This window comes from Tursiops truncatus, chromosome 3 (genome assembly GCF_011762595.2).
Source record: "Tursiops truncatus isolate mTurTru1 chromosome 3, mTurTru1.mat.Y, whole genome shotgun sequence".
NCBI classification, from domain to species: Eukaryota; Metazoa; Chordata; class Mammalia; order Artiodactyla; family Delphinidae; genus Tursiops; species Tursiops truncatus.
In genome coordinates this window covers 32,580,987-33,734,419 of record NC_047036.1, presented here as the reverse complement: position 1 = coordinate 33,734,419, position 1,153,433 = coordinate 32,580,987, and the positions used below count along the sequence as shown (strand labels likewise).

At 38.2% G+C, this 1,153,433-nt stretch overlaps 9 protein-coding genes, 5 long non-coding RNA genes, 1 other non-coding gene and 3 pseudogenes across 26 annotated transcripts; 8 read left to right on the top strand and 10 right to left on the bottom strand.

Moving 5' to 3' along the window:
- Positions 1-3,679: 3,679 nt before the first annotated feature.
- C7 (complement C7) lies at positions 3,680-57,666 on the bottom strand. Of its 5 annotated transcripts, none has more exons than XM_004320483.4 (18): positions 56,698-57,663; positions 51,226-51,281; positions 49,356-49,431; positions 46,266-46,407; positions 44,241-44,388; positions 43,093-43,231; positions 35,755-35,925; positions 34,227-34,470; positions 32,054-32,164; positions 28,798-28,964; positions 26,046-26,274; positions 23,328-23,499; positions 19,721-19,808; positions 17,398-17,530; positions 13,166-13,357; positions 9,184-9,274; positions 6,330-6,514; positions 3,680-4,870 (listed from the first exon to the last, which is right to left on the bottom strand). In XM_004320483.4, the coding sequence occupies exons 1-18, from the start codon at positions 56,701-56,703 to the stop codon at positions 4,689-4,691; spliced, it is 2,532 nt and encodes an 843-aa protein (XP_004320531.1). In that variant the 5' UTR covers positions 56,704-57,663; the 3' UTR covers positions 3,680-4,688. The 5 variants fall into 5 exon arrangements, 4 of the variants coding, with proteins under 4 accessions (XP_004320531.1, XP_033708716.1, XP_033708717.1 ...); XR_012330663.1 differs by lacking the exon at positions 3,680-4,870 and adding an exon at positions 7,748-7,921 and having other exon boundaries at positions 6,403-6,514; positions 56,698-57,666; XM_073802081.1 differs by lacking the exons at positions 3,680-4,870; positions 6,330-6,514 and adding exons at positions 6,564-6,622; positions 6,725-6,766 and having other exon boundaries at positions 56,698-57,666.
- Positions 57,667-68,694: 11,028 nt separating this feature from the next.
- LOC109549034 (large ribosomal subunit protein eL21-like) lies at positions 68,695-69,267 on the bottom strand. Its single transcript, XM_033855129.2, has one exon. It carries the CDS (start codon positions 69,234-69,236, stop codon positions 68,754-68,756), a length of 483 nt encoding a protein of 160 aa, XP_033711020.1. The 5' UTR covers positions 69,237-69,267; the 3' UTR covers positions 68,695-68,753.
- Positions 69,268-70,507: 1,240 nt separating this feature from the next.
- LOC141278181 (uncharacterized) lies at positions 70,508-80,894 on the bottom strand. The gene is made up of 4 exons (XR_012330522.1): positions 80,788-80,894; positions 74,102-74,273; positions 72,814-72,882; positions 70,508-71,777 (listed from the first exon to the last, which is right to left on the bottom strand). It is a non-coding gene; the product is annotated as an uncharacterized lncRNA (long non-coding RNA).
- A 2,735-nt stretch (positions 80,895-83,629) lies between these two features.
- Positions 83,630-91,079, top strand: LOC101328596 (kinetochore-associated protein NSL1 homolog pseudogene; annotated as a pseudogene).
- Positions 91,080-92,322: 1,243 nt separating this feature from the next.
- On the bottom strand, positions 92,323-97,065 carry LOC109548995 (caspase recruitment domain-containing protein 6). The gene is given in 5 exon segments (XM_073802080.1): positions 92,323-92,492; positions 92,495-92,950; positions 92,953-93,078; positions 93,081-93,191; positions 93,194-97,065. Coding segments are annotated over 5 exon segments (1,500 nt in total). The 5' UTR covers positions 93,831-97,065.
- Positions 93,691-108,185, bottom strand: LOC101328013 (caspase recruitment domain-containing protein 6). Its single transcript, XM_073801847.1, is given in 7 exon segments — positions 93,691-93,789; positions 98,264-98,449; positions 99,832-99,989; positions 99,991-100,323; positions 100,325-100,382; positions 102,089-102,230; positions 108,168-108,185. Coding segments are annotated over 6 exon segments (726 nt in total). The 3' UTR covers positions 93,691-93,789; positions 98,264-98,432.
- Positions 108,186-108,961: 776 nt separating this feature from the next.
- Positions 108,962-111,690, top strand: RPL37 (ribosomal protein L37). Its single transcript, XM_004322890.4, has 4 exons — positions 108,962-109,109; positions 109,849-109,984; positions 110,226-110,310; positions 111,574-111,690. The coding sequence occupies exons 1-4, from the start codon at positions 109,107-109,109 to the stop codon at positions 111,641-111,643; spliced, it is 294 nt and encodes a 97-aa protein (XP_004322938.1). The 5' UTR covers positions 108,962-109,106; the 3' UTR covers positions 111,644-111,690.
- Positions 111,415-111,493, top strand: LOC117312026 (small nucleolar RNA SNORD72). Its single transcript, XR_004526204.1, has one exon. It is a non-coding gene; the product is annotated as a small nucleolar RNA SNORD72 (small nucleolar RNA).
- Positions 111,691-134,214: 22,524 nt separating the features above from the next.
- PRKAA1 (protein kinase AMP-activated catalytic subunit alpha 1) lies at positions 134,215-181,047 on the top strand. 5 transcript variants are annotated; one of them, XM_019930099.3, is made up of 10 exons: positions 134,253-134,372; positions 135,574-135,697; positions 162,032-162,173; positions 163,852-163,945; positions 167,960-168,104; positions 169,936-170,023; positions 171,777-172,001; positions 174,968-175,454; positions 175,567-175,693; positions 178,123-181,047. In XM_019930099.3, exons 4-10 carry the CDS (start codon positions 163,886-163,888, stop codon positions 178,365-178,367), a joined length of 1,377 nt encoding a protein of 458 aa, XP_019785658.1. In that variant the 5' UTR covers positions 134,253-134,372; positions 135,574-135,697; positions 162,032-162,173; positions 163,852-163,885; the 3' UTR covers positions 178,368-181,047. The 5 variants fall into 5 exon arrangements, with proteins under 5 accessions (XP_019785655.1, XP_033708713.1, XP_033708714.1 ...); XM_019930100.3 differs by having other exon boundaries at positions 135,574-135,705; XM_019930096.3 differs by lacking the exon at positions 135,574-135,697 and having other exon boundaries at positions 134,215-134,372.
- On the top strand, positions 148,560-153,899 carry LOC141278270 (non-histone chromosomal protein HMG-14 pseudogene; annotated as a pseudogene).
- Positions 173,435-184,395, bottom strand: LOC109549133 (uncharacterized). The gene is made up of 3 exons (XR_004525767.2): positions 184,166-184,395; positions 178,253-178,302; positions 173,435-173,572 (listed from the first exon to the last, which is right to left on the bottom strand). It is a non-coding gene; the product is annotated as an uncharacterized lncRNA (long non-coding RNA).
- A 65-nt stretch (positions 184,396-184,460) lies between these two features.
- Positions 184,461-216,492, top strand: TTC33 (tetratricopeptide repeat domain 33). Of its 2 annotated transcripts, none has more exons than XM_019930101.3 (5): positions 184,461-184,600; positions 187,161-187,382; positions 209,487-209,568; positions 211,390-211,521; positions 214,453-216,492. In XM_019930101.3, the coding sequence occupies exons 2-5, from the start codon at positions 187,162-187,164 to the stop codon at positions 214,804-214,806; spliced, it is 789 nt and encodes a 262-aa protein (XP_019785660.2). In that variant the 5' UTR covers positions 184,461-184,600; position 187,161; the 3' UTR covers positions 214,807-216,492. The 2 variants fall into 2 exon arrangements, with proteins under 2 accessions (XP_019785660.2, XP_019785661.2); XM_019930102.3 differs by lacking the exon at positions 184,461-184,600 and adding an exon at positions 184,605-184,742.
- Positions 216,493-227,751: 11,259 nt separating this feature from the next.
- On the bottom strand, positions 227,752-241,870 carry PTGER4 (prostaglandin E receptor 4). 2 transcript variants are annotated; one of them, XM_019930104.3, is made up of 3 exons: positions 241,312-241,870; positions 239,943-240,858; positions 227,752-229,702 (listed from the first exon to the last, which is right to left on the bottom strand). In XM_019930104.3, the coding sequence occupies exons 2-3, from the start codon at positions 240,810-240,812 to the stop codon at positions 229,112-229,114; spliced, it is 1,461 nt and encodes a 486-aa protein (XP_019785663.2). In that variant the 5' UTR covers positions 240,813-240,858; positions 241,312-241,870; the 3' UTR covers positions 227,752-229,111. The 2 variants fall into 2 exon arrangements, with proteins under 2 accessions (XP_019785663.2, XP_019785662.2); XM_019930103.3 differs by having other exon boundaries at positions 241,424-241,869.
- Positions 241,871-242,000: 130 nt separating this feature from the next.
- Positions 242,001-365,854, top strand: LOC141278271 (uncharacterized). Of its 2 annotated transcripts, none has more exons than XR_012330661.1 (3): positions 242,001-242,098; positions 242,214-242,384; positions 242,824-246,841. It is a non-coding gene; the product is annotated as an uncharacterized lncRNA (long non-coding RNA). The 2 variants fall into 2 exon arrangements; XR_012330662.1 differs by lacking the exons at positions 242,001-242,098; positions 242,824-246,841 and adding exons at positions 291,583-291,698; positions 361,305-365,854 and having other exon boundaries at positions 242,104-242,384.
- A 90,922-nt stretch (positions 365,855-456,776) lies between these two features.
- On the top strand, positions 456,777-1,046,607 carry LOC109549035 (uncharacterized). Its single transcript, XR_002175173.2, has 8 exons — positions 456,777-456,852; positions 733,455-733,529; positions 886,981-887,074; positions 908,506-908,580; positions 917,982-918,223; positions 927,709-927,748; positions 1,022,406-1,022,433; positions 1,046,564-1,046,607. It is a non-coding gene; the product is annotated as an uncharacterized lncRNA (long non-coding RNA).
- On the bottom strand, positions 620,692-622,212 carry LOC101320802 (C1GALT1-specific chaperone 1). The gene has a single exon (XM_004330046.4). It carries the CDS (start codon positions 622,075-622,077, stop codon positions 621,121-621,123), a length of 957 nt encoding a protein of 318 aa, XP_004330094.3. The 5' UTR covers positions 622,078-622,212; the 3' UTR covers positions 620,692-621,120.
- Positions 971,378-975,019, bottom strand: LOC141278180 (uncharacterized). The gene is made up of 3 exons (XR_012330521.1): positions 974,977-975,019; positions 974,482-974,534; positions 971,378-971,414 (listed from the first exon to the last, which is right to left on the bottom strand). It is a non-coding gene; the product is annotated as an uncharacterized lncRNA (long non-coding RNA).
- Positions 1,046,608-1,138,201: 91,594 nt separating the features above from the next.
- LOC101326889 (probable inactive 1-aminocyclopropane-1-carboxylate synthase-like protein 2 pseudogene) lies at positions 1,138,202-1,139,901 on the bottom strand (annotated as a pseudogene).
- Positions 1,139,902-1,153,433: the final 13,532 nt, after the last annotated feature.

Genomic DNA, 1,153,433 nt, shown 5'->3' with positions numbered 1-1,153,433 from the left:
AGAACTTAGCCTTGCTTGTCAATATCATTTTGATCTCAGGAATTTCTGTTTCTTCCTTAAATCCTCTGCCTCATTCTCTATTGCAATTCTCAAGAGCGAGCATCCTCACCCTCCATCAATCTTCCACAGGGGACATGAGACAAAATCTCCTAACTGTATTCAAAAGCAAAAAGGGAGAGAATTAAGAGGCCCACACTTCCATGGCACAAAAGATTAGTATTTCAGAATACCTGCCCTGTGGGTGTCTCAAGAGAACACTCCCACACTGCACATGAACCTGCCCCTGCCTGGCAAGACACAACTCAAACATAACAGCCACGTGTCCACAGGACAGTAAAGGGGCCAGCACTATAGTGAAACGAGATGAGCACCACCCTGGGAGGCAGAAGAGCCATTTCTAGAGTAAACCAGCTATGTCACAATGGATAATAACTGTAAAATGGCCGTTTTATTGAGTATATACAGCCAGTGTCCTGAGTCACAGCGGGCACAGAACCATATCGTCAAGTCCCTGCCCTCACTAGTCCAGAGGAGGCTTGGCGACCAGATCTCCTCAAAGGTGGCTTTCTCACATTTAATGAATCTGTGCACCACGTCCGTGGGAAACAGCCAATCATTGCATTTTTAAGAGACTCCAGACACTTAGGAAGTCTCCTCATCATCCTACCAAAGTATTTAATCCTACGGGGCCACAATCATCCCATTAGAGAGCTTGTCCAGGTTTACATCACACCTGACTTCAGCAATTCCCCCCTCAACACCCTGGTGCTCAGTGTCTGTGCAGAGAAGAGTTTCTGGACTTAGAGTTCAGTGGGGGCCCTTTATGAACTACTGTTATGGTACACACTGAGGATGTATATGATCTAATAACACACCAATCCTGAGACTTTCATGTTAATCAGTTTCTCCTGAGGGTGTCTGATAAAACTTTCCCTTGATGAGAAAACTCCACTTCACTATTACAGAAAATTCCTTTGACCTGTGTGTGTTCCCAGCCCACTTGGTCAGCTGATTATTGCATAACAGACCCTCATCCAGCAGCACATCTGCTTTATTCTCTCAATCAATGCTTCTCTGTCTTGAGCATCATTGATCTGTTATGTACTTGAGGCCCCTCCCCTGGGATTCAGTACCAGCCCCCTCTCATAGGGATGCACGGAAATAACAGTGATAACAGAGTAGTTCTTAATGTTTGTCCTTTCACAGGAAATTGTCCTCAGCCTGTGAATCAAAAAGAACACTTTATTGTTCCTTCTTGTGCCCACCTTTTCACCTTCAGCCCACCCCTTCTGAAACGACAGTCTTCCCATCTAGTCTTGTTAACCCTTGGATGAAAAAAGCAAATTTTTTTACATGATTGATGTTTTGAGGATAAAGCTGGAGCTTTGCCTGACAGGAATAAATAAAAAGACAAATTGTAGGCGCTTTGGTGGTCACAGCAGGGACTCCTATCATGCCATCAGCTTCCTTGTCCCCAAATGTGTGAACTGCCTGAAAGACCAAGGTAATTGAAAAGCATGCATATGCCTCGGGTTTCTCAGATATTAACGGAAATTTCCTCCTACTGCGGTTGCTTTCTGGCTCAGTGATCTGAAAGAGAACGGGTCATTCCATTTCTAGCTAAAGTATTGAATACACTTTAACTAGTCCATCAAGGAAGAAAAGTCTCAGTGGACTGGTAGGTAGCAGGACTAATGCAGCGGCTCAATTCTGCCACTCCTGTACTAAGGATGCTCCAATCTTCCCCTCTCTCCCTCCCCCGCTCCCTTCTTTTCATTTCTCTTCTCTCCTCTTGTGTCTCCTCCTCCTCTCCTACCTCAGAGAAAGAAAGAGTCGTAGATACACCTGAACACCCTAAGTATGTAACATCTTCCTTTATCTTCAAATTTACGATGACCACCTTCACTAGCTATTATACTCATCTTACAAATAATCCAAACGCCTGTGGTGGGTCAGTATGTGTGTGAGTATGAGGGTGTAAGAAATGTTGGTAGGTATAGAAAAAAATATAGAACAAATGATAAACTGTGGGGTCGGTCCAAACATATTGATGAATCCACATATCTTAACCAAAAGGAAAAGTGATTAATAATTTATGTGCAGCTGTTTCAGGGAATGTTGAGTAAACCAGCCACTCAGCACCTGCAGCTCTGAGTGGCTACTTAACGACAGGATGGACTCACAAGTCCCATATGAAGCTGAGATTAGCAATGACCTGCCTAGCTGAGAGGGGGAGCTCTCAATCAAATGAGCCAGTTACCTGGCTTGTTGCTAGGCAACTCAAGAGTTCCAGCTCAAGAGTTCGTGTCCCCACTGTACCCCACCTGAATACCAAGAAAACTCCCTCTGTTTCAAGGGACTTACAAGCACCCTGGACTGTTGCTGTTGGGAGGGAGGTTCCATACAGAGCAGTTAAGATGGGGCTCAGTAAATCTCAGGGCATTGATAAGCAGCACTTCTGTTGGTCAATTATTAGGAAATGTGTAGAGTGTCACAAGAAGGCACACTCCGACGCAATTAGGAGACCTTCCAAAGCAGCGTCTCTGCCCAGGTGACTTACAGTGTCCACTTAAATTGTGAGTGATGGCCAGTAGGATGTGACTGAGCTCCCATGGAGCTCCCTGAAACTGGTCGATGCACCAGCTGATTCCCTCCTCTCCCTCTGTCCCCTGCTAGGTCCAGATGACTTTAACTTCAGCACTTTCTGCCTTCTCTCCCAAGGCTAGATCCCATCCCAGCCCAAGTGTCCCTCACCTGGTCTGAGGCAGAGGGAAGGGCAGATGGGGACAGTCTCACACTCCCTCTGCTCTCATTGCAGTCAATTTTCATGGCATAAACAGTCCTCCCAGCTTTCCTCAAAGCCTTCTCTTCAGATGTTCAAGAACTTATTTTGGAAGTTTCAAAACGTGTTTGAAGTCTTAATGTTGAAAGTTACTTTCTTCTTGCAGCCCTGCTGCCACGATCCTAATTCGCGCATAGACAATTGTGAAGGTCTCTGTCCAACTAGAGGAAAGGTCAAGTATAAGGATGTTCGGAAAACTTAAAAAGGCATGAAATTTCGTATTTCAAGACAGCAACTCTCTGCAACCTCATTCACTGGTCCCCTCCTTCTCCACCAACTATTCACTCATCCCTTGGATAGACCTGGAGGACATGATGCTGAATGAAATAAGCCAAATACAAAAAGATAAATACTGTATAATCTCACTTTTAGAAGGTATATAAAACAGTCAAACTCATGGAGCAGAGTAGAATGGTGGTTGCCAGGGGCTAGGGGCAGGGGAAAATGGGGAAGTGATGGTCAAAAGATGTCAAATTTCAGTTATGCAAGGTAAATGAGTTCTAGAAACCTACTGTACAGCACAGTGCCTGTAGCTATCAATGCTATAATGTACACTTAACATTTTCTAACAGGAAAGATCTTATGTTAAGTGTTCTTACCATAATAATAATAATAATGAGGGTGGGAGGAAACTTTGGGAGATGTTGGATATGTTTATGGTCTGGATGGTGGTGATGGTTTCACAGATGTATACTTATCCCCAAACTCATGTACAGCTCTTTACATGTCAATCATACCTCAATAAAGTAGTTCGAAAATTTTAAAAATATAAAAAAGAGCACATTAGCCATCCTTCATGGAAAGTCTTTAAAATTAAACATAACACAGATTTTAAAATTCCAAAGTATAGTATCTTTAATGAGTTTTTTAATCATTGTCATTTAAACTAAAGTTTCATTGAAATGTATCAGAAAAATACAGAGATATTATTTGTATATAAAAGCATATTTTAAATTCCATTGAAGCCCACTCATTTCATCAACTACAGCTGTTATTTTGTTTTGATGAAAGATGAATAGGGAATAAACAGATGGATCTACCTGTAGAGCACCCTGAAAAATCTAAGTACGTATCCACGTTAGAGAACACTTCCCCCAAATATGCAATCGCTCAATAGCTCAGGCATGAATGATGCTTCCTACAAAAGGAAAGGGGAGGAGGGGGACAAATTACAGGTCTTGTGTTTGGAAAACACAAGAAAAGCTCCAGAGAGAAGCCTCAATTGTAAATATTTGTTCTCAGACAAGAACGTAGAAGGTGCCCCTGTGACCGTAACATGATGGATTCCACTCTGATAGCAGTGATTCAACCTCCTGACAAGATTAGGGAGCTCTAGGTGTGGTGCTTGGCATGGAATCATTGTATCTGCCTTTTTCCATTCAAGGTCCCCTTTGTATTCAGTTTCACTGAGCCGAAGCCAGCCTCTCTAATCTTTCTGTTTTCATAATCAATTTGTAGGGTGTGTTCTGGTCGGTTCTTTTAACCATACTAAAAAGAATCATAGAGCATTCAGATTTCTCTAGTCCAACCCTCTAATTTTCAGATTAAAAAAAAGTCAAGGTCCAGAGAAGTCAGCAATTTTTCCAAGAACATACAGCTCCTTCAAAGGTTCATCAATATCCTTCAGCCTGACTGACATTTAAAAAGAGAAGAAAAAGAGGATCTGGATTCAGGTTTGGGAGAACAAAGGCTTGTGTAATTATGCAGGGCCTGGGGATTGGGAGAAGTGGATCCGGAGTGGAAGGAGAAAGAATGGGCCGCGTGCTGAGCAGCTGTCTACAGGGCCGGGCGTGCAAAGGTTTTAACTCGGCCACGGGGCTGCGAGCAGGCCCACCGGCACCGGGAGCTACGGGGCTTCGGCGGCGCAGGGCCGGATGCTGGTGACGGAGATGCTCTGACCTCGGCACCTCAGGACGCCGGCCTCACACTCTGTCATCGTCCGCTCCCTGCCATTCGCCTCCACGCAGACGCTGAACCCTGTTTCCTCGCACTCCGAGGCGGCTCTGCAGACACATTTGCTGCTCTGGGCTGGAAAAAGAAGCGAGAGAGGCTTGGTGGCCCATGGTGGAGGTGGGGAAGACAAGGCGCATCACGTCCAAAGTCGTGATGTTTGGTAATTGGAGAGCTGTAGACGCTCCTGCCTCGCGTGATGCAGTCAATTACCCTCCCCTCTCCCGGACCCCCAGGAAAAGCTGCAGGATTGGGCAAGGGAGGCATTTCGCTCCACTCCGACAGAATAAGCAGGTTTTGAGGCTGCTGCCAGGCTTCCTATCGATGGGACCCCCGCGGAGCGGTTCTCTCCTCCACGCGCTGCACAGGGGGGGCCCAAACCCCCGGTGTGACCCCTCAACGCCCAGACCAAATGCAGAGACCTCAGCAAAACGCCGGGCTGCGAGGCTCAAACAGAGGGAGACAAGAGAAGAATTAACTTGCTTTGAGAGAGAGAGGGCATGAGATGCAAAAGGCCTCATGCCCCATAAAGACCCATCAGAAACGAGTCGGGGAGGAAAGCCGTGTGTGCGCTGAAGGTGCGAGGCTGGAACACACCAGCCAGGCGTCCCCAGAAGGAGGGTAACCAGGTCTGCCAGACCACTGTGGTGACTGCCAAACCGAAAGTGACCCAGACGTGCCTATATGTGTCATCGTCTCTGCTGCAAATGGGACGGGAGTGAGGGGAAAGGTGCCCAGCGGGTACCGGCCAGGAAAAGGAGGGCCTGAGGATCTAGCAGAGACCTTACAGATCAAGATCGCACCGTCCGGCTCCCAACTTGACAGATGGGGAAACTAAGGACGGTGACTTGGCTCTGGCGACCCAACTCCTCCCCCCCGCGGAGGAGGGCTGGCCAGTGCTGGTTGTCAAGATCATTGTTAAGTGCTACCTGGACACAGCACCAGCAAGTACGGAATCACAGCTTGAGAATGTAGTACCTCCTTTTCTATTCTCTTCACATCCTTCTGATTGCTTCTAGGAGAAAGTGTCAGCTTGGCACGGGTGTGCTTTCAACACACCCCTGACACTTGCTAAACACCCTTTATCACAAGGAAGCTTCATCCTCCAAGCTTTGAGCAGCCTCTGGCTAGAATCTCCTACCTTGTTTTGTTTCATTGTATGTATTTTCATGGTTACCTAATATTTATGGCAAGGGACATTTCCTATTAAAAATGTGATATAACGTTTCTTCTTTTAAAAATTGTTATTTTTATGGGAGTCTGTTTCTTTTTGAATGAGTACATAATATGGCTAATACAAGGACAGAGCAAAAATCATGAAGGTGGAACGTGATGTTTGGGAGGACATTCAGACCATCAGGGAGAGTTCTTGATCGACCCCCTCCCCGGGGAAGGCAGTCAGGGAGGATAGTTCATGCTCAGACCAGTCGGAGTCTTTGATATCCTCAGGGATGTGCTTTGATCTGCCGCTAAACTAGAAAACTTCACTCCTATTACTTGAGCATTTTTGTAGCTACAAATATGAAATGCCCCTTACCGTCACATTTTCCCCATAGTGGACACACACCGCAAGCTTTCTCAGCTGAGGCAGGTAGAGTACAGCTCTCCCTACCAGCAACAGTGTAATTTCTACCCTGACATTGGAGAACATGAATCTTGCAAACTGTCAGAGGCAGTATCCTTTTGCTTCTCTCATCTCGAGCACACACATCCAAGGAGGATCTGAAACAAATTTTTTAAATTACTTTATTTACAAGATTTTCTTTCTTCAAAGCTGAGAATGAGAAGTGAAAGGTGAGGCTCTGGGTTCGATGACTCAGATGTTGTCACCTACAGCAAAAAGATGGAACAGAAATGCAAATGCCCCGCATTACTAGGGCCCAACCCCCTCCAATCTTCAAAATGAACATATTTTGCTCTTTATTTACTCACAAGTTTTACAAGCTTAGATATCTAGTGTCAATGTAGTTTCATCTAGAACAGATCGGATACAGCAAATTAGAAGAGAAGGCAACGTCTGCTAGCCACAGATGGTAGATTGACGACAAAGAAGGAGACAGAAAATTAGCAAAGATCAAAACACTCAGAGGAATGGGAGTCAAATGGGACCACTGGCTGCAGAAGAAAGTACCTCCTCCCAAGCCAGCAGCCCTGAGAGTTCAGGTCCATATTATAGCATTATCCACAGCTGATGACTGAATCCTCAAGGGAAAATGAACTCTATTTTTCAACGCTATTTTTAGAGTATCTACGTTTACAAAATAGTTTAGAAATATCTCCATAAAATGGGTTACTTTTTTTCGTATGCATTGGTGTTAAAATAGTGCCAACTATTTGAAATGTCACTAATAAAAACAACCACATTTCTGAATGCTGATGGGTAAGGAAACAATTACTGTAGCGAAACCCTAGACAGCAAGGCTGTTTTGAATAATAAACCGAATCTATATTTACTTATATATATTTAGGTCTAATGTTTACTTCTCTGAACAAGAGTTAAATTTATTTGGACATTTACATAACAGAAACAAATCCTAGTATTTCTTTTTTATCTGTTTATTTAAACTTTACATAGAAGTACGCAGAACAGCTTAAAGGGCAGAGAACTTACAAGGCCATCTATCTTGTTATCAGTATCTGATGTTAAAACTCTTACCATATTTATAAACAGGCTGCAGATAAACTCAATGAATCAGAGAAGTTGGAAAGAGGATGAAAGTGAGTCAAAGCAAACAATGATTAATAGAGAATAACAGCACAGTCAGAAGATTCTGGGCTGACCATTTCCACTTATGCTATTCAGTTTTATGTTCTCCTTCACATGAGAAGTTACTTCTTATAAGATACCACCATAGTCATCATTACCCAATGTAGGTGTTCAAGAAGATGTGTTTTGGTGACCATACTAATTGAAAGCCAAGTAATTGGCTAATAATTTGTGTTTTGATTCTTAACCTTAAAGATGGCCAGTAAGTCCTGGGGACTGGATATCTTCCATTTGCCTCTCCAGATTCACCCTCCACTCTTCTCCACCCTGCCTGGGAGGCTGACACGTATGGACCACATCAATAGACTTCCTTGTCCTCTAGCTTCAGGGGTGTTTGATCAATGGGGGAGTCTGGCAAGAGACTGGAGGGAGAGAAGAGGGTACAATGGGGGGTTTTATTCCCCTGGCTCACTGCTGGGGATCTCTGAGGGCCCCAAATGAGGGACTCAACTCTTCCTCAACTAGCGCTCTGTCAACAGGTTTTCATAAGTGCTCCTCTCTCACGCCTTCTGGCTTGGGCACGGAGATACTATAAACCCGAACTGCTACCAGTCCAGGAATACTGCCCCATGGCTTGCAGTTTTCTTTACTCTGCCCACATTTCTGTAAATAGTCCCACCAGTAAACCTCCTCTTGTCTCAATTTAATCATGCCCTCTGTATCCAACAACCAGTAATTACTCCAGATATCTTTCTACAATGGAGTGATTTCAAGTGTGGTGGTGTTCTTAGAATGCAAATCTAGAAATAAACATATTTCAAGAATCAGAAAAGTGGCTGCTTTTGTTTCTCTTGGTATCTTTAAGAGTTTACGTCTCATGGGAATTTCAGCCCCAATCTCCTCAAGCTCTAAATCCTCAGGTGACGGTTTTGTCATTTTGCCCCATTTTATGTAGAGAACAAGTGGTCTCAAGCAGTCCTTCAGCCTTTCTCACCAGCCAGATTAGATCACTGCCTAACGCCACCAATGGTCAGTCCTGGTGACCCAGGCAAATAACAAGCAGCAAATGGACTGGACTGAAATGCAAAGACCCTTAACCCATGGTAAGTAACATCTTTGAGCTAACAGAGACTGGCATCTAAGAAATCATGCCATCTATTTTTTTTAATTTAATTATTATTTGTTAACTTTTTTATTTTATATTGGGGTATAGTTTATTAACAATGTTGTGTTAGTTTCAGGTGTACAGCAAAGTGATTCAGTTATACATATACATGTATCTATTCTTTTTCAAATTCTTTTCCCATTTAGGTTGTTACATAATACTGAGCAGAGTTCCCTGTGCTATGCAGTAGGTCCTTGTTGGTTACCTATTTTAAATATAGCAGTGTGTACATGTCAATCCCAAACTCCCTAACTATCCATCCTCTGCACCCTTTCCCCCCGGTAACCATAAGTTCGTTCTCTAAGTCCGTGAGTCTGTTTCTATTTTGCAGATAAGTTCATTTGTATCAATTTTTTTTTTAGATTCCGCATATAAGTGATATCATACGATATTTGTCTCTCTCTGTCTGACTGACTTCAGTTAGTATGACAATCTCTAGGTCCATCCATGTTGCTTCAAATGGCATTAAGAAATCATCCCATCTATTTTAAATAAAACAGAGAAGAAGACAGAGCTTACCCACATTCATAAGGCATTTTACAAACACATCTTGAATTCTGCAGTTTCTCCCAGCGCTGACATTCAGGCACTTCCGGTGCCAAAGGGGCATCTAAAAGAAAACAATAATGGAGAGGCAATTATTAGGTGAAAAGCTTCTTCAGAGCAAACAAGGTATTATTTTAATTGTTGAACCAGGCTCTGTAATATTCTCAACTGCAACAAGTTTGTACAGTAAAAAATAAAGCTATAAAGCATTTTACAAGAGCTAGAGCATTCCTAGGACCACCCAATTTCATTGGTCATAATAGCTACCATTTCTTGAGCATTTACTCTTGGCCCTGCCCTTTTTATACATTGTGATATTTAATCCCCTTAATAAGTGCCCATTTAAGAGATGATGAAACTAAGAGACAGAAAAGTTAGGAAATTCATGCTAGTTAACAAATTGGCCAAGCCAGGATTGAAGTCCATGTTTGTCTGAATTGAAGGCCCATAGAGTAGGCTCCCTTTCATCAAGTACACGGGGGTTTAAAAACTGTTTGTTATGTGGACGTATTTTGCCCACTGTGCCTATAATGAGACAGAAAGCATACCATCACTTGACCTATACAAGAAGAACTCTCAGTATCTCAAGGACAACTATAATAACCTCTTACATGTAAATATCCAAGTGGTCTCCCCTCAACAGTGACTAAATGTCTGGAGGTACTTACATTAATAAAATCCTTTCCTTTATTTTATGTTTCTTACAAACTGATAGAAAGCCAATCATCATTCCAGTTTTGACAGGAAAACACTTTGGTCCAACTTACAAGAGCATAATTTGCCACGGCCTAGGCTATGCCTGCCTACAATGTGAACAGTCTACACCACCCTGCAATTTCCACCTCCTGCCAGCTTCATTACAATGGAATTCAGTGGCATACACTTTTGCATCATAAAAATAGCTACCTGCTGGATATATCTATAAAGGTCATTTGTCTGCAGGATGTGTTTTTATGGGTGCACAAACTATGGAATACTTCCTTACTTCGGAAAACATAAGAGCTTTAGACATGACAGGAAAATCTCATGAACAAGGAAGGTATAAACTTGTAAAAATGGTAGCAAGGTGAAGTATGCCTGCCGTGTCCAGCAAGGTCTCTAGCAAGTACTTATTCTTTAAACATTTTTCTTTGAAATGGTATTATCTTTTATTTTTTTTTACACAGCAGGTGCTTGTTAGTCATCAATTTTATACATATCAGTGTATAGATGTCAATCCCAATCGCCCAATTTGAAATGGTATTATCTTAAATGCAACGTAGTATCCTGAATTGGATCCTAGACCATGAAAAGGATATCGGTGGAAAAACGGTGATGTATGAATAGAGTCTGTAGGGTAGTCAATAGTATGGTACTATTTAATATTAATGTCTTGGTTTTGACCAACTAAATTGTGTCAAGGTATGTAAGGTGTTAATATTATGGGAAGATGGGTAAAGGGTATATGGAAACTATACTTGCAAATTTTCTGAAATCTTAAGTAATTCCAAAATAAAATATTTTAATGGTATTATCTAGATCAATGCTTCTCAACCAGGGGCAAATGTTTGCCCCTGGGGACATTTGGCAATGTCAACAGACATTTTTGGTTGTCACCCCTGTGAGACGCTACTGGCATCTAGTGAGCAGAGATCAGGGATTCTGCCAAACATCAGATAAGGCACAGGACAGGCTCCCACACAAAGAATTATCAGGGCTCAAATTCCAGTAGTGCTGGGGTTGGGAAAGTCTGATCTAAATGGACCAAAACTGAAGTTCAGTGATTAAGCCATGTACATTAGTTCTGTATTATTATTAGCAGTTTATTTGCTAACTGTTCATAAGGATAGAATTTCAAATTTTAAATATTTTCTAAAAGTTATTATAATTTCTTTGCGGAAAATCGCTTGTAGAATTACCTACACCAAAGACTTTTGCATTTAAAAAGAATATAGCTTTGTTATCTTCATGGCTTGACTAACCAAGTAAACACACTCTTAGGACCCACCTACAGTATGTACGTTTACTATTTTAAAATCAAATATCTTCCCATCAAGACTAAGTACTGATGCGGGTGCAGATAAATAACGGGCTAGTGTTTAATGGATACAGAGTTTCAGTTTGGGAAGATGGAAAAGCTCTGGAGATGGATGACAGTGATGGTTGAACAATAATGGGAATGTACTTAATGCTACTGAATTGCACATTTTTAAATGGTTAAAATGGTAAATTGTATGTTGTGTATATTTTACCACAATATAAAAAAGACTAAATACTTGTACATCAGGTATTTTCAAACTCTGGAGGCTGACAAACCTGGAACCTTTGGTTATAGGCTTATGTTAAGGGTAGTTATTATTGTTATCTAAGTCTTCTGAAAAGCACACAGATCTGAAAAACATCCTTAATTAAAACCTTAATAGAATTTGCTACTGAGTGGGAGAAAATTCATACCAAATGTGTTATAAAGTTGAAAAAGACGTTTCAGAAAAAAACAAGTATATAATCTCATTTGGAAGAAAAGAGCAACCTCATCAACTGTACATTGTTCTCCTTAATTTTAGCATTATTGGTACAGGTCCATTACTTTATCCCAAATAAACTCATAGTTATACCTCAGTGCATGTAGAAAACAAGGCAGTTGTCACTGCTCTGACAGCTACAGAACATGTGAGAACAGGCAGGGCAGCCATTCCACTGGACATGCAGCCCTCCCATTCTGTCCTCTGTGATCTATTTAACACAATCAGTCACAGAGTGATCTCTTTTCAATTGTGAAGATCTAATTCACCTAATATTACTATTCATGGAATCAACTACTTCATCTTCACTATAGAAGAAAAATTTCAGCATCGAATTAAAAATTATATACTCAAGAAATAAGAATATCATATAAAATAGAATGCAAGTGCGATTTTCTTCTTGTTTTTAATTGTTACAAACATAATATTTTCCATTTCTTAAAAAAAATGTAAAGAAAGAGGAAGTTATTCTGAAAACAAATCTATCCCATTTTAAGTATCTCTAAAAGAAATAGTTTGGCTTTCTAAATCTCTTCCTGCCTTAGTTTCTTAAAAGACCATTTTATACCAATGGACTTATTTACAAAACAGAAATAGAGTCACAGATGTAGAAAACAAACTTACGGTTATCAGGGGGAAAGGGGGGAGAGGGATAAATTGGGAGATTGGGATTGACATATACACACTGCTATGTATAAAATAGATAACAAATAAGGACCTACTGTACAGCACCGGGAACTCTACTCAATACTCTGTAATGGCTTATATGGGAAAAGAATCCAAAAAAGAGTGGATATATGTATATGTATAACTGATTCACTTTGCTGTACACCCGAAACTAACACAACATTGTAAATCAACTATACTCCAATAAAAAAATTTTTTAAAAACTATTTTAATTTGCCATGTGTTCAAAATACTGGATATTTGGATTTCGACCTATAAGAACAACTTCACAAACCACACTACTTTTCCTTCAATAACTCTGCTTTGCAAGGTTATATGTAAGTGCTTTTATATTTTCAATTTCAATACCACTAATAAACTCTAAGAGCCCAAAAGCGAAACATACAGAATTTTATATAAATTATGATCTCAACTCTAGACTTCATAAAAGTACATTTTTAAAAATCAGGAGGAAACCAGAAATCAGCTTTTAGAAATTCTTTATTTTCTTGGCACCTTAACAAATAGAAAGCTAATCTTTGATGTGAAGGATTTAAGTTAAAATTTCAGAATCACCAGGGCTATTCTTGCCTTTCCTTGAATTCTGTGAGTCTATCTGTGCCATGTGCAAAAAAGTCTGTTACCCACTCTATGAACTGACCTTCTTGTAGCAGGGCAGGGATGGAGGGAGTGATTCCGCTTTGGAGGTTCAGTGCCTTGAGGAACTGCCGCAAGGACTCTCATTCCCTGAGTGTACGTGTCCTTGGACAGACCCAAGAGCCACTCACCTTTGTGCACACACTGGACGTTCTTCATCTCAGGGCTCCACTTAAGGCTGGATCCGCAGAGAAATGTCGAAGGACCTTCTAAGGACCTGCCACCTGAACAGGAAAAGGTCACCTTCTCACCAACGGTGTAGAAAGGTTTGTGGGGATGACTCTGTATGCCATCCATCAGTGCAGGTAGAACGCAGGCAATTTCTAAAGAGAAAAGAGAGAAGAATACAAGGGTCACTGCTTTCCTAAACCATCTTTTAAAAAAAAAAATGACAGCCTTGAATGGTGCTGATACACTTGTTCTGCTTTTTCTAATTAGAGGACAAGGAGGAAGAGGTGAGTTCACTCTTAGGATGCCCTGAAAGACATATCCCAACATGCCTGGCATGTTAATGACATGAATGACTGAAGGCCAAAACAGTTCCCATTCTCTCACCCCTGCCCTCAAAGCCATGTGACAACTTAAAATGAATAAGCCTTTTAGAGTCCTGAAGTCCAGCCTGCTGTTAAAACCAGACTTTTTACAGCAGCTACTTCTTGTCTGGTGAAGTCCCACCAGAAATTTCCCAAGAGCTGTGTTCATTTGCATATCATTAGCATGTACCCAATTAGATATTTTGCTATCTGAAATCTTTAAAGAACCACCTTTAACCTTGCAACCATAAAAGTGTTAAATCATTTTTGGTTTCCCAGTTCTATCTTTTCTTATTCCATCACATTCATTAGCTCAAATCTTCTACTTGAAAAAAACAAGAAGAATGAGAAACATGCATAGTCATGGAAGGCGAGTCAGAATTCATGATTAAAAAAAAAAATCTTGCCAATCTCTCTAGTGGACTTTGGACAATATTCTACAAAGTACTGCTTTATTTCTGCATCATTTTAATCAGACAATCCATTCATTCATTCGAAATCAGCATTTATTGAGTGTCTATATTTTGCCAAATATGCTGTGTGCTACTAGGGACACAAAACACTAGTCACATAATCTGCCTTCAGAAAGCTAATAATTTAGCTTCAGATTTGTTTATTTCTGGCCATGACACATTTGCTGGTTTCACACGAATGCTCCCACTAAGACATATAGAAAGGCTGTACAAAGTTAAAGAAAAAGTATTTCTGAGAGCAACAGACAACAATCAGAGCAATGGAAATTTGAAGGCCCAAGACTCTAGAAAAAGGGAAGTCTAAAGTAGTGATTACAACGTTTGGTAATGCTTCTGTCCTTGAGGTTATTTGTAAAGTTGAAAAAAAACATTTTTTTTTAATGTGCTGAAGGGCTGCTAAACTAAGGAGGAAGCTGCAACTCAAAGGCTGAATAGCTGCATAGAGTTTTTAGCAGTCTCACAGGGCTAGGAGACCAAAAATTAGAGTCCAGTCCTGTTACAAAGGAGGAGCCTCAGTAGAAATCCCATACTTTCCCTTATGACCCCTTAATGGATACAACCTAAGATAAAGGTAAAGCAGACATAAACAAGCCTTGTTCTTGCCAGAAACAAACCTAAATCTTTTCTAGAGGAAGAAAACATCATCCATATGTATTTTTTTTACATATAAATCTGGCATTCAACCAAAACTAATCTAACATTCAAAAATACAATAGAGGGGCTTCCCTGGTGGTGCAGTGGTTGAGAGTCCGCCTGCTGATACAGAGGACACGGGTTCGTGCCCCGGTTCGGGAAGATCCTACATGCTGTGGAGCGGCTGGGCCCCTGAGCCATGGCCTCTGAGCCTGCGCATCCAGACCCTGTGCTCCGCAATGGGAGAGGCCACAACAGTGAGAGGCTCGCGTACCGAAAAAAAAAAAAAAAACAGTAGAAATATCTACAGCAGATCCAGATGATGGGGTTAACAGACATGGACCATGAAATAACTATGATTAATATGTTGGAAAAATGAAATTAGAAGATGGAGAATATCAACAGAGAATTAGAAAGTATAGAAAAGTAGACAAATGGAATATCTAGAATTGGAAAATGAAATTAAGAACTCAGTAGACGGGCTTCCCTGGTGGCGCAGTGGTTAAGAATCTGCCTGCCAATGCAGGGGACACGGGCTCGAACCCTGGTCCAGGAAGATCCCACATGCCATGGAGCAACTAAGCCCGTGCACCACAACTACTGAGGCTGCGCTCTGGAGCCTGCGAGCCACAACTACTGATCCCATGTGCCACAACTACTGAAGCCCGCATGCCTAGAGCCCATGCTCCGCAACAAGAGAAGCCACCACAATGAGAAGCCCACTCAAGGAAGAGTAGCCCCCGCTTGCTGCAGCTAGAGAAAGCCTGCACACAACAATGAAGACCGAACGCAGCCAAAAAGAAATAAATAAATTTTTAAAAAAAGAACTCAGTAGAGTTCTTGAAAGCAGATTGTCACAACTGTACAGAGAATTAATAAACTGGAATATAGATCAATAGAAAATATTTAAAATGAAACAGAGAGAGAAAAATTGATGTAAAACAAAGAAATGTAGGGAATTCCCTGGCAATCCAGTGGTTAGGACTCGGCACTTTCACTGTCTTGGGCCTGGGTTCGATCCCTGGTTGGGGAACTAAGATACTGCAAGACACAGGGCATGGCAAAACAAAACAGAACAAAACAAAGACATATATATATATATATATATATACACACACACACACACGTATGTATATGTATATACATTCTAAAAAATGTATAATTTGTGTCTCATGAGGAGACGTGAGCAAGAATGAGACAGAGCAATATTTGAGGACAAAGGTGAAGAATTTTCTAAAACTGACAAAAGACATTAAAGCGTAGGTTCAAGAGCGCTTTGAAGATCACCAGGACAAAGACAAAGAAAATCACACCTAGGCACATCAGAGTAGAGTTGCTTCTGGAAAAGAAAAAAAATAAAAAATCTTGAAAGCAACCAGACCAAAAAAATACGATTTCCAAAGGAGAAACAATAAACTTGAAAGCTGACTTCTCACTAAAAAACAATGAAGTCAGAAGGCAATGTAATAAAATCTTTAAAGGTTTTAAAGAAAATAACTGCTAACTTAAAATTCCTTATCCAGTAAAACTATCCTTCAAAAGTAAAGATAAAATAAAAACGTTTTAGATGAACAAATACTGGGACAACTTGTCACCAGTAGATACACAATAAAGAAAAAGAAGCTTTTCAAGCAGAAGTATCTTATTAATCTTTTAAAAGAACTAAAGTTTGATTTTAATACTCTTAGCTAGGGAATATTTATATTCTATTTTGGCAATATTGATAGTTTATTTCTTCCCAAGGACTCTAGGGCAGAGAGACAGAAAGACAGACAGAAACAGAGAGAACAAGAGGAGACCTTACAAATCAGTAAGAAAAAGACTAACAAACCAACAGAAAAAATGCCCAAAAGATTAGACAGCCACTTCACCAAAAAAAGTATCCAAATACCCAATAAATATATGAAAACAGGCTTAACATCATTAGTCATCAGAAGAAATACAAATTTAGAAATACAAATTAAAAAATAAGATATTGCTACACACTCACCAGTATAGTTAAAAAAAAAAATTAAGATAGACAATATCAAGTGTAGGTGAGGACACAGAGCAATCTTGACTTCTCAGATTCTGTCCAGGATGTACAACCACTTGGAAGACTGGTAGCATCTACTAACTCTAAATGTATGTATACCTGACAACTCAGAACTTTTACTAATATGTATGTACTCAAGAGAATAAAATGTACCTGTGTGCACTAGGACTTTCCTCACATAGCCTAGATCAACTGATATAGGATAAATACATCCCTGTAGTGCTGTCTATCCATCTGCTGAAGAATCTTATATTGTAGCGCAGCTGAGATAGAAACCAGAAAATAGCGTTAGGGTGATACAACATGCAGAAGCACTTACTCAGATGCTACATCTAAACAAAATAGGATCAAAAGCATTTAAGGAAGTAGATTGTGGTAAATCCCTGGTAATTAAACTCTAAAGAACATCCTGATGGTCTTAACCAGAACTGAGCTCCCTGACCCATTCTAATTTGCACCAGAAACTTTAAAATTGCAATAAAATGTGCCTCACCTAACAGGAGCGCTAACAACTAGAGAAAGCTGAGGGGTTTTTCAAGATAGTCCTGAAATTTGGACAGGATCATATAAGCCTTTCAGGAAAAGGAGATCAAGACATGGGCATATGGTAAGCGGTTATTTATCCTGATTTATTCCTTTCCACACTATTCTTTCATCTTGAATTATATACTAGAATCAAGGCCACTCACTCTGACAATGCATTTTCCCAACAAGCCACTGTAAATTTTCTCCACATCTAGCAACAGGGTCTCCAACAAGAGAGTATCCTTCATTGCAAGTATACACTATGTTTTTCCCAACAGGAAACATGGCACCTTCATCCTAAACAGAAATAAAAGATGGAGAAAGGAAGAATATCTCTTTTGCCTTAACAAAATATTTCTTTAGATATATTCAGCCTATAAATCATGACTTCTTTAATCATCAGGCAATCTACATTCAAATAACTCATTTTGAAAATTGTCTGTAAAATTATTTTTTCCTGTAGAGTCCTAGCCAACAACACTGGTACCACCATTAATTGAAATAAAGCTGTTAATGCCACTGTACTATAATTTATTGACAGCTCCCCAAAACCAAGCATTATACTAAACATTTTACTAAAATTACGTTAGTGGACACTACTCAAGTAACTTCTATTATACTTTCGGGAAAGCATCAGATTTTGGAAATGTCCTTGTCAGTCAACTCTTCCTAGTGAGGTGTTATGGGCTGTCCGTTGGCAATATTGACCAATAAATGTCATTATGAACAGGCAGAAATGTTCAAATGTCCTATCAACATGTTCACGAAAGTTTGAGCTTCCCACTGATGACTTTCAGGGGAAGCATGATGTTGATCTTCACCCACTACCCTCCCCAGCCCCTTCACTGTAAGGGAAGTGACGCTGAGGCTGAGTCAGATTCAAGGACATGTCATTAGCCTATAATGCCAGGAGGTGAGATTTCATTGTGAAGCAAGGAAGAATCTGACGTCTGAGCCTTGAGGGAGTCATCATTCTTGTTTGGTGTCTCTCTTGGTTCCTTTCCTTATCCATCTAGTTCTCGGCTACTCAAGAAGATGGGGAAGAAAACTGGCCTGGGAGAGGGCGTGGAGCTGGACCAGCTCTGCTGTAGGCAATAGAACAAAATTCTGTGGCGCCTTCTTCTCACAGACAGTCTTGCTCTTCCTGGCCCAGTCTGGCTCCATCATGAGAATTGGTAGGAAAAAGAGCACCCAGATTGGCATTGTGATTTGAAGAAAATAGGGAAAGATATTTGATCAGCCTTGGTTCTAGCCCCTAGGCCTTCCACTGCCTTGCAGAAGGGACTTCTATATGAGAAAGTCTAACTCAACAGTGTCTAAACCTGGCCGTCTCTGTCAAAACCATTAGTAACAATTAAAAAAAAAACAAAACTCTCAGGCTCTACACTAAACTTACAAAATGAGGGAAAAAAAAAGGAGAACAAGGGGCAAGCAGCAATCTATTGTTAAGTTTCCTGGGTGCCTATGATGTAGCCAGTCCACGGGGCAGTGTTTGGAACCCCCAGCTCCTTACAGGACACCACATGCACTACAGTTGAAGACAGCAGCTTCGTGGTTTGCTGAAGTCTATGAGTCTGCCTGGCCTCATTCTATAAGCATATTTCCTTCAGGAACCTCATGGATTGTGGTGGGATAATATGAGTGTTAGAGAGTCTAGGTCCACTTTCTCTCTCTCTCCATACACACACACATACACATCTCCCAACAGTACCTACATTTGGGGAAATTTCAGCAAACAAACACTCAGTGAGTATATGTTCAAGGGTCTGGCATTTGAGAGGCAAATTCTTCACGGAGAAACCAAGGCTGGTGGCACTGAGAAAATCCTGATGAACAATAGCTCCTATGTACCATGAAGAGATACTTCCTGGTGTTTGGAGCCAAAGCCTCATCGTAAGAAGTAGTGAGAAGAGCACACAAATTAATATGGCCCCAAAGCCATGTTAATTTCCCAGAATGACAAATGGCAGATGACTTGTGCTCCCTCCTGAACAAGAAAATTGCTCAAGTATAATACAGTGACCCATATCTCACCAGACACTGGCTAAATGTCTTACTGGCCCCTGGAATAAACCTAATGCTTTACCCCAACCCTTGTATTTATGAAAAATTTAAAAAGACTCCTTGCAGTGAAAAGAACCAGGTAAGTTCTCTATGCTGAAAAACTTGCTTATAGATTCCTACTTTTGTGTTCAGAATGGAAATGTTTAGCTACCCGCTGGCATGATTACATTTCTAATTCATTGGGTGGCGATATTGATTTCCTTTACTGCAGGAGATATAGTACCTCCTGAAGAATCTAACCACCTTGGGCCAAAGAAGAAAACTCACAAACTAAAACCCTCACTGCTAAACTAAAACACACACATAAAATGTTTTTAGCACTGTTTCATCATGGAAGGAGGAAGCAGATTATGACATCAGTAGAGAGCTAGAACTTGGAATGAACAGTGTATGTAAAGGAAAAAAGTATCTTTTATAACCAACTTGAACATATCCGTCTTTCAAGGCAGGAGGTGATGGACAGAATTCTGTTGGAACCAAAGACAAAGGAAAACAATGTGGTTCAAGCAATCTGAAAGGAAAAGGAAACAAAACATAATTAACATGATGGATTTTCCACAATTTAACAAATATTTTACAGCACAGTGAATTTTTCATTTGCAGCTGAAGTAAGTAGTGGACACTGCTCTGTGATGTGATGTTTTTGTCATTCTCAGAATAAAATATCTGACCACATCCCATGATAGAAAACACATATCAATTCACGCTTCCAAAAGATAACTACCAGATCAGTAGTATGGAAAACAAACAAAGAAAAGAAAAAGAAATAAAGCCATTGGACAACACATATGATTTATGTGATTCCTACAGGTCACCTGTCTCACACCCACTTTTTCTCCTGCTATTTGGTTCTTAAATCCCTTTAACACAAAATTAATTCTGTATTGAAAATAAGGTAATTCAAGTTTGTGATCCTGCGAGAGGTAACACAAAATAATAACTATTTTTGACTGAGTGCTTACTATGTGCTAGGCATCTTGACAGATGTTCGACAAATGTGCCTCAGCTCAATTCACACTCACAGTAACTCCATGAGATATGTGGAGAAAGGCTCAGGAAGTTTGAATAACTTGTCCAAGGTTATAGTGTAAAAAATACCAGGGCTGGATTCATGTCTAGTTAAGCTCCTAAAATCATGCTATTTCTACCTCTCACAAGGCAATCTCTAGGGGAGCTCACAGTAATTGAAACCGAGCAGGGCCCTGTGGGGCTCCAAGGCACAGAGGCCTTTTTTCATTCCCCGTTTCCTGTAGGCAAGACTCCAGCCTCCATGACCTTCCCTGAGTTCCAAAGGGCAGATGTGAACAGTTGCTAATCAAGGGAGAAGCATCCAAGCAACCACCTGAGGCGACATTAAAGGGACCAGAGAGACTTCCCTGGTGGTACAGTGGTTAAGAATTCACCCTCCAACGCAGGGGACTTGGCGTTTGATCGTTGGTCAGGGAACTAGATCCTACATGCCGCAACTAAGGAGCACACATGCTGCAACTAGACCCGGTACAACAAGGATAAATTAAATAAATACAACTTAAAAATAAATGTTTTAAAAAAAATTTTTTTAATGTTTCGTTGCTGAATCATACCCCTGGGTTAGAGTTCTTTATGCCACACCCCACTCTTTAATACTGTCCTTATTAACCTTTTCTGATCAGGTACTGGCAAATATTTTAGAAAGATAATTTGAAGATCATGTGAGTTGAGGAAATGTGTAAGATGCTTGGGTATCTGGTATTAGCATAGGGAGGTGAGATGCCTTATTCCTGGGTCTTGGGTGCCTCATAATCCAACAATAACCAATATCTCCTGGCTGAGGAAGCTGGCAAACATATGAGATTCTGGTAGGAGGAGAATGTTGCCTTCAAGGGCACAGATCTCTGGGAAGATGAGGGTCTCTGAGGAGACCTCTCCCTCCGTGGGCATATTTCCTCTGCCTGTAGACATAAAGCTGGATGGACAGCAGCATCCTAAGGGAAGCACTGAGAGAATTCTCACTCTTCTTGGTGCTCAGAGGAGAGGAAATATCCTCTTCTTCCTTAGTACAAAAAGGAAAGTTATGCTTATACCTCACATCTGAGTTTCCTCAGTGTGTGGCAAGAATGTAAGGAACTCAGCTCAGAAGGCGGCAACATTCACAGGCTATTTGTAAGGCTTCCCCTCAGATTTCCTGTTTCTGGAGTGGAGATAATACTGGTGTAGAGTGACCTCAGAGGCACTGCTGAAAATCATTGTTTAATGATAGATGTCATTGTTATCATGATTATGATGCCAAAATCTCGGCATCTCTGTACACCAATGCCGAATCAAATCTCAGAGACAGAGTTTTGGGTGAAGTAGAAAAGGATAGCTTTTGTACTTTGCCAGGCAAAGGGGGATACAGCGGGCTCCTGCCTTGAAAAACTATGTGTGTCCCCCTGCCATCCCTGCCAGAGGATTTGATGAGGGGTTTATAACAACAGTTCAAGGGTGGGGTTTCTGACAAGATCAGGGTGTGTGCAGGGCTTGTCCTCCCTTGTCTCCAGTAGTCGAGCTCCTAATCTTTTCTTTTTTTTTTTTTTTTTGCGGTACGCAGGCCTCTCACTGTTGTGGCCTCTCCCGTTGCGGAGCACAGGCTCCGGACGCGCAGGCTCAGCAGCCATGGCTCACGGGCCCAGCCGCTCCGCGGCATGTGGGATCTTCCCAGACCGGGGCACGAACCCGTGTCCCCTGCATCGGCAGGCGGACTCTCAACCACTGCGCCACCAGGGAAGCCCGGGCTCCTAATCTTGATGAGCTTCTCTGGTCCCTCCTACCAGAATCCCGTACGTTTGCCAGCTTCCTCGGCCAAGAGATATTGGTTATTGTTGGATTACAAAGCACCCTAGGAATAAGGAATAAGGCGTCTCACCTCCCTATGCTAATACCGGATACCCAATCATCTTACACATTTCCTCAACTCACATGACCTTCAAATTATCTTTCTAAAATATTTGCCAATACTTGATCAGAAAAGGTTAATAAGGACAGTATTAAAGAGTGGGGTGTGGCATAAACAACTCTAACCCAGGGGTATGATTCAGCAACGAAGCTTTTTTTTTTTAATATTGATTAATTGATTGATTTTTGGCTGTGTCGGGTCTTAGTTGCCCTGTGGCATGTGGGATCTTAGTTGCTGACCAGGGATCGAACCCGCAATCCCCTGCATTGGAAGGCGGATTCTCAACCACTGGACAACCAGAGAAGTCCAGCAATGAAGCATTTTTGAAGATAGCTTTGCAAGGTCCTGGCAAACAGGAAGTTAGTATCAGACACCTGGGCTAATCAGTGAAGATGTTAGCTGTCTCAAATGTATGCTTCATGCTTAGTCCAAAGTAAATAAATAAGAGGGAGTGGGGGCTTCCCTGGTGGCGCAGTGGTTGAGAGTCCGCCTGCCAATGCAGGGGACACAGGTTCGTGCCCCTGACCTGGAAGATCCCACATGTCACGGAGCACCTGGGCCCGTGAGTCATGGCCGCTGAGCCTGCACGTCCGGAGCCTGTGCTCCGCAATGGGAGAGGCCACAGCAGTGAGAGGCCCGCTTACCGCAAAAAAAAAAAAAAAAAGAGGGAGTGGTATATCTGAAAAATAATGCAACTATTAGTGAATGCCTACTACATGCCAGGCACAGTACAAATCACTTTATATTCTTAACCTCAGGCAATATCCTATTATCATTGTATCCACTATTTTTATCGTAACTTGCCCAAGTTCACAGAGCAAGTAGGTGGCAGGTCTGCCTGATGCCAAAGCTGCTGCTCGCATCCACTGAAGCAGACTGCCTTCCAGTTCCCCACCCTTTTGTAACACCTGCGTCAGGAAAGCTTGAAGCACACAAGTGCAAATTGGCCACAATATGCCTCTCCTTCAACTGACCCCAATGTTAAGAGCACAGCACTCCCTGATAAAAATCACCATTTAAGGTTTAAATCTTTCAATAGCAGCAGTCGTGTATTCCGTGCTTACTGTAGAGGGCACTGAGTTTTACATAATTGCCAGGAGGTCTGGTCTCTATTACCGCAAATGCTCCAACTCCTGGTCTTCGCATTGTCTGGTTTCTGACGTTTCTCCAATGCAGGACTTCCCACCCTCACTGGGAGGTGGGTTATTGCATTCTCGGCTCCTTGTTTTCTTCCCTTGAACGCAGGGGCCCCAAGAGGACCAGCAGCTCCACCCTCCATCAACCCCTCCTGTAAATAAGAGAGACATGGTTCAGAGAGTACTTGGAGAGGAAGATTTCAGAGTTCAGTGAGCTAAGCTTCCTACTATGTGGTTATTGGGGGAGGGGACGATCTGGGGTTTATTACCTTCACTCTGTTCACTGAGGTCTCCACGGTGGCCAGACTGTCTCTGCACACTGACTAGGATTGCCCGTATTAAGGCTGCATTAACGAACTTCTTGCAATACTACCTTAAATTTGTTTATTATTTTACAACGGTTTCAAAGCACTTTCACATGCATTTTATCATTCATTAATTCTCACAAGAACGAATGGAGGTGACCAAGAGGTCTGTTAACATTCTCAGTTGATAGGTGTGGAATCCAAGACAAAGTGGTTAAGTGATATGCACAATGCTGTACTGGTGGGCAAGAACCATATCCAGACTGTAACCTGGTCTTATGGCTGAGTCCAGGCTCTTTTTATCACCCCACAGTCTCTTAGTAAGGCAAATAAGTTCCTAATGTTAAAGCAGTGATTGGGCATGAGAAGAGCATAGTCTATTGCAGTGGTCCCCAACCTTTTTGGCACCAGGGACCGGTTTCATGGAAGACAATGTTTCCACAGACTGGGGAGGAGGGGACGGTTTGGGGATGATTCAAGAGCATCACATTTATTGTGCACTTTATTTCTATTATTATTACATTGTAATATATAATGAAATAATTATACAACTCACCATAATGCAGAGTCAGTGGGAGCCCTGAGCTTGTTCTCACTTGCCACTCACTGATAGGGTTTTGATCTGAGTCTACAAGCAATTGATTTGTTATGGTCTCTGTGCAGTCGAACCTCTCTGCTAATGATGATTTGTATTTGCAGCCGCTCCCCAGCACTAGCATCTCCCCCTCAGCTCCCCCTCAGATCATCAGGCGTTAGATTCTCATAAGGAGCGCACAACCTAGATCCCTCACATGCACAGTTCATGCTGTGAGGGTTTGCGCTCCAATGAGAATCTAATGCCGCTGCTGATCTGACCGGAGGCAGAGCTCAGGTGGTAATGAGAGCGATGGGGAGCAGCTGTAAATACAGATGAAGCTTCGCTCCCTCGCCTGCCACTCACCTCCTGCTGTGCAGCCCGGTTCCTAACAGGCCGTGGACCGGTACTGGTCCATGGCCCGGGGGTTGGGGACCCCTGGTCTACTGGGTACTCCAGGCTGCCAACCCCAGGGCTGGTGCTGTACAAGATGAGGAAATATGTAAGTAGGAAAAATGCTTCTACCTCCTGTCAGCACCCTTCTTCAATCTACAGGCACCTCCTCAACTTGCTCTGGCCACCTTCTACCTCAGGGCTGGTTCACAGCTCACAGGTTTTAGTATTTTTCCCATCATATTCCTTGGAGGACATTAGAGAGAATTTGAAGCATATTCTAAGAGCTTTGCTTTCCTAGTTAGAAACTGATCTCAGGAACTATTCCGCCAAAGCATTACTTCTGATAATAGATGGGTGTGTTTACTGCTCCTTAGCTATTTCTACTGTGTGACCTACATCCCTCTTCCCTCCACAGCCACTCCTCAGTATCACACACAAAAAAACTAAAATAATTTTTCCCATGATCTTCCTTACCCTTTCTTCCACAATTAGAAATCGAGTTAATAATATAGTCCCCTGAGTATGTTAATAGTAGGTAATAAGAGCTTGAGGTATTATGACTGCTACTCCACTCATCACCAGCAGGGGGAGCTTCCATTTTTATCAAATAGCTGTAAATCTAAGCCTCAAAGGAATGAATCGCAGTGGTGGCATTTTAGTTTACCAGGACAGGCCACTTGGGGAGACATTTGGAGGCAAGGATGCTTTCTTGATGCTTGTCTATAAGCAGCCGTGGTTTAGTCATGTACTTATTCATTTATCAAACATTTATTAAGTGACTTTATGAATCAAGCACTATGTCAGGCTGTGGGAATAAACAAAGGAATCAAACAGTTCCGAATTTAAGAAGTAAGCTTTCTAGAGGAGAGAGACACACAAATGAATATAAAAATAAATATACACAAATCATCTCATACTTTGCCTACTCATAAAGTGAACTTCACATACTAAATACTTAAAACACCAAATGCACTGTTGAGCACACAGCCAATGTTCAACAAGTATTTGTGAATGATTGATTGGTGGGACATAACACAAAATAGAAATAGAGGTGTTTCCAAGAGCTTGCCACCAGAAAGGTTAGTCAGTGCAGACACAAGCTCTGTAGACCTAAGTTATGACAAAACCTTACTGAGGTGACTATGGAAGGATGGAAGGTGTTTCAGGCATAAATCTGTTCTAATGGAGAGTGGAGAGTAGAAGGCAGTTCTGTTAGTTCAGATGGGAAAATAGAGAGATACCAAAGGACCCGACCTCAGTAGCTACAACTCGGAGGTGGAATAGGGAGGGAGAGACATATTCAAAGCCTTATGAGACTTCCCCTTCTCCATACCCGAGGAAGCACACTCTCAGAGGCCAGAGGGAAAGGGTAATTCCCTTTTCATTGTGTCCAGCGTAACTTGAGAGAATGCAGCACACTGACCTGCTTGATCCCCTACGAGGGCTCCTTGTTCACACGCCACACCAAACGTGTATGGTTTGCAATGGCACTCACACTGGGTCCCCTTCACAGTGGCCATGCCACCATTTTGACAAGGCCGGCAATGACAGGGGTCAAATTCATCGAGATATTCCTCAATGGCCCGTTTCAGGTATAGCCTTTTCACAGAGGCACAGGGTACTTCCTTTACCAGCTCATACAAAGGTGTCAGCTACACAGATAAAGACATCACGGTCAGTAATCAGGGTTTGGAGCGAGAATATTTTCCTTTCAGCATTTTGGCTCAATCTCTACTAAAACAAAATCAAAAGCCACTCTTATCTTAATTCCAACTATTTCTTGTTCAAATAAAAAGAGAAAGCAATTCACTACCTTTACAAGACAAACCTAGGGAAAATTAGAAACAGATAGGGAGGGAATATTTTTTTGTATTTTATGTGCATACATAAAATTTTAAAAAACCAACAGGATGTTCATTTTCTAGTTATTGAAAGATTATTTTGAAGACAACACATTTCCACTCCTGCAGAGGATAGAAGAAAAGGAAATGCACTTAAATTACAGTAAAGAAGCAAATGCAATTAAATTTGAGATTAAATATCCTGACTCTGAGATACTTAACATATCTCTAATGGAGACTATGATTCTCTATCCCTGAAGAAATTTAAAACAGGTAGGCATTATCGCTCTGTGTTGGACAGTTCTGATGAAGAGCAACTTCAAGACCGGAGATGGATTGGCTAAGCTCTAACAATCTGCTCTCCCAGGAACAAAAAGGCTCTCATTTGTAGCCTTTGCCAATTTCTGCAGTGTAACTACTCTCACCATGGCCAGTTTCAGGCTACCACCATGATGTCCCTGAGCACGGAGCTGGGAAGAGACCTGCACCATTGGCTCTTGAGAGAGTCTGAGTGAGTTGGCTAGAGCACCACTGCGAGTACGGAGATTAGCTCAAAGGGTCACATTGCCCTCCATCTCTGCCCAAGCTCTTCTGAACTGAACAGCATTGCATGGTTATCTACCTGTAACATGTCTCTTCTTTCTCTGTCCCTTTCCTGTCCAACTAATAAGTTAACATAGCTATGACAGTTACAGTCCTATGTGGGAAAGCACATAGTTGAGAATGGAAAAGAATGTCTGTTTTTTACCCTAAACAACAATTTAGGATTTTTAAAGATTTGTATGAGATACTGACAATGAAAATAGATCATTTTGAATATTAATGAATGACACTTTAAGGTAAGACTTCCCAGGAAAAACTGCCCCTCCCACTGTCACTGTTATTGGGAGGCAACTGGGCTCAGTATGGTGTCAGGAGGGTACCTGAGGAGCACTCGTAACTTTTGAGTTTATAAATGTGTCCAAGTTTCTTAATCTCAAAAGTCAGGTTGGGGCTTCCCTGGTGGCGCAGTGGTTGAGAGTCCGCCTGCCGATGCAGGGGACGCGGGTTCGTGTCCCGGTCTGGGAAGATCCCACATGCCGCGGAGCGGCTGGGCCTGTGAGCCATGGCCGCTGAGCCTGCGCGTCCGGAGCCTGTGCTCCGCAACGGGAGAGGCCACAACAGCGAGAGGCCCGTGTACCACAAAAAAAACCCAAAAAAAAACCACGTCAGGTTGGACCTGGGACACTGCCTGACTCCTGTGGCAGGGAATAGATTATATAATCACTTCTGCTATAACATGTATTTTGAAAATGTGAATTTGTTCCATTGAGATTGAGATATTAAAAAATAAAATGAGTATATCATAAATTTTGTGTTTTCTTATGTACAATTTTGTCCATAAGAAACACGGGGTGAACACAGAAAACTGCACACAACTGAACCAAGCTGCATAAGAATACACAAAACACCCACACACAAGCACACATCTCAAACACCCATCTAGTTCACCACCTGTATAATAAACCACACCAACCACAAATGGTGTTACGACTGTCTGTCATTTCTGATAGCGCTCCTTCTACCACTTCACAATAATTCACAGTCCGTAACCCTCCCATCACCCAGCAAGCTTCAGATCCTCTTCTAGGTAATGTGCCACCTTTATTGTAGTCCATGCATTCCTTAACAATTTAACATGTATAAAACTGCTACTGTTTTTATTGGTGCCTCTTTTTTTTTTTAATGAGTGTCACAAAAGTTTTTGAGTGTTGTGTTCCTAACACATTTTTTCCCATAAGCCCTGTGGTCTTTATTGTGCAATTTTGCCTAGCTCTCTGATTTTTAGGAACACATATGTTGTGTTATAAAAGAACTGACTGTGCCGATAAAACGTCCTAAAATTCTGCCAGCCAAATTGATTCTATCTTTTTAGAACTAATTTGCATGACCAGGAGCCTACAAGACATGGCCACAGGAAGAAAGGTGATCTGACAAATGTAACACTAGGCAAGCCCTTAAATGCCTTCCTCTTGCAAGAATCTATAACTCCTCTGAATCAGGGACCAAGGAAAACATAATCAAATTTAGGTCAAAAGCTTGAAATGCAAATTTTAGCATTAATTTCTCTTGGGATTTACAAGACATTTAACCTTTACAACTGAAATATGGACATACAAGATAATGAAACTTGTTTCCTATTATGTATGCATTCATTTTACTATACAAAACATAACTGGGATACAGAAAACGCTAATTACAGCCTTCTCTGTTTAACCACCTTAATTTAATCTCATTTTCCCAGTGCAAATAAATATGACTGCTTTCTGGTGCTTTCAACAGAATGTCACATACCTTTTGTTTTATGATTTGTGGAAGTTCAGTCACAGATCCTGCCCAGCGAGAATATCTCAATTTGTTTCCAGCAGGGTTGTCCAGTTCCAGGTAACTAAGGCCAGACACAAGGCCAGGACGTCCCCCTCTGACAGATGGGACCCCTCGTAACACATTGCCCTGAGTTCCTACTCAAGGAGAAATCAAACGAAATAAGTCTGGATGCACAAATGAAATGAGAATGAGCATATGAAATTGAAAGTCAATGAAGTAACACAACCCATTCAACTGTATGACATTCTGGAAAAGGCAAAACTATGGAGAGAGTAAAAATACCTGTGATTGCCAGGAAGTGGGGTAGGAGGGATTTTTAATATTTTTACTGGATTTTTAGGATCTTTAGAGGACTTTTAGGGCAGTGAAATTGCTCTGTATACTATAATGGATACATGTCATTATGCCTTTCTCCGAACCCACAGAATGTACAAGAGTAAACCCTCATGTAAACTATGGACTTTGGGTGATTATTATGTGTCAGTGTAGGTTCATCAGTTGTAACAAATGGACCACTAAGGCCTGGATGCTGATAACGGAGGAGGCTGTGCCTGCGGGGACAGCAGGGATATAGGGATTCTCTGTACTTTTTGCTCAATTGTTTTGTGAATCTAAAACTACTCAAAAAAATAATATCTATTAAGAGAGAAAAGAAAAAAGACACAACCATTACCTAACAGTAGATGATTATTAAGAAATTATTATTCATATTCTTAATGTTCTTAGTGTAAGAAGAAAATGTGTTATACAGGTGACTATCTTGTTTCTTAGAAGATACATGCATGTATTTAAGGATGAAACATCATGACATCTGAAACTTCCAAATGGTTCAGCAAATATCACAAATATTTTAAATATATATTTATGCATTGCTAAACAGTCAACATTATAAATACTATATGTAGATATATATATATCAAAACATCAAAATAATAATTATTGCATGTAAGAGGTGGGTACGTTGGTGTTTTTTACTGTTTTTTCAACTTTTCTGTATGTTTGAAAATTTTCATAAGAAAATGTTGGAAGGAAAAAGTTCATTGCATCTGGAATACTAACAGTAACCAAAATGCTATTAACAGGCATATATTAACACATAAAAAGTGTTCTAAAATGTTTGAATACTAATCAAATCCTTTTTCTCATTTCTGTGCCTTATAATTTCAGAAATATTTTCATCTCCGTGTCTAATTGATTTCCACACTGGTCATGACCGGAAGTTCCTAACTTGCTGATCAGACTTACATTTTCATTTCCTTTTTTTAATTAAATTTTGCAATTTCATAACACTTTCATAAAATTTTGCAAATTCAAAAATTACACTTTTATCATCAGAAGTTATTTAAGTCTCATATTTTTAAAGAACTGCCTGAGTGCTTCCTCATCTTCCTTGTTAGTTACATTTTAAGATGCAAATAGTCACACTTTTAACGCAGTGTATTGCCAAGTTCAGTCCCTGAACTACTGGAATCAGAATCACCTAGAATGACTGCAGATTTCTGAGCTCCAGCCAAGACATAGGACGTAGCTGAGAGAAAAGTCAAGTACTCAGCATTTGAACAGGCTGCCCCAGGTAATCCTCTTGCATACCAAAATTTGAGAATCACCACCTAAACTGACATGCTTGTTTACAAACTACAGAGTCTAAGAAATCAGCTTTTATATTTATTTTTAAGCCTGTAGCCTCTCTCTCTACACCTCAGTGAGCTCTGTGCTCCAGCTGGCCCTCTTCCCCTAGACAATCAGCCTGGGGCAACAGTGAAGGGCCCAGATTGTGAAGCCAGACATTGGAATCTTGTGCCTGACCCCAACTGTGGTCTTGGGCAACCTTTCTGTGCCTCAGTGTCCCTGTTGGTAAAATGGAAATATGAATAATACCCAGTTCTTAGGTAGGAGTACCTTGGTTAATTTTTGTAAATCACTTAAAATTGTGCTGGGCACATCATAAGTGCTACATGTTTGTGAAACATAAAATAAAATAAGATAAAACAAAGCAAAATTAAAATAAAATAAAATCAGAAAGCAGCTTCCAATCACCAGCCCAACTGATAACTGATGTCAACAACTTCTCAAAGCTCCCACTTTCATTTCTATTTCCAGATCAGTGTATTTCCATGTTGTTCAGAAACTTGTCCTCCTCCTTTATCATGTCAGGTCCAAGAAGACAGGCACTTTTCCTGGCATATTCACTGCTGTATCACCAGTGCCTAGAACAATTTCTGCGTGCACTATAGGTTCCGTAAATAGTTGATGAATAAAGTAAGTGAATGAGGAATTAAGCCTGGCTTAACACTCTGTCTCCCTCCTTCTTGCAGTCATCTACTAAAGGATCCTCACTTCCTTGATGAGGACTTTAGCACCTGGGTCAGTCTTCTCCTTCATCCCAATTTCTGCCATCACCCCAAGAGAACTTGAGCTCTAATGCTGCTCTATGGCTTCACACAATGCACCACAGTCTCATTTCCATCCCTACTACACTAAGAATCTCTTCATTTTAAGGCAATTAAGTCTTAATCACCAAATCCAATGAAGTCTTCAGACCTCCTCTTACGTCACTTCGCTGTAGCATTTCTCGCTGTCGATTTCTTCTCCTCTACCTTCCATGTTACTCATCTTTTCTGGTTCTTATCCTATCAGATTATTCCTTTTCAGTCCCTCTTCTTTCGCTGCAACTTTATATTTGTCATCTTTCATTTAATCACTCCCTGTATTAACGGCATCCCTTGCCATCAGGATGAAACCCAAACTCCCTAACACGGCATCTAGACACAGTCTAAATCAGCTTACCCTTCCAGTTCCTTCTTCAATCACTCAAGGCTAACACACCACCTCCCGCACTCTGCCACCACCGTCACCACCACCACCATGCACCAAAAACTTCTAACTGCACTGAGCACCCATGTCACAGAGTGAAACTGAAGCTTCTCCTCTTGCTGTCATTTTTCTAGGCTTGTTTGTCAACCTTCCTCACAGGAAACAAAGATGGTGTTCACTGAGGACATAGTTACAGTACACAGAGGTACCCAGTGAAGTTTCCACTCTGCATGATGGATCACCGCCATGACATATGACAGAGAGATCAGAGGTAAAAATAACCAAGTATTTCAAAAACACAAAATAGAACACCCGCTAGAATTTCAAAGGCCCTTGGAGACCAGGAATTAACCACAAGAAAGAGGGATGGAGGTAAGTTTGTAATGAAAATTACCCCCTTCTCACTTACCTGCAGCCAATTTTAAGGCCTCTTCCATCTCCTTGCATGCGTGCTCTGATGATTTAAACAAAAACTTGATATGTGAGGAAGCACATTTCTTCTTCTTCTCTGAACCAAAAGCTGGGGGGAAAAATTTTAAAGGTGCTTAGTTTCCACATTTGTTGAAAATCTCCTTTGAGATGCTGGCCAGGTGTGAGAGTGGCATAAGAGGTTGTTTCCTATCACTGGGGCCATATAATCAAAAATATGCTATACGTACATTTTCAAGTGCTCTAGAAGGGTCAAGGGGCAGAAAAAGTGATATTTGATGTTTGTTATAAACAAAATAAGATACATGCATTATATTTAGGGGTAAAGCATCACATGTCTGAAAATTACATTCAAATGGATCAGCTGCTCTTGGCTTCTATTAACTTTGACCAGAGGGTGGGGGTGGGTGAAACAGTGGAGGGAGCAAAAACTGAGCACTTCACAGAGTGATACCTTTTACCCAACTGCAGTCAGCTTCTCAGGCATAAGGCAAATAGGTAAAAGTAGATGTGCAATGGCCTCCAGCCCACCCACGGGAGACCCCAAAAGCTGGGTTCTGGTTCTACAGCAATTAATTCCTAAAATCTTAGTTCTAGTGCCTCAGTCTCTCCATCTTTAACATCTCCGGTTTCTACATTTTCTTCCTATGACATATAATCTTAGATGGTTACAATTTCTACTCATTATCAAATGGAGTTTTGCCAATGCATTTTTTTAAAAGAGGATAGAAAATAATAAAGGGTAGAAATATATTTTTATATAATTTTACTAACTATATTATTACAAACTCAGTATTTCTTAAAGAACAATTGGGGGCATATAACATATCCCAGAATTCTTGATTAATTTCACTTAAAACTTTTAAGAATAAAAACTGCTCAAGAGTAAAATTTTTACTCAAAATTTTTTTACCAACTCAGAAAGCTTAAAAAAAAAATCCTCTTCATTTCTTTTTAAGCGTTAAAGAAAAAAAAAAATGTTCATGAAACTGAGTTTAGATCAAGCCCCTTTCTGGATTAATTCCTCAAAGAAATATTCCCTCTGTTGTTGCTACACAAACCTGTGCTTGTGCATTCATTCCCAACCTGCTGAGGTTGGAAAAGCTCACATTCTAATTAAATCTTAATTGGTAAAAATTAAGCCCAATAGAAAAAAAAAATAGTCAATGGAAACACAGAAAAATATTGTAGTTCACTCACAAGAGAAGGCTACAAGACCTCCTCTGAATCTCAGGTAAGCAGTCTTACTCTCCTTCAAGGTGGTAAGAAAGTCTCGACTGAAGAGTAAGATGCTAACAAGATGATTTGGGATAGAGAAGCAAGTGTGGCCACGAGCTTCAGGACAAAGTTGGAAAGGAGCAGGTTGGACTTGGAACGTAAATAAGCCAAAAGGTCTCTGGAAAGGAGGAATGGATACTAGGACACACACTCTTCTCCAACATGGCAGCAGCTGGTGAGGAACATCCTCTCACTGTGAAGTCAACCAAGTATGAACTCAGTAGCATGCCCTGAGTCTAACAAAAAGCAGGCAATTCCTGCAGCAACATAGCGTAAGGAAAAAGCTAAGTTGATGCTGGAGCCAGTTAGACCGGCTTACAATCAGTATGCCCTTGGATTTCACTCGGTAGCAGTGAGGATTATTGCTAACATAGGCAACCTGCCTGTCTAGAAGAAGGCATCCAATAAATTTAAGCTATTGTTACAACTTTTAGGGAGTAAGCAAACTCACGATATCCAGAGCAGATTTTTTTAAAAGGAATGTGAGTGGTAAAGAACAGAGGTAAATAAGAAAAGACTTCATTGAAACGTTTTGATTTCTGCAATATCAGTAAACTCCTCATTAGTTTTCCTCGAGGAATATTACTTAATCTGAGAAACGGGGAAGATTAAAAAGTATTCTAAAAATCCAATCAACACCCTCTAGAGATAGCAATAATGATAATGGCTTAACTCTCACTTCAGGGTACTATCCAAAAGAGTAGGCAGGCTTTTTCTTAAACCCTGGAAGATTCTGAGTAGAGTATAACAGATTCTTGCAATTTTGGATTCTTTTGCAATTTAATCTCTATTTGTCATATTTCAAAGCTCTAAAGTTTAACTACTAATTAAAATCTCTGCGATGCTTGTATATAAGAATATTTTTAATACTCTACCACTTTGTTTGATTTTTTCTGAGTCCAAATAAAAGATAACTTTGTATTCTCCTCCTAAGGACCCAGACTGAAGATAATGTGTCCCATACTGGTCGATCAGTCTTCGATAGGCGCTGTAATCATACAGAGACGGAAGGTAGGAGAGTTCCTTCCAGAATGACTCAGCAAGTTGTAAAAAGTCCGGATTGTTATTGATAAACTGAGCCACTTCAACAGTGTTCTGAAGAACCAACAACTGATAACTCTATAGGAAGAAGAAAGAGTAAAAGGAGTTTTAGGATGAAGACTAAAAGGCAATGGAAATAGTTCCTTGTCCAATGTCTCCATCAATAGCCACCTCCATCAATGCAGACTAAATGAATTTTTATTTTGGATGCATAATGAGGTCTCTTCTGGGCCCACCCACTTGAAGCAATCTAAGGAATTTTCAGAATCCCAAACAGAAATAACATCTGAGTGATGACATGGTAACTGGTTTTATACACACCTTTTAAAACCCCCAAGACCAAGTTGTTATGCCCTCCTCAACTAGGAAAAAAGATTCAACATTGTTAACTGCTAAATAATCTCACAAACAGGGATATAATATCCCTAGAGTCCACAATCGTAACAATGACTTATAGGTAAGGTGACCATATAATTTATCTCCCATACTGGAGTACTTACAGGGTAAGCTACTTTATAATGAGGTCTTTAAACCCTTCCTAAGCATCTTTTCATGTCCAAGACAGAGCTACCTTACACCAAATCCTCACTTATGTGAACAATATAATATGGGTATAATAAATGTTTTTACAGCTCATATTTCCACAATCAACTTCTTAGTCATAAAACAAAATTATATTCCTTTATACCTCGCTTATGTGATCTATTAATCAAGTTACTGACTTTAAGAATGAGATGAATTATGTATATTATGAATGATGATCAGCCTGAAAAATTCTTCAGCAGTAAGTGTGAATCAATTAGAACAATTCATTTCAACTGTTCAGGTTGCCCATGATGAAAGTTTTAGTATCTCAGTACAACAGAGTATCTAAAATTAAGGCTTTTAACCTCCTCGGATGAAAATGTTGGTATCTCCAAAGTAATAAAGTATTTTAACATCTTTTATTTTCATGCACCTTCTTTAAAAAACTCTAGTATTAGTGTTTCGGAAGCACATTTCATTGGATTTTTGAAATTGTATATAATACTTAAAATAGTAGCATCAGTAATCATGAATTAGAGATTTAGGCTAGTTTTAACTAGAAGATTTGAAAGTAATAAGTTTTTTTTTAGATTTTTAAATAAGAACAGATACTTCAATGAGAAAATAAAAAGTGTAAATAAATGTATTATCAAAGAGAATTAACAAGACAAAAACCATACCTTTTAAAGAAATATATTGGATTATCTCTTTGAAGAAGATACTATGCCCTAATTAAAAAATGAAAGCTGATTCTTTTAGTAAATGCACTTCTGTTAATGTTAGAAATACCTAAACCAGTAAAATATGGAAAAGTTAACTAATATATTTCATACTAACCTTTTCCTTAAGGATTTTTTCAGTACCTGAAGAGTAACTGTACGAAGAAGATGAAGAACTAAAAAAGAGGAAGCGTCCTCGACTAGATGATGAATGTTCTGTTGATGTATGTTTTACATAAGACCAGGTACTATTGTAAAATTCATAATTAAAATCATTATTTATTTTCACCTATAAAGAAAATGAAAAAGTTAGATCTCTGGGGCTTTGTTTTTGAAATGTTCTATGTGATCCAGTAGTGGATTTAAATTTCTAATTCTGTTCGACTTGAACAAATGTTAAGATTGGAATTGTTTTTCCTATGCTAGACGGTAGAAGAAAAAGTCATCCCAAACAAATTTAAAAACAGACAACAGGATAGTCACATGTGGTTGAGAAGGGACAGCTCCAGCATTCATGAAGACTACTATTTCTTTATCCTTTATTTTGTCCTAGATCAAGTGTCAAAATGAAATGCCCACAGAGGACTGGCAAGTAATATAAATGTTGGAAGCATCCAGTGGAAGGCGGGGTAATGAAGAAGTGAGCACACACCCTGTCTAAAAGGGTCTAAAAGGTACCCAACACTCAAATCCATCCGACAGTCCTATACATCACTACAGGTTCTAGCACTGACAGATATCTGATTTTTCAAGAAAAGAGATATATCTGAATCTTCATGAAAAAATCTTAAGTTTTTTTTAAATCATAGGCAACTATCTTGCTAAAAATGTCAGTCACCATGAGAATAAAACAACATGAAATATGACTCTCAGTCTGTTCTATATAAATATTCAGATCAGTAACTCTCCTTTCACAAGTATTTGTGTTTTTATTATATGTCCATACACATCTGTATTTGAGATCAAAGTATAAATAAACACAGAGAAAATTTAAATGATGAATATGATACATTTTAAAAATAAAGCTAAAATCTAAAAAAGAGTATGTATAAATCTAAAAATTTAAATGATGAATTTAAATTTAAATGATGAATATGATACATTTTAAAAATAAAGTTAAAATCTAAAAAAGAGTATGTATATGTATAACAGATTCACTTTGCTGTACACCTGAAATTAACACAACATTGTAAATCAACTATACCCCAATAAAAATTTTTTTTAAATGCTAAAAAGAAAATAGAATATTATGCAGCCATCGTAAAGGATGAGTGTGAGGACAAATTGTTCATGTTAAATGAAAAAGCAAGTGTAAATGTGATATTTACAAATCCTATTAACCACAAATATGCAAGTATATGCCCAGTCAAAAAAAGACTAGAAGGAAATTCAACAAAATGCCAGAAAATATTAAAAATACTTTCCTCACTACCCATGTTAAAAATTAGGCATTCATGCTAGAAGAAAGACAGAAGAGAAGAAAAAATAGATTTAACCATACCTTTTATTCCAACATTATTTTCATTATATTATGAAATTGGCTTGTTTAAAAGTCAAACGCAAAAATTCAGCTCAAGTCAAAATGAAGAATATATTATTATTCTTAACTACAACGAGGACATTATTATTATTGAATACAAAGAGGACTTTTTTTTTAATTACTTTATTTAATTAATTAATTTATTTTTTTGCAGCACGCGGGCCTCTCACTGACGCGGCCTCTCCCGTTGCGGAGCACAGGCTCCTGACGCGCAGGCTCAGCGGCCATGGCTCACGGGCCCAGCCGCTCCACGGCATGTGGGAACCTCCCGGACCGGGGCACGAATGGGGCTTCCCTGGTGGTGCAGTGGTTGAGAGTCCGCCTGCCGATGCAGGGGACACGGGTTCGTGCCCCGGTCCGAGAGGATCCCACATGCCGCGGAACGGCTGGGCCCATGGCCGCCCCGTGAGCCATGGCCACGCGTCAGGCGCGCGTCAGGAGCCTGTGCTCCGCAACAGGAGAGGCCACGTCAGTGAGAGGCCCGCGTACCACAAAAATAATAATAAATAAATAAATAAATAAAAATGTACTAGAGATTTCTAGAGTCACTAGATAGTGTCTCAGTCCTATTTGGTTTTGGACACACACAGAATTTAGTTTTTTCTCTCAAGAAAGAAAAGTTACCTACCTTTATTTCAATGCAAAAAAAAAAAATTAGCCTATTTTTTTCTCTTCTTCAGGTGTACAATTCAAATACTTGATTCATGATTTATGCAGATAAGCCTCTTAAGAACTTTAGTTCAGCGTCTCCTCACTCCCATGTACTCTACACATAGCCACAGAATCCTTTCTCAAGGTAGTGTGATCTTAAATTTTCTTTAATACCCTCTTCCTTCCAGCTAAGATCCTGAAATTTCCCCACACTGAGTCTTCCTCTGAAGTCACAAATTCAAACATCCTACACTCTGACATCTCTTACTCTGTTGACACTCATTCTATTATTGCCATATCTATTATTTAACCTCATAGAGACAGCCCTTCAACTTACTTTCCCTTCTCTTTCCCTATCAGCACCTTCATTTTGTCACTTCCTTCATGTTGTAGTTATGCTTCATGGCTCATGACTTATTATTCTCTTGCCAATGAACCTAACTCCTGCCAATGAACCTTGCCTAGGTATATTCTGCCACCATATTTGCCAGGCAAAAACTCAACCTTTGTTCAGTGCTCACAGCCAGGCACCTTAGCACTGCTATAGAAAAATCACACAACTATCGATTGGTGTTACTGTAAGTCCATTCATAATTTCCAACCTCAGTGGAATCCTCAATACATTCCAGCAACCCTAAATGTCTAGCCAATTCTTTCTCCCATTCCCTACAGTATTTATTTCAAAAGTTCTGCACCCATCTCAATCCCCCAATCTTACAATCATTTCCTTCACTCTCAGAAGATAAACTTCTTTCTTTACAAACATTCCCACTATCAGACACAGACTTCTTACACTTCTGGCTAACAAATTTACAGACTTACGAATGTCTTTCACTTCCTTTCCTGTGCAGGTGTTCCTCCCCCTGTCTAAGGCTAATTTCTCTGTCTTTTTTCTGTATTGCATTCCCTCTCACCTCTTTTTTTTTTTAACATCTTTATTGGAGTATAATTGCTTTACAATGATGTGTTAGTTTCTGCTTTACAACAAAATGAATCAGTTATATATATACATATGTTCCCATATCTCCTCCCTCTTGCGTCTCCCTCCCTCCCACCCTCCCTATCCCACCCTTCCAGGCGATCACAAAGCACCAAGCTAATCTCCCTGTGCTATGCAGCTGCTTCCCACTAGCTATCTACCTTATTACCTTTGGTAGTGTATATATGTCCATGCCTCTCTCTCGCTTTGTCACAGCTTACACTTCCCCCTCCCCATATCCTCAAGTCCATTCTCTAGTAGGTCTGTGTCTTTATTCCTGTCTTACCCCTAGGTTCTTCATGACATTTTTTTTTTTCTTAACCCTCTCACCTCTTCAAAGGACTAATTAAATTGACTGATTACTCCCTGTCTTACAGCTTCAACTTTTCTTTCTCTACTGGCTCATTCCTATCAACGCTTATACATATTCTAACCCCACCTAAGTACAGTGTGCTGCAAGGGCTCTGAGCCACACTTCTAGGGTTCAGACCCCATAGTTGTCGTCTACTACCTCTGTGATTGTAGGTAAATTACTCAGCATTCTTTTTTTTGTGTGTGTGAGCCCAGCCGCTCCCGGCATGTGGGATCCTCCCGGACCGGGGCAGAACCCGCATCCCCTGCATCAGCAGGCAGACTCTCAACCACTGTGCCACCAGGGAAGCCCCTACTAAGCATTCTTTGTCTCAGTTTCCTCATCTGTAAAAATAGTAGATGACAGTACCTACATACTTAGGTTATTATTAAAAAAAAGTTCTATTTAAAGCACTTGAAACGTGCTTAGTATATAAAAGGTTCTTAATATATGTGAGCTACTTTTATTATCATTCAAATTATTTTCTGTTAACAGAGTAGATTTAGAAATCTCAGATATCTAGACACATACCAACAGAGGAAGCAGAGGATCAGATAACTAAGCATTAGTTAAAATTGCCTTTAGAATACGTTTTTGTTATTCATTTGATATACATATAGGATCTTGCTTTAAAAAATATAATGAAGTATACTAAGTGAACTAAATCAGAGAAAAACAAACATCACATATCATTTATATGCGGAATCTAAAAAAAGGATACAAATGAACTTGTTTACAAAACAGAAACAGACTTACAGACATAGAAAACAAACTTATGGTTACCAAAGGGGAAGGAGAGGGAGGGATAAATTAGGAGTTTGGGATTAGCAGATACAAACTACTATTTATAAAATAGATAAACAACAAGGTCCTACTCTATAGCACAGGGAACTATATTCAATATCTTGTAATAAACTGTAATGGAAAAGACTCTGAAAAAGAATATATATATCTGAATCACTTTGCTGTACATCAGAAACTAACACAACATTGTAAATCAATAAAAATTTTTTAATATAATGAATTACATTCAAGATCAAAACAGGAGGATCCAGGAAGTTATTTTCTCCACCTTAATCTTTACTCACTCCCATCTGCAACTCATTACATGCTGAGAATAAACAAGACAGTCTTTCAGCATCTCCCAGGCTAAACTAAGCAGGGTGGCACCTTCCCAAAGTGACTGTGGAGCTGGAATGTGCTTATGTTTCAAAGGCTTCCTTGTGGTATGAAAAGTATGAGCAAACAGAGAGTGTGCATGGCATCAAAGTAAGTGGCTTACTCAATAAGCAACTGGGTTTGTCCTGGGTAAACCACCATGCTGATTTCCAAAACAGAGATTAGAAGAGAGATGGACTGATTATTCTGTTTTATGTTTATTTACTAACATTTATGTTCCAACAAGCCAAAAGTCATGTTCCACCTGTAGAGGCCTGAATCCCCAGTGGCTCCCCTTCTATTTGAACTGAGGAGGACATTGACCGCCTCCATATTCGCACCTGGGTTTCCCACTGCAGTGACTGACTCACTGCCTATTGCTTCCACCTCACTTCCCTCCGGCTGGATCCTAAATAACAGGCTATAATTTCCCTCTACCTCTGACAAACACCTTCACATTCAGTGACTGGCAAGGCATTTCAGATGTTAATCCAAAAACCAAGCCATGCTGTAGAAGACGAACATCAGAATTATGCTTTTATTAAATTATTTTTCTTCTTCAGCAGCTGCAGGTTTCCAGCATGTCTCCTTTCCAACCATGTCAGAAATTCTCTCCCTTATTACTTCCTCTGTTCTGTAACTTTCTAAATTTGACTACATACACACACACACACACACACACACACACACATACACATATATATGCATATATATATACATATATGCAATTCTCCCCCTTATAATTATGAAAGAATTATCAACACATCCTCTTAGTAATATGAGGAGAAAAAATTCTCTTTATATGCCTATCTCACATTCTCCCTTCTGGCCAAAGGGTAAATTACAATATAGGTTTTTCACCAAGCAGAATTTAGAGTCAAAAAAGCAGTTAATACAACACATTGGGAGAGTAAAATATACTAGAAAAATGAAGGGCTGTGAAATCTGACAGACTGGATCCAAGCTCTACTGCTTATTGATTTGGTGACTTGAAGCAAGTCTGCTGAAGTCCTCTGAGCCTCAATTTCTATATATATAAAACAGTAAAATATTACTTACTTTCCACAGATGTCGTGAGGATTAAAATTACACAAATTGCCTAAAATAGTGCAGATGCCACAGGAAATATTCAAAAATTGGTAGCTATGATTATTTTTCAAGTCAGTTCCACTTTCTACTTTCATGATTCAGTAACTCTTAAATGTAATTTAATTCCATTATAAGTCGGAGGTTGGTGGGTTTGCTCCTCATAATCAGAACTGCTTTCTGAAGATGACTAATGTTGGTAAACTAAAGCCCCTTCCTTCTGAATATCCTAATAGTTTTGGTTTACAAATTTGGGAGTCATCAGTAAGGAGGGCTGAACTGGAAATTTCTGAGCTCTGGGAAGATGGGAGGAAAGGCATGAGAGAGGAGATCTTGGAAGAGATGAGCAAGAAAGAGGCTAAAACAGGATGAGACCAGAAACTTCTTCTGGCTTAGGTTGTGGAAGGACAGACAATTTAAGATAGAGGATCTCAACTGTTTTCGTCGGATGCATTGGCACCATGAGGTAGACAATCTCTCCTCTATGTTCCCTCTAAATCTTCAGGAATTTCCCCTAAAGCCATTACTGATTTGTGTGAGTAGATTTTGTGTTGAAATCAATCAACAGGATGAGTTTACGTGTGTATGACAGAAACAGCCTGCAAGAAGCAGAAGCCTGCAGAGGAAACCTTGAGACCATAAACAAAATTTTACAGTGTGGCAGTGTGGATGCGGGCAAGGATGTGGAACACAGGCCACTCTTCCACACTGCTGGTGGGGTATAGATTGGTCATATATAGGTTTTGGAAACTTTAGTGAAGTGTAACCTAAACATAGCCTACACAGCAGCAATTCGAGTTCCTGGTGTCTGCACTAGAGAAGCTCATTTGTATGATTAATACAAAATATAAGATAGTGGTTGTATGGGCAGTACAGGTAGAGAAGATGTGACAGAGAGAGGGAGATAGGAGCCTTTAAGTCACTGGTAATATTCTATTTCTTGAGGTGGGTGGTGGGCATATATAGTCCTGTTTGTATTATTAGTTTTCTCCAAACTGCAAGTATATGTTATTCACAGCCTTTTGTACATAGAAATATTTCATAATTAAAAAAAAACATTTTTAAGTAAGGCGACACTGTGGCAGTGGTTAGGAGACTATCACAGCCAGTCATGAGCAGGTCCTTGGGTTTTAACACCCACACAGGGACAGACCATCAGGTTCTGGACCCACATGGAGTATGGAGTTCAAAATGAGACAATGGATATTTCAGCTTGAATTACATAAATTAAAAGTATCATTGCCCTATAACACAGATTTAAAGAATATATATTCCTAAATAGTGAATGTAACATAAAAGAAGAAGACTCACAGATATAGAGAACCAACTGGTGGAAAGGAGGGGGGCAATATAGGGGTGAGGGGGTGGGAGGTACACACTACTGTGTGTAAGATGGGCTCAAGGATGTATTGTACAACACGGGGAATAGAGCCAATATTTTGCAGTAACTGTAAATGGAAAGTAAGCTTTAAAAATTGTATTAAAAAACTTTAAGAATAAATAAAACATTTCTTAAGAAAAGAAAATGTATTCTTTTTAAGCCTATATAAGACATTTCTAAGAATTGACCACATATGAGGCCACAAGTAAATTCTCAACAAAATACCAAAAAAAATCAATATCATATAAATAACGATCTCTGGCAACAATTCACAGATTAGAAAGAAATCAAATCAATGTAATTAAGTACCTGGAATGTATAGGAGAGGATATTTCCGCTCAGTCTGTAGAAATCTCTCCCATCCCCGCTAAACACCTTTCTGCACTGACCACCAAAACTTTTAGTGTTGAGGACTTTGTTCCTAAACTGGCCTGTGAGCGCATTGTAACTGTTTTTAAAAAAATGAAAGAAGAAAAGGCTGTTAAAAACTAGAAACACCACTTGCTGAAACAGGCATCATTAGAGAACTCTAGATATTCTTGAAATACATTACAGTTAAACATCTCTGGGAGAGCTCAAATAAAAAGCCTCCTAGAGCACACTATGCATTACCCAACTCCCCCTGCTTGCTATAATGGTTAAAACTAATAGCTGGGGAAACCCAACATCCTTTTAGCCTAAGAACTTATTTAGGAAACACACAGCCCTTTTGTATCTATGGCAACAGCTGGTTTTGAATTGAATCTATAGAAAAAACCAAACAATTAAGATTACTCTTGAAGAGAGAGAACTCTCTACAATGATTTACAACTAGTCGGCCTCTTAGCATGCTAACTGGTATACTCTATAAAGTAACTTTACCATTTTTCCATTAATGAATTTCATAGTAGTATAGAAAAATCACATCTAAGCAAAGAGATTATCTTAAAACCTTGAAACTTTAACTTGGGTCTGACCGTTAAAAGTTTTTCAGAATTCTTTTTAAAAAGGCTAACAGGATTGCCTCAGCTTCACTTGAAAGTTCCCAGCTAGTTTAGGTGATTACTTTTCAGTCTGAGTGTTCCAACACACTTTCTCTCTTCTTCCGCTGCTCTCATTCTGTTGTCTCTTCGTTCCCTTAAGTAGCCCCACATCATTGAATTAGTTCTCCCCCCTTCCCTCCCATAGGGGGACTGACTGGCCAGGATTTCCCAGGTCTGAAGGATTTCCTTAGATGCAGGACTTTCAGTGCTAAACCCAACAGTCCAGGGACAACTTGTCCCTCTATGCTTTACCACATATATTTACAGGTATATAGATAGGAATTTTTAAATTGTTTCAGGATGTGGCAAAGAGCTCTAAGCAAAGTCTTGACTATTAGGTGATTTGTTATTAGACTTACCAAACCACAAAATAAAACACAACAAAATAAAAACTACAACCCATCGATGTGTACAGGAAGACACCCAACACCTTACCCCTGTCCAGTAAGTTCTATGTTGGGAGGAGGTTTATCGAGGTCACAGGAAGGCCTGCTTTCTGAGTCCTCACACCTGTCTTCATCAGCACTGTCCTCTTCACAGTCAGAATCCCCATTGCAAACCAAAGATCTGCTGATGCACTGACCTGAACACAAGAAAAGCCACCACACAAAAATAAAAGAGGTGAAAAGGAAAACGCTACCTGGGATCAAAAGATTTCACCCTGGACCCTCAACACAACACTGATACTCTAATGTGAGTTTGAGATACACCCTCAGTGCCCAGGGAAGGACTGCTGATTATTTTGGTCCTCATTTTTCAACATGCAAATTGATTCTGACCTTGGCTGGACACAAAATTGAAAATAGAACCAGAATTCAAATTCCAGGCTCTCACCCATAGCCATCAAGCACTTTGTCTGAATTCTCCAAAATCACTCAATGCCAATCAATCACTGGGAAGACAGATTGACTTCCTGCCCTTCAACTTTCCATTTGTCTTCTGTAATCACTGACCAAGATGCCAAAGTGCTGTCTTTCTTGGTGATTTAGATATATATGCTTTGAGAGCATGAGAACTGGATTAAAAGATTAAAATTCGACATTTCTTTAGCACCTTCTCTGTTCAGGACACTCTTGGGTGTTGGGATACAAATATGAATAAAAAGGGTATTCACCAGGGTTTTCATATACTTTACAATCTAATAGGAAAGAGTATGAAGTTAGATCATTACAATTCAGCAATGTAATTGTTGTGATAGATATAAGCCCAGGGTACCAGAAGCACAAGGAAGCACTAGAGGGTACCAGATGATCTAGCCCCGGCCTCCCTCCGCATTATAGCCAATTCTCTTACTAGCTTCCTACGCCCTAGTCATACTGGATCACTTACATAAATCAAAGACCAACCTTTTTGCCATCTCCACTGACTTTGCACCTACAGTTCTTCAAAAATCAAATCACACATTACCTCCTCTCAGAAACCACCCTTGCCCCACAAGCTACAATGTATGCCCTTCATTTGTGCCCTTATAGTGTGCATGGCACAAAACTGTCCTGATAGCACATCCCACTATGCTGTCACTTGATCCAATGCAGCAAACATTTGTTGAGAGTCTACTGTGTACCACACACTCCAGATGCAAAAATAAAAGAAATATAATACACACCTTCAAGGAGTTCAGTCTACCAAAAGATATCCAGGGCAACAAATACTTCAGATGACAGATGATACAATGTACATAGAGAACACAGAAAAGTAATCTGTTAAATAGCTCTATCAGTTGGGCTTTTAGGCTAGGTCTCCCTAAGGCGGCATCATTTGATTTGGGTTTTGAAAATACAATAGGAGTTTGACAGGTATTGTTAAAAAACACGTCTAACACAGGAAATATTTATGTACTATTTTGCCCACAAAACTTTAAGAATTTTGAGGGAAGAGGCTATGTGTTTCATTCTACATCCACAACCCTCATTTCTGTATCTGGAACATAACAAGAATAATAAATGTTTGCTAAAAGTTGTTGAATTAACCTTTCTGCACAAATGCAACATAGACAATAGGTCAAATATTATTCAATCCAAAACTGTTTCATTTCTCCATGCATAGAGATGACCCGTATTGCTCCTTGATTAACTAATTAGAGTTGCTCTTCTTGTAAAAATAAAAATAATTTGGGCAGTAATATTGTTTTTGCCCAATTTCAGTCTTCATTCCAGACTCATTCCACATCTTCACCAAAAATGCAATGTCAAGAACTGCTTGGGTCTGTCAATAGCCATATTTCTTTTTCAAAGAAGCAAAGAGTATCCCCACCTTTATTACCAGATGACACCCATGCATTTAAAAGAATGACAGTTAAGTGTGTAACTAATATGCCAATAAAAATCCAACTGATTTGGGGGAAAATTAACTTATAGGCTAATATAAATGCAGTACAATTCAACAAATACATACTGAGCAAATTAAACAAATAGCATTTGAACTTACACTCTGCGTGCCAAACCTATGGGAAGCAAATACCTGAAAAACACCTGAAACGTTCTCCACATCCCTCTTCTGTTGGACATCCTCGTGTAGGTTCACACGATTGTGGTTCAAAAGCACTTCCAACACAGGGATGGCCGCCATACTGCCCATAAACAGCAACTGACCGCCTGCGAGTCTAAATACAAACCAAATAGCTTTTCAATATCTCCAGTTTCCTTTATCTGAGAAATAAAATCTGGGATAAATTAATACAATTGGAGAAATAATGTTTGTAAAATTGTTCTGGTGTACTACAGAAGTAAAGCCTACAAAATCAATGCACCCAGAAACCCACTTGTCTTTGAGTACAGTGACACCTGGGTTATTATTTATAGAGCACTCCCAGTTATATATTTACTCTTAGGGTTGAATGAAAAAAAAATTAGTGAATCTTTAAGAAAGTATGCTGGATAGACCAGATCACAACACAAAATGACTAATTTTTTGCCAAAGCAATGTACCAAGAGCTAATTAGAAAAGGTGAAGTGAATTTTGCTGGAGAAAGAGTAAGCATATTGGGAAGGGAAGTTAAGATGAACAGGAGTAAGGGAAACCTTTAGAAAAGTGGTGGTAATTAATTTGAGCTGAACCTTAAGCCTTCTTCAGGAAGGCAAGGTGAGGCAAAACAATCCAGAGAGACATATATGCTAACATGGAAGTCAAATTTACAAAACAGAAGCCTAAGTGGTCCACAGGTGAAGGTACATCTACAATGATACATTGCTGGACAACCAAAATTACTGACCTCTGAAATGGGAAAGATGTCAAAGGCCTATCTTAGGGTGGGGTGAGGTAGGAGGGGGTAGAAAAAAATTTGAGGAAATCTCTAAGGCAAATGAGAAAACTAATTCATTCTAAAATTCATTTACTCAATATGAAGACATGTATCTAATGTTTAAACAAAAAGAAAGATCTGCAAAATCATTTTCCTCCCCAAAGGCAATCAAAGGTGCATCTTTTAAGCCTCTTCCTATACTCAACTCTTACCAGTTAATAAAAATGGACAAAATCTGAGATTCCAGAGAATTTAAACCTTTAGCAACAGGGAAGACTAGATATACAAACCAAAGTTGAATCTATTCATTCATCCTAAATTGGAACAAAGGGTCACAGATATGTAATTTGAACTCTGAGCAGGTTTGCAACAGCCTGGGGCTTTCATTGCGTCTAAGCAGAGGAGTCATAGAGGAGTATGAGTGAGGAATGGAACTCAGTATAGTTTCTTAGTAAGTTTTTAGTTTCTGTATTTAATTGATGAAGACACCTCTTATACGTGGCTTAGTAACATTGTGCTTTTCTGAAGTTCCAAAGTATAGATTGCGTTGTCGTATAAGTAATGTTTTCCTTCTCCATAGACACCAGGATGACCTTGATGGCTGTCTGCTCTCAGGGTCTCATTCTCACCTATCAAATTCTGATCTTATGACCCCTTTTTCATTTTCACTTGTCTTCTTCTGGGTGAAAATTCTGTTTTTATCATCTAAGCATGATGACCTTCACACAAAAAAATTACTCATATGAAAAATACCTTCGATCTACCTCTATTTAATGTTCTTTCTTAACTTGTTTTTAAATTATAAAAATGTTTTCTGAAGTTGGTGTTTGTTTGACTTTTGTTTTGTTATTCATGTAACTGTTTGCCTGTAATCAGAGCTGTCATCTAATATTATATTTGCCAGAAACCAAATCCTAGTTACTTGTGTAACTTGTTTTGTAAATACCCCTCATGTAGATACTAAATAAGAAAAATAAGGATAATGACGATGCTTCAAAACACAAGTTATCTTCTATAATATGGTTCTGTTATTTTAATAATTTTAAAATGACTTTAAGTGCACATTTTTATCTAAACTGAACCACCTTTAAAATCTTTTACAAATATCAAATCATGTTGTACACCTGAAACTAATATAATGTTATATGTCAATTGTATCTCAATACAAAAAAAAAAAATTCAGCCATTCAAATGTTTAGAACCTTTGAAACCAACATTGTATTTTTGGAATTTATCCTAAGATGATTATCAGAAAAAAGACATATCTATGTGCAAAAATGTTCACTAAAGTTTTATTCATAATAACAAAATATATAAATAACCTAAATCTCAAACAATAGGAAGTGGATAAATAAGATTGGTATATACATATAATGGAACATAATTCAGCTGTCAAAATTCATGCTGATAGTATAATGTTAAGTTAAAATAGAATATAAAATCATGATCAAATAATCCTATTTTAAAAATCATAAGCACATAGAAAGAAAATAAATTGAGGAAACACCCAAATGCCAGTCAGTAGAACTCTAATTAAATTTTTTAAATGTACATTCATACAATAAAATGCCATGTAGCTATTCAAAAAGAATAAAGCGGATCTGTGCTTACACGGAATAAAAAAGAAAAGAGAAATTGAAAGAGTAAATACTAAAATGCTGACATATTGGTTTCTTCTAAATGGTAGAATTATAAGTAGCGTTTTCTTTATTTATATAGAAATAAACCATTTTATTTCATTTATAAAACTATAAATCATTTTCTCCAATGATTAATTTATAATAAGGAAAAAACGGACATTTTTAGAAGTACTCTATAATCTCTCAGTCAGGTCTGGTATTTTATTTATATTACTTTTGTATTAAACTTTAAAAATGTTTGACTTTCCATGGTCATTCACTATTAGTTAGGTAAAGTGAAGCAGCTATTTTGCTACTCTTTAGTGTTTGTTTCAAATGAAAAGAAAAGTTGAATCCAGTAAATATGAAATTTTGAATTATCTACTAACTTCATGTCATGATATTCTTATTTCTCTGATAGTGAAAGAGTTAGTGAGTTGCTTTTAGTGTCTCTCCTATGTATATTTCTAGGCTCAAATGTAAGATTTAGAAAAGTCCTGCAAGAAAAATGAGAATGCAGAAATTTTTTATTACAATATTAAGTATGAAATAAATCATACTTTTTCCCTTCAAAATTACTAATTACATTTTCAAAAAATAAAACAACATTCAAAAGTTAATGCCATTGTGTCCACACCTAAGCTATTTCTACATATAAATAGTAAATACAAAGTTTTCACATGGTCCTACCTGAGTCTTGGTACAACCATTGCATTCTGACCAAGGGGCATAGGAAGCCCACTGGCAATTGACTGGCGAGGAGGCACTGTCATAGTGTCAAATTGTCCATCATGAAGCCAACAGAAAGGTAGGAGAGAAGACAAAAAATTGGCAAGAATAGTCAAAAATTGCTTCACAATTTTTTTCCTAAGAGGCACCAAGAGGATCCCAAAATATATAAAAATATATGTGGGAAGGACTCACTTTTTCAGAGATTTATTAAATTTCATTTATGAAATATCTAGAATGTACCAGGCACTATTTAGACACTAGAGCTATATACATAAAAGAGATAGGATACTGACAATTGGTAGGGGGGAGGATGAAGACACAGATGTGTAAACAAATAATCATAACACAATAATCATGATCCTTTGTACAGTAGAGCTAATGAGATAGATTTCCTAACAGAAATGTGTACAGTACAATGCGTTGTGGAAATACACATAAGAGAGTGTCTAAAGTTGGGAGGCTAAGTGAGAACATATAAAAGGAAGGTATTATGGCCTTTGACAGGATTTTGGACGATGAATTGAAGAGCTATACAGAAATTTAACTGAGAGACAACAAGCTCTAAAACGACCGTATGAAAAGTAGGAAACCAAAATCTGGCAAAGGCTAAATGGACGAGAATTGAGTTTTACGTGCTCCCCCTGTTTATCTAGGTCACTTCTCAAGCACACACCCAAGTACAGTAGCGTCAAGTTGAGCTCAAAGAATTCCACCCCAATAAAATACATGTGGAAGATGGCAAGCTGACTCTCTTACAATGCTTAACTCTGGCTGTGTCCAAGAGGTCATGTTGCTTAGTCCAAAGAGATTAAGGAAACCTTACCTAAAACCACACTTTACAAGGGGTAGAGGAACCAGGACTCCTGCTTTCTGGACTTTGAGCACATTCCTAACCTGGGAGACATCTCAGGTCAAGGTGATTCCTGCTTAGTTAAGCATAGCACTGCCAGGTGCTGCAGATAAGGAGTGCCATTTGTGGCTCAGGTGCCCTTATGGGGCTAATCTTGCTAACCTGTCATCTTGATATGGCATCAGTGATCCAAATGCCTTAGTGTTTTTGACCTTTAAACAATCTGAACTTAATGCTATGTGTCTATTTTGTCTCCCAGAGACAGGCAGAGGCCTTCCCCAAACACCGAGGCTTGGGAAGGGAAGCTCGCTTGGCCTCACCTCCTCTGTGCACCCTGTCCAGTCCCCTCACAGAGCCCTTATCATACCTGCACTGAAATCAACTCTTTCAAGATCTCAATCACCCCCTCTACTCTCAGTACCATCTGGCTCCTCTGTGTCCCAGTCACTGGCACACCTCCAGACACATGTTCTGACAGTTCGATGAGGTAAACCGACCTGGTCCTCTCCCATCAGACAGTGAAAGCAAAGCAAGGCCGTGAGTAAATGATGCTGGCTTTTTTCCAGGTCTCAAGAGCCGATAAACCTATTTCCTTAAAAAAACTCTCAACCTTTAAAATCCCAAAGACTATTTTGCAAAGATTACATTTAAAAATCAAATTCTGCTCTAAGATGTGTAAGTCAGCTGCCATTCCCTGAATTGCAGGTAAAACCATGGTACTGGGAGAAGCAGGAAACCTTGAGGTGTTTTTAGTCTTCAGGTTTCTTCCTTATAGGGAATAAAATAAAGTAAAATAAGAATAAGAATAAAACACACTTTCTCTATAATTGCCTTTTCTAGAAAAGGGAAAGAAAAAAAGTGTTGAAGGGTTAAACATGCTCAGGCTGCAATGTAAAAATCAGACCATAGTTAAGAATTTCCTTAAAATAAAAGAAATGATTGTTAATGATTTCCACACACAATCCAAAAAATTCTCACCTTGAAAAAACTTGGAACTCTCCTATAAATCCCACCAAGAAGAATAAACTTATTGCCTAGGAGGGGGAAAAAAAAAACAATAAAGCAATATTTTAGTTAGCATTGCTTTAATGAGTCAAAAGTGAATACATCTGTACAAGTCAAGATTTGTGAGTTGGGAATAGAAAGAGTGAAAGAACCATGGAGAAGCCTTGATGATTCTGCTTGACTTCTAAGTTTTCATTTTACATAAAAATTTAATACAATTCTCTTTTTTATTTATTTATTTTTTTGGCCGCATTGGGTCTTTTATTGCTGCACATGGGCTTTCTCTAGTTGTGGAGAGCAGGGGCTACTCTTCGTTGCGGTGTGTCGACTTCTGATTGCAGTGGATGCTCTTGCTGCAGAGCACGGGCTCTAGGCACGCGGGCTTCAGTAGTTGTGGCGCACGGGCTTAGTTGCTCCGCGGCATGTGGGATCTTCCCGGACCAGGCCTCGAACCCGTGTCCCCTGCATTGGCAGGCAGATTTTCAACTACTGCGCCACCAGGGAAGTCTCTAATACATTTCTCTTGAGTTCACCTCCCATTATTCATTTCTGGAAAGACAACTAGGGGCTAGGTGATGTCGTTGACAAATAAATTGAAAAGACTCCCCAGAGTTAAAAGTTCACAAACATTTCTTTAGGGTCCCATCATCTTTTAATTCCTTACTCCACTCTCTTCTCTAACTTTGGTACCCATGAGGACACCAGAGAAGAGAATGCCTGGAAAGAAGAACAGTTTCAAGGGCTGAGAAGCTAAAAGAGAAATAACTTCCTAAATGGAAAAATCAAAAGTGGAGGTACATTCCTAGCCAGAGATGCCATGATACTCATCACAAGCCTTAGCTCTGCGGGTGGTTCCTTCAGTCTTTAAAACACCACAGAGGCCTTTTATAATCACATTCATGTGATAGCAGCAGCCTAAATATTGAGCATCTGACAGGTTATGAAACTGTATGTAAAATGTGATTGCATTTTGTTTGAAAATCAAATGTGTATTGAAAACAAATCTACAAAGAAACATAACAAGGAGAATAGTTCATTTCTGGTTGTGAAATCATAGGTGACTTTTATTATTTTATTTTCATTTCTATGTATTTTCCTACTTTGACAACTGAAGGTGAAAGGAAATACAATTCAAATCTGTACTGGAGACTCCTTAAAAATACCAAACACATTCAATTCATAACCCAGTAAAAGAAGTCCTTAAATCATCTTACCTCACATTTTACCAGGCCAATGTTCTTTCTCTTCTCTTGATCTCCCCAAACCTCTTTTCTCTCAGGGTAGCTGTGGAATGGCTTCCCAACACTTTTTCCAGATGCTTCTACTCACCTTCCTAGATCACCCATCCTCTTATTAGGTATCTTTTTTTCAGTTGTAAAATCCTAGTTGCCTACTTCTGCCTTTTACAGCCTTACAGAGTTTTAACCTATAATCTGATTAACATATAACCAAAAGGGCAGAGAGGTCCCAACAGCTGTGGACACCCTGGAAATGTGAACAGTGGTGGGAGAGGCTATGGATACTTTTCTGATTTTTCAACAAACACGTGAAGCACATAATGGAAAGCAACACCTTTTAAACGTTGGGTTTTTTTTTTTTAATTATAAACTGCAGTGGGTTGTTTCTTTTCAACAATATGTCTTTTTTTGTACTATGTCAACTCATTTTTCCTGCCCTTGGGCCAGCCTATCTCATAGCTCTTTTAGTCACTCCCAGGCGTTCTGGAACAATCTAACAGTCAAATTTCAATGTATCATCCAATTTTAAATGTCTATCCTGCTCCCAGGTCCTGCGGGAGGGGTGGGGTCTACTTCAAAATTCCTCTGCTTTATTCTCCTTCTTCTCTTCCCCACCTCCCCAGGATGCCTGTCTTCTCCAGAGTCAGCGCAGCACGAGTGAGAGGGGCAAAAGCCAAAAGGATCTTGCTTGCCCGACGCAGCTGGAGTCCAGTGCTGGTAAATCAGGGTGTGTTGGATGTTTGAATGCCAATTCTTTATCTCTCATGGTGTTTTTGTCATTCTTTGGATATCCCTCCTTTGGGAATCTACAACCACTGTTCTCTGGCACAAATCATTCGTCTCTTTGTTCAGCTCTCTTGAGTCTCACCAGTGCCTGCTTCCTGATGCTGTCTGCTGGGGTTGCTTCATCCTGCAGGCGTCTCCCAGGCAGAGTCCCTGACAACCCAAGTCTGGCCCCTTTCTAAAGGTCCACATCTGGTCCATGGGATACCTGCACACATCCTTGCCCTGTCAAACTCTGGATGTCAGGATGTAACCAACACTGCTGTGTTGACTTACTTGCTAACCACAGGGCAGTGAACCAGCCTATGCCTTTAGATTTTCTCAAACGTGAGTAGGGTATCATTCCCTATACACCCTCATGCTCCAAGGGACACAATATTGCATACTTTTGAGGATGGAGATGGCCAAAGGGTCACCAAACAAATTTAGGGCTACTCTTTTGGTATTGCAATAATACCACATTGAATGTACAATATCTCACTTTAAAATGTGAGGGTACTGAGCACCTATTATTATTGGCCTTTGACTCTCAGGCAAAACAGGCATCGTGAAAAAATCCATTTTAACATTCTATTACATATTTTTTAAAATGTCAACGAAGTTTTAAGGGATATACTTTTTCATCAGAAAAGATAACCTTGCCACCATCTTCCTTGTATATATATTATAATCCATGAAGATCTGCTTATCACAAGTTCATGAGTTATACAAGCTGAATCTCTTAACCAAAAGAATGTCTTGAAAATTTGCGAGCTGAGTACCTGAAAAATGAAGCAGTTATCATTCCTTGCCTTTGGAAAGAGTATCTCATCAAATGGACAAGATAGAACAATTATAAATTAATAAACAAATTAATGACAGATATAGACATACATCTGAGTTAACTCTATAAAAGAATTGCTTAGTTGAAAAGATATCGTATCTTTGCAGTGTGTAATGTAGCTAAGCTGGGACTACATTTCCCAGAATTCTCTTCTCTTCTTTCTTATGACTGAATGAGCATTAGCTCTACCTCCTTCCTCTGAAGTGTTTCAGCTACAACCATTGTCTCTATGCTTCTAATTTCTCCACATCTGGTCTTTTACATTTGTCTGTTGAATCATGAGCCCATTTGAGGTAAAAAAAAAAAAAAAACATTAATTTCTGTAGCATACACTGGGTTCCAAATTCCAAGAGAAAAAAGTATGGAAAAATCAAATCTAATTTCTTAGCATGCCCTAATTAATATCTTGATCAATAAATTTAGAACATAGGGCACCAAACAGATGAAGAAGAAGGTAGATTTTAAAATCAATTTACTTACATCTTTATCAGAAATAGACATCAATTTGCAACACTTCTAGCGATAAAGAAATGCAAAAGGGCACAATAATATGATTTGAGTACTTTGTAGCCATTAGAAGCACGTTATAGATTGAACAATGACAGGAGAACATGCTTATGATATAGTGAGCAAAAAGATTCAGATCTAGATTGATAGCAATTTCATAAAATATATATTGTACATGCTCATATAAAAGTCTGAAAAGAAATAGATTAAAATGTTAATAGTGGTTATCTCTGAGTGGAGAAATAATCGATATTATCTTCTCTTTGAACTTATTTTTGCCAAGATGGTAGTATTTGAATCTGGAAAAAGACATTTTTTTAAAGGCACAAACACCATCACAGTATAATTGACAGAAGACAGCTGATAACATCAGATCAGCTCTGGGTGTGGCGAGGAAGCAGAAAAGCCCTCATCTGAGACATCTCTGTGCCTGACCACATCCCAGCACCATGTGAATCATGCTTTAGGTTTACAAACCCCAGGTTCTTCTCAGTCCATGGAAGAGAAAGTGAAGGTCTGGACCACAGCCAGCTCAGAGGGAAACACTTTTTGCTCTAAAGGCCTGAAACACTTCAGACCCAGTTATCTCCTATCCAAGGGATACAAAGAGAATGAAAAGAATTCTGGGACCACCTCTCTGAATTTAGTTCACATGAATGGTGGGGGGGCGGGCCGTGGGGGAGAAAAAAGAATACTTCCTCTTAAAAGGCCAGACCTGAAAACCATTTCTAGTGGTGTCTTCATAGCCTAAGTTTACCTTCTCTGAAATGTATCACAAAAGCATACCCTTCAGATTTACTGTAAAAATATGAATCTCTACTTTCAAATATAGGTGAGAACTCTGCATGCAACTCACAAAGAAATCATTTCTTTATTTGTTGATATTTTATCAACCAACTGAAAGATAAAAGTAAATATGTTACCCCAGCAGAAAAATGTCATAATAATCAATGATCCATCTTTAAGCACAAAACAATTATTAAGATGTCTCATCATAAAATAAGTAAGGAAATTGATTGATGGTTAATACAAATATTAGGTGAAAGTATACTAGCTAGATGACTCTAGGAAATGCATCTTATTCTTTTTGAGCTAACAAGCATTTTAAATTTTTAAATAAAAATACAAGATAGAGAGATAGAGATTAGATTATATCATAATTCTAACTTCGTATGATTACTTGATGTTCTAGCATCATAACATTAAACAAATTAACTTTATGATTTGTGTGTAATTTTCAAAACTTAATTAAATGTAATTTCACCCATGAGTTACTCAAGACCCGCCTCTCACTCCGCCTCCAAAACCCCTGGAAAGTGAGCGTAGATTCAGTATTGCAAATCGGTGGCATAGTGATGACAAAAGCAATCTAGCAGCTGACAGGGCTGAGAAATTATTGTTCCAGCATTATAATGTAAAATGTTTAAAGTTTAAATACAAACCTCTGCAATAATAAAATTGTAATAGCAGGTTCAACTTATTTTTGCATCCCAGAATTCTAGTCTATGATAGTGATTTCTGTCTTCAGTCCTGCATTTCTTTATCCTTAACATTTGGCCATTTTCCATTAGACCAATATGTGTTTTTGGTAAACCTTTAGTTTCATTCCATTTATCTGTATCTTCTACTCTCACAAGCCTTATCTTCTCATCCAGATTCCAAACTCTAAAGTTGCAAGTCTCCAAATTCACTTTTCTATAAAGCTGTTAGATAAGTCAGATCATGGGGGTTCATTGCATGACTCCAAATCAAACAAACAAAATCCGTGGGAGGGAATTTTTCCCTAAGGAATAACAATTGTATTATTGTATTTTATTTCTTAATGGCTTTCTTGGGACTTTCATAAACATTGTCTCCAATCTCTGATTCCCAGACCTCTAAACCAATAAATTAACTGCAAGAAAAGAAAAACAAATTCACTTTGGCTGAATTGTTAACTATATTTAATTAAGGATTTTTTTAAAGTCACCCTCGGAGATTTCTCTTTCCTATTTTCCCATGTATTCTCTCTTTTTTTTTTTTTTGAGTTATTTAAGTTAAGCCTTACTCCCTTTTGAGTTAGCTTTGTTCACAAAAATAATGAAGTTATCTTACCTTCATGTTTGGGAAAACATTCAGGGCAGAAGACAGAAGGAAAATTTCTTCCTCCAGTGCCCAGTGAATTTTCAACAGGAGGAAGAGCCCAGCAGTCTACTCCTCGCCTGTCTCTCCCTGCTGGGGATTCACTTGGCACTCATATATAGAGCAAGTGGTTCCAAGACTTAGCTGTGACCCCAACCAGGTTCTCTGGGGACACGGAGAGCCTGCCCTGTACTTAGTCTGTGTCTTGAAACCAGATGCATCTTATCAATTTACCCAGGCCTTAGCTACAGTCAGCTGGGACTGTTTGGAAGTGTAGTTCTGAGAAAACATCTGTAAATCAAGAAAAGCAGCAAATGTTCTCACTTCAGTGTTTACGTGATTTTCAACCAAAGGAGACTCTGTGTAAGGCAAGGGATAAGCCTCCTTCCCGTTTCGATCTACCACGCCAAGCAGATGTTTTCATGATTCTCTAAAAGGGTGTTATACAACAGACTTTGAGATTAAACACTTTGTGGAAGAAAAAATTTAAATGCAATTCTGTCACTCAAAATGTAAATGGAACATTCTGGAGTGGAATCCCCCCAAAATATATATATCCTAACACAATATAATGCACACCCCTTCATGCTTACTTTCAATGATCAAATGATCATTGAATGATCAAAAAGAGCATCTTTTTTTGCAAACATATTTAAAGGCATCACTAATTTCCCCAAGAACAGCCCTTAATCCTATGATATTCAGATCACTCTGTTGGAAAATTCTTGTCACAGTCATCAACCATGTCTCTGTTCTCTTCTTCAGTTGCCTCGTCGTATTCTGCCGGATCTTCACTTTCCATGGCTTTGCATTGATTCTAGCACTTCTCCAACATCATTTTCATAGATTTCACAAAAGGCTGCATTTTGCAAGATTTCAGATTTTCTATTAAAGTTGAGCTACAGTTTTTGTTTTTTTTTTTTTTTTGGTTTGGTTTGGGTTTTTTGTGAGCTACAGTTTTATTTGCATGGCTTGGCCAAATATTCTGAAACTTGCTGTTAGGGCATTATGGGTAGGAGTGACAGAAGTGTGAAGGAGGAAAGGAAATTTGAACTGAGAGTAATTTTATAACTAAACATTCCATTCGTGAATATTTTCCAGTTTTAATATTTTTTCTTTTTATATCCAAAAAATTTGAATAATAAAGAACGACCCCCACCCTCCGTTTATAAATTAATGGTGGTCTTCCAGAGGAAAAACTTCCACATCTTTTGTTCAAACTGTTAGTGCTTTGTGTGGGAAAAAAATTTGCCACAGAGAAGATGATGTCTGATTCCTGAAAGAGTTCTTTTTTTTAATTCAACTCCAGTTGCATGAATTCCAGACGTCATGGGCTCTCCTTAAGCACTCAATGTACAATTCCACATTCAGTGGCTGTCTTAGTTTGGGTTCCCCCAGAAGCAGATCTGAGACAAGAATTCAATTGCAAGTAGTCTTTTTTTTTTTAGTTTTTTTGGTTTGGGGGTTTCTTGTGTTTTGGGGGTTGTTTTGTGAAGTGAAAGCACTGTTGAGGGATAAGAAAGTGAGACTGGGAAGGAAAGGAAGTCAATACAAGGTACTTTAACATGCAAGGTACTGAGGCAATTATAGCTCAGTCCCAATGAGGAAATCTGGGAGACATTGAAGAGCACATCTCAGAGTTATTCCAACGAGGGAGTAAGGCTATATTTACCAACACCCTGTTTATCATTGGTTAAGGGTGGCTTCTGGACTCATCAACTCTTTGACACTTCCAGCTTGAACTGGGGGTAGGTTGAGAACACATCTGTAGCCAGGAAAGAAAGAAAAAAAAGACTTCCAGTAGAAAGGTGCAGGTATTTTCAGTATTTGCAAGATATAGGCAGGACACCACCAGCACCTGCCACAGTAGTTTTTTCATTCATTCATGCATGCGCTCATTAATTTGTTCATTCTAAATTCAACAAATATTTACAAAGGTTGCATAATATGATAGGCTAGGGGCTTTGACAGATGGGAGGCTTGAGCAACATCCTTCTTTATTTTCATCGTTTACATGCTGTAAAGGTCATAGTAGCCCATTTATAGAGTTTCCTTAGTCTAGAGGATGAGTCACACACATACAGATGTATCTGCGATAATTTAGAACTTGCATTGTTTGGCTTCCAGAGATTGTATGCCAGAAATTAAATCTAAAAAGTTCACAAAAACTTCCTTTCACCAAGTGCTTTGCACTTGCCCCTCTCCACAGCTTTGCTCTCATATGAACAGTGTTTTTTCTTTCTGGAATTTCAATGGAGGAGCCATTGGAACAAAGGTTTCAAATATAGGTGGGAGCCACACTGTGGGAAATTTGACTGCCGGAAAAAGTTGTGTAGACTTTATTCAAAGGACAATGGGAACTCGCTCCCTGGAAGTTTTAAGGAAAGAATCAAAGTGATGTTTTAGGATGATTTACACACTGGTAGTGTGCAGGCTACATGGAAAGGACAAGGAGAGGAAACAGGAAGTGTGATTTGGATTTTATTTCAGTAATCAGACAAAGGGCAATCAAGGCCTCATTTGAGAAGAGAAAGACGAAGGACCAGAGGGTTCACCAGACTTAGTGATTAAACATAATCACATATCAGATTGACTGAGAAAATTGGAAGAATTTAAGAACAAATCAATGAAGGAGGGAAATAGGAAGTTGATGAGAAAGAGGTAGTTTTAGAAACGGGACATTTTTATTTTGAAGAAAATATCCAACACATAACTGGAAATGTAGATCTCTTTGGGACAAAATATCTTGGCATGAGGGAGAGAGGTTACAGAAGAAGGAAAACCAAAACAATTCATTGTCAAGCCAATTGAGGGGAATTTCAAGGAACGGCCAGTCAACATAGACAAGTGCCACATGGAGGTCAAAGAGTAGTACTAAGGGAAGCCCACACCACACAGCAATTAAAACATTGTGGATAAACTGAAGGCAAAGTTTCCCCACAGATTTTCCACTCTAGTCCTACAAGACAATTCAAGAAGAGATAATTAATTTCGTGGTTGAGTGAGTATAACAAGCTGTGTATGTTATAGAGCAGGGTTTCTCAATCTCTGAATTGCTGACCTTTTGGGCTTGATCATTCTTTGTTGGTGGAGTGGCGGGGGTTGGGGGGGGAGCTGTTCTGTGCGTAGACGGTCAGCAGCATCACTGGTGTCTACCCATTCGATGGCTATAACACCCTTCCCCAGTCATGACAATCAAAAATGTCTCCAGGGCTTCCCCGGTGGCGCAGTGGTTGAGAGTCCGCCTGCCAATGCAAGGGACACAGGTTCATGCCCCGGTCTGGGAAGATCCCACATGCCGCGGAGCGGCTGGGCCCGTGAGCCATGGCCGCTGAGCCTGCGCGTCTGGAGCCTGTGCTCCGCAACGGGAGAGGCGACAACAGTGCGAGGCCCGCGTACCGCAAAAAAAAAAAAAAAAAAAAAATGTCTCCAGACAATGTCAAATGTCCCCTGGAGGCAAAATCACCACCCTCCACTGAGAACCACTGTTAGAGTATCTACCCCTAGCAAATGCCCAGCCTTAGATTCACAAAGAGCAATGCACAGGGTAATGTCAATTAAATGTTCTGAAAGTTCTACAGCAAGTAAAACTTTTTAAAACTTTTTAAAACCAGAATTTCCCAAATTCATGTGACCACAGAACTTTTTTTTCTTTTTCTTTCTTTTTTTTTTTTAAATTAATTTTTTATTTTTGGCTGCGTTGGGTCTTTGTTGCTGCACGCAGGCTTTCTCTAGTTGCGGCAAGCGGGGGCTACTCTTAGCTGCAATACGCAGGCTTCTCATTGCAGTGGCTACTCTTGTTGCGGAGCATGGGCTCTAGGTGCACGGGTTTCAGTAGTTGTGACATGTGGGCTCAGTAGTTGTGGCACATAGGTTCAGTAGTTGTGGCTCACGGTCTCTAGAGCACAGGCTCAGTAGGAGTGGCGCACGGGGTCAGTTGCTCCATGGCCCATAGGCTCTTCCGGACCTGGGCTCAAACCTGTATCCCCTGCATTGGCAGGCAGATTCTTAACCACTGTGCCACCAGGGAAGTCCCAGAACTTTTATTTTTAACAACCCCAAAACTGGTACATGTGACAGGCTTTGGCAAATTGTGTCTGAGCCAACACTGAATCAGTAGAAGGGGAAGCAGATTTCTGCCAGACTGTGGAAGAGTCTGCAAGGACCCAGTCCTCTCCCCTTCTGCTGCAGAGACACACTCCCTGTTCCCCACTAGTCCCCACTTCCTGAAGTAGCACTTCAAAAACTGTTACTGTCCCCAGACCCTAATGAAACTGTTAGACCACTGATGATATCAAGAAGCTGTTCTGGTCCATCTCGGAGAGATACTAGAAAACATTTTAACAAGCCTATTTCCTTTACGAGTTATTTTGTTTCGTTCTGAATTGTTCCAACATATTCCACTTACTCTGGGACATACGAGGAACACACTCGGGAAGGATAAAACCTCCTTTTTTCTGTTAAGTCTGATAAAGTCAGAATTGAAACCGCCAGAGGCTGAGTAAAGAAGCAACAGCACCCCCTAGTGGCAAGCATGCTCCAGTCCCTAGAGTTAAACAACAGCGTTAGGCTCTGGAGTCAAACCACTCAGAGGGAATGAGAAACATGGAATCGTCTTAGACTCCCAGTCAAGGGCTTGTTAAGCTAATAAGTACTCCAGATGGTATCTCTTTTTCCATTAAATTGTCACTGTGTGAATAGTTTGAGAAAGAAAAATGGCTGCTAGGCAATGACTTAGCTAAAGGAAGATTTCAGCAAAATAATTATTGTTAATGCTTTATCATTACACCTTTGTCATTACACCTAAATACTGTGATTTGTGCATTAATTTTTTTCTAATAAGACAGTTTATTCCAATATTATTTGTATAATTTTTACTTTTCTATTTTTTTAACATCTTTATTGGAGTATAATTGCTTTACAATGATGTGTTAGTTTCTGCTTTATAACAAAGTGAATCAGTTATACATATACATATGTTCCCATATCTCTTCCCTCTTGCGTCTCCCTCCCACCCTCCCTATCCCACCCCTCTAGGTGGTCACAAAGCACCGAGCTGATCTCCCTGTGCTATGCGGCTGCTTCCCGCTAGCTATCTATTTTACGTTTGGTAGCGTATATATGTCCATGCCACTCTCTCGCTTTGTCACAGCTTACCCTTGTGCATTAAAGTGAGGTCACTAGATGAGTATTCTCTGCTGGCATCAAGTCCTTCATAAGAATGTTGTTTTAGGTTTAAATATTAAGTAGTATGAACAGGGCTTCACACTTCCCTTTTAGGTAAGATATGCTTGCCCTTTACAACACTGGACACATTTTGCCCTGGTGGTCCTGATGGCTGCAGATGGCAAGGATCAAATGACAATCAGAAGGCGATAAGACATTTTGTCATGATGGTTTTCAATAGTGGCAGGCACTTGCTAAATTTAGGCGAGGACCCGGATTTGTTTGGGTTTCTAGCTATCATCTGGGTTTTTCAGTTCTTTGCAGTACGTGGCAGGAGCCTGCAAGTCTAAGAAACATTTCAGTTGGTTTATACTTGAATGAAGTCAAACAGCTCTGAGAAAGCAGATACGAAATGCAAAGATTTCCATGGCTCTACAACTGTATTGGGTAAAATCCTGCAGAGGAAGTGTGAATATCAAAGGGCAAGGTCATTTATTTGCTCTTCACTTTAAACTTGTGGTGCCCAAGTAAAAAAAGGTGGTTTGTTTTTTTTTCTCAGACTAAGACTTCAGCATATTATACCCTAAAATGAAAATCAATCACTTTCAGAAAATGTCAGTCTATCCCATAATTTTAAACACTACCTCCTTAAACTGTCTCTAAACAGATATATTTTGATATCAGGTTCATCATTACATACTCCACAGGTCAAGAAAGAGTAAAGAATGAGTGGTGGAAAGGAGTAAAATCCTGAATTGTACAAATTTTTCAAATGTTTGTGATAAAATCTTAGAAACCAATGGAAAACAGTTGTAAACACAACAACTAGAGACTTTTCCTTAAAAGTAGGACTTTCCCCGAAAGCAATAAAGGGTACTAGTTTGTGTTTCACTAGTACAAATATGTGCTCTAAAGGTTGACAGTCTTTGTTCAAAATCTTGAGAAAGTTGCTTAGCCTCTTTGATCCTCTTGTTCCCTTATCGGAAAAGTGGAAATAATATTATCTAACTCAAAGTGTTGTTACATTAATGAACCCGAGTAAAGCAATTAGACAGCACCTGGAATATAGTAAGCTTAGTCCAATAAATGTGAGCTAGCATACAAAAGATTAGAGACAACCCGAATATTCATCAGCAGTGGCTTGGTTAAGTAACTTGTACAGTATACACATTAAAAGAAATATTTTGCAGCTATTAAAAAAAAACTGAAGAAGTTTTCTATGCACTGATATGGAAAGATCTACAAAATACACTGTTAAGAAGGAAACGAAAGATACAGACCAATAAGTTACTTTGGAGTTAAAAGGATGAAGGAGAATAAGAATACCTTTGGGGGAGGGGGGTCTCTGCACCATCCCCAGGTGCAATGGTGCTTCTCTGGATATACAGGAGTATACTCCAGGATATACAGGAGTGCAATGGTGCTTCTCTGGATATACAGGAGTATACTCCAGGATATACAGGAGTTTTGCAACAGAAACCAGACAGCTGGAACATCAAAAGATTACTGTTAATGAAGAAAACCAGACATCTCAAGTTATTGAATTTAGCGCTGTTCTGTGTATGGGAAGATGCAAGAGTCTGGGCTCACTGAAATCATTCCTTTGCCATGCACCTTAGCTACCTAGGGCCAGTATCCTGCTTTTCTCCATCCTGAATCCCCTCAGGGTACACAGTTGGGAGGTGGCTGCAGTGGCTGCTGGCTTGGTGGCTGCAACATCCTTTGTTTACTGATAACATTTTTCACCCACAGGGTGAAAAGATGGAAACAGGTTAGATCGAAAAAGAGATGGAACTAAGACTTTACACCTTATATTTGCTTATATTTTTAATATGTTAACGAATGCATTACTTATTCGCAAAAGAAATTTTAAATTATTTAATTTTATTTTGTTAGCTGCTATTACTTTTTTATTCACAGTGCAATAAGATAAGCATCCTAAAGATGCTCTGTCTTTTGTATGTCTGCTTGTTTGCTGGTTCTTTTGTTTGAAGGAACCGGAGTATATTGTGATGATACACAGAGCCATGATAGAAACAGGAATCTTATTGAAATGCTTCATGGGCACCAGGGGCAAAAGGATGGTCTGATGCAAGGTAGGTCCGGTGATTCATAGATCTTCACTTTAATGCACTGCTGGTACAGTTCCTTGATATTTACGTGACCGTGTTTCCAATGTATTCTCTTTAACAGTGAGTATATGGGACTTCCCTCGTGGTGCAGTGGTTGAGAATCCGCCTGCTAATGCAGGGGATATGGGTTCGAGCCCTGGTCCAGGAAGATCCCACATGCCCCGGAGCAACAAAGCCCGTGCGTCACGACTACTGAGCCTGCGCTCTAGAGCCTGCGAGCCACAACTACTGAGCCTGCATGCCACAACTACTGAAACCTGCGCGCCTAGAGCCTGTGCTCCACAACAAGAGAAGCCACCGTGATGAGAAGCCCACGCACGGCAACGAAGAGTAGCCCCCACTCACCTCAACTAAAGAAAGCCTGCGGGCAGCAGCGAAGACCCAATGCAGCCAAATATAAATAAATAAATAAGCAAATTTATTAAAAAAACAGTGATGGGGATATATGTATAGCTGAATCACTTTGTATAAAGCAGAAACTAACACACCATTGTAAAGCAATTATACTCCAATAAAGATGTTAAAAAAAAAGTGAGCATATGAGTGAAGTGCACTGATGGTATGTATTTAAATATATATATAGATGTAATAAGTTACTTGTACTCGTAAAGAAATTAGTTTCACTCTCTTTTTTCCCCTTCTTCAGCTTCTACTAGTATGAACCTGCTTCTTGGGAGAAAATGTGGCTTGCCAGAAAGACCATCAGACAAATCTTGTCTCAAATGTAGGCTTTACTGTTTGCTATCTGAGTTATACTCTTAAGCTTCAATTTTCTTACTTAAAGGATAATGAAACCTTCTTTATAGGGTCGATGAAATCAAGATATATAAAATACACACTGCAGCATCTTGAACACATATAGGCTTCCACACCCTCCCCACCCATGGGCAATAAGTCCAGAAGGAACCTAATTAATAATTACCAGGGAGATTACCAACTATCTGACATTAGATTCTTATGAGTCTGTGAAGATAGTTACTGGGGAACCTAGGGCTATTTCACCAGTCTAAGTTTATATGATCTAAAATGAGAATGTACAGGCTTATCAAAGTATCAAGACTCTTTTCTTTAGACTGAAATTATATCAACTAGCATTGCGATAGTGATGGTACAGTTCACGCAATGGGAAAGGCCAGTTGACATTTGCATTACTATAACTTTGATTAGGCAAACAGTGAAACCAGTTATGTTAATAAATGCTTTTATTGTCAAAAATTCTTTCAAAACCTGTGGTCCAATGCAGGGTGAAATGAAGAGGGCACCTCATTTGTGAAAACATCAGGAAGAACTTGGCAGAACATTTAGCACTTAGAGTCAGTAGAGGTTAGCGGCTTCTCCCATCAAAACTAAAGTGGGGAAACCTCAGAATGGGAAGTAGCCTTTCAACACTGTCCAAACACAGGAAGTAACCTCTCAGTTCACAGGGGAAATTGAGCAACTCTCTTGAACTGTATAAAACAGACCCATGAAAATGGACGTACTTAATGTTTGCTCTGAAGTGTGTCTAAAACTGCCACTTACCTTTCCCCCAGAATAGACCCTATGTTTTTAGGTAGCAGGTTGAGAAACACATATTTTAACAGGATGGGCACATACATAAATGAATCCGTGCAATACAAGGTGATGAGGCACCTCAGAATCATTCTTGACTTTTTCTTCCTTCTCACTACCTCCCACACCCAATTAGTCAACAAGTTCTGTAGAACATACTTCGAGTTAGACACCCCTTCACTCTGTTCTACTGTCAGTGCAGAGCCAAGCCCTCCATATCTTTTATTCCTTATCTTCTGTCTGGTATATTTGCTTATTGGGATATAATTCACACAGCATAAAACTCACCCTTTTAAAATGTATAATTCCGTGATTTTAAAAATATTCACATGAGTGTGAAGCCATCACCACTCTCTACAGAAATCCTGTAACCCTTAGCAGTCACTCCCTATTTTCCACAGCCTTCTAGGTCCTGGAAACAACTAATCTACTTTCTGTCTCCATGAATTTACCTCTTCTAGACACTTTATATAAATAGAATCATACAACGAGTGGCTTTTTGTTTCTGACTTCTTCACTCAGCACAATGTTTTCAAGGTTCACCCATGTTGTGGCATGTATCAGTACTTTATTCCTTTTCATGGATGAATAATATTCTATGGCTGTACTGCATTTTGTTTATGCATTCATCAGTTCATGGACATTTGAGTTGTTTCACTTTGGGGCTATTATAAATAATGCTGCTATGAACATTCGTATAGAAGTTTTTATATGGACACATGTCTCCATGTCTTTTGAGACTATACCTAAGAGCAGAATTACTGAGTCATATGGTAACTCTTTGCTTAATATTTTGGGGAACTACCAAACTGTTTTCAAAAACAGCTGCACCATTTTACATTCCCACCAACAATGTAGGAAAGTTTTAATTTCTCCACAACTTCAGCAACACTTCTTACTGTCCAACTTTTTACTTACAGCCATCTGAAAGGGTACAAAATGGCATCTCATTGTGGCTTTGATTTTTATTTCTCTAATAACTAATAATATTGAGCATCTTTTCATGTGCCTTTTGGCCATATGTATTTCTTCTTTGGAGTAATGTCCTTTACACATTTTCTTAATTTGGTTTCTTGTTTTTTTGTTATTGAGTTGTAAGAGTTCTTTACATATTTTAGTTACTAGACCCTTATCAGATATATAATTTACAAATATTTTCTCCCATTCTATAGGTCATTTTTCACTTTCTTGATAGTGTCCTTTCATGGACAAAAGTTTTTAGTTTAGATGAAGTCCAATATATCTAATTTTTTTGTTCTTCCCTTGCTTTTGGTGTCATAGCTAAGAATCCACTGTCAAATCCAAGGTCATGAAAATTTAGCCCTATATTTTATCAAAGAGTTTCATAGCTCTTTTTAGGTCTTCATTCATTTTGAGTTAATTTTGTATATGGTCTGAGGTAGGAGTCCAACTTCATTCTTTTGCCTATGGATATACAGTTGTCCTAGTACCATTTGTTAAAGAAACTTTTTTTTTTTTTTTCGGTACGCGGGCCTCTCAGTGTTGTGGCCTCTCCTGTTGCGGAGCACAGGCTCCGGACACGCAGGCTCAGCTGCCGTGGCTCACGGGCCCAACCGCTCTGCGGCATGTGGGATCTTCCCGGACCGGGACACGAACCCATGTCCCCTGCATCGGCAGGCGGACTCTCAACCACTGCGCCACCAGGGAAGCCCTAAGGAGACTTTTATTTACCCATTGAATTGTCTCAACATCCTTGTTGAAAATCCTCATCTTAGGAGGAAAACTTTTTTTATTCCTTTACCATTAAATGTGATTTTGTTTTGTGGGTTTTTCATAAATTCTCTTTATCATGTTGGAGAAGTTCCCTTCTACTCCTATTTTGTTAAGTATTTATATCATGAAATGGTGCATCTCACCTGCATCTACGGAGATGGTTGCGGGCTTTCTGTCCTTTATTGCTTTAATATGATATATTGCTTTAACTGATGTTCATATGTTGAACCAACCTTGCATTCCTGGAATAAACCCTCATTTGGCCATGATATGTACTCCTTTTTATATGTTGTCAGATTCAGTTTACTAGTATTTTCTTGAGGAACTTTGTATCTATACTAATAAGGGATATTGTTCTGTAGCTTTCTTTTCCTGTTATATCTTTCTCTGGTTTTCATGTCAGAGTAATACTGGCCTCCTAGAGTGAGTTGGAACATGTTCCCTCCTCTTCAATTTTTGGGAAAATTTTGTGAAGGATTGGAAGGACTCCATCTATGTCACCTTACCCTCCTATTAGTAAACATTTGTATAAGTAACCATTTGTGTTTGTTTGGGGTGTCTTTCCAGTGTTTCTTTCATGCAAATATAAGAAATACAAATATATGTTCTTATGATTGGATGGATGAAAACAGAGAAGAAAGATGAAACAGTTATCCACAAGTCTTTCAGTGTAAGAAATCTTTGATTCTTACAGTCAAAACTACCCTTGCCAATTCTCCCCATTCCACCCTGTCAATTATCCCTAATATATATGTCAAAACCGCAACGCTTATTAAATTCAGTCTGCCTGTTCTCTTCCTGTACCCTGTGATTGGTCTTACTTTAAAGTGACGATTATGAACCTCAAGTGGGCCTTTAAATGGTAATCACACTACTTTGCCTAGTCCATTCAATTGTTCATCCTGACTATTTCACACTTCTTTTTCTAAACCTTTTTCCACAAATTCACTCTCTGGTAATAACCTTCTTCTCTACCTCCCTGAGAAAACTGAACCAAAAGAGAGAGCTTCCACATACCCTCACTGAACCAATGTATTTTCTCTCTGGTTAGTGTGTTGCTTCTTTATAGTCCTAACTCAGTGGCTAGAAATTCTACCTCACGTTTCTCTACTAGAGTCCTGAAGAGAAGAAAGATAACTTTGGACTCATACTGAGTCTTTTTTGATCTCTAGAATCCCTGAGATGCTTATCAGAGAACATTGGTTCAGAATACTCTCAGGCAGGCATTCTAAACAAGAAAGGAGCCTCTGCCCCAACCTCAGCCCTGGAACTAAACTGGTGTCTTTTGGGGCAATGGGATGGATGTGAAGATGGGTGAGTTGATGCTAACAAGATTTTTTGTGTGTGTGTGTGCTTTAAATATTTGTTTGGGGAAGGGGTCACACACTTCTACTCAATTAAGAGAAGCATTTATACAGTCCAGGTCTTTTATTTTCTTTACACCCATTATGCCATGAATTCATAGGGAATGGGCTCCAACAGTTCAGGCTCCTTTCCATTGGTTCTCATGAAGTGTGCTTCTCTGGGTGGGGCAGGCCGGCGCTTCAGTTGAACCCAAATACCTTTCTCTTTGGCTTCCTTCTTTTTCTGATTATTTTCCTTCACCCGTTTCAGGAAGCTATCTTGGCTCTTAGAGTGCTTAATATGCTTGATACGCACATTAATTCTCTTGGCAAGAATCTTGCCCTTAACTTGTTTGTTTACAATGATGCCAACAGCATGCTGGGTAACATTGTAGACTCTCCCAGTTTTGCCATGGTAACATTTGTGGGACATTCCTTTTGGAACAGCTCCCATTCCCTTGATATCTACAATATCACCTTTCTTGTAGATTTGCATGTATGTGGCCAAAGGAACAACTCCATGTTTTCTAAAAGGCCTAGAGAACATGTAGCGGGTGCCCCTCCTCTTTCCCTCTGTGTTGGTCATTTTGGCGAATTATGGGAAGATGGCGGTACCAGCTGAAAAGCCTAACAAGATTTTAAGTGGCAGGAACAGAGCTCTCTCTTAGCCCCATAAGGCTTAGTAGAATCAATAATGGGCTTAACCAGTGTTTGTCTTGCATGTCTATGCCCTATGACATTCCTCTCTTATTTGTCTTGTCATGAATCCTTCTTTACTGGTTTTTACTTAATATTGATAAATTGGGATGCTAGGGATAGGTAGGGGGTGCAATGGGGAAAGCTGGTGCGTATAACTTAGACTGAAAAAATCCAGGAATTCTTACACTGACTTGTTGATAACTATTTCATACTTACTTTCCCCCTCATAGTTTCAAGATCTACTATCTCACATTTGTTCTTAATCAACTGCTTTCTTATTTCATTGAAAAAATGGAATCAATTATAAAGGACTTCCACACACTCCCACTGTGCAACAATGCACCTACCAGCATCTAAGCCCAAATACTCTGTCTTACCCTTTGTTACCACAGGTGAACTCTGCGTGTTACTGAGGCCAACTCCTCCAACTGTTGACCAAATTCCATCTTGTTCACTCACATTTAGAACCTGCAGAGCCAGCGTTCATTACCCTTAAAAACTCTGCTTAGAAACAGTCCTGCACTCAGTGAGATCACATCCCCACTCTCTTTTAACCATTAAGCATTGCATGGTGGAGTGATTATGTGACCCTTGTTCCAGCAGAGATATTTAAGTGTTTCCCCAAACAAGTACATTTCCAAGACCCAATGATTCTCTGCATTTGGGCCCAAGGTAGGTACTCAGAGCATTTTGCAGAATGAATAACATTCACAGACACAACCCCAGATCCCAGGGTTCAACTCCAGCCAGAGAGTTTCTAACTCTCTCAGGAAAAGTTTTGCCTAGTGTTTGATTCATTATTGATGAATGCCCCCAATAAAGTACAATAAAGTATGTTGATTAGGCCTATTTCAAGAAGAAAGCTTATTATCCTTTTAAATCCAATAGGTTCCCCACACCTTATACCAGAGGAACTTTTTTCCACTCTCATAACAACTAAGCACTCTGCTGAGTGATACGCCCCTTTGGTTAAAAAAAGAAAAGATAAAATTGACCCTCTACTTACCCTAAGTTTCTTCAGCAAGAGTATAAAAAATATGATGCTGCCCATAAATAAAATTGAATTTCTAAAACGTTTTATATTCTATGTGAAAGCATCTTTCAAAAATATATGGGAAAAAGATGCCACTCATGATTTAAGCTCCCAGATAATGAAAGGAGCTATTGAGCCTAATTCTTCTAGGATAAATTCAAGACATTAAAGCAGTATTTCTCATCAATTAGTGGCAACATTAGGTCATTGAAAAAACTTTTCCATGTGTCCCAGCCTCTGTCATCTGCCCTCTCTTTTTTCACTTCTCTTTCAACCCAAAAAAATTCCCCCATGTCAATTTTCAGGCATATTTTCCAGATACCCTTAACCCCAATATTTATCTCTCATGACACCTGAAATTACAACTTTAACAATTTATTCTTTGCTTCAAACCATCCTCCCCCAGGCTGGACAACTTAAAAGTCCTACTTGAAAGAATACTGACTATGTAGAGGGAAAGAGAAAAGAAAGGTAAGGAAAAGATATAAGAAAGAAATTAAGCATATTAGCCTTTCAGTCTGTGTCAGGGCTGAGCCAGTGATACCAACATTCCTGGATCTCAAAGCTCCCACTCTGGCCTTACAAGCTCCTCCAGCCCATTCTGCTGCCATGAGTAAATAGGTCATCTCCTGTCTTTGTATAGTGACAGATGGTAACTAGACTTATCATGGTGACGATTTTGAAATGTATAGAATATCGAATCACTATGTTGTACACCAGGAACTAACATAGTGTTATAGGTCAATTATACTTCAAGAACAAACAAACAAAAGAACTCATAGAAAAAGAGATCAGATTTATGGTTACCAGAGTCAGGGGATGGGGGAGGAGGAATTGAATGAAGGCAGTCAAAAGGTACAAACTTCGTGTTATAAGATAAATAAGTATCAGGCATGTGATGTACAATGTGATTAATATAATTAACACTGCTGTGTGTTATATATGAAAGTCATTAAAAGAGTAAATTCTAAGAGTTCTCATCACAAGAAAAAAAAGTTTTTTTCTTTTTCTTTTATTTTGTATCTTTAGGAGATGATGGATGTTTGCTAAACTTGTGATAATCTTTTCATAATGTATATAAGTCAAATAATTATGCTGTACACCTTAAACTTATACAGTGCCTTATGTCAATTATGTCTCAATAAAACTGGAATAAAAAAAGGTTAAAAGTTGGGACTTCCCTGGCGGTTCAGTGGTTAAGAGTCCGTGCTTCCACTGCAGGGGACACAGGTTCGATCTCTGGACGTAGAACTAAGATCCCGCGTGCCACACAGCACGGCCGGAAAAAAAAAAAGGTTAAAACTTGAAAGGTCATCTACTTTACAAGGGGTTTCTTGACTGCAGCATCACCGCTGCCATCTCCAAGGCTGCAGTGGTCCGATCAAGTGGGCGAAGCTGCAGCATGGGAACAGAGAGGTTACTGCTAACTCCTTCTACAAAGGCAGAGTGGACTGTATATTCCATCTTCCCAAAGAGTAGGAGTATGTTCCTTCTGGAAGGGCACCATGACAAGTGTCAACAGATGTTTCCTTACTTGAGCCCTTCACTTTGCTTTAAGGATAACTACAAGCAGAGGTTCTTAGGAGGAATACAAGCACACACAGCACCAAGGTATTTTGGTCCCTCGTGCAACAGCTGTAGCCACTTCACTCTTCTTCTTCCCCTCATCAGATTTTCCCAGAACCCAATTTGTATCTGATGTTGGAAAATCTGCCAAGGCAGCAGAATTTAAAAGCCTAGGTGGTTTCCTACCCCCGTGATACTGTGAGCCAATTGTTGATGTTGTAATGTGGGCACAAAGGAGTTGATGTTGTGTCTCCTGGGGCCCTTGAATGCTGGAGGAAGATTTTCAGAAATGCAGGCGGGGACATCCCTGGTGGTGCAGTGGTTAAGAATCTGCCTGCCAATACAGGGGACATGGGTTCGAGCCCTGGTCCAGGAAGATCCCACATGCCACAGAGCAACTAAGCCCGTGTGCCACAACTACTGAGCCTGTGCTCTAGAGCTTGTGAGCCACAACTACTGAGCCTGTGCTCTAGAGCTTGTGAGCCACAACTACTGAGCCCGCGTGCCACAACTACTGACGGCCATGCGCCTACAGACTGTGCTCTGCAACAAGAGAAGCCACAGTAATGAGAAGCCCGTGCACGGCAACAAAGAGTAGCCCCTGCTTGCTGCAACTAGAGACAGCCCACGTGCAGCAACGAAGACCCAATGCAGCCAATAAATAAGTAAATAAATAAATAATAAGTTCTTTAAAAAGAAAAATGCAGGCACATAAGCCTTTTTCTAGGCACTTTATTCAAAATTCTTAGGGGCTGCATGGAGCCCCTGTGTTTGTCCTGTATGATAAATTGAAGAAAGCCATCTAGATGCTGTCTAACTAGAAATGGAAACCAAGGGAATCACGTAGAGTACTCATCATACTTACCATATGAACCACTGGCCTTTGAGAAATTTCTGGTGTCTTTTTATCCAAGGCAGGTTGCTAGGGAAAGCTCTAGAAACAAGAATCAATTATGATCACACCCAACCACTGGCTCTGATGCTTCTACATGCTGACTATTTCAGTTTAGGCAGGGAAAGAATAACTGTAATTTGGGGTCTAGATATAAGGCAGCTCAGCCAATTGGATTTAAAGATAATCTGATTGAAATACTATTCTGTAAGACCTCAAATTACGTTCAAGTGTTTATCTTGACAAATTATGTTTTCCATTTGAACTTAAGTCCTACATACTATTTTGCACAATTGAATATTTTCAGTTATGCTCTACATTGGACATTCTGTTGTAGAAAAATAAATACACAGAACACACTTTAGAAAACATCTGTTGAAAAGGAAAGCACAAGTTATGAAAGAAAAGCTACCTTACCTATCACCTCACACTGGTCAGAATGGCTATTCTCAAAAAGACAAGAAATAACAGGTGCTGGTGAGGATGTGGAAAAAATTGGTGCAGCTACTATGAAGAACAGTATGGAAAATTCCTTTAAAAACTAAAAGTAGAGCTACCTTATGATAGAGCAATCCCACTCCTAGGCATATATCCAGAAAAGATGAAAACTCTAATTCGAAAAGGTACATTCACCCCAATGTTCATAACAGCAGTATTTACAATAGCCAAGACATGCAACCTAAGTGTCCACCAACAGATGAATGGATAAAGAAGATGTGGTATATATATATATATATACACAATGGAATATTACTCAACCATAGAAAAATGAAGTATTGCCATCTGCAGCAACATGGATGGACTTAGAGAATATCATACTAAGTGAAGTAAGTCAGACAAAGACAAACATTACATGATATCACTTATATGTGGAATCTAAAAAATGGTACAAATGAATCTATATACGAAACAAAAACAGACTCACAGACATAGGAAACAAACTTATGGTTACCAAAGGGGAAAAGGAAAGAGGGATGAATTAGGAGTATGGTATTAACAGATACAAACTACTGTACATATAATAGATAAGCTACAAGGATTTACTGTATAACACAGAAAACTATATTCAATATCTTATAATAACCTATAATGGAAAATAATCTGAATATATATGTATATATATATATATATATGAATCACTTTGCTGTACACCTGAAACTAACACAATATTGTAAATTAACTATACTTCAATCAATAAATAAAATATTATGAAATGCAAAAGGAGAAAAAGAATAAAGAAAAGAAACACTACTTTACTTACCATTTTGCCTATAGTTGACCTATGGATGAGAGAACTCTTTCTTATTTCTCTCTTGGCTCTTCCAAATGAGAAAATATATGTGAAAGTATCCATTCAGGTGCCTGGCACATTGCCAGAAATAAATAAATACTCTTTTCCCTTAAGCGTTATCTCCTCAGCTCACCGAGCATTGCTATGGAACATAATAAAACCCAGAGTAAGGTACAAAAATAGCAACCTTTGGAACACTAACTAGAAATTATGAGTAGTAAACCATACACGGATGACTTGAAATAATTGATGTTACTCCACCTAACGTCTATTTAGTAACTGGATCAGAGACTGCTTCTGGTCCCTTTATGTTCGTTCTCCCCTTGTTATACAGTAATGGAACTCTGATGTTGAACTGGACACACTATGACTTGAAATAAAGACTACATGTTATAATCTCCCTTGCAGTTAGGTGAGGCCATATTGCTAACTTCTGGCCAAAGTGATATTAGCAAAGGTGGTGTGTGTAACTTCCCAGAAGAGACCTATTCCAGCCCCTGCCCCTAAACACAACAAAACCCCAAGCCTCTCTTTCCCTGCTCTCTCAAGCCATTTTTGGAGCAGCTGGAAAGCCTGCCCAGGTCTTTTTTCCCCCAGAAAGCTTCATTACGTATTCTGATACTCTCTTGATACGTGTATGCATCATCAGTTTTGATGTCCAAACCAAATTTTGGGGTGGAGGTCCATTTATGAGGGTATATAAATACATAATGGAGCTTTCTGAGGATCTACTTTTTTGGGGGGTATCTACATGTTTAGCAAGATCCCAGGAAGTTTCATAACCACTAAAACTTGGGAAGCACTACTCTGAAGTGTACAAATTATACAGAAGAGCAAAACAATAGTAAGCTAACATGGCACAGTCAAAAAGAAGAAAAAAGGAGCAAGAAAATCTTCTGGTCTCTCAATCTAGGGTCAAATGTTTGCTGAGAAGTTAATATGAGCTGTCTTATAGGCCTCAGGAGATAACAGTGAACATAATAGAGAAAACTCCTGCCCTCACGGGGCTTATGCTTCATATGAGTGTGAAGACATTACAATGCAATTGAGAATTTTCAATGGAAGTGTTGAGTGGGAAGGATGCTTGCCTCTGTCACTTGGTCAGAGACCTACCTTTATTGTCCTCTCAACATAATAAAAATAACAAGAGTTATAGTCAACCTTTTTTGAGTATTTATCAATATAATATGCCAGGCAGTGTACTTGGCACTTCATATGTATTACCAAGCATTCTAATATAGGCATATACACCTGTATGTTTTTCCCTTTTGATGCATTTGGGTGTAATTAAAAAAAAAAAGCACTGCATCCAAATTCAGAATATTTGGACTCATTTCCTGATTTGACCATGTGCTTAACTTTCCTCACTCTCAATTTCATTAAATAGAAATATTGTCTATATACTGTCTTTCCAAAGTTATGGAGAAGACCAACTGACTTCTCACATGCTAAGCACTTAGGACAGCACTTAGCACATAGAAAAGACTTGATAAATACCAGTCATGATTACTGTGCCTAGTCAATCTTTTATTGTTAAATAATAAAGGTAAGTAAAAAGACATTGCATTGTAAATTTGGCTTCATGGCATGGATTTCACGGAGTACTAAGTTTTTCTCCCCGTTAGTTTAAACTTTTCTTGAGTAGAAACCACAAAATATAACTTACACTCAAACTATCTTTATCTTATTTATTGTACCATTGATTATGAAGCTAAGATTGAGGACTTTATTGCCTCATGTTCCATTTTTTAAAAGCTGAGTTTATCACTCTTTTAGAGGCAGAAATCCAAATGTAGTTTTTTGCTACATAAATATCTGTTAGTAAAAAATATGAAAGAGTATTTAATTTGCATAGCATCTTCCAGTTCTAGGCCAAAATATTTTAAACAAACCTTTTAGAATATCAGTCATTATTAGTTATCATTACCAGTGTATTTAGAACTACACCATTATTTTTAAGCACCTTCAAAGAACCACATTGCATAGATGTAGTAACATCATTTACTTAAGCATGCTGGGTTTTTCTAGTCCTTTATAAACAAGGTGAGATTATACATCTTATTCAAAGATATATACATCTTTGCATACGTTAACAAGAATATATGTAGAATGAGTTCCTAAAGTAAATTTACTGGGTCAAAATTTACAGATAGTTTATTTTTACTTTTAAATAAGCAATCAAATTGCCTTCCCAAAAGACTGCGATAATTTATACTCTCACCAGCAGTGGAAATGCTTTTCTAGCCAACACCTCTATTAACATGAATTTTTAAAACTGTCATTGGTTGAATGACAGTTGAATTATTTGTAAATTTTAGCTATGTACGTTTGCCTCCATCCCCTAGAAACAAAAATAACTGACCTCTAAATACATCTACTTTTTAGCCTCTATATTTAATATGTATTAAGTTGTTTAAAGAAAATTTTTCCAATTAACTACAGAAATAATTTTAGTTATACAAAGTTTAATATGTCAGCCCTAGGTTAGAGTTGGACGGATGTGGTTTTAAATATCTATATTGTCATTGATGTGTTAGCATTCAAAAGATCCAGAAGATGGCAGTATAATGATGTTTTCCCTAAATTTTAGAGAAAAATTTAAGCAGGAAAATCTGAAAATATAGATTCTTCCCATTTTTATTTTCTCTTTTCTTAAAATGTTGCAAGATCACTAGATGTGAGGCACTAAGGAATGTGTAGAGGAGACCTCACACTTACAGGAAAGAGAAGTCATAATGGGTGGAACACACAGCAGACAGGGAATTTGAGGACTCCCACTTCAAATTTCAGCCCTTTGGGCCAGGACACTCTAAATCTACACTTTCCTGTAGGTGAAATCATCTAGCAACACCCTCCCCTCAAGACTATTACGCACACCAGTCAGAATGGCCATCATCAAAAAATCTAGAAACAACAAATGCTGGAGAGGGTGTGGAGAAAAGGGAACCCTCTTACACTGTTGGTGGGAATGTAAATTGATACAGCCACTGTGGAGAACAGTATGGAGGTTCCTTAAAAAGCTACAAATAGAACTACCATATGACCCAGCAATCCCACTACTGGGCATATACCCTGAGAAAACCATAATTCAAAAAGAGTCATGTACCAAAATGTTCATTGCAGCTCTATTTACAATAGCCCAGAGATGGAAACAACCTAAGTGTCCATCATCGGATGAATGGATAAAGAAGATGTGGCACATATATACAATGGAATATTACTCAGCCATAAAAAGAGATGAAATTGAGCTATTTGTAATGAGGTGGATAGACCTAGAGTCTGTCATACAGAGTGAAGTAAGTCAGAAAGAGAGAGACAAATACCGTATGCTAACACATATATATGGAATTTAAGAAAAAAAAAAATGTCATGAAAAACCTAGGGGTGAAACAGGAATAAAGACACAGACTTACTAGAGAATGGACTTGAGGCTGTGGGGAGGGGGAAGGGTGAACGGTGACAAAGCGATAAAGAGGCATGGACATATATACACTACTAAACGTAGGGTAGATAGCTAGTGGGAGGCGGCCACATAGCACAGGGAGATCAGCTCGGTGCTTTGTGACCGCCTGGAGGGGTGGGATAGGGAGGGTGGGAGGGAGGGAGACGCAAGCGGGAAGAGATATGGGAACATATGTGTATATATAACTGATTCATTTTGTTGTGAAGCTGAAACTAACATACCATTGTAAAGCAATTATACTCCAATAAAGATGTTTAAAAAAAATAAAATAAAATAAAAATAAAATAAAAGACCAAAAAAAAATAAATAAATAAAGACTATTACGAAGACTAAATGAGATAAAATATATAAACCCGTGCAGCACTGAGAATGTAATGAGCATTTTGGTTTTAATTTTTAAAATCCTCCTCTGTTAGAGATATCTACTGAAATATGCATGGTTGAAATAATATGGCATCTTGGGGCTTCCCTGGTGGCGCAGTGGTTGAGAGTCCGCCTGCCGATGCAGGGGACTCGGGTTTGTGCCCCGGTCCGGCAAGACCCCACATGCCGCGGAGCGGCTGGGCCCGTGAGCCATGGTCGCTGAGCCTGCGCGTGCGGAGCCTGTGCTCTGCAACGGGAGAGGCCACAACAGAGAGAGGCCCGCATACCGCAAAAAATAAATAAAATAAAATAAAATAAAATAAATAATATGGCATCTTAAATTTGCTTTTAAATGCTTTTTTAAAAAAGAAAAATGTTGAGATTAAAAAAAGATTGACAAGTTATTGATAATTTTTGGAGTTGCTATGATAAGATTAAGGGGATTTGTGATACTACTCTATTTGTTTATATGTTTTAAAACTGCCATGTGTATACACCATGTGTGTATACCTCAGTCTGGCTGAGATTCAGAGACTGGGCTGCAGGGCGGCAGCAGCGGACGCAGAGAGGGCAGGTAGAACGCTACTGCGGTGGTGCAGTGGTCCACGTAGGAGGTGATGGTGGCTTAGATTGGACTAGTGGGAGTGGAGATCTTAGAGAAGTGGATGGACTCAGAATGTTGTGGAGATAAAATTGACAAGACTTCTTGGTGATTTGGGATGGAGGGAGGTGGAGGGAAGACACTGCCAGAAGTCCTGGGTTTGGGCATTATTATAATTAAGGGAGTGGGCTATGGAGGAGGGTTGCAAGTTTGGGAAGGGTTGTCTTTTGCCCATGGTAAGTTTGAGATTTCTATCAGGCATGCTATGGAAATGTTAAGTAAACAACTGGATGGAGTTCACAACACAGGTCAGGACTAGAAATGTAGATTGTGGGGAGCGGGTGGCAGGGGGGACTTTGCAGGCAAAGTCATGTAGATAACACTCACAGTCAGGGGACTGAGTGATGTCACCAAAGGAATGAAGAAATAGAGAGGGAACCTCAGGATAGATGTGCAGAGACTGAGCAAAGGAGAAGCCAGCAGAGGATTGATCTCCCCGTCTGTATAATAGGACTGTCTTAGGGCTACTGGAAGGAGTATATAGGCTTTTTGTATGTAACACCCCTTGTGGCACATAGTAGGGCTTCAATAGCCATTATTCCTCTTTGCCCCATTCGTTTTTCACAGAGGGCCTCTCCTCCTACTTCCCTGGGGAAAGCAGAAAACAAAGGCCATCAGGTGGCAATACCATCAACTTCCATTTTCCCCCACAATTCAAACCTACCTGCAAGTCTATCATTCACTCCCTCTTCCTTCCAGTGTCCCAAGAAGACAAATTCCCTTTTCTTTTCAAAGTTCATTTTTCCCAGCTGCCAGTTCTATCCCTCCTACCTCTTCTGGGACATTGTCCTACCAATTATGACATTCTGTCTTATACTTTCTATTCTTTCCCCTTTACAGATTCTTCCTCTCAGTAACTCTGTAAGCATGAGTTCATTCTATCTTAAAAAAAAAAAAGTCTTCCTTATTTCTTTTAGTGATTTTTCTCTAAAAAGTGCTGCTCAATTTTCATTGTGCGTATGAGATACAAATGAACTTATTTACAAAACAGAAATAGACCCACAGGCATAGAAAACAAACTTATGGTTACCAAAGGGGAAAGGGGGAGAGGGCTAAATTAGGAAGTTGGGATTAACATATACATATACTACTATATATAAAACAGATAAATAATAAGGACCTAGTGCATAGCACAGGGAACTATACTCAATATTTTGTAATAACTTATAATGGAAAAGAAACTGAAAAGAATATATATATATGTGTGTATGTATATATATATATATATATATATATATATATATATATATATCACATTGCTGTACTTCAGAAACTAACACAACATTGTAAGTCAACTATATTTCAATTAAAAAAAATCAGCTGACCATAAATGTAAAAACAAATTTGTTGTGCATATGAAATATCAAGGGATATTGTTAGCATGCAGATTTCGATTCATTAGGTAGAAGGGTTGCAGAGTTGAGGTTCTGCTGAATGCTGATGCTGATACCACTGGTCCACAGGCCACACTTCGAGTAGTGGTTCTCAACCTTGACTGTGTGTCGTTATCACCTAGAGAGCTTTAAAGAATGCCGATATCTGGGTGCCACTCCCAGAGATCTCTGTATCTTTGACACAGGCTGTGGGCTCAGCATCAGGATTTTAAAAAATCTCCCCTGATGATTCTAATATGCAGACAATATTGAGAACTCTTGCTATCCAGAGGGTAGAATTATGAGGGACTTTCTACACCATATATTTCTATATTGTTTGAACTTTTTGTCAAATATTATGTTACCTTGGACTTAAAAAAAAAAAAAAGAATTAGAAGAAGAATGAAGATGGGACTTCCCTGGCGGTCCAGTGGTTAAGACTCCACATTTCCAGTGCTTCCACTGTAGAGGACATGGGTTGGGTCCCTGGTCAGGGAACTAAGATCCCACATGCCATGCAGCACAGCCAAAAAAAATAAAGAAGAAGAAGAAGAATGAGGAGGAGAAGGAAAAGGAAGGGAGAAGAGAAGAAAAAAGGGGGGAGGGTGAGGAAGGAAAAATTTTCTTGATCCAGTAGGTACAGCACTTTCCTTTAAAATCAAATTTCTTGAAGTGCCCACTTCTTCACTTTCCATTCACATCTCAACCCTCCCCAGACTGGCTTCTGTGCCCTTTTCTCCCTAAAGCTGTACTGACAAAAACCACACAACGCAATGGGTCACGTCTCAGTTCTTACCTTACTAATCTTTGGCCAATGTTGCAAGAGGTCCCAGGAACCTAAAGCAATATCCCAGCACACACCATATCATTAATGATTTTTTTCTTCTTTCTTGTGGGCTACAAATGAGAATAGTAAATTATGAATGATTCCTCATTGTCATTAAGCAAGGAACAGAGCTGACACCTGGCAACAGATGAAATATGCATGCATGCAAAGCTCTTGTTAAAAAAATATCTCCACATCCAAAATTAATGTCCATCCTAAAGGAACTAAAAGAGTCAAAACATTTCTCCCTTTTTGGAGCAGACTCTCAAGAATTATAGCAAAGCTTCCCTGGGTCTGCTTTCTCACAAAGGGGGAGGGGGAGAAGTAGGTGTGTCCAAGACTGCTCAGACACTGAAAGAAGAAGAAACAGTTTTCACAAATAACTTGTGCCAGTTCAGGTCCTCCAGGAAGCAGACGCTAAGATAGAATTCAAGTCTGTGAAAAGTCTGTGACACAGAAAGGGAGGAGGGCACAGACGTGGGGAGAGCTCATACTGCCTGCAGGTCAGACAAGGCAAGAAAGAAGGGAGTGGGGACTGGTGAGGGAGAGCATAGGACTACAGTGCAGCTCAGAGAAAGTCTCAGCCAGGCCAACAAGGAGCCCCAGGGCCAAGACTGCCTGGCAGTGTCCCCACACGTGGGAAGGACTGGCCCGGCTCTGGGACCCTCACCATGCTGAGTCCCTGACTCGGAAGAGCCTGCCCAGAGTGCGGTCTCTGGACCACCGCGGTGGGTCCCTACAGAGGGCTCTTGGCCGGCAACTCTGCTCACAGCAGGATCCCCAGCAGCGCACTCCCAGTTTGCCCAGGACTGCACTCGGCTGGTTAGTATTGGAATAATTTTAATATGGTTTCGGCAGAATAAAGAGGCAACAGAATATTCCTTTGACAGTTCTATCTCTTCGTTTCTAAACTTTCATCTCATTCCTTATCTTAAAAACACCAAAAGTAGGTCTAGTCTAAAAGTAAGGAAATTGGCCCTAATTTGATAAGACAGTCTCTGCTAACTTCCTGAAACACCCCACCCAGAGCTTCCCCATCCAGTCCTCCTCTGTATACATCACTGATCCTCTGCCTGTCCCTTAAATTCTGCCCTTCCTCAAGCTGCGCTTGTCACTCTGTCCACACTACCTGGGCTACTGTTGTGATGGAATGATATTTGAAATATTAACTGATGCAGTTTTTTATTAATAATATCTCCTCCTCTCTTGCATGATCCCTTCACCCATCCAATTATGGGAAGTGTGAGAGATACTAAAGACATGCGGTATTCGAATCTCTCTTTGGGTTTTATTGCTCACCTGGGGCCTAGGGGTAGGGTTGGGGGTTTACCCAGAACTGGGGATAAGGGGCAGGGGCCCTCTGGACGATATGCACGTCTCAGTATCTTCATCTATTCTCCTTTCTCTCTGCTTCTGCATCCCAGAGAAATTGATCTGGTCTGCGAGGCATAGAGATGCAGGGCTGTCAAATCAGGACCCGAGCCAAAAAGTATAGTGCATTAATCACTAGTAAAGTTGTCTTCCATTAGTGACAGAATGATAATACATATACAGGTGACACGGGACAAAAGGAAGAAAGAATTGGGGCTTGAGCAAAAAATCAAGTCTTAGCCATGGAACAAAGAGAAAGAAACACATTTTGAAAAATAAGAGGATGTCTTTTAGATTTAATCAGATACAAAACTTGCAGGCAAAATGAGAAGTGCTCGATACAGAAGCCTATAGGTAAAACAGCTCTAATCTTTTTTTTTAATTTATTTTTGGCTGCATTGGGTCTTCATTGCTGTGCGCAGGCTTTCTCTAGCTGCAGCGAGCGGGGGCTACTCTTCGTTGCGGTGCACGGGCTTCTTATTGCGGTGGCTTCTTTTGTGGAACACGGGCTCTAGGGCGTGCGGGCTTCAGTAGCTGTGGAGCACAGGCTTAGTTGCTCTGCGGCATGTGGGATCTTCCCCAACCAGGGCTCCAACCTGTGTCCCCTGCACTGGCAGGTGGATTTTTTTTTTTAACATCTTTATTGGAGTATAATTGCTTTACAATGTTGTGTTAGCTTCTGCTGTAAAACAAAGTGAATCAGCTATACCTATAGCAGACAAATTCTTAACCACTGCATCACCAGGGAAGCCCAAACAGCCCTAATCTTAAACAGCTAAAAGTTTCTATCTCATTATCATATTACACCAGCTTTTCAGTGCCAGATTTTCCAGCAGAAGAGGAATAATGAGTTTAATAAGAATGATAATGAGGAGAAATTATCTCAGCCTGGATTTCTGGCCCAGATGAAAATATCTTTCTCTGAGCACCAGAAAAACAGGTTTGCAGCCCAGTCTGGATCTGGGTTTTTCAGAATGTGGCCCCAGGATCTTCTGCCTCAGTGAGTTCCTGTTAAGAGGCTATTGCATAGACCTACTCCAGACCTACTGAGTCAGAATCTCTGCAGGGAGCCCCAACAATATACAACTTTAACAACCACCCCGAGTGATTTTTACACACACTCTAATTATGAAACCTCTGCTTTAAAATTTAAGAAGATTTGCGAAAAGGGTGTGAAGAATGTTAACACCTTGGATTAAAGAGGCAGTCTATTTTATAGTCCCATTATAGAGTAATAGAAAACTTTACGGCTCTTGTGCAGTTTAGGGTCAGGAGCAGGCAATACCCAGACCAGATTACAATGGCAACCTTATATTATTTAAAAGAGTAGATACTCTAAAATCCTCTCTTCATTGCAGCACCATTCAAAATCTTCTCTTCAGACAGTTGAAGCTGGAAAACGGGAGAGGGCTTTAGTCGGTGGCTCTCCCCTCTGTGGGACATGGAGAGAGTAGCTGCGATAGATGACAGGGCCTCGGTCCCTGCCACCTCCTGAAAAGACTTGCAAGTGCGCTGCACCTCAAAGCGGGCAGTGATGGAAATGCTAGAACTGGTGGCAGCTCTGCGCAAAACCTCGGGGACGCGCTGCCAGAGGAGATTCGGGAGCCCCTGCTGCAAGATGCGCAGTGGACTTCTGAATCAGCTGTGCAAGAGAATGTCAACATTCATGGGCAAGCATGGCAGGAAGCTTCAGACAATTGCTTATGGATTCTGATATCAAAGTCCTTGAAAACCAGTTTGATGAAATCACAGTCCATGTAGCCACAAAACAGTAAGCAGTATCCCAGAAAGATCCTTCAATGTGTCATCAAAATCATAAAAGCAAAACAAGAAATTCTGAAGCAGTACTAACCTGCTGTACATCCATTGGACCTAAAATATGACCCTGATCCAGCCCCTCGTATGGAAAACTTGAACTGCAGAGAAGAAACAATAGCTAAGGAGATGAGTGAAGCTACGAAGTCCTTGCCTGCATTAATTGAACAAGGAGATGGATTTTTCCCAAGTTTTAAAGATGCAGCCTATTATCCGGCTCCAGAAAGTCCACCAAGAAGTCTTCTTCGGGGGCTTCCCTGGTGGCGCAGTGGTTGAGAGTCCACCTGCCGATGCAGGGGACACGGATTCGTGCCCCGGTCCGGGAAGATCCCACATGCCACAGAGCGGCTGGGCCCGTGAGCCATGGCCACTGAGCCTGCGCGTCTGGAGCCTGTGCTCCACAACGGGAGAGGCCACAACAGTGAGAGGCCCGCGTACTGCAAAAAAAAAAAAAAAAAAGAAGTCTTCTTCGGGTTGTTATAGGAAACCAAATGTTAAACCTGAGAGCTTTATAGCACAAGTAAAAACCACACCAGTGGAGACTTCTGCTAGGAAAACCACTGACTTGGTACTGAGAAGGAAGGGAACTAAAGACTGCCGCCAGAGAAAATGGTATCCGTTGAGGCCAAAGAGAATCAGTCTTGATACATAAGGTCTTTCTGTTTATCTTGGGAGTTGAAATTAGGCACTATCAACATTTAGATTACAGCTTAATGCCTAGACAGGACTTCAATTAAAACAACAGATAACTAGTGATTCCTTTATACAAATATAGTAGCTCTATGCTGGGGTATGATGCAATATTGTGTTTCTTCCCTCACCTTTTCATCTATAGTCAATGAAAAGCATATTTTTTTTAAAATATTTACACAAAGTCTGTCAATGGTCATTAAGAGTGTAAATTTTTACTGTCCTTAAATACCATCAACACTTGGCTGCCTTACAGGTGGTTGTTTTTTTTAATAAATTTATTTATTTATTTATTTTTACATCTTTATTGGAGTATAATTGCTTTACAATGGTGTGTTAGTTTCTGCTTTATAACAAAGTGAATCAGTTATACATATACATATGTTCCCATATCTCTTTCCTCTTGCGTCTCCCTCCCTCCCACCCTCCCTATCCCACCCCTCTAGGTGGTCACAAAGCACCGAGCTGATCTCCCTGTGCTGTGTGGCTGCTTCCCACTAGCTATCTATTTTACGTTTGGTAGTGTATACATGTCCATGCCACTCTCTCACTTCTTCGTCACAGCTTACACTTCCCCCTCCCCATATCCTCAAGTCCATTCTCTAGTAGGTCTGTGTCTTTATTTATTTATTTTTGGCTGGGTTGGGCCTTTGTTGCTGCACGCGGGCTTTCTCTAGTTGCTGCGAGCAGGGGCTACTCTTCGTTGTGGTGCACGGGCTTCTCAATGTGGTGACTCCGCGGCATGTGGGATCTTCCCGGACCACGCTCGAACCCGTGTCCCCTGCATTGGTAGGCGGATTCTTAACCACTGTGTCACCAGGGAAGTCCCAGCCTTACAGCTTTTTATGGAATTTCAGAAGTAACGTGTTTCATTGTGTTTCCTGGATATACATCTTTCTTTAAAAAAGAGCTGTGTAGGGACTTCCCTTTAATTAGCACTTAAAGGACTTCTCTTTAATTAGGACTTCCCTTTAATTAGCACTTAAAGCCACCCGTTAAATCAGATGCCTGAATCCTCAGCAGTCAGTGCCATGTTTATCCTCCCCAACACACACTTTGTTTACATGGGTCCTATATAGCAAATATTGGAAAAGGAACTATACCTTAATCATAAAAGGAGACTACAAAGAATTCCAAGACATGAGGAAATGAAGGAGGTCACCATGAATGCAGGTAAAACCTAGATGTATGAGACTAATAAGGATTTATGAGACAACTTCGTCCCTGTGGCCAGTCTTTGTGTCACATTGGAGTACACTCCAGCACTGAAACAAAGAACACACTTTTTAATGTTAAAAAAGAAACAATCTTTATTTGCTTTCTTGTTCAAAATGTAAATTGATTTAAGGTGTTTAAGAAAGGATTTTCAGGTGTTGAAAAAGATAAATCATTGGGTAGACTCTTCAATCTGCTAACAGCAAAAAAAAGTCACGTACAAATTGAATGTTCTCAACTTAGTTAAATTGTACACGTGGCTAAACAAATGGTTCTGAATTTTTGCATTTGACTTAAAACAATCAAGACTTGGGACTTCCCTGGTGGTCCAGTGGTGAAGAATCAGGGCGCACGTTCAATCCCTGGTCAGAGAAATAGATCCCACATACCACAACTAAGAGCCTGCATGCTGCAACTAAAAGATCCCACACGCTGCAACTAAGATCCCGCACGTGGCAGTGAAGATCCCACATGCTTCAGCTAAGACCCGGCGTAGCCAAGTAAATAGATAGATAAATATTTTTTTAAAAATCAGACTTGTGCATTATACAATAACACCCTTCCACTATATTTCATGTCCTGAATGCAGACTTCCTTTTTTTTTTTTTTTTTTTTGCGGTACGCAGGCCTCTCACTGCTGTGGCCTCTCCCGCCGCGGAGCACAGGCTCCGGACGCGCAGGCCCAGCGGCCATGGCTCACGGGCCCAGCCGCCCCGCGGCACGTGGGATCCTCCCAGACTGGGGCACGAACCCGCGTCCCCTGCATCGGCAGGCTGACTCTCAACCACTGCGCCACCAGGGAAGCCCCATCCTTTTTTTTTTTAATCTATTATTTTATTTTTGGCTGCGTTGGGTCTTTGTTGCTGCACGCAGGCTTTCTCTAGTTGCAGCGAGCAGGGGCTACTTTTCGTTGCGGGGCGTGGGCTTCTCACTGCGGTGGCTTCTCTTGTTGCAGAGCATGGGCTCTAGACGCGTGGGCTTCAGTAGTTGTGGCTCACCAGCTTTACAGCAGAGGCTTAGTAGTTGTGGCGCACAGGCTTAGTTGCTCCGCGGCATGTGGGATCTTCAGAGACCAGGGCTCGAACCCGTGTTCCCTGCATTGGCAGGAGGATTCGTAACCACTGCACCACCAGGGAAGCCCCAGACTTTCTTAAGACATCTGGAAAACCAATATTTCATCCCGTTTATACTGCCTGTCCCTAACACTATGTTTGACTTTGCCACAGTAACCCTGGTACAGACGCAAAAATGTAATAGAGTACTGTCTGTAAATTCATAAACAGAAAAAATACATGAAAATGTTATTAGTGAGTTAGAGGACTATATTACTAGCTACTCTAAGTGATGAAATTACAGATTACTTTTTTTTTTTTTTGGCCACACTGCACAGCATGTGGTACCTTAGTTCCCCAGATGGAACCCGCACCCCCTGCATTGGAAGTGCGAAGTCTTAACCACTGGACCACCAGGGTTAAGGGTTACTTTTATGTTCCTTTCTTCTTTGTCTATTCCTGCATTTTCAAAACCATGTATAATGAGCTTATAGTTTTACAATAGGGAGGAACCACACAGATTTACAGGATCTCACAGCTATAGTAGGATTCTCATTCTGTTTCCATGTCTTCTCAGTTCTGAGTCCAATGACTCACCCATAATAGATGCTCGATAAATAAATATGAGAGAAGGAAGAAAGTAAACAAGAGGAAAAAAGGAAGAATGGAATGGAAAGAAGAATCTGTTGGTTACCCTCTGTTTGCCCCTCTGGATCCATTCTCCACCCTACTCTGAACCCTAAAAGGCTGACCTACATGAACAGCCTAGATGGCCTCCTTGTTCTCTGTTTTCTGGTTGGGTTTGGTCAAGGGGGTGTACTGGCAGATCAGAGGTAAGGAACAGATATTTAACAGTAAGTCTCCTACATAACGAACCTTCAAGTTGAGAACTTTCAAAGACGTGGGACTTCCCTGGTGGCACAGTGGTTAAGAATCCGCCTGCCAATGCAGGGGACATGGGTTTGATCCCTGGTATGGGAAGATCCCACGTGCCGAGGAGCAACTAAGCCCGTGCACCACAACTACTGAGCCCGTGAACCACAACTGCTGAAGCCCACGCACTCGTGCTGCAACTACTGAAGCCTGTGCTCCTAGAGCCCATGCTCTGCAACAAGAGAAGCCATCGCAATTAGAAGCCCGCACACCGCCTTGAAGAGTAGCCCCCGTTCGCCGCAGCTAGAGACAGTCAGAGGGCAGCAAAAAAGACCCAACACAGCCAAAAAATAAATACATAAATAAATAATTTTGAAAAAACAAAACAAAGAACAAAGATGCGAACGTGCATCCGGTTCCAGCAAGGCTGTGCCATCAGCGTCAGGCGTGAGTGAAATGGCAGCTCGCCCTCCGTCTCCTATTGCTGAGGATCCTTCAGCTCTACCATCTCCCACCTCCTCTCCCTCCTCCAGTCAGTAACCCTTCTTGCCTGTTCACTCGATGCCAGCCCCTTATGCCAGCTGTTGTACTGTACTACTGAACTTTTCATGGTACAGTATTATAAGATTAGGGCTTCCCTGGTGGCGCAGTGGTTGAGAGTCCGCCTGCCGATGCAGGGCACACGGGTTCGTGCCCCGGTCCGGGAAGATCCCACATGCCGCAGAGTGGCTGGGCGCGTGAGCCATGGCCGATGAGCCTGTGCGTCCGGAGCCTGTGCTCCACAACGGGAGAGGCCACAACAGTGAGAGGCCTGCGTACAGCAAAAACAAACAAACAAACAAACAAACAAAACAAAAACAAACAAAAAAAGATTAAAAATGTTTTATTTTTTGTGTTTGTTTCTTACGTATTATTTGTGTGAAAAGTATTATAAACCAATTACGGTACAGTACTATATAGCAGATTGTGTTTGTTGGGTACCTAGGCTAACTTTGTTGGACTTACAAACATGCTCTCGGAACAGAACTCATTCATTTGTAGGGGACTTACTGTATTCCCTGGAATACCTCCCTGTGGGTCACTGCAACCACCCAGACCCAAGACCCTTCCCACACAGCTCTTCTGATCAGGGAAAGCACTCCCCCCACCTTCCCTTGAGACCTTGGAGTAGTAATGTGCCTTGCTTTTACTAGATCCAGGGTACTGCACTCTCCTTTGTACTGTTTTTACATATTGCCTAGCCCTTTATAAATAGTCCGTTTATTAAACTCTCCTGAAATTGTATAATTTGAATGTACCATATATATATTATTAACCCCAGGCTGATACAGAATCTATTAGTGACAATAACCCAACAAGTTCTGTCCTCCAGGAACTAATCTTGAAGAAGGATATAGAGAAAAGTTTTTAAAAACAGCACTACTGGGCTTCCCTGGTGGCGCAGTGGTTGAGAATCCGCCTGCCGATGCAGGGGAGACGGGTTCGTGCCCCGGTCCGGGAAGATCCCACATGCCGCGGAGAGGCTGGGCCCATGAGCCATGGCCGCTGAGCCTGCGCGTCCGGAGCCTGTGCTCCGCAACGGGAGAGGCCATGACAGTGAGAGGCCCGCATACCGCAAAAAAAAAAAAAAAAAAAGCACTATTATTGCTCATTTCAAAAGTTTAAACAACAAAAAGGTTATTTTTGTGAGAAACTTCACTTTTACACCAAAGATTTTGTAGTTTTGAACTTAATCTTTTATTATTATGCTTTTTTGCCTGCCAGAAGACAAAAATTCATATGCATAGTCCTCTATTTCTTTCTTCACCCTTACAGTAACCTTGAGAGAGACTGAACACCTTCTAAATACTCAATATTGATTGTTTAGTACATGCACAAATGAAGGATACCTACTGTCATATGGAAATGTTTAATTAAACATTTTTAAGAGATTAATTATTCCTTTTCAAAGATCATTTCTCATCTTTTTGTTAATAGGATTTTGTTGTGTGTCTTTGAAGACAATTTTTAATTTTTTTTTACCCAGAAAAGACGTGGGCCTATTTTAGTACTTAAAACTAATGTTAATTTTATAAAAGTTACAGATTCAAAAAGCAGGGCTCTTTATTCAACTTACAAATCCTATTATTTTATTTCTAAACCTAGTGAATTTTAACATCTTTCTTTAAAGTAGACTTTTAGATGTTGCAAGAATAAAATTAAGATAATATCCATGAAGTCTTTGGAAACCCTTGTAACAGAGATATTAGATAAATGTTTCATTCTACTGAGAAGCTAAAGCAATCTGCTAAAACCCCACAAAATTTATTTTTTAATTGTAGAAATTTGAAAGCTATTTGGTTTCTGTTATAATACTTAGATTAAACACACAAAAATCAAATTAAAGTTAAACTTATTTGCTAAAAATAAATAAATAAATAAAGTGGTCTTTTATTAATATTTGGTGTCACTCACAAACTTGGTTAATTAAACCTCACTTAAATATTTTAAATTTAATATTCCTTCTACTTACTGCTTCTAACTAGCAGAACTTAACCAAATGTTTAGAATAATGTATCTAATAAATTAAAGTTGAGAATTATGTGAATCTTAAGTTCTCTTAAACATTTCAATGCTTTTTACAAACTGTGTAAACCTATCTTAATCTTTTCAACTTAAAAAAGTCAGAACTCTAAAATTAAAAATTCGATTATACATTTTAAGTTAGAGTCATGAGGCTAATATATCAGATCCTCTAATTAGCCAAATTATCTTAACCACTACAAACATTTAAACTATGAAACATACACAGATCATTCCCAAAGTTAAGGCAAAATAATTAATTTCATTGGTTGTTAGTTCATTATTTCTATATGTAAGGGTCAATTGAGTTTTATCATCCGAGCAATTTGGGGCTATTATCACAAGCAAGTTGATTTAAACATTCCAAACAAACAAGGTTACCTGCTTAGCGGCTGATATCAAACCAAAAATTTTTGACCAAAACACCTCTAGAGCAGTCAACATCTAGGGCAGTTTTTCTTGCAACACTGACGCAACTTGCGCCCTATTTTATGGTCACTTTGCAACTAAAGGCATCATCCCCACTCTTTTCCAAGTGAAATTGTCTTACAGCCCCCATTCCCTGGATTCAGGTTATATATTACCTAATACTCAAGGTTGTATTCAATTCGTTTATTTACTGCTTGATTCTATTCTTTACTCTTTTCGTATTTTTCCTTTTTTTTAGGGACACAATTCTTATAGATAGTTTTATGATATCCAATTAGGCTGTGCATATCTTGCTATCTGTGTCATGCTAATGATAGTACTCTTTTGCCATCACTGCCACTCTTCTTCAGGTTACTATATATATGACAGGAAAGGCCTGGGCAAAGGATACATTTCATACGTCTCCAGAGTAAGGACTTTAATGCTTCCCTACCCTCTTGGGCCCTGCTCGTGGGTCATATGCCTTAGCCTGAGAAGGACCAGTCAGAAGTGACTTGGGTTGAGTGGGTCTGGGCTGGGAAGGCCTAGAGTGGGAGGATTGGGGCTGGCATGGCTTGGGCTGAGTGGGTCTGGATGGAGAAGGTTTAGCTTGGGAGGTCTAGGGCTGAGAAGGCTTAGCTTGGGAGGACTGGGACTTGGAGGGCTGGTGCTGAGTGGATTTGTCTGAATGAGTTTGGGTTGAGAGAACACAGGTTGAGAGGGTTGTGCTGGGACTGCTTGGCCTGGCACGACTTGGGCTGATTGGATTTGAACTGAGAGCTGAGCAAAAATTTGCTGTTGGACATAGGACTGAATCCCATTTGGAAAGATGGATTTGAAGGCCCACCTCGTGTCTTCAGCTTAGCTCCTTGCTGGGAGGCAGTCCTTATGGGTTTTTGTATGGCTCCTCCTGCTTGAAATGCTTGATGGTGAGGATTTTCAATATGGGATTTTGTTCTCATGAATTTTCTAATTGCCTCATTTGGCCGTGTTCCCTAGGCACAGACTTGCCTAGGCTGTGACTTCCCATCCGCTCTTGCTGGCTGTGGACCCAGGGAACGGAGGTGACCTCCCTGGGAGTCCACTTCCCCAGATCTTTCAAGGGCTCCCATTTTCTGTGGTCTCTCAGACCAGGCCTGTACATGCTGAGAAATGGGTCTTGGTGGTCTCCCAAAAGTTTTATCCATGTGACGTCCCTGAGCAGTTCTTGAAAATTTCATAAATCTTTCACCTGAATAAAATCTCTGAGGTTGGAATTATTGAATCCCAAAACTTTACCCGGACTATGGGCCCTTGTATTCTGAAAGGGTGAAGGATGGAAACTCTGAGACCTCTGCTCTAACCAAAACTGGGAGACCATAACCCAGGGGGCTGTCAAAGAAACACGGTTAAAATTACCTCCATTTCTGGTTGGTAAAGGACAGCAGTTTTTCAGAAGAGGCATGAATACTGGGGTGAGATGGAAATTCTGATGATTTGGGCTGATCTCACATCTAGCCTCAGCCTCTCTTACTGACATCTAAGCGGGGCTTTCAGATGAGTATTTTGGCTGACTGTGTCTTTGTGGTCCCTCATCTTCAGCTGTTCCAGCCAAGTTTTCAGTAGGGGAAACTTGAATCCCCTGCATGTTCTCAAAGTCGTGGTCTATCTGTATCCCCAACTCCCTGGCCAGGGGTGCAACGTCCTCCACGACATACATCTGAGTGAAGAGGACATCACTTCTTTCAGGGCAGCTTGAATACCCTCCATGTTCCTCCCTGTCTCTCCAGCTTCCTCCTCCTCCCAAAACAGCAGCTGTGATGGCTTCAACTTCAGGATCCTCTGGGAAATCTGAGCCTCCTCATTCCCCCTGGCCTGTGGACTGAGGACGAAGTAGCATCTTTCAGTGGCAGCTTCTCCTAAAAACATTAGCAAGTCCCATTCCTTCTCACCTAGGCAGTCAATGAAAAAAAACACAGCAGAGGAAACTTCCATCAAGAAACCAAACTGTGTCCAAAAACTTTCTAGATCCCCACGAAGGTTGGCCACAGCAACAGCTTTCTGGAAAAAACTGGGGTTTTCCTTTAGACCATCACTATCAGGAAAACTCCATGTTACCTCAACCAGGCCATCAGAGATCTGCTGGGGAAGCACCAGAACAGGCATCAGGGAAAGAGTTTGTGTGATTTCAGGTGGGCAGGGCTGAGCAGTGTGTTGAGGATTCTGGACTTGGAGAAGCTACAGTATCCTAGATGCACAAAAGAGATGACAGGCATCTTCATGAGAGTCAGAAATTTTCTGTATCCTCTGTAGGCCTTTCTGAAGACTGCGTTGACTGCTCCTTCACAATGTCCTTAATGGCCCCCAGCATTAAAATGCTTTTGTGCTTTTCTGCATCTGGCAGTAGCAAGGAAGGGCAAACTGGCACTGATACGTGTTTGACATGACTTCACGTTGCAAAGAGCTATCTGAATACAGCACAGAGGCACAAAAGACATGAAGGGAATTAATGGTTTCTGTTTGTCTAATTTCCAAATTCTCTACTCCAGTCAAAAATTCCCCTTTGCTGGGGCTTCCCTGGTGGCGCAGTGGTTGAGAGTCCGCCTGCCGATGCAGGGCACACGTGTTCGTGCCCCGGTCCGGGAAGATCCCACATGCCGTGGAGTGGCTGGGCCCGTGAGCCATGGCCGCTGGGCCTGCGCGTCCGGAGCCTGTGCTCCGCAACGGGAGAGGCCACAACAGTGAGAGGCCCGCGTACCGCAAAAAAAAAAAAAAAAAAGTCCCCTTTGGTATCTTCACCCAGAACCTGTGCCTGAGGACTGAATCTCTGACTGTCATATCTAGTGCTTGAACTGTCATCAGGAAGTTCCAGGCTAAGTCACCTGGAGTCTCAGTCACCCACCTACATCCTCAGTCTAAGAAGAATTGTTTAACGAAATCTGGCAGAAGCTTTCTGTTTGTATCCGGGTTTAAACAGGACAGGACATCTTTAAACAGTTTTTTCTTTCTGTAGGAAATAAGAGAGTCAGGGAATGTCGTGTTCAGCATCTCAGCTTCCTTCAATGACTTTTTAAATGAAATAAGTTATTGACATTTTCATTGGAAAAAAAAAGATGAAACAATACAAGTAAAGTTCTCTTTCATTGCTCTGTCAATTCTATTTCCTTCTAAGAGATGTGTCAATATAGTATGGTATGTTTCCTTCCCATCCTTTTTCTATGCAAGTACATAAGTATGTTTGCATATGTAGAAATACACAGTTTTGTTTAATGGATGCTATTTTATTTTATAAATGATATTATACTGAATGATTCTTCTTCGGTATAAAACTTTTTACTCAGTGGTATTCCTTGCAAATTCTTCCAAGTAAGTATATACAGACACCTACTTAATTCATTTTAGCTAATCCGTTGTACTTCATGGTTTGGAAGAACCATTATTTATTTAACAATTGTCTACTGGTGATCATTTAGGTTTTCCAATTTTTTTGGCTAATGTTTGTATGCAGCAATGAAAAACCCTGTTAAAGCTTCATTACACACGTGTATGAGGAATTCTCTAGGTTGATACCAACTTATTTCTTAAATGTTAACTCTTGCTAAAGTTTGGAGAAATGGAACATTTTGTTATCACTGAACTTTTCTCAGAATTTACATGTTGTACCTAATTTCTCCTGATGTCATTTTCTAATTTATCTTCTAGCCACTTCTTGGGAATACGGAGACAGTGCTTAGTAGAGAAAGAAAATCAGAGAGCATTTTCTGCTCCTGATTGATAGCAAATTAGCATAAGATTCTTGGATCCCCTATAAAAATAGCCTAGAAGAAACAGTAGAAGTGAGAGAAAGTATGGATTTCAAGAATTAACAAAAGTAAGGATTCCCTGGTGGCGCAGTGGTTAAGAATCCGCCTGCCAATGCAAGGAACACAGGTTCGAGCCCTGGTCCAGGAAGATCCCACATGCCGCGGAGCAACTAAGCCCGTGCGCCACAGCTACTGAGCCTGCGTGCCTAGAGCCCGTGCTCCGCAAACAAGAGAAGCCACCACAATGAGAAGCCTGCGCACTGCAACGGAGAGAAGCCCCCGCTGGCTGCAACTAGACAAAGCCCACGCACAGCAACAAAGACCCAATACAGCCAAAAAAATAAATAAAATTTAAAAAAAAAGAATTAACAAAAGTAACTCTAAGAAATCCTTGGATGGTCTGAAAGTTGCTTGAACTGATATATATGATGGATAAAAAGGTGAGGGAGGAGTTAAGGCCAGCATGAAGGATTCCCAGAGGAGGCACTGAGAAGATGGGTTGCAGAAAGCATTTAATTTCTGCTCTTGCCTATCTCCTGCTTTTCCTTTGGACAACCATCCTCTGCTTCCTCAGCACAGAAATCAGTACTCACACAGCCCAAGCCAGATGCCTAACGTTGACAAGGTAATAGCAGGCTACTGTGGAGCAGTACAGGGATATACCTAATAAGCATAGAGATGGATGAAAAATTAAGAAGCAATAATGTCTAGAACCCAATACCATTTATGTAAATTAAAAATTCATGAAAATAGCCCATGTGAGGCAAAAAAAAATGATCAGAGATTTTAGCTGCCACCCACTGAAAGGAGACTGAGTTTTGAATTTGAGTCCAGTCAGGTTAATTGAGAACTAAACCAACGAAAAAAACCCAAGATACTTTGGAGAATTTCACAATCCAGAGTCTCTATAACTGATCATACACAATGCATAAGACAAAATCCAAAGTTACGAGACATAGGAAGAAACAGGAAATGTAACGCACACTTGATCAATGGAGACCACTCCAGGATGACCCAGATGTTGGATTTAGCATATAAGAATTTTAAAGCAGCTCTCTTAACTATTTTCAAGAATGTACAATAAAATAAACCCATAATGAATGATTAAATAGCAATTCTCAGGGGAAAAAAAAGCATTTAAAAATTGAAATTCTAGAATTAAAAGTGACAATACATGAATTTTTTCAAAAATCAGTAGATGGACTGAAAAGGAGATTGGAAATGACAGAAGAAAAATTCAGTGTACTTAAAGATATAGCAGTAGAAATGACCCAATCTAAAGAATAAAGAGAAAATTAAAAAAAAAAAAATGCATGGAGCCTCAGGGACCTCAGGAAAGATATCAGAAACTCTAACATACATGTACTTGGAGTCTCAAAAAGAGAGGAGGGAGCAAAGTGGGACAGAAAAATATTTGGATAAATAACAGCTGAGAATTTTCCAAATTTGGAAAAAAAATTCCAAATTTATAGATTCACAAACCCTACAGAAGATGAAAACAAAGAAAAGCACACCTAAGCATTGTAAGGCCAACTGGCCCAAGGCAGGGGAACACAATCTGATTCACAGGTTGCATCAGAACGAAATTCTCCGGACCACCCAGTTCCAGAAACTGCCCTGGAGACATTCCGGACCACCCAGTTCCAGGAACTGACCTGGGGATTTTGAAACCAGCCCAGCCTTCCCGCCTTTCGAGGGGCGGGACTAACGGTCCCCCAGGATACCCGAAAAGACCACCAAATAAGGAATACCCTGCGCCCTCCCAGATTCACCACACCCCTTTCCCTTCTTCCCCTATAAAATCTTGCCCACTCGCCCGGGCGCGACTTCTCTGGCCCCCTTTCTCTCGGACCAGTGAACCTCGCCCGGGAGCGCTCCCTAATAAAGCTCACCTGAAGCTTTCCTCTGTTTCGTGGTGCCGTTTGTTAAGATCCGACCTTACAAGCATGTCAGAGTTAACCGCAGAAAAAAATTTTAAGAAAAAAATTTTGAAATCAACCAGAAGAAAAGTAACACAACACTTAAGGGGGAACAATGATACAATGACAAGACTTAGCATCGGAAACAATGCAAGCCAAATGACATGAATAACATCCATAAAACACTGAAGGCAAAAAATCTCCAATCTGAAATTCATTACAGCAAAAATATTCTGGATTGAAGGCAAAATAAAGACGTTTCAATAAACAAAAAATAAATAAAATTCTTCAGGATAACAGGAAATAACATCAAATTAAAACCTGGATCTTCAGGAAGAAGAAAGGGCAGAGGAAATGGTAAATATATGGGTTCCTACCATCTACTGACCCCAACTAGTATAAGCTAGAAGGGAAGGGAGTTGATTGATATGGTCTATATACAAGTTGACCTTATACATTGCAGAGCACACAGGCAACGCCTTAAGTCTTCCTGAGACTTTGACTTGAGACACAATGATGGGCCTGGGGGGCATAAAATTTAACATGACAAAAAGCGTGAAGATCCTTGTCCTTTGACTCAGATGCATTTGGATTCCCCGCCACCACCACCACCCCCCACCCCCACCCCCCCCCACCACCCCCCCCCCCCCCCCCCCCACCCCCACCCCCGGTTCCCAGCTGCATAGACAAATATTACGGAGGAAAGAGAGAGAGGATAGCCACATGCCTCCAGTCAACTACAGTGGATTGGTAACCATTAGAACTATATTGCAGGTCATAACTACATTATTATTGAGATTTTTCTTGACCTATTTTCTTAAAGGTGTTAAATTGATTGCAAAAATAGCCCCAATTAATGGCTTTCTGGCATCCATACTTTTTGCAATACTACTTCACAAGAGGTGGAGTCTATTTTTCCCCAACCCTTGAATTCGAATTAGCTTTGTGACTTGCTTTTGCCAACAGGGTGTGGCAGAATTGTATGTATGCGTTATGGGTTGAATTGTATCCCCCCCCAAAGAGATATGTTGATGTTCCCAGTACTTCAGAATGTGGTCTTACTTGTGAATAAGGTCTTTACAGAGGTCATCAAGCTAAAATGAGATCATTAGGGTGGGCCCTAATGCAATCTGATCAGTGTCCTTTTAAAAAGAGGAAATTTGAAAACAGAGACAGGCACCAAGAAGATGGTCTACAAGCCAAAGAACACCTCAGGCTACCAGAAGCTGCGAGAGAGGGCTGGAACAGCTGCTTCCCTAGTGTCTTCAGAGAGAGTATGACCCTACCAACACCTCGGTTTCAGTCTTCTGGCCTCCATATCTGTGAAACAATGTATTTCCCATTGTTCTAAGCCACCATTTTGTGGCAGCCCTAGGAAACCTATCATACAGATGGCGTGATAGTTCTGAGCCTAAGCCTAAAAATGCCTTCACTACTCTCTCTCTGTCTCTCTCTGACTACTCTCCCTCACCATAAGAATATGCCTCGCGGAGTCTGAGAACAAGTCCAGACTAGCTTGCTAGATGAGAGATGAGCCTATGCCAGCTGACCACAGATATAGGAGTAAACCCAGCGAAGACCAGAAGAACTGCTCTGCCAACTACAGACACATGAACAATTAGACACTCTTACGGTTTTAAGTGACCCTAATTTTGAGATGCTACGTTGAGATACTATTATTGTGATAAATAAATGATACAGAAAAATCATGTAAAACGAAACAATATCATGCAAGAAACACATAATATTAGAATGTTACCTATGGGGGCTTCCCTGGTGGCGCAGTGGTTGAGAGTCCGCCTGCCGATGCAGGGGACGCGGTTCGTGCCCCGGTCCGGGAGGATCCCATGTGCCGCGGAGCGGCTGGGCCCGTGAGCCATAGCCGCTGAGCCTGCGCGTCCGGAGCCTGTGCTCCGCAACGGGAGAGGTCACAGCAGTGAGAGGCCTGCGTACCGCAAAAAAGAAAAAAGAATTACCTGTGGAGGAAGGTGAATGGGAAATAGAGAAAAAAATGAAATAGATGAACAAAAGGGGCTTTTTGCAGAATAATGAGGGTAGTATGCAATGACTAATTAATTCAACCCTATGCAACAACTGTAATATATTTAAAAAATTAAGAATGAGGTCTAAAAGCAACTACATATTGGGAAGGTATGGGGGTGGGACAAGAGCTGTGTTATGGGTTGAATTATGTACCCCTCAAATTCGTATGTTGAAATCCTAAGCCCCAGTACCTCAGAATGTAATGGTATTTGGAAATGGGGTCACATGGTAGATGTAATTAGTTAAGATGAGGTCATTATGGTGAGTCCTAACCTAATATGACTGGTATTCTTATAAAAAGGGGAAATTTGAACATAGAGACATGAACCCAGGAAGACAACCATGTGAAGATGAACGCAGATTGTGGGGGTAGGGTGAGGGGGGCGAGGGTGGAGGGGATGCTTCTACAAGCCAAAGAAGCCCAAAGATTTCCAGAAAACTACCAGAAGCTAGGAACAGATTCTTCTTTACAGCTTTCCAAAGGAACCAACCCTAGAGACACCTTGATTTCAGACTTCCAGCCTCCAAACTGTAGGACAATACGTTTCAATTGTTATTGTTTAAGCTACCAAGTTTGTGGTGCTATTTTGTTACAGCAGCCCTAGTAACCATGTCAAGGTGTGCTGAGGAGGAAATTACTCTTTTCTGACCCATAACTGGATTATGAATTCCCAGGATTTGGACTGAATGTGAGTTGGTAGTTACCTTCCCCTTCTGTACTCAGAACTTGGTGATGTTTATTTTCCCAGAAAATCTCTCTCCAAATTAAGCATTTCTCATATTTTGAATTTTCATTGAGAAATATTCAAGACTTCCTCATCAAAATGGCAATATTTGGACTGGATCAAGACAAGCTTTATTTTGGGATTTTATCCATTTATCACAAATTCCTCTCCTGTGCCCACTTCAATAGTCAGGTTCATAACCCCCATATTCCATTGGTCACAAAGGAGCTAAAATGATTAAAAAGGCTTAATCTGAGGAACAGAAGGTAACAGCTAAAATTAGTGGTTATATGTATGATGGAGGTGACTGCAGAAACCTTTAAGTTGATAGTCAATATTTACTTTAGCTTATACTGTCCGCTGTTCCTAGGTCCCGGGTTTTCCTCCCCGTCAACACTCACCTCTGAGGAAATTCCAAGTTAGAGAGGTCCAAGAAATTTTTGTGTAGCTGCTTTTCTGCTGCCATCTGGTGCCTTTCCTCAGCCCCTCTCCCCATTATGTCATGGCAACCTGAAAATAAGTTGTTGCCTAAGTAACTATACACACATCATTCCCATACCTTCCATACTTTTCTCCTCTTCCTCCTCCAATGACATGCCAGTTTCTGAATCCTCATAATTCTGTTCTTCATCAGAGAACTCCATGGTTTCAGAATACAAAGAGTCCTCTTTGCTGTCATAGATAATGCACTCTGGGTCATCATAAGCATCCTCTTCCGGGGGTGTCTGCATCTTCAGAGTACCCAACAGATTCTAGATATTCCTCTTTTCCTAAGCGTAAAGAATCATCTGGCTCCTCATATCTCTGTTCATCCTGTAAATACTCAATAGTTGCTGGAAATTCACATTCAACATTCTCAACCAATCGCAGAGATGTGAATTTTGGTGTGTCGTATTCCTTCTCATTTTCCCTTGAGGACCAAGCAGTTTCCCGATAACCAGCCTTCTTGTCCGTGAAAGACTCAGAGGTTTCCAAATCCAAGTGTTCTTTCTCTTTGAAGGACATGGTGATCTCAGGATTCTCAGGCTCTTTCTCTCCAAGAATAAAAAATACCTTCCCTGCTTACCCCCACAGGTTGCGGTGGCTCTATATACTCATGTTTTAAAAGTTCTGGAAAGAATAGGAAAGGTTGGGGGATTTTTATTTTCTTTTTTTGAAATTAACAGATGTTATATAATAACTTGACTTTCCATGACCTCAAAGCATCATCTCCTTTATTTCACTGTATAACAGGAATACCTACCACCTCCTACATAAACGGCAACGACTCAACTGTCAGAACTTCCTCCCACTGAAAAATATCAGATCACACTCCTGCCTTGCTCAAAAGTTCGAGTCTTTCACAGCAAACTCAAAGGGTAAATAAGTGAAATAGAAAACTTGAATCCTGTGTTTACTTGTGGATTTACTGTGACCCCAAACCAGCTCAGACTACATAAGGCCATTGCTAATGAAATCTGATCCTAATAATTTCTAATCAAGAAGCAAATAGCTCTGATTTGGAATAAGTCCTGGAAATAACAAGACCTATTTCTCTAAGCATACGGGTCCTGTACTACATTAGAGACCATTAACATTAATCTTTTTATCTGAGCCTCTGCCTCTCTAACATCTCTTAAAATAATCTTCACTAATTTTTAGAAAAGGAGCTACACCTGTCTCTGGTAGTAATTTACAAAACTGCTAAACAATTCATTCTGGAAGAAGTGCGCCCTCATTTGCCACTAATTATCTTTGAACGTTGAAAAATTAGAATTTGATTTGCTCCAGAAAACTTAAGTTCTGCTGGCATTCTTCTCACAGAGAAAACGAAGTTGTGGACTTTCCTGGTGGTGCAGTGGTTAAGAATCCGCCTGCTAATACAGGGGACACAGGTTTGATCCCTGGTCCGGGAAGATCCCACATGCCGCAGAGCAACTAAGTCCGTGCGCCACAACTACTGAGCCTGCGCTCTAGAGCCTGCGAGCCACAACTACTGAAGCCCGCACGTATAGAGCCTGTGCTCCTCAACAAGAGAAGCCACTGCAGTGAGAAGCCCATGCACCGCAATGAAGAATAACCCCCGCTCGACACAACTAGAGAAAACCCATGCGCAGCAACGAAGACCCAACACAGCCAAAAATAAATTAAAAAAAAAAAAAATGAAGTTGCTAATCTACTACATATGTGTGTTAAAAATTATTTTTCCTATATTTTCAAAATGGCTATACTAAGTGAAAGATGCAGCTTTTGGTCTTGAGGTTGTTAATACCCATGAATTCACTTACTTCATAAGGAAATCCTGATGTGTCACTAACAGTAGTCTCTTTCCAACTATGAGCATTTCAGAATGTCACTGCCAGAATAATAAGTTTATACTACCACTAAAACAAGTGCAGGTTTTGGGGACATTCCCTGGTGGTGCAGCATGTAAGACTCCATGCTCCCAATGCAGGGGGCCCAGATTTGATCCCTGGTCAGGGAACTAGATCCCACATTCATGCTGCACCTAAGAGTTAGCATGCCACAACTAAGGAGCCCACCTGCCACAACTAAGACCCAGTACAACCAAATAAAATAAATAAATATTTAAAAAAAAACACAAAAACAATTGCAGCTTTTGGATTGAGTTTGAACAAAAAATTATAAATCCCCTAAAACAATAAGATACATCATTCCCTGCATTTTAAATCTTGGACACTTTTCCCTTTTATCATATTTCAGTGAAAATTATCTCCAGGAGAATGACAAATGAAAATAAAAGGTAAAATTTTTCTTTTTTTCAGGAAATCTGCCTCCTCCCTCTCAGCCCAAAAAAGTGTAGAAATTTAACTTACCGTGATTTAAGCCCCAAATGGTAGCTGACTCTGAAAAAGTACTAAGTAGGGCTTCCCTGGTGGTGCAGTGGTTGAGAATCTGCCTGCCAATGCAGGGGACACCGGTTCGAGCCCTGGTCTGGGAAGAGCCCGTGAGCCACAACTACTGAGCCTGCGCATCTGGAGCCTGTGCTCCGCAACAAGAGAGGCCGCGATAGTGAGAGGCCCGCACACCGCAATGAAGAGTGGCCTCCACTTGCCGCAACTAGAGAAAGCCCTCACACAGAAACGAAGACCCAACACAGCCAAAAATAAATAAATATTAAAAAAAAAAAAAGTACTAAGTAAACAGTTGACAAAAAGCTGACCGCTCGCTTCTCCCTTTTTCTGTACCAAAATTAATAGCTTCCAACTTTTCTTCATGGGATCTGTAATATTCTCCAGAATCTCATACTCTTCCTCAGAAATTAGTCTCTGAGAGGTTAATGTATCTAAGATACAATCAGGATCTTGTTGGAGGAGTTCAAGTAACTTTTTTCATTCTTTTTCTATGATGTCTGAGGGAACACTCCCAGTAGCCAAAGTTCCTGTTCTCTGCAGAGTAGGAAATGAACTATGAAATAGTTCCAATGCATAAATACAAGTTTGGGGGGAGTTTTTTTGTTTTTGTTTTGTTTTGTTTTAAGGCAAAGAGTAATTCTATTTGGCAAAGATTAATTATGTCAATGATGCCTAGTGTTGGAGAGGGTGGATAGAAACAAGCCAAAGCAGAGGGGGAACCCAGCCCTCAGCCCCCACGGACCCTGGCTCCCTGTAGGTTATTTACCGTTTTTTGACGACTTGACTCAGTTTCATATGACTTAGCCCCTGAGAACTCCTCTGAGAAGCCTCTCTTGAACTTCAGATTGGACTAGGTATTCTCTACTCTGGGCTCTATCTGCGATAATAAGAATGTGAATTGATTAACCGTTTTGGAGAGAAATCTGTCAATAGGCAGCAATAAATAAATAAATGTGACAGATAAAAATCAAAATTCATACCATTCAGTGCAGCAATCCCACTGCACTGAATAGGAAATTATCTTATGGAAATAATCAGACAAATGCCCAAAGATGTATGTGCAAGAATCTGCATTACAACATTTTTATAACAGCAGAAAATTGAAAATAACTCAAATATCCACAAATTGGGGGTTTATGGAACAAATGTTGATACATCAACAATGGTGTTACCTAATCAGGTCTGGCTGTTCACCACTCAAAAAACCAATACTTGAGGGACTTCCCTGGCTGCACAGTGGTTAAGAATCTGCCTGCCAATGCAGGAGACACAGGTTCGATCCCTGGTCTGGGAAGATACCACATGCCCGTGCGCCACAACTACTGAGCCTGCGCTCTAGAGCCCATGAGCCACAACTACTGAGCCCACGTGCCACAACTGCTGAAGCCTGTGCGCCTAGATCCCATGCTCCACAACAAGAGAAGCCACTGCAATGAGAAGCCCGTGCACTGCAACGAAAAGTAGCCCCTGCTCACTGCAACTAGAGAAAGCCCGTGCGCAGCAATGAAGACCCAACACAGCCATAAATAAATAAATAAATAAAGGTTAAAAAAAAATATATGCGAGAGAGAGAGAGAGAGAGAGGGACACAGATGTTGTTAGGAAAGTTGCTTTTAATCAGAATGCTGGCAATCTGGGGAGATGGTGGACTCAGTGTCCCCAAAATCCACCTCTGAAACTTATGCTTGGCCATGAAAGTTTTTATAGGGAAAAAGGGAAGTAATCTCAATCATTGAGATAGGGGGTGGGAGTCGCCATCCCCCACTGTGTGCAGACTTGTATGCAGGCTTGTCAACTTCCTGTGATTTTTCTTTAGATGCTATCTTGTTCACACAGTTTGTTTGCAAGATTACTGAAGGGGAAGCTAGGGAAGAGATCTGGTCATCTGTTAATTACTTATTCTTCATTTCAGTTTCTTTGATCTATAGAAAGAACCAACAGATTAGGCAACGTATTGTATGATCAAGATTTGAAAGCATGCTAGGGCTGGAGATGAGTAGAGCATGGGGGTGCCTGGTTTCAGGTTAGTGACAAGGCAAAAGGGGCCTCCTGCAGAGAGGTCTTTCCTGCAAAAAGCTTTCTCCTGCCAAAAGCTGCTTACAAATCCCCACTTGTCAGAACATCATTCCATTTCTACGAGATCATGGGCGAAGGTCTGTCTTCTGTAACTTCTTCATTCTGACAAAGGGCACCATATTCTTAGAGTAGAAGATGTCAGCACGGGTTTGCAGCATCTCTTTGCTGACAATTTTAGTTGCCCACTTACATATGCAGGCAGAACAAGCTACAATTATTTTGATGCCCACCAATATATAGATTATTATGAGCAATAGTGTTAATCCCATTCTCTTAAGGCCAGTTCTTGGAATTGTACTAGCCATAGATTCAGTACTGCTCAAGTTAGAGCAGCTTATGTCATGGCTACAATCTAGTCATCATGCAATTAGCTTTTCCCCTCTGGTGGCAGTTATAGTATCTGTAAAACAACTCAGCAATGTGCATCAGACACGGAGTCTGTGACTCTATTGTCCTAATCATTAATGGCTTAAGCTTGCTGTTTTGCGACTCAGGGAGGCCTGGGAGACTTCAGCTTTTCTATAAACAAGAGGTAGGAGACATGAAGGAGCCTTTGTGCTTGGGGTGGGGTGGGAGTGGGGTGCAGAGTTCTGCTCAGTTCCAATGCAATACCAAAATGAAGTTAAAAGTGATGAAGTAGGGACTTCCCTCGCAGTCCAGTGGTTAAGACTTTGCCTTCCGATGCAGGGGGTGCGAGTTCGATCCCTGGTCAGGGAGCTAAGACCCCACATGACTCACGGCCAAAAAACCAAAACATAAAAGAGAAGCAGTATTGTAACAAATTCAATAAAGCCTTTAAATAGATAAATAAATAAAAGTACAAAAGCTACAAAACCGTCTGCCCTCATCCCATATACCACAAAAAAAAAAAGAAAAAAAAGGATGACATAAATCTACACATATTGACAAGTAGTGATACCCATGATATATTATGGAAAATGGCAAGTTATAGATCCCATTTTTATTTAAAAAGTTAATATGTGTATAGTGTATGTATACAATATGTGTATATACATATACATTATATTTAAAAGAAGACAGCCAGGAAAGAGATACTCCAATTGTAACACTGGTATCTCTGGTGATATGATTACAGTGGTATTCGTAACTTCTACTTTAAATATTTCTATTTATTTTAATAGTTTACATTTTTTGTCTTGTTAGCTGACTTTAATTTTTTTAAAACTATCTAGTTGGGGGCTTCCCTGGTGGCGCAGTGGTTGAGAGTCCGCCTGCCGATGCAGGGGACACGGGTTCGTGCCCCGGTCCGGGAGGATCCCACATGCTGCGGAGCGGCTGGGCCCGTGAGCCATGGCCGCTGAGCCTGCGCGTCCGGAGCCTGTGCTCCGCAACGGGAGAGGCCACAGCAGTGAGAGGCCCGCGTACCGCAAAACAAAAAAAAAAAACAAAAAAAAAAACTATCTAGTTGGTTTTTATTTTCAGTTATAGTTCACAAGAACCTGAAAACAATCTAAATAACTATCAACAGGACTGGATGAGTAAACTGTGGTATCTCATATAATGTAATATACAGCATTGAAAAAGAATGAACTTCAGTGACCCACAGTATACATAAATAAATCATAACAATATTAAGGGGAAATTTTAAGTCCCCAAATATTATATGTTGCATGACACCCTTTTCGAAAAGCTCAAAATAATGTAAATACAGACACATACACACACATTTTAGGAATACACATGGAATCGGTATAATTATATAAAATGAGAAGTACGGAAATGGGCTTCAGAAGGATGGCTACCTTGGTTAGGGGAGGCTAGGGATGGGATGGGATTGGAGGACAGGGAAATCATGGAGTTAGACATAGGATATCATCTGGGAATGAGTTTATAGGTGTTTATTAAATTATTAAAGGTAAATAGTTAAACGTGTAAGTGAAAGCAGGCCATGCGTGGACCAATGCTGAGCATAACAAAGGAAAATGATTTATTAAATTCTGGCATCCCTAAGGTTGAAAAAGAATATGAGAATCCATATATGACATTAAAAATTAACTTTAGGTTGAGAGTTTTAAAATGTGTCACAAAGGTATGGGTTTCAAGAGATGTATCCCACCTAATACTAACAGTCTGATTGGCAATGTTAGTAGGTTTGCCAATCTTTTTTTTTAATTCAACTTGGTTGGTAAGGTATTCTAATAACCAGCTTCTCAAACCCCATCTCCTCCCCACTGCTCCCCATAAATACCCTCCTCTCCCACAAGAACCTGCTCCAGGAGATCTCAAAGCTGATGGGAAGAAAAGTGTTTATTTGAAGTTGCATATTTCACAGTAAAATGTAAATTTAGGGGAGGAAGTTTAAGTTCAGTTCCTTGGTAACAGGAAATCTGCATCGCACACACTTTGAATGCAAATGGAAGTGAACAGGAAGGGGGCAGGGCAAAACCTTTAAAAGAATAACATAGCCCGAGGTCCAAGATGGTAGACTAGTCTAATTCCACTAGACCTTGAGTCTCAGTATATGCTCATTGTAACACATCTGCAAGCTAAATGACACACCCATAGGCGCCATGACAGTTCCAAGGCCAACCATAAAGGTCAAAAAGTAGGCCTGGGCTTCCCTGGTGGCACAGTGGTTAAGAATCTGCCTGCCAATGCAGAAGACACAGGTCTGAGTCCTGGTCCGGGAAGATTCACATGCCGCGGAGCAACTAACCCCGTGAGCCACAACTACTGAGCGCGTGTGCTGCAACTACTGAAGCCCGCGCACCTAGAGCCTGTGCTCCACAAGAGAAGCCACCGCAGTGAGAAGCCCGCGCACCGCAACGAAGAGTAGCCCCCGCTCGCCGCAACTAGAGAAAGCCCGCACACGGCAACGACCAAAGCAGCCAAAAATAAATACATATTTATTTTAAAAAAAGTAGGCCCAATTCCTAGAAATCCCCACCCCTTCCCCCAAATAGCTGGAATACTCCTCCAACTCATTAGCCTATGAAACTACCCACCCCTAAAAAACCTGACAACCCCATACCCTGGTGCCTTTCTCGCCTTCTGATATGGCTCACACTCTGTGGAGTGTGTTTCTCTCTAAATATATCAACTTCTTACCTATCACTTTGTCGCTCACTGGATTCTTTCTGTGATGAGACATCAAGAAAAGACCGTGGGTCTAAATCCTGAGACCAGGTGTGTGATCTCAGTTAAAACACCGCGGGTTCAAGTCCCAATCTGGGTTTTGGCTGGGTTCGAGTCCCAATCTGAGTTACACGGTTTCAGAAGTGAGCTGGGGGAAGGGTGGCCAGGAGATGAAGATTTGAAAATACATCCCTCTGGGCTTCCCTGGTGGCGCAGTGGTTGAGAGTCTGCCTGCCGATGCAGGGGACACGGGTTCGTGCACCGGTCTGGGAAGATCCCACATGCCGCGGAGCGGCTGGGCCCGTGAGCCACTGCTGCTGAGCCTGCGCGTCTGGAGCCTGTGCTCCGCAACGGGAGAGGCCACAACAGTGCGAGGCCCGCATACCGCAAAAAATAAAAAATAAAAATAAAAAACAAAAAAAGAAAATATATCCCTCACATCAAATACAGTGAAACAGGTGTAAAAATTTTGTTTGCAGCTAGGAGTTTAAATTATGTGATTTTTTCTTAAAGAGAAAAGTCAGCACTAATTTCACCTATTGTAGGAAAAGAAGGCAGGTCAAGTCAAGAGACCTGAACTATATCAGAATAACAGATGCAAGATTTATGAAGTCTCTATCACTCTCTGTCAAAAGGCAAAACACCGTAAGTAACAGCAGAGATTGCAACAGGGAAGACCCAATTTTGACTCCATGTTGGATCTGTTTCTTTGTCTTTAGCATTTACTTTTCGTAGCTTTTGTTATTATAATCATACATAATGGACTGCCTCAGGGAACCCTACCCACCTGTGAATGGCTGCAAGAAAGAAGAAATTAACCATCCCCTCCCGGAGGCTGGTCATTCCAGAAGATGGTCATCCTTTTTACTTTACTTCCTCCCCGCATCTCCCTCTCTATTCTGCCTTTTTACTTTACTTCCCTCTCTAATTCTATGAAAGAAAGTGGCATCCAGACCCCGCTAAGTTGGTTTTTTGGGGACCCTAGTCCGCCATCTTTTCAGTCCGCCAGCTTTCCAAATAAAGTCGTATTCTTGGCCTCAACACCTCGTCTCCCAGTTTATTGGCCTGTCGTGCGGCGAGCAGAGTGAGCTTGGACTCTGTAACAAAAGCATCTGTTTCAGAAGTCATTCCTGCCGACCTAAACCTGGCATTTGGATAGAAATGATCTCGGCTTGTGGGATCCTCCTGGACCGGGGCACAAACCCGTGTTCCCTGCACCGGCAGGCGGACTCTCAACCACTGCGCCACCAGGGAAGCCCAACACTATAGTGTTTTGAATGAAGTACAGATGTCCAAGCCCCATCCAAAGATGCTGAACCAGATTTCCTCACGGTAGAGTTTAGGAAACTTTAACAAGTTCCACGTCTGATTCCTTGGCATAACAAGATTGGGGATCAAATCCTTTGCCTCTAAAGTACTATAGTTAGAAAAAACATTATTTGCCTTTCTCTTTATATCCTGAGCCCAGCTCCGTCCTCCTAGCAACCTCTCAGCGATGATCAGCGTCAGCCGAAAGCTTCCGGCGGGACTGCGGAAGAACCTGGCGAAGAACCCCAGTCCTAATCCGAACCCTTCACAGACGCCCACCCAGGACCCAGAAAACTGTGAGCCCCGCCCCTCTGAACCTTCTATTGGCCCCGCTTGGCTCGGGATCCTCCTCTCGACTCCACCCACGCTGCAGCAACGGACGCTTGAGAGCGGTGCACCGCGTCCCGCCGGAAGTACTTTCCTGGGCGGAAGCTTCTGAGCGCGATATAGCGGAAGTGCCTTCGAATTTGCTCTCTTTGGCCTCGGCGGCAGAAGCGAGATGGTGAGTAGTTGGCAAGGGCTGTCGGAATCGGCTTCCATCCTAGCGCCCTGCGCCGCGTTCCTTGCTATCCGTGGGGGCCCGGCAAGGTTTCCGATAAGGGGAGCCGGTGGGCAGGAAAGGGACTTGCGGTGGCCCTCGAGAGGCAGAAGAATGGCCCCTATCTGTCTGGGAGTGCGGGGCCTGCAGTCGTGGAGCTGCAGCTGTTCTAGGCACCTTGCTTCTGTCTGAACTTTGGGGAGCCTGCACAGCCCTGTCTGCCTATGGGAAAGGACAGAAGAAGCATAGTTTGAGAGTGGCTCTGTACGCCAAGGAATCGTTGGCGGTGGTCTCTGGGCGGGAGCTCTTAGATTTTGGAGTAGGAGTGGTAGGAAAACCACGTTATCTCGTCTTTTGCATTATATCTTTTTTTTTAATAATGTAGCGGATTTCAAAACACAGCAGCTCTTGCAGGGGGCATTAGATGACGTGAAATTCCGATAGAGGTCTCTGATTTAGCATTTAAAGAAAGTCAGACTCTGCTATGTTTATAGCATTTGAATTGTTAATACATTGCAGTCGACTTGAAAACATGTAAATAAAATAAATACACCACATTTTAAACAAAAAGAAAAGTCAGACTCCCACAGTTTGAGACCTTGTGGTTGTCATGAAATCTTATCAATAGTTTCTTTAACTGAAAACGTAAGAACGTGTGTAGAAATTGCTAGATTGAAGAATCGTCTGTTCCCTTAACTTGTAGACGAAGGGAACGTCCTCGTTTGGAAAGCGTCGGAATAAGACGCACACGTTGTGCCGCCGCTGTGGCTCTAAGGCCTACCACCTTCAGAAGTCGACCTGTGGTAAATGTGGCTACCCTGCCAAGAGGAAGAGGAAGTGTAAGTGCATGTTTACTAAACTCTGATAGAGTACCATGGCGTTGAGAATTCTCCCGTGTTTGTTTTGTACCTCAGTGGGGCATGACTGAGCATTTGGTGGCCCCTAGCAGAATGGGGCATCTGTATAGCGATGAAGTGGGGTTAAAACCCAAGGCAGGCATTTTTAAGTATATTGACCGACAGAGCTTACAAGGTGTGTGGGGAAAACCGTTTACAACCTTCACCTGAATGTGTGTTTCAGATAACTGGAGTGCTAAAGCTAAAAGACGAAATACCACCGGGACTGGTCGAATGAGGCACCTAAAAATTGTATACCGCAGATTCAGGTACAGTTTTTATGTTTCAGTTGTAGTTGGTTCTGTGAGCTTGCATAATTATCCTCTCAAATGCCCTGGTTGGTGGGATGAGGTGTTAGCAAGGGACTTTTTTCTTCTGCCACCATAAGCTTCAGATCAGTTAGTTTAGATCTTGTGAATCTTTCAGTAAACAGTAGTATGAACTATACATGCTGGGGCTTAGTTGGAGCTAGACTCCAGAAAATGTGATGACATTTGATAGCATACCTACATTTCACTTTCCTACCAAAATTTGTCAAGATAATCGTGCATAAAGGAGACTTTGGGGTTTTGTGGCTTTGGGCAAATGTGCTATAGAAAACTGTCAGTTGCTATTGCGTTCGTGTAGAAAGAAATTTTATAGTCTTGTATTACTTAAAGACAGGCCTTAGAGTTTTAATTTCAGCCCCCATCTAGACTAAACAGAAACTGCATTTTAGTGGTAGCTTTTGAGGGGTTAACCCACGTAAGGTCTCAGCTGAGGTGATATCTTTGTTGGGGAGGGCGGTTGTCCTGTGCAGTGTAGGATATTTAGCAGAATTTCTGACCTACTGCTGAATTCCAGGTTTTCAAATTTTAAAAAACCTGAAGACAGTTTGGGGGTTTGTAAACACAACACCCTTAGATGTGCTTGTGTTCATTTGCTAAAGTGACCTTTCTGTGCGCTTTGCGCTTCATAATGTGTAAGACTATTATACAGTAGTATAGGCTTAGGATTCAGTGGTCTGCTAGTTCAGTGTAAGAGTTAAGAGCATGAAGTGAAGCCAACTTTAACCTGTCTGTCCCTCAAAAGAGGGATAACGGTACACTTCAAGTAGGTGTTAATATTAAATGAGTTACCTTATAGAGTAGTTAAGCAGTTGAGAAAATGTCTACCATTAAACACATTGTTTTTCCTTGGCTAAAGGAAAGTAGGATCTCTGGCTCGTAATTTAAGAACTCGTTTTCACAAATGCCTTAGGAATCTTAAGTGGTGGGGAAATACTGGCCCAGTGATCAGTACAACCAAATATGTTGCCCTTTTTTCTTTTTTCCAATTAAAGTTATCTGTGTTCCTGAAATGGCTACCTTGAAGCAGAAGGAAGTAAATACTGCAGCTTATCAGTGATGTTGTAAAAATAAATGTCTGAACATATGAATTCAATATTGATTTCAGATTTAACTGAGATAAGCTCATAAAAATCTGTTATAGCAAAAATTAAAATGTATGCATTGGCATTGCTGAAGTAACTGTTCTTGTTTTTAACGGTGCAGGCATGGATTCCGTGAAGGAACAACACCCAAACCCAAGAGGGCAGCTGTTGCAGCATCCAGTTCATCTTAAGGATTTCAATTATTAGTCACGCAATAAATGTTCTGGCTTTGAAAAACTGTCTGGTGTGCTAAGGTATTTTTAATAGGCTTGTATCAATGATTTGTATAGGTTTGCGAATGGGACAGCTTAAAATCAGATTTACTTGTTAAGTGGCTGTTTTGGAACAGTAACTTTTGAACTGGGTTGTGATACTGCTTAAGAGGACAAGGAACAAGCAGAATTCCAGGATTCCTTCAAGCAGACAACACTGGCATATGATGTGAAGAATATAGTGAATTTACATAGTACAATTCTTAGTACAACACATGGATATTTAAAATGTTAGAGTGAGTGAAAGAGCATAACTTAATTTCTTTTAGGAACATCTATGGTCTTTGGGGAGTGGTTATCAATCGTTACGATAGGCTTTGGAGTACCGGTGAGAACGTGAAGGTTAGGAGTTAAATGAACTCTATTTTAGAAAGGTGATTTTTTTCTTTTTTCTTAAAATGTTTACTGGAGTATAGTTGGTTTACAATATTGCGTTAGTTTCTGGTGTATAGCAAAGTGATGCAGCTATACATGTACTTTTTCAGATTTTTGGAAAGGTGATCTTAACTGTTGCTTGGCACCTAGGTTATAGGCTGTGCGTGCCGTTTAAGGTGGTCAGCTAAGTGGAAAACTAAAGCAACCTGCTCAGTGTGAGTCAACAACAAAATATGGAAGAAAGTTTGTAGGGCCATGGCAAATACAGTGGATTGAGTAGAATGTAAAGGAAGGCCAAGTATAAACTTATATTTGTAGGCTAAAGGCAATGATAAATAGATCCCTGGAATTATTTTAACCCTTAGCTGGGTGATCATTGATTTTCGGTGCTCTGAATTTTTTTGCCTTGCTTTCCCAGTTCTAGTGTTACTGCCATTTGAAGTGAAGACAAGGCTGACTTTGTTGGACTGCTGAATGAGAGAATAGAACATTAATTAAACAGCATAAGTGTTGGAACAACTGGCATAAAATAGCAGTGTGGCCAAGCTGTGCTCTCCTAGCTTTTAGCTTCCCATTGTATTAAGTATAACTTCCTTAACCTGACCTTGAAGGGGTCTTCATCATCATCGCTGCCTCACCAATCTTACCTTTAGAATGCATTCCCAAAATTGTAGCTAATTCCTTTCCTCCCGCTATTTTCCTAACTCATCCTTCAGGTCTTAGCTTACATTTAACTTCTACAGAAGCCACTGCTGATCTAAATCTACATTGGGCTTCCTCCCAATATGTGAGACTCAACATAATGACTCAGTACTCTGTACTTTAGGGATGCATAATTGAGAGCATGGTTCCTGGATCCAGCTGACATGTGATTTTACTGCTGTGCCTGTGCCGCAGATGTAAGCTGGAGGTCTTAACATTATGGGCTTCCGAGTTCAGTGAGTGAAGGTGCTTCTACAGTGGCTGCGGCCTAAAGTTGGTATAGTAGGTTCAAGTTTATGAAATTGCTTTTGACCTACAAAAATAGTGGTTTTAATATATTTTGGCTTCAGAGTACTGAAATAATCTAACTTGGTGTTAAGATCTTTCTGAAATCTTCCAGTGTTAACTAATGGTTGATTCCTGAGTGATGGAGAGGCCCATTAAGATAGGTAATGCCCAGGATGGAATAAATATTAGGCCTTGAGGTGAATGGGCACTGACCTGAAGACGTGGAATTTCTGAATCCTGGGCCAGAAAACAATTGGCACAAAGGGGTTGTGAGAGAGGTGGGCAGTGATGCATTAAGAAAGGCCTGTGTATTTGAGTGTAAGGGGAGCTTATCTCTTGTTTGCCAGTGCCTATGACCGTTGACAGACAGGTTGGGTTTCAGTGGGAAATTGTCTGATGCAATGGTAAGTATCTCCATAGATCATAGGTGGCTCACAGACCAATTGAGGCTGCTCCAATCACAGGTAAAATTAATTTTAAGACTCAGGGAGCAGCAGTGGGAGGGAGACGGAGCTGGGTTAACACATTCAGTATAGAATGCAATCAGGTGGATTCAGTCATTGAATACTAGTTTGCAGGAAGTTCACATCTGACGTATCTCATGTCCTGAGGGTCAAAGTTGGTTTGGACAGTGGGCCTCAATCTGACAAAAGATGCCTAGGGCTAATGCCACAACTAAGGAATTTGTGTTTCTTGGGCAGAGGATACTCAGGACCAGATGGGTGTCACCAAAGGGTATCTGAAGTGAGACCCAGGAACATGTCTTAATGTTTTGTGTGTTTACTTGGCCTTTCAATCACAGATACTGTGGTTTGTCAGGTCTAGAGAAGGTGAGGGAGTTGGTAAGAATCTAGAGGGGTGAAGATGATCAGATGTGGAAGGTCTTGAGTATTATACTAAGGAGTTTGGACTTTAGCTTGAAGCAATGATAAATCATTGGAAGTTTTTTTTTTTTTTCTTGCGGTACGCGGGCCTCTCACTGTTGTGGCCTCTCCCGTTGCGGAGCACAGGCTCCGGATGCGCCGGCTCGGCGGCCATGGCTCACGGGTCCAGCCGCTCCGCGGCATGTGGGATCTTCCCGGACCGGGGCATGAACCCGTGTCCTGCATCGGCAGGCGGACTCCCAGCCACTGCGCCACCAGGGAAGCCCCATTGGAAGGTTTTAAGCACACACAATGGCATGATTACTTATCATTAGCAAGATTAATATGGTGATGGGAGGTGATGGTATGGATGTGATACGTTTTGAAGCTGGAAAACCAGGCAACAGGTTCTTAAATAGTCTGAAAATCGTGAGGTTGTGGGCTAAGGTAGCAGTGGGGCTGGCTGTAGGGGGGATGTCTCTACTGAGAACATGTAAAACTTGAATCAAAGGGAGTAGCTTCCAAGCCCCCTCTTCTGTATCAGGCTGTGTGAGGCTTCCATGAGATCACATATATAAAAATATAGCGGGACTTCCCTGGTGGTCGAGTCGTTAAGACTCCATGCTCTCAATTCAAGGGGACTGGGTTCAATCCCTGGTCAGGGAACTAAGATCCCACATACTGCAACTAAGCCCGCGAGCCGCACCGGAGACCCAGAGCAGTCAAAAATGAATAAAAAAATAATAATAACTTAAAAAACAGCATTGTGTCTAGTGCGGTAGGCCTCAGAAATATTGGAGGTAGGAGTCTTGGATGTTTTGGACTAGGGGGCAAGGAGGTGGTGCATTCACTGGGAGGGAATATAGGGTGGAGGCAACAAGGGGGAAAATTAAAGTTAGGTTTTGTTGCCTGTGCGATACCAAGAGGAAGTACATTGGAAGACGTGAGTAAGCCTGGTGGCCGTTGAAGTGTAAAGCCTGGGCTAGAGGTCTGCATTTGGAAGTAATGAACAGAGAGTTGTGAAAGGGAACTGATTTTAGGGGTTAAAATGGTGAAGATATTTAAATGGAGGTATGAGGTGATGGTGAGACCTGGTAGGCATTTAGAAATGATGAGAAAAAAAGGACTTCCTTTTTTCTTTTTCTCTTTTTTTTTAAGGACTCAGTTTCTTGACTGATGAACTTCAGTAAACCATCCTTGACTCAGTAATGGTTGAAACCATTTGAAAATACAGATACTTAGAAAGAAAAGACAATTTGGAGAGGCTCAAGGAAAGATTTGGGGAGATGTCCATAGGAGACATGAGGAGAGAGAGTGGTTCATTAATTTGTTCAACATAATACATATGATGATGCTACTATGTGCTAGGCAATGTTAGAGATACAGTGGGAGCAACAGCCGACATGGTTGAAGTTGACAGTTGACTCTAGTGGTTGCAGAAATAGCCCAGGAAGTAGGATAGGGTTGAAACCAAGTATTGTATGTGGCTGAAGCCAAGGAGAAAAAGATTTTAAAATTAAAAAAAAAGAACCTTCCAGGATTTGCAAAATTTAGGTTAGTGTTTACTTCCATAAACCTTGTTTCAATAGAGCAGCAAGAACAAAGCCAACTTGCTAGAGGTTCAGGGGAGATTGGACAATGAGAAACTAAGAGTTTAAAATTAAATATACTTCTGGAAGAACCTAGATGTTCTATGATTCCCTTTCATTTCTGTTGATACAGTGCCACTTATGAACCAGATCTAGTGACCTCTATGTGCCAGAAGCAGTTCTAGGCCAAGGAGATACAAGTGGAAAACAAGGCAGACAAGGGTCCTTGTCTGACAAAGATTTCAATAGCATGTGTGTGTGTGGGGGGGGGGGGGCGGGTTGACAGACCTAGAACAGGTAAGCAATTTCGGGTAGTGATAAGTGCTGTGAAGACGAAGATATAAAGAGTGTGATAGAGTGGGAGTGGAGGAACCTTTAGAAAGGTGGTTAAGCAAGTTAAATTATGGGAATTCTGTGGCGGTCCAGTGGTTAGGACTCTTCACTGCTGAGGGCCCGGGTTCAATCCTTGGTCAGGGAACTAAGATCCCAACCCTAACTTTTACCAAGTTAAATGATAAGGAGCTTTCTCTTTCTCATTCGTACTACATATGGATTGTATTTCATTCTTTTGTTGTTTTTTTTTTTCCTCAAAACAAAAGGTAGTTCAGATCATAATCTAAGAGAAGCACAGGGCAGAGGCTATCAACCTCAGGAACCAAGAATGGAATCTGAAGCAAAAGCTTCCTTGTATGGTAAGGTAGAGAGATGTCTTGTTCAAAGAAAATACCAGTGAAAAAAAAAAATGGTTCTCATGTATGCAGGTGGCTTGTAGATTACCACAGGCATGGTATGTTGATTGAGGTAAAAACACAGTTCTTATTTTTGTGTCCTCATCTTTATACAGTGGAAATATGGTCCTGTGCCCCAGGATGAAGACTTGGTCTGACCCTTGTTTTTTTGGGTTATTCACAGATAACAAAAAATATCCTCCAGTCATGATTAGTTGTAAAAAGTTTTATTTCGGTAAGTTATTTTTTTATTTCAAATAAAATTTCCAGTCCTTTGTTATAGTCAAACTTCAAAATTGACTTAACCTTATCTCACATTTTCCAGCTTGGGCCTCCTTTGGGTTGGAGCCAGCAGTGGAGAAGGGGGCATGGTCCCTCTGATCTCAGCCTTCTCCCTGTATACATTCTCTGGGGCTTGTGAGCTGCAGTTGCACTCCTCAGTGGGGTTAAAGAGTAGACAGGAGGAGGAAGGAGAGGTGGGGGGATGGGGGCTGGTTCTTCCTTGGTTGGGTGGGTAAACAATGTCTGGACCCAGCAGATGATTAAACTTTTCCTCTCTTGGGCATTTGTATGACCTCTCCTGTAGTTCCCATCTTAATTCAGAATAGTCTTTGTGATTCCTTCCTAGCCCCTAGGATCCAACCTCTTTCTCCTGAGGTTTTCTCTACCTCTGAGGGCCCTACGGACAGGATTCAAAATTATCCCATGCCGTCCCTCTCTCCTGAGTGGCCCACATCTTGTCCACAGGAAACATTCCCACCTCCCTGGCCTGAACAAGTTCTTAAGTGCAGGGAGATCTCAGGCAGCAGCACTTTCCTGGCCCCCCACCAAAACAGTTGCAGGAAGCAAATTTTAAAGCTCTCTTGAGTGGTTCCTTTGAAGTTTCCTTCCCTAGGTTTAGAGCTACAAGGTAGTAACCCCCTTTTCCAAGAAGGTTGAGTTGAATACTTAAAACTCTTCAAAGAAATTTCTTTACCAGTCTTTCCCTTGGACCCCTCTATATCCTTGATCTTGCTGAGGATTCTAAAGGCTGTGACCAGATGTAAACTATTGTAGAATGGATGAACAACAAGGTCCTACTGTATAGCACAGGGAACTATATTCAATATCCTCTGATAAACCATAATGGAAAAGAATATTAAAGAATGAATATATATGTATAACTGAACCACTTTGCTGTACAGCAAAAATTAGCTCAACATTGTAAAACAACTATACTTCAATTAAAAAAAAAGTTTCTTGTATACATTTCCTGTGTGTGTGTGTGTGTGTGTGTGTCTATCTGTCTAGTTTGGTACTTCGGGCCCACTGCAGTGAAAGGGCCAAGTCCTAACCACTGGACCACCAGGGAATTCAGAGCCCTAATCTAATAGTGTTACATTTATATAGCTCTGCAAATAAACATCTAATACATGTAAAAAGTGTGATTTGCCCCCAAAAATGTTTAAAGTGATTTGGACTCTAGAGTTATGTGGAGGAAATTAAGGCCTTTAGGGGAAAGGTCTTTTGTAAAAAAGACAACTGATAAAACGGTATTGGAGAAAGGTCCAACTTCCTTAAGTTACGGCAAGTGGTAGAGGTGGCTGAGGAAGAAGCAAATGGGATTAATACCAGGTGGCCAATAGTTTTGTTTCAGAAACACGACCATCTTGGGCAAATGGGAGGAAGGATGGCTTGTCAGTAAATGGCTCAGTCACCTCAAGAGTGGAGAGGGCATAGTCAGAGCAGAAACTTTATGGTCCCTGATTTGCAGGGGAGCAGCCCTCAGGAGAAGCAGCTCCCCAAGGCAGGAGAGAGACAGGAAGACTCAGAAGTACTGTTCAATTAGGATGACTGGAGAGAGAAACCTCTGGGAACATAGATCTCTGAGGTAGCACAGCATGGCGCAGTGCTTTTAAATTTGCAAGAGACTTGAGATGATGTAATAAAACTCCTTTATTTTGGAGAGGAACAAACTAAGGCACAGAGAGATGGTGAAAGGTATATATTTTCTTTTTCTGGTAATAAGGATTCTGACAATAGTGAGTGTTATTGGAATGCATTTAATTAATACAGACATTGTACAATGTAAGATTCCTTTTGTAGAAAATGTCTTTATTAAATAGAATACTTACTCATCTATGGCCTAGGTGTGGAACCACAGTGCTAGTCATACATCATATAGTACAGACATTAACATGTAATTTTAGCACTGGATTAACTCATTAAAGGTAATAGCAAGCTATTTTCCGGTCATAGGGATCAGAGCAAATCTGCCCTTTCCTGATTCCTGTCCTCCCCCCTCCCCAAAAAAGTCCTATGAGAGTATACTACAGAGTTTTAAATTTTTGAACAGCTCTAAATTTTGAATAAATTTCACATTCATCAGAGACAACTCTTCGAATCTAAGTAGATGAACTATAGGCAGATTTAAAGACTATCACATGGGACTTCCCTAGTGGCGCAGTGGATAAGAATTCCAGTGCAGGGGATACGGGTTCAATCCCTGGTCTGGGAAGATCCCACATGCCGCGGAGCAACTAAGCCCATGTGCCACAGCTACTGAGCCCTCGCGCCTAGAGCCCATTCTCTGCAACAAGAGAAGCCACCGCAATGTGAAGCCCGCACACCACAACGAAGAGTATCCCCCGCTCTGCACAACTAGAGAAAGCCCACGCAGAGGAACGAATACCCAACACAGCCAAAAAGTAAAAGTATCACATGATGCCTTTTGGTATTTTTCAATTACTTGAATTTAGACCAATGCTAAAATCTGTGCAGATGCAAGCACAGAAAGTCATTTAGTATTTGCAAACTAAGAAAACTTCAGGGCTTCCCTGGTGGCGCAGTGGTTGAGAGTCCGCCTGCCGATGCAGGGGACATGGGTTGGTGCCCCGGTCCGGGAAGATCCCACATGCCCCGGAGCGGCTGGGCCGCTGAGCCTGCGCGTTCGGAGCCTGTGCTCCACAACTGGAGAGGCCACAACAGTGAGAGGCCCGCGAAACGCAAAAAAAAAAAAGAAAGAAAAAAGAAAACTTCAGTTATTGCTCAAAACATGGTAATTATATACATATATGAACAGAAATAACATGTAGAATATAAAAATACAAACATCCAATTAAAATAGCTGGTATACCAGTGAGGGTTCAATGAGGAGACAGAAGTCACATAGTAACTTGAACAGGAAAAGATTAAGGGATTAGGGTAATAAGGGATTGGCTAGGAAAAACTGAAGTGAACTCTTCAGGAAGAGCAGAAATAAGAAGCAGCCACTACTAGAGCAGAGATAGAGCACCCAGGAAGGAGGCCTCCCTACCCCCGGAGTTGAGATCCAGATGTCTGAGAAGATGCAGCATAGCTCACTGGATGTTGAAGTGTCTTGTTTCTGGGACTTGCTGGGAAGCCACCAGAAGGGTGACGGTGGGGAAGCCATTCATGGGGAGGTGCCTTGTCCAACAATGTTCTCCAACAATGTTCTGTTCTGAAGCTGCCTGAAGGGGGTCCAGGGAAAGCTTCTGGTCATTAGGGGCACCTAGCCGGTGCACAAGGCAGGAACCTGGCACTGGAGAAGCCACCAACACTGCAGGGGCCTGGCATTGGGAAAGCCCCCATACTGTGGGAGCTTGGTCCTGGAGAAACCATAGGCCTCTTTCTGAATCACCAAGAATCATTTTGATACAGCTTAGAGCTCTTTGTCAGATTCAATATGAGTAAAATCTGTGCTGAATTGGCCAATATAAATGTCTATAAAATGTGCTAGACAAGCATCTAGTCGAAATATAACACGAGCCACAAATGCAAACCACATATGTAGTTGTAAATTTTCTAACAGCCTCATTTAAAAATGTAAAAAAGGTAAAGCTAATTTTAATAGTATTATTTTATTTAAAGTTTTGCCCAGCATAGTATTATTTATCTTGTAATCCTGTATCTTATTGTAATCTTGTATCTTATTTATCTTGTAATCAGTATAAAAATTGAGATATATATATTTTTTCATACTGTCTTCAAAATATAATGTATATTTATACTTTCAACACATCTCAGTTCGGACTAGTTGCATTTCAAATATTCAACACCTACGTGTGGCTGGTGGCTATCCTACTGGGTAGCCCAAACCTAAACAATAACAAGTTTAGTGTTTTGGGATTGAGTCATCATTTGGTAAAGTTGTCTTCATCTAAAATAATGCTGGGACTTCCCTGGCGGTGCAGTGGTTAAGACTCCACGCTCACAATGCAGGGGACTCTGGGTTCGATCCCTGGTCAGGGAACTAGATCCCACATGCATGCTGCAACTAAGAGTTCACATACCACAACTAAAGGAGCCCACAGGCCGCAACTAAGGAGCTAGTGCAACAAATAATAAAAAAATAAATATTTTTTAAAAAGTAAAATAATGCTGCATTCACCATGTAAGTATATAGGTAAAATCAAAACAGTTGCTAGCTTTTAGGTCAGTTAATTAACTTAAGCCAAGATTTTTACCTGTAAAATGGTACAAAAGTTGTGAAACGGAGCAGGACCCTATGGTCCTTGCCCCCCATGTCCTCAGCCTGCCTTTTGTCTGTGAAAAACTTTAGCCAAAGAATAAGTTTCATCAGAGAAGTGAGAAAATGCAGAAACAAAGACAGTCCAACAAGACTAAATAATAATAGTTGAGTCACTAAGCAAAGTCAAGGACTTTTAGTTCCCCCTCAAGGGCTATAGATAATATTCTGAGCCATGTCCTGTGAGCTGTCTTATAGATACGGAAACCCTCACCAGGTGGAAGAAGTTAACTACATGATGGCCAGAGTGTAGCCATGACATAAGTTGCCACAATTCCGAGAATTGGCCTCAAGGAAATGGGAACAAACCAACCCTGGAACTGAAGATTAATCGTACTTAAAACAGTCAAGATGACGCTGGTCAGACCACCGATGACCAATTTCAAGATGACTGTCAGAGCTGACTGTATTGTTTTCTGCATGTAGCCCCTCCCTCAGCCTATAAAAGCTCTTGCCCCCTGCTTGTCAGCTGGGGGGGGAGTCGGCCTTTGGACAGGTATCCGCACCCCCCCACACCCGGGTTGCCGGCGTCCAAAATAAAGCAAAGTTTCCTTTCCACCAACCTTACCTCTTTATTGCTTTGAGTGGCGAGCAGCTGGACCCCACTTTCAGTTACAGTTGTACCTACTTCATAATGTTCGTTGTGAAGTGTTGCTATGAGAATAAAATGGGATGGTGCATATAAAGTGTTCAGCATGGTGCCTGGCACAGGGTTAAGAGTCTGATAAATGTTAGTGATCATAATTATTACTATATAGGTAATATTCCTGGATAATGGGTGTCACTGATAATCGCAGGAAGACAAAACTCTATAAGACAACATGTATCTTGGTGAATTCACCATGGTCAGTAGTGTCTGCTATATGCTAGAGACTCTACAGCACTATAGGCTCAGAAATTTGATTTGATCAGAACAAAGAGGGTGGCTTATCTCTCAGGGGAAGCTCTTGTTAACCAAATCAAGATAAATGTATATTCAATAAACTAAATTTTAACAATATTCTATCTACAGATGTAAACTGTACACTGTCTATGTGCTAGCCACTGATCTAGGCATTGGGAGTATATCAGTGAACCAAGAAGGGTAGGAAGAGGGGAAAGTGGTCATGCATAAGCCCAAGTCATGTTTAAAACAAAATTACAGTCAACTCATTATTCAGGTAGGGTGGGTTAACCACTGGGGGATTATCTTTGATTGAGGTTCAGAAGTTACTTGTTGTGGATTAGGTTGAAAGGCAGAGGGAGCAGAGAAAGCATGGTCCTGAGATGCCTACCACTTGAGCTCAGTTTCAACCTCAAGGCCTTAATTTCTCCATCTACTCAACTTCTCCACCGCACCATGCACTTCACCCGCCTCTATGGTTAATCAGCAAACTGATTAATCCAATCCCAGATTAAATTAATAATTGTTTGAAAATAGGCTTGCCAATTGATCAAAAGTATAACTGTCAAACAGGCAGAATGCCCCTGATGTTCTGACAAACACTAACTCTGACAGCACTCTTATTTTTGTGTTCTCGAGGAAGCATCTTTCTATAGCTCACATGAACTGACCAAAGAGGAAAGCAGGAAATCTTTGCTTTAACACATAGGCTACAATGCATTGCTCAAGATCCGTATCTTAGAACACAGTGTCAGACAGTGTCTTAGAACACAGCCAAGCACAGCCTAGTTACTTACACTATAAGTCTTACCCAAATGGATCTATACCTGAAACTAGACCCAATTACTAGGGGAAAATGTGGGGAACACTGATCCAGCATTCCCAATTCTAAACATGTACCCTACACAAGCACTACTCACAAGGGTACAAAGTTATATGCCCATGGGCATTTGTTGCATTATCTGTAATATAAAAAATAGAAACAACTTAACCCCCTAAGTAGAGGCTGAGTTAAGCAAATTACTGTACCTCTTTACAATGGAATAGCAATACAACTGCTTAAAAACAGAACAAACCAAAAAAAAAAAAGGCTTTACTATAAAGCTGCAGTAGTCAAGATAGTGTAGTATTGGGACTTCCCTGGTGGCACAGTGGTTAAGAATTTGCCTGCCAGTGCAGGGGACATGGGTTCAAGCCTTGGTCCGAGAAGATCCCACATGCCACAGAGCAACTAAGCCTGTGTGCCACAACTACTGAGCCCGCATGTCACAACTGCTGAAGCCCATGTGCCTGGAGCCCATGCTCTGCAACAAGAGAAGCCACCGCAATGAGAAGCCCGCGCACCACAAGGAAGAGTAGCCCCCACTCGCTGCAACTAGAGAAAGCCCATGCGCAGCAACAAAGACCCAATGTATCCAAAAATAAATAAATTTATTTTAAAAAATAAAAACAAGACACAGTCTTGGAGAAAATATATGCAAAACATATATGATAAATGACTTGTATTCAGAACTTAATAATTAAAAAATAAATTTCCCAATTTTTAAAATGGGCAGAAGATTTGAATAGGTAGTTCACCAAAGAACAAATATGCATGGCAAATAAACACAGGAAAAGATGTTCAACATTAATATCAGGGAAATGGGGGCTTCCCTGGTGGCGCAGTGGTTGAGAGTCCACCTGCCAATGCAAGGGACACGGGTTCGTGCCCCGGTCCGGGAGGATCCCACATGCCGCGGAGCAGCTGGCCCGTGAGCCATGGCTACTGAGCCTGCGCGTCCAGAGCCTGTGCTCCACAACGGGAGAGGCCACAACAGTGAGAGGCCCGTGTACCACAAAAAAAAAAAAAAAAAAAGAAAATCAGGGAAATGCAAATTAAAACCACAATGACATAGTACTACACATCTACTAGAATGGCTAAAATAAAACAAATAAATAGATAAAACTGATCATACCAAGTGCTAACAAGGAACAACTGGAATGCTCATTCTTTACTGGTGGAAATGCAAAATGGTACAGCCACTTTAAAACAAGTTGGCTGTTTCTTAAGGTTAAATATATACCTACTATAACCCCAGCACTCCTACTCTTGAGTATTTATTCAAAAGAAATGAAAATGCAAAGACTTGTATGTGAATGTTCATAACAGCTATTCCTGCTCCAAGAATTAGAAACAATAAAACATCGAAACTAGAGAATGGATAAATATATATATATATATATATTTTTTTTTGCCCGAGCCACATGGTTTGTCAGGCCACAGCAGTGAAAGCACTGAGTCCTAACCGCTGGACCGCCAGGGAACTCCCCAAGAATGGATAAATAAATTTTGGTATATCCACACAATGGAATACTATTCAGCAATAAAAAGCAATAAGCTACTGACACATGCAACAACATGGATGAGTCTCAAAATGTTATGCTAAGTGAAAGAAGCTGGATGCAAAACACTGTATATTGTATAATTTCTTTATATGACATTCTGAAAAAGGTAAAATTATAGTTACAGAAATTAAAAGGTCACAAGGGAATTTTGGCAGGTGATGCAATTATTCTAAATCTTGATAGTGGTGATGCTTACACAATAGTATACATTTTTTCAAAACATTGAAATCTACACCTAAAAAGAGTGAGTTTTATTTTATGTCAATTACACTTCAAAAAACTTGTCTAAGAAAAAGATGGGAAGTTAGAAGATAATGGAGCAATGACTTCAAAACCCTCAAGGAAATTCTTTACAACTTAAAACCCTATGTCCGGGCTTCCCTGGTGGCGCAGTGTTTGGGAGTCTGCCTGCCGATGAGGGGGACGCGGGTTCGGGACCTGGTCTGGGAAGATCCCACATGCCACGGGGCAACTGGGCCCGTGAGCCACAACTACTGAGCCTGCGCGTCTGGAGCCTGTGCTCCCCAACAAGAGAGGCCGCGACAGTGAGAGCCCCGCGCACCGCGATGAAGAGTGGCCCCTGCTCACCACAACTAGAGAAAGCCCTCGCACAGAAAGGAAGACCCAACACAGCCAAAAATAAATAAATAAAAATAAATAAATTTATAAAAAAAAAAAAAACCTATGTCCAACCAAACTATAAGGTGTAAGGGTAGAATAAAGACATTTTCAAACACATAAGCTCTCAGAAAATTTTACTTCCCTGAGGCTTTCTCATAAAACTACTGGTGAGATTGTTCCACCAAAACCAGGGAGAAAGGACAAAAACAAAAACAAACAAACAACAAAAACGGAAACCACGGCATTAGGAAACAATAAACCCAACATAGGAGAAAGGGAAGGGACTCTCCAGGACAATATTTAAGGGGATTCTGAGATGAGAACTCTGACACAGGTATAGAAGGCAAACAACTGAAGCAGGTACGAAAGCTCTAGGAGAGTTCAAGAACCTCAGACTGATAATACACATCACATGTTCCATGTCTTTGAGAGATTTTAGACAACTGGCGCAAGTTCAGGTTGAATCAATAAGTACTTAGAAATCTAAGCAAGTAAAAACCATGACAAAGTATTAATTCCAGGTGAAACAAAAAGCCTTTTATAAAGGTCAATTATAATGTACATAATCCAGTAAGGCGCCTAGAATATTCTCCATGTTAAAATTTCAGAGTCAAGCAATCTAGAAGCATTTCAGTAAAAATAAAATATACTAGACTTAGAAAAAATTCCTAACATATAAAAAACTCCTGAATTCCCGTATAAAACCAACTTAATTTTTGAAATTAAACACTCTACACATGTTATAATGTACTTTAATTGTGCTTTATGTAAGAGAAATAATAGATATAGAGAATATGAGAATTACATTAGTAATTTCACATGATGGTCACACAGGTAAGGAATAATATTATTTACTAAAAAAAAATCAGGTCTTTAACTCTCTTTTCTTTCTTATATAATTTATTAGTTTTAAGGAATCCACCAGGGGCTTCCCTGGTGGTGCAGTGGTTAAGACTCCATGCTTCCGATGCAGGGGGCCTGGGTTTGATCCCAGATCAGGCAACTAGATCCCACATGCATGCCGCAACTAAGAGTTCACATGCCACAACTAAGGAGTCCATGTGCCACAACTAAGGAGCCCACCTGCCACAACTAAGAAGCCCACATGCTGCAACTAAGGAGCCAGTGAGCCACAACCAAGATCTGGCGCAACCAAATAAATAAATAAATATTTTTAAAAAAATCCACCAAAGCTATATTACAGCTCAGTTCTTCAGAGTATATCCTCAACACATTTAACAACTATTTTTCTTTTTTTTTTTTTTTGGCTGTGCTGCATGGCATGTGGGATCTTAGTTTCCTGACCAGGGATCAAACCACTGCCCCCTGCAGTGGAAGCGGTAAGTCCCTTACATAACTTTTAATAAATCTCTATCATAGTAAGATTCTTTTAGAAAGTATAAAATATTTCAAAATATTTGAAGAAAATATTTTAGAATGGAGACCAATCTTTTTAAACATTTTTAAATAGTTTACATTTTCCTTGTTTCAAAAGCCTTTAAGTGTGAGAGAAAAGGTATAGATGAACCTTAAGGGAAATTGCTAAGGGAAAGAAGCCAGTCTGAAAATACTACATGCTGTATGATTCCAATTATATGATATTCTGAAAAAGACAAAATTATAGAGACAGGAAAAAGAGGAGAATGGTTGAATGTGTGAAGCAACAGGAGATTTTTTTAGGGTAGTGACACTATTCTGTATGATACCATAATAGTGGATACAAAAAAAAAATAGTGGATACATGACATTGTTGAAACCCACAAAAATTTACAGCAGAGTAAAGCTTAATGTATGCAAATTTAAAAAAATCTTATGGAAAGTCGTAGTATAAGGCCTAATATAAAGTCTCAATATTATGTATTGCCTTAACAGTCAGGTTTATTACCTGGGAAAAATGGGAGGGCCTACAATGGCCTATCTGTATGTCCCTGTTCCCACTATTGCCATAGATAAGTTCCTCTAGCTAAACCTCTAACTCTCCATACTGAAGGGACCAGGCACACTCAGTGCTGATCCCTGAGTAGTTAGTTTCAGTTCCCTGCCAGCTTGTAGAATTATTCAAACAACTAATCAAATTCTTCACAGGAACCAGAGGGCACCTCATCCTCTTGATACTACAAAACTCTCTCCCACAGCCTCTGGTTGTTCCTTCTGTTCCTGAGTGCGACTTCCGTGTGGCAGTGCCTTCTCTATGTGGTACCCTCCTGCCCGAGAGACTGTGAGTATATGTGCCCAACAGACTGCTGTTGATGTCATCTGTCCTGTGTCGGGTGTTGTGTGTTTGGCTATTCCCCAAACCCTAGGGAGGGAACTCTTCCCTCACCAGCAGGGTGACTAGGAGGCAATTAAAACAGAGGTTGGGGGACCCGAGGATGGAATGCAGATTGTGACAACATAATCTGTCTGTATTGAACATATATGGAACAACCTCACTGAAGAGGGTGGAGGAAATAGGTGATTACCTAAGGAAATGGTGGCATTCAAGATTACCACTTGGAAGTGAGTGAAGTCGGTAAAACTAAAGACAAAAGCAACTGCACAAAAGCACTGGACTCAAGTTGATAAAACTGTTATCCACAGGAGTAGGGTTAATAATTCTGATACTTCCATAAATGTACACTCATATTGAGCAATTAGGTAAATAGAAGATAAATGATGGAAGCTAGGTTTCTCACTGTTGGAGCAGGAATTTACAGATAAGCAATGGGAATGGCTAGAATAATCTATGTGGCAATGAATTAGAGTTGGTTGTATGGATCAGTATGAAGTCATGCTTAGCTTAATATAGACAGGGGTGGTTCCACATAGAGAAATAGAGATATGGGTATATTTATTAGTTAGAATACACACATATATTTCCTTGCTCTGTCAGCTGAGAGGGTCTAGAAGCAATTACACTCCAAATACCAAATCTTGGGTTCTAATACCACTGTCCAATAAAAGTAACAAGGACATCTTTGAGAAATGGCTGATCCTAGGACCAGGACAGGAAATATACAAGTTCAGCATCTTGTACTGTCAGTAAGTAAGTGACAGACAAACAAAAAACAAAAACAACATTGATGGGCTTCCCTGGTGGCGCAGTGGTTGAGAGTCTGCCTGCCAATGCAGGGGACACGGGTTCATGCCCCGGTCCGGGAAGATCCCATCATGCCGCAGAGCGGCTGGGCCCGTGAGCCATGGCCACTGAGCCTGCACGTCCGGAGCCTGTGCTCCACAGTGGGAGAGGTCACAGCAGTGAGAGGCCCGCGTACTGAAAAACAAAACCAAACCAAAAACAAACAACATTGATGGAGGCATGTCAAAGGGATACAAGAGCCAACTGAAAGAGCACCCAATGACCAAAGTTGGAACAATCTGAGCAATACAATGAAGGAGTATTGGATTATAACTCAGTGTATAAAGTAAATATTCACGAGTCTATACTGCTATAAAGAAATGATCAAATAAATAAATGGGAGAAAAGAGAGAAATCTCCTGTGAAGGATTCCAAATAATTTAAATAAATATCCCACCTTAAAGGAGACAGAGCATAACTCCCCAATCCTTAAGTGTGGGCTATGCTTAGTGATTTCCTTTCAAAGAGTACAGTATGGAAAGGAGGAAAAAACAAGTGACATTACTATAGAGAAACCCAAATAGACCTTTGATGTGGTTTGATTAAGATAGACCATTGTTTGTGTTCTTCCTCCCCAAACCCCATAACGCCAATCTAGCCATGAGAAAAACACCCAATTCCAATAGAGGGGCATTCCAGGAAATATCTGACTAATACACCTCAATACTGTCAAAGTCATAAAAAACAAAAACCAAGATAGCTGAGAAATTGTCACAGCCAAGAGGAGCCTAAGGAGACATGACAATTAAATGTAATGTGGTATCCTGAATGGGATCCTGGAACAGAAAAAGCACATTAGGTAAAAACTAAAGAAATTGGAATAAAGTATGGACTTTAGTTAATAATAATATAATATCAACACTGGTTTATTTTTCTCATTAATTGTAACAAATGTACCATATAATGTAAGGTGTTAGTAATAGGGGAAGCTGGGCATGAGTATATGAGAACTCTGTAGTATCTTTACATTTTTCTGTAAATCTAAAGCTGTTCTAAAAATAAAGTCTACTTTTAAAAAAGCACCTGGGAAGCCTAGAGAGTGCTAATATCCAGCAAAGTAAATAATAAATAAATAAGGAACTGAGGGGAAGGAAAATACGTTAATCCAGGGATGAGGTTAGAATACTAACATGCATGCCTTTAGCAACCACGTTCTTGGTTAGAGGTAGGCTGCACATTTGGGTCCGCAGAAGTAAGGAAGCTTTGCACGTCTGTTTCTCATAGCAGCCCTCAGCACCCTCCTGCACTGAGGACAGAGACAGCAGCAGAAGAGCAGACAGACCTGAGCTGGGCTGCTGCCCGGAAGCCAGTCTATAAAGGACACTGCACATCTCGGGGGCTCCAAAGCGTCACTCTAATCTTTACTTACCTGAGTTCTTCTTGGAAGGATGCGGCTAAAAAGAACTACTTTGGTAAGTCACTTGGGGTGGGATAAAACCTCCTCACCCCACAAAATGCATGCTTAGATGGCCTGTGGACTGCTGCCTAAGAAGTTAGTGTCTGGGAACAGCAGGGTCTTTGTTTCCTGGGACACCGCTCCAGACATCCTTTATCTCTGCCTTTCCACTTAAATAAACGTTGAATAAATTTTTCAAGAATACTGTTTTGAAGGGAACCAAATTACTAGTTGGAACAGAGAGCCCAATTATTAGCCTATTAAAGGCGTCCACATGTTATCAGCCCCTTGTATTACCAAGATGAGTAAAAACGAATCTAACAGTAACCAGAGCCAGACAGTCCAACGACCTCTCTCTGATAGTCTCAGATGGTCCAAGGGCGCAATTTAGACGATCAGCCTACCCTTCAGGCAACCATCCAAGGACATTATTTCCCTTAACTGATAAGAATAGGGCAGCAAAGAGTTTGGAGTTACATTTTTTTGGTGAATGACTATTCTTCGTGCTGCTGATCACGGACAGATTCACGTGCCTGATACTTAGTAAATCAACTGAGAGGTGGGCAGGGTTGACATTTTCTTATTAAAAGCAAGGAACCCAACCAGGACTAACCAACCACATTTACCTAGAGATGGACCGAGGGAGTCCTTGTGAACAGTGCTAAGATTTTCCCTAGAAAACAGCTCTGGGCCTATTTTTACAAGGGTAATTGAAGCTTAAAATTCATCATCATGAGGGGGTTGCAAAAGTGTTAACCTAAAAATATTTCAAACCAGGAGTTGGGAATCATCAACCCTAGATAAATAGGGGAAAACTATCCGCAAACTAATTTTAATCACTGTAACTTCCTAGAGAATATCTAACATAAATTGGCTTTTTTTCCTGTTTCTTTCATAGGCTCACATTGCTTCCGGATCTTCTTAATTATCCATATTCTCTAAGTGAGCATTCCGTCCTTGGGTCCCTTAACGCTACAACCTGGGGAGATCTCACCCAAATGCACTGCCCTACTCTGCCACTTGTTTGGTGAGGACACCCAATCTGTATCTCTACACTGACCTTTTTTTGGGCTAATAGACCTGTATTACCCGTACATTCCTGGATATCTTTCCTGAAGGTCTCTCAGATGCCTTAATGTCACAGATAGAATTCATTATTTCTGCTGAACCTCCATTCCCCATCCTCCTGACAATCTCTCCAGAAACCTGGGAGGTAATTAGGATTCTTTCCTTTCCCGCTCTGTCCACACCAATCTCTGTACCTCACTAATTTCATATCTAAATAGGTCTTGAGTTTTTTCCTTTTTTTTTTTTTTTTTTTTTTTGGTGGTTCGCGGGCCTCTCACTGTTGTGGCCTCTCCCGTTGCAGAGCACAGGTTCCAGATGCGTAGGCTCAGCGGCCATGGCTCACGGGCCCAGCCGCTCTGCGGCATGTGGGATCTTCCCGGGGCACGAACCCGTGTCCCCTGCATCGGCAGGCGGACATTCAACCACTGCGCCACCAGGGAAGCCCAGTTTTTTCCTTTTTATACATGGTACCTGCCTCATCATTTCTTCACTAGGCGATTGCAAGTCTCTTGTCACACACATTGGTCTTGCTCTTCTCCAAACTATCCTCCACACTAAAGTCAGAGTTAAAAAATTTTTTTTTCTAACAGTTAATTTTTTCAACTCTGTAATATATGCATAAAGTTTAAAACCAAAACGTTACAAAAGAGTACATAGGAAAAAGTCTGCACTTTGCACCTGACTCACAGTCACCCAGTTTGCCTTCCCAAAGGCACCCATAGCTATCAATTCCCTTGGTAAAGATTGTATTTCTAAAAGGCATCTACTTCACATCTTCCCATGGCTCACCACTGTCTATAAGAAAATGGTGAAACTGAGAAGCCCATATGAGGCCTCTCAGGGTTTTGTCCTGTTTCTCTCATTTCTTCTAGTCAGTCCCTCTATCCATCCAGATTTTGTCTGCTGTAAGCATTTTGCTCTTCCCTAAAAAGTCTAAGGCTTCCTTCCCTCTGTGATTCTGTATATGCTGTATCTCTCACCTGGGATGCCTTCCCCAAGTTCCTTCATCCCCCATGCCACCCTTTTCTTTGAGTACAAAGTACTCTTAATACTCCTCTAAATATGTTCAATTTTAAAAGACTCTGTGGACCTCTGCAGATAAAGGTTATGCCCTTGTCTCATGAAGCCCTTTTAGGACCATATGTATATATATTTTTATTATAGCACCTATCACATTGCTTGGCCATGTCAAAGGCAGTACTATGTTCCTTTGTTCTTTGAGTCCTCAGAGTTTAGCAGTCTGCCTAATACCTACTTGTTGTTGAATAAATATTGAATATTAGTTACAATGTAACTACTACTAAGGATATATTAGGCTGCATTAATAGCAACACAGTACTTAAAATTTTTAGTTCTGGCCACCACATATACAGATAGATGTTGAGGAAGTATAGCATCTCCCTGACAATGTATGGTTTACTAACACTGTGATGACCTTAACAAGAAAGGACTAACAGGGTGCACAGCTCCCTCAGAATCTCTGAAGGGCTAAAGAGGAAGCAGCTGACAACAAACTAGTGAGTTTCCCCATGAGACCAGAGGTTCTCCACCACAGTGTTCGGTCATCTTGGTTTGTCTTCATCAGTGCTGAAAGGTATTGTAACTTATTTGTGCTAATAGAAGTTTAAGTACTGAAATTTGAAAACAATTTACTTTTCTCCCCTCCTAAACTAGACTGGATTCGAGGTTACTTCTACAAAGTCACTCCTGCCCACTTCTATTCCAATATACTTTGTTGAGATAGGGGTACAACTGATGGGTCCGGAAACTGGGCATAAGTCACAGTTTACCTTATCTTTTCTTCCCCCCCGGAAGAATGCTAAACATGTGAATATTATCTATTGTGGGGTTGGGGGGATACAGAGAACTGCCCTCCTAGATTATGAGCTTCTCCAGGGTAGGGACCATGACTTTTCATTTTGTGTCTACCCATAGTGTCTGGGTGGAAGAAAATGTGACAAAAACTTTTAAAAAGGACTGAAGGAAAGAGAAAAAGCAAAGGAATAAAGGAGGTTTATCATTTACTTTCTTAGAAACTGTTAATTGAATTCCATTTTTAACTCAGCATAAGAAACAAACAAAAAAAAAAACAGCAGTAAAAGCTGCTTAGGGACTTCCCTGGTGGCGCAGTGGTTAAGAATCTGCCTGCCAATGCAGGCCACACGGGTTCGAGCCCTGATCCAGGAAGATCCCACATGCTGCAAAGCAACAAAGCCCGTCCGCCACAGCTACTGAGGCTGCGCTCTAGAGCCCGCGAGCCACAACTACTGAGCCCTCCTGCCACTACTGCTGAAGCCTGTGCGCCCAGAGCCCGTGCTCCACAGCAGGAGAAGCCACCAAAATGAGAAGCACGTGCGCCGCAGCAGGGAGTGCCCCCCCCACCCCCGCTCGCCGCAGCTGGAGAGAGCCTGCGCGCAGCAAGGAAGACCCAACACAGCCCCCAAATAAATAAATTAAAAAAAAAAAAGCTGCCGAAACTCACATTACAAACAGTAAAGGTGAAGAAACAACAGAGCAAAAATTACAACAGTAACCACTGCCTACCCCCCAAATATCTCAGTAATCAAAGATTTCTTAACTTTTTGGCTCTTCAAAATATGTGCAGTCCATAATACAGTAGGAAGTGATTATCTATCCAAGCCTAGTTGTAAATGTCCTCTGATTATCTGATGTAATTCTAAGCTCAAAGGCTTTTGCCTCTCCTGCAGTACCTTGCTTGGAACAAAGCTGTGCTCAATGCATATTACTTTTATTTCATAAATATAAAGTACATAAAAACCAGAAGAGTTGAGTAACTTTCACTGGGAAGGAAAAAGGTAACATTTTTCGTCTTTTTCTTTTTTATATTATTTTCATGAAGAGTCTAACTCTGCCCATTGACACCTGTCCAAATGCTATGACACTGCAAAACTGAGATCACATAAACTTTTTTTGGACACTTGATTTTGCCCACGTTAAAGGAATATAATTGAGTAACACACTCACTTAAAATTCTATTACAAATAAGCATACTTTCTCTACTCCCCCTGTGATATGCCATGATCCCATCTGTATAGACTTTTACTCACTGAAAGTACAATAAATATTTGTCGATTGATTTGGTTGATGCAACTGTAAGCCTTGTTTTCAGTTCAAAGTCTACATTTTACTGGTAATCTAAAAATATTAATTCCTATACATCCAAATGTCTGGGTAGCATCCTGCTTCCCGAACACACACACATTCACCCTTAACCCCAACCTGCTCCTTCCTCAGAGCTTGTTGTGGGGAGAACATTTCAGGAGGGCATCCAGCAGGAGGAAAGACCAACACCTCTCGCTTCTTGAGCTGCCGAGGTGCCCAATAGCAACGTAGTGGCTCAAAGTAAAAAAGAGCAGCGCGGGTGGCAGGTGGGGTGGAGGAAAAGGAAACTTCATCAAAGATGCAAGTGACAACTCCCAGGAGCTTATAGATTCCATCCGAACAGGAAAAATGAAAAGGTTAGAAAACAGTGGCAGGGTGGTGTCTCCAGCCATGTTTCAATTCACGCTGCACTGATAACAAGCCACATATCTGCCTTACCCAAGCAACTTCCCCAGTGCCCATCTCCCCACCTTGGAATAGGAAGGGGAGCGGGTCCCCACGACTCCGGAGTAATAATTAGGGGAGACCACTGCCTGTAGAGACTCCGCCAGAGGAAAGGAGCCGAGGGGCTGCGGCCCTTCTCTGCAATCCAGGAAGCCCCCTCCCGCGCGCAGGTGGGCGGGCGCCCCATGCCGCAAGGATGCAGGGCATGGAGCGAGGTATCGGGGCCCCTCCCAGAGACCCCCGCCAGCCCCGCCAGGGGGAGCGTCTGCGCCCGACGGCTGGCTGCGGGGACACGGCGGACGGCGCAGGGCGGTGGCTCGGCTACGCGGCTCCCCTCCCGCGTCCCCACCCTCTCCCCGCCCGCCCCCGGCGCGGCCCTGCCCGCCCCCTCCGCCCCCTCCCGCGGCGCCATGCGCAGACTCAGTTCCTGGAGAAAGATGGCGACAGCCGAGAAGCAGAAACACGACGGGCGGGTGAAGATCGGCCACTACATCCTGGGAGACACGCTGGGGGTCGGGACGTTCGGCAAAGTGAAGGGTGAGGACCTCCGGGGCAAAGCTCGGCCCCAGCCCGGGATCCGAGTGACTTCCGCCTTTCGCATCTCTTCATCCTCCCCCGCCCCTTGCGTTCCTCGTCCCCCGGGCTCGGCAGTCCCTGTCCAGGCTCCGGCCGGAGTAGAGCCGGAGGCCACGGCGGGACTGCGGAGCGGCGCCCCCTGGGAGGGCGGGGGTGGGGTGGGGACTGGTCGCCATGGCGACGGTGCGACGGCCGGAGGGGCTCGTCCGTGCGAGGGGCGGGGATGCAGAGGTGCGAACTTTCCCAGGCCTGACGGTCGGGGGCTGCACTACTCGCTCCCTTAGCTGGGTGGGGGCGCCGGGGTCTTGGCCGGGAACCCTGGAGAGGCGGCCCGCCGTTCGTCCCAGCTGTGATCCCTCGGCTCAGGGCCAGCCCATCGGTTCCCTGGCCGTCCTCGGCATTGTCCATATTTCCGTCCTCTTCAGAAGGCTGTTGACTTACCTGCCCTGGCTGATTCTCAAGTGTGAAATGTGTTCCCCCGAAGTAAGGTTGCTTTGGGGAGTAGTTTACAGAGTTAAAAAAAAAAAAAAAAAGGCCATTTTGCCGGAAAGGATCACTAATTTTTTTCGGAGCAGTTAATGAATATAAACTGGTCCTACATGTATTTGCGATCCTTGGTTTATGGTCTGAAAGCAGACGCCGTGCCTTCAGTGTTTCTGAATTACCAAACCTGGTAGGCAGTGCAGATTTTGCTTCCAGATAGTGTTTATTAATTCACTGATGCAGTTAGTTTCCGTTTATTTTCACAGGATATTTATATTTTAATTAATAGTTTTATGTACATTACTTGAAAAAAATTTTTCTTTAAAAAGTGGAATCGCTTACCCTTGTGTTTCAATACAGTATTCCGGAAATAACAAACTTGCTCTCCAGTCCACCAATGCTGGAACAAAAAGTTTAATTGCAAATTTTGTGAGGCATAAATATTTTTTCCTTCAACATATTTGACTTTATTATTAGGGATGTAGAGGAAGGAAGTATGGAACTGATAAAAATAATTCATGCATTGGCTTTGGATAAATAGCCTGTGACTTGCATATACTAAGCTCTTGGTAAATATTTGACTTGAAAGAGGAAAAAGTTTGTGAAAGTCTGTACAGTGAATTAACTAACTGAGCCTTGCTCTATCGGAGCTAAATAAACATTTTCTGATTTTATCTAGGGATGGAAGAGGAGAGCCCTTCCTTCTCTTGCTCTTTCTGAGTCATAGAACTGGAAAATTGCTGTATAGCCCACAGGGAAGCAACTGCCTAAACCTTCTTAAGAAAATCAGCAAGGCCAACAATGTAAGAAAGTAAGAAGCAAATGCCAGAATAGGGTAATAACAGCCATTAGGGTGGGTCTGTATTAGGCCAGTAAGATGTTTCTGTGCTTCTGAAGTTATTTATTTTTGGTGATGTTGTCTCTTTACTTGTTAGCAATTACAAACTTTCAGTTTATAAGTATTTGTAAGAAATACTCATTAATGCCACCCAAATAGTAGTAACAGTTTTGATGCCTTCACCCCTCCCAGAGTTCTGTTTGGATTAGGATACTCATTGTTTTCCTAATATAGACCTGAGCAGAGTCAGGTCTCACTTTCTTATTGGCTAGGTGGCTTTTGGCATGGCAGATAGGAAAGCAAGAGGATATTTCTCATTTCCTGGGTTTGATCTGTGATGTGGCTGTGCCTTGAATCCCTCCAGTGACTGCTATTCCTTAACCTTCGCTCCTCCACATGTGCTTCTCTTGAAATACCACACACTGTCAAAGTCAACAATCTTTCCAAATATAGAAAGGCCAGTATTCGTCAAAGGATCATAGGTTTTATAGATATGGTTCATTTGTTCATAAATACATTAATTGATGGTGGTCAAAATCTTCAACCAGTGCATTTTTTAAAGTTGTTAAACAGTTGGGATGCTTTCTGTCCCAAATAAGAAAATCCAACTCAGCCTAGCCAAGAACATCTCTTTCTCTGGTTCTCTCCAGAGCAAGGAAGCCCCAGCATAGCCCTCATGAGTCTCATTGGCTCAATCATTCCCTCTGGCCAGGGATACCATGTGCTAACTGGCTTAGGCTTGTGTTGCTATAAGTAGGCACTAGCAGGAGAGATGGTATTACCCTTAGAGGAATATGGCCCACTCCTGGACGTGTGTGTGTGGGGGGGGGCATCTTCTTCTGAAGTACTTGAATAGTATGGGGGGACAGAGTAGATACCTACACAGAAATGGGTTTTTTTTAGAAGAGAGGAAGGGGGACATAGCTGCCCAGTGAGCAAGCAAAAATAGCCACTGTAGTGGTGACGATGGTAACTTACAGTAGCCAAGAATTTGACAAGAATTCTTATAAATTATATGATTAGCCACATATTTCAATGGAGACAATTTGGATTAGCTAGAGGTTTTAAAATTAGTCATACACATTGCTAAATTTAACATAGAAAAGGAGTCTAATAGAGGATGTTATACAGATATGCAGAAAAATTCCCGATATGGTATTCCATCTTATAGGAAACTTATGGGGGGGGTGCAGAGAGGACTTTAAATTCATATGAATTATTTTGTTTCTTGTTACAGGTTTAAAAAAGATCCTTTGGTAATTTAATGGTAACATTTTGAGGGGAAACTTTAAATAGACAGCTAGGGTTAGTTTGGGATTATGCTTGAATTATCTTATTTCCAAGATACTTTTTTCTCCCCCCCCGCTCCCCGGTTGTCAAGGTGTTAGTCTCCACTCCCTTGTGGGGTCTAGTCCCCTTTCCTCCCAGAACAATTATAAAAGCATGGATGAACAGAGTCATGTTACTACTGCAGTAAATTTAAATGACAGTTTTTGTTAGTTTTCCAAAAGAAGATGCCTCTTTAGTAGGGTGGGTAGTCTTTGGCAAATGAGTTGTTTATACATACAATCTATTTATTAATTTGGTGAGTATTTCTATATAAAACTGCAATTTAAGATAAATAGGTGACTCTTTGAATGAATCAAAGAAGTTACTTAAAAGCTTCTTGAAGTAAAAAATCGATACGTGAATTAGAGCTATATATATCGGCATGGGTGAATTTCAAGTATATAAGGTTAGGCCACAAAAACAAGAAGTTGAAGAATATATATAGTCATGTTATTCATATAAAATTTAAAAACATGCAAAAACACTCATGCATTACTGGTAGGAGTACAAATTTGTACCACCTCTATAGAGTATGACAGTATTTATTAAAGTTAACCCAGCAATTCAACTTCTAGGAATTTATCCTATAGGTGTATGAAATAATGAGTTATTCATTATCATATTGTTTATAAATACAAAAGATTGGAAGTAACCTTTCTAGTAGGACAATAGTTAAATTATGGTTTATCCATAGTGGTATACCTTGCAGATATTAGGAAAAAAGGAAAAAAAAAGCAAGCGACTTCATATAATACAGGGAACAGTTTCCAATGTGTTTTTTTTTTGTTTTTTTTTTTTGCTGTACGCGGGCCTCTCACTGTTGTGGCCTCTCCCATTGCGGAGCACAGGCTCCGGACGCGCAGGCTCAGCGGCCATGACTCACGGGCCCAGCTGCTCCGCGGCATGTGGGATCTTCCCAGACCGGGGCACGAACCCGTGTCCCCTGCATCGGCAGGCGGACTCTCAACCACTGCACCACCAGGGAAGCCCTCCAATGTGTATTTTTAAGAGGAAAAAATAAGGGGATAGTAGAACAAAGTATATAGTATTCCTACCATTTGTGTATAAAGAGCAGGGACAAATTAAAGTAAGTGTAACTACTTGCATATGTATAGAGTGTCTCTTTAAAGATACACACGAAACTGTTACATTAGTTGTTCAGGGGAGGGGAACTAGGTAGCAGAGGGACATGTCACTGTATATCTTTTTATAGTTTTGAATTGTGTAGTGCAGGTATTATGTATTCAAAAGAATATATAAAATTAAATTTGTAAAATAACCATATGAAAAACATTGTTACTGGATCATTTATGGATTCATACCTGTGGGAAAGACAAACACCACATTCAAGATAGTGGTAACCTCTAGGGAGAGAGAAAGGAGAAAGGAATCTGGGAGGAGTCAGACTGGGCTTCAGTTGCATCTGTTAATGTTTTACTGCTTAAGCTACTGTTGGGTGGAACATGGGTATTTGGCTTGCCTTTTGGGATGCCTGAAATGTTTGGTTAAGGAAAGGTACCTTTCTCACATTTCCACCTATAGCTTTTAAAACTCATCTCTCTCTAGGATTAAGTTATTTCCCTGATACTTTTAGCAGTGAGATTTTTTTTTTTTCAATTTTAGAGTGAGAATGAAATAGTTGGGTGATTAGAATATCTTTATAAATATTTCCATCTTTGTGGCGTCTCTTTATCAGTATTTAAAATTCTCTCTTTCAAAGTATGATCTTGTTTTACTTCAGGATTACATAGCTGATTAGAAGAGCATCTGTTACACTGTTCTACAGTTAGACAAAGTTCCCTTTAGAAAGCAATAACAGGTTGTTAGCTAATATTTAGTTGACTCATCTGTTGCTTTTGTTGTGCGGGAGACATTGTGAATTCTGGTAACCTTTGCTGTGAATGACTCAAGTCTTTCATGGCAGAAATACCTGTCTTCCATTTCACTTAAAAGCAACATCTTAGCATTACTGTAAAACAGTGACAGTCTGAAGAGTAACGTTTTGAGCTTTGGAAAAGGGGAGAAATATCTTAGTAATGCATATTCCTGACAAAGTCCATTTACCGCACTGATTGACTTATGGAGCAGCAGTTAATTTGGCTGTAACTGAGTTAAGTCGCTGGAGAATCTTTAGCCTAGTTTTGAGAAAAAGTTCAGATTTTGATATTGTGCCAAGGCTTTTTTTCCCTTCCCACTGCACTTTGATGGTGGGGTAGAGTGGAGAGGTCCAAGACTTGGAATATTTCTAATTAGAAGACCGGTTCCAACTTGATCAGTTAATAGCTTTACTTCAACAAATTAATCTCCCAGAGCCTCATGTTACCTGTATCATAGGTTTATTGTGAGGATCGAATGTGATAATGTGTTTCCTAAGCTATAATAAGGTGACTATATTTTCAAAAGTATTACGCTACTGAAATTCTAATGCTGAAGTACGTTGGCAGTTGGGTTCAAGGCAGATATCTGTGTTCTTACAAGTAAGGAAAACATGACATATTATATTATGGCCTTAAATTAGTAAGATTTTGCTGGGAGGAAAAAGGGAGAAAAATAATAGGAGATACTGCCTACTCTGAAAGAGAAGATATTTAGAGAATCAATGTTGGGACATATTTTAAAACTTTTTTTTTTTTGCGGTACGCGGGCCTCTCACTGTTGTGGCCTCTCCCGTTGCGGAGCACAGGCTCTGGACGCGCAGAGCTCAGCGGCCATGGCTCACGGGCCCAGCCGCTCCGCAGCATGTGGGATCTTCCCGGATCGGGGCATGAACCCATGACCCCTGCATCGGCAGGCGGACTCTCAACCACTGCGCCACCAGGGAAGCCCAACATATTTTAAAACTTCTGAGGGAAAAACCTGTATCCAATTAAGACTGGGAAATACCAGGTTAAACGTTTGATAGGCTTCTTTATGGCAGGGCTCTTTAGAGCCATTACTATATTAATATGTATAATGAGTTTCCAAAAGGGAGAGCAGACATCCTTTCCCAGACTCCTTGATTATGAAATCTTTTTCTGTGGAGAGTCTCCAGTCCTAGTGTTTTGTAGAGCATACTTTAGAAAGTCTATTCTAATAATTTTAGTTTTATGATTTTTTCTAGCCCATAGAAACTTAGAATCCTGAAATTAGAACATTGGAGAGGAGGCTGTGAGTTGACTCCTGATAGTCTTTGAAGGATGAGACACAACTTGAAAAAGCAGAGAACCCTAGGAGCTGGAACATAATAGTCTGGGAGCAAGAAGTAACTGCCATGGATGTCACTGTGTGCGGGCATAGGGAGTAACTGATGCTCATACAAGGTGAACATTTGCTTGGTTCCCCATCATCACTGTGTTCCATTTAAGAATTCTTGGATGGGACTTCCCTGGTGGCATAGTGGTTAAGAATCCGCCTGCCGAGCAACTAAGCCCACGCTCCACAACTACTGAGCCTGTGCTCTAGAGCCCGCGAGCCACAACTACTGAGCCTATATGCTGCAACTACTGAAGCCCATGCGCCTAGATCCCGTGCTCCACGACACGTGCACCGCAATGAGAAGCTCGCTCACTGCAATGAAGAGTAGCCCCTGCTCGCCGCAACTAGAGAAAGCCCATGTGCAGCAACGAAGACCCAACACAGCCAAAAATAAATAAATAAAATAAATAAATTTATATATAAAAAAAAGAATCCACCTGCCAATGCAGGAGACATGGGTTCAATCCCTGGTCTAGGAAGATCCCACATGCTGTGGAGCAACTAAGCCCGTGCGCCACAACTACTGAGCCTGTGCTCTAGAGTCAGTGAGCCACAACTACTGAAGCCCACATGCCTAGAGCCCATACTCTGCAACAAGAGAAGCCACCACAATGAGAAGCCCATGCACTGCAACGAAGAGTAGCCCCCGCTCGCCGCAACTAGAGAAAGCCTGCGCGCAGCAATGAAGACCCAATGCAGCCAAAAATAAATAAATTTATTTTAAAAAAAAAGAATTCTTTGACATGTGTAGTTCAGTTTAGAAAACCTGTTTTCAAAAAAGATTACTTTTGTTAACTTGTTGATTTTAATGGTGAATATCATAAACTTATCAGTTTCCTAGGGCTGCAGTAACAAAGTACCACAAACTGGGTGGCTTAAAACAACAGAAATTGTTTTGGAGTTCTGGAGGCCATAAGTCCGAAATCAAGGGTTTAGTAGGGTTACACTCCCTCTGAAGGCTTTAGGGGAGAATCTATTTCTTGCCTCTTCCAGCTTCTGGTGGCTCCTGGTGTTCCCTGGCTTGTGGTAGCAAAGCTCCATTCTCTGCTTGTCTTCACATGGCCCCATTTGTGTGTGTGTGCCTGTGTTCTCTCCTTTTCTTATAAGGACACCAGTCATTAGACATAGAGCCCACCCTACATCTAGGATGATTTCATCCTGAGATCCTTAACTAAGTACACCCCCAAAGACCCTATTTCCAAATAAGATCCCATTCTGTGGATATAGTAGACGTGAGTTTGTGGGGAGGGGGACACTTTTCAACCCACTGCACTTGCCATTACAGTTTATGTGCTTTTATTTGTTTATTTATTTGGCCGTGGTGCACAGCTTGCGGGATCTTAGTTCCCTGACCAGGGCTTGAACCCAGAGCCTGAACCCAGGGCCTGGCAGTGAAAGCCCTGAGTCCTAACCACTGGACCGCCAGGGAAATCCCTATGTACTTTTAGTTTTATGTTCTTAATTTCTCCCTTATGATGCAGTCATCCCTCAGTATCAGTGAGGGATTGGTTCCAGGAGTCCCTGAGGATACCAGCGTCTGTGGATGCTCAAGTCCCTTATATTAAGTGACATAGTACAGTCGGCTCTCCATACCCTCACGTTCTGCGTATGGGGATAGGGAGGCTGAATGTTTATTTACTGAAAAAAAGTCCTAGTATAAATGGACTGTTGCAGTTCAAACCCGTGTTGTTCAAGGATCAATTGTACTTTTTGAGTAACTTTTTAAAATTTAAAAAAAAATTTTTTGTGGTAAGCGGGCCTCTCACCGTTGTGGCCTCTCCTGTTGCAGAGCACAGGCTCTGGACGCGCAGGCTCAGCGGCCATGGCTCACGGGCCCAGCCGCTCTGCGGCATGTGGGATCTTCCCGGACCGGGGCACGAACCCGTGTCCCCTTCATCGGCAGGCGGACTCTCAACCACTGTGCCACCAGGGAAGCCCTTGAGTAACTTTTAAACTGGTTTAATAAAATGAATAAAATGTCTTCTTTGGTATCTTGTATTAAAACATTGAAATCAATAGGAAGCAGGTTTTTATTAGACTGGATTTATTTTTCATATACAAGAGAAAGGTCATAGTAGCAGTGTCTGGCACATAGTAGGTGCAGGTGCTCAATAACTATTTCTTAAATATATGAATGAATTTTTAGAATAAGTCTTATTAGTATGGGGAATTCAGTCTATTATTCTTTTCAAAACTACAAGACTGTAAATTAAGGGTTCTGCTTATATGTTCAACTTCTACTATTTATGTTTTATTAAAAGGATATTTAGTATTATTATACTACGTAATATTCTTTTGAGGATTATCTTTTTAAAAATATCACATTTCACTTACCCTTTTTGGAAAAAGCACAAGTTTTTGAGACAGATCTGGCTTTGTATTTTTGCTTTGTCAGTCACTAGCTGTGTAACTTTGGGCAAGTTATTTCATCTTCCTGTGCCTCAGTTACTTGTAAAGTGTTGCTAATAATACTAGTCTTCCAGGGTTGGTGAGAGTTGGAGTCAGTATGTTTGGGTACAAAGTGGGTATGTCATGAATATTAACTAGTGAGTTGTACACCTTAATTGTGTATTATAAATCAACTAGAGTTATATGTTAAAAAGTAGTAGTCATTTAAAAAAATCTGATTTCAACTTAAGTCAAATGAACCTGTTTTCACCTCTGTGCTCTTCTATGACAGAATAAGTGTTTCTATAGTTTTTGGGTAGTCGGTGAAATCCCTGTCAAGGACTTGGCACTATGTATATATATGTCTAGCAATATTATGTTGAAAATTAACCAAAGTTAGGAAATGGGTTGAACTTTGGAAGCTAGAAATCTCTGGTATTGATGGGATAGAGGAGGATGGAGCAGGTTAGTGAGATTGAAGCTTATGGGGATGGAAACTAGATGCATAGAAATTACAGCTATTATTTATTTAGTACTTATTATGTACCTGGATCTAAGTGGATAAAAGGGACAAATCAAAGAGCTGAGATAAGATTGGCTATATAGGATTAAATCAGAAAATTTAGGACTGATTAGCTAGGAATGGGGGACAGGTTTGGAAGCAATAGAGAATATATAACCCTGAATAGCAATAGCCATCCTTTCTTTATTGAGCACTTAACTGTGCCGGTCACTATGGAAAGTGCTTTACAAAGCCTACTTCATGTCACCCTCATGGAGTACGCGGTATTCTGATTTTGAATAGAAGGTTGAAGTAATTTAACTTGTTCAAGTCAAACATTTAGTAAATACCTTCATGCAGGACCAAAGCCCAGATCTTTGTGACTGCAAAGCCCATGCTCTGTACACAGATTGCCTTCTCATGTGGAAGTGGAATTGGGTGCTTAGCCCTACTCCTGAAAAAGATGAATCTGTTAATACCTATCATTGTTTTTTCCTTCTCTTTGAAATTTTTCTTAATTGAATAGAATATTAAAAAGTAAGTAAAATTTGAAAAAAAGACCAGAGTAGAATAACTTTTAATTATGGCACATTATCATTTTTATGTAAATATTTTTGTATAGCTGGAAAATGTAGAATACATATACAATTTTTGTTTGTTCTTTTCATGTTTATGAGAGCATTTCATGTAGTTTTTCTATGAGAGTCTGTTATGTTGGAATGACAATATGTTAAACTGTTCTCTGAAATTGGTCATTTAGGTTAATTGCAGTATTTGTTCTTACATAAGCCACTGTAATAAACATATTTATGCACATTTTTTCATTTACTTAATTCTAAGTTAAATTACAAGTCCAGGAACAACAAATTAAAACAAAAATGAAATAGCACCTTTAATGCTATTCTAGGACATTAATTGCCTTTTTATTGCCCTAAAATGTACTGTTGGTTTACATAGCCATGAAAAAGGAATTATTATACTAATATTCCATTAAAAGAACCGAACTGTTGGGACTTCCCTGGTGGTGCAGTGGTTAAGATTCCACACTCCCAACGCAGGGGGCCTGGGTTCTATCCCTGGTCAGGGAACTAGATCCCACATGCATGCAGCAACTGGGAGTTCGCATGCCACAACTAAGGAGCCTGCCTGCCACAACTAAGACCCAGTGTAACCAAATAAATAGATAAATATTAAAACAAAAACAAAAAAACGCAAACTGATCATGTACTCTGCCTGTTGACTTAGTTTGGAATGTCTGTGTATGTGTGAAAATTTGAATGATCTCTTTACAGTTGTTGTCATGACACCTTCCCCCTCCCTGACATTGTCTTAATTTTTGTTTGAATATTTATGCAATCACACTTTTGTGATTTCTTCCACTGTTTCAAAAGTGAAGAAGTTATGCCTCTGTACTTCTAATTAATTTATAATTTGATGAAATGCTCAAGTTTTAGAAAAAAGTTTAGCTATACCTTGATTGTCTGGTGATTGATTTCATTCTGTTTATTCTGCCTTCTTTATTTTTTTGGGGGGGCATCTATTATTTATAGGTGGAACGATATTCTACTCCTTATTACTCATGAGTTGAATTTTACTTGATTCCCTATGCCTTGTCTATCACCTACCCTCCTGCTCTTGCTAATTTCTTCCTAACTTTTTGGTATGTGCTCCATAAAATTTTCTGTCACATATCTGCTGCAACTTACTGCTTTCTAAATGATTTTAGTTGTTCTGTTGTAAAGTTTGTCTTGCACTCTCTTATTTCATAACTTCTTTATTTTCTTATCATCATGAAATAGTTAATAATTTTCCTAGAACATTCACATATTTCTCAAGTGAGCGTTATTAATGTCCATTCTTTTTGTTTGCTTGTTTAATTCTTTGGGACTCGTTTTGGTGTTTCTTACCTTACAGTTACTTTGGTCCTCTTCAGAGGCCAGGAACGTCCCAGGGACCCAGGCTGCTTTCCATTGGTACTTTCCCTGGCAGCGTTAACTGGCGTATAGCAGATGCTCCATACATAAGGCCAAATGAATGAATTGGAGAGAATGCTTTGCATTTCCTATTCCAGGCCCTTATTTCATGACAGAATGTACATCAAGAGTTTCAGTAAGCCCTAATTGTTTCTTAAAGTTAGTTGGGGTTGAAAATAAGCAGAGTATGGTATAAGAGGAGACTGGTCAATGAATTGGAGTTTCATCAACCAGTTGATGAATTGGGTGATGAATTGGAGTTTAGACCCAAATGGATTCTGCCAATATTAACTGGTATTGTTGCTGTTTCCCAGTTCTGTTTCAGTTGTGCAGTTAAAGGGAAAAGGTTCCTACTAAGCCATGCTTGGAGTTTTTGTGGGTAGTTGGGACAGATGAGATTAGTACTTACTCAGTATCAATAAATTAGGTCTCAGAAAGAAGATACTTCCTGAATTAGGGTTTAACAGTCAAGTTGACTCCTCTTAATCACATCTGATTGGTACTGGAGACTGTAGAAAACCTTATCAGAAATTAGAATGTGCTTGATTTCTACAGTTCATTTCAGCTGTGACTATAGGTTTTTCTTCCTCACTGGTTTCATATATATTTTAATGATGTTTTGATGGCAATATATCCAGTGCATTATGTTACCGTGCCATCTTTCAGAAAGCTTCTATAATTTCTTAGCTATGAATGGTTCTTTTTTTCTTAATTGAGGTATAGTTGATTTACAGTATTATATTCATTTCAGGTATACAACATAGTGATTCAAAATTTTTATAGATTTATACTCCATTTAAAGTTATTATAAAATGTTAGCTATATTCCCTGTGCTGTACAATATATCCTTGTAGATTATTTATTTCATATTGATACACAGTTTGTACCTCTTCCTCCCCTACCTCTGTCTCGCCCCTCCCCACTTCCCTCTCCCCACTGGTAACCACTAGTTTGTTCTCTATATCTGTGAGTCTGTTTCGGTTTTGTTATATTCACCAGTTTGTTTTATTTTTTAGATTCCATGTATAAGTGATGATATACAGTATTTGTCTTTCTGTCTGACTTATTTCATAAAATAATACCCTCCAGGTGCATCCATGTTGTTGTAAATGGCAAAATATCATTCCTTTTTATGGCTGAGTAATAGTCCATTGTTATATATGGATATATATATATATATACCACATCTTATTTATTCATTCATCTGTTTACGGACACTTAGGTTGCTTCCATGTGTTGGCTATTGTAAATAGTGCTGCTGTGAACATTGGGGTGCATGTATCTTTTTGAATTAGTGTTTTTGTTTTCTTCAGATATATACCCCAGGAGTGGGATTGCTGGATCATATGGTAGTTCTACTTTTAGTTTTCTGAGGAACCTCCATACTATTTTCCATAGTGGCTGCGCCAATTTGCATTCCCACCAGCAGTGTACAAGGGTTCCCATTTCTCCACATCCTTGCCAACATTTGTTATTTGTAGACTTTTTTTTTTTTTTTTTTTTTTGCGGTACGCGGGCCTTTCACTGTTGTGGCCTCTCCCGTTGGGGAGCACAGGCTCCGGACGTGCAAGCTCAGCGGCCATGGCTCACGGGCCCAGCCGCTCCGCGGCACGTGGGATCTTCCCGGACTGGGGCACGAACCCGTGTCCCCTGCATCGGCAGGCGGACTCTCAACCACTGCGCCACCAGGGAAGCCCATTTTTGTAGACTTTTTGATGATAGCCATTCTGACAGGTGTGATGTGATATCTCATTGTGGTTTTGATTTGTATTTCTCTGATGATTAGCAATGTTGAGCATCTTTTCATGTGCCTATTGGCCAGCCATGGATGGTTTTGAGATTAGGTGAACTATATAAATGGTACTTACAAGAAAAGTTAGAGATTCCCTTTACATTGTAGTAGTTTAAAAATGGCACTTGTTGGAGAGTAATCCTTTGTCAGTTGCTTCGTCTGCAAATATTTTCTCCCATTCTAAGGGTTGTCTTTTCGTCTTGTTTCTGGTTTCCTTTGCTGTGCAAAAGCTTTCAAGTTTCATTAGGTCCCATTTGTTTATTTTTGTTTTTATTTCCCTTTCTCTAGGAGGTGGGTCAAAAAGGATCTTGCTGTGATTTATGTCATAGAGTGTTCTGCTTGTGTTTTCCTCTAAGAGTTTTATAGTGTCTGGTCTTATATTTAGGATTTTTCTTTTCTTTTTTTTTTTTTTAATATTTAGGTCTTTAATCCATTTTGAGTTGATTTTTGTGTATGGTGTTAGGGAGTGTTCTAATTTCATTCTTTTACATGTAGCTGTCCAGTTTTCCCAGCACCACTTATTGAAGAGGCTGTCTTTTCTCCATTGTATATTCTTTCCTCCTTTATCAAAGATAAGGTGACCATATGTGCATGGGTTTATATCTGGGCTTTCTATCCTGTTCCATTGATCTATATTTGTGTTTTTGTGCCAGTACCATACTGTCTTGATTACTGTAGCTTTGTAGTATAGTCTGAAGTCAGGGAGCATGATTCCTCCAGCTTCGTTTTTCTTTCTCAAGATTGGTTGGGCTATTTGGGGTCTTTTGTGTTTCACAGATTGCCAACAAACACATGAAAGCATGCTCAACGTCACTAATCATTAGAGAAATGCAAATCAAAACTGTATCACCTCACACCAGTCAGAATGGCCATCATGAGAAAATCTACAAACAGTAAATGCTGGAGAGGGTGTGGAGAAAAGGGAACCCTCTTGCACTGTTGTTGGGAGTGTAAATTGATACAGCCCCTATGGAGAACAATATGGAGGTTCCTTTAAAAACTAAAAATAGAACTACCATACCACCCTGCAATCCCACTACTGGGCATATACCCTGCGAAAACCATAATTCAAAAAGAGTCATGTACCACAATGTTCATTGTAGCACTATTTGCAGTAGCCAGGATATGGAAGCAACCTAAGTGTCCATAAACAGATGAATGGATAAAGAAGAAGTAGCATATGTATATAATGGAATATTACTCAGCCATAAAAAGAAACGAAACTGAGTTATTTGTAGTGAGGTGGGTGGACCTAGAGTCTATCATACAGAGTGAATTAAATCAGAAAGAGAAAAACAAATACTGTATGCTAACACATGTACATGGAATATAAGAAAAAAAATGGTTCTGAAGAACATAGGGGCAGGACAGGAATAAAGACGCAGTCGTAGAGAATGGACTTGAGGACACGGGAAGGGGGGAGGGTAAGCTGGAACGAAGTGAGAGAGTGGTATGGACATATATACACTACCAAATGTAAAACAGATAGATAGTGGGAAGCAGCTGCATAGCACAGGGAGATCAGCTTGGTGCTTTGTGACCACCTGGAGGGGTGGAATAGGGAGGGTGGGAGGGAGACGCAAGAGGGAGGGGATATGGAGATATATGTATATATATACATATAGCTGATTCACTTTGTTATACAGCAGAAGCTAACACACCATTGTAAAGCATTATACTCCAATAAAGATGTTTTAAAAAAAATGGCACTTTTACTTTATGATTCCCTGATAATCCTTTGGGTTAGGCTGTGTTGCGGTTGAACATTTGCTCATGTGCTGGGAAGATTTGTATTGTGGGAGTATTGTGAAAGTTAAGAAAGGATCTGGGCGGGTCCCAGCATCAGCTTCGCGAAGGTTCTCGGCCTCGGCCTCTCGGCCTCTCGGTGTACCGCGGCCCGCAGGTACCCGGCACATGCCCGCCCCTCCGCCACAATGCCCAAGAGGCAGGTCAGCTCAGCCGAGGAGGAGCCCGAGAGGAGATCGGTGCGGTTGTCAGTTAAACCGGCTCCCGCAAAAGTATAAACGAAGCCAAAAAAGGCAGCAGGAAAGGATAAATTTTCAGCCAAAAAAGTGCAGACAAAAGGGAAAAGAGGAGCAAAGGGAAAACAGGCTGAAGTGACTAACCAAGAGACTAAAGAAGACTTACCTGCAGAAAACAGAGAAACTAAAAATGAGAAGAGCCCAGACTCTGATGAAGCAGGAGAGAAAGAAGCAACTCTGATTCATATCACACATCCGGTCCTATCAGTGGTCCCTGTCTCCCTGCTTGTACAATCCAGAGGAATATTCTTATCAACTGTTTTGTAAATGCAAGTGTTTTAGTAGCTCTAGAAACAGTTTTAAAAAGGAGGGAATCCCACCTTATCCCATTTTTTAAGTGTAAATGCTTTTTTTTTAAGAGGTGAAATCATTTGCTGGTTGTTTTTTGGTACAACCAGAAAATAGTGGGATATTGAATATGGAAGGCTTTGATTATCTTGGGTGTCAACTTAACATTCCACAGATGAGGGGTAGCTTTTATATCCTATAATACAAAGCATACTAAATGGCAGTTTGGAGTCAGTTGTGCATTTAATGTCTTAAACACTTGAAATTACTTCTTTTCCCATGTTGTTTTTGGTTGAATTGTTTCCTAAAGCAAACCACTCCCTGATCTTGGCTCTCCTGGTCAGAATTTTGTGTACTCTGTAACATCTTTGGTTGTGGTAGTCCAGTTTTTCTCGTAACTTTGTTAATGTGCTCTGACGATTGACAATTTGAGTATGTAGTGTATATGACATTAAATTGTGAATTAGTGGGACTTACGATGTAACAGCGTATCAGTATTTGAAGATATTGGTACTTGATACCCTGTCAAGGAAAATTTGCCTCCAAATTTTAAGCTGGAAAGTCACTGGAATAACTGTTCAGAAAAGAATCACAACTACATGATTTTTTAGATTTTTGGTACGTATGTTAAGAAATGTATACAATTTAGGAACTTCCCTGGTGGCACAGTGGTTAAGAATCTGCCTGCCAATGCAGGGGACACGGGTTCAAGCCCTGGTCCGGGAAGATACCATGTGCCTCGGAGCGAGTAATCCTGTGCACCACAACTACTGAGCCTGCGCTCTAGAGCCCGTGTGCCACAACTGCTGAGTCCGTGTGCCACAACTACTGAAGCCCACGTGCCTGGACCCCATGCTCTGCAACAAGAGAAGCCACCGCAGTGAGAAGCCTGCGCACAGCAAAGAAGAGTAGCCCCTGCTCGCCGCAACTAGAGAAAGCCTGTGCCCAGCAGCAAAGATCCAACACAGCCAAGAAAAAAAAGAATTGTATACAATTTAAATGTCTGTGCTGATCCTCAAAACAACCAGTAAAATCTCAATTATGAAAAAAAAAAAGGAAAGGATCTGGACAAAATGGAAGGTGAACTTAGGTGGTAAGTTACATTCTTGAAAGGGACTGAGTTAGGACTCTGATTTAAACACTTTTCTTTGAGTCTTATTTAACAAAGACTTTTTCTTCCATTGTGAAATATCTGTATAACCTAACTTTAAATTTAATATTGTTAACTAAAATATTTAAGCAAAGTAGCAAATGCTTAAAAAATTCAAAATAATGAGGAACCACCCCATCCCCTGTCCACCCCTCTCAGCTGCAGGGGGTTTCATGGGGCAGAAGATCCCTTCACTCATTGTCTTGGTTAGCTTGGTGGGGAAAAAATGGTTAAATTGTTGAAAACCATTGGACCCGATGATCTGTAAGGTTCTCTTTAGTTCTAAAATTCTAAACTTCTTATTGTTAAATCGTCAAGAGCACATATTAAGTGAGGAGCAAACAATGTGTCTTTTTTTTTTCTTTTAGAAAAAATAATTATCTCATTCCTCCCGTGATTAAAAACCTGCAGTGGTTCCTAGTCCTTGGGGGTTTTTAAAGGATGGTCAGGCTCGGCTCCTTCCTAAGTCCCAGATCAAGCAGGAAAGTCTATTGAGATTGGAATAATGAGAATAATTCTTTGTTTAAAATAATGTTTTAAATACAAGGAGTTTAAAATATCAATGCTGAGTTTTCAATTTGGAAATAGTAAAAAATATTATATTAGTCTGCCAGCACTGCCATAACAAAAATATTGCAGACTGAATGGCTTTGACAACAGAAATTTATTTTCTCACAGTCTAGAGGCTAAAAGTCTGAGATTAAGGTTTGGTTTCTTCTGAGGCCTCTCTCCTTAGCATGCAGATGGCTGCCTTCTCTCACTGTCCTCACATGGTTTCCTGTGTGTACCTCTGCTGTTTTTCTGTGTATCATTATTTCCTCCTAAAGGCACACTTGTCAGGTTGGATCAGGACCTACCCCAACTGTTTCATTTTAACTTAGTCATCTCTTTACAGGCCTTATTTCCAAATACTATCACATTCTGAGGTACTAGGGATTAGGATTTCAACATATGAATTTGGGGAGAGACACAATTCAGCTCATGAAGGATTTCTTGTTATCATTACCCTTGATTTTCAGCTGGTAATTCTGAAGATTGCCAGGGAAAGCTCTTTGATATTGGTCTTACAAACTATGTTCTAATTTAGAAGAGAACATTTTCTTCCTGAAAAACTAAAACTCTAAATCACTTATTTAAAATTGAAAAAAAATTTTTTTTTGAAAAGTAATACATGTATACGTTAAAATGTCAAATAGTGCTAAGAGGTCTATTTATAAAACAATTTCCTACCCCTACTTTCAACTCTTAGCTGTTTCTTCTTGTATTTATCTTTTTAAAAAAAATTTTAATTTTTTATTTATTTTATTTTATTTTAATTTATTTAATTTATTTTATTTTTGGCTGCATTGGGTCTCCATTGCTGCGCACGGGCTTTCTCTAGTTGAGGCGAGCAGGGCCTACTCTTCATTGCAGTGTGGTGGCTTCTCTTGTTGCAGAGCACGGGCTCTAGGCACGCAGGCTTCAGTAGTTGTAGCACGTGGGCTCAGTAGTTGTGGCTCACGGGCGGTAGAGCACAGGCTTAGTAGTTGTGGTGCACAGGCTTTGTTGCTCCACGGCATGTGGGATCTTCCTGGATGAGGTCTCGAACCCGTGTCCCCTGCATTGGCAGGTGGATTCTTAACCACTGTTCCACCAGGGAAGCCCTGTTTTTTAAAACTTCCACATTTCTAATTGATAATGCATGCATAAAAGTTATCTTAATTCTTGTTGACAGACTTTTTGTTAAATTCTTATTATGGTTGATGAGGATTTTAGTTCGTTCTTAAGTTATTTTATTTTTATATTGAGGTATAGTTGATTTACAGTATTATATTAGTTTCCAGTGTACAACATAGTGATTCAAAATTTTTATAGATTATACTTCATTTATAGTTATTATAAAATATTGGTCATATTCTCTGTGCTGTGTAACATATCCTTGTAGCTTATTTATTTTATGCATAGTAGTTTGTACCTCTTTATCCCCTATCCCTATCTTGCCCTTACCCAATTCCCTCTCCTCACTGGTAACCACTGGTTTGTTCTCTTTATCTGTGAGTTTGTTTCTTTTTTGTTATATTCACTAGTTTTATTTTATTAAAATTTTTTTAAAAAATTTTATTGAAGTATACTTGATTTACAATACTGTGTTAGTTTTAGGCATATAGCAAAGTGTTGTGGATATATATATATACATATATTCTTTTTCAGATTCTTTTCCATTGTAAGTTATTATAAGATATTGAGTATAGTTCCCTGTGCTGTACAGTAAATCCTTGTTGTTTATCTATTTTATATATAGTGGTATCTGTTAATCCCATACTCCTAATTTATCCCTTCCCATCCTTTCCCCTTGGGTAACCATAAGTTTGTTTTCTATGTCTGTGAATCTGTTTCTGTTTTTTAAAAAAGTTCATTTTTATTATTTTTCGATTCCACATACAAGTGATATCGTATAATATTTGTCTTTCTCTGTCTGACTTCATTCAATATGATAATCTCTAAGTCCATCCATGTTGCTGCAAATGGCATTATTTTATTCTTTTTTATGGCTGAGTAATGTTCCTGTGTGTGTGTGTGTGTGTGTGTGTGTGTGTGTGTGTGTGTGTGTGTGTGTGTGTCACATCTTCTTTATCCATTCATCTGTTGATGGACGCTTAGCTTGCTTCCATGTCTTGGCTATTGTAAATAGTGCTGCTATGAACGTTGGGGTGCATGTATCTTTTCTTCTTCTTTTTTAAAATTTTTTCTGGCCTTTTGGGAACAGTGTCATCTTAGGAGGAACTTGCCTTTCTCCTCTTATGCTTTTTTTTTTTAGAAAAAATTTTATTTATTTATTTTTGGCTGCGTTGGGTCTTTGTTGCTGTGTGTGGGCTTTCTCTAGTTGCAGTGAGCGGGGGCTACTCTTCATTGCGGTGCGCAGGCTTCTCATTGCGGTGGCTTCTGTTGTTGCCGAGCATGGGCTCTAGGCGTGTGGGCTTCAGTAGTTGTGGCGCACGGGCTTAGCTGCTCTGCGGCACGTGGGATCTTCCTGGACCAGGGCTCGAACCTGTGTCTCCTACATTGGCAGGCGGATTCTTAACCACTGTGCCACCAGGGAAGTCTGCATGTATCTTTTTGAATTAGAGTTTTCATCTTTTCTGGATATATGCCTAGGAGTGGGATTGCTGGATCATATGGTAGTTCAATTTTTAGTTGTTTTAGGACCCTCCTACTGTTTTCCATGGTGGCTGCACTGATCTACAGTCCCACTAGCAGTGTAAGAGGGTTCCCTTTTCTCCACACCCTCTCCTGCATTTATTATTTGTAGATGTTTTGATGATGGCCATTCTGACCGGTGTGAGGTGATACCTCATTGCAGTTTTGAATTGCATTTCTCTAATAATTAGAGATGTTGAACATCTTTTCATGTGCCTATTGGCCATCTGTGTCTTCTTTGGAGAAATTTCTATTTAGGTCTTCTGCCATTGTTTGATTGGCTTGTGTGTGTGTGTGTATATATATATATATATATATATATATATATATATATATATATATATATATATACACATATAGGCTTGTTTATATTTTTGATTTTGAGAGAGCTGTTTGTATAGTTTGGAAATTAAGCCCTTATTGGTCTTATCATTTGAAGATATTTTCTCCCAGTGCTTAGGTTGTCTTTTCATTTCCTTTGCTGTTCAAAAGTGTATACGTTTGATTAGGTCCCATTTGTTTATTTTTGCTTTTATTTCTTTTGCCTTGGGCTGATCTAAGAAAATATTGCCATGATTTATGTCAAAGAATATTTTGCCTATGTTCTCTGCTAGGGAGTTTTATGGTATTATGTCTTGTATTTAAGTCTTTAAGCCATTTAGAGTTTACTTTTGTGTATGGTGTGAGGGAGTGTTTGAACTTCATTGATTTACATGAAGCTGTCTGGCTTTCCCAACACCACTTGCTGAGGAGACTGTCTGTCTGACTTACTTCACTAAGCATAATAACCTCCAGGTCAAAGATTTTAGTTCTTTTGTACCTTTTCCTCTACACCCTCATTCTCCTAATATAATTATGTCACACTTTAAAAAAATCCATATTTGGTGTTTTCATAATTGTGACTGTGTAAAAACTATCTGCTAAGCCAATACTATGACTATATTTACTTACAGAACTTTTCATTATTCCTGGAGTTATTAATTTACCTCACTTTTTCATTTGCTTAGTTTTCTTCTAACCTAAGGCTAAATTCTCCACATCTTCAAATGCTTCTGTAAGATCTTTCTCAATGTAACATTACGTACTTTCAAACCTGTCAGATAATTTATCTGTCTATTCTTTTTTCTCCCTAGAAATAACCGTCCTGGATCCTCTGCAACATTTCTGTCTGGATTTGTTGCCTTCCAGCCTTCTACACAGCTGTTACCTATGACTTTGCTTCATTACCTTATTGGGGATTCTCTTCTTTTTCTCCTATATTTTATCCCTTCTTACTGAATACCATCTTGGTTTCTTTTTACTTATTTATTATTTAAAGAAAAATTTTTTTATTTTTAATTTTCTTTTTGAATTTTTATTTTATTTTTTATACAGCAGGTTCTTATTAGTTATCCATTTTATACATATTAGTGTGTACATGTCAATCTCAATCTCGCAATTCATCACACCACCCCCTCCCCACTACTTTCCCCCCTTGGTAGCCATAAGTTTGTTCTCTACATCTGTGTCTCAATTTCTGCCCTGCAAAACAGTTCATCTGTACCATTTTTCTAGGTTCCACATATATGCGTTAATATATGATATTTGTTTTTCTCTTTCTGACTTACTTCACTGTGTAAGACAGTCTCTAGATCCATCCACGTCTCTACAAATGACCCAATTTCGTTCCTTTTTATGGCTGAGTAATATTCCATTGTGTATATGTACTACATCTTCTTTATCCATTCATCTGTCGATGGACATTTAGGTTGCTTCCATGACCTGGCTGTTGTAAATAGTGCTGCAATGAACATTGGGGTGCATGTGTCTTTTTGAATTATGGTTTTCTCTGGGTATATGCCCAGTAGTCGGATTGCCTGGGTCATATGGTAATTCTATTTTTAGTTTTTTAAGGAACCTCCATACTGTTCTCCATAGTGGCTGTATCAATTTACATTCCCACCAACAGTGCAAGAGGGTTTCCTTTTCTCCACACCCTCTCCAGCATTTGTTGTTCATAGATATTCTGATGATGCCCATTCTAAATGGTGTGAGGTGATACCTCATTGTAGTTTTGATTTGCATTTCTCTAATCATTAGTGATGTTGAGCAGCTTTTCATGTGCTGCTTGGCCATCTGTATGTCTTCTTTGGAGAAATGTCTATTTAGGTCTTCTGCCTATTTATTTATTTATTTATGGCTGTGTTGGGTCTTTGTTGCTGCGTGCGAGCTTTCTCTAACTGTGTTGAGTGGGGGCTACTCTTCACTGCAGTGTGCGGGCTTCTTATTATGGTGGCTTCCCTTGTTGGGGAGCATGGGCTCTAGGCATGCGGGCTTCAGTAGTTGTGGCACGTGGGCTCAGTAGTTATGGCACGTGGGCTCAGTAGTTGTGGCATGCGGGCTTTGGTATTTGTGGCTTGCAGGCTCTAGAGTGCAGGCTCAGTAGTTGTGGCGCACAGGCTTAGTTGCTCCATGGCATGTGGGATCCTCCTGGACCAGGGCTCGAACCTGTGTCCCCTGCATTGACAGGTGGATTCTTAACCCCTGTGCCACCAGGGAAGTCCCTTCTGCCCATTTTTTGATTGGGTTATTTGTTTTTTTAATATTGAGCTGCATGAGCTGTTTATATATTTTGGAGATTAATCCTTTGTCCGTTGATTCGTTTGCAACTATTTTCTCCTATTCTGAGGGTTGTCTCTTCGTCGTCTGTAGTTTCCTTTGCTTTGCAAAAGCTTTTAAGTTTCATTAGGTCCCATTTGTTTATTTTTGTTTTTATTTCCATTACTCTAGGAGGTGGATCAAAGAAGATCTTGCTGTGATTTATGGCAAAGTGTTTTTCCTATGTTGTCCTCCAGTAGTTTTATAGTGTCCGGTCTTACATTTAGGTCGCTAATCCATTTTGAGTTTATTTTTGTGTATGGTGTTAGGGAGTGTTCTAATTTCATTCTTTTACATGTAGCTGTCCAGTTTTCCCAGCACCACTTATTGAAGAGACTGTCTTTTCCCCATTGTATATCCTTGCCTCCTTTGTCATAGATTAGTTGACCATAGGTGCATGGGTTTATCTCTGGGCTTTCTATCCTGTTCCATTGATCTATATTTCTGTTTTTGTGCCAGTACCATATTGTCTTGATTACTGTAGCTTTGTAGTATAGTCTGAAGTCAGGGAGTCTGATTGCTCCAGCTCCATTTTTCTTTCTCAAGCTTGCTTTGGCTATTTGGGGTCTTTTGTGTCTCCATACAAATTTTAAGATTTCTTGTTCTAGTTCTGTGAAAAATGCCACTGGTAATTTGATAGGATTGCATTGAATCTGTAGACTGCTTTGGGTAGTATAGTCATTTTCACAATATTGATTCTTTCAGTCCAAGAACATGGTATATCTCTCCATCTGATTGTGTTGTCCTTGATTTCTTTCATCAGTGTCTTATAGTTTTCTGAGTACACGTCTTTTACCTCCTGAGGTAGGTTTATTCCTAGGTATTTTATTCTTTTTGTTGAAATGGTGAATGGGAGTGTTTCCTTAATTTCTCTTTCTGATCTTTCATTGTTAGTGTATAGGAATGTAAGAGATTTCTGTGCATTAATTTTGTATCCTGCTACTTTACCAAATTCATATATTAGCTCTAGTAGTTTTCTGGTAGAGCCTTTAGGATTCTTTATGTATAGTATCATGTCATCTGTAAACAGTGACAGTTTTACTTCTTCTTTTCCAATTTGTATTCCTTTTATTTCTTTTTCTTCTCTGATTGCCATGGCTAGGACTTCCAAAACTATGTTGAATAATAGTGGTGAGAGTGGACATACTTGTCTTGTTCCTGATCTTAGAGGGAATGCTTTCAGTTTTTCACCATTGAGAATATGTTTGCTGTGGGTTTGTTGTATATGGCCTTTATTATGTTGAGGTAGGTTCCCTCTATGCCCACTTTCTGGAGAGTTTTTATCCTAAATGGTATTGAATTTTGTCAAAATCTTTTTCTGCATCTATTGAGATGATCATATGGTTTTTCTCCTTCAATTTGTTAATATGGTGTATCACTTTGATTGATTTGCATATATTGAAAAATCTTTGCATCCCTGGGATAAATCCCACTTGATCATGGTGTATGATCCTTTTAATGTACTGTTGGATTCTGTTTGCTAGTATTTTTTTGAGGATTTTTGCATCTATGTTCATCAGTGATATTGGTCTGTAATTTTCTCTTTTTGTAGTATCTTTGTCTGCTTTTGGTATCATGGTGATGGTGGCCTCATAGAAGGACTTTGGGAGTGTTCCTTCCTCTGCAAATTTTTGGAAGAGATTGAGAAGGATGGGTGTTAGCTCTTCCTTTTCTAAATGTTTGATAGAATTCACCTGTGAAGCCATCTGGTCCTGGACTTTTGTTTGTTGGAATATTTTTAACCACAGCTTCAATTTCATTACTTGTGATTGGTCTGTTTGTATTTTCTATTTCTCCCTGGTTCAGTATTGGAAGGTTATACCTTTCTAAGAATTTGTCCATTTCATCCAGGTTTTCTATTTTTATTGGCACAGAGTTGCTTGTAGTAGTCTCTTGTGATGCTTTGTATTTCTGCAGTGTCTGTTGTAACTTCTCCTTTTTCATTTCTAATTTTATTGATTTGAGTCCTCTCCCTCATTTTCTTGATGAGTCTGGGTAAAGGTTTATCAATTTTGTTTATCTTCTCAAAGAACCAGCTTTTAATTTTATTGATTGCTATTGTTTTCCTTGTTTCTGTTTCACTTATTTCTGCTCTGATCTTTTTGATTTTTTCCCTTCTACTAACTTTGGGTTTTGTTTGTTCTTCTTTCTTTAGTTCCTTAAGGTGTAAGGTTAGATGGTTTTTTTGAGATTTTTCTAGTTTCTTGAGGTAGGCTTGTATTGGTATAAACTTCCCTCTTAGAACTGCTTTTGCTTCATCCCATAGGTTTTGGATCATCGTGTTTTCGTTGCAATTTGTCTCTAGGTATTTTCTGATTTCCTCTTTGATTTCTTCAGTGATTTCTTGGTTATTTGGTAACGTATTGTTTAGCCTCCATGTGTTTGTGTTTTTTACGTTTTTTCCCTGTAATTGATTTATAATCTCATAGTGTTGTGGTCAGAAAAGAAGCTTGATATGATTTCAATTTTCTTAAATTTACCAAGGCTTGATTTCTGACCCAAGATGTGATCTATCCTGGAGAATGTTCTGTGTGCACTTGAGAAGAAAGTGTAATCTGCTGTTTTTCGATGGAATGTCCTATAAATATCAATTAAATCTATCTGGTCTGTTGTGTCATTTAAAGCTTGTGTTTCCTTATTAATTTACTGTCTGGATGATCTGTCCATTGGTGTAAGTGAGGTGTTCAAATCCCCTACTATTACTGTGTTACTGTCAATTTCCTGTTTTATAGCTGTTAGCAGTTGCTTCATGTATTGAGATATTCCTGTGTTGGGTGCCTATATATGTATAATTGTTATATCTTCTTCTTGGATTGATCCCTTGATCATTATGTAGTGTCGTTCCTTGTCTCTTGTAACATTCTTTTTTTTTTTTTTTAACATTCTTTATTTTAAAGTCTATTTTATCTCATGTGAGTATTGCTACTCCAGCTTTCTTCTGATTTTCATTTGCATGGAGTATGTTTTTCCATCCCCTCACTTTCAGTCTCTATGTGTCCCTAGGTTTGAAGTGGGTCTCTTGTAGACAGCATATATATGGGTCTTGTTTTTTTGTTTTTAAAATTTATTTATTTTATTTATTTATTTTTGGCTGCACTGGGTCTTTGTTGCTGCGCGCAGGCTTTCTCTAGTTGTGGCGCACAGGGGCTACTCTTCTTTGCTGTGCATAGTTTTCTCATTGCGGTAGCTTCTCTTGTTGCAGAGCACGGGCTCTAGGCACACGGGCTTCCGTAGTTGTGACACTCGGGCTCTAGAGCGCAGGCTCAGTAGTTGTGGTGCATGGGCTTAATTGCTGTGTGGCATGTGGGATCTTCCTGGACTAGGGCTCGAACCCGTGTCCCCTGCATTGCCAGGCGGATTCTTAATCACTGCGTCACCAGGGAAGCCATGGGTTTTATTTTTGTATCCATTCAGTGAGCCTGTGTCTTTTGGTTGGAGCATTTATTCCGTTCACGTTTAAGGTAATTATCGATATGTATGCTCTCATTACCATTTTCTTAATTGTTATGGGTTTGTTTTTGTAGGTCCTTTTCTTCTCTTATGTTTCTCACTTAGAGAAGTTCCTTTAGCATATGTTGTAGAGCTGGTTTGGTGGTGCTAAATTCTCTTAGCTTTTGCTTGTCTGTAAAGCTTTTGATTTCTGTCGAATCTGAATGAGATCCTTGCGGGGTAGAATAATGTTGCTTGTAGGTTCTTCCCTTTCATCAGTTTAAATATATCATGCTACTCGCTTCTGGCTTGTAGAGTTTCTGCTGAGAAATCAGCTGTTGACCTTATGCGAGTTCCCTTGTATGTTATTTGTCATTTTTCCCTTGTTGCTTTCAGTAATTTTTCTTTGTCTTTATTTTTTGTCAATTTGATTACTGTTTGTCTCGGTGTGTTTCTCCTTCAGTTTATCCTACCTGGGACTCTCTGTGCTTCCTGGACTTGGGTGGCTATTTCCTTTTCTATCTTAGGGAAGTTTTCGACTGTAATTTCTTCAAATACTTTCTCGGGTCCTTTCTCTGTTTCTTCTCCTTCTGGGACCCCTATAATGTGAATGTTGTTGTATTTAATGTTGTCCCAGAGGTCTTTTAGGCTGTCTTCATTTCTTTTCATTCTTTTTTCTGTATTCTGTTCCTCGGCAGTGAATTCCACCATTCTGTCCTCCAGGTCATTTATCAGTTCTTCTGCCTCAGTTATTCTGCTATTGATTCCTTCTAGTGTATTTTTCATTTCAGTTATTGTATTGTTCATCTCTTTTTGTTTGTTCTTTAATTCTTCTAGGTGTTTGTTCTTTAATTCTTCTACGTCTTTGTTAAACATTTCTTGCATCTTCTCGATCTTTGCCTCCATTCTTTTTCCGAGGTCCTGGATCATCTTCACTATCATTATTCTGAATTCTTTTTCTGGAAAGTTGTCTATCTCCACTTTATTGTTTTTCTGGGGTTTTATCTTGTTCTTTCATCTTGTACAAAGCCCTCTGCCTTTTCATTTTGTCTGTCTTTCTGTGAATGTGGTTTTCCTTCCATAGGCTGGAGAATTGTGGTTCTTGCTTCTGCTGTCTGCCCTCTTACCATCTTGGTTTCTTTCCTGATTTTGATGGAATATTAATTCTTCACTAGGTCCTTAAGAAAGCGTGTTTAGAAGCTAAATTTTTGGACACTTTGTCTCTGTTAAAAAATGTCTAAATTCTATTATAACCATTTATTATCTGGGTATAGCATTCAAAATTGAAAGGTAATCACTTAAAATTTTTTTCTTATTTTTCAAAACAGAAATTACATGCTCATGAACCTAAATTTTAAAGGTTCAAGAGATTATAGAGAAAGTGTGTCTAACATGAGGGTGGTTTTTGGTATGATGCAACTGTTCTGTATCTGATTATAATGGTGATTACACCAATTTCTACATGCCTTAAAATCCATAGAACTGCACAACAAAAGAAACAAATTCAATTTGTATGTATGATAGTTTAAAAAATGAAAAGTAAATTAAGAGAATTTAAAAGTACAAAAAGGTGGAGAGGGCTTCCCGTGTGGTGCAGTGGTTAAGAACCTGCCTGCCAACGCAGGGGACACGGGTTCGAGCCCTGGTCCGGGAAGATCCCACATGCTGCAGAGCAACTAAGCCCATGTGCCCCAGCTACTGAGCCTGCGCTCTAGAGCCCATGAGCCACAACTACTGAAGCCCGCGTGCCTAGAGCCCGTGCTCCGCAACAAGAGAAGCCACGGCAATGAGAAGCCCGCACACCGCAAAGCTGCAACTGGAGAAAAGTCCACACGCAGCTACAAAGACCCTGCACAGCCAAAAATAAATAAATAAATAAATAAATAAATAAATAAATAAATAAATAAATAAATAAATAAAAAGGTAGAGAGCAAAAAGAAGTTTCTTTCTTTCTCCCTTAGCCTTCCAGCTTTAAACATCTAAACGTTCAGGGGTAAATCAGGCAGAATTGAAAGGAACTTGACATATATTCACTACTATGTATAAAATAGATAACTGATGAGAACCTACTGTATAGCACAGGGAATAGTACTCAATGTTCTGTGGTAACCTAAATGGGAAGGAAATGCAAAAACAGGGGATATATGTATACCTATAGCTGATTCACTTTAATGTACAGCAGAAACTAGCACAAGATTGTAAAGCAGGTATACACCAGTTAAAAATTAAAAAAGAAAAAAAGAACTTGGAACTGCGCAAGTACATTTGGAGAATGCTAAGATTACTACTCTTAGAATAGTTCTAAATATGTTATTAATCAAACCTGGCGCTAATTTATTAAAATTATTTCTCCTACAGTTGGCAAACATGAATTGACTGGGCATAAAGTTGCTGTGAAGATACTCAATCGACAGAAGATTCGAAGCCTTGATGTAGTAGGAAAAATCCGCAGAGAAATTCAGAACCTCAAGCTTTTCAGGCATCCTCATATAATTAAACTGTAAGATCTGATTGTATTAAATATAGTCATATCATTTTTTCATCATTTTTGTTAACCTTCTTAATCTGACAAGTGAGAAAGATGAGTGACATTGCTTTGGTCTGTTCCTGAGGGTTTTCAGATTTCTTCCTGTTCATGTATTTATCTAACCCCATTCATGGTCCCTTAAGCCTAAGTTCACATTTTGCCCTTGTGATGATCAGATGTTATCTTTCTCATTTTCGGGACTGATGCCGTTCTGATAGATAACTTTCAGTGCCCATATTGCTGTAGAACCCACAATGATTTGCTAGTAAAAACTCCTGCCCTCCAAATTTCCACATGATATCAGCTCGCCTCACTAGAGACCATAAAGTAGGGTCTCCACTCCCCCACGCTGCTTATATCTGATAAAACAAGTAACAAATCATAGATCTTCAGGAATCCAAATCCAAATAATAGAATTTCAGGAATCCGAATTTCAAAAGGCAGTAATATTACCATTGTTTTACAGCTGACAATTGTAGGATCTACAGTTAAGTTATTTACTACTCAGCTTTATTATGCAGGCTATAAATTAAAACCATTTAGGCTTTTGTATTGAACTGGTGACTCAAAATTTGTTTCACTCTCACCTCTTCTCATGTGTTGAGGTGCCATGGTTTTAAATACCATCCTTATGCTGACAGCCCTTAATATACATCTCCTGCTTTGAAACCTGTTTCCTGAATATGCACACTGCCTATTTTACATCTCCATTTGGGTGACCATGAGGCATGTGAAACTCGATCTGGCCCAAACTGAACCCTTTATTACCCTCCGGTGCCTGGTCTTCCTGGTCTTTTCACCATCTCAGTTAATATCAGTTCCTCAGGGCAGAAACTTAGGAACTATCCTTAACTTTCCTATTTCTCTCACTTCCCAACCTCCATTCCATCCCTTCCTTCAAAAACTAAGATCTCATTCTAGTTCCTTCATTATCATCAACCCAGTGTGGGCCCCCTTCACCTTTCTCATGGACTACTGCAGTAGCCACCTGCTTCCACCCTACTGCCCAGTCAGTTCTTCACATTGCTGCCATCAATTAAAGTTACCCTTTTACTTGGCCAGATCATGTGACTGCTTTGCTTAAAACCTTCAATAGCTTTCTTTCTCCTATAGAGTAAAAGCCAAAGCCTCATCATGACTTTTAAGGTTCTGTGTCCTCTGCTGTCCAGTTACCTCTTTGACCCCACATCCTGTTTCTCTCTCCCAGCTCACTCTGCTCTAGCCTTCCTACCATTGCTCAAATGCGCCAGGCAGGTTTCCCCCGGGGGCCTTTGCACTTGCTGTTCCTCTGCCTGGTTCACCTTCTTCCTAGATAATGGCATAGTTTGTTCCCTGATTTCCATTAGGCTCTGCTTAAATGTTACTTTATCAGAGAGGCCTTCCTTGAATACCCCGTATGAAAGATTTCCCTTAGTTTTGCTTTGATTCTCTTCATAGCATGTTCCACCACCTGAGATACTGTTTTTTATTCAGTGTCTGTTTCTTGGCTTCTGGAAAATAAACTCCACGAGAGCAGAGAATTTGTTTTGTTCCCTGCAGTTTTCCCAGCGTCTAGCACAGTGCCTGGTGTATTATAGGTGCTTAGTAAACACTTATTGAATGAATGAATATACATGTTTTAATACTGGTAGATAATGTTTTCTCTTACCAGGTACCAGGTCATCAGTACACCATCTGATATTTTCATGGTGATGGAATATGTCTCAGGAGGAGAGCTATTTGATTATATCTGTAAAAACGGAAGGGTAAGCAGTTCTGATTTAATCCTGTGTATATTTTGTAATTCCCCTGATCCCTTACTAGCATCAGAATATCAGAAAGCAATTCTGTTAAGAGGTCTGTTTAATAACCAGCTCCCTTAGTCATGTATTTGCCTAGAATCATAGACTATTTAGAGCTAAGAAGCATCTTAAAGATTATCTCCTTAGCCTACTTACACAGATATGGAAACTAAGAGTCACAGTTTATTTATTTATTTTTTAAAAAATTAAATTAATTTATTTATTTACTTTTGGCTGCATTGGGTCTTCATTGCTGCGCGTGGGCTTTCTCTAGTTGCAGCGAACGGGGGCTACCCTTCGTTGTGGTACGTGGGCTTCTCATTGCGGTGGCTCCTCTTGTTGCAGAGCATGGGTTCTAGGTGCGTGGGGCTTCTGTAGTTGTGACATGTGGGCTCAGTAGTTGTGGCTCGTGGGCTCTAGAGCACAGGCTCAGTAGTTGTGGTGCATGGGCTTAGTTGCCCCGTGGCATGTGGGATCTTCCTGGACCAGGGATTGGACCCGTGTACCCTGCATTGGCAGGTGGATTCTTAACCGCTGCTCCACCAGGGAAGTCCGTCATAGTTTATTTATTTTTATTTATTTACTTTTTATATTTTGGTCATACTCTGTGGCACGTGGGATCTTAGTTCCCTGACCAGGGATTGAACCTGTGCCTGCTGCATTGGAAGCGCAGAGTCTTAACCACTGGACCACCAGGGAAGTCTGAGACTCACAGTTTATATATATGCTCAAGGTCACATAATTTACTAATGACAGAATTGGATTGAGACTCCAGAACTCACGATCTTCAGACTTTGCTTCTCGGGCATACAAATACTTTTAATATACATCTTAAATTATGTATGTAATCCTTAAAAAATATATTATTAAATACTTAAAGATCTAGGCCTTGCTAGTCAACCCTAGTCACATTTAAATTGCATTCATTTTTTGGTTTCAGAAATCTGATGTATCTGGAATAGTAAGAACAGGCTCCATGAAGGAGGTGGGAATTAGACTGAAAGAATTTAGAGTTGGAAGGAACTTTAGAAGACATTTTGAACAGTGTCTTAAGTTACAGATACAAAAACTGAACACTGCCCCCTGCGCATACTTTTTCTTACACCCAGGGTATGTGGTATACAAAAACCTCTTTGTGGAAGAGCCACGTCAAGCACTGAGAAGCCAATTTTTTTCCCTCCCAATCTGACATTCTTTATATCATTCACTCATTTGTTCTATGTAGCATATCCTTACTTTCATCAAAATCATTAACCAAATTAATTTTGATTTTACCATTTCTTAACATGGTTCATTTCAATTTCAGGTATTCCACTTGTCTTTTCACTCCCCACTCCGTGCCCCCGCAATCCCGCACAAATATTCTGCCTAGAAAAATGGAAACAGACACAAATTGAATTGGCATCTTGCTTTCTTATCTTTTGTTTTTCATGTCTTAATCATTTTGCTTTACATTGTGGGGATTTTCCTCAATTTTATCTGTTGCATATTAAAATTCCAGCTGTTTTTTTTTGTGGTACGCGGGCCTCTCACTGTTGTGGCCTCTCCCGTTGCGGAGCACTGGCTCCGGACGCGCAGGCTCAGCGGCCATGGCTCACGGGCCCAGCCGCTCCGCGGCATGTGGGATCTTCCCGGACCGGGGCACGAACCCGTGTCCCCTGCATTGGCAGGCGGACTCTCAACCACTGCACCACCAGGGAAGCCAGTTGTCTTTCTTTAAATAGCCTATTTTTGTTGTTGTTGTTCCACTGAGATAATAAATGTATCTGTCTGAGGATGACAATTAGTTTAAAATTTTTTTCTTCTTCTCTTCCCTGGATTGCTTCTGTACCTTCTCTGCTCCCTGCTCCCTGTTTTTTTTCTATTCATTTTATTGGTCTTTGTCTTTTGTGCATGACCCTTGCTCAGATACCTGGTGATTCTGGGTTGTCCACTCATATTTGAGAGTGAGATTCTAAATGCCAAGCTCATGAGGATGGAACTTATTAATTGGTGGGCCTTCCCATAGGTTGAATAGGTACGGACCTGTTTGTTTTACTAGGAAACACCAAATGTTAACAATTACAAATATTTTTCCTTGGATCAGAAAGTTGCTCCAGAAGAAACCTTCCAGTTTCCTTGAGCGTGTTAGCTTAGCTACCAGTGCTCTGCGAGCTAAATGGGGAAAGGCCCGCAAGCCTTACTGGTTAGTATGTTGACTTTCATTTTATCCCCATGTTTTCCTTCTGGTGCCTCATTCCTACTCTGGTGTCCTTGAGAACAGAGCTGGTTCAGCCTTACTAAAGAGTAAATCGTGGGTCTTATTCCCCAGTAAGGGTGAGCTTAAAACTTCTTTATTCCATCAGTTGTCCTGTTTTCAGTCCACTTCTCACTTCTACCTTCAGAAATTCCCCACACTTCCAATATCTAAGCCCTTCCAGGAGTCTGCGTGCAGATGAGTTTATCATTGATTTCCACCCCTAAAGGCTTATTAGATTTCAGCTTTCTGTGGTTGGCCAAGTCTTCATCACTGTTCATCTACTCTCTAGCTTAGTGACTCCTTGATTACTGCTGTCTGTTCTCTTGCTCTTTTGTCTTTATATGCTGTCATCTTAGTGATGTTTCAAGGAGTGGAGACAGAAGGTTCCATCTGCCATGCTTAAATGGAAATATGCTTTGATTTTTCTAATCTTTCTTTGTAGACTTCCCCTCCTTGATCCTTTGTACTCTATTTATTATTAATAGAGTATAATTTCCATTTTTGTAGCCTATCTAGTTATTTTACCTCTTGTATTTTGCTTAATCAATTAAATTTTCTTCTCTTTCACATTTAGAACACATTCTTTTTTTCATTTAGTGTATTTGATATGAAGTCGTATTAAAAAATGAACCTATATTCTAGAAATAAAGGTATTAGATTGCTAATGCATTATTACTTTCTCTAGAGGAAGGGTATCTCTGAGTGCTTTGATAGTTTTAGTTTTGCTTTCAAAAGAAATTACTGGTTCATATTCCAGATTATCCATACCATTAAAGGTGTAGGAACCTGGTTTTAGAATGCTAATTTGTGACCTGTGGTAGAGAATTGCATATTAGAGTCCTTTGCATAGAGAATTAATAGCTTATTTATTAAATATGACTTCTTGGGAGCAGGCATACCCAAGTAATGGCTTTCACTTATGGAAAAAACATCATAAAATAATAAAATATAGATAAATGGACAGAGAAGTTTTTAAAGAATATTTTTTAAAATGTAATTACAGCATAAGATGTAATTTTTCAGTAAGCATAGTAAAGGTAAATGCTGTTATATTTTATAAAACAAATGAATTAAGGTTTTTCTTTTGTTAAAATTAAAACATCTTTTATTTCAGGAGATATGATAACATGGTTGCTTGCTAATTCATTAACACTGCTTAAATGTTGCTTTCTCATATAGTCCACAACAGTATTCCCCACCCCAGCATAACTCTTTGTGCCCTTATCCTCCTTTGTTTTTCTTCAAAACACTCTTACTCCTTATATTGATATTTATATGTCTATTGTCTATTTTCGTTAACTAGATTAGGGCCGTTTTTTAATTCATTGCTGTATCTTGAGTGTCTAAAATCGTGCATGGCACATTGAAGGTATTCAATAAATATTTGTTAAAGGAATCAAGGATTAAATATTTGTAATTTACAGGAGAAAACATGCCTACTTTCAGTTAGAAATTGAAATTATTTGAAATAGTGCATGAGATTAGGTGAAACAAGTTATTAGGGTATAGTCAAGAGAGTGATAATATTAGGAAGTTGAGTTACTGATTTGGGTTCTAAGACCCTCCTAGCATTTCCGTTTTATGCTGCCTATATCTCCTCCCCGTTTCAAAAGTATCTCATGAGTGAGGTTCATTTGGAAGGTTCCTTGCATCTTCACAGTTTTATAGGTTGGAAAATTATAGGTAGAATAATTTCTTTTGAAAGACACACGTTTAAGTTGCCTCTCTACTTTTCTTAGCTGGATGAAAAAGAAAGTCGGCGTCTGTTCCAACAAATCCTTTCTGGTGTGGATTATTGTCACAGGCATATGGTGGTCCACAGAGATTTGAAACCTGAAAATGTCCTGCTTGATGCACACATGAATGCAAAGATTGCTGATTTTGGTAAGGATATTTTTATAGTTTCATATATTCATTATGTTTAACAAACATCAGTAGGATTCTTCAGATAACTTTTGCTTTTATATAATAGACTGAGTATCCCAAAGTAGCATATCCTCACCATTTGTCTATGAGCTACAAAAAGAAGTAAAAGGGGCTTCCCTGGTGGCGCAGTGGTTGAGAGTCCGCCTGCCGATGCAGGGGACGCAGGTTTGTGCCCCGGTCGGGGAAGATCCCACAAGCCGTGGAGCGGCTAGGCCCGTGAGCCATGGCCGCTGAGCCTACGCGTCCGGAGCCTGTGCTCCGCAATGGGAGAGGCCACAACAGTGAGAGGCCCGCGTACCGCAAAAAAAAAAAAAAAAAAAAAAAAAAAAAGGTTAAGATGGTAAGTCTTATTAAAAAAAAAAAAAAAAAAAAGAAGTAAAAATAAGGAATTCTCTTAGCTTTATGTCTTTAAAATTGACTTTTATGACATAGGCAAACAATTTAAATTGGCAGCATTAGCGACATCACTTGAAAAGAGACCATTATTTGTGAAGGACCATTATTTAACTATTTGCTAAATAGTGTTATCAATAGAACACACTGTTTTCAGTGTGTGCTTCTGATCAAGTATGGAGCAAGAGGAAAGAGACTGGGCTGGAGTTATTCAGACTTTGAAAGCCAGAAGGCAAACCATATGAACAAAATTATTTTTAAAAAAAGAAAGTAAAATATTTTAAATAGAAAAACATAGTTTCAGCTTGAGGAAAATTTAATGAATTTATTTTTCCTTTATTTCTTATATAAATTGCCATTGACATTATTAAACCTGAGATAAAAATGAATATCTACAAGTCTCTTTTTTTAGTTTCATTTCAAATCAGAGGAGATACTTATATTTTCTTAAGTTTTGTATATGTTTATATATTTTAATCTATAGAGATTCACTAAATAGTGCCCAACAGCTCTGAGCTGCTGAGTTTTTTTGTAACTGACTAAATTATTTGACTTTCTTATTCTTTAGTTGTCATTATTTTTTATACATTGTATTTTTGAGGAGGCAGAGTTTTCTTTTTTTTTTTTTTTTTGGCCACACTGCGCAGCTTGCGGGATCTTGGTTCCCCCACCAGGGATTGAACCCGGGCCACAGCAGTGAAAGCACCGAGTCCTAACAACTGGACCACCGGGGAGTTCCCGAGTTTTCTTTTTGTAGTAGAACTATGAAGGAACTTAGATATTAAAAATTATTATTATTTATTTTATTTTTATTTATATATATTTTTTTGCGGTACGCGGGCCTCTCACTGTTGTGGCCTCTCCCGTTGCGGAGCACAGGCTCCGGACGCGCAGGCTCAGCGGCCATGCTCATGGGCCTAGCCGCTCCGCGGCATGTGGGATCTTCCCAGACCGGGGCACGAACCCGTGTCCCCTGCATCGGCAGGCGGACTCTCAACCACTGCGCCACCAGGGAGGCCCTATAATTTTTTTTTAAAGAATCAGAATGGAGGTTAATAGAAACTTTTAATTCGGTTCTACATTTTTTTCTAGTAATTTCTATATTAATAAAACTTAAACATGCCCAGTTTATTCTATTAAACAAAATAACCAATAACTTAATATGTACTCATGAAACTCCAACAATGCACTAACTTTATATGTTGAAACAGATTGCAGATTTTATGGCATAAAGGCAAAATATTTGGGAACAGTAAAGACTACAGGATTCTGTTGAAGCAAAGAACAAAATGATGATTTATCACTTTAATGCAAACTCAATTTTATTGTTTAATGGAGTTTTGTTTTTATTTTTGTTCTTGGGAAATCTTGAGCAGTGGATTTTGTGCATTTTCAGGTCTTTCAAACATGATGTCAGATGGTGAATTTTTAAGAACAAGTTGTGGCTCACCCAACTATGCTGCACCAGAAGTAATTTCAGGAAGGTAGTGTTTGCCACCTCCTCCCCGCCCAATATATTTGTAATTGTCTTCTTTTCCTAGACTTTGTTAGTCTATAGTGTAATATTCAATTCTATTGAAAGGAATTTAAAGCTTATTTTTTTCTTATCCAGAAGGTATTCTATTTTAAGAATAAAACATTATAAGTGAATAAGGATTAAGGACTCCATTTATTGAGGAGGATGTTGGTTTGCAAGTCAAAATTATATTAGTTAGATGAGAGTACTCGTTTTTTCCCCTGGTGGAAGAAACTGAAGGTTTAAAACTAGCAAGTTTTAAAGGTGAGACATTAAAAACTTGAATAATACAGAAATATCTAGTAGTAAGAAATAGTGTACTATTTGCTTAGATGAAGAATTAAAAGTGTAATGGGTAGCTTTAATTTTTCAAATTAGCTTTAGCTTTTATGATAACGTGCCTTGGGGAATTGGACTGAAGTATTGATAAAGTCCTCAGATTTTATTTAATTTTCATTCTTTAAATCTTCTAGAGACTGAAATATTTTAAGAATTCTAATCTCTCAATTTACTAACCACCAGCATTGAGAACATGAGGATCTTAGTATAGGGCAGCTTTTCGGATAGTTTAGATGACAGGAAAATTTAATTTTTTGAAGAGTAACTGTTCTTCACTATACTACTGAAAGTGAAAACAAAGAAGCTAAAGTTTGTTTACTAGTTTTTATAATTAACTTTTAATAACTTTTCATTCAAACCATGTTTCTTTGTTTGAATGTCTTACATCCTGATTAATTTAGAATGCAGAAATAGAGTAGTATTTTCTTTCTATTTTCATAAGCTTGCTTGCCTAGACTGCTCAGAGAAATTATATTTGTGTTAAGGCATGGTTATGAGTAAGGCAGAAATATCTAATTTTAGATTTATCAAGGTTCATCATTACCTTTTTATACTAACTTAATGTTTAAATTATTATTTCATGTGGGTTGTCTATTTGGGGAAGAAAACAATTTAGGATCTGGATACTGGGGGCAGTGTTAATTAAATAAACAAAAAGAAATGTAATTGTGCATATATGTAATGGGCCATTACTGAAGTCTAATTTTCCCAGTTTGGATAAGGTCCTTCTGTGAGGTCTAGATGTATGGAAACTTTTACTTTCAAAATAGTATATATTGATCAGTTCAATAATTTATTTGACCAATTTAAAGAAATCCTTCCCTGAAGCCAGACTTTGAATGGGTTATCTAATTAGTCAGTAGCTAGTTAAGTCAGTGGGTTACAGTGTATTGCAAATAAGAGTTTCAAATCTTCTGCGAATTAGTTAGCTGGGCTTCATTCTACAGCCTCAGGCCCCTTTTACCTTGGTATGAGGTATGAGGGTTATTTCGGAGAGTGGCTTTAGAGTCAGAACATTCTCACTTGATGAAAGATCACTTAATCTCTCCTCTGTAACCAAAAAACAATGGTTTTAAATTCAGTAATGATATGTTTGTTCAAAGTTTGGCCCTATTGATTGGATATCATGAGGACCCTTGTGAGGTAGTATGGACAGAATTTTAGCTATAGTTTGTAACTTAAAAAAATTCTTAATTTTTGTTTTCAAAGATAATACTGATAGAATTAGTATAGAATCTGTATGTGTAGTACACAGCAGTGACTTATAGAAACCATATTCTGACTAATAATTCTTTATGAAGTATCTATATTTAAAATGATTAATTGATTTACTCTTTAAGTTACTAATGATTGTTTAATCCAATTGATATTTCCTGTTACAGATTGTATGCTGGTCCAGAGGTAGATATATGGAGCAGTGGGGTTATTCTCTATGCTTTATTATGTGGAACACTTCCATTCGATGATGATCACGTGCCAACTCTTTTTAAGAAGATATGTGATGGGATCTTTTATACCCCTCAGTATTTAAACCCTTCTGTGATTAGCCTTTTGAAACATATGCTGCAGGTGGATCCCATGAAGAGAGCCACAATCAAAGATATCAGGTGATAAAGCAACTTGATTATCAGATCTAATAGTATCAGTGATATAAGTGAAAGAAAATTTTGCAGAACAGTATGTACAATGTAATCCTGTTTTTATGTTAAAAATAGTGTATAGACTCATTTATTTTATTTTGATATTTAAGAACACATACTAACCCGGCTGCTTTAGGGAAGTAAGATTGGTAGGAGGAAGGGCTTTCACTTTTTTGCTTTTGTTTCTTTATTTGTTTTGAAATTGTAGCAGTGAACATTATATTACTTTTTTTTTATTCCATACATCTACAAAGTTGCTTTAATGAAATTCTGAATACAATATTTTTTATTAAAGTAAATGTGTATACTGTAACTAAAATAGAGGGGAATTCACTCTTAGCTAAGTATTATAATAATATACTTGGGGTTCAGTAAGGAAAATATAATCTCTTCTAGGCATTTCAAACAGGATAATATCTGATCAGAAAAATAGGTGCTTACAAAATAAGGTGGAGGAGTTAAAGTCAGAAGTGGGGGAAGGGTGCTTTGATCTGTCAGTTTTGTCACTCCTCACTAGTTCTTAGGACACCAGTAAGTTACTTTTTTTTTTAACTTTTTTTTAAATTCAAACAGAAAGTCACAAAAATTATAATCATCCTCATCAGTTCACTTAGTCCCATGTAATTATTATTTTTTTATCTTGATCTTTTGTTAGCACTTTTATGAATTCATCAGTTTTCCATTAGAGTTCTGAAAATGCTTATTCATTCAGTTCAGCAGTATAGTCAGTTACCAGAAACCTGAACTTGTCAGTGTATTACTTTTTTTTTTTTTGTGGTACGCGGGCCTCTCACTGTTGTGGCCTCTCCCGTTGCGGAGCACAGGCTCTGGACGCGCAGGCTCAGCGGCCATGGCTCACGGGCCCAGCCGCTCCGCGGCACGTGGGATCTTCCAGGACCGGGGCATGAACCCGTGTCCCCTGCATCGGCAGGTGGACTCTCAACCACTGCACCACCTGCGAAGCCCAGTGTATTACTTTTTAATTTAAAAAAAGAGCTAATAAAAAGGACCCTGGTTGGGTATTAGATTTGGTAGTGATTCTTTAAGATTTTCTATAGTATGCTTCATGTTTGACTTTTACATATTCTCATGGGGACTAATATTTTTTCATAGTAAATTTCTGTGTTGCTATTTGAGTTCTGATCTTATAAATTATCATATTTTTCCCTTTTGTTCATCTCAGGGAATGAGAAAATTTTGATTCAATCAATGACATGTTTGTTTTTGTAGTAGTATACATTGAATTACATATGAAATTACTGTTTTGTAGGTAAAAAAGTCCATCAATTTTACCAGTTGCATATGGTTCCACGGAATAGTTTAAATAAGGCAAAAGTGATGATGACAAATCTCCTTCTCAAATTTGGGCAGGTCATTTCTGATGAAGATTTTTTAAAAAACTGCAAACTTTGTTTCTTCTACCATCATTTTTCTTTCCTTTTTTTCCCTTATGGAAATTTCTCTTTTGGTCTTCTAACGGCTAGACAGCACACTTCTCTGAGATGGAGGGCGAAGGAAGAAAGAAATCAGACGTATATCTGGGAATAGTAAAGAAGAAAGCATTAGGATAATGAAGAAGAAAGAAAGATCATATGTAGAACTTAAAGCTTGATTCCTAAAATAGATAATTAATAAGGACCTACTGTATAGCACAGGGAACTCTACTCAATACTATGTAATGACTTATATGGGAAAAGAATCTAAAAAAGTGGATATATGTATATGTATAACTGGATTCACTGTGCTGTACGGCAGAAAGTAACACAACATTGTAAATCAACTATATTCCAATTAAAAAAAGAAGAAAAGAAAAAAGCTTCATTCCTTTCCATTTACTCCATATGCTGCAGACTAGCTAAAAAACAGACTGTGAGTGGCGGGGCATGACTTTACCACTAGAGGAGAAGGACTAGTCATTCTGTAAAATTTATATTTCAGACTATCTTAGTGATAGCTTTTTCTTGTGTTTTACATGTTTTTTCCAATTTAAATGAAATATGTGACAATTGGAAAAGACTTAGAAAACACGAAAAAAATTAGAGAAGAGAATTAAAGTGATTTTTAATTCCATTACCCAGAATATAATCATTGTTCTTTTGGGTGTTTTCCTCTCTTAATGTTTTTAGTTTTAGCATATTTTTTTTACATAGTTCAAGTCAAAAATATCCTTTTATATATGAAGTTAGGAAATCCTCAGTTCCTTCATTAAAATAAGGGGATATTATCTTCACAGAGTTGTTTGAAAATGAGGTGAGATAATATATATGAAGTGTTTAGCCCAAAATCTACCACATAGTAAGCACTCAATGAATAACAGTTGTCTATTTTTGTTGTTGTTATATATTTTGTCACTTAACATTATATCCAAAGAGTATTATAATGAATCCACAGACTAATTTTGTTCTCTTTCTGAGCTGGAAATAACATGGTCTTTGCCATTGCCATTTGTTCCAAAACTTTGAAGTGTAGACACTTTGTTTCTGGTTGCTCCAGCAGTGTTTTCTCCCTCTTAAAATCAGAGGAAGGCTGGAGAATTTCCCTTAACATATACAATGAAATGTGAGCCAGAAGAGGAAAATCTCAGTTTTAAAAAAATGATAGGGCTTCCCTGGTGGCGCAGTGGTTGAGAGTCCGCCTGCCGATGCAGGGGACACGGGTTCGTGCCCCGGTCCCGGAAGATCCCACATGCCGCGGAGCGGCTGGGCCCGTGAGCTATGGCCGCTGAGCCTGCGTGTCCGGAGCCTGTGCTCTGCAACGGGAGAGGCCACAACAGTGACAGGCCCGCGTACCGCAAAAAAAAAAAAAAAATAATAATAATAATAATACAGTATGAGTATAAATATAAATGAATTCATATCCTAAATTCCCCCAAACTGTTACTTTCAGTCTCATCTCTCCTAGAAGTCCTTCTGACCCCTGCCATTTTCTCTCAGGGAACATGAATGGTTTAAACAGGACCTTCCAAAATATCTCTTTCCTGAGGATCCATCATATAGTTCAACCATGATTGATGATGAAGCCTTAAAAGAAGTATGTGAAAAATTTGAATGCTCAGAAGAGGAGGTTCTCAGCTGCCTTTATAACAGAAATCACCAGGACCCTTTGGCAGTTGCCTACCACCTCATAATAGACAACAGGAGAATAATGAATGAGGCCAAAGATTTTTACTTGGCAACAAGCCCACCAGATTCTTTTCTCGATGATCACCACTTGACCCGGCCCCATCCTGAAAGAGTACCATTCTTGGTTGCTGAAACACCAAGGGCACGCCATACCCTCGATGAATTAAATCCACAGAAATCCAAACACCAAGGTGTAAGGAAAGCAAAATGGCATTTGGGAATTAGAAGTCAAAGTCGCCCAAATGATATCATGGCAGAAGTTTGTAGAGCAATTAAACAACTGGATTATGAATGGAAGGTAAGAAAGAAAGAGCATTCTGATTATTAGCACATTTGACAAACCTGTAGTCTATATAATGTTTTCTAGAAGAATTCCTTTTGACTTTGTTTTTCTCCATACCATATGCTAGGTTGTAAACCCATATTACTTGCGTGTTCGAAGAAAGAATCCTGTGACAAGTACATTCTCCAAAATGAGTCTACAGTTATACCAAGTGGACAGTAGAACATACTTATTGGATTTCCGTAGTATTGATGGTATGTACGTCACACAGAACAACATAGATGACATATTAGACCTTTTTACCTAATTTGGCATTTTAGTAAATCTTTGATTCTTTTGAAGCTTCTTGAATTGTTCCTAGTAATTCAATAGCAAAAGAACATAGAATATAAGATTTTGTGCCTTTGTTGACGTGAACATTTGTGTATCTTGTGAATAGTTTATTGTCCTTTTAAGATTATCTTCTAAAATCCTTAAAGCCTGATACAGCCTGATCCTAAAGTGACAGTTCCTTCTACATTTCTGTTTTTTGTAGTTCATTTTGGTAAGATAAAATATTTTATTTAGAATAAATGTTGACTTCTAGTAAATGGTGCAAAATCATACCATGGTTTGAAATGTACATTAATTCAGGTCTCCCATACATATACACTCTTTTTTTTTTTTTTTTTTTTTTGCGGTATGCGGGCCTCTCACTTCTGTGGCCTCTCCCGTCGCGGAGCACAGGCTCCAGACGCGCAGGCTCAGCGGCCATGGCCCATGGACCTAGCCGCTCCGTGGCACGTGGGATTTTCCCGGACAGGGGTACGAACCCGTGTCCCCTGCATCGGCAGGCAGACCCTCAACCACTGCGCCACCAGGGAAGCCCTGACTCTTAAAACTAATTTACCTTATCTACTAAAAAGCCTGATGGAACACATTTGACTCATAATTCAAATAAATATCAATAATAATTCTACCCCAGCATTATGAAAGGCTATAGCTGTGTGTGTGTGTGTATATATATACATATATATATACGTATATATATATATGTATGTATATATATATATACGTATATATATGTATATATAAATGTTCTCTCACAAACAGAATCTTTTTTAAAAAATAATTAATTATTTTTGGCTGTGTTGGGTCTTCGTTGCTGCACGTGGGCTTTCTCTAGCTGCAGCAAGCAGGGGCTACTCTTCATTGTGGTGCGCAGGATTCTCACTGCAGTGGCTTCTCTTGTTGCGGAGTGCGGGCTCTAGGAGTGCCAGCTTCAGTAGTTGTGGCACATGGGCTCAGTAGCTGTGGCTCGTGGGCTCTAGAGCACAGGCTCAGTAGTTTTGGCACACGGGCTCAATAGTTGTGGCTCGTGGGCTCTAGACAGCAGGCTCAGTAGTTGTGGCGCACGGGCTTAGTTGCTCCGCAGCATGTGGGATCTTCCAGACCAGGGCCTGAACCTCTGTCCCCTGCATTGGCAGGTGGGTTCTCAACCACTGCGCCACCAGGAAAGCCCCCCAGAACCTTTAATTAAGTAGAAGTTTATGGCAATTCTTCATTGGTCAAATCAATTGAATTAAGATATGTTGCCACTTTTGTTCATTTAAGATTATATGGAATTATTAGATGAGATTTACCTGTGAATTTTTTGTCTTCTTTGTAAACTCCAAGATAGTACCTACATAGTATCAGAAAGACACAGTTTTGAGCTATGATATGTTGGCTAAACCTGTTTGTCTATGTCTAGATGGTATTTTTCTTCTAACACTTACTAACGCAGTCTGAGATACAGAATGGGTTTTATTTTTTTCCGTTGTATTTGGATTGAATTCATGAACCTTGGGGCTTCCCTGGTGGCGCAGCGGTTCAGAGTCCGCCTGCCGATGCAGGGGACAGGGGTTCGTGCTCTGGTCCGGGAGGATCCCACATGCCACGGAGCGGCTGGGCCGGTGAGCCATGGCCGCTGAGCCTGTGCGTCCGGAGCCTGTGCTCTGCAACGGGAGAGGCCACAACAGTGAAAGGCCAGCGTACTGAAAAAAAAAAAAATCATGAATCTTAGGTTTATTAGTACCTGGGTTTACCAATTGAATGGACATTTACTGTTTTTATATTGTGTTCCCAACTTAGGTTTTCCTTGATTTTTGTTCATTGGAATTGTTCTTTTATAAGATCTTAAATCAAATATGAAGACAAAGTGGGAGAATGAAGAGCACCAAGATGAGAGTAGGAGACTTGGGTTCTAGATTTACCTCTCTGTTCATTTGTCACTTAAATCTTAAGGGGTTTATGTTTTCTTATCAATAAAACGAGGAGTTAAATGAGATGATTTCCAGGGTTGAAATTTTAAGTGCATTTATTCTATGATTTTAATATAGAAAGATTGACTTTTATTGCTAGGGAATGATGTTTATTAAGCCTCATTATTAGTTTATTGGGCTCTCTTAATCCTGGATTGCAAGACTGATGAGTAGCCAAATATGTACCCAATCTTAATAAGTCATTAGGGGAATACATTGCTGTGTGTAAAAAAGGCAAGTGGCATAATACAGATTCATTGCTTCTATTTTAGGAGGTATTCAAAGTAAACATGCTCTTGATAGCTGGTCAGTGATCTCACTAAAAGAAGCAAATTAAATACTATTAAAATTTTCAGGAGGGTGTCATGAATTATAATAAATTGAATTTTCTTTTTACCCAGATGAAATTACTGAAGCCAAATCAGGGACTGCTACTCCACAGAGATCGGGCTCAGTTAGCAACTATCGAGCTTGCCAAAGGAATGATTCAGATGCTGAGGCTCAGGGAAAATCCTCAGAAGCTTCTCTTACCTCATCTGTAACGTCACTTGACTCTTCTCCTGTTGACTTAACTCCAAGACCTGGAAGTCACACAATAGAATTTTTTGAGATGTGTGCAAATCTAATTAAAATTCTTGCACAGTAAACCTAAAACTTTGCTTATTTCTTTGATAGCAATAAGCATGCATAATAAATCATAGCCAAATGCTTCCATTTATAATCAAGTTATACATAATTATAACTGAGGGTTGGCCTTTCGGAATGCAGTTTGCACAGGGACTGGAACATGATTAATAGTTAAAAGCATAATGTGCAGAAATGAATTACGATAATTTTGTTCATTGTTCAGTAGGCATATAGAATAATATAATATACACAATGAATTATAGATCTCTCAGGCTCACTTGATTTTTGGCTATTTTATATTTAGTGTATACAGGGCTTTGTCAAATATTAATTTACCATAAAGGCCTTCATATATTAATTACGTGTTGATGTGTTATAGATTTGCTTCATAAATTCATTCAATAAATATTTGCCTAGAATCCCCAGGGAACTTTATAGGTGATTTTGTTTTCTGGGCTCCTTAAATAGCAAGTATCTTCAACAGTACGGACAGCCTGGATGATTCTTCCATATCCCCTCCTTAATATTCTTCTTATTCTGTAGTATATGGTAAGTCACCTTAAAGATATTGGACACATTTAAATTTTTTTCTTTCATTTGTTAAGTCCAAAAACACACAGAACTTATATATTCAGATACTCTAGGCACTAAGTTTAATTTTACAATTTGTCCCACTATATTCTGTACATAAATTGCTCTTTTTGTCACAAGAGCTGTGTTGCATATACTGTAAATAAATCATGCTGGTTTTGCCAATATCACAAAGTCCTCTGCTCACCATGTCAGTCAGTATTAAATGTATGCAAAAATTTCTAGTCATTCAATCATGTATCTTTTAATTGATTCAGTGCATAGAACATGTCTTGCAAACTATTTAAATGCTCAGATATGACTTTTTTTCCTAGACTTCATTATGGACATATTTTAAAAGAGAAGTTGAAAGGCTGTAAGGTGATCACATGTGTATCTACCACTTAGATTCAACATTTGTTAACATTTTGCCATATATGCTTTATCTGTATCTGTATATAGATACAGTTATATATGTGTGTGTGTGTGTGTGTGTGTGTGTGTGTGTGTGCTTTTCCCCCCTGAACCATTTGGATTTTGCAGATATAGTCATCATCCCTCAACACTTAAAGCATCTCCTAAAAAAATGATGACATTCTCCGAAAAAAACCCATAATACCATTAAAAATTAATAATTCTCTAATGCCATCTAATCATGCATATTTAGATTTCCCCTGTTGTACTACAAATTTATTTCAAACCAGGCTCCAATTAATGTTTATACATTGCATTTGGTGTCTCCTTCATCAGCTATTACTTTATTATTGTTTTGATAAAATATGGAACAGATCAGTTAGTTCTTCTAAATAGTAACATTTGCTTTGGATTTTAATTACTTTTTAAAATGTAGCATTATGGAAACTGCCTAAAGTTGCTTAATCTTCCTAAGAACTCTGATTTATACTTTCTTTCTCTTGCTCTTAGTATAATGCATTACATAATAGGTGTAAGAAAAAAATTGTCACCTCAGATAAAATTCGTATCATGTGTATGGTAATAAAAAATTACTGTGTCACCCATAATTGCCTTATACTATATTTTAACTTCAAGAAGAAGTTTTTGGTGTTATTTTTCCATTGCAATGGAACTATCTTTTTTTCTCTTTTAGGACTCTTTGTATTGTAGTATTGTTTTTGGCACCTCTGTAACCAGATGATAATGTACTCAAATGTCATGATAGCTCGCATAGTTACTGTAGTTGTAGATTTGGCTCCAGTACCCCTAGAAACATGCACTGAATTCAAAAGAAAAACCTTGCTTCCTTTTGTCCAGGGCTTATTCTATTCAACTTAGAATCTGAAAGCTGTATACAATTATAGGAGTTCCATTTAAATATAAGTTCAAACTGTATTTATAACTTGTATGTGGCCCTCTGTTTTGAGGATATTGACTTCATGTAGGCTCTAAATGCAGCATTATGTTCCTAATGTTAAGAACAGAAGACTGTATTTTTAAAGCTACAGATTTGTATATAGAACTAAGACATCGTTGTAATGTCTCTATAACCTGTTGTGGGGAGCAGGGAAAAAAAGAGGAACCAATTAAATAGGACCTTCTAAAAATTGTTAATTTTGTAAACTGCTTCTTTTAAGTTATTGTGGTTCCTTTTAGTTACTGAGTTTTATTTTGAAGATATTTAAATATTGCACTTGTACAAATAGTATAATAAATGCACAGACTATTGCAGTAAATTCTTTTTTTAAGCTGGGATATTTGAAATGACAACTTTTGGTTGAGTATGTCAAGGTTGCATCAGAATTTTCAGAAATTTACTGTGGTTTGCAAATTCTTACTAACTGAAGATGTAAGGGAGTCAATGCAAATGATTAAATGATTTTTAATCTTTTTTTATTATCTTTTCAGCAATTTATATTTTTTGTGATTTTATGCAACCATATTTTTACTTTGTCTTGACAACTGAAAGATGTATAAGGTTTTTGCCAGAAATGTACTGTATACATAGTTTTAAATATAACAGATTTTACTGATATGTAAAATTTTTGCCATTAAAATAAATGATTTCTCACTGAGAGGAACTTTTCTACCAGGTTGGGGGATATGGGAGCTTAATATATCATATCTAATTTAAAATAATTTCACTGAAATAAACTCCATTGCTTTTACTTTGATTATATTTTTTCTTTGGATGGTTCTGTAGTTTTTCAGAGTTTTAAATGATTTTGTACAAAAAGTCCTGCCCTCTCACCCTGCCCCCCCCCGCTACTTTTTGACCTTGTAGTGATACCATTCACACTGAATTAATGACCGGTGGACTATGGGTGGATGTAGAACTCCATGAACCTTTGGAATGAAAGAAAAAAAATGTATTTAAATCTTTTCCCTTTAACTCCTTCCATCTCCCCCATCCACAACAGAAATCATATTTTCTTCGTGAGTTCTCTTCACTAGATGAATGAAAGTCCACATAAAACATAACTATAAATTGGTAGTATGGTAGAAATCAATCTTTGTGGTACAATATTTCTGAGACTTGTTCATGTATGTCTTGACCAGAGTATATTTAAGGATACAATTTCAAATACTTTGATTTGGAAAACGGATAATAAAGAAAAACATCATTTTTCATCAGCTTACAATGTGCTTAACTTTTTTAACTTCTGGGAAAACTACATGGAAAAAAAAAAAGGCACTTGTTATGGCTGACCATCTGTGCACTTTTTAAACAATGTGCCTAAAGTATAGTGCTTGAACAGATTTCAGCACTTAAACGTGGTGATTTTTGTCTCATCTAAATTAGTGAGTTTTTGTTTCATCTAAAAATTAACCACCTGAACAAAATATTAAGTTATATACAATAAAAATCAGAGCAATTATCTTTGGCTGCTAACATTAGATTTGGTTAGTATTCCACTCCTGTTAGAATTCAATCAGTATGAAATCTTATACGGCGTTGTTGGCAGGGCTTGTGTTAGATTGCTGACATTCTGAATCCTTAAAATAGCTTGATAATTTTAACAGAACACAGTACTAGACTGTTATGAACAGCACATAGATTGTTCTTTTAGGGAACTTAATTACTCTTAAGTAACCTGACTGAACAAAATTGTACAAGAAATTCTCTTGTCTGAAAAATAGTTATTGAACTGTTCTATTTATTGTAAACAAATGGGCTGTTCTATTTATTGTGGATGACAATAAACGTTAACTATGACAAATGTAGAGGATTTCTAGCAACTTGGAAGATGATCATGTTGTCTATACAGACAGCATAGGAAATTATTAAATATATAAATAGATGCATTATGATCACAGACCAAAGTAAGTAGGAAAGTGGTGGGTGAAGTGTGAAAACTTAGTGTTGGAGGTCGCCTTTACTAGGGTAGAGTGGATCAAGATTAAGTTATTTGAGAGATTTAGGAAAGACTCCTTTTAGAAAGGGGTACAGCTTCGAGCACCGTTTAATTATTTTACTCTGCAAACTATATCCCCTCATAAGGCAACTATGAACCAAGCACTATGAATGTGACCATAAGGCATAAATCCTGCTCTGAATGCCTTGTTAGGGAGATATATATTTTTTAAAGAGTTTTATAGAGGTATAACATATACAGAAAAGTGCACAAATCATAAAATATTTGGCTTGATGTATTTTCAGTGTTTTAGGTTTGCAATGAACATGGCCATGTAAACCTCTAACCCAGATGAAGTAACATTGCCATCACCTTAGTAGTGTCTTTTTTATTAATATCAGAAGTGATATAATATCAGAAGTGGTATACTATCACTTCTGCCCTATCCTACAGGCCACACAGAACAATCCTGGTATGATGTAGGAAGGAACTACACAAGAGTATGAATGCCAGGATTAGAGATCATAGGTGGCTATCTTGGAGGTTGGCTACCATAATTGCATATTGCTCATTTTGAAAAAACTGGTTCACTTCCACAGTTCTTACCAATGTTGAAACATTTAATCCAACAATATAAATAAAAATCGCATCTGATACCACCACTGATCTCACTGGAAAAATCTGAAAGTACTGGGAAGCTGGCAAGCTCACTGTGGCAAATACATGTTTTCCAGAATGATGATTTTTGCTTAAATTCTTGAATTTTATTGGTAACTGTCGATTGTTTTCCTTGATGCAACAGGCTCCCTTTGTTCATTTTCACGAAAAGGCCTGTCAGACCCAAGCCTGAAAACCAGCAGGGGTGTCAGCCCTTCTAAGTAAAAATTGTATTCCACAAAAAAAGCATCTACTTCAGTTTATAAAGCAATTTCACGAGTGCTTTTATCTTGAGACATCATACTTCAATATATAGCAAAAGTACTTTGTACCTCCCATTTTTGTCACACAATATTAAAAAAAAATGTGTGTACTCAAGGGTCATTTTAATAAAATAATTTTTACTGCTTCTTCAAGGACATTGAGGGACTGCCTCTTCTTTTTCTTACAATGAGTGTGTACAGTGGTGGAGAATACAATGACTACTAGTACAGCTTGGTAGCATTGCCCTGATTCGGGCTGAGGTGCCAGTGGTTTTAGCCACCATTGCTTTTGCACTCTAAGCGCAAATGTCAACATTGTGAAAAAGGTAAATGATGTCTTCATGTTAGTATGAAAATAGGGATAGTTTTGACTTTAAAAGGATCTTGACGACCCTCAGGTCTGAGGATCACCTTTGGAGAATCCTTGCTTCCTATCAGTGGTTCTCAATGGGGTAGGGCTGAGGGGGTACATCTTTTTCCCAGGGACATTTTCTCATGTCTGGAGACATTTTTGCTTGTCACAGCTGGTGGGGTGGGAGTGGATGCTAATGGCATCCAGTGGGTAGAGCCCAGGGATGCCGCTAAACACTCTGCCCTGCACAGGAGAGGCCCCCTTCTCCCAACAAAGAATCATCCCGTTGGAAAAGCTACAGCCTTGAGGTTGAGAAAACTGGTCTACAAAAATGATCCACAGCGACATTAAGAAATCAAAACGATCTTAATTTTTCAATTTCCTAAACACTTCCCCGTATTACATGTCCCCACTTTTTTAAAATTTTCAAGACAGCTACTTTCGGGCCATAATTTTTTCTTCTTTAGAGAAATTGAGTCCAACTTTTTGCGGGTTTTTTTCCCCAACGGTTGCGCCACGGTCGTACCCTTTTTCAGTTGGGTTTGCCTCTGTCTTCAGAGTCTGGACGACCTCATCAACTAGGTTGTAAAGTCCTTTAGGGAGAGTCGTGAGTCAATGCTCTGGATTCCCCCCAAATCGTTTTCCCGGGCCTCTTCTCCTTTACCTGCTGACTGGATGGACCTCGTGGTACCGCCAGGGCTGTCCTCTCCGCGCGCACTCAGCCGGCGCAGCCATAGCTTCCCGCGCTTCCGAGTTGTGGGCGCCCACGCGCCGACGCTCTCGTCTGCCGCTAGACGGCGCTCCTTGCCCGGGCGGCCCGGACTACCAGCCTCGGAGGGTAATAATGGGGTGGGGGCGGCCGCAGTGACTTCTGGGATTTGTGGTCCCGGGGAAAGGATTGCGGAAGAGAAAAGCGCTGAGTCGCCTCTTCCCTGCCAGCTTCTCCGGACTGTTCGCACGCCCCATATCGGGCAACCCCCTATCTTGGGACACCCTGCACCTACGGCAAGCAGGCAGGAGGTCAGGCGCGGTAATTTCCGTTTCCGGTGGGCAAAGGGCAAGCGGAATGTAAACACGGGACCCGGGGAGTGGTCATCAGGTAACAGGGGTTACGGGTCTGTGGTGGAAGCGGGAGGAAGTTGAGGAGAGCGAGGCTGGTGGGTCTTGGGGTAACGGGAGAAAGGAGCTTCAGAAGTCGGAGTTGAGGCCCACCGCGGGTGTGGCAGAGCCTGGACGCTACGGTTGGTCACTAGGGACCAGCAAGTCTGGGGATCGGGCCCTCCCTGGCACCCGCGCCCGGGGCGGCTTCCGAGGCGGGCGGTGCGGCTTTGACCCGTCCTGAGCGGCGGGAGGAGCGGAAGCGAGCTGGCTTTGCCCCCAGAGTGGCAGGGGCCCGCGGCCGCGGGCGGGGCTGTGAACTCGCGGGTGACGTCCTGAGCAGTCTTTATGAACTTCGGTCTTCTTTACTGTTGTGCAAAATGAGGGGAAATCGCTAATGCTGTTTTCTCCTGTGCGGTAACATTTTCGGGTAAATCGGTTCTTGAATTCCTCACCTCTGACTACATCCCTATACCCGGAAGGATGCTGTTTTCATTACCTGTTTGTGTTCATCAGGTTTCTCGTCTTGGGTGCTGCATTTTACGTCTCAGTGAAGAGAAGCATTCTCTAGCTTGTGGCAGGGTATAATGTCTGTATTATTAATTCCCACACTTCTTGGTCCCTCACATTGCCAACTTGGAAACTTGAAGCCAGAAAACGTAATCATCCTCATCCTTGTCTCCTTTAGGGACAGTCATAAATACAAGACTTCTTTCTTATCTTGACTTATTTTGTTATCTCGTGAGACCTTCCTAACGATTCATTCTCTCATGTTGTTCTCTTTCTGGGCCTCCGGACTTGTGTTCCTTAGTAACAACACTTACATTTTCAGCCATTTCTTGGTTCTTTCCCTAAGTTACTTGCAGTCATCTTTAAACAGAGGAAACTCATTCTTCTCTATTATAATGGGTCTGGGGAGAGAGTTTGGCGTTGTCCTGATTCCCTAGTATAGCTTATAATCCATTACTCCTACAGGCTTTTCTAGAAATCTCTGCTCCTGTGGAAAGCATGTGGTTACCCGTATCAACCTGTACATTTCTTGATTGCTGTAATTTTTTGGCACTTTGTCATATTCATTAAGAACTTAGGTACATGACCCACAATTTTCTTACCCCTCCAAAATCTGCCATTATCTTGGGCCTTTCCACGTTAGTGACCTCATAGCCAACCTCAGTTTTTTTGTCTCCTTCATTCTAGTGGTTACTTATACTTTACTGCAGCATGTGTATCAGTGATAAAGATCTTGATATCTGCTAGAAGTTACTTGCTATTTCATTTCTCTCCCTCCCTTACTCCCACAATGCCCATTCTTTGATAGTTTTATGGAGACCTCTGGTTCATTGCTTTTCCTTATCTCTGTAGTTGATCAGTCAGTTGATCATAATCTTCTTGGGGTTATAGGCTCCTTTAAGAATGGAATGAAAGCTTAGAGACTCTTGTGCAGGTTGCACACAAGCATATAAAAATGTATATAGAATTCCAAGGGTTTCTCAGTATCTTTAAACCCATCCATGTAACTAGCAAGAGCTCTCGATCCCTCAGCGAATCCCTTCTCTAAATAAATATTTGTTCAATTCTTCCAGGGTTTCCTTTAACTTTGTTCCATTAGTTATGCTGTCTCGCTTAGCCCTTACCTTTGTATATTATTGCAGATTTACAAAATAGTTTAACATTTCTTATCATTCTGATTAACCCTATAGTTCTGTGAATTAAGTCATTTCCTAAGTTTGAATCTTTCAGAAACTTTTTATGGAAAATTTCAAACATATATGAAAGGAGAGAGGAAAGTACAGAGAATCCTGTGTACTCACCACCTAATTTCATCGCTTATCAACTCAAAGCAATCTTTTTATCTATATCTCTCTTCTATTACACTCCCCACTCCTGCTGATTACTTTGAAGCAATTCCTAGATATCGTGTAATTTCATGTAAAATATTTTAATATGTATTCCTAAAAGATAAGCACTCTTTTTGTCAACATAATCGCAATACTGTTATACCAAAAAAAAAAGGAGGAACTTCTTAATATTATCAAATATGAAATCATTGTTCTGATTTCCCCTATTATGTCGTAAAGGTTTCCTCCCCATTGGCTTGTTTGAACCTGTAGCTAAGCAAGCTCCACACATATTTGATTTGTGTGTTTCTTAAGTCTCACTTTTCTTTCTTTCTTGAAGAAACCTGGCAGTTATTTCTTGAAGAAGCCAGTTTTTTCTTTAGTTTCTGTTTCTTGCTGTCTGCATCTCTGACATCTTATTTAGCATGCTCATCTGTATCCCATATTGCTTGTAAACTGGTAGAGGTTTGATCTGATTGAGCTTTAACTTTTGGCAGAAGTACTTCATGGATGCTGCGTCACTTCCATCAGGAGATACAATTGTGGACTTGTCTTTATGATGTTAGCAGCCTTCAGTGATTATTGCCTAGATCCACTATTTTAATTAGGGGTCAAAAAAAGATGACAGTCTAATCCTATTATCCTTTCTTTACCTATTTGTTGGAATACTTCTATAAAAGGCCAAGTTTGAAATTTCAAGCTCTTTCCTTGTCATTTTTCCAGAATGGCTTCCTTTGGATGGAAAAGGAAGATTGGTGAGAAGGTCTCAAAGGTCACTTCCCAGCAGTTTGAAGCTGAAGCTGCTGATGAGAAGGATGCAGTTGAGAATGAAGAAGGGAACTGGCTTCATGCCGTTAAACGGAGGAAAGAAATTCTCCTTGAAGGCTGTGCTGAGAAGAGTAAACAGCTGAAGGACGAAGGAGCCACTTTGGCTGAAAATAAAAGGTATGTTTTTAGAGTTTTCTTTTCGAGAACAGTTTTGGCCTTTGGTAGGACAGAATACTCCTCAGATCATCCAGAGAGCTACAGTCAGGCCTTTGTGCCTTTGACTGGTATCTCCCTTGTGGTGCCGAAGAGTTTGAGAAATTAAAAGTAGTGCTGAACAAGAAGCACTTTTTAAAAATTATTTTCTTTGTTCTTTATCTTCTTTTTTCTTTCTTTTTTTTTTTCTGTTGGTAAGGATGGTTATAAGATTCCTGTTTATCATTTTTGTCATAATTGAGTCAAAGTTGAGGAACCAGCATTTTTGTTTCTAGGCATGTTATTATTTTTGATTCTGGGAGTAATCTTATTAACTCATTGTAATATAAAACATAAAATAATGCTTAAGCCATAATATATTAGCACCTCAAATTGGGAGTGAATGGTAGACAATAAATCAAGGACAACTAACAGCTTAATGGCCTAACGTTAGATTGTGAATTCTCATTTGCAGTGTTTTAGGCAAAGATTTTTCTCTTGTAGAACTTTGCAAGATTGGCCATTCTGTCTTAGTCAGAAGAAAACCAACTATAAATTTTCCACGTTTATGAAATCATTTTCAGAACATCCATAAAACATCTTTAGAAATTCCTGTAAATGCTTGTTAAAAGTTCATTAACTTTGTTGTTTTTATCTTTTTCTCTAGACCACACTAGTGTGTAGAAGGGAAAAGCTATTCAGTTATTGCCATGGGATTCCCTATGAATTTCCTGTGGTAGATGAGAGATACCAACTTTGTGTATAAACAAAATAACTCATTTTTTTTTCCTGCATGTCAAAACACTGAGTCATTTCACTGAAATCAGCTGGATTGGATGCTTTATTTTGAATGGAGAACACTGTGAGATGATTAAGTTTTTTAGCTATTTAGCACTTGTTTTGGAGTAATGTATACACAGCTTTAAAAGATAACAGAATTAAAGGAATCTGGTAGAAATGAGTCGTTCGGCTACTCTAAGCCAAAAATAAATAGAAATAATGGTTTAAAAATATCTAAGAGAATATTCAATTGATTGAAAGTAATATAAGGAATAGGAAATAATATAAGGAAGAACAGTGAAGTTAAATTAAGAAAAATAAAACTCAGTCCCTGTCTTCCAAATCAACTTTATCTTAAACCACCATCATTTTCTCTACATTTTTAGCCACATTGGTCTTCCCTGTGTTTTTGAACACAGTTCTTAATACAACTTTGTCTTATGACTCCATCTGAAAAGCTCTTATTTCCTGTGTTCTGATGTCTGTCGTCTTGTCCTTCAGATCTCTGCTCACATGTCCTCTTCTCAGCAAACCTCCCCCTGACTACCCAGCAACCCCGTACTCCCTCTTCCTCCATTACATCAGCCTTTTTTTATTGTTTCTTAAATATTTATTTATTTATTTGACTGCATTGGGTCTTAGTTGCGGCTCGTGGGCTTCTCTAGTTGTGTCGCGTGGGCTTCTCTCTAGTTGTGGCGTGTGGGCTTAGTTGACCCGCAGCATGTGGGATCTTAGTTCCCTGACCAGAGATCGAACATGCGTCCCTTGCATTGGAAGGCCTATTCTTAACCACTGGACCACCAGGGAAGTCATGTTTTTGTTGTTGTTGTTTTTTAAAATTTTTAAACTTCTAGGACTTCCCTGGTGGTCCAGTGGTTAAGCCTCTGCTCTTCCACTGCAGGGGGTACTGGTTCGATCCCTGGTCAGGGAACTAAGCTCGCACATGCCGTATGGTGTGGCCAAGAAAAAAAAAGAATTTTGAACTTCTATTTTGTGATTAGGTGAAAGGAATACTAGTCAAATAAACCTTACAAATGAATGAAAAATAAAATTCTTTACTCATGTGTATGTTTCTGAATCTGTGTTTCAAAGGATATCATTAAGTTGATCTCAACTATGGTGACAGATCAGGAAGTAAATTAGTTGCTAGGGTGGCAGTTATTGGTTCAGGAACAGTATTAGACATTTATTGATGTACCAATATGTATTAAATGAGTCAACTTTTAAGAAATGTGTAATGTCATCATTAAAATATAACATCAAATAACCATTCATCCATCCATCCTTCTTTAAAAATAACATTCAAAGAGAGGTAAGATATATTATCAGACTTTAAGGAGCTCAGCCTTTGGTAAGATGCACAGAATACAGATAATTATCAATATATTGCAGAGTAGTGTATGCAGTAAGACAGGTTAGTTCATACAGAATATTTCAGAATCACAGTGAATGGAGCCACCAGTTCTGTCTGGTATATCAAGGAAGTTCTGACAGATAAGTTCAATCTTCAGCTGGGTTTCAAAGAAGGAGTAGTACTTTGCCAAACCAATAGTGGTGGGAAGCATTTCAAGAAAGTGGGAACAGAATATGGAAATGCAAAGAATTTTCCTAAACATGCAAAAGAAATTGTTTTACATGTTTAGGAAGATTCTACCAACTTCGTGTTTCTGGAGCAAAGAAATACAAATAAGTTTGCAGCAAATACTGCTGAAGAAAAAAAACTAGACTGTGATCTCTTTATATGCAACAGTAAGACCCTTTTCATTATATTCTATTGGCAATGGTGAAAAGTAATTTTATGACTTTAACAAAGTAATGAAAAACCACAGTCACATCAGCATATTAAATTTTCTTATAGTAGTTCTCCCTTTTTGAAGTTACCTTATATGCTTATTTAGTTGTTTATATTTAGTTGTCTTTCTTCTGTAGAAATGTAAGCTCCAGGAATGTAGGGACTTTGTCTAGACAGACTTTTGTCCTGTGCCTTCAGCTCTTAGACCAATTTGTGGCACTTCCCAGGCCCTCAGTAAATATTTATTGAATATTTATAAGGCTGCTGTGTTTTGCTATATTATGGCTAAATAGGTTTTTGTGGATTAACTACCATATATTGCATTGTACTATAGGAATATATATTTCAAACTCCAGATTAGAACACAGTATTCTGAGAACATATTTTATTTCATATCCCAACCACAAAGGACCTTTGGGAATAGAATTTTCCTATCTGTATGAGAATATGACACTTGAAAATTATTGTTCTTTTCTGAGTCTTATTCCTTTCCCTATAACCTATGATGGTAAGGATTAAGTAATAAAATATGGAACAGCTTTGAACTTGGAATGAGTAATAATCCTTAGAATGGTAGAGAAGTAGGGATGCTCCTGGAGGAATCGCTAAAGAAGGAGAGAGGGAGGAGGGAGCACCTTCTACTTCCTGGGATGCATTCTTTTGCCTCCTTGTGATTTTCTTCATTTTTGCCCTCAAGATTCTCTTATTTAGTTTTATTTAGCACCGAGAGAGTTTTCTGAACACATTGACTATGCATGATCCAAGTGTGTTAATGTCAGCCTTCCTCCAAAGGAGGCATAGTTCTTGAGCATCAGAGTCTCCTGTTGTCCATTTTATTTCGTTAGTAAGAAACTATAACTGCTCTTAGAAAAATTTGGTTTGCAGTGGAATGGTTTTTAAATTCTGAAGTTCTGCCTTGTAGTATTCATGATTCTTTGTAACAGAAGACTAGTTTACTTTTCTACGCAAGCCCTAAGTAATGTTGGTGCCTTATAGAGACAGTATAGTAAGTCTAGTGGTTACGAGTGGGGATTTTGAAGTTATTTTAACTCCGTTCAGATCCTAGTTTTATCATTTATATCTGTATAAACTTGGGGCACATTCTTAACCTTTCAAGGGTCAATTTCTAGTTTCCTTATATTAAAATGGTGACACTTACCTCATAGACTATTGGGGTATTAAAGAGCAAGTCCATGTAAAAGAGCTTATTAGCATGCACTCAGTAAATATACTTTAGGTAATTTATTTTAAGATTTTATATGTGATTGGTAGATTTCATGCAGTATTAAAGGTTTTTTTTTATAAGTTATTTTGTTCAAACAGCTTTTTCTTGAATTAATTCTAACTAGGATATATCTTCTCAAGAATCACAATGTGGGTCCCAGCTTTGATATGTTGGCTTTTAAGGTTTCAACCACTAGATGGTGATATTTGATTGTGTAGCTAAGTGGTTTCATTTTTTTCTTGTGAGTTATTAGTGTGTATGTGTGTGAAGCTAGAATATAATTAGAATTTACCATGAATTTTGTTCCTTGTCTAGAAAAGCATACTTACCAAAGTGAACCTGAGGTGACCTGGCTGTGTGAAACACATTCTGTTGAGTGCCAACCTGAATATATTTAATGACTGTGATCTTGCCTCTTATTCTTTGGAAGAGAATAGATGCAGTCAGTGTAGAATGCCTTTATTTTCTCACCACCACATCTGCTAATCTGAGTGCATCTGCATCCACGCCATCTGCGTTCACTGTGTTGTAATGAAGTGCCCCTTCTTTTTTCAAAGGCCCACCCCTCCACTTGTGCACTAGACTTCATCTCTCTTGCCCTTTCAGGAATATTGTTCCTAAAACCCCCTTTCATTTTGATGTCATCTGTTGTCTTCTCTCTCCCTCTCTCTTTTTTTACTGAATTATAATTGATGTACAATATTATATAAGTTACAGGTGTACAGTATAGTGATTCACAAGTTTTGAAGGTTATACTCCATTTGTTATTATAAAATAATGGCTGTAGTCCCTGTGTTGTATACATAATAGTTTGTACCTTCTATTCCCCTACCCCTTATTGCCCGCCCCGCCCCCCCGGCTCCCTCTCACTGGTACACAAACATACCCTGATACCATCCATTTGAAAACATTCCCTTGACTCCACACACCCTACCATTTCTTTGCTCCCCCTTCACAACAAACTCCATTTCTTTTTCTTTTTTTTTTTTTGCGGTACACGGGCCTCTCACTGCTGTGGCCTCTCCCGTTGCGGAGCACAGGCTCCGGAAACGCAGGCTCAGCGGCCATGGCCCATGGGCCCAGCTGCTCCGCGGCATGTGGGATCCTCCCGGACCAGGGCACGAACCCGTGTCCCCCGCATCGGCAGGCGGACTCCCAACTGCCGCGCCACCAGGGAAGCCCCCAAACTCCATTTCTTGATGAATCATCCTCTCAGTCCATTCCAGTCAAGTTGCTGTCCCCACTAATCCACTTCTAAAGGTTGTTGATGACCTCCATGTTGTCAAATCCCGTCTTCATGTCTTGGTTCTCATTTAGTGTGCCTCTTGGTATTCAGCACAGCTGAGCACTCCCTTCTTAACTATATTGCCCTGTAATCTGCAACACCACACTCTCATGAGTTTCCTTTTGTCTCAGTGTCCACTGCTTGTTAATCTTCTTTGCTTGCTGTTTTCTTTTGCTTATTTTCATTTTCTTTGCTCATTTTCATTTCATTTTCTAAATATTAGTGAGCCACTTTTAACATCAAAAGCCAGGAGTCATCTCTGCTGGTTTATGTGCCATTGCAGAGCTAATCAGCCCCACTCACCTCCAAAACCCTGCCCTTGAGACAGCTCATGGTATTCTTTTTTTTAATGTGTTTTTAAAATTGAAGTGTAGTTGATTTACAATGTTGTGTTAGTTTCAGGAATACAGCAAAGTTATTCAGTTTATATATATATATATATTTTCAGATTATTTTTCATTATAGGTTCTTACAAATATTCTTATTACCATAAAGTCCTGGCAGCTGCTGCTGTCAGCACAGACCAGAGAGCCCCTATGTACGGTGCTAACTGATAATGAAAGACCATCACACCTTGACACTGGCCAGGTTGGACCTATAGGTGCTTTAGAGGCACTGGGTCACACACCCAGAAGTGTGAGTGGGTTAAAGCCTTGTGGGGCTGACTTTGATCTAGGGGAGACAGGATATGGGAGGGAGGCTGCAGATAAATTCTTTTTCCTCCTTTCCCCACTGGACTGTTTCCAATACAAAGAGGTTTCATACTGTCTCTGAAGAAGTTCTACAATATTAACAATCATCTGTGTTTGTTTTGAAGCTGTTGTCAGCTTAACATATGCCTTATATTTATTCTCGCTCCTTCCTGCCTCACTTTTCTTTCTTTTTTTTTCTCCCTTGGATCCTATGCCCCACACAGCGGTAGCCTATAAGCTTAGGCCTCAGGCTTTATTTCCCAGGTAACCCAAGCTAAGATTTCATCCTGGATTCCTTTCTTTTTTTCACTCCTCATATCCAATCCAAGTTGAGATGATTTTACTTTTTAATATATTCCAAATCACTTTTATCCTCCCTTCTGTTTTCATGGCTGTCATCCTAGTCTAATCTACCAGCAGCTCTTACCTAGATTTCTCTGGTAGTCTCCTAACTAACAGGCCTCCCTGTGCTCATTCTTATACCCCTACAGTTCATTCTCCTCCCCCGGGCCTGACTGATCTTTTCAAAATGTAAAGCAACTCATGTCTCTGTGTTGCATGGAAACTTTATGGATTCATCACTCATACAGTGAAATCCACACTCACAACTACGGGCTACTAGTTTCACGATCATGGCTTTGGACTACCTCTCTGGCCTCGCAATCCCCTTCCTCCTTCTTTTATAGCCATGCTCGTTTTCTTTTCTTGCCTCAAAAAATGGGGTGTTTGATCCTGCCTTGGGCTCTTCCTTTGTCTGGAATGAACTTCTCCAGGTTTTCCATTGGCTGGCTGCTTTTTGTCATTCAGCTCTCAGCTCAGATGCCTTCCCAGAGAGACCTTTTCTGACCATGCATTCGCCCCATCACATCCGTCCATGTGTTTTTCATCATGGCACTTAACCACGTTTTAACTTATGTTTGTTGCCTTTCTGTGCCTTCTTCACACACATATACAGTCTAGAATGTAAGCTCTAGAAGAGTAGTAGGGTCCTTTTATATCTTATTGAATGCTGCATCCTCAGTACCTAGAATACTACCTAACCCAGAGTAGTATTCTGCTCTGGTGCTCAATAAACGTTTATTAAGTGAATAAGCTGGTAACTGTATAGCTCATTAAACTTGATGCTACAGTAAATTACAAACATAATTGGGAGCAAAGTAGCTAAACACCTTGATATTTCTATCTGGTAGTAAGCGTGCTGACTTATTTGGCTTAATCACCAGCTGTTCTTTCTTTTTTTTTTTAATTTATTAAAAAATTTTTTTAACATCTTTATTGGAGTATAATTGCTTTACAATGGTGTGTTAGTTTCTGCTTTATAACAAAGCGAATCAGCAGCTATACATATACATATATCCCCATATCTCCTCCCTCTTGCATCTCCCTCCCACCCTCCCTATTCCACCCCTCTAGGTGGTCACAAAGTCAGCTCAGTGCTTTGTGACCAGCTGTTCTTTACCTCAATGTAGGGTATTATCTCACCCCACCCTTGGGCAGTCCCTGGAACTATTCACTCTGCTTCCTTCTTTGGGCTAGTTTGGTTGCATACTGTTAAGGTTGTCTTTAAATTGGCTGAATCAGACTTTGGTCACTTATTAACCACAGTGACTTTAAACCAAGTTTTTATCTTTTAATGTTTCCTATCCAGCAGCTGCAGTAGGGCTATGCCTGTTCGGTCTGTTCCAAACCAAATTTGAATTAAGAGATATGCTGTGGAGCTTACGAGAGACCATTGATTTATTAGGTGCCAAGTTTACTGTGATCCAAAAGTGGAGGAACTAGATGGTGCTACCTTTTATTTGTAGGCCAGGAGAAGTAAATCAAAGAGGAAATGAGAAATGAGGGAGGGGAGGGAATTCACCAAGCCGACAGTAGTGAAGTAAATGCCCACCAGTTCTTGCTTCTCTTTAGCCAGTGGAAAGCAGCTCACTTGTTCCTTTAAACCTTTGTATGCCTTGGTGAACAAAGCACGTTTCATTTGGCAGTGTCTCTGCTAACAGCAGTGGCTATGTTTTCAAAACCAAAACAGTGCAACAGGAAGAGGACATTTTTCTTTTTGCCTCAGATCTGTGTATTTGCACAGGTTTGCACATGTGTGTTTGTACGTGTGGGCATGTTTGCATGCCTGCCTAATGAAAAGAGAAAACAGAACTAGGGATGGTCAGTGTCATCTTGAACTTCTTGGTTTATTTTGTACTTTGGGACAACTTAAACTTAGGTGCATAAGCAGCTTTGTGGCAGTGGGTGGATGAGCCGGCCTGATTCTCAGGAATAATGCTCTTGGCATCTTGGGCAGGACAGTGTCTTGTGCAGGATTGCCTTTTGCCTTGCAGGATGTTAACATCCCTGACCCCCTGCCGCTAGTGCCTCCAAGTCTTTGACAACTGAAAAGTCCTCTATAAATTGCCATACATGCCCTCCATGGGGTGATAACTGCCCCTGGTTGAGTTAGGCAGAAAATAGGACTGAAAGAAAAAAGGGCATTTGACAAATGTGGCAGTTTAACAGTGGTTGGCCCAAGTAGAGTAGGTGTTGGCAAACCTTAGTCTATTTTTATAAATAAAGTTTTACTGGGACACAAACATGGCCTTTTGTTTGCGGCTGATTTTGTGCTACAACAGAATTGAGTAGTTGTGTCAGAGACAATATGGCCCACAAAGCCTAAAATATTCACTGTATGGACTATTACTATGCTGACCTTGGCTTTAGGCCCTTCCTCAAAAGCCACAACGATGCCTGAAACCTTAGACACCCCAGGGTCTTAAGGTACCTATAATTCTAATCTCTTGATTCTTTCTACCCACGTTGCTATTCCCCTGGTCTTGGGAATTTCTTGTAATATCTGTACGTGGAATGGTGAGATGAAACAAAGTAAGAATTAAGGTGTTTGCTACTTTTGTCTTAGGGTATAATTTGTTTTTACGTCTTTCCATCTTTTTTTTTTTTTTATGTATTGTAAGCATGCTAGCTTCTGTCCTCTTTTCATGTCTTCCATGCTTCTCTCTGCTGCTTTCCAAGACTTCTCTTGGAGAAGGTAGGACAAATGAGATAGGTAGAATCTGTGATATTAGCACCTTCTATGTGCCCGGTCATGTTCTGGGTATTGTAGAGAATACAAGCAAATCCACCCTTTGGTCCCTGAACTCATTAGTAAAGAGAAGATAGAAATACATGGAAGAATTAGAGAAAAATTAAACGAAAACAATATTGGGGTAGTTAGAGAAAGCATTGGTCAGGTAGTTATAAGAGCTAGCTTCAAATCCTGGTTTGTGTAGGCTTAGTACCATGTGCCTTTGGACTAGTCCTGTAGTTGCTCTCTACTTTTGTTTCTTCCATCAGTAAAATGAAAACAAGTAATGCCAATCTTATAGGACTTTTTGTGAGCACTAAGTGAATTAACTTTTTACGAAAATAATTATATGTTAAGTAATTGTATGGAAAGTGCTTTGTAAAACATAGATTACTTTAGAAATATAAGTGTGACTGTGTGGTCAGTTAAGTGGTACTCATGGTCTTCATGGGAAAAGGGGATTTTCACTTGGTCTTAGAGGAGAGAGAGCCTTTGACTAGGTGAGAAGCGGGGGAACAGGAACCTAAATGTGCACATGTTTGTTCACTGAGGAACCCACACGAACAAAGGAGTGATGTGTAGGTAGAGACGGGGCAAAGATGCAGCTAAGTGAAGCAAAGGAGTGGTGAGGAGAAGAAAGACTGGACAGATAGGCTAAGACTGGGAGACATAGACTTGCTACTGTTGAATCCTGTGGAATTTACTACTATGCTATTAATTAGAAAATTATGAGTATAAAGATTATTATGAAGCAACAATTGAATTTTCCAGAGAAAGAAGGTAGAACATAACATACTTCCAAAGTTTTTCATGTTGTGTCTATAATAACATTTGGAAATATTATTTAGAGACCAGCTTATAATCACCTGTAATATGCCTAAGAAGTACAAACACGTTTTTTTAGGTGACACAGTTAATGCTTTTAGAGGTAATACCATTAATACTTAGTGGATAATAGCACCAGGGAACTAAATTTCTTTAATATTGTATATACATTTTGTTAAAAACATTATCGATGATAGCTATAAATAATCAAAATTGGGTATTAAATTATAGTAAGCATTGTTGAGTGTCATATACTTTTTTTTCTCCATTATCTATTACGTATGAAACCTTTTCTAATGTTTTTCTGAGGCGTACCCTACATGGTCATGTAGATTTTGTACTTTAGCAAGTTGCTGGATTTAATTGCTAATCCTTTATTTAGGATTTTTACATTTATCTTATGGACTAAAAATTCTTCAGTGATCACTAGGATTAATTCTCATTTCTCAAATAATGTATCTTTCTTAGGACGAAAGTGTGCTTTATTTTTATTGCTAGATTCTCCACATATGCTGCAATGCATTAGGACTCTTAAGACTACACTTCTAATTGTGGAATTTCAAATTTTGGATTAGGCAGTGGCGGCTATTTTCCAGTCAGGGCCCCTCCCATACTGTCCCAGTTCGTCCTGTGTTAGCTGATACAGCTGCATATACTTTGGGGAGCAAAGTACCTATTGCACTGTCTACATAGAGCTTTTAGTTTAAATAAGCACAGAGATAAATATAAAGTTTCAAACAGTTTTACAAAGATAAGTAACCGGGTACCATGAGCCAGAGTGATTTAGATAAGGGGTCACAGAAGGCTTCTCCAAGGAAGCAAGAAGACAAATGATTGAGTTCATCCAGGCGAAGGGAGTTCTACTTATTGTTTTGCCTTTATTGTGATTTTATATTTATCATTAAAATAAGGGAACTACTGATTTATTTGTAAATGTTTTTATTTAATCCAAATTATACTAGAATTAATTTCTGGTGAATTTTATTTTGTGACATGTATGTGTATGCTAAACGAATAAGTAATATAGGTGGTAAAATATTTCAGATGATTTTTGTATCTAAAGTAAAAATTGGGATATTAAAATGATGACTTTTTAGAAATTTTTCAGAAAATTCTCATTGCCTAGTGTAGCAAGGAGTAGAACAGGGTAATTGCTTTCAATACAGTAACAACTAAGAAACGTTCTGTACTAGTTAGACGTTGGCATTGTTGTTTCAATTTGCTTTGGAAAATGACCTTTATTCAGTGTGTGTGCACTTCCATGTAATTTCAGAGGACCTTCCTACTGTTTCCAGAGTGAATTGATCTGCCTTAAATTGTTTGTTCTTGTCTATAATAAATTAGAAACTTTTAAAAACATGTTTGTTCTTTTGTGTAAGTAAATTGTTTAAATTATTACTGAAAGTAGACTTTATGACTTAACCTAATCCTGCGTCCACATAATTTCAATAAGTGATAGTGACTAAAATTCAGAGCAGTTTAGTATAAAATAAAGTATATTTATATCGTGTCTCTTGCTATTGCCTAGTAAAAACATACTGGGACTCCAGTCTGAGCATCATTTCAATACTTCTTCCCGTTTCACATCCCCTTTCCTTCAATATGACTGTCTTGAGAGAGTATGCAATTAGGTAGTATATTTTTTTCTTTCATTGTTTTTGCTTCTTTTTTCTTCCTTTCTGAGCCTAACTGAAGTTGCGAGAAGTTAAGTTCCTTATGATGAATGATCATTATATGGTACTGCACATTATTTTCTCCTTGCTTTCTTCAGAATGTTATTCTAAATTCTAGACAGAAAAACTCAAAGTAATTTATGGAGGATTTTTTTTTTTTTTTGGTTTAATTCAGGGAATTGACCGTTGTCTAAAACTTGGAACCTGATCTACCTACATTGGAAATCGCATGATTTTCAGTCAAATCTCAACAGATTTCAACATCATTATAATTTCTCTATGAAAGCTCCCACAAAATCAAGGAACCAAACTAAACTTTAATTTCAAATATTATATACTGAACTTACAATAACAAAATCTAAACTAAGCCAGAAAAGTTATTTCTGTCGTTAAACATTTTGGGGAAACAATGATTATAAATATTAGAAAACACAATATAAAATAAGGTGAAAACTTTAATGTTCTTTTTTAAAATTCTTAAAAAGATTTATTTATTTATTTATTTATTTATATTTATTTATTTTTGGCTGCGTCAGGTCTTAGTTGCAGCATGCGGGATCTTCGTTGAGGCATGCAGCATCTTTCGTTGCGGTGTGGGGGCTTTTCATTGTGGTGCTTCTCTGTAGTTGTGGTGTGTGGGCTCCAGGGTGCCTGGGCTCTGTAATTGTGACATGCAGGTTCCAGGGCGTGTGGGCTCTGTAGTTTGCGGCACGTGGGCTCTAATTGAGGGGTGCAAGCTCAGTAGTTGTGGCATGTGGGCTTAGTTGCCCTGCAGCATGTGGAATCCTAGTTCCCTGACCAGGGATCGAACCTGCATCCCCTGCATTGTAAGGCGGATTCTTTAACACTGGACCACTAGGGAAGTCCCCTTTAATGTTCCTGACGATATAGTTTTTAGTAAGGAAATAAAATGATGAATCATATATTAGCTGCTGATTTACTGAAATGTAGCTGTATAGGAATAGCTTTTAAATTTGTTTTGGTATTCCCACATGAGCACATAAAATTGTATGATAGAAGTCTATCATGATATTAGTGGAAAGTGGTGATCAATATGTTTAGTTACAATTTATTTGACATTGACAAAAATGCTCTAACATTTGTTCTTAAATACAGTCAGTCCTCATTCATGGATTTTGGATTTGTGAGTTCACTTACTCAGTACAATGTATTTGCAACACCAAAATCAGTACTCATGATGCTTTCCCATCTGAGTTCCCAGCTGAGTCAAACAAGGCAATGCTCCCTCTGCCTTTGTGTTTTACCTCTCATACTGAAAGCAAGCGTACTGTCTGTGGTCTAGTTAGTGTTATGTTTTCCCCTTTTTTTTTGCCTTTTCTTGATGATTTTGCTGTTTAAAAAGGCCCCCAAGTTGGGGGGGGGCTTTTTAAACAGCAAAAAAAGTAGTGCAGAAGTACTGTCTAGTGTTGTTAAGCCCAAGAAGGCTGTGATGTGCCATATGGAGAAAATACGTGTGTTAGGTAAGCTTCATCCAGACCTGAGTTACAGCTCCGCTGGCCACGAGTTTAGTGTTAGTGAATCAGCAATGTACATTAAAGATGTCTTTAAACAGAAATGGACATAAAACGGGGTTATATGTTAATCAGTTGATAAAAATGTGACGAGAGGCTTGTTGGAACTTAACCTTAGAACCAATGATTCAGTATTCATTAATTCAATCTTTATGGTGACTTTATAGAACAAAACTACTGGGAATGGGAATCAGTTATATCTAGAATAAAGATTTTGAGTTTAGCAGTGTTTTCATGTATGCAACTTTTCTTTTGTCAAGAATTTAAATAATCAGGACAAGTAATTAAAATTTACTTTAAAGCTGCATAAAATCTAGCAGTGTGATTCGGCAGAGATAAAATTATGTTCAACATCATTTGTCATTTGTTGTTTCATACTCTTCTCCCCTCACTCAAATTAACTTAGTATATTAATGTCTTGTATCTATTTTTACTCACTGAACATTTATTTAGTGCTTTTGTTAGGCATTGATGCCACAAAGAAAATATTAGATAAACATCTTTTGGGGGACAACACAAAGAGGGAAGCTGTTTTGATATGGAGTAAAGAGTACAGTTTTAGAGAGTTCCTTGGATGATATAAAAGGAGGGCGTTTAACTAAATGGGGGAATGAAAGAATTAAAGCGTGTTTTACAAGATTTTTTGGAGGAGATAGCATCAGAACAGTCATAAAAGGTAAATGGAAATTAGCTGAAGAAGGGGCAGAACAATGTTCCAGTCGTAGGAATCTGCATGTGCAAAGCCAAGAAGAGGCCAGAGAAAATCTCTCCCTTTGGAGTATCAAAAATAGTTCAGGGGCTTCCCTGGTGGCGCAGTGGTTGAGAGTCCGCCTGCCGATGCAGGGGACACGGGTTCGTGCCCCGGTCCGGGAAGATCCCACGTGCCGCGGAGCGGCTGGCCCCGTGAGCCATGGCCGCTGAGTCTGCACGTCCGGGGCCTGTGCTCCGCAACGGGAGAGGCCACAGCAGTGAGAGGCCCGCATACCGCAAAACAAAAAAACCCCAAAAAAACAGTAGAACTGGAAGAAGCATAATGTACAACGTCAGTGAAAGGAGCGTCTAGAGGAGAAAGGGGATTTGGAGCCGAGACATGTCTATTGGATGTCTAGTGAAATTTAAGAGGCCTGAACTTGAGTGTGTTGAAGGTAACCGGAGCTATTGAAATATTTTTATCAGTAGGTGAACTCATCAAAACTATGTTTTGGAAATATTTTTCTGAGATAGAGTAGAAAATGGATTGGAGTCAGGCAAGACTGATCTCAGGAAGACTGGTTTATTGAATTTTTGACCATCCTGGAAGGCTGAGGACCTACACTAGTAGCAGTGACAGTGGATTAAAGGAATTGAATTAGAGAATTGAAGACTAATGTGACCTAGAGCAGGGAAAAGTATAGTCAAGAATGAATGGCTTCAGGATTTTCTTAATGCCTCGGTGGTGCAGTTCTTTAAGTCAGGGATATACGGGTAGAGTAAATTTGGAGTAGGAGATGATGGTGAGTTCAGTTTAAACACATTGTGTCTGAGATATGTCAATCACCTCTTTATTTTTTTTTAATAAATTTATTTATTTTTGGCTGTGTTGGGTCTTCGTCTCTGCGTGCGGGCTTTCTCTAGTTGTGGCGAGCGGGGGCTGCTCTTCGTTGTGGCTCAGGCTTCTCATTGCGGTGGCTTCTCTTGTTGCAGAGCACTGGCTCTAGGTGCACAGGTTTCAGTAGTTGTGGCACATGGGCTCAGTAGTTGTGGCTCACGGGCTTTAGAGCACAGGCTCAGTAGTTGTGGCGCACGGGCTTAGTTGCTCCGTGGCATGTGGGATCTTCCCGGACCAGGGCTCGAACCCAGGTCCCCTGCATTGGCAGGTGGATTCTTAACCGCTGTTCCACCAGGGAAGTCCCTGTAAATCACCTCGTGATCTTATATTCTTATATGCGTAATCTTCTCATTTCTCTATTTGCTATTCACAGAAAAACCTCCCAAGTGAGTCATTCATTGTCCCTACTTTTTTACTTCCACTTCACTATTCAGTCTGGCTTCCATTCCAACAATACTGTTTTGGTCAGTGTCACCAATGACCTGCATGACATTAGAGCTTTCTGAAGTATTCAGTACAACTCGTCACTCTCTCCATGACAGCCTTCTCTCTTGGTTTCTATAAAATCACACACACTCCTGAATTTTCTCCTTCCATTCTTTCTCTGCTTCTCAGTCATCTTTGCTGGTCCTTCCTTCTTTGCTTGATCTCCACATTTTGAAGACTTCAGCCCTGGTATCTTTTCTCTTTCTTATCTACTCTCTTCTTAAGTGATCTTTCCCAGATCCATGGTTTGTTTAATTTATTCTTAAAATTTTTACTGAAAAGAAAAATGCAATGAAATATACTCATGATTTTTAAAAAGCAAACGCAGTAATAACAAAGGATACACAGTGAAGAGTCTTACCCTTACTCCTGTCCCCTAGCCTATTATTTCACTTTCCCAGAGGCAGCCACAGTTACCAGTTTCTTGATATCCTGCCAAGATAATCTTTATATTTATAAGCATGTATGTCTATAGATCTTTTAAAACATCATTAATGGTAGCATTCTAAATATAATATATATATATACCATTCTCTCCCTTGTCTTTTTAACTTAATACATCTTAGAGATCTTTTTTTTTTTTTTTTTTTTGGTGGCTGTGTTGGGTCTTCGTTGCTGCACATGGGCTTTCTCTAGCTGTGGCGAGCGGGGGCTACTCTTTGTTGCCGTGCGCGGGCTTCTCATTGCGGTGGCTTCTCTTGTTGCAGAGCACGGGCTCTAGGCACGCAGGCTTCAGTAGTTGCAGCACGCAGGTTCAGTAGTTGTGGCACATGGGCCCTGGAGTGCGTGGGCTTCAGTAGTTGCAGTGCGTGGGCTCAGTAGTTGGGGCACGCGGGCTCTAGGGTGCGTGGGCTTCAGTAGTTGTGGCGCACGGGCTGTAGAGTGCAGGCTCAGTAGTTGTGGTGCACGGGCTTAGTTGCTCCGCGGCACGTGGGATCTTCCCGGACCAGGGATCAAACCTGTGTCCCCTGCATTGGCAGGCAGATTCTCAACCACTGTGCCATAGGGAAAGTCCTTTTTTTTTTTTTTTTTTAATGGCTGTGTCGTAGGTCTCTTACTATCCAGACTCTTAACTATCTGAAATCAGGAACCAGAAAGATTTGGATATGAAGGGATACGTGTATTTCATTATATGATGTTCTAAAATATATTTAACCTTACCTCTTTTGAAAAAGAACGTTTTCATCTTTAATTTTTACAAATGATATAGTGGGTATCCTTTCAAAGATATAAGTGTGCACACATACAGTTTAGTCCAAGAAAGATTTATAGAAATGGAATTGCTAGATCAAACTGGATGTGCATTTAAAAAAACATAGTTTACTTTTTTTCCCTTTTTGTTTTTGAGTATATTGTTATCAAGCAGCAAACTTGGCTTTTAGTGATTGTGTGCATGTGTGTATGTAGAAAGATAGGGGACATGCTTATAACTTTCCATTAAAAACTGTTTTCTAACTTTTTATTGTGAAAATTTTGAAACATACAAAAGAGTTGAAAATTACAGTGAGCATCTGTTTACCCACCACCTAGATTCAGCATTGTTATCTTGCCATATTTGCTTTCTCTGTATATGTTTTATGAACCATTTGATACTAAGTTGCAGACATCATGAAAGCTTATCCCTGAAAACTTCTATATGAATTTTCTATCAATAAGGACATTTCCAAAATAACCATAATATAACTAGCATGTAAGACAACAATAATTTCCTAATATTTGTTAGTATCTCATACGTATTTAGTTTTGCAGTTGTCCATAAAATGTTTTTTATAGCTGATTTTTTGGCTGAAGATCCAATCAAGACTCATACGTCGTTACTGGTTGTTAGGTGTTTTTAGTCTCTTTCAATTTAGAGCTGGGTCTGAGACTATATACAGTTAGTGGATCAAACTTTGTATGCCATCTGTTTTTCTAAATAAAGTTTTGTTGGCACACAGCACCACTCATTTGTGTTGTCTGTGGTTGCTTTCACACTAGAGCAGCAGAGTCAGGTAGTTGGAACAGAGACTGTCTTGTCTCCAAAGCCTAAAGTATTTACGATTTGGCCCTTTACAGAAAAAAGTTTGTGGACCCTTATTTAGAACATTAGAACAATTCTCTCACCTTTAAAAGTTTTTCCCATGGCATTGACTTTTTGAATTAACTAGGCCAATTGCTTAGTAGACTGGCTCACACTCTGGATTTGCCTGATTTTTTCCCTCTGGATCATTTAATTTTTTTTCTCTCCATCTCTTGTATTTTATGTAAACTGGAAGTTAAGTCAGGCAGCTTCAATTGAAGTTCAATTTTTTTTTGGCTAGAATATTCATGGTGTTGTTTACTTTCTGTTGCATCACATCATGATATATATAATATCTGGGTGTCCCTTTAGTGATGCTAAGGTCAGTTACAGCATTCAGGGGAATATCAGCCTTATCTTCCATTGTACAGTTCTGCATCAATCTTTTCCCTAATGGTTTTAGCATCCACTGATGGTCATCATTTAGATCCATCTAGATCCATTATTTCATAAGTGATGATTTTTAAAATTCTAATATTTCTTCTGCATTTATTAGCTGTTTTCTTCCCCTGTTAAGAACTTTCCTTCATCAGCATTTGTTTAGAGGTTTATTTTTATGTTTAAGTTGTTGAAGGAAAAAAGTTTTTTGTCCCTTACAAAGGTTTTGAAAGTAGGGTTCCTGTACATGTCCTCTTATTGTTTACAGTAGTTTAAAAGTAGTTGTTCACGTCCGGAGCCTGTGCTCCGCAACGGGAGAGGCCACAGCAGTGAGAGGCCCGCGTACCGCAAAAAAAAAAAAAAAAAAAAAGTAGTTGTTCATTTGAAGCAGAGCTTTTAAGTGTATGTTTGTGTGTGCGTGCATGCACCTGCGTACTAGACTGAGGAGAGAACATATGAGAGGCTGCTGCTGTATTTGTTTTTCACTATAAGGATTTCCCCTTTTTTCTATAAGGCCAAAATTTTAAAATTATAATTCTAATTGTTAAACACCTAGACTAGTTTCAGAGGATTAAACAACCTGAATATGATTTGTATTTTAGATATAATCTTCTTATACTTAAAAAGTACTAGTGTCATTTGAATTCTTGATTAGTTTAGAGATTGCTAATTCTGATAACTAAACTAACCTGGAACTGTCCCTTGTACGTCTGGCATATTAATAGAAAATCTGAAGGGGAGTTGTATAGACGAGTAAATATAATACTTAGTTTTCCCTCAGTGGCTTTTTTTCTTAATTAAAAGAAATCAATGTGAGTGATATCTTGAGTTATACAACCTTCCTTCTAAGGTGACCTCATTTCCAGTCAGTTTTACATCAAATATAATACGTGTATTCTGTTTGACCTCCAAAATACATTTTTTCTTCTTTAATAATTATTATTCGTGGCACACTTTCTTCCAAAAGAGAATTGTAATGGCCAAAGTGTAACTTTTTTCCAGATTTATTGAGATATAATTGATATATAACACTGTGTAAGTTTAAGGTTTACAAGGTGATGATTTGAACATGTATATATTTCAGAATGATTCCCACAATAAGGTTAGTTAACACATCCATCACCTCATAAAATTACTTTGTTTGTATTTGGTGAGAACACTTAAGATCTACTCTCTTAGCAACTTCCAAGTATGTGATACAGTACTGTTAACTAGAGTCACCACACCATGCTGTGCATTGTGTCTCTAGAACTTATTCATCTTATAACTGGAAGTTTGTACCAAAGTGTTACTTTTAATATCTAACAAGGGAGGATCCATTTGGAACGGTAGTAATCAGTCTTTAAGTATTATGCTGTAGAGGGAAGAATTTGATGATTTCAGGACTTGAGAAGACGTTTTGTATGTGTGTTATATACGTTATATTAAAATATACTGGAAGGGTATACAATAAAATGTTAAGTATATTAACTATGGTTATGATCTTTGGGTGGTGAAATTGTGTCTTTAATTTCTGTATGTGTGTGTATGTGTGTGTGCGCGTGCACACACGTGCGCACATACCCACGCCCACTTTCCTCTGTTTTCTGGTTCTTCTCTATTTGTATACCCAGGGAAAAATTTTTTATATCAAAACAGGTATCATTTACTCAGGTAAAGAATATAAGGAAGACCTGATTTAAGAATATTTTTTGTTCAAAAAAATACTGAATACCAATATAAGCCACCAGTGCAATTTATAGTTGCCAGCACAGATATGCTGTCTTAGCTGCCTTAAAAGATGTACATGTGCAGATCAAGGAAGGAAGAGGTCCATTGGAATCTGCAGGCCCTGTCTTCCTCCTCCTTCCCTTTTCCTCCTCTCTGCAAGCTGTGGTTTTTATCCCTGTTTAAGAGTCTGCCAGTAAAGTTCAGACTTTCTCTTTCCTTCTCTGTGTGTTTTTTTTTTTGCTAAGTGCAATACCAGGTGAAGTCCTTGTATCTTTTCTCTCCATCCTTTTTTAGAGGGACTTTTGGCTTAAAGGAAGCTGCTCTATCTAAAGGGGCTGGGAAAGGAAAGACTAAGAATGGGCTCCTTTAGGCATTAGTATATGAATCCAAGCAGCGTGACCTGATAGGTGGTGATGCTACAGAAGGAGCTAGTTAATTAATTCTGTAGAGTTGATGGTATTTTAATAGAATAATTGGAATTCATAAATAAAGAATTTTAATGGTACCTGAAAAGATACTTAAATGTCTTACTTTGAAGTGCATTTGGTGGGTCTAAGCTAACACTGACATGACAATTATTTAAAAATAATTGTGAGCCTCAGGTTCCCATTCAGGGTAACTAGAAAGTAACAGTGGGACACAGTGGTTTAGCCAGCGTGTGTATACCACGTGCTAAGCACAGTTTGTGTGGAGAATTGTGTGCCAGCCACTCAGGCCTGTGCAGGCCAGGCTAGTGGGTATAGCCTGACTCTGCACAGAAGTGCCAGGGCCCGTGGAAAGCAGAGCAATGCATGGAGCACTGCAAAGGGATCTCTGAGTGAGACGGAAGGAGGAGCATTGAAGGACAGCGGCCAGTGAGACGGCATGTCTCCACTATTACTTCCCACTTGGGGGACCCTGGCTCTACACAGGTGCTTGAGTTTGGCAAAATCCTTGATAGAGAAGTAATTTTCACTTGGTGAAGCTCTTAAAGATTTGATTTGTGTCCTAAGAATAGGTCTGTTGCAGGCAGAGACGGGAAAACACACAGCATCATGGTAGCACATCATAAAAATGAGGTGAATAATGGTCTCTCTGTCTTCAGATCATTGGTAGTTCCTAAAATTCGAGTAGTCTTTCACCCAGAGTTAAACAGTCTTCAAGCAAATACCTCCTCGGGGCTCAGCGGGAACCCCTGTTAGGGAAGAAGATATTAACAGTGGTTCTGATAATCATTTCTGTGTATTCAGATGTGGTTTGTCTAGAAACAAAGACTGCCAGCTATTGTGGGGTGAATCTTCAGCTTACTGTTATATTGATACCTTAGCCTGCTGCTACAGAATAACAGTAGCCATTGCTACAACCCATGTGGCAGTTAAGGCAGGCTTTCTGTAACAGTGCACTTGTGTGCTGTCCACCTTCACCCCTGCTGCTAGCCATGGAGTTGGCAGTGTGGCAAAATTATTCTAAGATAGCTGCCGCCCTTTTGCCGTGTGCCATGGTGGCACAGGACCCTGGAAATGGTATTGCCATTTGTATTATTTACTAGTAAAGGAGTGCTGTAGCAAGGTGGAAGCAGAGATAGAGAATGTACTTTTTTATGGTTTTCAGCTTTGTATTTTCTACCAGATTCTGCCTTTATTTCTTTAGTTTTCTGCTCCCTGCTTAAATAATAATCAGTGCAGGTGAGCCCACATTTTGGTTGTTATGTTTGGTTTGGATCTTCACATAGAAGGTAGGAAATTATACACTAGAATACATAGAGGAAAGGAAGGGTAGCAAGAAGAGATTTAAGAGAAGACAGTACATGGTAGGGCTTAATATCCCAATAGAGATCTTATCAGTGGTTCTGAACTCTGGTTTTTATTACCATAACTTGGGGAACTTTAAAAAAATACAGATGCCTGGGCCCTACTCCAAGAATTTGTTTTCATTGATCTGAGACAGGGACCAGCATATATGTGTGTGTGTATGCGTGTGTGTGTGTGCACGCACGTGTATTTTTTTCCCCACACAAACCTCCCTAGATCATCTCTATGTAGCCAGGAATGAAAACTGGTGGATTATATATTTTCTGTTTAGCTCTAGAAAAGAGAATGAGTAGCATTGAGGGGAAGGTACAGGATAGAAAGTTTCAGCTCATTATAATGAAGAATATTCTAGTAATTTGAACTTTGTCCTCCTAGAAATAATCAGGTATACATGAGTTAACTGCTTGGGAAGGATGCTGTGAAGGTGACTGCTTTGGATGATATGCAGGACTTAGTCATTCCTTAATTTTATTAAAAAAAAAAGTGCTACTGAGCTTCTGCAGATTTGGCATGGAGTATGCTAAGATCAGTTTGGGGCGTATTCAGTTTGAGGTGTCTATAGGGAATCTAGGTAGAGATGTTAGCTCAGAAGAGAGTTGTGACTGGGAGAACATCAGTGAAAAGATGATAGTGGAAATCACTGTCTTCATACTGTTTTTCGTTCATGTGACCCATATCTTATAAGCTTACCATTTATTGATAGTGATAACTAAGACATGGTCCCTGTGTTCTTGGAGCTTATAGACAAAAAATCTTAAAACTGAAGAATCCTTACAGAATGACCTGGCAACATCTTAAATTGTCATCTCTGTCAGCTAGATTGCTGCAGTAGAGCCAAGGGTTGTAATTAAATTATAAGTTCTTGAGAGAAATCCTTTGTAATACATCTGAAATGAATGACAGCACATGCAGACATTGAGGTTGGTGAAAAAAAGAAATTCTGGTGGTGATTTCTTAGGCCAGAAAATAAAATCTTGAAAAATTTCAGAAATCTTTTTTATTTAGGTTTTGCTTTTTTCTCTTTTGCTGTCCTTTCCCTTCATGTCTTAAATTTTCCTGCTTTTGTAACATCACCATTATCAGTTCTTGAATAGAGATATTTCTTGGTAAACAATTATTCCTTATTTTCTGATTTTTAAATTTGGTCATGTACTCTCAAAGACATACTGAAAATATAATATTAATGTAACTTTAACAACCATAGATACCGAGAGGCGATTCAGAAGTGGGATGAAGCACTACAGTTAACCCCAAATGATGCTACCCTGTATGAGATGAAATCACAGGTAATAATTATGAAGAATTTCCCTTTCATTGTGAAATTGCACTCACTATGTCTGGTGAGCGGTGATGAACCAAAAGAGCATTTCCTCCCATTTTCTTTCTTTTTTTTTGTAAATTTATTTATTTAATTTATTTACTTTTGGCTGCATTGGGTCTTCATTGCTTTGCACGGGCTTCCTCTAGTTGCGGCGAGCGGGGCTACTCTTCGTTGCAGTGCATAGGCTTCTCATTGCAGTGGCTTTTCTTGTAGCGGAGCACAGGCTCTAGGTGTGCGGGCTTCAGTAGTTGTGGCTCTCGGGTTCTAGAGCGCAGGCTCAGTAGTTGCGGCAAAAAACTAAGTTGGGCTTAGTTGCTCAGCGGCATGTGGGATCTTCCCGGACCAGGGCTCAAATCCATGTCCCCTGCGCAGGCGGATTCTTAACTACTGCGCCACCAGGGAAGCCCCATTTTCTTTTTTTTAAAATATAGTTTATTTGGGAAAAACATATGTCACCATATTATTTATGGCTCTTCCTCATGCATCAAATTAGAAGTTTGTTTAAAACACTTCACAATGAAGCTAACTTTCATTTCAACCTAACTGCTTAAGATATGAGCAGATGGATGTCTTTTAAAAAGTCACTGGTGATCTCTTAAACAAATGAAATGTGTTAGCTTTCCTTGGAAATTAATTGTAGTGGACTTAGCAATAACTCAGTCTCTTCAGAATGAGGATGGATTGGATTCTAGATGATGCTATTTCTCTAATAATGGCCTAGTCCATAGCAAAAGGTCAGAATAGACTCAATTTATTAATATTATAAAAATAACATTTGTACTTAAAAATACAGTTTTAATACTTTGTGAGAAATTTCATAAAGAAAACGTCTGAGCACTTGTATTAGATTATCCAAAAGATGTTTAAAATCTCAAACAGAGAATTAACCATACTTCTGGCAGGGAGTGGTTGCAGTTCAGCCTTGATCCACACACCTAGCATATCTTGCAGATGATGATCCCAAACATAGGGCACATCCTTTTTCAGCTTTGATGGTAGTTTATCCAGGAAAAACCCAAATAAATTATTTCCACTGAATGGAGTGCTGTGAGGACCTTCATTTGGATAAGTCTTTAATTTTTAATCTTAAATATGTATGTATTAAAGATAGGATTTGTGGCAAGCTATATGAAATGAGTTGTTTTATTTGGAACCTGATAATGATGGTGTCACAAATCTTGTGAAATGCAGATGGGCAAAATATTATAGATAAAAGCCAGCCCTTTCCCATAAATTGAGGTAGAGGGTTCTGGAACTCCCTGATTTTTCTGATGTGTGTGATTTGAAGAACCCAGTTGTGGGGAGGCTGGTGGAGTGTTTAAATGATTTTTATAGCAGAAAGATGTTCACTAGGGATAGGATGGGTAGTTGAACAAATTTAAATTTACCTTGTTTGACGGCAGGACCTGGAGTTCCCTAAAAAAAACACATTGTAAGTAGAATAAATAGAAGGGGAATTGGGGTTCAAATAGCTGTGAGCCACCATGGCCAGAATATGACCACCTGGTTTTGATCAGATGGACAGTAGGTTTCATCAGTTGAAAAGGGAATGCTTTATATTTTTCATAGTTATTTCAGGAGTAGGAAGAATATAATTTCTAACCCTGAAGAGCAGAGAAGGGGGTCAAACCCACTAAAATGTTACATTTTCCAGACTAAAAATATATTTTTAAAAATGAAAAGAGTTGTTTACATACAATTATCCATTTTTTCTTTTTGGCTAGTATTTAGTTTGCTAATTTATGAATATTACTGATGGGTTTTGTTTCTTCTTTTTTGGCTATAGGTCCTAATGTCTCTTCATGAAACGTTCCCAGCAGTTCATGCTGCAGAAATGGCTGTCCAGAGAAATCCACATTCATGGGAATCTTGGCAAACTTTGGGACGTGCTCAGCTTGGATTAGGAGAGATAGTCTTGGTAAGTAAGTCAGATTATTACAGTGATCACATTTTATTTTGACATGCTTTTCATCAGCTGAACCAAAAAGTAAATAGTCATTTATCATGTGTACACAAAAAGTAAATAGCAAATAACCTTTTAAAGGTATTAACCCATAAACACAGATGAGTTATTACCAAACATCTTTTTCCATTACAGATATCAATTATATCAGGATCAGAATATTTTTCAGGTATTTGACATCCTGGGAATTAAAAAAATATTAACATGAAATGTAGGCATTTGGTAAACCTTATTTAAATATAAAACAACTTCTAGGTTAGTTGCTTGCATCATTAAATTTACCACATTATAAAGTGGTATTAGTATCACCATGGAGACAAAAACCACTAAAAGATTATGTTGAGGAAGGAAGAAAGTGAAATACGGGAGAGTAATGGTGATAAATATTCAGACTGAAAAATTGCTAAGCTTAGTGAGGGGAGAAATGGGGAAGGGTAGAAGCTTATGAAAATGAAATACTCATTGTGTAAAGTTTACTCTAAACTGGTACTTGGTGCATTTCTCACCTTGTCTGGACTATACCTTGTAGGTAGGCTTGGTAGGTCAGAGTTGGCTGTGAGCATTGTCCTGTTTTTGTTTTTCTTTTGACTGAACTATATATACCTGACAGCTAATTTCCTAAAAGACTTCTTTAAATCTAATATAGTGGTGCCACATTTGCTCTTTGTCATCAAAAATTAAGATTTTTCATGCTTTTATTAGCTTTTTACAGTTAAAAACAAAACAAGCAAAAAAATACCAAAGAAGTTTCTTTAAAGGCTAAAATTATTGGTAAATCCTGAATTTAACATTACTAATAATGGCTTTAGTCAGTTGTAGATAACTTAGATTTTTCTGGTACTCTTGTAAATATATCATTATTTCTAATTAAGAAGATATTTGTCAAATTCTCAAAAATCATAAGGAATTTTGATGAGAAAAGGATTGCTTAAAGTAAAATAACTTAAAACTGATAATCTGAAATAAAATTCACAGTGATGGAAACAAGTTAAACCAAAGGTTGTTTTCTTTCCTTGCCATTTAACATAGTCATCTTTCCTCTTTTTTATCTGAAGACTTAAATCATATCAGAGTTGCAAAAAGAAACTCAAGGAATTTAGTTTTCTAACAGGTTAACAGCAAAACAAAAGTCTATTCTATGATACTTTTTACCCATTTCTCCTTTATTAAAAACTTACAGATCATTATCTGTTTTGCTTATAAGTACCTATGGTAATGGGAAAAACCTCTAGGACATAATGTTTAGCAAAGATTGTCCTATAAAGAAAGAAAATAAACTGCAGGTGAGACAACAGAGATACTTTGAATAAACCAATAAAAGTAAAATTATTCAATTTTTTAAAATTGTTATTTTTCTGCTTGATACATTTCTTTCCATTTATGTTGTGAAATTCTTGGAATTAAAAGTGTTTTTCCCCCATTTAATACAGTTTTAGGGTTCTACTTGAAAAAAATCTAAATTTGTAATTTTTATGTAAACTTAAGCTGTTCTTTTGAAATACTAGAATGGTTAAAAAAATAACTTTACTCATTGTCATAATGAAGGGAATACTGTAAAAAATATATTGAAAACAAGCTAAAATTTCTAACATCTCACAGTTCTTTCTACATATACATATGGACAAAAACATAAGAAAATACATAGGTAAATAGAACAGGCAGTAAATTAAAAGTCAATAGTTGTATATACATCTATGAGTATTTAGATTTTTATGCGGAGCTGGGTGTGTATGTTGGAAAATGTTCATAGGCTTAGTTTGTTTTTCATTTTCTAATTCTTCGAGGTATAAAGTTAGGTTTTTTTCCTTGAGATCTTTTCTTTTTTTAACATAGGCATTTATCATTATAAACTTCCACTTAGTTTTGCTTTTGCTGTATCCTATAGTATCAGGATGTTACATTTTAATTTTCGTCTCAAGATATGTTTTAATTTCTCTTTTGATTTCTTCTTTGACTCACTGGTTGTTCAAGAGTGTGCTGTTTTATTTCCATGTATCTGTAAGTTTTTCCAGTTTCCTTCTGCTGTTGATTTCTAGTTTTATTCCATTGTAGTCAGAAAAGATACTTGGTATGTCTTCTTAAATTTAAGACTTGTTTTGTGACCTAAGATGTGATCTATCCTGGAAATGTTCTGTGTGTTCTTGAGAATAATGTGTATTTTGCTGCTGTTGTATGAATCATTCTATATATATCTGTTAGGTCCCTTTGGTCTATAGTGTTGTTCAAATCTTCTGTTTCCTTATTGATCTTCTGTCTGAATGTTCTATCCATTATTGAAAGTGGGGTGTTGAATCCACTACTAATACTTTATTGCTGTCTATTTCTCCCTTCAGTTCTGTCAGTGTTTATATACTTAAATGTTCTGATGTTGGGTGCATATATATTTATAATCATTATATTTTTCTGGTGAATTGACACTTTTATCATTATATAACGTCCTTCTTTGTCTCCTGTGACACTCAAGATGTGTTATCATTATTATGATCTAAACTCTTGGCTTCAAAGATATGCATTCCTGGTACCTTTCTGATCATGGGTTAGCCCAGGAAATCGCCAGATTTATATATTTGCTGATCTGCAGAAGCTGAACAATGCATTTACCTTGTTTTGAGCCATAATATCAGTACCTCTGTTTTAATAGACTTTTAGTCCTCATCAACAATTTGTCAGCCACTTTCTTTTACACTCTTTGACTCTTTTTTTTTTTTTTTTTTTTTTACTGTAACCATCATCTAGTGGGTAGAGAACAGCTCTAACTTCCATCTTTACATTCTAATACATTGAGGAAAAAGAGAGAGAGAGATATGGATATTGTGGATTATATTAAATACACTCCTTTTTTAAAACTAAGCAAACAAAAAAAGTTTGACCTTTTCTCCTCCCTAGGCAATTCGAAGTTTTCAAGTAGCCCTTCACATCTATCCAATGAACCCTGAAATATGGAAAGAAGACCTTTCTTGGGCAAGAACGCTCCAGGAGCAGCAGAAGGTAGCACAGAGGATTAAAAAAAGTGAAGCACCAGCAGAGGTAACACATTTCTCACCAAAGTCAATTCCTGAGTATGACTTTGAAAGTGAGGAGATTGTAGCTGTTTGTGCAGCTATTGCTGAAAAACAGAAGACAGTTGCAGCAGATAAAACAATGGTTATTGTGTCGGCTTCTGGGACTGTAGAGACTGTGACTGAGAAGGAAGACGGTGCTGCTCCACCAGATGGCTCTGTTTTTATCAAAGCCCGATAAAGCTTAGCAGGAATCATTTGAATCTATCTTTGCCACCTAAATTTTAGCCGTTGGGGCATTTAGAGAAACAGGGCAAAACTCCTGTTTGTAAAATAAGTTTTTCAGATGAGGCATATGAAAACTAAATGGAAGAATTATTGTGTAGTGTTTGGACTCTGCTTTGATAAGCTATGATTTCAGCTTCTTAAGATTAAAATTCTGAGTACAGTGGTTTTTTGATTAATAAGCTTAATTTAATCCAAATATATAAGTGAATGCATTTTAAAGATACAACTTGAAAAGTAAATTCTCAAATAGTGAATAACTTGATGGCCAGTGTTATTAAAATATTGACTTGTTGGCTTTTATGATAAAGGAAGTAGGCTTCTTGCCCTGCTAGAAATACCCTGCTGTTACTGTTCACTCTTCTTTTTCTCTTCTTTCATTAGAGTAAGTCTGTTACAAAGCTTGAATGTTTTTGACATTCATTTTGATTCAAAGTTGTCATTTGGTTATGTGTGGGATCCTTGAAAGTTTGACTGAAAATGCATGCAAATGTGTACATTCTGAATATTTTCTGAAGTTTCTCTTAATTCTGATTTGTGCTTTTGTTTTGACTTTATAATTATTTATAACAATGGTAGTTGCTAGTTTCAGTATTTGTTAGATGTGTGAAATACTGATAAATGTCAGAATCATGGTTTTATTTTTTAAATTATTAAAGTAGATAGAGTAGTCCTTAGTACCAAGTGAGTCATTTTTAAGATGTGCATTTTTTAAAACGAATGGCTCTTATAGATATATCATAACAAATTGCACTGCTGTTGTCCCAGTCAAAAGCAGTTATTTTCTTTTCCTTATTTTTACAAGATTAAAACCCTTGAAAATAACTTATCTCTTGATATAACTTTCCAGCTGATGGTTTGGAATTCCTTTTCTAGTTAACTCTTCTGGAACTACTCAGTGAAATGAGAAACAATCACAGTTTTAAATAGCTAAATTATACCTTTCTAAAAATTGGAGAAAAAAAAAGTAGAGATTTATTGAAGTGCCAATGAATGAATACCTTAGGCACAACATACATAGAAAATGAAATGTGATTTATGGTTCAGTCCCATGAGTAGAAAGGATATATTGCAGAATATATTTCATTGAAAGGCCACAGTCACATCCACAAGTCAATACTGTCATTGCTAATATTAATTGTTATTTTTATGCCACATATATGTTAGTACAGTAGAACTGCTGTGTACTGTTACTTCTGAAACTCAGGAAGCTATTATTGGTTTAAAATTAATTTTATCCTTGTTAGAGAGGAAGTAAGTTATTTTAAAGAATCTCACCTTACCCTCTGAGGGCATGTACATGTAATACTGTACATTTTTCTGAGATAATTTAAAAACATTTCTTTTAGTCGAATGCTTACCTCTTTTTTTCAGAGTTGGAGAAGCCAGCACTTACCTTGGAAAGTATTATATTTTTTCCCTAAGGTTGTATCAGAAAGTTAGCTCTGGTTAAAGAAGTTAGTTTTAGAAAGACCCAAAAAACAAATATTAATTATATTTTATTTTGTTTAATAAGGTATATTCTCAAAGGGCAGATAGTTGGGTATCTAGAGAAGTGAGCACTTACTATTTTGTATGTTGTTTTGAGTAATGGATGTGTATTGTATAATTTGTGAATAAATAGGTTTTTTCTGCATTTAAAGGTTTGCCTATTATTTTGTGTTGTTAGCTTTTGAAAAATTAGATTGATTTATTTAATTCATTTCTTATGTGAAAATAAAATATGTAAGGCACCTTGTATGGTGTCTTGTGTATGAAGTACTCAGTAAATGCTAGCTATTTCTATGAAGACCTTGCATTGGTTTTATTTAACCTCACTTTCTTCTGATTTTAAGAAAGGAGGAGAACTTCTTTGTAATCTTTTCCTTTCGTGAAAGTGAGAAGTCACTACTTCTGATACTGTAGAACAGATGGCTTTCAGTTGAGGACTCTTCTTGGTGTAAGGTCTATATCTCAACCCAAAAGAAGCAAGACCCAGGATGGAGTGCACGTAGCCACTAAATTCTGTTTATGAACCTAGCGTTTCCTCTGTATTGACAGTAGGCCAGGTTTGTCTCTTCCTTACACAGAGATAAGACATAAGATGGTTTAGATGCAAGACGGAGGAGAGAAAGAAATAGTGAATTATACAGAAGGAAGGCAGCTCATTTCTTCAGGCCCCAAAAGATGCTTAGCTAACACTCTTCTGTGTGTGAAGAGAAGAATGCATACATTATTTTATAAGGATGTGAATACCGATAGATCTTTACCAAGCTTGGTAACTATAATAGCAAATTCTTTTGAATCTGAGAGAAAAACAATTGATGTTCATGATAAAGATATAATCAAATATATTTAATATACTTTCTGAAACAGCACTAAACACTAACGTTATATTGAACATAGTTTGTAGTATTCTTGTTTGAAAATTGTATGGCATAGACACTCATTAGTCAGAACACTACACATCCAGACCATGCCTGATGATTTGAGAATCATATATTATTCTCTAGACAACGGGTTCTTTTTGTTGTTGTTGTTTGGCCGTACCAGTGGCACGCGGGATTTTAGTTCCCCGACGAGGAGTCGAACCCGCACCCCCTGCAGTGGGAGCACGGAGTCTTAACCACTGGACTGCCAGGGAAGTCCCGACAACAGGTTCTTAGATTATAGAGTATTTATCTTAAATGTGCTAAACATTGAAAAGTCATGCAAGGTATAAATCACAGAACCTGGATCTACTTTTTTTTTTTTAATTTAATTTTATTTATTTTTTTATACAGCAGGTCCTTATTAGTCATCCATTTTATACACATTAGTGTATACATGTCAATCCCAATCGCCCAATTCATCACACCACCACCACCACCACCACCCGCCATTTTCCCCCCTTGGTGTCTATACGTTTGTTCTCTACATCTGTGTCTCAATTTCTGCCCTGCAAACCGTTTCATCTGTACCATTTTTCTAGGTTCCACATATATGCACTAATATACGATATTTGTTTTTCTCTTTCTGACTTACTTCACTCTGTATGACAGTCTCTAGATCCATCCATGTCTCTACAAATGACCCAATTTCATTCCTTTTTATGGCTGAGTAATATTCCATTGTGTATATGTACCACATCTTCTTTATCCATTCGTCTGTCGATGGGCATTTAGGTTGCTTCCATGACCTGGCTATTGTAAATAGTGCTGCAATGAAGATTGGGGTGCATGTGTCTTTTTGAATTATGGTTTTCTCTGGGTATATGCCCAGTAGTGGGATTGCTGGATCATATGGTAATTCAATTTTTAGTTTTTTAAGGAACCTCCATACTGTTCTCCATAGTGGCTGTATCAATTACATTCCCACCAACAGTGCAAGAGGGTTCCCTTTTCTCCACACCCTCTCCAGCATTTATTGTTTGTAGATTTTCTGATGAAGCCCATTCTAACTGGTGTGAGGTGATACCTCATTGTAGTTTTGATTTGCATTTCTCTAATAATTAGTTGGATCTACTTTAATTGGAGCCTATGTACAAAATTTTATGGTACTCACGTACGAAATCAGCTTTTAAATTGATGTTGTATGTCAAAACTATAATGAAGACTTTAAATTAAAAAAAGGTTTGTTTCAGAAAACTATAGAGTTTCCAGGATTATAACTAACATTACATTATATACTTTATGTAATGATGTCAAAAGCTTGTTTCCCTTCCTTTCCCAGCAGTAGGAAATTGTCAGTCATTTCTTTAATTTCAGGTTTCATGAGTCAGAAGCCTTCTAAATTGACTCTGGACTTTGATTTCATGACATACATGTATCTAAATGAGCTGTGAGTTGACACAAAAACCATAGTTCTATAATTATCTTCAAATCATTAGGTATATTAAGTGTGTTTTTCCTCAGAGGTTATTATGAAACTGATGGTGTATTTTATAATTGATGACATTTTAGGATTGAGAAAGTAAGATTTTTCTTTTTTTAACCAATAATAAAATACACATGTTTATAAATGATTTACTCATTACCAAAGTAAAATGAAATGTGTCACTTCTGCCACAGTTAAGTATGCAGTTAAGTATGTCCACTTGAATGGAAGAGAAGGGATGGCCCTATAGCCAGTGTACCATGAATTGTGCCTTAATGTGTGTTGTGTGTGAACCTCACTTGCTGTGTGTGCAGGGTGGAAGAAAGGATGAGAAATGCTGGTCTACACTTTGTTGGGAAGGCAGAGGGTGGGGATGGTGCTGCTTTGGACAGCCATTAACCAAGAAATTGCAATCTCTTCCTTCCCTCCCCTCTCCCACCTCACCAGTAAAGGGAGTTTAAGATAAAGAACTGGACATACAGCCCCTTTCTGCCTTTTTTTTTTTTTTTTTGGATGTATCATGCCTGCAGAGAGCCTGTGTTGTGGTCTCTTGCCAGAAATGTTGTAGGTTTTGCAGTGAAGACTCTCTGTCCCTGTGAGGGGAGACCTGTGGTTGTGCAGGACTGCCCATGCCTTGGTGAGCAGGTCTGTCTAATTCTGGGTTTGATATTGGGTGGCCATTGTTGTCACAAACCTAAATCACATCCTCTGACCTAGACTTTTTCAGCAGTAAATCTGACATATTAAATCTCTACATGACTTTTTGTCTCTCAAGCGGCTCAAAAAGTCAGGAGGAGAAAAGGGTGTTATTTTATGACTCCCTCAAACCCTAACAAAGATTAATGCAGATTATATTTCAATGTAAGCATGAGACAAAAACCAAATTTTTTTCTAATTTTAGCTTTTTTTTTAAACCATGGAAGTTCTATTGAAAATGGGTAATGTTAATTACAAGGCAACATGTAAACATTTGTTCAGGGTATCTAAAAGGTCTGCTGACTTAGCATTGTGCTAGACCACAATATCGACTCTAGATTTAATTTGAAGGGAAGAATATGAAACAATATCTCTGCCCACCCTGTCAACTTTAAGAGTGTAATTTACGTGTAATAACATGCATTCACTGTAAGAGCTTTGACACCATTACCATCAAGGTGTAGAGTATTTCCATTACCCAGAAAGTTCTCTAATGCCCATTTATAGCCAGTTCCCCTCCACCCCAGCAGCCAGCACTAGTCAACTACTAATTTTCTTTCTGTGACTATAAGTTGATTTGACTTTTCTAGAATTTCAAAAAAATATATCATACAATATATACTCTTTCTGACCTTTTTCGCTTAGCATAATACTTTTGAAATCCATCCATGTTGAGATCCATCCACGCTATTGTGTATATCAGTAATGTGTTCCTTCTAATGCTCTTACTCTGTTGTATGGATATCATGATTTGCACTTATTCATATCTGTGGATGGACATCTAAGTTGTTGATGAACATCTAAGTTTTGGTCTATTATGAATAAAGCTGCTATATACATATGTCACAAGTTTGTGTGTGGATATACGTTTAAGTACCTGGGGGTGGAGTTACTGAGTTTTATGATAAGTATATGTGGAGCTTTAGAGGAAACTGAATCTTCCGAAGTATCTGTACCATCATGCATTCTGACCAGCAATGGATTAAAAAAGTTTCAGTTGTGCCGTATCCTTGTCAATGCTTGGTACTGCTGTTGGTTTTCATTTTAGTGACTTCCGTGGATATGTAATGATATCTCATTGTGGTTTTAATATGCATTTCCCCGATGATGTTGAGCATCTTTTATATGCTTATTTGACGTTTGTATATCTTCTTTTGGGAAGTACCTTTTTAAACATTTTGCCCATTTTTTAGTTTGGGTTATCTTATTATTGAGTCGTAAAAGTTTTTTCTATATTCTGGATAAAAATCCTGAGATATATGTATTGTGAATATTTTGTCCCCATCTGTGGCTTGCTTTTTTGTTTTCTTAATGATACCTTTTGAAGAGCAGAAGTTTCTAATTTTGATGAAGTCCAGTATATTTCTTTTATGGTTGTATTTTTTTGTGTGCTGAGAAATCTGTGCTTACTCCAAGATCAGAAAGATTTTATGTTTTCTACTAGAAGTTTTAGCTTTTATGTCTAGGTCTGATTCATTTCACGGTAATTTTTATGTAATATATGAGGTGAAGGGCTAGGTTCATTTTTTGATTTTCAGTTATTCAAGTACTATGTATTTTTTTAAAAACTGCTCTTTCCCATTGAAATACCTTCACCATGTATTTGAGGGTCTGTCTGAGTTCTGTATTGTTAGGCTGATCCATATGTCGATTCTTATACCAATATCACACTGTCCTACAGTCTTAAAAATCAGTGTGATTTTTCTAACCTTTTTTTTTTCCTCAAAGAATCGTTTAACTATTCTAGTTTCTTTTATATACATTTTAGAATCATTTGTCTCTATCTACATGCAGGTCTAATGGAATTTTATTGGAATTGTATTGAATCTGTAAATCAGTTTGGGAAGAATTCCCATCTTAACAATGTCACATCTTTGAATCCATGATCACAGCGTAATTGTCATTGTTTTAGATCTTTAATTTCTTAGTAATGTTTTTTAGTTTTCTGTGAATAAGTCTTGCCTATATTTTTGTTAAGTTTATCCCTAAGTACTTCATATTTTTTTGATGCTTTAAGAGGTGTTTTTAAATTTTCATTTTCCAGTTTGATACTATTACATAGAAATATAATCGATTTTTGAATAATGACATTGTAGCCTACAACCTTGATAATTCATTTATTAGTTGCATTAACTTTTTTGTAGATTGTTTAGGCTGTTCTACATATATTATCATGTTGTGAATGAAGATAGTTTTCCTTCTTCTTTTCCAAACCGAATGCCTTTTATTTCCATCTCTTGCCTTATTACACCAGCTAGAACCTCCAGCACAATGTTAAACAGAAGCTGTGAGAATGGACATTCTTGCCATGTTTATAATCTTTTGGTCTTTCACCATTAAGTACGATGGTAGCTGTAGTTTTTATATATGTCCTTTATTAAATTGAGGAAGTTCCTTCTCTAGTCTACTAAACACCTTTTTTTTCCCCCCGGTACGCGGGCCTCTCACTGTTGTGGCCTCTCCCTTTGCGGAGCACAGGTTCCGGACGCGCAGACCCGGCGGCCATGGCTTACGGGCCTAGGCGCTCCGCGGCATGTGGGATCTTCCTGGACCGGGGCACGAACCCGTGTCCCCTGCATCGGCAGGCGGACTCTCAACCACTGCGCCACCAGGGAAGCCCTAAACACCTTCTATAACAAGTGGGGATTGAATTTTGATAAATGTATTTCCTGCATCCATCAGAAATCATATGATTTTTCTCTTTTATTCTGTTAATATGATGAATTACATGTATTTTTCGAACGTCAAATCAACTGCATTTCTGGGATAAAATAAGCCCTATTTAGTTATGATGGATTATCGTTTTTAGATCCTTTTTGATTCAATGTGGTAATATTAAGGATTTTTATGTCTATGTTCATGAAAAATATTGGTCTGTAGCTTTCTTGTAATACTCTTAGCTCTTGAATCAGAGTAATGCTGACCTCATTAAAAATAGAGGTTGAAAAGTATTTCCACCTACTCTTTTCTCAAAGAGTTTCTACAGATCTGGTGTTTTGTTCAATAGCGTTTAATAGAACTAACAAGCGTTGTCACCTGGATCTAGCATTTCCTTTTTGGGAAAGTTTAAAATTACAAATTAAGTTTCAAAAATAGCTACAACATAGACCTTGTTGATTGTGTCACATTGAGTGATAGTATGATTTAATTAAATTAGGATCCCAAAAAAGTCCATTTGTTGCATTGTTGATATGTCTCTTAGTCTTTTATAATCTATAGGTTCCCTTTCATTTTTTCCTTGCAGTTTATTTTTTTTTAAACTGAGTTGTTTGTCCTTTAGAATTTTCTGCTTTTTGTATTTTGTCTCTTGCATCCCACCTAATATCATTATGTTACTCTGTACCTACATTTCCTATAAAATGATTAGAATTCTTCAATTTTCTGGTAAGAATACATCATGGGTGGTTTTGGATATTTAGACCAGAAGTTAAATATTTCTGGCTATCTCTTTCTCTTTGTAATGTCAGCAGCTGTTGCCTATTTTTGCCTAGATTCATTGTTTCATTAGAGGCTACAAATGGTGATAATTGTTAGAATTTTGGTGCTAGAAAACATCTTTGAAGAAAAACTTCCCCTCATCAACTATTTTGCTACCTTGGAAACAATTTATGTAGTACAGGCAGTTTCTGTAGTGGAGGCTTTGTTCTTCCCCTTTATTTAGCACTTTTCAAAATAATACGCTGGTTCTCTAGCACCCTCCAAATGTGATGGGTGAGGTGTTCTGTTTCGGTTTTGTATCATTATGAAGTCATGCATTGAGACATATATGTTTCGATCCTTGCAGTTATTATTCGTATTGATGTTGTGTACATCCTCAATTTCAGTAGATCACGCCAAGTTCATTTTTTCAAAATGGTTCTAATTTTATACCCCACCAACAATGTATTAGAGTTTCTAAAGCATACTTGATATTTTCATATTATAAAATTTTTACAAATATGATTGGTGTATAAGGGTGTGAATACACACACACACACACACACACACACATATATGTGATTTCACTGCATATATATGTATGTGTGTGTATATATAATTATGATTTCACTGCTTATTCTTTTTTTTTTTTTAGAAATTTACGACGTGAACTATTTGGAATATGATTTGGCTCCCTTATATTTCCTCAATATATTATTACTTCTGCATCCATTTCCAATACAGTTGATTTATAATTTTGGCCTCCATCTATATTCATTGTTTAATATGACTATGTAATTATCACACATAGTTCATCTCACCTAGTCTATTATTTTTATTTTACCTTTCTTGTACTTCTCTTTTTCATGGAGTCAATATGCCTTTTTTGTTGTCGTTCTTTAGTTTTCCATGTATATATTACAAATATCCCCTCTAATAGAAATATAATACTCCCCACAATATTCCAAATATAAAATAATCCATTGATTTTCTTTCCTTTTTTTTTTTTTTAACCTAGAGACACATCCAGAACCCCTTCTCCTGCCTTAGGCTACTTTCACTGTGTTCTACTGCAGAGCTGTTGCCTTGAGTTCTCTTTCATCACTGTTCTTGGAATTCTCCTTGTTTCTTCCTTGTATTGAACTCAAGAAAGAGAAATATTTACCCAGTTGTTCAGATTTTAGTGTATGGACTTGCTGTGGTTGAAAGTTGTTAGGACACAGGTATGTCTGGTGTGCTCCTCTGTCCTCCTCTTCTGTGGTGTGGAATGGGGTGGATGACCTGGGAGGGTAAATAAATATAAGGTTGTGAGTGAATGGTAGAGATGCTGATATTGATACAAAGACAAGGAGCCCAACTATCTTTCTCTCTTCTTTTCTTCCAAAGCACTTCCAGCCTAGGGCTACAGCCCCATGTGTGGCCTAGGGCAGCTCAGGCTAAACAATAGGGTCGAATGTGCTCTTGAGCTGAGTCTATTTTTCTCTGGTTCCACTTCTGGCGTACCTTGAGAGCAATCATAAGATCACACTTGCAGCATCTTAGACTCAGGCTCTGTGGTGGTAGGAAGGGCATGAGGTGGGGGAGCAGTGAAAAGAGAGCAAACTTCATGGCTTGTTTTGTTCTGAAACTATGACAAGTAGTTTAGGAAAAATGACTGTTTCATGTAATGCAGATATTTCTGCATTAAAGTCTAAGGCCAAAGGCATAGCTAACAGTGAATACTACTGTGCCTTGATTTTTCCATGGCCCTTTGTGTTTGTGGCTCCAGTAAGAAACTTGTGCAGAGGGTTGGCTGTACTTTGAGAAAAGACTCTTGCATTCCATGGTGTTCTAGTCAAAGTACCACTTTAATAGCTGTACCAATATCACAATCTTTTCTAATACACTTGACCTGGTTGGTTAGATTATGAGATTGTCTTAAAGATTATGAGATGGTGTTAAAATTATCTTCCTGTCTGCTATATCCTACTGGGACCAGGTAGGATTTAATACTAGCCAGTTAGATAATCAAAACTGTCCTGCATAGAAAGTTTGACACTCTAAATGATCAGAAACAAGTTTCCCACAACAAAAAAACTGTCTTTGCATAACATAGTTGGTAAGTCTTATAAGTAAATGTGGAATGGATGACGAACAATGCTGAAGTTTTTCTTCCTTTGGTTCTTTTTAGAATAAGCCAGACTCAACAATAAAAAGACAGTGTATGGACTGAATTGTATCCCCCTGAAATTCACATGGTGAAGCCCTAAAACCCCCAGTGTGACTGTATTTGGAGATAGGGCCTTTAAGGAGGTAATTAAGTTAAATGAAGTCATAGGGTGGGCCTTAATCCAATGTGACCCGTGTCCTTTTTTTTTTTTTTTTAAATAAATTATTTATTTATTTATGGCTGCATTGGGTTTTCATTGCTGTGCGCGGACTTTCTCTAGTTGCGGCGAGCGGGGGCTGCTCTTCGTTGAGGTGTGTGGGCTTCTCATTGCGGTGGCTTCTCTTGTTGAGGAGCACAGGCTCTATACATGCGGGCTTCAGTAGTTGTGGCTTATGGGCTCTAGAGCGCAGGGTCAGTAGTTGTGGCACACAGGCTTAGTTGCTCCACGGCATGTGGGATCTTCCCGGCCCAGGGCTCAAACCTGTGTCCCCTGCATTGGCAGGTGGATTCTTAGCCACTGCGCCACCAGGGAAGCCCCTGACTGGTGTCCTCTTAAAGAGATACCAGGGATGCATGTGTACAGAGAAGGCCACGTGGCAAGACAGCAATAAGGCAACCATCACAAGCCAAGGAGAGAGGCCTTGGGAGAAACCAAATCTGCCAGTGCCTTTATCTTGGACCTTCAACCTCCAGGACTGTGAGAAAATAAATTTCTGTTGTTGAAGACAACCAGTCTATGGTACTTTGTTATGGCAGCCCTAGCAAACTAATACAGACATATTATCCAATTTAAAAATGCACAAATGATTTGAATGGGCATTTCTCCAGAGAAGATATACAAATGGCCAGTATGCATACGAAAAGATTCTCAACATTGGGACTTCCCTGGTGGTACAGTGGTTAAGAATCTGCCTGCCAGTGCAGGGGACACAGGTTTGAGCCCTGGTCTGGGAAGATCCCAGATGCCACAGAGCAACTAAACCCATGCGCCACAACTAGTGAGCCTGTGCTCTAGAGCCCGTGAGCCACAACTACTGAGCCCACATGCCACAACTACTGAAACCCGTGCACCTAGAGCCTGTGCTCCGCAACAAGAGAAACCACCACAATGAGAAGCCCACGTGCAGCAACGGAGACCCAACGCAGCCAAAAATAATTTAAAAAAAAAATATATATATATAAAATTACCATTTAAAAAAATTATAAAAAAGATTCTCAACATCATTTGTCACTAGGGAAATGCAAATCAAAACCACAGTGAGACACCACTTCATACCCATTAGGATGACCGTAATAATTTAAAAAGACAATAACATGTATTGATGAGGATGTGAAGAACTTGAAACGCTTGTACGTTGCTGGTGGGAATGTAAAATGGTGCAGTCACTTGGAAAAACATTTGGCAGTTCCTCAAAAAGTTAAATATATACTTAATAAATGACCCAGCAGTTTCACTCCCAGGTATATAGAGAATTGAAAACAATATGTTCCCACAAATACTTGTACACAACTGTGGCTATCAGCGGTATTAATAACAGCCAAATAATGGGATCAACCCAAATGCTCATCAACTGATGCATGGATAAACAAAATGTGGTATATTCACACAATGAAATATTATTCAGCCATAAATCAGGAATGAAGTACTGATTCATGCTGCAACATGGATGAACTTTGAAAATATTATGCAGACAGTAAAGGCCACATATTGTATGATTACATTTATGTCCAGAATGGGCAAATCCATAGAGATACAGTGGTTGCCAGGGTCTAGGGGGAAAGGTGAATTGGGAGTGACTGCAAATGGGTATATGGTTTCTTTTGGGGATGATGAATATGTTCTGGAATTAGGAGTAATGGTTGCACTCTATGAATATGCTACAATACTTTACAAGGCAAATTTTATTATATGTGTTTTATTCCAATTAAAAAAAAGAATAAGCCAGAATCAGCATTCGGGTGGTGAACCTGAAGTAAAGGATGAGTGAGATTATGCCTTATTAGTAATGCTGACTTCTGAATGAGGCTTTGTTTTTCCTCCGTGAACATGGGTGATGAATATATATATTCATTTATACGTAAATTTAGATGTTGTCTCATTGTCCATATACATGGAAGAAAAACAAAAGCTTCTCTCACAGGTAAAATATTCTCTGAAAACATTGTTTCCTATTCATTGGTTAGCACGGTAAAGTAGAAAGAGCCAGATCTCCTTTTCCCTCAGCCGGAAATCACTAAGCCATCAGGACTGTGAAGATGACAGTCTAGCTTTTCTGATATCATCCAAAAATCTCTCTAAAAAAAAAATCGCAAAAAAAAAAAATCATAACCTCACTCCTGGGGATTGCTACTCAGTGTGTTCTAATACTGGCAGCATCAGCATCACCTAGGATATACCCCAGACCTACTGAATCAGAAACTTCGTGTTTTCACAAGACTTGCAGATGACTGTGATGCATGCTAAAGCTTGAAAAGCACTGATCTAGAGAATTAACAAGTAGGAAGGGTCACAAGTTTATGCTAATTTTTTAATATTAAATATTTGGATACTTCACATGTAGCAAGTTAAGCATAATACTGTCTCCCGTACTATCCATACAGACTGGTAATTTTGAGTACACTTCGCACCCAGATCTTGGTTTCTAAATGCCCGTCTTCACTAAGTGGATCCAAGGCTCTGTGCTATTCTTGTAACTTTACCTTCGACATTATTTTAAAATAAAAAATTTTAAATATTTCAATTAAAAAAGATGAAAGATGACCTGAAACAAACACACAAAAATCACACAAGTTTTCCAAAACTGATGATATGGAACTCAGACTGAGTGTATTTATTTATTATAATCTCCAAAATAATTTCAGTTGGTACAACTGCTTAAAACCACATCACTATCAGGCTCAATTTAATTACAACCAAGCAATTCACAAAAACACTTTAAGCAACAAAACATGCTTAATATTTCTTTGAGAAAGTCCTTCAAATATGTGTACAGCATTACTGGGCGTTAACACAAAACTTTTAAAAGATGACCCTTACATGCCCAATTTCTGTACCCCTTCTGTTGTGACATCTGTGAAAGGCTAATTTAACCAATCCTTCCACGCCTCCAAGTAAAGCCCTTCATGGTGCAATCTGCCTTTCTCTTAAATTTTAAAGAATATTCTAGATCATTCCTTAGGAAAGTAAAACTATGCACAATTCTGGGGGGGAAACAAGCTGCTTAGACTTTTTATTTTTATATTATACACTTCAATTATGGGTTACTTATTAAACACTTTTTAAAATTTATGTTACATTTTAAAAAGTACCAGCTAGAGAAGACAGAAGTACAAAATATTTATCAGCATATTAGTTTCTCCTGAAATCACAGTTTTCTGGATAAATGCATGCAGCATCACTAAATGTTTTTTACTATGTATTACACATAGCTTAGAAAGAACTTTAATATTTTGGCCTGTAATTTTCGTGTCTTCAATAGTATTTTGCTTTATTCCTTTAATAGTGCTAAACTCTTTCTTTTAAAAATTTATCTTTTTTATAGATACGACTCTCACTGTGCATTTTCAACACCATAGCCTGAACTTGGTTATGAAAAATATCTAACATCTGCAACTTCAGCTGGTTATACTAGGGGAGAGGGGTTACCATAATTTTATTATACCTTGTATTAACAATAAACCTTCTCACAGAGAAGACGATACTTTAAATACTTTAAATCATATTTACAACAATAAAATTCACATTTCATGCTTTAGTGAGACACGTAAATCATCCATAAGATAGTCCTCCTAGTTTATTGGAATAGAGCCCTTCTGTACCTGGCCTTCTGCTGTGTGCCAGATATAAAGCTCTTGATGTTATGAAAATAGCAAACTTATGCCATCCTCCTATCAAGTAGAAAAACTGAGGGTACATCTTCCCAGCCATCAAGTTGTAACCGAAATCCTGTATCATAGCGAGATGGCAACCAATGTGCTTCAGACCTCGGGACCCATAGGAATCAACTTGATTGTTTGAAAAGTGCCCAAAAGCCAGGATATTCGCTAATGTGCATTGTAGAATGAAGAGGGCCCTTCTGAGCACGGCTAAACAGTTCATTTATGTGTCTATTGCCCAGGATCTTAGAAGCTTCCAGAAATAGTGCTGTATTTCTTTCCTTCACTACTATATACATTTTTCTGATAAGTTCAGTGTTTCATTGGGAAATGTGACTTGCAGGGAGCTCCCCTTTGGGGCAGGTCCAGCCCTGCCACTCCCACCAACCTCGTCCACCAGTAAGACACTCTCCGAGTCCTGCCCCTGTGAGGAGTCTGAGGTTTCTGATATTCGCAGAGTCCTAAGTGATGTGCTGTCTGTTTGGGTCAGGCCCATGCCAGGCACACCCGGAAGCAAATTCCTGCCTCCAAGGCTATTTTCACTGAGGTCTGGCATGTAAAGGAGGGTCTGAGACGTGCTGCTGACCTCCTTCAGCTCCCGGGAGAAAAAGGAGCGAGAGTGGCTGGACATGGCAGAGGATGTCCTTCTACTGTCTGAGCAGTGCTGCCCCGAACGCTCTCTGCGCGAACCCCCGATGCGGCAGAAGAGGCATTTGATCTTCTCTATCGCTTTACTGAGCACTGTCTTCCGCAGGAGGATGTATATCCAGGGATCCAGGATGGGGTTCACAGCAGCAATTCGGATGGCCTGCAAATCTGGGTTTTTGCTGATCACTCGCTCCAAATTTGGCTGATATAACTGGTTGACGAACACCCGCACCTGTGTGAATGAGATGCCCACATTTTAGTGGTTATCATTAAGCAACTGGGAGAAACATTTTTATGCAACGTCTAACTTAGTAACATTAGGTAGCTGCCCTCTTTTCTGTTAATAAGTGCCAGGAAAAGAGCAGCATACACAATTAGCTTCAGAAGAACCACCGATTAACATTTATGTTTCAAGTCAGTGTAACTTTAGTATATTTGTAACTACCTTATGAATATCTTCCCAAGATCAAAGAGGGTATAAAAGAATGTAATGTGTATACAGGTAACATATGCATGAGGTTCCCTGGAGAAGAATTTTATTAACTTCATTTCTGTGAGTGCTTTCAAGTTTTTGTAATTCTAATGAAGTATCTTTTTTTCCCCAATAGGCACTCATTTCCTTTATGCCAGTTGGCTTTGTATATATTTAAATGAAACTTATTTTGGAAGTCAGCTAATCATCTAATCACAGAAAAGCCCAGAAATTTATTTTAGGATCTAGAAAGAATAGCCTGGAAACTTTTAAAACAATATCTGAATCTAGTATCATCTAGAATGACCAGAGAATAGTTTTTATTTTCTCTATATGAATCTGTGCCCCGGTTATAATAATCATCTAGTGTTATCAACTCTTCCTTCAAAAATCTTTTCTATAAGCTAACTATATGTCAATAAATAAATAAATACAATAAATGAAAAGAAGAAAAAAAGAAAACCTTTCCCCTTTTTTCCCTCTAACTGCATTCCTCACCTGGGTAACTGTATCAACCACCAAACTAGCTTTCCCACCTCCGATTTCTGTTCTTTCCAATCCATCCTCCAAACTACCACCAGGAGGTTATTTTTAAAATGCAGATCTGATTATGCTACTTGGCTGCTAAGCCTTCACTGGCTCCCTGCTGCCTGGGAACTATAGTTTTGCTCAACAACTGCCACTCAGGGAATCCATCCCTCCTTTGTGTCTCTGGAGCATTTGAGCCAGTAAACAGCCCAGAGCACTCTGGACAGCCCAACAGGGATGACAACTCATTCTAGTGCAGTTTGAGCTATTCAAGGGAAGGGGCACGCTGCCAGCCCAGCACAGGCCGGGATGGCATGAATGAAGTAAACACAAGGAGACCCTAACAACCTTTTTGCTGTTGTGGAGTCTTATTTTTGACAGTTAAACGTTTTTGCTCTTACCGTAATCACTTATTTACTCATATTCTTTCATGCATTTAATCATTTAATAGTAAGCCTTTATCGTGTGTTAGGCGTTGTGATGGGTTCTGGGCACAAAAAGTTGCATTAAAGACCCAACAACACTTGAAGGCAGAGAGTAACCTCCAGCGTGCAAAGCAGGAAGGTAGATCAACTATTGCTGGGGATAAATGATGAGAAGCATTTACAGGGGCCACAGCTAACCCAGACCTGGAGGGGAGGGCATCAGAAGATGCTTCCTGTGGGAGAGGAGCTTGGACTGAGTTTTGATGGATGAGTGGGAGTTTGCTGAATTTAGAAGGAAGGACATAGCATTTTATTTTATTTATTTTTGGCTGCGTTGGGTCTCCGTTGCTGCGCACGGGCTTTCTCTAGTTGCAGCAAGCAGGAGCTACTCTTCCGCTGCGGTGCGCAGGCTTCTCGTTGTGGTGGCTTCTCTTGTTGCGGAGCACGGGCTCTAGGCGCGCCCGCTTCAGTAGTTGTGGCACATGGGCTCAGTAGTTGTGGCTCGCATGCTCTAGAGCACAGGCTCAGTAGTTGTGGCGCATGGGCTTAGTTGCTCTGTGGCATGTGGGATCTTCCTGGACCAGGGCTTGAACCCATGTCCCCTGCATTGGCAGGTGGATTCTCAGCCACTGCACCACCAGGGAAGCCCAGACATTGCATATAGAATTACTCTATTTAAAATGCCAAGTCATGGAAGAATGAAATGATATGCCAACTTCTGGGAACTTCAGATGACTCAATGAAAAGAGTATGAATTTGTATAAACTGAAGGAAGACTATCATTTTATTCCTTAGAGGTAAAAGCACTTGTTAGTTTTTACTCTTTTTAAAAAATTGAAGTATAGCTGATGTACAATGTTATGTAAATTACAGGTGTACAATACAGTGATTCACAATTTTTAAAGGTTATACTCCATTTATAGTTATTATACAATATTGGCTGTATTCCCTGTGTTGTACAATATATTCTTGTACCTTATTTAATACCTAATAGCTTGTACCTCTTAATCCCCTACCCCTTTGTTGCCCCTCCCCCTTCCCTCTCCCCACTAGTAACCACTAGTTTGTTCTCTATATCTGTGAGTCTGCTTCAAAAAAGTACTTGTTAAATGTACACTTTCACATTTACTCCTGAAGAGCAGATCTTAGAAGTTCTCATCATAGGAAAAACGTCTTGTAATTATGTGTGGGGATAGATGTTAATTAGACTTATTGTGGTGATTATTTTGTAAGATATAAAAATATTGAATCCTTATTCTGTGCACCTGAAACAAATATATATCAATTATATCTCAATAAATAAATATATGTGTGTGTGTGTATATATATATAAATTCAAAAAACCCCAGAATTTTTCTCTTAAAGGATGATGATGATGATGATGTCTGGGTCTTACTTTTAATTCCACCAGGATCCTTTATATAAAAATCTCATTGTAATTCATATAAAAATAGTGGTTTTAAGATAACTGCCGTCTGTCTTTAGTAATTATTTGATAATTATTATTGCCTTCAGTAATTATTTAAGGTTAGGGAGAAGTAAGAAGTGAGTCTCACAGCCAAGGAGGATGCATTAAAAACCATAAAAAGAAGAAAGAACTCATAAAAACATAGCTGGAGCCATTTAATTAGGGACAAATATCTCTAACTTTAATAAGAGTTGATGACATTGCCACTTTGCCATACAGTATAATAATTAATGTTCATGGTGTATGAGTCACTAAGAAAGAATAGGGATATTTTAGAGATTTATAACAAATTGGATAAAAGTGTCTAAAATGTGTAAATAAATTTCATTAATCTGCAAAACTCAACTTATATGAAACTTATTTCTAGATGATGCTATAGATCAGTGAGGTGTAACTGCATTTCTGTTTCTTCCTACACTGGAGTTTAGACCTCAATCAACCACAGGCTTATAATCCTTTATCAAGAAGTTGTTATTGTTTTGTTATTCATTTGTTTTGTTTTGTTTTTGGTTGTAAAACCTGAACTGACTAGACCATGAAGTGATTTATAATTTTATTTATTCTACTTAATGTGAATATTCCTATGTTTTGCTCCAGAGGTCCTGTTCCAGTTCTGATGGGGATATTACATTTTATACATTTATACATTTAGTATATTACTAAATTACTCTTCTAAAAGCCAAGAAGTTCTGAATTTAAAACACATCTGGTGCTAAATGTTTTGAATAAGCAATAGCAGTCCTGCAAATCTCATAGAATAATGCGGTCACATGGCTCTAAGATGAAATTATTACCTTGATCTCTGGAAGACAGCTAAATAAAAACTGAACTAGAATGAACAGCAGTATATGATGACTACTCTTAAAATATTAGAAACCATGTTTGGTTAAATACTATCAAGACAAAGGATGACTGATTTTCTATCCTTTCAAAAACCAGTGAAACAAAGCATCTTGGTTTCCTCCCACCATACTCTTTATTGAGGTTCTCAGCTGCGCCTGGGCATCGAGATTCCCTCAGGTCTACGGACCTTTTCTCAGATGAAGTGTTACAGAAACCTGGACGTTTTGAGAATCTTATTTAGATCCCCCACCCTGTTGGTGGGCGATTTTGGTCTGGGGCTCAGGTCTCCAGATGACTTCCATGTTGCTTTTTCTGCTTTAAGGCCGGCTGGCCTTCTGTTTAAGAATTATTTCCTGACAAGGGAATTATTGGTAAAAAGCATGAGATCTATATTTTACTCTCACACAGTAGGTTCCTAAGGGTAAAAGAAAGGATAGATTTAAATCTGTTAGTATCAGGCCCTCCCTGGTGTATAGTAGCCTCTAGTGAAAAATCTAAGGCAGGATTTGTGCGAATTTGAGACTTCCAACCTCTAGGTGGCAGTGTTGCTCCACTTGGGAGTTTGTGGTCCCACAGGCCGCTTAAGAAGCGTTTTGCAGGCTTCCCTTCCCGCAGTGGTTGAGAATCTGCCTGCCAATGCAAGGGAACACAGGGGTTCGAGCCCTGGTCTGGGAAGATCACACATGCCGTGGAGCAACTAGGCCCGTGAGCCACAACTACTGAGCCTGCGCGTCTGGAGCCTGTGCTCCGCAACAAGAGAGGCCGCGATAGTGAGAGGCCTGCGCACCGCGATGAAGAGTGGCCCCTGCTTGCTGCAACTAGAGAAAGCCCTCGCACAGAAACGAAGACCCAACACAGCCAAAAACAAATAAATTAATTTAAAGAAAAAGAAGTATTTTGCCCAGCCACCTCCAAGACCCTCTTTCAGAACAGAATCTTGGTTAATTCTAAACTTTGCATTTCTCAAATTTTTTTTTTCAAATTTTTAACATAGAAATGTTTTGTTGCCAGTTGTTTCTCCCACCGCTTCCTTACTACTGAAAGGAGGAAGAATTTTGAACAGCTGAAATGGATATAGAAGGAATGAAATTTGTAGCTATTTAAGGGAATGTAATATTAGGAGTTACCATTCAATTTTTAAATTCCCATGACCTTTCAGAAAAGTCAGAGTGCTGTAAAAAAAAATTAATAATGGACTTACATAATCAAAGGTGACGAGAGGCAAGGAAAGAATCATCTTTGTGGCTCACTTCATATTCAGCAGTAATTAATTCTGACTACTGTTAAGGGAATGAAAGAGCCTTATTTCAGAGTTCCGTGGTGGGGGGGCCGGTGCTTACAATTTATACAAGCTACTGAACCTGGTCATTTAATGTCTTCTCAGGAAAGGAGACCTCACGGGGTAGCATAAACGTGAGTTTGAAAAGCAACATTCCAAATTCGGGTAAAAACATTCTCAAAAGTTGGTCAAATCATTGGAAAAAAATCAAGATGAAAGAGTTTTCCTTTGCAGCATGTTCTCAATGGAGACTGACTTTAAGCAGAGAAAAAGAAGGCAAAAAAGGACAACATGCCCACGTACTTCATAAGGTTTGAAAAAAACACAGCCATCTCTGCCTCACTTTAAAGGCTACTTGATTTGCTCTGCTGAAAAGGGGGAAACCCCAGATTAAGATGGGACCATCCACAGCAGGACTTCAGTGTCATGTAGGGAGGGGAAAGCACTTTTCTGCAATTCTTGTCCAATGGGCTCTTGTTACACAAATAAACATGTTCAGGCAGTTTTCAGTTTTGGAAGAGTGTGCTGCTGAGAAAACTGAACCTCTGAGTCGGAGGTGGGCGGGGGAACACCTTAAAAGAATTCACTGAATACAAACAACACATACAGTCTCTTGCAATTTTAAAAGTTAGTCTACTTTTCAGTAGCTGCAGATTTGCGCCTATGGCCTCTTGTTAAAATTGGCATACACGACAATATTCTAAACTTCTCAAAGATGACTAGACATTAGGATTCAGGAGCATTGGAACATAACTTGGAGAAAAGATGATAAATTCAAAATTAGATGTGATGACAGGAAAGCTATAAGGGAGGCTACATGTTGTAAAGATAAATGCTGGCCCTGCTCCATAAAGAATTTATGAGCAAATTATGAAAGGGCTTAGTACAAGTATGTGGAGGCTTGGCCACTGTGGAATATACCAATAATTTTTAAACCACAGCTTAGAGGTAGCTTTGGGGTATATAGTTAATGACACGGTATCAAAAACACACACTTCCTGTTTAAGAATTAACTTGTTGGTGGGGAATGTCTAATTGAAAAAGAATGTTGAAATTTTGATTAGACTGATTTGGTAGTTGACTGTCGAGGTAGAAATGTTTTCCAACAAATGACAAGAACCTGTAACTGGATTTGTGTGCGTGTGCTCCTTGTTCTGTTCTGAGCACATAAAAGGAGTGCTCTGTGTGTGCTCAGTTATCTAACTGCCCTGTGAAGAGTCCAAAATTGACACAGCTGTTACTAGAAATGCTTACCTTTTTTTTTTTTAATTTAGTGACAAAAAATATCTCTAAGTAAAGGAGAGTGGAGAGAGTGCTTGGCTGTGTGGTGGAGTGAGAGCTCTGTTCTCCTTCCCTCTGCCTCACTAACTGGCCATTTTAACTGCAGGCGAATTGCCTCGTCTCTATAGGTCAGGTCTGTACATTGAAAATTTATTTCTGCAGTGTTTGTTTTTTTAAACTCTAACTTTCAACATTCTAATAGGAACCTGCAAGAATCACTTCAGCTCTGGGGGAAAAATATCTTATTAGCAGATGTTCCATAACCAAGCCTTGATAGGTCAGCACAGCATGGCGAAAGGAACATTAGACTAGGACTCACCCACAGCCACCCAGGAAGTAGCATGATATAAGTCTTCATCTGCAGTTGAGGAATCCTAGAGCTTTTTTTAAGACTCAGATGAGATGCCGGGAAAACACCTTACTTTTACGTGCTGCTTTGCAGTCTTCAAGGTACTTACTACTGCTGGGTCTGCAATTTTATGTTATGGCTAAAAATCTGCTTTGGGGCATTGCTATTTTTTAATTTAGCCAAATATATTTGAAAACAATAATCAGATCCTTCAGGTTCTGCTGTAATCGTGCCTGGATTTATGGTATTCCTCGTGTACCTCTAGATGTGATTTTTACGCATCTGAAACCCCATCAGTTGTTTTAAGATTCCAATTTCAGTCTGCCTACAGTAAACAAAAATCTACACAGCTTTCCTCTGCTCTAATAAACCTTTACTGATCAGATGCAGATGAAGTCTTTATGCAGACAACTAGTTTATAGTAAGGAAACAAATAAACACTCACAGGAAGCTATTTTCCTGAAGACCTAAGTTTCACCTGTCCCAGGCAGAAGATGAATCAAATTGGCCATTCTGCCCTTAACAGAGATGAATGCTTGCTACTTCAAAGTAAGAAGAAAATAAAAGAAACGAGTAAGCAATAAATACTGCCATGGCTTGCCTGTGCATGGGGGGAAAATGCCTTTTCAAATCCTACAGTGTAACTGTTTAGCCCTGAGGCAAAAGATTGGATTATAATCATTATCGTAACATTAGTAACTGCAAAATTAGGCACCAGACGTTGATCCAGCTGCAGCATTTAACACCAGGACCTTAGGAGGCTGTCTCACATATTTCTAAAGAATTCAATCCCTTTTATTATCTTAAGCATAGATTCTTTCATTTCTTTAGCTTCTCTTGTATTTTAAAAACCAGAGCCTGGTTATAAATAGAATAGACAAAATGACAACCACCGCCTTCCCACAAAACCTTGTCATGTAATGTTCCCTGTCCATTGTATTTACATCTTTTCTGTTCATTGTTTATGACTCGCTTTAGAAAATTTTGCAACTTCAGCACAGTTCCTTATATATCCACAACTAATTTTCCAACCTTTCTCAAATTTCCATTCCAAGTTCTATTTATGCAACATATATATTTTGGATAACAAATTAAAATTTACTTTTGATCCTAAATTCAATACCAACTGCCCTCTAAGAGCCACTGTAGTTTTTCCTTCCCTGGTGTCCAAAAGATAAAAAATGTGGGTCCTTTGCAGTGACTGCTTGTTTTCCTTATATGTTGTGAGTCACGCTTTGCTAAACTGCACATAAACTGTATTTGCTCTATTATTTCCAAAGCATTTTAAATGTTTTGAAGGGTTTGATTTGCCTCAGATAGGATTAGTGACCAACTTTATTTGATAAAGTTAAAAGAGATGCTTCATTAGTTTCCTTGGAACTGAAGATAGATCTGACTATTTTAAATGTCAAAGTTCAGAAACTTTCAACTTAAATTACAATATGAATAAGAGAAACATGAAAAACAAGAAAGTTGTAAAAATAACCCAAGGAAGGTTACAGTTGTGGATGTTTCCCTTTTAATTCTTTCAGTAATTGCTAAACTGTGGCTGGGTGAGTAGTACAATGACACCGTTCTTATCATTAATTTACAATTAAATTGATTCTGAAATTAGATTTTAGTGGCCAAAACTAAAGGCTAAAAACTGAAGCTGCCATTACTTGTACGATTCCTTATTCCTTACAAAGGTATGTCCATGTGATTACTTCTCAGCTGAGCCATTGTCAATTTTCAGGGTAAAATGACTTAATATCTACTACTTGATACTGACTTTATATAGAGTATAGTCCCTGTTAGTTAAAATGTGGTTAATTTGCAAACCACAAATACAGCTCCTATAATTTCTTGCCTCTTACTTCTCAAATAATGTCAAAGGCTTTGTGATAAATGGCCCTGCACCATTGGGTCAGATCTGCTATTTCAGCTCATAAGAGGCTTGAAGAAAACAATTCATCTGTGACTGTGCGGTAATCAACAGCTTCACATGCTTATCTCCAACCAAAACACATTTTAAAAGTATGTGCATGTCGCTAAGCTTCTGGCTCTAATTTGTCAGTTCCTTCAAGTGCATGTTCTGCAAACAACAACAACTCACTTGGGCATTTACTGTTCTGTAAAACATAACACAGAGGCCACAGAAGGAAGCCCCAGCAGGAGCAGAGCTGTTTCTTCCAAAATCTCACTTTATTCTGAGTTGCCATTACAGACAGTAAAATATATTTATGTGGCTCGATCAATTCTGTAAATTATACTGGGTCCTGCAATGGTTTAAAGGCCCTTCTGGCCAATTATATTTACTTCTGTTTATACAAATTGGCAAGAAGCTACTGTATGCTGGCTCTCAGCCACTTCGAAGTTCCTTCCATTTACAGTCAATTTTACGAGAGATATAATATTTTTATATTAAAGATCCCCCGAACGGCATTAATAAGGGAAAAGAAGGAATAATAAGCTGTTACATTTATTTTCTTTTGCTCCCAGTCAGCATAAAAAAAAACCCAAACTTTTTTGAGTTGATAGTTTAGAATTTCCAGGAATGAGGTGTTTTGAGAGATGGAAAAACTCAGAACTAGTTGCTTTCAAGAGAAACTCTAGATACAGTCGTATGTGCATCTGCCCATGGGTTTCTAGTGCAAACAGAGGAGAACTAGGTAGGCTTTCAACCTTCCTGCTTATGACATTTTAAAACACTTTGAAAGTTAATCCAAAGGCAATTTAAAAGAAGGTGGTGTCCTGAAAATAAAGTGTACCAAAACTCAAATACACGCACTGCTGCGAAGGCCAACATTACAAGCGTTCTCGGAGGGAGACATGACGTAATAGAAGAGAGGCAGGGTTTGGAGTCAGAAGGGTCTGAGGTTCATTTCAAGCTGCACGGCTTTGGCTTGGCAATAAATAAGATGGCCATCTCTAAAATCCCATTTCTCTAGAAAGGCACTGTACCTCTCACAGCTGATGATTCGAATTCAATACCCCATGTACATCAGCCTGCCCTTAATATGCCCCCTGAGAAACCTTGCTTTCCTGGCCCCTAGAGAGAATGACGGAACCCGAGTCTGGACCATGCCTGTGTAGGGCCGCATGTGCACTGCGATGTGCTTCTCACCATGGTAAAGAGCAGGGAGTTCAGCTTGATAGACTAGCTCTGCTGGATTATTTTAAGCAAGTCACTCCCTGTGTAAAGTGAAGGAGTTAGACTAGACCAAAATGCATCCAATGTCCCTTCTAGCTCTAAAATTCTACATAAGCTACCAAAAAACCCGACATAAATAAAAACCCCACTATTGTAAGGAGTGTACACCAAAGAGATCACCACCTGATGTTTCGGATTCTGCCCTAGACAGTGCAGAGGACGGGGCTAAGTCACACTACAACGGTTTCCCCTCCGCATCTGACAGAGTGCGGCGGGTGTTCCCGGAAGGCTGAAGACCAGTGTCAGGCATCAAGGGGTAGGGGCTGTCCCGAGAGAGTGAGAGAGAGAGAGAGAGAGAGAGAGAGAGAGAGAGCGAGCGAGAGATTGAGAGTGAGTGAGTGAGAGAGAGAGAGAGAGAGAGAGAGAGAGAGAGAGAGAGAGAGAGAGAGAGAGAACCCGGGTTTCGGGGAAGGAAACGGCGATGTAGGGGAAAGGCACCTGCTGCATCTCTTTAGCGACGGGGCCTAAAAAGAGTTCGGGGCTGCTCTGAGAAGCAGACCGTGCAGATCCAGCCCCTACCTGGAGGAGACGCGTTGGTGGCCGAGGAATGAGAGGAAGAGGAGGGAGCGGGAGATGGAGGAGGGAGGTGGATGCAGGAAAAGGGCCGAGTGGAGCCCTGGCCCCAGCCACTCACCACAAGCGGGATGGAGCAGATCAGCACCACTAGGGAGGTGGCGATGAGTAAGATGACCATCTGGATCTCGGCGCCCGCGATGCGGCGGAAGCTCCGGCGGCGGCGAAAGTCGCTGAGGCGCGGCAGGGCGGGCGAGGCGGCGGCCGAGGAGCCCCGGCAGGCGGCCTGGACCACGGCGGCGGTCGCGTGGTGCTGCTCGGTGCCCAGCGAGGTGCGGCGCATGAACTGACGGTGCATGCGGAGCAGCGCGCCGCACACGAGCACGTTGCAGAGCACGGTGGCGAGAATGAGGAAGGAACTGAAGCCCGCGTACATGTAGGAGAAGGCGGCGTGCGCCGTCACATTGGTGGTCCAGTCGATGAAGCACCAGGTGTCCGGGTACTGCAGCCGCGAGCTGCCCAGGCCCATGTTGGGCAGCGCGCAGAAGAGCACGTTGGACGCGTAGACCGCGAAGAGCGTGAGGCCCGCCAGCCGCTTGTCCACGTAGTGGCTGTAGAAGTAGGCGTGGTTGATGGCCAGGTAGCGCTCGATACTCATGGCACAGATGATGCTGAGCCCCGACAGGCCGAAGAAGAGCAGGATGAAGGTGCTGTACTCGCACAGCGCGGGGCCCCCGGGCCACTGGCCCTTCATGTACGTGGCGATGGTCACCGGGCTCACCAGCAACGTGCCCAGCAGGTCGGTGACCGCCAGCCCGCATACCAATGTGTAGAAAGTCGTCTCCTTTTGCTCTTTGCGCGACTTGCACAGCACCACGATGGCCACCAGGTTGCCCACCACCCCGAATATGAACATAACCGCCGGGATGGTCACTGGGCTGTTCAGTCGGTCGGAGGCCAGGGCGGATGCATTGCTTCCAGGGGTGGCCATGGTGGTGGCCGGCGGTACACTGCCTTGGAGCGCGAGGCTGTGTCTGCTGTTGGTAGGAGAGAGACAAAGACGCGGTGAGCGGAAACTACCACTTGCAAAAAGGTGTCAGACCCGCGCCCAAGAGACAATATGCTGATGAGACCAGGGGAGCAACTCGATCCTACTTTGTGGATTGTAGCCACTTACCAACTGCGGCTACCGAAATCTCCAGGCTCCGGATACGTCCTGCCAGCAGCACCACTCTACTGGCATTAATATTTATACGTTAGTACTGCCATTCTCTCCTCCTCCAAGCCAACTCATCCACTGCCAAGATGAACAAGACTTATCTCAAGGGAAAAGTGTTTTGCTCGTTTTCCCGACAGATTCTGAGTCAATAAAAGTCTCACTGAAACCAGGTTACGGAAGATAATTTGGAGAGCGCGCTCTTCCCTCCCTGGCTCGGCTCAAGGGGCGCCCGCCCACCGCTCTCTGCCCAGTGCCTCCAACCCTATCTCACCTGTGGTAGCCGCGGAGGTGGCAGCCACGTAAGCCCCCAGGGTCAAGCCTCGGATATCCTGGACACGCCTTCACCCTGCCCTCAGCCTTGCCCCGCTCAGTGTGGAGCTTACCAAGCCTTTGCCTTCTCAGAGCCTGCTCTCGGTGGCTGCCAATTTTCCGGTACAGGGGTCAGAGCGGTCAGCTTTCAAAAACTTGGAGAACCAGAAGGACAGCGAAATGGGTCAGTGAAGCCTGATCTTGGATTTTTTTTTCTTTCTCCTTTCCTTCGTTTCTTCAAAGACGATCCAAGCTTTGCGAAGCCCGCGGGTCTCGTCCGCGGACGGACGGCGCTCAGGTGTACTGCCGCGCGCGCAGGTGGCACCGAGCCTCGATCCCCGGCTCGGGCCGCCTTCCTTCCCAGCCCAAGGCAGCGCGGGCGGCTACCGGGGCTGGCGGCTGCAGCTGAGGCCGCTTTTGGCGCCCTGGGGGCGGCTTGAGGTCCACTCGGCCTGAGGCTCTGACCTGGGGCCGTTCATCTTCCTCTCGCGCTGCCTGTTTGGAGCTCCGCTCTTGCCCTTCCAGCCTCTGTACAAACTTTTCTCCTGCTTCAAGTTTCCCTGGCGGAGGCGGGGCCACACTGTGCGCGGCCCGGGCGCCCATTGGCCAGACCGGGAGGGGGCGGGGCGCGTGCTAGCTCCTCTGCGCGGCGAGGAAGCTCCGCGGGCTGGAGGGAGGGGCTCCGGGCTGCGCGGATCCCACCGCGCCTCGGGGGGCGGCTCCCTGCAGCTTTCCCGCCCTCCAACGAGGTAGGGGAGGGGGTGTTGGAGACTTGGTCCTCTCGCCTCAGGCAGGTGGTGCGGAGAAGCAGTGGTCCGCGGGAACCCTGGGGAAGCCCCAGTGCTCTTCTGTGCACCCTCTTAGGTACTCTGAAGTCGGCATCCAGCGGGGCCAGCTCTGAAACCGGCATCTCTTCTTCCTCACTGCCTCCCGCTCCAAGTGGGCTGTTTCTCGCACCTACTTCACGCGGGTCGCAACATCTGGGTGCTGGGAAGGGAGGTCAGCGGCTTAGGACTCTACTTTGGAACGCCCGAGGTGTGTGTGTGCGCGCGTGCGCGCGTGGCCCGGGGAGGAGAAATAGGGTGTGTGCGCGCGTGACCCCGGGTCAGCAGTAGGGTGCGCGCGACGGTTGTGGTGGGTGGATGGGCGGGTGGGCGCCAGGCATGGGCGGGGAAACAACGAAGAATCCATCTTCTCACCATGAAAGAAGTTAGTTGGCCCAGGCCGTGGGCTGCTCTCGGTAGGGCAGTCCCAGGCAAAAATTAGGAGCCGGGACAGCAACCGCTCCCGGCGCAGGTGGCAGAGCCCTGCGGCTGCGGAGAGGTGGCGCGCGGTCCCCCAGGGGAGGGGTAGTGAGGGGGAAGGGCTGCCTGTCTAACCGCGGAGGGCTTTCTCCTCCTCCGGGGAACTTCTCCGCCTGGCGACAATGGTTAGACTGAGCTTCGTGTCTTGGCCCTGTTACGTTCGTGTTTAGATACCTTCACCACGAATCCTTGGAAAGGCTGATGCAGAGTGAGACTGGGATTTGAAAGTAAAGGAATCAACTCTAACCCTGGTCAACTCTTGGAAAAGCCCAATTGCTCTACCTTTTTACTTTGAATTACACTATAATTTCTTCTGTGATGGGAACAGTCTTTTTGACGACGCGTTATTCACTTCTTTCTATTCTACCTCCTGAAGTAAGAACTGAAAACTAAAAAAAGTGGTTGTAAAACTTTATGGCATAATTATAACTGCTTCACCATTTTTTTTTTTAAACCATGAAGTGAGATTGTGTGAGCCTTCACAATTTCAGTTCCTAAGAAAACCTCTTTCCAGGGGTTGTATACATGCATTTTAACATATTGCATCTCCTCACAGGGTAGGTAAATAACTTGATTCTTCTTACGATGAGCAGGTACTTATGCCTTAAATATTATTTCATGAATGAACAAACCTAAGAATTTATCTGGTTCTCCAGTTATTCTCAAATGACACAGTAACAAATAATAGGAGAAACAAAAGAGGGCATTTCAGATTTCAACTAATTACAGGACATATTAGAATTGTATTTACACATTTTGTGTAAGGCACCATGTGGATACATTGATACATCATTCTGTTGTTTGTATTGTTTCCTCATGAATATCAGGGATTCAGAAAGAAAAACACATTTGTTACCCAGTATAAAATAATTGATGGCTATTTGTCAGTTTCTCGGAGTCTTAATCATCACTATAACCACTCCTGTTGTCTGTGCTTCCCATGGGTAGTAAGCTCTAGGATTGTGTCAGCACTGAAATCAAATCAACACTAGAAAAAGGAAACTGCACCTTCTAACCCCCCGTCTTCTCTGACCACATTGTATCACTATTACCCTGTCAGGTGGTTGTCAGTCACAATATGAAGACGAAGTGGGAAGTTCCACTTATAATCAATCACTTTCTGCTAATAAAAATTTTTTTCCAGTTCTCTTTCCACTTGAAGTTCCTAAAATGGAGAACAATTAGTATTAGTACTTGTCAACTTTTCACGATGAAAAGTATATTAAATGTAAAAATTGAGGCACACTGTTGTTAAAATTGAGGCACACAGGTGTTAGCGTGTCGTTGATAAACTGGGCTTGTAATCAACAGAGCTGTGTTTCTTACTAGTCCTTTACATTTTATTTCCACAGTAGCTTAGGAAAATGAAAATAAATAAGAATCCAGAATACAAGACTAAAAAAATGTAGGTTTACCTGTAACTTCTTTTGGTGCATGATTCTTAAAACTTAAGTTTAGCCTTCAGAAGTAGAAGTTGAAGATTTGGGAAACAAATAATTATTTTATTTTCTTAACTTGAAAAGCTGAGACAGTGTAGTTCAGTTTCCCTCACACTCTGCCAGGAATCTACATTGCACAAGGAAATGAAGAATCGCCTTGATTATGTGGACAATTCTTTTCACTGTTTGTATATTTTAATGAAAAGATTTTTTTTCTAAGCACTGTTTGCTATCCTCCCTTGCATTGCTGCCTCAGTCCCTATTTCTCTGCACTGGAAGCCCCTAGTTCAGTTCTTTAGAACTGTCATTAAATCCTCTCTGAAGGTTTGCACTAGTCTAAGAATGGCCTGACTGATCAGTTTGATTGCGCTCTGCTAGCTAATTACTTGACTACTCTTTTAAGTAAATACCATAAGGGGGGAGCTCGTTTAAAAGCACAGTCTGCTTGCAGGGTACCAACCATGTTCCCTTTGGTTGAATCTTCCTTGGGTCAAAGGAATGGGCAACAAAGGGGCTAATTCCTGGAAGGAAGGCAGCAGGATGAATCAGATCTGGCCTGGATCCCCTACTAAGCCGAAGTTGGCCACATCTTAGAGCGTTTCTAAAGCGCTAACATTCACGTAGCAGAGCCTGTGCAAACTGTGTTTGCTCTCTGTCATTCTGGACAGGCCATTACGGATATTCAAAACAGTGAAAAAAGCATCTGTCTGGTACAAATAACACAGTGCCTTTGGATACATCTGCCTTCTACACCCTCACCCAGTTGGTTCAGTAAATTAGAAGCATGGCATTAACCTGACCTTGGCCATGAAAAGAGGTCCACGGTTGTGGTTGTGGTCCTAAGGACTGCCCTCCCTTTTTAGTGGTGCATTTCAAATATGCACCTAATTATTTTCATTTTATAAGCGTAAATTTTGTGCTGAGTCTAGTGCTTGGAGCTGTTACATGTGTCAGTACTGTGATTAACTCCCCAGCGTCTTCATGTGGGGATAAATTACTGCTGTGGAGGCTGGTGGCCACCAAGTGACAGCCTCAGGCTGCCTTCTTCTCCGACAGTTAACACTCCTCAACGGCATGGCTTTCTACCCTTTTATTCTTCCCCTGTTTTTTCTCCAAACAAATATTTCCACTGCATTCCCATTGTGAACTGGACTAATGGACAAAGAAAGGAGATTACTTACCTAGTGTTCCTCATTTTTGAAGATACAGGTGGAGAGATAAAGCCTTATGAGTCCAGGCATCTCTTCTACAGGAAGATGGACATTCTGATTATATTTTAGTTTCTTCTCACACCCCCGGAATTGCTGTATTTTTTAGCACTTCAGAAAATAACACAGGGACTCCCTGGTTTAATCATCAACACCAGCGTCATCTGTAGCTTGTTGGCTGCTTTCCACAGAGCTTTCCCAGTTGCACTCGCATGTGTTCTTATTAGCAACCCCCGAGGATGTTAGGTAGGTGTGATGGAGACTCATGTTTCACCAAATGCTGTTTGCATTTCTGCTTTAACACATAGCTGGATGGTGTGTCCCAGACTTCTTGTGGTCAGGTAAAGCCCGTGTGACTGTATTCTGGCCAGTGGAAAACGGGAGGATGTGATGTGTGCCACTTCCAAGCCTGGTCCCTAAAAGACCCTGATCCTCTGTGCTCTCTGTCTTCCCTTTTCTGCCAACAAGATGCAAGGCCCTGGTGTATGGCAGAACCACTAGATAGAAGTTGACCGGGTCTCTGAATGCCTGCATGGAGTAGGGACCTCATTCCAATCCCAGCGACCTTCAGTGGACAATGAAGTGCAAGAGAAATAATCCAGTGAGATTTGAGGGACCGATTGTTTGGGCAGTTAGCTTATACTGACTAATACAGTATAATTGGAATCATCTGTCTTCAGTAATGAGCTTGTGGGCACAGAAAAGCTATGTGACTTACTCAAAGGCACAAAAATTAGTGAGGCCAGCTGAAATTTACCCAGTGCTTAGTCAGTGAGGCACTGTGCTGAATGATTTATGCATATATCATTTAATGCTCACAAGAAACCCATGAGGGGGGTACTACACTTAGTAGGCCCAGTTTACAGATGAGCAAACTGATATTTGGTTAAGGAATGTGGAGTCTTTCTTAAAAGACTACACAGCATCTGGGGATGGTGGTGTGAAGGGTCCCACAGTGTAAGTGGCTGCTGGTTGAGGCATCCTTACCATCTTGGTTAGGCGTGACCTTGACTGAGTTTGCTGCTGCCAGCCGTCCTGTTGACTCCTCGTGTGACTGATTGTTTTCCAATAAATTATTTTCCTGCTTAAATTGACCATACTCAGTTTCTATTGCTTGCGAATAATAACCCCACACAGCACAGAGAGGTTGAGTAAATTACAGATCACAGTAGTGATAAATGGCAAAGATTTTAATCTAGGTCTGTCTGATCCCCAAACCTCTATCCCTAACCTCTATATTTCTTAGCCCAAACTGGAACTCCAGCCATATGACTCTTTGTGTTCTTTTTCTCCCCCTCAATATCATTGGCCTTGGGATAAAGAAAGTCTGGCTTCAAGGTCATAGTAGGTAAGTTAAGTTGCCTAAGCCTTAGCAAAAAGGAGTTTTTACTAAGTTGGTTCCTTTGCAGTTTAAGTAATATAGTAATCCATACAAACAAAATATCTGGCACATATTAAAAACAATAGTTACTATTATTACGTACAGTTATGTTGCCCAAGTTTATTTCTAATGATTATATGATTAGTTGTTGTGCATAAAATGTTTAGAGGGCATAATAATAAGTTGAGTATATATTACTTTTTTTTTTTTTTTTTTTTTTTTTTGTGGTACGCGGGCCTCTCATTGTCGTGGCCTCTCCCGTTGCAGAGCACAGGCTCCGGACGCGCAGGCTCAGCGGCCATGGCTCACGGGCCCAGCCGCTCCACGGCATGTGGGATCTTCCCAGACCGGGGCACGAACACGTGTCCCCTGCATCGGCCGGCGGACTCTCAACCACTGCGCCACCAGGGAAGCCCGGCACTAGCAGTTTTTGCAGGACAGGGTCCCAGTGGTACCCTGGATAAGCTGATGCCGGGTCAAGGGACCCCATAGCTATAGATAGTATCTGGTAGGACAAGCTGAGTCCTTATGCCTGTCGAAGAACAGCTTCTTTCCTCACAAAGATGCTTGTTCTTTTTCTTTCCATTTTTTACTGGAAATGTTTCCCTCCTGGTCCTCCTCCCCTCTGCAAGGTCCCCACATTGGCTCCCTGCTTCCAGGCGGGTTTGCATTCATTTCTCCCAAATAAATGTGCTTCAATTCTTCTTATAAACATCTCAAACTTTAAAAATTGGAAACTTATTTTGGAAGAAAACCAGATGAATTCTGTGTCTGGGTAATATTCACTAATATCACCTCAATAGCTAGACTGTGATTACAGCCAATATTAGGTATATACCCTTGAGAAATTATCTAATTAAGTTAATCAATATAAGTAGGCAATAAAAATCATCTCTTTGGGGGCTTCCCTGGTGGCCCAGTGGTTGAGAGTCCGCCTGCCGATGTAGGGGACGTGGGTTCGTGCCCCGGTTCGGGAAGATCCCACATGCCGCGGAGCGGCTGGGCCCGTGAGCCATGGCCGCTGAGCCTGCACGTCCGGAGCCTGTGCTCCGCAATGGGAGAGGCCATGACAGTGAGAGGCCTGCGTACCGCAAAAAAAAAAAAAAAAAAAAAAAAAAAAAAAATCATCTCTTTGAAAGTAATTCTTTCCTTTTCATCAAGGGAAGGGAAGGAGATTGCCTAAATTATCTGAATTAGTACCTTAATTCTCTTTTTGTGATTATATACACAACTAGTCTTTTGATATTTGGGGCTAGGCCCAGGCAAAAATAAGTTCTTCCAAAGTAATATAGGGGGCTTCCCTGGTGGCGCAGTGGTTGAGAGTCCGCCGGCCGATGCAGGGGACGCGGGATCGTGTTACTGCTAGTGCCCTAGCACAATGCGTGGCACATCCAGAGTAGAGTGAGTGTTCAGAACTTACCCTCTTGACCTTTGTCATCCATACACATTTCACTCTGCAGCTGGTCTCACAGCAGTCTCTTCACTTCCAGTACCTATATGCATATAGATACGCATCCAACCTAAAGAGACATACACAGAAGTTGCTGCCCTCATCCCACCAATGAACACATCCCTGCATGCATCCTCAGACACAGATCTCTCCAGTTGACCCAGAACATGGAAAAACATGTTTTCATTCTTCCCTGAGCAAGGTACTTTACCTGGTGTACTCATTGTGCTTGAATTGACCAGCCACAGACATTTCTTCCTTTCAATCTGCCATTCATTCATCCATTCAACAAGTACTTGTGTAAAAGGCTGGGTTAACCTCTGAGTGCATCCTCTGAACAAAATAAACAGTTCCTGCCCTCACACAGCTTACTGTGTAATGGGGGAAAGCTTACTGTGTAATGGGGGAAAGCTTACTGTCCAGAAAGGAAAACAGACATTCAAATAAGCACACACACTTTGATATTTACAACTTGGGATCAATGCTATGAAAGAAAAGAAAGGACAGCCTTCATTTAGATTTGAGAGCAGGAATGGCCATTCTGAAGAGGTTGTATCTCCTAACCAGGGTATTGTTTGTTTCCCTCCAAAATGGCTCTCTGGGTAACAACAGGTTATCTTCCATTCCAAGTACAGGAAGCTTTAAGCGTATTCTGGCTCAGAGCTTCACATCCACTCTGTCTGATGCCTCAGAGAAGACAGGTGTGCGTCCTACAGGCCAATATCTAGAACAGAGAAGGTTTCTGAGAATTCAGACAACAGATCTTAAAGAAATTAGGAGCTGAATAACCCGAGTGAGGTGCATTGAAGTAAAGGAAATCATCAAAGTTTGAAAAGAGGAAGCTATGACCAGAGAGAATCTGCTACTTGACTGTGAACTCCTGAAACAGAGGTTCAAAGCTCTTAACTGGGGAGGGCGAGGTGGGAGGAGAAATGAAGCAGGATTGCTTTCTGAGGATAATACCAACTTCACTGTCTGTTGAAGTTCAAGCCAAAATTAGTCTCAGGCCTGGCCTGCTCCTTGCATTTCAGGTTAGTAAGTATTGGTCACAAAGGAAACTAAAACTATAATTAAAACTTTGCTGTAGTTTAAGAAGGCCTAAAGGTATGAAAGTCACATTCAATGAATAAGGCTGTTCGTTTTATAGGAAAACAAAAAGCTACAGTGCTTGATCTAACAAGAAATGAGATTTGATTGTATAAACAGCAATTTTAAAAATAAATTTATTTATTTATGGCTGCATTGGGTCTTCGTTGCTGCGTGCGGGCTTTCTCTAGTTATGGTGAGCGGGGGCTACTCTTCGTTGTGGTGCGTGGGCTTCTCATTGCAGTGACTTGTCTTGTGGAGCACGGGCTCTAGGTGCATGGGCTTCAGTAGTTGTGGCTCGTGGGCTCAGTAGTTGTGGCTCGTGCGCTGTAGAGCACAGGCTCGGTAGCTCCGCAGCATGCGGGATCTTCCTGGACCAGGGTTCGAACCCATGTCCTCTGCATTGGCAGGCAAATTCTTAACCACTGCACCACCAGGCAAGCCCAGCAGCAATTTTTTTAATATGACTTTCTGATGTCAAGTTGTTTTGTGTATCTTCCTATGAAATAATAGATTATATATTAAAAGAGCTATAAAATTTGCCTAAGACATTTCTGCAGTAAGATTCATTCATTTAATGTAACAGAAGAAAAGCAAGTACATTTTTGAAAATTGAAGTATAGTTGACATACAATTTTATGTTAGTTTCAGGTATACAACAGTGATTTGACATTTGCATACATTATGAAATGATGACAGACATATTAACCATCTGTCTCCATACAGAGTTATTACAATATTATTGACCATATTCCTTATGCTGTATATTACATCCTGTGGCTTATTTGTTTTCTAACTGGAGGTTTGTATTTCATAATCCTCTTCACCTATTTCTCCCCACCACTCCCGTCCCCTCTGGCAACCATCCATTTGTTCTCTCTCTCTCTGAGTCTGTGTTTGTTTTGTTTGTTTGTTTGTTTTGCTTTTTAGATTCCATATATAAACGAGATCATACTTCGCTTTTCTCTTTCTTTCTTTCTGATTTATTTCATTTAGCGTAATACCCTCTAGATCCATTTTGATTGTCACAAATGGCAATATTTCATTTTTGTTATTGCTGAGTAATATTCCATTTTGTGTGTGTGTGTGTGTATATGCATATATATATCGCACATCTTTTATCTGTTCATCTATCGTTGGACACTTAAGTTGAAAAAGCAAGTACATTTTGAAGATATTGAATGTGAGCACTGAGAATTGAATACGAATTCTTTTTCTCTCAATTGCGAATTAGTGTAAAAGTGTCAGTTGCTAAGAAGTAAAAATTTTGTGAAATTTTAGTAGCTGAAAGAACAGCATACACTTCTCAAAACTGTCCTGTTGTGTTAATGATTTGTCTTCATCTCTGATCCTATTACACTAATGCTGCAGGGATTTTAAAAGATCCGCTGACAGTGTAAATTGTCTGAAGTGTAATTCACTCTAAACTATATAAATTGAATTTAAGCTTTCATAGCAGTCACTTCTTACTGAGTGTTCTACCTATGGATTAAACTTTTTCTTATAGCCAAACAAACTGTCAAAAGAAAAAGTATTATTTAGTTTTGTTTTCCTTTTCCTGGCTGGCATCCCATTTAAAATTTTGTTTTCCAAATTGAACATTAAAAAAAAATGCCACAAAGGAATAGAAATAAAATATATCTTCCTCTTGAGGAAGAGGCCATCCTCTAGGTGAGGTTTTGCCTGGACTCACATAATTTTGGAGATCCTGTTTACAGACTCCTTTAGGTTCTTATATGTTGCACAGTCACTTGGACTTGAAGGTGTGGTGCTAGAAGTGCCCATTTTATGAAGTGTTCGTAAGTCCGTGATTATCAAAGCAAGTCCAAAGGTCTCTCTTTTTGGCCCAGATGACAGACCAGTCAGCTTTAAACCCCAAATCAAATATTTTAACCCTCGCCAAGGACTGGCCTTAGGAAAGACTAAAAAATACAGTTAAAAAAATTCAGTACATTCTATTTATTAAAAATTTTCTCTTGCTATTTTTTTTAACATCTTTATTGGAGTATAATTGCTTTACAACGTTGTGTTAGTTTCTGCTGTATAACAAAGTGAATCAGCTATATTTATACATATATCCCTATATCCCCTCCCTCTTGCGTCTCCCTGCCACCCTCCCTATCCCACTCCTCTAGGTGGTCACAAAGCACCGAGCTGCTCTCCTGTGCCATGCAGCTGCTTCCCACTAGCTATCTATTTTACATTTGGTAGTGTATATATGTCAATGCTACTCTCTCACTTCGTCCCAGCTTACCCTTCCCCCTTACCGTGTCCACAAGTCCATTCTCTACGTCTGCGTCTTTATTCCTGTCCTGTCCCTAGGTTCATCAGAACCCTTTTTTTTTTAGATTCCATAAATATGTGTTAGCATATGGTATTTGTTTTTCTCTTCCTCACTTCACTCTGTATGACAGACTCTATGTCCACTCATCTACAAATAGTTCAATTTCGTTTCTTTTTATGGCTGAATAATATTCCTTGTATATATGTGCCACATCTTCTTTATCCATTCATCTGTCAATGGACACTTAGGTTGCTTCCATGTCCTGACTATTGTAAATAGTGCTGCAATGAACATTGTGGTACATGTCTCTTTTTGAATTATGGTTTTCTCAGGGTGTATGCCCATAGTGGGATTGCTAGGTCATATGGTAGTTCTATTTTTAGTTTTTTAAGGAACCTCCAAACCATTCTCCATAGTGGCTGTATCAATTTACATTCCCACCAACAGTGCAGGAGGGTTCCCTTTTCTCCACACCCTTCCAGCATTTATTGTTTGTAGATTTTTTGATGATGGCCATTCTGACCAGTGTGAGGTGATACCTCATTGTAGTTCTGATTTGCATTTCTCTAATGATTAGTGATGTTGAGCATCCTTTCATGTGTTTGTTGGCAATCTGTATATCTTCTTTGGAGAAATGTCTAGGTCTTCTGCCCATTTTTGGAATGGGTTGTTTGTATTTTTGATATTGAGCTGCATGAGCTGCTTGTATATTTTGGAGATTAATCCTTTGTCAGTTGCTTCATTTGCAAATATTTTCTCCCATTCTGAGGGTTGTCTTTTTGTCTTGTTTATGGTTACCTTTGCTGTGCAAAAGCTTTTAAGTTTCATTAGGTCCCATTTGTTCATATTTGTTTCTATTTCCCTTTCTCTAGGAGGTGGGTCAAATAGGATGTTGCTGTGGTATATGTCATAGAGTGTTCTGCCTGTTTTCCACTAAGAGTTTTACAGTGTCTGGTCTTACATTTAGGCCTTTAATCCATTTTGAGTTTATTTTTGTGTATGGTGTTAGAGAGTGCTCTAATTTCATTCTTTTACATGTAGCTGTCCAGTTTTCCCAGCACCACTTATTGAAGAGGCTGTCTTTTCTCCATTGTATATTCTTGCCTCCTTTCTCAAAGGTAAGGTGACCATATGTACAAGGGTTTATCTCTGGGCTTTCTATCCTGTTCCATTGATCTCTGTTTCTGTGCCATTATCATACTGTCTTGATTACTGTAGCTTTGTAGTATAGTCTGAAGTCCAGGAGCCTGATTCCTCCAGATCCATTTTTCTTTCTCAAGATTGCTTGGGCTATTCGGGGTCTTTTGTGTTTCCATACAAATTGTGAATTTTTTTTGTTCTAGATCTGTAAAAAATGCCATTGGCAGTTTGATAAGGATTGCATTGAATCCGTAGCTTGCTTTGGTTAGTATAGTCATTTTCACGATGTTGATTCTTCCAATCCAAGAACATGGTATATCTCTCCATCTGTTTGTATCATCTTTAATTTCTTTCATCATTGTCTTATAGTTTTCTGCATACAGGTGTTTTGTCTCCTTAGGTAGGTTTATTCCTAGGTATTTTATTCTTTTTGTTGCAGTGGTAAGTGGGCGTGTTTCCTTAATTTCTCTTTCAGATTTTTCGTCGTTAGTATATAGGAATGCAAAAGATTTCTGTGCATTAATTTTGTACCAGCTACTTTACCAAATTCATTGATTAGCTCTAGTAGTTTTCTGGTAGCATCTTTAGGATTCTCTATGTATAGTATCATGTCATCTGCAAACAGTGATAGTTTTACTTCTTCTTTTCTGACTTGGATTCCTTTTATTTCTTTTTCTTCTCTGATTACTGTGGCTAAAACTTCCAAAACTATCTTGAATAATAGTGGTGGGAGTGGGCAACCTTGTCTTTTTCCTGATCTTAGAGGAAATGGTTTCAGTTTTTCCCCACTGAAAATGATGTTGGCTGTGGGTTTGTCATATATGGCCTTTATGATGTTGAGGTAAATTCAGTCTGTGTCTAATTTCTTTTCATCATAAGTGGGTGTTGAATTTTATCAAAAGCTTTTTCTGCATCTATTGAAATGATCATGTTTTTTCTCCTTCAGTTTGTTAATATGGTTTGTCACATTGATTGATTTGCATATATTGAAGAATCCTTGCATTCCTGGGATAAACCCCACTTGATCATGGTGTATGATCCTTTTAATGTGCTGTTGGATTTTGTTTGCTAGTATTTTGTTGAGTATTTTTACATCTGTGTTCGTCAGTGATATGGGCCTGTAGTTTTCTTTTTTTTGACATCTTTGGTTTTGGTATCAGGATGATAGTGGCCTCGTAGAATGAGTTTGGGAGTGTTCCTTCCTCTGCAATTTTTTTGGAAGAGTTTCAGAAGGATAGGCGTTAGCTCTTCTCTAAATGGTTGATAGAAATCATCTGTGAATCCATCTGATCCTGGGATTTTGTTTGCTAGAAGATTTTTAATCAGTTTCAATTTAAGTGCTTGTGATTGGTCTGTTTATATTTTCTATTTCTTCCTGATTCAGTCTCAGAAGGTCGTGTTTTTCTAAGAATTTGTCCATTTCTTCCAGGTTGTCCATTTTATTGGCATATAGCTGCTTATAGTAATCTCTCATGATCCTTTGTATTACTGTAGTGTCAGTTGTCACTTCTCCTTTTTCATTTCCAATTTTGTCGATTTGAGTCTTCTCCCTTTTCTTCTTGATGAGTCTGGCTAATGGTTTATCAATTTTGTTTATCTTCTCAAAGAACCAGATTTTACTTTTACTGATCTTTGCTATTGTTTTCTTCATTTCTTTTTCATTTATTTCTGATGTGATCTTTATGATTTCTTTCCTTCTGCTAACTTTGAGGGTTTTTTGTTCTTCTTTCTCTAATTGCTTTAGGTGTAAGGTTAGATTGTTTATTTGAGATGTTTCTTGTTTCTTGAGGTAGGATTGTATTGCTGTAAACTTCCCTCTTAGAACTGCTTTTGCTGCATCCCATAGGTTTTGGTTGCCACGTTTTCATTGTCATTTGTTTCTAGGTATTTTTTGATTTCCTCTTTGATTTCTTTAGTGATCTCTTGGCTATTTAGTAGTGTATTGTTTAGCCTCCATGTGTTTGTATTTTTTACAGACTTTTTCCTGTAATTGATATCTAGTCTCATAGCATTGTGGTCAGAAAAGATACTTGATACGATTTCAATCTTCTTAAATTTACCAAGGCTTGATTTGTGACCCAAGATATAATCTGCCCAAGATATGATCTGCGCTGAAGAATGTTCCATGAGCACTTGAGAAGAAAGTGTATTCTGTTGGTTTTGAATGGAATGTCCTGTAAATATCAGTTAAATCCATCTTGTCTAATGTGTCATTTAAAGCTTGTGTTTCCTGGGCTTCCCTGGTGGCGCAGTGGTTGAGAGTCCACCTGCCGATGCAGGGTACATGGCTTCGTGCCCCAGTCCGGGAAGATCCCACATGCCGCGGAGTGGCTGGGCCCATGAGCCATGGCTGCTGAGCCTGCGCGTCCGGAGCCTGTGATCCGCAACGGGAGAGGCCACAGCAGTGAGAGGCCCGCGTACCGCAGGAAAAAAAAAAAAAAAAAGCTTGTATTTCCTTATTTATTTTCATTTTGGATGATCTGTCCATTGGTGACAGTGGGGTGCTAAAGTCCCCTACTATGATTATGTTACTGTCGATTTCCCCCTTTATGGCTGTTAGCATTTGCCTTATGTACTGAAGTGCTCCTATGTTGGGTGCATAAATGTTTACCCTTGATATAAATTGTTATATCTTCCTCTTGGATTGATCCCTTTATCATTATGTAGTGTCCTTCTTTGTTTCTTATTATAGTCTTTATTTTAAAGACTATTTTGTCTGATATGAGAATTGCTACTCCAGCTTTCTTTTGATTTCCATTTGCATGGAAAATCTTTTTCCATGCCCTCACTTTCAGTCTGTATGTGTTCCTAGGTCTGAAGTGGGTCTCTTTTAGACTGCATTTGTATGTGTCTTGTTTTTGCATCCCTTCAGCCAGTCTATGTCTTTTGGTTGGAGCGTTTAATCCATTTACATTTAAAGTAATTATTGATATGTATGTTCCTATTACCATTTTCTTAATTGTTTTGGGTTTGTTATTGTAGGTCTTTTCCTTCTCTTGTGTTTCCTGCCTAGAGAAGTTCCTTTAGCATTTGTTTTAAAGCTGGTTTGGTGGTGCTGAATTCTCTTAACTTCTGATTGTCTGTAAAGGTTTTAGTTTCTCCATCGTATCAGAATGAGATCCTTGCTGGGTAGAGTAATCTTGGTTGTAGGTTTTTCCCTTTCATCACTCTAAATATGTCCTTCCATTCCATTTTGGCTTGCAGAGTTTCTGCTGAAAGATCAGCTGTTAATCTTATGGGGATTCCCTTGTATGTTATTTGTTGCTTTTCCCTTGCTGCCTTTAATATTTTTTCTTTGTATTTAAATTTTGATAGTTTGTTAATATGTATCTTGGTGTGTTTCTTCTTGGATTTATCCTGTATGGGACTCTCTTCGCTTCCTCAACTTGATTGGCTATTTCCTTTCCCATGTTAGGGAAGTTTTCAACTATAATCTCTTCAAATATTTTCTCAGACCCTTTCTTTTTCTCTTCTTCTTCTGGGACACCTATAATGTGAATGTTGGTGTGTTTAATGTTGTCCCAGAGGTCTCTGAGACCGTCCTCAAGTCTTTTCATTCTTTTTTCTTTATTCTGCTCTGTGGTAGTTAGTTCCACTATTTAATCTTGCAGGTCATTTATCCGTTCTTCTGCCTCAGGTATTCTGCTATTCATTCCTTCTAGAGTATTTTTAATTTCATTTATTGTGTTCATCATTGTTTGCTCTTTAGTTCTTCTAGATCTTTGTTAAACGTGTCTTGTATTTTTTCCATTCTATTTCCAAGATTTTGGATCATCTCTACTATCATTACTCTGAATTCTTTTTCAGGTAGACTGCCTATTTTTTTCTTCATCTGTTTGGTCTGGTAGGTTTTTACCTTGCTCCTCCATCTGCTGCATATTTCTGTGTCTTCTCATTTTGTTTAACTTACTGTGTTTGGGGTCTCCTTTTCTGAGGGTGCAGGTTTGTAGCTCCCATTATTTTTCGTGTCTGCCCCCAGTGTGTGAGGTTGGTTCAGTGAGTAGTGCAGGCTTTCTGGTGGAGGGGCCTGGTGCCTGTGTTCTTGGGAGTGGGGCTGGAAGTTGTTTTTCTACTGGGAAGGACCGTGTCCGGCGGTGTGTTTTAGTGTGTCTGTGAACTTAGTATGATTTTAGGCAGCTTCTCTACTAATGGGTGGGGTTGTGTTCCTGTCTTGCTAGTTGTTTGGCATGGTGTGTCCAGCACTGGAGCTTGCTGGCCATTGGGTGGAGCTGGGTCTTAGTATTGAGACGGAGATCTCTGGGAGAGCTCTCGCTGATTGATATTACATGGTGCCAGGAGGTATCTGCTGGTCCAGTGTTCTGAACTCGGCTCTCCCACCTCAGAGGCTCGGGCCTGACACCAAGCCAGAGCACCAAGACCCTGTCAGCCACACACCCAGGTACGTGGGGATTTTCTTGCCTTTTGGGAAGTCTGAGGTCTTCTGCCAGTGTTCAGTAGGTGTTCTGTAGGAGTTTTTCCAGATGTAGATGTATTTTTGATGTATTTGTGGGGAAGAAGGTGATCTCTACGTGTTACGCCTCCGGCATCTTGAAGGTCCCCCTGCAGTAGGATACTCCACTACAGACGCCAACCTCTGCAAGAGCTAGAGATGCAGAGGCGTTTTTTTCAAAGGGTTTGTAGCTTGCCTTTTTTTCCTTTTTCTTTGTGCTTCATCTAGTTTCACTTGTTCACAGGGTGCTTCATGCAGAGGCCTCATACCTGGCACTTCAGATCAGAGTGCCTCGTGAGAAATGGCTGTGCTGACGCCTCAGCTCGCGGGCCGCGCTGTGTGCCTCCCTTGCTGTTTTTAAAGGGTTAGTTTTCTCTCTTTGGATATTGACAAAATGTGCTTTTGCAGTTGACATTTTTTCCTGTATTTTTCTGAGATGAGATTTGTGCAGGAGGGTTGGAGGATTGGTTCTACTGTTTTACACATCTGCCCAAGCATTCACTTTTACAGAAAGATGCCTGAGATCTCTGCTGCTTTATAAAAGCTCTATTTATTAGGAAGTGTTCAGTTCTGTCCAGGTGATCCCTACATTGCTCTGTAGTGATTAGTGGGACACTCTTTTTGTTTTTAGGAGTTTGAGGAAATCATTTGTCTTGCAAAACCAGTATCAATCCTATGATCCCTGAACTAATGTGTTAATTATAGTGGCATTTTAAGCTTGGGCAAATGCTAATGTCTTTTTCCCCCACTTCCATCCATAATAACGATAAAAGCTTTCCTATAATTCAAATTAAGGCTCTCTCTTGGGAGCTTCCTTCTTATACAACTTCTCTCTGCTCTGCAAAACTGCCTCCCGCCCTTCTTAGGATAGCTGTCCCTGAGCCCTGAATCCACAAACCCAGGAATCCAGCAGGCCACTGGTCTAAAAGGATTGAGAGAGCAATGCCAAGCAGAGCTTCCCTTCTTCTCTTTCCCCCTTTCTTTCCATTTCTCAGTAAATCAACAACCTCAATAGCTAACATTTAGTAAGCACTAACCATGGTGCCAGGCAATGTGCAAAGTGCTTTTAGTGAATTATTTTCCCTATGGTACAAATAAGGACACCGAGAGAAGTTATATAATTTTCCCAAGGCCCCAGAGCTCATAAGTGCTGTGGCGGAGAGTGTGTGCTGCTGACCACTGAATTACAGCATCTCTTCCTCCCCAGTGCTGACCAGGGGCCCACTCCTTAACACTTCACCCCATCCCTTAAAGCACAAAAGGGCAAAGCCGCCACATTTCAATAAAGGATAAAGGTAAAACTTCTCTGAGCAATGATGGTATACTTAGTTCAGCTACCCACCACCCATCCCTGGGTGCCCAGGAAGCGGGTCCAAAAAGCAGGAAGTAGAAAATTCTTCACAGTATTTCTGATTGGAGCTTATCGGCACTTATTTTAATTTTCTATTTTATGTGGAGTAGTTTACCACTTCTGCAACTACCAAGGGTATTTATAATAGCTTCTGTGAAGTTTAAATGATCAAATACTTCCTTATACTCTGTCTTATTCTGTTCACAAGCACCCAACCAATCAGTTTTCCTGCTTAAGCTGAACCTATGAATGGATAAAGTGGAGAGTAGAGTGAATAACACGAAAAAAACATTGATGGAGTATAAACTATGTGCCAGGGATTATGCTAAATGCTTTATATTTATCTTAGATAAGCCTATGGTAAACCAACAAGGGAAGTGGCATTATTGCACCTGCTGCTCTGTGGGGATGTAAAGTCAGTCAGAAAATCTGCATCTCTTTTATGGGAGATGGGGTAGGAATGGGCATAGGCAAGAAAGATTAGCATAAACTCAGATGCAAATGGGGGGAATGGGAGATACATCACCTACCCCTTTTTGTCTTTCTATTCTCATTATAGACGTTTCTAATCCACAGCACCATTCCTTCCTTCAAGGACTCACCACAATCTACTAGTGATGGCACAAGAGATGGAAACTTACTTGCCATGCTTGACCTAGCATATGCTGTGTGTAGAATTGACTCCAAGAGACCCTAATACAAGGTGTTTTTGTAAACTTTGAAGATATGTTGATGAGGTCCTCCTTGCCTAGGTGATTATGGAAGGGCTCTGAAGATCTTTCATCTGGGATTTTTGCTTTGGAGGGCGAACTTTTTGCCAACAGAATATGAAAGGGATATAGCAGGAGAGAGAGATCATGATCATTAAATAGGTAACTAGAAAAAAATCTCACCTAGGACAGAGGGTCTTGCAAGGCATATTCACCTATAAAAACAGTACTTCAAGAATGTCTGGAATGTATCTAACATTATCATACATGCCTTTCTGCAAAATACCCACATTTGCAATTCAGAGAGCAGCTGGACACAAACTGAAGAGGCAGGAACAGATTGTATTTGGGTCCAACTGTGACATTTAAGTTTTCAACTCTATGAACCAGCTAAATCTTCCATTACTTTAAGTAGAATTTTGGGAGCCAAGTAGGGAGTAAATGATTTTAAAAAATAGATGAATTGCAGTAATTAAAACCTAACTTTATTTAGTAGATACTTTGTAATGTTTAAACATACACGAAAATGAATATTTGGACAATTGAATCATTTGAAACCTGTGGCTTAGAAGTTTGCTATAATAACACAGCCCTTTGGGGAATATTTCCCTAAAGGATCAAACATTTATATATTACCTCTATTTTATCTTTTTTTCTTGATGCTTGTGTATTTTAAAAATTCTCACTCATATAAGGTAGGAGACACATTTTAAATTACATTTATACAAGTTGAACTCTTGTTCATCTCCCTTACTGAAAGAGTGAAACACTATTTCTTTATTATGAATACAGTGCAGTGCACAATTGACTCTAGAACCAGAGAGAGGAGAAAACACAATCTTTAGTCTGTTTGTAGCTGCCTTAGATATTCGCGAGAATTCAGCTTACTCAGGATGATTCTGTTGCAGTGCATTAGTGTTTAATGTGGACACTTGCAAGAGCTGACTCATTTTTCTGAATGTTTTCCTGGCCTCCAGTGTTTGGTGAGGAACCTTAGAAGAACACAACTTTCTAGTTAATAAATATTTTTGAATGAGAACATAAAAAGCATTCTACAGAATAAAAATTTACTTGATAACTTGATAACCCCTGTAAGATGTAGAGGAAGAATACATTGAGACTTTGTTGTTGGGAAAAAAGTAAGTATTTAAGAGTAATATACTCAACATGATCTGTGACTTGGTGCATGGTTGGATGAAGGAATATCTTGTTCTTAACACATTAGCATTCTTCCTTACTAATGGACTGCTTAATTTCATTAACAGGAATACTGAAGATAAGGTATTGCAGCATTTTCTTTGTCTTAAGTCCTAGTTCTTAATTTTATTTGAAAATGCAAGAAAAGAAATATTTGTACACTTTGGCTTTAAAGCACTAGTTTAGTAGCTACGGGATGTTTTCCCCATGATAACAAAAATACTTAAAAATGCCTAAGGATGAAAAATACTTTTTAGTTTTTTATATCAAAGTATTTGAAAAGGGGGAGTGTGGGAAAGAGAGAAAGGAAGAAGGAAGGGAAGGGAAGGACCAGGAGAGAGAGAGAGAAAAAAAATGCCTAGGTGGTAAATCTGTTACACATTTTCCCATGGTCACATCCGCAGACCACTGTGATGTTATGGACCTGTCACTCTTGAAGTTCCACTTAGAAGTCCCCAAGGCAACAAAAACAAGCCTTCATAAAAAGCCTGTGTGTTATCAACTACAATCAATAATGTAGGAGATTTGGATGACTTATTAGAAGTGATTTATACGTTTTTAGAGTGCCAATATTATTGCACGGTTTCATTATAAACAAGGTGAGTTTCCTTTACCCAAGAGAATGACGTTTTGAAAATGACAAGAGGAAATATCGATTTTCTACCCATTCTTTTTTCCGATCATAAAAATATTCTAAGTGTTCTAATAGGGATACAAGGTAAATTATTATATACAATATCTATTTTTGTAATTTATGGGCTCAAAAAGAAAAACTGGTGCCTTTTGAAAATTAATACAGCTCAGAACATGTTTTCAATACTGATTCTGCCTAGAAAAAAGGATTTCATGGTCAGATAAATTTTGGAAATATTGCACTATATTCCCTCTTTAGTTCCTGAGGTGTCTAACCATTAAAAAAATTCAAAGCTCTTTAACTTCATTTTAGTTAGCATCCCCTAGGTTTATTGATCTTGCACTCTTTCCTCACTAATACCTATTAACATGATAAAGATTAGAATTCCTTGGAACACGTGTGGGAGATCTTTCCAAATATGGCAAAGGATGGTTTACTTTTCTGAGGAATAGTTCAGAGACAAACATTGTAATTTCAGTAGATACATATTTATTTTGATGTGTTAGGAAAAAATACACATCTCATTCATGACTGAATGGATATTGTTGCTTAGAATGAAGCTAAGTTAATGTATGAGAAAGGAGTATATTCAAAGAGAATATAAAGTGAATAATAGTAGAGATAATATATAGTGTGGCAAAATCATTCAGGTGAATGTCTGAAGATTGGGAAATGCTGGTTTTATCTATAAATACAGCGGTCCCCAACCTTTTTGTTACCAGGGACTGGTTTCTCGGAAGACAATTTTTCCGTGGACCGGGGAGGTGGGGGATTGTTTTGGGATGATTCGAGCACATTACATTTATTGTGCACTTTGTTTCTATTATTATTACACTGTAATATATAATGAAATAATTATACAACTCACCATAATGCTGACAGGAGGTGGAGCTCAGGCAGTAATGCGAGCGATGGGGAGCGGCTGTAAATACAGATGAAGCTTCACTCGCTCACCCGCCGCTCACCTCCTGCTGTGTGGTCTGGTTCCTAATAGGCCATGCACCAGTACCGGTCCATGGCCCAGGCGTTGGGGACCCTTGTATAAATAGATTGCAGTACTTTGGATGTGCATATTCAAAACTTGGGGGGAGGGGGGAGTTAGTGCTCTGGTTCTGGCTTAAAATAATTTTGTGACCTGGGAGGAGAAGCCCGTTCTAGACCTCAGTTTCCTTGTAAATAGGGAGAGCTGGATTGGAGATCTATGGTTGACTTCAGCTCAACATTGTTGGTGTGACAGAAGGTTATCGTGGTGGTCTGATCTGCTAGCCCCTTTATGCACTCTGAGACTCAGGGAGGGCTCTTTTATTTCTGCATAGCTGGAGAATTACAGCCTGCATTACTATCGTTACCAGGAAAATAGTGGCCAAATGTTGCCCTGACCACACCTTAGTGAATGAATGTTGACCAGACTGTCATGCTGATGCCTTGGTTCCGGGGTAGCAGTGGAGCAGAACGCTTCATTCTATGGCCTGCCACTGTTTGAGACGTACTTTTGTCTTTTTCTCAAAGTAGCCAAACCAGATTGCTGGATTTGAGCTACCTTTGTGTGAATGGAGCACCTTGCAGTTCAAGCTCCAGGGACATCCCTGTGTGACTGGCTGGAGGACTGGACTATCTGGAAGATAGAGCTTACTCACTTTTTTTTATGCCCCCCCCCCCATTTTTTTGTTATTTTGGAGAATTGACATCCATTTAATTTATTGAGTCTTCCAATCTGGTCTTGTTTTAAATTTTTTAAAATGTGACTTTTTGGTTACATTTATTGCTAGGGTTTTGTTTGTTTTGATTTTTGTTTGTGTTTTTAATGATCCTGTATTGTTTTGTGAATGAGATCCTGTGACCTATAACATTTCCTAACTGCTTATTGTTAGGGCAATATAATGTATTGGCTATGTGCACAAACTCTGCCAGGCTCTGTCACTTACTAGCTGTGTGACCTCACAGAGTTACTTAACCTCTCTGTTTCTTAGGATTTTTTTAATCCTTGAAATCAGGATCATAATACTAACCTCCCTCAGGATTAAATGAGTTAATACATTAAAAAGCATTTAGTACAGTGCTTGGTACATAGCCCTCAAAAAGTGTTAGCTGTTATTATTAGAGCTGGTGTCCAGGACAGCCTTGTCCCCTCTGACATCAAACCTGGGCTAATGGAACACTAATCAACCAGAGTCAGGTGACTAAAATTGCTGTTATAGATATCATCATTAATGTACAAACTCAGGTTGTTTCTCTAGGGCAAGATGAGCTAGCGCATCCCCAAGTTGTGGACCATTGTAAACCATAGACATCCTGACTCCTGAAACTACAGTTAAATGTCAGAAATGTCACAAGCTGATGTTTAATCCCAGGCTGTTTGGTCATCCCCTTTAAAAACCCCCTAACTCAAAGACCAGGTTGGAGTGAATCTGAGGCCTGTCTCCTACTCCCTCGCTTAGATCCCTGCACTAAAGGCTCTACTTTCCTTCACTACAACTTGGTATCAGTAGGTTGGCTTTGCTGGGTGTTGGGCAAGTAGACCCCAGTTTGGTTCTGTAACACTGTCAGTTGATTGTCTTGAAAGTTCTAGGTGTATAATTATATCACATGAAAAGGATATCAGTTTAGGTGCATTCTTCCTTTCTTTTGTTTTGAGATGATTTCTGTGTCTTTGTATTGATGATCCCAACCTTCTTTTACATAATCTATATACCATAATTTATAATTAATTTTATGTCTTTTTTTTTAAAAAAACCTCACCATTATACATGAGCATGTTTCATGTTGATAAACTTTTGGTAAATATGATTTGTTATGAATTTTATAAAAATATAACATATATTTGTATATATTAGTATATAAAATTTATGTACAGTTTAAATAATGATGATAATCAGACTATCTGTATATGCAGCAAACTTAAATAGAATATTAGCAGGCACTTAGGATACCCTTGTGCCTTTTCCCAGTTGCATCAAGAGTTTTGTATCAGATGCAAACTATTATATATAGGATGAACAACAGGGTCCTACTGTATAGCACAGGGAACTATATTCAATATCCTGTGATAAACCATAATGGAAAAGAATATGAGAAGAATGTATACGTATATCTGAGTCACTTTGCTGTACAGCAGAAATTAAACACAGCATTGTAAATCAACTATACAATAAAATTTAAAACAAGAATTTTGTATCAATTATTTCCTTGCTTTTCTTTTTACGTTTATAACCAGTGTATACTTATCACCATATAGATATACTAAGATTTCAGTAAGAGTTCCGCTATTGTGATTATTTAGTTGGGTTTATATTTTGGGTGTTGGGAATAGAGCTTTTCTCATACTGAAGATTACTTCCTTGGGATAGATTCAAGAAGTAGAATTACTAGGTCAATGAGTATGACTGTTTTAAAAAGCTTTGGACAAATATTGATTGTCAAAATGCTTTCCAAAAGGCTTACATCCGTTTATATTTCCAAAAAACAATGTATATGAGAATGACCATTTCAGTTCAACAGCCATCAATACTAAGGTTATTAGTTTGAAAGACAAGAATATCTTGTTAAAGTAGTTTCATATAGTTCCTAATGAGGTTGAATTTTTTTTAAAGACCAATTAAATTTTTTTTTGAAGAATACTCTGTATAGAGAAGTGTTTCCATATCACAAGTGTTTAGCTTGAAGTTTTTTTTTTTTTTTTTTTTTTGGCCTTGCCATGCAGCATGTGGGATCTTAGTTCCCCTGACCTGGGATTGAACCCATGCCCCCTGCTGTGGAAGCGCAGAGTCTTAACCACTGAACCACCAGGGAATTCCCTTGAAGAATTTTTATAAAGAGAACATGGCTTTGTAACTAACACCTAGATCAAAAAACAGAACATTATCTGGAGATAAAAACAGAACATTAACTGTCCTTGTGCTCACTTTCAGTCTGAAGACCATTTTGTATGTGAAAACCTCTGGAGAAAGAAAATTGACGTTGCTTTGACCAATTTAGTTTTGACAGCCAACAGCAAGTTTTCAAATTATGAAGAATGGAAGATTTTGAAAGATTTATATGAGCTTAATACTGTCACTCGCCTCAAAGTAAAGTAATAGATTTATACTTCTGCCTGAAAATCTCTCTTTGGAAACGGTTTGATGTCCTTTGGCTGTCAAACCAGATAACTTTGCATATACTTAGAGTTTTTATCAAGCCATGATAGTGTATCCTATAGTACAGATACTTAAATTCTAGTGTATATAAATTGGGTTTCCCTCAATGCTCTTTAAGACACAGGTTCAAGGGGCCCAGCTAGGACTTACTGAATCAGCCCTTGTATTTTCATGAGCATCTCGGGTGATGCTGAGGCATGCAAACGGCTCCTGAACCACTCTTTGAGGAATGTTGCTCTAGAGGATAAATGTCTCTAATTGAAGAAAGGAGTTCTGAAGCAGCTACCGTCCAAGAAAACCCTTCTACATAGCGTGACCTCAGTTTTCTAAATATGCAGTCAAGTATGTTTCGCCCTTTCTTCCTTTCTAGCCTTTCCTAGCGTAGACCTAGACACATGGTATTTAACACAGGAGTGGTGCAGTTTAGGTAACCAGAACAGGAAACATCCAACTCAAAACACACCCCTTGATTGCAACATCTTTGGAACTGACCTGGTAGAATAGGTCTAGCTTTTCAAAGGATCACCCTTAGCTTATTTACCTTGGCAATCTTACGGGCATATTATCTGTATAATTGTGGTAGCCAGGTAAAACACTGTAACTTAAGATTTTACGTGACTATACAAGTGGCAATAAAATGGAAACAGACAAACAACGGACTCCCTCCCAGATAGTATTCTATTTAACCTAAGTTCACCTCTTTGGTGCTGCAGCTATGTAATTGGATCGTTTTATAAAAGTCTTGATAATTCACATTGTTAGTCAAAAGAAAAGTTCAGAAAATTATTCCTCTGTTTCCTTTCTCTAGACACTGACTAACATTAGAGTTCGTATGCTTTTGGAGAGTCATTTTAGAAAAAGCAGAATGGCTATTAAGCAGTAAAATATTAGGTAATAACTCACAGAAAAATTTATATGGGATTTAACTTTGACTTTTTGACCAGGGATTGAACCTGCGCCCCCTGCATTGGAAGCGTGGCATCTTAAGCACTGGTCTACCAGGGAAGTCCCCTAAATTTTCTTGATTAGAAGTTTTGCTTGTTCTGTTAGACTTGATGGATTAAAGTCTTAGTGATTCTGACCCCTTGGTATTGCTTGAATGCATTTACTTCTCTCCATCTCCACCACCAAGGCTGATCCACTTTCTTCCCCCTCCTGGTCTACATTCAGAGGCTCCTAACGGTTCCCCATTCTATTCGTGTCCCTTTCTAATCAATTCTCCATGTGAACTTCAGAGCGGTCATTTAATAAAATACACTGGATCATGTTATTCTTCAGCCTTCAGAGCCTTTCCTCAGCTAAAAACTCCTCATCATGGCCCACAAGTTTCTGCATGATCTGCTTCTGGCCTCCCTTTCCAACCTCAACTCAATCCCATCTCCCTCCTGCTCATGACACTCGAGTCACATTGCCTCCCTCATCCCCTTGGTTCTTTGATCCATCCATGCCTTCCCCTAACTCAAGGCCTTGGTGCAAGCTCTTTGCTCTGCCTGAAAGACTCTTCCCACAATTTCAGCTGGCTAAAGCCTGCCCCTCTTTTAGAGCTGTGCTTAAATGCCACATCCTTATAGAGATCCTCCAAATCTAAATTGCATCTCTCTCATTTTTCTCCTCATTGCATACTCTTTTCTCTCAGTACTTACCACGATCTGTACATATAAATGCATGTGTTTGTTAATATCTGCCTTTCCCACTAGTCTATCTTGAGAGAAAAATTATGCTCACGTTGTTCATTACTATATCCAAGTGCCTACGAGAGCACCTGGCCCTGAATGAATAAAAGGAAAGATTTGTAATTACCCAGTGTATTAGTTATCTACTGCTGTGTAACAGATTAATGCACAAACTTAGATATTAACTTCAAATGGATGGCTGTGGTTCAGAGAATCTTATGAGTTGTAGTCAAGGTGTCAGCCAAGAGTGTACACATCTGAGGGCCTGGGTGGGGCTGGAGGATCTTTTCTAAGAGGGCTCACTGACTAATTTTTCTGTGGGTTATTAAGGCTATTGGCAGGAGGCCTCAGTTACCTTCCACAGGGGCTGCTCCGTAGGGCTGTTTGAGTGTTCTCCTAATGTGACAGCTGGCTTCTCCCAGAGAGATGATCCAAGGGAGAAGGAGATTAAGGAGGAGGCCATCTATAACCTAATTTTGGCTATCACACATTGTTACTTTTACTGCATCTTATTTGTTAAAAGCAAGTCAGTGAGTATAGGTCACTCTTAAAGGGAGAGAAAATAGCTCCATCTTGGAAGGGAGGAGTATCAAAGAATTTATGGACGTATTTAAAAACCATCACAGTTCTTCCTCTGGCCACAAATTACTTTTACTGTCTCCACATGCAAAATATACTGAACTCTTCCCCTTACCCCCGAAGAGTCTCATTCACTTAAATTATCAGCTTAAAATCCACGATGTTGGCTTCAAAATCAGGTCCAAGTGTGGAGAGATTCCTTGGGTGTAGTCCCCTTTAATACCATTCCCCTTGATCTGAAGATGTATAAACTGAAGAGACATGTTATCTACTCCTCCTGCAGCCAACATGCAATGGCGAGATGAGCCTGGTGTAACCACTGTAGACCCCCCTGTTAAGAAAGGGGAACATGTAGTGTGCACAGGAGTGCTTGGTCCATGGCAATTCTGAAATCCAGCTGGACACAGGTTGAAGTTCTTGATTAGGAAGCAACGCATGGAAATAATTATTCATGGCTCTTGGTTCCACCCTCTGCTCTTATTTCCAACCTGTGAGCCATTGGTTTTGTTTGTTTAGTGAAAGGTAGTATGTATCTGCAGCTGAGTAGTTTTGTTTTTTTCTTTAATAAATTTATTTATTTATTATTTATTTTTGGCTGCACTGGGTCTCTGCTGCTGCACACGGGCCTTCTGTAGTTGCGGTGAGTGGGGGCCACTCTCTGTTGTGATGCGCGGCCTCATTGCCGTGGCTTCTCCTGTTGTGGAGCACGGGTTCTAGGCATATGGACTTCAGTAGTTGTGGTGTGCAGGCTCAGTAGTTGTGACACACGGGCCTAGTTGCTCCGCGGCATGCGGGATCCTCCCGAATCAGGGCCTGAACCCGTGTCCCCTGCACCGGGAGGTGGATTCCCAACCACTGCGCCACCACGGAAGTCCACCTGAGTAGTTTTTTGCAGCTCGCTTCCTGCTCGTAGAAGTTTGGGGGTCTAATGGCCTTTTTTTCATTTTTCACTCTCTCTGTCCCTCTCAGTCCAGGCTGGTGGTATCTCTGCCAATGTGATATATGTAGAAACATAACTATTTACAAGGCACAGAAATTATATGGAGAAAGAGATTAATTCTGTGTGGGCAAGGAGGGACTGGGAAGGCTGCAAGATGAATGAGGCCTAAGGGGCATTTTCAAGAATGAATCAAAATCCATTAGGGAGACCACACAGAGAGGAGCAATCTAAGTATAAGGCAGAGTGTGTGCGGAAGTACAGTGGACCCAAAATGTAACATATCTCCAGGGACATACACATGACTTGGTATTAGTAGAACATGTGACATGTCAAGACTTTGGGGTTTTTCCTGTAACTCATTATTTCTCAAAATATGGTCTACCAACCTCCTACATCGAAATCATTTGGGCATTTATTAAAACTGCAGCTTTCTGCATGCTGCTCTAGACTTGCAGCATGAAACTCTCTGGAGGAGGGACTCAAGGATCCCTGAGTTTTAAGAGTAGCTGCTCTAGGCCATGGGTCTTAGAAGGTTTTCAGTAGGAGGTGGATTCCATGGCATGATTTGCATTTTTGATAAATTACTCCAGGAGCTGTGTGGAGGGTGGTAAGATGGTCAGAAGGGGAGATCAGTATGGAGGCTTTTGCGATGGTCCAGGTAAGAGATACTGAAGGCCTACAGAGATGAAAAAAGGAAAATTGAGAGTTTTAAAGATAACGGAGAGAACACGAACACGAATATGATACAGTGGGGTTTTTATGTATATGCATATAGATGTGTAAAATTGACAATGCATAAATGTTTCAAGTTTTGTGAGACCACAGCGGGGTCAGAAAATAACACTAGTTGTTGGGGGAATGAGAGATGGGGAAGAGTGGGAGTGATATTTGAACTAGGACTTGAAGTATGAATAGGACTTTACAAAACAAAGAAGGGAACTTAGGTGTAGCAAAGCAGCATGCATAAAGCAAAGTGAGGACCTGACATGCTTTAGAATAATAGGAAGTTGGGTTAGATTTGTATATAGTTGCTTAAGGAAAAGTGGTGGCACATGAGGCAGAAAAGAGAAGGTACGATCACCAGAGAGGGGCTGGCTGCTCACCGGGCTGTTTCTTCCTCTTCCTGAGTGCAGCCATTTCCTTTGCACTTAAATGAAGCCATGTGGTAGAGTCCTCACAATTGCCAGGTGGTTGGAAGTGATCCGCACCATTCTAGGTCTCCATCTCCTACATGCTAATCTCCATCTCACTGTAGATATGCATGGCAACCTTAGAAGCCACTTGTTGGAGATGGACAAAACCTGGGTTCCTGAATTACCTTTTGGAGCATAGGTGCCCATGGATAAGGGACATCCATCTTAGATTGAATGTAAGTAGGAGATAGACTCCTGTTTGGTTTGAGCCATGGCATATGAATGCCACGCAAAGGAATTTGGAATTTGGTGATCTCACAGGCAAGGAGGAGTCAACAGACATTTCAAATAGAGAATGATGTGATCTGGTTTGTTTTCAGGGGAAAATCACTTTCAGTATGTAGTAAAAAGAAGTCTCAAGGGGTAATGTGAGAGTCTTCCACAAATGTTCAAATATTGTCTTGTGTGTGTATACATTACTGTATTTAAAATAAATAACCAACAAGGTCCTACTGTATAGCATAGGGGATACATCTCAGTATTCTGTAATAACCTAAATGGGAAAAGAATTTGGAAAAGAATTAATATACTTGTATGGGTATAACTGAGTCACTTTGCTGTACACCTGTAACTTACACATCACTGTTAATCAACTATATTCCAATATAAAATAAAATGAAAAAAAAAGCTGTCTTGTGAATGGGGGGATTAGCTCCGCTAGGGGTAGGGTGCAGACCAGACACTGAATGCATAAGTGAAAGTTGCAGGGGAAAAAAGTACCACTCAAACTAGAAGGAAGAAATTTCTAAGAGAGTTGCTCCTACAAGGGTTTCCTCAGTGAGCTTCCTCTTTCTGAAGAGCTATCCCGTGGGAGGCTGGGGGACTTCCTGTTCAATTTTTTGGTGGAAGACTGAAATAGTATACCTCTAAGGTGTTTTTCAGTTTTGGGATTCCAAGACCTGAAAATAAAATGAGACTTGGGATCAGATGGCCAACTCACCAACTGAACCCACACTTGTTAATGGTGTGACTTGGGGCAAGTCACTTAGCCTTTCTGGAACTTGATTTCCTCATCAGTAAAATGGGGACAATAATAGAATCTACCTAACAGGGCTGTAGTGGGGGTTAAATAGTTAATAATGCCTGGTATATAATAAGCACTTAATAAATATTAGCTGTTTTTGCTATAGTCCTTAAGGATGTGTCCTCCCTACCCCACACAGTGTAATTCATCTCTTCATTATATATATCATTACACATATTTTCACATTAGTTATCCAAACATAGACTTTGAATTCTTTTGTTTCATTTTGTGTGTACAACCACAGTCACCCTTTCCATGTATATAAGTTTGAACCTGCAACCAAAATTTAGCAGCTACAAAATTTGCATTACCTCCCTATCTACTTATTAATACTACTTTCTGTTTCCTCAGGGTCATCTCCAGCAATTTGTTAAACAGGCTCAGCTATCACATGATTATGAGAATGAGCACAGAGGTTTCAAACATTTAACCACACACCCACACACACCCACACATACATATACAATTCTCATGAAAAATAGCCTATAAATTAACTTTAATAAAAAAACAGACAGAAGTTAATTTTCTTACTAACTTTGCATCTTTTTCCTGAAACCTGTCTTTCTTTTAGTTTCTGAGAATATGGCCCACGTTAATTTGCACAATTGTATGAAATATTATTAGAGAGTTTTAGAGAAAACAACTAGATTATAATATACTAGTCTTTTGATTCCCAGGAATATAGCTCTTGACCATAAAAAAAGGTGATTAACATGATATCTATTACTTCCTATTTTTTGTGATCTGGCTGGCTGCCTTGGCTTTAAGGAGAAGACTGGACTTGACCTTACATTGCTGGGAAAGTTTATTAACTTCGCCTTAATTAAACCAGTGCCCTATAGTAGGAGCAAGGTTATCACTGCCCCTTTGTTACTTTTGGCAATCCTCCCATTTCTCTTTTGTGATAAATTACCCACCCTTTGGCCTCTGATTATCCACCAGGGAAACAGGTTATTGCTGTGTAGAACAGAGGGGGAAGTATATTATCGTTTAATTTTCAACTGCAAGGGTTGGCGTATTGTATCAGGAACAAATAAATCTGAACAGTTACTTATCTAATGTTTAAGCAATTCTGGGCTTCTTTTATTAGGACTGTAAGGAAGGCTGTTTGCAAAGGCTGATATTCTGCTCTTGCTGGCAGATATCCAGGTTGTGAGGCCATGACTTGGGTCTCCAGCCCCAGAAACGAAGACGGTATCTTTTCTTCCAAGGAGTGAGACATTTGCTAGAGTGGTGCTCACAGAATAAGGAGGTAGCCTGTACAAGTATTGCAAATGTGTTTTAGAGGAGATTCCTTCATTTAAAGCAGGGCAGGGCTTCCCTGGTGGTGCAGTGGTTAAGAATCTGCCTGCCAATGCAGGGGACACGGGTTCAAGCCCTGGTCCGGGAAGATCCCACATGCCGTGGAGCAACTAAGCCCAACTAAGCATAACTAAGTTGTGCACCACAACTACTGAGCCTGCGCTCTATAGCCTGCAAGTCGCAACTACTGAACCCGCGTGCCACAGCTACTGAAACCTGTGCGCCTAGAGCCCGTGGTCCACAACAAGAGAAGCCACCGCAGAGAAGCCTGTGCACCTCAATGAAGAGAAGCCACTGCATTGAGAAGCCTGTGCACCTCAACGAAGAGCAGCCCCTGCTCGCTGCAACTAGAGAAAGCCCGCGCACAGCAACGAAGACCCAACACAGCCAAAAAAATAAATAAATAAATAAATAAATAAAGAAAGAAAGAAAGAAAGAAAGAAAGCAGGGCATTTACACGCCAAATTGTCAACAGTGAATATTTCTTTGGAGAAGGATTTGGTGAATGGTCAGCTTCCACTTTTAACTTTACATATACTCACATTGTCTTATTTTTTTAAAAAATTGTTGATGCAAATTACATTTTTAAGAAAATGATGATGACAAAAACTAGTGGCTCTCAAAATTAAAAATGTTTTTAATTTTGGAGAGACGCTCTGACTCTGTATACTGTCGTTGCTAAAAATAAAAAGGTTGTCAGTTTTTGCATGTATTTCAGAAATGACCCTGTCACCAGGGTTATAGTTTAGAATTAGGCTTGATTGAGTAGAGAAAAGGAGAGTAAATATGACAGAGAGGAAGGTAGAAAATGAGATAATATGTACAAACCAGAATTCTTGAAGTGCTGACTCTAAGAAATTGGCTTTGTTGGAGAGGAAGGTGAGCCTCTCAAAATGAGTATGTTAATTTGCTAGGGTTGCCACAGACTGTGGCTTAAACAACAGAAATTTATTTTCTCATAGTTCTGGAGGCTGGACGTCTAAGGTATAGGTGCCAGCAGACTCAGTTCCTGGTGAGGGCCCTCTTCCTGCCTTGTGGACGGCTGCCTTCTTTCTCACATTGTCCATATGTTGTCTTTCCTCTGTGGGTGCACATCCCTGGTGTGTTCTAATCTCCTCTTCTTATAAGTTCACCAATCACGTTGGATAAAGGCATGCCTTAATGGCCTCACTTTAACCTAATTACCTCTTTAAAGGTCTTATCTACCTCTTTAAAGTTACATTCTGAGGTTCAGCCTTCAACATATGAATTTAGGGGGGGAGGACACAATTCATTCCATAACAATGGATAAATTCTCCCAGAGCTTGTTGTTATTCTTACAGATTTCAGTGAGAATGAGTTGGGAATGAAAATGACTGTAACTGTTCAAACGAATTGTAGTTTACTGAAGAACAATGGATAATCCCTAACCCATTGTGCAAAATAAAATTAAAACTGAAAATTAAATTGAGATGTAAACAAAGTTAGTCTACACATTCTACATACAATGGGATCATATTTAATGTGTGAAGAACGATCAAGAAATGGCTCATTTACAGGGGAGGGAAATTTTCTTGTTAAGAAAGCTGGTATTTCTGGTATTTGTATGGTTTATTTTGAAAACTTGCTACCATTATAGTCAAGGGACTTATGTTTATTATTTTTTAAAGAAAAGCAGACATGAAAAGAAACTATAAACATTAAACACACTGAAGCTTTAATAGAAGACGTTATTCAGTAATAAAGAAAATATTCAGCTGGTATCCAATCCAAAATCCTTTTAAATCCTAATCAAAGTATTTTAATGAGTGTATATTTAAGCAAATGTTTATTTGACTTTACGAAGAATTGAAAAGTGATAGCACCACAAATTATAATAGAAAATAAGAAACTTTTCACAATTTTCTAACTTTGAGTATTCCAGGAGGTTTTTAGATTCTTTAGTGTTTGGAATGCTGAATGTCAAATTATTTCTAGAAGGATCTTTTTTTTGCACTTGCTGTCAGCCTCCCAATTTGACATGTACCATGCATTGCTCATGTTGTTGCATTTTTTCTATGTTTAAATATTGTCTCCACCAATAAGACAGTAAGGTTCTTGAGAAGAACTGTGACTAATTCATGGTTTTTGCTCCAAAGCCTGGCATATAGTAGGTAGCTAGTGACGTATTTTACTTACCAAGGTCAAGTAGTATAGAAATGTTCTCATACATTTGACTCTATTTTGTAAAACTGTGAAAATGTAAACTGAATTATGATAAAAATTATCAGGTGATTGCATGGTTGAACCTTTAGCTCTTAGGTCAGTTGTCCAAATAATTATCTCAGATCCCCAAATACTTTAACCTGAAATGCCTAGAAAATGGAGGTTAAAAGGTTGTTTTAATTTCTTTTCTCAAATTTCCTGTGTTAGGTATAGCATAGTGGTGAAAATACGAACTTCTGGGTTCACAATCCCAGCCTTGCCACTTACTAGCCATGTGACAATGGGCAAGTTACTGTATCTGTGCTGAGTTTCTTATCTGTACAATGGGATAATATTAATACCTACCTCTTAGGGTTTTTCTGAAGATTAAGTGAACTAACAGTGTAAAGCTCTTAGAAGAGTGCCTAGTGCATCCTAAGTTCTGTAAGTGTTTGCTTTTTTAGATGTCATTATTAGTTCCCTGAAATAGATGTAGACACTTTCCTGAATCCCAACCCAACTAATGTATTTGTCTCCCACACTTGTGATGTTACTCAATTAAACAAGCAAAATAAAATTATGTCATTGATGAATGCATTCCACAAGTAAAGTAAATTTTAACCTGGGACATTAAAATGCATGCTTCCCAGGCCAAATCTGAGAGAGTTTACCAGCATAGCAACAACGGCATCCATTCATTCAGAAACTGTGGCTCCCTCGGTCTTTTACAGTGAGTACTATGTGCTATGAATGCTCAAAAAATGAGCAGATTAAAGTGAAGTCCAGACAGGATTGATCAGAGTTCCCTTGTAAGGAATCACATCAGAAATTTGATTAGGGCACAGAACGAGCTTTTTTTCAGGTGTGGCTTCCATGCTGTGGATCACTTAACAGAAAGGATGGAAGACTCGGCAGGACATCAGGAACCCTCACTTGGCCACCTTTCTAGGGCCAACAGGGCAATGTCCAGCAATTAAGGAGTACATTCTCACCAATAGGTCTATGGAATCATAAGGAAGTTGTGTGCATGGGTCTGGACTTATAGTAACTGAGAGATACTGGAAGCCTGTGGGAGGTTTCCTCCTCCAGCAGCTAGGATACCTTTCTTTGGTTACAGTCCTGAAGTTAACCACTGGGATTTTATGAGAGGTCCTAACACTAACTGGCTGTATAGCTTTGGGCTTGTCACTCAACCTCTTTGGACCTCCATTCCCTCATGGGTAAGTGAGGGGATAGGGCAAGGTGTTCTTTAAATTCTCTTCCTAATCCAATGTTCTATGATTCTGCAATGGAAATAGAAGCATAGTCAATAAGGATCTATTTCACTAACTCACCAACACCTCTTCATAAAAGCAAAATCAGAGTTTGGGCAATGATATAGTTAATTCATATTTTTAAAAAATCCTGTTCTGTGATTATACAGTGAACTAAAGAACTGGGAGTGAACTAATTTAGACTTCTAATTCAATGGTTTTGGGTTTTTTAGCATTTGATTTTTAGGAGAAAGAAGCAAATCCAGAGAAAACAATTTATTATAAAAACCAATATCCCAAAATCCATTGTCATAGCCTAGCAAGTTCTTGCTCCTATAATTTTCACATTGTTAATATGCCACAGTTATAGTTGATGCTCAGTAACATGTCCCTAAAATATCCAAGGCAGACTTAATTACTTAAAGTAAGCTATACTTAGAAGTAAAATGTCCCAATATATTGTATAACCTTGCAGGTATATTCTAGAAAGCATTTTGGTCATAGCAACAAATCAAATGCATTTCCTGTAAAACCTTAATAAGAAAATTCAATTTTCCAGATCAGATTTTGATGAGCAGTGTTTCATGGTACTTTCACTAATAATCTGTGTGCATTTATGCAAGTCACTTCACTTCTGTTATCCTCATTTTCTCAGACAAACAGGGTAAGAGACAATGTCTAAGATGCTTTTTTATCTGTTAAATTCTACTTTCTATTCTATCTCTATAAATTCTAATTCTGTTCTATCACTAAAATTGAATTCAAGTCCTCTACCAATTCTTTCTTCTTTTTGAAAGGTCCTTCCAGTCATTTTTATTCTGATTCTTCCCCAAAAAACTCCCTCTGCCCTGTGTAGTCTCTCTACTACCAGCAGATACTATTATATGCTTTCATGGACAGTGACTGGCAAAGGAAATGTTGACTTCTCCTTTTCTGCTTGCAGAGATGTATCTTGAGCGGTTTTATCACCCCCATGAGCCCCCATGAGGTGCAGATGGCTAAAACTTGAGTTAGTTTCCTGATGCAAGGCTGACACTTTCCATCAGTTTAATCAATCATATACCTAGCAAATATATGACAGATGAGGCATAGCACTTGGCCCTAAGAAATGTATATTCTCTACTTAAAAAGTTGGTGCTTATATATCTGGAATATTCAGAGAATTCTTAAATGCCAAACTGCATAGCCCTAACTGTAATTGCATTAGAAGTGCATGGAAGGGAGATTTGGGTTTGGAGTAGTCAGCAGAATCTGACTTGCAGAGCATATTTAAGGAAGAATAATATGTATGAATCTTTAATGCCTTAACTCAATCAACAAAGATTTATTTAGTGGCTACAGTGCATTGAACTCCTCTAAGTGCTGGGAATACAGCAGTGGGCAAAATGGGAAGAAAATTTGCCCACACAGAGCTTTCATTCTAATAGAGGTGTGTAAGAAAAAATAAATAAGTAAAATGTATATTATATCAAATGATGATAAGAACTATGGAATTAAAAGATATTTCAGTTAGTAAGGTAGGAATAGAGAATGATCTAAGTAGTGTTATAATCTGTCCATATCAAGCTAACACTCTCACTTTATAAATGAAGAAACTAAGGCTCAGAGGGGTTAAGTAACATAGCTAAGGCCACCCAGTTTATTATCAAGAAAGGAATAAAATCCAGGCTCACCAGTTCCTACATAATGTTCTTTCCAATCACGCACGCCCGTTCTAAATGGTCAAGTCACACAGTTTAAGATGTGGGAGTGAGCAGAGCTTGTGTAGGACTTGAAGGGGCAGACACTTTGTGCTGGGGGGAAGTGGAAGATATGATTAGTTGGGAAGATAATGCCAAATCTGGAAAGCCAGACAGGGAATTTTTTTTTTCGGGGGGGTTGTTGCCCATCTTTTATTTTTTCAAACATTATCAACATCATTTCATAAAAGAAATGACATCCTATCCCCAATAAACTTAGAAGCACGTATTGCAGAATAAGCAAGTTTGCCCTAAAACAAGACCATTAGCTATTTCCATGGACCATCCTTGATTTCTCCATTATGCTGCTGAGTAGTGAAAAGTCGGTGTTCAAGAACACCTCAGATGATGGTGTGCTATCAATAGTTTCTATGAAAGCAGGAATCTGGCATCCTCAGTGGCCATATGGCAGACCGGGAAGTTTGATTTGATGTGGGGATAAGAAGGAAAAGAATATAATGACCCTTAGAAAAGTTTGACAATATTTCGTTGATTATTAATTCATCAGATTAAAAAAATGCTTCTCTATGTGAGTTTCCTCTCCTCCTCTTCCTTCTTTCCCTCATAGTTTCCTGAAAAATAATTCCTTTGCCTATTGCTATTCACCATCAGGTAGAGCAGTTGTGTGTTCTGAGAATATCAAAGACACGATGCTATAGTGTATCTCAAAACTAGAAAGAAGGTATTGGGTAAAAATAAATATTTTATTGCAGCTCCACTTTTAGAGATTAAACTGCTGGTGAAATGAGTGTAGAATGAGAACTAAATCTAGACATTAGATAAAATGAGCAAGTTGAATCAGATGTAAACTAAGAGATGCTGTTACTCATACTTTCATCATAAATTGGGAGCTAAGTACTTAAGTTCCTTCAGGAGCTAATACATAAATTATAAACCAGATCATACATTTCCTTAAGTGCAGCAGTCATGGTTGCTGATTCATTTTCACTTCAAGTTTCCAATAATTAAGAGAGAAAGAAAGAGAGAGAGAAACCACCAGCAGAATGTACAAATGAGAATTTATTTGCAGATCTGAAGATGCCATAACAGCAGTGTAGGTGCAGAAATAGTTTTAGTTTTTACTTTTCTTTGAGAAAGAACAGGAGCTTCAAGTAGGAAGATAATACATGCATTAAAATACTTACCACAATTTCAACAATCAGCAAATTATCAAATAGGGCAAATAAACCTTATGGCTGTAGCAGTTGATAGCATATTAGATATGGGTACTTACTTTGGCCTAAATCTGAATTTTGGATATGATGGGTATTTTGGAAAGGCCCTAGGAGCTTTTGTGTAAGGTTATAACCAGGGAATATGAGCCTTTATTATATGAGGGTCATGGAATACATTCGAGGATCTAGCTAGGCATTTTGGGGGCCAAGCAAATTTTTAGGAAATGCTCTAAGCCCATGGCTCTCTAAATCCAAGCAAATTTCCAATGCAACACAAAGGCTACTTAGATTTTTATGTCCTATGATTAGGGTAGGGGTGGAGATATTAGCTCTAATACTCACTTATAGGTCACTGACTCTTGCAGTTTTCCCACCAGAAGACCAGAATTACTTGTGTAATTAATGCAATGTAACTGTTACCAAAGTGGGTCCCTCCTACACGTTCACTGTATTTCAGGCTTCTGGCCATCTTGGGGTAATGATTCATAAAACAAAAAGGCTGTAAGCTACATGAGCTGCTTGTATATTTTGGAGATTAATCCTTTGTCAGTTGCTTCATTTGCAAATATTTTCTCCCATTCTGAGGGTAGTCTTTTCATCTTGTTTATGGTCTCCTTTGCTGTGCAAAAGCTTTTAAGTTTCATTAGGTCCCATTTGTTTATTTTTGTTTTTATTTCCATTTCTCTAGGAGGTGGGTCAAATAGGATGTTGCTGTGATTTATGTCATAGAGTGTTCTTCCTATGTTTTCCTCTAAGAGTTTTATAGTGTCTGGCCTTACATTTAGATCTTTAATCCATTTTGAGTTTATTTTTGTGTATGGTGTTAGGGAGTGTTCTAAATTCATTCTTTTACATGTCGCTGTCCAGTTTTCCCAGCACCACTTATTGAAGAGGCTGTCTTTTCTCCATTGTAAATTCTTGCCTCCTCAAAGATAAGGTGACCATATGTGCATGGGTTTATCTCTGGGCTTTCTATCCTGTTCCATTGATCTATATTTGTGTTTTTGTGCCAGTACCATACTGTCTTGATTACTGTAGGTTTGTAGTATAGTCTGAAGTCAGGGAGCCTGATTCCTCCAGCTCCATTTTTCTTTCTCAAGATTGCTTTGGCTATGCAGGGTCTTTTGTGTTTCACAGATTGCCAACAAACACATGAAAGGATGCTGAACGTCACTAATGATTAGAGCAATGCAAATCATAACTAAAATGAGGTATCACCTCACACCAGTCAGAATGGCCATCATCAAAAAATCTACAAACAATAAATGCTGGAGAGGGTGTGGAGAAAAGGGAACCCTTTTGCACTGTTGGAGGGAATGTAAATTGATACAGCCACTATGGAGAACAGTATGGAGCTTCCTTAAAAAACTAAAAATAGAACTACCATACGACCCAGCAATCCCACTACTGGGCATATACCCTGAGAAAACCATAATTCAAAAAGAGTCATGTACCACAATGTTCATTGCAGCTCTATTTACAATAGCCAGGACATGGAAGCAACCTACGTGTTCATCTACAGATGAATGGATAAAGATGTGGCACATATATACAATGGAATGTTACTCAGCCAAAGAAAGAAATGAAGTTGAGTTATTTGTAGTGAGGTGGATGGACCTAGAATCTGTTATACAGAGTGAAGTAAGTCAGAAAGAGAAAAAAAAAATACCATATGCTAACACATATATATGGAATCTAAAAAAAAAAAAAAAAAGGTTCTCATGAACCTAGGGGCAGGACAGGAATAAAGACGCAGATGTAGAGAATGGACTTGAGGACACAGGGATTGGGAAGGGTAAACTGGGATGAAGTGAGAGAGTGGCATGGACATATATACACTACCAAATGTAAAATAGGTAGTGGGAAGCAGCTGCATAGCACAGGGAGATCAGCTCGGTGCTTTGTGACCGCCTAGAGGGGTGTGATAGGGAGGATGGGAGGGAGATGCAAGAGGGAGGGACATGGGGATATATGTATACATATAGCTGATTCACTTTGTTATACAGCAGAAACTAACAGCAATGTAAAGCAATTATACTCCAATAAAGGTGTTTAAAAAAAAAAGGCTCTAAGCCATGAGAAAAATGTTTGTCACTGAATGTAAGCCTGCTGTTGGAGGTCGGAGGAGGAGTTACCTTCAGGTCTTCATCCATAATACACAGAATATGCACAGTAAGGTGTAGGCACTCGGTCACAAGTACAGAAACTTTGAGGCACAAGGAAGATGGTCATTACCTATTTTACTTCCTTTCAGTATTCATGCCAAGTGTTTATGTCTGAGATAATTGAATATATATGGGAGGAAAAGTTCAGATACCTTAAAAACCCTTTCAGGGATCTATATAATGCTACATAGCTCTCCTGCTGGCTTATAATGATGGTTCTGAGTGGTCAAGAAATTATTTCAATCCATTTACTCTGTTCAGTAAGGTAAGTAAGAAGATAATGTTCGGGACTTCCTTGTTGGCACAGTGGTTAAGAATCCACCTGCCAATGCAGGGGACACAGGTTTGATCCCTGGTCCGGGAAGATCCCATGTGCCACGGAGCAACTAAGCCCGTGCGCCACAACTACTGAGCCTGTACTCTAGAACCCGTGAGCCGCAACTACTGAGCCTGCGTGCCACAACTACTGACGCCCATGTGCCTAGAGCCTGTGCTCCTCAACAAGAGAAGCTACTGCAATGAGAAGCCTGTGCACCACAATGAAGAGTAGCCACTGCTCACCGCAAGTAAAGAAAGCCTGCGTGCAGCAATGAAGACCCAAAGCAGCCAAAATTAAATAAATAAATAATAAAAAAAAATTATAAAGAAAAAGAAGATAATATTCAACTAGCTTTCTGTCAAAATGGTTAAGACGAAAGAATTGTGTCTTCCAAGAGGTAAACTTAGGTTATGTAGAAAATTCATTTGTATTAAGGGCTTCATTCCAAGATGAGGGGAGAAAATTGGTATACTTATGGGGCGTGTATACTATATACTCAGCCAAGTGACAGATACAAGTGGTGGTGAAGGCTCTCGTAGGTGTCTCAGGACATGAAAGCTGTCACCAGGGTCTTGAAGGTTTGTCCTGTGTCTGCCAGCATGTGAGATGTGAGGCAAATGGAGTTCTGTGCTCCTGTAGAGCTGGTAAGGGCAGGAAGGACAGGAAGGGCTTCATGCTTGGTAGGGCAAGTTGGAAATCTGAACACATTTTCCTAATAGTCTTTAGGTTCTTCAATAGGAAAAGATTTGCTTTTCTATAGATAAAATTGCATGAACGGTGATGAGTTGCCAAGACTGGCTCACATTAGTCTTTGTGTTCTACAATATACCTGAGGTACTGAGTTCTAGAACTCCCCCTTAGAAGCTTTTGGAAACAATTTCCTATGATGGAGTTCCCAAAACAATTGATTCAAACCATTTATACTCTAAGGGTCTTGAGAAATGTGGAATTTGGATGGTCAGGAGTAGACAGGGACAACCCAAATTGCTGAACTTATAAGGACAGAGAAAATAGGGTGGGGGAGAGAAGGAGAGTAGGCATTCTAGGCAGGGAAACAGCAAGGCAGAATGCACCGAGCAGTGGTTCCCAACCGTGACTGCACATTTGAATCACCTGGGAGGCTTAAAAAAATTACTGATGACTAAGGTTCTCTCCAGGGATCAGCCTTGGCATCAGTATTTTAAGAACTTTTGAGGTGACAATGGACCACATAGGTTGAGAATCACTGACTTAGAATCTGGAATGAATCTTATGTGTTTGGAGGACATGAGATCATTTTGCAAAGAAGTCCCCCTTCCCCTTGTGAAGCAGCCCATGGATAGGCAGGAAGCGTCTCAAAGGACTCTGAAAACTGTTCTCATCTGAAGGATGAATAGAAGGCCACTATTTTTTTTTTAGCAGTAATAAAACAAGAATAATGTAGTGTTTTGTGGCATTTATTATGTAGGCAGGGCTTTGTAGATTATTAAATATAGAGATATGGCTACTAGTGAAGAGGCTACTGCTATAACTGAGGCATGAGATCGTAAGGCCTTGGGTAGGAGCTGTGGGAACAGAAACAAGGGCACAGGATGGAAGAAACTTTGAAAAGCTGAAACACTAGCTTGTGTATCTTGAGTACAGTTGGTACTTAAAACTTGTAGAGTAAATGAGTGGAAGGAGCTAAGGAGAAAAAATCATCAAAGAGGACTTCAAAGTATGAGGACCAGGAGAATAACACTACCATGACAAGGAATGGGGGCAGGCAGGAGGGAGGAGTTGCTTTAGGTGGAAAGACAGATTCCATTTTGGATATGTTACATTTGTGGGAACAGTAATAATGACAACAGCTAACAGTGCCTACTCTGCCTGCAGGGTGGAACCCATGCTTACTTCTCTAGCCCCTCCCGAGTTCAGGGTCTCCGGTCATGGTCACTCCTAGTTCTAGGGTTTTCCCACAAGCCTTCCCCTAACTTTGCTTGGGGTCTAGTTCCTACCCTTCTTTGACCCCACCCTACTCATACTTGATGTCTCCTTAATGCACGATTTTCTTGCCATGCTGCCACCAAAATTCATTTCCCTGTGACATCATTTGGCATCTTGTCTCTCTAGACGTTTCCTTAATAGCACATATCTTGTACAGCTCACTCCCCCACTAGAACCTCCGTACAGGCAGAGACCTTGTTTATTTTAATTACCGCTGCACTTCCAGGGGCCAGCACTGTGCCCATCAAATGCCAGGTGCTTGAAGACCTGAATGAATATGTGCTAAGCATTTTTCATGCAGTGTCTCTTTCCACCTTCACCACAGACCTATGAGGTACATATTATTATCAATCCCATTTTACAGACAAGGCAAGAGAACCTATCCAGAGTTACATAGCTGGTATGTAGCAGGGCTGGACCATGAATTCTGCTTTCTCCGGTGCCAAAGCTGTGCTTTTTAACCTCTAAGCTATTCTGCCTCAACCAGATGATTAAATATATAAGAGCTTGGGAACACAAGCACAACTGTAAGAAGACAGAAAGGAGGAGATGCAAAAGAGAGAAAGAGGAAGTTTTAGGGAATTGGAGATATTTGAATATGAAGGGATCTTAAAGGTCATGGAGCCTTCAGGGCACAGGTGAAGCAAACTGGTCCAGGAGGTTAAATGCCTGTACCAAGGTCACACAATTGGTTATAGTTTGGGAGTGTGCTAGGTCCCAGGCTCCCTGCTTCTGATTCTGTGCCCTCTCTATAGGCAGAGCAGGTGCGAGCAAGTTGTTTGGGACAAAGGAGTAGACAAGTTGCTTTGACTCCAAACTCAGTTTGAAGACAGAGAGAAAAGAAACTAGGAAGTAACTGCAATGAGTATTGCGGGTAAATGAAGTACTTTATGGACTCTGGTATGGCTCTGATTACACCATAACTGTCTTTTGTTGTAGCAACAGAATTAGCTTGCCTTTGATGTTGGTTCCTTAGATTCCTTTCATTTTGGTTCATTTCATCACTTTGTCAGGATGATTGGAAAGGAGGTAATAGCTATGCCCTTGCTTCCTGAAAAGACATGGGGCTTTTCTGATACTTTGGGCTGTTGTTGCCAAAATGTAGTCCCTATTCCACTCCAAACTGCCCCACCAATTTTGCCAATGAGAAATTAAAATAGAGGTGACTCATCACTTTTGGGTAAGAAAGTGGGGTAGCTAAGAAGTAATAAAGAGGAAAAAGGGAGGGAAGTATGTTAACTTGTTACCAGAATTAAATTTGGGTTATATGTCCTATATTATATAGGCCCAGGGTGACATAAACCTGTCGATGTGACATAAGTTTATAAATTTCTTATTCTCAAGAGCACCTGAGTGAGTCTGAGCTTCAGACTTTCCCTAGGGTCAGATGAATACCTCCAGAACTCTTATATCTAATTTTAGACTTCTAAAACCGGGCAGGAATTACCTTCACTTTGGGAAGAAGAGAGAGATGCTTCCTTTTCTGGGACCTCCTCCTTAGGGTATCTGGTACATTGCCACATCACTGCTTACATCACTGCCAGGCCCAGGTCGAAGGGAGGACCAGAAATCCGAAGTCCGTGGCTCAGTGCCCTGAGCGGCACTTTATTTATATCAGTACAAATGATGTAGACTGCTTTTACTTTATTTCTCATCAAGGTTATTCTCTATGTCCAGAACTTGGCTACCCAGGCTGGCATTTCCCTAACGTAACGTGTGCCGCCATTTTCCCTGAGGTGTTGCCTCCCCGTCCGCTTTCACGGTGTTGATGTGAGAGAACAGATGGTTAAGAGTCAGATGGTGCCACTGTATTATTATTATTATGTGTGTTTGATGGAAACTGAAGTCTAAATTAGTATAATTTCCCTGAAGTTACGACTAGTGAGAAATTCTCTTACAGTCTGGCCTTTGTAACATTTCTCTAACAAAGCCAGGAATTTATCTGACATCTGTTTTCTATGGAACTCAAAGTGATTAACATGTGATCTGATTATTTTCGTAAGTCCCTGGATGTAGCAGGCGACAGGGCATATCTGCCTAATAGAAATGTTGGACCACAAGAATTGAGGTGAAAGGTTCCCTCCAGATCATTTCTTTCTTTCTGGTGGAAACTTGAGATTTCTTGCCTTTCATTCAGGTTTCTCGGTGGCCTTGACTTCACAGGGCAAGGTGTGTTTGTGCTTTAGCTCAGTCTCCTGAAGATAAACTTTCCCCCAGAGGATTGTAGTTCTCCATAATACTATAATGAAAGTGGAACAGGGATGCATTTCTCAAGGTCTACACTTATTCTACTTGCTCACAGAGTGAAATAAAATCAGGAACTGGAGTCAAAGCTTCTAGAATTTCTTACCTTAAAAGCAGCTGAGGGCTTCCCTGCTGGTGCAGTGGTTAAGAATCCACCTGCCAATGCAGGGCACACGGGTTCGAGCCCTGGTCCAGGAAGATCCCACATGCCGCGGAGCAACCAAGCCCGTGTGCCACAACTACTGAGCCTGAGCTCTAGAGCCTGCGAGCCACAACTACTGAGCCCACGTGCCACAACTACTGAAGCCCGCGCGCCTAGAGCCCGTGCTCTGCGACAAGAGAAGCCACCGCAATAAGCCCGCGCACTGCAGTGAAGAGTAGCCCCCTCTCGCCGCAACTAGAGAAAGCCCACGCACAGCAACACAGACCAAACGCAGCCAAAAAAAACCCCCAGCAGCTGAAAGGCAGAATGAATGTGAGTGAGGCTTATAATTAGGGCAAGCATATGATTTATCTTGTAAAACACGACCCTCTGACAGTGAAAAAGGGTACTATAACCCTACAACAGGCTTAAAGTGGGACCGTCCTGGGTAAACCAGGGTCGTGTGGTCACTCTGCTTTATACTGGTGGGAGCAGTAGGGTGTTAACTCCCAGAGCTGAGTACCTGGCACATTGCATTCATTAAGCTGATGTATAATAAAGTCCCATTGTAGGTGCTGTTGAGAGAAACTGATGTATAATAGGTATACCTCTCCTGCCCTCAAGGAGTTGTGAAAGAGACAGCTGGTACTAAAAGTCAAAATAATCTGGTATAGGGCTTCCCTGGTGGCGCAGTGGTTGGGAGTCCGCCTGCAGATGCAGGGGACACGGGTTCGTGCCCTGGTCCGGGAAGATGCCACATGCCGCGGAGCAGCTGGGCCCGTGAGCCATGGCCGCGGAGGCTGTGCTCCGCAACGGGAGAGGCCACAGCAGTGAGAGGCCCGCTTACTGCAAAATAATAATAATAATAATAATAATCTGGTATATTCTTATTTATTTCGCTCTGTTCTCACTATTTTCAGCACTTCCTTATTTGAAAGGAAATGCTATAATAATGTTGTTAACTTGATTTAGTGAGATATAGTTTACAGAAATTCAGTTCTCTTTATAAAATGCTTTTATTTCCCAGTTGAATATACAAATGTTTTCAACTATATTCTTCTTATGGATCATAACAATACTAGGTCTGATAGACATATTTTAATAATAAAATAAATTATATTTTTACAAAATTGTCTCCATTTAATGTAAGCAAGCATATTACATTGTGTAGTGCTTTCAAGTTAACAAATTAAATAACATAAACATGCTCTCAAGTATCCACCAGGCACATAGGGGCTACTCAGAAAATACTTGAATAGTTTTCCTATATTTATTTATTTTGTTCAAGGAATCATTCATTCAAATGAAATCTTACGCAGGATTAACAAACAAAAATTATTATAATAGAGTTTTTTATGACTAAAAGGAAGACATGGTCTTGAGTCCATACCTCCATTTCTTATAACCCCTATCTGTTGGAGCAGATATGAAAACTATTCATCAAAGATATGGAAAAGGTCACTTGTTGTGCAATATGGCCAGGATAGGCACTCACATCTCCTGGCTCCAGGGCAGAGGCTTTTCTGTTACAGCCAGAGCTAGATTAAGGGGAGTGAGAGGTAAGTTAGCCAGACAGCTCTGGAGCAATCCAATTGATCAGGACATTACTGGAAAAGTAACATAGATGGAAGATCTGAACATAGATCTGAACATATGTACCAGAATTCTTCCTGGAAGACTATCAAATTTAGTTGGAAGAAGGAGGTAGGGAGATGATAGCTATTTCGGTAAGTCATGAGCATGGGAGATGAGGTCCCACCAAATAGTATGTTTGAAAAACTGGCAAATAAATACTCCTGGAACTGCTTTCAAGGGAGATGGATCAAGTTTTTTGTGCCATTGGTTTGAGTTTGCAGATTTGGGGCCAGACTTACTAATTGGAGAATTGAGGAGAGAGCTTTCTTTCAAACAAATGTTGAATAATTGTTTAAAGGATCTTAGTTTTGAAAGGATGCTAAATAATTAACCACCCAGGACCTAAAAGTCTGGGTCCAATCCAGATCACTGAACTCTGATTATCTCATCTGTGAGTCAGAAATTGAAACTCTTTCCCTTAGAAACAGATATATGTTAGATTGTGAAATTGTAATCATATAAACTGAGAGAGTGCAAGGTTTTTTCTAATATTGCCCTCACTGAAAGAAGGTAAAAATATATCAACCTGATAATAACTTTTAAAGAATTGGCTCAAAATTTTGGGCCACTTAAATAAGTTTAAAATTGGCTTCTGACTGCAAAAATCAATCAATCAATATTAATGAATGCTTCTCATGCTATTATAGTAATATTTCCCAAACATTTTTGATTACAGCATGCTTTAAGAAATACATTAGATATCACAACCAAGTATATAATTGACCAAAAAAACCATTTTTGAAATGTTTGAAAAGTTTATGAAGTGGCCCTTACCTTTACTATGTATGTCACTTTTATGTTTTTTATTCTATTCTATTTTGTTTAAAAAGTTCTGGTCATGACCCACTAAAATGACTTCATGACTCTCTAATGGATCATTACATAAAATTTGAGAAACAATGCTATAAATAATATGAGAGGAATCAAAGGTAAAGTTCCTGAAAAAGAGGGACTTGTGGTCTACTTGGGGAGAGAAAACTAACTTAACAAACCTTTGAGTGTATTTTAAGACTATGATTAATTAGTCGCTAAATTGCATGATGCAGTTTAAGAATGATGGATGTTCAGCTTTTATTGGTGTGTTTTCTGTATCGAAATACACATCTAAGATAAAGAAGACAACTTTTGAGCTTCCCTGGTGGCGCAGTGGTTGAGAGTCTGCCTGCCAATGCAGGGGACACGGGTTCATGCCCCGCTCCGGGAAGATCCCACATGCCGCGGAGCGGCTGGGCCCGTGAGCCATGGCCGCTGAGCCTGTGCGTCCAGAGCCTGTGCTCCGCGACGGGAGAGGCCACAACAGTGAGAGGCCCGCATACCGCAAAAAAAAAAAAAAAAGAAAGAAGACAACTTTTAAAAAGTATGCTTATTTGAAACTGTATTTCATGTTTCCAAGATGCACCTTTTTACATATTCTTACATCTCTGAAACTGGGGTGTTATCTTACCATTGATGATATTTTACAACTGATTCATTTGTCATTGCCTGGGCATGTGCAATCTTGGTTGTCATTGCTGGTAGCATGATTGGACAACTGAAACCTTTCACCATTTTAATCTATGAACCATTTGAAGAAGGAATATTAATCTTTTCTAATAAGGAATTCAATCCAGTCTAATAAGATCAAGTAAGTGTCAGCATCAAATTTACAGAGTATTGTTGGTGGCTTGGAGAAAAAGCTCAGAAGCAACAATGGTGCAGACTTCCAAAATAAAAGACTGCCTTTCCAGTACCACGGTTGACACAAAAGTCAATGTCGGGACTTCCCTGGTGGCACAGTGGTTAAGACTCTGTGCTCCCAATGCAGGGGACCCGAGTTCGATCCCTGGTCAGGGAACTAGATTCCACATGCATGCCACAACTAAGGGTTCAAATGCCACAACTAAGGAGCCCGCCTGCTGCAAGTAAGACCTGATGCAACCAAACAAATAAATATTAAAAATAAAGTCCATGTAATATGGAAAACACTAACATCAATAACTGTCAAAAGGTGATTTAGAAGAGCTGGACTCTAAATTTGAAGAAGTATTAGGGTTTTCTTCACCAATTAATTTTGCTTATACATTCCTTTGTTGTTTATATATGAGGGATTTATAATAAAAAGACTATGCTTAAATAAGTCTAAGAGAGCTTTTTAGGGAGGCTATAAAATGCAATTTCTAAGTGATAAGAAAGCATTGTGTCATTGTTTAATTGCAGCATTCTTTCTTATTAGCACATTAAATGCCAATCATATCTTATACTTACCATCAGTCTTAAGAAAATGCAAATTAAATACCATTACATACCTACTAGAATAGCTAAAATTAAAAAGATTGACAAGCCAGTTGTTGGTACGGGTGCAGAACAACCGGAGCATTGCTGGTGAGAATGCAAAAATATACAGCTACTTTGGAAAACAGTTTGCTACTTTCTTAAAAATTTAAACACACGCTTAGTGTATGTCTCAGCAATTCCACTTCTGGGTACTAAACAAAGAGAAATGAAAAACATGTCCTCACAAAGACTTGCGTGCAGATGTTCATAGTAGCCCCAAACTGGAAACAACCCAAATGTTGTTTCATAAATAAATTGTGAATTGATAAACTGTGGTGTATAAATATAATGACCTGGTATTCAGATATAAAAATGAATAAACTATGGATACATACAACATTATGGATAAATCTAAAACGTGAAAGAGCCAGGTGCAGAAGTCTTCATATTGTATAATTTCAATTATATAAAGTTCTAGAAAAGGCAAAACCATAGTGATAGGAAGCAGATCAGTAGTTGCCAGGGACCAGGGACTGAGGCGAGGAGACGCTACAAAAATGTTTGAGAGAATTTGTTGTGAAAATGGAAATATTCTTTGTCATGATTGTGGTGGTGGTCACACAACTGAATCCATTTGTCAAAGCGTATTGAATTGTATACTTAAAATTGGTAATTTTTAAAAATGTAAATTGTACATGAGGGAATCACCAGGTAACATCCTGTATGTTGCCCCAGTGGAGGACTTATTTTTAATATACAAAGGGTAATTTAAGTTTTATCTAAGATCCCCTTAGAGGGTCCCACGTGCACATGTCTTTAAGGTTTTACTGTACTCACTTTGGCATATTGCCACACCAACCTGTGAACCTTTCGGCACCAATATGACCCTGATGCAGTTGCTGATATGAAGGAAACAGGTTACTTGGCTTCGTTTGAATGCGTTGCTATGGGTGTGTGACAGAGGCTGGTTGGAGTGTGCTGCTACGGATGTCCCAATAGAAATGCCTGAGCCACCATGCCACAGGTGTGTCAGCCTATGTCCTTATAGGTTGAGAATATCCCTAAAAGGAAATTGAAGCTTAATTCTTTGGCTAGAATTCCTTGTATAGGAGTTTGTATGCCTCAACTAGAAGAAGCCATAAAGTCACAGGGCATTCAGAGATTTCTAAAAATAGTTTCCTTATGAAAGAGGGGGAACCATGGGCTTTTCAGATGGCTTCAACTGACTATATTTTCAGACCACATCTATATTCCATTATGTTTAATTTTTTGGATCCATTCTCATAGCAACAGAGAGATGAAATGTGGTTTTTACTTTGGTAACTGGGTTGCTGCTGTATAGTCAGAAGGAAATTTTATTTAGTGCCATCGTTCAGTGGGCTGAAGCCCTGGTTTTTAAGGTATCCTGAAGGAAGACCAAATATCCATTAAATTAGTGGTAGGTGGGAGGAAAAAGAAGTTATTAGGCAAAAATATGAAATACTCATCTATCAAGCCACTAGTCAAATGTCATACGCTTTCTGAAGTCTTTCCTGGCCACTCTAACTTCCCTTTTTGTTCTCCTACAGCACTTGGACTGTCCCCCTATTATAGCAATGATAACATTGCATTAGAGTTACTTGTGTACATGACTGTTCCTCCACCCAGTTATGGTCTTGTAGAAGACAAAGGTAATATTTTTCAGATTGTATCCCTAGTGCCTGGCAGAGTTTGACATATAGTATGTGACTGGTCATTGATTGTTGGATCATGGAAATATGGAGATGTAAGAGAAATGGAAAATTTTCTTAAATGGATGTATCCTAAATAGCATGTATCCTATATTAGCTCTTTTGGTCAAAACAGACAATATGGAAACGTGCTCCTCATTTTATAGTAGATGAGGAAGTGTGTCATAGAGAGGTTCAGTAACTTCAAGCGACACAGCTGGCGAAGGTACAAAGCCAGATTCAGCCAATTCTCAGTTCCACATTCTTTCCAATCCACCCCAATGTAATTCACTTTAGAACCATGGAGGAATAGAAGTTATTTTCTGATTGTATGGAGAAAACACCAAGCAAAATAAGCTTCCTTTATGTTATGGTGTATGTTGATTCCTTCCGTCATGTTTAGAATACTGCAAATGGAGAAACGCCTTTATAGTCAACGTAAGATTCTTGGTATCATGAGACTTCAGAGAAGATCAAAGAACTGAATCTTCTCAGAGGAAGACTTTATAAACAAAGTAATGTTTTAGTGTTAATGTCACATAATGACAACTTTTATTAAGTGCCGTATTTGGACTAATGTCACGCCTATGTTTATAATTCATCAGTTTTTGTGAGTTAGATGAATTTCTTGTATAATACAAATAAAACTGTGTTTGACCCATAGTGTAGCAAGTGCTCAATATTCTTATTCCTTTTTTTTCCCTTAACGTTCTTTAACCAGGTTTTTTTCTTCTGGCCTGTGACATTCAGAGGAAGCAACTGAAGTGCTTGTTACGGTAGCTGGAAGAACCAATGGACAATTTAAAAGAAGTTATTCTGCTTATAGGGAGGTTCTAGTAGAGAGAGTTGGTCTCTCAACTCTCTCAAGAGGATAAACTGATCTTAACAGGTTGCTACATCAGGCTTTAATAATTAAGCTTCCACTTGGTCTTAGAGAGGGGGAAGATCCATTAAGTAAATCACTCTTTTTCTCTCTTTTCCTTTCAAAAGCAGACACTAGAAGAAGCCAGTGGAGGAAGGTCACAAGAGAACCAAGCAGTGCGGCTGCTTTCCCAGTAACTCAAAGGCATCAGGTGGAGGCAAAAGAGGCAGAAACAAAAAAAACAAAGGTAACGTTTAAGCTTCTGAGAACTGGAAGGTGACATCTGAGAATGGCATGGAAAAAGACGAAGGGGAAGAGCATGGGGAGGGAGAGAGAGCACGGGTCTATGAATAAACTCAGTGGTCCGCATGGGTTTCAGTCTAGCCTGTCTTCCCTGTTTCCCATCCAGATAGCTTTCATGTCGCTCAGTTTTTCCATTAGTAAAAAGAAGGTGAGTGACCACTGAAGGTTCCTTGGTCTTTTGGAATAAGAAAATGCACCATTAGCTAAGATGTCCATTAATCTAACTATCATCTTAGTTCTAGCCTATGGATTTAGTTAGCATTATTTTCTTTGATGATTTTTAATTACTCTTTCAGACCCTAAGCACTTTGGCAGGGATATGGCGGGGAAAGTTGCTGTAAATCTAATTATGAACTGTATTGCTCTAATTGGGGTAGAAGCCCACAGGATCAATTAAATCCTCATTTCTTATCCTCTCGGTTCAAATGATCATCATTCTACATAGGTATAAAATCTCAGTGTTTTATAATCTCAGTGTGGCATAATTATAATTTTTTAAGCAATAGAACCCCAGTTCATTAGTAACATCCTGGTTAGGAGAGGCAGGAGTCTAAAACCTTACTGGGAACAACACTACGAGTATTATGAGAAGCTAGACTGTCTCTTTTCTTCTTGTCTTTCCACATCACGTAGCTTAGGCCAAGGAACATAGAAGGAGTGTAAATGGTTCCTATGGAGACCCTAATGCTTGATCTACCTTGTTAACTCCATGTTTAGTTGCTCATGGTCTATCGTAACTTGGCAGGTAGGTTGAAGTCTACATTCAAGCTTCAAGTAGCATTGAAGTTACAAAGGCTTCTGCAGAATGAGAGTTCCAAGATGCATTAGGATAATTAATCCTAGCTGCCACAACAAATAAAACCTTGAAATCTCAGTGGCTTGCCAAATAAATGCTTGTTTCTTGCTTACTTCCCTTTCCATCCTGCAGCTGTGGAATCTGGAACATGCAGCCTCTGTTTTTGTTGGTGGTGGGAAAACAGAGATGGCAGAGGTGCACTGGCTTTCTCAGCTCCCTTGGCCTGGAAGTCACATGCATTTTCTACCCAGAGTCCTTTTGGCTGGAATTAGTTATGTGACATCAAATGTACCTATAATGAGGGCTATGAAATATAGGGGAGTTAAGGAATATTTGATGAGCACTGTCTTTGACACATTAGGATTTCTGTAGGGCATTCCACTATACCTTTAGGTGCTGAGCTATAAATGACAAATAATGTACACATACAGATGAACCAGACAGTTAGTTCTGTGGGAAATTCTTTTTCTTCTTAATTTAAAATTAAAATTAATTTATTAATTTTTTCTTTTTTTTAAATTGAAGTATAGTTGATGTACAATGTTATTATATAAATTACAGGTTAAAACATAGTGATTCCCAGTTTTTAATACTTATTAACTTTTAAAATTGAGGTATAATTGACATATAACATTATATTAGTTTCAGGTGTACAGCCTGACTCGCTATTTGTATATATTGCAAAATAATCACTGCAGTAAGCATGGTTAACATCTGTCACCACACACGGTTACAAAAATTTTTTTTCTTGTAATGAGAACTTTTAAAATCTACTCTTTTAGTGACATTCAAATATGCAATACGGTATTATTAACTATAGTCACCATGCTGTATATTACATCCCTTATTTATTTTATAACTGGAAGTTTGTACCCTTTGATGCCCTTCACCTATTTTATCTGCTCCCCACCCCTGCCTCTGGCAACCACCTATCTCTATATGTGAGTTCAGTTTTTGTTTTGTCTTGTTTTTGTTTTTTAAGATTTCACATATAAGTGAGATCATATGGTATTTGACTTTCTCTGTCTGACTTATATCACTTAGCATAATACCCTCAAGATCTATTCATGTCACAAAAGGCAAGATTTCCTTCTTTTCTATGGTTGAATAACATTCCATTGTATACATATACCACATCTTCTTTATCCATTTGTCCGTCAATGGACACTTAGGTTGTTTCCATATCTTGGCTATTGTAAATAATGCTGCAGTGAACGTGAGGGTGCACATGTCTTTTCAAGTTAGTCTTCATTTTCTGCAGGTAAATACCCAGAAGTGGAATTGGATCATATGATAGTTCTATTTTTAATTTTTTGAGGAACCTTCATATTGTTTTCCTACCAATAGTGCACAAGGCTTCCTTTTTCTCCACATCCTTGTCAACACTTGTTATTTTTTTGTCTTTTTGGTAATAGCTATTCTAACAGGTGTGAGGTGATATCTCATTGTAGTTTTGATTTGCATTTCCCTAATGATTAATGATACAGAGTGTCTTTTCATGTACCTGTTGGCCATCTGCATATCTTCTGTGGAAAAAATGTCTATTCAGATCTTCTGCCCACTTTAAAATCAGATTTTTTTGCTACTGAATTGTATGAGTTCTTTATATATTTTGGATATTTGTGCCTTATCAGCTGTATGATTTGCAAATATTTTCTCCCATTCAGTAGGTTGCCTTTTCATTTTGTTGGTGGTTTCCTTAGCTGTGCAGAAGCTTTTTGGTTTGAGATAGTCTTACTTGTTTATTTTTTGCTTTTGTTGCCTTTGCTTTTGGTGTCAGATTTTAAAAATCATTGCCAAGACCGATATCATGGAGATTACCTCCTACATTTTCTTCTGGGAGTTTTATGGTTTTAGTTCTTAAGTACAAGTCTTTAATCCATTTTGAGTTAATTTTTGTGTAAGGTGTAAGATAGCAGTCCAGTTTAATCCTTTGCATATGGCTGTCTGGTTTTCCCAGCACCATTTACTGAAGAGACTGTCCTTTCCTTACTGTACATACTTGACTTTTTTGTTGTAAATTAATTGACCATATACACATGGGTTTATTCCTATGCTCTTTGTTCTCTTCTTGATCTGTGTCTGTTTTTATGCCAGTACCACACTGTTTTGATACTGTTTTATTACTTTATAATATAGTTTGAAATCAGGGAGCATGATGTCTCTAGCTTTATTCTTCTTTCTCAAGATTGTGTTGGCTATTTGGAGTCTTTTGTGGTTCCATACAATTTTTAGGTTTGTTTGTTCTATTTCTGTGAAAAATGCCATTGGAATTTTGATAGAGATTTCATTGAATCTGTAGATAGCTTTGAGTAGTGTGTACATTTTAACAATATTGATTTTTCCAATCCATGAGGACAGAATATTTTTGTCTTTTTCCATTTCTGTCATCAGTGTCGTAATTTTCAGTGTACAAGTCTTTTACCTTTTTGGTTAAATTTATTCTTAGTTTTTTTTGGATGCAGGAAATTCTTTTATTAAAATAAATTAAACATGAAAGGCAATTTTTTTTAATCTTTTTTTTTTTTTTTTTTTTTTTGCCATGTCATTGTTCTCCAGAATCTTTAACTGGATTCTTCTATGGAAGTCCAACTGAAAAAAACTATACAAGTGAGTTACATTGTAGATTTTAAGTTGCAAATGTTCTTTTGTTATATGGTTCTCATTCAACCAGCAGAATATTTTCTTTTTAACTCAGTATCTGTATTAGTCTACTAGGGCTACCATAACAAAATACCATAGACTGGGGCCTTAAACAACAGAAATTAATTTTCTCACAGTTTTGGAGGCTGGGAAGGCAAAAATTGAGGGGCCAGCTAATTTGGTTCCTGTGAAGACAGTCACCTTCTCACTGTTTTTGCACATGGCGGAGAGAATAAACCTAACTCTCTGGTGCTTTTTCTTATAAGGATACTAATTCTATCAGGTCAAGGCCATACCTTTATGAGCTCATTTATCCTTAATTACTTCCATAAAGGCCCTATCTCCAAATACAGTCACATGGAGAGTTAGGCATTCAGCATATGCATTTGGTGTGGGGGGGAGGGGGGCATAAATATTTAGTCTATTATAATGTCTAAGGATTTCTTATAAGAGATGAGTTCCTCTTGGCTAAGGGATGAATAAGAGCACAGAAGAAGTTACCAGAATGTCTCTCAAAAGAATCCTCCATAAAACAAAAGAGAACCAAAGTTTCATACTAAAGGTCAATCTGGAATTTTATATTGTTCAGGATGTTGAAATAAGATTTAAGGAGGCTGGTTCAAGTTGTTACAATTTTTCAAAGGCCCATCCACCTGTCAAGAGATCTGTGGGCTACATTTTATCTCTTTCTTACTGGCTCTAAGAGCTGGTGTTTCTTGAATGTTACATTTCTGTACAACATTCTATTTAGTTTGGATTACACTTGTGTGTCTTTGGCTCTAGGAACCCAAGAAGGGTCTCATGTATTTCTCCAGAGTTAGTTTCAAAGTTGTGCCCCTGAAAGACCATGTTTTCATGCAAACAGTGGTCACTTGGAAATCCTTAAAGAGAGCCTTCAAATAATAGAGAAATTAATAGAGAAATGTTTTGTTAACGATTAGAACACGTTACAATAAAACAATAGGGTAAACTAGCCACAACTCCACATAGAAGCCAGCACGAAGCCAGGGAACTGTCATTTGGTCGTCTGAAGCATTTCCTTAGGTTTTAGAGGGCTGGTTGGCAACAAACTCACATGTGTTTGCTTTTGGCTTCGACTTTTATCCAGTCTGAGGTCAGCTCTTATATAATAGTTCACTGGGATTTCACCTTTCCCTTACATCATTTACCACATCATAATAATTGATGGAAGCCACTTTTTAAAATAGCAAATTATATGGCTAAAGGAACGTATTATCGAAACAAGTGCCTTGTGAGCAGCGTGGCTAATAAATGGAGAGATTTCCATAAATTTCCAGTCTTTGTTCTTACTTTCTACTCAGTCCTCATCATGTTCAGGAGGCAGCTCCCCACAAAATGAGAGTCAGAACCCCCTTTGCTGCCAGGCAAGAGTCAGAGCTGGTCTACTTTAAGACACTTTTATTTCCATGGGTTAAAAGACATTTAATATTATATTAAATACCAATTAGTTAATGGTTGTAAAGGTCTTTAAGAAGGAAGTTGCACCCATCGTATGAGTTTGAGTTATTACCTTTTCATTATTTATAAAACACCTGGAAGTGCAATTATCCTTGTTTTTTTAGAAAATTATTTTGTGTGAACTCAACAGGATATTGTGATAATCATCTGAATTAGTGAGTCTCCTAAAGCTGTAATTAGACCAGAGAAACAAGAGGGGGATGGGCTAGACCAGAGGCTTGGCTAAGGGCCAGGGCCTAAGGGCCAGGGCCGGAAAGGAGGTACATGCAGGAAAAGGACTGGGGTGGGCGCGTAAGTGATTGCAATGACCTTCTTTCTGCCACTGGCTCTAGATGAGAAGAATATGATGGAGAAAAGGGAACTTGCCCCACAAATCAGCTAAATCTATAACTTTGTCATAGGTGCAGCCCTCTCTTGGCCTCAAGTATTATAAGTACAGCATAGAAGGAATGTGGGCTTTGCTTTCAAACAGCTCTGGTTGGAATCCTAACTTTGTTTCTTAGGAGCTATGAGACATTGGACAAATCACCTAGCCTCATTGATCTCAGCTTCCTAATCCATGAAATGGGGAAAATAGTACTTTATAAAATTGTATCAGTATTAGAAATAATGTGTGGCGAGTACTAACTACCGGGTACAATTCATTATGGGTGCTTAGTAAACTGTATTGATAATTGTGATCATTATAATTAATAGTAACCTGAGAAAAAGATAAGGAAGGTAAACTGTATCAGCAGTGACCAGTATTTGGAGTTGGGCCTTGCACCATAACGGTTTAATCAGGTAACACTGTTGATTCTAATAGTTTAATTGGTTATTCCTTTAAAATGAACACTATTTGTATTTTGAAGAGGTCTCCTGTAGGCATTACAACAATTTAATCCAACAAATGGCTTTGGAAAGAATTTCAAGCAGAGTCAGGCTGGTTGAGAAGAGATTTAGGGAACATGACTGACTTTTGACTTTTAGATCACATTGTATGGGGGACAGTTTGCATTACAAACAGACACTGGCATTTTACACTCTTCAGAGTTTTAAGAGTTTGGTGTTTGATGTGAGGATTAATGCAGTGCAAAGGCAAGGACACGAAGCATCTAAAGGTATTTATAAGTCAGTTGTTGTTACATTAAGATAAAGCATGACAATATTAGTCCTTTGTTGACATATATAATGGGCTTTTCTACCCCCATTATCACACCTCATAGTTTCTGGACTTGAGCTATGATTGTTCCAGAAAGAATGAAAAAAATATTGATATGACTATTTTAGACAACATTTAATTTCCCTGCTGATAATACTTATTTTTAAAACATTACTGAAATAATACACATTTATTCTTAAAAATCACAACAATTCAGAAGTGTCCAGAATAAAAATTGAATATCCTTTACTCCAAAGAAATTCATACCATTTTAATTTTGAAAATTTATGAAAAACATTAAAAATTAAATCAACATTTCACTTTTCCTTGACATTTGAAAGATGATGAGGGGCCTAGTGGTATTCTGGTGAAGGTTTGTAAACTCTAAGCATTTGAATGAGCACACTGTAATAATCTCTTTCATCCATGAATTCTTTCAGGATGACTCCTTGGCATAGGGCAGCAAGATGAGAACGCAAGCTCTGCCCTGGGAGCCTCCACACAGGTGTCAGGGATTTGTCACACAGGAATGCATGGCAGAGGAGTTTCAAATTTCCCTTCAGAATAACCGACCTCAAAGCTAACCAATAAAAAATACTCCTGTATAATAAGCCCGTGGCCACAGCGTAATGCATTTTGTTGTTGGGAGGAGCACACTGAAAAGGGCTTATGATTTCAATGCCCTTTAGAGTCAAAAGGATGACATTGGATTTTCAAAGTGGAGTTTCTCTCTGAGGTTCCATTTCTGGACTTCTCAGTGTGGAAAAGTAGTAAGACTTATAGGAAACAACACTGATCGTTGCTGAAGGCCTCTGCTGAAATTCATTATTGCTAAAAAGCCTTTATGAAAGACTTATTAAGAGTTTCTGGCTCCTGGCCATCAGGAGATTACAATTTATGACTGCAAGGATGGCAACAGATATTAAAGACATGTGCACAGTTGAGAAAGCGTTGGATGAATTTATGGAGGTGCCATTGTAGACAGAAAGGAGTAGGTATATGCTGGAGGGTGGAATGACTATGATAATAGTTTAGAAATGTCATTAAAAACATCTTTTGTTTGTTATCCATTCCTTCTTTGTTCAAAGAAAGGATTAGGCCAGCTTCAGGGATGCGTTTCAGTTACCTATCGCAGTGTAACAAACCACCCTGAAACTCAGCAGCTTGAAATATTAACAACCATCTAGAGACTGAGCTCAGGTGGGTAGTTCTTCTGGTGGTCTTGTCTGGGGTTATTTATGCAGCTCTAATTATCTGAAGGATTTCTAGGGCTGGAAGTCCAAAATGGATTTGCTCATATGTCTAGCACCTCAGCTGAAATGTCTGGAATAGATGGGGGCTGCCTGGGAATCAATCAATCAATCAATCAATCAATCTCTCTCATTATATTTCACATAGCGGCTTAAGGCTCCCAGATATGAAAGCAAAAGCACCCATATCTCTTAAAGCCTAGGCCAGAACTGGGCAAGTGTCACTTTTACCATATCCTTTTGATTAAGGAAATCACAAAGTCAGCCCAGATTCCACATCAGTGGGAAAATAGACTAATTTATTGATGAGAGGAACAGCAAGGAATTTGGGTCATCTTCAGTTCACCATAGGGTATATAATATACAGCGAGACAAGCAATAGTAACCTCTAAAAATTGCTATTAAACTTTTGGGTTGACAGGCAGCTAGCAGCTGTGACATGTTTCCACAGATAGCAACAAAACAAATGATCTAACTAAGGGACCTGAAAGGTCAACTTGTCAACTAGCTTGGCCCAAGGTTTAAAATTTTTCTGATCAGAGTTACTCATAAATTTTTTTTTTTTTGCGGTACGTGGGCCTCTCACTGTTGTGGCCTCTCCCGTTGCGGAGCACAGGCTCCGGACGCGCAGGCTCAGCGGCCATGGCTCACGGGCCTAGCCGCTCCGCAGCATGTGGGATCTTCCCGGACCGGGGCACGAACCCGTGTCCCCTGCATCGGCAGGCGGACTCTCAACCACTGCGCCACCAGGGAAGCCCACTCATAAAATTTTATAACATTAGAGTTGGGAGAGATTTTGAAGGTCACCCAGCCCAATCAAATGTCTTTTGACAAAAACAAGCTTTTAAACAAGATTGCAGATATTAATCTGTAGCACATCAGTGTAGCACATCTGCTGGCTGATTTGATTATATGACTAATTTGTTGTGGCTTTGGTTGAGGACAGGACTTAGGAAATAGAACACAGGACAGATACATTTTACATGGAAGGGAAAAGGAAGGAAAATACTCAGAGTATGGGGTGTGTTTACATCCCAGTAAGGTCCGAGGAATGGAGATGAGCACCGTACTCATAGGAACTACACAGCGCTTAGCATTGAGGAGGGATCAGAAAATCTGTAAAGAGTCTTTTGCTAAATTTGCAACTTTGCCTGAGGGAGGAATCTTAGAAGTGATTTGCTACGACTCTCTTCCCATTAGTCAGAGAGAAGACTTCTTGGAAGAAGTGTTTCAACATCACTGGAAATGAGAAGCAGCTTTCTCATGAAATGCTCATTTATTAGAGAGACATGCTTAATTTTCCTCCTAGAGATTATCCTTCTCATATCCTTGTATAAACTCAAGGTCTACCAAGAGATAGATAGATAGCTGATTTTCACCTTTGTCTTCCTATAATTCCTCTTCCTCATCTTCCTAGCATTGGAAGGTGTTAACTGAGTGATCTGAGACTGGGTTACTCACCGGCCTTCCCTATGATTTGCGGAATGTATGTTTTAGGTGTGGGTTAGCATTCTAGAGTGTGTGTTTATCATAACAGAGCCCAGAGAAGCCCAGCCTGCTGAGCTTTTGAAACACATTTCCTGTTTCATGCTGTAGTCGTCATCCTGGCAAGCTGGGCTCAACAGCTTTGGTCACATTTTCCAAAAATTATGGGAATACTTTGAGGTATCAACATGCCCCAACATGTTCTCAAGGAAGCTTCCAGAGGAGCTAGGGGCCCTGTGAAGCCAATACATTTCAGCTGGAGAAGGAAAACTCTGTAGAAGAGAAAATAATGGGCAAGGGATTTTCCCCTGAAAGTGGTAAGCAAGGGATCCGCTCCCTCCTCCATCTCTGCCCCTGACCTGGCTGATGGCATTGTTCTTCTTCTTCCCAGTTTCTGGTCTTTCTATCTCTTTGTTGACTAGTTTCTTAATGGGATAGAGTGCCTTTTCATAAAATTTGCTGGGTTCCTGAGTATTGTTTTCTTATCAGTATATAAGCACTGAGATCCCTAGATTTAGACAGAATTTGTGAATATAGTGGATGCATAAAAAAACCTAATGCAATTAAATATTTTTTTCCCCTTAGATACAGAATAATTTCAAATGATCCTGAAGTATTTAAATAGTCTCAGTATTTGGGGGCAAAATACACAGGTCCTTCCTTGTTTCTCCTCAATGTAAAAGATTTCTGGAACTTGGAGCTAATTCACAACTCTAGGTCCTGCTTCAGTTGGTGCTCTTATTATCGAATTAGCTAAAATACTAATTATTTAATGAGTTGAAGAGACAAATTTCCTGGTCCCACATGTCGTATTTGCAAAAACTTTGGATTTCTATTTCAATGAAGCTTAAACAGCAACTTCGTTCCTATTCTATGCAGTTAATTTGTGGTACTCTTTTTTTTTTAACTTTTTATTTTATATTGGAGTATAGTTGATTAACAATGTTATGTTAGTTTCAGTTGTACAACAAAGTGATTCAGTTATACATATACATGTATCTATTCTTCTTCATATTCTTTCCCCATTAGGTTGTTACATCATATTGAGCAGAGTTCCCTGTGCTATACAGTAGGTCCTCGTTTGTTATACATTTTATTTATTTATTTATTTATTTTATTTATTATTTTTTTGCGGTACGCGGGCCTCTCACTGTTGTGGCCTCTCCCGTCGCGGAGCACAGGCTCCGGATGCGCAGGCTCAGCGGCCATGGCTCACAGCCCCAGCTGCTCTGCGGCATGGTGGGATCTTCCCGGACCGGGGCACGAACCCATGTCCCCTGCATCTGCAGGAGGACTCTCAACCACTGTGCCACCAGGGAAGCCCTGTTTCTGTTTTGTAAATAAGTTCATTTGTATCTTTTTTTTTTTTTTAGATTCCGCATATAAGCAATATCATATGATATTTCTCTTTCTCTGTCTGACTTCACTCAGTACGACAATCTCTAGGTCCATCCTCGTTACTGCAGATGGCATTATATCATTCTTTTTAATGGCTAATATTCCATTGTGTATATGTACCACGTCTTCCTTATCCATTCTTCTGTCAATGCACATTTAGGTTGCTTCCATGTCTTGGCTATTGTAAATAGCGCTGCAGTGAACATTGGGGTGCATGTATCCTTTCGGACCATGTTTTTCTCTGGGTATATGCCCAGGAGTGGGATTGCAGGATCATATGGTAGCTCTAATGGAACAGGATAGAAAGCCCAGAAATAAACCCATGCACGTATGGTCAATTAAACTATGACAAAAGAAGCAAGACTATACAATGGAGGAAAGACAGTCTCTTCAATAAATGGTGCTGGGAAAACTGGACAACTACATGTAAAAAAATGAAATTAGAACATTCTTTAACACCATACGGAAAAATAAACTCAAAATGGATTAAAGACCTAAATGTGAGACCGGACATTATAAAACTCTTAGAGGAAAACATAGGCAGAACATTCTCTGATATGTATCGCAGAAATATCTTTTTCAATCGTCTGCCAGAGTAATGGAAATAAAAAGAAAAGTAAACAAATGGACCTAATTAAACTCAAAAGCTTTTGCACAGCAAAGGAAACGATAAACAAAACGAAAAGACAGCCCACAGAGTGGGAGAAAACATTTGCAAATGATGTGACCGACAAGGGATTCGTCTCCAAAATTTACAGTTTACGGTACGTTGCAGAGCACAGGCTCCGGACACGCAGGCTCAGTGGCCATGGCTCACGGGCCTAGCCGCTGCGTGGCATGTGGGATCTTCCCGGACCAGGGCACGAACCCGTGTCTCCTGCATCGGCAGGCAGACTCTCAACCACTGCGCCACCAGGGAAACCTAATGGTACTCTTGATTAACCTTCCCAGGAAAGTTGGTTCCTTTGCTCTGTGCCTCTGTCGGGGATTATTTTTCTTTTGAAACTTCATTAAAACACCACAGGGGTAAATCAATACCTGTTCACTCACAGTTTTTGTTTCTCATTTGTTCCACTGAGCTGATGGGATGAGAAGGATTTTTAACCCATTTAGCACTATCAGAAAGGACACCTCTGGCTAGAAATATTCCCAGTTGTTTGCAGTATCTATAAATTTGCCTTCCACCCCCCACCCCCCAATTCACCCTCCCTTTTCCTGTCTGCTTCCTGGAGTTTTTCTAAGAGACCTAATCTGGTCAATATCAGAAGATCTAGGTGGTCATCAGAAACAGCAGTATCTTAGGGTTCTGAGCCTCAGAGAAATGTCAGTGACTTTAAAACAATTTAGGCAAAGGGCCAAAACGTATCTACCAAGGTCTGCCTCTCAGGTTCCATGGGAATCTGCTAGCAGGGGCCTGCCCTGGGTGTTTCCCCATTTGCTTCACTTACAGGGATCTAAGTAGGCTTGGAAGGGAGGTGGTGTGGCACCCAATGAATGACTGGCATCCCCACACTTTCCACTAGGGGAAAGAGAGCAGGGGTAACTCCTCCCACCCCCAAGTTGGCCTCCACGCCTGGAGTCCCTCCCCCCTGTTACCAGAGATCAGATTTCAGTGACAGCCTCTCAGAGAGCAGCAACCTTCCCACAGTTGTTGGAGATTTTGCCTGAAGGCATTTCTGGGACTGGTTACAGGCTGAGAAGGGCAGAGGACAAGCAGCTCCTGACCTGGAATAGCTTGTTAGCTTCTGGCTGGTGGTATGCAGAGGAAGGTGGGGTGGTGAGGAGATACATGATTAATCATGTAATCAGTGGGCCTAGAGGAAGAGAGAGACAGGAGAAGAGAGCAGAGGTGGGGAGAGGAGAGGAGAAGAAAGCAGAGAGACTTGGGTCATGAAGGTTTTCCAAGGGAGGAGAAGTAGAAGAAAGGATTAGGAGGTTAAAGACAGATCCTTGAGGGACTCCTGCTCTTGATGGCATCTCTGTTAACCCATCTTCTACAGTAAGGTGTGTTGCATGTAGAACAGTCTTGTCTTCTTTCAAAGTCTTGAGAAATATGTCTAGGTTTCTGGCATGCAGCATGTTTTCATTCACCTCTGGGATATATATTTTGAATAAACTCTTCAAAAGAATTGCAAAAAAAAGGAAAAAACAAAAACAAAACAAAAGAATTGGCCGTATTGCCATCTCAAACTCCCCCCTCCCCAGTCTCTCATGAAGCCACTCCAGTTAGGCTTCCTTCCCCTCCATGCAGCTTAACAAGATCTCCAGTGCACTCCATAGATCCACCCCAAACCTGTCATTTACCAGTCTCCCTCTACCCTACGTTGGCCTTACTGTTCCTCCAATACCTGAAGAAATCTTCCACCCCAGGACTTTGTACTTGCTGTTTTCTCCTCTGGAATGCGCCTTCCTAGATACGTCTTGGTTCCACATTTCATTCTTCAAGTGACCCATTTCTCAGCAAGGTTTCCAAGATTACCTATTCCCTATTTCCATGTCCTGCATTCTTCATCTCATTGCTCACGACATGACTAGAATATAAGCTCCGTGAAGGCAGGTACGTTGCTGTTTACTGCTCTATCCTCAGAATCAGGAACAGAACCTGGTGCATAGTTCTGATGCTGATTCATGGATGACAAACTTGAATCAACCAGCTGTCTCACATCACCACGTGGCATTCAAATAGCTCTCAGGATGATGGATGTGTGTCTGTACATTCATTTTTGTTATTTATTCAGTGGGTTGTTTTTGACTAGTCTTAAGTTAAATGAAGTAGTTTGGTTTGTATTCCCATCACATTGCAAACTACTAGAGAGAAGGCATTATTTAATATCCTACAGTGTTTCAACTAAGCAAAATTTTGACAATAACATTTCAACATTACCTTCAAGATTATGTTTGTGGGTATACATGTGTACACATATATACATACATATATATTATATATATATATATATTTAGGGACTTTTTTTTAGAGCTCTCTTAAATTTATAACAAAACCGAGAGGAAGGTACAGAGATTTCCCCATAAGCCCACTGCCCTCACCCATGCATAGCCTCCCTCATTATCAACATGCTCGACCAGAGTGGTACATTGTTATAGTTGATGAACCTACATTGACACATTATAATCACCCAAAGTCCATAGTTTACCTCAGGATTCACTCTTGGTGTTGTACATTCTGTGCGTTGGATTAAAAGAATAATGACATACAACCATCATTATAATATCATACAGAGTGTTTTCATAGCCATAAAAATCTTCTGTGCTCTGTCTATTCATCTTTCCCCCTTCTCCCCTCCCCTGGCAACTACTGATCTTTTTATAGCTTTTATAATTTTGCCTTTTCCAGAATGTCGTATTGTTGAAATTGTACCCTATGTAACCTTGTCAGATCGACTACTTTAACTTAATAATATGCATTTAAATTTCTTCCATGTCTTTTCATGGCTTGATAGCTTAGTTCTTTTTAGTGCTAATAATATTCCATTGTCTGGATATAACACTGTGTATTTATCCATTCATCTACTGAAGGACATCTTGGTTGTGTCCATGTTCTGACAATTATGAGTAGAGCTGCTATAAACATCTGCATCTAGGGTTTTGTGTGAACGTAAATTTTCAACTCGTTTGCATACACACCAAGGAACACAATTGCTGGATTGTATGGCAAGAGTACGTTTAGTTTTATAAGAAGCTGCCGAACTGTGTTCCAAAGTGGCTGCACCATTTTGCATTCCCACCAGCAACGTGTGAGAGTTCCTGCTCTTCACATCCTTGCCAACACTTGGTTTTATCAGTGTTCTGGATTTTGGCCCTTCTACTGCTAGAATATGTAGTGGTATCTCATTGTTGTTTTAATTTACATTTCACAGATGTTATATGATATGGAGCATCTTTTCATATGCTTACTTTCTATCTGCATATTTTCCTTGGTGAGGTGTCTAACTGTAAACCCTTTGGTCCGTTTTTAAATTGGGTTTTCTTTTTTTTAAATTATTTTATTTTATTTTTTATACAGCAGGTCCTTATTAGTCATCAATTTTATACACATCAGTGTATACATGTCAATCTAAACTGGGTTTTCTTATTAAGTTTTATGAGTTGTTTGTACGTTTTAGACAATAAGCCTTTATTAGATGTTTCTTCTAATTCTTTTGACATTGTCTTCACTTAAAAAACTGCAGAGAGCCAGAGAACTATAAGACTTTTACTTGGCATTTGACCGCTGCAACAAAAAATGCAAAACAAAACACTAACAAAAACTCAGGCTTGTATTGAAAAATAATTTGATTCAACCAAATATTGACCAGGTGTTTTTATGTGAGAAACATGATAAAAACATCAGTTTGCTTCCAGACTTTAACACAATGGTGTTGCACAATATATATAGGTATTTAACCTTTATTTTTATTTTTAACCATGTCTCATTTTTATCTTGATTTTGCCTTCAAAGTGCATAGAATTGGATAAATCTTAATGAATGTCTCATGATACAATCTCATCATTGGCTTATGTATGACCTGCTTTCAATCTACCCATCTATCATTATTAATAATGTCATCATTCATGAACCCATCATAAAAGTAAGAGCTAAGTTCTTGATAATAACTTACATCAAATTACATGCTTTCACTAACAAACGTATGGTAGATAGCTAGTGGGAAGCAGCCGCATAGCACAGGGATGTCAGCTCAGTGCTTTGTGACCGCCTGGAGGGGTGGGATAGGGAGGGTGGGAGGGAGGGAGACACAAGAGGGAAGAGATATGGGAACATATGTATATGTATAACTGATTCACTTTGTTATAAAGCAGAAACTAACACACCATTGTAAATCAATTATACCCCAATAAAGATGTTAAAAAATAAAATAAAATAAAATAAAATAAAATAAAGGGAACAATGTTGTATAAAAAAAAAAAGAAAAATTACATGGTTTCCCTTTCTCATACCAACCCTCACTTTTCTTTTCCTGAGCAAGCATCATTCTTAATCCCGTGTTTTTCTTTCCTTTGCTATCTCTCTCTTTTCTTTTAATATACCTTTATTGCATTTATATCTATTTCCAAATAAGGTGTCATCTTTATGAAATCTTATAAGACTTGTATTTAACAGCAGATTGCTAAAATTTGTCCATATTGTTATGTATTGTTGTTGTTGATTTTTTTTTTTTTTTCGGTACGCGGGCCTCTCACTGTTGTGGCCTCTCCCGCTGTGGAGCACAGGCTCCGGACGCACAGGCTCAGCGGCCATGGCTCACGGACCCAGCCGCTCTACGGCACGTGGGATCCTCCCGGACCGGGGCACGAACCCGTGTCCCCTGCATTGGCAGGCGGACTCTCAACCACTGCGCCACCAGGGAAGCCCTGTTGTGTATTGTTGTTAATTCATGCTGATTTTAGGATAGTATTTCATTGCATGAATATACCAGTTTTTTTCATCCATTCTCCTGTTGATGGGCTTTTGAGTTATTCTTAGGTTTTGGCTTTTGTGCTGCTATAGACATTCTTGAGCATGTCTTTTAAAATACTGACACAAAAGTTTCTCTTGGGTATATACCGAGGAGTGAAAAAGGGCATGTGAATATTCATCTTCATGAAATAATGACAAATTATTTTCCAGAGTGATTGAGCCAATTTACACTCCCTCCAGCAATGCACAGAAGATTCTGTGGATCCAAATCCTCTCCAACACTTGGCTTTGTCAGACTTAATATACATACATATTTTCCAACTGAAAGGGTTTAAGATAGTATCTCATGTCGTCATTACTTGATTAATTAGTAACAATGTTGAGCAGGTCTTTATTTATTGACCATATTTGATTTATTCTGTGAAATACCTGCTTTCGTCTCTTGAACATTTTTTACTTAGTATTTTCATTCCTTTTCTGTTTGCAAAATAACACTCACTCAATTTATAAGATGTCAATAAGTTCAGAAAAAGGTTAGTAAAAAGCAAAGGACCCTGTTCTGAACCAACCTAAGTCATGTTAGTCATGTGAAATTTTAGGTTCTTTCTTTTTGGTAGATATCAACAGCCACAAAAGATATTTGAGGTGGCACTGGTTTCTTCCAACAACCTCGCTACCAGGTTATAATGAATTCATATCGCACACTAAGTTCTGCTGTATATTCAAATATGTATTCAAGAACATTTAATAATAAGCAGGCACAAAACCATTTGTTAACTTCGTCTGTAGGCTCCATGAAGTCCCTGAAATCTTCCTTTCAGGTGTCAGAGTCCACATTGCCATGATTCTGTGTCCTCTAGTCAGTCTTATGCCACAAAGTCAATGGCTGGATATAGGATATATTAGGGATTATCTGTCCTCTAAGGGGACAGCGTATTTACTTCTTTTGTGCATGCAAGGGTGGATAGATTTTTAACAACTCTAGACAATTTACATTCTTTGAATACCTTTAATTGCACCACTGGGAGAAAATTTCTACATGCCTGATGAAAGTAAATCGTCATAAGTTTCACTGATAAAAACCCATTTTTGACATAATATGCTAATTAGCAGGGGACCAGTTATCCATCAAGACATGGATAGCAGGACTTAGAGGAGCCAACCCTAGAGAGTGGCTCTTTCTGATGTAATGCTAGCTGACATCTCTGGACTATTCATTCATGAAAGAATGTTGCTGATTATCCTTGAAATTAAAATTTGAGCTAATCCGCACTTATATAATATGACACTGAAGTATTTTAAGGAAAATAACAGCCACTGTAACAGACTGTCACAATTCTACCACTCCCCACTGGAAATAACTACTGTTAGATATCTACTTCTTTCATAAGTGCCTTAATGTTTCTGTGAAAAACTTAGTTTAATGAATTATGAAACAAACAACTGTATACAAAAAAACAGGTGTATATAAAAAAAGAACAAACATCAGTTTATAAAAAAACAAATGCCAGTATAAATCATCACTAAAGCGAAGAAACAGACATTTGTTGAAACCTTCCTGAATGACCCCACCTAATCTAGCCCTCTTCCTTCCTCCCATGGGTAAGCATCTTGACAAAGATAACAAGGCATTCATGACCTTGCTTTTCACTGTAGTTTTACCACATAATTATGTAGCCCTAAACAATATAGTTTTAGTTTGCCTTAAATTTTATGGTCTCAAAAAGAGGCATTTTAACAAAACAATCTGTGAGAGGAGTTTAAGTGAGTTATTTTCTTCTACCCCATCAAACAGACCTCACAAATTAGCTTATGCTGTGTATGCCCTCATAAATGAGAAATGGTTCCCTTTTAAGTTGTTAGCAGATGGTCCACTTACAGTGTAATCACCCAGCGAAGGAACTCCTTATTTGCTGGGTGTTAATCAATGATTTTATATAGAACTTCCCTCCTCCCAACACATAGGCTTTCTCAGAATGTTTGCTTACACACTCAACAAGCTCTTCAGTCCTTGACAATCATAGTGGATCTTTAGACATTGTTGTGTTATATTCTAAACCTGAGGCCTTGTGTTGTGCTGAATTAGTGTTATTTTCTTAATGGATGTTGATGGTGATGGTGATTTAATTTGTAGAAGGTGATTTTTTTTGTTAGCTGAAGTATAGTTGACTTACAATGTTGTGTTAGTTTCATGTGTATAGCAAACTGATTCAGTTATACCATATATATGTATAAATATATATTCTTTTCCAGATTCTTTTCCATTATAGGTTATTACAAGATATTGAATATAGTTCCCTGTGCTATGCAGTAGGTCCTTGTTGTTTATCTATTTTATATATAGTAGTGTATATCTGTATAATCCCAAACTCCTAATTTATCCCTCCCCTCCACTTTCCCTTTGGTAACCATAAGATTGTTTTCTATGTCTGTGAGTCTGTTTTGTAAATAAGTTCATTTGTATCATTTTTCTTAGATTCCACATATAAATGATATCATATGATATTTGTCTTTCTCTGACTTACTAAATGATAATCTCTAGTTTCATCCATGTTGCTACAAATGGCATTATTTCATTCTTTTTTGTGGCTGAGTAATATTCCATTGTATATATGTACCACATCTTCTTTATCCATTCATCTGTCAATGGACACTTAGGTTGCTTCTATGTCTTAGCTAATGTAAATAGTGCTGCTATGAACATTGGAGTGCATGTATCTTTTCTAATTGGAGCTTTCATCTTGTAGAAGGGGATTTTTGATTATCAGAAAAGAGGAAATACATTTAGATGAGAAAGGAGCACTAGTCCTCAGTGAGGGCCTCTAGAGCTTAGCATCCGTGTCCACCAAAGATGTGCACTGGTGTTTGTCATGTGTTATGGAACATATTTTTTGATCAGCCCATTTAGCCTGTCCTAATCCATTAGCAGGGAGGAAATGTATTATCCATGTTCTAATATAGTCCCACTTCTGTCTCACTATCTCAGTTTTTAACGTCTCAAGGTTAAGTACTTAACTTTGCTTCCATTCCTCCTACTGACCTTTACCTTCCAGGACCTGGAGGCATTTTGAGATTCTTACAGTTGAGGGTTGGGAACAAATCCTCGTAGACCTGAGAACAGGTTAACACCCTCCCCTCCTCCATCTACCCCAATACCTACACACACTCCTTCCCCCTTAGTTGGGACCATGGAGACAATTGGGAGGATTTAGAGATGATGTTGGACTTGACTTCTCCATTGATAAGTAATAATGTGAACATCTATTGAGTGCTTGGTAAGTATTAAAATAATGTTAAGTACTTCACATACAGCATCTCATCTAATCCTCATGGTAACCCTGGGAGGCACATATTAAATGTCATCAGTCCCATTTTACAGATAGGAAACTAACCTAGAGACGTTAAGTATTTCCCCCAAGATTCTGTATTTAGTTAGTGGCAGACCCAGATTTGAATCCAGGTTTGACACAAAGGTGTGTGGTCTTAATAACCATTACATTCTATTTCTATGTCCCATAGGAACGGTCAAAGTACAGCTCTAGGAAACAAGTTGTTCTTTTCTGTGGCTCGGGGAACAGGTCAGTGTTCCATTGGGAAAATACAGAATTGGCCACCTCTCTGGTCTGGAGTCCATTATGAAGAGCAAAGATGTGGTTGGGTCCTTCTCTCTTGTTTTGGATGATTCATTACATGTTTAGGTATCAGAGTATCCTTAGTCCAACATTTCAAATTCATGGAGCAATTGTATTGGCCATGTTAGCCCTTGGCTTTATATAAGGAAATTTAGTGCATAAAATCTTACAAGTTCCTGGAATATCATCTGGTTTTCTGTTGTCCTATAACAAAATATCCCTCCCATGTGCTGAATATAATATGTTAAGAATCCAACAAACACAAAATAATTCACTATTAGTAATCTGAAATTGTGTGTCTTCATTCACTAATTTCAAGTACTTGAGAGTTTGTTGGAGGTCTAATAGTATAAGAGAAAGAAGGTGGATGAAATAGCCCTCAATTTGAATTCCAACTCTTTTACTTGCTCTCTGACCTTGGGAAGGTTAATTAACTTGTCTGAGCCTCAGTTTTGTTTTCTGTTAAATGGGAATATATATTAATACTTACCTTGCAGGGTTCTTGTAAGAATTAAAGGAGTCTAGCATAGTGCTTGACATGCTATATATACTCCATAGGTTCTCCTCCAAGCCCTGGTCAGTTTTCAAGAGTCATTACTCCTTTAAAAAAGTTATTGTGATCTTTATTTAATAAAATTATAGAATCTGAAGATTGGAAAAAAACTTATAGATCATCGAATGCAGATTTCCAAAACTGTCTATGTGTCAACATCAAGTGAAGAGCTATAAAATATGCAAATTCCCAAACTCCAGTGCCAAGAGATACTAATTTATTAGGTTTGGGGTGGAGAGTGAGAGATCTGATATTTAAAAAGTTCCACTGATAATGATGGATATGTGTCATTATATATTTGTCAAAATCCATAGCATGTACAATACTAAGAGTAAACTCTAATGTGAACATGGACTTCTGGTGACAATGATGTATTAATGTAGGTTCATCAGTTGTAACAAATATACCACTTGGGTGCAGGATGTTGATAGTAGGGAAGGTTGTGTGTTTGTGAAGGCAGTGAATGTATGGATATTCTCTGTATTTTCTGCTTAATTTGCTGTGAACTTAAAACTGCTCCAAAAAAGTCTATTTTTAAAAGAAGTTTCATTGAGGATTCAGATGCACACGTAGGTTTGTAACCACTGATCTCTCTAGTTCACCATCCAGATCAGAAGCATCTGCAGCTGCTGCACTATTCTCAGAGTCATTGCTCCTTCCTGTGCTGCTTCCTGAAGCTCACTCTTCACACAAAGCCATTTCCATTGTTGGGCTGCACCAGGATTCCAAAGTTCTTCCTTATATGGAATTGACGTCACCTTCTTTGTAATTTCCAATCACTGAGCATAATTCCCCCCACCGGAGATACTCGGAATAAATCTAATCTGTTTCCCACATGAAGCTCAACCATGTGTTTGAAGGCAGTGATCATATTCCTCCTGAACCCACCCCATTTCAAGTCTTCTACTTTCAAGGCTAAAGATCCCTCGAGGGCTTCCCTGGTGGCGCAGTGGTGCCGATGCAGGGGACACAGGTTCGTGAGCCGGTCCGGGGAGATCCCACGTGCTGCGGAGCGGCTGGGCCCATGAGCCATGGCCGCTGAGCCGGCGCATCCGGAGCCTAAAAAGATCCCTTGAACTTCGATTCTTCCTCTGCTGTAATTTCCAGGCACTTCCCACTCCTGGCTAGTAGCTTTTCTCCGATTATTTCCAATTTGAAAATATTAACTGTGCATCTGGCATAGAATGGAAACCCTGGCTGAGTCTGGTAGTAACCCTTTGGTTGCTGGGGAGGGAGGTGAGGTCTTGGGGGAGGGGCTGAAATGACTGGAGGCTCTGAGAAGTAGCTATTTACCAACTGGTACTAAAACATTTCATTATTTTAACATTCAACCTGGCCATCCTGGTGCACACCTGCCAAGTATCAGCCTAGTCAACCTCCCTCTTACAACCTCTTATAAATCCAGTGTGGAACGTGAGGGCTGAGGCACAGAGTAGGTTGGACTGTGTCAGTTTGCAGACCTCTGCATCACCCGGTAAGGTGTGTGTCTGCAAATACGTTCGGCAGAAGAGCTGTGAAACCATTTTTATTGTACCTGTTTATTGCAATTTTGCATTTGACTTTTGCCTCTGAATGCAGGTTCATTTATCATGAGACTTAGGTTCATTTTTGCTGCTCATCTTGGACTCCCAGGTTGGCTAGGCAACATGTGCCCCTGTCTCATGACTTCATCCTGTCTGCAGCTGTTGGCTTTTGACATAGTTATTGATAACAAGGTCGCAGGAGGTAGGAATGAAGAGACGATTCAGCTGCACGCCACTGGAGACTTCTCGGCAGCAAGTGTTCTAGCCATGCATTCTGACCTGGCTGTCCTTGGAAATCACTTGGGAGAATTGGGGAAAAAAATGACACCTGAACTCTACCTCAGACCTCTTGAATCTGAATCTCCAGGGTGTCAGTTTTTACAAAGCTCCCCAGAAATTGTGACACATGGTCAGGTTTAGGGATCACAACTTTAACGTATGCTCTTGCGCGCCCTGCTAGCTATCAGTAGAGCATGAGACTCTTTTTTTTTTTCTTTTAAATTGAAGTGTAGTTGATTTGCAATATTGTGTTAGTTCCAGGTGTACAGCAAAGTGATTTGGTTATATATATATATGTATATCTCTATATCCTTTTTTCCTAATCGTTTCCATTATAGTTTATTACAAGATATTGAATATAGTTCCCTGTGCTATACAGTAAATCCTTGGTGTTTATCTTTTTTATATAGAGCATGAAACTTTTTTTTTTTTAAGGAATGTTATTTCCTTTATTTGTAATTTCTATTTGGGCCTCCCCATCACCACCACCTCCCCCACACATATAAATCTGCCCTTATAATATGATCAGCACCATTAATTATACAGCTGTACAAAACCAGAATCAGAAATTTAAAAGTTTCCTTTTTTTTTTTCCACAACTCACACACACACACTGTATTTTATTTTTACAAGAGATAAATAAACTGACACCAAGCATTGTAAATGGATGACCACAACAAAAGCAACAATGATTGCAATTACCAAGCACGAAACACACTCATACTATGTCATAATATTGACATTCAGTCCAGGAATCCTCCACTGTAACAGCTCCTTTACTTTGCAGTGAAAATTGATTCGCATATTTTTGGCCTTTGAGTCCTTGTGAGTTTTTTTTTTATTCAAACAGAAGGTCACAAAAATTATAATCATCCTCATTAGTTCACTCAGTCCCATGTAATTAATTTTTTTTCATCTTGATCTTTTGTTAGCACTTTTATGAATTCATCAGTTTTCCATTAGAGTTCTGAAAATGCTTATTCATTCAGTTCAGCAGTATAGTCAGTTACCAGAAATCTGTACTTGTCAGAGTCTTTTCCATGAATTCCTTGAAGATGAAACTCTTTTATAGGAACTTTTTTTTTTTGCGGTACGCAGGCCTCTCACTGTTGTGGCCTCTCCCGTTGCGGAGCACAGGCTCTGGACGCGCAAGCTCAGCGGCCATGGCTCACGGGCCCAGCTACTCCGCGGCATGTGGGATCCTCCTAGACCGGGGCACGAACCCGTGTCCCCTGCATCGGCAGGCGGACTCTCAACCACTGCGCCACCAGGGAAGCCCCAGGAACATTTTTGTGAAAGCATCAGAGTACACCCAGAACAGTCTGTAAATGACAAAAGACTTAAAAATGACCACGGTTAAAGATTTGATGAAAATTCATAATGCAATTGACAAGGAAATTTAGTTATTTCTGAGATATACATTTTAAAGTAATAACTAGAATTATGACTTACAACATTATACCAGAACATATAAGATTTTTAGAAACTTCATGTAATGTCTGAAACATTTATATTAACACATTTCCGTACAAATAACCCAAAGAAAGTTTAGTATTTGTTGTTTTTGTTTTTGTTTTTTATACTGCAGGTTCTTATTAGTCATCAATTTTATACACATCAGTGTATACATGTCAATCCCAATCGCCCAATTCAGCACACCACCGTCCCCACCCCACCACAGTTTTCCCCCCTTGGTGTTCATACATTTGTTCTCTACATCTGTGTCTCAACTTCTGCCCTGCAAACCGGTTTATCTGTACCATTTTCGAGTTTCCACATACATACAGCATGAAACTCTTAATACATGATCTTTAGGTACTAATTATGAATGCACTTACTGGATAGATTTTTACTCCTTTTCACTAAATTTTGTTAAACCTAATACCTTTAAAAATCATCTTTATGGGGCTTCCCTGGTGGCACAGTGGTTGAGAGTCCGCCTGCCGATGCGGGGGACACGGGTTCTTGCCCCGGTCCGGGAAGATCTCGCGTGCCACGGAGCGGCTGGGCCCGTGAGCCATGGCTGCTGAGCCTGCGCTTCCGGAGCCTGTGCTCCACAACGGGAGAGGCCACAACAGTGAGAGGCCCGCGTACCGCAAAAAAAAAAAAAAAAAAAAAAAAATCATCTTTATGCACTGTTTCAAAAATAATGTTACTGTTGGTATTCTTTCTAACTTTGAGTCATCACTTTTCCCTGAGGGGAATTTTTCTAATGAGAAAATAGAAGCAGTTATGTGACTTGTTTTAGTCCATTTTAGCATGTTCTAGAATTTTTTTTTTCTCTGCAAGCACTCTATTCAACCAATTTATTTTAATGTGGGTTGTTCTAAATCCACAGCCTTCCTCTTTGAAAATTTCACCAGAATAATTCCGAAAGAATTGTCTTCATTATGCATTGTCTTTCACTGCCTTAACCCAATGGGGTAGGCTGACGGTGTATTGATTTGATTTTATATATTTAGCAAACACTTAGAGCTTACCATGTGACAGGTATTCTTTTAAGAGGTTTACACGTATTAACTCATTTTCGTAACAACCCTGTGAGATAGTATTATTGTTCTTATTACTCAGATGAGGAAACTCAGGCCAAAAGTGGTTAAGTAACTTGCTGAAGGTCACATATCTGGAGAGAACTGTTTTGGTTCCAGAATTCATGCTCTTAGCTACCAGCAAATAAAAAAAAATGATAGTAATAAATCTAAAGTGGTTTTTAATTTGGTGTTTGTCCTTTTCTGGTGGTGGTGGTGAGTTTGACATAATGTGACAAATGTCACATGAATGAACCAAAACCAAAAGTGGTAGTGGTTACCATCTGGGCTATTCATTTTTCATTTACATAAATTCATAGGTTCTAGACATTGAATTCCACATAGAAAATTCTTTGTTTTTAAAATGCTCTATAGCTCTATAATGTTAAAAATGTGTTTTGGAATGAACGAGGGAAATGGAAATATATGAATTTTTTTCTTTATGTCTGCAATACAATGAAAAATACAATTGACAAGGAAATAATCTGGACTTCTAGAATGTGGCCACTAATCTTGCCCTTAAGTGTACCTGTTTCCTAGTAGACTTAGGTTCACTTCTTTTAAGTCCCTGTTAGTTGGCCATTCATTCATTATTTTATTTACTCAACAAGTGCTTTTTGAGAACAAATCATATGACCAACTCTAGGGGAATAGTGACCAGAAAAATCTAGGTCCCTGCCCTCATGGAGCTTAGAATCTAGTGGAAGAAGACATAGTCAAACAATCAAAATGTAATGTATAACCAAACTGTGTATTATTTGCTCCATCCTAGCAATTATCACTGTGAATTGTAAGTGTTCAGTTAACAGTTTGTCCCTGTTTTAATTCTAAGGTGTTTGAGGGCCAGTTCTAGGTTTCACCTCTGTGCTTCTCTTGCTAATTCTACCATCCACTTAGTGCTGAATTGTGTTAATGAATGGATTCGTTTTTCTCTAAATATGGATCTAAAATTATTGGGCTATAGTGATTCCAATCTTGTCTTTATATTTCATAATGTGGAAAGATAATTGTTAATTCCAGGAGCAATTCAGGAACATTTTATGTGCTTAGTTAATGAATGAGAAGTTGGTGAACCAGAGTTAGAAATTTCACCATTATCTTTTCCTAACATAAACAATATGAAATAGAGATGAAATCTCTCAATAGTCAGAGAGTCATTCAAATTTTTGAGCTCATAGAAACATTAAAGATCACCCGGCTCGGGCTTCCCTGGTGGCGCAGTGGTTGAGAGTCCTCCTGCCAATGCAGGGGACACGGGTTCGTGCCCCGGTCGGGAAGATCCCACATGCCACGGAGCGGCTGGGCCCGTGAGCCATGGCCGCTGAGCCTGCGCGTCCGGAGCCTGTGCCCCGCAACGGGAGAGACCACAACAGCGAAGCCCGCGTACCGCAAAAAAAAAAAAAAAAAAAAGATCACCCAACTCAACCTCCATATATTGTTGAAGAGGAACTTGAGGGCCGGAGTGGGTGATTAATTTAAACAACGCCATGCAGCTATTAACAGAGCTACAGCCAGAAACTGGACTATGTAGAGTACTCTTTAAAGCTAGACAAAACAAAAACATCATAGTGCTAGTTTTTCATTTTAAAAAGGAAGACTGTGTGAATTTGTTTTCCCACCTCAGTTTACTAAAATTTTAGAATTTTATTTATCTATTGACTGACTGAAATGACCTATCATTCTTCCGATTTGATGACAAAAACGTGAATACAGGTTGTTCATGAAGATTATGGGTGTTCTGTTCATTCTGCTCTTCTTTCTTGAATGGCTAGTCAAGAAGCTCATAGGGTAAGTTATGGAGATTGTGGTCCATAGGGAGGTCTCTGGATTCAAAGGCAGATTGCACAGGGAGCTTAAAAGGCAGGTTCAGATCTGCTGAAAGGAACAGCAAAAGGGTCAACTGACCAGGTTTCCCTAGAAAATAAATTGAGTGGGATGGTGTATATGCAAATTCCAAAATGCATGTTTTTCAGTCATGAAAAAGTGAACTAAGCCATTCTCTGTTTTACTCTACTCTATAGTTTCTATCTTTCTGGAAATCTAGATGAAATTGATTCTTAGAACCCTGCATTCAGTCATTTCTGTACTTTAAATTATCTGTAGGGCGGTGAAATTACTAAGTCCTAGAACCGGGTTTCTTTTCTTTCAGTTTTCATCCCTGTTTTCATTGATTACTCTTCTCTTTATTCAAGAATATCTTGAGCATATGTGTGCCTCTGTATTATGCCTGATCAGGACACAAATGTGAGAATTAACAGTGACAAGACAGTATATTTGGTTTAGCTGCACCAAGAAGTGTCATGACATAGCCCTATTATGGTGATTCTCCCTCATAGCCCTGCTCTGCCCCCTCATGTCACCCTAAATGTTGTGGCCTCTGAAAAAATGATTTTCTTTAAAACCTATTACACAGATATCATCTGGTGACTTATATAAACGTTTTGGAAATTTTCTATTTTTCATTTTATTTCTGTTTCCAAAAGACTACTGTGTGCTAAATATAGCTCTTTCAAGTTTCATTTTTAAAAAATGAAATTAAATATTAGCTTTTGGGTATTAGGTGACAAGATACATATTCGCCAACTTCAGGATTTTATAAATTAAGACAGTGGTTCCCAAATGTGGTCTGAGAATTTCTGGACAGGTATATGGGATGGTGGGTGGTAGTTCAGAATTATTGCGAGGGAATTGCAGTTTCATACGTGTGCCCAAACACTGTTTATAATAGGATAAATACATAACGTCAGACATAACACATACACACATACCAAAAATATGTAGATTTTGCTGAGATTATTAAAATGCAAGTTAATTTAAAAAATGATTCAGAAATTATGAAATGTTTAAACACTATCATGTGTGTTCTCAAATATTTTTGATATTAAGAAAGATTTTTGATACCCAGACTAGAAGCCACTGAAATGAAACACGTTCCTTGATAGGCTCTGTTTTTTCTTGGTGAAAAGTCCTAATCTTGTTTTTCGGCACTCCTATAATGTGCTTCCCATCTGCTTTAGCACTTGGTAGCTCCTGTTTTCTGTACTTTTCCCAATACCGTTACGTCTTTCTTTAGGTGTGGTTATAGAAATTTCGTGAATGTTTCTTGTTGTCATACAGAAGTGAGATAATAATGTTCTGTATTGTTTCCAACACTTTTTCTGATTATACTAAGTATTTTCTGGATTTTTCTGCCCACAGCTACTCACTGGTCCTATTTTCTATGAAAATGAAGTTATGATTCTTTCTATGAACTGTCTCTGCAGTTTGAAACTAAGAGATGATTTCCTGTGATGTCACCTGACCTGACTGCTGGAGTTCTCAGCCTTTCACTCCTGTCCTGCAGCCCCTCTCACCATCCCCGACTAGAAATATCAAACTATCATCCACACCTTCCCATTCCTTTTTTTTTTTTTAATCATACTCTCCCTTTATATTGGCTCTTTCTCCCATTAACATCCTTCAAATCTCCCATCTATGAAAATAAATCCTTTTTTTAACTGGATATCCCACTCCCATTCCCCTCGCCCTCTTTTCACGGTTGTATCAGCACTCCTTGAGCTCGCGTCTACCTTCACCCACGCTTCCTCACCTCCCGTTCCTTCCTTAGCTCGTGACAATCCGGCTTCTGCCTTCATCTTTTCACCGAAACTACACAAACTTAGGTCAAAATTGACTTCTCCTATTTCAAAATCGAGCAGATACTTTTAGTTCTTATTTTAATTACCCTTTCGGCAGCCTGTGAACTACTCATACCGCTTTGATTGGGTCATGCTGTCACATTCCTCCAAGGCTTTTCCTCATCCTAGAATGCTCTTTCCCTTTTCTTTAACTGGTCAACTGCTATGTAACCCTGAAGATTCATTGTGTGACACTAACTTGTGAGGCCATACCCAACCTTCCTCTAAGCTCCAGGCTGAGTTAGGGGCTCCTAGAGCACCCTGTATTTATCTTTATAATAGCATGTACCACATCATGTTAATTTCTACTTTGGGTAAGTATTCTGTGCTCATTATATATAAATTAGAAAATCCATTGAACGTGAAAAATAATTTCCAGTAAACTCATAACCCAGAAAGGATCATGACCAGTATGTTGGGTTTTATCTTTCTAATACTCATACAAACACACATGTTGATGTAACCTGTTTTTAAAAAGCATAATCAGTCATAAATATGTCTTGAGTATTTTTTCATAATTCGCATTATCATTTTTAAGTCTTCCCTGTATTCACTTTGGATGTATCTTAATTTATTTAAACTGATCTGTTTTTATGGGTAGATTGCTCACCCTTCCTCCTGTTAATTAACATACTGTCATAAATATCCCTGTACAAATATCTTTGTAACTTGTTCTATTACAGACTAAGGATAACTTTCTAGAAGGGAAGTTGCTGGGGCAAAGGGTATTTACATTTTCACGACTTTTGATATATCTAAGTAAATTAAACTCTAGAAAATGTTACGTTAGTTTATAAGAGTGGCTGACCACATACTATTGTTTTTTTGTTGTTTGTTTGTTTTTCGGTACGCGGGCCTCTCACTGTTGTGGCCTCTTCCGTTTCGGAACACAGGCTCCGGACGCGCAGGCTTCTGTGCCCCTGCATCGGCAGGTGGACTCTCAACCACTGCGCCACCAGGGAAGCCCCACATACTGTTGTTAATTGCTGGCTTTTACTCAGCCTGCTCCTTGAGTGTGATGACGTTGTCTTCATGGAGATTCCCAAGAGCGTGTCTGGTAATCATTTGTTGACGGGATCAACCTGTATTAATTTTTGTGAGGGGTTTCCTTCTGTGTTTTGCAAAGAGGCATGTTAATGCCTGGCTTTGGGGAAAAAAACTTCCCCCAAATAAGTAAATTAGGATACATTTATAAGTGGACTACTTTGCAGCCATCATAATCGTTGACATAGATGTATGTCAGTTGTTTACAGTATGCTGTTACACACAAAGAACAGGCTATAAAATAATATGTATAGTATGATATGATTTTTGCAACACACACCCATATGCATAAGTTACATTTACAAAGTTGAAATTGGGATTTACCACATTTCTCTGTTAAACGACTGCCATGAGCCATTCTATAACATACAAATAAGCGATTGAAATTACCCATTTTGCCAGTGATGTTTCCTACATCATCCTTCCTTTTCCCTTTACTAAGAAAGACGAGTGTTATAATCCCAGTTTAGCCACCATGTTATGAGATAGTTTATTCGGCTTTCCTTATGTGATTCCTCTAACCATCTAATGGCAGTAATGATACCCCTCTGTATTCTCCTCCAAGGAATGTCGTGAAATAATAGAGATTACTTGGTGTTCTTGGGAGGAAAGTTGGTGTAGAAATCCTGGGTGTTTTTATTTATTATTAATAACTACACCTTGCCCTCATGTTTGGAAATGACACAGGACTTAATGTGACAATGTGTGGAACGGGAGGCTACCTGGGAGAAAGGGAAGGAGTCTGATGAAATATAACATAATATTACTGATAAATAGTTATTTTTATCACCCTAGGAGACTATAACATTTTGTTTCTTAGCATCCATCACTGAATAATGGTACACTTGTGTCTTCTGTACTTTCCTCTCTTTCTGGTAATTTTTCCTGTTTAAAATAAAAGAACGTTGTCTTCCTAATGACCGTGTTAAGAGAAAATATTTACAAGTTTCAATTCGTGTACCTTTGTTTACCACCCTTTTATCAACATTAAAAAAATCCCAAGCTACCTGGCAATATTGGAGGTAAAACTATTTCTGTTTCTCTTTCTGGTGCTTCGCATCTTGAAATCCTCAAACTGATGAGATGGGCTGAGAAGCACACCCGACATCCATCAGCTGTGGCCACGGGTAAAGTTATGGAAGAAGATGGCAGCTTACTTGGTAACCGTATCACTGTGTTCTGGGTAAAGGGAAGTTCCGGACATTCTGTATTATTCTCAGAAGCAGAAGAATACTGGGAGGGCAAAACAATAGATGTCCAAGACATAACCCTTTGGAGAGATGACACAGCTAAAAAAAAGCTATGTGTTAATGTCTTCATGGAGAAGTTCCCATGGGTGAAGTAGATAATTTGTGAGTTGCTTTTTCACTGTAAATTTCTAAAATCAATATTTTATTTCCCCTTCAAAGGTAGAATAAGACCCCAAAGAAAAGGATTATAGGAGAGACTTGGCCTGGCGAGAAAACGGATGATTATTTGGGAGGTGGGATGCTCGGGTGAAACTCTCCCCAGGTCATTAACCAGTCATGGACATCGTGATGCCCCTGTTTCTTAGCTCCCTGTCCTGATGTAAAGCAGCTGTCTCTCCTCTACCTCTTGAATATCTCTCCCTTGTGACATTTTAATAGAGAGAGGAATAGTCTTCTAGGATGTGCTGTGTAATCTGTCCCTTTCTGATTAATTAAGAAAATAACTATAACCACTTTTGACATTTATGGAGCACTTATTAGTTGCCAGTTATTGTATTATTTCATGTAATTGTCAAAACTTTTCCATATTCCCTATTTCCCTATACCTGTTTTTTAGATGAGGAAAGTATATAGGTTAAAATTTGCTCAAAGTCCCACAGCTAGTAAATGTTAGAACTGGGACTAGAACCCAGCTCAGAGTGACTCCAGAAAGAAAGGCCACTTTACACTCTACCACCCGTTCCATTCAGCATATGGTGAAAACAAGATAAATTCTGTGAGTTAAGTGAAGAATAAAATATAAGGAACTCTAAATGGATATTAACAACAGGAACCAAAAATAATGTAATTAATTAAGAGGTGCCCTAATTTATAAAATTGGCTTATGATTTGGTTCTATTCTTCTTGGCTAAAAAATGAGTAAGCCAAGTCTTGGACTCTCTGCTTTTCCAAAGTTTCACTGGATTATTGGATAAACAGATACAATTTCAAGTTCAATTCACTCAACATTCATGGAGCACCTGCTATATGCTGGGTGCCAGTGTATTAAGCTGGGTAATCAATATTGTTTTTACAAACCAATCACAGCCACATAAAAGTGAATGTTGTTTTACTAGGGAAGGGGCCTTAGAAATCATATAGGCTATGGGTTGTCACTCTGGGTTCTGCAGAACCTTTAGGTTCGGCCAAGTTTTATCTATGGCCATCTTTGGGTACAGGGGAGAAATGGAGGGAACCAAAGGGGAGACTGAGTAATAGAATTCTGTTTCTGTCCTTCCCACTTCAACCAGAGCAGCTCTAAACTTTTATTTATTGGCCTTTTGAAGTTTCCTCCTTTTACAAATGAAGAAACTTAGGGACAGTGGGTGTCTGAGGTTGACAACAGGGTGGGTTAAGAAGGTGCAAAAATAGGATCCTTCCATTTGCCATACCAATGGGCTGCAGAGTATTCTTCATGCCCTTCATACCCTTCTTAGGAGTGAGTTTAGCTTTCACTGTAAGTCTGAGATCTTCAGCCAAGTCAGCCGTATTGCACGCAGATGGCCATGTTATAGGCATTGACTAATGGCAGATGTGGTAACTTTGGGGTTATTAAGAAATTGCAGTCATTGAATATGATGTAAATTGCTTTGACCTTTATCAGCATCGTTACCAGGTCTTAACAGATGCCTTTGGGTTTGTTACCTATGTCTCCAGCTGAAGTCCTGAATTTACAGTCAAAAAATTTCAAGGTTACATTCTCAGCAGTAGACTAAGAATTATCATGCAACCCCAATTCCGTGTCCTCTTAATAAACACTCTGATAGAGGAGGAGATTCTGGGTTGGGGAAATTACTCTATTAATTCCAGCTGTTTGTGCTGCAACACTATAATTCTGTAGCCTTCCTTTCTATATTAAAGAAAAGATACATCTCACTCTGTGTTTGTAGCATTCCAGCTCATGTTGCTCTTATCCATTAAGCTAATTAGAGGACGTGGAAGCTCAAGTATTTTATATCAAGTCAAAGGCTATAGCTGTCTAGCCAGGATTTTGAAAATGATGTTAAATTATTAATGAGAATGTCTAAAATTCATACTAGTTAAGCTTTAGAGCCCAAGACATGGACTTTTCTGCTGCTGGACTGGAGGATGGAGGCAAGGAGGCAGACTTGGACTTTAAGATTGGGAGGCCTCAGCCAACGTGGAGGGCAGAGGGGAAGCAACTAAATTCAATTAGGAGCTGGTAGGAGCAGATCAGATCTGCAGCTGGAAGAGATCAGTTAACAGCTGCAGCTTGATCATCACGGTGACTGTAATCCAGACAAGAAAAGTACAGCATGGGAGGCGATCCACTTGCAATTTCCTAGTGCCAGTATTAAAGCAATGCTAGGGCTTTACTGATTTGTTTTCTCATGAAGAAGGAAATGTTCACCAAAGATGGATCATGATGGATTTTTTTTTTTAGAAACAAAAATAGTAAAAATGACTTTCATTAATAAAAAAATCTCTTTTTCTAGATATTTAGGTAGTTACCTTTTATAATTTTTCTATGAAAAACAAAGCTGTGACAAGGATTTTTTTGTGGTTGCTTACTTCTTACTGGACACACCTTAATTTTTTCCTCAGAATGAAAGCCTAGAATGTGGTACATATATACAATGGAATATTACTCAGCCATAAAAAGGAACAAAACTGGGTCATTTGTTGAGACGTGGATGCACCTAGAGACTGTCATACAGAGGGAAGTAAGTCAGAAAGGGAAAAACAAATATGGTATATTAATACATATGTATGGAATCTAGAAAAATGGTACAGATGAACCTGTTTGCAAGGCAGAAATAGAGACACAGATGTAGAGAACAAATGTAGGGACACCAAGGAGGGGGAATGGGGAGTGGAATGAATTGGGAGATGGGGATTGACATATATACACTACTGTGTATAAAATAGGTAACTAATGAGAACCTGCTGTGTAGCACAGGGAACTCTACTCAATGCTCTGTGGTTACCTAAATGAGAAGGAAATCCAAAATAGGGGATATATGCATATATATAGCTGATTCACTTTGTTGTACAGCAGAAACTAACACAACACTGTAAAGCAACTATACCCCAATTAAAAAAAAAACCTAGAATTTAAATTTCTGAGATGAAGGGTATGTTTAAAATTAAGCCTTTTGATATGTAACCAAATTATCTCTTTAAAAACTCTTGCAAGAATTAAATTTTTTTCTACGGATTGTCTACCATTTGTTGGTGATTCATAAGAATTAAGGATACATGGTTGCTTCAGAGAGTCCTGAAGTTAGATGGAACTCTCCGGGGCCAAAAGGGTCATTTCTACTGTATTAGATTTTCTGAGCACTCAGCGCTCTGTTTTGCCCTGTCTTCCTTATTAATACCCGAGGCCACAACTAAGTGAACTATTGAACCATATTGGGACTATCAAATTCTTTCTCTTGAGAATTTGAACCAAGAGGCATGATGTCAAGACACTTAGAGAGTATAGCTAAACATACGAGATCCTGGAGCTCTAAGGTCTAATAGAGTTGGGGCGAAGGGTGGACGTGTGGCAAACTATAGACAAGCTGAAGCAGAAAAGCTTTTCTGTAGAGGGGATGCAAGGAAAGAGGTGGACCCTGAACATCAGGTACCACGTAGCCTGAGACATTTAATGACGTAGTCCCTGTGGTCCCATCAGTATATTCTGTAGTTTGTTTTGTAAGACCCTCCTGTGCTTTCTGAAGTTTCGTCTATGTTGATCACCATGCAAGACACCTGACTCCAGGTAAAGTGCAAAGCATTTACTTGATCCCTCCTACGGGAGGCTGTTGCTTATCTCTTTCTTGACCTTTATTGTCAGAATGTAAGTGGCTGTGAAGATGGAACAAGGCAGGGTAAGGGAGAGCATGTGTGTCTATGCACATGCATGTGTGTGCTTTGTTTTCTTTTTTTTATATTTCATTTTTGGTGTTCATCCTGTGATACAACAACTGTGTGAGTCGGTGGATTTGGGCATCTCCTCTAGATCATGTACCTCCTTGAAGAATGTCCAGTTCATAGAGAGTTTTATTTTACCCTTTGTGGTTCACAACTCTTGGTTTTGCTTGAGTAGCAATGCATAACCCACAAAACTATATTGTCACCCATTCATGTAATTTATTTTGACTCCAAGGCATCTAGATATAGCATATCAAATATTAGACTAGAAATTAGCAAGCTAACACAGGGTTCTAGTCTTAACTTAAGCTTTAATTATTTGCATGCCCTTAGCCAAGTCTCTTAAATTGGTTGTACAATGAAAGCTTTAATACAGGGACTTCCCTGGCAGTTCAGTGGTTGGGACTCCATGCTTCCACTGCAGGGGGTGCGGGTTCGATCCCTGGTTGGGGAACCAACATCCCACATGCCTCATGGCACAGCCAAAACAACAAATCTTTAATACAAATGATCTGAATATTCTTTCCAAATCTTAACCCCCTCAGCATCTGCGAGGTTGAAAGGAGTATGTTGTTGAGTGTGATATGCTTTAGGCATATGTTTATTATGTTTATTTTCATACTCAGGTTTGGCTCATGTGTCCTTTTAGGTATTAAAGAGATCATTTGCTGAAATAGACATTCCAAAGGACTGTATATAATGTTGTGTAGCAGCAGCCTGCCCTGTGTTTCTGGATCCTCTAGGAGTGGATGGAAAAAAGTATTTAAAAGAAGGAGCCAGTCAGAAGGGATCTTTTGCATTTATTCCCATAAAGAAGGAAGCTAGCGTTTTTGCCCAGGTCTAAGTATTTAACTTTTCAATGAGTAAGAATCAGACCCATCAATACATTCTCTTACCTGAATATTTATGGTTTGTTCTTTGTCTTGTCCCTATGACTTTCTGAGCTAAGAGAGTGTATCTTTGACTCCTGAAGAAGATAATGTGATCTCAGAAATATGTTTTTTGGCACCCGAAGAAAGTCCAGATTTAAAGTATCAGCATGGTCACTTGCTAACATCTTCCAAGTGTCCAGCTGTTATCATTACAAATGTTCATGTCTCGGTCTTGGGAAGTATAGTTTACAGCAGTGTCACAATGGCAGAATAGTTGGTAAGAATGTTTTTTCTGCATATTTGACTTTTAAAGAAAAGCAGTTTTGGGGAAGTGATGGTGAAGGTGGAGAAAAATATTTTCATGGTTATGAAGCCACAGCAAATTTCCAGAGGAAGGCAAGTTGTCACTTTCTTGACCTTTTAAGGTTCTCCATGAAGTTTAATCCTCCATCATTTTTTCTAATTCTTAGGAATTATGTCTGATTTTAAAAATTGGGGTAGTTTGCCATAGATACTTTTTTTCATGGGAACTGTGTTTAAGGTGCTCCTTAAACTATTTGGTGTATTTAAGATAGAGTAAGATATTTACACTTCCATTTTCAGTTTTCTGATAATCTTTACCTAAAAAAAAGAAAAAAAAGACAACCAAAAATACCTAAGTCAGTTGGATTGAATGTTGGCTGACTTGTGCCTCCTTTGAATAATATTTCTATTTGGTACTTACTGGGATTCTCAGAAAGCCTTAAAACTTTAGAGGGTCATACTTCCTCTTTGGCAACAGGAAAGTGCTTTTGACTTCCTGGGTTCCTTTTTAAAAAACTTGATCGAAGTAAAATATACATATATCGGAAAAGTACACACAGCATCAGTATAAAATACATTAAATTTTCGGCTACTGAACACACCTATCTAGCCAGTCCTTAGATCAAAAAGCAAAACACTCTCAGCACCACACAAGCCCCTTCATGCTCTGCTCTAGTCCTTGATTCCTCTTACCACCTACGGTAACCATGGTGTTGATTTCTAACAACATAGACTACTTTTGCCTGTTCTTATGCTTTCAGTCATATTTTGGTCATATTAAAGACATTATTCGCTATGTGCTCTTTCGTATCTGGCTTCTTTCATTCAACATTATGCTGATGACATTCATCATGTTGCACACAGTTGCTGTTCATTCTCATTTGTGAATAATGTGTAAATGTATATTATTTACTTATAAATTTTACTGTTGTTGGAATTTGGGTATCTCCGTTTTTCTGGCCATTACGAAGAGTTTGGCTATGAACATGCTAGGACATGTCTTTGGTGACTAGATGGATGTGCTTGAATTGGATGTATACTTAGGTGTGGAATTGCTAGGTCATAGGATATGCCTAAGTTCAGCTTTAGTAGATACTACCAAACAGTTTTCTAAAGTTGTTGTACAATTTACTATCTCATCCTAGGGTTCTTTTTATTGGTATAAAAAAGGTGCAAAGGGGAAAGGATGGTTCAACAAAAGACCCTGATATTAAAACCAGATTGTGACAAAGGGTAAAACCTGGATGAATGCACTTTTCATCCCATGGCGCTGATCTTTTTCTCTTATTTAATGAAATCCTTAATTCCTATGTCTCTCTTGTTCAACTAAAGGTGACACTTAAATGATGTTGCTATGAACTTTCTTATAAGATATGAAGCTGTTTAAAATAAATTTTACATGGTCTTTACTAATGAAAACTTTAAAAACAATGAGTCTCTAGAAAGGATGACTTTTCTCTAAGTAGTGTCAAGAAAATGTTAAGTAAAACCGTTATTTTCTTGGTGGTCTTTATTCAATTTGCTACCAGCTTTCCACTAAACTAAGAAAGAAAAAGTGAAATGGTGGAATGTTGGAACAGTTCTTATTTGAAGAAAAAATGCTTTTCAGTGGGAGAAACAACATAACACCTATGAAAACATATTGACATACCAGCCTGAAAATATCGCTAAAGAAACTAGAATGGGTTTGAATACCTCCTCACAGCAAGGAAATTTGTTTTGAGAAAACACATCCATCCAATTTTCTTTGGACAGCTTTCTTAGAGAGATCTGAGGAGTCCAAATTACACAACTAAATATTTATAAATTCTCAGGATATAAACATTATCATTATTAATGAGCAATTTTGTATTTGTTACAGCCTGCATATTAATTTTAGTAAAATGTTACGGGCTAGAGTAGTCTTGTTTGCTATAAATGCACCAGTCCTTTAGTGATATACAATATTTGATCATATTTACTTTTTGATTTGAAAGATAATTTTATTATATCTAGGAGTCCTAGGATATATATCTTCAGCTTTATTTTCTCACCTATTACTATGAGCATATCTGTAATTGATTTTGTACAAGTTTCTTGGTTAAGAATACAATATGTAGTTAAATATGGCTTCTTTGGGGAAATAAATCGTAGATTTCAGGACTATATTATAAGTGAAAATGGTGTCTCTCTCTGAGTGTGTTGTATAATATGACCCTACACACACACACACACACGTGTATCAAGCTTATGTGTGCAGTAGGGAAAGTTTATTATTGCAAAAGCAATGCATTCTGGTGTAGCTCAGGGGACCCCTGAGTCTCTGCTCAGATGTTTGGATTTTGTGCCATAGGCAATGGGGAGCCAATTAAATTTTTTCATAGAGGAGTGAGATCAGAGGTGCTTTAGAAGATGATTCTGGGAGAAATCAGAAGCAGGAAGAAGATTTAGAGGCCCAAACTGGTTCATGTTCCAGAACTCTTGAAAGTCATAATCATCTTTGTACATTATGAACCATTGTTATATTAAGCTTAAAACAACTAGGAGTATAATTTTGTGCTATAAATGCCATCTTCTACCATCACATACAAGCTGCAGATGTGTTAAATTTTTAAGAAAGATGTGTGGGAAAAATACATTTCATTGAGAAAACACAATCCATTAATTGTCCTACCTCCTGAAAATCTTTAAAAAAACCCCACTAAGATTTGATCTGAAAAGAAATCTTAGACCATCTCTTGAAACCTCAGTGTTCTACAAGAGGGAGGCTTGAGAACTGTTCATTCTACTGTTTCTTTTTTCTTTTGGCAATGAGGGCAATGAGAAAGGAGGCAATGAGGGCAATGAGAAAGGAGGCAATAAAAGCGAGCAAATAAGGGATATTGTGAAGGAGTTGACAAATGACTGATGGTGGATGATGAGGGGCAGAGAAGGGATAAAATATTAATAACTTTCTGTTATGTGGAAATCCTTTTCAGAGAAACCAAAGCTTCCATTCTGATTTGAAATTGGTGGTAGATCTTTCATGTTTGGTAATCTTCCTTTTAACATTTCTTTTTTTGAAAAGTATGTGTGTATTCCTAGGCAGGAACAGCTAGAGAAAGCATTGTTAGAAATCACATGTGTCTTATCTCTCAGTATTCATGCTGTGTTGCTACTGTTCAGAATCATGGAAGCGTGTGAATTAGGCTTTTGGAAAAACCAACCTCCTCTCTTAAGACAAAATGTTCTGTAAAGTGTACACTCTACACTCCTGCATGATATTAATAGATAGGTTCTTGATTATGTCATGCACTTCTATTCTAGTGAGGCAACCAGAGATATATAGCAGAGCTGGAAAATCTCAGGTGGTTTACAGTTAATGACATAGGAGTATCAGCAACTCTGAGTAATGAGGTATTTAAAGAATGATGCAGCCTAATTTCTGTTAAGCTACTGCACAGATAAATGAGTTCTTTGGATAAATACTTCTGCATTGGCCTTAATAATAATTGTGTACAGGGACTTCCCTGGTGGTCCAGTGCTTAGGACTCCTCGCTTTCACTGCCGAGGGCACAGGTTCGATCCCTGGTGGGGGAACTAAGATCCCGCAAAATGTGTGGCATGGGCCAAAAAAAAAGTACAAAAAAAATAATTGTGTACAAAACAAAAGAAAAAAAAAATCCCGTACTTCCCTGGTGGTGCAGTGGTTAAGAATCCGCCTGCCAATGCAGGCAACACGGGTTAGAGCCCTGGTCAGGGAAGATCCCACATGTCGCGGAGCAACTAAGCCTGTGCGCCACAGCTGTTGAGCCTGTGCTCTACAGCCCGCGAGCCACGACTACTGAGCCTGCACACCTAGAGCCTGTGCTCCACAACAAGAGAAGCCACCGCAATGGAAGCCTGTGCACCGCAGCAAAGAGTAGCCCCTGCTCGCCACAACTAGAGAAAGCCAGTGCGCAGCAACAAAGACCCAATGCAGCCAAAAATAAATAAATAAATAAATTTATTTAAAAAAGAAAAGAAAAGAAAAAGAAAAAGGAATCCCAACAGAAAGTTCTTGGCACAATCTTGGCCAGCTTGCTTGAGCCCAAAGCCAGCTTAAGAGAAGTGTGAAGTTAACTGTCTTATAGTATTTGTGAACTAGAAGTTACCACATACATTTGGCTCAGCACCTGGAATTGTAATTTTGTGTACCAGGTATATATTTGAAAAGGACACTGGCAGTATATCTTGAGCAAGGAATCACAGAGGCTGTGGTCTCAGTTCCATGAAGGACTGTCACCTAAGGCAAATCCTTGGCTTTGCTTCCCTTCTAATGTAATCAACTTATGGTTCAATAATTATTATAACACAGCTTTTAGTACAGCTACTAAAGCTCATCTCCTGACTTTTTTTTGGCTGAGCCACTTGACTTAGTTCCCCGGCCAGGGATCTTAGTTCCCTGGCCAGGGATCGAAACTGAGCCCTCGACAGTGAAAGTGTGGCGTCCTAAACACTGGACCACCAGGGAATTCCCCATCTCCCAACTTTTAGGGGGTCCTTTAATTTATCCTAAATTCCTTCACCACTTATCATGTAAAATTTGTGGGCATAAATAAGATGTTAGTTATAAACATGCATTGAAAATAAGAATGCTATATTTAAGGGAGATACTTTTTTCATGGAGAGGCATTTTATTTTAAATATAGCAGTGTGTACATGTCAATCCCAAACAAGGGAGATACTATTATGTGAAATATTAAGTCATCTCTTGAAACACTGAGTACACCTAGGACTGGTTTTAAGCCACCTCAGTAGGCTGTAACTTTCAAAGGAAGCGCTCAGGGCTTCCCTGGTGGCGCAGTGGTTGGGAGTCCTCCTGCCGATGCAGGGGGCGCGGGCTCGTGCCCGGTCCGGGAGGATCCCGCGTATCGTGGAGTGGCTGGGCCCGTGAGCCATGGCCGCTGAGCCTACGCGTCCGGAGCCTGTGCTCCGCGGCGGGAGAGGCCGCAGCAGTGAGAGGCCGCAGCAGTGAGAGGCCCGCGTACTGCAAAAACAAAAACAAAGGAAGCGCTCATATGAGATGTTAGAAGGGACCAAGCTGTGTGAATAATTACCAGCTGGGGGCAGTTTGTTTTGTTGTGAGTCTTGCTCAGCCACTCTGAACTAGATTCCAACACAGCCCCAAACTGCATAAAATGACAGTGAAAGTAAATGAAATGAATGGACTCCTACTCACTTTTAGGAAAGTGAGTTTAAAATCACATACATGAGGTGCTGTAATAGAGAGTCAGGATGCTGCCTCATAGCACGTTACTCTGAGGAAACCATATCTAGAATTGAACATTTTTTTTAAATTATTTTTTATTGGAACATAGTTGATTAACAATGTTGTGTTAGATTCAGGTGTACAGCAAAGTGATTCAGTTATACATAGACATATATTTATTCTTTTTCAAATTCTTTTTCCCATTTAGATTATTAAAGAATATTGAGCAGCGTTCCCTGTGCTATACAGTAGGTCCTTGTTGGTTATTTGTTTTAAACATAACAGTGCGTACATGTCAATCCCAAACTCCCAATCTATCCTTCCCCCCCCTTCCCCCTGGGTAACCATAAATTCATTCTCTAAATATGTGTCTGTTTCTGTTTTGTAAATAAGTTCATTTGTATCATCCTTTTTTAGATTCCATATATAAGCGATATCATATATATGTCTTTCTCTGTCTGACTTACTTCACTTAGTATGATAATCTCCAGGTCCATCCATGTTGCTGCAAATGGCATTATCTCATAGAATTGAACATTTTTATCTTGGCACATAAAGACTTTATGAAAGGGATTGGGGAAAAATAACTTTTGATATTTGTAACATAGAGACGAGATTTGAGGCAAGGTTAAAGAGCTCTTTATTGTATATATAGGTATATACCTCATACCTAGAACTGTATATGTATATGTGTTTATACATATAAAATATTAATACATACAAAAGATTTATACATATGTATGCATGTATATATGTGCTTTACGTGTGTGCATATTTATACAGTGTAAAAAAGATAGCACAATGACAATAATCATATATTTTACAGCAAAATAGGAAAACTGACAAAAATCCCTTAGGAGTGATTTTTGAAGGATCAGTGAGATTTTTAATAAATTCATATAAACATTTATAGCTTCCTCAAAAGCCAGAAGAATCTAAGGCAAGCCTTTCACGTCATTTCCCCACTGTGACATAAAGGCAAGCAGCAGCGTCTTAGAGGAAATGGCTTAGTGCAGTCTTAACCTCACATTAAACTTGTATTTTAGAATAATTTTTTTGAAAGAACACATCAAAACATGTGCAACTGGTGGATAATTATATTATCATTAGTATACAGTAACACAGTGTTATCATTCTTCATGAAATACTATGAAATAAGTATGTTAAGAATATTTAATTATGTGGATGAGTGAAATAATAAAGAAAAATTGCTAGTTAATGGCTTTCCTTAGAGATGCTATTAGGGCTGCCAATTGCCAAGCACTCTCATGATTCATCCTAAAGAGATACTGTATGCTGTTAGGCTGCTGTCTTTGGAATTAATCTGGGGAAACTAGGAGGGAGAGCTAGGACTTCCCTGCACAGCTTTTGCAGAGGTCTTTATTCTCTGTAACATGCCGCTGCCTCTGGGATGCCTTCCCTGACCTTCAACTGGAAAAACTGGTCTTATCCCTTCTATGAGCCCCAAGCACTTTACTGATCTCTATTATGCTTCTCCGTACCTTGTATTTTCATTATTAGTCCATGTGTTTGTTCTCCTTCCAAACTGGGAGCTTGTTAGAGACATGACTATGTTTTACTCTTCCCAAATCCCTAGCTCGGGGCCTGACACAGAATAGGTGCTTGATGCAGGTTTGTGGAGTGAATTGAAAAGTCTCCTCATAGAACTAAAGGCAGGGACTTGAGAAGTGGGTCTGAGACCAAGGTTCTATTTTTTTTTTTTTTTGGGGTACGCGGGCCTCTCACTGTTGTGGCTTCTCCCGTTGCGGAGCACAGGCTCTGGACGCGCAGGCTCAGCGGCCATGGCTCATGGGATCTTCCCGGACCGGGGCACGAGCCTGTGTCCCCTGCATCGACAGGCGGACTCTCAACCACTGCGCCACCAGGGAAGCCCTATCATTTTTTCTTTTTTTCCTTTCAGGAGGAAAACAACTCCAGGATCTGAAACAATCCCACTATATATATATATATATATATATATATTTTTTTTTTTTTTTTTTTTAATTTATTTATTTTTGGCGGTACGCGGGCCTCTCACTGTTGTGGCCTCTCCCGTTGCGGAGCACAGGCTCCGGACGCGCAGGCTCAGCGGCCATGGCTCACGGGCGCAGCCGCTCCGCGGCATGTGGGATCTTCCCAGACCGGGGCACGAACCCGTGTTCCCTGCATCTGCAGGCGGAGTCTCAACCACTGCGCCACCAGGGAAGCCCCAATCCCACTATCTTTAAAAAGATGTGCCTAAGGAGATACAGTCTATTGACAGCTCCTCCACTTCCTTATTTTCTCCAAATGAAAAAAAGAAGAAGGAAAAAATTCCATTTTCTCCTCTTCATATTTCTTCCCATTGGAAATATACCCCTTGAAGCGTGTGACTGTTTAGAACAGCAGAACCCTCTATAATTCAGGATCGAGCATGGAAAAGGTCAGTTGTCCTTTGTGGATGACTTACATTACCTTAACTACTCTGTGAACGTATCTATTGCATTTCCTCATTTACCATAACATGTTATAGATTTGGCTGGTGTGACAGGAAGAACAGAAAGGGGAAGTGTTTTACAAAACAGTTAAACTGTAGTGCCCCTTCTCAATATAAAGTTCTAGGAGCCTAAGAAAATGTAGATAACGTTCTCTCCAATTATTTTTCATCTCTGCACTGTCGATTTTGGCACCGAACTACCCTACATAGCGAAAGGGTGCATGCTTATAAAAAAACGAATTTGGAGTCTCCAAGGGAGGAAGAGGTTTCCCACATGGACACATAGTGTTTAAGAATTAAGATTACAAAATGAATTTCATTAAAGAAATCATGCCTTTAATCAAGAAAAAAGCAGAGAATTGAAAAAATGTCCCCCGAATAGAAGCATAGCTGGCTTACCATTAAACATGAAAGAAAATAAAAGTTTGATTCTGAAGTATCGGTTCAGTTCCACCTTTGCAGATAATAAAAAATGAAATAGTTGCTTGGAGAAAATCTGCCAGTTTTGAGAAGAGTGACAGGAAGAAAATGGTATGTAAATTACCAACCAGAGAAATAAACCAAATAATGTGTTCAGCAGTGGTGACACTGACAGTAGAACCTATAGGTACAAGGAACTAGCATGATTACATTGGAAATTATCTTCCCTCCCCACCTGCCTGTCTCTTACAGACTAAAATAAACACCAAGGGTAGCACTTAAGGAGAAAAGAAGTGTGAAATTGAGAGCAAATGGCTCACACACATACACATGCACAGAAGGGGCTTTAACCGTGGAGAGACAACTGTCAATGGATTGCTTTGGAACGTACCTCTTTCAGCATGATCTAGCCTCTAGGCTCCACGTCTCTAAATCAATGCCTGGATCAGTAGCCCAGGCCTGTGTGTGTGTGCGTGTGTGTGTGTGTGCGTGTGTGTGCGTGTGTGCGTGTGTGTGTGTGTGTGTTACAGAGACAGAAACTGAGATAAAGACAGAAAGAAAGAAAGACCTAGAATATGGGAAGAGGTATTTATTCAGAGTTTTCTCCACAATGTACCAATTATGTCCCCGGTTAACATACCATGAAAAGGACAAGAGTATGAAATGCCAGTTGGTTTAATATTTAAACTCCTGTTTCATCTAAGCATTTGCTTCAATTTCAGAGATTTATTTTGAATATCAGTATTAATGTCAAAAATTTTCTAACCACATTTGGCTTATAGACTTGCACTGGGATTTCATGTCATTTCATCTTCAGTTTCTCCAAATACATGAAATGTCCAGAATTTCTAGTTAGCATATCTTACGGGATACTATGACAATCTGGATAAAAACCACTACATTGGCGCAAAAATATATCCTATGAAGACCTTTCCCTTGGCTTTTCATTCCCAATACATTTATTTTATTTCGTGCCCCACATAATTAAGATGTTCCTAAGAAGAACTTAACCTGATTTATCAATATGGTAATAAATGAGCACCTTTTATTTTATTTGACTGGGTCCCATTACAACCCTGCAGCACAGACTTTGCTTTCATAATTTTGTAAATAAAGAAACTGAGACTCACAGTTTAAGCAACTTTCCTAAAGGGTCACTGCTGGCCAGCTCCGTGAATGACTATGCAGCTTTGCTGAACATCAGTCCATGGGCATTTGAAAGCCTTTAGCTTGGTGTCATGCAGTCCGGCATTTTTGCTAATTCAACTGATGATGGGAATAGCAATCACAAGCAGATAGTATTGTTTCCACTTAAGCTGATTATAGTTTCAATTTCATATTTTGTTTTCCTTCTTTTTAGTACATTTCTGACTGTAAATCTGGAAAGCTCTTTCTTGATAGGCCAAATTGCCAGATTTATGCTCTAAAGCAGATTTTGAATTAGTTTGCAATGTGTGTGTAGTTAGTAAGAACCATTGTTTAACCCAGACATTTGACTCCTTGCTCCCTATTTAAAAAGAGACATTATGTCACAAAGATGACTGACGGTGGTGAGGTTATGGAGAATGTTGTGCCTAAGCTCTTTGATCTTGGAGTTGAAGTAGTGTTCTGAGCTCTTGTAGCCTTTGCTTCAGGGCTCTTGAAGACTTCCCAGGACAGTCACTGTGGGATATAGAGTACAGGGCAGAAACCCATTGGCCATCGAGTATGCTACAAGTGAGAGCTGAATAGAAGAAAACATCATCTGGGGTTCACTATGAAATTCTTAGACCTAAGACATAGATTTTTGCAGTTCCCAAGGGCAAAAATGAAATTGTTCTCCTTTTTTTTGTCTTCTTGCCTCCCCTCTTATCCTTGCCAAATCTCAGAAGGGCATAGTGGACAGTGGTATTTGTTTCTTATTATTGACGTCAGAGGTGGGGTTTCTTCATGCAGGAGAGGACCTGTTGACTTGGAGTTAAATCCAAGGGGACACTCAAATGCCAAAGCCGTTAATAATCTTTTCAGCTTTGATTCTTGTTTTCAAGACTCACAATGTCACCATTTAGTTACATAGTAGGCCGTCCATTACATGCCTGGCTTCAGAGGGGCCACACATGTGGCCAGCCCTGTTGGGTGCTTACCTTCCATGCCAAGGTACCCAGCCCCTGGGTGAAAGTTACATTTTGTGTAAAACAATTATGACAATCTTATGGCTTCTTGTCAGTGACTTGTCTGGATGGGCATGTGATCCTGTTTTGGAAAATAAGGGTATGTAATATGTTGGAAAAGTCCTACTATTGTGTGAGGACAGGATGTTTGGAGCTTTGATAATTATCTTTGACCTGAAGGGAAAATATTAAGTACATACTGAGGATGGCTGAGCAGAAATTTTGAAGGAGCCTGCATGCTTGATGGCATTATTAAGCCACTGATTCAATCTTGGGATGGCTTCTCTCTGGTCTTTTTGTTAAGTAATGTTCCTGTGGCTTAAGCCTGCTAGTCAGGTTTTCTGTTACTTGTGGCTAAAACTATTCCTAATTGACAGAATATCCTAAAAGGGATTTGTGTTTTACAGTTTGCTTTTCAGGATTTTTGATTTTACACTAAAGGAGCTCTTACACTATAACTAAAAGGACAATCCATTCACACAGCAAATGGCATAATCTAATAAAACATCAGTACAGAAGACACTTGAATATTCTTAACAAGAAACTAAACAAGAAATTAATTTAGCAAATACCTAACACATAAATGTGCCTTACTAGTTCAATGTCAATTATCTTTCACTGATAAAGTTATCCAAGCTTAATTATCATCCTCCTATATCATATTAACATCTGTATTTGTAGCAAATTTTGATACATTGACATTTGTAGGTCAGTTGAAAGATTGATGGCTACGTAAAGCAAGAACATGTTTCAATATATTTAAAATAATATATCACTGGTGGAGGCAAATATGAGGGTGAATTTTGGAAAATCAGGCCCCAAACTAAGAGATTATTCATGGTGCTGAAGATATCTGTGGCCAGAGGGTTGGTGACCCAGGGTATTTGCCCTTTCTCTGCCCAACTTTGCTGTCTGGTGAAGAGCAAAGGAATAGGAAAATATTCAGAGGCCCAAGGATGATGAGCTAGAAGAAAAAATGTGGGAGGTTTGGATATGGCATTAACCAGAAAACCGGTGTCTAAATATTTGAACCTCTACTCTATGTATATTTTCTCAAGGATGCTTACATATTACTCAGGAATGCCTGGCACCGGCACAGTAAATAGAACATCAGTGTTCAAGTGCTAAAACAACAGTTGTCCTTGGTCCAGCACATTCTCATCCCGAATGAAAGCAAACCCAAGTCTTTAAGGGATTATTAGAGGAAAGATATTATTTTCTCAGTGACTCAAAGCCAGCTGTGAGGGCCTTTATTATAGTTTATGCTTCTTCTGCCCCCCTCTCTTCCACCTTTGGCATGCCTACAATTGGATGAAGTGCTTTTCCTGAAATGGCAATCACTATTAAACCCATTAGCTGGAAACCAAAAGGTTTCCCTAATTGTTTAAAGTCTCATTGTGAAAAGGAAGTTTCTGTTGATTGGAATATGAGGGGAAACAATCCCAAATTCATCATCCTTTTCTGTTTTATAAACACAGTCAGACGAGACTGACACACTCAAAGTCATCAGATTTACTTCTTCGAAGATTCTTGGTCACACTAGATATTTCTAGTACGAGTGTCTTTGTGCCCAATCATTCTGTTTTTATTTTTTGTATTTGCTGACTACTTTCTCTCAGTTTTCTTCTTGGGCCTGTCTTATGTTTTTTGTATCTTTGTCTTATCTTCCAAATTTTTATTCATGTCCAGTTATTTTTAATACCGGATCTTCAAGCCCTCACTGTCTTTTTTTTTTTTTTTGTGGTACGCGGGCCTCTCACTGTTGTGGCCTCTCCCGTTGCGGAGCACAGGCTCTGGACGTGCAGGCTCAGCAGCCATGGCTTACGGGCCCAGCCGCTCCGCAGTATGTGGGATTTTCCCGGACCGGGGCATGAACCTGCATCCCCTGCATCGGCAGGCGGACTCTCAACCACTGCGCCACCAGGGAAGCCCCTCTCACTGTCTTTTAAAAAGTTAGTTGGTTGGACCCTACTCCTGAAATATGGCACTTCTTTTCCAACAGCCATTTCAGCTACTCTCAAGTACTCACTTTATTTGTTGCCCAATATTTGGAATCCTGGTGATGCATTTCTTTGGCCATGGCCCTTAGCTGTGTATCCGGAGTTCCTAGAACAGTGCCTGACGCTTAGTGGGTGATGTTTAATATTTCTTTGAATGAAAGAATAAATTCAGGCATTTTTGAAAACCTTATAAAAAAATCACTTTGACCAAATAAAGTGATCCAAATAAAAGCTAGTCAAAATGAGGACTTTTGCTGTAGATAGTATCTTATTTGGTTTACACTCAGTCTCTTTGATAAATCTTTGCTTTTCTCTCTCTCTTTTTTTTTTAAATTTATTCAGGGCTTAGTTTAATGAAGGGTGAAACACGTGATCTCTAAGACACTTCTCAGATCTCTGAATCTAAATCTTACGGCTAATTTTTTAAAAATAAATCTTTGCTTTTCTCTTCACTGGACCAAGAGTGTTGGACAATATCTGAGCAAAGAGGAAAAATATGTTTTTCACTTAAAGTTGCTTATAATCTGATATAACATAAATTCTAATAAATATGACTTTGCCAATTAATATGCTTTATAAGTTTGATATTTCTAAATGGGAGCTATAGACAAATAATATTAAATCTTTTGTTTCATAGTCCGGCTATATTATTCACATTAAAGGAAATTTCAGCTGCTTGGAGAAAACAAAATAGGAGACTGCTAACCCAGAACGTTTTCACAGGTGTAATGAAAATTATGGAATTACTGGAGACTGGATTTAATCAGATTGTGATGGAATACTTGGCAGACAGTATTTAATTTCTCCTTAGTGCATTAACTACACAGCTTACTACATTGAGAGAAATTACTGTATACTATAAAATTGACAGTCATGATGAAGTATAGAACATCAAGTTTTCACTCCTGCGCCCTGGTGCTGACATTCAGGTATTGTTAGTTTCCTAAGTGCTTTAAATTATATGATAGAGTGGCTGCCAAAATACTTGAAAGGAGACTAAATAGAGGTAGATTTAGTGATTCTAGTTTGGCAGTAATTTCATAGGAATGTGGATAGCCTTTTACCAAGTTCCAACAGTGAAAATCCAAAGGATTTCCAGTGCAATCTTTATGTTTTGAATAATGCTTAGTTGTTGAACTAAGATACCATGTGCTCCTGTGATTGTCTCTGAGTTTGTGTATTGGATAATCCTTTAGCATAATAAATCTAGGGAGATAAATTAGCTTTTCTTTTTAGCTCTTTCCTAGAAACAATCCCTAGAAACTAGTGGAAAGATTTACCAAAAGATTAATGAAATGTGGCTTGATCCAATTGTGTAACTACAGTGCTAGAGTAGATGCTTTTAATGACACTTTTTCATCCAGTTTCCTTTGTGTCAGCAATGAGAGTTGCTATGCAGAACTTCTAGACTCAGGACACTGGAGGCAAATAGGCTAAAATGCAGAGTTGCTCCCTTTGCTTTGTTAGATCCAAGCTGTCTGGGGCTCTAGAAATTAATATTTTTGTTCAGTTTGTTTACTTAATGTTTCCTCTCTGTTTGTACTATCTACCCATTATGTGGCAATTTCCTTGAGGGCGAAGACTGTCTGGCTTAATCCTTATGACCTATAGCAGAAACCCAGTAGGATTACTAGGTTCTCAGGATTGAATTGGACAGGCTGGTGTTTTAACTTTCAGTCTGGTAAAATCAAAAGGAAAAAACTAAATATATCAATGTGGGTTTTTAAAAATCGTCAATATTTTTTTCTCAAGGCTCTTAGGTCAGAAGCATGGTGTTGCCTTGGGGCTGACCATTTCTGTGTCCTGGGAGCGATTCCTTTGTGAGCACTCTCTGTCATACAGGTGGGAATCAAGTCAAATCAGGCAGTATGCATCGAGTACTCATTACGTGCTGGCACTGTTCTAAATGGTAGTAACTCATTTAGGCCTCACAACAACCCTATGCTATAGGTACTAATACTATCTTCATTCTACAAATGAGGAGACTGAGGCATAAGTCACACATGATGAGTGATGGATCTGGGATTTCGAATTGGAAGTCAGGCTGCAGAGTTTATATTAACAGACTGTCTTAAATACCCCACCATGTATCTTGGAGTGGCTCCTAACAGTGCCAAAGGAATCCAGAAGTATCTATTTCAGACAAGGATTTTGAATATTGTGTTTTATAACGCAAAAAGCTATCCCACGGAGGAGGTTCTGTCCCTTCAGAAATTGTAGGTATGTATATATCTATTTACTATGGAAGGCAGAGTAATGGCTACCCAAAGATGTCTACGTCCCAATCTCTGGAGCTTGTGGACTTGTTATGTAATACAGAAAAGCAGAATTAATCAGCTGACTGTAAAATTGAGAGATTATCCTCAATTGTTCAGGTGTGCCCAAGGCAGTCACAGGGTTCTTAAAAGAGGAACTGGGAGTCAGAAGACCAGTCAGTGTTAGAATCATGAAATTTGAGAAAGACTTGACCAGCCATTGTAGGCTTTGGATGGATGGAGGGGCCCACATGCCTAGGATTATGGGCACCTTCTAGAAGCTGGAAGAGACAAAAAAATTGATTATTCCCCTAGAACCTCTGGAAAGGAATGCACCCCTGCCACATTTTAATTTTAGCTCAGTGAGATCTGTGCCAGACTTCTTACATACACTATTATGTAGTAAGATAATACGTTTGTGTTGTTTTAAGCCGTTAAGTGTGTGGTAATTTGTTACAGCGGCAACAGGAAACTAGTACACTCACTTATTTGCCATAAGTGAGGAACTGACAATTTCTCAGGTGGGCTGGGAGACCTATGTCCCAGCTTGAGGGCTTGAGGGCTTTGTCACTGATAGAAAGTATGAGAAGAGTCTCTATGTCAAGGAGGAGCTGCCCCAGAATTGTTTTATTCAAAAGTTAATTCTAAATTTATTGAGAGTATGCCAGTGTTGTGCCATGTTTGTTTATAATTTTTTTTTTTTTGCGGTACGCGGGCCTCTCACTGTTGTGGCCTCTCCCGTTGCGGAGCGGGAGCGCAGCCTCCGGACACGCAGGCCCAGCGGCCATGGCTCACGGGCCCAGCCACTCTGCGGCATGTGGGATCTTTCCGGACCGGGGCACAAACCCGTGTTCCCTGCATTGGCAGGCGAACTCTCAACCACTGCACCACCAGGGAAGCCCTCTTTATAATTTTTTGAATGCTCAATATATGAACATAATTCAAGGATGAAAAAGTAGAAGAGCATACAATGAAAATCATGTATTTGCTTTTCATTTGCTTCTTGAGACTCCAAGACCAGAAACAGTATTTAACTTTTGTTTTGGCCTGACCACCTAGGATTTTAATCTGTCACTTAGCTCTCTAGTTTCTGTCTTCAGAGGCATCACTGAAACTAATAACTGTGTGTCCTTCCAGAGACATTTCATGTCTATATGAGCATGTGCTGATGTATAGTCTTTTTCTCTTGCACAACAGTAACATCCTAGACACATGGCACCTTTGCACTGATTTCCATCTTAAATTCAGAAAAGTTTTCACGGTAATGAAAAATAAGCAAAACAGAATGTTAATGGAATTGGTGGGAACTATGCATCATTCTTCACATTTCATATGGGAACTCCATAAATTAGAATATATCCAGGGAAAAACAATTAGGAAGGATATATGGTTCACTCAAAGAAGGGTATTCAAAATGTTTATTTAATGAACTAATGAATAAATTTTAAGTGGCTGGATAGCCAAGCTAAGATCCAATTCCTTGGTTGTGAGCTTCTCGCAGAAACTTCTGAGGAGGAGAAGATAAATACATCGGATCTGAGTTCTGACTGAAACTTGGCGCTTAGATCATAGAGTTTAGGCCTTTTATTTTATTTTTAAAATATCTTTATTGGAGTATAAATGCTTTACAATGTTGTGTTAGTTTCTGTTGTACAACAAAGTGAATCAGCCGTATGCATACATATATCCCCATATCCCCTCCCTCTTGAGCCTCCCTCCCACCCTCCCTATCCCACTCCTCTAGGCCTTTTAAACCTGCATGGGAATGGTAGAAGGTGAGGGCAAAACCAATCTGTCAATTCAAAGTGTATCTCCATGAGCTGGAGACTTGAATATACTTTTGGCAGAAAAGTTCTCTTGTTGAGGAAGCCACAGGAATGGGGTTGTTGGTTTTATAATTGCAGAGCTTAGCCCATAATTAGAAAAGTGTATGTTTGAAGAGCTGTAGTTCTCAGTAACTGAACTGCTCTCTGTGACAATGTTGAAAGGTGTTTATATTCTAGCCAGAGCTGCATCTCTGTAGACATCGTGCCTTTTAGATAATTTCTTTTCCCACATGAGAATTTGTTACTACAGATACAGAAACAGTTACTTACGCTAGTGGAAATATTTTGTGTGTGTTCATTTTTCCCAAGTGGGGTTCAGTGATAATAGGTGATGATGAGGCGAAGTACCTTAGGTGGTCCACAGCTGAGCTTTGGAAAGGTTAGAGACGGGAAGATGACTCCCTGCCCCATGTCTTGGAATGGCTTAGATGAGTGATGGATTTTATGCACTCTGGGATATAGCAATATTGCTTCAAGGTCCAGGTGACAATGTATAGCATAAGACTGGGGGAAGGGCTTTTCAGCCCCCTTTGGGTCAGAGCCCAGCAGCTTTCTGGCATTAGAGGATTGGATGCATCTTTGGTACAAACATTCAGGTTCTCACAATGGGCATCATCTGCAGTGGTAGCTGGGGATTCCTTCAGGAAGCTTTGTAAACATGGTCACACATACATGCTCACACACACCATCACATTCTTACGTCTATTCTTTATCTTTTATACAAACTGAGGTGTACTAGAAATACTGTTTTGCCCTCTTGTACATTGTTTTATATCTTAAAGAAGAAATTGTCAGCAAAATAAAAAGGATTTGGGAGTTGATAATGATAATAAAGTCAATAACATTTATTGAGCAACTACTATGTGCCAGTGATATGTGCTTTATATATGTTTGCTCATTAATCTCAACAGTTGCCCAACAGAGGTTTGTAGGCACCTCACAGGGTAAGGGGCTTCTGTCCAGAGATGTTTTCAAGCAGAGGTAGGTGACCATCTGCCCCAGACATTGTAGAGACGATTCCTACTTTGTGGGTAAGTCAGAACAGGTGATTGCCAGATCCTTTCCATATATGAACACTCAGGATTCCACCAGTTAGTGGTCGAGTGCAGGCTTGGGTGTTTGGAGTGTTCGGTCATGTTCGTCAGGGACCGGTTAAGATTTGAGCTTCTCTCCTGCTTCTGTGTAGTGGTTGGTGCGGGTTAGAAGTGATGTGGGGAGTTGCTGTGTGCTGCTCTTGTGAAACTGAATCAGGCTCAGAGTGACCTTGCTATGCCTTCTAGACAGAGTGTGTGGCCATGGTTAAGTCAAGTCACTGGGCAAATTGGTAGCTCCATCTTTTGTGTTTTGAGAACTCTGAGGCTTCTTCAAGTTACAAATTTGCGCCTAACCTTTTAATCTTTTCTTTAGCTTCATCTCTGAGCTACAGTGATGGCTTAAAATGACAAGTTTAGGTCATCCAGATGTCTCATAGTACTGCTGGTATGACAGCACTAAATCAACGCTTGCTGAAAAACAATTTTATCAGAGAATAATTCTTTATTAAGAATTTAATAAATTAAAATTAATTTCCTGATTAATTCTTCAGTGATTTATTTGTCAGGAACCATTCTAAATTCTTGAAAAATAACCATTAATCTTCAAAGGGAGAGTCACATAAAGATATCAATGTTGTGATGGAGATAAGAGCTAAATGTGGCAACATAGAGGAAGAATGACTTTTTGGGATGGCAGTGTCATAGTGGCAGGCATGGTTCAACTTGGTTTTGAAGGATGAATAATTAGAATTAAATGAATCATCAAAGTTTAGGGCTGACTCTGGGCAAAAGTGTGAGAGACTTTGGGGTCTTCTTTTCTTTCTGTGTTCTTCTTCCTCCCTGCTTGATACTTCTTTTGAATTGTGCAGTTCTCCTGTTAGAATCTTCCTTTTGGGAAAAGGCCTGTTGTTAGACATTTATACCTCTGTTGAATGTTAATAACTGTCCTCCCACTAGACAGCACATGACTATTAATTCTTATCCCTAATTATGATATGGAAAAAATTTGAAGGGACTATCCTGAACCCTAAGTTCCTAAAGGAATTAATAGGCATCAGTAACTCACATGAGTCTGGTAGGAGAGGAAGGAAGATGGGAATTATATCTCCCCTGGTGTCCCTAAAAGCCCAATGCAGATCTGCTCTGTGTAAGGTGAAGTATCTAAGAACAGGTGAAGTGGCAGAGTTCTTCTGATGATGCAAGTGTGAAAGGCTGATTTACTAATTTAACCAAAAGAAGTCCTTTCATGGAGTATATATTATGAGAAATTACTTGAGAACTGTGTAATGCCCAGTTTGAGCAATATAGATTAGTAGAATTTATGTCTTAGTTCAGTCAAAATGAAATAAACAAAACCAATTTGTATATCATCACATATTAAAATGTTTCTAATTGTATGGCCTTATGTATGGGTTCTTAATCTTATTAGTGCCATGAACTTTTGGGCAGTCTTGTGAAGTCTATGGGTTCCTTTGCCGAATAATTTTTAAAAAAATTTTTAAATTTAATTTCATTTATTTTTTTATACAGCAGGTTCTTATTAGTCATCAATTTTATACACATCAGTGTATACATGCCAATCCCAATCGCCCAATTCAGCACACCACCATCCCCACCCCCCTGCGGCTTTCCCCGCTTGGTGTCCATACGTTTGTTCTCTACATCTGTGTCTCAATTTCTGCCCTGCAAACCGGTTCATCTGTACCATTTTCCTACGTTCCATATATATGTATTTATATACGATATTTGTTTTTCTCTTTCTGACTTAGTTTACTCTGTACGACAGTCTCTAGATCCATCCACGTCTCAACAAATGACTCAATTTCGTTCCTTTTTATGGCTGAGTAATATTCCACTGTATATATGTACCACATCTTCTTTATCCATTCGTCTGTCGATGTGCATTTAGGTTGCTTCCATGACCTGGCTATTGTAAATAGTGCTGCAATGAACATTGGGGTGCATGTGTCTTTTTGAATTATGGTTTTCTCTGGATATATGCCCTGTAGTGGGATTGCTGGATCATGTGGTAATTCTATTTTTAATATTTTAAGGAATCTCCATACTGTTCTCCATAGTGGCTGTATCAATTTACATTCGCACTAACAGTGCAAGAGTGTTCCCTTTTCTCCACACCCTCTCCAGCATTTGTTGTTTGTAGATTTTCTGATGAAGCCCATTCTAACTGGTGTGAGGTGATACCTCATTGTAGTTTTGATTTGCATTTCTCTAATAATTAGTGATGTTGAGCAGGTTTTCATGTGCTTCTTGGCCATCTGTATGTCTTCTTTGGAGAAATGTCTATTTAGGTCTTCTGCCCATTTTTGGATTGAGTTGTTTGTTTCTTTAATATTGAGCTGCATGAGCTGTTTATATATTTTGGAGATTAATCCTTTGTCCATTGATTCGTTTGCAACTATTTTCTCCCATTCTGAGGGTTGTCTTTTCGTCTTGTTTATGGTTTCCTTTGCTGTGCAAAAGCTTTTAAGTTTCATTAGGTCCCATTTGTTTATTTTTGTTTTTATTTCCATTACTTTAGGAGGTGGATCAAAAAAGATCTTACTGTGATTTATGTCCAAGAGTGTTCTTCCTATGTTTTCCTCTAAGAGTTTTATAGTGTCTGGTCTTACATTTAGGTCTTGAATCCATTTTGAGTTTATTTTTGTGTATGGTGTTAGGGAGTGTTCTAATTTCATTCTTTTACATGTAGCTGTCCAGTTTTCCCAGCACCACTTATTGAAGAGACTGTCTTTTCTCCATTGTATATCCTTGCCTCCTTTGTCATAGATTAGTTGACCATAGGTACGTGGGTTTATCTCTGGACTTTCTATCTTGTTCCATTGATCTATGTTTCTGTTTTTGTGCCAGTACCATATTGTCTTGATTACTGTAGCTTTGTAGTATAGTCTAAAGTCAGGGAGTCTGATTCCTCCAACTCCATTTTTTTCCCTCAAGACTGCTTTGGCTACAGAATAATATTTTTAATGCATAGAATAAAACACTTAAAATTTCAAAGAAAACTGACACTGTTGAAGGACATTTGTCAAATTTTTGAAAATTTGTGATACATGCTTAAATAATGCGTTAAATCATGATCTAGTACACAGAGTTAATGACTACATAACTTCTAGTAGTGATGAGCACAAATAATATTTCAAGGTATTTGCAACAACTATACTCTGATATGAAAATATTTTAGATTTCTGATGGAGATGAAGTTTTTTCCCCAGCAGTCAAAATGGGAGAGGGAAGTAAGTAAGATAACTTATAAAGTTCAGTCTTTCTCTAAGATGCTAGTTCTAGGTAATTTGCTACCCAGGACAGGGTATAGTCTTTTAGTTTCAAAAGAATTTGAGAAGGAAAATACATTAGAAAATGTATTCCATGTTATGCATATTCAAAGCAAACCATAAATCTCACTGTCTAAAATTTCAAGTCTGTACATGGAAACAACCTAAATTTCCATCAACAGAATGGATAAAGAAGATGTGGTATATTTACACAATGGAATACTACTCAGCCATAAAAAAGAATGAAATAATGCCAGTTGCAGGAACATGGATGGACCTAGAGATTATCATACTAAGTGAAGTAAGCCAGACAAAGACAAATATCATATGATATCGTTTATATGTGAAATCTAAAAAACTGATACAAATGAAATTATATGAAACAAATAGACCCACAGACATAGAAAACAAACTTATGGTTACCAAAGGGGAAAGGTGGGGGAAGAGATAAATTAGGAGTTTGGAGTTAACATATACACACTTCTATATATAACATAGGTAACCAGCAAGGACCTACTGTATAGCATGGGGAACTATACTCAATATTTTATAATAACCTATAATGGAAAAGAACCTGAAAACAAATGTGTGTAACTGAATTACTTTGCTGTACACCTGAAACTAACACAACGTTGTAAATCAACTATACTTCAATAAAAAAAGGAAAAAAATATGTAAACATCATAAAATATTCCATGGTTTTGTGTGTTTCAAAATTTCAAATTTACGGCATCATGCCGTATTAAAAAATTTCAAGTCTGTAAAATTCAGACAAGTTCTCATGAAGTTGTTGTCAAAGGGTAATTAAAATTCCAGTGAAATACGGTAACATTTTAGGATTTGGAATGCAGGCCTTTTTGTCTTATGGTAAAATTGAGATTTTAGTTGAGTTCTCATCTCCTCGCATGCTGAACTGAGGGAGGGTGACCTGCAGAGGAGCCCTGCAGGAGCCGTGCTGTAGAGCAGCAGTCCCCAAACTTTTTGGCACCAGGGACCAGTTTCGTGGAAGACAATTTTTCCGTGGAGGAGTGTAGGGTGTGGTGGGCGGTGGCGGGGTACGGTGGTGGTTCAGGCGGTAAGGCGAGTGTTGGGAAGCGATGGGGAGCGGCAGATGAAGCTTCACTCCACTCTCCCGCCGCTCATCTCCTGCTGTGCGGCCTGATTCCTAACAGGCCTTGGACCTGTGGTTGGGGACCCCTGCTGTAGAGCACCAAACCCCCATCTGCTCATGAACTGATCCACTGCCTCAATCTGAGAGTCAGAAACAAAGCAGGTCCTGGAAACGGTGGCCAATTTCAGGTGCTTTGCTGACATATCTAAAATAAGCTAACTGGGCTTCCCTGGTGGCGCAGTGGTTGGGAGTCTGCCTGCCGATGCAGGGGACACGGGTTCGTGCCCCGGTCTGGGAAGATCCCACATGCCGCGGAGCGGCTGGGCCCGTGAGCCATGGCCGCTGAGCCTGTGCGTCCGGAGCCTGTGCTCCGCAATGGGAGAGGCCACGACAGTGAGAGACCCACACACCGCAAAAAAAAATAAAATAAAATAAAATAAAACAAAATAAGCTAACTGAGAAGAAATTTCACATGATATTTCTGCAGTGAGAACTTTCTTGAATTTCAGCTTCTTCATTTGTCAAGGAGTCCTTGGATTTTGGAACTTTTATTAGTAAATCTTCCAGATATCTAATCACTAATTGTCAGATATAAGAATGCACTAAAACTTACTTGAATTTCACAATTTAAAATCTTAACTTTAAAAAATATAACATGTAGCCCAGTGTATAAGGCACAAATATTCAATTTAATGAAACTTGTGTGGATTTCTATTTTCAGATTTGGCAAGCAATATTCACGGTCACTTAAGGAGTAGGATCTAGTGTATTACTGTTACCTGTGAGTGGCTGCATAGAAATTTATAGGCCTGGGAAATGCTAGGTAATGAGGATGCTCCATAAAGAGGCACATTCCACCAGGGAGAAAGTCATCCAATTGCATCACAATTGTCAAGAAATATATCTACTCAGTCACATGGTGTATTTTTCATGGTCTTTGCTTTATTCATTTCATGTGCATTTTGACTAAAAAGATACAGTGTGCATTTTATTGTCTCTTATATTTTCCAATAAATACAAACGTGGAATGCTTTTTTTCTCTTTTCCATTCTTCTCAGATGTGTGATGATCATCAAATAAGAGAACAATTTTGAAATATAGCAGTCCATTTGGGCTGCTATAACAAAATACCATAGACTGGGTAGCTTAGAAACAACACACAGTTATTTCTCAGGATTCTGGAGGCTGGAAATCTGAGGTGAGCGTGCCAAGTAAGGTAGGGTGAGGGCTTTCTTCCAGGTCACAGACTATATCCTTATACGGTGGAAGGGGCTTCGGAGCTTTCTGGAGGCTCTCTCATAAGGCACTAATCACCTCCCAAAGGTCTCATCTCCTAATACTATCACCTGAAAGGTTAGGATTTGACATATGAATTTTGGGGTGACACACTGGGATATCTGTGATTTATAAGAAATATATATCTGGTCATTAAAATATATATTTTTCATCTATATTTAGCTATGAGCTATATTCCTGGCTCATAGCTCCCCAAACCCTAGGAATTTCCTAAGTGCTAAGGATGATAAAAGGTGTCTTTTGTTATGTTAATGAGATGACTTTTGGAAAGCATCTAAGGATGGGAGCTGGTTGCCAGGAGAACCAGTCAGGGTTGGAACTTTCAGCTCCCCCTCAATCCCGCACCCCTCCAACCTCTGGGAAGGGGAGACAGCCTGAAGTTTGAATCCATCATCAAAGCTAATGATTTAATCAGTTGTGCGTATGTAATGAAGCCTCCATAAAAACCGAAGAGGACAGGGTTTGGAGAGTTTCCAGGTTGGTGAACACGTGGAGGTTTGGGGAGAGTGACTCTCCTGGAGAGGGATTGGAAGCTCTGAGCCCTTTCTGCATACGTCTCCCCGTGCATCTCTTCTGTCTGGCTGTTTCTCAACTGTATCTTTTTATAAAAAAACAGTAATCTAGTAAGTAAAATATTTCTCTGTGTTCTGTGAGCCACTCTAGCAATTTAATCAAACCCGAGGAGGGAGACTTGGGAACCTCTGATTTATAGCCAGTCAGTCAGAAGCACAGGTGACAACCTGGGCTCGTGTCTGAAGTGTGAGCGGTGCTGGCGGGGAAAGAGAGCAGCCTCCTCCACTTATTTATTTAATTCAATTGTTTATTTAAATCAGCATGAACTCACGGATATCTATTTTACACTTTGTGTTCTAAACTAACGCTATTTTGTTTATTTTGTTGCTCAAATTGTTCCAGCATTTGGCCATTGGGAGCTCTTTCCCTGGGCTCCTGTTTTCCTTTTGACATAGCCCCATCAATGTTTTGTTTTTTAGTACTTCTGTACTTTCTGGCACTATGAGATTCTCCAGACTTATTTTATATATTTCTTACCCCAGTCCTAGAACCAGCCATTTCTCCAAGGAGCCTTGGTTTCTTTTCTGAGTGGCTGGTATTAGAAACCAGTGTGCTTATCATTCCTGGCGTGTTGTCACTTCTAGGTCTTCTCTGCTGATGGAGTAAGGAAATATATGTGTATATATATTTATAACATCTATAAATATTTCTATATGTAACCATATACATCTATATTAAGCTAAACTTGAGGTCTTATTGATATCTCCCATTATAATCAGTCACTAAATGGGTCATCCCAGCTTCTTCCCCTTGTTCTTCTATAACCTGCCACAACAACATTGAGAAATCAGGCTCCCAACATCTGCTATCCATTTATTTACTGTTCAGTTATGGTACACATGGATAGCAGTATCATCCTATGGGAAATAACTTTATTACTGTACTCTGTACTCCTATGGGAAATAACTTTATTAATTTTAGTACAGCGCTTATAAGCACTTCCTTTTGCCTTTAGTCCTGTAGTCTCCACTCATTTCTAAATTTATTTGGGTCAGCACATTTCCCCCCTCGACTCCCCTTCACTGAAGTTGTTTCATATACAGTATTTGTAATACAGTTATATTCTCTTATCATAGTTTCATTCCTTCTAGAGATCCTCAGGCCTTATAAAAGATTAAAAATTTTTTTATAAATTGAAGTTTACTCTTTGTTCTATAAAGCTCTATGGATTTTGACAAATGCATAAAGTCATGTATCTGCTAGTACAGTATCATACAGAATCGTCTCACTGCCTGACAAATCCCATTTGCATCACCTATTCAGTCCTCCCCGTCTCCCTCTGAAAGCCTTGGCGACCAGTGATCTTTTTACTGTTCGCTATCCGGAATGTCATATAATGGAAATCATATAGTATGACTCTCTCTACTTTTAAAGAGATTAGTAAATAAAGATCTAAAACCCACACTTTTCTAAATATACCTCCAACCACAATTTTCTGAAGAGTATCTTGTCATTCACAGACATTTGATGTAAAGGAATTAAAAAATTTAAAGCATACTTTCTTGTAAACTTTTATGAGTCAAGAGAAGTAACTCGAAGTACAGTGCTGATTTAGTCTTCAAAATCGGTAAGATGAATTTTAAGGTTAAATAAAACAAACAAACTCACGGAAAAAGAGATCAGATTTGTGGTGGCCAGAGGTGGGGTGTGGAGGGAGGAGGAATTGGAGGAAGGCATTCAAAAGGTACAACTTCCAGTAACAAGATAAATAAGTACTAGGGCTGTAATGTACAACATGATAAATATAATTCACACTGCTGTGTGTTATATAGGAAAGTTGTTAAGAGAGTAAATCCTGAGTTCTCATCACAAGAAAAAACCGGTTTTTTTCTATTTCTTTAATTTTGTACCTACAGGAGATGATGGATAGTCTCTAAACTTACAGTGATCATCATTACATGATGTACGTAAGTAAAATCATTTTGTTTTACACCTTAAATTTATACAGTGCTGTGTATCAATTATATCTCAGTAAAACGTGAAGAAAAAAAAATTAAGGTTAAATATGTATTATTTTCTTTTCTATCTCAGCTTTTCTAACTCTTGTTTCCCTCCCACTGAAGAACTAAGGTTTAGCTGTTGCTAAAAGAACTTTAAAATTGCAGGATGTAAAATTGATCTCAGGCAGTATTTCCAACTTGTTTGGCTGTCAGACACAAGAGGAGTTTTAATTTCTTGGCAGAGCACGAATGAGGTCTAACTGTCCACCTGGAATAAAGTGGACAAGAAAAAATAACACTGGTCACTGGTGACATCTGTATTTGCCAAATGCAGTGGACACTCCTCTGTCTTAAGCTTCCCTGATTTCTCAGCAGTGATTGATCAGATGCACACTCCTCACTTCCGGAAACCTTCACCTCTGTTAGCTTCCAGCCCCTACATTCTCCTGTGTTTCTTCTACCTCCTGCCACTCCTTCATGAGTGTCTGGAGGTCCTTGAGGTTCAGTCCTAGGTACCTTTCTTCTTCATTGCTATCCTCTCTCTCGATGTGATGTCTTCCATTCCCAATCTCTAAGTAATCTGTCTATGTTTTCTCTAGGCTTCCATCTTGACCTCTCTCTTGATCTTATCCCCCACATTTCTTAAAGCTTTAGGTACTGAATTATTCTGAAAAGTAAAGGGAACTTATTGAAAAGGGAAAGGACAAGTTTTAAGCTCTGTTTATTTTCTTGCAGTGGCCTTTCAAGTGGATTCTTATGACTTCAATTAACTTAGAATTTCCTACAGGAAATATGTATGCAATTCTAAGTTTTTATCAGGAAGTTATATCCATTTATCATTGTTTTCCAACTTCCTTTCTGGGCTACAAATTAGCTGTAAACATGCTGAAAGGAATCATCTGCTGATACGCTTCTGGCCAAAAATATTTGTTTTGGCCACTTACAGGAAGTATGTCAATAAGGTCTTTATAAATATTGGTTACTTTGTTCCTGGACAGGTGGCCTTTTCACTGCCTATTAATTCTCAGCCTTTAGGTGGCCTTCTACTAGCACAGTGTTTTCAATCTTAGCTACACATGTATAATTACATGGGGAGCTTTTGAAAAGTGCTGATGTTTAGCTCCTTTAGAGATTCATATTCAATGGACCCTGAGCAGTGCCCAGGTAGAGATACGTTTTCAGAGATTCCTAGGTGATAGGAACATGAGGTGAAGTTTGAGAACTACTGACATCTGTACTAGAACAAATGATCTTTGCATTAATTGAGCATGGTATTCAATTCTGCCTCATTTCTCTCAGCCGGGTGACCTCGGGCATATTGCTTAAACTTGCTGAGCCCAATTCCTCCTCTGTAATACAGGATGGATAGTGTCAGCACCACAAAAGCTTGTTTTGAAGAGTATATAACTTAACCTAACTTGTCTAGCACTTTATAGGATCTGATAGAAGTTTAACCCCAAGTACAACCCTTCTTCATGACTATCTCTCTCATTTTTCTTCCCTGGTAATACATATATATATATTAAAATAAATTTATTTATTTATTTATTCTTGGCTGCATTGGGTCTTCGTTGCTGCGCACGGGCTTTCTCTAGTTGTGGCGAGCGGGGGCTACTCTTTGTTGTGGTGTACGGGCTTTTCCTTGCGGTGGCTTCTCTTGTTGCGGAGCACAGGCTCTAGGCACGCGGGCTTCAGTAGCTGTGGCACGTGAGCTCAGTAGTTGTGGTTCGCGGGCTCTAGAGCACAGGCTCAGTAGCTGTGGCACACAGGCTTAGTTGCTCCGCGGCATGTGGGATCTTCCTGGACCAGGGCTCGAACCCGTGTCCCCTGCATTGGCAGGCAGGTTCTTAACCACTGTGCCACCAGGGAAGTCCCCCTGGTAACATTTTTTTAACCATTAGTGTATTTTCTTTTGTTCTTCTAAAATGTAAATGTATTTCCACAGCAGCATTTTATATCCTGCTATTGTTGATAATAGCCATGAAAAAGCAGTGGTTCAAAAATCATGAAATGGGATCTTGTGTCAGCTGTGCTTCCTCACTTTGTTCTTAATATCTTTATATTAGATACCTGATAACTAACCTCATCCTTGATACACTTCCAGGTCTTTCCTGTTCATTTTGGAACTATGTTTGACATTTATACCCTCTTCTAACCCTTTGGAAATCCCTGGTTTCAATCTTGTTATGCCCATAGGCGGTGATGGTGATGATTATGTTGAGGATAACTGTGATGTTGTTTCCACTACCCCTGACTGCAATCACAATATGAAAAGGAATCCATTTGTATGGTCTAAGTGGGAGAACATGAGTTAAACAAGCACCTTTTTCCATCAGCTGAGATATGTGTTATGGATATTTTCAAATTCTTCTTTTTGGTTGAATCAAGAGCTAATGCCTAGAGCCAGCCTAAAATCTATTTTCTCAGCTATTTGTGGCAGCTCAGGAGATAGATAATTTTCTAATGAGATTGTTCTGAGTTCATGAAAAAAGTCACTGATAAGCTATTGACATCAAACAAATTATTTTGAAAATGCCATTTAAATTTTTGTTTTCAGCTGTACCTGAAACAAAGAATACTTATTCTGTTGAAATTTTAATTGAAAATGTTTCTAGGCTGTAATCAATGTGGATATAATGCCATCTCATTACATAAAAAATGAAATACTAGATGTAAAGTCCAAATTAATGGGGAGAGGAAGATATAATCAATATTTTATTCACATACTGGTGATTTATTTTGTTGTTACAGATAATGTACTGTTCAGAAGTATTTTAATCCATAAAGGACCATCTCGAATCCATTTGTGAAGTGTTCGATTCAAAAAGACATAATAATTCAACAGTAATACATACCCCCCCAGACCAAATATCATTAAAAAAAATCAATACCACATTTTCAGCATAGAGAATGCAGCATGCCGCACTTGACTCAGCATAACACAATTCTCTTCCATGAAAAGTTGCAGATCAAACAACTCAGTGACTAGGTGGACTTTAAAACAACTGAAGAATAACAAGGAAATGAAGGGAAAAATGTTTCTTTAAAAAGACAGCCAAAGATCTAAAGATGACCATTGTCCTGTTGTGGTTTATAAATGACTGATGAGAAAATAGTATGGACATCCATATTTACCCCAAGCTTAGTTGTGCAGGGAATTAAAAAAAAGAGAAGCAAGGAAGGAGATCTTGGGGCAGATAGCCAAATTCCAAGGTATCCATAAAAGCAGAGGACAGCCAGCCACAACGTACCTAATATCATCCTGCACAATAAAGAAGACTTGTTAAACGGGGAAGTCCTTTTTATTACTTGAAGGAAGGATGCAGATAAGTCAGGGAAACACCAACAAATTGATCGCAAATATGATGGAAACGTTAGTGACATAAGTGCGTACGTAATGCTCGAGTCTTATCTGGGACGAAGTTTCAACTTCCTTTTCCTATCAATGTTATTCCATAGATTTCGGGGGAAACAAAAATGGTTTCCACATTAAGGCATTCGGATAAGCTAAGTCAATATTGGTAATGAAATAATTTAAGGCAGGTAGCTAGAGGGAGGCTGATAAACTAACAAGTGGCTGTCATGTTAATGCACACTTGCTGATGATGTCATAGGAGCTTGTCTGCTGGCTTCCCCCAGCCACCTTGTCAGGTTCTTGACGTAGAAAGCTTGCTCACGCTCGGTGTTCTCTAAGAAGTGCCTCTCACCAGACTTATTTGGCAACTCCTCCTCTAAATCATCTCATACAAAGCTCTGAATTGTTGTATCTGTTCAGAGAGAGTCATTACCTCTGAATTCATTCCTAAACGTTGCTCTGCCCTGTATCACAACTGTAATTCACTTTAAGCCAGCTCAGTATAATAAAGTATGGATTTGCACAAAAGCTTAATAATTTGGGGATGTTGCATCTGGTTACTGAGAGGGAGGGTGAGAATGGCCAGAGAAGGTCAGGATTGTAAATCCAGGCAATACACCATGAAATGAATCTGAAGGAAGGTCCCGAACTGGATGCCAATCCGGCAGGCAGGAAAAACAGATAGCGTACGTGTACCTTTGGCCCAAACCAAGCCCAAGATCTGGGGCAGGTGACTCATAGAGATTCAAAGGTTACACAGTTAACCCAGGTACAGTTGGAAGGCAGCCAGCAGGGATCAGAGACTTAGTTTCCAGAAGATAAACGATGGAAGACACAGACTTTAGAGGAACTAGAAGAACATGCAGAGACATGAAAAAGTAGGCAGTAACTAAAACTGAATACTAGCAACATGGAAAACTAGAACCCAGTAGGTTGGGACTTGTGATACCATGGGCCATCAGTGAGAACAGCTGGACAGTGACTTGGAAAGCTGTGGGTAACCAGGGCACCTTTGAGTGTCAGGCCTCAGGCCAGGACGATGCTTGCGTCAGAGCAGATTAATCAGTAGCAGATGTTTGAGTAACACAAGGGTGGGAAGTCAGACATGATTACAGGGGCGATCTGTCTACCCTAACACAGAAATTCAAATATGTGGAACTTGGTTTTTTCCAAAGCTGTTCAAATTTTTAGGAATGCATTTATTGAGTAAAGTGTCATACCTTCTTTTCTCCTTTAATATATTCACTCCAAAATTTATTAATTGCATATTGTGACTCAGGTAACAAACCAATCACTTGGGATAAAGGGATACAGATGACATGATTCCTGCCTTTAGCAAACAGGTGGATTAACTGATACTTGAAATATCAAGTAGTTAAGTTCAACAGGGAGATAAGCCTAGGGTAGTATAGGGTACAATTTGGGAAGAGGAAGCTAGATGAGGCTTCCTGCAGTGGGACAGCAACAATCTGAAGTGTAATGGGTGAGTATCATTTATTCAGGTAGATGGGCAGGGTGAGGGGCAATGTAAAATGGGGAAGAGGTCATTCTAGCCAGGAGGACTGCAAGGCCAATATAGGAGTTGAGAGATGGTAAGCAGTTAGGCAAGAACTGCCAAGAAGTGGGAGACAATGAGATTAGAAAGATGAGCAAGGGTTGGATCCAGGAGGGCTTTGTGTACCAGGATAAGGAAACTTAGTGTCATTCTATTTATTTATTTATATTTTTTCTTCCAGTTTTATTGAGATATAATTGACACACAGCACTGTATAAGTTTAAGGTGTACAGCATAATGACTTGACTTACATACATCATGAAATGATTACACAGTAATTTTAGTGAACGAACATCCATCTTCTCCTATAAATACAAAATAAATAAATAGAAATTTTTTTTTTCCTTGTGATGAGAACTCAGGATTTACTCTCTTAATTTGCCTGCCACATGGGTCTGTATTAAGCAATCTGGCTGGTAGTATTCTCATGTTTACCTTCCCCTTCCAGATATTTTTTCCCTTCTCTGAAATCATAGTCCTTTATAGCGTTATTTCAGATAGACAGAATTATTTTTGAACTCTTTTTCTTTTTCTTTTTTTTTTTTTTGCGGTACGCGGGCCTCTCACTGTTGTGGCCTCTCCCGTTGCGGAGCATAGGCTCCGGACGCGCAGGCTCAGCGGCCATGGCTCACGGGCCCAGCCGCTCCGCGGCATGTGGGATCTTCCCGGACCGGGGCACCAACCCGCGTCCCCTGCATCGGCAGGCGGACCCACTGCGTCACCGGGGAAGCCCTGAACCCTTTTTCTTTTAACATAATTTTTTTCAAAGCTCTTACTGAGAGAGCCAACTTTGGGTTTGGCTCAACCCTCCTGAAAATAATACAATTTAATATTCCACCTATAAATATCTACCACACATGAAAATATTCACTGTTCTAGGCCAGACTCAGGTAGGAAACATACAATTTGATTCTTAAAATATGGAAACCCTTGACAAAAATTTTAAAGGGACAATCTGTGGTACAAAATTTTTGTTTTTGAGAGGGATGATTTTAGCTTGGTTTTAACTTCTATTGGTATTACTTATTAGCGTTTATTGTTTCTTTTCTACTTGCTAAAGTAATGCATAAACTGAAGAAAACTTAGAAAATATATAAAAATATAAAGAAAAATTCTATTCTGCATAATCATTTAAAATATTTTCATATATATTTTCTAATCTTTTATTTATACATATGTGGTATTTTGAACAAAATTAATGTCATATTGAACATGATTTTTCTTTTTGAAATTTACTTTCATTATTTAAAATAGCAGTTGAAAATTATGAGCAGGGGAGTGACAAGGTCAGATTTACCATTGCGATAGCTTACTCTGGTGACAGTGAAGGCAATGGGCAGTGGTGGGTATTATCACGAAACAAAAAAATACGCGTGTCTTGGCTATCCCCCAGGGGTCATCCAGATACCTCTTCACCAGTTTTTTTTTGGCCCCAATCTTTCAGTATAATTCCTTTCAGACCTCGAACAACCATCTAAGCCATTCACCTGCATGGGAATCCATGTGTATCTGCACTTTGGACCACTTCTCCTTCCACACACACAACAGCAACCTATTTGGATTGCTTGCTGTTGTGCCTACTGGAAAGATTTCCTTTCATCACCGCCCTTGAGGACGAATGCTGAGTGGGACTGTGACACAACAGAAGTCCGTTTTTGCCTGCGTCAACATTGCACTGACTCATCTGTGCACCAGGACTGTTACTCTTCCTCGGTCAGGTGGTTGGAAGGGACCAGCTCTCCCTTCCCCATGAGACCTTATAAATAAGCTGAGGGATTTGTGTTAATACAAAAAAGGTATGTAATGCGGCAGTCTGGGCTGCCTTTTCATATAATTTACTGGTGCCTTCTAGATCTGATCCTGAATGCATTATTTATTCCTACCATTCTGTCAGTGAATTAAAACATCGCTGCTATGCACTTCTGATCTTATGACTTGGTAACGACATCCACCTTGCTTTCAACAATCAAAAGTAACACCCCATTGCTGCTGTTCTGGAATCATGCCTTTTGGCACTAGAGAGCAGGGCTGTATGGTACTATCTTCTACTATAAATACTGTGCTTCAGAGGATATCCCTCACTGAATTTCTTAAAGATATTTCTTAAAGATCCCCCTCATGCCCCATCCACGCATTCTGTTGCTCTAGTGAAGGTATTCTCTGGGCCCTCCCAGGAAACGTAGACATGGATTGGGTTCTTACCTAATAAATCCACTTGAATATTCCAACCTCCCTGATCCTCTGGCCTCTTTCTTACTACTATGCTAAGGACGTTCTGGCATGTCTACCTCATTTATTATGGACCCATCATGTTTAAACTTCAAGAAAGCATCCCAGCAATGTATTGGGACTGGTTCCCCTTTTCCATAAATTCTCCTTTGTTTGGTTTTATATTTCTTCCCTTGGACCAACACCCTCAGGATCCACTCCTACATATGTTCTCTCAGTTCCTATGGTACAGATTAGCCAGGTTCTGTGTTTCCTTCAAGTGTAAGGTATTTCCTCCCAGAGTATGACCTCTCTATGCCTATATCAGCTGTGCTAAGATTTGGCCTGGCTACTGGCCTGGAGGTAGCGAAGGACATGGGGTTGGCTCTTGGGGAGGACATGTCTTGAGGAGGTGTCAACTTGTAAGGCACCTGCATCAAGTGAAGGCCTTTCAGAGTGTCCAGCCTGCTCTCCTCTTCTTTTGCCTTCATGGAAAGTTTAGGGGAATATGAGAATTGAAGATTCTCAGGCTCATTCAGGAAATATTCCCATCCCAGGTCTCAGAATTCCCGCTTTTTCTTATAAGAGAGATATGGTTTGGCATGGGTGACTCTTAAGTCTATACATTCAGTTTCCTTTGCAATCTTGCTAGTGTTACTGTTGGATTCTGTGCCTGATATTCAACACAATTTGTCCTGCAGCTGCAAGAGACAAGGCTCCTTCACAGCTTCTATTTGGCTCTCTGGCTTTCATAGCTTACGTATGTCAACGGTTTAATACCCCAAGCATATCATTTAATTTTTTCAAGGAGAACCAATACAAGGAAGTATTATCAAGTTGGCTACTACCATGGGAAAGTTAACAAAAGTCAACCTGCTCTACAATCCTATAAGTATCATTGTCTCTGTGCCATTCAAGTGCTATAGCTGCAGCATAACCCAATACCTCATATCCAACTATATCTTATCTGAATAAACCACAGTTAAAAACAACAATACCTACTAATTGTGATGCTACTGCATGCCATTTACTATAAATAATGGGGTCCTTAATGCCATCTTATTCATAAGTGATCCACCCTATGAAATGCAACTTAGGATCATCTTTCCTGGGGAAGAAAAGGAGAAACAATTATCCATAGGCTCCCACTCCCCATTTGTCAAAGGTTCACCTCCTGGGACAAATCACCTGCACTTCTGGGTTGTATATGGCTTGGCAGGGAACAGGTTCCTCTGGTGTCTCACTCTGTGGGGTCAACAGAGACATCCCAGGGTGGAAGGAAAGGTGTGCCTGGCACAGGACTGATGAAAAGCACCGTCAGGCTGCACCTGCAAAAGTAGGTCAGAACCCATGCAGTACTGGTTGTCAGGGCTGTGGCTGGACTGAGAGACAGTGCGCTGAGGAGATCTGAAATGGTGTGTAAGCTGTCCCCTTAGTACTAAGATACTGTAGTATCTTAGTAGCCATTCACCGTTTTTAGGGAAAAAATGTAAACCCACTTAAATCCAAATTCATAAGTTGAAAACTAATATGTTAGGTATTGTGCTTAGTAATGTAAACTGAGTATAACATTAGTAAAACCATATCATTATAGAGCTAGAGAAATAGCAAATTAGACTCATCTGGCTCTGTGTGTGCAATTTTTGATGAATATTGTGTTTAGGAGATCTTAAAGTTGGAAACTTGTCAGGAGGGATCTGAAGGTCTGACATTTTCTCCACTCCTTAGGCGAATGAACGTGCAAAGGAATCAGCCTGGGCTTGGTGCAGAGCTACCTGGACTAGATTTCTGAGAAATCTAATGTCAGCCAGAGAAGCGCCCCAACTGAGGAACTTAAGGATGAACCAAAGCTTCAGAGCAAAAGCACGTCAGCTAAGTTTGTACCGATATGCATGGTGGAGTACATACACATTAGTCTTCCATGGACTACCATAAGGGACCTTGAACTTTTTGTTTGCACATTAGTTAAAATAATACTGAAAATCTTTTTATTTCTTCCACATTAGGTTAACAGCTAAAATAGTTTACTCTAAGCTTAAGTTGTTGAAAATAATGTAATTTCTAGCCAGTTGTAAGTATTAGCCCTACAACAAACTGTCAAATAATTAAAAAAAATTTCCAGTGGAATCTTGAAATAATAGCAATTCAATAGCCATGATACCTCATTTAAATATGGGAACAAGATTATTTTAATAATCAGAAAATTTATATATACCGTTCCTTTTCTTCTTGAATTTTCCCTTCCATTCAACTCCCTCCACAAAATTTTAATCTAATGGAATTTTTTTATGCTTGGATGTCTTATATTGATTACATACACTTTGTAAAAATTAAGTATATGAATTGAAATCTGAAATTAACATGTTTTCTATAAGCCTCTAATAGATCTAACTTTATTACTGTTATGACACAAAGCAACATGCTTTGCAAATTTTTATAGTTATATAATTATATCTATAAACATAGAAGTAAATGATATGAGAAAGGCTCACGCATTCATATACAGGTCTATGGGACTGCAAGGGTAAGCCCCTCTGGCCACCGGTGCCAGGCGATCTAGATGAGTCCTCTGGGAGGCAGTTTCAAAAACCACGGCACCAGGCACAGAACCCGGACCGCACATGCGCGTGATAGGCATTTCCGGAGACGCGGTCGCTCAGAGCGCGGAGAGGAAGAGCGCGAACATGGCGCCGCCCTCCTGTCTCTGTTTCTGGAACGCTCCCCAGCAGGCCGCCAAATGAGTGTCAACTCAGACGCTTGCCCCTTGGGCGAAGCTCCCAGACAAGCTGAGCGTGTCCCACACACAGTCCCGGAGCAGCCCGGTCGTCGGCGGGAACCGTGGGGCGGGTGAGTCCGGGCTGGAGTCGTGTGCGTTTTCTAAGCTAGGTATTTCAGGGGCTTGTCTCTCAGGTGCAGGTCTTAAAGGTTGAAGATGTCCCATGTGGGGTTCAGGCCCTTGTCTCCTCGGGGAGAAGCTCCCATTTTGCGTTCCCTCCTGACGGTGGGGCGCTGTGCTGGGAGGGGGTGGGGTTTATGGTGAGATTGTGTCCCAGCCTCTACTACCGGGTTTGATGTGGACCTTCTCTTGTTTGTCAGGCAGGTAGGAGTTGCTTAGACAGTGTTTAGGTTTTTTTGCAGAGGCAGTTGTTCCATACGTAGCTGTAGGTTCGGTGTGTTTGTGGAAGGAGGTGAGTTCGGGAACCTGTTAACGACGTCATCTTAAATTGGAACCCCCGAAAAAGGTTCATGATTAAAATACCCTAGCTTATCATCTGCATCTGAATATTACTGATTATGGGAATGAGACGGGGTTCAATGGAATAAAACAGCAGCCAAAAAGTGGAAAATACTAGGTATACAAAAGGTATTTTAATGATAGCTTATTCTCATCAATCTAAATCTACCAGATATGTAATAAGAATAAATAAGCAAACACAGAAGCGATTGACGGAGGATAGCAGTCAGAAATCTCGGTGCCCAAGTGAAAAGTGAATATGGATTTTCACGTATATAGTTGTGAAAGGGAAGGTCCAGAAAGATCTCTCTACTTTGGTTGTATTCTCAGAACGAAGCTGAGGATCGGGAAAATCATTGCTTTAAAGTTACCTATGCTTGCTTAGCCTTGGAACATTTCTGTATGACTCAGGGGTACTGGCATCCCCATTCAAAGACCCCTAGGTATTTGCCATGTTTTATGAACATTATGAATTCCATCATGATCCAATAGAACAAAAGCCATGAGAATAATAGAGTGTGTGCATAAGCAGGGATGTGCATTTACACTGGAAATAAAAGTAACAATCAAGGTAGAGCGAATTTTTTTAAAAAGCGAGAAAATGAGAAAGTTCATGTCTGAATGCAGTGTAGGAATGATTCTGAAAGAAGAACGGGCAAATCAAGCAAATGTGAGAAGTATTGATTGTATCCTACCAGCAATATCAGAAAAAGGGATGATGAAAACGTATTTACTGAATGAAAAAAAAAAAAAGAAACCGGAAAAGAAAACTGACCTTTTAAGCATGTGGCTAGAGGATTCCTGCTACCGCTGCAGGTCAATGATCGGATTATGATTCAGGAGAAGACGTGCAGGTTTTGGGCAATGTAAAGCCTAAGCTTGGTGGCAGTGTTTCGATGACCTCTTTCTCAGTAGATTTCAGGCCTGGTAGCATCTGGACAATAACAAAGCATCTGGACAAGGCAGCCTGCGCAGGCACCTACAAACTCACAGGCATCACCAGAAGGGATGCTGCAGGCCTCAGCAGGCTTTCAAAGTGACTGTGAGTGGCCACCCCTACTAACAGTGAAGGTTTCTCTGGGTCATACTCATGCTGTCTCCAGATTCACTAAAGATTTATTATACTTTACATCCTGGTTTTCTATATTGTAGGGGAATCAAGAATGGGACTGTATTCCCACTTTCAGCAAATCAGCATAAAGAAAGCATAGCAGCCCGGAGGAGACAGCTGGGAGGGTAGCAGGGCCTGACTGGTGGGGCTCTGAAGCTGCAGTGTTATCTTTTAATTAACAAATCAAGTAGACATTTTAAGCTCCTATATGTGGGTGTATTTGGTTTTGTCTTAATCTTTATAGATGATGTTAAAGATAATAATTACCTTTTTCTCACTTAAAGTCCTTGGAGCTCTCTTCATTCTTTGTGCTTATTTACGCTAGGCACAATTCAGATAACACTCATTTTAAAAGTTTCTAACATGTCAATCATATATCCATTTATTCATCTATTCAAGATATATTTATTGTGCAAATGCTATGTACTTGGCATTGGAAATAAAGTTGTGGATCAGGTGGTAATTATCCTTGAGCTCATGGAGTTTAGAGCATCATAGGGCAATAGATATTAAAAAAGTAGCCTAATAACTAATTGTATTAAGAATTTTGAAGAATAACTTTAAGGCACTATGTAAGTGTACGAGTTGTCAACTAAGTTGTAATTTCCTTGAAGTCAGGGACCACTTTCTATACTTCTTTTGGGTTTCTCTGTAGCTCCTAACATAGATCATAATATAGAGTATTAGATGCTCAATAAATATTTCATTGATTACCATTTCTGTATTTGAGGCTGAAATGATTAATGTCAAATCAAACATTTTTACTTCCTCACTGAACAAACGTGAAGGCTGTACTGTAATTTTAATCTGTAATTTGTACCTGAAGCCACTGTTTGCAAAACTCACTGAAGTTGTGACCCTTCTCCTAGACCTGTGCTCAGGCCAGAGGCTATGTTTAAGTAAGGTCAGCTGAATTCTTGATCTCTGGATCCTGTTGATTGGTTACTGGGTCTCAGTTCATAGCTCTGTTTTTTTTTTTTTTTTCATAGCTCTGTTTTTGTTCAGTGGGCCTCCGTAGAGTTTGAAAGCAGTTCTTTGACTTGCCCTTGGTGTAGTTGCCCCTCCCCTACCTGCCGGGTGGCTGCTGCTCCAGCATCCTGCCACAGATCTAACATGGTGGCTCAGGGTGCTCAAGGTGGCCTCAGCAGCTCGACTGTGTTTCAGGATTTACAGTGAAGGTTAAATGGGCTGGTAGGTAATGCTGTTGGAACCCAAGGAGTTTCGTGTTAGTGTTATGCCACTGCGGTATGCTTGCTGATTGGGCAGGAGCTTCAATCCACTTGACGGTTAACAACAAAATAGCAGATCAAATCAGGGCCAAAGTGTCTTTTAAGGGATTGTCTAACAGACAGGCAGTTTTTGTTTGTTTTTTTAGCAAGTAGCTGTCCATGTACTCTAACATGGTGATAACTTTGAACACTAAGGCATCACTTGTTTTTCCTGGAGTAGCTGATATATTGGTTTGGCCAAAAAGCTTGTTCGGGTTTTTCCATAACATTTTACGGAATATTAACTCAGTCATTTTCAAAATTATTCTTAGTCCATAGCAGTGGGCCTATGGTTATGTGCAAAGATCCTTGAATGTGTATTTCAAAGGGACCTAAGAGTAAAAATTGCCTTTTTTATGGTCTCACAAAACATGTTTTTGTACCCCTTGAATTTTCATGCATGTCTTTTTCTGCTGCAGTATAACAAGACGGGTGAGAACAACTTCATCTGTGTATCTTTAGTGTATATCACCTTGCTCTAGGACTGAGAATGTGTTCTGTTGGGGGTATAAATAAGTAAATAGATGGCGACTGCTGAATATATGATGCCATTTAAGATGGGATTTTCTCAGAAGACTCGGGAGAACTTTTGACAATGGATCCTGAATTCCTTCATTGAGTATGAAAGTGAAGAAAATTAAAAAAAAAAAAAAAAAGATTAGAGCTACAATCTCACGAAGTGCCAGTTCATTACATGAGTAGAGAAAAGTACTAGGTCATATGTTCCGTTTACTGCTCTGGTATAGAAAACCTTAACCTTAGGAAGTAGAATGTACAATTTTAGAGAACTCTTCTGGGCAGCCAGTAGCTAAAAACATGTTTTAACCTGTGGGTCTTTATTAATAGATAATTTGCACATCAAAAATTTTAAAATTGATTCTCTTGGGTCTTACAGGTAAAGAATCACACTACGTGCAAACAATAATGATGATTCTGTCTCTGCTTCTTTTAAATGTATAATTTATTTTATTAGTTTGGTCAGACTTTTAAAACAGTGATAAATAATGGTGCCTTCAGGCACACTTGTCAATGGAAATTCCTCTTGTGTTTTGACAGTAGGTATGACATTGACCATTGGTTGTTGAATGAAGAACATTTTTTTCTATTTTATTAATATATTTTAAAATTATCAAGAATGAATGTTTAATTTTTTCCAAATGCTAGTTCAGCATCTATTGAGATGGTTGCTTTAATTCCCTTGGTTATTGATGTGATCAGTTACATTACAGATTTATCTTTTCTGTATTAAAGAACCATTCTATCGTTCTTGGAATGTTTCCTAACTGGCCATGACCATGGTGTCTTTTTTTTAATGTTTACATTACATTAAAGGTTTGTATTTGCTAATATTTTATTTATAAATTTTATACTAATCTTTATAAACTAGATGTGTTTGTAGTTTTTTTTATCTGCTTTGTCAGATTTGTCCATAAGGATTATTTTAGATTGTAAGATTAATTACAATGTGTTTCATTTTTTTCTACACTTATTAAGAGCTTATCAAAGGAATTATCTGTTACTTCAAAGAAGAGAAACATTTTCCCATCAACTGTGTAGGCCATGCATTATTTTTTGAAGGAATGTCTTTGACGACTTTTCCCAATTTATTCCATGGTTATCAATCTTTTACTTTTTCCAAATGAAAACAATTTTGTCATTTTTTGTAGCTTGCCCTTTTTTCTAATTTCATAAAATGTGTCTGTGTTTTTTTCCTCTCACCTCTCTGTTTTTAAACTGTATTTGTCCTAGTTGGTTTATTTCATTGTTCTTTTAAGATAGCTTTTGAATTTATTTATGAATTCCAATTTACCTCTATTTCACTATTTCTTAGTTTTTTGATTTGTATTTTATTCCTCATTTCTGCTGGTTTCCTTGAAGTTTGTTCTGTTTTACTCTTCCTAACTTAAGTATTTTGCCCATTTATTTTATTTTTTAGAAATTAATTATAAAATCTTTGAAGTAACTTTGACTATACAGCAGTATTGTCCAAGTTTTTATATGTAGTGTTCTTATTTTTGTTATTTTCCAAATGGTCTGTAGTTGTAATTTTGGTTTCTTTTTCTATCCAAAGGGTATTTAAGAGTAATTTTCCTCTTCTAATTTCTAAATCGTACTTAAATAAAAAAAATTATTATAAACTATTTTGTGGTGAGAAAATTTAACTTATATAATTCTTGTCTTTTGAATTAAATGAGTTTATTGTTCTTGTTTTTCTTTTTTGCAGCTGAGTAGAAGGTGGTGGGGAGGGTAAAAGGGCATAGTTACTCCTTTTTTCACAGAGTAGAATAGAGAAGGTAGAAAGTAACATCTGCCTTGTTCCTTAGTTGTAACTCCTTGGATCTTTGAGTCTGGGAACATATGGGGAGAAATAATGAAGGTCTCCCTACATTCTTGTTATTGGTGATTTCTGTTCTATGATGTCAAGTTGGAATGTGATGTGAGTAGAATTCTGTGTAGGTTTATCTTAATCTAATTTTCTCTGTTTTGTGATCACCTATTACTCTTAAGTTACCAGGTTGACTGTTTGTTTTCTTTTTTAAATCATTTTTATTATTTTTTTAAAAAATTGTTTGAATTTTGGTGTGTTTGTCCAGTGTGTTAGGAATTACTATCTAGAGGCCAATATGAACCCAAACTTCTGTTTCTAACAACTTTGACCTTCTTAAAATTATTGTTTATCTTCTATTTTATTAATCTCAAAACGTACAGAAAGGTAAAAATAAATAGATTAATATCATCCATAATTCAAACATCCTTAGATCACCAAAGTATTAATATTTTGGTGAATAGTTTCCTGTTTTTTCTGTTAATTTTTAATACAGTTGAGCATACATTAAGCTTTCTACTTCTTTAAACCCTTAAGGAAATTCACTTGAAGGAAAAATACGATCTAGGAAGGGTGGATCTAAATAATTCACCCACTTTCAATAGGAAGGCAAAACAATTTCTTCTCACCAGATGTCTGCAGCAAATCCTGAATCACCGCAGAGAGCAGTGAACACAAGGTGGGAGGGGCGTCGAGGAACAGTGAACATGCACACAAAGCATCCAAATTAAAACTCACTAATAAGACGAAGGACAGCTGGTATCTGTATAGATAATATTGTATAGGAGGTGAAGCCAGGGATTGTGCATGTTATGTCTTTACTGTTGATTACATAGTAAAGATTAATAAAATGCCCAATATTCAAGAAATCCTAGTCTCCTCAACAATTCATGTTAGTAAAGATAAGCCTTTTTGAAAGAAATGAATTTTGAGCAGTTTGAAGAAAGAGTAAAATAACTTGCTCAAAGAATAATCTGAATATATTTTGCATGATTGAGAATCTTGGAAGAATGTAGAGATATGAGGAGAAATGCACAGTCAAGCGTAGGTGTCTGTTTTTACAGAGGCAAAAGGAATATGAGTGTGGAGATGGCAAGCAGAAAATAAAATTCAGCTGGACTAATTGGAAGACTAGTATTTATGAGGTGGGACTCCTGTGTTTGTGGGGGAGAATATGATGCAATTTAGAAAAGATCAAAACATTGTCATTCTTGAAAAAAATTTCCTATGAAGATGGATAGATAAGGATTAATGCTGGATAGAAAGAGTGCTTGTTAGGGAAGGTTAGCTACATTATTGCCCCAAATTTACAGTATTACACAACACCAATTTTGCATCAATGCTTTGGCCAAATGCCAGGAGAACACCCAACAGAAAATCTACTAAATCTGCTGTGGAGCCAGTAAACAATTGGTTTCTGAAGAAACACATTTTGAAGATATTTTATATTCATAGACATTAGAATTTGCCTCTGTGGTTGGCAGAACACTTTAAACAGTAATGTGAAACCACTTGCATCTACTAATTGCTTACTTATTCAATTGTCTTTTTTTTTGACCTGTGCAGTAGCAGGGAATAAAGAGAAGCTGGTAATGACTGCATAATTGTGGACCTATGAAGCTCAGGCTCAGATCTTTGCTGTGCCCCTAATTTACTGGTTGACCTGGGTCAAATTACTCCGTCTCTTAGTATCAATTTCCATAGAAATAAAACAAGAGATTTGAATTCTTAGCTCTCTATGTTCCATTTCAATGTTGAAGTTCTAGAATTCTGTGAGTCAGATTCCTGTCAGTGCTGTGTTAGGTGATAATAATTTCATATATATTTCATATATATATAATGATTTATATATAAATCATTATATATATATGATTCATGTATGATTCATGCATGATCATATATATGATTCATGTATGATCATATATGATTCATATATATGATTCATATATATAATTCATATAATAATTTCATATATATATACACACACATATGCAGATATATATTCTTTTACAAAACACCTTTGAAATATTGTAATGATAACAAATATTTATTACTTAGTGTTTGCTAGGCACTGTACAAGCATTCTCTAATGCAAAGAGGCATGTAGTGTAGTGGTTATGGAGTGAAGTCTGTAAAGTTCAGGCTCTCCCCGCCACCACTTCTAGCCAGGTGGTTTTAGTTAGGTCCTTTTAAACTTGAACTTGCATAGGAATCATCTGTCAATCTTATTGAAAGGTAGATTTTGAATCAGTAACCTGAGCTTGAAATTTGGCATTTCTAACAAGCTCCCAAATGACGCTGATGCTTCTGGTCCTTGGAGCGTATTTCTGTGCCTCAGTATCCTTTTCTACAAAATAAGGATAATAATAGTATTTATCTACCTCATACAGTTGCTGTAGGGATTAAGTGAATTCATACGACCAAAGTACTTTAATAGTGCCTGGTATATAGTAGCACTTAGCAACTGTTGGCTATTATTATTATCAACCTTCAAATCAGCCCCACAGGATAGGTGCTCTTGTTGTTCATTTTCCTAGGGAGAAAACTGAAGGTAGAGAAGTTAAGTAAGTGACTTATTCAAGGTCACATTATTAGTCATAGAGCACAGGGCCTTGACTTTAACTGGTAGTTTTTCATGATTTATGTAGGAAGCAGCTGCATAGACTTGTTTATTTTTTTCATAAAAAATGCAAGAACCCAAGTTTTAAGCCCGCAAGTCCCACTGTAGCAAAAACAGTCACCACAGCTTTACTTAATAGCTTTCTTCAGTGTCTCTTTATTCTCAGGAATTTGTTTCCGAAGGTTGAAAAGCACGCTTCATGCAGCACTTTCAGTCATGCTTTCAGTGCACACAGAGATGGTCTACAGTTTCCATCTTCTCGTATTGAAAGTTTCTGCTCCTCTTCAAATCATTTGCTTCTTCACTCTTTTTCAGCATAATTTCTTTATCTTTCCATTTACATTAGCTTTGTCATACCGGGGACGGAAATAAAGAAGTAAATGACTAGGTTCATTACCTAGGTGAGAATATTTTCAAAATAATACCATAGACTTCCTGTCAAGAGTGTATGTGTTATGCAATGATTTTCCAGGGGTGGTGGCTAGGCTGTACCCTTGTGATCTCTGGGTACCTCTGTGGGAGGCCAGGTCAAGAGGAACTGTCTTGTGACTGACTTTGTCAGTGTGAGAAATAAGTTTACAACCTGAGCTTTAGACAAAATTTTGTTAAAGTGTATGGTTTGTACACTTATCATCTGGTAGTTCCTTTCTGAACTCAAAAGAACTTAAAAGGAGTGTGGATGACAGTCAGCAAACTAAGCTGCTAATGGCTACTTGAATCAACCCTGGCTCAATATTTTTGCTCCTTTATGGAAAAAGCAATGACCCAAGACATTTTTAGAGGCACTAATAGAAGAAAAGGGAATTAATGTTTCTCATTCCTAAAAATATTAATTGTTTACATTTTTAATTGAATTTGGGTTGAAAAGCAAATCAAAAATATTGCATTAAAATGTGAAGTTGAAGAAAATACCATATTTATTCCACTGTTAGAGATTGTTCCCAGAGATAATTTGATAGGGCTCATTGTCTTTCTGCTCTGGTGCACCAAAGCTATTGCTCCTTTCATCTAATTAGTTTTGTTCTCCAGGTTTTCACCTGAGCAGTTACAAAGTCAGTGTCTGGAAATCAATAGATTATAGAAGTTTAGGGATTTGTTATATTTGGAGAGCAAGGATGTGAAAATGCAGCATGTCAGAACTTATTTAAATTAGTCAACAGAAGGGAAATTAGATCTCCCAAAATAGTAGCACTGGGCAGATCATACCAGTAATTTAAGGGGAAGTGACCAAATTTGAGAAGTGAGGACTTGCTATAAATCTCAGCATCTTTACTACAGGTTTCATTTCCTCATACGTTCTTAAAAAGGCATGTTAAGAATGCATGCAGCTGGTTGTATCTTTGGACTGTAAAGAGTAGTTTTTCATAATTTCTACTCCTGGTACAATACAGTTGCTCACATTTGCTCGTTTATACGTCCATCCATTCATTCCATACGGATGTATTGAGATAGTGCTGTGAACCAGCCTTGCCGATGGATTGATTATGGAGAGTCTGAGAGAGGGAAAAATCAAAGAGTAACCTTAGGTTTTTGGCTGGATAAATGGAGTAGTAATGGGATAGTCTCTCATCTACTGGGAGGCTGGAGAAGGAGATGTTTTAGAGGCTGTAGAGTAGGATTCCCGAGTTGGGTTTTGGCAATACTGAGAAGGGTCCTGTAGGTGAGGCTGCAGAGTAGGGTTCCCGAGTTGGGTTTTGGCGATACTGAGAAGGGTCCTGTAGGTGAGGCTGCAGAGTAGGATTCCCGAGTTGGGTTTTGGCGATACTGAGAAGGGTCCTGTAGGTGAGGCTGCAGAGTAGGGTTCCCGAGTTGGGTTTTGGCGATACTGAGAAGGGTCCTGTAGGTGAGGCTGCAGAGTAGGGTTCCCGAGTTGGGTTTTGGCGATACTGAGAAGGGTCCTGTAGGTGAGGCTGCAGAGTAGGGTTCCCGAGTTGGGTTTTGGCGATACTGAGAAGGGTCCTGTAGGTGAGGCTGCAGAGTAGGGTTCCCGAGTTGGGTTTTGGCGATACTGAGGAGGGTCCTGTAGGTGAGGCTGCAGAGTAGGGTTCCCGAGTTGGGTTTTGGCGATACTGAGAAGGGTCCTGTAGGTGAGGCTGTAGAGTAGGGTTCCCGAGTTGGGTTTTGGCGATACTGAGGAGGGTCCTGTAGGTGAGGCTGCAGAGTAGGGTTCCCGAGTTGGGTTTTGGCGATACTGAGGAGGGTCCTGTAGGTGACTGGATGTGCACATTTAGAGTGTGAGTGATCAGGGATGGTGATTTGGGCGTCATCATCATATAGACAGAATATAAAGCTATTGGACTAGATTAAGCACCTGGGGAGTAGGTGTAGTCTTAGGTAAGAAGGTCTAGACCTGAGATATGGTCACCCACCACATTCGCTTTAGCAGAGAAGAAGGATTCTATGAAGTAGATGGAAAAGGAGCAGCCTGTGAAGCAGGAGGTAAAGTCTTAAAGTGCGTTGTCCTGGAAGCCAAGAAAAGAAAGTGTTTCATGAGGGACATGATTAACTGTGCTTGATGCTGCTGAGAGTTAGGAGATGGGGACCAAGCATTGACGATTGGGCTTGGCGACGTGAGTGAGCTTGGTGGAATGCTGAGTTAACATCTGATTAGAGGGATTGAGAACCTGAAGACAGCTATCACAGGCATCTCTTTTTTTTTTTTTTTTTTTTTGCGGTACGCGGGCCTCTCACTGTCGTGGCCTCTCCCGTTGCGGAGCACAGGCTCCGGACACGCAGCCTCCGAGGCCATGGCTCACGGGCCCAGCCGCTCCGCGGCATGTGGGATCTTCCCGGACCGGGGCACGAACCCGTGTCCCCTGCATCGGCAGGCGGACTCTCAACCACTGCACCACCAGGGAAGCCCAGGCATCTCTTTTTAGGAGTTTTTCTATAAATAAGAATAGAAAAATGGACCAGCTGCTGGAGGGAGATTGTGGGGTCAAAGAGGGTATTTTTAAGATGGACATATTACAGCATATTTGTATAGTAAAGAGAAGACTGGTGTTGCAATCAGAAGAGAGAATAATTGTAGAAGCAAAGTCTTTGAGTAGGGGTAAGGAAATGGAATTAAGATAATTAAAGAAGGGGTTAGGGGCTTCCCATTTAGGAAATTATTTCCTAAATGATTCTATTTTATTAGGAAAATAAGAGGCAAGAATTTCAGCTAACAGTAAGGATGGAGCTAGTATGGAAATTTGGGGAGAGAAGAGAGATATGAAAAGAGGTGTTTGTGGACTGCGAAAGTCAGAGGAATGTAGAAGGTTGCTGGGCAGTATTTTTGAGATTTGAGGTCATATTTGAAAGATTAGTCAGCATAGTTCTGTGTTTTTCTCTAGCCACATTCAGCTGCTCAGTTGCAGATGTGCAGTAGATACTGAGTTAGGTTTTAGCAGGTTTTTTTTTTTGCCACACCACGTGGCGTGTGGAACTTGCCTGACCAGGGATTGAACCCGTGCCCCCTGCAGTGGAAGCGCAGAGTCTTAACCACTGGGCCACCAGGGAAATCCAGATTTTAGCAGTGTTAAACTTTGTCAGATAAGTATGAAGGAAGCCAACTAGGTGAGGATGTATGCAGGGAGTGAATAAAATGATGGATCTTGTATCTAAATTTGGTAAGCAGTGAAGGAGGGACTTGAGAAGGGTAGGTGGTAGGACCAATGGACTGGATGTCCCAATAGAGCCAAGGGAGTTTTGGAGTGAGTATGAAAGAAAGAGTGAGCTGGAAAGATAGAAGTTAGACATTAGATATTGATATGCTGGAAACTGAGATTATGGATCTCAGTAATGACAAAATCTAGGGTATAAACACTGAAGTGTGTGCTTGAGGTAAGGTTGAGGGCAAGGTCAATTGTCAGGAATAGGTCAAGAACCTGACATGTCATAGTATTCCATAGTATTAAATGGGTCAGTTATTTGAATATTATGATCACCAGTAACTCACAGGAAATGTGATGGAAGACACAATCCAGGGGTGCAACTTTTCAAGGAATGAGAGGTTATGACTAGGAGGATGGTAGATAATTGATAGGGAGGGATGGCAGCTGCGAAATCTATTTTTATAGTCATAACTTTAAAGGGAGATCGAACAGCATAGTTACGTATGTACTTTACTCTGGCAAATTCGGTTTGTCAGACAGAGATCTACCGTAGGCAGATTGATGGGTTTTATCAGAGTTGGAGCTTTTGCTGTACTGTTGTGCTAAAACAAAAAGGGAGAAAGTGAAAGGTGTTTCCAAGGCAGTCCTTCTAGTTAAGGACTAATGGAATTCAAACTGGGCAAGAAGAGAGGGAAGACATGAGAAGAGTGATCAAGAGGGAAAGTAGGATGATAGTGGATTGGAAGGCTCAGTAAATGGAAGCGAAGAATTGCTGCAGAATGTGTACAGAGTGCCCAAGCTGAAAGTTTAGAACATGGTGTTCAAAGAGTGGGAAGTTTGAGGCTGTTTTGAAGGTGGTACAGTTAATGGTGATGACAAGATAGAATGGGTGACTGGGCTTGGTGGAGGCAATCTTTGGACTTGAGGAGGTAGAGGAACTGAGACACCAGAGTGTTGATGCCATTATTGTAATTATTTTCTGACAGGAGTAGGGGCAGAAAGGAGCTTGTGTAACAGTTAATAAAAATTAATCAATAAGTGATGCAGAGCGACCAGGATTTGTAGATGACAGTAACAAGTAGGGGGAGTGTTAGGCTTGAACTTTAAGAGATCTGAGCTTTTGAGCAGAGAGAGAGAACTGGTTTGGAGGGAGCAATGGGCGCAAGGTGGATAACTGCTCCATTTCCAGACTTTGAGGCATGGGAGGGTGCGAGAGGAATAAATCTTCCCCTCAGGAGGGCTGTAGAGGAGACTCGTGTCACCATAACACAGCCAGGAGAAGGAGGTGTTCAGAGAAGAATGGAATGAGCTGGCTGGAGCTGAATAAGAAAGTACCGCCAACTGGGTGACTTAGAATAACAGAAATTTATTGTCTCATAGTTTTGAAGGCCAGAAGTCTGAAATCAAGACATTGACAGGGGCATGTTCCTGTTGAAGCCGTCAGGGGAAAATCTGTTCCAGGCCTGTCTCCTAGCTTCTGGTAGTTCCTTGCCTGTGGCAACATAAATCCAACATGACGTTCTCCCTGAGTGTGTGCCTGTTTCCAAATTTCTCCTTTTTATGAGGATACCAGTCATAGTGGGTTAGAAGTCCACCCTACTCCAGTATGACTTAATTCTAACTTAAGTAATTATGTTTGTGATGACCCTGTTTTTTTTACATTTTATTTTTAAATTTTAATTTTGTTTCTTCCAGTTTTATTGAGGTATAATTGACATACAGCACTATATAAGTTTAAGGTGTACAGCATAATACTTTGATTTACATACATCATGAAATGATTACCATAATAAATCTAGTGAAAATCCATCATCTCATATAGATACAAGATTAAATAAACAGAAAATATATATATATTTCCTTTTGATGAGAACTCTTAGGATTTACTCTTGACAATATTAACACATAACGTATTGCAGAGTTAATTATATTTATGTTGTACATTACATTCCTGGTACTTATTTACCTTATAACTGGAAGTTTATACCTTTTGACAACCTTCACCCAATTACCCTTCCCCCAACCCCTGCCTCTGGTCACCACAAATCAGATCTCTTTTTCTATGAGTTTGTTTGTTTGTTTTTGAAGTATTGATCAGCAACACCATGTTAGCTCCTGGTGCGGACATAGTGATTCGATATTTCTATACGTTTCAAAGTGATCACCACAATAAGTCTAGTTACCATCTGTCACCATACAAAGGTTTTTTGTAATTATTGACTGTATTCCCCACACTGTACATTTCATAACCATGACTCATTTATTTTGTAACTGAAAGTTTGCACTTCTTTTTTTTTTCGGTACGTGGGCCTCTCACTATTGTGGCCACTCCCGTTGTGGAGCACAGGCTCCGGACGCGCAGGCTCAGCAGCCATGGCTCACGGGCCCAGCCGCTCCGCAGCATGTGGGATCTTCCTGGACCGGGGCACGAACCCTTGTCCCCTGCATCGGCAGGCGGACTCTCAACCACTGCGCCACCAGGGAAGCCCAGTTTGTACCTCTTAATCTCCCTCATCTATTTCTCTGATCTTCCACCCCACCCCCAGCAACCACCTATTTGTTCTCTGTATCTGTGACTCTGTCTCTGTTTTATTGTGTTTGTTCGTTTTGTTTTCTTAGATTCCACATGTAAGTGAAATTATGTAGTATTTGTTTTTCTCTGACTTATTTCACTTAGTATAATACTCTCTAGGTTCATCCACATTGCTGTAAAGGCAAGGTTTCATTCTCTTTCATGGCTGAGTAATATTCTGAGCATATACTATACACACACATAAATATATATATACACACACACACATATATGTGTGTATATATATACACATATGTGTGTGTGTGTATACACACACACACACACACACACACACATGCATACACACCACATCTTCTTTATCCACTTATATATCGATGGGCACTTAGGTTGCTTCCATATCTTACTATTGTGAATAATGCTACAGTGAACATAGGGGTGCATATACCTTTTTAAATTAGAGTTTTGTTTTCCTTGGAAAAATATCCAGAAGTGGAATTGCTGGATTGTATGGTAGTTCTATTTTTAATTTTTTGAGGGACCTCCATACTGTTTTCCTAGTGGCTGTACCAATTTATATTCCCACCAACAGGGCACAAGACTTCCCTTTTCTCCACATCCTTGCCAGTACTTGTTATTTGCTGTGTTTTTGATAATAGCTATTCTGACAAATGTGAGGTGATATCTCATTGTGGTTTTGATTTACATTTCCCTGATGATTAGTGATGTTGAAGATGTTTTCATGTGCCTATTTGTCATCTGTATGTCTTTGGAATAATGTCTATTCAAGTTCTCTGCCCATTTTTAAGTTGGATTTTTTTTTTTAAAGTTAAGTTGTATGAGTTCTTTGTGTCACACATATTAACCCCTTGTCACATATTAACCCCTTGTCACACATATCATTTGCATATATCTTCTACCATTCAGTAGGCAATATTTTCATATGTTGATAGTTTCCTTTCCTGTGCAAAAAATTTTGAGTTTAATTAGGTCACATTTGTTTGTTTTTGCTTTTGTTTCCCTTGCCTGAGGAGAAATATATAAAAAAAAAATATTGCTGAGACCAATATCAAAGAGCCTACTGCCTATGTTTTCTTCTAGGAGTTTTATGGTTTCAGGTCTTACACTTAAGTCTTTAATTCATTTTGAATTTATTTTTGTTTATGGTGTGAGAAAGTAGTCAAGTCCAGTTTGATTCTTTTGCATGTAGCTGTCTAGTTTTCTCAACATCATTAACTGAAGAATTTGTCATTTCCCTATTGTATATTCTTGCCCCCTTTTTTCATATTAATTGTCCATATAAGTATGGGTTCATTTCTGGGCTCTCTCTTCTGTTCCATTGATTTATGGGTCTGTTTTTGTGCTAACGCCATACTGTTTTGATGACCGTAGCTTTTTAGTTTAGTTTAAAATCAGGGAGCATGATGCTTTCAGCTTTGTTCTTCTTTCTCAAGATTGTTTTGGTTATTCAGGGTCTATTGTGTTTCCATACAAATTTTGGAGTTATATGTTGTAGTTCTGTGAAGAATGCCATTGGAATTTTGATAGGGATTGCACTAAATCTGTAGATTGCCTTGGATAGTATAGTCATTTTGACACTATTAATTGTTCCAGTCCATGAGCACAGTACATCTTTCCATTTGTTTGTGTCATCTTAAATTTCTTTCATCAGTGTGTAATGACCCTACTTTTAAATTAGGTCACACTCTGAGGTACTGAGGATTAGGAGTTACACATAGGAATTTGGGTGGGTGGGGCCACAGTTCAAGCCATAACAAGAGTGTTTGCTGATGACACATAAGGGGAAGGGGTTGAGAGGTAGATGATGGTTAGGAAAGTTGTTCAGAGTCATAAATGTACAGAAGACTTGGGATGATGGATGATGTGGGAGCTCAGGTTTCTGGTTAACAGGTAATAGGGATGTGACGTATGAGAACTGATGGCCAAGCAGGACAATGTGGGGCCATTGGACAGGTGTTCTCTACTGCAGCTCTCAGCAGGATGGTGGCCAAGGGAGGAGAGAAATAGCCCTCAGTGTGCTGGTCTCAGGAACAAGAGGAACTCTGAGAATTTCCTTCTCTAGTTCTGAGGTGGTGTGGTGGACTTAGGAGGGCCTGTCTCACTTGGAACATGAGGCTGGGAATACTTCTCCTTTCAGGGATTGTGTTGTGATGGCCAAGACAGGAGAAATGGAGATGTGTCTTTATCATCTGATGGTGTGGTGATGTGGTACTTATTACTCAGGTGACTTTGTGAAGCTACAAGTATTTTGTCAGCTATAGAGTCCAGTATGATGTATGGTATTATGAAGAAAGATTCTTAACATGTTTTAGCAATAGCAAAACTCAGATTTCAAGGGGGCATGCTTATTCTTAAAGGGAGAAACTTTTACTGGATATGAGAACGTAGAATTATTTAACCTGTTCTTTATGATATGGTGCTGCTAAGTGAGCTTTCTGCGTTCATCAAGACATGATGGGACCTCTATCAGCATGATCTTCACAAATTTGTCAAATAGAAGAAGTTTGGTTTGAGTGTCCATCTGTTGTTTCCTTCTATACAGGTATTCTTATTCCATTTGCATATACTTTCTTTTCACTCTCCAGGGACTCTTTACTTGCCTGATTTACTCTTTTTGATTCTCCATTCTCTTCATGAGCTGCCTCAGTGATATTTTAGAAAAATACTTTTATTTAATTGATATTTAAAAAATGAAAAGGAAGAACACGAGCTACAGTTTTTTTTAACTGTTACCTATGATATTAGAGGCTTTCACATTGTTATTTCCTAATTTCAAGTACTTTTCATCGGAAGGGAATAAATAGTACCCTGTTTGAATAGATGATGTTTATCTTTTATAAACAGAGCCACAGAGAGATTAAGTGACTTTACTCGAGGTTATACATCTTGTTGGAGGAACACATTCTTGATTCAAACTGAGTCTGATGGACTTTAAAGTCCCCTTTTCTTCAGGGCATTATTTATTCCCTAGAGTAACAAACTCGAAGCTTCCTTCAAGTATTTTCAGTGAAGGAAGATGCTGCTTGGTATAATAAAGGCAGCTCCCTGATGTGGAGGGCTGAGACCTGGTATCATATCTGGTTTTATCATTTAGTAGCCATGTGATTCCCTATCCTCAACTGTAAAATAGGGCTAATAATATCTACCCCAGGATTATGATGATGATGAATAAATTATATGAAAAAGAACTGAGGAAATCAGTGCCTGTCATATTATGTGTGTGTGTTTTATTTTCTTTACTATTATTATTATTTGGCTGCATTGGGTCTTAGTTGTGGCATGTGGGGTCTTCGTTGTGGCATGCGGGCTCTTTGTTTTGGTGCGTGGGCTTCTCTCTAGTTGTGGCTCAGGGGCTCCAGGGTGCGTGGGCTCTGTAGTTGTGGTGTGCGGGGTCCAGAGTGTGTGGGCTCTGTAGTTTGCGGCACGTGGGCTCTCTACTTGAGGCACACAAGCTCAGTAGTTGTGGTGCGCAGCCTTATTTGCCCTGCAGCACGTGGGATCTTAGTTCCCTGACCAGGGATCAAGTCTGCCTCTCCTGCATTGGAAGGTGGATTCTTTACCACTGGGTCACCAGGGAAGTCCCTGTGTGTTTTAATAATGATTATTTCTTTCTCTTTGCCATTAGTTATTTGGATTCAGAACCAGAATGCCTATTATACCAGAGGAAAAAAAAATCACAGCAGTTGGTAATGATGGACCAGGGGATAGGTGACGTGGTTGAGAAATTTTTAAGCATATCTCAAACCACATAAGGCCAAAAGTCCAGATCTAAAATTTGGCTTTAGTTTGTGAGTTAGAATACATTATTATTATTCCACGGAGGGGAAAAAAAATCTCTAGTAAAAAGGAGTAGATTTTGACCTTTCCCAGATTAGTGCAGTCTCTCCTTTAACAGGTCCAAATTAATCAAGCATTACTATGTTCAGCCCTTCCAAGTGTGGCTAAGCTATTATTAAGGGTAATTCAGGAACATCAACAATTTCCTCTTAACCTTAAAAGTCAAAGGAATTCCGTTGGAACGTGAGCTTGAGTATAAGACGGAAATGGGAGGACAGACTCAGTAAACTTCAGCCCCATGTAATTGAGTCATTCCCTCATTGAGGCCTGTAGTGGAACCTCCTGAATAATACAGACTTGAGATCGCTCCTATGGCAGCAGTCTCAAACTTTAGTGTACTTCATCATCTCTAGGGAACCTGGAAAAAAGTCCTTTTGCTCAGAGATTCTAAACCATTGACATTAGCTGAGACCCAGGCCTCTGCATTTCTGTAAGGCTGTCATGGTGGTTCTGATGCAGAGCACCAACAGGTGACTCTTTGAGAAGTACTAAGCAATTGGTACTAAGCTTATCGCTTGCAAAATGTAAGCATTTTAAGTTAGTGACCAGTTGTTTTCTGTTGTCCTTTGTTCTTGACTTGCTCTACTTGGCACCTTGTGATGCACATGAATGGGGGCTTAATATATATTAGTATGTGAAAAAATCTTGGGAAATTTTACCTGTAAACTGTTAGCACTTCAAGGAAAGGGTCAGCATAAATTATTTCTCATATTACCCTCTAGTAGAAGATGTTGGCTATATTTTTTTCCCTCCTGTTTCCTCCAGCTTCTTGAATCAAAGTTATCCATTTTCTTTGTAATAGAATGCTCAGTAAAGGAAGTTAAATGCATCAGTCCTATAGCTGTGTTTTCTGCAAAATTCAATAATGCTGATCTCTTTAATTTCAGGTCTCTTAGGGGCACAGAATAAAGAATCAGATTTATAAGGCTAGAAGAATTCATCAAATGCCACATAATATGTTCCTTGCCTTTGGCAAGATCACATCTTAGTCAATCTACTACAGTTGAATTTCCAAGGGCACCAGTGGTACGTGCACCTACACTGGGGGGGATCCCACCTGCACACATGTTCCCTCATCTCTGCATCCTAGATTACAAAGGTCATTTCTCTGTGCATTGGCTATTTATTGTAGAGGATTGTTTAAGGCAAGAAGAGGCACCAGGTCTTCCAACTAACATCTGGAGACTTTGATATGGTTGGCAGACAGGGTCCTCATGAACAGTGACAGGATCATTGGGAGGAAGGAACTTCAGCACCTGTGCTTTAAGTAGAAAAACTGAGACCCAAAGTGTGGAATTAGAAGCTGCAACAGGAATATTCTGTGCTTGGGAAATGCTGTTGTACTGTCAGGGGTGATCTGTGACCATGTTCCCTCCCGCATCTCCATCTCCACAAAACCAAACCAATAGGAGTAATAAGGGATTCCAATAGCAAGGGTTAATGATATTCAGGTATCATCTTTGAGTTTCGTATTAGCAAAGAATTCTTTTGAATTGTCTTGCTTAAGCTAAAATTTTCCATATTACTTTCTTAGAGAGGTGTTAGTAAGAACAGTGTGCAAAGCAGGACAAGAGTGGGAACAAGAAAAAGGCCAGGAGTAATCTGAATTAACAACTTCTACAAAATTGGAATGAGAACAGTTTTAGGTTAGGATGTACTTGCCTTTCACTCTCCCCAGGCACACCTGTGCAATCACTGGTATGTGCCCTGTACACAGTACGTGCTCAATAAGTGGCCATAACCTGTTCATTTCAGTTCAGTGTATCAGTGAAATAAGAGTCTTTTGACTTGGATTCTTTCAGTTGTGAGGTCAGGATCGTGGGAGTTTTCAATGTATCTGTAAGAGTTGGAGAGGACTTAAGACTAAAGATGATATAAGGTCCATCACCTCCTTGGGGAGTAGAATGAGATCCCAGGCTGTCGCTGCGTGTTGTTGAGTGGCTTGTATTACCTCACAGAAATAACCCGTATCGTAGAGCAGGGAAACCTTCTCCATTACGGCCCTCTGGGCATTGGGACCACTCTCTTTGGAGATGTAGGAATGGGTGGGTCTTGGGACTTTTGGTGACATGGGCATTGCATTTGCCTCTAGGTGGGTGAGTTTGAGGCAGGCAAACTAATTGCTTGGAATTTGCTTAAGTGGAACTGATGCCACAGCGCCATGTCTCAGTGGGCGATTGGACTCAGAGCGTGGCCAAACTGGTATTTAGGACCAGTTCACCAGCCTTACTCTCTGTGTGTCCACCCTGGGCTGACAGCACCAAGGACTTGGAGAAAATGTTGCACTGACAGAAAGTAAAATCACCCCAGGCTTTCTTTAGTGTCCTGTTTGTGTCTTACAATAAATGTTTATTATTTTGGTGAAAAGAATTTTTCTTGTTTGTAATATTCCATCTTCTGGGAAGAAAATATTGAGATAAGAGGGCATTTATCATTCTAGAGTTTATTGGCTTGTACTGTTTATTTATTCTTGAAAGGAAAACAGTCCCCACATCAGGAAGTGGTAACATGACAGAGCCAAGTCTACAGATGTATGGTGGAGAAAACTTGAGGTGACAAAGACTCAGGCTCTTTTAGTGGTGTCATTTTTCAGAAAATGATCTGCCTTCATGTTGATAGCACAGATACTCTGCTCCCTCCCCGATCTAGTTCATGGCTACCTCCTTGCCAGGCTGTGAGACCCTGGGAAAGTCATCTCAGTGTCGAGCCTTAGTTTCTCCATTTGCAAAATGAGGGATTGAAGATGTGACCCTAGATGTGTTTTTCATCTTTAATGGATGCAATTATTATCTTTTAAAAAATTTGAGGCTTTTTTGTATATTATGTTAGAAAAGTGAAAATCCCACAAAACCCAGGAATCCGAAAAGTATAAACTAGACTTTGTCAGCGTTCTTAGTACTGTGGGTGAGCTGATGAGAAGAATGTTGGGTGTTGGGATGGACACTTCTTTCCTACAGGTATGGAAAGGGCAGTGATCTCATCTAGAAGGGCTGGTTCTCACTACCATGGACCTCTGGGAGGTAGTGCCCAGGACGTCGGGGTTCTGCTCTTGGATGAGTGTAGAGAGAAACAAGATTACATCGCATTTGTGCTTCACTACTGGACTCTCCATCTCCTTCCAATGTACTGCCATCCTCTGTGTTACCCCTTTCCTTCTCTCCCTCTCTTGCTTCTGTGGAAGAGGTTTTGTATCTCTGATTACCTTTTCTTCTTTCTCCATTTCATCCCTTTCCCCTGTTTTCCTCTTTTTGTTTTTCTCTTATTCTTTTTTTTTTTTTTTTTTTTTTTCGGTACGAGGGCCTCTCACTGTTCCGCGGCATGTGGGATCTTCCTGGACCGGGGCACGAACCCGTGTCCCCTGCATCAGCAGGAGGACTCTCAACCACTGCACTACCAGGGAAGCCCCTGTCCATCTCTTGATGGACACTTAGGTTGCCTCAGTATCTTGGCTGTTGTAAATAATACTGCTGTGAACATTGGGGTGCATGTATCTTTTCAAATTAGTGTTTTTGTTTTCTTTGTACATATATACCCAGGAGTGGAATTGCTGGGTCATATGGTAGTTCTATTTTAATTTTTTGAGAGACCTCCATCCTGTTTTCCATAGTGGCTGCACCAAGTTATATTCCCATCAATAGTGTAGGAGGGCTCCCTTTTCTCTGCATCCTCACCAACATTTGTTACTTGTGGTCTTTTTGATGATAGCCATTCTATAGGTGTGAGGTAATATCTCATTTTTTTTTTTTTTTTTTGGCCATGTCCCGCAGCTTGTGGGCTTTTAGTTCCCTGACCAGGGATTGAACCTGAGCCCTCGACAGTGAGAATGCAGAGTCCTAACCACTGGACTACCAGGGAATTCCCTCATTGTGGTTTTGATTTTCATTTCTCTGATGATTAGTGGTGTTGAGCATCTTTTCATGTACCTGTTAGCCATCTATATGTCTTCTTTGGAAAAATGTCTATTCAGATCTTTTGCCCATTTTTTAATCTTTTTTTTTTTTGATATTAAGTTGAATGAGGTGTTTATATATTTTGGGTACTAAACCCTTGTTTGTCATTTGCAAATATTTGCAAGTATCCATTTGCAAATATTTTTTCCCATTTGGTAAGTTGTCTTTTTGTTTTGTTGATGGTTTCCTTTGCTGTGCCAAAGCTTTAAAGTGTAATTAGGCCCCATTTATTTATTTTTGCTCTTATTTCTTTTGCTTTAGGAGACAGATCCAAAAACATTGCTATGATTTATGTCAAAAAGTGTTCTGCTTATGTTCTCTTCTAGGAGTTTTATGGTTTCAGGTCTTACATCTAGGTCTTCATTTTGAGTTTATTTTTGTATATGGTATTAGGAAATGTTCTGATCTCATTTTTTTTTTCTAACATATAGCTGTTCAGTTTTCCCAGCACCACTTATTGAAGAGATTGTCTTTTCTTCATTGTATATTCTTGCCTCTTTTGTTATAGATTAATTGACCATAAGTGTGTGGGTTTATTTTTGAGCTCCTTATCTTACTTATTAAAGTTTCTTTGCTTTTGTTTTTTTTAATTCTTCTTAATTCTTAATGAAAAGAATTAAGAATTAAATAAAGATGGAGTTAAATTGATTTTAATGTATATGGCCCCTCGTATTTTTCCTGCATGAAGGTGATTTGCAAAGCCAAAACCAAACAAAGCTATCAAAGCCCAAAAACTAGCAACAAAAAAAGCTTCTTGAATTTACTGTTAAGAAAAGGTGTAAGTGAACAGTATGGTGTTGGTGTAATACCCAGGACTGGGGAATGTAAATTGTCTCACCACTTGAAGGTTTTTGGAGGCAAGTAACACTCTGAGTTAGAAAGTTTTTCTTCATTTTCCAGAGGATCATGAGGTCGGGGTTGGGTTTTCAGAACAAGGGTCTAAGGCTTCGTAGAACATTTGAGAAAGCTGAAAGTGGGGATTGTGGTGAGGGGGTGTTCAAGTAGGCAGACATCCAGCTTCCCCTATCCTGTCCATACTCTTACTTTTTAGAAAAACTTTAAAAGTTTAAAAAATTTTATTGAGATGTAACATTATATTAGTTTCAGGTGTACAACATAATGATTTGATATTTGTATATATTGCAAAATGATCACCACAATGTCTGGTTAACATCCATTGCCACATATAGTTAAAAATTTTTTTTTTCTTGTGATGAGAACTTTTAAGATTTACTTTCTTAGCAACTTCTAAATATACAATATAGTATTATTAACTATAGTCATTATACTGTACATTACATTTCCATGACATTTATTTGATAACTGGAAGTTTGTACCTTTTGACCCTCTTCAACCATTTTGCCCACCCCCCCACCCCTTGCCTCTGGCAACCACCAATCTGTTTCTGTATCTGTGAGCTCAGTTTTGTTTTGTTTCTTGTTTTTGTTTTTTTTTTTAGATTCTACGTATAGCAAGATCATATGGCATTTGTCTTTCTCTGACTTATTTCACGTAGCACAATACCCTCAAGTCCATCCATGTTGTCACAAATATACATCTCCACTTAGTTTGTGTCCATATCTTGGCTATTGTAATGAATGCTGCAATGATTATGGGGATGCATATATCTTTTTTTTTTTTTTTTTTTTTTTGCGGTACACGGGCCTCTCACTGTCACGGCCCCTCCTGCTGTGGAGCACAGGGTCGACGTGCAGGCTCAGCGGCCACGGCTCACGGGCCCAGCCGCTCTGCAGCATGTGGGATCCTCCCGGACCGGGACACGAACCTGTGTCCCCTGCATGGGCAGGCAGACTTGCAACCACTGCGCCACCAGGGAAGCCCGCATATATCTTTTTAAGTTAGTGTTTTTGTTTTCTTCGGGTCAATACTCAGAAGTGGCATTGCTGGATATTATGGTAGTTCTGTTTTTAATTTTCCATAGTGGCTGCACCAATTTACATTCCCATGAACAGTGCACAAGTATTACCTTTTCTCAGCATCCTTTTAAACAATTGTTATTTCTGTTACTTGTAGTCTTTTTGTTAATAGACATTCTGACAGGTGTCAGGTGGTATCTCATTGTGGCTTTGATTTGCATTTCCCTGATAACTAGTAATGTTGAGCATCTTTTCATGTATCTGTTGGCCATCTGTATGTCTTATCTGGAAAAATGTTGACTTAGATCCTTTGCTCATATTTTATTTGGATTGTATGTTTGTTTTGGTTACTGAATTGTATGAGTTATTTACATATTGTGGATATTAACACCTTATCAGATATATGATTTGCAAATATTTCTCCCATTCAGTAGTTTGCCCATTTATTTTGTTGATGGTTTCCTTTGCTGTGCAGAAGCTTTGTAGTTTGATGTAGTCCCATTTGTTATTTTTGCTTTTGTTTCCGTTGTCTGAGGAGACATATCCAAAAAAATATTGCTAAGATCAATGTCAAAGAGCATACTGCCTATGTTTTCTTCTAGGAGTTTTATGGTTTTGGGCCTTACATTTAAGTCTTTAATCCATTTTGAGTTTATTTTTGTATATAGTATGAGAAAGTAATCCAGTTTAATTCTTTTGCATCTAGCTGTCCTGTTTTCACAATACCATTTATAGAAGAAATGGTTGTTTCCCCATTGTATATTCTTGCCTCCTTTGTCTTAGAGTAATTGACCATGTAAATGTGGGTTAATTTCTGGGCTCTCTATTCTGTTCCATTGATCTATGTGTCTGTGTTTATACCAGTACATACTTTTTTGATTACTGTAGCTTTGTAATATAATTTGAAATCTGGATTATATCTGTGATGCTTCTTGCTTTGTTCTTTCCCAAGATTCTTTTGGCTGTTGAGGTCTTCTGTGGTTCCCTAACAATTTTAGATTTATTTGTTCTATTTCTGTGAATGCCATTGGAATTTTAATAGGGATTGCATTGCATTTGTAGATTGCTTTCCATACTCTTGCTTTTAACCAGGAAACTCCCTGTCTGGCCTTTTTTTTTTTTTTTTTTTTTTTTTTTTTTTTTTTAGCATATTGGTCTTTGCATGAGGTTGCAATTGATGAAACAGCTCCTTTGTTGGTCTCATGCAACGTCTTCATTTTACAGATGCGGGAATATCCTTTTTGAAAAAAGATTACATTAAGGCATTTGTCCCTGTCATGGTAAATAATAATAACATCATCAGTACCACAACAGTAAAAGTATTTTATTCATTTCTACGTAGGGACTGTGGGCCAACTGATTATACTGGGGTCATTGTGTCCTGCTCTATGTATACAGTATTAAAAAATGACTGGGAACCTAGCGAGTTAGAGGAGGGCAGCCAGGATGAAAGGAGGCTTAAAATCAAGTCACATGAGTTGAAGGGGAAGGTGACCTTTTAATGTGAAACATACAAATCCAAGGCAGGAACAAGAATGTGGTTTTTATAGCCACAGGGCAGATGTATGAAAGGAAGATAACATCTTGGTGTCTGTGGGGGCAGAAGCAGGGCTAGAGGATGGAAGCCTCTGGAAACAGATCTGGGCTTAGTCATCCAAAGGCATGGCTAATGATTGGAGCTGTTTTACCATAGTACAGTTTGTCTGGTGTGGTCGGCAGTACTGAGTAGCTTGTTTGCTGGAACAAGTTACAGCAAGGGGAATACAGAGCATCAGCTTAGGGGAATTTCAGCATCAGCTTAGTGGTTGCATCTGATGACCACTAGGGTCTTTGGGCTCTAAAATTCCAAGAGATAGTGGATTGAGGAATCATATTTTGCTTAGTTCAAAACTGACTGCACAATTCAGATTATAACTTTAAACCTAAGCAGATTTATGAGGCAGTGGCTTCAAAGATTCATTTGTGCCACATAATTCATATTGCCCATTCTGAGATAAAAGGGTTGCAAAGACATTCAGTGCACTCAAAAAACCTAATTCGGTTTTAGTACGTGAAGAGGCTTTCATGAACTACAGTTTGGTGATGTAAATGAAAATAAATAAAGAGCATGTGTATTGACGTGGTTTTTTTTTTTTTTTTTTTTTTTTTATTTTGCGGTACGCAGGCCTCTCGCTGTTGTGGCTTCTCCCGTTGCGGAGCACAGGCTCCGGACAGGCAGGCCCAGCGGCCATGGCTCACAGGCCCAGCCGCTCCGCGGCATGTGGAATCTTCCTGGACCGGGCACGAACCCGTGTCCCCTGCATCGGCAGGCGGACTCTCAACCACTGTGCCACCAGGGAAGCCCAATACTCATCTTTTAAATGGTAATTATTAAGAATCAGGACACCCTAATATAAAATTTAATATATTTATTCAAGATTACAATGTGGAGCAAATCTATGATATTAAACATTCTAAAAATTGAAATAAATTTAAGAGAGATTGCATTTTCCACACTTCCCTTTAATCATCTCCGAAATCCCTCCCAGTTACCAACAAAATACTAATTTATTAGGGCCTTTTCTCTTAATTTCCTTTAGGGATTCCTAAGTAGTGCATAAAGTGACCTTATTTCTTTTCCTTCTGTCCCACAGGAATTTCTCAATTAGAAATGGAGATGACAGTTTTAAGGGACATTCCAATATAGCTGAAACAGCTTGACTGCTTTCAGATTGAATACACACTCACTTGAGTAACTTCAGATCTCTTTATGTAGCATTAAAAAAACAAGTTCGGGCTTCCCTGGTGGCTCAGTGGTTCCTCCTCCTACTACTAGGAATTCCTCCTACTAGTTTTAGCAGAAAGAAAAGGAGAATACTTGAAGTTATGGAGGCTATTCAAATACTTTACCTTCAAAGTAGGTAGTCAGGAGGGAGTTGGCTGCTGGCGTAGATTCAGAGGCTCAGTGATGGCAGAGTGGCAGCTCTGTGATTCTCTTTCCCATATATTTGTCCCCTCATAATTACATAATGGATACTGTAGTTCCAAACATCTAGTCCTTGTTCAAGGAGGAAGGGATAGCAACAGCTTTATCTGTGCCTTTTGCCTGGAAAGGAAAACTTTCCCAGAAGCTTCCCTTTTACATCTTACCAGTTAGAACTGGGTCACTTGGCCACCTCCAGCAGAAAAGGAGGTTGGGAAAGTGGGGAGAGTGTGCCCTGGCTGAGGCCCATCATTATCCATTGCTTAATGCTAGAAAAAGGGAGTGGGTAATTGCATAGTGAGGAACTGAGTCTACCCCACATATTATAGCCCTCTCCCCCATTTTTTGTTGCATTAGCTAGGTCCAGTGAGTTTCTGTTTCTTACAGTCATAAAGGCACTAATGGAATAGGGTTTTTAAAAATGATTTAGGGATTGTGCTGAATGACTTCTTAAGGCAAAGGTGAATATTATTACAGATAATCTATGAAATTAATGTTAGTCTGTTGCTGATGACTGATTACATCAGAGTGGCGGTGTTCCTTTTTTTTCCTTACAGTTGGTAACTTTGTAGTCCTCAAAGTCCTATTCTTCAGATGCTGGGATATTGTCAGTTGTTTGGACCCTGGGACTCCCTGGCTCATGGACTGGGCTCAGACAAGGGCTTTTCTGCCCCTGCTTCCCAGTGGAAAGTGGAACTGAGCTGTTGCTAAATTTGGGGCAATGCTAAATCCCCTCATTTGCCACCACTGCATCAAGGAACTTAGCGCAGAATAGGCAGAACAGATGCTCAAAGCTCAAGGTAGTAGCTCATACCAAGGCCCTAGAAAAGCTGCAAGTTAAGCCCAGCATTTGTGCAGCATTTTCCAGACTCTGTTTCTGCTGCTTTGTTCTTCATTTTAGATAATTGTCTCACTACTGATGTAGCACTTCTGTGGCCCAGTGCCCGCGTATCTCCCTGCAAAGACCTGTTCCCCATTTTTGTTCTCTGATATCCAAAATATATCTAGTTTTCATGATTGGATTCATCAAAAGGCCCACTAGTTCCTAAGAAGGAACATCTTAATTGTTTGCTTAAATTGATTCGTATTAAGTTTAAAGGATTGACAGATTTAACCTCCTTATCAATATTTACATGTAAAAGCATCCATTGAGCTTGTATAGTCCAATAGGTAAAATGGTGAGAGATAAGAAGGAGGATAGGTTTGAAGGAACCAGGGCTAAAGCCTCTTGGCTCATAATGAAGGTGAAGACTATAAGTTTGAAAGAAGAAGGGAGATTGTCTCCTCTGTTCCTACAACCCTCAGACTCTTTTCTTGGCCCTCCATACTCCTCCTGCATCATCCTTCATACTGAGCGTTTAGAAACATGCAATAGTATTTAGTCCTAGAGGGGAAATTAGAAATCATGCAGTCCAAATGCTTCATTCTTTTCTTTTCTAAATCGCGATATAATCAACATATAACATTATATTAGTTTCAGCTGTACCACATAATGATTTGAGATTTGTATATATTGCAGAATAATAACTGCGGTAAGTCTAGTTAACATCCATCACCACAGATAGTTACAAATATTTCTTTCTTGCTATGAGGATTTTTGAGATCTACTTTCTTAGCAACTTTAAAATATACAATACAGTGTTATTAACTATAGTCAGCATGCTGTACATTACAACCTCAGCATTTATTTTATAACTAGAAATTGTGCCTTTTGACCACCTTCACCCATTTCAAATACTTTATTTTACAGATGAGAAAATCGAGGCCCAGATTGATTTATTAATACTCCCAGGACATGTAACTCAGTGGCAGAAAAAAGAGATCAGGCTATATTGAATTTAGTTGCTTTAATGTGATCTGTTCCTGAGAGTTCTGAACCACTGTCCATGTGACTGTGTGTTCAATTACACTCATACAAATCTTTTTATAATTACAGGCAGGTAAAAATAGCAGTGTGGTTTGATCACTTCTTCATTTCTCTGGAGGTCAGGTCGCTATTATTATCCTCCCTTTGACAGCAGTGTTATGGTTTTATATTAAAAATTTCATTTGACCTCAGTTTTTAACGTACTTAAGACTTGGGGCTACTTAAAAAAGATTGTAATGAAGACATACATAAAATGAAGTCAGGGTGAGTCTGGGGAAGCGTGAGGTGAGAAGAGGGAGGTTCAGGGAATCCCCTGGAACTTTGCGGAGATGTCAGAGCAGAAGTGAGAGCTGTGAGGGGTGCCGTAGACTTAGTCATGCCACGTCAAAGCCCTGAGTTAGAAGTCAGGAGATCTGGATTTACGTTTGGTGAGTGATTTCACCTTTCTGAACCTTGGTTCATCTTTCTGTATCATGAGAGGGTTGGACTAGGTGATTTCAGCTGTTGTCTGTTTTATGACTAGAAGGGGCTTGTTTAGGACAGGAGGCCACCTTTGAAGTGACCTCTGCCACCTGGAGCCATGGCAAGGATGATGTAAGAGGTCTCAGTTCCAGATATACCAATCCTTCACCCATCAGCTGAGAGGCTGCACTATGATTTTTGAACCTGCTTTGTGTCTCTCAGCAGAATGTAGCAATCTCAGGCTCTGGCGTGAGAAGCGGACCTTCTTGGTGTGAATGAGAAGTTGCTGGGGGCTCCCACAGACAGGATGGAAAAATTCTTTACGGAATCCAACCTACAATAGCTGTAACAGCTCAAAAAAATAGCTCCTTGAAACAATTTGAAAATAATGATATGCTAAGTTTGGACTCAGTCATAATGAGCATGATTTTCCATGAGATGGCCATCAGAGTGGTATCATGGACCACTCAGTTGGTATTTGGTGACGGCACATAAAAGACAGTCACTTTAGAGAATATTTTAAAAATGGGGCTTCATGGTAGCTAAAGTAAAAGGAATGAGGTCAGCCCCAAAATGTGATGTATTTTTCAGAAATATGTCTAAATTGCATGGGAGGGGGCGTTAAAAAAAGGTGCAATGACAGAAATGGTTGGTAGGTAAAATTTTGTGACTGAATTTTCAAGAATAATATGTCTGTACTTTAGATATTTCATCTCATTGCTAGTACAAGTTTCCAGATTTTTTTTTTCTGTTCAGAAAATGCAATTGCTGAAAAGATAGGATTATTTGTCCATGAAATTGAATACACACTGAATAAATAGGCCTAAAAGATAACAAAATGCACCTACAATAGTTGGCTTCTTTGGTTTCTTTTGCTTCACAATGTGGTGAACTATAATGAGGGAACGTAAACACATTTTTCCTCGAAGTTGGTTTTGCCTCGGCCAGACCCCATGCTGAGGTGTACTCAGGAAAAGTCTTCCAATTTTAATTATATTAATCTCACAAGTTATTATTTATTTCCTGGGACGATAAAGGAAAACACATGAGCTCTGATTTAGAAGAAATAGTGTCAGACTGGTTCCCAGAAGCTGAGGTTCTGATTTGAGTTCCCCATACTGTCTCTGTGAGTTTGGACAACTCCTTGAATCTTTTGGGTCTCAAATCCTCACCTGGAAAATGAGAGCTGGAGTGCGTCAACTTTAAGTGTCCTCAGGCTCCAGCATTTTGTGTCTGTGCCTTCCAAAGTCCAGTGTTAGTGACATTTAAATTAACGCCTGGTACAGATTTGTCACACACTGCCTCCATTAATGATATGAATACTTATAGCTAACACTGACTGATTGCTTCCCTGCTGCTGGCTCCTTTCTGAAATTCATGGGCATATCTCAGTTATTTTCACAACAGCTGTATGTAACAGGTGTTATCACCTCCATTTCATAGATGATGAAGTTGAGGCTAAGGATCAGGTAGTAAGTAGTGAAGCTGATGTTCAAATCCAGCCTTGTCTGACCCCAACGATCATGCCTTAACCTAGATACTCTATACAATACAAAGTTGACACCTTTATGAATTTTGAGAATATCCCAGGGGAATAATTTTAATGTGCAGAATATAACTACATTAAACTGATTTCAACTAGATATTTTTGTTAACTTAGATTACTTATTTCTGGTTAAGAGAACAGGTGATTTATATAGTTGTTAGGTTTTTTTTTTTTTTATATGTCTGTATGGGTAAAACCGTTTTTATCCCATCTGATAAGAGCCAGAGTATCTCAGTTTGGGTGCTTGAACTCACTTTTCCAGGAAATTGCCACTTCCCCCTCTCCACTTTGAGAAGCCTGAATTCACAGGAGGTTTCTAGTGCTCAATCAGATAGATTCACATAGCTTTGATGAGAATTTGGGAGATGGAAAACATGAGGCCGGCCATCATCATCCATATGCGTATGCCTCATTGTGGAAGGGTAGACGTGGTCCAGATTGTCAGGGTTTATGTTGTCAGTTCTCTGGGCTAGGGTGGAGATTACACCTTCACTTTTGAGGAGTTGGGTGACTTATTCTTTTTTTTCCTAGCTTTATTGGGTGGGATATAATTGACAAATAGAAATTGTATATTTTTAGGTGTACAACTTGATGTTTTGATGTACATATACATTATGAAATGATTACCACAATCAAGCTAGCTAACATATCTATCACCTTGCACAGTTACCATTTTTATGTTGTTTGTTTCTACTGTAAGAACACTTAAGGTCTACCCTCTTGGCAAATTTCAGTTGTACAATACACCGTTGTTACTCTTGTCACCATGCTGTACATTAGATCTCCAGAACCTATTCATCTTGCATAACTAAGACTTTGTACCTTTGACTGACATCTCCCTGTTTCCCCCACCTCCCAGCGCCTGGCAACCATTGTACTCTGTGCTTGTATTAGTTTGACTCTTTTAGATTCTACATTTAAGTGAGATCATGTATTTGTCTTTCTGTGTTTGGCTTATTTCACTTAGTATAATGTCCTGCAGTTTCATCATGTTGTTGCAAATGGCAGGATTTCCTTCTTTTTAAGGCTGAATTTTATACACACACACACACACACACACACACACACATATATCACATTTTCTTTATCCATTCGTCTGTCAATAGATATTTAGGTTGTTTCCATATCTTGGCTTTTGTGAATAATGCTGCAATAAACATTTACTTTCAGATATCTCTTCAAGACACTGATTTCATTTCCTTCGGATATATACCCAGAATTGGGATTGCTGGATCATATGGTAGTTCTACTTTTACTTTTTTGAGAAACCACCATACTCTTTTCCATATGGCTGTATAAATTTATATTCCCACTAACAGTGTGCAGGAGTTCTCTTTTCTCCACCAACACTAGTTATGTTTTGTCTCTTTGATAGTAGCCATTCTAATGGGTGTGAGCCATTCTATCTCATTGTGGTTTTGATTTGTATGTCACTCATGATTAGTGATGTTGAGCATCTTTTCATATACTTGTTGGCCATTTGTATGTTTTCTTTTGAAAAATGTTTATTCAGGTCCTTAGCCCTTTTTTTATGGCATTATTTTTTTTCTATTGAGTTGTGTAAATTCCTTATATATTTTGGATATTGACCCCTTATCAGATATATGATTTGCAAATATTTTCTACCATTTTGTTGGTTTCCCTTTAACTCTGTTTGTTTTCTTTGCTATGCAGAAGCTTTTTAGTTTGATGCAGTCTCACTTGTCTATTCTGCTTTTGTTCCCTGTTCTTTTGATGTTATATCCAAAAAATTATTGCTCAGACCAATGTCAAGAAGTTTTCTCCTATGTTTTATTCTAGAAATTTTATAGTTTCAGGTCTTATATTTAAGTCTTTAATACATTTTGAGTTGATTTTTGTATATAGAGTGAGATAAGGGTTCAGTTTTCTTCTTCTGCAAGTGGATATCCAGTTTTCCCAATACTGTTTATTGAACAGACTGTCCCTTCCTCATTGTGTGTTCTTGGTACTCCTATAGAATATTGGTTGACTGTAAATGCATGCATTTATTTCTGGGCTGTCTATTCTCTTCCATGGGTCTATATGTCTGTTTTTATGCCAGTATCATAGTGTTTTGATCACTTTAGCTTTGTAATATGTTTTAAAATTGGGAAGTGTGATGACTCCAGCTTTATACTTCTTGCTTAAGATTGCATGCTCTTTAGGGTCTTTTGAGGTTCCATATGAATTTTAGGATTGTTTTTTCTATTTCTGTAAAAATTGCCATTGTGATTTTGATAGGGATTACATGGAATCTGTAGATCATTTTGGGTATTACAGACATTTTAACACTATTAATTCTTCCAGTCTGTGAACATGGCATGTTTTTGCATTTATCTGTGTTTTCAATTTCCTTCATCAATTTGTTGTAATGTTCAGTGTACAAGTCTTTCATCTCTTTGCTTAAGGTTATTCTTATGTAGTTTCTTCTTTTTGTTCCTATTGTAAATGGGATATTTTCCTTAATTTTCTTTTCAGATAGTTTATTTTTATATGTAGAAGCATTCACTAATTTTTTTCCCTGTGTGTGTGGGGTTATCCTGTTATTTTTTTATGTTTATTTTTTTAACATCTTATTGGAGTATAATTGCATTACAATGGTGTATTAGTTACTGCTTTATAACAAAGTGAATCAGCTATACATATACATATATCCCCTCCCTCTTGCATCTCCCTCCCACCCTCTCTGTCCCACCCCTCTAGGTGGTCACAAAGCACTGAGCTGATCTCCCTGTGGTATGCGGCTGCTTCCCACTAGCTATCTGTTTTACATTTGGTAGTAAAATGTAGAACAGCTAACCCTTACCCCTCCCTGTGTCCTCAAGTCCATTCTCTACGTCTGTGTCTTTATTCCTGTCCTGCCCCTAGGTTCTTCAGAACCATTGTTTTTTTCTTTTTAGATTCCATATATATGTGTTAGCATATGGTATTTGTTTTTCTCTTTCTGACTTACTTCACTCTGTATGACAGACTCCAGGGCCATCCACCTCACTACAAATAACTCAATTTCGTTTCTTTTAACGGCTGAGTAATATTCCATTGTATATATGTGCCACATCTTCCTTATCCATTCATCTGTCGATGGACACGTAGGTTGCTTCCATGTCCTGGCTATTGTAAATAGAACTGCAATGAACATTGTGGTACATGACTCTTATTGAATTATGGTTTTCTCAGGGTATGCCCAGTAGTGGGATTGCTGGGTTATATGGTAGTTCTATTTTTAGTTTTTTAAGGAACCTCCATACTGTTCTCCATAGTGACTGTATCAATTTACATTCCCACCAGCAGTGCAAGAGGGTTCCCTTTTCTCCACACCCTCTCCAGCATTTATTGTTTGTAGATTTTTTTTTGCGGTACGCGGGCCTTTCACTGTCATGACCACTCCCGTTGCGGATCACAGGCTCCGGATGCACAGGCTCAGTGGCCATGGCTCACGGGCCTAGCCGCTCTGCAGCATGTGGGATCTTCCCAGACTGGGGCACGAACCCGTGTCCCCTGCATTGGCAGGCGGACTCTCAACCACTGCGCCACCAGGGAAGCCCTGTTTGTAGATTTTTTGTTGATGGCCATTCTGACTGGTGTGAGATGATATCTCATTGTAGTTTTGATTTGCATTTCTCTAATGATTAGTGACGTTGAGCATCCTTTCATGTGTTTGTTGGCAATCTGTATCTCTTCTTTGGAGAAATGTCTATTTCGGTCTTCTGCCTATTTTTGGATTGGGTTGTTTGTTTTTTTGATATTGAGCTGCATGAGCTGCTTGTAAATTTTGGAGATTAATCCTTTGTCAATTGCTTCATTTGCAAATATTTTCTCCCATTCTGAGGGTTGTCTTTTTGTCTTGTTTATGGTTTCCTTTGCTGTGCAAAAGCTTTTAAGTTTCATTAGGTTCCATTTGTTTATTTTTGTTTTTATTTCCATTTCTCTAGGAGGTGGGTCAAAAAGCATCTTGCTGTGATTTATGTCATAGAGGCATTCACTAATTTTTGTATGTCAATTTTCTGTACTGAAACTTTACTAAATTTATTGGCTCTAGCCGTTTTTCTGTTTCATATTTAGAGTTTTCCACACACATGATCATGTCATTTGCAAACACAGATAATTTTATTCTTCCTTTCCAGTTTGGGTGTTTTTTATTTCTTTTCCTTGTCTAATTGCTCTGGCCAGGACTTCCACTACTGTGTTGAATGAAGTGGTGAGAGTGGGTATCCTTGCCTTGTTCTGGATGTGAGAGGAAAGCTTTGTTTTCCCTCATCATTTATGATGTTAGCTGTGGGCTTTTCATATATGCTCTTTATTGTGTTGAGGTAAGTTCCTTATATACCCATTTTCTTGAGAGTTTTTGTCATGATTAGATGTTGAATTTTGTCAAAATCTTTTTCTGCATCTGTTTGAGGTGATTGTGGGGTTTTATCTTTCATTCTTTTAATGTGATGTATCACATCAAGTGATTTGCATATGTGGAACCCTCCTTGCATCTTGGGGATAAATCCAACTTGGTCATGGTGTATAGTCCTTTTAATGTGCTGTTGAATTTGGTTTGCTAGTGTTTTATTGAGAATTTTTGCATCTGTATTCATTAGGGATATTGGCTTGTAGTTTTCTTGAGATGTGTTTGTCTGACTTTGGTATCAGGGTGATGCTGGCCTCATAAAATGAGTTTGGAAGTGTTTCCTCTTTTTTTGGAAGCATTTGAGAAGGACTAGTATTAATTCTTCTTTGAATGCTTGTAGAATTCACCCATGAAGCTATCTGGTCTGAATCTTTTCTTTTTTGGGAGGTTTTTGATTGCTAATTCAGTCTCCTTATTTGTTTTTGATCTATTCAGGCTTTCTATTTCTTCTTGATTCAGTAGGTTCTTGATTTCATAGGTTGTATGTTTCTAGGAATTTATCCATTTCATCTATCCAGTTTGTTGGAGTATAATTGTTTATAATAGTACCTTTTTTATTTCTGAGGCATCTGTTGTAATGTCTCCTCTTTTATCTCTGATTTTATTTATTTGAGTCATCTTTTTTTCTTGGTCTAGCTAAGGGTATGTCAATGTTGCTTATTTTTCAAATACCAACTCTTAGTTTTTAAAATTTTTTATATTTTTCTATTCTCTATTTGATTTATTTCTGCTCTAATCTTACTGTTTCCTTCCTTCTGCTAACTTAGGCTTGGGGCTGCTTCTGGGTTCCCAGGTGGGTTTTTAGGTGACCGGCTATTACCCGGCGTGCAGGACTGCTCCTGGACCATGGCAGAGCAGGGCTGGAACCAAGTCCCAGGGGGATGGAGTCCACAGTTGGGACCACAGTCAGCAAGTCTGCCATTGGGGCATGTCCTTGCCTTCTCAAAGCAGTCCTGGGCTTTGCGGACATCACTTTCAGTGATGGGCTCCACCAAAGTTTCACAACCTCCTGCCTGGATTCCCACCAAGGCTCCCACAAAGGCACTTTTGTCCATGGATGGCTGCCAAATCATTATTTCTGTGTGGGGACATGAGCTGGGAAACTTCTATTCTGTCATCTTGCTGATGCCCTGAACTATTCTTTTCTTTTTTTTGTTTTTTTTTTTTTTGTCTCTCATTCTGATTGTTTATTAAGAGCAAAAGTTGGGCCATCCCATGTGTGTGATATTGCAACATGAAAAGTCATATACATACTAAGGAGACCCCACAGAATTGAGAGCCTTTCAACAGTGCAGAGCCATAGATTACAAAATTAAAATACAAATGATCCCCCCAGTTTGGCAGGAAACATGTACAGTATGAGGAGTCCTGGAATGGAAGGGCACTTGCTCTTCAATAAGGCAGATACAAAATGGAAAATAAACAACAAACCAACCCGCACCCCCAAAACACTCTGATGGGCATAACAGATAATTGATATGTGAAACAGGGATCCTGTACAAGCCTCTGTCATTGGCAAAGATGTGTTCATTAAGTGCAAGCCACTGAAGGGTTTGTGTTTGAAGATGCAGGCTAGATGAAATGACTGATTGTAGACATTCCTACCCTAAGAAAATGTTCCACCTTGCCCTCGGCTGGATTCCACCTCAAAAAATGTGATCAACTTTACCCTTCCTAACCATAAACTTGAAAACAGTCTGTAATAAAATGGAAGGAATACAAAGGCATCCTTAAAGCACCATGCTTCCCAGGGCATGATCTTGAGCTCATTTGTCCTTCAGTTCAGCTGCCTCTCTCTCTAACAGGGACAGGGGCTGCAAATGGCAGGGCCACAGAGCTGTGTCTGTGCAAGTCAGGGTCACCTGAGTGACCCACCTGAAAGGCAAGTGTGTTTAGTGAGGATTTAGAGTCTAGGACAACACCACATTTCCCACCGGGACTTTGGAACCTTGGTTTCAAATTATAGGCTATTTCTGTTCTCCCCTTCCATTTGTTTTGCAAAACTCAACTGACTGTTTTCCCAGTCCTGTCTCACAACCTTGAGTTCTACAGGTTGGTTCCCTGAGGGCCAGGCTGGCCTTGGGAACCTCTGCTTAGTGGCAAGGTCTCAAGGTTCTGAGGGCAGCTCACTGCAGACGGGGTTACAGCTGTGCTGCAGGTTGGAAAGTGAACGAGTGCCAGGTGGGTCAGGAGGATGGAAGGCTGGTCCAGATGATGCACGAGGCCACCACTCTCATTAAATAAAACGCCGTGTATTCCGCTGCTGCCAGGTTTTCACCAGTGTTCAACCTTGCATGTCTAGCAGATTGCAGTCTTTTAAAGTATGTATAAATGAACTGTTCTTTTCAAAGCATTCTTTTATTAAATGAACTTTGAGAATGAAAGTTATTCTTTTCTTCCCCCCTCACTTTACACTTCCTTCCCATCAACTATCTTCTTTTCCTATTTTGGTAAGCATCCAGTGTGTGGTATTTATTTTGTCTGTAGGATTTACTCATTGCATCTGAGAGGCCATTTTACTGAGCAAAGTTCCTATACACTTACTGACAAATAGAGTTGAACCTCAGATACTTCTTAACAATACAGAGATTTTAGAAAACTTGAACATCAATTGTCAATCACAGCCTCCTGGTTTATATGTTACATTGTCCAGTGTTTTAGTGATAAATCTTGATTTTTACTCTCTTTCCCCCATTACTATTACTATTTTATACAGCTTGTGTTCAAATTTTTCTTATATTTAACATTTTCTTTGCTCACTGTTTCTTCTTATATTTCATATTTTCTTTTTGGATCATTTTCTCCTTTCTTGAAATATATCCTTTAATCAGCGACTGTTAGAGGACAATACTCAGCTTTATATTTGCTTGAAAATGCCTTTATTTCACCCTCATTCTGCCATGTGAAGATACACTGAGAAGTCGGCAGTCTGTAACCCAAAAGAGGGCCCTCACCAGATCTTGATCATACTGGCACCCTCGCCTTGGACTTCCAGCCTCCAGAACTGTGAGAAATACATTTCTCTTGTCTATGATAGTTACCAGTTTATGATAGTTATAGCAGCCTGAGTGGACTAAGTCAACTCTTGATCCATTTGTCAACAAAGTGAATGATGAAAATTCAGGCTGGATGAAGAGAGACTTTCTTGTTTTATCAGTTGTTCCTTCTAAGAGCTCTTAGTCTGGCACAGAGAGGAGACACATACTGGCCTGATTTACAATGAAACCTCTTCCTTGTTGATGGCACTACTTTGGTGTTCCAGTGCCTTTTCTCTGCAATCTGTTCTTAGGCTGACATACACCTCCGTCTTTGCCTACTAACCAGTGGCAGAGGAGAGCAAGAAAGGTGTGTGGTATCAGCAGGACTGACTTCTGTGCCAAGGTGCCCTTAATTTTAAACCTCTGGTGATCTTGGGTGGTGTCTAAATGGTAAAACTGAGTTATTTATAGAATCACAGTGGTAATGATCACAGCATCTGCTTGGAAGCTCATCAATGCCTATGCACTGCAGAATTTCCTTGTTATTCTTTTATGATTATCATCATGCCCACAGAAGTTCAATGGAAGGGGGAGCCCAGGGAAATTTCCTGGTCTCCAGTCCTCCTTTACGTGGTCAGCCCTGCTCTCAACATCATGGTATAATAATTGTGTTAGCAGATTCCTTCTGTTTCACAAGTTCCAGCCAGTAAAACCAAGCTGTGAGTTGTATGATTACATTTATTGAACACCTTTATAGTGATAGACTTATGGACATGTATGGTCTCGTGGAAGCCTCATTTTAGTGGCTTGTCTGATCACTAGTATTATTACCCAGGTGGGAAGTGGCATAGCTAGAGTTTATATGCCGGTCCTCTAACTCCAATTCTAGTCATCTCTCCACTTCAACACAGGTTGGTTGGGCTTTTCCCTAATTTTTGACGACGCTACAGAGGAGACAGGCATGGATTTTGACTTCACAGATCCTGTAGGGTGAACAGGGCCATTGATCTGGGTCATCTTCCTTTCCACTTGGTGTCACTGTGAATGCCACCTTTCAAATGCTACTGCCCTGATTTCTTCATCTGATCTTCAATTCCCTGATGGCTATTTGTTAATGTATATTAATTTTAATGGGTTCAAGTCTGTCAGGTTGACAAGTTCCTTTTGACTCTGAGAAAGAAGTCAGGAAACCTGAAGCTTTCAAGGTAGCAGTGGTCTGTTGTGTGATGCTGGAGAAGTTGCTTAATCCTTTGAGGTCACTTTTCTCATCTGTATGAAAGAGGTGGCCTAGATGAACGATTTTTAATTATAAGAATGTTTTTTTCCCCAAAATGAAATCGGACATAGACTTTAGTGTGTCAAACAGAAAAAATTAGTTTAGTCAGGTTGAAGCAGGTATGGGGCCCAGAGCATTGCCTTCTTGGCCTCCCTGTTTCTCCCTTAAGTGGCTCCTGAGACACTGATCCAGATGAAGTAGATGGTTGTTACATCACGATTATTAGTTGCTACGGGGCTTTTCTTAACTGTTTTCTGAGTGCCTAATGCTGGGGATTCTGAACTGTTCAACGTCTGCAGGAGGCCTGAAACTGGAGCTGGATGCCTGCGTTTGAATCTCAATCCTCTTCCTGGTTGTCCAGGTCACCTTTAGCCAGTCACTCAATCTCTATGCCTCTGTGTCTGCATCTTTAAATAATGATAATAATAATGGTACCTGCCTCATAGGGTTGTTGTGAAGATTAAAATAGTTCACAAATGCGAAGCGTTTAGAATAGTGGCTGACACTTTATAAATGGCAGCTGCTGTTCTTATCATCTCAAGGATCTAGCAGGGCCTTGTAGGGAGTGGAAGCGTAATAGTGACCATTAATTAACTGGTTTCTGCAGGATGCAGACCTGGGAGAGCTTTCAGTTGTCACGTGTTCCAATGTCTCGTGCATTTGCCTTTATGGAGGCTTTCCTGGGTCATCTGTTAAAATGCAGATTCCTAGACCTTACTGCTAGATTTACTGAACCGGCATCTCCAGGGAAGCAGTGTGGAAATCTGTATGTATAACAAGTGTCCTACAAGATATTTATGAACAGACACATTGAGAAATATGGTGGTATTCAACCCTTGCATTTCACAGATGAGAAAACTGCACGGGAGGAGAAGCTGCAGGCTCAAGGTCAGAGTTAGTGGTGGAATTGGGACTAGAGCCCAGGCCCCTGTCCCTGGTCCAGGGTTATTCTTGCTCACCCCTTTTCTCTGTGATGGCTCTGCCACTTCTGTCCAGGTGCCTGAGGTTGGCTGTATAGAATGAACAATTTCAGGACAGTGTTACCGAATCAGCATTTGGCTGCAGGCATAACTTACCTGCCAGAAGGGTAGTGAGTTACCTTCTTTAGGCAGATTTTGAGCTTCCTTTTTTATTCTTGACTTTGTGCTTCTGGGATAATGATCTCTGGGAACCTGCATGTCCTGAATAATCTCAAAGTCTGGTAATAGTTCTCGCTGCCCAGTTTTCACAGGAACAAGTAATACGTTTCAAAGTGCAACTCAGTGCCAAGATGGGGGAGTAGGCAGATAGATTAAATAAAAATGCCAAAATGCTGAGCACACTTAGCCAGTTTGCATCATGTGATCATGTGAAACGCTTTGGAGCCTGAGGACAGAAACCAAAAATATGCTTCTGTTCAGAGGCAGCCAACAGCATCAGTTACTAGTGTTATTACCGTTATTATCATCATCACTACCATCATTCCTCTCATAAATTTGAAGGTAGGTAACTGGGCTCTGTCTTTTGGAGCATTTCTGCAGGAAGGAAGAGCTACGATGAATTTTAGACAAGTAAGTATGGGGGCATGTGTGGCCCCATAACTCAGCCCCTCAGCTCAAACCACAGCTCTTCGCTCCCCACCCACAAATGTTCAGTCTTTTTATCACTGTGATACCAATTGTCCACACCCAGGCCTTGCTCTAGCAATAAAGAATCTTAAAAAAATGTGTACAGTAAACAGGTCCTATTGGGGAATTAGGACTCTGCAGGAAAAGGGAGGATAGAAGTCTGAAGCAGAGGGAATAAGAAAGAGGCAGGAGTGTGGTGACCGGGGAAGTGCAGTCCTTTTTTCCTGAAGCTTAGGTGGAGCCCTTGAACTTGAATAGATTTAGAGATCAAAAAGATAAGATGTAATTGGAGTCCAGGTCCTCAGGGGAAGTGCTAAATTTAAACTCTGGGAATGGGGCTGGACCTTACTTAGAGGGAGGAGAAGAAATTCAATTGCCTGCCTTAAAAAAAGAGCAAAACAATTTATTTAGGTGTCCACTCTTTTATTCACTCAGTCTAGTTCTGCAGCTTTGGATAACAAATCCAGCTCCTCTCTTTATAGTGGAAGATCCTGGAGCCCTGGTAGAAATTCATAATTTTATTTTGAAGTCAAAGTCCTTGTCTCTAATCTGGTTTTTATAGATAGAGCTTAAAGCTTCTTTTCTAGAATGGAGTTGAGGAGTGTGGGAGATTCCCAGAGTGTAAAATAAGGGAGATTTCATTTGTCCTCTTACCTAGCCCCTTGTTCTCCAACCAGAACTTTAAGCTTCTTTAACAATTTGCTTTATATTTCAATTGAGTAAACATTTGGCACGGCGTAAATTATAAGAGAAATAAAACATACGACATACAATTACATGGTTTTTCCTAAATGATCCTGGACTAAGCAACCTCTTCCCACATCTGCAGTGCAGGTATTACTGATGTTCATGTGGATGACATTTTGACACTAAAAGATTCCAAAATGCTTTCTTACTCCTTAAGCGATATCAAATTATATTCTTCCGGGCTTCCCTGGTGGTGCAGTGGTTAAGAGTCCGCCTGCCAATGCAGGGGACATAGGTTCGACCCTGGACCGGGAAGATCCTACATACCGCTGAGCAACTAAGCCCGTGCGCCACAACTACTGAGCCTGCGCTCTAGAGCCTGCAAACCACAACAAGAGAAGCCCCGGCAATGAGAAGCCCATGCACTGCAATGAAGAGTAGCCCCCGCTTGCTGCAACTAGAGAAAGCCTGCACGCAGCAACGAAGACCCAACACAGCCAAAAAAAAAAAAAAAACCAAATTATATTCTTTCTAATTTTATTGTGGATTAATAAATATTTTGAAATGGATTGAAAATTGGAGAGTCCATGTTAATCGCCTCATTTTTCAGATAAAGCAATGGAAATGCAAAGTAATTAAGTGACTTGCGCAAAGTTATGCTAACTGATGAGTAGCAGAGCTGCGATTAAAACAGATCTTTTGATACATCTGTGTTTTCTAATCTTTTAAAATTCAGTCAGTTCACAGTGATGTTTCCTTTTCAGCAGGTTTAACATGTTCTACTATGTGTTCGGCACTAAGCTATTTAATATGCTTCAATGTGTGTGTATGTGTGTGTAGGTATGTGGGTAAGAGCGGAAGAGATATAAGAAATGGTACTCGTCTCCCAAGTACTTACAATCTAGTCAGGGATATGAGACCTACACAGGTAAAGCAATGAATGGTACAGTTCAGTGATATTTCCCAAACTTTTATGTGCATGAAAATCACTGGGAATCTTGTTAAAAGGTGTTAAAAGGCAGATTCTGATTCAGGAGGCATGGGGTGAGCCCTGAGAGTCTACATTTCTTACAGACTCTCATGTGAAGCATATGCTGTCAGAAGAGACATACTTTGAATAATAAGGCAAGGCAGGAGATAATTAAGGGACAAATTATGTAGCATAATTATAAAACACGAGGGAGTTGAGAGTAATAAAGGGTAATCAGGGAAAGTTTCATGGAACACGTGGAATTTGAGCTCCTCCTGAATAATGGTCTGACTTTGAATTGGTAAAGGAATTAGACAGAGGAATAAAGTGAGTTAAGAGTGAAGGCACAGGGGCAGGAATGAGTGAAATGTGCTTGTGAGTTGGTGAAGTAACCATGCTGCCTGGATTGGATGGGGTAAGATGGCCACATTGACTCCCCCTTCTGGTATTTATGCCCTTGTGTAATGCCCTGCATTGTATGTGGCCTGGGTCTAGTGACTCGCTTCTAAGGAATAGAATACAGCAAAAGTAATGGGGCGCCATTGCCAAGATGAGGTTACTGAGAGCCTGACTTCTGTCCTGCTCACTCTGTTGCACCATCACTTTCTCTGAAGGAAGCCAGCTGACATGTGATGAGCTGCCCTGCAGAGGGGCCCCAGTGGCAGGGAGCTGATGTGATGTCAACAGCCAGCGAGGATCTGAGGTGTTGCAACTGTGTGAGTGAGTTGGAAGTAAATCCTTTCTGAGTCAAACCTTGAGATGGCTCCCGCCTTGGCAGATGTTGAGGGCTGAGCCAGAGGATGCAGCTAAGCCACTCCCAGATTCCTGGCCCCCAGAAACTGTGAAATAATTACGTTTGTTGTTTTAAGATGCTAAATTTGGAGGTAGTTTGTTACACAGCCAGGGATAACTCATACAGTTGGAAATAATTTTGAAAGGAGAAAGAGGTAGTGTGACATCTAATTGTGGAGCAGGAAGGGGCTTGAAAGACTGGTGCAACAATTAGGACATGTTATGAAAATGATTGTTAAGTTCTAAGTTCTCTCTTTCTCTGTCACATACATACACGTACAGACACACAGAGCTTTATGGAGATATAATTCGTACATCAAATAATTCACTCATTTAAAGTGTGCAACTCACTGGTTTTTAGTATGTTCACAGAGTTATGAAACTGTCACCACAATCCATTTCTGGATACTTTCATCATCCCTCAAAAAAGATCATATACTCATCAGCACTCGCACCCCATTTCCTCCCTGACCTCCCAGTCTAAGGCAACCACTAATCTACTTTGTCTCTATGGATTTTCCTATTCTGGACATTTCAGATGAATAGAATAATGTAATATTTGGCCTTTTTGTGTCTGGCTTCTTAGCATGATATTTTTAAGGTTTCTCTGTGTTGTAGCGTGTATGTCAGTATATTGTGACTTTTTAATGCCAAATAATATTACATTGTATGGATATACTACACTTTGTTTATCCCTTGACAAGTTCATGGATGTTTGAGTTATTTCTACCTTTCTGGCTATTACAAATAATGTTGCTATGAACTTTCACCTAAAAGATTTTATGTGGACTATGTTTTCATTTTTCTAGAGTATATGCCTACAAGTAGAATTCCTGGGTCATATCATAACTCTGACATTTTAAAGAACTGTCAAACTGTTCTCCAAAGTGGCTGCACCATTTTACATTTCCTCTAGTAATATGTGAGGGTTCCAGTTTCTCCACATCCGAGCCAACACTTGTTACTATCTGTCTTTTTTATTTATACCCATCCTAGTGAGTATGAAGTAGTATGTCTTTGTGATTTTGATTTTTCTAATGACTAATATTCCCAGGCATCTTTTTCATGTGCATATTTACCATTTGTACAGCTTCCTCAGAGAAATATCTATTCAAATCCTTTGTCCATTTTTAAATTGGGCTATTTTTCTTTTTATTATTGAGTAGTAAGTGTTCTTTATATATTCTAGATACAAGTCTTTTATCATATTTATGATTTGCAAAAATATTCTTCCATTCTGTGGATTGTTTTTCGAAGGTATCCTTCAAAACACAACTGGTTTAAATTTTTTAAAATATTTATTTATTTATGTGGCTGCACTGGGTCTTAGTTGCGGCATGTGGGATCTTTAGTTGCGGCATACGGGCTCTTAGTTGCAGCATGCATGTGCTTTCTAGTTCCTTGACCAGGGATCAAACCTGGGCTCTCTGCGTTGGGAGTGTGGAGTCTTAATCAGTGGACCACCAGGGAAGTCATGAACTGGTTTTAATTTTGATGAAGCCTAATTTATCAATTTTTTTTTCCAGTCACTTAAACTTTTGGCATTGTATCTGAGAAAGCCTTGCCTTGCCTAAGGTCACTAAGATTTAATCCTATGTCTTCTAGGATCTTTGTAGTCTTAGCTCTTATATTTACATGTAATATACATTTGGAGTTAATTTTTGTGTATGGTGTAAGGAAGAGGTTCAACTTCTTTCTCTTACATGTGGTTATACAGTTGTCCCAGCACTGTTTCTTGAAAAGACTTTTCCCCCATTGAATTGTCTTATGCTCTTTTTGAAATCAATTGGCCATAAATGTGAGGATTTATTTTTAATAATTTTACTAAAAGTATTAACCTTAGTGATTAAGTTTATTCTTAATTAAACTCTATTAATTTTATTCCATTGATCTGCATGTCTAATCTAATGCCAGTACCACACTGTCTTGTTTATGTTAAGTTTGTAGTAAGTTTTGCAATCAGGATGTGTGAGTCCTCCTATTTTGTTCTTCTTTTTCTCAAGTTTGTCTTGACTGTACTGGGTCCTTTGCATTTTCATATGAATTTGAGGATTCACTCATCAGATTCTGCAAAACTTCAGCTGGGGTTTTGACAGAGATTGTGTTGATTCTTTACATCAATTGGGGAATATTGCCATCTCAAAGATATTAAGTCTTTCACCCATGGATACAGATGTCTTTGCATTTATTTAGATATTTTAAATTTCTTCAACTGTGTTTAATAATTTTCAGAGTACAAGTTTTACACAACTTTTGTTACATTTATAGCTAAGTATTTTATTCTATTTATTGCTACTGTAAGTGGAATTATTTTCTTAACTTCATTTTTGATTGCTCATTGCTATTGTATAGAAACACATTGATTTTTATATATTGCTCTTGTACCTTATAACATTATAAACTCATTTATAAACTCATTTAGTAGCTTGAACAGTTTTTTAATGGATTTCTTAGGATTTTTCCATATATAAGATCATCTCATCTGCACATAGAGGTTGATTCACTTCTTCCTCTCTGATCTACATGCCTTTTATTTCTTTTGCTTGCCTAATTGCCCTGGCTAGAACCTCCAGTACCACACTGAGTAGAAGCAGCAAGAGTTGGTATTCTTTTCTTGGTTCTGATCTTACGAGGAAGGTATTCAGTCCTTCATCTTTAAATATAATGTTAGCTGTGGGTGTTTTATTTGTTTGTTTAATAAATGCCCTTTATCAGGTTGAGGAAGTTACTTCTATGCCTAGTTTGTTGAGTGTTTTTTATCATGGAAAGTGTGTTAGATTTGTCAAATTGTTTTTCTGCATCTATTGACATGATCATTTGGGTTTTGTCCTTTTTTTATTGATATGAAGTATTACATTGATTTTTGAATGTTAAACTAACCTTACATTCCTGAGACAAATCCCTCTTGGACATGATGTATCATCCTTTTTATATGTTACTGGATTTGGTTTGATACTATTTTGTTGAGAATTTTTGAGACTATGTAAGTAGAATATATTGGTCTGTAGGTTTCTTTTCTTGCAGTGTCTTTGTTTGGTTTGTTATCATGATGACACTGTCATCATAAAATTAGTTAGGAACTGTTTCCTCCTCTTTTTCTGGGGGGGCAGAATTTATGAAAAATTGGTATTAATTAAAAAAATAGTCTTCAGTAGAATTCACCAGTGAAGCCATCTGTGTCTGGGTTTTTCTTTGTGGGAAATTTTAAAGTTATTAATGCAACTTCTTTAATGTTATAGGTCTGTTTAGAATTTCTGTTTATTCTTAAGTCAGTTTTAGTAGTTTGTGTCTTTCTAAGAATTTGTCCATTTTTTAAAGTTATCTCATTTGTTAGCATGTGTTCCCAGTATTCCCTTATAATCTTCTTGAATTTTTTGAGGTCAGTAGTGATGTTTCCTCTTTCATTCCTGATTTTAGTAATTTGAGTCTTCTTTCATTTTTTTTTTTCTGGTCATTTAACCAGAAGTTTGCCAACCTTGTTTATCTTTTCAGAAGACCAAGTTTTGGTCTCGTGATTTTCCTCTGTCGCTTTTCTATTCCCTGTTTCATTAATTTCCAGTTTAATGCTTATCATTTCCTACCTTCTTCATGCTTTGGCTCAATGTGATCTTTTTTCAGTGTCTTAAGGTGAAGGCTAAGTCACTGATTTGAGATCTTCTTTTTTTTTAATATAGACATTTCCAACTCTAAATATTCCTCTAAGCATGGCTTTATTTGCATACCTTGTTTTAATATGTTATGCTTTTATTTTCATTCATCTCAAAGATTTTTAATTTCTTTTTTATGATTTCTTCTTTGATCCACTGATTATTTAGAAAGGTGTTATTTAATGTGCACATATATGCGGGTGTTCTAAATTCCTTTGTTATTGATTTCTAACTTTATTCCATTGTGGTTGTCAGACACACCTTGTAGGATTTCAAGTTTTTAAAATTTATTGAGGCTTGTTTTATCATCTGGCATATGGTGGATCCTAAAGAAATTTTCGTGTGTGCTTGGGAAGAATACACATACTTCAGTTGTTGGTTAGAGCATTCTATACACGTCTGTCAAGTCTAGTTGTTTCATAGTGTTGTTCAATTCTTCTGTTTTCTTTTTGATCTTCTGTCTAATTTTTCTATCCTTCTAGAAAGAAATAACAACTGTTGTTGAGTCATTAGTCCCTTCAATTCTGTCAGTTTTAATTTTATGTATTTTGGGGGTTTTGTTGTTAAATGCATATGTTTATAATTGTTATGTTTCTGATAGATTGACCATTTTATCATTATAAAGTGTCTATCTTTCTCTCTAGTAACTTTTTTGTTTGTTTTAACATCTGTTTTGGCTGATACTAGTGTCGCTACTCCAGCTTTCTGTGGTTGTTTTTTGGATCATGTATCTTTACCCGTCCTTTTACTTTCAGCATTTTGTATCTTCGAATCTACAGTGTGTTTCCCGCAGAGCAAATAGTTGGACCTTGTTTTTAATCCAGTCTGACAATCTCTGACTTTGATTGAATTGTTTAATTCATTTACATTTAATGCTATTGTTGATATAGTTGGACTTATGTTTGCTATTCATTTTCCATATATCTCCTGTTTCTCTCTTCCTCTGTTCCTCCTTTACTGCCTTCTTTTGCATTGAGTAAATAGCTTCTAACGTAACATTTTAATTTCTTTAAAGAGTTTTTCCCACTATTTTAAAGTTATTTTCTGATAAAGTAAAGAAGTTTCTTATGTGTGAGGAAATAGCATTGTTGGATGGGTTTACCAATATTTATTAATCATCAGTGTGGGAAAGCATGAGTATGTTTGTGTGTGTGGGGGGGAGGGAGAAATAGGGAAGGAAAAAGGGAGAGAGAGCGAGAGAGAGCAACGGTGCAGGCAGACGTTTTTGATTCTTGTAGGAATATTGTTGAGAGGAGAGTGGAGGTCCTTCAAGCAATAAACTCCAATTTCATTTATAGCACAGAGGGAGTCTTCAGGTAAGCTGACATCTGTCCAGCAGGGTAGCTTACAGATACCAGGTAAGTAATGATCAGGTTGGTAATTAAGAAGAGCCTTTATGTGTGCTTTGACCTTTCAAACTTTCCTCTTCACCTTGAGTGACATTGATTTTTGTCAAGGTGGTTTGTATTTGCAGAAGTGTTTCCATGATTGAATCTGATCTTGATCTGCTGATAGCTGCTTAATTTACACAGTTAGGGCTCTTTCCCCCCCACCCCTGTGTAGAGACTGTCCAATCATGATTGCTTCTCACATTTTTCCTCAGGGAAAAAAATCTATATTAATGGCTTCAAAGTGGTCACAAGGTAATTGACTGCTGTTTGCCCTTTTTAATTTGTAGCTGTTTGCCCTTCACTTTGTTTCTCAAAAACAGTTCTTGGCACAGCCTCACAAATGAAAGCCCTGTTTTTCAGATCTAGGCAGCTGCTAAGCTTTGGATCTGTGAATTTTGCCTTCCTGCACATTCAGGGTTGACTATGGAGGGTGGTTAAGAAGCTCTGTACTTGAAAGGAAGCTTATTGCTTTAAGTAGCTCATAGTTGGTGGTATATCATTCGTGTAAGCTTTCAAATTTGGCTTCTGTGGCTATTTCCTTTTCTACAGACTCTTTTCTGCCCTCCCTGACCCTCCCACCCACCCAAATTCTGCTCTGGTCTCTGATGAATTCTCTATTAAACCCAAGAGCATTGTGCCTTGAAGCAAGTAACTTAAAGAAAATTAAGCCATTTTGATTTTGAAATTCCAAACTTTAGTAACAGCAGTGAAAAGCCTTGAAAATATTACTCATTTCTACTTAAAACATCCCTGGGAAGTGAGTCAGCGTTTTATTATTCTCTATTGGATGTTATTAGCTAGGGACAATCAAAAGAAGTCAAGGCAAGTTCAAGTCATTTGTATAAAACCCAGGTGAAGAAGCCAGAGTTAAAATCCAGGTCCTTGTATCCTGACACACTTCCTCTCTGGATCATTTTTCTCTCTAAAACAGCATTCTGTTCCCCAATATAATATCAGCAGTTGACTTGATATTTGTTTTCATGACACAAACAAAAGGAAAGAAGGTTTACATTGTTTGTCGTAAGTGGATTGATAAGTGATCCCATGAATGGGAGGTGGGTGTGGCAGAGCTAGTTCGTCCCTCTGGGAAGAAGTCAGACCCCTGCATTATGTTTCTGGCTCTTCAGTGCTGGGCATTGCTCATATCCTTTCATATCTCTTATGTACAATCCTCCACATGTGAGGTGGAGCTCATCATAAATACGTGGTTGTGAGGAGGCATTGTCAGGAATGCTTTATTCTTATCACATCACCTGGGCTTGTAGTTGAAGGGTGGAGGTGGGAAAGAAGCCATGGGATACACTCATCAACCTGACCATGGACTGTCCAGTCTTAACCACCTGTGTCCTCACAAACCCCCACAGGAATTCTTCTTGTAGTACTCTCATTTATAAAAAAGTTTCCTTCCTTCCTTCTAAGATGCGTCATCACTTCAATAGCATCATCAGGAAAAAGCTTCTATATCAAATGTGTATGCCTATGGAAAGAGGGATCCCGATATTAGAAACAGTAATACGAAAAGAATGTATCCTGGAATCAAGGACAAGAGTTATTTGCTCAAAACTTCTCCACCATTTTCTCTTTTCTAATTGAATCTGCCATCTCAAGTGTCCTAAGAAAGGAGTATGAAGATAGTGTTGTTTCTTTAGTCCCTAAAAACTAGCAGGGCCATGGGTTGTCTGTGCCGGTGGTCCTAGATTCAAGATGTGGTATTTTCTGGGTTTCCACAGCATGTACCATTTTATAATTATGTATTTCCCTTTATTAGTAAATACACTTCAGCCCAGAAGATTCTGAGCTCTGTAAAGATAAACAAAAGGCAAAGACAAAAGTCCTAAATGCTTGACTAAACCATAGAGTAAATGAAATATTCATTTACTAGATAAACAGTAAGATGAGCTCATTTGTTTTGTATGTTTCTATTTGATGCCCTTTCAATGAGAGAAAATTTTCCTTGCACTTACTAAATCTTTAAAGAAAATAGTAATGCCAAGAGATGATGCAAGAAAATATGTCATAGAAGGTTAACATAGGCTATAAACCTGTCGTGTCTCTGACCTCTGACTGTCTTTCGGGTAGTTTTTTTCTTTTTTCTAAATGACAACTGATTTTATTATGTTCCCATGGTGTCACATTGCTCAATTTCAATTGCTTGCTTCTGGTTAAGATGTTTGGTTTGTTACAGCAAATGAAAACAAAACCCAAGCCTTGTGTTTTGTGAGAACAGTAGGATGTGGGGAGAGCTTCTCTGTGCATCTAAATGTCAGGCACATTGGGCTAAGAAAATATATTGGTCCTGCAGTGTGTTGTTGATTGAAGACAGTGTTATGTGGTCTTCCAGAGCCCTCCTGCTATGGTTCTCTTCTGAAGTAGGGTGTACGTACAGCTTTTTTCAATTAGACATACTATTGATATATTCCCCTCCAAAGATTCTGGCACATGGGTTTAAAGGGCTGTTTTAGACACTAAACACAGGCACAGGTTATGTGAATAAGTTCTGTAAGTAATTTTGATACCTCTTTTTGTCTTGCCTTATTCTTGATTGAAAAACTAATGATCTACTATAAAATGGAATTTCCACAATGAGATTTTCTTGGCATTAAACAAAGGGTTGTTTTATGACACCTTATATGCTGAGAATTTGAGTGCCTTTCAAGTGATATTTATTAAGTTTTATCTTATATTCCTAACAGTTGTTCCCATTATAGCACTGTGTTAACTATTGACCCTACAGCTCCATACTCTCTTTTGCTGTATGAAGACTATCTCTTCCAGTCAATTTCTTCCTCATCTTCCTCCATGAACTAATAAGTCCATGCCTAAATCTACTAATACCATTTCCTTGTCTGGATAATATTTTAAGATTTCTAAATCATATTTTTAAATTAAAAGTCAGTGCTGATCTGAACTCTTCCCTGAAACTTTCCTCAACTTTTCTTCATGGAAATGGCTTTCTGCTCTGAATCCTCTAGCATTTATTGTTTTCATCTCACATTTGACATTTACTGGTTCATGTTTGTTTTTTTTCCCCAATTTTTTCCTGTTTGTTCTGCATATTCAAGGATCTTTCACATTCCTAGAGAGCATATAAAACATTGTATATTGCTTTTATAAACTTGATAGTGCTTAAGATACTATTCAACATACAGCAGTATCCTAGTAATGGTTAGTTAAGTTGAATTGGGCTTTTTCTTCAGATTTTGATTTTACAGTAGTGTTCTCATTGAAAATTTCCAGCCACTAGCATGGAAAAGTATCAGTCTGAGATATGTTTGAGTATCAGTGAGCTAGCATCATGATAGTGTTTTGTCTCACTGAATAATGTTAAGCACTTGGGTATGCATGAAATTAGACTATGCATAAATTACTCAGAAGATGGAATTTCTACCTCCTAGAAAATTATATTTACATCAGCATTGTGCCTAATGAGCATAATCTTTTTTTTAGGAGGGCCAAGATTTATAATAAATATTGATATTTTCCTATATAACAGTTGTGGAAAGCCGTAAAATAATTTTACTGTGCAAGTATAGTAAATATATTCATGCACTCATTGGTGACATACTGTCTATGAATATATTTGAGAAAATGTGTGCTGAAAACCTTTAATTGAAACCACTGATTTATGAAGGCAAGCATAAGATGAAGAAATAGAGCAGAAAGAGGGCCTTGGAACAAAAATTAAATCTTGTTTGTAAAATATTCAGAAATTTATCATTACTAAATCACATTTATTGATTGGGCACCCATGTTTTTCCTTCTTTTATTACAGGAATGACACATGTTAGTGTTAAATTCTTAGCATTCCGTCATTTCGATATCAGTTACTTGACTATGATTAGTATTCATCAGTGCATTTACTGTGTTGTAACTCACATATTAAATCTATGTTTAGAGTTTGAGAACAGAAGAGGAACTTGATGAGAATATGGTTGACTCATTCTTTTTAATACCAATCACTAAGAAAATTAAAGCATAAAGGACAAGTTGATCATCTTCCAGCTCTATCTACCCTTGCCTCTGGGCACAATCATGCAAAGATTGGTTTTGGAAGAAAATGTTGTTTCCTGCTTCCAGTTGCTTATAAGATTTAAAGCTTTTTAACTTGCCATCTCAGGATTGTCGGGAAAAGGAGGCTGCTTTATCTCAATATCAAAATGTGTTTTTCAAGAGTGAGAGGTAAATGTTCAAGTGATGAAGAGAAATTACATACCCTGGGTTCTTAGAGAAAACAATTTCAGGTGTTAACAATTTGTCATTGTGCTTTGGGGCATTTACGCTTTTCCTAATTAAATTTCATGATGGCATCAACTGTTTCAATCACTTTAGGTAGACAGACTCCTCAACAGTAACTGGATCTTTTCCCCTTCACTCTATTCTTTTCCCTTATGAATTAGAAATGACTTTATGCTTCCGTTTTGTTTCTGTTCTTCCTCTCAGTAACTTTATTCCCGATCCATTTTCTTACTGTGAGAATGTCTTCATTTCTCTGTAGTCTCTGGAGTGCTAATCAAGAATTAATCAGTCTTCCCTATTGAGTCAGGTTTAGCCATTTTATTCTCCTTTTGTGTCCTGTGCGAGGAGTATGGAATAACATTGTTTTAGGAAAGATTTATGGCTAAATTTCATTTTGGGGTTCAGTGACCCCTTTGAGAATGTAACAAATGCTACAGTTCCTCTGTCCATCACAAAGCACAAATTAAAAATTTGACATGCTATTTCATATGCTGCATTGACTCCCCATACTTCCCAGTTCTGTCCCAAGACCTCAGATTAGGAAGCCTAGGAGCCTCTGGCTATAAAGGGCTTTAGTTTTCTTTTTGGTAGATTTGGTTCTAAGATGGCCATGTGGACATTAGATAAGCAGTTAGTTGAAGTAAGCAAAAAGAGACTAAGTCCATATAAATATCTTTGTGCGTGTGATGAAATAATAGCAGCCTCTAGGAAAGGGGGCAGATTAGTCACTCAAAACAGATTTTGTTTACATATTTGTGTTTTGGGTGTGATTTATATCAATGATAACGAAGACTCTGAAGACCACATACCCATTCCACAGAAGCATGTTATAGCAAACATCAGTTCTAGACATTTGAAATTTAAATTTCACTGGAATTAATGTGATACCTGAGAAAAAAAGTGATATGATGTTCAGTTTATATTAAGTATCTTGGTAAATGATTGATTCATGGACAAAAATACTGGATCTTGAAATATAAGTATTTATTCAAATAATAAAATTAACTCACAGTCTAATTTGGATTTTGAAAAATTCTCATCCAGAGGGCAGTCACTGGAAAGTAGGCTAGGAAGTTTATTCAAAGCAGGGAGCTCTCTCTCTGAGAGAACATGATCTTGAAGGGAGAACACTGCGTTAGGAATCAGTAGCTACCTTATACTCTAACTGATTGCCTCTGTCAGCGTAGGGTGATCCACTTGTTGCAGCTTGACAGGACTTTCCCAGTTTCAACACTGGGAACTCACCTTCCTTCCCCCTTGCCTGTCCCAGTCCCGGGCAAACTGAGACGATTGGTCAGCAATTAGGTGCATGACCTTGAATCAGATGCTGAATCCTCCTGAGGTTCAGTTTTCTCATGTATAAAATGAAGAAGATGGGTTAGATGGCTAAGGATCCTTACAAGTCCCACAGATGATTTTATCCTCCAGTCATTTTCTTTATTTTCTCTTTCTTCTTCAGAAAGCCATGAAAAATCTTGGAGATTAATTCCTTATTTATCTTTGTACTCTATTTTTAATTTATAGCACATCAATTCAGCACAAGGCTTAATATCCTTTAGTGAGCCAAACACAACTCTTACAGTCTTGGCAATCAAGATATGGAATTAAGTTAGCATGCTTATAGAAAAGATTGTGAGGTCTATTGTTCACTATAATCTATGTAATCTGCTTGCACAAACTCAAATTGCCCACATACTCTGAACTGAGAGACTAGAAGGGGGAGTTGCCAAGGGAAGCTTTCAGAGGTAGCAGAGGTCTGGGTAGATTTCTAATGTTGGTTCAGTATTGAGTTGGGGTTTTTTTTTAAAGCTTTATTGAGATATATTTCACCTATCATACAACTTACAAATTTAAGGTATACAGTTTAATGGTTTTTAGTCTGTTCACAGATATGTGCAAACATCACCACAATCAATTTTAAAATATCTCATCACCTCAGAAAGAAACCCTATATTTTTTAGCTATCACCACCCTATCCTCCTAACAGCTCATACTCCTGGCCCCCTGCTTTCTGTCTCTAGATTTGCTGATTCTGGATATTTCATGTAAGTGGAATCATGTAATATGTGATCTTCTGTGACTAGCTTCTTTTATGCAGCAGAATGTTTTCAAGATTCACTCATATCATAGCATGTATTATACTTCATTCCTTTTTATAGACAAATAATATTCCATTGTATGGATATATTCATTAGTTGATGGGCATTTGGATTGTTTCTAGTTTTTGGCTATTCAGAATAATGCTGTCATAAACATTTATGTACAAGTTTTTGTATGGACATGTGTTTTCATGTCTCTTAAATACCTCGGAGTGGAATTCTGGGTCAAATGGTAACTTTATGTTTAACCATTTAACCATTTGAGGAACTGCCAAACTGTTATCCAAAGTGGCCGCCACAGCTTACCTTCCCATATTCTCATATAAGTATGGAGGTTCTGGTGTCTCTACCTCTTTGCCAGTTCTTGTTTTTGTCAGACTTTTTGATTCTAGCCACCCTAGTAGGTGTGAAGTAGTATAGCATTGTGATTTTGATTTGCATTTCCCTAATGACTAATGATGTTGAGCATTTTTTATGTGCTTATTGGCAACGCATATACAGTTTTAAGAAAATGTCTGTTTGGATCCTTTGCACGTTCTAAAATTGGGCTACTTGTCTTCTATTGTTAGGTTGTAAGGGTTCTCTATATATTCTAGATACAAGTCTTTTATCAGATAAATAATTTTCAAAAATTTTCTCCCATTCCATGGTTTGTATTTTCACTGTATTTTATTTTTTTTGGCCACCCTGCATGGCCTGTGGGATCTTAGTTCCAGGATTTGAACCCGGGCCCTTGGCAGTGAGCATGAGGAGTCCTAACCACTGGACTGCCAGGGAGTTCGTATTTTCACTTTCTTGGTAGTGTCCTTGCCTTGTTCCTGATATTAGGGGAAAAGCATCCAGTCTTTTATCACTAAGTATGATGCTAGCTGTGGGTTTTTCATAGATGCCCTTCCTTAGGTTGGAGAAGTTAGCTTCTGTTCTCAGTTGGATTTTTTTCTTTTAATCATTAAAAGGTGTTGGATTTGTTAAATGCTTTTGCTGCTTTATTGAAAAGATCATGGGGTTTTGTTTCTTAATTCAACTGATATGTGATCAGTTAATTACATTAATTGATTTTCAGATGTTTATCCAACCTTGGATTCCTGGGATAAACCTCACTTAGTCATATGTAGCTGGATTCAGTTTGCTATTTTGTTGGGGATTTTTGCATCCATATTTGTAAGAGATATTGGTCTGTAGTTTTCTTGTGATGTCTTTGCCTGGTTTTGTCATTCAGGGTTATACTGTCCTCATAAAGAGAGTCAGGGAGTGTTCGTTCCTTTTCTATTCTGTGAAGAGTTTGTGAAGAATTGGTATTAATTCTTCGTTAAATGTTTGGCAGAATTTATTGGTGGAGCCACCTAGGTCTGGGTTTTTCTTTGTGGGTAATTTTCTGATTACTAATTCCATCTCTTGTTACAAATCTATTCAGATTGTGTATTTTTTCTTGAGTCAGTATTGTAGTTTAGTTTTCCTATGAATTTGTCCATTTTTTCTAGATTATCTAATTTATTGGCATACAGTTGTTCAGAGTATTCCTTTAGAATCCTTTTTATTTCTGTAAGGTTTTTAGTAATGTCTCCTCTTTCATTTTTGATTCTAGTAATTTGAGTATTATTTCTAGTAATTTGAGTATCAATCTAGTTACCATTTTATCAATTTTATTGATTTTCACAGTACCCATTTTTTGTTTCATTGATTTTCTCTGTTTTTAATTATATATTTTATTTATTTCCCTGCTAATCTTTATCGTTTTCTTCCTTCTTGCTTTAGGTTTAATTTGATCTTCTTTTTTGATGGGCTAAGGTTGAAGCTTTGCTTTTGATTTGAGATCTTTCTTTTAAAAAAAAAATATATATATAGGCATTTACAGCTATAAATTTCCCTCTAAGCACTTTTTTAGCTGAATCCCATATATTTTAGTATGTTATATCTTCATTTTTTATTCATCTCAAAATATTTTAAAATTTCTTCTTTGACCCATTGGTTGTTGAGGAGCATATTGTTTATCTTCCACATGTTTTTGAGTTTCCCAAATTTCTTTTTGTTAACTGATTTCTAATTTCATTCTATTATGGTTGGAGCATGTACTTTGGATGATTTCAATCCATTAAAATGTATCAGAGTTTGTTTTATGGCCTAGCATATGTTCTATCCTGGAGAATGTTCCAGGTGCATTTGAGAAGAATATATATTCTGCCATTGTTTGGTGGAGTGTTTTATAGATGTCTAGTTGTTTTTCAATGTTATTTAAGTCTCCTTTTACCATGTTCTTCCTCTGCCTGTTTTTTCTATCCACTATTGAAAGTGGTATATTGAAGTCTCCAACTATTCTTTTTGTGGTATTGAATTTTGAATTTGCAGTGGTAAGCTAAACCTGTTCATTTTTGAGAGTTAGAAGTATATCAGGATTTTCAGTTCTGTCTGTATTGCTACATCTTTGGCAGGAGCACTCTTTCATTTAGGCCACTCTTAACTTCACTTTCAAGGCTCATTTGCAAATATAATCATCATGATAAAGTTAATAACCCCAAATTTGTTATATCTGATTGCCTAGGGCTTCAAGCATATGACGAGGAATCATTGTTAATTAGAAATATAAGAAGCAGCTTTATCATAAAAAATGATGAAGTGGATGGTAACATGTTCTTACTCAGATCCAAAGGAGGGAGATGATAAGAAAACAGTGATTCTTTGATATTGGAATAATGATCACCCAAGAGGAAAGCGTCTGTAAATGAAATCCTTAAAAATTTGAAAGTATTGATTATTTTATTCATTTCCTCCCTCTTACCTACAGAACAGTGCATAACAGAACCCTATGTTTATATTTTGTGTTTTGAGGTAGAGAAATTAATTTTTTTCTTTCCGTAATTATAAACTAATTACAGAAAAGGAAACTTAGTTTTTTACTGGGGACCAAAGTTTTTTTTTTTTAATTTTATTTATTTTTGGCTGCATTGGGTCTTCGTTGCTGCACACAGCCTTTGTCTGGTTGTGGTGAGTGGGGGGCTACTCTTTGTTGCAGTGCGTGGGCTTCTTATTGCGGTGGCTTCTCTTGTTGTGGAGCACGGGCTCTAGGTGTGTGGGTTTCAGTAGTTACAGCACATAGGCTCAGTAGTTGCGGCATGCGGGCCCTGGAGTGCGCGGGCTTCAGTAGTTGTGGTGTGTGGGCTCAGTAGTTGTGCCGCGCGAGCTGTAGGGTGCTCAGGCTTCAGTCGTGGCGCGCGGGCTCAGTAGTTGTGGCGCATGGGCTTAGTTGCTCTGCAGCATGTGGGATGTTCCTGGGCCAGGGATTGAACCCGTGTCCACTGCATTGGCAGGTGGATTCTTAACCACTGTGCCACCAGGGAAGTCTCAGTCAAAGTTTTTTATTTTTTTTGTTTGCAGTACGCGGGCGTCTCACTGTTGTGGCCTCTCCCGTTGCGGAGCACAGGCTCCGGATGCGCAGGCTCAGCATCCATGGCTCACAGGCCCAGCCGCTCCACGGCATGCGGGATCTTCCTGGACCGGGTCATGAACCCGTGTCCCCTGCATCGACAGGCGGACTCTCAACCACTGCACCACCAGTGAAGCCCCCAGTCAAAGTTTTTTAATCCCTTTCCTTTAATTGTAAGATCAGTTTGTACTTAAGAGTGTGTACTGGGTACACTCATACTCCTAAGCCATCTGTTATCTTTGAAAATCCTTCCTATTTCCTCCCTCTCTTAAGAAAGAGATATATGTAGTTAGGGATTGGGAGTTAACATGTGAGATGAATCTACCCTCTTTTGACTGAGTGTGAGGGAGCTGGTTAGGTAAGTTAGTATTCTAGGTCATGGAATTCATAGGATTGATTATCTTATTACATCTTTAAAATGTAGATGTTTAAATGACTGGAGGTAGTCTTACAGTAGCTGTGATGAGACTGTAAAAAAGAAAACATAAAATGTATCTAGATTTCTAGATTCAAATGAACTTTGTCTTTCCTTAACAGTAACCTCAACATATAGGGCAATGCTACAATTGCTAATTTCTAGAACTCCTGTTTTGTTATTGCCTTCTGAAGGAAATTTCTGGGGAAATCACTAATATGGCTGATGATTGCATCTTGTTCTTGAGACCAAACCAAATCATTCAGGTTAATTGATTTATTAGACCTACATCTGAAGAATTTTGGATATTTCCCAAATAAAATACATATTCTGTTCCCACATCAGATGAAAGACTTATCAGCTATCCTTTATTATAGTTTATACTGGATTAATGTCCTGAGCCTGAATGGATGAAGATTTATTACAGTATTCTAAGGAGCAATCGAAAGCAGGGACATATGCAAACCTTAATCATACAGAATTTTAAAAGTAATATTCTTTCTAATCACATTTATTATAAACATACAGTGTGCCAGCTAACATGGGCATTGTAGGCTGGCCAAGGAACCTAACCACCATTCACAGCACCGTTTCTATTGCAATTTGTATCGAGGTTCAAAGCACCAATCTACATACTTTTAGAATACAGTTTGCTCAAAAACTAGAGGTGGCCTGAACTTTGAGTTCCTGCCAGATTAAATGTTTAACTTTTGTGGCCACAAATCTCACGAAACAACAAGGCTGCCTTAAAACCTTTCCATAGTTTCTATTACTAGGCATACAATGTATTTCAAAACAGTACAGATGTTAGGGATGAAGTCAGCAACACCACAGAGAAGGGAAATTCATATCATGATAGCAAACAAATAGAAACACATTTTAATTGTATGATGTTTTGGGCTTCTCATACAGATATTATTTGATAATCTATTGCTTTATGTTGTTGCTTTGGGACCTCAAGGATTAAGGAGGACTTTCTCTCTCCAGGGACCAGAGCTGGGTGAATTTATCTTGGGAACTAATGCTGATAACCAAAAAGTAGATTTCATCCTGACTGGTTAGTGGTTATTTCATTCAATATAGGTTATAGACTTAAAAGTTGTGAAATTTAAATTTTATGAAGAATAAAACTCAAATTTATATTTTATGTCCAATATTTGGTGCTTTCATAACAATTCTGTAAATAAAAAGAGTTGGGCGTGAAGTACCCGGAAGAGGGTGGGAGGAGGCAGTAGTAACAAATACTTTGTGTTGTGTTAGCATGGACTTCCCTGTCTAGCCCTGCCTCCTACTCTTCCTGGTTGTTTTACCTTTATGTTTCCAGGATCTCCTTGGTGATAGCAAATGTGGCTGGATGTGAATTGAGGGGGCAGGATATTTTTTTCCCTAAACTTTGCCAAGACCTAGCTGGGTGCCAGAAGAGAAAATTTGCTCTCTGGAAGGAGGTGGTGTGGTTGGAAATAAGTGGGAGGGTGATAACAACATCTAGTTTATTCCCTGCCAATCTTCCCAACTCTGTCTCATAAGCTTTTCTTTTTACAAGGCATCTCTGTGCTTCTGTTCATAAATTTTACATCATAGAACATTAAGGGAACTTAAAAAGTGATTAAATTCTGCAAATGAAGATCAGCTACATGATCTAAATCACACAACCCCTTAAAGACAGAACTGTGAGGAGAATCCAGGTGTCCTCCATCCAATGTATCTTTCTAATAGCTCACGGTAGCCTCTTTTCTGGCATCCTACAGTCTATTTTGCAGAGCTGGTAGGTCTCAGCATGATTTAAAAAAATGTTTTAAGACATTCTCCTCCTTTTCCAGACACACACTTACAAACGTTTTGTTAGCCATTGAGGAAGGTTTGGTATCAAACCAGGTTTGTTTGGCTGATGAACAGCAAGTCAAATGCTGAGACCCTGAGGCCGCAGAGAAAGGGTTTATTCATGAAGCACCAAGTGAGGAGATGTAGAACAGATCTGAGATCTGCCTCCCCCAAGGCAAGGGGCTTGAGATATTTATGGGATAAAGAAGCAGGGTGGTCTTAGGCATGGGGAAAGGTGATTGGAGGTAGGGACAAGGTGAGGCAATTGGTGTTCTGTGCAGGTGTATCTGAGTTGCATGCTTCTTCCTGGGATGCATGTTCGAAAGTGGAGGAGCTTAGCATGATCTGAGGGTGGAGTTTTTGGCCCTCTGCTATCAAAAGATCATTCATCTGCTCAGGCCCAGTTTTAGGGACGGTGGTCCCAACCAGTCTTAGCTGGCTTGAACTGGACAGAAGCTGACTCCAAGATCCTGGAACACAACTTAAGCCCCCTGTTACTACAGCGGCCCAGAGTCAGAGGTGTTATCTATAGGGGTGGTTAAGGAGTCGTAATTAAGGCAAGCTTGGTCAGTGAAGGGAGGTTACAAGCAGAAAGGTTTTTAACAAGCTGTTCCCTTACCTGCTTGTCTGTAAGACAAGCTCAGGAACTTCTGTTAGTCATCAGTTTCTGTTAACCCTATGAGACATGGTTTCAGGATGGGCTTTTTTTAACCCTATGGGGCATGGTTTCAGTTTCTTCTCTGAGACCCACTTCTCTTTCATTCTTTGAAAGACTTCCCTGAAATTACCCTTTTCTTATTGCCATGAACTTGTTGACCTTCAGCTGGATTCCAGCATCTTATCTATAATACAGATCAGACAGTGGTTTTGTAAGTGGGAAAATGAATTCTGGTGGCATGGAATCCAGGCCTGCAGATTTCACAGTTTTGTCTAGGGCCTATTTTAGTTACATTCTGCTATTTGTGGGAAAAAAAAGTTATCAAAAGAAATTTGAAATACAACCCAGTTGCACATTGAATAGCTTACTTGGGCCATTACAGCCCTAGCAACTGTCTGTGGTGCACCTGGCAGTTCTTGGAGTGTGATCTGCCTTGTAGAGCAGAGAGAAAGGAACGTGATCTCCAAGTCTTATTCATTTACCACCTAATTTTCTGTGGACATCTAGGTTCTTGTAATACCACTCAGTTGAAATATTCATCGCTGGAAATCACTAAACTTAGAATCATGCCTCATTCTGTTTAAGAATCCAAGGAGACATCATTTTAAGGCATGGTATTGTTGAGAATGAACCTGTTAACATAGTTAGATCAACCTTTTGGAAGGAATGAAAATAACAATTTGTATTCCCCATGAGATCACCAACTGATGATGGAAGAAGCAGAAGCTGGTTCTGTGGCTAGTTTCTGTTGGGAATGCTTTCAGACAGGCAGAAATTTTAGTAATTAAAGAGAATAGCTAAATAATAAGAGAATCCTTACTAATAATCCCCCTGCACATACTCAGGGATCCCAAATAAACAGAAAATGAATTTTTCAGAGTGAATTTCAGAGGAATTTAATCAGAGTGAAGAAGCCTCAGAATGGGATGGGGGAGAGGAGTTATGTAAAAGGATGAAATTCTTTTTTAAAAGGGTCATAAGGGAATAAAAGAATAGGTCAGAATAGGGCTCTGACAGGCTTAAAGAAGTTATGTGGTCCTTAGTTAATAATTTTTAAAAAGTGTATATTGAAATAATATTATTTACAATATGTTAGGTTAAATAAAATCTATCTTTAAAGTTAATTTCACCTTTTTTTTTTTTTACTTTACTGGACAATTTAAAATTATACATGTGGTTCACATTTGTGGCTTACATTATATTTCTATTGGATCATGCTGAGCTGGGCACTTCAGAGCTGTGCCTTCTCGGAGAGGTCTTTTAACTTTCTGGGCTTCAGCACTAACATCCCTGAAAAGCAGGAGATAAAGGTGACCAGCTGGACTTGCTCCTTGTATACTTTGGTAATATTTGCCTAATTTATACATTTGAATTCTTTCTCTGGTAGATGTTTGAGCGTTGAAAACTGTTATGAACAACTATTTTATGTTTCTGAACCTGTGTCACATAGTCTCTACCGCTTAAGGTCCCACAAGTCCCACAACTTTAGCTACGTTGTAAATAATATCTGAATATAGCTCATTTACTTGTGACAGGTAAATACAGGAGTGTATCCCAGCATCTTGGGAAACCCAGGGGTGGAGAGTGTAGGGCAAGGGTCACAGAATGAGTCAGAGCCTGGGCTAGGATTAGCATCTCTGTGACTCATGGTCGCATTCTAACCACCAGACAACTCTCTTGAGAAATACTGAGGGTGATGGCCCTTTCCCTACCAGGGTACCAAGGATTGCTGAATCAGTGTTTATCAAGCTGACTGTGTAAGTGATAAAAGCAGGGTGGGAGCAGCGTAGTTGGTGGATGTTAGCCTGTGGTGCTGCTGGGCTATCTCTGTATGAACTACTGTAGAGGATAGATACATCACTGGTTTGGTATAAGAAAGAGTGTCAGGACAATTCACTGAAGTTATCGCTTTAGTAAAACCTGGAGGAAATCCCACAGCAGAAGTGAAAATGTTACTTCCTACTTTTAACAATATTTATATTGTGAAGCTTAGCACAATCTGGTGGGAGAAGAATTGCATAGATTCATTTGTATGCCAGAAGGCACTTGTGCAGATGTGTTGTAGTTACATCTGTGCCGAAGGCATATTTAAGTTTTTGAAGATCATATTTGACAGAACTTAGCTTTATTCCCATAATACTTTATACACAATTTTCTTGTGGCCATGATCACAGTGTTTTAGTTACGTGTCAACATCCATGTCTTCAGCTACTCTTTGAGCTTCTCAGGGAAGGTCCTGTGTATTTTTCTTTCTATTTCTCCAATACTAAACAGTGTCTGCTACCTACAGAGCAGTTATAAAGGTTTGATGTATTGAGTGTGTCTTATTTAAGTATAGGAGGCAGAAAGAGGAAGCAAGAACTCATGATGCACAGGAGCCTCTCCTGAAAGAGACTAGTAGGTAGGGAATCTAACTTCATAATTTCAGATTTCAAAGCACCTGCCTGTTCTTTGAGCTGGAACAGGGTTGAAGGAAAATGACTTTAGAAATTTTGAATATACAAACCTAAGCTTGCAATTTAGCTTGAGGTAGACAGTTGAGGACTAAAATGTCTACCCTGTAGACAAGGTAAGAAATGGACAGAACTGAGGCGTTAGAAGTCGGCAGCTAGAAAGGCAAGGAGAGAAGGGTATTTGGAAGGTAGAGAGGCTGAGGAGATGGTATGGAGTAGTTGAGAGAGGAACAAGCCAGAGAAAAATTACTTATTTCAGGAAATGGCTAGTGGTTTTTTTTTAAACAGTGAGTCTAATATTTAGTTTTAAGTTTTCGTATTCATATACAATTTCAAACTGTATTGTAATCTCTGTCCATAACGCCCTAAAATTTAGTAAAAGTTTGCTGCACACAATTTGGTCAATGGTGCTTTGGAGTAAAGAAACTGAAACAGTGTTCAGCCAGGAATGGGAGGGTGAAAAATCTTTCAAAGGCAGCCATTACAGGAAGGAAAATCCAATATGGAGCTTAGAAACAGGGCAGTATGAAAACATATACAAGCAGTATTACATACTATATGTACTCTCTTGTTAAAGGATAAATTCTTTGTTTATTTTAGAAAAAGAATGTTGTATCAAGCTCAACAGTTTTTCAATTTGTCCCTAAATTGTCTTGGTAATTATAGCGGGCATTTGATGAGCACTTGTTCTTTGCCTAATACTGTTCTAAGTACATCAGATGTATACAATTATTTAATCCACTAACAACCTGGAGCCTTTGAGACACAGAAAGATTCAGTGACTTGCCTAACTCATTTAATTCTCATAACATTGAGGCAGGAACCATTATATCCCCATTTTACAGATCAGAAGTCTGAGGCACAGGAAGTTAATTAACTTGGCCTAGGTCACACAGCTACTAAGAGTGGAACTGAGATTTGGACCTAGGAAGGTTGGCTCAGTCATCTCCACGAATATTTTCAAAAGCTTCATAACATTTATTGAGCTAAGCACTATAGGAAATAGAGGTAAAAAGGTAAATTAAAAAAAAATGTTTTGGGCTTTCCTGGTGGCGCAGTGGTTGAGAGTCTGCCTGCCGATGCAGGGGACACGGGTTCGTGACCCGGTCCGGGAAGATCCCACATGCCGCAGAGCGGCTGGGCCCATGAGCCATGGCCTCCAAGCCTGCGCGTCCGGAGCCTGTGCTCTGCAACGGGAGAGGCCACAACAGTGAGAGGCCCGCATACTGCAAAAAAATAAATAAATTGAAGTAATAAATATAATATACAATAAGTTCAAAATACATATATTTATACAAAGTGCAATCAATTTAATAAATACAATATACAAAAAATAATGCAATATAAAACAAATATAACACAATAAACACAATAAATAAATGGATGTACCAACAATATACAATAAATTCAAGTAATAAATACAATATACAATACATTCAAATAATTCAGGTAATTTACATGCTAGCATATACAATGAAGAACAAATGTAACACCCACCATAAGCAATGTAAGAATTAAGTTTCCCATTTCTCTCTTCCCTGACTCTAAATAGAAAACTCAGTATTTCTGGTCCTTGGTGACTTACCTGTAAAATGAGAAGGAAATATTGGTCTGCATTATCTCTAAGGTTTTTGTAACTAAATACAGTTCTACAAATATTTGATGTTTGAGAGGGAAAAGTGAGAGAGTGCAAACACTGTTGTTGGTCTACTCAATACCGGGGCTCCTTCTTCCCTATTTTTTCTTTTTTTTCAGTATGTTAATGGATTTTATTTTTATCATCTTTATTGGGGTATAATTGCTTTCCTTCTTCCTTATTAAGAGAACCCCAATTTTATTTGGGACAGCAGTATGCATATGCTAAAGGTGGCCATGTGAGATCTAGACAATGAGATATAAACAAATTGATGAGTGGAGTTTTAGGGAAACTCTTTTACGGTAGTGAGATTTGGCTGACATTCCCCTTGGGCCCTTTACACTTTATCCATATGCCTGGCACATGCATGTGAAACTGAAGGTGCAGCAGCCATCTTGTGACCATGAGTTAGCAAACAAGAGATCAATATCTTACATTTTTGGAGAGAGGAATAGAATCAGCCTGAGTGCCTGTGGCATCCCTGGATTATCGTCCCCCAGATTTATTGTATGTGTGTGTGTGTGTGTGTGTGTGTGTAAAACACAAATAAATTTCTGTTTAAGCCATTGCCAGTTGTAACTCCTAATAGAAACTCAATTCTAAGTGATACAGAGAGTGAAGGAAGATAGAATCGCACCCATATAATTATCATTGTATTATATTTAAAATGAAACTTAGATGTCTTCATCCAAAGGGGCTTAATTGTCTTTGGAAACAGGGATTAGATAAGAAAACATGAAGAGGAAAATTTCCTCACTATCCAAAAAAAAATAACTGTATAATGAAGCACTTGTCAAGTACCCTTACTTCTGAAACCTGCATAATATCCAACACCACCCCTCATTTCAATCACAAATGACTCTTCATCAAGTGGGGCCTGACTTGGGATTTCCATTATGCCAACAGCCACCATCTCCAGCAGGTCATTCCCTTGGGATTAGAGCTTCTGCTTCCAGTGGAACTTGTGCTCACTGTGACTGGCCAGCAAGTGGTGGCCCCATGTGGAGATGAAATTTAGGAGGAGCACAAAGTGGAGGTGGGTTTAACATGACAGACAGGAAGGAACCCCTGCAGATACCTAGACCTCAAATTCTGAATTGCATTGTTGTCCCCCCAAAAAAATCAGAACAGTCAAAAAGCTGATTTAAAAAAAAAAAAATTTAATAATGAATGTTCCCTTAGGAAATCCTGTAAGCTTTATTCAGGTGTTGGGTATAACCACAAGGAAAGCTTTCATCCTCGTTTCCTTTCCCCTAGTGAAAATTAGAGCACCTTGGGGATATCAACCATGCCTTATTTCACCCTTCCTTCCTGCATGCACGCTCATGTGCACACACACACACGTGCGCGCACACACACACACACACACACACACACAAACACATCCCTTCCCCAAATGGGAATTTGAGCACTTTGAAGAAAACTTTTTTTTTTTTTTTTTTTGTGGTACGCGGGCCTCTCACTATTGTGGCCTCTCTCGTTGCGGAGCACAGGCTCCGGATGCGCAGGCTCAGTGGCCATGGCTCATGGGCCCAGCCGCTCCGCAGCATGTGGGATCTTCCCATACTGGGGCACGAACCCGTGTCCCCTGCATTGGCAGGCGGACTCTCAACCACTGTGCCACCAGGGAAGCCCAACGCCTTATTTTAAATGTCTTCAGCAGATTGAGAGAGCACACACAGCTTATCATAGTCACTTAGGAATTCTCGGAAAACCCAGGTTGCCACGGACAACCAAAGGAAGAATGGTTGAGGGATGGAAGAGAAAGCATATTTGGGCAGCTGTGCTGTCCTCTGCCTGGCCGATGTGATGATCTTTCCTGAAGGGAATGTGGAGACAGGCGACCAAAGTTCTTACTCGCTCCCAGCAGGGGCCTACTCCATGTGGTGAATGTCTCAAATGAGGGATTTTTATGTTCCTTTGGATGAGCTGCATGGGTCAAGGGCAAAAGTGAAGCCTGTATCACTTCCCTGCCCCTTTGCCTTGGCGAGGCAATGTGTGTGGTCCTGTGGGTAGAGCGTTTAGTGAGAACAGGGGTAGTGGAATGAGTTCTCCCAGCTGGATGGAGAGGCACTCCAGAAAGAGGATGCTCTCGGCCTAATCAGTGACTCTAAGTAGCTGTGTTTTTTGTTATACTGCTTTGTGGCAGACTCCTTTTTGAGAGCAACTTTGAGATAGCCATATTACTGATATAAACTGAGTAAACATAATTTTTTCCCCCTTTGAGTCTGCTTTATCTTCAGTTATTGGTGATATCATCTGACAAGTCACTTCCCAAGTGCCTTTTGGGCTTTTGTCTCAAAAAGGAAGATGAGTAGCTCAGGGTAATGGGACAAGAATTTTTGCTTTAGGAGAATCCAAGTAAATGGCAGTGGTTAACTATCTTTGAAGCTGGTGTGTGGCCTGCGTTTGCTTCTCATCCTCCATCTCTTGGCATTTTCTTGGCAGCCACAGCTGGAGCCAGTGGTGAGCAGCATGAAGAGAGTCAAGGCCATTGACACCAGGAGGCAGATACATCACCCTGGTGCTAGTCACCCCTTAGTCTGCACCAGGGGGGCACACGAAGAGAGAGGCACTAAGTTTTCTGGAAAAAGCCCATGATGTCTGGGAAACTGGAAAGTAAGACATCAAAACCTTAAAAAATTTTATCTTTACAACTATCCACGATTTATAATCTAGGTCAGTTTTTGTGGGTGATACAAGTTTCTTTGAAGATAAAAGCAGGGTTTGGTGACTGCAGTTATCAGTGGCTGTTATAACATGTTTGGGGTTTGGGTGTGTAAGTTCTTGTTCCCTTTACCGCCAGTCCGGTCATGAAGGGTTCTATTGATTACATCTGTGGCTATTTCTGGAGTTGGCCCGATTTAAAGACGGATATGGGTGGCTTGGTAATAATTATTTCTTTAATGGCAGTGATATTTTCATTTTATCTGTTGTAGAATGACTGACAATCCTTGTTTTTCAGTTGTAAAGTAATGTATGTGATTGTGGTATATTTTCTTGTGTCTCTTTCTGCTTAATCCTGCACCCCTGGGTAGGTGTTTTCCATAAGTTTCTACCATGTTTGCAAATTTTGTGTGTGTGTGTGTGTGTGTGTGTGTGTGTGCGCGCGCGCGTGCGGTGGGGTGGCGGGTAAGCTATGCAAAAGCAGTCTAGCTCTTCAGTGTTTCAGCAGAGTAGTTCTTTTGCTGTGGAAAAATGGCAACAATTTGAAGTTATCATCTGACAGGTTCTAAAGCGAGTCTGTAAGTGCTGCCACTGCCAGAAAGAGGAAGGAGCCGAATAGGCAAGATTGAGAGGCAAAAGTTTGATTTTTGCCTTCCAGCTTTTGGGCATTGAGTTAACATGTGGCTGATCTTTGCTGCTATGGAGATGGGCAAGGGCATTAGAAGGTAAGTGAATTTTGTCAACACATTTATTAGGTGCTGAGGTTACTGTAGTAAACAGGATGAAGTCTAGACCTCATGGAGTGTGCTGGGGGAGAGAAAGCAAACAAGTAAACATATGAACATAAAATATAATTTCAGGTAAGGTGAGAGAAACGAGGAAAAGTAAGTAGAAACCTGAATGAAGTGCAGGAGGCAACCAGATGGAAACCTAGAGAGAGAGGGTGTGGAGGGAAGGAAACGGGAGAGGGGGACGGGCGAGATCCTGGAGGACTTTGATCTCGGCTGGCTGGGAAGCCTTATAAGGATTTGCACATGGAAGTGATATCATCTGATTTCTGGCTTCAAAGGCTGACTCAGGTGCATCATCGCTTGTATATTTTACTGGCTCTGTATCAGTTCTGGCAGAAAATCATTTTATCCTCAAAACAATGATTGAGTGGTCTCAATCTCTCTCAACTTAGCTTTTCCTAAAGCTGTAATAACCCCAGGATTCCAGAATTGCAAGTTTGTAATATTTACTTTTTTTTTTTTTTGTAATATTTACTTTTGACTGGGGCTTGGAGAAGGAACAATCAGGGCAGTTGTGAAGTAGTATATTAACTCAGCAGTTCATAACTGACAGCAAAAAAGGATATAATTAAAATGCCAAAAGATGATTATTCTTAATTGATTTGCTTGCAACGTACCTGCTTTCTGTGGTGAGACTTTTTTGGTAATATCAGGAATTTGTGGGTTTTTCAACTGTCTTTCAGATTTCCGAGGTGTTATAGTGCAGTGGGTTGGAGGAGGGGCTTAAAGAATGGCTGATTGAAACTCATCTCTGCCATTACCAACTATCTACTTAACTACAGGGGATTTCTGAATAACTTCAAGTGAGGCGTAATATGAGTATCCCCCTTATGGGGTTGTGTGAGGATTAAATGAGATAATGCATAGGAATTATTCCTTACATAATAGTTCTCAGTGAATGTTATTATTGTTTTTGTTAAAGAAATTCCACCTATAGAAGATGTTTAAATTTCATAGAATAAATGAGGTAGTTAGCTTATTTTACGTACCTTGGCAGCCTGAATGGACAGAATTATGACTCTAGAATGTGGAGTTTTGGGAATAGCACCAACTATTGGGGTGCCACTCTATATCATATATAATTATATGTGAAAATAAATATATATATATAATATATATAATGTATATATATATATATATATATATATATACACATGCCATACATTATATAGGGTGTCCTAGACAAGAGGCAGACTCAAGGGGGCTGCCCCAAGTCTGGGGCAGGTTTTATGGTTTAAGTGTGGCAGGAAGGGATTTGTGGTGATGGATGAAGTCAGAGGTGTGAGGCAAAAAAAAGAAGATGAATCATAGAAAAGCTGCAAATGAAAAGAACAAGTTGGGGGTAGGTTGGGGGAAAAGCTATGGCTGCCAGTGGGTATGTTCCTCTTTTGGACTTTGATTTTCAGGTGCTATCACCTCAGTCTTTTTTTTACTGTCATTTTCAATTGAGTTCACTAAAGGACATTTTAAAATGTGAAAATTTAAATCTGAGATTTAAAAATCTAACTCTCAGGGAAAATAGAATTGTCCTACAATATTTTGCTTTGTGCTAAATTTGCCAAATGTACTTATTCTTCAAAATATGAAAGTATTTGTTTTATAATCGTATATTGTACTTAAACGTACTGCTGGCCTTCAAAAATGCCTGTGACTTATATAGCTGCTTAAAAATAGATTTTAGCTTATATTCATCCTTGGTCCTAACCAATAGCATAAAATCTTTTTTCTTAGGGGCTGCAATTTTTGTTCTTCATCCAAGGCATATAGCATTTCAAATAATTCGGTTTATAAGTAGAAACAGCAATCCTGGAAACATCCCTCATGGAAAGGGATGAAACCTTTTTCATGGGTTTCTGCTAGATATTCCCAGTGGTGTGCTGCTTCTCTGAAGTCAGGTTTAGATCAGAAAACCAAAAGTCTTCGCTATTTGTAAATCTCATAATCCTTTTATTTTATTTACTTATTTGTGGCTGCGTTGGGTCTTCGTTGCTGCGTGCGGACTTTCTCTAGTTGCGGCGAGCGGGGGCTACTTTGCCTCGCGGTGAGTGTGCTTCTCATTGCGGTGGCTTCTCGTTGCAGAGCACGGGCTCTAGGCGCGAGGGCTTCAGTAGTTGTGGCTCGTGGGCTTAGTTGCTCCACGGCATGTGGGATCTTCCCGGACCAGGGCTCAAACCTGTGTCCGCTGCATTGGCAGGCGGATTCTTAACCACTGCACCACCAGGGAAGCCCCTCATAACCCTTTTAGCATAATCAGGGAGAAGCTCCATTTTATGAATGAATTCAGCATTCCATTCTTTCTTATATTTCCCTTTCCCTTCACTCTTTTTTATTTTCTTTTTTTTCCCTCTTTTTGATGACTGACTGCAGGAGAGGTTGGTTCCTTTCGAAGCCCAGAGGAACTGTGATCCTGGGCCATGTGGTGAGGCTTCCGGTGATGAACACCACTTGAGGCCTAAATGGGAAGGAGCAGAATGGTTCAGATTATACTCCGGGTGTCCTCATCACCAGGGACCCTCGCCATCATTGTCCTCAGCAACCACACTGTGGGACGGTACCAGTGTGTGGCCTGGATGCCTGCAGGGGCCGTGGGCAGCCAGCGTGCTGCCAGCCACTGTGACACTAGCCAGGGGCTGAGCCTTGGAGAATGTGTGTGCGAAAACATTTATCTCGAATTTTCTGAGTCCTCACATACCTTTCTCAGACCTTCAACAGCTAACTTCAGCTCTCAGCATTGTGTGTAAACCTAAGCCCAGTGCAGCTTCCGGGATGATGCAGATACTTCCATAGTGAGTTTAATTTTCATAGTGAGATATTTGCATGGTGAGTTCAATAAAATCCTGAATCTGCCAGGTGATTGTCTCTTGCTACCCCATCCTATTCCCCACTTCCCCCGTTTCTCACTGTTTCTTATCTCTTTCCCTTTAGGAATGTACGTTTTGTGATTAAGAAAGGAAAGAATAATGAGCAGGTCCTTACTTTACAGAGCGAGCCAGGCTGTGGCATGAGACGTGAGCTCAAAGTCACTCTGTGATACATGTTCTTAATAACATGTGCTCATTGTACTCCCACGTTGCTTCTTATTTTTGAGGAGAGTGACCCTAACTGACACAGACTTTCAATGACAAGCAATATTTTATACAGAAACTGAACTGAATAAGGAAGATAGGGTTATGGGAGGACAGGGAAACAAACTGGTCCAACATGGACTCCGAATCATGTTTATGCTTTGATTGCTTCTTCCACTTAGCAGTGAAGAATTCCATTCTGGATCAAGTGGATGAAGGAGATGGAGCATAGGAAAAAGTATTAGCAGGTAAAGCAGGGAATTTGGGAGACTTTGCTGCTGAATAACTGTAAGATTAAGAGTTAATCATTGTGTGGTTTACAATAGGAAAATAATTATTCTATATCATTTTTGAGATTGAAAAAAAGATCCCCTGAGCCTGATCATGACATTAAATTAATCCACTGGTCAGTGTTTATCCATTACTCATTCTGTGCTCAGTACTACAACGACTGTCAGGAATGTGGCCATATTGGCCATGATCCCTAACCTAGTTATAAGGACAGAGATTAAAAATGTTTATAAAGTTAGAAAAATCAAAATAATTTTAATTATTCCCGTGAGACTCTTGCTGTAGGACTGGAAAGTAAATCAATCATAGACGAACATGTATCAAGACTCAAATCCTATGACTTGGTGGGTCTTTGAGAAGGACAGATTTTGAGGTCTTAGGCTCTCACTGAATATTTCTTTTGTAGATGAAGAAAGTAGATAAAGAGAAAGAGTTTGAAGTTTCCTTTTGAACTTTCTTTTATCAGCCGTGATATTAGGATGACATAGTTATTGTTAAGGAATATGTAGTGTAGTTCAGATTTAAGTGACAGGACAGGCAAAATATAATTTGTGTGATGAATATTTTAGAAGCATTTAATTGTGTCTGAAACACGTCTCTAGGGGCTGGGATGTCAGGTAAAGTGCTCACAGTCACCCCCTCTGCACTTCCTCTGGTACAAAGATCTGTGGGTGGAGAAGGAAAAGAGGTTGCTCACCTGGCAACCTTGGGTGAGGCCACAAACGGCAGACTTTGAGATTGCATTGTTGGCACTGCCCTCACAAGTCTGTAACTTAATTTCAATGAAGCAAAATAAACATGAGCAAACCTCCAGGCAAATGAACATACCTCCAGAGGCAGTATAAGGTAGGGAAGAGAAAATGGGATTTGGAATTCTGGCAGCCCTAAGTTGGAATCTGTGCTCATGACTTATGAGCTGCAGTGAGGCTGAGCAGGCTGTTGATATGCCTGCTTCTCTCACTATAAGTCCCCGGAAATCAGAGATTTTGTCGTTTAAAAAACGTTTTTATGATTACAAATATAATCAGTATTCATGGTAGAAAATGGAAGAACAAAGTAGAAAATAAAAATCACCCTTTAGCCACATATTATAGCCCTTAACATTTTGTGACACATCTTTCCAAAATTTTCCCTTTGTGTGTGTATATAGTTAATCAAAATTGTTATTTCATGACCATGTCTTTTATCCCTAGTGCCTGGTTAAATTAATTCATGTTAAGTGAATAAATGGCCTTGAACTTCTTGGTCTTCAGAACCTTCCTAGAGAAAATGAGGGCAGTGACAGCAACTATAGCATCCAGAGTTCTGAGAGTTGAATGAGATGCTAGCTATGTAGTCCTCATTCATTGCCATTGAAGCTGTTATGGTTACTTTATTTCTCTTTGAAAAGAGAGAGAGATACTAAATATTCTGGCTCAGAGGATTTGAAATTATTCATGATGGTCTTTACTTACAGTTTGGAGACAATTAGTAAGTCTAATACAAGGTGTTTACAACTCCCAGAGCACGGGAACGGACTGTAAATCCTAACGTAGGAATGGTGTTGTTTTGGCAAAAGCTGTCACTGAAGTCAGGAATAGAGAAAAATATAGTTGGCTACAGTGTTCTGCTCTGAGAGCAGTGACTTTATTCTCAAGTTGTTTCTCTAATAAGATACAATTTGCTCTCTGATACCAGCAGGTCTGTGACTCAGACTCCATCATGTTAAGGATCTCAAGCATCCTTTCTTCCTTGTAGATCCCTATCTATAGAGCTGTTGTGGACCTGGATTGGGGGGGTGGAGGTAGGGCATAGAAAATGTGTTTAGTGGAGCCATGGTCAAGGATTCCTTGGGTTCTAGAGCCTCCCTCTCTAGTTGGTGTTGCTAGGATTGCAGCTGTAGCTGGGCAGCTGATTGGTAGCATGCTGTCAAAAATCACCCAACCCAGTAACTTTGTTTTACGCATATGGTAGTAAGACCAAAAGAGATTATGTGAACTTCTTAATTAGCTTCACATAGCTAATTGGTGGCTTTACTAGGCTTAGAACCAAAGGTTCCTATGAAGCAGCAAAATGTGGAAGAAAGAACACAGTTTGGAGTCAGGCTGCTTTCGTTTGAAACCTGGTTCTGCCATAGATCCTTGGAGGATATTGAATCTCTCTGAACTTCATTTTCATCTGTAAAACCAGAATAAAATACCTGATTTTTATTAGTTTCCTCATACTCCTAAATTAATTACCACCAACTTGGTGCCTTAAAACAACAAAAATTGTTGTCTCACAGTTCTACAGGCCAGAAGTCCAAAATTAAGGTGTCAGCAGAGCCCTGCTCCCTCTGAAGTCTCTAGGAAGGATGCTTCCTTATCTCTGCCAAGTTTCTTGGGGTGATTGTCAGCAGTTCTTGGGGTTCCTTGGCATATAGCTGTATCCCTCCAGTTTCTGCCTCTGTTGTCACATGGTCTTTTCCCCAGGGTGTGTTGGTGTTTGTGTCTTCATATGGTTTTTATGTAAGGACATTAGTCATTGGATTTAGGGTCCACTCTGATCCAGTATGACCTCATCTTAACTAATTACATCTGTGAAGACTGTTTCCAAACAAGGTCACGTTCTAAAGTTCTGGGTGGACGTGAAATTTTGGAGGGATGCTATTTAACCCAGTATACCAGGGTACAGGGCTATTGCAAAGAATAAATAATATATTATCTGTAAATAATAGAACATGGTTGCTGGCACATAGTAGGTGCTCAACAAATATTAGTTCTCTCCTTCCTTTCCTTTCCTTTCCAACCCCCAGCTCCATGGTGTCCTCTCTTGGCCACTTGGAACTCCTCCAGATCCTGAACTCATTTTGTTTTTACTCAGTCAGCGTCTTCCTCTTTCTGCAGTTATTCTCATATGTCCCTTCTTCACTGTCTGGCTGTGATTGTTGTGTGTGTTATTCCTTCCATTCAGATTCTGTTTGTTTGCAGCTTTCCCAGTTCTCATTTTCAAAAAGCTTTACTATTCAAGTACTTGGAGAAAAGACCAACAAAGTACTACAGAATACAGTATCAGCAAAGAGACTGTTTTTTTCCTTCTTTAATTAGTAAAAACAAAGAAATATATTCAGTTTTGACAAGGATACCATGAAAAAGTGAATAATAGTATCTTTGTTGGAGCTCAGTAAACTGGCATAATCTTTTCCAAAAGTCAATAAAAATATTGTACCTTTGCTTTATACATCTCAGAACTGGGAATCTGTCCTAAAGTAATAATTTGAACTACAGAAAACACCTCAAATACTCATCAAAACATGATTTATAATAGGAAAACATTGGAAACAACATAAATACCTAAGAGTAGAGGTATTAAAAGGTTAGGTAAACCATGGTTTGCCCTTTTGAAGAAACATGATAAAATTATCAAAATAAATGTAGATATAATAATAGATATCTATGATATATTAAGTGAAAAGGAGATTAATAATTGCATTCATATGTAGTTGTAATAAGCATATGGTGTAATGTCTAAATGATCTAAATTTTTTTCTATTGTAACTTTCCTATTTGAAACTTTTTTTTTTAATTTAAATGAGGATGCCACTAATATAAGGAGGTAATCGATAGAGTTGGGTGAGAGGTGCTGTACATATCTTAGCTCATCTGTGTGGTGCTGGATAGGGCCTGTGATGCTTGTGGTATTAGGTGGAGGCAAGTTGGAGGCAGGTGTCATTTCTCAAACAGACTAGGACAAACCAGTATCATGGGAAGAGTAATCAGTCAGGTGATTACTACTTATTATACATTGCCAGTGAAATGGACTCATGAGTTATGGGGCCAGTGACTAACCCCTGACCATAGATAGATACTCTTCTCCATGAAGAATAATTCATTTGGATGGGTATTGATTCTTGGGTGGATGGTAGCACTACCTGCATCAAGAGAAATCTAAAAAGTTAAAACAAAGGTAATACAACAGAGAGGACCTTCAAGATGGCGGAGGACTAAGACATGGAGATCACCTTGCTCCACACAAATACATCAAAAATACATCTACAAGTGGAACAACTCCTACAGAACACCTGCTGAATGCTGGCAGAAGACCTAAGAATTCCTGAAAGGCAAAAAACTCCCCACATACCTGGGTAGGGCAAAAGAAAAAAGAAAAAACAGAGACAAAAGAATAGGGACGGGACTTGAACCTCTGGGAGGGAGCTGTGAGGGAGGAAAAGTTTCCACACGCTAGGAAGCCCCTTCGCAGGGGGAGACTGCGGGTGGCGGAGGGGGAAAGCTTCGGAGCCGCGGAGGAGAGCGTAGCAACAGGGGTGCAGAGGGCAAAGCAGAGAGATTCCCACACAGAGGATCGGTGCCGACCAGCACTCATCAGCCTGAGAGGCTTGTCTGCTCACCCGCCGGGACGGGTGGCAGCTGGGAGCTGAGACTTGATCTTCGGAGGTCAGATCCTAGGGAGAGGACTGGGGTTGGCTGCGTGAACACAACCTTAAGGGGGCTAGTGCGCCACAGCTAGCCGGAAGGGAGTCTGGGAGAAAGTCTGGACCTGCCTAAGATGCAAGAGACCATTGTTTTGGGGTGTACGAGGAGAGGGGATTCAGAACAACGCCTAAACGGGCTCCAGAGACTGGCGCAAGCTGCGGCTATCAGCGCGGACCCCAGAGACAAGCATGAGACGCTAAGGCTGCTGCTGCCACCACCAAGAAGCCTGTGTGCAAGCACAGGTCACTATCCACACCCCCATTCCGGGGAGCCTGTGCAGCCCACCACTGCCAGGGTCCCGTGATCCAGGGGCAACTTCCAGGGAGAACACACAGCACACCTCAGGCTGTTGCAACGTCATGTTGGCCTTGCTGCTGCAGGCTCGCCTCGCATTCCGTACCCATCCCTCCCCCCGGCCTGAGTGATCCAGAGCCCCCTAATCAGATGCTTCTTTAACCGTGTCCTGTCTGAGTGGGAACAGACGCCCTCAGGTAACCTACACACAGGGGTGGGGGCAGATCCAAAGCTGAACCCCAGGAGCTGTGTGAACAAAGAAGAGAAAGGGAAATCTCTCCAGGTAGCCTCAGGAGCAGTGGATTAAATCTCCACAATCAACGTGATGTACCTGCATCTGTGGAATACCTGAATAGACAACGAATTATTCCAAAATTGAGGTGGTGGACTTTGGGAGCAACTGTAGACTTGGGGTTTGCTGAATGCGACTGACTAGTTTCTGATTTATATGTTTATCTTAGTTTAGTATTTAGAGCTTATTATCATCGGTAGATTTGTTTATTGATTTGGTTGCTCTCTTTTTATATATATATATATGTACACATATATTTTTCCTTTTTCTGTCAGTGTATGTGTATACTTCTTTGTGTGATTTTTGTCTGTATAGGTTTGCTTTTACCATTTGTCCAAGGGTTCTGTCTGTCCATTTTTTTTTAGTATAGTTTTTAGTGCTTGTTATCATTGGCGGATTTGTTTATTGGTTTGGTAGCTCTCTCTCTTTTTTTTAAATTACTTCTTAATATTTTTATTTTAATTATATATTTTTTATTTTAATAACTTTATTTTATTTTTTTCTTTCTTTCTTTTTTTTAATGTTCTCCCTTTTCTTCTGAGCTGTGTGGCTGACAGGGTCTTGGTGATCTGGCCAGGTGTCAGGCCTGAGACTCTGAGGTAGGAGAGCCGAATTCAGGACGTTGGTCCACCAGAGACCTCCCAGCCCCTCATAATATCAATTGGTGAGAGCTCTCCCAGAGGTCTCCATCTCAGCTTTAAGACGCCGCCCCACTCAACAGGCAGCAAGCTACAGTTCTGGACATCCTATGCCAAACAACTAGCAAGACAGGAACACAACCCCATCCATTAGCACAGAGGCTGCCTAAAATCATAATAAGTTCACAGACACGCCAAAACACACCACAGGATGTGGTCCTGCCAACCAGAAATACAAAATCCAGCCTCATCCACCACAACACAGGCACCAGTCCCCTCCACCAGGAAGCCTACACAACCCATTGAACCAACCTTAGCCACTGAGGGCAGGCACCACAAACAACGGGAACTAGGAACCTGCAGCCTGTGAAAAGGTGACCCCAAACACAGTAAGTTAAACAAAGTGAGAAGACAGAGAAATACGCAGCAGATGAAGGAGCAAGGTAAAAACCCACCCGACCAAACAAATGAAGAGGAAATAGTCAGTCTACCTGAAAAAGAATTCAGAGTAATGATAGTAAAGATGATCCAAAATCTTGGAAATAGAATGGAGAAAATACAAGAAACATTTAACAAGGACCTAGAAGAACTAAAGAGCAAAAGACAATGATGAACAACACAATAAATGAAATTAAAAATTCTCTAGAAGGAAATTATAGCAGAATAACTGAGGCAGAAGAATGGATAAGTGACCTGGAAGATAAAATAGTGGAAATAACTACCACAGAGCAGAATAAAGAAAAAAGAATGAAAAGACTTGAGGCAGTGTCAGAGACCTCTGGGACACCATTAAACGCACCAACATTCGAATTATAGGGCTCCAGAAGAAGAAGAGAAGAAGAAAGGGACTGAGAAGATATTAGAAGAGATTATAGTTGAAAACTTCCCTAATATGGGAAAGGAAATAGTCCACGAAGTACAGATACAGGATAAATCCAAGGAGAAACACGCCAAGACACATATTAATCAAACTACCAAAAATTAAATACAAAGAAAAGATAATAAAAGCAGCAAGGGAAAAGCAACAGGTAACATACAAAGGAATGCCCATAAGGTTAACAGCTGATCTTTCAGCAGAAACTCTGCAAGCCAGAAAGGTGTAGCAGGACATATTTAAAGTGATGAAAGGGAAAAACCTACAACCAAGATTACTCTACCCAGCAAGGATCTCATTCAGATTTGATGGAGAAATTAAAACCTCTACAGACAAGCAAAAGCTAAGAGAATTGAGCACCACCAAACCAGCTTTACAACAAATTCTAAAGGAACTTCTCTAGGCAGAAAACACAAGAGTAGAAAAGACTACAATAACAAACCCAAAACAATTAAGAAAATGGTAATAGGAGCATACATATCTATAATCACCATAAATGTAAATGGATTAAATGCTCCAACCAAAAGACACAGACTGGCTGAATGGATACAAAAACAAGATCGTATATATGCTGCCTACAAGAGACCCACTTCAGACCTAGGGACACATACAGACTGAAAGTGAGGGGATGGAAAAGATATTGCATGCAAATGGAAATCAAAAGAAAGCTGGAGTAGCCATACTCATATTAGGTAAAATGGACTTTGAAATAAAGAATGTTAAAAGAGACAAGGACACTACATAATGATCAAGGGATCAATCAAAGAAGAAGGTATAACAATTGTAAACATTTATGCACCTAACTTAGGAGCACCTCAGTACATAAGGCAAATGCTAACAGCCATAAAAGGGGAAATCGACAGTAACACAATCATGGTAGGGGACTTTTAACACCCCACTTTTACCAATGGACAGATCATCCAAAATGAAAATATATAAGGAAACACAAGCTTTAAATGACACATTAAACAAGAGGGACTTAACTGATATTTATAGGACATTCCATCCAAAAACAAAAGAATACACTTTCTTCTCAAGTGCTTATGGAACATTCTCCAGGATAGATCATATGTTGCGTCACAAATCAAGCCTTGGTAAATTTAAGAAAATTGAAGTCATATCAAGTATCTTTTTGGACCACAATGCTAAAGAACTAAATATCAATTACAGGAAAAAATCTGTAAAAAATACAAATACATTGAGGCTAAACAATACGCTACTAAATAAGCAAGAGATCACTGGAGAAATCAAAGAGGAAATTAAAAAGTACCTAGAAACAAATGACAATGAAAACATGACGACCCAGAGGAGGTGGGGGAATCAGGCTCCTGGACTTCAGTCTATACTACACAGCTACAATAATCAAGACAGTATGGTACTTGCACAGTAACAGAAATATATATCAGTGGAACAGGATAGAAAGCCCAGAGATAAACCCACGCACATATGGTCACCTTATCTTTGTTAAAGGAGGCAAGAATATACAATGGAGAAAAGACAGCCTCTTCAATAAGTGGTGCTGGGAAAACTGGACAGCTACATGTAAAAGAATGAAATTAGAACACTCCCTAACACCATACACAAAAATAAAGTCAAAGTGGATTGAAGACCTAAATGTAAGATCAGACACTGTAAAACTCTTAGATGAAAACGGAGCACTCTATGGCATAAATGACAGCAACATCCTGTTTGATCCATCTCCTAGAGAAAGGGAAGTAAAAACAAATATGAACAAGTGAGACCTAATGAAACTTAAAAGCTTTTGCACAGCAAAGGTAACCATAAACAAGATGAAAAGACAACCCTCAGATGGAGGAAATTTTTGCAAATGGAGTAATTGACAAAGGATTAGTCTCCAAAATATATAGGCAGCTCATGCAGCTCAATATCAAAAAAAAAAAAAACCAAACAACCCAATCCAAAAATGGGCAGAAGACCTAAACAGACCTTTCTCCGAAGAAGATATACAGATTGCCTACAAACACATGCATCACTTATCATTAGAAAAATGCAAATAAAAACTACAATGACGTATCACCTCATACTGGTCAGAATGGCCATCATCAAAAAATATACAAACAATAAATTCTGGAGAGGGTGTGGAGAAAAGGGAACCCTCTTGCACTGTTGGCGGGAATGTAAATTGATGCATCTACTACAGAGAATGATATGGAGGTTCCTTAAAAAATGAAAGAGTGAACTATCATATGACCCAGCAATCCCACTACTGGGCATATACCCTGAGACAACCATAATTCAAAAAGAGTCATGTAGCACAATGTTCATTGCAGCACTATTTACAGTGGCCAGGATAAGTGTCCATCAACAGATGAATGGATAAAGAAGAAGTGGCACATATATATAATGGAATATTACTCAGCCATAAAAGGAAACAAAATTGTGTTATTTGTAGTGAGGTGGATGGACCTAGAGTCTGTCATACAGAGTGAAGTAAGTCAGAAAGAGAAAAACAAATACCATGTGCTAACACATATATATGGAGTATAAGAAAGAAAATGGTTCTGAAGAACCTAGGGGCAGGACAGGAATAAAGATGCAGTTGTAGAGAATGGACTTGAGGACACGGGAAGGCGGGGTGGTAAGCTGGGACGATGTGAGAGAGTGGCATGGACATATATACACTACCAAATGTAAAATAGATAGCTAGTGGGAAGCAGCCGCATAGCACAGTGAGATCAGCTTGGTAGTTTGTGACCACCGAGAGGGTTGGGATAGGGAGGGTGGGAGGGAGATGCAAGAGGGAGGGAATTTGGGGATATATGTATACATATAGCTGATTCACTTTGTGATACAGCAGAAGGTAACACACCATTGTAAAGCAATTATGCCCCAATAAAGATGTTTTAAAAAAAAAAAGTTATATTAAACTTTAGTTCCTAAATATTGCTTTTTGTTGGTCACATTTTACAAGATTTGATGGTTTAATAAATAGGTTGTTTCTTATAATTTCATAATATTAAAATCATTTATTCCCTCTAATAAAAAAATAAAGGACAACAACAACAATAACACATTGCAAAACTTTGTTGGTTTGGTTTACATTTTATTCATGTTTCTGGTCAACACATAATAGGCTTTTATTTCCCCCCCTTGATAAGTGAAAAAAAATGAAGACGATCAGTGGAATACATAGGTTTAAATATTATTATATGTTAGTTTGGCCTGTGAGTACAAGTTTAATAGGGATGATACAGCTTTAATGACTCATTGTTCTGATACTGGTGAAGTCAAAAATTCTTACGGTGATTGACTCAATTTTATTTCCTCATGTATTAATAATTAATTTTACTCATTTGTTTGGAAAACATTTATTGATTCTTATTACAGTCTTAGACTTGATTTCTTGTGAAATGGGATATCTCATGAGTGAATTTTCTGGATTTTTGTTTACTGAGTTCACCATTAAGATAATTTTAAAGTACTTCAAAAATAAGGAAAAAAGATACATCATTAAGTTTAAATTTTGTTATATGTTCTCAAAGAAGTGGTTCTGAAAATGTAATGGGTGTAGGAATCACCTGGGAAGCTTATTACAAATGCAGGTTTCTTGGCCCTAACCTCAGAGACTAGAGGTATGGTTTGGACATCTACATTTGAAAGAAGAAAAACAGAAGATTCTGATGCAGCTGGGCTACTGTTCATACTTTGAAAAATTAGAGACAGCCACATGAAGACATATGTGCCCAAAACTATTTACCTTAAGTATTTGGGGTTGAACATTAATCTACCACAATAAAAACAAAACAAAACAAAACAAAACCAATAATAATGAAAAAAAAATTAAGAAATATTGGCATTGCTTACCAAATCATGGTTTTTCTTTTCCTTCTTTGGAGATATGTAAGAAAAACCTATCACCAAGCTGTAGATGATGTCAGTCCTTGTATTCCTAGAACATTTTTGACATGTAACCCTTTATTTCACAATAAACATGCTGAGGCAATGTTCTTTTTATTTTTAGAGCTGAAGATTGCTAGTTAATTATATCACATGTTGAAGGAAAATTAATAAGGAATGCATTCAGCTACAGCTAGAATTTTCAATATTATTATTACATGTGAGTATGTTTCAGACACTCTAATATTAGAATCTAGATTCTAATAATGGAATATTTACTGTGAAAGCCACATGTAATTGTGTTGCTAAGACTGAATTTTAAGATTCATTCATCTCAGTGGTGTCTGAGCTATGAAATAACAATGCTCTTCTCTGTTAATGAGTCACTTTCTTCAGTATGTCAGGCTTTTGTATTTCTCTTTCTTGAGAAAGCAGATGAGTGATTTATTTTAAAAGAATCTTGTAAGAGAATGATGTACAAGTCAGCTAAGGCTGGCCCTTCTTCATAGTTGTTTTTACCTGCTGAATTATTGAACATAATAAAGTGAGTAGGTTCTTAATTAAAAATGTGCTAAGACAATGTTTCTTAAACTCTGTATGTATAAGAATTACGTAGTATATAACGTGTTCATTAATATTCAGATTTATGGACCTCCATTTCAATTCAGTAAATCTTAAGTGAGGCCTAGGAATCTAATTTTAACAAACACCTGCTGGCCCGACTTCCATACTTTAAAGAATTACTCTAAGGAATTTTATAAAACAGCTTAAGGGAGTTAATTTCAAGTGACCTATGCTTTCAAACCATTGGAGGAACTTATTTTGAACTTTAATTAAGAAGAGGTTAGCAGTACAAAAGGAACCTCACAGTTTTCCAAGCATAGATTTTGCATTTGGATGGCCACTGCGAGTAAGTACATCATCATGTTTCCTTTTGGACAGCCTTGTTTTGGGAAATGGCTAGCCTTTGGTGAGACCACAAGTTATCGGGATATCCAAAACCCTGATGATGAGAGAACCGAAGGAGTGACAAAGCATGACAGTGGTCAGTGGCATTTACTCTATGCCAGGCAGTGTGCTAAGCTTCTTACATGTATTAACTTATTTAACCTTACAACTATCCTATAAAGTAGATATTATTGTTTTGCTCATTTTACAAACGGGGAAATCGAGGTAGTAAGAAGTTCAGTAACTTGGTCCCTTCATAGCTTGTGAGAAACGGGTTCAGGATGGATGTGAACCTGAGCAGTGTAACACAGGATCTGGGCCTCCACCAGTGCCCTGGGCCACCAGTAAAGGACTGGTTCTCTGGGAAAATCATTTATGTTTCGACTCAACATAGGGCTTTTTATATTAAGACGAATTATTACGAATGCAAAGCCATGAACTGCATGCCAGTTAGAGCTTTTTGATCTATAGTTTTTAAGATTTCTAGAGATCAACATGAGAGAAAATGAAAGTAATAGCAAAGGCATTTACTTAAGCAGTTATTTTCTTGAACATTCCCTTTCAGAAGTAATAATTATAATCTTTGCACTGATATGAGTGCTTAACTTCTTTTAGAGTCTTTAGGGATCATTCAGCTCAACAATAAGAGTTTCTTCAATGAATGAATGAAGAATTGGGTGGATTCTGCACATCTACAGGGATGTTCTGCAGGCCAATCAGTACAGTAATTTGCATAAACATCCTTAGAATTGTGAAGGGAACTTTAGAAGCAAGTCTAGAGGGATTAGGCCATGCAGATGTGGTCCAGTGTCAACCTCCAGGAAAGGGGCAGTGGGAAGGCTGGGACCACATGCCCAGGTGGGATGAGCTGTGTGCCTGGGCCTCAACCTGAGGCAGGGTCTAGGATGAGCGGAGGATGGCTACCCAGGCAGCATTGACGTGCTTTGTACCAATGGTTTCTGTATTTGTTTCCTATTGCTGCTGTAACAAATAACCACAAACTTAGTGGCTTGAAGCAGCACACATTTATAATCTTAAGCTCTGTAGGTCAGAAATACGATGCAGATCTCACTGGTCTAAAGTTAAAGTGTCAGCAGAGCTGTCTTCCTTTTTGGAGGCTCTGGGAGAGAAACCTCTTGTTTGCCCTTTCCTGCTTTTAGAAGCTGCCCACATTCCTTGGCTCATGGCCCCTCTCTCTCCATCTTCAAAGCCAGCACTGGCAGGTTGAGTTGTTTTCACATTGTATCCCTCTGATTTCCTCTTCCACTTTTAAGAACACTTATGCTTACGTTGGGCCCACTCAGATAATGGAGGATGATCTTTCTAAGGTCAGTTTATTAACAACTTTTATTCTATCTGCAGCCTTAAATTCCTCTTTGCTGTGTAACCCAGTGTATTCACAGGTTCCAGGCAGTAGGAGGTGGACATGGATATTTTGGGGAGATCTCTCTCTGCCTACCACGGCTTCATAGAGTAAGATGAGTGGGGAAAAGGGTCATGTTCCAGGACATAGGGCTTGATCATCCAAGGCTACTGTTTGACTTGAAAGCCTCTTGCTCCTGCTCTGGACAGCTGCAGATGCTGGAAGAGCAGTGATGGTGGAAAGACTGTGAGCTGGTTGGCAGAGTGAGGAGGGCGGAGGTGGTGTCATAGTTGGAAGGGCTGAAGGATCCTTGTTGGCTGAGGACTCCCTTCTATGCCCTGACTTCATGGTGTTGTTTCTAATGTTTGTAGAGAAGGAACGTATGAAGAGTTTTTCTCTTAAGGGGAAAAGCCAAGCTGCTCACCAAGTCAGGCATAGAGGGATGGGTGGGGAGGAACATTTATAGAGTTGGAATCCCAATTAAAAAAGGTGGAGGGCTTCCCTGGTGGCACAGTGGTTGAGAGTCCGCCTGCTGATGCAGGGGACGCGGGTTCGTGCCCCGGTCCGGGAAGATCCCACATGCCGCGGAGCGGCTGGGCCCGTGAGCCATGGCCGCTGAGCCTGCGCGTCCGGAGCCTGTGCTCCGCAACGCGAGAGGCCACAGCAGTGAGAGGCCCGCGTACCGCAAAAAAAAAAAAAAAAAAAAAAAAAAAAAAAAAAAATTTATGTTCTGCCAATAAGAGCTAAAGCATTAAGTGAAAAAAGAGCATGATTTTCAGGGTGAGGGAGGTGTTACAGAATCTACTTAAAAAATGATACTGTTGACTGTTGGAGGCCTTTGTTTTCATAAGTTAAGCAAAGTGGAAGTGGTTTATTTGTACCCAAGAGAAGAATCATGTGACCTTCTGAGTGAAAAGGAACCTACAAGACATTAGTCATCTAGTTGCTATTATATAAATCACGCAAAATGCTGCCTGAATATCGTTAAAAGGTTCATTTTTTTTTTTTTCTCCAAAGCGTATCAGACCTCTTTTAGGTTGGTTTTGTTTTACGTGCTTACCTAATTTTTGTTGTTTGGGTGTCTGCCTACACAGAATGGTGGAGACAGTTGGGGACTTGCCTGACACGAAGCCACCAGCTATTGGAAAGAGTCTTTTGAACGAAGGCATCATAGGCCCCATGAGGGGAAGAGGAAGCCGCAAAGAACATCAGAATGTGAAAATGTAGGTCACAGCTGCTAGCCAGGGCATAGAGAACACACTTTCATGTCACTGAAAGCTTCGGAAGGAGGCAGGAAGGATATACGCCAGGATACACATCATTCTCAACTACAAAGGGTAGACGTGTGTGTGTGTTAGATTCTCTCTCCCAGCAGGGTTAGCTCTTCTGTGCAGTCATACTTGGAGGACAGAGAGGGTGGGCTAGCTGGGGGAGGTGGGGTGGGCAGCAGGCTTCCTGTGAAGAGCTACTGTATAGATTTTTCAGTTTTTACGGTAACTTTTAAGGCTCTTTGTATAAAAACAAAGCAAAAACAAAACTGTAATATGCAAAGCATCAAACCTTTAGCAAGTCTGTTGCCAAAGCAAGCTTGTTTCAGCATAAAGTGGAATGGCAAAGTTTAAAGGAAAGGTGGGTGGCAACCTGGTGAAAAAACCCCAGAAATAGCCACTCAATAAAAAGCATGTCTTCTTCTTAAATTCTCTTCTTTATTTAATTCTGTGCTTCCAACTTATATGGTTTTAGGCGTCTAAAGTTTGTTCCAAGAGGAGCTATACCTACGGGCACTGGGCATTTTGCAAAGCAGGGAGATTTTTCATACATATCACACTCTGTCCAAATCCCACTTTTGCTCTTTGTGTGCTTCTTGCTTGAAGCTAACACAGCGCCAGGCTGCCTTTGCTGATGCTCCCTCCCTCTCAGGCTCTGTGGTTCCTGCCCTCCTTGGCCAGCATCTCCTCTCGTCTGGGTTTTTGATGCTTCCCAGAGCTCCTCCCTGGTAAATCATCTGAGCCTGCACTTCCAGATGGCTTATGCCCTTATTCATGGGAGAAATCAGAAATAGAAAGGAGATATTTGTATCCATGCCAGTCCAAAACAGTAAATTCATCTGATGGTACTAACCTTTCGTTTATTTATTTTGCAAGTTCTACCTGCTTTAGGCCCATCTGATCAAATTGAAAAACCGAAGGTTGGCAGGCTATGGTATGAATGTCAGATCCAGCCCACTGCCTACTGTACAGCTTGGGAGCTAAGAATTATTTTCAAATGGTTGAAAAAAAATCAAAAGAAGAATAATACTTCGAGGCACATGAAAGTTATATGACATTCAAATTTTAGTGTACCCCCCAAAAAAAAAAGGTTTTATTGGAACTCAGTTGCTCTAATATTTTTATGTATTGTCTAAAGCTGCTTTTGCACTATTTTGGCAAACTTGGCCTGCAAAGCCTGAAACATTTGCTGTCTGGGCCTTTGCAGAAGAAGTTTGCCAACTCCTGTTTTAAGCCAATCTTTACATTTACGTATTAAGTTGCCTACCAGAAAACAAGATTCTCATCATTATTATGACCTTGGTGGTTAACACAGTGACTGACGTGTAGTAGTTACTCTATGGATATTTGTTACAAAGATTTACAATAATACAGTTTACTTACAACTTTCAGAAACATACCTATTATATGGCATTTGTTTTGGGAAGCCTTGCCAATAGGCAAGAGGTGCCTATCTTTTCTCTCTAGCTTTCCCCTTCCTTACCTTTTTTTTTTTTTTTTTTTTTTTGGGGTACACGGGCCTCTCACTGTTGTGGCCTCTCCCGTTGCGGAGCACAGGCTCCGGACGCGCAGGCTCAGCGTCCACGGCTCACGGGCCCAGCCGCTCCGCAGCATGTGGGATCCTCCCGGACCGGGGCACGAACCCGTGTCCCCTGCATCGGCAGGTGGACTGTCAACCACTGCGCCACCAGGGAAGCCCTTCCTTACATATTTTGAAGCATAAACACTTAGTTGTAATCTACTTTTTAACTGGTGGCTAAAATTTAGAATATATCAAGTTTTCCATAATTGGAGATTTTGTTTTTAAAATTATGAACTCTTCCCAGAGGCTGTGTGTGTGTTTCCTACTGCTGAATGCAAACTACCCTAAAACCTGGTGATTTAAAATAACAACCATTTTGTTATATTGCACTGTTTTGGTGGCTAGGAATTCAGGCAGGGCTTAGCTGGGTGATTCCTCTGCTCCACACAGCATCCACTGGAATTAGTGGTATTCAGCTGGTGTCCAGGCTGCTCTATTGGGTCACATGCCTGCTACCTTGGAGGGGATGGCTGGAAGGTAAGGTTCAGCTGGGCCGCCGTCCTTCTGCGTGTAGTCTCAGGATCTCTCCAGCAGGGTAGTCAGACTGCTAACATGCAGCTTAGCACTTGGAGAGACTAAGGTGGAAACTGCCCATTATCTGAGAGTTAAGGTCCAGAGCTGGCAGAGTGTCATTCCTGCCACACTGTCTTCATCTGATAGTGATTACCAGCCAACCCAGATTCAAGAGGAAGGAGATGAGACCCCACCTCTCAAAGAGAAGAATGTTAAAGAATTTCTGGCCATCTTTAATCTGCTATGGGCTGCTTCTAGTTTGATTTTTAACTTTACTAATTCCAACTAACTACAATAGCTTCCTCCTAGTGTTCCTAACACATGATCTTTTTTCAGCTGTTTTTCATGGTCTCATCTCTGAGCTCTGGAATTGGCAGGTGTCTAGAAAAGGAGAAGACCCACTCAGACCAGGCAGAGCTATGAGGGATTGGCTGAAGTACACTGAGTACCTCCTTCAGAAAGTGATTCAGCCCCAAAGCAGCCTGTCTGCCTCCTACAATACCTCAGATAGGAGCTAGGAGATCTGTAGGCTCACTCTGACCCCAGCTGTCAGGGAGGGAAGTCCTAAAGTACATTCCCATAATACTTAATGACATCTTATGTCATACAGTTTGGAAGATACTCCAGTCTCTCTTCTTCATTCATTGGAAAGAAAAATCAGCGCTGCACCGCACTGGATAGAGACGGGTAGCTAAAGAATACACAAGCCAAGATAATGTCAGTTCAGGGCCTGGTTTTCCTCCTGTCTGCCATATTCTATTCTTGGGAATATTGCTGGCATGCTGTTCTGATTTGCTCTAAAGAAATAAGGTCAAGTTTTCTGAAGATGCCTTTGTTTAGGCTAATTTTCTGACCTGGAGATTAGAAATCAGAGAGCTGTAACCATCCAAAAGGCTGCCTTCTACATGTGACTGTGTAGGAGAGAGAACAATCTTAGTATTTTTTCCAATGTAAATAACTTTTGGACGATTTTCTTGGCTTGTGTTACAGAGTTTTGGAGAGAAAATGCAGTTGTTTACAATACACAAAACATGTGTGGTAAACATACAGGATGTAAATATTATTTAAATACACCAAAACTTTATGGAGATGGAAGGCCTGTCAAAGAGTTGTATTTCCCCATTTACTAGGACAATGCATCTGCTGTATTTTGTTGAGTTATGAGGTCAGCAAGGTGATAGCCCTACAGGGGATCACCAGCTGAAGGACAATTCCAGGCCCTTCTGCTGCCCTGGGTCTGGTTTGGTAACTGTATTTCCTTTTCTTGCCACCCTAGACCACATCCTGCCAGAGCAGTTGCTTTCTCTGTGTGCCCTTTGGGGGTATTTTTTTTCTCTTTCGATGGCTAGGGGCTGGGAGCCTCTCTGCACATTTCCTCTGGTGGTCAGGACTGTTAGCACCCAGAAGGTTCCGTGGCCCACGTGGGGCAGCCTGAGCGTGTGGCCTGTGGTGGGAGCATGGGGGAAGGCACCAGCACTTCCTTGTTCTTTAAAAAGCCACATAGGGTTGTAGGCTTGGTAGTAAATTTTCTGTGGGCAATGAGAAACTCTTGACGTTTTCACACAAAGAAAGGACCTGATGTAGTGGTAAAACTAGGATCTCATACACATCTTTTCCTTTTCTCTATGGTGCAGGGATACAGGGTGGGGGGAAGTCTTCATGATGAAGCAACAACTCAGAACTGAGGAAACTGATCTTTGGTTCCTGTCTATATTGTTGTTGGGGTGTGTGCGTGTGTGTGTGTGTGTGTGTGTGTGTGTGTGTGTGTGTGTGTGTTTGGAGAACTTTGAACATTCATTTGAGCCTGTACTTTTTGTAGCTTGTCTGGGATCAAACAAATTCATATCCTTGTGAAGAGTCCTTCCATTGTCTGAAAATGAAGTCTGTTCCATGATTATCAGATATTATAAACGGAGATAGTACAAACCTTGGAAAAATGCTTTATAGTATAGTGGAGATCGAAACTACTGGAAACTCTTCTTCAGAGACCCGAAAAACATCTGTGGTAGGACCTTGACTGGAGAGGAGTTTTGTTGTTTGTCGTGAAGCAGCTTTTTTCCCCCTTATTTCTTCATGGCAGAATTGATAATTATAGGGAAATTTCTTGATATTTGTTCTTTACAGTCCTTAAGTTCCTTTTCCTTCAAAAATAATACGGTTTCTGCCACTAGTGGATTCTCCTCACTCACTGTTGAATTATTTGTAATAAGTATCACTGTTTTTCAGTGTGGAGACTGGAAATCCCCTCTGACATGCTTTCTTGCCAACCTCTTCTCTGGTTGCCTGCCCACAGTATTTTTTCCTCATCTGGCCAGCCATCTCTGACTTATTTTAGCACATGCAGCATTTCAGAATTTGACACAGTAGCACGCTGCATAGCTTTGAAAAGAAGCTTTCCAGTGGAACGGTGGCCACGAGTCGCCTCAAAGACTAAAATTAAAGTTCTTTGGTTGTGGGAGGAAGGCTCTGGAGAGCTCGAATTCATTCTCTGGGGTGTCAGTGGTTTGGAGACTAATCAGAAGCATGTTAGCATCACAAGGGAGTTTTATTGAAACTTCTGGTTCTTCAAGATTCATTGACAAGGTGGTTTTAAGAGCTCAGCCCTCAAAGGTGTCTGTAAAACTTTTCAGATATAGCCCTACCCTCTCCACTGTTCAAAAATATTTTGGGGATTTTAGTATGTATGTGTTCATTCTAATTCTTAATTGGAAAATGCATCTGAACCTGCGTTCTTATTTTGTGGTTAAGAGGAGGAAGGAAACCAATTAATAGTTATCGAGCACATGCTAGATGACAGGCAAGAATTAGGTGCTTTATTCTGGCTGTACTGGTGCCAAGGAGAGAAGAACCCAGGATGTCACTGAGATTGTTGAAACCCCGTGGAGAATGAGGCTGGCTGAGCAATTAACAGCAAACTTGGGTCAAGGCATAGAAGAGACATGGCCACTTGCAGCCTGCTCACTAAAAACACCCCCTGCCCTACCACCTAAATCAGTGATCTTCCCTTGTTTCTGTTGGTCACTTTGCCTCTTGGTGTCTCCTCTGCTCTTTCCTGGGCCAGATTTCCTTTGTTTATGAATATCTCACTCCCTGCTTTTTCCAGGATCCTGACTTCAGTACCTGTCTTTCTCCAGGTAGTCTGATTGTATCTCTGATTGTTCATTTTCTTTGGAATTTATACTTGCAAGGTCTTAACTTTGAGTTAGGTTGAATGTTAAGGGGCAAATATTGCCCTTGATTGTCTTTTGGCTTCTTTTGGTCTCCACTTCCCGCTGTCCCAAACCACCACCTCTGTACTAAACTTGGACCCCAAGTCCCACAAGAGTTTTGCTGTCTGCTGGTGGCCAAGAATATAAGCTTTATTTTAAATTTAAAGAAAACATTGAAAATAAACTTTTGCTTTTTTATAAATTATATCAAACACTTAAAACATTTGGGAACATTAAACATTACTTTCATACAATACATCCTCGTGTTGGCCAATATGAAGTTTACTTAAATTCAGTATTTTATATATGCTTCATCATTAATTCTTCCTAAAATTCAATGATTATAATGATTCAACTTTATAAGGTTAAACAAGTCTTCTACGTTATACCCCAGTTATTTTCAAATTTTTCAGATAACGTTTCCAGCAAGGAAATTATAAAAATGTATATGAGTTATACTGAAGGCTTGATTAAAAGGCTGTCTGTGTACAGATACAAGGCAGCTTTTTTGCGGTACGCGGGCCTCCCACTGTTGTGGCCTCTCCCGTTGCGGAGCACAGGCTCCGGATGCACAGGCTCAGCGGCCATGGCTCACGGGCCCAGCCGCTCCGCAGCACGTGGGATCCTCCCGGACCGGGGCACGAACCCGCGTCCCTTGCATCGGCAGGCGGACTCCCATCCACTGCGCCACCAGGGAAGCCCACAAGGCAGCTTTGTTGTCTGCTGATAAGGCCTAAGGTGATAGATGTGACAAGGGTGTTTGTGTTCTAATCAGTGAATTCTGACTACCCAAAGCATGAGGTTCAAAAGTTGACCCTTTGTCAGTGTACTGTCCTGTCATATTTTAGGATTGCATTTCCTTGAATCACAGAAAGGTGAAAAAGAGAAAGTTTTTCTTATCGCAGTGCTGTCCCTGGTCTGACCGGTAGCCACATGGAATAACTCGTGATAAAATGCATTTGGTAACATTATAAAATGAAGGACTTAACTCAGAATAAACTTGATCTAAGAATGTAAACATAGTTTAGCTTGCTGAAGTCCAGCCTACTAGGTTCTTTTTGGGGTCTGACATCAGTGACAGCTTTTTGGCCTTTAGAACTTGATGTCTAGTTCTGAGAAGGACAAATGTTCGGAACAGCTACTGTTCTTTTTCAAGTCCAGGTGTGAAGACAGAATTAAATACATTTCCTTGCCATTGTACCATGCTTAACCTTTAAATTCCATATTATTAAAAAAATAAATTATGCTTTATACTCTACCCACCTCCAAAAAGAATTTGAAGCAGAATACCAAAGTATTTTCCATGCAAAGTCTCATGTTGACCTTGGTGTCCTGAGGTCTTCCTTGTAGAGAAAGGCAGATTATACCCCAGACAATATCTTTTTCTAAAACCGTCTTAACATAAGGAAAAGTTTGACACTTTCTTCTTCCATGGGAGTATGCCAAACCGTGTCAACTCTATCCAAGTAGGAAAGCCAGATTTCCTCACTTTACACTACCTCATTAACTGTATGTGTACGTACGTGTGTTTCCAGTCTTCACAAATGTGAACTTCTCTATTTTGCTTTCTCTCCAGCACCACAGAACCATGTAGATCAGTGGTTTCTGGTCCTCATTCTTTCTAGCTCTGCTTCTGAACAGATGGAATGGTTATCTGATGGAATGGGTATCAGTGTTAGTGTCCATATCCTTCTGTGGTGTCATATGTTTTATAGTTGGGCATAGTTTATTAAATTCATTACTTTTTGTTGGCTACTTTCAAAATGATAATTTTAAGTCGTGAAAGCCCCAAATGTCTAGACTTTGATTGACAGGCACTTTGATGGCTTCAGGCATGCTGAGTAGCTTACCCCCAGTGTCAAGCCAGCAGCTGTTTTCCCCAGATACCACCCACTCCACGGCCTCTGAAACACTGGGCTCTTACTATTAACCTTCCTTTAGGGAAGTAGAACACTTGGGTCAAAAATCCAAGCTAAGATTGTCACTTTGACAATTTTGTGCATACCCAGACATGCCAACTTCTATTCTCACTGCACCAGTCTACCACATGGCAGCTCAAACTCCTTGCTTTGCATAAATCCCAGTTTGGAGCATTTAAAGTACCTTGTGAACTTAGCAATACATTTTCTTCTCATAATGACATGCTTTCTCCTTTGCCTACAAAATGCCTAATTTCCCTGTGGCTATTCACACTTGTCTTACTTTGGTAAAAATGTTAAACCACGGCTTCCCTTTAAATACCTGAAGATCAAAACCACCTCTAATCTTCGTTTAGCTAAAGCCTCCCATTCTTTTTTCCTTTTCTTTACATCTTCTACTTTAAGTCTTATATCTTAACCTTTTCTTCACTACTCACTTTAAAGGTCTCCACATGTACCTTCCGGAAGAAATGCAGGCAGAATTTCAAATTCCTACCACCTTGCCAAAGCAGTGGCAAGATTAAACATGTGAGTTGCTTTTCTCTGGCCCTGTCGTTCACTGACCCATAGAAGAGTCCTTCTGTGTCTAGTATTCCTCTGACCTTTAACTCTAGAACAAAGTCGCCTTTGGGTTTCATCAGTTTCCTGAATGTTGTAGAATGCGACTTCAGCTTCAGGGTCTTTGTCACCTCTGGGGAAGTAAATCGAATAAAGCATTTCACATCAGGAGTCTACTAAAATTGTCAGCTCTGTAAATGCAAATTTATCTCTTCAGTTCTGTAATGTGATTGCTTGTAACAAACAAGACAAAAGCATGACAAAAAGAAGAACAACTCCATTGCCTTATTATAATAGAGCACTTGTGTGGGATCTGCTCTGGTTTCTGCACAGGCAGCACTGTATTTGGAAGCCAATATCTCTTACTAGTTTTTCACTATTAAATGTAATTAATTTTAATCTCAAGAATAAAAAAATTAAAGCTCTTATGTGTACAATGCGTGTATATTATTATTTATAGTATATACATATGAATTATGCATATATATATATATATAATTTTGGGCCCCAGAACATCATTTAAGAAAACTGATTCTGCCCATGAAGTTATCATTATCATCCTTATTAAATTTTGTGAAACATCTCCATATGCATAGTGACAGGTATTTAGGCATGATGGAAAACGAAAAGAAATATATAAATATGATTTGTGCAGACAGATGCATTATTTAGAAAGAGGTGAATAGCTGTCCACATAGGACACAGCAAGTACCAAATGTCTGGAAGAGACTGTAAGTGCTACTGGCATTCATGTCACACATATGGAGGCCCATGCCCTGCGGGGCACTTGCAAAGAAGCTAGGATTAACTTCTCTGAAATGGAATGACTGAAGGGTGGATAATGGTGGTGACGGAGTCTTAAAGCACTGAGGTCTAAGCCAGGCACATGGATGGCAAGATGACTGCCTGAGATGTTCTCTTCTCTCCAGAGAAGCAAGAAGAGAAGATGGATGATAGCCTAGGAAGAGGACTTCTGGCCTTGGCTGCGAGCTGGGTGACCTCAGGTAAGTCACTTAACATCTTGGAATCTCAGTTGCTGTATTTGTAAGATAAGGGCTGGTTTATTCTTTGAAACCAAGGGACAAGTTTTGAAATGAAACGTTAGCAAGAAATGTCTAAGCAATTAGTTTATGCGACAGAATTATACAGATTGCTTCCTGCTCGGTAATAAAACCATCAAAAGTTACTGTCTAAGATACTGTCTATAATCATGATTGGAGGATAAGCTTGGTAAAAAGCCATAACATATGTGCTGAGAATGTGAGATGGAATGCGTAAAACCAGGTAGGATTAATAATGACAGGTCTTAGGTAGTTGGGGAAATGTTTGGGAGCTTAATCAGTGAAGTGACAGAATCTACAGTTTAAATTTATGATTTAGTTATCTTCTGAGTGTGCAAAGTTCATGTTCTTATTATGATACAGTGAGGCCCCCCGACTGTAGCTTTTAGGCTAAGCATATCATGGGTTTTGAATTACGCAAGAGATTTGAGTATGTTGGGTTTCGGTAATGACTGTTCCCAGAGCTCCATTAAACATCCCTGATTTCCCTAGTAGTCAGCTAGAATATAATTCAAAATAGGCTGCAGTGAGTGAGGCTTGAAGAAAATAGAAATGGACTGCTGTGGTCACAGCAGAAGTGAAAGGAGGCAGTGCACACCCAGGCTTACAGGTTTCAGGCTTACAGGGAATTCGGAGTGATCTGAAAGTATACCTGGGAGGAAATGAGTATGGGAGAAGAGCCTTGGAAGATGAACAAGTATGAATCATGACCATCAATCAACTCATTGGGAACCTAAAACATGTGATATATAAAACTCAGGGATCTCAGTTCTCCTTTAAAGGTAAAGGGAAGTGTAGCAAGGATCATGGCACTGGGAACACTATGACTACGTTGTCAGTTCTCACCTTCAGTTCACGTGAAAGAGTTTGCCCTGCTCCCCACCTCTGTCCCCACCCCGATACACACATATTCTAGATAAGTTCAGTGAAATTTTTTTATTGTTTTCTATTACGGGGGCAGTTGTCTGAGGCTGAGAAAATAAACTACCCTTAACCTGTCTTTAAATGCTCAAAAAGGGATGCAAATATGAAGTTAGTTCTAAACTCCCCACTAAATAGGGAATCCCAGTGAAAACAACATTGAGCTCGTTCTTTTGCCCATCAAATTGGGAAAAAATAATCATGTATCAGATAGTGTTGATGCCCTGCCCATGTCCCCTTGGCTGACCCCAGAGTTTGCCTGCAGACACTTCATAGACATGCCAACATCTTCCTGTGTCTTTCTTTCAGGGGGCATTCTCTGGGCACAGGAGCATGCCCTGCCCCTGCACAGGTCAGATCGGGAGTAACTGAAAAATAATGCCTTGGAGTGATCCTCAGCCATTGAGGGTTGGTGGATAAATACTCTACTTCCTTGCCTTTCATTGAGATAATTCTAAGTTGTGTTCCATGCAGCCTCCCAGAAGGCCTCCAGAAGGATTGAGACCCAGCTGTTCGTAGAGTAGGGTGATCAACTGGTCCCGGATTTCTTGGAACTGTCCCAGTTTTAGCATAGAAAGTCCTGTGTCCTGGGAAACCCCTCAATCCTGGTGAACTGGGATAGTTGACCATTCTACCATAGAGGTAACTGGCTAGTCAGTGTACTCCTTATTGGTTTTTCTCCCTTCCCTGTCTCACTTCCCCATTTTCTCACAGTGATTTCTGGGATCATCTCCTAAATAAACTACTGCATACTTGGAATTATGTATTTTTTTCAATACCTTTCATCTTCAGTAGATTCTAAGTTGTTAGGGTAGGAGCCCTGTTTTACACAATACTGTCTGTCCACAGCATCTAACACAGTGTGTGAAGCATAGTTCATATTCAGTAAACATTAGCCAAATGAATGGACCCTGTATCATTAACCAAGCAGTTTTAATATACATTATTTGCTGCTGCTTGTCAATATCAGCCTATATATTCCTCTTAAGTTTCCATAGATATCTGCCAGTCACATTGATCAAGTTGTAGGTCAATAGGAGTAGTTTTACAAAAATGATGTATTATTGAAATCTTTTACATCTTTTGATCATCTTACTATTATTCATCCCAGCAGAGGAGTTTTTAAAAATAGAAACGGAATAATGACAAAAATCAATACCTGAGTAGCGTTAGCTAGATTAAGTGCTTTGGTGCACATCTTTCCTGTTAATCCTCAGAGCGACCTTGTCATTTTATATATTTATTCCTAGTTTACAGAAAGTCAAGGCTTAGTATTCTTTGCTCATAATCACACAGCCAAGCAGGGGCCATGTTTCTCACCACCACCCCATGCCTTTCTCATTGCATTATGGGATTCACTGTAACTAGCCAGTAGGTTCTCTCTGAAACTCACCTGCACTCATAGAATTCTATGGAAAGCAAATTCTGGAGACAAAAACACATGGGCCACCATGGGTTGGCTTTTGGGGGTAGTCTTTCACAGCATTTTTTTTTCAAATCTCTTAAATCCTCCTGACAATAGCATCGTTTGCTGTAGTTTTCTCCTAAGTGAATGCTGTACTTCCTCTTAAACACTTGAGAGATTGCAGATCTTTGTCATTCGGTATCATTTAATTTCCTGAATAAAGAAACAAGAAAATGCAGGAGGTTTAAGTATACATTTATAGTTGGTTTTAATTTCCTGTTTACCCTTGTAATGGTGGTTTTCCTTATTTTGCTTCTGAAAAATATAATGAGTGTTTGAAATATATTTTGTTTGCGTGGATTTTCTCATCTTAAAAGAGCGAGCAACTGTATACAAGACAATAGTGTCAACAGATAATTTCCCTTATTAATTACTTTTTAGGTTACTTATATGCTTAAATTTGGTTACAACACATTTTTACACTGATATATGTGAGACAGAAGGAGAATGTACAGCTAAAATCCCCTGAGTTTTTTTGCTGCCAATGTTGATTGTGAAGTTTAAGAAAAATTAAAATGGTGAAGAATGTTTCAGATGTTAATTTCCAAATGCATTACCTTTATTTTCTTTTTCAATTTTAAAGGTAATATGCACTTATAAAAAAAAATAGAGAGGCATTCCCCTTTATAACCCCTTCTGTACCATCTCTAACACTTCTACCCCTAAGCCATCTGCCTCCCCAGTGGTAACCATGCTAATAGTTCGATGTGTGTGTGTGTGTGTGTGTGTGTGTGTGTGTGTGTATTTCCAGAAAGAGAGAGGAAAATAACAGATATAAAACACAATACCCATGCTTTTTTAATTTAATTTTTTTTGCTTATTGGTATATCATAAACATCTTTCCTTACCAGTAAATATAGATCAAACTCATGCTTTTTAAATAGCTTCACAGTGTTTCATAGAATGCTTATACTGTAATTTACTTAATCTTTCTCCTATTAACAGATATTTTGACAGATATATTGACAGATATTTCCAACATTTCTCTATTATATAGTATTCTACAGAGAGCATCCTCATATTTCTTTCTTTGTGCTCCTATGTGGATTACTATAAGAGAGAGTCTTAGAAGGATGCCTTGTTCACAGGGTATGCATTTTAAAAATATTGATAGTCTATTTAATTACCCTAAAAAGGTCTGTAAGAATGTGTGTTCTTACCACACAGTATATGAGTCTGATCATTTCCTTACACTCTCAAAAGCATGAATATTATGAACTGGCTTTTCTTGGTTTCCTGTGAAAGCAGGTCCCGAGGCAAGTATGTGCAGATGAAAAAACAGCTGAAACATTGAAAGAAAACAATTCATAATTCTAAGTAGAATGCTGAGAGTTGAAATCAGACAGTTTTTTTCCTACTAAAAGCCCTTTGACTACATCTTTAAAACATGGAATTTATTCAAGCCATAAAATTACAGAAGATTTCTTCCAACTCTTTAGTTCTATGAGTGATTACCTTCAACTTTGTGTTATCAGGGAAGTTTTAAAAGAGGGGGACTTCTGAGTTGATCTTTGAAGAATGATTGAGATTTCTCTAGGAGGGAAGAGAGACGTGGCTTTTCCAGGCTGTGAGAAGTATGCAGTTTTTCTGGAAAGTAGACACGGGTGGAAGGATAAAAGGCGTGTTGAAACTGGAAGTTCACAATCAGATGTTATCAGTAGCCAAACTCTCTGTTCCAGTCTCAACCTTCACCCTCTCTTATCCCAGCACTAAATAAAGTTGGAGATACTGGAAGAACTGATTCTGCTTATTCTTAGGTGGTCTCTTACAAACTACTGTGAGTGAAGAATAACTGATACATCCTCCTAACCCCCAAATTCTGACCTCAAATCTGTTGCAATGATTGAAATTTCCATCATTAGGATTATGGTTTCAATTTAAGACATAGAAGTCACTCTTTTAAAGATATTCATAAAATTGATGAAGATGATTGGGTCGGTGACAAAGAGGATAACACTTTATGATGAATTCACTTATTGGAGTTAAGTTAGAAGATTTTAGGGATTTCTTAGATATGAAAGAGAAAAAGTGACAGTGGGCTGAAGCAGTGGTCCCTGGCCTGGAATTCCTGAACTCATTGGAGTCTAAGAATTTCAGGATCCATTGGAATAATGATGATGATAATAATAACAATAGTAATATCAATGATTTCAATAGTGCAACAGCAACAATAGAAATGACAAAAGATTATAATTTGTTGAGTGTATGTTGGGCCTCTGTTTTACATACTTTAATTCCCCCTCATGACACCCTGTGGGGTTTTACATACTTTAATTCCCCCTCATGACACCCTGTGGGGTTGACTATATTTTTCTAACTTTACAGATGAGGGAACTGAGACTTGCAGAGGTTAAGCAATTTGTTGAAGACCACAAAAGCTAGTAAACCAGACTCTGAACTTCTGTTAGTGTGACTCGAAAACCCATGACTTGAGGACACCAGGTTACCAAGGTGGCAACCAAAGCAAACACTGCTTACGTCACATATTTATGTACATTCAGGCCTGGGTACAGAAGAGGCTCAGCCTGAGCAGAGGGCAGGTAATGACATAGCCATGACTCTGGTCCCTTTCTGTGGCCACTGTTGGTTGTCAGTGAGTTATGGGTACCTGGGAACACGCTGGCTCTATACCAGTTTTCTTTCTCTTTGGAATTCCTATGGTGGGTTGTGATCTGCAATGATTTTCCAGGAAAATCAATCTTGTGTGCCCTACTCATGACTGCTGCTGAAAGCTTACCTATCCTTGCTAGTGTATTGCCATGTCTAAACAACAGGACAGAAGAAGAGACTCTGAAATGCTGCTAATTAGGGCATTTCAGAAACAGGTATATTTCAGTCTATATTGCACTAAATGTCTCCTGTTGCAATTCGAAGTTGTTCAATGTGTGGAAATAGAGAATTGTTCCTTTATTATCTATAATCTATGTATACAGTACTTGAAAAAAATGAAATCCTGTCTCTGTTTTTCTAAATAAGTCACATTCTTGGCTCTTACCTGCAGACCCTATTTCCAACCCTTTAATTATATATCTATCATATTCCTAGAATGGTTGTTTTAAATGCAAATTCTTGGGTCTTCTCAAGCATCCTCAAGGATCAATAAAACTAAAAGCTGGTTCTTTGAGAAAATAAACAAAACTGATAAACCACTAGTTAGATTCATCAAGAAAAAAAGTGATAAGACTCAAATCAACAGAATTATAAATGAAAAAGGGGAAGTAACAACTGACCCTGCAGAAATACAAAGAATCATGAGGGATTACTACAAGCAACTGTATGACAATAAAATGGACAGCCTGGAAGAAATGAACAAATTTTTAGAAAAGCACAACCTTCTGAGACTGACCCAGGAAGAAATAGAAAATATGAACAGACCAATCACAAGCACTGAAATTGAAACTGTGATAAAAATCTTCCAGCAGACAAAAGCCCGGGACCAGATGGCATCACAGGCGAATTCTATCAAACATTTAGAGAAGAGCTAACACCTATCCTTCTCAAACTCTTCCAAAATATAGCAGAGGGAGGAACACTCCCAAACTCATTCTACGAGGCCACCATCACCCTGACACCAAAACCAGAGAAAGATGTCACAAAAAAAGAAAACTACAGGGCTTCCCTGGTGGCGCAGTGGTTGAGAGTCCACCTGCCGATGCAGGGGACACGGGTTTGTGCCCCGGTCCGGGAAGATCCCACATGCCGCGGAGTGGCTGGGCCCGTGAGTCATGGCCGCTGAGCCTGCGCGTCCGGAGCCTGTGCTCTGCAACGGGAGAGGCCACAGCAGTGGGAGGCCCGCGTAACGCAAAAAAAAAAAAAAAGAAAACTACAGACCAGTATCACTGATGAACGTACATGCAAAAATCCTCAACAAAATACTAGCAAACAGAATCCAACAGCACTTTAAAAGGATCATACGCCATGATCAAGTGGGGTTTATCTCAGGAATGCAAGGATTCTTCAGTATATGCAAATCAATCAATGTGATACACTATATTAACAAAATGAAGGATAAAACCATATGGTAATCTCAGTAGAGGCACAGAAAGTTTTCGACAAAATTCAACACCCATTTATGTTAAAAACTCTTCTGAAACTAGACATGGAGGGAACTTACCTCAACATAATAAAGGCCATATATAACAAACCCACAGCCAACATCATTCTCAATGGTGAAAAACTGAAACCATTTCCTCTAAAATCAGGAACAAGACAAGGATGCCCACTCTCACCACTGTTATCCAACATAGTTTTGGAAGTTGTAGCCACAGCAATCGAGTAATCAGAGAAGAAAAAGAAATAAAAGGAACCCAAATAGGAAAAGAAGAAATAAAGCTGTTACTGTGTGCAGATGACATGGTACTATACATAGAGAATCCTAAAGATGCTACCAGAAAACCACTAGAGCTAATCAATGAATTTGGTAAAGTAGCAGGATACAAAATTAATGCACAGAAATCTCTTGCATTCCTATACACTAATGATGAAAAATCTGAAACAGAATTTAAGGAAACACTCCCATTTACCATTGCAACAAAAAGAGTAAAGTACCTGGAATAAACTTACCTAAAGAGACAAAAGACCTGTAGGCAGAAATCTATAAGACACTGATGAAAGAAATTAAAGATGATACAAACAGATGGAGAGATATACCACGTTATTGGATTGGAAGTATCAACATTGTGAAAATGACTATACAACCCAAAGCAATCTACAGATTCAATGCAATCCCTATCATACTACCACTGGCATTTTTCACAGAACTAGAGCAAAACATTTCACAATTTGCGTGGAAACACAGATGACCCCGAATAGCCAAAGCAATCTTGAGAAAGAAAAACAGAGGTGGAGGAATCAGGCTCCTGGACTTCAGACTATACTACAAAGCTACAGTAATCAAGACAGTATGGTACTGGCACAAAAACAGAAATATAGATCAATGGAAGAGGATAGAAAGCCCAGAGATAAATGCACGCACATATGGTCACCTTATCTTTGAGAAAGGAGGCAAGAATATACAGTGGAGAAAAGACTGCCTCTTCAATAAGTGGTGCTGGGAAAACTGGACAGCTACGTATAAAAGAATGACATTAGAACACATCCTGACACGATACACAAAGATAAACTCAAAATGGATAAAAAACCTAAATATAAGGGGAGACACTATAAAACACATAGAGGAAAATGTAGGCAGAACATTCTTTGACATAAATCACAGCAAGATCCTTTTCAGACCACCTCTTAGAGAAATGGAAATAAAAACAAAAATAAACAAATGGGACCTAATGAAACTTCAAAGCTTTTGCACAGCAAAGGAAACCATAAACAAGATGAAAATACAACCCTCAGAACGGGAGGAAATATTTGCAAAGAAAGCAACTGACAAAGGATTAATCTCCAAAATATAGAAGCAGCTCATGCAGCTCAATATCAAAAACACAAACAACCGAATCCAAAGTGGGCTGAAGACCAAAATAGACATTTCTCCAAAGAAGATATACGGATTGGCAACAAACACATGAAAGGGTGCTCACATCACTAATCATTAGAGAAATGCAAATCAAGACTACAATGAGGTATCACCTCACACCTGTCAGAACGGCCATCATCAAAAAATCTACAAACTATAAATGCTGGAGAGGGTGTGGAGAAAAGGGAACTCTCTTGCACTGTTGGTGGGAATGTAAATTAGCACAGCCACTATGGGGAACAGTATGGAGGTTCCTAAAAAAACTAAAAATAGAACTACCATATGACCCAGCAATCCCACTACTGGGCATATACCCTGAGAAAACCATAATTCAAAAAGAGTCATGTAGCACAATGTTCATTGCAGCACTATTTACAATAGCCAGGACGTGGAAGCAACCTAAGTGTCCATCGACAGATGAATGGATAAAGAAGATTGGCACATATATACAATGGAATATTATTCAGCCATAAAAAGAAATGAAATTGAGTTATTTGTAGTGAGGTGGATAGACCTAGAATATGTCTTGCAGAGTAAATTAAGTCAGAAAGAGAAAAATACCATATGCTAACACATATATATGGAATCTAAAAAAAAAAAAAGAAAATAATGGTTCCGAAGAACCTTGGGGCAGGACAGGAATAAAGATGCAGACATAGAGAATGGACTTGAGGACACGGGGATTGGGAAGGGTAAGCTGGGACGAACTGAGAGTGGCATTGACATATATAGTCTACCAAATGTAAAATAGCTAGCTAGTGGCGAGCAGCTACATAGCACATGGAGATCAGCTTGGTGCTTTGTGACCACCTAGAGGGGTGGGATAGGGATGGTGGGAGGGAGACGCAACAGGTAAGGGATATGGGGATATATGTATACATATAGCTGATTCACTTTGTTATACAGCAGAAACTATGACAACATTGTAAAGCAATTATACTCCAATAAAAATGTTAAAAAGTTAATTAAATAAATAACCTGGTAAAAGATACCCAGTAGGTCTGGAAAGTTGACTCTGCTTCCAGTTATTGTTTTTTTCCCCACTTAAAAGACTCCTTTTTCTTGGTTTGTTTCTGCTTTGATAGTTACCTTTGGTTTGATAATTTGAAGATCTAATTACTTATTGTACATTGAACATAATTTGTGCATTCTGAGCATGCATGAACTCATTAAAGTGCCTTATAATAATTCTCCTCCATGGATTCAATGATAGTTTGTTGTCCAGGCACCGGTGAGGATAGAAGGAAACCAAGCCAACCAAGGCCAGCAGGGCCCTTGGTTCTAGAAGCCTTCACTGTCCTTGGAACCATTCTCAGAGTCATTTTCCCCACTTCTTGCTTCACTTTGCCCCTGAGCCAGGCTGCACAGGGCAGTGCCCTGAAGATATACACTGTTCATGCCCCTACTGGATGAATTTGGAGGTGAGGGCTAAATTGTGTAATCTGCCTTCCTTGGACATCAAAAGAAGTGCTAGAATGTGAACTGAACTTCTCAGAACCTAACTCATGAGAGACATGGAAGCATAATCCTTCTAGATGTGAGCATCAGTACAGGTGAAAGGGGGCGTTCGGAAAGATCCCACAAAACCTCTACAGGACCATATAGCACAGATGAACTAAGTAGTGCATACGTAATTATATTTGAATTTGTTTAAACAGGAGCCTAGCAAGAAGGACAATAAAATATTAAAAAGCCACGCTGACTGCACTCTCTTTTCAGGCTAGTGATAGTCATTGGCACCACATTCTTCTTTGCTAAGAATACCATTTGCTAATCATGGCCAAGATTATTGAACTCCTACCATGTGATAGCCATTTTTAAGCCTCACAACAATCCCTAGTGGTAGTTTCCTCCGATCTTCTCCCTTTTACAGATGAGGAAGTTGAAGCTTAGCAATATTAACTCTTCTTAGATCACACAACCAGCAGGGATGGGCCTGATTCTGAACCAGGCTGTCCAACTTTAGAGTTTATGCTCCTACCCACAGTGTATGTTATCTCCTCAGGAAGGAGAACTGGAGAAACATGCAAGCAGATAAATGTGAATGAATAGGTCTGAATTGTTTTCATAGGATTATTTGAGAAACTGGTTGACTGCCATGATTCTGGAGCTGGTAGATAGAAGTTTAGGGCCCTAAAAGCTAAAGAACCCTCCTTTCCAGAGTCTTTTATTTGCTGCTGGGGAAAGTAAGTTGCATTGCCAAATGCTGCCCATTCCTTAACGTTCCAGAGCTCAGTGAATAGGCGACGTTTATTCATTTGATTTCCAGAAGACTAGAATGACCCAAGATGTTTTGTTATTCCATAGTACGTGGTATTTTGCCATTACCCCCTAATCTGTTATGTATTTTGTGTTGGCCCTGTCTGAGTATATCTTGCTGGGTCAGAAATGGGGTAGGAATAAATGTACTTTATTACTGAGATGTCCTGCTGCCCATGTAGGAGAACATCATCTGCGACTATATCATGACTGGTTTCCTCAGTGGGTGCTTAAGTATCCTTTAGACTCACACAGCATTTATTCATCCCTTCTCATTCCACATACTTATCATTGGTTTGCCTTTCCTTGATCATGTGTTTCCTGTTTAGCCATGATGAAATTACTGCTTGCACCTCCTATTCAACCCCTGAAATTTAGATTTAATCTGTTAGAACAATGTTTACATTTCCTGTTTGTTTTTTTTCTTAAATCAACTCTGTATAATTATATATTTAGCCTTTGCCCAGTGGAGAGGGTCGTATGACATCTACCCCAGCTAAACTTGGATGTTTTTATTTTCATTTCCTTATCTACCCATTGCTTTCAAAACAGATTTGGTCTGAACTTTCTTTCCTAAATTCTAAGCTGGGTAATATATCAAAATGTCATTCATCTTTGAGCTCCAGATGTTCCAAACCCTCCTTGGCAGATGCTTAATAAATATTTGTTAAATGAATGAATTCAAGCTGGATTAAAGATAAGATTCTTCAGGTAGGGCACTTCATAATCAACTACCAGAGGGGACTTTTCCTATTGTTCAGTGTTTTGCGCTGCCTTGGAGGTTCTACCATGGTGCTGCGTTCCATGTATTGTTTCATGATGTTGCTTTGCACAGGCCTGTATTGTGCAGTAGAGTCTAAGTGGTTATATTTGGCAAATAGGAGGGATCTTTAATTTGCTTTTGGTGATTCAAGTATGTTGTCATAACAACTCTTTTGATCGCTTCCTTGGTTTATTTTTAATATCTTCTTTTTTTTCTGAGGCTTGATCAGAGACTAGACTGTCACATCTTGGATATTTGAATTTTTATATAACTTCTCTTTTTGTGCATATCATTTATTTGGTCATTTGCCTGTGCAAGTGGAAGAGCCAACTTTATAATTACCTGTATATAAGTATGTGGGCCAATTTTGATCATGTATTTTGGAGGTGCTACTAATAATAGTAGAACTAAATTCCATGGATTTTAATATTTCTGACACTTTTTAGAAATATTCAGGGAAAAATGTTAGCCAAAATAGTTGACTAAATTGACTAATGAATTTTAGTCCAAATGTGCAGTTTATAGATACAGCCTGAAAGAGCTAAAATTAACATACTAAGGTTGAAAAAAACTCTGCAGGAATAACTTCACTGATTTATCTTTCCTTGATTAGAATCTTCTGGATGGTTATATAAATGAAGTTAGTGTACTTTCAGTGTATAGTAGGATTTATTTGTTCAATGTTTATTCCTGTGCAAACCATTAATTATGAGTTATGAAGAAAATGGGCATGTCTTATCAGTGGCTACTGAGTGCTAGAGAGGCATCCTCCGTCCATGCAGACATAATCTCAATTATCTTCTAGTTCTCTATGTTAATCTTGCACAGGATGAAAAGTTGAGATATTTTAAGTATTCCAATAAGCAGCTTCCATGACAGTTGGAGTAGAAAGAATATTGTCCTGGGAATCCAGAAATCTGGATTTTTAGGTTCTTTTCTGTACTAACAAGCTATGTGATCTTAGAACACCTTTTCACCTCAGACCTCCATTTACTTACCTGTTAAGATAAAATAAAGATTGAACTAAATGACCTCTCATGATGCTTCTAGCATGAACATGCAATGAGTTAAATCTATTTTACTTATATCCCTGAGTCTGGAAAGGTATCTTCTTGAGCGGTGGAAAATTGAGCTACTCTTTATGTGGCAAAAGTGAACCTGGGGCTGTCCATTGCCTTTAATCCAATCAACACTGGTTACTGGGAGCATAAAAGATAAAGTAGCTAATAATGGTGCAGTAACCATAACAGTGTGATTAATGATCAATTACTAAGTTCCAGGCAATATGTTGTTTTCAGATATTATCTTATTTATTCTCACCACAATCCTGTGACGTAGATTTTACGTGTGAGAAAATTGAGGGCTAGAGTGTTTAATAACTTGCTGAAGAGCTTGAGCCTGGTAATTGTCTGAATCAAGATTCAAATCCAAGTTTTGCTTGGGTCTAACAGCCAATCTTGATCTTCTAAGCTCTACCACCTCTATCTGCAAAACTCACTCTCCTTATACTTAACAAATATGTACTGTAAGTTACCAGGTACCAGGCACTGCTCTAGAAGAGATGATGGGGATAGATTACAAAACAGAAAAGAAATTTCCTTTATGCAGCTTACATACTAGCAAGAGAGGATAGTATCAGCAGATGTAATAAACAAACATTATTTGGTATTTTAGCAGGTGGTAAGTCTGTGAAAAAGAAAAAACAAAGCTGGGTGAAGGGAGTTGGAAATGTGTGTGAATGGAATGGGTGGGTTGCAATTTTGGGTTGGGAGTTTAGGGTGGGCATCATTGGGATGATAATTTTTGATCAAGGACCTGAGGCGGGGGTGAGGAAATTAGTTATATAAATAGCTGTTAGAAGAGCATTATGGGTAGAGAGAACAGCAGGATCCTCAGTGGGGAACATGCTTGGTTTTAGTAGTTCGGTTATTTATGACAGAGGAAATAACCACAATAAAGAGAACATTGAGAACCTAATTTAGACACTTCCATTCCTGCTCATGGTTATTTATTTATATTATAAGCAGGTTGACTTTTTTCTTTCTTATCAGGATGTTCCATCCTGCTTACCCAGAAGTCTACTTGAAAAGTTTCTTTCCCACAAGAGGCTTTTCAGTCTTTATTTTACTTTGCTCTAATGTAGCAGTTCTCAGAACTTTCTGATCTCCAGACACTTTTACACTCTTAAAACTTGTTGAGGACTCAGAGCTGTTGTTTACATGGACTAAGTTTATTGACATATAATGTATTAGAAATTAAAACAGAAAATGATAAACCTGTTGCATGTAATATAAATAACATATTTTCATGAAAAGTTACTGTTTCCAAAACCCCCCAAAATAGTGAGAATAGTGGCATTATTTTACATTTTTGTTAATCTCCTTAATGGTTGGCTTGATAGATGACAGCTGGATTCTCACACCTGCTTCTGTGTTTAATCTGTTGCAGTATGTTGTTTGGGTTGCAGCATAAGAAGAAAATCCGGCCTCACCCAGATATATGGTTGGAAGAGTGAGAAGTATTGTATTAACCTTTCAGATAACTGAGCATAGCCTTCCTTGACACTGCAAAATGGACAAGTGGTACTATTTCTGAAGGTTTAGTTGCAGTGTGGAATATGAAACCCCTTCAATGAGCTTTTTATACTTTGTGCACTCATCGCTTGATGTCATAGTATTACTGTGAAAATAGTTTTGACTTTCTTTGAGACCCTTGAAGGGGTCTTGGGGACCTCCGGAGTCCCCTGACCACACTCTGAAGCGTTAATAAGATGAAGAGAAAATGTCTGTAAAAACAGTTTGGAAATAATGATGATGCATGAGGAAACCTTGAACTTAGAGAACTTTCTAATGCTTCTGTTTCAGTGGCAGTCAGAAAGGACCAACAGGTAGGGAGGTTTTGTTGTCTCTTTGGGCTCTTTAGTTAAGGATGTAAGTCACTGCCACAGACAGCTGATGAGCCTGTAACCTAGAGAATGGGGAGAAAGTTCTCTTATCCACCCCTTTCCACTACGGTCCCCACAGAGCTAGAAGTGAAGGGATCAATCTAGCCTATACCCTAGGGCAGTATTTCTTCAACTCTAACGTGCATCCGAGGCACCTGGAGATCATGTTAAAATGCAGATTTCAGTCTCTTCAGTCCAGAGTGGGACCTAGGATTCTGTATTTCTTCCCAACTTCCAGGTGATGCTGCTGCTGTTGTCCATAGACCACACATTGAGTCGCAAGGACCTAGGGGTTAAATCAGTTACTCTAAAGATGGGTTGACTCTGCACTTCTAGCTAATACAGTCCTACTAAGAACAGCTATGCCTGCTAAATTATACATCATCAGATGATCAGGACAGATAGATCATTGAATAAAAACATGGTCAATGCCACTCGTAGAGCAGTCCGGGGGGCCTTATCAATCACCTGTTATGATGCTCAGTATCTTTGCTTAACCCACTGCCTAAAACCTTTGGTGGCTTCCTAATGACCTGAAAACATAATTCAGCCTCTTTACCCTGCTTCATGAGACCCTTAATATTCTGGCTTCTTTGACCTTGACTTTAATCATTTCCCCTCATCCACTGTGGTATGGTCACAGTGACAGCATTTCAGTTCCAGAAGGTCCTTGAATTCTTAGTTTAATTGGTAATGCCTGTCAAGTAGGCTTTCTCATCATTTGCTTGGGATGCAGTAAAGATACACACTCTAAAAAGAATTTTGGAAATAATTTAGTAAAAGCAATAAAGTTGTGGGAAAAATGAAATATTTTTGGATTTTAACAGACAGCTATTCATTCGGTCAGCAAATATTTATTGCAGACCTACCATGTGCCAGGCATTATTTTAGGCATTTGAGTCCTGTCAATGAACAAAACAAAGATTTCTACCCTCACAGAGCTTAGATTCCTTCATGAAAGACAGACAATAAACAGAGTAAGTAAATCACGTAGTACTGGTTATATGTAATATGTGCTATGGAAAAAACAGTAGAACAGAGAACAAGGGGTTGAGAAAGAGAGGTCCAGATGGAAGAGAGAAGGTGACATTTGAGCAAAGACCAGGAGGACGTGGGAAGTTATCCCCATTCAGACGATGTTGGGGGAAGGGTCTTTGTGCCTGGCATGTGGGAGGCACAGGCAGGATGCCAGCCCAGGGTGACTGGAGTAGAGCAAGTGGGCAAAGTGTTCAGCAGGTAAAGAGGTGTGTGTGTGTGTGTGTGGCCATCTGTTTTAGATTTATGTATCTATTTTTCAAAAGTGAATTATTGAGTACAGAACCATTAACTGTTTAAAGCTTGTTTTCCCTGGCTCCTGCTTTCTTAGGAATGTTAGGAAGAAGGTGTTTTAATCTTTAAAATTTCATAATCTGTAAAAACTTAAAGTGATTTCAGTTGTGTACTGGCAGGAATTGAAGAGCAAAGCGAAAGGGGTTTCACTAAGATGACCCAGTCACTGATACTTTTGTTTCCTGCTTGCAATGCAGGGCAGACAAGATTTAAGTAAATATTTAACATCTTTACCCACTTCCCCTCTCTAAAAGAGCTGCATCTGTCTCAGCAAAATGGAGAAGTCACTTTGATAGAGCCTCAGATTCCAGTCAAGGGAGACGTTTGGTAGTGGGGTTGTCCTCTCCTATGCAGGAAATGACTGCCCTAGTCTGATGAGGATCTCTGCTTTCTCTGGGTGATGGGCCATCCGGAGAGTAGAAATGCCTGGTGCTGTGTTGAATGGTACATAAATGCTCCATAGGACACTGAACCAGCAGCTTAAGCATCACCTGGAAGCTTGAAAGAAATGTAAATTCTCAGGTCTGGAGATAAGAGGTGGTGGGTGCTGGCGGTACACAGTATTTATAAATGAGTGAGGCCTCTATCCTTCCCTCTGGAACAGAGGTTCTCAACCCTGGCTATACATTAGAATCCCTGAGGAATTTAAAAAAGCAAAACAAAATGAACAACCATGCTATGGCCTCTGTACCAGAGATTCCAATTTAATTAGTCTAGGGATAGGCCAAGGGCAAGGGCCACTGTATATTTTAAGTCTCCCTGAGTGATGCTAATGTGCAGAATCACTGTGGTAGAACATATTTCTCAACCTCAGCACTACTGACATTTTGAACTGGGTAATCCTTTGTTGTGGGGTACTGTTGTGTGAATTACAGGATGTTTAGCTGCATCACTGGCCTTTATCTGTGAGACGTCCATCAAACCCCTGCTCCAATCTGTGACAACCAAAAACGTCTCCAGATATTCCCAGCAGAGCAAAATTGTCCTAGTTGTGGACTATTGCTCCAAAGGAATAATTCTCAAAGTTTGGTGCAGAACTGCCCAGTAGAATTATAATACTAGTCTCGTGAAATTTAAAAATTTTTAGTAGCCACATGAAAATAAGCAAAATAAAACCTCGCACCTGTCAGAATGCCTGTCATCAAAGAGATTGCAAATAAATGTTGGCATGGATGTGGAGAAAGGGAACCCTTGTATACTATTGGTGGGAATGTAAATTGGTACAGCCACTATGGAAAACAATATGAAGGTTTCTCAAAAAACTAAAAATAGAATTACCATATGACCAGCAATTCCACACTTCGGTATATACCAAAGAAAATGAAAATACTAATTTGAAAAGATACATTCACCCCAATGTTCATAGCAGTATTATTTACAATAGCCAAGATATGAAAGCAACCTAAGTGTCCTTCAGCAGATAAATGGATAAAGAAGATGTGGTATATGTATACAATGGAATACTATTCAGCCACAAAAAAGAATGGCATTTTGACATTTGCAACAACATGGATGGATCTGGAGGGTGTTATGCTTAGTGAAATAAGTCAGACAGAGAAAGACAAATAGTGTATGTTATCACTTATATGTAGAATCTAAAAAATAAAACGAATGAATATAATAAAACAGAAAGAGACTCACAGATATAGAGAACAAACTAGTGGTTACCAGTGGAGAGAGAGATGAGGGAAGGGGCAAGATAGGGGTAGGAGATTAAGAGGTACAAACTACTATGTATAAAATAAATAAGCTACAAGAATATATTGTACAGCACAGGGAATATAGCCAATGTTTTATGATAACTTTATTTTTTAATTTTTTTTTAACATTTGTAACAATGACTTAATACTGTTATTTGACCACCTCAGAGATACATAGAAGAGGGTAGTCTCTTGCCATTCTACTTGGGGGAATAAAGCAATACATTACTTGGGAGCTAACCCTTATCTGATTATCTCCATGTGAGGGAACTCCTGAAGGAGTCATCTCTAGTCGTAGTGACGCCTAACATTGCTGCTCCAGGCTTCACAATACTTTGCTCTACGATGGTGTTTTTTTTTTTTAACATCTTCATTGGAGTATAACTGCTTTACAATGGTGTGTTAGTTTCTGCTTTATAACAAAATGAATCAGCTATACATATACATATGTCCCCATATCTCCTCAGTCTTGTGTTGCCCTCCCACCCTCCCTAGTGTATATATGTCCATGCCACTCTCTCACTTCGTCCCAGCTTACCCTTCTCCATCCCTGTGTCCTAAAGTCCATTCTCTACGTCTTTATTCCTGTCCTGCCTCTAGGTTCTTCAGAACCAATTTTTTTTCTTTTTTTAGATTCCATGTATATGTGTTAGCATACGATATTTGTTTTACTCTTTCTGACTTACTTCACTCTGTATGACAGACTCTAGGTCCATCCAAGTCACTACAAATAACTCAATTTCGTTTCTTTTTATGGCTGAGTAATATTCCATTGTATATATGTGCTACATCTTCTTTATCCATTCATCTGTCGAGGGACACGTGCATGTCCTGTCTACTGTAAACAGAGCTGCAGTGAACATTGTGGTACATGACTCTTTTTGAAATTATGGCTTTCTCAGTGTATATGCCCAGTAGTGGGATTGCTGGGTCGTATGGTAGTTATACTTTTAGTTTTTTAAGGAACCTCCATACTGTTCTCCATAGTGGCTGTATCAATTTACATTCCCACCAACAGTGCAAGAGGGTTCCCTTTCCCTCTTGCACTGTTTTGGGTCATCACGTTTTCATTGTCATTTATTTCTAGGTTTTTTCATTTCCTCTTTGATTTCTTCAGTGATATCTTGGTTATTTAGTAGCGTATTGTTTAGTCTCCATGTGTTAATATTTTTTACAGTTTTCTTCCTGTAATTGATACCTAGTCTCATAGCGTTGTGGTTGAAAAAGATACTTGATATGATTTCAATTTTCTTAAATTTACCAAGGCTTGATTTGTGACCCAACATATGATCCGTCCTGGAGAATGTTCCATGAGCACTTGGGAAGAAAGTGTATTCTTTTGTTTTTGGATGGAATGTCCTATAAATATAAATTAAGTCCATCTTGTTTAATGTATCATTTAAAGCTGTGTTTCCTTATTTATTTTCATTTTGGATGATCTGTCCATTGGTGAAAGTGGGGTGTTAAAGTCCACTACTACGATTGTGTTACTGTCAATTTCTGCTTTTATGGCTGTTAGTATTTGCCTTATGTATTGAGGTGCTCCTATGTTGGGTGCATAAATATTTACAATTGTTATATCTTCTTCTTGGATTGATCCCTTGATCATTATGAGTGTCCTTCTTTGTCTCTTGTAATAGTCTTTGTTTTAAAGTCTATTTTGTCTGATATGAGAATTGCTACTCCAGCTTTCTTTTGATTTCCATTTGCATGGAATATCTTTTTCCATGCCCTCACTTTCAGTCTGTATGTGTCCCTAGGTCTGAAGTGGGTCTCTTGTGGACAGCATATATACGGGTCTTGTTTTGTATCCATTCAGCCAGTCTGTGTCTTTTGTTTGGAGTGTTTAATCTGTTTACATTTAAGGTAGTTACTGATATGTATGTTCCTATTACCATTTTCTTAATTGTTTTGGGTTTGTCTTTGTAGGTCTTTTCCTTCTCTTGTGTTTCCTGCCTAGAGAAGTTCCTTTAGCACTTGTTGTAAAGCTGGTTTGGTGGTGCTCAATTCTCTTAGCTTTTGCTTGTTTGTAAAGGTTTTAAGTTCTCTGTCGAATTTAAATGAGATCTTTGCTGGGTGGAGTAATCTTGGTTGAGGGTTTTTCCCTTTCATCACTTTAAATACATCCTGCCACTCCCTTCTGGCTTGCAGAGTTTCTGCTGAAAGATCAGCTGTTAACCTTATGGTGATTCCCTTGTACGTTATTTGTTGTTTGTTCCTTGCTGCTTTTAATACTTTTTCTTTGTATTTAATTTTTGGTAGTTTGATTAATATGTGTCTTGGCGTGTTTCTCCTTGGATTTATCCTGCATGGGACTCTCTGTGCTTCCTAGACTTAATTAACTATTTCCTTTCCCATATTAGGGAAGTTTTCAACTATAATCTCTTGAAATATTTTCTCAGACCCTTTTTCTCTCCTTCTTCTGGGACCCCTGTAATTCGAATATTGGTGCATTTAATGTTGTCCCAGAGGTCTCTGACACTGCCTCAAGTCTTTTCATTCTTTTTTCTTTATTCTGCTCTGTGGTAGCTATTTCCACTATTTTATCTTCCAGGTCACTTATCCATTCTTCTGCCTCAGTTATTCTGCTATAATTTCCTTCTAGAGAATTTTTAATTTCATTTATTGTGTTGTTCATCATTGTCTTTTGCTCTTTAGTTCTTCTAGGTCCTTGTTAAATGTTTCTTGTATTTTCTCCATTCTATTTCCAAGATTTTGGATCATCTTTACTATCATTACTCTGAATTCTTTTTCAGGTAGACTGCCTATTTCCTTTTCATTTGTGCTGGTGGGTTTTTGCCTTGCTCTTTCATCTGCTGTGTGTTTCTCTGTCTTCTCAGTTTGCTTATCTTACTGTGTTTGGGGTCTCCTTTTTGCAGGCTGCAGGTTCATAGTTCCTGTTGTTTTTGGTGTCTGCTCGCAGTGGCTACGGTTGGTTCAGTGGCTTGTGTAGGCTTCCTGGTGGAGGGGACTGTTACCTGTGTTCTGGCGGATGAGGCTGCATCTTGTCTTTCTGGTGGGCAGGACCACGTCCGGTGGTGTGTTTTAGAGTGTCTGTGATCTTATTATGATTTTAGGCAGCCTCTGTGCTAATGGATGGGGTTGTGTTCCTGTCTTGCTAGTTGTTTGGCATAGGGTGTCCAGCACTGTAGCTTGCTGGTCTTTGCATGGAGCTGGGTCTTAGCGTTGATATGGAGATGTCTGGGAGAGCTTTCTTTGTTTGATATTACGTGGAGCTGGGACGTCTCTGGTGGACCAATGTCCTGAACTTGGCTCTCCCACCTCAGAGGCACAGGCCTGACACCTGGCCAGAGCACCAGGACCCTGTCAGCCGCAAGGCTCAGAAGAAAAGGGAGAAAGAAAGAAATAAAAAGAAGGAAAATAAAGTTATTAAAATTAAAAAAAATTATTAAAAATGAATAATTAAAAAGAAAGAAAGAAGAGAGCAACCAAACCAAAAAGAAAATCTACCAATGGTTGCCAGTATTCATTGTTTATCTGAAAAATTAAAATTTAACTAGGCACCGTGTATTTTAACATTTTAACTGGCACCTCTAGACTTCACCATCAAGTAGGAAAATATCTTGGGTATTTTGGTGAACTTCAGCTGGTCCCTGAAATAAATAAGGTTAATGACAAAAAAAAAATCCACCAATGATAACAAGCGCTAAAAATTATGCAAAAAAAAGGACTGATGGAACCCTGGGACAAATGGTAAAAGCAAAGCTGTACAGACAGAATCACGCAAAGGAGCATACACATACATACTCACAAAAAGAGAAAATGGGAAAAAAAATATATATATTTAAAAAAAAGGAAGAGAGCAACCGAATCAATAAATATACCAATGGTAATAAACTGTAAATACTAAACTAAGGTAAATATAAAACCAGAAACAAATTAGATGCAGACAGCAAACCCAAGTCTACAGTTGCTCCCAAAGTCCACTGCCTCAATTTTGGGATGATTCGTTGTCTAATCATGTATTCCACAGATGCAGGTACATCAGGTTGACTGTGGAGATTTAATCCGCTGCTCCTGAGGCTGCTGGGAGAGATTTCTCTTTCTCCTCTTTGTTCACACAGCTCCCGGGGCTCAGCTTTGGATTTGGCCCCGCCTCTGCCTGTAGGTCGCCTGAGGGCGTCTGTTACCCACTCAGACAGGACGGGGTTAAAGGAGCAGCTGATTAGCGGGCTCTGGCTCACTCAGGCCGGGGGTGGGGGGGGGGAGGGAGGGATATGGATGCCGGGCGAGCCTGCAGCGGCAGAGGCCGGCGTGACGTCGCACCGTCCTGAGGCGCGCCGTGCGTTCTCCCTGGGAAGTTGTTCCTGGATCCCGGGACCCTGGCCGTGGCGGGCTGGACAGGCTCCCCGGAAGGGGGGTGTGGATAGTGACCTGTGCTCGCACACAGGCTTCTTGGTGGCGGCAGCAGCAGTGTTAGTGGCTCATGCCCGTCTCTGGGGTCCGTGCTGATAGCCGCGGCTTGCGCCCGTCTCTGGAGCTTGTTTAGGTGGCGCTCTTAATCACCTCTCCTCGTGCACCCCGAAACAATGGTCTTTTGCCTCTTATGCAGGTCCAGACTTTCTCCCGGATTCACTCGCGGCTAGCTGTGGCGCACTAGCCCCCTTCAGGCTGTGTTCACACCGCCAACCCCAGTCCTCTCCCTGGGGTCTGACCTCTGAAGCCCGAGCCTCAGCTCGCAGCCCCGCCCGCCCCGGCGGGTGAGCAGACAAGCCTCTCGGGCTGGTGAGTGCTGGTCGGCACCGATCCTCTGTGCGGGAATCTCTCCGGTTTGCCCTCCGCACCCCGTTGCTGCGCTCTCCTCCACGGCTCCGAAGCTTCCCCACTCCGCCACCCACAGTCTCCGCCCGCGAAGGGGCTTCCTAGTGTGTGGAAACCTTTCCTCCTTCACAGCTCCCTCCCACTGGTGCAGGTCCTGTCCCTATTCTTTTGTCTATGTTTTTTCTTTTTTTTTTGCCCTACCCAGGTATGTGGAGAGTTTCTTGCCTTTTGGGAGGTTTGAGATCTTCTGCCTGCGTTCAGTAGGTGTTCTGTAGGAGTTGTTCCACATGTAGGTGTATTTCTGATGTATTTGTGGGGAGGAAGGTGATCTCCATGTCTTACTCCTCTGCCGTCTTGAAGGTCTCCCTCTATGATAACTTTAAATGGAGTATAATCTATAAAATATTTGAATCACAATGCTGTACATCTTAAATTAATGCAATATTGTAAATAATCAACTATAGCTCAATTAAAAAATTTAGTAGCCACATGAAAATAAACTAAATAAAACAAGTGAAGTTAATGTTAATAATTTAGTTAATTTAACCCAGTATATTCAAAATAGTATTTCAACATGCATTCAATATAAAAATTATTAATAAGATGTTTTTACATTCTTTTCAAGTCCTTGAAATCTGGTGTGTGATTTACACTTAAGCATATTTCAATTCAGACTAGCCACAGTTTGAGTACTCAGTAGCCTCAAAATGTGGCCAGTGACTACTGTCTTGGGGTTTAGTGGGCATCAGAATCAACTTGAGGGTTGGTTAAAATGTCAACTGCTAGCCTGCCCCCAGAGCTTCTGACTCAGTAAGTTTGGCGTGGGGCCTGAGAATTTGCATTTCCCACAAGTTCCTGGGTGATGCTGGTGCTGCTGGTCTGGTGACCACACTTTGAGAACCACCAGTACAGAGAAACCATAATGCCTTTGTTATTCAAAAATGTGGTTTGTGGAGCAGCAGTAGACCTTGGAGCCTGTAAGAGATGCATAATCCCTCGTCCCAGGCTTGACCAATTTTAACAGGAATGTACATTAAAGGTAGAACAGGAGACTGCTCCGAGTAACGTCTCCCTGTGAATCTATTAAACTGGCCTGTTTGTTTCCTTCTTAGAACTTGTCTTGGTTCTTTTTTTTTTTTTTCCCTCTTGACTCAAGAATGCAGGGCATTTTTTTTTTTCTTTCTGTTAATCATTCTCCATCTAGGAGCAAATACAATGTCTTGCACACAATAGGCACTTAAATATTTATGGAATTAACAATCCTATAAAAGGAGAGAAGGCTGGGGACAGTGATTAGGTATATTATTCTTTGGCTTTAGAAATTTGAATAAAAATATGTTTGGAGATGAGTTGAATACTGGGATTCAGAACCTGATTACGTGGTTCCTGCTGCCTCAAAGGTGGAATGGTCCTTCCTGTAAACTTCACCTGTGCCCAAGGGGTGTGGGCGACTCACAGTTGAGAGAATTGCCTTATTGGGAAGCTTGTCAGATTCTTCTTCCTGGCAAGGTGGGGCTACATTCTCTTTGTTTCAGAGGAGTGGAAATGCTCTACCTGTTTGTGACGTCACACAGCACCTAGGAGGTGTTCCTGGGATGTCCTTCCTTCAGGACTGCAAGTGCCTCTGAAGTGTCAGTGACTGCAGGCTTCCGTGCACTCTGCTGCCAGTTGGCATTCCAAAGGCATCACATTTGAATTGACTCAGTTCTAAATCACCAGAGGCCCAGTTATGCAATGGAAATTTGGTTTCCAAAGAGATTTACTGATGTTACAATGCCTGGCTAAAATACATATATCTTTTACATAAAAAAAATACTCTCTTCACTCTTGGATCGGTTTCATTTTTTACTGTGTTTCTAATAATGGAAAATAGTTTCTCCATATTTGTTTTGGGTAAAGACAGTAAACCTGTTTTCCCTCCTCTTTTGAGATTTAGTGTTGTGTGAATTAACCGTTGGCTTTAACTGTGTGTCTCCATGTGCACAAACAACTTGTATGTAGACAGACAGAAAGATGAAGTAATTCAGTGGTTACTTTCAGAGGAGGGCAAAAATAATAAAAAAGCAGAAATGAACAATTTCATAATATTCTTTGCCGGCTACTTCATTGCCCATTTTCTCACACAGTTCCCTTTTCCTCATGCCAAACTTTCAAAAAAATTGAGACTGTGGGAGACTGAAGTGTATATTCTGTGTTTTATTGGAAGGATTTAAATGGTATTGACCAAATTAATGAGCTTGATTATAGTAAGTCAATTGTTGCTTAGGGGTGGAAGCAGTGTGGAGTGACAGCTGACTGAAATGACATCCTTTCTTTGTTAACCTCACTGTCCTAAAGATGTACTGCAGTGTTTTGTAGTTGAAGGGTGCATACTTTTAAGAGCGTGTAATTTGTTGGTGGTTTGTTTTCGATTTCAAGCTACTCTTCTGTTAAGTCTAAAAGGGGTTGCTGGGGGGAGATTTGTACCATGTAATCGCAAACACATAGTGAGTGACTGCTTCATATCAAGGCTTGTCTATGATTATGATGAAAGTAACTACTTAATCTCTGAAGAATGTATCAGGAAGTGAGAAAGTGTAGGTGAGATTTGCTCCGATTCACTCAGTGAACTTGGCAGCTTTGGAAATAGGCCATTACTCCAGACTCCTTCATGGTTTAATGGGAATACCTTTGCTGTGAAGCTTCTGATAAAAATTGCTTGATGCAGCTCTAACTATTAGAAGATAAATAATTCTGCTCCAGTGCTTTTTGCTCTGGCACCCATAGTTTAGCCACTCATCTGGGGAAACACCTTTGCTCTGGTTTTTTGGGTAAGTGTGAAAACCTCCTGACCAGGCTGTGTTCTACTGACTAATCAGTGAGCATAAAAGTCTTGTTGGCCAGTGATGGTGTAGCTTCAAGAATGGAGTACTGTACTGGAGCAAGGGCTGGAGGTTATGCAGGGGAAATAGAAAATGAAAATAAAGGGAACCTTATGGAATTACAAACCAGGAAGATCAGCACACTAGTTACAAGGGGCATTAGGAGAGGAATTGAAACAAGGGCTAAAAACTCAGACGCTGATAGTGTTTAGCAGAAAAATTATGGTAAAGTCAACATTATTTGAGATTGTGCTACCTTTATCCATGAACTCATTCATCACCATGGTAATCCTCCAAGACACAGAGCACAGACATTCTTCCCATTAAGTAGGTGAGGAAGCTCAGGCTCACTTAGGGCTGGGTGTAAGCAAGAACTAGAACTTTGATTCTGAATTTTCTTTGAAAGCTTCTCAGGGATCTCTTCTAGTGTGTGCTGGTTATGAGTAGTTGTCAGCATTTATGAGCATCTCACAAACATTCCCAAGAAAACACTCGGTCTAGGAGGACAGTTGTGATGTGTAACATTTGTCCATCTCTCCCTGCCCTTTCAAAACAGGACAGTAGACTGACTTCCTGGTTTAGGTCTTAGCTGCCTTTTATCTAAAATCATCAGTACGCAGTTTTCATTGTGAAGTGAAACAGGCCTGATTGCTTCATGCAAGTACTCTGCAGTTTAACTGCTTTGTGAATTTGTCTTCTGTACCTGTTGACATCTTTTTAATTCTCTGGTGTCCGGCAACCATAGTGACTTAAAATATATTTCTTTTATTAATAAATTAGTTACCATTACTTTTTCTTCAATTTTCAAAATATTCTATAAGTGATAATTTGGGGAAAAGATCAAATCTGTTAGAGATGAAATTAATCTGTAATCAGGCTGAGAGCAAAGTAGACAATATTACATTCATGTGTTTGAAGGATGTGTCTTTGTTTGCTAAAAGAAATTAATGTTTTTGAAGCTTCTCTAAAACGGTTTGCTCTCTGGATAGCGTGTTGTGTTACACACGTAGTTTTTGCTCTGGTTATTAGTAATTGGGCAGATGCTTATAGGGCTAAACCTATAGAGTTTTGACCATGTCGGAAAAATGAGAATAAGAACAAATAGCAACAAACCTTTAGCACCTGCTGATTGGCTCAGATATACAGTCTGCCCAGTCTGCCTGTAACATTCACCCCAGCTCATCCTGCAGGCATCTGGTCATCCTCCTTCAATCAGCCTTCAAGGTAAAGGCTGGTTCCCAAAGGTCCTTAATTTCTCCATTCACAACCTATCAAAAGATTTATCTTAAATCAACTGATGTTTTCAGCCTGATGTTTTCAGCACCTCTAGGGATAATAAGATCTGGACGTTTATCTCCTTCTGACTAAAGCAGTATTTTACAATTGAATTGACAGTTTTATTTGATTGGATTCTCTAAGCAATTCAGTCTGAATCTAACCTGGTTACAGAGCTTATGGGTCTGGTTCTGTGAGGAAGATGTAAGAGGACCCATCCAGCTGGTTGTGACTCCCAGGTAAGAAATGTTCTGAGGTAATGCAATGTGTGTATGTGTACTTGTGTTCTCCACCTGTGAGTCTTTATGTGGCAGTTATAAATAGGTACATAGATGTTGTTTTAGTCATGGACACGTTACATAAACATAAAAAGCATAATACCAAATACCTAGTTGTCATTAAGTAAATATTCTTCCCTTGAACATTTACACACCTTCCCACACCTTCTAGGAGCCTAATATAGCACAGCTTCAGAAAGAAATAGTCACCAGATCATGTCTTTAAGTGACTCATTAATTTGCTCACTTTTGAGGATAAAGTTTAAAGAAGTTCCTTCAAGTAGGAGCGATTTGCTGATTGTAAGGTTATTAGGAAAAATACTTCACTGTATTAGACGTCTCATGCGTTTGCGTCTCAAACATTTTTGTAGATTGTACTGCACATAGCATCAACTCAGTCTTATGTTTTACACAGACTGTTAGGAGGAAGGGAAGGGAGTTACATGACTGGGAAATACTCACCATGAGTCATTTGTAATTACAGTAATGATATAGATGTGCTCTTCTGTATGATAATATTGGTGATGGGGGTAGAGTTTGCATATTCTCTCTTACGTGTCCCAAATTCCATTGCATAGTATGGAGTATCCTAAACTGACATGATTGTAAGTATCTTTGGGGTACTTATTACATATGTGAGCTTCCCCACAGACAATAGAATTGGAATTTCCAAAGGTAGGACCTGGGGATATGTGTTTTTTAAATAAGAACCTTAGATTATTCTTCTGATTGTGTAAGTTTGGGAACTTCTACCTTGATGGATACTGTAAGAAGCTCATAGGCTCTCTTTAATTACAGCCAACATTTTCGTCATATTTTAATTTTTCTTACTTTATTTTTTCCTCCCTTTTTTTTAGTTTCATTGAGAAATAATTGACATACATCACTGTAATTTTTTTCAAGTACATCTATCTTAGTTTGGTCTGTAAGGTTGGTAGGGCAAGAATTGCTACCTTCAGGGCTTCCCTGGTGGCACAGTGGTTGAGAGTCCACCTGCCGATGCAGGGGACATGGGTTCGTGACCCGGTCTGGGAAGATCCCACGTGCTGCAGAGCGGCTGGGCCCGTGAGCCATGGCTGCTGACCCTGTGCGTCCGGAGCCTGTGCTCCGCAAAGGGAGAGGCCACAACAGCGAGAGGCCCACGTACTGCAAAGAAAAAAAAAAAAAAGAAAAAAAGAATTGCTACCTTCATTTTACAGATATGATGCTGTCAACTTAACAAAGCCAACAATTTTTAAAGTGTTCGTTGACAACAGCAGCAATTAAAGATTTTGGAGTAGGAATTCCCTGGCAGTCCAGTGGTTAGGACTCTGCGCTTCCACTTCAGGGGACACGGGTTTGACTTCTGGTCAGGGAACTAAGATCCCTCAAGCCATGGTATGCCCTCCAAAAAAGATGGAGAACAACAACAACAAAAAGATTTTGGGGTGATGAGGGCTGGTTGACTGCTTCCCCATAACCGCAAGGCCAAAATGTAATGAAAATCATGACTGTCTTCAACATACATGGGCACTTGCTAGACATTTGTTAGAGAATTAGGCACAAAGTGGGTCTGAAAGTCTGATGAAGCTCCAGTACCTCTATCTGGCACTGTCTTTTGAGGCTCTGTAACCACACTTCATGAGAAAGAGATACTTGAGGCACATACAGCAAGATTCAGAGGTTAGATTTTGTGCCCTCTGAAACTATTGCTGCTGTCCCTAAGGAACTTAGGGTAAAGGCCCCAATGGATTCTTACACCCTATTAAGGCAGAGGTGGAAAGTATCTCTAAAATATTTTAGCCAATCTGCATAGGTCTTGAATGCTATTAATTTTACCAATGATGGTGTCCAGTTCTAATATTCTTCTTGCAAATTTTCAAGTCACTAGAAAAGCCTTTTATAATTTTCAAAATATGCTGTATTTTGCCTGGACTACTTTTATCCTGTGCTACTGGGTAAGTCCTGTTGTTTCCTTAAAACGTCAATTCAAGCACCATCTCTGTTTTGAAGTATTTTCTGGTCCTGTAGGACCTTGCTACTCAGAGTCTGGTCCATGGACCAGCGTCATCAGCATCCCTTGGGAGCTTGTTAGAAGTGCAGATTCCAAGTCCCACTCAAGACTTACTGACCCAGAGTCTTCATTTTAACAAGATTCCTGGTGCGTTGGAAGCACAATAAAGTTTCAGAAACACTATTCTAGAAGTTAGGTGCTCCTCGGCTCTGCCTCCTAATATAGCATAAAACTATGATGATGGCTCTATTAAAGCACTTACCACATTGAATTGCATAATTAATTTTTGCCTATTCTTCCAGGTTAGTCATCAGATCTTACTCATTTCTTCACTCCTATCACTTGGCACTTATTGAATGTTTAATTCATGTTGAGTGAGTGAATAAACAAACTTGCCCGTGGCAAAATTAGTTTTTCAGATCTACCTGTAGATTTCTTAGATTTCATCTGACTTATGTGTTCTCACACATCCAAAGTCAGAATGAATAGAAGACAGGGTATTAACCAGCTTTCCAGGGCTATAGTTGAGGAAGAAGTGGGTGTTGGACATAGGAGCCAGACAGTAGTGGCATGATGGAAAATTCATGAGGGAAGGATTTAGTCTCTAATATGTGAATGGTCAAAGAGAGAGGGCAGAGTCACCTCAGGGGACCATGTGTGCCAGGGATTCTGAATACTTTTTTCTGTCCCAGCACACCCAAGAGATTAGACATATTTCCAGCTGTAAGAATGGCTAACTATACCAGATTTTCATTGGGACTTCTCCCTCAACTATATAATTCTGCTATAGCCCACACCCCATTTTTCTTTTTAGACTCGCTGAGACAAATGGTAGGATCAATGTCTGGTGTTCTGAGTGGGACAGGAGGGCATTGAGAGATAGTAGGTACCAAGAATACATCCTGAATTTAAAATCAAGTGTTTTAAATGGGTGGATAGATTCAGATATCTAACCTAGAAGGTTAGATTAGGAAATCAGCATAGGGTAGAAAGAGTGGTAACAAAAGATCTTATCGAAATGAGGACTGGTCCAAGTCCAGGACTCCAGGCACTTAACACCTGGGCAGTACTTATTCTACATCTTTCTTTCTCAACCACGTCTCTTTTGGGGTTAACTATAGACCTAGTAGTGGCTAACGGTGGAGAGAGAGTTTGGGATTAGGGTTACCATAATAGTGCAAAACAGTTTCGGTAGCTACCCAGAATCCAGTGGATAGAGGTAGAATAATGTCCAATCTGTAAATAAGAAGAAAATATTTTTCTCCCTGTACTTTGGTTGGTCCTGAGGGGCAGTTATCACAAATTTGGGGTGGGGTGGGGGGCAACATTTAGAGTGGGGAAGGAGTATCAAAGCTAGTCAAGGCTTTTGGCCTAAGGCAGGAGATTGACAGTAAATTGCCTAGGGAAGCTAGCAGGTGAGGTACACACTGAAACTGGGGTAGAGTAGGCAGTGATGTCCTGAAGAGCAAATGCCTCGTTTGAAGGGTCAGCTCCAACTGGTGGTTTCATGTGGGAATCTGGCATCTGTCTTCTGGGTATTTTGGGTCCTTTTGTGTTCCTTTAAAAATCACGAAGACTTGGATAGAAACCAAAGAAAGGGAAACAAGAAGGGAGTTATTCAGGGCTTGTCATAGTTGAAATGAAATCAGTCATTTAACTCACTGAAATCAAAAGCAAACAAGCATAAATGAAACTAAATGAAAGAAATGACTGCCCAAACTTCAGCTTCTCTCTCAGAGTCTCCATGGATGTCATCGATCACCTACTAAGTTATTCAGCTAAGAAATCTGGCAGTCTTTTTTGACTCTTTTTCTCCCTCAGCCTTTACATTTTATGACTATTCAGGGCCAATAGATTTCACCCCCATGAACACCCACATCTTTCTCCATCTTTATGGCCACTGTCTTATATTAGGTTCTCTTGTATTTTGCCTGGATTATTCCAAAGGTTTCCTGTTTGGTATTTCTAACTGATTTCATGAGGAAACAACACAAACAGACTGTACACATTTTCTTCCAGAATTAGGTCTGTGGCTAGGGCCTGTGTCTGAATCCACAGGTAGGGGTGAGCAGATCCTCACCTGGGGTGGACAAGGCAAGAGACCAGAATGTTTTCAGCAGTGGGCAGGTCTGCTGGAGTAATTTCCAATTCCAGAATTAGAACAAAGAACGACACAGGTCAGTGCAATCTAGGAACTCTCTTCTTCCCCTTCTGATTGCCATGGGTTAACGCTGACAATATATCCATACAGTTATGAAAGTAAGGTCACAAATTAGGCAAGTTTCTGAAAAATGTACAATAATGAGATGAAATGGATCAGGTGATGATTGTTTTGCACCCTTTGTCTCACCAGCCCCAGCGGCCTATTAGAAAGTTAAATGCCCATTCGTTAGGTGGCTGTGAGGTCCATAACTAACTTTAGGTAAAACATGAGACTGGAGAGAAAGTGATCTTCTCAAGGTTAAGCCATCCTCTGGCTTGGAAGGTTAACTTGGGAAGTACCTTCTGGAGGCCTACATCTTCCAGGTCTGATTTAGAGAAATCCCAGCAGGACCACAGTCACAGACACTAATTTTCCTAATGCTAACTTGAAGGGGAATGAATGATTACAAAACTGTTAACTAGAGTCTATCAAAGAATTAAAAAAAAAAAAAGAACTCTGATTGGGAAATGTCTACTAACTTGTTTTTAACCAGAAAGCCCTATAGTTACACTGCTAACTTACTAGCTATGAGATCTCAGAGAAGCTACTTATTCATCATAACTCTTACTCCCCTCATTTGTACAATGGGGAAAGTAACATCACCTACCCCAAATTTTGTGGTAAAAAAATAATAAGAACATACATAAATACCTTAGCAAAATAGCTAGCATGTAATAGGCAATTGATGAATTATAACATCATTATACTTATTCCTCAATGAAAGTTTATCCCCACCGCTACCTGTATTGACATAAAATCATTTTAAACATACAGGCATTCCTTGATGTGCACAGGGGATTGGTTTCCAATACCAAGAACCAAAATTTTCAGGTGCTCATTTTTTTATATAAAGTGGCTGAAAGCCTTTGTATCACTAACCTTTTTCAGCCAGAAAATTTCCCTCCCACAGGTAACCAATGTTACCAGTTTCTTGAATACTCTACTATAGAAAATTGAGGCATCTGCAAGCAAAAGCAAAAAGGCATTTTTTCCCCAATTGCTTTAAAAAGCGTTTTAAATCTAAATTTCCCATCTATACTGATAAAAAGAATTATTATTGTTTTCTATAAGGACCTGAGGTCCTGTCACTTTGATACATGTATGTTTATTGTAATTTTTCTAAGATCATATCTAAAATTTATCTTACATCTAGGCTGCAGCACTGTGAGACATATTTTATGGCTCTAGTATTTGTGCCAAACATTACCTTGTTGTATATTGAATTTCTATGGCAGTTCAATATGGTTAGGCCCAGATGACAAAGAACTTTCTGTGCTTAATTAAATTGACTGGTACATGTGCACCCTGACGTAAATATATTTTCCTTATAAAGAAATGTTCTGCCCTTTGCAAGATGTAGGAAGTCTGAAATTAGCTCTGTTTTTTTAATGAGTTTCGAAATGTGGTCCCTGAAATAAGGCAGCAAAATACCATGGTGGAATTGTAGTTCTGAAAAAAATGTTTTTAGGACATCCTTCTTCTTTATTCACTCTTTCCAGACCAAATATAATATTTCCAAACTATAAAGAGGTATTGACTACTGAGAAGTGAATGGCAAACTCTACCCAGGACTTACAAAAAAAAGTCTTAGGAGAGTGGGAAAGCCTAATTGTTCCTTTTAATACACTACTCACAGGGCCACAATCACCCTTCAAGCAGACTATGCTATAGGAATATGAAGTCTTGGAAACTGTAGTGAATTCTATAGGTGCCCCATCTAGACCCCATTGCCAGCTGACGCATAGGAGAGTGGGAAAGCCTAATTGTTCCTTTTAATATACTACTCACAGGGCCACAATCACCCTTCAAGCAGACTATGCTATAGGAATATGAAGTCTTGGAAACTGTAGTGAATTCTATAGGTGCCCCATCTAGACCCCATTGCCAGCTGACGCACTCCCCACTCCCACCCTGGGTACTTTAAGTGCTTCAGCTAAGGCTTGCTGTTACCTGGTTTTCTGGAGAAATGCCCTCAGTCAAATAGGAGCCATGTCGTGGGAGGTTATAGGCCCAGTACTAAGGAGCAGTCCTTAGCCAATGGACGCGCAGGCTCAGCGGCCATGGCTCACGGGCCCAGCCGCTCCGCGGCATGTGGGATCCTCCCGGACCGGGGCACGAACCCGTGTCCCCTGCATCGGCAGGCGGACTCTCAACCACTGCGCCACCAGGGAAGCCCGACACAGGGATTCTTTAAGCCAGTTTCCTTGCCCAAAGGTGGAATAACTCTGTGAACCACTTAGCCTTCTGCACTTGTTGTGGGATCAGGCTGAAACTAGACTCCAGCTGAGACCTCATCACTGTTTAAATGTGGAGAGGAGCTACTGGAGAGCAGGGGTTGGGGGGGGAGTGAACAGATGTTAGAGACCTCACTTAGAATGGGATGGTTCTGAAACCAATGTGGCAAAGATCTGCTGAGAAAAAGTGAAAGGATTGCTCCTTGCCCATTCTTCTTCTATCTCAACCTTCCTGATTCTGTTGCAGTGAGCCAGTTTTCAAATTGATTCTAGCAGAGCCTGCAGCATCAGTGATATGGGGCACTGTCCACAGAATTGCTGAAATTGCTCCTTGCACCGTTAAACTTCTGATTATTTTTCCTGTACTCAAGGTCAGTGATAGAGCTAAAATACTGTTTTTTCTCTTCCTTTCACTTTTATCTAAAATTCGGTAAGAAGAATTGAAAGAAGGGGTCACCAACAGCAGTAGGAAGACAAGGGACACCTATTTTCTTCCTATTCTTTCTTTTAAGGTCCTCACTTCCTATTCACAGGCAGACTAGGTCCCTGTGCTTTAGTCTAGTGCTATTTATATGCTTTATTTTTTAAAGCAATAACTTCCAGAGCCGTGGGAAGGAAGTACAGGTAAACAAGCTTTAAGCGACTAGGTGAAATTCACATAATTTGGCACAGCTTTAGGAACAGCCTGTTTCCTGACTCCCCACATACGTACTCAACTCTAGACCCTAAAAGAGAGTGGGTAAATATTTTTAGCATTTAGTAGAACCTAAACAGAAAAAAGGACATTCAGTATGACAGAGTAATCTATCAGTTGAAAATGAATCAAAGTCATACAATCATCTTCACTTGAAACACCCAGAAATACTTCATATAATACAACAATCATTCATTAAAATGCATGGCTGGGACTTCCCTGATGGCTCAGTGGTTAAGAATCTGCCTGCCAATGCAGGGGACATGGGTTCAAGCTCTCGTCCAGGAAGATCCCACATGCCCCGGAGCGGCTAGGCCCGTGAGCCATGGCTGCTGAGCCTGCGCGTCCGGAGCCTGTGCTCTGCAACAGGAGAGGCCACAACAGTGAGAGGCCCGCGTACCACAAAAAAAAAAAAAAAAAAAAAAAAAAGAAGCATACCTATGACACAAGGACAAAGAAATGTTGAGAATTAAAGAATGCAAAATATATATATATGTGTGTGTCAGGCAAGTATTAAATAAAACAAGAGTCAGTTATAAATCTATAATATTTTCAGACAAAATAACTCTAAGGCAAAAGTATTGTTAGGGATTAAAGTGGTTACTTCATAATGATGAAATATATATTTCAACAGAAAAATAAAACAATTCTAAAACAATTCTTATAGGCATCCAATAACATAGAATTAAAATATATAAAACAAAAATCAACAAAATTGCAAGGAAAAAAAGACAAGATTTTCAGAAATGTCTCACAGATCTGATAACACCATGTAACAAAATTTAGAGAACATTTGAAGATTTGGAACATCTGATTTTTATAAATAATATAATATACTAAGCCTTAGATACAAAAAAACAGACAAAGTATGAGAGAGGAAAATTTATAGATCAGTCTCATTCATGAACATAGATTTAAAAATCCTGAACAAAATATTAGTAAATCAAATATAGGAATGTGTATGTTATATATTATGTACATGTATATATATGTTAACAGATACATATATTATATATAAATATAAAATAATAAATATATACTTAAACAAATGCATCTTGACCAAGTTAGATTTATCCGCAAGTACTAAAATGATTTAATATAATTAACACAATAGTAGATCAAAGGGAAAAAGAAGCTTATGATCATTTCAGTACATGCAGGAGAAAAAAGTGTTATCCTTCAATAACCATTTCTGAGAAAAGAAAACTCATGGCAGACTAAAAGGAGAAGTCTTATCCATGAAAGGGATAAGACTTATCCATTAAAGGGAACCTATTAAAAATCTACTACAAACATTATTATCCCTGGTGACACATTAGAAGCATTCCCCTGAAAATTAGGAATAAGGTAACAGTGTTTGACAATAATATATGATTTCATCTATGTACCATAGGTTTTAGCTTGTGCCCAAGGAAGGAAAAGAAATAAGATGCATAAGGACTGGAAAGAAACAAAACAGTAATTTGCATAACATATGATTGTCCAGATAAAAAACTCAAGAGTATCTTTAAAAATATAATTGCTGGATTGATACGAGAAAATCATTTCCATGACTATATACCAACAATGTGCACTTATAAAATAACTGGTTTGAGTTGATCATTTTCACTTCATGGAGCTGTAGCGAAGCAACCCTTACTGCAGATCAAGGGAATCCTTTTTACTACCTGAACGCAAAAGCAGGTTCTGTTAATAGGGAAGTGGACTAGTCATTGTATTGGGCAGACAAGAGACAGTGTCTCCTTTACTTTTCAGAAATTATCTGTGTAGATGACCAAGTTTTTTGTGTTCTTTGTGTGCTTGAAAAAGATGCTTAATCTCTAATTGTTGGTTGCAGATATTCTATGCACTCATAGAATGAACCATATATGTCCATTCTATCAAATTTCTAAATTGTCGTGTTCAATCTCATGCAATGTTAACTTTTTGAGTGTTTGATCTATTCAGTTTCTAAGAGTTAGTGCTGCTAATGCTAAAATATACCAGTAGGTTTGTGGTTTCTCAGTTAAGACTGTCTGCATTTACTATGTACTGTGTTACTGATATACTTGGATATATTCCTACCATCATTTTTTTCCATTATGATCATTCTTTTTTTGTTGCTTTATCCCTTTTTACTTTTTTGTTTCTGTTTTATCCTTCACATTTTGGGAACTTGCACAGTCTACTACTTCATGATTCTCTTAAATTTTTAGTATATATAGTTAACCAAAGTTTGAAGTTAATTAGTATCTTTACCCTTTTCCAAAATAATACAAAGATGTTAGAATGATAAACCCCATCTACTCTCCTATAGTCTATGTCATACTTATCTAGTACCTTATTTCCAACTTGTTTTTTTAACCCTCTTCTTACAAATTAATAATTTTTACCATCAGTTTTAATTAAGACCTACTTATTTTGTTTTTCAAATTCTAATTTTATTTCCTCACTGTTGCTTCTTGTAGATTATTTCTTTAATAGAGGTTCTATTTCCTTTTTTGCAGAAGTGTTCTTCCACTAATTCTTTTAGCCAGAGTCTGAAAGAGTAAGCTAGTTTTTCCCCCTTGTATCAGATGTTTCTGTTTTTCAACTTTTGACTGATTGTTTAGCTGGGAATAGAGTTTGAGATTGGCAGTTATTTTTCTCTTAGCACACTTTAGTTGTTATCTCTTTGACCTCTTGTTGATGTGAAATCTCTTGTACATCTAAATGTTGTTTCTCTTTTCTTTTTGTTTCCTTTAAGATTTCCTTTACTACAGTTTCTTTTAGTATTTGATATTTTACACATATTTATTTATACTTATTTTATTAATCCTGTTTCTTTTATATGAAAATTTATCAGCCATGATCTCTTTGAATATTTTTCCTTCACCATTATCTATATGCTTCCTTATGAAACTTGAACTTGAGTTTCTCTTTCTCTTGTTCCTGTTTCTTTTTTATTTTTATTTTTTTTGCGGTACACGGGCCTCTCACTGTTGTGGCCTCTCCCTTTGCAGAGCACAGGCTCCGGACGCACAGGCTCAGCAGTCATGGCTCACGGGCCCAGCCGCTCTGCGGCATGTGGGATCTTCCCGGACCGGGTCACGAACCCGTGTCCCCTGAATCCCAGGCGGACTTTCAACCACGGCGCCCCCAGGGAAGCCCTTGTTCCTGTTTCTTAATCTCTCATATTTTACATCTTGTTATCTTCTGCTGCTATATTTTTGATGATTTTCTTACACGAATCTTCTAGTTTGCTATTTCTATCTTCAGCTGAAAGTCTGCTATTTTACCTGTCCTAAGTTAAACTTTTGTGTGTGTGTGATACACATTATTCACAGAGCATAGTGTGTCAACCATATATAGCAATAATATAAAATGCATGTACTCTCTACTTAGGTAACAGAATATTACTAATACCTTAGATTCATGTGTGTCCCTCGCCAATCATCTACCAACCATCAGGTAACTGTTATTCTGACTTTTTGTTAAGTATTTGTATTAGTTCCAGAGAAGCAGAATTAATAGAATGTATATGTGTAAATATAGATAGAAGAATTGGCTTATGTGATTATGGAGACCGACAAGTCCAAAATCTGTAGCATAGACCAGCAGGCAAGAGACCCAAAGAATAACCTGTGTTGCAGTTCAAGTCTGAATGCTGTCAGGATGGAAACCCAAGGAAGAGTTGCTGTTTAAATACAAAGTGAGTCTGCTAGCAGAATTCCTTCTTGCTCAGCAGAGGTCAGTCTTTTGTTTTATTTAGGCTTTCAACAGATTAAATGAGGCTTAACCACGTTATTGAGGGTATTCTGCTTCATTCAAAGTCTCTTTAAAGTTCTGATTTAAAAGTTACTCATCCAAAAATACTCTCATGGAAACATTCAGAATAATGTTTGATTAAATATCTGGGCACTGTGGCCCAATGACGTTGACACATAAAACTATGCATCACACATCTACCCCTTGTCAGCTTGGCATCCATACACGTCTCCTTAAACTATACTTAATCTCCAAATAAAGACAATAACAAGTTTATAATTACACCTAACATGATACAACTATTTTGTATACAACTGAAAATGCACTAACACTTTCCCCATAAGAGGATACAAAATTCCTGTGTGATATTTACCCTTTCCCTTCACACCCTGTAACTTAAATACTATGATGTAAAGTTTACAATACTAAATGACATGATATAAAGTCAATATATTTTATGTTACATGATAAAGGAATAAAAGATAGAGGAAAACAAAGATATTTGAGACATATACACACAGATACAAACATATTTATAACAAAATAAGGAAGTAGCTGGTATTTAGAACTACCTTCTTTCACTACCCAATCCATATTCCCATTCCCCTCAGTAAACACCTCAGTTGGTCATGGATCTTAACGTGGTGGGATGACCTCAACCTTCATTCCTAAAGGATCTGTCTGGATTAGGATGTTGTATTTTTCCATTGACTTTAATCACAGTATCTCCTGTATTCCAGACATACTCTTCCTTATCTGCACTGTACAGCATCAATCCAAGTTTTCCTTGGTAATCAGGATTAACCATTTCAGCCAGCACAGTAATTCTCTTCTTTGCCTGTTGATTTAGGAATGAGGAATCCAAAGTGGCTGCTTGGGAGTCTTAACTTCCAGTTTAATGGAATCATTGTGTTTTCCTGGTGGGAGCATTCTTCCTTTGGAAGTAAGATCTCTAGGCCAGCAGAACATAAAGTTGTGGGGGACAGGTAGCAAAAACTTTGTCATTGGGTCACTAGAGGTATTAGTGAGTGACACCCCTCCCATTTCCACCCCTTGATTCCTGGACCCATGAATTCTTGCTGTGGGAGAAACAGAGCCATATATTGGATGCTGACGCAGAACATATATGATTTCCTGGAGGACCTTGCCACAGCTCTGAAAGGAACTCTCACCTAGCTGTCACTGTAACTAAGTCTTCAAAAGGCTGTTGCAGTACTGCATAGCAATCAGAGAAGAAAAAGAAATAAAAGGAATCCAAATTGGAAAGGAAGAAGTAAAATTGTTGCTGTTTGCAGATGACATGATACTATACACAGAAAGTCCTAAAGACACCAACAGAAAACTACTAGAGCTCATCAATGAATTTGGTAAAGTTGTAGGATACAAAATTAATATACAGAAATCTGTTGCATTTCTATACATTAACAATGAACTATCAGAAAGAAAAATTAAGGAAACAGTCCCATTTATCATCACATAAAAAAGAATAAAATTCCTAAGAATAAACCTACCTAAGGTGGTAAACGACCTACACTTGGAAAACTATAAGACACTGATGAAAGAAATTGACACAAACAGATGGAAAAATATATGGTGTGTTTGCATTGGATGAATTAATATTGTTAAAATTATCATACCACCCAAGGCAATCTACAGATTCAATGTAATCCTTATCAAAATACCAATGGCATTTTTCACAGTACAAATAATTTTAAAATCTGCTTGACAAAAGACCCTGAATAGCCAAAACAATCTTGAGAAAGAACAGAGCTGGAGTAGTCATGCTCCATGACTTCAGACTATACTACAAAACTACAGTAATTAAAACAGTATATTACTGGCACAAAAACAGACACATAGATCAGTGGAACGGAATAGAGAGCCCAGAAATGAATCCACACATGTCTGGTCAATTAATCTATGACAAAGGAGGTAAAAATATACAATGGAGGCAAGACAGTCTCTTCAATAAGTCGTGCTAGGAAAACTGGACAGCTACATGTAAAAAAATGAAATTACAACATTCTCTAACACCATATACAAAAATAAACTCAAAATGGATTAAAGACCTAAATGTAAGACTGCATACTGTAAAACTCTTAGAGGAAAACATAGGCAGAACACACTTTGACATAAATTGCAGCAATGTTGTTTTGGATCTGCTTCCTAAAGCAAAGAAAATAAAAGCAAAAGTAAATAAATGGGACCTAATTAAACTTGAAAGCAAAAGTAAATAAATGGGACCTAATTAAACTTGAAAGGTTTTGTACAGCAAAGGAAACCATTGACAAAATGAAAAGGCAACCTAATGAATGAGAGAAGGTATTTGCAAGTGGTATGGCTGATAAGGGGTTAATACCCAACATATATAAACAGCTCATGTAACTCAACATCAAAATAATAAACAACCTGATTAAAAAATGGGCAGAAGAACTGAATAGACATTTTTCCAAAGATGAACTGCACATGGCCAACAGGCACATGAAAAGATGCTCAACATCGCTAAACATCAGGGAAATGCAAGTCAAAACCACAATGAGATATCACCTCACATCTGTCAGAATGGCTATCATCAAAGAGAATACAAATAACAAAAGTTGGTGAGGATGAGGAGAAAAGGGAATACTGATGGTGGGAACGTAAATTGGTGCAGCCACTGTGGAAAACAGTATGGAGGTTTCTCAAAAAACTAAAAATCGCACTACCATATGACCCAGCAGTTCCATTCCTGGGCATATATCCAGAAACACCAAAAACACTAATTCGAAAAGACACATGCACACCAGTGTTCAAAGCAGCATTATTTACAATTGCCAAGACATGGAAGCAACCTAAGTGTCCATCAACAGATGAATGGATAAGGAAGATGTGGCATGTATATACATATATACATAACAATGGGATACTACTCAGCCTTAAAAAAGAATGAAATTTTGCCGTTTACAGCAACATGGATGGACTTGGAGGGCATTATGCTTAGTGAAACAAATCAGACAGAGAAGGACAAATACTGTATGGTATCACTTATATGTGGAATCTAAAAAATAGAACAAACTAGTGACTCACAGATATAGGGAACAAGCTAGTTGTTACAAGCGGGGAGAGGGTAGTAGAGAGGGGGAAATATAGAGGTTGGGGAAAAAAAGGGTTGTTACGGGATTATATGAGATCATGTGTGTGAAACTATTGAAAATTGTAAAGCACTATAGAATATAAAGAATCTTTCATTCAATTAAAAATAAAGGCCATTCCTCTATTCTGTCAAACCAGCTGATGAAGGATGGTGGGGAAAATGGTAAGTCTAGTGAATTCCATGAGGCTAGGCCCATTGCTGCATTTCATTTGCTATGAAGTGAGTTCTTAGAAGAATTGCTGTGTGGAATACCATGGCAGTGGATAAGGCATTCTCTAAGTCCATGGATGGTAGTTTTGGCAAAAACATTACATGCAGGGAAGTTAAGTCCACATCCAGGGTGTCTGTTTTAGTAAGAACAAAATGCTGTCTCTTCCATAATGGAAGTGGCTTAATGTAATTAATCTGCCACCAGGTAGCTTGCTAATAACACCAGGGAATGGCGCCATACCAGGGACTTAGTGTTGATTTCTGCTGCTGGCTGATTGAGTACTCAGTAGTAGCTGTGGTCAGGCCTCCTTTGGAAAGCATAAACCCATGTTGCTGAGTCCATGCATAACGGCTATTTCTGCCACCATGGACAGTACATCCATGAGCCCGCTGGTGATGATAGTGGTGGCTAAAGAGACTAATTGATATCTACAGAACAGACCATCCTATCCACTTTGACTATTAAAATACTCTTCTGCTAAGGTCACCTTTTGGTGAGTATTAACATGGGACACAAATATGTTTAGGTTCTTTTTGCCCATTCATAGAGGTTTATCTTCAGACCTCTTTCTCAGATTTCCTTGTCATCAATTTTCCAGTCAGGTTCCATCCAAGTGCCTGACTATCCAGCCAAATCATTGGCCACAGCTCATGAACTGGTATATAAGCACACATCTTGCCATTTCTCCTTCCAAGCCAAATGAGTGACCAGGAACACTGCCTGCTGGGAGGATTTTCCTTCACCACTGTCCCTCAGGGATGTCCTAGAGAAAGGATGTAGTGCTGCGGCTGTCCATTTTTCAGTGGTGCCTGTATATTGGAGAGAGTAATCTGTAAACCAGGTCCCAATTTTCTTTTTCTCTGTCAGTTGATTGTAGCGAACTCCCAGTGAGGAAGTATGTGCAGCCTGGTGACACAAGGTAGTGCAGCAGGAGTAGGGACCATGGCATTTGGGCCACTTCATGTAATTTACTTGTGCCTCCAGGGCCTGCTTGGGCTTGACCTCATATGTGCCACTTCCATTTGATGATGGAGTGCTGCTGTGCACGCCCAACTTCATGGCTTGGCGAGTCAGATAATACCTAGTACGTGATAGACAGACAGCTCAGGTCACATGGTAACTTCTTGGCCCATGGTTAAGTGTTCAGGCTCAACTGAACCCTAGTAGCAGGCCAAGAGCTGTTTCTTAAAAGGAGAGTGGTTATCCCAGAGGATGGCAGGGCTTTGCTCCAAAATCCTAAGGATCTGTTATGAGATTCACCGGTTAGAGGCCTGCCACAGGCTCCAACCAATATCCTTATCTGCCAGTGACACTTCAGTCACCATTGGATCTGCTGGATCATATGGTCCAAGTGGCAGAGCAGCTTGCATAGCAATAGGGGTCTGTTGTGGAGCCTTCTGTTGTTCTGGACCCTGTGCAAAACTAGCAACTTATGAGTCACTTAGTAAGTGGGCCAGAGTAGCACACCCAGATGAGGAACGTATTGCCTCCAAAATCCAGAGACGTACTAGGCATTGTATCTCTCTCTCTTGTTATAAGAAGGGTCAGATGAAACAACTTACCCTTCACCTTAGAAGGGTTATCTCAACATGCACTATACCATTGGCCCCTAGAAATTTCACTGAGCTAGAAGGACCTTGAATTCTTATCACATTTATTTCTCATCCTCTGACATGCAAATTTCTTACCAATAAGTCTAGAGTAGTTGCTACTTCTTGCTCACTAGGTCCAATCAGCATAACGTCATCAATGTAATGATCAGTGTGAGACTTGCGGAAAGGAAAGACAATCAAGATCTCTTTGAACAAAGTTATGACATAGGGCTGAAAAGTTGATATACCCCTGAGGTAGGGCAGTGAAGGTAAATCGCTGGCCTTTCCAGCTGAAAGCAAACTGCTCCTGGTGGTCTTTATTAGCAGAAATTGAGAAAAAAGCATTTGCCGTTTTATTAGCTGCCTAAGAGGCACCAAGGGATGTGCTAATTTCCCCAAGCGATGAAACCACTCCTGGTACAATGACTGAAACTGGAGTTACCATCTTGTTAGGCTTACAGTTACCTACTGTCATTCTCCAAGATCCAACTCTCATCTGCACAGGGCACAAAGGTGAGTGAAATGGAGATGTGGTGAGAATCACCACCCCTGGATCTTTCAACTTTCTGATGGTGGCGCTAATCGTTACACCCCTTCAGGAGCATGGTATTGCTTTTAGTTTACTTTCTTTCCAGGTAGAGGCAGTTCTAGTAGCTTGCACTTGGCCTTTCCCACCAGGATAGCTCTCACTCTACAGGATGTAGGAATTTTTCCAGTTGCTAGGTATGTTTATGCTAATTATGCATGCCAGAACTGGGCAAATAACCAGAGGATGGGTTTGGGGACCCACTGAGTCCACTGTGAGATGGACTTAAGCTAAAACTCCATTGATCACCTGCCCTTCATAAGCCCCTACTCTGACAAGTGGACCACAGTGATGTTTTGGGTCTCCTGGAATTAGTGTAGTTCAGAGACAGTGTCTAGTAGTTCCCAAAAGGTCTTATTATTTGCTTTTCCCCAGTGAACAGTCACTCTGGTAAAAGGCCATAGGTCCCTTTAGGAAAAGTTGGGAGAAAGATTAACAGTATACATTTTTGGAAGTGTACCAGGATCCTTCCTCAAAGGGAACCAGCCCCTGCTTCACTGAAGGGGTCCGAGGCTGTAAACTGGCTCAAGTCCTGTTTGGATCTTAGGAAGCATAGAGCACCTGGCAGGGCTATGCTGTGGCCCAGGTATTAAACTTTTAATAGGGATATTATCAGAGGGAGTAGGATGTTTTGAATTTCTGCTTCTAAATCCACCATTGCTTACCTTGACTGCTCAACAGTAAATAAAAAGAGTAATTTCGAGAGATGAAATGGCTATCCCCAGCTGACCCAACACCTGGGCATGGAGAGGAGAGAAGGCATTTTATTAGAATATGGTTAAGACAAGTCAGATAGAATTAAGAAAGGAAGCCAAGCTCACCCAAGCATCCTCCTTCAGGTTAAAAAGATAGTATGACGGCAATAGGTATCTGCCTCTTGAATTCTTCTGTTCCAGTACAAACTGGTGCATTTACCTATTTTTTGTTCAGCTGTCATTCTCAGGTCATCATGTTCTGTTCTTCTTTGGATCCTCATCAGTCCTCCTTTTTTGGATTTCCTGTTCCTACTCCTTGTGTGCCATTAGTATTAGTTTCCTGTGGCAGCTGCAACAAATCACCATAGCCTTGGTAGCTTAAAACAAAAGAAATGTATTCTCTTACAGTTCTGGAGGCCAGAGCCCTGAGTTAGTTTCACTGAACTGAAGTCAAGATGTTGACAGGACCATGTTCTCTGTAGAGGCTCCAGGGGAGAATCTGTTCCTTACTTTTCCAGCTTCTGGTGGCTGCCAGCCTTCCTTGGCTTGTGGACATATCAGTCCAATATTCAAATCTTCAAATCTCCCAGCTCAGTGGTCTTCTCCTCCATGTGTCTCTGCATTTCCTTTTCCTCTATGTCAAATTACCATCTCCCTCCCTCTTATAAGGATACATATGATTGTATTTGGGGTTCACCTGGGCAATCCAGGATAAAGCATATCAAGATTGTTAATCACATCTGCAAAAATGTTTTTTCCCAAACAGGTAATATTTTTAGGTTCCAGGGGTTAGGAAGTGAATATTCTTTTGTGAGGAGGGGCATTTTTTCATCCTACCACAGGATGTCTTCTTCTTTCTTCATTCTCTCTCTCCCTGTCTCTGTCTGTTTCTCTTTTTGTTGGATACATCTTCTAATAGCTTCAGAGAGTGAATGCATGGGAAAAATTATTTGAGACCCTACAATTTTTATTCTACCCTCATATTTGATTGTGCCTTTGTATGTAGAATGTTAGAATAGAAAACATAGCTCAGGAAATACATACAGCAGTCTCTTTTCTTATCGCTCTTCAATTCCATTTCAGAAGAGGTTGAGCATTTAAGGTATTACTTTATAAATCATCCTGAGTTTCCTGCAATAGTATGATTTTTTTTGGGAAACAAGTCCTTTAACTTGTGCTTGCATTCATTTAAAGCCTGTTGGAAATTTTTAATCAAAGTATTCAATGAATGAAGCACAAAAACTTGGTTTGAAATTGTTTAGTCGATTGCAAGGCAGTGGCCTTTATTCTGTAAAACCAAGTGAGCTGTTGAACAAAGTAAATGATGAGAGCTCAAATGCTGTTTTAATTTTTTAAAACTATAATTTTGATTTGGATTGTCTTGATTTATAGGAAGACTCTTTTGATGGAGTTCCTAGTTAATTTGATAATTTATTTATTTTTTTACCAGAATGGGATATATTGAGAAGGACTTCAATTTTCTAGCATTTAAATTTCAGTCGGTTATGGAGAGAATTTAGATGACGAATTTTATTATGTAAAAATATTTGCCAAGTAAGGTGCTTTGAATGAAAATATTTGGTCTGAAATAATCATATGATGCAATAGGGAAAAATTAATATTACTCTGAAGTTACCAGGTACTTCAGCATCTGTAGGGAAAGTAGTTTTTCAATTAAAAATATGGCCTACAGGGCTTCCCTGGTGGCGAAGTGGTTGGGGGTCCGCCTGCCAATGCAGGGGATGCGGGTTCGTGCCCCGGTCCAGGAGGATCCCGCATGCCACGGAGCGTCTGGGCCTGTGGGCCACGGCCGCTGGGCCTGTGCTCCGCAGCGGGAGAGGCCACAACAGTGAGAGGCCCGTGTACCGCAAAAAAAAAAAAAAAAAAAAAAAAAAAAAATGTCCTACAGAGAAAAATCAACAAAAGGTGTCACCATTTTCTAATTTATTAACCCTTAAATGTAGAGTAATGAGGTCAATTTTATGAAAACAAAACTACATGACCATAACAAAAAAAAACACATTCTTTATAGAAATACAAATGACACACTATTGGAGACAGAGATGCCTAAGAAAATGGCTAATGTAAATGAATATGTACCAAAAATAATCATTCTGCTTATTATTTTATTTTCAGAAAATTGATATGAAGAAGTTAATTTGCTTTCAATTTAATAAACACATGTTACTTTTCTTAGAAGCAATTTTATTTTTGAAGCTAGTTTTTGAATAGAACTGTCAATGAAATAAACCAATTTTTCAGTAAAGAAATTTATAAAAATTACCTAATTTTAAAGTGTCCTTGATAGTGTGATAGATAGATTATATGGTCACTTTACTCACATTATATGTGACCTATTTTTTTATATTTAGACGTTTGTAGAACCTTTTTATTTCTTTGTTTGTCTCCTGTGTTCAAAATTGTTGCAGTGATGTATGTTGGTGAGACTCTTGGGCCCCTTTCAATCTGGAAACTTATTCATTTTAGAGCAGTACTTTTTGCAGTACTTCATTAAAGATTTCATTTCTTCAATTTTCATGTTTTCTCTCTTTCTGTATTTTGTATTCCTTGATCTTAGACGTATGGGATGATTTTCTAATTTTCTTATATTTTCTGTTTTCTTCTCTTTTCATTCTACTTCTGGAAGATTTCCTTAACTTTATCTTCCAACTATATCATTGAGTGTTTCATTTTCACTGTAATTAAAAAAAAATTTCCAAAAGCTCTCTTCTTGGCACGTGAAAAGATACTCAACAATGATAATCATAAAAGAAATGCAAGTCAAAACCACAATGAGATAATGACTTCATACCTGTCAGAATGGCTATCATCAAAACCACAATGAGATAATGACTTCATACCTGTCAGAATGGCTATCATCAAAAAAAAATTTCCAAAAGCTCTCTTCTTGGCACGTGAAAAGATACTCAACAATGATAATCATAAAAGAAATGCAAGTCAAAACCACAATGAGATAATGACTTCATACCTGTCAGAATGGCTATCATCAAAAAGACTACAAATAACAAATGTTGGCAAGGATGTGGAGAAAAGGGAACCTGTGTACACTGTTGGTGGAAATGTAAATTGGTGCAGCCATTATGGAAAACAGTATGGGGGTCCCTCAAAAAACTAAAAATGGAACTACCATATGATCCAGCAATTCCACTACTGGGTATATATCTGAAGAAAATGAAAACACTAATTTGAAAAGGTACATGCACATCAGTGTTCATAGTTCATCATTATTTACAATAGCCAAAATATGGAAGTAATCTAAGTGTCCATCAATAGACAAATGGATAAAGAAAATGTGTTGTGTAGATATACAATGAAATATTACTCAGCCATAAAAAATAACGAAATAATGCCATTTGCGGCAACATGGATGAAACTAGAGATTATCATACTAAGTGAAGTAAGTCAGAAAGAGAAAGACAAATAGCATATGATATCACTTATATGTGGAATCTAAAAAAAATAGATACAAATGAACTTATTTCTAAAATAGAAAGAGACTCACAGACCTAGAAAAAAAATTTATGGTTATCAAAGGGGAAAGAGAGGTGGAGGGGAGGGATAAATTGGGAGTTTGGGATTAAGATATACGTACTCCTATATAGATAACCAACAAGGACCTACTGTGTAGCACAGGGAACTATACTCAATATTTTGTAATAACCTATAAGGGAATCTGAAGAAGAATATATGTATAACTGAATCACTGTGCTGCAGACCTGAAGTTAACATGATATTGTAAATCAACTATACTTCAATAAAAAAGATTTGGTGTATATGTACAAAGGAATATTACTAAGTCATAAAAAAGAATGAATGTTCTGCCATTTACAACAGCATGAATGGACCTGGAGGACATTATGCTTAGTGAAATAGGTCAGACAAAAACAAATACTGTATGTTATCACTTATATATGGGATCTAAAAAATAAATGAGTGTATATAACAAAACAAAAACAGACTCAGATACGGAGAATAAACCAGTGGTTACCAGTGGGCAGAGGGAAGAGGGGAGGGGCAAGATAGGGCTAAGAGATTAAGAGGTACACACTACCATGTATAACTTAAATAAACTACAAGGATGTATTATAGAGCACAGAGAAATATAGCCATTATTTTGTAATAACTTTAAATGAAGTATAATCTATAAAAATATTGAATTACTATGTTGTATACCTGAAACTAATATTGTAAATCAACTGTACTTCAATAAAAAAATAGAAAAAAAAGACAAAAACTCTCTTTTTTGTTATTTAAATGTCTATTTTATTTTTATAGCATCTCTTCTTTTACATGGATTCCCAAATATTATTCTCTCTCTGGGGATATTAATGTAATGATGGTTTTATTTATTCATTCATTTCTAAAGTTTTCTTCTCCCTTTATAGTGTTGGTCTCTTCCAAAATGATTGTTTTGTGTGTGGCTCTTTTAGTCTCTGTTGATTGACAATTCATGGTTAAGAGCCTGGGATTTAAAAGCTTATTGGAAGATCTGAGTGTGTGAGGGAGGCTTTGAACATCACTGAAGGGCGATCAGGCTCTCTAGGTTTTACCTCAAGGGTGGGTTAGCTACTCAGGAGAAGTCTGTTCTGTTATCCTACTGGGTGGTAAAGGTCTGACTGTGTTTTGGGAGCCAAGCTATTCAGCTTGAAGTATTCACATGGTCACTTTACTGTGGTCTTCTTGGTACACATCGAATACAGACCCTCAACTCTAACTGGCATATACTTGTCCACACAGTCTTTCTTTACCCTGTCAGAGAAGAAACCTCCAAACTTCTGGGGCAGAGATCATTGTTCCAAAGAGTGGACTAGAAAGGTAAAGGAGAGGGAATCTAGTCTTAATAGAAATCGAACTGTTTCTGAAATAGCTTTTGGCAATTTCTTGATTGAATCACTTCTCCTTCACTCATAGTTCCAGAGTTACTAAGTATTGCTGGTTTCAGAATCTCTTATGATTCTGTGATGGAATGGATTTGATTATCAGCTTTTCTGACTGCCAGTTTTGTATTCATCTTTCCTGGATCTCCTAAGTCATTTACACTGGTCCTGCTTTCCAGCTTTCAAAATTCTGTCACTGTTGTCTCCCCTGCTCCTCTTTTCATCTTTATGGATTAAACATTTTTTCCCTATATTTGGCAGGAGTGAGTAAAATTATACGCATGTGTTCGATCTCCCAGCATAACCTTTATATAGATGCTTTATGTCCTTCTTCAAGTCTATTTTTTGTAATGATTTCATCATGGTTTCCATTCCTTATTATTTTCTTTAATCATTTCAAACATGCTGATTTTCTAATTTTTTCACATTGTAGAAATCCTCCAGTTGCTGAAGCGAGACCTTATCAAGGCGAAACTATTTTCCAATGTGGTTTATAATTTTTTAAAAAATTAATTTTTATTTTATTTTTGGCTGCATTGGGTCTTCGTTGCTGCACGCGGGGTTTCTCTAGTTGCGGCGAGCGGGGGCTACTCTTTGTTGCCGTGCTGCGGGCTTCTCATTGCGGTGGCTTCTCTTGTTGCAGAGCACGGGCTCTAGAACGCAGGCTCAGTAGTTGTGGCACACAGGCTTAGTTACTCTGCGGCATGTGGGATCTTCTTGGACCAGGGCTCCAACCCATGTACCCTGCATTGGCAGGTGGATTCTTAACCACTGCACCACCAGGGAAGCACGGTTTGTAATTTTTTAGACTGTGAGCCTTTCTCATCATCCAACACACCTCCTCCCCACCCGCATTCCTGTGGGAGTTGCCTGTCTTATTCATGGCAGAAATGTTGCTGTAGAATAATTTTGCATTTCCATCTGCATCTCACCTGCTCCAGACTAGTTTATGTTAATTTCTTAGCTTGAGGCTTCTTGCATTTCATAAATCATGTAAATTTGGATTCCTCATGTGTGTGTTTTGGAAGCTCTTACTTTCTCATGGTAGATTACATGCATCCAGAGAGCTTCCTTACGGTTTGATGAGGCTGGTGGTGCTTCTTGTGCTGAGAGGGCTGTTCTTCCAGGCTCCTGGCTTTATGCGGGGTAGCCAGTTCCAGTCCCTACTTTGTAAGGACTCAGCACCTTGTGTTTTAGATAGACTTTCCCAGAATCAGGCTCTAAGGTGAGGATCCAAGTTACAGTAATTTATTAGTAAGTGTTCCCAGAAAAGATAGGGGTTTGGAGAAATAGGACTGGAAAGGGAATTTTGTCTAGCAAGGGCATGGTATCAAGCAAAGTCCCACCCAGGAAACGTGCTCTCAGGTTTGAAGGGCAGATTTGAAGTTTACATCTTAGAGCCCTCCTCATCAGATGGGATGATTTATATGCCAATCATTGTTAAAGGCTTCCCCCAGAGGGGTGTAAATTCCTGGGAGGTTTCTGCTTTACTTGAGCTCTCAAAGGGGTTCTAGCAGTGTGAAGCAACTCCCTGCCAAAAATGACAAGTACTGACTGTTGGAGTGAAAGTGCGCAGGGCAGCTGGGGCACAACGTAGTAAAGAATCCAAAGAAATGTGGGTGGGGAGCATTGCCAGTGCTTGTTGCATCTTTTCTCAGCCCCTGCTCAGGGCTAAACCGCAGCCTTAGCCCATACCTACCCTGCGCTCCTCCCTCACAGCGCTGCCCTGGCATGGGGGAGAGCTTTATTTCCCTCTTTGCTGGGACTTGGGCATTTCCTTTCTTTTTTATTAAAAAAAATTAGAACAGGGTGGTGGTTTCCTCACTTTTATGCGCCTGAAGCACTACAGTGTGTCCCCTTCAGTATATTCTGTCATGGTGTAGACCTAAGTCAAGTGTGGATCACCTAAACAAGCAAAACATCATCAATTTCACTGTGTGTAAAGCGATGACATGGGTGCAGAAAAGAAATAATTTGGATCCTTTCAGAAATTACATGCTAGATAGTCCTAGAAAGAATTGTGGAATATAGTGATTTGGCTTTTAGGTAATATGTTTATTCTCTACAGTTTAGCGTAAAGACTGATTGATTTGAAATTAGGTGCTAGTCTTATGAAATTGCAAACTGGGATTTTTTTTTTTTTTTGCGGTACGCGGGCCTCTCACTGTTGTGGTCTCGCCCGTTGCGGAGCACAGGCTCCGGACGCGCAGGCTCAGCAGCCATGGCTCATGGGCCCAGCCGCTCCGCGGCATGTGGGATCTTCCCGAACCAGGGCACGAACCCGTGTCCCCTGCATCGGCAGGCGGACTCTCAACCACTGCGCCACCAGGGAAGCCCCTGGGATTTTTTATTTTTTTGCAAAAATTATCTCCTTGAACTTTACATTTCATTTTATTAGTGACATTTTTAGGACAATAAAAAGATGTTTTACCAAATATAATTTAATGTAAAGAGTATAGTAAAACTTAAGAGTAAAAAGACTATATCTTAGATGATGGTCAATTTACATTCCCTCCTATGATCTATTCCTTTACTTCCTAAGATGTCACAGCATTCTGAGAGACCTGGGCAAATAATGCACAAATGAAATCTAGAGTCTTATAATTGTAGCATGGCTCTTCTCTTACAGTGTTTGATCTGATTTGTGAGGATGTGCAGGAAGAAATGCTGTGTGTGTGTGTGTTTTAAACAGATCTGAATCGATCTTGTGCTCACTGATTATGTCATCTCTGGATGCTTAGGGCTTAAAACAAAGGATGATTTTCTTCTTAGAAGTACTTTATGTGTACCTCTGTCTAAAACAGAAAAACAAAATGAAGAATGGAAAAAGTAAAATGAATGGACAGGCATGTAATGGACATGAACTCTGGAGTCAGATGTGGCAGGCTTCTTGCTTTATAGGTCTAGTTTTGCCACCTTCGTCAAGTTCCGTAACTCTTGTTAAGCTTCAGGTGCCTCATCTATAAAATGTGTGTGACAGTCATACCCACTTCTTGGAGTGTGATGAGGACCAGATGACATAATGATGAATTGTACCTACCACAATGCCCAGCCCCTGGCTAGAGCTCAACAAATGATAGTGACTATGCTTATTACTGCATCATTGGTGTCAGACTAAAAACTAAGGGCCTAGATAGTGTGCATCTTTCTGTTACCTACTTCAAAATCAGTAACTTTAAATCCACACAGTATTATAATAAGTGTGAATCACGTAGCGTGCCTTCCTTCCTTCATTCTTCGCAATTCTGTGTTAGGTTCCAGTTCAGAGTAATATTAAAATATTGCCCTTCCCATCTCAATCATATGTATGATTAAATCAGGAAATACAATCTTTCTTAAATCCCAATGAAAATTCATATAAATTCACAGAAGCCTCTCCAGGTTAAACATCAGTTTCAGCTTGTTGTATGTGAGAAAACATGGCACTTGCATGTGAAAACAAAACTACTTCCTCCCTTTCAAAAAGAGCAAAGGCAAATCGTTTCCTAATTCCAGACACCATGGCACTATATGAATTTAATCTATTAATTCACTATAAACCTAAGCTAAAGCACATTCTTAGGTTGTCATTAGAAAATGAATCATAGGTTTAAAGCAAACAAGCCAACAAACACACAAATATAGCCAGAGGATTTGCATTACAAATAGAATTAATTTTATAAGATAAACTGGTCTAAGGACATGTTCATATCTTAAATCTTGAACACATCATGCAAGGGCTGGGTTAATAATACTAGTTGATTTTAATATGTAAAGGTTAACAGTAACAGGCAAGTGCTGTTCTGTCAGCTTAGCTTATTTTTTTTTAACATCTTTATTGGAGTATAATTGCTTTACAATGGTGTGTTAGTTTCAGCTTTATAACAAAGTGAATCAGCTATGCATATACATATATCTCCATATCTCCTCCCTCTTGTGTCTCCCTCCCACCCTCCCTATCCCACCCACTAGGTGATCACAAAGCACCTAGCTGGTCTCCCTCTGCTATGTGGCTGCTTCCCACTAGCTAGCTATTTTATATTTGATATTATTTATAAGTCCATGCCACTCTCTCACTTTCTTCCAGCTTACCCTTCCCCTTCCCCATGTTCTCAAGTCCTTTCTCTACGTCTGCATCTTTATTCCTGTCCTGCCCCTAGGTTCTTCCTATTTTTCTTTTTTTTTAGATTCCATATATATGTGTTAGCATATGGTATTTGTTTTTCTCTTTCTGACTTACTTCACTCTGTATGACAGGCTCTAGGTCCATCCACCTCACTACAAATAACTCAATTTCATTTCTTTTTATGGCTGAGTAATATTCCATTGTATATATGTGCCACATCTTCTTTATCCATTCCTCTGTCGATGGACACTTAGGTTGCTTCCATGTCCTTGCTATTGTAAACAGTACTGCAATAAACAGTGTGGTACATAACTCTTTGAATTATGGTTTTCTCACGTTATATGCTCAGTAGTGGGATTGCTGAGTCGTATGGTAGTTCTATTTTTAGTTTTTTAAGGAGCTTCCATACTGTTCTCCATAGTACCTGTATCAATTTATATTCCCACCAACAGTGCAAGAGGGTTCCCTTTTCCCCACACCCTCTCCGGCATTTATTGTTTGTAGATTTATTGATGATGGCCATTCTGACTGGTGTTAGGTGATAACTCGTAGTTTTGATTTGCATTTCTCTAATGATTAGTGATGTTGAGCATCCTTTCATGTGTTTGTTGGCAATCGGTATATCTTCTTGGGAGAAATGTCTATTTAAGTCTTCTGCCCATTTTTGGATTGGGTTGTTTGTTTTTTTAATATTAAGCTGCATGAGCTGCTTGTAAATTTTGGAGGTTAATCCTTTGTCAGTGGCTTCATTTGCAAATATTTTCTCCCATTCTGACGGTTGTCTTTTGGTCTTGTTTATGGTTTCCTTTGCTGTGCAAAAGCTTTGAAGTTTCATTAGGTCTCATTTGTTTATTTTTGTTTTCATTTCCATTTCTCTAGGAGGTGGGTCAAAAAGGATCTTGCTGTGATTTATGTCATAGGGTGTTCTGCCTATGTTTTCCTCTAAGAGTTTTGTAGTGTCTGGCTTTGCATTTAGGTCTTTAATTCATTTTGAGTTTATTTTTGTGTATGGTGTTAGGGAGGGTTCTAATTTCATTCTTTTACATGTAGCTGTCTAGTTTTCCCAGTACCAGTTATTGAAGAGGCTGTCTTTTCTCCACTGTATATTCTTGCCTCTTTTATCAAAAATAAGGTGACCATATGTGCGTGGGTTTATCTCTGGGCTTTCTATCCTGTTCCATTGATCTATATTGCTGTTTTTGTGCCATTACACTACTGTCTTGATTACTGTAGCTTTGTAGTATAGTCTGAGGTCCGGGAGCCTGATTCCTCCAGCTCCATTTTTCTTACTCAAGATTTCTTTGGCTATTTGTGGTCGTGTGTGTTTCCATACAGATTGTGAAAGTTTTTGTTGTAGTTCTGTGAAAAATGCCATTGGTAGTTTGATAGGGATTGCATTGAATCTGCAGATTGCTTTGGGTAGTATAGTCATTTTCACAACGTTGATTCTTCCAATCCAAGAACATGGTATATCTCTCCATCTATTTGCATCATCTTTAATTTCTTTCATCAGTATCTCATAGTTTTTTGCATACAGGTCTTTTTTCTCCTTAGGTAGGTTTATTCCTAGGAATTTTATTCTTTTTGTTGCAATGGTAAATGGTAGTGTTTCCTTAATTTCTCTTTCAGATTTTTCATCATTAGTGTATAGGAATGCAAGAGATTTCTGTGCATTAATTTCGTATCCTACTACTTTACCAAATTCATTGATTAGTTCTAGTAGTTTTCATTGAGGACGATGTTGGCTGTGGGTTTGTCATATATGGCCTTTATTATGTTGAGGAAAGTTCCCTCTATGCCTACTTTCTGGAGGGTTTTTATCATAAATGGGTGTAGAATTTTGTCGAAACTTTTTCTACATCTATTGAGATGATCCTATGGTTTACTGCTTCAATTTGTTAATATGATTTATCACGTTGATTGATTTGCATGTATTGAAGAATCCTTGCATTCCTAGGATAAACCCCACTTGATCATGGTGTATGATCCTTTTAATGTGCTGTTGGATTCTATTTGCTAGTATTTTGTTGAGGATTTTGGCATCTATGTTCATCAGTGATATTGGCCTGTAGTTTTCTTGTTTTGTGACATCTTTGTCTGGTTTTGGTTTCAGGGTGATGGTGGCCTCGTAGAATGAGTTTGGGAGTGTCCCTCCCTCTGCTATGTTTTGGAAGAATTTGAGAAGGATAGGTGTTAGCTCTTCTCTAAATGTTTGATAGAATTTGCCTGTGATGCCATCTGGTCCTGGGCTTTTGTTTCTGGGAAGATTTTTAATCACAGTTTCAATTTCAGTGTTTGTGATTGGTCTGTTTATATTTTCAATTTCTTCTTGGTACAGTCTCAGAAGGTTTTGCTTTTCTAAGAATTTGTCCATTTCTTCCAGGTTTTCCATTTTACGTCCAACTGTCATACAGTTGCTTGTAGTAATCCCTCATGATTCTTTGTATTTCTGCAGTGTCAGTTGTTACTTCTCCTTTTTCATTTTGAATTCTGTTGATTTGAGTCTAATCCCTGATTTTCTTGATGAGTCTGGCTAATCGTTTATCAATTTGGTTTATAATCTCAAAGAACCAGCTTTTAGTTTTATTGATCTTTGCTATTGTTTCCTTCATTTCTTTTTCATTTATTTCTGATCTGATCTTTATGATTTCATTCCTTTGGATAACTTTGGGATTGTTTTGTTCTTCTTTGTCTTATTACTTTAGGTGTAAGTTTATGTTGTTTGAGATGTTTCTTGTTTCTTGAGGTAGGATTGTATTGCTATAAACTTCCCTCTTGAAACTGCTTTTGCTTCATCCCATAGGTTTTGGGTCATTGTGTTTTCATTGTCATTTGTTTCTAGGTATTTTTTGATTTCCTCTTTGATTTATTCAGTGATCTCTTGGTTATTAACTAGTGTATTGTTTAGCCTTCCTGTGTTTGTATTTTTTACAGACTTTTTCCTGTAAATTGATATCTAGTCTCAAAGCATTGTGGTCAGAAAAGATCTTTATATAATTTCAATTTTCTTAAATTTACCAAGGCTTGATTTGTGACCCAAGATGTGATCTATCCTGGAGAATGTTCCTTGAGCACTTGAAAGTGTATTCTGTTGTTTTTGGATGGAATGTCCTATAAATATCAATTAAGTCCATCTTGTTTAATGTGTCATTTAAAGCTTGTGTTTTCTTATTTATTTTCATTTTGGATGATCTGTCCATTGGGGAAAGTGGTGTGTTAAAGTCCCCTGCTACGATTGTGTTACTGTGGATTTCCCCTTTCATGGCTGTTAGCATTTGCCGTATGTATTGAGGTGCTTCTATGTTGGGTGCATAAATATTTACAATTGTTATATCTTCTTCTTGGATTGATCCCTTCATCATTATGTAGTGTCCTTCTTTGTCTTTTGTAATAGTGTTAATTTTAAAGACTATTTTGTTTGATATAAGAATTGCTACTCCAGCTTTCTGTTGATTTCCATTTGCATGGAATATATTTTTCCGTACCCTCACTTTCAGTCTGTATGTGTCCGTAGGTCTGAAGTGGGTCTCTTGTAGACAGCATATATAAGAGTCTTGTTTTTGTATCCATTCAGCCAGTCTATGTCTTTTGGTTGGAGCATTTAATCCATTTACATTTAAGGTAGTTATCTATATGTATGTTCCTTTTCCCGTTTTCTTAATTGTTTTGGGTTTGTTATTGTACATCTTTTCCTTCTCTTGTGTTTCCTGCCTAGAGAAGTTTCTTTAGCATTTGTTGTGGAGCTGGTTTGATGGTGCTGAATTCTCTTAACTATTGCTTATCTGTAAAGGTTTTAATTTCTCTGTCAGATCTGAATGGGATCCTTGCTGGGTAGAGTAATGTTGTTTGTAGGTTTTCCCCTTTCATCACTTTAAATATGTCTTGCCACTCCTTTCTGGCTTGCAGAGTTTCTACTGAAAGATCAGCTGTTAACCTTGTTGGGATTCCCTTGTATGTTATTTTTGCTTTCCCTTGCTGCTTTTAATATTTTTTCCTTGTATTTTATTTTTGATAGTTTCATTAATATGTGTCTTGGTGTGTTTCAACTTGGATTTATCCTGTTTGGGATTCTCTGTGCTTCCTGGACTTGATTAACTATTTCCTTTCCCATATTAGTGAAGTTTTCAACTATAATCTCTTCAAATATTTTCTCAGTCCCTTTCTTTTTCTCTTCTTTTTCTGGGGCCTGTATAATTCGAATATTGGGTCGTTTAATGTTGTCCCAGATGTCTCTAACACTGTCCTCAATTCTTTTCATTGTTTTTTCTTTATTCTGCTCTGCAGTAATTATTTCCACCAGTTTATCTTCCAGATCACTTAGCTGTTTTTCTGCCTCAGTTATTCTCCTATTGATTCCTTCTAGAGAATTTTGATTTTGATTTATTGTGCTGTTCATCATTGTTTGTTTGCTCTTAGGTCTTCTAGCTACTTGTTAAATGTTTCTTGTATTTTCTCCATTCTATTTCCAAGATTTTGTATCATCTTTACTGTCATTACTCTGAATTCATTTTCAGGTAGACTGCCTATTTCCTCTTCATTTGTTTGGTCTGGTGGGCTACAACAAATAGACATTTGTTGATTATTTTACTGTGAAAAATAGATGCTAGACACTTATTGCCAAACTAAAATTTGTCTTGTGATACCATTTTCCTAAAGAAATCATAGTATTAATATTTCTGTGTCTTTCTTATATCCCCCAGCAAGTGAGACTTTGTAAGAAGCAATATAAAACTGATAAAGAAGGTCAAACTGCTCTTTTCGTCAAATGGCACTGATTAAGAACTGGACTTATTTGGTCTGGAAGAAGCCAAACCAGTCCTATATGCAGAGTTCGAACACTTCTTCCCTCTTGCTGGAAAAGTTCCCAAACTCTCAATTTACTAGAAATAAGTACATTTGGACTCTTGTTGATCAGGGATCATTCCTGACCCTCTCTCTTCCATAATATGGAGATATTGATCTCTTGGGCTTTTGTGAGGATTAAATGAAATGATATATTTAGAGTTCCTACACGGTGCTCACAATTGAACTCAGTGCTCACAATTGAACTCAGTGCTCACAATTGAACTCAGTAATGAGGTTTCCATTTTTCCTTGATTCTGAGTCCAAGACAATGTTGGAAATTTCAACAGAATGACATACAGTCATGAATAAGACACGGTAGAAATTGCTTAAGTGTCTAATGTCTGGTGCAGAAAATAAAAGCAGAGGAGACCCTAATGAAGTGGAGGTCCTTGGATGCCATAGTCAGTTTATAATGAGACATGATGTGGCAGTTTGGTGGAGCTGATGTTGGGAGGAAGGGTGTTTATTATAGCTTCAATATTCAATGTATTTTATAGCACTTCACATCTTTGGAAAATGGTAGTAATGAATATGCCAAATCTTATGGTTCCAGAATACTCGGCATTTCAGTGTACTCTGAGTGCTTTGTGTTGTTAAAGTGGACAAATGACATAGTTTATTTATTTCAATTTAAGCATATTCTAAATTGCTTTCTCAGAAATTTCTGGCTAAGACTAATTTATCTATGGTACATGTAGAATTTAACGGACTGAGTGTGACACAGTTAATGTGAATTAGCAGTTTTATTAAAGATAATCTCTAATTTAGCCTCATTAATTCTCAAAAGAAGTTAGTTCTGAATCTTTTACAAATTGATACTTCACTCTTGATAATTAGGATTTTGAGGGAACACAAATTATCAAGCTCTAGTGAAATGTTTCACTGTAAGTGCTATTGGAAAGCTCTGACAGAAAAACCACAGTTCTCAGGGGTAGATCATGAGTTGAAGGTGGGGATATAAAACAAAATGCAGGTGGAACCATGAGGGAGGGACACCCAAACTTTGAATTAGTCTAAATAGTCACTGAGCTGTACATTCGGTTGGAAATTTACTGAATTTACAAGGCATTGTGGCAGAGTGGAAAAGGCATTAGTTCAAGAACTAAGGAGAGATGGATCCAAATACTGGTCCACCAGTGAGGCCTGCTGTCCTTGTGCAAGTAACTTAAATCCTTAAGCCTTAGATTTATCATCAGGAAGAAACAAAAACACAGCAGTAACAGCAAAATACCAACTGAACACATTTCATAGGGTTATTATAAAAATATATTTATTTATTTAGCAGGTGGTTATTGAGTACTTCCTAAGTGTCACTGGACATTTTCCACATGGCAGTGAACAAAATCAGGCTGGATCTGTGCTCTCCTAGAGCTTGAGAGACAGATAGGCACACACTCAGATACACACAAGAATACATGTAGAATCACTTCTAAAGGAGTTTCCACAAGGGAGAAAAACATGGTTCTGGAGCTGGATTGACTTGTCAAGTTTGCTAAGGCTTCCTTGAGGAAATGGTTATGAGCTTCAGTTTAAAGGATGAATAGGGAGTAAGGAATGAAGAGAGGTCCCAGTAGAAGGAACAGCAGGTACAAAGGCCAGTCGGATAATATGAGGCTACAGCAGAAAGAGTGAGGAGCAACTTGCTGTCAACTGAGGCTTGAAACAGAAAAAGGGCTTTGTAGGCAATACTAATGATTTGGCTTTTAATCTGCAAACAATGAAAAGTCACTGAAGGGTTTTAAGCTGTGAGGTGACAAAATTGGATTTTGTGGCTACAGAGTGGGAGAACAGCTCATAAAGGGCTAGATAACAGGAAGCTGCTGTGTAGTCTAGATGAACGAGTGATTGTCTTGACTAGAGTCTCATGGGGTTGTGGACAGAAATGAAATAATTCGAGAGATTCTTATGATGGATTGAGTGTAGGGGTGGCTGAGAGAGAGGTGTCAAGCCTGACTCCTCTGTTACTGGATTGTCTGAATGGCTGGATGGTGATGTCTTTTGAGAAGGAAACCACTGCAGGGGAGAGAGAAAAACTCAGTTTTTAATATATTACATTTGAAATGTTTTTGAGACATCTGAATGCAGGTGTCAAGAAGAATTTGGATTTTAGAGAGGAAAAATTCTTGTCATTTTTGTTATTCCTTCTTCTACTTGTGTCCTCCACTCACTTTCTTTTGGATCTTTCCTTATCAGCTTTTTAAACATTCCCAAGACTTTCCCAGTTTACAAACACAAACACCCTAAAAAAAGAACTCTTTCACATCATATTTCTCTTAGCCATTGCCTCACCTCATAGTCACATTTCCAGAAGTCATTGTATTCATTGTTTCCATTTTTCTTAATTCTTACTCACAGCTACACTTACTGATGATAAATCTAAGGCTTAAGGATTTAAGTTACTTGCAAGGACAGCAGTCTTTGCAACATGAACTCATTAATTCTCAAAAGAAGTTAGTTCTGAATCTTTTACAAATTGATACTGCACTCTTGATAATTAGGATTTTGAGGGAACACAAAGTAAATTGCTGTGAAATATAAGATGTTTTAACATGCTGCGAGTTTTTAGGTTTAGGTGTGCTATACAATATTTCTTCCTTTTTTTCCTGTCAGCCTCTGGAGGGGAACTCTAGCCTGGATGTGGAGGGATATGTAAATTTAGCTGGTGAGATAAAAAATTGGTACAGTGAACTATGAGGTAGTTTTGCGGCTTGCCCACAAATTTCTGCAAATTCCATGTGTATTGCTATTGATATACTGCAATAAAATTACCTCCCACCCTGGGAGTTGGCTGAGAAGAATTTAGTATTTAATGAAAGTTTGGCTCGGTAAGTCCTATTTTCCAAATCAGAAAATAAAACTTTAAGAGGAAGAAATTTGGACAGTTGTTCCATGAGTTTGTAGACATTAGGGCTTGGCTTGACACTGCTTTTAATTACATAAGCCTATTGGGAATATGGTTAATGAAAAAGGATGTGATATGAAACTTGAATAATTTTATGTATTGAAATGTTCCTAGTTGTTAATACGATAATCAACACTTTTAGGCAAAGTCTAAGCATATTATTTTCCCTTTTCCATGAAAGTAGAGAGAAAGCCATAGATTAAGAGAAAGCAGATGTTTAATAACAAACAGTAGTAATCTGGAGTTGGTTAGCTTCATGACTATCCATCATAAGGAAACATATTTTCCAGTAAAGCTGTCAATACTCCTGAAACTATTTTGGGAACTCTAAAGGGTATTTTGTCATAACCCTATAATGTCTGGGTGTTATAAACTTCTGTCTTCACTGCAATTTGGGCGTCATTGGGCCAATGATATCATCCATACGGATGTACAGTTGAGTGTAGAAGCTATGTTCCTCCAGTAATTAACTGATGTTTTATTTTTTCTCTGTAGTGTGGGAAACAGAATACTTTGATGTGATACCTCAATAAATAAATGCCAATGTACTGGCATATTCCTTCTTTTTTTTTATTGTAAAAATAATGTCACAAAATTGAAGAAAGATTGCCTCCCAAATAATACCTATAATCTCACTATTCTAATAAAACAAATTTCATGTTTACATTAAAAAATCTATTTCATATTTACATGCATAATTGCACACTATTTTATGATGGTTATATTCCATTTCATCAAATCAATGTGCAATAATTTAATTAATTATTCCCATTTATTTAACTTACAGATTACCTTGAATTTGTATGTTTATGTCTTTTGCCCAATTTGGGAAAGTTTCATTCATTAATCTCTTCAAATATTTTTCTGCACCAAACTCTCCTTTTCTTTCTGGGACTCTGATGACATGACTGTTAGCTTTTTCTGTTTATATTGTGCCATAGGTCCTTGAGAGTCTGTTCCCTAAAAGAAAAATCTTTTTAATTCTCTGTTCTTCACATAAGATAATTTTCGTGGATCCATCTTCCAGTTTACTAATTTTGTTCCTCTATCATTGTCATTCTCTATTAAGATCATCCAGTGAGTTTTTATTTTGGTAGTATATTTTTTCCTAAAATTTCCATTAGGTTTAAAAAATAGCTTATATTTACGATTTTTTCAAGCCTATTGTGTAATAAATTATCCACCCAAACTTACTCAAATTCTGCTCTGTTTGTATCTATAAAATTTATGGACTTAAATAAAATGTAAGCTTTAGTAAGTCATTATTAGATGTAGAAGTCAATTTTACATCCAATACAGAAGACTTTTTTTGCGGTGTGATATATTGGAAATAGAAGTAAGATTCCTAAGAGGTAGCATTGAGAAATGATCAGAAGAAATACTGCAATTCTAGGGCTTCCCTGGTGGCACAGTGGTTAAGGATCCACCTGCCAATGCAGGGGGCCCGGCTTCGAGCCCTGGTCTGGGAAGATTCCACATGCCGCGGAGTAACTAAGTCCGTGCACCACAACTACTGAGCCTGCGCTCTAGAGTCTGTAAGCCACAACTACTGAGCCCACGTGCCACAACTACTGAAGCCTGCATGCCTAGAGCCCATGCTCCACAACAAGAGAAGCCACTGCAATGAGAAGCCTGAGCACCACAACGAAGAGTAGCCCCCGCTTGCCTCAACTAGAGAAAGCCCATGCACAGCAACGAAGACCCAATGCAGCCAAAAATAAATAAATAAATTTTTTTTAAAAAAAAAGGAAATACTGGAATTCTGTTTTCCAGTAGTCCAGAGAGAGGTCTCTTTGGGCTCCCTTGTCTATGAAAACAAATTGAAGAAAAAATAAAAGGTGAAACTTTGCCACAGTTTTTTGGACAGTGGATAGACTAAAATGTGATGGTTATGATTTGTTAGTTTCTGGTTGTCCCTGAGATAATTTTTTATTTATTTTTACTTTTTTATTAAATTATAATTGACATACAGTATTCTATTAGTTTCAGGTGTACAACATAGTGATTCTATATTTTTATACATTACAAAATGATCACCATAAGTCTAGTTGCCATCTGTCACCATACAGAGTTATTGCAGTATCGTTGACTATATTCCCTATGCTGTACGTTACATCTTTGTGACTTATTTATTTTATAGCTGGAAGTTTATACCTCTTAATGTCCCTCACCTATTTCACTTATCCCCCCACTTCCCTCCCCATGGATGACCACTGGTTTGTTCTCTGTAACTATGAGTCTGTTTCTGTTTTGTTTTGCTTGTTCGTTTGTTTTCCTTTTTAGATTTCACATATAAGTAAAATCATATGCATTTGTCTTTCTCAGTCTGACTTATTTCACTTAGCTTAATACCCTCTATATCCATCCATGTTGTCACAAATGGCAAGATTTCATTCTTTTTATGGCTAATAGGCCATTATATATATATATGTGAATGTGTGTCTGTATATATGTATTTTTATATATATATATATACACACACACATATACACACACACACACACACATCTTTATCCATTCATCAGTTGATGATCACTTAGGTTGCTTTCATCCTGAGAGGATTTTTAAAATAATGAATTCAATCCAGTTTTTTGATTTACGATCCTTCTTTTCCTCTCTTTTTTCCACCAGTGCTATTGAGGAGGTACTCTAAATAAGCCAGCCATAGGGAATATAGAGATTTAAAGACGCCATGCCTTTTAAAAGTCTATTTGGGAAGCAGACATGCAGACGGAAACAGAATACATTATAATAATTATGATAGTGAAGGTAGGAACGTGTGTGTTGTGGGAGGAAGGACCAGGAAGTGCAAAATCGGCTTGAGGAAGGTAGATCAGGCTCGGCAGAGAACGCATTTCCACCAAACCACAAATATAAGTTTGGTATGTTCAGGCAATGTGCCTGTAATTCTTCATAAAGTTACAGCAATTCTGTCTGCATATACATGGACCATGACTGATGTATTAGTCAAGTTTCAGTTGCAAAAACCAGAAACCATCTGCGTTAGTTTAAACAGAACAAGATTTAACACAGGAAACTGGATGCTTTCCATTTTATTAGAAGAGCTGGAATACAGGCTTTGGGCCAAGCTTCCAGGAATGAGTCTGTGACAAAGAGCATAGAGCTGGCTTGTCAAGGGGGTTGCATCCTGTGCCATGACCGGCACGTGGGGGACTTCTCCTTCAGGTTGGGAATCAGCCTAACTGTTGTCGCCAGTACACACAGCCTCAGAAGCAGTCCAAGGATCAGAAAGCCACCACCACAATTGTTGGTTCTAAAATCACACCCTCTGTCATCCATGCCAACAGAGTGGATTCACTTTCTTAACAGCTATGAAACGAGGGACCAATCAATCACTACAACTTCTGTTACTGTTGTAGTAGAAATCCAAATACCTCTACCACCAGGCTTGCCAGCCAAAATACTTGAAGCAGTGGAAGAGTGGTCTCTATCTCATTCTGCTATCCAAGTCTAAATTACATGTGGGTCTAAATTGCATTTGGAAATTTAGCTGCAGGGGAGTCTGAGAAGTGTCATTTTAGTTTCCCATTTTTGCATGATAGGAAGGTACATCTAAAAGGGTTAAAAGGTTTTTGAGACAGTTATTCTGCAATACCTATCTCTCACAGTATCTGCTGTAGGTGGTAGAAAGATGAATGAAGTAGATGCCCAGAATTCTTCATTCTATGACTACTGATATCTTCAGTGTAATCACTTTCACATATTATGTACTGTTTTTTATGATGTCTCTTTCTCAATACTGGTGTAGACTCTTATCTTGGATCTGTACTGGAGCTTGTGCTTTTTTTCATTGAATAGGTTTGATTATGATGAATATCTGTTGAAAATGAATTTGAATACTGCAAATAATAGTAAATAATGGTGAATAAGATAGATTGTCATAATAGATAATACTGTTTACATTGAAAACATTCACACAAAAAATATATTGTCAGCCAAACCATTGTCATAGTGAAAAAAACAGTCCTTGTGTGGCAGTTCAGGCCAAGTGCCTCACCCTTCACTACCTGCAATGCCTCAATCGTTAACTCAGGTATTTATTGAACATTTAATATGTGCAATGGCTGTGTAGTGTTTTACATTTAGAACTTTCATTGTGCTTTGCTTTATAGCTCTTTTACAGTGTGCCTTCCTTTATGTTGTCTTATTTTGTATGAGTAACCAGCTTATTTTTTAAAAAGAAACTGAGACCTAGAGATTTATTGTTAAGAATGCCAACCAAAAAGAATAGTTCTATTGGATATTTTATTTTGTGAAATTTATTTCATATGACCAATACCATTCATATTCCAAAACTGAACCCATTTTGTCTTCACTTGTGATTTTTGATATACATTGTTTCTGGGTTGTGTTAGAAATTAGAAAATTCTGACTGAAGATCTTGTTACTTTCCTGTGAATTATATGAAAAATGTCATATTCTATCACTAGTGGCTGTTATCATTAGATGTTGAACAGCTTCCTTGGAAAGATTTTTATATAAGGTACCTTACATTTTATTTTCCTCAAAATGGATTGAACATTATATTTCTCTCATTCAACCATAAGTCTACTTTATAAACCACACAAAAAAAATTTTATTATTTTAGAGTGACACTCACATTTAAAGGCAAAGCTGCTGCTGCATATGTAATTTCAATTGTTATATGTGACAAAGCTTTTATATTTTATTGACTCCATCTCTCTCTCTATTTTTTTTACTACTGTTACTCACTATGTACTATTATTTACCTGTTCTAAAAGGGACAAAATAAGGATGAGTTTATTTTATATTTTGATAAATTCTAACTTTTTCTAAGCAGATATTTAACAAATGAATTAATCTGCATATCAGCTATCCTACTTCTGATTCTTTCTAAATTTTCCACTATTAATAATTTTTTTAAAAACTGAGGGGGTTGATATAACTCTAGCTAGGCAATTTCTAAGCCTTTCTTTTCTTGCTAAAAATCACCAAAAAAAAGAAAGGCAAAAGAAAATATCTCTGTTTATATCTTTCAAGCCATTCATCCATCCATCTTATTTATCCATTGGTCCAATTTTTCTTGTTTATTTTGTGGTGATTTGCATGATTCTAGATGTTATAAAGGACAAATGACTATAAAATAGACTATAGAAATCTATTATCTAAATGGAAATCAGTAAAAACAAAACAAGAAAACCAAGGTCTATTTTTAATAATACTGCACTGCATATTCAAAAGTTGTTAAGAGAGTAGATCTTAAAAAAAAGAAAGCTGGAGGGAGGAGTCAAGATGGCGGTGTGGGAACATGCGGAGTTAACATCTCCTCACAACGAGGGCATCTGCTGGCCTCTGGTGGGGGACTCTGATGCCCAAAGAGATGGGAGGGACCCCAGAATGAACTGGTAGGACGTCGGGGGACTGAGGGGGGAGGAAAAGTGGGGGCCATACAAGATTGGCGCCCCTGAGGCTGGGAAGATCAGGAGAGGCAGGTGGGAGGGACTCTCTGGGAAGAGCAGGAGAGGAGCAGAGGGTGATCACCTGGCCCACTGGACCGGGGAGCCTGCTGAGCTCCCAAGTCGGTTCCCGCCCTCCAAAGCCCCATCCAGGCCACGTGGGTCCTAGGGGCGTAGGTGGGAGGCCAGGAGATCTTGCGTGGCAGGTGGGAGGGGCCATCCAGGAGGAGGGAGAGAGGAGAGGAGGGTGTTTTCCCCACCCACTCGAGCCCAGGAAGCCTGCTGGGTTCCCAGGTGAGGTCCCCTGCCCTCTGAGACCAGGAGTGGGAGGCATGCCTGGGCCCCTTGTGTTCCTTGAGCCTGAGCCCCACCCGCCACAGCCCTCAGGTCCTTTTCAAGCCCTGTGGGTCATGAGCATTGGCCCCACCCACCACCCAAACCTTGCCCTTGCTTAGGACCCACTCTCCACAGCCAAGGCCTTCCCCCACCCCACCCCCTTTTATTTTTCTTTTCCTCCTCCTCTTTTTTTACTATTGTGGTTCTGATGTACCTTCCAGTTGTTGATTCATCTGTATTTTTATTTTTACATTCTTTCAAACGTATCTGTTAGTTTCCTAGTCTAATTTTATCCTTTACTTTGTTATTCTCTTTATTTTTTTGCCACCCCACACAGCTTGTGGGTCTTGGTTCGTGAGTCTGGGGTTGGGCGGAAACTCCCATGGTGGGAGCTCTGAGTCTGAACCACTAGACTAACAGAGAACCTCAGACCCCAGGGAATATTCATTGGAGTGAGGTCTCACAGAGGTCTCCTTATCTCAGCACCATGACCCAGCTCTACCCAATAGCTTACAAACTCCAGTGTTGGAAGCCTCAGGCCAAACCACCTGAGGAAAACAGGAACACAATTCTACTCATAAAAAAAAAAAAGAAAATGAGATGGCAAAAAAATATGTCATAGATAAAGAAGCAAGGTAAAAACCTACAAGACCAAATAAATGAAGAGGAAATAGGCAATCTCCCTGAAAAAGAATTCAGAGTAATGATAGTAGAGATGATCCAGAATCTCAGAAATATAATGGAAGCATGAATTGAGAAAATACAAGAAATGTTTAACAAAGATCTAGAAGAGCTAAAGAACAAACACACAGAGGTGAACAACACAATAACTGAAATGAAAAATACACTAGAAGGAATCAATAACAGAAAAACTGAGGCAGAAGAACCAATGCGTGAGCTGGAAGAGGAAATGGTGGAAATAACTGCTGAGGAGCAGAATAAAGAAAAAAGAATGAAAATAATTGAAGACAATCTCAGAGACCACTAGGACAACACTAAATGCACCAACATTCGAGTTACAGGGGTCCCAGAAGAAGAAGAGAAAAAGAAAGGGTCTGAGAAAATATTTGAAGAGATTATAGTGGAAAACTTCCCTAACATGGGAAAGGAAATGGTCACCCAAGTCCAGGAAGCACAGAGAGTCCCGTACAGGATAAACCCTAGGAAAAACACACCAAGACACATAACAAACTAACAAAAATTAAATTCAAAGAAAAAATATTAAAAGCAGCAAGGGAAAAGCAACGGATAACATACAAGGGAATCCCCATAAAGTTAACAGATGATCTTTCAGCAGAAACTCTGCAAGCTGAAGGGAGTGGCAGTATATACTTAAAGTGATGAAAGAGAAAAACCTACAACCAAGATTACTCTACCCAGCAAGGATCTCATTCAGATTCGATGGAGAAGTCAAAAGCTTTTCAGACAAGTAAAAGCTAAGAGAATTTAGCACCACCAAACCAGCTTTACAACAAATGCGAAAGAAACTTCTCTAAGTGGAAAACATCAGAGAAGAAAAAGATCCACAAAAACAAATCCAAAACAATTAAGAAAATAGTAATAGGAGCATACATATTCATAATAACCTTGAATGTAAATGGATTAAATGCCCCAACCAAAAGACACAGCCTGGTTGAATGGATACAAAAACAAGATCCATATATGTTCTGTCTACAAAAGACCCACTTCAGACCTAGGGACACATACAGACTGAAAGTGAAAGGATGGAAAAAGATATTCCATGCAAATGGAAATCAAAAGAAGCCTGAGTAGCAATACTCATATCAGATAAAATAAGCTTTCAAGACTGTTGCAAGAGATAAGGAGGGACACTACATAATGGTCAAAGGATCAATCCAAAGTGAAGATATAACAATTATAAAAGTTTATGTACCCAACATAAGAGTACCCAAATACATAAGGCAAATGCTAACAACCATGAAAGGAGAAATTGACAGTAACACAATCATAGTAGGAGTCTCTTAACACCCCACTTATACCAATGGACAGATCATCCAAACAGAAAATAAATAAGGAAACACAAGCTTTAAATGACACAGTAGACCAGATAAATCTAATTGATATTTATAGAACATTCCACCTCAAAGCGGCAGAATACACTTTCTTCTCAAGTGCATATGGAACATTCTCCAGGATAGATCACATCTTGGGTCACAAATCACGCCTTGGAAAATTTTAAGAAATTGTAAATCGTATCAAGCGTCTTTTCTGACCACAAGGCTATGAGATTGGAACTCAATTATAGGAAAAAAAACTGTAAAAACCACAAATACATGGAGGCTAAAGAGTGCACTATTATATAACCAAGAGATCACTGAAGAAATCAAAGAAGAAATATAAAAAACATAGAAACAAATGACAATGAAAACATGATGACCCAAAACCTATGGGATGCAGCGAAAGCAGTTCTAAGAGGGAAGTTTATCACAATTCAGTGTTACATCAAGAAACAAGAAAAGTCTCAAACAAAAAATCTAACCCTACACTTAAAACAACTAGAGAAAGAAGAACCCAAAGAAAGAGAAAGAGAAAGGAAACCCAAAGTCAGTAGGAAAGATATCATAAAGCTCAGAGCAGAAGTAAATGAAATAGAAATGAAAAAAAAACAATAGGAAAGATCAATAAAACTAAAAGCTGGTTCTTTGAGAAGATAAAATTGATAAACCCTTAGCCAAGCTCATTAAGAAAAAAAGGGAAAGGACGCAAATCAGTAAAATTAGAAATGAAAAAGGAGAAATCACAACTGACACTGCAGAAATACAAAGGATTATAAGAGACTACTACAAACAACTATATGCCAATAAAATGGACAATCACGAAGAAATGGACAAATTATTGGAAAGGTACAATTTTCCAAGACTGAGCCAGGAAGAATTAGAAAATATAAACAGACTTATCACGAGTAATGAAATTGAAACCTTAATTAAAAATCTTCCAACAAACAAAAGTCCAGGACCAGATGGGTTCACAGGAGAATTCTATCAAACATTTAGAGAAGAGCTAACACCGATCCTTCTCAAACTCTTCTAAAGAATTGCAGAGGGAGAAACATTCCCGAATTCATTCTATGAAGCCACCATAACCCTGATACCAAAACCAGCAAAAGATATCACAAAAAAAGAAAATTATAGTCCAATATCACAGATGAAAATACATGCAAAAATCCTGAAGAAAATACCAGCAAACAGAATCCAACATCACATTAAAAAGATCATACACCATGATCAATGGGATTTATCCCAGGGATGCAAGGATTCTTCAATATATGCAAATCAATCAATGTGATACACCACACTAACAATTTTGGGAATAAAAACCATATGATCATCTCAGTAGACGCAAAAAAAGCTTTTGACAAAATTCAACACCCATTTATGATAAAAACCCTGCAGAAAGTAGGCATAGAGGGAACTTACCTCAACATAGTAAAGGCCATACATGACAAACCCACAGCCAACATTGTTCTCAATGGTGAAAAACTGAAACCATTTCCACTGAGATCAGGAACAAGACAAGGTTACGCACTCTAACCACTGTTATTCAACACAGTTTCGGAAATTTTAGCCACAGCAATCAGAGATGAAAAAGAAATAAAAGGAATCCAAATTGGAAAAGAAAAAGTAAAGCTGTCACTGTTTGCAGATGACATGATACTATACATAGAGAATCCTAAAGATGCTACCAGAAAACTGCTAGAGCTAATCAATGAATTTGGTAGAGTACCAGGACACAAAATTAATGCACAGAAATCTCTTGCATTCCTATATACTAATAATGAAGAATCTGAAAGAGAAATTAAGGAAACACTCCCCTTTACCACTGCAACAAAAGGAATAAAATGCCTAGGAGTAAACCTACATAAGGAGACAAGAGACCTGTATGCAGAAAAGTATAAGACACTGATGAAAGCATTTAAAGATGATACCAACAGATGGAGAGATATACCATGTTCTTGGATCGGAAGAATCAACATTGAAAATGACTATGCTACCCAAAGCAATCTACAGATTCAGTGGAATCCCTATCAAAGTACCAATGGCATTTTCCACAGAACTAGAACAAAAAATTTCACAATTTGTATGGAAACACCAAAGACCCCAAGTAGCCAAAGCAATCTTGAGAAAGAAAAACGGAGCTGGAGGAATCAGGCTCCCTGACTTCAGACTATACTACAAAGCTACAGTAACCACAATAGTATGGTACTGGCACAAAAACAGAGATAGATCAATGCGACAGGTTAGAAAGCCCAGAGAAAAACCCATGCACTTATGGTCACCCTATTTTTGATAAAAGAGGCAAGAATATACAATAGAGAAAAGATAGCCTCTTCAATAAGTGGTGCTGGGAAAACTGGACAGCTACATGTAAAAGAATGAAATTAGAACACTCCCTAACACCGTACACAAAAATAAACTCAAAATGGATTAAAGACCTAAATGTAAGTCCATACACTATCAAACTCTGAGGAAAACATAGGCAGAACACACTATGACATAAATCACAGCAAGATCCTTTTTGACCCACCTCCTAGGGAAATGGAAATAAAAACAAGAATAAACAAATGGGCCCTAGTGGAACTTAAAAGCTTTTGCATAGCAAAGGAAACCATAAACAAGAGAAAAGACAACCCTCAGAATGGGAGAAAGTATTTGCAAATGAAGCAACTGACAAACGATTAATCTCCAAAACGTACAAGCAACTCATGCAGCTCAATATTACAAAAACAAACAACCCAATCCAAAAATGGGCAGAAGACCCAAATAGACATTTCTCCAAAGAAGAGATACAGATTGCCAACAAACAGATGAAAGAATGCTCAACATCATTAATCATTAGAGAAATGCAAATCAAAACTATAATGAGATATCATCTCACACTGGTCAGAATGGCCATCATCAAAACATCTACAAACAATAAATGCTGGAGAGGGTGTGGAGAAAAGGAAACCCTCTTGCACTGTTTGTGGGAATGTAAATTGATGCAGCCACTATGGAGAACAGTATGGAAGTTCCTTAAAAAACTAAAAAAGAACTACCATACGAACCAGCAGTCCCACTACTGGGCATATACCCTGAGAAAATCATTATCAAAAAGAGTCATGTGCCACAGTGTTCATTGCAACACTATTTACAATAGCCAGGACATGGAAGCAACCTAAGTGTCCATCAACAGAGGAATGGATAAAGAAGATGTGGCACATATATACAATGGAATATTACTCAGCCATAAAAGGAAATGAAATTGAGTTGTTTGTAGTGAGGTGGATGGACCTAGAGTCTGCCATACAGAGTGAAGTAAGTCAGAAAGAGAAAAACAACTACCATATGCTAACACATATATATAGAATCAAAAAAAAAAAATTGATTTTGAAGAACCTAGAGGCAGGACAGAAATAAAGATGCAGTCGTAGAGAATGGACTTGAGGACATGGGGAGGGGGAAGGGTAAGTTGGAACGAAGTGAAAGAGTGGTATGGACATACATACACTACCAGATGTAAAACAGATAGCTAGTGGGAAGCAGCTGCATAGCACAGGGAGATCTGCTCGGTGCTTTGTGACCACTTAGAGGGGTGGGATAGGGAGGGTGGGAGGGAGACGCAGGAGGGAGGGGATATGGGGATATATGTATATATATAGCTGATTCACTTTGCTATGAAGCAGAAACCAACACACCATTGTAAAGCAATTATACTCCAGTAAAGATGTTTAAAAAAAAAAGAGAGAAAAAGAAATATTGTATGGTAATGCATATATATGGAATCTTAAAAAAAAAAATGGTACTGTTGAATCTAGTTGCAGGGCAGGAATAGAGAGGCAGACATAGAGAATAGACTTGATGACATGGGGTGGGAGCGCGAAGCTGGGGCAGAGTGAGAGTAGCATGGACATATATACAGTACCGAACGTAAAATAGCTGGCTGGTGCGAAGCAACAGCATGGCACAAGGAGATCATCTTGGTGCTTTGCGATGACCTCAGGGGAGGGATAGGGAGGATGTGAGGGAGGCTGAAGAGGGAGGGGACATGGGGACATGTGTATGCATATGGCTGATTCGCTTTGTTGTGCAACAGAAACTAACATGGTATTTTGAAGCAATTATATTCCAATAAAGATCTATTAAAAAAAAAAAGCCAAGGGTCTTATGCAACTGGTATATATTGTATAAAGGAAAATACATACCTTGCCTCTTAACAATCATGAAGTTAAGGAAAATAAGAGTAGTGGAGGTGATTAAATGAAGCTCCATACTTTTTCTTACTTGGTCAATAGAGATAACGACCAAGGCCCAACTAGTGTCCTCAACAAGTTAACTGGCTTTCTTAACATGCAAACGGACAGCCAAAAAGTAGTGATACGGTGGAAAAGTGAACTTTTCCCGTCTTCTTCTCACTTATGAATTAAAATCTGAACTGTGGTCAACGAGGGTGGCTTTTTGATAGCTTATGTAGTGACCTGCTTAAGAGGCCTGCTCAAGGTGCCTGTAATTCTATGTCTGGCGTCACACAGCCTAATCCTAGAGTTTTTGATCAGCTCAGTTCCCAATGAGGAAGGATTTAAGTGGCGTAGTGCCTTTGCTCAGCATTATAATACTAGCAAACACTTGTTTAATATCTCCTATGTGCCTGACACTGTGCTGAACACCAATACCTAGATCCTCACCTAAGCCTCACAACAAAGCCATGATGCTGGTACCATTGTCTACATTTTATAGACGTGGCAACTGAAGCACGAAGAGTGTAAGTTACTTTGCCATAGTCCCACAGTCCCAGAGCCAGTATTTGAATCCAGGTAGGCTGGGTTCAAAGTCTAAACTCTTAACAGTTTTGCTATATGCCTCTTCTATATTATACTGCTTCTACATTATGTCAACCTCTTTGTTTCTTGCTTTTAACTTTTAACTACAGCTATTACAGTAGCTGCGTTCTAGTAGGTATTACTACTAGTGTTAGTAGTAATTTCTGTTTTATTATTAAAAATAAGAAATTTTCATATAAGAGAAACTTGATAATTTAACTACATAGATCAGCTAATTCACATGATGATCGTATGAGGATACATTCTACACAGATGAGAAATTGTGACCCAGGTTGTACTGTATCCAAGGTGAGGCAAACAAGAACCTATAAACCTGAGACTTGAACCCAGGTCTTCTGATAGCAAGTGCAGGGCTCACTGACCACAGTGTGTCTCCTGCCTATAGCGTGGCTTTATTAGTGCAGGTTTTCTTTCTGAAGACCTGCCTTCACCCGTGGCAGGCCTATCCAAAACCATTAGCTCAGAACCCAGTGCGACACTCCTACAAGAGATGTGCCCAGACAGCTGCAGGGGGTCATTTTGTTTTACCTCCTACTGTTCCTCCTTGCCGTCTTGGCCACCCTATCGTCTTCCTGCTTATTCTGGACTTGTTCTGGCCTTCCCGTGGTTTGTAAGGGACTTGATTGGTTAGTTGTAATTAGTATTATTGTTACTTAGAAAAGGCCCCCAACATTCTTTTGTTGCAAAACTAGTAGATCATAAGAACAAGAGGTCTATAATAGCATTCGGAGTTTACCAGGTTGTTATTGGGTCTCATGATCCATTATCCTTTTCCTGATAAGGACTTTTTTCATCCTAAATTTGTTCCTGATAAATCAGATTCACTTTGTTGTCCTTAAAAATCCAACTTTTAGCAATTAACATTTATTTCAGAGCAAAATATAATGTTGAACATTATCAGATTAAAAAAATTGACAACTTCTACAACATGATAGTTAATTTCTAGATGATGACGTTTCTTATGTTTCATTAAAATCACTCAGTCATCTGCTTATGCTGAAGGAACAATTTGGTGGCAATGCAAGAGAGGGTAGATGGCTATCAAATGTTGCATATAACAGAGAAACCAAGCAAAGAATGAGCACAAAGGTATAGTTAGTCATTGTCCGCAAAAAAAGAAAAAAAAAAAAGCCCAGTTGAAACTCTGACAAACTCTGAAGACCTGAACACGCTATTTTAAATACATAAAATACCTTTGGTGGCCAACTTTGTAAGCTCTTTTCACACAGATTTAATTCAGTTTAGCACCTCTCTGCAGTTTTTTGGTCAGACCACATATGACAAGTTGTGAAAATTTATCGACAGCTCAGAAAGAACCACAAACACTCAGGGAGGGCTGAGAAAAGAGAAAGCTAAATGAATAAAAATAATTGCTAGAGTTTGCAGAGGTATGAGTTGTTAACTAAAAATATAGATCTGATGGCATTCTATTGGCACTTCTGTCTTTGTGTTGCTTCAGAGCACCTGTCCTGATATCTAAAATTAAGAGATTGTAATCTTTGCTTTCATGACGCACTATGGAACTGATGATAAAACACCATGCCTTTCACCTGGTATGTCATATTCAATCAGCGGACATTGTGAAAATAATACCTCTGGTAAAATGTTCATGACTACTGGGTATAGAAGTCAGGGCAAGATAGACACGTAGCCAGACATCAACTTCATCTCAGCTATTTAAATTCTTCACATATGCATTCATATCTTACTTAATAAGTGAGTCAGCTTTTCTTTTTTTATATCATACGCTATGTTCCATTGTGTAACATGTGATTTCCTTCTGTCAGTTGCAAATCCAGTCTTTTGACTGACCTGTCTTTTTGTCCTCAAGTTTGTGTACTTATTTATAAAGCTCGTCTTCCATCTTCAGTTCCTATCAAAGTCCTTTCTATTTTCTTCTGTTTTCCAATGGTTCTTTCCTGTTTTTCTTTAGCCCTTCTCTGTGTCAATCAGTATCTGACTTAAAATTCAACAAATATCCCAAAATGAGTTTGTGATATTCTAAATACATTTAATTTTCTAGAAATTAATACAAAAGATAACTCTTTATTTACATCTGATTATCTCAGACAAACTCCTTGTTTTTAATTTCCCTAGTGGACAACAAATTTCTCTTCACTAAATATCCTGTAAGGAGATGGTCCTCTTTTTTTGGTTGCTGATTTTCTCTGTGGCTGAGATGATCTGTGAGCCAATCTACTAACCCTGAGTAGGAAACTAGTGATTTTTATTACTCAATGTAGTTCATAATTCTTCAAAGACTTCAGTTTACTTCATTTGAAATTTGAAAATTACTCCAGTTTACCTCATGAAAGATGATCATTCCATAACTAGTGTGAAATAACCCTCAGACTGTGAGTTCACCAATTCCAGTTTTATTATAGACTGAGTCTCTGTATGATTTCATGCCTTCAAACAATCAGTTGCTAAGATACTCTTTGTTAAACAATTTAGCAATTCAGTAGGGGATGTGGTTTTTGCCAAGTCATTCCAGTCAAAACAGGTGAACTGCAATAAAAATATGAAAGATTATGGGTCAGCGAACTCTTAACCTCTAAAATAATGTGGAAAATTGTGATCTGTGCATATATACATTTTCTAGGGAGAGGATTTATTACTATTACTAGATTCCCATTACTTTGCACAGTGCCTGGCACATTGTTGAATCTGAATAAATATTAGGTGAGTGAATTACAAATGAAATAAGAATTCTAAAAATGGTCCCCTCATTAGTAAAAAAAAAAAAAAAAAAGTTTAGGAATAACCAGAACCACGTTTTTTTTCCTTTGAATGTTCCCTGTCTACAGATCTCTTTAGTTTCTCCTCGGTATTCCTAGAAGGTGGATGTTAAAAGTTCTGAATTTATCTTTCATATTTCTTGACTGTTTTTTCATACCTTCCAATTTTTATCCCTTTATGATATGTTACGGAAATTCAACAACTCAGTCTTCTGTCTTACTGGTTTAACTTTAGCTGTGTCTTTTCTACTATTCATTTTACTTAAAGGTTTGAATTTTAATTTCAACACCATTTTCCCATGATATTTATTATTTTTTTCTACTAGCCTGACTTTACTTCTTAGCCTTGATGATGGTTCCTTTTTTCTTATCCCTCTCCCAGAGATTCTCCATGATTTCTGGTCCGCTGAGGTTTCTTTTCTTGATTTTGAATGTAGTTATGAATTGAAAAGGAACAGATGACTCTCTGTAATTTTCAGAAACCCAAGATGATCAGAGCTGAGGGAGATGAGACATCGTGTGTGTCCACGATCTATAAGTAGAAGTTCTTACATTTTTCTTATGTGTCATTTGAGGTTGAAGACCACTCATTTAAAAGCATAGTGTTTCTCCTGATATTGCCAAAATTATATAGAAATGTTGTTAAGTAAAAAATAAAGAAAAAATCCAATGAATAAACACTAAGTCACCCACAATTCTACTATTAAAAAATTGCTACTGCTACTGTTCGTATACACACTTTTTCATGTATTTAGACTTTTCTATCTCTTGCTTATTCAGTTGTGGGGATGGAGGAAAAGGAGTGTGGCAGATATCCAGGAATTGGGGAAAACAATTTAGGGTTAAATTAATAGGAGGAGATATTGTAATTTGATTTGAAAGGAGACAGCATTCTCTTTAGCAAAATAAGACCTAAAACCTATGCTGTTAGAGTTGGGGTGGCGTGAGAAGGATGTACCGGAAAGCACTGTCAGAAGGAAATTAACTTTCTTAGTGTAAGATGTCTTTGATTGCTATTGTTGTTGCTGCTGTTATTAGTATTATTTTCAGGCAACCAAAGACAAGAGTATCAGAAACAAAATGACTCTCAATGCTCTGTCTTCTCCTGTCTACTCTTAGAATGGGAAGCTTCCCCATCCTCTATCCCACACCAGAATGAGAGAAAGAATAGCTGTAGAAGAATAGTTACCTGAAGTTTCATATAATTAGCACAGGAAGCTAGGAAAATTTCTAAGAAACAGGAAAACTTGGAGCTTGCTAACCAGTAGGTTGATGAACACAGCTCTGTTTGAAGGGAGGGAAGTGAGGGGGACTTTGGGCTAGGAGAAGATGCTAAAAGGAGTGAGGCATTGTGGGAAGGGGGTAGCAAAATGAAAGATGGGGATGTATAGACGCTACTAACCTAGGGAGCGTCCATGTGGGAATCCCTAGAAGGGCTGAGTAGTGGATCTCCATGCTTGTGTACAGTGCTTTGGGAGGACTTACATAGACTACAGGTGAGAAGTCCTTGATTTCAACCCTTTCCGAAATTCAGTACAGTTGAATTCTGCCACTGTGAACCTGAAGTAGAGTTGATTGAAACTTACTAGGGTATGTGTTCAAATGGCAGAGGAAGGGGAATGGACCACGTCTCCACCTGGTCGATGACAGGCATCTAAGACACTTCGAATGTGTTCAGTGATGAGGGCGGGCCATCAGGGGAGCTGTTTTTAGTTATTATGGGGCTAGAGAAACAGGAAGCTTTATTTGCATGCCTGTAGCACATTTATCCCCAATTGTTTGCTTAGCTAACTTTCAGCAGTTCTGTCGGAATCATATTTTCAAATGATAGCTTCTTTCCTCACTATGAAGAATAATCAGAGTGAGCAAAATTTCAAGTATGCGTTTCCTAGGTATAATTGAAATACATTAAATCTTAGGCGCCCCCCTTTTTTTTTTTGCCTTAGATCAGCTACATAATATACCTGCAAGTATGAATATAGCTAGGTTAACCTGGGTGTGGATAATGTCCTCTAACAGAAGTCGAGAAACTTGGCTTGTAGTCTCAGCTTGCCTGTCAACTAACCTGGTGAGCTTGACCAAATTGCTTAAGTTCTTTGCACCTCAGTGTGTTCCTCACTATGTAGCCCTCCATTATCAAACTAGAGCCTGATCTTTGACCTCAGCTCTCCCGCTGCTCCTTTAACTGTTCAGTAAGAAACCAAAGAGTTCTGAGTTACTTTTAGTGGGAGCCCTGCAACCAAGTCAATCTTAGAAATAACGAGACCCAAATGATTGCCCATGTTCAAGTAGTAGAACTGAAGGCAAGTCCATTTTAGTTATTTTTGGATGTTGAGCTACTTCTTAAGTGGAAAGAGGGTGCTGTGGTATCAGGATGCTTTCACTTAAAGTAATGAAACACTAACTCAACCTGGCTTCTACCATACAAGCCCTTTTAAAAAGTTTCACATAACTTACCCTTCCATGGGTAAGGTAAGCATTAGGTACACAAGTTCTCTAACTTTACTTCCCTGAGGTTCTATTGGCTCCATTCTCTTTCCCATGTTAGCTTTATCTTCTGATTGAGTGACAGATAGTGGCAGTAGTTCAGGCATCCCACTTAAATATGAACATGTATGGAGGGAGAAGAATCCATTTCCTCCGGCCTTGTCTCCACTTAAGAGTAAGGAGTTTATTCCCAGAAGTGCCCCAGCTCACTCTCCTCATGTCTTATTGGTTGGAATTGTATTAAATTGTACTAAATATCTATCCATAAGCCAATCACTGACAAGGAGAATGGATTGCCATGACTGGCTTAGATTCTGCCAGTTTTTGCCCGTTTATTAGTTGCTTTTGAAGAGACAGAGTCCTGAATTTCCCTACTCTGCCAGTTTTGGTGATGTCACCTTAGATTTCTGATTGGCTTAGATTGATTAAGATTTACCATTGGAGTTGGAAATGCATAAAGTTATTTTTAGAAGAGAGAGAATCCAGGTAAATCAAGCTTAGCAAGGAGGAATGGACACCAGTGTCCACTAGAGTCACTATGGGAGATGACTGTAATAACGAGAGGCATCTTTTTACAGATGCCTGTAAAAGATGGAGGAGGGACGGTGATCACGGAGAGTCCTGGGTCAGAGCAGCAATCTGTCAGTGGAGAGGACAGAATGATTTTAAGAGGAAGACAGACTCAGTTCCCAAATCAGCTCTATCACCCTCCAGTTATTTTAATGTGGGGAAATCAGTTAACTTTGTTGTCCCTCAGTCTCATACTCACAATAAGATGGGAATAATAATTTACCCCCTTTTGAATTAATGTTAAAGTGATATAAGAAATATAAAATGTCAAAAGGGAACTTGGCACATCATAGACAGTTATCATTATTATGTTGATGATGTGACTGACCCTCCTGGAGCAGTGATTAGCAGACTAAGTAGTGAGTTATTGGTAGTTGAATGGCTGTGCTTAAATACACCACTTGGCCTTTATTGAGTGCTTCCCATATGCCCGGGATCATTTATTGATTCTATCAACAAATCATTATTGAGTGCCTACAGTGTGTCAGGCCAGCACTGAATTACAAGACATAAACACCACTGTCCTCAAAAAGTTACAGCCTAGCAGGGGAAGACAGACACAGTAAATGCATAAAGCATGTAGGATATGAGGTAGTGCTGGGTACTGAGGGGCACTCTAAGGCAGGGAAGAAGGACAGGGAGGGCAGGGGTGGAGGCAAGCTGAAACAGGTGGTCAGGGAAGATCCTCCTGAGGAAGGCGACACGTGAGCGAAGAATCGAAGGAGGTGAGGGGGAAGGCCAAGTGGCATTCTGGAGGAGGAGATCTCCCAACGGAGGGGACAGCAAGTGCAGAAGTTCTGATGCTGGAAACATGCTGGGAAGTCCAAAGAAGAGCAGCGACGATAATGTGGCTAGAAAACAGCAAAATGAAAATCAAAAAATAAAAGAAAAAGGAAAATCAGGAGGAGGTGAGGTCGGGAAGGTGGCAGGTGAGATTGGGTGGGGAGTTTGTAGAGCTTTGAACGTCATTTTAAGGACTTTGAGATTTCATTCTGAGTGACATGGAAAGTTGTGAAGTGGTCTGAGTGGGGGAGTGGCATTCATTACTTTTCCTTCACCGTTCTTTTGATTTTCTTCTATTTACATTTCTTCTATTTTTTATGTTTTTAGAAATAAAAGTTTTTTTGTCAGCCCCTGCTTTGTTTCTAGCTTTCCAATCAACGCTGTGTATTAAGAATTCCTGCACCTGTACCAGCTGTTTGCTGCAGATTCCTAGACATGCTTCGTCTGCCCTGAAACTACTGAGAAGCGAGGGGGCAATCTCTCAGTAATCTCCTTTTATTTACCAACTGGATGTGGCCGTAACCTTTGCCTGCTTCGGCCTGAGGGGACCCTTGACAACTTCCTAAGGAGGTTGGGCTGTTCTTGGTTTCTAGAAATCTTTAGGAAACTGGTGCTTGTTAAAACTACCGCCAATCCCTTGAGCTGCCCAGGGGCTGCTGCCTGCCTGATGGCATTGCAATCTCTGCTGTGAACCAACAGTGAAGTCAAGCCTGGCACCTCCCTCTTAAATCCACCTGTCCTCATCCCATCAGACCTTAATGACTGCCTACATGTCATCTGGATTTTAGATGCCGTATCTCTTGGTTATTGTTCTCACTGCCCTTTTAGGCATATGCTGGGGTCTCTTAGTCTATCCTCTTTGTGTCCTAGCTGCTCTTTCAAAATTTTTATCCTTGTCCCTCTGTGCTGCGTATGAGAAATTCCTTAGAACAACATTTTTACTTATTAATTCCTTCTTTATCAAATCCTGAGTTCATTTAGGTTTTTGTTATTTTTCATTATTTAAAAAATATCCTATTTTTAATGTATATCAATTTTTATTTTATTTTCCTGTTTTTCTATGATAATTTATAATTCTCTTTAAACAAATGTTCTCCCTTTCTTTATTGCTATGAACATTTAAAATACTTTCTATAATTCTTAGGTGGAACATTCTCTGATTATTCATTACCTAAATGGGGTTGTTTTTCCCATTGTAGATTTTGTTGACTGCCTCTCTTAGCAGTAAGTTACGTCCTGTGGCATGCAGGACAGTTTTTTGAGTGGGATGATTTTATCTTCTCTCTTTTCTCTTTTGTGCTCACCTCCTTCTTGAACAGTGGTTTTCTCTGCCCTCTCCATCTGGCCCTCTGAGCCTCCAGTCTAGAATCAGGTGTTTTGATAGGTTGGGGCTCCTGCTTTGCTGTGATGTTTGGTACAGTGTAGATCCAGGCTGGGAGCCGGTTCCTGAGCTTTGGGTTATGCTTTGTCAAGCAGCCTCGCGGAGCCTACGGTTTATAAAGTCTTGGGCCCTGGATGAAAGCAGTTTTCTCAGCTTCCTTCTGTGAGCACTGAAGAGGGGAGGGTGGGCAGAGGGCAATACTTCCATGGCAGCACCTGGCTTCAGGCAGTGAGCCTGAATCCTAGCCCACATCTGCTGTGGGATTTTAAATTCTTCTTCCTCTCACTCACTGGAATCTTAACTGCCCTGCCTGTTTCTAGACTACAAACCCTGTGGATTCTGGGCTTTCGCCATATTCTTTGCTTTGCATTTCTGTTCCTGTTCTAGTCCATAACAATATTTATTTCGTTTTGAAGCCCGGTTATATATTTTGGATTTTCTCCTTTCAGATTTTTCAATTATTTTTTTGAAGCAGAAGGGTATATCAAACTCTGGTTAATGCAGCGTCTTGACTGGAGTTTTCAAGTAAATTTTTAGGTAGAAATTTAGAACGCTGTTTATGTCAGTTTTGTAATTAGTCAAATCGTAATTGTCTTACCTGCATGTCTTAGTCTGCTTGGTCTGCTATAAGAAAATACGAAAGACTGGGTGGCTTAAACAATAAATGTTTATTTCTTACAATTGCGGGTGCTGGGAAGTCCAAGATCAAGGTGCTGGAAGATTCAGCTCTCGGTGAGAGTCCTCCTCCTGGCTTGCAGATGGCCACTGTTTCTCTGTGTGCTCACATGCCCTAGTCTGTGTCCTCACACTGAGGGAAAGAGAGCTCTAGTGTCTCTTCCTCTTCTGATAAGGGCACTAGTTCCATCACGAGTGCCCCATTTTCATGACCTCACCAAACCTAATTACCTCCCAAAGGGGTTAGGACTTCAACATATGAATTTTTTTTGGGGGGGAGGGGAGTAATACAAACATTAATTCCATAACACTGAGCTATTATTACATTATTGTTTCTTATTTGGCTTCAGAACCATGGTTCAGGTATTCAATAGGTATATTGCTTTTTAATTTAAAGACAGTAAAGAATTTCTGCAACCCTTACCAACTGAGCTGGCTTCACATCTGTCCAAACCAGAAGCAGAAAGAATCCAGTTCATTGCCCCCAGGGCACAAGCTTCTAGAAATTTGGCCATTACGTGAGTGATTCACTTCAGTGAATTAGCCCCTTTCTATGATTTTAATTAATGGCAACCAGCACTGTGAGGAAGGTGGCAGCGTTGTTCACAGCAGTAAGTCTCTCATTTGGGTGCATAACTGTAAGGGAGAAAAACAAATGTACATATTCCTCCTTAATAGCAAAATCATGCCTTTGTCCTGATGAAGTGCTGTCAAACTCTTCACACAAAGTCGAAAAATGAGTCACACATAACATTCTTTGGGCCTTCTGCCCTTTGTTCTTCCTGTTTAGAGAATTAAGATGAATTTAGAAATCTAATGACTGTTGCCAGGTGAGACGAGAGCAAGGACTATACAAACTCAGCTCCAAGATGGCAAAGGGAATCTAACTCCTCTGCTGGAGGATGGGTGGTGCCCTGGGTTATGAGGGGTTTCACGGGTGTGTTTAAGCATCTTACCTTCTCAGAAAGAGGCAAGGAATCCTGTCTCTTTATCTGAGACTCTTTATCTGAGAGCACCAAACAGTAAACATCAAACTTTGTCTAGTGGAAGCTACTTTCAGGAATAAAGATATACATAGATCTATCTATCTATCTATCCATCCATCCATCCATCCATCCATCCATCCATCCATCCATTTAGGCTAAGAATAATTAAGCACCTTTTTTTTCCCTATTAGATAGAGTCTCTGCAGTATTTTTGTTGTACTTCTGCCTTTCTCTAAAAACTCTTTTTAAGTTAGGAGACCTGATTCTAAACCTGTTTCATTTCTAGTTTAATTGTCTACTCAGTGATTCTGTGGGACCTAGAGACACTTATTGATACTATTCAAAAAATGGTCCTCACTAGATTCTAATCTCTGTTCTTCCATTGTTTGGAAGTTGTGGGCAAGTAGGTGTGGTGTTCATTCATTTATTGAATGATTATTTACTTTGAAAAATATATTGAGCACATACTACATGTCAGAAATTGTACCAGTGTCTGGGGCAGAGAAATGAACAAGAGAGATAGTCCTTTATTTCAATGAGCTTTAAGTCCAGTTATATATATTCACATTAATACACATTTATTAAGTACATATAGCTTTAATGTCTTTAGTATTAAGTACATATAGCTTAGTATTAAGTACATATAGCTTTAATGTCTTTAGTATTTTGAAACAAGACTATTTTGTTTCAAAAGTACTTGAAACCTTCAAGATGCAAGACATGCAGATTGTGTTAGTTGCAGTGACTGCATTAGGTTTTGAGCAGTAATGCCCATGGAGGTGATCGGTTGCAGCAGGAAACTATGGCATTCAAAGGGAGGGTGATGAGGATAAAGAACAACACCCAATAATCAGAAATTCACTTGCATTTATCTTTGGAATGCATATGACACTTTTTAAAATAAAAGGTAGCAGCTCATTTTCATTAGAAACACATGCCTTAATTCATTGATTATTATTTTTTTTCATTGATTATTTTGATAAGGCTACATGTATACATTCTGGAAGTCCATGTTGGGTACCAGGAAAATCTGCCAAAAACTCAAGATGAAAAAATAATTTTTTTGGAAGGAGCAAGGTGGTAGAATTCTGTTACTTTCTCATCACATGAGTGAATTATAGGGCTGCATATTCAATCCACCAGTCTTTGTGCCATGCCCTTGGTCCTTCTTAACTGAAACTTTTTTGCTCATAGCTAATAAGGCAGGTCTAGGAGTACCAGGTAACCACATAGTCTTCCTTACCCAAATTCAGAGACTGGCCAATGACCTATTTTGTGGCCTGGTGTAAAAAGATTTATAGGCCAATCTGACTTTGTCTTGTTTGGACCAAATTAGGAAATGCAGAGAGAAGTGGAAGGCATATCAAAGGACATATATATAGAATTAAGCTATGTGGTTGAAATCATAAGTCAAGGTCAAGCTGGAGTTAGAAGAAAATAGATTATTAAAGGAGAAACATAAGAAAATATATGAAGGTGAAAAAAAAAGAATCGAGAAATTGGTGATGGGATAGAGAAGGGCAAGCAGAGATATTAGTGACATATTACTTCAAGGTAGGCATAAAGTCTGAAAACTGATAATATTATTTCATCATGCACCGAAATGGAATACCAATAAACCATTTATTATGTATTTGGTTATTTTTACAGACTTGGTGTCCAGACTGTAGGTGGAGGTTCTGCAGCCTGGGCTCTACTATGTATCCCACTCTAGTTGTTTGACTTTTCCTAGATTCCTGTGCACTTAATGTTCATACAGCATTGCCTCACTATCACCAAAATCACGTTGTTTCTTGGATAACTAAAGTGAATCTCCTTTTCCTCGCAACCAGAAGATGCTAAACTGAACCAAACTCTTTGAGGATAGAGTCCATTTCCTAGCATGGGTTTATATACTTTCTCTGGGTTTTCTTTGTTCTTCCTTTTCTTGTGGTCTGTAAAATATTTTGGCTTCTGGAATTTGTAAAACTTACATTTTCTTAATGCTGTACACTGATTAGTGCTTTTTTCCCATGTAAATATTTCTACCACATTATAAACTGCAGTGTTTGATTTAGACCATCGATTTGTATGTGCAGCACAGAAAACAAACTATTCGGTTTACTTCTATCTAATAATAACTCTAATATCATGCTTGCCAAAACCTCCATTAAGGACGTATGCCTTGACACATTGATTCCAATGATAGGGAAAAGCACCATTTCCCAGCAGCTGGAGATTTGATGTTGCTTTTGAAGGGACAAAAGGATCCCACCAAAATATTTATATAGCTTGAAAACTCTAGGAAGCCCTCAGTAATAAGCAGGATTATAGGATCCCTAGTAGAACAGGATTGGGAGTTCTTAAAAGGGTGTAAGTTTGCTCATCATAAGAATATGGTACAGATGGATGAGACCTGTAACATGGAACAAAAGTCAAATTTTAAATAGTAAATTTGGGGAGCAGGGGCATGAAGAAGAGAAGCAAAAATAAAACAAATCTCAGATTGAGAATAGTATTATTTATACTCAGTTTTTTAGTAGCCCAGCAAAAGGGAAATCAGATGATGATGTAGTTCTCATTGTCTGACAATAGGGCATACCATATATTAGCGTATTAAAAGAAATTTTTTCCTGTCACTTTGATCTGAGGTGAAAGTATCATGTGGTCTTTATACAGAAAGCTTTGAACAAAATTATGAATCTCAACCTATATGCTGACTTAAAGTCTTTAAATATATTAAAAGAAAAAATTATGCACTAAATATGATTCTTTTTAACTAAAAATTCACACCTATTCCATTTTAAAATTGGCTCTTGGTAAAAGTCAAACTCTTTAAAGGTCGATTGTGTAAAGACATTTATGGAGGCTTGGGGTAGAGATTGAGTGATATGCTCAAGATATTTTGCTGTTATGTGGCTTCTTTGGGTACAGGATAAGACTTATTCCCTTCTAATATGAATTGATATGAATAAAATGCTCAGTTGAAATGTAGAGGAGTAAAAAGCATTCGAAGCGGGCTTCCCTGGTGGTGCAGTGGTTGAGGGCCCGCCTGCCGATGCAGGGGACACGGGTTCGTGCCCCGGTCCGGGAAGATCCCACATGCCACGGAGCAGCTGGGCCCGTGAGCCATGGCCGCTGAGCCTGCGCATCTGGAGCCTGTGCCCCGCAAAGGGAGAGGCCACAGCAGTGAGAGGCCCGCGTACCGCAAAAAAAAAAAAAAAAAAAAAAAAAAAAAAGCATTCGAAGCTTCTCATTGGGAGTTCAATAGGATTCGGTGGGTATGCATAATAAATGAGAGTGTAAAATTGAGGATTCAAGGGTCTCTTGAAACACATTATCGTGTTTTGGATCCCTTTGAATGTGTTTTCTCTCCTCTTCCTTTCCTTCCTATCGTTCTATCTCATTGAGGCTGGCTTTACTCAGGTTCTGATCATATTTAATGAATTAATACATTGGGAATAATAATCCTCTTCTCCTCCCAAAACTGCTCATCTTCTTGTATATTCTCCCTCAAGCCATTTTTTTCTCCCCACTAATTGCATATAACCCTTTAGGTACCAAGACCTCCATTCTGCCACATTAACAATTTTCAAATCTGTCTCCCCATTCTATCTTTTTTTTTTTTAACATCTTTATTGGAGTATAATTGCTTTACAATGGTGTGTTAGCTTCTGCTTTATAACAAAGTGAATCAGTTATACATATACATATGTTCCCATATCTCTTACCTCTTGCGTCTCCCTCCCTCCCTATTCCACCCCACTAGGTGATCACAAAGCACCGAGCTGATCTCCCTGTGCTATGCAGCTGCTTCCCACTAGCTGTCTATTTTACGTTTGGTAGTGTATATATGTCCATGCCACTCTCTCACTTTGTCACAGCTTACCCTTCCCCCTCACCATATCCTCAAGTCCATTCTCTAGTAGGTGTGTGTCTTTATTCCTGTCTTACCCCTAGCTTCTTCGTGACATTTTTTTTTCTTAAATTCCATATATATGTGTTAGAATACGGTATTTGTCTTTCTCTTTCTGACTTACTTCACTCTGTATGACAGACTCTAGGTCCATCCACCTCATTACAAATAGCTCAATTTCGTTTCTTTTTATGGCAGAGTAATATTCCATTGTATATATGTGCCACATCTTCTTTATCCATTCATCCGATGATGTACACTTAGGTTGTTTCCATGTCCTGGCTATTGTAAATAGAGCTGCAATGAACATTTTGGTACATGACTCTTTTTGAATTATGGTTTTCTCAGGGTATATGCCCAGCAGTGGGATTGCTGGGTCATATGATAGTTCTATTTGTAGTTTTTTAAGGAACCTCCATACTGTTCTCCATAGTGGCTGTACCAATTCACATTCCCACCAACAGTTCAAGAGTGTTCCCTTTTCTCCACACCCTCTCCAACATTTATTGTTTCTAGGTTTTTTGATGATGGCCATTCTGAGTGGTGTGAGATGATATCTCATTGTAGTTTTGATTTGCGTTTCTCTAATGATTAATGATGTTGAGCATTCTTTCATGTGTTTGTTGGCAGTCTGTATATCTTCTTTGGAGAAATGTCTATTTAGGTCCTCTGCCCATTTCTGGATTGGGTTGTTTATTTTTTTGATATTGAGCTGCATGAGCTGCTTGTAAATTTTGGAGATTAGTCCTTTGTCAGTTGCTTCATGTGCAAATATTTTCTCCCATTCTGCGGGTTGTCTTTTGGTCTTGTTTATGGTTTCCTTTGCTGTGCAAAAGCTTTGAAGTTTCATTAGGTCCCATTTGTTTATTTTTGTTTTTATTTCCATTTCTCTAGGAGGTGGGTCAAAAAGGATCTTGCTGTGATTTATGTCATAGAGTGTTCTGCCTCTAAGAGTTTGATAGTTTATGGCCTTACATTTAGGTCCTTAATCCATTTTGTGTTTATTTTTGTGTATGGTGTTAGGGAGTGATCTAATCTCATTCTTTTACATGTAGCTGTCCAGTTTTCCCAGCACCACTTATTGAAGAGGCTGTCCTTTCTCCACTGTACATTCCTGCCTCCTTTATCAAAGATAAGGTGACCATATGTGCGTGGGTTTATCTCTGGGCTTTCTATCCTGTTCCATTGATCTATATTTCTGTTTTTGTGCCAGTACCATACTGTCTTGATTACTGTAGCTTTGTAGTATAGTCTGAAGTCAGGGAGCCTAATTCCTCCAGCTCCGTTTTTCGTTCCCAAGATTGCTTTGTCTGTTTGGGGTCTTTGGTGTTTCCATACAAATTGTAAAATTTTTTGTTCTAGTTCTGTGAAAAATGCCAGTGGTAGTTTGATAGGGATTGCGTTGAATCTGTAGATTGCTTTGGGTAGTAGAGTCATTTTCACAATGTTGTTTCTTCCAATCCAAGAACATGGTATATCTCTCCATCTATTTGTATCATCTTTAATTTCTTTCATCAGTGTCTTATAATTTTCTGCATGCAGTTCTTTGTCTCCTTAGGTAGGTTTATTCCTAGATATTTTATTCTTTTTGTTGCAGTGGTAAATGGGAGTGTTTGGATGATCTGTCCTTTGGTGAAAGTGGGGTGTTAAAGTCCCCTACTATGAATGTGTTACTGTTGATTTCCCCTTTTTATGGCTGTTAGTATTTGCCTTATGTATTGAGGTGCTCCTATGTTGGGTGCATAAATATTTACAATTGTTATATATTCTTGGATGGATCCCTTGATCATTATGTAGTCTCCTTCTTTGTCTCTTCTAATAGTCTTTATTTTAAAGTCTATTTTTTCTGATAGGAGAATTGCTACTCCAGCTTTCTTTCGGTTTCCATTTGCATGGAATATCTTTTTCCATCCCCTCACTTTCAGTCTGTATGTGTCTCTAGGTCTGAAGTAGGTCTCTTGTAGACAGCATATATATGGGTCTTGTTTTTGTATCCATTCAGCCAATCTGTGTCTTTTGGTGGGAGCATTTAATCCATTGACATTTAAGGTAATTATCGATATGTATGTTCCTATTCCCATTTTCTTAATTGTTTTTGGTTTGTTATTGTACGTCTTTTCCTTCTCTTGTGTTTCTTGCCTGGAGAAGATCTTTTAGCATTTGTTGTAAAGCTGGTTTGGTGGTGCTGAACTCTGTCAACTTTTGCTTGTCTGTAAAGGTTTTAATTTCTCCATCAAATCTGAATGAGATCTTTGCTGGGTAGAGTAATCTTGGTTGTAGGTTTTTCTCCTTCATCAGTTTAAATATGTCCTGCTAATCCCTTCTGGCTTGCAGAGTTTCTGCTGAAAGATCAGCTGTTAACCTTATGGGGATTCCCTTGTGTGTTATTTGTTGTTTTTCCCTTGCTGCTTTTAATATGTTTCTTTGTATTTAATTTTTGAGAGTTTGATTAATATGTGTCTTGGCATGTTTCTCCTTGGATGTATCCTGTATTGAACTCTCCGTGCTTCCTGGACTTGATTAACTATTTCCTTTCCCATATTAGGGAAGTTTTCAAGTATAATCTCTTCAAATATTTTCTCAGTCCCTTTCTTTTTCTCTTCTTCTTCTGGAACCCTTATAATTCGAATGTTGGTGCGTTTAATGTTGTCCCAGAGGTCTCTGAGACTGTCCTCAGTTCTTTTCATTCTTTTTTCTTTATTCTGCTCTGCAGTTTTTATGTCCACTATTTTATCTTCCAGGTCACTTCTCCATTCTGCCTCAGTTATTCTGCAGTTGATCCCATCTAGAGTATTTTTCATTTCATTTATTGTGTTGTTCATCATTGCTTGTTTCATCTTTAGTTCTTCTAGGTCCTTGTTAAATGTTTCTTGTATTTTTTCTATTCTATTTCCAAGATTCTGGATCATCTTTACTATCATTATTCTGAATTCTTTTTCAGATAGACTGCCTATTTCCTCTTCATTTGTTAGGTCTGGTGGGTTTTTGCCTTGCTCCTTCATCTGCTGTGTGTTTCTCTGTCTTCTCATTTTGCTTAACTTACTGTGTTTGGGGTCTCCTTTTTGCAGGCTGCAGGTTCATAGTTCCTGTTGTTTTTGGTGTCTGTCCCCAGTGGCTAAAGTTGGTTCAGTGGGTTGTGTAGGCTTCGTGGTGGAGGGGACTAGTGCCTGTGTTCTGGTAGATGAGGCTGACCCTCTCTCCTCTCCCCATTCTATCTTTTTGCCACTGTATTTGTTTATGAGTTTATTATAACAGTCTTCTAAATCACCTCCAATTATGTTTTCATATGGTTCTAGAGTGATCTTTCTAAAATGCCAATTTTTTTTCTTCTGCTTACAATCCTTCAATACCTCCTTCAGGTCTTAAATGTGAAGCCTGGCAGACAGTACTTTCAATGACCCAGGCTTTGCTTACGTGCCCAGCTACAGTTTGACATTCTTATATCAACTTCTGTTACCTATTCCTACTGAAACGTCTGCAGCTCCCTTGAAAATGTCTTATGTGTGCTTCCTTGCTCTTTTACTTATCTTCATGTTCACCTGGTACAGTTTTCTCCATTGCCATCCGATTTTGCCTAACTCATCCTTATTTTTTAAAACTAAGCTCAGGTGATCTTCTCTTATGCTCCCCATGTTGAGTTAGTTTCCCCAGCTTGGGGCTTTGAGAGCAGACCACTGTGTGCATGGTGGAGACCATTCTAGCTGAGTGTGGAGAATAGAGTGCCATTGGGTCTAGAAAACTCCTCTAAACCTTCTTTAGTTGTTGCATGTCATGGACACTGAGTTGAGAGCTAGGTGCCACGATAGGGTAAAAATGGGCTGCCTGTGTTAAAAAAAAAGCTGCTTCCCGAATCAGTGCACATCCTAGAGGAAGATTGGGGGTTATTAGTGATTTCCTCAGAGATCATACTCATGAGAGTAAGCTGACCCAGCTGAAGATTGTCCAGTCCCTTCAACTGGATCAATTCAGGCTTGACAAAGTCATGCAATACATCAAGCAGGGGAACTCCAATGGCCATGTGGTGCTCCTAGTTACCAGGTGACCCCGGTGGGCCTGGCGGTGAGGAGATGCCCATGATGGAGCAAGGCCTATCTCAGGAATGTGATCTCCTACTTGAAACAGAAGCAGGCTGTAGGGGTGATCTGCCTGCCAGTGAGTGGGTCCATGGGGGAGGGGGAAATGAAGCACAAACATGCTGCCTTATATGTATTCCTGCCCTGCAACCTCTCACAGCAGTACTTCCAATCAGCACTAAGGACATTGGGCAAACCAGAGGAAGAACATAGAGTAATAGTTACAATCAGAGACACTGCCTAGCCCAAACCTGTTTTTTCCAATTCCATTTTTTTGGGGTGTCACAAAAGCAGTTATTTTAAAATCTCATCCCTTCCCTGTCTTACACCTTGGTTTTAATTCTCTGCTGGGATATTTTAGTTCATCTCTTGGGGAACCAGAGGTCCTGTCCACCACCAAAACTAAGTTTTTAGGTTTTGCTTTGTTTTCACAGTTATGAGAAGGGACTCCTGTTATATTGATGTCTAGCGTACAGATACTGTCTGTTGTGTTATGTATTTTTAAAAAAGTTTTTTTGACTAACTGTATGGGGAGTTGTCAGTGAAACCTTTGTCAAAGGATCGACTAATAAAACACACAGGGCGATGGTAGTGGGATGAGGTGATCCCGTAGCCTAAGCTGGAGGTGACCTGCACGGTCTTAGGACCATGAGGAATGAGGAAGGGATCTATTTGGGTCTGTAAAGCTTAGAGTTGAATCAGAAAGAGAGGAAACTGCAGATGCTCCTTGGGAGCAATTTCTCTAGGCAAAAAGTAGACCTTGAATAGCCAGGTGCTGACTTTAGCACTGCCTGCTGACTAAGAGAATAAGTGGTATTTTGTTGGGTGCCAGTGGGTGCCAGAACATTCCCTGAGGACTCACACCAGAAGAAGTGTAAGCCACACACTTCTTTCACCAGCATCCACTCACTATTTTAGGGAAAGATGTGTAAATTATTGGATTTAATTAAGTATTAAATTAGCTCAGATATTTTGTCTCTTTTTTTGCTAGCCAATATGTGGGGCTCAAGAGAAAGGCATTGTCTAAAGAGAAATTAAGAAATTAAATTTTCTATTTATATCTAAATGGTAGCGTGACTTAAAATTTGTGACTTTGTTACATGCCCATAAGAAAAAAAATATTTTAGGAAACATACTTTAGTTTCAGGAGAAATATTTACAAGAGTATGTGCAGAGAAGTTCCATAAGCTAGGTCCCCATGCTACAGGTGAACTTTCAATAAGTACTTTTTCTTCTCAGAGCCTTCTACTCACTGTTTTCCCCCTCACTGGTGTATGCTGTTGTCTTTTTGATGTTTATTATTAGATTTTGCTTCTTCAGTGAGGATATCAGAGAGCCTAAGTCATTTCTGGAAACCAGCATTTTATCCTTGTCCTCTTGCTTTCCATCCTACTGGTCCTTGCCAGAAGTCCCTGGTTGCCTGGTGTAAGAAAACATCATAATTATCTCATTAATATTTGGTCCTGGCCTTCTTGCTAATCAGATTATTATTGCTGAGAATTCAAAGGAAGAGAGCAGAGATCTACTGAAAAGGAATAAATTGGTCCTCAAATTATAGTTCCAGGAAACCGCACAGGGACAAAAGCTAGTGAAATAAGAGATCATGCGGAACGTAGATTTATGAGGAGAGTGTAGCTCCATGAATTTAACTAGCTTAGATTCTAGGATTCTGGAAGGCAGAGACCATGTCCTCAGTACTGCCTTCTGCACCTTGTCTGTAGCAGGTTCTCACATTTGTTGACTGTATAAAGATAAGCAAGTTCCAATATGAACTGCTTCCCCGCCCCCCCGCCCCCCCCCCCCCCCCCATTTTCTGTCCTCTCTGAATTCACTTACTGCTTCCCAGAATGTGTTTCCTATGTGGAAAGTGATATGCACTGGATAAGCCCAAATGGGCTGTTGTAACACTGGAGATAAATTTCTACTTCGCCATCTATCATTCAGAGGATGATGATGATGGTTTTAAAGCCATTGGTCATAATATAATTGACAAGCTTGCTGACTGCTCAGGTATGGTATTTGGCACTCATAATTATTGTTTTTCTTTCCCTACCCACCATTCCTGTTCTGGGTTCCATGTGCGACTATAATGGGTAAAACTGATTCCAGTAGTAAGACTACCTCTGACTGAGGTACCTGAGAACCCAGAGAAATAATATTTGCAACATCCAAATCAAAGCCAGTATTTCTGGTCACTATGACTTCAAAATATATTCTAGAGCGACTGTGACTCTTACAATAACTCTATAAAATACAAGCCAGCTCAAAAAGGAGATTCTTTTCCACTGGATATAATATCATTAGACTGATGACATTGTGTAGATATTCCTATCAGTGGTAAATTCTCTAAATTAGTACAGTGAATATTGACAGAGCACAATCTTTGTGTCTTATCCCATACAGACTATATTTGTTGATGTGGTTTCTTTAATGAAACTGGAAGTTTTCATGAATGGAGGCAAACCTGTTATCTCATTGCTTACATTCTTTCTGGAATTTGCATATACAAAGATACAAGTTCCGGAAATAGCTAGTCAAGAGAACAGTCCACAGTCCGTAGAAGTCCTGCATAGCAACTGTAAATTTTGAACCAGAGGTGGATCAGAATAATATATAGCCGTAGTTCTCTGAATTATTCACGGGGAATAGATGGTTGGGCACACTTTGGAACTCTGATTCAGCACTTTCAATCTGGTAAGATAATTGGAACCACTCTGGTTTTGCTCTTGTCATATCCACATTTGTAAAATTATAAGAGCTTTTATTTATTTGTAGAAAAGGCCATAACATAACCCAAGTGGCATTTTAAAATCTAGCTGAAAGTGTATTCTGATTCTGAGACTTGATTGTTTTGTTTACCACCTGGAAGCAAGCACTGTGAGGAGTCATTGTGTGTGTGTTTGTGTGTGTTGTGTGTGTGTGTGTTTGTGTGTGTGTTTGTGTGTGTTGTGTGTGTGTGTGTGTGTGTGTTCCTGATTGCCAGATCATCCCCTGTATGCTGTGGTTACAACAGGGCACAGTCACTTGGTAGAGTAGCAGCCCTTGAAGATGAATTTCTCATAAAATCTTTTTGAACAGTGATTTATTTTCCTGAAGAAAAAGTAGACAATACCATAAACAAAGTGTGGAATTTCCGGTTTTCCATTTACTCTGGAAATGTCAGAGGTAATAGAGAGTAGTTAGGAGTGAAAATCCAGTGCATTGAATTAGATATGAAACATGTCAGCAGGCTGCTGTTTTTTCAATCGTTAAAAAATGACGTATACTCAGTCATTTGGTCCGCAGCAAATTCTTTGGTACCCGAAGGACCCTGCTGTTGATGTAGGTCTGTGCACTGCTTGCTGGAAAACTCTTTAAGCCATTTCCCTCTTCCGTCAATGTGTTGTTTCATCCCAGTCTTTTAGATCAACTAAGGACCAAGGAAGATATTCTCCAATATAATAATGAGGAAGAACATTGACTTCCTGGTTTCTAAATGGTAAGGATGTTCTTAAGCCAAAGTACATAATTTCTAGAGAACTCAATAAGTACTTTGTTTATGGTGACGTTGCCTCCCAATCATTTTAAGGTCTAGCTGCCAAAGCATGGATTTATTTTAAAGTAATAACAAATAGGGAAGAATCAGATCTCTTGTCTTCTTCATGCCAAACTTTCCTTGCCTTTTTTCTGATTCTCTGATTAACCCCTTGTAGATTGTTTTCTTTCCCTCTGAACCTTTCGGTATTCTCTCTTTTGGCCTTTTTTCCTCTCTGTATTCTCTCTCTAGGCAGTCTCAGCCACTCTCGTCACTTCAACCATCCTGAATGATTTGAAAACTGTAGTTAGTCCCAACATTTCCTTGTAGTTCAGACATCCAGAATGATAACAACAACAATGACAATATTCATGTGTCCCTACTATGTGCAAGGTACTGGGTTAACTAGTGTATGTTCATGATTTCATTAACTCTTACAACCACCACCAGTGAGATAGATGCTATTATCATCTTCATTTTACAGAGGAGGAAACTAAAGTTTAGCCATATAACAAAATTTGCTTATGGTTACACAGATAGTAAATGACTAAGCTGGGTTTTAAACCCTGACAGTTTGATTCTACAATGAGTGCTTTTTCAACCACAGAGACCCGCCTGTCAACCACATGCTAAGCATCTTCCTTTGAATCTTCTACAGGCCTCTCAAAGCCAGTATACAAATCTGCTTCCCTTTTGGCAATTAACTCATGCATTCATTCAACCAATAAGGAATTTACCACGCATCACTGAGAGCCAGACCACTGCCTATGCATAAAGGATAAAATGTTGGACTGAACAGTAGTGTTCCCTGTATTTACAGTGTTTATTATTTAAAGAGGAGAGACTCAGGACTTCCCTGATGGCGCAGTGGTTAAGAATCTACCTGCCAATGCAGGGGACATGGGTTCGAGCCCTGGTCCAGGAAGATCCCACATACCGCAGAGCAGCTAAGCCCATGCGCCACAACTACTGAGCCTGCACTTTAGAGCCTGTGAGCCACAACTACTGAGCCTGCATGCCGTAACTACTGAAGCCTGCATGCCTAGAACCCATGTTCCGCAACAAGAGAAGCCACCACAATGAGAAGCCCGCACACCACAACCAAGAGTAACCCCCGCTCGCTGCAACTAGAAAAAGCCCATGCATAGCAACGAAGACCCAATACAGCAAAAAAGAAATAAAGGAAGGAAGGAAGGAAGGAAGAAATTTAAAAAAATTAAAAGGGAAGACTCATTAATCACATTATTATGCAGATGGAGAATTAATTATAAGCTGGGAGAAGTGCTAAGAGGGGCAGGTGCAGAATGCTGTGAGAGCATCTAACAGGAAAGGTGCCTTCTTTGAGGAGAGAAGGAGGGCAAGAAAGGTTTCCCTGACAGATTGCTAATTCAGCTGAGATCAGAAGAATGAGTAGTAGTTAACGAGGCAGAGAATGACTTCCAGGAAGAAATTACAATATCTGCAAAGGCCCTGAGGTGGGGTGATGGGGAAAGCATAGCATATTAGAGGGTTTGCAAAAGAAGACTGGTATATCTGGAGGAGTAGTAAAAGTTGCAGGTGTAGACTAGACAAGTAAGGACAGGACCATGTAGGGCCTTCTAGTACGTACTAAGTATTCTCCTCTCTTCCTGTTACCAATGAAAAGCCATTATAGTGGCTTAGTCACTGTAGTGAAAGAATAAAATTTATGCTTGGAAATATTACTCTGGCTGCTTTTTGAAGACTGAATTGGAGGGGGAAAGAATAGATTCAGGGAAACCAATGAGGAGATTTCAGTGCTCTAAGTGAGAGATGATAGTATTATTTTTCATTACTCTTCTTTAAAAAGGGTGGTGGTCTTGGAGACAGAGACAAAAAAACACCTGAATCTACCTTAACATTCAAATCAGAAATCGTGGTATTATCTCAACTTCATTCTTTCCCTACTTATCTTACTATTCTCTGTTGATTTCACCACAACGTCTTTAATATCTTCTCTCGTATCTCCATTTGTTTTTGACATTTGTCAAAGACATTTGTTTTTAGGCTGTCCATCCTTCTTGTATTTCTCTCTTCCTTCTTAATCCCATAATAGCCATTTCTCAACCCAAACCCTGCCCAGTGGTCCCTGCTACCGGCGTATCCATGTGACCCCCTGGCTGTCTGTGGCGTGACCTCAGGCCAGTGCTCTCTTGAGGAGTGCTCTTGCTTTGACTTGTTTTCTATATATATATATTATTCAAATATAGACCAGAAGGGGAAGAGAGGATTTTGTAGCATTACCTCTTCATACTTGGCCTATGATGGAAATGATGGTGCTACTGACTAAAAGTGGGATGATCCGATTTTTGAGGAAACTGATAAACTCAGGTTTCAAATATGTTGAATCTTAAGTGTTTATAGAATAGACAGCAGACAATTGAAAGTATGGGTTTGTAGCTTGTAGAAAAGTCTAGGTTAGTGATAAGATTTAGCAACAAAAGTGGCTGTTGAAGCCGTGAGTTTATCTGAGTTTATCCAAGAGATGTGTACAGATTGAGGAGAGGGCTGAAGATGGAGCGCAGCGTAACACCCACTTTTGAAAGCAAAGTGGAAGACGAGAACCTTGGAAGAATATTGAGGAAAAGTTACTAGAGAGGTAAGAGAAAACCAGGGGAGGGCAGCCTTACAGAAGCCACAGAAGGGGAGGGTTTCAAGAGAAATAGACTGTACCATGTAGGTGATAATCCTTTGAATTGCCTGTTCAGCAAAGCTCTTTTCTCTGTGGGAACCATCCCCCAACTAGCCTGTATAGTTCCAAAGTTGCTAATAATCCCAGTGTTCTGCCTGCGTGTTGGCACAAGGGTAGACATGAAGCTCAGATCTGAGGAATCATAGTGTGGGGTTTCCCTCTTCATAGGATTGGTCCAAATTAGTAGCAATGTGATGGAAACAAAGCCTGAATTCATACATATGAGAGTAGTTTCCCAAATTGTGTTGGTACTGTTATTTTTAAAAAGCCATATAAGACACCTGTGGAAACATAACCCAGCTATAAGCCTATCAGTGGGTTACAGGATCCAGATCTAGAATCTATTATTTGGAAATGAACCTTACTTTTCTGGTGAGATCTAACTTTGAAACTGATGAGTTAGTAAACAAAAAAATGAGATTATTGTAATAGGAAAAGGAAAAGATGGTTCATTAACCATCTTTTACAGTTCTAATGAAAAGCTAGAGCTGGTCATCATGCAAAATTATGATATTTAACTCACAGAACAGTCTCTCAATTTAATACTATCTTATTAAACATCTTTGATAATGAAAGAAAATGTTTTTACTCCTGATGGATGATCAGAAGGGTGATATCAGCCCATATCCTGAATATTCCACATATGGGATTTTTGTAATTCATCTCTCTAAGGGAAATCTTGAAGTTACTCTTATTGCATCTTTTAAAATTGAGCTATAATTGACATATAACATTATATTAGTTCCAGGTGTACAGCATAGTGATTTGATACATCATGTATATATCGTGAAATGATCATCACAGTAATGATTACTATCAGTCACTATACATAGTTACAAAAATTTCTTCTTGTGTTATTGAATCTAAATCTGCTTCTACTCAACTACTAACTAATCTGAAAGATGAAGAGGATTATAGACTTTTATATCAGAAGGACCCTTAGAGACTACCTAAAATTTTAATCCTCTCCCTTTACAGATGAAGAAAATAAAGCTGAATTGCCCAAGGTCACTCAGTTGGAGGCATATCAGGAACTTGTACCAATTCTCAGCCCAGAGATATTCTCTCCTTGCTACACTGGTCTGGGATTATCCCTTCTTAAACATCTAAGGGAGCACAACCAGACTCTGATTTAAAATGACTAGAATGGCTTTATTATTAAATGTTTCAAGCTGTAAGGTTAAGTAGGGGTTCACATAAATAATGTGATTAATACTTCTTGTGACTGTGTGCTTTGTCTCTTCATAATTGGGATGTGAACATAGTTCACAGCAGCTAAGGAGACCCTGTTCTTCATAAACACGATGGAGCAGCTGCACAGTATCATCCTGGCTCTTGAAAGTTTATGGAGTAAAGCAAACTGCTGAAATAACATTAACTTTATTTAGTTTATTAGAATTATTTTTGACTAATTTTATATTTTGACAAAGATTAGTAACATTTCATAGTTTAGATTTCTGAGCTGAGTCTGCTGTTTTTACAACCACTGTTATAAATGGTGGTGCCCAGTCCTATGTGTGGCCCATTAATAATGGGATTATGGAGAATTGTCTGATATGTCCAGCTTAATTCAATGTACTCCTGCAGTCTTCTTCAAGGAAGCACCAGGACCCATGAATGATGCATTAAAACATGCTTTCAGATGCATGATAGCTGCTTCCAGCTCAATAGACCTCATGGAATAGTCCGCAAAATAGGTACTTCAGAAACTTCAGCACATTCAGTTCTATCATGTGGACACTATAGCCTGAGCTGGCAGTGATCTCATAATATGACCTGATGAACTTGAAAAGGGCTATCTCCTATCAGATTTAAGCACTGTCCAGTTTGGAGGGGACGTCGTCATGCACAGCCCTGATCCTCTTTAATGAAGGACTTGTTAGGAGTGCTGTCAGCAGACATCCTTCAGTGTCAGCCCCTCCAGAGATTACCTCAGTTATAGACAGCTGTGTTGCCCAAGACCGTACCCTTTCCAAGAGGACTCATGTACAATGTCTAATGGAGCATAAAAGTCTAATTATCTTGGTTGAATTCAGGACAACTCTGAAGGTCCATTCTATCTCCAGCGTTCCCCATGGCATTGGCCAAGTCTCTCTTTGGGCTGTCACTGTAGTTTGACTTCCTGTTTCATCCATTTTTGCTTCCACTCCCTCTCTCCCCCAAATATTGATCCCAAGGGTACTCCTAAATAAACATCTTGCATGCACAACTTTATCTTAGTCTGCTTTCCAGGAAACTGAACCTGGAACATAAATATTTGCCTTTTCCCTGTTAGCTGAAATGTATTGTCCAGTATCATCATCTATTTGCATGTTGGGCAATGCTGTACATAGGAAAATATGTTTAAAAAGTCAGCCTGCTTTTTTGTTAAATTTATTTATTTATTTTTGGCTGCAGTGGGTCTTTGTTACTACGTGCGGGATTTCTCTAGTTGCGGTGAGTGGGGGCTACTCTTCATTGTGGTGCATAGGCCTCTCGTTGTGGTGGCTTCTCTTGTGCATGAATTGTAGGCATGCAGGCTTCAGTAGTTGTGGCACGCAGGCTCAGTAGTTGTGGCTCGTGGGCTCTAGAGCGCAGGCTCAGTACTTGTGGTGCATGGGCTTAGTTGCTCCGTGGCATGTGGGATCTTTGTGGACCAGGGCTCAAACCCATGTCCCCTGCATTGGCAGGCAGATTCTTAACAACTGCGCCACCAAGGAAGTCCAACCTGTTTTTTAGGAGCATGAAAAGTAGTGCCAAAGCAGGAAGGATGGTGCCTCTGTATTTTATTAAAGCAGGTGCCCCCCCTGCACTAGTGTAGGGAGAGGGTGTCTTTGTCAGGCTGCAGCTGGTTACAAGCTCACTTGAGCGGCCAGGGACTGTAAATATGTATGAATGGAAGTAATTTCTGCTGTTTTGTTCCAGCTTGTTATTAGGGAAGTAGGTGGCTTCAGATGATACAAGTGGGAAACGATCTGTGAGCAGGATGCTTTGATTAGTGGTTCTAGATAGAGGGTTAAAATTGCACTTCCCAAGCTTCCATTTCTCTTGACCATTTTTTATTTTTAGTAAATGGGAATATTTATCGTGGGGACTTCCGTTGGCATATAGTGCCAGGTAAACGTTTAGGAAAGGTTAGAGGTGAGGAGGCATATGTTTCCACAGGATATAGACACTTTTACTTGAAATTAGATCCCCAAAGTGCATTGTTCACTATGGGTAGGGAATAAAAATTTGATGAATAAAAGTCCTTTTGTGAACTATTTTGGATCTGAGAAGGGACTTGAATTTAACACAAAACCTTAACTAATCAACATAGTTTTTTGGGTATGTCACTTTTAGAAAGAAGTAAGAAAAAGTAGCAAAATAAACTATTAAGAAATTTGCTCAATTAAAAAAATACAAATTTCTCACTTTATCTTGGGGATTGTCTATATTCACTGCAATGTCGTTGAAGAATTTGCATCCACATGGTTAATGCTGTAAAATGTACTGAGTTTACAGTTGCTCCCTGACTCCTGGGAGATAAAATCTCTGTATTTAAAATGATGGGCCTGACTTAGGTAAAAGCTTCAGGTAGTAAGATTGAATCAATTATGTTTACAAGAGAGGGAGAAAAACTTAATGTAAACATAAATGGATGACAGAAAACGTTTTCTGATTTATTCTCTTATTAACTAGAAAATTCGATTAACAAGAAAAGTCTGCACACTGAGGGCTCTTGGTAAAGACTCGTTAATCAGATCTATGAGGGGCAAAGAGATCTTTGAAAGAGCTCTTTCTTTAGGAGCAACTTTGTATCTAACAGAAAGTGCTGAAGAAATACCCTTCTTAAGGGAAAAAGTATTTTTTCTTTGGATGAATGACTTAAAGTCAGGTTGAAGATAAAAATGATAAAATATCACTTAGAAGCAGAGAATGTGGGACAAGGAAGCATAGACAAGTACTTTACTTATGAAATGGACTTTTGAAAACCATTGAGTTAAGCATGAGGAAAGGCATTCAACCTTGGAACTAAATGGTTTAGCATTTAGTATTGGAAACTATGGAGCAGAGAAACCTCAGGTGTATTTTCATTACAATTACTTGTATAGAATAGAAAATATAAATAGGAAAAATCACCACAATAATTTATTCAGCACATAGTTTGATTTTTATGATTTTATGTTTTGCTTTTTATAATTTGATGATTTGAAAAATACATGTATAAATATTATTTAGTTCTACAGCTTCCCATATTTTAGAATTATTATTCTTAGTTTACACATGAGAAAAGTAGAGGACCAAAAAGCTAACATTTACCCAATGTCACTTTTTTTTTATTGAATGAAAGATTCTTTAGGGCTTTCCTGGTGGCGCAGTAGTTGAGAGTCCGCCTGCCGATGCAGGGGACGTGGGTTTGTGCCCCGGTCCGGGAAGATCCCACATGCCACGGAGTGGCTGGACCCGTGAGCCATGGCCGCTGAGCCTGTGCGTCCAGAGCCTGTGCTCCGCAACGGGAGAGGCCACGACAGTGAGAGGCCCGCGTAACGCAAAAAAAAAAAAAAAAGATTCTTTAAATTCTATAGTGCTTTACAATTTTCAGAAGTTTCATACACGTGATTTCATATAATCCCATAATAACCCTTTTTTCCCCTACCCCTATATGGCCCCCCGTTCCCTCCCCCCACTGGTAATCACTAGTTTGTTCTCTATATCTTTTTTGTTATATTCACTAGTTTGTTATATTTTTACGATTCCACATGTAAGTGATATCATACAATATTTGTCTTTCTCTGTCTGACATTTCACTTAGCATAATGCCCTCCAAGTCCATCCATGTTGCTGCAAATGGAAGAATTTCATTCTTTTTTTCATTAAAAAAAAAAAAATTGGTAAAGGAGTTGTGGGATTTAAACCTTCTCCTAACCCTGGAGCCTTTTCCAGCCACCATAATTATTGGTGGTCTGGTAGTTTTTGGCAAACCTGCGGAGTGGACAGCCAAGGCACATTGCTGTTGCTGTTCTTTTCCTTCTGCAGATGTGGGGTTGAGGAAGATGAATTCCTGGAATTGCTTCAGCTCACAAAGCAGATGAGCAGAACACCTGGGAACAAGCTGTCCTTGCCTTCTCACTTTCTCCTTTTAGAAGGGAAGGAGATTTCTTACACATTTTCAGAGCTCAGTCTGACTGGGCAGGCCAGAAGATGGTACATCTCCCTGCCTCTCCCAGGTGTGAAGTATATTGACGGCTACTAAGTGTTAATATTCTTTCTGAGAATTTGCTTTATGTTCTGTGATTTTAGCCCCCAGCAGTTCACATCTTGTTTTACTTTCTTCGGTTTATCTTAGCACAGTCATACCAATTAAGCTCTTAAATAACAGGAAACTCAAGGAAATGGCAATACAGATGAAAAGTATTTCCCAGAATCTCACATGCCAGGCCTCCAAATCCCTTAGTTACGGTATCTAGGAAAAGAATATCCCATGGAAATAATTTAAGCTTCCACATTTTCTTTTGTCATCATTTTCTTTTTTTTTTCCCACATCTTTATTGGAGTATAATTGCTTTACAATGTTGGGTTAGTTTCTGCTGTACAACAAACTGAATCAGCTATATGTATACATATATCCCCATATCCACTCCCTCTTGAGCCTCCCTCCCACCCGCCCTATCCCACCCCTCTAGGTCAGCACAAAGCCCCGAGCTGATCTCCCTGTGCTATGCAGCAGCTTCCCACTAGCCATCCATTTTACATTTGGTAGCATATATGTGTCCATGCTACTTTCTCACTTCATCCCAGCTTCCCCTTCCCCCGCTGTGTCCTCAAGTCCATTCTCTACATCTGCATCTTCATTCGTGCCCTGCCACTAGGTTCATCAGTACCGCTGTTTTAGATTCCATATATATGCGTTTCAGCTTCCCCATTTACGAGGACCGTTTACCGTTGACTTCTTTAGCAGTCGTGCTGGAACACTGTGAGGCGGTGCATTTTGATCAGTAGCAGAGTTCTGTGAAAAGCTCGTCAGAATTTCTCATGCTGCTGTTGACATGTCTTTTGCAGATATGTAGATTTATTACATGAATATCTTCAAATGTTGGTATGCTGACACCTGACACCTAAATAAAGCAAACTTGCACTGATGATTCCCAACCAAACCAGCTCTCATACACCTGTTCACCATATAGCACTAAACAACATCTTATAATTCTCCTCATCTCTCTTCCTCCCTAGGTAACCAAATACTATATTTTGTTGTTTCTGCCTTTCAGTGTTTCTCTAATGCTGTATTTCCCAAATTGAGTGCACAGAATACTTGCACATTGTTAGGTATTTACAGGATTTCCATGGGATCAGATGAGTTTAGGAAATGATGTATTAAGAAAAGTTAACGTGTTTCTTTATGGCAAGACTTCTCAGATCTTTAATATATTTGTGTGCATTTCAAATGTTCAAAAGTGGAATGCAACATGTGACATTTCTAAAGTTTATTTGACAAAAAACAATTCCTCTGGTTCACCAATTATATAAATATTAATAATAACATTGATACTAATGAATATTTGAAGATGTTCATTAGTAAATACTAGCGCTGTAGTTTGGGAAATACTGCTTGAATCCACTCTCTTGACTTCTTTGACACTTTTCTATTCAGATCCAATCATCTTGCTCAGAGTCCTGTAATGGAGGTGTAACAGCTGTCGCCTCCAATCTCTTATCTCTAACGTTGGCCTTTTTCACTATTGGTCTCTCTTCAATGTATAGGTAAGATTATGTTACTTTCCTTCTGAAAACCATTAAATTTTCCCCAATGTCTCCAGGATAAAATACCTATATAATACTCTTTCATGTGGTGTCAAAGTCATTGATGATGAAGCCACAACACACTTTCTATTTAATCTCTCCACAAATCTATATTCTTTGCTGATGGTAATCTATTTACCTGGAGCAACCTATTCATTTTTAAGATTCATCTCAAGTAGTTGTAACACAAATATTACCTGGGGCTAACCTGTCCCAACGTGACTCGCCTTCTCTACCTCTAAGCATAGAAGGTGTCATTAATTTTGAGAATTCTACCTTACTAGATACTTATGACAAAAGAATATCAAAATAAAATATGAGAAAATATGAATCACACATAATCCTACCCACTCAGAATGACTCTAATCAAAACTTGGCATATATCTTTGTGGTAATATATATCAATGTCTTTGTCTATGCCTGTCTCTGTCTATTTATATCCATCTGTATACACACACACAACACACACTCTCCTCCCTCCATCCCACCCCCAAACACACAGAGATCATGTCATGTTTTGTCAGTCGATGAATATTTTCTATGGCAAAAGTAGAATCCCAAAGGGAGATTGTAGTATTGTGCTGTTTAACAAAGTGCATTTAAGAGTTCATAAATATAAATGTCTGCGAATGGGTTAAAATGCAGTAGAGAGAGGGCTTTGACTTAAAAGTTTTAGTTCATAGGAACAGTGTATATTCAAAAGTATAAAAGTCTTAAGTGACTATCAAAAAGTTAACGAGAAATATAGTATCTAATAAAAGAGAAATGTTTGTACCACTCGAATCTGCTTTGTCAAAACATACATACAATGATGTGTTTAATTCTGGACCCCAGCACTGCAAGAGTCATGAACCAAATTGGAATACATTCATAGGACGGTGATCAGATTGGAGAAGGAAAACATAGGTGAAGGAAACACTCAGGGAAAAGAACACTCGGGGGAGATTTCTAATTTCTGAGGGATTGTCATGGAAAAGAGACATTAGGCTTGCTCTGAGTGCCCTCAAGAAATAGAAATTGAACAAATATGTGAAAAAGGCAGGATCTCAGCTTTCTGGTCTAACATACAGAATGTACCGTTAAAATGTAACCACACAACTTGTATTAATATAATGACACATATATAGCTTTATATTGAATACCAAAACCAAAGGACACACCCACCTCCTAGAGAAATGGAAATAAAAACAAAAATAAACAAATGGGACCTGATGAAACATAAAAGCTTTTGCACAGCAAAGGAAACTACAAACAAGACGAAACGGCAACCCTCAGAATGGGAGAAAATATTTGCAAATGAAGCCACTGACAAAGGATTAATCTCCAAAATATACAAGCAGCTCATGCAGCTCAATATCAAAAAAACAAACAACCCAATCCAAAAATGGGCAGAAGACCTAAATAGACATTTCTCCAAAGAAGATATACAGATGGCCAACAAACACATGAAAGGATGCTCAACATCACTAATCATTAGAGAAATGCAAATCAAAACTACAATCAGATATCACCTCACACCGGTCAGAATGGCCATCATCAAAAAATGTACGAACAATAAATGTGGGAGAGGGTGTGGAGAAAAGGAAACCCTCTTGCACTGTTGGTGGGAATGTAAATTGATACAGCCAGTATGGAGAACACGATGGAGATTCCTTAAAAAACTAAAAATAGAACTACCATACGAACTGGCAATCCCACTACTGGGCGTATACACTGAGAAAACCGTAATTCAAAAAGAGTCATGTACCACAATGTTCGTTGCAGCACTATTTACAATAGCCAGGACATGGAAGCAACCTAAGTGTCCATCGGCAGATGAATGGATAAAGAAGATGTGGCACATATATACAGAGGGCTATTACTCAGCCATAAAAAGAAATGAAATTGAGTTATTTGTAGTGTGGTGGATGGACCTAGAGTCTGTCATTCAGAGTGAAGTAAGTCAGAAAGAGAAAAACAAATACCGTATGCTAACACATATATATGGAATCTACCAAAAAAAGAAGAATGGTTCTGAATAACCTAGGGGCAGGACAGGAATAAAGACACAGACGTAGAGAATGGACTTGAGGACATGGGGAGGGTGAAGGGTAAGCTGGGACGAAGTGCAAGAGTGTCATGGACATATATACACTACCAAATGTAAAAAAGATAGCTAGTGGGAAGCAGCCACATAGCACAGGGAGATCAGCTCGGTGCTTTGTGACCACTTAGAGGAGTGGGATAGGGAGGGTGGGAGGGAAATGCAAGAGGGAGGGGATATGGGGATATATGTGTATGTATAGCTGATTCACTTTGTTATAAAGCAGAAACTAACACACCATTGTTAAGCAATTATACTCCAATAAAGATGTTAAAAAAAAAAAAGATTTGGCTATTTTTGGTTATTGCATTTCCATACAAATTTTAGGATATTCTTTGTCAAGCTTTGCAGAAAAATACTGTCGGGAATTTGATTAACATGACTATGAACCTATAAATCCAATTAAAATAATTGATATTTTTGAATTTTGTGTAATTCTATCCATAAGAATAACAGATCTGTTTATTTGATGTCTGTCATTGTTTTCTAGTTTTCTGATTAGAGATCTAGGAAGGAAGGATTTAAAGCAGACTTCCCTCTGATTACTAGTTGCTCTATTCTTATAAACATAATAACTAGACCTCCAGACAAATAGAATAATGGCAATTGCTAGGAGAAGAGTCCTTATCTATGGAATGATTAGAGCAGGAGATCACTGGTTTAGGATTGCTTCTTATAAACAAACCTACAGTTTATGGATTTATGATGCATGGCTCCGGCTCCTTGGAGAATGTCACCTAAGCTACAAATCTCCCCTGGTTATAAAATGAGATGTTTCATGACTTAAAATGTCCCCATGTATGAAGTGACCTATAAATCTCATTAGAGATACCTATTATTTAAGAGTAGAGGACTCCTGTCTGATGCAGGAAGTAAGAACTTAGGGAACCACATAGAATATTTCAGACCTTTTCCAGCTTTGCTGGCGCCTCTTATTTATTTATTTGGTTGAGTTGGGTCTTTGTTGCTGCACAGTGGCCTCCTCTAGTTGCAGCGAGCGGGGGCAGCTCTTCATTGAGGTGCGCAGGCTTCTCACTGCGGTGGTTTCTCTTGTTGTGGGGCACAGACTCTATGCTTGCAGGCTTCAATAGTTGTGGCTTGTGGGCTGTAGAGCGCAGGCTCAGTAGTTGTGGCACACGGGCTTAATTGCTCCGTGGCATGTGGGATCTTCCTGGTCCAGGGCTTGAACCCATGTCCCCTTCATTGGCAGGTGCATTCTTAACCGCTGCACCACCAGGGAAGCCCATGCTAGTGCCTCTTGATTGCTTGTTTGCTTGATATTACTAGTAAAGCCTAATAAGGGCGAAAGTTATGATCTGTATGAGTTTGATTTGACAAGCACATATCAAGCCAAGGTTTTACACATATTTTGTTAGATATATTACTTGGGACATGGTAATTTTATGTAATTTTAATACAAATTTTAAATTATTTTCTAACTGTTGCTGGCATATAGAATTATAGTTGGTTTATTTTGTATCTATCAGCCTTCAAAGTTTTGATTATTAATTCTGATGATCTGTAATATTTTTTGGATTTTCTACATATACAACCATGTTATCTTCAGATTTTGATAGTTTTATTTCTTATTTTCCCTTATTTATGCTTTTTATTAATTTATGTATTTTTTCACTAATTATGAACTCCAGTACATTATTATGAACTCCCCAATTTTAGAAGAAAAGCATTTAAGTATTTCATCACTAATTATGATGTTAGCTATAGGTTACTTTGCAATACTCTGTACCAGATTAGTAAAGTTCTCTATTTCTTGTTTGCTAATAGTTTAATTTTTTTTTTAATCATGAATGCATGTGAAATTTTATCAAATTTTTTTTCTGTAACTAGTGGGATGGTTTTCCTTCTTTAATCCATTACTGATATTTGGATATTGATATAAAAATTAGATTGATTACTTAAAAAATCTTTTTCATTGCAGTATAACTCCATCCAGAAAAGAATAACATTAGAAGAAGTAGAAGACCAGTAAAGTTCCAGAAATGTGTTTTATTATTATTATTACTATTATTAGTGCCACTATAACTTAGTAAAACAGATCTTACAAATTTTGAAGGGAAGCTGGGAAAGAAATAGAGGTAGCAGAATAGAACCTTATGTTCTGCTGTTTCTTTCTCCACTCTCAGCAGCCTCTAGTTGACTGTAAAGAACATTTCTTGGTTTTAGTCTGAAAATTCTAAGGTACAAGTAACCCTTTAGTCATGGTAATAACCTCAGTTAACCTCTCATAAGGTGAGGGGAGCAAGTTTTAAAATAGATACTGTACCAAATGGTCCCTAAGGGTCAAAGATTTCCACAGAGAAATTAAATAATTATAAGAGAGTGTGTGGGTGTGGCAACTGCTGAGTTCTGTACTATATGACTTCATTTTGGAAGATTTTTACTGCTTGCATTAAAGGCATGGCAGCTCCAGGACTGAGGTTATTAACTGCCCACAATTATGGATGTGGAAATGAAAGATCGGAAAGGTTAAGGGACTGGTAGCAATTACACATATGATCTGTGTGGTGGGGTCATCGCTGGAGCTCATGACTCTGATCCACTGCATACCGTGACAGAGTGCAACCCAAAATAGGAAGCCCTGAAGTCCACAAGATAGGGGATTTCCTACTAGATGTCTTCATTTAGATAAGCATAATGAAAACACATCCTGTAAGAACTCTAGGAGAAGGGCAGAATTTTTTAAGGGTCTCGTATTTCCATTGCCTTTAGAATGGCATCAGTCAAGCTCTAACTAGCAGTGTGGGATGCTTTGTTTGTTTCCCAGTGTGTCTAGACAATCACATGATCATGGTCCTGACAAGTTTCCTCAGTCTACCCTTGAATGGTGATTAAATTTCTCCCGTTTTGGCTTCTCTTCTGGTTGGGGAATAAAGACCCTCCCAGAGATACTGAGATTCTCAGCCATCAGTAAACCATTTGATCCTCTTATGTTAGAAAAAAGTCTTAGGCAACTTCTGAGGTTGGTCCTCTGCTCTCTGTATTTGCCCATAGCCATTCCTGGTAGTTGTGACTGTCTGTTGAGTCAGTAGGGTATCCTACTGGGAGAACTGGAGAGCGTTCATGCCATCAGTGCTTGTGTCACCTGAAGGCCCAGGTTCTCTGTGCCTCATCTCTGGGAATCTTTTCTCCCAGTCAAGATTTGGGGTGTAAGGGGGAGAAGAGGTGGGGCTAAAGTGCAGAAAAACTGATGCTCTCCTCTGTTATGGGCTGAGTTATGTCTCTCCCCAAATCTTGTGTTGAAGCTCTAACCCCCAGCACCTCAGCATGTGACTGTATTTGGAGATGGGGCTTCTAAAGAGATGAATGAGGCCGTTCGTGTGAGACCGAATCCAATCTGACTGGTACCTTTATAAGAAGAGGAAATTTGGACACAGGGAGACACCGGGTCGGGGGTGCATGCACAGAGAAAAGGCCATGTGAGGTCGTAGCAAGAAGGCAAGCCAAGGAGAGAGACCCCAGAAGAATCTAAACCTGCTAACACCTTAATCTTGGACCTCCAGCCTCCAGAATTGTGAGGAAATAAATTTCTATTGCTTCAACCACCCAGATTGTGGCATTTTGTTATGACAGTGTTAGTGAATAAACACACCCTCTGATCTCATTCCCTGTGTATCTCCATTACTTCATAAATTTCTCCCTTCTTCCACCCCTCCCTTTCTTCCTGACTTTGTCCTTCTATCCCTTCCTTCCAGCTGTGTTTGGAAAGCACCTACTTTGTGCACACCCTATCCTAGGAATTAGAGCGGTGCCTGTTCATTCTTGATGCCTGCCACATTGCTAGAGGTTACATTGCCACCGTGTCCCACTATGTGCTGTGGCCAGATTCACTGTGGGAAATATTGATGTTGGCTGTTGCTTCTTCTTTTTGTGAAATCTCTGGTCTTGTCTCTTATCTGCTGGAGAGGTGATGTGTTCTTTTATTTCTTCCTGCCTGTGGCAGAGGGCAAAATCCACCCTGAGTATATTAATGGAAGATGTACTTAAAATGAAGACTCCAGTGTCACAGAACTTCTCTTTCCCACTATTGGGATTTTACTCCTGCCTTCTTTCTCAGATGTGCAACTGGAAAAAGCTACTCCCACATCTTTCCAGGTCCAAAGAAACCACCTATTTCTTAGCAAGAAGGCAAGCCAACTGTAAACCACCTATTTCTTTCTTTTTAAAAAAAATTTATTGAAGTAAAGTTGATTTATAATGTTGGGTTAATTTCTGCTGTACAGTAAAGTGATTCAGTTTTACATGTATATATTCTTTTTCATATTATTTTCCATTATGGTTTATCATAGGATATTGAATATAGTTCCCTGTGCTAAATCGTAGGACCTTGTTGTTTATCCATCCTATATATATATAATAGTTTGCTTCTAAGCCACCTATTTCTTCTTTTTTTTTTTAAGAGCAGCATCTAAACTTTATTGAACTTTGTAACCCATTACCATGCACAGTACTATTACAAAGTGGAAACTCAATTTCCTATCAACGAATTGGCATGGCATAGAAGCTAGTGTGTCCTGTGAAGATTTCAGTGTAAGCCACCTATTTCTAAGAGACCTGGGGGAGGTTGAGAGGTGGAGGGAAAATAACCATCACCCTATCGTCACTGCTCAATGGACAACTTCCAGCACCTGCCCACAACCTCCAAGTCAGCCAATTTTCTGGGCATCTGAAAAATATCCCATTCCTTTGATCATCACCAGCAACCCAGGCCACCCTCTCAGTCTTGCAAGGGCCATTCATTCATGACCTCCTGCAGCTCTCTTGGAATCCTAGTGCAGTTAGAGAAGCCACCAAGCCCTCAGTTGATTCTGGGCTGATGGATGAATGGTTGTTACAAAATACTATCTAAATGCTTACTTAACCTCTCTTTCTTTCCACTAGGAGTTTAAGTTAGCATCAGGTGTACTTAGCATGAATTTTATAAATTAACTTCAGGAATTCATAGCCCTCAGAACTGTGTGCAACAGTGCATGTGAAGGCCCATTTTTTCCCCAGAAGATTCAGATTCTCAAATGGGTTCAGAGATTACCACAACACCATGAATTGTTGATTTTTAATACTTACATAGATTTGACTGAAGCAGGTAACTCTGTTCTTCTGCTAAAGTCATGTGTGATCCAGCGTCTACCTCACAAAGCTGACCTTGATAGAACACATGTGGAGCTGCCACATTTGAGTTTGGTATTTTGGTATTACCACATACGTTTCAAATCATCAATAGAACAAAGGCTCTAAATATTTCTTTTGGTATGTGTTATTTTTAAATGGTTCCCATGGATCATCAAATGATCCTTGGATGAATCTCAGTTTTATCAAAAAAAAAAAAAAAAAAGTGTTTTCTTACCAGTGTCCTTTGATATGACTCCAGGCCTGTTATACCAAGATGAAGAGTTTGTCTGAAAGACTCATTCTGGGTGAGGCTGACTCATTTTTTATAAGGATTTTTAGGGTATTTTCCAATTTTCAAGTTTCTGTTTGGTTTTTCTATCATTCTCTGCTTATATAGCAACTGACTGATTAGATTTTATAGGAATTTAAAAAAAGATGCATATTTGTTAATTTCTTATTTTTTCATATGTATTATCAACAACAGAATTCAAGTTATTTTAGAAACAAACCAAACTTTGACTGCACAGCCCTGTAAGTTACTTTATTTTCCCATAATGGTTCTGAGCACTTTCAGCTTGTTTAAGTAAAGCTAACCATAGTAAATTAGGTGTAGTAAGTGGCATTGAGAAAATCCCAGATGGTAGTTAGGACTTTGGGTAGCATTCTTCAAAAAAGATTCTTTAAACTTTGTTGGGAATAGCTTCAGGTGGAACACCAGGTTATTTAACCAAACTTTGGATCAGAACTATTGGCATCATTTCTGGATCTATGATAACTTTTTTTTTTTGGTTTGATTCCAAGGGTAAATGATTACATTAACATGGCTATAATAAATTATGTGATGAATGTAAAAGAGATCAGAATATAATTTCAACTTCAGTCATCCCTCAAAGTCAGTCTTTTTCAAGAAATATGTCTTGCTCTCCTTTACTTTTATAAAAGAGGAGGAAATTGGGATGGATAAGGCAAATAGAGTAGGGAATTTAGTGTGTTGGTGTTCAGTGGGTTTTCTTAGTAAGTCCTTATTCTTTCCCAATCTACAAGTATCCATTAGTTGAGGCATTGAGCAATCTCTTAAGGGAGGGGACACAGACGGAATTGTTAAAGGGATGACCTTTCCTCTTGCCCTAATCTAGAACTAATCTCCCTTCCAGAGAGTGTGTTAAAATAAGCGACCCCAGAGAGTATGCCTAGTCAACTACTCTCTGTTTAGTCCTGTAAGAAGGGAAAAAGTTATCCGAATGGAGCCTCTTCTTTCTCTGTGATTATGAATGGGAAGTGGATAAGGAAGAGAGGTGGGGAGAAGGGCTGTGGAGGAAACACGCTGCTTCATTCCTCTGGTCTGACCAAGAACAGCAGAGCTGCAGGTTTGAGGCATGTCACCCAGTCCCTTTAGCTCTGCCAACCACCCCTTCCATAAAAGTATCATTAGGCTTTCCTGTTTCTTCACTTAAATAGTTGAATCCAGCTATGCTCACACCATCTCTGGTTTTCTCTACTGCCCGCCTAGCCCTCATCTCTATCTGTTTCTAGGGTTTTCTTTTCCAGCCCTTAATTCTGACTCCAAATTCTTACCAGTTTCCCCTCTTCAGTGTCCTGGGTTTTCCCTTGCAGCATTGATCACTTACTGGGAAAGTCTTGTAAAAGACTTTGGGGGACATTTGGGAGTTGGTCAGCAAGAATGCCAACAGAGTGAGGTTATGTCAGTGTTCTCCCTGCTTCCTGATGACAGATGAAAGCCACCCCACGAAGTGTGAGGCATTAATACAGACCAAATACAGACCACATAGAACAACAGCAGTCATACAGCTGGCCTGGCTCTATGAACAGAGCCTGAATTGGGCCCCTTATTTGGCTTTTAAAATGACTTGATCTGTGTTCAGAAAGCCTTCTATCTTAACAAAAGAAAACAGAGAGATTATAAGTTTCCATCTTGTGCCTATATGGATTTTATTTTTTAATGTTGAAATAAGACTCCCTGAAAGTTCCCATGGAAAGACTGTCTTGTTTGAATGCTTGTTTGATTCTTAGTACTGTGAAAAAACTGAGAAGACATCAATTGTAGATAAGATATTTGAATACTTATCAAAGGTGGCAGATCTAAGGTAGGAATAAATAGTTGCTAACTTGGCACAATTTAGGAGGAATTGACAAAAATGTGTATGTTCATCAAAAGCCACTGAACATAATAACTTGGGCCTCGGGGTTTTAGATGCTGAGGAAGGTGTAGAGGCTGAAAGATGGGGCAGCTCCAGGCCAAACTCACTTTATGTCTTTTTTTTAAAAGCTGTCTGATGCTGGAAGAAAATGGCTTTCTCTGAAGGGTCCAAAATGATGGTAGGGCTTAGATGACTCACTTCAAAGTTACAGCAATCAGTTTCCACATGGTTTATCTTACTTCCTGGAAGGGTTATATTATTATAGAAGAAAGTAGGTGAGGACTTAGAGGTGTATGCTACAAACCCAGTCAAGGAAGGAAACAAAGATGCTTACTCTTCGTTTCACAGTTTTGAAATCTGAATCCACATCAAAGGGGCTGAAAAGAAAAAAATTAATCAAGACAGATAAGCATATCGTACAGCAGAGGTGCCAGCAGAACCAGAAAATGAGGAGCAATTTTAAGTGTTATTTTGGCAGGGGAAGAAATCGCTTCAGTGAGAGTCAAACAGAAGAGCCTAGTTCTGGTATTAGGTAGACTGGAAGTGAAACTTGACTCTCTCCCTCCTAACTGTGTGCATTTGGGCAGGTTGCTTAACCTCTGTGTCTGTTTCATTCTCTGTAAAACTGGGGTCACCATCTACCTTTTAGAGTTGGATATGAAGGGAAACAATGTGTGAAAAGGAGACATCCCTCTTTCTCAGTAAAGACTTGTTAGTAGTATCATTAGCAGTAAAACTCTGTCCTTAGGTGGACTCATCAAATTGGTGAAATAATTAAAAATTCTTCCCAAATATTCTAGGTTAGCAAGACACTAACTCTCAGGATTGGCTTTGCTAATTGCAGTTTGTTCTTGCCTCTTGCCACTGGAAGAGGTGAGCCAGCAGCAATTTTTGCCAGTGTCCAGTGTTCAGGCACAGACAATTCCTGGTAAGGGCCCAGGGCCTAAAAATTTCTAGGAAGGTCTGGAAGACATTTTGCCGTCTTGCCAGGATCCCTTGGGCATAGGATTCTCTCCCCCTTTACATGCATTCATGAAGTCCAAAATATGACCTAATTTCCGACACATAGGAAATTCTGTCTTGTGACTTGTTTAATTTGAAGCAGCAGAATTCTGAAGAACTGTGTTTTGGGCCATGCACTGTTCGGTATGGGTGAGTCACATGTGCCAATGCAATGACAATACATGACTTTCCATTTGTATCTGTAGTGACTTCCTGTGCGTTGGAAGGTTTTAGGAACCAGAATATTTAAGTGGCACTTTCTGAAGTTCCTTGTATCTCAGGCATAAATTAGATTGTGGCTTCCTATACCCCTAAAGCAATTTACCGTACTCACAAATAATTTGTGCCAAGTGTTACTGACTCATTGCAAATAGGACATATGATTTGCACAATGAGATTCTACTGCCTGGCTCATGTGATTTTAACATGTGGAGTAAGTTTTCCAAGACTAGGGGATTTGGCAAATATGAGGGGGTGAAGTTTTCATTTTAGGTACCCCCTCTCCAAGGATGAGGGAAATGGTTGGTACTGACAGATGTTTTGTCACTATGTGGACACCACACTTCCAGAGCACTTCTTACTCAGCCTAAAGCATTGCATCTGATTAGTTGTACTTTTAGCTTTTTCAGCTTGTAATTTCCCTTTGACCAAATCATTACTGACCTCAAGAGGAGCTGAATTTCCTCAGTTTCATGTGGAACAAAGAAGCATGCCAATGAAGAGGCAGGACATAGAGATCTTTTTTACTAATTTAAATTTCAGTCTGTTGGCACCAGGGTCTCATCTACAATCCAAGACACCCCTGCCTTCCTGGATGAATGTGCATAGGACAGGGAAGCTTCTCCCCTTACTCCTTTCTCACTTCGTTCCCTTCTTTGTTCTATGGTGGGCTGAAATTGTAGCCTCCACAAAAGATATGTTCATGTCCTAATCCCCAGAACTTTTGTATATGACCTTATTTTGGAAAAGGGTCCTTGCAGATGTAATTAAATTAAGCGTCTTGAGAGGAGGAACTTGGATTATCTTGGGTTATTCAGATGAACCCAAAATACAATCACAAGTATCCTTAGAAGAGAAGAGGCAGTGAGGGGAAGACACACAGAAAAGAAGGAGGCAATGTGGCCACAAGGCAGAGACTGGAGTGATGTAGCCATAAACCAGTGATTGCCAAGAGCCACCAGAAGCTCGAAGAGGCAAGGAGGAGTTCTTCCCATGAGGCTTTGGAGGGAGCGTGGCCCTGCTGATGCCTTGATTTCAGTCTTCTGGCTTCCAGAACTGTGCGAGAATAAATATGTCATTTTGAGCCACGCACTTTGTGGTAATTTGTTTTACTGGCCACAAGATACTGCTGCATATAGCTTCCTTTTTACTTTCTCTTTTGCCCAATTTTAATTCTTCTATCCTTTCGTGCACTTGTCCACTTATGCCTTCCATCAAAATAACCTGTCTCTCTGTGTGACTCTCTGTCTCTCTCCCTCTCATTGTCACATTACTGCCAAGACAAATCATGTACTGATAATTCTTCTTATTATTTTTACTCTCTCTCCAAATGGCTTTCTTCTTCTTTTTAACATCTTTATTGGGGTTTAATTGCTTTACAATGGTGTGTTAATTTCTGCTTTATAACAAAGTGAATCAACTATACATATACATATATCCCCGTATCTCCTCCCTCTTGCCTCTCCCTCCCACCTTCCCTATCCCACCCCTCTAAGTAGTCACAAAGCACCAAGATGATCTCCCTGTGCTATGCAGCTGCTTCCCACTAGCTATCTCTTTTATATTTGGTAGTGTATATATGTCCATGCCACTCTCTCACTTCATCGCAGCTTACCCTTCCCTCTCCCCGTGTCCTCAAGTCCATTCTCTACGTCTGCAACTTTATTCCTGTCCTGCCCCTAGGTTCTTCAGAACCATTTTTTTTTTTTTTTTTAGATTCCATATATATGTGTTAGCATATGGAATTTGTTTTTCTCTTTCTGACTTACTTCACTCTGTATGACAGACTCTAGGTCCATCCACCTCACTACAAATAACTCAATTTCGTTTCTTTTAATGGCTGAGTAATATTCCATTGTATATATGTGCCACATCTTCTTTATCCATTCCTCTGTTGATGGACACTTAGGTTGCTTCCATGTCCTGGCTATTGTAAATAGAGCTGCAATGAATATTTTGGTACATGACACTTATTGAATTATGGTTTTCTCAGGGTATATGCCCAGTAGTGGGATTGCTGGGTCATATGGTAGTTCTATTTTTAGTTTTTTAAGGAAGCTCCATCGTGTTCTCCATAGTGGCTGTATCAATTTACATTCCCACCAACAGTGCAAGAAGATACCTTTTTCTACACACCCTCTCGAGCATTTATTGTTTGTATATTTTTTGATGATGGCCATTCTGACTGGTATCAGATGATATCTCATTGTAGTTTTGATTTGCATTTCTCTAATGATTAATGATGTTGAGCATTCTTTCATGTGTTTGTTGACGGTCTGTATATCTTCTGTGGAGAAATGTCTGTTTAGGTCTTCTGCCCATTTTTGGATTGGGTTGTTTGTTTTTTTGATACTGAGCTGCATGAGCTCCTTTTAAATTTTGGAGATTAACCCTTTGTCAGTTGCTTCATTTGCAAATATTTTCTCCTATTCTGAGCATTGTCTTTTCATATTGTTTATGGTTTCCATTGCTGTGCAAAAGCTATGAAGTTTCATTAGGTTCCATTTGTTTATGTTTGTTTTTATTTCCCCTTTCTCTAGAAGGTGGGTCAAAAAGGATCTTGCTCTGATTTATGTCATAGAGTGTTCTGCCTATGTTTTCCTCTTAAGAGTTTTATAGTGTCTGGCCTTACATTAAGGTCTTTAATCCATTTTGAGTTTATTTTTGTGTATGGTGTTAGGGAGTGTTCTAATTTCATTCTTTTACATGTAGCTGTCCAGTTTTCCCAGCATCAATTATTGAAGAGGCTGTCCTTTCTCCACTGTACATTCCTGCCTCCTTTATCAAAGATAAGGTGACCATATGTGCGTGGGTTTATCTCTGGGCTTTCTATCCTGTTCCATTGATCTATATTTCTCTTTTTGTGCCCTTACCATACTGTCTTGATTACTGTAGCTTTGTAGTGTAGGCTGAAGTCAGGGAGCCTGATTCTTCCAGCTCTGTTTTTCGTTCTCAAGATTGCTTTGGCTATTTGGGGTCATTTGTGTTTCCATACAAATTGTGAAATTTTTTGTTGTAGTTCTCTGAAAAATGCCAGTTGTAGTTTGATAAGGATTGCATTTAATCTGTAGACTGCTTTGGGTAGTATAGTCATTTTCACAATGTTGTTTCTTCCAATCCAAGAACATGGTATATCTCTCCATCTGTTTGTATCATCTTTAATTTCTTTCATCAGTGTCTTATAGTTTTCTGACTACAGGTCTTTTGTCTCCTTAGATAGGTTTATTCCTAGGTATTTTATTCTTTTTGTTGCAGTGGTAAATGGGAGGGTTTCCTTAATTTCTCTTTCAGATTCTTCATCATTAGTGTTAAGGAATTCAAGAGATTTCTGTGCATTAATTTTCTATCCTGCTACGTTACCAAATTCATTGATTAGCTCTAGTAGTTTTCTGGTTGCATCTTTAGGATTCTCTGTGTATAGTTTCATGTCATCTGCAAACAGTGACAGGTTTACTTCTTTTCTGATTTGGATTCCTTGTATTCCTGTTTCTTCTCTGATTGCTGTAGCTAAAACTTCCAAAACTGCGTTGAATAATAGTGGTGAGAGCGGGCAACCTTGTCTTTTTCCTGATCTTAGATGAAATGGTTTCAGTTTTTCACCATTGAGAGCAATGTTGGCTGTGGATTTGTCACGTATGGCCTTTATTATGTTGAGGTAAGTTCCTTCTATGCCTACTTTCTGGAGGGTTTTTATCGTAAATCAGTGTAGAATTTTGTTGAAACTTTTTCTGTATCTATTGAGATGATCGTATGGTTTACTCCTTCAGTTTGTTAATATGATTTATCACATTGATGGATTTGCATGTGTTGAAGAATTCTTGCATTTCTGGTATAAACCCCACTTGATCATGGTGTATGATCCTTTTAATGTGCTGTTGGATTCTGTTTGCTAATATTTTGTTGAGGATTTTGGCATCTATGTTCATCAGTAATAGTGGCCTGTAGTTTTCTTTCTTTGTGACATCTTTGTCTGGTTTTGGTATAAGGGTGATGGTGGCCTCGTAGAATGAGTTTGGGAGTGTTCTTCCCTCTGCTGTATTTTGGAAGAGTTTGAGAAGGATAGGTGTTACCTCTTCTCTAAATGCTTGATGGAATTCGCCTGTGAAGTCATCTGGTCCTGGACGTTTGTTTGTTGGAAGATTTTTAATCACAGTCTCCATTTTAGTGCTTGCGATTGGTCCGTTTATATTTTCTATTTCTTCCTGGTTCAGTCTTAGAACTTTGTGTTTTTCTAAGAATTGGTCCATTTCTTCCAGGTTGTCCATTTAATTGACTTATAGTTGCTTTTAGTAATCTCTCATGATCGTTTGTAATTCTGCAGTGTCATTTGTTACTTCTCCTTTTTCATTTCTAATTCTATTGATTTGAGTCTTCTCTCTGTTTTTGTTGATGAGTCTGGCTAATGGTTTATCAATTTTGTTTATCTTCTCAAATAACCAGCTTTTAGTTTTATTGATCTTTGCTATTGTTTCCTTCATTTCTTTTTTATTTATTTCTGATCTGATCTTTATGATTTCTTTTCTTCTGCTAACTTTGGGGTTTTTTTGTTCTTATTTCTCTAATTGCTTTAGGTGTAAGGTTAGGTTTTTTATTTGAGATGTTTCTTGTTTCTTGAGGTAGGATTGTGTTACTATTAACTTCCCTCTGAGAACTGCTTTTTCTGCATCCCAAAGGTTTTGGGTCATTGTGTTTTCTTGTCATTTGTTTCTAGGTATTTTTTGATGTCCTCTTTGATTTCTTCAGTGATCTCTTTGTTAGTTAGTAGTGTATTGTTTAGCCTCCATGTATTTGTATTTTTTATAGATTTTTTCCTGTAACTGTTATCTAGTCTCAAAGTGTTGTGGTTGAAAAAGATACTTGATATGATTTCCATTTTCTTAAATTTACCAAGGCTTGATTGGTCACCCAAGATATGATCTATTCTGCAGAATGTTCCATGAGCACTTGAGAAGAAAGTGTATTCTGTTGTTTTTGGATGGAATTTCCTATAACTATCAATTAAGTCCATCTTGTTTAATGTATCATTTAAAACTAGTGTTTCCTTATTTATTTTCATTTTGGATGATCTGTCCATTGGTGAAAGTGGGGTGTTAAAGTCCCGTACTATGACTGTGTTACTGTTGATTTCCCCTTTTATGGCTGTTAGCATTTGCCTTATGTATTGAGGTGCTTCTATGTTGGGTGCATAAATATTTACAATTTTATATCTTCTTCTTGGATTGGTCCCTTGATGATTATGTAGTGTCCTTCTTTGTCTTTTGTAATAGTGTTAATTTTAAAGACTATTTTGTCTGATATGAGAATTGCTCCTCCAGCTTTCTTTTGATTTCCATATGCATGGAATATCTTTTTCCATCCCCTCACTCTCAGTCTGTATCTGTCTGTAGGTCTGAAGTGGGTCTCTTGTAGACAGCATATATATGGGTCTTGTTTTTGTATCCATTCAGCTACTCTATGTCTTTTGTTTGGAGCATTTAATCCATTTACATTTATGGTAGTTATCGATATGCATGTCCCTATTACCATTTTCTTAATTGTTTGGGGTTTGTTATTGTAGGTCTTTTCCTTCTCTTGTGTTTCCTGCCTATATAAGTTCCTTTAGCATTTGTTGGTTTAGCTGGTTTGGTGGTGCTGCATTCTCTTAGCTTTTGCTTGTCTGTAAAGGTTTTAATTTCTCTGTAGAATCTGAATGAGATCCTTGCTGGGTAGAGTAATATTGGTTGTAGGTTTTCCCCTTTCATCACTTTAAATATGTCCTGCCAGTCCCTTCTGGCTTGCAGAGTTTCTGCTGAAAGATGAGCTGTTAACCTTATGGGGATTCCCTTGTATGTTATTTGTTGTTTTTCCCTTGCTGTTTTTAATATTTTTTCTTTGTACTTAATTTTTGTTAGTTTGATTAATATGTGTCTTGGCATGTTTTTCCTTGGATTTATCCTGTATGGGACTCTCTGTGTTTCCTGGACCTGACTATTTCCTACCCCATATTAGTGAAGTTTTCAGCTATAATCTCTTCAAATATTTTCTCAGTCCCTTTCTTTTTCTCTTCTTCTTCTGTGACCCCCATAATTCGAATGTTGTTGCCTTTACTGTTGTCCCAGAAGTCTCTGAGACTGTCCTCAATTCTTTTCATTCTGTTTTCTTTATTCTGCTCTTCAGTAGTTATTTCCACTATTTTATCTTTCAGGTCACTTCTCTGTTCTTCTGCCTCAGTTTTTCTGCTATTGATTCCTTCTAGAGAATTTTTATGTCATTTATTGTTTGTTTGCTCTTTAGTTCTTGTAGGTCCTTGTTAAACATTTCTTGTATTTTCTCCGTTGTATTTCCAAGATTTTGGATCATCTTTACTCTCATTACTCTTAATTTTTTTTCAGGCACAGTGCCTATTTCATCTTCATTTGTTTGGTCTGGTGTGTTTTTACCTTGCTCCTTCATCTGCTGTGTATTTCTCTCTCTTCTTATTTTGCTTAACTTACTGTGTTTGGGGTCTCCTTGTCACAGCCTGCAGGTTCATAGTTCCCATTGTTTTTTGTGTCTGCCCCCAGTGGTGAAGGTTGGTTCAGTGGGTTGTGTAGGCTTCGTGGTGGAGGGGACTCGTGCTTGTGTTCTGGTGGATAAGGCTGGATATTGTCTTTCTGGTGGGCAGGACTGCGTCCGGTGGTTTGTCTGTGACCTTATTATGATTTTAGGCAGCCTCTCTGCTAATGGGTGGGGTTGTGTTCCTCTCTTGCTAGTTGTTTGACATAGGGTGTCCAGTAGTGTAGTTTGCTGGTCCTTTAGTGGAGCTAGGTCTTAGCGCTGAGAAACAGATCTCTGGGATAGCTTTTGCCATTTGATATTACATGGATCCAGGAGGTCTCTGGTGGACCAATGTCCTCAACTCAGGTCTCCCACCTCAGAGGCACAGGGCTGATACCCGGCCAGAGCATGAAGACCCTGTCATCCACACAGCTCAGAAGAAAAGGGAGAAAAGAAGAAAGAAAGAAAAACATAAAATAAAGTTATTAAAATAAATAAAAATTTTTTTAATAAAAAATTAAAAAGTAATAAAAAAAAGGGAAGGAAAGAAAGAAGAGACAACTGAACCAAAAAACAAATGTACCAGTTATTACAAGCGCTAAACACTATACTAAAAAAAACAAAACAAAAAAATGGGACAGACAGAACCCTAGGACAAATGGAAATAGCAAAGCTATACAGACAAAATCACACAAAGAAGCATACACATACACACTCACAGAAAGAGAAAAAGGAAAGAAATATATATATATATATAAAGGAAGAGAGCAACCAAATCAATAAACAAATCTACCAATGATAATAAGGTCTAAATACTAAACTAAGATAAACATAACAGTAGAAAGAAATTTCATGCAGAAAGAAAACCCCAAGTGTACAGTTGCTTCCAAAGTCCACCGCCTCAATTTTGGGATGATTCGTTGTCTATTCAGGTATTCCACAGATGCAGGGTACATCAAGTTGATTGTGGAGATTTAATCCGCTGCTCCTGAGTCTGCTGGGAGAGATTTTCCTTTCTCTTCTTTGTTTGCAAAGCTGCCGGGGTTCAGCTTTGGATTTGGACCTGCCTCTGCTTGTAGGTCGCCTGAGGGTGTCTGTTCCCGCTCAGACAGGACGGGGTTAAAGGAGCAGCTGCTTCGGGGGTTCTGGCTCACTCAGGCCGGGGGGAGGGAGGGGTACGGATGCGGGGCGAGCCTGCAGCAGCAGAGGCCGGCATGAGGTTGCACCAGCCTGAGGCACGCTGTGTGTTCCCCTGGGAGGGGAGGTGTGGATAGTGACCTGTGCTTGCACACAGGCTTCTTGGTGGCGGCAGCAACAACCTTAGAGTCTCTGGTGTCCGCGCTGATAGCCGCGGTTCGCACCCATCTCTGGAGCTCGTTTAGGCGCTGCTCTGAATCCTCTCTCCTCGCGTACCCCAAAAGAGTGGTCTCTTGCCTCTTAGGCAGTTCCAGGCTTTTTCCCGGACTCCCTCCCGGCTAGCTGTGGCGCACTAGCCGTGTTCAGGCTGTGTTCGCGCAGCCACAACCCCAGTCTTCTCGGTGGGATCCGACCGAAGCCCGAGCCTCAGCTCCCAGCCCTGCCCGCCCCGGCGGGTGAGCAGACAAGCCTCTCGGGCTGGTGAGTGCCGGTCGGCACCGATCCTCTGTGCGGGAATCTCTTCGCTTTGCCCTCCGCACCCCTGTTGCTGTGCGCTCCTCCGCGGCTCCGAATCTCCCCCCTCCGCCACCCGCAGTCTCCACCAGTGAAGGGGCTTCCTAGTGTGTGGAAACCTTTCCTCCTTCATAGCTCCCTCCCAAAAGTACAGGTGCCATCCCTACTCTTTTGTCTCTGTTTCTTTTTTTTATTTTGCCCTACCCAGGTACGTGGGGAATTTCTTGTCTTTTGGGAGGTCTGAGGTCTTCTGCCAGCGTTCAGTAGGTGTTCTGTAGGAGTTGTTCCACATGTAGATGTATTTCTGATGTATTTGTGGGGAGGAAGGTGATCTCCACATCTTACTCCTTTGCCATCTTGAAGGCCTCTCCTGATAATTATTACATAAGTGTATGATTAGACTTTTGCAAGTCATTTTGACTGTTAAGCCAAACTAGCCATGGTTTAAAGTTTGATGGACATACAAATCATTGGGGAATTTTGTTAAAAATGTGGATTCTTGAACTCTACCCTAATCTATGCAGATTTTTTTGGTCTGGAATGGGACCTAGGAACCTACTTTTTAAACAAGCCACTGAGAGATTCTTACACAGATTGGCATCGATCCACACTTTGGAAAACATTGAAGTAAGGCAGGATTCCCTTATTCTGCTATCACAGACTGATGTCGATTTGTGTTATGGAGTTGTGAGTCCAGAAGCCCGTTAAAATCCAGTAAGTAATGTCTATGCCCAGGCCACTGTGAAGATGTAGGTAACATCAAAAGGATTTAGTTAGATTTACATTTAACAATGCACGATGGGCAACACAAGGATACTTGTTTCCTTAACACTGAATTAAAAGCTGAGAGGGGCCCACATACCATTTTCCAGCACGTCCCTTGTTGCCAGTGCCTGGGAGAGAATACTGAACAGAACTGATTGGGCCAGCTTTTGGTTCTGCTTCAGGGTCGTGCCAGTCAGGGGAGAAATGTCTTTGTCAGTTTTGCTTCATGTCAGGGCACTTCTCACCAACCATTTTTTTTGTGAACTCTAAACGCAGTCCAAAGAAAAGATTGCCTGTGGAATTCTGAATGAATGAATAAATCCGGCTAGAAGCAAACACAGCACACTCTTTTCAGCCTTCCTACTCAGACATGGCAGTTTTTTTGAGGCCACTTGGTTTGCAAGTTGTTGTCTTAGGCCACCCAGCCAGGAGGGTGTCCAGCTTTCACTCCGTGACTGGCTGTAAACTCTACTACATCCGAGGCAAAGTGGATGGTGAAGGTGGTTGTAAGTTTGTGTATAGAGCAGGGCATCATCTGCCCCTTACAGCTGTGATGAGGAGGGTAGAGTCTTTTTTTTTTTAATCTTTTTTTTGATAATTGGAATAAGTATTCTGTCATGAATAGGAAATGCTGATTAAGTAAACCTCCTATAAGGACCCCATCCTTGTGAGCCTCCAGCACATACTCCCATTATCTCCTTCCTGCCTCTTCACAGCACTCCTCAGACCTTTGACCTGTCCTTTCATCATTCTGTATGCACTGCTGAAGCTGCTACTTTGGGCCAGGGTTTATGCCTTTCACAGCAACAGAGTAAGTACACAGCACCTTTTTATAAATTGATTTAGAATCTTGATTGCTTTTTGTTTCTTTTTATTTTGTTTTGTTTTGTTTTTTGCTGTACGCGGGCCTCTCACTGTTGTGGCCTCTCCCGTTGTGGAGCACAGGCTCCGGACGTGCAGGCTCAGCGGCCATGGCTCACGGGCCCAGCAGCTCTGTGGCATGTGGGATCGTCCCGGACCGGGGCACGAACCTGTGTCCCCTGCATCGGCAGGTGGACTCTCAACCACTGTGCCACCAGGGAAGCCCTAAAAGTTGTACTTTTAAGTGTGGTGTTTTCTACCTGCTGCTGAGAAGTGGTTCTCAAATGTTGGCTGAAGGGTTTATTATTCAGAGATTGCTGGGTCCCATTCCCCAGAGTTTCTGCTTCTGATTCTGTTAGAATTTTCAATTTTAACAAGTTCACCTGCTATTGCTGACCCAGGGACCACCCTTGGTGAACCACTGCTCTAGAGAATGTGACCCTTTTTCTTTGTTCCCTATTATATGATAAAAAGTCGACATTTTATATTTTTTGAGAGATTAAATGGTGTCTTTGTTTGCAAGCCAAGTACCAAACTTCACAAGTGGTTAGTAAGCCAAGCAAATGCGATAACCACTTCTATAAGTGTTATGATGCCTGAAAAGCAGTCATCCACGATGGAGTGCTCAGCTGTAAACTATGATTCATTTGAAACTCGGTAGGTGGCCTATGTGTCCCACTTAGCTTTCGAACTCATGCTTTTTGACCTACAACCTATTTCCTACGGGCAATCTTTTAATCCCTTGTTATTTGTCCTGATCGTGTTTTTCCTTGTTTGACTCCCATCCTCAGAGAGTTGTCTTCAGTATCCCATGCCAAAGAAATCTCATGGCTTTGGGAAAAATTAAAGATGCCCCCCCCCCCCCCACTGCCCACTACCTGTTTTAAAGCACGTTAGTATAATGGGTGCTGTGTACCTTTGTTTTAGTTCCATGGCCTTTGAGGCTCTTCAGGTTAACATTACTTGCTTTTTCCTAGTCTTAAGAGATTGCAGAACTTTTGACATTTGAAAGCCCTCACTCTTTGAAAGAGAAAAAGTATTTTAAGCTGGGAAAATGTAATTTCACTTAGATAAGTGGAGTATAATCGGATGAAATTATATGTTCTGGTTAATCTATTGTGGGAGCTTCACACAGCTCTCATAACTTCGGGACTAATATTTTGAAGTCCTTGTTCCTTACTTAACTTCACTGGGCAAACTTAATCCCCTGGATGAGCCTGTATCCTTGACTTTAACAGTGTCTGCATAATAGATGAGATATTGTGAGGTTTCTTCTTTTCGCTGAGCTCCTCTTGACCTTAATGCCCTTGCCACTTATTGTTCAATGTCTGACTCTAGTTTCTTTGCATATGGGAGGCTTGCTGGCCCAGCTGTCTGCACACAGTAGGCTTCATAAAGATAAGTTTGTGAATTTTCAGTTGTTCTTTTTTCCCCTATCGTGAGACTAAAACAATCAAATTGTGAGACTAAAACAAATCAAAGAAAATGAAACAAATGGCAGAGAAAGACTAATATAGTAATTAACAAGTGGAAAAGAAGCAAGACTCTTTAAAAAAGACAATTTGTTTGGAATGATGTGAAAACAGCCACTCAAGAAACTACTACCCATATACTCAGAAGTAATAAAACCATTCCTGGGCTGTTTTTCATTGAAAAGATGAAAGAGATTGCGAAAGAAAATTTAAAAAACCAAAACAAAAAAACCGTGTACAAGTAACTGCTACAGGACAAAGTTCTTGGCATTCTAAGTTCAGAAGAAATACACCAGAGAAATGTTTTAAACAATTGGAGTCTCCTCTCCTTGCTGTCTCTCAAATCCTTTATACCCCAAGATAATGCTAATAGAGATTTCAGAGTGGTAGTGCAGGCTTTTTGTTTTCTTTCTTTCTTTCTTTCTTTCTTTCTTTCTTTCTTTCTTTCTTTCTTTCTTTCTTTCTTTCTTCCTACCTTCCTTCCTTCCTTTCTTCTTCCTTCCTTCCTTCCTTTCTTTCTCTTTCTTTCTTTCTTTCTTTCTTTCTTTCTTTTTTTAATAATTTGTAATTAGGGAGATTTCTTCGTTTAGTACAATCTGTCCAGCCAATAACTTACATGTGCCAAAAGTAGCATGGCATCCTTGGGCCTTGTAATAAGGAGTAGTAATTAGAACTGGATGAATCCCATTTAATGCAGTGGCCTGATGTCAGGCCCACATCTTTGTTCAAATTCAGAGAAAAGTTAAATTAGTACAAAAAGAACTTCTCTTGAAACATTTGCTCCCTGGACTTGACATTTTGGTATTTTGGTTCTTTTGATGTTTAACAACAAAGTAAGTAACAATGGGAGCCTTTCTGAGAACACCACATGTACATGGTAAGTTATAAAACAGGAGCTGCCAAATGTCCAGCAGTCTCCAAGTTAGGCTCTTGGACTACATTCCAACATCTATGACCTTGGTCTGTTAACTGGGATCTGAACTGGTGAAGGTTCATTTCATCAAATGTGAAGGCTGTTTTCACATTTAGCAGTGGTTGGACAGTTGGCTAACAGAAAGATTTAAACTTTGTGTACATTTGTGTGTGTATCTGTATATGTGTGAAAGTTAAAAATAACAATTACAAATGACAATGTGTTTGAGAAAGTCTTTAGTGTAAAATACCGGTAGAATAAAAAAAAAAAAGAAGATAAAATGCCAGACCTAAAAGTGACCTTAGAGTTCTGCCCACTCCCCCGTCTCCCCCTGCCACCGGCCACTCATTATAAGGTAAAAAAAAATGATGTCAAGAAAGGGGAAATGATTTGTTTAAGATCCTACAGCTTTCCGCCACTTCCTGTTTAGATCCACAATGGGATTTCAATGACTTTCACTCACTGCTGTACCATTGCCAGCACTTTTTAAAAATGAGGGAGTAAAGAGGGCTGAGAATCAGACTGAAGAGTACAAATGAAGACCATTAGCTGCTGCAGAAAGAGCTCCATTTATCAGGAGGAGCCCAAATGACAGTGGCAAGAATGTTCTTCAGCTGGTTGCTGTCCAGCCCCATCCCACCCTTCCCATCTGGACTACAGAGATAATTCGTGCTCTGTCCAGGAAGGCAGTGCTCTTTGACCTCATCCTCATGCTTGTTGCTTGTTCTCATTTACCAAGATATCTGACGCTTTTCTTTTTTCCTCCCAAGAGTCAGAAATGTTCACTCCCATTTAGATTTTTTTTTGTGGTTGACCATTGCACATCGGAGACTAGATAGCAAAATGCTTTCATAAGGGTCAAAATGTAAAGTTGAACCTACCTCACGATACAGGGAGAGATTCTGTCTGCTTTTCCAGTGACAGTGAACCAAGAGTCAGATGGAGGGAGGAGTCATGAAAACCAATGCACATAAAAAAAATTGTAAAAGACATCAGAAAAGCTGTCTGAACCTATGGCTTCTTTCAGTATTTTTCTCTGCCTCTGAGGCCTTTGACAATTTTTTTCCTCATCAAATGTAAGAAAATAAGGATACTTCCAGAACAGAGAACAAAATATCTTTTCTACAACATTAGATTAAGCAGGCTGACTGAGGATCAAAGCAATTCTTAATGGGACATGGATTGATGATAAAGCTTCCTAGTGATGTTTGGGATTCTTGAGTGAAGAAGTTCTTTTTGGCTCCAAAAAACTGAACTGAATTTCCACTTGAATTTGAACTAAGGTCAAGATAACCCAGTATCATCCTGGAATAAATGAGTTTACTTCTTCAAGCAGCTTTTGTCTGAAAAGCTTTGAATAGATTAATAATAGATAGTATATAATTAGTAAATAGATATTTTAGGAATCCTAAAAGATTTAGGGGACAAGAAGTTTCCTGAAAGAGGAAATTTAGGAAATTAATGGAATCAAGTATCTTCACTTATAAGGAACTATACTACTATTCAGTGGTAGAAAGAAAAGAACAATGCAGAAGAAACACTCAAATTTGGAAAATTTTAGTATGATGGCAAAAGATGGATTAAATTAATCTTATTAAAGGAAATGGGAGAAACTGCAGTAAATGAGAATAAATTATTTTTCTAGGATTGCAGTGCAGAGACTAAAACAAGCATCTGGAAATATCTTCCAGTAAGAGTTCATGGAAAATCTGTATGCAAAGCAATTGAAGTTATAATAGAAACTCTCATTTACTTGGCACTTGCTGTGGACCGAGTTCCAGGTTAGGATTTTACAAATGATATCTAATAATGTAATCCTTATGACAATCTAGTGAATCAGATGTTTTTACTCTTATTTTCCAGATAAAGGAAAGGGAGGCTTAGAAATGTTAAGTAACATGTCTGAAGCCTTAGAGCTAAAAGGTGAACTAGAATTTTTTTTTTAACATTTTTATTGGAGTATAATTGCTTTACAATGGTGTGTTAGTTGCTGTTGTATAACAAAGTGAAGCGGCTATACAGCATATACATATATCCCCATATCCCCTCCCTCCTGCGTCTCCCTCCCACCCTCCCTATCCCACCCCTCCAGTTGGTCACAAAGCACCGAGCTGATCTCCCTGTGCTATGCAGCCGCCTCCCACTAGCTATCTATTTTACTAGAATTTTAACCTATATCTATCTAACTCCACATCTTTTATTTTAGTCACTGGATTGCTTTTTCTGCATCCATTGTTTCCTTTAACTGTCTCTTAGGAAAGTTCAATCCAAACATCTTTCAGGAATCTCTGTACATCTTGGAAATTAAGCCAGTTCTCCTGACTTAGTTTGTAGTCAGTTCAGTCTGATGGTTATAAAGCGAAACACTGTAATTCTGAAATTAGACTGATTTAAAATAAATTTAAATTAGATGACATTTTACATATTGTATGTGAAAATATACATAGCTTACCATTTAAAAAATACTATCCATCTGAATTTTAGCATTTTATAATATAAGCATATTTATATATTACTCTTTTTAAAAACATGTTGTGCTTTTCATCTCGATTTAGTGTTTACTACCATAAGCACATTTATATTAGATTAGCATTCCCCTGGGTTCAAATATTTGCTTTTTTTTTGCTTTCAGTGAATACCTGTTAGTCAGATAAAAATCTGTTTTTGACATTTGCTATTTAACAAGCCCATTATTTGGCACTTAATAGCTTAAAAGTGACCAGTTCAAGAACTGACTGTGACTTGGGTAGTTCTTCTGAACAAATGAGGTTATTTTATGCCCTGTAACTGGCTCAAATCGAAGCTTATGTTTTATTTACAAGATAGCAGTTGACACCAGTCATTTGATAAATGTCAGTCTGATGAGAAAACTGTTGCTACTTGAAAAATATAAGCCAAAAATCAAAGAGAAGCACTGCCTTTTATATGTCCCATGAGGATACAGCTTGAGCAAAAGGGCTCTCATTTGGCTCTGATGCTGTGGTTCATGGTTCACTTCTAAAACTGAGACGGTCCTAACCAACTGCCCATTCTTTACAAAATCTTTTACAAGTTTGCAAACTCACTGACTACTTAAGCACATTGGTAAGTGGAGAATCACACAAGTATATCACAGCGGAGTAAATTTTAGAAAGATGGGTGATGATTTTGGGGGTACAGAGTAAAGGGTGACTGAGTCTCCTGGTGGTACTGGGGAAAGGATTACAAACAAGGTGGTATTTCTCTGGGTTTTAAGGCTTTCATGAAACACACCAGAAGAGCAAGGCGACCATGCTATTGAGAAATGTGAATTGACAGCTACTTATTTTAGTTTTCTAGTGAGAATTAACCTTTATTCTTTAAACACAGAGAACATTTTCATCCGTTTTTTTTCCCAGTTATCCCCACTGAATGTAGGTTGGGCATCCCCAGGCCTTGGCCCTTAGGCCTCTGTCATTATATAGACATCCCAAGGCCCTGGGAATCAAGTGAAGCCCAGGTAGTGTGGACAGTCTGCCAGGGGCAACATTTCCTCTTTGCATGTCCTCATTTCAGGAGAAAAAAAGGGGTATGCTGGTGGACTGGCCTCAGAACTCAGCATCATTCAAGTGAAAATGATATTAAATCCACTGACAACAGTTTAGTTCTCTGCTAGGTCGCCGACCATTCCTTGGGTCATTTCTTATTCCAAAACAGGCCACCTGCCTAGAAAAAAAATCAAGTTGTGCTAAACTGTAATTCACCTCCTTCGTCTTCTGAGTCTCAATGAGTTTTCAGAGATCAGAGCAAAGAAGCTAGAATGTGGGCACTAGATTACCACATTTGCTTGGCTTGGCATTGAAGCCAGGTGATGACTATATGCCTCTACTCACCACCTCTGGCCAGGAAGATCTTGTTGACACGCACTATACTCATCTCGTAGATTCACAGGGCACACTAAATTCTGGACTGTCATTAGAAAGGGAGATCACTCTTATCTCACTAGCCATGAACTTCAATTTTTGAGGAATTGAAAGAAGGATTAAATAACTCAGGGGCATCAGGCAGTTGTTGGTAGCCTATGTGATAAACTTGCAATTCAACATTTTCTAAGAGGGAGAAACATTTTACCGGTGGGCCAACTTTTCCCAGTGGAACCACTGGAAGAAATTTTGGAAGCAATTGAGATTAACCTAATAATTGTAGTTCTTCACCTTGTTTCTACTGTGATATAGGTTCTTTTTTTTTTTTTTTTTTACGTCTTATCTGGAGTATAATTGCTTTATAATGGTATGTTAGTCTCTGCTTTATAACAAAGTGAATCAGTTATACGTATACATATATTCCCATATCTCCTCCCTCTTGCATCTCCCTCCCTCCCACCCTCCCTATCCCACTCATCCAGGTGGTCACAAAGCACCGAGCTGATCTCCCTGTGCTACGCGGCTGCTTCCCACTAGCTATCCATTTTACGTTTGATAGTGTATATATGTACATGCCCCTCTCTCACTTTGTCACAGCTTACCCTTCCCCCTCCCCATATCCTCAAGTCCACTCTCTAGTAGGTCTGTGTCTTTATTCCCATCTTACCCCTAGGTTCTTCGTGACATTTTTTTTCTTAAATTCCATATATATGTGTTAGCATACGGTATTTGTCTTTCTCTTTCTGACTTACTTCACTCTGTATGACAGACTCTAGGTCCACCTCACTACAAATAGCTCAATTTCGTTTCTTTTTATATGAGTAATATATATGAGTAAATGAGTAATATTCCATTGTATATATGTGCCACATCATGAGTAAATGAGTAATATTCCATTGTATATATGTGCCACATCTTCTTTACCCATTCGTCCGATGATGGACACTTAGGTTGTTTCCATGTCCTGGCTATTGTAAATAGAACTGCAGTGAACATTTTGGTACATGACTCTTTTTGAATTATTATGGTTTTCTCAGGGTATATGCGCAGTAGTGGGATTGCTGGGTCATATGGTAGTTCTATTTGTAGTTTTTTAAGTAACCTCCATACTGTTCCCCATAGTGGCTGTACCAATTCACATTCCCAGCAGCAGTGCAAGAGTGTTCCCTTTTCTCCACACCCTCTCCAGCATTTACTGTTTCTAGATTTTTTGATGATGGCCATTCTGACCGGTGTGAGATGATATCTCATTGTAGTTTTGATTTGTATTTCTCTAATGATTAATGATGTTGAGCATTCTTTCATGTGTTTGTTGACGGTCTGTATATCTTCTGTGGAGAAATGTCTGTTTAGGTCTTCTGCCCATTTTTGGATTGGGTTGTTTGTTTTTTTGATACTGAGCTGCATGAGCTCCTTTTAAATTTTGGAGATTAACCCTTTGTCAGTTGCTTCATTTGCAAATATTTTCTCCTATTCTGAGCATTGTCTTTTCATATTGTTTATGGTTTCCATTGCTGTGCAAAAGCTATGAAGTTTCATTAGGTTCCATTTGTTTATGTTTGTTTTTATTTCCCCTTTCTCTAGAAGGTGGGTCAAAAAGGATCTTGCTCTGATTTATGTCATAGAGTGTTCTGCCTATGTTTTCCTCTTAAGAGTTTTATAGTGTCTGGCCTTACATTAAGGTCTTTAATCCATTTTGAGTTTATTTTTGTGTATGGTGTTAGGGAGTGTTCTAATTTCATTCTTTTACATGTAGCTGTCCAGTTTTCCCAGCATCAATTATTGAAGAGGCTGTCCTTTCTCCACTGTACATTCCTGCCTCCTTTATCAGAGATAAGGTGACCATATGGGCATGGGTTTATCTCTGGGCTTTCTATCCTGTTCCATTGATCTATCTTTCTGTTTTTGTGCCAGTACCATACTGTCTTGATTACTGTAGCTTTGTAGTATATTCTGAAGTCAGGGAGCCTGATTCCTCCAGCTCCGTTTTTTTGTTCTCAAGATTGCTTTGGCTATTCGGGGTCTTTTGTGTTTCCATACAAATTGTGAAATTTTTTGTTGTAGTTCTGTGAAAAATGCCAGTGGTAGTTTGATAGGGATTGCATTGAATCGGTAGATTGCTTTGGGTAGTATAGTCATTTTCACAATGTTGATTCTTCCAATGCAAGAACATGGTATATCTCTCCATCTGTTGGTATCATCTTTAATTTCTTTCATCAGTGTCTTACAATTTTCTGCATACAGGTCTTTTGTCTCCCTACATAGGTTTATTCCTAGATATTTTATTCTTTTTGTTGCAGTGGTAACTGGGAGTGTTTTCTTGATTTCACTTTCAGATTTTTCATCATTAATGTATAGGAATGCCAGAGATTTCTGTGCATTAATTTTGTATCCTGCTACGTTACCAAATTCATTGATTAACTCTAGTAGTTTTCTGGTAGCATCTTTAGGATTTTCTATGTTTAGTATCATGTCATCTGCAATCAGTGACAGGTTTACTTCTTCTTTTGCAATTTGGATTCCTTTTATTTCCTTTTCTTCTCTGATTGCTGTGGCTAAAACTTCCAAAACTATGTTGAGTAAGAGAGGTGAGAGTTGGCAACCTTGTCTTGTTCCTGATCTTAGTGGAAATGCTTTCAGTTTCTCACCATTGAGGACAATGTTGGCTGTGGGTTTGTCATATATGGCCTTTATTATGTTGAGGAAAGTTCCCTCTATGCCTACTTTCTGCAGGGTTTTTATCGTAAATGGGTGTTGAATTTTGTCGAAAGCTTTCTCTGCATCTATTGAGATGATCATGTGGTTTTTCTCCTTCAGTTTGTTAATATGGTATATCACGTTGATTGGCTTGCATATATTGAAGAATCCTTGCATTCCTGGAATAAACCCCACTTGATCATGGTATATGATCCATTTAATGTGCTGTTGGATTCTGTTTGCTAGTATTTTGTTGACAATTTTTGCATCTATGTTCATGAGTGATATTGGCCTGTAGTTTTCTTTCTTTGTGACATTCTTGTCTGGTTTTGGTATGAGGGCGATGGTGGCTTCGTAGAGTGAGTTTGGTAGTGTTCCTCTCTCTGCTATATTTTGGAAGACTTTGAGAAGGATGGGTATTAGCTCTTCTCTAAATGTTTGATAGGATTCACCTGTGAAGCCATCTGGTCCTGGGCTCTTCTTTGTTGGAAGATTTTTAATCACATTTTCAATTTCAGTGCTTGTGATTAGTCTGTTCATATTTTCTATTTCTACCTGATTCAGTCTTGGCAGGTTGTGCATTTCTAAGAATTTGTCCATTTCTTCCAGGTTGTCCATTTTATTGGCATAGAGTTGCTTGTAGTAATGTCTCATGATCTTTTGTATTTCTGCAGTGCCAGTTGTTACTTCTCCTTTTTCATTTCTAATTCTATTGATTTGAGTCTTCTCCCTTTTTTCCTTGATGAGTCTGGCTAATGGTTTATCAATTTTGTTTATCTTCTCAAAGAACCAGCTTTTATTTTTATTGATCTTTGCTATCGTATCCTTCATTTCTTTTTCATTTATTTCTGATCTGATCTTTATGATTTCTTTCCTTCTGCTAACCTTGGTTTTTTTTTTGTTCTTCTTTCTCTAATTGCTTTAGATGCAAGGTTAGGTTGTTTATTCGAGATGTTTCCTGTTTCTTAAGGTAGGATTGTATTGCTATAAACTTCCCTCTTAGAACTGCTTTTGCTGCATCCCATAGGTTTTGGGTCATTGTGTCTCCATTGTCATTTGTTTGTAGGTATTTTTTGATTTCCTCTTTGATTTCTTCAGTGATCACTTTGTTATTAAGTAGTGTATTGTTTAGCCTCCATATGTTTGTGCTTTTTACAGATCTTTTCCTGTAATTGATATCTAGTCTCATAGCGTTGTGGTCAGAAAAGATACTTGGTACAATTTCAGTTTTCTTAAATTTACCAAGGCTTGATTTGTGACCCACGATATGATCTATCCTGGAGAATGTTCCATGAACACTTGAGAAAAATGTGTATTCTGTTGTTTTTGGATGGAATGTTGTATATATATCAATTAAGTCCATCATGTTTAATGTATCATTTAAAGCTTGTGCTTCCTTATTTATTTTCATTTTGGATGATCTGTCCATTGGTGCAAGTGGGGTATTAAAGTCCCCTACTATGAATGTGTTATTGTCGATTTCCCCTTTTATGGCTGTTAGTATTTGCCTTATGTATTGAGGTGCTCCTATGTTGGGTGCATAAATATTTACAATTGTTGTATCTTCTTCTTGGGTCAATCCCTTGATCATTATGTAGTGTCCTTCTTTGTCTCTTCTAATAGTGTTTATTTTAAAGTCTATTTTTTCTAATATGAGAATTGCTACTCCAGCTTTCTTTTGGTTTCCATTTTCGTGGAGTATCTTTTTCCATCCCCTTACTTTCAGTCTGTATGTGTCTCTAGGTCTGAAGTAGGTCTCTTGTAGACAGCATATATATGGGTCTTGTTTTTGTATCCATTCAGCCAGTCTGTGTCTTTTGGTGGGAGCGTTTAATCCATTTACATTTAAGGTAATTATCAATATGTTATTCCTATGACCATTTTCTTAATTGTTTTGGGTTTTTTATTGTAGGTCTTTTCCTTCTCTTGTGTTTCTTGCCTAGAGAAGATCCTTTAGCATTTGTTGTAAAGCTGGTTTGGTGGTGCTGAACTCTCTCAGCTTTTGCTTGTCTGTAAAGGTTTTAATTTCTCCATCAAATCTGAATGAGATCCTTGCTGGGTAGAGTAGTCTTGGCTGCAGGTTTTTCTCCTTCATCACTTTCAGTATGTCCTGCCACTCCCTTCTGGCTTGTAGGGTTTCTGCTGAAAGATCAGCTGTTAACCTTATGGGGATTCCCTTGTGTGTTATTTGTTGTTTTTCCCTTGCTGCTTTTAATATGCTTTCTTTGTATTTAATTTTTGACAGTTTGATTAATATGTGTCTTGGCGTATTTCTCCTTGTATTTATCCTGTATGGGACTCTCTGTGCTTCCTGGACTTGATTAACTATTTCCTTTCCCATATTAGGGAAGTTTTTAACTATAATCTCTTCAAATATTTTCTCAGTCCCTTTCTTTTTCTCTTCTTCTTCTGGAGCCCATATAATTTGAATATTGGTACGTTTAATGTTCCCAGAGGTTCTGAGCCTGTCCTCAGTTCTTTTCATTCTTTTTTCTTTATTTTGCTCTGCAGTATTTATTTTGCTTTGCAGTAGTTATTTCCTCTATTTTATCCTCCAGGTCACTTATCCGTTCTGCCTCAGTTCTTCTGCTTTGGATCCCTTCTATAGTATTTTTAATTTCATTTATTGTGTTGTTCATCATTGCTTGTTTCATCTTTAGTTCTTCTAGGTCCTTGTTAAATGTTTCTTGCATTTTTTCTATTCTATTTCCAAGATTTTGGATCATATTTACTATCATTATTCTGAATTCTTTTCAGGTAGACTGCCTACTTCCTCTTCATTTGTTTGGTCTGATGGATTTTTACCTTGCTCATTCAGCTGCTGTGTGTTTTTCTGTCTTCTCATTTTGCTTAACTTACTGTGTTTGGGGTCTCCTTTTTTTAGGCTGCAGGTTCGTAGTTCCCACTGTTTTTGGTGTCCGTCCCCAGTGGCTAAAGTTGGTTAAGTGGGTTGTGTGGGCTTCCTGGTGGAGGGGACTAGTGTCTGTGTTCTGGTGGATGAGGCTGGATCTTGTCTTTCTGGTGGGCAGGTCCACGTCTTTTGGTGTGTTTTGGGGTGTCTGTGGACTTATTATGATTTTAGGCAGCCTCTCTCCTAATGGGTGGGGTTGTGTTTGTGATATAGGTTCTTACATGTGAAGTACTCTCATGTGTAAATGTAGATTTGGAAGTTGAAATGCTGCTTAGATAAAAGATTTTGGATCATGCACAAATCTACTCCTTTTTCAAAGCTCATTTTCCATACAGCTCTGTATCTCAGTATCCCAGGCGAGGAGAACTGAATGTAAAAGAGTAAAGATTTTGTTCTTTGTCCCTCTAGGGTTTCTGGCAAATCTAAAGGTCTAGGACACATATCCAATGATATGAGTAGAGAGGACAGGGTGGGGAGTGAGTCAGTGTCAGTGTGTGTTTTCTGCTTGCCGTGAAAATTCTTGAGAAACTAAAATGTGAGATGGAGAGTATATTGTGGTGTACTTAATGGGTGTAGCAATGTATGAGGTATAGCAGGATAAAAAAGTGGGAAACCGCTACTAAATGGGTTAGCTTGAAAAGCTCAATTAATAATGTATTAATGTATTAAAGAGAGTGTTGTCTCACTGGGTCTGTGACAGTCTGGTCTTGTCTATGTAAACTGTTAATGGGTCATATGTAGTCTCTGGTGCTAGCATGTGGAGAACAACTTTAATTTTAGGACTTTATGAAGAAAAGAAGGGGTATTGGAATTATATATAAAAACAGCCTAGAATTTCAGTATTTTTGTTTTTTTGTTTCTACCAAATATAAATGCAGTTTTCTGAGGATCAGAATCTCAAAATATATGGTCTTTTGAGGAGTTCTGCTGTATCATCTATAATTTTTAAGATATTTTAAATGATACAATTAGCAACGTTTTTCATAGTCCTTTTTAATCAGAGTATAGTTGACTTACAATGTTTTGTTAGTTTCAGGTGTACAGCAAAGGGATTCAGTTATACACACATATATATGTATGTATCTATTCTTTTTCAGATTCTTTTCCCTTATAGGTTATTAAAAAATATTGAGTACATCATTTTTTAATTTGTTTTGTTTTCAGCCACTCTGAAGACAAGCTAATTTTCCTCTTTCAGCATATATGCATGTTTACAAAAGGCCTTAACTAGTATTACATAAATACTAAGAGAATTGGAGTTGAGAGTCATGGAACTTGGGTTTTAGTCATGAATAAATTTATCCAATAATTATTGAGCACCTACTGCATTCTACATTGTTGAAACAAGCATGGATCAGACCAGTCTCTGTCTTCTAAGGAAGTATAACTTTGTATGAGGTGGGTCAGTGTGTCAGGAGAAGAAGCTGTAATCCACAAGGGAAGCGTCGTGAGAGAGGCAGGCACATCATCTTATAAAGCTGCAGATGAGGAGGGTTCAGCTGGCTTGGCTTAGTGTTTTTATGTCACTTTTACATCTATATATTGTTCTCGAACATTTTAAGGCAGTTTCATACACAATCACATTTCTTATACTTTTACCAGTAATTAGCCTCATGATATTGATAAAGCTTCTCTGAGCTTTAATTTTCTGTAAGTAAAAGTGAAGGAATTTCTCAACCTTTATAATCTCCTCTAATTCTAATACTTTAAGTAGAAGTAGATAAAATGAAATTAGTTACTCTGCGCCATATCTTGCAAGAGTGCTCATACCCAACCCCAGAAATCTAAAGTTAATAAGCTCCAAAATAAAAAGTAATGTTGAGAAGGCCCAGAATGTGTGTTGCTTCATGGGCCACTGTGTTTTTCTTTATGCATGTCTGGACTTTCAAGCGTGGGCACTGAGATGAGTTCTTAGTTATACATTAGCTATTTTTGAATGAGATCAGTGAGGATGTTCCCTTAGTAATTAGGGATTAAAGCTTTTTGGTGCCTGTGTCGGGAATGAAGCCAGATTTTCTGGTCTTTTGGGCATCATTATCCATCTGTTTCCCATCATTCTTCCATGAGAGGGATAGTCCTTCTTTTCACAGTTCACAATTCCAAATTACCAAATTACCAATTCCAAGTTATTTATTTACACCAGAAAACAGTTATATTATATACTTTGTTGGGAGAGTTTTTCTGGTGCCAGAAACTCTACCAAACTTACATTAATATGACATTTCAATAGCTGTTTTACTCAGACCATCATTTTCTTTGCTTCCGTCTTTCCCTTGTAAGTGTATGGCAAAATCCTAACCTGGATGAACCAAACTATGACTTTCTGTCTATGCCTGAGAGAACCTTTACTCTCCTCAAGACTGAACCCCATCACTTCCCATTCACTCTCCACTTTCAGCAGATGTCCTTTCTTCTTCACAGTGAAACAGAAAATAGTAGACGAGAAAGCTCTTGCTTCTTGTTACCAAACCAACAAACACACTTCCATCCATCTCCAACTCTTTCTTCTCTTTGGTTATATTCGAGTGCTTTCTCCACTTCTACCTCCTATCTAAGGTTTCTCCTTTCAATTTTGTTTGTTTCCCTTTGCCTTCCTAAGAAACTTATCCTTTTGATTTTACTGCACCTTCTTGAGTATTAACACTTTGTCCCTCAGCGGTGTACTTACTGGCAGCAATTAATTATTTGCAGGTCCATTCACCTCTTAAAAAAACACATTTCGTCCATCTCATCCAACATACTCTCCTAACTGTCATCCTTACTTCCCCTTCATTTCCCAGCCTCTCTCTCAGTGGAGTTGGATCTACCTGCAGTTTTCTATTTCCTCAACTCTCAACTCACTCACTCCTTAACCTATTCCAATCTGACTCTTGCTAAGTTCAGTAGTCACCTTCATGCTGCCAATTGCAATGGATAGTTTGTTATTTTTTTTTGAATTTTATTTTATTTTATTTTTATACAGCAGGTCTTTATTAGTTATCAGTTTTACACATATTAGTGTATATATGTCAATCCCAACGCCCAATTCATCCCCCCCCACCCCCCTGCCGCTTCCCCCCTTGGTGTCCATTTGTTTGTTCTCTACATCTGTGTCTCAATTTCTGCCTTGCAAACCAGTTCATCTGTACCATTTTTCTAGGTTCCACATATATGCATTAATGTACGACATTTGTTTTTCTCTTTCTGACTTACTTCACTCTGTATGACAGTCTCAACAAATGACACAATTTTGTTCCTTTTTATAGCTGAGTAATATTCCATTGTATATATGTACCACATCTTCTTTATCCATTCGTCTGTCGATGGGCATTTAGGTTGTTTCCATGACCTGGCTATTGTAAATAGTGCTGCAGTGAACATTGGGGTGCATGTGTCTTTTAGAATTATGGTTTTCTATGGGTATATGCTCCGTAGTGGGATTGCTGGATCACGTGGTAATTCTATTTTTAGTTTTTTTTTTTTGCGGTACGCGGGCCTCTCACTGTTGTGGCCCCTCCCACTGCGGAGCACAGGCTCTGGACGCGCAGGGTCAGTGGCCGTGGCTCACGGGCCCAGCCACTCCGCAGCATGTGGGATCTTCCTGGACCGGGGCACGAACCCGTGTCTCCTGCATCGGCAGGCGGACTCTCAACCACTACACCACCAGGGAAGCCCTCTATTTTTAGTTTTTTAAGGAACCTCCATACTGTTCTCCATAGTGGCTGTATCAATTTACATTCTCACCAACAGTGCAAGAGGGTTCCCTTTTCTCCACACCCTCTCCAGCATTTGTTGTTTGTAGATTTTCTGCTGATGCCCATTATAATTGGTGTGAGGTGGTACCTCATTGTAGTTTTGATTTGCATTTCTCTAATTAGTGATGTTGAGCAGCTTTTCATGTGCTTCATGGCCATCTGTATGTCTTCTTTGGAGAAATGTCTATTCAGGTCTTCTGCCCATTTTTGGATTGGGTTGTTTGTTTCTTTAATATTGAGCTGCATGAGCTGCTTGTATATTTTGGAGATTAATCCTTAGTCTGTTGATTCATTTGCAAATATTTTCTCCCATTCTGAGGGTTGTGTTTTCGTCTTGTGTATGGTTTCCTTTGCTGTGCAAAAGCTTTAAGTTTCATTAGGTCCTATTTATTTATTTTTGTTTTTATTTCCATTACTCTAGGAGGAGGATCAAAAAAGATCTTGCTGTGATTTATGTCAAAGAGTGTTCTTCCTATGTTTTCCTCTAAGAGTTTTATAGTGTCTGGTCTTACATTTAGGTCTCTAATCCATTTTGAGTTTATTTTTATGTATGGTGTTAGGGAGTGTTCTAAATTCATTCTTTTACGTGTAGCTGTCCAGTTTTCCCAGCACCGCTTATTGAAGAGGCTGTCTTTTCTCCATTGTATATTCTTTCCTCCTTTATCAAAGATAAGGTCACCATATGTGTGTTGGTTTATCTCTGAGCTTTCTATCCTGTTCCATTGATCTATATTTCTGTTTTTGTGCCATTACCATACTGTCTTGATTACTGTAGCTTTGTAGTATAGTCTGAAGTCAGGGAGTCTGATTCCTCCAGCTCCGTTATTTTTCCTCAAGACTGCTTTGGCTATTCAGGGTCTTTTGTGTCTCCATACAAATTTTAAGATTTTTTGTTCTAATTCTGTACAAAATACCATTGGTAATTTGATAGGGATTGCATTGAATCTGTAGATTGCTTTGGGTAGTATAGTAATTTTCACAATATTGATTCTTCCAATCCAAAACATGGTATATCTCTCCATCTGTTTGTATCATCTTTAATTTCTTTCATCAGTGTCTTATACTTTTCTGCATACAGGTCTTTTGTCTCCCTAGGTAGGTTTATTCCTAGGTATTTATTCTTTTTGTTGCAATGGTAAATGCGAGGGTTTCCTTAATTTCTCTTTCAGATTTTTCATCATTAGTGTCTAGGAATGCAAGATATTTCTATGCATTAATTTTGTATCCTGCAACATTACCAAATTCATTGATTAGCTCTAGTAGTTTTCTGGTGGCATCTTTAGGATTCTCTGTGTGTAGTATCACGTCATCTGCAAACAGTGACAGTTTTACTTCATCTTTTCTAATTTGTATTCCTTTTATTTCTTTTTCTTTGATTGCTATGGGCAGGGCTTCCAAAACTATGTTGAATAATAGTGGTGAGAGTGGATATCCTTGTCTTGTTCCTGATCTTAGGGGAAATGGTTTCAGTTTTTCACCACTGTGAATGATGTTTGCTGTGGGTTTGTCATATATTGCCTTTATTATGTTGAGGAAGGTTCCCTCTATGCCCACTTTGTGGAGAGTTTTTATCATAAATGGGTGTTGAATTTTGTCAAAAGCTTTTTCTGCATCTATTGTGATGGTCATATGGTTTTTATTTTTCAGTTTGTTAATATGGTGTATGACATTGATTGATTTGCGTATATTGAAGAATCCTTGCATCCCTGGGCTAAATCCCACTTGATCATGGTATATGATCCTTTTAATGTGTTGTTGGATTCTGTTTGCTATTATTTTGTTGAGGATTTTTGCATCTGTATTCATCAGTGATATTGGTCTGTAATTTCCTTTTTTTGTAGTATCTTTGTCTGGTTTTGGTATCAGGGTGTTGGTGGCCTCATAGAATGAGTTTCGGAGTGTTCCTTCCTCCTCAATTTTTTGGAAGAGTTTGAGAAGGATGGGTGTTAGCTCTTCTCTAAATTTTTGATAGAATTCACCTGTGAAGCCATCTGATCCTGGACTTTTTTTTGTTGGAAGATTTTTAATCACAGTTTCAATTTCATTTCTTGTGATTGGTGTGTTCATATTTTCTATTTCTTCCTGGTTCAGTCTCGGAAGGTTATACCTTTCTAAGAATTTGTCCATTTCTTCCAGGTTATCCATTTTATTGACTTAGAGTTGCTTGTAGTAGTCTCTTGGGATACTTTGTATTTCTGTGGTGTCTGTTGTAACTTCTCCGTTTTCATTTCTAATTTTATTGATTTGAGTCCTCTCCCTCTTTTTCTTGATGGGTGGCTAATGGTTTATCAATTTTGTTTATCTTCTCAAAGAACCAGCTTTTAATTTTATTGATCTTTGCTATTGTTTTCTTTGTTTCTGTTTCATTTATTTCTGTTCTGCTCTTTATGATTTCTTTCCTTCTACTAACTTTGGGTTTTGTTTGTTCTTTTTCTTCTTCCTTTAGGTGTAAGGTTATATTTTTTATTTGAGATTTTTCTTGTTTCTTGAGGTAGGCTTGTATAGCTATAAATTTCCCTCTTAAAACTGCTGTTGCTGCATCCCATAGGTTTTGGGTCGTCATGTTTTCATTGTCATTTGTCTCTAGGTATTTTTTGATTTCGTCTTTGATTTCTTCAGTGATCTCTTGGTAACGTATTGTTACGTATTTAGTAACGTATTGTTTAGCCTCCAAGTGTTTGTGCTTTTTACGTTTTTTTCCCTGTAATTCATTTCTATCTCATAGCTTTGTGGTCAGAGAAGATGGTTGGTATGATTTCAATTTTCTTACATTTACTGAGGCTTGATTTGTGACCCAAGATGTGATCTATCCTGGGGAATGTTCTGTGTGCACTAGAGAAAAAAGTGTAATCTGCTGTTTTTGGGTGGAATGTCCTATAAATATCAATTAAATCTATCTGGTATATTGTGTCATTTAAAGCTTCTGTTTCCTTATTTATTTTCATTTTGGATGATCTGTCCATTGGTGTAAGTGAGGTGTTAAAGTCCCCCACTATTATTGTGTTACTGTTGATTTCCTCTTTTATAGCTGTTAGCAGTTGCCTTATGTATTGAGGTGCTCCTATGTTGGGTGCATATATATTTAGAATTCTTATATCTTCTTCATGGATTGATCTCTTGATCATTATGTAGTGTCCTTCCTTGTCTCTTGTAACATTCTTTATTTTAAAGTCTATTTTATCTGATATGAGTATTGCTACTCCAGCAGCTTTGTTTTGATGTACAGTTGCATGGAATATCTTTTTCCATCCCTTCACTTTCAGTCTGTATGTGTCCCTAGGTGTGAAGTGGGTCTCTTGTGGACAGCATATATTTAGGTCTTGTTTTTGTATCCATTCAGCAAGCCTGTGTCTTTTGGTTGGAGCAATTAGTCCATTCACTTTTAAGGTAATTATCGCTAAGTATGATCCTATGACCATTTTCTTAACTGTTTTGGGTTTGTTTTTGTGGGTCCTTTTCTTCTCTCGTGTTTCCCACTTAGAGAAGTTCCTTTAGCATTTGTTGCAGAGCTGGTTTGGTGGTGCTGAATTCTCTTAGCTTTTGCTTCTCTGTAAAGCTTTTGATTTCTCTGTCGAATCTGAATGAGATCCTTACCTGGTAGAATAATCTTGGTTGTAGGTTCTTCCGTTTCATCACTTTAAATATATCATGCCACTCCCTTCTGGCTTGTAGAGTTTCTGCTGAGAAATCAGCTATTAACCTTATGGGCGTTCCCTTGTGTGTTATTTGTCATCTTTCCCTTGCTGTTTTCCATAATTTTTCTTTGTCTTTAATTTTTGCCTTTTTGATTACTGTGTGTCTCGGTATGTTTCTCCTTGGGTTTTTCCTGTATGGGAGTCTCTGCGCTTCCTGGACTTGGGTGTTTTTTTTCTTTCCCATGTTAAGGAAGTTTTCGAGTGTAATCTCTTCACGTATTTTCTGTGGTCCTTTCTCTCTCTCTTCTCTTTCTCGGACCCCTGAAATGAGAATGTTGTTGCATTTAATGTTGTCCCAGAGGTCTCTTAGGATGTCATCATTTCTTTTCATTCTTTTTTCTTTATTCTGTTCCGCAGCGGTGAATTCCACCTTTCTGTCTTCCAGGTCACTTATGCGTTCTTCGGCCTCAGTTATTCTGCTATTGATTCCTTCTAGTGTATTTTTCATTTCAGTTATTGTATTGTTCATCTCTGTTTGTTTGTTCTTTAATTCTTCTAGGTCTTTGTTAAACATTTCTTGCATCTTCTCGATCTTTGCCTCCATTCTTTTTCCGAGGTCTTGGATCATCTTCACTATCCTTATTCTGAAGTCTTTTTCTGGAAGGTTTCCTATCTCCGCTTCATTTAGTTGTTTTTCTGCAGTTTTATCTTGTTCCTTCATCTGGTACATAGCTCTCTGCCTTTTCATCTTGTCTGTCTTTCTGTTAATGCAGTTTTTGTTTCACAGGCTGCAGGATTGTAGTTCTTCTTGCTTCTGCTCAGTTTTAATTAGTTTTAAATGCTTAAGCATCATCCAACATTATTGACTACTCCTCATTTATTGAAATTAACTTTTCCTTGGTAATGGAAGTAATATATCCTGGTTTTCCCACCTCCCTCTTTGGCATTTCATCTCACATCTCATTAGGGACTTTTTCACCCCATGTTAACCATTAATTTTGGAATTCCTCAAATCTCATTTGTAGGCCTTTTTCCTTCTTATTCTACACACTTATCTTAAGAAATCTTACCCTCATCGATGGCTTCGTTGACCATGCATCTATATACTGATGACTCCCAGATTTGTTTTTCTAGGCCAGACCCATTTTCTAACCATCCATACATTTAGGCATCTCTCAAATCTAAGGGTTAACTTGTCACTCTCCCCTATCCCCCAGCATAAATCCAATGTATTTACCTAGTTTATTTACAAATAGATATTAATTCTATAATAGCTCTGTCAAAGTCTATTTATCTCATCGGAACCTTGGTTCAAGTTGCCATTTCCCTGCCTGGACAACTCTAATTATTGTCTCACTGTTGTCACTAAATATATATTTAACAGGATGTGCAATGGGACTTCTCTAATTGTTTTGGAAGTTTTGCCAAAACTCCAAAGTGGAGACAATTAGATGAAAGGTACTCCTTAATTCTGATGTGCTCCTGGTTATCTCTGTAATTTGTTAGACAATCCACTTCATGATATCATCCAGCTTACATAAGAGAACTGTGGAATTTACGAAGGAGATTCAGAGATGAAGAAAGTATTTCTAGAACCCAGATACTCTCAGCATAAGGATATTATTCTTAGTTTTGGGAGTTTGTAATTTCTCAGTTTATTCAATCTGGCAGTGATACAACAGATTATTAAAAAACATTATGGCTATTTAGAGCTAATTTTGTTTGCTTACCTCTCTCCTAAGACTCTTGCCATTCCCTCTGACTGTAGGCTTTATCTTCCACTTGGAGTAAAGGTTTTACTGCTTTTCTAGCTTCTGAATTTTTAGATATAGTTTTATAGAGATTGGCATACCTTTAGAGGCAAAATTCTGTAGCCTCTCTTTACCTTGCAGTTCTCACACCTTACAAAAATGATGTGAAGTATTCACCATTAACCATAATATGTATGTGAGGTCATGAAGGCAGCCAGTGAGGAGAAATTCCTCTTGAGATTTCAGTTCCTCTATTCATGATCTATCTTTTGTACTTTGACCATAAGAAGTGCCAACTCAGTTTGTTTTCCAGTAAACTATAATTTCCCAGAATTATCCAACAATTATACAGTTTTAAAAGTCATGTGGAAATGCATCTCTTGTCTGCTTAATTGTATTCTTGTTGTGGTTACTGATTGTTTGACAACATCAGAACATTCTCCTATCATCCGTCTTCCCAGCACAGCCTCTGCAGAGAAGCTACATTCTTAGTTCCATAAAACTCACCTAGATAAAAGGGGAAAATTAGATACACTGGGCAAGGACAAGAATATTGGAAATTAATGCTGATTCTTTCAAATATACTGATCTTTCTGATCTTCTCTACTAAGCCAAATGGCATTTGTTATATAAGTTTTTCAAAAAGTACAAGTATCAAAGACATCTGCAGATGTGGGAGGTTGTAAATGACTGTACGTGTAATTTTTTCCAACCATAGATGGTTCATAAATGGTAATAAAATACAGCATACAGTGTATCTTCGTGAAATACATCACATTTATGAGGGTCTCTTTGATGAATTGGACCATACAGAGTGCATTGCAAGAGACAATGGAGAGTACATGGCGAGTGTCATTGTGGCTACATAAAAGTTTTGTTTGAAGCCACGAAAATTAAAACAATAATTATTTTTGTTTTCCATGATACAGGATGGCTTTAAGTCTCAGAACATGGTTGGGGAAGACAGGAGAATGTACTAGCACATTTCACAGCAACAAGTGTTGCCTGAATAAGATGCATCAAATCACACTTATTTAATTTAAAGTAACTCAGAGATGTCAGTATAAAAGATAGCATATTTATAATTTCAACAACTGATTTGTTTTGAGCTGTCTCATTATTTAAAAGTTCCAACAAATCAGAATACTGGATTTTTAAGGCAATGAAAATCACTGTATCAGTTAGGTTTTGTTCCTCTTGAAGAAAGACCTATATAGATAATTTATTTTAATACTTAAAATAGCATTTATGTCCTTGTTTTTTGTAACTCCAAAGAGTTTATACTTCAAACACAATCTTTATAAACTATGTAGCTCATGACAGGTGCACAGTTAGCTATTAACCAGAGATTTCAGGCAGCATAATCAATCAGAATAATAATTCCTATCTAAAAGGGGAGAAGGGCTTCCCTGGTGGCGCAGTGGTTGAGAGTCCGCCTGCCGATGCAGGGGACACGGGTTCGTGCCTCAGTCCGGGAACATCCCACATGCCGCGGAACGGCTAGGCCCGTGAGCCATGGCCGCTGAGCCTGCGCGTCCGGAGCTTGTGCTCCGCAATGGGAGAGGCCACAACAGTGAGAGGCCCGCATACCACACACACACACACAAAAAATAAAATGAAATAAAATAAAAGGGGAGGAAAAATCCTTTTATCAGTTGTCAAATAAATTTAGAGTGGGCAATATGCTTATTAACCTGAATTATTTGGATAATTGGGGACTTTAAAATTGATTTGTAGTACTTTAGTGAAAATGGCAGTTTAAAGACTTTTGAAAATTCTTTCCTCCAAAAGGCAATGAGAAAACTGGCAAAAATTGTCAGAATCAAAATTTTCAGAACTCTGGAAATTAATAAAAGGCAATCCGAGTACATTTATTCAAGAAGCGTGGCTGAATCTCAGTAAGAACAGAGCACTCTGTGATTTTTAACTTATTATAATCCCACCTTCTAATCTCCAGCTCTGTGGTAGACTTGAAAACCATCACTGTGTAATCACAGTGAAATCAGCAGCCTGACAGCAACTGGAAGGGGTATAAATGGGTAGTAGCTCCTTCAAGAACTAGTTTCCAGAGCATTGCCATTTTTTTTCCTATTTGGTTGTTCAGCAGGAGATCCTGCCTGCAAAACTGTCATTATTTGAGCTCAGTCAGAGATCACCAGTGCAAAAAAGCCTCTTCTCTGAGGGTACTTGTCAAAAACACAGGAAATTTCTTAATTGCACAGCTGCCTGATGCAGTGGGTAACTATTGGGGCAAACAGTATATCAGCCATAAAGCTGTAAAGGAAAATGGAGGAAATAAGATTTCCACAGGGGCTTTGAAAAGTGTTAACATATTCCTGGGAGTCTATAATGCCATGTACATGCATAGAGATGCGAGTATGCTCAGAAAAGACCCAAGAAGGCCCTAGGTTTTCACTTCTGGTGCTTTTTGAGTCTCTGTGCAAGCAGGAAGTGAAGGCCAAGACAGAGTTTTCAAGTGCTGGGCTAATTGTGGTAAAGTATTACTGGAGCTTAGTGAGAATTGCAGCCATAAAGAAGGGGTCACCCAGGAGGAACTTTAACATCCCATTAGCCAAACCTAGCTGGAAGCCAGGTGGTTTGGGAACCCAGGATGTGTCCAAATCTAAGACAACAGTACCCATAGAGGTAGGTCTAGCTCTTGCCATAATGCATTTGTCAATTAAGAGGAAATGCTGACAAAACTTCTTTTGGAAGATTGTCAGACTCCGGGGGAAAATAATCAAAGCCCTCAGAGAAACAAAATGATCCCAGGTTGTCATAGACTGGACGGCAGCAAGGGGATTGGCTGCAAATGGACACAAAGTTTTTGGGATAACGGAAATATTTTATATCTTGATTGTAGTGTTGGTTAAATAATTGTATATTTGTCAAAACTCTTTCAACTGTACACTTAAAGCTGGTAAACTTTTTGTATGGAAATATGCTTCAATAACCTAGACTTAAAAAAAAGAAAAACAAATGCCTGCTAAATAATAAGACAAACAACACAACTAATAATGGGCAAGAAAATAAAAAAGACAATTTATAGGAGAGAGAACTTTAATGGCTCTCCCTTACCCACAAAAATAAGAAAGTATTCAAACCCTAGAATAGTCAGTAATATTTAACTTTATACAATATTGGGTAACACTTCATATCCTATTGACAAAAATTTTGAATATGTGTTGTATAAAATGTGGAAAAGTTAAGACTTCAGGGTAGGAATGTAATTTGGAAAAATACTCTTAGAAAACAATATAAGAGGATCTTGAAAATGATATATGTCCATTCCATATGACCCAGCAATTCCATTTCTAGGCATATACTATGAAAAATTTTGTATCTCTATAATAGGAAATCTGAATAAGGAGCTTATACCAGCCTTGCAGTTTTTCTACTTGCACTTTTCTGAATCTGTAAAAGATCTTCATATGGTTGGCTCTCCTTTTCATCAGTGTTAGTAGAAACATTGCTTCTACTGTGAGGCCTTCCCTAACTATCCAATGTAAATTAGAACTTTTTCCTACCTAGCAGGAGAGCAATGACCTTTTCTACCTCCTTTTGTAAATACGACCTCTAACAGAGCCTGGCATATTAGACACTCAAATATTTAAAGAGTGATAATATTGCTTGTTAAAGCAAAATACTGGAGACAAATTAAATGTACATCAATATTAGATGCCATTATATCAGATATAAAAATAACTAGAAATTAAAGAGTATGCACTAGGTAAAAAACATAGTGCTAAGTGAAATAAATCAAATTGTCAATGTCAAATTGTATGGTTAGTATTAAACCATTTAATGTAAATTTAAAAGCAGCATCCTCTAGACATTGCTACTCAAAATATGTTCTGAGAATCATTGTGGGTGTGTGGACTGTTCCTTATGGCCCATTATGAGAAATCAGGAATGAGTTCATAAATTTTATGGCTATTTGATATTGCCACAACATCCAAGTATGCATTCAGTGGATTTGTCTCATTTAACAATTAAGATATAGACTAGTTTAGTGTAGTTGAACTCACTAGTGGATTGCTTGTGGCTCAAGCTACGTATCACAAACCTATGGTAGCATCAGACATGGTCTGCAATAGATTGTGGAAAACACAAAAGTATAAACTAGAACACTTTACTCTTCATTATTTTATATACATTCATTATATTCAGTATTCATTTTATATATTCAATAGATATACATGGCTTTCAGACAATATATTGTTATGCCTATGTATGAGAAGTATGAACACTGGAAAAATACAGACACTAAATTCATGCAGCGATTGTAGGTATGTGCAGGATTGGTAGAAGGAGACTAGGAAATGAAAATAAATGAGGTTTTATGTTTATCTAGTATGCTTTAATCTACTTATTAAAAGAAAGATAAGGCAAATGTGACAAGCAGTTATTAATTCTGGGTGTAGGGTATTTGTTTTTTTATATTATGATTTACACTTTTATGCATTTTTCTCAAAATAAAACTAATAAATAAGAAAGGAATTCTTCCAAATTAGAACAGGAAGTCAACTGGCTCCAAGAAGAATGTCCTTAACAAGAGGAATGGAGTGGATTCTAGTAATGGAAAAATCAACTAAAGAGCTGGGAGGCATTAATGAAACGGTGAAATAACATCTGCTTCTTATCTCACAAAAGGGAGAAAAAGCCAGTTGGTTTCCAAGGGGAAATAAAAAGCTCCATGAGAAATACATGGTTCAGATTTCAAGAAAATGATCATATGGTTTTACAGATCAAAAGCAGTGTAAGGAAAGAGCCATAGTTTTCCTAGTATGTTAGGAAGATCTTTACATGGCACAAAGATTGTGACATTTAAAACAAAGAGAAGAAAAGGTTATCCCAAAGCTTGCTGGGTTCCGTAGTAAATATTTACACAGTCATGATAATGGAAATACTATTTATTGTTTTTCAATGTTTAGAGTTCTATAAAACAAATATGGATGATTTAAATATGGTGACAAAATAGGTAATTTGGAGCAATCTTTCTATTGAGGACAATGGGAAAATCTGGTCAAAATACATTTAAAAGTGTACTTAAAGTAACTGAAATGCTAACAAGGTATGAGAATTACCAGGCCAGTATTTGGGAGCGAATAAAGGATCTGCACATAAGGATATTTTTCTCCTGGGTATAGTCGCTGATTCTGTGGTGGACAAACATGAGGCCCAGCAGCATTTTTGACAGTGAGGTTAATAAGGGATACACTGGCGTCCAGATTTCCCAGGTGGGATTTGTAAACCCTGATGAGTTCAATTACACTGGGTTGAGATCCCAAATGTTGTTGCATTAAAGGGGTAAGGGGGAACAAGTGAGTCTTGCAAACATAGACAAGTAAACCATTGGGATAGAATAGAAAGCTTAGAAACAGACCAGTGTACATAAGGACATTCGATTTATGGCAAAGTCACAAAGGATCAGTCTTAACAAGTGATAATGAGAAAATTGGATATCCATAAGGGAAAAAAAGCAGATCAGTCTGATTCTTACCTCATACCATACATAAAAATAAATTCTAGATGGATGAATTTTAAATCTGAACATGAAAAGTAAAGCAATAAAATTCTATAATATAGTATAAGATACCATTTTCATGAATTTGTAGTAGGAAAATAAGTAAAATACAAAGCACTGTCCTTAATGGACAAGACTGATAAACTTGTCTACATTAGAAACAAGAACTGCTGTCAATCAAGAGACATCAAATTGAAACATCAAGATAAAGAATTAGAGAAAATATTTACAACACATATAACTGACAAAACATCATATCTAATACATATACATGTTTTCGTTTGGATTTACCCTGAAGTGGACCCTGACAAGAGGATTTGAGTATACATAGTTTACATGTGAGCTAATCCTAAGAAGCACTTGTAGGACCTGAGGAAATGAGACAGGGAAGGGGAGAGGGGCACTACAGCACATTAATGAGCAGATTTTTTGCAGTTTTGCTCTATTACCATCCCCATTCTTTTGTCTGAGTCCTTGAGCTTGCAAAGTAGGAAGACTGAGTGGGGTTGCAGTGTCAGCAACTCTTATACTTCAGAATTCTCCCAGTCCATCTATGTATAAAGCAAGTGCAAATAAAACATGAGATAAAGATCAAGAAGAAATAAAAGACAAAAACAGCGAAAAACAAATAGTTCAATTTTGGAAATCAATTTTAGTGGGTAAAGGTATCTTGGTTGCTTGGTAGAGGCAAAAGCTCTGAAAGGTGATGTGTAATCCATTTCCTTAAATTCACTTTTAATTATTAACCACAAAAATACCTTAGAACTACTAAGAATAACATTACTGTTGGGCATCAAGCAATTTTAATGTCTGCCTCCAGATTTCAGGGAAAAGTTTCTTCTGGACATTACCCTTATTATAAACTATTTTGCTGTGAATGTTATAACTTGCTACAATATTGATGGTCCAAGACCATCAGCTGGGAATTCTTGTTTATTGTCACCCTAGACATATTTTCTGCCATCTCGAAAGTTCCTAACAGGAGTTTTCATTACATGAAGTCAAGTAGAGTATCATGAAAAATGGTAGATATTAAACACTGATAGTTAAAACACAGTGCATTAGAGAGCCATAAATCAGCAGGAATAGTAGTAGACATAAATAGGGAGATTTTCTTTCTAATGCACTATTATAAACATGCAGTCAAATGGCATGGGAGGCTACTGAGTGTATTCATTTCCTTTTGTAGCAGTTACAATCTTCCATCCTTGTGTGAAGCCATAAGGACACAGGGCTGATGCAGGGAATGCTGCTCTGAGTATCTCATGATCTGTGGTGTGACTCAAGCCCAGAGGCTAATGTAAGTTTAGCTCATAGGCACAACCAGACCCCCATTAACATTTGCAAAAAGGACTGTCTTGTGAATTATGCAGTGATTTCCAGCCTGTTAAAAGAACTTCATAAAAGAAATTCTTGGAAAAGTATCAGTTTGATGTGCCATTGTTTAAATGCCCTAGGGAACTGAATGCTCTACAGACATCACTGCTGGAAAAAGTGTTGTGAATGACTTTGAAGTGAGTCATGTGTGTATCATTAGCCAATTAGCAGAAACTACTTCTTATGTGGCTGGGCACAGTGAATCTTAGTTAAAGAACAGTGAGTGTACTGCAAAGATTAGCTGTTCCAAAATAAATTTCCCAAGGGGCCTGTGAGCCCCAGCTGGAGTGACATGACAGTCTCACTTTATTGTGAAATAATATCCTATTAATTAAGAACTGAAGCAAAAATTGGTGTACTGTCATCCAACCGTCTCCAAGCTAAACATATTGAATAAATCAGTAGCCTAGCTTGTCCAAAATGCAACGCTTGTTTTTTTAAAATATTTTACTTTTAAAACATTGTGAGGAATTCAAGGCACATTTCATGAGCAGAATGCAGTGGGACAAACGTCAGAAGGTCTGGTTCTCAGAGCCATGTCTAGCCACAAGCTGACTGGGTGACTCTGGCAAACTGTTTTTCTCTGATAAGTTTATCTTCCAGTAGGAGTTCTGTGGCACCATATAAGTTTTAAGATCCCATCCAGTTCTCAAATTCTATTAAAATGTATGGTATGAAATTGCAATATTTGACTGATTTTGCCTTCAGAAATCCTATATCATGTGGTTCAACCTGAATTATTATAATATTGAGAGGATTTATGGATGCCTGTAAAAATCTCCTTTGAGACTTTTTGACATGGAAGATTGAATATCCTAATTTATGACTACAAGTAATGTAACCAAGCAAGAAGCATTGTGTGCCCCTGGCATGTAAAGCAAAGTAAGGGTTTACTGCAGGGTACCAAGCAAGTGAGTGGGAGACAAGCCTGGTCTTTGAGTTAGGGGTTTTCAAAAGGGGATGAACAAAGAGGCTGGGATTAATCATCGTCATGTGACATTTCTTAATCATAGTTTCAGAAGTCAGAATGTCTATGGTTTATGGTGGTCTATGACTTGGAGGTCTGTGAGATCATCTTGCCCTGGAGAAACAACCTGAGTTTGTCCTTTAACAATGTTATCGACAACAGCAATTTTAGTCATCTGACTCTGGTTGACTGGTGTTCAGTTAGCATAGGATTGGGGTCAGAGGGGACAAGAAAGGTAATTAAGTTTTTCATAGAGAGGTTAATCATAAACTCAGCAGGGGAACTCAATCTTAGGGGCACTCGGCTTCAATCCCCCCTTATGTTTTAATTTTCCCCAAATCTTAGAAAGAAAGGGGCGACGACTGCTCTGGTTACTTCCTGCTGAAACACAGTATAGTTCTGCCTCAATTTGTTGAATGGAAATTCTGTACACCAAGCCACAACTATTCCCACGTTCCATGTTTTGGATCCGAATCTTACATGATTAAGATCTTAGTCCCTTGGTACACCATTTTGATGCAACAGCTTAAAGCACATTTTATAATCAGGTACCCAATTAGAAGTAGGAGGAAGAGTGACAGCCTGCACTTTAATAAACCTTGGAAAATAAATCTTATTCTCTGGGGAATCCAGAAGAGTATTCCTGAAAACTAGCCTGGACCTGGCACTTCTGTGTAGACTTACAGCCAGGTAGCCAGCTGCCTAATTCTATGTAAGTAGGTTTTAACTTCTGATGTGTTTTTTTTTTAAGATTTTTTTTTGATATGGACCATTTTTAAAGTCTTTATTGAATTTGGTACAATATTGCTTCCGTTTTATGTTTGTTTGTTTTTTTTTTTTGCCACGAGGCACCTGGGACCCCAGCTCCCTGCACCCCTGCACTAGAAGGCAAAGTCTAAACAACTGGTCCACCAGAGAACTCCTCTGATTTGTTATTAATGTATACATTACAGGAGCTATTGGCCACAACATATATGTCTCCTTTTTCTGCTGGAATCTAGTAGAAAGCAATTTTAGTGTCTAGTACTAGTCTTGCTGAAAAATATAATGCCTTCTGCTGGGAGGGTGTGGCTTAAACTATCTTGCTTATTACTACTCCTAAAGTAGGAAAAAAATTTGATAGTTACAAGAGGAGACCTTGAGACCAAAATGTTGCAGTTGGAAGCTACTAGCAGCTATTGTTTTGAAAATGGCTGGGGGTGTCCTTGATTCTGATACAATTCAGAAAATTCAGGTACTCAGTAATACAGGAACACATCTGAAGCCACATCTACAATGGCCACCCAGCTCTATTTTGGATGCCTGAATCACAGTTTCTCTATTTTGATTTTTAAAATGCATTCTTTTTCCTAATGGTTAAAGCAGACGTACCATGCATGTTTGATAGGCCACAAAACAGGTTGTTCTGGTTAGCATAAAGTTTAAGTCAGGTCATGTATAAGCCAGAATGACTTTCCCATAGCTCAAAATGTGAGAATTTCTTCTATCATTTCCCCTTTGTTTGCAAATCTTTCAGAACAAAGCATTGATGATCAAAATACTTATCCTTTAATGTCAGAGTGGTTGCCATGGATTCATGTCCCTTGGTGCTAGGCCTCCTTTTTGTTTGTTTGTTTATTTGTTTATTTGCCTAGTTATCCATGTTGGAGGAAAACTAATCAGACATAGTGAACAAGCTCAGAGGTATGCTAATGGGGAAACATTTTATAGGCTATACAATCATTTTATAGGCTATACAATTTATCAGTTATACTGAATTGTCACACAAACATTGTGCATGTGCTTTTAGCAGTAGACTTAAAGCAAGCAGTGATACATGAGTAGTTATTCTCTGACAACTACACTAGAGAATTTTCTTCTCATCTTGAACATTGGGGGCAACAGTATGTTTAGGAGCAAAACAATAACTTTCAATTTTGATCGGGAGGTAAACATTTGGTAAACAATCTGTTGAATTAGTAGGATGATTCTTTCAGGCCTGGTCTGGATTCTTGGATCAGTTGTCTACCACCACTGCTGTCATCTTTTTCTCATCCTGGTGTGGGTGTTGTTTGAGGTCAGTAGTCCTTTCTGTAGACCAGTCCAGTGCAGAGGCCCTTCTTAAGTGGGAAGTATGAATTCAAGAGTCAATTTCCTTCAGTTTTATTGAACACAAGCTAGTTAAGAGTACCTGATTAGGGTCCTTACATCTAGGTTAAAGACAGAGTCCTTTAAATGATGTCATTTGCAGTACACATGATCACCTAGTTGTGGGTCATGGGGGCATCTGATCTTCATCCAAAGATAGATGAGTTTCAGAAGCAAATTTAGTATGTCCTTTTATGAATTTTTAAAAAATATTTTAGTTATTTGGTTTTTAAAAACTAATTTATTTTTATTTTTGGCTGCACGTGTGTTTCTCTAGTTGCAGCTAGTGGGTGCTACTCTTTGGTGCGGTGCATGGGCTTCTCATTGCTGTGGCTTCTCTTGTTGTGGAGCACGGGCTCTAGGAGCATGGGCTTCAGTAGTTGTGGCACATGGGTTCAGCAGTTGCATCTTGCGGGCCCTGGCACGGGCCCAGCTGCACCATGGCATGTGGGTTCTTCCCAGACCAGGGCTTGAACCTGCGTCCCCTGCACTGGCAGGCAGACTCTTAACCACTGCACCACCAGGGAAGCCCAAGAATGTCCTTTTATTAATTTAATTAAACGTTAAAATAATGCAACATAGCAATAAGGAGCATTCTAGGATGTAGGTAATAAGGACAAGACCTCAGTAGATACAAAACCTCAAAACAATTGGCACTAAAACATCCACTGAAACAATCTTTTTTTCTCTCTAAAATTACCCTCATTCCTACCAAATATAGCCAAATTAAGACTAATTTGTTTGCAAAATAAGTCTGGTTTCATTAAGCTTGGCATGATATTATATACATAAGTAGAATTGATCATATAGGCTCTTTTACTTATTTTATTTTATTTTTTATTTTTAAGTTTTTTTTTTGATGTGGACCATCTTAAACGTCTTTACTGAATTTATTACAATATTGCTTCTGTTTTATGTTTTGGTTTTTTGGCCACGAGGCATGTGGGATCTTAGCTCCCTGACCAGGGATTGAACCCCTACCCCCTGCATTGGAAGGTGAAGTCTTAACCACTGGACTGCCAGGGAAGTCCCCCAGGCTCTTTTAAGTTACCTGTGCTGAAACTTTTTATAGGGAATCTCCGATTGAAAGTCTTCTCCAGGCTAGGAAACACATGTCAAGGACTGGCCATCAGATTCTGCTTGCAATATTCATAGATTTGGGTGAATTCCTCTCTTCTCAAGATCCCCAAAATATCTTGAGATTCCTACACCAGTCAGGAGGTGGCCTTCCTTATTTACCTGATAATGTTGTTGGCAGCCTAAGAGTTTCCAATTTCTGGAGGGATCAGGTAGAGAGAAAATAAAAATGTTTCAATTCTGCTTACAAAGGTATAATTTACTAAATTGTAGTATTATAAATGGCTTAAGGGAACAGGTTTCCTTATATCTGGAAAACACAGATTAAAAAGCCAGCAATATTTCAGAAAAGAAAATATAAAAATTATAACTATTTATCTGTTCACTCAGTCTTATATAATTAATCCTTGATCTTAATCTTTTGTTAGCAGTTTATGAAGCCATCAGGCTTTAATTTCTTACCCAGTTCAGTGGTATGATCTGAAAGTTATCAGGAACCTGTACTCATCAAAAAGTTCTTCCTATGAATCTTCTGGAAGATGAAGCATTTTTGCAAAAGCATCACAGTGAAACAATAATTGTCTATGAATGAAAAATGACTTAAAGGCACAGTTAAAAACCTGATTACAATGCACTTGACAAAAAAACGTGGTTACTGCTGTGGCATACAATATTTTAAGATAATAACTAGAATCATGACTGATAAATTTTACTGATACATACCAGATTTTTAAAAACTTCATATAATTTCTAGAACATTTATATTAATAACATTTACTCATATAGTATAACCTAAGAAAGTTTATCACCAGTCATTTGACAATGCTTCCCATGTAATTTATCATACCAAATCATCTTAATTAGTTTAATATTTCTTTGAGATGCTTCAGAGGTCATTTGAAGCATCCCAAAGTTAGCCAGAGGTCAAAAGAACTTCACCTAGAATTTGGTCCTTGGGAAGCTTGTCAAAAATATCAAAAAGGCTTTAAAACCCTTGGTCAGATAGGATTATAGGTCCCTGTGAAACAGTACTTATTCACTTAACCAAAGTGACAATAAAAGATTTCAAGGGCAAATACAACAACAAGAAAATTACAACAGATCACTTAAAAGGCAAGGTAACTCATAATTTCTTATCAAAGGCAGCTCAACATTCCAAGAAAACTTTGTTCTCTTAACTAAGAGAAAACAAAATTCAGGTTTTGCATCTCTTTACCTTTAATATTAAAATTCATTCACTCAATTAAATTTATTTTAATTTTAGTCATTCTTGCCCAGACATAAAATTTCTTTCTGAAGATATTTTTTCCTCACAAACCTACAACTTCCTATATCCATATTAATTTATTCTTTATTTTTTCCCATTTAGAAATAAATAGCTTTAGAAAAAATTACTGACTTTTGCCTTAAGAAAATGCATTTCCATTCATTATACCTTCTTTCCTTGCATACAAAGATGATTTTTCATTAATTTTCAGTTTTAATTACATACATTAATTAAATTCTCAACTTTTAAAAACTTTAATTTCTAGTTAAAACTGAGTAAGCAATTATGAACTTTTACATTAGTATTCTGTAGATTGGCAAACTTATAAATACTATTTGTAGTTCCTAATAACACGTGTTTTTTAATAGAAAATTTCTGTGTGACACCAAACATATTTATTAATAGTTCTAAATATCTTTAGTTTCTCTGTAAAAGGAAGCTTATGTTCAGTAATTAATGTTCCAGTGTCTTATTTCATTGGAAATGACCTAGGTATTCCATCATTTAATTTAATGTAGCAAAACTCTAAAGTTTCAAGTTACCAAAATCTGGAAAGACTATTTTAAAGTAGACATTTCTAAAACATAATTATTCCTAAAAAGTTTACCTAAAAGCTCTTATCTGCTTTACATTTAATTTACTTACAAAAATTTCATTATATCAAATTATTTTTATACTTACTTTTATTGCACCTGAGTTTAGAAGTCAAATAAGATCTTATATCTGTTGAAAATTTGTCAGCAAGAAAAATAACTTTGGAGAGCTGGCATTCAACAGCATACTTCCCAGAGTTACCATCATGATTAGGATTATGTGCTAAACTTCCCTGAACTCAATTTGAAAAGCCGTAAGAAACAACAAGAGGTTCAAAATCTTATAATTAAAAACTATGATTTCATTCACTTATCTTTATTTTGTAGGATTATTAAGAAAAATAAGTGATGTAGGTAGACTTTATGTTTATTTATTCAACAAACAGTGAGTGTCTGATGTGAAGCAAACACTTTTTCAGATTTTGGGGATCACAGTGGTGAATGAGGGATTACGTTTCTAATCTTCTTGGTGCTTATATGCCAGGGCCTGGAGCTAGACGATGATCATGTGAACAAGTAGATAAGCAAGACCACTATAGCCTGTATAAGTATAAGAAGGAAATTAAGAGAGAGGACCTAGCAAAGGCCATTTAGGATTGGATGGACAAGATAAGAGAGGCCTCACTGAGGAGGAGAAATTTAAGCTGGGGCCTGAGGGAGGGTGATCAGTCATCCATTGAGGAGCTAAAAGATATTCTTTGGAAGCAGAGAGAATGATGAGAAGGAGAGAACTTGGATCATTCAAGGAATAAAGAAGTTCAGTGCGGCTGGAGTACCAAGAGTAGGGAGAAGAGAGAAAGGTGTGTACATTGAGATAATAATAATAATAATAATGCCTTGTCCCCTGAGTAGTTTTCTTCATAAAAGAATGTACTGAATTTAGTCATCTGTCGTGAGCTGGTTAATGAGAGTCTGTCCCTGAGAGATGGACCTGTTTCTATCTGCTCACAAAACATTTCTGTGTCTAGGAGGCTGATGGCTAAAATGACAATGTCACAATGCTAATGAAGGTCTTTAGAAGACAATCAAATAACATAATCATTTACAATACACAAATATTTCTATTTAGTAATTCTGTTAAGTTGCAAGTAGGGTATATATGTAAAAAAAATACGTATATACACACACATACACATACATACAGACATATACACAGTCAATCCTCATTACTCATGTATTTCACATTTGCAAATTCACCTACTCACTAAAATTTATCTGTAGTCCCAAACCAATACTTGGGGCAATTTTTCAGTCATTCACCGAGATGTGCAAAGTGACAAAAAATTTGAATTGCACACATTTCCAATTGGGGTTAAACAAAGCAATGCTTTGCCTTCTTGTTTCAGTTCTCATATTGCAAACAAGTATCCTTCCATGATCTAGTTAGTGCATGATTTGCATTTCTGTGCAAAGAAGAATGTGTGTGTATATATATATATATATATATATATTTTTAAGGGGTGAGATGTTCCCCATTAGTGGAAGCTAAGCACATATTCCCACAAAATCAAAAGCCACTGGGAGAGCCAAGCCCTGCGGTAGACTTAGCATAAGTCATAGCCAGGATCCTATTTTCAGGTGTACGTGTTATTTTATTTTTTAGATTCTTACATTGTTTGGCTTTCTGCTTTATTCCTCTAATCCTTTGCTTCCCTCACGGATCTAGCCAAATGTGTCTGCATGCTCTACCTCACATACCATACGTTTTTTTTTTTTGGCTGCTGTGTTTGGTTCATGTTATGTTCTGTACTTAAAATGCTTTGCTCCCTTAACATGCACAAACCTGAATTATTTTCTCTAATTCCCACTCTCCTGCCTCCAGACAGATGTAATCTCTCACTTCCTTAAATACTTAACTACAGTCTGTTCTTCTCTGTGGCACTAATGTGCTGTACATTTGATTTTGATGATTTGGTTACTTGTCCCACTCATTTTTGTATTTTCTGCCTTGCCTGACCCAATGCCTCGAGCGTATTCAACTTATGTCTATAGAATAAAAGTGTTTAGTCCAGTGGTTTTCAATTTTAAGTCACAAGCCTCTAAAAATCTGATTAAACTTGGCAGCAAAAAGAGCAACTTAAAAGTTCTCCTGGGCTTCCCTGGTGGCGCAGTGGTTGAGAGTCTGCCGGCCGATGCAGGGGACGCGGGTTCGTGCCCCGGTCCGGGAAGATTCCCCATGCCACGGAGCGGCTGGGCCCGTGAGCCATGGCCGCTGAGCCTGCGCGTCAGGAGCCTGTGCCCTGCTACGGGAGAAGCCACAACAGTGAGAGGCCCGCGTACCGCAAAAAAAAAAATAAAAAAAAGTTCTACTACATTTCCAGATGTTTGCAGTTTTCTCTCCCATCACTACAACCTTCCTAAGTCCATACTCTTTGTTAAAAAAATGATTTACTCCAAAGTCCTCAGAATGACTATGAAATGTTCATGCCCACAGAAGTCAAGTAACTTGTCCTAGGCTAATGGAAAAGACAGGACTGGAGCTGAAGTTTAATGATTTCCAGGCTAGAGGTCTCTTTCAATGCGGATGCCTTGATCTGGACCATACGAATGTACTCCTGTTGTCTCCAAATGGGGAGACAGGCACCTCAAGGAAACGGCATTCATTCTCAGCACAGACTAATGTGTGGATAAATATTTCTGATATCAACAGGGAAGTAAATACTCATAGAGCCAGATGGAAAACAATGGACAGAGAAGCAGAAAATTGGTTAAAAGCCCAAACTCACCATTTACCATTTATGGGTCTCTAGCTCAGCCAAGTGTTCTGGGAAATCAAGAGGCTAATGACCACAGGGGATCTACATGTGTTTCTGGTTCTACATGTTTTACATTAGGAGGCCCAGGATCAAACACTAGTATAACTGGTTTTATCCTATAGAAGGAACTCGGGTAAAGTCTCAACATCTTGGAGTACAGTCTTGAATGCTTTTTGTATCTCAATTACTGACTCATTTTTACTTTCTTTGTAGGAGCCTCTCAAACTTTTAAACCTGATTTTTCTGTAGAAGTATGATAAAGATCAGTTCTCTGGAAACATTCATATTGCAAGATGCCCTGAGACTTTATTTCTAATCCTTATTTTAAGGATTATAGAAAGCTAGACTTTGCTTTGCTGTTCTTAAGTCAGTAGCAAGATTGAATTCACTATTCTGCCTTAACTAGTATATCAGGTGACCCTTGATTCCCATCATCACCAATTCTAAGACAGACCACACTTGCTTCCCTTTCCAGGCTTTTATCTGAAGATGTGGCATCTTTTCTGTATGTACTCTAAGTAGCATTCCAAAAAGGCACTAACCTCAGCTTTTATGGAAATAGGATGTTTTCTGTAATGGCCTTTGTCTTAGCTTTAACTGTGTGTGTGTGTGTGTGTGTGTGTGTGTATTTTATACATCTTTATTGGAGTAGAATTGCTTCACAATGCTGTATTAGTTTCTGTTGTACAACAAAATGAATCAGCCATATGCATACATATATCCCCATATCCCCTCCCTCTTGAGCCTCCCTCCCACGCTCCCTATCTCAGCCCTGTAGGTCGTCGCAAAGCATGGAGCTGATCTCCCTGTGCTATGCTGCTGTTTCCCACTAGCTAGCTATTTTACATTTAGTAGTGTATCTGTATAGATGCTACTCTCACTTTACCCCAGCTTTCCCCTCTGCCTCCATGTCGTCAAGTCCATTCTCTATGTCTGCGTCTTTATTCCTTAGCTTTAACTGTATGTATTTTTATAAAAATATTGACTTAAATTCGTATATTCATTTATGTTAGTTGTAGCTGAGGACTTTGATCAGATTAGGCAGATTTTCTCTAATTGGTTAGAGAGACTGGAATTTAAGGACGTCTTCAACTTCTATATTCCTTTCTTTTTTTATTAGAAGATCTTTTTGGTAAAAAAAAAATTGCATTGACTAGTGCTCTGTGATATAGAAATTCAGATATTTGAGTGTTCTATGTGACCCAATTTTAATTGTAAAAAATAAAACATTGGATATATTTTATTGCCTTTTTTCTTATCCATTGACTTATTTTAACTTCTTCATACAAAATCTCCCCCTCTGATTGAAAATGTGCAAAATTTTAATTTTCATAAGATTGAGAAAAAGTAGATTTATTTCTTATATTCTTTAGATTTATATGTAACTATAGGTAAATGAACTAGTTTCACTATATCATTAAAGTTGGTCCATCTTAAGGAAAAGATTGATTTGATGCTTAATAATAAAAAAATTGGGGGGGAAGTAATAGGGGAGGAGAAATAGACATCATATCTAGAAGGGAGAAGTTTCAAAAAATTTGTGGCCATCTTTAATCTGCCACATATGGTAAAATAGATGTTAAAATGTGGTAAGAATGCAGAAGAAAACTAAAAGCAGACACACAAACTATTAAAACCTTCCATCAATGCAGAATACTGAGTAATTAGAAAAATAGGATATCCACATTTTCAATAATGATAAGAAGCTAAAACTGATCAAACAAACAAAATGCTGGCTGAAAGTAGCCAAGTGGTATGAATTCTTAGCAGAGTTCACTGAGGTGAGAGATCTTGGCAAGGCCAACAACCCAGCATCTCTTGTTTAAGTATATGTATGGGGATATATTATTGTATTAGTCATGTATTGTTGCATAATAAATTGCCCCTGATGAAAATTATCATCTTGCCATTTTTGTGAGTCAGGAATCTGGGAGCTGCTTAGCTGGGTGATACTGGCTTAAGCTCTCTCAAGAAGTTGCAGTTATACTGTCAGCAGGACTGTGGTTTCATATGAAAGAATGCCTGGGGGAGAATCCAACAATATTATTCATGCCGTTGTTGGCAGGAGGCTTCAGTTTCTTGGTACATGAGGCTCACCATAGGACTACTTAAGACATAGCTCTTCCCCCAGAGTAAGCGATTCAAGAGTGGAGAGTGCACACGCAAATAAAAAGCTCTGATATCAGAGGTGACATGCCATCACTTCTCTCAAATGCTGCTGGTCACAGAGACTGTCCCTGGTACAATAAAGAAAGGGACTAAAAACAGTGCAAATACCAGGAGGCAGGAATCACTGGGGCCATCTTGCAGGCTGGCTACAAGCCAGGAGCCAAAGATAATGCCTTTGCTTTTGGTCTTACTGTTGCATCTAAAGGCCTGTGCTCTCTGCAAGAAATAAGCTTTACTAGTTTATCGTAAACTAAAAGAGGTAGTCCTTTTTGAGAAGACACATGGACTCTTAAGATAAACAGTCTGCTCACTGACTATACAAGTTCTTTGTCACGTGCCCAATTCATGGCCATGGGTTAACTGAAATTCACATATGCCCAGTGCAGTATTTTTTTTTTTTCACTTTTGTAAAAGGTGTGAGGTAGGAAACAAGGCCTAACTTTACTTTACAAATGAGTAAACTAAGGATGGGCTTCAGAAAAAATGTATTGATTTGCTGAAATTACAAGATTTATAGTGGGAGTCCTGGTCTTCTGACCCCCACTGCATCTCATTGTCATTTAAGTAGTTTTTTTTTTTTTTTTTTTTTGCGGTACGTGGGCCTCTCACTGCTGTAGCCTTCCGGATGCGCAGGCTCAGCGGCCATGGCTCACGGGCCCAGCTGCTCCGCGGCATGTGGGATCTTCCCGGACCGGGGCACGAACCCGTGTCCCCTGCATCGGCAGGTGGAGCCTCAACCACTGCGCCACCAGGGAAGCCCTAAGTAGTTTTTAGTTTGACTTTTTCCCCTAATTTTGTTCCTGGTATCTTTCTGGGTTAAAACATCTTGGTTCTGTCCAGGGCTTTGGGAAACTTACGTTCTTAGCAGTTGTTCTAAAGGCAGAGATGAATAATTGCTTGCCAAATATTAGAGGCACATATATTGTGTTCAAACCACACTTTGTTGATCAGGTATTGCCATAATAATGCTGCATAATAAACCAATTAAAAAAACAGTGCCTGATAGCAATAGTGTTCTTTCTTATGCTCAATAATCTGCGGGTCAGCTGGAGTTCTGCTCATCTAGACTTGATTCAGCTAGGTAGCTCTGCTTTAGGCTGCAGGTTGGATGGATTTACTTCAGGTTGTAGGCTGGGTTCAGTTCTGTTCTTCATGTGTTTTTTTCTAGAGCCCAGATTGGTTGAAAACAGTGGCTGTCTAGGTTATACTCTACGCATGGCTGGTCACTGCCAAGTCGTGCAAATATGGGTGAGGGCTCTGCTGACATCAGAACCAACATTCCACTGACCAGAGCAGGGCCTATGGCTAAGCCTAACACCACTGGGGCAGGGAAGTGTACTCTAACTAGAGTGAAAGGAGAGGCAGAGTGAATTTTTTTGTTGTTGTTGTTGGGAACATTCCCTTTATTGCTTGGTTGTGTATTTTGAGAAAGCAAATCCAGTGGCACTTGCGAAGGCTTAGAACATAAACCAACGTTAGAAGTAACAGAAACACATAGCTAAAAGTTTTACTTTAATCACAAATTCACAACTAGAGATTTCATTTGCGTATCTTAGAAAGCTAAAAAGACATGTTAAATTTTTTAACCAATCAGCAAAAACATGTGCCACACAGATTTTTAATGTTCATAATTTAGAATTTATCACATAAATATATTATTTATAAATATATTCTTTATTTGTAAAATTATTATTATTAAAACATTTCTTTCCAACACAGTTGAAATTCTCATGTGTGTTTTAAGGAAAAAAACCCTACCCTATTTTAAAATGTATTACTAAACTTCAATGTGTGAATAAACCAGTGCCAACAAACTGAAAACGAAAAAAAAAAGAAAAGAAACATACTGCTGTGTTGGATATGCAGTTGTTACTACAAATAACACCACATGTCCTACACGGTGATCATATACATGCTCTTATTTCTTCTCAGTCATTATCAGAACCATTTGGAGGTAGGAAAACCAATGCATCATTGAAAATATGCCCAAATGCCCTAAGACGGTATACCCCGTACATCATTACATGCATCTGATTAGGCGTCAGTCCATTAAAAGTAACAGCCATATCTGAACAACATCCTTCTACTACCTGGTTGGGGTGATTAGTCATTGCCTCTTTAATAAAAAGCCCAACAGACTTGGTGTTAAATACATCTTTTCCTTCAGCATCTTCTGCATTTTCTGCAAATACTCCAGCGTATTTCAGGCAGACTGCTAGCTGCTTATCTTCAGATATCTTCCAAATCATCCCTTCCTGTTCAGGACACTTTTCAGGAATACTGAGAAGGCTGTTAAGTCTTTTCATTGATTCTACACTTAAGACAATTCCTCCTTCCATACTCACATACTCGAGGTCTCCAGATTTTATAGTGTGGCCTAGATAGAAAGGTTGTGATGGATCCTTTTTTAACAAAAAGTACTTTAAGTTTTCAATAATAGCAAACGTAGTGGCGCGTGCAAGGAAGAACCAGTTGTATTGGTCTCTATATTTATCAAAGGCGTATTTGTAAGCTTTTCTCATCATTAACCACATGTCATTTGTTTCCATGTTAATTGACTCAAACACTTTAACATTTTCAGAACTGAAGAACTCTGCTTTGTCACAGTGTTTGGTCCAAGTCTCCTTCACTGCAGCCCAGAGACTCACATCTTTGGGTTTGACAGGGATGATACAGTATACTCGAAAGCTCTTACCGAGCTCCATGCGTTCATCCTCTGAAATTTTCAAGATATCTTCTTTATTAGGAGCTTGTAGGTGATGATGCTCATGGTGGTGCATTCTATTTCCATGACCAATCCTAATGTGTCCTAGCATAGTGATCAAGGCACAGAAAATGCTTCCAAGCATTACACCCTTCAAAAATGAACTGCTTTCAGAAAGCATTTTTCCCGCGTCTAGAGCGGCTCAGGGGCGGGCGGTAAAGCGCAGCCGCGCACGGCTTTCCTCTCACATTCGCGCGCCACTCGGATACGTTCCTGGTCGGGCTGCTCTACATGCAGGCGGTTTCTTCTCGTTGGTTTCGCTAAAGGTGGTGAGGGCCCGGAAGTAGACGCCACAACGGCGCGGGCAGCGGGGCGGGGCAAAGGAGCCCTAGGCCAGGTGGAGCCGCCCGCCCGCGCCGACGTCGGAAGGGCCCGCGCGCACGCAGCCGGCAGAGTGAATTTTTATTGAATGATAATTTAATAATTCAATATTAGCTTAGTAGTTTACCCAACTGAATGGACAGAAGACCAAAATTAGAATTTTATATTCCTCCTTGAGAAAATTGTTCTCTTTCTACATGTAATATTTTTTTTTTGTTTAAAAAAATTGTATTTATTTTTGAAATTAAAAATGAAAAGCTTTCAAATTAATGTATCTTTTATAATTATTAATACAGTTTGTTGTGAAATTTGTTGCCATATAGAAATTGAAGAAGGGTGTGACTGACTGAAGTTATCTGTCAATACATACTTTGACTTTTGAGTCTGTGGACCCTCAAGTCTCCCTCCTCTCCAAATGCGGGCTCTTTGATTTGAGTCAAAGACCAGATAGATGGCAAGGAATGTCAGTGGGCTACTAGACAGGTGGGGTTAAATGAAGAAAATTTATAAACAGAAATGGCTCAAGAAAGAACTCTGGCTTGCCAAAGAAAATATATATCTAATAAAAGGGGTAAAATATAAAAGTCATCCCAAGTCACAACTCTAGAGGCAACTACTCAAACTTTTCTTGATGTGGTTTTTGTCATTTCTCTGCATACAGAGACATATAAATGTGTGATGATGTATGTTGTTTTATCTCTCAGTTATAGGATTAGGTAGCATGTTATGGAAATACTTTCTTTTTTTAACATCTTTATTGGAGTATAATTGCTTTACAATGGTGTGTTAGTTTCTGCTTTATAACAAAGTGAATCAGCTATACATATACATATATGTATCTTTATCAAAGATAAGGTGACCATATCTACATGTAATATTGATTTGATAAGTCACAAGGCAAGTTCCTGACTGAAGACTAAAACATTGCACAATTATTCCAACAGTTTTTGTTTGATCCTTTTCCTACCACCTCACTTCAAAACAGGGACTCTGAGCAGACATGATGAGGCAGTTTAAGTAGGAGCTCAATCCTGAAACCAGTGGTCTCTGAGAACCATCATTATGCATATATGGAACTTCCACAGGCTGCCTAACACTGGTTTAGGTGCTGCAACGTTTATATAATTTAGGCTGGGAGTCATTACTTCTTTTGGGGAGTTTACAGCCTTCTCAGAGCAGATAAAGATGCTATTTAATAATACAGATTAAATATAAGTAGAAAATAATAGAATGTAGAACTGGAAGGAATTTAAACTGCTACCCTCACTTCAAAGATCAGAAACCTGAGGTCCAGAAAGATTAAATAATTTTTTGAAGGATAGAAGAAGTTGGTGACATATTTAGGTCTAGAATCCAGAATTTTTTGTACTCACGGTCAAAAGTTGAAAAGAGTACTCACAAGAATCAGAATTTATTGAAGGGGAGGCAGTTCCACAGTTATTTTTCCAAGTGGAATTAACTTTAGAGCAGCTGAGGCAAGCTGTTAGAAGATTTCAGGTAGTGTGAAGGTGGAAGGAATACTGTCTGAATGTTGAGACATATTAGAAGAACTCACAGAGCCAGTAGCTAAATGAGGATATTATTAGTCTGTAGTCATACTTTTGTCTGAAGGCTGAACTTGGTCCCTGGGATGCAGCTTAAAGAAAGAACATCATTTATCACGACGACAGAAAGAAATTGAGATTTTTCAGTATTTTGTTATAGAAAGCAGACATGTTGCCCTGGCCATATGACATTTTTGGTTTATAGGATGTTTGTGATCAGCCTGGGGTGCTATTACTTTCTTTATGATATTGCCAACACATAGGTCCTTCTTTCTTCCCTGTTTCCACTAACTGTAGGCCCCATGCAAGGGACTAGAGAAAAAAATTCAGCGTAACTTCGCTCTAAGAAAGATACTGAGCTACCCTAATTCAGCTGGGTTGGACTTCATTCTGGGTAACTCCAATCCAAGCAGAAGCTTACAAATAAAATAAGCACTGATGTCCACAAGGTGGAAAATCAAAAGCAATAAACATGCTCCACACACTTCTGGGGCCTCTGTAGTATCAGCCATATATCATGGTAAGTAATTGATTCAATCTTGTAATTGACCAGTCATAATCTGCTTTTTAAAAAGCACCAGTTCTTCAGATCACATTTATATTGCTCCATTTTTCTAAAGAGAGAAACTGTGGGATTCATGAATGTGTGTGTAAGTTCATCATAAATTTAAAAATTTTTCTTAACATTTTCCCTGATGATCTGTTTAAATTAGAAGTCACAGATTTAGTTTTCTCCTTCATTCATCTGAGGTAAGAATTCTTACACTTATGTATTGGAGTCAGAGAGGTTGTGCATTAGATTAAAATGATCTTAAGAAGCATTTACCCTATCATATATGTCTGGTTGCTTTTGTTGTTTATATCCTGAATTGGTGACTTGCTTATAATTAGAATTGTTAGATATTTTATATATGATTTTAAAATATATTTTGTGAACATTATCTGATTACGAGCTGATAAGTCTTGTGATGTATTTGTATGGCATACAGAAACTGATATGTATATATATCAGACTCAGTGAATGGCCCCTCACTTAATTGCTTCAGCAAAACTGAGAGTTTAATCAAAGTTTAACTTGGTAAATCAACAAAGACTTCCAAAAAGATCTAGATTTTAAATAATTTCCCAGAATACGAGAGGGATGTGGAATTGTGAGAATAGAAAGAATTAGGATGAGAGCCTCAAGTAAAATACACACACACACACACACACACACACACACACACGAAACAAAACAAAACAAAACAAAACGCAAGGAAATAGAGTTACTAGGATTTTCAACAAAAGAATTATTTGACTGACAACAACAGTAAAGTTCCCATTCTCCAATTTTATGCTGTCTTTAACTATCTTAATAATAGCATCTAAATGTAGTGTTAGTTAAACTGAAATAAACACAAAGTTGTTTGGGAACACGTGAGTATAAACTGCAGGATGATTCATTTATATTTACAGATGGGACTTCACTCACCACAGCGGGACTCCAGGCTTTACCATAAATGTCTGGATGTTTTATAGTTCTTGGCTCTTCTAATTAAAAAAAGGAGTTTTACTTGCAGCAAGGGATGGGCACTGTCTACATGCCACTTTGAAAAAATGCTAACTCAATCATCATTGATAATTTACTCCACTAAAGGAGACATGTCTTGGCCTGTAGTAAGATAAGCACCAGGTGAGTTTGCAGAATTAAAACACTGAGAGGGAAGTTAACCTGGCATTTCTTATCCTGAAACGGTTGATTTAGGACTCTAAAGGTTAAGTTAAAGGTCACTTGAATTTAAATATCTTAACACAAAAGTCAACCTAAAAGGCAATACATACCCAAAGAAATCTAGGAAAATTATTGCACTGTCCCATTTAAGACCTAATGTTAGTAAATGAAATTCCAAAAGTCACATAGTTCAGACAACAGCATGGTGTTTACCACTGGAATGAACAAAACCAGAGAACCTCAGAGCCACAAAATGCATCAGGGAGTCTGTTGAGAGCTAATAACATTTACTGTAAGTTCTTTAAAGCTAGTACCAATTGATCAGCTTCTCCTTATCTGTCACGGAACATAAATAAGAAGGATTGTCCTAGGGACTTCACTCTCATTTTCTGAAAGCACAAAAGGGAACTAAGCAGAAGTGATACTGTTCTTCAGACAGAGGTGAAGAGGAGAATTTGGCTTCCATGCCATCCCAGTGCTGCAGACCTTGCCTTAGCCCCATTCTCTGCTTCCTGGGTCAGATTTCTGGAAAGGGTAGGGGGCCATGAGCTGCTCAAGCTCACTGGCCACCCTGTGGGCAAAAGAGATCTGTTCGGTGGGAAGGACGGGGAGAACCAATGCCCAGACCTACCTCAGAACTGAATGGTCCACTCTGTAGGAACTGGGATTTTTTTCCCCCAAACTCTATGATAGTACTATATGATACAACTTTTTGCCATGCTGGAAGAAATGTTCTATAACCTGCGCTGTTCAGTAGGGTAGTCACTAATCACATGTGGCTATTGAACACTTGAAATGTGTGACTGAGGAACTGAATTTTTAATTATATTTAATTTTAATTAACTAAAATTTTAAACGTGCATATTTGGCTAATGGTTACCGTATTGAAACACAGAGAATTTTCATAACATCTTGGCATCCATATAACCCTGACCAAAACTTATTGAACACTATGTAGGCTGAAACATCATGCTTTATATTAAAAACACTAGTGATATAACAAGATTTGTAAAATGATTTGGGCCTGATATAAAAAGAGTATTTCTCTGGGGAGCAAAGCCTTAGCAAATAAAGTCATCTCCAAGAACAGATCTCAAACATTAGTTCATTAATTTAATATTTACTGAGAGGTCATTAAGCAGGACACAGTGGGTTATGTGTTAGGAGTACAAAGATGAGATACTTTGTGCTCTTAATAAGCTCACAGACTAGTGGGAGAAAGAGACAAATGAGATATTTAAAGTATAATATGATAAGTACTAAGATGGAGGAATGAACTGTAGCTAGGGCATCATCACTGACTTTCAAGAGCTAGGCTATTCAAATCATCCTTTGTTTAATTGTTAACATTTCCAGCATATGGTACTATTATAATGTGGGGTGTTAGGTACTGTGAGAGATGAATTAGGAAATCTCTGCCTTAAGACTTTTTACCTATTTGGCTTCCCCAAAATATAGATTGATTCTGAAAACAGCAGTATACGGTTCTTTTGTTTCCTAGTTCTAAGCAAAACTAGTGTTGGTTATTGGGTTCTTTGTGATTGAGATACATTCTTTCTTTATTTTTTTAAATAAATTAATTTTATTTATTTATCTTTTTCTGCATTGGGTCTTCATTGCTGCTCGCGGACTTTCTCTAGTTGCAGTGAGCGGGGTCTACTCTTCGTTGTGGTGTGTGGACTTCTCGTTGCGGTGGCTTCTCTTGTTGCTAAGCACAGGCTCTAGGCTTGCAGGCTTCAGCAGTTGTGGCAGGTGGGCTCAGTAGTTGTGCTCACGGGCTCTAGAGCGCAGGCTCAGTAGTTGTGGCACACAGGCTTAGTTGCTCCGCCGCATGTGGGATCTTCCCAGACCAGGGATTGAACCCGTGTCCCCTGCATTGGCAGGCGGATTCTTAACCACTGCGCCACCAGGGGAGTCCTGGGATACATTCTTAAAAAACAGTTTGCTGCTGTTCCAGATCAAAGTTTGGTTGGCTTGTCACCTATTGAGTGAGCCCTGTTATTAGGTCTTATGTACTATTCCCTCACCTATTTACAAAGTGTCCAGCAGGAGGACGGGAGTGACAATGTGTAAGACAGGATGAGCACTGTGTAGCTGGTGCTTTGGTGGCCCAAGACCTATCTCCTCGCTTACCTCTGCAAGGATGGGCCACCTGTGCAGGATGACAGTCTAACCTCAGGGACCAGTCTACTCTTCTACCCAGAGCCCTCTCTGAAGCTGTGGAGCACATGAGAGCGTGTTTATGTCCTTAGGAGCTACTCTTCAAAAATAGCAGACAGAAGTCAGTGTCTAAATGCCCCAGTGCCAATCCTCAGATGGACATTTCTGAGAAATATTGTGTTCACTTCTCCAAGGTCCTGGAACATTTTCTAAAACAAAATCAAAACCTAAAACAAGAATAGAAACAAAAAACCCCTGGACTACCTAAAACACAAACAAACAAAAAGCCAAACAAAAACAGAGAGGACTCCCATTGCTTATAGCAGTAGCCTTGACAACACATCCTTACCTTGGTTTTTCTTCCTTCCATCTCTCTCTCTTCATGATTCCTCAGCCCTACTTTTTTCCTTTTTGAGATCACCTCACAAATAAACTATCTGTACTCAAGTGTTTTTCTGTGAGTTGAGTAGGTTGGTAGTTTTAAGTCCTGGTTAGCAATTAAGTTTCTGTGTGTATGTGTGTGTGTGTGTGTGTGTGTGTGTGTGTATAAGCTATGCTTAGAATGACTTGTTAAAAATATATGAGTTGTGAATCTCAAAATATATCCTGAATTTTTTCATTTCTCAGTGTTCTAGAATGTTTATTGTTTTTCTCCAAGTCCATCACATTTTGTGAAGAGCAAAACCCCCCTCATTGTATATGCCTTCTATCTGCATTGATAGCATTGGCAACCTTATTAGGCTCTTGTCTTTGGAAATCAAAGAAAAAGTCAGTTAAATGTGATTCATCATGACTTTATCCATTCGTAAGAAGACCAGACCAGAAAGGAAAACAGCAAAAGCTCACCTCTGTGGCCCCCTTTATCCTTGCATAAAACATTTTCATGCTTTCATTTTGAAAGACATAATGTTTCTCTCTCTCATGCTCTCTGTCTCTCTCACCTCTTTTTCTTTCTTTCTTTGGAGACTATTGTTTTGGCATTTTGGTATTGCTGCTGCTTTTTAGCAATTATACAATTGATCTTAGCCAAAAGGCCGAGAAGCGGTTCAGCAATTATAATAGTCTCTTTTCATTTAAAATTTTTAGTGACCCTCACATCAATAGATGACCATGTTTCCACTTACTGATAGCAACCTGCATGCCATGTTTCAGAAACTCTGTCATGGCCTCACTTTGTTTTCCCTCCATTAGTGTTCCATTTGCTTTTCAACAGGTAAGCGTATTAAGTCAGACTGATGTGAGTCTATCCTTCTGGGGATGATGACAAGTCTGCTTCTTTTTTCTGCCTCTTATGTTCAGTAGCTCAAGAGTTTATTTACTTCTACTAAACTTGTATTTTGAATTTCAAAATAATAAATTTTTCTTGGTCAATTATCAAGAGTTATTACTGAGATAAAAATGATGAGGGTAGCAATAAAGTCAGAACGAGCTTTATTCCAGCAATCCACAAATGCATGAAATATGTGTACATGTCAAACAGCAAATAATCCACACACCTGTACTTCCTTTTCAAAAGCCATAGTTGACTGAAATGCTTCATATATGGCCATTTGTAAATTGCCTTTTAACCAGTTCTTTTAATCATGGCTAATGTTTTTCCCAGTGAAAACCGAAGAATCCATTTTATGTCTTACTTTCCCCATTCTTTTATGCATTTTAATTTGCAAAAATCCTGTAGCTTAAAAAAAATAAGCATAGTGAAAAACTGCATTTAAGGAAGTGGCATACCAGTTTTATAACGATGCAGATATGATCTAAGTATTAAGTCCTGATCTTGATATTAATTTCAGAGAATAAAATGATGTGTAGGACAAACTAAATGACAGCTTAATGAAATTCAGCAAGTGCTCTTTTTTAGTAAAACTTTCTGAGATGGAATCCGTGAAAAGAAAGAAGAAGTAAGTGTCTACATTCATTTATTGGAAACCTTGTTTTTCAGGTTATACATATAACACGGTATAAAAATTTTTTAAAGTTCCTGAAATCCCATCAGCAGGGATAATAACTTTTAAGTCTTTTATTTACACAGAATTAGGATATTTAATATTTTTATGTGCTATAATTTTTGCTTAACGTTAAATAGAGCATAAACTTTTTCATGCTATTATTTCTATCATATAGTGCTTAAAATATTATATTCTTTAAAAATAATAATCTTTTAAAGTATGCTACTATTATTTCTATTACATGGTCTTTAAAAACATCACTTTTAATATCTGCATAGTGCTCCATGGTATGCTTCTGTCATATTTCCTTCTGTAATTCCCTAAATAAACATTCAGATGACTTCTGCCTTCTTTCCTGCCTTCCATTTTTTTCTTTATTATTAATTCCATTCCACTACATACATAATATTAATTGTGATACCTTTTTACATAAATGCTTGACTACATCTCAAATTACATCATTAGGAAAGATTTCTAGTAGCGGCCTTCAGGAAACAAAGTGCTGAACTTCTTATGGTAGTTTATACACAGTGCGAAATAACTCTCCAGAAATTCCTTGCCGCCAGAAACCTATTAGAGTGCTCACACCACTGCAGCTTCACCAGTATTTCATTATAATCTTTATCATTGCCAACTTGGTAGGGTACTCCCTTAATCATTGGGTAATTTGCATCTCTTTGATTCCTAATGAGGTTTTTAATACTTTTCATGTTTCTTGTGTATTCAAATTTCTGTTTCTGTGATTTTTTTATTTATCCTTTCTTTATCTGTGAGATTCTTACTGTACCTCTTATTATTTCAAGGCTCTATTACAGTTCTAAGGGAATTGGTAAAACATTTTAACCATGTGTCATAATTTCTCATTGTGACTTTAGTTTTTTATTCCTTATTGCTATAAGTGATATTTTATGATATAGCCCTTTTAACACCTAGCATGTTTTGATACTCCTTAATTGAGAAGTCAGCAATTTTTTAATTCTTGTAAAAGAATTATAATGGACTAGACTTACTAACTGTAGAAGCGTTAAATAGTATAGGCAACTATACAGAGTGGAGGTAAGGCTAATTCCAAGTCTTCTAAATCACCTTTGCTCATTTATTGTAGTAGATTCTAAGAAATTTTTAAAGCAGATCCTGCAGTTCCTGAAAGAAAAGTATGATGTCATGGATGAGTAGGTCAAGCAAATACTACTTTAGTATAGAGACTGACTCATCAATGCCAAATGTGTGAAAAGATAATCATTAATTTTTTTCTTTTAGTCAAGCTGTTTGGAGTGCTTTGGATAAAAAGACTATTAGGAACGACTCTCCATAAAGTGCTGGTTTTGAGGCTCGATTTGCACTGTATCTGTTATATTAGTTATCAGATGCTGTGTAAAACATTACCCCAAACTTAGCAGCTTGAAATAAAAACATTATCTCAGAGCTTCATGGGGCAGGAATCTTAACGTGGTGTATGTAGCCGGTTGCTCCAAGGCCTCTCACGTGCTTGCAGTCAGCAGCTGGCCAAGCCTAGGGTCATTTCAAAGTTTACTTGAGGGAGATTCTTCTTCCAAAATCACTCACATAGACTTCTTCATAGACAGGCTTCATGAAATGGCCGCTGCTTCCTCCAGGAGAGACAAAGAGCACCGATATAGAAGCTGTGGTCTTTTATAACCTAATTATGGAAATTCCCATCAGGTGAGCTGTATTCTGCTTATTAGTAGCTAATCAGTCATTCCAGCTAAACTCAAAAGTATGAAGAGGAGGCGGGGGGAATTATTGTGGGAGGTGATCTGAGTGTTTGCTTGCCTTATCTTATTGCACTCCATCTACAGACGGATTCACACACACACACAAATAATTAAGAATCACATGGTTTATACTTGATAAGTATCTCATAAAATTTGATAAGTTGTTTTGATGTTGTTTGTATAGATTTGGGCCATTTAGATCTAATCACGTTATATCAGATTACATTTGGCCTTGCTAAATGGACAACATTTCTTGAGATACTTGGTAACTTTTCTGACCAAACACGGCCTAGAAACAATTCCAGATCTCTTAGACTTCAAATTTATTGTCTCCTTTCCTGTTAGGGAGTGCTTGAATAACCTGGTTTGGTGTTTGTAATAAAATGTTCCGTAGAAAGTCATGAGCTATAACGTGTTTATTTTTGTGAAAATAATAGCTACTTAGGCAAATTCAAGATGTATGTTCTTTTCCTAGCCTCTTTATTAAAAACAAGTGTCAAAAGAGCTGGCTTGGGGGTTGGTGAAGGAGGAGGGTGGGGGAGACTTGTTAATATACCTCGTGCAGCAGGGAGGCAGATGTTTTTCTGGGAGGTGGTGGGGCTGCTCCCAGGAACACGGGGAAACAAGGTAAATCCACATCACTTTGAGAAATGGCTAATGGCTTTATTACCTAGTTTGATTGGAGCTTACAGGCAGACTGGCAGGAATGCACAGAAGTCTTTTGAGAGTTTAGGCAGTTTGAGAAACTCTAAATGGGAATTGTTTGCAGAGTTCTAACAGGATTAGAGACGGTGTGTGATAGGCTGAATAATGGTCCACAGAAGGTATTCCTGCCCTAATCATGTGGAACCTGTGAATATGTTACTTTACACGGCAAAAGGGACTTTGCAGATTTAACGAGTTACAGACATTAAAATAGAGGATTATTTTGGAATTTTTGAGGTGAGTCCAGTCTTAAATAAATCATTAAATACCTAGAACTTTCTATGGTGGAGTCAGAAAAGAGATGTGACAGAAAGAGAAATCAGAGAGCTTCCAAGCATGAGAAGGATTTGGTGTGCTCTTGCTGGTTTTGAGACGTAGGGCCCACATGGGAGGACTGGAGAGAGGCCTCCAAGAGCTGAGGGTAGCCCCCAGCTGACAGCCAGCAAGGAAATAGGGCCTCAGTCCTACAACTGAAAAGATCTGGATTCTACCAACAACCTTTGTGGGTTTGGAAGCAGATTCTTCGGATTCTTCCCCAGCACCCCCCGTAGAGGACATTGCCCTGTGGACATATTGCTTTTAGCCTGGTGAGGCTTGTGCTGTACTTCTACACAGATCTGTGAGACAATAAATGGATGCTGTTATAAGCTACTAAATTTGTGGTAGTTTGTTATGGCAACAATAGAAAATTAATACGGAGTGAGAGAGGCAAATCTCCTGAGGTTTTAAAGAGTAGTGAGGAGTAAAGCAAGGCACCTGGTTAAAAGTGGTAGAGGTGGAATTCCCCTTAGGGTAGCAGTGTTTGAGGGAACTAGGGAATCTAAGGTGTCCACAAGGTAGACCTCCCTAAGGATTTCAGCACACACAGCAAAGAACATAAGACATAGCCAGAGAAGGAACTAACTCATCCACCAGGTAGTGCAAGGCCAATTTTCTGAAATGAGAAGGCTGCCCAGTGGAGCCTAGTTTATAGTAGCCTCTGGCCTTCTCATTGATCTGGGACAGTTTCAGCCCACCCCAGCCCTCAGACCCCTATAAGGGTACTGAGAACAGCTGGGAAGGGATGAGATGAAGACAGGGTTGACATTTAGACAATAAAAGAGGGTAGGAATAGAAGACAATAAACTGAACAAGAATAAAGTTCATCAGTTAACACCCACAAAAGCAGGGTCATAGCATGAAAATAGACTCATCACAGGGGTATAAATCATGAGACAAGCAAAAAACATTCAATGAAATAAAGTAAAACCAAAAACCTCCACCCTCTATTAAAGCAGCAGGTGCTTCAACTTAGTGATGTAATGAACATATTCCTTAGCAAGTTAAGAATTATTCTCTGTCAATGTCCCTTGTGTTTAATGGTACATCAGCAAAGAGATTTTGTCCATAAGATTCAGATTACGCTGTAATTTGTTTCTAACATGTGGCAGGGAAGCCTGGAATTTCTACTGCAGTGGTCTACAGTGTGTAGAGTGATGAAGACAAATGTCTCAACACTGCTTCTACCTGACACGTTTCTCCTGAAAACTTGGCTGGTTGTCTTATAGACATTGTGGCTCTTGTAACAATCATATTGCCTCAATGGGCTGCTAAGATGCTCAGAGCCAAAATATCACTATCAATGAGGCTTGAATTGTGTTGATTTCTTCATGTATTTATTTCTGTTTTGTTGTATTTTGAGCATTTGGCCACCAATTTCAGATTCCTTTTTAGAATGAAACAAAGAAAAAAAGAGTAAAGGAGAAGCAGAAAAGAATGAAAACAAATACAAGCATTTGTGTCCCTGCACAAGTGGCTGGGCACAGCCTTAATCTGTATACATGTCTGCTTTAGATACAACAGGAAAAATTCTGAGTGAATTAATTCCCGGTTGCACAGCCATTTGTAAATATTCAGCATCAATGGCTGGCTTGGAAATTTCAGCTGTGGTATTTCTGCTCTTTTGGATGACTGGATTCTTGTTTGCTCATCTGGTGAAAGTCTTGCTTGACAAACCAACTGCCCATATGGGCTTCTTTCCCACGTTCTCCTGTGTTTGGAAAATGCTCTAAGTTCTGTAGCAGATCAGCCACATTAGGCACTCCACAAATACTCATGTGTCGAGATGGAGCTCTTTCTTTTTTGAAATCAACAGAATTAACATATGGCAACACTAGTGAGAATAGCAACAACTATCCTTTTATGGCTCTTTATAGCCTATGACATACTTTCAAATACATTATTTTGTTGTATTCAAACAGACTTAGAGCAATCTTTGTTTAACAATTTATAAATCTTGATCAAAGACAATGGAATTTCCAAGCAAATGTGTTTGTATGTCTTAGAAACCCCAAATTCCAGTTTTTCCTCATTTTCCTTTCCTTTTACATTTTCCTACCTTTTATACTTTTTTATTCCCTCACTGATTTATTTATTCATTGAGTCACTTATTCATTTACTTCTTCTTTCAACTTTTTGATGAAAAAAGGTTATTGAAATTCTAGGGGCAATGCTTTTCTACCTCTTTCCCTTTCTGCTTCATGGATTCTTCAGAAGACTGGTGCAGAAATCTATTCTCTGTTTTCTCCTCTTTGTCGTGGAAGCATGGCCTGGGCTTCTGGCCTGTCACAGGCCAAGGACTGAGTCTAAAAAGGGCCTGGGTAGACACAAGAGGCTTCATGAACAAATTCATTCTTTCTTGCTATTTATCTTAGTCATCTCCCTCTAATTCTGTGGATTTGCATCAGAACACCTTTCCCCAAAATAAGCGGGTGAAATTGAACTCTTCTTTAATTTGGGAGGGAAGAGCAAGGAGAAAGCAGGATGTTTCCATGACGTCGCCTACTGAACTCTACCAACACTTACTAGAAAACTCTGCTTTTAGAAGTTTAGGCGTTTATCTAGTGATTTATGAGGTAGAGTAATATCTCCAGATACTAACTGATATCCCCTTCCCGTAGCTCCTTGTGTCTTGTGACTCTTCTTCATACCCAGAAAACTATGACATTCTATACCTATGCCTCAGGGAATAAATTACACAGCAGAAAGCAGAGAACATAGATGGGTTTAAATATGGCTTTTAAGAAAACCCCCTGAGTTCAAGATGTAAGACAAGTGTTAGAGAAGAATATGTGATTGGCACCCAGAGCGGAGAAATTTTTCCTGACTAGGAAAGAGAAGAAAATTGAAGTTAGAGAGTAAGCTAGACAATGATGGGTCACTGAAAGGAGACCCTATGAACTTTCTGCCTTGTGTTGAATACAGGGTTGGACAAAACATCTAGGAAACACACAAAACAAAAATCTCACTAGATTCAGGATGGCCTGCAAGAAAGCTATTTGTATCTTGCTTACTAAGTAAAGTCAGAGGGCTGGTAAGACTCGTTGAGGTTTTTATACCCAGAATGGCATAGAAACATTTGAGTTAGATAGTTTACAGAATGTTTAGGCATACCAACCTGAGGAAACTTCACAGAATTTACCCGTGCTCTGCTGGTTCAGGGAACAACGAGGTGTTTTCAGTATGCCTGAGAGAGTTTCAACGTAACTGAGATAGAATCAGATCCGGAGAGGCCTTGGGATGGAATAAGGAGGATGCTACTGACTGTATAGACCAGCAGTCCCCAACCTTTTTGGCACCAGGGACCGGTTTTGTGGAAGACAATTTTTCCATGGACGGCGGGGGGGCGACAGTGAGGGGTGGTTCAGGCAGTAATGCCAGCGATGGGGGAGCAGCAGATGAAGCTTCGCTCGCTCGCCGCTCACCTTCTGCTGTGCGGCCCGGTTCCTAACAGGCCGTGTCCCGCTACTGGGCCATGGCCCGGGAGGTTGGGGACCCCTGGTATAGACCAATGACCAAAGGAGCCGCTGCATGTTTGGGTATCTGGTGATGAGTAAGGATCAGATTTCCGCCCCCATTCCCATCTTCTAAGTGCAAAATCAGCCCTTTCAGCTCGGTGCAACTCCAGGGAAAAGATGGAACTGACTTGAATGAGATGACCCGGAATTGACAAGATTAAGTTTCTACCACAGAGTGGAATATGAACATGAAAAAAAAAAAAAGATGTTACATTTCTTGTATCCTGAGTTTGTGGGTTTACTGGCAAAGTCATCTCTTGTGTTAAGAAAAAGCCATTTAAAGCTGTGACATCAGAACTTCTCACTAAAGATGGTTGAATGAGTACAGGAGTTTATCTCTCGACTCCTTTAAAGGGAGAAGGAAAATATAGCTGTTGCAGCTTTAGAGTCTGAACATGTGGTCTCAACACTCATCTGACTGTTATAGTCCCTTCCCTTATGGACTTCAGAGTTTAGTGAGTTGTTTGGAACTCACAGAGTGAAAAGCTGCATTGTGCGTCAGTACCTGTTGCTATCTTGGTATGTGGACTTTGGAGGGCCACCTAACTCAGTTTTCAGATGTAAAGGAAGTGACGTCTAAGAAGTATCATCTAATCTGGAAAATGAATAAGATTTGTCTAGGTAATGGTGGAGGCGTTAGGAGTGAGGTGCTATCCCCGGTAGAAAGCATAGATTATGCAAAGATCTTGGAAGTAGGAGTGTGTGTGTATAATTCAGTCAGACTGGAGATTAGATGGCAAGGCAGTAGGAGGTGGTCAATGCGTAAGGCTAGGAAAGTAAGGCAGGAGCAAAGGAAGAAAGCTCTTGTCTTCCGTACTAAGATCGGCTTTATCTTGAGGGCAGTGAGGAGCCACTTAAGCATTATAATGAGGAGAATGTCTCAGGCTATAAAGTGGATAGTGGATAAGAGGGGATCAGACCTGGGAGTTAGGGAGACCATGTAGAGGACATTGCAGTAATCTGGGAAGGCCATGTGGATAGCTTGAATTAGGAAACTAACAATAGGAATGAAGAGAAATTGACAGATCTATGAGATACTCAGATCCCTAGATATAGTAAATCATCCCGGTGAAATTAATAATCAAAATCTCTTCTATATCATTTCTTGGTTCTATAGGACTCTTCCTCTTGATGTTGCTCTTGTAGTCTTACTCTCTTCATGGGGTTCTTTGGGGTTTGTATTCACAAACTCTTCCCACTGCCTTTGGTCCCAGAGACCAGGTGATGCAGTAGCAGAAGGTCTCTTTTTCCCAAACTCAAGGTCACGTAGATTCTCAACTTTAAACCCAGATCTCCTAACCTGAGTACTAGTTTTTTTCTATCAGAATGAAATATATAAATATATGTAATATAAAATATATGTATATATTAAATATATATATATGAACACCTAAAGACTCTTCCAGTTTTTACTAGATTATATCTATTAGAGTGGATCCTAGAATCTAAGTATTGTCATAAATGTTCCTGGAAACAGATAACACTAAAACCCCACATAGTTGGAAACACAGTGAGTGCAGTTTACTCATTCTATTCTGGTGTCCTTAGAGAAGAGGAACTGGAGAGGAGTGAGCCTCTTGGGATGGGAGGGACATTTTAGTTGCTCAGCAACGTGACTCAGAAGTAAAGTTAAGCTTTCCAAGCGCACCTGTGACTGAACTGTGAGCATGATACAGAGACTCAGGGGAGAGAAAAGGAAATGGACAATTAAATCTCTGGTCAAATATTTAATAAAATGTCATTTTCAAAAGGAAGATATAAAATGCATGCAGGATCTCAAAGTATAAAACCAGAGAAATCAATACTGCCCAAATGACATGTTTTGGGTATAAATGGAAGTGTAGGGGTGATATTACCCCTGTTTAGTGAATAGGATGTGTATTGAGTGAATAATGGGTGTTTATGCCTGATTGAGGGGCACTCCTTATAAAGATTTCAGGGCAATGACTATGCTGTGAACTGCTGGGCATGTGCTGGCACTGTGTTCTCTCGGCAGCGTGAAACCACATTGAGCTGGTGAGATGTGAGTCACCCTACTAGATAATTGATAATCAGAAGACCTCGTGCAACAGAAGCAAGGGCAGACTGAGGTTGTTTCTAAGTCAGCGGTCCGTAAATGGGTTGGGATGCTCCAAATACAACATGGAAAATGCTTCATTAGCCGTGTACATCAAAACTTCAACCAGAATGGCTAGGAAGTGGGGCAAATAGCTAATTTGTATTTTGTGGTCAGCTGTGGCTAAGGTGGAAAGCCCCTTTTTGCTTTAAAACTGTTATTCAAAATGTTTCTGAAATGCGTTAATCACTCTCCTGACTTTGAAGCCTGCATATTTAGCACAGAGCGCTATAGTACAGAAGCTTGGGAGGATAGACTGAATGTGTTCTTGTCCACAGGATTTATGCTGAAAACTGCTATGTTTATGAATCTCTTAATATAGCCTGTTTTTCTCACTCTCATGCCCCACCCCTTGTAAAAAGTTAAATACTAAAACTACTGCTAATAGTTGAAGGATTTAGCAGTTTAGGTTCAGTTAATTGAGGTTTTAGTATCTCAGTGTGTGTGTATATATATACATATATATATATATTTTTTTGTGGTTACCGGGCCTCTCACTGCTGTGGCCTCTCCCGTTGTGGAGCACAGGCTCTGGAGACGCAGGCCCAGCGGCCATGGCTCACGGGCCCAGCCGCTGCACAGCATGTGGGATCTTCCCGGACCGGGGCACGAACCCGTGTCCCCTGCATCGGCAGGCAGACTCTCAACCACTGCGCCACCAGGGAAGCCCTGTTTTATTATTTTTTAACTCTCTGGTTTGCAGTTACTGTAAAACCTTCATCAGTTTTAGGCTAATAACTTGGCTATACTCTCCTAGACTCACCAACCAGGTTTCCCACAGACGATTAAATGAGAGTTAAAAGCAATATGTTTGTTCATGTGATTACACTATAAAAAATAACATTATGATGCTTTATTAAAATACCTAAGCATAAACATAAAGAGGCTACACTTAAATAGGGTAGATTGAGTCCAAGATTCAGAGAACTGCTACAACCGATAACTTATTCAAGGTCATCTTTTAAAAATGTCACTTGGTCTCACTTCCCTTTTCTTCTCAGGCTTAAGCTGAAATAGCATATACTAATGTATTTCCTGGCAGTGAACATAGAGGGGTAGGAGATATTTAGTTCAAATATGAAACATATTTATGTGTCTTTTTGGCTTCTAAACACCTAATAATTCAATTATTATATATTTATAATTTCAATTTGTTTCCCCATTGCATATTTAATATTTAACAGAGAGTATAACTGGAGTGCCCATCCAGAAATGTCCTGCTCAGATGGTGTTTTTCTGTTCAAATACTTTTAAACACTTCCTACTTGACAATTTCTGTCCAGGGTTCTATTTTCACAAGACCACTTCTCGGCCAGTTGTAGCTTATGAAAAAACAAATAATAAACAAACAAACTCTTCTAAACTCTCCTTATGGCCATTTCCATAGGGAAACTATTAGAGAAAAACATACCCTCAAAGCACATCTCTTCCCATATGGTTACTAAATCAATACGTACACTAATGAGGATACGATAAGAGGTTGTCTTTCTGATTTAAAGTCTCAAAATCTCTTTGCTTTGGAGTCACCAATAAAAGCTGACTTTGGTGGGTAGAGGTGTCTCATATTAGACCAAAGTGAAGGAGTTCAGAAAAGTTTACTGAGGCTGAAGAACTTGGCTCTAATTATGCCTCCGCCAAAGGAGAAAATGGAGGGCAGAGTTCTACAAAAAGAAAGAAGAGTAAAGAGGCATTTTGGAGGTTTTCCCAAGTAAGAACCACAGCGAGTTTATGTCATCTCTTTGCAATTTCAGCACCGTCATCAAAGAGAAGTGATTCACCATGAGATAATAACATTTCTGGCATCCATGCTTCCATGAAATACCTGAGGCACAGGAGTCCTTGGGAGAAAGAGTTTCCCAGGGAAGGGGTTAAATAGAGCAATGGGGTAAATGCTTAACGAATACCTGGATGGCTCTGCCCCTTCTCTTTGCTTGATTGACTCCCATTTATCCTTCCGGTCTCTGTGTCCTCTAAGAGGACATTCCTGACCCTCAGCACAATGATGGATGCTTGGTCCAGGTGCTCCTAGGGCATCCTGGGCTTACGTCTACTCTAGTACCTTTCACTCTGTGTGTAACTTTGTTTGTCTCCACCAATAAGCTGAGTGCTCCTTGACGATACGGGATATGCTCTTCTTTACTGTTTATCTCCAGCAAAGATCACAGTGCCTGCCACATGGTAAATGCTTAATAAGTGCTTGTTAACTGAACAAACCATTCAAGCAAACTGAGATCATTCTACCCACGATAGCACACAAACTTTATATCACCTGCCCACACTGATTGGTAGTGGCTACCCAAAAGGATGAGTTGAGAAGGACTTTGAGGTTGCAGTAGAGCTCAGTGGTAAATAGAACCTGAATCAAATAGTGATGTCTGAAGTGTTGTGCCTGCTCTAAAACTTGTCTTTGATTTTGTTTACACTGAACAGAGAGATGTCGTGAAGAAATGCTAGCCTTAGATTCCATGATATATTGTTTACAGTGAACATAAGTCCTAAAGTGTAAGTGACATTCAGAAAACTGAACAACAGAACAAAACAAAACAAAAAACAGTAATGACAACAACGACTCAAACTCAGAGGACAGGAAGACTTTTAGTGGTGGCAATTCATGATCATTCTCTCAATTTCCAACTAAGGATGTATGAAGTCACACACACACACACACACACACACACACACACACGACACTCACACCAAAGTGGATAGCAATACTGAAAACTACAGAGAAGACCACAGGCCCAACTCATAGGTATTTGGGAGACTACAGCTTTGATGGATTTGACAGGGTAAACAAGTCAGAAAAAAATATAGACCTGAGGGATAGCATGAAATGGCTTTGGCTCGAGTCCAGTCTTTGACCCCTGATGGAAACTCAGGCAGCTGACTTCTGAACTGGCCAGAGTCCTGCTCTGTTCTCCCCTCACATTCTGACCACGTGAGCTGTTCTCTTTTAATGCCTATTTGGAGAAGTTATATTTGAGTAGGTAGCATGTTAGAGAGAAAAAAATATAATGAACATCACTCCTGGGATTTGTAGTCAGGGAGACAGGAAGTTCCTGGAAAGCAGGCATGTGGGGATGTAGTATTTTCTGTACATACAAAAAAAAAGTACCCTATTGTGCGTCTGGCTTGCTTGCATAGAGGCAAACTTGACAGTCAAATCAGGAGAAGATGCCGTTCCATGCTAATGTGGACATATGTGGAGAGACTGTTATATGTTTATTAACCCTATTTCCTTTTCATCCTAAGCAGAGAGTAGACTGCTTTTTTTTTTTTTTTTTAACCTCATACAGTTAGGTGCAGCATATGACTACATTCTAGGCAGTGGACGTTGGATAAAAGTAATATAAGCCACCCGAAGGCCTAACCACAAAACTTTCTGCACTGTCTCCTGTCCTTAGTCTCTGTTCCCTTCTATTGGGGGCCAAATACAGAAGATCCATTGAAGGATTCAAAGACCCTGGGAAATAGATGGACCACTAGATGGAAATAGCCTGCAGTAACTTTAGACTGTGAAACAGAGAGCTTCTCAGGGCTTCACAGGACTGTGATATGAGGGAAAAAATAAACCTTTATTCTGTTAAGTCAGTGAGATTTGGGGATTCATTATAGCACTTCACTGCTGTGATTAGTACACCATTAGATAATTTCTGTTAGCCATTAGAGATTAACAGAGATTAAGAAGTGTTAAGGATCTCCTTATGGATCCTGTATGTTGAGAAGTGTTAAACCTGGTGTCTGGTTGTCTGTTGTTTGATCTAGTTCATCTATTATGTATTATTCCAAATATTAGTGGTTTACGACAGCAACCATATTTATTATATCATGATGTTGTGTGTCAGGAATTCAGTCAGTTATTAGTTAAGTGCTTCTTCTTCATGATGCATAGATAGGAGTCACTCATTGCTGTTTGGCTGGTATTGATTTGGTCTGGAGTCAAAGACAGCTTAATTCTTATGCCTGCCACGTAGGAAAGGATGGCTGGAAGGCTGGGCTCAGGTAACATAACTTGAATGTCTGGGGCCTAGAGCATCTGGAAACTGACAGGCCTCTCCACATGGCTAGCTTGGGCTTCCTCACAGCATGTCCACCTCAGTAGAGTTTGATTTCTTACATGGTGGCTCAGGACTCCAGGAGACAAAGAAGGATGCTACTGGGCCTCTTAAAGCCTAGGCCCAGAACTGGCATAGCATCCCTTGGTCAATGCAGTTACAGTCCAGCCTAGATTCAAAGGAAGGAAAACATATCCAACCTCTTGGTGGAAAAAGATTTCAAAGAATTGATGGCCATTTTCAATATACCACATCTGGATGGATGTTTTGTGTTTAAGGATGAGTAAACAGGAAAAAAAAAATATGTGTGTGTGTGTGTGTGTGTGTGTGTGTGTATATATATATATATATATATATATATATATATATATAGTATAGGAAAAGGGAGTTGTTTCATGAAGACTCAAAGGAAGAATATAATAGAGAAAATTATAAAACTTGAAGACAATTTTGTTTCTCAATAAAAATTCAAGAAAACATACTCTATAAAGTTTAGGTACAGAGTAGTAAAAGGTAGCTGACTGAAATAATTAAAGAAGACCCCTCCAAAAGAAGAAAGATACCCACATCATTCACCCTGAATATTAAAAGTGTTAGTAAGGAATATATAATTACTTCAAAGTATATAGATGAATAGGTTTTATCACCTGCTTTGAAGCCAAACTTAACATAATTCATTTCTGAGACTTTCAGGGCAAGTTATCCCTAGTTTCCAAGAATTTCAGCTCTTGTACAATCAGTTGCATTACCATAATTTGGCTTAATACACCATCTACTTCTTTTTTAGTTAGTTTAGTTGTTTTCTGTTTTTTTTTTGGTTATCTATTCCTTTATTACTTACTTGTAGACTATAAAATTCATGTGTTGCTAATAACTTGATATTTAACGTGGTAACACAATATTCTTTTCCCTAGGAACCTTTCCTGGTGAATGATGATAAAATGATTCTATAATTCTGTTATGGAAAGGAGTGTATCTGAAAATAATAAGGTCTGGAAGCAGTCAAAACAATCAAGGTGTAGTTGAAAACACTCTCATTACACACCAATGGGGGGAAAATGAGCAAGTTGTCTAAACTGAGGCATTTCTATCATGTAACCTTTATAAATGAGGTTAATTTGACTATGAAATAACTTCCATTATAACAAAAGTTAAGAATGAATCAACATTACAACTACCTAGGTGTGGATATTCATTCTATGTTGCCCAGTCCCTGGCTGATTCTCAGATTTTGTTTTCCTTTGGAGCACTTCAGCTCAAACACTGACGGTGCTATTTGTGTCTTGAATTCTACCAAAAAATACTTGAAGGAATATGTCATTCCATCTAGCATTTGAGTATATATACTTTTGTAGTGTTTTCTAATGGTTCCTGAATGTTTTCATTTTGTTTTTCCAAGTAAATTTTTGAAAGGGCGGAATTTTGTGAATTCTCAACATTTATCACAATTCTGGGCATTTAATAACATAGCTGAATAACTGAGAGTTAAAACAGCAAGTTTCTAGTTGCAGGTCTTGTAAAAGATGTGCATGGAATATTTGACATTTTTGATTAAAGTGGGGTTTGAGAAGATCCATGTATTTAATTTTCCATGCTATTTTTATTCTCAAAGAGGTAGTGTGGTTTAAAGGTTAAAGATCAGGTCCCCTTGTGACCACCTAGAGGCGTGGGATAGGGAGGGTGGAAGAGAGGGAGATGCAAGAGGGAAGAGATATGGGGATATATGTATATGTATAGCTGATTCACTTTGTTATAAAGCAGAAACTAACACACCATTCTAAAGCAATTATACTCCAATAAAGATGTTTAAAAAAAAAAAAGATCGGGTCCTTGAGCCTAGGTAATTTTGTATATCAGCTCTACCATTTCCTAGAAATGCAACCTTTGTACCTCTATTTTCTCATTGGTAAAATGGAAATAATAATAGTAATTACCTTACTACCCAGTCTGTTGTGCAGATTAACTAAATTAATACATGTGAAGAGTTTATAAGAGTGTCCGGAATATACAAAGTACTTGTGATAGGCAGAATAACCACTCCCTACCAAAGATGTCTGTGTACTGATCCTGGGAACCTGTAAATATAGATGTGATTAGATTAAGCATCTTCAGATGGGAAGATTATCCTGAATTATCCATTTGAGCGCAGTGTAACTACAGGGTCTTTGTAAGTGAAAGATGGAGGCTGGAGAGTTGAACCAGGGAAGGAGATGTGACCAGGGGGGCAGAGGTTACAGTGATAGAGGACTGTGAGCCAGTAAACGTAGGCAGCATCTAGAAGCTGTGAAAGGCAAGGAAATGGATTATCTCTTAGAGCCTTCGAGAGTGCAGCCCTCCTGACACCTGGATGTTAGCCTCATGAGATCCATTGTACACCTCTGACCTCCAGAACTGTACAATAATAAATCTGTGTTGTTTTAAGCCACTAAGTTTGTGGTAATCTGTTATAGCAGTAAGAGGAAACTAATACAATACTTGATAAATGTTACTATTATTATTCTTCACAACCGCAAATAATTGAGAAAGGTTTACCTGAGTAAGGCAAATATATAAAAACTGAATCAGGACAGATTACAAAGTGCATAGTTTTAATTACACTTCTCTGAACACTGCAGCCTCTTATACCAAGGCAAAAACGATGACAAGAATTATAATAACTATTCCAGTCTTCCTGCTTTACTTTTGAAAAAAATATGTATTTTCAAATGTTTGAAAAAATAAATGAAACATGCAAAATACCCTCAATTTCCACATTTAAACAGAAAATGGCCATTAGTGAGCTTGTGGTTATACTGTTTGAATATTTTCCCCCTCTCGCTAAGAAACTGCTCGTTCCCACGAGAACCCAAAGGCACCCAAGTCACATGGTGTTTTTTCCTGTAATATTTTGTCCTGTACAAACAATAGGATGCCAATTATCCAGCCTTAACATGACAAACAATAAGAAACTATGACAATTTTATTTTTGGTGAACTGATCCTATGAAATTAGAAGTTTGGAAAGAACCACATGCTTAAAAATCATCCTGTTTATCTTCTTTTTTTCCAGAGGGTTTGTCTCCACACCATCATAGGCATGCAAGAAACATTTTTCTTCTTTAAAAGGCAATGCTATAATCTTCTTCAGAAATTCTGTTTTTCCTCCACTTTCCCTACCTTCCTATACTCACATAAATATTTTGCATAGACCAAACCCAGCCTGCTTGATGCAAGAGCTGAAAAATAGTTATTTCACTGTGTCTTAAGACAGTTTCCTCTTTCTCAGTACTCAAAGGAGAAATAACGTTGGCATCTCTTCTCTTGTTCTATTGTAGAACATATACTGGGCTGCAAAATATATGGTAATTAGGGGAAATAGCAGGTAGTTGATGGAAATTTTTGTTTCACTGCCTTATGCATAAGGGATTTAATCTATCCTTTAATGTTAGATTTTCTTCATTTGTTTTCAGTCGGTAACTGTGACTCACCTGGATAATTTTCCACTATATATATATACACACATATGTATATATACATACACACAAACATATGTGTGTATGCACATGTGTATGTTCTAATAATGCTTCTATCTATTTCCTTGAAAATGGTTTGGACTAAAAGTCTGTGGCCTGGGAAGTTATCAGTGAAAACTGAGATTATAGCAAAAAGGCTCAGGAGTCAACTTGAATAGGCTTCCATTAATTGGAGCACCAAAATAGGTTATAAATAAAATGGGTTAGACATATCAAATGTTTTAAATCCATTAATTCATAATGATACTTCAAATATAAATGGCCACTGTTGAAGGGTGCTGGTGAACCAAACTACTATTTCGAAATTTGTAAGTAAAGAAAAACATCATTTGTTTAGCCTATCTTTTCGTCTGAACTATATACCTCAGGGTAGCCAAACAGTAGTGATAAGAATCCTCTCTTTATTGAAGTATTCTAGTTAATAATAAGGAAGAAATGACAAAATTAGAATATCACCATTTTGCAACTCTTAATGAAATAATGGATCTAGGCAATACCAACTGACGGCTGATAACATTGTCAATCGGAAGATAATTCTTCATCATATACCTCCTCATGGAAGCACATATCATCCCATACGAAATAGCCTCACCAAAGAAATTGGACCCACATCTCATGAAACATCCAGATCTAACTACCAATACACAGCAATACAGAGGACAGAGGAACACACTACATACACCTTGGGAAGATAAATGGCAAAATGCAAACTGAAGAAACTGTAGAACAAAAAACCTGGCTTTATAAAGAAAACTTATAAAGAAAAGAGATAAAAAGGAAACCTATAGATTAAAGCCTATAGTTTTAAACCTATAGCTTAAAAGACATTTAAGAGATATATCAAGCAAGCAAAGACTATACACTTTATTTAAATCCCATTTAAAACACGTTACTTTAGGGCTTCCCTGGTGGCGCAGTGGTTGAGAGTCCGCCAGCCGATGCAGGGGGCATGGGTTCGTGCCCCAGTCTGGGAGGATCCCACGTGCCGCGGAGCGGCTGGGCCCGTGGGCCATGGCCACTGGGCCTGCACGTCCGGAGCCTGTGCTCCGCGGTGGGAGAGGCCACAACAGTGAGAGGCCCGCATACTGCAAAAAACAAAAAAAAAACCACGTTACTTTAAAAAGACCCACAAAACAGTTATAAGACAAAGGAATCTGAATACAACTGGATATTAATTTTACCTATCGCATGTTTCAGTTCTAGAATATATAATTCTTTTTCTAAGGAAACATGTTTTCCAGTTCTCGAATTTTCCACTTGTATATTTTTGTGAATGTATTAATCACAGCTATTTTTAAAAACTGTTTCTGGTAATTCCAATATCTAAAACACCTGTGAGCATTTTTCTTTTCTTTTTAGTTTGGTCATGTTTCTTGGCATATCATCCAACATTGTTTATAAAAAGTTGCTGCCACTCTTCCTTTCAAAAGGAGACAACCTATTATCTGGCTAAATATGAACAGATCACCCCATATCATTCAGTTTACCTCTGTTTTACCCCTGCTAGGGTGTAGCCCTCTGGGGTTCAGATTGAGAATCTCAGAAGTCTGGTAAGACTCCAAACTCCATTTTTTTTTTGTTCTCCCTAGCATTGTAGGAATGCTGAAAGTACTACTCAGCTTTCCAGCTGCATTTTACATGGGTTCTTAGCTTCTTGCCCTGCACATCTAAAGATGTGGCACCTGCCTCAAGGAGAAAACCAACAGAGAGGGCTGGGCTGGCTTCTTTTCTTGTTCTCTCTTTGTTTGAGGATCTTAGCTTCTCAAGTCCTGGTTGTTTCGGCAGATCTGAACTCCAGCTTTTCTCTTTCCAGTCCAGGGAGATGCCAATCTCTGTTGGCTTGTTTGCTTCTTAGCAGGGGCCTCTATCTACTCTACCTAACTTCTCAATCTCTCGCTTTTGAAGCTGAAGAACTGGTGTATGCTGCAAAAGAAGTAGCAGCATGAAGAATGTTGACTTCCTTCAAAAAGCATTCTTCCCAGCGTCTTGACCTTTCAAGTCCCGTCTGCCCCAAAGGCTCCTGGACGACTTCAAGCATCCGAGATGTATCTCATCCGTCTTTTCTAGTCCTTGGTGAGCTGCACTGTTCTGTTACAAGCTACTCTGTTGTAGTCACAAGCAGAGGTTCTCACTGACTGGATATTGGCTGGTACTGGGGAATTATTCTTGATTATTTTAAGACTATAATGGTATTATGATTATGTATGTTTTGATAAGTATCCCTATCTTTTAATATTTGAAATATTTGAAATACTTTCATAATTGTGTTTTCTTCAGAATCACGATGGGGAGGGTGAGTAGGTAATGGATGAAGATGAAACAAGATTTGCTTTGAGTTCATAATTGTTGAGGCTGGGTGATGGGCATATGGGAATGAGTCATAGTGTTCTTTCCACTTTTGTATATATGCTTAAAATTTCCTATAATACAAAGTGTAATAAATAACATGTGGGCTTTGTACTCTTGGTTTCCATTCAACAGGCATGAGCTTATCCTTTGAGAAATAGACTAAGTAAAGCAACTTCTGTCAGAAACCAACCACATACTGAAAATAAAGAAAAAGACCTTCTTAATACAGAGGCACAACCACTATTAACTGACTCCATTACCTTAGCTGAACTCAAAGGGAATTTATGACAAAAAGAGTAATACATTGAAAACATGGAGGACAGTGTGCACTGGGGCTTAGGAGAGAGCGCACACTGCTGCATCCGGGAGATGGTCCAGGTGGAACAGAAGCAGCACAGGGATGAGCTCCAGTTCCAGTTTACTGAGGGCTCTCATAGGTCCCACAGTGAGTCAGGAAAGAAGATAGCAAGGAGTATCAGTCCTGCTCTAGATTATCTTACAATTTAGTCACAGTTCAAGATTATAATTAATTTATGAAATTACAGTTAGAAAAATCATGGCCTTCCTTTCATTGCTTATCAATGAACTGTCTACTTTTCTGTACTTTCCTATGGGATTTCAAAGATTAAAAAATACAGAGAGGGAGATATGGAACTCAGTGCAAATCCTCTTGAATTTTCCTCCTTCAGGTCTCCACCCTGTGGTATCCAAATAAAACCGTGTTGAAACAAACACCAGGGAGCTCCATGAAAGCAGGATGAGCTTGTTGAGATATGGCTTTCCTCACTGGTTGCTTGCTTCAGTTTCTGCTTGTTCACCTAGCAGCAGTGGCTGGTATTAAGTCCCCAGAGGACTGTGCTGGGCCAATTGTCATGGTTAACTCTATTCTAGGATGGATATACCTGTCATCCTCCTATCTCACAGGGAAACTCAGGATTTGGGCAGAAATGTTTTGAGGTTGTATGGGTTCTTTAGACCAGATAGAAGTTATTACAGTCTGGAAAACCGTTGAGGCTACTTACAGGTTACTGTTTTTCAGTTGCCTCTCTTTTGTTTATTATTCTATTTAATTTTATTATTTTTGTATATGGATGCTACTAAACAGACCACCTTGAAGTATACAACAGATTGTAGGGTAAGTGCAAAGCTAGCTATTATTTTTTTTTGCAGAGCCAGCTGTTTTTGTAGTCACATTTCAAATGGGGATTATCATAATTCAAACCAGAGATGAGTGTAAGTGGATTAGGTGGTATTCTGAAGCTTGAAAATGAAAAGTTGCATGAGCTAACTGAAAATACATTGAGTTGTTGTTTACTTTCTCAAGGCAACTCTACTTCCAGTAAGTGGTAACAGGGAACTGTAGCAAAATGTCAGTTTCTATCTTCCCATATATGCATATATCTCAATAATACATGCACACATGCACATATAATACATAGTAGTTTGAATATTCTTTTACATTCTATCTATCCTTTTACATTTTGTGAACAAGTGCACAAAAGAACAGTGTGCAGAAAAGACCCGCTGACTGCTAAAACAGGATATATAACTAGTAATTCTTACAGCTTAGAAGATTATGCTTTTGGTACAATTTTGGAAATAACTAAAGGTATACAGAAGGCAGCAATCTTTGGTACTCAGATGTCAGAGGCCCTAGATTCTACTGTAACCTCTGCCACTAACAAGTGGTGTGATTTTAATCAAGTGGTTGCACTCACTGTGCCTCCATTTTTTCTTATCTGCAAAATGTTAGATTAAATCTCCTCTAAAGTTTTATTTTAACTTAAAATTCTATGATTTTATTGTACAATGTCATCAGTGATTTTAATGAAATAACTGTATGTTTCCCTATAACTATAAAATAGTCCTACAGAATCGTGTACATTTTGGCAGGAGAATTAAGGTAAATTGAACTCTAATACCAGTTATAGTTAGTGTTCAGCAGTCATAATAACAAATGAAAAGTATCTAATCTACACTGTATAATTACCATATGCTAGACACTGGGTTACATGCTTTATATACTTCTTTTACTTACATTCTTATGGGGTAGATGCTATTATTATTATTCTATTATTATTCGTATTTTACAGATAAAAATACCGAGAAAAGAAAGGATATATAAGTTATCTATAGTCACTCAGATAGTATGTGGTAAAGCTGGGATTTGAACCAGAGTTGATTTTCTCTAGATCCCATGCTCATTAACCATGATCCTTCACTGCTACCCTACACTGTATTTTACTATCTGTGGTCTTTTATTATTTTCTTATGTATGTTGCGAATCTTTTTTAAAAAATTTTATTTATGTATTTATTTATTTATGTCTCTGTTGGGTCTTCTTTGCTTTGTGCGGGCTTTCTCTAGTTGTGGTGAGCAGGGTCTACTCTTTGTTGCGGGTGCGCAGGCTTCACGTTCTGGTGGCTTCTCTTGTTGTGGAGCACGGTCTCTAGGCACATGGGCTTCAGTAGTTGTGGCTCGCAGGCTCTAGAGCGCAGGCTCAGTAGTTGTGATGCATGGGCTTATTTGCTCTGCGGCATGTGGGATCTTCCCAGACCAGGACTCGAACCTGTGTCCCCTGCATTGGCAGGCGGATTCTTAACCACTGCTCCACCAGGAAGCCCTATGTTGTGACTCTTTAACAAATGGTTTTGTCTAAATATCTAATAAAAGTATTTTCAGTGGGCCTTATTCTACCCTTTGTTTTGCCATATAGTCAAAGCAATCCTGGAAAGTGAGAGTGGATATTCTTATCATTATTTTTTATGTGATCAAATAGAGCCAGAGAAATTAGGTGTTTGCCAAGTTTTCATGAATGGATTTTAGAGCTTTAAAATTTGATCTGCTCATTGCTTTTTCTGTTGAACTACTTACAAACACAATAGTTTCTACATCAAGGAAGAAAAACATAGACATGAAATTCATAGAAGAATTATATAATTGCATTTCTCAGCTATTAGTACATTTGAGTTGTGGGACAGTTTCCGTCAAGTTGAAAGAAATGAGATTCTCTCTCTTGACTTCAGAGATCAAATTATCTGCATTGATTATCTTCAGGAACATTGAAATATGCTCGGCAGACCACAATAGTGCGATGGTACTTACGTGTTTTGTTTTTCATTATCTATTTCTATAAAATGGAAGACTCGGAGACCAAGAAGGATACTGAATGATCTAGTTGTCAATTCAAATAAATATGTTATAGGCAGTAGCTATATGATACCCAAACAACAGGTCAGTTAAACAAATGGTCTTGTCAGTTGTTAGACTGAACTGATCAGTGAGGCAAAGTTCCAGATCTGGTAACCCCTGTCACTACAGAATGGAGCTAAAAGCTCTGTCTGGTCAGTTGACTGAATATTCCAGAGTAAGTAGTTCAGTCACACAGACTCTTCCCATTTACTTTCTTTTTGTAGTAGGGTCATTATTTATTTAGTAATTTACTGAAGGCTCACAATATGCAAGTCACTATGCTGGCGGCAAAGGCTTCAAAGACATAAAAAAATACAATCCTTGATCTAGAGGATTGTTTAGTCACCATAGGAGACAATCAAGATAGGAGAAGTCATAAAAGTTCAAGAGAGGTTTCTTCCAAATGACAAAATTGATAGAGTAATGTACTTAAACGTTTTGAGAGGGTATTGAAATGCTTTGGGGAGACCTTGGGTCTGAATTGTAAAAACATACAAAACCTTTTTAAGAAGTGAAAAGTTAGGACAATTATTCTACTCAATTTTGCTGGGAATGTAAAACTGCTCTAAAAAATAAAGTCTCATTAAAAAGTTAAGACAAATATAATCTATAGAGAAAAATAAAATATGCAAAAAAAAGGAAGGTAATCACCTTGTACCGCATGACACAGCTGTGAACTGTGAACAGCATTTCATGTGCATAATAATGTAGAAAGTGAATACTTACCTATCCCCAAATTGCAAAATAAATATATTGGGAAGATGAAGAGACAGGAAGTATGTGTCTGTATAATAGGGAAAATTACAATTCCATTAAACACATATTGAACTCTATATAGTAAGATTTTTTTCAGTATCTTTAGCTGCACTCTCCTTCTAGATGTTCTCTACTGTTTATTTGCATTTTCTATTGATGTACTGCTATTAACTAGAATTGTAATATGTTTTAAATGTGGACATTTATTGAGAAATATAATAAAACATGGGGCTCCTGCCAATTAAATCTTTTAAGGTTTTGACTAGGTGAATATTGTGAAAAAATATGAGAAGAAATAACAATATTTTGATACGACTGACTATCCAAAAGCAAATAACAGTGTGTTAACATAGTCATTTCTTGGTATCTGCAGGAGACTGGTTCCAGGATTTCCTTCAGATACCAAAATCCTTGAATGCTCAAGTCCCTTATGTTAAGTGGGTTGTATTTGCATATAAGCTATGCACACCCTCCTGTATACTTTCAATTATTTCTAGTTTATTTTATAATACCTAGTACAATGTAAATGCTATATAAATAGTTGTAAATACAATGCAATGATATACAAATAGTTATAAATACAACATAAATTCTATGTAAACAGTTGCTCAAGCACACAGCAAATTCAAGTTTTGCTTTTTGGAACTTTCTGGATTCTTTTTTCAAATATTTTTGATCTGCAGTTGGTTGAATATTGAGGGCCAACTGTATTACTATTATTTTCCAAGATGCTTTTGAATTAAAGAAGGTAATTTCCCTTACTAAATAAAAAGTTTGGGCCTGTCCACAAATAATGATGATACTAAGAAGTATGAGATACATACTATATAAGTGGTTCTCAAAGAGCGTCCTGAAAACTCAGAAGAGAATAAAACTTTCCCAACGTTAGGTAATGAGGGAAGATAAAATGGAGCAGGTGATTTGCATGAAGTTTGTACCCATACAGTGAATATAGAAAGCTTTATATTATCTGCCATACCTTTGTGACATTGCCTCCTTTTAGTAACCTTCTCTTTCTAGCTGCTTTAATGTTTTTTGTTTTTGATGTTTTGGTTTTTCACTTTGACATGTTAAATATGGACTCCATTTATTCTACTTTTTAGGATTTATTGTCCTTCCTGGATTTATAATCCAAGTCCTTTACCAATATTTAGTCATCATCATTTCAACTATAGTCTCCCTACTGCTGTCATGTTGAACTCCAATAGATGTATTTTAAACTCTTCCTTCTTATCTTCCATGCTTTTAGTTCTATAATTTCGCTTTGTGTCTCTTGGCTTCATTCTAGGAATTTTATTTCAGTTCACTAATTGTATCAGTTTGTTACTGCTGCATAACAAACCACCCCAAATCTCAGTGCCTTAAAACAACAAGCATGTATCATTGCTCATGAACCAGGTCAGTAGACTGATCCTTCTGGTCTTGATTGGGTTCACTTACACATTGTAGGCAGCTGTGGGTTGTCTGTGTGGCTTTGCTGATTTTGCTGGTTTCAGCCAAAATGTATGGGGCCTCATCTGGAATGAGTCAGCTCTGCTCCGGGTGCCTCTCCTCCTCCAGCAGGTTAGGCCGTGAATATTTTTTGTGGTGGTTACAGGTTTACAATAGAACAAACAGAAGCACACAAGGCCTGTTGAGGCCTAGGCTAAAACGAGCACATTATCAGGTTTCATTATTACTTTTGAAAGCCCTAGGTACTTTTGCCTTTGTGGATCTCATGCCATACAAAAGTATTAAAAATTATATTTTACAACTGCCTTGGCATAAAGATGAATATAATCCAGACTGGACTCATTACTATATGTTTGTTATTCTATTTATCTTTATTCTGCTTTTAAAAGAAATTAAGATTAAAACATTTTTGTGAGCCTCTAAAAGTATTGTGGACTCTCAGCATTGTGACCACCATACCTAATGGGTAAGTCAGCCCTGTACACCATCACTTCTGCACAAGCCCAGACTGTAAGGCTGGGGAAATAGACTCCACCATTTGATGGGAGGATCTGCAAGTTACATCAAAAAGGGTGTAATTATAGGGAAGCATGAAGTGTTAAGTCCATTTTGTAATCAGTCTACCACATCAATTCTATCTTCTGTAAATTTAATCCATTTAGTTCACCTGCTTTTTTTTTGTTTCTTACTTGACGTTTTGCTTGTTTTTATTTTCTTCTTTTGTTTCCCCAAACATTTAAAACATATTTATTTTGTACTTTGATTCTGATAATTATAATACCTAAAGTCCTTTCAAATCTAGTTTTTGTTTCTGCTAGCTCTCCCTCTTTGAGACTTTTTTTGCTATAGTTTGGCAACTTTGGTTTGATCGTAGATTCTACTTACCGTTGCTTTTGCAAGATGCTCAGGATATTAAACTCAGAATCATGTGAAGCTCATTTCTTGCTTTGGAGTTCTTTTGGTTACACGTTTTTTTTCTTTGTTTATTGAAGTATAGTTGATTTACAATGTTGTGTTAGTTTCAGGTATACAGCAAAGTGATTCAGTTATACATACAAACATATATACAAATTTATATTCTTTTTCAGATTCTTTTCCCTTATAGGTTATTACAAAATATTGAGTATCGTTCTCTGTGCTATACAATAGGTCCTTGTTGGTTACCTGTTTTATATAGAGTAGGGTATATATGTTAATCCCAAACTCCTAATTTATCCCTCTCCCCTGTTTTGGTTATACATTGACCAAGTAGGTAATGTAATCCATGAGGATGCAGCTAATACTTAGGGAAGATGTTTTTCTTTACCTGGGGCTGAGGCAGAGATGATTAAGTTTCTTTGCCATCTCTCTTTTTTCAGAAGCAGGTAATTTTTCCTTTGGCTTACCCAAAGGGCCCAAGACCGTTTTCCCTTTTTCCCTGAATAATTTTACAAAACAAAGCACTAAGTTTTTGTTATTGATAAATGCTCCCTAGGTAAACCCATCTTTTCTGAGCTTGTCCACCACTATAGTTTCAGCATTTTTTTGTTCACAGGACAGTCTTTTAGTTTCCTGTGAGCTTGGCTTTAAAAAAAAGCAAAACAAAGGAAAAAACTTTGCTGTATTGTCTCTATCATTTTTTTGGTGTTCTATAGTTGGATGCTTTAAAAATATATAATCTACCACAATGCTTTAAATAAAACTCAGTCTTAAATGCTTTAAAACACACAAGCAAATAAAAATCAGTGAACAAATAAATTCTACAGCTGCAAGGTAGAACTGAATAATAGGAAGTAGACTGGAGCCCAAAGAAGCTATTGCTAGGAACTCAGGCTCAAATTCTCCTTGACTTCTTTGCAGACCATGGTATCTCTTCTCTCCTGCTCTGTTTTAATCTTTACACACATATTGGGGTAGTTAGAGTTCCCATTTCTTCCATGTACCTGCTTCTGTTCTAGCTCAGTCTGCTTCCCCTGTGCATGATAGCTTGGGGATACATTATGCCCCATCAAATCTTATTTGGCTTTCATCTTCTCCCAGAACTTTATTTCACTCTATCTTGATAAAAAATTAAAAATAAAAATTGGTAAGAAAAGTTCTGTTTCTTTGCTTGTGATTGAAAATGGATTAATGTATATCTAGAGGAAAACAATGTGAATTTAAATCCTTTTTTTCTGACATTTAATTACATGCGATTCCAAGGTTATAATTTATGTTCCGAATGTTTTTGCTTTCTAATTTATGTCATAAAAAACCTTTCCTGTTACAAAGGTCATATTATATAATTTATATAAAAGTACTTTGTGAATTCTGATATACCAAGTAATAAGGACAATATTACTATTTACCACCACCTATTTCAATTCAACAGAGATATAGATATAAAAACAATAACAAAAACAATACAACCAAAATGACCCTTACTTTCAAGATACTCACTTTGCAGTGCAGAATACAAGATGTAAACTCACAAATGGCCAATTGTGGGCTAGGTGTGCACCTCAGGCAGAGAATGAGGTCCAGTGCTGGCACAGAGAGGAGAACAGTCAGTCACATTGCCCCAATCGGGAGGTGATGGAAGCTTTCACTAAGTGATAACACCAGAGCAAAATCCTTTTGTGAAAAGAGGGGTTCCTTAGGCAGATGATTTTAGAAAGGCATAATGGACTTAACAAAGATTTTATGGAAAAACAATGTCTTAGAACTAGCGTCAAAGAATAAAACAAAGAACTCCAGAGCGAAACCAACAACAATAGACCAAGTCTAACCCATTAACTTGCCAGGCAAGAGAACACAGAACAGTGAAGAAATTCAATTCACTGTGTCATTTGCTGAAGGAGAAAATCAAGGGTCTTTATATGCTAGAGAGGAAGAGTTCATAACCCCACTAAGCATAGAAAACAAGCACTCTGACAGGGTAAGTCCATAGGTCTGTGTACGCTTGGTTAAAATGGTCTCATTTTTCTCTTTTCCAGAAAGTGTCTTCAATTAGGTTCAGTAAAGATCTGGCATCCAGGTCACCCAGAGTTCAGGGAAACTTTACTTGTTTAGAGCCAGCTGTGATAAAACACAATAGTCAGTTTTGATATCTCCTAGGCAAGTGCTGCTGGAAGTGGAAAATTTTTATTCACATTGGCTTGAGGCTGATGTCATATGTAAAGTGGTTGAAACAGTGCCCCTAGACTCTGCCTTATAGCTCAAAATGTGGTCTGTGGACAGAGCATAGGCATTACCTGGGTATTTGCTGGAGGTACAGATTCTTAGACCCCGCCCCCTCCAGTTCTACTGAATCAGAACCTGCATTTTAATAGGGTCCTCAGGTTTTTCATACACACATTAAAGAAGAAATAACAGTTTTAAAACCAGGTTCTAGAATAGTGGTTCTCCAATTTTGATGTGTAACAGAATCAACTGGTGAGTTAGAGTTCCAGACTCATTGCGGTAGAATAAGGCTTGTATTTTTACCAGGTTCCCCAGGAGATTCTGATACTGACCAAAGCTAAAGAACCACTATTTTAGGACATGCTTCTCCTACTCAGGATCCATAAGCTCAAAACTTGTACACATTAAAGAGATGTATTCTCTTGAAAGCTCTGGTTGTATTACAGAATCAAACTGTGTGTGCTGTTTTAACTGGAATTCACCCATTACAATTACAAAGTCACGAGGATTTTATGACCCCTAGAATTTCAGTCAACTGAAAACATATCTAGCACATGGTAAGATCATTTTTTTTCCTACAAGAAAACTATAAGAAAAAATACTACATCTGTGAGAATATTCCAGTGAGGATAATCTACTTAGAAACAAAGAAATTCCTAGGTCTTTGTAAATGGTGGGAATAGCTCTGGTAACTATTTACTGGAGCAGGGAAAGGATTAAAGTTCAGCTTATATTTAGGAAACTTCTCCATGAAGTTGTATATAAAGTCATTACATTTCTTTGTTTAACAAATTAGAAACTTCCTCTTTCAGTTCAGAAAAACTGGCTTTTGTTCTTAAGGTTTCTTTTACAAAAAGGTAAATTTTGGGGTGTCATACTTAAAATCCTAACCAAAAAATGACAAGCTTTCTTCCCACCACTTCTCTGTGGGGCACCCTGGTGTCGGCATCAGGAAGAATGAGGTCATGTGCTTTTAATAAACCCAAATGCCATCAAATATAGGAAATTATTTGGTATTTCCTTTACCGGATACAAACCTTACCTTTATTAGTCATTTAATTATGAGTTCAGAAATGAATTTGTGATCTGGGAGAACAATATTCATTAATAATTAGGGAAATGAGCAATGCACAAAATTTTCTGATAGGTCCAACCTTTCTTTTTCCTGCATGGTAAACATTTGTGAAGGAAATATGCTTTAATAAGATAAGAGGTTTCAGCAGAGGCATATTTGTTACTTCTCCCTGAGTAGATTCAACATGAGACTGGCAACTGTTATAAGAAATACATTTAATCCCAACTGATTATTTTCACATACTGCTTAGAACATAAAATCCTCAGCTTGCTTTTGAAAGCATTACAACTAAGACCCTCATTTTGCGCTTGAGGAAAAGATGAAGCCAGAAAATTAGAGAAACATAACTATTTACAGACCTGAGAGTCAAAAATAGTTCTCTTGGGTTTTAATGCAAAGATTGCTTCAATAAATCTTTTCGCATTTGATTTTATCTAAAGACATCTGTAAAAAGAAACTGAGATATTCTGAAGAAGAATAAAAGCTTTAAACTTGCATAATTTGGGATTCAGTAATTCCACATCAAGGCCTTCAAACTAAAAATCTACTCAGTAATATGTATAAAGATATATGTATAAGAATATTTATCGCAATGCTGTGAAACATGGAAAAAATTTAATCTGTAACTCTGACTTTAGTTTAAGAAAGGAGGATCATGTTAACTGGTGAACAATTTGGAAGGAAATTGAGCTTATTATCTATATAAGTTCACATATAAAATTTTTAATAAAGTCTAAATTAGCCATTAATGATTTAAGGTCAGAACACTCATTCTGGAGAATTTGAAAAGGTAACTGTCATATCTGAGGAAAAAAGCCGCATAGCCTAGAGATAGCACGGAAAAGTAGATGCCACCTTAAAACTACAAGTTCCTGGTTGTTTCTTGGAATCTTCGCTCTTTCAGGCTATGGAAATAGTGTTTTCAAGAAAACCAGTCTGAATCTCAGGGGATAAGATGGTCCATTAAATATCGAATTTATGTGAATATTAGTAAAATATTCAGAGCAACTTAAATATTCAAGCGTAGGGCATTAAACTGTGGCATAACTATTCAGTGGCATAGTATTAGCCATTAATATTCTTTTAGAAGAATGTTTTAAAAACATGAGAAGATAGTCACAATGAAATTCTAGGTTTGAAAGATAGTATGTTCAGCATAATCTAAAATTTATGCCAATATATCTAGATACCTACAAAGAAGGATAAAAAGGTATACACTCAAATGCTTACAGTGATTATCTCTGGGTGGTAGGATTAGAGATTTTTTTATTTGTTAATTGAGAGGTAGAATATCATATTCATTGTTTATTGCTGGTATAACAAATTACCACACATTTAGCAGCTTAAAACTACATGAACTTATCATCTCACAGTTTCATAGGTCAGAAGTCTAGTAGGCCCAGCTGATTTCTCTGCCCTGGGTCCCATAAGGCCAAAATCAAGGTATCTGCCAGCCAGGGCTCTTACCTGAAGGCTCTGGAGGAAAATACTTTTCTAGGCTCTTTCACTTTGCTGAAAGAATTCAGCTGCATGTGCTTATAAGACTAAGGCCCCCGTTTCCTTGCTAGCTGTCACCACAGGTGGTTATTCCCAGCTTCTAGGGACTGTCAGCATTTTCTGGCTCACAGCCCCCTTCATCTTCTAAGATGAAGAGTGGGTGAAATCTCTCGTGCTTTGTATCTCTTTTGCCTTTTTTTTTTTTTTTTTCCCATGGCTTCTCTCTGAATCCAACTAGAAAAATTTCTCTGCTTCTAAGGCCTTGGAAGGATTAGTTTGGGACCACTTGGGTAATCCAAGATTTTCTAAAATTCTACTGATTAACAACCTTAATTTCATCTTCAAAGTCCTTTTTCTAGTTTAGCGTAACATATTCAGAGGACCTATGGATTACGATAGAAACATCTTTGTGGGGGAGGAAATTGTCTGGACTGCAACAAATAGTGTAATGGCTAACGGCATGAGCTTTGAAGACAGATGACAGACAGACCCTGTCTGTATTCCCAAAGCTGCAACCCAGTATATGTTGACTTTGGGGGAGTTAATTCATTCATATTCCAATTATCTCATGTATAAAATGAGGATCAGAATTATATCTATTTCATTGTACATTTATGAAGATTATATGAGATACTACATTAAAAGCATATGGTGCAATTCTCAATAAAGGTTAGCCATGATATTATTGTTATTCTCAATACATTTCGTTGTATTTTCTACAATGAACATAATTAGTAATAATATGAACATAGTAATAATAAGAAAAATGATACAAATTATTTTAGAAGCAAGAAAGTTTAATCCCATTCATATGGTTATGTCTGTTGGTGAATATATATCTTCTCTCTCTCTTTTTTTTTTTTTTTTGCGGTACACTTGCCTCTCACTGTTATGGCCTCACCCTTTGCGGAGCACAGGCTCCGGACGCGCAGGCTCAGCGGCCATGACTCACAGGCCCGGCCGCTCCGCGGAATGTGGGATCTTCCCGGACCGGGGCATGAACCCGTGTCCCCTGCATCGGCAGGCGGACTCTCAACCACTGCGCCACCAGGGAAGCCCCCTATCTTCTCATGTTTTAAAACTGTATTTTTCTTTCGCACTTACTAACTGAATATTTAATTTTAAATATATATGTTGAAATGCATATATATTTATTTACTGTGTTCTCCAAGTACAATAGCACTCTCAGTCTTGTTCCTTGATGTTTCCCCAGTGTTTAAAAAAATTCCTGGCATTCAGTAGGCTCTTTATAAATATATATTAAATAAATGAATTTTTAATACAGCCATAAAGAGTCTAATTAAAAGAAATTTGGATCACTTAGCAATTTTCCTTTTACATTCATTCCTGAGAAAGAAAAAGGCAAAACAATGAAAGTCTCTTCATTTTTAAGCTGAAATTTTTGAAAATTTAAAATTTTCACTTGTCTAAAATATTCTTCCATATTAGTATATTAGTATAGCATATTAGTATATTTAAAAATGTGATTGTTCTCATAGAACCTCTCATAGAACCTCTCGTCTCATAGAACCTCTCATAGAACCTCTCGTTGAAGGCAAGAGAGGTAAATGTACACAATAATAATGTAATCATGTTGCTGTCTTTTAACCCACAAAGCTTGGCTCTGATTTCAGTTATGAAAACTATTATATATCCAAGTCTGTGAGATTTATTTACTTTCATTGATAAGAAACCTTGGCTCTCAGTATGTGTGATGGGACCAGAGAGTCATGTTTTTGTTGTGTGATACGAATTTGTCCAAAAACTCAAGAATTCACCTTTTGCCTAAAACTTCCCTATCTGCTTACTTATACCTGAAATTCCACAGTTGTATTTCTCTTAGTAAGAGTATTTGCATTTTAATACTTTACATTTATGTGAAAGAATCTCAGAAAGACATGCTAAAGGAGAGAAAGGAGCAGTGGTGAAGAAGGATGCTCTATGAAGCAGGAGGGGGGCCACCATTAAGCAGAGGAGGAAGAGATGAGAATAGGATCAAGAGACTGTGGGCACTGCAAGACTCAGTTCACCTTCATGTCTCTGGAGCAGCTCTTTTCTTAAAATACCTATGAGTTAAAAGTTGGAAATCTTAGTACGTACATAATCCCACTGTGATAAGCGACGCTAGAGCCCAATGAGGGACAGATAATAAGCCTTTGGTTTTTGGTGGGATTAAGGGATCACAGGGGGAATGCAAATTCCCTCTGTTAAGACTACATATATGTGTTCTCTCAGGTTGGTTAACAGTAGGGAGCAAGCCTGGAATAGCTGGAGATTCTATTCCATGTGGTAGGTGATTATGGAAAATGTGTGACTAATGCACATTTAATAAGCCAAATCACACTTAAGCAGCTGACAACGTGGCTAATGTGTCTACTCTGCGTGTGTCTGATAACACGAGATGAGGATATTGTATTATATAGGCTTTGTAACAGGTCTGTACCTCGTCATTAGGTCCAAAGGGTCATAAAAATAAAACAGTTAATGAATACATCGTTATGGTTCAGTGCAACAGACATGAAAACCCATAATTACAATACAAAGAAAAAAATTCTAAAAGAGTTTGTTAAAAATAACCCTGGTATATAGAAGAAACTCTTTTGTTTTTTTAAAGAATAACATGAGGCTGAACTCTATCATCTCCACTAGACTACTGTTTTCAAACTTCATATATTTTATTAGTAAATAGTGAAATAATTTAGTAGTTTCTATCCAAATATTTAAAAAAATGAACGGAAATAGAACGGACAACAGACTGCATTACCTATACGAAGAATAAGTCTTGAAGTTTTTTATTATTTTTTTCTCTTTCTTTGCGATGTCAAATGTATATCTAACTGCAGGCCATGATCACGAATGTTTCAAATTGCTCCAGAAAACCAGAGGTCCTTAACCTGAGGCTATAGAAAACTGAGTCACACACTTGAATGGAGAAAAATGGCATCTCTATTTCTACTAAAATTGAATTAAAATTTAGCACTGCCTTCAATTAAGACTGCAGGCAACACACTCCTGTAGTATTAGCAGTACTTGTGACTTTGTCACCAATAAATAGGGTATTTTATATCATATTATTATTGTGGCAAATATCTCGAAATATTGTTTAGGCTCAACATTACAGAATTACAGTAGTTACTCTAATTGCCCCTAGATCTTGTTATTTAATGTGATCATTAAGAAGCACATATATTACTGTATCATACTTTTTAACATTTTGCTAACTATTCCAGTACGTTAGGTTCCTTTGTTATATTGTTTGCTTTATTTTTATACTAATAAAAATAATATTTTAAGAATGTAATCATATAGTCACCAGACTGCCCAAGGGCCCAGGACACCAAGAAAGAAAGAAAGAGAGAGGGAGAGGGAGGGAGGGAGGAAGGAAGGAAGAGAAAAAAAGAGAGAGGGAGAGAAAGGAAGGAAGGAAGGAAGGAAGAAAGAAAGGAAGAAGGAAGGAAGGAAGGAAGAAAAAGAAAGAAAGAAAAGAGAGAAAGAAAGAGAGAGAAAGAAAGAAACTGTGAGTGGGCTATGACATGCTAAATGTAGTAGCTGTTAACTTATTCTTTGTGTCTCCAGAATTTAGTGCCTAGAACATCGTTTGTTCTAAAAAAAATCATTGTTGGATAACTTCTGCCTATGAAAATAACAAGCCTGAAGCAATAATCTATGACTTAGTGGAAAGATTCACCATGAGGTAACGTTTGAATGAACTCCTGTAAAATGAGTAGGAAGAGGACATAACAAATAGTATGTGCTTACTGATCAGTAGAGAACATGACTACTGTGAAAAAAAATTAATTCTATGTGGATGAAGGATTTATGTGAAAGAACATAATGTGTGTATAGGATAATATTTTCATGGATTTGGTTAGGTAAGGATTTCTTAAACAAGACATAGGATGTACTAATAGTAAAGTAAAAGTTTGGGAAATTTGATTATATTAAATCTAGTAATTTATTTCCATCAGAGTAATAATAAAAAGCAAAAACAAACAAGCCATAATGGGGGGGCATTATTTTCAACACATATAACTGAAGGTTTAATAACCAGAATATGTAAAGAATTTCTAAACTATGTAAGAAAAAGAAAGTCAACCAGTACCAAAGAAGAGGCAATCCATTTGTCCAAAGGTAAAATGAAAATGAGACTTGAATGGGATCTTCACATAAAGACAAACTCAAATTACCAGTAAACAAAAAGAAAGATGCTGAACCTCATCAATGATGAGAGAAATGAAAATCAGAATCAAAATGACATACAGATTTATACAAGGTTGGCAAAAATTAGAAGTCTGACAATAATAAGTATTGGTAGGGATTACGAGCATTGAGAACTCTTATCCATTGCTGCTGAAACTGTAAACTAGTACGACCACTTTGGAAAATAGTTTGGCACTTTCTATTCAAGTTTCTGGGAGATAGGAGACTTGCAATGTTCCATTCTTTAATAGGGCAGGCAAAAATAGGGAATGTTGGTAGAAATTACTAAGGTAGAATTCACTGACAATGTAGAAAGCTGCAAAGAGTATAACTCCTCATTTTATGACATGAAAAAGCCAGATAATCTACAGAATAATAACCTTTTTTGAATCCAATTAGGAGCTAACATCAAAGGGCAATCAACTAGCCTGCAATCTAAGGAAAGACAGACGTCTTCAAGGAGAAAGGACGTACGAACAATTGCTTACCTGAAGCATAGCATAGAAGGAAGAGACACTAGACACCATACAAACACATTAAAATAATTCGGGTGAATTTTTTATGAATTATTGAAAGTTGAATGTGAGCTAGTGTGAGAGAATAGAACTCCTGGGGCTGCAGACTCAAGGGTATTCTCCATGGGTGCTCGCTGGACGATTACAGGAAAGATCTGAGAGGGAGCAAAGGGGAGTACAGTACAGAAAAAGCCTGTCTGTGGTACAGGCCTAGCGGTGTGGGAACGGCAGCCACTGTGGGAAAAGCATGAAGCTCCACACATGTCCTTCTTCCCTTAACTCCTCTATGAAACAAACACCTTAAGCCACTAAGGGGAGAAGAGCAAACTGTCTGTCTAGCACAGAGTTAAAGACTATTGCTGCCGGCAGAGGAGAACAGGAAAACAAAAAAACCCCAGAAATTCCTTTTCCTGGGGGTGGGGTAGAAATACCTTATAGGCCTAAATCATTACAAATCACCTGCTACTGGAAGAAGGGCAGAATCACTAAGGCCCACAACCAAGACTTAGACACAGCATCTGTCTTAAGACTAGGGTGAACCAGGACAACAGAGAACACTCCCCGCCCCCTCACTCCAGATGCCAGCAGAGCAAACAGTGAGTAGCAAACAGCAGGAGTCTCCTGCTAGCAGAGAGTCTAGAACATGGAGAAAAAACTTCTCTGAGGTATATACTCATGGGAAAAACCTAAAGTTGACAGTGGAAGAGTAATATTGAGGAGACCTCTCTGGAAACCAGCCCTCACCTACAGGTAATGCTAAAGCAATCTGAAACTGGTAGTGGTCTGAGAAACAACAAAACTAAGATCCAGCTCATCATCTGTCTAGATTGAATCAACTCCCCAAACTAAGGGCCAAGGAAAAGGAAGTATGTCCCTTTCTAGCCGTAAACACTATCTTCTTCAGGCTCTACTGTCCTACACAAAATATGTAGCTTTCAACCAAAAGCTGCAAGTCACGGAGAAGCAAGAAAGATACACCACCCAGTGAAGAGGCAAAGCAATCAACCTATCCACATGTAGAGAACTATAGATGGGGAATTTGAAATACTTGTAATTAATATATGGAAAAGGCTCTACTGTAAAAGATGGGCAATGTATTAGATGGGGAATTTCAGCAAAGATATGGAAACTCTTAAGAAAGGATCAAACAGGAACATGGTAACAAAGATGAGGAATGCCTTCAATGAACTCATCAGTAGGATGAACACTGCTGAGGAAGGAATCAATAAACTTGAGGAAAGGTCATTAGAAATTACTCAAACTGAGCTTCCCTGGTGGCGCAGTGGTTAAGAATCTGCCTGCCAATGCAGGGGACAAGGGTTCGAGCCCTGGTCCGGGAAGATCCCACGTGCTGTGGAGCAGCTAAGCCCGTGTGCCACAATTACTGAGCCTGTGCTCTAGAGCTCGTGAGCCACAACTACTGAGCCCACGTGCCACAACTACTGAAGCCCGCACACCTAGAGCCTGTGGTCCACAACAAGAGAAGCCACTGCAGTGAGAGGCCTGCGCACCACAATGAAGAGTAGCCCCCGCTCGCCGCAACTAGAGAAAGCCTGCGCGCAGCAATGAAGACCCAAAAATAAATAAATAAATTTATTTAAAAAAAAAAAAAAGGAAATTACTCAAACTGACACAAAGAGGAAAAAAGTGAACAAAATAGAACATAGTATTCAAGAGCTGTGGGATAATACGAACTAGTCTATCATATATTTAACTGACATCCTAGGAGGAGAAGAAGGTAAAAGTTGGGCAGAAGAAATATTTGCAAGCACAATGGCAAAAAATTTTATAAAAATAATTAAAGCATCAAACACTAAATATAAGAAGATAAGACAGCACCAAACAGGCTTAATGCCTAATTAATTAATTAATTAAAAACCACAACTAGACAAATTGTATTCAAACTGCTCAAACCAAAGATAAAAAAGAAAATGTTGAAGTCAGCCAGAGAAATAGGACACATTACATACAGAGGAACAAAGGTAAGAATTATATCAGACTTCTTGTTAGAAATGATGCAAGCCAGAAAATAAGGTACTGACATTTTTTCCAGTGATGAAAGGAAAAAAAGTGTCAACCCAGAATTTTATTCATAGAAAAATTATCTTTCAAAAATTGAGTAGAAAGAAATATATTTCCAAACAAATAGAAACATAGAACATTCATTATCAGCAGGTCTGAACTATAAGAGATATAAAATAAGGTTATTCAGGGAGAAGACATATGATATCAGACAGAGACTTGAATTCATACAAAGAAATGAAGAATAAATGGCATTTAAAAAGGAAATAAAAATTATTTTATTATTTTCAATTGTCCTAAAAGGTAATTGATCCTCTAAAGCAAAAATAGTGGGAATATATTGTATGTTTATGACATATGTGAGTGTAGGAATGTATGACAACAGTAACAAAAGGAACGGAGAGAGGAATTGGGAGTCTACTGGTACAATGTGTTTATATTACATGTGAAACAGTATAAAATTATTTGAAAGTGGATTGTGATTAATGAAAGGTGTATATTGTAAACCCTGGACAACTTCAAAAACTTTCTTTAGACAGATATGAATTACTAGAGTAGTCATCCAGAAGAGAAAGTGAGACAGGGGTAGGTACCTCATGGTAGTGACGGAGTCTTTCGTGTAAAAGCAGTGAGACCAGCTCTGTCTTTCAGAAACTTAATTCTGTTAATGGTGTGGCCAGAGAGACCAATGCTAAGTCAAACCTCTACTGGATTTGTGGCAGGCATTCAGTTGCCATTTTAAAAAGTCATGTTTGCTTCTCCTGATGAGGTTGCATTTATGGCATGATTTAATAGGCTTTGGAGTTAGGCAGAACTACATTAGAATTTCAGTTATGCCACTTTCTAAGAACGTCGCTTTGGGGCAATCGCTATAAGCAGTACTCTTTTCATCTTTAAAATAGCAATATTGGATCTTAACTCACAGGTTCCTTCAAAGATTAAATGAGATAATGGATGTAAAACTATGGCTATATTACATAAAAGACATGCATCAAATCTTAACTCCCTTCTTTATTCTTTTGTAAAGAAACAAAGAACCATTCAAGGTCTCGTGTACTGGAATAACCTCTCCATTTGATAGACTCTGAAGGCTTTCCTGGAGTAATCAAACAAGAGCAGAACTTAATTTTTTCCTCTGCCTCTTCCTTATTAATGAATTTGACTTTATCTTCTTTTGTCAGTTAGTTTTTGCTGCTTAACAAACATTTTCGTTGCTCCGAAACTTGATGGCTTGAAACAGCCACCATTTATTTAGCTCACAGTTCTATTGTAGCTGCAATTTGTGCTGGGTTTAGTGGGGCCATTCTTTATCTGTGATCACTCATGCTGCTGCACTCAGGTGGTAGTTCATGGCCTTATAGTCTAGCAGCTGTCTCTGTTGGCTGGGATGACAGCTAGCAGGATGAGGGGAACTGGGCCACGTGACTCTCATCACCCATTAGGACATCCAGGCTTGTCCACATGGTGGCAGTTTCAGTGTTTCCAAGATAAGCGAGAGAGAAGGAAGACCAGTGTACAGCATTTTGGATGCCTCTATTTGCAAAAGGCTTCCTCATGTCTTGTCGGACAAAGGAGATTGCTTGGTCAACTCAGACTCAAGGGGTAAGATACAGATTCCACCTTTTGATGAGAGCTGCTGCAATGTTACATAACAAGGGTGGATGTAGGAAGGGAAAGATTTATGGTCATTTTTACAATCTACCACACTGCTGAAAACAAACTGAAAAAGCAATTCTTTTCTGTCTACTACTTCACAGGTAGATCCATTTTAATCCTTTGATAGAATCTAGCAATAGTGTTATAATAGGATTTTCCCTGGATGATTAAAAAAAGATGCTTCATAAGGAGAGACTATTGACTGTTATATGTCTTGCGGGGTAATATTATTCATTGTCAGTAGAGTATTGGAGAATCTTTCTGCATTTATTCTTTGGTGCTTGGAAACTGAGTTTCTACAATAACACTATTTTAACTAAAAAATTTTTTTTTCCTGAAGCTCTACTTGTTCAAACCCTTAAAGTATTAATTAACTTATTTTAAAACCAACTATGTTCCAGATCTTGTGCTCATCATGAATAAAATTAGTACTTTACAAAACCTAATATATATTCTTTAAGAGAGAATGGGTTTAACCTTGGAGAAATGGTAGATGCTAAAAGCTGTCTAAGAAGAAAAGCAATGAAATTGCTCTAATGACCTGGAAATATATATATATATTTCTTTCTTGACCTATTAGATAATGGGAAGAATAGGATATTTAACAAATTACTGTTTTAAATGAGTAAAACCAACATATATTTCACATTCTGAGCCGTGAGTACATTGGATTCTATCCCTCTTTCAGTAATTTATGAAACCTAATTGAGTTGTTCCAGTATTGGGGAAGAGGAATTGAGTCACCTAAAACTAGAAATTATTTGCCTGGGTAAATTTTTTTTTATGGCCAAAAGAACCAGAAAGAGAAATGGGGCATTTTGAGAAAATTTGTCTCCAAAGTACCATTTCTTAAGTGAAATTATGTAACTCAATTTACTTTATGGCAGTCACTGTGGCTAATAGTGGACTTGATTTTAATTTTATATGGATTAAATAATTTAACTTTTCCCTGATGTATTTTTTTTTTTTTTTTTTTTTTTGCGGTACGCGGGCCTCTCACTGTTGTGGCCTCTCCCGTTGCGGAGCGCAGGCTCCGGACACGCAGGCTGAGCGGCCATGGCTTACGGGTCCAGCTGCTCCATGGCATGTGGGATCTTCCCGGACCGGGGCACGAACCCGTGTCCCCTGCATTGGCAGGCGGACTCTCAACCACTGCGCCACCGGGGAAGCCCCCTGATGTATTTTTGAATGACTTTATTCACAGACCGTATCCCTTTTCACATTGTCTGAAAGTTTTATTGTCTCTGACATCCAAAGTTGTACATGACTTTCCATGGATCTTGATATTTCCTTTTTAGCTACTTTTTATTTCACTGGAAAAAAATAGCAGATAAGTTTAAGTAGCTGCAGAAATTCAGTTGTTTAGATAACAACAGTGGAAGATGTACTTGCCTCAGTGGTGTCACTCATTTCCCCTTTCTTTTCTTACATTACTCTGAGTTTCGTTCTTAAATAATGTTTGGATCAAACATTAGAATTCAGTCTTTGTGCATTGAATGCTGCATTAAGTAAGTACCATGTACCACACATTGTGCAATGTGATGGACCTATGTGGCTGAAAAAACTATCCTTCACAGCTAGTTAAGGTGAAGAGATTGTAATACCTAGAATTAGGGAATCAAAGCCATAACTGTATGCCCATCATCAAATCTGGTACTCAAAGATGCTACCGCAAATTGGCTTGATATCAGAATAACCTGAGAAACTTCAGACACTACTTAGTTTCCTGAGTTCCTTATCCAGAGATCATGATTCAGTACATCATCATCAAGGCTGAGGACTTTAGTCATTTTCTCCAAAGCTCCCAATATAATTTTGATGCAACTGGCCTAGTACTGGTTCCAGGAAAGGCAACAGGGGACCACTCGTCTTATTGAGGTATCTTAGATTAAATATAATAGATGTAGCTTTGATGTGTATATTATCATTATGATTATCCTCCTTTACTGAAAAAAAAAAAGTGCATTGTTTATGTCTTTGTTTCTAAAGCCCAAATTTGTTCTAATTAATCTCTGTGAATGCTGCTGACTTGTAGACCACTAACATTCAATGGTTGCACAATTCTTGAGGAAAAAAAATCTAGATTGCTAATTGTTGAATTTTATTTCTTCACAACTTAAAGGAATTCGCCTCCCCCTTGTTCTATAATTATTTGTGACAAAGCTCGGGAAAAAATTCCAAGAAAACAAAACTATCAGGAGGTTCAAAGACAAGGATCATGTTCCAGTAATTCAATGAATGGGTTATGAAAACTGAAAGAGCTAAGATCAGGTCTTGAAATCTAGGAGAAGAACAGCTGGTTGAGAATACCAAGGAACAAATAAAATTTATTGTAATATTTTCTCTGGTAGCTACTTATGGGCCAGCTGTAGTATGTCATTTGCATACGGTAAGCAAAGGCAAAAGGCCAAGGACAGTAGAAAAGAAACCCAGCATAAGTTTTCATACAGTTGGAGTTCTACTTTGAGAACTTGCAATCCAGTGATAACAAGATAACAGATCCTATATTTGCTTGATATTGACAGTTGACAAATCCTTTACAATATGTTAACTCAGCTAATACCTCCAAAAAGATCTACGAGGCAGAAACCAATCTCTTCCTTTCATAAACTTGAGGTGGAGGGTCATAGAAGTTAAGTGCTTTTTCTGAGCTCACACAACTAATGAGTTGGGATTTGAATAAGAAAAATGACTTCTAAATAAGATATCTTTTTCATCCTTACTTTTTTTTCTTGGACTTCATCTGCCATATAACACTTAGAAGGTCACCTTAAGGAATAGTTTCTGTCCAGTCTGACCAATACATCATCTTGAACCCTGGGCAAAGCTATAAACGTCCCTTGTCTTTGTTGTGGTTTTCTATCACCTGCCAGCCACCCAAACCCACTTGCTCAGCCTCTGGTCTCTGCCCTTGAGCCCCTAACCCTCTTTCTATGGAATGCCATTGCATGTGGACTGTTTCTTTAGTTCTCAACTGTTGACCTCCTCCTCTACAACTTTTACAGCTCCCTGATTTTCATGCTCTGTAGTCTGAAGACCTGGCTGGCTCCCACCTCCATGCCTGGTCTTAGCTCAGGGGCCCAATCTCTTGCACAAATACAGGAGACACTTTCAACTTATACACCAAATGCATCTTTCCCTGAAGCACATTATAAATCGTCTGAAAACGCCATATCAGAGATACTTTTTTCCTTATTTCATGTGAATGCTCTTGAGTAACATCCTTTTAAGTAGAGGAAGGAGAAGGCCAATGCATGTACACTGCACCGTCTGCTCGGCCAGATCAGTAAAAGTTAGAACTGATGGCTTGTGTGTATTTCTTGTTTTGATATTTAGGATGGCTGAGATGGTTAGGAGATTCAGATTCATAGGCTCAGCAGAAATCTGCAAACTGGAAAACTGATGTCTGAATCAGGAAACTTAGAGACTTACCACTGAATTTTCATACTGAAAGAAATCTCAGAGTAATTTAGGTAAATCCCATCATTATATGGATGAGGAAATGGAGTTCCAAGGTCACGAACCCACATATTAGGCTGAGGTCAATGATTCTGTGACAGAGATATTATTTAGTGTCCTAAATATTCATGGTTTTCCCCACAACTGACACTGTTCACAGTTCTTCATGTTGATGACTATGATAAAATTTATCTTTTGTTTCCAAGTGAAGGCTATGGATGGGCTTAAATCATGTAAGTGAGGTTGGAATTCTGGAGAAGGAGAGCAAGGCCTGGGCTGAGAATAAAGAATAGGGATACAATCAAAAGAATGGTTTGCCCATCTAAGCTTAATATCAAGGAGGAGAATTTAACCTGACAATGGACTGGTAATTAAGGGTCTAAGCACACTCAGAACAAAGCAGAGGAACATTTTAAAATTTTGGATCTTCACCAAAATCAAAGGCACCTACAGGCAGTGTGGCACAGTGGTTAAGGATTTTGGTTTTTGGAGACAGACAACCTAAGTCTGAATTCTGACTCTATCACTCAATAGCGATGTGCGAAAATTGCTTTTTCTGTGATTCCTTTTTCTCTAGTTCCAAACACAAGATAATAATAGTACTGAATCCAAACACTTGTTATGAGGATTGAGTAAGTGAGACACTTGTGCTGGGAAGATAATAAACACTATATAAATGATTGCTAATAAATATTCTGCTGACATATGTACAAAGAGGTTCACTGCAACATATTTATAGAATTAAAGAATTGGGAACAATTTAAAAAATCCTTTACGAGGGGCCAGTTAAATAGATTACATTATAGCCATACAAAGGAGCATATTACTGTTAAAGAATATGAGGTGTGTCCATAAGTGCCACGTATGATATATGGTGAATATTTTAAGTAAATATTTAAACAAACAACAGGATGATATAATTTTTAATGAAATATTTAAAAATCTATGTTATGTGTGTGTGTCCCAAATCTCTTGGTGTTTTAACACAAGTCTGTTGAGTGGTTTCTCCTGAGGACTGACATTGTTGCACGGGTGGCAGTGGCAGGGAGGAGCCATGGGAAAAACTTATTTTCCTTTTTTTACTTCTGTAATATTTGGATTATTTTTCAGCTAGCAAACCTATTTTTAAAAATAGCATAAATCTAGTAAGATCTGGGAGGAAGAGAATACAGTAGTAATTAAGGTAAAGTTATGAGGAGTTAGAGGCAAGTTGCTGATGACTGCAGGAGCTGCTCGGTAATGAAGAAGAACTTTGACATTAACTGTTACCCATAATATCTCCAAGTTGATCTTGGAAGCTCACTCACTCCCATCCTTAAGGAAAAAATGGACTTGTGTTCCTTTCAGGTCAGGAGAGTATTTAAGTGACATTAAATAACCTATAGGAGTAATGCTCCTCTTTACATACCAGTGAATACATTATGTAAAGGGAAAGAAATCTGCCTCTTACCTGTGTAACGTACTGTGCGTATGTTAAGTGGCTTCTTTCACACACGCTGAAATAATGACACGGCTAGACCCATTTACTAAGCTAAGCCCTGGATATATTTCTCCAAGGCACTACTACCCAACTGGAGTCTGATATTACAGTGATTTACTAATAAGTTCATTACTGCTGTGTGCTCTTGCAAATAAATAGAGCGTAACATATGTAGGACTGAAATCTTTAGTTGTGACTTATGAGTGTGATACAGTAAGAACCTGTGATTTGCATAGGGAAAAGAATCTGGAGGTAAACTGGTTGGGGGGTTGCAGGGCTTTGAAAATTGGAGCATAATTGAATCCCCAGGCATTACAGACTAAGTAAACAATTCATTTGTTTATAAGTATTTATGAACAGTCTAACTTCAGCTGACCTCTTTGGTAATGCTTTCTGCGTCACTTTGAAGCACATCTTGTGACAGATTAAAGAAGTATGTCTTATAATATAAACAAGAAGCATGGTTTTATAGAATCATTCCCGCCCTGAATTTACCTTGTCTCCTAAATATTAGTGATGTTAAAAAAAAAGATTAAGGAAAAAATGTGAAAAGGCAGAGAAAGGAAAGGAAAGCTTTAGTTCTCCTCTTTCATGTTGATTCATTTGTTGATTATATTTATTTAACTTTATTTTACAGGTACATGTAATGCCCACTTATCTTTGCATTTATCAATGTTGGGAAGCTATGGTTTTCAAAATGTAGATACTTATACAAATCATGAGCCAATGACCCACTAATTCACTCATGGCTAAGTTAATCGCCCTGCTGATTATAGATGTTTCCATAATCTTGCCTCTAAGGACATGGATGACAGTTCAGAATCCCTCACAGCTTGTCTGCTCAGTGGCCTCGATCATCTCTTTCCTGCCCAGCCTATGTATGACAGTGTTGACTCCCTTATTTACCCTTATCATATTACTCTTCCACTATTAATTTCATGAAAAAATGATATATAGGGTTTATAAGAAATGATAAAGCCAAGGAATCTCATCAGAATCTGAATGTGGGAGAGAGGCACATGTGCAGTACTTTGTTTAGATGTAGTGTGGTTTGATATAGATAGATAGATAGGTAGATAAACTTTATTTTATAGTAAAATGATTTTTATGAGCCTGTAGTTACTTTACATGAGTTAGAGCCTCCACAGTACAGTAAGTCAATTTATCCAAATATGGCATATTCAAGCTCAGTATTTATTACCGATAGTTCATCTAAAAAGTAAGCACAGTCCCAAATATTTTATTACTATTATCATAGTATAAATGTCTTCTTGGTGTACAGCCCATCCTGTATGTTACCTTTGACATTCCTGTTCCATTCTGTAGAGCTGAGTGAGAGTTTTATTTGGAATAAACGTGGGTCCAGAGTGAGAGCACCGTCTTCCCTATGCCATCCCACATATTTAGATTTTTAACAGAGTCGTTGATGAATATTTCGAGGAAGAATTGCTTAGGGTACAGAGTATTAGTCTCCTTCTCCTACTCTTCTTCCTTCTTAAACATATTCTACCATATCAAATTGACCAAAAATGTGAGGGAGCTTTACAGAGGAGTTTGGGAACTATTAATGTGCTGTATCAGCTTCCTTTAAATAGATAAAAATCAATAGAAGAGAATACCTTGTGATTAGGAGAACATGGGAATTTTGTTTCTTTTTTCCTTTTATCTCTTTTATTTATTTATTTTTAATTTTTGAATTTTATTTTATTTTTTTATACAGCAGATTCTTATTAGTCATCCATTTTATACACATCAGTGTATACATGTCAATCCCAATCGCCCAATTCATCACACCCCCCACCCCACCCCACCTGCTGCTTTCCCCCCTTGGTGTCCATACATTTGTTCTCCACATCTGTGTCTCAATTTCTGCCCTGCAAACTGGTTCATCTGTACCATTTTTCTGGGTTCCATATATATGCGTTAATATACAATATTTGTTTTTCTCTTTGTGACTTACTTCACTCTGTATGACAGTCTCTAGATCCATCCACATCTCAACAAGTGACCCAATTTCGTTCCTTTTTATGGCTGAGTAATATTCCATTGTATATACGTACCACATCTTCTTTATCCATTTGTGTGTCGATGGGCATTTAGGTTGCTTCCATGACCTGGCTATTTTTTTAAATTAATTAATCAATTAATTTTTAACATCTTTATTGGAGTATAATTGCTTTACAATGGTGTGTTAGCTTCTGCTTTATAACAAAGTGAATCAGTTATACATATACATATGTTCCCATATCTCTTCCCTCTTGTGTCTCCCTCCCTCCCACCCTCCCTATCCCACCCCTCTAGGTGGTCACAAACCACCTAGCTGATCTCCCTTTTGCTATGTGGCTGCTTCCCACTAGCTATCTATTTTAAGTTTGGTAGTGTATATATGTCCATGCCACTCTCTCACTTTGTCACAGCTTACCCTTCCCCCGCCTTGTATCCTCAAGTCCATGCTCTAGTAGGTCTGTGTCTTTATTCCCATCTTAACCCTAAGTTCTTCATGACCTTTTTTTTCTTAGATTCTATATATATGTGATAGCATACGGTATTTGTTAAACAGTGCTGCAATGAACATTGGGTTGCATGTGTCTTCTTGAATTATGGTTTTCTCTGGGTATATGCCCAGTAGTAGAATTGCTGGATCATACGGTAATTCTATTTTTAGTTTTTTAAGGAACCTACATACTGTTCTCCATAGTGGCTGTATCAATTTACATTCCCAACAACAGTGCAAGAGGGGTCCCTTTTCTCCACACCCTCTCTAGCATTTGTTGTTTGTAGGTTTTCTGATGATGCCCATTCTAACTGGTGTGAGGTGATACCTCATTGTAGTTTTGATTTGCATTTCTCTAATAATTAGTGATGTTGAGCAGCTTTTCATGTGCCTCTTGGCCATCTGTATGTCTTTTTTGGAGAAATGTCTATTTAGGTCTTCTGCCCACTTTTAGAGTGGGTTGTTTCTTTTTTTAATATTGAGCTGCATGAGCTGTTTATATATTTTGGAGATTAATGCTTTGTCCGTTGATTCGTTTGCAAATATTTTCTCCCATTCTGAGGGTTGTCTTTTCCTCTTGTTTACGGTTACCTTTGCAGTGCAAAAGCTTTGAAGTTTCATTAGGTCCCATTTGTTTATTTTTATTTCCATTTCTCTAAGAGGTGGTCCAAAAAGGATCTTTCTGTGATTTATGTCAAAGAGTGTTCTGCTGGGGCTTCCCTGGTGGCACAGTGGTTGAGAGTCTGCCTGCTGATGCAGGGGACACGGGTTCATGCCCCGGTCCGGGAAGGTCCCACATGCCGCGGAGCGGCTAGGCCTGTGAGCCATGGCCGCTGATCCTGTGCATCCGGAGCCTGTGCTCCACAATGGGAGAGGCCACAACACTGAGAGGCCCACATACTGCAAAAAAAAAAAAAAAAAAAAAAAAAGAGTGTTCTGCCTACATTTTCCTCTATGTATTTTATAGTGTCTGGCCTTATATTTAGGTCTTTTATCCATTTTGGGTTTATTTTTGTGTATGGTGTCAGGATATGTTTTAATTTCATTCCTTTATATGTAGCTGTACAGTTTTCCCAGCACCACTTATTGAAGAGACTCTCTTTTCTCCATTGTATATCCTTGCCTCCTTTGTCATAGATTAGTTGACCATAGGTGCATGGGTTTATCTCTGGGCTTTCTATCCTATTGCATTGATCTATGTTTCTGTTTTTGTACCAGTACCCTATTGTCTTGAATACTGTAGCTTTGTAGTATAGTCTGAAGTCAGGGAGTCTGATTCCTCCAGCTCCGTTTTTTCCCCTCAAGACTGCTTTGGCTATTTGGGGTCTTTTGTGTCTCCATACAAATTTTAAGATTTTTTCTTCTAGTTCCGTAAAATATGCCATAGGTAATTTGATAGGGATTGCACTGAATCTGTAGGTTGCTTTGGGTAGTCATTTTCACAATATTGATTCTTCCAATCCAAGCACATGGTATATCTCTCCATCTGTTGGTATCATCTTTAATTTCTTTCATCAGTGTCTTATAGTTTTCTGCATACAGGTCTTTTGTCTCCCTAGGTAGGTTTATTCCTTGGTATTTTATTCTTTTTGTTGCAATGGTAAATGGGAGTGTTTCTTTAATTTCTCTTTCAGATTTTTCATCATTAGTGTATAGGAATACAAGAGATTTCTGTGCATTAATTTTGTATCCTGCCACTTTACCAAATTCATTGATTAGCTCCCATAGTTTTCTGGTAGCATCTTTAGGATTCTCTATGTATAGTGTCATGTCATCTGCAAACAGTGACACTTTTACTTCTTCTTTTCCAATTTGTATTCCTTTTATATCTTTTTCTTCTCTGATTGCCATGGCTAGGACTTCCAAAACTATGTTGAATAGTAGTGGCGAGAGTGGACATCCTTGTCTTGTTCCTGATCTTAGAGGAAATGCTTTCAGTTTTTAACCCTTGTGAATGATGTTTGCTGTGGGTTTTTCGTATATGGCCTTTTTTATGTTGTGGTAGGTTCCCTCTATGCCCACTTTCTGCAGAGTTTTTATCATAAATGGGTGTCGAATTTTGTCAAAAGCTTTTTCTGCATCTATTGAGATGCTTATATGGTTTTTCTTCTTCAACTTGTTAATATGGTGTATCACATTGATTGATTTGTGTATATTGAAGAATCCTTGCATCCCTGGGATAAATCCCATTTGATCATGGGTATGATCCTTTTAATGTTCTGTTGGATTCTGTTTGCTAGTATTTTGTTGAGAATATTTGCATCTATATTCATTAGTGATATTGGTCTGTAATTTTCTATTTTTGTAGTATCTTAGTCTGGTTTTGGTATCAGGGTGATGGTGGCCTCATAGAATGAGTTTTGGAGTGTTCCTTCCTCTGCAGTTTTTTCGAAGAGTTTGAGAAGGATGGGTGTTAGCTCTTCTCTAAATGATAGAATTCACCTGTGAAGCCGTCTGATCCTGGACTTTTGTTTGTTGGAAGATTTTTAATCACAGTTTCAACTGCATTACTTGTGATTGGTCTGTTCATATTTTCTCTTTCTTCCTGGTTCAGTCTTGGAAGGTTGTGCATTTCTAAGAATTTGTCCATTTCTTCCAGGTTGTCCATTTTATTGGCATAGAGTTGCTTGTAGTAGTCTCTTAGGATGCTTTGTATTTCTGTGGTGTCTGTTGTAACATCTCCTTTTTCATTTCTAATTTTATTGATTTGAGTCCTCTCCCTCTTTTTCTTGATGAGTCTGGCTAATGGTTTATCAATTTTGTTTTATGTTCTCAAAGAATCAGCTTTTAGTTTTATTGATCTTTGCTATTGTTTTCTTTGTTTCTATTTCATTTATTTCTGCTCTGAACTTTATGATTACTTTCCTTCTGCTAACTTTGGGTTTTGTTTTTTCTTCTTTCTCTAATTCCTGTACGTGTAAGGTTATATTGTTTATTTGAGTTTTTTCTTGTTTCTTGAGGTAGGCTTGTATAGCTATAAACTTCCCTCTTAGCACTGCTTTTGCTGCATCCCATAGGTTTTGGATCGTCATGTTTTCATTGTCATTTCTCTTTAGGTATTTTTTGATTTCCCCTTTGATTTCTTCAGTGATTCCTTGGTTATTTAGTAACGTTTTGTTTAGCCTCCATGTGTTCGTGTTTTTTATGTTTCTTTCCCTGTAATTGATTTCTAATCTCATAGTGTTGTGGTCTGAAAAGATACTTGATGTGATTTCGATTTTCTTAAATTTACTGTGGCTTGATTTGTCACCCAAGATGTGATCTATCCTTGAGAAAGTTCCGTGCACACTTGAGAAGAAAGTGTAATCTGCTGTTTTGGGGTGGAATGTCCTATAAATATCAATTAAATCTATCTGGTTTATTGTGTCATTTAAAGCTTGTGTTTCCTTATTAATTTTCTGTTTGGATGATCCGTCCTTTGGTGTAATTGAGATGTTAAAGTTCCCCAGTATTATTGTGTTACTGTTGATTTCCTCTTTTAGAGCTGTTAGCAGTTGCCTTATGTATTGAGGTGCTCTTATGTTGGGTGCATATATATTTATAATTGTTATATCATCTTCTTGGATTGATCCCTTGATCATTATGTAGTGTCCTTCCTTGTCTCTTGTAGCATTCTTTATTTTAACGTCTATTTTATCTGATATGAGTATTGCTACTGCAGCTTTCTTTTGATTTCCATTTGCATGGAATATCTTTTTCCATCCCCTCACTTTCAGTCTGTATGTGTACCTAGGTCTGAAGTGGGTCTCTTGTAGACAGCATATATATGGGTCTTGTTTTTGTATCCATTCAGCAAGCCTGTGTCTTTTGGTTGGAGCATTTAATCCATTCACGTTTAGGGTAATTATTGATATGTATGTTCCTATGACCGTTTTCTTAATTGTTCTGGGTTTGTTTTTGTAGGTCCTTTTCTTGTCTTTTGTTTCCCACTTAGAGAAATTCCTTTAGCATTTGTTGTAGAGCTGGTTTGGTGGTTCTAAATTCTCTTAGCTTTTACTTTTCTTTAAAGCTTTTGATTTCTCCCTCAACTCTGAATGAGATCCTTGCTAGGTAGAGTAATCTTGGTTGTAGGTTCTTCCCTTTCATCACTTTCAGTATATCATGCCACTCCCTTCTGGCTTGTAGAGTTTCTGCTGAGAGATCAGCTGTTAACCTTATGGGTGTTCCCTTGTATGTTATTTGTCATTTTTCCCTTGCTGCTTTCAATAATTTTTCTTTGTCTTTAAGTTTTGCCAGTTTGATCACTATGTGTCTCGGCGTGTTTCTCCTTGAGTTCATCCTGTATGGGACTCGCTGTGCTTCCTTGACTTGGGTGGCTGTTTCCTTTCCCATGTTAGAGAAATTTTCGATTATAATATCTTCAAATATTTTCTCTGGTCCTTTCTCTCTCTCTTCTTCTGGGACCCTATAATGCGAATGTTGTTGCATTTAATGTTGTTCCAGAGGTCTCTTAGGCTGTCTTCATTTCTTTTCATTCTTTCCTTATTCTGTGCCGCAGCAGTGAATTCCACCATTCTGTCTTCCAGGTAACTTATCCATTCTTCTGCCTCAGTTATTCTGCTATTGATTCCTTCTAGTGTAGTTTTCTATTCAGTTATTGTATTATTCATCTCTGTTTGTTCTTTAATTCTTCTAAGTCTTTGTTAAGCATTTCTTGCATCTTCTCTATCTCGGCCTCCATTCTTTTTCCGAGGTCCTGGATCATCTTCACTATCATTATTCTGAATTCTTTTTCTGGAAGGGTGTGTATCTCCGCTTCATTTAGTTGTTTTTCTGGGGTTTTATCTTGTTCCTTCATCTGGTCCATAGCCCTCTGCCTTTTCATCTTGTCTATGTTTCTGTGAATGTGGTTTTTGTTCCACAGGGTGCAGGGTTGTAGTTCTTCTTGCTTCTGCTGTCTGCCCTCTGGCGGATGAGGCTATCTAAGAGGCTTGTGCAAGTTTCCTGATGGGAGGGACTGGTGGTGGGTAGAGCTGACTGTTGCTCTGGTGGGCAGAGCTCAGTAAAACTTTAATCCATTTGACTGCTGATGGGTGGGGCTGGGTACCCTCTGTGTTGGTTGACCTGAGGCAACCCAACACTGGAGCCTACCCAGGCTCTTTGGTGGGGCTAATTGCAGACTCTGGGAGGGCTCATGCCAGGGAGTACTTCCCAGAACTTCTGCTGCCAGTGTCCTTGTCTCCACGAAGCCACAGCCACCCCGGCCTCTGAAGGAGACCATCCAACACTGGCAGGTAGGTCTGGTTCAGTCTCCCCTGGGGTCACTGCTGCTTCCCCTGGGTCCCGATGCACACACTACTTTGTGTGTGCCCTCCAAGAGTGGAGTCTCTGTTTCCCCCAGTCCTGTTTAAGTCCTTCTGTCAAATCCCACTAGCCTTCAAAGTCTGATTCTCTAGGAATTCCTCCTCCTGTTGCCGGACCCCCAGGTTGGGAAGTCTAACGTGGGCCTCAGAACCTTCACTCCAGTGGGTGGACTTCTGTGGTATAAGTGTTCTCCAGTCTGTGAGTCACCCACCCAGCAGTTATGGGATTTGATTTTACTGTGGTTGCGCCCCTCCTGCCATCTCATTGTGGCTTCTCCTTTGTCTTTCGATGTGGGTTATCTTTTTTTGTGAGTTCCAATGTCTTCCTGTCGATGATTGTGCAACAGCTAGTTGTGATTCTGGTGTTCTCGCAAGAGGGAGTGAGAGCACGTCCTTCTGCTCTGCCATCTTCGTTCCGATTCTCAGAACATGGGAATTTTGAATGTCTGTGTGTGTTGAAATGGTTTCTCCACTTCATATTCAGTATTGGCTATGCTATTGTTTTATATTCTCTGAAAGTGCAATGGATTTTAAGCCCCAATACACAGAATCAATATTTTGCTTTTTAATTATAGTTTTAAGTTTAAGAATACAAAAATAAAAAAAAATAAAAATAAAAGAAAAAGAATACAAAAATAATTCTATTATTTAAGAAGTAGCCTTTTCAAACTTCTGTAAATCTTCATGGTGTATAATCAAATTGAAAAAGTTTATCTCTGACAATCACGAAGCCAGATTATGATCTGAAAATTAAGATTTAATAGATGAAATTATAACATGTAATCGATTACTGTAGGATTTAAAATAATACTATAATAGAAACAATATGAAAAATGTACACAATATATCAGGGTTGGCAAATGTTTTTGGAAAGAGTCAGATAGTAAATATTTTAGGCTTTGCAGGCTTTGTGATCTCTGTTGCAACTAGTCAACTCTACTATTACAGCAATGAAATAGCTGTAGACAATGCATGAGAGAGCGTGGCTTTGTTCCGATTAAATTTTATCTACAAACATAGACAGCAGGCCAGATTTGCCCATGTTCCGAAGGTTCTCTGTATTGAAATATTTTATTATATGAAAAACTCATTATATATTGGTGTGTGTAATATCATTTGATTACATGAAAACTATACGACTGAAAGATACATAGAAAAGTGTTAAAATGTGAACACTGGTTATTGCTGGTGAAATTATCTTTTGTGATATTGTACATATATGTATATCAAGGTACAAATATAAAATGATTTAAAAATAAAAAATAGTATTAGGAAACAATTTAAAAACTAAAAATTTTAATAAGTGCATTTAGATGAATAAAACAATGTTGAAGTAATCTTTTTCTACATAATAGTCACATAAGATATACGTAATTTCTTTTATGTAGTTATTATAAGTATCATCATGTCCGTTTTGGTTGTTGTTTTAATGATGGCTGTGTTCTTCATGTTACCATTTGTAACTGAGTCCCCCTAACAGCGAGTTCCCCTGCTGAGTTTGGGATTAACCTCTCTATCCAAAACTTTATTCCTTTTCTTGTCCCACCCTTGTTCTCCTCAGGACTGAGGAGTATCAAAGAAAAGCAGGGATTGAAACCGAGCAAGATGCTGTGGGGCCCTCCTAGGTACAAGTCCGTCTGTGTCCCCCACTTCTTGTTTGACCTTCCCCAGATTTCAGAGAGCAGACTCAAATGAGTCTAATGATTAGAATGATTAGAACAACGCAGTGACAGGACTCCTAGTTCCTCTGAAGGGATACAGATAACAATCTGAGGCATATCTCTGAGTTGTTCTGTAGAAACTACGACCCCTACCTGTTGGAGGATGGAGGCTACCTGCTGTCCACAAGCAAGTAGACCTAGACTGGTTGGAATCAGAATGTTGATGATTAAGATTCCAGAAACATTACCATGTTACATCACCATCAACCAACCGTGAGTTGATCACTACCCTGTGACCCTCACCCCTAATGTTGCCTTTGTAAAACCTTGCCTGAAAGCCATCGGAGAGTGTGAGTCTTTTGGGCAGTAGCTGCCTGTTCTCTTTGCTTGGTGCCCTACAATAAATGCTGTACTTTCCTTCACCACAACCCCATGTCAGTAGATTGGCTTTGCTGCATGTCAGGTGAGCTGATCCAAGTTTGGTTCAATAACACGATCACATGGGCATCTGTTCACTTTGGGTTTTCTTAATTATTTTGGGTTCTAGTTTCTGACTGGTTGTTTTAAAATGTAGATTTTATTATTATTTAGGTAGGTAAGGCCAACATTTCAGGAGATCACAACCATTAAAATGACAGTTTGTTAAACTCACAGATCCAAAGAGAAGGTGGTATGCCATGCCATTGAGAACTACACAGGGAAGCAACAGGATCTGCTAAGAGGTACATGTGTGTAGGGGGGAAGCATTTGACAAGAGCCTTTATTGTGGTTTCCAAAGGAAGGAACAGGTGAAGCAGGGATGCAGGTTTAGGTTGGATGGTTTGAATAATTTCACTAGGCTCTGAGGCATAAGGGCTGTCCCTAGTGGTCTGCTACCTGGCCCTGGGGTAATTGGGAAGGTGGATAGTGGCTGAATGTGAGAAACTGATTAAGGAAGTGGTTGGGGTAAGGGGTCTGGCTTGATTTGCATCTGAAAGGCATGCTCCAGGAAAGTAGTTTGCTATCTCCAGGAACTAGATAGCTCGGGGAAGGGGAAGCCCTCCAGAATCAGCAAGACCCCAATATATGAAAGCATCAGAAAATAAAAGGCGTCATTAATATAGTGGTATACTAAGGGTTTGGACAAACACATTGGTTACAGATGATTTAATAATGTAGAACCATTTGTAGAGAAAATGGTCAGCATTTTACTTTGCATTTAAATAATCTATATGAAATGTACTGAGCACTAAGTTATTGGTTTTCTGTTTGGAATGGTCTATTCTCCTTATCTGAATAATATCTCAACTGATGGTATATTCAGGCTCTGGGACATGGTAGCATGTGTCATAGATGTAGTGAATGTACCAAGAGTATTTAGGTTGCCAGTTCTGCCATGTACAGTGTAAAATTTCTTATCACAGTGTCTCAATTTTGAAATGTGTAAATTGAGAGTAAATATACTTTCCTGGTTGCCTAATGGGGTTATTTGTGAGAGTCAAATCAAATAAGCACTTGGAAGACTCTAATGCATTATAAAAAAAGCCAGCACCTCAATTATTGGCTTTGACCCTTTCATCACTTTTTGTGTGCATACCTACTGGATATCCCCATAAGCATATCTAACTAGTGCCTGAAAGTTAACAAGTCCAAATTTTTTCTCCTCAAAAAAAGGGAATTTACTTCTGTTTAAGGCATTATCAGCTCTTCTAAACGCTCAGGCCAGACACTTGGGCGAAATCTTTATATTTTCACCTCTCTGACCCTCCACATGCCAATCAGTTGTCTAGTCATTTGACTGTATATTACTGGTCTCTTTGGATCTTATACTTTCCTCTCCATCTCCATCACCTCTATCCAAGGTCACATCATTACACTTGTTCCTTAGCCGGTGGTAGCCATCTCCTTACTTAGTCACATACCTCTAATTTCTTACCCTCTATTTCTAACCGAAATTATTCTCAACCAGGGGAACTTTCCTGACCTGCTGGATCAAAATGTGCTATCTCCTTGTCTCTGGGCCCTATATGCTTAGCTTTCATTTTCCCTATTTAAAAAAAATTTTTTTTTCCCCATACAGTATGATATTATAAGAAATTCTTGGGAAAACTCAGGAAAAACCCTGAATACATGTATTAAATTGTGGCCATCATTCTGTGTAGAGTAAGGCAGCCACAAAAAGGGCTGATGAATAATGTATGCAAATATTCTCCTTGAATGCATGCTTCTTTAATTTATTTAGGGAGAAGTTATTCCCTTTGTTCAAAGCCTGATGGGATTTCTCTGGGCAAGGACTGGGAATTTCCCTGGGCAATTTCTTCTGAGATTAGAGTTAGGGGAGTCTGTGCTCAAATTTCATTTTTAGTTACTCTTAGCCCAGGCAAGCTTCTATAACTAGGAAAGTACCTTCTTCTCCCTTGCTGGGAAGGAAGATAAATCAAGCCCTTTGTCTCTTCTGTAAGTGCCCAGGGACCAGCATCATCATCATGTTCCCAGTCTCCGTTATCAAAGATATTTGATCCACAGTCACAGAAATGAGCAAGGCCACACTGAGACTCTGGACCCTTCTGAAAAGTGAGGTTATCACCTTCAGGCTGAGGGATGAAAGCAGTGTGAATAATAGGGTAGTTCTGAGGAGTAAATGGGATGTGAAACCCTTTGACTAGAGTTAACCTAAAACAGCCAGTTATTTTACCAGCAAAAACGGTTTATTCGGGAACAGCAAAGAATTGAAATTCAGGACATGCAACTATGCATGAACCACATGCAAGTCCTGTAAAGGAAAGGAGAAATAAATTCCTATAAAAGAAAATGCTCTTCTATAGAGGAGAAGGGGAAGTTGGGAAGGACTAATAGAAAGAAAAAGTTCATTGGAGGAAACTAGGAGCTCAAAGTGGCTTTTCATTGGCTGAGTTGTGACAGTCTCTCATTGGATGAGCTGTTGCCAAGCAGGGGGAAAGTCTTTCTTCTTCCTTCTGGTGGTAGTAGTGTCACTTTCTGCCAGAGTTGCAAAGTCTGTCTCTTCCTGTTGAGATCTGTGTTGGCATAGAGTGGTACATTGGTGAGAGCTCCAAATATATTTACTCATATATTTATATATAAATATAATACACACACTTATGTAATGATTAGAAGCTCAAGCTCTGAAGACCTACTTCTTGGATTCAATTTCTGTCTGTCGGCTGTTAATCCTTGGCAAGTTCTTTAACTAACCTCTGGATGACTCAGTTTTTTCATCTGTAAAGTGGAGAATAGTGAGGATTCAATGAGTTCATAGACATAAAATATTTGAGCAGTGCAGTTGAATTATAGGCAGTCATTAAATCTTTAATATTAAGCATGAGAAGGAGGAAGAGGAAAGCAAGAAGAGAAGGAGAAATTATCTTCTTTATGGAGATACTGAAAAGCAGAGATCATGTCTTATACACATTTATATCCTTGCAAGATTTAGCTGACAGTGGATACTCAGTGTTGTTTAAGAACATGGGTGAATAAGTAACTGAATACAGAGAACTACCAAATTATAGTCAGCCATAGCAGACTGATGCTTTGCTTATATTTCAGTGGATTCATTAGTTACTTTCAATGTCATGAAAACTTGACAGATGTGAAAATGTGACCTCCCAGACTTTGGGGTACATAAAGAATTTGGCAATCGTGATGGAGGATCTGGAGTGAGAAGCAGCATTCCTGTCATAATGATATATTTCCTCTAGTTTCCTGCACACTGTGCATGTCTGACTTAAATAAATTCAGTATCAAATTCAGTATTAAATTCAGTATCTCCTGCTCCCTGGATCTTGAGGAATGTGCATCAAGATTGTGGAGCAGATGCCAGGTTTGAATCTGGAGTGACCATAGGGAACATTTTCATGGTCTCTTAACACAGAGGAAGTTAATCTGATAAACTGTTTATTGTTAGGTATTAGAGAATGCTGTGTTATCCCTTGGAAAAGCACTTGCAGTTAGAGGATCAGTGAGTGCTAGGGGTTTCCTAGTATTTCATTTATCCATTTATTCACCAAAATATGTGCCAGTGTTGAACATTCAAAGGTTGATAAAAATGGTCCTTGGCTTCAAGGAACCTATAGAAACAAATGATTGTTAACATTTTAGACATGAATACAGTAAATATTTTGGTTGAGTTTTTTCTTTGCAACCCTCAAATGGCACCTTGTAACTACTGACCACACATACTGGAACACTATACTAGAATCTAAGACAGCACTGGAAGGTAGAATGTAAAGAAATAATGATCTACCCAGGGATTCATCCCACCACGCCACAAACAAAGCTCACTAAATCTATTTATTTGTATTGTCTTAGCTAGAGCTATTCATACTGATTTTGCTCAGCTCTTATCGAGATCTAAAAGCTACCAATTTCATATGCTTATGATTACTTGGAGTCAGAAGGAAGCAGACCAGCTCATGTGTGGCCTAAAATAATATCTGAAAACAGTATTTTTATTTTTATTTTATTTTTATTTTTTTGCAGTACGTGGGCCTCTCACTGTTGTGGCCTCTCCCGTTGCGGAGCACAGGCTCCGGACACACAGACTCAGCGGCCATGGCTCACGGGCCCAGCCACTCCGCGGCATGTGGGATCTTCCCGGACCGGGGCATGAACCCGTGTCCCCTGCATTGGCAGGCGGACTCTCAACCACTGCGCCACCAGGGAAGCCCATGAAAACAGTATTTTTAAAATGAAATAACAGTCATATAAAATACTATTATTTTGCTCATTACAAAATTAATATATTCTCATTGTAGAAAAGGTAGGTAACTGTAAAAGATAAAGAAAACAGTAGACTGTCATCATCCATAAAACAAATTGCTAATATTTTGACCGATTTCTTTCTAGTATTTTGTGTAATTATGAGCATGACTTCATATATGAATATTAATGTATGAATACATAGCTATTTTATTATTATCTGTTCTGCTTTTGACTTAATATTTGTGTTGCCATGAAACTATCACTGGTTTTTCTACAAGACTTTTAAATCTTTTAAATAGTTGCCTAATATTTCATCAAAACCTTACCATAGGGACTTCCCTGGTGGTCCCGTGGTTGGGACCCCACGCTTCCACTGAAGGGGGCGTGGGTTCAATCCCTGTTTGGGCAACTAAGATCCAACATGCCGCGCAGCACAGCCAAAACAAAAACAAACAAACAATAAAGAGAGTACATGGATGGCTTCATCTCCATTTATTTTGCTGGCTATATCCTTTTCTTGCATTCACAATTGATTATAAAACTGCAATTTTATTTTTCTATTTTGTCATAAGTATTTAATGGGAGGTTAGGAGAGACGATAATGTGGGATGCTAGCTAAATGTCATATTAAATCTAAATTCTGACCTTTTTAAAGTAAAGTAGTTATTCTTAAAATAATCTTGGTGAATACATTTTTTTCAACCTATGTAATTTTAAGATAAACTTTGCCTAGTGTCATTTACTTGACTAATTGATATAAGCAAGTCTTTGTAATTCAGGAACTGGTAGAGCTGGCTAAGGGATTGCTCTCTGAGTGCTGGGGTTGGGACAATAAAGGAAGAATATTAAAATAACTCTTAAAGACACAGTTACTTTGAATTGCTTACAATTTATAATTATATAGAATTAGTAATTTGTTCTCTGTACAGATAATGTTGGGATTAGTGGCTATATTAAGCAAATGGAGGATTACCAAATTGCTCCAGAGGAAAAAAGAAAAGGACAATCTATTTCTCCCTTTAAATATATATTCCCCAAAGTAATTATTTTCAGACTAAGTCTCCTATGCCTTTCATCACAGTTGCCACCAGATAATGATCTTGGTCTAGTTTGCCTTCTTAGGGGAACAAGGAGACTTGTATAACATAAACATACATATACTAACCAAACAAGGTTTAGATGTAGAAGTGAATTCCATATGTGAATGTGGAACCATGACTAAAACTGTAACTGCACTGAAGACACAGCCTACTACAAAAACAGCACGCTCATCTGCTTGAACTCAGGCATTAATGTCTTTTGTCCTTTGACTTGAAAGAGATATACAGATATCTTCCAGGAATATTAAGTTTGTAAAATATTGCACTTGAGTAGAAAATTTCCTTTTTTATAGAATACAGTTATTGAAATAAACATTCTTTATTGTGCAGCTTCTAATTTATTAGAAAAATAATGAATTACACTATGGAAATGATTTTTCTAACATTTCTTTAAGAGCTTGATGCAAACTAGAATTAATTATAGAGTTGACAAACAGCAGGAAGTCAAAGACCTTGAAGGCTGTGATAAAAAAACAAACCAAAACAATCCAAGCAAAACAAAAAAATCTCTGTAAATCATCTCCATGACCAGTGCTTGACGTTATTCCCCATTTACGAGGTGAAAAATCATGGCAGCTCATACTGACTTTTGCTGTATGTGCACACATAAAAATTGTTGGATTGCCAGGGTGCGTCAGTGCTTGCGGAATGACACAAGGCTACGAGCAGAAAGTGAGTTCTATTCTCAGAATGAGGGAATGAATAGATCTGTGGGGTTAACCAAAAAGCATGCCTAGAAGAACTCAGTGCTAACTAAGCTGAGAGAGACATTGCATGAAATTGGAAGAAAAAGCAGGAAAAACAATCTTGGTGGCAAGAGACTATAAGGGAGTGGATGCAGTGATGATGAGGTAAAAATGAAAAGTAACCAGGTACAAAGCCAAAGGATGGGGGGCGTATGGGTAATTTTAGAAAGAAGATCAGATGGCAGGCAAGGGTTGAATCTTCACTGGCAGCATTGTTAGACTTGGATGTAGGGTATCCTGTGCTGATAAATCTTTTGTTCTATGTGTGGTAACTATTTTGAGTCTGATTTTTCGCTTTGCTGCCATGATCAGACATGGTAGAATATCAGCATCTCTCTATAGATAGAATCTTTAATGTCTTGGGTGAATATTTTAATATCAGGGTCACTTTAGAGTCCCAGACTCTGCTAGCAAATGAATAGCCTCAGGTCTAGGATGCTAGAGCGGATGTTGATTGGTTACAAAGGCTGTCTTTATACACACATGTGCATATGCTAACACACGTGTGCATATCACAATTTAGGGTATGTACAAATGAATGGTGATTGAGGAGATGAGTTAGAAAGAAGTGGACACATATGGAGTTTGGGTGTCAATAATAGGCAAGAGATGGGTGAACAAAAGACGAAAGAGAGGGTGAGATAAGGTCAGATTAAGGTTCTACCAGGAAGGAAAAATTAAGATAGGACATAATCATAAATCAGAGCATTTAAAGATATGCTTGGGGCTTCCCTGGTGGCGCAGTGGTTGAGAGTCCGCCTGCCGATGCAGGGGACACGGGTTCGTGCCCCGGTCCGGGAGGATCCCACATGCCGCGGAGCGGCTGGGCCCGTGAGCCATGGCCGCTGAGCATCTGGAGCCTGTGCTCCGCGACAGGAGAGGCCACGGAAGTGGGAGGCCCATGTACCGGGAAAAAAAAAAAAAAAGATATGCTTGTTTATCTAGAGTACAGAAGTGAGTAGTTAAAAAAATGAGAGGAAAAAAAATCCTATATTGTCAAAGCTGATTAATATTTTAAATGTTGAGGAGTTCTGACAAAGCATTTATAATTCTGAGTCTACTACCTGATGTGAACAGTGTATCTAATAAAATATTTACTTGGGTCACACATTGCTGAAGATAAATCTGTTATTTAACATAATTTGTATGTTTAGATTAATTGTGACTCATGAAGGTTTGAGAGAGAAGTATCACTTGCACTCAGGGCTTACTCATGCTCTGGGAACACTACCAAGCAAGCAGCAAAAAGAGTCATTTTAGGAAGTCTTTAAGCGTTCGTAAATAGTAAGAGCTGCTTCACTTTTGGAAACCAGGACAGAAATACAGGATACCTATGTGCAGCAGGATTTTAATTCGACATCATTAATATTTTTCACATCCAGCACTTTTTTCCCCTATCATGAGTAGGCCTTTGCTATATCTCCAAGATGTTTTTCTTTTATGGTTCCCTCCACTCTAATGTAGAATGAACTTTCTAAAAATATTTCCTGCTTGACATCTTTCACTTGCTCCTCAAAGCCTTCCTCTGAACTAATGTGGCTTACAAGGGCTCTCACAATATAGCTCTTCACTACACAATCCAGTCGTCATGAACTGAGCAAAGTCTCCCCAGTGCTAGGCTTTCTTTACACACTTTGAGCATCTTCTTCATTCATCTGGAGTACTTTCCTCATATGTAACTTTTTTTTTCTATCTCAATTTTTTCAAATTTGGTCCCTATGTTACCTTTCAGTGAAGGCTTCCTTGACCTCTCACTTTGCCCTCAGCTTGAGTGAATCATGGCACTCACTTCACTGTGTTGTCATTGTCTTTTTTAATCTGGTTCCCTGACTTGAATAGAGGTTCCTTAAGGCTAAGAATTCTGTTTTATTCATCTTTGTATTTCCATTACTTGGCACAGTAACTGGCACTACAGGCCACCCAGTGAAAGTTTATTGAATAAACAAATAGTTGGTGACCTGCAAGAACCATATTTTGACCAACAAGCAGTGGCTTCTGGAACCTACATGCGTTTTGAGTTAGCGTGGTCCTTAACAACCATCCTCCCTATCCCTTCATTTGAATTAAACCTCAACTGAGGCGGGGAGAGGGGGGGAGGGTTAGTATTTGAAGATCACACTATCTGCTTCTGCCTTTGAAAAGTCCTCATCCAAATAGCTTCTATAAGCTATTTTTTTTTTTTTTTTTTTTTTGCGGTACGTGGGCCTCTCACTGTTGTGGCCTCTCCCGTTGCAGAGCACAGCCTCTGGACACGCAGGCTCAGCGGCCATGGCTCATGGGCCCAGCCGCTCCGCGGCATGTGGGATCCTCCCGGACCGGGGCACGAACCCGTGTCCCCTGCATCAGCAGGTGGACTCTCAACCACTGCGCCACCAGGGAAGCCCTATAAGCTATTTTTAAAAGACATTTGTGTGTTCTTTTCCTTACAGTGGTAATAGGTTGTAATGAGTCATCCCAGTTCTTTTCAGCCAGTCACACTTGTGACCAGTAGTAATTTACCTCCATGACATGGAAGTACCTGGGTGAAGACTACATCTGCAAGATGCCTGGTCAGATTAGGTGTTGATCTTAGGAGTTTTGAATTGAAATTTTTTCAGGAGCTATTGAAACTCTATAAATCTCATACCTATACTTATGGTTTTATTAGTTTTATTAATTTATATTCTTTAGTTTAGACCAATAGATATTAAATAAAAACCACGGAAGTATGAAGAAAAGTCACAGTGATAGAAAATTTTGTTATAAGAAATCTTAATTATTCTCTCTCATTTCACATTTTGAGGATGCTGAAATTGGGGACCAATCTGTCTGTACCATTATTGTGATCCTTTTGCTATCTCTTTTCTGGATCTGTTTGCTATGTTGTTTTTTTGAAATCCATTTTACATAATACCCGTGGATTATTACAGTATATTTTTCAGTATACGTTGACAGCAGATGGAAAAAAACGACAAAATAAAATAGTATACTTATTTTTATCAGATTGATCATTTATATGATCAGTCAAATGACTCATTGAAAAGGGGAGTATTTCTTGGAAGAAAAAATGGATCATAAGTATAGCCAACTAATGCTTATCTTTTTTATTTAGTCCATTTAAGGGGAAACCACTATCTTCTTATAGTCCAGCAGTCTGTATTAGTAAGTCAAAGGGTTTAGTCATGAAGTGATGAGACTCAACTCTATTACATCCTGTTAAAATAGTTAGTCACGATTTCCTGAGTCAAATGCACACTCTGTTTGGCCTTCCACAGATCACCTCCAAGTGATGGCAGAAAGGAATTGGAACTTTTAATCAGTTTTTTATTGTTGTTTTTCCAGGGACATCCAGTGACCAAGTTTTTATTTTATAGCAGATCATAAAAAGGATAAGCAAAAGACAAAGTTGTTATTCTACAAAGATAATTTTCTGAGAGAATTGTAACTTCTGAGGTCCCTTAAGTCTTACTCTGAGGCCAAGTCATGAGGGTAGGACTTGGGAAAGACAAGTTTCGATGATTTTGCAGTAACCTGTAGAAAGAAAGTCTGGAAATAAGATTTGATGATTAAAGTTAGAATTTATTATTAAATATGTGTTAGATGGAACTAGTAATTATATTGCAAAATACTAGGATGACCACAGCACTACAATTTTGAATTTCAAACTGAGTTCAGTTGTCCATTAATTGTACTCAAGGTACCAAAAATAACCAGCACATTGTCTGGCCCTTTTTGCATCCAATAAATACTAATTCCATTCATTTTTGTCTGAAGTTGTATGTTTCATCTTTACCCACAAACTCCCCACCTCAGATCTGTTTTTCCTCTATTCTAACACAACAAAAGAAGAACTGATATAAAATTTCCATTTTCCCTAAAGATCTATGTTTATAGCTTGTGTCAAGTGATTTTTTTTTCCTGGCTCAAGGTGTGTCTTTGAAAGTCAAATCTGAATATGTGGATTTCAGCCTGAGTTGTGCAAAACAAAGATTTTTTTTTAATCAGCCCCATTAGACTCCTAGAAGTCTAACCTAAAATGGGAAAATAAATTTTTTTTTAAATTTCTTTTGTCTTATATACTTGGAATACTAAGTGAACTGATACTTACCAATTTTACTTTCTAACAAATAATAAACATATATTAGAGTTAGGAGATGGAATATTTTAATAAAGGTTTTAGATATGCAAAGAATTTATGTATTATTAATTTAAGGGATTAAAAAATTTATTTAAGAACACTCAAAACACTACAAATCTATTGACCATGAGTTAATCAATTTTAATTATTCCGACAATGCTTTGGTATCTTACCAGTCTTCTTGGTATTGCCAAGGATGTTATTTGCCATTGTATTGTAAGTAGGGGAAAACACTGATTACAGTAGATTTCCACCTGAAAGAATTCCAAATAAACTTTGATTGTACTTGTACATACACACACACAAAATACATACACATATGCATACATATATTTATGTAAGCAGACTAGAAAAAAAGCAGATGAAGTTTCTATCTGGTCTCATCACCTCTAAAGACATCTTATTAGTAGGTACTAAGTAATTTACCTCATAGTAAATCTATCAACCAATAAGTCTAATTACCTTGAACAAGTACAGGCATACCTCAGAAATACTGTGGGTTCATTTCCAGGCCACTGCAATAAGTGAATGTTGCAGTAAAGTGAGTCACATGAATTTTTTTGCTTTCCGGTGCATATAAAAGTTATGTTCACACCATACTGTAGTCTATTAAGTGTGCAATAGCATTATGTCTTAAAAAACAATGTAGATACATTAATTAAAAAATACTTTATTGCTAAAAAAATGCTAAGCATCTTCTGAGCCTTCAGTGAGTTGTAATCTTTTCTCCACTGAAGGGTCTTACCTCAGTGTTGATGGCAGCTGACTGATCAGGGCGGTAGTTACTGAAGGTTGAGGTGACTGACAGCAGTCAGTTGACTTTGATTGACTTTTAATGAACAATTTCTCTGTAGCATGCAGTACTGTTTGATAGCATTTTACCCACAGTAGAACATCTTTTAAAATTTGAGTCAGTCCTCTCAAAGCCTGTCACTGCTTTATCAACTACCTTTCTAAAATATTCTAAATCCTTTGTTGTCATTTCAACTACCTTCACGGTATCTTCACTAGGAGTAGATTCCATCTCAAGAAAGTACTTTCTTTGCTCATCCATAAGAAGTAACTCATCATTCGTTGACGTTTTCTCATCCATTAAAGTTTTAATTGCAGCAATTAAGTTCCGCCTTCAGGCTCCACTTCTATTTCTCTTGCTATTTGTACATCTGCAGTTACTTTTTCCACTGAGGTCTTGAACCCCTCAGAGTCATCCATGAGGGTTGGAATGAACTTCTTCTAAACTCCTGTTAATGTTGTTATTTTGACCTCTTCCCATGAGTCACAAATATTCTTAATGGCACATAGAATGGTGAATCGATTAGTTCTCAGCTGACTTTGCCCAGATCCATCAGAGGAAACACTATCTATGATAGCTATGACCTTACCAAATGTATTTCTTAAATAATAAGAATTGAAAGTTGAAATTATTCCTTAGTCCAGGGGTTACAGAATGGATGTTGTGTTGGGAAGCATGAAGACAACATTATTTTGTTGTCCATCTCCATCAGAGCTCTTGGGTGAGCAGGTGCATTGTCAATGAGCAGTAATATTTTGAAAGGAATCTTTTCCTGAGCAGTACGTCTCAACAGTGGGCTTAAAATATTCAGTAAACCCTATTGTCAACAGATATGCTGTCATTCGGGCTTTGTTGTTCCATTAATAGAGCACAGGCAGGGTAGATTTAGCATAATTCTCAAGGCTGTAGGGTTTTTTTAAAAAATTATTTTTGTCTGCGTTGGGTCTTCGTTACGGTGTGCGGGCTTTCTCTAGTTTCGGTGAGCGGGGGCTACTCTTCGTTGCGGTGCGCGGGCTTCTCACTGTGGTGGCTTCTCTTTTTGCGGAGCATGGGCTCTAGGTGCACGGGCTTCACTAATTGTGGCTCGTGGGCTCTAGAGCTCAGGCTCAGTAGTTGTGGCACATGGGCTTAGTTGCTCCGCGTCATGTGGTATCTTCCCGGACCAGGGCTCGAACCCGTGTGCCCTGCATTGGCAGGTGGATTCTTAACCACTGCACCACCAGGGAAGCCCCGTAGGGTTTTTGGAATGGTGAGCATTGGCTTAAACTTCAAGTCACCAGCTGCATTAGCCCCTAACAACAGAGTTAGCCCGTCCTTTGAAGCTTTGAAGCCAGGCATTGACTTCTCCTCCCTAGCCATGAAAGTCCTGGATGGTATCTTCTTCCAATATAAGGCTGTTTCATCTACACTGAATATCTGTTGTTTAGTGTAGCCACCTTCATTCATTATCTTAGCTAGACCTTCTGGGTAACTTCCTGCAGCTTCTGCATCAGCACTTGCTGCTTCACCTTGTACTTTTACGTTTTGGAGATGGCTTCTTTCCTTCAACCTCATGAACCAACCTCTACTAGCTTCAAACTTTTGTTCTGCAGCTTCCTCACCTCTCTCAGCCTTCACAGAATTGAAGAGAGTTATGGCCTTGCTCTGAATTAGGCATTGACTTAAGGGAATGTTGTGGCTGGTTTGACCTTCTATACAGGCCACTAAAACTTTCTCCACATCAGCAATAATGCTGTTTTACTTTCTTATCATTTGTGTGTCACTGGAGTAGCACTTTTAATATCCTTCAAGAACTTTTCCTTTGCATTCACAACTTGGCTAACTGGTGCAACAGGCCTAGCTTTTGGCCTGTTTCAGCTTTTGACATGACTTCCTCACTAAGCTTAATCGTTTCTAGCTTTTGATTTAAATTGAGAGACATGCAATTCTTAACCACTGGACCACCAGGGAAGTCGCAAAATCAAGATTTCTTAAGACATTTAATCCCTAAAATATTGATGTCTTTATTTTTTAACCATCTGGTGATGTTTACTCCTGGTTTTTGCTTTAGTAGCTTTTTATAATAACACTCTTGTGCATGAGATTTTATTTGACAAAAAGAAAGGGTATTTGCTTCATATTTTGAAAGAACCTACTCTAGGCATCTTTTCCTTAAAAGATGAATGCATAAGTAGTTTGGTGGACAACATAGAAAGTCAAATGATTTTTTTTTCCTGTGAAAAATCAGCAGCTGTTTGCTTATCCCGGGAGAGCTATGATCTCTTCAGTATTCTAGGCAGAGAAAAATCCTATCTTCCCCCTCACGTGGTCATAAAGTGCATGTTACCAGTAGCAGTAATCTTCTTGTTAATCTCTTTGTTCATGCATGAACAGATTTATCTTTAAAAGATTGCTTTAGCTTTCAATGTTTTGTATCAGTTCGGTTTTCTCTAAAATTGAAAATAAAGTGTTGTCTTTTTTTTCCCCCAGCAATATGAGGGTGGAAATAAGCATTTTAATCAAAATTTCAGGATGTTGTTTTCCCTCTATATGACTGGCCAAGCCAACTGAACTGACTAAGCATGCCTGGTTGTATTTCCTAAAGCTTTGCTATTTTGAAAATTAAGTCAGGGTTCTTAGAATTAAGTTAAAGCAACAGGACCTGCACCTATTCTCCAAAGTATTAATTTTGATGCTTTGAAAGGCTGCAATCTTCTTGTGCCATTAAAACCTTCACAAAATGTGAAAATATTTATGAATCACAAGTACTCATTGAGAGATAGCGTGTCTGTTTATTGAGAGATTGTTGGAAAAAAACCAAAATCTTGGATAAATACTTGGTAAATCTTATTTTAGTAATGACTTTATATCCTTTTAATATTGAAGTAATAGAATATACTATTCAATTGGATGCTCCTTGAGTAGTATTAGGAAGAATTACTAATACTACTAGTATTAGGAAGAATTACTTGCCCTACTTTAGCATTGTTGCTTATAGTAATGATGTGGTTCTCTAGACCTCTGTCCTTCATTAACTCCTGTGCAGTCATTTCCAGTACTGGGTCTTCTCTACTCACTGCCTTGCTCTCCTGCCTGTGCTGTTGGTTTGCTCTACTTGACTGAGCCTTGCATTGGTCTCTGCTCTTAAGTTCTAGTCTCCCTGGTTCTCTAACCTTTGTCTAGAACAAGAGCCACACCCTAAAAGCCAGCCATACAACCAGGCACTCTACTACTCTGCCTTGGTTTTGTTAGTTTTCCTTCTCAAAAATATCAATCCTAGTAGCTGGGATCCTGAACTCCGAGGACAGTCTTTCTATAATATTTATCCGACCCTCAAGACCTGAATCCTCTATCATGCTACCTTGTCCATACAGTTAGCAACCATGTGCCAAAAGTGAATTGTGGCTAGAATTCTGATAAGCAAGGAGATGCCCCTCCCCAATTCCCCTCTAAGAAAGGACCTGCTACCCAGCTGCAGGGAGTGTGGTCAGAAGCTTCCTCCAGTTGCCATCTCCTTCAAGGTCAGCCTCAGCGGTGCAGAGCTGCTTCATCCAAGACCATTTCCTTCCTGGAACAGCCTGTATGCAGTGAGGTAGGGAATTAACCATCTGACCATTTTGGCCTGATAACAGGGTAACTCTGATGAGCAGCATTTGCTCCAGAGCTCCCTGTATGGTTGGCTGAAGACTGTAGGGTCTGCATGACAATTCACCTTCTTCCTGTGCCCAATCTTGCATCCTTTTCCTTCTTCTCAGAGGCCTTGATCCCCGGTAAATATCTTGCATCTCAAACATCTCAGCATCTTCTATCATAGTACTTGACTTCCTATGCCCTTCAAAATATCCGTTCTCTTCAGTGTCCCTCTCTTTCCCATCTGTGAGTTGCCTCAGGCTCACTGTTAAGCCTCAGTTTAGTCTTAATACCTGATAGCTGCTGACCCTGAGGAGTGTACTGCTGAGTGAGGAAGGCAGTGTAAACATACTGTTGCCTGGAAGTGTCAAGCCCAGTGTGTCATTCTCACTGGAAGAATTAAGCCTGTGGAGTAAGAACACTGTGCCATAAGTTGCTAGGTGATTATAACAGTGGACCTGGATCAGAAGACCCAGAAATGGGCTCCTGCAATGTGCTGGGAGACCTCAGGAAGCCACGTGGTAGTGGAGGCAGCCAGGGCCTTGGGGAAGGACTCACCTTGAGAAAGGAAGGAGAAACCACCATGACATACGTGTGACAGGACTGCATGCGAAGTAGTAATGGATATATTCTCCTCCCAGGATTCTCTCCACGTGTACATACCGTACACTTTTGCCTGGAGATGCGATACTAGAAATATCACTTCAAATGTCTTGAGTTTTAACCACAGAAGGCATTGTTCCAGGTATGAGGAAGAAACGATTAGAGGCATATTTGATCAAGCAGGGTTGTCCACATATTCTGCCTCTCTGCTTCTCTCCATCCCCCTACATGAAAATCTGAGCTTGGAATGAGGAAGAAAAGAAACTGAGGGAAGGTAGGTGCCCCTTTCTTCTTGTACCTGAGTTTCCTAGTGGAGGCTAGAGGCCAAATGTCAACCTTTAAATGTAGGGGCTTAAGAGTAGAGGAGATAGGTGTAGTACCTGAGTGTAGTTCTGGAAGAGACATTGTATTTGCTCTTTGCCACAACGATATAGAGGCTGTAGGCAGAACAGAGGTAGAGAAGGCCCAGTGATAGCCTCAGGGCTCCCACAGAAACTGGCAGAGGGAGTTACCTAGCATCTATTGATTTACTTTTGCTTAGAATTGTAGCCCTGACAGTTGGAGTCCTGAAAACCACATACGATGTCCTACAATGACTATCTTAAAATCTTAATCCTGATACTGGTATGTTGCCTCCCTAATTAGAAATGTGAGTGTCCCATGTCACTTGGACTATGATGGGATCTCCCAAGCCCTTCAATCACTGGGACTGGCCCATTCTCCCCAGTCTTGGATGGCAGGCTCAGCGAACATTGTAAATGAACGTGCCAGCAGATGCCGCCTGGAGGAGTGGCTTCACTCTAGAACTGTTGTCCAGTATTTTAGCCACTAGCACATTTGAAATGTGGCTAGTTTGAATTGAGATAGACTGCATGTGTAAAATATACACCAGATTTCAAAGACTTACTACCTTTTCTAAAGTGCCTCCTAGAAAATGAAAGATTACAACTGTGGCTTGTATTATATTCCTATTGGATAGCACTGGGCTAGACGTGCCATGAAGGAAAGTCCATGACGGAGTTATTTAACATCTCAGTAACAGTAGCATATAATATGCGGAGACTATGAAGTGGACAGATCTCCTATCAGTGCTTCAGTTTGGTAAAAGACCCAGAGTTTTGGGCTCTAATTTAGAGATAAGTGATGTCAGAGAGGAAATTATAATTTTTGACTGAGTTTAAACTTGAAATGACTGAAAAATCTCTTCAGTTACTGAGTATACCTGGAAATTTCTAGGGAAACCCTTTTGTTTTCAGGTACAGTTGGATTTATAAGATAGAAAAGGAAGATCACATTTTTTGCTGATCCAAGTTTATGGCTCATGACAAACATACCCTGTAACTAGTAGTTGTATGAACATTATGAAAAAGCTGGGCCTTTAGACAGAGCAGAGCCAGAGTCTAATGGGTTAAATATGAGAACACACAATGTCACAGACACAAGGATTCATGAAACAGGTAATATCATATGAAGGAAATGAGGCTAGACTTACCAGGGTCAAGTGCAAGTACATATCCGGGATCCAGGGCCCAGCAAGCAGAGTGGTCCTAGTACATTTCATCTGAGGTATCAGCTGACACTGTCATATTTTGAGAATAGCTGGCCATAGACAGCTATCCCACTAACATTTAAAAGACCTATTTGGGGCCTGCCAAAAAGCAAATTAAAATTCATTGTAGTATAAACTCTACAGGTCTGTGGGGCTCTGAGAAGACCCAGGGGAGGAGTGATTAGTGGAGACTGAGGTTGGTGGTGATGAGAGGGCACCTGATTTACATTGGCAACACTTCAGACCTAAAGAACAACAATACCACCCCAAAGCTGTTAGGCTACAGACTCACAAAAGTTGGCTTAATCTCTACAGCCTTGATTAAATACCTGATCAAATTAAATCAGTGAGAACAAAGCCAGGAGTCTTGTTGTGTCTCATTTAAGTCAATCAGTCAAGGCTATTGAGACCTGGAGGGCATAATTTGAATGTCATGTGTGCAGGCAGAGTGCTATTAGAGTGAATGTGCAGGTGTCCCATGAGAATAGACATGACCACCTGGTTAGTGACTGGTTTCAGAGAACCTAAATGGGTTTACCAGTAGAATCCACAGTGTCTTGGCAGGGTAAAGTTAGCAGTGTCTCAAGTCCTAGTCTTATGTCTTAAATAAGATATAAGGGAGCTTTCAAACATTTTAAAGGATGGGGAGGTGGGAACTAACTTAAGTTGAGCCATCAGGTGAAAGCCAGCATTATTTTAGTTTCAGAGTATTTCAAACCGTGGGATTTACTTACTGGTAGAGTTTAAAATGGTTAAGGTATCAGGATTCCATAGAATGGTAACTTCACATGGTTTTAGGTTTCTCTGCATTTTATTCCCCATCCAGGCATAGGTCTGCATTTGGATCAGTAGTATTGGCATTAGTTCAGGCCAGAGCCATATACTGAACCCTGGAATAAGCAGTGTCTCATTAACACATCTTAAAAACATTCTGCTCTGAAGATTTGAAATGGGTGTTTTCCTGGAAATAAATGCATGTGCTTATAGTAAATCCATTAGAGAGATGGATAATTTGACCACAGGTAGTACATGCTATAAATATTAATACTCTGTTTTGGTTGATAGATGAAAACAAGGGTAAAATATTGAGATGAGAAAATCACACGTTAATCATTGGGGAATTGGTCAAAAATTGATTCTTTGGGACTTCAAGCTGGAAAATCAGAGAAGAGGCAGAAATGATATCTGTGTCATAATAGAATTAAGCCTAGTTACAGTTAATGGCCAAGAGGCAAATATATTTCTGTATTTGAAATTAGTCATATTCAAAGGATTTTACACCTGGAAGAGTCCTTTGTGATGATTTTATCCAACTTTTGTCTTGCAGGCCTAAAGAGCAAGGGCTTAGCTCAATGTCCTAATGGTCAAATTAGAACCAGCCTCCCCTGTTCAGCCTGATACTCTTTCTACTGTACTACAGAATTTGCTTGATTTCCTTATTCTTCTTTTCTTCTGAGAGATTAATTTTTCAAATAGTAACTATAGGTGCTAGAAAGCTTAGAGCATCTCAGAAACTGAAAACGTTAAGCTATTCTTATCTCCATTGTGCTGACAAGATTACGGGCACCGAGATGGTCAATTACCTGCCCAAGGTCACACAGATAGGAAGGTGTGCACAGCAAGGGTTTCAATGCATTGGCGTCCACCTGGCTCTAGAGAGCAAATGTTCAGCACTATGTAAATGTGTGAAGTGTACTTGAATCCAACAAGAAGAGGGGAGTAAACATGATGAATAGCTTTAAGTGCATAATTTTTTAAATGAAAAATGCTACATTCTAGTATTTCACAGGAGAAATAGCATCATGCAATAAAATAAGAAAATGCAAATAATGGATTCTGTTATGACTTACAGCCCTGGAGTTGTTAGCCTTTTATTAGGAGTATGTTACCACATTGTTTAAAGTCCCTCTCTTTGTTTGAACCTAGTTGGGATCATAAAAGAATCCCTCATCTTTTGGGCAGGAAAGTACTGATGAAGTTTTTTAAAATACAAACTGTACCGAATCTAAGAAGAGCTGTGACTTTTATACTTCAGAACTAAATAGATTTACAGAGTAGCCAAGCAAATCTTTAAAATATGTTTTGAGGTAGAATGAAGAACAGCTTATACAGAAGGAAAAAATATCACAAAGGAATAAATGTACATTATTTTTAGTCTAATGATATAATGTGGTATACAGTAAAGTATACTTCATTTTTGATCTTCTTAAAGTCATAGTAATTTTTAATGTTAATGGTAATTTTCTTCTCCTCCAAATCCTTTTTGGGAACAAGATAGATAGGAACATTTTGTAGGTAAAAGGAGAATGTGAGAAATGATTTTCCAAAGATCAAACTTATGTCATTAGAGACAGGAAATGTGCTCAGAATATCCAAATAGTGCAGGAAACCTAGGGGGCCGAAGCATCTAAGCCCCTTAATTCTTTATGATGACTTAAAAGTAAAAAGACAGGAGTGTCATGTTGAGCATGGGGACCATTGACAATACTGCAGACAGAATTTTCAGCTATTATTAAATTAGAATGACAAGATGCCTAGTTTTGTGGTTACAGTTACAATGCTAGTGCTGTTTGTTTACTTGCTTTATTATTATTGTTATGTTCAATTTTTACTTTGCAATTCTAATTTATACATTTCCAGAGTATTGTCTTCTAAATTTAGTATCAAGCAAGATTCCAATATAGCTAAAAGGAAAAGCCAAAGGAATATATTCTTACAATTTCATAAATCACTGAAGCATGATCACTGAAGTCAGTACCTCTTACTGACTCTGAGTGCCTATTTTTTCTTTATACGTTATACCACATTGAAGCTTGAGTGGCAATGAATTACTCAGAATTCATGATATGAATGTAAGAATAGCAATAAAGATTTTGAGGGCCTAAGGTAAATAATGTATGTGTGGGGGGGCAGATAAATTGTGGTCATCAAAAGAGAGGAAGAAAACAAAGTATTTTGGGCACCATATCAGTGGGGGCACAGTAAAGGAAATAGAAAGGGAGCTAAGTATTTCAAAATGGGAAGACTTTGTATAGGAACTTTCCAACAAAGTTCTGGAAGGGCTAGAGGAATAAAAGAGAGAATAGGAGGAGAAAAGGGGAAGAAGGGATGATACCCTGCATTAGAAACAACTAACACCCCTAGGCTGGAGCTCCTGGGGCTGTTCCTGCTGCTGCACTGCTGGAAATGCTGGACCAACAGGAAATGTTGCCAGTGCTGGGGCACCAAGAGTCTACATAACCTAGCACCACTGCTGCTAAGCAACCTCTAACTACTGCCATTGTTATCAGTATCAGAAACTGGAAGCTTCTCTCTTCCTCGCACCTTGTGTTCTCCTACCAGTGCTTCCCATTAGCAGGACCCTCCCATTACCAGGAAGCCAGATGAAAAAGGATCTGGGAAATGTAGCTTGAGTCTTTCAGCTCCAGTTATAAGGTCAGAGTATGAAAGGATAGGTTAGCAGCTGTACTTCTACTGGAAATAAACTGCAAAATCTCCATCAACTAGACTGCAAAATCTTTAGCATGCAAAGGATTCTGAGAAACAATAATAATGGTTTCATGTCTTACATTTGTGTCTTTGATCCATTTTGATTTTATTTTTGTGCATTTTGTGAGAAAATGTTCCTGTCTGATTCTTTTGCATGTAACTGTTCAGTTTTCCTAACACCATTTATTGAAAAGACTGGCTTTTCCTTATTGTGTATTCTTGCCTCCTTTGTCATTAATTGGCCATATAAGTGTGGGTCTATTTCTGAGCTCTCTATTCTGTTCCACTAATCTATGTGTCTGTTTTTGTGCTAGTACAATACTGTTTTAATTACTTTGGTTTTGTAGTATAACTTGAAATCAGGTAGAGTGATACCTCCATCTTTTTTCTTTCTCAAGATTGCTTTGGCTATTCTGGTTCCATATAAATTTTACAATTATTTCCATTCCTGTGAAAAATGTCATTGATATTTTGATAAGGATTACATTGAATCAGTAGATTGTCTTGGGTAGTATGGACATTTTAATAATATTAATTATTCCAATCTATGAACAAGGTATATATCTTTCTATTTATTTGTGTAGTTTTTAATTTCTTCATCAATGTCTTATACTATTCAAAGTCAGGTCTTTTACCTCCTTGTTAGATTTACTCCTATGTTATTCTTTATGATGCAACTGTAAATGGGGTTGTTATCTTACTTTCTTTTTCTGGTAGTTCCTTATTCATGTATAGAAACACAGCAGATTTCTGTATATTGATTTTGTAACCTTCAGCTTCACTGAATTCATTTATTAGTTCTAATAGTTTTTCCATAATTTTTTTAGGGTTTTTAATATATAGTATCATGTTATCTGCAAATAGTAACAGTTTTACTTCTTTTCAACTTAGCTGACTTTTATTTCTTTTTCTTGTCTAATTGCTGTGGCTAGAATTTCCAGTACTATGTTGGGCACCCTTGTCTTATTCCTGATCTTAGAGGAAAAGCTTTTAGCTTTTCACTGTCGAGTATTAGGTTAGCTATGGATTTGTCATATATGGCCTTTATTATGTTGAATTATGTACCCTCTACACCCACTTTGTTGAGAATTTTTGTTATAAATGGATGTTGAATTTTGTCGAAAGCTTTTTTTTTGCATTTATTGAGATGATCATATGATTTTTATCCTATGTTTTGTTAACGAGATATATCATATTGATTGATTTGCAGGTATTGAACTATCCTTACATCCCTGCAATAAATCCCAGTTGATCATGGTGTATGGCCCTTTTAATGTATTGTTGAATTCAGTTTGTTAATAATCTGTTGAGGATTTTTGCATCTATGTTGATCAGGGGTATTGGCCTGTAATTTTTTTTTTTTTTTCAGGTGTCTTTATCTGGTTTTTGTGTCAAGGTAATGCTAGATTCATAGAATGAATTTGGAAGTGTTCCTTCTTTTTTCATTTTTTGGAATAGTTTGAGAAGGATTAACTCTTTTTTAAATGTTTTCTGGTATTTGCTTGTGAAGCCATCTGGTTCTGGACTTTTGTTTGTTAGGAGGTTTTTAAAATTACTGATTCAGATTAATTACTAGTGATTTATCTGTTCAGATTTTCTATTTCTTCCTTATTCAATATTAGAAAACTTTACATTTCTGGGAATTTAGCCATTTCTTCTAGGTTGTCCAATTTTTTGGTGTATAATTGTTTGTAGTGATCTCTTACGATTCTATTTCTGTGCTGTCTGTTGTAATTTCTCCTGTTTCATTTATGATTTTATTTATGTGAGCCTTTTCTTTTTTTCTTGCTGAGTCTGGCTAAAGGTATATCAATTTTGTTTATCTTTTTAAAGAACCAATTCTTAGTTTCATTGATGAAAAAAAATTGTTTTTAGTCTGTTTTATTTCTTTCTGTTCTGTTCTTTATCATCTCCCTCCTTCTACTAACTTTGAGCTTTGTTTGCTCTTCTTTTTCTAGTTCCTTTAGGTATAAGGTTAGATTGTTTATTTAAGAATTTTTTGTTTCCTGAGGTAGGCATGGAATGTTGCAAATTTCCTTCTTAGAACTGCTTTTGTTGCATCCCATAGATTTTGGAACATTGTGTTTCCATTTTCATTTCTCTCAAGGTATTTTTTTCTCTTCTTTACTTCTTCATTCACCCTTGTTTGTTTAGTAGTATGTTGTTTCACCTTCATATGTTTAGTTTAGTTTTTTAAAAAATTTTTCTTGGTTTTTTTCTTGTAGTTGATTTCTAGTTTTATATCATTATGGTTGGAACAGATGCTTGATACAATTTCAATCTTCTTAAATTTATTGATCACATGTTAAGCCATGTTGTTATCCCTAACATGTGATCCCTCCTGGAGAATATTCCATATCTGCTTGTTTTATTCTCTTGTTAAATTGATTTGTTTATCATTATGTAATGACCTTCTTTGTTTCTTGTTATACTCTTTGTTTTAAAGTTTATTTTGTCTTATATAACTATTGCTACCCCAGCTTTCTTTTTGTTTCAAATGCATGGAATATCTTTTTTCATCTTTTCACACAGTCTCTGTGTGTCTTTAGATCTGAAGTGAGTCTCTTGTATGCAGCATTACTTGAATCTTTTTTTTTTAATCCATTCAATGTCTTTTGATTGGAACATTTAGTCCATTCAAATTTAAAGTAATTATTGATAATGATGTACTTACTGCCATTTTGTTAATTCTTTCCTCTTTCTATGTGTGGTTAGTTCTTCTCTGTTCCTTTCTTCTCTTGTTCTCTTCCCCTGTGATCTGACGACCTTTTTCTTAGTGTAATGTTTGTTTTACTTTCTCTTTATTTTTTGTATATTTTTTAGGTTTTTGGTTTGTAGTTTATCATGAGGTTCTCATATAACAACCTATTTATATACTAGTCTATTTTAAATTGATGGTCACTTAAGTTCCAGCACATTCTAAATACTGCACTTTTACTGCCCAACCACTACCACATTTTATGATTTGACATCATATTTTACATCTTTTTATTTTGTGTATCACAACTACTTATTTTAGATATAAAGATAGTATGAAGGATAAAGACAAAACTAGTAAAATCATCTAGTGGATCCACTACCTTTACTATATGTTTGCCTTCAGCAGTGAGATTTTTTTTTCATTTATAATTTTCTTGTTTCTAGTTTAGGCCTGTTGTTTTCCTTTTAAACAACTCCCTTTAACATTTTTGGAAAGGTTAGTTTAGTGGTGATGAGCTCCTTTAGCTTTTGCTTGTCTGTAAAACTCTCTATCTCTCCTTCAGTTATGAATGTTAACCTTTCCATTGTAAGGTTCTTGGTTGTAAGTTATTACCTTTCAGTAGTTTGAATGTATCGTGCCAGTCCCTTCTGGCCTGTGAAGTTTCTGCTAAAAAATACACTGATAGTCTTTTTTTTTTTTAATTAAATAATTTATTTATTTTTAACCATCTTTATTGGAGTATAATTGCTTTACAATGTTGTGTTAGTTTCTGCAGTATAACAAAGTGAATCGGCTATACATACACATATATCCCCATATCTCCTCCCTCTTGTGTCTCCCTCCCACCCTCCCTATCCCACCCCTCTAGGTCGTCACAAAGCACTGAGCTGATCTTTCCATGCAATTCAGCTGCTTCCCACTAGCTATCTATTTTATGTTTGGTAGAATACACTTATAGTCTTAATGGGGGTTACCTTGTATATAACTAGTTGTCCTCTTGTTGCTTTATGAGGCTTTGTTATCTTTAGCTTTTGTCATTTTAAGTATAATGTATCTTGGTGTGGGCCTCTTTGGGTTCATATTTTTTGGACTCTCTCTGCTTCCTGGACTTGTTGTCTGTTTCCTTTCCCAGGTTAGGGAAGTTTTCAGCCATTATGTCTTCAAATAGGTTTTCTGTCTCTTTCTTTCTCTCTTCTCCTTCTGGGACCCCTGTAATGTGAAAGCTTGTATGATTGATGTTGTCACAGAGATCCCTTAAACTTTCTTAACTTTTAAATTCTTCTTTCTTTTTGCTGCTCTGATTGGGTGATTTCCACTACCCTGTGTTCCAGATTGCTAATCTGGTATGCATCCTCCAATCTGCTGTTGATTCCATGTAGTGTATTTTTCATTTCTGTTATGTATTCTTCTGTTCTGATCCGTTCTTTTTCTTTTTTAACATCTTCATTGGAGTATAATTGCTTTACAATGGTGTGTTAATTTCTGCTTTATCACAAAGTGAATCAGTTATACATATATCCCCATATCTCTTCCCTCTTGTGTTTCCCTCCCTCCCACGCACCCTATCCCACCCCTATAGGTGATCACAAAGCACCAAGCTGATCTCCCTGTGCTATGTGGCTGCTTCCAACTAGCTATCTATTTTACATTTGGTAGTGTATATATGTCCATGCCACTCTCTCACTTTTTCACAGCTTACCCTTCCTCCTCCCCACATCCTCAAGTCCATTCTCTAGTAGGTCTGCGTCTTTATTCCCATCTTACTCCTAGGTTCTTCATGACCATTTCCCTTTCTGTTTTTTAGATTCCATATATATGTGTTAGTGTATGGTATTTGTTTTTCTCTTTCTGACTTACTTCACTCTGTATGACAGACTCTAAGTCCATCCACCTCACTACAAATAACTCAGTTTCATTTCTTTTCATGGCTAAGTGATATTCCATTGTATATATGTGCCACATTTTCTTTATCCATTCATGTGTTGATGGACACTTAGGTTGCTTCCATGTCCTGGCTATTGTAAATAGAGCTGCAATGAACATTGTGGTACATGAATCTTTTTGAATTACGGTTTTCTCAGAGTATATGGCCAGTGATGGGATTGCTGTGTTGTATGGTAGTTCTATTTTCAGTTTTTTAAGGAAGCTCCATACTGTTCTTCATAGTGGCTGTATCAATTTACATTCCCACCAACAGTGCAAGGGGGTTCCCTTTTCTCCACACCCTCTCCAGCATGTATTGTTTGTAGATTTTTTGATGATGGCCATTCTGACCAGTGTGAGATGATATCTCACTGTACTCTTGATTTGCGTTTCTCTAACGATTAATGATGTTGAGTATTCTTTCATGTGTTTGTTGGTAATCTGTATATCTTCTTCGGAGAAATGTCTATTTATGTCTTCTGCCCATTTTTGGATTGGGTTGTTTGTTTTTTTGATATTGAGCTGCATGAGCTGCTTGTAAATTTTGGAGATTAATCCTTTGTCAGTTGCTTCATTTGCAAATATTATCTCCCATTCTGAGGTTTGTCTTCTTGTCTCATTTATGGTTTGCTTTGCTCTGCAGAAGCGTTTAAGTTTCATTAGGTCCCATTTGTTTATTTTTGTTTTTATTTCCACTTGTGTAGGAGGTGGGTCAAAAAGGATCTTCCTGTGATTTATGTCATAGAGTGTTCTACCTATGTTTTCCTCTAAGAGTTTGATACTGTCTGGACTTACATTTAGGTCTTTAATCCATTTTGAGTTTATTTTTGTGTATGATGTTAGGGAGTGTTCTAATTTCATTCTTTTACATGTATCTGTCCAGTTTTCCCAGCACCACTATTGAAGAGGCTGTCTTTTCTCCACTGTATATTCTTCCCTCCTTTATCAAAGATAAGGTGATCATATATGTGTGTGGGTTTATCTCTGGGCTTTCTATCCTGTTCCATTGATTTGTGTTTCTCTTTTGGTGCCAGTACCATACTGTCTTGATTACTATAGCTTTGTAGTATAGTCTGAAGTCAAGGATCCTGATTCCTCCAGCTCTATTTTTCTTTCTCCAGATTGCTTTCAGTATTTGGGGTCTTTTGTGTTTCCATTAGAAAGTGTGAAATTTTTTGTTCTAGTTCTGTGAAAAATGCCAGTGGTAGTTTGATAGGGATTACATTGAATCTGTAGGTTGCTTTGGGTCGTATAGTCATTTTCACAATGTTGATTGTTCCAGTCCAAGAACATGATATATCTCTCCATCTATTTGTATCATCTTTAATTTCTTTCATCAGTGTCTTATAATTTTCTGCATACAGGTCTTTTGTCTCCTTAGGTAGGTTTATTCCTAGGTATTTTATTCCTTTTGTTGCAGTGGTAAATGGGAGTGTTTTCTTAAATTCACCTACAGATTTTTCATCATTAGTGTATAGGAATGCAAGAGATTTCTGTTCATTAATTTTGTATCCTGCCTGTTTACCTAATTCATTGATCAACTCTAATAGTTTTCTGGTTGCATCTTTAGGATTCTCTATGTATAGAATCATGTCATCTGCAAACAGTGACAGCTTTACTTCTTCTTTTCCGATTTAGTCCGTTTATTTCTTTTTCTTCTCTGATTGCTGTGGCTAAAACTTCCAAAACTATGTTGAATCATAATGGTGAGAGTGGGCAACCTTGTCTTATTCCTGATCTTAGTGGAAATGGTTTCAGTTTTTCACCATTGAGGACGATGTTGGCTGTGGGTTTGTTATATATGGCCTTTATTATGTTGAGGAAAGTTCCCTCCATGCCTACTTTCTGGAGGGTTTTTATCATAAATTGGTGTTGAATTTTGTTGAAAGCTTTCTCTGCATCTATTGAGATGATCATATGGTTTTTCTCCTTCAGTTTGTTAATATGGTGTATCACATTGATTGATTTGCATATATTGAAGAATCCTTGCATTCCTGGGGTAAACGCCACTTGATCATGGTGTATGATCCTTTTAATGTGCTGTTGGATTCTGCTTGGTAGTATTTTGTTGAGGATTTTTGCATCTATCTTCATCAGTGATATTGGCCTGTAGTTTTCTTTCTTTGTCACATCTCTCTCTGTTTTTGGTATCAAATGATGGTGGCCTTGTAGAATGAGTTTGGGAGTGTTCCTCCCTCTGCTGTATTTTTGAAGAGTTTGAGAAGGATAGGTGTTAGCTTTTCTCTAAATGTTTGATAGAATTCTCCCGTGAAGCTGTCTGGTGCTGGGATTTTGTTTGTTGGAAGATTTTTAATCACAGTTTCAATTGCAGTGCTTGTGATTGGTCTGATCATATTTTCTATTTCTTCCTGGTTCAGTGTTGGAAGGTTGTGCTTTTCTAAGAATTTGTCCATTTCTTCCAGATTGTCCATTTTATTGGCATAGAGTTGCTTGTAGTAATCTCTCATGATCCTTTATAATTCTGCAGTGTCAGTTGTTACTTCTCCTTTTTCATTTCGAATTCTATTGGTTTGCGTATTCTCCCTCTTTTTCTTGATGAGTCTGGCTAATGGTTTATCAATTTTGTTTATCTTCTCAAAGAACCAGCTTTTAGTTTTATTGATCTTTGCTATCGTTTCCTTCATTTCTTTTTCATTTATTTCTGATCTGAACTTTATGATTTCTATCCTTCTGCTAACTTTGGGGTTTCTTTGTTCTTGTTTCTCTAATTGCTTTAGGTGTAAGGTTAGGTTGTTTATTTGAGATGTTTCTTAAGGTAGGATTGTATTGCTATAAACTTCCCTCTTAGAACTGCCTTTGCTGCATCCCATAGGTTTTGGGTCATTGTGTTTTCATTGTCATTTTTTTCTAGGTAGTTTTTGTTTTCTTCTTTGATTTTTTCAGTGATCTCTTGGTTATTAAGTAGTGTATTGTTTAGCCTCCATGTGTTTGTATTTTTTACAGTTTTTTTCCCTGTAATTGATATCTAATCTCATAGTGTTGTGGTCGGAAAAGATACTTGATAAGAGTTCAATTTTCTTAAATTTACCAAGGCTTGCTTTGTGACCCAAGGTATAATCTGTCCTGGAGAATGTTCCCTGAGCACTTGAGAGGAAAGTGTAATCTGTTGTTTTGGATGGAATGTCCTATAAATATCAATTAAATCCATCTTGTTTAATGTATCATTTAAAGGTTGTGTTTCCTTATTTATTTTCATTTTGGATGATCTGTCCATTGGTGAAAGTGGGGTGTTAAAGTCCCCTACTGTGATTGTGTTACTGTCAGTTTCCTCTCTTATGGCTGTTAGTATTTGCCTTATGTATTGAGGTGCTCCTATGTTGGGTGCATAAATATTTACAATTGTTATATCTTCTTCTTGTATTGTTCCCTTGATCATTATGTAGTGTCCTTCTTTATCTCCTGTAATAGTCTTTGTTTTACAGTCTATTTTGTCTGATATGAGAATTGCTACTCCATCTTTCTTTTGATTTCCATTTGCATGGAATATCTTTTTCCATCCCCTTACTTTCATTCTGTATGTGTCCCTATGTATGATGTGTGTCTCTTGTAGACAGTATAAATACGGGTCTTGTTTTTGTATCCATTCAGCCAGTCTATGTCTTTTGGTGGGAGCATTTCATCCATTTACATTTAAGGTAATTATCGATATATATGTTCCTATTACCATTTTCTTAATTGTTTTGGGTTTGTTATTGTACATCTTTTCCTTCTCTTGTGTTTCCTGCCTAGAGAAGTTCCTTTTGCATTTGTTGTAAAGCTGGTGTGGTCGTGCTCAGTTCTCTTAACTCTTGCTTGTTTATAAAGGTTTTTATTTCTCTGTCAAATCTGAATGAGATCCTTGCTGGGTAAAGTAATCTTGGTTGTAGGATTTTCTCTTTCATCACTTTAAATACATCCTGCCACTCCCTTCTGCCTTGCAGAGTTTCTGCTGAAATATCAGCTGTTAACCTTATGGGGATTCCCTTGTATATTATCTGTTGTTTTTCCCTTGCTACTTTCTTTCTTAAGATTGCCAATTCTGCCAAAAATATCAATAAAAATAAGTGAGTGGAGTATGCAAACTTTGCCATCCATTACACTAAGGAGTATATGACACAATCATGGGCAATTGATTAACCTAGATATCTCTGAACTTTACTTAGTTAATTCAGAAAATATAGCTAATAACACCCAACTTGTACAAGTATTATGAAGAAACAAAATAATACACATAATATGCCTAGCTCACAATTACTAAGTATTTACTAAATGACAGCTCTTATACAAGGTTCATGTTTGCCCTCTATAAATTTTGTTCTACTTCAAATATCAAAGAAATGACTCATCAAATTAATTTGCTTAATATTGACTATTACAAGAAGCTTTCGTCTAGCTTTCAGGTGAATCCAACTAACTTTTTGTGTTATCTCAGCATTCAGTAGACAAGTTGTTCATAGACCTGAATAGGTTTGTATCTGCTTAAAAAAAGCTATTTTTCTTTAGGTGATGTAGGCATCCTACCCTTAAAAAGATAGGTGGGGGTGCGAGTGGGGCAAGTCTCTAAAGGATGAGACTTAATGTCTTGGTGAAAAATGTGCCCTTGTTTTATGTCCATGGTTAATTTCATTATCTATATTTTAGGTCCCATCTTCTGCCTTTCAAGGAAGTTGGTTGAATTACTCTTGTCCTTTCTTATATATTTTGTATTTTCCGCAATACTGTTTCTTTCTCATTAGCTCGCATCTTTTCTGTCTTAAAAACAGACCACAAATAAGCCTTGATATCTGCTCATGTCCCTTCTACCTTAAAATCAAACCTTCAATAATACATCTTGACATGTGCTGTTCCCTCTCCACGCGCGCGCGCGCACGCGCGCGCACACACACACACACACACACACACACACACACACAAATACACACACACACCACTAGATTAAAGGGATTCTCCAGATGCAATGTACAAGGTTGAGGTTCTCAAACTTTAGCAAGCTTCAGAATCCCCTGGAGGGTTTTGCTGTTGCTTTCCAATCCAGAGTTTCTGATTCATGAATTTGTAGGTGATGTTAATCCTTCTAATCAAGGATTCACCAGGAAATAAGGCACACGTAGACATTGCTGGAAATCAGAAAAATAATACTCATCAGACTTCCTTTCAGGAAGAGCTCTGTATGTGTATTGGATAGGAATTCTTTTGCATTTCCTTTTCTCTATAATGAATTATACTTTGCAGTGTGCTGGTAATTTGGCTGTCCAAAAGTAAAACAGCCTGATTTGAAACATTTGCCGATTTCCATGGTATGAATACTCCCACCATGCCTTATTTCAAACTGCAAATGTGACATTAGAGAACTGGAAACTGGGAATAGGTGCACACTTTCATGTCTCTTGGAAGCGGGTTTGAGCCAGATCCTGCATACCACTGATCCAGCATACCACTACATGTAAATGTAGACATCTTCTATTGACAGAGAAACTATGACGGACAGAGGTGAAACTCAGCTAGTCTCACTTCGCCTGTGAAATTTCCCTTCTTTATCTATTGTCTATCTTTTTTCTCCTCCTCCCTCCATTGATCTTTGTTCTGGAAACCCCTAATAGGACTTTCCGTTCAATGCCAAAAATTATGTATGTATGTATAGATCGTCACTTGGAGGAGGCTAATAGCCCATAACTTATAAAAATTTCTCAATCTAGGGTCCAAAATAGAAGGATTCGGTTGAAAAGACTGGAGATGGGGATGGGGGGCAGACACCAGTACACTGTGGAGGTTCCAGGACCTTCTATTTCAATCCCACCTTTGTCTAAGCCCAGAAATTACATGGATAATGACACTCTCATTACCAAAACTTCTGATTTATAAACTTTCCAGATGTATTTTTGTATTTTTTTCACCTAAAAGTTCTCCTCAAGTCTCCAAGAAACAGGGAAATAAGGAAAGCTACAGACATTGAGGATTGACAGTGGTGACCATTCTCTTTCTCTACTATGTGTCCACGGTTCAGGCTGGTCTCTGCAGAGGAGCTGATTAGGGAGTAGAAAGCCGGCCTATGCCGAATGATGGGGGGCTTGTTAAATGCTTGATAAATCCTTCAGACCTGCTTGCTTGAAACAGCAGGGGTGCTTTTTAATTGTTTTATAAGATCATCGTGAACTAAGCCCAAAGAGCACGGGAATCATATCCCACTCCAAAATTCCAGGTCCCCAGTACTAGTCAAGGTGTGCTAATTTTTACTTGAAAAACAGACCAAAAAAACTTACATTATTCTAACATGCAGTTTATAAGGTAGAAAAAAGAATGAGAACAATTCTGTGTAGAAAGTTTGCAATCATTTTAATTCTAAGAATGTAGATTCTGTTTCTCATTTATTTTATACAAAGTAGAAGGTGGCAGGAAGTGGCTAAATGTGAAATTCTGTTTGGAAAAGCAGAGGCCTGGTACTGGTCTGGAATTTCCCCTTGATTCTACAGTTGACAATGAGTTATCTTTTTGGAAAGTATTGAAGGTGGTGGGTTACTGGTACGAAGTTGAGAAATAGTTGCTTGTGGTTTATCTAGATTAGTTGAAGGTCTGGGCAGGACTGAGTCTCAATCTTAAAATACTCTGTGGCTCAGCCCGTCATATTCCAGTGAAGATAAGGCTCCTGATTAAATAATAGAGCTCTTATGTTCTGTAACTTCCTCACGGTATATTGTCTGAACCTGTCTTTTCCCCAGTAGGTATTTGAGGTAAAAAAACCCTAGCAAACACAGACAGGATTTACAGGTTCATTGTAGGACGTGAGAATCTAGGGAAAATTTATGCTTTGGAACCTCATTTCTCAAGTACATGGAATCCCGGGGAAGAAAGTTTTGTGGAAAAGAAGAAGAATAGGCAAACAAATCCCAGAAGACTCCAGAAAAAACAAAACAAAACAAACAAAAAAAAGTGAGGATTAACTTTAAAGAAATGATCACGAAATCATGTGTTCTGATCAGAGTCTGCAGGATTTTCCTCGTCTTGTTGAACCCACAACTCTTCCCCTTTTCCATTTATACTGTCCCCAAGCAGTATACTGTCCCTTTGCTAAGCTTCATTCCCTTCGTGTAGCTGTTCCTTAGGATCTTTTTCTCTCTGTAACGTGAATGACTGATAAAAAGGTAATAATGTGAGTCACTTTCAGGAAAATTCCCATTTCAAAAAGAAATCTTTTAGAGATTCTGTGAAGATAAATGATGACATCTGTAATTACAGAATTCCTGTATCAGTGGCAAGCAGATAGAGGATTTTCTTTTGAGGACGATTTTTACAAAGCTCCTTAATTTGTACCACATATTTCTAAGGCTGGCCTTGATTTGGACTTATAGACATTAGTATATGCTCCAGTTAATTTCTATTTAATGAAAAGAAAGAAAAACCCCCAAAATCCAACTGAAAATTCACTTTTTTCCATTTGTAAATTTTAATTTAGTGTTTAACCTCTTGAGTGATTTTTTTTTTACTACATGGACTTCAAACTTATATCCTCCAAACAACATAAATATAGTTTAAAATGCATCTCAGCTCTCAAATAAGCTTTCCTTTCTTTTCCATATACAGTGCAGATAATGACATGAACATGTCATTTTAATTCCTCCCCCCAGGCATGATCTGATGGGTCTTTTCTTCTCTTTAGTCTCTCCTCACCTGCCGTTGTCCATTATCATGGAATTTCATTGCCAACAGTATTCCCTTATTTCCAGAAACAGAAATAATTACAACTAAGCATCTCCATTTAAAAAAAAAAAAACTATTTATAGTGCTGGCAACAGGCTTAAGGAATAGCTGAGTCACGGGGTTATTGGGAGAAATTTTCTTTGGACATTTCGGTGATATCCCACTGTTGGTTTTCCTCACTGTCCACACTGATTGTGCCCTTGTTTCCCAAATAACAATTTAGGTAAATTTAGTTCTCCTTCTGTTGATATTTAGGTGTCTTAGCCGTTTCCTTCCTTACTCTTTTTCCATCTTCAAAAGTTAAATTCGTGGACATTATCTCTGAGAGGTATCTACTTATCAAGACAATTTCTTCAGGAGAAATACCTAATTACAATCTCCAACATCAGTGGAACCAGAAAGGCTGATGGCAATTTCCCAGTGATCTTCTGGTTCTGTTTTTTTTTAACCTGAATAAAACGACTTGCTCATAAATTACTTAGGTACTTGCAGTATATGTCTCTGTAGGTATTTTTGACTATAAAATAATTTCAGCTTTTAAGAGGCCTAGAGATTTCCCTGGCGCAGTAATTAAGAATCCGCCTGCCAATGCAGGGGACACAGGTTCCAGCCCTGGTCCAGGAAGATCCCACATGCTGCAGAGCAACTAGGCCTGTGCGCCACAACTGCTGAGCGTGTGCTCTAGAGCCCATGAGCCACAACTAGTGAGCCCACATGCCACAACTACTGAGCCCACCTGCCACAACTACTGAAGCCCGTGCACCTAGAGCCCGTGCTCCACAACAAGAGAAGCCACCACAGTGAGAAGCCCGCCCACTGCAACAAAGAGTAGCTCCCATTTACCACAACTAGAGAAAGCCTGCGCACCAGCAATAAGAAGACCCAACACAGCCAAAAATAAATTAATTAATTAATTAAAAAAAAGAGGCCTAGGTTATTTTAGCTACCTGAGATTATTCTATTGATCCTAATAAAATACTTATGTCTATACCAGCCTAGTGTTGTTTCAGTAACAGGATGATATTACAAAACCTGACAGATCATTTCTAACCCTGTCACCCCATTATATGCCTTGCATTAAAAACAATAGTAACAACTTCTTAGGCTGATAAAGTACAGTTTAGCCAGAGCTTAATTTTCTGATCTCTTCTCTTACTATTGAGCTACTCAACAAGTGAAATGAACTCATGGCTTTTCCCATTAAAATCAAGATTTTAATCATGGTTTGAGATAAGAGTGATTCAGAACTTGCCTTGCTGATGGTACTCTTGCAGTTATCCTTTTTCATGACCTCTTGACACTTTCCTCAAGGCCTCTATCAGATCACATTTCAATTATGATGTCTCTGTGGTCATCTCCTCTGCCATCTGTACCCCCATCACCCTCTAAATTATCCTTTGGAGAGGCTGTACATTATTGGTTCAGACAGACCTAAGTTCAAACCCTAACTCTGCCTGTTACTAATTTCATGACTTTGAACAGATTGCATGTCTTTTTTGAGCCTTATTTTTAAAAAATCTGTAAAATGTAGGTAACATTTTCTTTTAATGTGAATTTTAAATATAATTGAAACTGCACACCTGGTCTCGGATTGGCACCTCAGATGGGATTTGAACCCAGCCAAAACTCAGATTAGGACTTGAGCCCATGAGCTGGGACTCGAACCCCCTGACTTGTAATTAAAATCATTCACCTGGTGTCAGGACCTACTATTTTCCAGTGGCATCTTCTGCCACCCCAGTAGAGACTAACAAAAATATCTTCAGATATAATGCCAAAGGGCTCCTGGAGGGCAAAATCTCCCAGACTGAGAACCTCTTACTTTAGGATAACTTTGCTGCAATGAAAACTACACATACCTTTTGCTTTCCAGCTGGGTTTGTGATTGAAAAACAGAATACAGACAACTAAAGTTGATTGCTGCTCATTAATCATTAAAGATAATAGATGCCATGCATTTTGGGGAAGACCACAGTATCCCAATATAGCATTTTTACTAATGTTTACTGTATACAGATGAGCCTTTGTAAAAACAAACCTACAGTTTAAGAATTCTCATTCCCAAACTGATTCCTGCTCTGACTTCACGTGAGTGGTCGTGAACTCAAACATGAGCAAAAAGTAAAGGGTTTTGATAGTCAGATCTCTAGCCAGAATTTTTAATACCTTTAGTGTTCTCATCAAAATATGTTCTGCCTTCTTTTTGAAGCATTTGCTTGACTCTTCTGGATTTCATTGTACTTTCTCTTACCATCATTATCATCTAAACCTTGGGCATCAATTACATATTGCCTTATATTATTTTCTGATAGTACAAGAATATTAGTGTTGGCTACCCAGTGAGATTACAAGCTCTCTGCAGGCAACATACTTCTCTTTTATCTCTCATGACATCAAATATAGTGTCACATTCATTAAAAAAGAGCATAGTCTTTGGAGTTAAACAGATGTGGACTCTACTTAAGGTTCTATCACCCAAAGGCTGGGTAAACTTACACAACTACTCAATGTCTGCATGCAGAGTAACCTCTACATGCTGTGTGTTTGAAATGTACAACTGATTTCCATGCATTCAAAGCAACCCTTTGATTAGAATTTAACTTTCTATCTAATATTCCAGTTTGCCTGGAAGGAAAGAATATACTGGTCCTGCTAACCTGGTTGTCTGGATCCATGATTGCTATAGTACTTACTGTGGATTAATACTTAAGTAACCTAATTTTGTTCATTCATCTCTTGTGAGCCTAGTTCATCTAAGACAGTGTTTAAGCAATGAACCTCTCCCATTATTACTGACAAAGTCAGAGTTCTGAACCATGAAGCCAAGGACTTAGCATATGGGAAATGACAGGACAAATACCACATTACGAGGCTACTTAGAGGCCCTTCCTGGAAACCACCAGTCTCCCTTCGGAGTCTCTTCAAATTTCAAGTCAGTTGGAAAACTGGATCTTGAGGGATTACAACGGTGAATGTGATAGAGAATCTACCCTATAGGCGTTCACCTTCAAGTAGTTTTTTAGGTTGTATACCTGACAAATTTATTCTGTGTTTTAATACTCAGAAGTGATCTAAAGTGATGCAATAAATGCTTATAGGTTTATTTATTAAAATAACTTGAGAGAATTGAAGTAGCATTAGGTATGCAGAATGATTTCGTATAACTTGATTTCAAAGCTTCGGATTTAGATAAACAAGTCAAAAATTTCTCTGTATGACATTCTTAGCTTTATGGTGTGTGTTACCTAGAGAGCAAATATGGGAGGATTTTGTGAGCTGCCATATGAAAACATATGGCTCTGTATTTCAAAAGTATCTAATATATATTAATAAATCTGAAAATAACCAACTGTCTATCTGTAGTATATTAATAAAAATATATTTTAGGAAGGGACATTAGCAGAATTACATATTGATAGTGGAAATCCTTGTTTAACTCTTGGTCTTCTTTGCTATCTTAGTAAAAGTTTTACCTTATTTTGGAGCCACAATTTAACCAAACTTTTAGTTCAGTAAGTAACTTTTTCTATCCTCTTCAATGCCGTGTTGGAGTAATGGCTATTGTGGTATTTCCAACAATAGCACAGCATATTTTTAGAAGGAATAACACCAATAAGAACAATTTATTGAGCACTGACTGTGTGTCAGGTCCTATTCTAAACTCTCTTAAATCATCTCATTGGATTTTCAAAACAACTGTATAAGGTAGACATTGTCTGGCTGTGCAAATGAAGAATATTAAGAAACTTGCATGACACATAGTAAGCGGTAGCACCCTAAAAGAGAGTTTTGATATTCAAGTTCATCATGCCATCTTTCACCAACCCTAGCTCATTCGACTTCTAGGTCATGAGAAAATGTACTGATGCAGTAACTTACTAGCTATACCTTGTAGGAGGTAATGCAGCTTAAAAAGGACATTTCTGACCTTTGCCTAAGCCTGCTTTTGTAATAAATTCTTTGTCTTCTTTTCCCATCCAGCTAATACTATCTTTACTTTAGAAGAAGACAATTGAAATGATGTGGTCTGAGGTGACTTCCAAACCAGGGTTTCCAGACTCCATTCCCGTGTTCTCCAGGGGTTGCATGGAAGTGGCTCAGTGTTGTGGTGATAAAGGGAGGTGAGGGGGGAAAGTCAGCTCATCAGTTCACTGCTCCCCACAATCCCCTTAGACAGCTTCATTTCTCTTTGCTTTCAGTCTTCTGTATATTTCATTGGGGGGGCGCAGGGAAGAGGAGTACCGGTTACCTATCTTTTAAAAAAAGTTTTAAAATCACTCATCTGGTTGACTTCTGTGTTTAACAGAGGAAACTGAGGCCTGGGGAGTTTAAGAAATTGGCCCTTAATCTCACATCTTATCAGAGAAAAAGCCCAGGTCTCCAAACTCCCAGTCCACCCTGCTTTCCGCCACCCCATAATTGCTGCCCTACAGAAACCCAGTGCAAATGTGTTATATTTGGCTCATCAGAGCCTGGGCTGACACTCTGCAGGCCATTCTGGGCTTGCTGCGGATGCTCCTAACGCCCATCTTTACTGCAACAGCAGAGGCTCATGGAATTTGTTCTTAGTCCCAGCCTCTGCTTGCAAGTACCTGACACATGCTCTGTCCTGCATTCTTTGAAGGCCTCCTCGAGTTTCAGCACTGTATCCACATGTTGTTTAGGGTAAGAGTAGCTCAAATATTTTATGCAGACAATTGAACTTGGAAGCACAACTAGGCAACCTGTTTCATTGAACAAATTTTTTTTTTTTTTTTGGCGGTATGCGGGCCTCTCACTGTTGTGGCCTCTCCCGTTGCGGAGCACAGGCTCCGGACGCGCAGGCTCAGCGGCCATGGCTCACGGGCCCAGCCGCTCTGCGGCATGTGGGATCTTCCCAGACCCGGGCACGAACCCGTGTCCCCTGCATCGTCAGGCGGACTCTCAACCGCTGTGCCACCAGGGAAGCCCTAACAGATATTTTTGATGACTTCCATGTGCCAGAATCTTTTTGAACACTGAGGATACACTAGTAAGCAAAACAGATTAAAATCCCTGATGTCATGGAACTTACAGACAATAAGGATCAGAGGGATAAACTGAGCCGAGAAGAAGGAACGGGAACTATTGGGAAGGTGCATTGCTGTTTTACGTAGGGTGATCAGGACATCAAGAATACAATGTTTGGGTCAGGACCTCAGGGAGGTAAGGAAGCAAGGCATACAGATATTTGGGAGGAAAGTGGCCCAGGGGAAAACAACGGCAAGTGCGGTAGCACTGGGAAGTAGTAGAGTGTTCCAAATGTCTGAGCAGCAACCAAGAAACCAGTGTGCATGGAGTAAAGTGAGCAGAGTGAGTGAGGAGGACAGTAGGAGATGATGGCAGAGAGGTGAGGAGGTAAGGGTGGGAGCCATGGTGTCAGATCCCAATTTGTAAAGACTTTGACTTTTGTCTGCTTGCTTATTATGAAAAGTTCTCATGCTTAATCATGACAGATTTATTTGTCTCTGGCGAGGGTAATGGAATAACATAGCTTAGCTTTTATTGGAGACGTATCCACAGACGAATTACTGATCTTATGATAAAAATCTAGGAGATGCTGTGATTTCTTAACTTCTATGTATATACAGCAAATTGTGTTTTTTAAAGTCTAAAGATGTAGAGATATAAAATTAATGCCAAACCTACCAGCTAGTTTTGTCAAACAATCCTTACTATGTTACCTATATTAATAAAAAGATATAAGTATAATATTTCCTATTTCATGTTATAAAATGCCTTCTCTTGTTATGAGTTTTGTTTGTCTCTAAATCATTGGGCTCTTTCTCAAAATCCTACATCCGTGTTCACTTTCCTTCTTGGCCTTCTTCATTGATCTTTGCAATTTCCAACAAATTATAAAAGAATGGACATCTACCCATAGAACTAAATTCTTCATGGCACAGATAGTACATAATTCAGCACCAACATATTTCCTTCTTTTTATAGTTTGGAGAAGAGCATGCATCTGGGGTTTGAACTGTGTACTTTCTAACTTCATTGCATTAGCTAACACAGTTTTAGTTTTTGGTTAAAGGGGAGATCATGCTGAGAAAACATTTACAGGGAAAGGGAAGTTACAGGGAACAGGAAGTCGCAGGGAAAGATTTACAGGGAAAGGGAAAGATATATTCATGTTACTACCTGATGGATAACGATATTTTTCTCTCCAGTAAGGAAATGGATATTTTCAAGTTAGGAATGGTGGTTTTCAGGTTTGCTATTATTTAGAGAGAAGACTTGTATATATGTATGAGAGAACTTCTTGAGTTTTAATTTTGTCTTGATTTCACTGTTGTTACAGATGACTTTATGATTCATGCTTACAGATTAAAAGATCAACTAGTTCCAGAGGGTGATTCATTCTATAAACAAAATTGGTTTATATGTCTCAAGTAGCCAGCTAGGGTCAAAAACCACTGTCTCATTTTGTGACAGTCTTGTTGGGTGTCCAAGAAGACAACAGAACTGAATATTAATTCTGTGTCCTATGGAGTCTGATTCTTAATTTAACTTGCATTCTAAGTACTTTTATGACTTCAGTTCTTCCAACAGGCTGGCAATGGACACTAAGAATAATAATATCCTTAGCCTGAATAGGTTCTCTCTGAGCTTATCTAATTATCTTCCAGTGACTGTCAGTTTTCACCACTATCATCTTGGGAGAGTGACTAGATTTCTGTTCATTGAGCTCATAACAAGAACAAGAGCTTAGACTGACTCAGTGCTTATTATGCACTAGGTGCTTTATACCCATAATTTCTTTAATAAAGGAGATTTAATAATCTCACTTTATGGAAAAGAAATAAAAGTTTAGATATCTTAGCAACTTGCTCAAAGTCACAAATCTATCAAATGGATGGGCCAGGATTTGAACCCAGTTCTGTTTGATTTCAAAGCCCAAGCTTTGATACAAGATTGTGTACAAGGCAGATGCTTAGTAAATGAAAATTTTCTCAAGATACTGATTAAATTGTTCAATTCATTGTTAGAGCTGAACAGTGAAGATACATTTTGTCAGTTTGTTTAATACCAACAAAAACAAAAAGTGTCTCAATGGTGTATCTGTTGATTTGAAATAGAACATGGCAGATGAACAAAAGAATTTTTCCCCTACATTTGTAATCATGAATAAAAGGAACGTGAAGTTTTTATCCAGTCTGGTCGAAGATAAGAGGCTCTTGTTATGAGTTAAGAGTACTTCTATTTTTCTTTTCTCAATTAACTGTAACTTCTCATATTCTCTGGTTAGAAAGAAAGTTATACTATATTTTGAAGGACTAAAATGGGAAATTAATGAGACTCACAGCTTTGTTTGAGATGACTAATGGAATATTCTGTACTTGAACCTGTACTTGGTTTCCAAGTAAAGGTAGATGGCATGGCACTGAAATTTCATGATACAATTTGTTCTTTTCCATCCTATTTCTCTAGGGCACCCACTTTTAGAGTTGACTTTCTATAGCTAAGGATATATAAAGATAATTATTTCCAACAATCAAAGGAATAGCTACTGTTCTTTTACCCAACTCCTACCTCTGGAAACACAAAGGACTAGGCCCCATTTCCCAGAGATTCTAATTCATTAAGTGTGTAATTTAGAAAATCTCTACTCGTGACTTGGTTAAGTGTCAAGAACCACTGTCTAAGAAAATCAGTTCCAGATTTTTTATACATGCCTCTGTAAAATCCTAAGTACATTTTAAAAATTCCATGTAAGTTTGTGTTTTTTTCTTCCCATTATTCTCAAACCCTGTGTGTTCACCATGGACAAGTCTCCATACTGCCTTCCCAGGGTTGAACAGGATGGAGATAAATTATAAACAGTCTTTATATCCAGAATTTCTCAGCTCTTAGCAGCATTTCAGGAACACATGAGTCCTAGAGAATCCCTCTTTATCCCTATATCAGATATAAAGGAAGTACTTTCAGACATGAGCCCCCGGACTTTGTGTGTGCATGTGTGCGTGTGTGTGTGTGTGTGTGCATGTGTGTGTGTGTGTGTTTACTAGGGCTGGGGTATTCTCTCTTAGTTCTGGAAGCCAGAAGTCTGAAATCAGGGTGTTGTCAGAGCTGTACCCTCTACAGAGTCTCTGGGAAAGAACCCAGTCCTGCTTCTTCTAGCTTCTAGTAGATGCTCAGCATTTCCTGGTTTGTGGTTGTATCACTCCAACCCCTCCTTCATCTCATGTTCCCTCTCCTTTGTTTGTATTTAACTTTACTCTGTGCCTCTCTTATAAGGATAATTGCGCTGGCATTTAGAACCCACCTGGGTAATCCAGGATAAGTTCCTTATCTCAAGATCTTTAATTTAATCACATTGTCTACCATATAAGGTAATATTCACTCTCTTGTCACATACTATTCATAGGTTTCAGGGATCAGGAAGTGGATATATCTTTAAGAAGCCATTTTTTTTTTCATCCTACCACAGTCACTCTTATGATCAGGTGTCCTACCCAGAGAGTTTGACTGACTATATTTCTCTTCAAATTTCTGTGTATGTCAAATTAACCATACTTCATAAAAAGTAAAAACCTGGATTGGTCCTAGGACGTTAATTAATAATGGAAAAAATAAAGTAAGTTGGGTTTCTTTACATTTTCACTGAATTCACTGTATTTTGTCACCTATATTGCATATAATTGTATAAATACATCATTCATTCATTTAAAAAAACATCTATAGAGCACCAGCTGTGCTCTATAGATGTGATGCTTGGCCCTGGAATGCAAAAATTTAAAAAGGTATAGTTTCTTCAATTAAGCAGCTCGTAATCTAGACAAGAAGATATTTGTATCAGCATTTCATTCAATTTCTAAGTGCTATTATACTCCTATAGCCAGGCTATGGATTCACTCTTTTAATCCGCCAATCTTCTAGTTTGATATTGTTTATTCTGATTTTAGAGAGAAGAGAACCAAAAGAAAATCTTAGTTTAAGACTATACACATGGTAGGAGATAAAGCTTAGATTTAAACTATTGCAGTCTGATTCCAGAGCTCAACTATCAAGCGCTGCATATACTACATTGATTATTTGATAGAACATTCTATAATGGAGTTTCTAAGAATGAGTATACTCCTTTTCTAACTGCTGTTCAATTATTTTCTTCTAGGTATACTCAAACTTTTCTTTGTGGCTTTGTCTCTTCTGATGCTTGCCTCTTGGGTGTTAGGGTTTGTGAAAGTTCTCTTGTGACTTGAGTTATATGGGTTCGTCCTCCTCTAGGAACTAAGACAAACAAGAGTTTGGAGGCATGACATCCTATTAGAAACACCTCTCTGCATCTCCCTTTAACTTAGATGTGAAAATTGATGATTAGAGATGGTGAGAAATTGTTCTTTTGTAAAGTAGCTTACAGATTCACCAATGATAGGGAAACTCCTGCACATTTGGTAATGGATTTCCATATAGCTTGTTTTGCAGCTTTTGTGAGAACATATAAGTGTGGTCTTATTTGGCATCTAAGGAGCTGACTAATCAATTCTCATTTTTACAGTCTTGATCCATCTGCCTAAATAATAGCTAAATTTTCTTTAAATAACTGATACCATTAGAGGTCTTTTCTTCTGCAGGAATAATCCTTATATCGCTTTCTAATCACCAAAAAACCTGACACAGTAATAGGTATTCAGTAACATTCAATAAAGTCATGTCAAATTGTATCGATTCTTTATCTAGTAGTTTTAGCAAGTATCAGATGATGAAAGAAAAGATGGTGGATATGGTACAAATAAATTTCCCGATATAGCTCCAAATGGACCTATAATGTCGCTAAGGGGTACATTGTAAGTAACCAAAAAAATGGTTCAATAGCGTTAGCAGCAACTTTTAACTGTCACTGTGGTTTTTCTCAAGCCTGGGCAAAGTATGCATTTTAGGAGGGACACGATTAGTGGTGGCCCCCCATTCCTAACTCATTCCGGCCTCTAGTGACAGCTTGCACATTGGAAGCATCAACCTGAATGATGCTGTGGTGGTGACTTTTTGATATCTCAGCTGGTTCTGCCCAGTGTTGTTATGTTCAGGGTAACAATAGTTTGTGGATCTCCTAATAAAGATGTCAAAGAACTAACAGGTGTGCAAGGTGGTTAATCATCAAGGAACATGGAGTGTCACTTTTACTTCACAAACTTTAATTGTAATTGGAAGAAGTAAATAATTCAGTTACTATTCCCTTATTCAAATTATGTTGTCAGATTTTCAGTCTCTGCTTCTCCCAAAGAGCTTTCAACATGCTGTTGAATGTGGTCTGAAAGAGAGGGCTGGCTGGAATACTAATTTCCTACATTTGTGGAAACAGCTCTCTTTGGACCTAGATATGGAAATGAAATTGTGATCTGGTGCCATTAGTATATATTACTGTGATACAAGTGACTCTTCCACAAGTGACACTACTAAGTTCTCACTGAATATTTTTCTAGAACAACGTCTTCCCTCTTTCAAGAATAAAGTGATTCTGGATATTGAAACTTCTACTATGGAAAATCCTGTTCCCCTATGTTAACAAGGAAACTTCCTCTCCAACCTCATGGAGAACCGTACTGGGTAAAATTCTTATCTTCCTCTTCACCCTCATCACTCAATCAGGAATAGAAAACTTTTCCTCCCTTTGTTATTATCTCCAGCTTCCTTTCTGTCTTCACTGTTGTGTCTTCCTCTCCTTATCCTTTCCTGTCTCTCTCTCTCTCTCTCACACACACACACATACCAGCTTGCTCTCAAGCAGAATCAACTGTTTTTCTCTATTTCCAATTATCAAATACAAAACTACAGTGGCATATTTAGATGTCTGACCCATCTAAATCCTTCTGTTTGGAAGATCTATGGCTGTCTCAGGCTTCTATGACTGCAACTGGGGAGTTAGTTGTATTTAGGGGGGGAAATAGAACTCCTACTGTATTTTCCACTCTAGCAATACAAGAAAACATGGTTCCTGCTACAGCTTTAGACAGTTGATACCTAGACAATCCTCACTTAGACCCTTGCATGTGTCCTTTAGTAGTTGGAACTCAAAGGGGATAAGGAGTGAAAAATTAGGCTTCTCTAACCTCTGACCTGTAGGAAGCAATATACTTGGAAGTGGCTGCCTAGAGAATGATTTGGGAGCTGTGTATTAATCTGCTCTCAGAGGGTTTAGATATGGTTTATAAGCAAAAACCAATCAGTCAATCAAAAGGATGTCCTTGAGTATGTCATCCACACACCTGTTCTTGGTTAAGCACCTCTTTCTCAACATAACGCTTCACAGACTTGAAGAGAGCTTTCCTGTTGGTTACTTTAATGTGAAAATACGTCGTCTCCTATTAATCAAAATTTATGCTGCCTTCTATTACAGCGACAACTGTGTCCATACTGGATTAACAGCCAAGTTGTTAACATAAGTCTAAAACCCCCGCATCTCTCTTTTTCACTATTTCTTTCTCTGTGCATCTCTGTGTTAGCCTTTGAAATGTAAATAGGAAAATTTCTTTCTCCAGAGTGGTTAGCTTGTTAAACCGTAGCCAATTTAATTATCCTCTACTGATCAGATGTCTCTACCTACATTTAGGTGTGGCTGTCAATTGTCAGTTATTTTAACAATCTTACCTAGTTTACTCTGACGTTACTGCCATATCTTTTCAAGAGTAAAAACGTAACTTGAAGCTATAAATCCAAACATATCAGTAGGTTGTTAGTTTGGTTTATTTGATACAAAGCCTCTCATTTCATGGTTAAATTTTATTGCACACAAATCTCTTCTGAACAAATTTGGATGAGAAGCCAGTGACTATGGCTTGTGGTCATCCAATGGTGGGGATGGAAATATGTGGTGGTCATATTTTGGAGAGAGTTTGTTTGCCAAGTGGAAATGGACATGATTATCCTGTGTTATTTGTATCTACAGGGTCTTTCATCCATATTACTTCTCCATAACGTGGCTTTAAATTATCTGCTAGGAATTGATTGGGACGTTTGATATTCTTTCTCTTTCTGAATCTTTGTTTTCTATTTATCCATGCTCTGCCCCCCCCTTTTTTTTTTACAATAATAGTAGCAGTCATAGCAGTATGTATTGTTATAGGCACCTCTGGTATATTGTTGTTCAGAATGCTTGCTTCTCTTCCCCTGGGATTACACTGTAGAGCTCATTTCTGCAGGAGGAGTTTGCTTTTCTGTCCTTTTCAATTTATTCTGGCACAGGCTCTGGATAGTGAATTGTGAGTTGTAATAATGTGGGATATTTCTGACCAGAAGTTTTCCAAATCAGCTTGTAGTTATCAATCTCTTTTCTCCCTACAAATCCCAGATAGAGGCTACCCTCAGTCTGCGAAAACAAGAGAGAAAAATGTTGTAAGTCACTGACATCTTTCAGGTTGTTTGTTATTATGGAAAAATGTAGACTAAATTGACTAATAAAAACTGTTGACTTAACAGTTACAACTCTGGGAATGTATTCTCAGCAATAACTTAACAAGTGAGAAAACATACAGGATTAGAGACACTCATCACATTGTTCCAAAAATTTCGGAAAATTAGAACCAAAACTTAACAGTGATTTCATTAAATGACAACACATCTATACAATGGAAAACTATGCAGTCATCAAGATTGTTATGGTATATATTTACATATATATGCTTTTATATAATTATATATACATATCTATATCTTTATCTGTTTAAAAGTATCATGCAAGGATATCCAAAATATATTGGTAAGTAAAAAGTGGTACAGTACGAATGACTCTATTTTAGCAAAATGATATATTCATCAAAAGAATATACACTGAGTACCAAAAAATATTTATAGGAGTAGAATCATTATAATAAACATTGAAGACAGACCAAAACGAGAAGTCATAAAATTGTGAGGAGAAGGCTTACAGGCGAGAGTAGAATAAGAGAAATGCTGTGCTAACAGCTTTACCTTTTGAATAACGTAGAGAAGGCACAGAAGGACCATGCTGTTAGCTGTCAATGCTCTCTCTTCCTCTCCTACTCACTGCCTTTGTAAATGCAAGCCACGGATGTAATTTGGTTGGAATGCATCTGTGAACATGAGCCTAACGATCAATAAATTGAATGTTGAAGCTGAAATCAGCTCCAGGGTAATGTATGATTTAAATCAGAGTATATCAAAATAAATACCCATAAAGGCTTTACTATTTGCAAAACAGCAAAATTCTCTGTCTTGTTTCCTCTTTATTGTTTACTGTTTACTATTTATTCTTATTTGTTGTATTTACAGGTTCTAAAATTAGAATCACTAAAGTTACTCAAAACAGTTGTTGGATGAAGTACTGATCTGACTTTTTCTAAAGCTTATATCTCTTGCTTTATACTTGCCAAAATCTTCTCAAGCATGTACTTCTGAATTCTATGACTTAATTTTTGATCACATATACCATGACGTGGAACAATATGGTTGGTTGAATGTAGCGCTTGCTCCCATGACTTTTGCCTATCCTTGGCCTTCAGCTGCTTCCTTCTTTGGATTTCTGTATCACAGGAAAGCTGACCCCTATAGGCTGCAATTCACTGGCTCCCATAACAGCTAGTTTCTCACTGGGATTGGCCAAGAGGAGGCACCCACAGATATTTGAGGGTGAACAAATGAAAAAGCCAGATGTTCCTTTCCTCCTATTTTGCCTGTGCAGTATTTTGCTATATAGCTCTGTGACTCCAGCATCTTTTGATCAAGGTCACTGGGTTCCAGATTCCATGGAGTGACTCTGGCTCTAGGATTCAAATAACATTATCTTCTCGAGTTGAACCTCCAGCCTAGGAATCTTTGGTGGCTTTGGACTTCCATTACCTGTGTAACCAATCTCCTGCATTAAATACCCTTGGTTATGAGTAAAGTCAGCTTCTGTTTCTCTGTTTGCAATCTGACATAAAAAGTTAGTTATTGATTGTTTAGTTTGAAATATGATATGCTGCAATCATGTGTAATAAGGGAAAATGAGATTTCATTTATAGTAATTTTTTAAAAATTTCAAAGATGTTATTGCAATAAATATCAAATAAATATCAAAATTCTGTATAACAGAATCTAATGAGAAGACTGATTAATATATTTCTATTAGGTATGGCCTGGTATATTTTAAATTCTTTGCAGAACTGGCACATAATTATGAGCATATTTCTATATATGAGTTTTTATATATGTGTCTTGTTTATAGAATAAGGTCCAAAGAATACTTAGGACCTTCCAGAAAAGAAAAAGAGTTACAGCCAAATAAGGTCCTGTTTTCTCTTGTTTTTCTTAAGTCAAGTAGGAATCTATTGAAGGACCTGGAAAACAATAAAGAGTCAGTGCAGTGCTACTTAAAATGTTCAAACTAACCTTGAGATGCAGCACAGACATTCCCCTGTCTAGTTGCAGCATTCTTCTGGGTGTAATACAATGCAGGACAACCACGTTGAGTGACGAAGAGCCTCTTTTCTAACTGCCTTATAGTAAAACAGAAGAGAATGGGCAATCCCTTTCCAACTGAGGATATATTTCCCACCTTCTCCTTAATCCTCCTCAAATTCTACCTGATTTGAAGAGTAATGCAACCATCCTAAGACCTTATATTTGCTGAGTTCAATCTGACTTAAATTCATGTATTCTGATATCTTATCCTACTGACATCTCTTTTCCTCATTTCTTTTGTAATTTCATCCTTCTTTTCTTTACTTTTTGAACTCAAAACAATGTAGTTTCCTAAAGTTCTATCCTAGGTCTTCTTCACTTGTCACTCCACACTTTTTCTTGGGCAATCTGGGATAGCCACACCCTTAGTCATCTCTCCACTGACAACTCAAGCTTATGTATTTTAACCCTGACTTCCGAGCACTGGCCCATACATTCAACCAATAACATTTACATTACTATACTTTCTAGGTATTTCAAAATGAACATGTCTCAAATAGTATTCGTTATATTCACCTACTCTAAGTGGGTTTTCATTCATTATTTCTTGTCTCAGCGAGTGGTAGCAAATTCTACAAGCTTTACAGGTCAGAAACCTCAGTGTTTCCTTCTCCATCACCTTCATACCTAAATCATTATTATGCCTTATTGGTATTATACAGACACTTCTTAAATATTTTATCAATTCACTTACTTCCTTCTCTACTGCCATCACACATCATCTTTCCCTAACAACCTGCTACAGGTCTTCCTCTACTTGTTCTTGCCTTTTTTGTTCCAATTTTCCCATAAAAGCCAAACATCTTTTTTTTTCAACTTTTTATTTTGAAGTGATTATAGATTCATAGGCGCTTATAGAGAAATGTACAGAGAGAAGTCCTGTGCATCCTTCCTTCATCCTCCCTCAATGCTAACTCCTTACACAACTAGAGTATAATATCAAAAACAAGAAGTTGACTTTGATACAGTCCATAGAATTAATTCAGACTTCACCAGTTATTCACGCAGTTGTGTGTGTGTGTGTGTGTGTGTGTGTGTGTGTGTGTAGTTCTACGCAATTTTATCACATGTGTAAGCTTTGTGTAACCACCACCACGGTCAAAATACTAGACTGTACCAGCACAAGACTCCCTCATGTTACCCCTTTATAACCATACCCGTCCCCTCCCCTGTATTGAATCCCTAGCAACCACTCATGTGTTCTTCACAGAATACTGCTGGTGCTTCGATCTTGGATTTTTAGCATCCAGCACTGTAAGAAAAAATATCTGTTGTTTAAGCCACCCCAACTTAGTCCTTGCTGGTGCCTTCTACAGGTATAGAAGGCCCTCCCCTTGTTCACCTGATGTCACTGGACCAGCTTTTGCATTGGGATAGGAGAGTGGAAGCCACTGGGTCTGGCCCTCCTATGATCCTGAGTGAATGGCAGGGAGACACAGGCAGCTGCTGATGCTGCCCCTGCCATGGACAGGACTGCCACTGGAAGCTGGGTGGGGCAGTGAGGACTGGGGTGGTTGGACCTTCTTGCTATTGATGCTGCCAGTGGATTGGACCACTGCCAGGTCCAGATTGTAGAATGAGGATTACGACTCTCCACTGTGTCTGTCATGCTTTCCTTCTCCAGTCCTCGGCCAGAAAGGACAAGCTTTTCTTTGGGGTCGTTTTTGTTTTGCCTATGCCTGTGGGTGGTTCTGGGCTTTAGACCTCTCCTGTGCCCAGTCTAGGAGCATACAGGAGATAAAAGGAAAATCTAGGAAATTTCACCACGTAGTCAGTCTCCATGTCCTCAAGTTCTGTTCTCAGCAGTCTGCCTTCTTTCTTCCTTCCTAGCCAGTGCTGTTGCCACTCTTTTCAGCTTACTTTCAGAGTTCTTTCTTCATTGTCTAATGGACAATTTCCTAGGTATTTTGTTGTATTTATAGAGGAGCACAGAATAAAGGATTCTATACCATCTTGCTGTAGCACAGGAGCCAAAATAATCTTTTAAGAAAGTAAATGTGTTTGGATTGCTTTACCCTTTATCAGCATCATTAAAAATCATCAATAGGCTTTCTGAATTCCAGTCACATGGTCTTCTTTCAAATTTATACATACACCATATTCCATTTCTACTCAGATACTTTTCTACTGCTCTTCTTTCAGCCCAGGACCATTTTTTTTCTCCCTTCACAATCTCCCATCTTCTATTCTCTAGAACCCCTTGCCTATCCATGAATTCCTATTTATCTTTTAGAACTCAGCTCAAATATTTAGTCAAGGAAGTCCTCTCTGACTCCCCATACCAGATCAGACCCTATACACTGTTGTACTCCCTCTGTTCTCCTTGATGTTCAGCCATCACATTTATAATTAAGCTAATGGTTGTGTAGTTAATTGTTTAATACTAAACAATCTCTATCCATTGCTAGAATGCAAGCTTCTTAAGGTCTGGGTCGATCTTGTTCATCACTGATCTCCCCACCTCCCTCCCGGTACTCACCAAGTATCTGACTACATAAAAATTTTCATTACCTAAATTTAAAAAATTCAGTATGTGTCTGGGATTTTCCATTTTCAGAAAGCTTTGCAGTCATTAAGTAGATAAATGTCTAAACAGTCCTGAAAGTTTAAGGAATTAAAAGTCACACAGTAGTTAGGAAACAGTTGTCCTCTTCTCAAAGCTCAGTTTGAGAAAATTCCTCCCACCTACAAGGGGGAGTTTATAGTAAAGACACCTTTTTTTCTTTACATGGCAGGTCAGTAATTTAGTTCTAAAGTGTAGCTTTCCCTAATTTCTTCCACAATTATTTACTCCAGTCAGCCAGGCATGGGGCAGGATCCTGGTGAGACAATGGTGGACAAGACAGGCCAGTTTTTCTTTGACGAAACTTGCAGTTGGAAAACACAGAGATGATCTTCAGGGAGAAACTGTGAAGATCCACAGCTATTGTGTTTCTTACTTGAGAATTGGTGTCAGTTTCTAATATTTCTAATTTTTACTCAACTAAAAGAAACAGAGAAAAATTATTTCTCGAACAATGAACCACAGAATTAAGAAAAAAATCAGCATTTTGGAAGAAAAATGTGGAGCACTCCATAGGCCAGTAATTTTCCCTAAATCTGTAGGGGATTTGGTGCATTCTGTTTGGATTACTTACTAATACAGGAAGAGGATCTCAAGTAACAATGTGTTGCACAATGTTATTCTGGAAATCTCGTGTTAAAAGTAATGCCACCACCAATGTAAAGTTGCTTTTATTTCCTCAGCAGAGTTTATAAACTGAATTTTTGTTCCAGTAAATACACAGCAACAGTAGTAAGTAGAGAGGAAACGACAGTTCCCTAGCATTTCCTAACATTAAATAAAACAAAACTCCAAATCCTCCAAGATTGTTGCCATCTTTCCTTCAGTAATAAATACATTAAACTCGGTTCACTTGTTTGCTAGCATTCCAGTAAGAAGAATAAATTCTAACATTACAGTTTTTGGTCTTGACATCTGAAAATGTGGTTGAAAAAGATGCTGATGATCACTATGTTTTCTGAGGTTAATATTTTAGATGTAGCCTTTCTATCTTTGTTGGAATTGCTATGTTAACTATGGTGGGTATTTTGTATTGGTTGGTTAAAAGGAAAATGACCCCACTTTAGACCATTAAACAAACTTCTGCATCTGCCATAATCTTAATCAGTCAACTGATACATGAATAATTTGATCATCTTTTTACCATTGAACTGATAGATTGTGTAAACTTACAGATGAAATGAAATCAGTTAATAGTGTAAAACACTGTATTTAAAACCTGACTTATTGGGCTTAAGGTTGATATTTAATTAAATCTTCTTCCCTATCCTAAGTTTGGAACTGGAGTTGAGAAAATGGAGGTCAAAGTAGCAGCTAAGCTGTGTGACTTAAATGTATGACCACGAGCAGAATTTCTCTTATCTTGTTTAAATCTAAACCTTACGATGATCTACTCAAGCATTGTTGTTTAAAAATAGGTGCACAGATTCTTCGACATTTCTCCCTTCAAAAAGTGGAATCTACTTCCTCTCCCCTTGAGTGTAGATAGATTCAGTGACTTGCTTCTAAAAAGGAAAATATGGCAGACATGATGACTGTGACTTTTGACACTCAGTCAATAAAAGGCACCCTTATTCCCTCCTTGTTCTTTCTTTTAGACCATTCACTTTGAGGAAAGACAGCTGCTGCCATGTCATGAGGACACTCAGCCAGTCCATGGCAAGATCCACATGGTAAGGAACTGGACTTCCTGCCCACAGCTATGTGAGGGAGCCCCTTGGAAGCAAACACTGAGAAATCTGGCTCCTGCCTAAAAGCCCGTGAGTAATTTTCAGACCTGATCACAGGTAATTTCCAAGGCTTTGCCTGGCAGACCTGATGAGAGAAAGCTGTCCTCTCCAGGCCAGATCTGTGTACAGCCAGTGCATTATGGTCTGTGAAGGGAGTTGCAGCCAAGGACTCAGGCCCCCTGGCCAGTCACGTCCTTCATATATTTGCATTCTTGGTTTCGGTGGGCACCTGCATTCAAGCTCCCTTTATCTGAGGCCTTAGGCAGAGGTCAACTCCAGGTGCCTCTCCTGAGGTCTCCTTATTACGGGGAGGAGGAGGAAATCTTGAATTCACTTAGGAGGGTGTTAGGAAGGCTACTGTAAGGAACTAATAATTGAGCTCAGATCTAAATGATACTTAGGACTAACTAGATGAAATAGGAAACTTGTGAATAGGTAAGAGGTGTCTCACCCTAAGGAGTAACATGCGTTTACCCAGAATTCCAGCCTTACAACTATGAAGCTTCGTAAGGTAAGTAGAGAGAAAAAGCAAGATGAGCCAAAAATATCTCCAGAATGCTGACCCTATAGGCAGTGACCCTGGTGTGCCTACTTTTTGGAAGCAGGGAGTGCACAGTGCAGAGAGGGGAAAAGGCTGAATTGTATATGTTCAAGTTCTTTTCTCAATTTCACCCTTAGGAGAGTCATACCTCTTCCCCAGAGAGGGCAGTTAAGGGAAAACCACTCCACAAATGGACCAAAATAGGGTCTTAGTGAAGTTGTATTTTCCACATTTTGTTACAGTGATCAACAGTCTGGGAAATTTTACAGGTTATAAAATCAGTAACTGTTACTATGATATTTTGGACACCCAAAATATCATAAAATAGGTGCACAGATTCTTTGACTGTGATTTATGATTCTTAGCAGGGCAAAAAAAAGTGAAGCTTTCGATGAGTAAGGTTATAGACATGGTCTTTTGTCAGGAATAAAATCTTAAATTTGTTGCTGTAAGTAGTCAACTTCTCTTCTACTTAATGCCAATTTATCTGTGGGCAATTCACTATTTTCTCCATTGAGATACTAAAAGACCAGTAATTAACCTGAAGGAAAAGAGAAAAGTGTGAACTCCATAAAAATACCTTTATCAAGTTCTTTGCATTCTTTGGTCTTCATCTGTCACAATACCACACTGAGCTAATTATTCATTATATCCAGTTAACAAATGTCTATTCGGGGACTTCTCTGTTTTGGGATCTGTGTTAGATATGGTGGACACAATACTGAGCAAAACAAAAAGACATTATTTCTGAAGTTAAAAAGTTTATAGTCGAGTAAGGAAAGCAGACGTCAATAAAATAATTCCAAAAAGTCAATGTAAAATTGCATTGGTAATAAGTGCTAAGAACAGATGCATGGTACTGTGGAGGCCATGAAGAAGGGATGTGACTTAGGTGGGAAGCAGAAAAGACTCCTCTCGTTGGAAGTAATATTCAAACAGAAATCTGAAAGACAAGTAGTAATAGCTAAAATCAGAAGGGTAGAGATAGGTAAGAGGTTTTCCAGCCTGAGAAAATAGCTCAGGTGAATGGCACCTTGCAGCAGGCAGTGTGGTTAAACATCAGGGGTAGATAAGGCGTATTATGTCTACACCCAGTTAAGAACTGGCTTTTTCAAGCATCATATTTTCCTGGACAGAACAACAAGTGGATGCTAGTGGTGGGAATATATTTGCCTAGAGTATTCAATTAGGATATTGAAAAAAAATGAACCTTAAAATTCCAGTGGCTTAACATGATAGAATTTTCTTTCTCATTCCTGGAACAGTCTATTGAGGATGTTACTGCTTGGTGGTGGCCTTCCACGTAGTGTTTCAGAGACTCAGTATCCTTCCATCTTGCGGCTCCACCATCCACTAGCCTCCAAAAGGTGGAGGGAGACAGAGTGAAGAGGGCACAACCACTTCTTTTAAAAATCCAGGCTCTGAAGTAACACACATCATTTTGCTCATATTTTATTGTTGTGAACTAGTCATGTGACTGTACCTTTATGCAAGGGGGTGCTGGGGAATATACTCACTGCCTGGGAAGATGTCTCTGAGAAACACCTACCATATTCTAGAAGGTGGAACATAAATTTTTTCATGAACAGCCAGCATCTTTGCCATACTTACTTAATGACTGCAAACTACTGATTGGTTATGTCATTATACCCCCGACCTTGAATTGCATAACTCTCTGGGCAATTCTGTGAAACTTTCAAAACACCATATTGATTTTTCAATGTGAAAAATAAACACATGTGCTATTTGGCATTTTGGAATGAGGTATACAGATCTTTATGATCATAGATATTTTTATGATATATTTATAAGAGGAAAAATCACTCCCTAGCAGAAGGAGAGAAATTAGTTAGAATTGTTTATCTTGTTTAGAAACATGGTCTTTAATAATTTTTCTCAAGCCTTGAGCAACTAATTATATGGATGGATCCTAAATCGAATGCAAGTGAGTACAGAGGACATTTTTGAATAAGCAGTTGCAATTTCCTTTCTAACTGTAAACCTCTTCAGTTATAACAGGAAACTAAACAGAATTTGCATGTGTGAAAGGTTCAGTTTGAGGTATTTTATTTTTATCATTCTTAAAAACTCATTGGTTCATCTGACCTTTTTTTACGGTAAAATTTATAATGTGAAAGTTTTTTATGGTCAAAATTTATAATGGGAAATACCACAAAAGTGTGTGTGTGTTTGGTCCGCCCAAAAGGAGCTTTAGAGATCAGATAAGTAGGTGAGAAGACTACTGAAGCAGAGAAATTACTGCACATAGTGCCACCCTAGCTCTGGAATAAGTGGCTTTAGCCCCAGAAACATTGAGAGCAGGAACAATATCTGACTCATCTATTCAAGGGTGAAAAACTAACCAGAATTATTACTTTAGCCTAAGAGCGATAAAGCACCAGGTGCTGAGATCCTGACCTGAGGTACATAAATTAAAAAACAATGGTAAAATATTATATCTGTGTAGTGCTTTGTGATTTCCAAAGAACCATCTGGGGTTGATATTTATCACCGTTGCAACACAGCAATAAAGATAGACAGTTATAAAGACGAGCACTTCAGAGAAGTTACGTATGCACAAATCTTTTGGTTAAATTGCCCCAGGAGTTGAGTGTTCCTAGTATTTATAAACTTCCACTTGACTTTGAGTTTATGTCACTCCTTGTTCTCCTGTTGATGGATTGCACTTTAAGTGCAACCCTAATATACTAATACTCATGAATAACATTTTTGATTGGGTGAGCTAAGCTATTATATAATTGGACTTTTTACCGCCAGGCATTGAAGTAATCTAGGATCCTTACATAGTCTTGGCTTCTAGGTTTTTTCCTGACCCTTAGAGTTTTATGCCCTTGGCCAAATTTCTTATCTCTTTGAGTCTGTTTCTTTATCTGTAAAATGGAGATAAGGATACTTGTTCTTATCAGTGTCATGAAACGCACATGGGTAATTTATAAAGATTGTGACAATTTTTATAAACTTAAATGTTCTACAAATATAAATTATTTGACTTCCTCTTCCTTGTTGGTTTTTATAAGCCAACCTAATCCAAAAATAAATGGATCTCAACCATGGGCTTGAGCCTAAATGAATTTGGTTCTTGGGATAACAAACTTGTTTAATGATTTCTTAACCTTGACTTAAGTTGACCAACTACCCTAATTTGTCCAGGATTTTCTGAATTTGAGCAATGAAAGTCCAATGTCCTGGTAAACCCCTCAGTTCTGGGAAAACAGGATGGCTGGTGACTCTACCTTGACTTTCTGATTCTAAGAATCCTTCTCAGAAATAGTTTTTAATCCTCTCTTATTAATATGAGATTGTTCTTTGGAAAGAATATCCCTTCCATATGAGTCCGTTTGTTTTTCAGAATATGGATTATATCAGACTTTCAACCAAATCACATGGCTAAATAGTACGTAATACAGTTCACATGCCTACATAATGACATAGAACTTTTATACAGAGATATGTGATCAGTTAATTGTGATAACCTCCACACCAGCACTTATATATTTAATTGAACTGTTTAACCATCTATTTCCCTCATCAGATCTTATCAGGAATCCAGTCGTGCTCATCTTTGATTCTGTAGCATCTAGCATGCTGACTGGCATACTGGAGACACCTAGGAAGTATATAATAAACTGAAATATGGAGCTTAAACTTGCACAGTTCAACCCTTATGAGAGTCGGATTTTTGCTGATCTATAAAGTGTACATAATAAAAGCTTCATTTAAGCCTCATAGAGTTTAGTAATACTTAAATTAAAAAAACATGAAAAATGTTACTTTTGTAAACTATAAAGTATAGTAAAATTAAAATTTGAGAAAGAATTGATATTAATATTTAATAACTTTAATCTTACAATTTGTCTTTCGGTCTGTCATTACTCCTGGATTCTTGATTTGATCTTTGAATATTAAATTTGTGCTTCTATCCAAGAGTTTATGTCATTTATGTCATTTATGTCCTATCCTATCCTAAATGACCACAGGACAATGTGAAACAGACTCTCCTTGACATGGATATAGCCACTTATAAATTAATATCATCATATCCAAATATAATAAGAAAAGTAGTTGCGTTTAAGTTCAGTCTAGTTTATTTCCTGAAAGACTTTGCTCAGAGGTCATCTGTGTGTGTTTTGTTTTGCTTTTGGCTGCACCGCGAAGCTTGTGGGATCTTAGTTCCCCGACCAGGGAATTAAACTTGGGCCCTCGGCAGTGAGAGCACGGAGTCCTAAACACTGGACCACCAGGGAGTTCCCTAAGGTCATCTATATTAATGCTGTGCAATAGTTGGTAAACCAATGAAACCTCAATAAATTATGTATTTATTGCAAAAGGAATTAGGTCTTTATTGCAACATGATTCACAGTTGTCTCTTCAACTTATTCCTGATTAGAAAGTGTTCTTCAAATGCTGTCACATCCAGGGCTTGATTTTGGTGGCCCATCACAGGTACTCTGTTCCTATGGAAATTCCCACTGAATTAATCCTTGGTTCTGAAAATCCATCAAGAATTCAGAGCAGCTTGATCAATATGGAAGATAGTCTTTGCCTCTGGATTTGGATTAATTAATTAATTAATTTGCAGATTGCATTTTATTTATTTATTTATTTTCACATCTTCATTGGAGTATAATTGCTTTACAATCGTGTGTTAGTTTCTGCTGTATAACAAAGTGAATCAGCTATACGTATACATATATCCCCATATCCCCTCTCTCTTGTGTCTCCCTCCCACCCTCCCTATCCCACCCCTCTGGGTGGACACAGAGCACTGAGCTGATCTCCCTGTGCTATGCAGCTGCTTCCCACTAGCTATCTACTTTACATTTGGTAGTGTATACATGTCAATGCTACTCTCTCATTTCGTAGCAGCTTACCCTTCCCACTCCCGGTGTCCTCAAATCCATTCTCTATGTCTGTGTCTTTATTCCTGTCCTGCCCCTAGGTTAATCAGAACCTTTTTCTTTTATTATTTAGATTTCATATATATATATATGTGTTAGTGTATGGTATTTGTTTTTCTCTGACTTACTTCACTTTGTATGCCAGACTCTAGGTCCATCCGCCTCACTACAAATAACTCAATTTCATTTCTTTCTATGGCCGAGTAATATTCCATTGTATATATGTGCTATGTCTTCCTTATCCATTCATCTGTTGATGTACAGTTAGGTTGCTTACATGTCATTGCTATTGTAAATAGTGTCTCCTTTTGAATTATGGTTTTCTCAGGGTATATGCACAGTAGTGAGATTGCTGGGTCGTATGGTAGTTCTATTTTTAGTTTTTTAAGGAAACTCCATACTCTTCTCCATAGTGGCTGCATCAATTTACATTTCCACCAACAGTGCAAGAGGGCTCCCTTTTCTCCACACCCTCTCCAGCATTTATTGTTTGTAGGTTTTTTGATGATGGCCATTCTGACCGGTGTGAGGTGATACCACATTGTAGTTTTAATTTGCATATCTCTAATGATTAGTGATGTTGAGCATCTTTTCATGTGCCTCTTGGCCATCTGTGTGTCTTCCTTGGTGAAATGTCTATTTAGGACTTCTGCCCATTTTTTAACTGGATTGTTTGCTTTTTTTGATATTAAGCTCTATGAGCTATTTGTATATTTTGGAGATTAAGCATTTGTCTGTTGTTTCATTTGCAAATATTTTCTCCTATTCTGAAGGTTGCCTTTTCGTCTTGTTTATGGTTTCCTTTGCTGTGCAAAAGCTTTTACGTTTCATTAGATCCCATTTGTTTATTTTTGTTTTTATTTCCATTTCTCTAGGAGGTGGGTCAAAAAGGATCTTGCTGTGATTTATGTCATAGAGTGTTCTGCCTATATTTTCCTCTAAGAGATTTACAGTGTCTGGCCTTACATTTAGGTCTTTAATCCCTTTTGAGTTTATTTTTGTGTATGGTGTTAGAGACTGTTCTAATTTCATTCTTTTACATATAGCTGTCCAGTTTTCCCACCACCATTTATTGAAGAGGCTGTCTTTACTCCATTGTAAATTCTTGCCTCCTCAAAGATAAGGTGACCATATGTGCATGGGTTTATCTCTGGGCTTTCTATCCTGTTCCATTGATCTATATTTCTGTTTTTCTGCCAGTACCATACTGTCTTGACTACTGTAGCTTTGTAGTATAGTCAGAAGTTGGGGAGCCTCATTCCTCCAGCTCCGTTTTTCTTTCGCAAGATTGCTCTGGCTGTTTGGGGTCTTTTGTGTTTCCAAATAAATTGTAAAATTTTTTGTTCTAGTTCTGTGAAAAATGTCAGTGGTAGTTTGATAGGGATTGCATTGAATCTGTAGATTGCTTTGGGTAGTATAGTCATTTTCACAATGTTGTTTCTTCCAATCCAAGAACATGGTATATCTCTCCATCTGTTTGTATCATCTTTAATTTTTTCATCAGTGTCTTATAGTTTTCTGCATACAGGTCTTTTGTCTCCTTAAGTACATTTATTCCTAGGTATTTTATTCTTTTTGTTGTAATGGTAAATGGGAATGTTTCCTTAATTTCTCTTTCAGATTCTTCATCATTAGTGTTAAGGAATGCAAGAGATTTCTGTGCATTAATTTTGTATCCTGCTACTTTGCCAGATTCATTGATTAGCTCTAGTTGTTTTCTTGTAGCATCTTTAAGATTCTCCATGTGTACTATCATGTCATCTGCAAACAGTGACAGTTTCACTTCTTTTCCAAATTGGATTCCTTTAATTTCTTTTTCTTCTCTGATTGCTGTGGCTAAAATTCCAAAACCATGTTAAATAATAGTGGTGAGAGTGAGCAACCTTGTCTTGTTCCTGATCTTAGAGGAAATGGTTTCAGTTTTTCACCATTGAGAATGATGTTGGCTGTGGGTTTCTCATATATGGCCTTTATTATGTTGAGGTAGGTTCCCTCTATGCCCACTTTCTGGAGAGTGTTTATCATAAATGTGTATTGAATTTTGTTAAAAGCTTTTCCTGCATCTATTGAGATTATCATATGGTTTTTTATCCTTCAATTTGTTAATGTGGTCTATCACATTATTTGATTTGTGTGTATTAAAGAATCCTTGCATTCCTGCGTTAAACCCCACTTGAACCTGGTGTATGATCCTTTTAATATGCTGTTGGATTCTGCTTGCTAGTATTTTGTTGAGGATTTTTGCGTCTGTGTTCATCAGTGATATTGGCCTGTAGTTTTCTTTCTTTGTGACATCTTTGTCTGGTTTTGGAATCAGGGTGATGGTGGCCTTGTAGAATGAGTTTGGGAGTGTTCTTCCCTCTGCTATATTTTGGAAGAATTTGAGAAGGATAGGTGTTAGCTCTTCTCTAAATGTTTGGTGACACTATCATGTGAAGACGTATGTAGTTGGGCTTTTGTTTGTTGGAAGATTTTAAAACACAGTTTCAATTTCAGTGCTTGTCATTGGTCTGTTTATATTTTCTATTTCTTCCTGGTTCAGTCTTGGAAGTTTGTACTTTTCTAAGAATTTGTCCATTTCTTCCAGGTTGTCCATTTTATTGGCATAGAGTTGCTTGTAGTAATCTTTCATGATCCTTTGTATTTCTGCAGTGTCAGTTGTTACTTCTCCTTTTTCATTTCTAATTCTGTTGATTTGAGTCTTCTCCCTCTTTTTCTTGGGGAGTCTGGCTAATGGTTTATCAATTTTGTTTCTCTTCTCAAAGAAGCAGCTTTTAAATTTCTTGGCCTTTGCTATTGTTTCTTTCATTTTTTTTTCATTTATTTCCGATCTGATCTTTATGATTTCCTTCCTTCTGCTAACTTTGGGTTATTTTGTTCTTCCTTCTCTAATTGCTTTAGGTGTAAAGTTAGGTCGTTTATTCGAGATTTTCTTGTTTCTTGAGGTAGGATTGTATTGCTATAAACTTTCATCTTAGAACTGCTTTTGCTGCATTCATAGGTTTTGGGTCATCATGTTTTCATTGTCATTTGTTTTTAGGTATGTTTTGGTTTCCTCTTTGATCTCTTTGTGGTCTCTTCATTATTTAATAGCGTACTGTTTAGCCTCCATGTGTTTGTATTTTTTTTTCATGTGTTTGTATTTTTTACAGTTTTTTTCCTGTAATTGATATCTAGTCTCATAATGTTGTAGTCAGAAGAGATACTGATATGATTTCAATTTTCTTAAATTTACTAAGGCTTTATTTGTGACCCAGCATATGATTTATCTTGGAGAATGTTCCATGAGCACTTGAGAAGAAAGTGTATTCTGTTCTTTTTAGATGGAATGTCTTACAAATATAAATGAGGTCTATCTTGTTTACTGTGTCATTTAAAGCTTATGTGTCCTTATTTATTTTCATTTTGGATGTTCTGTCCATTGGTTTAAGTGGGGTTTGAAAGTCTCCTACTATGATCGTGTTAATGTCAATTTCCCATTTTATGGCTGTTAGCATTTGCATTATGTAGGTGGTGCTCCTATGTCGGATGCATAAATATTTACAATTGTTATATCTTATCCTTGGATTGATCCGTTGATCATTATGTAGTGTCCTTCTTTGTCTCTTATAATAGTCTTTGTTTTAAAGTCTATTTTGTCTGATATGAGAATTGCTACAGCAGCTTTTTTTTGATTTCCATTTGCATGGAATATCTTTTTCCATCCCCTCACTTTCAGTCTGTATGTGTCCCTAGGTCTGAAGTGGGTCTCTTGTAGACAGCATATATATGGGTGTTGTTTTTGTATCCATTCAGCCAGTCTGTGTCTTTTGGTTGGAGCGTTCCATTTACATTTAAGGTAATTATCGATATGTATGTTCCTATGACCATTTTCTTAATTGTTTTGGGTTTGTTATTGTAGGTCTTTTCCTTCTCTTTTGTTTCCTGCCTAGAGAAGTTCCTTTAGCATTGGTTGTGAAGCTGGTTTGGTGGTGCTGAACTCTCTCAGCTTTTGCTTGTCTGTAAAGGTTTTAATTTCTCCATCAAATCTGAATGAGACCCTTGCTGGGTAGAGTAATCCTGGTTGTAGGTTTTTCCCTTTCATCACTTCATTTATTTATTTATTTATAAATTTATTTATTTATTTTATTTAATTTTTGGCTGTGTTGGGTCTTCGTAGCTGCAAGTGGGCTTTTCTCTAGTTGCAGTGAGCCAGGGCTACTCTTCACTGTGGTGCGTGGCCTTCTCATTGCATGGCTTCTCTTGTTGCGGAGCATGGGCTCTAGATGTGCACCCTTCAGTAGTTGTGGCATGCAGGCTCAGTAGTTGTGGCTTGCAGGCTCTAGAGTGCAGGCTCAGTAGCTGTGGCACATGGGCTTAGTTGCTCCATGGCATGTGGGATCTTCCTGGACCAGGGCTCGAACTTTTGTCCCCTGCATTGGCAGGCGGATTCCTAACCACTGTGCCACCAGGGAAGTCCCCTTTCCTCACTTTAAATATGTCTTGCCACTCCCTTCTGACTTGCAGAGTTTCTGCTGTAAGATCAGCTGTTAACCTTATGGAGTTTCCCTTGTATGTTATTTGTTGCTTTTCCCTTGCTGCTTTTAATATTTTTTCTTTGAATTTAATTTTTGATAGTTTGATTAATATGCATCTTGGCGTTTTTCTCCTTGTGGTTATCCTGTATGGGACTCTCTGTGCTTCCTGGACTTGATTGACTATTTCCTTTCCCTTGTTAGTAAGTTTTCAATGATAATCTTTTCAAATATTTTCTCAGACCCTTTCTTTTTCTCTTCTTCTTCTGGGACCCCTTTAATTTGAATGTTGGTGCGTTTAATGCTGTCCCAGAGGTCTCTGAGACTGTTCTCAATTCTTTTCATTCTTTTTCCTTTATTCTGCTCTGCAGTAGTTATTTCCACTATTTTATCTTCCAGTTCCCTTATCCGTTCCTCTGCCTCAGTTATTCTGCTATTGATTCCATCTAGAGTATTTTTAATTTCATTTATTTTGTTGTTCATCACTGTTCGTTTGCTCTTTAGTTCTTCTAACTCCTTGTTAAATGTTTCTTGTATTTTCTCCATTCTATTTCTGAGATTTTGGATCACCCCTGCTGTCATTACTCTGAATTGTTTTTCAGGTAGACTGCCCATTTCCGCTTCATTTGTTTGGTGTGGTGTGTTTTTACCTTGCTCCTTTTTCTGCTGCATTATTTCTGTGTCTTCTCATTTTGTTTAACTTACTGTGTTTGGAATCTCCTTTTCACAGGTTGCAGGTTTGTAGTTCCTGTTATTTTTGGTGTTTGCCCTCAGTGGGTGAGGTTGGTTCAGTGGGTTGTGTAGGCTTCCTGGTGGAGGGAACTGGTGCCTCTGTTCTGGTGGTTGGGGCTTGATCTTGTCCTTTTGGAGGGCAGGACCACATCCAGTGGTGTGTTTTGGAGTGTCTGTGAACTTCGTATGATTTTAGGCAGCCTCTCTGCTAATGGGTGGGGTTGTGTTCCTGCCTTGCTTGTTGTTTGGCATGGAGTGTCTAGCACTGGAGCTTGCTGGCCGTTGGGTGGAGCTGGGTCTTAGTGTTGAGATGAAGATCTCTGGGAGAGCTCTCACCAATTGATATTATGTGTGGCCGGTAGGTTTCTGGTGGTCTAATGTCCTGGTCTTGGCCCTCCCACCTTGAAGGCTTAGGCCCAACACCTGGCAGGAACACCGTGACCCTGCCAGCCACATGGCTCAGAAGAAAAGGATGAGAGAAAAAAAATAAAAAAACAAAAACGAACAGCCAGAACCATCGGACAAATGGTAAAAGCAAACCTATACAGAGAAAATCACACAAAGAAGCATACACATACACACTCACAAAAAGATAAGAAGAAAAAAAATATATATATATAAAAGGAAGAGAACAACCAAACCAATAAACAAAGCCACTGATGATAATATCATCAGCACTAAATACTATATTAAGATAAACATAAAAGTAGAAAGTAGAAAAGATAAACATAAGATAAACATAAAAGTAAAAGTAGAAAAAAATTAGATGCAGAAGGCAAACCCCAAGTCTACAGTTGCTCCCAAAGTCCACCGCCTCAGTTTTGGGAACAGTCAGTGTCTATTCAGGTATTCTTCAGATGCAGGGTTTATCAAGTTGATTGTGGGGTTTTAATCCACTGCTCCTGAGGCTGCACAGTGAAATTTCTCTTTCTCTTCTTTGTTCGCACCGCTCCTGGGGTTCAGCTTTGGTTTTGTCCCTGCCTCTGCGTGTAGGTCACCCTCAGACATCTGTTCCCTGCCCAGACAGGAGGGGGTTAAAGCAGCAACTTACTAGGGTGTTCTTGCTCTCTCAGGCTGGGGAGAGCGAGGGGTAACGTAGTCATAGTTGGAATTGGGGCGAGCCTGAGACTACAGAGGCTGGCATGACATTGCAACAGCCTGAGGTGTGCCGTGTGTTCTCCCGGGGAAGTTGTCCCTGGAGCTTGGGACCCTGGCAGTGGCGGGCTGCACAGGCTCCCAGGGGGGTGTGGATAGTGACCCGCGCTTGCACACAGGATTCTTGGTGGCAGTGGAAGCAGCCTTAGCATTTCATGCCCGTCTCTGGGGTCTGAGCTGATAGCCAGAGCTCATGCCCATCTCTGGAGCTCACTTAGGCAGTGCTCTGCTTTCTGTGGGCACAGTGGGGAGGAATCCCCTTTCCTTGTGCACCCTGAAACAAAGGTCTCTTGCCTCTCCAGCAGGTCGAGACTTTTTCCCGGAGTCTCTCCTGGCTAGCTGTGGCACACTAGCCCCCTTCAGGCTGTGTTCACGCAGCCAACCCCAGTCCTCTCCCTGGGATCCGACCGAAGCCCGAGTCTCAGCTCCCAGCCCCCACCCATCCCAGCGGATGAGCAGACAAGCCTCTCGGGCTGGTGAGTGCTGGTCGGCACCAATCCTTTGTGCAGGAATCTCTCTGCTTTGCCCTCCGCACCCCTGTTGCTGCGCTCTCCTCTGCGGCTCCAAAGCTTCCCCCCCGCCGTCCCCCTCCCTCCCGCCGTCCCCCTCCCCCCCGTCCCCCTCCCTCCCGCCGTCCCCCTCCCCCCCACCCCCGTCTCCACCAGTGAAGGGGCTTCCTAGTGTGTGGCAACTTTTCCTCCTTCACAGCTCCCTCCTAGAGGTGCAGGTCCTGTCCCTATTCTTTTGTCTCTGTTTTTTTTCTTTTTTCTTTTGCCCTACCCAGGTATGTCGGAATTTTCTTGCCTTTTGGGAGGTCTGAGGTCTTCTGCCAGCGTTCAGTAGGTGTTCTGTAGGAGTTGTTCCACGTGTAGATGTATTTCTGGTATATTAATGGGGAGGAGGGTGATCTCCACATCTTACTCCTCCGCCATCTTGAAGGCCCAACCAGTTTTGCAGATTTTAAAATGTTAAGACAAGGTTCTCATGTGAGACTCCTGGCTAATGTGTATTCAGGTCTCAAATCTTGCCTTCAGTGTCACTTCCTGGGGACAACCTTCTCAACTCCCCCAGATTAAGTAAGGTCTCTTGATCATGTGCTCCCATAGTACCCTGTGACTCTCTTTCTTAGCTATTGCCATGAACTATGATAAAGGGAAGAAAGAGCCTGAAATTTCATTTAAAAGAGATTCTCTTTATTCAGTTGAAACTATACTTCATCTTATTCTATAATGGCATCATTGTTACTGAACCCTAAATCCTCCTGGGTGGTTGCTCAGCCTCTTGAGAAGCAGTGGGAGGCTGGTATGTGATCTGGGAGGAATGTAGGACATCAGTAGAACTGGTGATGTTCTAAGCCAGGCCAGGGCTCGGAAGACTTTTTTAGATTGCTGGTTTGTTGTGAAAGGATATAACTCGGAAACAGCCGGATGGAAGAGATGAATAGGGCACGATGTGGAAAAGGGCATGGAACATCCATGCCCTCTCTGAGCGTACCACATGTTCGCCAACACAGAAGCTCCTGGATTTCGATTAATTTAGATTAAGCTCTTGGATTATTTAGATGATGGAATAGGTGGCTCTTCAGTTTCTTCTCCTGCAGGATGCAATGTGTGGGGTCCCCAGTAACCGAGTCCTCTCTTTTTACAGTGATCTAAAGTAAGGCCTCAGACAGAGGAGAGTATTCCAGAGCAAAACCTACCATTTCCTCTCTGGATTTCAAGCTACCTCTTTTCAGAGATATTTAGAGTGAGAACATGGTGTTTGGAGTCTTTATCATTGGAGCTGAATTGAATTATTTTTCTATATCATGGACTCTTTGGAGAAAAGAAGGACACAAGAGACCTGGAGTAGACTGGTAGGACTCCCAAGATCAACTTGAACTTGAAGTTTTAAAAGCCATAGTGGAGGGTAGTGGGAATGGTGAAGTAAAGACCAACATGGATATGGTGAGTAAAAGATAAGGTGTGCTGACTTCTTAGGTCATGTTGTCAGGAGGGATGGGCTAGAATATTTATTCTTTTATGTAGTCATTCCTTTATTCAACAAACAACTATTTATTACCTGCTAAGTAAGAAATGGGCTTATACTAGTGACCATGATAGGTCTTTGCTTTCACAGAACTTGCATTATTTTTTTTGTGGGGGAATCACTGACAGGTAGATAATAATAATAATTAAATTTCTAAACCATAATTCAAAAAGAGTCATGTACCACAATGTTCATTGAAGCTCTATTTACAATATCCAGGACATGGAGGCAACCTAAGTGCCCATCAACAGATGAATGGATAAAGAAGATGTGGCACATATATACAATGGAATATCACTCAGCCATAAAAAGAAACGAAATTGAGTTACTTGTAGTGAGGTGGATGGACCTAGAGACTGTCATACAGAGTGAAGTAAGTCAGAAAGAGAAAAATAAATACTGTAATGCTAACACATATATGTGGAATAAAAAAAAGAAAAGAAAAGAAGGTTCTAAACAACCTAGGGGCAGGACAGGAATAAAAATGCAGACGTAGAGAATGGACTTGAGGACACAGGGAGGGGGAAGGGTAAGCTGGGATGAAGTGAGAGAGTGGCGTGGACATATATACACTACCAAATGTAAAATAAACAGCTGGTGGGAAGCAGCCACATAGCACAGGGAGATCGGCTCGGTGCTTTGTGTCCACCTAAAGGGGCGGGATAGGGAGGGTGGGAGGGAGATACAAGAGGGAGGAGATATGGGGATATATGTATACATATAGCTGATTCACTTTGTTATACAGCAGCAACTAACACAACACTGTAAAGCGATTATACTCCAATAAATATGTTTAAAAAATAAGTAAATTTCTAAAAAATAACCAAGCAACATAAACATTAGGTAGTGATGTGTACATTGCAAATATTTAAACTAGGCAATGCGATAATGAGTGCCAGCATATCTACGCTGTTTGGCTGGTTGGGGGAATCATGCAGTAAAGGTGATGGTTACTTGCGACCCAAAAAGGCGAAGCCAGGCAAAAACTGGGGACATGGCATTGCCATCAGAGAGTGTGGTTAGAGCAACGGCTCTTAGGAAGGAACAAAGTTTGTGGCTTGGAGGAAGCAAAGAAGGCCAATGTGGCTGGAACAGAGAGGGTGACGTGGAGAGTGTGAGAGAGGAGGCTAACATAAAAAAAAAAAGGGAGGGGCAGATTATGTACTACTCTGTAAACTAGGATAAGGAACTTGCAGAGCAGTATATAATGGGGAACCATAAGGAAAACAATTAAAAAAATTTTTTTTTACATCTTTATTGGAGTATAATTGCTTTACAATGGTGTGTTAGTTTCTGCTTTATAACAAAGTGAATCAGCTATACATATACATATGTTCCCATATCTCTTCCTTCTTGCGTCTCCCTCCCTCCCACCCTCCCTATCCCATCCCCCCAGGCGGTCACAAAGCACCGAGATGATCTCCCTGCTATGCGGCCGCTTCCCACCAGCTATCCATTTTACGTTTCGTAGTGTATATACGTCCATGCCACTCTCTCACTTTAATCACAGCTTACCCTTCCCCCTCCCCATATCCCCAGGTCCATTCTCTAGTAAGTCTGCATCCTCACTCCTAGGTTCTTCATGACATCCTTTTTTTCTTAGATTCCATATATATGTGTTAGCATACGGTATTTGATATCTCTTTCTGACTTACTTCACTCTGTATGACAGACTCTAGGTCCATCCACCTCACTACAAATAACTCAATTTAGTTTCTTTTTATGGCTGAGTAATATTCCATTGTATATATATGCCACATCTTCTTTATCCATTCATGCAATGATGGACACTTAGGCTGTTTCCATCTCCTGGCTATTGTAAATAGAGCTGCAATGAACATTTTGGTACATGACTCTTTTTGAATTATGGTTTTCTTACGGTATATGCCCAGTAATGGGATTGCTGGGTCAAATGGTGGTTCTATTTGTAGTTTTTTAAGAAACCTCCATACTGTTCTCCATAGTGGCTGTACCAATTCACATTCAAACCGGCATTGCAAGAGTGTTCCCTTTTCTCCACACCCTCTCCAGCATTTACTGTTTCTAGATATTTTGATGATGGCCATTCTGACTGGTGTGAGATTATATCTCATTGTAGTTTTGATTTGCATTTCTCTAATGATTAATGATGTTGAGCATTCTTTCATGTGTTTGTTGGCAGTCTGTATATCTTCCTTGGAGAAATGTCTATTTAGATCTTCTGCCCATTTTTGCATTGGGTTGTTTTTTTGTTATTGAGCTGCATGAGCTGCTTGTAAATTTTGGAGATTAATCCTTTCTCATTTGCTTCATTTGCAAATATTTTCTCCCATTCTGAGGGTTGTCTTTTCGTCTTGTTTATGGTTTCCTTTGCAGTGCAAAAGCTTTGAAGTTTCATTAGGTCCCATTTGTTTATTTTCGTTTTTATTTCCACTTGTGTAGGAGGTGGGTCAAAAAGGATATTGCTGTGATTTATGTCATAGAGTGTTCTGCCTATGTTTTCTTCTAAGAGTTTGATAGTCTCTGGCCTTACTTTTAGGTCTTTAATCCATTTTGAGCTTATTTTTCTGTATGGTGTTAGGGAGTGTTCTAATCTCAAACTTTTACATGTACCTGTCCAGTTTTCCCAGCACCACTTACTGAAGAGGCTGTCCTTTCTCCACTGTACATTCCTGCCTCGTTTATCAAAGATAAGGTGACCATATATGCGTGGGTTAACCTCTGGGCTTTCTATCCTGTTCCATTGATCTATATTTCTGTTTTTGTGCCAGTACCATACTGTCTTGATTACTGTAGGTTTGTAGTATAGTCTGAAGTCAGGGATCCTGTTTCCTCCAGCTCCATTTTTCGTTCTCAAGATTGCTTTGGCTATTCGGGGTCTTTTGTGATTCCATACAATTGTGAAATTTTTGTTGTAGTTCTGTGAAATATGCCAGCGGTAGTTTGATAGGGATTACATTGAATCTGTAGATTGCTTTGGATACTACAGTCATTTTCACAATGTTGATTCTTCCAATCCAGGAACATGGTATATCTCTCCATCTGTTTGTATCATCTTTAATTTCTTTCATCAGTGTCTTATAATTTTCTGCATACAGGTCTTTTGTCTCCTTAGGTAGGTTTATTCCTAGATATTTTATTCTTTTTGTTGCAGTGGTAAATGGGAGTGTTTTCTTGATTTCACTTTCAGATTTTTATCATTAGTTTATAGGAATGCCAGAGATTTCTGTGCATTAATTTTGTATCCTGCTACTTTACCAAATTCATTGATTAGCTCTAGTAGTGTTCTGGTAGCATCTTTAGGATTCTCTGTATATAGTAGCATGTCATCTGCAAACAGTGACAGCTTCACTTCTTCTTTTCCGATTTGGATTCCTTTTATTTCCTTTTCTTCTCTGCTTGCTGTGGCTAAAACTTCCAAAACTATGTTGAATAAGAGTGGTGAGAGTAGGCAACCTTATCTTCTTCCTGATCTTAGTGGAAATGCTTTCAGTTTTTCATTATTGAGGATGATGTTGGCTGTGTGTTTGTCATATATGCTCTTTATTATGTTGAGGAAAGTTCTCTCTATGCCTACTTTCTGGAGGGTTTTTATCATAAATGGGTGTTGAATTTTGTTGAAAGCTTTTTCTGCATCTATTGAGATAACCATATAGTTTTTCTCCTTCAATTTGTTAATATGGTGTATCACACTGATTGATTTGCATATATTGAAGAATGCTTGCATTCGTGGAATAAACCCCACTTGATCATGGTGTATGATCCTTTTAATGTGCTGTTGGACTCTGTTTGCTAGTATTTTGTTGAGGATTTTTGCATCTATGTTCATCAGTGATACTGGCCTGTAGTTTTCTTTCTTTGTGACATCCTTGTCTGGTTTTGGAATCAGGGTGATGGTGGCCTCGTAGAATGAATTTGGGAGTGTTCCTCCCTCTGCTATATTTTTGAAGAGTTTGAGAAGGATAGGTGTTAGCTCTTCTCTAAATGTTTTATAAAATTCTCCTGTGAAGCCATCTAGTCCTGGGCTTTTGTTTGTTGGAAAATTTTAATCACAGTTTCAATTGCAGTGCTTGTAATTGGTCTGTTCATATTTTCTATTTCTTCCTGATTCAATCTTGGCAGGTTGTGCATTTCTAAGAATTTGTCCATTTCTTCCAGGTTGTCCATTTTATTGGCATAGAGTTGCTTGTAGTAATCTCTCATGATCTTTTGTATTTCTGCAGTGTCAGTTGTTACTTCTCCTTTCTCATTTCTAATTCTATTGATTTGAGTCTTCTCCCTCTTTTTCTTGATGAGTCTGGCTAATGGTTTATCCATTTTGTTTATCTTCTCAAAGAACCAGCTTTTAGTTTTATTGATCTTTGCTGTCGTTTCCTTCATTTCTTTTTCATTTATTTCTGATCTGAGTTTTATGGATTCTTTCCTTCTGCTAACTTTGGGGGTTTTTTTGTTCTTCTTTCTCTAATTGCTTTAGGTGCAAAGTTAGGTTGTTTATTCGAGATGTTTCCTGTTTCTTAAGGTAGGATTGTGTTGCTATAAAGTTCCCTCTTAGAACTGCTTTTGCTGCATCCCGTAGGTTTTGGGTCGTCGTGTCTCCATTGTCATTTGTTTCTAGATATTTTTTTATTTCCTCTTTGATTTTTTCAGTGATCACTTCGTTATTAAGTAGTGTATTGTTTGGCCTCCATGTGTTTGTATTCTTTACAGATCTTTTCCTGTAATTGATATCTAGTCTCATAGCATTGTGGTCGGAAAAGATACTAGGTACAATTTCAATTTTCTTAAATTTACCAAGGCTTGATTTGTGACCCAAGATATGATCTATCCTGGAGAATGTTCCATGAGCACTTGAGAAAAATGTGTATTCTGTTGTTTTTGGATGGAATGTCCTATAAATATCAGTTAAGCCCATCTTATTTAATGTATCATTTAAAGCTTGTTTCCTTATTTATTTTCATTTTGGATGATCTGTCCATTGGTGAAAGTGGGGTGTTAAATTCCCCTACTATGAATGGGTTATTGTCAATTTCCCCTTTTATGGCTGTTAGTATTTGCCTTATGTATTGAGGTGCTCCTGTGTTGGGTGCATAAATATTTACAATTGTTATATCTTCTTCTTGGATCGATCCCTTGATCAGTATGTAGTGTCCTTCTTTGATTCTTCTAATAGTCTTTATTTTAAAGTCTATTTTGTCTGATATGAGAATTGCTACTCCAGCTTTCTTTTGGTTTCCATTTGCATGGAATATCTTTTTCCATCCCCTCACTTTCACTCTGTATGTGTCTCTAGGTCTGAAGTGGGTCCGTTGTAGACAGCATACATATGGCTCTTGTTTTCGTATCCATTCAGCCAGTCTGTGTCTTTTGGTGGGAGCATTTAATCCATTCACATTTAAGGTAATTATTGATATGTATGTTCCTATTACCATTTTCTTAATTGTTTTGGGTTTGTTATTGTACGTCTTATCCTTCTCTTGTGTTTCTTGCCTAGAGAAGATCCTTTAGCATTTGTTGTAAAGCTGGTTTGGTGGTGCTGAACTCTCTCAGCTTTTGCTTGTCTGTAAAGGTTTTAATTTCTCCATCAAATCTGAATGAGATCCTTGCTGGGTAGAGTAATCTTGGTTGTAGGTTTTTCTCCTACATCACTTTAAATATGTCCTGCCACTCCCTTCTGGCTTGAAGAGTTTCTGCTGAAAGATCAGCTATTAACCCTATGGGGATTCTCTTGTGCGTTATTTGTTGTTTTTCCCTTGCTGCTTTTAATATGTTTTCTTTGTATTTAATTTTTTGACAATTCGATTAATATGTGTCTTGGCGTGTTTCTCCTTGGATTTGTCGTGCATGGGACTCTCTGTGCTTCCTGGACTTGATTAAATATTTCCTTCCCCATATTAGCGAAGTTTTCAACTATAATCTCTTTGAATATTTTCTTAGTCCCTTTCTTTTTCTCTTCTGCTTCTGGAACCCCTATAATTCGAATGTTGGTGTATTTAATGTTGTCCCAGAGGTCTCTGAGACTGTCCTCAGTTCTTTTCATTCTTTTTTCTTTATTCTGCTTTGCAGTAGTTATTTCCACTATTTTATCTTCTGTGTCACTGATCTGTTCTTCTGCCTCAGTTATTCTGCTATTGATCCCTTCTAGAGTATTTTTTATTTCATTTATTGTGTTGTTCATCATTGCTTATTTCATCTTTAGTTCTTCTAAGTCCTTGTTAAATGTTTCTTGCATTTTCTGTATTCTATTTCCAAGATTTTGGATCATCTTTACTATCATTATTCTGAATTCTTTTTCAGGTAGACTGCCTATTTCCTCTTCATTTGTTAAGTCTGGTGGGTTTTTATCTTGCTCCTTCATCTGTTGTGTGTTTTCCTGTCCTCTCATTTTGCTTATCTTACTGTGTTTGGGGTCTCCTTTTTTCAGGCTGCAGGTTCATAGTTCCTGTTGTTTTTGGTGTCTGTCCCCAGTGGCTAAAGTTGGTTCAGTGAGTTGTGTAGGCTTCCTGGTGGAGGGGACTAGTGCCTTAGTTCTGGTGGATGAGGCTGGATCTTGTCTTTCTGGTGGGCAGGTCTACGTCTGGTGGTGTGTTTTGGGGTGTCTGTGGACCTATTATGATTTTAGGCAGCCTCTCTGCTAATGGGTGTGGTTGTGTTCCTGTCTTGCTAGTTGTTTGGCATAGGGTGTCCAGCACTGTAGCTTGCTGGTCATTGAGTGAAGCTGGGTGTTGGTGTTGAGATGGAGATCTCTGGGAGATTTTTGCCGTTTGATGTTATGTGGAGCTGGGAGGTCTCTTGTGGACCAGTGTCCTGAAGTTGGCTCTCCCACCTCAGAGGCACAGCACTGACTTCTGGCTGCTGCACCAAGAGCCTTTCATCCACATGGCTCAAAATAAAAGGGAGAAAAAGTAGAAAGGAAGAAAGAAAGATGATAAAAGAAAATAAAGTAAGATAAAATAAAGTTATTAGAATAAAAAATAATTATTAAGAAAAAGAATTTTTTTAAGTAAAAAAAACCAAAAAAAAAAAACCAAAACGGACAGCTAGAACCCTAAGAGAAATGGTGAAAGCAAAGCTATACAGACAAAATCTCACACAGAAGCTTACACATAGACACTGACAAAAAGAGGAAAAGATAATAAATCTTGCTCTCAAAGTCCACCTTCTCAATTTGGGATGATTGGTTGTCTATTCAGGTATTCCACAGATGCAGGTACGTCAAGTTGATTGTGGAGCTTTAATCCGCTGATTCTGAGGCTGCTGGGAGAGATTTCCCTTTCTCTTCTTTGTTCTCACAGCTGCCGGGGTTTAGCTTTGGATTTGGCCCCGCCTCTGCGTGTAGGTCGCCGGAGGGCGTCTGTTCTTCGCTCAGACAGGACGGGGTTAAAGGAGCCGCTGTTTCGGGGTCTCTGGCTCACTGAAGCCTGGGGGAGGGAGGGGCACGATGCAGGGCGAATCTGCAGCGGCAGAGGCCGTCGTGACATTGCACCAGCCTGAGGCACGCCGTGCGTTCTCCCGGGGAAGTTGTCCCTGTATCCTGAGACCTTGACAGTGGCGGGCTGCACAGGCTCCGCGGAAGGGAGGTGTGGATAGTGACCTGTGCTCGCACACAGGCTTCTTGGTGGCGGCAGCAGTGGCCTTAGCGTCTCATGCCCGTCTCTGGGGTTCATGCTGTTAGCCGCGGCTCGCTCCCGTCTCTGGAGCTCCTTTAAGCAGCGCTCTTAATCCCCTCCGCGCACCAGGAAACAAAAAGCCGTAAGAAAAATTTAAGCAGATGATACATAAGTAAGTACTATGCTGTGTTTACAATATGAACTTGTGCTATTTTATTAGTAGTAACTGTAAATTGGGTAAAGAGTGTGGTACTTGAGGTCTGGCTTGAGATTATGGTGTCTATTTACATGAGGTCAAGATGAGCAGAGGATTTGAATTTAAAGCCGAATTTCTTTTTTTCCTGATTGCAGACCAGCTTTCTTTGTCCCACCAGCAGTTGTACATCTATGTATAGCTCGATTTCACTGATACAGTGAATATCTGTGTAAATCTTTATACATGTGTGCAAATACGATGAATTCCCTGAACTGAAATTTTTAATACTTACAACTCCACAATTCCCTTTTAAAAAAAAAAGGGGAATTATTTCATTACATTTCAGCCAATATCATTTGAGTATTCCCACCCAATTTCCCAAACCCTGGCCCAAACTGAGTATTATAAGTAATTTTGATAGTTGACCAATCTGCTTGATGAGAAATGATACTTTATTGTTTTCATATTTATTAGAAATTCTTAAAGGAGGCTGAATCATTTTCATGAAGTTATCGGCCATAATGGATGATTTACTTGCTTTTATGCTTTTGATGTTTTTCTGTTGACTATTAGAATTACTTGAGGTACGGTACTTCAGTACAATGAAATAGTATTCCAACATTAAGGAGAATGGGGTAATAACATGAATAAAATAGAAATATTATTATACTATATTTTTTAGTAAAAATGATGCAAATTGGTATGTAAAGTATGATTTCATTTTTTCATTTGGATAATAGAAATAGGTAGTATGAACATCCACTATTGAAATGGCATTTTCTCTCCTAACTCCTATCTTTTACAACTTGAACTTTCTTCTATATCAATTCTTTTTCTAATATTTCTTCAATTTCATCTGCATCTAATTATATATTTTTTAACTTTTAAAAAAATTGAAGTATAATTGACATATAATATTGCATTAATTCAGGTGTACAACATAATGATTCAACATTTATATACATGAGATAATCACCATGATAATCTAGTTACCATCTGTACCACACAAAGTTATTAAATATTATTGACTATATCACCTATTCTGTATATTACATCTCTGTGACTTATTTATTTTATAACTGGAAGTTTGTGTCTCTTAGTGCTCCTCACCTATTTTGCCCATCCCCCCACCCCCTGCATTCTGGCAACACCAGTATCTATGAATCTGATTCTGTTTTGTTTATTTTGTTTTTTTAGATTCCACATATAAGTGAAATCATACAGCATTTGTCCTTCTCTGCCTGAGTTATTTCACTCAGTGTGATACCCTCTAGGCCCATTCATCATGTTACAAATGGCAGGATTTTATTCTTTTTTTAATGACTGAGTAATATTCCGTATGTGTATAGACACACATATCACATCTTTATCCATTCACCTATCTGTGGACACTTTGTTTGCTTTCATATCTTGGCTATTGTAAATAATGCTGTGATAAACACAGGGCTGCCTATATCTTTTCATATTAGTGTTTTAGTTTTCTTCAGGTAAATAACCAGAAGTGGAATTGCTGAATCATATGGCAGTTCTGTTTTAATTTTTTTGAGGAACCTCTATATTTTTTTCCATAGTGGTTGGAATCAGATTATTTTTTTGTTGTTGAGTTGTATAAGTTCTTTATATATTCTGTGTGTTAACCCATAATCAGATATTAATTATATCTTTAATAGCAACTGTTATATCCAAAGTTCCAGTTCAGGCAAATCTTTATTTTAATTTACATAGTCCATATATTGCTTTATAGCTAAATCATCTTTTGTCATTCACTACATCTTTACTAAGAAATAGATCTTGTAAAACAATCTCTTCTTGACACATATTTTCCACTAACAGGTAGCATTATTTAGATTGGAGCTTCCACACCTGGCTGTGCACCAGACTCATTTAAAGAGTTTGTAAAACATATAAATTCCCAGTTCTACCTATGAAGATTCAGATACAAGAAGTCTGGGGTGTGCTTAAAAATCTGTATTTTTAAAAGCTTCCCAATTGATTTAGATGCATAAGTTTGGAAACAACTAATTTAGAACTTACCAGAAACAATTTTTTAAACATTTTCAGTATATTTGAAGGTTTATCTCAAAATATTCTTCCTCTACCTCTTCAACATGGACTTAACTATCATTTTTGTTTGGGAAGTTGATCAACCCTCAAGATATTTGATATTTTCATACTGGCATTACTGAAATGCAGAAAATAATCCAAAAACCTAAAATATACCAGTATATACCTATATCAATTTGCCCATAAAAATAAGCATTGACTTCCTAAGATAAAATAAAATCAGCTGGTACTTATTGAAATTTAAGTTTTGGGCCTAATGAAAGTCAGGTCTAAAAGGAATTAGTTCCATTCTACATGTCTTTCTAAATGCCCATTTCAAGAATGTTGGGTTTATTCATATTAGTTCAGATTTGTCATCTGGAGAATGAGGGGTATAGATCTGCTCTCCCATCTGTTGGATTCCCAAACTCTCCAACACTCATACCTTCAGTCATGAGACACACTTTCCCCAGGGTTTCCATGGTTTCTTGTGTATACATCTGTTATCAAACTCCTTCCTGTGTTCCTCCTGGTGACAAAAATCTATGTCTTCTCCATGTTGGTGTCTAGAACACAGAGGGTGTCTAGACAGCTTGGTGTCTAGAACGCAGAGGGGCTCAACAATACTGCCTCATCTTGATTACTCTGATCTCTGGAATGCTTCTGATTTTCTTAGGCCTTCCTCTAGCCAGTATTGATACCCTCCTGAGATGTGTGGTCTTGTGGTTCCACATGTGGAAGTTCTTAGAAGACAGAACATTTTCTACCGTGACTTTATTTCACCATTACCTATCATGCCTAGTTCATATGAGAACAAATGCTTGCTGTACTGAACTGAATCTCTCTACACTGGAGAACATGTTCTTAAACTTTTTAAGTTAAAAAAAATAGGTGTAGTTAATGTGGTGCAATAGTTACAAAATTGATTTGAACTCAGTAGACTCAGATGGAAGATTTTTAAAGTTTAAATATCTTTGAATAAAACAGGCTTTATTTTGGATCTCCCCAGTTGCATTTTCCTTAAGAAAGCATAAGAAAACTTCAATTTTCTGATTACCCTTTTTTATATTGATTTACACTTTCTCCTTTCAGATGGAAACAAAGGACTAACCTATAGTATATTTCTTAGGAGTAAATGCCTATTGAGTACCTACAAATGATTAAATATTATTTAGAGGACATGAAAAAGATAGAATGGAAATATATGTATTCCAACTTTAGAGATACATATTTAAAACAATATATTCTTTTTTCAAAATTATTTCTTCACATTCATGGCTATATTTTAAATTATGGAATAGCAATAAAAATTAATACAATACTAGGTATTTAAAAACAAAGTCAGCATGTTGAAACGATAAGCCTTTCTCTGTGTTACGAAAACCAGGACCCGCTAATGAAAAGCTGCTGAAAGAATTTGTAGAACACATGGAAGCCCTGAGCTTCTGGCTCCTTTAAGTTCCAGTTTGAAAAATCTTTATTTAAGGAACATAATTACTCACAACTGTCATGAGGCATTTGAAAGTCAATATCAATCTACAGCAATAAATAAAGGGGGAGAATTTCTGTTGAGTTAAAAACTGATCCATAGACTACTGAAATCTGGAACCACCCAAGTGAGAATATATGATTATTATCATCCAGTGTTCGGTTAACTATTTCAATAGTGTGGTCTAGTGGACAGTTTGACAATACATTTTGGCAAAAAAATTAACTTATTTTAAAATGCTTAGATAATCTTACAATAGCAAGTGTTTATTTTTGAATGAAGATCATGCAATTGTCAGCTTTAGTTCTAGGCATCTCTAATTAAATAAAAGCAAGTCAGTCAAGAACACATTTCAAGTACAATTTTCCAATATGAAAATCTTCAGGTGGCTTCAAGTGTAAGCAGTGTTAGCTTAGAGTTATATCCTATAAAAGAGTAATTGGACATTTGATTAAAATCTTTTTTCCTCAGTATAATATTCTGGCTGGGTATCTCTACTTGGGGAAGTTTGCAGTTTAGGGGATATTTTTCATTTACTTTGAGGAGAGAGCATCTTATTTAGAAACAACAGCATCATGTTTTAAATATTTACCAGCTAAAAAAATATTTTGAAGTAGGAACTCTCATCCAGATAGGAAATTCAATTCCCCAAAATAAGAACAAATGCTCTTTTAACACTTGTGTGAATTACTGAAGACTTGGATGTCAAATTCATTTTTGCAAGGATGTTATTGAGTTATTTCAATAGCTGGAATCATTTGAAAGGGTGAAGTAACGATTTCATAATAGATCTGCTTGATCCTAAAATCATGTAAAAGTTAATGGAAATGAGATTTAATGAGTTTTAGTTATTATACTTGTCAACCAAATTGCATTTGCACTGTTTCAATGTTTAGTTGCCTCCTTTGTGGAACTGTTTATGTGTTAACATATAATCGAGTTTTCCCCAGCATTTCTAAATTTGAAGTTGATTATAATGTCTGTCATAGCCAATTCTACGCAACATTATCTCTTTGCCTTGGTCCTGCTGTAACGTCTTCAGAAAACGATGGTGATAGTGAGCAAAGCCTCTTGGTTTTGCCATGATGATTAGTTATAATGACATAACAGCCAGAATGGCAATATGGTACCAACATCTAGTGTGATCAAGTTGTAATGGGCCTGGCAGCTGGAAAATAATAATCCAAAGGCATATTTGCCTACATTTTTGGCATGTCATGGCAATTACATGGTATTACATAGGCTGACAACTTGAGATGATTACCATATTTTCATTATAAAAGGGAGAAGGATCTTTGGCTTTAGGGATGGGGAAGAGATGAATTATGGAGCAATCATTCCTCTCCCACTGGACTTTAGCCTGGAAAATTTCATTTCTAATAAACCAAGCACTGGAAATATTTTAATGCTTTTATAACTTGGATGTTTATTTGAAATATTTAAATTAAAACTGCAAACTTATTACAGATTTGGCATCACTCTTTAGAGGTTATTACTTTCTCTTAGTGAACTGATGTCTGAAGAAGTTAATAGGCAGATAGAAAACTGTTTGTAAGATAATTCTTGAAATGTTCTAGTTATATCATTTGAATTAATTCAGAAGTTGTTTAAACCCTGGTAGCTCATGGGAACTGTCCTATGTTTACCTCAAGATAAGTCCTTTTATGAAAATGTTTTGCAGCACCTACTTTCAGCTAGAACTGAATAAATATGCCCTTCATGTTCTTAGAGTGATATAAATATAGTTTGAATCATTTTGGATCCCAAATTGCTAGATTTGGATATGGTGTATCCATGATTCATATTAAATTCCTAGGGACAGATGCTAGGTCTGTTCTCCCTACAGAATGCCTGCAAGGCCTTGCAAAATTATGTCCTAATAACTTTTTTAATGACAATGATTTAGAATTGCAGTCTCAGTTTTTCTTTCAAATTATGAGATGTTCTTGCTACACTTTGAGTAGACTTTCGTAAGTGTATTGGAAAAGTGCATAAACTCTCCTAGAAATAATGGGTATTTTAAATTCGACTAGGCCTAACTCAACTGGGTTTTCTTGAAACTAATAAATGTGTGAATTACATTTATTAATTTAAATATTTTTTTTCTTTTAGTTTGCCTTGTTCTAGGATGGTTTAAGGCATTTACCAAAATGCATATAAATAAGACCAAGAAAATGGGGGAGGGAGGGATTAAAAAGTAGACTAACAAATCTGGCAGAATGAAGGTGAGAAAAATAAGATGAAATTAAGGGTGCGATTAGAAACAAAGCATATGCTGAGAGGACAGTTTCCAGTGATAAGAAACAGATACATCTTAAACTTTCTGGCAGATCATGAAAACACAGGATCCTGGTTGGTTAACTATCTCAAAGTGTCCATACAATAAGAACAAAGCAGTTACTCAGAAGAATAAAACAATTCTCTAAATTGAATCTAAAGAAATATTTTTGCAGTACATTCTCAGAAAAAAAACTATGGTTTTTTTAACAATGTGTTAAACAGTGCTATCCACAGCATTCTTTTAATAAATGCAAAAATATGTTTCAGAACCTATTTTTTAATAATGTCCCTCAAAGTGGATTAAAGACATTGGATCATGGAAGAATTCAGGGGAAAAAAGAAAAAGCAAAAAGGTTGTACAGGGTGGTAAAACAATATGAAGTTTTTCTCATAGTCTGCCTTAACTCATGGAAAAAATAGTGTAGATAGAGAAATTTATCTGTATAGTTACCACCTGACCTCACAGTGTCTTATGGCACATCATACAATGCTCTACACATATAAAAAATTTGATATCAGATTAAAGAAGTAGTGAGTACAATTTTGAATTATCTGTTTACTCTAAAGTATACTCATTTTGAACAATTAAAAACAATACAGGACTGTATAAAGTAAAAAGTTGAAATCTCTCCACCTCTTAGCATTACTTCCCAGAGTTAACTTTCTTAGCTATTTTAATTCTATCTTTTCAGAGCATTTTTTAAAAGTATAATCTATTTATCACTAATGGTACAGATGAACCAGTTTGCAAGGCAGAAATAGAGACACAGATGTAGAGAACAAATGTATGGACACCAAGGGGGGAAAGCCGGGGGGCGGGTGGTGGTGGTGGGATGAATTGGGAGATTGGGGTTGGCATATATACACTATTATGTATAAAATAGATAACTAATAAGAACCTGCTGTATACAAAAATAAATTACGTATATGCAAAAAAATGTTTACTCATTTAGACCAAAAAAAATATAATCTATTTATTACTATTTAATTTTTAATAAGATGGAATACTAATATACATTTTTTTGTTTTGTAATTTATTTTTTAAAGCTAGCACTACATTCTGGACTTCTTTGCCTTCCTGGATTCACCATACCTTTCCTAAAGCTGTACAATTTGATAGCTGTGTGACTTGGGCAAGTTACTTAATCACTCTGCATTTTATTTCCTCATTTGAAAAATGGAAATAGTAATAATATTTAGCTCATAGGAGTGTTATAATGATTAAATGAGGTAATACTTATGAGACATTTATAACAATGGCTGGCACTATACACCATCCAAAACGTTGTTATTATTGCTATACAGCTTATTCTTTTTACTGACTGCTTTGGGAATATACTATAATTTTTATCTAATCAGTTTTATATTAGACAGTTTTTATTTAGTCAGTTTTATATTTTATATTTAATTGGACACTGAAATAATGGAAGCTAGATTTTTTGGTAAGAATACTTCATATGAGTTCTACCACTTTAACAAATTTGTAAGTGCACAATATAGTTTTGTGAACTATAGACACAGTGTTGTACAGCAGATCTTTAGAGCTTATTCAACTTGCATAACTAAAACTTCATAACTTTATACCCATTGAGCAATGACTCTCCATTTCCTCTCCCCTCAGCCTCTGGCAACCAACACTCTATTCTCTGCCTCTATGAGATTGACTCTTTTAGATACTGCATGTAAGTGGAATCAAGCAGTATTTATCTTTCTCCATCTGGCTTATTCACTTAGCAAAATGTCCTTCAAGTTCAATCCATATTGTTGTGTATGGCAGGATTTCCTTCTTTTTTAAGGCTAAATAATATTCGTTGGACACTGAAATAGTAGAGGTTAGATTTTGGACTGTAATGTACAGTAAGAAGATTTTGAAAGTTTGAAGAAAAGATAACAGCTGATTTGAAAGAAGTGGAGAACAAATTAAGAATTGTCTTGGAAAAGAGAATGGCAGCAAGTCTAAGAGAGGAGACACAGAAAAACCTTGAAAGAAGGATTCTCCAGGTTGCTGGAGTGCAGTTTCCTATTTCTCAGTGTACTCACAGTTAACTTTCTGGGGAAAAAATAGTATTTTTTCCTTAAAATCCCTGTATCTAAGAATGCCACAATTTTAATTTCAGCACCCAGAAAAAAATGTATGAAAGGAACATAGAAGTAGCGGCCATTGGCTCCACAAAAACTGAGCAAAGAAAAGCATACAATTAAAGCAAACAAATAAAAAACCCACAGCTTAATGTGAAGCACTTATGGACCCTCCCTTTAGTAATGAACAATGGACAATCCATTGTTAGTGCTCAGAGCTGTTTGGCACAAAATTTAATTCAAGGCATTAGAGGTCTTTGCTAATTCCCTGCTTATATTTCAGGGGCACTAATGTGGCTTTCAGGAAAGCAGAGCAAACTGATTGATTTCAGGGTTGAATTTACTTGCCTTGAGCACTGATCTTAAATTATCTGGGTTTGGAAGAAAGAGCACTGGAAAAGATCTGCTGACATGGTTGTGGTAATTTGCTATGGACCTCTGCTACATGCTCAGCACTCTCAAACATCACTCAAGGCTAACTAGCTAATTTAGTGTACTACAAATGCCAATAATTACTCTTTATTGAGCCCTAATTATGTGCCAGGCATTATGCTAGGTGCTTTACAATCCTTACCACTAATATTCCTGCATTGGGTTGAATAGGCCCCCCCCCCCGAAATTCATGTCCACGCCAGAACCTTGGAATGTGACCTTATTTGGAAATAAGGTCTTTGCAGATGTAATTGGTTAAGATGAGGTCATACTGGATTAGGATGGGCCCTAATCCAATGACTGATGTCTTTATATGAAGAGAAAACAGAGGCACATAGAAGAATGGCAGGTGGCCACAGAGGCAGAGATTGGAGTGATGACATCTAAAAGCCAAGGTACACCAAGATTGCCAACAACCTCCAGAAGCTAGGAGAAGGGCATAAGATAGTTTCTCCCTCATAGCCTTTAGAAGAACCAACCCTGCTAGTACCTTGATTTCAGACTTCTGGTCTCCATGACTGTGAGAAAATAAATTTTAGGGTTTTTTTAAGCCGCCAGTTTGTGGTAATTTCCTCTGTTTTAGGAAACTAATACAATTCATATAAACACTTAAAGGAAAGTGTCACTGTCTTTTTTGAACAAATTATAAAACATTACCTGATTCTAAGACCTGTGCTCACTCCATTCTTTTAGTCAAGCTCATTAAACAGTATAGCATAATAATTAGGTGATCTAAAGAAAATAAATTATCCGAAGAGTTTATGATAAATTGACCACACACACATTTTTATTCCATTTCGAAGAGGAGCCTGTCGTGTTATTACTACCTTGCCAAAACCTGTGACCTAGTGGATAGTCAAACAGAGATGGTTTTGGTGATTTCCAGACCAAAAGAAGGCTTTTATGTTTGGCGGAGGGAAAGTTAAGGATATTGGAAGACCATGCAATGCAAAGAATGTGTATATTCTGCGTTAGATGCCCAGAATAATGTTATAGGCTACAGGGGATGGCAGGGAATCCAGCACTGAGAGCTCCTCTACCAAAGTCAAGGAATCTTGGATTACCATGAATAGGGTTGGGAAGAAAGTCAGGAATCCTAAGTGTCACAGCAAAAGTCGTGTTATCAACGTGGGCACCGAGTCATGTGCAGGTCACGTGCAGGGTAGAACAGGAGGATCCAGGACTGGAGGTTTGACTTGGCTAAAGGAACAAAATGGACCACGTGACACTCAGACAAGAAGTCACAAGAAGGAAGTGGTCTGGAAAGGAGTGTGTGAACACCATACATCATTAATGACGCAACCTAGATGTGTGCTGAATCGGAGGGTGAAGATAGCAAGTGAGTAGGGCAGATCAGGGTTAAGAGATTCAGGACAGATAGAAACCAAAACAGATTAAATCTATAGCAGAGGGTAAAATATCAGAAATTCAAGGTAAATTCGTAGGAACAAATAAGGATTGCCCATTTTTCTTTCCCTTACCAAGGTGTGGGGTTTTAATAGGAGCTAAGATGGTGTTTCACATGTTTAAGGGGTCTCTGCAGTGAAAGAAACCTTATTCCCAGTCCCTCCTCATAGAAACGTTGTGCTTTGTGTACATGATGATGTCGTTTCTTTTTAATCCACACAATCCTGAAGATATAGAGAGCTAAGTAACTTTTTTTTTTTTTTTTTGGCTGCGTCAGGTCTTTAGTTGCAGCACATGGGATCTTTGTTGAGGCATGCAACATCTTTTCGTTTCAGTGTGCTGTCTGTTCGGGTTTCTCCAGTTGTGGTGTGCTGGCTTCTCTCTAGTTGTGGCACATGAGTTTTCACTCTCTAGTTGTGGCACACGGGCTCCGGGACATGTGGGCTCTGTAGTTTGCGGCACGTGGGCCCCCTAGTTGAGGCGGGCGAGCCCAATAGTTGTGGCACGCGGGCTTAGTTGCCCCACGGCGTGTGGGATCTTAGTTTCACTACCAGGGATCGAACCTGCGTCCCCTGCATTGGAAGGCGGATTCTTTACCACCAGACCACCAGGGAAGTCCCGAGAGATAAGTAACTTTTTTGTGGTCACATAGCTACCAAGGGCCAGAGCTGGAATTTAAATGCAGGTTGTCAAATTTCACAACCAGTTTTTGAGGTTGTTATTGTTGTTGCCCTCCCATTCCCCATGCCTTATTTATTGCCATGAAGACATGGTCCTTGTAGCAACTGAATTAGATAAGATGGGGCACCTATACACACAGCAGCAGAGGTGAGTGCTGTTTACAGAGCAAGGTCTTTGTGGTTAGCGCAATGGTGGAAGAATACATCTGGGGAGCTAATAGTAAGATGAGGCAGAATAATCAGGAGTCCAAAGAGTTATTCTGTGTGATAAGGTGCTTGGAATTGCAGCTGTGAGGGAGAATTGTTTGCATTGGGAATCATCACATTTCCACAAGGGCGGGGATTGGTGTCCGGGTGTGAATTACCTAAAGTAAAAAATCAAAAGCTATTTAGAGAGAGAGTGCCTTAGGGAGGATGGAAGGATATTTACAGGAATACTTTGGCTCTTTTTCTTTCATGAAACCTTACCAAGCTAACTCCCACGTAGAATAAAATATCTTAGATAGTTTCCTCTAACTCTTCAAGATACATCTGTACTACATCAGCAGTGTAGAGTAGTTAGAGAGTCAAACTTGAGTTTAGCCACTTTCCAGCCAAATAAAGTTTGAACAAATTACTTCTTTTTGAACCTCAGTTTCTTCATCTATAAAAGTAATGCCTTCTTTGCAGGGGGTGAGAGGGTTATGTTTCTAGGCTGGCAATGAAAAGCATTTAGCAAATTGTAGTTCTCTTATCTTGATTGCATGTTATCCTGAACTATGTACATCTCTTACCAACTAAAAACTGAGTTGAGATGGTCTACCTTTTTTTTTTTTCTTGATACCCTTCTTAGCAAATGCCTTAGGAACATTTCTCAAATGAATTAAAAATTTATGAAAACCAGTAACTTTTGGTATACAAAGAATTATGCTAGATTATAGAGATAAAAGATGATAAAATCAAGTCTCTCTTTTTGAGTAACACATGTAATGTTTTTGTGGGGACACATTAAAAAAGACCACCATACATTGTGACAAATACCAAGTGGTGGTAGGTGCAGAACACCGCGGAGGAAATGAATGCCTTGATTCCCCTAAATGCACTTTTTTTTCTTCCTCTGATAGTTTATTGATACTGTTTCCTACCGGACCACAATCCCCACCTCTAATCTGTTCTTCTAAACCCTGTCCTTCTATTAAACAATTTTTTATTAAATGCCAGTTTCTCTAAGAAGCCTTCTTGATTTCTCACAACCTGATATTGTAGAAACCTTACCATAGCAATTTGGACATTTTATGTGAATTATTTTGTGTCTTATGGTTATTTTTCATGATTTTGGCTTCCCTCCATCCCAAACCTTAAAGTCTTTAGAACAGGCTTTCGATCTATATTTGGTCATATTTTAACCTCTAACAGCTGTAACCATGGTTCTTTATACTCAAAGTATTTTTCTTTCAAAATCCTTGAAATAAATTTTTGGTGTGGTTGTTCAAGATAAGAAATGGATTTCATTACTTTATCATCAGATAAGATGAATAAAACTACTGGAGAAACTGAATACAACTAGTGGAGAAAATTCATGCCTAAGCTTCTGGAACAAAGGAAAACAAAAACTATTTGAAGCAGAATTTCTTAGTAGTGAAGTCAGACTGAATTAATCTACTGGGAAATGAAATTAAAAAAACCTCATTGTTTGATATTTGCATTATTAAAACTCTTTTAATATAACCTATTACATTAATTCTGAGAAATTGTTAGAATTAATTTAAGTAAAAATATTGTAGGTACCTTTAGAATTTTTAAAGATATTTTAGAATTTCTTTTGGGATATTTGGTAAGACTTCAAAATGCTTCAAACATTTAGGAAATTTTTCTATGTTGAGACTAGATTTTTTTAAAAAAAGAAAACATACATTGTAATACAGATTTTAAAAATTTAAATATTTTTTAATTGTTTACATGTTATGTATGTTTCTTATTATGTGGTTCAATTGTTAAATGCCAGGAATGTATATTTTTACTCCTAGATTCCTAGGAGAAATATGATAAGAAGGAAAAAATTAATATAGGGAGACAAATATGAAAGGTGACAGGTGGAGAATTGAAATCCACACATAGGCCCACATAAAATCCATTGTTCCCATATAACTCAATACTTACATTTCAACTCTTAGAGCCATCTTCTCTCTGTTCCTCATCAAGTAGGGTGGTAAATATTTGAATTCCAAATCTCATCCTCAACATCATCTCCCTCAATGTATGACATTCACCCAAATCCTGTTGAGGAAGTGATGGTTCTAGATGATACTTTATTTTGACTGTGTTCTGAGAACGCCCTATAATCTTACTCTCATGCTCTATTAAAACGTGTTCCTCTGTTCAATTCATTGAACTCGTAACTCCTTTTAAAGTAGACCCTGCCAAAAGATTAGAAAGATCATAATAGCTCTAACCTGAACATTGGTTAACAAGCTTTGCTAGTATCACATGAAACATGTTACCTTCTAGAGGAAGGATTAGTTTGAATATGGGATAATTTCAGTCTAGTCTTTTAATCCACAATCTTATTTTCTTGAACCACCACAAAATGCTTTATAAACAGCAGCTTGCAAAACATATGGGCACAGGTTCTGCTGAGAGAAAACAAAATGGCTCCCTGGGAACGGAACGTGAGTTGTGGCTTGACTCATATCAGGGGCCAAAGCAAATAGGAGCCCACAGAAGGAAGAAGGCTGTGTCTGACTTTGAATTGTTGTTATAGTCATTGTAACATAACTCATTGTTCACCAAGCCAGACGTAAACTGTTCAGATTGACTGGATGTGTTACTTATTGGAACTAGGCAAACGGCTTAAAATCCTAGCTATTTCCTTGTGTGAAGGATTGACTGTACTATTCATTTTCTGAGATAAACATCCTTAAAATTGTTGGCAATTTGCAAAATGTGAAGAGTGTACTTTTGGATTTGGGGATACATAGCTGTGGTTTTAAATTCTCTTTCTGATGCTTAGGTGTATATCCTTGGACAATTTTTTAAATCCCTCTGAGTCCCAATTTCCTTATCTTTGAAATCACTAATGTCTGTCTTCTTAGGGTTGTTGTGAAGATTAAATGAAATGACGCAAATAAAGCCTCCAGTAGACTGCGTGAGAAGGAAGAGCCAGAGAAAGTGAGATTGTAATGAGCCAGGAGATTGTAATGTCCTTATTATGTGCTCTCACTGAACCCCATGCAAGTATCGATTCTGAAACTAACCTACTGGACCGTGCTTTTCGGCTTATCTCTCTATGTCAGTAAACGATGAACTTCTTAAAGGAAGGCACTGTCTTTTTTTTTCTTTTTCATTTTTATTTCAGAATTTGGCACAGTGGCTGACTCATAGTTAGTCTTGATTAAATGTTCGTTTGTTAAACGAATAATAGAATGGCCTCAGAGACACTGACCTGAGAGAGATTTTGTCACCAGAGTTAGTTAAGTCTTGGGGCAACTGATCCATGGATAAGCCACAAGCTACTGATCTCAAATGCCCTTTTAGCAACCCTAGATGCATATGAGAATTACTTTTTAAACTACAGCTTTCAAGAAATGGGGAACTGTGAATCTAGTTTTAACAAGCTCCTTAGGTTATTCTCATGTGCAGTCAGATTTTTCTTTGGCAGTTCTAAAGCTCTTGGCAGTTTACTAGTGACTCAACACAAGTTTAGTATTAGAGTGCCCAGGATGAGCTAGCCAGGTCCCGACAAGTCAGTTGAGAACAGCGTAGGCCAGCAGGAAAGGGGATTCTGAGAAATCTAGGCAAGCTTGTGTGCGATAATCATCTTGGATGGTACTTGCCTAACTTATCTGATTATTTGAACGAGGACAGGATATCAGAATAGAAATTTGAAAACAGGCTGGCAGGGTTGGAATTCTACCCCCACTTGGCAAGTAACTTAATCTTTATACCTCAGTTTCCTCATCTGTAACATAAAGACAATCATATTTCAACTTCATAAGGTACTATTAAGACTAAATGAAATAATTATGTAAAGCACAGTGCGTGGCATAAGTATATGCTCAATTCATACTAATATCACCATCAGCAGCAGCATAAACAACAACATTATCATCTTTTCAGGACCACATAAATCCTATCTTCTTCATGAAGTCTTACCTGACTTTTCCAGTTCATAAATATTTACCTCTTTTTGAAACACCTTAACCTATAAATTATGAAACAATTTTAGCATCTAGTTCTATACTCTCTTGTATAATGATGTTTTTCAGTAATAATTTTCTTATCTTATTCTTAGATCTTACCTTCTGAAGCAAAACATATGGTTACTGATAGTCTGTAGCAAAAACGTCTATGTTGGCCTGAAAGTACAGTCGATTTCAAAAGCATGTGTCAGATGAACAATTTTATTCTACAAAACAAGGCCAATTATAGCCAACTCCCACTGAAACATTATAGAACATCATCAACAACCAATATGGAGATAGTTCTTGTCACTTTGCAGCTTGTGCTTCCAAAATTAATTTCAACCACTGAAACATATCAAGAGAATATGCTTTGGTTTTAAAATTAGGCCAGCCACATGTTTTGAGGTCAGAATTCTGAACACTGGTTACATTTCTACATTTTTGAAGAGAATTCTGTATGGGGATTTTGGATTGTGCAAGTATGAGACAACTACAAATGAATTTACTTGGCCTTATTTAACTCCAAACTTGCTGGCCCCTAAACACAGCTGAAGGAAGTTTGATTATTATTTTCCTTTCTGAGTCATTTTATCAAAAGTGGGTCTAGAATAGATAGACAATATTATTCATTGGCTTTGAAACAAGTTGAAGTTTCCCTAATTTATGTACACAGTTGCCTGCACACATGCACAAGTATAGATAGTTTAACAAAATGTGACTTTAATTCCATGAATGAATTCTGCTTGCTTTACTTTGTTTAGTATAGAATAGAGGAATTAGGGAATTACTTAATTGTGTTTTCTTAATTTGCTTCATACTTGAGCAGAAAATTTTGAAAATATGTGGAATAATTAAAATCCTGATCATAAAAATATGTTAGTTACTTAGTAAAGAAAAAAAAAAAGGAAAAATGGAAAAATTCTACCCATAATCACAGTTGTAAATATTTGACTATTTCTATTAGTATTTTCCCATACCTCCATCCTTTCTCTATTTCTCTGTACACACATACCCATGTGCAAAAACTTCACCAATTACGTCCATATAATATGTAATTCCTGCTTTTCCATTTAACATTACTCTCTTTCTATGCTAGGATAGATTAAGAGCAATAATATATATTGCTAAAATTCTGTGAAATGTTTAAACATGCTTTCTGGAATGAAATTAGATTTAAAAAGGCATGTGGGCTGTACGGAGTTTCCTCACATACATATACATTCCATATCTATATGTAACCTATAGTTATATGTTATCTGGATCCTATTCATATACAATTTTTAGATTAAATAATTTTCAGACTCAATTTTTTGGGCTTAATCCAAGTTTTAATTTTAAAACTCATCCACGAAGTTTAGCAAAAACTGAATTGGTCATATGCCATTCCTCTGATTCCTTACATTTTTTTCACAGTTTTTTCTGTAAGTATCATAATTCAGTAAGTATTTGCTAAACATTGCCCTAAAATAGTATGTGGGATAAAACCCCGAATCATTTTAGTTTCCAGAATGTATCTGCCTATGACCATTTAAAAAACTGTCACTCCTAGTGGAAATTATGTATTCTATTTCACTCTTTCCTAGAAATAATATATGTGTATTTATATTTTGACTTCTTTGCCTTTGTCTGACAAGTATTTGTTGTTGCTAATTAAAATAATATGTCTATTATGCTGTCTTGAAGTGAGAGTATGGCTATACTGATTGCTAACATTGAAATACTCCTCTCCAGCTGGTAAAAGAGCTGCGCTGAACAGACCTTTGCCCTATTCGTGCTGGAGAGGCTTGACACCTGGTGGAGCAAAGGCCTCTGGGACCTGCTCTGCTTCTATGGTTGACACCTAGTGCTGTGCTGAATGGCTTCTTCAATATTTATAATTTCTCCCTCTCTCGACATACTAAGAATTGGGAACCATGACACTCACATGAGGTTAGTTCTACCCTAAAAATTTCTGCATATGGCTTAGCAAACTTTTAGCAATTTTAATGATTTAAAATAATGAATGGTATGGTTTATAAATATAGCCATAGAAGTGAAATCAAAGGACCCATATGATATATTAATTAGTGGCTCTAGCTGTGTACACTAAACTAAGGAGACATAAAGTTCCAGCAATCAAATTGTCACATTGAAGGGCAAGTCTAGCAGAGGGCCAGATCAGAAAGATCTCAGGAGTAAAAACTCATGTTGGAAAAAGATAAGGAAGGGATCTGGTCTTTAGAAATCAGAGTACCAAATAGGTAATAATTCTTGAAGGATATATAATTGGGTCCTGAACTCAGGAATGAATTGTGTAGCCAGCTTTTGGAAAATAGGAAAAGAACCTAGGCAACAGAGGAGAGGGGTAGAACAGGGGGGAATTGACAAGAATTGTTACTAGTTGTGCATTATGATTTGTAGACTTCTGAGATTTTCAGAAGCTTGGAAGACAGTCATCCAAGGCTGGATGCCATGGTCAAAGGTCCCCTAGTACAGCTGGAGGAAACCTAGAGAGACCCCCAGTGTTCTGGCGGAGCCCTGCTCTGCTCAGACCCTGAGGGGAGTGGGAGTGGGAGACCTCCACCGGAGGGGTTAACCGAGTGCCACCTCTCCACCTCAAGTTGTTCAGGTGAGACATTCTTGCAAGCATTCACTGAAGTTCATATTTCATATTTTTAGTTAGAAATTCAGATATATTCAACAGAAGTCAAATCCAAATATTTGGATTTGGAGTTCTGAAAGACTCCTCAAATTCAATTGTATATATCTCTGTCTCCTGTGAAGCCTTAATCTACTTAAACTTTCTCAGAGGGGGACAATTTTGCCTCTTTAATTTACCAGGATGAGGATTCTACAAATACTTTTTTGATATGAGCATCTTTTCATGTGTTTGTTGGCCATCTGTATGTCTTCTTTGGAGAAATGTCTATTTAGGTCTTCCACCTATTTTTTGATCGGGTTTTTTTTTTTTTTTTTTTTTTGCGGTACTAGGGCCTCTCACTGTCGTGGCCTCTCCCATTGCGGAGCACAGGCTCCAGACGAGCAGGCTCAGTGGCCATGGCTCACGGGCCCAGCCGCTCCGCGGCATGTGGGATCTTCCCGGACCGGGGCACGAACCCATGTCCCCTGCATCGGCAGGCGGACTCCCAACCACTGCGCCACCAGGGAAGCCCCCTTGTTTGTTTTTCTGATACTGAGCTGCATGAGCTGCTGGGTTTTTCTATTAACATATTCCTTTTTAGCGGTGGCACCACATTGCCCAAGATAAACATGTCTGGCGTGGTTTTAAAGCCGAAAGCTGTTTGAGTCAATATCCTTATCAATAGATCTCAACCTATAAAATGAAATGAAAGGAGGTGCTTTTGTAAAAGCTGCTCTCTACTTCTCTGCCTTGAGTGACTCATCCCAGAAATCAGTTTTTTTTTTTTCCTTTCCTGCTATGACAGAAATCTTTTGTTAGATTGTCCTTAGAATTTAACAGCTGCTAAGTGCTAATGGTGCTGACAAGAAACAAGAATTAGGATTAGCCTCTGTTGGAAGAGTATCATATCCAAATAGCTTTTTAATGCTGAAGTGGGGAATGTATTTGTTATATCTGGAGGGTATAATCACTCACAAATAATTGACTTTCCCTTGTCAAATTTTAGCAAAACTATATACTTTTACTGACTTATTTTATTAAGTGGTAATGTCCTTTGAAAATCTAAGCACATTCTATAGACCATTTTCTTTTGGTAGCAAAATATCATACTTTAATCTTATTTAGAAGAAAATAACCAAGTAGGTGATATTCACAGGCAAACAAGTTACTTGGATTTTTGATAAAGCAGCTACTGCTGTTAGAATATATACATTTATTTGTTGTCAGTCAAGGATGCCAGTAGCTAAACAAATTATAACAAGTAAATAAATTAAATAAATAAATAAATTACAAGAAAATGAATGACTGAATGAAGAAAGAAGGAAAAAAAGAAAGAAGGAAAGGAAGCTTAAAATATTGAGTTATACATAAAATAATCAGTTTTTCTTATCTGATTATTGTGATGTCAATAGAAATTTGTGAGCACTCAAAGGCAGTTACTTTATTAAAAGTGGGAACCATTGACTAGATTTGTGTGACTCTAACAATGGAGAGGACCTAGCAGAGTAGCTGGTACAGAGTAGGTTCTCTATAAGTTGTTTTTAATGAGAGGGAAACATACTATAGGAATTCTTTTAAAACAAAATTTAGAAAATAAGGGAAAATTAATTTGGGAGAAACAAAATATGTTATGTCAACTGGTGGCATCCATTTCATTAGTAGGACACATAAAATGAGATTTGAAGTGCTTACATTCACAAAGCACACATAGGAACTTCTCACCTTGTATTCCATTTGGAAATGATTAAAAATGGTTCAGCTCAGTCTTATGCTTGTCAAAAGAATACGTTTATTGATTTCTAATATTTTTTCCTTAATTCAAATGAGTCTTAATCTGCCTTCTTTATCTGTCTTATCCAAAATGTCTCATCTGTCCAACATTTTTATTAATACCAAAGTCTCTCCTCTTTTCTCTGTTCACCAGGATTATGATAGCTATTTGCAGAGAATATTCAGTTTTATTTATCATTGCATGAATTGCATAAATTCAGCTAAGATTTCTTTAAAATATATACAACAGAAGATTGTGGCTGTTTTTTTTTAATCACAATTATGACCAAATAGAGTATGCTAGATCAAATCTAGAATTCAGAATCACCAAAAGAGGGAAAATGTGTCTTAAAGGGCAAGCTAACTAGTACGTATTTGTAACAAGGATACCTTTCTGACATTATATGTATGTATCCTTATGGGCAAAAATAAATGAATACTTGATTCTTGGAGAAAGAATAGGTCTTGAAGTGGCCATGCAAGCAAAACCAAAACAAATACCAGTGACTAAAAGGAGGTGGGCTGTGTGTGACTGGGAATTACTATAACGCTGTAAAATAGCTCATTGTTTATCAAGCAAGACACAAGTGATTTGGATTGACTGAGGATGTTGTTTACTTGACCTGGACACGGAGCTCAAGTTAAAGGTTATGTATTCACTGATTTGTTTATCCTGAGGTCTTGTTGTGGTGCTAGTGCTGTGTGTGGTGCCCCTCACACAGTAAGTGCTAGATAAAGGCTTTCTGAGTTGTCCATGCAATGAATGGGGACACATGCTGTAAAATCATTCAATTCCTTTACATTTTAAAAGAGCACTCATTCAAAGAGACTGATTTGAACTTCAGTTCTGCTGTTGCTTAACTGTTTGTTACTGGCTGAATTATTCAACCTTAGTGAGCTCTTCGTCTCTAAAATGGAATCATGGTACTTACTTCATAAAAATATTGTTAAGATTAAGTGAGGACATATAGTGAAAAAACAAAATAATATTTCAGGAAAACAAGACTCAGGGAAAAGTGCATGAGTCTTAGAACTAGACAGACACAAATTTACACTTGACCAGTGAGAAACTGGGTTATGATTGGTTACCATGTGACTTGGAAGTATTTCCTGCTATGGCTGGAATAAATTTCCTTTCCCCTTGATGTTGTATTTGACCATGGGAATCGCTTTGACCAATGGAGTGTTAGTGGAAGTGTCAAGCCTTTGGGAAGTAGCATGTGTTCCCACTCTCTCTCTTATGCTTTTGCGTTGGCATGAGGAGAGCATGTCCACGTTAATCTGCTGCTTCAAAAAGGATGAGGAGGCATGTAGAGTAAACTTAACCCAAACTGCAAATCAGAGCCAAGTGTATGAGCCACAGTTTCTCTTTAGGCCAGTAAACAATAAATGAGTGCTAGTTGTCATTGGCTAGTGCGAACTTTAGAGTTGTTACCTAGCATTATCTTAGCACTAGTTGACTACTATATAGTCCCACTCAATTATCGTGAATGCAGAATTCATTTTTCCCAAAGCTGTTCAGATGGTTTTAAATCTAATTTCTTCACATGTCTGGAAGGTCATGGCTATAATATTCTCTCTGTACATTTATGGAAATCCGTGGACTAGGAAACAAAATAACTTTTTTTTTTTTCTTTTTGCGGTACGCGGGCCTCTCACTGTTGTGGCCTCTCCTGTTGCGGAGCACAGGCTCCGGACACGCAGGCTCAGCGGCCATGGCTCACGGGCCTAGCCGCTCCGCGGCATGTGGGATCTTCCCGGACCGGGGCACGAACCCGTGTCCCCTGCATCGCAGGCAGACTCTCTACCACTGCGCCACCAGGGAAGCCCAGAAACAAAATATCTTTTAACATTAGATCATGTGCCTTAACATAATTTTGTATATTTTTTCATGAAGCTTGGTATGATTCATTATATTTATTTAAAAATATAGAATACAAATAGACTAATTTTACATATACTTTATCTCTGTGATGCCATTTATGAAATTTGCTTATGACAGGCATAGTCCTCCTCTTAAGCCACACCTACTGACATCAGGCAATAGAAGATTTTCAGAAAATTCTGGGTACTCAAAGTCCTTGAGGTCTCTCTTCATTGGAAGAGATCTAGAGTACTGGTTTAGTTATGTTGCTGAAATATGGGGATAGGGGTTGTGCGTAGAGCTCTGCATCTTCCGCAGTGCTAATATGCATAACCTTAACTTGACAGTTTCAGCTTATTCTGTGTATGTAGGGTTGAGATAAGCTGAAGTAAAAAAAAAAAAACCCCACAAAATAGAAGATGAAAGAACATAGTTGCTTATTTCTCTGTCATAGTTTAATAGTAGTAATAGTTTTGAATGAGGCATTCTGGAAGGGACCACAACTCTGATCCTCATGGCCACTGGTGTAATCAAGTTTCTTCTGGGACATAACTCTGCCATCAATTAGAACTCTGCTATCGTGTCCTATGGTTAAAACTAAATGCGTGACGTACTCAGGTCTCAGCCAGTGGAAGAGAGATGAGAAAGCACAGTCATCCCTACAGTTTTAAGGATCCAGCCAGAAAGTGACTCCTATCACTTCTGTTCACATATCATTATTGAGAACTTAGTCACAGGGCCATAGCTAACTGCAAGGGGGCCTGGGAAATGTAGTCTCTAGCTGGGCAGCCAAGTCCTCAGCTTCAACTGTGAAAATCTACAGCACCTACAATGTATTGGAAAGAAAAGGTCTCTCTCAACCTCTTCTCTACCTAAAGAGCAACCCCTTTCACTCTTATGCTATTGCAACTTCTATATTGCTTCTAATCACTAACGTCAACTTGGAGAAATCACGTGTAGTGTTGCTACTTCAGTTTATCACTTTTTAGTAGTGTGACATCAGACGAGTAACTCTGGAGTCTCAGTTGCCTTATCTTTAAAGTGAAAACTAAAATACTCACCTTGGAGGGTTATAAGATACAATGAAATGTTTGTGTAAGCACTTGAAACACTGCCTGGCGCCTGCTAAGCACCTGGTCAGCATATCCAATTGCAATTGTAGTCCTTGCCTAGGTTTTGTATCATAATGGCAGGGGACAAGCATTGAATGGCAGGTAATATTCAGGCTGTTGTTATTGTTGGAGTGAACCTGAGATCTAGATTCCCACTTGAATAAGATCCTAAGAAGGAACTCTCACTTTCCCACACCTCTTCCTTGTCGCTCCTCAGACCATGCCCCGGTGCCCCAAGCACGCTTGCTGTGTCACATACTGGATTTGGTCGCCTCGAGCCTCCTTGGACCTCACTTGTTCTTGCAGCCTGACTTCTACCAGTGTTGCTCCTCCCTGCTCCCCAGCACGCCCCCCGCAGTGGTACTAAAGCTGCCTAGTGCAAGCCCTGTAATTGTCCGTCAGGTGTGCAGTTGAGAGTGCTCGTGACAGAAGAAGATCTCTTCTTGCAGAGCTCTAGCAGGTTGGCTTGTTCAGCCCCTGAGCACCCCGTAGAGTTCTGTGGTCTCAGGCATCCCAAAGCAGGCCTGTGTGGACAACTTTACGATGAGCCTAGACAGGGACTCACAAACGCTTTTTGGCTCCAAACTCGCCCTCTACCTTGCCTGCTCTCAAAGGAGGTAGAATGGATTTCATCTAGCTTGTTCAGGGAACTGCCATCCTCAGTGAAGAAGAACCTGAACTTTTCACTGAAAGTTTCCTGGCCTGTATCATTTCGCAATCTCTGGCAGGTGGAGATTATCTTGTGCTTTCGCTGCCTGAGTCTAGTAAGCATATTCAAGCTTATCTCTCCCTTCACCCAAGAAGCTCGCTAGAACTGCATTGCCCAATATAGTATTCGACTACATGTGGCTACTGAGCTCTTTAAATGTGGCTAATCTTAATGGAGATGTACTGAAATTTTGAATACCTGCTAAGTCTCAAAGATACGCTTAATATGAAAAAAATTTAAATATCACTAGACAGTTTTTTATATTGATGATGTCAAAGGATTTTGGAAATACTGAATTAAATAAAATACATGGTTAAAATTAATTCCGTTTTTCATTTTTACTTTTTTTAAAATGCAGCTACTAGGAAATTAAAAATTACATATGTGGCACGTATTTCCATTGGACAGAACTGCAATAGATTCTAGGGACCCAAGCCATGTGGGGATACAAATTTCAACTCTTTCCAGGTCCCAGTGAAGTTGAAGACCAATTCAAGAAATAGGCAGATGCTTGCTTCATAGAAGCATGTAGTAGAAATATAATTTGCCAAAGCAAGATGAATTACATAGACTCTCGACTACCGCTAGCTGACTCTAGGAACTTTATTATTGTTGATCAAAATCATAAAGAAGAAACATTTATGGTCGATAGTACCTGGGACTGTGTAAGTTGTAGTTAAATTATGTGCATTTCAAATAGCATCAGTATTTACATAAGAATGATTCAAATAAGAAGATGATTTGTGACTCGGTAACCCTTCGAGGCAGCAATGATGAGATAATTTCAGTATTAACTGTCAGAACATGTATCTTTGAAATACTCTTGTCCTATACTTACTCTTAATGTTTAATCAGAAGTGATGTCAATAGTGACAGTGTCTAAGTAAATCTTAGGAAGATTCTGATTCCCTGTGGATATATCTTTCTGGTTATTCTCTTTATATTCTGATTGATAAAACAGCTACTCTGTCAGATTAGGGGTAGGGGAATTCACATGCACAGGAATCTGGTTCTGAACTGAACTCCATTAGATAAAGAGAGGTTTACACTAGCAGGCCTACAGTTCTTAAAGGTTAAACAGTAGGGGTGTTATTCCATCAACTTGGAAACCAAATTTTTGGTTTATATGTCCATATCAGTCAGGATACAGTCAGAAAAGCAGAACCACTGGGAGCTATATTCATTCATTCATTCATTCATTCATTCATGTATTTATATTAAGGGTTTTATTACAGGGGTTTGACCTTACACAGTTGTGGGAGCTGATGAACAGGCACAGTGAGGCTGTTGGGTCTGATCCTACAGCTGGAAGTCCACAATGATAAGGGAGGTGCGTGTAAAGTGGAGGTGAGCCGGAAGAAGCTGGAAGCCACAAGCATACATTCTTATTGCCTTTCACGTCCATGGCCTGGGTTTCCTGCAGAAGCTGGGGCCCTTCTTCATCCTGGAGCTACACACACACACACACGCACACACACACGTTGGAAAAGCAGAAGAGAAATCAGTGGAAGGGGTGGCTGTTTCAGGCCCAGCCCCTGTCTCACACCAACAAGGTGAGCCAGAGGATAAGTGATGACTTGTGTGACCTAGGATAGTGGCTGCTGCTTTACTTTTCATCCTCCAAACCTGAGTCTCTCTGTGGTCGCCATCAGTGGAAACATACAGGGATAGGAAATCTGGGAATGTAGTTCATCCTAGCCAAGTGGACACAATACAAAGCTGCTGCAGTGTCTTTTCATGTGTGTCTTCTTAAAAATGCTTTTCAATCCATCCGCTGTGCATAGTGTCATTGAGTACATAGGTATAGCCTTTCTTGTCTTTCTCTTCTCCTCTTTGTGCAGGTTTTGAACACGTTTGCATTTGTCTGCTTAGTGTATCTCTTTGTTGCTGTTTCTTTGGGGCCCATTTTTTTCTCTGACTTTCTGTCTTTCACTTCCTGTGTCCTCATCTCTTGGTCTCTTGCTTGTCTGCCCTACTGTCGTCCTATTTTACGACCAAGAGACTAAATTGCTTTTTATAATTTTTTAGTCCATTCAGGGAATATATTTTTATGATCTCTATTCTTAATGTTCAAATAGACTACAAGGCAATTTAGATTTCTTTCTGGAAAAAATAAACTTTAAAAGAAAAGTTGAATGGCCCTACATTAATGTTTTCTAGAAGTAAATAGCCTGGTTAGAAATAGTCTAATCAATATTAAAATATTTGATGCCCAGCTTGAATGGATGCCTTCAAGCAGCTCTGACAGCTGCCATGCATCACCTCTGCCACCATGCAGCATTTGACCAGTACTCCAGCTGGTTTTTAAAGGGTATTTATCACTTTATTTTGCTGTTTTGCATTTTCCAGGTTAAAGATTGCCTCATGCATGTCAGAGCAGATAGCCACCTCCAAAATTAAGGGATCTCTTGAAAGTATTCTTTTCCAAAATGTTTTCTAGAGACCTTTTAAAATCACTGTCTATTTCTATGGCTAACAAATTATTAAACATAACATTTCCCATGTGGATTTTCTTATTCTTTTGTCACACTCCCATGTGGACCAGATTAACAGGATATTTTTCTTCTGTAGCCTAAATGCATGGGAATTTGGGTTTGGAAGGAGGGTACACCTCCTTGGTTAATGCTGGAGGCATTAACCAATAGTGAAGATTTGGACTTGCTGGAGAACAGCAGAGAGCAGTGGCATACTTGAGTGGAGAAAAAGAAATGTCAGGAGACAGGCAAGATGGGAGAATTCCAACACATTTTCTTTGCTTCTTAGCTTAACTAGGACAGACCTTCTGCCGCTGTGTACCTTCAAAAAAATCTCACATCTGAGTTTGTCATTAGTTAGAGATATCTTGCTATCTATGTGAGTTCAGGCTCTCTCTGGGCAGGAAGGGGTAATGGAGACCTAACTTCAGGTTGGAGAACGGTTCATGACAGCTAAGCTTTTCTCTCATGGTCACATAAACTCATCCACAACGCACACACATACCTACCCACAATTGGAAAAGGATGAGCTAAAATGATAACACTGATGTCTGTCATTGTTACAGAGTTTTAGAATTTACAGAGTGCTTTTGCGTACATTGTCTCAGAATGAATGAGAGTAAGAGTCGGTGACCACAATTAGGAAGAAATGTGGAGAGAGTGAATAGGAAAGAATAGAGAATATAGAGAGGATTATATAGGGAAAATAGTGCCTGTGGGTAGGGACTAGTGAAAAAGTAAGAAGCATAGAGAATGGCAGTTAACTGAGGGAACCTGGTACCTTATCTCTAATCTAATCAACCAGTGACGGTTGTTTTCTGTAAATGCTTTTAGGCATCTTGAAAAGAGATGCAGCAGCTTGGAGACCACTGATATTTCACAGTCTAGACTCCAAACTTAGTTAAGAATGTTTGGGAAAAGCTAGTACAAAGGTTTCAGAAAAGGACAGCTCTGCAGCCTGCTTTTACTTACTAGTCCGTGTGAACTGTGGCCTGAAAGCAAGCTTCAAGCCTTGCAGGGTTTGGAACCCCGATGAAGGCCCACCTGTGTTTCATTCAGCTCTTTGGCCCTGGGGAAGCACAGCTGGACAGCTCATGTGCTGTCACCTCATTCAGCACTCAGGATCTGATGGCCAGCTATGCAAAACCCAGAGGAGTCCAAACTGACCTCAGTGACACAGCCATCACAGGACTCAGGCCCGACTGACTCGTCAAGTCTGAGCAAACACTACTGTAAGTCTCGCTACCCCATCCCAGAAAGCTGACATCAAACGGGAGAAAAAAAAAAAAAAAACCAACCACCTGTCCTCTAGAAGGATTGACACCACTTAGTTCCTCAGACATTTCTCTCATGTTGATTCAATACCTTTTTTTCACCTTGTTTGTGGTGGTTATATCCAAACTAGGATGATTTTGATCTTAGCAATGAAGTTGTTCTCTCTTCTCTAGGGTTTCCATGTTCATTGCTGTTCTCTTTAGCATCTCTCTCTTTTTCTTTTTTTACATTTTTATTGGATTATAATTGCTTTACAATGTTGTGTTAGTTTCTGCTGTACAACAAAGTGAATCAGCTATATGTATACATATATCCCCTCCCTCTTGAGCCTCCCTCTTTCCAGGCATCCTTGATAAGTAAAACTGGAGCATTCAGAACAATGGGCTTCATGAGACTTTTCAGATTTTCTGTGATCTTCTCTGTAGTGTGGGTCTCCCTGAGGCAAGAGAGAAGAAAATAAATAAAGACCACATGATTTCAGTTTTGACCGCCCCTTAATAGGTATATCAACTGGGCTTGTGTTTCTTCATCTTCAACATGAAGTGATTATGTTGGGTTGTCTCCAAGTCTACTTGAGTTTTGATAATGTGTGACAGAAACAATTTTAATGCCTTCTGTAAGAACCCACAGATTTTCTTTTTGTAATAAGCACATGTTTCTTGCCTCTAAATTACTAGCAGATTGGTCCAACATTTGGGGGGCTTTCAAAACACAAAGATGAAGTTTTATTCAAATATGGAGAATTTGGGGCATGTCTTTTACAACAGGTCAGTAATTCCATTAGAAAAAAAGGTACCAGTGCACAGCTTGCCAATAAGAATAAGTGAATGGAATTGGGATGGTGTGGAAAAGGTAGGGGTGTGCAGAAGCTGTGATGCAGAGATGAGCTGGAAAATGAGGGCTTCTCTGTCATGGCTGGAAAGTGTCTGGGGCCAGGGTGTGTGGTATCAAATCAGGAGGCCGCCTATTGACTGTCCTTGCCAGAATATGTAAAAGTCAGCTCTTGTGAAGTCTGGGAATCAGAAGCCCCAGTCCAGAGACAGACTGCCTTTCATGCTGGTGGGGTAGGGCCAGGAGGCTGGTAGGGCCAACAGGGTGAAGATGCTATCATAATTATATCTTCTTCAGTTAGAGACTCCAAGAAAGGAGCTCTCAATGGAAGCCAATCTTATATACTAAATTGCTTAGGACAGACACCTGGGAGGTTTATACTGCGTTTCACTATAGTAAGATCTCATGAGTTCCTCTGGTGTGACACATTACGTGGTATCTTGATAAATGCTGGATTAGGTCATATCTACAGACAAAACTCTTAATTAAATAATTGAAAACCACGGAGGAGAGTAAAAATAGGCAATAATATTACGTTTCCTTCATCTCTTTATCTTCATGATGCTAAGGAACAATATGTAATTAATCTGGTATGATTGCTTGGGGACTAATCATTTCAAGGATAGGCCTTGTTTGGATTTGGTTTATGTGTTCAGTCTTGTATCATGCAGTTTAGAGAGGAGATGCAAAAGTAAACTGAGTAGGTGTATTCTTGAATTATTTTGCCATGTTATCCACAATCATATTTTGTCATTATTTTTCTTGTAACCATGCTCATTATAGAGATCTTAAAAAGTACAAATATGATGTAAAAATTATATTACCAATAGTTTCACCACCAGATGCCACTTCTGTTAACATTTGGAAACAATTTTTTGTGGTTTTTGTTGGCTCTGTAAATCACAGAACACATTGTTAGCAAAATTTTTTTAATTTAAAAATCGGACATGATTCTTATTTCTCCTTATTAAAGAGGACGTAATAAGCCAGTACTGATTCTCAGCGATGTTTTAAGTAGACCAAACTTGTCTCTGCTGTCTCTTATATTTTCAGCTTTGCCCTCCTGACTTTCCCGCTCCGAGGGCTTCACTTGGTGTTGCTTCAGTCCACCCTCCCCATTTCATCTTGTAAGCTACTGCGCCCCCCTGTCTTCCTTGGTAGATATTCCCTCACCCCCATTCCACACTCCTACCCCAAATTCAGTAACATATACATATTCAAATAGGGATTTTTCAAATACCGAGAACCCATTGATGACAAAACTTGCACGTATGACCTACCGATGACCGATGGATTGAGAGGTCCCCAAATCCCACCATATTGTATTTAGAGTCCTTAGTTGAAACTACATAAGAACTGATTAGAAAATATTCACAGTATTGGTGCTTCAGAGGAGGGACCCCCTTTCTCTTTCTCTTTTAGCTTTAAATGTATAACTTGCTTATGAAGATATCTTATTTCTATCATCTTATTTCTATCTAAGAATCTGCCAGTTTTCTCTTGTTTCTCTTCTATAAATATCATCTTATCTTCTACCTGGGTCTCTAAATGCCCCATTCCAGTGAAGGAATTTAGCTGGGATCAAGCATCAAGTGAGACTGTTCCGCAAGAACAAGGTTTAATGAACAAATTCGGGGTCATCCTTGATTCCTTTCTCTCACCTACCCACCTCACATGCATGCACACGCATGCTCACACACAGACACACACACACACACACACACACACACACACACACCCCTGCTAACCCATCAGCAAGTCCAATCAGTTAAGATTTGAAAACATCTCTATAATTCAGCACAGTTTTCTGTGCTTACTGTCACTGTCCTTGTCCAAGCTCCTGATGGGAAACATTGTGAAAGACTTTGAAATAAGCAAAAAAAAAAAAAAGCAAAAAAACCCCCAAAAAGCAGATGTGTTGTCTAGCATAATTTTCCTGGTTATCTGTGACATTTATAGTCTTTGAGCTATTTTACAACTCTTTTAAATTGTAGAAAACTGATAGTAATGCAAATCATTCTTATTCATACAACTGCAGTTGATTATTGCCATGTGGATAGTAGCAAGTTTTGCATATACAGTATTTGAAATTCATTTCTCCATTTCTGAGTGCTAATACGTGTGAGCTTTTTGACTTCTCCTGTGAACTAGTTGTAACATCTTACTGGCTTCCTCATTAATTAATTAAGCACCATCTTTGACACATGTTTATTTTATGTTTCTACAACAGTCATGATTTGGCTTAAAAATTATTCTTTAAGATCGAAAAAAAGAAAAAATTAACAGCTGCCCTCAGAAAATATCCTGTAAAAAAAATTATTCTTTAACACTATTTGCAGTTCTTTCCAGTACTATATCAGCCTCTTCTGCCCTCCTCCAAAACTTTCTCCATAGAGCAACTTGGGTGAAAAGCAAACCATCTTGCCTCTTGACTGAAAAATTTCCAAAGCCTTCTAATTGTTCTTATAATGAAATCTGAACTCCATATTATGGTTTCCAAGCCCCTAAAGGATCTGGTACCTATAATCTCTCCAACTTAATCTTATGCATTTCTCCTGATTTTTTTTTTACCATACTTCGGCTCTTCCAGCCCAGTTTCTGTTCCTGAAATTTATCAACCCTTTTCCCACCTTGGGACCTTTTCACTTGCCTATCTCTACCTTGAACACTTAAAAAAAACCCTAGACATTTGCCTGGCTGACTCAGTCTCATTCTTTAGGTCTTATTTCCCTCCTCAGATACACTTTCCCTGACTATTTTTGTAAAATTGGCTCCTGCATTTACAGTATATTCTGTCCTATTTATTGTAATCCATATTGAGCTTGCTTATTCCTGTATCTCATCCCTATTTGACACCTCCACTAGAAAGAAAAGTCAATGAAAGGATAAAATATGGGATCATATTATCTGCCTTCTTACCAGATTGATTTCATGTAATGGAGAGTATTTGTTGAATAAATGAAAAATATGGGCCAGGAAGTACCAGGGGAGGAAAAAGTTCTTGAATTTCAAAGGGAGCGTTCTGGGGACAGATGGTTGAGAAAATAGAGGCTCTATCAAGTGGCAGATTCTAGACAGATGTTAACAAGAAAGGTGGTGTGTTCCATCATGACCAGTGGGCCAGGTGTAGGTGTGGATATATTCAGGAGTAAGAGCAAGTAAGGATATAGTGCCCAGATATAGTTGTGACAATCTTTGGAAGAGTCGCCAATCCATCTTTTTTCTACTTGTCAGTTAGATATATTTAATGTAGTTTCCAGACTCTTGTTGTCTTGGGACTTAGGTAGAAATTCAATAATTACTCCTTCCTAATCTCATTAATGTAGTAACTTTATGGATTTTTAGAATATCATTTGTACCCAATTAATGCTGGATCAGTATAGAATGAGTTAAGTACCTTGTATGTGAATATAGTTACTAGAAAGATAGAGGGATAGATAAAGAAAATGACTGGATATATTGATGATAGTTGAAATAACATGGGGAAAAGAAATGTTTTGAGAGTAGTTTGGATAGCAAGAGCACCACTCTTTCTCCCATTCCAAGTTTTCTTCGTCTTTTTCTCTTCCTCAGTCTCCTTTCATCTATTAATCAGTTCATTTTTCGCTGTGGTCTCCCATTGTTTCTAGGCTCTTCTTACTTTTCATTGACATTTCTCTACTATCTTCACCTTCTCCAGAGAATGAGAATGGAAGGATGTCAGAGCAACAAATGCATTGCACTCATTGAGTCTGCTGAGACTTTTGAGAAGAACAAATACATGAAGGGCATAGGTAGATGATGTTGTGATGCTGATGTTTTAATGATGATGGTGATGAGACCATTAAAGCCTCTGGAGTATGAAAATTGGGTATTGACCATGAAATTAAGATTATAGATAACAGAAGAAAGGTGATATCTTCACTTGGATTCTTTAGAAAGTAGAACTTGAAACAAAGGCTTAAGACCTAGTGCTTTATTATTATTAAGGAGTGGGATTCAAGGAGATGAAGAGAGGGCTGGGTCAGCAGGGAAGGAGGGAGAGCAGAGCAAAGATTCATTATGAGGTTGGCCACTGCGACAGGTGACTAGTTGTTGGAACTCCTACGTTTGCCTAAAGAGGCATATGAAATGCATCTCAAGATTACCAGTATAAGGGAATAAAAAAGGAAAGCAAATCCATCAATTTGCATTCCCCATTAGTCATAGGTTCACCCCATGGAATGATAACTCTTCAGCATTTTAAAATTGAACATTTTTGAACACCAAGAGCTTTTCCATGGGATCTACTACTGCAGTGTCGTTAAAATGCTCCTAGGCAGAAAGTCAGTGGTATGTGGTCCAAATCTGAGGTGAGTTACCATCAGGTTGCGCTGGCATGAAGCCAGGTGGCCAGACTAAGAGACAGGTGAGGCCAAGAGAACCTGAAGTGGTGTAAATAAATGTTTAAAATACAGGGAAAGCAGCATTAAAAAGAAAAAAAAAAAAAAATGGAAGACAGAGAACGAGACAGCGAACAAATAAACAGTGTGACCTCACATAATCCAATTCACTTCTTGCAACCTTAGACCCTTCAGCTGTGAATGAAGGGATTAATGTTAACTGAACAGTGGAATCATCTGGTGATCTTTAAAAGCACAAATGCCTAGGTCCCACCCCCCAGATATTCTGATTTAATTTGTCTCTAATGCAACTTGAGCACTGGGGTTTTTAAAATAACTGCCTAGGTGATTCTAATATGTAGGAAAGATTGAAAATCTTAGTCTAGAACTTCCCTAAGGGCTCATTCAGTTTTAAAATGTTACTATTCTATCTGCTATTTTTTAAATTTCTGGGGAAAAATATTCTCCAATCATCTTCTGCCAGATGGGATTTTATAAGAACCTTCAAACTCAGTGAACTTCTGCTTATATTCCTCCATTTGAGAACCATATCTCAGTGAAGCAGATGATTGTGGATTCCTCCACTTTGGGCAAATTATGAGTTAAATTAATTATTTCAATTCACTTTTGATTAACATGTTTTTGTTTTTCCGGAATAACTGTGTTGCAATTTCTATTGGCTGTATAGTAGAGTTCTTCAGAATGTCTGCCTGGTAATATTTCTTCTTGCCAAATCCTTTCGGAGGAATTGCTAACTGGAAACTCTTTTTCTTCTATTTTGCAATAATTGGACTGATTTTCAATTACACTTCTCTAAAAATATGAAAAACTAAGTAGATATAAAATTTTTTTAAATAAAATACATATAAGCTATAAAGATGGGAGATACAAAAAAATGCCCATACATCCACTACCCATTTTTAAAAAAACATTATTATTAAATCAAAATTCCCTGTGGGTGTGCCTTGGCATCCTAACTTATTCCATTACTACCACTGAAAGGTAGCTGCCATCATAAATGTTGTGCCCGCATGAGATTGAGAGAGAGTTAGAGAAAACAATAGAAAGACAAAAATAGAGAAGAGAGAGAGAGGAAGAAAAGATTACTGCAAGAACAGAACAGAGGCATTTATGACCATTACTAAAACTGGTGTACATAGTTTTTCCCACATTTTAGATGGAACTTAATTACATGGTCCCGCCTAGATGGCAGAAAGGCTGGAAAATATAGTGTTTTTATGTGCCCAGTATGAAAATAAAGTAGTTTGGAAAACACATGACATACTCTCTGCTATACCATAATACTATGATTAACATTTAAATTGTTTTCCTTTGTTACAATTGAGCTGCTCTAGATATTCTTTTATTTTTCTCAATGTCCATGTTCATGAATTTCTCTTATATACAAGTTTTGCACTTTATTTTTTTTTCTGATTGCCTTTTTTTTTTAAACATCTTTATTGGAGTATAATGGCTTTACAATGGTGTGTTAGTTTCTGCTTTATAACAAAGTGAATCAGCTATACATACACATATATCCCCATATCTCCTCCCTTTTGCTTCTCCCTCCCACCCTCCCAATCCACCCTTCTAGGTGGTCACAAAGCACTGAGCTGATGTCCCTGTGCTATGCGGCTGCTTCCCACTAACTATTTTACATTTGGTAGTATATGTAAGTCCATACCACTCTCTCACATCGTTCCAGCTTACCCTTCTCTCTCCCCGTGTCCTCAAGTCCATTCTCTACATCTGCGTCTTTATTCCTGTCATGCCGCTAGATTCTTCATAACGTTTTATATTATTTATTTATTTAAGAGTCCATATATTTGTGTTAGCATACTGTATTTGTTTCTCTCTTTCTAACTTACTTCACTCTGTATGACAGACTCTAGGTCCATCCACCTCACTACAAATAACTCAATTTCGTTTCTTTTTATGGCTTAGTAATATTCCATTGTATATATGTGCCACATCTTCTTTATCCATTCATCTGTTGGTGGACACTTAGGTTGCTTTTCCATGTCCTGACTATTGTAAATAGAGCTGCAATGAACATTGTGGTACATGACTCTTTTTGAATTATGGTTTTCTCAGGGTATATGCCAGGTAGTGGATTTGCTGGGTCATGTGGTAGTTCATTTTTGTTTTTTTAAGGAACCTCCAACTGTTCTCCATAGGGGCTGTATCAATTTGCATTGCCAACAACAGTGCAAGAAGGTTCCCTTTTTAAAACACACCCTCTCCAGCATTTACTGTTTGTAGATTTTCTGATGATGTCCATTCTGACCAGTGTGAGGTGATACCTCACTGTAGTTTTGATTTGCTTTTCTCCAATAATTAGCAATGTTGAGCATTCTTTCATGTGTTTGTTGGCAATCTGTATATCTTCTTTGGAGAAATGTCTATTTAGGTCTTCTGCCCATTTTTGGATTGGATTGTTTGTTTTTTGGATATTGAGCTGCATGAGCTGCTTGTATATTTTGGAGATTAATCCTTCGTCAGTTGCTTCATTTGCAAATATTTTCTCCCATTCTAAGGGTTGTCCTTTCATCTTCTTTATGGTTTCCTCTCCTGTGCAAAAGCTTTTAAGTTTCATTAAGTCCCATTTGTTTATTTTTGTTTTTATTTCCATTTCTCTAGGAGGTGGGTCAAAAAGGATCTTGTTGGGATTTATGTCATAGAGAGTTATGCCTATGTTTTCCTCTAAGACTTTTATACTGTCTGGCCTTACATTTAGATCTTTAATCCATTTTGAGTTTATTTTTGTGTATGGTGTTAGGGAATGTTCTAATTTCATTCTTTTACATGGAGCTGTCCAGTTTTCCCCGAACCACCTATTGAAGAAGCTGCCTTTTCTCCATTGTATATTCTTGCCTCCTTTATCAAAAATAAGGTGACCATATGTGTGTGCGTTTATCTCTGGGCTTTCTATCCAGTTCCATTGATCTATATTTCTGTTTTTCTTCCAGTACCATATTGTATTGATTAGTGTAGCTTTGTAGTATGGTCTGAGTCAGGGAGCCTGATTCCTCCAGCTCCGTTTTTCTTTCTCAAGATTGTTTTGGCTATTTGGGGTCCTTTGTGTTTCCATACAAATTGTGAAATTTTTTGTTCCTATTCTGTGAAAAATGCCATTGGTAGTTTGATAGGGATTGCATTGAATCTGCAGATTGCTTTGGGTAATATAGTCATTTTCACAATGTTGATTCTTCCAATCCAAGAACATGGTATATCTCTCCATCTGTTTGTATCATCTTTCTTTCATCAGTGTCTTACAGTTTTCTGCATACAGGTCTTTTGTCTCCTTAGGTAGGTTTATTCCGAGGTATTCTATTCGTTTTGCTGCAGTGGTAAATGGGAGTGTTTCCTTAATTTCTCTTTCAGATTTTTCATCCTTAATGTATAGGAATGCAAGAGATTTCTGTGCATTAATTTTGTATCCTGCAACTTTATGAAATTCATTGATTAGCTCTAATGGCTTTCTGGTAGTGTCTTTAGGATTCTGTATGTACAGTATCATGTCATTTGCAAACAGTGACAACTTTACTTCTTCTTTTACCATTTGGATTCCTGTATTTCTTTTTCATCTCTGATTGCTGTGGCTAAAACTTCCAAAACTCTGTTGAATAACAGTGGTGGGAGTGGGCAGCCTTGCCTTGTTCCTGATCTTAGTGGAAATGGTTTCAGTTTTTCACCATTGAGAACGATGTTGGCTGTGGGTTGTCATATGGCCTTTATTATGTTGAGAAAAGTTCCCTCTATGCCTACTTTCTGCAGGGTTTTCATCATCAATGGGTGTTGAATTTTGTTGAAAGCTTTTTCTGCACCTATTGAGATGATCGTATGATTTTTCTCCTTCAATTTGTTAATATGTTTTATCACATTGATTTATTTCCATATATTGAAGAATCCTAGCATTCCTAGAATAAACCCCACTTGATCATGGTGTATGATCCTTTTAATGTGCTGTTGGATTCTGTTTGCTAGCATTTTGTTGAGGATTTTTGCATCTATGTTCATCAGTGATATTGGCCTGCAGTTTTCTTTCTCTGAAACATCTTTGTCTGGTTTTGGTATCAGGTTGAAGGTGGCCTTATAGAATGACTTTGGGAGTGTTCCTTCCTCTGCTATATTTGGGAAGAGTTTCAGAAGCATAGGTGTTAGCTCTTCTCTAAATGTTTTATAGAATTATTATGTGAAGCCGTCTGGTGCTGGGCTTTTGTTTGTTGGAAATTTTTAATCGAAGTCTCAATTTCAGTGCTTGTGATTGGTCTGTTTATATTTTCTATTTCTTCCTGGTTCAGTCTCAGAAGGTTATGCTTTTCTAAGAGTTTGTCCATTTCTTCTACGTTGTCTATTTTATTGGCATATAGTTGCTTGTAGTAGTCTCTCAGGATCCTTTGTTTTTCTGCAGTGTCAGTTGTTACTTCTCCTTTTTCATTTCTAATTCTATTGATTTGAGTCTTCTCACTTTTTTTCTGGATGAGTCTGGCTAATGTTTTATCAATTTTGTTTATCGTCTCAAAGAACCAGCTTTAGTTTTATTGATCTTTGCTCTTGTTTCCTTCATTTCTTTTTCATTTATTTCTGATCTGATCTTTATGGTTTCTGTCCTTCTGCTAATGTTGGGTTTTTTTTGTTCTTCTTTCTCTAATTGCTTTAGGTGTTAAGTTTAGGTTGTTTATTTACGATGTTTCTTGTTTCTTGAGGTAGGATTGTATTCGTATCAACTTTCCTCCTAGCACTGTTTTTGCTACATCCCACAGTTTTTGGGTCATCGTGTTTTCATTGTCATTTGTTTTTAGGTATTTCTTGATTTTCTCTTTGATTTCTTCAGTCATCTCTTGGTTATTAAGTAGTGTATTGTTTAGCCTCCAGGTGTTTGTATTTTTGACAGACTTTTCCTGTAATTGATATCTAGTCTCATAGCGTTGTGGTCGGAAAAGATACTTGATACGATTTCAATTTTCTTAAATTTATCAAGGCTTGATTTGTGATGCAAGATACGATCTATCCTGGAGAATGTTCCATGAGCACTTGAGAGGAAAGTGTATTTTGTTGTTTTTGGATGGAATGTCCTATAATTATCAATTAAGTCCATCTTGTTTAATGTATCATTTAAAGCTTGTGTTTCCTTATTTGTTTTCATTTTGGATGATCTGTCCATTGGTGAAAGTGGGGTGTTAAAGTCCCCTACTATTATTGTGTTACTGTTGATTTCCCCTTTTATGGCTGTTAGCATTTGCCTTATGTATTGAGGTGCTCCTATGTTGGATGCATAAATATTTACAATTGTTATATCTTCTTCTTGGATTGTTCCCTTGATCATTATTTAGTGTCCTTCTTTGTCCCTTGTAATAGTCATTGTTGTAAAGTCTATTTTTTCTGATATGAGTATTGCTACTCCAGCTTTCTTTTGATTTCCGTTTGCAAGGAATATCTTTTTCCATCCCCTCACTTTCAGTCTGTATGTGTCCCTAGGTCTGAAGTGGGTCTCTTGTAGACAGCATATATTTGGGTCTTGTTTTTGTATCCATTCAGCCAGTCTGTGTCTTTTGGTGGGAGCATTTAATCCATTTACATTTAAGGTAATTATCGATATGTATGTTCCTATTACCATTTTCTTAATTGTTTTGGGTTTTTTATTGTAGGTCTTTTCCTTCTCTTGTGTTTCCTGCCTAGAGAAGTTCCTTTAGCATTTGTTGTAAAGCTGGCGTGGTGGTGCTGAATTCTATTAGCTTTTTCTTGTCTGTAAAGGTTTTAATTTCTCCGTTGAATCTGAATGAGATCCTTGCTGGGTAGAGTAATCTTGGTTGTAGATTTTTCCCTTTTATCACTTAAAATATGTCCTGCCACCTGCTTCTGGCTTGCAGGGTTCCTGCTGAAAGAGCAGCTTTTACCCTTATGGGGATTCCCTTTTATTTTATTTGTTGTTTTTCCCTTGCTGCTTTTAATATTTTTTCTTTGTATTTAATTTTTGATAGTTTGATTAATATGTGTCTTGGCGTGTTTCTCCTTGGATTTATCCTGTATGTAACTCTCTGTGCTTCCTGGACTTGATTGACTATTTCCTTTCCCATATTAGGGCAGTTTTCAACTATAATCTCTTCAAATATTTTCTCAGTCCCTTTCTTTTCTCTTCTTCTTCTTGGTCCCCGATAATTCGAATGTTGGTGGGTCTAATGTTGTCCCATAGGTGTCTGAGTCTGTCCTCAATTCTTTTCATTCTTTTTTCTTTATTCTGCTCTGTAGTAGTTATTTCCACTATTTTATCTTCCAGGTCGCTTATCCGTTCTTCTGCCTCAGTTATTGTGCTATTGATTCCTTCTAGAGAAATTTTCATTTCTTTTATTGTGTTGTTCATATTGTTTGTTTGCTCTTTAGTTCTTCTAGCTCCTTGTTAAACATTTCTTGTATTTTCTCCATTTTATTTCCTAGATTTTAGATCATCTTTACCATCATTACTTTGAATTCTTTTTGAGGTAGACTGCCTATTTCCTCTTCGTTTGGTTGGTCTGGTGAGTTTTTATCTTGCTCCTTCACCTCCTGTGTGTTTCTCTGGTTCATGGGGTTGTGTAGGCTTCCTGGTGGAGCAGACTGATGCCTGTGTTCTCTTGGGTGAGGCTGGATCTTGTCTTTCTGGTGGGTGGGACCGTGTTTGGTGGTGTGTTTTGGGCTGTCTGTGACCTTATTATTATTTTAGGCAGCCTCTCTGCTAATTGGTGGCATTGTGTTCCTGTCTTTCTAGTTGTTTGGCATAATGTTTCCAGCACTGTAGCTTGCTGGTCTTTGAGTGGATCTGGGTCTTAGTGTTGAAATGGAGAAATCTGGGAGAGCTTTCGCCGTTTGATATTACGTGGAGCTGGGAGGTCTCTGGTAGATCAATGTCCTGAACTCGGCTCTCCTACCTCCTAGGCACAGTCCTGACACCTGGCTGGAGCACCAAGACCCTGTCAGCCACTCGGCTCAGAAGAAAAGGGAGAAAAAAATAAACAAAGAGGAAAATAAAATAAAGTTATTAAAATAAAAAATTATTGAAAATAAAAAAATTAAAAAGTAATAAGAAGTAAAAAAGAAAGAAAGAAGAGAGCAACCAAACCAAGAAACAAATCCGCCAATGATAAGCACTAAAAACTAAACTAACAAACAAACAAGAAAACAGACATACAGAACCCCAGGACAAATGGTAAAAGCAAAGCTCTACAGACAAAATCACACAAAGAAGCATACACATACATACTCACAAAAAGAGAAAAAGGAAAAATATATGTATATAGCTTTTCCGAAAGTCCACTGCCTCAATCTTAGGATGAGTTTTTGTCTATTCAGGTATTCCGCAGATGCAGGGTACATCAAGTTGATTGTGGAGATTTAATCCGCTGCTCCTGAGGTTGCTGGGAGAGATTTCCCTTTGTCTTCTTTGTTCGCACAGCTCCTGGGTTCAGCTTTGGATCTGGCCCCGCCTCTGCGTGTAGGTCACCTGAGGGCATCTGTTCTTTGCTCAGAGAGGACAGGGTTAAAAGAGCAGCTGATTATGGGTCTCTGGCTCACTCAGGCCGTGGGGAGGGAGGGGTACATAATGTGGGGTGAGCCTGCAGCGGCAGAGGCTGGCATGACGTTGCACCAGCTTGAGGCGTGCCTTGTGTTTTCCTGGGGAAGTTGTCACTGTATCATGGGACCCTGGTAGTGGCGGGCTACACAGGCTCTGGGGAGGAGTGGTGTGGATACCTGTGCTTGCACACAGGCTTCTTGGTGCCAGCAGCAGCAGCCTTAGCATTTCATGCCTACCTCTGGTGTCCGTGCTGATAGCTGCTGCTCGCGCCCGTCTCTGCAGCTCGTTTAGGTGGTGCCCTGAATACCCTCTCCTTGTGCACCCCGAAACAGTGGTCTCTTGTCTCTTGTGTACGTCCAGACTTTTCCCCAGACTGCCTCCAGGCTAGCCATGGCACACTAGCCCCCTTCAGGCTGTGTTCACGCAGACAACCCCTGTCCTCTCCCTGGGATCCGACCTCCGAGGCCCGAGCCTCAGCTCCCAGCCCCCACCCGCCCTGGTGGGTGAGCAGAGAGGCCTCTCAGGCTGGTGAGTGCTGTGCAGCACCGATCCTCTGTGCAGGAATCCTCCGCTTTGCCCTCCGCACCCCTGTTGCTGCGCTCTCCTCCGCGGCTCTGAAGCTCCCCCCTCTGCTACCCGCAGTCTCCGCCCGCGAAGGGGCTTCCTAGTGTGTGGAAACCTTTTCTCCTTCACAGCTCCCTCCCACTCGTGCAGGTCCCATCCCTATTCTTTTGTCTCTGTTTTTTTCTTTTTTCTTTTGCCCTACCCAGGTACTTGGGGAGTTTCTTGCCTTTTGGGAAGTCTGAAGTCGTCTCCAGCATTCAGTAGGTGTTCTGTAGGACTTTTTCCTCATGTAGATGTATTTCTGATGTATTTGTTGGGAGGAAGGTGATCTCTACGTCTTACTCTTCCACCATCTTGAAGGTCTCTCCTGCACTTTTTAAAACTCAGTATAAAAAGTGTACTTTACCTCATCTCCCAGTATAAACATATACCCATATAAATACTTAAAACTGGGAGAAAATTTTGTCCTAGAAAAACTTATCTAATATTCTTTAAATAAAGCCACCCACTTAGAGTTTTAAATTTCTATTGTTTCTAACCTGTATAACCTTTATTACTAATTCTCCTCAAGTAGAAAGAACTAAAAATTAATACTGAGATGTTATATATTTTTGTTTTAGTTTCACCAAACTTCTGAATTATAATTTTCCCATGAAAAACAACTCATTTCAAAAAATTGGATTTTTTTCTACATTTTCCTTTTTACCAAGATCCTCTGATCTCTCCCTGAATCCAGGTGAGGCCCTGGATGAACTAATCTAAATAGTGGTCCTATGGGAAAACACTGACTCCATGATCACCGCCTATTTTATTATTAGAGATTTTTTTTTTCAGTTTTGTCAGTGAGTGGGAAAAATACTATCTTGCTTTAATCTGAACTTTTTGTGGAACTTATAAGGACAAACTTTTTACTTTATAAATGTTTGTGAACCTTGGAATGGATATACCTGTATATATGTGTCTATGTTTAATTATAAATTTCCCATCAAGTCCATTGCATCTCTCCTTATATCTCTGTTTATATTCTTTTATATTTTATGAGCTTTTTTTATAAACTTAATTTTTAATATTTCATTGCAAAAATAGACTAGTATATTTTATTTTAGATGTAATTTCATATATAATACATATATATACACACACACACACACACTATATATATCTATATCTATATATATATATATAGATATAGATATATATAGTGTGTGTGTGTGTGTGTGTGTGTGTGTGTATTTAATCTTCACTTTATAATGACCATGATGGGATATTTAATTTAAGAATATTAATAAGGAAGCAGTTTTGAAGTCAGTTGGAAGAAAAAGTAAAATTGGGTGCTTAGACAATTTAGCAAGTTTTTGCATTAACCTATAAGAAGTAGTGAAATGTAAAAGAGAAGAGCAGAGATACTAGAAGCTCCAACTAAGTGTTTTTCAAAAATGTAGGTTTGGCAGTTAATTTATTGCCCATAAGAGGAGATGTTACCAATGTTGATTGTAAATTACTGTGTCTATTGCCTAGGAGGAAGGTACTGCCAAATAGGAAAATGGGAGTTGGGACAAAGAACAGTTTTCTGGAGGATATGGTCCCATGGGAGATTTAAAAAGTATTAAGAAGCAGACAAAATTCCCATAACCCTAGAGGGCAACTGATACTAACAGTTTAAAGTATATTATTTTAGACTACTCAAGATCTTGAGGTATTATTTTAAGAGTTGAGATATTATTTTAAGTACAGTTTTAAAAACCATTTTATACTTAATATGAGTACCTCTTCATGTTAATAAACTTTTAAAATTAATAGTTATTTAAATATGTGCAGAATAGTCTTACATAAATATACCATTTCCTCACTTTTGGACAATGTGATTCATTTTCATTTGCCATTATTATTATTTTAAAATAAGCATAATCTGAAATATCTTTGTGTATAATCTTTAATTAAATTTCTGATTATTACCTAGAATATAGTCTCAAAAATGTTATTATTGCAACAATTATGTTTGTTTTAAGCCAACTGTTATGTGGCTTCTATTTCTCAGAAGAATTATGCCAATGTGTACATTCTCAAGCAGTGTGTCAGAATCCCCGTTTACCATACCTTCTACGTTGAATACTCCCGTGAAAACAGATAAGCAAGAAAATAAATCTTGCTAATTTAATAGGGTGAAAAACAAAACACCAGCATCACATTGTTGCTTTACTTTTTAGTTATTTTTATATCTATTCAAATACTCTGGGTTTTATGCGTGTGTGTGTGTGTGCACGTGTATGTGTAAAATTATTTATTTATTTTGGCTATTGAGACTCTGTATTTTTTAATCAATTATAAGTTTTTTACATATATCAAGGATTTCTGCTTTCACATTATTTTTTTTTTTGGCAAATACATTTCCCTCAGTTTGTTGTTAAAGAGATTCATGTTTCAATATGCTGATTTTATGGAATTCTTTATTATGATTAAAATATTCATTAAAGAAGTGAAATAATAGGAGGCTTAGGGGATCCGTGGGTCAGCAAGGGACCATCAGGCATTTCAAGTATGTTATGGAGGATGGGAACATTTTTAAAAAATTGGAGGATGCCAAGGATGAATGGTGCCTGTGGATTACCTAGAATATGGTAGGCACTTAATAAATATTTGTTGTCTGATTGCTTCTAAATCCTGCCTAGGATATGTCTTTCATCTGTCTCTTCTCCAGTCAAGATGTAGCAATGAATTTCTATTCTTCAATGAGGATAAAGCATTTCTGTAATTCACAGTTAAGTAAAAATTAGATATCCTTCTGATTCTATGCTTTGAGCCCAAATGGTTGCCAGACTGAGATAAACTTTAGTAGATCATGTCCTTAGCCATAACAAAAGCCTATGCCTTTGGCCCTTTTCTATGTACTGTTAAAACTTCCTAGCATAGTCTTGTTTCTTCATATAACACAGAAGCAGGAAGAGGAGTCAGTGGCTTTTGAGGCTGAGCAATACTTTAATAATTGTACCTCCTGAGTAGATTAGGCAAAGTGATGGTGTAACCAATAGACTTCTTGGTGAAGTGAATAGGTTTGCAGTCTCTCCTACCTTGTACTATATCTGAAAGAGATGAAAGTTTTGTCTCCAATGGTTATATCTCCTTATAAACAGGCTACTCTTCTGAACTTGATGGAAAGCTTTTTTATTTTATTTTATATTGGAGTTTAGTTGATTAACAGTGTTGTATTAGTTTCAGATGTACAGCAAAGTGATTCAGTTATAATTTATTTACGCTTTTTCAAATTCTTTTCCCATTTAGGTTATTACCGAATATTGAGCAGAGTTCCCTGTGCTATAGAGTAGGTCCATGTTGGTTATCTGTTTTAAATATAAAAGGTGTACATGTCAATCCCAGACTCCCAATCTATCCCTCTTCCCCACCCTTACCCCCTGGTAACCATATGAACTTGATGGAAAGCTTTAATTAGCATGATGGACCCATCCTTTCTGCTGCTGAGTATTTAGTTTCATTGTTAGATACAGGCCAGAATTCGTCTCTGAATTCATTCCCTTGTTATGGTGGGTGATTGCAAAAACACCTAGTTGTGTGAGATAAAATGGATTTTTCTGGTATTTTTGCTATCTTCACAATTGATTATGCACCGAGAAATGGCTGTAAATATACACTAAGGGGGGTACACTAAGGGTTGTGGGCTTGGGGATAATTCACCTCAGAGTCTTGATTCCACCGTCTACTAACTGTGACTTCAGGCAAGTAATTTTATCTCTTTAACCCAGAGTTTCCTCATTCTTACAATAGGGACTGTAACTTTATGATGTTGTTTCCTCTAGTGTTAAAGTTCTTGCATCCCGCATCCTTGTTGTCTCAGCCCTGGGCCTCTGCAGATCCTTCATTCTTCTCTGAGTCTCTGGGTCCCCCAAACCAGGGCACTTGACATCTTTTAGATCTCCTGTATTTCTTGTACAGGTCTTGGGGAAATGAAAGTGTTGCTAGATCCTTAATTATCTAATCATTTCCCTCTTCAAATTCTGTACTTATGGCACTGTACCACATTATACAAAGCACGTTTTACAAAGCTATATGGGAACTACCCCCTCACAGTGTGGGCCCAGTGTTTTCAGGTGCCTCTGTGCCACTTGAGAACTCTCCACAATGTGCCCCAAGACCCCTACAGATTCCAAAAGGGGAAAAGTAAGGATGTGAGTATTTGTCCTCCTTGCCCTAACTCTTCATAATGTTCCAGAGTCTCTAACTGCCTTTCTTGCTTTCTCCTCCACTCCATCTTTTCCATTTCTTCCCTAGGCTAGTGTAGTATATCTCCCCTATATTGTAGCCTGGATCTGTCTACCTGCATATTCAAGTCAATCAGACCTGCACCCTGATAGTTGACTGTACTACATGAAATCTAGATAACCCCATTTACTTTTTCAGTAATACCAAGACTTCAAGCCTCTTTTAAATTCCCACAAATAATATACAAGAGTCCCAGTTACTCTCTATCCATGCTAACACTTGATATTTTCAGTCATTTTAATTTAAGCCATTGTAGAGGGTATCTCATTGTGACTGATGACTGATCATTTTAACCATCTTTTCATATACAGTACTTGTTATTTGTAATATATTCTTTATAAGAAGATCTGTTCAAATCTTTTGTCTATCTTTTATTGAGTCCTTTGTCTTCTTTAAATTGCACTGTAAGTGTTCTACACATATTTTGAGTACAGGTCATTTACTGGATGTGTGTCTTGAAAAATGTCTTCTCCAAATCTGTCTTTCTTTTTCATTTTTCTTAATATTGCCTTATAAGGCAATCATTTTTTTTTCTTTTACTTTGATGAAGTCTAATTTGTCATTTTTTTATTATACAAGTTTTGGTGTGTGTACTAAGAAATCTTTGTCAAACCCAGAATCAAAAGAATATTCTTCAACTTTTCATCTAGTGGTGATATGTAAGTTTGGCTCATAGAATTAGGTATATAACCTATTATGAGTTAACTTTTTTATATATAGAGTTAAGGTTGAATTTTTGTTTGTTTGCTCTGTTTTGCTTTTTTCACATGCATATCTAAATGTTTTTGCATTTATTGAAAAGACAATTCTTTCACCACAAAATTACCTTGGTGTCTTTCTTGAAAATCAAATGTCTATATATATGTAGATCTATTTCTGGATTTCCTGTTCTGATCCATCATTTATCTATCTATTATATATGGTTATCATTATACCAGTATTATACTTGTCTGGACTACTATAGATTCTTTTTTCCTTTTTATTTTTTTCTTGAAGTATAGTTGGAATACAATATTGTATTACTTTCAGAGTACAACATAGTGATTCAACATTTATATACATTCCAAATTGATCACCAAAATATGTCTAATAACCATCTGTGGTTATTAGACTACATTCCCTATGCTGTATATTACATACGTTACGTCCCTGTGAATTACACTGCATCCCTGTGAATTATTTATTTAATAGCTGGAAGTGTGCACCTCGTGATATTCTTCACCTATTTCACCACACCCCCAACCACTCTCCTCTCTGAGGACCACCCATTACTTCTCTATATCTATGAGTCTGTATCTGTTTTGTTTTGTTTGTTCTTTTGTTTTTTTTAGATTCCACATATAAGTGAAATCATCTGGTGTTTGTCTTTGTCTGACTTATTTCACTTAGCATAATACTGTCTAGATTCATTCAGGTTGTCACAAATGCAAGACTTCATTCCTTTTTATGGCTGAACAATATTCTACTGTGTGTATATTTGCATGTATATATATATTATATATATATATATATATATATAATATATATATGCACACCACACCTTTATCCATTCATTTATCGATAGACATTTAAGTTGCTTCCATATCTTGGCATTGTAAATATGCTTCAGTGAATATAGTGTGCATATATATTTTCAAATTAGTGTTTTCATTTTCTTTGGTTAAATACCCAGAAGTGAAATTGTTATTTCTTGTCTTTTTGATGGTAGCCATTCTGACAGGTGTTGAGGTGCTATCTCGTTATTCTGATTTGCATTTCTCTGATGATTAGTGGTGTTGAGCATATTTTCATGTGCCATCTGTATGTCTTACTTGGAAAAATGTCTATTCAGGTCCTCTGCCCATTTTTAAATAGGATTGTTTGTTTTTCTTAAAATACTGAGCTATGTGAGTTCTTTATATATTTCGGATATTAACCCCTCATTGGATATACCATTTGCAGATATCTTCTTGCATACAGTAGGCTGCCTTTTTGTTTTGTTGGTTGTTTCCTACACTGCATAGAAGCTTTTTATTTTGATGTAGTCCTATTTGTTTATGTTTTTTGTTCCCCTTGCCTGAGGGGACATATCAAAAAAAATAATGCTAAGGCTGATGTCCAATAATATACTGCCTGTGTTTTCTTCTAGGAGTTTTATAGTTTCAGGTCTTACATTTAAGTCTTTAAACCATGTTGAGTTTATTTTTGTATATGGTGTAAGAAAATGGCCCAGTCTCGTTCTTTTGGATGTAGCTGTCCAGTTTTTCTAATACTACTTGTTGAAGTGACTGTCTTTTCCCTACTGTATATTCTTGCCTTCTTTGTTATAAATTTCTTGACTGTTTAAGCATGAGTTAAAATCTGGGCTCTCTGTTCTGTTCCGTTGATCTATGTGTGCCAGTACCATACAGTTTTTGATTACTATAGCTTTGTAATATAGCTTGAAATCAGGGAGTGTGATACCTTTAGCTTGGTTCTTCCTTTTTAAGATTGTTTTGTCTATTCAGGGTCTTTTGTGGTTCCATACAAATTTTAGCATTATTTGTTCCAGTTCTGTGAAAAATGGCATTGATATTTTAATAGGGATTGCATTGAACCTGTATATTGCTTTGGGTATTAGGGACATTTTAATAATATTAATTCTTCCAATCCATGGGGATGGTATATCTTTCCATTTATTTATTATCTTTCCATTTATTTCCATTTATTTATATCTTTCCATTTATTTATTTATTTATTTATTTATTATTATTATTTATTTCCATTCCTTTATTATGTTGAGGTATGTTTCCTCTATACCCACTTCGTTGAGAGTTTTTAACATAAATGGATTTGAATTTTGACAAATACTTTTTCTGCATCTGTTAAGATACTCATATTATTTTTATCCTTTGTTTTGTTAATTCTGTGTATCATGTTGATTGATTTGCAGATATTGAACAATCCTTGCATTCCTGGAATAAATCCCACTTACTCATGGTGTGTAAATCCTTTAATGTATTGTTGAATTCAGCTTGCTAATATTTTGTTGAGGATTTCTGAATGTATGTTCATCAGGGATATTGGCCTGTAATTTCCTTTATTTGTAGTGTTCTTATTTGGTTTTGGTGTCAGGGTAATGCTGGTCTAATAGAATTAGTTTGGAAGTGTTTCTTCCTTTTCGATTTTTGGAATAATTTGAGAAGGATATGTATTAGCTCTTCTTTAAAACTTTGGTCGAATCCACCTGTGAAGCTGTCAGGTCTGGGACTTTTGCTTGTTGAGAATTTTTTATTATTCAATTTTGTTACTAGTGATTTGTGTGTTTGGACTTTCTATTTCTTTCTGATTCAGTCTTGGAAGTTTGTATGTTTCTAGGAATTCATCCATTTCCTCTAGGTTGTCTAATTTGTTGGCATATAATTGTTTATATTAATCTCTAATGATCCATGGTGTTTATGTGGGCTTGGTTGTAAATTCTCCACTTTCATTTCTTATTTTATTGAATTGGGCCCTCTCTCTTTTTTTTCTTGATGAGTCTAGGTAAAGCTTTGTTAATTGTGTTTATCTTTTCAAAGATCAAGTTCTTAGTTTAATTGATCTTTTCTACTGTTTTCTTACTCTGTATTTTATTTATTCCCATTATGATCTTTATTGTTTCCTTCCTTCTACTGACTTTGGATTTTGTTTATTCTTCTTTTGCTAGTTCCTTCATATTAAGGTTAAATTTTTTTTTTGACATTTTTCTTGTTTCCTGAGGTAGGCATGTACAGCTACAAACTTTCCTCTTATAACTGCTTTTGCTGTGTCCCATCAACTTTGGAATGTTTGTTTCTATTTTCATTTGTCTCAAGGTATTTTTGATTTCCTCTTTGATTTCGTCATTGATGCTTGGTTATTTAGTAGGACATTGTTTAACCTTCATGTGTTTGTGTTTTTTTCCCATTTGCTTCTTGTAATTTTTAGTTTCATACTATTGTGGTTGGAAAAGATACTTAATATGATTTCAGTCTTCTTCAGTTTATTGAAACTTGTTTTGTGGTGTAACATAATCTATCCTGGAGAATATTCCATGTGCACTTGAAAGAAATGCATATTATGCCATTTTTGTAGGTGAAATGTTCTCTCTATATATATCTATTAATTCAGTCTGGTCTACAGTGTCATTTAAGGCTAATGATTCCTTATTGATTTTCTGTCTGATTAGCTATCTGTTGATGTATAATTCCATGCAATTATTGTATTACTGTAAATATCTCCCTTTTTATATCTTAATATTTGCTTTATGTATTTAGGTGTTCCTATGTTGAGTGTATAGATATTTAGAAGTGTTAAATTGTCTTGTTGGATTGATCCCTTTATCATTATGTAACACCCTTCTTTGCCTCTTCTTACAGGTTTTGTTTTAAAGTCTATTTTATCTGATATAAGTATTGCTGTCTCAGCTTCCTTTTTATTTTTATTTGTATGGAATATCTTTTCACCCCTATATTTTCAGTCTGTATGTCTCTTGAGAGCTGAAGTGAGTCTTTTTTTTTTCACGTTACGCGGGCCTCTCACTGTTGTGGCCTCTCCCATTGTGGAGCACGGGCTCTGGACGTGCAGGCTCAGCGGCCATGGCTCACGGGCCCAGCTGCTCCACGGCATGTGGGATCTTCCTGGACCGGAGCACGAACCCATGTCCCCTGCATCGGCAGGTGGACTCTCAACCACTGCGCCACCAGGGAAGCCCTGAAGTGAGTCTTTTGTAAGCAGCATTTTATGGGTCTTATTTTTTTAATCCATTCTGCACCCTTTGTCTTTTGATTGGAGCATTTGGTCCATTTACATTTAAAGTAATTATTAATAGGTATGTTCTTATTGCTATTTTGTTAATTGTTTTCTAGTTGTTTTGCAGTCCCTCTTTGTTTCTTTCTTCTCTTGTTCTCCCTTCTGATTTAATGTAATAGGTTATTGGTTTGTGGTTACCATGAGGTTTATACATAACAACCTATGTATGTATCAGTTTATTTTAAGTTGATGATCCCTTAAGTACAAGTACCTTCTAAAAGAACTATATTTTTACTCCCCCAACACACATTTTATGTATTTTACATTATATTTTATATCTTTTTATTTTGTATATTGCTTAACTAATTATATGTATATGATTTTACCACTTTTGTCTTTTAACCTTCATATTAACTTTACAGGTGGTTAATCCACTACCACCTGTAAAGTTAATCCATATTAACTTTACAGGTGGTTAATATGTTTGCCTTTACCAGTGAAATTTTTTTTTCTTTCTTAATTTTCCTATTTCTAATTACGGCCTTTTCTTTTCCATTTAAAGAAGTCCCTTTAACATTTCTTGTAAGCCTGGTTTAGTGGTAATAATTCCTTTGGCTTTTGCTTGTCTGGAAAACTCTTTATCTTTCCTTCAATTCTGAATGATAACTTTGCTGGGTAGAGTATTCTTGCTTGTAAATGTTTTCCTGTCAGTACTTTGAGTATATCGTGCCTATTCCTTCTGGCTTATAAAATTTCTGTTGAAAATCAGCTAGTAGTCTAATAGAGGTTCCTTTGTATGTTAGTAGCTATTCTTCTCTTGCTGCTTTAAAAATTTTCTTTTTATCTTTATCTTTTGACATTTTAATTATGAGGTGTCTTGGTGTAGGTCTCTTTGGGTTCATCTTGTTTGGGACTTGCTGTGCTTCCTGACTTTGGATATCTATTTCCATCACCAGATTAGGGACATTTTCAACCATTATTTCTTCAAATAGGTTTTATGTCCCTTTTTCCTCTCTCTTTTCCTTCTGGGACTCCTATAAAACATATGTTAATATACTTGATGTTGCCTCAGAAATCCCTTAAACTATCCAATTTTATTTTGGATTCATTTTTCCTTTTTGCTGTTCCAATTGAGTGATTTTTCACTACCCTATCTTCCAGATTACTGGTCTGTACTTCTGCATCCTCTAGTTTGCTTTTGATTGCTTCTAGTGTGTTTTTCATTTCGGTTATTGTATTCTTCAGTTCTGATTAGTTGTTTTTTTACATTTTCTATCTCTTTGTTGAAGTTTTCACTGGGTTTATCCATTCTTGTCCAAGTTTGGTAAGATCTGTATACTATTACTTTGAACTCTTTATCTAGTAAGTTGATTATCTCCATTTCATTTAGTTCTTTCTCTAAGGTTTTGTCTTGGTTCTTTCATTTGGAAGGCATTCTTTTGTCTCCTCAACTTGCCTAATTTTCTGTGTTTGTTTCTATGCATTAGGTATATCAGCTACATCTCCCAGTTTTAAAAGAGTGGCCTTATTTAGGTGTCCTGTGGAGCCTAGTGGCACACTCCCTCCTGGTTTCCAGAGCCAGGTGCTCCAGCAGTGTGCCCCTTGTGAGCTGTGTGTGTCTCCATGTTGTGGTTAAGCTGCAATTGCTGTGGGAATGCTGGTGGGTAGGGCTGGCCTCTGGCCACGCTGTCTATAATCCCTGGCTGTGATTGCTGTGGGAGTGCTGGTATGTAGGGCTGGCCCCTGGGGTGGGAGCCACTTTGGAAAGGTGCAGGCAAGCCAGGGCAGCTCTCTGTGTGGGACAGAGCCAGAGCCGCTTTCAAGAACACCAGAGTTGACTGGGCTGGCATGAGTTGAGAGGATTGGATCCTCAAGGGAATGCCAGGGCAGGGTGCATGGTGGTAGGTTGATTGAGAGTGGAAGAAATGGTGCCTACCAGCCCTGAACCAGCCAGCTAGTTGGAAGGAGAGTAAAAAAGAAAGTGGTGATTGCCAGTGCTTTCATCCCTGAAGGAATTCCACCGATTCCTGCCCCTCTGGCACATGCCCTAATATTTCTCAATGAATTTCCTTTTTATATGACTCAGGTTCTTTTCAAGCTGTTGCCTCTAACTTGGAACTCAGAACAAGTGTGTTTGTACAAGAGCCCTTCAAGGGTGGAGTCTCATTTTCCAAAGCCCTCCAGCTCTCCTGAACATAGGCCCCACTGGTTTTCAAAGCCAGATGTTATAGGGGCTCATCTTCCCATTGTGGGTCCACTGGGCTGGGGAGCCATACATGGGGCCAGGAACCCTCGCTCCTCACGGGGGACCTGCAGAGTGGTGATATCCCTTCTGCTTGTGGGTTGCCACACTGGGGGTTTGGGTTCTGACTGGACCATGCCTTTCACACTCCCACCCATCTTGATTGGCCATTTTTAATATCCTTAGTGGTAGAAAATTTGTTCTAGTCTTCATGTCATTCTCAGAAATAGTTGTTCTATATGTATCTGTAGTTTTGGTATGTATGTGGGAGGAGGTGAGCTCAGGATCTTTCTACTTCACCATCTTGATCTAGACTTAACTACTATAGATTAAGTTTTAAAATCCTGTCATCATTTTTTATAATTTAATGTTTTTAATATCTTTATTGGAGTATAATTGCTTTACAATGGTGTGTTAGTTTCTCCTTTATAACAAAGTGAATCAGTTCTACATATACATATATCCCCATATCTCTTCCCTCTTGCATCTCCCTCCCACCCTCCCTATCCCACCCCTCTAGGTGCTCACAAAGCACCAAGCTGATCTCCCTGTGCTATGCGGCTGCTTCCCACTAACTATCTGTTTTACATTTGGTAGTATATATAAGTCCATACCACTCACCCACTTCATCCCAGCATACCCTTCCCCATCCCCATGTCCTCAAGTCCATTCTCTATGTCTGCATCTTTATTCCTGTCCTGCCCCTAGGTTCTTCATACCTTTTTTTTTTAATTCCATATATATGTGTTAGCATACGGTATTTGTTTTTCTCTTTCTGACTTACTTTACTCTCTATGACAGACTCTAGGTCCATCCACCTCACTACAAATAACTCAATTTCATTTCTTTCTATGGCTGAGTAATATACCATTGTATAATTGTACCACATCTTCTTTATCCATTCATCTGTCGTTGGACACTTAGGGTGCTTCCATGTCATGGCTATTGTAAATAGAGCTGCAGTGAACATTGTGGTACATGACTCCTTTTGAGTTATGGTTTTCTCAGGGTATATGCCCAGTAGTGGGATTCCTGGTTCATGTGGTAGTTCTATTTTTAGTTTTTTAATGAACCTCCATACTGTTCTCTACAAGGGCTGTACCAATTTACATTCCCTCCAACAGTGCAAGAGGGTTCCCTCTTGTCCACACCCTCTCCCGCACTTATTGTTTGTAGATTTTTTGTTGATGGCCATTCTGACTGGTGTCGGGGGATACCTCATTGTAGTTTTGATTTGCATTTCTCTAATGATTAGTAATGTTGAGCATACTGTCATGTGTTTGTTGGCAATCTGTATGTCTTCTTTGGAGGAATGTCTATTTAGGTCTTCTGTCCGTTTTTGGATTGGTTTGTTTGTTATTTTGATATTCAGCTTCATGAGCTGCTTTTAAATTTTGGAGATTAATCCTTTGTCAGTTGCTTCATTTGGAAATATTTTTTTCCCATTCTGAGGGTTGTCTTTTCGTCTTGTTTATGGTTTCCTTTGCTGTGCAAAAGCTTTTAAGTTTCATTAGGTCCCATTTGTTTATTTTTGTTTTTATTTCCATTTCTCTAGGAAGTGGGTCAAAAAGGATCTTGCTGTGATTTCTGTTGTACAGTTTCCTGCCTATGTTTTCCTCTAAGAGTCTAATAGTGTCTGGCCTTACATTTAGGTCTTTAATCCATTTTGAGTTTATTTTTGTATAGGGTGTTAGGGAGTGTTCTAATTTCATTCTTTTACATGAGCTGTCCAGTTTTCCCACCACCATTTATAGAAGATGCTGTCTTTTATCCATTGTATATTCTTGCCTCGTTTATCAAAAATAAGGTGACCATATGTGCGTGGGTTTATCTCTGGGCTTTTTGTCCTGTTCCATTGATCTATATTTCTGTTCTTATGCCAGTACCATACTGTCTTGATTACTGTAGCTTTGTAGTATAGTCTGAAGTCCAGCAGCCTGATTCCTCCAGTTCCGTTTTTCTTTCTCAAGATTACTTTGGCTATTCGGGGTCTTTTGTTTTTCCATACAGATTATGAAATTTTTTGTTCTAGTTCTGTGAAAAATGCCATTTGTAGTTTGATAGGGATTGCATTGAATCTGTAGATTGCTTTGGGTAGTAGAGTCATTTTTACAATTTTGATTCTTCCAATCCAAAAACATGGTATATCTCTCCATCTGTTGGTATCATCTTTAATTTCTTTCATCAGTGTTATAGTTTTCTGCATACAGATTTTTTGTCTCCTTAGGTAGGTTTATTCCCAGGTATTTTATTCTTTTTGTTGAAATGGTAAATGGGAGGGTTTCCTTAATTTCTCTTTCAGATTTTTCATCATTAGTGTATAGGACTGCAAGAGAGTTCTGTGAATTAATTTTGTATCCTGCTACTTTACCAAGTTCATTGATTAGCTCTAGTACTTTTCTGGTAGCATCGTTAAGATTCTTTATGTATAGTATCATGTCATCTGCAAACAGTGACAGCTCTACTTCTTTTCCGATTTGGATTCCTTGTATTTCTTTTTCTTCTCTGATTGCTGTGGCTAAAACTTCCAAAACTATGTTGAATAATAGTGGTGAATGTGGACAACCTTGTCTTGTTCCTGATCTTAGAGGAAATGGTTTCAGTTTTTCACCATTGAGAATGATGTTGCCTGTGGGTTTGTCATATATGGCCTTTATTATGTTGAGGTAAATTCCCTCTATGCCTACTTTCTGGAGGGTTTTTTTTGTTTTTGTTTTTGTTTTTTTGCGGTATGTGCACCTCTCCCATTGAGCAGCACTGGCTCTGGACGCGCAGGCTCAACGGCCATGGCTCATGGGCCCAACCACTCCGCAGCATGTGGAATCTCCCTGGACCGAGGCACGAACCCATGTCCCCTGCATCGGCAGGTGGACTCTCAACCACTGCACCACCAGCGAAGCCCTCTGGAGGGTTTTTATCATACATAGGTGTTGAATTTTTTCGAAAGCTTTTCTGCATCTATTGAGATGATCATATGGTTTTTCTCCTTCAATTTGTTAATATGGTTTATCACATTGATTGATTTGCTTATATTGAAGAATCCTTGCATTCCTGGGATAAACTCCAATTGATCATGGTGTGTGATACTTGAATGTGCTGTTGGATTCTGTTTGCTAGTGTTTTGTTGAGGATTTCTGCAGCTATGTTCATCAGTGATATTTGCCTGTAGTTTTCTATTTTTAACACATCTTTGTCTGGTTTTGTTATCAGGGTGATGGTGGCCTCGTAGAATGAATTTGGGAGTGTTCCTCCCTCTTCTATATTTTGGAAGAGTTTTAGAAGGATACGTGTTAGCTCTTCTCTAAATGTTTGATAGAATTATCCTGTGAAGCCGTCTGGTGCTGGGCTTTTATTTGTTGGGAGATTTTAAATCACTGTCTCAATTTCAGTGCTTGTGATTGGTCTGTTTATATTTTCTATTTCTTCCTGGTTGAGTCTCAGAAGGTTGTGCTTTTCTAAGAATTTGTCCATTTCTTCCAGGGTGTCCATTTTATTGGCATATTGTTGCTTGTAGTAATATCTCATGATTCTTTGTATTTCTGCAATGTTAGTTGTTACTTCTTTTTTATTTCTAATTCTACTGATTTGAGTCTTCTTCCTTTATTCTTGATGAGTCTGGCTAATGGTTTATCAATTTTTTTTTATCTTCTCAAAGAACCAGCCTTTAGTTTTATTGATCTTTGCTATCGTTTCCTTCATTTCTTTTTCATTTTTTTTCTGATCTGATCTTTATGATTTCTTGCCTTCTGCTAACTTTGGGGTTTTTATTCTTCTTTAATTGCTTTAGGTTTAATGTTATGTTGTTCATTTCAGATGTTTCTTGTTTTTTGAGGTAGGCTTGTATTGCTATAAACTTCCCTTGTAGAACTGCTTTTGCTGCATCCCATAGGTTTTGGGTCATCATATTTTCATTGTCATTTGTTTCTAGGTATTTTTTGATTTCCTCTTTGATTTCTTCAGTGATCTCTTGGTTATTAAGTAGTGTATTGTTTAGACTCCATGTGTTTATATTTTTATTGATTTTTTCCTGTAATTGATATCTAGTCTCATAGCGTTGTGGTCATAAACGATACTTAATATGATTTCAATATTCTTGAATTTATTAAGCTTGATTTGTGACCCAAGATATGATCTATCTGGAGAATGTGCCTTGAACACTTGGGAAGAAAGTGTATTCTGTTCTTTTTGGATGGAATGTCCTATAAATATCAATTAAGTCCATCTTGTTTAATGTATCATTTAAAGCGTGTGTTTCCTTATTTATTTTCATTTTGGATTATATGTCCATTGGTGAAAGTGGGGTGTTAAAGTCCCCTACTATGTTTGTGTTACTGTCATTTTCCACTTTATGGGTGTTAGCATTTGCATTATGTATTGATGTGCTCCTATGTTGGGTGCATAAATATTTACAATTGTTATATCTTCTTGGATTGATCCCTTGATCATTATGTAGTGTCCTTCCTTGTCTCTTGTAATAGTCTTTATTTTAAAGTCTATTTTGTCTGATATGAGAATTGCTACTCCAGCTTTGTTTTGATTTCCATTTGCATGGAATATCTTTTTCTATCCCTTCACTTTCAGTCTGTATTTGTCCCTAGGTCTGAAGTGGGTCTCTTGTAGACAGCATATATATGGGTCTTGTTTTTGTATCCATTCAGCCAATCTGTGTCTTTTGGTGGGAGCATTTAATCCATTTACATTTAAGGTATTATTGATATGTATGTTCCTATTACCATTTTCTTAATTGTTTTCGGTTTGTTATTGTACGTCTTATCCTTCTCTTGTGTTTCCTGACTAGAGAAGATCCTTTAGCATTTGTTGTAAAGCTGGTTTGGTGGTGCTGAATTCTCTTAGCTTTTGCTTGTCTGTAAGGTTTTAATTTCTCCATCGAATCTGAATGAGATCCTTGCTGGGTGGAGTAATCTTGGTTGTAGGTTTTTCCGTTTCATCACTTTAGATATGTCTTGCCACCCTCTTCTGGCTTGCAGAGTTTCTGCTGAAAGAACAGCTGTTAACCTTATGGGGATTCCCCTGTATGTTATTTGTTGTTTTGCCCTTGCTGCTTTCAATATTTTTTCTTCGTATTTCATTTTTGATAGTTTGATTAATATGTGTCTTGGTGTGTTTCTCCTTGGATTTATCCTGTATGGAACTCTCTGTGCTTCCTGGACTTGATTAACTATTTCCTTTCCCATGTTAGGGAAGTTTTCAACTATAATCTCTTCAAATATATCCTTAGTCCCTTTCTTTTTCTCTTCTTCTTCTGGGACCCCTGTAATTCGAATGTTGGTGCATTTAATGCTGTCCCAGAAGTCTCTAAGACTGTCCTCAATTCTTTGCATTCTTTTTTCTTTATTCTGTTCTGCAGTAGTTATTTCCACTATTTTATCTTCCAGTTCACTGATGTGTTCTTCTTCCTCAGTTATTCTGCTTTGATTCCCTCTAGAGAATTTTTCATTTCTTTTATAGTGTTGTTCATCATTGTTTGTTTGCTCTTTAGTTCTTCTAGGTCCTTGTGAAACGTTTCTTGTATTTTCTCCGTTCTATTTCCAAGATTTTGCTTCATCTTTACTGTTATTACTCTGAATTCTTTTTCAGGTAGACTGCCTATTTCCTCTTCATTTGCTTGGTTTGGTGGGTTTTTATCTTTCTCCTTCATCTGCTGTGTGTTTCTCTGTCTTCTCATTTTGCTTAACTTCCCACGTTTGGGGTCTCCTTTTCGCAGGCTGAAGGTTCGTAGTTCCCATTGTTTTTGGTGTCTGCCCCTAGTGGCTAAGGTGGTTCCGTGGTTTGTGTAGGTTTCCTGGTGGAGTTGAGTAGTGCCTGTGTTCTGGTGGATGAGTCTGTATCTTGTCTTACTGTTGGCAGGACTGCATCTGGTGGTGTGTTTTTGGGTGTCTGTGACTTTTTAATGATTTTAGGCAGCCTCTCTGATATGGGTGTGGTTGTGTTCCTGTCTTTGTAGTTGTTTGGCACAGGGTGACCAGCACTGCAGCTTGCTGGTTGTTGAGTGGAGCTGGGTCTTAGCACTGAGATGGAAGTCTCTGGGAGAGCTTTCACTGTTTCATATTACATGGAGCTGGGAGGTCTCTGGTGGACCAATGTCCTGAACTCGACTCTCCCACCTCAGTGGTGCAGGTCTGACACCTGGCTGGAGCACCAAAACCCTGTCAGCCACATGGCTCAGAAGAAAAGCAAGAAAAAAAGAGAGAAAGAAAAAATATAGTTAAAGAAATAGAGGTATTAAAATAAAAATAATTATTAAAAAGAATATTTTTAAGTAATAAAAGAAAAGAACAAAGAATGAAAGAAAGAAGAGATCAACTAAACCAAAAAACAAATCCACAAATGATAACAAGTGCAAAAAACTGTATTTAAAAAAGAAAAAATCAGCAGAACCATGGGAAAAGCAAAGCTATACAAACAAAATCACAGAAAGAAGCATACACATACACATTCACAAAAAGAGAAGGAAAAAAAAATATATATATAAAAAGGAAGAGAGCAACCATATCAATAAACAAATCTACCAATGCTAATAAACTCTAAATATTAAACTAAGATAAACATAAAACCAGAAACTAGTCAGTCAGATACAGCAAGCCCCAAGTCTACAGTTTCTCCCACAGTCCACTGCCTCAATTTTGGGATGGTTCGTTGACTCTTCAGGTTTTCCACAGATGTAGGTACATCAAGTTGATTGTGGAGATTTAATCCACTGTTCCTGATGCTGCTGGGAGAGATTTCCCTTTCTCTTCTTTGTTCCCAGAGCTCCTGGGGTTCAGCTTTGGATTTGGCCCCACCTCTGCATGTAGGTCACCTGAGGGCGTCTTTTCCTTTTGGGAAGTCTGAGGTCTTCTCCAGCGTTCAGTAGCTGCTCTGTAGGAGTTGTTCCACACGTAGATGTATTTCTGATGTATTTGTGGAGAGGAAGGTGATCTCCACATCTTACTCCTCTGCCATCTCAGGGGTCTCCCCATGTCATCATTTAATGTGAGTCTTCTAGTTTTGCTCTTCTATTCAAATCACTTTGGTAATTCTAGATCTTTTGTATATAAATTTAAAATTAGCTAATCAATTTCTACAAAAAGACCTTTTGAGATGTTGATTGGGATTATGTTGAATCTTTAGATCAATTTGGGGAAAATTGACATCTTAACACTATTGAATCATTCTGTTCATAAACATGACTGTATTAGCTCAGGCTGCCAAACAGAACACCACAGACTGGTGGCTTAAACAACAGATAACTTATTTTCACCCAGTTCTGGAGGTCCAAAGACCAATATCAAGATGCCAGCAGATTTGGTTTTTGGTGATACCTCTCTTCATTTTTTTCAGTAAAACTTTGGTTTTTAAAAAATTTTAATTTTATATTGGAGTATAGTTGATTAACAATTTTGTGTTAGTTTCAGGTGTATATCAAAGTGATTCAGTTATACATATACATGTATATTCTTTTTCAAATTCTTTTCCCATTTAGGTTATTACAAAATATTGAGCAGTGTTCCCTGTGCTATACAGTAGGTCCTTTTTGGTCACCTGTTTTAAATATAGCAGTGTGTGGATGTCAGTCCCAAACACCCAGTCTATCCCTCCCCCCCACCCTCCCCCCAGTAACCATAAGTTTGTTCTCTAAATCTGTGAATCAGTTTCTGTTTTGTAAATAAGTTATGTCTCCGCTTGGTTTACAGCGACTCACCTTCCTGCTGTGTCCTCACAATGGCCTTTCCTTTGTGCAAATGTTTGGGGGGAAAGCTAGGGGAAAGAAAAAGAGAGCGTGAGGGTGAGAGAGTGCTCCATTTTCTCTTCCTCTTCTTGTAAGACACCAGTTCTATTGCATTAAGGCTCCACCGTGCCAGTCTGTCAAATTATTCAAACAAGCCAATCACATCTAAGCCAATCACATCTTTCCATGGTAAACAGAGGTTACTCCATTCTCGTGTTACTACAAAGTTTGCCTCCCACAGATCTTGCTTGTTCACTCAGTTCCTGAGTGCAACCCCCATGTAGTCCTGCATGGGTTGCTATGTCCTCCCCTGTGCTTTGAGTATATACGCTAATGAACTGCTGTATGTCTCATTGTCCTAATGTCAGATGTTGTGTGTTTAGTCCTCCCATAACCCTAGGGTAGGAACCCCTCCCTCACTAATGGGGTAAAAAGGAGGCAATCAAAACAAAAAATATAGTTGGTGATTAATTTTATTGTCTTCTCTTTGCTTGTGTGATAGGATAACATATAAGGTTATACATTTGTATTTTTCCTGTCTGTAATTTTCCTGTCTGTAATCTCTCTCCTCTGGTTTTTATTTTCTGGAATAAATAATATAAATATTCTCAGGAATATTGCAGGGCTGAAAACAAAAGTTGTTAGAAGTCACACTACGTCCTTATTTTTTGTGAAAGCCTGAACCATGCAGTTGAAGATAGTGAGAAAGGGTCTTGGAGGATGGAATTGTTTGAAGGACAGCAGGGGTTGAAAGAGAGATACTGACTACAGGGCATATGGCTTTGAAGTTCATCTAGGGACTTTGAAACTTAGTCTTATTGCCAACCTTAGAAAATATTCTGTCCTATACTGTCTTAGTGTGACATGGAAGCAGCGGCCATTGGCTCAGATGGACTGTGAATGCTTGGATCAATGTGAAAAGGATACCAGGCAGTCTTTTTTTCATAACTGCAACTTCCACTGGCCTAAAGTAATAACTATGCATCAGATTTAAATTGATTTAAGGAAAGTAAAAAGATATGAATTTCTTGAATATATGAGTTTACAGTTTATGTCTTCTAAATTGCCAGAATTGTTTCATGTACTTGGACTGACCAATGAGTAAGTGGTCAATGTCCATTTTGAGTGAAAGTCTTACAGTTCTACAGAAATGATAAAACAATAAAAGAAACCCTTGATGCCAACAAAGTGAGGGATTGTATATCCATTCTTCTCAATGGATAGAAGTCTGAGAATTAATGTGTGACCATCACAATGGTACAGATGAATAGATTAGGGTGTTGAAGGTGAGACAGTTTGCCCAGATCTAATTTTGGTGATGTGTAGAGTATCCCTGTTATAATAGGTATCATTTCCTTTATAAGTAATGAAAACTTCTCTGGTTCAAGTGACAGGCAGTTGGAAATACTTCTTTTGTTTTTGGCAAAGGAATGTAAGGTCTAGGCAGGAGAGAATGTTTCAGATACTCAGTCCAGAACCTAATCTCCACAGAAGCCAAGTCTGCTAATCAACAGAGATAGTTTCTGTTTGTTACTATTTTGAGATGCTTCTTTCTTGGTTTTGAAAAACCTTGTCAAACAGCAAAAAGAGCTAAGTAAACACTTGTAAAATTCCCAAAGGGATGCCATAGACATCGTTTTCCCTAAGGCTTCTACCTCCTATAGCTACCTTCCTACATGAGTAGAATTAGGGATTGCAAGTGAGCAATTAAATGCTCTATTATAAATAGGGAAAACTATACTAATAGTTTAGGTTTCAAAGCCACTATGAAATTCGTTACAGAAAGAGGTCCAAATTTTAACTTCTGTTTGATGTATTCCTTTTCTGTCTTTCACTATAAATGTTATCTGCAATGTTTGTGAGTAGGAAAGGTAGCTTTTGCTCTCCATCATTCCCTGTCCCTCTATCCCTTCACATAAATTACTCTCCAAAGTACTCCTCAAAGTCTTTCCAGATTGAGGTTCCTCAAATTATAATCTTTGATGATCTTCATACAAGTATGAATAAAATGTGACAATTAGGAGGATTATCTGAGTCTTATATTTGATAGATCTTTCATTGATTTTTAAGTTAAAAAAAAGAGTGTATTTATAGAACACGTTGAATGCATAAAACCTCCAAATTCTTATGTTTTGTAGCTCCAAGGTAATTTGGAGCTCATAATGGTAGTGAAATGAGCACTGGATGAAGAGTCAGAAAACCTGGATTTGGGTTCTGGTTTCACCAGTTCCTATCAATGTGACCTTTAGTGTATGTTTTAGAGCTTCATTTTCTGCATGTATACAATGGAAATTCAGTCACTGTTTTTCTAACCTCACACATTATTGTGGGAATCCAAGAAGATAATGAATGTGAAGGTGCTCTGTGATTAGTGAAGCACTCTATAGATTTGGGTTGTTACTATCTGCTCCAAAGCTGTCCTTTTACAGATGAGGAAACCAAAGTCCTGGTTTATTTCTCATCCAAAGTCAAATAAACAATTTTCATAAATAGATATTTTTAATATAATATTTCAGAAGCACCCTACTGAGCCCTCTGAATGTTCTCCACTGCAGATTGTATATCCTCTCACCTACACCAGGCTCCTCTGTTTATGTTAAAAGTAAGTAAAAGATCTATCGTTTTTACAGTGTTTAAGTATGTCTTTCATTGCTCCTAGTTTTCCACTTGCAGCTACAAGAGCAAGGAATTTTAAGGGGCATATGTGATTTTTAGTTGTAGGCATAAACCTACTAATTCCCTAGGGTCCTTAAAAATAGCAAAGTCATGTCAGTTCTTGATAAAATATGGGAGATGCCATTGTTATGACTTTATGTAATCTTTAAGAGGTTTTGTTGTTGTTGTTCACTTCGTTTAAGAGAGGAAGATCTCTCTCAACTCCTTTACTGTTAAATCTACAGTACTTAGAACACTACCTAGCATATAATAGGGTTCAACAGATATTGTTGAATAAATGAAGTCTGGCTTTTATAAGGAGAACCCAAACAAGTTACTACAACTGAAAGTCATTTATGTATATTTGATGTGGTTGATAGATTAAAATACACTGTGTATCAAGAATTTTAGAAATGATACGAGGAGATATGTAGAAAAACCTTTCTTAGGGTTTCCTTTGTTGGTGTCCAGGCAGGTGGTAGATGGAGAGGGGAGAGAAATGGAACAATGAGAATTCAGGTTTTGTAGAGAAAAGGAGCAAAACTTTACTCTGTCAAACTCAGGCATCAAAGGATTCTGGAGGAGGTAGAACATATGGGGACAGAAAATAAAATAGGTAATAGGAAAAATTATAGGAGATAATTTCTGACACAAGGTGTTTAAACAAAGAAAATATAAGGACTAAAGATATAATGAAGGCCTAGAGAGGAACATGGGCAGAGTCTTAAAAAGAAGAGTTTCCCCCATTTTTTTTCAAATTAAAAAAAATTGAACTGTAGTTGATTTACATTATGTTAGTTTCAGGTGTACAGCAAAGTGATTCAGTTATACATACATATATCTATTCTTTATCAGATTCTTTTCTTTTATAGGTTATTAAAAAATACCGAGTATAGTTCTCTGTGCTATACAGTAGGTCCTTTTTGGTTATCTGTTTTATATAGAGTAACGTGTATATGTTAATCTCGCACTCCTAATTTATCCACCCCCCGCTTACCCCTTTGGTATCCATTAGTTTGTTTTCTGTGTCTTTGGGTCTATTTCTGTTTTGAATATAAGTTCAGAGGTATCACTTCACACCAGTCAAAATGGCCAGCATCAAAAAGTCTACAGATAATAAATGCTGGAGAGGGTGTGGAGAAAAAGGATCCCTCCTACACTGTTGGTGGGAATGTAAATTGGTGCAGCCACTATGGAGAACAGTATGGAGGTTCCTTAAAAATCTAAAAACAGAGCTACCATTGTAATCCTGCAATCCCCCTCTTGGGCATATACCTGGAGAAAACCATAATTTGAAAAGATACATGCACCCCAATGTTCATTGCTTCACTATTTATAATAGCCAAGACATGGAAGCAACCTAAATGTCCATCAACAGATGAATGAATAAATAAGATGTAGTATATTTATACAATGGAATATTACTCAGCCATAAAAAATGAAATAATGCCATTTGCAGCAACATAGATGGACCTAGAAATTATCATACTAAGTGAAGTAAGCTAGACAAAGACAAATAAAATATGATATTGCTTATCTGTAGAATCTAAAAAAATATATATATCCCCCATTTTTCATACCAAAATTTTTCTGTTCTTTGCATGAACTCTCCACCAATATGAAAAGGCAAAGAAATATTAAGTTACTTTTTGGTTTTATGTTTTTCAGGAAAGGCCAGAGCCCTGTGTTCTCACAAGAGAGTTTATGGCCTTTGAAATAAAATTCTGGCTCAACTGGTTACTTAACCTCTTGTAAACTCAGTTGCCTCATCTCTAAAACACAGATAATAATAATGAGATTTGTTGAGATAGCTAAATTAGTAAGTACCCAGCCTAGTGGCTTTACATATGATCTTTCCTTTTCTCTGTCACTTCTTCCTTTCCTGCTAATTACCTTCTTTGCCTTTCCCCCTCCCTCTTCTCTTTCCCTCCCTTCTTGAGGAAGAAGCAACCCTTCTATACATAAAAGAACCATATATACTGTTTAAGCACTAAGGGAAATTTTGATTTAACCATAATTTATTAAACGTCAGGATCTCTAATATTCCCTTGGGTCTCCCTTTTCGGGGAAGCAAAAGCAATATGTGATGTGGTCCTTTAACAATAGTTTGGGGGAGTCAAGATTTATGCATATGACACAAGAGCCACAGGTAAATGACAAAATGCTGAATTAAATATAGACAAGCATCATATAGTACAAAAATAATTCTGTGGCCAGGTGAGGAGGGATGAAAACAGATCCTACCTACCAGCTTCAGGTAAGAGAATTGGGACTACCAGACTAAGGCAGTCTTTTTGGAAAATCTGCTGCTTTTGCAGAATAATGAAGGAGGCAGTTTTCACACAACTCATTTATATTGTCTCTGTATTAGGCTAAGGTCTGGCCTCATCTGTGTACCACACTTATAAATAAAATAAAATAAATTGTTGTGTTAAGTAAATACTGGATACTTTGAAAGAGGATATATTCATTTCCAAAGAGTTAAAAATATAATTCTCTGAGAATGTAAATTTGCTCAATCTTAAATTTTCTTGAATCTTACCCAATTTTGGAATACGGTATTTATAAAATATCACAAAATTAAGACATCTCTATAGAGAAGAGAGCAAATCACATATAATCCTAGAGAGAGAATTTCCTCAGTTCTAACCATCATTTCTCAGTTTTCCCTCCAAACCCCATACTATTGGTCAAAACATGTCAGATTAGGATTAAACTTCCACCCCTTGGGAAGCTTCTGCTCTGTCAAAAACATAATTGAAAATGAAAATGTGACTTCTGTGTTTTGTTAGCTTTTTATCTCTACTATAAAAATTCTTGACTGTTTCATCATACCCACCACCCCAAAGATGTATCATGCTTCTTCTGAGGAAAAATTACATCTGCCAGCTGCCAGAGAGTTCATATCTGAGGGGACAGTAAGAGATATGAAGGTACTTACCAGTTTTGAAAACACCTTGGTAAGAGATTGAGATCTCAACATGTGCAGAAATCCCATTATTGGGAAAAATTGAAGTACACATACCTTCTCTGCCAACCTGAGTTAGTTTCTGGAATATTTGTTTAATTTCCATTTATATAACATTTATTTCATTTCTTATGCTTTAACATTTAAGCATGTAGAGGTTTGTTTCAGAGCCCATATAATGTGCCCTGTGAGTCAGGTCTCCATGGGGCGTTGAAACAGGATCCTTTGCACCTCATAAAAGCATGAGTATGGGATATAGTACAATGCAAAAAAAAAAAAAAGTTACTCGAAATGTCAGGGGTCCCACATAAACAGATGTTTCTGATTTAAGGGTCATCATTCAGCTTGCTGGTATCACAACTCAATTTTGTAATCTGGATCCAAATGCAAATCATGGAAGTGTCAGCACTTTGTTAATATTCTGGCGGTAAACGAGTTGGTAGCACGTGGCATCTGGCTAGCTTGGAGAGAAGCTAACAGCTATATTTCTCATTAAGTGGGTGCAACTTGATTTGCCACGGGGCTGGCAGACATTTTTAAAGCTGAGTTATTTTCCTAACAAATGCCAGATGCCAGCTGGATTTCTAAACATGAGCCAGGTTTCAAATACATCTGGTTGAACTTGAAAATATTAGTGTGCCACATTGGACACTCTGTGTTCTAGCCATTTAGCTTTCCGAAGCTTCACATATGCAGTTTAAGGAATGAACTCTTGAGACTCTGGGTTGGGGAGAAGGGAGTGAGAGCTGGGATCGGGGTTTGGAGGGGTGTGATGGGTCTATGTTTTGAGGTTAAAAAGACATAATGCATGTACAATATTTGATACTGTTCCTGGCCCCATAGAAAGCACACTATAGATGTTAGCTATTAATACTGGCTATTATTTAGAAGACTGTATTCCCTGAAGCTTTCAAAAACACGCTGATTGGGCCAACTGAATAAAGTGTATAATCAGCCTTATGGCTTGGGTTCAAAGGTAAAGAAAACTGATAAATATTTAAATTGAACATTTATCAATTTTATTCATTTATTTTGCTTAACACTGTGCTTCAGGGTTAGGAAGACGAGTAGGGTGTAATCATTGTATGAAGAAGTTTAGTGTTCTTGGGGTCATGGCATGAGAATCACGAACTGTTTTCATTTTATAGTTTGTTTTTCTTCTGGTTGTTCTGATTGGGTGATTTCCATTATTCTATCTTTCAGGTCGCTTATGTTTTCTTCTGTTTCACCTAGTCTGCTGTTAATTCCCTTTAGTGTGTTTTTCATTTCAGTTATTGTATTCTTTGGTTCTGACTGGTTCTTTTTTATATTTTCTAGTTCCTTGTTAAAATTCTCACTGTGTTCATCTATTCTTTTTCCTGGTTCAGCTAGCATTCTTATTACTAATGCTTTGAACTCTTTATCTGGTAAATTGTTTATCTGTCTTTCATTACTTGTTTTTTCCTTTATTCTTTGGTTTGAAACAAATTCCTCTGTCTTCTCATTTTGCTTAACTTTCTCTGTTTCTGTGAAATTAGGTGGAAGAGTTACCTATGTTGGTCTTGAAGGGGTGTCCTTGTATGGGAGTGTCCCTATACAGTCTGCATGTGCCCAGTGGCTTTGGTGGGAGAGCTTGATCTTAAGTGAGCACAAGTCAAGTCTTCCCCCAGCGTGTGCTGGCAGCTGTCACCTTGCTAGGAGGTGGGGCTGGAGATGGAGGGGCTAAAGCCAGAGCCAGGTGTGAGCCAAGGCTCTCCTCTGCTCAGTGGCCAATACTACCCTATTGGGGGTGTGTCAGGTACCAAGTTGCTGGAGAAGAAGCCCTGAGGCTTGGATCCAAGCTGGTTCTGTTCTGCCTAAGTGTGTGCTCTCCCCACTCCCAGCAATGGCACCTTCACCCCAGAGGGAAGAAGTGCTGGAGCAAGAGGGGCCTGAGTGGGCATGGGGCTTGGGCTGGGGCGTGTGCTGGCACTGTCACAGGAAATCGCCCAGGGTCCTAGGCAGTTTCAATCTGCTTCCTCCACTTTGTTTTGGGGGTAAGCAAGTGTGTGCACACTCTTCAAAAGCAGAGTCTAGGTTTCTTATAGCCCTGCTGTCAGTCAGTCCCACTGATGAACAAACCAGCTAAGGGGACTTATCCTCCCAGTTTCAGACCCCAGGGCTGGCGCACCCAATATGTTGTTTGAACTGCTCACTCGCCAGGGAGGATCTCCCAATCCAGGTAATCCCCTTTCTCCTCCGTGTCCCCTCCTAGGAACACGGGTCCCTACCTGGTTGCTTCTCTTCCTTTCTGACCTGACTGTGGATCTCTGTTACAGCCTTGGTTGTATAAGACTTTTTCTGCCAGTCTCCAGTTTGTTCTCAGTGAGAACTGCCCCACATGTAGATGTATTTTTGATGTGTTTGTGGCAGGAGGAGAGTTCTACATCCTCCTACTTTGCCATCTTTACTTCTTCCTCGTTATTGCCTTGATTTAATGCAATAAATTCTAATGCACAGAGTACTGTCAGGTTAACCTAAGTATTGGTGTCTCAGCCAATTGCTTAATGTGCCTCTTTTTTTAACTTATGTCTTAAGGTAAAATCTATTTCATGTGCAAGTGTGTGCACACTCTCTTTTTTTAACTTATGTCTTAAGGTAAAATCTATTTCATGTGCCTAAATTAAAACCTAAGCAAACCAAACCAAACAATTCTTTCCTTTCCAAGACCAGAGAAGATTCCTTTTCTCTCCTTGAATCTGCGTGTTATCTTAACATCTCTAACAAAAGCATCCAGAAATACTTGTGGCAGGTTGTACTGGTGAAGATGTTCATTTAGGGTGGGCCAGAAGTGTATTTGTAAAGAAAGATATTGAAAGGTGCTTTTATATTTTGTTTTTTCACTTGGTTAATTTGTCCTTATGCATTATTATTTTAGTTACAAATAATAATTGTAACTGTCAGGTTGGAGAGATAGTCAGCTTTTGAGAATGTAATGCTGGAGAACTTTGAGACAGTTTTTTTGAAGAGAAGATGGAGAAGTTTAAAAATATGCCCTACATGTACGCTTGTGTTTTCATTATTGCTTAACAAAATAACGATGTGCATTCATTTTTTTCTTCAAAGCATCTAGCTATGAATCATTTTCCAACTTGGGAATTTTCAAAGTTGAACCACTTTTAAACAACCCGTATCAAGTTCTTATTTGGTTATTTCTTCGGCAGACTAAAGTTTTCATCCTCTCTATAAATCTAAAGTTAGTTGCAACTTTGATGTGATATTTAACTCTTGAATAAATGTTGTAAACAAATACAGTGACAGAATTATGTATGAATTTCAAAAGTTATATTTAGTATGAGGTTTCCACCGTTTTAGTAAGTCTAACATATTGTGGTTTTTAGTTTAAAATGGAAAATGTACTTGGTTTCTCAGGATTCCCAGGATTTACAAGTCAGTGAATCAACAAAACAAAGCAAGAACAAAATCACATTTATGAGGAATACACAATATATATAAGAATACAAAAAAATCACCAAGAAAAGGAAAAATATTTCTCAACAATTCTTTATATTCAATTACTCTAAGTTCAGTTCAAAAGTAAGCCATTTAAAACATTAATATTTCTTTATTCTGGACACGTATGTGTTTGGAGCTACAGAATAGTAAAGGTAAAATTTTGTACACACCTGAGTACAATCAGTACTGGAAGGAAAAACTTGGTGGTTAAGAGCTGTGAAGTCAAGTAGAGATAGATTCACATCTTGGCCCCATCTCTCTTTTTTTTTTTTTTGGCCCCATCTCTTGCTGGTCGAGTGAAAGTGGGCAAGTTACTTAATCTGAACCTCAATTTTCTTAACTGTAAAATGGAGATAATATTGCCTCTTCTTTATGAGATTTTTTTTTTTTTTTGCGGTACGCGAGCCTCTCACTGTTGTGGCTTGTCCCCACTGCGGAGCACAGGCTCCAGACGCGCAGGCCCAGCGGCCATGGCTCACGGGCCCAGCCGCTCCGCGGAATGTGGGATCTTCCCAGACTGGGGCACGAACCTGTGTCCCCTGCATCGGCAGGCGGACACTCAACCACTGCGCCACCAGGGAAGCCCCATATAAGGTTGTTTTAAGGAGTAAATGAGATGATGTGCATCACCACATTTTAATGGTGTTATGTGACTTGAATGCTATTGAAATGGTCTCCTCTGCTCGTTCTGTTCGTTCCTCTTACAATGTAAACTCCATGCACATGGAGACTTTACCTATCTCATTCACCATGCATTTCTCAGAACATTACATACACATTGTAAATATTTTTATAGATTTTGAATCAATGGATTAGCCTTTAATACCAGGCTAAAAGGATTTTGTATTATTTTTTGTATCAATGAGAGCTAGTGAAAGTTTTTAAATGTGAGGAGGGGCAGAGAGTGGTGGTAGTGAAATAAGATATGAAGAAGTAGAAATCTAATGACATACTAAATACATGGTTGGGAGCTGAGGTAAGGCTCATTAGAGGGAGGAATAATTACTTATATCTGTTTTCATACAACTTTAGATAAATAAAAGTGAGTTTCAGTAGTCTTCATGCTGAAATAAATAGCCCCAGATTAAAAGCCATGCCGTTTTGGTTTGATACTTTACAATGATCTCACCATTCCTAAAGTTTTACTCCAAAAGCTAAACCCCCAAACTTTTTATTTTTGTTAGAGAATAATAATGGTTGCATGGAAGGAACATAACCTCTGCTGAGTAGAATTACCACTGATTCATCAGGCTTCCTACTTTTGAGGAATGGGGGAAATGCTGAAGTAACATTGCTATATGCATGTTGTCTCTCTTTTGAAGTTTGCTCATCCGGCCTGTTGCATGCTGGCCCTTATTTGGTTTGGATTTCTGTGATCAAAGGACAAAAGAGGCCGTTTCCCATTTTGCTCATGCATCTGAGCCAAGGCTGAAGTGCCCTTGAGAATTCAACAGGGGCTCTGAATTTTGCAAAGTTATGCCAAGTTCAGAACAAGATGAAAAATGAGCCATGCTGAGTAATTGGCATTCTTATTTCTGGAGTTGCTCAGTGAAAGAGAAATATACATAGTACTGCTTATATTCAAAGCTAAAGATTTCCAGCTACCACAGCAGATGTACACTGATACGCAACAACGGATCTTTCTCGTTCCTCTGTTTGCCTGACTGGAGAATATGTGTTTTGTTTTGTTTTTTCCTAGTTAACCACAGGAGCAACACTCTTTTGGAAAACACCTTCCTTAACCAACTGTACCACTAAGTCATTTCATCCTTTGCATCTCGGCAAAGAATTTTTTAAAAGGTCCACAATTCACTGAGTGTTTACCGTCTTTTGTCACTCCATAATTTGCTGTATATTCCTTGTTTCATTGGCATAAATAAGAGGTGGTTTCCATCTCTGAGCTCACTTATGAAACCACTTTGGAAATGATTCTCCCACCCCACAGGAATCTCCTGTCCGTTGGTATTTCCAGTTTTTCTTCACTTATCATCCCTACCTTTTCTTCTCACACCCCTCCCCACCCAGATTCGATTTCATGGAACAGCCCCAAATCTCCTCCTCTCAAGTTATCTTTACTCCCTTGCCCTCCTGCCTCTATGATACTTACAGAAAAAAAAAAATGTCAACCTTAGTTCAACCCAACAGTCATCTGCTCCATGCCCAAGCTCTGCGCCTGAGCAGCTGCCATTTCTGGAGATAATCTCACTACCATGCTGAGCAGTCCTACTTTAATCAGATGACCTCAAATGTCAAGTGGCCATTCAGCAATTTCTGGCAAACCTGCTGCATTTATATTTTCCCCACCTACCCAGATCATTGTTTTATCCTTCTCAATCTTTTGTCTATCTTCAGCATCTCCTCTCTTCTCATTCCTGGCTGGTTATCTCAGCTGGTGACTCGGTCATTGTGACATACACATGGGGACCACTCATCTTCCTTCCACGAAATCTATAACCCACTTGCATGCATACCGCTTCTGCACTCTACATGCATGTAATGGACAAAGAGTCCCTGCTTCCCACAGAGACCTTGCATCCACCCTGCATCTGATCCTAACCCCTCTCACCTGCTCATTGGTGGTGTTCCTGCAGTTGTCTTCCTGCCACCCCCAGTCTCTTCTGCACAGCCACTTTCTCCTTCTCTGCTGAATCAGTCCTATGGACAAATAACTTTCAACAATTTCTTCTTCCTTATTCTCACGGATTCTCTAACTAAAGCCAATTTCTATGCAACTCTTAACAGAAGATGTCTTGGGAGAGCTGTCTTCAGAAGCTTTTGTATTTTGCACCTTCCATGGCTCCAATTGGAAAGTGAGAGGACTGAATCAAATTTATATAAATGTTAAACTTTTAATAAATTTTGCATATGATAGGCAGTCCCTCCTACCTGCCCAGCTCCCTACAGCCCAGTGAACCAAGGGTATGAGGTTCCCAGCCCCTGGGTCCAGTTCCCACTGCTGCTCGGTGACTGGGGAGGAGTGAACATCTCAGAGGGACTTGGCTACTGTTCTGTCCTCCGTACTGTCTCCATCATGACATGAAATGACAGTGGAGGAGGAAGACTCTTCGTTCCTCATTTTCTGGAGAGGATGCTTTTGGAGGCTGGGTGATGGTCCACGGTTTCTTCTTTCCCGTGGCTGCATTATGAAGAAGACACTTTGCCAAATAAAGATTTGACTCAGAAAAAAAATGCCTTTATATCTTCCATAAAAATTATACTAGTGTATATTCTCACCAAAAAGGCTTGTTTCCATCATATTCTTTCTTTATTGAAAGGGTTAATGAAAACCGTTTATCTCATAGTGTGACAGAAGCTCTGTGATCTTAAATTGGACTTAAAAAGTTTTTAATAGGAATTAAACTAAAATTAGGAAGGATTCACAGTAAAATTCCTTGATTTACTTGAAATTTTATTCTATTTGTGATTATACTATGATACTTGAAGGAAATAAGACCGCAAACTAAGAGTACAGAATTTGTCTTCATTTTCTTCTCTACATTTCTGAAAATAATAGCACAAACTCAAGAAAAAGTACCTGCATATGTTCAGACCCATATCTATCTGCATTGTTCAACATATTCCCTAACTAAATGGATTTAGAAATTTATAAATTATTTTTTGAACGAGAATAAATAATTCATCCTCCATCTAGTAGCACAAATGCTAATGTACCTATGAGTATTTTTGATATTATAATTCCTCAAGAAGCTAAGTACAAAAGTCTCACAATTAGCTTACCAAACTAATATTTCATTTCAGTGTGCTTCAACACAAAATTCAGAACTCTATCAATCCACAGATAAAACGGGCCCTTTTAGTGTGTTTGATGAATTTTTCAATAATCTTGTAAGTCATTAACCCAGTAACAAATGAAGCTTCGCTTAGCAAACTGAAAGCTGATGGTAGCATCTGTGGAGCTTTTGATCTGTTTTTTACACCTAAGACATCTGACAGTTTACTTCCTTGACCAGGTAACTTGGACACAACTGAGAACAACCTTTTTGCTACTATAAATAAAGGTAAATTAACATGCAAAAAAACCACTAAAAACAAATTAAACATCACCATTTCATCATCTTTATAAATAAAAAATCCTTGTACAAAAATCCAGCCTTGGAAGATGTTTAATAAATGATAATATTTATTTCAACAATTTATAATTTTTAAAAATTTCTTTTTGAGACACACTGTACATTTTCTATGCATTGACTGTATTCGACTGCCAAAGCACTCTCAGAAAGACATATGTTCAAGTTGTGAAGTAATGACAATTAGTAACAGCATGCATTTTTCAATAGGTAATCTGGTCATAAACCTATACTGGCCAATATTCTGGTGAATGTTTTATAGTTCTGAAGACAACTGATACATGAACCACACTGGAAAAAAATTTCTAAAGTGTGAAAAATTTCAGTATTACTGAGAAGTTGAAACAACTGGAAGGATTTTAAAGGTGTTCATCCACTTTGAAAAACGGTTTTTAAACGAAATTAAATACATGCATTACTGCTTTTTTTTTTTTTTTTTTTTTTTTTTTTTTTGCTGTACGCGGGCCTCTCACTGTTGTGGCCTCTCCCGTTGCGGAGCACAGGCTCCGGACGTGCAGGCTCAGCGGCCATGGCTCACGGGCCCAGCTGCTCCGCGGCATGTGGGATCCTCCCGGACCGGGGCACGAACCCGTGTCCCCTGCATCGGCAGGCGGACTCTCAACCACTGCGCCACCAGGGAAGCCCATGCATTACTTCTTCATATTCAGAAATTCTATCTCTAAGGGTACACCCACAATTGCCTGTTTGCACTAGGATATGATGACAAAGATTCTGTAGCAGTACTATCTGAATATTAAAAGAAATAGAAATGAAAAACAAAGTCCATAAGGAGTTGAAAGAATAAGTGAAGCATGAAATTTTGACCCCTTACATTTAAAACTGAAATAGAAATATTAGCAATGGATATGAATGAAACATAGCTACATGCAAGATTAAACATTAATAACAGAACATATTTTAGAGTAAACGTGCTAATTTTATGAGATTATATAGATTATGATCCATTTACATGAATATTAAAATATGCAAAATAAAGAAGTGTCTTGTTTGGGGATACAAACATACATGGTAATATTCTAACAATAAGCAAGAGGAAAATAAATACAGAATTGATAATAGTGGAAGAAGGGAGGGAGAATGGAACAAAAGCATTCAGGTGTTTATTGTATTTTTGCTTTATACCTTGTATATAATTTGTAAATATTACTTTGTGGCCGTTTTGTATTTAAGAAAAATGAATTAAACAAGTTTCTTCATTTAGGGGTTCCAATCTAAGCTAAATATTGTCAAGGATAAATAAACATTTCCCTACTGGATGATTTGGTCTTCTACCCTTTCTGTTCTTCTGTCCTCTAGGGTGATGTTCTGCTATTCCAGGAACATCAACCAGAGATCAGGAGAATGGGGATTGGATTGTCTTCCACTGAGATGTCTAGATTTCAAAGAGCTGTCCAGTAGCACATGCTTGCTCCCTCATATTAATCTCTGCTTTACGTTTCTGTTACACAAGTGATAATAGGATGGAAGTGGTAAGCCCCAAAATGTCTTTCTCTTCCCTATGGGCCAACCAGATCAGGTCAGTTTGATGGGATAAATTGTTCACTTGACCCATCACTATGTGCTGCAGGAAACAAAAAGCACCAGTTGAAAAAGTATGATGGATGTGCAGGCAGCTACTTCTAATTCTAGGAAAACAACTCATCGTGGGCAGAATAGCAGATTGCCTCCTGTGCTGGACGAGCATCTGGATACTCTCAGGTCCCATCTCCCTCTGGACTCTGCTATGTATTTTTGGGGAACAGGAGTCTGCAGATTGCATTTACCAGACTCCTATGGAAATTCGATTCCTATTAGGTTCTGACAATAAGAGGTACTAGTGAGAAAAGGTAGAGGAGGAAGTGAAACTTCCTACTTCGGATTACATTATGGTGGATGCAGTTGGGAGTTGAGTGATTCTTGACTACAGGAACCTGGTAGGGGTCGCACCTTTGGTAGGTCCCAGCTTTGATGGATACAACACCTCTTCAGCAATCCAGGAGTGACTGTGACAAATGTCTCCAAGAGCACAGAAGCAGGTACAGGCTATCAGGCTCCAGCCCAGTGGTTTCAGCAGCTTCACATCACGGTGTCACCCCTTCTTTTCTGCTTCTATAGCTCCCTCCACCCGCACATACTTCCTTTTGTTCTTGCTCTTCCAAAACCTACATAGCCAATTCCCTGTGTTAAATTCATGTTTTGGAACTACTTAGCGTGTTTTCATTTTCCTTACCCAGGCTCGTACACTGCCACTGGCATTTTCTGTTCCAGTTAGGCTGAGGCTCTTGCAACACCACTTTGCCCAGGTCTGAGAGGTGGGGCCATCTGTCTGCAAATGAGAATAGAGATTTGGGTGCAAAACTAGAAACTAGAGAGTGCTTTGTGGATGTGACCTTCTCAGTATCTCTTTACTCTTTAAATATGGTGAATTTTTAGGAACTAAGAAGCCATGTATACTGTGTATGTATATCCCAAACCAAATGTCAGTCAAATATTTGATGCAAGGTTGGTGTTAATTCTTACAGTATGAGGTTGAGTTTTAAAAAATTCAAATGAAATATCTTTCACAGAATGCTTATTTTCTATTTCATAAAATATGGTTTTTGGATACAGTGATGATTAAAATGTTTAGAAGGCTTTTAAACTCTTACTAAGTTAGATCTCTAGGCTTAATAATGTTATTTTGTGAAACTGAAGTCTGGGCGTTATAATGAATTGGGCATTAAAAAATAGGTTTCAAAACTTGACCACAAAAAATGCACCATTTCAAGACAAGAATCAAAGATTTGTGAATTACCTCCCTCCAGAGACACTGAAGATCAGGAATGAAATTAATAAATGATTGTCCCTATTTTTGAATAATCCAGGGCTCTACTTTAGACTATTTTAAAAATCTAATTCCAATTAAGTTTGTATGCACCAAATCCCTTCCTATGGCATTTAGTAGGGGTCTTGTACACAAAGGAGGGGCAAGTTCTAAAATTAATCCTTGAGTGTGATTTTCATTTCCTCTACTGTTTTCCTAACCTTAAAAATTTGCATGTATCTTTCTATTTCTGCTGGACAAGTGAGAATAGGGGAAATCATAACAAAATGCTATTTGCAGGCAAGTTTTGGGAAAAGCATAAAAAACATAGGAGTTACTGAAGCTGGAACCTACTTGTCTACTCTTTTCACAGAACCATCTAAAAATAGCAGGCATGACAACATATCTCCAAAGGGATGTATTTGAAAAGACGTTCTGGAATTCTATCCAAGTTCATGAGAATCTTTAAAGATGAGGGATTTCTAAACACAAATGCTTCTGAATTCCCAAACATTGTACTTGGAACAAAAACTTTTGAGCCCTAAAAGTCAGAACTGTAAAAATAGTGACATGAAGTGAGGACCAATTGATAAAAAAATAGCCTTACTTGTATAAGTAGCAAGAAAAAGTGTCAGGAAGTGCAAGTACAATTAAATAAGTATAACCTCATTGGATACTTTAAAATAAATCACTGAGGAACAGCCACTGAGATCATTAAAACCTTCCATAGTGGTTACATTGTTCCTACAAACTTGAGCAAACCCAAACTAAAAAGCCAATAGATAAGGGAAATCTATCACTTCGGTCTTTGAGCGCAGTAAACTGTGCTATCACAGTTAAGATTTTTGGACATGAGCTAAATAGTGTAAAAAGTAAAATACTGCACATCTGCCATCCTCCCCATCTCCTACCCCTAAGAAACTTGGTTCTATGCTACCAAAGTGAATTGATTCTTGCTGGGGATGACCAGGGAAGGTTTCAGACAGGTGATTATATTTGAACTTGGTCTTTAAAAACATACAGAACTTGGAAAGTATGAGAAGGAAAAAAGGCAAATCAAGCAGCACACACTTGAAGGGAAACATAAGCCGTATAGTTTTATGAGAAGATTAAGTGCCTGTTTAGGAAACACAGGAAGTACCTGAAACAGGAAGAGAAAGAGGATAGAAAATGGTTAGCTTCTTATTTTGAGGGCAGGACATGGAATTCGGGACAAATTGATAAGGAATCTGAGGATCCCTCAAGAGTATGTCAGCTGTGGAGGAAAGAAGAAATTCTGGTGGTCACTTTGAGTTTTAATATTTTAAGGTAAGGAACAAAAGTATCTGCTGTGTTAGATGCATTTCCTAAAGGGGAGTATTCTAGATAAGTTACTTCTTTTATGGTCATGGTGGTCATATGCATTCTTTCTAAAGCAACAAACTTAATGCAGTGTAACCAAAGGAGCATGAAAGTATGAGGCCAAAGCCAGAGAACTGAAATATTTGACATCAAGTGACTTGCCCGTGAGTTCTGAATATTCTGGATTTATCAAAAGGTGGCATAAGTGTTTTTGAAAGTAGACATGTAAAACCATCAGAATATGTAGGTCGAATCGTCAAAACTCAAGGAGAGAAATGTTCACTCAAATCAAACCCTCTTACCTTGATGATGATAGTACTGAAATGCATTTTCCCGTTGCATATGGTTTCTTGAAGATAGGAATGGTGTAGAGCCGCAGTTTACTTTCCAAAGCAACAGTGGTCTTTCTGAATTGAAATGCAATTTACCTTTTGTGCCCAATGGACTTGAAGGAGTTTAAAACAAGCCTCAGACACACACTTCTAAGTTCTTAACTATAACCCAGAAAAAGAAAGATCTCCACCGGTGAATTTTTTTTAATCATTTTATTAGGTGAACTGAATGTTCCAGCATTTTCAAAAATCCTGGCATGTCTGGAAAACAAAACACTCATTCAACACCCTTTTCTGATTTAGATTTTTATTTAAATTCAGGAGAAATCATCTTGGCAATCTGAAGGGATTGCACTCCCTCTCTCTTTGGATCGAAATAAGCACAAATCACTTCTTTTCCTTGGAAAAAAACGAGAGGTTTTTCCTTGGTCAGTGAATCTAAAGAACTCTCTTTAGCTATTTGGCTTTGTTTTTCTAAATCAAATATGCTGTTTGTTACTAAAATTAACGATTACTTATTACTGTATTGACTATACCAATAAACTTGGCAGAAATCTAAGTAGGCTAAAAACCAAGGGAGTAAAAGCTAACATAATTGTGCCTTTTTTTTTTTCTGAGGAAAAGAAGAAAACACATTTTGAAAAGCCATTCAATCTGAGTTATGTTTTTTTTCTATTGGAAAAAAATCATTTTGTTTACTCATGAACCCTCTTTCTTTTTAGGCTATTCTCTCTACATTAGAGATACTATTGTTTTATTCAATTCACATATGCATAGTCTAATTTATCTATTATTTTCTTTTTAATGCTATACCCTGGTAGTGCTGAATCCCACTGTTATTTTTTTTTTTCTCTACTCTATTTTCCACATGTATTTAAATGCTTTTTAAAACAGTAATGTAGGATTAGGCTTTTATTTTTGTGTATGGCTGAACATATGAAATTCTTCTACAGATTCTTTGTATCTTTCTATTGTATCTTATTCAATACATAGCAACATAACACCCAGAAATCTGGGTTCCAGGCCAGAAGACTCAGGTCACACTCTCCTTTCATCAATCTAAACATTCTCTCCTGACCCCCCAGAATACAATCAGTGCCTTCCTTTCATTCTCTCTGGTCCTCCTTTCATGTAGGTCTTCATTTTTCTTAACTCTGGGCTGGACTCTAGGTTTCCAGTCTCAATTCCCTTCTGCTCTAGTAGTTTTCACACTTTAATATGTACAAATAACACATGGTGTGTTTTTTACAAACATGGATTTCTAGGCTCCGTGTACCAGTCATGTACCAGTTAGGCTGTGATTCAGTTCATTTTGGGTGCGGTTTGGGAATCTGTTGGCTTGTTCATCTTTTGAGAAGCTTCCTGGGTAATTTTGACCCATCCTTTGAGAAACTGCAGAATTCCTTGTCTGAAGAGTAGCTAGAACTATTTTTTTTCAGGAACACCTATTTAATTCTTGTGGCTTAAAATAATTCATTGCATTCAGAATAAAAATCTATCTTCTTAAAGTGGTGTTCAAGGCTCTCTGTGCTCCAGACCTTGCCTATATCTCACCCTAGTTTCCCAGTACAGACCATGCTTCTTCTTGTTTCACATATTCTTAACTTGGTCAGCACCTTCTCTTCCTTCATGGTGCATGTCAAGTGGTACTCCTACCTGGTGTCTTTACTGATTTTCTCTAGTCTGGGTTAGTTACCTTTCCTTCAGTAGCATCCAATGCGTACCTCTACTGATCTTAAAATATGTGGCCTAAGTCTCTGCCTTTTATACTAGTCTGTGAACTCCTGGGCATTATGGATTGTTTATTGAATGTTTACATCTGTAGCATCTAGTATATAGCCTGACAACTACTAAGTGCTAAATAAATCAAGTGAAATTGAAGAAAAAATGTAAGAGTAGGTTAAAAAGGGGCCCTTTTGCCTTATATCCCTATATGCTTAGAGAATTTATCTCAAAGGAATACTGATCATGGTCTAAGGCTGGATGATGCTGAGGTAATTATTTAACTTCCAATCTCAATGGCTTATCACAATGAAAGATTTTTTTTGCTTATATTACATAGACAACACAGGTTGGTTCAGGGCTTTGCCACATGCAGCTACTCAAAAGCCAGGCAGACACATGCTCTGACATCTCAACTTAAGGCATCAAGGTTAAATAGGGAGCTCCTCTTGAATGTTTTAGTATGGCATGACCCATGCCACTTTTTTCATAATCTAGAAGACACAACTTGTCACACAAGCTCCGTAACCTTTCAAGGACAGGGATGTGGGGAGAACATGGACATTTGATGAAAAGTAAATAAATGTCTCTGCCACAGGACCTTATGTGAGGAATTTAACATCTCTCAGGTTGGGCCCACAAATATATCTGGAGCCTTCTTTCTTGAGATTGACTGCTTACATATGTTTACATACATGGCACAGTAAATAGAAAACTCGGCAACCAATGAATCAGAACAGTCTCAGTTTGAAACCCTTTTAAATTATTTCTTCTGTGAAGGATGGTCAGAGGAGTAAAAATAGTGTGCTTAATAATCTCTCTGGTTACTTCTTTATTTAAAACTGATTGGATTATTAAAATCTGCCAGCCAGCTTTTAATCATTTCTATATCATTTAGTTTTTATTCAAGTGAAGTTTACTGGTTCTATTTTGTGTGTTTAATTTGTATATCATTACATGATGAAATATGAAGTATATGCCAAGCACTTCCAATCCACCAATAGGAGGATCTTAGTGTTCTTTCACGTGTAGGTGGCCTTGTTAATTCTTAGGTGTAGTATGCTGGGAAAGGCCAATACCAATAGAAACAACTTTCTACAAACTTGGGATCTATTTCCTCAAAATATACCATTGACTAATGGTCATCTCCCTTATAGCTTAACAATATATTCAGTAGTTTACTTTTATAGATATTTGAGGAGCTGGGGCTCTTTAGTTACCAAAACTAATTTTAAATAAAACAAATTTAACTCCTTGCCTGTTAAAATATAACCATTCCTGGGAGCTTAGGCAGGTGCAGTCATTGTGTTTAAGTTTCACCCACATCTTACTGATTAATCTGTTGGTCAATAACAGCACAATGTACCAAGTTTAAAAGAATGATGCAGATTAGAAGTAGCAGTTGTCAAAGACGTTGATAAATATTCTTTCTGTTTCTTAGCTCTCCACTGGTTATAATTCAAAGAAATTGTCTACTGGTAGCAGCAGTAATTTCAAAATAAAAGAGGGAATTGGGACACCATTAACTTTATTGAGTCAACTTATGTCATCACTGTAACAGGTCAACTGACTATTTCGAGCAGAAAAGCAGACCAATACTGTGGAAGTCAGGGGTACTGATCGTTGTATGTATGCTATCCTTCCTGAATGAAGTGATTTTTCATAATCTACTCCAAATTATGAGGGAAACTGAGGAACAAGCCAGTAAGAGGGCTTGTAAGTGTATTACCAGCAATCTATAATTGGGAAAGACATACAGATTTAAAATGGTACTCTCCTAAAGAGAAGGACTGTCTTAAAAAATCAAAATATAATTATATTGCCCATCTTAATGATTATATCTAGATTGTTTTACTCAGCTTTTTCTTTTTCCCGCTGAAAAAAGTTGGAAAATTTTAAGATCTGGACTAAGTGTGAAGAGAAATCAGAGCCCAGCTTCTGACAGCTTGATAAATCGGTTTCAGAGGCAGGAAGAAAAACATGGGCCCTTATTCTTAATTCATGGCTCCATTTGTTTCAGTGTTTTCTAATTCCATTCCAGTGTTTTCTGAAATGTAAGTAGGTTTCTTTGCAAAAAGAAAGCTTTGGATCAAGTGTGAGTCACAGTGCATATTCTATTTATGCACATTTCCATATTCAAGAAATAGTAAAAAGCTCCTTTGGTAAAAGAGTCACATTTAATTTTATGTAATCTAACAAACACAGTTTTTCTTTTTTGGTTTAGTTATATCTATTAACATTTCTCAGAACACAGCTTTCAGATGATGCTCTGCTATGTGCCATGAAGTATGTGTGTAAGTGGTGAATTGGAAATCACTGGCAGACTCATTCTCCATTGGCTTTCGGTCCTCATAGGTGAGAGGTATGCGGTAATGAACCAGCTGTTGCAGTGCGTGATTAGTGTGGAAATAGAATCAATATGTTCTTGGTTTCCATCACCCTTCTATCACTTAGTATGACTCAATTTGTTTAAAACTCATTGTACTGCTGTATTTTCTGAACTGTCACATGGAAGTGATCCAATCCAAGCCTAATGCTCAAATAGCAGGGTAGGAATGTCACACTGGAAAGTTGATATCTTGTTTCACTGGCATCACAGAGTAACTGACTCCCTGAATTTTCACATTTATGGCACTTATCACTAAGGACCCAGGTGGTGGTCTTCAATATGAAAGAGAACTTGAGCTCATGCAAAACACATGAGAAGCCTACCTACCACTCATTTGTTCAAAATGAACTGTTCATAATGTTCTTTTGCAAAAATCCTTTTTTTTTTAATCATAGGAAGTATCATTTGACTCAGCCATTGTGTTCAGGATAGTAGTTTCAAGAAAGATACATTAGGATTCAAATATTCATTAATATAGTAGGGGGCATGTGTCTTTTGACATACTCTGAATTTTTCACTGTAATTTTGATGTGGCTTTAAAGGAATAAAACTGAGTTACTCAATGTAGATGCCCACATCCTGGGTATGAATAAGGGGAAGCTGATTTGGTCATTAAGTCAATCCAACTTCAATATACAATATCGAAGGGGGGTGATGAGAATGTCTTTTTTTTTTTTTTTTTACATCTTTATTGGAGTATAATCGCTTTACAATGGTGAGTTAGTTTCTGCTTTATAACAAAGTAAATCAGTTATACATATACATATGTTCCCATATCTCTTCCCTCTTGCCTCTCCCTCCCTCCCACTCTCCCTATCCCACCCGTCCAGGTGGTCACAAAGCACCGAGCTGATCTCCCTGTGCTATGCGGCTGCTTCCCACTAGCTATCTACCTTACGTTTGGTAGTATATATAGGTCCATGCCTCTCTCTTGCTTTGTCACAGCTTACCCTTCCCCCTCCCCATATCCTCAAGTCCTTTCTCTAGCAGGTCTGTGTCTTTATTCCTGTCTTACCCCCAGGTTCTTCATGACATTTTTTTTTCTTAAATTCCATATATATGTGTTAGAATACAGTATTTCTCTTTCTCTTTCTGACTTACTTCACTCTGTATGACAGACTCTAGGTCTGTCCACCTCATTACAAATAGCTCAATTTCGTATCTTTTTATGGCTGAGTAATATTTCATTGTATATATGTGCCACATCTTCTTTATCCATTCATCCGATGATGGACACTTAGGTTGTTTCCATCTCCAGGCTATTGTAAAGACAGCTGCAATGAACATTTTGGTACATGACTCTTTTTGAATTATGGTTTTCTCAGGGTATATGCCCAGTAGTGGGATTGCTGGGTCATATGATAGTTCTATTTGTAGTTTTTTAAGGAACTTCCATACTGTTCTCCATGGTGGCTATACCAATTCACATTCCCACCAGCAGTGCAAGAGTGTTCCCTTTTCTCCACACCCTCTCCAGAATTTATTGTTTCTAGATTTTTTGATGATGGCCATTCTGACTGGTGTGAGATGCTATCTCATTGTACTTTTGATTTGCATTTTTCTAATGATTAATGACGTTGAGCATTCTTTCATGTGTTTGTTGGCAGTCTGTATATCTTCTTTGTAGAAATGTCTATTTAGGTCTTCTGCCCATTTTTGGATTGGGTTGTTTGTTTGTTTTTTATTGAGCTGCATGAGCTGCTTATAAATTTTGGAGGTTAATCTTTTGTCAGTTGCTTAATTTGCCTCTATTTTCTCCCATTCTGAGGGTTGTCTTTTGGTCTTGTTTATGGTTTCCTTTGCTGTGCAAACGCTTTGAAGTTTCATTAGGTCCCATTTGTTTATTTTCGTTTTTATTTCCACTTGTGTAGGAGGTGGGTCAAAAAGGATCTTGCTGTGATTTATGTCATAGAGTGTTCTGCCTATGTTTTCCTCGAAGAGTTTGATAGTTTCTGGCCTTACATTTCAGTCTTTAATCCATTTTGATCTTATTTTTGTGTATGGTGTTAGGGAGTGATCTAATCGCATACTTTTACATGTACCTGTCCAGTTTTCCCAGCACCACTTATTGAAGAGGCTGTCCTTTCTCCACTGTACTTTCCTGCCCCCTTTATCAAACATAAGGTGACCATATGTGCGTGGATTTATCTCTGGGCTTTCTATCCTGTTCCATTGATCTATCTTTCTGTTTTTGTGCCAGTACCATACTGTCTTGATTACTGTAGCTTTGTAGTATAGTCTGAAGTCAAGGAGCCTGATTCCTCCAGCTCCATTTTTCGTTTTCAAAATTGCTTTGACTATTCGGGGTCTTTTGTGTTTCCATACAGATTGTGAAAGTTTTTGTTCTAGTTCTGTGAAAAATGCCAGTGGTAGTTTGATAGGGATTCCATTGAATCTGTAGATTGCTTTGGGTAGTAGAGTCATTTTCACAATGTTGATTCTTCCACTCCAGGAACATGGTATATCTCTCCATCTATTTGTATTATCTTTAATTTCTTTCATCACTGTCTTATAATTTTCTGCATACAGGTCTTTTGTCCCCTTAGGTAGGTTTATTCCTAGGTATTTTATTCTTTTTGTTGCAGTGGTAAATGGGAGTGTTTTCTTGATTTCACTTTCAGATTTTTCATCATTAGTATATAGGAATGCCAGAGATTTCTGTGCATTAATTTTGTATCCTGCTACTTTACCAAATTCATTGATTAGCTCTAGTAGTTTTCTGGTAGCATCTTTAGGATTCTCTATGTATAGTATCATGTCATCTGCAAACAGTGACAGCTTTATTTCTTCTTTTCTGATCTGGATTCCTTTTATTTCCTTTTCTTCTCTGATTGCTGTGGCTAAAACTTCCAAAACTATGTTGAATAAGAGTGGTGAGAGTGGGCAACCTTGTCTTGTCCTGATCTTAGTGGAAATGCTTTCAGTTTTTCACCGTTGAGGATGATGTTGGCTGTGGGTTTGTCATATATGACCTTTATTATGTTGAGGAAAGTTCCCTTTATGCCTACTTTCTGCAGGGTTTTTATCATAAATGGGTGTTGAATTTTCTCGAAAGCTTTCTCTGCATCTATTGAGATGATCATGTGGTTTTTCTCCTTCAGTTTGTTAATATGGTTGTCACGTTGATTGATTTATGTATATTAAAGAATCCTTGCATTCCTGGAATAAACCCCACTTGATCATTGTGTATGATCCTTTTAATGTGCTGTTGGAATCTGTTTGCTAGTATTTTGTTGAGGATTTTTGCATCTATGTTCATCAGTGATATTGGCCTGTAGTTTTCTTTCTTTGTGACATCCTTGTCTGGTTTTGCAATCAAGGTGATGGTGGCCTCGTAGAATGAGTTTGGGAATGTTCCTCCTTCTGCTACATTTTGGAAGAGTTTGAGAAGGATAGGTGTTAGCTCTTCTCTAAATTTTTGACAGAATTCACCTGTAAAGCCATCTGGTCCTGGGCTTTTGTTTGTGGGAAAATTTTTAATCACAGTTTCAATTTTAGTGCTTGTTCTGTTCATATTTTCTATTTCTTCCTGATTCAATCTTGGCAGGTTGTGCATTTCTAAGAATTTGTCCATTTCTTCCAGGTTGTCCATTTTATTGGCATAGAGTTGCTTGTAGTAATCTCTCATGATCTTTTGTATTTTTGCAGTGTCTGTTGTTACTTCTCCTTTTTCATTTCTAATTCTATTGATTTGAGTCTTCTCCCTTTTTTTCTTGATGCGTATGGCTAATGGTTTATCAATTTTATCTTCTCAAAGAACCAGCTTTTAGTTTTATTGATCTTTGCTATCGTTTCCTTCATTTCTTTTTCATTTATTTCTGATCTGATTTTTATGATTTCTTTCCTTCTGCTAACTTTGGGGTGTTTTTTGTTCTTCTTTCTGTAATTACTTTAGGTGCAAGGTTAGGTTGTTTATTCAAGATGTTTCCTGTTTCTTAAGGTAGGATCGTATTGCTATTAAGTTCCCTCTTAGAACTGCTTTTGCTGCATCCCGTAGGTTTTGGGTCTTCGTGTCTCTATTGTCATTTGTTTCTAGATATTTTTTTATTTCCTCTTTGATTTTTTTTCAGTGATCACTTCGTTATTAAGTAGTGTATTGTTTGGCCTCCATGTGTTTGTATTTTTTACAGATCTTTTCCTGTAATTGATATCTAGTCTTACAGCGTTGTGGTCGGAAAAGATACTAGATACAATTTCAATTTTCTTAAATTTACCAAGGCTTGATTTGTGACCCAACATATGATCTATCCTGGAGAATGTTCCATGAGCACTTGAGAAAAATGTGTATTCTGTTGTTTTTGGATGGAATGTCCTATAAATATCAATTAGGTACATCTTGTTTAATGTATCATTTAGAGCTTGTGTTTCCTTATTTAGTTCCATTTTGGATGATTTGTCCATTGGTGAAAATGGGGTGTGAAAGTCCCCTACTATGAATATGTTACTGTCGATTTCCCCTTTTATGGCTGTTAGTATTTACCTTATGTATTGAGGTGCTCCTATGTTGGGTGCATAAATATTTAAATTGTTAAATCTTCTTCTTGGATCATTCCCTTGATCATTATGTAGTGTCCTTCTTTGTCTCTTCTAATAGTCTTTATTTTAAAGTCTGTTTTGTCTGATACGAGAATTGCTACTCCAGCTTTCTTTTGGTTTCCATTTGCATAGAATATCTTTTTCCATTCCCTTACTTTCAGTTTGTATGTGTCTCTAGGTCTGAAGTGGGTCTCTTGTAGACAGCATATATATGGGTCTTCTTTTTGTATCCATTCAGCCAATCTGTGTCTTTTGGTGGGAGCATTTATTCCCTTTACACTTAAGATAAAAGATAAAATATAATAAAACACATTTATAATACATCAATATATATGTTTCTATTCCCATTTTCTTAATTGTTTTGGGTTCGTTTTTGTAGGTCTTTTCCTTCTCTTGTGTTTCTTGCCTAGAGAAGTTCCTTTAGCATTTGTTGTAAAGCTGGATTGGTGGTGCTGAACTCTCTCAGCTTTTGCTTGTCTGTAAAGGTTTTAATTTCTCCATCAAATCTGAATGAGATCCTTGCTGGGTAGAGTAATCTTGGTTACAGGTTTTTCTCCATCACTTTATATATGTCCTGCCAGTCCCTTCTGGCTTGCAGAGTTTCGGCTGAAAGATCAGCTGTTAACCTTATGGGGATTCCCTTGTGTTTTATTTGTTGTTTTTCCCTTGCTGCTTTTAATATTTTTTCTTTGTATTTAATTTTTGACAGTTTGATTAATATGTGTCTTGGCGTGTTTCTCCTTGGATGTATTCTGTATTGGACTCTCTGTGCTTCCTGGACTTGATTAACTATTTCCTTTCCCATATTAGGGAAGTTTTCAACTATAATCTCTTCAAATATTTTCTCAGTCCCTTTCTTTTTCTCTTCATCTTCTGGAACCCCTATAATTTGAATGTTGGTGTGTTTATTGTTGTCCCAGAGGTCTCTGAGGCTGTCCTCAATTCTTTTCATTCTTTTTTCTTTATTCTGTTTTGCAGTAGTTATTTCCACTATTATATCTTCCAGGTCACTTATCCGTTCTTCTGCCTCAGTTATTCTGCTATTTATCCCATCTAGAGTATTTTTAATTTCATTTATTGTGTTGTTCATCGTTGCTTGTTTCATCTTTAGTTCTTCTAGGTCCTTGTTAAATGTTTCTTGCATTTTCTCTATTCTATTTCCAAGATTTTGGATCATGTTTACTATCATTATTCTGAATTCTTTTTCAGGTAGACTGCCTATTTCCTCTTCCTTTGTTCTGTCTGGTGGGTTTTTATCTTGCTCCTTCACCTGCTGTGTGTTTTTCTGTCTTCTCATTTTGCTTATCTTACTGTGTTTGGGGTCTCCTTTTTGCAGGCTGCAGGTTCGTAGTTCCCATTGTTCTGGTGTCTGTCCCCAGTGGATAAAGTTGGTTCAGTGAGTTGTGTAGGCTTCCTGGTGGAGGGGACTAGTGCCTGTGTTCTGGTGGATGAGGCTGGATCTTGTCTTGCTGGTGGGCAGATCCATGTCTGGTGGTGTGTTTTGGGGTGTCTGTGGACTTATTATGATTTTAGGCAGCCTCTCTGCTAATGGGTGGGGTTGTGTTCCCATCTTGCTAGTTGTTTGGCATAGGGTGTCCAGCACTGTAGCTTGCTGGTCGTTTAGTGAAGCTGCGTGCTGGTGTTGAGATGGAGGTCTCTGGGAGATCTTTGCCGTTTGATGTATGTGGAGCTGGGAGGTCTCTTGTGGACCAGTTTTCTGATGTTGTCTCTCCCACCTCAGAGGCACAGCACTGACTTCTGGCTGCAGCACCAAGAGCCTTTCATCCACACGGCTCAGAATGAAAGGGAGAAAATGTAGAAAGAAAGAATTAGTAGGAGTAGAAAGAAAGAAAGAAAAAAGAAAGGAGGGAGGGAGGGAGGAAGGAAGGAGGGGAGGAAGGAAAAAAAAGAAAGAAGATAAAGTAAAATAAAATAAAGTTATGAAAATAAAAAACAATTATTAAGAAAAAAATTTAAAACAAAGAAACAAATAAAAACGGACGGATAGAACCCTAGGACAAATTGTGGAAGCAAAGCTATACAGACAAAATCTCACACAGAAGCATACACATACACACTCACAAAAAGAGGAAAAGGGGAAAAAATCATAAATCTTGCTCTCAAAGTCCACTTCCTCAATTTGTGATGATTCGTTGTCTATTCAGGTATTCCACAGATGCAGGGTACATCAAGTTGATTGTGGAGCTTTAATCCGCTGCTTCTGAGGCTGCTGGGAGAGATTTCCCTTTCTCTTCTTTGTTCTCACAGCTCCCGGGGCTCAGCTTTGGATTTGGCCCCGCCTCTGCGTGTAGGTCGCCAGAGGGTGTCTGTTCTTCGCTCAGACAGGACAGGGTTAAAGGAGCCGCTGATTCGGGGGCTCTGGCTCACTCAGGCCAGGGGGAGGGAGGGGCATGGAGTGCGGGGAGAGCCTGCGGCGGCAGAGGCCGGCGTGACGTTGTACCAGTGTGAGGCATGCTGTGCCTTCTCCCGGGGGAGTTGTCCCTGGATCCCAGGACCCTGGCAGTGGTGGGTTGCACAGGCTCCCTGGAAGGCGGGTGTGGATAGTGACCTGTGCTCGCACACAGGCTTCTTGGTGGCAGCAGCAGCAGCCTTAGCATCTCATGCCCGTCTCTGGGGTCTGCCCTTTTAGCCGTGGCTCGCGCCCGTCTGTGGAGCTCCTTTAAGCAGCGCTCTTAATCCCGTCTCCTTTTGCGAGGTCTGTGGTCTTCTGCCAACGTTCAGTAGGTGTTCTGTTGGAGTTGTTCCACGTGTAGATATATTTCTGATGTATCTGTGGGGGGAAAGGTGATCTCCGCGTCTGACTCTTCCGCCATCTTCCCCTCGTTGAGAATGTCTTAAATGGAACTGAACATTACACCTATCTCTAACACATCAGAAAACAAAACAAAATAAAAACGCACAAACGAAAAACGTCAGAAAAGACCAAGACAGGAATCATTTTGTACACAAACTATATTATGTGTAAACCCTTTTCCCTGAAGGATTCTATTATGGACTGAATGAATCACCCTAAAATTTGTATGTTGAAATCTTAACCCCCAATGTGATGGTATTAGGAGGTGGGGCTTTGGGGAGGTAATTAATTAGGTCATAAGGGCAAAACCCTTAAGAATGGGATTAGCACTCTTATGAAATAAACCCCAGAGAGAGCAATTTTGCCCCTTCTGCCATGTGAGGACCCAGCTAGAAAATGGCCATCTATGAACCAGAAAGTGGTTCCCCACCAAATATGGGATCTGCTGGCATCCTGATTTTGGACTTCCCAGACTCCACAACTATGAGAAACACATTTATTTAGTTTATAAGTCTCCCCGGTCTATGGTATTCTGTTATTGCAGCCTGAATGGACAAAGATATACTCTGAGTACTATTCAAGTGTAAATAAGGAAAATATCAAGGTGTGTTTCACATTTGCAATGATGATACCAATAACAGATGTCATCTTTTTTCATATGCAAGGTCATACACGTAATTATGATGATATTAATTAATATGGTCACCAACCTTGAGGGTAACAAACATCACTGCTATTTTATACCCTGTAAATATGCTTATGCATTAAAGAGACCTTCTAACAGTGAAGCTGCAATCAAGCATTTGCAATTTAAGAAAAAGAGATTTTTTCCTTTTGTTTCCAAGGGAAAAGATGAAGAAAAATTTCACCTGACTGGTCACCATGGGAAAGTTTGATCAGTTTCCTGGGTCATCTATTTCAGGGTTATCAGATCAATCAAAATTTCATGGCTAAGGAAAAGAACAAACAGTGAAAACCTTGCTATTTTGGTGCAGAAAAGAAGGAAATTTATATGATTTTTTTTCTATTCTAAGAAGTGATCTACAGTTTGATAATAGAGTATGGGAGCTTTATGTCTCCCATTTCCCAGCTTCTGCACTCTTGAAATAAACTTCCACACAATGCTTACTGCAAAGTTTTTATATTGATTAATGCACTGTTGACAGCTATTGTACAAAATAACTGGGATGAAGTGCTTAGCATGCTTCATAATAGTATATTTACTGTTATCCAGCCATGGTGTGGAGCTGCATCTTAAGTTGTTGGGAAACTGGGCAAGCGGTAGACAGAAATCAGATCAAAGTTCCTTGATTTGGAATTTTACTTGTATAACTAATTTCTTGTATTTCTATTTCTTTTGTTTGTTTGACTATTTATTAACTTATCAATAACTTATTTAGTCATATATTCGCCCAACAAATATATATTTAGGCACTGTTCTGTACCAGTATTGTGCCAGACTTTAAAGATCCAAAGAAGATAGTATCCTTGACCTCTAATAGCTTCCAGTCTGGTAGGGAGCAGAGAAATGCACAGTTACTGTACGATATGAAAAGGGCTAGGACTGTGGAAAGCACAGGGTACCCAGGGGTTATACTCAGGAGTTAACACATAATTCAGACGGGGGGAATCAAGAAAGATGTTTCAGAGGACGTGAGTATAACCTCAAGCGAACTTGGAGGAATGGTGGTGGGAGGGAAGGACTATGAGTGGGGAGAAAAGCAAATTGGGAGAGAGGGAGAATAGTTAGGAGGTTGTTGCAATAATCTAGGAGAGAAGTGAATAGGGACTGAACAGGAGAAGAGAATGGAAAGGACTTTTCTATTGAGAAGTCCTTGGTGACTGGGGCATGGGGTGGGGAAGTTGACAAGCAGACTAGAGAGAAGCAAGGTGACCTTAGTTTGCCATGCGCAATATGACTCCAAAATCCACCTGTTTTATTCATTATGGTTCCCAACAATGGCTCCGAGAATGTTGAGCTTGGTAATGGCTTCTGGTTCCTTATAGAGTCCTAATTAGGATGAATTAAACTAATACAGTATTTTAAACTGATCCAGTTTTGTATATGTGTTAATAAAAAATCCCAGGAAGATGAATCATATTCAGAGCATGATGGTAACAAAGCTAAGTAAAGGGTGAAACTAAGTTATTTTAAAAATAGTCTTTAGCTAATTATGAAAAGTCCAGTGGAAGGATGTCTTTCCTTGCTTTGAAGATCAGAATTTCTATTGCAAAAAAATATTGTTGATCAAATGATTTGCATAACAATAAAATCCTTATCAAAGCTTTTCTATCTGGTCTTACCTAGAATTCCAGGTATAAAGAATAAAATAATGTGAGGACCTTCACAAAGGAGACTTCAGTTTTCCCTGAGATAATAAAGGGTCAAAATTTGAATTAGCAACAACTGACAGAACATCTGTGATCAGTACATCTTGCCAGGGAATTTTTTGGTCTATTCTGGGCAGATTTTAATCCATGACTTGGTAAAATTCTTTCTCTTAATCCATTTATCAAAGCAGCAGGGTGAATGAAAGATCACCAAATTTATTTTTAAACGACAGAGGAAGCCTCCCATATTCTTTATCTTGTTTGAGTTTGCTTTTGCCTCCAAAATGGACATTAGTATCCTATTCTCACACAGACAAAAAAACTACAGAACACTATGCTTTAGTCAGAATTTAACAGAAGTGTAAGAGTTACACAAAAAAATCTAATGAGGAATTTAAGACAAAGTCATAGGATGTATGTGACAATAAGGTGAAGTTGGCAAAGATAACATAGCAGGAGAGAAAATTCAAATTTCCCTTTAAATGTGCATGTATATTATTTCATCTTTCTATCAGGCAGCTGATTAAAAGCTGACTCCCATCCAGTTGTACATGAGATGGGTGGTTTGCCTTTGGCAACTTGCACAAGTCATAAAGCAAGATTGTGGTGCTGATGGGAACAGATTGTTCTAAGTCCCACAATAAGGTTCTACCCACTGAACCATCATTACCACTAAACTATCATTAATACTGCTTTGGAAATTGATTGGGAAGAGTTGATGTTGTTAGTTATGCTTCATTAATTGTTATCTTGTTACATATTTTCTCATCTGCTAAATGTTTCCCAATCAAAAAGATGGCAATCTTTAGTGTATCTCTGTTGATTCAATGCCTTATATTTTGTCCTTAATATTTATTTATTGAAGAACCAAGAAGGAAAATATTTAAAATTATAGCCTCGAGGATTATAAATTCAGTATCTTTATTTTCACAAATGGGAAAACCGATATCCAGAACGATGCTGCAAAATTGACACCCCAAAATCCTACTGCTAGTAAGAGGGCTGTAGGACTACAGGACTCCTGAAGTCCAGACCTCTGCTTTTCCCATTCCTCTCCCGTTCTTCCTCTTTATCTGATGCAAGAAGCCTGTTTCTTTCAGCTCTGATGAAACATTACCAGCTATGTTGCTTTGAAACTAGAGTTTTTGCTTTTTTGGCCTTTCTCTTGTTTCTAATGACCCCGAAGGGCTCAGGGCCAGGTTGGTTTCATGGCCATTCTTTCTTACTAAACTGTTAATGTACCTACATTCCATGAAGAGTGGTGCAAATGTCTATGTAACCCGATTCTCTAACAATGCTCCACATGTTTCCCTGGTCTTTATTTTCTCAATCAGTCTGCAATGTAGTGGTCAATCATCAATACATTGTAGTGTCGTGGACCTTCTTCATATGCTAAAGAGGAACCAAGATGAGCATCTCCAAGGGAGACCATCAAAGGTTATGTACAAACATCGAATCTTGGCATTCAAGGCACTTAATAACCTTTTTTCTCTGCTTGACCTATCCAGGTTTACCTTATATCAGATATAAGAAACTTTTTGCTTCTATTGAAACAAATATTTTCAATTTTTTTTTTTTTTTTTTTTTTTTTTTTTGCCGTACACGAGCCTCTCACCGTTGTGGCCTCTCCCGCTGCAGAGCACAGGCCCCGGACGCTCAGGCTCAGCGGCCATGGCTCACGGGCCCAGCTGCTCCGCGGCATGGGGGATCCTCCCAGACCGGGGCACGAACCCGTGTCCCCTGCATCAACAGGCGGACTCCCAACCACTGCGCCACCAGGGAAGCCCTTTCAATATTTTTTAAGGTTAATTCATACCCACTTTCCAGTAACCTGCTCCTCATCCCTGCTTCATGGTTACCACCGTGAATGTCCTCACTCCTTCCATTTCCCATTCTGAATCCAACAATTTATACATAGTCTCACCTTGTCTGTATACTTTCCTGACTCCCTCATCCACATTTATCTCTTCTATCTTTGAAATTCTTGAACACTTTTTTTTTTTGGCACCGCACTCTCTCTTACAGTGAGAATATCTGAGACTTGCACCTGATACCTAACTCTGTTTAGGTAATCTGTATTCTATAACTAGTTTCTCAGGTCTTTGAAAACAGGCTGGTGCCTTTGTATCATTTGGTTTTTCCTGAGATAGGGCTGTGGTGTTAGGACTATTCAGACATGGTTCTTCTTTTGCACACATGGTTGGATTGTAGTTTTTCAATCCCTTTAAAGTTAGGTACAGCCTTATGACTTGCTTTGGACAATGAAATGTGAGATAAGGGATATATGTCACATCTAGGCATACACTGTAAGAGCCAGTGTGTGGTTTACCTCATTCCCATCCCCTGCCATGATACCATGGAAACAAATATGAAGATAGAATCTCATCAGCTTGGATCCTTGCATGGCAACAGTGTTAGAGCTTATTGTTGAACTGTGAGGGGTATGTACTCTTGAGTGAGAAAGAAATAGTCCCTTTGATACACCACTAAGATTTGGGTGTCCTTGGTTTCTGCAGCATAACCTATGATATCCTATCTGATTAAACAACCTAGATAAATGTCATACCTATAGTGGCTATTCAGTAAATATTTGCAGAGTGAAGAGTTAAAAAAATTAACTAGAAATTACAACTTATAATTCATTTTGGAAAAGTCCCAGTGATAACTAGCAAGGATAATCAAGGATATCAGTGAGAAAGTGAAAACAGCAACAACAACAACAACAAAAAGATGATTTTGTACTGACATACAAAATAAAGCTTAATAATTTCCCTTAACTCCGTTTGACCTTGGAAGTACTGAATGAGTCTGGGACAGCCTGAAGTTGCAAATACTTGATGTCTCAATTCCTGGAATATTCATTTCAAAGCCCAGTTAGGAAATGGGGAGGAGGTAAGAAAGGAAACACTGGAAAGCCGGATGTTTTATAGAGTTGTCAAATTGTGTGACTGAACAAATTGAACAGTGATTTAAAAAAAATTATTGGTCTTACTTTGAGACAGTCTGAAATGTGCTCACACATTATATTTATATGTATTTATGCATTTAATACATGTACATGTTATATACAGAAACATGACAAAAAGCAAAGGAGGCAGGCTGGCATGTATTTTATGGAAGTAACTACTTTCAGAAAGATAACTGGACACAAAAAAGTAATGACTTGTTTACTTAGATAGCATACAAAAACTATAAGTAACACCATCATGACAAGTTTTGTCTTGCTTGCAGTCATCTACATTTTGCATGTCATTTTCAAATAAACCATGTGTGTTTATGTAGGGTAAGTCCTGGTGAAGTCCTTAAAAATAATATGAAACAATGAAATATATTTTCAGTTCTTTGGACTTTCATTATATAATTCATACAATATGACTCCACAAATATTAATTGCCACCGTCCTCTGTTTAAGTAGTGTTCTAAATCAGTTCTTCAATTTTTAATGTACACCATAATTATGAGGAGATCTTGTTAAAATGCATGTTAATATACAATGGGGTGGAGACCAAGATTCTGCATTTCTAACAAACTCCAAAGTGATGTCAATAAAGCTGGTATAGGCCATGCTTTGAGAAGCAAGTGTCTAAGTAAAGCTTCTCAGGTCACCATTGGTCTGCCTCAAAGTATTACTTCCCTTGGCCCTCTGAGAGGTCAGAGCTCACTGGAGTCAGTAGCCACTACCTGAGTGCCCTCATCAGGAGGTCCTCAGAGAGCACCCTGTGGTCCTCTCATTGCATAAGAAGCAACATCCAGTGCTTATGAATTTGCCCCAATTCACTGAGCCTGGCCAAAGAGAAAATCTACTATTAGGACAATTAGCTAAGAGCTCTTCTCTCCTATCATGAACATGGTACCCATTGAACTGATGAAGAATATGTGTTCCTGATACCCATGGAGAAAATATGCAGCTCAACCTGCAGCCCATCACAGAGGCGGAAGCAAAAAACCAGGTGAAGCCTCCAGATGAGTAGAGCACCAGATGGCATCGTTGAATATTGTCCTGACATATGGTAGACACTTATGCTCACTTGAGGCAGGTGTCCTTGCAATAGCAGCCTGGTTAGCTGAAGGCTGACTTTTCTGATGATGAATACACATTCTGCAAATTAGACCTTCTTTGTTATTCTGAAATACTGGGTATGAAACGTTTGAACATTTGCATTATAACAAGATATTCCAACATTACGTTTATTACTGAAAATGAGAAAGATCTGCTAGTTACTATAAATATATTTCTTCTGTTGCAAATTTTTTATGTTTTTGTGAAAATTTTTTATTGATGCTGTGAAGAATTTGAAGATACTATTATTAAAGTCATCAGTTTTGCTGTTATAAAGCCTACTGTAAGATAGTATATTCATGAAAGCCAGCTCATATTCCATATTAAAATTTTATAAAGGTTTTATTTGAAAATTTTATACATGTTTAATACTTAATGTGATCCCTAGTATTTGTATCCTATGTGTCCTATCATAATTACATAACAAACATAATAATTTTTCATTAAGCCCCATGTAGATATACCAAATGCCCTCTAATTTACCTACATGTGGCAAGCAAATTTTATTATTTCTGTCTCTCCTATGATGTCAAAGGCTGAAAAGCAATGTTATTGGGACTACAGAAATGAATGAGAAGGCAAAGTCCCTGTTCTCATGAAGCTCTCACTCTCATGGGAAGAAAAAAATAATAGCAGATAAATGTACAAACAAGAAAAATAACAGAGTTGTACTTTCTACAAAGAAATATAAAATAGGTTGTTCTATTAGGCAGTAATGGGGTGGCTTCTTTCAATTTGTGATCATGAAGATCTCTGTTAGGAGGTAACATTTAAAGTTGGGTCTGAAGACCAAAGAGAAGCCAGCCACCTGATGATCAAAGGTTGGGTATTATGACAGAGAGAACAGCTGTGAAAACGGCCTGAGACTGGATAGTTGGCTTGTCACAGGAAAAGAAAGACCTGTGTGATTGCAACACTGTAGGCAAGAGGGAAGCAGAGGAAATGAGCTTGAAAAGATCCTTACTGTGGGGCCAGAGTAAGGAATTCGTTCTGAGCACGAGGGGAAACTACTGAGGGCTTTCACCGGGAATGTGGCAGTATAGAGCTGGTGTAAAAGGCATGGCCTCTGGAACCAGCCTGCCTGGGAGCAGATCCCAGCTCCATTTCCTAGCTATGTGATATGGGTAAGTTATATTACTTCTCTGGGTCTCAATTTCCTCACTGTAAAATGTAGATGTCAGTGGCATCAACCTCATAAGTTGTTGTTGTGAAAATAGGGTTTTTCACATAGGGTTTTTCACATAGGGTTGTTGTGAAAATCAAATGAGTTAATATTTGTAAAGCATTTAGAACAGAGCTTAGCTTGTAGAGGGTATATATAAGTACGTATTCACTGAGAGAAATATAAAGTCTGATTTTTGTTTTTAAAAGATTATACCGGTTCACTGTGAACAATGGATTGTAGGAATATGAAAGCACCAGGGAGACAAATTAGGAGGATGTTCAACACAAGTTGGGTTGGGCTAGGGTAGAATTGGGGGTGAATAGAAACAAATATCTATATCTACAGATCAGTGGCATGGAGGATATAGGACATAACTGTAGCCATATAGTTAATATGATTGAGGTCTTCACATATTGCCCAGGCCCAGATGGAAACAAGTAAATGTTATGGTGGAAAATGTTTATTTTGTTGCTTTTCTCCATGTCTTTTTTTTTTTTTTTCTTTTTTTTGCGCTACGCGGGCCTCTCACTGTTGTGGCCTCTCCCATTGCAGAGCACAGGCTCCAGACGCGCAGGCCCAGCGGCCATGGCTCACGGGCCCAGCCGCTCCGCGGCACGTGGGATCTTCCCGGACCGGGGCACGAACTCGTGTCCCCTGCATCGGCAGGCGGACTCTCAACCACTGCGCCACCAGGGAAGCCCTCCTCCATGTCTTTTGATGGCCTTCCTTTTGGAATAATATAATAGACAGGAATATTAATATAACACATAGGAAGCCCTCTTGAAAATAATAGAATAGTTTTGGTTGTATATCTGAGTTGAATATCATCTCTTAAACCAGATGATAATACTAAAGTATATTTTCAAAATATGTTGCAAATATTGAACTGTTTTTATCCACGATAGTTATTATCTTAAATTTTTATACAGTTTTCCCTGGCCCAATCCCATATTTGAGATTTTTGGGAGCCAAGCATATATATTCTCAGTGAAGCCCTGTAATTGAATACAAATAAACTCTGTTTCCATTTTGCCTTACAGTGGTCTCTTCTCAGTATAAAAATATCTTTGCAATAAATTTAATTATAGTAACTTTTTTTTAACAAAGCAATTTGAATTGGGAAATAATTTATATCCTTTTCTAAAATATATCCCTTTCTAAAGATACGTTAACTTTCTAGGATAGCACCATCATTGCTAAACATGTAAAGAGTTTTGCATGGGCATTCATTTTGGACTCAAATGAAATATGGTAAATGTTAAATCATTACTTAATGTTACCTTTTTCTCTAGATCAAAATAAGTTATTTTTGAAGAGGAAAATCTGGCTTATTCATGGTTGCTTACCTAGTCATTTAAATAAAGTAGAAGTAAATTAAATATTTCCAGAGAACTAAATTTAGATACTGTTATCCTTGTTAAAAATACTTATTGTAGGGACTTCCTTGGTGGTTCAGTGTTTAAGAATCCGCCTGCCAATGCAGGGGACATGGGTTTGATCCCTGGTCCAGGAAGATACCACATGCCGCGGAGCAACTAAGCCCGTGCGCCACAACTACTGAGCCTGTGCTCTAGAGCCTGCAAGCCACAACTACTGAGCCCACGAGCTGCAACTACTGAAGCCCGCGTGCTTAGAGCCCATGCTCTGCAACAAGAGAAGCCACCAAATGAGAAGCCTGCGCACCGCAACAAAGAGTAGCCCCTGCTCACCTCAACCAGAGAAAGCCCACATGCAGCAACGAAGACCCAGCGCAGCCAAAAATAAATAAATAAATTTATTTAAAAAAAAAAAAGAAATACTGATTGTATTTAGACAAGAATGTAGGAAAACACGTAGAATTAACATTTGATGAGAATCCAGGAGCTCTGTGTTCTATTCTTAGCTGTTATAGTAAAATATATCTCACTTAGAAAGTTTCCGAATCATGGTTGGCCTCAGTTTTTCATCCGTAAATTGAGAAATTAGACTGAATGATCTTCACACTTCTTTCATCTCTAACAATCTATGTATCAAAAGCAGAATGCTTTGACGTTTTTGCTCAGCCCACTCATGTGATGCTAAAATCTGCGGTGGCCTTACAATAACCTATGTATAGTAGAGTGTGTTTGGATTCATCCAGAATATGCAATTATGACTTCATCTAATTGCCAACTGAGGATATATTCATTCACTGCAAGAAAAGTTGCTCAGTGACATAATTAGTTTATCTAAATATTATGCCAGTCGAAACCACGTTTCATCAATAACACAACCTTCCAAGAATCAGGATAAAAGTATCTTTTTGAAGATGAGCCAGAAGCTGCATTACTAGCAATGTATACATTCAGATCAATAAGCTTGAGAAACAATTCCCCTCTTCTCATTTCCTTTCTAAACTTTGCTCTCTCCTTCTCTTGCTAATTTAAAATTTTTACTATTTAAAGCTAAAGGGGAAATTTTGAATTTTCTCCATATCATTCCAACTTTCATCATACCCCCTAATCTTTTCCTGTAAATTATTGTTTTCTATAATATATAATATCTATAATATATACATACTATATAGCTGTCTTTCCTTTTCCTAGCAGCTTGAAAAATATCATAATTCTCATCCCTTTGGTGAAATACCTAATAATTTTGTTACTGTTTTACCCTGTCTGTTATTAAGTCTGACTCAGACTAAAAGTATCTATAAAAATATCTCTTAGACTCATCAGGCTCCACTTTAAAACCTTTTATACAATGTCCCAGTGACTTTTCAAATTTCCCATGTTTATCACCCTTTGGGCTTGAAGAAATTCTGTTACCTTTACATCTATGTATCATTTCTTTGATTTCTTAGTTTTCACTTTTATTATATGAACTATGTATGTTTTTTCAACATTCCAGTGAGACTTGGTGTTCTTTGAAAGCAGGTGCATGTCTTATTATCTTATATCTAATTTCTACTGCTTCCCTTTACCTAAGACCTCCATATATGGCTGGAATGAAGGGAAGGAGGATGTAGAAAGGTGGGGAAGGGAGGCATGAGTGTTTGGAGAGCCTGAGAGTTGAAGTGGAGGCCAGAACCTAAGGTATTGTGTAGCCTTGTTTCTGAGTATAAACTTCACCCTTTGGTCTTGACTTCTTGTGCATGAAAGGTATTGGGAGGCAAGAATTCTAAACCAGCAAATCACATGTGCAAGTATGTATTTTGTGAGGGATGGAAAAATGAGTAAGCAGGCTTAAGGTAAGTAGGTCAATTAGGAGCCAATAATTATTCATGTGAAAATTGCCAAGAGCCAGAAATATGACAGTGATGGTGACAGTGGAAAGAGATGATGGAATTGAGAACTGCTGAAGATATCAAATCTAATGTTGTGTTTCAAACTACAGATGCTACCTACTAGTTGTTGGTAAAATCAATTTAGTGTGCCTTACCTAGTACTTTTTTTTTTTGTATTCACTTTGGGATCTTTTGTATTTATTTGAATATTAATTAAATTATATTTAATATTTATGCTTTTACTATATCATACATAATAAGGACACACGTTCTTTTATGAAACTTTGTTTTATTTATATATGTGGTGTTTGTGTATTTGTGTGTGTGTGTGCTTACTAGGTCATGACAGAAAATGTGTTTCATGGAGAATATTGTAAAGGCTAAGTTAAAAGCATGGGCTCTGGAAAGAATTTTTCTAGGTTTGAATTCTGACTTCTATATTTACTAGCTGTATGACACTGAGAAAATTACCTTATTTGCCTCAAATTCTTTGTCTGTTAAATGGGGATAACAATGTCTATTTTGTAAAGTTTTATAAAAATTCAGCATGTTAATATTCGTAAAGCCCTTGGAGCAATGTCTTGCACATACTAAGTGCTATGTAAATGCCAGCTATAATTTTTATTATAGGCAACAATAAAAAAGCAAAAAAAAAAATCTACTGATCAGGAGAACTTGGAGAACTCGGTGATGGACAAGAGAGGTTAATGAGAGGACCACAAGTGGGTTTAATTCTCAGTAAAGAGTTCTCAACTAGATATCTCACTTGAAGTCATAAAAGGGGAGGGCATCACTCAAGGAGAGGATAGAATCAGCAGTTTTTTTATGAACAGGACTGAGAAAGCTCCCCTTTTCAGAGATGAAAAGATGTCAGAGATGAAGGAAAAAACATAAAGCTGTGATAGAATTGAATGTATGACAGAAAATAGGATGAATTGGAAGTAGTTAGCAATCTAAGAAAAAGGAGTGGTCTATAGCATCCAATGTCCCTGAGAATTCAAGTAAAATGAATAGAAATGATCATCTATTGGCCTTTACCAAACCTCTGTAGAAGGATTGGGCAGCTAAGCAATCTGCCTATTAAACATATGGAAAAAATTGGTCAAATTGATTTTGTTTTCCTTTATATTTGTTCATGTAAAGTATGTAATGGTTTGTGTTTAAGCCTATGAATTCATATAAAGCTGAAGAAATATGAACCACAGGAAGGTGATGTAGGTTAAAAAATGACCAAATATCAGTGATTTCATATGATCTGATGATGACAGCATATGGTAAATCAAACAATGACAGTTCTAATTTATTTTATTCTATGGAAATCCCAAAGGGCAGAGCATGAATGGGTGTGTTGGTGGGTGTAATCTGTGTTTTGGGGGGGAAGGAGAGTTTGAAAAAAGCCACTCTTCCCTCCATTTCCTCCATGTGGGACAGCAGGGAGACCTGGAGTGGGGGAGGGAGGAAGCTAGGATCATTTTCCTCATGGACATGATCAGGAACCCAGAGGTTTCTAAGAACCCTGGGTTCTTCCTAAGGCTGTCGCTAAGTTTGGACAGGGAAGTGTGCGTATTCCTGTTTCAGGGCTGGTAGTGGGATAAGTATGTAAGCAGAATGATTATGCATACAAAAGATGGAAGCTATGAGAATTAATCAACGTGTGATTTGCTTCTTCTAAGGTTCACTTTTTCCACTTATTCTCTCCTTTGGGGTTCTTTCAGAAGATTCCCACTCCCAAGGTTGAGGAAAGGGAGGGTCTATCAGTTTTAGAATAGTTTTGTTTGATAACCTAGGTCAGGTCCACTATCCATTATTCATTTCTAATTTTCCTCCAATATTATGACGTTTTTCAGTGCATAATTTTTCAGCAAGGCTATATCTAGGAAAATAAATCTTTCTCACATGAAATAGAACTATGAATTTGCCCTTTGAGTTTCTTAAATAAAAACATTTAAAGATTTACAAAAAATCAGTCTCCTGTTGAAAGGAGATAGCATAAGAAAGCTATTAAAAACCTTTTAAAATTTGAAGTATAATTGACTTAGAATATTATATTAGTTTCAGGTGTAAAACATAGTGATTCGATATTTTTATACATTACAAAGAAATCACCACAGTAAGTCTAATTACCATCTGTCACCATACAAAGTTATTATAATATTATTGACTATCTTCCCTATGATGTACATTACATCCCCATGACATTTATTTTATAGTTGGTGGTTTGTACCTCTTAATATCCCTCACCTATTTCACTGATCCTTCTTCCTGCATCTCCTCTGGCAACTACCCATTTGTTCTCTGTATCTATAAGTTTGTTTCTGTTTTGTTACATTTGTTCACTTGTTTTGTTTTTTAGATTCCACATATAAGTAAAATCACATGGTATGTGTCTTTGTCTGACTTATTTCATTTAGCAAAACACCCTCTAGGTCCATCCATACTGTCACAGATGGCAAGATTTTATTCTTTTTTTAAGGCCGATAACACAACATATATATATATGCAAGTGTGTGTGTGTGTGTGTGTGTGTGTGTATATATATATATATATCACATCTTTTTTATCCATTCATCAATCAGTGGGCACTTAGGTGGCTTCCATATCCTGGCTACTGTAAATAATGCTGCAATGAATATAGGAGTACAATATATCTTTTTGAATTAGTGTTTTACTGTTTTTCATACCCAGATGTGGCATTGCTAGATGGTTTGGTTGTTCTATTTTTAATTTTAAAGAAGTCTTCATGCTGTTTTTCATAGTGTTTGCACTAATTTACATTCCCATCAACAGTGTACGAGGGTTCCCTTTTCTTCACATCCTTGCCAACATTCATTTGTGGCCTTTTTTATGATAGCCATTCTGACAGGTATCTCACTGTGGTTTTAATTTGCATTTCTCTGATGATTAACGATGTTGAGCATCTTTTCATATGCCTGTTGGCCATCTATATGTCTTACTTGGAAAAATGTCTGTTCAGGTCCTCTGCTCATTTTTTAATTGGGTTGTTTGTTTTTCTGATGCTGAATTGTATAAGTTCTTCGCAATTTTGCATATTAATGCCTTATTGGATATATCATTTGCAAATATCTTTTTCCATTCAGTAGGTGGCCTTTTTGTTGATAGTCTCCCACACTATGCAAAAGCTTTTTAGTTTGATGATTATTTTTGCTCTTGCTTCCCCCACCTGAGGAGACATAGTGAAAAAATATTGCCAAGACCAATGTCAAAGTACATACTGCCTGTGTTTTCTTCTAGGAGTTTTATGTCTTACATTGTCTTTAATCCATTTTGAGTTTATTTTCGCAAATGGTGTGAGAAAGTGGTCCAGTTTGATTCTTTTGCATGTAGCTGTCCAGTCTTCCTGATGCCATTTATTGAAAGGGCTGTCTTTTCACCATTGTGTATTCTTGCCTTCTTTGCTGTAGCCTAATTGGACGTATAAGTATGGGTTTATTTCTGGGCTCTCATTCTGTTCCATTGTTCTATGTGTCTGTTTTTGTGCCAGTACCATACTGTTTTGATTATTATAATTTGTAGTATAGCTTGAAATCAGGAAACATGATCCCTCCAGCTTTGTTTTCCTCAAGATTGTTTTGGCTATTTGAAGTCTTTAGTGTTTCTATACAAATCTTAGAATTATTTGTTCTAGTTCTGTGAAAAATGCCATTGGTATTTTGATAGAGATTGCATTGAATCTATAGAGTGCCTTGGGTAGTATTGTCATTTCAACAATATTAATTCTTCCAATTCACGAGCCTGGTATATCTTTCTGTTTGTTTCATCATAAATTATGTTCATCAGTGTCTTAAAGTTTTCTGAGTACAGGCCTTTTTTTTCTTGATGAATCTGGCTAAAGGTTTATCAATTTTGTTTATCTTTTCAAAGAATGAGCTCTTAGTTTATTTGATATTTTCTATTGTTTTATTAGTGTCTATTTCATGTATTTCTGCTCTGCTTTTTATTATTTCTTTCCTTCTACTAACTTTGGGTTTTGTTTGTTCTTCTTTTTCTAGTTCTGTTAGGTTTAAGGTTAGATTGTTTGTTTGAGACTTCTCTTGTTTCCTGAGATAGGCTTGTATTGCTGTAAACTCCCTCTTAGACCTGCTTTTGCTGAATCCTATAAATTTTGGATTGTTGTGTTTTCATTTTCATTTGTCTCGGGTATTTTTAATTTTCACTTTGAGTTCTTCAATGTCCCATTATCTTTTAGTATCACATTGTTTAGCCTCCACATATTTGTGTTTTTTGCAGTTTTTTTCTTGTGGTTGATTTTAGTCTCATGGTGTTGTGGTCAGAAAAGATGTTTAATATGATTTCAATCTTCTTAAATTTACTGAAGCTTGTTTGTGGCCTATCCTGAAGAATGTTCCATGTATACTCAAAAAGAATGTGTATCCTGCTGTTCGGGGCTGGAATGTTCTATATGTATATTTACTAAGTTGACCTGGTCTAAAGTGTCTTTTAAGGCCAGTGTTTCCATACTTATTTTCTGTCTGGATAATCTATCCATTGATGTAAGTGGGGTGTTAAAGTCCCCTACTATCATTGTGTTACTGTCAATTTCTCTTATATTAGGTACATATATATTTATAAGTGTTATATCTTCTTGTTGGATTGATTCCTTAATCATTATGTAATGGTCTTCTTTGTCTCTTGTTACAGTCTGTTTTAAAGTCTATTTTGTCTGGTATAAGTATTGCTACCTCAGCTTTCTTTTATTTCTATTTGCATAGAATACCTTTTTCTATCCCCTCACTGTCTCTCTCTCTGTCTTTAGATCTGAAATGAGTCTCTTTTAGGCAGCATTATATGGGTTTTGTTTTTTTTAAATCCATTCAGCCACCCTATGTCTTTTGATTGGAGCATTTAGTCTATTTATGTTTAAAGTAATAATTAATAGGTATGTACTTGTTGCAGTCATATTCATTGTCTCCAGGTTATTTTTGTAGTCTTTTTTTTTTTTGTTCCTTCCTTCTTCTTTTGCTCTCTTTACTTGTGATTTGATGACTATCTTTATTGTTATGTTTGGTTTCCTTTCTCTTTGTTTGTTCATATCTGTTATAGGTTTTTGGTTTGCAGTTACCATGTGTTTTATATTTAACAACCTATGTATATGCATGATTATGTTATATTGCTGCTCTCTTAAGCTCAAATGCCTTTTAACAATCTTGCATTTCTACTCCTCCCTCCATGTTTACTGGTTTTGTTATCATATTTTACATCTTTCTGTCTTGTATATAACTTAACTACTTATTGTGGATATAGATGGTTTTACTACTTTTATCTTTTAACCTTCCTACTAACTTTAAAAGTGGTTGATCTACTACCTTTACTCTATGTTTGCCTTTACCAATGAGATTTTTCCTTTCATAATTTTATTTTTCTAGTTGTGTTCCTTTCTTTTCCACTTAGGGAAGTCCCTTTAACATTTCTTATAAATTTGGTTTAGTGATACTGAACTCTTTTAGCTTTTGCTTGTCTATAAAACTCTTTATCTCTCCTTCAAATCTGAAGGGGAGCCCTGCCAGGTAGAGCTTGGTGGGCAAGTAACCTCCTGGTGCTAATAGGCTAAGTGTCTTTGTGATAGAACAAGTTCCCCAAAATGGCTGCAGCCAGCATCTGGTCTGGGACTTGGAATGTGTGAGATTTCATGCATGGCCTTTAAGAGTGGAGTCTGTTTCCTATAGCCCTCTGGCTCTCCCGTATTCAAGTCCTGCTGGTTTTTAAAGCCGGTTGTTCTGAAGGCTTGTCTTCCTGATGCAGGATCCTTGGACTGGAGACCCCTTACTCCTTGGGGAGAACTTCTGCAATTGTGATTATCCTCCTGCTTATGAGTCGTTTGCCTGGGCATGTGGTCTTAAGTATACCATGTCTCCACCCCGCTACCCATCTTGTTGTGGTTCCTTCTTTATATCTTAGTTATTGAAAGTATTTTCTGTTAGTCTTTAGGTCTTCTCCTACATAGTTGATCTGTAGAGTGTAATTTTGGTGTGCCCATGGAGGAGATGAGCTCAGAGTCTTCCTATTTTGCCATCTTGGCCATCGGCTATAAAAAGCCTTCCAAGTTTTTCTAGAAGCAAAAGAGCTATAAAAAGTTACATTTTAAATGATGTAATACCAGAAACATATCAATTAAATTTTACTTTATATATGTGAGAATTTATGTATAATAGGAAGAAATGGTTTTTGCAAAATGTAATTTGAATTTTTAATTGCAGTTGATAGTTAAAACAAAGTACAGAGGGATCTACCTATTTTCCCTGAATATATAAGAAGTTCCAGCTTAAAGCTATATTTATATCAGAACAATTATATTGATGTAATTTATTCTCCGGCTAAAGATTAACTTTTGGTGTGATGGAACAAGCAAGCAAGCACAGATATGTTTCTTTCCATTTGTTGAGTCTGGGTTGTACCTTATAGTGGTGGTCGTGCTGTGAGTGCCTGTGGGTGGGGATGGGAATGGAAACGGCTAGTCATTAAGGACTTAGATCCACAGCTGTGTATGTGGTGCCCTCCACTGGTCACTAAACACGTGACTCAAGAATCTTCTAAGGAAAAAGAAGTTGAAAAAAATTATCCTCACTGCTCTAAAATAAGAGTTTAATTCTATACTGGGTATTTAACTTATCTTTCTAGTCTAAATTATAGTATCAAAGGGACCAGGGGTCTTTTACTTGTGAGACACAATTCAGTTTACCACATGACCTTGGCTATGTAAAGATTTACAGCATAGTTTTAAGAGTTTGTTATGTGGAAATACAACTTTCTAAACAAATAAGATAAAAATTAATTATTTGAATATAAAAATATAATGGCGAATTTTAAATACCCACTTCTCATAGGGGCATTTAACATTTTAAAATTATTATTGTAATCATGTTAAATACTTACATTAATTTGAATGTATAGTTTTGAAATACCTCTATTGGAAAAAATCCTAGTTCTTCACATACATTATCATAACTCACTTCTTACATGGAGATAAAGCAAAGGCCCAGGAAACCAGACTGAGGAGCTGAGACAGGTTGAACAAAGCCTATCATAGCATAAAGAAGAGCTTCTTCAATGCCTACTTCCTCAGTCAGAAGTGGTTTGGGCATTGGACCCATTTGGAGGTTGTATGTGAATAGCAAATTGCTCAAACTGTAGGCTTCGGGTAGAAGCCGCCATACACCTGATACCTATACCTGGAATCCATTCTTTATGAATCTCCCTGATTTCCTTTCAGGAAGCTTGTGGCAAGGCTTCTGAACTCCAGTTTTTTACAGGAGATAAGATGTTGGTCCTTTTACTTATTACAGGGACAAATCATATGTAACTCAGATATCTTTCATTAAAGATCACAGAGAAGGAGAATCCATTCTGGCCCTGCCCCTCTTGAGGAAAGTGTTAACTTTTATTGTCTTTAGAGTCATCGCAGAAGTTAACATTGATTGTGAAGCATTTATTGAAGCTAGGAAAGGACAGAGCAGTGGTCTGCATGACAGATCACACTGAATACTGTCCATCTGCCCAATGTGCATATATAACCAGTATTTCAACTGTTAAACTTCCAGTCACACACTGGAGGAAGAAAAGCCAGAACAATGTCAAGTAGAATCATTAGAGAAAAACAACACACTAGACTCCATTCTGACCACAGGTCCCTGGATATGGCTGCCATTGACGTGAGTGATTGAGATTCATGCCAGTAGAAACAAAGTCAGGGTCAGGGAGATGCCCTTAACAGCAGTTAGGAGAGATGTGGTAGGGATGTCAGTTACTCAGTCAGTCAACATTTTCCTTCACCTGTAGAGTAAGAACAAAATCAGAGAGTTGATTTTTTTTAAAGGAAGGGGTGAAAAAGGAGAAGCTATTATTTCTATCCTTCTAAAACCTGTGATAGGATGGGGATACAGATGTGTGTGTAAATATATATGGGAGTATGGTGATACACACATAACACACATGTAGCAGAAACATATAAACTCATGAGCAATGTGTCCTCCAGAAAATCTTTGGGCTTATTCCATTTCCTGTAGAAAGAAGAGGTTTAGGCTACTTAAATGTAATGTCTCCTATAGACCTACATTTCTATGAGTCTGTGTACTCAGCCAATTTTACTTGTATATAAAAGTGTTTTGGAAGAAAGACTGGGAAATTTTGGAATTGGCAGAATAATGAATATCAGCCAGATCTCCTGCCAGGAAGTTTCAAGAAGGAAGTGGATCTTGTTTATGTAGATGCTTATCTAAATTTGGCACCTTATACATGAGTTATCAGAATTCAGATAACTGAGAGACATGTTTTCTTTGAATTCATTTTCTTTCTGAGTTGGCAAAGACTTGCATGAAGCTTGGAAAGAGAGGAGGAGCCCGATTTGAGAGGATTGGGGAGGGTTTGAGTAGTAAGGGAAATCATGCAGTTTAAAATTTTAGAATTGGAAGGTCACTTGAGATTAATGAATGCAGTTTTCTACCCAGGCACAAATCCAGTCCTGAAGAGTCTTGATAAGTTTTAGGGGCAGTACATGCACAAAGTAGGATAATGTTATAGGTTTTAAGTACTTGAAAGTTAGTAGAGGTTAGCCAGATAAATAAAGGTGAAGAAGAAACTCTGGAAAGAGGGAATACCATGACCACAGGCAAAAGGATATAAGAGGCATAAGGGTGAGGGGACATTACAGGCATTTCCACATTGAGAGCATTAATTGTGAGATAGGGAATAGTGGCAATGTGACTGAAAAGATGGTAATCATATCACATTCTATGCTGAGCTAAGTATCTTGGAATTATTCCATTGCGAGTAAGCATTTTAAGCAAACTAGTGAGTGATACACAATTAGATTTGCGTTTTAATTAGAGCAACCCAGGTGTGGCATGGAGGGTATATTTGAAGGTGGCAGGATGAGAAGCTCTTGGCTCTTTCAATAGCCAAGTAGTAATTATTAAGTTGGGACCGAGGGCAGAGTAGGGGGATAGAAAGGAAGGAGGAAATGAAGAATAGATATCTCTAGAAAATCAAATCAATAGATTTGTTCAATGGTTTGCTTTTGAAAAATGGTAGAGAAGACCCTCAGATTTTTGGTTCGGGTAATCATTAACATAGGGGGGCAAACAGGGTGGAGAATGAAGGGGAACATGAGTAAACACATGGCATTGGACACGTTAAATTTGTTTTGCATATGAGTTATCTATGTGAGATGCCTAACTGATGCCATGTTTAAGGGAGAGGGGAACAGAGACAGAAGAAATTGATAATTACCATCAAAAACTGAATTGTACCTAACATAGCTTCTAGAAAACTTCACTGTACACTTGTGTGAGAGGGTGTATGAAAAAGGCAAATAATGCCTTGATCATGATAGGAGCAACCCTTTAGGGGTTTGTGGACCACACTTTGAAAAATTAATATTCTATGAAAATTTGCTTCCTTTTAAAAAGAAAACAAAACTGTAAGCAAAGTTTTATCTTTGGCTCATCTATGTTCTCTCATTTCTTTTTTTCTTAATTTACTAATAAAGTGAAAATAATAGGTGTTAGTAGACTTAGGGATCCTAACAAGGATCATTGACATCATAGAACGATGTCTGTGAAAATTGTGTACAGACACCCGTGCTTACATTCCATTCCTTATGAACAAGCACATCATGATTCTTTCATGAATGAATCACATGACATTATGTACACCTCATTTCATCACGGCAAGCCTAATAGGTATTACTATTCAAGTATTCTAGCCATAACGTATGAGAGATCTACTGGGTAAGAAAATGTTTTTCTCGAAGAATGAGGGAAATACAGAGAATTCAATATGCTCTATGCAGAGAATAAGTATGAAAGAACTAGGATAAAATGTACGATTATGACTCCATTAAATCTTTTAGTACTTTAATCTGTAAGCTAACTTAGATATAATGGGCATGGACTTAGTTAAATTCCACTTTATTTAGAAAAAATTTTTTAACATCTTTATTGGAGTATAATTGCTTTACAGTGGTGTGTTAGTTTCTGCTGGAAAGCAAAGTGAATCAGCTATACATATACATATATCCCTATGTTCCCTCCCTCTTGCGTCTCCCTTCCACCTTCCGTATCCCACCCCTCCAGCTGGTTGCGAAGCACGGAGCTGATCTCCCTGTGCTATGTGGCTGCTTCCCACTAGCTATCTGTTTTACATTTGGTAGTGTATATATGTCCATGCCACTCTCTCACTTTGTCCCAGCTTACCCTTCCCCCTCCCCATGTCCTCAAGTCCATTCTTTCGTAGGTCTGCATCTTTATTCCTGTCCTGCCACAAGGTTCTTCATAACAATTTTTTGTTGTCAGATTCCATATATATGTGTTAGCATAAGGTATTTGTTTTTCTCTTTCTGACTTACTTCACTCTGTATGACACACTGTAGGTCCATCCACCTCACTACAAATAACTCAGTCTCATTTCTTTTTATGGCTAATATTCGATTGTATACATGTGCCACATCTTCTTTATCCATTCATCTGACAATGAACACTTAGGTTGCTTCCATGTCCTGGCTATTGTAAATAGTGCTGCAATGAACATTCTGGTACATGACTCTTTTTGAATTATGGTTTTCTCAATATATGCCCAGTAGTGGAATTGCTGGGTATTATGGTAGTTCTATTTTTAGTTTTTTAAGGATTCTCTGTATTATTCTCCACAATGGCTGTATCAATTTACATTCCCACCAACAGTGCAAGACGGTTCCCTTTTCTCCACACCCTCTCCAGCATTTATTGTTTGTAGATTTTTTGATGATGGCCATTCTGACTGGTGTGAGGTGATACCTCACTGTAGTTTTGATTTTCATTTCTCTAATGATTGGTGATGTTGAGCGTCCTTTCATGTGTTTGTTTGCAATCTGTGTATCTTCTTTGGAGAAATGTCTATTTAGGTTTTCTGACGATTTTTGGATTGGGTTGTTTGTTTCTTTGATATTGGATTGCGTTGTTTGTTTCTTAGATATTGAGCTGCATGAGTTGCTTGTACATTTTGGAGATTAATCCTTTGTCAGTTGCTTTGTTTGCAAATATTTTCTCCCATTCTGAGAGTTGACATTTAATCTTGTTTATGGTTTCTTTTGCTGTGCAAAAGCTTTTAAGTTTCATTAGGTCCCATTTGTTTATTTTTGTTTTTATTTCCGTTTCTCTAGGAAGGGGGGTCAAAAAAGATCTTGCTGTGATTTACGTCACAGAGTGTTCTGCCTGTGTTTTCCTCTAAGAGTTTTATAGTGTCTGGCCTTACATTTAGACCTTTAATCCATTTTGAGTTTATTTTTGTGTATGGTGTTAGAGACTGTTCTAATTTCATTCTTTTACATGTAGCCATCCAGTTTTCCCAGCACCACTTATTGAAGACGCTGTCATTTCTCCATTGTATATTCTTACCTCCTTTATCAAAGATAAGGTGACCATATGTGCGTGGGTTTATCTCTGGGCTTTCTATCCTGTTCCATTGATCTGTATTTCTGGTTTTCTGCCAGTACCAAACTGTCTTTATTACTGTAGCTTTGTAGTATAGTCTGAAGTCAGGGAGCCTGATGCCTCCAGCTCCGCTTTTCATTCTCAAGATTGCTGTGGCTATCGGGGTCTTTTGTGTTTCCATACAAATTATGAAATTTTTTGTTCTAGTTCTGTGAAAAATGCCATTGGTACTTTGATAGGGATTGCAATGAATCGGTAGATTGCTTTGGGTAGTAGAGTCATTTTCACAATGTTGATTCTTCCAATCTAAGAACATGGTATATCTCTCCATCTGTTGGTATCATCTTTATTTCTTTCATCAGTGTCTTATAGTTTTCTGCATATAGGTCTTCTGTCTACTTAGGTACGTTTATTCCTAGGTATTTTATTCTTTTTGTTGCAATGGTAAATGGGAGTGTTTCCTAAATTTCTCTTTCAGATTTTTCATCATTAGTGTATAGGAATGCAAGAGATTTCTGTGCATTAAATTTCTATCCCACTACTTTACCAAATTCATTGATTAGCTCTAGTAGTTTTCTGGTAGCATCTTTAGGACTCTCTGTGTATAGTGTCAGGTCATCTGCAGACAGTGACAGGTTTCCTTCATTTCTGATTTGGATCCCTTTTATTTCCTTTTCTTCTCTGATTGCTGTGACTAAAATTTCCAAAACTATGTTGAATCATAATGGTGAGAGTGGGCCTTGTCTTGTTCCTGATCTTAGTGGAAATGGTTTCAGTTTTTCACCATTGAGGATGATGTTGGCTGTGGGTTTTCATATATAGCCTTTATTATGTTGAGGTGAGTTCCCTATATGCCTGCATTTGGGAGGGGTGTTATCATAAATGGGTGTTGAATTTTGTTGAAAGCTTTTTCTGCATCTATTGAGATTATCATATGGGGTTTTATTTGTCTTTTTTTTTTTTTGTGGTACACGGGCCTCTCACTGTTGTGGCCTCTCCCATCACGGAGCACAGGCTCTGGGCGCGCAGGCCCAGCAGTCATGGCTCACGGGCCCAGACGCTCTGCAGCATGTGGGATCTTCCCGGACCGGAGCACGAACCCGTGTCCCCTGCATCGGCAGGCGGACTCTCAACCACTGCGCCACCAGGGAAGCTCCTATCATATGGTTTTTATCTTTCAATTTGTTAATATGGTGTATCACATTGATTGATTTGCATATATTGAAGAATCCTTGCATTCCTGGGATATACCCCACTTGATCATGGTGTATGATCCTTTTAATGTGCTATTGGATTCTGTTTGGTAGTATTTTGTTGAGAATTTTTGCATCTATGTTCATCAGTGATATTGGCCTGTAGTTTTCATTTTTTGTGGCATCTTTGTCTTGTTTTGGTATCAGGGTGATGGTGGCCTTGTAGATTGAGTTTGAGAGTGTTCCTTCCTCTGCTGTATTTTGGAAAAGTTTGAGAAGGATGGGTGTTAGCTCTTCAATAAATGTTTGACAGAATTCGTATGTGAAGCCATCTGGTCCTGGGCTTTTGTTTGTTGGAAGATTTTTTTTTTATCTTTATTGGAGTATAATTTCTTTACAATGGTGTGTTAGTTTCTACTTTATAACAAAGTGAATCAGCTAAACATTTTTGGAAGAATTTTAGTGAAAGTTTCAATTTCAATACTTGTGATTGGTCTGTTTATATTTTGTATTTCTTCCTGGTTCAGTCTCGGAAGGTTGTGCTTTTCTAAGAATTTGTCCATTTCTTCCAGGTTGTCCATTGTACTGACATATTATTGCCTATAGTAATCTCTCATGATCCTTTGTGTTTCTGCAGTGTCAGTTGTTACTTCTCCTTTTTTATTTCTAATTCTGTTGATTTGAGTCTTTTCCCTTTTTTTCTCATTGAGTCTGGCTCATGGTATATCAATTTTGTTTATCTTCTCAAAGAACCAGCTTTTAGTTTTACTGATCTTTGCTATCATTTCCTTTATTTCTTTTTCCTTTATTTCTGATCTGATCTTTATGATTTCTTCCTTCTGCTAACTTTGTGAGGTTTTTTTGTTTCTCTTTCTCTAATTGCTTTAGGTATAAAGTTAGGTTGTTTATTTGACATATTTCTTGTTTCTTGAGGAAGGATTGTATTGCTGTAACCTTCCATCTTAGAACTGCTTTTGCTGCAACCCATAGGTTTTGGGTCATCATGTTTTCATTGTCATTTGTTTCTAGGTATTTTTTTATTTCCTCTTTGATTTCTTCAGTGGTCTCTTGGTTATTTAGTAGTGTATTGTTTAGCCTGTATTTGTTTGTATTTTTTACAGTTTTTTTTTCCTGTATTGATGTCTCATAGCATTGTGGTTAGAAAAGATACTTGATACAATTTCAATTTTCTTAAATTTACCGAGGCTTGATTGTGACCCAGCCTATGATCTATACTGGAGAAAGTTCAATGTGCACTCGAGAAGAAATTGTATTCTGCTGTTTATGCATGGAATGTCCTATAAATTTCAATTAAATCCATCTTGTTTAATTTGTCATTTAAAGCTTGTGTTTCCTTATTTATTTTCCTTTCGGATGATTTGTCCATTGGTGAAAGTGGGGTGTTAAAGTCCCCTACTATTACTGTTTTACTCTTGATATTCCCTTTTATGGCTGTTAGTATTTGTCTTATGTATTGAGGTGCTCCTATGTTGGGTGCATAAATATATACAATTGTTTTATCTTCTTCTTGGATAGATCCCTTGATCATTATATAGTGTCCTTCTTTGTCTCTTATAATAGTCCTTATTTTAAAGTTTATTTTGTCTGATATGGGAATTGCTACTCCAGCTTTCTTTTGATTTCCATTTGCATGGAATATCTTTTTCCATCCCCTCACTTTCAGTCTGTATGTGTCCCTAGGTCTGAAGTGGGTCTCTTGTAGACAGCATATGTATGGATCTTGTTTTTGTATCCATGCAGCCAGTCTATGTCTTTTGGTGGGAGCAATTAATCCATATACATTTAAGGTAATTATCGATATGTCATTGTCTTAATTGTTTGGGTTTGTTTTTGTAGGTCTTTTCCTTCTTTTGTGTTTCTTGCCTAGAGAAGTTCCTTTAGCATTTGTTGTAAAGCTGGCTTGATGGTGCTGAATTCTCTTAGCTTTTGTTTGTCTGTAAAGGTTTTAATTTCCCCGTCAAATCTGAATGAGATCCTTGCTGGGTAGAGTGATCTTGGTCGTAGGTTTTTCTCCTTCATCGCTTTAAATATGTCCTGCCACTCCTTTCTGGCTTGCAGAGTTTCTACTGAAAGATCAGCTGTTAACCTTATGGGGATTCCCTTGTATGTTATTTGTTGCTTTTCCCTTGCTGCTTTTAATATTTTTTCTTTGTATTTAATTTTTGGTAGGTTGATTAACATGTGTCTTGGTGTGTTCCTCCTTGGATTTATCCAATATGGGACTCTCTGCATTTTCTGGAGTTGATTGACTATTTCCTTTCCCATATTAGGGAAGTTTTCAACTATAATCTCTTCAAATATTTTCTCAGTCCCTTTCTTTTTCTCTTCTTCTTCTGGGACCCCTATAATTTGAATGTTGGTTTGTTTAATGTTGTCCCAGAGGTCTCTGAGACTGTCCTCAAGTCTTTTCATTCTTTTTTTTTTATTCTGCTCTGCAGTGGTTATTTCCACTATTTTATCTTCCAGGTATCTTATCTGTTCTTCTGCCTCAGTTGTTCTGCTATTGATTCCTTCTAGAGAATTTTAATTTCATTTATTGTGTTGCTCATCATTGTTTGTTTTCTCTTTAGTTCTTCTAGGTCTTTGTTATATGTTTCTTGTATTTTCTCCATTCTATATCCAAAATTTTGGATCATCTCTACTATCATTACTCTGAATTCTTTTTCAGGTAGGCTGCCTATTTCCTCTTCATTTGTTTTGTCTGATGGGTTTTTACCTTGCTCCTTCATCTGCTACATATTTCTCTGTCTTCTCCTTTTGCTTAAATTTCTGTGTTTGGGGTCTCCTTTTTGCAGGCTACAGGTTTGTAGTTCCTGTTGTTTTTGGTGTCTGCCCCCAGTTGGTGAGGTTGGTTCAGTGGTTTGTGTAGGCTTCCTGGTGGAGGGGACTAGTGCCTTTGTTCTGGTGGATGAGGCTGGATCTTGTCTTCCTGGTGGGCGGGACTGCATCTGGTAATGTATTTTGAGTTGTCTGTGAACTTATTATGATTTTAGGCAGCCTGTCTGCTAATGGGTGGGGTTGTGTTCCTGTCTTGCTAGTTGTTTGGCATGGGGTGTCCAGCAATGGAGCTTGCTCATTGTTGAGTGGAGCTGGGTCTTAGCGTTGAGACCGAAATCTCTGGAACAGCTCTTGACAATTGATATTACGTGGGGCCAGGAGGTCTCTGGTGGTCCAATGTCTTGAATTTGACTCTCCCACCTCAGGGTCTCAGGCCTGACACCTGGCTGGAGCACCAAGACCCTGTGAGCCACATGGCCAACTATGTTGGGAGTTTCTTGCCTTTTGTTAAGTCTCAGGTCTTCTGTCAGCATTCAGTAGGTGTTCTGTAGGAGTTGTTCCACATGTAGATGTATTTTTGATGTATTTGTGGGGAGGAAGGTGATCTCCATGTCTTACTCCTCCGCCATCTGGAAGGTCCTCCTAATTCCACTTTTTATCTCTTTGTTTTTGGAAACTAAACACGAGCTGCATATTGAATAGGGTATGATAAGTTTCCATTGTCTAATATCATATTTAATTCTTAGCCAAGCATAGTGTATTTGCTAAGTATCAGTGGGCACATAATGTTAAGTAATTTAATCATTCAGGAAACTAGTTGATCATTATGGACTTTTATTGATAAGCTTATCTGCAAATATTGAATTATTTTTAAAAGCATACGCACATGCATAGCAACTGAATTATTAAATGAGATTTTTTCCCCCAGGAGGAAAGCAACAGGATATGAAGTTTTTATACCTGGTTTTTGGTTTACCATTCTGAACACAAGAGACACAGTATATTCATTACTAAAAAAGTACATTTATGAAACTGGGGAGAAAACTACTTGTATAGTTTTCAGATTGGTTCTACTTAAAGCCAAGTCTTCAAATTTTGTCTGTAGTCCTTGGAAAACATTATATTTCAAGTTGCGTAGTTCTTTGCAAAAAAAGTTTTGAGAGTCACTTAGTCTAGTGGTTTCCAGACTTTTGGATTTTGTGGACAATAAAATGCAATTTAATACAAAAGAAAAAGAGATTTGATTTTATTGCCAACTCCTTATTTTGCCAGAAATGACATTAAAAACTAACAAAGAAGCAAACAAAAATCTATTGCCTATTACCACCTTTATCACAATGTAAAGTTCTACTTAATACCAAAATTCCAAGAGTATTGAATGTATGAAACATTCAATATACCATGCAAACTTTATTATGACAGCTAATGCCAATGTTTATAATCACTTATCTAAAGTTCTATAGAACTAACCCAGATAATGAAAATATCTTTAATTTTAAAAGATCATCAGGGAAAATTTTCAAGAATAGGTAAATCTTTTATAAATGAGAAAAGGATTTTAACATTTTTTTTCCTTTTTTCTCCTACCCTTTCATTTTTCCATTGAATGAGGGAGAAAGATAAAAATACACCACAATTATTCTTCACAAATGCCTTTTTTATTTCTGGAATGTTCTTGTCCATTTTGTGTCCTTGGCAAACTCCCATGCATACTCAGATACTCAGCTCATACATCACCTTCTCTAAAAAGCGTTCTTTTTTGTCTCGTTAATATTAGTTGTCTTTCTTCTCAGCCAGTTGTGTATGCCTACATAATAGCAATTATACTAAGCTGTCATAATCTATGTGTGATTTCTATATGATAACTTCTGATGTTGGCAGATGCAGTCCATTTATATTTATTGTGATTTTTTATTCAGTTTTATTTTTACATCTTACTTGGTAATTTTTGTTTCCAGCTTTTCCCATGTTTTCTTTTTTTATCTTTTCCTGACTTCTTTTGGAATGACTAAGTTTTAAAAATTCAATTTTCCCCTTCTGTTGGTGTGAAGAAATAAAACTATTTTTGTTTTGTTGATTATCTAGACATTTAGCATAATTTACAAAGTCTAAATTTAATTCATTTTTCCCCTCCTACTATTATAAGCTTACTAGAATATCCTGTTCATAAATGTTAAGAAGGGAGTACACTATATTAGTTTTATCTTGTATTTTATCATCCATGATTAATGATTACTATTTATTGCTATTATTATTTTATTAAAAAGTTGTTTCTCTGTATTTCCCATGATTTTACAAATATATGCCTTATCTTTTATTTTTATATATTAGTCCTTTCTTCTAGCTTTCATTCTCTTCTTCTTCAAGGCTACATTTTGATTGTTTCAAAAGTTTATTTTATCCTTATTCCTTAAAAATAATTTCAAAGGGTGTTCTAGTCAATCAACTATTTTCTATTAGCTCTTAGAGATATTATTTTACTCTTTTACAGCTTTAATTTTATGATAAGGTGACAAATATGTCTGTCTTTAAGTTTTTCTTTCTCTTTTGCTATTTTTAGAATTTGCATGTCCTTAGTATTCACAGAAATGTGCTTAGAAATAGATTTTATTGTATATACACTGCTTGGAATTTATTATGCTTTAAGAGTCTGATTTTTTTGTCTTGCAGCCATTTTGGATCATTCTCAGTCATTAATCTCTTTGAATATTACATTTTTCCTGTTCTCTCTGTTAAGTCTTCCCTTACCTTCAATTTAATACTTTCCATGTTTTTAACTGTTTATGCTGCACTAAGTGTAATTTCTCTTTTCTGTTCTCTCTGAACTTATTTTTCCTTCTCTAGCTATGTCTTATCTGCCATTTAACCTATCTAGTACCTTTCACATTAAAATTATTATATTATCATTTTAGAATTAGAATCTTTATCTTGTTTCTTTTTAAACCTGGTCATTTATAGGATAGCATAAAAATGAAGAAAAGAAACTAGTACAGTGTTTAGACTTTGAGGAACCCCAAACTCAGCACTGGTTTGTGCCTGAAAGAGCTTCAGAGTGTGGGGGTGGTAGTGGTGGAACAGTGGACAGAGGAGGACAGCTTGTGAGCAATAAAAACACAGTCCCTGACTTCCTGCATCACCAGAGAGGGGTCTAGAGCTAAATAGTAAGATGATGGTGGTGCCATGTGGTATCTCATAAACTTTGTACACAAGCAAACTTGAAATATTCTTTAATGAACGTCTGGAAGTAAATATGGAGGGTGGCATTTGCAGGAAAGTTATGGTCTCACAGTAGCAGGTAGGAGTGAAAGTCAGTGGCTGATCAGTTACCATTAACATGTGTTTATGTAAAACCCCAGCTATCATGGTCTGAGGAAATGTAGGCTATAAAACAACAGTTCAGAGAAGGTTGGAGAGTGACTTTGAACAGTAGCATTAATACTACTAGGTCTCAAATATGACTTAAAATTTATGAATTTGTTAAATGGATATTTTATCATTAGCTTTATTAATATGATTTCACTGATTTCATTGCTGATGGACTCCAGGCTGGACCTTTAATCTCCTGCATGGAGACCTCATCTTCCTTTCCCTCCCCTAACCCTCAACATTCCGCAATACCAGTAAAAAAATAAAATGCTGAATCAGATGGCTATTCTTTCTATATAAAACACTATAAAATTGATTTGGCTCATTATTTCAGCTGAATCACTAGTATTTTTTCATAGACAAATTCAACATGACATTGACATATATTAGAGCACAGATCTATATATGGATACTAAGAAAATATCTCTATATATTGTATTTAGTTTACCCTATCAAAGGAAAACTATGGCAATGAGCAAAGTAGATTTGGAAGAAATAATCATAGATAGTTTTGTATTGAACAAACAAGTGTTTAAAAAATATTTCTATCAGCCTGAAATCAAGTCTAGGCAAGGACTTGTGTCTGTATAAAAAAGGCAGAGTTTTGGATTAGCTTTGCCAATATCTGTAGGTAAACATTTCTAGGACTTATTCTTTCCCTGAAGAGAAGTTCAACAGTATTTACCAATTCAACTAAACAAAGATTAGTAAATAAGTCTTCTTCCTGCTAAGCACCTTTAGTCTGCCCCTTTGCCACATAATCTTTGAACTCATTCACTCATCATTGATTAATTCCTAGGAAAAGGCATCAGTCCTCCATTTCCTGTTTTCCAAATCTATAGAATTCTTCATATTATTATGAATTATCCTACAGGTAATGCACTTTTAAATTATCCCCAATAAACAATAAAAGTCAGGTATCAAATGTATGGTTTCATATACAAAGAATATTTAATAAAACTGAGTGCTACAGGTTTGTCTGAAGAACATATGGTCCACTGGAATCTTTGAAAATATTGGCAGAACTTTAAGTTCAATAGAAGTAAAAAGATTGAGTAAAATAAACAAAAGGTTTGGGAAAGGACAATAATACATTGAATAGTTTGATATCCTGAGTCAAATTTTAATAAGATAATGGTAAGTTTTTTCTTTAAAAAAAAAACTTACCATTGAAAATGATATCTTGTGTATTTTTCTTCTTTTTTAAAATAAAGCCTTCAAGAAGGCACATTTACTTAGTGTTGGTGAGCTTCTTTTGGCTCAGAAATACATGCCATGCTTTTGTTCACTTAGGATTGCTATATTTCAATCAGACAGCTTCCCTCTTTCTCTTACCTCCAGCCAACCTCTCTTCTTTCTGTGGTGTGTACCAATGTCATTAGGGGCAATTATTTAGAATTTCTTTGTCTATGTTTTGCTTCCTGGCTGCATTTAATTTGTTACTCCTAAAGCTTAGTGTACATCCTCAAATGTGAACAGAGTCATATTAGACTGCCTTGAAGTAGGGGTAGCAAAGGCTTTTGTATTTATTTGTGAGAGCTGATTAGACAAACCTTTTGCCATCTACCAAATGCTTATTCATCTTTGTTTCTGCTCACATTCGTTCCTACCTTTAACTTCTTTTTGTCTTTCCACTTCTCTGTGAGCCTCCCTTCTGTGAGCACAGGGATTCTCATTTCTGTATTCATTTATTAATACATTCATCCATTCAAGCAAACTAATATCAATTAAATGCATATTATGTTCTAAGCATAAGGATATAGTTGTGGGAAAGGCAGATATGATACTTGTCCCCACAGTACTTTCTGATTCAGATGGCTCAATATAGCTATAATTTTTAGATATCATGTCTGAGGTGATGTGAATGCACACAGTGCAAACAACTAACTTGCCCAAATATTGTTAAGATCTGTGAAGGCTTCCTGTTGGAAATGACCACCAAGATAATTATGTAGAAGGATAAGTAGAAGTTATATATAAGTTCAGAAGGCAAATAGGTCAAGAAAAACTAAGAAAGTGTTCCAAGTAGTTGGAACAAATTACGGAAGGCTGTGAAATAAAAGAGAATATAGAAGGTTTGAGGAAGGAATTTGGTAGGACTGAGAATACAGTGCATGAGAGAAGATATTAAGAAAAATAGGTAAGGTAAAGCTAGGTCTAAGGCTAATTTACTTGTTTTTGTTTTTATTTTTTTTTACCATTTATAAAGAGTTTATCATTTTAAAGGGACCATATCCTAAGGGCTAGGAGACGTCATTGAAATATTTGAAGCAGTAGACTGATAGAAATTATTTAATGTTTTTGGACTTTCCTGGTGGTGCAAGTGGTTAAGAATCCGCCTGCTAATGCAGGGGACATGGGTTCGAGCCCTGATCCAGGAAGATCCCACATGCTGTGGAGCAGCTAAGCCCATGCGCCACAACTACTGAGCCTGTGCTCTAGAGCCTGCGAGCTACACCTACTGAGCCTGTGCTCCGCAACAAGAGAAGCCACTGCAATGAGAAGCCCATGCACTGCAATGAAGAGTAACCCCCGCTCACCACAACTAGAGAAAGCCCATGCACATCAATGAAGACCCAGAGCAGCCAAAAATAATAAATAAATTTTTAAAAAGTTATTTGATTTTTAGAATTAATAATCAGACCACAATGTGTAAAGTGATTGGAGGTCCCATTACCAGAATTAAGGTGATCAGACTATCAAAAAAGTCCAGGCAAAAAATGATGGAGGCTGTAGTTAGGCCAGTGGAAATGGAAAGGAGGGGAGAGTAGAGGTAATATTTAAATATTTAAGGAGTAGCATCAACAAAATAAATGGGCAAGAAAGAGGAAGAAGTCAAAGATAATAGTTGGATTTTTGTCTCAGGGAGCTGAAGGAATGGGAAATTTATTAACTGTCATAGAGAACAATGAGGCAGCCTACTTGTAGGACATAGAAATGTGTGAACACCAACTTGGTAATATTGCATTTTGGTTGCCAGTGGGACACTTTAGTGGAGCTGGTGGATCAGAATCTCCAGAGACATCTCAGTGTTAAGGATGTACATTTACAAATTGACAATGCACTTGCCATTGCAGTATAGAGACTGCATGATGTGAGATGCCTCATGGGGTTTGTAGAGTAAGAGGGAAACAATGTTTAGGACAGAACCCCAAGGAACAGCAATATTTAATGGACAGAAAGAGGAGAAATACTAAACTAAAGATAATTGGGGACTGGGCACTCAAGAAGGGAGAACAAAAGTCCCAATGAAGAGAAGGAATAAATCGTTTCAAAAATGAAGGCATGAATAATACCATATGTTGTAGTAGAGTAAGACCTAAAAGTACTCCATGAGATAAATCAATTCTTTTCCTCTTCCTTAGGGAGAAAGCACTGTTAACGAAGTGAGATTAACACTATTCCGCGTCAGGAGTATAGCAAGTGTTCATACAACCTAACACATTATCTGCTCAATAGACATTTAATAGACAGCAATGTATGAGGGTACTCGTTCTTTCTTGTTAACACTTGATATGGTCCCTCTCTCTAATTTAAGCCATTCTAATAGATGTGTAATAGTATCTCATTGTGGTTTTAATTTGCTTTTCCCTAGTGACTAATAATATTGGCCATCTTTTCACATGCATATTTACCACCCACATATCTTCTCTGGTGAAGTGTCTGTTTAAATATTTCACCTGTTTTATTTATTGGGTTGTTTATTTCTTCTTATTAAATTTTGAGAGTTCTTTTTATATTCAGTATATAAACCATTTATCAGATATAGAATTTACAAATATCTTCTTTCAATCTGTGGATTATCTTTTTATTCTCTTAACAATGTCTTTTGAGGAATAGAGTTTTACATTTCAATGGAATCCAATTTATTATTTTTTAAAACTTTCTGGATCGTGGTTTTGTTGTTGTAGTTAAGAAATCTTTGCCTAATTTGTTCGTGGTAATGTTAAATATGCAGTGAATTTGGAAAACCAGTATGACAGTGTCTTTAAAACTTAAGCATCCATCTACTGTGTGATCCAGCCATTCTATTCGTAGGTATTTACCCAGGAGAAATGAGAGCATATGTGCACACAAAGACTTGCACATAAATATTCACAGCAACTTTATTTGTAATAGCCAAAAAAAGGAAATAGCCCAAATATCCATCAATAGTTGAATGGATAAACAAATTGTGGTATATCCATGCAATGGAATTGCATATTAGAGAAACATATTATTGACATATGTACCAACTGGATGACTTTAAAATAATTATATGGCATGAGAGAAGCCAGATGAAAAATGAGTGTATATTGTCTGATCTCATTTATATAAAATTCTATAACATGTAAATTAACCTATAGTAACAGAAGAAAGATAAGAGGTTTTGGGGGGGCACAGGGTAGGGCCAGAGAGGGACAAGGAGGATGATTACAAAGAGGTAGGAAGAACTTTGGGGGGGATGATTGAATGTGTTTATTATTTTGATTGCGGTGCGTTTTCATGGGTATATACTTATAGGTCAAAAATTGTACATGTGCAGCTTGCTGTTTGTCAAATCGAATCTCAGCAAAGCTGTTAAATATTATTTCTACACTTAAACATCCCAAAATACCAGTTCAACTAAAAAAACCGAAAAAAACAACATACTGCTCATTCTTGTGATTTGATCAGATAATTCACTCACAATCAGAACAGCACTAGTTTCATAGATTTGTCTAGTAATTTTTCACTGAGGATGAGAGAACTCTGAGAATTAACAATGAAGCCTTGCGAATGTGGTGACAAGTTGCAAAATGTGTACCCTTCTGCCTTAAACTCTCACACCTAAGTTGGAATCGCTGCCTTTCAACAGAAAATACTTCTCCCTAGTTTCTTAGTAAACTTCCAGGAAACAGTATTAAATACATATATGTTTTTTCTTTTTCTTTGCAAGAATCTGTTTTTCGTGGATTTGGAAAATCGATTTTTTTCTTACTAGGTTTTGTTTTCTCATAAAATTTTCCCAGAAACAGATGTCTTAAAATTATATATTGGAAACACTAAAAACTGACTTCACATCTGCAACTTCTAAAACATGTTTTAACATTTCACAATTCTTTCAAGTCCTTTGGTTTCTTGAATGTAGTCTTTTTAAAAGATACCCCATCTCAATTTTCTTTATTTTTTAACATTTGTTGTAACCTTAGCACGTCTAATACCATTTTTAAAAGATTTATTGCACTTTTTCCTTTTGATTCTGGACATATCATTTAAAAACATTCAATTGGCAAAGTGTATTTTGCACTATGGGCTTGAATTTATTTTATGTTTAAATGAAGAATAATCCTTATTTCTCTGATTAAAACTTTTCAGTAGTCCAGTATAAAGTAAACAATTCTCTTCTTGGTCTTGAGGGACTGTAATGAGGAGTAAAAGAAAGGAAATCAGTCCCTCAATCATCTCCACCCTTACATCAAGCCCAAGCCCATGGGGGAAGATTTATAGAGGAGATGTGGGGTCTTTCGCCCCTAGACCTCAGTGGAGAAGGCTGCATGTCCTTTAGGGAAACCTGGCCTTTGCATACGCAGTGCTGTATTCCATGTAGCAAGGGAGTAATGGGATGGAGGTAGGATGAGCATACGTTCCTGTTTGCCTGGGATGGTCTTCATCTGGTTTATGCTTGATTTTTTTTTTTTTTTTTTTTTTTTCATGCTTATCAGTAGCTGTCCCTTTTACTCTCAAGAGTATCCTGGTTTGAACCATGGAGTGGCCCAGATCTCCTTTACCAGGCTGGAGCTCTTACCCCACAGTAGTCCCAAGGACTGGTTGCTGAAAACTCACAGCTGGTCCTTCCCAGGAGGATTAACCTCAGCTGAATCAGATACAACATTACCTAGGAGGTTGTAGCTCCACTTCCCTACCTTCCATCCCTGGCAGCCAGAGGCTGAAAACTGACAAATGGGCCAGATTGATTCCCTTGCCCAACGTAGAACCAACTCTAAGATGCAATTTGTGCTTCAGACTCGCCATGGAATCAGACTAAAGCTAGTCTCTAGCTGAGGCCACATTCTGGTTTGTTTTGTTTTGGTTTGTTTTTTTGTTGTTGTTTTCTACCTTACACTGTTTCACTTACTCCCTTTCTCCTGAGAATCCTTAATCAATAAATTATTTACACAGAACCTAACAGAGATAGTGCTGAAATTGGTGCCAGGAAGCAGGCTTTAAAGGTGGGACTCTAGGGTTAGATAATTCACTAGCTGGATGGCAGTGAGAGCCCGATCACTTGGTAGGCGAAGAGTTGATTGTGGCTTGCTTTGGTTTTGTGATTGCTAAAACTTTCACCGATGGTGAACTTAGATAAGATGCAGGTGGAAGGGCATAGATTAACTGGTCAATGTCTATGACGTTTGAGAACTATGAGGAAACTGGTTAAATGTAAGTATTACTGGAATTGAGTAGCTATTGCTAAACACTATTTGTGTGTAGAAAAGAGAAAATGACAAGCTCAGATCTATTCGTTATGAATTTAAAGCAAAGTATGAAAGGTAGAGAGTCTAGTTGGCAGTACTTAAAGAGACTCTCATCTCTTGAAGCCAGAGAAAAGACAGATCTGAAAACCAGGCATGGTACTTGACTATGAAAGAGAGAAAACTGTTCTCAGCTTAGGAAAGTATCCATCACCGGTAATGGCTTTGATAGGGAGAAAGTATGATCCTGAGACCTGAAACGGGGCATATTAGGCTAGATGCACTGAAAATCCTTCAATTCCTTGAGTTCCTGAACCCTCTGGGTCTGCAAAATTGACCTGCTCCCCTTGTTGGAAGATAAAACCTCCCTTGCTTACCTCTAGTGAGGTAAGTGTCTTACAAGACAATGCTCTCCTTCTTCAGCACCTGCTTTCATACATTTCCTTGACCACCACGGCCCATCATTAGGATTAAATTAGGATTAAATTTTAGGATGATCTGACAATGGAAATGTTGCATCTATTAGGGAAGAAGAATTGCACACCAAAGAAAGTGTAAAATCTGGCTAACATGGATTGGCAAGAAACTCAGTGGTCAACATAATTATTAATAGTTGTGATTTTGGAAGTATAAAGTATTTAGAAGTATAAACAGAGACATCCAAACTTCAAGATACCTCAAGATTATTAACATTTTGTGATGGTTTTAATACAGTGCATTGTTTCAATTTTAGCTACAGGTATTTTTACATTTCCCAACTATGGCTTAGATAAATTAAAAGTTCAGACTCAATTTTAAGATCTTATCAAATAAATGAAAATTTAAACATAATAGTCTATATTTGATAACTCTATTATATTTTATCAATACCTATTAAAAATGAAAATTACTTTATTCAGAGGAAATTACAGTTAAATATTATTTTATTTCTGAGTATATTTTTCCCAATATTCTGTTATTTTAATATTCTGAAATTATTTTAATTATATCAAGTTTGAAGAAACCTTAGTCTATAATTTGTAATTACTCTGGGGTGCTGAAATCTGGAATCAGTTAAGGGATCTCTTCCAGGACCAGAGTCTCATATATTTTCAAGAAGATCCCTGAAGGTAATGACTATATAACCAGATTTTTATAAACTATGTCTACCTGATAGAGAAAATAATTTGATATATTTGATTCAAAAGTATTTAACTGAATGCTAAATGTATTATCTCCATATATATTTCTACAGAGAGGTGCCAAATGATCATTTTATGGAGAAAGAAAAGATTTTAAAGTTTCTTATTTAAAACAACTCCATTTGGCCTAGAAAGTTCAGGCAGAAGTAAGAATGGGTGGTTTGTGTGCAAACTGATACATTAGTGCATAGAGATAAAGAGAAACAGCATATATGCTTGCTATTGTGGACCCTTCCACTTGAAGATGCACCTTTCAAAGTATAAATACCTCTGAGATCCTCTTCAGACTGCTCTACTGTAGTGATCTTCCATCTGAGATCCTTGAGTCCTAGGCCTTCCTCAGCAGAATGTCAGTGGTCATAGTTGCAAAGACAGGTCAAGAGGCCAGGCTCTGGGCTTCCCACTCTATATTCAATGATAGCAACTTCATTTTTATCTACTGTATACATTGGGCTTCTAAATAGGATTACCTTTGAGGAAAGACACTTGAAAATTATCGCTTTAGTTGCCAGCTAATCAAGAGAAAGGTGATTATAGATTTTTGTTCTAATTAATTTTACCTGCTAAGGTGGGTCTTTTGCTTGGAGTAGCAAGCTACCCATCTCACAATCACACCTTAATATCACTTTTAAGGATCTCCATGTTCTGTCTGCCTTTGCTTTATCTTGTACTACTTTCCATTGCAAACCTTCTGCTCTTTGTCATATTGGTGTCCTGACCATCCTTTGCTGAACCCATGCTCATTCTGCACCCTGAAATCCTGCCTGTACTGATTATCTCACCTGGAGTCCTTTCCAGGTCAGATGGGTCACTTTCTTCTTGACTGCTGATTTCATCTAATGCCAGTATACATATATCAAGAGATCCACTATTTCCATATATTTCTGTCTTAGTTTTGATTAATTAGCAGCCACGTCTTGTCATGTAGACTGCTGGAACCCATGTGAAAACTCAGCAGATAAATGTTAATTGACTGACTGTTGTATTACACCTGTCAGTACATTCTGAGACCCTTGCTTCATAAATTAGGTTAGTAGATTTTTGCTCTTCTTTTAAAAATAAATGGTAAATTTGAAGCAATATCAAGGTTACAGAAGAGCTACATGTACAATGTAAGAATTTTTTTCCTGAACTATTTGAGGAAAAGTAGCCAACCTGATACCCAGTCACCTCCAAATATTCCACTATGTTATTCATACAAAGACCTTCTCCTGCATAATCATAATACAACCATCAACATTAGGAAGTTAGAGCCGATACATTTCTATCTTTTAAACCTTAGATCCATTCCAGTTTTGCCAATTTCAATATTGTCCTTTACAGCAAAGTTTCCAGTTCATAATCAGGTGCTGTACTTTGTTTTCATGTCTCTTTAATCTCTGATATTTTCAAAGATTACAGTCCTATTACTTTACAAACTATCCATCAATTTGAGTTTGTCTGATGTTTACTCATGATTTAAGTTGTACATCTTTGAGAGGAATATCACAGAAGTGGTATTGTATTCTACTTATATTATGTGGTACAGATCTTAATATTTTAAATATTATTAACATATACTTTGATCCCTTGATTAAGGGGTGGTATCTGCCAGTCTTCTCCACCAAAAACTTACTATTTTTCTCTTTTTAATTCTTAAGTGTATGGTGGGGATGTATTTTAAAATATGTAAGTATCCAATTCCTCATTAAAGTTTTCATTTGTTATTTTGGGAATATTAATATGAACTCATGATTTCCAATTTTATTCAGTGGGTCACAGGACATTACTATCATTATTTACTTTGATGCTCAACTTGTTTCAGATTTGTCCAGTGAAGACCCTTCAAGCTAGCTTCTGTGAACTCTTGACATATTCCTATCATTCTTGAGTATGTACTTGTTTTCTGGCATAAAATGATGTTCCAGGCTCCTTTTGCATTCTCCTTGCCCAAGCTGAACTCAGCCATTTCTCCAAGGAACCCTAGTTCCTCCAAGTGGAGAATAATAATTAGAAGCCAGGTTTGACATTTGAGTGGAAGATGTACTCATTGCTATCGGGCTATCATTATTTGCAGACTGTCTTGGTGGACAGAACTTAGAGTATATGTATACACATTCATACATATTTCATATACACACATATTTATGTCTATAAGTAAATCTATCAACATGTATTGAAAACCACACATTTCATATCAATATCTTCAATTCTAACTCCAAACCACAGAGTTCATTCCACTTTTCTTCAGTTCTGTATTTGCAGCTCCCTTCTCTGGCAATACCAATCTACCTTCCATTAACCTTAATATCTTTAATTTGTTCGATACCCCTGTATGTAACCAGTTTCCCACTGCTGCTTGTACCCCGTCCCCACTCTCACTGCTCAGGTTCTGATTTCTCACGCTGTCCCCTCCCCACCACCCTCATCAACTCCCATCTCACTGGGCTCAGACTCTGACTGCTCCCCACTTCAGGACACCTCTGTATAGGCACCCTCTTCACACTGGAACGTCTGCACTGCTGGAGGTCTCCTCCGTACCGTTGTCCCTCTGACACCCACAGCTGGCTTCCTCTTCAAGCAGATGCATCCTTTACTATTTGGGCTCTGTTACCCACATCAAAATATTTTCCATGTGTGGCTAGCCTCATCGCTCCACCTAGACTCTGACAAGACATCCCTTTGCAAATGTACACTCCTCATCCTACTCAGACTCTGACTCCCCATTTTAGGCTTTCTGCCTTTCTCCTTCTGTTGGACTTTGACATCCTACACTGGTCACTGCTGACACATAGCTGCTTTCCTCACCCTGCTTGGTCCTCAAGACTCCACACCGAGCCCTGCCTCCACCTAGATGCCTAGTTTGTCCTGTGTGACTTCAGGGCATTAGGACCAAATTACTCAGGAAGGAAAGAGGAGGAGTTACCAAATTTGCTTATAGTCACCAAATATTCCTCTTTCTATGAGTTTTCTTTTTCTGTCCAAAGAATCACTTCCAATTTACTTTGGGACTTTTATCCCAGTGACGCCACCAATGATCTCAGCTGTAGCTTCTCTATTATGTATTCTTACATGAGAGTCATTGCACAGATGAAAATTGACACAAGTTGCTTAATAAATAATATTTTAGTTCATACCAGTGTAAGAAATTATTGGCTCAGCATGATGAACTCTAATTTGTATACTCTTATTTAGAAATAAAACTCTACAGGAATCGATATGTATCATTATTTTATTCATTTTTTAAGGATTTTTTGTATTGTTTTGCAAGCAAAATACTTTAAAAGTAGAAAAAGAAAACTTAGCCCAGCAACCAGTAAGTATGATTTTAATGAAAATGTGACTTTCATCCCCACTGGATTAACTAAAGTCATCTTTTATTTGGCATTATCAGCTTTTATCTTTTTAAAATGTTCAGATTCATTCATTCATACAACACAAAGGTAGTTTTCTAAGGCAAGCAATATTCCTAAGGATGCTTTTTGACTAACCAAGCTTAGTCATTATATAATTACAGTGGAAAAATATATATGTGAAACCACGAAGTTTCATAATATGATGTTTAAGGAAGTATTTGGGATTCTGATATTAGCACATGTTCCAGTCAGTCCAATATTTATTCATGTCAGAAGTAACAGAGACACTCCAATCTAGACAGTTCTCCTTTGTCTAGCACAGATACCTAAAAATAAAGCAGAACTCTAATGCAATAAATTAAAGAAAATAAAGGATGTTTGAAGAGATATGCTGCTTTAAATAGGAGTGACATGATTACCTAAAAGCATATTATCTTTTTAATGGAAAGAAAACCTTTGTTGGCTTCCTCTGCTATGAGTGATAGAATTTCTTACTCATCTTAGGCAAAAATAGACCAGTGACTGGCTGAGCTCCAGTGGCTGTAACAAACCAAAGATTCCAAGATATTTGCATTGTATCTGGTAGCAAAAGTGATAAGATTTGCTCCACGAGATGCAGGCATCCTGTAGGAATGAGTGGAGAGGAAAGGAGCAAGTTTTGGGGTACGTACTTTATGTAAGCACCATGAGAACTATTTTGTATGTTATTTCATTTACATCTCAGACAACCCCAAAAGATAGTTATCATTCATCTCAAATAACAGCAAATTAAAAGAGAAATTAAGAAACTTGCCTGATCTTTGTGTTCTATAATAGACATTACCTGGGCAAACAGAGAAAACAATATAAATGGCAGTTCCTGAGGTCTGCAATATGGTGGCCCCCTGTAAGACTCTAGCATGACTTAGTCTCTTCTTCAACTTTCTAAGACATCATTTTCCTCCCCCAACAAGCTTCTTGTGATAATGCAAGAAGGTTTGTAGTGCTTCATGAATGTTAAGCCAAACCAAATTAGTAACTATATTTCTACTTGAGTTTGCATGTAAGATTTCTCCAATGAGGAAACTGGCTGAAAACAAGATACGATGTTATAGGGACATAACAGAAATTCACTCAGAAGTTATTTAATTTTCTAATTTTATATTAATAAAATCCCCTTTTTTTCTTTAATAGTTTCCAGATCTCAAGAAATGATGACTTTTCATTAAAGGTTGCAATAGTAAATGTGAAAATGTAGTTTGATTTTATAGTCCTACATGGTCAAAAGAGTTGTAAACATTTTCATTTTTTCAATAAGGCCTTTATGTGTTTCACTATATTTGTCACAGATCCTGTGTTAGTGTCAGTGATGGTGTTTGATAGGTGTCTGATACTTTCTTTTAAAAGTCTTAATGTTGGGCTTCCCTGGTGGCGCAGTGGTTGAGAGTCCGTCTGCCGATGCAGGGTACGCGGGTTCGTGCCCCAGTCCGGGAAGATCCCACATGCCGCGGAGCCGCTGGGCCCGTGAGCCATGGCTACTGAGCCTGCGCGTCCGGGGCCTGTGCTCCGCAACGGGAGAGGCCACAACAGTGAGAGGCCCGCGTACCGCAAAAAAAAAAAAAAAAAAGTCTTAATGTTAAGCTGAGCTGGACTTAAAAGTTGTGCTTCAACTTTCACTTTACTGTTCCAAGATTCTTCTTTTAAATCGACAAGTCCTAAAGCTATCTCCACTCAGTTCTCTAGGATCAAATTGTGAAATTAATGTGAGTTAAGGAGAGAGATCCAAGAGCTTCAAAAAGGAGGTGGGTGGAATTATTAGGGTGGTATTAAATAAAAAAAGAAATGCACATTGCCATCTTCCTGTGATTTTTTATATTTAATATACTTGTGATTGTCTCCCCATCACCCATAAATGCTAAACACAGTCACACATGTATACATACGGAGCCACACACACACACACACACACACACATACACACACACTACATCCTTGTTTTCCTACCCACTGGACTTAGCAGTCAAGCAGCCTTGGGCAAGTCATTTACACTTCCAGAACTTAATTTTCCTCATTGAACAATGGGAAAATGACACTACCTTTGTTATTAGGTAATTATAAAGTTAAATTAGTTATCATATGAAGACAACACATCAACAAAAATATTAATCATTTTTATCTACACAAGATTTATAATCTGTCAGTTTGTTATATCAAATTTAGTACTTCCTTATATTACTGTTTATAATGATTTAAATGTTTAATGTGTATTAGTTTTATCTACCCCCTTATATAATAAGTGCCTGAAAGCACTTGGGGTCTAAGATTAGTTCATGGGAAGAGTCATGAACTCAAATCATGAGATATTGAGTTTTTGAACTAAGAATTTATAATCTTTGTAACACTCATGCAGTGCTAATTGAAAAATTATTTAAGTGAATTAAATATTTGGTCATGTGAACTAAAAGTATGTGGTTAACAAATGAATTTCAACTAATTCATATTTTGGTATTATTGGGGTATAACTAGAGACACTTGAAAGAGATTTTTGATTGCAGTTGAATTTGAACTTGGATGGTACAATTTAATGAATCAGAAATTTCAGAATTTAGGCTAAAAGTTTGACTGGCTTAGTAAACATTGATTTTAAGTGAAATGGCTAGATATAGAAAATTTTCAAACTTTTCTAAACACCATTATTTATCACAGTCCTTAACTTTATTTGATCAATGACAGAACAGATATGCTCTTGAACTGAAAAGAAAGCTGCGTTTTAATGGGTATATATTAGAAGATTAAGTTTAATGACCACCTCTTTTTTTTTGCCTGTTTGGGAAGAAATATCATGTAATTTCATAGGGCAAAACAATAAACTTACTGAATTATTTCTTGATGCAAACCTCTAAATGAATCCCAGGTGATGTATCTAATAAGCAGGAATCATACTACATAATTAAACAACTTCAAAGACAAGTTGTTGAATTGATTCTCCTTTTGGACTCCCTAACCTTGATAGTAACGAAAGCATCATTTTAGCTATCCTTTGAAAATATCAGTTCTCATGAAGTACAAAAAAATGGCATTGAAATGCAAGATAAATGACTATCATAAAATTAGTATAGCTTTGTAAATATATATATATATGCATGCACAATTGATTCTGCTATAATCATTCATATGGAGCAAATATTTTTGATGACAGAATCAGTTTTACCGATTTTTCCCTTTGCCTCAGGTTTCAGCATGGCTCTGCAGGGCATTATTACTAATTCTGTATTTAGCCTTTTGATATTTTGTTCATCCTGGCTTGTTTTGCATTCATTTGGATTTTTTAAAAAATATATTGCATTAAAATATTATTTGTATTGAAAACTGAGATAATGTTACTTTACTTAATCTCTGCCACTCCTTATTATATAGATCCCCAGTACCGAGTTCTTTTGTTGATCATCCTGCTTGCATTGAAGTACTTGGTCCTCTCCTCAGTTGATGACTAACCTCCTGTTTCCTGCAGGTATCTGAATTTGTGATCCCTGCTTTGTTCATTAAATTTTGGAAAATTGCCTAGTTCACAGCACTATCAGCTAAATGGTGTTTATGATTGATCTTGGGGTTTCTTTGTTCTAACTGCTATTAGTAGTATCCAGAAAGTTTACCAGATAAGCAAAACACTTTTTTAGAAAATTCTGAGTATCTTCTTATTGAGAAGAATTTACAGTGGGCCCTGTATATCATACATGCCAACCAAACATGGCGGTTTATTTCCATGGAAATACACATTTCACAAAGAATCACTGATTCTTTTCACTTGGAAACCTAACCATGGAAAATCGTTCTTTCTGAAGTTTGATGGCTTTGCTTCTTGAGGGTTCTAATGACTAATTTTAATGGTGATTTTAGAAAAAAAATATTGAATAGCTGTTTAATAATCTGTGAAGTAATAAAGCACTATCATTTCAATACCTTTAATAACTTTTATTGTACTAGTTACTTGTTCTTTGATATTTTAGCCTTGAAGTGGCTTTTCTGTTAGACTAATTGCCTTTGGAACAATTGGTAAGGAGGTGAGGTAGTGCAAAAATGTGGGTAGATGCATTTGATCATTTCCTATTTATGTTGCATCTGAGGCCCTTTTATTCCTTTTTAACATTGATTAATATCGCCTGCCACCACCAAAAACTCACTCTATACACAGGTAAGCAATGTGATTCAAACGTGTCATTTTTCACAGAAATTAGGAAAAGACATGCTTAAATGGGGGATAATGTTAAAAGTTAGAAATTTTAACTCAAAATAATTCTTTTAATTTCAATTTCAAATTTACAGGAGCAGTGTGGGTCAGTGGGCTTTTGAGAATTTATAAGAAGGGTTTAAAATGGCGGTTAACCTTAAACACAGTTAAGGAAACCTAGTTTCTGTTTAATTAAATGGATTAAGACACTGTGGAAAGTCTTGTCAATAAAATGAACTCTGTCTTCCTTTGGGATGTACTGCATCACTAACCAGCCAACATGCCAAACAGTGGGATTGCCAGTGATTGCGAAACACATTGTTGCATTTTAAACCACTTATGTTGGGCTTCCCTGGTGCTGCAGTGGTTAAGAATCTGCCTGCCAATGCAGGGGACACGGGTTCGAGCCCTGGTCCGGGAAGATACCACATGCCACGGAGCAACTAAGCCCATGTGCCACAACTACTGAGCCTGTGCTCTAGAGCCTGAGAGCCACAACTACTGAAGCCTGCACGCCTAGAGCCTGTGCTCTGCAACAAGAGAAGCCACCGCAATGAGAAGTCCGCGCTCTGTAATGAAGAGTAACCCCCCTCGCCACAACTAGGGAAGGCCCGTGCACACCAAAGAAGACCCAAAGCAGCCAAAAATAAATAAATAAAATAAATAAATTTTAAAAAACACTTGTGTTGAAAACTTTACCTCCTTTAACAATAAACAATGTAATAATTGTTCCTAGACATTGCACGTTATATTTAGAATATTTATCCACACCTTAACCTTCTTTCTCTCTCTCATCTCTACTGACTTTAAAGACTCCTAGAGTTTCCTAATTTATGGTAGTGTCTTTCCGAAATTTAATTTGTAAAACTATTAGACGTTGTTGGTCACTTCTTCCTTCAACAAGGACATTTTTTCATTGCCTCCAGTTACTTCATACTATTGGTTTCCCCTTGACTTCCTTGGTTAAACTTGGTGGTTTATTTTCTGTATGACCTTCCCTTAAATAAATGTTGCTCAGAATTTTGTCTTAGACTCTCCTCTTCTCTCCTTTCCTTACTCCTCTGATTTCCTCACTCTATATACTATCTTTTGGCAATCCTGCTCTCATAGGCTACATGCTTCTGACTACCTAGTCCATATCTCTAGCTCAGAACCCTCCCCTTAGATCCATCTATCTATTGCATACAGATATCTCCCCTTGGATGTGCTATGCACACCCTTATTCAATCCCATCGTGCTCCTCCTCTGAGTTTTTCCATTTTTGTAAACAGAAAAATTCATATGCCCACTTTCCCAAAACAACAGCCTGAAAGCTGTCCTGAATTCTGTTCCTTAATCATTCCATCAAATTCTGTTCATTGTGCTCCTTAATAAGGTCTCAAATTGCTCTGCTTTCTGCAATTACCACACCACCACCTTAGTTTTACCTCCATTGTTTCTCCAATTCTAGAACAGCTCTCTAACTCCAGTCTCCCTGCCTTGGATCTTGTCACTCTCCAAACACATTTCCACACTACAGCCAGAGTAATGCTTCTGAAGGCCCTTCATGGAGGCCTTCTCAAACCTTTCTCTTCCCATTTCTTAGACTTATCTCTTCTCTCCATCCAGAATCTCTCTCTTTCCTGTCAAAGCTACAGTCAAAATTGTTCTTCACTACCACTTCCTCCAGGCCTTTGTCCATACTTTCCCTTGCTTAAAATACACTCTCTATCCCTATTCTCTGGAATAATCATCACTTGTTGTGTAGATTCAGTTTCAGAGTCCTACCTTCTGGCAAGTAACCTTGAGCAGTAACCTGTAAATGCATTGGTTGGCCGTCCTCTCTGCACCCATAATACTTTGTGAGTCTCCTTGTTATTTCATTATATCTACAGGATTCCTTGTCTGCTTTCCCAATAGAAGATCCTAAGAGTAGTAGATAGAAGACCTTTGGGCAGCAATTCTGATCATATATATAAAGTTCTGCCAAACTGCTAAAGGAGAGGACTTGGAAGAGAGGATTTTCAGAAAACAACTGAAATGACTCCTACTCATAGTTGGGGGCAAAATAGATTGAGTATGAGGTCTTACTGGAAATGTGACACATTTGTGCTCAGCAGTGGGGAGAGCCAACTCACATATTGTGTTACATCATACTGCACATTTTTTAGCATTTTGTTACTGGGTGATTTGTTTTGAAATATTTGTCTTGTTTCCCTCATTTATTTTAAACTTCTCATGGGGGAAGACTTTAGTCTCTACCAGGTATAACATCAGAGGTCAGGCTCCAGAGTCTGAGAATCAGATTCCAGTACAGCAGTTACAATATTCCCATGTTAACGTGTCAATAAAGTGACCACAGGATGGTGATCAGTGAGATATAAATGGATTATAACTGAGAAATACAGTTCAAGGGAGAGACTAAAAAGTTATATGAGTATGTTTTAAAGAAAATAAATTGGAAGTTTTTATATTGGAAAAAATTTGAAAAGGATGTAATAATGTTAGTATTACATTTGCATATATTAGTTTTAATTCATGATTTTAAAATATCTCTTTTCAGTGTTGTGACCCATGTGGTCCACTAATAGTATCATCCTGACCATCACTAATGTTCAGTGGGAGCAACCACATATGGATTCTTCATATATCTGACCTCTAATACTATTCTCCATTTGTAGGCATTAAGTATCTTCGAAAAGTAGCTGATTCCATGTCTTGGGGTAGGGAAAAGTCAATATGGGTTTGAAAATCTTGGTTTTGCTAGAAATCAAGTGTGCTTTCAAAAAAATCTCAGCATACAAAAAGGGAATAGAGTTAGCTTAAAGTGCTTCTAGTTCAGTTTGTGATGATCGAACACCTCTAACAGAATCATAATTATAGTTAAATGGAAAGTTGAGGTTGTGATATGAATCATAATGATGCCTAAAAGATAAAAATTAATAGGTAGAACATGTTGCAGGGTTGTTATACTATAAAAGAAGAGTGACCATATTAGGATATACTTAATCTAAAACTTATTTTTAGTGAGCAGAAGAGTTTTAACAGATGTGAGTATTTTGTATCTTTTATTAAGTACATACTAATTTATAAAATGTAGATTGAATTTCTAGCTGTATAAATAGGGTTGTGAAAGGTTTTATCTGCGGGTACTCTATAAAATGGCTATACAATTCCTAGGCATGTCAGATCCTTAAAGCAGGTTGTGGGTGGTTTTTTTCCTCATTGGTATTGAATGCTTTTGTGAGTTCCTCCAAGGCTTATGGTGAGAATCATGGTGTATGATGTTGGCTACCCATGTTCCTCCAGCTGGCTACTTCCCCTACCCTTAACCCTGCTTTTCTGGTGGCCCAATAAACAGAGATTCTCTCCTTCAGGGTCCCATTGTCACTCCAAGGTGACCTCTTAGGCAGCATTTAAAATGGCTCCAGATCTGTTTATCCTTACCTATGTGGCTCCACATCTGGTTCATGGGAAGTAGTTATCCATCCTTGCCTTGAAAACGTAGGGAGTAAGGACTGCCCAATGCAGCCACCTTTGCTTTCTCCTTTGCTTCTTCTTCTAGAGCTTCTATGCAAGTTTTACCTAACAATCAAAAATACAAAAGAGTGAAGGAAGAGACCCTGTATGAAAAACTGGGCGATTCAGTGAACCAAGACTGTACCAGTGGCGGAAATGGAAAATGGTGCCTGCCCAGCCCTCCCCAGGTGACCAGTAATTGTAGAGAGCAACGTTAGATTTGCAAAAATTTTGTAAACAAGTTCTTGCCACACCAATCCCTTCCTTTTTACGATGCCACAGGTCGCTACTTATGAGGGAGCAAACTTCTTGGCTTATGCTCGAATCCTTTTCTCATATTCCACTCTGGTTTGGCAGTAGGTCGTGTAGGCCTCTGCTTTCTTGTACATTTTCTGGCAGGTTTAACAGTAAACTTCAACACCCCCTAGCTACAGATAGCACGCAGCAACTTCTCTGAGAAATCCCAGTGAAACCCCTCTCTCTCGCCTTGCGGTGAAGGGAGAAGAGCCCTCAAGCCCCACTCTTGGCCGCGTCGCTCAAGAACTTCTCCTTACACAGCTCACAACTCTTTTCTGTCCTCAGTTTCTGAACAATTTTTATGTTCCCCATCTGGGCAAGGTCTCTAACTTGTTCTCCTTGGACCATCTTTTTTGAAATATCTGTATGGCAATCTGTTTTCCACCTCATTTTGATATCTGAAATCTGTTGCCTTTGGGTCAACACAATATTATGTTACTATCCTATTAGAGACAAATGTTTCTCATAATGCTAGTGCATTGGGGTAATATAGGGAATAGCAAGAGAATGGATTTTGTAACATAGGCCAAATGAAACTTTAAAAACATGATTTCAAAGAAAAGCACCAGTACTCAGACTCATCATTAGTCACTCGGGTTTGCATCACTGTGATCCTATGAGGTGACCACGAATTGACTGCTTGGTAACACAAGTCATATACCCTTAGTGGGTTATAGACAATATAATTGTGTGCGTGTTGGGGACTGGGAGAAGTCTTGTAAAATTGTTATAATCCAGAACAGTATTGAAATACTTATTATTGTAAACAGACTGAAAATTATAAGGGTAGAAATAATGAGGAGAAAACCCACAGCACTGATAGTTTTAAAAAGTAATGCATTTTGTAGCTTTCATACTTGTGTATGTTTTGCCTCCTCTTTTAAGTGTTTAAGAAAGCTGGTCATTTCCACTTTTAAACTGGTTAAATTTCCACTTTTTTTTTTCAGACATAGTTAGTGGAAACTGCTAGCCTTCCTCAGTATCTATTCTCACTTTCTTCTTTTTTTTTAAATAAAAGAATCCTCAGATTTTAAGCTGGCACATGGCTTCCCAGCTGTAAAATACAAACATTTTCAATCTTCCTTGCAGCTAAATGGGGCCATGTGATTAAATTTGGGTCAAAAACATATGAACACATTTGTGTTTGCAATTTATGGATCATGTTCAGCTTAAGGACAAGCTGCTTACTATGGACTTCCTCTTTCTCCCTGCAGGTGGGGACACAGATGTGCAGTGACCCAAGTTCTGTTATAGAGGAATGGACAATACTCTAGGCCTAGGGCAAGATAGCAGGAACTTCCCTTCCTGAATGGCCTTATGGAAGAGCTGCCCTACCAGCTAGAAAGGGTGGAATTTTATATAAGAAAGAAATACACATGTGTCTTAATTTAAGCCATTGCATTTTCAGGTCTCTTTGTTATAACATCTTTGCTTTTATCCTTAAAAATAGAATTTAATTAAATAAGTATTTTATTGTTGCATGGCAAAACAACCCCCAAATTTAGTGGCTTAAAACAAAAATTTCTTATTATCTCTTGGAGTTCTGTGGGTTGACTTAGCTCAGGCTGGTTAGTTCTTCCATGGGATCTCTTATATTGCCACCAAATGGATGCAGATGTTAGTGTTTTCTGAAGGCTCAACTGGTTTGGACATCCAAGAAGGCTTACTCACATGACTAGTAGTAGTAGCCAGGAACTCAATTAGAGTTGATACTGAAACTGGAGCATCTATATGTGGCCTCTCCATATAGCTTAGGTTTCTCACTGCATGGTGTCTGGGTTCCAAGAGTGAATATTCCAAGAGACTTGGACAGAAGTGTCAAGGCTTCTTATCATCCAGCTTTGGAAGCCCCACAGTATCACTGGTCATCAAGACACTAAGGCAAGTTGACATTCAAGGGGAAGGGATTAGACTCCACATCTCAGTGGAATAAGTACAAGGAATTTGCAACTATCTTTAATCTACCACATTAACTACATGAGACTTTTTCCCCAGAGATTCTTTCTAAAATTTTCTCAATATCTTAATAAATTATTTTTCTACATCAAACTGATTTTATATAGCAAACTTTAATAGACTGATCATTAATTACATTGCAAACAATGGTTAGCATTCCTTCTTCACCACATCAAAGTGTCATAGGCATTAAAGAATCTTACCAACAGTTATACTGATTAACTTTACATCAAAAAGTAAAATAAAAGGACATTAAATTGTATGAATGAAATACTAGAGAGCCACTGACAAGGCCGTGCTGTGACTGTTAGTTAACATTTTTGAGACCCTGGAATAAGTGCTTTGCCAGATTATCTCATTTCTTCCTCATAAAGCCCAATGAAGTATGTCATATTATTGTTTGTCCAGTTGCATAATTGTACTATTGTATGTTTGCAATTGTGAGGAAATGAAAACTTGGATTAAGTAAATTGTCCATAGTCACAAAGACTGAAAGTGGCTAAACTCAATCCAGGGTTCAAAGGCTAAACCACAAGGCTAAACCTGAATCCCCACAGCTCTGTTTTGAACAAAGATTGTCTTTTACACTCTACTGTATGGTAGTAACATGATTAAGGAAGTTTCTGCTTCATATGTTTTTTTTTTTAATATTGACTTTAGTATCAATACGTACTTTCTTCCAGTTCTTTCTTATGAGTAATAGGCAAACTAAATTTTTTCAATGCTTCCAATTATATCTCGTGCTTAAGATTAATTTCATAAAACTTAGAAATATATAGAAAAAATATTATTTCACATTCAATAGTCAATTATTATTTATATCTTGAACTGTTTTAATTCTTTCCTCTCTATATTTTATACATCAAGTTTACATTGCATTTATCATTTTGTGACCCGCTTTGTATTTTTTTTTATTCTACTGTTATTGAAAACATTCTGAACATCATATTAAGACTTCTATAGTAAGGAACATTTCAAACAGACACAAAAATAGAATAGTATAGTACACCCCATGTACTCATTACATAGCATTAAAGTGGCTAATATTTCATGTGAGACTATTTCTACTTCCCTCAGCTCCAATCACTATATCATTTCATCTAAATATTACTTTCAGTATTTGAATGTTTTCAGTCTTATCATGAACCATATTTTGCTTATATAAAAAATCTGGTTATAATTGGAATCTTATCACCGTGTTCCTGACCAGAACATCCACACTCTTCTATGATTATGTTAAGAAGAAAAAAGTAACAGTGCTCTCACAGGAACATCTGTGCCATATGAGGCTTCCTCTAATTTTATGCTGCTGAATCCTCAACAAGATTCTCTATATTTACATGACACATTGCCATACAAAATATATCATCAGATTAATGAAAAAGCAAATCTCTGGTATTAATCACTTTGAAACCATAAAATCCGCAACTGGTAATTTTGAAAACACAATAAATTACAGAGATAAAGACACATTTGAGAGTTCTGATGCAAGCATCAGAAAGTGAACACACTGTTTATCTTAAAATATTAACAGCTCTAGAGAGAGACCTTCAAGATGGCAGAAGAGTAAGACGTGGAGATCACCTTCCTCCCCACAAATACATCAGAAATACATCTACATGTGGAACAACTCCTACAGAACACCTACTGAATGCTGGCAGAAAACCTCAAACCTCCCAGAAGTGCGCCAGGAGAGGGGATTCAGAGCACTGCCTAAATGAGCTCCAGAGATGGCCGCGAGCCACGGCCATCATTGCGGACCACAGAGACGGGCATGAGACGCTCAGGCTGCTGCTGCTGCCAGCAAGAAGCCTGTGTGCAAGCACAGGTCACTCTCCACACCTCCCCTCCCAAGAGCCTGTGCAGCCCGCCAGTGCCAGGGTCGCGTGATCCAGGGACAACTTCCCCGGAAGAACACACAACGTGCCTCAGGCTGGTGCAACGTCACGCCGGCCTCTGCCACTGCAGGCTTGCCCCGCATCCATACCCCTCCCTCCTCCCGGCCTGAGTGAGCCAGAACCCCCGAATCAGCTGCTCCTTTAACACCATCCTGTCAGAGTGGGAATAGATGCCCTCAGGCGACCTACACACAGAGGCGGGGCCAGATCCAAAGCTGAACCCCAGGAGCTGTGCGAACAAAGAAGACAAAGGGAAATCTCTCCCAGCAGCCTCAGGAGCAGCGGATTAAGTCTCCAAAATCAACTTGATGTACCCTGCGTCTGTGGAATGCCTGAATAGACAACGAATCATCCCAAATTGAGGAGGTGGTCTTTGGAGGAATGATATATATATTTTTTCCTTTTTCTCTTTTTGTGAGTGTGTATGTATATGCTTCTGTATGTGATTTTCTCTGTATAGCTTTGATTTCGCCATTTGTCCTAGGGTTCTCTCTGTTCGTTGTTTTTTCTTTTTTTTGTATAGTTTTTTAGCACTTGTTATCTTGTTATCATTGGTGGATTTATTTTTTGGTTTGGTTGCTCTCCTCTTTCTTATTTATTTTTAATTTTTAATAATTTTTTAAATTTTAATAACTGTAATTTATTTTATGTTTCTTTCCTTTTTTCTTTTTTTCTCTTTTATTCTGAGCGGTGTGGATGACAGGGTCTTGGTGCTTCAGCCAGGTGTCAGGCCTGTGCCTGTGAGGTGGGAGAGCCGAGTTCAGGACACTCGTCCACCAGAGACCTCCCGGCTCCTTGTAATATCAAATGGCGAAAATCTCCCAGAGGTCTCCATCTCACCACCAAGACCCAACACCACTCAACAACCAGCAAGCTACAGTGCTGGACACCCTATGCCAAACAACTAGCAAGACAGGAACACAACCCCACCCATTGGCAGAAAGGCTGCCTGAAATCATAATAAGGTTACAGACACCACAAAACACACCACCAGAAGCAGACCTGGCCACCAGAAAGCCAAGATCCAGCCTCATCCACCAGAACACAGGCACTAGTCCCCTCCACCAGGAAGCCTACTGAAAACCCACTGAAACAACCTTAGCCACTGGGGGCAAACACCAAAAACAACAAGAACTACGAACCTGTAGCCTATGAAAAGGAGGCCACTAACGCAGTATGTTAAGCAAAATGAGAAGACAGAGAAACACACAGGAGATGAGGGAGCCAGCTAAAAACACACCAGACCAAAAAAATGAAATAGGCAGTCTACCTGAAAAAGAATTCAGAGCAATGAGAGTAAAGATGATCCAAAATCTTGGAAATAGAATGGAGAAAATATAAGAAACGTTTAACAAGGACCTAAAAGAACTAAAGTGCAAACAAACAATGATGAACAACACAATAAATAAAATTAAAAATTCTCTAGAAGGACAATAGCAGAATAAATGAGGCAGAAGAACAGATAAGTTACCTGGAAGATAAAATAGTGGAAGTAAACTAACACAGAGCAGAATAAAAAAAAGAATTGAGGACAGTCTCAGAGACCTCTGGGACAACATTAAACACACCAACATTCGAATTATAGGGGGTCCCAGAAGAAGAAGAAATAAAGAAAGGGATTGAGAAAATATTTGAAGCGATTATAATTGAAAACTTCCCTAATATGGGAAAGGAAATAGTCAAGTCTAGGAGCCTCAGAGAGTCACATGCAGGATAAATCCAAGGAGAAACATGCCAAGACACATATTAAACTATCAAAAAATTAAATACAAAGAAAAAATATTAAAAGCACCAAGGGAAAAACAACAAATAACATACAAGAAAATCCCCATAAGGTTAACAGCAGATCTTTCAGCAGAAACTCTGCAAGCCAGAAGCGGGTGGCAGGACATATTTAAAGTGATGGAAGGAAGAAAGCTACAACCAGCATCACTCTACCCAGCAGGGATCTCATTCAGATTCGACGGAGAAATTAAAACCTTTAGAGACAGACAAAAGCTAAGAGAATTCAGCACCTCCAAACCAACTTTACAACAAATGCTAAGGGGACTTATATAGGCAGGAAACAAAAGAGAAGGAAAAGACCTACAATAACAAACGAAAACAATTAACAAAATGGTAATAGGAACATACATATCAATAATTACCTTAAATGTAAATGGATTAAATGCTCCCACCAAAAGGCATAGACTGGCTGAATGGATACATAAACAAGACCTGTATATATGCTGTCTACAAGAGACCCAATTCAGATCTAGGGACACATACAGGCTGAAAGTGAGGGGATGGGAAAAGATATTCCATGTAAATGGAAATCAAAAGAAAGCTGGAGTAGCAATTCTCATATCAGACAAAACAGACTTTAAAATAAAGACTATTACAAGAGGCAAAGACAGACACTACGTAATGATCAAGGGATCAATCCAAGGAGAAGGTATAACAGTTGCAAATATTTATGCACGCAACATAGGAGCACCTCAATATAATGCAAATGCTAACATCCATAAAAGGGGAAATTGACAGTAACACATTCATAGTCGGGGACTTTAACACCCCACTTTCACCAATGGACAAATCATCCAAAATGAAAATAAATAAGGAAAAACAAGCTTTAAATGATACATTAAACAAGATGGACTTAATTGATATTTATAGGACATTCCATCCCAAAACAAAAGAATACAATTTCTGGTCAGGTGCTCATGGAACATGCTCCAGGATAGATCATATCTTCGGTCACAAATCAAACCTTGGTAAATTTAAGAAAATTGAAATCGTATCAAGTATCTTTTCCGACCACAATGCTATGAGACTAGATATCAATTACAGGAAAAAAGAATCTGTAAAATATACAAACACATGGAGGCTAAACAGTACACTACTTAATAACCAATAGATCACTGAAGAAATCAAAGAGGAAATAAAAAAATACCTAGAAACAAATGACAATGAAACACGATTACCCAAAACCGATGGGATGCAGCAAAGGCAGTTCTAAGAGGGAAGTTTATAGCAATACAATCCTACCTTAAGAAACATCTCAAATAAACAACCTAACCTTACACCTAAAGCAATTAGAGAAAGAAGAGGAAAAAAACCCCCAGTGTTAGCAGAAGGATAGAAATCATAAAGATGAGATCAGAAATAAATGAAAAAGAAATGAAGGAAACAGTGCAAAGATCAATAAAACTAAAAGCTGATTCTTTGAGAAGATAAAAAAAATTGATAAACCATTAGCCAGACTCATCAAGAAAAAAAGGGAGAAGACTCAGAAAAATAGAATTAGAAATGAAAAAGAGAAGTAACAACTGACACTGCAGAAATACAAAGGATCATGAGAGATTACTACAAGCAACTATATGCCAAAACAATGGACAACCTGGAAGAGATGGACAAATTCTTAGAAAAGCACAACCTTCCGAGACTGAACCAGAAAGAAATAGGAAACATAAAAAGACAATTCACAAGCACTGAAATTGACACAGTGATTAAAAATTTTCCAACACCAAAAGCCCAGGACCAGATGGCTTCATAGGCAAATTCTGTGAAACATTTAGAGAAGAGCTAATGCCCATCCTTCTCAAACTCTTCCAAAATATAGCAGAGGGAGGAACACTCCCAAACTCATTCTACGAGGCCACCATCACCCTGATACCAAAACCAGACAAAGATGTCACAAAGAAAGAAAAGTACAGGTCAATATCACTGAGGAATATAGATGAAAACATCCTCAACAAAATACTAGCAGACAGAATCCAACAGCATATTAAAAGGATCATACACCATGATCAAGTGGGGTTTATCCCAGGAATGCAAGGATTCTTCAATATATGCAAATCAATCAATGTGATACACCATATTAACAGATTGCAGGAGAAAAACCATATCATCATCTCAATAGATGCAGCAAAAGCTTTTGACAAAATTCAATACCCATTTATGATAAAAACCCTCCAGAAATTAGGCATAGAGGAACTTACCTCAACATACTAAAGGCCATATATGACAAACCCACAGCCAATATGGTCCTCAATGGTGAAAAGCTGAAATCATTTCCACTAAGATTAACAACAAGACACAGTTGCCCACTCTCACCATTATTATTCAACATAGTTTTGGAAATTTTAGCCACAGCAATCAGAGAAGAAAAAGACATAAAAGGAATCCAATTCAGAAAAGAAGAAGTAAATCTGTCACCGTTTCCAGATGACATGATACTATTTATAGAAAATTCTAAAGATGCTACCAGAAAATGACTAGAGCTAATCAATGAATTTGGTAGAGTAGCAGCATACAAAACTAATGCACAGAAATCTCTGGCATTCCTATACACTAATGGTGAGAAATCTGAAAGAGAAATTAAGGAAACACTCCCATCTACCATTGCAACAAAAACAATAAAATACCTTGGAATAAACCTACCTAAGGAGAAAAAAGACCTGTAAGCAGAAAACTGTAAGACACTGATGAAGGAAATTAAAGATGATACAAACAGATGGAGAGATATACCATGTTATTTGATTAGAAGAATCAACATTGTGAAAATCACTATACTACCAAAGCAATCTACAGATTCAATGCAATCCCTATCAAACTACCACTGGCATTTTTCACAGAACTAGAACAAAAAATTTCACAATATGTATGGAAACACAAAAGACCCCGAATGGCCAAAGCAATCTTGAGAAATAAAACCATAGCTTGAGGAATCAGGCTCCCTGACTTCAGACTATACTACAAAGCTACAGTAATCAAGATACCCTGGTACTGGCACAAAAAAAGAAATATAGATCAATGGAACAGGATAGAAAGCCCGGAGATAAACCCATGCACATATGGTCATCTTATTTTTGATACAGGAGGCAAGAATATACAATGGAGAAAAGACAGCTTCTTCAATAAATGGTGTTGTGAAAACTGGATAGCTACATGTAAAAGAATGAAATTAGTATACTCCCTAACACCATACACAAAAATAAACACAAAATGGATTAAAGATGTAAATGTAAGCCCAGACACTATAAACTCTTAGAGGAAAACATAGGCAGAACACTCTATGACATAAATCACAGCCAGATCCTTTTTGACCCACCTCCTACAGAAATAGCAATAAAAACAAAAATAAACAAATGGGACCTAATGATACTTAAAAGCTTTTGTGCAGCAAAGGAAACCATAACCAAGACGAAAAGACAACCCTCAGAATGGGAGAAAATATTGCAAGTGAAGCAACTGACAAAGGATTAATCTCCAAAATGTACAAGCAGGACATGCAGCTCAATATCAAAAAAACAAACAACCCAATCCAAAAATGGGCAGAACACCTAAACAGACCTTTCTCCAAAGAAGATATACAGATTGCCAACAAACACATGAAAGAATGCTCAGCATCATTAATCATTAGAGAAACGCAAATCAAAAGTACAATGAGATACCATCTCACACCAGTCAGAATGGCCATCATTAAAAAATCTACAAACAACAAATGCTGGAGAGGGTGTGGAGAAACGGGAACCCTCTTGCACTTTTGGTAGGAATGTAAATTGATACAGCCACTATGGAGAACAGTATGGAGGTTCCTTAAAAAACTAAAAATAGGGGCTTCCCTGGTGGCGCAGTGGTTGAGAGTCCGCCTGCCGATGCAGGGGACATGGGTTTGTGCCCCGTTCTGGGAAGATCCCACATGCCGCGGAGTGGCTGGGCCCGTGAGCCATGGCCACTGAGCCTGCACGTCTGGAGGCTGTGCTCCACAGCAGGAGAGGCCACAACAGTGAGAGGCCTGCGTACCACAAAAAAAAAAACCCAAAAAACAAAAAAAACTAAAAATAGAGCTACCATACGACCCAGCAATCCCACTACTGGGCATATACCCTGAGAATACCATAATTCAAAAAGAGTCATGTACCACAATGTTCATTGAAGCTCTATTTACAATAGCCAGGACATGGAAGCAACCTAAGTGTCCATCAGCAGATGAATGGATCAAGAAGATATGGCACATATATACAATGGAATATTACTCAGCCAGAAAAAGAAACGAAATTGAGTTATTTGTAGTGAGGTGTATGGACTTAGAGTCTGTCATACAGAGTGAAGTAAGTTAGAAAGAGAAAAATAAATACTGTATGCTAACATATATATATGGAACCAAAAAAAAAATGGTTTTGGAGAACCTAGGGGCAAGATGGGAATAAAGACACACACCTATTAGAGAATGGACTTGAGGACACTGGGAGGGGGAAGGGGAAGCTGGGACGAAGTGAGAGAGTGGCATGCACGTATATATGCTACCAAATGTAAAATAGATAGCTAGTGGAAGCAGCCACTTTGCACAGGGAGATCAGCTCGGTGCTTTGTGACCACCTAAAGTGTTGGGATAGGGAGGGTGGGAGGGAGGGAGACATGAGAGATATCGGGATATATGTGTATGTATAGGTGATTCACTTTGTCATAAAGCAGAAACTAACACCATTGTAAAGCAATTATACTCCAATAAATATGTTTAAAAAAAGTGGAATTCAGACAAATTTACACAGAGTGTGGCAATTAATGAACTCTAACAGTTCTACCTGCTCTCTGGTTGTATTATACATTCTGGGAATTTGTCTAGATTCATATAAAGGCAAACTTAATCCTCTACTCACTGAACTTTCAACTGTATCAGAAGGGTTATCTTCCACAAAATACATTCCACATTTAGCTGAAGAAATCATTTGGCCATGAATTTTAAAACGTATGTGCACTATTACCTTATATGGTTAAAAGCATGCCTCTGGAATCAGTTGGACTGAATTTGAATCCCAGAACCCAGAATGGTTCCTAATACTCAATAAATATTTCTGAAGAGCATCAAAAAAAAAAAAAAAAAAATGAACAGCTCTACACTGTGAAATCCTGCTTTTCATTATAGATTCAGTTTGTTTTTAACCCTTCCATTGGTCCTCATCTTTGCCCAAGAGAGTATTTTTATCAAGTTATTTTATATTTCTTGTCCATAATGAAGCTATTGAAAAATGTCTGCCTTCCAATTACTCCTTCAGAGGCTTTGCTAAAATTCTCTCAATAATCCTTTGGGAAACAAGAATATCAGCAAAACATAATTGAGAAAACAGTCACTGTGACAGGAATTAGAGATTGTTTATGAGGTAGAAGAATGTCTGAAAGCCAGCTGCAAGGACATCTGGTTCTATGACCATAAGCAAAAGTCTGTCAAAAATTTCATTAAAAAACCCATTTCTAAGGTTTACAGCTCTGCTGACTCAGTTCCCATGGGTCCCAATTTAACTTTTTAAAAAATGGTGATCTGAGGTCACATTTGCCAATCCATTTGGCCTGAAGACTTAAGAAAAAGGACAAAAGTAAAAAGCATTTTACTCTGGAACATATTTATTCTTTCTACATTACTTTTTCTGTAAATCATGTGCTCATTCTATACTTGAGACACAATTTAGGAATTGTTTGTATATTGATGGTTCACTTTGCATTTAATTCTCATCCTTTTTCTTTCTGCAGTCCAGTGAATACATGAATGTTGAGATTACACTCATGTCCCATTCATTCACCAGGGTTATTTGATTCCTGTTTGTTGTTAAGTAAAAAATAGAACTTGTTTCCCCTTATTGAATGCTTACCATGTGCCAAGCTCTTTACAAACCTTAGCTCAAATCTTCACCGCACAACCATGCAGGTGGATGTTATTACTCCTTATAACAGATAAGTTAACTGAGCATCAGAAAGATTAAGAAATCTGCCTATGTTTACCCAGGTGTTTGGGTTTGGGGGAGCATAGTTTTATCTGAATATAAGGCCTATCTGTTCTTGAATATTTTCTGAATAGGTGATAGAAGAATCTTGCTCTAATAATGATCATGTCCTTGTGCCACTTTTACTACTAAGTAATAAAATACTACTTTCAGTTACATCACTGGCCTCTTTTCGTGAAAAATTTATAATTCAACTAAAGTATGTTAAACTTTGTCTTTATTTATAGATACTTAAAAATTGAATTTAGAAGAATCTTTAAAAAATAGTTTAACATAATACAAAAAAAAGTTTTCTTATTCTTTCAATATTTTACATTTCTAAGTCTAAAATATTCAGTATTCCTATTCTCTACCAGAGAAAGACATGGAACTTAGCAACTACCATCTGAACTCTCCCTCATGCCATCTTCCACATCTAGAATGTTAATTATAATTTTATAAAAGCAAAAAAAAAAAAAGTAATTGTCCATAGTAACTATTTATATTTTTTAAAATAAATAATTTCATTTACCTTTGCTCCTTGCATTTCTCCGTTTGGGATCATGATTCTCAATGAAGTACTTCTCTAATGATTCTTTTTAGTGGTGTTCTCTGGGTATTAAAATCCATTATTCCCTCTATGTCTGAAATGTCTTGATTTTGTCATGAGAAATTTGAACTGCCTATGAAATTCTAGATTGACTGCTATTTCCCCTCAACATTTGTTGTTACTATTGAGAAGTCTGCTGTCAATCTAATTGCCCTTTTCATATAGGTAAAATTTCTTTGTTGGGAAATACTATTTGAGAGATAACTTTTACTAGTTTTTTTGTTTTCCTCTTTGATGTTCTGAAATGTTATTGCAGTGTGTTTAGATGTAGATTTATTTTATTTATTCTTCTTGGCATTTGATATTCGCTTTCTATCTGAGGAAACATCTTTTTAAAATTCTGAAAAATGCCAAAAACATGTTCCTTTTAATATTGCCTTCATATCAACTCATCTTTTCCAAAATCTAGAACCCCTTTTATGCATATGTGGGCACTTCTCATTCTGGTTTCCATGTCTCTTAACTCTACGCTCAAGAGTTTAACACATTTTTTATCTCTGTGCATTGCCTTCAGTAATATCATTCGGTTTATTAATTATCTCTTCATCCCTCTAATTTATTCTTTTGTCTATTGACGTTTTTATTTCAATATCAAAATATTTTTTATTCCCAGGATTTCAAATTGATTCTTTTTTGTTTTTGATTCATAGCCACATGCTTTTATCCACTCAAAATTGTTATTTTTTAATGAATATGGTTTATTTCTGTCTCTGTTAATATATAAAGTATGTTTAAATTTCAGACTGCCATGATATTTCTAATTTCTCAGGAAATAAGTTTCCTATTTGTAAAATGTGTAAGTTATCTTTCATGACCTTAATTTTCATCAAGAAGTATGAAATTTTAGTTTACAAGATTGTTCCAAGTCTTTCTTCTTAAATCCTTTTCCAACACCTAGTTTTCCATATCTACTGCTTTTTCAGTTGTTTCTACACACCCAAATTTTGATGCAGGTCTTAGGTTGGTGGTTTGCCTGGGAATCTTCGTAACCTCCCCACTAGATCCTCTCTCCAGCTTTTATTCTGACACTGGTCCACTGGGACAGTGATTTTGGTTTTGAGTCTGATTATATATTTTAAATATCTAAATAAGATAAAGACATATTTAATATTTTTAAAGATTTAACCTATTCAATAAGATTATTTTTTATAAATGAAGAAAAGGTCAAAAACCATCTTGAACAGAAATTTTACAGTGACATATTAATGAGAATCATAGAAGCACACGAAGTCACAGGAAACACTTTGCTTTTATAAAAAATAAAGTTTAAATTCAGAAAGGACAGGCTTCCCTGGTGGCGCAGTGGTTGAGAGTCTGTCTGCCGATGCAGGGGACACGGGTTCATGCCCCGGTCTGGGAAGATCCCACATGCCGCGGAGCGGCTGGGCCCGTGAGCCATGGCCGCTGAGCCTGCGCGTCCAGAGCCTGTGCTCCACAACGGGAGAGGCCACAACAGTGAGAGGCCTGCATACCGCGAAAAACGAAACCAAAACAAAACAAAACAGAAAGGACAAGTAACGTATATGGTGTCACACATTTGGTGAGTGGAATATAGAAAACTACAATCCAATTTTTTTACTTCTCTTTTGTCTACTACACTTGCTTGATCCTTGTACAAAATGTTCACTAAATTCTGCTGAAAACAAAGACTGTTGTTATTCTCATTGACAGAAAAAGTTGTCTCAAAATATCTTCAATTGTAGATTAGTTGTGGCCCATAAGGTTGATCTGGACAGTACATAAACTTATTTGGCCCACTTACAGTTAATATTTTTACATGGTTTCTACTACTAAAAATGAGAGATTTAAAATAAACAAAAACAACAAAACAGACCGCAACACTTGGAAAAAGTCGTCCACAATCAATCCTGGCAATAATAATGCACAGATGAATAGCTACTGTGTCCCTTTAGGTGGAGCATTGTTGCCAGTTCACTAGTCCCCACGTCGCTGCCTTACTCATTCGTACTCTTTACCTATTCCCCGAGTTAGTGACCCCTGATCTAAACTCTCATGGTGCTGTAACACCATCACTGAATTGTCACATCTTTGGATTAAAAAGCAATATCTATATTACAATGGTGCCTTATGAATATCTACCATAAACACTTTATTACACATTAGTTTTATCAGATTAAGTATTTTCTGGCAAAGCAAAGTACTTTTTAGCAAACACTTTTGAGCACTCTGGGGAGTGAGTAGGGGGCAGACACAGGAGTTCTGCAAAGTTAGACAGCAGCAAAGAGCCATGGGCACCTGGAGAACAGTTGCCAAAGAGAGTTTGGGAGGCAGACAAAGGGAGCACAGAGGGTGCTGATGGCGGATTTCACTTTCTTTCTAACTGTGCTGGACATTTACCTTAAAGCCTTGCTCCACTACTGGACAGCATCAGGCCTATGTCATCTCCCTGCCCTTTTCCCATGAAGGTATACATACTTGTGGGCCTTGGAGTCTCTCTAAAATTCAGTTCTAGGGCTAAGGCAAATTACCTTGAGCTTGAAGGAATTCCTCGGTTACCTTCTGCACCAGTAGAGTTGCCCCTTGTTTCAGTGGGCACAAATTGTGTTAAGTATTAAAGGCATTAGTATGCAAGTCAGGCAGCAGCCTGAACAATATCATTCTATGGTAGCTGTTTAAACAGGTAGCCCTGTTTATTGCAAAGCTAATCAACAAAAAGAATTCTAAAACGAGTCTTTCATCATTTTTTGGTATAACTTTACATAAGACCTTACAATCACTAATCTGTTCTCTAAATTTCCATTTATGCAGTCTGGTCATACATTCAGATTTTTAATGCCATTAGCCAAACCTAATAGTTATTTGGGCTTTCTGCCTCCTGGCTATCTTTAGCATATTATCTTGGAAATCACCAGTTTGAATTATAGTATATTTCTATATATGTACACATACCCATAGAGATAAATGTCTACTGAAAACCAGTAATATTCCTCAGGGAGTACCCAGATAACATGTAGTACAACGTAGAGGAAGTTTTTTTTCAAAAACTACACACTACATTATGATCTCCTTATATTTGCTCTTACAGGATTGTATGCTGTAAGTTCCACTGCGGAACTTACAGTGGTAAGAATTAGTTTGCTAAGGCTGCCATAACAAAACACCCCAGACTGGGTGCTTAAACCACAGGAATTCACTGCTCACTGTTCTGGAAGACCAAGATTAAGGTGTGGGCAGTTTGGGTTTCTACTGAGGCTTCTCTCCTTGGTGTGCAGATGGCCATTTTCTCTTTGTGTCTTCACAGGGATCTTTCTCTGTGCCCTTACCTCCCTGGTGTCTCCTTATATGTCCAAATTTTCTCTTCTTATAATGGCACTAATCAGGTTGGATTAAGGCCCACCCTAACAACCTCATTTTAACTTATTCATCTTTTAAAGACTCTATCTCCAAATTAAGTCACACTCTGAGGTATTGTGGGTGAGGTCTTCAACATATGAATTGGAGGGAGGGGCAAATTTAGCCCATAACACCAAATATATTGCATTTGCTCATTTGATCACTCTCTACTTGAACTAAAATGAACTACTTGAAGGCAGGAATCACGTCATACTTACCTTTGTGTTCCCTATATACATCACTTTGATTCTAAAGACATATTTATGGAATTCAACAAGCTTAAGAATATAACTATGATGTTTTGTCGCTTTTAAAGAAGTTTTATCTAGTCCTGATGCATTTGGTTGGGAATAATGGGTGTCCAAGGGACTTAACTTCAACTAAATTACTCTCATAAAGAAACTCCTGATCTTGTTATATATTCAGGGATAGTGAGGAATATACTTTTCTATTTAAAAATAACATAAGGAAAGAAATCATGAGAGGACATGTAAGAATAAATATATATTAGGAGAGGCTGTAATTGAACATACATTGGTTTCTATGTCAGATAAAATAAGCCATTGTACCTTCAAAGAGCTCATAACTAACTTAGGAACAAATATATTCAAATGTTTGGGAATCCTTAGGAAAAAAATATGGACAAGATATGTATCGATGGGAAGGTGGTAGCAAGTGCCACAAGGATTAACAGACCAAATTCCACTGTGGTTTAAAAAGTGCCTGGTTTGGGTGACAAAAAGTCATGACTTTAGCAAGGATGCTAGGTTAGAATTGGGCCTTTAAGAATAAAGGGGATAAAGTGGCACAGTTAAAATTGTTGGTTCCAGTGTGTGGAAATCAGTGATGGTGAAATTATCAGGAGACAGTTGAAAAAGAAAAACCCACATAGCTTTCACAGCACAAAACTTGTAATTATTCTATTGACTAACATATTGCGTTTTAAAAAATGTTCTTTCAACTCTGAAAAATGAACTGTCATAAACATTTCAATGATAACATAAATTAAGTCTACCCAGCATAAGCCCAATGTTTTCAATGGATAAGTAGCTAATTAGTCATAACAAAATGACTTATCCTTTTGTCTAGCTGGCATTGGAGTTAAAGTTCTGAGACTTAGGTCATGAATCATCAGGTGTTGATAGGGTATTTTTTCCTCCCCCAGATAATAAGCAGGGAAGAAAAATGGTAACTATAGAGCAATACTTAGGATATTTTGATGCCAGGAATCTACTGTTCTAAGCTTATAGGAAAATTCCCATTAGCTGAAAACCTGACAGTTGGCAAGTACTCTATGTCACTTTATCATATACACATTCCATGACATTACTTAACTTTGAAAAATCTTTTTAACTCTAGGTGCTGTTTCCAACTCTTCACGGCCTGAATGTCAGTTTATATTTTCTTCAACAGAAGACTCAGCCCACACTTCAGGTAGATCTCTTGGGAAATACGTATCTATCCGTTGATGTTGGCTGCATTTCTTTTTTTCTTTGACTTGGCATGGTTTACATTTCTCTCATGTTTATCTTAGGAGATATATGTCCTAGCACAAAAATGCAAATTAGAAGTACAAAGAGTTCTAAACTAGTTTCCATTTGACATTTTAAAATAACATTATTTTTTATTGCTTTGAACAGTTTGAGAGGTATGCCTCTTAAACTCAGGTTTTCACATTCATTTATTACAGTATTTCCAGACTCTGTTATAGATGACAGTAATTAAGATTTTAATTTTACTAAAAGTAAATTGCAGACCGATTAAGAGGTAATTAGGTTTTATGTATTTGCTATATGCTTTCACTTAAGAAGACGTTGAAATCTTTTCCTTCTGCATGCTGTTTCTTGGCGTGTTTGTACTCAGACTTACCCTCCTTGCGTCCCCTGCTCTGCTCTGTATGTTAGAGGGCCCAGGGTGATCTTCCATATCCACGTGTCAGATAGCCTCTGGATGGGTTTGGCTAGTGGTAGGCACTCTCAGGAGATTGGCAGGTGGTAGAAAGGAGAATTCAAGGCATTTTCCCCTTCCCCTTTGCCTCAAACAGCATGTTCACCCATACCTGTGGCTCCACCTGACTCCAGCTTCTACCCAACATGCCCACCTTGCTTTTCCCCAGGGAAGCCAAGCTTCTGCGTTCCCAAAACCCCATCTATTCCCTTTGTCCCACTGGAGTCTCAACTCTATCTATTAAATCGATGCCACTGCTGTCTTAACTACTTGGCAATGGTTATCTTTTCCTGTTTCGATCCTGACTGACTCACTCCATTTCCTCTGTCTTCACCTGACAGTTGGTAAGATCACACAGTACTCTTACTTATCACACAACCCCTTTTGTTATTGTAACCATCACGGAGAGTGAAACGTGTATTGCTGTCTGCAGGGCACAGTGTTCAGTGGTGCAGATGGAATGAGGGATAAAACTAAGTCCATGTAGTGGAAATAGTAAGAGTGGAAGGCACAAAGTTTGACATATATTGTATATCGGGGCTCTGCCTTCGCACATAGCCCACGATATGGTCTTGTAGAATGAAGATATGATGGGGAGTGTTGGGGTCTCCAATTTGACAAAGCTTGGAGATATCATTTCTTTCTTTATTAATTTATAGACAATTATAAGCTATAACCAAGTGCCAGGATCTTTGTCAAGCACTACGATGAGGCATGAGGCAAGATAGAAACATACAAGATGCAGGCAGGGCTGCATTCCTTCTGGAAGTTTTAGGGGAGAATCCATTCCTTGTCTATTCCAGCTTCTAGAAGCTGCCTGCATACCTTGGCTTGTAACCCCCTTCCATCTTCAAATCCAGTAATCACATCACTCCAAGACCTCTGCTTCTCTGACTCTGACTCTCCCCTCTACTCTTTACTTATAAGGACTCTTATGATTACATGGGACCCACTCGGATCATCCAGGATATCTCCTCATCCCCAAATCCTTAACTTAGTCACATCTGTAAGGTCTCCGGCCTTGTAAGAGAACATATTCACAGGTTTCAAGGATTAGAATGTGGCCACTTGGGGGGTGGGCGGTGTTCATTATTCTGCCTACCGTATCCCTGACATACCCTGTGAAGAACTGGAGCCGTCACAATCAAACTTTGCAGAGGAGATGCTAAGAGCAACAGGTAAACCCCAAACTTACAATCAGTAGGTAAATTTGCATTATTTCCCAACACCACTCTTTTTAGGAAAGAGTTTTTCAAAATCAGAGAGGCAGTGAGACCCTTAGCAGAACTGAAGAAACCATTCAGTTCCTAGAAAGATAATGGAAAACTTTTACCTGAGAACATTTTTGCAGCATGCATTTTTTTATTTTCATTTTTTAGGAGGATTTCTATGAAATTACAGTTTAGGTGACCTATAGCAGCAAGCAAGTGGGTAGTAATGAATGATGGTAACAGTCTCTAACGAGCAACTGGAAATAGGTGCATGCTCTGTGTGAAATGAGGGCGGAGTAGTAAACAGCTATGGGATCTTCCGGCAGTGGCTGGACCCACACACTCTGGGACATTCTGTCCACGCTGGCAGCCATTAGTAGTGCTTCTTCATGTACTCCAAGGACAATGGCACAGGCATGAAAACCCCATGTGAAAGGATAGTTCTAGACTACTGATTGATATATTCCAAGGGACTCTTCCCAGTTTTCCACTGAAGATTTTGAGCAGAAAGGTAGAATTTATGGAGATAGAATGTGATCGAAAGAGAAAGGAATTAGAGGAATGTTTCTAAGCAGAAACAGGAGAGCGAACCGGATGCCTGTTCCCTGTGGCCTCAGTGAGGGAAGGCCTTCACTATGCCTTCCTTCTGTTTGGGTCTTATGATGTGTGAAGTGAGCCCTGGGGATTCTATGGGGAAACTTCCTAGGAGAGCTGAAGCACTTCCTTGGGGAGAAGCATTATTCTGCAAGCCTCAGTGTATGTTACATTTCTCAGGTCTGTTCAGGACAGTCAGTTAAAGCCCAGTTTCAATTTTATTTTTGTCCATAAACGTCCATTTATCACCCTCGCTTCACTCCATGTGAGAATCCAGGAATGACTCTAAATTACACATCTGAGAAGTTGGACTCAAATCAACTGTCTAAAGGTGGGGCTAATAAGGAACTATAGTAGCACTGAAAACTGAGGACAGGAATTGCGTTGTCTTTTTTCTCTCCCAGTGACCTGAGGTAGCCTTTTAATTATCAAAGTGTCACGAAGAATTATTTCACCAGGAGATTAAAGATTTCACATCTAGTTCCCAATTCTAAGTTTATGCACATTGAGGGCAGAGATCATTCTCTTCAAGCCAAGAAACAAATTTTCCAATAAACAATATACCACTTTTTAAAGCATGGGGTAAGAAATGGGGTGGAGCATAAGGTCTGTGTTTCTCAGCAGTTCAATTTGCAAGGCTTGGCTTAATTAAAAACAAAACCCAAAAATCTCTGTTTTGTTTACTGATCGCTCTTTTTTCCCAGGGTCTTTTCATGTCTGGGGATGGGGAGGTTTAGATCAGTGACAGGTATCGAGAGAGACACAGGATTAGATGCTAACATAGGAAATGAAATAAGTTGCCTATGAATATTACATAGAATATGTTTACATCCTTACAGATAATAACCCTTTTTTCATGTGAAGATGCATACTTTCATGCTCATTTTTAAATGACCATTTCTCAACTGAAATAAATTTCTGCTTAACATTTTCCAAGACTGTGTAAAGAAAGGCCAATGATATTAACTACCATTCATCTACCATATGGCAGGCTTTGTTCTTGCATTATTATTAATACTCTCAGCAACCTAACTAGATAATTGATATGCTCACTATTTTATTATGGAGAAATTGGGTACTGATCGAGTATATTTCTAGTAAATACCTGAGTTGATATCTCACCAGGAGAATTTAATCCCAAAGTTTGTCCCCTTTCTATAATTTGCTATCTTTTTCAAGGGATATCATTGAAAATACTCTCCTACTGTGAGAGGTGCAGTCATCAGTGAATTATCCAGGGACTGGGACTGAATTACTCAGTTGATGCTCTAGACCCCTCCTTTTTTTTCTCTCTCTCTTTTGGCTGCACCCTTTGGTTTCTTAAATTGGACTCCCTTCTCTTACATTAATGAGTTTTCTTTAGGCAGAGCTATTTTCTACTTCCAGGAAAAACTAGAACAATTTGAACTTAACCATCCAAGGTCATGAGTTTTCATAGTTACACTTTTACTAATGGAACAGAACAGAAAAATATCCAGTTATAATTTTGCAATGTTATTGTCATCACATTTTCTATCTATGAGAGTAGTTGGATATAATATATGCAGGTGACTAGGGTGGGGATCACAAATGTGTGCACAGATGCAGAAACTCAAACTTGTAGATGCTTAGATGAATTGAGCAAATCAATCACAGTGTTCTCATTATTCTTAATCCACTGATATCAATTCGTAACTAGTAACACAATTAGCACTCACAATTAAGTAGATTTGTCTTGCCTGATGTACGCTGCAGTCTATCTTAACTGAAGTTTGTTTATTTGTTAATAGGCTAGCTGGGCTGCACATTTGAGGAAGGCAAAGGTAATTTCCATACCTAGTAAATAGTAAGGAGAGATCAAGGTTGAGAAGTTTATTATTATAAAAGTTTATTATTTTTCTAAATATTTATAATTGATTTTTTTTAATATAATTGATTTTTGACTGCAAAGTCCTCTTTTTTCCCCTTTTGAACACATCCTTCTCTTTAGAATTGTGCTTCAAAGTTTAAGTTATAAAATCAAAATCCTTTCAGAGAATTTCTGAATAGTCTTTTTATTTTTCCTTTAGGAGGTTTTCTAGAAATTAAAAAAAAAGAAAACTGCAGGGTTAAGCATTTGCTTACTTGTTTTTTATGCAGCTCAGACATAGTTAGTTTCCCCACCCTAAAACCAGAAGCTTACATCTGTCAAGTATGCTTTTGCTCTCGAGCTCGAATAATTTTTGCTTCCTTCAGGATGACTTCTAGAAAAATCAATAAATCAATGATGTTTTGCTCCAAGGAAAATTCTGTGGACAAGTTTTGTTTTATGTTTTTAGAACACATAGCCTTTTCAAGTTTGCTTATTCTTCCAAGTAAGCAAAGTGTTGAGATGAAATATCTATGCAATTTGTTTGACTGAAGGAATTTAAATAGGTGTCTCTGTTTTTAGAATGCTTTCCAGATATTTCATTGATGTGTATTTTAAACAGCATTTATCCTAGGGGAGCACCCAGGACCTCTTGTTTATAACAAGAGCCACTGTGATGCCTGCTATTTCTTACCACATTCTTAGGCTTCCAAACAATTTGTGTTTCTCCCTGGGGATGCAAATACAGAACAGGGAATGGGAGATAGAAAAATAAATACTTGGTTTCAATATTTTCTCTTCTCTTTCCCCTGATTTCTACTAATATTTATGAACATATTGGGACAACAAAAATGGGAAACAGTAGAGCATAATAATAATAATTAAAAAAATAAAACTAGGTCAGAATTTAAGTTTGAATTTCAATTTCACTATTTACCAACTGTGTGGTATAGAACAGATTACTACATCTCTTTAAAGCTTTTTTTCCTTGTAACATAGAGATGGTAATACATATGTGAAATGGTTATTAAAATCCTATATCTAATACATAATGGGTATTTAGAAAAATGTTAACTGAAAATGAATGTGCTTTTATAAATAACAAAAGATCAGTTCACTCCAAGATATCTTTTTTCACCATTATAGATAGAACTAGAGTAAGTCATTGTTTTTGGCATGATGTGAAATTTACAATATGCATTAAGTTATAATTACCTAGGGAATGAAGTAACAAACATGCAGGAGCAAACATACCTTATATAGGATGGAACATTTATCATATAAGATAGCAGAGCACAGCCCTGAATAAATGGGCACTAGGACATGTAACTTTTGGTAGAGAAGTGAAAGGTCAAGAATAATATGACTTGGAACTGATAGCATCTCTGTGGTTAGATCTATGGCTTGGTTACTAAATCTAAGAGTATTGGTTATTTGGAAAGAGCTTACCAAAATTAAGGGCAGGGTAACTGAAAGGAAAAGTTAACAAGTGCTTTAAGATAAATTATATTAGCTATACTTGATTTTTATTTTTCAGGTTCTACCAGTATACTGTGGTAGAGAAGCAGAGCAGAAAGGGACTAACACTTATTGAATTATATGTTCTAGAAATTGTGTTAAGTGCTTTTTGCACATAAGAATGCAATCATTCTATAAATCCTCTTCTGATTGGTAACAGAAAAAACCAATTCTCTTATGCTACCATAAGACTGCTATTGGAAATATGTTATTTCATTATATGTGTATTTAAATGCTAAGTAGTCTAAATTTTATTCATTTTTATCCCATTTCCATGGATATAGAAATAAGTGTAAGATCTCAGTGAAGGAGAATCATAAAAGAAGTGGTGTTAGTTTGCTGTGGCTGCCATAACAAAGTATCCCACGCAGACTGGGTGACTTAAACAACAGAAATTTATTTTCTCACAGTTCTGGAAGCTTGAAGTTCAAGATCAAGATGTTGGCAGGGTTGGTTTCTTCTGAGGGTCATGAGGGAAGGATCTGTTCTAGGCTTCTCTTCTTGACTTGTAGATGGATAATTTCCCCCTGTGTCTTCACATTGTCTTCCCTCTGTGTCCAAATCTTATAAGGACACCATGTTGCATTGGAGCCCACTCTAGTGATCTCATTTTAATTTAATTACCTCTGCAAAGACCCTATCTCCAAACCAGAGTCACATTCTGAGGTACTAGGGCTCAGTTAGGACTTCAGTATATAATTCTGGAGGTGAGCGACTCAATTCAGACCATAACAACTATTTTCCTCATTTCTCTTCTTCACAATCCCTAGCAGAAATTGACTTGTTCATGAGATGCTCCACACATATTCGATCATGATAATTCAAGAACTGTTTGCATCACATATATGAAGTAAAACTTTCTTGTCCTGAAGATCCCATAAAGAAATAGCATTCTATGTTAAGTCAAAACAGAAACCATCCACACTGGAATACTCTGGGCATTTGAACCAGGCCAGACCACAAAAGTTAATTTAGGTTTGAGGACTAGATAGAATGATCACTTAGATACAAGGTCATTTCCTCTTTGCTTTACAGCCAAACCAGAAACATACAATCAAAAATATACAACAGGGCTTCCCTGGTGGCGCAGTGGTTGAGAGTCCGCCTGCCGATGCAGGGGACACGGGTTCGTGCCCCGGTCTCGGAGGATCCCACATGCCGCGGAGCTGCTGGGCCCGTGAGCCATGGCCACTGAGCCTGCGTGTCCAGAGCCTGTGCTCCACAACGGGAGAGGCCACAGCAGTGAGAGGCCCGATTACAGCAAAAAAAAAAAAATTATATATATATATATATACACACACACACACACACACACCAGATCAAGATACAAATGAGTGGACATGGCTCTCTGTCACCTCCCTTTCTTCTTCCCAGAAGCATGTCCAGAGGCTGGTGGGCTCACCAGGGAGACTGAAACTCTTATCAGTTCAGAGGATTCCCAACCATAGCTTATGTACAATCTTTGAAACTGAAGATGGTGGACATGGATGAGGATGATGGAGGTGTGGAACTTCAGTATTCAAGTCTCCACTCTATTTCCAATAAGAAAATTCTTGCTGAACCACAATTACATGCTTCCAGGTTCTATTTCTTACTGTGTCATTGACTCACTTGAGTTGCAGGGAACAGGCATGCCCTATAACCATTTTCCAATGAAGTAAAACAAAATGAGCATGTAATAAGTGAAAAGCAGTTTGTAAAATGTAAACTACTGTGCCAATCATCTATTTTGAATGTTGTAAATAAATAAGACAGCTATAACTTCAATAAGGAAGTAGGTATATAAATTGAGTACTGATTATGTTCCAGATACTCTGCTAAAGATTAGGGATACAGAAGTCAAAAAGACAGATGTGATCTCTTTTGCATGTAATGTATAGTATGACAATTTTGACATAATTTTCATAATGCTAGTCTTATCAAAACTGCATACTTACTACTATAAACAGTTGCAAAAAAAGGCTCAGTAAGCCTCCAATTTGGCAACAGTTTAATGGATTGGCTTCCATGATTCCAGAATGCTAAAACAAAATGTATTTCATGGTACCATCCCATACTTCTCTCTTCTTTATGTACAGAGGACACACTGTCTCCAAGTGCAGAAAGAAAGAAAGTCTTCCGCGCCAGTTTCTGCATTCCTTTCCGTGGCTGTAGATTCTGGCACATTTCAATCTGCTGCAGATTCTCTTTTTTGTAGGGATAGGCAATTTATAGGACTAGTCCTTTGAGGAAAATCTAAATGCCCCTAGGTCTTGGCCTAGGAAGTGCTAGGTGAAGAATATAAGAGTAGGGACCTTGCATCATGCTGTACCAGTCATGCAAGAGTAGAGAATATTCAAACTGTCCATCCTGCAAAGGTAGTCACAGAGGTTCAGATGTATACATAAACATTCTACTCATGGATAGGAAAACTGGGATTATTACTATTATGGTTATAATTTTAAGGAATTAGACAAATTCATCACAGACTCTCAGAAAACTACAGCAAAAGATTAAGGGTAATTGCATTAACTATTTTAATCTAATATTCAACCTATCTAACACTCAGAGAATATGTGCACAGTGCTTTCGGCCAATCGTGTTTTAACTGAGATCTGATGAGCTCTCTTTCTGTACATCTGTCAGGACAAAATACTTACACTTGCAAAGAATGTGCACCAATGTCACTTACCCTCCTTCCCTGCCAGCAGATTACAGTGAAATGACAAAGTCATAATTCTCAGGCACTGAAGGATGGGCTTTAAGTAGAATTGTATGGGCTGTGAATTATCTGCAGCAGTAAACTATTCTACAAATAAGCCATTCAAGTTCACTAAAATTGGAGAGGTTAGGGTTAGTGCAATTCTTATCCAAATCTTAAGTGTCAGGGATAGCCCACTGCCCTGCAGTAGCCAGAAGTGTACAACATGTGCCTTATGAGAAAAGTTCTTGTGGTTTTTCTCTTTCCCATTGCACTCTAGGGTGATCTGAGCATCAGTTAAAAATTCCCGTCAAAAATAATTACTGAGAGTTCAAGAGTTCATCGTCTCTAAAAACCCAACGAAGAATAATCTGTCTAATTCTCTTATTTGGGCATGTAGTAGAGCTGTTAGAGATTCTGGTTATGTCTTTTAAGTCTTATGATTTCTGATCCTTTCTGGAAAGATGATGTAAAGAGAGAAATTTCAACAAACTATTTTCTGTTATATTCGAGTTGACACCTGTCTTCTCACACTGACCTATATTAGATGGAAATTATTGCCATGTCCCTGATAAACTTGGGTGCATTCATATGGGTTACATTTGTCGTGTGATAGGTGGAGAAGAGAAGCAACTGGTTCAGTTGTGAGGAGTAATCTTCAGGCAAAACAATTTCCCCCAAATTTCCAAATATTGATTTATCACCAAGAATTTTCCATACAATTACCTAGTTTTAGGCTATCACTCAGTTATTCAGCCACCCATCCTACCTTGAGCCCATCCCCATTTCCCCTAGTGCCTTCCTCTGTCAGGATTTTCTCTTTCTGTGGACACCACCTCTCTCACTCCAGCCACCTTAAGAGCTCGGAGCTGAAGCAGCATTGCTCCAATTTCAAGTTTTCCTTGTTGCTCATGTCCTGTGTTTCCTATTGGGACTTCTTGCCTCTTTCCAACCCATTGTTTTCCCCCATTCTCTTATACTTGAATAGTTCTGAATTTTGAGTGCTTACCTTATCTAAGTACCCTCTAATTTCCTAATCTTTGTTCTGCGAAAATAGGTTCCTGGCCCGTCTCCAAAATCGACGCCACAGGCTGTTCCGATGTGACAACAGTTAGCTGTCTGAACTTGAACAAGTCTCTCAATCTCTTTGTTCTCAATTTTCTCACTAAAACATAAGAAGCTCAGTGGTACTCGGAGCCTTTCCTTTTGATGTGTCAATAGAACTTAGTTGCTAACACTGATGTACACATTCACCAGTTTGGGCCGTGGTTATAGCGACTTTCAGATAAATGAATATCGGTAAGTGAATAACTGGAATTTAAATAATCTTTTTGTTGTTGTCTTTTTTCTGATAAGTTTGTTTTAGAAAGTACTTCTAGGGTACTGTTTTTAAAAAGAAAAAAATATATTTTAATAGATGGCTATTTCAGCAGCTTCTAAATACTTCAAAGAATATATTTTGTCATTATTTGTAACATAAGTAAGACTTGATTCTTCCTAACTATTCATGTCACATAGTATCAGATTCCAAAAAGATATATAAATGCAAATTACTAGTTTTTTGGATCCCCTAATATATGCCAAGGACTATTCTAAATATGTTTCTTGTATTAATTGATTTATTTCTCAAATACTATAAGGTCAACACAAATGTTATTTCTGTTTTACAGATGAAATAACTAGGAAGAGAGGTTAAGTAACTTTTCAAGATTAAACAGAGTAGAAGAGCCAGGATTTATACCAGGCAGTCTGGCTTCAGATCCTGTGCTTGTAAGCATCTCACTCTTCTGCCCTTCTCGACCAATTTGGGCAAAGTCCTTGAGTGGAGTGTATTGAAGTAGAGTCTCTTGAAAAGGCCAATAAGGTTTATATTTATAACACAAAACGAAAACATCTTATTCTCTTGCTTACCATCTTCCTCTAAAAAAAAGTCACACAGAATAAAAGCGGCTTATCAATCTGCTCACTCTTATTCTCTTTTTCTCTCTTTCCTTCCCTAGATGTCAGCTGAATGGCCTTTTCATATCTTCCCCACCTGTCCTTTTGCCACCTCCCAAATATATTTCATTCTCCCCTGGAGGCCATATGTCTTTCTCTTTTGAGTTGGCTTATCTCCTCTAGCTTGTCCAATACAACATGTCTACCTGTACTAAACACAGGTCAGTGTGAAGAGCGCCCAAGAAAGAGCTTGCAGAATTCTTAGAGCAGAGTTGGGGAAGTATATTACCTTAATACTTATTGTCCTTGTATACACCTATATAACTTCAATTATAGGGTCCTATGTGTAATTCAGTTATCAGCCACTTGAATTTCTGTGGTTTCTCCACACTAAGATTTCAATCTTGAGTTTTACTTCCAGCTCTAGAGTTCCCTAGATGATAAAAATGAGGGAATATTTGGGGCCAGTTATTTAGGCCTGTGTCATCAAGGGTGATGGGTCAAGAAGTCAGAGAAAAAGTGACAAGTTCTAAGTACCATCTTGTTTTTCTGAAAACTCACAGAAACAGTTCAAAAGATAATGTCTGCTTGCAAAAAATGTAAGTTATGATTGGATTCCTCATGTATAAATTTTTGTCTTTCACTCAACTAACTCACAAGATGAACTGAATTTCTCACTCTTCTCCTGACTATTTAGGGTATAAGGAAGCACAACCTAAAGAAAAAGAGGTAGCCTAAGACAACTGGTTTGTCTTAGAAGGAAAAGAAAAAATGAATTGGGTGTATAGAGGAAGAGACCTGAAGATTTTACACTGAATTCTAGAGGCGTAGAGCTTCGCTATTTCAAGAATAGCACATTTGAAATTGGTCTTTTAGTAGAGTGACAAAACTCTTAAAAATGGTTTGAAGTTGAATTTTAAGCAGGCAACTAGCAAAGGACTTATAAAACTAAGTTACAATTTATAAACTCAAATTTATGAAGTTAGAAGCTTTAGAGAATGAGTTAATCAGCACCTGCTCCAATGTGAATGTGTGAGCTCATGTCTGCTAATAGAGGGAAGAGGGATACATCAGGCTGACTCACCATTGGTGCAAGACGTTTTCACTTTTGCCTGAGACAAGGATGAAATGCGGATGAGTTTGCATCTGAACACAGTGCCAATTAATCACTATGATGACATTTAAATAGTCACTCTGCATCGTAAATGTTTGAAAGAAAGCTTTATTTTCTAGTGATGGAACTCATAGAGTTTTCTCTTTTCTTTTCACATAGTCACTGAACTTACAGAGCTTATTAGGAGTTGAACTATTGGGAATAAACTGTCAAAGATGCCAGGAAGGGCTTCCCTGGTGGCGCAGTGGTTGAGAGTCCGCCTGCCGATGCAGGGGACACGGGTTCATCCCCCGGTCCGGGAGGATCCCATGTGCCGCGGAGCGGCTGGGCCCATGAGCCATGGCCGCTGAGCCTGCACGTCCGGAGCCTGTGCTCCGCATCGGGAGAGGTCACAACAGTGAGAGGCCCGCGTACAGGAAAAAAAAAAAAAAAAGAAAAAGATGCCAGGAAAATTTCTAGCTCTAAGGAAGTGAAATATAATAGGTGGATTAGAAAAATGTGAATGAAAAGTCAAATACAAATAGAATAATCCAATTCAGTGATGCATCACAGTTCCTGGAACTTTTCTTATCTGGGTAGATATAAAATTGCTGGGTTGCTAAGAATAAACAAGAAAAAAAAAGCAGCTGAATTAGATGCCAACTATTAAGTACTTAAACACACATATTTTGTTCCTGGATACCTCCCCAGATTTTCACTCAGAACCTAGTTGTTCTTAGCTTACATACACTCTTAATGAATTTGATCATATCTTATTCCAACCCTCAGCTGATTCAAAGTAACAAGTTAGAAAGTGGAGGACCATCTATGTGCAAGAACTTTAAGAATATTAAGGAATAAAAGTAGACTACTTAACAGTCAGGCAGTAAGCAGAATAATGCAAGATTTAAATGCTCACAGGAATCACATCCAGAACACTCCCACAGCCTCCCATAGGCCATGCCGAATCAGTGTTTTAGAGCATAGTCCAGAAATGTATAACAATGATCCCCAGTTAGCAGTAAGAGGTTTAATGCATCCTCTGTGTGTGAATTTATTTGAAAGGTTTTCAATTCAAAATAGATTATTTTCATTATTAAGATTTATTTAGTTAAATCTTTATTAATCTCAAAGACTGCATTCTCCAAAATGGCCCTTTCATAAATTTAATTTAAGACAAAAATATAAGAGTCGTCACAAGACACTGTGCAAATTAAGGATCAAGTATGCGGCATAGTATTCTTGTTAGAACCAGAACCATCTCTAGCAGATGCTGTATCTGGGGTGTACATTTAGAACTAAGCACAATTTTGCCAAGTTGCTCAGTAGCACTTTCAGCTAAATTTTTCTAGAAATACCATTAAAAAAAATAAAGAGAGGAAGGGCTAAGGTGAACCTCTCAGGACCAGCTGTGTGATATGAGATTGAACAACTTCAGATATTCCCATAATACTCCTTGGTGGGTAAGAGGGGCATCAACTGCTAGAACTATGAAGGCCAGAACAAGCTTAAAACAATGATCTTTTAACTTTAGTTGCTGCCAGAGTTGCATCTCTAACCTTACCCATTTCTTCCTGGGGAATAATTATTTCAGGGGAGAGCAGAGGAATATCTACAACCTGTACCTTTGCCCAATGTCAAAGATAATTCATTCTCCTAAAGCAGAGAAAGCCAGAGACTTGTAAGCAATAATGGTGCTTTGACCAGACCACTTACTACCTGCTGTTTCCAAGGTAGGCTCGTGAATAATCATTTCCATCATCCCCGCTCTGAAGTTTCTGGTATTTATTTCTCCCTGAGGACCTTGGGGCCTTGGCAGCTGGGTAGCTGTATGATTCTGTCTCAATTATCTCAATTAACAGTTGTTTATCAGAGGATTTGTTCAACTTAATTTCAGCAGCATCGATGGTACACCATTATTCTTTTTAATTGAAGTATAGTTGACTTACATATTACATTAGTTTCAGGTATACAACATAATAATGATTCAATATTTTTATAGATTATACTCTATTTAAACTTATTATAAAATATTGTCTATATTCCCTGTGCCGTACAATATATCCTTGTAGCTTATTTATTTTATACTTAGTAGTACACCATTCTTTTTACAACATACCTCTAAAAGAAGTTATACTGAGAACGACATTAAGGCAATATGCTTCTGCCACACCTGGTCATCTCTGTTTTAAAAGAAAATTGAGAGATTAGAGAAGGAACAGTGCATTTATGCACTTTTTGGTACTTTTCATAGCTGTTACTGGAGCTTATAGTTTAAAATTAACATCTGTGTCACTGACTCAATTTAGTTAATTTGTTTCTACTTGTTAGGATATAAATAAAGTGCTCTATTTTTCTCTGTCTGTTTGAGAAATTCATTAATTTCTAGGAAGAAATCTAAAAGGTCCATGAAAAGAACACACAGGAGAAAAATGTTAAGTTACCTTTTGTAAAAACACTAAAGATTTTATTAAGCTCCCAGAAATTTTTCATTTAGGTTTTAATATGAATTTGGGGGAATGCTTATAATGATTTTACTTTGTATTTTTCTCTTAATCATAGCTATATAATTGTTCTCACATGAGAAACTCATCAATTATTAGTTCTCAGACTATTTTCTTGAAATTCCTATTTATTTTTTTTATTTTTATTTTTTTTTGCGGTACGCGGGCCTCTCACTGTTGTGGCCTCTCCCGTTGCGGAGCACAGGCTCCGGACGTGCAGGCTCAGCGGCCATGGCTCACGGGCCCAGCCGCTCCGCAGCACGTGGGATCTTCCCGGACCGGGGCACGAACCCGTGTCCTCTGCATCGGCAGGCGGACTCTCAACCACTGCGCCACCAGGGAAGCCCCGAAATTCCTATTTATTTATTTTCTGTTTGGTAATACAGGTTAAAGGCCTAAAGAAAAAAATTAGCTAATACACATTTATATTTGGTGATAATTAAAATGGTATAATTTATATTTTAATAGAAAATTATTTTTCTGTTATATTTTCTCAAGAGAGAATAGTCTAAATTTCTAACTTTTATATTAGCATATTTGGGAGCCAAGTTTATTTTCTTAAAATAACACAGTACTACTTACATAATAAAAGTCAGTGGGCAGATGAAATTTAATTAAAAAAATTATGCTTATGGAAAAATACACATGAGAAATATGCTTATGATGTGGGAATACATCATTACTTAGTTGTGTCATCTATTGCATTAATTAGTTTATTGTTCTATAGGGGCACAATTATTTGGGAGGGGGCATATTTTTAGGATTTTTAACAGGATAAGAAAACTCTGAAGGCTGAGAATGCCTTTTATTTTTCTAGAATATAATACCAAGTATAATACTTGATAGATTATATGAAGTTGAAGTGTGGCTCCAAGAAGTTGTCACCAGACCCACTGTGATGATTTTTTCCTTCTCTCTCTGTCCTGCTATGCGTAATCCTAAACAGGGTGGAAGGGGGCAGTTTCTGGTTGGAAGTCTGGAAAGGGCAGTCTGTGGAATGGGGACGTGCCTGGGGAATAATAAGAAAGAAGAGCTCAGGATGGTCACTCTGCAAAGTTGTTTATGAACTCCTGGGCTCACGCCCACTGTGTGTTGTACCAGAAGGACATGGCATGACATCTTTAAAGTGCTGAAAGAAGAGTACTGACAACTCAGAATTTTATATCAGTGAAAATGTCCCTCAGGACTTAAGGTGAAATAAAGACATTCTCAGATGAAAGGACACTTAGTAGTTGTTGGCAGCAAACCTGCTTTAAAAGACTTGCTAAAGGAAGTTCTTCAGACAGAAGGGAAATGATACCAGAAGGAAACATGGAACATCAGGAACAAAGAAAGAGAAACACAGAGGGAAAATGTCTAGGTATATATATATATATATACACATACACAATATACAATACATACTATATATATATATACACACACAATACATTATTTTTCTCCTCTTGAATTTTGCAGAATATGTTTGATGGTTGAAAGTATAAAATATAACATTCTCAGATGGAAGTTTCCATGTATGTAGCGGTACTATGTTAGATGGCTGTAGCAAAAAGGAGAGACGTTATAGTTTCTATATTCCAGTTAGGTGGTCAAATATTGATTCTAAATAGACTGTAAGTAATAAGTATGAATTTTTTAATTCCTAGAGTAAGCTCTAAAAAATTATACAAGTACACATATTCAAAATGACAAGAGTAACATTTAGAACAGTTAGTAAGAAAAGTATCGATAGAAAAGATGAAAACACCAATGTCCAAATGATGTTAAATTTAGAAAAAATATAGTCTTTCTTCAGAGTCCCTGTGGAAGTTTTACGTAATATATCCTTGATATTTAAAAGGCATTATCCAATATCTCTTTAGGGATAAGTTCACCAAAGAGCAGTGAAACAAGTTGAATAAAATAGCTATAGGATTTTTTAAAACTTTCCTATTATTACAGCTATTTGATTTATGAAAAAGACAATGATATAATTTTAATATCCACCAGTCACATTAAATAATACTAAATACTCATTACTATTTCCCTTGAATGATCAACTGCTAAAATTTGATGTGTGTGTGTGTGTGTTTGACTAAATTTGAGAAGTGAATATTATAATTTATTAAAATTTTCTTTGTTTTACATGGGAAATCGAATGCTACATTTTATTTTTAGTTTTATTTCATTAATGATTAAAACTTACACATTGAGCAGGCAAATTTCTACTAGATGCTTCATATTCTGTGACTGCACTAAAGGCAGCGTATGTAAATTTTATAGAGCAACTGAAACTCTCATACACTTCTGGTGAGAATATAAAGTGGTACTTTGAAAAACTGTTGGCAGCATCTATGAAATACATGCAAGCTCTAGGTATTAGTTTTCTCTTGCCGTGCACCAAATTACCACAAACAGTGGCTGAAAGTACACCTGCTATTAGCTCACAGTTCTGTAGGTCAGAAGTCCAACACAGTGTGGCTCTAGTCCTTATAGGAGGACCCCTGAATCATTAAGCCAGCAGTGAGGCAGCAACTATCCCATAGGCTTCAAATCTCCCTGACTTCCTCTTCTGCTTCTGGAGAAAATTCTCTGCTTTTAAAGCAACTGTTGTGATTAGATTAGGCCCACCTGGGCATCTCCCTAACCCTAAAGCCCATGTGGATAATCTCCCTTTCACTGGGGCATGGAATCGTAGAGGACAGTTTTAGTATTCTGCCTACCTCCTCCTATGACTGGGCAGTTCCAGTCCTAGACATATACCCAACAGAAATGCATGCATATGTTCACCAAAATACATGCACAAGAATGCTAATAGTGGGAGTACTCATATTAGCAAAAATCTGGAGAAATTATTCAACAACAATAGAATAAACTGTGGTATATTCTTATAACTGAATTCAGAAATGAGAATGAAAAAAGTACAAATACAACAGCATGAATGAATCTCACAAACATAGTGTGCAATAGCAGGCAATAGTGTTTATGGGAGTGAGTGGAGGTGTACCTCTTCCAACCCAGAAAGTCATAGAAAGCTTCCTGGAGAAGGTACAGTTTCTGCAAAGAATTAGAGGGAGTGATGGGTAATGTGGGGGACAGAACTAAATTTTCAATTGAAAGAATAATATGAACAGAGGAAACATCTGTAAAAATTATAAGCAGATAGGTATTATGAATAGACAGAAAAATGGGGAAAACAGTGGGATAAAAGGAGTGCCTGGAGAATTTAATGGGGTCAGAACATGGACCGCCCTGAAAGCCATATGAAGAAGATTGACTTTCATCCTGTAGGTGAGGGGGGACATGGGAGCTCTTTGCAAAAGGAACGATATGAACATATTTATATTTGGGGTCTTTGACACTGCAAAATAGATAACAAGAAGATAACATTATAAAAAGAAAGTAGAGAGGAAACTAGACTAACTTGGGAGGCTATTCAAGGAGTACAGGTGAGAGATGATGGGTGCCTGAGTTAGTGGGGGAGGAGGATGGACAATCTAAGAAGCATGGATGCCTTGTATCTACCTCCCTTCCTAAAATCGCTTTTAAAGTCTTAATTCATGCTAAAGTATAATTGACTAATAATACAGTTGTTGAATATTTTCATGTCTCCCAAGAGAAGGTGAAATTACCACTAACTAGATATCTGGGCTCTAAGTTGAAAAGATGGCTTCTAGTTGTGCAATAGTAGGTGTTTTCCTGAAGAAGTTTTAATTGGTTTGTTTCTTTATTTCTAAGTCATCAGGACTTTTCCAAATGCACCACACATATGAATAAGGGAACCAGAGCCGAAGACACATTCCATGGTTGAGATGTCTGAGCAAAATCTGTACTTTTAATTCTATGACCTTCACAAGGTCAGCAACAGCAGAGATCTAGGGCAGAAATTCTTCAAGATTTTCATATACAACAGTGACCAGTGGGGCAATTGTGTAAAAGAAATGTCCTAAGCCATACGTTCATTATTTCTGCTAGAAAGCCTTACAGAGTCAATTCCCATGGACACATAACAGGGCACACAATAGAGAGGCAGCTGACATCTGTGTAAATGTGTGCATTTTGACCTATATTTAAAACCGGCATGAAGATAAATATCCTTTTCTTTTTAAGCTTCTATTGTGATTGTACTTTGTAAAGACTTCCCTCTGGTTTTAACCCTAAATTAGCTTACAAAGAGAATGGAATAGGATTTTGAAATAAAGCATATGTGTTGATATGATTAATATCACTCATTCTATGTAAGTTTAATTGCTGTAACTGTTTTGAGTAGAGAAATAAAACTAATTTTCTCTTACTCTAATTGAAATAAAATTAGTCTGGAATTAGTAGGCAGGCTTATTCCTTTGGGTTTCCTCCCTACTCAGCCACACACACACACACACACACACACACACACACACACACATACACATTTAGCTGTGAATTACTTGACAATATCAGAACCTTTCATCAGGCAGTTATTCCAAACTTAATCTGTAAATAATTTTTAGACCCACAACAGGACTTTTAAATTTTTTAAAGAGAGAAAAAATAACGGTATCTTTTAAAGGAAAATTACTTTTAGGAAATATTAGTTTTTCTCATCATGATTTGAGTTATCTGATTGAAACTTTTTGTGTAGGTTTTTTTGTTTAAGAAGGCAAGAAATACTTTAAAAATTGATTACAATATTCCAGAGGTAGTCTGGCCAAAGCAGTGACAACAGGTCTATCGTTTCCTCTGCTAAATTTCCTATTCTGTTAATGCATCTGTAGTTCACTGTAGAATTTTGGTAGCTCTAGCTCCACGTGACCCATCCTGAGCTTACACTTAACTAAGGCACTAACGTACTTAGTACCTATAAATCACATTTATACAGTCTGTTCTTGGACATTTATTTGAATTTTTGGAACCAAATATAAGTCTTTAATATGATAAATGTAAAGGAATTTAGGTAAAATGTGACTTTTTACCCCCATTGCCGGGTACTGATTAGGGGCTTAAAAAATGTTGAATTTAGCTCATTATTGCTGCTTAAGAATTGTTTAATTTTGATTCTGTCATCCCAAGTATTTTTTTCACTTTGGATGGTTTGAGATCCATCCATGTTGTTTTGCATTAGTAGTCTGTTCCTTTTTATTGATGTCTTCCATTGTATGAATATACCATTTATTTAACCATTCTTTTATTGATAGGCGTGCACTGTTTTAATTTTTGACTATTATTAACAAAGCTGCTATAAATATTCTTGTTCAAGTCTTTTTGTGGACATATGTTTTCATTTCTTTTAGGTAAATATCTGGGAGTAGAGTTACTGGAACATAGGAACATGTAAGTTTACTTTTACAATAAACTTCCAGACGTTTTCCAAAGTGGTATCTCACTGTGGTTTTCACAGGTCTTTAAACTATGCTGTGTTTTGTGTTTATGTCAACCCATTTAGTTAAACACCATTCCTTTCACTCGAGAAGTTGCAGAAAAATAGAAAATAAAATTCCCAAGCCTAATATCCAAAGATATTTGTTCCTCTTCCTCTAAATATAACATTTAAAAGTAATTCCTCTTAATAAATGTTCTTTGTATTGTATCTAAATTTTAAGTTAGTTTTGAACTCTGCCTAGGGGCATTTTATTTCATTAGTAATTCAACAGGCATTTGTGAGTACCTAATAAGGTCTAGAAAAATTTTTAAGGTTGATGGTTAAATAGATAAATGTCATAATTCCTGTCCTAAATTGTCTTAACAAGAGACAGATGTGTGAATAGCTATGTGTACATTTTATAATACTATTTTGGTTGCTTATATATGGCATAGGGAGGGCAAGAGGAAGGAAGGGTAAAATTTACTTGATGGAATGGGAGAAGAGTCATGAAAATCTTTGAAGAGGAGATGATTGCACTTAATTTTTTGTATAGGACTTTTAGAAGATATTATGGTGGTTTAAATTCTTCATTACTGTTATTTCTTGTTTTTATAGTTTTGTGAACATATTAGTTTTTTTTCCTCTGCAATCAATTTTGTGGAAAGTGAACTGAGCAAAAGGCACTCATTCTAGCCCCATCTCTGTCTCTTGGGCTATGATTTTCAAAATCCTCATTTCCTAATTTGTGTTCCTGACTACTTCCCAATATCATGGGGGAAAAAGGCATGGTGGCACGCTTCCTTAAAATCTAAGCAAAAGTAAGACATTGTGAAGGTATAGTTTCAGTAAGGATAACGTATACCCTTTTTGATTTTTTTGAAACTTTTCTCAGTGCTCTTCAAAACACTTCATGTTCAATGTCTTGGTCCACACAAGTGTATATCTTCACGAAATATTGCACAACTGTCTCTTGATATGTCTGTTTCTTTGGTCCAGAACTCTCTTCCATCACCTTATTCCCATTTTTTAATCTCATCTCTCCAGGTTTGCATCATATGCATGGAGTTATATTTACCAAAATGTGTTCTAATCTCAAATTCACATTGTTTATTATTTATGCTCTGTTAATTAGCATGGAGATATGCAAAAAATCAGTTGTATGATTTCCCTATTGCTGTTGTAATAAATCACCACAAACTTAGTGGCTTAAAACAACACAAACTTATAATCTTTTAGTTCTGGAGGTTAAAAGTCTGAAATGAGTCTCACTGGGCTAAAATCAAGGTTTTGTCAGGACTGCATTCCTTTCTTCAGTCTTTAGAGGAGAATCCATCTCCTTGTCTTTTCCTGCTCCTACAGCCACCTGTATTCATTGGTTTATGGTCTCTTCCTCCATCTTTGCAGCCAGCATGGTGGCATCTTCACGTCTCTCTTTGACTCTGCTCTTCTGCCTCCTTTATCCACTTTTAAAGGACTCTGATTACATTGGACCCACTGGCTACTCCAGAATAATCTCTTTGTCTTAAGGCCAGCTGATTAGCAATTTTAATTCCATTGGCAACCTTAATTTTTTCTTTCCATGTAAGTAACATATTCACAGATTCTGGGAATTAGAACATGGATATCTTTCGGAAGCAATTATTCTGCCTGCCATACTGGTATTAATTTATTTGTTTCTTTGTTTGTTTACTTGTTTCTACCTAACGACATTTTTGTTGGAAACTCTGGGCATCTCTTTTATTGGTAGCCCTTTGTTCCTGTCACGACACTTTCCCCATAGTCACTTGCTTCCCAATTTTGTTTGGACATCTTCTCTCCTCTTTGCATTTACTTTAAAGCTTCCTTTGAGCAAATGACTTGCTTCCAGAGATTGAAGTTTTAAGAAAGACCCTGGGCTTCAGTCTTTCATTAGCCACCCATGTATTTCTCGTGCCATTCATTCTCCTTTCTTGTTAAAGTACTAATGTTTAGTGAAGAATAAAAATGATATTTTCATCATTCTTTGCCACTGTTCTGTTTCTTTTTCAAGAGTTCAGGAGCTCTTAATAACCTTTATAGTCTTAATCACTTATTTTTGTAGATGTCAGTCATGAATCTATGAACAAGAAGTAAAGAGTAGCAGACAGAAGTTTTAGTTAACTGACAATCTGCTTACACTCGCATTCTATTTTTTCATTCCCGGTGGATTTGTGTCTGTGTGTTTGTGTCAGGGTAATACTAGCTTCCGTAATAAATAATCCTCAAAGTTTTAGTGTCTCAACATATTATGTGAGAATTTTGTATCTCACTAGCAAATAGTCCAATGTGATTGTATATCTGATTGGCAAGTAACTTCTCTATGTGGTAATTCAGGGACTCAGATTCCTTCTTCCTTGGAGCTCTGTCAGTCTGTAAGGCCTTGGAGGGGAAACTGGGGATACAATGCCTGGAAGTTTTTATGAACTACCTAGGAGTGACATGCATAAATTCCACTCAGAGTTTATTCGTATGAACTAGTCTTATGGCCACAGATAGAGGACTTGGAAACACAGTTCATGGGTGGACAGCTGCTTGCCAGTGACAGCTCTACACTGCAGAAGGGAGAGCATCAACATGGGTGGGTCTCTATCCATCTCAACCACAGCACGCTTCTTGGCTGGATCTTCCCCATACCTTGCCCGGCTCTTCCCCATACCTTGCCCTCCGTACCCTCCACCACCATCAGGATCTTCCTCAGTCCTCCATGATGCTTCACTGGAAATTCTGCACTCTTCTCATAGGAACAGAGAAAGGCTCATGTACATGGGATGGTTTTGGACATGTGGACTATATGTATCCTCCTCTATGACATATTCATTAATGCATACTACAATATGACTATAGCTTTGTTTTAATTAATTATTTAATTAATTTAAATTTGCATTTTATTTTATTTTTTTAACATCTTTATTGCAGTATAATTGCTTTACAATGGTGTGTTAGTTTCTGCTTTATAACAAAGTGAATCAGCTATACATATACATCTATCCCCATATCTCTTCCCTCTTGCATCTCCCTCCCTCCCACCCTCCCTATCCCACCCCTCCAGGTGGTCACAAAGCACCAAGCTGACTCCCTGTGCTATGCAGCTGCTTCCCACTAGCTATCTGTTTTACATTTGGTAGTGTATATATGTCCATGCCACTCTCTCACTTTGTCCCAGCTTACCCTTCCCCCTCCCCGTGTCCTCACATCCATTCTCTAGTAGGTCTGCGTTTTTATTCCCATCTTACTCCTAGGTTCTTCATGACCATTTTCCTTTTTGTTTTTTAGATTCCGTATATATGTGTTAGCGTATGGTTTTGTTTTTCTCTTTCTGACTTACTTCACTCTGTATGACAGACTCTAGGTCCATCCACCTCACTACAAATAAATCAATTTAGTTTCTTTTCATGGCTGAGTGATATTCCATTGTATATATGTACCACATTTTCTTTATCCATTCATCTGTTGATGGACACTTAGGTTGCTTCCATGTCCTGGCTATTGTAAATAGAGCTGCAATGAACATTGTGGTACATGACTCTTTTTGAATTATGGTTTTCTCAGGGTATATGCCCAGTAGTGGGATTGCTGTGTCGTATGGTAATTCTATTTTTAGTTTTCTAAGGAACCTCCATACTGTTCTCCATAGTGGCTGTATCTATTTACATTCCCACCAACAGTGCAAGAGGGTTCCCTTTTCTCCACACCCTCTCCAGCATTTATTGTTTGTAGATTTTTTGATGATGGCCATTCTGACCAGTGTGAGGTGATACCTCATTGTAGTTTTGATTTGCATTTCTCTAATGATTAATGATGTTGAGCATTCTTTCATGTGTTTGTTGGCAGTCTGTATATCTTCTTTGGGGAAATGTCTATTTAGGTGTTCTGCCCATTTTTGGATTGGGTTGTTTGTTTTTTTGATATTGAGCTGCATGAGCTGCTTGTAAATTTTGGAGATTAATCCTTCGAATATGACTGTAGTTTTAATTCTCATCTTTCTCCCCAGTACTGTCTCATAGAATATTAGATTTTTGTGTTCTTTAAATTCAGAAGCCTGGACTCCTCAGTTGCAAGAAGACTTTCATACTTATCTTGTAGCTCCAACAGAGCTGCCCTTCCTTCCCTCTTTTCTTTTCTCCTATCGTTTTCTCACCTTGACATGGGGTTCAGTCTTCTCCAGAGTCTTCAAACTCTCATGCCTCTTATTTTTTTATATTACCTTATATTGTGTATCTAATATCAATTCATCCACTCTGATAAGTTGTATTATAGTAAAAGCATTTCATTAAGACCTTACCTTTCTTTCCCATGCAGAGCAGCCAATTTGAATAAACACATAAATGTTCAATGATTGCCTCTGGCAAGAGATTTTGGAATATTTCCCTGGGCTTCTATGTGGTCAAGCCTGATTTCTCAACTATTTCCTGCATGATAATTCTTTTGGTCAATGACTTGTTGCATGTAATTGCTAAAATTCATGTGGGTGGTCAGTCTCAAAGCTGACCCATTCTCTGAGTTAAAATAAATAAATTGAGAAAACAACACTTACAAAATAGTTTAGGCTTCCATTTTCTGAGGTGGAACACAAAGTTGGGTTGGTTATTATATTTTCTCCTTGCTTGAAGTGAAATCTTTCTTGCTAGGGTTTGTACATTTTATTGTTCTAGATTTTTCTATAAAACTGATCAAAGTTATGACTCACCACTACAAAACTTTAACCTCATACCCATCAAATATTTATAGGTGTAGCTGTACAAATTCTTTGTATAAAGGGGATTTCAAGATTTTTCAAAGCCTATGAAACCCTATTTTAAACTTATCTCAAGAAAGCATAGCACACTACTCAAGACCCTGGCTTCTGGAGTAAAGATGTCCAATACACAGTCTTTGTGATCTTGAGTAAGTTTCTTAACCCTTAGGTGCCTCAGGATTGTCTTCTTTTAAATAAGGATAAACATACTAGACCTTATCTTATAGGGTCCTTATGAAGGTTAAATTTATTAGTTTAATTGTTTCTAAAACAATGCTTGCTACATGGTAAATGCTGCATAATTATTACTTAAATAAACTTATAGTAAATTAATTTATCAGATATTTTTCTTCTTGAGTTCAAGGGCTCAAATATAATAGGTCATCACTTTGATCCCTCTTCACCCAAATTTCCAACTGCTCAAGTCTAGTGGAGCCACTGAAGTATCTATTAAAATTATTAGCTGCCTAATAATGGACTTTCCTATTTTTAAAAGCGTTATATTCTTACACTGGTTTCAATTATTTAAAGAGTCATTATGTGAATTAGGTAATAAACCAAAAAAATATAGCATTGAATTGTACGATATTGGAGGGACTATATCTTTACTATTGGAAATAATGACCTAAAAAAGTCTAAGAGAGGGCTTCCCTGGTGGTGCAGTGGTTGAGAGTCCGCCTGCCGATGCAGGGGACACGGGTTCGTGCCCCGGTCCGGGAGGATCCCACGTGCCACGGAGTGGCTGGGCCCGTGGGCTGTGGCCACTGAGCCTCCGCGTCCGGAGCCTGTGCTTCGCAACGGGAGAGGCCACAGCGGTGGGAGGCCTGCGTACCACAAAAAAAAAAATGTCTAAGAGAAATGCTACTTCAATAATTTACATATACTTTCCCAAGAAACGGATTAATTAGAAGGGAATTTGATGGCCCCATGTGTTAGTGGGGAAGTAGAATATGGTGAAAGAATTAGAATTTAAAAAGAAAAATAGACTGTGCTATATTTATTTTCCCCTAGTTCCAATCTTGTCTTTCTCTTTAGTGACTTTTATTCTCACCTGATTTCTAATAATAAAAAGATGAAGCACTGTGCCTATAAATCTGTGAGCAAACTATACTTGCTGCTGTGTCCTATTTTTCTTATTTTTTCTTTTCTTATCTCTCTCTCTCTCTCTTGCTATTAATTATTCATTTACCCTTTAGCCCTAACTACTGCACTATACCATAGAAAGTTTTTTTTAAGTAAGGAGAGAGAGTTTAAACCAGAATCTTGAGAAAAACATATTTTATCAACATTGATATCCAATAATATTAGTTAAACAAAAAGCATATTTTTGGCTGTAATAATGCCAGTGCAACAGATGAAAAACATTAATTTAGTAATAAATTAAGGCTCTTAAAATAATGTTTGACAATTTTGGGGGGGGTTTAATTTTTTTAAAGATCCAAAGGACTATTTGAAACAATGTATTATCATTTTCCATAGAAAACTAAAACCAGTTTGATAGGAGTTTGTAGGGGAAAGAGCACTGGGCTTGGCAGAAGAGATTCAGGTCTTGTTTCCCCATAAATCTTGGCTCTATCAACAGAAGTCAAAAGAGTGTCCACTCACTGAATTAAGTTCATCTCTCAACCAACAGGGGTTGAAAGTGAAGCACACTAGGGACTTAGAGCGTGCCTTCCCCAGGGCATCGCACTGCACACAGACGGGTGGTCAGGATCCCCCTTGCTCCTCAGAACCATTTTCTCATGTCTCCTTTCTTTCTCACCATATCCATGGAAAACAAAAAACCATGAAACCCACCGACCAGAAATGCAACTTGAATATCACGTCATCAGATTGAACTCCTCTCAATTCTATTATCTTGACTTTCAACCTATTTTAGCCATTCCCTTCCATGGTCATATTCTATGCCTAGTCATAGCCAATAAGGGCAACACATCATAATTCCAGTTTTATGCATCTCACACTCTGATGACCATCTCCTAAATTTTTAGCTCACTCCCTCAAACTTTTCAACCCCTCCACTTGATCCACTGATATGATCACTGTTTCAATGTTCTTCATCCACTTGATATTCTCTGGCTCTCCTTAGCAAGCTTAAGTTCCAGAGTCAATCATAATCAGTCTCTTGTTCATAACTCCCTTTGTCTTACACACTTGGCAAAACCTCAACCCTGGTTAAATCCAACTCTCTGCCCCCTTTTGCCAGCCCCTGTATGGTTTCATCTTGTGGAGAAATACACAGCCATGATGAGTTTGTTTTACTTCATATTTATGAGCATGAAACTCACAGTGGGCCCTTAATATCCTCAGGAAATCATTTTTATATTCCCCAATCCTTTCCGTCTCTTATTCTCTTTGATGACTCTTTCATATCTTCTCTTTTCTCTAGACACTCCCAAGACCTCATCCCCAATTCTCACTCTCAGCTGATCTTACTTCTTACTTGAGAATTTTGAAGCAATCAGATAAACTACATTTACCCTCTAATTGCCATCCATACCCACAGGCTCAGCCTCCCCATTGATAAACTACCCATAAGCCTATCTAATGCTACTTCTCACCATCTTTAATGCTGCCACCCTTGTCTGAGCCATCATCATCATCAGGATTCCAGCCTAACCTAGCTGATCTCCCTGCTTTTACCCTTGTGTATCACCCTTATCTAGTCTCATTACAAAGTGATTCTTTCAGTTCGTAAGTCAGATCACGGAACTCCCCTGCTCAAATCTTATCAGTAGCTCCCCATCTTACTTAGAGTAAAGCCAACAACATTGTAACAGCCTGCAAGCCATTATATTCACTGAACTCCTGTTATCTGCCACCCTATTATCTTTCCACTTCATTCACTCCTTTCCAGCCCTCTTTCTTCCTTTTTGTCACTGGAACACACTAGGAACACTATAATGTTAGGATTTTGCATTTGCTTTTCCCTTTGTCTGCCCAGACCAGTCTTCCTTCATATATGGGCATACCTTGTTTTATTATGCTTTGCTTTATTGTACTTTGCAGTCACTGTGTTTTACAAATTGAAGGTTTGTGGAAACCCTACCCCAAGTCTATCAGCACCATTTTTCCAACAGCATTTGCTCACTTTGTGTCTGTGTCACATTTTGGCTATCCTCATAATGTTTCAAACTTTTTCATTATTATTATATTTGTTATGGTGATCTATATCAGTGATTTACGACGTTACTGTTGCAAAAAGATTATGAGTCGCTGAAAGCACAGGTGATAGCATTTTTTAGCAATAACGTTTTATAAAATTAGAGTATGTACATTTTTTTTTAGACATAATGCTATTGCATACTTAAGAGACTACAGTATGGTGTAAACATGACTTTTATGTGCACTGGGAAACAAAAAAATGTGTGTGACTTACTTTATCATGATATTCACTTTATTGTGGTGGTCTGAAACCCAACCCACAATGTTTCCAAGGTCTGCCTATATCCACATGGCTCACTCTCTCACCTTTTTCAAGTCTTTTACAAAAGTCGTTTTCTCAGTAAGGCCTTCCTTGACCACCTTATTCAAATTACAACATACCCTTTTCCCTTAGCATTCATAACATACTTAACTTGCTATAGCTTTATGGCATTCATTGAATTCTAACACACTATTTAATCTATTTATTATGCTTATTTCTTATTGATACTTTCTGTCCACCAAAATATAAGTTCCATAGGGCAGCAGTCCTATAGTTTTCTTCACAGATAAATTTCAAGTGCTAAGGGTATTGTGCTGGCTCCAAGTGGACTCTCATATAGATTGGATAAACGATTATTTATAAAGATTTGATATTAGCATTTATGAATGGATTTCAATATTAAATTTCTATATATATTTAATGGAAATATTTAAAAGTATTTAATTAGCCATCTAAGTTGGAAAATATAAATTATATGCAAGATTTCATACACACACACACTCATAAACATAATACTTAATTTTAGTGAAGAACTTCTTTCGTTTCCATAAATACGTAGACAAGCCTGAGAGAGGATATTTCTTTAACTTAACTCCTCTGGATGAATATCTTGTTCTTCAACTAAATTGTTCTATTGTAGAACTGGCCACAAGCATACTTACCTTAGAGCAAGGGTCCCCAGCCCCCAGGCCGCGGACCATTAGTGGTCCGCAGCCTGTTAGGAACCGGGCCGCACAGCAGGAGGTGAGCGGCGGGCGAGGGAGCAAAGCTTCACCTGCCGCTCCCCATTGCTCCCCATCGCTCCCATTACCTCCTGAATCATCGCTCGCATTACAGCCTGAACCATCCCCCCGCACTGTCTGTGGAAAAATTGTCTTCCACGAAATGGGTCGCTGGTGCCAAAAAGGTTGGGGACTGCTGCCTTAGAGGAAAGAATTTATATAATTTTTAATATAATTTTTACAATAATTTTTATTATAATTTATATAATTTTGTTCATCTACTACCCTATGCTTTGGGGTGGCAAGTGCAGGTAAGACATACCAATATATCACCACCTGATAAATCTCATACGAAAGAAATGCAACTAGGAAAATAATAGCCTTAAATAAAAGTCACCCTTCTCTTAGTCTGTTAATATATGTATAAAATTAAAAATGATAAATTAGAAAATATGTGATACACTGTAGAAAAGAGTATAGTGAAAAATATCAAATTCCATAAAAAAATTGAACTTCTTAATCCCTCCCTCCTGGATAGTTTGGGCAATATGACAAAGAATAAAAAGAACAATACTAAAACGCTATTTTGAAATCAAATTTGTCTTACATTTTGATATTTGCAGAAGCTGCATGTCTTATTCCCTATAGTTATGTAGTTGGGTTAGGTCTTAAAGTTACATGAAATATTTACGGTTGACATACCAATGAAGAAAGATGCTCCAGAAAAAAAAATAAAAAGGTTCAATAAGACAACATACTTTTCTACCTTTAGAAACTTTGGCCTAGAGATTTGAGACCATAGATCTTACTATAACGGTGGTGGTTTTAGATACAAACTGAAGTAGAACTTTGAAAGGAATTGAATTCTTTCTAACACTTGACTCAATTTTTAACCATGAATTTTGGAGCCATGCCCAAGCCCTGAGCCAGAACCTGAGCTTTCTTCTCTCTTTTAAGCAAAGGAACCAGCCCAGCCCTGAGTGTTGGCAATGAACAAAGCAGCTGATAGACTAACTTTCCATAATGGTGCTTTATTGAAGTCTCAACTGTCCTTGGAGACCTCTTTAGTGCAATTTGTAATTATGGAAGCTCACAGCTGAAAGGTTCAACCTCTCCACAGGTGTTTTATCAAAGAAGCCAGGTATGAGGTAGGGCAGAAAGTTGAAAAGGAGAAGCAGGATAAAATAGGATGGGGGAAAAGTGCAGAAATGATAAACGTGTATTCTCTGCACAGAAGTGAGTTAAAATTTTCCAGAAAGAACCAGCCCACCTCTTCTAGTCACTCCATCCATCACAGTCCTGCGGAGGCTACCATTTCAGCCTAATGGAAACTGGTAACCATATGAATATAGACATCTATTTGCCAAGTATTTGTTTAGAAAAGACTTACCTACCACTTCAAGGTTGTTCCTTGTTCTCTGGCTAATCATAAGCAGTTTACCAGGGTTCGGAAAGGAGAGTCACAAAGAATATACAGAAATAAAAAGTGACAAAGACATACAGGTTGAGGTTGTGGATATGCAATAATAGGGCCAAAGTCAAATATTCAAATGTTTTCTCAGATTTGGACATTGGAAAAAACTCAAGTGAAATTTAGATAAGATGTTTTCCTCTGAATTAATACATCTTTTTGAATTGACGAAAATGTTATTGTATTCATTTGTGTATCTGATGAGATTTGTTTTCCTTTTTTTATTGTAGATTGGGCATTAACCCTCAAGTTATGGATTATAGCACTGAGATAATAAAATTTAATTACATCTTCAGCTTTCCTTTCGCATTTAGTAACAAAATGAAAAATCTAAAAACTAATGAAATCTAATTAAACCTTAGATAAACCTTGGAAAATTAGGTTAAGGTAAACTAAAATTACTCTTAAGATGTTTATTTCCTTTTGTTTTTCTCAAATTCAGATGCTTCAAAGTAGAGTTACACTGAAGACTTGGAGACACAAAATTATTTTAGATTTGTATTGTGTAAGGCAGCAAAAGGAGCCCTTAGCAGTACTAATAGTGAGAATCAGGATTAAACTCAAGTTTGGGGAAACAGAAATGTGCTGGTATTAAAAAGTAACAATAAAAATAATAATGATTCTGATTATTTTCCAAGAAGGTGCTTATAAAGGTAATTAATGTTTTAAAAATAATGTTCAGAATACAACATGGCAAAGGGAAAAATCGTCTGTCTTCAAATATTTCCTTTTAGAGAAGAAATAATGCACTGTGAATGGCTCTGAGACAAAGGAATATCTAGGAAAGACGGAGGGAGTCAAAACACCTCTTTATTAGCTTTTTAAATTTAAATTATTCACTTCTCCAGGTCCTTGTTTCATTATCTATGAAACAAGAAGGTTGGAATAGATAACCTTTGGGATTCTTTCCCCCTGGGAATTTCTATTTCTACGTTTAAGAAAGGAATTGAAGGGGGAAGGTGTTATCTTCTACATGGGTGTTTCCTTTGAAGGAAAGTAAAGCTCAGACAGTTTAACCACAGTGAATATGGTTCAGATCTTGTATTCAAGTCCAGATTGGTATTATATGAAATTTCATCATGATGTCTCTTCTCTTTTTAAGTCAGTACGGTCGACCTTCCATACTACATCCATGGATTCAACCAACCATGGATCAAAAATATAAGAAAAAAAAAATTCCAGAAAGTTCCAAAAAGCAGAATTTGAATTTGCTGCGCACCAACTATTTACATAGCATTTACATAATATTAGGTATTATAAGTAATCTAGAGATGATTTAAGGTATATGGGAGGATATGTGTAGGTTACATGCAAATGCTACATAATTTTATATAAGGGACTTGAGCATCCATAGAATTTAATTCAATCTTTATTCTCTATTACAGTAGTCTTGAACCCTATTGCCAATGGTTTGAACAGTGTTTTCCTTGACATTTTTAACAAGTGACTGGTGTAAAATTTTTCTTTACCATCATTAAATGAAGGGTAACCCAGCAAAGCTCAGGCAATGCCAAGGTGTCTCTCCTCCCCCTCTTTGGGAAAAGCAGAGCCACTAGGAGAAATGAGCCAGAACCTCCTCCTTTCCATACAGGTGGAGGGAGTGGAGTACAAGGGGGAGGAACAGGAACTCTACAGCCAGACACATCAGGAATCAAGTTCTATTATCAGTGCTTAATGACTGTGTGACTTTGGGCAAAGTCTCATTTCTTCACCTATAAAGTGGGCATAATAATAGCACCTGCCTCAAAGATTATTATGAGGTTTAATTGTGATGAATGTTAAACTCTTACTGGGACTTTGTATGTTTTTAATAAATATTAGTAATAATCAGAAGAATTTTCTACTCAGAGTAGAGTATCACTCCTGCTGACTATCAAGTCATCATTCCAGCCCATCTTAGACTTTCAAGAACCAGGCAGACCATGAGCAGTTGTCAATACTGGGTTTAGACTAGCTTCTAAAGCTGCATTTTTGCCCTGATCCACTGAGCTTGGCATTGGCTCTAAGGTGGGAGATGTCTCAATTTATTGCTGCTTAGTTCCAGAGATATAATTAGATAAAATGGCAAAGAGGGGTGTTCTGGGTACTTTGCATCCACAGTGAAATGCTCTATTTCAGGAATAAATGAAGCAATTAGAAAATATCTTAGCAACTGGGCAATCTGTATCATAAATGCAAGCAAGAGGTTAGGTACGCAGCCCATAAACAGAGACAACATTTCAATTAAGAGAGGGACTAAGTTAATTTAGCATACTCCAGGCACCACCTCAGCTTTAACTAGTTCCATATTTGCCAGGCTGAGAACATGGCCATTGTAGTGACAATTACATGCTATTTTTGAACTGTATAGTTTCTGGGTGCGTGTGAAAATGTTTTTCTCCCCAAGATTTGATATTTAATAAAATTCTCAAAATTTTTTCCATTATCTTTATACCACAATAAAATTAGAGCCACAAATGTAGGAAGTGATAGTACAAACAGCAAAGAAATATTGGTAAGGCATTTTAAACACTGAAAGAGATCTTAAAACATTTCTTCCTATTCTGTGGGCCAAGGCTTGCATGATCTATTATTTTTGGTAACTGTGTGTGTGTGTGTGTGTGTGTGTTTAATCAACAATTTTCTATGAAAAAATCAAAAAATCCTCATGGATAATGATATATCAATGTTCCCTTTTTAAGAAAGAGTCATGAATATAAGTTTTTTTTAATTTAATTTAATTTATTCTTTTTATACAGCAGTTTCTTATTAATTATCTACTTTACACATATTAGTGTATACTTGTCAATCCCAATCTCCCAATTCATCCCACCACCTCCACCCCCTCCCTTCCGCTTTCCCCCCTTGGTGTCTATACGTTTGTTCTCTACATCTTTATCTCTCTTTCTGCCTTGCAAACCGGTTCATCTGTACCATTTTTCTAGATTCCACATATATTGTTAATATGTGATATTAGATTTTCTTTCTGACTTACTTCCCTCTGTGTGACAGTCTCTAGGTCCATCCACGTTTATACAAATGACCCAATTTCGTTCCTTTCTATGTCTGAGTGATATTCCATTGTATATATGTACCACTTCTTCTTTATCCATTTGTCTGTCGATGGGAATTTAGGTTGCTTCCATGTCCTGTAAATAGAGCTGCAATGAACATTGTGGTACATGGCTCTTTTTGAATTATGGTTTTCTCAGGGTATATGCCCAGTAGTGGGATTGCTGGGTCATATGGTAGTTCTATTTTTAGTTTTTTAAGGAACCTCCATACTGTTCTCCATAGTGGCTTTATCAATTTACATTCCCACCAACAGGGCAAGAGGGTTCCCTTTTCTCCACACGCTCTCCAGCATTTGTTGTTTGTAGATTTTCTGATGATGCCTATTCTAACCAGTGTGAGGTGATACCTCATTGTAGTTTTGACTTGCATATCTATAATAGTTAGTGATGTTGAGCAGCTTTTCATGTGCCTCTTGGCCATCTGTATGTCTTCGTTGGAGAAATGTCTATTTAGGTATTCTGACCATTTTTTTGATTGGGTTGTTTGTTTTTTTAATATTGAGCTGCATAAGCTGTTTATATATTTTGGAGATTAATCCTTTGTCCATTGATCTGTTTGCAAATATCCTCTCCCATTCGGAGGGTTGTCTTTTCGTCTTATTTATAGTTTCCTTTGCTGTGCACAAGCTTTTAAGTTTCATTAGGTCCCATTTATTTATTTTTGTTTTTATTTCTATTACTCTATAAGGTGTGTCAAAAAGATCTTGTGATTCATGTCAAAGAATGTTGTTCCTATTCTTTCCTCTAAGAGTTTTATAGTGTCCAGTCTTACATTTAGGCCGTTAATCCATTTTGAGTTTATTTTTGTGTATGGTGTTAGGGAGTGTTCTAATTTCATTCTTTTACATGTAGCTGTCCAGTTTTCCCAGCACCACTTATTGAAGAGACTGTCTTTTCTCCATTGTATACCCTTGCCTCCTTTATCATAGATTAGTTGACCATAGGTGCGTGGGTTTATCTCTGGGCTTTCTATCCTGTTCCATTGATCTATATTTCTGTTTTTGTGAGTACCGTGTTGTCTTGATTACTGTAGCTTTGTAGTATAGTCTGAAGTCAGGGAGTCTGTTTCCCCAGCTCTGCTTTTTTCCCCTCAAGATTGCTTTGGCTATTTGGGGTCTTTTGTGTCTCCATACAAATTTTAAGATTTCTTGTTCTAGTTCTGTAAAAAATGCCATTGGTAATTTGATAGGGATTGCATTGAATATGTAGATTGCTTTGGGTGCACAGTCATTTTCACAATATTGATTCTTCCAGTCCAAGAACATGGCATATCTGCTTGTGTCATCTTTGATTTCTTTCATCAGTGTCTTATAGTTTTCTGAGTACAGGTCTTTTACCTCCTTTGGTAGGTTTATTCCTAGGTATTTTATTCTTTTTGTTGCAATGGTGAATGGGATTGTTTCCTTAACTTCTCTTTCTGATCTTTCGTTGTTAGTTTATAGGAATGCAAGAGATTTCTGTGCATTAATTTTGTATCCTGCAACTTTAACAAATTCATTGATTAGCTCTAGTAATTTTCTGGTGGCATCTTTAGGATTCTCTATGTATAGTATCATGTCATCTGCAAATGGTGACAGTTTTACTTCTTCTTTTCCAATTTGTATTCCTTTTATTTCTTTTTCTTCTCTGATTGCCGTGGCTAGGACATCCAAAACTATGTTGAATAACAGTGATGAGAGGGGACATCCTTGTCTTGTTCCTGATCTTAGAGGAAATGCTTTCAGTTTTTCGCCATTGAGAATGATGTTTGCTTTGGGTTTGTTGTATATGGCCTTAATTATGTTGAAGTAGTTTCCCTCTACGCCCACTTTCTGGAGAGTTTTTATCGTAAATCGGTGTTGAATTTTGTCCAAAGCTTTTTCTGCATCTATTGAGTTGATCACATGGTGCATCAATTTGTTTTATGGTGTATTACATTGATTGATTTGCATATATTGAAGAATCCTTGAATCCCTGGGATAAACCCCACTTGATTTTGGCATATCATCCTTTAATGTGTTGTTGGATTCTGTTGGCTAGTATTTTGTTGAGGATTTTTGCATCTATATTCATCAGTGATATTGGTGAGTAATTTTCTTTTTTTGTAGTATCTTTGTCTGGTTTTGGTATCAGGGTAATGATGACCTCTTAGAATGAGTTTGGAAGTGTTCCTTCCTCTGCAGTTTTTTTAAAGAGCTTGAGAAGGATGGGTGTTATCTCTTCTCTAAATGTTTGATAGAATTCACCTGTGAAGCTATCTGGTCCTGGACTTTTGTTTGTTGGAAGATTTTTAATTACAGTTTCAATTACATTACTTGTGATTTGTCTGTCATATTTTCTATTTCTTCCTGGTTTCGTCTTGAAAGCTTATACCTTATACCTTACTAAGAATTTGTTCATTTCTTCCAGGTTGTCCATTTTATTGGCATACAGTTGCTTGTAATAGTCTCTTATGATGCTTTGTATTTCTGTGGTGTCTATTGTAATTACTCCTCTTTCATTTCTAATTTTATTGACTTCACTCCTCTCCCTCTTTTTCTTGATGAGTCTGGTTAAAGGTTTATCAACTTTGTTTATCTTCTCAGAACCAGCTTTTAGTTTTATTGATCTTTGCTATTGTTTCCTTTGTTTCTATTTCATTTATTTATGCTCTGATCTTTATGATTTCTTTCCTTCTACGAACTTTGAGTTTTGTTTGTTCTTCTTTCTCTAGTTCCTTTAGGTGTAAGGTTAGATTGTTTATTTGAGATTTTTCTTGTTTCTTGAGGTAGGATTGTATTGCTAGAAACTTCCCTCTTAGAACTGCTTTTGCTGCATCCCATAGGTTTTGGATCGTCGTGTTTTCATTGTCATTTGTCTCTAGGTATTTTTTGATTTGCTCTTGATTTCTTCAGTGATCTCTTGGTTACTTAGTAACGTATTGTTTAGTCTCCACATGTTTGTGTTTTTTACGTTTTTTTCCCTGTAATTGATTTCTAATCTCATATCATTGTGGTCGGAAAAGATATTTGATAAGATTTCAATTTTCTTAAATTTACTGAGGCTTGATTTGTGACTCAAGATGTGATCTGTCCTGGAGAATGTTCCATGTGCACTTGAAAAGAATGTGTAATTTGCTGTTTTCAGATGGAATGTCCCATAAATATCAATTAAATCTATCTGGTCTATTGTGTCATTTAAAGCTTGTGTTTTCTTATTAATATTCTGTCTGGATGATCTGTCTTTTGGTGTAAGTGAGGTGTTAACGTCCCCCACTATTATTGTGTTACTGTCGATTTCCTCTTTTATAGCTGTTAGCATTTGCCTTATGTATTGAGGTGCTCCTATGTTGGATGCATATATATTTATAATTGTTATATCTTCTTCTTGGATTGACCCCTTGATCATTATGTAGTGTCCTTCCTTGTCTCTTATAACATTCTTTATTTTAAAGTTATTTTATCTGCTATGAGTATTGCTATTCCAGCTTTCTTTTGATTTCCATTTCCATGGAGAATATTTTTCCATCCCCTCACTTTCAGTCTATTTGTGTTCCTAGTTCTGAAGTCTGCATCTTGTAGACAGCATATATATGGTTCTTGTTTTTTTATCCATTCAGTGAGCCTGTTTCTTTTGGTTGGAGCATTTAATCCATTCACATTTAAGGTAATTATCGATATGTATGTTCCTATGACCATTTTGTTAATTGTTTTGGGTTTGTATTTGTATGTCCTTTTCTTCTCTTGTGTTTCCCACTTAGAGAAGTTCCTTTAGCATTTGTTGTAGAGCTGGTTTGGTCGTGCTGAATTCTCTCAGCTTCTGGTTGTCTGTAAAGCTATTGATTTCTCTACCGAATCTGAATGAGATCGTTGCTGGGTAGAGTAATCTTGGTTGTAGGTTCTTCCCTTTCATCATTTGAAATATACTGTGCTACCTGCTTCTGGCTTGTAGAATTTCTGCTGAGAAATCAGCTGTTAATCTTATGGGAGTTCCCTTGTATGTTATTTGTCATTTTTCCCTTGTTGCTTTTAATAATTTTTCTTCGTATTTAATTTTTGATAGTTTGATTAATATGTGTTTTGGCATGTTTCTCCTTGGATTTATCCTGTATGAATCTCTCTGTGCTGCCTGGACTTTATTAACTATTTCCTTTCCCATATTAGGGAAGTTTTGAACTATAATCTCTTCACATATTTTCTTGGGTCCTTTCTCTCTCTCTTCTCCTTCTGGGACCCCTATAATGCAAATGTTGGTGTGTTTAATGTTGTCCCAGAGGTCTCTTATGCTATCTACATTTCTTTTCATTCTTTTTTTCTTTTTTCTGTTCCGCAGCAGTGAATTCCACCATTCTGTCTTCCAGATCACTTATCCGTTCTTCTGCCTGTTATTCTGCTATTGATTCCTTCTAGTGTATTTTTCATTTCAGTTATTGCATTGCTTATCTCTGCTTGTCCTCTAATTCTTCTAGGTCTTTGGTAAACATTTCTTGTGTCTTCTCGGTCTTTGCCCCCATTTTTTTCTGAGTCCTTGATCATCTTCACTATCATTATTCTGAATTCTTTTTCTGGAAGGTTGCCTATCTCCCCTTCATTTAATTGTTTTTCTGTGGTTTTATCTTGTTCCTTCATCTGGTACATAGTCCTCTGCTCTTCATTTTGTCTATCTTCCTGTGAATGTGGTTTTCCTTCCAGAGGCTACAGGATCATAGTTCTTCTTGCTTGTGCTGTCTGTCCTCTGGTGGATGAGGCTATCTAAGAGGCTTGTGCAAGCTTCCTGATTGGAGGGACTGGTGGTGGGTAGAGCTGGGTGTTGCTCTGGTGGGCAGAGCTCAGTAAAACTTTAATCTGCTTGTCTGCTGATGGGTGTGGTGCCCTGAGGTGAGCCAGCACTGGAGGCTGTAGCCTCTTTGGTGGGGCTAATGGTGGGCTCTGGGAGGGCTATGGGAGGAGTACTTCCCAGAACTTCTGCTGCCAGTGTCTTTGTCCCCGCAGTAAGCCACAGCCACTCCCCAGCTCTGCAGGAGACCCTCCAACACTAGCAGGTAGGTCTGGTAGTCTCCTGTGGGGTCACTGCTCCTTCCCCCTGGGTCCTGATGCACACACTACTTTGTGTGTGCCCTCCAAGAGTGGAATCTCTGTTTCCCCCAGTCCTGTCAAAGTCCTGCAATCAAATCTCGCTAGCCTTCAAAGTCTGATTCTCTGGAAATTCCTTCTCCCAGACCCCCACGTTTGGAAACCTGACATGAGGCCTAGAACCTTCACTCCAGTGGGTGGACTTTTGTGGTATAATTGTTCTCCAGTTTGTGAGTCACTCACCCAATGGTTATGGGATTTGATTTTATTGTGATTGCACTCCTACCATCTCATTGTGGCTTCTCCTTTGTCTTTGGATGTGGGGTATCTTCTTCGATGAGTTCCAGTGTCTTCCTGTCAATGATTGTTCAGCAGTTAGTTGTGATTCCAGGGCTCTCACAAGAGGGAGTAAGCACACGTCCTTCTACTCCACCATCTTGAACCAGTCCTCGAATATTAGTTTTTGATAAGAAGGTGTTCATTGAAATTTTACTATGTAGAGCAGTATGTTAGGCAGAAGAATTCAGAGGCAAGTTTTTGCATCCAAGTAGCTTACAGTCAAGTTAAAAAGAGAAAACACTACAGCATGTGGTGAGTCAGATTATTTTTCTCCTCTCTCCCCTTCCTTCCTTCAGTCTGGCACATGCTCGTCCCCTTTCTCTGAATCAAGGTTACACTTGGGAGCAAACATGAGATGATGATGATATTTAGGACAAAGGAAGGGAAAAATACTCTTTTAGAATAAGAGCCAGGAGCCATATAAAGAGAAGTAGTATGAAGTTTTTGTATTTCTTATACTCTCTACATACGAAATCCAGGTGCTTTCCTACCTCCAATCTCAGGTGAAGCAAGATGGAGGTAACTAATTCACAGCTGAAGGAGGTGAAGTGGCACCTTCTGGGTCAAACAGAGAGATCCTAGTTACTCAAAAACCATGGAGGGAAAAGAGAAAAGAGAGAAACTCTCAAAGGCAGACAGTTGTTAATGACCACAGAGTAATTGTCGTGAAGATGACACCAAATCCCAGTTTGAAACATTCACACCTGGAGCTATATTGACTAGAAGAGGCCTCCATTTCTCTCTATGGATTGGGATCTATGAGGGAGGCAAAGATCTTGAACATTTTTCTGAATTAGATATTACTATCTAACCATAAAGCTGTTTGAAAACGGTTGTAGAAACCTTCCCTGTCACTATTAAGGGGCACACTACCAATAATAAAATAACAGAAAGACAAAGAACTTAGAGGTATGCAGCCAATACACAGGCAATAAATGCTTAGAGAGTTACAAAACCTGTGTGTTAGAAACGTCATCGAGGAAAAAAGGTATCTGAGCCTCGAAGAATGAGAAAGATTTAGATAAATTGAATGGGATGGGGGCAGAGGCATGGTTTATGGTAATAGTGTGAATAAAGACTCAGGAATGGAAATGAAAAATGGCATATTTAGGGGATAGTGAGGAAACCAGCACAACTGGGTGCAAGATTTGTGCCTGCATGAGCAATGTCAGAAATAAGACTGGCTGGGAAGAGCCATGTTCTAAAGACATGGAAATTTGGGTCGAGAACTTTACACTTGTTAAAATGATTGGTATAAAGCCTTTGGAAATTCTTGAACACTGGAGAGCCATGATGGAAGTTACATTATAGAGAGACTGGTAATTATAGTTAGGATACATTTGAGGAGGAAGAAAAACAATGGAAAAGAACCCAGCAAGGAAGCTTTTGTTGCAATTCAGGTATGAACAGAGAGGAGAAGATCAACCTGATAGACATTTCAAAGAAATAAACAACCAGGGCTGGTGCTAGGCTATATATAAGAAATAGCATAAAAAGAAAGTTTAAAGATGACTTCCAAACTGGGAGACTAGAGCAGTAGTTGGTGTGAATGTTACCAGTGCCGAAATGTGAGATAAGTTTATTAAGTTGAAGTCCTGTCTTTTTGACTAACCAAGTGTATGACCTCCTCAAGTAACTTTATTTGGTTAACTAAACAATCAGTTTTCTTTTTTTTAATTGAGGTATAGTTGACTTACAGTATTATATAAGTTTCAGTTGTATAACGTAGTGATTCACAATTTTAAAAGGTTATACTCCATTTACAGTTATTATAAATATTGGCTATACTCCCTGTGCTGTACAATATATCCTTGTAGTTTATGTATTTTATATATAGTTGTTTGTACCCCTTAATCCCCCAGTTTTCTCATCTGTAAAATAAGACAAATGGCTTGGGTGATTTCTGAAACCTTGAAAACTCTGTTTTTATGAATTCCACTTTGGCTGTCAAATTAGTACTGAACGTCATAATGCTGAACAAGACTTAGAAAACACAATATCTTTAGCCTATCAGTACTTCTATTTTCTTTAATCTTGTGCTGTTCACCATAGACCAGCTATGATGACATGACTAACTATATTATATGGCTGTTTAATATTCTGTCTAACCAAGGAGCAACATTAATTTGAATTTAAATATACAAACTACTCTTTTCTCTTTTTATTGTTTTCTTCTTTGATTCAGAGAAATTTTATAACTTTGGTATGATCCTAGGCAAGAATGTAAAGTTCATTCCTATAACTCATTGAGTCCAAAGCAATGGGAATAAAAATAATATCACCAAAAATAATAGTAATTAACATTTGGGTAAATTGGAAAGCAGTGTACATATATCATATCTTTTAATATTCAAAACCCACTTCTGAGAGTTGAGTACTAATTTTACCCTGTTTTAAAGCTAATAAAGTTGAGATTTAGCAAAGTCATAATTTTCCTAGTCATAAAGTTCTTAGAAGTAGAGTTGGAAGAGTATTTTGAGTCTCTCTAGTCCCCAGATCTTCTTAATTATATCATCCTGTGAGGGCATTAAAGCAGATTTTTAGTTCCTTCAATGAATGAATGGGATTTCTTCACAAATTGAATGAAACTCAAGAAATGGAGACATGACAAAGCTGTTAGATGTCGGCTTTGCATCCATTTCCCTGCCACCATGCTGTGTTGCTAGAAAATAAGAATAGTTTGGAGCTCACATTAGAGACTAAAAAGTAAGGAAATGAATCAGAACTCAATTCTCTACTCCTTTCTTTGTAGCAGAATAGAGCAGGCAAATGGATATTTCTTTACTCACCTTTGCCACATTGCAGTTTAGCATTTCTTGCACCTTCTTTTCCAGTGGCCAGAATATTAGGCATGGGGAGGTAATTCACAATGACGTGCTTGAAATCTCAACACATTCACTTTGACAATTATATGGTCACAGTTTACAAGAAAAGTTGTCAGAAAGAATTTCCCTACTTAAAAATGCTGTTGCTACTTCATACGTAATTTTTGTCCACATGTCATATTTTTATCCACATGTCATAAAAAATTAACAAGTTGCTAAAGCCGTGGTATGATTTTTGAGCTATTGGTATGAAGCAGGAAGAAAAATTAACACCTTCCCCATCAACAGTTTCTGTTTCATGATAGATTCTTTATAATTGTGTATCCTGTTGCCTTTGTACACTTGCAAAGTGTTGATAAAGTAATATTGTGTGTTAATATTGGTGCTAGGGTATGTTAGAGCTATAGATTTCAGATGAAAGAAAAAGAAACAGGGGCTGATACAGAAAGATTCTTCACAGTGTAATGGGAAAAAATATGTTACTGAGTGTAGATCAGGACTAACCACTCCTTCCTTCTGTCTGTCAGCCCCAAATTAGATTATTATTTTTCTTCATCATATATCTTATGAAGCATTTGTATATTTTCAGTCATGTTTAGAATACATGGATTACATATATATATATATAAAATAATATGTATATATACACACATATATATATAATAAACATGTGATAGAGATTTCCTTAGCAGCTTGTGGCTAAGAAGGCAAAACTTAAGGATTTTTCAGTTCATTCATTTGTTGCACAATTTGCTGATAATACGTTAAGCACCCACTGTGGTGTGAGGAGAAAAGCATGAGAAAGTGGTACACGAACCTGCATTACCTTTGTAGAGTGTACAGTCTAGTGGCTGAGAAACACGGGAAATAAGAAAGTTCATTTTCTAATTGTACACAACAATAAGTGCTTGAAGAACAGAACACAAGGGGTGATCTGAGAGATCAGCAATGGAGGGGAGGAGTTGGGAGGATAGAGTAAGTTGTCAGGGAGGACTCCATTGGAAAGAGATGGATAGAGACAACAGTTAGTTTAATGAGAGGGAGCTACAGCGTTCCAGGAGGGGGGTGACGGGGGAATAAACAGGTGTGAAAAGTCCTGAGAAAAGAAAGTACTGGGAGCAGACCAGTAAGGCTAAAGTGTAAAGACCAAGTGGGAGCTAGACGAGGAACGCAGGTGGAAAGGAAGCTGTGAATAGGTCACGCAGGAGTTGGAAACCATAGTAAGAAGTCTGAACGAACTAAAATCAGGAGAGCGACAAAACTCAATTTATATTTGTGAAAGATCTTTCAATCTGCCATATGAAAAATGGACTGAAGTGGAACCTGATCAGAAGTAAAGAAATTGTTTGGAGCGCTTTTGTAGAAGTCTGGCAAAGCAAAGGGGATAATGAGAGGAGCAGCAGAAGAAAATGAAAGCCAATTTGAGATAGTCTTGGTCAGACTTGTTATCATGTTATCAGTACATGTGAGAGGTGAGAAAAAGAGAAGTTTTAAAAAGGATCAGTCATGGGGACTTCCCTGGTGGTCCAGTGGTTAAGGCTTCACGCCCCCCACTGAAGGGGGCACGGGTTCGATCCCTGGTCGGGGAACTAAGATCCCACATACCAGGCAGCCAAAAAAAAAAAAGGATCAGTCAAAGTATAGGAGGGCAGAACTTATACTGTAGTGTTGTACATCTTGATAGTAGTTTGGGCTACACAGGCATATGCATTAGGCAAAACTCACCGAAAATGGCCTATGATTTGAGCATTGTTATATTAAAAGAAAAACCTGTAAACAGACATTGAACACTAATTCTGTATGCTGAAGTATTTAGGGGAAAGTGTACTGATATCTTCAGTTTACTTTGAAATACTTCAAAAAATAAGATGGATTCATGAATGAATAGATACATGATAAAATAAGCCAAGTAAATATCAATAATATTGCTAAAAGCCATACAGTTTATGATAATGGTAACTTTGTAGAGGTGTTTGGAAATATGTATTAAAAGCATTAAAAAATGCAGATTTTTTGACCTAGGTACAGTGTTCTACTTCTAGAAATATGTCTTGTAAAATAATCAGAGATACATACAGCAATTTATTACATAATATTTAAAGATAGTGAAAAATAAACATAAAATCTATAAATAAGCCCATGGATTAAATATATTATAGTACATCCATGTGGTTAAATTCTATTATCCTCCATATAATTCTGTAGGAAAAAATTTAAGCAACGCTGAAAATTCAAGATATATTTGTAAGTGAAAAAAAGTAAATTTGTAATATATGATCCATATTTTGTAAACGTATTAAGTAGTATTTAAAATGTCACTAGATATTTTACCAGAATGTTAACAATTATTAACAATAAAAATGTTAACAATTACATTATTAAATAAAACAATTACATTATTTTCATCTTTATATTTTCTCTATTTTCACATTTTCTATAATAATATATTAATATTATATTAACATTAATATATAATGTTAATAAGAACGAACTTGTGATTTTTAAAGAATTTTACCATAGTTATTTAAAATTACACATCAAGATGAGCAATATTTCTCTATTATAGCAGAAATAAGACTAAAATGTAGAGGTAGATATGGCTTAGAACTTTACAGATGTAATCAGAATATTAAACGGAAACAATATTTTTAGCTATAAAACTCCTGATTATATGTATATGGGGAAGCAGTCTCCATGAGGTTTTAGAAATAGCTGGTACCAGAAAAAGAAGCCAAGAAGGTTGTTAGCTGACATTTAAAACCTCAAAGTGAAGACAGGAGGAAAATCACTGTTTGAGTAGGACAAGCCTTGCTATGCCTGGAGAAAATTGTTTATATTTTGTTTTGCTATGTTGATGGTTTTTGTGTTTTTGTTTCTTTTGCTTTAGTTTTGGTTTTGGTTTCTTTGGTTAAAGTAATGGAAGTTCTATGACCCACTGACCTTCTACCATTAAATTAACCTTTGACTAAAAAATGGTGGATTTTTCCCCTGTGGTTAACATATTTCCTCTAAGACTCAGATTTCTGGAATTTCTATCAGAAACTTTAAAAGTCTCTCATAATAGTCTTTAGTATAAGTGGTGAAAAATGCAATTTAGATGAGTTCTGTTGGACCACTTTCTGAATAATTAAACCAAAAGCCCTAAAGAATATTATCTACTGACATCAGGCTAAATAGTTCTCAAATTTATATTCAGTCCTGTGCTATTTGATGTCTTAATAGATCATTTTAATCGATATCAAGATAAGTTAAATTTTCTAAAGAAAGCAGTGCATTTAATAGAATGAAAAATTTAAAGGTTAACATAATTTGTAACAATGTTATGAACTGAAATGAAATGTATTAAAAAATAGTTGAGGGCTTCCCTGGTGGCGCAGTGGTTGAGAGTCCGCCTGCTGATGCAGGGGACACGGCTTCGTGCCCCGGTCTGGGAAGATCCCACATGCCGCGGAGCGGCTGGGCCCGTGAGCCATGGCCGCTGAGCCTGTGCGTCCGGAGCCTGTGCTCCGCAACGGGAGAGGCCACAACAGTGAGGCGCCCGCATACCGCAAAACAAAAAAAAAAGTTGAGAAGTCATATATTTTCACTGTCAATATCAACTGAATATGAGCAAGACAGGAGGGTATTGGCTTAAATGTTGTGCATAAAATTCAAGAACAGGTGACTAAAATCTCATTATTTGCCAAGATCAAGGTTCAGTTGCCAAAATAAGCTAATGCCATTTTCTTAAAATAAATTTATTTGTTTTATTTTTGGCTTCTTTGGGTCTGCTTTGCTGCGCGCAGGCTTTCTCTAGTTGCAGTGAGAGGGGGCTCCTCTTCGTTGTGGTGCACAGGCTTCTCATTGCAGTGGCTTCCTTTGTTGTGGAGCACGGGCTCTAGGCACGTGGGCTTCAGTAGTTGTGGCTCGTGGGCTCTACAGCACGGGCTTAGTAGTCGTGGCTCACAGGCTTAGTTGCTCTGCGTCATGTGGGATCTTCGCAGACCAGGGCTTGAACATGTGTTCCTGATTTTGGGAGGTGGATTCTTAACCACTGTGCCACCAGGGAAGTCCTAAGCTAATGCCATTTTAATATGATTCAGGATCAATTGTGTCTAGATTAACAATCTGTTCATATTTAATTATGATTAGTATTGTTTTCCATCCTTGTCACATTTTAACAGCTCATTCATTACACAAAAGACTATCTAAATAATGAAAGATTTGTTTTCCACATTGAATATCTTAGAATTTTGCATGGTTGCCAGAGTAATCAAGTGGAGGCGTAATATATGTCTTCAAGTGTTGAAGAGCTGCTGTGAAGAGCTTTTTAAAGTGAATTAACTTCATTCAATGAGGCATCAGACGGCAACATGAGCACTAAAGAGAGTGATTATTAATGTCTCTTTTCTATATATGCTCTTGTTTCTTTGAAGGCTTGGATATGCCTTATTCTTCAATTTCCTGCACTTGGCCCAGTGTCTGTAATATTTAGTTAGCCTTTGTGAATGTTGGTGTAATGAATAAATGAATAGAGAAACACAGAATTTCCTAAATATAAGGCATTATTTTTAACAAAATTGTTCACTAGGAATATTTTGATCCCATAAGGAGTATTTTGTCTTTTCATCTTTTATTTTTAAAAATTGTGTATATTTAAGGTGATGATTTGATGCACATATACTCAGTGAAATGATTACTACAGTCAAGCTGATTGACATATTCACCTTCTCACATGGTTACCTTTGGGTGTGTGCGGTGAGAGCACCTGACCTACCCTTTTGGCACATTTCCAGGTTCCAGTACAGTCTTGACTGTAGTCATCATGCTGTACATTAGATCGTTAGACTTCTTGGTCCTACATATGTGCAACTTTATACCAGAATAAAATGATTTTAAGTTAAAAACAAACAAAAAACCCAAAAGAAACAAAACCTGTCTAAAAAAATGGAAATGATGACAATGTAGTCACTGGAGTGATTTAAGCAAAATCTACGTTACTATTTTCAGAAGCATCAGAAAAGAAAATCCTGGCTTTCACAGGCACCTTGTTTTATTTTGCATCCTCTCATTCTCCTTTCTCTACTAGAGGCTTTTCCCCATTATTATTTAAATTTGCTCTCATCTTTTCTGCCTTTAAAAAGTCCTATTTTTGCTACTATCCTATATCTCATCTTCCTTTTGTAGCCTGTTGTCTGTAATATCACTCTCATATTATTATATTATATTATTATTCTATTTCATCCTCCCCTCTACTCTTTAACCCAATGCTTTTTTCCTCACCACTCCACTGAAGCTACTCTCATCATGGTCTCTAACAAATTCCTGTTTTTAAATCTAATGGTCATGAGTCTTTGCACCATATGACACTCTTTACTGCTTCCATTGAAACACTCTCTTCCTTCGGCTTCCATAATAACACATTCTGCTGTTTGTTTGTTTTTTAACATTATCTCTATGACCATACCTTTCATCCTCCTTTTGGATTTTCCATTCTTTCCCTCATCTTTTCACAGTGGTGAAATTTATCTGCATTCTGTCCAGAGCTTATTTTTTTCTCATTCTACAATTCTCCGTCTTGACTCACTCAGTCTCTCATTCCAATCAGTGCATGTATACTGACTCACAGATTTATTATTATTTTTTATATCCCAGGTTAGGTAACTAAGCTCCAAACCCATATATATATGTGCTTTTTGAACATCTACATTTGAATGACCCACAGGAACCCAGATACAACATGTCCAAAACTAATCTCTTACTCTTATTTTTTTTTAATTTAACAATACATTTATTTTAACCCAGTATATCCAAATTTTTCTTATTCTTATTGATTTCCAAACCTGATTCTTTTTTCAATGGATAATACAACCAATACACTTCTCCAAGCCAGAGAGCTAGCTATTAGTCCTTACTTGTCTCATCCTCAGCAATCTTCCAATACACAAACACCTAAACCTATTAATTCTATCAGCCAAATGTCATCTAATATAAGAAATACACCCTGATAGCATATGTCCTTATATCCTTCATGTCCTTAAAGCCTACCCTCTACCAACTCCCTAGTTTAGGTCCCCATAATCTTTTGCCCAGATAGCTGCCATAATTTCCTATCTTATTTCCCTGACATGAGTTTATTTTTAACACAATAGCCAAAGTAATTTTTCTAAAATATGAGAGTGATCCTATCACTTCCTTCTATCAAAGGCTTTAATGGCTACCAATTTCTTTCAGGTTATACCTGAAACCTGGAACCTACTTCTATTCCTGGAGTCATCTCCCAGTAGTATCCTCCGCTTAGCCTATATATCAGTATCAGCTCTACCTACTGATCTATCAGTCTCAACAAACACCACGCTCAGTCTCATATCTGGACATTTGCTAAGAAGTTCCTTTGCTTGAACTGTTCCTCCTTTCCTGCTTCATATTGCTAACTTCTTAAGTCAGGTGCCACTTATTCCAGAAATACCTCCCTGACTTGCCTCCTATATACTCCAATAACACCCTTAGTTACTCCTTTAGTTCAAGCGCTCATTATAGTCATTTGTAATAAAATAGTTACTTCTTTTGTTTCCCTTAGATTATAAACTCTGAAAAGTAGGGACTATGATATCTAGTTCAAAGTTATCTTCCCACTGAGTAGCATAGTGAATATCATATAGCAGGTACTCCAAAAAAATTTTTTGTAAGAAACAAGTCAATATAAAAAAGGAATATTTATCAAACAAGGATAAATAAAATTAAGTTATACATTCATGAAACAAATAACAATAGTTTAAGAGCACGAGAAGAACATGACAGGAATACCTTGAAGCCTGTTTAGGGTTTTTAGTTGGAGTTATGGCAAATAAATATCAACATCTGAGAAGTGATCCGGTGATAAGAAAGTGTCACCTTGATCTGAATAGGACCTAGTATGAAGGAGGAGGAAGTTTTGTCATTTCCCTGTTCCTTATTTGCATTATGGTATTCTGTGCTATGCTTCAGTCAGTGAAAGAAATGTTTGAAAAGCTATAGTGATTGGGGAGCACACAGGACAGTAAAGCATCTTAAAACCTTTCTTAACAGGAATGGTTGAAATAATTGGGGCCTGTTAGTGTAAAGAAGACATATAGTTGAACACTGACTGACTCCAAAATATTTGGCTGAAATATGGCTGACTCAAAATATTTGAAAGACTCTCATAAAAGAAAGGGATATTTCCCTCATGTGGCTCAGATGTTAAAACTAGTATGAATGGGTCTGCATGGAGATGGAACATTTCTCATCATAGAGAGAAATTTCATATGACCTAGAGCTCTGCAAAGAGCTTTTAGAGGTCATTACCATGTCATTAAAGTTAAACAAGCAAAGCATAGAGGACTACTAATGGTTGAAACATGAGAGGGTGTAGGAAAGGCTCATGATAGGTGATCACTGTACACATATGAAAGCCTGTCAGTGTGCAAGAGGTGACAAAAGGTGTGAAGCTACAGTCATGTACTGATGTTCCATAGAGGTGATGTCAAGAGCATAACATGAAAATTTCTAATTCAGAGTCAGTGTTAGAATCAGGGAACCACTGGACATAGTAGCAGCGTGCTAATCAGTAAGGAGAGAATCATGCAGGTCAACTTGGGTCCAGTAGACACTCTTACTCTTGTGGGACTATTAATAAATGTGACGACTCTGATTCCCAAGCTGAGCTTTTAAGTCTGAGTATGTTGGCTGTTATCTGATACTTCCAAATATTTGACTAGTCTCTTCAAATGTTAGACAGCATAAATGATAAACCTTATCAACACAAGAGAGAAGAACCTCCCTCTGCATCTAGATCTTCCAGTTCTAAGCAGAAGAGGCTGAGAACCTCTATGGTTGAAGGCAGTATAGTTTTTCTGGAATTCTTTAAAAGCTATAGATAGAGGGATGCTGTAGAGAAAACAGGGGGCCTCTGAATTTGAAGGAAAGTTCCTGGATATGTGGGTTGCCAAGATCCTCCCAACTTGTCCTCAGCCAGGTCTACTTAGGAGTTTTGGATTCAGACACTCCCAAACTTCATTTAAGTCAGAGCAGCAGACAGAGTCATCTTTGCCCTAGGATTTCCTTAGGAAGAGCACTATCCCTTTAGCTCTTCCACATCTGAAAATTAACCTGTGGAAGTACTTTTGGCACCAAATATTCCTGGGAAATATAACCTTCAAGAATTGTGAGTAAATTTATTGGGCTTTTACTTGCGAGTGAATGTTGGTACCTGGGAAGAAAACGGATGTCCCTAAGAGGGAAGGTCTACGACAGGGAAGTGTGTAGATGAGTTTTCCCTTTAGAATGTGCCTGGAGAAAGTGTTCCTACTCTAAGAAGGCTCAGCTTGCAACTATCTTGAGTAGATTTTGACTTTGTATTATAAAAGTTATCCAGAGTCTACACGGATTAAGTATCCTTTGATCTTTTCCAACTTCAAGGACACACCATGCCCTATTTTAGGTGCCAAGTTTGTGTTCTTTTGGAAACCATGCTTAATAGTTTGATAGTATCAATGCTAAACCAACAGAGAGATTTCCCATTTTTATGAAACACCCACAAAAAAGTCAACCTTCTGGTTTTTAGCATCCATTCACCAAGTAACAGAGTAATAAAAACAACATTGGAAGGACTTGAAAGCACTCAAGATATTCTGGCATCTAATATAATTTCAACAAAGTATCTTGTAGCCTAGTTAATATAAGATGGACAAGGAAAAAAGTATTTATTGAACATCTGTCTTGTTCTCAGAAATTTAAGAAAAATATACAATACATATAAAAAATTGACCCTACTCTGAAGAGCCATTAATTTGGTGGATGAGAGAAGATAAGCATACCAAAAAATTTAATTACACCCAAGACAGTACACAATAAGGAAAGGATTTTTTCTTACTCTTCTTCAATACCTGACAATTTATTGTCAAAAATACATGTTGACTCTTTCATTTTCTTTCTTAGTGAAGGTCACCAGTCATCTTTTGCCTGAACCACCTTCTTCAACCGATTCCTGCATTTCTGTCTTTGCCCTTTCCAAACCAATTTCCACACCGTAAAGTAATCATTTTGAAGCAAATCCAATTATGCCATTCTTCTTCATAAAATCCTTCAAGAGATTGCCATTGCACATATGAAAAAAGCCACAATCCTTACCATGCCACAAGGCCCAGCATGAGACAGCCCTGCCCATCCCTCTAGGCTTCTCTTGGGCACTGTCCTCCTTCATATGCCCACTCAACTCAGGGGATTTTCCTATGCTATACCCTCTCCTAATATACTCTCCTCCCAAGCCCTCCTTGGAGCTAGATCAGCTTAAGTGTCACCTTCCCAGAGAGCACTTCCTTGAACACTGGGTTTGAAGTCCACTCTGTCATTCTCCACCTCAGCACTGTTTCATTCTTAGAACATTATTCAGCTTTCAAGTTTTGAATTTTTAAAACCAGGTTGCATGCTTTGTGTGTACCCCATTCCTTGCCCCACTTAAGTTCTTTGAAGCAGGAACACTGTTTGTCTTCTCCATATGTCTCACAGCCCAAGCACCTGCTTTGGAGTAAGTGCTTAATATATTTTTGTTGAATGAATACCTGAATAAATGCACGATTACTTTTTAAAAGGTAGCCTGGTGTTTTCCAAACTATATAATGCTTCATATAAATATACATCAGGTAATGAAGTAGAGATGAGAAGAATTGGGCCATGAATTCTATCATCAGTGAAGGAGACATGAACCAAATGGAGGTATGTTGTTAAATATTCTATCTGCTCAGTGTGTGAAGCAGCAGTTTGGAAACACTGGCTATTAACAAAGTTGAAGAAAAGTAGAGGCTTGCACAGGCTGACAGATTCAGGGACAGGTTAATGTAGAAGAAAGGTCTTGAGGTAAGTTGAAAGAAATGTGGAACTGGGTTAGCATGGAAGGGTTAAGAAGAAATGATGAGTAACCATGCAAAGCTACAGAGGCAGGAAACCTGGAATTATATAGCTTCATGGGGGCACTAAGAAATCCTAACTTCCTGACTTTTAGACACAATCCTCCATGGAATTAGGTTTCTGAATCCTCTGTTCACCCACTTAAATACCTTGGTTTATTTCAAAGCAGTTCTTTGCTTTTCTTAGTGTTTCTTAGAGCTTGGCTTCCTTTGGAAAAGAAAAAGAAAACATGAGAAATGAAGAAATCAGAATGTTTTACTCTGTAATCCCTCTCGAGATTTAGATTTTATTATAGACCATCTAATGCTTTTACCCTTATTCATTTTACTGAACAGTTGGTGACATTTCAGAACTTGCCTACATCTGAGAGTAACTCATGGCCAGGGAGGCCCATTTGTCACCCAGGGCTCTCTTGTTAATGAAGCCAAATGGGAACAAAAAGATGTGTAACTTGGTTATTTGGTTAACCGCCCTTAGGGAGAGTATTTTATCCAGCCCCACACTGTGCGTCTTGAGAAGAGACTACCCTGGAAGCTAGGGTTATCAGAACTGGCCTTCTCCAGTGGATCTGACACCTCTTATGTACTACTTTACATTCTGTTTGTCCCACCTCTTCTCCAGCCACTGCTACAAAAACCAGTTCAGTGAACCTTTGCTTAAGTTTCATTCAAGTGCATCCTGACAACTTGCTCAGACTCATCTCAGAGCTCTGCTTCTGCCGTGGGGCTTCTCTTGTGCTGCAAGGGTGTTCTGGGCGCTCATCCAGGCACACAGGGAGGTTGGGGAGTTAACACCCAGGAGCCCACTCCTAACCAATGGAACTGGAAGCTGATAGATGAATGTTTTCTCCTTTGTCCCATGGTGGACAGTTCTGAGGCATATTTCGTATGACTCTTCTTAAAGTCACTTTGGATCAAGCTCCAGCCACCTACCATGGGTAATTAGGTAACACATTCTTCTATTGGCTTTTTTCCTTTCTTCTACTTTCTGTCTTACCTCTTTCCTTCCCTGATGAATTACCCATAAACAAGCCTTTGTCCCAGGCTCTTTCGGAGGGGGGGCACACCCAAAGCTAAAACATCCATTAAAACAAAGCAAGAATTACTCAAATGGCAAAATGTCAAGAGTTCTTAAAAAGGCCTGTAACCCAAAATAGCACTGATGCAAGAAATTCACAGTTCAACATATCACCATTGTAAATACTAGTCTTTGTTGCAGAAATACATACCTTTTGTGGTGGTTATTGGGATGAGAAACTGGGGCTAGGTTGGTCAGACAAGAGCTGAGTAACCCGAAGAAAGAACAGGCAAGATAGAGTTCTTTAATCAGGGGATATCCTGAGGCCTACAGGGTGGAGTGCTAAGAGAAACACTGAGAAGAGAGATGATCTGATGCTGAACACGATCTTTTTTTTTTTTTTTTTTTTTTTTTTTGCGGTACGCGGGCCTCTCACTGTTATGGCCTCTCCCGTTGCGGAGCACAGGCTCCGGACGCGCAGGCTCAGCGGCCATGACTCATGGGCCCAGCCGCTCCGCGGCATGTGGGATCTTCCCGGACCGGGGCACGAACCCGTGTCCCCTGCATTGGCAGGCGGACTCTCAACCACTGCGCCACCAGGGAAGCCCTGAACACAATCTTTATACGTGACTCAGTGTTGCCTGGGGGTTGCACAAGATGTGGAGCTGTAAGGGCTGGCACTCTGCTGCCCCTTCTCTTTGTCCAGCTTGCTACTGGTCAAAGGCATGTGGCCTTTTTACAATTTAAACATACCTCAATAATTTCACAAGTGGTTAAAATCATTCTTTAAGGGCAACAGGACATGAATTATTGAGGTCATTTTAGTAAAACACTGCCCATTTTACTTATAGAAAAGGGTAAACCTAGGCTGATTGACCAGAGTACTTTAACTCTCTGCCATGCCCTGCTCAGCCTGCACAGACTCGCAGATCAAGATTGCACTGAGGAACTTCGTACATAAAGAAACGGCGCTCTGGTAGGATGGTGACCACATTTAGGGCAGGAAGCAAGGTCTTCTGACTTACAAATCAGACTGTACGTTTTCTCTGATTTGTGTACCTTCTCAAAGGGAAAAATGAGTAAGCTTGGGGTGGGTAGCAAGGGCAGATCTAGATCACAATAATATATCCTATCTGGGAGAATTTGTTGTTTTCCTTCTTTTATAAAAGCCTTTGCTTTTTGTTTCCTTCACACGTCTGTTGTTTCCTCTATTTCCTGCTCCTACTTACGGACAATGAAAGGTTTTTATATTTTTACACGCATATGTACATAATCACCCAAAGTGTTTGTGTTCTGTTATCTTTAGCAAACGCTTTACTCCCAAGCTCTAAGGCTTCCAAAAACATCTTAAAACGTCAGCACTTAGTTTATTTTCTTATCCCAACCACCCACAAGCCATAGATTCCATTATGATTTAATGTTAAGAGAACTCTCTACTGGGCTCAGTAGGTCTTGAGATTTTCAGAGGCTCGTTCCTGCCACTCAAGGTAATCTAATTGCTTTTTGGATATTGTTGAAACATTTTTTCTTTCTTTTTATTATTATTATTTTTGAAAACAGCTTGATGTTCTGAGCACCTTGAGTGCCTCCCACAATGCACATTTTCCTAGGTAAATCTGATATTTTAAAATATTTTTGTTCAATATTTATAAGCAAATTTAATATACTCCTATTCTATGGGAAACAGAGATAGAACCAAATTTTCCCATTAATATTACATAACTAGTTAACCTAAGGGGCCCCAACAGTTCAAAGCTCACATAAATATTAACTTTAATCCCTTACATCTAGGGCTTCCCATTGTTAGTTTAACCCACAGAGCCCAATAACTTGGCTCCCTGAGGCAAATCCTCAGGAGCACTGTGCAGTTTTAAAATCAGTTCAGAGTTCTGGAATTATTTCTTAAACTCTCCATTTGTTTGGCTTACTGATCCTGGTTTTGCTGTTGTTGTTTTGTTTTTTTTTCATCTCACAAATATGTATGTGAAATGTATCAGTATAGAAATTTGAGTATTTATAACCATCATATTTTTCATTTGATTGCTAAATCTATTTTAACTAAAACAAGTAAAACTCCAAAGTCCTTTGCAAATGGAAATGTTAGAAGAATCTAAAATGAGTTGACCGGCAAGTCAGTTTTGATTATTTTCTAAATAGAAAATTTCAGATCTTTGAATACCTTAAATCTGAAGAATTTAATCAAACAAATGAATATATATTACTCAATTGAAGCTTGCTGACAAATGTGGGAAATATGCTAAAAGGAAAACAAAGAGCATGTAGAACATGTTATTTTCATATTATTTCCTGATGATGGTTGATTCAATAAGCGTTCCCAAATCCTGTCTTCCTGCTTTTCTTTATAGAATTAGCCAAATACTTGTTTCTCCATCTCCTTTGCTTCCTTAATAAAGGGGACCATGCTGATTGGCACCACTGCTCTGTCCTTCAGCCTATCAACAATATAATGAAATCTTCCTTCATTAAAGATTCTGTAATTAAGGAAAAAATTAAGTTCTATTTGTCTAACCCATTATCGATTGGGTTTCATTTACTGTGTGCATATCCAAACTGCTACACCTTCATATTCAAAATACAAACTTCCAGGACCAGTGTAAGCCACTGAGGATCACTGTTCTCCATAGAACAGCATGCAAAAGGAAGCTATAGACAACTACAGCTCTGCCTAACAGTGGCATAGAAATACCCTTCTAACAAAGTGTTCTGTGCTGAATGAATGTTACTTTATTCGAATGGTATTAATTAGTTGTGTATTAATTACAATGAAGCAGCACAGAGATTTTATTCATTAATGATTAAGCCTTCTGTTTGTCTGTTTGTTTGTTTTTGCTACAATGCAGTTCTCCTAAGCTTGAGTGTAGTCCTTCTTTGATTTTGGGGGAATGCTAAGAAAAATAATTATCCTTAATTTTACCGGCAGTTAGCATAAAAGATGTTAACATTATAAATTTAAATCAGGACACTAATTGAGAAGCTTGGGGACTCCAGTTCTTATTGTATTCCAATGTCTTCTCAATTTCTCTCCTTTCCAATTTATTGGATGCTTTGTCTACTCACCCTTTAATTATACTAACCTAGAGACCAAAGAAATTGAGAAGGTACATCTGCATAGGGCCCATACTAGGGATCCACTTCAGGGCTCAGACGATCCTTGGCATAAGACTTATTACTACAATACATTCAGCACCACATAGACAACTTTTCTTTCAAGAGCATTCTAAATCAAACCATGAATCCAGATAAAGGATTTAGGTAAAAATCTACATTTAGAAAAATTTCTAAGTCTAACGAGCTTTTGAGAATAAATTAAAAATAACTTTTTCCTAAACTTTCAGAACTCTAGGTTAAATTGGAAAACTGAGCCAAAGCTGAATTTTCTTTTTTCCCAGGAGAAAATGAAACACTCCTAAGTAGATATATTAGTTTCCTAGGGCTGCCATAACAAAGTACCACAAACTGGATGGCTTAAACAACAAAAAGGTATTATGTTACAGTTCTGGAGAGTAGAAGTCTGAGATCAAAGTGTCGGCAGACTTGGTTCTTTCCGAGAGCTGTGAGGGAGAATCTGTTCGATGATTCTCCCATAGTTTCCTGTAGTTTTGTGGCAATCTTTGGTATTCCTTTACTTGTAGATATATCACCCCACTCTCGGCTTTCATCATTCCATTGCATTCTCCCTTTATATGTGTCTGTCACTATGTCCAAATTTCCCTTTTTGTAAAGATACAATCACATTGGGTTAGGGTCCATCCTTATAACCTTATCTTAACTTGATCATGTGGAAATATTCTTTTTCTAAATAAGGTCACATTCACAGGTACTGGGGGTAAGGATTGCAACATCTTTTGGAAGACACAATTCAACTCATAACATTATATAGACTGAATGTAACTGAAAGATTTCAACAAAATCTGAAAAGAACCAGTAAAGCTCAATCCTCCAACTGCACAAAGTTCTAGATAATCTACTCCCAATCCTGTGCCTTCACACTTGAGTGGGGTGTGTTTAGAAGGCAACGATTTATTCCACAGATTCCATGTTCAAGAACTTAAAAGGGATTAAAAGAGTCAAGAAGAGATCATCAAAGTTAAATAAAAGTAAATAAAAAGTCTGGGTGAGTGAAAAATTGTCACTGAAAACATGAAAACGTTCTACAGCAAAAATAGGTAATACATTAAGCAAAAGATAGATGAACAAATTAAACATCAAAAGAAAACCTTCATGACTGCTCCATATTAAAGGAGAATTAAGTGAAGACATGATTTATTTATTTGACATCTTTATTGGAGTATAATTGCTTTACAATGGTGTGTTAGTTTCTGCTTTATAACAAAGTGAATCAGCTACACATATACATATATCCCCTTATCCACTCCCTCTTGCGTCTCCCTCCCACCCTCCCTATCCCACCCCTCTAGGTGGTCGGAAAGCACCCAGCTGATCTCCCTGTGCTATGTGGCTGCTTCCCACTAGCTATCTATTTTACATTTGGTAGTGTATATATGTCCATGCCACTCTCTCACTTCATCCCAGTTTACACTTCACACTCCCCTTTTCCTCAAGTCCATTCTGTACGTCTGCATCTTTATTCCTGTCCTGCCCCTAGGTTCTTTAGAACCATTTTTGTTTGTTTGTTTTTTAGATTCCATATATATGTGTTAGCATACGGTATTTGCTTTTATCTTTCTGACTTACTTAACTCTGTATGACAGACTCTACTAGGTCCACCCACTTTACTAAAATAACTCAATTTCCTTTCTTTTAATGACTGAGTATATTCCATTGTATATATGTGCCACATCTTCTTTATCCATTCATCTGTCAATGGACACTTAGGTTGCTTCCATGTCCTGGCTATTGTAAATAGAGCTGCAATGAACATTGTGGTACATGACTCTTTTTGAATTATGGTTTTCTCAATGTATATGCCTAGTAGTGGGATTGCTGGGTAGTATGATAGTTCTATTTTTAGTTTTTTAAAGAACCTCCATACTGTTCTCCATAGTGGCTGTATCAATTTACATTCCCACCAACAGTGCAAGAGGGTTACCTTTCCTCCACACCATCTCCAGCATTTATTGTTTGTTGATTTTTTTGAAGATGCCCATTCTGACTGGTATGAGGTGATACCTCACTGTAGTTTTGATTTGCATTTCTCTAATGATTAGTGATGTTGAGCATCCTTTCATGTGTTTGTTGGCAATCTGTGTATCTTCTTTGGAGAAATGTCTATTTAGGTCTTCTGCCCATTTTTGGATTGGATTGTTTTTTTTTTTTTTTGATAATGAGCTGCATGAGCTGCTTGTAAATTTTGGAGATTAATCCTTTGTCAGTTGCTTCATTTGCAAATATTTTCTCCCATTCTGAGGATTGTCTTTTCATCTTGTTTAGGTTTTCCTTTGCTGTGCAAAAGCTTTTAAGTTTCCTTAGTTCCCATTTGTTTACTTTTGTTTTTATTTCCATTCCTCTAGGAGGTGGGTCAAAAAGGATGTTGCTGTGATTTATGTTACAGAGTGTTCTGCCTATGTTTTCCTCTAAGGGTTTTATAGGGTCTGGCTTTACATTTAGGTCTTTAATCCATTTTGAGTTCATTTTTGTGTATGGCGTTAGGGAGTGTTCTAATGTCATTCTTTTACATGTAGCTGTCCAGTTTTCCTAGCACCACTTATTGAAGGGGCTGTCTTTTCTCCACTCTATATTCTTGCCTTCTTTATCAAAAATAAGGTGGCCATAGGTGCGTGGGTTTATCTCTGGGCTTTCTATCCTGTTACATTGATCTATATTTCTTTTTTTGTGCCAGTACCATACTGTGTTGACTACTGTAGATATGTACTATAGTCTGAAATCCAGGAGACTGATTCCTCCAGCTCCGTGTTTCTTTCTCAAGATTACTTTGGCTATTCGGGATCTTTTGTGTTTCCATATTAATTGTGAAATATTTGGTTCTAGTCCTGTGAAAAATGCCAGTGGTAGTTTGATAGGGATTGCATTGAATCTGTAGATTGCTTTGAGTAGTATAGTTATTTTCACAATGTTGATTCTTCCAACCCAAGAACATGGCATATCTCTCCATCTGTTTGTATCATCTTTAATTTCTCTCATCAGTATCTTATAGTTTTCTGCATTACAGGTCTTTTGTTTCCTTACGTAGCTTTATTCCTAGGTATTTTATTCTTTTTGTTGCAATGGTAAATGGGAGTGTTTCCTTAATTTCTCTTTCAGATTTTTCATCATTAGTGTATAGGAATGCAAGAGATTTCTGTGCATTAATTTTGTATCCTGCAACTTTACCAAATTCATTGATTACCTCTGGTTTTTTTGGTAGCATCGTTAGGATTCTCTATGTACAGTATCATATCATCGGCAGTGACAGCTTTACTTCTTCTTTTCTGAATTGGATTCCTTTTATTTCTTTTTCTTCTCTGATTCCTGTGGCTAAAACTTCCAAAACTATGTTGAATAATAGTGGTGAGAATGGAAAACCTTGTCTTGTTCCTGATCCTAATGGAAATGGTTTCACTTTTTCATCATTGAGAACAATGTTGCGTGTGGGTTTTTCATATATGGCCTTTATTATGTTGAGCTAAGTTCCCTCTATGACTACTTTCTGGAGGGTTTTTATCATAAATGGTGTGGAATTTTGTCAAAAGCTTTTTCTGCATCTATTGAGATGATCATATGGTTTTTCTCCTTCACTTTGCTAATATGGTGTATCCCATTGATTGGTTTGCATATATTGAAGAATCCTTGCATTCCTGGGATAAATCCCACTTGATCATGGTGTATGAGTGTTTTCATGTGCTTTTGGATTCTGTTTGCTAGTATTTTGTTGAGGATTTTTGTGTCTATGTTCATCAGTGATATTGGCCTGTTGTTTTCTATTTTTGTGACATCTTTGTCTGGTTTTGGTATCAGGGTGATGGTGGACTCATGGACTGAGTTTGGGAGTGTTCCTCCCTCTGCTGTATTTTGGAAGACTTTGAGAAGGATAGGTGCTAGCTCTTCTCTAAATGTTTGATAGAATTTGTCTTGAAGCCATTTGGTCCTGGGCTTTGGTTTGTTGGAAGATTTTTAATCATTTCAATTTCAGTGCTTGTGATTGGTCTGTTTATATTTTCTGTTTCTTCCTGGTTCAGTCTCAGAAGGTTGTGCTTTCCTAAGAATTTATCCATTTCTTCCAGGTCGTCCATTGTAGTTATCTCTCAGGCTCCTTTGTATTTCTACAGTGTCTGTTGTTACTTCTCCTTATTCATTTCTAATTCTATTGATTTGAGTCTTCTCCCTTTTTTTCTTGATGTGTTTGGCTAATGGTTTATCAATTTTGTTTATCTTCTCAAATAACCAGCTTTTAGTTTTATTAATCTTTGCTATTGTTTCCTTCATTTCTTTTTAATTTATTTCTGATCTGATCTTTATGATTTCTTTCCATATGCTAACTTTGGTGTTTCTTTGTTCTTCTTTCTCTAATTGCTTTAGGTGTAAGGTTAGGTTGTTTATTTGAGATGTTTCTTGTTTCTTGAGGTAGGATTTTATTGCTATAAACTTCTCTCTTAGAACTGTTTTTCCTGGTCCCATAGGTTTTGGGTCATTGTGTTTTCATTGTCATTTGTTTCTAGGTATTTTTGGTTTCTTCTTTGATTTCTTCAGTGATCTCTTGGTTATTTAGTAGCTGCTGTTTAGCCTCAATGTGTTTGTATTTTTAACAGATTTTTTTCCTATAATTGATATCTAGGCTTATAGCATTGTGGTCAAAAAAATACTTGATACAACTTCAATTTTCTTAAATTTACTAAGGCTTGATTTGTGAACCAAAATATGATCTATCCTGTAGAAAATTCCATGAGCACTTGAGAGGAAAGTGTATTATTTTGTTTTTGGATGGAATGTCCTATAAATATCAATTAAGTCCATCTTTTTTAATGTATCATTTAAAGCTTGTGTTTCCTTGTTGATTTTCATTTCGGATGATCTGTCTATTGGTGTAAGTGGGGTGTTAAAATCCTGAGTTTAACACAGTATAAATCCACAATACTCTTATTTTGTTACTGTCGATTTCCCTTTTTATGGCTGTTAGCCTTTACCTTATGTATTGAGGTACTCCTATGCTGGGTGAATAAATATTAACCATTGTTGTATCTTCTTCTTGGATTGATCCCTTGATCGTTATGTAGTGTCCGTCTTTGTCTCTTCTAATAGTCTTTATTTTAAAGTCTATTTTGTCTGATATGAGAATTGCTACTCCAGCTTTCTTTTGATTTCCCTGTGCATGGAATATCTTTTTCCATCCCCTCACTTTCAGTCTGTATGTGTCCCTAGGTCTGAAGTGGGTCTCTTGTAGACAGCATATATGCGGTTCTTGTTTTTGTATCCATTCAGCCAGTCTATGTCTTTTGGTTGGAGCATTTAATCCCTTTATATTTAAGGTAATTATCAATATGTATGTTCCTGTTACCATTTTATTTTTTTTTTTTTTTTTTTTTTTTTTAACATCTTTATTGGAGTATAATTGCTTTACAATGGTATGTTAGTTTCAGCTTCACAACAAAATGAATCAGTTATATATATACATATATTCCCATATCTCTTCCCGCTTCCGTCTCCCTCCCTCCCACCCTCCCTATCCCACCCCTCCAGGCGGTCACAAAGCACCGAGCTGATCTCCCTGTGCTATGCGGCTGCCATACCACCCTGAACGCGCCCGATCTCGTCTGATCTCGGAAGCTAAGCAGGGTCGGGCCTGGTTAGTACTTGGATGGGAGACCATTTTCTTAATTATTTTTGTTTTGTTATTATAGGTCTTTTCCTTCTCTTGTGTTCCCTGCCTAAGGAAGTTACTTCAGCATTTGTTGTAAAGCTAGTTTGGTGGTACTGAATTCTCTTAACTTTTGTTTGTCTGTAAAGCTTTTAATTTCTCCGTTGAATCTGAATGAGATCCTTGTTGGGTAGAGTAATCTTGGTTTTAGATTTTTCCCTTTCATCACTTTAAATATGTCCTGCCACACCCTTCTGGCTTGCAAAGTTTCTACTGAAATATCAGCTGTTAACCTTATGGGGATTCCTTTTTATGTTATTTGTTGTTTTTCCCTTCCTGCTTTTAATATTTTTTCTTTGTATTTAATTTTTGTTAGTTTGATTAATATGTGTCTTGGCGTGTTTCTCCTTGTATTTATCCTGTGTGGGACTCTCTGCGCTTCCTGGACTTGGTTGACTATTTCCTTGCAATATGAGGGATTTTTTCAACTATAATCTCTTCAAATATTTTCTCAGTCCCTTTCTTTTTCTCTTCTTCTTCTTGGATCTCTATAATTCGAATGTTGGTGTGTATAATGTTGTCCCAGAGGTCTCTGAGACAGTCCTCAATTATTTTCATTCTTTTTTCTTCATTCTGCTCTGTGGTAGTTATTTCCACTGATTTATCTTCCAGGTCACTTATCCGTTCTTCTGCCTCAGTTATTCTGCTATTGATTCCTTTTAGAGAATTTTTAGTTTCATTTATTGTGTTGTTCATCATTGTTTGTCTGGTCTTTAGTTCTTCTAGGTCCTTGTTAAACGTTTCTTGTATTTTCTCCATTCTATTTCCATGATTTTGGATCATCTTTACTATCATTACTCTGAAGTCTTTTTCAGGTAGTCTGCCTATTTCCTCTTCATTTGTTTGGTCTTACCTTGCTCCTTCATCTGCTGTGTGTTTCTCTATCTTGTCATTTTGCTTAACTTACTGTGTTTGGGGTCTTCTTTTCACAGGCTGCAGGTTCGAAGTTCCCATTGATTTTTGGTGTCTGCCCCCAGTGGCTACGTTTGTTTCAGTGTGTTGTGTAGGCTTCCTGGTAGAGGGGACTAGTGCCTGTGTTCTGGTGGATGAGGCTGGATCTTGGCTTTCTGGTGGGCAGGACTGCATTCGGTGGTGTGTTTTGGGGTGCCTGTGATGTTATAATGATTTTAGGCAGCCTCTCTGCTAATGAGTGGGGTTATGTTCCTGTCTTTCTAGTTGTTTGGTATAGGGTGTCCAGCTTGCTGGTTGTTGAGTGGAGCTGGGTCTTAGCATTGAGATGGAGATCTCTGGGAGGGCGTTCGCCATTTGATATTGCATGGGGCCGGGAGGTCTCTGGTGGACCAATGTCCTGAACTCGGCTCTCCCACCTTAGAGGCACAGGCCTGACACCTGGCTGGTGCACCAAGACCCTGTCAGTCACACAGCTCAGAAGAAAATGGGGAAAGAAAGAAAGAAAGAAAGAAAGAAAGGGAGAGAGAGAGGGAGGGAGGAGGGAGGGAGGGAGGGAGGGAGAGAGAGAGGGAGGAAGAAAGAAAGAAAGAAAGGAAGGGTTATTAAAATAAAAAATTATAAAATTATAAAGTAATTTAAATAAAAGAAAAAAAAAAGAATTAAAGAAGAGAGCAACGAAACCAAAGAACAAATCCACCAATGATAACAAGCGCTAAAAACTATACTAAAAAACACACCCCAAAAAAACGGACAGACAGAACCCTAGGACAAATGGTAAAAGCAAAGCTATACAGACAAAATCACACAAAGAAGCATACACATACACACTCACAAAGTGAGAAAAAGGAAATAAATAAATATATATATAGGTGAGCTGGGCTCAGCTCCCAGCCCCCACCTGCCCCTGGCAGGTGAGCACCGAAGCCTCTCAGGCTGGTGAGTGCTGGTCGGCACCAATTCTCTGTGCGGGAATCTTTCCACTTCGCCCTCTGCACCCCAATGCTGTGCCTCCCATCTGTGTCTCTGATGCTTCCCTGGTGCCAAGCCCCTCCCGCCCTGTCTCCGCCAGTGAAGGTGCTTCCTAGTGTGTGGAAACTTTTCCTCCTTCACAGCTCCCTACCCAAGGTGCAGGTCCTGTCCCTATTCTTTTGTCTCTGTTTTTTCTTTTTTCTTTTGCCGTACCCAGGTACGTGGGGAGTTTCTTGCCTTTTGGGAAGTCTGAGGTCTTCTGCCAGCGTTCAGTAGGTGTTCTGTAGGAGTTGTTCCACATATAGATGTATTTCTGATGTATTTGTGGGGAGGAAGGTGATCTCCATGTCTTACTCCTCTGCCATCTTGAAGGTCTCTCTGAAGACATGAATTTTGAGGAAAAAGTACTCATAGATAAGCTTATTAAAAATAGCATAGTAACATTAAAAGAAATAGAAGAAAAAATGAAGAGTTAAAATCTATTCAAACCAATAAATTGAATAGAAATAGCATCTAAAGGACTAGGAGAGCTCAATTTTTATTACTGATTTGGGGAAAAAGATCACTGCAATAAATGTAAAGAAGTAGGAAATAGATAGAAAGAGATGAAAGTAATTAACAGAAAAATAGAAGACAAAGACCATCCAACATAGGCATAATTGTTGTCTTTTAAAACCATTCAAAGATATAATAGCTGAAACTTTTACTGAAATGGATCTGTAGGTCATAGGGCATGCATAGTTATAGGAAAAGAGATAAATATATGTTGCTGCTAAGTCATAGCTGAGAAAATAATAGTTTACTTAGATGTATAGATGAAAAAATTGAGTTGCTTATAAGGAGGAATATCAGGGTGGCCTTAGATATCTTTTTACCATTGTACCATGCCAGAGAACAGTAGAGCAACATCTACATTTATAAAGCCCTGAGAAATAGAAAGTATAACAAGAAATTTATACCTAGCCACATTATTCTTTATTAATTCCCAGACTTATTCAAATCACAGATTTCCTCAAGCATGAAAGAATTGAGGAAATATAGCACCCAGGATCCTTTCTTTTAAAAATTGCTTGATGACCACATGTAGACAGAAAAGATAAATAAAAAATAAATTAACTAATAAGATATTCTTTGCTAAAATATCAGTGTTGAGCATTTGAATACAGAATTAAGAATAAATAACCATGGGTCCTATAGTCACATAATAATGTAAATGTTATAAACCTTAACATACAAATAGAAAAAAGAAATAAGAAAAAAATAGTGTTTCTAAAATTTCAATTTTTCCCCTTATTTTAGGGAAATTTGGATAAGTACTATCTTCTCAGATTAAAAAAATGAATCTGAGCTTCACCATTCCTTCATTTTCAGTTCATTTCCCTTTTCTCTCTATTAAGTATAATACAAAAATAAAGTTTAATGATTTTATTAAAAACAGCATGTAAGATGTAATTTTATTTTTATAGAAGTGCTTTCTTCATATCTCTATCTCTCTCTCCATAAATATGTAGATGCATGGAATATTGTGCACCTAATATCTACCATGATTAGTTCTAGGTGGAAAAATGTGGAGAATTTTCTAATCTTTATTGTTCTGTATTGCTGCAGTTTCTTCTTTAAATATGTAACATTAAAGCAATAACAAGTCTGTTTTCCAGATAATAGAAATGGCCGTTTGCATAGGAAAGCAGACAGCTAAAAAGAGAACAGATGCCATCAACCATTTCTATGTCCTTATTCATTTCAACAATCAGATTAGATTCACATCCCCCTGTTTAGTTCCATAGCTTTATAAACTTTGAATTTTGAAGAATATTATCTGGCTGTTTATTAACTTAGGAACTCATGCATATAGACATGCTGTCATAGCACAGTATTAAATATTTTTGGTTATTGATTCCACACAGGAAAAAGAATACTTATTCTCAGTTTCCCTAGGGGAAAAATTGCTTCCTGAACTTATTTCAACCTTATTTTTGTAAATGTTGCTATTATGTCATAATGAAATATTGTCAGCCTCCAGCTAATCAAGAGTGTAATCCCATCAACTAATAGCTGGCTTCTAGAGGGAGAGCAAGCACGTTGCTAAGGACCTGTGGTCTTACCAAGCTGTGACTGATAACCCCTAGCAGAATACACAAATGCAAAAGAACAGTTTTTTTGTTTGGTTTTTAGGTTTTTGTTTTTTTTTTTTTGCGGTACGCGGGCCTCTCACTCTCGTGGCCTCTCCCGTTGCGGAGCACAGGCTCCAGACACGCAGGGTCAGCGGCCATGGCTCACGGGACCAGCCGCTCCGCGGCATGTGGGATCTTCCCGGACCGGGGCACGAACCCGTGTCTCCTGCATCGGCAGGCGGACTCTCAACCAGTGCGCCACCAGGGAAGCCCCAAAAGAACACCGTTTTAAAGAAGCAGTGTAGAGCAGATAATATCTCTGCCTCAACAGAAAGGGAATTCTTATGGGAACCTGTCTACTACTTTGCCAAAGCTGAAAAGGTGCTAGAACTCCTTATGGCATGTCTATATGTAGAGTTTTCTTTCAAACTTTCTTCTCCTTGAAGTCTTAGACAAATGTTCAGTTAGTTCTGGTTCAACTAGAATTGTTTACAAATATAAGCTTGACATTGCAAATGCTTCCCTTTCCTTCCATTGTTCTCATACTTTGAGCAGATTGTCCTGAGGGAACTATAGGTACATATGAGGTTAGTTTGTACTTCTCATTGCTAGGAAGGTCGTCACTTAGTGAGCTGAGTACTTAATCCATCAGTGTTGAATACAGTCTCCAAAGCATTGGGCATTCTGACATGTGGAGTCAATAGAGAGAAATTCTGAATATCCAATAGCAACAAGCTTTATGCTGAGAAGAAGTAATTAACGATAAATTCCCAATGATCTCATGTTCATTTGGATTTTATCTTTTCCATGATCGCAACACACACACACACACACACACACACACAATGTCATAATAAAATAAATTAACAGAAACTATAGACATCTATTAAAAGTCAAATATTTAAGAATTTATAAACTGCCTCTGATAGGATTCATTCAAATTCAACATAGATTTATTAACTATGTTCTATCTGGAAGACTCTATGCTATGTATAATATTTTGAGTAATGTGATGAACAGCAAGACTAGCTTCTTGCAAGATACTCGGTACGGAAAAATTGGAAGCAGAATAGAAGACAAGGGAGGGATTCTGGATAAAGCCAGAGCTAAGTAAAGATGGAAGAAGAAATATACAACATAATTGTATCTTTAAGACAGAGTAAAAGGTACCAGCAAAAGAAGAAGAAAGAAAGGGTCACATGGAGCAATTATTGGGCAGGTTTGACTTTAGCTAAGCAAAAATAATTTAGTATAGTGATTTTATGAAAGAAAAAAGGGCATGCATTCACGAAGCGTAATAATGCAAATGTAAGTTGAGTAGCTGACATTACCAGGCAGATCAAACTTGAAAAAGTCACCATCCTATCTTCAAGGTGTCTTCCATCTAGTAAGCAAGATGATATAAATAAATAGATTACCATGATATGAGAAGAAAAGCAAACAATAAATTGTGAATCGTCCAAGGAAGTATGGTGGACACTGTGATGTACCATGTGTATCCCCTTTAGGAATGAAAGATCTATTCCCCCACTGCTGAAAGAAAAACTTCGGGCGGCAGCCCCTACAGGAGAGACTCAGCTGAAGAGAGACACATCACTCAAGGACATGCTGCCGTGCCAGGGTCGCCACACCTACTGACTAATTGATGTCAGGGTATAAATGACAGTTCACTTATCCTGACTTCAGATTTCCCCATAAAGTTAGTCTGAGGCCCTCATTGAGACTACTGCAGGTCAATTTCTGCTGCTTCTCCCTCCCGCTTTTTTATTTTTCCTTCCACAGTTGTTAACCTCAAGAATACTCCCTTATATCTATATGTTAATTACTGTGTTAGTATCTGCTTCTGAGGAACCAACTCGGTAGAATTTCACACCACAAGTGGTCTGAGAAAGCAGACAGTGGGGTGGAATTTGCTACTTGGCTGGCAGTGAGATCACAATCGCTGGTGGTATGTGAAACACAGATGGTCCCTGGGAGAAGGTGGTGGTGTAATAGTTAAAACTTCCACTGGTGAACTGGGATGAAATAGCGGTGGAAGAGAATTCATTAGATGGTGTAATATATCAGGCTCTTGAGAAATATACAGGAAATAGTATCTTATGAGGACTGTGGAATTAGGCGACTCTTGCTAAATTTGATCGATGTGCTGGACCAGCAGGCAGAAGAAATTTACCATTTTGCCTTGGGTAATTGATACTGGTAAGGCTGTGGTCATACAGTGGGGCCAGGGAGGAATATGTCTGGGACCAGATGCTATGCTTGGGATCTTCTTGATTGTTGCTCACCCCATTTTGACAGTAAATGGACAAGTGCATTGTTGTTCCCTCTCTTATCATGGAAACAGCATTGCTTTAGAAGCCAGAAGACCCAGGTGAATTCTAATTTGAGCTCAGCATTTATTATCTGTATGGATTACGACATATCTCTGGTTCTCAGTTTCCTACGTATGAAATGAGGAGGCCAAACAGTTGATATCTAAGTTCTTTTTCAGCATTACTATTATAAAAGGAAAAAAAAAGAACAGATATTATAAACATGACACTTAAAAGAAGCCACAGGTTTCACACTTATAAAAAATGTAGCATTTCATTCATACAGTTGTCCCTTGGTATCAGCGGGGAGTTGGTGCCAGGATCCCCCCATACCAAAGTCCGTGGAAGTTCAAGTCTCTGGGTTGGCCCTCCGTACTCCCTGGTTTTGCATCCACGGATTCAACCAACTATGGATCATGTACTACGTTTACCATCTGCTGTTGGTTGAATCCACAGATGAGAACCTTGCAGATATGGAGCGCCAACTGCAGTCTAGAGAAGAAAACATAAAACCTTATGTCTTTCACTCTTGGAGTATGGTAAAGGGAACAACTCACTGCTCACCTATTATGGGATGTGAGGAATGATCAATAAAAGACAAATTCACCAAATAGAAGCAAAAGAGCATATTAAGACCGATACCATTTGGGATACCTCTACAATTTAAAGTGTGTTGTGCTTCTATTATAGAGACGAAATGGATTAAAAAGGAACATTGATAGAAACAGAAAGAACTTATGCTTTAGAATTGAAATGAAGCATTCATGCGAAGGATGGAAGTTCCATTTGATTTATGGAATCTGCTTCAAAGCAATTTACAAAAAGTTTTAATATTTTAGCATTCTACTGCTCAGCTATAATTTTAGAATGCTCAGTTAAAAAAATCTTAAGCCAATAAAATCTAATAGAGTTTTTCTGGGTCTGGCTGAGAGATGGTCTCTGTAGTAGTAAAATTTTGTAAATCCAGTTGATATACCAATACTGAAGAGGATGGTTGATACGTCATTCACACAGCTCCTTTCAGCCACCTTCTGAGGTTACTCAGGAAGCTGAGGGGCATATGGAAATATGCCTTATCAGAGCCAGAAAGTCCTCATACCAATTACATTTGCTTTGTAAGTCTGGAAAGCTACTTAACTTGCTGAACGAGTATTCTGTTAAATTCGTTTGTTAAAAAATAGAGATTTTGAGTGTGTGTGTGTGTGTGTGTGTATGTGTGTGTGTGTGTGTATTTGTGTGCGTCATGGTGGAACTCAGAGAACAGTAGCCATTACTGATATGTCAGTTGTTACTTCTTTACCTCATTTTAGTTTATTAGTCATAGACTACTTGTAGAAAATTTGAAACCACTATGAAGTCATTTTTCCACTTCAAAAATTTTAATTTTCTTTAAAGAGTTTCCTTAATAAACTATTATTATCAAGCTTATTGGAGCTGATAAAAATTTCATCTGATACATAACATTAATAACTCTATGTATCTTCATGACTTAGTATGTTTATGGAACGGAAACATCAGGAGGGGAATCCAGCTCAGAACCTTAACTGACTATCCATTGTTTCTCATTAGTCAAGCCAGCAATAGATCTGGTTTTGCCATAATCGCTGTGAGTATGAGATAATCATATTAACTTCAAAATGGAAACCTAATTATATGCATAATCTTATCATTTGGGGTTTTTTTAAATTTTTATTTATTTTGTTTATACAGCAGGTTCTTATTAGTTATCTATTTGATACATATTAGTGTATATATGCCAATCCCAATCTCCCAGTTCATCCCACCCCCACCCCCGTCACGCTTCCCCCGCTTGGTGTCCATACGTTTGTTCTCTACATCTGTGTCGCTATTTCTGCCTTGCAAACCGGTTCATCTATACCATTTTTCTAGATTCCACATATATGCTTTTTTCTTTTCTTTTCTTTCTTTTTTTTTTTTGGTACGCGGGCCTCTCACTGTTGTGGCCTCTCCCGTTGCGGAGGACAGGCTCCGGACGCACCGGCTCAGCAGCCATGGCTCACGGGCCCAGCTGCTCCGCGGCATGTGGGATCTTCCCGGACCGGGGCACGAACCCGAGTCCCCTGCATCAGCAGGTGGACTCTCAACCACTGCGCCACCAGGGAAGCCCCACATATATGCTTTAATATATGATATTTGTTTTTCTCCTTCTGACATACTTCACTCTGTATGACAGTCTCTATGTCCATCCACGTCTCTACAAATGACCCAATTTCGTTCCTTTTTATGGTTAATATTCCATTGTATATATGTACCACATCTTTATCCATTCGTCTGTCGATGGGCATTTAGGTTGCTTCCATGTCCTGGCTATTGTAAATAGTGCAGCAATGAACATTGGGGTGCATATGTCTCTTAACTTTTTTTAGGATAAGATTAAAATTAGTTTCCAGAAATTGTATTTTACTCCTCATTACTTTTTCTTACAAAATAACTGCATAAAGTTGCTATGCCATTTGCACAATGAGATGTTTACTGCTTTGCAGGTTTGGCTTTATAGTGTATCCAGAGTACTCATAAGTATATGGTCTGAATATAAGCCACACCCACATTTTCCAACCTTCCCTCTTGCTTCCTCTTTTCCCAACTTTCTACTATGCTTTCATTTGCATTACTCATTAGTTTCTAAAAATAGATGTAGCTTCCAATCACTTTCCTCAAAAATCCTGAAATAAATATACTATGTCCATAGACCAGAAAACAATATTTTTAAGATATCAATTTTCCTCAAACTAATCTATAGATTTGATAAAATCCCAATCATAATCTCATCAGGATGTTTTGGTAGAAACTGATTATCTGATTCTAAAATTCTAAAATGTCTGTGAGTATATTAAGCAACTGGAATGTCAGGCCCTGTTGGTTGGAGTGTAAAATGTTACAAACATCTTAGAAAAAGTTCTGGTAGATTCTCATAAAACTAGACATATACCTTACACTATAACCCTGCAATCCAGCTCCTAGGTAGTCACCAAATAGAAGTTAAAATATATGTCCACATAAAGACCTAAAACAAATGTTCATTGCAGTTTATTTATATTAGATGAAAACTGGAAGCAGCTCAGAGTCCATGAAAAAAAAAAATATATATATATATATGGTGTATTCAGACAGTGGAATACTATTCAACAACAAAAAAGGAATGAATAAACACAACATAAATGAATCTGAAAATTTTTGTCCATAAGAAATGTTATCTAGAAATATACATACTGTATGATTCTATTTATATGAAATTCCATAATAGGTAAAATTAATCCCTAGTATGAAAAAAATCAAAACAGTAGTTGCCTCTGGGGGAAAATATAGCGATTGAATGGGAAGGAACACAAGAAAACTTTCTGGGGAGATGGCAATATCTTTATCTTGACAAAGCTTTGGGTTACATAGATATTTATATTCACCAAAGTTCATCACATTGTGTACTTAAGATTTGGGCAATTCACTGTATGTCAATTTAAACTTTAAAAACAAAAAAAGAGATCTACAAACTAATATTGATTCTAATTAAAAATATTCATCCTTAAGTGTTCACGGGTGAAGAGTACAGATATCTGTGACTTACTTTAAAATGTATCAAAAATGAGATAGATTGATGGATGGACAGAGAAAAGGATGGTTGGATAGATATGTGATAAAACAAATAGGGCAAAATGTTTACTTTAGAATCTAGGTTGTGTTTAAGTCAACTTTCTTATATCTTTGAAAATTTTCATAATAAAATGTAAAATAAAACCAACAAATAAATACGAAAGGTGACTTTAAAATTTAAAGGTGGTTGGGCCTCCCTGGTGGCACAGTGGTTGAGAGTCCACCTGCCGATGCAGGGGACACGGGTTCGTGCCTTGGTCCAGGAAGATCCCACATGCTGCTGAGCGGCTGGGCCCGTGAGCCATGGCCGCTGAGCCTGCGCGTCCGGAGCCTGTGCTCCGCAATGGGAGAGGCCACAGCAGTGAGAGGCCCGCGTACCGCAAAAAAAAAAATTAAAAAATTTAATGGTGGTTGTAGTAAATGACCGTCTAATTTGAAATTCTCTTCACTCAATATATTCTCTGTAGTATGAGAAGATAAATTTTCAAATGGCAAGCAGAAAAGAGAGCCATGAATGAAGAAAGCATTTTAAAGTGCTATAAAAATATTGACTGCCGTGAAATTGAGTTTCTTTACCCAAAATTTTCAGTTAAACACTTTTAACCATGCGAGCATATTCAATTCACTATATAAATTCGGATTTACACTTAAATTAAGTTGGTAAAATTTTAAAGTCGGATGAGACCTTAGCAATCATCTTCTAATTCTCTAGTTTTAAAGATGTGAGTGCTAATGTCCACAGGGACTGGCGGGTAACTCAAGGTCACACAGCCGGTAAATACCAATGTTGTTTACCAAAAAGACTTTGGGAAATCTGATCCATTTCCTTTTGAAGGTTCCTTGAGCTGTTGTGAGAATCAGCCAGACAAGGGTATTAAACTCTCCAGGAACAGCCATCTGTGAAATGGGAATAATAACTCCTGTTCTGCTACTTAGGACCTTACAGGAAATACCAGCGCACTTTGGATTGTTCATAAAGCTGTGAGAAACTGAAAAACCACTTGTTATTTTCAATTTGTGTGTAATAAATCAAGGAGATACACATCTCAGGTCTGTGGATTTCAAAAGGGGACTCGGTTAACAGCTGTGATTTAACCCATTATTTCCCATAAAATATACGTAGGTCAGAATGCAATAATCTAAGTGACTATGAGAGAGAAATACATATTAAAGTAGAGCAAGTAGGGGCTAGAACACATTTAGGAAGATACGTAGTTCACCACTCTTCACCATGTATTACGTTCTCCAAGTGAAGGAGAATTTACAAGTTTTATTTTTATATACACTCTTCAAAGATATTCAGAATAAAACAAATGTAATCAAATGCATAAGTGTAATCTGTTCTCAAAGTAAAACATTAAATCTGAAGAGAGGTATTGTTTGATAGGAACCTAGCAATAAAACGTTTAACCAAAAAAAGTTTTTGAATGATTTTTATTTCATGTGGATTCAAAGTATTCCACTTTTTAAATGGTAAATTTCAATATACTTCAACATCACCTTTATCACATCTCTCCCCTAGAGAGAAGGCTGAGAAGGAATAAATGTTTGACAATTAGTTTCCTTATAATAAAATTCCCAGAAGAGCATTATAAAAAGCAAATTTCTAGATTGCCATGGATATATCTGAAACTTCTAAGCTCTGTGGAATACTATTTGTTAATTTATTAAATAAGTACTTTTAAATTTATCTATTAAACAGCTAAATGAGTGGAGAAAATAAGTTTCCATAGTATTTTACAGTTGTCGGGGTATTTTGTTTTCTTTATCTGATTTGATCTTCATGGTATCAAACTATGGAGTATCAAAAGATGGAGCAGGTATTAATATCCTTATTTCATCTATTAAGCAACTGTGGCTCAAGTAATAGTCTCAGAAATACAGCTTATTATTAACAAAACTAAATAATAAAAAACATGTAATCTGCCAAGTTCTTAGAGTACATAAGCATCAAAGACATGACTGAAACTTATGTTTTCTGGTTTTCAAGCTAGTGCTACTTCCACTGAACTTGCTATCTAAATTTATCCCTTACATCATATAATTTTTCTAATTTTTAAAAGACTGATTATTTCTAGCAAAGCATCACAAATCTATTTCTACATTTTCCTAATATGTTGGACACAATGGCAGATAAACCTAGGATTCTAGCACAGGGCCCAACAATTCAATCCACTCAGCTTGGTGGTAGGAAGAATTAAATGGTAAACCCAACTTGTCTTTCTTGCTCTTTCTTTCTTTCTCCCTTCATTTCTTCTATCAATATTTATCAATCTATTTACCTACCTACCTATTGATACTTACATATACAACAGAATATACAGTTGACTCTTGAACTACACAAGTTTGAACTGTGCGGGTCCACTTATAGGTGGATTTTTTTTCAATAAATGCAAACAACAGTACACAGTCCATAGTTGGCTGAATCTGTGAATGTGGAACCACGGATGTGGAGGGCCCAGCATGCGACTTCAGCATCTACAGATTTTAGTATCCATGGAGGGTCAAGGAACCAATCACCCCATGGATACCAAGGGACAACTGTACCATTAACGATCTAATAATCTCTCTTTAGTTCTTTCCATGTTGGGACATCATTATTTTATTTATTTATTTTTTTGTGAGTTAAGTTTCATTTGGGGCAAAATGAGGACAGCAGCCTGGAAGACAGCGTTTCAGATAACTCTGAGAAACTGCTCCGAGGAGGGGAGGGGAGGGGCCAGGATATATAGGAGTTTTGCAACAAAGAGCAGGTAATTGGGAACGTCAAAGATTATTGTTAAATAAAGAAAACCAGATATCTCAAGTTAAGGAATTTAGCACTTTTCTATATATGGGAAGATGCAAGGGTCTGGGCTCACTGAAATCATTCTTCTGATATGCACCTTAGCTATCTGGGCCCTGTATTCACATCCTGAGTTTCCTCAGGGCTCACCAGTTCATGTTGGAGGGCTGCAATCATTGGTGACTGTGGCATCCTTTGTTTATTGATATGGCAGGAAATATTCCATTTATAAATATTCCATTCCATTTCTAAATATTCCATTTATCAGTCCCTCCTCTTGGTCGGAAATTCGACCAATGTTAGGGAGACATTTCATGACCAAATTTTGTCCCACGGCACTGGGAGGCTCATCCCAGATCAGGCAAAAATTTCTTGTTGATACGCCACTTCAGGTGTTAATTTTCAGATTAGGCCCTTGTTTAATAATCAGATTAAAAATTCTCTGGATCCTCTGTCTTACTAGTCTATTATGATACAGGAAATGTTTTCCCTGTTGCATCTTCCCATATTTAGAGTTGCACTATTACAATCAGTGATCGCATACAGAAGTGTATATTTGATCAACTGCTGCAAGTCACCAGGTCATCATTATTTTTGTTGGAGCCTCAGTCACACATTTAGTAATACAAAGAACATAATCTGTAAGACAGGCAAAATACAAATAATATCGCTAATAACATTAATAGAGTTATAAGTAAATATTTAAGCCAAGAGCTTCCCAGGCCAAACCAGTTTTCTAAGAGGTTGTCAGACTTGGGAGTGCATCACTTAAGGCAGAATTAGGATTTTTCATATGGTTAATTAAATGTGTTATATTAGAGGATTCATCAGGTGTGAAAACACAACATTCAGTTTGAATTGTGGCACAGGTACCTCCCAGAGATGCTGTAAGGATGTCAAGGGCCACGCAGTTTTGCAGCACTGCTTTTCTCATCATAGAGACCTAAGAATTCAGTAGGCTAAGCCTAGTTACTATCATTGAGTACTGTAAGAGACGATGATCTTATGAAATAGGGTAAGTAATGTAGCTAGTAGTATTGACAAAGTCATAATGCAGCAGGGAGACACAATCATAAACAATTTGGAAACAAAGAACAAATTAAAATAATTAGTATAACTAGTTGTAATCCAGTTGCAATAAACCATCAAGTCCATAGGAGAGCCAGCTGGAGAAGCCACATTCTGGCAGGATCAGGTAGAGTGAAAAAGAGAACCGCTTTATCTTTGTTTACAAGTGCATACTTTATCAACTTATAGGTCATAGCATAAGATAAAAGGTTTTTCTGAAAAACAAAGATTAAAGCTAGTATATTTCCCAGAGTCATAGAGTTATAAATCTTATTCATCAGTTCATTCAGTCCCATGTAATTGATTCCTGTTGATTTGGATGAAGTAATCAGGTTTTCTGTCATTTGTTACATAGTACAGTGGTATTATCTAAAGGCCATCAGAAACATGTTTGTTTAAAAAGTTCTTTTTAGGAGTCTTCTTGAAAATCTTCATTTTGTAAGTGTCATGACAAAACTGAAAATAGCATGGTTAAAGATCTGAGTATAATGCAATTAGTAGGAAACTTGGATATTTCTGTGACATATAATGTTTGAGAATAATAGAATTATGACATTGTATCAAGACATATGAGATGTTAGGGATTTCATATAAATTTTGGAATATCTATATTGATAATATGTATCCATACACTGTAACCTAAGGTTCCTCTCCAATCACTTGACAATGTTTCTGAAGTAATTAAACATACCAAATAAACTTAGTTTAAAATTCATCTCTGAGATGTCTTAGGATGTTCCTTCGAAGCATCCCAGAGTCAGCTGGAGGCTAGAAGAGCTTTAGTTAGATTTTGAGAAATTTGTTAAAAATATCAAAAAGGTTTAAAAACACAACAGGATCATAGGTCACTGTGAAACAATACTTATTCATTTAACCAAAGTTGCAAAACGATTAAAAGCAAACAACAAATATGGATCACTTAAGGGCAGTCTATATTTTGGATCTTCCTGCAAGCTCCAACATGTCCACCCACACCATTGATTTTATACTTTCTTGGATTGATGACCTTCTGTGACATTCTCTCTTTTCTCCAGTTCTTACCGTATTTGTGTTGGGTCTGATTTGTGTAGTGAACATCTTCGTATAATCTATCTAGTGACCTTGTGTTCCTGACTCTATCCTGAAAGTTATCATTGTGATGCCAGAAAACAAGTAGGACTTTATTTCCTGATGGCATGTTGAGTGGTTGCATTTACCCTGTACTTTTTGTTTCCAGACAATTCCACATGAGAAATAGGCACCAGGAAGATATATGAAGCAGATTGTGGAGGTTCTGTGACATCATTATTTTTTAGCTCTGTATTAGCTATTTTATAAGAAAAGATACCTAAATTACATGGCTTCATATGAGATGAAGACAGTTGCAGTGTGATAAAGAGAAATAGGTAGCAAAAATACTAAGTAGAAGCAGTAAGAAATATTATGGTAGACTTTGTAGGACACCAGATCTTTTGAGTTCATTTATAAATACTGTCAATAAATAATTACAAAATTTTATCATGTTTCAAACTCTACTCTAAATCTGGGAGCTTGAAGAACAAAATGCTGATTGTGAGATGGCTTTAGCTTAAATGACAGGTTTAGATTTTATTCTGCAGACATTATGAAGCTTTGGAAGGTTTGTATTTGTTTTAGTATGGTTTGGTTTTGGTTTAATCAGAGAAAAATCCATTCTGGATTTTTATAAGATGAAGTATACGATTCATAGGAAAGAAAAACTGAAAACATGGTGCCCAGTTGAAAGCCAATGGAGGAATCAAGAGAGGAAAATGTAAGGGCCTGAGTTGAGGCAGTTACAGTGGGTGTAGAGAAGGGGCAGAATCAAATAATACTTAGGAAGTAGAGTAAAGGATATGCTGAATGAATAGATGTTTACATCAAGTAAAGAGAGGGATACAATGCTCTGAATTTCCCGTTTGGAAAAGTAACAATTCCAGTCAAACTGAACATTGGAAGAAATGTTTTCTTTTCGGTCCTTCTATTTTTGTCAAGGCAGTATGTGTTGAAGAAAAACGATTTGAATTAAATTTGGAAAATGTCACTTACCTGCTCTCCTCAGATAAATTTGCAAGCACTTGGTCAGAATTCTACACAAGGCGTGGTAGATGGTGGCTATGGAGGGGAGCAGCAACTAATTTGCCTAGATACTTGCAGTACAGGAAGAAGGTGGGGATAGGGAACTGTTAACTCTAAAGAACATATAAATCTGAGTGTTTTGGGTTTCATTGGGGAATAGAGAAACTTTTCTTTTTACTTTTACTCAAAACTCATGGGTGTAAGTATCTAGATACTTGAGCATGGGTTATCTTATCCACTAAGGAGCCCAGACCCCCAAATATTTCAGTGAATCTTCAGAGTAAGGCCACATATGTGTCCAGAACAGGTCTGCGGAATGCTCCTCTGTCTGGCCTCTTAGTACAACTCAACAGTGCTCTTAAACCACTTTCAGGTCACGGCTGCTCATACCAGCTGGGCAGTCACTGCCTCCTTGCCATTTTCTAGGCCAAATAAGTATTGCCATTGTTCTATTTGCTCCTCCACATTTCCAGGAGGAATTGATACCTTTTTCTACATCTGAGGTGTGATGAGTTCAGCTCTATCCTCCTCTGTGTGCTGGGTGGTCTCCCACCACAGGGGGCCAAAAGCAGCACAAAGAAGACAAGAAAACACTTCCTTCAGCTTCAGATCTTTAAAACTTCTGAACCTGTGGGGATAAACAGAATATGGATGTTGTCACCTTTCCTTCATTATCTGGCTCTTACCTAGGGCCTCTGAACTCAATGAACCTAGCTCTGTAATAAGCAATCAACCACCAGTCATATCAATTTATATATTTGTTTGGGAAGGAAAACTTTATCCTATTGTCCAGAAGCATCTAAACCCAGGCTTCTCCTCTCCTAGAGCATCAGCATGGCAGGTTACAAATAAAACTCAACAACCTAATAAGACAGAATGTAACACTTTCTTCTTTGCTGTCAACATGGCATCCGGGACAGCCATCCCCCACTTCCATACCAATGGCTCCAGCCCTCCTCACCCTTTTACTTGAACTTCATATTCACCCAATGTGGTCTGTGCACAACAGTTAGAAAAATTAGTATTGTTTGGACCCCACCACTGTTCACCTGATCCCACTAATTGGGCATAAGCTTATTACTTTGCTCACTTCAAAAATTTGGCTCCAATTCCCATGGAATTGAGAAGAGACCGATTGTTTGTTTTGGTGTCTATGAGATTCACATTTAAAAATTTTTTGCAGGGTTTGGGGCGAGGGAGATTCCAAAATGCTCTCTCAATTTCTGCCCAGAGGAGGATTCAACCTTTAAATTTTTGTTGGTTAGAATTTGTGCTTTTACCTTTTTTTTTTAACATGTGCTGCCTACTGTGTCTGTAGCAATCAAAGGCTTATGATATTTTATTATTTGCTAGTCAGTTAAATCAGCAGGATCTGTCTATATTTAATAACCAGTGGTAGTGGAAATGAATTCATCCTATAATTTAAATAATGAGTAAAAATACATAACTAATGAACATTTTTTGGAGCCAATTATTTTTTCCTAAGTTAAAAAAATGATGTAGAAAATGTTTGTGCCTTGATTTTCATTGTTTTCCTTCCTAAGGCTATCTAATTGTATCTTCTCATAGTACTCCTGAGCATTCAGGAAGCATGCTTACCCATCAGGAAACAGAATTAAATGGACAATAAACTTTTTCAAGTTTCTTCATGGACTGAAAAGCAGTTCCTAGGACCCATGACTTTTATATTGCAATTCTCTGATTAATAAATTATATAGCTACTAAACATGCAAGAGCACTGTGTAGATGAAAATCAATTTAAATGAAATTAGTTTAGTGTTAGCCAACCTCTATCTTTCCACATACCCTCCAAACAATCCCTCCTCTAGGTAAACACACCTACAAATTGAGTTTCTGGAATTCTACAAACACTGTCCTTTAAAAACTTTAAATATTTCCCATTTAAAAAATGTAAAGATCCTTTTTTCTTAAGACTTCCTTCCTTCATTTTTTTTTTTTTTTTTAATTTTTTAAAATTTTTTTGCGGTATGCGAGCCTCTCACTGTTGTGGCCTCTCCCATTGCGGAGCACAGGCTCCAGACACGCAGGCTCAGCGGCCATGGCTCGCGGGCCCAGCCGCTCCGTGGCATGTGGGATCCTCCCGGACCAGGGCACGAACCCACGTCCCCTGCATTGGCAGGCGGACTCTCAACCACTGCGCCACCAGGGAAGCCCGCTTCATTTTTTAAATTGAGTTTAAACATTATAAAGAAGTAAAAGTATCATCTTTTTGAGGTTGAGTTTATTTTATTTTATTTTTTAAAAGTAAAGGCTAAGTAGAGAACTATATTAGCACTAGTATCTCAGTTCAGATACAATTTAATTATTCTTGTATGGCATGGTTACTGGTTGAAGAAAAATTTCAAACTTATTAAAATGATAGAACCTAAACAGCTAATTGTGTTACCTTATGTTGCTGAGGAAATACATGAAGTACTTTCAGCTGTAATTAGAAATGTTAACTTCTTTTTTATTTGAATTATAAATGATGGAAAGAACTAAATCAAATGGCAAACATACAGGGCTCTTTCTAAATTAAAAAGCGAAAATAATTTATTACTGTTATATTTGCTCTCAAAGGGCACTGTGGCTTTCTTGATTTGACTGTTTTAGATTTTGCCAATCTGTACCTCTCCATGTTTTATAATCACCAATTATTCATCTCCAAAGAAGTCAGAAAATGTGAAAATTGTTTTCATCTGGTCATTAAAATGGTACATTATATTTCTATTAGAGTGAAGTTTATGAGGGAGTTGTTCATGTAAAGTCTCTTCTAGAGATCATTAACATTAGGCTAACCTCTGCTAGGTAATCCTGATGTGTGTTAGGAAAATTAATCCAATGTAACTGTGCATAGTACATTGAAATAAGGGATGTCTGAAGGCAGTAAGGTCAGTTATGAAACCGTCTCAAAATTCAAGTGAGGTAATTATGTCTGAGTTACTCCTGCACATGGAAAGGAATAAAGCTTGAGAGATAAGGGAGAGGATAATATAAAAGGATATTGAGACTGTGTGTGGACCAATTCTTTTTTAAAAACAAAATTTTATAAGGTATGCAGTGAACAGAGATAGTGTTAGTGGAGAAAGACTCAAAGAAAAATGCGGATTCATGATTGAGAGAACAAAATATTAGTTGAACTGTAGGCTTAAATTGAGTTTGAAGTCCTTACTGGAATATATAGGTGAAGATATTCCACAAGCAAATGACATTGGAAACATATAAGGGCAGAGTGTAGGAGATAAATTAGGACAAGTGCTAAATTTAGTAATCTACATCAGTACTTTTCAATTTTAATGTGGATATGAATCATCTGGGATTTCAAAAATACATTTTTTGGCCTAAAGGTCTGAGCTGGGGCATGAGATTCTGTGTGTCTGATAAGCTTCTAGGTCATACTCAAGTTATTGGTCTAATGACCATGCTTTGGATAGTAAATATATCATTTGTTCTCAAATGTGATTACTCATTGGAATATCTTAGAAATTAAAAACAAACAAAAACAATGCCTTGTTCTCACCCCCAGAAAGTCTAATTACATTTTTGGTTTAAAGTGCAGCCTGGGAACAGCGATTTATCCCCCAAGACAATTCTAATGTGCCACAAGGTTTGAGAACTGATGTCAAAGTGGTAATTTGAAAGAGAAAAAACAGTCATTTAGATGGGTGTATAAAAGGGAAAAGTAAGACCATGAGGAAAAAGAGCCACTAGAAAGATGAGAGGACAACAGGATAGGTTTTTATAGTAAGTTAAATCGGAACAGGGTACAAGTCAAAGCAGAAGAGCGAATAAAAGGTAACTACTATTATTAAACACTCTAGAGGTTTTAAAAAAACATGAAGCCAGAGTACATGACATTAGATTTAGTGACTGGGAGGCTGATAGTGATCTTAAGACATTTTATTTGGGGTCCCAGGACAGTTATTATTTTTATTATTAAAAAAAATAATAGCTTCATTACTTATGAGAATGATTATGAATTAATCTTAATAATAGAGGGGAATGTGAAGTAGAAAAGTATATAAAAACTCAAATTTTGCTATAAAATAACTAGCATCAAGATTTTTTCCATTTCATTCAGAATGGTCATTTTTTATGTTTAGATAGGCGATAGAATCATAGCTAAGTATATGAACTAATTTTATCAGTATAAGATCATAACTTTAATACTATATTATAATTTAAATATTAACATTGAATTTATCAGTAAATTAAAAAATTAAGATCTCCAATATTTTCAGATAAACATTAAACCACAGAAAAATGGGTTATTTCCTTCAAATGTATCTACACAGTTAATAAGATTATAGGAAATTTTAAAGGAAAAGTCACTATTTCTTGTTAGATGCATATAGCAACATTAGGTCACATTTATTGAATCTTTAAGGAGAGAAATGTAAAAATTAGCATGCTCATTTCCTCCTACTTCACCTCCTTCCAATTTTTTAATGATATATATTTTTATGTTGTTGAGATTTATTACATTATATGCTGTTCTTTAACCATAATGAGCACAATTTTTAGCTAAAATTTGTATTTTAAACATTCAATACTCACCAGTGGTCTGTTACCATTATTACTTTTTTCTCTTCTTTAAAAGAAATGTATATCTTGATTACTTAAGTTTCACAGTAATTTCATTTATTTGCTTGTTTGTTTGATTAAAGGAGGTCTTCCTGGGTGCTATGCCCTGAATTCTTGTTTGCTTCCATGTTACCAGTTACCCTTAAACTTGAAGGGCAATTTGACTGGATATAAAATGTGGAGGTTATACTTTTGTTTTTCCACTTAGAACTCTGTAACAAAAATAATACTATTTAGTATTTGTTGAACAACAGTTTGTGGGTCAAGAAATTTACATTTATTATCTCCTTTAATTCCCATAGTAACACTATTGTGGTAGGCTCAATAATGGTCCGCAAAGGTACCCAGTTCCTAATCTCTGGAACCTGTGAATGTTACCTTATATGGCAAAAGAGACTTTGCAGGTGTGATTGAATTAGGGATGTTGTGATGAGATTACCCTGGATTATCTGGTGGGAGGCCCTGAATGCACTATAAGTGTCTTTATGAGAGGGAGATAAAGGGAAATATGACTACACAGAAGAGAAGGCTGTGTGATGGAAACAGATGGAAGCAGAGTCAGAAAGAGAGATGCTACACTGCTAACTTTAAGATGGATAAAGGGGCCATGAGCCAAGGAATGTAACTGTAGAAGTGGGAAAAAGCAAGGAATCAGATTCTCCCGTAGAGCCTAAAGAGGAAACATAGCCCTGCTAATACCTTGATTTTGGTCTCAGTGAAACCCATTTCTGACTTCTGACCCCTAGACTAAAAGGGAATAGACTTGTGATGTTCTAAATCACTGAATTTGTGGTAATTTGTTAAAACAGTAGCCATAGGAAATGAATACATCTATGAATTAGATATAGTTACTGTCTTAGCATGTGCTGCTATACAGAAAACATAGACTGAATGGCTTAAACAACAAACACTTATTTCTTACAGTTCTAGAGCCTGAAATGTCCAAAATCAAGGTGCCAGATGATTAGGTTCGTGGCGAGAGCCCTCTTCCTGGTTTGCAGGTGGCTGAGGATGGAGAGAGAGCACAAGCTAGCCAGCTCTCTCCTGTATCTTCCTTTAAGGACGTTAATTCTATCATGGGAGCCCCACCCTCACGACCTAATGACCTGCTAATGCCTCATCTCCAAACACCATCACACTGAGGATTAAGGTTTTAACGTATGAATTTTCAGGAAGGCACAAACATGAAGTCTATAACAGTTACTATTCTGATTTTATAGATAAAGAATCTCAGATACAGAGAAGTTAACTATCTTGCCCAGAGTCACATAATTTCTAAGTGATAAAAGTCAGGATTTGAACCCTTGCAGCTTGACTCTGACACCTTCACTATTAACAATGAATATGGCTTGAGTGTTGTGAAGGAGCCTCTCGGCCATTTTATCCTTTCGATTCTAGTCTCTTTCAAGTCCATGTTAAGGGGTTGCTGAGCTTTTCCTCTAACTACGTCTTCTGATTTTCAGCATAATGCTTAGCACCAAATGACCTAAGCTTAAATTGAGAACGTTATTTCAGGCATAAAACTTCTTCATTTAGATATCATTAACATCCTGCTCATGAAATTAGCAAGGATTACACCAATACCAAACTAAGAGATTTGATATTGCCTTATATAGAATGAATCACATGTCCTCAATAAAATCATTAAAAGCTAACTCACTAGAATTCTGTTGGCATCAAAATCAGAGGATTATAAACTTAGGGTTCAGTAGGAAGTATTACCTCCACTGAAAGTAACCATAAAAAAGTGACTTCCAATAGTTTGTGTAGGAATATATAAAAGATCATTCCCATTCATGGAATTTCAGATAATAAGTTTCATATATTTTACAAAAAATATTTAAGAATAAAAGTAGTGCATACACATGGCAGAAATTCAAATAGTATAGAAAGGTATAAAATGTAAAATTAGACTCATGTGTGCCAATTGTCTTTCATAATTTATTTAACCATTTCCATATCAGAGGGGTGACCATATAATTTATCACCTAAAACAAGATATTTTTAAGACTGACAAATGCTAAATTGACAGAAAACTAGGGAGGGAGCATTTGAAAATCAGGATCTAACTAGTTTAATTGGTGGAAAATATTTTCAGGTTTTTCCGATAACTAAAAATGCTGACATAGGTATATTCTATCTTGGTGTTATTTTGTAAGAATGACTGCAGAATGAATCACTAAAAATATGTCAAAATCTGTGTGGATTTTTGGTTTTGTTAAATATCAACTTAGTCTCTAAATATAATACATGACACCAATTTACTCTCCTACCAAAGTATGAGAGCCCTATCATCCCTCGGTCTTTTCTATAAGAAATAATACCAAACATATTATTTTTGGCAATATATTTATAGATTTAAAACATCACTTTTGTGATTTGTTTTGTATTCCTTTAGTTTTAGGTAAAATTTACCACTTATTCATTTGCTTGTCCATTTGTATATTTTCTGAGATTCATTTATCCATATCTCTTGTCCGTAATTTTTTATTTTTTCTGTTGTATTTCTCTCTATATAATATTCATATTATATTTATACTAGGTTTGTTTTCTTACTGGTTTATATAAACTCTGTGAATTCATACAATTTACCTATTTCTCATATGTGTATTTCAAATATTTTCCTGATAGATCATGTCTTTGGTGTTTCTTGTGGCATTTTTAAGAACTGTACCACTCATATGTACTCAAATTTATCATTCATTTGCTTATTTTCTTCTAAACCATAATGTTTTGAGCATTATTTTTGAAGAGGATTGATACATTGTTAAAACCATTGTCTAGGTTTTAGAACAAGATAATAGTGAATTCCCTACTTAAATGCTCTTCTGCATTAGATTACACTTAGTTTTGCTCTATCTATGGGCAAAGTCTATATAGTTAATCTCAGACACCATCTCCATCTCTCCTGGTCACCAGCAGTACTGAGGGAGAGCATATAGTTGAATTGGTTTGAATCCATTGTTACTATTACTAAAAAATAACAATAACACCAACATGCAGCAACTGTGACGTTGATAGTACACAGTGAGCAACATCTTGGTGCTGGACATAACTAAAAAGAAAGAAAATCAGCAAGTACCTGAGTCAGATTTCTATTTGTACTCCTGAAAATAGCCCTCTTCTTCATTAACTGCTTATCGCTATAGTACGCAAAAGATAATATTCTAATTTCCCACCAATTCAAACCTTTCCTCTCAACACCAAACACTTTCCTCTCAGTGAGTTGTCATTGATTAACAAGGTTCAGTGTCTCAACTTAATTAAGAAGTAATTGACCAAAATATAATTGGACATTACTTTGAATGAAACATTGAAAAGTTAATTATTATTACTTTGAAATCTGCATTTACTTTGAATATAATATCAACTTATTTTGTTAATTCATTTAATTACTAATCAAAAATCAGTTGAGTATCTTTTTTGGGCTAGGAGCTAAGTTCTTAGAATTCAAGATAAGTGAGATCTTGTGGCTACATGGAAGAAATTCAAAATCTAGTTGTGGAATAGAAAAAAAAGGTGTATTGTGAAATAGTCTGTAAAAATATGATACAATAAATGAAGAAGGGAAATTCAATTAGAACCAGTACAAAACTATCGACAAACAGAGAAAGACTATATGTACTCAAGTTAGGAAAAATTACCCAGAGATAATAGTTATTACTAATACAAATAGGAGTACAAAGGAATGAAATTAATTTTGAGTGTTCCTTTGGAGCTCATTATAGACATCTGACCATACTCCACCTGGGATCATTCATCATCATAACTAAGCTCAGAGATTTATGAAACAGTGAGGGAGAAAGTAAATATCTGCTCAGCTTGTTAAATAAACGCAAACAGCCTGGCAAACATAACAATGACAAATTTCAGAATCATATTTAGTTAATACTCAAATTCACTTCGAGGATTTCTTAAATCCTGCTTGGGAAAACTGGAGATATCAGGTAGTATCGTAAAGAATTTTTCATACCAGAAAGATGAGTGAGAGAAAAAGGGATGAAGAGGAAATGTCAAAACCTTTTACAATCTATTTATGCAGACATCAGAGTTGATCAATTTGCCCCCAGCCAGCAATAAAAGTAGAGCAAAATCCCTGAAACAGTAAATGTTCTCTTTTACTTGCTATTGGCAACTAGATGTTAGGCATAAACCCTCTAGAGGTCCTTCTCAATTACACTGTGATGCCCTTATTATAAGGCCTTAAATTGCATAAATGTATGTGTATGTAAGTACTTCCTTTTCTTTAATACTGTGCAATCCTTACTTAAAAGCTAACCTTGTAGATAAGTGGTAAAATTCAGATTCTGTGTTATTACAATTGTTTTCTTCCTGGGAAGGATTGGTGGATTGTTCTCTGATACTCAGATTTTTCCAAATGTCTGATTCACTCAAACTCTACGAATAGGTTTTAGGAGACAGTTTTTAATCTCATTTCAGAGTTAAACTTTGACCATATACTTTAGAGCTTTTGATTTGCTTTCAGAGAAGAATTTCTTACTTTATGAGTTTATTTACAGCAGCCCAAGGACTGCTCATAAAAATAGTCAGAATCCACAGTCAGGAGTTACTCAGTCACTCTCCCGAATGCCTCCTAGAAAGGTCTGTTGAGAAAATTCAGAACTTTCAGCTGTAGTCATTGAGGCTTATGACCACAAGTCACAGGAAGCCATGATTTCAGGAATTTAATAAGCAGCACTTCTAACCTTTCATTTCCCTCTTGGAATCTTTGTCTACAGGATGATTTAATAGTTGTCACCAGCTTGGGCTTTCAGCAAGCATGCAGTGTAACTATAGCCTTGACCTTTGACTGGTACATTCATTTACTACCAACTAGGGTCTATAAAAATGGTGAGATACAGTCCATTTCACAAAGCAACAAACTTTAGCACCAATAGCAGTGCCAAGGGGAGGCTTGCAAACTTAGGGATGCTTTAGCACTTCCTGTTATCTCTGGCCATTCAGCCATCCAGAGACGATGCAAATAAATAAAACATCTATGAAAAAACAGCATGCCTGCTACAAGTGACTTTCCAGGAGAAGTTTCTTAGCCTCCAGCCTCCCATCCAGGTTAATGTCTACAGGCACTCAAAATGGAAATTCTGGAACCATTATTAGTTAGTACTTCAATCATTTTAATATTTTAAGGTTATTAAAGGAAGTGATATTTATTTTTAAAAATCTATTCTGTTTGTGTTGTTTCACCTATTACATCAACACTTTGAGGTAGATATTGGCATTTTAATTCTACAGATAAGGAAACATAGAATGAGATGATTTAAGTAACAGGATCTAAGGTATAGACCTAACAAGTGGCAGGACTAAGATTTGAAGCTTGCTCATCTCTGTATGTAAAACAGCTCCTATTCTTTCATTGACACACATGAAAATGTCCATATTCACTGTCACTAGTTGCTGCATCTCTTTGGTGCCAATGTTTGAGTTAGGTTAAACCTTAACAGCAGTCAGAAAATATACTCTAGGTCTGAGAAAGGTGGCATGAATCCTAATTGATATCTAAATTAGTAGGCTCCCATGTGATGTGTCCATTCTCCTTTGTGTTTTGTGCAACCCTTCAACTCCTGAAGATCTCTTGACCACTGATTACTTACCTGGACTCTCGCTGTCCATTGTGCTCTGCTTTTCTCTAAACCTCTGCTGATTTTCACCATTAAAAATGTTTGATGTCTAAATATTTTAAGATCTTAGAACACATTTCTAGTCTTTGATTTATCTGTAAGCAATCCATGTCCTTATTCCCCACAGCAAGAAATATTCTACATCTCTAGTATTCTATGTAAAGTACTTTCTCAATCTCAGTTGCCTCATTCATCTCTAGTGGATGCAGAGAGAGTGAGAGGCAGTATCAAAAAGCCTCCTTCTTCCCTCTTCCACCTCCCAAAATAGCTATAGTTAGCCACCCTTACTTCCATAACCCAAGAGATAAGAAAAGTTAAACTTCTTTCCGTTTACATTGAACCCCATCCATTTCTGTTCTCAATCCCACCTGCAAAAGAATTATCCATTGTTCATCCATTATATATGTGCAACATTTTTTTTACTCCAGTGGCTTTGTTATCATTCAGATATTCTAGATTAGAATTCCTTTATATATAAATGTTAGCCCAGAAAGGCCTGGAGTTCCACTATACTTTCTTGGATTGACACATCCTTAGGAAGGATGCTGAATATAAAGGGGCCATCTCTTCTTAACAAGTCAAACATATCAAAAAGAATAAAATACCTAGAAATAAACTTAACCAAGGAGGTGAAAGACCTGTATGTTAAAAGCTATAAGACATTAACAAAAGAAATTGAAGAAGCCACAAATAAATGAAAAGATATCCTTTGCTCATGGATTGGAAGAATCAGTGTTGTTAAAAGGTCCATTCTACCCAAAGCAATCTACAGATTGATAGGGATTACCATCCCTATCAAAATTTCAATGGCAGTTTTTAAAGAAATAGAACAAATAATTCCAAAATTTGTATGGAATCACAAAAAAATTCGAATAGCCAAAGTTATCTTGAGAAAGAGGAACAAAGCTGGAAGCATCATTTCAAACTATACTTGACTCTTGAACAACATGGGTGTGAACTGTGCAGATCAACTTACACACAGATTCTTTTCAGTAAATAAGTATTATGGTACCACAGGACCTGCAGTTGGTTGAATCCACAGATATGGAACCTTGGATACAGAGAGCTGACTACAAAGTCATACTTGAATTTTCCACTGTTGGGGATGGGGAGTTGGTGCCCCTAACCCCCACATTGTTCAAGGTTCAACTGCATATTACAAAGCTACAGTAATTGAAACAGTATGCTATTGGCATTAAGAACAGACACATAGATCAATGGAAGAGAATGGAAAGCCCATAAATAAACCCATGTATATATGGTCAGTTAATTTACATCAAGGGAGCCAAGAATATACAGTGGGAAAAGGACATTCTCTTCAATAAATGGTGTGGGAAAACTGGGCAGCCACAAGTAAAAGAATGAAACTCAACCACTATCTTACACAAAACACAAGATTTAACTCAAAATGAATTAAAGACTTGAACATGAGACCTGAAACCGTAAAACTCCTAGAAGAAAAGGTAGGCAGTAAGCTCCTTGACATTGATCTTGGCAATAAATTTTTCAATTTGACACCAAAAGCAACAAAAGCAAAAATAAACAAGCGGGACGACATCAAACTAAAAAGCTCCTGCACAGCAAAGGAAATCATCAACAAAATGAAAAGGCATCCTACTGAGTGGGAGAAAATATTTGCAAATCATGTATCTGATAAGGCGCTAATATCGAAAATATATAATATAAAGAACACATACAACTCAATAGCACAAAAACAAACAAAGAAACAAACTATCTGATTAAAAAATGGGCAGAATATCTGAGTAGACATTTTTTGAAAGAAGACATACAGATGGCCATCAGGTACATGAAAAAATGCTCAGCATCATTAATCATTAGGGTAATGCAAATGAAAAACACAATGAGTTATCACCTCACACCTGTTAGTATGGCTGTTCCATTACATTACGACAAATTTTGGCGAGGATGTGGAGAAAAGGAAACCCCTGTGCTCTAATGGTGGGAATGTAAATTGGTGCAGCCAATATGGAAAACAGTATAGAGGGCCCTCAAAAAATTAAAAATAGAACTACCATATGATCCAGCAATTCCACTTCTGGGAATCTATCCAAAGAAAGCAAAAACACTAACTTGAAAAGATACATGCACTCCATGTTCATTGCCGCAGTATTTACAGTAGCCAAGATACAGAAACAACCTAAGTGTCCACTGGTACATATATACAGTGGAATATTATTAAGCTATAAAAAAGAATGAAAGTTTGTTATTTGCAACATAGAGGGACCTTGACGGCATTATGATAAGTGAAGTAAATCAGACAGAAAAAGACTACTACCATATGATTTCTCTTATATGAGGAAGCAAAAGCAAAAGAAACAAACCAAAAACCCACACAAACAAAAAAATACCAAGTTCATAGATACAGAAAACAGGTTGTTAGGTGGTGGGAGAAAGAAGCGAGAGGTTTCAACAGGTAAAAGTAAAAAAAGGAAGTGCAAAAAAAAAAATAAGAATTGAGGTTTCTTTGCATTTAAAATATTAAGGAGAATAATCTGCAATCTTTTAATAAGCAAGAACGGAGACTATTTCAGGCAGTATTTGTAGCAGCTTCCAACCCACATGGTTTACTTGAAAACCCTTGTTAAAACAAAAAAAAAGTTAAACATACACTTACTCCATATGGTCCTTTAGTCCCACTCCTAGGTATTTGTCCAAAATAAACAAAAACATGTTCACACAAAAACCTGTTTGTGAATATTTATAGCACCTTTTTAGATAATTACCAAAAAGTGAAACAATCCAAGTGCCTTCTACTAAGTGAAAGGAACTCCAGGCTATGTGGAAGCTCTGAAAGCCAGTGAAATGATAAACACACATTGGCACGCAACGGTTGTGAGCGGCCCTGCTTCTGAAATACACCTGGAAATGGCCCAGCTGAAGGAGCCCCCAGACTGATGCTGGAGCTCCTGGCGCAAAGCGGAGAAGGATTCTGTGTTGGGCACATAATTCATCCCCTAGGCCATTTCTGCCTCTTCCTCAATAATTTCTGGTAATTCTTATGTAACGGCAGTTTTGAGGTGACCCACGTTTGGGGAACTTGGTTGCCAGATCGTTCCAGCAATCACTGACCCCCACCTTATGCCAACCCCTGCACCATGTGCTAGGGCTGCAGGGCAGGATAAGAACACTGAGGAATTGCTCACAGTCGAGTGGGAATTCTGCTCCTCGGAGAGAATGTTTAAGGTCGACTCTCCCACCCTTCCCACAATCCAGTTAATTTCAGGGTGGTAGGGAGACTGTACAGAGGAGATGTCAGCACTTAAAGAATCGAAGGGTGGAGTAAAAGCACAGAAGACCAGCTCCGGGTGACCCTGGAGTGTATGTGCATCTGTGTGCAGCATGGGGTGGCTGGAGGAGGAGAGACCATGAGGGATCATCTTCTCTTACTCAGGCGTTTCCTGTGTAATACCATCTTTGCACGTGTAATCCCATCTCAGTATCTGCTTCTTCGATGAACTAAAAAAACAAACAAGCACTTAGGATACTGATAGGACCATGAAATATTCCTTAACTGGAAGCCTAGCTTTACCTAAGCCTAAGGTCTGGAACAGGCTGGTCTGGTCCATGGGTACAACCCATAAATGGACATACAGAGACATACAAAGATAAGTTGCATTGTCCAAACTCCATTTCCAAGTTCAAGTTCACCAGTTTTGAATGGGTCCAATTTAGTAATCTTGGCTGAAGCAGATTCATTGAAGTGGTTGGTGGATGGGGGTGGGTGCAACTCAGGTTGGAGTGATGTGAGGAGTGATGTGATGTCAGCAAGTGGAGGTGAGGCACGTAGGCAATTATCTGGAGAAGTTTATGGAGAACTTTGGCTGGTGAGGAATACGCAGGCAAAAAGTTGGAAATATTGAGAAAATTACCAGAATGTGACACAGAGACCCAAATGCTGTTGGAAAAACGGCACCGATAGACTTGCTTGTGACGCAGCGTCGCCACAAGTCTTCAATTTGTAAAAATTGCAGTATTTGTGAAGCACAATAAAGCGAAGTATGCCTGTAGACTTTTTACACCTGTAGAGATATAGGTAGGGTGTAGGCTAGAGGGGAATAACACTTTCTCAAAGGGAATTAATGCTTCTTTCCAGATCAGCGTACTAATGGGCAGTATTTTACAAAGTTCTGTGTCTATGCTAACATTTGAGCTTCCTCTTGTCACCCGTGCCTTCTACATCTCAAAGAGCTCCTGCTTTTTAGTGACTTTCAAAGAGTTTCTAAGTCATGCATCCTACAAAGATGGAATTTTATTGATGTCACTTTCTTCCCGGCGCAAGTAACCATGATGAGCATTTTCTATGTGCCAGCTACTTTGCTATGCACTTGACATGAATCAAATTATTTATTCTTCTCAATGTCTTCAAGAAATGTATGTTATTCTACATTACAGAAGAGAAAATTAAGATCAAGAGAGATTAAATAATATGTATAAAGTTAGGTGCGTGGCAGAACAAGATTTCCATCCCAAGTTCATGGTGTTCACTACTAAGCTCTGTTGTTTATGATTAGAATCATCCTGTGAAACACATTGTGGATACGTTTTGATGTGCTTTTTTTTTAATAGATCTTTACTGGAGTATAATTGCTTCACAATACTGTGTTAGTTTCTGTTGTACACCAAAGTGAATCAGCCATATGCATACATATGTCCCCATATCCCCTCCCTCTTGAGCCTCCCTCCCACCCCCCCATCCCACCCCTCTAGGTCTTCGCAAAGCACCGAGCTGATCTCCCTGTGCTCTGCTGCTGCTTCCCACTAGCTAACTATTTTACATTCGATAGTGTATATATGTCGATGTTACTCTCACTTTGCCCCAGCTTCCGCCTCCCACCCCGTGTCCTCAAGTCCATTCTCTATGTCTACATCTTTATTCCTGCCCTGCAACTAGGTTCATCAGTACCATTTTTTTTTTTTTTTAGATTCCATGTATATGCATTAGCATACAGTATTTGTTTTTTTCTTTCTGACTTATTTCACTCTGTATGACAGACTCTAGGTCCATCCACCTCACTATAAATAACTCAATTTCATTTCTTTTTATGGAAGAATAAAAATAAATAAATAAATAAAAATACAATATTCCATTGTATGTATGTGCCACATCTTCTTTATCCATTCATCTGTCAGCGGATACTTAGGTTGCTTCCATGTCCTGACTATTGTAAATAGAGCTTCAATGAACATTGTGGTACATGACTCTTTTTGAATTACGGCTTTCTCAGTGTATATGCCCAGTAGTGGGATTGCTGGGTCATATGGTAGTTCTATTTTTAGTTTTTAAGGAACCTCCATACTGTTTTCCATAGTGGTTGTATCAGTTTACATTCCCACCGACAGTGCAAGAGGGTTCCTTTTTCACCACACCCTTTCCAGCATTTATTGTTTCTAGATTTTTTGATAATGGCCATTCTGGTCGGCGTGAGGTGATACCTCATTGTAGTTTTGATTTGCATTTCTCTAATGATTAGTGATGTTGAGCATCTTTTCATGTGCCTCTTGGCCATCTGTATGTCTTCCTTGGTGAAATGTCTATTTAGGTCTTCCACCCATTTTTTAATTGGGTTTTTTGTTTTTTTGATATTGAGCTCTATGAGCGGTTTGTATATTTTGGAGATTAATCCTTTGTCTGTTGTTTTGAGCTGATTTAATATATTTATATCTTATACCAATTACTACCTAACAACTCTATCACATCATGTAATTATCATTTCTTTTTCTGTGGTGAGAACATTTAAGATCCAATCTCTTAGAAATTTTGAAGTATACAACACAATATTGTTGACCATAATTACCATCCTGTGCATTAGATGTCCAGACCTTATTCATCTTCTCGTTGCAGGTTTGTACCCTTTAACAACATCTCTTCAATTCCTCTCCCACCCCACCCAGCCTCTGTAAACCAGCATTCTACTCTCTGTTGCTTTGAGTTTCGGTTTTTTTATATTGCACGTAAATGATATCATACAGTATTTGTCTTTGCCTGGCTTATCTCACTAACTGTAATGCCCTTAGGGTCCATCCATGTTGTTGCAAATGGCAGGATTTCCTTCTTTCTCATTGCTGAACAACACTCCACTGTATACAATGTATGTACCACATCTTCTTTATCCATTCATCCCTCGGCGGACGTTTAGGTTGTTTCCATGTCTTGTGTATTGTGAACAATACTTCAATAAACATTGACCATAAGATCTTACACTGGGTTTCCCCAGAAGCAGATTTCTGCTACAAGGATTCAAGTACAAGTACTTTACCTGTGGAATACAGGGGATGATGGAGAGAGATATAGGAAAGGGAAACTAGCCAATAAAGGGTACAGTATTAAGCCATCTACCACAGGGGACAACTGAGGCTTAATCCCATGTGGAACTCTGGAAGCTGCTAAGCACCTATCTAAGAATTGTTGCAGCTCCAGAGAGCCCATGTGAGAAATGCTGGGGACGTGGAATAAGGCAGCTAACTTCCCAGAATTGCTTATCTGCTTGGATAGTCACTTTCCTGTAAAAAGCGCCCAGGAATACTTATACAGACGCTGGAGCATGAGGGAAGATCCAGGGGTTACGGCCAGAGCTGGGACAGCATCTGCTGCACATGGTAGGGCCGCCTCTCTGCACTTACCCCCCACCCCACCCCACAGGAAAAATTTTTCTGGGAATCTGGAATTTCATCCTTCAAAACAGCTTTGCCCCCTTATCATTACAACTATAACCGCTATTTTTTAAATACCCAATATTTTTATGCACCCTTCTTAGGATTGTATGTTTGCTTCTTCCTTTAATTGAAAGGAAACTGATGAATTTGTGAAGTATGTTAAAACGTGTGGAGAAGTGGAATTTATTTTTACATCTTTTCTGATTTGGAAGGTCAGAGCAGATTTCTTAATATTTTATTTGAAAAGTGTTATGGACTAAATTGTGTCCCCCACCAAATTTGTGTTGAAGCCACAAACCCCAATGTGACTGGATTTGGAGACAGGGCCTTTAAAGAACAATTAAAGTTAAATGAGGTCATATGAGTGGGTCCTAATCCAATACAGTGTGACTGATGTCCTTATCAAAAGAGGAGGAGACACCAGGGAGGTGAGTGCACAGAAAAAGCAAGGACACGTGAAGACGCGTAAGAAGGTGGCCAACTGCAGACAAAGGAGAAGGGCCTCAGGAGAAACCAGAACCTTCCAATGCCTTCATCTTGGAATTCCAGCCTCCAGAACTGTGAGAAAATAAACTTCTGTCGTTTAAGCCACCCGGTCTGTGATATTTTGTTATGGCAGCCCCGGCAGACTAATGCAAAAGGAGGTTATCTCATCATTTCATAACTATGTAATAACCTTGAGTCTGACAGTGACTTTCAGGGACTTTGAAACAAATTAGAACCTTTCAAGGATATGTTGAATTGATTACTCGTGAATGCTATATAACTTTCTCTTACATGGCACTACAGATTTCCAAAAGATGGTCTTGAAACAAAGACTAAAAATAAAAATACTGGAAATTGCTTTGTTTTCTGTCTCTCTCTGTTTCTGGCACAGTTGACTTCGGAATGCTGTCCTCTCATTGTGTTCAGGCAGCCAAAGGTATTATAGGTCAGTCTGCATTTCTCAAAAATAGTACCCGTGCCTACAATATCTGGGAACTCACATTTATTTATTTGAACAAACCTATGTGTCATTAGGGATGTGACTTCTGCTGAAGTTTTTGGCTTCTTCTCACTATGATCATGACTATTTAATTATTTTAATTTTGATGCTTTGGTATGTGCTTGAATTGCTCCATTTATATAGCCAACAGTTGTAAATGCATAAAGATCATTTCTGTTAAAATAAAAACAGAACCACTGAGACAATAACATTTTCACTTTAGCTCAAAGAGTGTCTTTCCAAAAATAGAAGCAATGCTTTTCTTGACTATCTTATGAATGTATTTTCTGATGCAATTTTAATATCTATAGCTTCTTTTGGTTAGGTCATTATATAGTGAATAATTGCAATTTGATTTTAAAAGCTCTTTAAATACATTAAAACAGTCTCATGAAATCTAATATCTCTCTCCAACTAGAGGGAGAGGGTTAGCATAACCACTGATGAAATAATGGAAAATATTCACAAATTTATTAGGGTGAAGGTGTTCCTGATCTGGCCATTTAAAAACTGTGGCTATCAAGAGGCAGTTTGAAGAGCAAAATCTGCGAAAAGGGATTTGAAAGTGGGGCTATAATTACTAGTTTGTGTTGTTGAATCTTCATTAGCATCCTTATTGAAGTAAATTGGATTAAGTGTTTCTTAGGAATGCTTCATGGGGACCTAGAGGCTGGAGATAAAGAAAACCAGAATAATAGAATCAAAGTCAGTATGGACAGTGAACTATATCTCAAAAATTATAAAATAGGCACATGTGGATGCCATCCCATTTTCTCTCTTGCTTCTTCAGTTCTTTTTGATGCCTTCCCTTCCGTCCTCATGACACATCTTGTTTGCAAAGTGTCAGTTTCCACACAGGAGTGTCCACCTGGAACAAGACGAATATATTCTGGACCTCGGGTATCCTAAACAATGCACCCCATCACAGATTATCTCCATTTATTGCCAGCGCCCTTCTCTCAGTGTGGTGATGTTTGTTCATTTTTTAAAATACATTAGTGAAAATTGGCTTAAGTAAATTTGGCATTATCTTCTACGAGATAGGACATTGCCTATGAATTCAATTTAAATTGAAATTTGGAAAACCAATTCCTAGACATAATTTTTAAAATTTTATTGAAGTGTAGTTGATTTACAATGTTGTGTTAATTTCTGCTGTATAGCAAAGTGATTCAGTTATACGTATATATGTTCTTTTTCATATTTTTTCCATTATAGTTTATCACAGACTATTGAATAATAGTTCCCTGTGCTATACAATAGGACCTTGTTGTTTATCCATCTTATATATAAGAGTTTGCGTCTGCTAATCCCAAACTTCCAGTCCTTCCCTTCCTCTCCCTCCTCTCCCTTGGCAGCCAAAAGTCTGTTCTCTGTATCTATGAGTTCGTTGTTTCATAGATATGTTCATTTGTGTCCTATTTTAGATTCCACACATAAATGATATCGTATGGTATTTGTCTTCTCTTTCTGACTTTCTTCACTTAGCATGATAACCTCTAGGTCCATCCATGTTGCTGCAAATGCCATTATTTCATTCTTTTTCATGGCTGAGTAATATTCCATGTATATATATATATATATATATATATACACACATATACATACATATATATACACATATATATACATATATACATACATATATATATACATATATATATGTGTATATATATATATATATATATATATATATATATATATATATATATATCACATCTTCTTTACCTGTTCATATGTCAGTGGACATTGAGGTTGTTTCCACATCTTGGCTATTGTGAATAGTGCTGCTATGAACATAGGGTACATGTATCCTTTCAAATTATAGTTTTGCCTAGGTATACACCCAGGAGTGGGATTGCTGGATCATATGGCAACTCTATTTTTAGTTTTTTGAGGAACCTCCATACTATTCTCCATAGTGGCTACACCAATTTACATTTCCACCGACTGTGTAAAAGGGTTCCCTTTTCTCCACACCCTCTCCAGCATTTATTATTTGTAGACTTTTTAATGGTGGCCATTCTGGTTGGTGTGAGGTGGTACCTCATTGTAGTTTTGATTTGCCTTTCTCTAGTAATTAGTGATGATGAACATCTTGGAAAACCAGTTCCTAATCAGAAAGACTTTTAAAGCATAATCTAATTCTGCATCAACCTAGTAAACTAAAGAGTTTTATATTTTATGGGTCTTTATGTTCTGTTATGGGTCTTTGAAGTCAGTCTTCTACCACCTAACCATAATAATAACTAGGTCCCTTTGAATACTCACCCCAACAATTCTATTACCTGTCAGTGATCACCTGATAATTGATGCCTGGTAGTAAAAGAGAGAATGGAACTGATACATTAATTGGGTCTCACCACAGGATCAAATGATGCCCAACGTTCTTTAAATTATAAGGTAAGAAAATATATAAATACTTACAACATGAGTCTGGTTTGGTTTCATCCTTATATGTGCTAACAGGCAACTACAAAGACCACTCCATACTTGAACAAAACAAAAGTTATTTCTTGTTCACCCAACATGTCCAGAATGGGCTGGAGGGGGCTTGGCTGCACATAGCTGCATAGAGCTCAGGGTGCTGTATGTTGTACAACCTTTTATTGGCATCTTATGGAACACATGGTCTGCTTGGTCACAGCAGCAGAACAGGGACTGAAGTTGTACGTGGGCTTTGTACTATCACTGTCAGTAAGTTACATATATCACTTTCCCTCACAACCTATTGTCCAGAACTAGTCTCAGGACCCTGCCCAATTACAAGAAGATGGAAAAATAAAATCCAGCCATGGGTCTAGAAGGACATGTGCGTGCCTATGGGTGAACAACAAAACATTCTACCAATAATTCGCCCCATCACACTTCCTAGTATAGTGATAATGAATTGGTAATTTTAAATTAGATATAAACAATTTTACTGCACCTAAGAAAAGTGTTACCCATGTGAAATCACTTTCTAAAATAACCATATCCAATAATATGTATCCAAATTGATGTTGTACTCCTGTAAGTGTATATATGTATATTACACCTGGAGAGACTTTTGGGGAAATCCTTCTTGAAAATTGTTTTCAGATTCAGTTAAGTGATACATACCTGTATATAGCTTTAACTTCATAACTCATTGATCAAAGATAAAATTATTCACTTGATAACTTGCCTTGACTCCAAATTTTATTTATATGGGTGTATATTTTATTTATCTATTCAAAAATATGTGTGAGTATTTGATGCAGTCTCTGAGGAAAATTTAAACAAGTAAATTTCCAGAAATGTGTTAACAACTTGATCATGGAATGTGTAGTTATTTGCCTCTAATGCCTACCTGAAGGGATAATACATTTGAAAGTACAATGTTAGTTCCAACTTTATATTTAGAATTTTTGTTATTTCTCTAACTTTATAACCACACTTATTTAGAGTTAATGCAAGAGAATAGTTGAAAATTCAGTAAAATTTTAAATCCCACTCAGAACTCAGCTCTGAATGAGACTGATTGGCAGGACATATTCTTTTATTCTGCATGATGGATCTATCATTGCTAAACCAGATAACATTTCCAAAAAAGTAAATTATACAAATTCAGGTTAGGCTTTGAAATTTACGTAAAGAATTTCAGGCATGAGGATTCAACAAGGTAAGGACGTTACTGCAGAAATCTATGCTAGTGACCTCCCTGGGTGTCAGGCCGCCTTTACAAGGGCCAGTGTCACACCCTAAGCTACCAGTCTTTGTCATAGGTGTCCTGATGTTATTAGTGCAGGTGTCGTGTAGCATGGGAGGTGTCTCTAGTCCATGCTCTAGAAATCTGGTTAATGCAAACATCTTCTGGGACCATGGTAATATCCCTGAGATTATCCTGCTAGAGATTCTTTGGATGTTTCTGATGTTAACTACTCAAAGATCATTAGTCAATTTGCAAAAGATGTCCTGGAAAATCAGAACTTTGTGACTGGGATTCTCTGGGGAGCATGTCCAGTTCAGTCATGAATCCCCGGAGACCTTGAGACACTTCAGTTACAGGCGTTCTAATACTTAAGATGGATCAGTGCTGTACTTGAAGAGCTGATCATATTAATTACAAAATACTCATTGGAAAGATACTGCCAAGAAGAGAGGTTTTCACGATTCCTTTTTTCTTGCTTACTTTTATTCAGACAAGCTTTGCAGACTGCTTCTGTGTTGCTAAAGCCTACAAAAGTTTATAATTCTTCTTTAGGGGTGTGATGGTCAGCGTGATGTATCAAGTGGGCTAAGCTACAATCCCCAGTGATTCAAACAAACACTAATATAGGTGTTGCTATGAAAGTATTTTGTACGTGACTTAACTGTGATCAGTTGACTTTAGTAAAAGAGGTTATCCTAGATAATCTTGGTGGACCTGATCTAATCCATTCAGAATCCTTAAGAGAGGAGCTTCCCTGAAGATGAAATTTCTACTTGTGGGAAACAGCTTTGCTTAATGCTCAAAGCCTGCCTTCCTTCAAACTTTGGACTTGTCTTGTCAGCCCCACAATAAATTTCTTAACATACATCTCCTACTGGTTCTGCTTCTCTGGTTGAACTCCAGCTGATGCAAGGGGTAACATACCCAGGAAGCCCTGAACCAATATTTGGAATAGATCTTAGACTTCTCAGAAAAAAACAAAACTCACTCTACCTTCTTGGAGTGCTGCATCATTAGAAGTTTCTCTAGTAATGGTTCACAAAACTTCTACTTATAGACTGAATAGCTCCACAGGAACAACACGCATTAGCTTGCTTGCTTCTGGTTGTGTAGGTTTGGCCCCAAGCAGTAGGATAGGACAGTCTTTTTGAATTAGTCTAGGCATTCTTATCTCAGCAAACATCTTCATTTAAACCGAAAGACAGTGTTGTTTCAGGTGTGACATGCTTTGCCTTTTCATAGCTTTATAAATCTGAAGTATGTACCATTTCCCAAGGGGAGAGGATGTACCAGCTTAATTACAAAGTGAACGAAACATCATTAGCTTATTTTAGAGCAACGGCCCCCAACCTTTTTGGCACCAGGGACTGGTTTTATGGAAGACAATTTTTCCACAGACCAGTGGGGGAGGAGGAGATGGTTTCAGAATGATTCAAGCGCATCACGTTTATTGTGCACTTTACTTCTATTATTATTACATTGTGATATATAATAAAATAATTATACAACACACCATAATGCTGACAGGAGGCTGAGCTCAGGCAGTAATGCGAGCGACGGGGAGTGGCTGAAATGCCACTGAAGGATGAGATTGCCTCCTTTATCCAGTGAAATAAATTGCATATAAAGAAGACTGATCACTTAGATTATCCCCCAGCTCCTGTCCCACATTGATGGAGACTCCTTGGTTATTCTTGCTCTGGATGAGGCTTCAGAGGAGGCCTTTGGGTGGAAAGCTTTGACATAGGATACTAAGAGTGCCAGGTTATTCTGAATCCCTACGACTTCTGTGGCTGAACTCAGAGGTGGGCCAGGAGGACAGATGCAGGGCCCCAGGGACATCTGCTCAGTCATATTATATGTGTGCCTTTTGGTACAACACTTCTCAGAGTCCTTTGGAAAATAGTTGAGGAGAAAAAAATGCAGACACACACACACACACACACACACACACACACACAGTTGTTACTTTCAAGTATACTCTGCAAGCTTTTCCTTATTTTGGGAGTACTGGGTTGAGTTTGAAGCTATAATTATACAGAACAGGAAGGAATGAGTTGAATGAGAAGTTTTATAAACAGAAAGTAAAATACATAAATACATGAAAAGCGTCTGGGCAAATGTTCATTCAGTAGTTGTTAGTACTGGAATGGAATTAAGGGATTCATGTTCTTTGCAGAGGCTTTACGTAAATTAGCTAAAATCATTGCTTCCTATTTCATGGAAGAAATAGAAGCAATCAGAAGATTCCTTTGAAATCCTTCTTGCACCAACAATGTACCCACTTACATGCGTGTGTGACCACATACCCTGCCCTCCCTCTCACCGGTGTGGATGTGTGGTCTGTGCTCCAGTAAAGGCCAAGCCCACCCCTTGCTGCCTATCCCCTCTCACCTCCTCCTAGATGTGACCCCAATGAATTTTTCTCTTTCTCTTGAATCATTACTTTACGATCAGAAAAAAAAACAAGAAAAAAAAACCCCCAGCAATATTTTCCATTAAAGGAAAAACCAGAACCAAAAACCATTGGCCTGCTTTTACACCCGAATTCACTGATCCATTTCTCTGCTTCTCCTCACTACAGAATTTCTTAGATGATTTTAGCTATGCTCCCTGCCTGCAGTTTTTCTCCTTCCTTTTTCCTTAAATCCACGACAATTATGCTGCTGCCACCTCTCTATTAAAAAGACTTCCTCGTTCCTAGGTGAAAGGCGACTTCTCAGCGGTCACCTCACATGGGCTGTCATCAGATGGACATGGTAACCACTTGTTTCTTAGCTCTTAGCTTTTCTCCTATTTCATTGGTCACTACTTTTCTCAGGACTTCTTAAGGTGAGAGGAGTTGATTGAAAACAACAACAAAACTTACACACTTCCCAGAAAAGCTCCTTAATGGAGTAAACAGGGAGAGAATATGGGATCTGGAACAGTTTAAATCGGGGGACGGACGCTTTTATGTGGCGACAAAAGATGTGTTTCTGGACCTCCTCAGTGTACACAACAAACTTCACTCTCAACCCCCCTCAGATGCTGAGATGCTGTATTCCTAAAGGTGCTAAGGGAATAAGCAGGACATACAGATTAAAATAACAATAATTTAAAAATGCAAATCTATCAAGTAATACAATTCATTAAATAAGAATTCTTTTATAACCAATTTATGTTTGTAATAAGCCAAAAAGATCTCATAAAACACTGCTCTGGCCTTCTCAGTAATGTTTGTCTTGTAAATTTTTAGCATGACTTTGATAGACGTCTAAAAGACAACTTCTCGTTTCGTATCATGGCGATGGCTCTTCCAGGTGGCTGGTCCAAGCCACCTAGCCCGACCACCCCCATCAGCCCAGGATTGGGTGGCTTTGGCACCAGACAGGTTTTTATTTCACCTCAGAGCCCTCTTGGAAGGGGATCGGAGCATTGAAAAGGCCACAGTGAGAGAGCCTGAACCTCAAGGGATTAGCAGTATTTACCTGAGTTATAAAACCACGACTTCCTCTAATTAAAAAAATAAACCTCCACTCAAGGTGCAAATATAAATATTAAGTGAGGTGCATGGTGGGTGACCCTTCTGTCCTCAAGAATAAATCATGTTACTTGGTTAAAAAAAATTATAAATAAATAAAAGACAACTTCCCTATAATCACTGAAGAAGGGGTACTTACTTGCCAGGAGAGGACATAACACATTAGAGAAAGTAAGCCCATCAGTGTGGACCTTGAATGGAGATAATTTATTGAGGGTTTCAAAATCTCCAGATCCATGGTCATCTATTGGGATGACCCATGAGTTATAAAAATTAATTGCCAGGATGGTTGCGTATGGTCAGGACATCTGCTAAAAGACTTCCCCCAAGCAGATTCAGGGAAAAACAATTAAAGAATGCATATGGAATGTTTGGAGTCATTTTTATGAGTTTCTAAGTTTAGCTAAACTTCAACAGCTGTCTGGCTAAAACATGGCCAAATGATATTCACATTCACCCACTGACCAGCATCAACAACTTAAGATTCAAAGCTATGAATTTCTGGGCAAAGATTTCACCCAGTTCAAGATCTGTCTGAAGGTGACAGAAAAGAACAGGAAGTATTTCAGGACTGATTTCAGGGTTCAGGAGAGAAATACTTGGCTTGGTGGAAGCAGCTGCAAAGGCCCTTCGACTCCTGAAAGTGTTGCCCCATGAGCTCACACAGAATCCAGCTGCTTCCCCTAAAGGAAGAGTCTTACTGACTTGGAATATTGAGGAAACTAGACTTTCTTGGAAGGCAGAAACAATTTTCCCTCTACAGTCACATTCTACCAGACTACAGTTCCCAGACAAAGGTCTGCAATCATTTTATCGTAATGCTTAGTTTTTAAGGGCATAGCAAACTCAGCATATCATCAGTTCCAAAGATAATTCCCAATTATGAGAAAATGCATTATCATTCTTTTGTAGTTACTGAAAACACAGCACGGCATTCCAAAAACTTCAAACAAGAAAATGTAGCATGTATAGGGAAAATCTGGTAGAACTATTACGGAAATCTGTTTTTATAACTTGTTTTTCTAGTGATCTCTGCCTATCTCCTTTGACCTTCAGTTCTTGACAAATGTAGGACTTTCTTTTTGCCAAGGCATACAAATTGTTGTGCTTTTCAACTCAGTATCCATTTACAGTGGTAGGCCTAAACATTGTAAGTAGATATAGATTTTAAGTAGTTTTACATGTAAAAGTTTTCTTGTAAATTGGTCATATGTATCATAAGAGAAAGAGAGTCTCAGAATGGGGAAACAGGGGCAGGGGAAGGAAGTTTCATTGCCCAATCAATCTTTGATACTATTCAGAGAGAGGATGTTGTGGTTGGTTATGAAAAGATGGGGATAAATTTCTCATCCAGGAGCAACCTAACTCAATGCAATGGGCATGTTTCTTAAGACTATCTGTTGGTAGATAGAGACAATGATGGAGGGATCTCTTTTTTCCTGTGGGATGCACTTCAGGTTTCTACTGCTAGACAGAAGCCAGCAGCAGACCTGAGTAACTAGATGTTTTTTGTCCTCTTTCCATTGTTCCTTCTTTTCATTCTGCTCTGCCTTTGATCCCCAAGATAAAGCACTGCCAAGCATTTAAATAAACTGAGAAATAAGTGGGAGTAGATGAAGAATGGAACATTCAATCTCTTTACAAATAATTAAATAAATAATTAATCCCATGGGGTGGCCTTTCTGAGTCCTTGATACATTGCAGAAATATCCCCTTGTGATTAGTATGAAGAGGGGATGATGTGTGGAACCATCACCAAGCTTAAAGTCATAAAAGTTATAGAATATAGGATCTGGAAGGCCTCTCAGAGATTACTAATTACATAAAATTCTCATTTTACAGATTAAAAAAACAGACTCAGAGAGGTGTCATAACTTATTCAGATAGGCAGCTAATAAGCAGTAGGATTAAACCTAGTATGTCTAGCTTCAAGTCCCAGGCTTTTCCTTTGGGCAACTTATAAAAATTTGCTAAAAACCTTTCAAATCTGCTACCTGCCATCTTTGGAGCAATCTCCGTGACACTGAAATTAAAATATACTCTCTTGGTGTGCCACACAGTGGGCTCTGAACCAGCTCCTACTCAGGGTGAATCTCAGCAGGTTTGTGAAGCATATCAGACCCTTTTACTCCATATCCGTGTCTCTAAATTTGAGGTGAAGAAGGAGAAGAAAAAGTTGAGGAGATAGAAAGAACTGACTGCTCTTCTCCAACTCGACAGGGAGCAAGAACTTGAACCCTTCCTCCAGTGGAACATCAGCCATACTGGATTTGGGATTAGCTACATGAAAGTGCTAATTGTGGTTGACAATGTAACCTACCAAATGTGACACAGTGACTTAATAAGCATGGAATTATGTCTGGTGGTTTAGGTACACTCATTAGGCAAGATAGATTCTACTATGTATTTACAATATATAAAACACGGGAGAGGAATATGGCAAACCATGCTATCACTGTCTATAATAGGATGTGCATTATTCTGACATTTGGAAAATTTGTAGCAGTACCCACAATTAATAAAGAAAGTCTGTATATCTATACATGACAACAGTTCTTCTATTTTATCTAAGGTGTCTATTTTGTTGGCATAAATTTATTTATAGTATTCCCTTATAATACCTTCTTTAGGATATGAAGTGATTTCCCTCTTTCATTCCTGATTTTGATGATTTATGTGTTCTCACCTTTTTTCTTGATCAGTCTAGCTAGAATATCAATTAAGTTGATTTTTACAAAGACCCAGTTGTTGGTTCGTTGATTCTTTTTCCTACTTTTCTCTATGTCATTAATTTCTGCTCTGTTTTTTGTTATTTCCTTCCTTCTTACTATGTGTTTGATTTGCTCTACTTTTTCTAAATTCTTGGAGTGGAAGATTAGATTATTGACTTTACATATTTCTTTCTAATATAAGCATTTATAGTTTAAAATTTTCCTCTAAGCACTGTATTAGCAGCATTACATATGTTTTGACATAACTTTTTAGTGTTCATTTTAAGATATTTTCTAATTTAATTTTTTAAATTTCTTGATCATTTAGAATTTTGTTTTTTAATTTCCATATATTTAGGAATTTCTCAGATATCTTTTCTTTATTAGTAATTTAAGTGTCTTGTTGTCATAGAGCATATTTTGTATGATTTCATTGCTTTTGCTTTCACTGATTTGTTTCACCCTGAGGAATGTCTCATGCATTCTTGAAAGGAATGCGTATTCTTCAGTCATTTCGTGGTGTGTTCTATATATTTTAGTTGGGTTCACAAATCTATGGCCTTACTTATTTTGTTTTTAATTGTGCTAATTATTAAAGTGAAGTATCAAAATCTCCAATCTATACATTTTTGTCTATTTCTTCTTTGAATGTTCAGGTTTTGCTTCATGTATGTTGTGGCTCTATCTTTATAATTGTTACAATTGTATGTCTTCCTGGTGTATTGATCCTTTTAACACTGAGAAATGGATCTCTTTTTATCTAGTAATATTTCTTGTCTTAAAGTCTTTTTTGACTGATACTAATGTAGCCGTTCCAGGTCTTTTATGGGTATTGTTTGCATTATGTATCTTTTTCCATTCTTTTACTTCAACAAATTTGTGTGTTTGAACCTTAGATTTGTCTCTCATAGACACAGATAACTGCATCTCTGCCTTCTTGATGGGAGTGTTTATTTACATATGTTGCAATTATCAACATAGTTGGATTAATGCCTGTGATTTTATTGTTGTTGTTTTTTTTCTGTCTCATGTCTTTAATATTCCTTTTCCCTTACTGCCCTTTTTGTGTTAAAAATACTTTAGAGTATCATTTTTACTTCTCAGTAGATTGTTTTAGCTATATTTTTTGAGTTATTTTCTTAGTGATTTGCATTTCTAACATCACAATCTACTTCAGTGTAATATCTAATTCCAATAGAATATGATATTTTGCTCCAAAATAGCTCCTGTGATATATATATATATATATAATATATATGTATATAATTTGTTTATATTTACATTCTTACTTACCATTTCCATTGCTTTATGTTATTTATCAATGTCATACCTGGTCCTTTAACATTCATGTTTATTGATATTCTCTAGAAAGCTCTAATAAGCCATAATATTTTCATTGGGTGTTAATATCTGCTGTTGATGGTGTGATGATGATGATGGTATTTTTTCAGTACTCTTTGTTTGAAGCATATCTGGTAAACCCTATCTTTCCTTGACCCTCAGATTCTGCAGTGACTATAGATAGTAGTTTCTAGCAAAATTCATTTTCAGTGGCAGAAAACAATTTTAAACATTATGTTAAAGGAAACAACCTTAACATAAAGAGAGAAAAGGCAGATTCAGTATCAACCCTTTAGCAAAGAAAACTCTAGGTGTCTATTTTAATTTTATCCCATAAGACCACAAACTATCATGCAAGATAGTTAGAGATTATAAGTAATGTTCTATAGATACACCTTACTCCAGTTTACACAGCAGATAAATGGTAAAGCCAGGATTTAAACCAATGCAAACAGCTTCCAATGTTCATTATCTTATCCAAAAAAAAAGCTGAGAATAATATTCTTGTAAATATTTTCTTCTTTCTTTCTTCCATCCTCCTCTCTATCCATCTATTTTCTTCCTTCCTTCCTTTCATCCTTCCTTCCTTCCTTCCTTCCTCCCTCCCTCCCTCCCTCCCTTCCTTTCCTTCCCTTCCTTTCTTCCTTTCTTTCCTTCCTTCCTCCCTCCCACCCTCCTTCCCTCCTTTCTTTCTTTCTTTTTCTTTTTTCATCATAACAGTCTCTCTCACTGATTTCACCACCTAGTCACACTTCCAAATCCATCTCCTTTGGCAGAAGCATAAAAACTAATTGTTATATTATAAAGAAAATGAATTATCTCTTATAATTTACCAGTTGATGTGGATTGATTAGACTCCTACCTTATAATCCTCTCAAAGGTAACCAATAATGCAAATAAATTTCTCACTAGATTTTCTAAGTATCCACTTACACTTTTGCCCAAATGTAATTTTTATCTGGCCCCTGAAGAGTTTAATTTAAAATTTTGACAGGTCTATTTTATTCAGTAAAAGTTATGACTCTAAATATCTATTAAGATAGATAGGTTAATCAGCAAAAATTCTAATGTTAGACTTAATTGGGAGTCCAAGGAAATACTGATAGATTCCCATTCCCTATCTCTTCCCTCACAACCTACACATGCCATTTCATCCTTGGTGTTATGGGTGAGTTGCCATACTTGGGAAGCCTGAGATGGAGATCTTCCACATGGGTTTTTATATGGCAGGGCCTGCTTCCTATTCTCTGTCTTCTGCCTTTGAGAATATGCAGGACAGGAAATTGTAGCCATCAGTTATGTCCTAGATACCTGGCTTTCTCTGACAAACTCATGTGAGGGCATGGGGTTTTTTTGGTTTTGTTGTTGTTTGTTGCTTTGTTTTTCTCGCTGGAATCATTCCCTTTCCCCTCACCTTCAATCCCTTTTCTTTTCCTGTCAAGTTTCCTTTGGGATCTCTTTTCCTATTGGTTCCAATACACATCAGGGATGGAAGGTCCTAGACTTTCAACCAACTCAGGGAAAAGTATAACAGAAAGGGAAATAATTGGTGGGCTGGTGATTCTGTCATACCAGTAGTGCTATCACTGATAGGCAGTGAGAATTCTTTCAAGTCTTAGTGAGTAAAGTATAAATATTCCCAGGCGTCATTTCAAAAGCATCTCCTTACTTGGTGTTTATTCCTTTAATATTTCACTATCACTTTTCATTATTATTCTAGGAAATCGTTTGGAAGAAACAGGATGTTTATAGAAAGTCCCCTTGCTTTTACCCAATAAGGCTTTTGGAATCAGAGACATAATAATGCCATGAACTTGGACAGTGCCCTTATACCAAGGAATGCTGAGTGCTTTCACTAGCTGAGTGCCAACTTGCCAGGCTGCCTGGAATTTCTGTTAGTAGGCCCCTATTTATTTTCTTCAATTCTTCTTTACCATAAAATAGGGATATAAAAGTGAGATGTCAGTGCGTATAGTTTATATTGGTAAATGCCATGTTCTTTCTCTTGCTTTAAAAATTCTCCCAGCCTCCTCTTCTCACATCATTGTGTGACTTCTTTTTTCTCCAAACGATTTAATGTTGAGTCGTTAAAAAATAGAATGTTAAACTGTAAAATTGATTATATATATATATATATATATATATATATATAACTTTTAACACCTCCCCCATTATTAATGTCTTGACTAACTATAATACAACATCAAAATCAGGAAATCGGCATTAATACAATCCATAGACCTTATTCAGATTTCACCAGTCATACATGCACTTGTTTGTGCATGTTAATGTGTGTATGTAGTTCTCTGCAGTTTGATTACATGTGTATCTCTGTGTAACTGTCAACAGCTATCAAGATGCTTAACTGTATCATCGCCACAAGATTCCTTTGTCTTGCCTCTTTATAGCCATATCTACCCCATCTCAATCCCATGCCTAACCCCTAGCAACCACTATTTTGTTCTCCATATCTATAATCATGTCACTTCATGAATATTACATAAGTGGATTCATGGATGGATCAAAAGGACGTATCCTTTTGAAACTGGCCTTTTGCACTTAGACTAATTTTTTTGAGGTTCATCCAAGTTGTTGTCTGCATTGACAGCTCTTTTTTTTCTTATTGTTGAGTAGTACTCCATGATTTTAATGTACCCACTGAAGGACCCTCTGGGTTGTTTCCAGTTCTTGGTCATTAGGGGAAAAAAAGCTACTCTAAGCATTCATATACACACTTCTGCATACATTTAAAAAAATTTTTCTCTGTGATATTTGTCCTGGTCTTGTAGTAAGTCTATTTTTCATATTGAAGGTAACTGCCTTCTTAAAGGCAGTGAATGAATGACCCAGTTTCTTTGCACCTTCTCCAACATTTAGGGTTAACACTATTTAAAGAAAAATAGCTGTTCTGGTAGGTATGTTGTGATATCTCCTTTTTGGTTTTAATTTGCATTTTTCTAATGACTAACAATGATAGTTACAATGTTGATGATGATAATATTTTTCATAGCTCTTTCTTTGAGAACTGCTGGTAAACTCTGCCTTTCCTTCACCCTCAGATTTGGACCCTGAGATAATGTTGAGCATCTGTTCATATGCTTATTTTTCATCTGTATATTCTCTTTAGTTAAATGTCTATGTGTACCTTTTGCTCATTATTTAATTTTTTTAAATTAATGCTGAGTTTTCAGAGTTCTTCATATATTCTAAACACAAGTCCTTTTTTTGTATGTGTCATTTGCAAATATTTTTCCAAGCTCACAATTTGTCTTTTCATCCTATTGAGTCTTTCACAGTACAAAATTTTAATTTTGATGAAGTCCAATATATCAAAATTTCCTTTTTAAAATTTTTTATTGATGTATAGTTGATTTACAATGTTGTGTTAATTTCTGCTGTACAGCAAAGTGACTCTTATACACATATATACATTCTTTTGTATATTCTTTTCCATTACGGTTTATCCCAGGATATTGAATACACTTCCCTGTGCTACACAGTAGGACCTTGTTTATTTTAGTGTGAAGTGTAAGAATTCTTTGCTTAATCCTAGGTCCTAAAAATCTTCTCTCATCGTTTTTTAGAAGTTTTATAGTTTTGTTTCATATTGAAGTTCATGATCCATTTTTGAGATAATTTTTGTATAAAATGTGAGTTTTAGGTTAGATTCATATTTTCCCTATAGATTTTTCCATTGCTTCAGCACCCTTTATTGAAAAACCTATTCCTTCTTCATTGAACTGCTTTTGCTCTTTGTCAAAAATTAATAGGGGGCTTCCCTGGTGGCGCAGTGGTTAAGAATCCGCCTGCCAATGCAGGGGACACGAGTTCATGCCCCGGTCTGGGAAGATCCCACATGCTGCAGAGCAACTAAGCCTGTGTGCCACAACTACTGAGGCTGCGCTCTAGAGCCGGTGAGCCACAACTACTGAGCCCACATTCCACAACTGCTGAAGCCTGTGTGCTTAGAGCCCGTGCTCCACAAGAGAAGCCACTGCAGTGAGAAGCCCACACACCACAACGAAGAGTAGCCCCGCTCGCTGCAACTAGAGAAAGCCCACGCACGGCAACGAAGACCCAATGCAGCCAAAAATAAATAAAATAAATAAATTTAAAAAAATTAATTGAACATATATGTGTGGATGATACATTTCTGGCTTCTCTGTTCTGTTCAATAGATGTCTCTATCCCTTTACCAGTGCCACACTGTGTTGATGATTGTAGTCTTAACATTAGGAAGACTGATCCCGTTCCCTTTATTCTTTTTCAAAATTGTTTTTGTTATGCCAGAATACATCACTTTTGAAGAAAATAGACATACTCTGCTGATACATAAAACTAACAACAGAAATGCTAAGATTAACAGTCATATGTACAGTAACAAGATATATCCCACTATCAGTTTAAAAAGTTGATCTATATAACCTAAGAAAGAAATTTTAAAAGACTATTATTCCATTTCTAAGAATTTTTTGTAAGGAAATAATCGGAAACTTTTACTAAGTTGTATGCCTAACAATTTAAATTACAGTAGTACTTCTAATAGCCCACATTTGAATCAAACACTAACAGATCAGTTACTCAAAGTATGGTCCACTTTCTAGTGTTAGTCTGCAAACTGGTTTTTAGTGAGTCCATGACATGGTAAGTTAAGGAATTGAGAGTAAGCATTAAACTTTCATAGCAATTTGACAAGATAATGTCATATTTATTGAACTTAATGATTAAAAAATAATAGAGGCTTGTATTTTATGCCTTTTTATTCTTTTTTTAGTCATTCATTTTTATAGACATTCATTTTAATTTGTCACAAAAGTAATAATGCATTACAGACTAGAAGTTTTAAAAAAATTATCCTTCACCACAGATAGTTTAAGAAGTAGTGATTGGACCAGTGCTTCCTAGCCTGTCTCATTTCACAGCACAGATGGAAAAAAAATTGATAATATTTATATGGGACACTGGAGTAAAATCAAGGGTATTTAATTGCTTTCTAACTGGGTTTGGGTGAAAATGTTATTACCTTTATACCATATATTTATAATAAGAAAAGCATAATTCAAAACAGGGAAGACATTAATTGTTGAACCAAATAAAATATTTTCCAATATTTTTTAAATGAGAAATTTGAACTTGTCTTCTTGGAGGTGATTCTTTGTATCAAGACATGAGAGTTGACTTTAAGGAATCGAACACATTTTCCTTTTATTCCCTCAACAAATGAAACTTTGAAACTTCTTGCTTTAAGAATGCTAATGGATTTTTAATCCAACTAGATTGTTTTCATATCAAGCATTTCAAAATATTGAGGCTGATCTAATTTCAGAATGAGCAGGCATTGTCAGAGCAGTTGTGCTGCAGTTCCCTGGACCCAACACTCAAAAGTCTCATCAAGAGCAAATGGACAGAATTTTCTGATATGTGGAAACAGAACTGGAGAATGATACCTGGAGCTGCCATTGCCAGGTTACCCCATCCGGCCTCCTTTCCCCTCCACCACATCTGGCCACACCTTGGTCTTTTCAGCATGTTCCTTGGCACCTGGAATACAAACGCTTTCAACAGCCCCACATGTCCTCGGTTACAACGGGCAGCAGTGGTGAACTCAGCAGCTGGCCTCTGAAAGCACCTCCTTGACCTTTTCAACATGTCATAATGCAGCAGCACGTACTTGGTACACTCATTCTGCTCCCAGCCTGCAGGGACCACGGACTGCCTTGTTAATCACTTCCCTGCCCTGAGGAGCACCAAACAGGGCTGCTCACAGTCAGAGGCAACTGAACCAAATTCTCCCCTGCTCTCTTGGGCCCTGCCCAGTTACTGAGAGGGCAGAAGAGATCATCATCTCCTGGATCATCATTTTGTGTCTCTGCGCATCTGTTTGGAAGCTCTGCACCAGGCTATATGCTCTCACAGAAGAAAAAATCTCCACCTTGCTCACTGTAGTACCACAGTGTTCAGCACTGTTGTCAATCACTTAGTAGATGCTCAATAAAGACTTGTAGAATGAATGAATCACCATCAGTACATGACTGGTTAAATAAACATGATCTGTCCATACAATGAAATACTATGCAGCCTCTAAATTGAATGGAAATATTAACTCGTATATGTGGAATCTAGAAAAATGGTATAGATGATCTTATTTGCAAAGCAGAAATAGAGACACAGACATAGAGAACAAATGTATGGGTACCAACGGGGGAAAGGGGGAGGGGATGAACTGGGAGATTGGGATTGACATATATACACTATTGATACCATGTACAGAATAGATAACGAATGAGAACCAACTGTATAGCTCAGGGAACTCTACTCAATGTTCTGTGGTGACCTAAATGGGAAGGAAATGCAAAAAAAGAGGGGATGTATGGATACATATAGCTGATTCACTTTGCTGTACAGTAGAAACTAACATAACATTGTAAAGCAACTATACTCCAAGGAAAATTAATTTAAAAAATAGATAAATAAATTGAAAGGAATGTGTCTTCCAGGAAACTGTCAATGAATAGCACTGGGTGCAGAAATGAAGATGCCAAATAGCATGCATGATATAACCCAATATACGTAAATTATATATGAGTTTTTTTATACATATGGAAATATTATGAAGACCATTAACATTTTAAATGTGGTCTTATTTTAATTTTTCAAATTCCTTCTGTTTTTTTTTTTTAATCTTTTTACAATCACTTATGTAGACACCACCTCACAGAGCATTAATGGTGAAGAGCTGTGGTCCCTGCAAGACAGAAAGTGAAGAGTCAATCCAAAGGCTAAGCTTTGTTCTCCTTCTTTTCAGTTGGTCACGTTATGTCTGAACTGAGCAAATACACAATGTAAGAGTCCGTATTTCCCACAGGTCTTCCACATTATCTCATTTGTGCCTCAGATAAAGTTATGACTCTTTGCTCCTTCTTCTTGCCCTAATAATAGTGCATTTTTCTAACCTTGTGCAGAAGTCCTTCCTCTCCAGTCCTTCTGGGAGGACCCATTAGGGAGTCTAATCAGTACGTATCTTTTTGGCATCACGGCTACTCTGTCTTCTCTATCAGGCATCATCATTTGTCCTGACTTTGTGGAGCTCCATGGAAATCTCTGGTGATAGGATAAACAATTGGGTTCCTTAGTAAGGCAGTTTATGAATTACGAATTATTAAATTCCATATTACCATATGGAATTTTTACTAAAATTGTTTTTATGGTTTTTACTTGAATGTTATTTTCTTAAGTCATAAGATTATGGGGAATAAGTCAGAAACAAGTTCAAATAAGGGAAATTGTGTGTTTCCCTTATAAGGGAAATTCTCTGTGCTTATGGCTAATAAGCACAGAGTGCTTATGCCTTGGTTAATAGGCACTCCTGCCCCACCTGACTCCCTGCTAATATTGGAATATTATGACCTAAATGGTCCCCTGCCTTCCATGCAAATAGACATCCAGCTGCCCACATCAAGAGGCTTCCTGACATGCCCAGATGTTACTTAAGTTTAAAACTCAAACCCCAAGTGTAGAATAAATAAAAGGTAGAAAGGTAAAATACACACCCAAGGACACATAGCCAGTGATGGAGTTTAGGCAACGCTTAACCTACTGTGTTATGTTTCCCACTTGCGACATTTTTGTAACCTTACCAAATGATGATAGGATATACAGTTTTAAACATGCAAACAAACTTTTCAAAAACAATATTTCTGAAATAAAATGAGTCATCTCAATCACATTTTCAATAGGACAAAGATGAACATTTCTAACAATAATCTTTCTACAAAAGGAGAACACATACATTATTCAAATAACTCCCCACACCATTCCCCTGAAAAGGATTTACTGAAGATAAATAGTTGTCTTTATTTATTCTAGACTTTGCCTTTTAAAAAGTGTAGTAATTTTTTCTGAGTATAAAAGAAAATTGAGACAATTCAGAAAAGTATGAAAACATAAACAGTTCGCATAATCCCATCATGCAAAGCTAATGACCATGAACATTTTATAATGTATTTCTGTTAATTGATTCTCTGTACAATTTTAAATTTTAAATCATTAGCATTTCCTGTATCATTAAACATTTTCTAAACGTGATTGAAAGTGCAATTTTTCTATTGAGATTGTTATTTTTAAAATTATTTTCCAGAGAAGTATCTGTCTATCTGTTTCTTTGCAAATACTGTTTCTCAGATAGACTATGAATCTTATGGCTTTTTTGAATGTAGAATATATTAATATTCATGCAGTAAACTTAACGACCTGTCTTTCTGTGCTTTTTTTCAGAGAATGACCTTTCCCAGGCTTAAGTAAGGTAAATATTTACATAACTTTTCTCCTAGTCCTTTTAAGTGGTTGTGTTTTTCTTCCGTTTGTTACAGTTTCTTTCTAAATATGTAATTTTATTTTATAGTATGTTGTGACGTAAGGGTCTTACTTTTCTTTTCTAAATTGTTAATCAGCTTTCTCAGGGTTATTTCTTAAATAATCTAGTGTTTGCTTAATAATTAGAAATGCCAGTTTTACCATTTGCTATCTATTTACTTATATAAATATATATACATAAAAGCACCAACTCTAGGGTTCAGAGTACCAGACAAAGAAGATTCCTCCTCCTGCACATTAAAAAAAATTTTTTTTTCTTTTTTCTTTTTTTTTTTTTTTGCGGTACACGGGCCTCTCACTGTTGTGGCCTCTCCCGCTGCGGAGCACAGGCTCCAGACGCGCAGGCTCAGCGGCCATGGCTCACGGGCCCGCTCCACGGCATGTGGGATCTTCCCGGACCGGGGCACAAACCCGTGTCCCCTGCATTGGCAGGCGGACTCTCAACCGCTGCGCCACCAGGGAAGCCCAAATTTATTTTTTTTGAAGTATAGTTGATTTACAATGCTGTATTCGTTTTGGCTGTACAGCAAAGTGATTCAGTTATATGTATATGCTTTTTCATATTCTTTTCCATTATGGTTTATTACAGGATATTGAATATAGTTCCCTGTGCTATACAGTAGGACCTTGTTGTTTACCCATTTATATATAATAGTTTGCATCTGTTAATCCCAAACTATCAATCCATCCCTCGCCCACCCCTCCCTTCCCCTTGGCAACCACAAGTCTGTTCTCTATGTCTGTGAGTCTGTTTCAGTTTCGTGGATAAGTTCATTTATGTCGTGTTTTAGATTGCACATACAAGTGATATCATATGGTATTTATCTTTCTCTTTCTGACTTCACTTAGTATGATAATCTCTAGGTCTACCCATGTTGCTGCAAATGGCATTATTTCATTCTTTCTAATGGCTGAGTAGTATTCCATTATATATGTGTATATATATATAGATATAGATATATAGATATAGATATAGATATCACATTTTCTTCATCCATTCGCCTGTTGGGACAGATGAATGGATGGACATTTAGGTTGTTTCCATGTGTTTGGCTATTGTGAATAGTGCTGCTATGAACATAGGGGTGCATATATCTTTTTCAATTATAGTTTTGTCCAGATATATGCCCAGGAGCAGGATTGCTGGATCATCTGGTAACTCTATTTTTAGTTTAATGAGGAACCTGCATATTGTTTTCCACAGCAGCTGCACCAGTTTACATTCTTATCAACAGTGTAGGAGGGCTCCCTTTTCTTCATACCCTCTCAGCATTTGTAAATTTTTTAATGATGGCCATTCTCACTGGTGTGAGGTGGTACCTTGTAGTTTTGATTTGCATTTCTCTAATAATTAGCAAGGATGAGTATCTTCATGTGCCTCTTGGCCATCTGTATGTCTTCTTAGGAGAAATGTCTATTTAGGTCTTCTGCCCATTTTCTGATTTGGCTGTTTGTTTTTTTTGTTATTGAGTTGTATGAGCTGTTTGTATATTTTGAAAATTAAGCCCTTGTCAGTCACTTCATTTGCAAATATTTTCTCCCAGCCCGTAGATTGTCTTTTCATTTCATTTATGGTTTCCTTTGCTGTTCTCCTGCACATTTTTCTTATCCTTGCTCCTCTCCCTTCCACCTCCCCAGCTCAGCATAGCAGAAGTGTGATCCAGTCTCCTCTACCGCCACCACTTTCCTCCCCATTCTGGGCTCCCCAGCCAAAAGTTACAACCTGAGAGAGGAAGAAAGTTTATTTAAAAATATTATTTGAAATTGTGATTTTTAAACTGCACAAAACTTTTAATTCTTAATTGAGACTATTTGTGTGAGAGTCCATAGGACATGTTATCGACAAATTAATGAAGAGAAAGGAAACTTTCTAAGATATCCTGTCAAGGGCAGAGAAATGTAGTCCCAACTGGCTTTAAAGGAAAGTAAGGAGAAAAAGTAGGTGATTTTTACTTTTACCTCTGCTAGCTCCTTATTTAACTCTGCTCTTCATCTTAATGGATATATAAATGTAAAAATAGATTATAGATGATAGAGAATCGCACATACAGTTTCTAGCCATCAGATGTGAGTGTGTGTGTATGCATGTTTGTGTTTGTTTGTGTGAGCATCATATTTCCCTTTGTAAAATCAAAATATATTTTTAGAAAATAGAAATAATGTTATTTATGAGATTGGGATCAATTTCTGCCTTTTAGGATAATGAATAAAATTGCCTTGGGCAGAACTTGCCTTTGTTCTACCAGGACCATATGGTATATATACCCTTTGGCAAGGTAATTATCTAGTTCTATAGCACATGGCATCAGCACTTCCATAATGGGCCATACAGCACTGGGAGAAAAACTAATATTTAGCAATGAAATGCGGAAGAAATCACATTATAATAAGAAATAAAAAGAAACTATAATCATTTTTGCTGTCTCAAGATGGAAAGGTCAGCATTACAAATGGTAGTTATATTAGTATGTACATTAAACCCACACTCATACACACATATAGTGGAAATACATGGATGTATATTCTAACTCAGTTGTTCTTAAACTTGATGCCCACTGCAGACATAGATCTGCCTCAGTGACGAAGCACCCCAACCAATGAGTTAAAAATGTGCTATAGGAATCTCCATGATGTATAAAAAGCTAATTGAAATTAAAACATAATACAAAGAACCCAATAGATAAATGGACAAGGAATAAGAAAGTATAAATGGCCTTTAAACATATAAAAACATGCCCAAATACACTCAAAACAAGACATGCATGAATTAAAACTATACTAATGTATCACTTTTCACAGATCATATGAGCAAAAATCCAGAAGTTTGATAACAGACTATGTTGGTGAAGCTGTAGGAAATACTCACATATGTAGTTAATGAGGAGTATAAACTATTAAAACCCTATGAACGGATGGCGGAAGAGTAAGACGCGGAGATCACCTTCCTCCCCACAGATACACCAGAAGTACATCTACACGTGGAACAACTCCTACAGAACACCTACTGAATGCTGGCAGAAGACCTCAGACCTCCCAAAAGGCAAGAAACTCCCCACATACCTGGGTAGGGCAAAAGAAAAAAAAATAGAGACAAAAGGATAGGGACGGGACCTGCACCAGTGGGAGGGAGCTGTGAAGGAGGAAAGGTTCCCACACACTAGAAGCCCCTTCACGGGCAAAGACTGAGGGTGGCAGAGGGGTGACGCTTCGGAGCCGCGGAGGAGAGCACAGCAACAGGGATGCGGAGGGCAAAGCTGCGAGATTCCCGCACAGAGGATCGGTGCCGACTGGCACTCACCAGCCCGAGAGGCTTGTCTGCTCACCCGCCGGGGCAGGCGGGGATGCGAGCTGAGGCTCGGGCTTCGGTTGGAGAGCAGGGAGAGGACTGGGGTTGGCGGTGTGAACATAGCCTGAAGGGGCTAGTGCACCACAGCTAGCCGGGAGGGAGTCCAGGGAAAAGTCTGGACCTGCCGAAGAGGCAAGAGACTTTTTCTTCCCTCTTTGTTTCCTGGTGCGCGAGGAGAGGGGATTAAGAGCGCTGCTTAAAGGAGCTCCAGAGACAGGCGTGAGCCGTGGCTAACAGCGTGGACCCCAGAGACGGGCATGAGACGCTAAGGCTACTGCTACCGCCACCAAGAAGCTTGTGTGAGAGCACAGGTCACTATCCACACCTCCCTTCCGGGGAGCCTGTGCAGCCTGCCACTGTCAGGGTCCCGGGATCCAGGGACAACTTCCCCGGGAGAACGCACGGCATGCCTCAGGCAGGTGCAACGTCACGCCGGTCTCTGCCGCCGCAGGCTCACCCCGCACTCCGTGCCCCTCCCTCGCCCTGGCCTGAATGAGCCAGAGCCCCCGAATCAGCTGCTCCTTTAACCCCATCCTGTCTGAGCGAAGAACAGACGCCCTCCGGCGACCTACACGCAGAGGCGGGGCCAAATCTAAAGCTGAACCCCGGGAGCTGTGCGAACAAAGAAAAGAAAGGGAAATCTCTCCCAGCAGCCTCAGGAGCAGCAGATCAGATTAAATCCTCACAATCAACGTGATGTACCCTGCATCTGTGGAATACGTGAATAGACAATGAATCATCCCAAATTGAGGAGGTGGACTTTGAGAGCAAGATTTATTACTTTTTCCCCTTTTCCTCTTTGTGTGAGTGTGTATGTGTATGCTTCTGTGTGAGATTTTGTCTGTATAGCTTTGCTTCCACCATTTGTCCTTGGGTTGTATCCGTCCATTTTTGTTTGTTTACTTTTTTATAAAAATTTTTTTCTTAATAATTATTTTTTTATTTTAATAACTTTATTTTACCTTACTTTATTTTATTTTCTTTTATCTCCTTTCTTTCTTTCTTTCTTTCTTTCCTTCTTTCCTTCTTTCCTTTCTTCCTATTTTTTCTCCCATTTATTCTGAGCTGTGTGAATGAAAGTCTCTTGGTGCTACAGCCAGGAGTCAGTGCTGTGCCTCTGAGGTGAGAGCCAACTTCAGGACACTGGGCCACAAGAGACCTCCCAGCTCCACGTAACATCAAACGGTGAAAATCTCCCAGAGATCTCCATCTCAACACCCAGCTTCACACAACGACCAGCAAGCTACAGTGCTGAACACCCTATGCCAAACAACTAGCAAGACAGGAACACAACCCCACCCATTAGCAGAGAGGCTGCCTAAAATCATAATAAGTCCACAGACACCCTAAAACACACCACCAGACGTGGACCTGCCCACCAGAAAGACAAGATCCAGCCTCAACCACCAGAACACAGGCACTAGTCCCCTCCACCAGGAAGCCTACACAAGCCACTGAAACAACTTTAGCCACTGGGGACAGACACCAAAAACAATGGGAACTACGAACCTGCAGCCTGCAAAAAGGAGACCCCAAACACAGTAAGATAAGCAAAATGAGAAGACAGAAAAACACGCAGCAGGTGAAGGAGCAAGATAAAAACCCCCCAGACCTAACAAATGAAGAGGAAATAGGCAGTCTACCAGAAAAAGAATTCAGAATAATGATAGTAAAGATGATCCAAAATCTTGGAAATAGAATAGAGAAAATGCAAGAAACATTTAACAAGGACCTAGAAGAACTAAAGATGAAACAAGCAGCGATGAACAACACAATAAATGAAACTAAACATACTCTAGAAGGGGTCAGTAGCAGAATAACTGAGGCAGAAGAACGGGTAAGTGACCTGGAAGATAAAAGAGTGGAAATAACTACTGCAGAGCAGAATAAAGAAAAAAGAATGAAAAGAACTGAGGACAGTCTCAGAGACCTCTGGGACAACATTAAACGCACCAACATTTGAATTATAGGGGTTCCAGAAGAAGAAGAGAAAAAGAAAGGGACTGAGAAAATATTTGAAGAGATTTTAGTTGAAAACTTCCCTAATATGGGAAAGGAAATAGTTATTCAAGTCCAGGAAGCACAGAGAGTCCCATACAGGATAAATCCAAGGAGAAATACGCCAAGACACATATTAATCAAACTGTCAAAAATTAAATACAAAGAAAACATATTAAAAGCAGCAAGGGAAAAACAACAAATAACACACAAGGGAAGCCGCATAAGGATAAGAGCTGATCTTTCAGCAGAAACTCTGCAAGCCAGAAGGGACTGACAGGACATATTTAAAGTGATGAAGGAGAGAAACCTACAACCAAGATTACTCTACCCAGCAAGGATCTCATTCAGATTTGATGGAGAAATTAAAACCTTTACAGACAAGCAAAAGCTGAGAGAGTTCAGCACAACCAAACCAGCTTTACAACAAATGCTAAAGGATCTTCTCTAGGCAAGAAACACAAGAGAAGGAAAAGGCCTACAATAACAAACCCAAAACAATTAAGGAAATTGGAATAGGAACATACATATTGATAATTACCTTAAATGTAAATGAATTAAATGCTCCCACCAAAAGACACAGACTGGCTGAATGGGTACAAAAACAAGACCCATATATATGCTGTCTACAAGAGACCCACTTCAGACCTAGAGACACATACAGACTGAAAGTGAGGGGATGGAAAAAGATATTACATGCAAATGGAAACCAAGAGAAAGCTGGAGTATCAATTCTCATATCAGACAAAATAGACTTTAAAATAAAGACAATTACAAGAGACAAAGAAGGACACTACATAATGACCAAGGGATCGATCCCAGAAGAAGATAAAACAATTGTAAATATTTATGCACCCAACGTAGGAGCACCTCAATACATAAGGCAAATAATAACAGCCATAAAAGGGGAAATCGACAGTAACACATTCAAAGTAGGGGACTTTAACACCCCACTTTCACCATGGACAGATCATCCAAAATGAAAATAAATAAGGAAACACAAGCTTTAAATGATACATTAAACAAGATGGACTTAATTGATATTTATGGGACATTCCATCCAAAAACAACAGAATACACATTTTTCTCAAGTGCTCATGGAACATTCTCCAGGATAGATCATATCTTGGGTCACGAATCAAGCCTTAGTAAATTTAAGAAAATTGAAATTGTATCAAGTATCTTTTCCGACCAGAACGCTATGAGACTAGATATCAATTACAGGAAAAAAACTGTAAAAAATACAAACACATGGAAGTTAAACAATACACTACTTAATAACGAAGTGATCACTGAAGAAATCAAAGAGGAAATCAAAAAATTCCTAGAAACAAATGACAGTGGAGACACAATGACCCAAAACCTATGGGATGCAGCAAAAGCAGTTCTAAGAGGGAAGTTTATAGCAATACAATCCTACCTTAAGAAACAGGAAACATCTCGAATAAACAACCTAACCTTGCATCTAAAGCAATTAGAGAAAGAGGAACAAAAAAACCCAAAATTTAGCAGAAGGAAAGAAATCATAAAGATCAGATCAGAAATAAATGAAAAAGAAATGAAGGAAACGATAGCAAAGTCAATAAAACTAAAAGCTGGTTCTTTGAGAAGATAAACAAAATTGATAAACCATTAGCCAGACTCATCAAGAAAAAAAGGGAGAAGACTCAAATCAGTAGAATTAGAAATGAAAAAGGAGAAGTAACAACTGACACTGCAGAAATACAAAAGATCATTAGAGATTACTACAAGCAACTCTATGCCAATAAAATGGACAACCTGGAAGAAATGGACAAATTCTTAGAAAAAAAAAAAAACCCTGCGAACATCAAACTTAAAATTGCATGTAACAGTTTTTAGTATTATTTATAACGTCAAAATTTGAAACCAACCCAAATGTCTATAAATAGTAAACTGATTAAGTAAAGTTGTGATATACCATGCAAAGGAATTTGAGGCTGCTGTAAAAAATAATGAGGGGGCTTTCTATGTTCTGATATGAAAAAATATCCAAAGCACTGAAAAAATATATGTGTAACAAAGTATATAATATGACATGTTTTGTGTAAAATGGGAAAAATTAGGTGTAATATTCATTTGTGGTTTTATATACAGAAAAAATCTTTGGAAGTATATATATAAGAGTAATAATAGCTTATATTTATGGGAGATGCATGGGAACTTAAAGGAAGGGAATAGAAATGAGACATATCTTTTTAATAAACTTGTTAGTTTTTTAATCATGTTAGTGTATTACATCTACAAAGAAATTAAATTAAAAGAAAACATAATAAAGTGAAAGAGGAAAGGGAATGAAAGGACAAAGAAATGAAAAAGGAAAGAAAAATCAACCCATTTGCTTTTCCAAGTACAGATGTCAGGATAAAGCCAGATTACAGAAATGGTCTCTCCTGAGACCTAAGTGAACCAGAAATTGTAAAATCACAATAACCATTCACCAGAAGAAATAGGTAGGACCTAATACTGCTTGAGAAATTATTATTGAGGAAAAGTACCCAAGATTCTGTTTCAATATGATTCTGTTCCTAAATTTTCTTAGGAGTGGCACTTAAAAAAGAAAATTCTTCAATAAAATATTGAGAATTTATACCTGTATCCCTGTGTTTGAAGACACAGGGAGCTTGGGGTATAGTTCTGATCAATTTGGATCCCTGGCCAGTGGGCCATCACAACTGCAGAGCCAATTCTAGCCAATTCTAGAGCCACAGCTGGACAGAGAAGCAAGTTCCCAGTACCACCCAGATGCTGAGCATAGCATCCAGCCCCATCCAACCAGGAAGCCTGGCCAGAGATGCCTGGCAGCTGTGGAGCACATCCTACGGCCCGCAAGGGAAGGGAACAAGTCAGTAACTCCACTCAACTGTTGAGAAAGGCTGGAGGAGAAAAACTCAAATGCACAGAAACCAATGCAAGGATCACAAGGAGTCAAGCCGACCTGACACCACTAAAGGAAACTAACAAAGCTTCAATAACTGACCCTGAAGAAATGCAGATCTATGAACTGTTTGACAAAGAATTCAGAATAATCCTCTTAATGAAATTCAGTGAACTATAAAAAAACACAGATAGAAAAGAAAATGAAATTGTAACAGAGAAAAGAAACCTGACCCCATATTGGATGTATTCCTTTTAGCTGTAACCTTTGTGCTCTGTTGCCTGTGCTTAGTCATGCTGGCTCTGCACCTTTGTAAAATAATGTTGCCTATAGCCTGAAATATGCATGATTGCCCATTCTCAAGGCTCTGCTTCCCAGGCTTGACCTCTAAAGCTATATACAGAGAGATAAAAAGTTGCAGAACAGAGATTAACATTCATCTTGTTAGAGGTTTACAGGAACATTGTGACCAGTCTTACTTGGATAGCTACAAGAACAAAGGATTATCATATCCCCTCTGAGGTCTGGCAGGCACCAACAAGTCTGCAACAGCTAGCCACACCCCTCCCCTTTCAGTATAAAAGAAGCCTGAATTCTAACTCTGGTAAGATGGTTCTTTGGGACACTAGTCTGCCATCTTCTCAGTCTGCTGGCTTTCCAAATAAAGTCTCTATTCCTTGCCCCAGTACCTTGTCTCTCTCGATTTGGTCTGTCATGCAGCAAGCAGTATGAGCTTGGACTTAGTAACAAAATCACTATCTCAAAAAGATATCTGCACCCCCATATTTCTTGCAGCATTATTCACAATAGTCAAGACATGGAAGTAAACTAAATGTCTATTAACAGATAATTGGATAAAGAAAATGTGGATGTATATTCAATGAAATATTATTTAACCACAAAAAGAGGAAAATCCTTCCATTTGGGACAGCATGGATGAAACTTGAGGGTGTTATGCTAAGTGAAATAAGTCAGACAGAGAAAGACATATTGTATGATCTCACTTATATGTAGAATCTAAAAAAAGCTGAACTTGAATGGTGGTTGGCAGGGGCTGGGGTTTGAGGCTAATGAGATGTTGGTCAAAGGGTACAAACTTCCAGTTATAAGATTAATAAGTTCTGGGAATCTAATGTATAGCATGGTGACTATAGTTAATAATACAGTATTGTATATGTGAATGTTGCTAACAGAGTAGATCTTAAATGATCTTAATTACAAAGAATGGGTAATTATATGAGGTGATAGATGTGTTAACTAATCTTATTGTGGTAATAATTTCACAATATATACATGCATCAAATATTCATGTTGTACACTTTAAACTTATACAATGTTATGTGTTAATTACATTTCAATAAAGCTGGAAAATTTGAAATCAAAGACTATGTAATAAAATAATAGAATAAGAGAAAATAGTGATTATAGAGCTATGGAAACATCTTAACAAAAACTATACTGTTGCATATTTAATAAATTAATTAAGAAGAACAAGAAGAACAAAGACATACTAAAAATGACATTTATGGAAAAGTTTAGGGTAATCAAAATAAACACAGGAAGAAAAATACAAAGGAATTTAAAAGATGAGATGTTCATCAATATGAAAGAAACAGAATTGAAGCAAAATTGGTGTCGCTGAAATAGAGGCAGAAATAAATATGGTAGAGAAATGTACTCAGAGATATAAAAGAAGAAAATTCCCTAAAATGAAGAGAAAATTTAATCTGCTATTTGAAATGATGCATCATATTCCAAGAAATACTGATGCAGAATAATCAATATTGTAGCATATCCTACTCACTGTATTGAAGTATAAAACTAAAGAAAAATACCTTCAAACATCTGAACAAACTAAGCAATATACTTTTAAAGTGTTTTTTAAAAGTTTGATCTCAGATTTTTATTTACTGAAAAACATTTACATAGGACATTCTGTGAGCTTTCCAGGCACTGTTCTAAGTGTTTTACAGCCATTATCACAGAGATATATGATAATACGATGCAACTGTGACTCTTTAACGGTGGAATTCATAGAGGAAAAAAACTGTTATTCCAAAATTTTTATCTAACAGAATCATAATTCACATATAAAGGGCTCTTGCCTTTATTCTAATAATAAAGGCATAATTCACATATAAAGGGCTCTTGCCCGAATTTTAAATAAGAGAATATGTGAAATGTAACAACCAGAGCCCTTCTTGAAATATTATGTTGTGGATGAAATCAGACTAATTAAGAGATGAATTAAAATGAAGTACTCAGACATTGAGAAACTTTGGGAAAAGAACTGGTGTTGAGCATTGAATCAATTGAACATACAACAAATATTAAACAACTGTAAGAATTATGTCTGCAGAAATTTAAAAAATCTTTAAAAATAATAGTGATAATAAAACTAATAAAAATGAGACAGGGGAAGGAAGGGTAGAGAGAATGTAAGAACCCTAAGCTCCTTACCTTTGATATCAAAAGTTAATTTTCAGAAAATTAAAAAAATAAAGGAAAAAATGATTATAACATTCTTATATTTTTCATAATCATTTCCTCCATCCTTTGGGTTGAAGAAGCATTGATCTGAGTGAAGTTCAGCATTTCCTTCACTTCAAATTCAGTTTCCTTATTTTTTCTATTAGGTTCAAGTACATTTAAACTTTAAAATTGTATTAAAATTGTGCGTATAGAATGATCACAATATTATAAAAGTAATCCTACATAGAGAGCTGGAATATACATACTATGTAAATTTGTCATACTTCCTTTCCATCTTTTTGTTCGTCTGTTTGTTCATCTTTTTCTTTATATAAATGCACAGATGATATTTGTAATGATGTTGACCAAATGCTAATTCTAATTATTTTGTGGTGATGGGATTTGGAGACATTTCTACATCTTCTTTGTACTTTTTTGGATTTGTTTGAGTTTCCATAAAGAACTAATGTTCTGTCATTAAAATAATGAGGCCATTGTTTACAAGAAAAAGAAAGATACCGTCTTGATACTGGCCAGAAGCCTTTCAAAACTGTGATCACATTGTAAAAGAAAATATAAAACTATGCAACAGATAGCATTCTTGCAAAGGAAGAGTCATTTTCTTGGTTTCTCTGAAAACCAAAATATATGTACCTAAAAATAACCACTTAGTCTGATGTTGTTTCTGTTTCTGAGATGGTAAATTAAGACCTTCTAACTCGTTCTGATGCTTCCCACACAACTGAGTTGAGGGATTTCCCTGTTTGCCTTTGAGCGGAATCATAAAAGTATAAATTTTTAAAAGAATTTAAGGGTCATGAAACCCCATTTTAGAGATGGGCAAAGTAAAGCTAAAGAGCTTTAGTGCTTAGTGATTTTTACAGAAAGATTCACCACTAAGAGATGAATGTTTCACCAAATGAAAATACTATATCATCTAAGTATATAAAACTAATTGACCTTGTATTCTTTTAGGTTACCTTTAATTAAATCAAATCTTTAAAAGGCCATGAGACAAATTCATAGGAAAGAAACTACCCACTACAATGTCGACAGAATTAATTTTGGGATGCTGGCATAGGAGGTGATTTCTTTGGGTTTTTTGAAAATTTTCTATAATTACATTTATTATTTTGGAATATTAAAGGAAAAGATTATGGCTCAAGAGTTGGAAACTAGGAATTTTAATCATTAGCTTTAAGAGAGAAGTTTTTTGGGGTTTTTTTTGCCAGATAGCATAACAGGGCATCCTTCCTTTAGAAAGCCGGCAGAAACATGGAAAGTAGTTGGTAGAAAAGTAACTTTTCAAATTAAGGAAACTGGTCAGTGTACAAGGATCCTGTGAGCAGCCGCATGGACCAGCAGGAGAGGAAATGGATCATCTTGTTTGGGGACATCAACTCACGAGCCTGAGTCACGGCTGGAGGCCTCCCATGAAGTAGTGGAGCTGCTGTCACCAACTCACTTTTTTCCAGTATGAGCGGAGGAATATTCATCTGTTTCTGTGGTGATGGAGTCTTTCACAATATCCTCTGGCCAAAGAAATGTTAACCACAGCCATAATGATTTCAGACTCAAACTATTTCAGCAGCAGCAACAACAGTGAAAACACAGCAGCGGCCAATTCCCAAATAAACTCATGTGAATGCTTCGTGTTAGCTAATTATCAAGGGGATTTTTATGGGAAACCATAGCAAGAATGTTGCAGAGCTTCTTAGGATGCTGTTTTTCCTTGCTTGGATCTGAGGAAGAAATGGAATGCCAGGGCAGTAGAATTTATGCATCAGAGGAGAGTGGGGATAGAAATGCGAGGATTCTAAGAGGGTCTTAGTCTGTGGCCTTGACGGTCATTAATCCCATGACTCTTAGTGAGTCACCCACGTCCTTGCAAATGGGTTTTCTTGCCCTCCCACCTATTCACTTCCACCCCCCCCAACTCATTAGAAATGGGATGATATGCTAGATAAATATTTCTCAAACTTTCTTCTGTGACTTTCATGGCAGATGACTTTTGCATGTGTGACACTCTCCCATGAGCATATCCATATTTTGACATAAAAGAAAATCTGATGGGAAATAAAGCAAATAATGCTTTGCTTATTTGCTTATTTTTTTTCTCTGCCTTAGAGCAAGGCACAGAAAAAAATAGACCACGGATTGTGTTGAATTCCCAGTGTATTAGCTAACATTCCACCTCTTCTGTACCACTAGAGAAAATATATTGGAATGCAAGTGACTGAGAAGAGTGTTATCATAAAGATAAATTTGGTTCCACACTAATTTATATGCCAATAAATTAAGGCTAATTTTCTTTAGGTACAATGATTTTTTACAAATCAGTAAGAAAAAAACTAACAGTTTTTCTAAAAAAAGAGTATCTTATAAAAACAGAACTATACATGTCTGTAAAAACATTTAAAAGTCCTCAAGATAACTCACCACTTAAGAAATCAAAACTACTGGAAAAACAATTTGTTAATTTTTTAGTATTTAACAATAAATTCATTTGTCTAGAGCACGAGTAAACAGAAACTCCTGTGTAAAAATGTAATTGGCTCAGCCTTTGAAAAGATTTTGACAATGTACATCAAAATGTTTAATGCATGTTTCATTTGATTCATTGATTCCTTTCCTAAGAATTTATCATACAAATACACTTGCTGAATTGTTTTGAATTATATCGTACGTTTAGCAAGAACACAAGTAGCTGTTGGCTAATGAAAGAGGACTCAAAACTGGACATGGTAAATTTAGATTTAAGTTTCAGCTTATCTTACTAACTGTAGATACTTAAGCAAGTCACTTAAACTTCTTTGATTCTCAGTATCATTTTGTACTTTATAATAATATCTACCTTACAGGGTAATTACAAAGATTAGATAAAAATAAATAGACAAAATCTTTTTGGCAATTCCAAATTATCGATAATGTTATTACCAACACCACCTTAACTAAAATATCATGGTTGCAGTTACATCCTACTTTATGAAAATAATCAAATACATATATCCTTTTAAAATAAGACAGAAAGGATTGTTATCTTTACCAAAAGAATTTGCTTTTGGGTTGGTCCATATAAATTGTGTTAATCATATGTTTCAGTAATACCCCATAATGAAACATCAGTTTAAATAGTATTTATGGAGTACACATCAACTGGAAAAAAAGAAGATACACCTAAATCTTAGTGAGATGGATTTCAAATATAATACAAAAACATGACTCCAAAAATAAAGTGCTTTTCTACCTGTTCCTGAACTGAAAAACATTAGTTTCATGTTGGAAAAATGCAATTAAAGTGAATGGCTTTATATTATAAAAAAATAATGGTGTCGAAATTTAGACATGAATAGTGGAGAGCTATGAAAAAAAGTAGCAGGAAGGAAGAGTCTACTGGGAGGCTGAGTCTGATCTGAAAATAAATTGTACTGAGAACACTGTTTCTCCAAGCATCTCAGTGTCCGAGACTAAATTAATACTGAAAGGGTATTTATGGATTTCTTTGAGAGTTTGTAAATGTTAAAACTGATTAGATCATCCAACAGGACACCTGGGCCACATTAACTGACTAAGTAGAAACTTAATATGGTTTCACCTAACAGATAGTTCCTTAGAATCAACTTTGAGGGTTGATTTCCCAAACTCTGTTCTGTGGAATGAATGCTGGGCTGGAGAACATTCTTTCCAGGAAATATTTCACGAGTACTATACACATACACATTCTCACAGTGCTCTGTGATTAAAAAGTGTTTGGGAAGCACAGCATATTGTAATTTCCCTCTTTGAGGGTTCCTGATGTTCATTGACTTAATAAACATTTTGAAATGGATTCTTGCTGTAAAGAAAAATGCCAAGGTATAACTTAGACATTTCCAGTCTTGCTGGAATCCAAAATTCTTCTGTGCTCAATACATCTGCCAAATTTCTAGAAAGCCATAAAATATGTGGGGTATTGTGAGGTACTCTTATGGCATTGTAAAATGCAACTGCATAAACAATATTTTTAAATGGACTGTATATTATGCTCAAAACCGGGGCTTTAAAATACATTTCTTCTAGCACTGAGGGTCATAAAAAACTTGTCCTCATGGATTCACTTTTTTTTTTAGCTTTTATCAGATAATGTAACATAGAAAATAAGAAACGTGTCCTATTTGTTGTCTGCTCTATGTCATGCACTCTTCTAGGCAATGGGGATATAGCATTGAACAAAATAGACAAAGCCTCTGCCCTCATGTATCCAAACTACAGGGAGTAAGTTACTATGGGTGCTTTAAAGGCTGCCGATTAAGAAGTTACATGACTAAAGATATTTTATTTGTGGGACCTTTCATGGGTGAAGCGACTTAGGAGTTTCCCAAGCACATGTCATTGCTTTTTGCTTGTCTTTTACCCATTTTCTTTCAGCAGTTTAAAAAATTTTGATAAAATATACATAAATTTATCATCTTAACCATTTTTTAAGTGTACATTTCAGTAGTAAACACATTCTCATGGTTGCAGAACTGATCTCCAGAACTCTTTTCCTCTTGCAAAACTGAACTTTGCCTATTTTGAGTCCATCGTATTTCCACGTACTCTATAAGAATGAAAAGAAATGGAATAGGTCTTGGGAAAATTTGTAAATATGTAAAAATATATGAAAATCAAAAGCCTTTCATATTATCTAATATGATAAATCGGATTTAAAATAATTATTTAAAAAAGTTCTCCTGCTTCTAACTTATTTCTCTATAGCATTTATTTTGCAACTCCCTATTCAGGTACATAGTTTACTGTGAAGCTTTTGTTAACTTAGCACAGGCCTACAACACAAGTGGTTCTGAAGGAGCTTGGGAATACATTCAGGATCATCTATCTCTAATTTACAGCCAACATTATGATTTAGAAGTGTGGTAAGATATCAGCTGCCACATCAGTAGTTCCAGTTTGCTGCTTTTAGAATTACAGCACCGTAAATAAGAAACCGACAACGCTGATCGTATCTCTCTAACCAAGCGCTCAATGCAAACCACAGAATACTACTCAAAGTCATAGGAAAGCATATACTCTAGCTAAGGCTCCTCAATATATCCTACAAACTGAGCTAATTTCTATTTTTTTTTTTTTACTGGAGTCAAATAAGTAGCTATCATACTTTTACAAAGGTCTTGAGAAATAATTGTGATTTACTCCATTATTATTTACCCTTATTCAAATTAATTTGCCTATTGTTTGAAAATTTTTTAATTTATTTCTCGGCAACCTCAACAGTTCGTATACTTTTCCAAACAGCTTGTGAGATAGGAATCAAATTCCAACATATAAAGATGAACAAAATTTGTGTATATGACAGGGAGAGTTAGTAAACTAGGTTGAAATTAAAATCTCATGTGTATCATTAATTTGCTGTATGAATTTACTCATAACCTGGACTAATATTCAGCAATTAATTACCAGTAAGGCTCTACTGGTTAGCTGCAGGTGGTACCCTTCCTGGGTGATTGTGCCACCCATTCTGATTGGTCTCTATGTTATTCTGGTTTTTTAATTACTTGAAATGTGATTAAATGTGATTCTGCTTATAATGTATAACTTCTCAATATCCCTGTTTTCATCTCTAAGTTAATTAGCTCAGTAGTTGGGAGTGAGTAATTATATGCCTGTTTGATTGTTTGCTCTCCTATAACAGAAACTCACAGGAAACTTATTTAGAGGTTTTTTACCATCCTCACCATAGAACCTACCCTCTATAGCTCTAAAGACATAGATGAAATAAAATTTAGCTACTTCCTTCAATACGTGGGGACCCCTCTTTATATTACAGTGTTAAAAAACTTCAAAGTTCCTATTGTTTTATAATATTAAATTTGTTGGCATCTGTCCCTGAAATGGTTTATTTCAAGTTTCATTTCCAGCAATCCAAGCTTTCACTAGTTGTGGATGCCCCAGGATTTCACATGATAGAACTTCTTACTTCATCATATTTGAGTTACCCAAGTCAAATATTTCTCTTAATGTGACAGGGTAGCCGCTTTTTGTCCTGTATGAAAGACCTTTCCCTGAATTTCTTTGTGTTACAAAATCATCTTCAAACAGACAACCACAGACATTTGCAATTTCAGGCGTTCAGAAAGCTTTATTCACATTTAAGCACTAGAAATCCATTACATTCCAACTCATTTCCAGTTCCCAGGCTTACTGAATTACTGACTCATGCTGACTCATAGATGGGTCTTATCCCTGGATGCTTCTTATTTATAACCTGAACCAAATTCTCAAGTAATTTCTTAAAAATTTTTTAAGAAAATAAAACACAAAGAGGAAAATCTACTATCTGCAGCTTTGATTGATATTTTGTGTTCTGTACCTCATTTTCCAGAAATATCTCAAGTCAGGCTTGAAAATGCCATAATATATATGTCAGATATAAAAGAAAACTCTCTCTGAACTATCATAATACCATTTTAAATTTATATAATAAAATAGTTCACATATATTAGTGCATCTAAACCATATAACAGCCCTGTTTTACATATAGCATATACTTCTGCTATCATAAGGAAGGCCTAGCTCCAAGTTTCTGTTATTGGGCATCATTCCACAATTATGGCCTCTCTAACCAGTTTCTAATGTCAGATACTGCCTGACAAATGTGCCTATTTACCTCTATTTATGAGTTGAATTGACCCACATTCTGAAATTAACTATGACCCAAAGCAAAAAGCATGTAGGTACCACTTGCCTAACCAGGTTCATGGCTCAGTGTCAACAGTCACCCTGGTTGTAGATGTGGGGCAGGAACTACTATAAGAGCCCCCTCATTTCTAGCCCCTGGTACCCAAATCCTTACCTGGACCACTTTTTACCATCCTGCTAATTCCATTGCTTATTTAATTTGCCCTGCTGCCTAAATCACCAATTCGATCTCTGGCCCTTGGCAAAAAACAACAATGGATTCGTTTCTTAGGAAACTAAGAAAGTGAACAAGAATTTAAGGTTTATTTGGACCAGTCTCCAAAATCTCAGCTGAATCTCTCCTTTACTAACAGATTCAACAAAGGAGGAAGGTTTTCCATGTTGATATGTTCTTTGCGGTACTCTCAGAAGATTAAAAACTAAACTAGTTCATGGACTCACCAGGCGATTAAACTTTCAGTTTTAGACATTGCGTACCGTAAGCAGAAATGCAACATCCAGAGCTGTGGAAATATAGAATGAGTACTTTAGCAAGGAATTTTCTATTTTTTGTGGTGTTCACACGTTAGTCAACATGAACATTCAGGGAAGGCTGATGATCCAATGATCATTCCTCAGACCTCATATTTTTTGATGTCTCAGCAGTATTTGACACAGTTGATCACTATCATCAATCTCCTGGATTATTACAATAATCTTCTTACTGGTGTCACTGTTTCAAGTACACTAGTTGGTCTAATAAAATTGCACAGTAATTGTACAGAATCTTGCCAAGGGCTAGAGATTGAATTGATGACTAGGCAGCAGGGCAAATGAAACAGGCAATGGAATTAACAGGATGGGAGAAAGTGCCTCTTGTAAGGATATGAGTACTAGGAGCTGGGAACAAAGAGGCTGAATAATAATCTCTGCGCATCTGTAGCCAGGATGATTGCTCCCAATAAACAAATAAGTACCTCTTATCTACTCATTATTCTAAATCTTCAGGCACAGACCAATTAAAATGTAATACCAATTAATCAAATTGTTTATAAAGACAGAGACCACAAAAATTATTTGCCTGGAACCCCATACAACCTAAGGGTGGCCCTGACTGAAATCCTGCATCAGTCCATATAATAAGACATCTTTTAATAATGTATCTGCCCAGAGTTGACCTTTTGGCAGGTTCTATACCCCTGGTACCTGCCCTGATGACAGGCACACCACTATCTTGAGCTCTTTGCATTTGTTGCTTCTAAGCAACTCTTGCACTAGGTATCTACAGGTGTCATCCCTCACCTTCTTCAGATCTTCCTCAGATGTCATCTTCTCAGTGAAACCTTCCTCCCAACATCCTATTTACTAATGCAATTATTTCCATTCTCTTTATCACCATTCCTTACCTTTTTTCTTTCTACAGAGCCCTTATCGCTGCTTTATATATTTACTTGTTTGTTGTTTGTATCTCCCTACCAGCCTACAAGTAAGGATTTTTATCTGTTTATTCACTGATCTGTCCCCAGTTATTGAAGAATATATTTGCTGAGTGAATGATGGAATATTAAATAAATGCATGAATGAATGAATGAGGGCTGGACTTCATCTTGAAGTTTCCCTTTAACTCCACAATCCTTCATAAATTTCTGTGTATGAAGCCCAATGTATATATTGATTTCTTTCTAAAAAGATATCAAATTACAATTAAGAACAAGTCAGCACTAGAGTTAAACATATTTTCAGCACAAATTTCACAAAAGGTGATTTTTTGGTCTTCCATTTTGTACAGAATCATTAATGTTCTACCCATCTTCTTAAAACCGAGGAAAGAAGAATTCAGTTTCAAAACTATTTGTCCATTGTTTTTTGTCTTAGCACAAAATATGACTTTTATTTTTTTTTTTATTTCTGGGACTTCTCTCTTTATTAGCCAACTTCCAGCTTTTCTCTTCTTCCAATTTTGGCCTATGTAGGCTGGTTTTCATTTAATATTTCACTCTAGTCCTGAAACCTGTTTCCTAACTCTTATTGTTCTACGGTTGCCCTATCTATAGAATCATTTTTCTATTGTGATAATTTCAGAATAATGCTTAATGGTATTTTACGTGAAAGATATTTCCGGGGAACATGTAGTGTTATGCAATGGAAGTACAACTTGATTAAACACTTTCTCAGTAAAGGGAAAAAACTATCAAAAATCATTTTATTTGATTCCATCATGTTTGTTTCAGAGGATAAAGTGGTTTTTGCCATTCCCATGACTATTTAAAAAAAATATTTCAGAGTGGTGGTAGTAAAAGGAATTATGTACTTCAAGTACAAAATTTGATCGTCTTTTTTCTCCCCTTGGCATGGTTGGAGATGGCATAAATCAACTTTAAAAAACATTTTATGACATTTTAAATTTAAGACCAATGTAAACAACAAAATCTGATTTCACACTGGTTTGGGAACTCAGGCTTGCAAAGAGGGAAAAAAAACCTCTTCAGCAGTAAAGAACGTTTAATTTCTCTGCCTTTCCAGTAATACAGTTTAATAATAAAGGTGACTTTCTAATATAATGTCAGTTAGAAGAATTTAGACCTCTAAGCCTTTTAGGAGTGGTGGTCCTTTGCCCAGTTCCGGCCACACTGGTCTGCAATATAAGCAGTGGCATCATTTTGAAGACAAATAGACCACATGAAAGGAGAAATCTGTGATCTTCCATCTACGATGGATGAGATTTGACCATTTATTCCTAATTATATTATTTTTATGACCTAGCCACTTAAAACTTAAATTAATAAATTTAGATTTTAAAAGGTTAGAAAGTTGGAAGGCCAGTTATATGTGTAATATTGTATGTGGATCCTAGTAATAACTGCAGCTACTACTTTGGTATAACAGTTAAGAGTTTAGGTTTTGGTAGCAAATTACCCTGCCACTTAGTTGTCATGTTGCCTTGGGTAAATTTTCTATCTGTTGTTTGTGATATTGCTCGTGTTATAATTATCATTATATATAATATCATCTTTTTAGGATTCTTGAGCAAGTTAGAATATTCTTTTCTATGCAATGTTTATCAAATAATAATTAAAACTATGGACTTCTGGGAAATAACGGGAACTTTCCAAAAACAAAGTAATTAATAATAAGTTTTAAAAGCCCACAAGGGTGTGATTTCAGTAAAATATGAAGTGTAGAAGTATAAATCTCTGCCCAGCAAGGCTAAGATGAATTTGGAGTTCTGGAGAACCAGAGAAACATTATGAAAGAACCATGACCTAGAAATTATGGCAGGTGTGAGGGCAGTGAACACCATTAATTCAATGTGAAGGCACCACAGACATATCTTAAAGCACAACTTTGCTGAGTAACCCCAGAATGATAGTAAAGTTAATTTTCATTCAAATATGAAATATCTCATTTAAAGGAAAATATTTGATGTTTATACTACACTAAAGAAAATATTTAATAATTTCAAAAAATCATGATGTCTAGAGGATATCTGGGTAGTTTAGCTACCCAGGCTCATTCACTCTTTATATTTAAAAGGGTCTGAAGGATACGTGATGAGTTAGTCAATAGATTAGAGTCTCCAAAAGTTTTGCTTTTTTACTCCTAAAGGAATATTGAAGAAAACATCCCACACACATTTGCAAATCGATATCAATAACTTTTCAACGAAAGTTTAATTAGTTGCAAAAGATATGAATTCCAACGTATTGTAAATATTGACTTTTAAAATAAAGCTACTGTAATACTCTTAAATGTATCTCCTGCAGTCTAAATACCATGATGATTCCATACTCACCATTATCATTTACAAATGCATAAACAATGTCTTCAACCTTTATATCTCTTTTTTTCCATGAGCTACAATTTTCATCCTAGTTCCTATATAGCATTTTATCCTAATGTAATATAATTTCATGCTTGCAAATCTTATACTCATCACTCAGACTTTTACTTAAGAAAAATATGTACATATTGGAATTAAAATTTTTAAATTCTGTGACCCACAAATCTCTAAGTGTTAAAAAGAAAGTTCTTCTGAATTAAAAAGTCATTACAATTATTGCTAGTTCATAATTGATCAAAATGATGTAAATATAAACTTGAAACAAAATACTAATCATAAAAAGTATTTTTGGAAGTGCATCTGCTGTTGATTTGTGTTGGTTTATTCACTAATGAGTTAATGTGTTTATGAATAACATTAGTTTTTGCTAGAGTAGACAGCATAAATTCTATTCCTATTTTTTGCTTTTATAGATGTAAGGGCTGAGAAATTCTGTTCACATACTAAGTAAATAAAAATGCAAAGAGTTTTTCTAGTGTACTATCAATCAATTCTTTACATTTCATCCAAGTTTTATGCCAAAAGCCACCTAAGAATCTTTCATTGAAAATATTTTTAATGATGAATGGCTGACATTTTTATTATGTCTTCCTTCAATGCTCTTGAAAGTAAAGAATTGCAAACCACTAGACTTGCAAAAATGATTTCTTACCTATTCATTAGAGTTACTCATTTTCACATCACTCTCACCAATATATCTCTCTTTGTTTGGTGCCACAAAAGTTTTGATACATGCCCATGGGTAAAGTAAGACTGAATATGGGTGAGAGCTGTGCCTTTACTGTGTAAAAATGAGGGACGAGTGATTTTGAAGGGGATATTTGAACCACAGATGAGTTCTCAGGGAGTTATATTCTAGGAGATAAAATTTAGGAGTAAATGTTGAAGATTCAGTAGTTGATTATCTTAACATTTTCCCATTAGAATTAATATCTTGCCCTCTTACCACATGGAAAGTCTTTATATACCCCTGGGATACATGTATCCCAGTTTGAATAATGTTGTTTTTGAAAGTCTCTGAAAATAATAATGAATACTTAGAGCAGGATGAAAGTACATAAAACTACTACTTGATATCTGGAGGAGAATGAACAAAATACATTGTATAGAAATGGCAGTATGTATGCATGTATGTGTGTATGTATTTAAAGATAGAAACATGGGACAGACCTGGAGGTACAAAGTTGCCCTTGATCATTACAGCTAAAACCTGGATATTTTAGCACCCAGGAGACCTCTTCTGTTTTGTAATTGGTCAATGGATTCTACCCATACTCAACCTGACTTGTATTTCATTATGTCACATCAGATGTAATACAATGTTATTTTCTCAAAGATAGAAACACAATACATGGGTAAAAAAACATTATGCATCCATGTCATTCTTGCTATTTTCTCCAATCCAGTAAAAAGGGTGTTGCGTGTGTGTGTGTGTGTGTTGCAGAGGTGGGGGGGGGTGTTATTTCAAAACATAAGTAAAATAGAAAGTATGCTTCTAATTTGTTGCATCAACCTATCCCTGTATAAAACTATGGTTTAATCTCACATTGACTATGTGATGTAGCATGTCTTTGGTCATACTAAAATACTGTTTAATTGTACACTTTAAATGTATGATATGTGAATTACATCTCAATAAAGCTCTTATAATAAAAATATGGCAGTGTATTGGAGCTGAATAACATCTCAATAGAATAAGGATCATTGATAGAGGGATAGTCTTATACAAGAGCTCTTCAATGAATAATGATTAAGAAGGGGACATGAAAAGATCTATTCTTATACAGTCACACAGACAAAAAAGAACATTACATTATCCTAGAATTCTAAAACTGTGTAACACTTCTTGAAATTAGAAAGTTTATTTTTTTACTTCTTCCTTGTATTATCAACTTACATATTGGAGTAACTATGTATCAATTATTCTTTCATTGATAAATGAGTACCAAAGTACCTAAAAGAATAGTAATGATTCAAAAAATGTTGGCGTTTTAAGAGACATAAAGGCCCATTCAGTCACTATTTTACAGACTGTAAGAGGCCCAGAGAAGTAAGATTCTTACAAAGAACTTATGAAGAAAGGCTGAGCAAGCCTAGTCACCATGTCTCTTATCTAATAACAAGGTATCATACCCTAATGCCCTGGCTCCATGCCTGGTGAAGCTACTTGAACTTGGAACTGTGGAAGGTAGGTAAAAATTTACAAATTACGATTTGTTTGAAAGTAAAGACTGAAACAATTCAAAAGCAGGCAAGTTGAGGGCTTATATAAAAAAGAGAAAGGAAAACTAACAATAGAACCTTTCAACATATACTATGGAATTCATATCAAAAGGAGGGAGTTTTCAAATGAGTCAGATATCAGAGATGTCCACTGAAACATGGGACCCCACCAAGCATCTCTGGCAGAGTTAGACAGACTCACATCTTGAATCATGAAGAATGAGTCAAAGAGACCAACCAATTGGGTGGAGGGAGAGAAGTAATGACTGATGAGATAGATTCTTCCCTGAGGTCCTCTGTGAACAGCCTCAATCTTCATTCTTCAAATGGAAGGAATATGTCACATGGAACTCCCTCATAAAAAAAGACATACAGTGTATATCAGATCAGTGAATAATCAGTTTAAAAATGATTGTTCGTGAGCTCTGCTTTATTGGTGGTATATTACTAGATAATTCCAAACTCAATACCCAGGGTCTTCACTGAAATTATAAATAGCTTCTCATATTTAAAAAAGCACTTAAAACAACTTTTAAATAATTTATCTCACAACTTTAGAACATTGTATGAGTTGATTTCTATACAAAATAAATTAGAAAGTATGTTGTTGTTGTTGTTGTTTTCAGGATTCTCACATTAATGAAACAAACATAGAAAAACAGCCCTTTCCATACGTCTGGAAAAGGTAAGATTCACGCTATATCTAAGCTGTCAAAAGTTAGACTGTCTCAACATTTGCAGGGCCTGGGTCAAGAGTACAAATGAAGGCCTGTGTACCATATGTCTGTATATTTAAAAGGTATAAATCAAACCACAAACTATTTAATAAAAGATGCCCCATCCTCCTACATTGATTAACACTCATTCAAAACAATAAAATGAAAAATACGTATAAGGCTTCACTAAAAGTCAATGAAATATCAAAGACAGTATATTAAATTATTTTGGCGCATGTGCCATTCTATTGATGTCCCAGTGATGTTTAAATGAGTTCCAATCACTATATATTGTTATACTTTAAAATTTCACATAATTTGTATTCTGTTGTCAGTAGCTATCTAAAGGATTAAAGATACCATGTGAATGTACATAGAATATAAAACCTTGGAACATAGTTACATTAGAAATGTAAACTACAGTGAAAGTAAAAGCTAGGGCTTCCCTGGTGGCGCAGTGGTTGAGAGTCCGCCTGCCGATTCAGGGGACACGGGTTCGTGCCCGGGTCCGGGAAGATCCCACATGCGGCGGAGTGGCTGGGCCCGTGAGCCATGGCTGCTGAGCCTGCGCGTCCGGAGCCTGTGCTCCACAACGGGAGAGTCCACAACAGTGAGAGGCCCACGTACAGCAAAAAAAAAAAGTAAAAGCTAATTAATGAAATTATTTTTATGTACTTAACTAAAGATTTTTCTGAAACAATTAAAATTATCTATTAAAATTAACAGTAAAAGATATTTGTAGAATGTCACATTTTAAATCAGTAATTTAAAATTAGCTGTGTTTTTTATTTAACTTTGAGAGTTAATTATGGGTATCCTCCTGTTTATAATTTTGCAAATAAATGGAAGGAAAAAGTTAAACACATTACACTAAGGTGACCTAACCTCTTCAAATACAGTCCCACAAATATCTGTTGTAGCTCTTTACCTTAAATTCGACTAAATAAAACAAGTATCATAAGATTGTTTTTACCCTAAAAATTTTGGTGGAAAAACCCAAAGCTTTATATGTATATATGAAATGTATAATATATGTATATAAAAGAAAAGAAAACTAGCTTCTCTCACATTAAGATCTCTAGTTGGTAATGACTTATCTAAGATCAGAGTTTAGAGTCATATCCCTGGATTTCTGGTTCAAATCTTTTTTAAACTTACCTCATAGGAAGTCCAAACAATTCCAATTAAACTGTTCTATAGCTGCTGAAAGTTTATAAAAAATTCAAAAATTAGTGGATTGTGTTTATTTCCATATCAATTTCTAAATCTCAGTATCCCAGAGAATAACCAAAATTTAAATCATTTTTAAAATACCAGACGTACTCATATCAAGAAATAAGTAAATTTTTCTGGGTTTGAGGGACAAAAACAATATGTAATTACTTATACCTCTAAATGCTTTCAAAGGAGCTGTCTCCCATGTAACAAGTGTAATTGTGGTATGGATGAGAAGCGAGAAAGAAGGACAAGAGCTGCCTGGGCACAAACTAGAAACACATTTGCACAATGCAGCTGCTCTGCACAGCCTTGTGGATCCATTTTCTAGGGAGCCTAATCTAACCCATCTTTGACTGTACATTGAACATGTCAAAAGTCTGTGATTCATAAGCTAATCTGTGTTCAGTAAGAACACATCATTAGTTTTCTCAGCACTACGAACGAATGACACAAATGAAGCGATTCTCACCATAAGTCAGAGATTGGCTGTCTAGTTTTGTACTATAATGTCAAGACAGAATGATTCTCGGGAATCTTGTTATGCCTGCCTGGAGTGCTGATAATGTTGAGAAATTTTGTCTTCCCCACACTGATCTCTTATTTCCTTTGTTCTTTTCCATTCTTCCTTAATGTGCCTTCCTCCCTATATTTGTCTGTCATTCCATCAGTTCTTTTATGTTCCTGAGTTTAGTTTGACAGCACATTTGCGTCACAGTGGTTGTAAGTGGTCGAGGAGTCTGGGGAGCTCGCAGGCCAGCAGCCCTCTGGCTGCGTTCCCCAAATCTCCACTTCACTGTCGCCAGACTGCCACCCATTCTTGCCAATGCCTCTCATCACAGGGCTCGTTGGTACGTGTGCACACATGCTTGCATGCGTGGCTGTTTCTGAATCACAGACTCGTCGTGAGTTCTGCATGATATTGATAACCACCCCAGTCTGCCTGCAGTTTCCCCAAAGCTGCATTCGCTCATTTCAAAAAGAGGCATCAAGACTCTCCTGAGACTTTTACTACATGGACACATTAGGGAGGCAGTAAAATTATTTTATTTGAAATAACAAGCAAAAGCCAACTTGGAGCAGAGCAAGAAGGGATTAGACCACCACATAACTAGCCTTACTGGAATTGATTCCAAGAATGTAAGACTGTTGGGAGGCAGTAAATCTTCTGGAATGAATATCAAAGGTGGAAGTGAAGGGTAGGCAAGTAAAGGCAGCCATGGGAAACTTAAACTTTCATCATCTTGATTATACCGTTTTCGTGTATTAACTGTGCTTGGCAAGCAACAAAGCAGTTAAAGGTCTAATAACCAAGTGTGAACTTCATGCACCTAAATCTCTTGCAGTAGTTCTAGACAATACAGTACTTGGCAATCAGCTTTGTAAATGGGTTTTAAACAAGTACTCATAATGATGAAACAGTATAGGGGAACACACTGCGGTAAGGAAAGCATGTTGTTGATGTCTAAGAATTCAGCCTGTTACCGTAATGCTAGCAGCACATTTTTGTCCACACTGACTGTAGCCCTGATCACGGGCTCTTTTCTGATGCCTGCTTTTAAAATTATCATCCAGTATGCCTTGGAGAAATGTGGAAACCTTGGGTATGTTTAAAAATTGATAAATTACTTCAGTTAAAACACAAACTCAGAAATGTAGAATATAACCCCAATATATTCACGTATGTTAACAAGGAACAAAATAGACCACAGTCATTTTAATGATTTTAGCGACACATTATGAGCCCAAACATCACCCTTCTTTTTACCACACTCCCCTTAGTGGCCGTAGATCTTCTTTTATTTTCAGTTAATTGCCATATACATGCATTTTAATTCAACATACTTATTATATTATTCTGATTGGCATGTTTATTCAGAGAAAAAACTACCTGTTTCTTTTAAGATAATTGAATTTTTTCATGGTTTAATTAGTACTTATTGAACACTTAATTTTTCCATAACACTGTATTAGAAGCTGCTGTGGAGCATGGCAAATGACACATTTTATGCTCTTAAGAGACTAATACCATGGGAAGAGAAAGATATATTAATGTTAAAGTGAAAATAACTAAATGATTATTATCAGTCAGGTAAATAGTATAGGTAGTAATAGTAGGGGGAATTGAAATGTGGAAAACTCAGTAGGCCAGCCAGGCTGAGAATTTAGGTGGAAAGGTCACATGATGGTGATACTTAGGAGAGATGACTCTGGGACCAGACAGACCTGTGCTCAGAGTCCAATTCTGTCCTTACTTAGTATGTCTCAGCCAGTCTTGTTAGCCATAAAATGGGGACAGTAACAACCCCTAAATTTATAATGTTGCTGAGAGGATTAAGTGCAGGGACTTAATGCTAGCTTACAGGAACAATTTAATAGATGTTTTAGTAAAAGGAATAGTGAAAGAAAGCTAAGGTTATAAAGGAAATGTGACATATTGTAGACAAAATAATGAGGCCATCTAACTATTACACAATTAGATACTGTATAATGATGAGAGATGCCTCAATAAAGAATTTCTAAGCTTATAAGAAGAAAGGAAACTATCTAAAGGCAGAGAAAAAAATGATAAAGAGGATGAGGAGAAGATGAAAGGGAAGAAGAAAGAAGAACAGAAAAGGAGAATGGGGACTTCCCTGGTGGTCCTGTTGTTAACACTCCATGCTTCCAATGCAGGGGGCCTGGGTTTGATCCCTGGTTGGGGAACTAAAATCCCACATGCCACGCAGTGCAGCCAAAACAAAAGTAGAAAAGGAAAATGAAGAGAAAGAGATGCCATCCAGAGAGATGGCTTGTAGACAGATGAAAAGATTTTCAATGACACTGAGGGAGTCAAAAGAAAATATAAAACGTTAGCATTTTAATGCAGAATATAAGTTAATCGAGAATCGTGGCCCACAAACAACTAGCATCTAGAATTAGAATGTATAAGCAAGATTACTTTTGAGATATCAGAAAAATGAAAAAATTAAACATAGCTATGAAAGGATATACTTTAAGAAAGAGGAAAGATTGTCCCAGAAGGACTAAGGAACATCTGAGATGCAAGAGGGATGGCAAGCAAAGAAACTGTTTAATACGCATGTAAATCTAATGCAATTGTACCTTTAGAATTTATACCGTTACTGCTACTATTAATTATTATTATTATTGTCATCATCATTATTAATTTGGGTTTTAGAAATGAGACTTAAGACTTTCAGTTTCAGCACTGACATGTAAAGAGCTTGGCAGTTATCAGTCCTGCCTTTACTATATGAAAAAGCTGAACAAACTGAAAACCAATGACTTCTCTTGGGTCCAACAGAGAGCTGAGGTTTTAGAGAAAGCTAACACCCTGAAAACTAGAAAGAAAGGTAAACCAGATAATCATAGCAGAGATGATTTAAGTGTTAAAGTGAAACAAAAGCTGCTGGAGGCATAAACTAGTAGGAACTCTTCAATGGTAATTTTGATGAATCTCTGGAGGCTGACTATGGACTAACCTAAGAATAAGAAATCCGTAGGGGCTGCAATCTTAGGCAATCTCCTGCATTTTCACTGGTTTACCTCTAGTAACCTCACCAGATTCTCATGATGAAGATCCTAGAAAGATACCCTCCTGGGTCTGGCAGGATGAAGGGAAGAGTAATCATTGTGAAACATGTCTAGAGAATTCACCACTAAAAAAGGTTTGCCCTCAGGACTTCCCTGGTGGTGCAGTGGTTAAGAATCTGCTTGCCAATGCAGGGGACACGGGTTCAAGCCCTGGTCTGGGAAGATCCCATATGCTGCGGAGCAACTAAGCCCATGTGTCACAACTACTGAGACTGTGTTCTACAGCCTGTGAGCCACAACTGCTGAGCCCATGTGCCACAACTACTGAAGCCTGTGCACCTAGAGCCCATGCTCTACAAGAGAAGCCACCGCAACGAGAAGCTCGTGCACCACAACGAAGAATAGCCCCAGCTCGATGCAACTAGAGAAAGTCCTTGCGCAGCAACAAAGACCCAAAGCAACAAAAATAAATAAATAAAAAAAAATTAAATTAAATTAAAAATTAAAAAAAAAAAAAGGTTTACTTCTAAGGAAAAGATTTTGCCAGAGCTTTATCCCAGCTCAAGAAAGGACGTTTCTCCTGTTCTAGCCCCCTCTAGACTTCCTTTCTTATGTAAGGGGGAGAAAAGCTGTATCACTTAAGAAGTGCCTGTGAAAGTCATAGCCTAGATAGATGGACTAAAAGACTGAGATTTAATCATGAGATTATAGAACACTTCTCTCCCACACATGATCACCACAGGAACAGGGCCTCAGGAAGGTAACCATGGATTGCAGCTGAAAAAACTGCAAGACACGGACTTTCTTTGAGAAGAAGTGCTTAGGGAAGCCCAAAGTCAAGAGGAGAGACACAAAGAAAGACAACAGAGGAATCTGAAGCCTTTGGCACTAACAACAATGGTAAGCATTAAACACATCCCAACTCTTAGCCAGATTAGTACATTTTCACACTACAGGTCTATTTACCACGGTTTCTATTACTGATCCAAATGTTCAGCTTTCGAAAATATTAAAAGGCACACCAAAAAGAAAAAACATCTGAGTCTGAACAGACAAGGCAAGCACCAGAATCATATTCAGATATGACACAGTTATTGGAATTATCAGACTGAGAACTTAAAATAACATAACTAATATGTTAAGAATTCTAAAGGAAAAAAGTACACAACATGCATGAACATATGGGTAATGCAAGCAGAAATATGGAAACACTAAGAAAGAATCAAAGGGAAATGATAAAAATAAAAACAACAGAACAGAAATGAAGAATGCCTTTGATCAACTGGACATGGCCAAGGAAAGAATCAGTTAGTTTGAAGACATATCAATAGGAACTTCCCAAACTGAATTTTTTTAAAAAAATGATTCCACTTTAGTTTGTTCACAAGAAACCCACTTTAATTACAAAATTCAAGTAAGTTAAAGGAAAAGAAGAAGAAAACTATACCACACTAACACTAATCAAAGGACAGCTGGAGTAGCTATATTAATTTCAGACAGAGCAGAACTCAGAACAAGGAAAATTACCAGGGGTTCAAAAGGGACATGAAATAATGATAGGAAATCAAATCTCCAGGAAGACCTAAAAATCCTAAATATGTATGCATCTAACAACAGAGCTTAAATACATGAGGTAAAAATTGATAAGAGAAATGCAAACTGATAGAACTAAAAGGGGAAATAGACAAATCCACTATTATATTTGGAGATTTCAACATCCATCTTTTATTAACTGATAAATCAAGCAGGCACTAAATCAGTAAGCATAGAATTGACCTGAACAACTTGATGCAACTGACATTTATAAAATACTCCATCCAATAACAACAGAATATATATCCTTCTTAAGTTCACATGGAACATTCAATGAGAGACCAAATTCATGACTATAAAATGAAGCTTAACAAATTTAAGACTAGAAATCATACGAAGTATGTTCTCAGACTTCAATGGATTAAATGAAACGTCAATAAGGGAAAGATAGCTGGAAAAATCCACAAATATTTGGAAATTAAACAACACATTCCTAAATAACACATAGGGAAAATAAAAGCTCTTAAAATAATTTTTAAAATATTTTGAACTACGTAAAAATGAAAATACAACATCAAAATTTGTGAGATGCAAAAAAAGTCGTGCTTAGAGGAAAGTTTATAATGTTACATACACATTATAAAAGAATAAAGATCTAAAATAAATAACCTAAGTTTCCATCTTATGAAAGAAGAGACAGAGGATGAATATAAGTCTAAAAAAGCAGAAGAAAATAGTAAAAATTAGAGCAAAAATCAATAAAATTGAAAACAGGAAGATAATAGAGAAACTCAACAAAATCAAAAGTTGATTCTGTTAAAAGATCAATAAAACTGAGAAATCTCTAGCCAGATTAAAGAAAAATGACAGGAGACACAAAGTATTAATATCAGAAATAAAAAATGGGCTACCACTACTGATCATAGGGACATTAAAAGGATAATAAGAGAACATTATGAACAAGTCTATGCTCACAAGTTTTATAAATTTCTAGATAAAATGAACTAATTCCTGAAAGACACAATCCACCCAAAACTCATACAAGGAGAAACAGATAATCTGAATAGGCTTATATATACTAAAGAAATTGGATCCATAACTAATAACCCATCAAAGCTGAAAGAACCAGACCCAGATAGTTTCACTGCTGAATTCTACCACACATTTATGATGTGGTGTATCTTGTGCCAACTCTCTACAATCTCTTTCAGAAGACTGAAGTAAACACTTCCTAATTCATTCTATGAGAGTGGCATTACTTTTATACCAAAACAAGATAAGGGCATTGCAAAATAAAGGAGACTATAGACCAATATCTTTCATGAAGATAGATGTGAAACCCTCAACAAAAACATTAGCAGGTTAAATACAACAATGAATGAAAAGAATAGTATGTCTTACCAAGTGAGACTTATTCCAGGTATGCAAGGCTGGTTTGACATTCAAAAAATCAGCATTCAAAACAAAAAAACAAAGTCACATCAGTAGGCTAAAGAAGAAAAATTGTATGATTGTAACAATTGATGCAGAAAAAGCAGTTGACAAAATCGAACACCTATACATGATAAAATGTCTCAGAAAAATAGGAATAGAGGGAAACTTTCTCAACTTGATGAAGAACAACTATTTAAAAAAAAACAAAAAAACTACAGCTATCATTATACTTAATGGTGAGAAGCTGGATGCTTTCTCCCTAACATCAGGATCAAGACACTTATGTCCTCTCTTACCACACCTATTAAATGTTACCCTGGAAGTCATAGCTAGTGCAATAAGGCAATAAAATGAAATAAAATGTATACATATTGGAAGAAGGAACAAACCTCTCTTTGTTCACAGATGACATGATTGCCTATGGAGAAAATTCCAAAGAATCTACGAAAAATTTCCTGGAACTAATGAGCAAATATAAGATTCCAGGATAAAAGTTTGATACACGAAAGTTATTTTTGCTATCCTGAGTCCCAACAATGAACAATTGAAGTTTGAAATTAGAAACACGACACCATTTACAAAAGCACCAAAAAATACTTTGTTACAAATTCAACAAAATATGTACAGTATCTACATGTGGAAAGCTAAAGAACTCTGTTGAAAGAAATCAAAGATGTAAATAAATGGAGAGATATACTGTATTTATTGTTAGAGTATCAATATTGTTAAGATTTCAATTCTTCCCAACTTCATCTGTAAATTGGATGTAGTCTCCTGGGCAATATGGAGCTGCAAGAACGCTTAGGTAATAAAGACAGGGTGAGCTGCTTCCTTGGTCCTTTTCTTCTAAACTCATACCAGAATCCCAGCTATTTGTGACTATTTCATCGTAATGGAATGAGAAAACTACATCCAAAGAAAGATCAGAAAGAAAAGACAAGGCAAAAGAAAGTTGTTGCCAAGGCCTGACTCAGTTTGTCTAAACTGCTCATTTTCATGCTGCCTAGAATAGAGCCCCTCAGGAGTAAGTAGGAAGATTATACTCCACTAGCTGCATGGGAGACAGGTAACTCAAAAGAAGGGGTATCCCAATAGATGCTGACCCAAAGGAAAGACTATAATTCTTTGACTTCCAGAGTTTTATCCTTTTTTCTCAGTTCCCCAGAAAAGCTGACATCCAGCACAGTGATCCAACAAATGGCCTTAGATGTGACCTGTGCGCAAGAACACCTCTCCAGGAGCTGGAGTACAATGTAAAAACAAGCTCTGAAGTTCTCCTATAGATTAAAAAATTCCTCAAGGCTACTTGAGAATTTAAGTTCTCACAGCTCTGGAGTCTGGAAGTCCAAGATCAAGGTGCCAGGAGAGTTGGTTCCTTCTGAGGGCTGGAAGATAACCTGTTCCATGCCTTTCTCTTAGCTTCTGGTGATTTGCTGTCAACCTATAGCTTTCCTTGGCTTCACCCCATGCGTCACTCTTATCTCTGCCTTCACACTCACATAGCATTTTGAACACATGTCTGTGGTCAGATTTTCCCTTTTCATAAGGACACAGGTCATATTGGATTAGGGTTCACTTTAACTTGATTACCTCCTATCTCTCCAAATAAGCTCTCATCCTAAGGTACTGGGGGTTAGGACTTTAACATATGAATCTGGGGGGAACAAAATTCAATCTATAACGAAGGTCAGTGGAACTTTAACATTAATAAGTATAGGAAGCTGGCTTTGTAATGTGCTATAAGCAGAAGAACATTTTTTAGTGGTTCCCAGGTTTTTTTTAGTAATAATACATGTTTTCAGAAGTTAGAAGGAAGTAACATCAATTTTCATTTATACTGGGCTAATAGAATGGTGTGATAAATAGATTAATAATGCACAGCATATAAAAATGAGTATAGATTCAGTGAATACACTGAAAACATAACACAAACATGTTTAGACAATACTCATCCCAGCATATTCTGAAGAGCCCTGAATCACGTTTAATTTAGAAACTGACAAACCATGCACTGTCTCTAATAGTGTAAATTGCCAATTTGGGCCTTCCTATGCTTCTCATGAAAAAGCAGCAACATCCACATAAAGAAGGATAAGGAAAGTATTTTTATTTCTTTCCTTCTATGTCTCATAGCTCAGAGGCCTTGGGCTTTATCAATCAAAATATGAGGCAGGGGCTTCCCTCGTGGTGCAGTGGTTGAGAGTCCGCCTGCCGATGCAGGGGACACGGGTTCGTGCCCCGGTCTGGGAATATCCCACATGCCGCAGAGCGCCTGGGCCCGTGAGCCATGGCTGCTGAGCCTGCGCGTCCGGAGCCTGTGCTCCGCAACGGGAGAGGCCACAACAGTGAGAGGCCCGTGTACTGCAAAAACAAAAACAAAAACAAAAATATGAGGCAGTTGACCATCTATTACAAACATGCTGCTCATTGATGTTGCGAGAGAAAGTCTCTCCTTATCCCAATTCTACTTCCTAAATTATGCAATGCAAGTGACACACTTTTTCCATGAAGGTATGGTCTGTCCATTGCTGTGGATGGAGTGAAAAAGAAAAAGGACAGCTTTCAAGGAGATTATTCTCCGTTGGAGAAGACAAAGAAATCTCTACAGTGGACATATTTCCTTTGTACTTGTCCAGAATCATTACATTTCCTTCTTTAATCTTAGTAATTTTCTGTATTTTGAGTTCTAGCTTCTAAAGATAGAACAAAAAACATACATCCAACTCCCTTAAGTCAGGTGCAGGTAGATGGTCTAGGTTTCACCAGTCATTAGCACCCAAGCAAATGAGCAAATAGTAGAGGTAAATGTTGGGGAGGGTGGGAAATCAGTCACCTGGCAGGTGTGGGCAAAGGCACTTGAAATCCTGGGATGGCAGTCCAAAGTGTCACATGACCCAGTGCTGGTGGCAGTGGTGTTATTGCCAGAGAAGACCCCACAGCATGCTTGGGAACTGTGACCAGTTTAATATCGTTTTAGGGTCTATATCTTTAGTACTCTTGGAAATTCTGAAAGGGTCTATAATATTTAGTAAGCCTTCTGGTACCAGAGTAGTCTGCTATTGACATCTGAGATTCTCTGAGCAATAATGTAATCATCTGCAAAATTCCAACTACTGTGAAGAAAACAAACAAGTTGCTAAGAGAAATAACTGTTCTGAAAACTTTTTTGCTCACAACTTCCCCAAGGAATTTTAAACTAGTATGGACCTCAGGCATATGTTAAAGTGACAACCTATTTCTTCATAGGAGCCTAAACACTAACAGAGAGTGTAATTTCTGTAATATAGTACATATTGACATTTTAAAATAAAGTTGTTACAACACTTTTTTAAATGCACCCAATACAAGTATATACTTCTGGAAATGCACCTCTTCATGAACCAAATAGTGTTTTTTAATACCCAATTAGTTTATATGTCCATGCATAAACATAATACAGTCCTAGAAAGACTCAGTCAATTCTATTATTTTTCATTTTAATATTTATAAGCTTTGAGAAACCTTGTTCATGTAAATAATTAGAGGGTAATTGAAAGAATTGTACTAGAGCAATTTCATTTATTTCTTTGAACATCTTATGAATTATATGTCAAGATGACACTGAAGGAAAGCCTAATTGAATTCTCAGATATTATATTATTAAAAATATTTGTTCACAATAGGCAACTATGATATTCATTTTCTTCAGTTTCTGGAATGGATCCCCAAATGACATTTCCAAGAAGTATCAAATAACTATTAATTACATTGGTTACTCATTTCTACATTAAATTCCATTAGCTCAGAAAACTTTGAAAAATCAAAATGTTTTTCTATATTACATCTTTACCAATACAGTATTTCTGATAAAATGTTTTAAATTTTCTTATTTGTATACAATATCTTTTCTTCAAATCTTGGGGCTGCAGCAGTTAGCATATTCAGCCTATGGAAAATATTTGCCTTATTATTTAAGTTGGTAAATCAAACCTTCATTGTCATTTCAAGTATAATTAGTCTTATTTTAGAAAAAGACTTCATTTTTAATTTCAGACAAGTGTTAATAAAGTATTTCAAAAAGTACCATAATAACCGCTGAAAAATGAATTGCAGCATATACATGAAAGATAGACTAGTAAAATCAGTAAAGGTTAAAAAGATGTACAAATAATTTAATCAGTTTATCCATATTTATAAATTAGAAAAACAAGATAATATATCATTGTACTTTTTTCATGCTTAATTTGCAATGCAAAATCAGTAACTAAAATTATTATTTATGATAGAGCATGATATAAGATATGATACACTTTTAATGTGTGTGAGTACAATGCCAATTTCCAATGTTGGGCTTTTGGGAAAAAACAAACAAGAGTTGGTAATAAAAATCTGTAATGCCAATAATTTTATTAAACATCATAATAAAACATTTTATGTGTACTAATGTTAGTAGGTAATAATGAAACATAATAAAAATTACAGAATGTAGTCTGTAATGTTTTTTCTTAGAAGGAGACAGAATATATTAAATAATTTATGAGATAAAATAGTGAGCATTTACTAAAATTGGAATGATAAGTCAAAATAGTGGTTTGATAAAGTCAGTTTTATTTATTTTATTGGCTAACGTACACTCAAATTAAAAGAAATTATATATGAGTTTTGCCCAGAGATTCTATCCAATGTATATTGAAAATTTTGATAATATCAAAGAATATTTAGTTAGTGATTAACTGTAAGGATTAACATTACCACTGATGCTGCTTTGACAATTTGAAACTGATTGTTTTTAAGAGAAACTAAAACATTTTAGAGATGAGTGTTAAGAATTTCTGAAAATAACTGCTTGGGTTTAAATATGTTTTTACACCTTTTTCTTTCCACTCAGCATTTCATTCTCATGCTTCCTTATCTTTGCTGTACTAGTACCCTTTCTTAAGAGCAAAGCAGAATCACTTTGCTGTACACCTGAAACTACACAACACTGTAAATCAACTATACTCCAATAAAATTAAATTTTTTTTTTTAAAAAGAACAATGCATTCTTTGACTTTGTTCATTTGAATTTGTTAAATGGGTTAGTCCCACCTCTCCACATCACCGTATGTCCAGATTCGAAACATCCTAACAGACAAAATACCCTGCTGGGCAGGCCACATTTCACCATGAAGAGACAGGTTTGTAAGACAGGGAATGAGGATCGACCTTAAACGTTTATGTTTTGTTTTGTTTTGTTTTGTTTTTTGCTGTACGCGGGCCTCTCACTGTCGTGGCCTCTCCCGTTGCGGAGCACAGGCTCTGGACACGCAGGCTCAGCGGCCATGGCTCACGGGCCCAGCCGCTCCGCGGCATGTGGAATCTTCCCGGACCAGAGCACGAACCTGTGTCCCCCTGCATCGGCAGGCGGACTCTCAACCACTGTGCCACCAGGGAAGCCCATCTTTATATATTTTAAAAAATAAATTAGGTGAATACAAATATTGAAGTGTTATATCTTTCTCTTGAATTGATCATGTTGTCATATGAAATGGCTCACATATCTAGTAATACTTTTTCTCTTAAAGTCTACTTTGATATCAATATACATCAGCTTTTTTCTTCTCACTAGGGTTTGTATAGGAAATCATTTTCTTTCTTTTGCTTTCATCTTCTCTGTGTTGTTGTAATTAATGCATGCTTCTTACGAATAGCATATAGTTCAATTTTCTTTTTTTATCCAGTAGAACAAACTGTGTATTTTAATTGAACATTTTTCCTTTTACATGTAATATAATTACATATATATATATATATATTATACATATGTGTGTGTTTAAATACTGACCCTCATCAAGGGAGTGGTAGGTTCCTCCAATAAGAGGTAAGCAAACAAGGTAAGTGGGACAGGAAAATGGTCACTGCCACGGCTACCCAGCTCTGGGAAGCCTTAGATGGGAAGCAGAGGTTGTGAAGTGGAAGATCTGGCAGCTAGTAAGTGAAAGAGCGGATTTAACTGTGAGCTATGCAACTGAAGTCTGAGATCGTTTTTGCTTTACCAAGCTTTTGGCAAGAACCCATGTCCTTTTCTACTTAGAAAAGGCCTGCTTAAATGTTGCAGTCTGGAAAGATAATCAGAAATGGTTTTCTGTGTGATGGTGATTTAAAACCAGGTGAAAATTCTGGGCACAGAGTCAGAACTCAGTAAATGTGAGTAATCTTTTGTTCATTGGAAATCCCTTTCAACTGTTTGAATATGTTGCCATTATTAATTGCCTTCTATGATTAAGGCACAGGGCCCAAAACTGAGTAATTTAAAATGGCATTTTTGGAGGGAGAAGGTGAGAGAATATCTGAGGGGAGTGTAAGAGAGCTGACTTTTCATCTTCTTTACTAGGAAGACAGTAGATGACATTTAAGATACAAAATAAGGAAAACTGCGGATAAACATAAAACTATGTAGGTAAATACCAGAAAATAAAATTTTTTTTTGAAGTTGAAATTTAATACTTCAGGTCAATTGTATATTCATAAATGTGGTTATTTGGTAAGAAACAATATTTTAATTTAATTTATTAAAAAGCCTTTTAAAGAAGATAGAATTTCATTAAAATATTCTATTTACCTTGAAGAAGACAATGTCTTAAGCTAGAAGTAGTTAAGATAACTTTATGCTATAACATTTCCTTAAGGAAATTTCTTAGAAAAAAATTAAAATATTTAATTTCTGCCTACATGTTGTTTGTGAATGACTAGATGCAATGTAATGTTATTACTCAAATCCTAAATTGTCTGAACTGAACCATATGTCTGAGATCTGAAATTAGCTACTGTATACTGGATTGTAGCTCGGGTAAGTTACTGTTCATTCAGGTGACCAAAAATACTATTGAATGGAGACATTTTCAATATGATTTTTTAATTATGTATTTTGTTTGTTTCTGGAGGAAATATGCACAGTTCACTACTGCCCTCTGCTGCATGGAAGGGCAAGGGAAAGAGAACTATCACAGAAACCATAGTATCTGACCTATACTTAACCTGATTTGCTGTATAACCTACACTGGCCATTCTTCCTGTAAAATATGCTAATACTCACTGCAAAGTGAGCCTTTGGATTGAATTCCTAGTACATCTAGAACTACTTAAAGAGAGAAGATGGTAATTTGGAAAAAAAAAAAACTCAGACAAGATCTTCATGAAGCAGCTACAATTTCAGAGACAAGGTCTGGAAGAAAATTATCTCATTACTAATAGGTCAGTAAAGTTTATCTTAGATGGTTAGTATCTTATTGTGGGAAGGAGGTTTAGAGAACATATTCAAATGCTCAGTGATAATCCTATTGTTGAAACCAGTGTAAATCAATTTTGTTTTTAGAAGCTACAAAGTTCTTTTTGTTATAAGTAGAAAGCCTCCAGCTATGTGAGGGTAAGACTATGACCCTCTTGCTAACAGGTGGTTTGTTACAATAGAAGCAAGTTTTAAACCACCTTCTGCCAAATATACAAACATTTATTAATGAACAAGAAGTCACCCCATCTAGTCATGCAAGCCAGGAGAATCCCCACTCTGTCCTCATGGACTCACACAAGGAAGGTGAAACGCCAGCCTTTTGACAGAATTATCCAACCTTCTAGTTAGTTCACAAAATGACTCTGTGAAATGAAGGGGTAAGTGGCAGTGCAGGGAGAGTTACAACCAGCCATTACACAGACAATATAATAGCCCACCCTAAAAGACAAAAGTATCTTTTTACATTGTTAAAATAAATTAATGCCTACTAAAACTAAAAATTATTCCTGAATATCATCACCTGATTCATTTCCAGTTCTCAAATATATGCAAAGTGTGCTTTGCAACATCTATACGTGCCCCTCAGTACCTTTTTGGTGATGTTCTGACTTGCAGAATGGTTTTCTACTAGTTGGGATTCCCCACATTGGTTGAGACTATTCTTCTATCCCTGGGTCCTTGTGAGCCTTAAGCTGCTTTTAGTAGCAGGATCAATCTACCTTTTCCATCAGATAAGGCAACAAATCCCTCCGTGACAGGAGTGGTGGCACTGGACACATCAGAGCTTTGGGATGACAATGCCATGCACCCTGGATTCTTATACTTTGTTCCTGCAAAGGTGATTGTCCAATGTGGCTGAGGTTAGAATTTATTACTGTTTTGTCCCTTCTTCCTAATAATTATTTTATGTTTGACAGATATTGGTTTAAACTTGCTTTTACCACAGCATTTCACCAAATAAAGAGATTATGAAGGAGCTTCTAAAAGCTAGAGGGACTGACATTTATTTCTTCCAAAAACAAACAACAAAAAAAACCCCTGACAATTAACAAATGGTTGAACTGATCAGTTCTCAAACTGTACCAAGGATAATAAATTATCATAACCAACAGATGATGAGAGAAATTATAAAAGAGGTAGGGGATATTGTGAACAAAAATACGAAACTTGGAATACTCTTTTAAGTTAAAATCACAGGTAAAGAACCATTACTAAATAAAACATCAAAAACAATCCATCTAAGTATACTAATATCAAAGATGAGGCAAAATCAGAGTGATGGAGTTGATCAGGGAAAATCTGAGGGAGATGAGTTTTAAATCACCTCTTGAAGGAAGATGTTTGATTATATTATTAAAATCAGATTTTTCTGGTTTAAAAGGGCAATTCTTCATGTTTTAGATGAAGAAGTTCTCTAAGTAAGAATGCAGAGTGATACAGATAAGGCATGAAGATGAGAACTACAATGTAAAGAGAATCTAATGAAATGAGGATGACTGGCCTAAGCCCTTGTAACATAATTTTGATGTTGGCAGCCCATGTAATCTGTGCAGTAACTCCACGACTTAACTCCAGCAAGAAGTGACAGAATCCCATTTCAAGATGAAAAACGTTTAGAATGCTTTAGTTATATAGAACTCAATGCATTAAAATTATATTTTTGGCATAAACTTGTATTTGGATTTTAAATGAAAAGCAACATTTAAGTATTGAAAAACGGATGTAGCATATTAACTTTTGGAAGCAGAGCAGAAGCAATTGTTAGAGAAAAGACAAGGACTACTGCCATGATTAAGAATGTGACCAATGAGTTTATTTCCTTGCCAAGCAAAGGAACACAGACCAATAAAGAAATTTACTAAGGGATGATCTTAGTGGAAAAAACCAAGGGGTTTTAATGTGCTAGAAAGGTGGGGTTCATTATAGTTATGTTAATTAAGCATTGCAAATCATTTTCTGGATAGGATGGAATAGGTTACTAAGTCTGTGCTTAATTAACAAATCCTATTATTCCTTGTTCAGGAAAGAATCTTTATTTAGATCTCGGGAGGGTATCGGGTACTGATAGCACTCCAAGTTCTTTGCTGTTGATCTCCGTCAGTGGATGGGTCTCTTAATGGTTTCAATGAGCTGTGATGAAAAACAGCATTTGGTTTTGATATCTTCTAGGCAAGTGCTGCTTTAAGTAGAAAGATCTCTTTTACACAACGTGCAAGTTATCTAAATTGGATTTCTGTGTGATCAAATTTCTCTATTATGTCTTCTTCTTCCCACCCTCTATATTTCATGACCCCAGACAAACAAGGTTGGCAAAATATAGATCACATCAGGTGCAAATTCTGACAATGGCAACATGAATAAGCTTCCCAACTATAAGGTTCATTGCTTAACATTTCTGTACCTTGAATGAATAAAAGAATGGTGTGGATAATAATGCTTTCCATTCGCTGGAAATGGTTCACTTGTGTTCATCTGGAATAACTTGATCCATCTTCTCTCGTACAACTTATTAGATTTACCAAAACCATGACATTAAATTTAGATGCCTGGAAGAGGAACTGTATGAGGCAACATGAATTTACAATAATATTCAATTCCATACCTCTTTCTTTTGACCAGAATAAATTGGCCAATTTCACAAACAATTTAACATTGCTTAACGCTAACACTTAAAATTCACCAGTGTGTCCTTCCCTTATTCAGAGTAAGTCGGAAATGTGATCTGTGATTAAAGCACCATGATTTAACTTCTCCCTAACAGGAAAGGCACCAATGATTGGCCTCTCTCAAAGAGAGTTACATTGCTTTGTGATGTTTGCCAAGTGGCATTTTGAAATGCAACCCTTCATATATGCCTTATTTTAATTCAGAAACTCACCAATTATATGTCAATACCCAATACCAAATGGAAGACATACCAGTAAATGCCAGCCCATCCACTAATTTCCCATACTAAATAAACTAAAGTGGTCTGCATATGTGACCATGGACTGACTATAGTTGTGTAGCCCTAGACAAGCTACTGGAATGTTATATGCCTTCATTTCCTCATTTGTAAAGTAGAGATAATAATAGCATCCACTTGTAGGATTCTTGTAAAGACCAAATAAGATAACACATGTAAAACTCATGGAACAGAGTCTGAAATATACTAAGTACAAAATATTTTAGCTCCTGTTAGTATTGCTACCATATTCCATACATTTTGGTGATATCCCATTGTTCATTGTCACGCTACCATGAAATCATGCTATCAACTCACCAGATCAAGAACTGGGAATAATAATTCTCACAAGCATAACATTTTATTTTGAGAGATTATGAATAGTCAATTTAACTTCTGCATTAGAAAAATCAGAGATAAAAGGAATTTGGGGCATTAATTTCTTTCTTAGATGGGTCAAAAACAGAGCTAGGAATAAAAGAATTCCCTGGTTTGATACATCCTGATCATTGGCTGTGTGGGTTTTTGAAAGAATTATGGTAGAATTATGGATAATACTTATTTTTCGTTATGCTTTCCTTGATCTTCAAATTTTTCTAAGCCAAACAAGTATTAGTTTTTTGCTCTTGGCAAAATCTAAAACAAGTAAACACACACAAAACATTAATTTAATAATAACTTCACTTGTTGGAAGTACAGTTTTGTGACTTTACTGCATAAGTTTTAGTGATGTAAAACATTTAAAAGCCACAATTCTTAATCTGATGAGATGCATGGAAAGTAGCCACAGTGACTTGAAACAAAATTTCCAATTTATTGTCTATGCAAAACTTGTTCAAGACTCATCTTGGGTAAAATGGGAGACATCCCCTCCACCAATACACTCAACAAAGCAAATGCAATGTAGGAATATTAACATTAATATTCATTAGTACTCAAATCTTGAGCTCCAGATCCCTACTTGCCTACTTATGGAGAGCACTTCTTTAAGTGTTTGTCTTCAAGGATTCTCATGGGTGCTTACAAGCTTTGTCTCATCAATTCTGGCCTTTTGCCTCCTTCTGCCACTGGTGCTTTTCCCCAGCCTGGTAGATGTCTTTGCACAGGTACCACCTTGGAGCTGAAATCCTACTCCTGACCCGTTACTGTATCACCACTCTTCTCGCATGATGCTCAAGTTAGGGAAAGGTCCTATAGCAAGGGGTTCATGCCTTAAAATCTCCTGGTAGCTAATGACAGCGCTCTTTCCACTTGTCATATGAGAACATGGCCAGACAGTTTCTCACAGCCCCAGGCGTGCACTGAGAGGGGCATCTCTATGCAGTCACCAGTTCCCTTGACCTTGAGTGTCACCACCACCACTGCCATCTCTGCCTTTGAGGTTGCCTCCTGATTTACCCAGGATCAGCATCAGATGTGATGAAGTGAATATGTATTTTCCACCTATCTACTATGTTCATATCTTTTGCTTAGTTAGGGAATACTCCACAGCAATGGTGCATGAGTCCCAAAACGTTTTAGCTTTTTCTGTGCTCACACATTTAGTCATCCGTCCCAGATCATGCAAATACACCCACTGGAATAAGTTTCAAAATCAGCCATGTCCTTTTATACCTTTTTTGATTAAAAATAACTACTTGTAAGTATTGAAACAGTATGGGACTATATAAGGTAAAAGTGCAAGAAAGAGAGAATTAGAAAAAGCACAGGAAAATCAAGGAGGAGTCATGCTAAAGTCCTAAAAGTGGTTATGTTGGAAACGTTATTGGAGAAATTTTTCACCTTTTATATAATTGTGTAATAGTGTGGTTGAGGCTGAATTTCACTTTTTTTGGTAATATGAGAAAAAATGTAATAAAAAATGCAGTAATGTATTTGCACCTTTAGGGTACACATTTTTACTCTTTGAATGGCACTATGTACTGAATAAATTCTCTAAATATTGAAATAATAGAAATAACATCAACATCTTTTGGCACAGATTATTTTCAATTTAAACATTCTGCTATTCACTGACGTAATATTACTGTAATCTAGTTTTTCCATTTTTTAATTTTGTCCTCAAACTATCAGATAAAATCAAGTTCAGTTGCTTTCTTATCAGGAACCTAAAGTTGTCTGTGTTACAAGTGGAAAAGGAACCCATTTCCCATAAATTCAAAACGTACTTCTATTCTGTGTAAGATGTCGTCAAATAGTAGGATGCGTTATCTTAGATAAGCCTTTTGATTTATGTGGAAAACAGAAACTCCACCCAGTGTTCAAGGATTTCAAGCCTTCTGTCTCTCCCATTGCGGAGCACAGGCTCCGGACTCGCAGGCTCAGCGGCCATGGCTCACGGGCCCAGCCGCTACGCGGCATGCGGGATCTTCCCGGACCGAGGCATGAACCCGTGTCCCCTGCATCGGCAGGCGGACTCTCAACCACTGCGCCACCAGGGAAGCCCAAGCTTTCTGTCTTAAAATACATTTATAGTTTCATATTTGTCATACTAATCTCATACTAATGAATGAACTATTCATTCATATTTTCTCTCTCTCGCTTGCTCTCTTTCTCTTCTGTTGATATGTTTTCTGAAGAAAAAATAGCCGGAGTAAAGGTCAGGTTGTGAAAAATGATCCCACTTACGTTGTAAATAGTAAGACACAGTTTCTTACTTAGTTTTTAGACAGAATCAATATTTCATTAATTTCTTTGAAAGCTACAACTGATAAAGTCAGTTGTACAGACTCTAGAGATTGCAGGGATCTATTTCTCTTTAATCTGTCCTTGATCTGACTTGTGAGCCCCTTTTGGAACAAATGACTCTCCAAGAAAGAAAAAATGACTGTATTCCCATCCCATACCCCAACTCTCACTTAGATACTTTACAAAAAGAACAGTAAACATGGTCCTAGGGATGCAAACTTGAAGTTTGGATGCCTGAAGCAATCCTTGTGGCCGGTGCTAGTGATGAGACATGGAAGAGAGAAAACAAGATTTATTGCCATATTTTTTCTCCTTTACAAGCTTTTTTATGTATTTTTTTTAAACTGAAGTATAGTTGATTTACAATGTTATGTTAGTTTGGTGTACAGCAAAGTGATTCAGTTTTATATATATTCCTTTTCAAATTCTTTTACTTTATAGGGTATTAGAAAATATTGAGTATAGTACTACCAAACGTAAAATAGATAGCTAGTGGGAGGCAGCCGCATAGCACAGGGAGATCAGCTCGGTGCTTTGTGACCACCTAGAGGGGTGGGATAGGGAGGGCGGGAGGGAGGGAGACGCAAGCGGGAGGAGATATGGGGACATATGTATATGTATAACTGATTCACTTTGTTATAAAGCAGAAACTAACACTCCATTGTAAAGCAATTATACTCCAATAAAGATGTTAAAAAGAAATATTGAGTATAGTTCCCTGTGCTATACATTGGTCCTTGTTGGTTATCTATTTTATATATAGTAGTGGGTATATGTTAACCCCAGACTCTTTCTATAATATATGATAGAGATAAATGGAATTGGGTTGACTTGTCTAGCTAACCCCACGCCTGAAGAAGAATGACATTAGACCGACCAAAAATGAAAGCCCAGTGGAGACGAATAATATGGGTACTCAACCGTAGGGAGGGCAAGGAGCTGGATTCATGGCATAGCCTAACAGGGTAGGCCATAAGGACATTCGTATAGGATGAGCCCTTTTGTCCTTAATCAATAGGAAACAGTAATTGTGGGCCTTAGGAAGAAATGCACCAAAGAAGATTCTTCTCGAGCAAGGCTAGTGTCTAGTGGAGTAGTTGTCAATTAATCAGGTGGTCTTTGAAAATATTGAGCCAAGATAAGACTTAGCATTCCATCTGTTCATCCTGTCATCAGGGAAGGATGGAATGTGAGAAAAGATGAGCGTTTTCATAAATCCTATTGAAAGGATTGAAAAAACTAAGAGTAGAAGTCTATGGGAGTTTCAGTTACCAATTTAGATACAGGTTAGGAACTACCTTTATAAGAAATTTAGAAGTCTTATCATTCCTTATGTTTGCAATTTTGTCATTGTTATAGGGACTTTAAAAAAATATATTTATTTATTTATTTGGCTGCACCAGGTCTTAGTTGTGGCACATGGGATCTTTAGTTGCAGCATGCGAACCCTTAGTTGCAGCATATAACGTCTAGTTCCCTGATCAGGGATAGAACCCGGGGTCCCTGCATTGGAAGCATGGAGTCTTAGCCACTGGACCACAGGGAAGTCCCATATAGGGACTTTTTAGTAGTAGTAGTAGCCTTCCTGATTATCCTTGAGAACAATAAATACCAAGGGAACTGGGGTGATGGTGTCTCATTTATGAGCTCTATTTTGTAGGGCAGAAAGGAAGTCCAAGGGGCTGGAAGATAAGGTAGCACTTACAAAAGAGGAAGAAATCATTTGAATCCTTGCAGTCTATTGCAAAGATTAAAGAACATGGGTGGCTGACCGGGTTTTGCATGATTTTAAGAAAGATTTTAGCAATGAAAAGCACTAGTTGAAATTTTTTAATAGTTTAATTTTATTCACAAAGGCTATGGTAACTTTTTGATTTCTATAACATTGGGTTAAAAGTTTATACAAGTAGGAAGTACCAGGTTGTTCACTAAAGTCTATTTTCTTGGCTGAAGGGAAACAAGGCTTAAACAAAGTCAAAGATGAGTATCCCCAAATTCCCTTCCTCAAATTATCTCATCCTTATCCTGGCAGAGACGTAGTTGTACTAAGGGTTACATTTGTTATATTAGTAAAGGACAATCTGTTCCATTCACTTGGTGTAATTTTAGGAACAGAAACATATTTTAGTAGTAAGTTGTAAATTTCCTATCAAATATGTTTCCTCTATATCCCCACACTCAATGCCCAGCAGTCTCCAGAAAAAGTAATACGACAATCATCTGAGAACTTTCTTATTAAATCATTTCCCTTCCTGTGGTTCATATACTAGTTTCTAAAAAGAGTTCTAGAGTATGAGCTCAAATGAGACATGCAATAATAAAAATTACAATCAGAAGACTAGATATACATGAATTCAGAATGCTGACGATCACTCCCCAATCCAAAAATGTCAAGTTTGACATTTGCTCATGTTTTTCTCTGACCTGAAACAACTTAGTAGTTAGTGATGGCAATCTTCGCCCACGTGCTCTTGTATCCCCCTGAGGTATTCTACCCATCCACAACCTCTGCTGCCCAAGTAGCCACATGATCACACCCCTCTCATTACCTACCTCAGCTAATTGAAGCAAGACTAGTCCCTGATTAGAGGCAATTTATCTATGGGATGCTTAATCACTTGGTCTGACACGAGAGTTAATCATATTCTCTCTGTTGATTATAATGGGAAGTAAAAAATTCACAGCTGGAAAACTGAGAAAACTAAGTGTGTTCTTCATACTTTATTGGATACTTGCTCTGTGCATGTGTGTGTGTGTGTGTCTGTCTGTCTGTCTCTCCTAGCTACTCTTCCCCCATATGGTCTCTATGTTGATGCCCAAGGCCAAGGTCTATATCTTGAGCCCTCATCTTTTCCCCACAAATTCTATGGCATTAAAATGCAGCTGTGTACTAAAGGTTTTCAAATTTACATCTTGATCTCCAACCTCGCTCCTAAACTCCAGACTTGAATATCTAGTTGTTCAATTCATATATGTGATGGATGTCCAATAAACAGTCAGGTTTGGCACAGATTGTATCTTCATGATCTTTAGGTCTTTCTGCAAACATCACCTCCCTGCTGACACTTCCCCAACAAACCTACTTAAAAGAGCAAATCCACCTTAAGCGTTCCTGTTTGCCTTGTAACATTAAAATTTTCTTTATTATACTCATCACCATCTGACATCTATGATTTATTGATTGTCTTCCCCACAGGAAATGTAGCCCCATAAAGATAGAGGCTTATTCTGTTGCCTTCACAGCTGTATTTCCAGGGCTAAGTATAATCATGGACTAGTAATGTGCACTCAAAAATATTTGTGAAATTAATATCCCTCACAAGTCTTTCCTGCTCAGAAAATGGCATCACTGTGTACCCATTTGCTCAGAATGAAAGCCCCCAGAATTATACCTAATTCTTCTCTTTCTCTCACCCTTCACAGTCCATCCTGTTAGTCTAACTCAAAATGCATCTCACATCTTAAAATTTCTCACTATCTTAATTGCTTTTCACTTTCAGTCCAAGATACCACCATCTCATTGGGCTATTTCTGTAGGCTCCTAACCATTTTCTCCGCACCACCAATTTTGCCCTCTGACCCAAGAGATCCTCCTGCACACTACATTGAGTGTTTTTTCTAAATCACAAATCTGAGCCCACCACACCTGTACTCAAAATCCTTTAATGGCTGCACACTGAAACTATCAAACATTCCAAACTATTCAACACAGTATGTGAGGTCCTATACAATCTCCCCTTTGCCTCTATCACCATCCTTATCTCTTACTACTGCTCCTAATCATTTCCTTTGGACACACCATGAACATTCCGATCTCAAGTTCCTCTGCTTGGAAGACTTCCCCTGGAGTATTTACCAGTTGATTTCTTCTCATAACTTGAATCTTAAATGGTACCTCTTCAGGCCTGGAGTTGTAAAACATGGTTAAATCTCAAATCACACCATTAACTCATTTTGTGGCTCAGTAAATAATTTGACATCACTAAGTGCTAGTTTTCATAATATAATGATAACAGACCTGTAAATTATAAGACTATAATGAATCTCAACTGAGATCACAAATTAAAAGTTCTGTATAAATCATAAAGTACTAGAATTATACTCCAGTCACCATCTATACAGATCACCTATTTTATTAAAATTCTGTGAAGACTAATTGGAGTTTTATACAAAACATAGGCCAGGAAATAAGTGCAAATGACAACTTCTACATGGAAATATATGCTTTTTTTGTAATAGTATTTGATCTTTGAAATAGTGTATTAATATGTTACTCTTTATGTCAACGATATGAAAATAATATTCAACATCGGTTGTCATGCATCTTATTGGAAATTTATTTAATTAAAGGGGGAACACCCATAAAGAAGAATTTTGTTCAGTGTTCTTAATTAAATTTTGAAATCTCAGACATGATACTTATGAAAAATCTACCAGTATGCCTCAGTACTGTGGCCCTTTCTGACTATATCATTTTACTAGCTACCTGCACAAATTCCTAGAGTTCAATCATGGGGAAACTCTTGAGTCAAAAAAGGAAATAAAAGCTACACTTCAGCGGAATGGCAACTGTTAAATACAAATTGCAACTCCATCACACAGCTAAAGATACCATTGACTAACACTTAGCCAATTAAAATGACAAGTGTGAAAATCTGTAAATACATAGATTAAATTTTGACCAGAGTGTAGGAAGATTTACTGGAAAATTAAATAACATGAATTATTCTGTTGAATTGAAAATAAAGCAGTGATATGGAAGTAAGAAATGCAGATTCTATTCCTGGATTTAGAATTTATTAACTGTAATGGAATCTTCCACCTCTCAGGATCAATTTCTGTTCTATAAAAAACTGAAAGGTATAGATGACCTAGATGACCCCCAAGGTCTTTCTACTTCTAGAATTAGAATGCCAGGAACATCTTCTGAGAGAGCAACTCCAGGATGGTACAAGCTACAGAGCAAAAAGCACAGTGATAAATAAGAAGCTGAAAGGAGCTCTCAGGGCCTGGACACACACATCATTTAGATAGAAGGATATCCGGGCCGGCCCCAATTCAATTCCTAGCTTCACTGCAAACTCTCTGAATGACCCCTGGGAATTTTTGCTTTATTTTGGTCCCCAAACTCCAGAGTTTTGAAAATTACATGAGATAAGGGTGGGAAAGCACCTTTCTCTCTTGGAAAATTCCAAAGGAAAATTATAAATAGTTTCTATAGCCCATAATCTCAGTGTTGCTCATGGGTATTTATTTAAATTTTTGCCAGACTTTTGCTATCATAGATGATATCAGAGATGACAGATTACTTCTCTACTTATCAGGCTCTAAAAGGAATGTACACACTTTGACACAGCATGTCGGGAAAATTAGAATGAAAACAACTCTGGACTTTGTCATATTAAAGAAATAGAGCTCTGCCAAGGCATAAATTTAAGACATTTGTCTTTAGTAGATGTAGATTTTGCCAGATAAGGTGAATTAAAATTGCATTGGAAAAGTTTTCAGGAAATTTGGTATTTTTACATTTTCCCACAAATCCACTTGAATAATTTTGAATGTTTATGACTTCTTTACACTTTTTTTCCTGAAATTCTCTCTCAGACAAACAGTGATTTAATTAATTACATCTTTAGGTTCATTGGTAAACGCAGCCAATCCAAAGTAAGTGTAACTATCAGGGAGCAAAATGTTTGGGTTCCAGGTTTAGTCTAGCCTTGCCACAGGGTATTTGCTAAAAAGCCTGTCTCTTAGCTATGCCAATTTATCAGGGAATTATGCTCTGAACCTGGAAGCTTAGTGGTCAAATGTTCTAACAAAGAAAATGGTTGTATTCTATCTAAAAAAAAACCAAGAACATTAAAATTAAATCAAAACTTTTAATTCAATTATCTTTTTTCCTTTTCTCTCTCTGCATAACAGAAAATAGATAGATTTGAATTCATTTAAAAATATAATTAATTTAAAATAATCACTTAAGATCCCAGACATGGATGTTAGCAAACACATATAGTCATTTTACCCCAAAGCCCTTCCTGTTTTCAACTTTCCAGAAATAGATTAGGGAAATGGAAGATGGGAGCAAAAAGAAAAGATGACAGAACAAATGAAAGTGAGAGAGGGGTTTCAAGAAGGCAGGGAAGGAAGAAGCAGTGAAAAGAGAAATAAATGAAGAAAATAAGGGCAGGATAATGAGGCAGTAGGATGAGAGATAGTTAAATGACTAGCTGATTTTTCTTTCCATGCCTTCCTGTTTGATACATTGTGCCTCAACATTTTAAAAACTTATTGTTTTCTGATTATTTTGCTTCGTAAAAACTGTTTCTTCCTCCATTCAACTCACAGTCAAGCAAGTGGTGGTGGAGATGAATGTTTTTTTAACATCTTTATTGGAGTATAATTGCTTTACAGTGTTATGTTAGTTTCTGCTGTATAACAAAGTGAATCAGCTATATGCATACGTATATCCCCATATCCCCTCCCTTTTGTGTCTCCCTCCCACCCTCCCTATCCCACCCCTCTAGGTGGTCGCAAAGCACTGAGCTGATCTCCATGTGCTATGCAGCTGCTTCCCACTAGCTATCTATTTCACATTTGGTAGTGTATATATGTCAGTGCTACTCTCTCACTTCATACCAGCTTACCCTTCCCCCTCCCCACGTCCTCAAGTCTGTTCTCTACGTCTGTGTCTTTATTCCTGTCCTGCCCCTAGGTTCATCAGAACCATATATATTTTTCTGGATTCCAAATATATGTGTTAGCATATGGTATTTGTTTTTCTCTTTCTGACTTACTTCGCGTTGTATGACAGACTCTACTAGGTCCATCCACCTCCTTACAAATAACTCAATTTTATTTCTTTTTATGGCTGAGTAACATTCCACTGTATATATGTGCCACATCTTCTTTATCCATTCATCTGTTGATGGACACTTAGGTTGCTTACATATCCTAGCTATTGTAAATAGAGCTGCAATGGACATTGTGGTCCAATGTGGTCCATTGTCGTCTTTTTCAGTTATCGATTTCTCAGGGTATATGCCCAGTAATGGGAGTGCTGGGTCATATGGTAGTTCTATTTTTAGTTTTTTAAGGAACCTCCATAGTGTTCTCCATAGTGGCTGTATCTATTTACATTCCCACCAACAGTGCAAGAGGGTTCCCTTTTCTCCACACCCTCTCCAGCATTTATTGTTTCTAGATTTTTGATGATGGCCATTTTGACCAGTGTGAGGTGATACCTCATTGTAGTTTTGATTTGCATTTCTCTAATGATTAGTGATGTTGAGGATCCTTTCATGTGTTTGTTGGCAATCTGTATATCTTCTTTGGAGAAATGTCTATTTAGGTCTTCTGCCCATTTTGGGATTGGGTTGTTGGTTTTTTTGATATTCAGCTGCATGAGCTGCTTGTATATTTTGGAGATTAATCCTTTGTCAGTTGTTTCATTTGGGAATATTTTCTCCCATTCTGAGGGTTGTCTTTTCATCTTGTTTATGGTTTCCTTTGCTGTGCAAAAGCTTTTAAGTTTCATTAAGTCCCATTTGTTTATTTTTGTTTTTATTTCCATTTCTCTAGGAGGTGGGTCAAAAAGTATCTTGCTGTGATTTATGTTATAGAGTGTTCTGCCTATGTTTTCCTCTAAGAGTTTTATAGGGTCTGGCCTTACATTTAAGTCTTTTTAAAAATTAATTAACTTATTTATTTATTCATTTTTGGCTGCATTAGGTCTTTGTTGCTTTGCGTGGGCTTTCTCTAGTTGCAGCAAGCAGGGGCTACTCTTCGTTGTGGTGTGTGAGCGTCCCATTGCAGTAGCTTCACTTGTCGCAGAGCATGGGCTCTAGACATGTGGGCTTCAGTAGTTGTGGCACGTGGGCTCAGTAGTTGTAGCTTGCAGACTCAAGAGCGCAGGCTCAGTAGTTGTGGCACATAGGCTTAGTTGCTCTGTGGCATGAGGGATCTTCCCTAACCAGGGCTCGAACCCCTGTCCCCTGAATTGGCAGGCAGATTTTTAACCACTGAACCACCAGGGAAGCCCTACATTTAGGTCTTTAATCCATTTTGAGTTTATTTTTGTGTATGGTGTTAGGGAGTCTTCTAATTTCATTCTTTTACATGTAGCTGTTCAGTTTTCCAAGCACCACTCATTGAAGAGGCTGTCTTTTCTCCATTGTATACTCTTGCCTCCTTTCTCAAAGATGAGGTGACCAAACGTGCATGGGTTTATCTCTGGGCTTTCTATCCTTTTCCATTGATCTATATTTCTGTTTTTGTGCAAGTACCATACTGTCTTGATTACTGCAGCTTTGTAGTATAGTCTGAAGTCAGGGAGCCTGGTTCCTCCAGCTCCATTTTTCTTTCTCAACATTGCTTTGGCTATTTGGGGTCTTTTGTGCTTCCATACAAATTGTGAAACTTTTTGTTCTACTTCTGTGAAAAATGCCATTGGTAGTTTGAAAGGGATTTCATTGAATCTGTAGATTGCTTTGGGTAGTATAGTCATTTTCACAAAGTTGATTCTTCCAATCCAAAAACATGGTATAATCTCTCCATCTGTTTGTATCATCGTTAATTTCTTTCATCAGTGTCTTATAATTTTCTGCATACAGGTCTTTTGTCTCCTTAAGTAGGTTTATTCCTAGGTATTTTATTCTTTTTGTTGCAATGGTAAATGAGAGTGTTTCCTTAATTTCTCTTTCAGATTTTCCATCATTAGTGTATCAGAATGCAAGAGATTTCTGTGCATTAATTTTGTATGTTGCTACTCTACCATATTCATTGATTAGCTCTAGTAGTTTTCTGGTAGCAGCCTTAAGATTCTCTATGTATAGTATCATGTCATCTGCAAACAGTGACAGTTTTACTTCTTCTTTTCTGATCTGGATTCCTGTATTTCTTTTTCTTTTCTGATTGCTGTAGCTAAAACTTCCAAAAGCATGTTAAATAATAGTGGTGAGAGTGGTCAACCTTGTCTTGCTCCTGATCTTAGGGGAAATGGTTTCAGTTTTTCACCACTGAGAATGATGTTGGCTGTGGGTTTGTCATATATGGCCTTTATTATGTGTGGTAGGTTCCCTCTATGCCTAACTTTCTGGAGCGTTTTTATCATAAATTGGTGTTGAAATTTGTCAAAAGCTTTTTCTGCATTTATTGAGATTATCATATGGTTTTTACCCTTCAATTTGTTAATATGGTGTATCACATTGATTGATTTGCATATATTGAAGAATATTCGCATTCCTGTGATAAATTCCACTTGATCCTGGTGTCTGGTCCTTTTAATGTGCTGTTGGATTCTGTTTGCTAGTATTTTGTTGAGGATTTTTGCATCTATGTTCATCAGTGATATAGGCCTGTAGTTTTCTTTTTTGTGACATTTTTGTCTGGTTTTGGTATCAGGGTAATTGTGGCCTCACAGAATGAGTTTGGGAGTGTTCTTCTCTCTGCTGTATTTTGGAAGAGTTTGAGAAGGATAGGTGTTAGCGCTTCTCTAAAAGTTTGATAGAATTCACCTGTGAAGCCATCTGGTCCTGGACGTTTGTTTGTTGGAAGATTTTTAATCACAGTCTCAATTTCAATGCCTGTGATTGGACTGTTCATATTTTCTGTTTCTTCCTGGTTCATTCTTGGAAATTTGTGCTTTTCTAAGAATTTGTCCATTTCTTCCAAGTTGTCCATTTTACTGGCATATAGTTGCTTGTATTACTCTCTCATGATCCTTTGTATTTCTGCAGTGTCAGTTGTTACCAATCCTTTTTCATTTCTAATTCTGTTGGTTTGAGTCCTCTCCCTTTTTTTCTTGGTGAGTCTGGCTAAAGATTTATCAATTTTGTTTATCTTCTCAAAGAACCAGCTTTTAGTTTTATTGATCTTTCCTATTGTTTTCTTCATTTCTTTTTCATTTATTTCTGATCTAGTCATTATGATTTGTTTCCTTCTGCTAATTCTGGGGAGTTTTGTTCTTCTTTCTCTAATTGCTTTAGGTATAAGTTTAGGTTGTTTATTTGAGATTTTTCTTATTTCTTGAGGTAGGATTGTATTGCTATGAACTTCCCTCATAGAACTCCTTTTGCTGCATCCCATAGGTTTTGGGTCATCACATTTTCATTGTCATTTGTTTCTAGGTATTTTTTGATTTCTTCAGTGATCTTTTGGTTATTTAATAGCATATTGTTTAGCCTCCATGTGTTTGTATTTTTTACAGTTTTTTTTCCTGTACTTGGTATCTAGTTTCATAGTGTTGTGGTCGGAAAAGATACTTGATGTGATTTCAATTTTCTTAAATTTACCAAGGCTCGATTTGTGACCCAAGATATGGTCTATCGTGGAGACTGTTCCTTGAACACTTGAGAAGAAAGTGTATTCTGATGTTTTTGGATGGAATGTCCTATAAATATCAATTAAATCCATCCTGTTTAATGTGTCATTTAAAGCTTGTGTTTCCTTATTAGTTTTCTGTCTGGATGATCTGTCCTTTGGTGAAAGTGGGGTGTTAAAGTCCCCTACTATGATTTTGTTACTGTCGATTTCCTATTTTATGGATGTTAGCATTTGCCTTATGTATTGATATGCTCCTATGTTGGTTGCATAAACATTTACCATTGTTATATCTTCTTCTTGGATTGATCCCTTGATCATTATGTAGTGTCCTTCTTTTTCTCTTGTAATAGTCTTTATTTTAAAGTCTATTTTTTTCTGATACCAGAATTGCTACTCTAGCTTTCTTTTGATTTCCTTTTCATGGAATATCTTTTTCCATTCCCTCACTTTCAGTCTGTATGTGTCCCTAGGTCTGAAGTGGGTCCCTTGTAGACAGCATATATATGGGTCTTGTTTTTGTATCCATTTAGCCAGTCTATGTCTTTTGGTTGGAGTATTTAATCCATTTACATTTAAGGTAATTATCAATATGTATATTCCTATTACCATTTTCTTAATTGTTTTGGTTTGTTTTTGTTTGTCTTTTCCTTCTCTTGTGTTTCCTGCCTAGAGAATTTCCTTTAGCATTTGTTGTAAAGCTGGTTTGGTGGTCTTGAATTCTCTTAACTTTTCCTTGTCTGTAATGGTTTCAATTTGTCTGTTGAATCTGAATGAGGTCCTTGCTGGGTAGAGTAATCTTGGTTGTAGGTTTTTCCCTTTTTCATCACTTTCCTGCCACTCCCTTCTTCCTTGCAGGGTTTCTGCTGAAAGATCAGCTCTTAACCTTATGGGGATTCCCTTGTTTGTTATTTGTTGTTTTTCCCTTGCCGCTTTTAATATTTTTTCTTTGTATTTAATTTTCAATAGTTTGATTAATATGTGTCTCTGCATGTTTCTCTTTCGGTTTATCCTGTATGGTACTCTCTGTGCTTCTTGGACTTGATTGACTGTTTCCTTTCCCATGTTATGGAAGTTTTCAACTGTAATATTGTCAAATATTTTCTCAGAACCTTTCTTTTCTCTTCTTCTTCTGGGACTCCTATAATTCGAATGTTGGTGCATTTAATGTTGTCCCAGAGGTCTCTGAGACTGTCCTCAATTCTTTTCATTCTTTTTACTTTATTCTGCTCCCTGGCATTTATTTCCACCATTTCATATTCCAGCTTACTTATCCGTTCTTCTCCCTCAGTTATTCTCCTATTGATTCCTTCTAGAGTATTTTTAATTTCAGTTATTGTGTTGTTCATTACTGTTTGTTTGCTCTTTAGTTCTTCTAGATCCTTGTTAAATGTTTCTTGTATTTTCTACATCTGATCCAAGATTGTGAATCATCTTTACTACCATTACTCTCAATTCTTTTTCAGGTAGGCTGCCGATTTTGTCTTCATTTGTTTGGTCTTGTGGGTTTTTCCCTTGCTCCTTTGTCTGTAACATATATTTTTGTTATTTCTTTTTTTTTTTTTCTTTTGATGGGTGGGGCTGTATTCCTGTCTTACTGGTTGTTTGGATTAAGGCATCCAGCACTGGAGTTTTCAGGCAGTTGGATAGAGCTGGGTCTTGGTGCTGAGATGAGGACTTCCAGGAGGTCTCACTCCAATTAATATTCCCTGGGTTCTTAGGTTCTCTGTTAGTCCAGCGGTTTGGACTCAGAGCTCCCACCACAGGAGTTTGGGCCTGACCTCCTGCCTGGGGACCAAGACCCTGCAAGCTGCGTGGCATGGCAAATCAAAAAAAAAACAAAAGAAAGAATGAACGAAAAAAAGGAGCAGTACAATGTCAAAGAATAAAAAACAAAATAAAATTAGAAAGATAAAAATATATTAGGAAAAATAAAAATATAATTAAAACAACTGCAACAAGTTAATATAAAACCACAACAGAAAAAAAAAAAGGATGCGGGAGAAACAAGCCAAAAGGAGAGAATAATAGCAAAGTATAAAGAGTAAAATAAAATTAGAAAAATAAAAGATTTATTAGGAAAAATAAAAATATAAATGAATGAACAACAATGAGTCAACAAGATAAAACAGAACCCCAATCTAAAAGAGGGAAAAAGAAAAGAAAAGAAAAAGAAAAAAAAGCTTTGGCTTTAGGGGCGGAGTTTAGGTGGTGATGGAACTTAGGCAGAGGCAGGGTTTAGGGCAGGGCAGAACCTAGGCATGTGGGGCGGGTGACGTTTGACTGTGGGGTGGGGCCTAGACTCAGGACCGGAAAAGGTCCTGGGGAAGGAACTTAGGTGGGGCAACATTCAAGAGTGGGGCAGGGCCTCTGCTTAGGACCTGCCTGGAAGGGGAGAGGCAGCATGTGGAAAGGAGGGCCTCTGGAGTGTGGAGTTCCGGAGTTTGGAGGTAGGGCCCTGAGTGAGGGTGTGTGGGTGGGGTTTAGGCCCAGCGTGTTGGAGGGGGTCTCAGAGGGGGTCTCCGAGTGTAGAGGTAGGGCCCTGGGTGGGGGTGTAGGGGCGGAGCTTGGGCTCTACACAGCAGGAGGGAGGCTCCAAGGGAAGAGGATTAGGCCCAGGAGCCCAACAGGCTTCCCAGTGCCTAAGTGGACAGGCTGCATTCCCCTCTGTTCCTCCGCATCCCCCCACATCTTCCCAAGGGTCTCCCCCATCCTGGCTGGACCCCTAACCGTGGATGGGTCCTGCTGGGTGTAGGAACTCCTCCCCTCCCCCAGCCACCTGTCAGGGGTGCTGGGCCCAGAGGTCTGGACTTTATTTTTGCTCCCCCTTCCTTCCCTCCCACTACCTCAGGACCTGCGCAGCTGGAGGAGGCCTAGGTGGGCAGAGGATCAGGCCTGTGATCTCAGCAGGCTTCTGGGGGCCCAAGTGGGCAGGGGAAACCTGGCAATGCTCCCTTCTGATCCTCTTCCCTCCCAATGGTCCCCCAATTTCCCCCTTTGGGCATGAGGTCCCTTCCTCTCCCCCAGCCTCCCCTCAGCAGTGCCAGTCCCATCTCACCTCCACTTCTGCTCTCCCTTCACTCCCTCCACACAACACATCCTACCCAGTCAATGGTGGTGGTGGGGTTCCTCCCATCCCCTTAGGCGTCCGTGGTCCCCCACCAGTGCCTGGTAGGTGCCCTAGTTATGTGGAGACAAAAATTCTGCGTCCTCCTAGTCTGCCATCTTGACTGCACCCTCTGGAGATAACTTTTGATACCATTGCCTCTTCCCCAAATCTAGTAAATCGTTATGGAGAAGACAAGTGCCTCAACTTCCAAGATGTTACAATTACACACTGATTATCTTTTCTATGTGTTCTGAGACTTGATATTACCCGGACCCATGCACCCAGTGGTGAAATGAGCTTGATAGTCTTCGTATAAGTACATGCCATGACATATGCAATCTTTATATATTCTTGATGAAAATACAGAGAGGAATGAGCAGTGCAGGCATAATGAGATGATGAGACTATCTTATTGTTAATATTTTAGCTTATTTTGCTTGACTTTTATTTTAAGTGCTAGAATTGGGCCTCTGGGCTTCCCTGGTGGCGCAGTGGTTGAGAGTCCACCTGCCAATGCAGGGGACATGGGTTCGTGCCATGGTCCAGGAATATCCCACATGCCGCGGAGCGGCTAGGCCCGTGAGCCATGGCCGCTGAGCCTGCGCGTCCGGAGCCTGTGCTCCGCAACGGGACAGGCCACAACAGTGAGAGACCCCTGTACCACAAAAAAAAAAAAAAAAAAGAAGAAGAATTGGGCCTCTGGAAAAAACAGGCAAAGTATAAGGAGGCTTTCGGTTGCAGGGCTGACTCAGTCCTTAACTAGCTTTGAGAATTTAGATATTCCTCAATGAACAGTTTATTTTCAATATATAAATTCAAAATGTAATATTTTCATACTGTTTTCTTTTATTTAGTACAGTTGCTTTACAATGTTGTGTTAGTTTCAGGTGTACAGCAAAGTGACTCAGCTATATATATTCTTTTTCAGATTCTTTTCCATTATAGGTTGTATCAAGATATCAAATATAGTTCCCTGTGCTATACAGTAAGTCCTTGTTGCTTACCTATCTTATATATAGTAGTGTATATCTGTTAATCCCAAAGTCCTAGTTTATCCCTCCCACCCCTTCTCCTTTGGTAATCATAAATTTGTTTTCTATGTCTGTGAGTCTATTTCTGTTTTGTAAATAAGTACATTTGTATCATTTTTTTTTAGATTCCACAAGTGATATCATATGATATTTGTCTTGTCTGTCTGACTTATTTCATTTAGTATGGTAATCTCTAGGTCCATCCATGTTGTTGCAAATGGCATTATTTCATTCTTCTTTATGGCTAAGTAGTATTCCATTTTATATATATATATATATATATATATATATATATATATATATATATATATACCACATCTTCTTTATCCATTCATCTGTCGATGGACATTTAGTTTGCTTCCATGTCTTGGTTATTGTAAATAGTGCTGCAGTGAACATTGGGGTGCATGTATCTTTTTGAATTAGAGTTTTTGCCTTTTCTGGATATTTGCCCAGGAGTGGGATTGATGGATCATATGGTAACTCTATTTTTAGTTTTTTAAGGACCCTCCATACTGTTCTCCCTAGTGACTGCCATACAGGTTTCTTATTTGCTCTGCTTTGTAAACTGTAAAACAGCAACAAAAATGCTGGTCGTTATTACTATTTTTGTAGTAATGTTACCAATAACATAGTGGCATAATAATCTATTTGCCACTTGTAAGGTTCATTGCACCAGTTTACCCGATTTCTTATGTACTTATTCATGGCATTTAAGGAGATGTTTTGGTATAATTGTCCTCCCTTTGCTTTGATCCATTCTGCCTTGTCTGTAATTTTTTCTCTCTTTGGCAGTTGTTCCCCAGTTCCCTTTGTTACAGTTCACTTAAGCCTCTGGAATCTCCATCCAAGCCTATAGCTCTGTTTGCATAGGCAGCAAACTGTTCCTCACATGTGGGGGAGACAGTAAGTTAAACTAACCTATTTACAATAACAGCCATGTGTTGCTATGAGATGTGCCACGACCAGACTGAAAATCATTCTCTTGGTCATGCAAACAGAAGGTATAAATAAGGCAGCCAGAGAGGTTCTATTTGTATTAGCAACAGATGCAGCAGAGCAAATCAGCTACTCCAGTAATACTACCCATATGCTTGTGCAAACAAAAAGACCTAGCCGTCCCAGGCTAAGTGAATTAGTGCTCCTCAGTGATGCCATTTCCCAGGGCAGGGTTTTGTTCTTCCTCTATGATGTCTTTTCAGTGCCAGATACCTTGTCAGTCCCACAAACAAGGAGCCAGGCCACCTGGGCTCTGAGTTGGACATATTCCAAGGATGGCAGTTGCCTTTTTCACAGCCTATTAATGTGATATCTCCTTTGACCTTGGATGCTCTTTGGAGTCCAAACAAGGCAAATAGGTTTTTGTTTTACTTTCCACTTTAGTTTTCAAAATCACCCCTCTTGGACCTGTCACCACTTCTAGCTAGAATTTTACATCCTCCCTTTATCATTTACTTCACTACCCCAAATATAAAATGGAAAAGACTGACCCTGCCCATGAGGCAAACTAAGTAGTTATACTCAACTGAAGTTTAAAGAACGAAGACCTTGAAGTTGCATTTTAACTCACAATCCTATGAGACTTTTACACTTTTTTTTAGCACAATTGATGTGGCCAGTGAACAAATCTCCCTTTCCTACCCCAGGGCTCCCTACTCATTCACATCAACATGAAGAATAGTCTTGATGCAAGAGGGAGAGGATATGGGGATATATGTATACGTACAGCTGATTCACTTTGTTATACAGTGGAAACTAACACAACATTGTAAAGCAATTATACTCCAGTAAAGATGTTAAAAAAAAAGAATAGTCTTGAAAGAAAACAGAAGTCCTAGTCTGGTCAATGTGGAGTCTAAAAGAAGGAGAAATAATCATTTTTGCCTTCATGTCAGTGATATAATATGGATTCCCTACATGTGTATCTGAATGTCAGGATTTTTTAAAACAGCCTTTTTGCTCTGACTGGTTTCTCAAATAACCTCAGAAGATTTGTGGTCTGTAGATAAGATTTTGGTAGTCCACATTTATCCACTCATAAATCAAATACTGGTTTGAGACTAATATTACAAGCAGTATATTAAATACTATAAGGAGTAAAAAGATGAATTAGTGTATTTATCAAATAGATTAGCATCCAATAGAAGGGATTAACATCTAAGCATAAACAACTTTTATCCCTGCTTTATTCTCTTTCATGGAGAATGGAGTTACCATTGACTTAGCTCAAGCTAGAAATCTCAGCATCCTCCTCAAATTTCTCTCCCCCTCATGTATCATACAACATTGGTTATAAGAGTCTGCATAATTCATTTCCAAAATGTTTTTGAAAATTTCTCTTCTAATACACAAATTAGTTCATACATTTAACTTTCATAAATTTAGCACTAGTTCATAAATTGAAATTTTCTCATTTGATCTATTACAATGATTGCCTATTTGATTATTCTGGAAACAGTAGGAAGTTATTGAAATATTTAGAGCTGAAGGACTATGTGATTATGTCTGCTTTTTAAATGAATTTTTAAACATTAATTTATTTATTTGTTTTAATTTTTAGCTGTGTTGGGTCTTCGTTGCTGCACAAGGGCTTTCTCTAGTTGCAACGAGTGGGGGCTCCTCTTCATTGTGGTGTGTGGACTTCTCATTATTGTGGCTTCTCTTGTTGTGGAGCATTGGGTCTAGGTGTGCAGCCTTCAGTAGTTGTAGCACTCAGGCTTAGTAGTTGTGGCTCATAGGCTCCAGAGAGCAGGCTCAGTAGTTGTGGTGCACAGGCTTAGCTGCTCCGTGGCATGTGAGATCTTCCTGGGAAGGGGTGGAACCTGCATCCCCTTCATTGGCAGGTGGATTCTTAACCATTGTGCCATGCCTGCTCTTTAAAAAAAATTATTGTTGATAACTTAGGGTCTGGTTCCTGACTAAACAGTTTTTCTAGGAGTGACAAAGACCATTTCAATCCCATTGATGAAGAAAAAGAAGAAAGCAGTAAAACCAGAAATCAATTGCAACATGGAATTATCAGAAACTTAGTTTATTTCCTTTATTAGAGCCATAATAAATGTGTGACAAAATACAATTTCTCAAATCAACACAGTATCCACTGACTTCAGAGCATCACATGTTGTATGTGTGATAGACACAGAAATGCGCCACAGATTCCCTTTTTAGGCCTGAGTGATAATTGCCACAGACATACTTGGAAGTTGAAAGAACCCCCACTTTTAGGCCTTGGCCTGGGAAGCAAGAGGTATCACAATGGAAGAAGCCAAGTGAAAGCTCATAACACTATCCTCCCTACTCTTGGCAAAGGTACCAACTCAGAAAAATAATCACATCCAAGGGAAGGACTCATGAGCAGTAAAGAAAGATTTAACTAGCTAGTCAAGGGCCTGGAGGAGAGAAAGATTAGAATAGACTATGTGGCTAGACCTACCAGAGGAGACTAAATATGGAGATTTTTGTAGCGTATATTAACATGCACAAGAGATCAACCATCACAGAAGAGGCACCAAACCACCAAGTACACAAAATGATTTGGCAGCTGATATAAGCCAGCATCTATTATTAGCTACTCCAGTGCTGACATGATAGGCACATTAAAAAAATGGTCACAGTGGCAAAGATGGACCAAATATGATATAACTAGTGCTATCACTGAACCTCCAACCTGCCAATAAGAGGGGAGAACTAATACTATTCTCAGTAGGGAACAACATTGAACCTCCAATATGACACCATTCCTGTAGCCACTATGGAAAACAGTACAGTGATTCCTCAAAAAGTTAAAAATAGAGCTACCATATGATCCAGCAATCTTACTACTTTGGGTATATAGCCAAAGGAACTGAAATCAGTATCTTTAGAGCTATTAGCACCCCCATATTCACAATAGCTATGATGTAGAAACAATATAAATGTCCATTGACAAATGAGTGGATAAAGAAAATGTGATATAAACACACAATGGAATGCTATTCAGTCTTTAAAAAGAAGGAAGTGTTACAATAGGTGACAACATGGATATTATGTTAAGTGATAGAAGCCTGACACAGAAAAACAAGTATTGCATGATTGCACTTATATGTGTTACCTAAAATAGTTAAATTCATAAAATCGAAGACTGGAATGGTGGTCACCAGGGGCTGGGGGAGGGGAAATGGGGAGTTATTAATCAAGAGCATAAAGTTTCAGCTAAGTAAGCTAAAGAAGCTATAGAGATCAGTACGTATAGTCAACAGTAATGTACACTTAACATTAGTTAAGAGGATATACTTCATGTTGTTTCTTATTACAATAAAATTAAATTAAAATGAAGAACACTCACATGCACATACACACACATACATACATACATACAAAAAAAATATGGCACCATTCCTCAAGGAGACCAACTAGCTTCATCATTAATCACTAGTGCACAGGCCAGCTGTTTGTTTTGGTAGAAATAGATACATATTCTGGGTATGGATTTTTCTTTCTTGACTACAGTTACAACCAGCAGCACTACCCAAGAGCTTATAAAATATTTGACCCTCTAGTATGGAATCCCACATACCATCACAACAGACCAGGCAGCTCACTTTACAGTCAAGAATACTGGGGAGTAGGTCCATGACATAGCATCCACTAATCCTGTCACATATCATGCCATCCACAAGCTGCTGGCCTCACTGAATGCTGGAACAACTTCCCGAAGGCACAGCAGAAGCATCAGCTCAGATATAATTCTTTTTGAGGATGGTGCCTACATACTCTAGGACACAGTATCTACATTGAATCAAATAACTGAAATGGTTCTGTGGCCCAACAAGAAGAATACAGTGGTGACCAGTCCCTCCCATCAGGAAACTTGCTCAAGCCTCTTAGATAGCCTCATCCACCAGAGGGAAGACAGCAGAAGCAAGAAGAAATACAATCCTGCAGCCTGTGAAACAAAAACCACATTCACAGAAAGACAAGATGAAAAGGCAGAGGGCAATGTACCAGATGAAAGAACAAGATAAAACCCCAGAAAAACAACTAAATGAAGTGGAGATAGGCAACCTTCCAGAAAAAGAATTCAGAATAATGATAGTGAAGATGATCCAGGACCTCGGAAAAAGAATGGAGGCAGAGATCGAGATGATGCAAGAAATGTTTAAAAAATACCTAGAAGAATTAAAGAACAAACAAACACAGATGAATAATACAATAACTGAAATGAAAAATACACTAGAAGGAATCAATAGCAGAATAACTGAGGCAGAAGAATGAATAAGTGACCTGGAGGACAGAATGGTAGAATTCACTGCCGTGGAACAGAATAAAGAAAAAGAATGAAAAGAAATGAAGACAGCCTAAGAGACCTCTGGGACAACATTAAATGTAACAACATTCACATTATAGGGGTCCCGGAAGGAGAAGACAGAGAGAAAGGACACAAGAAAATATTTGAAGAGATTATAGTAGAAAAATTCCCTAACATGAAAAAGGAAATAGCCACCCAGGTCAGGAAGCGCAGAGACTCCCATACAGGATAAACCCAAGGAGAAAAACGCTGAGATACATAGTAATCAAATTGGTAAAAATTAAAGACAAAGAAAAATGATTGAAAGCAGCAAGGGAAAAATGACAAATAACATACAAGGGAACTCCCAAAAGGTTAACAGCTGATTTCTCAGCAGAAATTCTACAAGCCAGAAGGGAGTGGCAGGACATATTTAAAGTGATGAAAGGGAAGAACCTACAACCAAGATTACTCTACCCAGCAAGGATCTCATTCAGATTTGAGGGAGAAATCAAAAGCTTTACAGACAAGCAAAAGCTAAGAGAATTCAGCAGCACCAAACCAGCTCTACAACAAATGCTAAAGGAACGTCTCTAAGTGGGAAACACAAGAGAAGAAAAGGACCTGCAAAAACAAACCCAAAACAATTAAGAAAATGGTCATAGGAACATACATATCGATAATTACCTTAAACGTGAATGGATTAAATGCTCCAACCAAAAGACACAGGCTCGCTGAATGAACACAAAAACAAGACCCATAAATATGCTGTCTACAAGAGAGCCACTTCAGACCTAGGGACACATACAGACTGAAAGTGAGGGGATGGAAAAAGATATTCCATGCAAAAGGAAATCAAAAGAAAGCTGGAGTAGCAATACTCATATCAGATAAAATAGATTTTAAAATAAAGAAGGTTACAAGAGACAAGGAAGGACACTACATAATGGTGAAGGGATCAATCCAAGCAGAAGATCTAACAATTATAAACATACATGCTCCCAACATAAGAACACCTCAATACACAAGGCAACTGCTAACTGCTCTAAAAGAGGAAATCGACAGTAACACAATAATAGTGGGGGACTTTAACACTTCCCTTACACAAATGGACAGATCATCCAAACAGAAAATTACTAAGGAAACACAAGATTTAAATGACACAATAGACCACATAGATTTGTTTGATATATATAGGACATTCCATCCAGCAACAGCAGATTACACTTTCTTCTCAAGTGTGCACAGAACATTCTCCAGGATAGATCACATCTTGGGTCACAAATCAAGCCTCAGTAAATTTAAGAAAATTGAAATCATATCAAGCATCTTTTCAGACCACAACGCTATGAGATTAGAAATCAATTACAGGGAAAAAAAACATAAAAAGCACAAACACATGGAGGCTAAACAATAACTTACTAAATAACCAAGAGATCACTGAAGAAATCAAAGAGGAAATCAAATAATACCTAGAGACAAATGCCAATGGAAACATGACGATCCGAAACTTATGGGATGCAGCAAAATAAGAGGGAAGTTTATAGCTATACAAGCCTACCTCAAGAAACCAGAAAAATGTCAAATAAACAATCTAACATTACACCTAAAGGAACTAGAGAAAGAACAAACAAAACCCAAAGTTAGCAGAAGGAAAGCAATCATAAAGTTCAGAGCAGATATTAATGAAATAGAAACAAAGAAAACAATAGCAAAGATCAATAAAACTAAAACCTTGTTCTTTGAGAAGATAAACAAAATTGATAAACCATTAGCCAGACTCATCAAGAAAAAGAGGGAGAGGACTCAAATCAATAAAATTAGAAATGACAAAGGAGAAGTTACAACAGACACTGCAGAAATACAAAGCATCCTAAGAGACTACTACAGGCAACTCTATGCCAATAAAAAGGACAACCTGGAGGAAATGGACAAATTCGTAGAAATGCACAACCTTCCAAGACTGAACCAGGAAGAAATAGAAAATATGAACAGACCAATCACAAGCATTGAAATTGAGACTGTGATTAAAAATCTTCCAGTAAACAAAGTCCTGTTCCAGATGGCTTCACAGGTGAATTCTATCAAACATTCAGAGAAGAGCTAACACCCATCCTTCCCAAACTCTTCCAAAAAATTGCAGAGGAAGGAACACTCTCAAACTAATTCTATGAGTCCACCATCACCCTGATACTAAAACCAGACAAAGATACTACAAAAAAGAAAATTACAGACCAATATCACTGATGAATATAGATGCAAAAATCCTCAGCAAAATACTAGCAAACAGAATCCAACATATTAAAAGATTCATACACCATGATCAAGTGGGATTTATCCCAGGGATGAAAGGATTCTTCAATATAAGCAAATCAATCAATGTGATACACCATATTAACAAATTGAAGAATAAAAACTGTATGATCATCTCACTAGATGCAGAAAAAGCTTTTGAAAATATTCAACACCCATTTATGATAAAACCTCCAGAAAGTGGGCATAGAGGGAACCTATCTCAGCATAATAAAGGCCATAAATGACAAACCCACAACAAACATCATTCTCAATGGTGAAAAACTGAAACCATTTCCTCTAAGATCAGGAACAAGAGAAGGATGTCCTGTCTCACCACTATTATTCAACATAGTTTTGGAAGTCCTAGCCACGGCCATCAGAGAAGAAAAAGGAATACAAATTGGAAAAGAAGAAGTAAAACTGTCACTGTTTGCAGATGACATGATACTATACATAGAGAATCCTAAAGGTGCTACCAGAAAACTACTAGAGCTGATCAATCAATCTGGTAAAGTTGCAGGACACAAAATTAATGCACAGAAATCTCTGGCATTCCTATACACTAATGATGAAAAATGTGAAAGAGAAATTAAGGAAACACTCCCCTTTACCATGTCAACAAAAAGAAAAAGTACCTAGGAATAAACCTATCTAAGGAGACAAAAGACCTGTATGCAGAAAACTTTAAGACACTGATGAAAGAAATTAAAGATGATACAAACAGATGGAGAGATATACCATGTTCTTGGATTGGAAGAATCAATATTGTGAAAATGACTATACTACCCAAAGCAATCTACAGATTCAATGAAATCCCTTTCAAATTACCAATGGCATCTGTTACAGAACTAGAACAAAAAAATTTTTTAATATGTATGGAGACACAAAAGACCCCGAAAAGCCGAAGCAGTCTTGAGGGAAAAAAATGAAGCTGTAAAAATCAGACTCCCTGACTTCAGACTATACTGCAAAGGTACAGTAGTCAAGGCAATATGGTACTGGCACAAAAACAGAGATATAGATCAATGGAACAGGATAGAATGCCCAGAGATAAACCCACGCACGTATGGTCAACTAATCTATGACAAAGGAGGCAAGGGTATACAACCGAGAAAAGACAGTCTCTTCAATAAGCGATGCTGGGGAAACTGGACAGCTACATGTAAAAGAATGAAATTAGAACACTCCCTAACACCATACACAAAAATAGACTCAAAATGGATTAGAGACCTAAATGTAAGACTGGACACTATAAAACTCTCTTTTGATCCACCTCCTAGAGTAATGGAAATAAAAACAAAAATAAGGAAATGGAACCTAATGAAACTTAAAAGCTTTTGCACAGCAAAGAAACTACAAACAAGACGAAAAGACAACTGTCAGAATGGGAGAAAATATTTGCAAACGAATCACTGGACAAAGGATTAATCTCCAAAATATATAAACAGCTCATGTAGCTCAATATTTAATAAACAAACAACCCAATCCAAAAATGGGCAGAAGATCTAAGTAAACATTTCTCCAAAGAAGACATACAGATGGCCAAGAAGCACATGAAAAGCTGCTCAACATCACTAATTATTAGAGAAATGCAAATCAAAACTACAATGAGGTATCACCTCACACCAGTTAGAATGGGCATCATCAGAAAATCTACAAACAACAAATGCTGGAGAGGGTGTGGAGAAAAGGGACCCCTGTTGCACTGTTGGTGGGAATGTAAATTGATACAGCCACTATGGAGAACAATATGGAGGTTCCTTAAAGAACTAAAAATAAAATTACCATATGACCCAGCACTCCCACTACTGGGCATATACCCAGAGAAAACCATAATTCAAAAAGACACATGCACCTCAATATTCATTGCAGCACTGTTTTTAATAGCCAGGTCATGGAAGCAACCTAAATGCCCATCGACAGACAAATGGATAAAGAAGATGTGGTACATATATGCAATGGAATATTACTCAGCCATAAAACGGAATGAAATTGGGTCATTTGTAGAGACGTGGATGAATCTAGAGACTGTCATACAGAGTGAAGTAAGTCAGAAAGAGAAAAACAAATATCGTATATTAACGCATGTATGTGGAACCTAGAAAAATGGTACAGAAGAACCAGTCTGCAGAGCAGGAATTGAGACACAGATGCAGAGAACAAATGTATGATCACCAAGGGGGGAACGTGGTGGGGGGATGGTGCTGTGATGAATTGGGAGATTGGGATTGACATGTATACACTAATATGTATAAAATGGATAACTGATAAGAACCTGCTACATAAAAAAATTTTAAATAATTAAAAATAAAAAAGAATACAGTGGTCAGGAACCAAGGGATAGAAGCAGGAGTGGCCCTACCAACTCTCACTTCCAATAATCCACTTGGGGAGCTTGTTCTTCTCATACCCACAACTCTGGGCTCTGGAGAGTTAAGAGTTCATGGTTCCAAAGAGTTAACACTTCCTCCAGGGGACACAGAAAGAACCCCATTCATCTATAAATTTTAGCTGCTCTCTGGGCATTTTAGGTCAGTACCAGCAGTAAGAAGAACCAGCATAGTAGCTGGCAATTAACCCTAACTATTGGGAAGAGGTAGGGCTGCTCTCTGAAGCAGGGAAGCAGTGAGGAATATATTTGATCTCGACTAGAGCCTAGAGTACTTCCTGTCACTCCCTGGCCATGCTGAGATGTTAAATGGATAAGTGTAGCGCCACAGTCTGAGGATCGTAACCACAGTTTCAGATCCGCCAGGGATATGGTCTTAGTCCTGACACCAGATAAGCCACTGAGGCCGGCAAAGCTGTTCACTGAATTGAGAAAAATCTAGAATGGATAATAGAGGAAGGAGACCATGATCACTTGTTGTGACCCCAAAGTCAGCCGCAATGGAGAGAGCTGTAGTTGGTCACACCCACCTCTTTCTCTTTCTCTTGGGAAGTGGGGCCCACCAAATGCCTAGGGGAATTCCTCCCCAAATATATAAGAAGTGACTCCAAGCAGTGCAGGCGTACATTGTGAGGGACATGGAGATATAACACTCAGATCTCCTTCAAGAAAGGACATGGTGCCCAGCTTCAGGGAACTTGTCAATGGGTAGTCTCCGGCTTCCAGCTTCATCTGAAGAGAGTCAGCGTACCCACAGGCATGTCCTTCCCGAGGGGACCCACATTCAATGACTGATGGAGTGGGGGGTGATCCATTACTGTCCAACCCTCCCCATGCCACTTTAACTCCAGAGCTCCCTGGAAGAGGCTGTTATTAGGCTGTACTTCAACTTGACTTCCCTGCAAAATGTCTGCTACACTGTGTTTCAGACTATGGTTCCCAGAAAACCCAAAATTTAGAAACAGTTACACAGTGATAGACTTTTAAAAAATGCCCTTCAAATGATTTGAGAAGTTTGTGTAACAATGCTAAGAAAAGGTATACAAGTTATAAATTCCTTGAGGGGTGGGAGCATGTTTTATTCATCTTTATATTTTTTCTGCCTGGTGTGGTAGCTGATAGAGAGCATTAAATTGCAATGAATTAAATCATACAGAACTGGCAGGCTGGAATAATATATATATTCAACAAATTTTACAGGTTCCTTTTATAATTAGTCACCTTACTAGTTCCTATTTACTTATCTGCTTTTAGAGAGCAAAGTGTGAGATAATTACAGCCATCACCTCTTTGAGATATTACACACTTACTGTTGAAGGAATCCTGGTCCGCAATCCTCATATTTCCTTGAGGACCTATCCATTAAATCTACACTTAAGGCCACTCTTTTACCTTCTTATCTGACTTATGAGGTTGGGATAAGTTGTATGTGTAGTTCAGTCCCTTTATTTTGGAGCAACCTGCTCACAGCAGATACGTTTTTTGCCTTTTTTATAAGATGTCTACCTCTGTGGTGAGAGCCGTAGGATCTAGGACTATTTGGGAATTATTCCAATTTGAGGGAATATGAAAAAGCTTAAGGAAGCCTATTTATCTTTTAATCCAAGTCATATTCTCTAAAACCAGTTCTACCAATCATAACAATGATATTTTAATGTCTATCAGTTGACAGTTGATATATAAATATCTCAGATGGGGAGAGGGGTGTGATTAAACCCCAAACACTAGCTGACTCTCCAACAGCTGATGACTTCTCTTCCTGTTTCTAAGAGCCTACTCCCTCTTTGCACCCAGCCATCCAACCCCCTTCATCAACCCATCCTCATATCCCATGTGGCACTGGGTCTACCTGAGTCTTATTGTCAGCTTATAGAAATTTAGGGCTAAGAGATGTATATAAATAGAGGTAGGAAGCATTATCGTCCCTAATCCATTGTACTTGCCTCTATACCCTGGAGGGCCGGCAACCAGCCGTAGCAGGTAACCACTTCTCTGTTAAGGTGAGGAAGGCCTCTGTGATGATAGTAAATCATTATCACCCACTTACCTTTCATTCTGAGAATTACATTGAGAAATGTTTGTTTTTCATAGATTATTAGCACACAACATAATGAAGAACTTATATTTATTTTCTTACTATTTTATTTCACTTTTATTGGGGAGAGTAAAACTTTGTTTTATAATTGTCCTGAATGACAAAAATAATATCTTTGAAAAACATTAAACTGGTATATTAAATCAATTTCTCATAGATCAAGTTTCCCTGCAGGTCCCCACAGATTGTAGATATCACCCAGAACAAAGAAGGAAGTGGTAACTTCAAGTCTCAAAATAAATTTTTGAATCTATAATGACATTATGGCCTTGAAAGGTTTCTTTGAAATATGAAAGCTTTTTTCTGTATTACAAAAGCTTTCCTTTACATATTAAATCATGGAAGTCTGAGCTTAGAGGTTTACCATAGTTATGGAGGATGATGAATATTCAGTTTCATATTTGTTATATTTGTTCTAATGATAAAATAGAAAAAAATTATTTTCTTCACTTTCAGTTAACTTTATATTTTTCTATTTTTATAAAGTCATTTTCTCTTCTCCATCCTCTCAACACATAACTGCATCCAAATAAGCAGGTCAGTAGCCTAGTGTGTATTATTTCACTCATTTGACCCTTTTCATATAATCACAATAAAAAAATAGGGCGCTTTTGTTGATATTTGTTTTTACAACTCAACTTATATATGCTAATCGTTGACCAGCTTTCTCACTTAATAGTGCATTAAAGATCCTTTTTTCAACTCAGAAAATATGCATCTGACTCAATTTTTTATCATTGCTTTGTGTATTTTTTTTAATTAATGTAATTTTTAGGGCAGTTTTAGATTTACAGAAAAATGGAGCTAAAGTAGAAACTTCCCACATACTCCCTCAGACACACACAGTTTCCCCCATTATTAACATCTTGCATTAACATGGTACTAATGTAAACTATGGACTTTAGTTAATAATAATGTACCAACATCATCTCATCAATTGTAACAAATGGACTACACTAATGCATTATTTTTAAACAACTACATGACATTATATTGTATGAATGTAGTTCTCCATTCCTTAAGTGATGAGGATGCCAGCTGTTTATAATTTTTTTTTTTTTTTCGGTACGCGGGCCTCTCACTGTTGTGGCCTCTCCTGTTGCGGAGCACAGCCTCCGGATGCACAGGCTCAGCGGCCATGGCTCACGGGCCCAGCCGCTCCGCGGCATGTGGTATCTTCCCGGACCGGGGCACGAACCCGTGTCCCCTGAATTGGCAGGCCGACTCTCAACCACTGCGCCACCAGGGAAGCCCTATAATTTTTTACCACTATAAACAGTGCTGCAATAAACATCCTTGAACATTTATCCATATGTACTAGGAGTTTTATTTCTATGAAATGAATTTTCATATGAAATTATCAGGTGAAAGTGTATGCATATTTTACTCATTTACTGTCACTTGGGTATTCACCCCCTTTTTTTCATGAGATATTACAAATGCAGATCACATCTTCTAGGGTCTTTTTACATATCTATTGAGATTTTTGAAGTTCATTTAATATATTTAGATTTTCATCAGCGACTGGATGACAGGTTTGGCTGATATTACTGTAAATACTGTGTTCTCAAAAAATGTAAATGACTATATAAGAATCTGTACCCACATACTCTTATTTGAATGTGGTATTTTTTTTTCACAAGTTTAATATTTCCTTTGCTATTCCTTGGCAGAATTATTCCCTGTGTTCTCTGCTAAATGATCTGTAGGCAGGTGGTCCAATCCAACATTCAAGCCTTAAAATTGATCTAGTTTTGTATTTTATATTGTGTATCCCATTATACTCATATCACTTCTCACATATTTGGAACTATTGTTTAGGGAAGTACTATTATTATGAAATAAAATGTCAAGGATTCATATGTAGTCAACAGTATGCCCGTAGCAGTAGTAATTTGCTTCTTGACTGTAAACTTGTTGACGAGGAGTACATGTATGCAAGGCACTAGGAAGCAAGTGGAGTTAAATCACAATTTGTGAATGTGTATTTTTGTGGGCAAGGAAATCTAGAGATGATCCATTTTAACAACAAAATTTTAGTTGAAGAAACTCAATTTCAGAGAAGCAAAGTGAATTGCTACAGATCACCCACTCAGTTATTAATAGGATCAAGACCAGAACGAATGTCTTCTGAAATGACAGTTCAAGCCTTTTTTTCCTATGCCACACTTAGTCCATCCAATATTTAGGACTGGTTCTGTATGAGCTCAACTATCCTACCTCCCTTCTCAGTTCATTCAGTTGAAAAATATAAACAAAATATCTGCCTCTCCTCAACCTTGTAATATTAAAGAGAATATCATTAAAGAGAATATTAAAGAGAATATCATTAAAGAGAATATCATTAAAGAGAATATTACATTCAAATTGTAATGGCTAATTTTTTTGATCACTTACTATGAGCCTGGCACCATGGTTTTTTTTTTTTTTTTGTGATAATTTTTTTAAATTGTGGTAACATGAAATTTACAACCTAAACCACTTATAAGTGTGCAGTTCAGTAGTACTAAGTACCTTCGTTTTTGTTGTACAGCCAGTCCCTAGAACTCTCTTTATTTTGCAAACCCCAAATTCCATTTCCATTAAACAACAGTCTTCCCATTCTTTGCTCCCTCCAGCCCCTGGCAACCATCCATCTACTTTCTGTCTTTATGATTTTGTCTACTCTAGGTACCTCATATAAAGACAATCACAGTATTCATCTTTTGTGACTGGCTTATTTCACTTAGCAAAGCATCCTCGAAGTTGATCCATATTGTAGCGTGTGTCAGAGCTTTCTTCCTTTTGAAGGCTAAAGTAATTGTCCTTTGTAAATATTGATGGAGACCACATTTTGTTTATCCCTTCATCTGTAGATGAGCAGTTTGGCTGCTTTCACCTTTTGGCTATTGTGAGTAATGCTGCTACGAACACGGTGTACAAATATCTCTTCTAGACTTTGATTTTACTTCTTTTGGGTATATAACCAAAAGCAGAAATGTTCAATTATATGGAAATCGTATTTTAAATTTTTTGAGGAACTACCAAGGGCTGAAATGTGAGCATTTCATCTCTTTCTCTTTCTCCTTCCCCCAATGGACATGAATAATAATAGTAGTAAATCTTTGGGAAAAAGCACAACAAAATATTTACACAAGCAGTGAGTTTATAAATAGAAAATTGATAGCAACAAAATTTTTTTAAAGACTATATCAAATATGTTGTCTGTCCCTTGGAGACTTTTTTGGCAATAAAACGGAGGGCTAAATAGATTGTAAGCATAGGGCAGTGTGGCAAATCCTATCTTCTTACAAACTAATCATGGGCAGGTTGACAATTCTACACTACAGAGATGCCAATGTTGATAAGGTTAATTTTAGAAATCTGGTATTCCTATCTGTAACCTGAATAATTCAGGGAATCAAGATTTGTGTATTGTTTCCCTTTGACCATCTATACTATGAAAACCTGAACAAAAATGGTAAAGTTTTAAGTTTTCGGAGGAGATATTTTTGTTTGAATTGTGATTGAGAATATTCCTTGGAGACGAGTTCCACCAGTTTTCAAGGGGTAAGTCTGTAGCCAGTCAGCACAGAAAGGGAAACGCAATGGTGAGTGAGAACGAGGCTGGTGTGTGAACCTGTCTTCCCATCTTTCCAATCCCCATAGATAGCCTTAAGCAGAACCCTGTCTAAGGCTGCGGCAAGAGACGTGGGACACAGGGAAATCTGAGTCTGGCTGGAGCCCGTCAGTGCCATTTTTCTCACAAAGCTACGTCTAGTAATCCAGAGCCTTTGTGCCTGGCCAGAAATTTTTAAGTGGCTCTGATGCTTACTATGTGGTAACTCTGGGAAAGTTAACTTCTTTTTGCCTCAGTTTCCTTCAGTAAAATAGAAATACTCATACTACAAAGCTGAGGAGGGTTTTGTAAGGATTTTAGAAGGCAATACATGTAAAGGCACATACAGGGACTCAGCAGATGTTTATTGTAAAAAAAAAAAATTAGAGTATAACTTGGTTAGAATATTCTTCTGGAAAAAGAGACTATAATTTCCAACACGGTGATACTTCCTTATTTCTACTCTCAACTCCCCAAGGGACCACCAGGAGAAAATGGTGATCAAATGAGGTTAATGAAGACTCAACCGCAGATAGGAAGAATAACAAATGGACGGAGTCTGAATCATGTCTTAGAGTGGAAAGTTTAAGGGAGAATATTTATAGGGTTTGGGGTTTGAGCTCCAGTGATGAAAGGCAGATCTTTCAAGGGAAGGAATGAATTGGGATTAGGTAAAGTTTGTGACAAAAGATCTCATGCTGAAAAATCAGCTAAGGGATTCTCGATTGTGCTAGTCTTTTTCCTGTACATATTCCATAATTAGCATGATATTTGAAGGTAATTAGCACATAATGTTGATAAATTTAATTTAAAAATCTGGTTTTTAATTAATTAAATTAAATTAATTTATTTAATTATTTAGTACCTAAATAATTCAGGGAAACGAGCTTTGTGTATTCCCTCTGAATACCTATACTATAAGAACGTGAACAGAAATGATAAAATTTTAAGTGTTTTCTATTTTGAATTAATAGTAGATACAAAAAATGAAAGTTACTAAGAAAATAAATAGTGGAGCCTAATGAGAGTGGTGATTCCTGAGATCATTATACTATTACAACAGGAAATGTAGGAAACATTTTTTGCCATGGACTGGGTGACAGATTACATGATGAAGTAATAAGAATTAAGTATGAAGTTAATAGTGACCCTTGGCTCCATCACAAGAAAAAAGAGAGTAAGTTATTAAAATCGTCCATTGAAATGTGCTCCGTATTATACTTTCATATACAATATAAAACATGCAAGAAATATTATCTAAGAACTACAACATTGAATTAAGAACATAAAAACCTCTAGTCTTTTAAGAGTATCCTGTACAGAAGAGGGACGGTTAGACTTTCAACTACCAGGATCTAGAAATGTGAAAGATCAGATTGCATAGCTCTCTATTTCTTCTGATTTATCATTATATACCACAGTACATAAATCAAATTTCTCACTTAATTTTTTAGTAGTTATGCTCTTCTTTTTTTATGATTATGAATCATATAAACATTTATTAAGAGTCTACCCTAGGGCCAGGATCTGGGCTATCCACTGGGCATTGAAAGATGAATAATCCGTAGCCCCTTTCTCCAGGAGTTTACTCTGATCCAGATTAATAAGTAATCACTTAGAATAAGAAACCTTATGACAAAGAAACACTCTACAGGATGTAAAATTTGAAAATGTAGTTACGATCTTCTTGAGGTATGTTGCCTTGTTTACATTCGATTCCACAGAATTGCACATTAATCCCTGTGGAGAATATATATGCTTCTCTGATACCTGGATTATCTTGGAACTGATTATAATTCACATCTCATAGGAATTAATTTCTACAACTAATCCTGTCTCCTCTATCCATGTAGTGTGTCATTAACCCAATATTTTAAATTTTGTTATTGAAGTTTGAATAACTATTTGAGGTGAACACGTTGACCTCGTTTTTCAGAATGCTTCCCAAATATTTGATCATCGCTAAAAAGTCTGGTAACCAAAAGAATGTATAGCTTAAAAAACACACACCGAATACCTGACAGTCATGGAGATTCTTGCTTAAAATTAGGGAAAGAAAGTAAAGAAAAGGAAGGGAAGAGCTCTTATATTAATCATCCCTTCAGCTTGGGATGATTAAGATGTGGGATGTGAGTTAAAGGTTTAAGACTGGTGAGTAGCTTCTAAGTAGTTCAATATTTGCTAGCAAAATTGAGACAAAATTCCGAGGGAATTCATTTTCTCAACTCAGAGTATACAGAAATGATCAAGCCAGTAACATTTTTTTCCTTGCAGAACGTAAATGTAATTCTAAACGTAATTAGAAATTCTAATTAGAAATGTAATTCTAAATGTAAACGTAATTCTAATTAATATGATTTTACTTATTTCATAGACTTTGGAAACCTTTGTTTCTCAGTCATTTCAAATGCTTTTGAAAAAATGGTCAATGATTATATAAGCCATAAAAACAATTGGTCATGTGAAAGTTAAACTCAGTTAATTTAAAGGGTTCAGCGGTCAGTAAGCTCATTTAGCTTTGCAAAGATCTGTTGTATCTAAACCATGTGAAAGCTTATTTTATCCTGATGCAATTAAATCTTGAATAATTCATGATAATTCTTCAACAGATAATTCTTTCTGCTTAGGCAAAGCATTGTCCATGTGAATGTAATATAGTAGCAAATTTTTTTCAGGACAATTATGAGCCTAAAATGTGCTAGGTGTTTTCATAAGCATTATTATTTTGTCATTTTAAAATAGGAGGAAATTATCTCATAAAGGTAACTTACCTAAGACTGTACCACTTTTGTCTGATAGAACAGAGCTTCAGTTACATTCTGACTGCCCCCACCCAAAGCCATTTTTTTCTATTATGTCATACTCCATGTCTCAAAACCCTATTTTGTGAATTCTAAAACTTATACTCTAAGAGCAAAGGATGTTTTCCATGGACCAGATATAAGCCATCCAGGTAAGACAGCCCGCCTAGAGCTGACTTAGAGTCTGCCCAAAGGGGCCTCCAGGACGACTGTGAAGTCCTTGGCAGGAAACAGACAAACAACCAGGGACTCTGCTAGATGCAGAGTTGTATTTGTTCCTCACAAGAATGAGCCCGTGAATGACAGATTCTCAGTAACGGGGCGGAGGGTTAGTGGTCCTCAAAGAACACATGGTGGAAACTTCCTAACAGAGAAAGAATCACTTTTAAATACCTACCAAACCCAGAGATCACCAGTGCTAGATAACTTCCAAGTACAAATAAGATTTTTCCCTCTGTGGTAGAATAATGCCCCTGCCTTCCCAAAGACGTTTACATCCTAATCCCCCAAATCTGTGAAATGTTACCCTACAGGGTAAAAGAATTTGCTGATGTGATTAAGTTAGGGACCTTGAAATAGAAAGTTTACCCTGAATTATCCAAGAAGGCCCAATATAATCACAAAGGTCCTTATAAGAGGGACGCAAGAGGGTCAAAGGTAGAAGGAGGTGGGACAATGGAAGCAGAGGTTGGATGATGCACTTTGAATATGGAGGAAGGGGCTATTAGCCCATAAATGCACAAGGCCACTAGAAGGTGAGAATTACAAGGAAACAGATCTTCCCCTGAAGCCTCCAGAAGGAACACAACTCTGACAACACCTTGATTTTAGCCTTCTGACCTCTAAACCAGTGGTCCCCAACCTTTTTGGCACCAGGGGCTGGTTTCATGGAAGACAATGTTTCCATGGATGCGGGGTGGGGGGGGATGGTTTTGGGATGATTCAAGTGCATTACATCTATTGTGCACTTTATTTCTATTATTATTACATTGTAATATATAATGAAATAATTATACAACTCACCATAATGCAGAGTCAGTGGGAGCCCTGAGCTTGTTTTCACTTGCCACTCACTGATAGGGTTTTGATCTGAGTCTACAAGCAATTGATTTATTATGGTCTCTGTGCAGTCGAACCTCTCTGCTAATGATAATCTGTATTTGCAGCCGCTCCCCAGCACTAGCATCTCCCCCTCAGCTCCCCCTCAGATCATCAGGCGTTAGATTCTCATAAGGAGTGCACAACCTAGATCCCTCACATGCACAGTTCATGCTGTGAGGGTTTGCGCTCCTATGAGAATGTAATGCCGCTGCTGATCTGGCCGGAGGCGGAGCTCAGGTGGTAATGAGAGCGATGGGGAGTGGCTGTAAATACAGATGAAGCTTCGCTCACTCGCCCACCGCTCACCTCCTGCTGTGCAGCCCGGTTCCTAACAGGTCACAGACCGGTATCTGCTCTAAACTATCAGAAAACAAATCTGTGAAATTTGTGTTGTTTTAGCTAACTTTGTGGTCATTTGTTACAGCAGCAATGGGAAACTAGCATTACTCTCTTTGTTTTTCCTTTTTCAAGTCTGAAGGGTCCAGTGGGGAAATGTAGTGAGTGGTGAAGGGGGAATATAACTGTAACTGAGGAAATAGGCAGAACAATAGGGATGAAATAGTCTATGGCTCCTTCCTCCAACTGCAGGTGTCCAGCCCAAAGAAGTGCCAGGTTGACCTGGTTGTATCATTACTGAACCAATTGAGAAGGGACTGACTAAAGGCTATTTTGTTACCTATGAGTTCTGAGGCTTGTACTGGACTTCACTCAAGGATTAGGGCTGAGCAAGATTGTATGAGAAATGGAGAACATAAAGTAATTTTCTGATTTCATCCTATGAGTCCCACGTTTCCAAAGTTATAGTGCCATATGGGAACCAGGCTCATTTTACTTTAGGTGACCATTCTATTGCCTCATCATTCTATGGGGTTTAGGGTTCCTCCAAACACTCTTGTTTTCCCCACTCCTGCTAAGTATCTTTGCAATTGCCTCCTTTCTCCATTACACCGTTCCAGTGAGATTCTCAGTGCTAATATTCTCAGATTCCCCACATTCAGTCCTACCTACCTTTATGTGTTATCAGGCTTTGAAAAGTCCTCTGGTTTATAAAAATAATAATGGCCTGTGATGATTGTCAAAGTTTAATTTTCAAAATGTTAAAAAATTGTGTGTGTGTGTGTGTATACACACACACACATACATATAGATAGTGGTGAGCATACCTAACAGTTTTATTTAACTCATTAACAAGGGAACCAGTAGAATGAAAAATAGGAATTTAATATGGTCAGTGAAGAAAGGTGCTGAAATAAAATGGCTAAATTAAATGCACATTGAGTTATGTTCTACAGAGCAATAAAACTGTGACTTTGAAGTCCTCAAGTCTGACAGAAGAAAAACAAATCATTGCATCTTATCAGTTTTCCACAACTTAAATTCTGTATTTCAAATCTGTAAAATGCCTGGATCTTAATCAATTTTGATTACTACAGTGAAAGTTCCATTTTCTGAAGGAGGCAGGTGTGTTGGATAACGCTTTGGCATAGTATTGAAAGGTTGCACAATCAATAGATAGCTAGTGGGAAGCAGCCGCATAACACAGGGAGATCAGCTCAGTGCTTTGTGACCACCTAGAGGGGTGGGATAGGAAGGGTGGGAGGGAGGGAGACGCAAGAGGGAAGAGATATGGGAACATATGTATATGTTTAACTGATTCACGTTGTTATAAAGCAGAAACTAACACACCATTGTAAAGCAATTATACTCCAATAAAGATGTTAAAAAAAAAAAGGTTGCACAATCATCTTGCTGATTTACTTCCAAGTTAAGAATAGTTCTCTGTAACATCATAAATAAATTATTAAAGAATCTAAAAACTGTAAAGTTACTAAATACATATTGATTTAAGGGGAGCAAATTTACTAACTAATGTGAACTTCTAGTTGAAAACAAGAGTTTCATTTATTAAATCCGGTGCTGGACTGTGCTACGTCAACTTGGTGAAGCTGGGATTTATGTTTTCCTGAATCTCCTTCTCTGTGCTAGATGGGACTTGGAAGGTGGAAGTTAAATAGCAGCCATGATTCATTGAAGGACAGTGAGATCATTTACAAAGATGTTCGTATACAGAGGCACCCAGCGATCCTAGCTTGTCCCCACTCCTTCCTGCTCTCTAATCAGCTTGCCTTCCCAGCCCGGGACCAGGCTGGGCAACTGCTGTTCTGGGCCCGCAAGTAGGTGTTTGGCAATGGCTACATGGAGGTTAAGAGCTTCTTGTAGACATCTCCATGGCATTCCCCTCTGCACCTACTTCATTGTCTGGGCACGCTTAGCTTTTGTATTTACCTTCAAGCTCTGACTTATCCATTCTTGCCAATGTTTTTGGCAGATGAACTGGTTAGAAGTCTGTGTCTGATCTCTACTCCCTGTTCCAGACCTTCACTTCACCAGCTGCTCCCACATTTCTCTAAGATCTAATGTCTGTAATAACTCTCTCAATCCCCAAATGCTCAAAGGAGCTCTGCTTCCGTGACTTAACCCTGACTAATGCATTCATATTATTTTAGACCTATGATCTCTAATTTCAACCCTCTCAAATGAGATATTTCCAACCACATTCTGACATAGAGTCTATCCACTAAAATGATGATGATGATAGTAATATTAAAACAATAATAATAATAGTAATAGCTAACACTTACCTAATACTTGTGAGAGGCCTAGCATTATTGTAAATGATTTACTGCTAAATGCTTAGATATTTCTCAGTCTCTTTAAGACTGCTCCCTTTGTCTCTCAACATCATGCTTTAGCATGTTCAAAGTACTCTTCTTAATCCTGAGGTCATATTGGTATGAAAGGATCACAGGGAAATCTAGGGGTATAGTTATACCCCTATAGTTCCATAGATTATGGAAGATGTTAAGAACCATTGCTATAAAGGATCACCAACACTTATGGGAGGTTTTTGGACCCAAAATGCTGTATATTGCAATAACAGGACTTACTGTGAATTTGTCGTATGTCAAACACCTTGCAAATGTGTCTATATATACTATCTCATATAATCCTGCCAATGACTCTAAAAGGTAGAAAATATCATCCTTTTTATATAGCTGAGAAAACTGAGACTGAGAAAAGTAACATGTCCAAAGTCACACATTATATATGTAATTATAATGGAGACTTGTATTTGCCTTCTTATATTCATTCTCTCCTATTACTAGACCCCTGAGTCTTAGCTGAAAAAAAATAGTGACTACATTCTTACAGTGCCTTGGAACTAGGTATTGCCACTTGGCTATATTCTGACTAATGAGGTAGAAGTAGAAGTGATAGAAAGTGGCCGTAGAGGGAGAAACTATATTCTCTTATTTGCCTTCTTTCCTGATTGCTGTAATGCAGATGTAATGGCTAGATCTTCAACAGCCATCTTGGGTCATGAGGTGATCTTGAGAATGGCAGTCAGACACAGTGGAGCAGGATTCCGTAAGAATCTTGAGTCATTGATACGCTGCAATGCCTTAGACACCTTTAGAACTTTTACCTGAATGAAAAATAAATTTCCATCCTATTTAAGCCACTGTTATTTGGGATTTTCTATAACATGCAACTGAACCTAATCTCAGTTAACACAATAATATAAATTTTTATGTACACACACAAAACTGAAAGTGAATAACCTTACCATCAGTATCACCATTCATTCTTACCATTCCTTCCTCCTTGTGGTAGATTAGAAATTAGAAATATGTCTCTGTCGTTATAGATTTCCAACCTCAAGCCTGAGAACTTATATTCATCAGGAGTCCTTGAAAATGCCAGTTCTCTATCAACACGACCTCTCATCAGAGTACTAAAAATAGAGAGCTATTGCTAAACTGTAACTTTGATTATTTTCTGTAATAGCACGTTGGTGGAAAAATGCATTACTTAAGATCTTGAAAATTAAAATGACTTCTATCTTAAGTGACAATCAATTGAAAAATTGGACTGGATTGCTTTTTGCAAACTTTAAGAGCATAGCCCGGATGCACTTCAAAATATGTTTAGTCAAAACATATTTTGAGGGGCTTCCCTGGTGGTGCAGTGGTTGAGAGTCCGTCTGCCGATGCAGGGGACACGGGTTCGTGCCCGGGTCCGGGAGGATCCCACATGCCGCGGAGCGGCTAGGCCCGTGAGCCATGGCCTCTGAGCCTGCGCGTCTGGAGCCTGTGCTCCGCAACGGGAGAGACCACAACAGTGTGAGGCCCGCGTACCGCAAACAAACAAACAAACAAACAAAACATATTTTGACTAACTTGGAGTCTTTTGCCCTTCCTTTATAACTATGGGAGAGCTGAATAAGTTTGTCTTTGGCTTGGAAACAAGAGTAAATAGGTTGTATCGTGAGAGAATATTTTCGTAGAGTTATTAAAATCAAAGAAGAATGCTAAAAAAAAAAAAAAAACTCTTGTAAATGTTCATATGTAAATGTGCAGACAGCAAGGCTAATGCACTATGACATACCCAAGCTCAAAATGTTTTCCTAGTTCTTACTATTCTTGGGGCCAAATTTCCAAGACCATTGATTTTTGTTGCCAATCTCAATTTCAGTATGGAAAGTGGTGGGCCTTCAGTTCACCAATAATATTTATTTCTGCTGGGCACTCAGACTTTACCAAGCCTTGTGAGTTTATGCACAATTTATGACCCAAGCACTCAGTTCTGGATGAGGGGAAATAAATAAACTCTGCGTTAAGAATTGATTTGGGTATTGTCCTGTGGTGACTTCATAGGAGGTAGAGAAAACCAACTACATTTGGGATTTTAAGGTTTGATGAGTCAATTTCTCTCTAAATTGACTCCCCCTGGACTTCTAGCTGCCAACATTTCACCATTAGAGCTTCATTTAGTCATGAGATGAGTACATCTCTTGTTTAAACACTCCTGAAGCGAATAATGTGCTAAGTACATCAACTCCTTTCTAAGCACGTACATCAAGAGTAGAATATGAAAGAATGAGGGACATTGGGCTAGTACAGTATCTCAGCCCTCCCATAAGTAAGCAAGCTGGAGTAACATGCTTGGTTCACCAGGAGCATTAGGAAAGCATTTTGTACCTTTGGGCAGATATAAGATAAAACAAAGCAAAATAGTAAGCTAGCTGCAAAAAGGGAAGGTGATGGGATCAGAGACTTATTTCTCCTACTGGCTTCTGTGTTGTTTTCAGATTGCACTTGAAATCAAATCAATTTGCTTGTCAGTAATACTCTGTTGAAGTGAGGGGAAAAAAATTGTGAAATTCAGTTGAAAAATAAATAGTTCAATCAACTGAATATCTACTTTTATGATTTCAAGATGGTTTTACCAACATATTTCCCTAAGTTTATTAAATTGAGCAACTTTTTTGGCATCATTGGAATGAGGCCAGGAAAAGAAGACATGAGGTTGAGATTCCCTCTTTGAGTGGGAAGGAAGAGGGTGAAGGGTGAAGACAAATTTAGCTAAAAGAATCATCCCATAAGGAACCTTGTACCAGTTTATTTATCCTACTTACTATATAGCAATTCCCCATTTTTGTTGTTGTTGTGGGCAGCCCTGCTTCTCTTCTAGAAGGAACCAAAATTTCCAACAGCTTGGAATCCATTTCCATTTCATTAGAGACAAATTCAAAGACATATTTCTACTTCAACTTTCCGGGCCTGCTTTCAAAAAGTCATCTGCAATAGAGAAGAAAACATAATACAATGAACATCATCCTACTTCTAATTTAGAATACTAGAATCTATTCGTAACTGAATAAGCATAGAGTAAACATCGAAATAATCTTAATAGAACTTGGTCAAACACTGATCCCACTGGGAGAACTTTTTCCAAACACTGAGTCCCTTCCCGAGGTACAGATTCAGAAAGGTCCAATGGAGCCAGAACTCGATGTCTGTAAGGATCTAAGTTGTTCAAATGGGAAGTGGGTTCAGTTGCCAGTAGTTTCCCTCTTGTTTTCACTATTTTTCCTATCACTCTGAGATAAAATAAGGATCTTATGGTTTGTTTTTTGGAGGTATAAGCCCTCTCCCTATAGTTCCTTCCCTGTGAAAGCAGGTAGCTCTGTTATTGCACATTTGACTTAATAGAACTACTTCTTTTAATGTAGTAATCCTTGCAAATGAAAATTGAGTCTGGAATGGAGACTCCAAAATAATGAATAACAAATGCACAATAGACAGCAGGACCCAACAGTCTAGCAGTAGCACTTGTCTTCATTTGGAAAATTCTATGTGTGCTCATCTATAATTGGGGGGGCCCAACCAGGGCTACAGCAAAAAATAAGCAGCCAGGAATTATCTTCATTGTTGTGGGCTTGAGATCACAGACCAGTGTCCAGCTTCTTCATTACTAGAGAACCATATGACCTATTTCTACAGTAAACACATCTTTAAGCACTGACATATATACACTACCAAATGTAAAATGTATGGCTAGTGGGAAGCTGCTGCATAGCACAGGGAGATCAGCTCAATGCATTGTGACCACCTAGAGGGGTGGGATAGGGAGGATGGGAGGGAGGTTCAAGAGGGAGGGGATATGGGGACATATGTATACTTATAGCTGATTCACTATGTTGTTCAACAGAAACTAACACAACATTGTAAAGCAATTATACTCCAATAAAGATCTATTAAAAAAAAAAAGAACATGAGAAAAGAGGCCCATATTGGTAAGGATTTGGGCCACATTATACTGAGAAACACAAAACAAGAATTTCTGAATTATGTTTTATTTTATTGTATGTAATAATATTCTTGTATTAAAATTACTGCTACTATATTAGCTGACAGTGTGCTGGATTCAGCTCTGATTTTTAAGAAAGAAAACTATTTTCTGCCTTCAACTAGCATGAATTTATTCACTTGAAATGGTTTCCCAAATACCTGTGAAATTATGTTTGTAGGATCAGTCACCACATGCTTTTAGAAAACATATATTCCTGGTCAAATAGGAGAAGAAAAATATGTTCCTACATTTCTCTAAACATATAAATCCCTTAAATTTGTGGAAAGATTTCTCTGTTTTCTCATACTCAGAGATGAAGTATTTGTTGGGATTTTTTCCCCAGATTTTAATTTTTTTATTAAAATATAGTTGATTTGGGCTTCCCTGGTGGCACAGTGGTTGAGAGTCTGCCTGCCGATGCAGGGGACACGGGTTCGTGCCCTGGTCCGGGAAGATCCCACATGCCACGGAGCGGCTGGGCCCATGAGCCATGGCCGCTGAGCCTGCACGTCCGGAGCCCGTGCTCCGCAACGGGAAAGGCCACAACAGTGAGAGGCCCGCGTGCCGCAAAAAAAAAAAAAAAAAAAAAAAAAAAAAAAAAATATATATATATATATATATATATATATATATAGTTGATTTACAATGTTGTGTTAATTTCTGCTGTATAGCAAAATGATTCAGTTATACGTATATATGCAATTTTTATATTCTTTTCCATTATGGTTTATCACAGAAAATTGAATATAATTCCCTATGCTATACAGTAGGACCATACCTATACTAAATGTAATAGTTTGCAACTGTTAACCCCAAATTCCCACCCCATCTCTCTCCCGCCACCCCTCCCTTGGCAACCACAAGTCTGTTCTCTATGTCTGTGAGTCTGTTTCTGTTTCATAAAAGTTCATTTGTGTCATATTTTAGATTCCACATTAAGTAATATCATATGGCATTTGTCTTTCTCTTTCCGACTTACTTCGCTTAGTTTGATAATCTCTAGGTCCTTCCATATTGCTGCAAATGGCATTATTTCATTCTTTTTTATGGCTGAGAGTATTCCATTGTATATATGTACCACATCTTCTTTATCCATTCATCTGTCAATGGACATTAGGTTGCTTCCGTGTCTTGGCTTCCATGCCTTGGCTGCTATGAACTAGGGGTGCATGTGTCTTTTTTAATTATATTTTTGTCCAGGTATATGCGCAGGAGTGAGATTGCTGGATCATATGGCAGCTATATTTTTAGTTTTTTGAGGAACCTCAATTCTGTTTTTCATAGTGGCTGCCCCAACTTACATTCCCACCAACAGTGTAGGGGGGTTCCCTTTAGAGAGGAAGGATTTGAAAAAGAAAAAAAAAAGTTATTTGCAAAGGATTACAAGGGATCTAGACTTTAGAAGACTGGTTAATCAAATAAGAATAAAACAGTTATCTCATTGTAGTTTTGATTTGCATTTCTCTAATGATTAATGATGTTGAGCATTCTTTCATGTGTTTGTTGGCAGTCTGTATATCTTCTTTGGAGAAATGTCTATTTAGGTCTTCTGCCCATTTTGGGATTGGGTTGTTTGTTTTTTTGATATTGAGCTGCATGAGTTGCTTGTATGTTTTGGAGATTAATCCTTTGTCAGTTGCTTCATTTGCAAATATTTTCTCCCATTCTGAGGTTTGTCTTTTCATCCTGTTTATGGTTTCCTTTGCTGTGCAAAAGCTTTTAAGTTTCATTAGGTCGCATAAACGCTACCAAATGTAAAATAGATAGCTAGTGGGAAGCAGCCGCATAGCACAGGGAGATCAGGTGCTTTGTGACCACCTAGAGGGGTGGGATAGGGAGGGTGGGAGGGAGGGAGATGCAAGAGGGAGGAGATATGGAGATATATGTATATGTATAACTGATTCACTTTGTTATAAAGCAGAAACTGACATACCATTGTAAAGCAATTATACTCTAATAAAGATGTTAAAAATAAAACAGGTACTTTATGGTAAAAGTTTAACCATATTACTGAGTTTAGACTTCATCTATTCATAATGTAAAGCAATTTTCTTACATGAATATCAGACCCACAAATGTCTTCATATCATCAGGTACTACATTGCAAAATTCAAGAATAAAGCTCTTTGTGTTAGGAAGTCAACAACTTAAGGCGAATGCTGGAGTTTTCATTTCTTCGGAAGACTAGAATTCAATCAGAAACCTATTTTGTTGTTGCTACTGTTGCTGTTGGTTTTGTTTTGCTGTTTGGACTTATCTCAGGATGTAGTGATTGTTCTCTCTATTTATCGAAAGAAGTTTCCACTTATCCATGATGTCAGCAGGGCAAAGTATCATTGTTTTCATAATCAGATGCACTCAAAAGTTTTACATTATTATTTTGAAGAATTAAAGAAGAGTGGAAGGAAGAATGGTACCCAGAGTGGTGTGAAGAAAAGAAGACAGCCAAGGAAATGAGGCAACAATTGACATGATTAATGACTCAGCATTATCAGAAATGTGGACTAAGGAATAAACCCAATAATATAGTCCCCTGTGAAATTACATAATTTGAGAGAGGGTGGAGACTTCTCACAAAATGTGGACTGGAAGCTCAAGCTTTTTATTTGGATATTAATAAAGAGAAATCCCGCTGAAGGATTTCTGTATATTTAGATATTCTACTCTCTGATTTCCAAAGTGACAAGCTCCTAGGATATATGAACACATGCGCAGTATCTTAGAAAAAAGGTGGTCCCCATAACTTTGTTCCCTTTTAGTTAAAATATGTGTTAAAATATTTAGTTAAAATATGTGTTTTAGTACCAGATTTCTGAAGATAATCTCTTAAGCTAAAGGGGCCTTTGTACACCATAACAAACCAAGAAGGAGAGGTATTTCTGGAAGGAGAAGGAAGGGGTTTTATTGTGTTTCATATTATTCTACATAAAAAATCAATTTTATAAATTCAAAGTTGTCTTACCCAAAACTCCAAATTCCTTTTTAGAAGAATTGTCCTCCTGTACATAACACTGCTCTTCACCTTATGATTTTTCAAGTTACCACTCAAGGATAGTATCTTCCATCTCTTTAAATAAAATTGACCATTTCTTTTTTGTACATGGCACTGATGTGGCATGAGTTTGCAGAAGAGAAAGGGACTGGTACACGATGTATCAGCCAGCAGAATGTCTTGCTGCTTAACCAGACAGCTCTCAGTGGCTTAACACAATCCACTGGACATCCATACAGAGTCCATCACAGTCCAATGAGGTGTTTACTGCAGAATCTTCTAATCAGTGATTCAGGGACCCAGCTCCTTCCATCTTACAACTAGGCCATCTCCAAGGTCTTTGCCAGGTTCTCAGAAGCTGGCTAGCAGACAGAGGAAGAAATAATCATGCACAGAAAGATTCTATAGCCCAAGCCTTAAAGTAGCACCCATTCTTCCACTGATATTCCATTGGCTATAATTCAGTCACAGGACCAGACCTGATTGCAAGGGAGAATGGGATTTGTAGCCTAACTGCTTATCCAGAAAGAAAAATAAATGCCTTTGGTGAACATCTGGCTAGTCTCTGACAAAAGGTACATATCATTAACTGTAACACAACTTGTTTTTTTCTTAGACATAGATATTTAACAACTTTGTATAAAATAATTTCAATTTCAAGCATCAAAGATACACCTGTAATCATATCCAAGAACTAAAAATGTTCCAGCAACAACTACACTGTGTTATTGCTTCTGTTTTGAATGTTCCCATCCCTACTCACCTCCTTTAATATTGACTATGCTCAGAATAGGAGTATATATTTAATAAAAGGACATCTGGCTCTTTTTAATGTCCAAATTATGAAAATTTTATGCATTCATGTAAGCCCCTTGTATTTTCCTTTGAAACAGGTTCAAGTAAAGTTCACTTTGACAGAAACCTGTAGTGACTTCACGCATACACTACCGAATGTAAAATAGATAGCTAGTGGGAAGCAGCCGCATAGCACAAGGAGATCAGCTCCCTGCTTTGTGACCACCTAGAGGGGTGGGATAGGGAGGGTGGGAGGGAGGGAGGCCCAAGAGGGAGGAGATATGGGGATATATGTATATGTATAACTGAATGACTTTGTTATAAAGCAGAAACTAACACACCATTGTAAAGCAATTATACTCCAATAAAGATGTTAAAAAAAAAAAAGAGTAAGAGCTCTAAATGAAAGCAGCAGTCCTGTTTGTCATCACATTTGGACCAGCTTTGCTACTGTCTTGCTGGAAGTATTTTTGAAAACTCAGGACTCATTTTCTCCAGCTGTCACAGAGATGATCCTAGGGTACAACAGGTCATTACAATTCTCTAGGCTCTGAGGTATGACAAACTCCAATGCTGCCAAAGTTCCTGCAGTTACTCAAAAGGGTACCAGAATGGGGGCATACACTGTTGCCCCAGGACCTGGTGTTCCATAAGCTCTAGATTCATACATTAAATGAAATGGGGTTCCAACCCTTGGATCTGATTCCAGAGGCTTGGTGTCAGTGCTTAGGCATCTGCATTTCAAATGCTCCATAGTCAACTACAATTGTCTCACCAGTAGAACCATGCATCCATGTTTGCTCCAAAGTGGGCTGTGTGCATCTATTGATGTATAAGGTCGTCTACTAGACTAGAACAAGAGAAGAAAATTTTGGAACGCTGTTCCAAAATATATTTTGGAACAAAATATATTTTGTATATTTAATTATTATGAAAAAATACAAGATTAAGCTCAGCTAATATGAATATAAAGCTGATGCTGCCAGGCTCACTTAGACCTCTATAGCATAAAGAAGAGAATTATTCTGATGGAAAAGTAAGAGTCCCACGGTTTGAAGCTAGCCAGTTAAGTGGTTTAGTAAACTATATTATGTGGTTTTAATTAAAGTCATACTTATTTTTAAAATGCGGAAGGTCCATAAAAATTTTTTCCAGGAAACTAGGGATTGAACATAATATCATTATTATTACACATATCAACAAAAGCAGTCAACCAAAAAAAAATGGCAGAGCTGACTTCTTCTGTCTTTGTTAGCCACATGGGCGCAAGGGGGTGACGAGTAATGATCTCGTAAGCTAATGTTACCTAGGATGTATTTGGGGAAAAAATAAAAGATCTTTTTCCATATCCGTATTGTAAAGAAGACTTTTTTTTAATCACTGAAGAAGTAATTGCTTTTTAAAAAATATCTGTGCTGTGGAAAGAGTATGTTGAAAATGGATGTTTGGAGAAATTTCCATTATTACATGATTGGATTCAGAAATAAATTAATAAAACTTTGCGTGCAATGTGCAAAAACATTGGAAAAATATCACCTGGACATAAAATTATCTGACTCATTTAAAAATGTTTCAGGTGAGATATTTCAGTGGATTTTGAACTAATTTATTAAAATTGTACAAAATCTGATTGTTTTGTGTGAATAAACAATTGACCTTAAGGACTATATAAATTTACTGATAAAATCACCAAATAAGCCCTTTATTTAATCTGTGACTGACATTTAAAAATAATAGTATCCTGAGTTAGTAAAGCAGCCAATAAAACACTTGCTTTATTCTGGTTTGCATACACTTATGGGAATCTTCCTCAGCTATGATAACCAGTAGTAATAAGTATCACAAAGAGATACATAGAAATTAATATAAAAATAGCAGTCAAGAAGTCTGTATGGGCTCAGTTTTGTTTTTGTTTAGGGGGGAAGGAAAGAGACAGGATGACTGCAAATAGCTAAAATTAAAAACTAATTTAAAATTATTTTCTCATACTATTTTGTTTCTATTTCATTTTTATTTAAAACTTGCATAATGTATTAGACTATAAATACACATATAAATCATAGAATAATGAAAATATACATATTTATTATAGGAACATATTCAATCAATATATGCTCGTGTTCTTTCATGATAAAGGAGAATAATAAAAATCCTAGAGATATAACATGAAGCTACAAAGAAGGATATACTAGCTTACATAAGAAATGTGCTTACATACCAAACATTTAAAGAAGCTATTCCCAAAAAATTGAAGAGGAAGGAATGCTTCTGAATTCATTCTACAAGGCCAGCACTACCCTGATACCAAGACCAAAGACAAAACATACAGAAAAAGAAAATTATAAACCAATATCACTGATGAACATAGGTGCAAGACTTCTTAACAAAATATTACTATATCAAATTCAGTAACATGTTAAAAGAATCACACCCCATCATCAATCAATCCAAGTGATGCAATACATTAACAAATTGAAAAATAAAAATAATATGATTATTTCAGTTGCTGCAAAGAAAAAGCTTTTGATAAAATTCAATATCCGTTTATGATATAATCTATCAACAAAGTAGACATAGAGGGAACATAACACAACATAATAAAGGGCATATATGACAAGCCCACAGCTAACATCATAATCAATGATGAAAAACTGAAAGCATTTACTCTAAGATCAGAAACAAGACAAGGATGTCCACTCTTGCCATTTTTATTCAACATAGTATTGGAAGTCCTAGCCACAGCAACTCGACAAGAAAATAAATAAATAAATAAATAAAGGAATCCAAATTGGAAAGGAAGAAGTAAAACTGTCACTGTTTGCAGTTGACATGATACTATATAGAGAAAATCCTAAACACATCATCAAAAGACAATTAGAACTAATAAATGGATACAGTAAAGTTGCAGGATACAAAATTAGTATAGAAAACTACAGGCCAATATCGCTGATGAGCATAGATGCAAAAATCCTCAACAAAATACTAGCAAACAGAATCCAGCAGCACATTAAAAGGATCATACACTATGATCAAGTGCGGTTTATCCCAAGGATGCAAGGATTCTTCAATATATGCAAATCAACAAACATGATACACCATATTAACAAATTGAAGGAGAAAAACCATATGATCATCTGAATAGATGCAGAGAAAGCTTTTGACAAAATTCAACACCCATTTAGGATAAAAACCCTGCAGAAAGTAGGCATAGAGAGAACTTCCCTCAACATAATAAAGGCCATATGTGACAAACCCACAGCCAACATTGTCTTCAATGGTGAAAAACTGAAACCATTTCCACTAAGATCAGGAACAAGACAAGATTGCCCACTCTCACCACTCTTATTCAACATAGTTTTGGAAGTTTTAGCCACAGCAATCAGAGAAGAAAAAGAAATAAAAGGAATACAAATTGGAAAAGAAGAAGTAAAGCTGTCACTGTTTGCAGATGACATGATACTATACATAGAGAATCCTAAAGATGCTACCAGAAATCTACTAGAGCTAATCAATGAATTTGGTAAAGTAGCAGGATACAAAAGTAATGCACAGAAATCTCTGGCATTCCTATACACTAATGATGAAAAATCTGTAGGTGAAATCAAGAAAACACTCCCATTTACCACTGCAACAAAAGGAATAAAATATCTAGGAATAAACCTACCTAAGGAGACAAAAGACCTGTATACAGAAAATTATAAGACACTGATGAAAGAAATTAAAGATGATACAAATAGATGGAGAGATATACCATGTTCTTGGATTGAAAGAATCAACATTGTGAAAATGACGGTACTACCCAAAGCAATCTACAGATTCAATGCAATCCCTATCAAACTACCACTGGCATTTTTCACAGAACTAGAACAAAAAACTTCACAATTTGTATGGAAACACAAAAGACCCCGAATAGCCAAAGCAATCTTGAAAAAGAAAAACAGAGCTGGAAGAATCAGGCTCCCTGACTTCAGACTATACTACAAAGCTACAGTAATCAAGACAGTATGGTACTGGCACACAAACAGAAATATAGATCAATGGAAAAGGATAGAAAGCCCAGAGATAAACCCATGCACATATGGTCACCTTATCTTTGATAAAGGAAGCAAGAATATACAGTGGAGGAAAGACAGCCTCTTCAATAAGTGGTGATGGGAAAACTGGATAGCTACAGGTAAAAGAATGAAATTAGAACACTCCCTAACACCATACACAAAAATAAACTCAAAATGGATTAAAGACCTAAATATAAGGCCAGAAACTATCAAACTCTTAGAGGAAAACATAGGCAGAACACTCTATGACATAAATCACAGCAAGATCCTTTTTGACCCACCTTCTAGAGAAGTGGAAATAAAAACAAAAATAAACAAATGGAACCTAATTAAAGTTAAAAGGTTTTGCACAGCAAAGGAAACCAGAAACAAGACAAAAAGACAACCCTCAGAATGGGATAAAGTATTTGCAAATGAAGCAACTGACAAAGGATTAATCTCCAAAACATACAAGCAACTCATGCAGCTCAATATCAAAAAAACCCAAAAAACCCAATCCAAAAATGGGCAGAAGACCTAAATAGACATTTCTCCAAAGAAGATATACAGATTGCTAACAAACACATGAAAGAATGCTAAACATCATTAATCATTAGAGAAATGCAAATCAAAACTACAATGAGATATCATCTCACACCGGTCAGAATGGCCATCATCAAAACATCTACAAACAATAAATGCTGGATTGATTGTGGAGAAAAGGGAACACTCTTGCACTGTTGGTGGGAATGTAAATTGGTACAGCCACTATGGAGAACAGTATGGAGGTTCCTTGAAAAACTAAAAAAGAACTACCGTATGACCCAGCAATCCCACTACTGTGCATATACCCTGAGAAAACCAGAATTCAAATAGAGTCATGTACCAAAATGTTAATTGCAGCTCTATTTACAATAGCCAGGACATGGAAGCAACCTAAGTGTCCATCAACAGATGAATGGATAAAGAAGATGTGGCACATATATACAATGGAATATTACTCAGCCATAAAAAGGAATGAAACTGAGTTATTTGTATTGAGGTGGATGGACCTAGAGACTGTCATACAGAGTGAAGTAAGTCAGAAAGAGAAAAACAAATACTGTATGCTAACACATATATATGGAATCTAAAAAAAAAAAAAAAATAGTATACAGAAATCTGTTGTATTTCTATATACTAACAATGAACTATCAGAAAGAGAAATTAAGAAATCCCATTTAGAATTGCATCAAAAAGAATAAAATACCTAGGAATAAATCTAACCAAGGAGGTAAAAGACTTGTACTCAGAAAACAATAAGACAGTGATTAAAGAAATAGAAGACAATGAAGACAAATGGAAAGATATACCTTGCTCATGGATCAGAAGAATTAATATTATTAAAATGATCATCTACCCAAGACAGTCTACACATTCAGTGCAATCCTTATCAAAATACCAATGGCATTTTTCATAGAACTGACCAAATAACTGTAAAATTTGTATGGAACACAAAACACAAAAGGCTCTGAATAGCTAAAGCAATCTTGAGAAAGAAGAACAAAGCTACAGTTATCATGCTCCCTGATTTCAAACTATACTACAAAGGTACAGTAATTAAAACAGTATGGTATTGGTAAAAAAACAGACAGAAAAGTCTGTAGAACAGAATAGGGAGTCCAGAAATGAACCCACACTTATAGAGTCAATTAATCTATGACTAAGGAGGCAAGAATGTACAATGGGGGAAAGACCACCTTTTCAATACATGGTGTTGGAAAAACTGGACAGCTACATGTAAAAGAATCAAACTGGACTACTTTCTCACACCGTAAACAAAAATAAATTCAAAATGGATTAAAGACTTGAACATAAGATCTGAAACCATAAAATTCCTATTGAATCACTATGTTGTGCACCTGGAACTAACATAGTGTTGTAGGTCAATCATACATCAGTTTAAAAAAAAAAAAAAAGAATGAAAGAAAGAAATGAGCTTACAAATTTAATTAAATATCATTGGCCTTTGTGTCTCACCCTTACTCCTTAAAAATCTGCTGCTATCTTGCAAATGTATACAATTTGCTTTATAGAGATAATAAAATAATACACAAATGGAATTTCTATAATGATCCCACCCAACCCACTGATTCTCTCAGGGAACCCTTAAACTTGTTCCATGAAAATCAAGTATGGTGCCTGATTAAATCAGAGTTACAAATTATACAAATATTTTTAACATAGCTATTTATTGTGATCCTCTCAACACTCAAATTTTAGCCTGTGTTCAAAGTGGGAAAACCAACTATTGCATTATGAATGACAATAATAGTAATAAACATAATAGTTATATATCATGACATTTCACAGATTGAAAATAATCTGATTCTCTGTCTGAGAAGGCAGTAGATTCAAAGACATAAGCCCTGGATTTAGGGAAAAAAACCTGCTTTTTATACTGATTCTACTTATTATTATTAAACTATAGACAAAGAATTTACCTTCTCTCTGCTTCGGTTTCTTCACATACAAATTGAGGATATCTGCTCTATCTCAGGGAGTTGTTGAGGGGATCAGATAATATTCACATGCTCTGTATAAGCTATAATAATTTATATTTGATATAGCTTAGTATTGTTATTTTATCATATACCCACGTATCAAGCTCAGGCATGAGGTTATAGGACTATAAAGAATAGAAAACTATATAGAGAATAGGAATATAAAGATGCTCATCAAAAAAGCCGGAGGCTGGAAAGGTAAATAATTTAGACAGGAAGATGATTTTTGATGGATTAAGCCTGAGTCATGTACAAACCTATGAAACATTTCACAATAGTCATTCAATTAGCATTTTTTTCTACTTGAGTCCTAGATGAAATTGACATTTGCGAGTCATCAGGTCATTTGTTGTATAAACACTGACTTAGAAAATCAATAAGAATTCAAAGCAGATGTACTTATCCTCATAGCCTATTCTTTTTGAAATAGATTGCTGCCTGAGGGTAATAGATTGCTGCCTGAGGGTGTAATCACTATATCTATCTGTGTTTGTGAAAAATGTCACAGAGGTATTTCTGACTTTTTTCGCTTCATAATGAGACACAATATTTCTCTGAAGTTTGCATTTTTACAAACTTTTGCCTCCCTGCATCTGAGTTCCAGGGAATTTTGCAGAGATCAGTTGGGTTCGTATGTCATATAACTTACTGTCTGTACTAAAAGGCAATATAATTCATGATCGGTTTATAAATCTGATTCTTTTGCCCAATTTTATATAACACGGTAGGCTTCTGTTGGACAACTGTCTTTGACTAGTAGAAGTTGATCTACTGTTAATCAAAAAAGGAGAAACAAAGCAAAATTATTTAGAGTAGGCCTTTTTCTGTAAAGTGGCAGATAGTAAATATTTTCAGCTTTGTGGGTGATATAGTTTTTGCTGCAGCTACTCAACTCTGACATTATAGTGTAAAAGCAGCCATAGGCAGTACATGAAGGAATGGGCAAGGCTGTGTCCCACTATAACTTTATTTACTAAAAGCGACCATGGGCCAGATTTGTCCTGCAGGCCAGTTTGACAACCCTGATGTAAAGATTACTGGAGGTCTATACCAGGCATTAAAATTAATGAGTTTCATAGATTGTTTTATTCCCTTGTTAAAATTAGCACCTGCCTATTCTAAAACTAACTCCTTCACATTTTAACTAGTGTCTCCTATATATACTTGTCTTACACTCATTAAATATTTCCTAAAAGGAGGTCTATATAGCTTCTTCTTCACAGTGCTTAATTTTATTTGAATTAGATTTCTGCCCAGAGTATCTTGCTTTCACCTACAAAACTTGTGCTGAGTGGAGTAAAAAATGATCTTAGAGTTCAAAGTCAGAAAAAATGGCACATACAGAAGCAAAAGACACAGACATAGGAGAGGGCCTGACTTGTGATTGCCACCTAACAAGAATTAATAATTTTTTAAAAAGGCATTAAAGAAACAAGGGGTCCAATAAAGAAAATAAACTTCCTCAAATCTGTTAATGGTACAGTCATATAAGAAATAATCTAGTAGACCAGTGTGTCAACCCTTGAGAGGTGAAAAGTAGATACTGTATAGAATTCTCAGCAATCTAGTGCTTATTGGGCGGATTGGTCAAATGAAAACCATACACGTTTGAACTTGAGAGTATTTTATAGAACACTTAAGATGAAGTAGATGACAACATTTTACATGGTATTATTTTAGAATAATGTTTTGAAGTTTTCCAATAAAAGAGCATATTTGAAAGTTTTTAGAACAGTGAAAACACTCTGAGTTTGAGTAAAACAATCAAAATACATTGCAAGCAGTGCAGAGGCAGGACTGCTTTTGTCCTGTGCCCTTCCTCGTTTCTAGCGTGTGGCAGAGTGCCACCCGCAGCTATCCAGAAAGTATTTGTTTAAAGAATATTGACTTTGTTTTAAAACAAAAATTTCTAACAGCACAATGTTTAAAATATTCCTATTACTAAAGCACCATTCTAACCTTAAGAAAAACACACAGTCATTGAGAGAGTTGTATGTGTGTGTTGTGTGTGTATTCTAGTGTGGAGTGTCCAATGAAAAGTGAATTATAATTCTTACCAGGTCATTTAAAAGGTCTTCTTTTCTGAATGTAGTCTTTGAACTGTTTAGTCATGTTTTAAGTAAATATTCTGACTTTGCCTTATTTTTAAGCATTCTTTCTGGCTCAGCCCCTACTATATATTAATCTTTTATAATTCTAAGTACTTATCTGTTTCCCAAACCTTCAGTTTCATGTCAGACTAATGAAAACTGATCAGAAGACCTACCACATTTACAAAAAATGTCCTAAGTTTCTACTCTTTAATGAAGCACAAGCCAAATCAACCAAGTAAATAATAGAAAGTGAAGTATAAATGTCAATCCTCAGCAAAGGTTATGGTTTCTCTCATTTCTGTGCCAACCATCATTAGGCTGGGAATGGCGAGAACAGCCCGACAGAAAGCAGAGAAATGTCTTTGGCTAGCGAGATAGCAGGCATCTGGGGCTCTGCTGGGTGGCTAACTTACCTGGTCAGCCCTTGTTTCTGGCTTATTCATCCCAGAGTCTTTCTCTGCCTCTTCAGATACGTTAGCTCTCCCTGTCCTGTGTTCCCATAACGACCTGTCCTTCACCTTTCATTATATGCATCACATGTATCTCACTTGTCATATTATAAATTCCGTGAAGGCAAAGATTGTGCCTATCTTGTTCATTGCTGTTGGCCCAACACCTCGGACAGTGCCTGACCCTTTGTCAGCATTCAGTAAATTTTTTTGGATGAATAAATGAATGAAAATACAAACTCCCTGGGAGACTCACATTATTGGAACCGATCAGCTTGCTATGGTGGCTGACTGTATAATTTGAGTAGAGGAACCAGGAAAGCCTGTGTTTTTAAATGTCTCACCTACGTCCTCCCCCGGATGCTTAAAATACTACCATTAAGGTGTCATCTCTACAAGGCATCATCTGATCAAATGAAATTTAAAAACAAAAGACCTTGTTTTCAGTCTCAAATAGTTTCTTATAAAAAGTCCAACCAGGGCAACCTATTCCAGAAATTAGCCAAGAGAAACTCCATAAAGAGTACCAGCATAGGATTGCAGGGAGAAGAAGGGAAGGAGAGGTGAAAGGAAGTCTGGCTGGGAGCCTGTGGCTGGCTGTCCTGGTCAGGGTCCTCCCACTGATTCCACGACTCGGGGAAGGTCTGTGATGGCTAGAGCTTCCATTGACCTAGATGAGAGGCTTAGAACATAGAGAGCTGCGGTGCTCAGGACAAAATGTGCCCCTTTGCTTTTCCTCTGTCTGTTCCTATTAATGTATATCCTATCACGCAGGGAAATACTTTTTTCACACATCTCATTTTTCCCTGACGCTACCCAGAATAGTTACTTTGTATACTAAAAATTATAAGACAAATAGTTTAGAAGACATTACCTTTTAAAAATTAGCATGTAATTCATTTATCTGGAAAGTACTTTGGTACTCCTATCTGTTTTTATAAATCACTTAGAGCTCAAAGTAAATGTAGCATTCTTTGAGAAAAACAAACTTTTCCCTTTCAGATTTCAATTATGTACATAGTAGAGTATGAAAAGGGGGCATCCTTGACACTGGAATCATTTGATTTTGATTTGCTACCAAGTACATATCGAATAACACTTTTAAATGGACTGTCTTAGTCATATGTCATTACAGAGTACTTACATTTCTTAAAACGTGGTTTGCTAGTACATATGTCATCCAACAGAGAAGTGTACCTTAGTGGATTTGTTTTACATTTTATTATTTACAATATCTTCCTAGTTCCAAGAGTCTATGAAGTCCAAAATGCATTATATAGATTTTTCAAGTGTGCAATGGCATGAGAGTCTTATCATTAAATATCATGAAATTATCATAGAAGTCAAACATTGTTAAAATTTAAAGTCTAAATGCCTAAAGAGATGAACGGGAGTAAGCTAGGAAAAATCTAACCTAACAGAGTGTAGTGGTATTTGAAGCCACCTAAAAAGTTTATTTTTCTTTTCTCAAAACTTGTTACTGCATAACAAGAAATACATGTTTCTGGCTCTCATAGCTTTTGAGTAAGGGATCTTTTGCTTTAGGGGAATTTTGTTATTATAGGTAGAAACAAGAGATGTGCAGCTCTTCAACAACCTGTTAGAAACCTCATTTAGGTTGGGTAGAAAGCAGACAGTTAGTGACTTAATGCATCAAATAAGCTGTTGACCTTGTGTGGTTTGAAGGTGCTAAACAGAAGTAGAGGGAGAGTAGAAAAGAGAACAAGGGACTGGGAATCAGAAGGCTGCCTAATTGGATTCTGAGCCTTGGTTTTTCTCACTGTTAAATCAAAAAAGAGTTCGTAAGAGGATCTGTAGCTTCTCTTCCAAGTCCATTGATCGTGTCTTCCAAGTCAATCCCACAACATTATCAACTCCACTTGGGGCAGCAGAAACTATAGAGGAGGGATGAGAGTAAGGAAACAGTTCTTTTTATTAGATTAAGGCCACAGTTTTAGATCTTCCCAGCAATTTCCCTTTGTGACTAGCAAAGATTCCTAAAGAAAGTCCACTAGCACCCCCAACTAACTTCAGTTTTACGTAGGAGTTGTAACTAAATTATTCATGTTAAAGCTCTGTTTATATCCCAAAGGTGCCATGAACTGTATCTAGTTCATATATTTACAATTGGCATTCAAATCATAAAATGTAGCTTGGCTTATTAAAATATTCCAGCAGCAACACTTCTAGAATTGACCATTTTGCAATAGTTCCAGAGGCAGATTATGTCATGTAGATAATGTTTGTTCTTGATTTACTAAGTCTTTATATCCCAAGTAATGACAAAGTTAGATAAGTAAAACATGAAATAAATCTTAAAAATTAGATCATGTAAGGAAACTTGGGGCTGAATGTAAATCCCATTTGATTCTTATGTACAGATATTTAGACAATTTATAGCACTAATTAAAGCAATCTACATCTTCCTGCCACTATCGTGTGCCATTAATTTTGCATTAGAACTGTTGCCCAGTGAAATGATACAGATAAGATTGAACACTGATGGTGTATGTCTAAGTTCGTCCCTTGAGTTCATCCGTCATTGGACTTCAAAATGAGGAAAGAATACAGATCAAAAAAGAAAGTTAATGGGCTTCCCTGGTGGCACAGTGGTTAAGAATCCGCCTGCCAATGCAGGGGACACGGGTTCAAGCCCTGGCCCGGGCAGATCCCACAGGCCGCGGAGCAACTAAGCCCGTGCGCCATAACTACTGAAGCCCGCACGCCGTGCTCTGCAGTAAGAGAAGCCACTGCAGTGAGAAGCCCGCGCACTGCAACGAAGACCCAATGCAGCCAAAAATAAAAATAAATAAAATAAATTTATAAAAATTAAAAAAAAAAGAAAGTTAAAAACAATAATGGTGATAAGAGCCAAAATCAAATTAAAGAAGTTATCTTAGAACTGCATTAAAAGCTTCTGGGACATTCTTTTTTTGTTTGTAACCTTATTAATTTTATTCTTTACTGTGTGAAATAAGTAAGGTATATGTGTTCATATTCATGGATATATTGTCACTGAAGGTCAAAAGTAAGAAGAGGCCAAGCCAGGGTTGAATTTGATTCTCTTAGCATGCCCTTTAGCTTCAGAATTTGCCATGGTTATAGTGGATTCACTCCCATATTAATATCAGTGAGATGTGAAAAGTGATCCTTTTACATAGTCATACTGCTAAATTCAATTCAGGTGCTTCAAGAAACAATACCATCAACTGTGTGGGGAAACCAAGTTAGGATATTAGTTATATAAGTAATATGAATCATTTTCTTCTTACAATTCAGCAAAAAATTTAAATTTTCTTTCTGAGATTCTTTGATATGATGGTTAGGAAGCTAAAGTTCCACTGTAGACAGTAATTAGATGTCTTCTCTTTCTGATCACTGATCTAATGTTCAGGGTGTTTGGTGAATAAATTCAAGAGGGCACCCCACAACCTCTGCTCTCTTGAATTTGTTCACGAAGCACCCCGTACCTGTGGGGTGCCACACCCTGCAGTCAGTGAACCTGGCCACAACTCTAGTTCAGCCACTCACTAATGTTGCCACCATAGACAACTTATTTAACTCATTAAGCCTTGGTTTCCTCATTCGTAAATAAAGATTGTAATAATCTATCTTGCAGAGTTATTGTAAGAACAAGAAGTAATGTTAAACACTGATTGTAAATGATCTTCCTCATTTGAGTTTTATAGACATGTGTTTTCCCCTAACCTATGACCACCCAAAGGCAAGCCAGCTGCAAAGTCTAAAACAAAAACACTTCTTTTGTTTAAATGGAAGTATTCCTCCCCAACTTCCACCCTCCCCACCCCCAACTTGGGCAGAGGAATCACAGGGAATGAGAATAAAGAGTAAAACAGACTAATTTATGTGCAATTCTTTTCCTTTAAGCAAGTTGCCTACACAAGGACTCCTGTTTGCAATACTCTAAGGAGGGATAAATAAGGGTTCCAGAGGAAGTAAGAGAGTAGAATATACATAGAAAGGAAGGGGTTGAGGCATAGCAGAGAGCCTAGGGAACCTAGGCTGAATAAAAGCAATTTGTGAATGTGCAGTCAATTCACATATGTTGCAGGCTACTTAGAGAGGACTTTTTCAGTATAAACTTCCAAAGCAGAAACTTACCTTCTTATGACATGTAGTATTCAGTATTCAACAAATAATTTGCAAAGTAAGAATACTGTTACATAAACTTGACTCGTTATTCAATATGCCAAGGTACTTCAAGAGAGAGAGAGACCTATATCTCTATCTATCTATCATCCATCTATCTATGTATCTATTTCTGTAAAGAGAAGCTTAAATACCATCTGCTCAAGTCTCTTAATATTAAAGAAAAGAAACTCTAAGCCAGAGTTGTTTATTATTTCTTAACTCAAAAAGTTAGGGACAAGGAGAAAAGTGCTCAGGTTTCCAGATTCCCAGGTGGAAAAGACCACACACAAACTGCCATGATCTACATTCAGTGAGTCAAAGTAGAAGATTTGGTCCTACTCTCTCTAAAACTGTTGATCCATGGTCATAAGTCCATCAGGCAGGTCAGCTTTATATTTTGTTCCCTCCCCATTTTTAAAACCCGATCATTCAAAATTTCCCCACATGCCCAATTTCCCAAATTCTCTTCAAGATTAGATTCTTTAATAAAATAATTTGCTTAACTTCTAACAGGTAGACTCCAGACAAAATAAGTCATCAGGTGAGACTGAGAAGTGAGACAGGAACTTTTAAGTTCTCTGGAGATGGTTTTCTGAGAAGGCAGGAGATCAGATGGAAGAAGAGTGCCACACACTGGGAAAAGAGAATATTGTCTCCTCAGATACTTCTAAAATGGTATTTAAAGGAAAGTTCTCAAACTGAGAACACTCAAATTTAATTCTCCCTCTCCCTTTTATTATCATTTATTTTGCATCATTGAGTACAGAGGATTGGAGTTTGGATTAGTCGTAATCCCGGTTCATGACAGAGTCATCACTGTTGCATTTAAGGCAAGGTCTGCTTTTAGTTAGTGAGTTTTTTTGTTGTTGTTGTTTTTGCGGTACGCGGGCCTCTCACAGTTGTGGCCTCTCCCATTGCGGAGCACAGGCTCCGGACGCGCAGGCTCAGCGGCCATGGCTCACGGGCCCAGACGCTCCGCGGCATGTGGGATCTTCCCGGACCGGGGCACGAACCCGTGTCCCCTGCATCGGCAGGCGGACTCCCAACCACTGCACCACCAGGGAAGCCCCAGTTAGCGAATTCTTGAACTGAAAATTTTCAATAATGTAGTAAACCTGATGAACCCACCACCACAAACAAAAGCAAGGCCCTTGACAATAGCCTCCATGCAGCTATGACCCCACCTGATCTCCTTGACTTCCCTTGCCCAGAATGACCAGTCTCATGTAGGTCTAGACCAGAGTTAAGGTGTGGTTGTCAGAGGCAATAACAATTCTGGACTCTTTGTTATATTGAACTAACAATTATTTTTCTGTCACCACTGGCCAAGCTCATGATTCTCATACACTTAGTTTAATCAAATTTCAGATTTCAAACTGGCGAAGCAGTTGGGCACTTTGGTTAAAGGCTTGAATTCTGGAGTCAGACTGGCTTGGTTTTAATTCAAGAGCCACCACTTATTACCCCTACATACTTGTACCCCAGGCAAGTTGGCATAACTTCCCTAAGCTTCAATTTCCTCTTTACAAAGGGCAACGATAGCTAGTATTGTGAGAATGTGATGATATAATCATGAAAACTGTTTAACATAGTGCCTGACACAGAGAAAATGCTCAACTTGTGCAAGCTGTTATTATTTCTATCTACTGTTTTCTGGGCAGTATTTTTTAAGAATTATGTTTAAAAATAATGTCATAATACAAATTTCATGTCATTGTGGACCTTTAATTCCAACAAGATGATTACTATTACTATGCGACATGTAATAGTAATGATATACTACATTTTTTGAAACTACATGATTTTTAGAACATCTTTATCTGATACATAAAAGAGTTCTAGGTATGTTTGAGCAGGTGACATTATTTCAAATGTATACAATTGAGACAGTGCAATTAAGTAACTGGTAAAAATGCCTGACACTCATAGGCCTGAAATAATCTGACATTCAATAAATTATGTTTGTCTTCAAACTCTCCATTCTGCTCAGAGAATGTGGACAACGTTTTAATGAGTCTCTCCTGGTATTGGTCATATTTTGTTAACTGGGACAAGGTAGATTCCTCTTTCCCAGCCAAGGAAATTTATCACTTAGCTTCCTATCATGAACCACTCCTCTAAAAAATCAAACACACACCAAAACCTTTTACTTAATTTATTTTTATTATTATTACCATTTATTATATCCTATATTAGAGAAAATATTTTCATTTCCTTGGAACCTGTCACATTTCCTCTGCCATTCTTCCTGCATCAGTCAATAAGTCTTCCAAAGCATTTGAATGACATTCAAATTCAGAAACATCCTTGTGAACTTTTCTGAGCTAGAAGTCACACTAAACCAGGTCTAAACCATCCTGCACTTCCTGACACATTTTAATTTCTAGGTTAATAAAGCCCCTTGTCTACTCAGAGTTATGAGTTTCATTATTTTATTTATATTTCTTTATTTTTAAACTGAATTCACATGAGAAATGAGAATCAATCGTGGGGGAAAATAAAACTGAAGGAATGGTAGGAGAAGAAAGATCTATGAGAGAAGCTAAGAAATCATGGGTGGTGATTAGGAAGAGATGTTTCGGGAACTTCTATTTATATAAATGTATTATTTATATTTATATGGTTGAAGGAAAACTACAGTGGCTTAAAAGCAAAATGAAGTAATAAAACCCTACCATATGGAAACTAAAATAAATAAAGAAAAGGTACATGAATAAATAAATATATAAACACATACTTAGTAATCCTTGTGTAAAGGAGCAAAAAATAAAGCAAATCAGAAAATACTTATAGGTGAATGACAATGAAAGGACAATTTCAAAATTTCTGAATTGCAGCTAAGCAGTCTTTTACATGACAAATGGCTATAGTCATATTAGAAAACAGGAAAGACTGAAAACATAAGAGTCAAGAATTCAAATCAAGAAATGAGGAACAGAACATCTTCCTCACAAAAAAAAAAAGGAAGACAATTTTAAAAGGAAAGAATCAAGAAAGTTTATTTGTACTATTTACCATTTTATTGCTACATCCCAGGCACTGAAGCATAGTGAATTCTCAATAAAGATTTGTTGAATGAAGGAAGGAAAAGCAGTCCGTTTGTAATACCAATAGGAATGGAAAGCAGGAGGCTGGCCCACAGGATGCTAATGGTCCCCCACTCTATGTTCTTATTGGACAAAAGCAGCAAGGAATTGAGAGCTTCAGGAAAACAATTCCAACATATGCATATCAAAAATTGAGGCTTATTAGAACTAGGAAAAACTATTAGATTGGGCAAACTGAGCAAGAAATCCCACAGAGCCAATGGAAGGGCTGAGCTTGACCTTTTCCTTTAATATCCTACAGCTGGGTGAATGCCAACATAAGGAGGATTCAAAGGCCTTACCGCACCATCTAATCCAGATCCAGCCTAGCCCTGTGAGTATCAGGAAATCAGTTCCTGGAACTGCAGTGAGTTGAGTAGCAAAATGAAGCAACGAAAACCCCACCATATGGAAACTAAAATAAATAAAGAAAAAGTACATAAAGAAATAAATAGATAACATATACTTAGTAACCCTTGTGTAAAGGAGAATGAAATAAAGCAAATCAGAAAATACTTATAGGTGAACGACAGTAAAACGACAATTTCAAAATTTCTAAATTGCCTCCACCCCCCCCATCAAAGGACTGATTTCTGAAGAGTCCTCTGATCTATGAATGACTTAGAAATGCACCAGAAATCCCAGAACTGTCCAAATCAGAACAGATGTAGGGAATATCCCTCTTCTAGATGAGTGTAAGTTTCTACAGTAAAGCCAAAACTGACTGTTTTCTGAGGAAAAGTTGAAGTTTCAGTTAGAATTCTGTTCTAAAGCAAGAAAATCTAAACTAATGGCGTTCTTTAAACACTAGAAATTGATTTCTTTCTCACTTAAAAGAAGTCTCGAACTTGACAAAATCGTCAAGGACCCAGGTTCCTTGGAAACTAATAAATCTCTTAGAAGGGAATTTTTTTAAAAAGAAAGATAGATAGAAAAATAATATTTTAAAATGTTAATGGATATTCAATGTTTCAACACCTAACTTTCTAAGGCACAACAAATTTAAAGCATCCTTAATCATTACCAGAGAGTAAAACAATTGTGGAAACTTCTGCATTCTCTGAAGGATTTCAGGCAACTCTTTGTTTCTTCTCCATGTCAACATCCTGTTTTCTTTCTAACTTTACCCATTTGGCAAGAAGGGCCTTCCTGTCACTGTGGTCTCCTTCCCCCCATATAATGAAAGTTTGCAGAATAGTTTGTTCAGGTTACCAGGAGTGAGTCCAGAACTGTTTGCTCCATATTCACTAGCAACTTTGGAAATGTTTTGCCTTGAAACAGGATTAAGCCTTGCACAAGTTAGAATGGGAAAAGGCCAGACATATTCCTTGGCAAAGAAGTCTGAGAATCAAGCTCCTTTAAAATGTATTATAGAGTTGCTGTTGTTATTTTGTGGTTCATTTGTTTCATTCAGAAATAAAGTGTCAGCAAGGTGACAACAAACATTATTGAAGTATCTTTTATCCATCCATGTGTTGAAGGAAGCCTTGTTTTAATTTACTAAAGATGCAAATAGGAGATAAAAACCAAGAAAGGAAGAGATATCCCCCATAAATGATCTGAAATTTGTAACCCTAAGAAACTCTTATGATCACCTAGCTCAACCTTTTAGAGAAGACAACCAGCTAGTGTAGTCAGGGACTTGGCCAAGTCATGGAGGGAAGAGCTCAAAAGATGAAGCAAAGAGACCTGGTTATCAGCAGCTCTAGGTCCACAGATACATGAGTGCTGCTTTCCTCTTCCATAAAATAACAAAGAGAAGTACACCTCGGAGAACATTTCCACCTACACAACTCCATGACTCAATGCCTTTGGGGGGACTCCAGGCTGTTCTTGGACCCTAAGTCTCCTGATTCCCAGTGCAGTGATATTTCTGCTGAATTGTACAGTTATCATCTTCGATTTAATGAAAATAATCAAACTTAATTGACATATGTCTCCATAATCCATCTACATGTTTTCTTTGATAATACCATGGTATAATTATTTAATATTTACAATTTTCAATAAATTTAATGCCTAATGCCTCAATTCATTTCATTCATGTATTAAACTTTAGACCAATTGTTTTCAAGTACCTATCAGTGCCTAGCACTATAAAAAATGCTAGGAAAAATCTCTTGAAAATGACAAGATCTCTGCCCTTAAGGAAATTGTAATCTGTGAATGAATGCGTAGATATTATTGTCTCCGTCTGACTGATGAAGTAACAGAACCACAGGGAAGTTAAATGATTTGCTACGGTCACACAAGGAGAATGAGGCAAATTTTAAGCCAGAACTCAGAGCTCCTGGCTACCACTTACATGTTCTCATCACCATATGCAATTAGGCTTACCTAATACTGTACATTTTTTTCATAGCTTCCCTCCACCCACTATCATATTTAGTGCAAAATAAAAGTAATATTTAACTCTAACACAAAATTTTCACATAGGCTGAAATTACAGTTAAGTCCCCTACATACGAACAAGTTCCATTCCGAGAGCACATTCATAACGCCAATTTGTTCGTTAAGTCCACCAAAGTTAGCCTAGGTACCCAACTAACACAATCAGCTATATAGCACTGCACTGTAATAGGTTTATAATACTTTTCACACAAATAATACATTAAAAAACAAACACAAAAGATAAAGAAAACATTTTTAATCTTATAGTACTGTACCATGAAAAGTACAATAGTACAGTACAACAGCTGGCATACAGGGGCTGGCATCGAGTGAACAGGCAAGAAGAGTTACTGACTGGAGGAGGGAGAGGAGGTGGGAGATGGTAGAGCTGAAGGATCATCAGCAATAGGAGACGGAGGGCAAGCTGCAATTTCACTCACGCCGGACGTTGATAGCACAGGTTCTGGTTCCTTGCTGGATTCAATTCTATCTACCTTCTTGAAAAAGTGATCCAGTGATGTCTGGGTAGTAGCTCTTTTTTTCTCATCATAGATGACACGGTAGCACTGGATTGCATTGTGAACAGTTGCTCCAACCTTCGTGTACCATTCTGTGTTTGGGTCCTATGCCTCAAAAACTAACAGTGCCTCCTCAAATAAAGAAAATCCCCTCGCCATTTCATGCATCCTGAATCTCTTCGGTTCTTCAGTTACTTCTTCTTCCTCTTTTCTTTCTTTGTCCTTTCTCTGGGCCTCCAGTTCCATCAGGTCTACCATCTTTTTGCCTCGCTCCACTCTCTCAATCATTTTCACTTTTGTTTCCATCATTAACACTTGGAGCTTCTTAGCATTACCGGCTACATCACTGCTGCTTTTACGCTTGCTTCCGGACATCCTGGGCTTGAAATAAAGATACTGTACTACTGTACTCTATACAGTACTGTACAGTAAAGAACACAAAAGCACAACTACCTGTAGAGGATGCGTGCACGTGACAATGTACGCCAGACACGTGAACTAACTTACCTGACTGGACATGCGAACGCACGTTTGCATCTTTGAAAGTTCGCAACTTGAAGTTTCATATGTAGGAGACTTACTGTAACACTGCTTCAAGCAGTACAATTCTGAGCTCAGGCTAGAACAGAACTGAAACAAAAAATAGTGATGTGAAAAAAATCACATGATCATAACTAAGTTCTTTGACTGATATAAGTATGCCCTCTTAGGATTAAAAAAGAAGGACACAGTGAGTGGGAATAAGGGGGAATTGGAAGAAGATAGTCATAAGGTACCAACTTCCAGTTATAAGATAAATAAGGGCCAGGAATGTAATGTACAACATGATAAATATAACTAACAAGGCTGTAAGTTATATATGAAAGTTGTTAAAAGAGTAAATCCTAAGAGTTCTCATCACAAGGAAAAATATTTTTCTTTTATTTTGTATCTATTTGAGATGATGGATGTTCACGAAACTTATTGTGGTCATCATTTCATGATATATCTGAGTAAAAGTATTATGCTATACACTTTAAACTTACATAGTGCTTAAAATTATACAGTGTGTCAATTATATCTCAATAAAACTGGAAGGAAAAAAAAAAAAGAACACTTTTTGATCCAGTCCCACCATCTCATACCTATTTGCCCTAAATCATTCCCAGGAAAAATGACTTAAACTCTGATTGATTCTAGTGATCAATTTGGAAATTCTGCTCATTTAAAACTTTTCATTTATCTCTTCTATTTTTGATAGTCTTCTAAATCATTTTGTGAACCCAGTGCTCCAGGAGTGTTAATTGTCTGAATTTCAAGAGTTTTTATAAAACCCTTTTATCTGTGAAGTGCTGTTATCTAAAGCCAACTCTTTAAGTGAAAGATCATTTAATTTATGGAGAAGAGGAAGTATAATTTTATACCTAAAGGTTATCCCAACATTTTAAAATATTGAAATAATTATTTGACCATTTTATCTACATATTGTCAAATTTCTAGATATTGAAAACCTCCACAGTTGTCTGAGTTATCCTGTTTATTTTTTTCCACATAATTTTCACATGAAATTGTAGGACTACCTACTATTAAATAGTCAGTCCTGATCAGTGAATATTTGCTACAACAATAAATTATGCTATAACAGTAATGTGGGTTCTTTACGGACTTAAACACAAACAATTCAAAAAGAAAACTTGCAAAGTACACTTATCATTGAATGGCATCAAATAATTTATTCCAATTTGTTAAAACTGCTTATGAAATTTTTTAAAAACACAAACAAAAACCACCCCTGAATTATTTTGTGAGAGGTGTATTCTATAATAATCTTAGATTCAAAAAACCATACCTGAACAGTAATAATTGGGTGAAAAAATCCAGTTATATTCATTTATTTCCTGCATCTTAGCCTGTTTTACAAACTCTTAACAGCAGCAAATATGTTTTCGTTACTTTTCTTTCATGAGAGTATGTCTTAAAATTCTATTCAAAATGCAAACATTCCTGGTATTTGAGAATTAAGATAACGTTAATTCGAAGACAAAAGTTTTCCATTTGTTCAGAGTTGCCCTTTAGCCATTACCCTACCATCATTTTATGTGTGATTAAAAAATATATATATACAAGAAAGAGAAACACCAAAAAAAAAAAAATCAGTGTTTTCGTGAGATATTTTTGCCTATCATTTGTCAATGTTTCATTGAAAACACTGCTTTCTATAGACTTTATTTCAATGAAAACCACCTTTATTGGATGCTTTTAGGTTTTCGTTCTTTGAAGTTTGTGCAAGTAGACAAAGTTCCATTTATTTCTGTAGCTGGTGAAATGAAAAGTAAGATATTGTCCCTACCTATGCTTACGGCCTTGAGGCATCATTCATATCAAAATCCAGTTCCGTGACTTAAAGTGAGAGTAGACTCCCTCTCACCTTTCCTGTTTTCCTCCCCCTTCTTACATTTTGTCCTCTTTCAAAGGAAGCCATATATACTTCAGTTCAGCTAATCCAAAATGCTGCATTATCAAAATGTTCCACTTAGAATAAAACTTTCACAAACTAATGTATTTCCAGGAGCTTTGAGCTTTCAAGGTAACCACTGTGGCATGTACTCAGTAGAAAGATAAGTAGCCATAAGATATTCTTTTCAAACCATCCAGTAGCTTTAATTTTGATTCACATAGAATATCTAGGAATAAGTTGCATACACAAAAAGAGATTTTACAAACTAGAATGAACAAACTCTATATGTATACACATTTCCCCGATTTTAAGATAAACTTCCATTTTCCTCAAAATTAAAAAGAAACATTTTTTTAAATTAAGCTTCTGGTACAAATTCTGCACAAATTATTTTAGAAATAGTCTCAGTGGTTCTCAACCCTCTCTCTTCGTATTCACCTAGAAGCTTCTAAAACCAGCAGAAGCTCTGGTTTCATCCAAAGATTTAATCTCATTTGTTTGGGAGGTAGTCTAGGTGTCAATATTTTTTAAAAGTTCAAGGCATGAGTATAATATGCAGCCAGGATTAAGAACCAGTGAGCTAGAGTAAAAATAACTTTATCACATAACATTTAAATCACCTCTAGAAACTCACCCAAGCTCAAATGTATGTTGTCTATGTCACGCTTGGCCAAATATTTTCTATTGAAAAATTGATGTCACTACAAAATATTAAAGCATCCTTAAATGTTCGACATTGCTTGTAAAATTATTTCATGGAAGCATTATTTTGTAACAATAATTCTTTCATTATTTCAGTGGAAGATAATGCATTCCTTCTGAAACCAGAAATATGGTCCTTAGAAATAAGTGGGAACTAAGTATACATAAACATGCAAAGAAATATTGTGAGGTAATTAAAATAAAGATATAGATCTATATTTATTGATATCCATTCAATAATACTAAGTGAAATAGAGATACAGATTAAAGAATATTAAATTAAAATGCTAATAATATTTTTATGTGAATGATATTTTTGGTTATGTATATTCCATAGTATTTGATCTTCAAAATTAGTATGCATGCTTTTAACAAAACAACAAAGAAAACTCACAATTTGGAAGGAAAGAAAAAGGAATAAGAACAAGAAAAAGAGAAAAAAAAGAGACAAACTGGGCACAAAGTTGCTTGTATTACTTTGAGACATCAAAATTATAGCAGGTCTTGAAAGATGAGTTTGTAAAGCCTTGAGAAAAAATCGATTCCAGTTTCCTAAATGTATTTGAAACAAACTGTACAGTTTCCGTGTCAATGACACCACTGATAAAATCTTCTGAGAGTATTGGAACTCTTAAAAGAAACGTATATTATTTTAAGAGTTTATTATTATTATAACAAATATTATAATATATTATTATTATAATAAATACGTTATTATTTTAATGTATATCATCTACAATTTTATAGTTTCATTATTTACAATGAGAGATTCATAAGTGATGGTTTAGTTTACACAGTCTATTCTCCAGATGAAAAGCGATTAAAAAGTATTTTTTGTTTAAGGATGTGAGAATTTACCACACTTGAGAAAAACCTAGAGCATTCATCTATGAGATTTTCTCATTCATATAAGTATTTACTCAATAACAGCTAACTAACAATCTAGAAATAAATTATAATGTATATTTCTATCATTCCCCTATTTTATCCTTCAGATGAAAGGATGCAACTTTGCAATCTTTTTGTCTTCCAAAGTTATAAACATATGGTTCTTCAATCAAAAAACCTTTAAATCATATTTTAATATCTATAAGGCTCCACACCAGATATAAATGAGATACAAAGGTGCTATGAGCAAGTCTCTAGGAGCTTGGAATGCACTATAGAAAAGACAAAACGCACACACACACATAAAGTCTAACGTGGAGGTATAACTTCATACATGGCACTGACAAGCAGGACTTTTGAACTAGACCTATCTTGCTGATTTCAATAGTCAGAGGTTGTATAGTGGAAAAAAGTTCTGGTAGCAGAGCTGTGAAAAGTAACTTGGGGTCTGATGAATACACTAGCTGGGCTGATGTGAAGAATTCATGTTAGGGGGCTATGAAAGTAAAGTTAGAAAAGGTAAAAAAAAAAAATAGGCAGTGGGGAGCCTCGGTTACCCAATCAAGGAGTCTGACTTTTGTTCATTGAAATATATGGAAACATTTGAACAGGTTGGGGCATGGGACTCTGATGACCTGGCCATTCTGTATGTTTTCTGACTTGATCTCCTACCAGTCGTCACCAGATTTGCTCTGTTCCAGCCACACTGTCCTTCTTGCTTTTTGTCAAATACATCAAGGTTTTCCTGCCTCAGGGCCTTTGCACTTGTTGGTTGGTACATCATTATTGCCGTGCTTTCCCCTCAGATCTTTGCTTACCTGGGTCCCTCACTTCACTGTTGTACCTGCTGGGATAAATCAAAAATAGCACCTTCCACACCACCATTCTATACTTTTATACTTTGCTTTAGTTTTCTTCATAGCATTACCTAACATATTTCCTTCTCACACAGCGACACATACATTTTGTTGTTTATTTATCATCTGTCTCCCTTACCAGAAGGTGAAAAATAAACTTCATGCAGCATGAACAGCACAACTCTGTCATGTTTACTTCAGAGACTGGAACATGGGTGAAACAAACAGAATGTTCAACATGTATTTGTTAAAGAATTAATAACATCTTAACTAATTAAGTAATTAACAAATAGTCAAAGAAGAACTTTAGGAAGATTGGCATAGTATATGGGAATCTGTGACAATAAACTAGACAAGAGGTAATAGACTGACCAAGAATAAGCACCATGGGGACAAAAAGAAGAAAAGAAGTGGATGTAAAAGCTTGGGTTTCCTCCCTGGGCTCAGTATCCTTACCTGTAAAACAAAGATTGTTGAACTAAAATTATGACTATGATTATTCAGCATAGGAAAAATAATGGCTCTCTCAGAGCTAAAGTTCAGGCAGGCTTACTGCTGATTATAAATGAAGCAGGTTCCCTACGTGTGGGTCTCTTCTCCTGCAACACACTCCACTGCCTATGCAGGCATCGCTTGGTCCTCCACATTTTGCCCTGTAGAAAGCAGGGCTTGGGCTACCAAAGCAAAAGTCATACTCTGATTACTGCTATTACTGTCAGTAATAAGTTGTCATTTGTCTCTGACCCAGGCTTCTCATGCCTTCTGTCAGCATTCGTGAAACCTGTTAGTTTGCAAGTGGGTAAAACCTTAGAGCCTTCAACGTTCTTGATAGATACAAGATACAATATACTAACATCAGTTATTTCAATATACTAGCAACAAATAATTAGAAAATGCATTAATAAACAATACTTTTAAAATAACATGAAAAGCATAATATAGTGATAAATTTAACAAAGTGTATGTAAGATTTTTACACTGAAATCTAGAAAAACGTTGCTGAGAGAAATTAAAGACCTAAATAATGGAGAGAGATGCGTGTAGATGTGAAAATGTTCTTTTTTTCCACTCTCTTACTTGAATCTGTGGATCAGAAGACAGAAACAGCCTATCCCTTACATGGAAGGCACCACGCTTCCATCCCAGGGACAGTTCCCTGATGAGACTATTAGCTGCTGTTAACAGAGATCCCAAGAGCATCTCTGGTCACAATAGCTCCTTCATCTTTCCAATGAATTCCCTTTATGTTTTTATTAGCTGTAGTCGATTTCTAAAGAACACTCTCTGGTATTAAAAAAAAAAAAAACCCTTCAAGAATTGGGATTTGTTGTTATGCTGCTTTTTGTTGATGTTTTTAAAGGAAAATTGTCACTGAAGAACAAGAACCACCAAACCTAGACTCAAGAGAGGGAAGATGGCCACAAACCGAAGTGATTGACCAAAGCCACCAGTTGGTGCTAAAAGCCCTTTCATCGTCTATAAAATGATGGTGGTCCCTGCCTCACCCATCTCACAGCATCAGTGCTCGGCCTGAAGCTCAGATATGCAAAAGCTTTGCAGAGAAACTCACAAGCAGTGTGATTAGAACAGTTGAAAACACTAGAGATAGAAAAGGAAAACCCCAGGCTTGTCACAGAGATTCATTTGAAGTCTTTTGAAAAGGCAAGAATGGAAAGAACTGATGTTTGGAAGCAGGAACTTCTGGAATTCTATCCCCACCCTGCCATTCAGTCATTCATGGGTAAGGATGGTGTGATCTTGTCAGGATCCTATGGGACAGTGCCTCCAACGCCTGGAATGTGCTCCTTCAGTTAGAGATCATTTTTTCCCTTCCTTTCTGGCCTACCTCTGACATTATTCTTCACATTCAACCTGCTTTAGAATTTTTGAAGGACAAAAAAATATCATCTAGCTCCCAAAGGTGATTATGAAAAATATCAACAAGACATAGAGCAGGCCCGGAATTTAAGAGAATATAGAATTTAGAGGACATCAAATACAAAAATACACCCATCTAAATAGGGCCCCAGGGAGTTCCCTTTATTCCTGTAGGCTTTCCGACCCCAACCCCATAAAAATGTTTTGCACACACAACGGCTAGCAGAGACTAAAAAGATGCAAAGCTTCCAAAAATTACACATGCTCAGCTGAAGGAGGTTGATGACTGCGTCACATGAGCCCATTTCTGGAGGAGCCCATTGTTTCCTCAGTCACAGCACCAGTTCAGTGCCCCAGCCTTCTAGACCAGAGGCTGATAGCAGGGATCCCTGAGCGTTGTGACTGGCTGGAGTGACTGCCTGGAGGGCAGAGCGCTCACTCCCTCTGTGCATCCTCCAGCTGCTTCGCTATCAAATCCTGCTTCTGCTCCACTAGCACCTGATAGAACTGATGTGGGAAGTGTGTTTTAGCCAGATGAGCTTATCCACCATGATTAGGTGGAAAATTTCAGGCTTCTAATACTTGTAGGTCTCACCACGGGATAATATCAGCTTATTGTTCAGGAAGCAGCAATGGAGGAACAGCTCTTCCTCCAATGCACACAGGTCCAGGAAGTTTTCCAAGTTGACCCAGATATAGGGGCCAGAGCCACAATTGAGAAAGGGGATCTTCAATGCCTTCAACTTGTTAATGATGTACCTGTGAGGGTTAGCAGGTGGATACACTTTGTCAATCTGTTCTCTGTCCTGGAGTAGCCAACACAGTTTGTGCTGGGTGATGCCAGAAACGCTGCAGAGGCAGCCAGAGGAGCTCACAGCAGAGCCCACCTCCTTGTTGTGGGTATACAGAGTGCCAAAGTAGAAGCCAGAAATGATAAAATCCTTACTGGTGCTTCAGATCACATGGGCCCTGTTGAAACCAGGCAAACTTTCCATGCCCAGAACACTGTGAAATATCATGTATTCATCCAACACAGATAGCATGTAAATCTCATCTATAATGACACGTAGGTTGCACCGCTTGGCAAGTTCTAGGTATTCCTTCAGTGAGTCCCAGGAGTAGAGGTCACCCAGAGGATTCTGAGGGTTAATTAACACAAGGTCTCTGACCTTACTGCCCTTAAGCATAGCCTCAAGTGGGGCTTGCTCCACCTTCTACACTTGAGCTGGAAAGGATGGATGTTCACACTGGTGATCTCACTGTCTGGGTGGACAAGCATCAGCTCAACTTTCACATACCGATGGGAGCTGAAGAGGAAGCCACCATAGAAGGTGGTGAGGGCTCAGAAAGGCCTCACCTGAATCGCACAGAACCATGGTCAGCACGGAGAAGACAGAGTGGCAGCCATTTAGAACAACCAAGTTTTCTGGATCCAGGTGGGCAGGTGTCTTGCAGTAGTAGGTCAGGAACGAGCCCACTTCTTCCCAGGGATGGTTGCCCTCTCTAATCAGGATATTGCAGCAGGATCTCCTCAATGCAGTTCATGTCACTGTGATTCAAAATTTCAGTAATCAGATCAAAGCACAGCTTATTCTCACTGGTACCAAGATTAATGAAACCCAAAGTGTTCTTGTCCTCATGGTATTTGTCTCCATGGCAGTTCTTGTAGCCCTAGAAGCTGGAATGGTACAAGGCAGAGATGTCAATCCCACAGTTGAATAGGTCATGGCTGGCAAATGCAGCTTCAAAATCACTCCATTGAGGAACTAGCTGGTCAGGCTGCCTGGATGATGGGCCCACTGCCCACCTCTGACTTCACCCCTAGAGTCCTGGGAAGGGCAAAGCAGTTGGAGTCCCAGGCCACCCATGGCCCCAGACTACAGGAGGTAGACCAGTTGGCATATTAAGTGGTCCAGGAGGGCTTCCTGCTCCTGGCTGGCCTGATTATGCCTCTGCTCTTCCAGCACCAGGTCCTGCTGCATGTGCTTGGTCATCAGCTGCATGATATGTTCTTCAGTGATCTACAGCAAATGCACCATCATCTCCATCAACTGGCTAAGAATATTCTGGTTTCTGAGGCCCTGGCCCCTCATCAGGCCACAAGGCACGTGGAGAGTGTCTGATCAGTGATTCATACTCTGGGTATTTGCACTGGCCTCCGCAGGCTGGCTGAAACTTTTGCCTCTGTTTCCATTCATCTTTCTGTGGTCTAAGATCCTTATGCCTGATGAAATCATCCTGGAACGTCAGGGCTCAGAGACCTCTCCAACACTCTCCTCTCACTAAGCTTGCTTATCCACCTTTTTTTATTATAATCATCCTAGTTAGTTTGAAGTTATAGGTATTTCATTGTAGTTTTGCCTGGTATTTCCCTACAGACTAATGATGTTGAGCACCTTTTCATGTGCACATTGGCCATTTGTATATTTTCTTAGAATAAAGGTATATTCAATATTCTTTTCCTACTTTTTAATTGAGCTATTTGTCCTTGTAGTATTGGGTTGTCAGGGTTCTTTATATATTCTGGATACAAATCTCTTATCAGACATATGATTTGCAAATATCTTCTCCCATTTTGTGGGTTATCTTTTTATTTTCTTGATTGTATCATTTACAGCACAGAAAGTTTTAATTTGGATGAAGTCCAATTTAGCTATTTTTTTCCTGCTATTTCTTTGCTTTTGGTATGATATCAAAGAAACCATTGCCTAAATTAAGGTCACTAAGGTTTACTCTCATGTTTTCTTCCAGGAGTTTTCTAGATGTAGTTCTTACATTTAAGTCTATGATCCATTTGAGTTCATTTTTGTGTATGGTGTGAGGTAGATGTCCAATTTCACTCTTTTACATGCGGATATTCCATTTTCCCAGTACCATTTGTTAAAAGGATAATTATTTCTTCCATTGAATTATCTTAGCACATTTGTTGGAAATAAATTCATCATGAATGTAAGAGTTTACTTCTGGACTCTCAATCCTATTCCATTGATCTATATGTCTATCCTTATGCCACTACCACACTGTCTTGATTACTGTAGCTTTGTAATAAGTTTTCAAACCAGGAAGTATGAGTCCTTTGACTTTGTTCTTCTTTTTCAAGATTGTTTTTGCCATTTTCAGTCCATATCCATTACTTTAAGCTGTTGAGAACATATTCTTCCAGCTTGCCTGGTTCCAGACTGAAATGTTTCTTTTAGTCCTTCCTCAAATGCCAGACCATTCATTCCCTTTGCTTGCAAACATGTTGCATGCCTCCCCAAATTATCACTCATGGTAATTAACAATGAGCACAAAGAACAGCTGGAAATCAAGGACAGGATGGAAAACAGGGGCTTTTAAAAGAAAATGACAGATTTAGGTCACCAGAAAGTCTTTGAATAGGATGTTGTGGGAACAAAGTGACTGTCATGGTGAAAAATTAGATCATAAATCTTAGAATAAATCCTAAAACAGATCTCTTGTGTTTTCCTCTTCCTCATGTGGACTGGGTAGATTGTGTTGATTAAGTTAGTTCATTCTCTCAGACTCTTCCAAAATGAAATAAAGCTGTGCTGTTTCTCATGTTCTTATTGCAGACCCTGCCTTTTGGCCTTTTGTAGTTAGTGTCTATGAGAATTTTTATACCTGTTAGAGATTAAGCATTTCATGCTTTAATTATGTTCAAATGAGAAAAGGTTATCATTTGGAGATGCACCTATATTGAGAGGGTTGCAATAAACATATCTATATATGAGGGCTTCTGAGATCACATGACCATGTGTGAACACTTTACGTAGTCACATCAGACATTGTCAGTTGGCCAAAGAAAGTTATTTTTTTATTATAGTATTTATTCATTTATTTTTTTATTGGAATATAATTGCTTTACAATGTTGTATTAGTTTCTGCTGTACAACAAAGTAAATCAACTACATATATATATACATATATATATATATATATATATATATACACACACACAAGAGATACATATATATATATATATATATATATCCCCTCCTTCTTGAGCCTCCCTCCCACCAGCTCCATCCCATTCCTCTAGGTCATCACAGAGCACTGAGCTGAGCTCCCTGTGCTATGCAGCAGCTTCCCACTAGCTATCTGTTTTACACATGGTAGTGTATATATGTCAATGCTACTCTCCCAATTCGTCCCACCCTCCCTTTTCCCCACTGTGTCCACATGTCCTTTATCTATGTCTGGCCAGAGAAAGTTACTGCTCTCATTTTACAGAAGCATAACTGAAGTGCCAAGAGGTAAACTGACTTGCTTAGGTAATTGAGCATGGCAAGGACAGAGCCAGTATGAAAGCACAGTATATCTGCCTCCTGGAGATGCCATTAATGGTTAAATTGTGTCCTCCAAAAGGATATGTTGAAGTCGTAATCCCTGGTACCTGTCAATGTGACCTTATTTAGAAACAGGGTGTTAGTAGATGTTGTTAAGTTGAAATCATTAGAGTGAGCCCTAATCGAACATTACTGGTATCTTTATGAGAAGAGAAATGCCATGTGACAACAGAGGCAAAGATTGGAGTGACAAAGCTGCAAGCCAAAGAATGCCAAGAGTTGATGGCAATCCTCAGAAGCTAGGAAAAGCAAAGGAAATATTCTCCCCTATAAATTTCAGAGGGAGTCTGGCCCTGCCAACACCTGGATTTCAAATTTCTAGCCTGTAGAACTTTGAGACAACAAATTTCTGTTGTTTGATACCACCTAGTTTTAAGTACTTTGTTATGGTATACCTAGGAAATTAATACAGACACTATGCATTCTTTGACACAGCACTTAATAACAGAAAATCAGCCTTCTCAGAGCACCAAGTGGTGCTGCACAATTTAAGAACCATTCCCTACTATTTACATACAATTCCACTGCCCTAGGACAAATTCAGTCTTGGACAATGACGCTGGTATAAAATACTCTTCCCCTGCTTCAATACTGTCAATAAAGAAAAGCTTCCTATGTCATGATTCAGAGAACCTCCCATCGCCACCATTTTTTGCACAGCTCTGGCTGTTTAAAGGTTTTTCCTCATAAACTAATTTGCCTTCTTCTCACATCTATCCATTAATACTAGCTCTGTTTTATGAGGGCACTCAGGAGGACCCTAATCCCTCTTTCATATGATAAGCCTTTAAACATTTAAAATCAGATACATGTGCCCCCATTTTCTTTTCTACCAAGAATTTCAACTGTTCCTCTTAGACCATGCTCTTGTAGACATTCACCACCCCTGCTGGGCATCCTAGTGTCCCTCCTAAGTGTAGCATCCAGAAGTGAAAGCCAAATTCCCAGTGTCAATTCCTTAGAACAGATGAAAGCAGAACCAGCTTTTCTGGTGTATAGACACTTCTTCTGATACAGAAAAATATTACTATTACAGCCCAAACTGCCTTACAATGAGGTAAATCTTGAGAAATGCAAGAAGCCTTTATTCTCATTAGCATTTTGATATATTTGGGGGAGGGGTGGAGCCCATCCAGTTTTCCATGTGAAGAGTTTCCCAAAAGTATAGGGCCATGAGATGGCAATACACCGATATAAGTATCTACTCCACAGAATAAAAGCTCAAAGTATTACAGACAGTTAGAAAGATGGGCAAAATAAAACTATATCAGATTGAATATTGATAAATATGAAATCTATCACTTAGGATTTTAAAGTTTATACTTGCTATAGACTGAATTGCATCCCCTGCCAAAAAAAAAAAAAATTATATATTGAAGCCCTACTCATGCCCCCCCCACTTTTATGATTGTATTTGGAGATAGGGCTTTTAGGAGGTAATTATGGTTAAAATGAGTTTATAAGAGTGAGATCTTAATAGAATGGGATTAGAGGCCTTATAAAAAGAGGAAAAGAGTGCCTCTCTCTCTATCTCTATCTCTCTATCTCTCTCTTCACACTAGTATGCATGGAGGAAAGGCCATATGACGATATACCAAGAAGGTGGCCATCTGTAAATCAGGAAGAGAGTTCTCACCAGGAACCAAATCAGCTGACACCTTGATCTTACACTTCTCAGCCTCTAGAACTGTGAGAATTAAATTTCTGTTATTTAAAGCCACTTAGACTATGGTACTTTGTTATGGCAGCCTGATCTGACTAAGACAATACTAATAAAAGATGAAGAGAGAAGATGAATAGAAAATGTGACAAAGACTCAAGAGTTTCTCATCAGAGAGCAACAGCCAGCTCTACCCACCACTAGTGCCTCCCATCAGAAAACTTCCACAAGCCTCTTAGACAGCCTCATCCACCAGAGGGCGGAGAGCAGAAGCAAAAAGAACTACAACCCTGCAGCCTGTGGAATGAAAACCACATTCACAGAATGATAGACAAGATAAAAAGGCAGAGGGCAATGTACCAGATGAAGGAACAAGATAAAACCCCAGAAAAACAACTAAATGAAATGGAGAGAGGCAATCTTCCAGAAAAAGAATTCAGAATAATGATAGTGAAGATGATCCAGGACCTCCGAAAAAGGATGGAGGCAAAGATCGAGAAGATGCAAGAAATGTTTAACAAAGACCTAGAAGAAGTAAAGAATAAAAAAACAGAGATGAACAATACAATAACTGAAAGGAAAACTACACTAGAAGGAATCAATAGCAAAATAACTGAGGCAGAAGAATGGATAAGTGACCTGGAAGACAGAATGGTGCAATTCACTGCTGTGGAACAGAATAAAGAAAAAAGAATGAAAAGAAATGAAGACAGCCTAAGAGACCTCTGGAACAACATTAAACACAACAACATTCGCGTTATAGGGGTCCCAGAAGGAGAAGAGAGAGAGAAAGGACCCAAGAAGAGATTATAGTCGAAAACTTCCCTAACATGGGAAAGGAAATAGCCACCCAAGTCCAGGAAGCATAGAGAGTCCATACAGGATAAACTCAAGGAGAAACACGCAGAGACACATAGTAATCAAGCTGGTAAAAATTAAAGACAAAGAAAAATTATTGAAAGCAGCAAGGGAAAAACAACAAATAATATACAAGAGAACTCCCATAATGGTTAACAGCTGATTTCTCAGCAGAAACTCTACAAGCAAGAAGACAGTGTCATGATATACTTAAAGTGATGAAAGGGAAGAACCTACAACCAAGATTACTCTACCCAGCAAGGATCTCATTCAGATTCGAAGGAAAAATCAAAAGCTTTACAGACAAGCAAAAGCTAAGAGAATTCAGCACCACCAAACCAGCTCTACAACAAATGCTAAAGGAACTTTTCTAACTGGGAAACACAAGAGGAGAAAAGGACCTACAAAAACTAATGCAAAACAATTCAGAAAATGGTAATAGGAACACATATAACAATAATTACCTTAAACATGAATGGACTAAATGCTCCAACCAAAAGACACAGGCTTGCTGAATGGATACAAAAACAAGACCCATATATATGCTTTCTCCAAGGGACCCACTTCAGACCTAGGGACACATACAGACTGAAAGTAAGGGGATGGAAAAAGGTATTCCATGCAAATGGAAAACAAAAGAAACCTGGAGTAGCAATATTCATATCAGATAAAATAGACTTTAAAATGAAGAATGTTACAAGAGACAAGGAAGCACACTATGTAATGATCAAGGGATCAATCCAACAAGATGATATAACAATTATAAATATATATGCATCCAACTTAAGAGCACCTCAATACATAAGGCAACTGCTAACAGCTCTAAAAGAGGAAATCAACAGTAGCACAATAATACTGGGGGACTTTAACACCTCAATTACACCAATGGATGGATCATCCAAAGAGAAAATTAATAAGGAAACACAAGCTTTAAATGACACAATAGACCAGAGAGATTTGATTGGTATTTATAGGACATTCCATCCAAAAACAGCAGATTACACTTTCTTCTCAAGTGCGCACAGAACATTCTCCAGGATAGATCACATCTTGGGTCACAAATCAAGCCTCAGTAAATTTAAGAAAATTGAAATCATATCAAGCATCTTTTCAGACCACAATGCTATGAGATTAGAAATCAATTACAGTGAAAGAAATGTAAAAAACATGAACACATGGAGGCTAAACAATACGTTACTAAATAACCAAGAGATCACTGAAGAAATCAAAGAGGAAATCAAAAAATACCTAGAGACAAATGACAATGAGAACACGATGATCCAAAACGTATGGGATGCAGCAAAAGCAGTTCTAAGAGGGAAGTTTATAGCTATACAAGCCTACCTCAAGAAACAAGAAAAATCTCAAATAAATAATCTAACCTTACACCTAAAGGAACTAGAGAAAGAAGAACAAACGAAACCCAAAGTTAGCAGAAGGAAAGCAATCATAAAGATCAGGGCAGAAATAAATGAAATAGAAACAAAGAAAACAATAGCAAAGATCAATAAAACTAAAAGCTGGTTCTTTGAGAAGATAAACAAAATTGATTAACCATTAGCCAGACTCATCAAGAAAAAGAGGGAGAGGACTCAAATCAATAAAATTAGAAATGACAAAGGAGAAGTTACAACAGACACCGCAGAAATACAAAGGATCCAAAGAGACTATTACAAGCAACTCAATGCCAATAAAAAGGCCAACCTGGAAGAAATGGACAAATTCTTAGAAAGGTATAACCTTCCAAGACTGAACCAGGAAGAAATAGAAAATATGAGCTGGCCATTCACAAGTAATGATATTGAAACTGTGATTAAAAATCTTCCAACAGGGCTTCCCTGGTGGTGCAGTGGTTGAGAGTCCACCTGCTGATGCAGGGGACATGGGTTCATGACCCACTCTGGGAAGATCCCACATGCCACGGAGCGGCTGGGCCCATGAGCCATGGCCACTGGGCCTGCACACCTGGAGCCTGTGCTCCGCAACGGGAGGGGCCACAACAGTGAGAGGCCCATGTACCACAAAAAAAAAAAAAAAAATCTTCCAGCAAGCAAAAATCCAGGACCAGATGGCTTCACAGGCGAATTCTATCAAACATTTAGAGAAGAGCTAACACCCATACTTCTCAAACTCTTGCAAAAAATTTCAGAGGAAATAAAACTCCCAAACACATTCTATGAGACCACCATCACCCTGATACCAAAACCAGACAAAGATGTGACAAAAAAAGAAAACTAGAGACCAATATCACTCATAAATATAGATGCAGAAATCCTCAACAAAATGCTAGCGAACAGAATCCAACAGCACATTAAAAGGATCATACACCATGATCAAGTGGCATTTAGCCCAGGGATGCAAGGATTCTTCAATATACACAAATCAAACAATGTGATACACCATATTAACAAATTGAAGAATAAAAACCATATGATCATCTCAATAGATGCAGAAAAAGCTTTTGACAAAATTCAACACCGATTTATGATAAATACTCTCCAGAAAGTGGGCATAGAGGGAACCTACTTCAATATAATAAAGGCCATATATGGCAAACCCACAGCAAACATCATTCTCAATGGTGAAAAACTGAAAGCATTTCCTCTAAGATCAGGAACAAGACAAGGATATCCACTCTCACCACTATTATTCAACATAGTTTTGGAAGTCCTAGCCATGGCCATCAGATAAGAAAAAGAAATAAATGGAATACAAATTGGAAAAGAAGTAAAACTGCCACTCTTTGCAGGTGACATGATACTGTACATAGAGAATCCTAAAGATGCCACCAGAAAACTACTAGAACTAATCAATGAATTTGGTAAAGTTGCAGGATACTAAATTAATGCACAGAAATCTCTTGCATTCCTATACATTAACGATGAAAAATCTGAAAGAGAAATTAAGGAGACACTCCCATTTACCATTGCAACAAAATGAATAAAATACCTAGGAATAAACCTACCTAGGGAGACAAAAGACCTGTATGCAGAAAACTATAAGACGCTGATGAAATAAATTAGAAATGATACCAGTAGATGGAGAGATATACCATGTTCTTGGATTGGAAGAATCAATATTGTGAAAATGACTATACTACCCAAAGCAATCTACAGATTCAATGCAATCCCTATCAAACTACCACTGGCATTTTTCACAGAACTAGAACAAAAAATTTCACAATTTGTATGGATACACAAAAGACCCTGAATAGCCAAAGCAGTCTTGAGCAAAAAAAATGGAGCTGTAGGAATCAGACTCCCTGATTTCAGACTATACTGCAAAGCTACTACAAAACAGTCATTAAGACAACATGGTACTGGCTCAAAAACAGAAATATAGATCAATGGAACAGAATAGAAAGCCAAGAGATAAACCCATGCACCTATGGTCAACTAATCTATGACAAAGGAGGCAAGGATATACATTGGAGAAAAGACAGTCTTTTCAATAAGTTATGCTGGGAAAACTGGACAGTTACCTGTAAAAGAATGAAATTAGAACACTCCCTAACACCATACACAAAAATAAACTCAAAATGGATTAGAGACCTAAATGTAAGACTGGGCACTATAAAACTCTTAGAGGAGAACATAGGAAGAACATTGTTTGACATAAATCACAGTAAGATATTTTTTGATCCACCTCCTAGAGTAATGGAAATAAAAACAAAAATAAACAAATGAGACCTAATGAAACTTAAAAGCTTTTGCGCAGCAAAGGAAACCATAAACAAGACGAAAAGACAACCGTCAGAACGGGAGACAATATTTACAAATGAATCATCGGACAAAGGATTAATCTTCAAAATATATAAACAGCTCATGCAGCTCAATATTAAAAAAACAAACAACCCCATCCAAAAATGGTCAGAAGACCTAAATAGACATTTCTCCAAAGAAGACATACAGATGGCCAAGAAGCATATGAAAAGCTGCTCAACATCACTAATTATTAGAGAAATCCAAATCAAAACTACAACGAGGTATCACCTCACACCAGTTAGAATGGGCATCATCGGAAAATCTACAGACAACAAATGCTGGAGAGGGTGTGGAGAAATGGGAACCCTCTTGCACTGTTGGTGGGAATGTAAATAGATACAGCCACTATGGAGAACAGTATGGAGGTTCCTTAAAGCCCTCAAAATAGAATTACCATATGATCCAGCAATCCCGCTACTGGGCATATTCCAAGAGAAAACCATAATTCACAAAGACGCAGGCACCCCAATGTTCATTGTAGCACTCTTTACAATAGCCAGGTCATGGAAGCAACCTAAATGCCCACTGACAGACGAATGGATATAGAAGATATGGTACATATATACAATGGAATATTACTCAGCCATAAAAAGGAACGAAATTGGGTCATTTGTAGAGACATGGATGAATGTAGAGACTGTCATACAGAGTGAAGTAAGTCAGAAAGAGAAAAACAAATATTGTATATTAACGCTTATGTGTGGAACCAAGAAAATGGTACAGATGAACCGGTTTGCAGAGCAGAAATTGAGACACAGATGTAGAGAACAAACGTATGGACACCAAAGTGGGAAAGCGGCGGGGGGGTGGGTGTTGTGTTGTGGTGAATTGGGAGATTGGGATTGACATGTATACACTGATGTGTATAAGATGGTTGACTAATAAGGAAATAAATAAACATAAAAAAAGAGTTTATCATCAAAAACTCTATATGAATTGCAAATGTGTTAAAGCTGTTCCAAAAGGTAATATAGCCAAAGCTGTCCTAATACAGGTGTATCCCAAATGCCGGCTGGGACTTCGTCTCAATTAGATTTAGATGATCTTGCATTGAATTGCCAATTTCTAAGCTGCTTACATATAAATGCTTCCCTGGACTTCCGTGCATTCCTAAAGCTTGTGAGCTCATGTTCTCACAATCCCCTCAGCCCCCCAGCTCCTGCGTTCACACTTCAGTCTCTGCTTTGCCTTGAGACAACCATCTCCAGCCTTTTAGTGCCACATCTCAAAGATCACAAGCAGGGCCAGCTTCATGAGCATGTAACCACTGCAGTTATGCATGGTCCTGCATTCAGAAGGACCTGAGTTTAGTCCCCTGTTGTAACTCTCTTGAAATTCTTAATTATTCTGTCTTTGAACTTGTGTTTCCGAAGTGAAGTCTGACGGGACAATGGTGCATGTACCTTCTAAACAGCTCATCAGAAGCTGGAATTGAGCCCCTGTAGCTACAGTGATGACCAGTTTGATAAATTACTCCAATCATTCCTTTCCCTCCTTCCAGGTTACACTCCCTCAGTCCCCATTCCTGTTACCTGGGGTCTCTTCCTAAATGAATTACCTACACACAAGCCCCTGTTTCAAGCTTTGTTTGAAAGGGAAGGGCAACCGAGGCTAGGGCAGTTGCGACACTAGACACTCGGATTTAGTGTCCCTAGAAAATGGACCCTCAGAAACAATTGAGGCCACCTATACAAATTTCCTGAGTTCCTGTCCACTTACCCTTTCAAATAGTTAATATGAGTTATGTATTTATTGGTACATATATTCAACAACATTGCAGAATATGGTCTATTTATGTCATGTTAAAATATGCAAATAGACAATATAATTGATGATCTTACAAGCTTATCAAATGGATGTCTAATCTGGATAATTGCAAACCATGACCTTGATGTTTATGACCAATTATCATGGTAAGACTAAGGAAAATGAGAAAGAAAAATTATATTTGTAAGAAAAATCACATTTTAAAAAATCTGTGAATAAAATACAAAAAATGGACTAAAGGGAGATAAGCTGTGACTGAAAGAAGCAGGTTTTTAGAAGGAAAAAAATCCTTAACTTAAATAAAATATTTGTCCAATTATAGAATTAATAGAAGTTAGATAACTTGTAGCAATAGAACAGTCTGAGGTTCAAATACATTTATTTTAAATTGTTAACTAGTACAAAGGTTACTTCCTCTATTCATACCACTGCAGCAAGTCCAGGTCAAATAAATTAATTTCCTTTTTCCTAGAACTTTCTGGTCAAAATAGACAAACAGGGCTTTACAGTAAAGCAGAATAAGTATAAAAGTACAAAACAGAAATGATTTCTGTTTGTGCAAGTCTTCCTGGAGCTGGGCAATTTTGCTTGGGTCATGTTTATCAGAGTAGTTCTGAGTTCACCTAATGGATAGGAAACTTTCAGAAATATAGTGCAATGAAAATGATTTTTAAAAGTAAGTTTTCCATGAATCCAAACGAATATTTGGTACTTGTTTACGTTGTTTTTTTTAAATTGAAGTACAGTTGATTTACAATATTGTGTTAGTTCCAGGTGTACAGCAAAGTGGTTCAGTTATACATATATGTATATATCTATATTCTTTTTTTATTCTTTTCCATTATAGTTTATTATAAGACATTGAAGATAGTTCGCTGGTCTATACAGTAAATCCTTGTTGTTTAGCTATTTTATATGATAGTGTGCATTTGTTAATCCCATACTCCCAATTTTCCCCTCCTCTCTGCCTTCCCCTTTAGTAAAAATAAGTTGTTTTTTTTCTATGTCTCTGAGTCTGTTTCTGTTTTGTAAATAAGTTTATTTGTACTAGTTTTTAGATTCCACATATAAGTGATATCATATATTTGTCTTTGACTTACTTCACTTAGTATGATAATCTCTAGGTCCATCCATGTTGCTGCAAATGGCATTATTGCATTCTTTTTATGGCTGAGTAATATTCCGTTATATGTATGTACCCCATCTTCTTTATCCATTCATCTGTTGATGGTCACTTAGGTTGCTTCATTATCTTGGCTATTGTAAACAGTGCCGCTATGAATATGGGGGTGCATGTATCTTTTCAATAATTATTTGTGGTTGAATTACAAATCACCACAAAACTTAGTGGCTTAAAACAACAGCAATAGTTTATTGAGCTTTCATACCTTCAATTTGGACTGTGATCTGTGTGGAAGGCTCATCTCTACTCCACGTGGCATCAGCTCAGCTGAGGACTATGGGATCACTTCCAAGGTGACTCACTCATATGACTGGCAAATTGGTGCTGGCTGTTTGTTGGGAGTTTAGTCATACGTGGCTTATGACTGGAGCCTTGGAGGCTCTCCATGTGTACCTCTCTACGAGCTTCTTGGGCTTCCTTACACTATGGTGACTGAGTTGAGTGAGGGGCCCAAGTGAACAAGGCAAAAAATAAAAAAGTCACCTTTTATGATTTAGCATTGGAAGTCACAAAGTGTCACTACCACTGACAACCGGATTTAAGTGGAAAGAACACAGATCCCTTTCCTTGGTGGGAAAAGTGTCAAAATTTAGTTGCAAGAAGAGCATATGGAATAGAACACATTGTTGCACTCATCACAATCACAGGAGTGAATAAGGGAAAGGAACAGGAAGACTTTCTGTAGAGCTGATTTCATTTGAAAATCCTTTTGATACTATTTTTGATACATCATTCTTCTAAAAAATGTAGGCCTAAGTACACCAGGAAAATAAAACAATTTAGTCTTAAAATTCACAGGCTCTGCAAAAATCATGAAAAAACTTAAGCAGTAGGGGAGAGGAGCATTACCACTTACTAATATGACCTTGGTCAAGGTTTTGAATATCTATAAATCCTAAATTCCTCATCTCTAAATTTTGGAATTAATTATATTATGAGAGTTGAGAGAATAGAATAAAATATTTTATGTAAAGCACAGAACTAATGAATGCGTTCAAATAACATTATTTACCTTCTTTCTTAAGCGTAGTATTTCATTGGCTATTACCACCAACTCTTGAGATCCATAATGTGATAAGTTAAATAACAAATATGAAAGGAGATCATTTCTAGAATTATATTTCACTAGGAAAATTCTAGATACTGGGCTGTGGAGTGATGTATTGGAAATTGTCTTTGTTACCTATTAACCAAATACTTCATTTTAAAAAAAACAACTCATTTAATAAGTGGCGTGTGGGTATACTTTAGTGATTGCTCAAATATTCCATGGCAAGATGTTGCCTACCCAAGAAAAACACAATGAAGAAAGCCTTGGGGAACAGTAAAATTAAAAACAAAAATAGAAAAACCCTGCTCAACTTCCAGTAAAAGCAGGAAATGGGTTGTGTAAAGGAAATAACCAAAATGTGAGCATGGAAGACACTTAAGTACTTATATGAAATTAGAATCCACTAATTCATGTGGATTAAATATAATTAAAATCAAAATATATTTATTAAATGTTATAATCAGTAAAAATATCCAAATTATTTGTGTATAGTTTTACTATTTAATCACAACTAATCAAATAAGTGCAGAGAATGTTAAATGCAGAAAAGTTAGGAAAAGAGCAAGAGGTATGATTAAAGTTTTAGAAAATGGTAACCAGGAGAGAAAGTTTCACATGAAATTTATGCAATCAGTTTAAAAGGAAAAGACAGGCAAGCACTTATTAATAATTGCTTATAAATATGCAAAAAATATATAAAAGAATTCTTGCGTTTCCTTTAATTTCCTCAAAATGTTAATAAAGGGGCTTAATCAGTGACAAAACTTAAATGCAATAGTTTTTAAGCATCTGGGACAAGCTGTAGAATTAGGCTTGCAGTCAGTCTTTCTAGAAAGGAGAAACCAATTTTGCTTCTTAGTGTTTATGTTTTTCTAGCTACAGATCATGAACTTGACCAGTGATGACTATCAATACATTCTCAAAGCTAAAATCCTTTGGGAAAAAAAAATGAACTACTCTCTGAAAAAATTACATATAACCTGTCATTTATGTAACAAAATAGGTAAAATGCCATTCTCTTGGCAGTCCCTATGA

Excerpts from the sequence above, each read along its gene's own strand:
- TTC33 (XM_019930101.3), top strand. The coding sequence starts at position 187,162 with ATGGCTTCCTTTGGATGGAAAAGGAAGATTGGTGAGAAGGTCTCAAAG. Across the intron at positions 209,569-211,389 it reads TGTATGAGATGAAATCACAG|GTCCTAATGTCTCTTCATGA; the intron begins GTAATAATTATG and ends TTTTGGCTATAG. Across the intron at positions 211,522-214,452 it reads GATTAGGAGAGATAGTCTTG|GCAATTCGAAGTTTTCAAGT; the intron begins GTAAGTAAGTCA and ends TCTCCTCCCTAG.
- LOC101320802 (XM_004330046.4), bottom strand. The coding sequence starts at position 622,077 with ATGCTTTCTGAAAGCAGTTCATTTTTGAAGGGTGTAATGCTTGGAAGC.
- C7 (XM_004320483.4), bottom strand. Across the intron at positions 49,432-51,225 it reads GAGTTCCAAGTTTTTTCAAG|TGCCTCCTCGCCAGTCAATT; the intron begins GTGAGAATTTTT and ends ACACTATGACAG. Across the intron at positions 6,515-9,183 it reads AAAATGCCTTATGAATGTGG|ATCCTCCTTGGATGTGTGTG; the intron begins GTAAGCTCTGTC and ends AATTTGTTTCAG.
- LOC109549034 (XM_033855129.2), bottom strand. The coding sequence starts at position 69,236 with ATGACCAACACAGAGGGAAAGAGGAGGGGCACCCGCTACATGTTCTCT.
- PTGER4 (XM_019930104.3), bottom strand. The coding sequence starts at position 240,812 with ATGGCCACCCCTGGAAGCAATGCATCCGCCCTGGCCTCCGACCGACTG. Across the intron at positions 229,703-239,942 it reads TCTGCTCCATCCCGCTTGTG|GTGCGGGTGTTCGTCAACCA; the intron begins GTGAGTGGCTGG and ends TCATTCACACAG.
- RPL37 (XM_004322890.4), top strand. Across the intron at positions 109,985-110,225 it reads TGCCAAGAGGAAGAGGAAGT|ATAACTGGAGTGCTAAAGCT; the intron begins GTAAGTGCATGT and ends TGTGTGTTTCAG. Across the intron at positions 110,311-111,573 it reads ATTGTATACCGCAGATTCAG|GCATGGATTCCGTGAAGGAA; the intron begins GTACAGTTTTTA and ends TTAACGGTGCAG.
- PRKAA1 (XM_019930096.3), top strand. The coding sequence starts at position 134,246 with ATGCGCAGACTCAGTTCCTGGAGAAAGATGGCGACAGCCGAGAAGCAG. Across the intron at positions 163,946-167,959 it reads ATATCTGTAAAAACGGAAGG|CTGGATGAAAAAGAAAGTCG; the intron begins GTAAGCAGTTCT and ends TACTTTTCTTAG. Across the intron at positions 175,694-178,122 it reads GGATTTCCGTAGTATTGATG|ATGAAATTACTGAAGCCAAA; the intron begins GTATGTACGTCA and ends CTTTTTACCCAG.